This window comes from Staurois parvus, unplaced genomic scaffold, assembly GCF_062004578.1.
Source record: "Staurois parvus isolate SC_StPar_1 unplaced genomic scaffold, SC_StPar_1.0 ptg000745l, whole genome shotgun sequence".
Taxonomy (NCBI): Eukaryota; Metazoa; Chordata; class Amphibia; order Anura; family Ranidae; genus Staurois; species Staurois parvus.
The window spans coordinates 187319-1069764 of NW_028318541.1; the positions used below are offsets into that span (position 1 = coordinate 187319).

An 882446-nucleotide genomic window follows, 5' to 3' on the forward strand; every position below is an offset into this window, starting at 1 on the left:
GGAGGCATCACTGGGGGCATCCTCCATAGAAGAGGGCATCACTGGGGGCATTATCCATAAGAGAGGGGCATCACTTGGGGCATCATCCACAGAGAAAGGATTAACACTGAGGGCATCAACCACAGGAAATGGGAATCATCCATAGGAGGGGGTATCACTGCAGGCATCATCCACAGAAGAGGATACATCATCCTTAAAACAGGGGTATCACTGGCATCATCATCCACAGAAGAGGGGGCATCATCCACAAAAGAGGGGGTATCACTGTGGGCATCATCCACAGAAGAGGAGACATCATCCTTAAAACAGGGGTATCACTGGCATCATCATCCACAGAAGAGGGGGCATCATCCACAAAAGAGGGGGTATCACTGTGGGCATCATCTACAGAATAGGGGGCATCACTGGGGGAATCATTCATAGCTTCATGGAAGACTTCATAGGAGGCATCATCCAGGAGGGGGCATCAGGCAGAGAACATGGGTATCTTCTTCTGGTGCATCTCCTGGAAGAAAGGGGCACCACTGATTGGAAAGAAGTATCTTCCTTGGCAGACGGGTATCATCTATAGATGACAGCCATCTTCCATAGGGTATATTCCATAACGGTAGGGTATCATCTTTAGGAGAGGGGTGCTATCTATAGCAGAAGACTGACTTTCATAGTGAAGGGGTGTCATCCATAGGAGAGGGGTATCTTCCATTGGAGAGCGCTTGTGTTCATAGGAGAGGGGTTTCATCCATCTTACATACTGAAGGGGCATTACTGATAGAAGAGGATATATCTTCCATAGGATAGAGGCCTCTTTCATAGCAGAAGAGTAACTATCTTCCATATCAGTTGGGTATCATCCATAGGATAGGAGCATCTTCCATACTAAAGGGGTAACACCTATAGTAGAGGGCTAGCTTCCATAGAAGAGAGGTATCATCCATAGGATAGGAATATAATAGGGAAGAGGAGCATCTTCCACAATGGAGGGGCATTATTTAAAGAAGAAAATATATCTTCAATAGGAAAGGGGCATCTTCCATGCCAGTTGAGAATCATCCAAAGGACAGGAGCATCTTCCATACTGGAAGTGTTTCATCCATAGTAGAGGACTATCCATAGATGAGAGGTATCATCCATAGTAGAGGACTATCCATAGATGAGAGGTATCATCCATAGTAGAGGACAATCCATAGATGAGAGGTATCATCCATAGTAGAGGACAATCCATAGATGAGAGGTATCATCCATAGTAGAGGACTATCCATAGATGAGAGGTATCATCCATAGTAGAGGACTATCCCTAGATGAGAGGTATCATCCATAGGATATGAGTACCATCTATAGTAGAGATACCTTCCATAGCACAGGGGCATTTTCTATACTGAAGGGGTATCTTCCATAATAGTGGGTTAACTTCCATACTGGAGGAATATCCTCTATACCAGAGGGGGGTCATTTTGAATATGAGAGGATATATCTTCCATAGGATAGTGGCATCTTCCATGCTGGTTGGGTATCATCCAAAGTACAGGTGCATCTTCCATATTAGAGGGGTATCATCACCTATAGTAGAGGACTGTCTTCCATAGGAGAGAGGTTTCATCAATAGGATATGAGTGCCATCTATAGTAGAGAGATACATTCCATAGGACGGGGGCATCTTCCATGCCGGTTGGGTATCATCCAAAGTACAGGTGCATCTTCCATACCCACTAGAACAGGGGCATCTTATACAGCGGAGGGGTATCTCCCATAGTAGAGGGGTATTTTCCATACCGGAGGGGTGTCCTCTATACTGGAGGGGTGTCCTCTTTACTGGAGGGGTGTCCTCTTTACTGGAGGGCTGATTTCCATACCATAGGGCTATCCTCCATATCAGAAGGGTGTCCTCTATACCGGAGAGGTATTTTCCATACCGTAGGGGTATCCTCTATACCTGAGGGGTGTCCTCTATACCGTAGAGGTGTCCTCTATACCGGAGGGGCGTCATCCATACCGGAGGGGTGTCATCCATACCGGAGGGGTGTCCTTTATACCGGAGGGGTGTCCTCTATACTGGACGGGCATCATCTATAGGATAGGGGCATCTCGGGTCCGGTGTGTCCCTCGGCTTTCTCATTGGCTGTGGCGGAGGGGGCGGTTTCTCCCGGACGGGTAGCTGCATTGCTCCTCCCGCTCCTCCTCCGCTCTTCTCCCCCCTCCCCCCCTCCCCGGTCTGCTGGGGCGCCCGCCGGGGATCTGAGCATGCAGCATCGGAGGGGCCCCTGATCTCGGTGCAGTGGCCCCGGCCAGTTACATGCATGTCCAGTGGGGGCAGATTTAATTTCGATGACGGGGGGTCGTACTGCGGAGGCTGGCAGGATGGCAAGGCTCACGGGCACGGCATCTGTACGGGTCCCAAGGGGCAGGGCGAGTACAGCGGCTCCTGGTCACACGGCTTCGAGGTGCTCGGGGTCTACACCTGGCCCAGCGGGAACACCTACCGGGGCACCTGGGCGCAGGGCAAGCGGCACGGCATCGGCCTGGAGAGCAAGGGCAAGTGGCTGTACCGGGGAGAGTGGACCAACGGATTCAAGGGGCGCTACGGGGTGCGGGAGTGTACCGGCACCGGGGCCAAGTACGAGGGCACCTGGACCAACGGGCTGCAGGATGGCTACGGCACCGAGACCTACTCCGATGGAGGTGAGAGGGGTCCCCCCACCGACACATACTGACTGGGGGGCCGGGAGGGCACCCCAACCCACACCCTACTGACTGCGGGGCCAGGGGGGGTACAGGGGAGCACCCCAACCCACACCCCACAAACTAATGGAACCGGGATGGGGAAGGGGGGGGGGTGTATGTGGGGAGGGGGGCACAGGGGGGTCACCACAGCCCACACCCCACTGACTACTGGATCCGGGATGGGGGTGTATGTGGGGGGTACTTGAAATGGGGGGGGGGGGGCACAGGGCTATAAGGGGGATCGCCAAGATATAGGGGATCGCAGGAGAATGGAGAGGCACATGGGGATGGGGGTACATAGGGATATGGGGGGAATTCTGAGCGATGGCAGGGGGAGGGGGGAACAGGTGGATGGGTGGGCCCAGGGCTATAGAGTTTTGGGCACAGGGTTATTAGGGATTACAGGGATATTGGGGGTGACAGGAATACAGGGGATAATAGGGGTATGGGGGCATACTTAGGAGTATAGGGTGTTCATTGGGCTATGGGGGTATCATGGGGGATAGCAGGGGTATGGAGGTATCACAGGGATGGGGGATAACAGGGGTATGAGATTCATAGCTGTATGGGGAATGACTAGGGTATGGGGGAATCACAGGGTTGTAGGGGGTGGCAAGGGTATGTGGAATCACAGGAGTATGGGGATAGCAGGGGTATGGAGGTTTACAAAGGGTGGGGGTGACAGCAGTATGTGGGATCACAGGGACAAGTGATGGAGGGGTTATGGGGGATTTTCAGGGGATGAAATGGGTAAAGCATGGATGATAGGAAGGGGTATAGGTTAGGGTGATTGGTATGGAGGATAGCAGGGGTATATAGGGGATGGTAGGGGTGTGGGGGTATGGGGAAGGTGGCATGTACATGGAGAGTATGGTAGGGCTATGGGGGAGGGTAGCAAGCTGGTATGGAGGAGGGTGGTAGAGTTTTGTGACATTGGGCAAGATTGGAGGGAGGAGGATGTCAGGGTGGTGGGGCAAGGGGGAGGATGGCAGGGCCCTGGGGCTTGAGAAAGATGGCAAGGAACTTGGAAAGGATGTCCTGGGACATGGGGGAAACAGCAGTGACAGAGAAAGGGGGAGAATGGCATTATGAAGAGGCAAGGGGGAAGATGACAGGGGATGCTGCGCCTAGGGGTGGGGGATGGCAGTGTATTGGGGTATGTAAGAGTACAGCAGGGTGATGGGCAACAGAGGAGGGTGGCAGGGTGACGAGGCATGAGCTGAATTGTAGAAAATCTTAGGATTTGGGATGAATTATTGGAGGTGGCTGTAATACCAGGGAACAGACTGAGGCTCACTTGTTAGGCCTATGTTTGCACAAGGACTCCTGATTCTGCATGATCCAAAGGCTGGCACATGGGGTAGAATCATCTCTGTAAAGCCGTCACCACAAATGCTGCCATGAGATTCATTTTCTTTCCCATCGTTGGCAAAAAATTGATGAGCACCTGTGCTGTTTCTTGTCTCAGAAGTTGCTGTTGTTGCTGCCATCTGTGGGGTAAATGGCAGAGCTGTGGTGGCACAGTTTAAGCTGCCTGACATAAGGGACGCTTATTCTCCAAATGTCACTGATGTTGAATTTTGTAAGAGAGATGCAGATATTACATTACATTGGAATGGTATAAAAGTAAATTGCAAGCATGATGTGTGCATAGGTTTTTGGACACTCTGGGGGATCATTCGATAATTGAGCGCCCTAAGGGGGTTATTTGATGAGGGTAGACCTTAATCTCCAGTCTGATGAGCCAGACAAATAAATAAAAACCTTAAATAATAACTTATTTCCCTTTTTATTTCAACAATGTGCAGCCCCTATGAGCACATTACACTAACCGTTGCAGCCAATAGGATTTCTTCCTTTTTCCCATTTGACTGCAGTAAATGGAAATGGGATTGGTTGCTGGGTTGCTGCACTTTGAACCCATTCGGTGCACTTTGCCCTTTTATGTGAATATGTTGGATTGCTTTAAATGGCCCTTTAAACGCAGATTCGAAAATCTGTAGCAAAATGTATCTCATCATCTCCAGATTTTATAAATGCAAATTTAACAAATCAGGTGGCTGCCATGATGTATCTCTTAAAGTGAACACTTCAGTATTCTAAGACACAGTGGAAGGCTTTGCTAAGATTTTTCAAGGAAGGTGCCGGTGATCAGGTCATGTAGGGACAGGGGCGGACTGACCATTTGGAAACTCAGGCACTGCCCGAGGGCCCGGGGTCAGTAGGGGGCCCCATGAGATGCCCCTGGTACCTTTTTCATAGGCTTTTTTGAGTTTGGGCAAGGACACAGGAGCCCCATGATCCCCTATTGCCCGGGGGCCCCATGAGTTGTCAGTCCGCCCCTGTGTAGGGATCAAAGCTACTGACTTGTTTGTTGTAATTTGGGAGCAGCATGAATTGGACATTTCTTTGACTTTGTAGCATTGTGTTAATCTATAGTAGATGTAAGTAACTGGTCAGTCTCTAACTGCTCGTGAAGTCCCTGCATTGAAGGACATGCTAGCATTTGTAGTTCTCCAGCAGCCAGAGGCCTACAGGCACCAGCGGCCTAACTCAAGCTTTAATCTGGACCTTGCATGTGAGGCTGCAATAAGCATTTTCCTCTAGAGACTTTTAATTGTGATAGAGCAGCCTCCGTTCTCCTGTCCTCTTCCAGATTAGCAGCCCCTCTAATGCTCCTATTTTATATCTGCAGCCTCTGTAATGGGCCTGTTTTTTTACCTCTATCCACTATATTGCTCCTATGTTATACCTCCAGCCCCTCTAATGCTCCCGTTTTATACTTTCAGCCCCTCTAATGCTCATATTTATTTCTCCAGCCCTTGCAATCCCCCTGTTTGTTACCTCCATCCTCTCTAATGCCCCTATTTTATATCTCCTGCTTCCTTAATACCTCTATTTTATACCTCCAGCCTCAATAATGCTCCTATTTTATACCTCTGTAATGCTTCTATTTTATACCTCCGGCTTCTGTAATGCTTCTATTTTATACCTTCAGCCCCTCTAATGCTCATATTTTATACCTCCAGCCCCTCTAACCTTCATATTTTATACCTCCAGCCCCTCTAATCTTCATATTTTATACCTCCAGTCTCCCTAATGCTCCTATTTTATCTCTACAGACTTTCTAATGCTCATATTTATTACCTCCAGCGCCTCTAATCTTCATATTTTATACCTCCAGCCCCTCTAATCTTCATATTTTATATCTCCAGCCCCTCTAATCCTCATATTTTATATCGGCAGCCCCTCTAATCTTCTTATTTTATACCTCCAGCCCCTCTAATCCTCATGATTTATACCTCCAGCCCCTCTAATCTTCATATTTTATACCTCCAGCCCATCTAATCCTCATGATTTATACCTCCAGCCCCTCTAATCTTCATATTTTATACCTCCAGCCCCTCTAATTTTCATATTTTATATCTCCAGCCCCTCTAATCCTCATATTTTATATCGGCAGCCCCTCTAATCTTCATATTTTATACCTCCAGCCCCTCTAATCCTCATGATTTATACCTCCAGCCCGTCTAATCTTCATATTTTATACCTCCAGCCTCTCTCATCTCCAATTTTACTTCTATAGACTCTTAAGGCTCCTATTTTATACCTCCAGCCTGAGGCACCTTACTGCAGTTGGTGGTGATCTAGCGCTCTATATTAATTTTGCGCTCCACCCAACATTGATATATTTCAGTGGATCCCCTTCTTGCTCCTTATATCTTTTATAAATCCCAGATGCGAGATATCTGTATTGGGGTTCCCAGCACCGCCTCCTCATCCCCTTTTTTTTGTCTTAGTCTGTTTTTGAGTAGATCTAACTCCAAACATTCTGATCAAGATAGTATCATTTTGAAAGTTTTCAGTCATTTAAAATCTGTAGCTTTAAAGCAGTTGTAAAGGTTATTATTATTTTTTATTACTCAAATAACAAATATGTTATACTTACCTACTTTGTGCAATGGTTTGCACAGAGCACCCCCAAACCTCATTTTCTGGGGTCCACTGTCGGCGCTGTCTGCTCCTCCTTTTCTGTGCCTCCTAGAAATCCACTTGCTATGGGGTAGACATGCATGCTCACTTCCAATCCGGCCTATGTACTTCTATAGACACACACAACGCAACTCGGCTCCTCCCATGATTTGACTGACAGCAGCAGGAGCCAATGGCTTCCTCTGCTCTCATCCAAGTCTATGAGAGTAGGGAGAGGGAAGAGAAGAGCACTGAAATGAAACAGGATTTAAGGGGGACTGGAATGGTTTCTACCTTAAAGGATAAGTTCACCTTTAAAAAAAAAAAATTAACATTTTTGCAGGAAAAAAAAGTGCATTTACTATACATTTTTTTAGGAGCCTGCAAAGCATTGCATCAGTGATCAGCAGATCGCCGGTGTCATGCAGGACTCCTGCAAACTGTCAGTGTAATCTGTCTGTGTGTACATCATATGGGCAGGTAGTTTCACACTGACAGGAAGAATCAATGAACTACCAGAGCGCTCAATAGTGCCGTGGTGGTTCATTAAGAACTACAAGCCGACATGTGCAAAGGATGTCTGTACTTGTAGTTGATTCATTCACAGAACTCTGTGAATGAATGACATAGCCCTGTGGGCGGAGCCCGGCATGGCTGCACTCCTTTCAAAAAGTGACAGGCGGTACAGAGAACGTCTCCCCATACTGCTGTCACACAGAGGTCTCAAACCGCCGAGCTGCTGCAGGAAAAGTGGTGGAACAAGTAACATTTTTTTGTTTTTTTTATGGTTGAACTGGATGGACTTTTATCTTTTTTTAGCCAGACTAACTATGTAACTATGTTCCCGAATGTGAACTTACCCTTTAATACAAAGAATGCATTAAGGTATAAAAAAAACTTTTTCCTCTACAACCACTCTTATTAAATTCTTTGTGTTGAGCACTTCCTGTTATAGGGTGACAACATTCTGTTCCTGTCCCTCAAATGTGCTCAGTGTTGTCACCCTGTCAGAAGCACCCCCTGTTGGCAGACACACATTGTACAGGCATGGTTCACCATTATCATCATCAGGAAGCAGGTCCAGAGCAGTAATGCATAGTCAAATCTGGAGTGCATATAGACAGGAAGTGGTGGGAAGAGCTTGCTGGAGATCAGCAGTGGTAAGATGGGGAAAATGAAAAAAATGTGTAAATGATATTCTATTACAAAAAAAATGGGCATGGTTTATGATATACAGTGAAAAGAACAAACTAATGCTTAACGTGTAATCCCTGGGAGATCTTCCAAATAAAGTCCCACAAGGGATGGTTCAGTCCTTGGACACCTTAAGTGATGCGGAGTGAGCCTGTCCGATTACCATTCATTAGGACAGAGAACGAGCTGATCCTGGTGCATGAGAACTGTAAGATCCAAATTCGAATGACTTATTTTACAATTGCTACATCATTTAAATATATCTTCTACCACAATTTCCCGACATCAATTCATCATTGGTCAGAAGCCAATTACAGTACATCCAAAGTCAACCCTTTTTTGGGATAGAGTAGGAAATAGTTAAAAACTTTGTCAGTTTTTTTTTCTGCAGTGCCCCATTGAGGGTACATTCCTACCCGCATTTGTGGCCGACAGCAAGCAGATGCGAGAAAATCAGCAGGGGGGGTCCCATCGATTAGCTGCAGGAGGCAGTTCCATTGAAAGCAATGGGAGGCTGCCAGTTCCCTCGGCTAATTGCAGCTGTTTGCAGGTAGTCGGTGCAGTGATTACCTATGAGTGATTGGCAGTGGACGCACACTGCATCCAAGGTCGACCACTTACAGGTAATTGGCCAATAATTAAATAGCGATTACCTGTGAGCTTCAATTACTGCGGGAGCTGGCAGCCTCCCATTGCTTTTAATGGGGCTGCCTCCTGCAGCTAATCACAGGACCCCTGCCTCCTGCAGCTAATCACCAGGACCCCCTGCTGATTTTCTTGCATCTGCTTGCTGTCTGCTAGAAATGCAGGTGGGAATGTACCCTTAAAGCAGTACTTTCCAGTCTTCCCTTCAGTCTTGCACAGGCTGCATTCCAGTACTGAAATGTATTACTCTGATTTCACTGCACACTGTGAGCTTCTCACAATGTGCTTTAGAAGCTGCAGCTAGTCAGATAGAGCCCGCCTCATTTTCTGAATGGAAGACGTCCATCATCATCTAGGACTTTCCCCCCAAGCCTGTCTGTCCCTGGACCACCACTTTCATTAATTGGATTTCAGATTTTCAGTCACAGAGGTTCTGAATGCACATACAGCCTGCTTAAGAATGCCCACTCCTCCAGACTGACACCAACCCAACAAGGCGTTTTGATATTTTCATAAACTCCTCCCAAGAGCCATCCTACTGCGTGCATCAGGGCTGAGGGTTCTTGAGAGGAGTACTGTGATGTTTTCAGGAAGCTGTGTACAGCACCCATCCAGCCCCTCCTACCAGCCATAATACACCTACAGGGTATAGAAAAGTACAGAGACCTAGTAATGACTTCATTGAGTCTAAAATGAGGCATGTGATAAAAAGGGAAAGGTTTTATATAAAAATGTAATGATAATATTGAGAGGGGAGGGATGAACCAAAGAAAGCTAAATCTAAGCAGATTAAACTTCAGTTTTAAGAGGTTTCCCTTCATTTCTTTGCCTAGAAACACAACAGGTAGGGAGAGGAAATCTCTCAAAATCTTCATAGATAGTTGTCCCTGGAACCAATGACCCTGTTGGCAAATTTCCCTTTCATTGCTGTCAACAACAGAAATACAAAATGTAATAAATAAAAATTCCTTCAACCACAAAGTGTAATAAATAAAATACAAACTACAAAAAAATAAAATACAAAATACAAAAAAAGTTTCATCATTTTCAGTCTTGGGGATGCAGTGATAAAAACTTGCCAGAGGACTATGGCTCAGGCTGTCAAGAGCTCAATATGTACTAAATAATGAAAACTACGATCCAGACAGGTTAGGTGCTCTATACCCTTCAGCTGACGATAGATGCCAGAGGTGCAAGAAGGCTCTTGGTACCATTCAACATATACACTGCTCAAAAAAATTAAAGGAACACTTTTTAATCAGAGTATAGCATCACGTCAGTGAAACTCCTTATATATTGATCCGGTCAGTTAAGTAGCAGAGGGGGTTGTTAATCAGTTTCAGCTATTTTGGTGTTAATGCTAAATGGAAAAATGCAGCGCTAATTATAAAATCATATAAAAGTCAAAATAAAGTCCATATAAGTCCCCAAATGAATAGAACCAGGTGCATAAAAAGATTTCGATCCAAAAACCGTCACCATACACCTGAAACAGATTGGCCTCTTACCAGACAATTTGACCGTACAAAACTGGTCAGCAAGCGCAATGTGATATAACATCAATACAGCACACAATCCTCAGTAGAAATTCTCTCCCAGATAAAAGATAACTTCTCCATCATTAAAGATCTCCAAATAGAAGAAACTCCCATCCGACGGTCAGGAAATGAGTAAAAAGAAAAGGCAACTCATAGTGTAGTAGTTAAATTATAATTTGGCAAATTTATTTAGGTTACATGTACATCAAAGTGTAAGATAACCAGCATTGAAAAACAGAAAGTTTCAAACCAACAAGATGGCCGCCATCCCTCCATAGCACGGTGATGTCACACGGGGAGGCTCCGACCAACGCGTTTCGTCATCAGGAAGACTTCGTCAGGGTCCTAGAACACTTCTGAGATATCATATTTTGGTCCATCCAACTCCGCCAGGTTGCACATCAGAATGTCCAGGAGCTCAGATGGGAGATCCTTATGTTCCTAACACATTACCCAGTCCATATCAATATAGATATCCAGCATGAGATTTTTCCCCATAGAGATCTGATGTGTTTTCAAAGTGTTCCATTCATTTTTTAAGCAGGGTATATTGGTATTACCTACTTATCATACCTTATTGGCAAGCTGTTCATACTCTTTTCTGCTGCCTTTTTGGCGTTTGGATCCCTTTTACACATAAAACATGTTTCTTAGGTTTACCTCCTCCAGCTTTCTGTAAAACCTTTAAACAACTGCTGGTGCACATCCCTATGGCAGTACGATGTTTAGTCGTCCTTTATTGGAAACAATTTGAACCTCCCTCTCTGATGGAGATCCATGCCAGGATCAGAGATGCCAAAAGGGTGAAGTACCTTACAGCTATATTAACGACTCTGTTGATCAATACAGTACAATGAGGTTTGGAAAATTTGGCATATTTTGGAAAACCCTTCCTGATCCTCTCCGGTGCTTTTTCACCTAGACTTATATTCACCTTGGATTTTGGGTGGGTGGGGTTTGGCTCCAGATGATGACCGAGGACACTGATCCTTTCTCTCCCCATTCCTCCTTCCTATCTCCCTATATCCCACTACAGTATATATATGTTTCCATTTTCTTCCTTCCCTACTCCTACTGTTGTCCTTCCAGTTCTTTAGCTATAGGCCCATTCACATTATCACATAGCTGTAAAGGATTTTAATAGAGGGATATTCATGCGATTCTGGGGCTGCCCTACGTGTATTTGCAACCCGAAAAGCAGCTCCTACTCCTTTTCAGGCAGCAAGCTTCAAGCGATATTTGCGCACTGTGCTGCTATTGCCATGCAGTTCAAAATCATGAAGTGTGAATGAAGCCTCACAGCCAGTATTGTCATTTTAAAGTGATTGTAAATTTTTTTTTTTAAATAACAAACATGTCCTACTTTCCTGCTGTGTGCTTGGTTTTGCATAGAGCAGCCCTGGTCCCCCTATTCTAGGGACCCCCTGTGAGCGCTCTGGGTTCCTCTTCTTCTTGAAGCCGCTGATGGCACACATGCAGGCTCAATGCATTGACAGAGACAGTGTGGCTTGGGCCCGCCCCCTGCTCCATCATTGCTGAATTTGATTGACAGCGGCAGGAGCCAATGAGTCCAGTGAGGAGGGAGAAAGAGCAGTGCTGCTGCTCACGGGCACAGCGCTGGATCGAGTTCGGGGTTGGGTAAATATTTGAGGGGACTCGGGGGGCTGACAATAGAAGGTTTTTTACTCCAATGCAGAAAATACATTAAAGTATAACTAAAGGTAAAACTTTTTTTTTAGTTTTGGATATAGTGGAAAGGGATTAGAACACTCATCAGTTTATACTGCTGTGCTGTCTGGGCCCTGTGAAGGAGATTCGCTCTCTCTATTTGTTCTGTTTACCATTATTATTGAAAGTAAAAGTAAAAGAAAATTTTGGGTTGCCCCCACAAAAGTAATAGAGGGGAAATCTTCCAATGGGGACCTTAGTTCTGGTGACCTGGGGGTTAAGGAATTCCCCTAATTTGCAGAGATTTCCTCTCACTTCCTATTTGGCTATGGGACAGGAAGTGAAGGAAATCTTTGCAACAAGACCACAGATGGTGAAGTTTTGTCTATAGTTCAAATTTAAGTTAACAAACAATTTAAATTGTACAACCACTTTAAGTGACAGGTTTATGTATGTTGAACTGCTTCCTGTACCACGATGGCATTAGATGAATAGAGTTGCTCAGTCAACATGCTTACTCTCAGGTCCATACATGAACAAACCTGACCCATTACTTCTGTCCTTGACCTCTCAGTCCACGGCACCCAGGTCCACAGTACCTCTACTGCTTAAATGTACGCTGCTTTTTCTAACCATTGTCTCCTAATCTTGGCATATACCATGTATCTTCTTTTTCTGTTGTAAAACAGACAGTTGTGAAAAAACCTGCCAGAGCATATAAGAGTCACATTACAATCTGACCATATAATATCTATACAATCAACTTTAGATTTACACTACACTATATTGCCAAAAGTATTGGTCAGCCGGCCTTTACACGCACATGAACTTTAATGGCCTCCCAGTCTTAGTCCGTAGGGTCCAATATTGAGTTGGCCCCGCCCTTTGCTGCTATAACAGCTTCAACTCTTCTGGGAAGGCCGTCCACAAGGTTTAGGAGGGTGTCTATGGGAAGGTTGGACCATTCTTCCAGAAGCACATTTGTCAGGTCAGGCACTGATGTCGGGGGAGAAGGCCTGGCTCACAGTCTCCGCTCTAATTCATCCCAAAGGTGTTCTATGGGGTTGAGGTCAGGACTCTGTGCAGGCCAGTCAAGTTCTTCAACTTAATACTTGCTCATCCATGTCTTTATGGACCTTGCATTGTACACTGGTGCGCAGTCATGTTGGAACTGAAAGAGGCCATCCCCAAACTCTTCCCACAAAGTTGGGAGCATGAAATTGTCTTGGTATGCGACGCCTTAAGAGTTCCCTTCACTGGAACTAGGGGGCCAAGCCCAACCCCTGAAAAACAACCTCACATCATAATCTCCCTCCACCAAACTTTACACTTGGCACAATGCAGTCAGGAAAGTACTGTTCTCCTGGCATCCGCCAAACCCAGACACGTCCATCGGATTGCCAGACAGAGAAGCATGATTCATAACTCCAGAGAACACGTCTCCGCTGCTCTAGAGTCCAGTGGCGACGTGCTTTACACCACTGCATCCGGCACTTTGCATTGCACTTGGTGATGTAAGGCTTGGATGCAGTTCTCTGAAGGCCACACCAAGTTTGGAGGTCTTTAGCTATTGACTCTGCAGACAGTTGGTGACTTCTGCACACTGTGCACTTCAGCATGCGCTGACCCCGCTCTGTCAAGTGACGTGGCCTACCACTTGGTGGCTGAGTTGCTGTTGTTCCCAGTTGCTTCCACTTTGTTATAATCCCACTAACAGTTGACCGTGGAATCTTTAGTAGCCAGGAAATGTCACGGATGGACTTATTGCCCAGGTGGCAACCTATCACGGGACCACGCTTGGAGTCACTGAGCTCCTGAGAGCGACCCATTCTTTTACAAATGTTTGTAGAAGCAGTCTGCATGCCTAGGGGATGATTTTATACATCTGTGGCCACGGAGGGGATTGGAACACCTGAATCACATGATTTGGAGGGCTGGCCCAAAACGTTTGGCAATATAGTGTATGTTAACCTACCTAAATTATAGCCGGCCATACGTGGGTCAAATTCTGAAAGAATTTTCTTTAGCAAATTTCTTCTAAAAACATTTGTTTGAATTTTGCACCACTAGAGGGCCACAGCATTGGCTGATTTTCAAGCGACCACCAAATTTGAGTGATGGGCTTGTTGGAAATTTTTATTGAACAACGAACAAATTTCTAATCAATGATGGAAGAATTGTGCGAGAAATGTAATCGAAAAAGAAATGAGCATGAGCTGTGACCTTGAAAGAAAAGAAAATTCTTGGCCATCAAAATTCCTTTCTGTAGCAACACGAGGTGAAATTAAAGGCTTGGTTGGTCGAATTTCAAAATCAATGGTGGCACCAGGGGCGGACTGACAACTCATGGGGCCCCCGGGCAATAGGGGATCATGGGGCCCCTGTGTCCTTACCCAAACTCAAAAAAGCCTATGAAAAAGGTACCAGGGGCATCTCATGGGGCCCCCTACTGACCCTGGGCCCTCGGGCAGTGCCCGAGTTTCCAAATGGTCAGTCCGCCCCTGGGTGGCACCATCAGATTACAAAATACATGAAATTTTTGATTTTCTAAAGAAAATTCATTCAGAAATCGACCCATGTATGGCTTTCATATCCAATCAATTTGTATTTAGCCAGGCCCTTGCACTACATAAGTATTGGTAGATCTAATGGAGATTGTAACAATCAGATTGTAACATGCGTGGTGAGCCTAACTCTGTCACTCAAGCCAAGACTACAGAAAAAACGTGTTCACTTTATATATACTATAACTGAACAGTGCCTGGTGGGAAACGGCCCCATGCAACAGTCAAACTGCTGGTAATTGAGCCCAGAACCCCAGCCCTTGTGGAAAGCCCAAATTGCTAACCACTGAGCCACCATGCTGCCTACTGATTGTCTCAGAATGCTCCGAGATAAAGCCAGCATGTCTTTAGGCCCATCCAGTGTGTAGTGTGTACCTGAGGAGCGTCAAACGTGCCTTGTCTTAGCTGGCTGATCTAAGCTATGGGTCAGCATGGGGAACAATGTGTACTCCAGAGGTTCTACACTGTAAATCATTCCTGCTTGGCTGTAATGGAAGGCTGTCAAAGTACAACACAACGTCCTCATATCAATCTCATTTAATGTCCGTGACCTAAAGGCCCTAATAGCACCACATACCCAACAAGATGAACAGAAAGAAAAAAATACAAGAGACCAGGACATTTCAGATGATGATTACCAGATAAAAATAAATATTGAAGGAACAAAACAGCAATAAATAAACTTTATCTTTTTAACAAATATTTATTTTGCCCAAAGGGGCTAAATATGTTGTTACTAGCGAGCTCAATAGAAGCACATTATTAAGGACAAGTGCATTAAAATTCACCCTAAAGAACGTAACCACTTGCTGACCACTCTACACGCTGAAAACGGCCTGTCAGCAAGGGGGTATTATAAGATCATGGCTGCAGCTGCAACCATTATCTTAGTACCATATATTTTACAGCTGCACAATCACTGTCAGGTACCGAGAAGGACCCCCTCCCCTTCAAGCCACCACCTGCGGTATTTAAAGTGTTACTAAACCCACAACAGTAAAATCAGTCTGTAGATGCAGTAAAGCATGCTTGTTATACTCACTGTGCAACTTAAAGAGTTAATCCTCTGCATTGTGTAAAAAATTCTGTTTGATCCTGACTTCTCTGATCCTCCCCTTCTTCCAGTGTCCCCCTCTTTTCTCATGATAAGACATCATGTGGAGTCACTCTGCACATGCTCAGTTTGGTGTGTATTGGTAGAGAGTTTTTTTTTCTTGGGAGAGTGCATGTGATCAGCATAGGGCCAATCAGCACTGTTCAGACAGAGGTCAGGGGTCCTGCATGTTCCAAGAGCAGAAAGAAAACTCCTCTTACAAGCTTTAACCAGTGCTCTGCTGGACACTGATAGCGGCCACAAGACTGCTCTACCTGCGGATGAGAAAACGGTATTTAGCAGTTTATATGTACTAAAATAATTGCACTTCCATGTTCTGTGTACTGTGGGAGACCAGATAGAGTGAATGCAGGGTCCGGGGAGACCAGATATAGTGGATGCAGGTGCAGGGAGACCAGATATAGTGAATGCAGGGTCTGGGGAGACCAGATATAGTGAATGCAGGGTCTTGGGAGACCAGATATAGTGGATGCAGGGTCCACGGAGACCAGATATAGTGAATGCAGGGTCCGGGGAGACCAGATATAGCGAATGCAGGGTCCGGGGAGACCAGATATAGTGAATGCGGGGTCCGGGGAGACCAGATATAGTGAATTCTGGGTCCGGGGAGACCAGATATAGTGAATGCGGGGTCCGGGGAGACCAGATATAGTGAATGCAGGGTCCGGGGAGACCAGAGATAGTGAATGCAGGGTCCGGGGAGACCAGATATAGTGAATGCTGGGTCCGGGGAGACCAGAGATAGTGAATGCAGGGTCCGGGGAGACCAGATATAGTGAATGCAGGGTCCGATGAGACCAGATATAGTGAATGCAGGGTCCGGGGAGACCAGATATAGTGGATGCAGGGTCCGGGGAGACCAGATATAGTGGATGCAGGGTCCGGGGAGACCAGATATAGTGGATGCAGGGTCCGGGGAGACCAGATATAGTGGATGCAGGGTCCGGGGAGACCAGATATAGTGGATGCAGGGTCCGGGGAGACCAGATATAGTGGATGCAGGGTCCGGGGAGACCAGATATAGTGAATGCAGGGTCCGGGGAGACCAGATATAGTGAATGCAGGGTCTGGGGAGACCAGATATAGTGGATGCAGGGTCCGGGGAGACCAGATATAGCGAATGCAGGGTCCGGGGAGACCAGATATAGTGAATGCAGGGTCCGTGGAGACCAGATATAGCGAATGCAGGGTCCGTGGAGACCATATATAGCGAATGCAGGGTCCGGGGAGACCAGATATAGCGAATGCAGGGTCTGTGGAGACCAGATATAGCGAATGCAGGGTCCGTGGAGACCAGATATAGCGAATGCAGGGTCCGGGGAGACCAGATATAGTGAATGCAGGGTCCGTGGAGACCAGATATAGTGAATGCAGGGTCTGAGGAGACCAGATATAGTGAATGCACGGTCCGGGGAGACCGGATATAGTGAATGCAGGGTCTGGAGAGAGCGGATATAGTGGATGCAGGGTCCAGGGAGACCAGATATAGTGAATGTGGGGTTTGGGGAGACCAGATATAGTGAATGCAGGGTCCGGGGAGAGCAGATATAGTGAATTCAGGGTCCGGGGAGACCAGATATAGTGAATGCAGGGTCTGGGGAGACCAGATATAGTGAATGCAGGGTCCGTGGAGACCAGATATAGTGAATTCAGGGTCCGGGGAGACCAGATATAGTGAATGCAGGGTCCGGGGAGACCAGATATAGTGAATGCAGGGTCCGGGGAGACCAGATATAGTGAATGCAGGGTCCGGGGAGACCAGATATAGTGAATGCGGGGTCCGGGGAGACCAGATATAGTGAATGCAGGGTCCGGGGGGGACCAGAGATACTGGATGCAGGGTCCGGGGTTTAGTAGCACTTTAATGCTAGTCTGTGGGAGACTCCTGTTGCTGCTCCAGCGCTCTCTGTGGCTACAGGACCGGTCTCTTCACTTTCGACTTTCACAGGAGAAACTGAGAGCAGCAAGGCAATAGGCGTCTGCTGGTTGCTGTCAGTGAAATGCCTGTGAGGTGAGAGCAGGGGCATGGCTTACTGGTGCTCTGTGTTTCTATAGACACACACAGCCCTGCTTGGGAGCATGTGCACACAGGTGCCTCCTTAACACCTGGCTTGCCAGAGGAGGATGTAAGGGACCTTTTGTGTACATTTCCATTGCACAGAGCAGGAAAGTATAACCTCTTCTTTATTTTAACTTAAAAGAACACCCTTTAAGGCACTTCACACTTTTCTGGTGCAGCGCAGTGTACCTGCAGTTTTCATGCGGGACAGTTTTGTGGTGCACTTTTAGAAAACGCACCAAAATCGCGGGACATGATAGAAGTCTATGGTAAAGCGCAGCTAAGCTGCACGAGTATGCTTTGGAAGACGTGCATCGGATCAGTGTGAGAGGGACCTTAGTATCACTTTAATAATGGCCTTCTGTTGAGCTCTCTGGTAACAATATACTTGGCCCCTTTGGGCAAAAAAAATATTTGATAAAGCTTATTTATTGTTGTTCATTTCTTCAATATTTATTTTTATCTGATGATCAGCACCTGAAAAGTCTCAGTTCCCTGTTCTTTTTTTTTTTTGCTTTCTGCTCATTTTATGTAATTTGGAAGGGGGGAGGGGCATCTACATCAGAAAAGATGTCTTTATATCATTATTTCTATGATCTGCATTGGTTGGCCATACAAGGAAACATTTTTCCAAAAGGGTTGACCAAGAGTGCAAAAAATTCAATACCAGATCGACCTTAAAGTGGACTTGTCAGCAACCTTCATATATAAATTCCTGACATGTCACAGACTAGTATAATGCAACAGTATCATTTTTAGAAAAGCTCCTCCTTTTATAATTACAAAGCCATCAGTGACTTTGCCTAGGCTGACATGGTGTCAGCAGTCTGCTGCAGGCAGGTGAAAGCATTTCCTCTCCCCCATGATCAGACTGTACATTGTAACTTTGTAGTAAATTACAAGGTGAGAGGCTGTTCTGTGTCAGACATTTGTGAACAGGCAAGAAATGCACAGACATCAGGATTTACATGATTGTGTCTCCTCTGAGCCGGCTTCTCAGTCCAGAGAGTAGATGGTGACCCTGGATGACACCTAAACAAAGATGGCTGTTTCCTGACAAAGATGGTATTGTCAGGAGGTTCATTTCTTGGTCTGTCTCTGTGCGTTCATGTTGAATGGGCTGACTTGACGCAGCAAATGCATATCTGTTAGTGCAATGCACCTGAATGGAGAATAGTGGATGGATCTGTAGTAAATCCCTTGCTGTGTCCTGTTTGGCCAATGCACAGGTCTACTTTAAGTGAGCGATCCATAGTGACTTCTTTTTTGTATTGTTAGTGTGAGCAGTTGTTCCCAATCATTCACTTTTTCTACCATAAACCCCCCTTTCCCTCCATTAGTCCATCATCTCGATCGATTGTTTTGCATTGATAACAAGCCTCAAAATTGATCTGCAGAAATTGATTGATTAATATCCGGGACGATCTCTTCAGTGCTCATTTCTCTCATGTATTGCTTTTGTTGCCGTGGTTGTCTGAAACGTGAATTTTTGTTAAATCTCGAAATTTCATTCAAACTTTTATCACATTTAAATTTTTAGCACTTTTTTTTAAGTTCCGTTCATTTAAGTAAATTTCTTTGAAGAAAAAACATACGTTTAGACTACGCAACTATTTGTCGCCATACTGAAATGACGTGCTTTGATTTTAATACACACTGTGAGCTCCTCACAATGTCCATTAGAAGATGCAGCAATCAGATAGAACCTGCTTCATTTCCTGGCTGGAGGACCTCTAGCATCATTTAGCTCTTTCCTCCCCAGCCTGACTGTCCCTGGACAGCCCTGTTCATTCGTTGGACTTCAGCCTATGGTAATGCACCATATTGCGTTGCATAAATTTTTTTTTGTGACACGTCCAATTTTTGTGACAATTTGTTGCATTGGTAGCTGATTATTATCAATGGGCTGCCTTAATGTAATGCACATTAATGTGACATTGACACACTGCAGAAATGTAAATGATCCCTAAATCCCCTCTAACTGCTGGGCATATGGACAGTAATAGGAATTTTAGCTTCGTTGTGTGGCCACACCTCCTAAGCATGTCGTGGCTAAGAAGGTCTGAATCCGGAATGAAAAACCCTATTCCCATGGTCCAACAGAAGCTTTTCCTGCTTCATTCCTGCAGGATTTGTGTTGTTCAGCGTCATTTACAGGGGGCTATTAATGTGTCCACTGACACTAATACTGGAGGTTATTATTGCATCCACTGACACCAATGCTGGGGGCTATTACTGCATCCACTGACTCCAATACTGAGGGTTATTACTGCATCCACTGACACCAATGCTGGGAGTTATTAATATGTCCACTGAAAACAATACTGGGGGTTATTATTGCATCCACTGACATCAGTGTTGGTTTTTTTGGGGGGTTATCATTGTGTTCACTGATACCATTGTTGGGGATTATTATTGCGCTCACTGACACTAATACTGGGGACTATTATTGTGTCCACTAACACCAATGCAGGGAGTTATTATTGTGTCCACTGACACCAATGCAGGGAGTTATTATTGTGTCCACTGACACCAATGCAGGGAGTTATTATTGTGTCCACTGACACCAATGTTGGGAGTTATTGTGTCCACTGACACCAATGTTGGGAGTTATTGTGTCCACTGACACCAATGCTGAGGGTTATTAACGTGTCCACTGAAACCAATACTGGGGGTTATTGTTGTGTCCACTGACACCAATGCTGCGGGTTATTAATGTGTCCACTGGCACCAATGCTGGGGGTTATTATTGTGTCCACTGGCACCAATGCTGGGGGTTATTATTGTGTCTACTGAAACCAATGCATAGAGGAGATGGCAATGCAGGCATATCATGGCTGTGAGAAGGACAGCAGGATACTGTGCAAACATTCACAGTACCCTGGCTCAGTACTCCGCTCAAGAGCCCTCAGCCCTGATCCAAGTAGTGGGCTGGCTATTGGGTGGGGCTATATCAAAATATCTAGGCAGGCTGTATTGCATAAGTAATGCCCACATGTGATGCTGAGTTTCCATGATTGAAAGAACTGATATCCAATGAATGAAAGGGGTGGGTCAAGGACAGTCAGGCTGAGGAGAAAAGCGCTAGATGATGCTGGATGTCCAGTCCGGAAATGAGGCGGGCTCTATCTGATTTGCTGCAGCTTCTAATGTACATTGTGAGAATCACACAGTGTGAAGTGAAATCAGAGTAAGCCATTTCAGTACCATGATAAATTCGTAATAAGAATAAGTAATGGTGCTCTCGATGGAGACTACAAGTGGCTGTCTGCAATATATTACACAGACATAACCTCCCAGCTGTTGTCATTATCAGAAAACCCACCCTGAGGAATGCTGGTGTACATGTAGAAAGTGGATGCAAAAAGGCTGCAGGAGATCGGCAGTACTATGTCATGTAAGAAAGGATGCAAAAAAAAAAAGCTGCAAACAGGTGTTTATATTAAAAAATGGCAACTTTTTTTTTTATTGATTTTAAATCACATGGTCATCAGCTTTCTAAATGTCTTTTTTATATGATTTGGATTTGTGTAGTCCTAGCATAGAATGTTATAATGATAACTTCCTGTTGAAATGAATGATACTGATTGCAAATAGAAATCTTCTGTTATCTGCGGAATGACAGCAATAGAAATATACTAATGTTATGAATGTTAGCAAACGGAACAAAGATGTTTATTATTATTATTATTTTTGTTACATTCTTTGTTGTCATCCCCGTGGCCTTTGTAGGATTTCTGCTTCTGGTTCTCCTACTGCTTCTTCTTGTTTTGTTACATTGTATATTATTGTATATTATCACCCCAGTGGCCTTTGTAGGACTTCACATTTCATTCTTTGGAAGTTGATGAAGAGGTGGTTATTAGGCCTCATGCACATTGGGCGTTTTAAAGACGCTGGTAGTGTTAGCTGTATAAAGTTGTGATAAAAACATGAGTTTTTGTATTAGCGTTTAGCTGCATTTTGCCGCGCTTAGCTGCGTTTTTACCACATTAGCATTTTTAACATTTTTTTACACACACAAACAAAATTGTGGCTCAGAAAATGTTCAAAAACGCCAACTTGATGTATTTTACCGCACTTACCAGCATTAGAGCTTTTTTACAGCTTTTCTTGAAACCTGCTAGTTCTGGGGTGTTTTTCGAGCCAGAAAATGCCCCTGCCAAAAACCGCTGATTAAAGCCAATGTGTGCATAGATACATAGGATAACATGTTGGGGAGTTTACCAGCTGTAGAAAAAAGTGCCAGAAACCAAAAACGTCCAGTGTGCATGAGGCATTATTATTATTATTATTATTACTTTGTTACATTGTATATTATTTTACGATAACACCCCAGTAGCCTGTGTGATTTCTTTTTTCATTATTTGGAGGTTAAGAAAGGGGTTAATAATAATAATAATATTATTATTATTATTATTATTATTATTAATAATAATAATAATAATAATAATATCATTTTGTTACATTGTATAATATTTTATACCATCTCCCCAGTGGCCTGTGTAGGACTTTACATTTCATTATTTGGAGCTCAAGGAAGAGGTTATTATTATTATTATTGTTATTATTTATATGATTTATATTTATAGTAATCTGAAATATATATTTTTTTATATTATATATTTTATTTTCACCTTAGCGGCCTGTGTAGGACTTCACATGTCGTTATTTATAGGTTGTTTAAGAGATTGTTGTTATTATTATAATTATTATTTGTTACATTGTATATTATTTTATGTTGTCACCCCAGCAGCCTGTGTGACTTCTCATTTCATTATCTGGAGGTTGAGGAAGATAGAGGAATGTGATTATAATGAAATAAAAAGGACCGTCGCTGCTAATACCGGGGGTTGGTGGCCCCGTGTATGACTGATCAGGGGGTCCTGGTCAGGTGTTTGCACCAGTCTTGCGGTAATAATATTTTTCCCCGATCCTCTGGTCGGAAGCGCGTCAGTCTCCGGGGAGAAAGCAGCGCAGTGTTCCAGCAGCCCACCTCTCGGATCATAGGATTGATCGGCATGCTGATTAATTTATGGTGGTAGGGGGATGGACTCCGCAGGTCACAGTCTTGATCAATACATTATCCGGGGTGGTGGGGGGGGACCAGTGTTCCCTGGAGAGTCTCACGATCCTGCATTACGGTGCAGCCATTGTGCCTTCCTCCGGCGCCCGACTCCCTCTGCGGATTGGGGGGGACACAAAATGTCACAGGACAATCAGATGCAGCTGCTGTGAAGGGCCGCAGCAAGCAGGAGGAACTGAGCAATGTAAAATGCTGAAAAAAATCAATGAGCAATGGCTGGAGTTGCAAGTTCCTTATTAGCAGACAGCACCCCCCCCCCCCACCTTCCTCTTTCCTCCCCTCCCTGTGAGGAAAATGTCAGCGTAATAACCGAGAGCAGGTCTTATTTGCTGGATTCCCCTAAGAGAGCAATATATATGCAGCTCAGCTCTGCAGTGCCTTCATCACTACAGAAAGGCCCAGACCTGCCGGATGCCAACCAACCTGAGCCAGCCGAGGAGGGGGATGCAAATCCATAGACAGGATGATAGATATTATTACCACTAATATTTATTATCACTGAATAATATAACACCATCAGAGACAGATAGATAAATAGACAGATATACTGTAGATAAATTGATCAGTCTTCCAAAGGAATCAATGTTAAAACATTGGTGAAAATCAATGACTAATTATTTGAATTTAATAATTGTTTAAAGGAATTAAAGTGATCAAGGACAGAGGCCATACATCTAAATTGTATTAAAAACAGGATCTCTCCTGTGCAGTGTAATGTAGCCTATACATTTACTAGAGACTGATGACATCACTGAGAATGCAGCCTATCCAGTCACTAGAAACCTGTGACATCCCTGAGCACTGAGAATGCAGCCTATCCATTCACTAGGACTAATGACATCACTGAGAATGCAGCCTATCCATTCGCTAGAGAGTGGAGACATCACCAAGAATGCAGCCTAGCCAATTATTGGGGACTGGTGACATCACTGAGAATGCAGCCTATCCATTCACTAGAGAGCGATGATATCACTGAGAATGCAGCCTATCCATTCACTAGAGAGCGGTGACATCACTGAGAATGCAGCCTATCCATTCACTAGAGAGCGGTGACATCACTGAGAATGCAGCCTATCCATTTACTAGAGACTGATGACATCACTGAGAATGCAGCCTATCCATTTACTAGAGACTGATGACATCACTGAGAATGCAGCCTATCCATTCACTAGAGACCGGTGACATCACTGAGCACTGAGAATGCAGCCTATCCATTCACTAGGACTGATGACATCACTGAGAATGCAACCTATCAATTCACTGGAGACTGATGACATCACTGTGAATGCAGCCTATCTATTCACTAGAGAGTGGAGACATCACCGAGAATGCAACCTATCCAATTACTGGGGACTGGTGACATCACTGAGAATGCAGCCTATCCATTCACTAGAGAGCGGTGACATCACTGAGAGTACAGCCTATCCATTCACTAGAGAGCGATGACATCACCGAGAGTACAGCCTATCCATTCACTATAGAGCGGTGACATCACTGAGAATGCAGCCTATCCTGTTCTGAGTTCAGAAAATGTTTGTTGTGTATAATTTTTTTCTCACTGTGTTTCTAAACACGTATTTGCTATTGGAAATCCTCTTCTATCGCAGTGCTTGATTCAGAGTGCGCGGCGTGTTGCTGATAACTGTAATTATGAGACAAGTGATAGAAGCGACAAGAGGTCTCCGCTGATCGGGGGAACACCTAGCTGTCACACGGATTTAAAAAACGTAAAGTAACCTACTGTAACTGTTCTTGTGAGTGACATTAATTTCTGCAATCAGCATTTATTTCAGCCCCACCCGGCTAGCGGGACTATAAAATGACCGGACAGCACAAAGCCATCTGCCTGCAGATCCATCTCACAGCCTGTACCCGGCTCATTGCACTGTGCTTCGGATTACTGGGAGAAGCCACAAGTATGGAAAACCAAAATTTTGATTGAAGATTATTGGGAGTTGGTGAGAGGTGGACCATGTCAGTGCCTCAGTGCTCACTTTTCTCCAGCACCACCTTTTCTAAGATATGATTGGTGCCATTAAATGGAGGGCTTGCACTAAACAGAATCAAGTAACAAGAGGTTACAGTCCTACCAAGAGCAACCATTAAAGCCTGCTGAATGTGGCTACAAAGAACTCTATAACATTGAGGACATACATTAGGTCCATAAGCACACTGGAATGCTGCACAGTACAGAGCTATCTGCTATCATGCTGCAGTCCTACCTAGTGGCACTCTAAAAGTCCTACTTAATCTCTCAGAAGTCAAACAAAATAAGTGTACAAATCTCAGGTTAAAGGCAAACAAAAGGAGAGTGGCAATATCACTGAGAATGCAGCCTATCTGTTGACTAGAGACTGCTGATATCACTGAGAATGCAGCCTATCCATTCATTAGAGACCAGTGACATCACTGAGAATGCAGCCTATCCTATCATTAAAGAGCGGTGATATCACTGAAAGTACAGCCTATCCATTCACTAGAGAGTGGTGAAATCACTGAGAATGCAGCCTATCCATTCACTAGAAAGCGGTGACATCACTGAGAATGCAGCCTATCCATTCACTAGAAAGCGGTGACATCACTTAAAGTGCAGCCTATCCATTCACTAGAGTGTGATGACATCACTGAGAATGCAGCCTATCCATTCACTAGAGATCAGTGACATCACTGAGAATGCAGCCTATCCATTCACTAGAGCGCGATGACATCACTGAGAATGCAGCCTATCCATTCACTAGAGATCAACGATATCACTGAGAATGGAGCCTATCCATTCACTAGAGAGCAGTGACATCACTGAGAATGCAGCCTATCCATTCACTAGAGACCGGTGACATCACTGAGAGTGCAGCCTATCCATTCATTAGAGACCAGTGACATCACTGAGAATGCAGCCTATCCTATCATTAAAGAGCGGTGACATCACTGAAAGTACAGCCTATCCATTCACTAGAGAGTGGTGACATCACTGAGAATGCATCCAATCCATTCACTAGAAAGCGGTGACATCACTGAGAATGCAGCCTATCCATTCACTAGAAAGCGGTGACATCACTTAAAGTGCAGCCTATCCATTCACTAGAGTGTGATGACATCACTGAGAATGCAGCCTATCCATTCACTAGAGATCAGTGACATCACTGAGAATGCAGCCTATCCATTCACTAGAGCGTGATGACATCACTGAGAATGCAGCCTATCCATTCATTAGAGACCAGTGACATCACTGAGAATGTAGCCTATCCATGCACTAGAGACCAGTGACATCACTGAGAATGCAGCCTATCCATTCACTAGAGAGCGGTGACGTCATTGAGAATGTAGCCTATCCATTTGCTAGAGACCGGTGACATCACTGAGACTGCAGCCTATCCATGCACTAGAGGCCGGTGACATCACTGAGAATGCAGCCTATCCATGCACTAGAGACCAGTGACATCACTGAGAATGCAGCCTATCCATGCACTAGAGAGCATTGACATCACTAAGAATGCAGCCTATCCATTCACTAATGACATCACTGAGAATGCAGCCAATCCATTAATAGAGAGCGGTGACATCACTGAGAATGGCGCCTATCCATTCACTAGAGATTGGTGATATCACTGAGAATGCAGCCTATCCATGCACTGGAGACCGATGACATCACTGAGAATGGAGCCTATCCATTCACTAGAGACTTGTGACATCACTGAGAATGCAGCCTATTCATTCACATGAAACCAGTGAGATCACAGAGAATACATTGTATGCAGTCACTACAGGCTTCCACAGTTGCTAGTGGTAGGACTACAACCTCTTGTTACTTGATTCTGTTCAATGCATATGGGCTTTGTCTTTGGCACAGTTTGGCTATGTTTCCTGGACATTGAATTTCTTGTCTGGAGCTGATTTTCAAAGACTGTCCGTGCAGCTGACCAGACCATGTCAGGTTATAGTGGACCTATTGTTATAAAATTATTATGGAGCTATGTTAGCATCTTTCTGGAATGGAAACATAAAACGTACCAGAAAGGCTAGAGTCCTTATGTCTGCTGGAGAAACTGCTGCTAGGTTTCCTCCAATGCTGCAGCCAGAAGCTATGAGGGGGATGGGCAATCAGATTGGCTAAGATGCAGAATGAGGATCACATCCATTCAGCCAAGTCTATATAAATATATAAAAAAAGAGTGCGCTGTACACTAAATAATCATAAACAACAATCAATCAAATAAATGCTGCTACATGAAAAATGTGCATAAAATTGATTGAAATGATATAAGTCCACATTCATATTTTAAATAATTAAAAGTCCCAAAATCCAATAACACAGTGCTGTGTGCTAAAAAAAATCCTCCAACGGAAAGTGCATAGGTGTCCACAAATGCTTGACACAAAAGAAAAAAATCAGCCTCTTACCAGACACTTTGATCTCCAATCAAGAGATCAAACAAGCAGATGGTAATCAGATCCCACACTGACACCCTAGTTAGCCATATCAAGGACATGAATAGGAGATGAATGGACAATTGCAGGTTCAATTGAACTAATCCATCACATCAGACAGCTCTCCACATCACACAAGGAAAGGTTTAAAACAGAAGAGGAAAACTTCATAGTGCGACCCGATAAACCAGCAAAGAATTTATTAAAGTATTGACTTGCATAGATAAGGTGCATAAAGGCAGTGTAAACATTTAAAATTCCCGCGGTGTAAGACCACCGGCCGGAACGAGGTGACGTCACAGAAAACTCACATGACGCGCGTTTCTCCAAAAATGGTGTCCTCTGGGATTGGAGAACAGTGAGAACAGTTTTTAAGTCTATATAAATGCAAAGTTCTCACAACTGACTGAAGCCGCCCTCTAAGCCTTTTAGTAAATCTTGTGTATCTTCCTCGTGGGGTCCTGCATTCCTTCCCCTCGCACTCATTATCTCCAGCTCTACTCCTTCATGTCAATGGTTTGTCTTGAGGTCAAAGATTCACAGTCGGAAGTCATTGGAGACTTAATGGTGAACATTAGTGCAGATCTTATTGTAAAATATCGACGTCTGCTACCGCAAATTCAATTGTGCCGTTGTTGCCTCCCGGAGACACGTATGGAAGCGCTCAGTGCCGAGGTATATATGTTTCAAATTAACGCTGAATGAAGAAACGTCGTGACCGAGTCCACGAAGGGCAGAGCCCAGGCCCACCATGCTGTAGGGGTTACCACTGTGACCTCTGAACCAGGGGCAGAATGACCATTTGGAAACTCGGGCACTGCCCGAGGGCCCAGGGTCAGTAGGGGGCCCCATGAGATGCCCCTGGTACCTTTTTCATAGGCTTTTTTGAGTTTGGGCAAGGACACAGGGGCCCCATGATCCCCTATTGCCCAGGGGCCCCATGAGTTGTCAGTCCGCCCCTGCTCTGAACGTTGTTCAGTTGTCTGGTTCCTAATAATCTTTTGGAATATGGTGCTTTGGCCCATCTGTCTGAGCTCCAGATGACTCTGCTTCTGTTATGCTCTGTCCAATAGTTTTTAAGGTTTTCTCCTCCCCCTTTGGGGCCCCCTTTGCCTGTCCTCCCCTACCCAAGAAGCACCATGGGTTCTTGGCAGGCCACATAAGCAGCACCCAAGTGTGAGGCCACTTGTTGCCTTGTCTACTACCCATTTTTTTCTAGCCTCATATAGTTTTCCTGACCTTCTGTTCCTGCCCTCTCGAGGTGTAGCCACAAATAATACCCTGAAAAATAACTGCTGGATGCTTGTTTCTGCACACGCTGGTGTGCAATGAGTTTCTTGACTGCACACTGGAACATTGGGTGGGCCAGGCTTGCTCTGGGTTATGCTTTCTTGCTTCAACTGAATGTACGTTGCATTACTTGGCTGACTTGGCCACTGTCTCCGAGGTCTACTACTAGAACTTGTCCTATTAAATGCTTAAAAAATAATTTAGTGTTAGAAATAATAGCATTGATGATATACAGATTTTTGCAACCAGGGGCGGACTGACAACTCATGGGGCCCCCGGGTAATAGGGGATCATGGGGCCCCTGTGTCCTTGCCGAAACTCAAAAAAGCCTATGAAAAAGGTACCAGGGGCATCTCATGGGGCCCCCTACTGACCCCGGGCCCTCGGGCAGTGCCTGAGTTTCCAAATGGTCAGTCCGCCCCTGTTTGCAAGATAGATTAACCATTATTGTTGCAGCTTTGAATATGCTTCAGAAATCCATATGCCAAAGTAGGTGTGCCACCTATGCTGCAAAAATGTAGGTCCCATGTAACAAAATTATAAATCTGGCCCTGGTTCCATGGTGTCCCTTTTCCTCCAGGACAAAGGATTTGGTGTACATTTGGGTGCATTATGAGCCATTATTATCCTTGTCATTGGCTGTAACAACAGAAGCTCCAAAAAGATGTTGAGTAGACTTTGGTTATATAAAAATCTATTTTATGTTGATGGAACCAAATGCCATGAGGAACACAAGTGGAAAAGCTCACAAAAAACATGTTGGGTAGACTATGGGTATATAAAGTTCATTTTACTGCGATGGAGCCAGATGCCATGAGGATCAAAAGTGGAGACGTTCCAAAAAGATGTTGGGTAGATTTTTGGATATATAAAGTTCATTTTATGTAGATGGAACCAAAGGTCACCAAGAACGCAATTTCTAAAAAGATGTCAACTTTTAGATGGAACCAAAAGCCGTGAATTGGAGGGTCAGTTGGAGGCTGAAGACAGCATTTTGTTCTTTCTAAGTAAAGTGGACTCCACAAACCCATCAACCTTTTCCCCACATCTATTTTGGCACTTCAAAAAGACAAATCCAAGAAGTGCTGGGAAAACAAAGACACAAACTTTCTGGCTCTGGAGAAGGTGCTTTGGTGAGGCAAGGCTCCCATATGTGGGGTGTCCAAAACGTGACTTAAAACATAAAACTTCCAATGGGAGAACCAGACCCAATGGTAAAAGAGTCAAGTTCGCGTAGATCATATTATTATTATTATTATTATACAGTATTTATATAGCTCCAAAGGGTATGCTCAGCGCTGTACAGTAGCAAGGGGGACAGAACATGAGACAAGACAGTAACAAAACAGTACACGAGGGGTTCGAGGGTCCTGCTCTTTCGAGTTTACAATCTAGGAGGGAGGGGAAGGTGGCACAGGAGGAGATAACTGTGGGGGATGGAGTGGTGGGAGGAGTGGAGGAGGTTGTTAGGTGAGGTCAGGTGTTAGGTGAGGTTGGGGTAGGCTTCCCTGAAGAGATGGGTTTTCAGGGTGCGCCTGAAGGTGAGGAGGGTAGGTGACAGTCTGATGAATTGGGGTAGAGAGTTCCAGAGGATGGGGGAAGTCCTAGAGAAGTCCTGCAATCGGGCGTGGGAGGAGGAGACCAGGGAGCTAGAGAGTAGGAGGTCCTGTGAGGAGCGGAGGGCACAGGTAGGGTAATATTTGGGTATCAGGTCAGTTATGTACTTTGGGGCGGTGTTGTGAATGGCTTTGTAGGTCAGGGTTAGCAGTTTGATTTGATGCGTTGGGCAATCGGGAGCCAGTGAAGGGATTGGCAGAGGGGGGAGGCAGATGTGGAGCGGTTGGTGAGGTGGATGAGTCATATAATAGTTCCAATGCTTTTTGATGGCTCACTCTCCCCTTCATCAGGATCTGAATACTACATGTAGCTAAGGAACCCAAAGAAGCAGCGATATGAGACAGTATATTTGGTGTTCACTTGAGGCTCTTGAGGTTTCATTGTTTCGGCGTACACAGCACTAGCAACCCCCCTACTGCTGTGCACTGGATGTGTGCATCAAAAGAGTAAGCATTTGGGCTACACACAAAAAAAGTAAACAATGTAACTTGTATCTCTATCTCCCATCTGAACAATGTTTATAAACAGTGCTACTTTGTATCTCTCTATCTCCCATCTGAACGATGTTTATAAACAATGTTACTTTGTATCTCTCTATCTCCCATCTGAACGATGTTTATAAACAATGTTACTTTATATCTCTCTATTTTCCATCTGATCATTGTTTATAAGCAGTTACTTTTTATCTCTCTGTCTCCTGGTTGAACAATGCTTATAAACAATGTTCTTTTGCATTTCTCTATTTCCCATCTGATCAATGTTTATAAACAATGTTACACTGTATCTATCTCCCATCAGAACAATGTTTATAAACAATGTTACTTTATATCTCTCCATCTTCAGTCTGATCATTGTTTATAAGCAATGTTACTTTGTATCTCCGTCTCCCAGTTGAACAATGTTTATAAACAATCTATCTATCTATCTATCTATCTATCTATCTATCTATCTATCTATCTATCTATCTATCTATCTATCTATCTATCTATCTGTCTGTCTATCTGTCTGTCTGTCTGTCTGTCTGTCTGTCTGTCTGTCTGTCTGTCTGTCTGTCTGTCTATCATGTTATCAATGTTTACAAACGTTACTTTGAATCTATTTCCCATCTTGTCAATGTGTATGAATAAAGTAAATTTGTATCTATTTCCCATCTGATCAATGTTTATAAACCATGTTACATTGTATCTATCTCCCATATGAACAATGTTTGTAAACAATGTTACTTTATATCACCCTGTCTTCAGTCTGATCATTGTTTATAAGCAATGTTACTTTGTATCTCTGTCTCCCAGTTGAACAATGTTTATAAACTATCTATCTATCTATCTATCTATCTATCTATCTATCTATCTATCTCTCTATCTATATTGCCTTTACAAACACATGAACTTTTAATGGCCTCCCAGTGTTAGTCCGTAGGGTTCAATATTGAGTTGGCCCCGCCCTTTGCAGCTATAACAGCTTCAACTCTTTTGGGAAGGCCGTCCACAAGGTTTATGAGGGTGTCTATGGGAAGGTTGGACCATTCTTCCAGAAGTGCATTTGTGAGGTCAGGCACTGATGTCTATCGTTTTATCAATGTTTACAAACGTTACTTTGAATCTATTTCCCATCTTGTCAATGTGTATGAATAATGTAAATTTGTATCTATCTCCCGTCTGATCAATGTTCATAAACAATGTTACTTTGTATCTATCTCCCGTCTGATCAATGTTCATAAACAATGTTACTTTGTATCTATCTCCCATCTGGTCAATGTTCATAAACAATGTTGCTTTGTATCTCTCTGACTCCTGTCTGATTAATGTTTATGAACAATGTTACTTTGTATCTCTCATAGAAAAATATTTCACACTATTTGGGTGGAGCTTAATGTACTGGATAGTTTTATATTTAGGGCTTAATATGACTTTTTTGCTTGTACTGGCTTGTGAGGTATCCACAACCCAATAGTAAGGATCCTCTCCTTGCCTTGAGCTCTGACATGGAATCACAGTTGCGTCTGTGGAAGGCTGTGTCCCTGCGCACAGCTGACAACGGCGCCCAGCGTTTCCATAAAGCAACGAGGCTAATCTGAGAGGCAGATACTTCAAAAGCCTGTACAAGTAGTAAGGAACAAAGTTCTAAAGAGTGAGGACAAAGCTGCGGCATTATATGGTGTAGGGCTGCCCGGCTTTAGATCAGGTAGGAGATTATTAAACCGATAATCACTCTGAATTCATTCTGATGATCTGAAAAGCTCTGCAGATCCCCCTCTCCACCCATGAAGGTTATTCATACACGTCCAGATGTTTTCACACCCCTGCAATAATAGTTCAGCGCGTTCTGTAGGCATTGTGTGGGCTGCCAGCGTCGTTCTCAGATCCCTGCCTTCTAAAATGATACAAAATAACCAGCGACTTTAAATTGCAGCAACAAGATTACCCTAAAGAGTGAGTGTGCCCAAAATGGGTATTTCAGCCGTGGACGGCACCTGGGCAGTTGATTTACCTATTGGCCTCATTGGTCCCCAGTGGTGGGGTCTCCCCTCACTTCCTTATAGACCTTTCTTTTCTTTCCATTAAACCGATGAAGCTGAAGGAGTCAGACTATTGTGCACACCCAGGAGCGGACTGACAACTCATGGGGCCCCCGGGCAATAGGGGATCATGGGGCCCCTGTGTCCTTGCCCAAACTCAAAAAAGCCTATGAAAAAGGTACCAGGGGCATCTCATGGGGCTCCCTACTGACCCCGGGCCCTCAGGCAGTGCCCGAGTTTCCAAATGGTCAGTCCGCCCCTGTGCATACCACTGCATGATTAAGCCATGTAGAGTTCACCTATAAGTTAACCTATGAGGCGATACACCATCCTTGTACACTAACAATAAATATACCTGTGTGATCTTTACTTTTCGGTATAGTGGACCTGTCCTGGTTATGTTTTTATAAGTGTTCAGCAATGTGTCAGTGCAACCCTTCCAGGTATTTATTACCTCTCACAGAGGTCACAGTATGCCCCCTGACAATGCCTTCAACTGCACCATTTTTGTTCAGCCATCTATTTCCTGGGCTTGTATACCAGGTAAGAGATGGCATAATCATGTACAGTTCTTGGCTACGTTCAAAGATGTTTGACACAGATCAGACCCTGCTGCAGCTTCTCACCTTGTGAGTTGCTGCTAAATTACAATGTATAGTCTGATCACTGGGGGGCGGAGACTAAGGAAATGCTTCCTCCTGCCTGCAGCAGATTGATGGCACCAGCTCAGGCTAGACAACGTCTAGGCTGAAGCTTGAGAACAGCTTTATAATGATAAAAGGTGTAGCCTTTCTGAAAACTGATACAATATATTGGGTTATGTAAGGGATTTATTCAAGTAGGATCAATGTATACATTGTTACAACAACCTTGTTTTTATGTTTTATTCTGTTTTGTGTTTTATGCATATAGTTGTCTGTAATCTGATAATATAGTATTGTATGTATTTGGGGGGGGGGGGGGTCATATAAAAAAAGAAACATTATATCCTTAAAGGGGAAGTACAGCCAAAGCTCTTTTGGCTGTACTTCTCATGTGGATCACAGGAGTGCAGTTCATTCAGCACTCCTGTGACCTGCTGTCCTGCTGAAGGACCTGCTGTCCTGCTGAAGCCTGCTGTCGGATGAAGTCACAGAGCCGGTCCAGGCTGGGGAAAGATCCCGACCATATGGTCAGGATCCACCCAGGGGTCTGGATCAACACTTGGCCTAGACTCTCAGCGATCTGCAGAGAGCCTAAGCCAGTAGTTTCTGCCCCCTCCACAGCCCAGCACTCATTGGGAGCAGACAGTGGTGACTGATAGTCATCAGCTCTCTGCTCATGGAGCATTGAGAACTGAGCGATCACCAGTCTCTGATTGCTCAGTTCTTAGTCTTAGAGCTGGTGGAGGACAGATGCTGCAACCAAATAGGTAAGTATGATTTCTAAAAAAGAAAAAAAAATACGTTTTTTTTAAGTTTGTCTTCTAATACACTGTGCATGACTGATTGCTGGGGGGATTCCCTGTACAGGGATGATTCAAGGCTTGGGTTGGGAGCAGCTCATCATGAGTGATATGCAGTAGATTGACCAAGCTCCTTCTATATCAAAAATATTAAAAAGAGAAGTAGGGCTATTTTTTGCCCAGCTATACTTACTCAGGCAGATGCAGCATCGCCAGCTCTAAGTGTGAGAACTCAGCGATCACATGACCACTGATTGCTGAGCTCTCACAGCTGCTCTGAGCAGAGAGCGGTGACTGACAGTCACCGCTCTTTGCTCTTCAGCCCGCTGCCAGCTGAAAACAGGTCACATACTCAATACGTGGTCAATACAGTACATACTAAATATATACAAATATATATATATACACACACCATTTTGCCTAAAGTATTGATCGACCTGCCTTTACACGCACATGAACTTAAATGGCATCCCAGTCTTAGTCCGTAGGGTTCAATATTGAGTTGGCCCCGCCCTTTGCAGCTATAACAGCTTCAACTCTTCTGGGAAGGCCGTCCACAAGGTTTAGGAAGGTGTCTATGGGAAGGTTTGACCATTCTTCCAGAAGCACATTTGTCAAGTCAGGCACTAAGGTCGAGGGAGGAGGCCTGGCTCACAGTCTACACTCTAATTCATCCCAAAGGTGTTCTATGGGGTTGAGGTCAGGACTCTGTGCAGGTCAGTCAAGTTCCTCCACCCCAAACTGGCTCCTCCATGTCTTTATGGACCTTGCTTTGTGCACTGGTGCGCAGTCATGTTGGAACAGGAAGGGGCCATCCCCAAATTCTTCCCACAAAGTTGGGAGCATGAAATTGTCCAAAATGTCTTGATATGCTGATGCCTTAAGAGTTCCCTTCACTGGAACTAGGGGGCCAAGCCCAACCCCTGAAAAACAACCCCACACCAAAATCCCCCCTCCACCAAACTTTACACTTGGCATAATGCAGTCAGGAAAGTACTGTTCTGGCAACTGCCAAACCCAGACATGTCCATCAGATTGCCAGACAGAGAAGAGTGATTGGTCACTCCAGAGAACACATCTCCACTGCTCTAGAGTCCAGTGGCGGCGTGCTTTACACTACTCCACCACGGTTTGGATGCAGCTGCTCGGCCATGGAATCTCATTCCATGAAGCTCTCTCCGCACTGTTGTTGTGCTAATCTGAAGGCCACACCAAGTTTGGAGGTCTTTAGCTATTGACTCTGCAGACAGTTGGCGACTTCTGCGCACTGTGCGCTTCAGCATGCGCTGACCCCGCCCTGTCATGTGACCTGGCCTACCACTTGGTGGCTGAGTTGCTGTTGTTCCCAGTTGCTTCCACTTTGTTATAATCCCACTAACAGTTGAGCATGGAATATTTAGTAGCCAGGAAATGTCACGGATGGACTTATTGCACAGGTGGCAACCTATCACGGGACCACGCTTGGAGTCACTGAGCTCCTGAGAGTGACCCATTCTTTCACCAATGTTTGTAGAAGCAGTCTGCATGCCTAGGGGCTTGATTGTATACACCTGTGTCCATGGAGGTGATTGGAACACCTGAATCACATGATTTGAAGGGCGGGGCCAATACTTTTGGCAATATAATGTATATATATTTATATACCCACACAGTATATGTTCCCAACCTTTTAGGATATAGTTAGATAGATAATTTTATTTCATTTTATTTTCAATCATTTTAATGATTTATTTTGGGTGGTTTATTTGAATCCTTCTATGCTCACGGCCGTTGACAGACACATCTCTCTGTCCGTCGTCGATAAGATTTGCACAGTCTTTGACTGCAGGCCCCTGCAATTGCAAATGGCCGCCCCAGCACCAGGCGATGCTGTCAGAGCTGTCACAGCGCGGTGCCCTGATTGATGGCACGCTGGTTGTGTAGCACCATATGCCAGTCACTCGGCTCCGCAGGGAATTTGACGTCGGCTGTCACACATGGAAATTAGACGGCAGACTCGGAATAAATGAAGTTCTGCGGAGAGGCATCTCACACTCCATTTCCCCCGCGCACGTCTTTCCGTTGGGTAAATATTACTGCGCATCCCATGACAAATTTAAAGCTGTAAATGGTTTTATGGCCATTTTATGGTGCTTTACATGTAGAGGACGTCCGTGACATTGTGTTCCCCATCACTGGCGTGGAGGGGGAAATTTATCGCCAGCGTCAGCGCGACGTTGGCCAATATCTCTACATTTGTTTCTCAGATTTCTCAAGAATAATTCTCCAAATGCGTCACCTACTCCAGTTTTTGTTTTTGTCACCACATTTTTATCCCATTCAGGAGATGTCCTGTCCCTGTGACACCTGTACTGGAAATAATGAGAGTAGCTGTCAATGAGAAGGGAAGATGTGAACAGCAATAAAAACATTGTAAGGGTGGCACCATTGCTGTTCAGGCATCATTCAGCGTCCTGGACTGAGCTTCTGGCTCCAAGATGTCACAATTATGTTTCTCCTGGTGCCTGTGCAGTTCTTATTTGTGTTCACAAATGTCTGACACAGATTAGCCTCTCTTGTGACTTGCTACAGAGGTACAATGTTACAGTCCGATCAATAGGGGAGGGGAGACTGAGGAAATGCTTCCTCCGGCCTGCAGCAGACTGATGACATCAACTCAGCATAGACAAAGTTACTGATTGGAGGTCAAAGGTGGCTCTTTAATGATAAAAGGCGGAGTTTGTCTGAAAAATTATACTTTTGGTCAGGAATTTAATCATGTAAATTTGTGACGGTATTGACAGGTCCATGTTAACGGGGGTTTTCCAGTTCAAAAAATGTCCATCATAGCACGGTATATATATATATTTACCATATACTTTCAATGGGGGGATATGTAACATTGATCCAAACCAGCCCTCAGACCCCCCCCACCACCACCACCTTCCATGGCAGCAATTCCCCCTGAACTCCCTTCTTCCCCATTGAACAAAATCTCAATATTCTCCGTCTCATTCTTCCTCTCTGTGCTCAGTAGACATCGAAGTGTCAGCAAGACAGGAGAAATTAAAACTCATTGTCGGTAGGCTCGATCTGTAGGCCGTCATGAATTATGCAGGCCTCCAAAGGAACGCACATTAAGAATCCCGCACTGAAATTCACTTGCCGACGTGCTTCCAAAGAGCAATGACTTCAGCTAATAATCAGGATGAATCGCGTTTCTGCGCCTTTCCACCACTTGTAGCATTATTTGCCTTGATAGAGAAACTGGCCAACACTAATTCTGGCATGGAGCAAAACAAAAAATTGCAGAAATACAGTCGTATGGCAAACATGGAAAATATATCCTTGGTCGTGTTCACAAATGTCTGACACAGATCAGCCCCTCTCACCTTGTGACTTGTTACAAAGTTAGGATGTTGCAGTCTGATCACTGTGGGGGGAAAAGAAATCGTTCAATTTTGTTTATGTGCGTTTTTGTGCGTTCCAGTGAAATTATAGCGATAAATATTATACAATATTCACTAATATTGGCTTCCTTCCCGTGCCTTTTCCTTTCTGTTGCTGGTAGATTTCCTATTCACTGTTTTCTGCAAAAAATACTCTCACTCTCCTTTGAATGCCTGTCTTCAGTTTTTCTCCCCAAAAAAACCCTCCTCCTCTTCTGCATCTGTAGGTTTTAATGGCTTTTATTTAGAGACACTCTTGCATTGTGTTCTGTGCACTTTTTTGCACATTTTTCTAGTGGCACTATTCATTTGAATGGGCCTCCCTCCACTCCAAATGTTGGCAGTGAGCCAAGAGCATTTTACAACATGTTTTTTTTTAGTTTTTCCTATGGAAAATATGAAAAAAGACATATGACTGCTAAATGCAGTTTGGGTGCCATTAGGAGGTAATGACACCGCAAGTGCGTCGTGTGTTTTAGTGCGTTTTTGTGCACATTTGCGGAAATGCAGGCAGAAACACGCATTTCTGCCCGTGTCTCTGCTATGCCCACACGTGAATGTTGGATGTCCTACAGCAGGGATGTCAAACTGGCAGCCTTCCAGCTGTTTTGAAACTACAAGTCCCATCATGTCTCTGTCTTTGGGAGTCATGCTTGTAACTGTCAATCTTGAAATGCCTCCTGGGACTTGTAGTTTGGCAACAGCTGGAGGGCCTCCAGTTTGACACCCATGTACTAGAGCCAGAAAATGAGGCGGGCTGTATGTGACTTGCTGCAACCATGTATAAGGGAGGATATGATCACCATGTATAATACATGAGGGGGGATATGATCTCCATGTATAATACATAAGGGGGGATATGATCTCCATGTATAATACATAAGGGGGGATATGATCTCCATGTATAATACATAAGGGGGGATATGATCTCCATGTATAATACATAAGGGGGGATATGATCTCCATGTATAATACATAAGAGGGGATATGATCCATGTATAATACATAAGGGGGGATATGATCTCCATGTATAATACATAAGGGGGGATATGATCTCCATGTATAATACATAAGGGGGATATGATCTCCATGTATAATACATAAGGGGGGATATGATCACCATGTATAATACATAAGGGGGGATATGATCTCCATGTATAATACATAAGGGGGATATGATCTCCATGTATAATACATAAGGGGGGATATGATCTCTATGTATAATACATAAGGGGGGATATGATCACCATGTATAATACATAAGGGGAGATATGATCACCATGTATAATACATAAGGGGGATATGATCACCATGTATAATACATAAGGGGGGATATGATCTCCATGTATAATACATAAGGGGGGATATGATCTCCATGTATAATACATAAGGGGGGATATGATCTCCATGTATAATACATAAGGGGGATATGATCTCCATGTATAATACATAAGGGGGGATATGATCTCCATGTATAATACATAAGGGGGGATATGATCTCCATGTATAATACATAAGAGGGGATATGATCACCATGTATAATACATAAGGGGGATATGATCTCCATGTATAATACATAAGGGGGGGGGATATGATCTCCATGTATAACACATAAGGGGGAATATGATCAACATGTATAATACATAAGGGGGGATATGATCTCCATGTATAATACATAAGGGGGATATGATCACCATGTATAATACATAAGGGGGGATATGATCTCCATGTATAAAACATAAGGGGGGATATGATCTCCATGTATAATACATAAGGGTGGATATGATCAAAATGTATAGTACATAATGGGGGGATATGATCTCCATGTATAATACATAATGGGGGGATATGATCACCATGTATAATACATAAGAGGGGATATGATCTCCATGTATAATACATAATGGGGGGATATGATCACCATGTATAATACATAAGGGGGGATATGATCACCGTGTATAATACATAAGGGGGATATGATCTCCATGTATAATACATAAGGGGGGGATATGATTTCCATGTATAATACATAAGGGGGGATATGATCTCCATGTATAATACATAAGGGGGATATGATCTCCATGTATAAATACATAAGGGGGGGGGATATGATCTCCATGTATAATACATAAGGGGGGGATATGATCTCCATGTATAATACATTAGGGGACATATGATCTCCATGTATAATACATAAGGGGACATATGATCTCCATGTATAAAACATAAGGGGACATATGATCTCCATGTATAATACATAAGGGGGATATGATCAACATGTATAATACATAAGGGGGGATATGATCTCCATGTATAATACATAAGGGGGGATATGATCTCCATGTATAATACATAAGGGGGGATATGATCACCATGTATAATACATAAGGGGGATATAATCTCCATGTATAATACATAAGGGGGGATATGATCAACATGTATAATACATAAGGGGGGATATGATCAACATGTATAATACATAAGGGGGGATATGATCTCCATGTATAATACATAAGGGTGGATATGATCAAAATGTATAATACATAAGGGGGGTATGATCTCCATGTATAATACATAAGGGGGATATGATCTCCATGTATAATACATAAGGGGGATATGATCTCCATGTATAATACATAAGGGGGGTATGATCTCCATGTATAATACATAAGGGGGGATCTAATCACCATGTATAATACATAAGGGGGGGGGATATGATCTCCATGTATAACACATAAGGGGGAATATGATCAACATGTATAATACATAAGGGGGGATATGATCTCTGTGTATAATACATAAGGGGGATATGATCACCATGTATAATACATAAGGGGGGATATGATCTCCATGTATAATACATAAGGGGGGATATGATCTCCATGTATAATACATAAGGGGATATGATCCCCATGTATAATACATAAGGGGGGGATATGATCTCCATGTATAACACATAAGGGGGAATATGATCAACATGTATAATACATAAGGGGGATATAATCACCATGTATAATACATAAGGGGGATATGATCAACATGTATAATACTTAAGGGGGATGTAATCACCATGTATAACACGTAAGGGGGAATATGAGCAACATGTATAATACATAAGGGGGGATATGATCTCCGTGTATAATACATAAGGGGGGATATGATCACCATGTATAATACATAAGGGGGGATATGATCTCCATGTATAATACATAAGGGGGGGATCTAATCACCATGTATAATACATAAGGGGGGATATGATCTCCATGTATAATACATGAGGGGGATATAATCACCATGTATAATATATAAGGGGGATATGATCTCCATGTATAATACATAAGGGGGGATATGATCTCCATGTATAATACATAACGGGGGATATGATCAACATGTACAATACATAAGGGGGATATAATCACCATGTTTAATACATTAGGGGGGATATGATCTCCATGTATAATACATAAGGGGGGATATAATCACCATGTATAATAAATAAGGAGGGATATGATCTCTATGTATAATACATAAGGGGGGATATGATCTCCATGTATAATACATAAGGGGGGATATGATCTCCATGTATAATACAAAAAGGGGGATCTAATCACCATGTATAATACATAAGGGGAGATATGATCAACATGTATAATACATGAGGGGGATATAATCACCAAGTATAATACATAAGGGGGGGATATGATCTCCATGAATAATACATAAGGGGGGATATGATCTCCATGTATAATACATAAGGGGGGAATATGATCTCCATGTATAATACATAAGGGGGGATATGATCACCATGTATAATACATAAGGGGGATATGATCTCCATGTATAATACATAAGGGGGGATATGATCACCATGTATAATACATAAGGGGGGTATGATCTCCATGTATAATACATAAGGGGAGATATGATCACCATGTATAATACATAAGGGGGATATGATCACCATGTATAATACATAAGGGGGGATATGATCTCCATGTATAATACATAAGGGGAGATATGATCAACATGTATATTACATAAGGGGGGGATATGATCTCCATGTATAATACATAAGGGGGGATATGATCACCATGTATAATACATAAGGGGGGGATATGATCTCCATGTATAATGCATAAGGGGGGATATGATCACCTTGTATATTATATAAGGGGGGATATGATCGGCATGTATAATACATAAGGGGGGACATGATCTCCATGTATAATACATAAGGGGGGGATATGATCACCATGTATAATACATAAGGGGGATATGATCTCCATGTATAATACATAAGGGGGGATATAATCACCATGTATAATAAGGAGGGATATGATCTCTATGTATAATACATAAGGGGGGATATGATCTCCATGTATAATACATAAGGGGGGATATGATCTCCATGTATAATACATAAGGGGGGGATATGACCACCATGTATAATACATAAGGGGGGGAGGGATATGATCATCATGTATAATACATAAGGGGGGATATAATCACCATGTATAATAGATAAGGGGGGATATGATCTCCATGTATAATACATAAGGGGAGATATGATCAACATGTATAATACATGAGGGGGATATAATCACCAAGTATAATGCATAAGGGGGGGATATGATCTCCATGTATAATACATAAGGGGGAATATGATCAATATGTATAATACATAAGGGGAGATATGATCAACATGTATAATACATAAGGTGGGGATATGATCTCCATGTATAATACATAAGGGGGGATATGATCACCATGTATAATACATAAGGGGGGGGGGATATGATCTCCATGTATAATACATAAGGGGGGATATGATCTCCATGTATAATACATAAGGGGGGATATGATCTCCATGTATAATACATAAGGGGGGGATATGATCACCATCTTTAATACATAAGGGGGGATATGATGACCATGTATAATATATAAGGTAGGGTATGATCGGCATGTATAATACATAAGGGGGGACATGATCTCCATGTATAATACATAAGGGGGATATGATCTCCATGTATAATATATAAGGGGGGATATGATCTCCATGTATAATACATAAGGGGGGATATGATCTCCATGTATAATACATAAGGGGGGATATGATCTCCATGTATAATACATAAGGGGGGATATGATCACCATGTATAATACATAAGGGGGGATATGATCTCCATGTATAATACATAAGGGGGGATATGATCTCCATGTATAATACATAAGGGGGGGATATGATCACCATCTTTAATACATAAGGGGGGATATGATGACCATGTATAATATATAAGGGGGGATATGATCGGCATGTATAATACATAAGGGGGGACATGATCTCCATGTATAATACATAAGGGGGATATGATCTCCATGTATAATATATAAGGGGGGATATGATCTCCATGTATAATACATAAGGGGGGATATGATCTCCATGTATAATACATAAGGAGGGATATGATCTCCATGTAAAATACATAAGGGGGGATATGATCTTCATGTATAATACATAAGGGGGGATATGATCTCCATGTATAATACATAAGAGAGATATGATCTCCATGTATAATATATAAGGGGGGGATATGATCATCATGTATAATACATAAGGGGGGGATATGATCTCCATGTATAATACATAAGGGGGGATATGATCTCCATGTATAATACATAAGGGGGGATATGATCTCTATGTATAATACATAAGGGGGGATATAATCACCGTGTATAATACATAAGGGGGGATATGTTCACCGTGTATAATACATAAGGGGGGATATGATCCATGTATAATACAAAAAGGGGGATCTAATCACCATTTTTTAATACATAAGGGGGGATATGATCTCCATGTATAATACATAAGGGGAGATTTGATCAACATGTATAATACATAAGGAGGGATATGATCACCATGTATAATACATAAGGGGGGATATGATCTCCATGTATAATACATAAGGGGGGATATGATCACCATGTATAATACATAAGGGGGGATATGATCTCCATGTATAATACATAAGGGGGGATATGATCTCCATGTATAATACATAAGGGGGGATATGATCTCCATGTATAATACATAAGGGGGATATGATCACCATGTATAATACATAAGGGGGGATATGATCTCCATGTATAATACATAAGGGGGATATGATCTCCATGTATAATACATAAGGGGGGATATGATCTCCATGTATAATACATAAGGGGGATATAATCACCATGTATAATACATAAGGGGGGATATGATCTCCATGTATAATACATAAGGGGGGGATATGATCTCCATGTATAATACATAAGGGGGATATGATCTCCATGTATAATACATAAGGGGGGATATGATCTCCATGTATAATACATCAGTGGTTCATAGAGTGAACTTGATGTAGAGTTATTCACCCTGAGGTCATCACAGAGGACAAGGGGGTGCTCTTTATGTCTGGAAGAAAAGAAAGTTAATCTCCAAATATGGAAAGAGTTGTGAAAATGTGGAATAGACTCCCTCAAGAGTTGGTTCTGGCCAGCTCAGTGGATTGCTTTAAAAAAGTCTTGGATTCTTTCCTAGATACACAGAATATAACTGGATATAACATTTATAGGTAAAGTTGATCCAGGGAATATCTGATTGCCTCTCGGGGAACCAGGAAGGAATTTTTTCCCCTGCAGGAGCAAATTGGATCATGCTTTGCTGTTTTTTTTGCCTTCCTCTGGATCAACTTTGGGTTTAGGATTATAACTTTTTTCTTTTTTTTTTACTAGTTGGACTTTTTTTCAGCCAGACTAACTATGTAACTGCTGTTGTGTAGTGCAACTATCACCTCCTATGATAGATCCATTTATTTCAAACTGCATACAGCTGTTTGGGACTTTGTACACATCATCAGTGCAGTGTCTGGAAAGCGTACAGTATATACAAAGAATTCAGTTTTAGTATTTTTATTTATTTATTTTGATATTGTAGGACAGCGATAGAGTTGCTGGTGGCCAAGGCCTGATCGGGTCCTTTATCCTCACCGGCTGCAGTATTTGGGGAGGGGTCGTGTCAAGGAACGCGTTTGTATCTCAGTTAATTGACAGGGGGAGGGGGGGGGAATATGAGACACATATCGCTACATCAACACCTCCACCGCGATGGGCGTCTAAGCGTTGTGTTGGCGGCTGGGAAGTAATGAAGACGGATGGCCCTGCTTCTCCTGAGAAGCCATCACGCAGTAATGCAATATATTCCTCACATTCCCTGCCATCTCCATATGGAAGTGTGCCGGGATCTGATTATCTGTGCAAAGGCAGCCGGCAAAAAGGAAATTGGAGATCTCTTCTCTGGGAGATGGATTTGGCCACTTATGTCCCCTTTTGCACATTATCATGGCCTCGTTTATGGAATGCAATCAAAAAGTCGGGTAACATTATGCTAGGTTTTTGATTTTTATGCATCCTGTACTATTGGCTATTCGGTGTTTGTCGTAACTAGGACCCCAAGGAATGGAGACTATATCAATATTGCATTGATATGGAGGTGTCCTTTCAAGCCCTGATGAAAGGCTTTTGACCCCCCGAAATGTGTTTGATACTCATTCCATTGACCCTCTGACCATATCTGTGTCTCTTTTCTTTGGAACCCATAGCGGCTGGTCACATGACCACATCTCTTGGCATTCAGTCTTGTGATACCTGCAAAAATGTTTAATCACATTTAGATTGGGTGATCTGCTCTTTTAGCAGAGATTACAAGGCCTTGGTTTCGGGTCACATGCCTGGCCACAATGGACCCTTTACTTATTGGTTTGGTCAGTATTGTTGGGGGTGGGGGGGAGTCATAGGTAAGAACAGGTCCACTTTAAATCCTAGGCTTCAGGCAAAAGGGGGAAAAAAGACATTAAATACACATAATCAAATAATTATACCTGCCAAAGGATTTGTATTTTTGCCCATCCTGTCCCGAGATTTACACGGCACTGTCATGGAGGGCAGCAGACCTGATTTTTCTCTGAGGAAGTTAAGTTACACTTACAGGTCTTGTCCCTCCCTCAGCCTCTGATTGGACAGTGAAAGGAGAAGCAGTAGACTGATGAGCTCATCTCTCAGTCACTCCTTGTTAGAACATGAGCATTGCAGAACAGCTGACTGGCTCTCTGTGCTGTTTTTCCATCTCCCAATCTGAGCTCTGCTGTACAGGGACTGCAGAAAGCTGGTACCAGGTCACAGGCACTGCTTACATTTAAAGTGGACCTCCACCCTGAAGGCCATGTATTATTGCCCTACCTCCTCCATCTCTTGGACATATTTTTAACCAGTTTCTTTTATAAGTGCTGCAAAGCAGCGCTTCTGTGTTTCTCACCCTGGTGAGAATCATATTCCCTGCCCCCCATGAATGCACAGCGCTTTTGTGTTTCACACCCTGGTGAGAATCATATTCCTGCCCCCCATGCATGCACAGCGCTTTTGTGTTTCACACCCTGGTGAGAATCATATTCCTGCCCCCCATGCATGCACAGCGCTTCTGTGTTTCTCACCCTGGCGAGAATCATATTCCTGCCCCCCATGCATGCACAGCGCTTTTGTGTTTCACACCCTGGTGAAAATCATATTCCCTGCCCCCCATGCATGCACAGCGCTTCTGTGTTTCTCACCCTGGTGAGAATCATATTCCTGCCCCCCCATGCATGCAAAAATGTGCTGCAGGACTTCAGGTCCCGAGCAGGGCCTGCAGCACAGCTGCGCATGCGTGGTTTCTCCCGACTATCTGTGCGCATGCCAGGTTTCCTGAGCATGTGCAAAGATGGCTGTTAGGTAAGTCCCAACTTCGCGCATGCATGAGCAATTACAGTACTTGCGCATGTGAAGATGTGCTGAAAGGCTCCGCCAGGGCCCGCATTCTGCGCAGTTGCCAATATGGCGATGCCAGAGGGGGCGGAGCTACCTGAAAGAAGCACAGAAGGTCTGCTTTAAAATTAAAAGCAAATATATTGATGTCTATATAAAGTATATTTAATGATGTAATAATGAATACAACATTTTATTCATTTACATCTTTGATATCTGCCCCGAGTTTGCCTTTATTAGATATTTATTTAGGTTTATGATTTTGGAAACAATGGTATTAGGTTCAAACTATAGCAACGCGGTCCAGATGCATTTTTTGACACATTCCAGTGCGGTTTTTATGCGTTCCAGTTCATTTTTTTCTCTTTTTCTTCAGTTTAAATAAGAACATATGCGTTCCAGTGCATTCCAGTGCGTTCATGTATGTTTTTGATGCATTTTACTGCATTCCAGTATAGAAAAAATGCAGCATGTTCTATTTTTTTTTTCTGGAACTGCAAGCACTGATGTGAACTATGACACTGACAACCATGTAACCTACTTTCTGTGTGTTTTGGATTCAGAAAAAAAGCAACTGAAATGCATGGAGTGTGAACTGGCCCTTAAACCCAAAACCAGAAATGTAATATTTATTTATTTCAGGTACTTATATAGCGCCGTCAATTTACACAGCACTTTGCATATATATTGTACATTCACATCAGTCCCTAACCCTCAAGGGGTGTACAATCTAAGGTCCCTAACTTACATCCATACATACACATACTAGGGACAATTTAGACAGGAGCCAATTAACTTACCTGCATGTCTTTGGAGTGTGGGAGGAAACCAGAGTACATGGAGGAAACCCACACAGGCACAGGGAGAACATGCAAACTCCAGGCAGGTGGTGCCATGGTTGGGATTTGAACCAGTGACCTCAGTACTGCCAGGCGGAAGTGCTAACCATTTAGCCACTATATATTGCAGCTTACCAATCCTTAGATGTGGTGGCTGCATTAGTTTTCCTTATTTAGGCTTTTTTCCCTCTCTGTTTTTACCTGGTGATCTGGCCAGTAACACACCTCACATATTAGAGTGCCTCCACTCTGGATGAAGGAGAACAGGATACACCTATGGACAGCATCATTGTCAGTTAGAGCAGGGGCGGACTGACAACTCATGGGGCCCCCGGGCAATAGGAAATCATGGGGCCCCTTTGTCCTTGCCCACACTCAAACCACACCCAAAAAAGTCTATGAAAGGTACCAGGGGTATCTCATGGGGCCCCCTACTGACTCCGGGCCCGTGGGCAGTGCCCGGATCCCAAATGGTCAGTCCGCCTCTGAGTTAGAGTGTTAGATTTACTAGCAGATTTAGATACACTAACAAATTGAAGCCAGGCTCCAGCTAATACTTTATAATCCGTTACAGCAGTTTTTTTTTTCCATTTGGGATAAAGGTTTTACATAAATAAATAAAAGTTGATCATTGTAAGCACCCCTGTCGGTGGTAAATGGCTTGTCTCATCCTTGTAACTGCAAGGGAGCTTGTTCTTTTGAAAAACAACAGACTTACTGTCTAGATCACCAGATGAACCTAGAAAGCCTAAAAAAGAAAAGTAACGCAGCCATCACATCTGAGAATGGGTTAGCTGCATTCTGCTTGGATATAGATGAACACTGAAGATACGAGATGTTGTTTATAATAAATGAGGTTTTTGGAATGGTACATCCTGTTCTTTCCAGACCGGCTCTTTAATATTTATAAAAAAGGACCGATATATGCAAAGCAGAAATCCAACGTCAGCTGATAGAGACATTGTAATCCTGACCGCCATCCCAACCATTGGAGGGGTAGAAAGCTCCGCCCACAGACAGGCACGCGTGTAATGTATCAGTAGGGAAGAGCGCCGCGTCCTGCTGAAGTGTTACATTGTTTATTACTAAAGTGCTCATAAAAAGATCCTCTCCATAGTAAAGTAATCAATCACTTATGAAATGTCAGTTCTGGTAAACACAAGTGTGGTCAGTCCAGATTCCCAGAATTATCACCGGTAGCCAAACGCTAACCACGACCAGTAATAGGTGATGAGTTTTAACGCGTTTTAAGAGGCTACGCCCCCTTTGCCAAAGCCAACAAAATTCTTCGCATGTAGGGACTTATGCCGGCCATAGACGGTTCGAAAATCGGCCAATTTTTGCACTGTTAGTGGGTTAATTGGTCAACCGGTTTTCGGGTTTTATGGAATTTTAGATTATCGGGCATGTTGGAAAATTCGCGGAAAACGGACGATTTTCGCGGCAATGATGGCCAAATTGGCCAATCGTTTTAACGATAAAAAAATCTGCCCATGAGCCGTGACCTGCAAGGGACAGAAGTTTGGCTGTTATATGGGGTGAACTTTATGATTTAGTCGGCCAATTTTTTTAATCGTTGGTGGTAACGTCGGCTTAACGAACGAACGAACGATTTTTCGTTTATCATTTGAAAAATCGGCCGATGTTCGACCCGTCTATGGCCTGCATTACAGCCGTTCCTTCAAGTCTGCACCCTCCCACCTGAGTAACTGGCTCCGCCCCACATCAGGCACCACAATGGCCAATGGCAAGCAGGAGTCAGCAGTTCCCTTTGGCAGATGCGGTGCCTGATTTATGGCGGAGCCGGTCTACTAGTAACCAGCGATGCCAGCTTCCTACTGGAGGGTGCAGATGGGAGGAAATGGCTGTAAGCTCTGGGTACCGATTACTACATTGGCTCTGATGAAGGGGGGGAACGTGGCGAACATCATCTAGCTCTTTCCTCCCCAGCCTGACTGTCCCTGGCTCACCCCTTTCATTCATGAGATCTTACAATCATGGAGGCTCAGCATCCCGTGTGGGAGGTCATCATGCAAATTATTATTATTATACAGGATTTATATCGCGCCAACAGTTTGCGCAGCTTTACAATATAACAGGAGACATTACAATACATTTCAGTACAGAAGGAATAGGAGGTTCCGGCTCATGGAGCTTACAATCTAAAGGAAGGGGGAGGTGATACAAAAGGTGATAACTGCGGGGGATGATCTGGTGGAGGTGATTCAAGTACAGTTCTTAGGTGAAGGTGGGGTAGGCTTCCCTGAAGAAGTGAGTTTTCAAACATCACCTAAAGGCAGACAGGGTGGGGGCTGACCGGACATGCTGTGGTAGGGAGTTCCAGAGGATGGGAAAGGCTCTGGAGAAGTCCTGGAGGTGAGCGTGGGAGCTAGAGAAATACAGCCTGCCTAGGAACGCCCACTCCTCCAGACTGACATCCACTCCTCAAAAAGCATTTTGATATTTGCATAACTCCTCCCACTGCTCGCATCAGGACTGAGGACTCTTGAGAGGAGTACTGAGGCAGGGTGCTGTGATGTGTTTAGGAAGCTATGTACAGCACCCTGCTGGCCCCTCCCATCAGCCATGATCTGCCTGCGTTGCATAGAGAAGCACAGAGACTCAATGATGAGGTCATTGGGACTAAAATTAGGCATGTAATGAAAATGGAAAGGTTTTATTTATTAATGCCACCGTTATGTTGGTGAGAGGGGAAGGAGGACCCAGGGAAGGCAAAATAGAATGCGATTAAACATCACTTTTACTGTATAAACCACCCAAACCCTCCCCATTGACTCCAATGCATTTTGCCAAAATCATCTGATTTTTGCCAACATTTCAGGGAAAGGAAAACTCTGGTTTCAGGAACAGGTTATATGTGAACAACAGGCCGCCGGCTATGTAAGGAGGAAAGTCCCTGGTTAATTGTAGCTGTCAGTGAGTAGATGTGCCAGGGGGGCCCCCTCTGGATATCAGGGTTGCATGATGTGCGATTGCAGCCGGTGATAGATTATAATAACATGAAGCCTCCTGTGTTCCATGTGCCATTCCTGCGAGATCAGCACCATGGACAGCCCCCCTCCCCATCCCGTCCTATCTTCCGGCACTGAACACGCAGACAGGGCCACCCTGAGCTCTACGGCCCCAATGCAGCACAGCCGAGAAGGGCCGGCGGCATTTTCTGCCATCTAAGGACTTTGTTGATTGGCCGTTGAGTAGCTGGGTAGTGCCAGAGCAGTTAATGGATAATGGAGATTACATCTGGTCAGCATTTTCCCTCCCCCCCCCCCCCCACCTCCCTCCGCATACACCGCAGCCAACAGTGACTCAAGAATCTGCTTCATTAAAGAATGTTTTATATCTCAGGTGCTCTGCGCTCCAGCTGAGACGCGCTCGCTCGCTTTCATCACTTTCTCTTTTTTTTTTTCCATTCATGTTTTTATTCCGCTATGAATCATTCCTGTTTGTTGACAGAAATCTCCACGAAAATGCAAAATCACATTTAAAGGAACCCCCCTAAAATTGAGCAGGCGCGGCGTGTGGCCCCTCCCCCTCTTTGATGTGTCATGGCTTAGCTGGACTGATCCTGCACAAAGGGCGATATTTAGAAAGCCATATGACTGGTGGGGAATCAGTCATATAAATCACAGATCCAGAAGACATGTCTGCAGAGAGATGAAAGGAGGCCTGACACCATTGAATATTACGTGTGCCTGTGTATATATATATACGGGTCATTAGGCATCACATAATACACAGGTGTCATACACAAGGCCCGCAGGCCATATCCGGCCCTCCTGGCCATTTCATGTAGCCCCTGCACCTCTCCTGCAGGTACCCCCTTGTCTCCACCCCCACCTTGTCTCAGCAGTCAAGAATAGAACTCCCCTGCCGAATCCCCCTCATCCTCCCACCCCCTCATCTCCGCCTCCCCTGGTCTCAGCATTCAGCAGACTCTGGTAACTGACTCCACTCCTCCTCTGGTCCTCCTCCAGACCCTGCACTTTCTGCTTTCCAGCTCTTGCCCCAAAGGGGTACATGGTGATGTTAGGGAGGGTGTGGGATTCTTGACATCTGATGTAATGGGGGCAGGGGCGGACTGACAACTCAAGGGGCTCACGGGCAATAGGGGATCATGGGGCCCCTGTGTCCTTGCCCAAACTCAAAAAAGCCTATTAAAAAGGTACCAGGGGCATCTCATGGGGCCCCCTACTGTCCCTGGGCCCTTGGGCAGAGCCTGAGTTTCCAAATGGTCAGTCCACCCCTGAATGGGGGGTGGGGTGGTCTTGACACCTAGATACAACCGGCCCTTTGAGGGCAACCATAATGCTGATACGGTCCGCGATGACATGTGGTGTGACACCCCTGCCATAATGCTTTGCATCTGCCCTCCCCCACCCCTACACACAGGAAGCACATGCATTGCCTTTAAATCTGACCTCCGGCCTTTCCTTCAGTCTTGCACTGTTGTACCGGCTCCTCTCCTGGACTGAAATGGCTTACTCTGATTTCACTGCACACTGTGAGCTTCTCACAATGTGCATTAGAAGCTGCAGTAAGTCAGATAGAGCTCCGCCTCATTTCCTGGCTGGAGGACATCCAGCATCATCTAGCGCTTTCCTTCCCCAGTATGACTGTCCTTGTCCCGCGCCTTACATTCACTGGACTTCAGTTCTATCAATCAGCATCACATGTGGGTGTTACCTTCAAATGCCTCCTGCCTAGGAACACCCACTCCTGCAGCCTGACACCCACCCATTAAGCCGTTTTGATATTTGCTCCCACTGCTTGCATCAGGACTGAAGGCTCTTGAGAGGAGTACTGAGGCAGGATGCTGTGATGTTTTCAGGAAGCTATATACAACACCGTGCTGGCCCCTCCCACCAACCATGATCTGCCTGCACTGCATAGTGAAGCCCAGAGACCCAGTGATGACATCAACAGGTGTAAATTAACGTATGAAATGAAAACAGGTTTTATTTAGAAATGTCATTGCCATGTTGATGAGGGGGGAGGGAGGAACCAGGGAAGGTAAAATATAAGCAGAAAAATGTGTATCATTAACAAGATAGAGTTACAATTGCACCAAAACAGGACTATGGCGGTATACACAAGAGCAGCACTGTCCTGATCCAGGCGAGTGCATCCAGTGGACAGCCCATCCCAGTCCCATCATGGTGGCCTGTTAATCTTGGCGTGGCTGTTGTGTCACTAAGACGCATGAACTTTCTTCGTGGAAATGGCGGCGAGCCTGCGATTCGATTGATTTCTGAGGCATTAGGAGGAATCTGCAGAGCGAATTCTCATCTGACAAAAAAAATATGAGGCAATTATGATGAAAGGGACTTTGACAGACGCACAATGGGAGCGCGGCACTGCGTGCGCGGCGTCGTGCGCACAGGAGAGAATAATGCAGGACTCTTCGACAATTACAGACAAAAGAGACGAGGGAACTGTCAGGGAATTAGGCGACAGCTCCAGCCAGCCGCTAATTCAATTGATGGGAATCCGCCGAGACCTTCCTATAAAGGCGGCATTAGAAAGGAGCGTGATATAGTGCTGTGGCTGACTTCAGCACTCCGCCTAAAAGTGAAATGAACACTTTCATAAGATCAAAACACAAAAGAATAATTTCCAAGTCAATAATATAGATTGCAAGGATTGCAGATTCTTACCTGCTTCCAGTGTGTAGATATTAGGATGCTCCCAGTCCTGTTTTGCCTAGTCATTATTTTATTCAGGACACAGACAGCAGTGAGAACCTGACAGGAGTTCTAACCCTTTTCCATTCCATCCAAAATTAAAAAAAATTATGACTTTCACTACATTGTAACAGCTAAGTGAATTTTCAGTAAACTTTACAGTCACTATGCAATATCCAGAAAGTGCTCAATGGGGTGTACAGGGGGGCAGGGAGCCAACTGAATAACAACAACTGTACTTAGTTGAAAGGGGGGCACCTTAAAGGTGGAAAGGTGGGCAGGACCTGTTTTAAACACAAGCTCCACCCCTTGCCAATGTCAGGGCATCCTCTGTAAGGTGAAATGCAGGCACTGGTGGCCCAATTCTCAAGGCTAAAACAGCAGAATAAAGATACTTATTTCAGTTATGGCCAAATTGAATTTTGGGGAAAAATACACTTTTTTGAATTTTAATGCAAAAAAACACAATACATAACCCAATTTTTTTGTAAAATATAAAAGATGATGTTACATTGAGTAGATGGATACCAAACATGTTTCGCTTTGTAATTGCACCTTTTGAGGTTACAACTTTAGATTTCCAGAGGAGGTCTAGTGCTAGAATTACTGCCCATGGTCTGATATTTGCGGCGATACCTCACGTGTTTGAGATGATTACTGTGTGTGGATCCGACGCATTCATTTGCCTTTACATGTGATCATGGGGGGGTTGAGGGGGTCAGTGTTTGGGATTGGGGGGGTACTTTAATTTTTTTTGTTTTTATTTATTTTCTTTTAATTTTTACACTGTTGCGTTAAAAAGAATAACAAACTATATATATATATATATATACACTCATATATACAGTATATATATATGTATACACACAGTGCTTGGCATAAATGAGTATACCCCAACAGATTTGTTAGAAAACCTATCCTTTCCTTTCAGAATCAACATTTTCTATGGGATACTATACTACAAAATGCTCCCACAAATGCTGGCCATTGATTGCAAACAAGATTTGTTAATTTGCACACACAAAAAAGTATTTTTACTAACTTTACACAAGAAAGATGAAGGCTACAAGAAGATCAGCAAAGCTTTACTTATCAGTCTGAATACTGCAGCAAAAGTGATAGAAAAATTTAACAAAGATGTAAGTGCAACCATTTCACAGAAACGTCCATGCAGTCCATGGAAGTTAACACCTTGACAGGAGCGTCTTCTGATGAGAAGGTTTGAAGAAAATCATCATGCAAGTTCACTGCAGTTAGCTAAAGAAGTAGAAAGCCAAACTGGGGTGATTGTTTCCCATGACACAATATGGCGTACAGTGCACAGGAATGGCATGCATGGGTGTTGTCCACGAAGGTAGCCTCTCTTAAAGCCCATGCAGAAAAAAGCCCACCTAGAATTTGCCAGGAACATGCTGAAAAAGAAGAAGACTACTGGGACTCTACTCTGGAGTGATAAGACCAAGGTAAATGTTTTTGGAACTGATGGCTTCAAAGCTGTATGGCGTTGCAAAGGTGAGGAGTACAAAGAAAAATGCATGGTGCCTACAGTGAAACATGATAGTGTCAGTGAACTTCTGTGGGGCTGCATGAGTGCTTCTGGTTCCGGGGAGCTGCATTTCATTGATGGTGTCATGAATTCAGAGATGTACTGCTCTATATTGAAAGAGAAGATTCTACCACATCTAAGGCCACTGTTGCATTTCTGAAGAAGAACCGGGTGAAAGTGATTCAGTGACCAAGTACATCTCCTGATCTGAACCCAATCGAACACCTATGAAGAATTTTGAAGAGACAAGTTGAGCATCACTCCCCATGCAGCATCCAGGCTCTAAAAGAAGTCGTTCTTGAAGAATGGGAAAAGATCGATGTTGCAATATGTTGCCAACTTGTTCATTCCATGCCTAGAAGACTTGGTGCTGTCATTACAAATCATGGAGGTCACACTAAATACTAGATGGAGTAGTTTTTGTTGTGAGGTGGATTCATTTTTGCATCAACTAATTTGAGTAAAACTGAAGATTTTGTAATCTAAGTTATATTATTAACCTTCCTTTCATGTAATGAGCTAAACAAATGTTCTATAAAACTCAGTTTTGTCCAAATTTTAGAAATTGTTCTTGTGTTCATTGATTAAAATCTTACTTTTCAAAAGGAGTGTACTTATTTATGCTGAGCACTGTATATATGTATTTTATCACTTTTCTTGCTGCCAAAAGGAATGCAAACATCCCTTGTGACAGCAATAGACAAGTGACAGGTACTCTTTATGGAGGGATCTGCAGTTGAAAGCATTCAAAACACCAAGATGGCGCCGATAGTTTCCAATTTTAGGTCGATTTTAGGTCATCGCTTCCAGTTTATTATAGGGGAGACCTGATCAAAGCTTTGTTTGGCTGTCCGTCTGGTCGCTCGGGTCTCCCGGGTGGGACGGGAGATTGTTAGAGAGCCGTGGAAGGTGGCCGGAGGGGGGACATCCCCTCCTGCTGCTTGTACAAGCAATTGAGCGGCTAGTTAGTACAGATGCCTCCCTGGTCTGCAAGTGGTTAATTCATATCAGTCACTAAGAGTCCATTCACACCTTTGCAGGTGCAATGGTGCTTGTGCATTTTTGCGCATTTAAGTGCAGCCCTTAGGGCAACCAATTCATTTCACTGGGCTGCCCTACATGCAGAAATCACCACCTTTATTATAAATTGCAGTGTAGTACAACACGTGGTAATAAGTTAGCATGTGTTACGTGGGATTTAGCATGGGATGTGCATTGACTGGTGCGTTTGGGGAATGAATGGCTTCGCACCACACTTTCCAGAACATAGCGCATTTTCATGCTCTGTGGGAGTGCATTTGATATCGCAAACATTCCTGCATCTTCCAGACAAATCCAAAGGCCACCATTTAGAACGCTTTGCTGATTTCTAACCTGTCACCGTCTATCATTCTTTACATTACATTGTCATCATCCCCTGCACACCAGCTGAAATGTCAATCCAGGCTGCTGAGGGAATATGCTCAGCATGTGTGGGTGGAGGAGAATGGCCAGTGCTGGATAGAACTGCATTGTGTGTCGTGTCTAATCCAGCGTTTCTCAATCATTTTTCAGTTGCGGTACCCTTTAAAAGTATGAAAAATTCAGAGAAAACACCAGTGTAAAATGAAAAAAATGTAAATGTTACATATCAATGGGAAACCTGAGATTGGGACGATGCACATAACAGAGGTCCCCCATCACGTCACAGCCCCCCTTCTGATCAGAGGTCCCCCATCACGTCACAGCTCCTCTTCATGTCAGTGGTCCCCCCCATCACGTCACAGCCCCCCTTCACATCAGAGGTCCCCCATCACGTCACAGCCCCCCTTCACATCAGAGGTCCTCCCATCATGTCACAGCCCCCCTTCACATCAAAGGACCCCCCATCACGTCACAGCCCCCCTTCACATCAGAGGTCCCCCATCACGTCACAGCCCCCCTTCACATCAGAGGTCCTCCCATCATGTCACAGCCCCCCTTCACATCAAAGGACCCCCCATCACGTCACAGCCCCCCTTCACATCAGAGGTCCCCCATCACGTCACAGCCCCTCTTCATGTCAGTGGTCTCCCCATCACGTCACAGCCCCTCTTCATGTCAGTGGTCCCCCCATCAAGTCACAGCCCCCCTTCACATCAGAGGTCCCCCTATCATGTCACAGCCCCCCTTCACATCAGAGGTCCCCCCATCATGTCACAGCCCCCCTTCACATCAGAGGTCCCCCCATCATATCACAGCCCCTCTTCATGTCAGTGGTCCCCCCAATCACATCACAGCCCCCTTTCACATCAGAGGTCCCCCTATCATGTCACAGCTCCCCTTCACATCAGAGGTCCCCCCATCATGTCACAGCCCCCCTTCACATCAAAGGACCCCCCATCACGTCACAGCCCCCCTTCACATCAGAGGTCCCCCATCACGTCACAGCCCCTCTTCATGTCAGTGGTCTCCCCATCACGTCACAGCCCCTCTTCATGTCAGTGGTCCCCCCATCAAGTCACAGCCCCCCTTCACATCAGAGGTCCCCCTATCATGTCACAGCCCCCCTTCACATCAGAGGTCCCCCCATCATGTCACAGCCCCCCTTCACATCAGAGGTCCCCCCATCATATCACAGCCCCTCTTCATGTCAGTGGTCCCCCCAATCACATCACAGCCCCCTTTCACATCAGAGGTCCCCCTATCATGTCACAGCTCCCCTTCACATCAGAGGTCCCCCCATCACGTCACAGCCCCTCTTCATGTCAGTGGTCCCCCCCATCACGTCACAGCCCCCCTTCACATCAGAGGTCCCCCATCACGTCACAGCCCCCCTTCACATCAGAGGTCCTCCCATCATGTCACAGCCACCCTTCACATCAAAGGACCCCCCATCACGTCACAGCCCCCCTTCACATCAGAGGTCCCCCATCACGTCACAGCCCCTCTTCATGTCAGTGGTCTCCCCATCACGTCACAGCCCCTCTTCATGTCAGTGGTCCCCCCATCAAGTCACAGCCCCCCTTCACATCAGAGGTCCCCCTATCATGTCACAGCCCCCCTTCACATCAGAGGTCCCCCCATCATGTCACAGCCCCCCTTCACATCAGAGGTCCCCCCATCATATCACAGCCCCTCTTCATGTCAGTGGTCCCCCCAATCACATCACAGCCCCCTTTCACATCAGAGGTCCCCCTATCATGTCACAGCTCCCCTTTACATCAGAGGTCCCCCCATCACGTCACAGCCCCTCTTCATGTCAGTGGTCCCCCAATCACGTCCCAGCCCCCCTTCACATCAGAGGTCCCCCCATCATGTCACAGCCCCTCTTCACATCAGAGGTCCCCCCATCATGTCACAGCCCCCCTTCACATCAGAGGTCCCCCCATCACGTCACAGCCCCTCTTCATGTCAGTAGACAAATGAAAAAATGGCAGAAAGTCAGATTCAAGTTGTAGTGAGCAAAAGGAAAGGTTTAGATCGGACAATTGTACACATTGTATCATGAATGTGGGACCAAAATTAATACAAAAACAGCAAACATAACTAAAAACAATGTATTACATATTTAGCACAAAATATAAAAACATACACTGTAGGCTTAGGCCATTGGGGAACAAAACCACATATATAATTTTCATAGGTTTCAATGTTACTCTCTTGATGTAGAAGCTTCTCGACGCGTTTCAAGTATTACTCTTCATCATTACTGTGGTGATGCGGTCCTGTGGAAAAAGGGATGTCTGCACCTTCCCTGGCGTTGGGGTGTTGTGGCTGGCCGTGCTATTGGATGGACCCATTTTGGGATGTGATTAAGGTGTCCTAGCTGCCCTCTAGATCTCTGCATTTACAATGGCCCCTTTTTCCCCTCTCAGGACCCTTTTATCATGGGACTGCATTACCACAATACCAGGCCTGTTGTTTTTTGACCTTCATCTGTAGGCTTACAACCAATAACCTCTCTATGAGTTTCCAGGTGTATTTATGTCCCTGATGAAAAGTACTACTCGAAATGCGTCAGTAAGTTTCTACATCAAGACTGTTACACTGACACCTATGAGAATCATATATTGTGTTTTGTTTCCCTATGGTATAAGCAAATACATTTTGGGATGTAATCATTTGTTTTTATATTTTTTTTTTTATATTTTTGAATTATTTTTGGTGCTGGGGAAATTTGTTGGATAGGTGATTTCTGGGATGTTGGCACCCTAGTATCCTCCAATCACACCAGTTATCCTCTGCTGATAGACCGGACAATACACTGAACCAGGGGCGGACTGACCATTTGGAAACTCGGGCACTGCCCGAGGGCCCGGGGTCAGTAGGGGGCCCCATGAGATGCCCCTGGTACCTTTTTCATAGGCTTTTTTGAGTTTGGGCAAGGACACAGGGGCCCCATGATCCCTTATTGCCCGGGGGCCCCATGAGTTGTCAGTCCGCCCCTGCACTGAACGTCTTCCAGCACACTCTTCAGCTGGTCAGCACATAAATAAGGTGCTTTAGTTATTTAGTGTTTCCGGTTATTGATGTTTTTTTTAAATTTTGTCCGTTAAAAATTAGCCATCGGTAAGGCGAGCATTTCCACCCGTGTGATTGAACACGTCTTAGTCGCGGGCCGTGTCCCTCGCCTTCCTGCTCACGGGCGAAGACGAGCTTAATCGGGAAGGTGATTTGGTTTTAGGAGTGTTTTCAAAGCAGATAATCCTCTTTGTGCTGCGTCTACTGAGACCCGATGGGGGTTGTATCTTAGAGCGGACCTGGGAACTGCAGCCAGACAAAGGAGACCTGGGGCGGCCCAATGTGCTCTTTCATTGGCTGCATCTGCGCAGGACTACATGTACCAGCAGAGCCTGCAAATCCTGACCACTTCCATGACCATGGAGCATACTTATAAAGCTGTGAAGGTGACTTTCACCGAACGTTCGCTGGTGGTGAATCAATCACTTAAACTGCATGGCGCTGGAAGATTCACTTGCTATAAATGTTTGGTGAATGTCACTTTCACTGTTTTTTTTTTTTAATTATGCCTCTTTGTGTTGGTTAAAATAGATCCACATCGCTCATAGTTACATACAGGGGCAGACTGACAACTCATGGGGCCCCCGGGCAATAGGGGATCATGGGGCCCCTGTGTCTTTGCCCAAACTCAAAAAAGCCTATGAAAAAGGTACCAGGGGCATCTCATGGGGCACCCTACTGACCCCGGGCCCTCGGACAGTGCCCGAGTTTCCAAATGGTCAGTCCGCCCCTGGTTACATAGTTAGTCTGGCTGAAAAAAGACAAAAGTCCATCCAGTTCAACCATAAAAAAAAAAGCTATAATCCTCCACCCACAGTTGATCCAGAGGAAGGCATAAAAAAGAGCAAAGCATGATCCAATTTGCTGCTGCAGGGGAAAAAATTCCTTCCTGATCCCCCGAGAGGCACTCGGATATTCCCTGGATCAACTTTACCTATAAATGTTAGTATCCAGTTATAATAATAATAATAATATTCTGTGCATCTAAGAAAGAATCCAGGACTTTTTTAAAGCAATCCACTGAGCTGGCCAGATCCAACTCTTGACAACCAATATGTTATTATACTGTAATTTCAAAGGTCATTTTAAAAGTTCTTATCAATCTCTCTAAGCTTGCAGCTTTTATTAGAAGAATCCTTGTTCTGGCAATTCCTCTGATAGGGTGACAACATTCTGCCCCATCTCCCAATTATCCCCCAGTGTTGTCACATGCGCCTCTAGTGGAGACCACAGGCATTACACAGGTACAGTCCACTGTTGTTACTAGCTTGAAGCTGGTCCAGAGCAATGATGTGCAGCTGATGCTAGAGAGAGAGCATTTAGATAGAAAGTGGCTGAAAGTGGCTGGAGGAGATCAGCAGCAATGAGATGGGAAAACGAAGGCAAAGAGTTTATGAAAAAATTACAATTGTTCAGGATACACAGAGCAAAAGCTAGATTATTATTATTATTATACAGGATTTATATATTATTATTATACAGGATTTATATATTATTATTATTATGCAGGATTTATATATTATTATTATTATTATTATTATACAGGATTTATATATTATTATTATAGAGGATTTATATATTATTATTATACAGGATTTATATCTCGCCAACAGTTAGCTCAGCACTTTACAAAATAAAGGGAGACAATACAGCAACAGTATAGTTCAATACAAGAGGGTTAGGAGGGCCCTGATCCTGGGAGCTTACAATCTAAGATAACATGGTTTGATATTTTCATGCAGTGCACAGGAAGTTAGGAGCTAACTGGATTTCTGGCAGGATTAGGTTCATGTGTTTTTTTTTTCATTTTTTAATGTGCATTTTGCATGCACTGCTATTGAAGTCTATGGGGCCACACATCGATGAACCAGAAAAAACACCCGTACTCTTTACCGTGATGCACACATTGCAGTGCACAGGTGTGAACGGGCCCCATAGAAAAGAATGGAGATTCTCCTGCCCTGTGTCAGGCAATGTGTGTTAAACCACACATTGCCTGACACACATTGCCTGAAACTTGTGTAGGTTTTTATGGAGCCTGAGGCTGGATTCACACTTGAGCAATTTGTAGCTTGAAGCTCCAAGCTCAAAAACGCTTGAGGAGAAAAAAAATCAATTATTCTCAATGGAGATGGTGCGCATCTCCACTCCAAGTCACTTGAAACCAAGCGCCCGAAGCTCAAACAAGTTCTAGAGCTCTTTTTGTGGCTCAGTTCAGGCAGATTTTCATGTTTTTGAGCATTTTTAATTCCACGGAAATTAATGGATACACGTGATTTGCGCGCACTTGTGCGCGATTTTCTACTCAAATGAGAAAATGTTTAAAAAACCTGTAATAATATATGCCTAAATAATATGTAATAATAAATAAATAGTAATTAACCCCTAAAATAACCCCATAACCCTAAAAAAATAATAATAACAACAATAATAATAATAATAATTAATAAATATAATTTTTTTTTATTTATTATATCAATAATATTTTCTTTATTTTGTTTTTTTATTATTCTATTATTATTATTTTTATTATTATAATTGGCATTAACAATAATTTATTTATTTTTTAAGATTTAGGGGGTTAATTATTATTTATTTATTATTACACATCATTGATTTATTGTATTTGTTTATTATTTATTTATGATTATTTTTATTTATTTTACATTTATTTCTTAATTTATTATTATTAGTGTTAACATTAACACCCTAAGCCTAGCAATAAAAAATAAACAAGAAGAAGACAATACATAAAATATTAACCCTACTCTAGCAAAAAAAAACAAAAATATATAATAAATGAATAATGATAAAATAAAGAAATAAAAGCTGATGAAAAAGCTAAAGAAGCTGAAAAACATAGCAACAGATGATGCAACAGATGATATTTTTCTCTGTTGGCTAATGAAAAAAAAACGCCAAAGCTCAAAAACTCCTGAAAAATGCGCAAAAGTTGTGCACAAAAACATGGGAAACATCGCTCAAAGATGCTCAAGTGTGAATCCTGCCTTAGGCTAGGTGCGATTGGGATGCGGTGCGGAATTCAAACAGAAAACGCTGCGAATTCCGGACCGCATCAGTGTGAACCCGGGCTTTGAGTTACCATTTTCTGCATTTTAAATTGCAGGTCTACAACTCCTGCTGGTGGGGAGGTAGAAGCAGTCATTGTTGACAATACAGAACTTTGATACATTGTTTTATTTTAGTTCTTTGTTTTTGTGTTTTCCCTGAAATTGATAGGATGTATCTTTTTCATGCAATGTTACTATATTAGTTTTAGTAAAACGTACCCCTTCATCATTTGTCTGCAGATACACATCCAGGAGAGCAGTTGTATAAAAAAGTCTAAGGGCCAGCTCACGCTCCATGCATTTCAGTTGCCTTTTTTCTGCATCCAAAGCGCACAGAAAGTAGGTTATATGGTTGTCAATGTCATAGGCCACATCAGTGCTTGCCATTCCAGTGTGTTCCGGTTGCAGAAAAAAAAAAGTAGAACAGGCTGCATTTTTTCGGCACTGAACTGTATTGGAATGCGGTAAAATGCACCAGAACGCACCAAAAATGAACTGGAATGCATAAAAAAAGCACCGGAATGCGTCAAGAACGCATCAAAAACACACTGGAACGCATAAAAAATGTGCATGCAGAAATGTATCCCGACTGTATCTGCACTGCGTTTCTATGGTTTGAACCGCCCCTAAGGACACTGCTTTCCTTTCAGTCAGATGTAAGGTAGCGGTGAAGCAACCTCAGCTTGGCCAGCTCTGGCGACAGCCTGGCCACCTCAGGCCACAACTGACGCGTTTCACCCCACCCCTGGGTCTTAACAGCAGTTGTCTACAATTAGGCCCTGGGATGGGGTCAGGGGTGGACTGACCATTTGGAAACTCAGGCACTGCCCGAGGGCCCGGGGTCAGTAGGGGGCCCCATGAGATGCCCCTGGTCCCTTTTTCATAGGCTTTTTTGAGTTTGGGCAAAGACACGGGGGCCCCATGATCCCCTATTGTCCGGGGGCCCCATGATTTGTCAGTCTGCCCCTGGATGCGGTGAAATGCGACACTACACTTGACCTAAGCCAAAAGGCCAAGAAGTGAACCACCCCAGTTGGCTAGTTTGCAAAATGCCTACAAATCAAAAATTGTCAACTAGCCAACTGGGGTGGTTCACTTCTTGGCCTTTTGGCTAAGATCAAGTGTAGTGTCCAGTAGGGGTTCTGGTGGGGTGTGGCCAAAGAGGGGCCAAGGTCCTAACTGATAGGAGTGGAGCCTCCTTAGACTTCTATATACAACCTATGTTACCATAGCTTTTAGCAGGTGGTTGATTTGTGTTTTTACCACCCCCTCAACCTAACATGGCAGCCAGAGGAGGTGTCACGGCTGCCATGGCTGTGAAGCTTTGCTTCATGACCATGGTGAGTCCCAGGGGCGGACTGACCATTTGGAAACTCGGGCACTGCCCGAGGGCCCGGGGTCAGTAGGGGGCCCCATGAGATGCCCCTGGTACCTTTTTCATAGGCTTTTTTGAGTTTGGGCAAAGACACAGGGGCCCCATGATCCCCTATTTCCCGGGGGCCCCATGAGTTGTCAGTCCACCCCTGTATGTTACCTATGCTGAATAAATGCAATCACCAGTCCAGCCAGTCAAGCGCTGTCCTCTTCTCACCTGCTGCTCTCCAGTTGTTGGTTTTGACCCGCACTACCTGGCAGTACTCGGGTCGTTGGTTTGAATTCCAGCCATGGCACCACCTGCCTGGAGTTTGCATGTTCTCCCTGTGCCTGCGTGGGTTTCCTCTGGGTACTCCGGTTTCCTCCCACACTCCAAAGACATGCTGGTATTGGCTCCTGTCTAAATTGTCCCTAGTATGTGTATGTATGAATGTGAGTTAGGGACCTTAGATTGTACGCCCCTTGAGGGTTAGGGACTGATGTGAATGTACAATATATATGTAAAGTGCTGTGTAAATTGACAGCTCTATATAAGTACCTGAAATAAATAATAAATAATGATCAGAGGCAGACATTTTTCAGCATGCTGGACAGTCCTTGTGATCTTTCAGCGATTCTTCCATTTCCTATACAAGGCTTTCATTACCCGAGTTGCGGTAAAAATGGCACCCAGAGGTGCCGCTCTCCATTATCGAGACATCTGGCCGGATTTAGACGACTTCTCCGCTCGGTGAAAACCACCATAGCCGCAGGTAGGAGAGCTAATTGAACATTCGCCTTGAAAACAATCTGAGCGCTCCGAAAAAAAAGCCAATTTTAGCTCTTGGAATGAAAAAAAAGGCGAAATCTAAAAAAGGTCTCTTTGAAGGAAACAGTCAGTGACCTAATTTACTCATCCACCTTGGAGTACGTGCGCAGCGAGCGACAAGTGAGTCAGCAGGAGCGCCGGGATTTTTTTTTTTCGGGGGCATCGATTAAACCGATTACAGCACAGAGAGGTTGTTTTATAATAGTGCCGCGAGCTTTTATTCTGTGCAAACAATGGCGCTGCGCTTCTGAAGGGGCTGTGAGATCTGCGGGGGGGGGGGGGGGGGGGATGGGGGCTTAGCGAGGGATGAGCTCACAGCGCATAAGGCAGAGAGAGGTGGTGGCGAACGCAGTGCGGCCTCTAAAATGGACCTCATTACATTACAAGTCTGTACAGATACATTACAACACAATATACTGTGACATCACCTTTTATCCGTAATTAGCCGTCTTTAATCACCAGTCAGAGACTTTGCCTAGGTTAAGATGATGTCATCAGTCTGCTGCAGGCAGGAGGAAGCATTTCCTCAGTCTCCCCTCCCACAGTGATCAGTCTACTGCAGGCAAGTGGAAGCATTTCCTCAGTCTCCCCCCCCCCCTTCCCCAGTGATCAGTCTGCTAGAGGCAGGAGGAAGCAGTTCCTCAGTCTCCCCCCCAGTGATCAGTTTGCTATAGGCAGAAGGAAGCATTTCCTCAGTCTCCCCCAGTGATCAATCTGCTACAGGCAGGAGGAAGCATTTCCTCAGTCTCCCCTCTCCCAGTGATCAGTCTGCTGCAGGCAGGAGGAAGCATTTCCTCAGTCTCCCCTCTCCCAGTGATCAGTTTGCTACAGGCAGGAGGAAGCATTTCCTCAGTCTCCCCTCTCCCAGTGATCAGTTTGCTACAGGCAGGAGGAAGCATTTCCTCAGTCTCCCCTCTACCAGTGATCAGTCTGCTGCAGGAAGGAGGAAGAATTTCCTCAGTCCCCCCCCCCCCCCAGTGATCAGTCTGCTACAAGCAGGTGGAAGTATTTCCTCAGTCTCAGCTCGCTCAGTGATCAGTCTGCTACAGGCAGGAGGAAATATTTCCTCAGTCTCCCCTCCTCCCCATAATTAATACTTTAAGAATTGGTTATGGTCAGAGGCAGACATTTTTCTGTATGCTGGACAGTTCTTGAGATTCAGAAATTCTTCCATTTCCTACACAAGGCTTTCAGTACCCGAGTTGTGGTAAAAATGCAACAATGGCACCCAGAGGTGCTGATATACCAGGGAGCACGGGCTGGAGGAAGCATTTCCTCAGTATCCCCTCCCCCAGTGATCAGTCTGCTGCAGGCAGGAGGAGGTATTTCTTCAGTCTCCCCTCACCCAGTGATCAGTCTGCTGCAGGCAGGAGCAAGCATTTCCCCAGTCTCCTCTCATGCAGTGATCAGTCTGCTGCAGGCAGAAGGAAGCATTTTCTCAGTCTCCTCTCCCCCAGTGATCAGCCTGCTACAGGCAGGAGGAAGCATTTCTTCAGTCTCCCCTCACCCAATGATCAGTCTGCTGCAGGCAGGAGGGAGCATTTTTTCAGTCTCCCCTCCCCCAGTGATCAGACTGTACAAGGTAAGAGGCTACAGCAGGGGGCTGATCTGCGTCAGACATTTGTGAACACAACCAAGAACTGTGCAGGCACCTGGATTTACGTGACTGTGAGCCAGCATCTCAGTCCCAAATGTAGATGCGGATCCGGGGTGATGCCTGAACAAAGATGGTGCCATCCTGTGGAGAGAAAAGCAAGTGAATGAGGCAATGTCAAAGGAAGTACTGTGATCTCTGTGAAAGTTGGACATCCCAGGGGGAGGGGCCAATAGAGGCTATGAGAATGCACCTTCACATAACATCGACTTTTTCCTGAACTTTTGTATGTGTGAAGATGGCAGCGAGCAGGTCATGTGACCCATTGAAAAGCACCGCCTTCTGTAAATCTTCCAGCTGCTGCAGCATGGCAGTGATCACTAGGGAAGGGCTGGTACATTATATTTCTTAGATATTACAAGAAAACGTTCTCTATAAAATTCCATGAAAAAGTTTGCATAATGCGTGTGGTAACTAATTCCGCTGACGCCCCAGCTTCCTCCTATAACACTCATGCTATTATAAGATGTGGAAGGTGTTGAGCGTATGACTCACAGCTGCTGAGAAAGGAACACGTTTTGTTAAAGAAGCACTCCGATCTAATTAAAACGCGGGATGGTATTTTTAAATCAAGAATTCCGGTTGAAGTCAGGATAACAATTAGCATCGCTTCCTTGTGACGGAATACAATGTATTTGCAAATCCCATACCTGACACCTGTGCATGCTATGTGTCTGCGACCACCCGCTATTTCCTGCTGGTTCATGGAAGACAGGAATCTGCACTTGCCTGGGCAGTTCTTGACTGTTCACAAATGTCTGACACAGATCAGACCCTGCTGCAGCCTCTCACCTTGCTACAACTTTGTAATGTACACTGTGATCACTGGGGGAGGGGAGACTGAGGAAACGCTTCTTCCTGCCTGAAGCAGACTGATGACAGCATCTCAGCCTAGGCAAAAGGTACTGACTGAAGCTCAAGGATGGTTTTTAAAGGATCAATCTGAATCACAAAGAAAGGGCCACTATGCAACAATATGGGCAGCACAGTGGCTGAATGGTTAGCACTTCCACCTGGCAGTACTAGGGTCATTGGTTCATATCCCAACCACGGCACCACCTGCCTGGAGTTTGCATGTTCTCCCTGTGCCTGTATGGGTTTCATCCCACACTCCAAAGACATGCTGGTAGGCAGGGGCAGACTAACAACTCATGGGGCCCCTGGGCAATAGGGGATCATGGGGCCCCTGTGTCCTTGTCCAAACTCAAAAAAGCCTATGAAAAAGGTACCAGGGGCATCTCATGGGGCCCCCTACTGACCCTGGGCCCTCAGGCAGTGCCTGAGTTTCCAAATGGTCAGTTTGCCCCTGCTGGTAGGTTAATTGGCTCCTGTCTAAATTGGCCCTAGTGTGTGTATGTATGAATGTAAGTTAGGGACCTTCGATTGTACGCCCCTTGAGGGTTAGGGACTGATGTGAATGTACAATATATATGTAAAGTGCTGTGTAAATTGACGGCGCTATATAAGTACCTGAAATAAATAATAATAGCTTTTCAGAGGCGTTTGACATGTACATTGAAATTAGATGTTACTGTGGGTAGCTAAGTGGTTAGCACTTCCACCTGTCAGCACTAGGGTCACCAGTTCAAATCCCAACCATGACACTTCCTGCCTGGAGTTTGCATGTTGTGCCTGTGTGGGTTTCCTCTCACATTCCAAAGACATGTTGGTAGGTGAATTGGCTCCTGTATAAATTGTCCCTAGTATGTGAATATATGAATGTGAGTTAGGGACCTTAGATTGTACACCCCTTGAGGGTTAGGGACTGATGTGAATGTACAATATATATGTAAAGTGCTGTGTAAATTGATTGCAATATATAAGTACCTGAAATAAATGTGGTGCCTGTTTTAACCCTTGAAAGGTCCCCCCACTGTGCCATAACCATGTGCTTTATGTGCAGTTGCGGTGCGGCACTATTCACTCGAATGGGTTGTTTGGTTGGAGGTGCTGCCTGCAGAATGCATCCTGTGGTATCATTTTCAGTCCTTATGCACACTTGACGTTTTTACAGCGGCTGTTTTTGGCTTTTGACGTTTTTTTCCTACAGCTAGTAAACCCCCCAGCATGTTATCCTATCTGTCCATACACACATAGACTGGAATCAAAGTTTTTTGGCTGGAAAAAAAAAACAGGACTAGTGGGATTCTAGAGGAGTTTTTGACCAAAAAGGAGAGCGTTTTTGACCAAAAAAATATTTTTTTTGGTCCAAAAAAACTCTAAAAAATGCAAACATGGGAAAACGCCACTAATCACGTCAAAAAGGCGCTAAACGCTAATGCAAAAATGCTAAAAAAAGCTGAAAAACTCACGTTTTTAATGTGACTTTACACATCTAATGTTACCAGCGCATGGGGCCCCTGGGCAATAGGAGATCATGGGGCCCCTGTGTCCACACTCAAACCACACCCAAAAAAGCCTATGAAAGGCACCAGGGGCATCTCACGGGGCCCCCTATTGCCCCCAAGCCCTCGGGCAGAGCCTGAGTTCCCAAATGGTCAGTCCGCCCCTGTACCAGTGTTATCACAGCGTCCCGTGTGCCTGAGGACTTACCAGGGGCCGACTGACAACTCATGGGGCCCCCGGGCAATAGGGGATCATGGGGCCCCTGTGTCCTTGCCCAAACTCAAAAAAGCCTATGAAAAAGGTACCAGGGGCATCTCATGAGGCCCCCTACTGACCCCGGGCCCTCGGGCAGTGCCCGTGTTTCCAAATGGTCAGTCCACCCCTGGGGCTCACTATGGTCATGAAGCAAAGCATCACAGCCATGGCAGCCGTATCACCTCCTCTGGCTGCCATGTTAGGTTGAGGGGTGGTAAAAACACAAATCAACCGCCTGCTAAAAGTTTAAATGAGGCTTTAGGCTCTATTCACATCTTAGCTTTCTGTGGATGTGTGCAAAAGTGTACATTTTTGCGTATGCTCATGAAACACGAGAAATGCATGTTGCGTTTGCGGTACCATTCATTGTTCATGGCACCCTAAACGCAGCATGCAGAAGAGTTTTATGTGTGCGTCAAAACATGTGGGAAACTCAACCCCCAGAAAAGACCCAGGAGCTTCTTTGGTGTGTTTGTCGCAAGTAGAGAAGCCCGGTCACATGAGTGCTATGAGTGCAGCAACAAAATCCCCGTTCACATGACACTTGATGTGAACCTAGCTGTAGCCTCCATTCACATTGAAGTGTTGCATGAACATGTGCAAAAGCGCCTGATTTTACGCATGTTCACAGAAGAAATGCGTTTTTGTATGTGCCAAAATGCACAACATGGAGCTCAACGCCCTAAAAGGTACATGAGCTTTTTTGGTGTGTTTGTCACACGTAGGGCAGCATATGTAAATGAATGGCCCTTTGTGTCTAGCGTGAAAAACGCATTCATGCGATTTTCAGATATCAGTTCAGCCTTTAGAGTCATCGGTTTAGTGACTCCTCCCATATCAAACAGCTCAGTGGGAGGTTTCACTCCAACAAACAGAGCCTCAAGGCAAAGCTACTCCCACGATGCCGTCCTTTTTGCTAACCCACACTGCTCTGGGAATCCTTGATTTGTAAAACAATAATTGTATATGTATAGTACAAAAACAGATATAAAGACACAGTTTAAAAACATAAAAAGAATAACAACTAAAATAAATGTCATCCAAACCCTGAAGATTCGGAGGGCCCCAAACCCTGTGATGTACTGCGAGCGGGGATCGGGGATTTGCTTTGCGCGTTTTGCGTTCTGTGGGTTTATTTTTTTCTTTATTTCTTCATGAAGTTTCCCCGGAGATTCCGCCTTTGTCTGGGAACAAAGACTTTCTTCGGCTCGGAGAGGAGTGATTAATAGGGCGATATTCAGGCGAGTGATAGCACATGATACGGCACTGATGATGTAGCGCCAGGCGTCCTTTTTGACGTCGAGTTTGATGTTTGGCGTGTTTTCTTTATTATCTCCTGTGAGTTGAATCTCCTGAGGCCGCCATTGTTGCAGGTTCCCGGTGAGATCTGTGCGGCGTAGAAAGGAAACTCTGTGACGACGCCGGGAAATTCTCTTCAGGGGGTCTCAGCTTTGCTCGGAGATGGATCTAGTTCCCTTTGCAACACAAGTGGCTGAGACACAAATGATGCCTATTAAGGCCCTTTCAGACCTCGGCGCCCTGGTGTACGTGTGCGCTAATGCTCATTTTTCATGCATTAACTTGCAATTCGTTAAGGCAGTCTGTTCAAATGAATGGGCTCCCAGTGCACTACATCATGCAAAAATTGGACATGCACAGGGGCGGACTGACAACTCATGGGGCCCCCGGGCAATAGGGGATCATGGGGCCCCTGTGTCCTCACCCACACCCAAAAAAGCCAATGAAAGGTACCAGGGGCATCTCATGGGGCCTCCTACTGACCCAGGGACCTCGGGCAGTGCCCGAGTGCTGGAATGGTCAGTCCGCCCCTGGACATGCACCATTTTCAACAACACAGTGCGCCGCAGTGCACAGAAGTGCTTTACCATGCGTTGTTGTGCACGGCACTGCACATGCGATGGAACTGCGTGCCATTCAAACTGTGTAATATATGCACTTCAAATGGCACCCCAATGCACTGAAGCAACGCAGCCTTAACACGGATGTGATGCAGCACACCACAACGCATGGTAATACACCGCAATGCATTGTGTTTCCGAAAATGATCCATTCCGGGGTTTTTAGGATGTTTTGGCGCACTGCCAGACTCTTCATTTTAATGGGCTGCCTTAATGCAATGCATGTTATTGCAAGAAAAAAATGCACTAAATCACCCAAAACATGCACCATATTTGGCAATGCAGCGTGCCATAACGCACGGTAGTGCGTTACCATGTGTTGTGGTGTGCTGTGCATATGTATTGGAGCTTCATTGCCTTTTCCCCTCTGGCTCCTCTTCTGAGGAGAGTGTCTCATGATTGTCTATGCTGACCCAGCTCCCCTGTCACTCCCTTAATTTCACTACATAACCTTTTAGGTAGATGGCAGGGGAGAAGTGAATGGGGGATACTATAGAGCCATGTTGCCCAGCCTGCTGCCCTTTGCCACTTTTTTGCAACCCTAGAGGCCCTGCAGACACTAATCTGTATTTCCCTTTTGCCCTGTTTTAGCAGTGATTTCTAGCAGTCTCATGTAATATGTTTCCAGTCTCCAACATTTCCTTAATTATGTCTACAGTCTCTGACCATATCCTGTAGTATGTCTGCAGTCTCTGACCATTTCCTGTAGTGTGTCTGCAGTATCTGACCATCTCCTGTGGTAGGTCTGCAGTCTCTGACCATCTCCTGTAGTGTGTCTGCAGTCTTTGACCGTCTCCTGTTGTATGTCTCCCATCTCTGACCATATCCTGTTTTATATGTGCAGTCTCTGACCATCTCCTGTAGTATGTCTGCAGTCTCTGACCATCTCCTGTAGTAACTCTGCAGTCTCTGACCATCTCCTGTAGTAACTCTGCAGTCTCTGACCATCACCTGTAGTATGTCTGCAGTCTCTGACCATCACCTGTAGTATGTCTGCAGTCTCTGACCATCTCCTGTAGTATGTCTGCAGTCTCTGACCATCTCCTGTAGTATGTCTGCAGTCTCTGACCATCTCCTGTCAGGGGCGGACTGACCATTTGGAAACTCGGGCACTGCCCGAGGGCTCGGGGCCAGTAGGGGGCCCCATGAGATGTTCCTGGTACCTTTTTCATAGGCTTTTTGAGTTTGGGCAAAGACACGGGGGCGCCATGATCCCCTATTGCCTGGGGGCCCCATGAGTTGTCAGTCTGCCCCTGTCTCCTGCAGTATGTTTGCAGTCTCTGACCGTTTCCTGTAGTATGTCTGCAGTCTCTGACCGTTTCCTGTAGTATGTCTGCCATCTCTGACCATCTCCTGTAGTATGTCGGCAGTCTTTGACCATCTCCTGTTGTTTGTCTCCCATCTCTGACCATCTCCTGTAGTAGGTCTGCAGTCTCTGTCTGTCTCCTGCAGTGTGTCTGCTGTCTCACCATCTCCTGTAGTATGTTTGCCATCTCTGACCATATCCTGTAGTATGTCTGCAGTCTCTGACCATCTCCTGCAGTATGTTTTCAGTTTCTTATTGCCTCCTGTAGTATATCTGCCGTCTCTGACCATCACCTGTAGTATGTCTGCAGTCTCTGACCATCACCTGTAGTATGTCTGCAGTCTCTGACCATCTCCTCTAGTATGTCTGCAGTCCCTGACCATCTCCTGTAGTATGTCTGCAGTCTCTGGCCATCTTTTGAAGCATGTCTGCAGTCTCTGACCGTCTCCTGTAGTATGTCTGCAGTCTCTGACCGTCTCCTGTAGTATGTCTGCAGTCTCTGACAATCTCCTCAAGTATGTCTGCAGTCTCTGACTGCCTCCTATATTATGTCTGCTGTCCCTGACCATCTCCTGTAGTATGTCTTCAGTCTCTGACCATCTCCTGCCCATAGTCTTTGACTATATCCTGTTGTATGTCTGCAGTCTCTGATGCTGAATATTCAGTGAATTTTATGTGTGGCCCTGTGATGATGTCAGGGCCTGCCCTTGAGGTCCGCCCATGTCAAGAAATTTGATCACCAGTGCTAGGGAGAATCACCTGACTGACAGCTCTAAATCTTCTGACATCACATCCAAGATGGTGGCACCCAGCAGCAGTCTCGAGGGTTTTGGAAGAGAGGCTTTTATATAATCAAATAAAAAATATGTTTTTTATAAATATATATAAATGATTTAATGACTGATCAGTGGATATGCAGCAACTGTCGGCACCCAGCTTCTGCTGCGCTCATCACGGTCTGTTAAACAGCGATGGCGCCAGAGCTGCTGAGGTTGGGTGACAAGTTTGACGGTTAAATTAGAACAAGGCCTTTGCGATTCAACAGCTTGTGCAAACAGCCGCAAGCGCAAACTCTCAAAGCTACTTAGACGCGACTTTGACATAACGCATCCCCAGGCTGAGCTGATGCCACATCTGCTACTTTGGCACCTGAGACCACGTACCTGTCATAGAGAGAATCTACCATAGAAACTCTCATCTTTTCCTGGCTCAGTGCAAGAGCTCTGATCTGTGGTGTAGGAGTGGGGATCCCCCTTATCAAAGCACCAGTAAAGGGGGGGGGGGGGGGCTGAGCCAGCAGTGGGTCACTTTAATAGAGAAAGTTGGGGAGCTCATTATTTAATCTTTCTTTATTTTTTATGTAACTTTTACAGTTTGCTGTCCCATATTTCCACAGTTGTATTGTATTACATATGTATAGAATAATCCTCTGACCACCTGTCTTGCAATTCACCTTCTTTGCTGAACAACTTTAAACATATAATCTTTGCCGTGCAGGTAGCCCATTGTCCCTGGTCAGTCATACTGGGCTGGTAGACTGGCATGGTGAACTAGGAGCAGTAATGTACGGTCATTGTGCAGCACTACTAAGCAGGCAGTACAGCCTACCTAAAGGACAAGTGTGGCTGCCACCTGACATTGTAATTACAAAGTACTGGACAGTATGTATAGAGGAGGACAATGATATACAGCAGGAGTTCCATTAGAGGAAGAGAGCCAGCTAAAGGGTGTGCAGAGTGCAATTCCATGTGACAAATTATCTACCTACCTATCTATCTATCTATCTATCTATCTATCTATCTATCTATCTATCTATCTATCTATTTATCTATCTATCCAGTACCTGTCTATTCAATACCTATCTTTAATCTATTTTCTATACATAATAACATATAATATGTAATAAATGCTACATTATTATTATCTATCTATGATCAATTCTATCTATCTATCTACAGTCAGGTCCATAAATATTGGGACATCGACACAATTCTAACATTTTTGGCTCTATACACCACCACAATGGATTTGAAATGAAACGAACAAGATGTGCTTTAACTGCAGACTGTCAGCTTTAATTTGAGGGTATTTACATCCAAATCAGGTGAACGGTATAGGAATTACAACAGTTTGCATATGTGCCTTCCACTTGTTAAGGGACCAAAAGTAATGGGACAGAATAATAATCATAAATCAAACTTTCACTTTTTAATACTTGGTTGCAAATCCTTTGCAGTCAATTACAGCCTGAAGTGTGGAACGCATAGACATCACCAGACGCTGGGTTTCATCCCTGGTGATGCTCTGCCAGGCCTCTACTGCAACTGTCTTCAGTTCCTGCTTGTTCTTGGGGCATTTTCCCTTCAGTTTTGTCTTCAGCAAGTGAAATGCATGCTCAATCGGATTCAGGTCAGGTGATTGACTTGGCCATTGCATAACATTCCACTTCTTTCCCTTAAAAAACTGTTTGGTTGCTTTTGCAGTATGCTTTGGGTCATTGTCCATCTGCACTGTGAAGCGGCGTCCAATGAGTTGTGAAGCATTTGGCTGAATATGAGCAGATAATATTCCCGAAACACTTCAGAATTCATCCTGTTGCTTTTGTCAGCAGTCACATCATCAATAAATACAAGAGAACCAGTTCCATTGGCAGCCATACATGCCCACGCCGTGACACTACCACCACCATGCTTCACTGATGAGGTGGTATGCTTAGGATCATGAGCAGTTCCTTTCCTTCTCCATACTCTTCTCTTCCCATCACTCTGGTACAAGTTGATCTCGGTCTCATCTGTCCATAGGATGTTGTTCCAGAACTGTGAAGGCTTTTTTAGATGTCGTTTGGCAAACTCTAATCTGGCCTTCCTGTTTTTGAGGCTCACCAATGGTTTCCATCTTGTGGTGAACCCTCTGTATTCACTGTGGGGAAATCTTGATTGTTGACTTTGACACACATACACCTACCTCCTGGAGAGTGTTCCTGATCTGGCCAACTGTTGTGAAGGGTGTTTTCTTCACCAGGGAAAGAGTTCTTCGGTCATCCACCACAGTTGTTCTCTGTGGTCTTCCGGGTCTTTTGGTGTTGCTGAGCTCACCAGTGCGTTCCTTCTTTTTAGGAATGTTCCAAACAGTTGTTTTGGCCACACCTAATGTTTTTGCTATCTCTCTGGTGGGTTTGTTTTGTTTTTTCAGCCTAATGATGGCTTGCTTCACTGATAGTGACAGCTCTTTGGATCTCATCTTGAGAGTTGACAGCAACAGATTCCAAATGCAAATAGCACACTTGAAATGAACTCTGGACCTTTTATTTGCTCATTGTAATTGGGATAATGAGGGAATAACACACACCTGGCCATGGAACAGCTGAGAAGCCAATTGTCCCATTACTTTTGGTCCCTTAACAAGTGGGAGGCACATATGCAAACTGTTGTAATTCCTACACCGTTCACCTGATTGGGATGTAAATACCCTCAAATTAAAGCTGACAGTCTGCAGTTAAATCACATCTTGTTCGTTTCATTTCAAATCCATTGTGGTGGTGTATAGAGCCAAAAATGTTAGAATTGTGTCGATGTCCCAATATTTATGGACCTGACTGTATCTATCTATCTATTCGATATATATGTATGTATCTCCTATCTTTCTTTCTATCTGTCTATCTATCTATCTATCTATCTATCCAGTACCTGTCTATTCAATACCTATCTTTAATCTATTTTCTATACATAATAACATATAATATGTAATAAATGCTACATTATTATCTATCTATGATCAATTAATTCTATCTATCTGTCTATCTATCTATCTATCTATCTATCTATCTATCTATCTATCTATCTATCTTTCTATTTCGTACCTATTCACTTTCTATCTATCATTGGTCTATCTATCTATCTATCTATCTATCTATCTATCTATCTATCTATCTATCTATCTATCTATCCAGTACCTGTCTATTCATTACCTACTTTTAATCTATTTTCTATACATAATAACATATAATATGTAATAAATGCTACATTATTATCTATCTATGATCAATTCTATCTATCTCTTTCTTATCTTTCTAACTATATGTCTGTCTTTCTATCTACATATTATCTATCTATCTATCTATCTATCTATCTATCTATCTATCTATCTATCTATCTATCTGTCTGTCTAGCCATCTATTCAAAGTCTCCAATCTTTCCTTCTATCTGTTTATCTTTCTACAGACATATCATCTATCTATCTATCTATCTATCTATCTATCTATCTATCTATCTATCTATCTATCTATCTATCTATCTGTCTGTCTAGCCATCTATTCAAAGTCTCCAATCTTTCCTTCTATCTGTTTATCTTTCTACAGACATATCATCTATCTATCTATCTATCTATCTATCTATCTATCTATCTATCTATCTATCTATCTATCTATCTATCTATCCTATACATAACAGCATGTAAATTAAACTCCATAGTGGGGCATTATGGGAAATATGAATTGTGTTTTCTCCCGTAATTATCTGTACTGGAATCTTGAATGGTATTTTCTATGAACTGTCTCTGTACACAAATACAACAAAGAAGTATCACTGAGTAATTTCATAGTTGACGTTTGTCTTTGTTCCTTTACAGAGAATTCATTTTCAATTATTCTTGCTTTTTAGCCATTCAGATTTGATCTTTCATTCTTCCAGCTGTCACTTTCTGTAAAGAAGACTGGTCATTTCCATATGGGCACTGTATGGGCTGAAGCAGTACAAGGCCTGTAGATGAGAAATACGGGACCCAAAAACCCCAGCCAATCAGATTTAGTATTACCTGGTAGTATCATGACCTTCCTCTCATTGGACCATAAGTCCTCTGATAATAGTTTTGGGCCAACAGAAGAATTTAGAATGTTTGAGAGATCTTAACTTTAGCAGAAAGTATTGAAGAATTGTTGAGATTTGGTGGACCCAAGGTGCTATAGTGTCATGCTGCAGCCTTCCCAGTATCTTTAAAGTGGTGAAAGATGATTGGCATCTATAGGGCACCTAGGACCGTTTATATTACAGGAGTTTTGATTACTGAGGTCCATTGCCATTTTTGGTAACACTATGTCCTGTATTTTTGTCTCTTCCAGGTACCTACCAAGGTCAGTGGGCTGCGGGAATACGACAAGGGTTTGGAGTGCGCCAGAGCGTTCCCTATGGGATGGCCGCAGTTATCAGATCGCCTCTTAGGACCTCTATAAACTCGCTCCGTAGCGAGCACACCAATGGCACGGCCATGCACCCGGACGCCTCATGTGGGGTGGCCGGCAGCCCCGCCGTCTCCAGGGGAGGGTTTGTGTTGATGGCGCACAGCGATGCAGAGATGTTAAAAAACAAGAAGAAAGGCATCTTCCGGAGGTCTATCCTCAGCGGCTTGAAGCTGCGCAAGTCGGAGTCAAAGAGCTCGCTGGCCAGCCAGCGGAGCAAGCAAAGCTCGTTCCGCAGCGAGGCCGGCATGAGCACTGTCAGCTCCACCGCCAGCGACATCAACTCCACCATCAGCCTGGGCGAAGGCGAGACGGAGCTGTCCGTCATCGAGGACGACATCGATGCCACCACCACTGAGGTCTACATGGGCGAGTGGAAGCACGATAAGCGCTCCGGCTTTGGGGTGAGCCAGCGCTCGGATGGGTTGAAGTACGAGGGGGAGTGGGCCAACAACAAGCGGCATGGCTATGGCTGCATGACCTTCCCGGATGGCACCAAGGAGGAGGGGAAGTACAAGCAGAACGTCCTGGTGAGCGGAAAGAGGAAGAACCTGATCCCGCTCCGGGCCAGCAAAATCCGGGAGAAGGTGGACCGGGCCGTGGAGCAGGCCGAGAGGGCAAACAACATTGCCAAGCAGAAGGCGGAAATTGCGGCGTCAAGGTGAGGGAATGGGGTTCTTATTAATGTTCATGTTTGGAGGGAAGAAATACATGGTTGCCAACATGTAACAGCTGAGGGGGTGGAGCTTTACCCCTAAATGGGTGGGGTTAAGCCATGATTTAATATGCTTTGGTTAAATTTATTCTGGATCGGGGGGATTGGCCTTTTTTACAGTAAGGTATTATCAGGAATATCAGGAAATGTGTAGTTAAGGTTTTAGTGTTACAATTACTGGCAAGGTGAGGGTTGGCGTTAGGATTGTAGTCAAGGTGTAGGTTAGTGTTAGGGTTACCATTAAAGTCAGGCTTAGTGTTAAGGATTGTGAGCTCGAAAAAGCAGGGCCCTTGACCCCCTCGTGTTTTGTTTTGTTACTGTATTGTCTCATGTTCTGTCCCCCACTATAATGTACAGCGCTGAGCAAACCTTTTAGCCTATATAAATACTGTATAATAATAATAATTAAGGTGAGGCTTAGTGCAAGTATTACTGTTAAGGTGGCTTGTAGTTTTAGGATTGCCAATGAGGTGAAGACTAGTGTTAGGATTACTGATCAGGTCAGGGTTAGTGTTAGGATTACTGATAGGGTCAGGATTAGTGTTAGGATTACTGATCAGGTCAGGGTTAGTGTTAGGATTACTGATAGGCTCAGGATTAGTGTTAGGATTACTGATAAGGTCAGGGTTAGTGTTAGGATTACTGATCAGGTCAGGGTTAGTGTTAGGATTACTGATAGGGTCAGGGTTAGGATTACTGATAGGCTCAGGGTTAGTGTTAGGATTACTGATAAGGTCAGGGTTAGTGTTAGGATTACTGATCAGGTCAGGGTTAGTGTTAGGATTACTGATAGGGTCAGGGTTAGTGTCAGGATTAGTGTTAGGATTACTGATCAGGTCAGGGTTAGTGTTAGGATTACTGATAAGGTCAGGGTTAGTGTTAGGATTACTGATAAAATGAAAGTTAGTGTTAGGGTTTCTTTTATGGTGTAGATTAGTATTAGGGGTACCATTAAGGGGAGAATTGGTGTTAGGGTTACCATTAAGGTACAGGTTAGTGTTAAGGTTAATATTAAGGTTCAGGTTAATGTTACCATTAAGGTGAGAACTAGTGTTAGGGTTACCATTAAGGTTAGGCTTAGTGCAAGTATTACTGTTAAGGTGTCTTGTAGTGTTAGGATTGCCAATGAGGTGAAGACTAGTGTTAGGATTACTGATCAGGTCAGGGTTAGTGTTAGGATTACTGATAAGGTCAGGGGTAGTGTTAGGATTACTGATAAGGTCAGGGGTAGTGTTAGGATTACTGATAAACTCAGGGTTAGTGTTAGGATTACTGATAAGGTCAGGATTAGTGTTAGGATTACTGATCAGGTCAGGGTTAGTGTTAGGATTACTGATCAGGTCAGGGTTAGTGTTAGGATTACTGATAAGGTCAGGGGTAGTGTTAGGATTACTGATAAGGTCAAGGTTAGTGTTAGGATTACTGATAAGGTCAGGATTAGTGTTAGGATTACTGATAAGGTCAGGGGTAGTGTTAGGATTACTGATAAGGTCAGGGGTAGTGTTAGGATTACTGATAAGGTCAGAGTTAGTGTTATGATTACTGATAAGGTCAGGGGTAGTGTTAGGATTACTGATAAGGTCAAGGTTAGTGTTAGGATTACTGATAAGGTCAGGATTAGTGTTAGGATTACTGATAAGGTCAGGGGTAGTGTTAGGATTACTGATAAGGTCAAGGTTAGTGTTAGGATTACTGATAAGGTCAGGATTAGTGTTAGGATTACTGATAAGGTCAGGGGTAGTGTTAGGATTACTGATAAGGTCAGGGGTAGTGTTAGGATTACTGATAAGGTCAAGGTTAGTGTTAGGATTACTGATAAGGTCAGGATTAGTGTTAGGATTACTGATAAGGTCAGGGGTAGTGTTAGGATTACTGATAAGGTCAGGGGTAGTGTTAGGATTACTGATAAGGTCAGGGGTAGTGTTAGGATTACTGATAAGGTCAGAGTTAGTGTTAGGATTACTGATAAGGTCAGGGGTAGTGTTAGGATTACTGATAAGGTCAGGATTAGTGTTAGGATTACTGATAAGGTCAGGGGTAGTGTTAGGATTACTGATAAGGTCAAGGTTAGTGTTAGGATTACTGATAAGGTCAGAGTTAGTGTTAGGATTACTGATAAGGTCAGAGTTAGTGTTAGGATTACTGATAAGGTCAGGATTAGTGTTAGGATTACTGATAAGGTCAGAGTTAGTGTTAGGATTACTGATAAGGTCAGGATTAGTGTTAGGATTACTGATAAGGTCAGGATTAGTGTTAGGATTACTGATAAGGTCAGGGGTAGTGTTAGGATTACTGATAAGGTCAGAGTTAGTGTTAGGATTACTAATAAGGTCAGGGGTAGTGTTAGGATTACTGATAAGGTCAGGATTAGTGTTAGGATTACTGATAAGGTCAGGGGTAGTGTTAGGATTACTGATAAGGTCAGAGTTAGTGTTAGGATTACTGATAAGGTCAGGATTAGTGTTAGGATTACTGATAAGGTCAAGGTTAGTGTTAGGATTACTGATAAGGTCAAGGTTAGTGTTAGGATTACTGATAAGGTCAGGGGTAGTGTTACGATTACTGATAAGGTCAAGGTTAGTGTTAGGATTACTGATAAGGTCAGGGTTAGTGTTAGGATTATTGATAAGGTCAGGGGTAGTGTTACGATTACTGATAAGGTCAGGGGTAGTGTTAGGATTACTGATAAGGTCAGGGGTAGTGTTAGGATTACTGATAAGGTCAAGGTTAGTGTTAGGATTACTGATAAGGTCAGGGGTAGTGTTAGGATTACTGATAAGGTCAAGGTTAGTGTTAGGATTACTGATAAGGTCAGGGTTAGTGTTAGGATTATTGATAAGGTCAGGGGTAGTGTTACGATTACTGATAAGGTCAGGGGTAGTGTTAGGATTATTGATAAGGTCAGAGTTAGTGTTAGGATTACTGATAAAGGGAAGGTTAGTGTTTCTGTTATGGTGTAGGTTAGTGTTAGGGGAACTATAAAGGTTCAGGTTAAAAAGGATCCAGTGGGTGCTTGGACCCTGATGTGAGTTTGTACCAAGTAATGAGAGGACAAAAACATCCGAAGAATTCACAGCCTCAGGTTAGGATGCTCAAAACAGACAAGGCTACCCTCCAGCAGGTTACCAGAAAAAATGAACTAATGGAAGGAGTGCCAGACCAAAGGATAAAAAAAAGTCCAAATTAAGTTATCAGCTAAACAAAAACGTGTTTCGAGGGTCAGAAAAAATGCCCCTTCATCAGGGCTTCAGCTAAGATAAGTACCATGAATGGACTCAAAATAGAGCTTTCCTATGTGACTCTGTGTAGGGAAGCTGATTGCTGGATCAGGAGACTTACTGGCCAGCAATTATCTTCTGTACACAGAGTCTCACAGAAAGCTCTGTTTTGAGTCCATATAAGGTTCCTATCTTAACCAATAAAGGGGGAGTTTATTTCTGATGACCCCCAATATATGTTAGCTGTTTTTTAGTATAACTCTCTTCCAGGGGCGGACTGACAACTCATGGGGCCCCCGGGCAATAGGGGATCATGGGCCCCCTGTGTCCTTGCCCAAACTCAAAAAAGCCTATGAAAAAGGTACCGGGGCATCTCATGGGGCCCCCTACTGACCCCGGGCCCTCGGGCAGTGCCAGAGTTTCCAAATGGTCAGTCCGCCCCTGCTCTCTTCTATGCTTGGTCTGGTGCTCTCTCAATAAGTGTATGTTTTTTCCTACTCTTATGGTTAGTATTAGGGGTTCCATTAAGGGGAGAATTTGTGTTAGGGTTACCATTAAGAATAATAAGTAGTGTTAGGGTTACACTTAAGGTTCAGTTTTGTGTTAAAACATTTTGTTATTAAAATAACAAATATGTCATACGTACCTGCTACGTGCAATGGTTGAGATCGGCCCCAAACTTCTTCATCTGGGGTCCCCCACCAGCGCTGTCTGCCCCCATAGCAGGCTGCTTCCTATAGGGGCAGATATTGCAGACTTGGTCCCCAGCCAGGGGGTGTGTGTGTCTATAAACACACATAGTGCAGCTTGGCCCCTCTTCACTGAAGCGAGAGCCAATGGCTCCAACTGCTGCTTCTGAGTCCTGTGACTCTCTTGGGCACAGTGCTGGATCAGGATCAGGCAGGTAAATATTTGGGGGGCAGGTTGGGGAGCAAATCATGAAAGGGTTTTTACCTCAATGCAGAGAATGCATTAATGTTTCAAAAATCTTTCAGCCTGTACAAGTGCTTTACGTTGCCATTAAGGTTAGTGTTAAGGTTACCATTAAGGTGAGAATTAGTGTTATGGTTAATGTAAGGGTTAGTGTTAGGGTTGCTGTTAAGGGAAGATTTAAGGGGTTTAAAGGACTAAATGATGCTGGACATCCTCCAGCCAGGAAATGAGGCAGGTGCTATCTGACTTGCTGCAGTTTCTAAGCTCACAGTGTGCAGTGAAATCAGAGTAAGCCATTTCAGTCCAATAGAGGAGCCGGTACAACTGTGCAAGACTGAAGGGAAGGATTGAGGTCAGGTTTAATGATTTATTATTGGACAAATATAAAGTGTTTGGTACATGCACTATATTGCCAAACGTATTGGGCCAGCACTCCAAATCATGTGATTCAGGTGTTCCACTTATCTCCATGGCCACAGGTGTATACAATCAAGCCCCTAGGCATGCAGACTGCTTCTACAAACATTGGTGAAAGAATGGGTCGCTCTCAGGAGCTCAGTGACTCCAAGCGTGGTCCCGTGATAGGTTGTCACCTGTGCAATAAGCCCATCCGTGACATTTCCTGGCTACTAAATATTCCACGCTCAACTGTTAGTGGGTTTATAACAAAGTGGAAGCAACTGGGAACAACAGCAACTCAGCCACCAAGTGGTAGGCCACGTAAAATGACAGAGCAGGGTCAGCGCATGCTGAAGCGCACAGTGCGCAGAAATATCCAACTGTCTGCAGAGTCAATAGCTAAAGACCTCCAAACTTGGTGTGGCCTTCAGATTAGCACAACAACAGTTTGTAGAGAGCTTCATGGAATGGGTTTCCATGGCCGAGCAGCTGCATCCAAGCCTTACATCACCAAGTGAAATGCAAAGCGCCAGATGCAGTGGTGTAAAGCACACCGCCACTGGACTCTAGAACAATGGAGACGTGTTCTCTAGAGTGACTAATCATGCTTCTCTGTCTGACAATCCGACAGACGTGTCTGGGTTTGGTGGTTGCCAAAAGAACGGTACTTGCCTGACTGCATTGTGCCAAGTGTAAAGATTGGTGGAGGGGGGATTATGGTGTGGGGTTGTTTTTCAGGGGTTGGGCTTGGCCCCCTAGTTCCAGTGAAGGGAACTCTTAAGGTGTCAGCATACCAAGACATTTTGGACAATTTCATGCTCCCAACTTTGTGGGAAGAGTTTGGGGATGACCCCTTCCTGTTCCAACATGACTGCACACCAGTGCACAAAGCAAGGTCCATAAAGACATGGAGGAGCCAGTTTGGGGTGGAGGAACTTGACTGACCTGCACAGAGTCCTGACCTCAACCCCATAGAACACCTTTGGGATGAATTAGAGTGGAGACTGTGAGCCAGGCCTCCTCCACCGACATCAGTGCCTGACCTGACAAATGTGCTTCTGGAAGAATGGTCCAACCTTCCCATAGACACCCTCCTAAACCTTGTGGACGGCCTTCCCAGAAGAGTTGAAGCTGTTATAGCTGCAAAGGGCGGGGCCAACTCAATATTGAACCCTACGGACTAAGACTGGGATGCCATTAAAGTTCATGTGTGTGGAAAGGCCGGCCGACCAATACTTCTGGCAATATAGTGTATATTAAATCTGGAGTATTCACAGGGCAGTAAGTTGTGTCTGAGCACCTGCAGCTGTCATATGGAAGGAATTCCTCTGCTTGACCCAGTTCCCCTCCTAATCCATTAAAGCTTGTTGTGTTCACCTGCCCGCCCTCTCTGATCACCTCTCTGATCACCTTGTGCGCAGTCAGTGCTGTCGTCTCCCTTTCAGACTCTCAGATATGACAGAGTGTACGGGGGACTCGCTTTGTGCTGCCGCCCACCTACCATGTGTGTGCATTGCTGGGCTCCAGTGATTCATCACCTGTGTGATCTCAGTGGCTCTGGGGGAAGGGGAGGCACAATGACACCCATTAAAATCCAGACAGATCATGTGCCGGTAAAAAGAGAGCGCTGCGGAGTGATGCTTTGCACACTAAACAGGAGACCGGAGAAAGACGAGACATAAAAAGTGATCAGACATTACCAGAGTCTGAGATTTGTTGTAGGACTCATGTAATGAATGATAATTCCTCTGCAATGAGATGTAAAGTTTGAACGTTCTGCTTCTTCAGGGTCTGGAAGACATAGTATCCATTGCACACAATGTCATTTTATCTGCCAGTGATCTCAATTCACTTGGCAGTTAAAAGTTTAATCTGTAACATCCAATCTTTAATATCCAATCATCAGCAATTGGGGAAATAGTGAGCACACATGACTGGTGGTTAAAGCAGAACTCCAGCCAGACTGCCCTTATTGCCTCTAGGTTTCAGGTGGTTATTTTAGGGCCAGAGTTAGTGTTGGGGTTACCATTAGGGTGAGGGGTAGTTTTAAAATGATTGTTCTGAAGATTGAAGGTTTTTTACTCTTCCGTGACACCTCCATGGCCACAGGTGTATACAATCAGCCCCTAGGCATGCAGACTGCTTCTACAAACATTGGTGAAAGAATGGGTCGCTCTCAGGAGCTCAGTGACTTCAAAAACCTTCTGAGTGCAGCATCCCTCCAGTCCCCCTTATACTGACATGAGCCCAATCTCAATCCAGTGATGTGCAGCTGCTTTTCCTGCCCTCTTCCTCCTCATGGTTCAGAGACTGCAGCAGGAACCATTGTCTCCTGCTGTCAATCACAGCCAGTGCAGAGGGAGCAGTGGGCGGGTCTGGACTCTGCTCTGTGTGTCAATGGACACACAGAGCAGGGCTCAGGAGTCAGCAGGCATGAGTGCCCCCCCTAGCAAGTGGCTTGCTATGTGGGTGCTCAGCAGGGAAGAGGAGACAGAGGAGTGGGACACGTTCACATTTCTGTGATTTTCAGCCACTGCATTTTTGGAAAGGTGGAAAGGGTCAGAGACATTTTTAAACACAACACGGTGCACTTCTGGTTCAATAGACGTCCATGGAAATGCGGCATAAACGCATGTAGTGCGTTTTTGATGTGTTTTGCTTTTTTTTTGCGCCAATAGGTAAGTATTGTCTCCCACTGCTGTTAATCACAGCCAGTGAGAAGGGAGCAAAGGGCGGGTCTGAGCTTTGCTCTGTGTGTCCATGGACACACAGAGTGAGGCTCAGGAGTCAGCAGGCATTAGTGCCCCCATAGCAAGTGGCTTGCTATGGGGGTACTCAGCAGGGAAGAGGAGCCAGAGGAGTGGGACACGTTCACATTTATGTGATTTTCAGTCACTGCATTTTTGGAAAGGTGGAAAGGGTCAGAGACATTTTTAAACACAACACGGTGCATTTCTGGATCAATAGACTTCCATGGAAATGCGGCATAAACGCATTTAGTGCGTTTTTGATGTGTTTTGCTTTTTTTTTGCTGATAGGAAAGTATTGTCTTCCACTGCTTTTAATCACAGCCAGTGAGAAGGGAGCAAAGGGAGGGTCTGAGCTCTGCTCTGTGTGTCCATGGACACACAGAGCGAGGCTCAGGAGTCAGCAGGCATTAGTGCCTCCATAGCAAGGGGCTTGCTATGAGAGCACTTGGCAGGGAAGATGAGCCAGGAGCATGCTGGCTGAGGACCCCAGAAGAGGAGGAATCGGGGCTGCTCTGTGCAAAACCATTGCACAGAGCAGGTAGGTATAATATGTTTGTTATGTAAAAAAAAATCCTTTAGTATCATTTTAAGGTGAAAGTTAGGGTTGCCAGCATGGTTAGTGTTAGGGTTCCTGTGAGGGTTGGCATTAGAATTATGTTTAAGTTGAGGGTTAGTGTTAGGATTACTATTTAAAGTGGAACTACAGTGCATCTGAGCGCCACAAGTCAAAAATGCTGTTTAATTCATTGTTAATATTCAAAGCAAACTCCCCCATCCACCCATGCTTCCATGTATTATTTTGCTGAGAAATCACTTTGAAAATCACCCTCTAGAATTTCTGGTTGTGGCCATCTTGAGTAAGGGTAGATGATGCATGTCGCATTTACATCATGGAATCCCTTTGCCCTTAGCTCAGGCATGCAGACTGGAGGGTGTGCTTAGCTGAGAAAGCCCCTCCTCTCCTCCTGAATACTTGGGATGTATGACAGCATTTGCCTAGCTATGGAAAACTGGAAGTACCTGGAAATGAAAAGAAAATATGATATGCTTTCTTATCTATGTACTACAGGTGAAACTTGAAAAATTAGAATATTGTGCAAAAGTTCATTTATTTCAGTAATGCAACTTAAAAGGTGAAACTAATATATGAGATAGACTCATTACATGCAAAGCAAGATAGTTCAAGCCGTGATTTGTCATCATTGTGATGATTATGGCTTACAGCTCATGAAAACCCCAAATCCACAATCTCAGAAAATGAGAATATTCCATGCAATCAATAAAACAAGGATTGTACATAGAACAATATCGGACCTCTGAAAAGTAGAAGCTGCATATGTACTCAGTACTTGGTTTGGGCCCCTTTTGCAGCAATTACTGCCTCAATGCGGCGTGGCATGGAAGCTATCAGCCTGTGGCACTGCTGAGGTGTTATGGAAGACCAGGATGCTTCAATAGCAGCCTTCAGCTCTTCTGCATTGTTCGGTCTCATGTCTCTCATCTTTCTCTTGGCAATGCCCCATGAACTTTTGCACAATATTCTAATTTTTCGAGTTTCACCTGTAATTGTAGCAGCATAAGGATTACAACAAGTAATCAGTGTTGACTGAGAGGGTGAAGTTCCTGCTTTCAGCTGAAGGTTAGTATTATGGATACTGTTAAGATTCAGGTTAGTGTTAGGGGTGAGAGTTGGTGTGAGGTCCGGCTCACACCTATGTGTTTGTAGTGCATTTTGCAGAAACGTTCTACAGGCCATTTAGCATGGTTTCCTATGATACACGTTCACATCTATGCGATTTTCTGCCGCTGTGTTTTTGGAAAGGGTAAGGGACTTTTTTCAACGCAACATGGTGCATTTTTGGTTCAACAGACTTTAATGGACATGTGGCAGAAACACGTGTAGTGCATTTTTTATGTGTTTTGCCTTTTTTTTTTGCCAATAGGAAAGTAATGACTTTGATCCCCCTTTCCTGTTACTTTAGAATTTATGGCACTCAGGTATAGCATCAAAGACGCATCAAAATCACATCCAAATTGCATCCAAGTCCCACCCATCCAAAGTTGCATTAAAGGCAATACCTTCCTATTGGCAAAAGAAAAAAATGCAAAATGCATCAAAAACACGTGTTCGAAAATGCACTACAAATGCACCAGAAAAAAGCATCAATCGCAATGCAGAGTTGTGAACCTAGTGTCTGACTTTGAAGGTGGCATGGTTGTTGGTGCTAGACGGGCTGGTCTGAGTATTTCAAAAGCTGCTGATCTACTGGGATTTTCACACACAACCATCTCTGGGGTTTACAGAGAATGGTCCGAAAAAGAGAAAATATCCAGTGAGTGGCAGTTGTGTGAACAAAAATGCCTTGTTGATGTAAAAGGTCAGAGGAGAATGGGCAGGATGGTTGCTGCGACATTCAGATGGTAGGGTCAGAATTTGGCGTAAACAGCATGAAAGCATGGATCCATCCTGCCTTGTATCAATGGTTCAGGCTGGTGGTGGTGGTGTGGGGGAGATTTTCTTGACACCAGCAACGTGTACCTAATAAAGTGGCCAGTGAGTGTATGGGGGGTGCTGAATAAGGGGTAATGAGGGATGCAGGGGTGCAGTATGTAGGGCATTGGGGGGTGCAGAACAGGAGTATTGGGGGATATAGTGGGTACAGAATGTGGAGTAATGGGGGTGCAGAATGAGGGGTGATGAAGGATGGAGGGGGTGCAGTGGGTGCAATGGTGGATGCAGGGGGTGCATAATGTGAGGTAATGTGGGATGCAGAGGGAGCAGAACATGGGGTAATGAGAGATCCAAGGGGTGCAAAATGTGGGGCACTGGGGGATGCAGGGAGTGCAGAATGTGGGGTAATGGGAGATAAAAGGGGTGCAGAACGTGGGGTAATGCAGGAGGCAAGGGGTGCAGAATGTAAAGTAATGGGTGATGCAGACGGTGCAAAATTTGGGGTAGCAGGGGATGCAGGGGTGCAGAATGTGGGGTATTGGGGGATACAAGGGGTGCAGAATGTGTGGTAATGCAGGAGGCAAGGGGTGCAGAATGTGGGGTAATGCAGGAGGCAAGGGGTGTAGAATGTGGGGTAATATGGGATGTAGGGGTGCAGAATAAGGAGTATTGGGGAATATAGGGAGTACAGAGTGTAGAGTAATGGGGGTGTAGAATGCTGGGTAATGGGTGATACAAGAAGATGGGGTGTGTGGAGTAATGGGGGATGCAGAGTGTGGGCTAATAGGGGATGTAGGTTGTGGAAGTAGGTGATGCAGAGTGTTGGGTAGTGGGGATAAAGTAGATGAAGAGTAAGGTGTAAGGGGGGATGCAAGGGGTAGAGAGGGTGGAATAATGGGGAATGTAGTGTAGGCAGCAGGACTGCCAATTAGGGTGTACTACGGGGGTCTTTTCAGGTAGGCTGTATGGGACACCATCATTTCTTCTAGCAGCCTTGAGCTTATATATATACTCTCTCTCTTTCTCGCTTTATATATATATATATATATATATGTATATACACACAGGGGTTAGACAAAAAACAAATGGAAACACTACATGATTTGCAGGTGTGAAAGTGACAACATGTTTTGCATTGAGAGCGGAAGTGATGTAACATTCTTCTGCTCCCGCTGTGTGATGAGACACCTAGCCTACAGGTGGGAGGCCTCACTTTCCTTATTCACTGCATGAGCTGCTAATAACACAGAGTCATGTCAGAGCTTACTGAGCTTCAAAGAGGGCAACTTGATGGTGCCGCTTAGCTGGTGCCTCTGTGATTGAAGTTGCCAATTCATTTGCCATGTTGCAAAGGGACAGTATCAATACTATGACGGCATATACAGTTTCTGGGAAAACGGCATCTGCTAAGCATAAGGAAGGTTGACATGGGCACCTGACTGAAAGAGACAAAAGGACATTGCGCAGAACTGTGACCCGGAATAAGAGAACAACTGCTGCAAAAATGACTGCAGAGCTCAATCTCAGTCTTCATGGGACTGAGATTGAGCTCAGCAGTCACACAGTGGAAAAAATAGAATGCTACATCACTTCCGCTTTAAACGTGAAACATGTTGCCACTTTCACAGCTGCAAATCATGTTTCTGTGGGTTCTTTTATTTGTCTAACCTCTCTCTCTCTCTCTCTCTCTCTCTCTCTCTATATATATATATATATATATATTATACACACACACATTTGTTGTGCATTATTGCCGTAGCAGAGTCAGAGGATTGGTGTGAGTCATGCTGAGGACAGCCTGGTTCCCTGTCCAGATGGCTCCTCTCTGCCATGGCACTCCATACAGCAGGCCCCGTCATTTGTGGCGTCTGTCCATAGCTGTTACTCATTATGAGTCACTTTCCAGCATCTCGGAGCGAGAGCCACTTCTGTGCACTAAACAACGCTTCTAAGAATCTATCGTCTCTCCTCTGCAAAATATGGGTCCGGAGGCAAATCCAGCAACTAAACGCCATGTGTACCGTGTCGCTTGTTGTCGGATTGCAGGCTCTGTCAATGTGCAGTGCATGCCCTTCATCCTAGGAAATGTCCAATGGCAGTCTTAGCCCACAGTGGAGTCATCCAAACAGAAAATGGTGGGGTCATCTGAGCACCGCATCTCTCCAAATAATGAAGTCGATAACTTTGAAAACATAAATGACGGTAATAAATAAATATATGTGGCAATCTGGTGCCAAGCAAACAAAGGGGTTGATTTACTAAAGGTAAATAGACAGAGCGCTACTAGTGTAGTTGCTCTAGATTAGTGTTGGGCTTGATGTTCGAGTTGCACATAAGTTCGACTCAAACATAGGCTGTTTGCGCTGTTCGCCCACTGCGCGCCACAATGCACTGCGCCCTGACATTGCATTGTGATTGGCCACAGGTCAGGTGCAATGCTTTGACTAATCACAGAGCATGATGACGTCACAATGAGGGGTCAACCCCGCCCCCTTGTGACATCATCACAGTATTTAGGAACTGTCACCCTGGCACAGCTGTCAGATGACCGAGAGCCAGCGTCAAGAACGGATCGCTTTTTTTTTTCTTTTATCGGGTCAGCGGTGGGCATCGTGATTGATGTTGGATCTACTTTGGGGAGCACATTTTTTTTTCTGTTATCAATAAAGGACTTGTCACAGGCTGTCTAATGTCATTTTTAACACTACACCTTATTTTTTGTGAATGAGTAGTGGTACCATGTAGCTATACTCATTCACATGGAGGGGCTGGGATCTTGGGGCCCCCTTGCCCCCCACCCACAGACCCCCACAACCACCGGCCACGGTTGTGGGGAAGACCCCCCCTACCCCAAAGCACCTTCCCCTTCATGTTGAGGGCATGTGGCCTGGTATGGTTCAGGAGGGGGGACAGTGAATGTTCGACCATGAACTGAACAGGGTGGTGTTCTGCCTATCCCTATTCTAGATCTGAGGGAGACATGCAAGGAAAAAGAAAAAACTGCATTTTTGCTTGTACATGATTGGATGAAAGAAATCAGCAGAGCTTTGCTTCATTTCAGAGCTTCCCCTCAGATATAAAGCAGCTGCACTTGCAGTGCACAGTATATTTACCTTTAATAAATCAACCCCAAAGGATCTAATAAACTATCAGTTCAATCTTTTTTTCCTAAATTGAAACATTAGTAAATTCTATAAAATGTGATAAGGTTAATTTTATTGTATAAGTTGTTATACAAAATTTTAATACATTATACAAATGTTCTGCAAAATGATACAAAAATTCTACAAAATGATATTATAGAAATGTTTTACATAATGATACACAGGATAAACCAAAATATACTGTACTATACAAATGCTATACAATATTATAAAATGTTCTCCAAAATGATACAAATGTTCTAAAATTAAATTATAAAAAGTAATACATATTAATAAAAATGTTAATCAAAAATTAAAAATATAAAATGTTCTACAATATAATATTGTAGAAATGTTTAACAAAATGATGCAAATGTTACACATATGTTATACAAAAATATACAAATATTATACAAAAATACATTATAGAAGGGTTCTATATTGATACAAATAATATACAATTGTAATATTTTGATGTCTCTCCTTGACCAGTCTGTATAACAAAACAAACCTCTTTTATATGCTATGTGAATTTAAAATGCATTTACTGTATCTTAATAACAAGAAATAAGAATATTTAAAATAAAAACAATATATATCTTCTTTCATATTTTAGTTTATTAGATTTTTTTGTATGCTTGGCACCTGAAAAGTCCCATATATACTTTCAGGGGTATTTACTTTATTACCATATTGATGGTGATGTAGGGAGGTAGATCCTTTTTAGAGTGTAAGCTCTAATGAGTAGTACCCTTTGATTCGTCCTGTATTGAATTGTACTGTCTACCCACATGTTGTAAAGCACTGTGCAAACTGTTGGCACTATATGAATCCTGTAAAATAATAATAATAATGTGTGGAGACTGTAATGATTATATACCTGCAGAGACTAAGGCCGGACATAATTCGGATGGTTCAGCAGGGACCAGACGAATTTCAATCCGTGTATGGGCAAGCTAGTTGTACAGAAGTCATTCTAACATTCCACTTCTGTAAAACCAGCCTGTCAGATGTCCCCCATTCAATCAGCGCTGCAGGCTATATCCAGCAGTGGTGATCATTGTATTCTGATGGAGGGAAAGTCTCCCCACTGTAGAATACAATAGGTCAGCAGGGTGGATTCCCCCATCTACATGGAGTGTGTGAATTGGAGAATCAAGTCATTGACTAATGGGCTGCTTTCTGGGGCGTGGGAGAAAGTTCCAAGGGTGTCAGTTTCTTTATGGTTGGGTCATCTACAGGTCTTGAGGTTTTGTAGCAGGACATATATTACCTCTATGTGGAGTCATTGTAAAGGAAAGGTTAGCGCAGCCTGCGGCTTTATGGTGACCATCACTAATAGGCTATGGCAGGCGAAGGATCGCCAAAACTGGACTGAGGATTGGAAACACATTGACTCATCTTACGCCAAGGTTCAGACCTTTGCACATTGGGAAGATACACCAGATTATGAGCTTTACCAACATGCAGAGAAGCACTCTGGCATTTAGCAGCCATTAATTGTTAAGGCTTTATTTTAAAATGTTGCTAGCATATTGATGGGGGGAGCAGGGTAAATTTTATATAAGCAGATTAAACTTCAAGTGATGGTAAAGGCTCAAAAAATGTTTTTAAATAACAAATATGTTATACTTACCTGCTCTGTGCAACAGTTTTGCACAAAGCAGCCGATCTCGATGCAGCGATCTGTGTGAGAGCTGACGCTCCTGGCTCCTACCCCACCCTCTGAGTGTCCCTTAAACAACTCGTTTGCTATGGATATACTCCTGCAGGATTGCTAATTGACACACTGAGTGCAACTTGGCCCCACTCCCTCCTTACTGGCTGTGATTGACAGCAGTGGGATCCAATGACTCCTTCTGTTGCCTCTGAGCCAATGAGGAAGGAGAGAGCCTCTACTCTTCCATACATTGTATAGGGGGGGGGAGAGAGAGATGTTTGCAAAAGGTTTTATAGCTTAATGCAGGGGTCTCCAAACTTTTCAAACAAAGGGACAGCTTACTGTTCTTCAGACTTTCAGGAGGCCGGATTGTGGCCAGCAAGGGTAGAAAAGTGTCTCTGACCCAGCATCAATGAGAATAAACATCACCTTAAGGTTGGTGGTCTGTAGGAGGAGGAGTAATGCCCCATCATTGGTGTTAGTGGCATAAATAGTGCCCTATCATTGGTATCAGTTGAAGACCTAGTGCCCCATTATTGGAGCCAGTGGGAAGAATACCGCCCCATTGTTGGTTTCAGTGGGAGGAATACTGTTGCATCATTAATAGTAGTGGGATGAATAGTGCCCCATCATTAATATTAGTGGGAGGAATAGTGCCCCATCATTAATGTTAGTGGGAGGAATAGTGCCCATCATTGATATTAGTGGGAGGAATAGTGCCCCATCATTGGTATTAGTGGGAGGAATAGTGCCCCAACATTATTAGTAGTGGGAGGAATAGTGCCCCATCATTGGTATTAGTGGGTGGAATAGTGCCCCATCATTTATATCAGTGGGAGGAATAGTGCCCCGTCATTATTAGTAGTGGGAGGAATACTGCCTCATCATTAATATTAGTTGGTGAATAGCGCCCCGTCATTAATAACAGTGGGAGGAATAGTGCCTCATCATTAACATTACTGGGAGGAATAGCGCCCCATCATTAATATTAGTGGGTGGAATAGTACCCCATCATTGGTATTAGTGGGTTAAATAGTGCCCCATCATTAATATTAGTGGGTGGAATAGTACCCCATCATTGGTATTAGTGGGTGAAATAGTGCCCCATCATTAATATTAGTGGGTGGAATAGTGCCCCATCATTAATATTAGTGGGTGGAATAGTGCCCCATCATTAATATTTGTGGGTGGAATAGTACCCCATCATTGGTATTAGTGGGTGAAATAGTGCCCCATCATTAATATTAGTGGGTGGAATAGTGCCCCATCATTGGTATTAGTGGGTGGAATAGTACCCCATCATTAATATTAGTGGGTGGAATAGTGCCCCATCATTAATATTAGTGGGTGGAATAGTGCCCCATCATTGGTATTAGTGGGTGGAATAGTGCCCCATCATTAATATTAGTGGGTGGAATAGTACCCCATCATTAATATTAGTGGGTGGAATAGTGCCCCATCATTGGTATTAGTGGGTGTAATAGTGCCCCATCATTGGTATTAGTGGGTGTAATAGTGCCCCATCATTGGTATTAGTGGGTGGAATAGTGCCCCATCATTGGTATTAGTGGGTGGAATAGTGCCCCATCATTGGTATAAGTGGGTGGAATAGTGCCCCATCATTAATATTAGTGGGTGGAATAGTGCCCCATCATTGGTATTAGTGGATGAAATAGTGTCCCATCATTGGTATTACTGGGAGGAATAGTGCCCCATCATTGATATTGGTGGGTGAAATAGTGCCCCATCATTGGTATCAGTGGGAGGAATAGTGCCCCATCATTGGTATCAGTGGGAGGAATAGTGCCCCATCATTAATATTAGTGTGAGTAATAGTGCCCCATCATTGGTATTAGTGGATGAATTAGTGCCCCGTCATTAATATTAGTGTGAGTAATAGTGCTTCATCATTTGTGTCAGTGGCAGGAATTATTCCCCATTGTTGATGGAGGAATAGTCCCCAAGGGCCGGATAAAGGCAAGGTAAGGGCTGCATCTGGCCCTCGGCCACAGTTTGGAGACCACTGTCTTAATGCATAGAATGCATTAAGGTAAAATAAAACCTTCGGCCTTTAGAACCACTTTCAGCTTTAAAGTATCTCTAGCCAAATTGTTTTAATTAATCCCGATGGTGTGGAGAGGGGTTCGAACCCCTTTTCCTGCTTTTCTGGGGCTTCATTGCAGAGATTTCCCCTCACTTCCTGTCCTGCTGACAATATTTTACCAAACAGGAAGTAAAGAAAAAATCTCTTAACAGCAACACAGACAAAAAAAAAAGAAAAAAAATATTCTTGTATCCCTGTTACAGATTTTTCCTCACTTCCTGTCTGCTAAAACGCAGCCACCGCGGTGGGCTCGGTCACCCGTAAGTGGTGGCAGAAATGTCCGCTCAGTGACATGATGGAGGTCAGATGTTCTTCACGCTCTCTTACACTGAAGTGTGACACTGATAGAGAGGCGAGACAACAAATATCTGAGACACAAGATGCGGCTCTCAACTCACAATACTAGGACACAACTGTTCAATCTATTCAAGTGGGGGAACATTAGAGTGTAAGCTCCTCTGGTGCAGAAACTGATATGATTGGCTCAGTGTTCTCTGTACAACACTGTGGTATATGTCAGCACCATATAAATGTATTATAATAATAGTATGTTACTGTGGGGGGACATTTAGGCCAGGTTCACATGTGTGCGGCCAATGCCTGCCGCGAGTTGCGTGGACACGAGAGCCCATTCATTTGCCCCAGGACACACAGGGTAGAAGTCCCTGCACTTCTTTGGAAATCGCAGCTCGCATGGGAACCGAGGTTCCCAGTACGATTGTGATTTCCAGTGCGGGCGGCGTGCCATTAGATTTAATGGCACCTGCCCACAGGTCCCGCATTCCTCTGTTTGGGTGGTGCAGCTGCAGGTATTTGTGCGGGTCCCGCAGCGGCAGATGTGAACCAAGCCTAACACCCCCCGGTCACATCAAGCCCCGCTTTGAAATCGTGCGACTTACAGTGAAGTCAGGTGAGATGTCAATTTCAGTTGTGATTTGCAAGACATCTGCCACAGATATCTATACAAATGGCACAAAAAGTAGTACATGTAGAGTGCGGCTCCCACCAAGTCGGGACCGCACCGATTTGACCACTTTAACTGCGGACAATATGGTGCAACTTGGCATACGATTTACAAATTGCATGGCAAGTCGCACCCGATGTGACCTGGTGTTAGAGTGTAAATGTTTATTGAAAATCTTGCAAATATACAACTTGTCATTAAAAATATTTACATATATACAAAAATTTATAAAAATGAATGTATACAAAAATAAACAAAAACACAAAAACAAACAAGCTTACATCAGCAAATAACAAAAAAGAAAACGGCTTTATTTCCTAAAATAACATAAATAGAACTATATACAAAGAAACATTATTATTATTATACAGGATTTATATATTATTATTATTATTATTATTATTATTATACAGGATTTATATATTATTATTATACAGGATTTATATATTATTATTATAATACAGGATTTATATATTATTATTATTATACAGGATTTATATATTATTATTATTATTATTATTATTATTATTATACAGGATTTATATATTATTATTATTATACAGGATTTATATATTATTATAATTATTTACAGGATTTATATATTATTATTATTATTATTATTGTTTTTATTATACAGGATTTATATATTATTATTATTATTGTTATTATTATACAGGATTTATATAGCTCCCAACAGTTTTCTCAGTTCTTTACAATATAAACATAATTTTATTAGCAGTAAACTACTAAATTAGCAAAACACAACTCTACCTCCACCTAAACACACCCTCAGGCTAAGAAACATTAAACAAATGAATGCAGCCTTTTTTCCGAAAATCTGATCTTATAAAAATCTAGGAAACATGAAAGAACAGAAAGAAAAGCCGGGACAATAGAGTGTAAGCTCCTGTGGTGCAGAGACTGGTGTGACTGGCTCAATATTCTCTGTACAGTGCTGCAGTATATGTCACCACTATACAAATGTATTTTAATAATAATAATAATAATAATAGTAAGAGTGTGCAATTGGGTGGGGCATTAGAGTGTAAGCTCCTCTATTACACAGACTGATGTGAGTGTTCTCTGTACAGCACTGCGGTATATGTTAGAGCTATATAAATGTATTATAATAATAATAATAGTATGTGACTGTGGGGGGGGGGGATTAGAGTGTAAGCTTCTCTGGTGCAGAATCTGATGTGACTGGCTTTGTGTTTCTTGTACACCGCTGTGGAATATGTCAGAACTATATAAATGTATAATATTAATAGTGTGTAAGTATTGGGGGGGATATTAGAGTGTAAGAGGTGCAGAGGCTCACTGCCGCTACCACCGCTGTGGAATATGTCAGAGCTATATAAATATATAATAAGAAGAAGAAAATAAATTCAGCGAGTGCTTAGATTCAAAGTAGCAGCTAAAATACTAAAAAGTTAAACAGTAAAACCTTCTATAAAACCATATAAACATGTAGTGCAGCGCTAGATCTAAGTGACTTTAATCATTTATACCAGTGAAACACAATAAAAATCACCATAATATATATATATGGATAACGTCCATATACCCATACATATAAGTAGTAAAAGTAGTAAATGTCCCACAGTGGTATGAATTATTCCAATGTTGAAATTCAACAGGTGTATAAATAGGTGACTTCTCTTAATCCCAGTAGTGACTGTAGTCCGGTGACGTGCGAGAAGGAATGATAAAAATGCACACTCACCAGAGGCGCAATACAATTGCGCATATAAATCAGATAAGCCAGAGGTTCCCTCAATTCTGGAGAAAGATGCAGCCTGGAATGGAACAACCTCTTCTACACCTTCTAGAGGTCCCCTTTAGGTCTGCGGTGAGGGTCTGCAACAGGTATCTCTCCTCTGGGCCCTGGGATGGTCACCTTGGGTTCCTGTATTTAGGCAGGATTGTACTCCTGTCCCATCAGGGATGTCAGGCTTCTGGTACAAGACTCTGCGGCCTGTTCGGGATACACGGGTACAGCCGCCGGCCACCTCCTCCTCCTCTGGTTCAGAATCTGATGTGACTGGCTCAGTGTTCCTTGTACACCGCTGTGGAATATGTCAGAGCTATATAAATGTATAATAATAATAGTGTGCGAGTGTTGGGGGGGGGGATATTAGATTGTAAGCTCCTCTGGTGCAGAGGCTGACTACCACCACCACCGCTGTGGAATATGTCAGAGCTATATAAATGTATAATAATAATAGTGTGTGAGTGTTGGGGGGGGGGGGATATTAGATTGTAAGCTCCTCTGGTGCAGAGGCTGACTACCACCACCACCGCTGTGGAATATGTCAGAGCTATATAAATGTATAATAATAATAGTGTGTAAGTGTTGGGGGGATATTAGAGTGTAAGCTCCTCTGGTGCAGAGACTGATGTGACTGGCTCTGTGTTCTCTGTACAGCACTGCAGTATATGTCAGAGTTATATAAATGTATAATAATAGTGTGTAACTGTAGAGGGGTCATTAGAGTGTAAGCTCCTCTAGGGCAGAGGCTGATGTGATTGGTGTTCCTTGTACACCGCTGTGGAATATATCAAAGCTATACAAATGTATAATAATAATAATAGTGTGTGAGTGTTGGGGGGACATTAGAGTGTAAGCTCCTCTGGTGCAGAGGCTGACTACCACCACCACCTCTGTGGAATATGTCAGAGCTATATAAATGTATAATAATAATAGTGAGGGTATGATCACCTCTAAGTGGTAACAGAAATGTCCATGTCAGTGACATGATGGAGGTCAGACATCCGTTACACTCTCTTCCTCTGAAGTGTGACACTGATACGGAGGTGAGGCGGCAGACCTCATATCTGAGACACAAGACGCGGCTTTTGACTCACAATGACTACAACCACTTTTGCGAGGCCAGAACTTATCTTTTTAGTTTTGGCTTAAATGTTTGTTTGTTGTCCCACTTACATAGTTACATAGTTAGTCTGGCTGAAAAAAGACAAAAGTCCATCCAGTTCAACCATAGAAACCACTCAAAATACACATCAGACCCTTTTTCAGCCATGCAGACTGGGTGGCCAGAAAACTTCCTGCAGAACCATACCAGGCATGTCCTCCTGAAGAAAAAAAATGAGAAATGGCATAGGGTTCCCCCTTTCTCCCCAAATCCTTACCAGACCCTTATCCTGGATAGGGGTCTGCTGTAGATTTTTAAGGCCCCCCCCCCCTAAAAAAATAACAGTGTGGGCACTTCTTCTTCAAAATCCATACCAGATTTTCATCCGGGCACACAGCCTGGCTGGCCAGGAATGAGGGGGGCAGTGAGAGTGCCCCCTCCCTCACCTCCTATACAATTTCAGTTCTGTCAATCATGGAGGTTCAGCATTACATATGAGCATTACCTGTAAATACAGCCTACCTAGATACACCCCCTCCTGCAGACTGACACCTACCCATCAAGACATTTTGATATTTGCATAACTCCTCCCAAGAGCCCGCCCACTACAGCATCAGGAATGAGAGCCTTTAAAAGGTGTACTGAGGCAGAGTGCTGGGATATTTTTTTATGTACAGCCCCTTGCCATCCCCTTGCACCAATCATGATCTGCCTGCATTGTATAGAGAAGTACAGAGACCCAGTGATGATGTCACTGGGTCTAAAATAATGCATGTGCTGAAAACTGATAGCTTTATTTAAAGATGTCATTAGTGTGTTGATGGGAAGGAAGGGAAGGGGGAACCAGGGAAGGAAAAATATAAGTGGATTAAACTTCAGACTTAAAGTGTTACTAAACCCAGGACCCTGCATTAACTATATCTGGTCTCCCCGGACCCTGCATTTACTATATCTGGTCTCCCCGGACCCTGCATTTACTATATCTGGTCTCCCCGGACCCTGCATTCACTATATCTGGTCTCCCTGGACCCTGCATTCACTATATCTGGTCTCCCCGGACCCTGCATTCACTATATCTGGTCTCCTACAATACACAGAACATGGAAATGCAATTATTTTAGTAAATGTAAACTGCCAAATACCTTTTTTCATCAGCAGTATATAGCAGCCTTGTGACTTCTATCAGTGTCCAGCTGAGCACATGTTAAAGCTTGTAGGAGTTTTCATTCTGCTGTTGGAGAATGCAGAACCCCTGACCTCTGTCTGGACAGTGCTGATTGGCCCTGTGCTGACCACATGCACTCTCCCAAGAACAAAAAAAAAAAAACCTCTCTAGCAATACACACCAAATTGAGCATGTTCAGAGTGACTCCACATGACACATCTTATCAGAAGATAAGAGGGGGGACACTGGAAGAAGGGGAGGATCAGAGAAGTCAGGATGAAACATCGGTTTTACACAATGCAGAGGATTAACCCCTTAGGTTCCACAGTGGGTATAACAAGCATGCTTTACTGCATCTACAGACTGATTGTACTGTTGTGGGTTTAGTAACACTTTTGGGTAGACTGAGAAGACCTCGTGACTTTCTGGCTTTCTGCAGTGTTTGCTGGATGGGATTAGACACACACTGAATGGTTTTTCTTGTTGTTGGAGTCGACCTTTAATGAAGCAGATAAGAAAAGAGCCGAGGAGGGAGAAAATTTTATAGAGAAAAGTTGGAAAAAAAAAGACCAGATGGCCAACTTGATCCCAAGAAAAGAAGTGGGAGTGATGACAAGTGTCGGCAGAAAATTCATTTGGCACAGCAGAGTTCTGCAACAAGATTATCTCACAGAATAAAAATGTTCTCTTATCACCTCGTCATCTACATATCCAGAATATATATATATATTCAGAGTGGACAGCGCCGAGGTCTTGGGCTCCATTCCCCATAGAGCTCTCTCTGTGTTGGACATTAATAGGTCTCCACCCAAAATTTCCAATACAGAAATTGAATGTAAGCTCCTCTGGTGCAGAGACTGATGTGACTGGCTGAGTGTTCTCTGTACAGCACTGCGGTATATGTCAGAGCTATGTATTATGTGATGGTGGTGGGAAAGATGAGAGAGATGACACAGAGATGGAGTTGGATGAAGAATTTGGAGTATGATAAGTCTGCAGGTGCGGAGTTGTCACCACAGCAGGAATTGGGTATTTCCAAGCAGGGGGTTGGGGGTGGGGTGAATGGTGGTAGAGGAGGATGAGGCGCTCTCTCTCGTCGGACGTCTTCGCTGCTTCAGGGTTAGACTATAGCGTGTTTTCTTAGACAGGCTAACAGCTTAATTGGTGCCTTTCAGCGCAGCTCTCTGAAGCTTGTAAACCCGACTGCTTGACTCAAAAAGCCCTTAATCTGTGCGGGAAATGTTAGTTCATGAGCCTGCGTACAGTGAATGTGATCCTGATACAGGGAAGAGCTACAGGAGGGATCCAGCCTGTTCACATTCCTTGTGCCCCTACCTTCTGTAAATTACCTGGGGGCTCCCGTCTCCCTATATTATTCCTGGGTGCTCCCACCGCCCACATATTAATCCTGGGGGCTCCCGCTTACCCATATTATTCCTGGGTGCTCCCACCTCCCACATATTAATCCTGGGGGCTCCCGCGTCCCCCATATTATTCTTGGGTGCTCCCACATATTATTCCTGGGTACTCCCACTTCCCACATATTATTCCTGGGTGCTCCCACCTCCCACATATTATTCCTGGGTGCTCCCACCTCCCACATATTATTCCTGGGTGCTCCCACCTTCTCTGTATTATTCATGGATGCTGCTATGTTATTCCTGGGTTCTCCCACCTCCTCTGTATTATTCCTGGGTTCTCCCACCTCCTCTGTATTATTCCTGGGTTCTCCCACCTCCTCTGTATTATTCCTGGGTGCTCCCACCTCCTCTGTATTATTCCTGGGTGCTCCCACCTCCTCTGTATTATTCCTGGGTGCTCCCACCTTCTCTGTATTATTCCTGGGTGCTCCCATGTTATTCCTGGGTGCTCCCACCTCCTCTGTATTATTCCTGGGTGCTCCCACCTCCTCTGTATTATTCCTGGGTGCTCCCACCTTCTCTGTATTATTCCTGGGTGCTCCCACCTCCTCTGTATTATTCCTGGGTGCTACCACCTCCTCTTTAGTATGCCTGGGTGCTCCCACCTCCTCTGTATTATTCCTGGGTGCTCCCATGTTATTTTAGGTGCTCCCACCTCCTCTGTATTATTCCTGGGTGCTCCCACCTCCTCTGTATTATTCCTGGGTGCTCCCACCTCCTCTGTATTATTCCTGGGTGCTCCCATGTTATTCCTGGGTGCTCCCACCTCCCCTGTATTATTCCTGGGTGCTCCCACCTCCTCTGTATTATTCCTGGGTGCTCCCACCTCCCCTGTATTATTCCTGGGTGCTCCCACCTCCTCTTAGTATGCCTGGGTTCTCCCATCCCCTCAGTATTATCCCTAGGAGCTCCCACCTCCTCTTTTTTTAATCCCCAGGTGTTCCCACCTCCACTCTATTATCCCTGCCCCCCCCCCTCCCAGCTTCTCCATATAATTCCTTTGTGCTCCCACCTCCTCCATATAATACCTGGGAGTATCTCTGTAGTAGCTTACTCAAAGAAACGTTTTATGCCTTTCTTTGGAAATCGGATAAATCCCTTTTCACTGACAATAAAAGATCATAAATCTCTGGTTGATCTTGGGTGACAGGAGGCATCTGAACAGGCTCATCTGTGGCAGTTCCTCTCAGTACAGGATTCCTTCATAAAGAAATATATGAGCAGGTTGTGTATGGTGGGCGATGAGCCATGAGTTGTGTATGAAGGAAGTAGATTTTCTCATCAGTACAGAAAGAGTTCTTTACAGTAAGAGTAGCTCAGCTATAGAGTGCATCACCACAGGAGATAGTAATGGCAAGATCAATAATGGAATTAAAGAAGGGACTGGTGAATGTCTTACAGTGTATGATATCCACAGGGAAAATTTTATAATATAATATGATGGGAATAGATTGATTCCAGGAATTGATCTGAGTGCATGTTCTGTGAGCAGAGAAAGAAAACATTTTCTAAAGCTCAGAAAAATAATACCTTTCCAGTTCCCTGCTTTTTGCCCAATTTCACAACTTCTATGCTTATTCTGTAATGCAATGCAAGCTCTGAGTATACTCCCTACAACGATGAACCGGAGTCTGTCCTGTACTGGGCATCGGTGAAGTAAATTCTGATTGATTGAAATAGGCTCCTTGGTGTTGTCTTTACCCCTGGTTATTATTATTATTGTACAGGATTTATATAGCGCCAACAGTTTGCTCAGCGCTTTACATTTTAAAGGGAGACAGGACACGAGACAGTAGAGTAACAATACGATTCAATACAAGAGGGGTTCGAGAGCCCTGCTCCTTGGAGCTTACAATCTAGGAGGGAGGGGATAGTGGTACAGGAGGAAATAGCTGTGGGGGATGGAGTGGTAGGGAGAGTGGAGGAGTTCAGTAATTCGCTGAGGGAGGAGTAGGCTTCCCTGAAGAGATAGGTTTTCAGAGTGCGCCTAAAGGTGAGGAGAGTAGGTGACAGTCTGATGGATTGGGTTAGGGAGTTCCAGAGAATGGGGGAAGCCCTGGAGAAGTCCTGGAGATGGGCATGGGAGGAGGAGACCAGGGAACTAGAGAGTAGGAGGTCTTGTGAGGAGCGGAGAGTACGTGTTGGGTGGTATTTGGATACCAGATCGGTGATGTAGTTCGGGGCAGTATTATGAACAGCTTTATAAGTCAATGTTAGCATTTTGAATTTTATCCGTTGGGCAATCGGAAGCCAGTGGAGGGATTGGCAGAGGGGGGTGGCGGATACGGAGTGGTTAGTAAGGTAGATGAGTCTGGCAGCAGCATTCAAGATAGACCGAAGCGGGGATAGCCTGCGGTGAGGTAAGCTGATGAGGAGGGAGTTACAGTAGTCGAGGCGTAATATAATGAGGGAGTGAATGAGTTGCTTAGTGGTTTCCGGGGTTAGGAACGGTTGTATTTCGGAGAAGTTGCGGAGGTGAAGTCTGCATGAGTTTGTCAGCCAATGGACCTGGGGCTGAAAGGACAGATTGGTGATGACACCTAGTACTCTGGCTTGAGGGGAGGGACTGATGATGGTGTTGTTGGTCTTGATGGAGAAGTCGGGGGGGGGGCACGTGCATATGCGGCCGTGCGGGCCGCGATTTGCATGGGCACGAGAGCCCATTCATTTGAATAGACTCCCATGCCCCGTGACACGCAGGGAAAGAAGTCCCTGCACTTCTTCTGAAAACGCAGCCCACATGGGAACCTCGGTTCCCATGCAGGCGCTTTCCAGTGCGGGCGGCGTGCCATTAGAAGTAATGGCACCCGCCCGCGGGTCCACAATCCGCAGTGCGGGTGGTGCGGCTGCACAGATTTTCATGTGGATCCGCAGCCGCACCACCGGCACAGATGTGAACCTAGCCTAGTCTGACTCAGGAAATCAAACTATAACAAAATTATACACAATGTAATCTATATTATTATTTTTGTCTTTTTGTATTTAGAATTTATACCTATTTCTAAATATTTTATTTTAGTTGTATATGGTGTTTGTAGCCCAGATTAAAAGGGTAGGGCATGGCCCACGAAATGCGGTTTTCTTCATTTTAACTTTCAATACATTTCGAGTTAGACCATTTAGTGTGGTGCTCTATTTCTTCTGTCTTCCCTAGGGCCCAGATCACACCATATAGGTGCAGCCAAGCATGTTCCCATGTGTTTCCGGCAGCTTATTCATTTCAATGGGCTGCCAAATGTGTGGAAATGTGCAAAAAAGTATGGCAGGGACGATTTTTAAAAAGTTAAAAATGTGAATGCTGCATTGGGCAGAGCAGCCAATCAGCTTGCGGGTGACTACAGTGAGATTAGTGGGGATGACCTCTGATTGGCCACTATGGATTTCTGACACCTGTACATTATCAGTCTCTTTCCCAGATTTTTTGCTTTTCTCTCTTTTTCAAAATCTTTATTAGTAAAGGCGACATTACAATAAATAAAAGTTCACTCTGAAATGATTTATAATAGACACAAACCCTATCAGTGAAATCTCATATGAACTTTAATGTGTTCATGTCATTTGAAAAGTCATTTTCAATTTTACTAAGGCCCCCTTGCACACTGAGGCGTTTAGTTGCATTGTGTCCCTCCCAGCACTTTAGTGCTCCTGGCAGTGACTGCTTGGCAGGGCAGGGTGGGTTTCTTGATGGTGACAACAGTGAACCATGTCTTTGTAATGTGTGTTATGTGTGTTGAAATGGCCATTTGTAGATTCCTTCAGAAGCCAGTGTGACAGGGTGACAACGCAGGAACGCTATTAGGAGACGTGGACAGACGGTTGTCACCCTATAACAGGAAGTGCCTGAACAAGGATCTTTATGGCAGGATCACCAGGGATTATTTTAACAAAAGGTGAAGATTTAGACTCCTGGTGTTCTGGGGTGTTTAGCTGCAGAGTATCGCTCCTGGTACTCTGGTGTGCAGAGTAGGGACAGGTGCAGCATTCAACCCGTCGAAGTCTATGGCAGGCTGTGGATGGATGGGACTGAACATTGTACCTAGTGGTACCAGCATGTAAGGCATTGTCCATTCAGGGACAAACTTCAAATCCAGGTCTTCTGTTTTCTGCCCCATTCGGGCGCAACCTACCATACACTTTGACAGGATGGGCACTGCATTTGAGCCCCCCCGGAGTGCTAAAGTACTGGGAGAGACACTCTGCAGCTAAATGCCCAAGTATGCAAGGGCCCTAAATCTACAACTGTCATTAAAATAGTGCCTGGCAAACCTGCCATAAAGGTCCTTGTTCAGCCACTTCCTGTTTTGGGATGACAACGCTCTGTCTACGTCTCCCAATAGTGTACCTGCATTGCCACCCTTTCATGTGGTTTTCCACCGGGGACTACAAGAAACCATTTCAACATATTTGAAACAGGCATGTTCCACTGTTGTCATCGTCAGTTAACCCTCCCCGAGGATTGCCATGCAGCCATCATTGGAGTGCATGGAGACAGGAAGTGGCTGCAAAGAGGCTGCAGGAGATTGGTAGCACTGAGATGTAACAAAGGGTGAAAAAGACAATTGTATATGATATAAAGTGGAGAGAGCAAAATAAATGTCATCCAGTTTGGGTGTAAATCTACTTTAAATTTTGTTATTCCCTGTTTGACAAACCAACAGACTGTGTTGGTATCAAGAAGACCAAAGGTAAAGGTCAGGAGCTGATTATAAAGGCTGGAATTGCTTCATTGCGTTTATTAAATAGAAAACAATAGTAATCAATGAACGTTTATGATATAATTAAATTAATTATTTCATTAATACATTAAAAATCTTCCTTTGACTGTCTAATAAAGCAATTTTTAAAAAAAAACTAAAAAATCAACAATTAATTAATTATTTTTAAATAAATAAATATAAAATTAAAATTAAACAAATTAAATTAAAAATGAAATAAAAATAAATACATAATACGTTAAATGAATAGTAATTAATGAATACAGAATCATATCAATGTAGAGTATAGTCCATAGTCATTATGTGTGATAAACCTGATTCTCGACTCATCCCTGTGCATGCGTGGGTTTCCTCCGGGTACTCTGGTTTCCTCCCACACTCCACAGACATGCTGGTAGGTGAATTGGCTCCTGTCTAAATTGTCCCTAGTATGTGTATGTATGGATGTGAGTTAGGGACCTTAGATTGTACACTCCTTGAGGGTTAGGGACTGATGTGAATGTACAATATATATGTAAAGCGCTGCGTAAATTAAAGGCGCTTATGAAATAAATAAAAATAATTTATGATGAAAACCAAGCGATGAGAATTCTGCAGCCAGTTTATAGATGTAAATCTCAGGAATGATTGGCTCTTCATTATACCAACCATATTAAATGAATCCGGATTTTTGTGCACTGGATTACAATGTATCAGCTCAGTGAGAAGCGATCCATCATTGGGCTCCATATTCTGTGTTCCATTTACAGAGGAGTTTAATGACGGAGATATAAAATCCAGCAGATTCCATAGAACGTGTAAATTGTGCAGATCTGTCCTCATGTTCTAGTAAATTACATGTAATTAAAACCTCATTATCTTAATAAATACAGTGCTGTTCTCTGTGTTTCACATATAACGGGTAATCAGGGCCAGGACAAGGGGTGGGCAGGAGGGGCAGCTGCCCTGAGTGCAATGGTTTGTTCCTTCTGTTACAAGGCTGACAGGAGTAGTGACAGCAGCATCGCTACTCTTGTCAGCCCAGTGCTGGAAGCTGTGAGGAGAGAGCCTGGAGGAACTGCAGGTTGTGCACCCCATAAGCGGACCCCCTAAGCTCACACATCATGAATGGGAAGGGAGGGGCAAAGTTTGGCATCTCAGCCCTGGGCACTGGATGACCTTATTCTGGTCCTGCGGGTAAAGATATGAAGCTTCCCACACTTGTAGCGATCCTCTCCTGTGTACTCTCAATTCCTTTGCCACAATAAAATCTGTTGAAGCTGCAGCAGTTCTGTTGAGTCTTCATTTCCTGTCTGAGTGACTTCAATCATCATCCATCTCCTCTCCTCCTGATCCATTGCTGGCCCACCTCTCACAACCAGGGTCGTGGATAAGGGGCAGGGGCGGACTGACAACTCATGGGTCCCCCGGGCAATAGGGGATCATGGGGCCCCTGTGTCCTTGCCCAAACTCAAAAAAGCCTATGAAAAAGGTACCAGGGGCATCTCATGGGGCCCCCTACTGACCCCGGGCCCTCGGACAGTGCCTGAGTTTCCAAATGTTCAGTCCGCCCCTGCTAAGGGGGTACCTCGAGTCCTCATGTACAGGACCCAGGTCTGCAGGGGGGCCCAGGCTGCTGGGTAGGTTGTATATGAGCAGGGAGGATGGTCGGCACAGCGGGGGGGGGGGCTGCATTTACTGGAACCGATCCACTTTGTGATTTTTTTTGCAGCAGCTGGCTTCTTTTCTCTCTCTCCTGCTGGCTTTCCGCTGCTGCAGAGAGAGCCACACAGGGGATCGGTTCCAGTAATTTCCCCCCTCCCCACTGCACCCATCACCCTTCCTTTGCACCATACATTTCCCCCTGCTGCCCAGGACCCCCTGTGTGCCCCCACCCCGCAGTGCTGCCTGCTTCTCTCCTCTCCTTCCCACTGGCAACTGCAAGCACACAATAGGATCCTCCAGGATTGAGAGTGGAGGAAGTGTCTGGGAAATATGTCACAGCCCCTTTCATTTCTGAATGAACACAATGAGTGATCAGTACCAATCACTGTGTTCATTCATTACTGAAGCATAATAAATTAGCACTAATTTTTTTTTCTTTTTTGGGGGCGGCTGTCAGATTGGCTGTATGGGGCCCCGTGGTTTCTAACAGCAGCCATGCTCATAGCAATAACCTGATCTCATTATTCCTGTTCACTATGTGTGGGAGGGATCCTGAGGGCTCATGCACACACAGGCACTTTGGCCCCAACAAAGTCAATATCTGGCTTTTTTGGGCACAAGGGAAGCACAGGGTCAGCATACCTCCTGCTGTCCGCAGCCTGTCAGGATCAATATCAGGCCAGGGGTGGACTGACCATTGGGGAACTTGGGCACTGCCCGAGGGCCTGGGGTCAGTAGGGGGCCCCATGAGATACCCCTGGTACCTTTCATAGGCTTTTTTGGGTGTGATTTGAGTGTGGGTGAGGACACAGGGGCCCCATGATCCCCTATTGCCCGGGGTCCCCATGAGTTGTCAGTCTGCCCCTGTATCAGGCTGAAATACTCTGCAGCTGAACGCTGTTCGGAACTGTACTTGCATTTAGGGTCACATGCGGGATTCTCACGTTCAACGCCGGGTTTCGTATGCTGTATGGATGCACAGAAAATCTGATACAAGTAGAAAACGTTAAAGGGTAGTCTTCATGAGGTTTCTACAAGAATATTAATATTCTTAACTGATTAAAAATGTTTCAATATTAATATTTACATTCACTTTTAGGGCTATACCCCCAATATTTCCTTTTTCTACTTTTCTCTCCAGGAGGATGGCACCATCTTTGTTCAGCCATCATCCAGGGTCACCATCTACTTCCTGGACTGAGATGGCAGCTCAGAGATAGCACAATCATGTAAATCTTGGTGATTGTGCAGTTCTTGGCTGTGTTCACAACTGTCTGACACAATTCAGCCTCTGCGTCATCTTCTTATTTTGTGACTTGCCGCAAAGGCACAATGTACAGTCTGATCAATGGGGGAGGGAAGACTGAGGAAATGCTTCCTCCTGCCTGCAGCAGACTGATTATGTCACCTCAGCCTAGGAAAAGTCACTGACTGGACGTTAAAGCTGGCTTTTTAATGATAAAAGATGGAACTTTTCTGTAAAACGATATGGTTGCTGTACACTGAGAGATATCAGGAATGAAACAATAAGGGGGAAATGTCAGTGTTTCTAGAAATACTTGCACAAGCCTGGTGTTGGATGCTGTGGTATGCTGGGACTTGTAGTTCCACACTTAGGCATAGAGATTGTTCATTGGACTTGTTCAGGCCCCCGTTCATGAAACGAGTCGAGTTCCTCCTAGAGAAGTATCGCTGCAGCGAAGGAAGATGCAGTGGGAAGGTGCAAGGAGGAGGGGGGGGGGTGGTATTCGCCTCTCTGTGCTTCCACCGCCGTGCAAATTGTCCCTGAATTATTAATGTCCGCTGCAGACAGCCGGCCTTCTGCAGACAGTGGATCTGTGGAGGGCTGGGAGTGGAGCCTATGCAGCCTGCAGAAACCAGCTGAGCCATGCCACCCGCCTTATGCCATCTCACCTTCTGGTATTACACCCCAAATTCCACCTCCCAAGAGGCACTCAGTGGGGGGGGGAAGGGGTGTTCTATGGCTGCCTCTCCCCCATGACAACTGGCAGTACAGCGGGACACACTGCATAATAAATATCCTTATTAATGGACTGACGGAGGGGGCCGCTGCATAATTAATCACAAATCGCTGGCACAAAGGACCCCGGAAGATTAATTTCTGTTAATTCTCATTATTCTCTAAATATTAATGAAAAAAAAAAACAATGTGGAGGCCCAAGTGACAACCTTTTACAGCTCCCTCAGGATTATTCAATCATATATAATACAATTAGCTGATAATATTATTATTGTTATATATTTTTATTAATATCATTCTATTACATTTTTGCACAATCTTACTAACGGGACTTTTTACATTTAAAGTACAGCCAGTGCACTCCATTCATATAAACCATTAACCTGCCTAAAGGTTTTTAAAGCGGACCTGTCAGTAATTTCACACATCTGCATGAATAATTATTATTCTAGGGGATTTATATATTATTATGATTATTATTATACAAGATTTATATATTATTATTATTATTATTATACAGGATTTATATATTATTATTATACAGGATTTATATATTATTATTATTATTATACAGGATTTATATATTATTATTATACAGGATTTATATATTATTATTATTATTATTATACAGGATTTATATATTATTATTATTATGCAGGATTTTTATATTATTATTATTATTATTATACAGGATTTATATATTACTATTATTATTATACAGGATTTATATATTATTATTATACAGGATTTATATATTATTATTATTATACAGGATTTATATATTATTATTATACAGGATTTATATATTATTATTATTATACAGGATTTATATATTATTATTATACAGGATTTATATATTATTATTATTATTATTATACAGGATTTATATATTACTATTATTATTATTATTATTATACAGGATTTATATATTATTATTATTATACAGGATTTATATATTACTATTATTATTATACAGGATTTATATATTATTATTATTATTATACAGGATTTATATTATTATTATTATACAGGATTTATATAGCGCCAACAGTTTGCTCAGCGCTTCACAATATAAAGGGAGACAATACAGCAACAATACAGTTCAATACAAGAGGGTTAGGAGGGCCCTAAACCTTGGAGCTTACAATCTATACTTGGCATTGCACAATACAGAGCAATAGTATAATTAAAAAAAAAAAAAAATGAGACTGCCATTTTTCAGTCTGCTGCAGGCAAAGAGAAGCAGTTCTCTAGTCCCCCATGATCAGCCTGCAATATTGTAACTTTGTAGCAAGTCATAAAGTGAGAGGCTGCACCGGGTGTCAGACATTTGTGAACAAATCCATGAACTGCACAGGCAACCAGGATGATGCCTGAACAAAGAAGGTGCCGTCCTTCTGGAGAGAAAAGCAGAAGAAGGCATTGTCAGGGAGAGTACTATAATCTCAATGAGAGGCGATATATGTCTGGAAGGGTTACACTGACACATTACTCAGCATGCAGGGACTTACCATGAAAATATATCTGATACTAAGCCTTTAATTCTGTTTAGTCAGTCTTGTGATTTTCAGTGCCTAGCAAATGGTGGTTAGGGAGGGGAGCACCATTGCCATCGAAGACATAATATTAAATATTAGATGTTGGGGGAACAGAGAATATTTTGTGGAGGCATTGGAGCCTATTTTCCCTCTCATACCACAGGTGATTTCCAAAACGTTGCTACATATGGGCAGCACAGTGTCTGAATGGTTAGCACTTCCACCTGGTTGTACTAGGGTCGTGGGTTCAAATCCCAACCACGGTGTCAAGTGCCTGGAGTTTGCATGTTCTCCCTGTGCCTGCGTGAGTTTCCTCCCACATTCCAAAGACATTCTGGTAGGTTAATTGGCTCCTGTCTGGCCCGTGTATGTATGAATGTGAGTTAGGGACCTTAGATTGTACAACCCTTGAGGGTTAGGGACTGGTGTGGATCAACTGTGGGTATAGGATTATAACTTTTTTTTTTTCCTATGGTTGAACTGGATGGATTTTGTCTTTTTTCAGCCAGACTAACTATGTAACTATATGTAAAAAGCACTGCGGAAATTGACAGTACTATATATATATATATATATATATATATACACACACACAAACACTTGTCTTTTTTAATATGTAATATATACATATTACCATCTCTATGCCGATGACACGCAAATCTATCTCTCTACCCCTCACCTCACCCCTTCAGTCTCCGCCTGTATCACAAGCCTACTGAGGGCATATCGGATTAGATGTCACTCCACTTCCTCAAACTAAATCTTTCCAAACTGAGCTCCTAGTCTTCCCCCCAGCCCGCCCCCCCCCCCCCACTTCTCCATCAAGACCAGCAACACTACCATCAGTCCCACCCCTCAATCCAGAGAACTAGGTGTCATCCTAGACTCCAATCTGTCCTTCCAGCCCCAGGTCCAATCGCTGACAAACTCATGTAGACTTCACCTCTGCAACATCTCCAAGATACGACCGTTCCTAACCTCGGAAACCACTTAGCAACTCATTCACTCCCTTATTATATCACGCCTCGACTACTGTAACTCCCTCCTCACCGGCCTACCTCACCGCAGGCTATCCCCGCTTCAGTCTATCATGAATGCTGCGGCCAGACCAGGGGCGGACTGACAACTCATGGGGCCCCTGGGCAATACGGGATCATGGGGCCCCTGTGTCTTTGCCCAAACTCAAAAAAGCCTATGATAAAGGTACCAGGGGCATCTCATGGGGCCCCCTACTGACCCCGGGCCATTGGGCAGTGCCCGAGTTTCCAAATGGTCAGTCCTCCCCTGGGCCAGACTCATCCACCTTACTAGCTGTTCCGTATCTGCCACCCCTCTCTGCCAATCCCTCCACTGGCTTCCGATTGCCCAATGGATAAAATTCAAAACGCTAACACTGACGTATATAGCCATTTATAATACTGCCCCAAATTACATCACCGATCTTGTCTCCAAATATCACCCAAACCATACTCTCCGCTCCTTGCAAGACCTCCTACTCTCTAGCTCCCTTGTCTCCTCCTCCCATGCTTGTCTCCATGACTTCTCCAGGTCTTCCCCCATCCTCTGGAACTCCCTACCCCAATCCATCAGACTATCACCTACTCTGCTCACCTTTAGGCGCACTCTGAAAACCTATCTCTTCAGGGAAGCCTACACCGCCCTCAGCTAATACTGAACTCCTCTACTCTTCCTACCACTCCATCCCCCACAGCTATTTCCTCCTGTACCACTATCCCCTCCCTCCTAGATTGTAAGCTCCAAGGAGCAGGGCCCTTGAACCCCTCGTGTATTGAATCGTATTGTTACTGTACTGTCTTGTGTACTGTCTCCCACCATATTGTAAAGTGCTGAGCAAACTGTCAGCGCTATATAAATCCTGTATAATAATATTATATAATATATATATATATATTACACTGTATGTTTTAGTTATTTACATATATTATATAATACATCACTAGACCAAGGGCCATTATCTACGTTTGTATAGAGTAACACTTTTATAGATTGGAGAAGAAAATTCAGCTATCAGTATATTGAGTTTTCTTGTTTCTTTTGTCCACTTTTGTCCAGCTAGGTGTGCAGACTCCAATTGTTGTACAGCAGCCCCTTAGTGGGATTGATGGGTGGACTGAAGATCTTTGTGATACATGTACTAAGTGTCCATATTTATTATGGGGCGGAACTGCCTCCATCACTCTATATAAAGATGGTGTCTGGTGGGTTACATGAAACACTTGATCAATAATGAGTGACAAACATCTCCAGTGGCCGATCTCTAAATACTGTGAAGCAAGGAGGGTTCTCAGTTATGCACATGTTGCTGCCAGCAGTAGGCCGAGTACTTGTGGGCCAAGAACTGAGCAGCCACAGTAGCACTACATTTCTGCTGACAGGGAATTATGGGAAAAAATGTATAAGCGGCAGCCATGACAGCGGGCACATAGGAGGGTCACGTGGTTACACGTCTCTGGCAGTAGGATGCAGATGGATGGTTCACCAGTTTAGGTTCTCCGGGTTTTTCAGCTCAGCATGCTGTCATTGATTTGTGGTTGCCCAGCTCCCCCCTTTGTTCCAACCCCACTATGGGGCTGTTGTATGAGAAAAGCCCACCCAGCTGGTACTTGGATTAGGGGTTAGTCTGTTACTTGGGTATTCTGGGATTTGTAGTTCTATAATAGATTGTATGTTACATGTGCTCTGTCTACCTGTGTCATCCAAGAATCTTTCTCTTCTCTCATGCAGGACGTCCCACTCCAGGGCCAAGGCTGAAGCGGCAGCTGCTGCGGCTCTGAAGGCGCAAGAGGAAGCTCAGATCGCCAGGATCGCTGCCAAAGAATTTTCTCCATCCTTCCAGCACCGGGAAAATGGTCAGTACTTAGTTCTGGGATTCGGGAGGGGGAAGGGTAAGAAAATCATAAGATGGTCCAACAGACCCAGATACGTCCGGCAGACCTTCTGTATCAATAAGGACAAGCAGATTTGTAAAGTTTGATAATTTTTAGATCCCCCCTCCCACAACTGCCATGCTGTACGGCTGCAACGGGACAGGGTGACAACATTATTCAAAAAGCTCCGTGCTACTGCTCCACCTCCATGTGCCCAACATGAGCTCTCTCCTACCCTTGAAGTTGAACTCCAAGGAAATTTCCAAAACTCCCCTTTGGTACCTTTAAAAAGCACTTTTACTTACCTGATCCATCGCTCCCACAGGCTTTCTCCCTTGTGAGCCTCCAGTTTCCCAAAGCAGCTTCCGTTCACTGCTTCATCAGTCGCACTGTAACGTCATCATGTACAATGCAAGACCAGCGGACCTACTTTGTACGTAAGGATGCCAAGGGCCCATCCACAATCCAGAGTGTCAGGAAGGAGAGATAGACAGGTGTCACCCAAACAAGTGCCCCCAATGGAAGATTTCCCCTCTATTCCTGTTTGGGTGACAACTGCAAAATTTGGGATTTTCATGACTTGTAGTCCCAGTGACAAATAGAAAAGGCAAATCTCCCCAATGAGCAAAAAAATCCTGACGGGGGTCTAACCTTTCCTGGCCCCTCATACACTGTAACAGGTTCTCAGTTGGTGAGATTTTAGAGAGCATAAAGGTGCAGTGTCTGCCCTGTTTGAAAACCTCAACCGTGCTTCTGATTGGCTGCCCTGATCCTCTCCAGTACCGTTTTGCCCCCATGCCCCGAGCTGGCAGTCGAGCATCTTAGAAAAGGCACTGAATAAGTCTGAGCTAATCCTGATACTAGGGGGAAGGGGCAGACCAGGAAGCAATTAGATGGCGCGTCCCTAGAGCCAGGGCTTCACCGCAGTGACTGCTGCTACGTCCGCCATCAATGCGGCCCGTCTTCGAGTGATCTTCTTACACCATCCCATTAATAAACCCCAGCGGGGCCGAGCTTCACAGTACAGAGTCTAATGCAACACGCCGCTAAGACCAAATGTCAGGGCATAATTGGTGCTTCTACTACAATGGAGCTCGCAATGAGGAATCACAGAAATTTTAGGGTTTTTTATATATATAGGAACAGAATTACTGAGGGTATATATATATATATATATAGGAACAGAATTATTTAATACCCTGCAGATTTTGTAAGTTTGCCCACTTACAAAGGGTCTATAATTTTTATCATAGGTGTATTTTAAATGATAGGGACAGAATATCAACCAAAAATCCAGAAAAAACACATGATACAAATGTTATAAATTGAGTTGCAGTAAATTGAGTAAAACGAGTATTTGTTCCCCAAGCAAAACATGACTTAGTACTTGGTGGAGAAACCCTTGTTGGCAAGCACAGAGGTAAGACACTTCTTGTAGTTGGTTACCAGGTTTTCACCCATCTTAGGAGGTATTTTAGTTCACTCTTCTTTACAGATCTTCTCTAAGTCTTTAAGGTTTCTTGGCTATGGCTTGGCAACTTGAAGTTTCAGACCCCTCCATAAATTTTCTGTAGGATTAAGGTCAGGAGATTGGTTATTAATGGGATGGTGTGAGACGATCTTTCGAAGATGGACCCTTCATTTCTTTGTAAGTGGGCAAACTTACAAAATCTGCAGGGGATCAAATACCTATTTTCCCCACTATATTATATATATTTGGAGGTGGGATATCCCAGTGGTGGGGATAATCAGAAAGGTACAGAGAAGTTCAGGAGCAGAGTACCGTCTAGCTCAGTGTTTCTCAACCTTCTTTCAGTCAAGGTACTCTCTAAAATTATGGACAGTCCCGAGGCACCCTTTAAAATTATGGACAAACTTGAGGCACCCCATTGTAAAATGTAAAAAACTGTTCTAATAGTTTTATATAATGCAGCAACATCCGCATGTAGGACACCCAATGTTAGAGGTGATTTATGCTACCAAAGCAAATACACTTCTGCACACTGGTACTGACTAGTATTCCAATGTTTCTTTTTTCTTCTCACTTAGCTAATGTGACCCCAGCATTGACAGAGAAGGGCAGGGATGGGCAAACAAGGATGCTGTGCAGGCAACCAACATCCTCCTTATCAACTTATGTCATTGGTTGTCAGGACACCACTGTCTAGAAGTTTGCAATGGTGCACAATAAAAACCTGTGGCTTTGAGTAACTAAAAGGCAGGCTTGTTCCACCCGCTGGCTTGTATACAAATTTTAGGCAATTTTTAGACATTTTGCCAAGGCACCCCTGAAGAAACCTCAAGGCACCCCATAGTGCCTGGGCACCATGGTTGAAAAAGGCTGGTCTAGCTTATCAAAGGTCATGTTGGAGGTGTGATATCCTGGTGGTGGGTGTAATCAGAAAGGTAGAGAGAAGGTCAGGACAGAGTTTTTTCTACTTTCATTATTGAGCTGATATGTTCACATGACCATCAATGGTCAACGTCATTAACCAAATATGGATGTGTCCCATATTAGGTTAATTATGCAATTACCATCCTTGTCCCTTTGTTACATGTGGCTTTGGGGTAGGGATGATGGTGATATTATTGACCTAATATGTCAATATTGCCATATTTAAAAAAAATGTACAAAAAACTGCTTGCATACCAAAACAATAAATTACCATATAAATCTCAGCTGCAAACACACTGTGAGATATTATAGTAAAATAATGCGTCAGTGCTGCGCAATATACACTCAACAGCTACAAAAACCAAACCTGGGCCCCGGAAGACGTCAGTTGTGACGAAACACGTAGGGTGTGCTGATGTCATCGCGTAAACTGGGGATGGTGGAAAAATGTCATACATACTGGCTGATTTTAAAGGTTAATAAATGTTAAGGATTTTATGCTTTGTGGTACATTTGTTTCTCCTATGTTCTCCTGAGTATGGGTTGGAGGTGAGATGTGATGTATCATTTGATGCGGAAGCTGTCCATCATCACCAATGGACGTGGAGTGTTCTGGATGACCTTTTACCACCAGCTTGTTTGACCTTTCTTTAGCTAGAAGGTTGTCTACTTTCGGTAAGCATATATCTTAATTTCTGAGGTGGCAGTTCTTTTCAAGAGGTGATGGTGATAATTCCCGGATCACTTACTGATTTGCAGGAAGGAGAGTTTGGAGATCTTCACCTGTTCAAACGTATTGCACATGGACTTTCTCACAAGAGGCTTAATATTATGTTTAGTGATTTCGTATTTATATTTATTGGTTTTTGTAGCTTTTTAGTGTTTATAGTGCAACACTTTATTTGTACATATTTCAACAATGTCATTGACCAAATATGACCATGTGGCCACATTAATTCAATGATGTCATCTGCACTGCATCCCCACCCACAGCCACACATAACAAATGGGCAGGGATGTGGTGACATCACTAACTTAATATGGCCATATTCAAACAATGCTATTGACTATATTTGACCATGTGGCCATATTTGGTCAATGATGTCACCAGCATCCCCGCCCCACAGCTGCCCGTAACAAAGGGGCAGGGATGTGGTGACATCATTAACTTAATATGACCATATGGCCTTATTTCAAGAATTGAATTGACCAAATTTGACCACATAGCCATATTAAGTCAATGATGTCACCAGCATCCACATCCCACAGCCAAAAGTAACAGAAGGGCAGGGATGGTTATGACATCGTTGAGCTAATATGGCCACATGGCATTGAGCAAATATGGCCAATGTCATTGGCCAAATAATGGTCATGTGACCATATTAGGTCAATGATGTCACCAGCATCCCCATTCCTGTTACATGGAATGGTGGGGATACTGGTGGCATCATAGGGTCATATTTGATTCATAACATTATCCAGATATCACCATGCAGGGTGGGTAATTCCTTGGCCACATGTGATTGAGCCAGTAGTCTGCTATCATGTGACAGTTCTCTTGAGCTTGGGTTGAGCCTTAGCTCATTGCTAGTCCTAAGTTTCTGTAGGATGTCACAGGAACATGGGTGGTTTGTTATGCCTATGTAACATTGGTTTTCTCTTTCTCTGTGCTAGGGCTCAAATGCCAGAGGCCAAAACACCAACACTCCAGTGACGACATCGAGGTCATCTCAGCAGAAACCCCACCACAGCAAGACAGCCCGGAACTGTACCGGAAAGGGACCACCCCATCCGACGTCACTCCGGACGACAGTCCAACAAGGAGCCCACTATGCAGCCCACCCTCCACCCCTCCTCTGTCGCAGCCAGCCCCCAAGTCCAGAAACAAGAGCGCCCACTTCTCCCGACAGCTGTCTGTGGATGAGGACAGGGGAGGGGATATCCAGATGCTACTGGAGGGCCGAGGCGGGGACTATGTCAGACCCAACAGTTGGGGCGAAGTTGGCGGGGTTAGAGTGGGGATGGGGCCAGGTAACCCGCTGGGACCTTGTTCCATCCCGGAAGACCTGGTGATGAAGAGCACTGGCCACAAACACCAGGTCTCCAACCACAAGCCAAGAGAGCGGTGGGCCGATTCACCCACCACAGTGTCATGGACTTCCCACCGGACCCACAGCCCAGGTGGTAATAAGTTGCTGGAGGTGGACGAGGAAAAGCTCAGCAACTACGAAATGGAAATGAAACCCTTGAAGAGGATGGATTCTTATATGCAAGAGATACACACCCAAAAAAGACACTATGGCAAAGGTGGCCCGCGGAATCCCGCTGAGGGCCACCACCTAGAGGACCGCACATATGGCGTTCAGAGACTGAGGTCCAAACCTCAGAACAAAGAGAACTTCCGGCCGGCAGCCCTGGCCGAGCCCACCGTGCAGAAACTGGATACACTGCGGTTTGGGGAGAAGGGCGAGTCGCGGCTCCTGCGACGGGATTTGACCCTTTCCCCACCGCAGAAATCTTTACCTGTTGCACTAGAATCCGATGAGGAGAGCCCGGCAGAGCTCAAACCCACGGTAAGGGCTGAGCTCTATATCTGCACTTCGCTCTCATTTTTTATATTTTATATGTTCTTGTGCTATATTAAACAGCAGACATTACGGTGTATTTATAGCCAAAACATTTATATTTTGGATAGAGTAGGGAAGGAATAAAACCCTGAACAGTTTATTTTCAGCTGTCTGTGTCCTATTAAGGAGATCTTGCCCTAAAGCTGAAGTTTAATTGCTTATATTTTGCCTTCTTTGGTTCCCCACATCCCCCTCATCAACCTGATAATGATACTTTTAACCTAAACATTTCCATTTTCATTATATATCTTATTGTAGTCCCAATGATGTGATCACTGGGACTCTGTGCTTCTCTATGCAATGCAGGCAATCATAGCTGGTGGGAGGGGTCAGCAAGGTGCTGTACATAGCTTCCTGAAAATATCACAGCGCCTTGTCTCAGTACACCTCTCAAGAGTCCTTGGTCCTGATGCAAGCAGTGGGAGGAGTTATGCAAATATCAAAATGCATGAGGGGTGGGTGTTATTGGGCAGCTTGTATTTGTATACAGGCCACCCTAGTTATCACCCACATGTGATGCTGAGGCTCCATTATTGACAGAACTGAAATTAAATGAATGAAAGAGGGGAGCCAGGGACAATTAGGCTGTGGAAGAAGGAGCTTAGATGATGCTGGATGTCCTCCAGCCAGGAAATGAGGCGGGCTATATCTGACTTGCTGCAGCTTCTAATGCACATTGTGAGAAGCTCACAGTGTGCAGTGAAATTCCTCCCCCCCACCCCAAACAATTCATTTTACAAATTCACAAACATCTAAAACCACACAAAAGATGTTTCCGTGCCCATCCTCCACCCATGTTTATTGAGAGTGCAGCTTATGCTGGAGCAGAGCAGGGAAGACTTTCTGTTATTACTGCATCACTGTGGTAGTTCAGTGAGATGAATAGATGTCATTTACATTCATAGAATGGTTTTTATCACCACCAAAAGGTTTTCTTTAATATTTTGGATTTGTTGCAAATTCTGACCCTAGGTGGATCCAACATTTTTATTTCCCAAGGTGTCTTTTTTATGTGTGGTTTTTGTTAGATTTTGCATTTTTTTCGTCCTTTTTAGCACTGAGGAACATTTGAAATAACTTTCAGGTCTCAAGGAACTCCTACGAATAATTATTATAGCTGCAGCTCAGGGGACATTGGCCTGAACAGTAAGCTGAGATATAAGGATACATAAAAGAACACAAAACCGAGCATAATTCATGTATTTAACAATGACAGTTATTTTAGTAATAATAAAACAAAACAGAAAAAAATGGGCAGAAAAAATGCAGATCATGACAATTGTAGCATTCCTTCACATTGGTGATCAGTGGGAACAATGTCCCTTACATTGGTGATCAGTGGGAGGAATGCTCCTTACATTGGTGATCAGTGGGAACAATGTCCCTTACATTGGTGATCAGTGGGAAGAATGTCCCATACATTGGAGGTCAGTGGGAAGAATGCTCCTTACATTGGTGATCAGTGGGAAGAATGCTCCTTACATTGGGGGTCAGTGGGAAGAATGTCCCTTACATTGGTGGTCAGTGGGAAGAATGTCCCTTACATTGGTGATTAGTGGGAAGAATGTCCCTTACATTGGTGATCAGTGGGAAGAATGTCCCTTACATTGGTGATCAGTGGGAAGAATGCCCCTTACATTGGTGATCAGTGGGAGGAATGCTCCTTACATTGGTGATCAGTGGGAGGAATGCTCCTTACATTGGTGATCAGTGGGAAGAATGTCCCTTACATTGGGGGTCAGTGAGAAGAATGCTCCTTACATCGGTGATCAGTGGGAAGAATGCCCCTTACATCGGTGATCAGTGGGAAGAATGCCCCTTACATCGGTGATCAGTGGGAAGAATGCCCCTTACATCGGTGATCAGTGGGAAGAATGCCCCTTACATTGGTGATCAGTGGGAAGAATGTCCCTTACATTGGTGATCAGTGGGAAGAATGTCCCTTACATCGGTGGTCTGTGGGAAGAATGTCCCTTACATTGGTGATCAGTGGGAGGAATGCCCCTTACATTGGTGGTCATTGGGAAGAATGTCCCTTACATTGGTGATCAGTGGGAAGAATGCCCCTTCCATTGGTGGTCAGTGGGAAGAATGCCCCTTACATTGGTGATCAGTGGGAAGAATGTCCCTTACATTGGTGATCAGTGGGAAGAATGCCTCTTACATTGGTGATCAGTGAGAAGAATGCCCCTTACATTGGTGGTCAGTGAGAAGAATGGCCCTTACATTGGTGATCAGTGGGAAGAATGTTCTTTACATTGGTGATCAGTGGGAAGAATGTCCCTTACATTGGTGATCAGTGGGAAGAATGCCCCTTACATTGGTGATCAGTGGGAAGAATGTCCCTTACATTGGTGATCAGTGGGAAGAATTCCCCTTACATTGGTGGTCATTGAGAAGAATGCCCCTTCCATTGGTGGTCATTGAGAAGAATGCCCCTTCCATTGGTGGTCAGTGGGAAGAATGCCCCTTACATTGGTGGTCAGTGGGAAGAATGCCCCTTACATTGGTGATCAGTGGGAAGAATGCCCCTTACATTGGTGATCAGTGGGAAGAATGCCCCTTACATTGGTGATCAGTGGGAAGAATGTCCCTTACATTGGGGGTCAGTGAGAAGAATGTCTCTTACATTGGTTGTCAGTGTGAAGAATGCCCCTTACATTGGTGGTCAGCGTGAAGAATGCCCCTTCCATTGGTGGTCATTGAGAAGAATGCCCCTTACATTGGTGGTCATTGAGAAGAATGCCCCTTACATTGGTGGTCATTGAGAAGAATGCCCCCACCCCCTACAGATAGCAAAGAAGATTACTGAATTTAGAGAAGTCATTCTGAAGGAACCTCTGGCAACCTCTGGGGGAAGTGTACTGTTCCATGGAACCCTGGTTGAGAAAGGCTGCTCTATACAATGTATACATTTCAAACGTTCAATATTAACGCTTTCACTGCTGGCCAGGGCCTTCAGACTCATCACTGTGAGTTACATTTGACCTTGTCCTGTGGCCACATTTGCACCCAATCCCAGGTCATCTCCCATCTTCTTCCTCTCGGAGGAACTCCGAGATCCCGGGGTTAAAGATGGAGGGTTACGGCAGGGTGTTGGTGCATGTCTTGTATCCAGCCAGCTGACTGTCACCCTGTCGCATTTGGTTGGCTGCCTTGTTGCTAGGCAACATCTTACGCTTCCCCTCTCTCAGCAGCATCTCAGTCAGCTGACGAGGGGAGAGGCGATGCAGAGGATAACAGCAGGGGGAGGGGCTGCAGCAGACGATTAGCACTGATTAGCTTGTGCTGGGCTTATAATACGGATCCTACAATGTGCGCAAACGTGTGCATATGGCCACCGGCCCACATCAGATACATTCTGTCATTTTACTTGTCCCCCTATAGTCACACACTAGCATTATTATCATAATACATTTATATAGCGGCGACATATACTATAGTGCTGTACAGAGAACACTGAGCCAGTCACATCAGTCTGAGCACCAGAGGAGCTTACACTCTAATGTCCCCCCCACAGTCACACACATACAATTATATAGCTCTGACATACTCCAGTGCTGTACAAAAACACTGAACCAGTTACATCAGTTTTTGTACCAGAAGAGCTTACACTCTAATGTCCCCCCCACAGTCACACACTATTATTATACATTTATATAGCTCTGACATATACCGCAGTGCTGTACAGAGAACACTGAGCTGGTCACATCAGTCTCTGCACCAGAGGAGCTTACACTCTAATGCCTCCCCCCCACAGTCACGCTATTATTATTATCATACATTTATATAGCTCTGACATATACAGTGGGGCTGCACAGAGAACCCCCGAGCCAGTTACATCAGTCTCCAGGGGAGCTTACACTCTAATGGGCAGCACAGTGGCTAAATGGTTAGCATTTCCGCCTGCCAGTACTCGGGTTGTTGGTTTGAATCCCAGCCATGGCACCACCTGCCTGGAGTTTGCATGTTCTCCCTGTGCCTGTGTGGGTTTCCTTCGGGTACTCTGGTTTCCTCCCACACTCCAAAGACATGCTGGTAGGTGAACTGGCTCCTGTCCAAATTGTCCCTAGTATGTGTATGTATGAATGTGAGTTAGGGACCTTAGATTGTACACCCCTTGAGGGTTAGGGATTTAAGTGCTGCGTAAATTGATGGCACTATACAAGTACCTGAAATAAATAATTTCCCCCCACAGTCACATACTATTTTTATACATTTAAATAGCTCTGACATATACTACAGTGCTGTACAGAGAATGCCAAGCCAATCACATCAATCTCTGCAGCAGAGGAGCTTACACTCTAATGTCTCCACCACAGTCACACATTAGTATGATTACACATTTATATAGCTCTGACATATACCATAGTGTTGTACAGAGAACACTGAGCCAGTCACATCAGTCTCTGCACCAGAGGAGCTTACACTCTAATGTCCCCCCACAGTCACACACTATTATTATACATTTATATATCTCTGACATATGCAACCGTGTTTTACAGAGAAAACTGAACCAGCCACATCAGCTTACACTCTAATGCCCCCCCCCCCCATCACACTATTATTATCATACATTTATATAGCTCTGACATATACAGTGGGGCTGCACAGAGAACCTCTGAGCCAGTTACATCAATCTCCAGAGGAGCTTACACTCTAATGCCCCCCCCACAGTCACACACTATTATTATACATTTATATAGCTCTGACATATACCGCAGTGCTGTACAGAGAATGCCAAGCCAATCACATCAGTCTCTGCAAAAGAGGAGCTTACACTCTAATGTCCCATCACAGTCACACATTACTATTATCATATACAGTGCCTTGAAAAAGTATTCATACCCCTTGAAATTTTCCACATTTTGTCACGTTACAATCAAAAACTTAAATGTACTTTATTGGGATTTGATGTGATAGACCAACACAAAGTGGCACATAATTGTGAAGTGGAAAGAAAATGATAAATTGTTTTCACAATTTTGTACAAATAAATATCTGAAAAGTGTGGCGGCATTTGTATTCAGCCCCCCGGAGTCAATACTTTGTAGGACCCCCTTTGGCTGCAATTCCGGCTGCAAGTCTTTTTTGGGACGTCTCTCCCAGCTTTGCACATCTAGAGAGAGACATTTCTGTCCATTGTTTGCAAAATGACTCAAGTCTGTCAGATTGGATGGAGAGCATCTGTGAACAGCAATTTTCAAGTCATGCCACAGATTCTCCATTGGATTTCGGTCTGGACTTTGACTGGGCCATTCTAACACATGAATATGCTTTGATCTCCAAACTTTCTAAACAAAGGGCCAGTTTACTAACTTTTAAAATTTAGGGGGGCCAGACTATGGCCATTGGGAGTAGAAATTGCCCTGCGTCATTGGGCGTAAGCAATACATCTATGACATTAGGGGAGGAATAGAGCCCTATTCTTGGTGTAAGTTGGAGAAATAGTGCTCCATGGTTTGTTTCATTGAGAGGAATAGTGACTGTTGATGTGAGTAGCAGGAATTATGCCCCCTTGTTGGTGTCAGTGGGAGGAATAGTGACTTGTGTCAGTGGGAGAAAAAGTTTCCCAAGGGCCAGAAAAGGGCAAGCAAAGGGCTGCATCCGGTCCTCAGGCCATGGTTTGGAGACCACTGATCTAAACCATTCCATTGTAGCTCTGGAGGTATGTTTCGGGTCATTGTGCTGCTGGAAGGTGTACCTCCACCCAGGGGCGGACTGACAACTCATGGGTCCCCCGGGCAATAGGGGATCATGGGGCTCCTGTGTCCTTGCCGAAACTCAAAAAAGCCTATGAAAAAGGTACCAGGGGCATCTCATGGGGCCCCCTACTGGCCCTGGGCCCTCGGGCAATGCCCGAGTTTTCAAATGGTCAGTCCGCCCCTGCCTCCGCCCCAGTCTCTTGCAGACTCTTAACAGGTTTTTTTCTAAAATTGCCCTGTATTTGGCTCCATTCATCTTCCCATCAACTCTGACCAACTGCTCTTTCCCTGCTTAAGAAAAGCATCCTCATAACATGAAACTGCCACCACCATGTTTCACGGTGGGGATGGTGTGTTCAGGATGATGTGCAGTGTTATTTTTCCGCAACACACTGTGTTTTGCTTTTAGGCCAAAAGTTCAATTTTGGTCTCATCTGACCAGGGCACCTTCTTCCACATGTTTGCTGTGTCCCCCACATGACTTCCATAAAGCTGCAAACAGGACTTCTTATGGCTTTCTTTCAACAATGGCTTTCTTCTTGCCACTCTTCCATTAAGGCCAGATTTGTGGAGTACACAACTGATAGTTGTCCTGTGGACAGATTCTCCCACCTGAGCTGTGGATCTCTGCAGCTCCTCCAGAGTTACCATGGGCCTCGTGGCTGCTTCTCTGATTAATGATCTCCTTGCCCGGCCTGGCAGTTTAGGTGGATGGCCATGTCTTGGTAGGTTTGCAGTTGTGCCATACGCCTTTCATTTTCAAATGATGGATTGAACAGTGCTCCATGAGATGTTCAAAACTTGGGATTTTTTTTTATAACCTAACTCTGCTTTAAATTATCCACAACTTTGTCCCTGACCTGTCTGGTATGTTCCTTGGCCTTCATGATGCTGTTTGTTCACTAATGTTCTCTAACAAACCTCTGAGGGCTTCACAGAACAGCTGTATTTATACTGAGATTAAATGGCACACAGGTGGACTCTACTAATTAGTTGACTTCTGAAGGCAATAGGTTCCACTAGATTTTAGTTAGGGGTATAAGAGTAAAGGGGGCTGAATACAAATGCCACCACACTTTTCACATATTTATTTGTAAAAAAAATTTGAAAACCATTTATCATTTTCCTTCCACTTCACAATTATGTGCCACTTTTTGTTGGTCTATCATATAAAATCCCAACAAAACACATTTATGTTTTTGGTTGTAACATGACAAAATGTGGAAAATTTCAAGGGGTATGAATACTTTTTCAAGGCACTGTATTTATATAGCTCTGACATACAGTACACCTGTAGTGCTGTACAGTGTACACTGATCCAGGAGGGGGCAATAATAAATATTAGGGGTATTCAGAGACACTCGGGCTCAGTATAGTGGAGGGATATCCTTGTCATCAGTGGGCTGATAATTGTTCGGATGGTTCCCTCGCAGTCACACAGAGTGGAGATGGCTCTGCGAATCTTTCAGTTCCTGAAATGATGCCGTGATAATAATTTTCATAACATAATTACACCACAACAGAGCGAATTCACCGGGAGGAATCAGCATGTATTGCCATAATGAAAGTTTTACTGGTTTAATCAAGTTTCTTCTGTGACCTCAGAAAGAGGCGTTCAGTCTACAAACTCCATCCTCATTTACAGGTCGCCCCCCCTCACCGTTCACGAAAGATCCACGGGACATTAGTGAGACATTAGGCAAGATATACATTTTATTGCATTTTGCCGTAACTCCAGATATAAACATTTTGTATAATTTATCTGTAGTCAGTTTTGATATGACACTCTTTTTACATTGCTCCCCCTGGTGGTTCTGCTTGTACACTACATGGCCAATGTTTGTGAACACCTGACCGTCACACCAATAGTTTGGCCAGATGTACATGACCTCCGTCACGATTATGGAGTTCAGCTATTTTCACACTATTGTGGCTCTGTGAGTCGGGTTTGCTCTGGCAGGACAGCTCATTTGAATGGGTTGCTGTGCCTAAGTTTCATGCAGGAAAAAGGTTCTCGCACCCACAACCACCCGTAATAGTGTGAACCTAGCCTTCAGCTGTCTCCAGTGAAGGGTACTGTAATGGTACATTATACTAAGACATTGTAGACAACTGTGCTCTTCTAACCTTCTGGTAACAGTTTGGTGAAGACCCTTTTTTGTTCCACCATCTGTACAAAGCTAGCTCCATAAAGACATGGTGTGACCAGTTTGGTGTGGAGGAACTCAAGTGTTCTGTACAAGGGCCTGACCTCAACTCCACTAAACACCTTGGGGATGAATTGGAAAACCAATGGTGAGCCAGGTCTTCTCATCCAACATCAGTATCTGACCTCACAAATGGACACAAATTCCCACAGACACCCTCCAAAATCTTGTGGAAAGTCTTCCTAGAAGAGTGGAGGATGGTAAAGCCACAAAGGGGGCAACTCCATATTAACCGGACATAGGAGGAAGGGCAACTCTATTTTAATGGTCACTGGGGGAGGGGGCAACACCATATTAATGTCCATGGGGTGAGTTGGGCAACTTCATATTAATGGTCATGGGGGGAGGGGAGCAACTCCCTATTAATGACCATGGGGGGAGGGGTAAACTCCATATTAATGGCCATGGGGGGGAGGAGGGGGCAACTCCATATTAATGATCATGGGGAGAGAAGGAAACTCCACATTACGGCCATGGGGGATGGCGTAACTCTATTAATGACCATTGGGGAGGGGGCAACTCCATAATAATGGCAATGGGAGAGGGGAAAAACTTTGTATTAATGGCTGTGGGGAGGGGGGGGGGGCAACTCCAAATAATGACCATGAGGGAGCCTGGCAAATCCATAATAATTGCAGTGGGGATAGGGGGCAACTCCATATTAATGACCATGGGGGAAGGGGGCAACTCCATATTAATGACCATGGGGGAAGGGGGCAACTCCATATTAATGACCATGGGGGAAGGGGGCAACTCCATTTTAATGACCATGGGGGAAGGGGGCAACTCCATATTAATGTCCATGGGGGAAGGGGGCAACTCCATATTAATGACCATGGGGGAAGGGGGCAACTCCATTTTAATGACCATGGGGGAAGGGGGCAACTCCATATTAATGACCATGGGGGAAGGGGGCAACTCCATTTTAATGACCATGGGGGAAAGGGGCAACTCCATATTATTAGTGACTGCTGAGATTACAGGATAAACCACATCCTACATCTGCAGCTTTCAATCAGTGCTGAATCAAAGCTGAACTCTGAGAAAGAGACAAAATATACCCTTGGACCTGGATCCCCACTGCAAGGGTTAAAGGATGGTCACTGGGGGAGGGGGGGCAACACCATATTAATGACCATGGGGTGAGTTGGGCAACTTCATATTAATGGTCATGGGGGGAGGGGAGCAACTCCATATTAATGACCATGGGGGGAGGGGTAAACTCCATATTAATGGCCATGGGGGGGAGGAGGGGGCAACTCCATATTAATGATCATGGGGAGAGAAGGAAACTCCACATTACAGCCATGGGGGAGGGAGTAACTCTATTAATGACCATTGGGGAGGGGGCAACTCAATAATAATGGTAATGGGAGAGGGGAACAACTCTATATTAATGGCTGTGGGGAGGGGGGGGCAACTTCAAATAATGACCATGAGGGAGCCAGGCAAATCCATAATAATTGCAATGGGGATAGGGGGCAACTCCATATTAATGACCATGGGGGGAGGGGGCAACTCCATATTAATGACCATGGGGGGGGGGGCAACTCCATATTAATGACCATGGGGGGAGGGGGCAACTCCATATTAATGACCATGGGGGGGGCAACTCCATATTAATGACCATGGGGGGGCAACTCCATATTAATGACCATGGGGGAAAGAGGCAACTCCATATTGATGACAATGGGGGGAGGGGGCAACCCCATATTAATGATCATGGGGGGGAAGTGGCAGCTCCCTATTATTGGCCATGGGGGGAAGGGCAACGTCATATTATTCACCATAGGGGGAGAGCCAACTCCATATCATTGGCCATGGTTTTGGAATAGAAGAACGAGCTCATGTGGGAGTGACGACAGATTTCCACTATACAGTGTATTTGTATAGATATACAATTTCTATCAGTCTATTGAGTGACTGCTGAGATTACAGGATAAACCACATCCTACATCTGCAGCTTTCAATCAGTGCTGAATCAAAGCTGAACTCTGAGAATGAGATATACCCTTGGACCCGGATCCCCACTGCAAGGGTTAAAGGATGGTTCAGTTCAGGGGTGCAGGGATAAAGTGTATTGTGTACCCGGTTAGGCTCCAATGCTGGGAGCTCTGGGGATGGGGGTGGTCCCTTGCCATCATCAGGCACAATGCGGGGCTATTATCCTGCATTGTACATGAGGAGGCAAGCCGTGGATGCTGCAGGGGATCGAGGAAGCCTGCTGGAGCACCTTATCCCTGCACCCCTAAACTAAATGAGCATTTAACCCTTGCAGTCCAGTGGACTCCACTGCTAGGGTGGATTTTGTCTCATTCTCAGCATTCAGCTTATGTAAATTAAGAGAAATGGCAAAGCAAAATCTCCAGAGGGCTACTAAGAGGGAGGCGGAGCCTACATATTTATTGGGTAAACACAGAGGCCCCCACACCAAAATAACTGAAGAGAGAATAAATGTATAGAGTCATCTGGCCTGTAATCTTGATTTGAACAGACCAAAAAAAAAGTTGAACTCAGAACGAACGGGCTGCATGCAGCCTAAATTTCAAACAGCACTTTTTTTCTACTCTCTTACCACCTTTCCCTGCTTATAATGTCATCTCTTCCTGTGGTCATGCCTCCTGCACTAACTAATACAATCTGGGGAGATGCCTGCCCCTTCTCTGTTGGTGTTTTTTGGTTTAACTCTCACCACCCATTGATGCAACCAATGCATTGTCACCCCCCCTTCCCTCATCCACCTTTCCTTCTGAAATGATAATGATTGGTCAGAGATTTTCCCACAAGGTGCAACACCCTATGCAGCTTCAGATATTCATAAATGCTCAACATCGCCCCCTAGCGGGATCTGTACATGTCCTCATAGTTACATTGTATCATTGCCAGAGTCAAGACTCACTGGGGTAGATTTACTAACCCTCGGTTCACATCTGTGTGGGTGGTGCCGCTGCGGGACCCGCACAAATACCTAGAGCCGCACCACCCATACAGAGGAATGCGGGACCCGCACAAGTACCTGCAGCCGCACCACCCATATGGAGGAATGCGGGACACTCACAAATACCTGCAGCCGCACCACCGGCACAGAGGAATGCGGGACCCGCACAAGTACCTGCAGCCGCACCACCCATACAGAGCAATGCGAGACCCTCACAAATATCTGCAGCCGCACCACCCACACAGAGGAATGCGGGACACTCACAAATACCTACAGCCGCACCACCCATATGGAGGAATGCGGGACACTCACAAATATCTGCAGCCGCACCACCGGCACAGAGGAATGCGGGACACTCACAAATATCTGCAGCCGCACCACCGGCACAGAGGAATGCGGGACCCGCACAAGTACATGCAGCCGCACCACCCATATGGAGGAATGCGGGACACTCACAAATACCTGCAGCAGCACCACCGGCACAGAGGAATGCAGGACCCTCACAAATACCTGCAGCCGCACCACCCGCACAGAGGAATGCAGGACCCTCACAAATACCTGCAGCCGCACCACCCATACAGAGGAATGCGGGACCCTCACAAATACTTGCAGCCGCACCACCCATACAGAGGAATGCGGGACCCTCACAAATACCTGCAGCCGCACCACCCACACATAGGAATATGGGACCCGCACAAATACCTGCAGCCGCACCACCCACACATAGGAATATGGGACCCGCACAAATACCTGCAGCCGCACCACCCACACAGAGGAATGCAGGACCCACACAAATACCTGCAGCCGCACCACCCACACATAGGAATATGGGACCTGCACAAATACCTGCAGCCGCACCACCCGCACAGAGGAATGCAGGACCCACACAAATACCTGCAGCCACACCACCCATACAGAGGAATGCGGGACCCGCACAAATACCTGCAGCCGCACCACCCACACAGAGGAATGCGGGACCCTCACAAATACCTGCAGCCGCACCACCCACACAGAGGAATGCGGGACCCTCACAAATACCTGCAGCCGCACCACCCACACAGAGGAATGCGGGACCCTCACAAATACCTGCAGCCGCACCACCCACACAGAGGAATGCAGGACCCTCACAAATACCTGCAGCCGCACCACCCACACATAGGAATATGGGACCTGCACAAATACCTGCAGCCGCACCACCCATACAGAGGAATGCGGGACCCACAGGGTGGTATCATTCATTCTAATGGTGCGCTGCCCGCACTGGAAATCGCAATCGTTCTGGGAACCCCAGTCTGCGATTTCCAAAATAGTGCAAGGACTTCTTCCCTGCGTGTCCCGGGGCACAGGAGTCCATTCAAATGAATAGGCTCCTGTGCCCGCACAAATCAAAGGCCCACACGACCCCACAGATGTGAACCAGAGCTAAAACTGGAGCACTCAGAATCTGGTGCAGCTGTGCATGGCAGCCAATCAGCTTCTAACTTCAGCTTGTTCAGTTAGGCTTTGACAATAAAACCTGGAAGCTGATTGGTTTCTAAGCAGAGCTGCACCAGATTTTGCACTCTCCAGTTTTAGTAAATCTCCCCCACCGATTGGAGCTTTTCCAGCGCTGAAGCAAGTACTCATGAGTAAAACACACAGCTCTGCCATTATAATAGGGCTCAAGTCCAGACAAAACTTTATTTCAGGCTTGAATAGAGTGGGAAAAGGGTTTTGTTTTTACTTTTTGTAAAAAAAATTTTCCCGTCTTGTGAACGTGTCCAACAAATCAGGAAGTAACCAAAATACAATACCTCTGCAACGGGCACAACAATGTTTTGAGTACAAAATGGTTTTTATTGCGGTCCCTGTCCCCATTTTGGGACATTTTTCCTAACTTCCTGTCCAGGTAACAGAACAGGAAGTCAGGGGGAATCCCCCACTGGAGGCACAGATACGTTTTACAATCAACCTCTCCCCAACCAGACCTATATAAAGTTTAGGCTTTGACTCTTTCCTAAACTCTGTGTATAAACTGTATGTATTCCGGCTTTGGGATTCTTTTTAAAACGTACGTCAAACCACAAATTTTTCTTTTTGGTTTTGGATGGAGCGGAGAAGAATTAGAACCCTTGCTTTGTTTTTGCTGCTATCCGGGGCTCCATTTTACCAGATGGGCAATGAGCAGAACTCTACCACGGGGACACAAACAGAATTTAAAATATTTATTTTTGTAAAATCCAAATTCAGCTTTTATTTCTACGTCTGATGAGGGTGCCAGACCAAAGGACTGAGTGCAAACATTTCTAATGAGTATTTGCTCATAATTAAGAGAACATTGAGAAAACAAAGCGTTTTGGGGGTTCAAAATCTCCCCCTTCATCAGGGTTTCTAAATCTGATAACTGGACTTAATAGAATAAAGCAGAACGTCACCCAAAAGGGGAAGTTCTGCTTGTTTGTATCCCCCCCCCCCCCCGCCACATTTGGCACTTATTGGGGTGGGGAGCAGGTACCCAATCCCACCTCTGGGTCAGATGTTCTGCCCCCCCCCTCCTCCCTCCTCCCTCTGCAGCCTTCTGGGACACTTCACAAGTTCTAGAAGACTGCGGGACCATTCGCAAAGTGCAGCGCGCTTCACGCATGCACAGTAGGAAACTGGCTGTGACGCTGCAAGGATTCGATGCCGGTTTCCCTTACTTAAGATTCCAGTACCAGCACCCAAAGCCCATTGAAGAATTGTCTCAGGTGAGGAGCTCAGGTGAGGACATCTCTGGACCCCCAAGACAGCTGAGTGTTCTTGTATTATGCAGGCCATACATGGGTCAAATTCCGAATGATTCCGAACAATTTTTCGGAATCGCTCGGTAATCCGATGGCGCCATCAATGATTTAGAAAATCAGCCAACCAAGTCATAAAGATCACCCCATATAACAGGCGAAACCTCTGTTCCTTCCAGGTCACGGCTCATGCGCATATTCTTTTCAGAAAAACGATCGTACGATTTCACCATTGAGTCGAAAATTGATCGTTTTTCATGAATTTTCCAAAATGCCCGATCACCAAAAAGGGGAGGAACCACAAAATTCACCTGGTGCCATTGACCCACTAACAGAGCGAAAATCAGCCAACCAAGTCATAAAGTTCACCCCATATAACAGACGAAACTTCTGTTCCTTCCAGGTCACAGCTCATGCGCATATTCTTTTCAGAAAAACGATCATACGATTTGACCATTGAGTCGAAAATCGGTCATTTTTCACGAATTTTCCAACATGCCCGATCACCAAAAAGAGGAGGAACCACTAAAATCGGCCGATGCCATTGACCCACTAACAGAGTGAAAATCGGCCGATTATTCTTAGGTCCGGACAAAAAAGGTTTCGGACAAAAAATTGGTCGAATTTCGACCCATGTAAGGCCGGCATTAGTCCTCATGCACACGGGACGTTTTTACAGCGGCTGTTTTTGGCTTTTAACATTTTTTTTCTACAGCCAGTAAACCCCCCCAGCATGTTGTCCTATGTGTCCATGCACACATAGACTGGAATTAACGTCTTTTGGCTGGAAAAAAACCCAGGACTAGTGGGCTTCTAGAGGAGTATTTTAGCTGTAAAAACGCTCAAACGCGGTAAAATGCCGCAAACCCAAGTTTTTGGACTTTTTTTGACCAAAAAAAAAGTTTAAAAAACGCAAACACGGGAAAACTCCGCTAAACACTAATGCAATAATGCTAAAAAAAGCTGCAAAACTCACATTTTTACCCTCCCTGGCGGTAAAAATGGCTTGGGCTTGGGGTAAAGTTTCAGCACCACAAGCGGTAACCCCGAGCTACACTCGGACTTACCATGCGGCGCTGCTCTGGGATCTGTTCTTCTCTTACCTTGTCCTGTGGTCCCGCGATGTCCCCCCTGCAGTGTCCCCGGCAATGTTTTCCGGCCGATGCCGGCATCTGTCATCTGGGTTCCGTTCCCTGCGACGACGGGACGTGCGGGGGACGGAACGGCGGGAAATTTGAAAATGACAAAAAGTGACATTCACTAAATACACTGAAATCACATAGTATAACATTCCTGTATCAAACCATTTCACATACATTTTGTCCCGAGTGCTTTGTCCTGTCCCCTGCCTGCATTTTTACTGTTCTTTCTGCCTGGAAACTGAGAAACGTCCATGGCGTCCAAAAAGCGTCCCTTTAGGCCAAAAGCGGTTTCAGACCAGCTAGAGAACAGCGATAGTAAATCAGAACCACTTGCAGAATTGAGTGATAATGTTTCGTGGGGGAAATTCCTCATCAGACACTGAAAGCGATTTTGCGACTTTGCTCAGTGATGTGCGAACTTGGCGCTATATTTCAAGTTTCAGTGTTTTTGGTTTGATTATATTATTGAATTAAATTTATTATTATTATATTATTATTTTTTATGATTATTTATTAAATTATAATTTATGATTTTGTGTTTCAAATTTTATCATACCCGGGATGTTTACTAGACTCTTGTTCGGACAGATTTCAGTGAGTTATTCCTAAAAATTACAGGCCTACAATAAAAAAAATAGATATTTCCATTTAAAAAAATGTACCGCTTTGAGCACAGAAATATGACATAATCAGACCGCTAGGGAGGTTAACGTGACTTTACACAGCTAACGTTCCCAGCGTTATCAAAACGTCCCGTGTGCATGAGGACTCAAAAGTCAGCAACTACAGTAATTGTAGCTGCTGAAATTTAATTTTTTTTGGGGGGGGAGCTCTGCTTTAAATTTAAAATAATTAAATCATAAAACTTTTAAAAGGAAATATTAAAATAAAATAAAGTGAATAAAATGTAATTAATTCGATAAAATAAAATAAATTGTTTTTCGTTTGTCAGCATATAATGCAGAGTGGTATATTAGCAGGTTGCATACTAGAGGCATGGCATGCGACCGTCTAATACTGCCAATAGCACCTTAGTCCTGTGAGAGCATTTGTAAGCCCTGATGAAGGAGAGTGTTTGAACCTCTGAAACGCGTTAGATGTTCCATGTTGTCTGTCTTATGAGCAAACACTAATTAAGTCTAGGTTCACATCTATGCGTTTTCCACTGCAGTGTTGCATTTTGCAAAAACGCTCAGCAGTCCATTTAAGATGATTTCTTAGGGGACAGGTTCACATCTCCACGTTTTCACCCGTGCGTTTTTTGTTAAGGGTCAGGGACTTTTTAAATTGCAAAATGTTTCGTTTTTGGTTCTGTAGACTTCAATGGAGACGCTGCAGAAAAGCGTGCAGTGCTTTTTTATGTTTTTTGCATTATGCATTTTATTCTGCCCATCAACAAGTTAAAAAAAAAAGCAAAATGTGCCAAAAACGCATGTGGAAAAAAGCAAAACACACTGCCAAAAAGCACTGCAGAAATGGATCAGACGCAAACTGCATAGGTGTGAAACTTGCCTAAGGGCTAGTTCACACTAGATGCAGTCCAGTGCGCTTTTTTTCTGCATCAAAAATTCATGCAGTGTTTTCCATGTATTCCAGCACAGAACCATACTGGAACATGGCAATCTGCATCAAAACTGCACCGGAACTGCGTGTGGTGTGAACTGTAAGCAAAATCATATCCAAAATGCATCCGGAGTGCGTTTTTGTAGTGTGAACTGAACTGGCCCTGGAAGATTTTGCCCTCCCTTTGTTGGATGCTCCAATAAAGTTGACACACATAAATTTCATGGAAATCCCCACTTAAGGGGTGTACTGTCATCCCTAATAATTCCATAAAAGGTTACACTGAAAAAAGTCTACTTACATTTATATCATTGTATTGATTCTTGAAATATTGATGATGACATTGTGATGATGTCATGTGATCTTGCAATTTAGTGAATGCCGGCAGTGTGCTGTCATGTGATTGGTCAGTGTACTGAATGATGGCAGTGTGATGTCATGTGATTGGTCAGTGTAGTGAATGCCGGCAGTGTGATGTCATGTGATTGGTCAGTGTACTGAATGATGGCAGTGAGATGTCATGTGATTGGTCAGTGTAGTGAATGCCGGCAGTGTGATGTCATGTGATTGGTCAGTGTACTGAATGATGGCAGTGTGATGTCATGTGATTGGTCAGTGTAGTGAATGCCGGCAGTGTGATGTCATGTGATTGTTCAGTGTAGTGAATGCCGGCAGTTTCATGTCATCTGATTGGTCAGTGTAGTGAATGCCGGCAGTGTGATGTCATCAGATTGGTCAGTGTAGTGAATGTCGGCAGTGTGATGTCATGTGATTGCTCAGACTAGTGAATGCTGACATTAAGATGATGTCATGTGACCTACCAATGTAGTGAACACTGGCAGTGTGCTGTCATGTGACTGGTCAGTGTAGTGAATACTGGCACTGTGATGTCATGTGATCGCTCAGACTAGTGAATGCTGACATTGGAATGATGTCATGTGATCTTCCAATGTAGTGAACACTGGCAGTGTGCTGTCATGTGATTGGTCAGTGTAGTGAATGCTGGCAGTGTGCTGTCATGTGATTGGTCAGTGTAGTGAACACTGGCAATGTGCTGTCATGTGACTGGTCAGTCTAGTGAATGCCGGCAGCGTGATGTCATGTAATTGCTCAGACTAGTGAATGATGATATTAGGATGATGTCATGTGATTGGTCAGTGTAGCGAATGCCGGCAGTGTGATGTCATATGATTGCTCAGACTAGTAAATGATGACATTGGGATGATGTCATGTGTTGTAGCGAATGCCTGCAGTGTGATGTCGTGTGTTTGCTTAGTGTGGTGAATGCTGATATTGGGATGGTGTCATGCTATCAGTGTAGTGAGCGCTGTCATGCGATTACTGAGGCACAGATCAGTTGAATCCAGTGCCTCTGACATACATGTTCCAATTTTTTTTATTACTGTCTTTGTACCTGTTGCTGATTTCCCTCACTTCCTGTCCTGCTGACAACTTTTTCCCCATAAAGGAAGTGAAAGGAAAATCTCTTGAAAGGAGCACTGGATATTATTAAAAAGACAGCGGTTCTAATCCTTTTTTAGTCCATCCAAAAACTAAAAAAGTTTTTGATTTGACATACACTTTAAGGGGTGTATTCCTAAAAAAATGTGCAGAGCTATTCGACCTGCAATGCTGTATGTACATTCATTTTGATGGTACTAGGCTATTTTTCCTGCAGGTCTAATGTTCTTCATTTATGAGAATAACGTGAATCGGGAAAATAGCACATTATGGTCACTAGAGGGAGCTGATGATAATAGTAAAAAAGTATTCATTTCTTCTGATCATCATCTCCATCTAGTGGCCATGATGTGCTATTTATATGAATGCAGAACATCCGACCTGGAGAAAAAAATGGCATAGTAACATTCGATTTTGCTGGCACAGAAGGAAAGTACAGGCAGTCTCACAGGAGGAATAGTTCTGCAAATGTTTTTGCACAAATACACCTGTAAGCCTTTCATCTGCATGGACTATGCTGTTTCTTTTTTCTTCTCTGTTTTCTAACTTTCTCTGTCTCCTTTCTTTCTCTTTCAGGGCTCCGCCCCCATCCTGGTAGTCATGGTTATTTTGCTAAACATCGGAGTTGCCATTTTGTTTATTCACTTTTTCATTTGATGGGACTGCTCCAACGTTTGCAAAAAAAAAAAAAAAAAACAAATAATAAAATTGTCACAACTAAAAACAAAACAAAACAAAAAAAAAAACCACAAAAACATATATATGTAAACTAAAAATTCTAGAAGTCTGGACGCAGCTTATAGAGCCAGGAATGCAACTATGGCTCCGTCATCGGCTGAATTTTCTGATTGAGCCTCTACGTTTTAATATCCATTATTTTATTTATTTTTTTTTTTTCTTCCAAAGGAACAAGAATTAAGTTTAAATCACAGTTTGCCTTTCCCCTCCCGTGGGTAACGTCATTTAATTTTTTCGTTTTTGTTTTTTTGGGGGGGGTTCTTTTTTTTGTTGGGTTTATTCCTTCTTGCTTGTTTGGCATGTGAGAATGCAAAAAGATATTGACTTTTTTGGTTTTCTTTTTTTTTTACACTGGTCAGTCCTTTCCTGAAAGCTGTGTTGTACATGCGAGATGGGTTTTAACATGAAAAAAACCTAAAAAGAAAAAAAAAAAACACAAGACACTTGGTTGACCCACTTAATGGACGCTGTTGCGGACCGTTACTGGTCAGAGGTTACCCACGACTGTTTAATGGTCTTCATTCTAGGCGGATGCTATGAAAAAAAAATGGAATATGTAGTGCCATCGCTGATTGTTTTAATACTTTGCATTTTTTAATTGTAGAATTTTTTTATTTTTTTATTTTTTTACAGTTAGACATTAGATAGTTGACATTCACTAGAGTTCACAGCAAATGGCTCTTCATGAAGCCATTTCTATAATTTTCCACTTTTTATTGGACCCATATTGTAAATAGTTTTTTCCCAAAAAATATATTTGAAATAAATTGTATAAAAATCATATAAGTTGTTTATTTTCAGCCAACAAAATATTTTGGTTGGGTAGAGAAAAATTTTATAAATTGAAATGAACCCTTTTCCCTTAACACTAACTGAAACTGGATAACTGAAGGGCAGATAATTCTTGAAACTCCACTTGGCATCAACCAAGGGCTCATTCCCACCTCTCAGTCTGTTTGTTTACAAGGGTGCCCCAACACACCTCTGACACGTTTGTGAGGAAAAAAAAATTGGACGCATAAAATTTTGGAAATGACCCTTTTGCAGTCTTTGAGAATTACTTACAAGTTTTTGTTTTGGGTTTTTTTAAGGACACATGTCCAAAAAGATTTAAAAAAATGGATACCCCCAAAAATTGGATAACAACCCATTTTCAGTTTTGGAGCATTACTCAAAAGTTTCTTTTTTTTAAGAAGAAAAAAGAACCGGATAAACCCCACCCCCACCCAAAAAAAAAAAATTAGGGTAACGACCCATTAGTGTTCTTGGAGAACTATGTAAAGTTTTGTTTTTTTTATGAATGTGGTCCAATAAAAAGTGCATTTTATTGATCGTTCTCTAGCAAACATTTTTATGTTTAATTGTGTTCACTTCACACATCCAATTTCTTTCTGAGAAATGGTTTCTTTTTTTAAATTCACTTTCTATATACAGCTCACAATAAATTAGACCCTGCCAAAGCAATTTGGAGCCTACAACCAGTCTTCTACAGGAACTGATGGCCTAGGTCTTGGGGCATTGATAGGGAACTGATGACCTAGGTTTGTGATGCAGTGGTAGGCTGGCCACAAAGTAGCTACCTCCTTTATTTTCGTGTCACCTTTGTACCTGTGAAGTGAACACAGTTTTTGCTTAGCCCGCCAAAAATGCTTTGGAGGATTTCATTTTCATGGTGCAATATTCACTTCTGACCGGCTAAGAACAGTACCTCTTCCTTCTACCCCCACCAAAACTGGAATGTAAATTGCGGGGCATTATACAATACTCGCTTCGCTGCTGCTGAAAACCATCCCTTCCCCAAATCAGGATTATAACAGCAATGTGAACACTGTATCTGTGGCAAAAAGTTATTTTAATCAGCTGTAAAAATGACCCGTACTTCCGTCTGTCCCTGCATGCATGATGTTGGCTAATAGTTTTCTTTTCATCCACTGTAATGTGATCAGAGTGCCACTTGTCTCCTCACTAACACATTTTGGTCCCTAAGAAATTTTGGAAAATGTTAAAATTGTTGGTTTTAACTAGAGGGAGACTTTTTTTTTAACCTTTTACTCTTCCTTTGTCTTGGCACAAAATTGGTGGTATTGATGGGTTGGCCAAAAACAGCTAATCAATCCTTCGCTAGTTAATATTTTGGCTGTTGACTATCGGGTTTTATATGTAGGAAGACCTGCTAAAGAGACTTGGACTTCAATATGAATTCATATAGTGAAGTGGAGAAACGATTCCAATAAGCCCACTAGCTCTGGTGAGGTGGCTCACATAGAACAAGGTTTCCTCAATGGGTACCCAGAGGTGGCTCAAACTATAGAAGATTAGAACAGAGCACCAAACCAGAAGATGGGAGAGTCCAGGAAACAATTTGATCATATAAAAGCCAATACATTTCTGGGACCCAACACTATTCCTTCATCAGATCTTAAGAAAAAAATAGCTTAACTGTCACAGTTTTTAAGGAGAACAAATGTCTGATTTAATACAGATTTGTTTGGTATTGTTCCCTTTGTGTCCTGTTTTTTTTTTAAGACCTGATGAAGCAAAATGTTGGTCCTTCAAAACGCTTTGGATTTTCAATGATGAAATTCTGAGCTTCTTAGACTCTCCTCTTGCAGTTTGGCCTTCCTTTCTAAACTTCTATGGTTAATGCAGGAAAAGAGCATCCTGTATACTACCTCTAGACCAATTGGATTTTCTCTGATACTTCATAGCACGAAATTACAGTGATCAGTGGGACCTTTTCAAGCCAGCCAACTGGCTCTGTACATTTTTTTTCTATGTTCTGACACAAAATTATTTGTGAAAGGCTGTATTCACAGAACTTGAGATTTAAAATAATACCCCTGGAATTTTTTTTTTAAATGTCATAGTCTACGAAAGCCTGTCAGAGTAAATATTTTTTGAGTGTGATCACAAGAAAGACCATAGAGGAGGAGGATTGGGTTTAACTATGTGACATTTCCAGGTTCTAATACTCCGGATTACCCTTCTTCCCCAGTTAACAAATGTGAAGTATCAGATCACCAGGCAAGAAAAAAGTCCTTAAGCAGGCAGAGGTCAGATTGAGCCATTACGTAGGAAGAAGGTCAAGGTGGGCGGCGAATAGGAGTCATCTCACAGGCGGAAAATCAAGGTATGTGCCCTACAAACAACAGCAACCAGAAGACAGTCTTCATCAAAACAAGAGTAGTAGTGGGATGCAGAACTGGTTAAAGAAGAGCCCAATTCTTCCTCCATACCAGGTGTCTGCTACAGTCACCCAACTTCTTTGACCCTTTCTTTTTCTCTGCTATATGTGAAGCTACACATTCATCACTTCCACTAGTGGGCAAGATTCCAGGTGGTCAGGTGACTTGATCCAACATTACCATATATCTTATCAGTCTTTGTCTATCCCAGCCTGAGATATTTGACACTGTGAGACATTCAACTGATTGTTCATTTTATCAGCCTGATACCATTTTAAAATGGCCCATGCAAGGTTTTTAGCAGGATGACATAATGGTGAGGTGTGTGAGGTTCTGAGCAGGATGACATCATGCTTGCACGTTAGGTTTTGAGTAAGATGACATCATGGTGGCTTATGGGAGATCCTTAACAGGATGACATCATAGTGACTTGTATGACTTCCTTAGCAAGATGACATCATGGTGGCTCATATGAGAACCTGAGCAGGATGACATCATAGTGGCTCATGTGAGGTCCTTAGTAGGATGACATCATCATGGCACGTGTGAGGTCCATAGCAGGATAACATCATCATGGCTCATGTGAGGTCCTTAGCAGGATGACATCATCATGGCACATGTAAGGTCCATAGCAAGATAACCTCATCATGGCTCATGTGAGGTCCTTAGCAGGATGACATCATCATGGAACGTGTGAGGTCCATAGCAAGATAACATCATCATGGCTCATGTGAGGTCCTTAGCAGGATGACATCATCATGGCACGTGTGAGTTCCATAGCAAGATAACATCATCATGGCTCATGTAAAGTCCTAAGCAGGTTGACATCATGGTGGCTCATGAAGTCCTGAGGAGGTTGACATCATGGTGGCTCACATGAGGTTCTGAGCAGGATTGCATAGGATGGCTTGTGTGGTCCTTTTGCAGGATGACATCATGGGGGCTAATGCGAGGTCCTGAGCATATTCACATGTTGGTGGCTCATGTGAGTTCCTTAGCAGGATGACATCAGGATGGCTCATGTGAGGTCCTTAGCAGGATGACATTATGGTGACTCATTTGAGGTCCTTAGCAGAATAATATCATGTTGAATCATGTGAAGTCCTGGGCAGGATGACATATTTGTGGCTGGTGCGGTTTTTGAGCAGGATGGCATTATGGTAGCTCATATTAGATCCTGAGCAGGATGGAATCATGGTGGCACATGTGAGGCTCTGAGCAGCATGACATCTTGGTGGCTGGTGCGGTCCTGAGCAGGATGGCATTATGGTGGCTCATGTGAGGTCCTGAATGGGATGACATTATAGTGGCTGTTTGAGGTTCTGAGCAGGATAACACAATGGTTACTCATGCAAGATCCTTAGCAAGATGACATCACATTGCCCAAACAAAGACAGAAGTTCACTTACCTGCCCTTCCCTGCAGCTTATGCCCATCTTCCTTTTGCTGCTGTTTTTCCTTGGTGGAGCAAAGAGAAATATGTGGTACTTCCATGCTTTGAGATTATGCGATCATTTCCTTCCTCCCGCTATACAGTGCTGGGTACACAAGTGTTCAATCCCAGGATTCCAGCTCTATAACTTGGGGGTGGGGAAGAGCTAAAAAGCTGAAAATAAGCAATCGGACATGGAGGGGGGCAATAAAGTAAACCTGTTGCCTGGACAAAGCACAGGTTCACCTTAAAGTGGACGTCTTATAATGCACACAAACAACCTATCCTAAAAGCTCAGAAGGCACCAATTTTCAGGGCATTGATAGACTTTGTTCTGCCCCTCTGACCACTGCTTTGGGCTTGTAGGTAATAAATAAGTCATAAGGTTCTGCTGTGCTGGATGGTGCAGCTGTCACATTATCACCAAGTCTTATATTCTTCACCACCAGATTTTGGGGGAGGAAAGGTGTCATTTGTTGGGGGTGGGATGGAGCCGTTAAGTGGGTCTAAGAGCGTCCGTGGATGTCCACGCTTGAGACTAAAGCATGTTATTTCTTTGCACAATATATGCAGAATCAGACTGACCTTGTACAGAGATACTTTGGAAATGACAAAATCAAAAAAAAAAAAAAAAAGAAACACAAAAAAAAAAAAAAACTAAAAGAAAAAAAAAAAAAAAAAGACAGAAACAATGTATTCTTTTCTATATGTCTCCCAACCTCCATTTGTTGGAACTTCTTTGTACCATGCCTGCTGACCCCGTTCCCTCAGTTCCTTATGATAAATATGCATATTCATTAAAAATTACGCATTCTTGTTTCACCTTGCTTGTCAAGTCTCCTATAATTCCACCTTTGTGTGGAGGCACCAGTGTTAACGCTTTTGTTCACAGGTCCCGCCAGGAGGTGTTCTATAAAAATGCAGAAAATCAAGTGGATTTTTTTTCTTTGTCTCAACGTAAATTATGGGCACTGTAAGGAGCTGATGATCACAGGAAATAAATACTTCTGCTTCTCAGCTCCATGTTGTGTCTGCAATGCAATGCTTTTCTGAATACTTCAACATACGACTTGGAGAGAAAAATATCTTAGCAACATTCGATTTTGTCCCCATTCACACGGGAGGAATATACATGCACTTCTTTTTAAAATGAATAGCTGTTTTTTATTTTAATAAAATACACCCAAAACTGTTTGTCAGTACACAAAAAAATAAAAAAATTACTTCTTAGCAACACAAACACATTTCACTACCTTTTATCCCTTTAACCCTTTACAGCCAGCGGGGGCTGGCCCTTTAAAAGTTTGTATTACATGGGCTTCTTGGCCATGTGATCACTGTAATTGGCCATCACGCATATACAGTTGTGTGAAAAATAATAGCAGTCCAACATCACTAACCTGATCACTGTTTTTGGTAGAAATGATATTTCTTCATGGCAAATAATTTCCTAGCAGGTGTAGTAGAGTAATAGAAATCCAACAGACCCAACAGTCATGACATGCATGCCGCTGATTCTGTGTAATTGAATCACTCATTGAAAGGGGCGTGTTCAAAATAATAGCAGTGTGGAGTTCTATTAGTGAGGTCATTCATTCTGTGAAAAAATAGATGTCCAATAGGTGGCCCTTATTTAACCACTTCAAGTCTGGACACTTTCACTCCCTTCCTGTCCAGGCCACTTTTCAGCGCGATCACTCTTTGAATGACAATTGCACGGTAATGCGACACTGTACCCATATGAATTTTTTAGCCTTTTTTTTTGAGACAGATAAAACTTTATTTTGGTGGTATTTATTCACCACTGGGATTTTTATTTTTTGGCTATATAAATGAAAAAGTCCCAAAATTTTGAAAAAAAGTGTTTTTGTTATAAAAGTTTGCAAATAAATAATCTCTCTTCAGAAATCTTGGCCAAAATGTATTCAGTTATCTTTTTAGTAAAAATAAAATAACCTAAAATAGTTTATAACCAAAAATTATAATTTTTGAAAACATTTTTTTACATTTTTATTTTTTTTATATTGTTTTTTTTTAACATACTGTCACTCTAGCAGTACAGTGTCACCATAGTGACACTGTACTACTTGTGGGGGGGGTGATGAAGATTCTTTTTTATTACAGAAAAAAATATATGAAAGTCCAGAAAGTCCCAAATAATTATTTGGGATTTTTGGGACTTTCATATATTTTTTCTTTAATTTTGTATGATTCTTTTATTGTTTTGTGTTTTATTATGTTAACCTCTTCGCGCCAGCCGCATGCAAATGTGCGGCCTCCCGGCATCTGGGCCTTGACACCAAGCGGCCGCACATTTGCATGCAATTAAGAAAAACATATGTGCAGAGAGCGCAGGCCCTGCATGCTCCCAGCACATGTCTGGAACTCACGGAAAGGTCTCGATCTCCTCTTTCGATCAGGACCTTTCCCAATCATGTGACCGCCGTGACAGCGAATCACGGCAGTCACATGACCTTAAAAACCTGCCCCGCCTCCCGGCTTCTGAAACCCTTAAAGGGCCAGGAGGCGCCGACACCAAGGGGTTAATTTTGATGTGTTTTTTTCTTTGAGCAGCAGCATTTATTGATTGTGGTTTTAATTATTCCCTTGGCGCTAGTTTTGACGACTATTGAAGTACAGAAAAGTACCTGCTGATTTGCTGAAAATCAAAGGAACTCCTAACTTCCTGTAGTGAGATGACAACACTGTCTGGGCAGCACTGAAATCCCAAGTGGTATTGCCAGCGCTCCCCAGTGACATGACAGGAAGTGAGAGTATATCTCCTATATCTTGAAGCATCATCACAGACAGCATTAACCCTGTAACAGAATTTGTGAAAATAATGCCTCAGACGCAAAGACTATCCTTCAGTGATCACCATGAGGAGCGCGATCTATAACCCTTCTCACCAGCCCAGCCAATTCAGGGTCACTGTACATGGCAGCTGCACAGCTTTGTGGATGAAACTTGGATCTTTACTGACCTGTGCAAGGCATTTTCTAGCAGCTGGTGGCGTCAGGCATTGAGGCCTCTCGTGGCGCTCTGTGTTAGAGCAACACATCATATTAATAAAGCTTCATAGACGGATAGAGAATTGTTCAGACAACACTTTTGGCCCCGACAGGACAATTCTACACGCCCCATGTAGCAGCGCCGTCACGGATTTGTGTCATGGCTGCAAACCAGATGGCAGCAGCCCTTTGCTGGAATACAGTGGAAGAAAATGAGGACAATGAAAATTCAGGTAAAAAAAAAAAGAAAATAATTATATTATAATATATATATATATATATATATATATATATATATATATACACACACACACACTGTACACACACACACATATATATATATATATATATATATATATATATATATATATATATATATATATATATACACACACACACATACATACATATACACACACATACATACACACACACACATATATATATATACACACACACTGTACACACACACACATATATATATATATATATATATACACACACACACATATACACACACATACATACACACACACACATATATATATATACATACATACACAGTCATGGCCAAAAATATTGGCACCTCTGCATTTCTGTCAGATAATGCATCACTTTGCTCAGAAAAGTGTTGCAATTACTAGTGTTTAGGCATTCTCATGTTCATTTCTTTTGTTTGTATTGGTATGACACAAAAAAGTGGAGAAACAAACAGCCAAATCTGACACATTCCACACAAAACTCAAAAAATGGACTGGACAAAATTATTGGCACCCTCAATTTAATATTTGTTAGCACACCCCTTGGCAAAAATAACTGAAACCAATGGCTTCCTGTAACCACCAATGAGTTTCTTCCTCCTCTCTACTGGTATTTTGGACCACTCTTCTTTCGTCAACTGCTCCAGGTCTCTCAGATTGGAAGGGTTCCTTTTCCCAATTGCGGTTTTGAGATCCCTCCACAGGTGCTCTATGGGATTGAGATCAGGACTCATTGCTGGCCTGTTCAGTCCTCTCCAGCGCTTTGTTTGAAACCAATTCTAGGTGCTTTATGACGTGAGCTTTGGGTCATTGTCCTGCTGTAAGACTCATGACCTCTAACAGAGACCCAACTTTCTGACACTGGGCCCTATATTGCACCCCAGAATTATTTGGTAGTCTTCAGATTATTATTATTATTATACAGTATTTATAAAGCTCCGATAGTTCGCACAGCGCTGTACATTACAAAGGAGGACAGAACATGTGACAGAACAATTAAACTACAATGCAAAACATGAGGGGATCGAGGGCCCTGTTCTTTCAAGCTTACAATCTAGGAGGGAGGGGATGGTGGTACAGGAGGAGATAGCTGTGGGGGATGGTGTGGTAGGAAGAGTGGAGGAGGCCGGCAAGTTAGCAGGGGGTGGGGTAGGCTTCCCTGAAGAGACGGGTTTTCAGGGTGCACCTAAAGGAGAGGAGAGTAGGTGATAGTCTGATGGGTTTGGGCAGGGAGTTCCAGAGGATGGGTGACACCCTGGAGAAGTCCTGGAGTAGGGTATGGGAAGAGGAGACCAGGGAACTAGAGAGAAGGAGGTCTTGTGAGGAGCGGAGTGTGTGTGCTGAGTGGTACTTGGATATTAGGTCAGTGATGTAGTTCGGGGCAGTATGGTAGAGATGAGCGAATCGAACATGGCGAAGTGGAATTCGTTTCGAATATTGGGAAATATTCGATTCGCGCCGAATCCGAAAATTAGCCAACTTCGGATGCACGAATCGAATTTTCCCAAAAATGGCGGCGACATGTGTGGCGGCGGAGCGGGGATCTCTGGGAAGGCGCGCAGACAAGGCGCGCTGACCCATAATGCATTCATTCATGACATGTGATCGCATTAGCCAATCAGCAGCCAGCCAGCCAGCACTGTGTAATGGTGGAGCTATAAATTGCGGCCATCTTACAATTCTCCATTAGCCTCCGGTCATTCAAGAGAGACAGACCTGTCTGTATTAGGGACAGAGTTAGGGCCAGAGAGACTTTAGGGCCACAGAATCGTTACTTAGGGACACAGAATCGTTACTCAGGGACAGACACAGAATTGTTACTGAGGGACACAGAATTGTCACTGAGGGACACAGAATTGTCACTGAGGGACACAGAATTGTTACTCAGGGACACAGAATTGTTACTCAGGGACAGACACAGAATTGTTACTCAGGGACACAGAATTGTTACTCAGGGACACAGAATTGTTACTGAGGGACAGACACAGAATTGTTACTGAGGGACACAGAATTGTTACTGAGGGACACAGAATTGTTACTGAGAGACACAGAATTGTTACTCAGGGACAGACACAGAATTGTTACTCAGGGACACAGAATTGTTACTCAGGGACAGACACAGAATTGTTACTCAGGGACAGACACAGAATTGTTACTGAGGGACACAGAATTGTTACTCAGGAACACAGAATTGTTACTCAGGAACACAGAATTGTTACTCAGGGACACAGAATTGTTACTCAGGGACACAGAATTGGTACTGAGGGACACAGAATTGTTACTCAGGGACACAGAATTGTTACTCAGGGACAGACACAGAATTGTTACTCAGGGACACAGAATCGTTACTGAGGGACACAGAATCGTTACTCAGGGACACAGAATCGTTACTCAGGGACACAGAATTGTTACTGAGGGACACAGAATTGTTACTCAGGGACACAGAATTGTTACTCAGGGACACAGAATTGTTACTCAGGGACACAGAATCGTTGAATTAAAGAGTATGTCAGACAACACGCAGAGGAGTGGCAGAGGAGGCAATGTTTTAGGAGCGAGCAGACGTGGCAGCAGAGGAAGGGGTCGAGGCAGCACTAGTCGCAGCCAGAGGCCAGTGCTCCCGGTGTCATCCAGTGGTCGTGTCTCCACCGACAACCCTGCCGTCATCGATTGGTTGGCTCAGTCGTCTTCCTCTTCCCAGGTCACCTCTGACACCTACAGCCAACGGTCGGTGGGTACGTCAGACACAACCGTTAGTTGGCATGGCCCGGGAGCAAGGCCACTGAAATCACGTGTCCTCTACCTGCCCCTGTCCTTTGGTGTTCCCTCACCAAGCGAAGTATCGCATGCTGTGGGCTCAGCCCCACTGTACAGTGAGGAAGAGCTAACAGAGGGCGGTCAGGAACGGGGGGAGACATCCGCCTCTTCAGCAGCCAGGCGAAGAAGTACTGGCGAGGAGAGTGGCTCGGTAGCCGGTCTAGAGACAGGTCTGTCTCCTGACCCACACGCAGCCGAGGGGGCTAGTAGTGAGGCGGAGACCCTAATTGATGATGATGAGGCTGATCGCACTTGGCAGCCTCGTCGTCATCTGCCAGGCCCGTAATCTGCCATGGGCCCCCGTACCGACTCCTCATGCTGCTGCCAGGCCCGTAATCTGTTATGGGCCCCTGTACCGCCTCCTCATGCTGCTGCCAGGTCCAGAGTGTGTCATGGGTCCCTGTACGGCCTCCCATTGCTGCACTCTCCATCGCCACACTCTGCCATGTGCCACTTTCAGGTCTCCTCACACTGCTGGTGGGTTCCATTTTGTCATAGGGTGCTGGCAGATTACGGGCCTCCCATTGCTGCTGCCAGGCCCGTAATCTGTCATGGGCCCCCGTACCGCCTCCTCATGCTGCTGCCAGGTCCAGAGTGTGTCATGGGTCCCTGTACGGCCTCCCATTGCTGCTGTCTCCATCGCCACACTCTGCCATGTGCCACTTTCAGGTCTCCTCACAGTGCTGGTGGGTTCCATTTTGTCATAGGGTGCTGGCAGATTACGGGCCTCCCATTGCTGCCGCCAGGCCCGTAATCTGTCATGGGCCCCTGTACCGCCTCCTCATGCTGCTGCCAGGTCCAGAGTGTGTCATGGGTCCCTGTACGGCCTCCCATTGCTGCTCTCTCCATCGCCACACTCTGCCATGTGCCACTTTCAGGTCTCCTCACACTGCTGGTGGGTTCCATTTTGTCATAGGGTGCTGGCAGATTATGGGCCTCCCATTGCTGCTGCCAGGCCCGTAATCTGCCGTGGGCCCCCGTACCGACTCCTCATGCTGCTGCCAGGCCCGTAATCTGTCATGGGCCCCTGTACCGCCTCCTCATGCTGCTGCCAGGTCCAGAGTGTCTCATGGGTCCCTGTACGGCCTCCCATTGCTGCTGTCTCCATCGCCACACTCTGCCATGTGCCACTTTCAGGTCTCCTCACACTGCTGGTGGGTTCCATTTTGTCATAGGGTGCTGTATGGCCTCCCATTTCTGCTGCCTCCACCGCCACACTGTGGCTCCACACTCTGGTTTTGGCCCCGTGACTGCCCAAATGAGTGAAGTGTGCGGTGATTCTAAGATCGACGGCACTCATCTGCATGTCATACTGACTGACAGTATTATTTCTCTTCCCCAGCAGACTCCAAGGGCATTTAAATTAAAAGGTACAGTGTTCTGCACTAATATAAAGGCTCTCTGAAGCCTAGAAACACCCTTTTTATAAGTTAAATTCGCAGCGAATATATTCGACTCGAATCGAAATTATTCCGCGAATTCGCCGAATCGAATTTTTGAATATTTCGCTCATCTCTACAGTATGGTGGACGGCTTTGTACATCAGTGTTAGGATTTTTAATTTGATCCGTTGCGCAATCGGAAGCCAGTGGAGGGATTGGCAGAGGGGGGTGGCGGAGATGGAGCGGTTGGAAAGGTGAATGAGTCTGGCAGCCATATTCAGGATGGACTGAAGCGGGGATAGCCAGCGGCGGGGCAGGCCAGTGAGGAGGGAGTTGCAGTAGTCGAGTCGTGATATGATATGGATTGGATGAGCTGTTCAGTGGTTTCTGGGGTTAGGAACGTGCAGATTTTGGCGATGTTGCGGAGGTGGAACCTGCACGAGTTTGTTAAACATTGGACTTGGGGCTGGAAGGATAGGTTCAGATTTCCTAATACCATGCACACAGTCAAGACATCCAGTGCCTGAAGCAGCAAAGCAACCCCAACACATCAGTGAACCTTCACCATGTTTGACTGTAGGGAGTGGATTCTTTTCTTTAAAGGTCTCATTTCTTTTTCTGAAAGCAGTAGATTGATGAGCTTTACCAAAAAGCTGGAATTTTGTTTTGTCTGTCCACAGCACATTTTTCGAAAAGGATTTTGGCTTCCTCGGGTAAGTTTTGGCAAACTCCAATCTGGCTTTTTTATGTTTCCGTGGCAGCAGTGGGGTCCTCCTGGGTCTCCTACCATAGCGTCTACTCATTCAGATGGCGACATATAGTGCAAGCAAATACAGTTGTACCCTGTGCCTGAAGGTCAGCTTGAATTTGTCTGGAAGTTGATCGAGGTTCTTTACCCACCATTCAAACAATCCTATGTTGCAATCTTCAATTTTCTCTTTCATGCGTATCCAGGGAGATTAGCTACAGTACCATGGGCTGTAAACTTCTTAATGTTCCTGTGTCCACTGCACTCAACATCGTTAAGATCTTTGGAGATGGACTTGTAACCTTGAGATTGTCCATGCTTTTTTACAATATTTGTTCTCAAATCCTCATATAACTGTTTGCTGCTCTTTCTCTTCTCCATGTGACACACAGAGACACACAACAGAAAGGTTGAGTCAATTTTCCACCATTTTAACTGGTTGCCGGTGTGATATCTATATTGTCAGCACCTGTTATTTGATACAGGGGAGTTTTATTACAATTACAGGAGCATCACAAACTTGGAATGCAATTTATTTATTGAGAAGGTGCCAATTTTGTCCAGTCCATTTTTGGAGTCTTAAGTGGAATGTGTCAGATTTGGCTTTTTGTTTCCCCACATTTTTGTGTGATACCACTACACAAAATAAATAAACATGAGAATTCCTAAACATCTGTGATTGCAACAATTTTCTAGGCGAAGTGGTGCATTATCTGACAGAAACGCAGGGGTGCCCATATTTTTGGCCGTGTGTGTGTGTATATACATACATACATACATACACAGTGAAGAAAATAAGTATTTGATCTCCTGCTGATTTTGAATGTTTGCCAACTCACAAAGAAATGATCGGTCTGAAAATCGAATTGTAGGTGTATTGTAACACTGAGAGACAGAATAGTAACAAAAAATTCAAAAGAAATGCATGTCTAACAAATGATGCACTGATTTGCATGTTCATGAGGGAAATAAGTATTTGATCCCCTTTACAAAACATAACTAAGTATTTGGTGGTAAATCCCTTGTTGGCAATCACAGAGATCAGACGTTTCCTGTTGGCCACCAGGTTTGCACACATCTCAGGAGGGATTTTGGCCCACTCGGCCACTTCAGCCCTCTTCCTAGATTTTCAAAAGGATTAAGGTCTGGAGACCGGCTAGGCCACTCTAGGACCTTAATGTGCTTCTTCTTCAGCCACTCCTTTGTTGCCATGGACGTGTGTTTAGGGTCATTGTCATGCTGGAACACCCATCCATGACCCATTTTCACTGCCCTGGCTGAGGGAAGAAGGTTCTCACCCAAGATTTGACGGTACATTGCTCCATCCATCGTCCTTTTGATGCGGTGCAGTTGTCCTGTCTCCTTAGCAGAAAAACACCCCCAAAGCAGAGTGTTTCCACCACCCTGTTTGACAGTTGGGATGGTGTTCTTGGGGTCATAGGCAGCATTCCTCCTCCAAACACGGCGAGTTGAGTTGATGCCAAAGAGCTCGATTTTGGTCTCATCTGACCACAACACTTCCCACCAGTCCTCCTCTGCATCATTCAGATGTTCAGTGGCAAACTTCAGATGGCCCTGGACATGTGCTTTCTTGAGCAGAGGGACCTTGCAGGCACTGCAGGATTTCAATCCTTGTTGGCATAGTGTGTTACCAATTGTTTTCTTGGTGACTGTGGTCCCAGCTGCCTGGAGATCATTGACAAGAACCTCACGTGTAGTTCTGGGATGATTCCTCACTGTTCTTGTGATCATTGACACTCCACAAGGTGAGATCTTGCATGGTGCACCAGACCTAGGGAGACTGACAGTTTTGTCTTTCTTCCATTTGCAAATGATTGCACCAACTGTAGTCACCAATCTTGTCCCTGACATCCTTGGACAGCTCTTTGGTCTTTGCCATGGTGGAGTCGAGTTTGAAATCTGATTGTTTGATTGCTCCTGTGGACAGGTATCTTTTATACAGGTAACAAAATGAGATTAGCAGCACTCCCTTTAAGAGACTACTTCTAATCTCCGCTTGTTAACTGTATGAAAGACACCTGGTAGCCAGAACTCCTGCTGAATAATCAAATATTTATTTCCCTCATGAACATGCAAATCAGTGCATAATTTGTTAGACATGCATTTCTTTTGAATTTTTAGTTGCTATTCTGTTTCTCAGTGTTACAATACACCTACCATTCGATTTTTAGACTGATCATTTCTGTCTGAGTGGGTAAAACTTCAAAATCAGCGGTGGGCGGGGGGGAAGAGAGAGAGAGAGAGAGAGACTATATTGCCACAAGTATTGGGACGCGTGCCTTTACACACACATGAACGTTAATGGCATCCCAGTCCGTAGGGTTCAATATTGAGTTGGCCCCGCCCTTTGCAGCTATAACAGCTTCAACTCTTCTGGGAAGGCCAACCACAAGGTTTAGGAGGGTGTCTATGGGAAGGTTTGACCATTCTTCCAGAAGCGCATTTGTGAGGTCAGGCACTGATGTTGGATGAGAAGGCCTAGCTTGCAGTCCTCCACCCTAAACTCGCTCCTCCATGTCTTTATGGTCCTTGCTTTGTGCACTGTCATGTTGGAACAGGAAGGGGCCATCCCCAAACTCTTCCCACAAAGTTGGGAGCATAAAATTGTCCAAAATATCTTGGTATGCTGTCACCTTAAGAGTTCCTTTCACTGGAACTAGGGAGCCAAGCCAAACCCCTGAAAAACAACCCCACACTATAATCCCCCCTCCACCAAACTTTACACTTGGCACAATGCAGTCAGGCAAATATTGTTCTCCTGGCAAACGCCAAACCCAGACACGTCCATCGGATTGCCAAACAGAGAAGCGTGATTTCACGCCAGAGAACAGGTCTCCACTCCTCTACAGTCCAGTGGCGGTGTGCTTTACACCACGGCATCGAACGCTTTGCATTGCACTTGATGTAAGGCTTGGATGCAGCTGCTCGGCCATGGAAACCCATTCCGTGAAGCTCTCTACACACCGTTGTTGTGCCAGTCTGAAGGTCACTCAAAGTTTGGAGGTCTTTAGCTATTGACTCTGCAGACAGTTGGTGACTTCTGCGCACTGTGCGCTTAAGCATGCACTGACCCCACCCTGTCATGTGACGTGGCCTACCACTTGGTGGTTGAGTTGCTGTTGTTCCCAGTTGCTTCCACTTTGTTAATATTCCAACAAAAAAGTGGAGCGTGGAATATTTAGTAGCCAGGAAATGTCACGGATGGACTTATTGCACAGGTGACAACCTATCACAGGACCACGCTTGGAGTCACTGAGCTCCTGAGAGCGACCCATTCTTTCACCAATGTTTGTAGAAGCAGTCTGCATGCCTAGGGGCTTGATTTTATACACCTCTTGCCATGGAGGGGATTGGAACACCTGAATCACATGATTTGGAGGGCGGGCCCAATACTTTTTGCAATATAGTGATATATATATATATATATTCATATACACACACACACCAACACACATAAAAAATACAATGTCCTTTCTTGCTATCCACAGATCAGAAGCAGGTAAGAATCCTATATGAAGTTTGTGCATAAGGTGCATCATTCACCCAAACAGGATCTTTTTTTAGTTCTCAACAAAAGTGCAGTTCTAAGCTAAGAGCTCTTGGAACTCCCCAGCCATCTGGAGTGTCAACAAACACGGATCAGTGATCTTCACTTCCCTGACCTTTACTGAGTGTCATAATACTGATAGGACTGCAAAATCTCTGAAGACAAGAGGTGGCATCACTTGACCGACAGACAATGTATTCTTCACAATTCACAAGTCACCGATAGAGCCGAGGTCCCACTTGACATGAAAGTGCTTCAGTCTAACATAAAAGGGCTTTATCAACTGACACATGCTCACCATTTGGAAGCAGGCAGCAACAGATGAAGAGAAAGAACAGATAGCTGGAAGATTTTAATTTTTCTTGACTTGAGCACCAGTATCATCTCGCTCTATCTTTCTCAGGCTGACTGTCCCTGGTCCGCCCCTCTCATTCAATGGATTTAGATATTCTGATCTGGGAGGCTCAGGATCACCTCTGAACACTGCGTAGGGCAATCTACATGAAAATAAAGCCTGCCTAGAAATACCAACTCTCGCAGACCGACACCCATCCATTAAGGCATGGGTGTCAAACTCCAGCTGTTGCCAAACTACAAATCCCATGAGGCATTGCAAGGTTGACAGTTACAAGCATGACTCCCAAAGGCAGAGGCAGCATGGGTCTTGTTGTTTCGTAACAGCTGGAGGGGCGCCAGTTTGACACCCCTGCATTAAGGCATTGTGATGAACACATATTTTTATGCGTTTGCAGCAGCTCGTATTCGTTATTGTTTCAGTATTCATTGTTTGGCAGCGCTCAATTTTTTATCCCCCTGGATGATGCCTGAACAAAGATGGTGATGTCCTTTTAGAGAGAATTCAGATTAAGACATGTCAGGGGAGTCCTGTGTTCTAATGGATTTAGGTAAGGTACTCTATACAGTACAAGGATCCTGACACTTTATGTATTGTTTTTATTTCTTATTATGGGACCTCTTGACCAAAGTATTATGTCACAATTTGGGGTGAATATTCATTTTCTCAGAGCTGGAAAGAGTTACTTTGTCTTTTGTGGCTGGCCCAGGAGATTTCCCAGCAACACAGAGAGGAGTCGCCTGCTGGGACAATATGCCATTGTTTATGTTGTCACATTGCATCAGACACTGTTATCAGGTGTTTACTGCAACCATAGTGGAGGCAGAGGACCCATCGGGAGTTTATAAAAAAAAGGCATCAGAGGTGCTAAGCAGGTCCCAAGTCACTCAGCTTCAGGATTCACTTACTAGAGATTATAACAAAGCGAGTGTGTGCAGTGTATGTGAGAGAACAAGACTTAATTTACCAAAACCTGGGACTAGTGACATCACAGAGAATGCAGCCTAGCCATTCACTAGAGACAGGTGACTTGACTGAGACTGCAGCCTATCCATTTACTTTAGACTTGTGACATCACTGAAAATGCAGCCTATCCATTCCCTAGATACCGGTGACATCACCAAGAATGCAGCCGATCCATTCACTAGACTGATGACATCACTGAGAGTGCAGCCGATCCATTCACTAGATACAGGTGACATCTCCAAGAATGCAGCCTATCCATTCACTAGACTGGTGACATCACTGAGAGTGCAGCCTATCCATTGACTAGATACCGGTGACATCACCAAGAATGCAGCCGATCCATTCACTAGACTGGTGACATCACTGAGAGTGCAGCCTATCCATTCACTAAGACTGGTGACACCACTGAGACTGCAGCCTATCCATTCACTAGATGCCGGTGACATCACCAAGAATGCAGCCTATCCATTCGCTAGACTGGTGACATCACTGGAATGCAGCCTATCCATTCACTGGAGAGGGTTGACATTGGATTATTCTCAGAAATATTCTCTCATCTTGGCTGAATAATACACATCAGAGAGCCAAAAATACACTTAAAATAATTCTTTGTTAATTTTTCAGCAAAAACTGTCAGAAACCGTTTTCTCTCCGGATTCAGTAAATGGTCCAGAAAAGTTCTAGAAGAGAACATTGAATTTTCCATAGAGCTGTGACACCAGTCTAATCCCTAAACTCGTAAAATGTCTTTGCCATGGCATGTGCCACTTTCAGCACTTTTTTTTCTTTGCCCTCAGACCCCAGGTTGGTTCGGGCCAGCTGGATCCAGTACTGCTCTGTCCGGGCCAGGTAATCTGAGTACTTCTCCTTCGGTTCCACTGCGGGATGCTCGTCATCATCTGTGGACGGGACAAAACATGACATATGGCTTAAAATAAGTCCATACAAGACCTCCACCACAACTGCACATACCCGCTGCACCGCCACTACATTCAACCGCTAAGGGTGAAGGTTAGCCTATGTAGGGTCTACCTCATGACTGCTTGCTCTTTCCACCCCTACACAGCAGCGCTGGGCCAATCACCAAGCATGAAAGGAAGGGAAGCGATTCACATGATCCTCTATACTCAGAGGTATCAGATATTATTAAGGATGCACCGACATTTCAGTGGCCGAAACGTTTCAGCCCGAAAACACCCCTTTCAGTTGTTGGCCAAAATGAAAAAAATCACCGATACAGTTGCTGAAAAAACCTGCCCCTCGCCACTGCCAACCTGCCACTGCCACCACCGCTCGGTAGTTCTCAGCCTTACCTGAGAAACCATTGAACGATCCCGGTGCTGGGCATAGAGATGAGTGAAAGAAAGATGGCCTCCACTCATCTCTATGCCCTTGGAGGACCGGAGCGATGTCACTTCACGTTCCGGCCATTTTTGTTTTTTTTTTAAAGCACTAGATTTTTTTTTTTTTTTTAATTTAAATATTTATTAGTTTTTCATATTATTACAAAAATTCCATAAGAAGAGACACAAAACATATAAATAATCAATACATTTCTACTTTGCCCCCTTCTAATTACCTCTTTTCTTTCCCTCCCCTCCCAACCCACCTCTACCCCCCCACCCCCTCCCTCCCCTCTGCAAGATCTCCAATCTCTCAAGACCCAATAACTTTAAATAATTTCCTAGTTTAAAATTTTCTATATTTCTCTTTCATTCCTGATTTTTCCCATTTTTCCCATCGCGAATAGTATATTTCCAACCTGTCTTCCTGCATATAGTAAGATTTTTCCATTCTGCTAATCTGGTTTACCCTATTGATCCAATCCTCCTCCATCGGCACCTCTGTCTTCCGCCAAAACGTAGGTATCAACCCTTTTGCAGCACTTAAGTAGTACCATACGCCTGATTCTTTATATTTATTTACTGTTGTCTCAACATTATGTAGGAGACACATGGTTGGGTCTAACCCTATGTCATTTCCAGTTATTATTTCTATTAATTTAACTATTGTCTTCCAGAAAACCTGAATTTTTGGACATTGCCACCATATGTGGAACACCGTGCCCTCCTCCCCACATCCTCTCCAACACATTTTTGAATTCTCCCCACTCATCTTGTCCTCAGTGCTTGGTGTAATATGCCATCGTGTCAGACATTTATAGTTAATCTCAACGTCTCTCATACTAACACTCTCGTGTACCAATCTAAATATCTTATTCTGTTGACCCTCATCTATCACCACCTCCATATCTCTTTCCCAATTTGTTATAAAAATTAACTTTGTGTCCGTGTCTAATTCTGTGAGGATCCTATAAATTTTTGTAACACCGTGTTTCCCATCCCTACGTGTTTCTAATAGCCTTTCAAACAAATTCCACTCCTTTTTTAATCTCAAGGGTTTTGGGAGATTTCCAATGAAACATTTTAATTGGTGATATTTCCACTCATCTATTCTATTAAACATATCCCCCCCCCCTCTCTTTTAATTCTTTAAATGTTCTCAATTCCCCCTATACCAATACATCTCTCAATTGGATATCTTCTTTTTTAAACCATCTCCCTGATATCTCATCCTTTCCTGGAGGAAAAAACTCTGTGTTTGCAAGTGGCATTAATATAGAGTTGAATTCCCATTTCATGTGTTTATGTAAATTATCCCATGTCCTTAAAACATTTAAAGTGAAAGTGCTTGTGTTTTCTTTAATTCTTCTATATTGTGCTGGGACCCATATCATCTTACTCAAACTAATTCCACTCAGTTCGTTTTCTATTTTTACCCAACTTTTTCCCTTATGGTTAAATGTCCAGTCATATATTCTCGCTAAAATTACTGCTTTATAATATCTCTTGACATCAGGTAGTCCCATTCCCCCTTTCTCTTTAGTCCTACTTAATGTTTCGTATGATATTCTTGGTTTTTTATTCCTCCATATATATCTTGTTAACATTCTTCTCATTATCTTAAAAAACGCCTCTGGGAGTTTAATTGGGACCATTTGAAATCTATAGAGTATTTTAGGTATAATTACCATTTTAACTAGGTTTATACGTCCTAACCATGATGGATTTCCTCCTCCTAATCTTTTTAATTCATCCTTAGTCTCGTTTATCAGAGAAATATAGTTTAATCTATACAGTTGTTTATATGAAGTAGCCAGTTTTATTCCTAGGTATTTTATATCTTTTTCTCTCCATATAAAGGGGAATTCTTTTTGTAACTTTTCTTTTTCGCTCTTTGGTATATTGATGTTCAGAATCTCTGTTTTTGTTGGGTTAATTTTTAGATTTGATAGTTCACCATACTCCTTCAGGGTCTTCATTATACTTGGTAATGTTATTCGGGGGTTGCCTACATAAAACAATAGGTCGTCCGCAAAGGCCGCTACCTTATGTTCTATATTTTCTATCTGGATTCCCTTTACCGCTCCACTATTCCTTATTATTGACAACAAGGGTTCCAATGTCAAAACGTACAACAGGGGGGACAATGGGCAGCCCTGTCTTGTTCCATTGGACATCCCAATGGATTCCGACCTCTCCCCATTTACCGTAATGATTGCGGTGGGCTCCCTATATAATTTACCTATCCACTCCCGCATTCTCTCTCCGATCCCCAGCACTTCCAAGTTGTCCATCATAAAGCCCCAGTCCACTCTATCAAACGCCTTTTCGGCATCAATTGACAAGAGCACCACCGGGGCTTTTCCTTTTCTACTTTTCTGAATAAGCATTAAGGTTCTCAACCCGTTGTCTCTACCCTCTCACCCTGGGACAAAGCCCACCTGATCTCCATGGATCCATTCAGGCATTAGTTCTTTCAGCCTGTTTGCTAGAACCTTTGCGTACAACTTGGTATCAGTGTTCAATAATGAAATTGGTCTATAGCTAGAGCACTGAGAAGGATCTTTTCCCTCCTTATGAATGAGAACTACATGGGCCTGAAGGGATTCCCTCCTCCCCTCCATCCCACCTCCCAAGTCATTCATATACTTCTTCAGCTTCGGTAACAGTAATTCACTAAATTTTTTATAGTACTTAACTGTATAACCATCCGGGCCAGGGCTTTTCCCACCCCCTGTACTTCTTAATGCTGCTTCTATTTCTTCCTGGGAAATTTCCGCGTCCAAGGAATTCAATTGTGTTTCACTGAGCTTAGGTAATCCCGCATTTTTTAAATATATCATCCTTTTTTCGTTAATACCTTCTCTAATTTCTTTTGGTGCACCTTGATGACTAATGTTATATAACTTTCTATAATACTCCGTGAATACTTTAATAATTTCTTTAGTTGAGTGGACCAACTCCCCCTTAGGACTTTTTATCTTTTCTATATAATTCCTGTTTTTCTTTTTATTCAGGGCTCTCATTAAGTATTTTCCTGGTCTATCTCCCCATCTATATCTTTCACTTAATACTTTGTTATATACTCCTCTCCTCTTCCATCAGTCTCTCTAGCTCGTCTTTTTTATCCTTTAACTTCTGTCTTGTTTCTATTGTTATTTTCTTCTTATGTATCTGCTCCAAGTCCAGGATTTCCTTTAGGAGTCCACTAACCCTCTCTCTTCTTTCTTTTTTCTTCCTTGCTCCCATCGCAATCAAGATTCCTCTTATATATACCTTATGGCTTTCCCATACTGTAGCTGTCGATACTTCCTCTGTCTCATTCTCCTTGAAATATACTTTAATCTCTTCCCTGATCTTCTGCGCAATATCCTCATCCAAGAGAAGAGCCTCATTTAACCTCCATCCTAAGCCTCCCGTCCACCTTCTTCCCCATCCTATTTTCATTATGACAGGGGCATGATCCGAGAAAGTTCTTGTCTCTATTTCTATTTTAACCAACAGTTCAATGAGTTGATGATCTATCAAAAAGTAATCCAGTCTCGAGTATATCTCATGTGCATTAGAGAAGAAGGTATAGTCTCTGTCTTTCATATGCATTATTCTCCAGGAGTCCACCAGTTGGTACTCGTGGATCACCTTCTTCAAAGCTCTCAGAGACCTACCCCCCCTCTCTCTGCACAAGGGAGGTTGCATCCTTTGTGGGTCCATACAAAGATTTAAATCTCCTGCTATTATTAAACGCCCTTTTTTAAAATCAATCAATTTTTTCAGCAGACCCTTCAAAAAGATCTCCGGTTTTTTGTTGGGGCAATATATATTGGCTAGTGTACACTCAATTCCCTGTAGTTTACCTTTCAAAAACAGGAATCTCCCCTCCGGATCAGTCTTTCTCTCTTCCAGCTCAATCTCATATTCTTTGCCAAGCCTATTGCCACCCCCTTTGCTCTTTTAATTGGAGAGTCAGCGTAATACCATGTTGGGTAATATTTAGATTTTAGTTTCACGTTTGACTCTATCTCAAAGTGTGTCTCCTGTAAAAATACCACTGACGTTGCCCTGTGATGTAACTCTTTAAACAACTTAAATCTTTTCCCAGGACAATTCAACCCATTCACATTATATGTTATAAACTGTATTTCTTCCATCCTTCATGAGTCTGTCTATCTTTCTTCTAAATCGTCTCTACCTATTAGGCCCAACTGTCTTGCAGAGTATTAGCCCCGTAACCCCTCCCCCCCACCCAACCCCTATCCCCCACCCCCTCTCTCTTATTTTCCCCCTACCCGTTTTTAGGCTTATAAACTGCCTACAAATCATTTGTGGAACTGTTTCCACGGTTGATTTAAAATATTGGGCGCAAGCTCCGCCCATGGGCGGCTCACCTCTCCTCCGACCTCCCCAGCTCCCCTTTCTCTATCAACTGGGCTCTGCAATACCTTTACTTCCCCCCCTTAACCGGAGCTTCCAGAGGGACCTCCGCTTCTACAGGGGGGATACGAGGGGGGGTGAGGAGAAAAGAGAGAGAAGAAGAAAAGCATATATTTTACTTAATTCTCCCTCCCCCCTCCCCCCAACCCCAAGGCCTCCCTCCCCCTCCCCCCAACCCGCTGCCAGTCCTCCTTTCTTGCATTAACCGTATCTCCTTTTTCTTCTTCTTCCTACCCAGCTATCTCCATTCTTTGCAAGTCCAGTCTATCGCAAAAATCTCTCAGTTCGTCCGGGAATCTCAGATATGCTGTGACCCCATTTGTCCAGCCAATTAGAGATACTGAGGTACCCCATCTATATTGCACTTTCTGTTTTCTCATTTGCTCCAACAGGGGTTTCAGGGATCTCCTTCTCCATAGAGTCTCTGATGTTAAGTCCGCAAAAATTTGAATAGTCCAATCTCTATACTTAATTAATGATCTTCCCTTGATCTTCTTCCAAATCTCATTTTTGACCCCAAATTTCTGGAACTGGACAACGATATCTCTCGATCTTTCCCTCTCAGTCTCTTGTTTAAACTTTCCTATTCTGAACACTCCGTCCAGTTCAATCACATCTGTTTCAGGTCTGTCTCTTATGGAGTTTAAGATTTTATTAACTAGTTCATATAATGTTTCCCCTTTTACAGACTCTGGAATTCCTCTCATCCTGAGATTACACCTTCTTTCTTTATTTTCTTGAATTTCCATCCTATAGAGCAATTTTTTCTGGGTTTTCTCCAAATGGGTTGTTTTTTTCCTTAGATTATCTATGGTTTGGGCCTGGGTTTTAACTTTCTCCTCTATTTCTTCCATTCTCGACAGCAAATGCCCTAAGTCGTTTCGAATAACTGTCATTTCATGTTTTATCATTTTCTCCAAACTTTGAAACATTTCTGTCATCTCCTTCTTATTCGGTACTTGTAGTTCACCATCAAGCTCTTTTTTTCCCAAGCCATCCTCTATTTGTTGGCTTCTACTGCTGTTCATACCCAATGACAATCTAGGACTATTTCCGGATCTAGTGTCCATTTCCCCTTTAGCACTGTCGCCTTGGGGCCTTTCTGGGGTAATATTACCGTATGATGTAAATTTCCTTAGCGTGCCTGATTGAGACCCTTTCAGCCCTGCTCCCTTAGGACCTTTATTCTTCATATCCTCTATATATCTTTTGTCTTCTATATGCTCTAGATGGGGGTGTACCTCTCCTTTATGGTTTGTGCTCCAGACAGGTTTGCAGATTTTCCTTGTGTTTTGCTCTCCTGGGGCACCTGGGGCTTTTCTCTTCTAAACCCAGGGAATCCTCCTCTCTCCTCCTTGACCCCTTGATCCCCAATGTCACTCAGTAGTCCACTGCACAATAGACCCCCCACAGCTCTCACTCACCCTTCTCTTCCCAAGACGGTGGCTCCAAGCATGAGTGGAGGGCCTTCACATCAGCTCTGTCCTGGGGGGGGGATTCCTCTGGTCTTCCCACGCTATGCCTGGTTTTTCCTCTCTGGGCTTCGTCCCAGGGATGCAGGGTGGGTCTCCTAATACTCCCGGGTCTCTCCGGATTGAACAGTCTACTGGCCGGGGGCCGCAGGCAACAGCAAGTCAGGAGACACGGCCAGTAACAAGCCGGAGGTTGTAGGCAGCAATAAGCCGGGGGTTATGGGCAACAGGGAGCCGGTAACAGTAAGCCGGCGTCTCCCTGTCTCATCAGGCGGCCGGCCGGCTTCTCCCAGAGATCCTCCGCGGTTGCATACACGCCCCCGCCACGTCACCTCGCATCCCAGCCGTCCGGATCCCTCTCTCACGAGGCGCCGGAGGAGCCGGCGCGTCACTGCAGCCTCCGTCCAGCTCCCATCTCCGTCTCTCCGGGCTCCATTCCAAGCGCTCCAGACTCCGGTGAGTCGTTCTCTAAGGGTCACTAGGGAGGTCGGGAAGCGGGACCTAGCCGAAAGCTAGTGCCGCTCGCTCCCCTCAGCCGCCATGTCCAGGCTCCACCCACTCAGCAATTTTTGGTTGTAACCTTAGAAATTCAGCATTGTACACCTGCTTAAAGCACTAGATTAATGCTTTTTTTTATCTAATGCTTTATATTGCAGAGAAGAGATGTGGGGTCTTATTGACCCCATATCACTCCATAAAGAGGACCTGTCACTAATTATTTCTATCACAAGGGATGCATGCATTTCTTGTGATAAGGATAAAAGTGATTAAAACATTTTTTTAAAGGAACAGTGCAAAAAAAAAATAAAAGTTTAAAGTGCCCCCATCCCTCGTGCTCGCACATAGTGGTGAACACATACGTAGGCCATGCCCACATATGTAAATGGTGTTCAAACCACACACGTGAGGTATCGCCACAAACGTCAGAGCAAGAGCAATAATTCTCGCAGTAGACCTCCTCTGTAATTTTACACTGCTAACCTGTAGAAATTTTTAAAGCATCACCCATGGAGATTTTTAAGTACTGCAGTTTCACGCCATTCCACGAGCGTACGCAATTTTGAAGCGTGACATGTTGGGTATCCATTTACTCAGTGTAACATCATCTTTCATATTTTACAAAAAAATTGGGGTAAATATTTTTTTTTTTTTTTTAATCAGTGTATTTTTAAAAATATATATATATATTCATTTTTAAAAACTGCGCATTTCAGTTTCGGTTTTCAGCCAAGTGCATTTTGAATTTTCGTTTTTGGCACCAGAATTTTTATTTCGGTTTACCACTACATATTATACTACCGATTGCCGAAATGAACAGCGGAGGAGGCAGATCACTTTAACTTGGGGTCCTATAAGGCTGTGAAAATCTATGAAACACATACAAAAATGTCATCATACCACTGTCCTCCTCGCTTTCATCATCTTCATCCTCTTCTTCCTCTGCTCCTCCCTCTGCGCCTTCTGTCTCTCCTTCGTCATCACCGTCAGAGTCCGATTCATCAAGCCACTCTTGTGTCTCTGTTTAGAGAAAAAACAGACAGAAAATACATTACTGCTTAGTGGAATTATTCTTGACATCAGTAGTGGTCAACATACTAGATACTCAGCTGCAGCCCCCGATACACATAGGGGGACATAATATTCAGTTTATGTAATGTTAGGAAGGACGGTCAGACTGGGGATACATTGCTGGAGATGGTCAGAGACTGCTGACTAGCTACCGCTGTAGTTGAAGGCTGGAAATATACAGTAGACTACTGGAGACTGGTTAACCTCATCCTACTAGAAACAGGTTGGAGTACTGTAGGTGGTCTATGGAGCCAAACACACATTACAGCAGCTGTAGTCATGTAACATCCTTCTCTTTTATAAAGGGTTGTCTTAGGTGCCTTTTAACATTTCTAACTAATCATACAACAGGAAAGAGGTCAAAAGAAAACTAGAAAAAAAAAAAAAGACAAGATGGAGTTAAGCAAGCCACGAGGCACTGGTGGGTTTTATACATAATCCCTTCTGGTAGTGTGCACCCTCGTAGCTGCTGATCACAAACCGGCCCCCTGCTTGCCCCCACTGTTTTCCACATGCCCAATCGGTGGAGCCAGGATAAGCATGGTTGATGCCACCGGGTAGAAGGGAGAGAAATCCATTCGCCGATTTCCCCTTCCTGATAATGTCCTGAAAGCGACGTGTAAAACATCAGTTCCAATGGGATGTTTTCTCTAGGGCGTGCTATAGTGGCTTTAAACCTTGACTGACCCGCCCCTTCCTCCCATGGCTCCTTTTAAGCCTTGGTCTGCCTTGGGACAGTACTATGTTCTGAGTTGTCTTCGGTATTTTATATTGCCCACTCTTCCCGCACCCTTTTGGGACTGTTTGGCTGGGAGCTATAGGATGGGGAGTTGGGACTGCATTGTCCCGTTGCTCAGGACAGGCTTATACTATGATACTTGTTGGTTTTTGTATCCTGTATATTACTTCTTTTATATAAATGTTTTCATTGTACACTTCCTCCAGCTGCATACTAGAGAACCAGTGAGTGCGAGTTTGAGATGTTTATATTGTTTTCTTTGGTATGTCCCTGAATTACTATTGTTTTTATTTTGGCATACGATATACCCACTTTTGTTTTCTGGTCAACTTGGTGAAGCGTCTTTAATAAAGATATTTGTGGAAAAAAACATCACTTCCGGGTCCTGATGCCTCTTTGCCCAGTCAGTATGGCTGGAGAAGAAGCTAAAGGAGCAGAATTTGTGCTTCATTAGAGGACAGGTAAAACATCAGAGGTTTTTTAGGCCCCTGATGTCTAACTAAAGAGAACCTGTCACCAAAGCAATTAACCATTTGCCGCCCGGCCAATGGCCGTTTGGCGGCGGCAAAAGTGCTTCTGCATTCCGGGTGCACGCCATTTGGCTTGCTCCCGCACATGCTCAGTTCGCGCAACTGCAGAGCGGCACAGCGACGCGATCTGTCACCGGCCATGTACCTCGGACACGGCCGATGACAGATCTGAGTACCGGCCCCCGTTGCTGGTACCATGTGACCTGATGTGACCAATCACAGCAGGCCACATGACAGTTGTATACAATGGATGGCTTCATTCATGCCATCCATTGTATACTAGTGCCTAGCTGTGAATGGTCACAGCTAATCACATGCACATGTCATGTGATTAGCTGTGACCAAATCACAGCGAAGCACAAAAAAAAACAAAAACTGAATGAATCGATTTCATTCTGGTAAATGCTTGCTTATAGCAAAGTAATTCTTTGCTATAAGCAAATTATGTAAAAAAAAAAAAAATACTGATCACTTCCCCAAAGTAGTACAATGTTACTATGGTAACATTGTACTACTTTGGTCATCGTAAAATCTTAAAAAAAATCTTTAAAAAAATAAAAAAAATGTAATAAAAAATTAAAAATAAAAAAATAAACAAAAAAAATATATATTTTTTTTTCTCCATACTGTCACCAGTCAGTGTCCCTGTTCACCGCCATGCCAGTTATATGATGACGCTGTACTGCACTGGTGACAGTATGTAAAAAAAAAAAATAGTGAAAATAATTTTTTTAATTTTTCCATTTTCCAAAAAAATTATGACAAAAAAAACACAACTTCAAAAAACTCGCCATGCCTCTTATGAAGTACGTCGGACTGTCTACTCTGCAAAAAGGGGTCATTTGGAGGATATCTGTACTGATCTGACATTCTTGGATCTCAAGAAATTAGATTGGCCGTCAGTACTTCAGGATTGATCAATATTCAGATCTATCCCATAGTTTGTGAACTCTATAACTTTCCTACAAACTAAAAAATACATCCTAATTTGGGTTATTTTCACCAAAGACATGTAGCAGAATACATCTCGGCCTAAATTTATGAAGAACAATTATTTATTTGTAAACTTTTATAACAGAAACAAAGAAAAACGTGTTTTTTTTTCAAAATGTTTGGTCTTTTTTTGTTTAGCAAAAAATAAAAACCCCAGCGGTGATTAAATACCACCAAAAGAAAGCTCTAGTTGTGTGAAGAAAATGATAAAATTTTAGTTTGGGTACAATGTTGTATGACCGCGCAATTGTCATTCAAAGTGTGAGAGCGCTGAAACCTGAAAACTGGCCTGGGCAGGAAGGTGTAAAATTGCATGGTATTGAAATGGTTAACACATAGCGGACCTTTTGTACCAAAATTTGTCACGGTTTCATGGGTGTACACAATTGTAAACCTTGACATGTTGGGTAGCTATTTAATGGCACAACCTCACAGAACCACGCAGCTAGCACCTTCAGAAGAGGTGAGCTGTAGCAGATTCCATGTTTCCTTTTTTCCACGTAGTTTGGCGGTTGTTTATGCAAGTTATGTATGTGCTGTTCACAGTAACCATTCATATTCTTCATTTCAGAGGAAGCTGTGTAGTACTATCTCCTTACTTACTTGGGTCCATTTCCACCAACACTTTCCATTCCTCCATCTTGTGAAGGTCAAGGCAGTAGAAGTCATTCAGCGTGAACTGGCGGTCGCCAACCTCAAACATTCCTCCATACACATAAAGGAGCCCCTGCCTGACGGTGATCATGGTGTTGGAGCGTGGGCACGGCTCTACCCGTGGCCCTGTTGTCTCTTCCTTCTCATCCTCTTCTTCTTCGGCACTGTCCTCCTGGTCACTAGCTGGTCCTGCCTGGCTGGAGATCACCTGCTTGATGGTCATCACAGTCCCATCTTCAGCCACAACCTCCTTGATGATTTCTATGGGTTCTGCGGGGTACTGAGCAGATGCCTCGTCACTGCCAGCTAATTCAGCCTCTACGCTCTTGTCACCGCGCCGCCTCTTCCTTCGCTCTGATTTGGGGCCCTGAAATAATATGGGACACAGGTTTGTACAGACTATGGTTCTAACAGATCTCTAGAGACAACAGTCAATGACAGCATGAACATGAGATAACCACTCCCTTACCCCAAGCTTAAAAGTGAGTTCTCAAATAGTTTACAAATTTTCTAAATTCAGCCTTTAAAAATGTGTGACTTTTTTGCTGTATAAAACAAGGAGGGCCTAGAGAAGTTCAGTTGGTCCTTCCAGTTAGCGTTCATTGCCGCTGCTTAAGACTACAATTCCCATCATGCAATGTGAATTGTTGTATTCAATAGGTGTACCCACATTCCAGAAACCTTGAGTGGCAAAGGCAACCAGAAATCTAGCTCAAGGTAGGTTGTCATGGTGGGTGGGACAGATCAGTAACCTCCTGAGTACGATGTCATGGTGGATGGGACAGATCAGTAGCCTCCTGAGTATGATGTCATGGTGGGTGGGACAGATCAGAAGCCTCCTGTCTTGTCAATCAAGGTATGATGTCATTGTGGGCTGGCCATATCAGTAGCCTCCAGGCCTGTCAGTCAAGGCATGATCTCATGGTGGGTGGGACAGTTTAGGAGCCTCCTGGGTATGATGTCATAGTGGGTGGGACAGATCTGAAGCCTCCTGGTTTTTCAGTCAAGGTATGATGTTATGGTGGGTGGGACAGATGAGGTGTCTCCTGTCTTGTCAGTCAAGGTATAATGTCATGGTGGATGGGACAGATCAGGAGTCTCCTCGCTTCTTACCAGGGTATGAAGTCATGGTGGGCGGGACATATCAGTAGTCTCCTGGTTTGTCAATCAAGATATGATGTAAAGGTTGGCGGAACACAGCAGTATCCTGGTCTGTCAGTCCAGTTAGGCAGTAATGTTTACCCGTATTAGGCAGGAATGACGCACTGTTGTCACTATCAGGAGAACTGCCCTATGAAATGCCAAGCAGCCATGGCTGGAGTACCTGTAGATAGGAATTGGCTGCAGGAGATCAGCAGCAATGAGATGCAAAGGATAAGAACAAGTATTTTATATTTTGTTTTTTTTTTTGTTAGCTGCTTTGCAAGGCACTGGGGGTTTAATAAACTCCTAATGTCTTCATAAAGAGGACCTGTCATCTGTCCAATGCTATCCCAAGGGGGCCTGGTTTTTTAAAAAAAAGTTTAACAAACAAAAATAATTTTAAAAAATGAAAAAAAAAAGCACCCCTGTGCCTTCGAGCATGCACACAAATACAAGCAAGCACGTAGGTCCATCATGCATATGTAAATGGCGATTGTACCACACAAATGTGAAGTATCGGCTCAAACATCACAGGGAAAGCAATAATTCTAGGCCATGATTCAAAATGAACTCTAAACTGATAAACTTGTAACGGTTTTAACGCGTTGTCTATGAACAATTTTAGTTACCCTAGTTTGTCGCCATTTTACAGGCGTGCGCCATTTTAAATCTTGACATGTTTGGAATTTATTTACTTTAAACATCATATTTTATGTTTTACTATAAAAAAATTGGGTATTGTGCTTGTGTGCACTGCAATTAATTTAAAGGTATTTTTTCCCCAGAAAATTAGCATTTGATAAATAGCTGTGCAAATACCATATGACAAAAAAATTTCATCATCCACTAATTTATTCTCCGGGGCTGTCAAAAATGAATGGGGGTTCTACGTAATCTTCGAGCAAAAATGCTGATTTTAACAAGTGTGTGCAAGACTTAAAAATTGCCCCAGACAGCAAGTGATTACAACCACTCCATCTTACGTTTCAATTACAGAGAGAGAGTCTAAAAGCAAACAGGTTCTCTCTTTAGAAAACCCACAAAGCTCTGTAAAATCCAGTGTCACCTGGCTTATAAATATTTTTACCATTTAACATTTTGAAACTATTTCATCACACGTTGTTCCCAAAGGTTGGTCATACATGCTGGAACTTGTAGTTCTTTTCCAGCTCATTGCCAATCCCCCAGGGTAACCCAGCACTGACCTGAAATTAACTGGACATTCAGACTTACTTTAAGTTGGCCAGCAAACCAGCGATTCTTTGCCTGATCATAAAAGTAGATGTCATTGAAGAAATCGCCTTCGATACTTTCCTCCTCTTCCTCATCAAAGACACCCCCAAAGAGAACGCTTCGGTTGTTAACGCCAACCGCCATGGCAAAACCTGTCCGAGGGTTAGGCTTCACACCAGATGGGTTTAGCCTGGTCCAAGTCCATTTATCTGGAAAGGAAACAAAAAGGTGTTGGATTCAGACTGTGGAAGAAACAGCAATGTTGCTGTGAGCTGCATTGTGCATGAGCAACTGGGGGATCTGGACATACATATCATCACACCATGTGTGTGTAACAGTTGGATGTTGTAAAAATACCTCCTGCAGAAGCTGTTTGTCATTGTTTATGAACATTGATCAGAGGGTAGATAGAGAGATACAAAGTAACTTTGTGTAAAAAATTGATCAGGCAGGAGATGGAGAGATGCAAAGTAACATTGTTTATAAACATTGATCAGACGGGAGATGGAGAGATGCAAAGTAACATTGTTTATAAACATTGATCAGACGGGAGATGGAGAGATGCAAAGTAACATTGTTTATAAACATTGATCAGACGGGAGATGGAGAGATGCAAAGTAACATTGTTTATAAACATTGATCAGACAGGAGATAGAGAGATACAACGCAACACTGTTTATAAACATTGAACAGATGGGAGATAGAGAGATGCAAAGTAACATTGTTTATAAACATTGAACAGATGGGAGCTAGAGAAATGCAAAGTAACATTGCTTATAAACAATGTTACTTTGCATCTCTCTATCTCCCGTCTGATCAATGCTTATAAATTATTATACAGGATTTATAAGCATTGATCAGACGGGAGATAGAGAGATACAAAGTAACATTGTTTATAAATATTGATCAGATGGGAGATAGAGAGATGCAAAGTAAAGTAACATTGTTTATAAACAATGTTACTTTGCAAATCTCTATCTCCCATCTGATCAATATTTATAAATCCTGTATAATAATTTATAAACATTGATCAGATGGGAGATGGAGAGATACAATGTAACAGTGAGAGCTGAAGTGGGTAATAGAATTTGATGGACGATCAGGCACCGATATGGACAAACGCCGTCAGAGGAGAGGGATGGGTGGAGTGTGACTACCGCTTGTCTAAGTTTTGTGAGGGACACTGAAATTCTCATTTCGACTTTTCATTTAGAGTTAAAGGGTTGCGAAGAGGCCCGGAGCTCACTCAGCACTTGTGACCAGAGTACGCACCAGAGCACAGCTTGAGGCTTTTGAGTGGTGACTTATCTGGTTAAGTGTAGAACTACAAGTTCCAGCATTCTTGACTGTAAAAGAAAAGTCCACCACTAACAAGCAAGATGGATGGGAAGGCTACAGTACAAGTGTGACCTCCTCCCCCTCTATCTCTCTGGCGGCCCAATTGTTCCACTAATACAATTTTCATCTTTTTTTTTCCCTTTTCCTTTTCTTGAAGCGTCTAAGTGCGTCCCAAAGCTTAATCACCCGTGTCCATCCATATGCTCCCTTTAATCTCTGCGGGCCCACGGGATGTGTGTGTATTCAGATGAAACAGCGGATCATCTGGTTAACATGGCCACTCAACATTCCCCTTTTTATACTAAGATGCAGATTTAGAGTATTAAAGCATGACCGGGTAAGAAGTGAAGCACAGGCTGCTAACCCCGTCCAGCAAACATTGCAGCCGTGCGGAAGATAGGCAGGTCTACTTGATTTCTGTAAAAGCTGACCATCAGCCTTCCCTCCAGTCCCGCAAAGTTGTACCGGCTCCTCTCCGAGACCGAAATGGCTTACTCCGATTTCACTGCACACTGTGAGCTTCTCACAATGTGCATTACAAGCTGCAGCAAGTCAGATAGAGCTCCGCCTCATTTCCAGGCTGGAGAACGTCCAGCATCATCTAGCGCTTTCCTCCTCAGCCTGATTGTCCCTCACCTGCCCATTTAATTGTTTGGATTTCAGTTCTTTCAATTATAGAGGAGCGGCATCACATGTGGTTGTGTATGCAACTATAGTCTGCCTAAGAAGGCCTACTTCTCCAGCATGACACCCATCAATCAAGGTATTTTCATATTTGCACCTTTCCACCCATTGACACCAGTGATGGGGTACTATTCCTCCCACTGACACCAATGATGGGGCACTATTCCTCCCACTGAGAACAACAATGGGGCACTATTCCTGCCACTGACATCAATGATGAGGCAATATTCCTGCCACTGACACCAGTGAAGGGGTACTATTCCTCCCACTGATACCAATGATGAGGCACTATTCCTTTCACTGATACCAATGATGGGGCACTATTCCTCCCACTGATACCAACGATGGGGCACTATTCCTCCCACTGATACCAATGATGGGGCACTATTCCTCCCACTGATACCAATGATGGGGCACTATTCCTCCCACTGACACCAATGATGGGGCACTATTCCTCCCACTGATACCAATGAAGGGGCATTATTCCTCCCACTGATACCAATGATGGGGCACTATTCCTTTCAATGACACCACTGGGGCACTATTCCTTTCAATGACACCGATGGGGCACTATTCCTTTCACTGACACCGATGGGGCACTATTCCTTTCACTGACACCGATGGGGCACTATTCCTTTCACGGACACCGATGGGGCACTATTCCTTTCACGGACACTGATGGGGCATTATTCCTTTCACTGACACCGATGGGGCACTATTCCTTTCAATGACACCGATGGGGCACTATTCCTTTCAATGACACCGATGGGGCACTATTCCTTTCAATGACACCGATGGGGCACTATTCCTCCCACTGATACCAATGATGAGGCATTGTCAGGGAAAGAACTGTGATAATAAAATACTTGGAAGGATTACACTGACCCTGTCACAATCCGGGTCATGATGCAGCAACATACAAAATAAACCATGAAGTTAGTATAATCAGAGTAACTATGCAGCAATATGAATAAATGCACATGTAAGATGATGTTGTTGCAAACCTATTATACCTCATACAAAGGAAATAGATGTTTTTTTTTTTGCTGAATAAGCACATTAGTTGCCTGCTGCGAGTCCCTGGAGATTCTCCCCTCCCCCACCAGGCTTGCTGTCTCCCAAGATACAGCATGTCACCAGCACCCTGCTGCTCCTTCTAATTACTGGTTGGCAAGCCTGGCATCCAGCAGTTCACCACCTGATGTTTGTTTTGTGGGCTGCATGAACAAGGCATCAGCCCACTGGTGAAATTATAGCGTGCCTCTTGCAGAGGGCGAGAGTCGATTACATAACACGCAGGGAACAGGCGAGCATTTATTATATCACTTCAGCCACGAATGTTGACACGAAAGCAGTGGTATATGTATAGGGGTCCTCCTCAAAATGTGGCCACTGATACCTTCAAAGGGCCATATATAATATAATATTCAATATAGGTAAAGCTAAAAGGAAAACTGTCAGACAGAAGACCTACCAAAGGAAATGGTTAGGAGACTGTTTTACGGACGTGGTTGGAGAGTGAATTCCTGCTATAGGACATTGTTCTCCAAACTGCGGCCTTTTCCTTGCCTTTATCTGACCCTGGATTTCGTTTCTCCCACTGATATGAGGTACGATTCCTCCTGCTTACACCAATGATGGGGCACTATTCCTTTCTCCTGCTGACACTAACGATAGGGCACTATGCCTTCCACTGACACCGACGGGGCTCTATTCCTTCCACTGACACCGACGACGGGGCTCTATTCCTTCCACTGACACCAACGACGGAGCACTTTACCTTCCACTGACACCGACGACGGGGCACTTTTCCTTCCACTGACACCAACGACGGGGCACTGTTCCTTCCACGGATACCAATGATGTGGCAACTATTCCTTCCACGGATACCAATGACAGGGCACTAATATTAACTCCCACTGATACCAGTGACAGGGTATTATTGTTCCCACTGACGCCAATGAGGGGTTACTATTCCCCCCACTGATGCCAATGACGGGGCTACTATTCCCCCCACTGATGCCAATGACGGGGCACTATTCCCCCCACTGATGCCAATGACGGGGCACTATTCCCCCCACTGATGCCAATGACGGGGCACTATTCCCCCCACTGATGCCAATGACGGGGCACTATTCCCCCCACTGATGCCAATGACGGGGCACTATTCCCCCCACTGATGCCAATGACGGGGCACTATTCCCCCCACTGATGCCAATGACGGGGCACTATTCCCCCCACTGATGCCAATGACGGGGCACTATTCCCCCCACTGATGCCAATGACGGGGCACTATTCCCCCCACTGATGCCAATGACGGGGCACTATTCCCCCCACTGATGCCAATGACGGGGCACTATTCCCCCCACTGATGCCAATGACGGGGCACTATTCCCCCCAATGATGCCAATGACGGGGCACTATTCCCCCCAATGATGCCAATGACGGGGCACTATTCCCCCCACTGATGCCAATGACGGGGCACTATTCCCCCCACTGATGCCAATGACGGGGCACTATTCCCCCCACTGATGCCAATGACGGGGCACTATTCCCCCCACTCATGCCAATGACGGGGCACTATTCCCCCCACTCATGCCAATGACGGGGCACTATTCCCCCCACTCATGCCAATGATGGGGCACTATTCCCCCCACTCATGCCAATGATGGGGCACTATTCCCCCCACTCATGCCAATGATGGGGCACTATTCCCCCCACTCATGCCAATGATGGGGCACTATTCCCCCCCACTCATGCCAATGATGGGGCACTATTCCCCCCCACTCATGCCAATGATGGGGCACTATTCCCCCCCACTCATGCCAATGATGGGGCACTATTCCCCCCCACTCATGCCAATGATGGGGCACTATTCCCCCCCACTCATGCCAATGATGGGGCACTATTCCCCCCCACTCATGCCAATGATGGGGCACTATTCCCCCCCACTCATGCCAATGATGGGGCACTATTCCCCCCCACTCATGCCAATGATGGGGCACTATTCCCCCCCACTCATGCCAATGATGGGGCACTATTCCCCCCCACTCATGCCAATGATGGGGCACTATTCCCCCCCACTGACGCCAATGATGGGGCACTATTCCCCCCACTGACGCCAATGATGGGGCACTATTCCCCCCACTGACGCCAATGATGGGGCACTATTCCCCCCACTGACGCCAATGATGGGGCACTATTCCCCCCACTGACGCCAATGATGGGGCACTATTCCCCCCACTGACGCCAATGATGGGGCACTATACCCCCCCACTGACGCCAATGATGGGGCACTATTCCCCCCACTGACGCCAATGATGGAGCACTATTCCCCCCACTGACGCCAATGATGGGGCACTATTCCCCCCACTGACGCCAATGATGGGGCACTATTCCCCCCACTGACGCCAATGATGGGGCACTATTCCCCCCACTGATGCCAATGATGGGGCACTATTCCCCCCACTGATGCCAATGATAGGGCACTATTCCCCCCACTGATGCCAATGATAGGGCACTGCTCCTCCCAGGTGACACCAACGATAGGGTATTATTCCTCCTCCTATGGACCACAAGTGCAATGTGATCTTTTTGCTCCCAATCACTAAGCCTGAGGCATTTTTACTCTCACTGGCCACAATCCAATTGAGCAATATTAATGGGTTCTTTCTAATCAATGCTCGCAGTGCTGACTGTTTGCATAGAACTTAAAACACCAAAGGGCTGCATGTAGACCTCGGGTTGCAGGTTGAGCACCAGGGCCCAGGACCTTCTGCACCTGACCCTGGACAGCAAGTTCAGCAGCAAGTGACCAATCGCCCACGCACAGTCATGTGGGACAAAGGGAGGAACATGACCATCCCTGTGCTAATACCAATCCTCAGAGGTATCAGGTAGCTAGATAAGCATTGTAAAGGGAACATGTGGCACTGTAGGGTCCTTTTCTGTATAGCTGCTGTGTGAAGCTTCTTTCTTAAAACGGATTACAGGATTGCTTTTGCCTAAAGTGGCTGCTGACAGAACCATCTATGTTCAGGCATCAGTGTCACCATCTACTTACTGGACCAAGATGCCAACTAAGATGACACCATCATGTAAATCCTGGTGTCTGCGCCGTTCTCGGCTGTGTTCACAAATGTCGAATACAGATCAGCCCCTGCTGCAACCTTTCACCTTGTGAGTTGCGAGAAAGTTACCATGTTGGGCAGCGTAGACTGAGGAAATGTTTCCACCTGCCTGCAGCAGACTGAAGACATCCTCTCAGCCTAGGCCGAGTCACGGACTAGAGCTCAAGGATGGCTTTTTAATGCTAAGAGGTGTAGCTTTTCTGATCAATGATATTGTTGCTGTATAATGTGGGATGTCAGGGATTTATCAAGAAGTAAAATAACTGACAGGTCTGCTTTTATTGTAGCACCTTTCAATACCATTTATGTTTTGTGTATACTGAGTTTTTACATTCTTTTTGGTTTGCAAATCAGGAAAACAGAAGGCACTGCTCACCTGCACCCTCCATCTTCAGTAAGAACATGTCTGTGTGGACGGTCCCTTTATCAACGTCCTTTTTTACTCTCTGGAAAGAAGGATTACAGTCAGAGACCACCAAAACTGACTCATAGGGGAAATTGTTCTGAACTGGCATTATATGTTGGCACTGCTACCAGCTAGTAGATTGAATCTGACCTCCAGCCTTCCCTTCAGCCTTGCACAGTTGTAAATCGCTGGATATCAAGTGTTTCAATCATGAAGGCAGAGCATCACATGTGAGTGTTACCAAGGGTGGTCTGCATGCAAATACAGCCTGCCTAGGAATGCCCACTGCTCCAGACTGGCACCCACCCATCAAAGCATTTTGATATTTGTACAACTCAAACCAAGAAGCCAGCTCACTGCTTGCATCAGGACTGGGGGCTCTTGATACAAAAACTAAGGCAGGGTACTGTGATGTTTTCAGGAAGCTATGTACAGTAACCTGCCAGTCCCTCCCATGAGCCACAATCTGCATGCATTCCAAAGAGGAGCACAGAGACCCAGTGGTAACATCACTGGGTCTAAAATTGGGAACCTATAAGAGGAGCAGATTGTTGGAGTTGTACTTCACATATCCCCTAATGGAACATTTTAGGCAACAGAACGTGATGCATAGACTGACAGTTTTCAGGAAGCTATGTACAGTACCCTGCCAGCCCCTCCACAAGCCACAATCTGCCTGTAATCCAAACAGGAGCACAGAGACCCAATGGTAACATCAAAAATTGGGAGCATATAAGAGGAGCAGATTGTGGAGTTTTACTTCACATGGTGATGGTTCTAAAATCAGACTATTTTTACCTTTATGCATTCCCTGCATTAAAGTAAAAAAGTCCCACTACTCTTGCCTGCCCCATCTTTAAACACTTACCCGAGTCCTCTCTCTTACCAGTGCCGTCCCATTTACAGAACTACTGCTCTCTTACTGGTCTCACAGGAGACACAGGCAGTGGGGGAGCCATAGGCCCTTCTGCTGTCAGTCAAATCCTGTGAGGAGAGAGCAGGGGTATGGCTGAGCCACGCTGTGTCACCATGGCTTGCTAAAGGGGCGTCTGTAAGAAGGAGTGGAAAGCACCAGTGGGGGATTTGAAAAGAGGAGGTAAGAGACTGCTCTGTGCTGTATCGTTGCACAGAGCAGGTAAGTATAACTTCTTTTTTACATTAAAGAATATTACCTTTAATAGCACTTCAATTTTATTTATATTACCCATTCTGCCCTTAGTAGCAACACTGCAGCCTGTGTGCACACACAACTCACCTGCTTGGAATAACCACCATAGAGGACCACGTTGCCATCCTGTGTGGTAGTCATTTGGCATCCTGACCGTGGTGAAGGACCCGTCCCAGACGGGGAGATCTTGGCCCACGTAAAGGTGTCAAGGTTAAATGTGTATAGGTCATTATAATAGATGTAGTCCCTAGAAATGAGTAAACAGTTTTTACAGAAAGTAGCTTAGAATGGGCTGTAAGGCTGATGGTATCCAAGGCAAAGAAGGTAAGATGGCACACAAAAAGACAGGCAAAAATAAGTTAAGGATGGGCCAGGCAGAAAAAAAAAAGATGAAGGAAATGACAGGCAAGAACTAAAGGCAGGGAAGGAGCAGGCAGGAGAACCAGAGCAGGAAAGCGGCATGCAGGAGAGAAAAAAAAATCCTGGAAGAGGCAGTCAGAAGAACAGGAACCTCCTCTCCTGTTCTAGGGAAGGGTAGGCAGAAGAACAGAGTGAAAGGAAGATTCAGGCAGCAGAACAGAATACAGGGAAGGGGCGGGCAGGTGAATAGAAAACAGGGAAGGGGCAGACAGGAGAACAGAGGGCAAGGAGCAGGAGGGGAAAAAGAGCACAGAAGCGGCAGGCAGGAGGCACAGAAAGCAGGGAAGCGGCAGGCAGAAGAACAGAAGAGAGGGAAGGGGCAGACAGAAGAACAGAAGAGAGGGAAGGGGCAGACAGAAGAACAGAAGAGAGGGAAGGGGCAGACAGAAGAACAGAAGAGAGGGAAGGGGCAGACAGAAGAACAGAAGAGAGGGAAGGGGCAGACAGAAGAACAGAAGAGAGGGAAGGGGCAGACAGAAGAACAGAAGAGAGGGAAGGGGCAGACAGAAGAGAGGGAAGGGGCAGGCAGAAGAACAGAGGGCAGGGAAGGGGCAGGCAGAAGAACAGAGGGCAGGGAAGGGGCAGGCAGAAGAACAGAGGGCAGGGAAGGGGCAGGCAGAAGAACAGAGGGCAGGGAAGGGGCAGGCAGAAGAACAGAGGGCAGGGAAGGGGCAGGCAGAAGAACAGAGGGCAGGGAAGGGGCAGGCAGAAGAACAGAGGGCAGGGAAGGGTCAGGCAGAAGAACAGAGGGCAGGGAAGAGGCAGACAGAAGAACAGAGGACAGGGAAGGGGCAGACAGAAGAACAGAGGACAGGGAAGGGGCAGACAGAAGAACAGAGGGCAGGGAAGGGGCAGACAGAAGAACAGAGGGCAGGGAAGGGGCAGGCAGAAGAACAGAGGGCAGGGAAGGGGCAGGCAGAAGAACAGAGGGCAGGGAAGGGTCAGGCAGAAGAACAGAGGGCAGGGAAGAGGCAGACAGAAGAACAGAGGACAGGGAAGGGGCAGACAGAAGAACAGAGGACAGGGAAGGGGCAGACAGAAGAACAGAGGACAGGGAAGGGGCAGACAGAAGAACAGAGGGCAGGGAAGAGGCAGACAGAAGAACAGAGGGCAGGGAAGAGGCAGACAGAAGAACAGAGGGCAGGGAAGAGGTCAGCAGAGGAACAGAGGGCAGGGAAGAGGCAGGCAGAGGAACAGAGGGCAGGGAAGAGGCAGGCAGAGGAACAGAGGGCAGGGAAGAGGCAGGCAGAAGAACAGTGGGCAGGGAAGAGGCAGGCAGAAGAACAGTGGGCAGGGAAGGAGGAGGCAGGAGAAAGAGAGCAGGGAAGCGGCAGGCAAAAGAACAGAAGACAGGGAAGGAGCAGGCAGGGAAGAGACAGGCAGAAGAATAGAGGGAAGGGAAGAGGCAAGCAGAAGAACAGAGGGCAGGGAAGAGGGAGGTGAGAGAACAGATGGCAGGGAAGGGACAGGCAATCAAAGGGCTGGGATAAGACAGGCAGGAAAACAAAGGGCAGACCAGAAAAATGATGGTAGGGAGAGGAGGTAGATTTAGGACTAGGACAAGCAGGGGTATGAGATGGCAGGACACACATACAAAGCCTCACCTTGTGCTCTCATGGAATCCTCCAAACACGATCAGCTGTCTCTTGGTATAAAGCATACGGTGCCCGCTTCTTCCAGAGGGGCCCCCAGTAGACCTGCACATGAGAAAGAATGAAAAAAAGGAGCAAGTAATTCAGCACTTTGGTTTACCAAGCAGGAAAAGCTTATTAATCTGAACATGATGTGACACAGAGCTTAAAAAAAAGAAAAAGTTCCTTACATGTTTATTGAAAATAAAAAAAATAAATAAGTTACGGAAGATACTTCCATATCTGTCTGCTCGTGTTCGCTAAAAATTCAAAGTACGACGTCTGGCAGTATCATATTGCTGGGAAAGAATATTTAGGGCTGCTCTTTCTTAGAATATATGCATGTCATTTTTTTTCTCTCTAGAAGATTATGTTATGTATTTATTATATCAGGGTCAGAATTCACTTTTTTTTCTCAGGTTTTTATCCATCTTTCCTGCATCCGGAACAGATGAAAGCTTTTCATCCTGTGAAGTATCTGGAGAGACACCTGCAGGAAGGATGGGATCCGTCACATCTGTCCTAGCAACCGAACTCTTCACGACGGCGGGCGGACCAGATGGGATGAGTGCTCTGCAGAGCTTCTCTGGCGCTGCACTTGTCACCTGTGTACCTGACACCTGGCCAGCCCGGGGATCTCCACACAGCCACCAGAACCTATTGCTGCTAGTAAAACGGCCTCCTGGGAACTGCCGTTGTTGTGGAGATGGCAGGTTTGACACAAGGAGGAGACAATTAACTGCATACAGAGACCTGGCGTACAATTAGAAGAACGTGAAAAGAATACAACAGGTCCCGACATCCAGCCAATTAGTCTATTACAAATTCTGTAGAAATCCCAGCTCTTTAAATTGAGCATCTAGCTATAGCAAGAAAACAAAATTCCCCCGGTTCAGCTTAATATACTTTAATGTAATACTGTAGAAAGGGTCCTACATGCTTCTGTCCTGTAGATACTGATCGTAGAACATTGCAGTGCAGGCGATGAAACTCCTGTAGATACCCAAGGATATGTTCACACTTTGTACATGTCGGGAACAAGCGCAAAATCGTGCACTTTCCAGACCTGCACAGAAACACACTGCCCTTTAGAAGACACACACAGGAGGTGATATTACTTCTTAATGGCACCCCCATGTATCTAGCACGCATGTTTTCATGCACGCCAAAATGCACAGTGCTGTGGTTTAGTGCAGCGCAATTTTGCAAATGGACCAGGGACTTCTTTTGCACATTTCTTGCATGTAGGGCAGGAATGTGGGAAGCACTAAACTCTTGTCAGTCCTTACTTGATATGCTCCCATGTCTTGTTAGCGAGATGAAGCACCCACAGGTCCTTATAGTGGTAAAACTGCTCCCCATCAGGAGATGCAAATTCTCCTCCGAAGACCCAAATCTGGCCACCAGCCTGGGGTACTGCCACTGCCTATGGAGGAAAACATAAGAGAGCAGAGGTCACAACAATCACACTACACACTTTTGCCAAAAGCAGAACAAAAAAGTCCAGATTCAATTTTATTCAGATTTTTATGTCATAAAAAGCCAACGCATTTCAGGGGTCTAAAGGGTCCCTCCGTCATCGGGGCAACACAAAGGATTATGATCAGTATATAGTAGTAATTGGTAAGGATACTGGATGTAAATGCAATACAAAATTAGGAAGGCAGGTATAGATGTACACACACATTCTAAGATATTATATACTCTGTGATACTATATACTATTAGATATTATATACTCTGTGTTTGTATTATATATACACACACACATACAAACACACACATACACACATTCTGTGGAATGTGGTCCAATCATCCTGGGCTGGAATACCTGATCACAGGGGCCAGAAGTTGGGTGACTCCATGCAACACAGATGTACAGCAGTTTCTCAGAAACAGTGCGACTACAACCAAATATTCATGAAGTCATTCAAAGGAAAGCAAAATCTTCAAACATTTCTCAGTTTATATAGTGAATGTTAGAGTTTGTAAAGAAGAATACAAACACTGCGATTTTTTTGAACCGTCTAATATTCACTTTTCTTCAATTTTTTTTGAGGAACAACACAAATTTGATCTATTTTTCTTCATGTTTGGATTTGGAATAGAATGTGTCGTGTTCCCAATGCATTTGTGTGGATGGAAATAAAAGCTATTAGATGGATTTTGAGCTTTATTCACTTTTTTCAACACACTGCTATTATTTTGAACACAACTGTATATAGTGTCATTATATCTGGTGTTTTGAGAGGGTGGAGGTGGATTCATGAAGTGATGATTGGATCACCATAAGAAGAGGATTTGAAAAGACAGTGGAGCACAATTTATATGGCATTTTATGACGTGTAACACTGAACACAGACTGCAATTTGACACTTTAAAGTGGAGTTCCATTCACTCTTTAAAAAAAAAATAAAAGTCAGCAGCTACAAAAACTGTAGCTGCTGACTTTTAAAAAAAACAGCCACTCACCTGTCCCACGATCCCGCGTTGCCCCCGCCGCAGCCCGTTTCTCCGGCTCCTGTATTTCAGGTGCCGGCATCTTCGGTGTGGGCGCCTGGCTGTGACAGCTTGCGGCTTCACAGCCGGGTGCCCATTGCACATGCGCGAGTAGCGCTGCGCTTCCTGAATGGCCCCGTCGTCTTCTTGTCCCACAAGACTTCGGAGAGGGAGGGTAAGAGGACAACTTCCGCTTCCAATCGCCTAGGCAATCGCAGTCGGAAGTGGGAGCGGGTACCTGTCAAATTCGGGTACCTGTCCCCCCCCCCCCCCACTCCCCAAAGGTGCCAATCCTTAATGGGGAGTGGGGGACCAATCTATAAAGCGGAACCTCCCCTTTTGGGTGGAACTCCGCTTTAAGTTGTGAAGCACAAGACACTGATTATTTATCTGCATGTGTGAACTAGGCACTTTGTATACTTAAATTTTGACACAGAGTTCTTAATATTTTACAAGCGCTGTATATTTATGATTTTTTAAAAAGTGAAGGATTGTAAAAAAGGAGAATTTGATGGAATTGTATAGTATATACTTACCTTGATACTGTACTGTACTGCAATAAAAACCTGATAGGGGTACTTACCCCCTACAACATATCTAGTGGCAAAAAACAATTACTGCCGAGGACAGTGGCTATATTGAGTATTGAGCTCAGAGGTCTTACTGACCAATAAGGAGAATAGGGATGGAGTTGGGCTATGCTGAAAGTCTACAAGAGAATGGAGAATTTATTTGTATGCTTTCACAATTGCTAACGTAAAAAAATAAAGAAAAAAAAATAATGAATACATAATTCAGTTAATTATGGGATATATGCCAGGAGTGCCTTATTAATAAATATCTCCAAAAGCCAGAGGGTCTTCTGAGAGCAGGCTCTGTACATGTTTCTCTGTCAATCAAGTCCATTAGCCTGAGCGGCGCACAAATAATTGTCATGGCAGACAAACCGCTGTACTCGTTCAGCTCCAGCGCCTTCACCTAATACAGGCGGCAAATGAGGCTTCACGGGCGGCGCGGCTGTTCATGTTTATGAAAATTACATGCATGACATGATAAGTGCAGCCGCCCCACTTCCACACACAACACCTCAGATACCGTCACATCTCCAGGAATTATTCCTGAATAAACAGCGGAGGAAGATTCCCTGGAAACCACGAACACCATTCCAGGAATTATTTTACATAAAATAAAAAAAAAAAGGACCATTCCAAGAAACCAGTTGGCTCCATTTCAACACAATATCCCATCCTCCTCATTTTCGCCTGTTTATCAAAGAGACCCTGTCACTATGCCATACAGCAGAAAGGGATATAGTCTCTTTAACCAGTTGTGGACACTGGCCGTGCCCATCAAAAAGTACACAGGGCATGTATTTATTATTTATTTCAAGTACTTATATAGCGCCGTCAATTTATGCAGCGCTTTACATATATATTGTACATTCACATCAGTCCCTAACCCTCAAGGGGCGTACAATCTAAGGTCCCTAACTCACATTCATACATACACATAGTAGGGCCAATTTAGACAGGAGCCAATTAACCTACCAGCATGTCTTTGGAGTGTAGGAGGAAACCGGAGTACCCGGAGGAAACCCACACAGGCACAGGGAGAACATGCAAACTCCAGGCAGGTGGTGCCGTGGCTGGGATTTGAACCAACGACCCTACTACTGCCAGGCGGAAGTGCTAACCATTTAGTGCTGCCCATGTGTAGGTTATTCTTAGCTTCAGAATGCTGCCACTGTCTCCTTGCACTTGCCAGCAATTCTCAACTGTCAAAATGACAGCTGGGATTGTTGTGTAAATACTGGAGCTGTAGGAGCTGCTGCTGTAAATAAAAAAAACAAAAAAAATCCAATACAGTGTTTATAAACATTGATCAGACAAGCGATAGATATAAAGTAACATTATTTGTAAACATTATTCAGACAGGCGATAGGGAAGTAACATTTTTTATAAACACTGATCAGACAGGCGATAGGGAGATACAAAGTAACAGAGGGGAGATAGGGAGATACAAAGTAACAGAGGGGAGATAATAAAGAGATACAAAGTAACAGAGGGGGAGATAAAGAGATACAAAGTAACAGAGGGGAGATAAAGAGATACAAAGTAACAGAGGGGAGATAAAGAGATACAAAAAAAAAACATACAGGAGATAGAAAGATGTTACTTTTGTTACTTTTGTATCTATCCCATTCAACAGCAGATTAAAGGGATGACCTTCCATTTGCATATAATGTCAGTTAAAGCAACCTGACAAAAAAAAAAAAAAAAAATTTAAATAGCGTCCAGTTAAATCTCTTATTATCCTGAGTTTACACCAATCAGCCCTAATCCTCTAATTAATTCCTTCTTACCTTTCTCACCTTAACTATTTTCCTGATGATTTTTTTAACATTTTTTTTTCTGTTTTGTTACTTTTTTTGCATATGAATTGTATAAAAATAAAATAATTTTTGCAAGACAAACCTATTTTAAATACTTACCTCAACCCCGCCCCCCACTTTATATATTTGTGCTTGTTTTAGACTTATCTTATTACATTGTTTGTTGTTGTTGTACTGTGCCATGTATTGTCCCCCCTATTGTACAGCGCTGAGCAAACCCTTTGGCGCTATATAAACTCGTAGTAATAATAATAATAATAATTACTGATGTTGCAGAGCGCTGAAGAACCTGCTGGCGTTCTATAAATTATTAATATCATAAATGCTGAAATGTTATTTGCTCAATGGATTACACGTGAAATGTTTTCATTTCCTGAAAGAAATACCGGCGCCGAGCCTGGTAGCAGTACATTCGCTTAAGAAGGACCATCGGAGCTAAAAATAAGTCAAAGTAACAGTAATTAAAAAGGAAACGGATGTTGTCATGGAGATATTAAGTGCTAATGATAATGCTCGGGGTTATATTATATATCACTTTACAAACTGCGGCTTTTAATTAAATACCAGAAGTTGAATAAACTTCGTTCTGTAAAGAGAGGGCTCATCGTTTTTGGCTTTTTTTTTGCATGCTTTAGCTATTAATAGCAATTTACTATTCTGTACCAGAGGAGCTTACACTCTAATGTCCCCCCCTCAGTCACACTATTATTATACATTTATAAAGCTCTGACATGTACCACAGTGCTGTAAAAAGAACGCTGATCCTTTCACTTTTTTTTTTTTTTTATTTCAGGTACTTATGTAGCGCTGTCAATCAGTCTCAGTACCAGAGGGTCTTACAGTACTCCACAAAGTCAGACACCATTATTATACAATTACACTCACTGGCCACTTCATTAGGTACATCTAAAAATCTCCCCCCTACCATTACACCACCAGCCTGAACCGTTAATGTAAGACAGGAATGATCCATGCTTTCGTATCGTTTACGCCACATTCTGACCCTACCATCTGAATGTCGCAGCAACCAGTCTGCCCATTCTCCTCTGACATCAACAAGGCATTTTCATCCACAAAACTGCCGCTCACTGGATATTTTTTCTTTTTTTGGATAACTCTCTGTAAACCCTAGAGATGGTTGTGCGTGAAAATCCCAGTAGATCAGCAGTAATTGAAATACTCAGACCAGCCCGTCTGGCACCAACCATGCCATGTTCAAAGTCACTTAAATCCCCTTCGTCCCCATTCTGATGCTCGGTTTGAACTTCAGCAAGTCGTCTTCAACATGTCTAGATGCCTAAATGCATTGAGTTTCTACCATGTGATTGGCCGATTAGCAATTTGTGCTACCAAGCAATTGAACAGGTGTACCTAATAAAGTGGCTGGTGAGTGTATATAGCTCTGCAGCAGAGGAGCTTACACTCTAATATGCCCCCATAGCTACACTCTATTATTTTACATTTATATAGCTCTGCTATACAGAGAACACTCAACCAGTCACATCAGTCTCTATACCAGAGGAGCTTGAGCTCTAATCTCCCCCCCCCCCATAGTCACACACCTGGCTGACGTTGGCCGGTGCTGTCGTCTATCACACTGTAATACATTTTTTCTCTTTTCCAGTTACAGAAGATCATATAGGCGACCTTTACCCATGTATTATCATTAAAAGTGATGCTGTGGTAGAGGTGCCATCTGCTGGTCGATTGCAGCACTTCTGGTGCAGGAAAGATTTCCAAACTTTGCATAGACAGGAGACTGAGTACTTTGTGGATTAGTTACTAAAACTGGAGAGTACAAATTCTGGTGCAGCTCTGCATAACAACCAAGCAGAAGTTAGAAGCTGATTGGCTACCATGCAAAGCTACACCAAAGTGCTCCAGTTTTAGAAAATCTACCCCTTTGTGTTTGTTGTTCTGTTCCTTTTTGAGTAATTCGGAAATCCAAGAACCCCCTTTTTTTACCCTGTTTTTAAAGTGGACCTTCACTCAAACAAAACACTATTTATCCTTGCCATCAAGGCTGGGACAAGAAGGGGCACGTGCCTTAGGCCAGGAGAGTATTTACCGCAAGGCAAACAAGGCACTTGCCTAGGGCGGCATATTTCAGGGGGGCAGCACCTCCCCCTCAGAAGAAAGTATGAAATAAGGAACACACGTGCTAAAGGAACTAGGTGGGATCTGAGAGAGGCTGCAGGTTGTTTGGTGGTGTATGTACAGCCTGATTCTCGTTCCTGGGGATGTCTGAAGCTGTGCTAGTGGAAGGCTCTCCCAGGTGGAGTGCAGGGGTGTCAGCGAGAGGGGGAAAGGGGGGGGGGGGGTGTTGGTTGGTGTCCGTGGGGGCAGATGATTTTGTGTTGCCTAGGACAGCACAAAACCTAAATACACCACTGCCTTGGGCACCATGCTGCTATGTATGGGGCTTCAGCGGACAGGTGTGACTGCAGTATCACTATGGTTAGCAGGGGGTTTTTTTTGTAATCTGGAATGCAGCAGTAATCAGTACCACCACCTCCGGCACATACCCTGCACTCGCAGCAGTCACTTGTTGTCGGCTTCCTCTGCCAGCAGGTTTATCAAGGAGCCGGTCTGATATAATAAATTAGTCTGTTGCTGCTATGAACACCCACGGCTCCTCTCGTTACTAAGAGAAAAGTGACACCCACTCTTCCTGGGTACGCCGCTCTCCTCAGCTGACAGTGGGCGGAAGGAAATCCCAGATTCCCTGGCAGGATTGCCCTAATATAGCATTAGCTTGTCATCCGGAGGGTGCAATTAAACGGTTAGTTGCCACGGTAAATAAAAATGTCATCTATGAGACAGCAGCCAAAGGGGCATCTGTAGGCATGGGCAGTGCGCCAGTTGGTGAACTACAACTCCCATTATGTCTGGACACTCAATGGCTGTGCATTTCTGAAACAACCTTGGACAAGGTGAGAAAACAAAAAAGGATTACCTGTGTATGCATGCTTCCCAATGACAAGACACACAGGGGTTTATTTACTAAAGCTGGAGAGTCCAAAATCAGACTCCCTTCTGCATAGAAACCAATCAGCTTCCAGGTTTCATTGCCAAAGCTTCATTGAACAAGCTGAGGTTAGAAGCTGATTGGTTTCTATGCAGAAGGGAGTCTGATTTTGGACTCTCCAGCTTTAGTAAATAAACCCCACACTGTCATCTTATAGACAGATACTGATCCAGCACTGCTTCCTCTTCCATTGACAAGACACACAAGGGGGTTATTTATTAAAATGAATGATGCAAAGTCTGGTGCAGTTCTGCATAGTAACCAATCAGCTTCCATGTTTTATTGTCAAAGCTTAGGTAGCACAGAATGAAGTTAGAAGCTGATTGGTTAACATGCACACTGGCACCAGGTCCTGTGTGCACCAATTTTAGTAAATCTCCCCAACACAGTCATCTTATATACAGCTTAATAATCCAGCACTGCTTCCTCCTCCACTATCTGACCAGGCACACTGTCATTTTATATTCAGCGCACTTTCTCCCCTGCAATATAATCAGAAATAAAACATACTTCAACATATACCAAATAATCAATGTGACAAAATCATACATATATAAACCATTAAGTGTACACACACACACACACACACACACACACAACAGTCAGGTCCATAAATATTGGGACATGGACACAATTCTAACATTTTTGGCTCTATACACCACCACAATGGATTTGAAATGAAACGAACAAGGATGTGCTTTAACTGCACACTGTCAGCTTTAATTTGAGGGTATTTACATCCAAATCAGGTGAACGGTGTAGGAATTACAACAGTTTGCATATGTGCCTCCCACTTGTTAAGGGACCAAAAGTAATGGGACAGAATAGTAATCATAACTCAAACTTTCACTTTTTAATACTTGGTTGCAAATCCTTTGCTGTCAATTACAGCCTGAAGTCTGGAACGCATAGACATCACCAGACGCTGGGTTTCATCCCTGGTGATGCTCTGCCAGGCCTCTACTGCAACTGTCTTCAGTTCCTGCTTGTTCTTGGGGCATTTTCCCTTCAGTTTTGTCTTCAGCAAGTGAAATGCATGCTCAATCGGATTCAGGTCAGGTGATTGACTTGGCCATTGCATAACATTCCACTTCTTTCCCTTAAAAAAAACTCTTTGGTTGCTTTTGCAGTATGCTTTGAGTCATTGTCCATCTGCACTGTGAGTCGGCGTCCAATGAGTTGTGAAGCATTTGGCTGAATATGAGCAGATAATATTCCCGAAACACTTCAGAATTCATCCTGCTGCTTTTGTCAGCAGTCACATCATCAATAAATACAAGAGAAACAGTTCCATTGGCAGCCATACATGCCCACGCCATGACACTACCACCACCATGCCTCACTGATGAGGTGGTATGCTTAGGATCATGAGCAGTTCCTTTCCTTCTCCATACTCTTCTCTTCCCATCACTCTGGTACAAGTTGATCTCGGTCTCATCTGTCCATAAGATGTTGTTCCAGAACTGTGAAGGCTTTTTTAGATGTCGTTTGGCAAACTCTAATCTGGCCTTCCTGTTTTTGAGGCTCACCAATGGTTTCCATCTTGTGGTGAACCCTCTGTATTCACTCTGGTGAAGTCTTCTCTTGATTGGTGACTTTGACACACATACACCTACCTCCTGGAGAGTGTTCTTGATCTGGCCAACTGTTGTGAAGGGTGTTTTCTTCACCAGGAAAAGAATTCTTCGGTCATCCACCACAGTTGTTTTCCGTGGTCTTCCGGGTCTTTTGGTGTTGCTGAGCTCACCGGTGCGTTCCTTCTTTTTAAGAATGTTCCAATCAGTTGTTTTGGCCACGCCTAATGTTTTTGCCATCTCTCTGATGGGTTTGTTTTTTTCAGCCAAATGATGGCTTGCTTCACTGATAGTGACAGCTCTTTGGATCTCATCTTGAGAGTTGACAGCAACAGATTCCAAATGCAAATAGCACACTTGAAATGAACTCTGGACCTTTTATCTGCTCATTGTAATTGGGATAATGAGGGAATAACACACACCTGGCCATGGAACAGCTGAGAAGCCAATTGTCCCATTACTTTTGGTCCCTTAACAAGTGGGAGGCACATATGCAAACTGTTGTAATTCCTACACCGTTCACCTGATTTGGATGTTAATACCCTCAAATTAAATCTGACAGTCTGCAGTTAAAGCCCATCTTGTTTGTTTCATTTCAAATCCATTGTGGTGGTGTATAGAGCCAAAAATGTTAGAATTGTGTCGATGTCCCAATATGTATGGACCTGACTGTACACACACATATATATATATATATATATATATATATATATATATTTATACACACACACACGATAAAAAAAAACACTCCGCTCTCAGCCTGCGATAACTCCAGAATTCTATAAAATAAGGAACTCCCAAGTGCATAACCTCCACCTATCCCTGAAGGGTATCCTCTCACCTTCAATATTGATCCTCGCTACAAGTTCAAACATGCATGTTATTTTATGCCAGGACTCCTCCAAATCCCATGAATCTTCAGTCCTTGATCTCCAGGACTCAGCTTTATGAGTTAATTAGTAACACCAGCCATTGGGAAGATGCATCCCACAATCAGACTCAAAAAGAAGCAGAGGAGACCATAGTGCTGACTACAAACCTTTTTAAAAAAACAAAAGGAACAAAAAATACAAAAAACAAACAAAATTGAACTCACATCAATAAGAAGAACACTCCATATATAAAAGGACTGGTAACAGAACACAGTCAAAAGAGCAGTAAATGGCAAACCCCCAGAAGCACAGATCCCTTCAGCTCGTACAGTCAGTTCTCTCCCAGATCACTGAGCTCTGCCAAACGTGTTTCGTCATTAGGGGTACTTGATATATGAAGCAGTATTATTTTTGAAGGGATACAATTTTATTTTTTTATATTTTTTCAAAGCTGCAGTGTGCATATAGTCTTCTTTGCTTCTTTTGGAGTCTGATTATGGGATGCAGTCCCCCAATGGCTGGTATTACTAATTGACCCATTAAGCTGAGTCCTGGTAACCAATAGATCTATAATGGAGATCCACGGGATTTGGTGGAGCTTGAGAGATTATTAGCACCCACCTGAGTCTTGGCATAAAACACGCATTTTTGAACTTTGTAGTGAGGGTCAATATTAAAGGATAAGATCACTTTTGGTAACATGTAACATGTTCCTGCACCTGCAGCTCTCCTCCCCGATCCCCTCATCCCTGTGACAGTAGGCATGGGATCTTCTCCCCACACCCGCTGTCACGATTTGTAAAGAGCATGGCCATGCAAGGTTCCACGCATGTGGCCACATTATTCAGTCACAGAGTTCCGTGAATGAATAGACTACAAGTACCAACAGCCCTTGCTGATCTTCCTGAACCTGAAGTAACTGCCTGCCTGTATCAGAGGTATGGGCAGACAGCTACACAGACAGTCTTCAGGAGCCTGACACTGCACCCGTGACTTGTGGATCGTGGGTGCAATGCTTTAGAAAATAAATAAATGCATTTTTTTTTTACCTGCAAAAAAAGTGTGCATTTATTATTTTTTCTAAAAGGTGAACTTATCCTTTAAAAGGGATCCCCTTTAGAGCACTGGTGTCAAACTGGCATTGCCAAACTACAAGTCCCATGAGGCATTGCAAGATTGGCAGTTACAAGCATGACTGCCAAAGGCAGAGGCATGATGGGACTTGTAGTTTCGCACAATTGGAAGGCCACTAGTTTGACACCCTGCTTTAGGAGGTCGATGGAGGTTATTAACCTGGCAGTGCACTGTATTGTTTATTTTGAAGAATTATGGACTTTGCGGACAGATCATAGCTTGCAGTGTTTTCACATACATAAAGGCTTCACACACTTCACGTTTTAGATGTTATTTTGTCACATTTATTATTTAAAGCTTATGTTGAAGCATAGGATTTATTTTTGATTATTATTATATTTGATTGCATTGTTGTATTTGTTCAGTGCAAAATGTTTATATATGAACATTTGGGCCGATTTATCACATAGTGCTTTCAGCTTCTATTTCAAGGCCGTTGCACAGCCTTTTTTCACATAGAATCCACTTTTTCCCATTACCTTAGTTTCTACCCCATAATCCTTAAAAACCTCAACCTCCGATCAGAGATCTCCAGTGTCTGTGGTATCTTGTTTCTGATCTATGATTTATTACACTATTAATACACTGACAACACTTTATACAGCCGAGTTGATAGCACTTCATAAATTAATAATTATGAACAGGCACGGTGTACGGGTCTGTGTGCTTATTCCTTATTTTGTCAGAATTGCAATTGCATTTTGGGTAAATAAAATCGAAATGAATGTACACATGGAATAATCGCCTGTTTCTATTAGGATCTAAAATTTTACTTGTAGTGATTGTGATAAATAATTATATGCAGCACTAACAGGCTGAAGTTCTTCTAAAGTAGATATTAGCTACTACCGATTAACATGTACTACACGCATTAACGCTTAACATTCCCCTTCCACACTGCAGAGTGAGGAATCCAAGTCTTACAGCTCTGGGGTATGACAAACAGATGCCAAGCTCATGTTATCCCAGAGACTGGGGGGGGGGGGGGGAGAGGAGTGATGCCAGCCTATCCGGTAACATCATCCTCCAGCTCTGGGAATCAACAGATCTATTAACCAGCTAATAGCACTCATGGCAAGAGGGTGGCTGGGCTGTAATATTGGTCTGGTGGTATCTAGTTGGATTTAGTCACCTTAACCGCCCTAGCGGTCTGATTATTTCAGATTTTTGGTGCTGAAAGCGGTACCATTATTTTGCATGGAAATATATAGTTTTTTTATTGCAGGCTGTAATATTTAGGAATAACTCACTGAAATCTGTCCGAAAAAGAGTCTATTAAACATCCCGGGGAGGATAAAATTTGAAAAACGAAATCATAAATTATCATTTAATAAATAATCATAAAAAAATAATAATATAATATTAATACATTTAATTCAATAATATAATCAAACCAAAAACACTGAAATTTGAAATATAGCGCCAAGTTCGCACATCGCTGAGCAAAGTCGCAAAATTGTTTTCAGTGTCTGATGATGAATTTCCCCCACGAATCATTATCACTCAATTCTGCAAGTGGTTCTGATTTACGATCGCTGTTCTCTAGCTGATCTAAAACCGCTTTTGACCTAAAGGGACGCTTTTTGGATGCCATGGACTTTTCTAAGTTTCCAGGCAGAAAGAACAGTAAAAATGCAGACAGGGGACAGGACAAAGCACTCGGGACAAAATGTATGTGAAATGGTTTGAAACAGCAATGTTTTACAATGTAAAATTCGTTTTGAAAAAAAATGACATTTTTTAAAAATTTTCAAATTTCCTGCCAGTTCCGCCGCCCGTACGTCCCAACGTCACAGGGACCGGAACACAGAAGCCGGATGCCAGCATCAGCCAGAGGAGATGGCCGGGGACGCTGCAGGGGACACATCGCGGGAGCTAAGGACAAGGTAAGCTCTGCAGGGACTCCCTATGCAGCGCCGCATGGTAAGCCCGAGTGTAGCTCGGGGTTACCGCTTTTGGTACTGAAACTCTACCCCGAGCTACACTCGGGAATACCGCTAGGGAGGTTAAAGCTGAAGTTTGTTCGGGTTATATTTTGCCTTCCCTGGGTCCTCCTCTTACCCACCAAAAAGCAAGCAGTGGGCTGCCTCTTAGATGTGGGTATTCTTAGGAGAGCTGAATTTGAACTCCAGGCAAAAACAAATACATATAATTTTAAATCGGTTCAGTCAGTCTTGTGATCCAGTCCTGCCAAGACTGTAGAGGAAGATTCTTGACCTCCCTGCAAACCACACTGTAGCTAAGTCATACAGCATGGTACTTGTCAGGGGCGGACTGATAACTTATGGGGCCCCCGAGCAATAGGGGATCATGGAGCCCCTGTGTCCTTGCCCACAAAGCACACCAGAAAAGCCTATAAAAGAAAAAAAACAAAAAGGTAGCAGGGGCATTTCATGGGGCCCCCTACTGACCCCGGGCCCTCGGGCAGTGCCTGAGTGCTCGAATGGACAGTCCGCCCCTGGTCCTGGTCAACATGCCTACCCCCCCCCCCCCCTTACAGTGTTACACTTAACAGCAACTATGTCTGATTGAGGCACTTTAACGTGAATATCAATAAGGGTCTCAACAAAGTACATGTGCATGGGTAGTACATAGAAGAAATCTCTGTATCATCAGACTGCAGTCACAACTACTGGGCTTTACACAAGGGTGCTGTGATGTTTTCCAGAAACGATGTATGGCACCCCACCAGCCCTTTCCAATCTATCTGTATTGCATAAAGAAGCACAGAGACCCAATATGATGTCACCAGGTCTAAATATAAGTATGTAATGGAAACAGAAAGGTTTTCTGAAAATAATTTATTAGCATGTTGATGAGGGGGGAGGGAGGAACCAGAGAAGGAGAAATTTAGGCAGATTAAACTTAAATGGACTTGGCACTGCCAAGGAAATGGGACTCACCTGATGCGCACAACGCCGAGGTGGCGGGTTTGGAACGTCGATTTTATTCCAGCTGTTCTTCTTTATATTGTAAATATACAGCTCATTATATAGAAAGGTCTGAAGGAAATAAAAGACAAAATAATTAAAAACAGAATGCAATCCCAAACCCTGGAGTAAAAGATAATAAATACCATAAAATAAAAAACGAAATGATATATTTGATACACAAACCAATGAGTGGGATCTGTGGTCAGGTACGACCTCGGATTGAGCGGCCCTGCCAGAACGTCAACAGGGACCACCTTATGTTCTCCTATGGAGCTCAGCACTGTGCAATGAGAAGTAGGATGAATTTTGACATCTAAATAGGTATTAGGACAGTGGAGGTGGGGTGTAACATAGGCTAGCATTAGGTTATGCTTTAAATTTGAGCTTTATATAATTTTCCCTTGATCCCTTCCAGTCCCATTGAGAAGGGCTTTCTGGTTGCAGTTGTTTCCACTGGTCATTCATTCTTTGCTGTCCCTTGTAAGGCCTCCCAAAGTCTGCAGTGGGAATGGGCATGAATAATTGAATTTTGGAATGATTAGCAGTGTGCTAATTACACTGCAGCAGTGGAATACCAATTAGCGTGCAGAGAGAATGATTGGTGGAGCTGGGAACCCCAGTCCTGCACTATCCTAGGCCCAGTACTAGGTGTTCCCAGAACAAAGGATTTTTAGATAACACAATGAGCCACCCAGGACAACAAGCTCCAGACAAACAGGCCACATCGACTCTTACTGCTTGCACACAAAAGTTTCCAGTGAGGCTGGAGTGTGCCTTTAAGAGTCTGATCCACATGGGTTTGTCATAGGTGAGGAAGCAGATTATTCATACCACGTTTCCCACCATCGGGGCTGACACTGATCTACAGATTAGAGCACACAACACACCATAGCCTGCAGGCAATCAGAGCCCATTAAACATTAACAGGGAGCTGACACTAGGAGACCAGTAATGGGCACAGATTTCTACTGGTTTATGTTTCAGCACAGTGTAGGGGGAGAGGTATGGAAGTCTGAAGCAGTTCACTGGAAGTCTAGCAGGATGCAATATATTCCAGGAACTCAGATCTGTCAATGTCCAGGGCAAAAAAATTACAATATATACATACATACATACACACTTCAATGATTTCTACTAACACCTTGCACTGAGAAATGCATTTTCACCCGACAATACCATATACATGGTGCACTGAGAATATTGTAAGATTACCCCACACACAGAATATTACGCAGGATTACACAGTCACAATTACAATATAATCAGAGTTTAACCACTTCAAGTCCAGACACTTTCACCCCCTTCCAGTCCAGGCCAATTTTCAGCGATATCACACTTTGAATGACAATTGCGCGGTCATGCAACACTGTACCCATATGAATTTTTTAGCATTTTTTTGAGACAGATAAAACTTTATTTTGGTGGTATTTATTCACCACTGGGATTTTTTTTATATAAATGAAAAAGTACACAAATTTTTAGAAAAGAAGAAAAAAAAAAAAAAAAAAAAGGTATTTTTCTTATAAAATGTTGCAAATAAATAATTTCTTCATAAATCTATTCATCTACCTTTTTAGTAAAAAAAAACAAATATATACAAATTATAACCAAAAATTATAATTTTTCAAATTTTTTAGTTTTTTTTAAATTATTATTTATTTTTTAACATACTGTCACCCTAGCAGTACAGTGTCACCATAGTGACACTGTACTATTTGTGGGGGTTGATGAAGTTTTTTTTTTTCTTTTTTTTAACACTGATTGCATTTACACACATAAAGGCTGTAGAAGCAATCATTTCTCCTCCTCTCTGGCTGCATTCTTGCAGCCATTGAGAAATACTGTGAGAGCTGTGATTGGTCACAGCTTGTCACATGGTACAAGGCTGTTGTGAATAGCTCTGTACCATGTGACCTCTGTGATCATTCACAGATTTCACAAGTACTAAGCAATGATGTCAGGAAATCTTGTTTAGTACTGTTCATGTGATCACTGAGTGGCCAATCAGTGATCACATGAATTGGGACCTCACACAGAGGTCCCGTACAGCGATCGGTGCCCGCTGTGTCCTCCAAACACAGCGGACACCGATCACGGTGCAGCGCTCCCAGGCAATGGATGCGGGGGGGGGGGGGGGGATGTCTAGGAATGTCCACCCGCCATTTATGTACATGAGCTGGACGGTAAAAGGTTAAAGTATAACTAAAGAAAATTTTTCTTTTTTTTTTTTCTTTTAGTGTTTTACCATTAAATGTAATCTGATCCTCACCTAGGTCACAACAATAGACAAACATAACGTGCTTAAGCTGATAACACAAACAATTTGAATCTCTTGTGTCTTTACTGAACACACCCAATAAACATTCACAGTGCCAGAGGAAAAAGTAAGTAAACCTTTGTAGTTAACCACTTCCAGACCGGACACTTTTACCCCCTTCCTGACCAGGGCAATTTTCAGCTTTCAGCGCTATCACACTTTGAATGACAATTGCGCAGTCATGCAACACTGTACCCAAATTAATTTTTTACCATTTTTTTGAGACAGATAAAGCTTTATTTTGGTGGTATTTATTCACCACTGGGATTTTTATTTTTTTTGCTATGTAATGAAAAAGTCCAAATATTTTGAACAAAAGTGGTTTTTTTTATAAAATTTTGCAAATAAATAATATTTCATCATACATCTTTGCCAAAATGTATTCCGTTATCTTTTTAGCAAAAAAACAAAAAAAATTAGTTTATAACCAAAAATTATAATTTTTAAACTTTTTTTTTACATTTTTATATTATTTTTTTTTTTTTACATACTGTGACACTGTACTACTTGTGGGGGGTGATGAAGATTTTTTTTTTTTTACAGATTGCTTTTATACCCATATAGGATGTAAAAGCAATCATTTCTCTTTCTCTCTGTGTGCATTCCTGCACTCATTGAGAAATACTGAGTGAGCTGTGATTGGTCACAGCTTGTCACATGGTACAAGGCTGTTGTGAATAGCCTTGTACCATGTGACCTCTGTGATCATTCACAGATTTCACACATAGTAAGCAATGATGTCACAAGTGACATCTTGCTTACTACTTTGCATGTGATCACTGATTGGCCAATCAGTGATCACATGATCGGGACCTCGTACAGAGGTCCCGTCCGACGATCGGTGTTTCACTGTGTCCGGAGGACACAGCGGGCACCGGATCGCGGTGCTGTGCACTCCCAGGGAGCGCGCACAAGCACGGTGCGGGGAGGCCGTTCATAAACGGCCACCCGACCCTGTACTGCCACCGTCCGGCCATTTATATACAACGGCCGGTTGGGAAGTGGTTAATAGCTGGTCAAACTTCCTTTGACAGCGATGACATCAAGCATGTTCTTTCAGGAGCTCTGGATCAGAGCTGCACAAAGTTCAGGAGGAATTTTTGACTCTTTACAACACTGCCTCAGCTCAGACACATTTGTAGGATGTCTGTTGTAAACGTCTCTCTTGAGGCCATTCCACAACATCTCGATGGGGTTAAGGTTTGGACTCTGACTCGGACACTCTGAAAGGCACATATCCTTTTTTTTTTTATGCCAGTCCCTGCTGGATTTACTTCGAAGCTTAGGACCATTGTCCTGCTGCATCACCCAACTTCCACTAAGCTTCAGCTGAAGGATAGCCACCTTGCTTACATAATTGGGTAATGAGCTGTCAGTACACATGCAGCCGGTGTACCAATGCAATGATTTCAAATCCCCACTCTTCATACCCTTCTTTTGGTAGGGTTTCTGAGATGAATCAGATCAGTTCTGACTGGTCAGCACTGGCACATGTCTGACCAATCAGAATCGCTCTGGTCTGTCCCGGAAACTATGCAGAAAGAAGGGGAGAAAACAGGGATTTCAAATCGCCAGACCACTGCAGCGGGGGGGCACCGACAGCTCATCACCCATGTAGGTGGGGAGAGTGTAGGATGTTAGTTCACCTTTTAATTTTTTCTGAAGTGATGAATTTAAACAATAAAATTCTTCTGCTACAGTGATGAGAAATAGATAAAAGGGGAATTTACTAAGACTGGAACAGCTGTGCATGGCAACCAGATTCCAACTTTCAACTTTAAAGCCTAAAGTAGAACTCTGGGATACAACTAACTAATCCCACCACTACTCTGTGGAAGAAAGAGGTCTATACTTACCTATGTCCAAGCCACTCCAGTCCAGTAACATGATCAGCTCCCATCTGTGAGCTAGCAGCGGCTCCAGGGAAGAGGAGGGACCACCAACAATGCTTGGCCCATAGTAAGCCTATTGTTGACGTCACTGCTCAGGCATTCCAGCCATTGTTACAGCGAGATCACGTGACTGGACTGAGTTAAAAGTACATTTGTGGCTAACTAATAGCATGCATCCTTTCTATGTTCTTTTAATGAATGTACAAAAGCTTAGGGGGATTTATTATTATTTTATTTCAGGTACTTATATAGCGCTGTCAATTTCTGCAGTGCTTTACATATATATTATACATTCACATCAGTCCCTAACCCTCATGGGGTGTACAATCTAAGGTCCCTAGCTTACATTCGTACATACTAGGGACAATTTATACAGGATCCAATTCACCTACCATCATGTCTTTGGATTTTAAAGAATACATTTTTAAAAATAAATATATTACACTTACCCGCTCTGTGCAATGATTATGCACAGAGCATCCCCATACACCTTTTCTGGGGTCGCCAGCCCCAATCCTCCTCCCCCCTGCTGAGTGCCCCCAAAGCAAGCCTTTCAAAATAGGGGCACTTATGCAGGCCTGATCCCGAGCCACGTTGTGTGCCCACTGACATACAGAGGGTGGCTCAGCCCCGCCCCCTCACAGGCAATGACTGACAGCCATTGGCTCCTGCTGCTACCTCTCTGTCCAGTGAGCAGAGAGAGAGAGACACTGGTCTCGTGCACAGCAATGGGTCGCGATTGGTCTCACATAGGTATACGGAGAGGGGGGGGAGCTGCACAGAGGAGGTTTTTTACCTTAATGCAGAGTGAATGTCTTTGAAGTGAATGTCTGCATTAAAATTTAGGAGCGTTTTTTCCTCCACTTGATGCTACATTGCAATGAAATATGTCTGAAAAAAATTGTTAGCATAACAATAGGAGGAGATCATGTTGGATTTGCACAGATACAAGCATTAAGGTGACATTTGCCCAGGTTTTTCATTAGTAAAGCTCTAAATGACATTGCACTCACCCATGTGACTGTTTGGCACTCACAAAGTAAAAGAAAAAAGTAATATAAAATCATCCAATGCATCTTTCAGGATGGAATGTTTTTTTTATTTTGTTAATGATTAAAATATATTTAATGTGATTAAACAGAATATTTATTTGAATGTATTTATGGGGTTTGGATGAGGTCAGCAGGGATGCAGACAATGGAGGTACAGGCACAGGCAGTTTTCCTGTAAAGGGTCCAGACCAGGGGCGGACTGACAACTCATGGGGCCCCCGGGCAATAGGGGATCATGGGGCCCCTGTGTCCTTGACCAAACTCAAAAAAGCGTATGAAAAAGGTACCAGGGGCATCTCCTGGGGCCCCCTACTGACCCCGGGCCCTCGGGCAGTGCCAGAGTTTCCAAATGGTCAGTCCGCCCCTGGTCCAGACTCTCCAGCTGTTAAGCCCTAAACAGAGTCACATCAGCTACATCAAAGTCCAGGAGAAATCAGGCTTTGGTAGACAGAGGTGGGCGCAGGCAGCCCGGTGCTGCAAGGCATCCTACTGGACACCTCACAGCTTAGTCATCAGAGCCGTTGCAGTCTCCCTTTGATACCCAGAACAGACTTCCGCCTATCAGAGGGAGAGGACTGGCTTCTCTGCACTGTGCGAAGACAGCAGTGTTACGAAAAGGACTGCAAACTCTGGAGATTGGTAGAAATGTGATCCAGACCTCCCTGGCAGCTCTGCACCAACATATTACCTGTAATAGTGAACCATGGCTACATGAAGAGGCAAGACAGAGCTGCATCAAAGCTGGTGCTAAAGCCCATGGGGACCTGCCGGAGTCCTAGCGCCCTTTTAAAACCTGTGCTGGCACAAAAAAAAACTGTCATATGACAACAATGTAAACTGACAAAGAATCTATTAAAGGCCCAAAACAGTCAGATGTACTGAAATATTGGACACAGGCGCCCCCCAGTGGCCAAACAAAACAAATGGAGCTGTCAATCGGCCTCATGCAGCAAAACACGTCATGAAACAAAATCACGGATTTTAGGAGGGTCCCAGGCTGGGTTTGCATTAGTGGCTCTTTCAATGCAAGGAAGATAAACTGTGAATTGATTTAGTAGAACTAAAAGATAAAAAATGTTTTCATTGTGGAAGCATTATATGACGGTTATATACCCAGTCAGGTCCCATTGGGGAGATTTCCCTTCACTTCCTGCCCTATAGACAAAACAGGGAGTGAGAGACAATCCTTCCAAAGCGAGGGGAATCCCTGGTTGTCACCAGAACTACTGCTCCACTGGAAAATTTCCCCTCTATTTCTGTTCTGGTGACAAACCAAAATTTGGGATTTTCTTTCACTTTCGGTGATAACTATAAGCAAGACAAACAGAGGATATATCTCCCAAACCGGGGCACAGACAGCAATAAAAACCTGACAGAGATTCTAATCCCTCTCTACTTGAAAACTAAAAAAAAAAAAAAAGTTTTGTCTTTAGCTAACCTTTTACTAAAACAGCTCCTTATCGAGAGAAAGAACTAAAGTATCTTGGGGTAAAATTATCTACCTCAATTAATAATATGTATAAGATTAATTATATTTCACTTTTAAACGAGATAAAAGAGGAATTGAAGAGGTTGTGAACTGGAAATCCGTCTTGGATGGGCCGTATAAATTTGATAAAAATGATAATTTTGCCCAAAGTTCTATACAAGTTTCAAATGATCCCAATTAAACTTCCAGAGGTTTTTTTCAGGACACTAAGGAAAATGTTGTTGGGGTAAATATGGAGGAAAAAAAAACCGAGGATATGCTATGAAACGCTGACTAGAATTAAAGAGAGAAGAGGGTTAGGGCTCCCAGATTTCAAGAGATATTATAAAGCGACCTTGATCGCGAGAATCTTTGACTGGACTCATAACCCAGGGAAAAGTTGGGTCAAAATTGAAAATATATTGAGTGGGTCCAATCTGAATAGAATTATATGGTTACCTACACATCACAGAGGTCTAGATGTTAACACAAGTATATACACTTCTATTGTTTTAAAAGTTTGGCGGATGTTACACAGACAAAGGGGTTGGGTTTTTAATTCACAGTTAATAAAAATACAGACTATTTTGCACCTGGGAAGGAAGATATCACGGGGAATTGGATTATTAAACAGGACGCGCAACTGAGAGACATAATGGTGGGTGAGGAACTAAGATCTTATAGAGAGATGGAGAAATTAAAGGGAGAGGTTTTTAGTAGAATAGACGAGGTTCGTTACCACCAATTAAAACACTTTTTTGAGAGTCTCCCAAAACCGGTGAGAACTAAAAAGGATTGGAATTTATTTGAAAGTTTGTTGGATACACGGGGAGATGGGAGACATGGCGTTGCTAGAATATATAGAATTTTAACGGCACTGGACACTGACACAAAATTAATTTATGTAGAGAAATGGGGAAAAGATATGGGTAGGGAGATCGATGAATAACAGCAGAGGAAAATGCTTAGATTGGTTCACGAAAATATTAGTATGAGAGAAGTAGAATTAAATTATAAGTGTTTAGTTAGATGACACATTGCACCGAGTGTGGAGCACAAGATGAATGGGGAGAAATCTCCACTATGTTGGAGAGGCTGTGGAGAAGTGGGTACACTATATCACATTTGGTGGGAATGTTCAAAGATACAGGTCTTCTGGGGGAAAATCGTCCACTTAATGAGGAAAATTACTAAGATCGATATTAGATTGGACCCAGAGTTATGTCTCCTTCATATCTCTGAGCTCACAGTGAGATCATATAAGGACTCAGGGATTTGGTACTTTCTGAGTGCAGCCAAAAGCTTGATTCCTAAGTTTTGGAAAAAAAGGGAGGTCCCGACAGAAGAAGATTGGTTGATCAGAATGAATCAGTTATGTGAGATGGAAAGACTTTATTATACACACATAGACGGGATGGAGATGTACCATAAAAAGTGGGGAAAATGGGAAGAATTTAGACAAGAAAGTGAAATATAGTTGATTTACACCTCTTGACGAATAATGATTTTTAGAAATGAGTTTTAGAAAGAAAAAGGATAGTGCTATATATTTATTTATTTGTTCTCTCTCTTTTGGATTTGAAAAGAAATAGCAGAGTGGGATGGAGGGGGGATATGGTGAGGGGTGTGGGTGGGGAGGGGCTTAGGGGGGGATCAGGGTTGTGGGAATTAAATAAATTATGAGGAATATAATGATTATTTAATGAAGAAAATGTTTGTTAACTATATTTGATTGAAATCAAATAAATATTTATAAAAAAAAAAAAAACAGCTCCTTATCTTCAAGGATATCTAAAACAGTTTTTTTCCCATTTTGGATAATGTAGGAGAGGACTAAAACTGTTGTCAGATTTTCCTTTTTGGGAAATCTGTGTCTCATTAGGGAGATTTCTCTTCCCTTCCTGTCCAATAGACTCAACCAGAAGTGAAAGAAATCCCCTTTTAGACAGATGTCGGGAAAACAATAGTGCCCATCTATTGCTATAACATACTGGATTTCCCATCACTTCCTCTCCCAGTGACAACAGCCACAAAGACAAATAGAGAGGGTGAATCTCCCCAAGGGGGACACAGATGGCAGAGATGGAGGATGGGGAGAGTGGAACAGAGGTCAGAGCTGAGGAGGTGTGGAAGGGAGATGTGGACATCCTGTTAAAGAGAACTGAACCCTGTACACTGTCCATTGCAAACCCCTAAACCCTGCACTCTGTACATTGCAAACCCCTAAACCCTGCACTCTGTACATAGTGCACTTCTGAACGCTGCAATCCATTCTGAGCACACCTATGAACGCTGCACTCTGTACATAGCACACCCCTGAACTCTGCACTCCTGGTATTTATTGACGTTTTAAAATTATACAAAAAACCTTCTTGCATAAAAAAGGTAAAAACTTTTTTTTTTTTTTTTTTTTATTTGTCTGTGCTCCCCCTTCCCTGTAGGAGAAGAGAGGGGAGAAGAAGAGATCAGCGCTGTGCACAGCTGCATCTCTTCTCCCCTCTCTCCCACTTCACAGAGAGACTCAAACAGCAGCACGAACCATTGGCTCTTGCTGCTGTCAATCAAATCAAATCCCGAGAAGAGGAGGATTGGGGCCATTCTGTGCAGCATGTTTGTTATTTTAATGAAAACAAATTTCAGACTTTAGTAACACTTTAAGATCCTCCCACAGTTCGATGAAGTTCAGGGGTGCATGGTTGATTTCCTGCACCTATTCTCTGAGAAAACAGCCCTGGATACACTTATATAGTCTTAGCACAACCATCCCTTTGAGGACAACCATAATGCTGATGCGGCCCACAATGAAATTGAGTTTGACACCCCTGCCATAGACCATACATTACATACAATCACTATTTGAAGCAAACCTTGCACTTCAGATAAGGCCTGCTCATCTAAACGTGCCCCCCCCCCCCCAAACTCTCCTTTCTTAGTGCAGCAAACACCCACAAAAAAAAAAAAACCATCGATAAGATAATCACTTTGCCCAATCTCTGTAGTGTATGCGTGGGCGGGGGGCACATCATCTTCCTGCCGACAAGATCCCACAGAAAGCAGAGTAGCTCAGATCTCATGATCATCTTCTCATGAGATTACGGCTAATCGACATTCTCCAAGATCTGGCAGGAAGAAGGATGATGTCATTCTCACTTCTCACCTACGCACCATGGGAGGAAGCCAGGGAAAGGCAAGTATATTTATTTAATTAACCCCCCAGGTTTGTTATTTGTTTGCACTTTCATCCAGTGTTTTAGGAAGGGGAGGACCTTGAATAAGCAGCCCTTGTCACTGAGGTGCAATGTCAGCTTTAGCTCAGACATGACGGGGTGATAAATAGGAAGTAAAAGAATACTGTACTTTTTGGCCATTGAAATATTCACCTCCAAAGAGAATCAGCTCGTCCTTTTCAGGGTGGGGGGTGAGTGAGGCATTCAGCCTGTGGGGAGAGGAAGAAGGTGGTAAGTGATGGATTACTCTATATCACAGACTAAACCTAACACGTGGTAATGTACATAGGAACATATACAGGTGTTAGACAAAAAAAAAAAAAAACACTACATGATTTGCAAGCGTGAAAGTGACAACATGTTTCGCATTGAGAGTGGAAGTGATGTAACACTCTTTTGTGTCCACTGTGCGATGAGACACCTAGCTAGCAGATGGGAAGCCTCAATTTTGTCATTCACTGTGTGCGCTGCTAGTAATACGGGGTCATGTCAGAGCTTACTGAGCTTCAAAGAGGGCAAATTGTTGGTACCGCTTAGCTGGTGCCACTGTGACTGACATTGCCAATTTAATTACCGTACAGTATCAGAGGTTATGACGGCATATACAGCTTCCGGGAAAATGTCGTTTGATAAGCATAAGCGCGGCTGACATGGTCAACTGACCAAAAGAGTCAAAAAGACATTGCGCGGGATTGTGACTCAGAATAAGAAAACAACGGCTGCAAAAGTGACTGTAGAGCTCAATCTCAGTCTTCACAGGATTTTACATTTCTATATTGAAAACCTGTAAAGACTTTAAAGTGTCACCTAAAAAAAAATGTTAGATACTGTAGTTCATCACCATTCATGGGCACTCCATTTTCAGTCTTGATAGGTTTGCTATCTATTTACGCAACATCATCAGTTATATTTTACCAAAAAATGGGTATTCCTCGCCATGGATTTGTGGCAACTTGGTAAGACTGAGGCTACAGGAGAAACCTGCATCAGCCAGGTAAAGAGGAGAGACTTTTACAAGTCCTCCTGACAGGTGAATCCAACCAAGCTCCATCTGGATTTATTCAGCACAGTGCTTCTCGGTTCACACTACTACGACCTGAAAGTCGTGCAACATTGCCAGGCGACTGGAGTACTACTTTGAAGCAACTTTCAGGAAATGCCTGGGATGTTGGATCCTCTATTGTCGGATCCAAATCACATCAATATAGATAAGGATCCAACTTGGAGGCGACTTCCATTAAAGTCTATGGGCACAAGTTGGATAGAAGTCACCTTGAAGTAGTACAGGAACATTTTCTAAAGCCGGAGCAACTGCAGTAGTGCTAATTAAGACAGAGCTCATTGACTAACATGGGATTTCACATGTCATGCGACTTGGGGTCTCACAAGTCGGATCCCAAGTCACAGCAGTGTGAACCAAGCCTGCTACATTGGACTCAGGGCGCAACACTGATTATGTTGATCTGAAACATTGCATCTGTTTACATTTGGAGACACAACACCTCTCACTAAGAGGAGCAGCACCTCATCAACTTTGTTACATTGTTTTGTTTTTACTTGACACAAGGGGTGTCACTCTGGAAGGCACAGTCTATTGCAGGTGGATAACACTGCTATATACTGTATGCCCCAAAGTCGGGACAGGGATTACATTCATCAGGGATCACTGAGTTAGTGATTACTTTTATCAGGGATCACTGAGTTAGGAGTCACATTTATTCAGGGATCATAGAGCTAGGGATTAAATTCATTGGGAATATTTGTTAGATATAACATTCATTGGGGATCAAAGAGGAACATTTATCGAGGCTCGCATTTATTGGGGATCACAAAGTTAAGGATCACATTTACAGAAGATCGCATTTATTGGGGGATCACAGAGTTAAGGATCACATTTATTGGGGGATCACAGAGTTAAGGATCACATTTATCGAGAATCGCATTTATTAGGGATATCAGATATTGCATCCATGGAGGATCACATTCATAGAGGATCACATTTACTTTGGGATCACAGAGTTAAGGATCACATTTATGGAGCACCGCACTTATTGGGGATCACAGAGTTAAGGATCACATTTATGGAGCACCGCATTTATTGGGGGATCACAAAGTTAAGGATCATCACATTTATTAGGGATATCAGATATTGCATCCATGGAGGATCACATTCATAGAGGATCACATTTACTTTGGGATCACAGAGTTAAGGATCACATTTATGGAGCACCGCATTTATTGGGGGATCACAAAGTTAAGGATCACCACATTTATTAGGGATATCAGATATTGCATTCATGGAGGATCACATTAACAGAGGATCACATTTATTTTAGATTGTAAGCTCGTAAGAGTAGGGCTCTCTTACCCCTCGTACGCTGTCTGTCTTTGTTGTACTGTGCCATGTATTGTCCCCCCCTATTGTACAGCGCTGAGCAAACCCTTTGGCGCTATATAAACTCGTAGTAATAATAATAATAATAATAATTTTGGGATCATATTTATTAGGGATCACATTTTTTACCCTGAGTGGCTGGGACAGAATGGTTAGGTTTTCTTTGGTCATTAGCATGAAGGTGTGCTGGAGACCTCTTTATACCATTTTGTATCTTGCTCCGCCCATGACCAGCTTTCTGGTATGAAACCCAGAGATCTGAGCGGTTTTTCCTGGTGCAGCAGGCAGGTCCTCACACCCTGGAGGGACTAACAGTCCCAGCATCCCCCGTTCTACTACGTCTGAGAGATCCCAACCCTTGCAGGAGGAGCAACAGGTTTGTCTTGCCTTGGGCTGGGGGGAGCACATGCCGTTTCCACCACCTGAGTCTTCTTGGCATCCAGAGACTGGAACTCGGCGATCAGAGCCTCCAGATCCTCCTGGGGGAATACAAAGAGAAATCAAATGATACAAAATATATCACCAGCTTGCCACATGGAAATACACCGCACACCATTCCTTCCTGTCCCCCAGAACCATTACATTCTGCCCTGGAACACAATCTCACATTTGAGCTGCTGTAAAACAGACATTCCAAGTGTTTACTTAAAGCCTAACTCTGGGCTTGGGTCCCCCTTCCTCGCTGGAGCAGGAAGTAAGGGGTGGAGCCTTGGCAACACAGCCTCACAGGAAGTAAGAGGTGGAGCGTTGACATCCCAGCTTCACAGGAAGGGGCAGAGACTTGACATCACAGCCTTACAGTTAGTGTGGCGGAGCCATGACAACCCAGCCTCAGAGGAAGCAAGAGGTAGAGCTTTGACAATCCAGCCTCACAGGATGGGGGGGATGGAGCCTTGACAACCCAGCCTCACAGAAAGTGGGGGGTGGAGCCTTGACAACCCAGCCTCACAGAAAGTGGGGGGTGGAGCCTTGACAACCCAGCCTCACAGAAAGTGGGGGGTGGAGCCTTGACAACCCAGCCTCACAGAAAGTGGGGGGTGGAGCCTTGACAACCCAGCCTCACAGAAAGTGGGGGGTGGAGCCTTGACAACCCAGCCTCACAGGACAGGGGGTGGAGCCTTGACAAACCAGCCTCACAGGAAGTGGGGGTGGAGCCTTGACAAACCAGCCTCACAGGAAGTGGGGGTGGAGCCTTGACAAACCAGCCTCACAGAAAGTGAGGGGTGGAGCCTTGACAAACCAGCCTCACAGAAAGTGAGGGGTGGAGCCTTGACAACCCAGCCTCACAGGAAGTGGGGGTGGAGCCTTGACAAACCAGCCTCACAGGAAGTGGGGGTGGAGCCTTGACAAACCAGCCTCACAGGAAGTGGGGGTGGAGCCTTGACAAACCAGCCTCACAGAAAGTGGGGGGTGGAGCCTTGACAACCCAGCCTCACAGAAAGTGGGGGGTGGAGCCTTGACAACCCAGCCTCACAGAAAGTGGGGGGTGGAGCCTTGACAACCCAGCCTCACAGAAAGTGGGGGGTGGAGCCTTGACAACCCAGCCTCACAGAAAGTGGGGGGTGGAGCCTTGACAACCCAGCCTCACAGGACGGGGGGGGGTGGAGCCTTGACAACCCAGCCTCACAGGACAGGGGGTGGAGCCTTGACAAACCAGCCTCACAGGACAGGGGGTGGAGCCTTGACAAACCAGCCTCAGAGTAGGCAAGTTGAAAGAAGCCGGGTGTCCTTCAACTATTTAGAGATGTGGGACCAGATGGATCTGATGGAGTCTGTGGGCGATGGGGATTAGGGGAGGATTTCAGACAATTTACCAGTGACTCACAATTTTCTACTTTTTTGCCCAAGCTGGAATCAGGCTTTAAAGGAACTCCAGCTGATCCCATGAAGCTGTCAAAAAAATACATAAACCTCCAATAAACATTTATTTCAATATTGAATTTGTGTCAGGGACCCCACTGAGGCAGTTTCCCCCTCTCTTCCTGTCTCTATTGAGGGTGAGAACTTGCAGGGAGGGTGGAAGTGGGGCTTTACAGTGGTGAGTGATAACATGAGAACCTGCAGTGAATGGCCCTTTCATCCCCGAGGGCCCGCCCTCACCTCCTCCTTTTTGGACCTCTTGGAGACTTTCTTCTCCATCTTGGCGGCCGTCTTCTCCGCCCCCTTCACCTTCTTCTCCTTCTTCCCTTTCTTCCCCATGGCTCCACACCGGGCACAGGTTGACGTCACCGCAATGCGACCTCGGCCTCAGAAGATGACGCCCGGCCATGCGGCACACACCTTAACCCCGCCCCGTTCTGTGCCCACCCTGTGTACCGTATTCGCTGGAGTATAGCTGCTCTGAGTTCTGGTTACCGTACTGTGTGGAGTAGGAGGTCATAATCTATGGGGAGCCGTGTACCATAGAGGCTGAGCCACGTTTGGGGGGCGGTAAATTATATGTGCCCAGGGGCGAACTGACAACTCGTGGGGCCCCCGGGCAATAGGGGATCATGGGGCCCCTGTGTCCTTGCCCACACTCAAAAAAGCCTATGAAAAAGATACCAGGGGCATCTCATGGGGCCCCCTACTGACCCCGGGCCCTCGGGCAGTGCCCTAGTTTCCATATGGTCAGTCCGCCCCTGTATGTGCCCCATCACCTTGTAAAACGATCCATTCAGTATAACAGAACTGTAAGACAGCACGTTTGTAAATACCCACATGGACGAAAAATATATTTTAAATATATTTTAAAAATATTTCCAAACGGACGGACTGACAACTCATGGGGCCCCCAGGCAATAGGGCATCATGGGGCCCCTGTGTCCTTGCCCACACTCAAACCACACCCAAAAAAGCCTATGAAAGGTACCAGGGGCATCCAATGGGGCCCCCTACTGACCCCGGGCCCTCGGGCAATGCCCAAGTTCCCAAATGGTCAGTCCGCCCATGTTTCCATATATATTGACATATATTTGACATACTACAATTTTGGGCATATTCAATATATTAAAAAAGAAAAAAAAATATATATATATACTGTATGTTGAAATGCGTTTTTTATTTATTACAAAATATATGAAAAATATTTTTAAAAATATGTGTTTTTAAAAATATATTCAGATTTTTTTAACACAAAAAAGTAATTTTAACATATATTTTTACATTTATTTGTAAATGCATTCCAAAAATGTAGATTAAATGTATTTTTAAAGACATACAGTATATTTGAAAATGTATTTTTAAAAATATTTTACATATATTTTGTAATATTAAAAAACGCATTTCAAAATACAGTATATATATATATATATATATATATATATATATATATATATATTTATATATATATATATATAAAAAAATTTTTTAAATATATTGAATACGGCCAAAATTGTAGTATTCAAATATATGTCAATATATTTTGGGAAGAATATTTTTAAAATATGTTTTTCTTCCATGTGGGTAGATAACAAAATTATAAATGTCTTTTTTTTTATAAGTGATCACATGACCTCTGTTCTCCGCTGTGTAAGGAGCTTAGAAAGCTGGGGGTGGAGACTGCAGGGGGGGGGCATGTCAGCAGAGAAACAGCAGTACAGTAAGTCCCTGACTTACGAACAAGTTCCGTTCCGGGAGAACATTCGTAAATCGGATTAGTTGGTACATCCGACAAAGTGAGTCTTATACATCTTTGACACAAATATACAATGTAAAGCATAAAAAAACAAATACACACAAAAATACTGTAAATAAACAATTTTTACTTTTCCAGTTTCCTTAAAGTGGTGGTACGGTACAACAACTGGCATATAGTGGAAGAGAGATAATAACTGGAGGAGGGAGGGTAGGTGGGAGATGGTGGAGCTGAAGGAGCATCAGCAATAGGAGATGGAGAACAAGATGGAATTTTTCCCACGCCTGATGTTGACGGAGCTGAAGGAGCATCAGCAATAAGAGATGGAGGGCAAGATGGAATTTGGCCCATGCCTGTTGTTGACGGAGCTGAGGGATCATCAGCAATAGGAGACAGAGGGCAAGATGGAATATAGCCCACACCTGATGTTGATGGAGCTGAAGGATCATCAGCAATAGGAGACAGAGGGCAAGATGGAATATGGCACACACCTGATGTTGATGGAGCTGAAGGATCATCAGCAATAGGAGACGGAGGGCAAGATGGAATATGGCACACACCTGATGTTGACGGAGCTGAAGGAGCATCAGCAATAGGAGACGGAGGGCAAGATGGAATATAGCCCACACCTGATGTTGACGGAGCTGAAGGATCATCAGCAATAGGAGACGGAGGGCAAGAGGGAATATGGCTCACACCTGATGTTGACGGAGCTGAAGGAGCATCAGCAATAGGAGACGGAGGGCAAGATGGAATATGGCTCACACCTGATGTTGACGGAGCTGAAGGAGCATCAGCAATAGGAGACGGAGGGCAAGATGGAATTTGGCCCACACCTGATGTTGACGGAGCTGAAGGAGCATCAGCAATAGGAGACGGAGGGAAAGATTTAATTTGGCCCACACCTGATGTTGACGGAGCTGAAGGAGCATCAGCAATAGGAGACGGAGGGCAAGATGGAATTTGGCCCACACCTGATGTTGAGACAGCTGAAGAATCATCAGCAATAGGAGACGGAGGGCAAGATGGAAAGTCGCTCACACCTGATGTTTATGACACAGGTTTTTTGATGGATTCAATTCTGTCTACCCTCTGGAAAAAATGATCCAGTGTTGTCTGAGTAGTAGCTCTTTTTTTCTCATCATAGATGACTCTGTAGAACTGGATGGCATTCTGAACGCCTGCTGTATCATTCTACGTTGGGGTCTTGTGCCTCAAAAACTAACAGTCCCTCTTCAAGTAAAGAAAATCCCCTTGCCATTTCCTGTGTTGTGAATCTCTTTGGTTCTTCAGTTATGTCTTCCTCTTGGATCTCTTCGCCTCTGATTCCATCAGGTCCTCATTAGTGAGCTCCTCATGTTGCATAGCAAGGCGTTCAATGAAGTCGTCCTCCCGCAGATCTAGCTCCAGCTTCGTGCTAAAGGTCACTAAGTTGTTGAAGACCTCTTTGGACTCCTTAGTCTTTACCATCTTCTCAAGTCCATGAACTTCATGAACAAACTGTGGTCAAAGGTTCTTCCAAACCCCATTCATGGTGACAGCCGAAACCTCACACCAAGCAAAGTTGATGTTTTTTATGGCCTTGTAGATGTTATAGTCCTTCCAAAATTATTGCAAGGTTGTTCCTGTTTCATCAATAGCCTTCACTGCCTGACGAAAAAGTGTGACATAAATAATATTTCTTGAAAGTCGCAGAGCTCTTTGGTCAATAGCTTGGATGAGCGCCATAGTATTCAGTGGCAGGTGCACTACTTTGACGTTGGGATGAAAGTCATCCATGAATTGGGGGTGACCAGGGGCATCTTCAAGCAGCAAAAGAATGTTGAATGGGATATCTTTCTTCAAAAAATATTTCTTTATTTCTGGGATAAAGTGGTGGAAAAACCAGTCCTGGAAAATGGCCTGTGTAACCCAGCCTTTGGAGTTACTCTTCCACACAACAGGTAGGGAGCCCTTGGCTATGCTTTTGAGGGCTCCTGTGTTCTCTGAATGGTAAATTCAGAGAGGCTTTAGCTTCATATCGTCACCAAACAACAAAGTAAGTCTGTCCTTTGCTGCTTTGAAGCCTGGCATCGCCTTTATTCTTTATTGGTGTAACTTCGTTCTGGCATCCACTTCCAGTACAGTCCTGTCCCATCGACGTTAAAAACCTGTTGGGGTAAATAAGCACCTTCTATCTAGTGTGGTCAGTTTCTAAGAGTAAAGCAGAGGGACTGGCAGGATCACCAGGGATTTCACACAAAGTAAGCCATGCAGAGGGAACAGGAAACTTTTTCATACAAGTGCATGGTACAGCAGACACAGATCAGGAATATGAAATGTTGTGGTAGTGTACATTTTACTTTCACTGTCATGACTACCAATGTGGGAGAAGGGGTTAACATTATTGACACCAATGTTGGGGGGTTGTGATTGTTTTCACTGACACCAATGCTAGGGGTTACTATTGTGAACATTGGCACCAATGTTGAGGGTTATTGCATCCACTGACACCAATGCTGGAGGTTATTATTGCACTTACTGACACCATTGCTGGGGGTTATTATTGTGAACATTAACACCAACATTGGGGGTTATTATTGCATCCACTGACACCAATGCTGTAGGGTATTACTGTATCCACTGACACCAATTTTGGGGGTTATTATTGTGTACACCAACACCAATGCTGGAGGTTATTATTGCACTCACTGACACCAATGCTGGGGGTTATTATTTTATCCACTGACCCCAATGCTGGGGGTTATTATTGTGTCCACTGACACCAATTTTGGGGGTTATTATTGCATCTATTGACACAAATGCTTGGGGTTATTATTGTACTCACATTTTCCAATGTTGATTGTTATTATTGCACTCACTGACACCAGTGCTGGGGGCTATTATTGTGTCCACTGACACCAGTGCTGGGGGCTATTATTGTGTTCACCGACACCAATGCTGTTGTTAATATTACGTCCACCAACACCACTGCTGGGATTCTTTTATTGTGAACATCGGCAACAACATTAGGGGTTATTACTGCATCCACTGACACCAATGCTACCGATTATTATTTTGTCCACTGTCACTAATGCTGGGGATTATTATTTTGTCCACTGACTCCAGTGCTGGGGGTTATTATTGCACTCATTGACACCAATGTTGATTGTATTGCAGTCACTGACAGTAATGCTGGGGGCTATTATTGTGTTCACTGACACCAATATTGACGTTATTATTGTGTCCATGGACACCAACACTGGGGGTTATTATTGCATCCACTGACACCAATGCTGGGGGTTATTATTGCATTCACTGACACCAATGTTGCTTGTTATTATTGCACTCACAGACAGCATGGCTGGGGCTAGTATTGCATCCTCTGACACCAACACTAGGGGTTATTATTGCACTCACTGACACCAATGTCTGGGGATGGTATTGTATCCATTGACACCAATGCTGGAGGTTATTATTGGGTCCACTGACACCAATACTGGAGGTTATCATTATGTTCACTGGCACCAATGTTGGTTGTTATTATTGTATCCACTGACACCAATATTGAGGGTAATATTGTATCCACTGACACTACTGTTGGGGGTTATTATTAAAGTCACTGATATCAGGGTTTGGGGGTTATTATTGCACTTACTGACACCAATGCAGGGGGTTATTGGGCTCCATCTTCTTCGGTGTGCATTGAGATATGCTGCAAACAATTCAGCAGCATTGAGGTATGAAAATTCACAGCTATTGTGTGGCCCTCTGGAAGTGCTGTGGGTCTTCTATAACTTTCAATTCGACCACGACTGGTGTTTGGCCACCTTTACACCCCACTAACTCAATATCAGTTCATCTCTTTGGTGACCCGGGTAATGATGGGTGAAGTGCCCCCCCACCACCAACCCCAGGGATTAGGATTCTGTCTACCCCGGCAGAATTTACGCCTGAAGTATTCAATCTGTGTTCATATAAAAAGCGCGGCTGGGAGACTCGTCGGGTGGCATGTTGGCTTAGCTGTACCGAGGGCTCAGCCAGCAGTGAAATCATTTCTGCAGTGTCAGCAAATCTTCACACAGTGCTGAGCAATGCTGGGGGGTGAAATGGAGAGCTGAAAAAGACTGAAGAATTCCGCCATTCTTTACTATGTCCGGTTATTGTATCTCTACCTTAAAGGGGACACTAGATTCTTTTTATAGTGATTGGGATACATGTGGATGTGATTGGCTTAGCAGTCCACTGTAGTGAGTAATAATTTATTCTGGTGACTGTGCGGGATCATTACCTGTAATGGTCATACTCAATATTTAAAGTGTCACTAAACCCCAGACCCTGCATTCACTATATCCGCTCTCCCCAGAACCTGCATTCACTATATCCAGTCTCCCCGGACCCTGCATTCACTATATCCGGTCTCCCCGGACCCTGCATTCACTATAGCCGCTCTCCCCAGACCCTGCATTCACTATATCTGGTCTCCCCGGACCCTGCATTCACTATAGCCGCTCTCCCCAGACCCTGCATTCACTATATCTGGTCTCCCCGGACCCTGCATTCACTATATCTGGTCTCCCCGGACCCTGCATTCACTATATCTGGTCTCCCCGGATCCTGCATTCACTATATCTGGTCTCCTAGGACTCTGCATTCACTATATACGGTCTCCCCGGACCCTGCGTTCACTATATCCGATTTCCCCGGACCCTGCGTTCACTATATCCGGTCTCCCCGGACCCTGCGTTCACTATATCTGGTCTTCCTGGACCCTGCATTCACTATATCTGGTCTCCCTGGACCCTGCATTCACTATATCTGGTCTCCCCGGACCCTGCGTTCACTATATCCGGTCTCCCCGGACCCTGCGTTCACTATATCCGGTCTCCCCGGACCCAGCATTCACTATATCCGGTCTCCCCGGACCCTGCATTCACTATATCTGGTCTCCCCAGACCCTGCATTCACTATATCTGGTCTCCCCAGACCCTGCATTCACTATATCTGGTCTCCTAGGACTCTGCATTCACTATATCTGGGCTCCCTGGACCCTGCATCCACTATATCCGGTCTCCCCGGACCCTGCATTCACTATATCTGGTCTCCCAGGACCCTGCATTCACTATATCTGGTCTCCCCGGACCCTGCATTCACTATATCTGGTCTCCTAGGACTCTGCATTCACTATATACGGTCTCCCCGGACCCTGCATTCACTATATCCAGTCTCCCCGGACCCTGCATTCACTATATCTGGTCTCCTAGGACTCTGCATTCACTATATCTGGGCTCCCTGGACCCTGCATCCACTATATACGGTCTCCCCGGACCCTGCATTCACTATATCTGGTCTCCTAGGACTCTGCATTCACTATATACGGTCTCCCCGGACCCTGCATTCACTATATCCGGTCTCCCCGGACCCTACATTCACTATATCCGGTCTCCCCGGACCCTGCGTTCACTATATCCGGTCTCCCCGGACCCTGCGTTCACTATATCCGGTCTCCCCGGATCTTGCATTCACTATATCTGGTCTTCCTGGACCCTGCATTCACTATATCTGGTCTCCCGGACCCTGCATTCACTATATCCTGTCTCCCCGAACCCAGCATTCACTATATCCGGTCTCCCTGGACCCTGCATTCACTATATCTGGTCTCCCCGGACCCTGCATTCACTATATCTGGTCTCCTAGGACTCTGCATTCACTATATCTGGGCTCCCCGGACCCTGCATCCACTATATCCGGTCTCCCCGGACCCTGCATTCACTATATCTGGTCTCCCAGGACCCTGCATTCACTATATCTGGTCTCCCCGGACCCTGCATTCACTATATCCAGTCTCCCCGGATCCTGCATTCACTATATCTGGTCTCCTAGGACTCTGCATTCACTATATCTGGGCTCCCTGGACCCTGCATCCACTATATACGGTCTCCCCGGACCCTGCATTCACTATATCTGGTCTCCCCGGACCCTGCGTTCACTGTATCCTGTCTCCCCGGACCCTGCGTTCACTATATCCGGTCTCCCCGGACCCTGCGTTCACTATATCCGCTCTCCCCGGACCCCGCTATCACTATATCCGCTCTCCCTGGACCCCGCGTTCACTATATCCGCTCTCCCCAGACCCCGCATTCATTATATCCGGTCTCCCTGGACCCCGCATTCACTATATCCGGTCTCCCTGGACCCTGCATTCACTATATTCGGTCTCCCCGGACCCTGTATTCACTATATCTGGTCTCCCCGGACCCTGCATTCACTATATCTGGTCTCCCTGGACCCTGCATTCACTATATCTGGTCTCCCCGGACCCTGCATTCACTATATCTGGTCTCCCCGGACTCTGCATTCACTATATCTGGGCTCCCCGGACCCTGCATCCACTATATCCGCTCTCCCCGGACCCTGCATCCACTATATCCGCTCTCCCCGGACCCTGCATCCACTATATCCGCTCTCCCCGGACCCTGCATTCACTATATCCGCTCTCCCCGGACCCTGCATTCACTAAATCCGCTCTCCACGGACCCTGCATTCACTATATCCGCTCTCCCCGGACCCTGCATTCACTATATCCGCTCTCCCTGGACCCTGCATTCACTATATTCGGTCTCCCCGGACCCGGCATTCACTATATCTGGTCTCCCAGGACCCTGCATTCACTATATCTGGTCTCCCCGGACCCTGCATTCACTATATCCGGTCTCCCCGGACCCTGCATTCACTATATCTGGTCTCCCACTGTACACACAACATGGAAATGCAATTATTTTAGTACATATAAACTGCTTTTCTCATCAGCAGTTAGAGCAGCCTTGTGACTTCAGTAGAGCACTGGTTAAAGCTTGTGGGAGGAGTTTTCTTTCTACTCTAGGAGGATGCAAAACCCCTGACTTCTGTCTGGACAGCGCTGATTGGCCCTATGCTGATTACATGCACCCTCCCAAGGTAAAAAAAAAAAAAACTCTCTAGCAATACACAACAAATTGAGCATATGCAGCTTGTCCCCAAACCTCTGTTCTGAGCATGTGCAGAAGGGCTACAGGTTCAGTCTGTCTTATCAGGAGATAAGACATGGACATTTGAACAAGAGGAGGAGCAGAGAAGAAAGGATCAAACAGCCCTTTCACACAATGCAGAGGATTAACCCCTTAGGTTCCACAGTGAGTATAACAAGCATGCTTTACTGCGTCTACAGACTGATTGTACTGTTGTGGGTTTAGTAACACTTTAAGCTCCTTTTATTATTTCATATGCCTTCATTTATATTTTAATCTGCACTGACCAAGCTGTCCAGCAAAAGAAACAGGTTTACAACTTTGTTGTATGATTTCACCATAGAACAAACAGTGTTGTCACCCTCTTACAGGAAGTGGAAAAATAACTGAGTTACTGCCAGGACTTATTGGAGAGCTCTAGCTCTGACTGAGTAGTGGGGATGTATCAGACCTCTGCAGAGAGCCTGCTGCTTCCACGCAGCGTCCTTCTCTGCAGCATGCTGGAAGGGGACAGGTTTTTCTACTAAGGCTGTGGCTGCTTTCTAATGAAAACAAACTGTAAGGCTAGTATAACAGTGCGTGAATGTGCGCAAACATGCGTTGTTAATGGAATCCCAAACGATGCAAGCAGTAGCGCATTTTTTCACAAGAAGCTCAAAGCCCAAGAAGGTGCATGAGCCAATTTGCCACATTTGTCATGTGGAGGGGAGCTCATTGAAGTGAAAGGGCTGCCCTATGGGTGTAGTGCGACAATGATAAAAACCCATGCGTCATTATGTGAATGGGGCCTAGGATTTCACACATCTTACTATATTGGTGGATCAAAAATGTATTTAGCTGATTTGATCTGAAAGCTTTAACACCTAGCCTACCGGGCACTTATACCCCCTTCCTGCCCAGGCCAATTTCCAGCTTTCAGTGCTGTGGCACTTTGAATGACAATTGCGCGGTCATGCAACACTGTACCCATATGAAATATTTATAATTTTTTTGTGACAGATAGAGCTTTATTTTGGTGGTATTTAATCACCTCGGGGTTTTTTATTTTTTCTTAAACCAAAAACCACTGAAAATTTTGAAAAAAAAAGTTTTTTCTTAGTTTTTGTTATAAAATTTTGTAAATAAGTGATTTTTCTCCTTCGCTGATGTGCGCTAATGAGGCTGCAGTGATGGGCACTGATAGGCTGCACCAGGAGCGGACTGACCCATTTGGAAACTCGGGCACTGCCTGAGGGCCCGGGGTCAGTAGGGGGCCCCATGAGATGCCCCTGGTACCTTTTTCATAGGCTTTTTTGAGTTTGGGCAAGGACACAGGGGACACAGGGGCCCCATGACACCCTATTGCCCGGGGGCCCCATGAGTTGTCAGTCTGCCCCTGGGCTGCACTGATGGACACTGATAGGTGGCACTGATGGGCACTGATGAGGAGGCACTGGTAGGTGGCACTGATGGGCATTGACAGGCATCACTGATGGGCACTGAAAGGCAGCACTGATATATGGCACTGATAGGCAGCACTGACGGGCACTGATAGGCGGCACTGACGGGCACTGATAGGCGGCACTGATGCGCACTGATAGGCGGCACTGACTGGCACTAATAGGCGGCACTGACTGGCATTGATAGGTGGCACTGATTGGCAGCACTGATAGGTAACACTGATTGGCATTGATAAGTGGCACTGACTGGCACTGATGGGTGACACTGAAAGGCAGCTCAGATGGGCACTGATATGTGGCATTGATGTGGCACTGATGGGCACTGGCATGTGGCACTGATGAGCACTGACAGCTGGCACTGATCGACACTGACAGGTGGCACTGCTTGGGCTACACTGATCATCAGGGTACACTGATCATCAGTGCTCTGATGATCAGTGTACATGTCCCCTCCGTGGAATGCCAATTACCGGCTCTCCTCTCGAGCTGTCAGTGTGACAGCTCGAGAGGAGAGAAATGCCGATAACGGCATTTCCCTGTTTACATGTTATCAGCTGTGATTGGACACAGCTGATCACATGACCGAGCCAACATCTTCGGCTCTTTCCGTGGATCGGTGATCCGCTGTGTCCGAAGTACACAGCGCACCGCCGATCGCCACGCAGTTAGAATGGGAGGACATCATATGACGTCCTCCCAGAATGAGAGAACCACCTTGCGTCTGTCATATTACTATATGGCGGGCGGGAGGTGGTTAAAGGATAAGTTCACCTTTTGCCAAAAAATAATAAATGGACATTTTTTGCAGGTAAAAAAAAATAAAATTATAATTTTTTGTTGCAGGAGCAAATCACTGGTGCCATGCAGGTCTTCTGCAGACCTGTCAGTATATCTGCTTGCCTTATGGGATGTACGAACAAGCAGATATTCTGACAGGAAGAATCAATGAACTACCACAGCACTCAACAGCACTATGGTAATGCATTGAAGCTGAATGATGCCCAACTCGGAAACACTGAGGATATACTGTGAGTGCAGAGCATCATGGGCCCACCTCCTGAGGAGGCATCACCACAGCCCTCCAATTCACAGTTTCATGATGCAAAAAATGGCACTGATGTCATCAGGTATGGAAGAGCCACTTTATGCATTATCCAAATCTGCCCACCACAGTAAACTCAGTCTGTACTGTGGGGCAAAAAAGTATTTAGTCTGCCACCAATTGTGCAAGTTCTCCCACTTACAAAGATGAGAGAGGCCTGTAATTGACATCATAGGTAGACCTCAACTATGAGAGACAAAATGAGAAAAAAAATCCAGACAATCACATTGGCTGATTTGGAAAGAATTTATTTGCAAATTTTGGTGGAAAATAAGCATTTGGTCAATATGAAAAGTTCATGTCAATACTTTGTTATATATCCTTTGTTGGCAATGACAGAGGTCAGACGTTTCCTGTAAGTCTTCACAAGGTTGGCACACACTGTTGCTGGTATGTTGGCCCATTCCTCCATGCAGATCTCCTCTAGAGCAGTGATGTTTTGGGGCTGTCGCTGGGCAACACGGACTTTCAACTCCCTCCAAAGGTTTTCTATGGGGTTGAGATCTGGAGACTGGCTAGGCCACTCCAGGACCTTGAAATGCTTCTTACGAAGCCACTCCTTCATTGCCCGGGTGGTATGTTTGGGATCATTATCATGTTGGAAGACCCAGCCACGTTTCATCTTCAATGCCCTTGCTGATGGGAGGAGGTTTGCACTCAAAATCTCACAATACATGGCCCCATTCATTCTGTCCTGTACATGGATCAGTAGTCCTGGTCCCTTTGTGGAGAAACAGCCCCAAAGTATGATGTTGCCACCCTCATGCTTCACAGTAGGTTTGGTGTTCTTTGGATGCAACTCAGCATTCTCTCTCCTCCAAACACGACGAGTTGTGTTTCTACCAAACAGTTCTATTTTGGTTTCATCTGACCATATGACATTCTCCCAATCCTCTTCTGGATCATCCAAATGCTCTCTAGCAAACTTCAGACGGGCCCGGACATGTACTGGCTTAAGCAGGGGGACACGTCTGGCACTGTAGGATCTGAGTCCCTGGTGGCGTAGTGTGTTACTGATGGTAGCCTTTGTTATATTGGTCCCAGCTCTCTGCAGGTCATTCACTAGGTCCCCCCCGTGTGGTCCTGGGATTTTTGCTCACCGTTCTTGTGATCATTTTGACCCCAGGGGGTGAGATCTTGCGTGGAGCCCCAGATCGAGGGAGATTATCAGTGGTCTTGTATGTCTTCCATTTTCTAATTATTGCTCCCACAGTTGATTTGTTCACACCAAGCTGCTTGCCTATTGCAGATTCAGTCTTCCCAGCCTGGTGCAGGTCAACAGTTTTGTTTCTGGTGTCCTTCGACAGCTCTTTGGTCTTCACCATAGTGGAGTTTGGAGTGTGACTGTTTGAGGTTGTGGTCAGGTGTCTTTTATACTAATAACATGTTCAAACAGGTGCCATTGATACAGGTAATGAGTGTAGGACAGAGGAGCCTCTTAAAGAAGAAGGTACAGGTCTGTGAGAGCCAGAAATCTTGCTTGTTTGTAGGTGACCAAATACTTATTTTCCACCATAATTTGCAAATAAATTCTTTCCAAATCAGCCAATGTGATTGTCTGGATTTTTTTTCTCATTTTGTCTCTCATAGTTGAGGTCTACCTATGATGCCAATTACAGGCCTCTCTCATCTTTGTAAGTGGGAGAACTTGCACAATTGGTGGCTGACTAAATACTTTTTTGCCCCATTGTATATGCAGTAAAGCATGCTTGTTATACTCACTGTGGAACCTAAGGGGTTAATCCTCTGCATTGTGTAAAAATGATGTTTGATCCTGTCTTCTCTGCCCTTCCTCTTGTTGAAATGACCACCGGATACAGACTGAATCCACAGGCACATTTCAGGCTCAGTTCAGTGTGTACTGCTAGAGAGGTTTTTTTTTTTGTTGGGAGAGTGGATGTGATCAGCACAGAGCCAATCAGCACTGTTCAGACAGAGGTCAGGACTTTCACATCCTCCTAAAGCAGAAAGAAAACTCCTCCTAAAAGCTTTAACCAGTGCTCTGCTGGACTCTGATAGAAGTCACAAGACTGTTATATACTGCTGAAAATTTAATTTAGCAGTTTATATTTACTAAAATAATTGCATTCCCATTTTGTGTGTACTGTGGGAGACCAGATATAGTGAATGCAGGGTCCGGGGAGACCGGATATAGTGAATGCAGGGTCCGGGGAGACCGGATATAGTGACTGCAGGGTCCGGGGAGACCGGATATGGTGACTGCAGGGACCAAGGAGACCAGATATAGTGAATGCAGGGTCCGGGCAGACCGGATATAGTGAATGCAGGGTCCGGGGAGACCAGATATAGTGACTGCAGGGTCCGGGGAGACCAGATATAGTGACTGCAGGGTCCGGGGAGACCAGATATAGTGAATGCAGGGTCCGGGAAGACCAGATATAGTGACTGCAGGGTCCGGGGAGACCAGATATAGTGAATGCAGGGTCCGGGGAGACCAGATATAGTGAATGCAGGGTCCGGGAAGACCAGATATAGTGACTGCAGGGTCCGGGGAGACCAGATATAGTGAATTCAGGGTCCGGGGAGACCAGATATAGTGAATGCAGGGTCCGGGGAGACCAGATATAGTGAATGCAGGGTCCGGGGAGACCAGATATAGTGAATGCAGGGTCCTGGGAGACCAGATATAGTGAATGCAGGGTCCTGGGAGACCAAATATAGTAAATGCAGGGTCCGGGAGACCAGATATAGTGAATGCAGGGTCCGGGGAGTGCGGATATAGTGAATGCAGGGTCCTGGGAGACCAGATATAGTGAATGCAGGGTCTGGGGAGACCAGATATAGTGAATGCAGGGTCTGGGGAGACTAGATATAGTGAATGCAGGGTCCTGAGTTTAGTATCACTTTAAATTGAATGAAAAAAGCATGAAGAAGAGATCTAAGGCATCCTGAAAGCTTGCATCTTTAATAACTTAAGAAAGCCAACAACACAGTGGCTAAATTCCGCCTGGCAGTACTAGGGTCGCCGGTTCGAATCCCAATACCACAGCACCACGTGCCTGGAGTTTGCATGTTCTCCCTGTGCCTGTGTGGGTTTCCTTCCAGTTTCCTCCCACACTCCAAAGACATGCTGGTAGGCTAATTGGCTCCTGTCTAAACTGGTCCTAGTATGTGTATGTATTAATGTGAGTTAGGGACCTTAGATTGTACACCTCTTGAGGGTTAGGGACTGATGTGAATGTACAATATATATGCATGTAAAGCACTGCATAAATTGACGGCGTTCTAAAAGCACCTATAATAAATAAAGGATATCACCTAAACTCCACACTTTCTGCACTTAGTGTAGAATATCATCACAAGGCAAAAGACTGCAATCCTTAAATCTTCCAGCAGATGGCAGCCTAGCTAACCCATCCATCCCGCCATTCTTCCTCCAGGTGCCTTATGTAATCTTTAGATTCTTTGCAACTTCCCCGCTAGTATTGCATCATTGTCCTGGGTGAATGGTTCCTCTGCAAACCTAGATGAGAAAAAGGAACAGACTCATGAAATCCCGGGTGTGTCTAATGCTATATAATTATGGCTGACGCACACTGCCATAATTAAAAATATACATTTACTGTTTGGCTTTGAAGAAGATGGGTATGCGTGAACAATGGAAGGATTCTTTCCAAGTCTAAATTCTGCGCTCAAATCTGAAAACAAAATAATTTTAGTTAGCGGTCGCGGAACATTACTGAAGTGCAATTAACATTTTAGATCTGCTTTGCGGCCTTCCGCCAGCAGGAAATTCTCCAATACATATTTGTTTTCCTCTAAATTATATCTATTTGTTACAGAGAAAATCTGTTTCTGGAAAGAGAGCGGAGGTTCATATTTCATCATTTCACTGTTAAAATTCGCTCAGTCCTACAAAAAGGTTTGTCCGCCCAGTGCTCATCGCATATTTCTGGATTTCTTCAAGTGGGCCTGTCATTAACTTTACAAGTTCGTCTGAATTAATCCCTGACATGTTACAATACACAGCAACAGGATCATTTTTTAGGAAAGTTCCACCTGTTAAAGAGCCATCCCTGAGCTCCAATCAGTGACTTTGTGATGAAGATTTCCATATGGAAGAAAAATATATTTGAAATATATTTTAAAAATATTCTTCCCAAATATATTGCAATATATTTGAAATGCTACAATTTTGGCTATATTCAATATATTTAAAAATATATTTCAATAAATATATATAGATATACTGCATGTTGAAATACATTTTTATTACAAAATATAAGAAAAATATTTTTAAAAATACATTTCAAATATACTGTATGTCTTTAAAAATACAAATCTACATTTTTGGAATGCATTAAAAAATATATGTGAAAATATATGTTAAAATTACTTTTTTTTATTATGTAAAAAAAAATCTGAAGAATATATTTCAAAAAAATCAATAAGAAAACACACAGTATAGTTGTTACTAAAGCCGATTTCAGTCGTTCTTGCCACAAACAAGCACCAGAGTGTACCCAACTGATCACTGGGAGGAGGAGATAAGATGGACAAATGCTCTAATGCCAACAATCAAAGACTCCTCCCCCTCCACCAGGGGAGCCATTTATTATTTACACCATTGGTGTCAGTTACCAGCAGATAAGAATCATTATGAAGAGTTCCTTGTAAGCAGAGTTAGCTAAATTTATGTTACTTTCCCATAGTCTTCTGCACCCCAGAAATTAGGCTGGGGGTAGGAGTGTTTGCACTGTGGGGCACTCAAGCTCTATTGCATTGCATATGCAGGAAAAACATGTTTCAGGCAGGGGGTGTAGGGTTGAGATTTCAGGTTAGCAGAGTATAGGGTGGAAAAATATATTTTAAAAATATTCTTCCCAAATATATTACCATATATTTGAAATGCTACAATTTTGGTCATATTCAATATATTAAAAAAAAAAAATATATATATATATATATATATATATATATACACTGCATGTTGAAATGCATACATGCATTTTTATTACAATATATATGAAAAATATTTTTTAAGATACATTTCAAATATACTGTATGTCTTTAAAAATACAAATCTACATTTTTGGAATGCATTTACTATTATATGTAAAAATATATGTTAAAAAAATCTGAAGAATTTTTAAAAATATATTTTTAAAATATATTCTTTAGATTTTTTTAACATATAAAAAAGTCATTTTAACATATTTTTACATATATGTCATAATTCACATCAGTGCTTGCAGTTCCAGATGCAGAAAAAAAAGTAGAACGTGCTGCATTTTTTCTGCACAAAACTGTACTAGAACGCGGTAAAACTCATCAAAACGCACTGGAACGCACCAAAAACTCACCGGAATGCCCATGTCCCTATTTACATGGAAGAAAAATACAGGGGGAAAAATGAACTGGAATGCATAAAAAACGTGCAAGCAAAGAACGCATCCTGAATGCATCTGGACTGTTTCTATAGTGTGAACCGGCCAAAAATGTCTGTCATTTTTTATTCAGGATGCTGCTAGCATCATATACTGTTGCACTCCTATGAATGCCTCACAACCAATAAATAAATGAAGTGCTGCACTCTCCCTAGATCCTCAAACCAAGCGAATATGTGAAAACACCCTCAAATAAATATATAAAGAACATAAATAGGATCATTCATAAGTGAAAAGCCGTGTATCTAATACATCTTCACAAGTGCTTCTAAATAAACTCAGTGTATATGTAACCAATGTTCAAGAAAATCTCTCTGTATATGTAACCAATGTTCAAAAAAGTCTCTGTATATATAACCAATGTTCAAAAAAGTCTCTGTATATATAACCAATGTTCAAAAAAGTCTCTGTATATGTAACCAATGTTCAAAAAAGTCTCTGTATATGTAACCAATGTTCAGAAGTCCACCAAGAATATTCCTTCGACTGTGAATAACATTCTTGTGCACAGCGCTCCTCCACCCAGAACAGAAATTTCGTACTCTTGTGTTTACAGCTAAAAATATACATCACTCCACCTGCTTCATAAACAACACTAACCACTAACACCATCCACCACGGCTATGCGCTCGGCAGATAATTATGATCCCTATATAGCAATGTATGGGTCTTTACAGTCATCTGAATAACTCTCCCTCTAATTGTCCTTCCAGCTCCTCCAGATGATAAACCTCTTGATTCCTATTTCCTCCGTTTATCCATATATCCTGAACATTTCTTACATGGGGTGACTGCATTAGTTTCCATTTTTCCATTTTTTTTTTTCCATTTAGCTGGTAACTTTTGCTGTGTAAAGTCACGTTAAAAAAACGTGAGTTTTTCAGTGTTTTTGCATTAGCATTCAGCCGCATTTTTTCATGTTCAGGTTTCTCATTTTTTTTTTTACTCAAAAAATGTCCAAAAACGCCAGTTTGCCACGTTTTGCCACGTTTTTCAGCGTTTTTACAGCTACAAAAACTCCTCTAGAAACACACTATTTCTGGAGTTTTTTTTCTAGCCAAAAAATGCCCCTGCCAAAAACCACTGACTGCAGTCTATGTGTGTATGGACACATAGGATAACATGCTGGGAATTTACTGGCTGTAGAAAAAAACGCCAAAAGACAAAAACAGCTGCTGTAAAAACGTCCCGTGTGCGTGAGGATGTAAGGACAGGTTTCCTCTAACGGGAGGCAATGCTTTGGAAGACTAAAATAAAAACAAATAGAGAAAAGAGTAAAAAAAGAAAAACAGCTTCTGCAAAACCAGCAAATAGTGGCAGATACTGGATCAAAACTTCAGCAATCAACTACATGTAACCAAAATGTAGTTCTAGTCCCGAGGGAGGTGTTCTGCATGTAGGGGACATCCTGTACAGTGAACCCATTGAGGGACACTACTAGTAGCTTCAGTCCTGCCTCCTTCAGCTGAACACAACTGATTACGCAGAATAGTAATTCAGATTGAGATAGGAAACGACCTTCCTCCTACCATACATAATTCTACACATTGTTGTCTCTTGTATTGAACACTTCTGTATGTAAAACAATTTCAGAATTATTTGTAACTTCCCTAACCTTCCTTTTGGTGATCATGGGGGGCTGCATAACAAGAAAGTTGACTACCACTGTTCTACATAGATCTTTATATCACTAGAGTAATCACCAACAGAAAGAAGGAGGTCCTGATTCCTCTATATAGATCTTTATATCATTGGAGGGATCACCAACAGGAAGAAGGAGGTCCTGATTCCTCTCTACAGATCTTTATATCACTAGAGGGGTCACCAACAGGAAGAGGGAGGTCCTGATTCCTCTATACAGATCTTTATATCACTAGAGGGGTCACCAGCAGGAGGAAGGAGGTCCTGATTCCTCTATATAGATCTTTATATCACTAGAGGGGTCACCAGCAGGAGGAAGGAGGTCCTGATTCTTCTTTATAGATCTTTATATCACTAGAGGGGTCACCAGCAGGAGGAAGGAGGTCCTGATTCCTCTATATAGATCTTTATATCACTGGAGGGATCACCAGCAGGAGGAAGGAGGTCTGGATTCCCTTATATAGATCTTTATATTACTAAAACACATGTCAAACACTAGGACCACAGGCCATTTTATGTGGCCCTTGCACCTCTCCTGCATCCCCTTGTCTCTGTTTCCCCTGGTCTCAGCATATAGTAGGCTCCAGTAGCTGGTTCCAGCAGTCCTCTGGTCTTCCTCCATACCCTGCACTTTCTGCTTTCTAGCTCTGCTCCCAACTTCTTCCCAACAGCAGCACAAGGTAAGGGGGTGCACTGTGATGTAGGGAAGGGTGTGTGACTCTTAAATTCTGATGGTGGGGGGGGTCTACATTTGATGTGGGGGGGTCTACATCTGAGGGAGGGAGGTGCTATGGACATCTAGTCTTACAGATACAATCGGTCCTTTGAGGGCAGTCAAATTGGTGATTGGTGGCCCTCAATGAAATTGAGTTTTAGACCCCTGCACTAGAAGGATCACCAGCAGGAGGAAGGAGATCCTGATTCCTCTATATAGATCTTTATATCACTGGAGGGATCACCACCAGGAGAAAGGAGGTCCTGATTCCTCTATATATATCTATATATCACTGGAGGGATCACCAGCAGGAGGAAGGAGGTCCTGATTCCCCTGTATAGATCTTTATATCGCTAGAGGGATCACCAGCAGGAGGAAGGAGGTCCTGATTCCCCTGTATAGATCTTTATATCGCTAGAGGGATCACCAGCAGCAGAAAGGAGGTCCTGATTCCCCTGTATTGATCTTTATATCGCTAGAGGGGTCACCAGCAGGAGGAAGGAGGTCCTGATTCCCCTGTATAGATCTTTATATCGCTAGAGGGATCACCAGCAGGAGGAAGGAGGTCCTGATTCCCCTGTATAGATCTTTATATCACTAGAGGGGTCACCAGCAGGAGGAAGGAGGTCCTGATTCCCCTGTATAGATCTTTATATCACTAGAGGGGTCACCAGCAGGAGGAAGGAGGTCCTGATTCCTCTATATAGATCTTTATATCACTAGAGGGGTCACCAGCAGGAGGAAGGAGGTCCCGATTCCTCTATATAAATCTTTATATAACTAGAGGGGTCACCAGCAGGAGGGAGGAGATCCTGATTCCTCTGTATAGATCTTTATATTACTAAGGGGATCACTCTCTACATTCAAAAATAATCAAAATTACTCAGTATTTATATATATTAGCAGTATGATAGATCTGGGAAGGGGTTAACATCACAGCACCCCTGTCCCAGGGTTCTTTCCATTACGCAGTGGCAGTTCTGCCGTAAAGGTTACTCACAATCGCTCCCATCCCCGGGATCACGCCGTTTATGTTCGCTCTCATTATCTCTATTACTGCTTCTTATCAGAGCATTAATGCATCTACCCCCCTCCAGCATTGTCACAACGCACATAATGAAAGTGCAGCTCCATCCTTGGGAACCTTTATATAAACCTGCAGTACGCCCCATGCTTCAGTCCTGTCGCCAGGTCCTTAATGTCATTTCCTTGCATTTGTGCTATCTCCATCTGAAAATACAAGTTGCCTGATCTCTGGGCTTTCAGTTGTAACTCAATGCCCTACAGCAACGACTGGAGTTTTGTATCAGCCAGGCAAATAGCATGAAAAAAAAAATAGATATATTTTGCGACTAATGACCTCAAATGTGATATGTGTTACGTCACTTTTGGGGTCACAGCTGTCATTCCTTGGTTAGTGTAGTTGAGGATGCAGCTATTCAAACATGATCTGTGCTTGAGTAGCTGCACTGGAAGGTAGGGGAGACAATGAGGGTCTAACACACGGATGTCAAACTGGCGGCCCTCCAGCTGTTGCCAAACTACAAGTCCCATGAGGCATTGCAAGATTGACAGTTGCAAGCATAACTCCCAAAGTCAGAGGCATGATGGGATTTGTAGATTCGCAACAGCTGGAGGGCTGCCAGTTTGACACCCCACAGAACCCTAATGTCTGCATAAAGAGGACTTGTCACCTGCCTATGCTATCACATAGGGGGCTTGTTGATAACAATAAAGTGAAACAAAATTGAAAAAAATATTTCAAATAAATATAATAAAGTGTTACTAAACCCACAACAGTACAATCAGTCTGTATATACAGTAAAGCATGCTTGTTATACGCACTGTGGAGCCTAAGGGGTTAATCCTCCACATTGTGTAAAAAAGGAAGTTTGATCCTGTCTTCTCTGATCCTTCCCTTTCTTCTACTTTCCCCAGTAATTCTCCTGATAGAATAGAGGTTTGGGGACAAGTTGCACATGCTCAGTTTGGTGTGTATTGCTAGAGAGTTTTCTTTTATAATCTTGTGCTTCCTTCCACTAAAAAATCATTTTATTGTATTTTTCCCTGTAAATATGCTTTGATAAATACAGTGGGGATCGAAAGTTTGGGCACCCCAGCTAAAAATTTGTATTAATGTGCATAAAGAAGCCAAGGAAAGATGGAAAAATCTCCAAAAGGCATCAAATTACAGATTAGACATTCTTATAATATTTCAACAAAAGTTAGATTTTATTTCCATCATTTACACTTTCAAAATAACAGAACACAAAAAAATGGCGTTTGCAAAAGTTTGGGCACCCTGCAGAATTTATAGCATGCACTGCTCCCTTGCAAAGCTGAGACCTGCCAGTGTCATGGATTGTTCTCAATCATCGTCTGGGAAGACCAGGTGATGTCAATCTCAAAGGTTTTAAATGCCCAGACTCATCTGACCTTGCCCCAACAATCAGCACCATGGGTTCTTCTAAGCAGTTGTCTAGAAAACTGAAACTGAAAATAGTTGATGCTCACAAAGCTGGAGAAGGCAATAAGAAGATAGCAAAGCGTTTTCAGATGTCAATATCCTCTGTTCGGAATGTAATTAAGAAATAGCAGTCATCAGGAACAGTGGAAGTTAAAGCAAGATCTGGAAGAGCAAGAAAAATATGAGACAGAACAGCTCGCAGGATTGTGAGAAAAACAATTCAAAACCCACTTTTGACTGCACGATCCCTCCAGAAAGACCTGGCAGACACTGGAGTTGTGGTACACTATTCCACTATAAAGAGATACTTGTACAAATATGGTCTTCATGGAAGAGTCATCAGAAGAAAACCTCTTCTACGTCCTCACCACAAAAATCATCGTTTGAACTTTGCAAATGAACATATAGACAAGCCTGATGCATTTTGGAAACAAGTTCTGTGGACCGATGAGGTTAAAATTGAACTTTTTGGCAGGAATGAGCAAAGGTACATTTGGAGAAGAAGGGGCACAGAATTTAATGAAAAGAACCTCTGTCCAACTGTTAAGCATGGGGTTGGATCAATCATGCTTTGGGGTTGTGTTGCAGCCAGTGGCACAGGGAACATCTCACGAGTAGAAGGAAAAATGGATTCAATAAAATTTCAGCAAATTTTGGATGGTAACTTGATGCCATCCGTGAAAAAGCTGAAGTTAAAGAGAGGATGGCTTCTACAAATGGATAATGATCCTAAACACACCTGGAAATCCACGGGGGATTACATCAAGAGGCGTAAACTGAAGGTTTTGCCATGGCCTTCACAATCTCCTGACCTCAACATAATTGAAAATCTATGGATAGACCTTAAAAGAGCAGTGCGTGACAGACAGCCCAGAAATCTCAAAGAACTGGAAGACTTTTGTAAGGAAGAATGGGCAAATATACATCAAACAAGAATTGAAAGACTCTTGGCTGGCTACAAAAAGCGTTTACAAGCTGTGATACTTGCCAAAGGGGGCAGTACAAGATATTAACTCTGCAGGGTGCCCAAACTTTTGCAGACGCCATTTTTTTGTTTTCTGTTATTTTGAAAGTGTAAATGATGGAAATAAAATCTAACTTTTGTTGACATATAAGAATGTCTAATCTGTAATTTGATGCCTTTTGGAGATTTTTCCATCTTTCCTTGGCTTCTTTATGCACATTAATACAAATTTTTAGCTGGGGTGCCCAAACTTTCGATCCCCACTGTAGCTGTGCAAATATCATTTAGCATAAAAAAACTGCAATTCCCACCATTTAATTCCTCAGGGTCTTTGCTTTCAGAAAATATATGGTTTGGAGATTTAAAGTCATTTCTAGCAATAAAAAGCAGCAGCAGAAAATGTGCGTATAGAATGAAAAAAATTGCCTCGGTAGACAAGTGTTAAATGTTTATAAAAAAATTTAAATCAAGAATATCGTAAAAGAAAAAAGCTGAATTCTGTAAATAAAGAAAAAAGGAGGAGTACAACTGGGGGAATCAATGGTGGAAAAGGATCTGGGGGGAATCAATGGTGGAGAAGGATCTGGGGGGAATCAATGGTGGAGAAGGATCTGGGGGGAATCAATGGTGGAGAAGGATCTGGGGGGAATCAATGGTGAAGAAGGATCTGGGGGGAATCAATGGTGGAGAAGGATCTGGGGGGAATCCATGGTGGAGAAGGATCTGAGGGGAATCAATGGTGGAGAAGGATCTGAGGGGAATCAATGGTGGAGAAGGATCTGGGGGGAATCAATGGTGGAGAAGGATCTGGGGGGAATCAATGGTGGAGAAGGATCTGGGAGTTAAGGTAGATCACAAGCTTAATAATGCCAAGCTGCAGGTTCTAAAGCGAGCAACATCCTCTCTTGTATTAAAAGAGGTATAGACTCCAGAGAGAGAGATATCATTTCCCCCGGTACAAATCATTAGTAAGACCTCATCTGGACTATGCAGTTCAGTTTTGGCCACCAATTCAAAAAAAGAACTGGAGAAAGTACAGAGAAGGGCAACCAAACCGATAGGAGGCATGGAGGAGCTCAGCTATGAGGAAGGATTACAGGAACTGAATGTATTCTCTCTTGAGAAGAGGAGATTAAGGGGGGATATGATCTCCATGTATAATACATAAGGGGGATATGATCTCCATGTATAATACATAAGGGGGGATATGATCTCCATGTATAATACATAAGGGGGATATGATCTCCATGTATAATACATAAGGGGGATATGATCACCATGTATAATACATAAGGGGGGGATATGATCTCCATGTATAATACATAAGGGGGGATTTGATCTCCATGTATAATACATAAGGGGGATATGATCTCCATGTATAATACATAAGGGGGGATATGATCTCCATGTATAATACATAAGAGGGGATATGATCTCTATGATAAGGGGGGATATTATCACCATGTATAATACATAAGGGGGGATATGATCACCATGTATAATACATAAGGGGGGATATGATCTCCATGTATAATACATGAGGGGGGATATGATCTCCATGTATAATACATAAGGGGGGATATGATCACCATGTATAATACATAAGGGGGGATATGATCTCCATGTATAATACATAAGGGGGAATATGATCTCCATGTATAATACATAAGGGGGATATGATCTCCGTGTACAATACATAAGGGGGATATGATCTCCATGTATAATACATAAGGGGGGATATGATCTCCATGTATAATACATAAGGGGGGATATGATCTCCATGTATAATACATAAGGGGGGATATGATGACCATGTATAATACATAAGGGGGGATATAATCACCATGTATAATACATAAGGGGGGATATGATCTTCATGTATAATACATAAGGGGGATATGATCTCCATGTATAATACATAAGGGGAGATATGATCTCCATGTATAATACATAAGGGGGGATACGATCTCCATGTATAATACATAAGGGGGGATATGATCTCCATGTATAATACATAAGGGGGGATATGATCTCCATGTATAATACATAAGGGGGATATGATCTCCATGTATAATACATAAGGGGAGATATGATCAACATGTATAATACATAAGGGGGGATATGATCACCATGTATAATACATAAGGGGGATATGATCACCATGTATAATACATAAGGGGGGATATGATCTCCATGTATAATACATAAGGGGGGATTTGATCTCCATGTATAATACATAAGGGGGGATATGATCTCCATGTATAATACATAAGGGGGATATGATCTCCATGTATAATACATAAGGGGGGGGATATGATCTCCATGTATAATACATAAGGGGGGATGTGATTTCCATGTATAATACATAAGGGGGGATATGATCTCCATGTATAATACATAAGGGGGAGATATGATCAACATGTATAATACATAAGGGGGATATGATCACCATGTATAACACATAGGGAAGATATGATCACCATGTATAATACATAAGGGGGATATGATCTCCATGTATAATACATAAGGGGGATATGATCTCCATGTATAATACATAAGGGGGATATGATCTCCATGTATAATACATAAGGGGGATATGATCTCCATGTATAATACATAAGGGGGGATATGATCTCCATGTATAATACATAAGGGGGGATATGATCACCATGTATAATACATAAGGGGGGGATATGATCTCCATGTATAATACATAAGGGGGGATATGATCACCATGTATAATACATAAGGGGGGATATGATCACCATGTATAATACATAAGGGCAGATATGATCACCATGTATAATACATAAGGGGGGGATATGATCTCCATGTATAATACATAAGGGGGGGATATGATCTCCATGTACAGGTGAAACTCGAAAAATTTGAATATCGTGCAAGTTGATTTATTTCAGTAATGCAACTTAAAAGGTGAAACTAATATATGAGATAGACTCATTACATGCAAAGCAAGATAGTTCAAGCCGTGATTTGTCATCATTGTGATGATTATGGTTTATAGCTCATGAAAACTCCAAATCCACAATCTCAGCAAATGAGAATATTGTGAAAAGGTGGAATATTCTCGGCTCAAAGTGTCCCACTCTAATCAGCTAATTAAGCCATAACACCTGCAAAGGCTTCCTGAGCCTTTAAATGGTCTCTCAGTCTGGTTCAGTAGGAATCACAATCATGGGAAAGACTGCTGACCTGACAGTTGTGCAGAAAACCATCACTGACACCCTCCATAAGGAGAGAAAGCCTCAAAAGGTAATTGCAAAAGAAGTTGGATGTTCCCAAAGTGCTGTATCAAAGCACATTAATAGATGGTTATGTGGAAGGGAAAAGTGTGGAAGAAAAAGGTGCACAAGCAGCAGGGATGACCGCAGTCTGGAGAGGATTGTCAGGAAAAGGCCATTCAAAAGTGTTGGGGACTTTCACAAGGAGTGGACTGAGGCTGGAGTCAGTGCATCAAGAGCCACCACATACAGACGGATCCTGGACATGGGCTTCAAATATCGTATTCCTCTTGTCAAGTCGCTCCTGAACAACAAACAACGTCAGAAGCATCTTACCTGGGCTAAAGAAAAACAGACCTGGTCTGTTGCTCAGTGGTCCAAAGTCCTCTTTTCTGATGAGAGCAACTTTTGCTTCTCATTTGGAAACCAAGGACCCCGAGTATGGAGGAAGAATGGAGAGGCCCAAAGACGCCGAGTATGGAGGAAGAATGGAGAGGCCCAAGGACCCCGAGTATGGAGGAAGAATGGAGAGGCCCAAGGACCCCGAGTATGGAGGAAGAATGGAGAGGCACAAGGGCCCCGAGTATGGAGGAAGAATGGAGAGGCCCAAGGACCCCGAGTATGGAGGAAGAATGGAGAGGCACAAGGGCCCCGAGTATGGAGGAAGAATGGAGAGGCATAAGGGCCCCGAGTATGGAGGAAGAATGGAGAGGCATAAGGGCCCCGAGTATGGAGGAAGAATGGAGAGGTATAAGGGCCCCGAGTATGGAGGAAGAATGGAGAGGCCCAAGGACCCCGAGTATGGAGGAAGAATGGAGAGGCATAAGGGCCCCGAGTATGGAGGAAGAATGGAGAGGCCCAAGGACCCAGAGTATGGAGGAAGAATGGAGAGGCCCAAGGACCCCGAGTATGGAGGAAGAATAGAGAGGCCCAAGGACCCCGAGTATTGAGGAAGAATGGAGAGGCACACACAAAAAGATGCTTGACGTCCAGTGTGAAGTTTCCACAGTCTGTGTTGATTTGGGGAGCCATGTCATCTCCTGGTGTTGGTCCACTGTGCTTCATTAAGTCCAGGGTCAATGCAGCCGTCTACCAGGAGATTTTGGAGCACTTCATGTTTCCTTCTGCAGACAAGCTTTATGGGGATGCTGACTTCATTTTCCAGCAGGACTTGGCACCTCCCCACACTGCCAAAAGCACCAAAACCTGGTTCAATGACCATGAAATATGAGAGACATGAGACTGAACAATGCAGAAGAGCTGAAGGCCGCCATTGAAGCATCCTGGTCTTCCACAACACCTCAGCAGTGCCACAGGCTGATAGCTTCCATGCCACGCCGCATTGAGGCAGTAATTGCTGCAAAAGGGGCCCAAACCAAGTACTGAGTACATATGCATGCTTCTACTTTTCAGAGGTCCGATATTGTTCTATGTACAATCCTTGTTTTGTTGATTGCATGGAATATTCTCATTTTCTGAGATTGTGGATTTGGGGTTTTCATGAGCTGTAAGCCATAATCATCACAATGATGACAAATCACGGCTTGAACTATCTTGCTTTGCATGTAATGAGTCTCATATATTAGTTTCACCTTTTAAGTTGCTGCACTGAAATAAATGAACTTTTGCACAATATTCTAATTTTTCGAGTTTCACCTGTATAAATACATTGGTGGTTCATATAGTGAACTCGGTGGAGAGTTATTCACCCTGAGGTCATCACAGAGGACAATGGGGCACTCTTTATGTCTGGAGGAAAAGAAATTTAATTTCCAAACACGGAAAGGTTTCTTCACAGTAAGAGCTGTGAAAATGTGGAATAGATGCTCTCAAGAGTTGGTTCTGGCCAGCTCAGTGGATTGCTTTAGAAAAGTCTGTCCTAGATACACAGAATATAACTGGATATAACATTTATAGGTAAAGTTGATCCAGGGAATATCTGATTGCCTCTCAGGGGATCAGGAAGGAATTGTTTCCCCTGCAGGAGCAAATTGGATCATGCTTTGCTGTTTTTTTTCCTTCCTCTGGATCAACTGTGGGTGTAGGATTATAACTTTTTTTTTTTTGTAATGGTTGAACTGGATGGACTTTTGTCTTTTTTCAGCCAGACTAACTATGTAACTATGTAAGGAAGAGATTTTTTTTTTCTGCATAGACAGGTTAGTTAACAATATTTACATTTTTCATTTTTTGAAATTCCTGCTACTCGCCGTCTCATCTGACCGCCAGTCGTCTATAATTTACACGCGTCACCGCTCTTTACACGCGTGTGTTGAATGATGATATGATTATTATTGTCTGTAGAATGAAGGCAGGATCACTCAACTAATATGTCAATAATGTGCTCAGGGATATTCTGAGTCATTAACACAACATCCTCAGACCGTGCAGATCAACGTCATTGCTGGGACAAGCGCCGACAACACAGATATCACTGACAGCTCTAGTCAAAGGAAAGTCACTATCACTGATTACATGGAATTAGATGTGTGTGAATACGGTCAATCGAAAGTGGACCTGTCATCAGATATATGTTTCCATATTAAGTCCAGCATGCTGAGTAATGTGCCAGTGTAACCCTTGCAGGTATTTATTACCTCTCACAGAGATCACAGTACTTGCCCTGACAATATCTTCATCCTCTTTCCTCTCCAGAAGGACCACACCATCTTTGTTCAGGCAACATCCAGGGTCACCATCTACATCCTGGAAGGGGATGCTGGCTCAGAGATGACACAGTCATGTCAATCCTGCAATTCTTGACTGTGTTCACAAATGTCTGACACAGATCAGCCCCTACTGCAGCCTCTAACCTTGTACTACAAAGTTACAATGCTGCAGTTGGATCACTGGGGGAGGGGAGACTAAGGAAATGCTTCCATCTGGACACCATGTTCCAAATTATTATGCAAATGATATTTTTCTCATTTACCTAAATAATTGATGTAAATAACAGTCAGCATAATTCTCATGTTATCAACTATTAAGAGTACAATTCACATTTTACTGAACAAACCTCCTAATGATAACAGGATTTTTGTTCCAAATTATTCCACACAGGAAGTTTCAAAACACTTTATAGGTTGTAAAAAACTGAAAATTGTCATTTGTTGTGTTTGCAGCATATTTACTGAAATCAAAAGCTATTTCAATCAAACGTTTAACAACATTTTAACTTTTTAAACATTTGAACCGGTCACGTTACATTGTAACATAGGACCCCTTATCTGATAGCAGATCACAAGTCTTGCACCCATTGAACTTTTTGGACAGTTTCTGCTTGAATTTGTTTGCAAGATGTCAGAATAGCCTCCCAGAGCTGCTGTTTGGATGTAAACTGCCTCCCACCCTCATAGATCTTTTGCTTGAGGATGCTCCAAAGGTTCTTAATAGGATTGAGGTCAGGGGAGGATGGAGGCCACACCATGACTTTCTCTCCTTTTATCCCCATAACAGCCATTGATGCAGAGATATTCTTTGCAGCATGAGATGGTGCATTGTCATGCATGAAGATGATTTTATTATGGAAAGCATAGTTCTTCCTTCTGTACCAGGGAAGAAAGTGGTCAGTCATAAACTCCACATACTTTGCAGAGGTCATCTTTACACCTTCGGGGACCCTAAAGGGGCCGACCAGCTCTGTTCCCATGATTCCGGCCCAAAACATGACTCCACCACCGCCTTGCTGACATCGCAGCCTTGTTGGAACAGGGTGGCCGTCCACCAACCATCCACTACTCTATCCATCTGGACCATCCAGGGTTGCACGGCACTCATCAGTGAACTGGACTGTTTGAAAATTAGTCTTCATGTATTTTTCTGCCCAATGCAGCCGTTTCTGCTTATGAGCATTGGTTATTGGTGGCCGAATAGAAGGTTTATGCACAGTTGCAAGACTCTGGAGGACTCTACACCTTGATGTCCGTTGGACTCCAGAGGCACCAACAGCTTCAAATATCTGTTTGGTGCTATGTAATGGTATTTTAGCAGCTGCTCTCTTGATCCGATGCATGGATCTGGCAGAAATCTTCCTCAATGTGCCTTTATCTGCACGAACCCGTCTGTGCTCTGAATCAGCCGCAAATCTCTTAATAGTGCGATGATCACGCTTAAGTTTTCGTGAAATATCGAATGTTTTCATACCTCGTCCAAGGCATTGAGCTATTTCACTCTTTTCGGCAGCAGAGAGATCCTTTTTCTTCCCCATATTGCTTGAAAATGGTGCTCTGCTTAATAATGTGGAACACCCTCCTTTAGTAGTTTTTCTTTAAATTGGGCTCACCGGCCAATCTAATTATCACAGGTGTCCGAGATAGTTTTCAGTGATCAAAAGAGCCCTGACACACAATATTTAATATAAATATTTAATCTTTGTGACACTTAAATAGAATTTGCATAATCATTTGGAACGCTGTGTATTGAGGGAGACTTTTACCCCTGGTTCACACCTAAGCGTTTTCTGCCGTGTTTTGCAGAAACACAGTTCAGTCCATTTAACATGATTTCCTAAACGCAAAACGCTGTGTTTTGGTTCTATAGACTTCAATGGGAACAATGCAGAAAAGAATGTAGTGCGTTTTTTCTGTATTTTTGCCACGTCTTTGATGCGTTTTTGATGCCTTTTGCATTTTAAATCTGCCATGCAACAAGGAAAATAAAAAAAATTAACAAAAAGCATAAAAAATGCGTCAAAAATGCAAGTGCAAAAATGCAATGCAGAAATGCCTCATACACAACCTGCACAGGTGTGAAGCTAGACTTAGCCTGGGTTCACATATATGTGGTACGGTATATTGCATATGATTCGCACAGGAACCGCACATTTTGTATGACTCTAATCGCACCGCACCCACACCAAAAAAGTGCAGGACCCTTTTTTGGGTCCGCACTAGAATCGGATCGCATGGGTATTCACACCTATGCAACCTGATTCTGCACATCGCACCGTGTTTTGCGGACCGCTTTCGGGGTGTTGTTAACATACACACCCATAGCTTTTCGCATGAACGGGGTACAATTCTGAAAAAAACTGCAAATTCCGCTCTGCATCAGTGTGAATCAGGGCTCAAAGTTATTGACAGGTCCACTTAAAAAAATAAATTGCACAAAAATTCACAGCATGGGCAAGATTGCAGGGGGTCGTGCACTGAGCATCATGGGAGTTGTAGTACAGCAGCTGTTGTGCAGCGCTAGGTCTGTGGAAGGCTCCATCCACTCAGGCAGAAGAACCTTCCACATGAACGGTCAATGAGCAGAGACTGCAGACACAGACATTTCTATTATTCTCAACCATCTTTGACGCCTTTTGGATTAATGGGCTCCCTGATTGGTGGAAAGCAGGGGGTATGTCCCCCTCCATGACCCACCATTAAAATGTCTTTTATTAATGGTGTCAGTATAAGGCCAATCTGCCGCAGTTCTTCAATAGTCCAGAGTACATACAGTCAACATGTTTCAATGAGACAATTAAATCAGACATGATAGAAAAAAGGTCACGCTTATAGGCAGCTGTTGTTATCTTCACTCACATGCCCCCCACCCCCCCATTTCTTTTGCTGACACCAACACGTGGACACACAACTCTATACAGCTTAACCTATACCATGGCATAAGCTGCGAAAAGGTAAAGTGTAACTAAAAGCTATATTTTTTAAAACTTAGAGTATGGAAGTGTTACCCCCCCCCCCCCCCCCCCCACACACACACACTTTTATTTTTTACATTTTTGTCCCATTAGGGAGATTTCCCTTCGCTTCCATTTCTATAGTCAGAGGAAATTACTCCAAAGTCCGCGAATCCCGTTGTGTCACCAGAATTATGCAGGCCATACATGGATCGAATTCCAAACCAATTTTTTTTTAGAAAATCGGAAAATTCATGTGTTTTGTAATCCAATGGTGCCACCATTGATTTTGATATTTGACCAACCAAGCCTTTAATTTCACCTCCTGTTGCTACAGAAAAGTATTTTTGTGGCCAAGAATGTTCTTTTCTTTCCAAGTCGCAGCTCATGCACATTTCTTTTTCAATTACATTTCTCGTACGATTCTTCCATCATTGATTAGAAATTCATTAGTTTTCAAAAAATTTCCAACATGCCCAATCGCTCAAATTTGATGGTCGCTCGAAAATCGGCCATTGCTGTGGCTCACTGAGCCTGGGTTCACATATATGCGGTGCGGTATATTGCATGTGATTCGCACAGGAACCGCACCGCATTTTTGTGCAAATCACATGCGATTTGTGTGCAGTGCGATTGGAGCCATACATTTTGTATGGCTCTAATTGCACCCAGGGGCGGACTGACAACTCATGGGGCCCCCAGCCAATAGGGGATCATGGGGCCCCTGTGTCTTTGCCCATACTCAAAAAAGCCTATGAAAAAGGTACCAGGGGCATCTCATGGGGCCCCCCACTGACCCCGGTCCCTCGGGCAGTGCCCAAGTTTCCAAATGGTCAGTCCGCCCCTGATCGCACCGCACCCGCACCAAAAAGGTGCAAGACCTTTTTTTTGGTCCGCACTAGAATCGGATCATATGGGTATTCACATCTATGCAATCCGATTCTGCACAACACACCATGTTTTGTGGACCACTTTTGGGGTGTTGTTAACCTCTTTGCGCCGGCTGCACACAAATGTGTGGCCTCCCGGCGTCTAGGCCTTGACACCGAACGGCCGCACAATTGCATGCAATTAAGAATAACATATGTGCTGACATGTCTGGTACTCATGGAAAGGTCCTGATCAGGGGCGGACTGACCATTTGGAAACTCGGGCACTGCCCGAGGGCCCGGGGTCAGTAGGGGGCCCCATGAGATGCCCCTGGTACCTTTTTCATAGGCTTTTTTGAGTTTGGGCAAGGACACAGGGGCCCCATGATTCCCTATTGCCCGGGGGCCCCATGAGTTGTCAGTCCGCCCCTGGTCCCGATCTCCTATTTCGATCGGGACTTTTCCCGATCATGTGACTGTCGTGATGGCGAATCATGGCGGTCACATGACCTTAAAACCCCACCTGCCTCCTGCCTTCTGAAACCTTTAAAGGGCCGGGAGGCGCCGGCGCAAAGAGGTTAACATACACACCTGCAACAGTTCGCATGAAGGGGGTGCGATTCTGATGCCGTATGGAATTCGCACAGAAAACGCTGTGAATTCCGCACCACATCAGTGTGAACCCGGGCTAATGATTTGAAATTTGAATGAAAATTCTTAGAAAAGATTTTCGAAAGAAAATTCTTTCAAAATTTGACCCGTGTATGGCCGTCTTAAGGCTCAGTTCACTGTGTGTGTGCTGGTCGCAGGTGAAGGAATCACATCAGTTCCCACAAGCACCCTCAGCCAAATCGAACTGCTGTTATGAGACACATTCATTCAGTGCGATTGCAGGTGCGGGTACCACTGGGAAAAGACCATGCGGTTTCCCTACGGCTGTGTTTTCAAAAAGGTTCATGTGACTTTTTTGTGTGGAAGCACGGGCGCAGCCGCCCATTCAAATGAAGGGGCTTCCATGCCCGAGCAAACGCTGGCTGCACAGCCTGCAAAAGTGTAACATTCAGCAGGCATTCTCTGCAGGTGAATCTTCCGGGTCCATGTGTTACAAATGACAGATTGATCCTCCATAGAGTCACAGAGAAGGATGGGATGATTTTTACATTTTTACAATTTTACATTTTCAATTCACACTGCATTTTCTGAACTCTTCCATTTTGTAGAGATATGCATGGAGAGCCGAACTGAGCGATTCCAGTGAGTCATACAGACGCCTCCAGCCAGACCGCCGTTACCTGTTCAACATCGTGCGCAAATAGGTCAGGTATGACTCTGCTGCTTCAGCCGCCCAGATTGTAATAAAAATCCAGATTTGTTGCCCAGAGATCAGCATGATGCAACCCATCCTGCGTCTTCTCTATCCATCCTTTAGACTTTTTTCATATCATCCTGCAATCTGCACAACATCTGTTCTCTCTTTTTCCAAAGAGCAATTTCTAAAATGACTTCACTAAAAATTCATGGCATCTAAGTATCTGTAAATGGCAGAAATATGACAACACTCACTGTATACAGGGTCATCCCTGCGTTTAACCTCTTAACGCCAAGCACATGCAAAATATGCGACCTCTCGGTGGCTGGTTCTTAACGCCTAGGGCCACATATTTGAGAACCCATTGTAAACAGAAGATGTGCTATCGAGATCTGTGCGGTCGAGAGCTTTCCGATAATGTGACTCTCGTGACAGCCAATCATGGCGGTCACATGACCATAAACTCTGCCCCACCTCCTTGCACCACAAACCCCTTAAAGGGCTGGGAGGCGCCGGTGCCAAGGGGTTAACAGTCATACACATGTAGATGACATTAAAAGACTCCACACCAGAGGAGCTTACACTCTAACGTTGCCCCCCCAACCATACACCAAAATAATTATACATTTATATAGCTCTGACATACACTGCCAAAAGTATCGGGCCCCCCTCCAAATCATTGGATTCAGGTGTTCCAGTCCCCTCCATGGCCAGAGATGTATAAAATCAAGCCCCTAGGCATGCAGACTGCTTCTACAAACATTGGTGAAAGAATGGGTCGCTCTCAGGAGCTCAGTGACTCCAAGCGTGGTTCCGTGATAGGTGGTCACCTGTGCAATAAGTCCATCTGTGACATTTCCTGGCTACTAAATATTCCACGCTCAACTGTTAGTGGGATTATAACAAAGTGGATGCAACTGGGAACAACAGCAACTCAGCCACCAAGTGGTAGGCCACGTCACATGACAGAGCGGGGTCAGTGCATGTCAGTGCGCAGAAGTCGCCAACTGTCTGTAGAGTCAATAGCTAAAGACCTCCAAACATCGTGTGGCCTTCAGATTAGCACAACAACAGTGCGTAGAGAGCTTCATGGAATGGGTTTCCATGGCCGAGCAGCTGCATCCAAGGCTTACATCACCAAGTGCAATGTAAAGCGTCAGATGCCATGGTGTTAAGCATGCTGCCACTGGACTCTAGAGCAGTGGAGACGTGTTCTTTGGAGTGGCCAATCATGCTTCTCTGTCTGGCAATCCGATGGATGTGTCTGGGTTTGCCAGGAGAATGATACTTGCCTGAATGCATTGTGCCAAGTGTAAAGTTTGGTGGAGGGGGGATTATGGTGTGGTTTTTCAGGGGTTGGGCTTGGCCACCTAGTTCCAGTGAAAGGAACTCTTAAGGCGACAGCATACCAAGACATTTTGGACAATTTCATGCTCCCAACTTTGTGGGAAGAGTTTGGGGATTGGCTCCTTCCTGTTCCAACATGACTGCGCACCAGTGCACAAAGCAAGGACCATAAAGACATGGAGGAGCCAGTTTGGGGTGGAGGAACTTGACTGGCCTGCACAGAGTCCTGACCTCAACCCCATAGAACACCTTTGGGATGAATTAGAGCGGAGACTGCGAGCCAGGCCTCCTCCCCCGACATCAGTGCCTGACCTGACAAATGTGCTTCTGGAAGAATGGTCCAACCTTCCCATAGACACCCTCCTAAACCTTGTGGACGGCCTTCCCAGAAGAGTTGAAGCTGTTATAGCTGCAAAGGGCGGAGCCAACTCAATGTTGAACCCTACGGACTAAGACTGGGAGGCCGTTAAAGTTCATGTGCGTGGAAAGGCAGGCCGACCGATACTTTTGGCAATACAGTGTATACCACAGTGCTGTACAGGGAACACATCAGTCTCTGCACCAGAGGAGCTTACACTCTAATATCCCCCCACAGTCACACACTGTTATTATTATACATTTTTATAGCGCTGACTTATTCCATAGTGCTGTACAGAGAACACTGACCCTGTCATAATGCTCGTGGTTATATCATATAGCACTTTACAAACTGCAGCTTTTAATTAAACACCAGAAAGTTGGATGAACTTAGTTCTATAGAGAAAGGGCTCATCGTTTTAAGCTTTTTTTTTTTTTTTTGCATGTTTTAGCTAGCAATTAGCAATTTACTGGTTTGTACCAGAAGAGCTTACACTCTAATGTCCTACCACAGTCACACACTGTTGTTGTTATTATTATTATAATACATTTTTATAGCACTGACATATTCCATAGTGCTGCACAGAGAACACTGAACCTGCCACATCAGTCTTTGAACCAGAGGAGCTTACACTCTAATGTCCCCCCACAGTCAGACACTATTATTAATATAGATTTATATAGCTCTGACATATACTCCAGTGTTGTACACAGAACACTGAGCTAGTCACGCCAGTCTCTGCACCAGAGGAGCTTACACTCTAATGTCCCTCATAGTCACACACTATCTTCTGTGTCTCTGCAGCCTCCTTTCATTTTTAAACTGTAATCCTGCTATTGATGAGTGTGATTGATGCAGGGTGGACTGACCATTTGGAAACTCGGGCACTGCCCGAGGGCCCGGGGTCAGTAGGGGGCCCCATGAGATGCTCCTGGTACCTTTTTTCATAGGCTTTTTTGAGTATGGGCAAGGACACAGGGGCCCCATGATCCCCTATTGCCCGGGGGCCCCATGAGTTGTCAGTCCACCCCTGGATTGATGGCTCCGATGTTCCGCAGAGCGCTCTTATATAAAACACTTTTCAGAATCTGGCCTTACGACCTATACTAATAACATTTATACTAAGGCATATGTGACACTTGCTCCTCATTTAAGAGCAATTACCGCACCCAGTCTCCATCTTTAGGCTCGCCAATTAATCCACCAAGCCCTATAATGGTGGTAGGATTTAAAAGGCAGTTATTTTAAAAGCGGTGTAATTTATGTATTAGGTGAGAAGACGCAAATATGTTACCGTAGGGTGTATTTCCTGAGCCCGCCGCAGCCACTAACGTGCTTAATGGATTTAAGGAGGGAATATACAGTAATGTACAGTAACGACCTGTCAAGGGGGATGGGGGGGAACACAAGAACACAAGGGCGCAACCAGCAAGAAAGTTTTGTGACATCCAAGGATAGGGCAATGTGAATAGAATGTGAATGGCCAGGTAAAGCCCAACCTCTCCTCTCCTCTGGGCAGATAAAAGATCAGTATGAAACTAAAAAAATTAGCTCTGGCTAAAATATTCCCCTCCAATCTGGCGCCATCCCCTGCAGACTCACCACTCCCCATACAAGCACCAATCCTCTTCTGCCGTGAGTGACACTCGCTGTCATCCAGCTCACTTCCTGTGAGCCCAAGCTGTCATAGACACACCCCCTGGAGGTGTGTAGACCTGGGCTCACAGTACTCATGGATAGCACTCATGGCACTCTTGGTGAGTGCCACATTGCCAGGAGTAAGGACCACCCATTGCTACCACCTTTTAAAGAATATATATATGTATACTCTGTGTATGTATACATATATATATATATATATATATATATATATATATAATTATTATTTTTTTTAATTATTATTTTTACTATTATTATTATTTTATTGTGTGTGCCCAGCCACATTTTTTTTTTTCACATTTTGAATGGAACCAGAGTAGGTTAAAACCTCTGTCAGTTCCATTGGGGAAATGTTCCTTCAATTCCTGTCCTAGAGATACAACATAAAGTCTAGGTCAGTGTTTCTCAACCTTTTTTCAGTCAAGGCACCCTTTGAAATTATGGACAGTCCCGAGGCACCCCTTAAAAATATGGGCAGTCTTGAGGCACCCCATTCTAAAGTGTGAAAAACTATTCTAATCATTTTATATAATGCAGCAACATCCACACCCAGGACACCCAACATTAGAGGGGATTTATTCTTCCAAAGCAAATACACTTCTGCACACTGGTACTGACTAGTATTCCAATGTTTCTCTTCTCCCTCCCTCTCTTCTCCTTCTCCATCACTGAGCTAATGTGACCCCAGCACTGATGGAGAGGGGCAGGGGAGGGTCAAACTAGGGTGCTGTGCAGGCACCTGACCTCCTCCTTATCAGCTGATGATGTCATTGGTTGTCAGCTAGAATGTCGTAATGGTGCAAAATGAAAACCTGTAGCTTTGTGTAACTGAAAGGCAGGCTTGTTCCACCCGCTGGATTGTATACAAGTTTTGCCAAGGCACCCCTAATAAAACCTCAAGGCACAGAAAGGCTGGCCTAGGTTCACACCTATGCAAGTTGCATTTGAGGCGTTTCTGCATTGTGTTTTGCGTTGCATTTTGCATTTTTGCACTTTTTGTTCTTGTTGCTAGGCAGATTTTAAACACAAAAACACATAAGAAGCGCAACAAAAATGCAATACATTATTTTCTGCAGTGTTCCCATTGAAGTCTATAGAACCGAAAACGCAACGTTTTGTGTTCAAAAAAGTCCATGACCCTTTCCAAAAAACGCACCGGGTGAAAACACGGAGATGTGAACCTGCCCCATAGGAAATCATGTTAAATGGACTGTACTGTTTCTGCAAAATGCTGCAGAAAACGCCTAGGTGCAGGGGTGGACTGACAACTCATGGGGCCCCTGGGCAATAGGGGATCATGGGGCCCCTGTGTCCTTGCCCAAACTCAAAAAAGCCTATGAAAAAGGTACCAGGGGCATCTCATGGGGCCCCCTACTGACCCCGGGCCCTCGGGCAGCGCCCATGTTTCCAACTGGTCAGTCCGCCCCTGCCTAGGTGTGAACCTAGGGGAAGGGATAGGAATAAGTGTCCCCATTGAAAGATTTTCCCATCACCTCCTCTTCCAGTGATACTTTTTGTCTCAGTGATTATGGCAACTGGGACGAACAGAGAGGGTGACCCTCTCCAGAGGGAACATAAACAACAATAAACACCCAACAGGGGGTCTAATTTTTCCTTATTCCATGCAAATCTAAAGAGAAATGTTTGGGCTAGGGATACACTTTAATCCGATTTTATGATTTCAGATTAATTGGAATCTAATCATTTTGGTTAGACGGCGTACAGATTTATAGTTTGATATGAAGAGCAGTGTGATTGGTTGATGTTCTGTGTATAGAGGGGACAGGGAGTGTGCAGGCAGGGCCATTCAGGCAGCAGAGTGACACATTGTATCATTTCACTATCTGATGGAATGTAACATGGAGGGTCTAATTTATTTATTTATTTCAGGTACTTATATAGCGCCATCAATGTACGCAGCACTTTACATATATATTGTACATTCACATCAGTCCCTAACCCTCAAGGGGTGTACAATCTACGGTCCCTAACTCACATTCATACATACACATACTAGGGACAATTTAGACAGGAGCCAATTAACCTACCAGCATGTCTGTGGAGTGTGGGAGGAAACCAGAGTACCCGGAGGAAACTTACGCAGGCACAGGGAGAACATGCAAACTCCAGGCAGGTGGCTCCATGGTTGGGATCTAATACGTCCCATCTTGTGAGTTGCGTCCTGTTGGAGCAGTAATGCATCACTAATAACCAAGGGGCGGACTGACCATTTGGAAACTCGGCCACTGCCCGAGGGCCCGGGGTCAGTAGGGGGCCCCATGAGATGCCCCTGGCACCTTTTTCATAGGCTTTTTTGAGTTTGGGCAAGGACACAGGGGCCCCATGATCCCCTATTTCCCAGGGGCCCCATGAGTTGTCAGTCCGCACCTGGTAAAACCCATGCCTATACCATAGCCCCATCTGGCCCCCCTTCCCACATATGGTCCCTAGATCTGAACTCTTGTCCCTGAAAGTCTCTGTCCTTGGAAATCTCTGTGATTTCAGCTATTTTTCCCCGTATTTTTTTATTAAAGATATTTTTGTATAACAACATTACCATACAAAAACAATCCCACCTCTCTACCCTATGTTTATTAACCCTGTAAACTATAACTAAAGGCAAAACTTTCTTCTTAGTTTTTAATAGAGTGCAGAGGGATTAGACCCCCTGTCAGGTCGCTATTGCTGTCTGTGCCCCCGCTAGGGAGAGTCACCCTATTTGTCCTGCTTACCCCTGGTTCACACAAATGTGTTTTTTAGAGCTTTTTGCAGAAACACACTACAGTCCATTTAACATGGTTTCTTATGAGACATGTTCACATCTATGCTTTTTTAAGCTGCTGAGTTTTTGGAAAGGGTCAAAGACTTTTTTTTAACACAAAAAGCAGTGTTTTTGCTACAATAGAGTTCAATTGAGAAGCAGCTGAAACGTGTGTAGTGCATTTTTTCAGCATTTTTGCCACGTTTTGCATTTTTTTCTGCCCAGCAACAAAACATTTTCCACTTTTTAACAAAAAAAAGCTGAAAAAAATGTAAAAACACCACAATGCAAAATAACATAAAAAAACGAATCAAAAGCAAAAAAGCATAGGTGTGAACCAAGCCTTACTGTTGTCAGTGAAAGTGAAATTCCCAAATTTTTGGTTGTCACCAGAAAAGAAATAGAGGAGAAATCTTCCAATGGGGACACTAGTTCTGGTGACAACCAGGGATTTCTTTACTTTGGAAGCATTTCCTCTCAATGTTTTGGCTATGGGACAGGAAGTGAAGGGAAATCTCCCCAATGGGACACAAATAGCAAAAAATAAAACAGACTGGGGTTATAACCATCCTTTAGGCTAGGTTTACACCTATGCAGTTTGAGTTTGATCCGTTTCTACAGTGCATTTTGCTGTGCGTACTGCATTTTTGCACATGTGTTTTTGGTGCATTTTGCATTTTCTTTAACTTGTTTCTGGGCAGATTAAAAAGCATCAAAAACACACAAAAAATGCATCAAAACGTACTATATGCTTTTCTGCAGCGTTTCCATTGAAGTTCATAGAACCAAAAACGCAACATTTTGCATTTAAAAAAGTCCCTGACCCCTTCCAAAAAAAACACACTGGGTGAAAAAGCTGAGATGTCAACCTATCCCATAGGAAATCATGTCAAAGGGACTGCTGTACAGCGGAAAACGCACAGGTGTGAATCTAGACTTACTCCATTCAAAATGAAAAAAAAAGTTTTGCACTTTGTTCTACTTTATTTCCTGGAGGTAAAACAAATTTTAGTGCCTGAAACCAGTTTTACAACTTTGACGTGTTAATAAAACTGTAAATTTCATCAGAACCACTTAGTGTATCCAGGTGGATTATACTGTTTTTTTATTTAGAATATTTATTTGGTGGTAAATATCTGCAATACCCTGATTTGTTTTCATAATATAATAGGAAAACTGGCCCAAAATGGTAAAAAATATAATTTTTGGAAATGTAGCTGTATATTTCTTCCCAGGGGCAGACTGGCCATTTGGAAACTCTGGCACTGCCCGAGGGCCCGGGGTCAGTAGGGGGCCCCATGAGATGCCCCTGGTACCTTTTTCATAGGCTTTTTTGAGTTTGGGTAAAGACACAGGGGCCCCATGATCCCCTATTGCCCGGGGGCCCCATGAGTTGTCAGTCCGCCCCTGTTTATTGCCATTACTATGACCTACTAGAAAAGAACGACCCAAAAAATATTCTTCTGCTCCTGATGATCGCAGCAATACCACATATGTATATGTTCTTTGTTGTTTATAGCTGGCCCAGAAACAAGAGTGCGCATTTTGCTTTTTTTTCTCCTACCTAAAACACACTGACACTAACTGACACTGACATTAAATAAAAAGCTTTTTTTTAAATCCTACCTAAAACACACCAACTCTTTCCTTGACCTTTGACCCAAACTTTGACCCTAGCCCTAGTTCTGACACTGACCTAAATCAAACCCTGATCTAGCAAATTTTTGTTTCTTTTTATATTTTCTTTATGTATTTCTTTGTTTATATACTGCTCGTCTAGCAAGGAGAAAAAAAACAATGTATCATCTTCTTCATTCAAGAGGAGAAAGAACACAGGGGCAGGTCAATAGTTATTGATCACTGTGCCAGCCAATCACAGGCTATCACAGCAATCAGGTGATTGAGATCTGGTCCTCCTGTCTCCCGTTCATTAGAGCCCTGGAGCTGACAATGACAACTCAATCTCTGCAGTAGGAGTATGCTGTGCAACACGCTCCCATAACATACATAAGTCTGCACATATGTGGCCCCACACAAGAAGGGGTACTGATCCAGGTGTCTAAATACCTTTCAACCAATTATTTGAAATGTTTTTAGGGCCCCACTGTGCTGGACAGCTTGGCCTGCATGTAATGGGGAGCACAATAAAAAGTGAACAAATAAAAGTGACATAAAAAGGAATCCATATCATGAATATTTATGTATTTATTACATTTATTTATATAACGCAGACATGTGACGCAGTGCTTTACATACTGTACATTCACATCTGTCCCTGCCTCAAAGGAGCTTACAATCTAATGTCCCTATCTCAAACACATACACATATCAGGGCTAATATAGACTGTAGCCAAATAAACTACCAGCATGACTTATGGATCGTGGGAGGAAACCCACACAAGCGCAGGGAGAACATGCAAACTCCATGCAGATAGTGTCCTAGCTGGACTTTAAACCAGAAACCCCAGTGCTGTAAGGCAGAAGTGCTGAATATTATTATTACATGTATTGATCATGTATTGATCACATACGTATTGTTTACAAAGCCGCCTCTAACTTGTTTTGGTAAAACAGTCTTTCCAGATGAGAGTGACAGTGCACATGAGCCAGACAGATGCTGGGGTTCCATCGCGGGATATATGGAACGTGTTATGGAATTCTTTCTTGTTTACTTGAATTTCCAGTTCCAACTAGTCAGGGACCCATCCTCTGTTCCAGAGAAATGTTTTCCTTCTATAGAGAGCAGAGCAACCTCGAGCACAACCTTCCTGAAGATTTTAGAGCCCCGGGGCCCAATCTGCAGCCCAAGGGCCAAATATGGCTCTTTGATACTATTGTGTGGTCCTTGGGGCCCTTTAAGATAGTATTATTATTATACAGGATTTATATATTATTATTATTATTATTATACAGGATTTATATATTATTATTATACAGGATTTATATATTATTATTATACAGGATTTATATATTATTATTATACAGGATTTATATAGCGCCAATAGTTTGCTCAGTGCTTTACAATATAACGGGAGACAATACAGCAACAATACAGTTCAATACAAGAGGGTTAGGAGGGCCTGATCCTGGGAGCTTACAATCTAAGAGTAGTAGTGCTTTGGTGCTTACTAAAGCCAATTAAGAAAATACTTTAGTAGGAGTCTGCATATTGTCCCTGTGCTGATGTGATCTATTATAATACTAAGAGAAATATCAATTGTGGCACCAGTAATTTTTAAGGGGTCTCTGACCATCTCCTGCAGTATGTCTTCAGTCTCTGACCACCTCCTGTAGCATGTCTTCAGTCTCTAACTACCTCCTGTAGTATGTCTGCAGTCTGTGATCATCTCCTGTAGCATTTCTGCAGACCCTGACCATCTCCTATAGTAAGTCTGCAGTCTCTGACCATCTCCTGTAGCATGTCTGCAGTCTCTGACCACCTCCTGTAGCATGTCTTCAGTCTCTGACCACCTCCTGTAGCATGTATGCTGTCTGTGATCATCTCTTGTAGCATGTCCGCAGCCCCTGGCCATCTCCTCTAGTATGTCTGCAGTCTCTGACAATCTCCTGTAGCATGTCTGCAGCCTCTGACCACAACCTGTAGCATGTCTGCAGTCTCTGACCATTTTCTGTAGTATGTCTGCAGCCTCTGACCACAACCTGTAGCATGTCTGCAGTCTCTGACCATTTTCTGTAGTATGTCTGCAGTGTCTGACCATCTCCTGCAGTATGTCTGCAGTCTCTAACCATCTCCTGTAGTATGTTTATAGTCTCTGACCATCTCCTGAAGTAGAGTATATCTGCAGTCTCTGACCCCGGCCTGCAGTATGTCTGCAGACTCTGACCATCTTCTGTAGTATGTCTGCAGTTCAGACCATCTCCTGTAGCATGTCTGCAGTCTCTGACCATTTTCTGTAGTATGTCTGCAGTGTCTGACCATCTCCTGCAGTATGTCTACAATCCCTGACTGTCTCCTGTAGTATGTCTGCAGTCTCTGACCATCCCTTGCATTATATCTGCAGTCTCTGACCATCTCCTGTAGTATGTCTGCAGTCTCTGACCATCTCCTGTAGTATGTCTGCAGTCTCTGACCATCTCCTGTAGTATGTCTGCAGTCTCTAACCATCTCCTGTAGTATGTTTATAGTCTCTGACCATCTCCTGAAGTAGAGTATATCTGCAGTCTCTGACCCCGGCCTGCAGTATGTCTGCAGACTCTGACCATCTTCTGTAGTATGTCTGCAGTTCAGACCATCTCCTGTAGCATGTCTGCAGCCTCTGACCACCTCCTTTAGCATGTCTGCAGTCTCTGACCACCTCCTTTAGCATGTCTGCAGTCTCTGACCATCTCCTGTAGTATGTCTGCAGTCTCTGACCATCTCCTTTAGCATGTCTGCAGTCTCTGACCATCTCCTGTAGCATGTCTGCAGTCTCTGATCATCATCCAATTAAGAAAATATTTTTAGTAGTTACCTGCATATTGTCCCTGTGCTGGCATGATCTTTTATAAAGCTAATAGAAATATCAAATATTGCACCAGTAATTTTTTAAGGGGTCTCTCACCATCTCCTGCAATATACAGTCTGTATCTGTAGTCTCTAACCAGCTCCTGTTCCATGTCTGCAGGTACTTGACAGTTTCCTGTAACATTATTTTCATTGAATATTATGTGTGGCCCTTTGGTGATGTCAGGGGCCACACTTGAAGTCCACTTCATCTAGTAAATTGACCACCATTGTTTTAGAGAGTGATCCTGTGTTCAGGCAAGATCTGATTGTCCATTAGGACTCGTTCACACTTGGCTGTTTTACCAACGCTTGCCAAACGCCCCTATAGCGTTTGGCAAGCGTTGGTCTGGCATTTGCGGAGTTTTTTAACGCTTGGCAAACGCTCTGCAAATGCCGCATGCTTGGTTTAGCGGCGGTTGCTAGGTGTTTGCCGAGCGTTAAAAGCGCCCCACAAACGCCTATAATGCAGTTTGAATGGTGTTACCGCTCCGCAAACGCCCCGCAACCGCGTCTCAACCGCATCACAAACGCCGGCCGGGCGTTTGCGGAGCTGCACCATAGACTAGAATAGGAGGCTTCAACACCTCCTGACTCGACCAGAGGCGTCCGTTTTGCCGCAACGCGACGCAAACGCTCCCGTTAGAACAGCACCCTGTGCTGTAATGTGCAGAATTGGCAGAGGCGTTTGGGAAGCGGTAAAAACGCTTGCCAAACGCCTCTCTGTCACCAGCACACAACGCTAGTGTGAACGTAGCCTAAGGGGTCACGCTATAAGGGGTGTGGTCATTTATATGGAGTGTATATTGGGATGCTGACTTTGGTTTCTCAATGGTGGGGACAATAAACACAAGAACGATTATATTTCAATGGTCGATTCACTGACAACTCAGACTGGAGATCATCAAAAACAGGCAAACATGGCGACCCATACTGGGAACTCCTTCAGATCTCTGGTTTTGGAGTCCTGTCAATGAAGGATGTTGAGGGGGGTGACTGGGATTTTCATGGTAAAGACCTTTTTGAATTTCGGCAACTAGTGGTGTAATGGGTGCCGCACGTATAGACATTGTGTGCATGGTGCTGTTCCCGACAATGGGGACAGGGGAAGATCTGCCGGGCCACTGTCGGTTGGCTCAGCATTTGGGGAGGACTTCAATAAAAACTCTGCAGGCCAATTACATCCAGACGGGTCCCTGCAGGCGCAGCTTGTTCACATTAGAGTTGTCGGAGGCCTTAATGAAAAGCCGACTTGTTTTTTTTTGCTTCTGTAGTATTGCAAAACAGGACGATCGAATATTATGCAGACACTTTTCTTTTTTGCTTCTCTGTGCATGACGAAGCAGTATGGAATGGGGGGCAGCAGTGCTTTCCTTAAAGTGGAACTCCAGTGCGGATTTTTTTTACTCTTTGCTGCAAAGGGGCTCTGGACTCCACTTTCTTTATTCCTGATCATTACAGCTCCATGTTCTGGATGTTGGGCCCCTCCATGTACTCTCCTGCATTTGCTTTTTGTAAACTTTCGACTGTGCGTCATTGAGCCTCAGCAGCTGTTTCCTGGTGGTTTTAACACCCCCACCCCCACCCCTTCCCCAGTAGTTCCCAGTACTACCAGTGTGGCATAGGGGTTGATTTACTAAAGGCAAATAGGCTGTGCACCGCACCTGTAAGTGCATTAAGAGTGTGCTGCAAGTGCAGTTGCTTTACGTTCCGTTCACACCGATGCGTTTTTTTGTACTTTTTGCAGAAATGCACTAACGTCCATTTAACATGGTTTTCTATGGAACATGTTCATATCTATGCTTTTTTGAGCTGCTGCATTTTTGGAAAGGGTCAGGGACTTTTTTAAAAGCAAAAAGCAGCATTTTTGCTACAATAGAGCTCAACGGAGAATCTGCTGAACTGCATGGTAGTGCGTTTTTGCCGCATTTTGCCTATTGCATTTTTATTCTGCCCAGCAAAAAAAAACACTTTAAAAAAAAAAAAAAGGCTGAACAAAACACGGTAAAAACACATCAAAACGTGTAGAAAAACGCAAAATGAACTGTGAAAAGCTCTGCAAAATGGACAAAACGCAAACTGTATAGGTGTGAACGGAGCCTAAGATCTGAGGGGAAGCTCTGCCGATTTCTTTCATCCAATCATGTTCAAGCAAAAATGCTGTTTTTTTATTTTCCGTACAGATCCAGAGCAAATGCACTTTCATTGCCCTTCCAAGTACACTTAGATTGCACTTGTGCTGCACAGCCTATTTGCCTTTAGTAACCCCCGGTTCACATATATACGGCCATGTGGGCCGCGTTTTGCACGGGCATGAGAGCCCATTCATTTGAATGGACTCCCGTGCCTTGTGACACACAGGGAAGAAGTCCCTGCACTTCTTTTGAAAATGCAGCCCGCACGGGAACCTCGGATCCCAGTACGGTTGCGTTTCCCTGTGCGGGCGGCGGGCCATTAGAAATGGCACCCGCCCGTGGGTCCACATTTCTCTGTGCGAGTGGTGAGGCTGTACAGATTTTTGTGCGGATCCGCAGCAGCACCACCCACACAGATGTGAACCTAGGGTGAATCAACCCCACTGCGTTGAAGCAGCTGCAGCCAGTATTGTTTACTATTAGCCTAAACAGCAGAATAGCTATACCCACAGTTGCTTAAATTGTACAGACTTCTGGGACATGTGGTCACTGCCTCACCACTGCTTCCAGATCACAGTCATTCCACCAGAAGGAGAAGAATGGGACTGGAGTGGTCATATGATCATTACATTATATTACTGAAAAAAGAAATGTTATATAAAAAGTGTACATTGTCCACGGATGGGGGAGGGGACTAATGCAAATGATTAATTTGATGCCTGAAGTTCTGCTTTAATTACCTTATTTTTCACTCCATAAGATACACCTTACCATAAGATGCACCTAGGTTTTACAGGCGGAAAACAAGAAAAAAAATATTGTGAGATGATCAGAGATTGCAGACATACTACAGGAGATGACCAGAGACTGCAGACACAGTACAGGAGATGACCGGAGACTGCAGACATAGTACAGGGGATGACCAGAGACTGCGGACATAGTACAGGAGATGACCAGAGACTGCAGACATAGTACAGGGGATGACCAGAGACTGCGGACATAGTACAGGAGATGACCAGAGACTGCGGACATAGTACAGGGGATGACCAGAGACTGCGGACATAGTACAGGAGAGGACCAGAGACTGCAGACATAGTACAGGAGATGACCAGAGACTGCGGACAAAGTACAGGGGATGACCAGAGACTGCAGACACAGTACAGGAGATGACCAGAGACTGCGGACATAGTACAGGAGATGGCCAGAGACTGCGGACACAGTACAGGAGATGACCAGAGACTGCAGACATAGTACAGGAGATGACCAGAGACTACGGACACAGTACAGGAGATGACCAGAGACTGCAGACACAGTACAGGAGATGACCAGAGACTGCAGACACAGTACAGGAGATGACCAGAGACTGCGGACACAGTACAGGAGATGACCAGAGACTGCAGACACAGTACAGGAGATGACCAGAGACTGCGGACATAGTACAGGGGATGACCAGAGACTGCGGACATAGTACAGGAGATGACCAGAGACTGCGGACATAGTACAGGAGATGACCAGAGACTGCAGACATAGTACAGGAGATGACCAGAGACTATGGACACAGTACAGGGGATGACCAGGGACTGCAGACACAGTACAGGAGATGACCAGAGACTGTGGACAGTACAGGAGATTATTTATTTATGGTACTTATATAGCACCATCAATTTACACAGCGCTTTACATATATATTGTACATTCACATCAGTCCCTAACCCTCAAGGGGCGTACAATCTAAGGTCCCTAACTCACATTCATACATACACATACTAGGGACAATTTAGACAGGAGCCAATTAACCTACCAGCATGTCTTTGGAGTACGCAGAGGAACCCCAAGCAGGAACAGGGAGAACATGCAAACTCCAGGCAGGTGGTACTGTGGTCAGGATTTGAACCAGCGAGCCTAGTACTGCCAGGCAGAAGTGCTAACCATTTAGCCACTGTGCTGCCCAGGAGATGACCAGAGACTGCAGACATAGCACAGGAGATGACCAGAGACTGCGGACATAGTACAGGAGATGACCAGAGACTGCGGACAAACTACAGGAGATGACCAGAGACTGCGGACACAGTACAGGAGATGACCAGAGACTGCGGACATAGTACAGGAGATGGCCAGAGACTGCGGACACAGCACAGGAGATGACCAGAGACTGCGGACACAGCACAGGAGATGACCAGAGACTGCGGACACAGCACAGGAGATGACCAGAGACTGCGGACACAGCACAGGAGATGACCAGAGACTGCGGACACAGCATAGGAGATGACCAGAGACTGCAGACACAGCACAGGAGATGACCAGAGACTGCGGACCTTTGGGGAGTGGAACGACGGGTACCTGAATTTGACAGGTACCCGCTTCCACTTCCGTGGAGTTGTCCTCCCTCCCTGTCTTCTGGGACACATGACACGTCCCAGAAGACTGCCAGACCATTCACAAAGTGCAGCTTTTCTTGCACATGCACAGTGGGCACCTGGCTGTGAAGTCGCAAGCTGTCACAACCGGGTTCCCACACTAAAGATGCCAGCGCCGGGAGAGAAGATAGTGAGGACACCGCTGGACAGAGGAACAAGTAGGACCGAGGGCTGATCTGTGTCAGAAATTTGCAAACATAGCCACAAACTGTACAGGCACCAGGAATAACATGATTGTGTCATTCTGAGCAAGCATCTGAGTCCAGGAAGTAGATGGTGACCCTCAGGGGCGGACTGACAACTCATGGGGCCCCCGGGCAATAGGGGATTATGGGGTCCTTTTGTCCTTGCCCAAACTCAAAAAAGCCTATGAAAAAGGTACCAGGGGCATCTCCTGGGGCCCCCTATTGACCTCGGGCCCTCAGGCAGTGCCCGAGTTTCCAAATGGTCAGTCCGCCCCTGGTGACCCTGGATGATGCCTGAACAAAGATGGCGCTGTCTTCTGTAGTGAAAAGCAGACGAAGGCATAGTCAGGGGGTTACTGTGATATCTGTGAGAGAGAAGTAATAAATACCTGGAAGGGTTACACTGACACATTACTGTGCATGCATGGATGCAACGTAATTAAAACTAATCTGATGCGAGGAACACTGCAGCAAGCAGGACTTTTAAAAAAATGCAGGTACTGCCCCCTAACGTAACACACAATGGGTTAAAAATTTTCCAAAAAAAGCATTAAACATTTTGAAGAAATCACATGTGCATTTTCTAATGCAATGGTGTGAATGGGCCCCAATATGATGACTCCAAAACCTGCAGAACCTCCTAAAAAAATGAGACGCTGCCATCATTTCCCGGGGACCGTCAGAATCGAGTGGGAAGTCAGGGGGTGTCCATATTCTGTTATGACGTGGGTTTCATTCCAGTAGTAAGGGCAGAGGGTTCATACACCAGAGGCCCGCCAACGTGATTCGACCATCTGTGCAGAGCAAGCGCTTTTCCTCCAGCTACTGACTAACAGAAGGAGCGCAGGGTCTGCTCAGCGAGGAAGGGGTTACAGAAATTTGGAAAAGCTCCAAAAATCTCAACATGTTCATTTCAAAAGTCGTTTTCAGATGTAAATGTTCAGCTTTCATTACGATAATTGCTGTTGATTCTGCCATGAAGATCCTTGTTTCAGCACTTCCTGTTGCTCTGTCTCTGTATTCCACTTGTGCACCTGAGTTGTCACCCTGTCATATTAACCCCTTGGTGGAGACTGCAAGCAACCTTGCCATCACATATTGCACAGGCATTGTATACCATTGTTATAATCAGAAAGACAGTCCATATACATATCAATAATATATAGATAATATAATCGCTGGTGATCCTGCCATGAAGATCTCTGTTCTGGCACCTTCTGTTATAGGGTGACAAACCTCTGTCCCTGTCTCCCACTGCCATGAAAATCTTTGTCTCGGCACTTCCTGTTATAGGGTAACAGGACTCTGACCCTGTTTCCCTACCATGAAAATCTTTATCTCAGCATGTCCTGTTATAGGTGGACAGGACTCTGACCCTGTCTCATCTCAGCACGTCCTGTTATAGGGGGACAGGACTCTGACCCTGCATCCCTGCCATGAAAATTTTTATCTTAGCACCTCCTGTTATAGGGGGACAGGACTCTGACCCTGTCTCCCACTGCCATGAAAATCTTCATCTCAGCATGTCCTGTTATAGGGGGACAGGACTCTGACCCTGTCTCATCTCAGCATGTCCTGTTATAGGGGGACAGGACTCTGACCCTGTCTCCCTGCCATGAAAATCTTTATCTCGGCACTTCCTGTTATAGGGTGACAGGACTCTGACCCTGTCTCCCTGCCATGAAAATCTTTATCTCAGCACGTCCTGTTATAGGGGGAACAGGACTCTGACCCTGTCTTCCACTGCCATGAAACTCTTTGTTCTGGCACTTCCTGTTGTAGGGTGACAACACTCTGTCCCTGTTTCCCACTTGTACTCCTGTGTTGTCACCCTGTTACATGCACTTCCTGATGGAGGCTACAAGTGGCCAAGCCAACACACAGTGAAAGGCCATTGCATATTGTTGTCACAATCAGGAATCGGATCCAGAGCAATGATGTGCATCTAGCGATGGAGTGAGTGCTTGTCGACAGGAAGTGACTGAAAGAGACTAGAGGAGATCAGCAGCCCTGAGATGGGTAAAAGGATGAAAAATGGTAAAACAGTATCTTATCGGACAACTTGGGAGTGTGGGATGAATACGGGATCACGTCACAGGTTTTTGGAGGTTGCTGCTGGGAAATGCAAAGCATTACATGTATGACATCACAGCATGCAGCTCCGTGTAGACCATTCCTAAGGATTATACGTATATAGTGTGAGGAGTAATAGGAAACGATACGAATATATCTGTCAGGCAGAGAAGATCCCAGATGTCCTTCAACACAGGTCCCATCACAGGCAGCGTGTTATAGGAAAAGGACTAAAAATATTATTACGAGCCGCTGCTAATTGTAACCTTCTCTATATTTACAAATGATCTTCACTCGATACTCTTCCGTCTGGTCACACAACCCCAACGCCGTTTCAGAAGCTCACTGGGGCTCATTGACCAAAGGAGGAGAGAATGTTCACCTTCAGGAATAAGGAGGATCTGTGTTCACTTTGAATACCTAATCATGTGCAAGAAGAATTAGGTTCACACTACAATTTCTGCGTTCTGCAGGTGTTTCTGCACGCATGTCTTTGATGTGTCTTTTTCCTTTTTCTTTCTTCATCTCAATTGAGGACATGTGAAAAAACACACAGAAAAAAAACATGTTCTACTTTTGTTAACCTGCACGGGGATGCACCGCACGGATGTGAACTAGAGCCATTGGAATCCAGGCTAGACACTGTCCATGCATTTTTGATGCAGAATAAAAACACAATGGACTGCGTCTGGTGTGAACCAGCCCTTAAAAAAAAAAAAAAAATGATAGGAGGATTGAAATGAATGTAGAATCGCAGTTGAACATTCTCTCAATTAGTACATTAGTACACATACCCCGTTTTATTATTATTATAATACAGGATTTATATAGCACCAACCGTTTGCTCAGCGCTTTACAATGTGAGGGCAAACAGTACAGTTACAATCCAAAGAAAAGAGGTATACAGCTCAGGCAAACAATCCAGATCAATCCATGACAGGTACAGGCTCTGGTGCGCCTCCACACACCATGCAATAGGAAGAAGGGTCAGCCACACACCGGAGGATAGATGAATATAGTGTGTATTTATTGATCCATAGGACACACAAAACACCAGAACACGAATACAGGACCGGTTAACGCATTTCACACAATTGCTTGCTTAACCCCTTCATGCCGGCCGCATACAAATGTGCAGCCTCCCAGCGTCTGGGCCTAGACGCCGAGCAGCTGCACATTTGCGTTCATGTAACAAAAAACAAATGTGCTGAGAGCGCGCGCCCTGCGCGCTCCCAGCACAAATGTCCGGTACTCACGGAAAGGTCCGTCTGCTCTTTCGATCGGGACCTTTCCCAATCATGATCCCTAAACCATGCCCCACCCACTCCGTCTCCCGGCGTCTGAAACTCTTAAAGGGCCGGGAGGCGCCGGCAATAAGGGGTTAATTATAGCAAAGAAAACAACAAAAGTGCTGTCTTATATAGGTATTCGTTAAACTGGCCATACACTACTAGATTTTGTACATTACATTTGTACAATAAAATTCTCATTTGCACATTTGATGGCTTGATGGAAGTTGTCTGAAAGTACTTCAGAAAAAGTTTTCATTTAACACTTGACTTTGTAGTAAATGGACTGCGTCAAACGAAAACCACATTTACTGTTAGAAACTCATTTATTTGAGAAAAACTTTCTATCCTGCTCCTTCGAATTTTCTCATCACTGCAGTTGAAAACAAACTTCAATTTGACCCCACTAACCATTAGGAAATCAAATGTTCTTAAAAATTTAAATTTTAAGAAAAAAAAAAGCACAAATCTGTAGTATTTCAAATATATGTCAATAAATTTGGGAAGAATATTTTTAAAATATATTTATCTTCCATGTGGGCTGTTAGATCACATGACCCGATATTACTGATCTTTCAGTCTTCCACTGCCCTTTCACCCTAAAGGGGATGTTCTGCTTTATGTCCTCCTCCCCTTTTCCTCTAATAGGACTTCCTATGAGGAAGTCACGCTGTTTGTGATGAAACGCACTAGAGGCGTTGCTAAGTGACGTCATTACGCCAGAAGCACAAGGGGGCAACTTGTATTTTACAAAAAGGGGGCATCTTGTATGTTACTAAATAGGCAATGATTCTTGTGCACTGGATCAGTTCATTATATTTGTGGGTATGGTTGATTATTTATACAAATAAATCTATTCCTTGGGGTACTACACTATGAGAGATGTCTATTCTTTCCTCTATTGTATTGATTTTTATGTGACCCATTGAGCTACTTACATAAGATCAAGAGAAGAGGAAGATTATTACCCAAGATATTGGGAAGGCTGATTTTGACCTAACTTTTAGTTGGTCAATCAGTGGAGGTAAGGGGCAGCATTGGCAGGTTGAGGCATATGGTGGTGTTGCAGCATGTGGAGACTGAGAACATGTTTTTTTTATTACATTTGTGTGGGCATTACACTGTTGGCACAAACCTGGAGCATTGGAAGATATTTTTTGCAGTTCTATAAGGACTTTACTTATTTGTACTGTGCACGTCTGTATATTGGTGAAGCACCAGGGAATATTGATTCATTCTTGTACACATATGTAATATAGGTATGTTATGAGTGTATACACATGGTCCTATTGTACCCTGTCATGGTCCGATTGATGTCAGTGAGTGGGTTTTGCCTGCAGTGGTGTATTTGCTCTAGGCAACACAAAAATTGCCCCCCCCCCCCTCACAGAGAGATCCTGACACCAACCAACACCCACCTCCCCCACGAAGAGAGCCTGGCAATGACCAACAACACCCCAGCACCCCCACCCAAGAAAGCCTTCCACTACCACCACCTCCCATACACTGGCAACCCCCCCACCCCGGCAAGAGATAAAACACTCACCTTCACAGCTCCAGATATCCCCAGGAACAAGAGTCGGGTTCTGCATACACCATCAAGCAGCCCACAGCCTCTCAGATTCCACCTGGTCCCTGTGCTGCGTGTGTACCTTCTTCCTTTCCTTCTTTCGGGGGACAGCGTTGCCCCCCTGAAAATGCCGCCCTAGGCAAATGCCTTGTTTGCCTTGTGGTAATTACACCCCTGGTTGCCAGTCAACTAGCCATGCCAAATTATATGTGCCGCAGCACGTTTACAACCCCCTACATTGCTTGTTAGGCCTTATGGAGTACATTATGTCTTTGGCAGGATCATATTGTTTAAAGGAGGGGTTCTCACCCTTATTGAGGTCAGGGCCCAGTAAATTCTTCTATGCCCAAGTTTAGCCCTGTAGGGGATCAGGTTTCTGGAGGTGGCTGTGGGCAACTGTGGGGAGTGGAGTCCTTAGAGGGGCCTCTCCTGGAGGCTGAGGGCTTTGTGGGGGCACTGTGGGACACTTTTGGAGGTGGGGAGCACTATGATGGGCTGAGACTCTGCAGCAGGATAGAGGGCACTGCATTGGGATGGGGGGGAACTGTGCAGGCTGAATGTTCTCAGGGGATCTTGGAGGCACTTTGGGAAGCTGAAGAGTACTGCAGGCTACTAGCGGAGGTTGTTGTGACACTCCAGCAGTTTGGAAGCACTGTGGGAGATTAAGGGATCTGCAGTTGGCTGGGGGCCCAGAGGGAGGCTACAACCCAGCCCTGTGGTTTATAGCATGTATTTAACTTTATATAAATAATATTGTTTTATTTCTGAACAATCGGTTGTTGTGGGTTCTAGAGCAGGTTATACGCTGTAATGACCATTGGCAATTTTGAGGTGTTACATCTTTTCTGAATGATTTACAATGGTATTGCCACAGTCTGCACTTCCAGAACCTTTCATCATCTGAGCACCATATTCATCGATCATCAATTCATTTTGAGTTCTCTTGATAAATATATGATTTTGCGAAAGCTGACAGAAATCTCTATGCAGCAAAGAAAAACTCATCAGAACACAATCATGAGCATCAGACTTTATTTTTGGGGGTGGGGGGAGAAAAAAGAAAACCATAAAAAGCACAGAGTTCAATATCAGCTAACTCTATATCCAATCCTAGAATACTGCAAGGCCTCCAATACCATTCAAAGGTCTGAAGTATAAAAGACATCAATACCGTTTCCTCTAAGGAGTACAAATAACACAACTTTAATAAAAGCACAAAAAGAAAGTTTCATTGCAGTGACCTCTCCAGGAAACCGTACGACTAACGAGGAGCACGCTGGTCCCCAAATCTCTGGAAACTGATGACTGCTGAGGGGATGAGATCCAAATATACATTTCTCCTTTAATATTTGTCCTTACAAAAGGTTTGCCTTTTTAATTCGACAAATTTACAATTGGCACAACAACTTGGAAATGATTCTTCTAGTTTACGTTCATATTAGACCATTTTTAATGTATTTAAAGGGAAAGTCCACCAAAAACTGACATTATCTTCCATCACCATTAACCCCTCCTTTTCCTGCCTGCTGCCCATTTGGAACAGTACATATTCCTTACAACCCATGAACTGTGACTGTCCACAGCGACATCAACTTTTTTTTTTTTTCACAGACTTTTCCTGCTCTGAGCAACGTATTTAATAGTTCCACCAACTCCACCCTGAGCAAAAACATTTTACTACCTATCCAGCTGCTGAATCGAGGATCCATTTACATCTGTGTTGTGTGCTAATGCATGCGCTAAGACATGCCATGTCACATGTTAACATGCGTTGCATTAAGGCAGCCCATTAACTACCACCACTGAATTCTCTAATGTGCAGCAACAGGAGGGAGACTCCATCAACTTTAATGGATAGGGGCTCTGTGGATTGGCTGTGGATTTTCTAACCTATATACGGCAGTGTGTGGCCATTTTTTTGTAGTGTGTGTCACAACCTATCAGCATCCGACTGTAACTGAAATATCAGTTTTTGGTGGCCTGACCCAAGGATACCATACACAGATGAAGGGGTGATTTTAACCATTAAGGTGCCATTTCTGGGGGTTTAGGGTGAATGGATTATGGCTGTAACAGTTCTGCTCAGGACTCTTGTCCAGGGGCAGACTGAGAACTCATGGGGCCCCCGGGCAATAGGGGATCATGGAGCCCCTGGGTCCTTGCCCAAACTCAAAAAAGCCTATGAAAAAGGTACCAGGGGCATCTCATGGGGCCCCCTACTGACCCCGGGCCCTCAGGCAGTGCCCGAGTTTCCAAATTGTCAGTCCGCCCCTGCTCTTGTCATACCGTTTCATAAATGTTTCCATTCCCCCTCAATGGCTGGTTCACAACAGCTAAATCTGGCCACATAAATTACAATCTGATTGTACAATCTTCTTTACAATATTGATATACATATTGATTGGACCGTTTAGGTAGGTTTTCATATTACATGTCTATATAATCAACCTAAAGCGTATGTAAACCCAGCCCTGCCTAGTTCACTTCTAGGAACTACAGCCATCATGTTATGAAGCTAAGTGTGGCGGAGGTGTTCTGTAGTCCCAGTAGCCTTCATCTCCTACAGTGACAACGTTCCATATGACAGTAGTTTGTGTAATACAAGTGACCAGCTGCAGGATCTTTACATTATAAAATTCATCATTTCAGACAGTAATGCATTTTAAAATGGAGTGTGTGTCCGCGTAACAGATGCTGGCTATCATCAGAGATGAACACAGTTTAAAGCCAAACTCCAGGCAGATATGACCAAGTGGATGCAACTAGTGCGAGTACCTGCTTCTGTCTTGGTCAGGGGCGGACTGACAACTCATGGGGCCCCTGGGCAATAGGGGATCATGGGGCCCCTGTGTCCTTGCCCAAACTCAAAAAAGCCTATGAAAAAAGGTACCAGGGGCATCTCATGGGGCCCCTTCTGACCCCGGGCCCTCGGGCAGTGCCCGAGTTTCCAAATGTTCAGTCCGACCCTGGTCTTGGTATCAGCTTCCTGCATTGCTCTGTACAGCAGCATTCACACTTTGGGAGGTAGGGCCAGAGCTAGGGGGTCAACCAGGCTCTACTGCAGCTGGAGGAGAGGGCGGAGTAATAACTGTGCTGCTACTACATTGTCAATCAACAAGCTGGGGGGAGGGCCTGTCTCTGACCAAACTGTGCTGTACAACCGCAATGGAGGCCCAATCCCCCAACTGGCAAAAAGTGCCTGGATCACAGTGCTGGCACCACAGAATGAGAAATCCTACAGCAGATCACAGTTCCCATGTGTATGTCTTACGTGTATTAGCCGCTTTGCTTGGAGTTCAGCTTTAATGAAACACTAAATATTAGATAAACAGTTACAAAATACAAAGTAACAAAAAGTAACCAATTCTTAAAAAAAAAGTAACAATTCTACTTGGGTTGTCCGTTTAGTAAACAATGAAACATATTTAAAAACTGTAATGTTACAGGATCAGCATATTATGCTTAAAAAAAAAGTTAAAGTGAAACTTGCACTAAAATGCCCCCACCCCCATTGCAAAATGCCATATTACAGAAAAAGAAAAACAAAAAAAAAATTCTGGTGGGCTTGCATCAGCCGGGAGTATGGCCTTTTTCAGACAGGCAATAAACTTACCAGCCTCTGAAATGTGATCACCAGTGGATTACTTTTCAGGGGACAGCATAGCAGCAACTGACAAGTGTTCAGGATGTGCTACTGCCAATTCTTCACACCTTTTTTTTTTTAAATTGCCAAACAGTAATTTAACATTACGGGACTTTGCTGCAACTGTGAGCCAAGCATTCGGCTTGCGGGTGCGGTGCAGTCCTGCTGGACCCAATGGAGTGCTGCCTGTCAAACGCTGTGGCCCACGGCGAAAAATGCCACCGCATGTGTACAGCTCTGTCAGGTTGTAATGTTAGGATTCAGGTGGGTGGCAGGAGGGGCTGGAGTTTTTTTTTATCCCCCCCCCCCCAGCATTAATGCATTTTCTATTACGCTCCATGAACACTAAAGAGTTCCGTTAATGGCCATTGCCATGCATTGTTGCATGTTCTCACACGCATTTTAGTGTATTTTGCAACAACAAATGTGAATAAGCCCTCAATGTTTTGTCAGCAGGGGGCGGGGAAGCCATATAAACAGACTTTACATTTTAGCGCAGGATCAGCTTTATCAGCACAAACAAGAAAAAAAAAACACAAAGTTACAAACAGAACAAATCATCTGTAAATGGCAACTAATAAATTAAAGTTAAGAAAAAAAAAGAAATCCTGCTGCTAACTCCATGCTACGCCATTAGTGGTCATACTGCTCTTGTTAAACTACATTTCGCATAAAGCCCAGCCGAGGCCAAGGGGCCGTCTTCTGATGCTTCGAAGGTAATTCCATCTTTTGCATTTGCCAAAGGAGGCCAGGACAGCGTTCATTTCTTGTTTTATCTAGGCCTGTACAGACTCTTGAATTATCCGCAGTATACTCCATATCCAGTTTAGCTTACTTCAATGGGGGGGGGGTCAATGGAAAGCTTGTATGGACACGGTGTGCACAGATCCAAATACAATTTAAATGCATTTCTTGTGGATACTTCAAGAGCACATACTGTACAAGCTAAAATTGTAGCTCAGGACAAAATTTGTATAATAAAACAAAACCACACAAATCCATTTCAGTACATCTCTGCAATACATGCACATTTCCCCATTTTTCTTTAAAAAACACTGTAAGTAGAGAAAAATCCTGACTGATCTGACAAAAACTCTAGGAGCTCCTGACTTCCTGTAGTGAGCTGACAACGCTGCCTCTGCTGCACTGAAATCCCAAACAGTGTTGTTAGCCCCACCCAGTTCTCCCTGCTGGACTACAACACTCCTCCTCTCCTCAACATAAAGGGGCGGTGTCCTTGCCCAAACTCAAAAAAGCCTATGAAAAAGGTACCAGGGGCATCTCATGGGGCCCCCTACTGACCCCGGGCCCTCGGGCAGTGCCCGAGTTTCCAAATGGTCAGTCCACCCCTGCATCAGTCACACTCATCAATAGCGGGATTACAGTTTGAAAATGAAAGGAGGCTGCAGAGACACAGAAGATAGTGTGTGACTATGAGGGACATTAGAGTGTAAGCTCCTCTGGTGCAGAGACTGGCGTGACTAGCTCAGTGTTCTCTGTACAACACTGCGGTATATGGCAGTGCCCGAGTTTCCAAATGGTCAGTCCGCCCCTGGGCGGAGTGCTCTAGTCACAAAATAAAAAAAAAAAGACCTGGGCGGGGCCAACAACACTGCCAGAGATTTCAGTGCAGCAGAGGCAGCGTTGTCAGGTCACTATAGGAAATTGTGAATGCACTGGATTTCTGGCAGATTAATTTTTGCCCAGACATATACCTTAACCCCTTCCCACCCCTTAAATAGATCTTAATGTAGAACTATAGGCATTTTTATTTTGGATGGACTAAGGGAGGGTGATAACCTGTCATGTTTTTTTGCCATCTGTTTCCCATTGGGGAGATTTCCCTTCACTTCCTGTCTTATAGCCCAACCAGGAAGTGTTACCAGAACTATCTCCACCCTGGAAGAGTTTTTCTCTATTCCTGCTTCAGTGACAACCCAAAATTTGAAGTTTATTTCAACTTTCACTTTTGGTGATCATAGGCACCAGGACAAATAGAGAGGGTGGATTTTTTGAATGTGGGTACTGACAGGGGTTCTAATCCATGTCCACTCTATCAAAAACTAAAAAAAAACTGCCTTTAGTTATACTTTAATGGCAGGAAGTGGGATGGACTTCTCGGTCATGTGCAGTGGTCACATGATCAGGAACCCATTTCGCCATGTGCCAATCATAAGCTGAGTTCACGAATGGCCTGTGATACCGAGCGTAATCCGAGCATAGAAACCTGGGCCGTCATGGCTGCATATGTGCTACCCTCCCTGCCTCTGTAATTATGTGTTACACGGTCAGCAAGAGGTTAATTTTTACTTTAAAAGAGCAAAATTGGTATAAAAACTGATGATTGCATGGCCCATAATGACAACATTTCTGAAGGAGGTGCCGTTCATTCTATAAAAATTCAATCGTGAATCTCAACAGTCCCTTGAAAAAATTTTTAAGACTGCGCACATATATAGATACTGAAATAAATAAAATAAAACTATAGGAACTATGTAAATATTAAGTCAAAAATTAAATTAGTAACTAAATCATCATTAAAAAAAAAATAAAAAAGATCTAGATGTTCTAATCCTGAACATACTGCATACAGAGTGGCCTGCAGTCCGGGAATCTCTATAGAGGAGATCAGATATTGACGATGGATTGGTAGTAAATACAAAAATAACAAAGTAACATTTCTCGGAGTTCTGCGGGAATGAATTGTCAGAAGTTTTAAGTGCTAGAGAGATAAAATGAGAGATTATTTGCTTTTCTTCTTCATTGACTTTACAACAAAATAGAAAACTTTTACCAAAAACCCAACAAAATGTTTCATTGAGATCAACAGAGAGGACAGAGGGAGGGGGGGCGAGGCGATGGATCCATGGCAGAAGAGGAAGTATCCAGTCTTTGGATCTGCGGTCGCAGCGTCCAGTGGTTTTTGTAGGCAAGTCCTGCAGAACCCGTTATGGGATTGGTCGGTCCATGTTTCAGGCTGTGGCTTTTTTCCCCCCTATATGAGGTAACTGGATTCTGAGCAAAAAGAGAAAAACTGAATCCAAAATGCGCCTCACCGTGCCGACAGGGGCACAGTGCCGGAGTCACTTGTTGGTCAAATGAAGAATTTGCCAGGGGGGGGAGGATAACTGCATCTGGAAAAAATTGCCCTCTTGGTGGTGAAGTTAAACATTTCTGTGAATATTTTCTCGATTCAGAAATACCGTTTTTTCTTGTGCGTGTTGGTGGAGACAGAGCTTGACTGCAGCTTAGGACTCTTGAGGTACAACCTCCAATACCTTCTGCAATACAGCAGTGCTGGAATCTATGGGAGAAAGGATGAAATAGGATTAATCAGGGCCTGTGGAGGAGACAAACCCACGTGAAACCTATGTATCCGTGACCCTCTAGTGCTGTACTACAAAACAGCTCCATCAGGCCACAAGTAACTGGAGGGGACACAAAATATACAAACTGAATCTAGCAACCTGATTCTCCATTATTACTGAGACCTAACTCAGCAGGGAACATATTGCACCTCGGCAGAGAGACCCCTGCTTCCACACAAAGAGCAAATGTCCTTGTCTGCAACATGGTGGCAGGGGGTAGGCTTTTCTACTCAGGCTGTGGTTGCTTGAAAAAAAACAAAAAACAAAAACACAACCTGTAAAAGGCTCACTGTGGTTGGGGAGCAGTAAAAAGAAAGGAAAAAAAAAAAAAAAAGACAGCTGAACCACATGCTTATTGCCCCCTAACTGCTCTTCTTTAACCTGCAAAGGCAACACCTGGGGGTGTGCGTGTGCTGAGGTTGCAATATTTTGCTTTGCAGCAGGAATTATACCCCGTTGCATGCTGAAGACACTGCTGCCCACCGAATGCCATCCATTCAAGTAAACAGGACTGTGTGGAAGCGCAGCATTAAGGGGGTTAAAACAAGGGCATGAGGAGCCAACGCTTTGCTTCCTCAATGCCTGTCAAATGCCTCTGAAAAGCAATTCAAGCACAGATTGCTTTTCAGAGGCATGGCAGTCCTTGCTGCTGCTAGTGCAAACGAGCTCTTTGGGCAGGCAATGACCCTTTTTTTTTTCTAATGGCATGCTACAACACATTTGCATTGTCCTTGTGCATCAGGGTGCCATTGCAATTTATGGGCTACCATCACATTGTGACATGCCGAATAGTGGACAAGACCCTTTTTGGTAAGGGGATACATTACCGTCCATTGCAACCCACTAAGCAGTTTGTATTGGTATATCATTCAGAACCAATGGCACTGCAAGACATGTAATGTGCATTGTGCTAACACACGCATTGCAGCAACATGGAACTGTAAATGGTCCCAGGAAGGTCATTTGGCCCACAATAACCAATCACAGTGCTTTATTTCTTTAAGCCATGGATGTAAAAGTTAGCTGGAGAAGGATTCATCATTATGGGTGGGCAACAGGAAATTTGCCTTAATATTTTCCATTCATCGGGCCCCAAGTACATCATGCTGTAAATGATTCTGTGTATTGTGGCAGCGGGTATACAGCAATGGCTCTGAACGCCCCGACACAAAAACCTCCGGAGACAGATATGTTGGTGGTGAACTCCCTCCGGGCTGGTACAGGCAGGTTCTTTGTTTTATTAAAGCATTTTATTGCTGCAAGTTATATATTGCTGTATGTACTTGTCAAATATTCTCAGGAGTAATTTTATATAAGATGCTGCTTATATTTTGTAAGCCCCCCCCCCCCCCCCCAAAAAAAAAAAATCAACATACTAATGACATTTTTAAATAAAACCTTTCCATTTTCATTACATTCCTTATTTAGTTTAAATGGGTTTCTGTGCTTCTCTATGCAATGCAGCCAGATCATGGCAGGTGGGAGGGGCTGGCAGGGTGCTGTACATAGCTTCCTGAAAACACCACAGCACCCTGCCTCATTACTTCACTTGAGCCCTCATTCCTGATGCAAGCAGTGGGCTGGCTCTTGGGAGAAGTTATGCAAATATCACAATCCCTTGAAGGGTAGGTGCCATTCTAGTGGAGTGGGCATTCCGAGGCAGGCAGTATTTTCATAGGTAATGCCTCATGTTGTGCTGAGCCTCCATGGTTAAAAAAAGTTGAAATCAATGAAAGGAGCGGGCCAGAGGCAGTCACGTTGGGGAGGAAAGAGCTAGATGATGCTGGATGTCCTCCAGCTGGGAGATGAAGTGGGCTATGACTTGCTGCAGTTTCTAATGCACATTGTGTGATGTTCTGGTTAGGGCTCATTCAGCCCGCACACTAAAAAATGGCCCATTTTAGAGTGTGGGCTGGTGTCCGCCATGTAAAAGCTGTGAGGGGCGGTGCCTTGCCTTGCTTTGTGTTGTTGCAATGCAACTCACTGTTCACCTTTTCCACTTTTTTCCCCAATTAAAAAAGATGAAATTTAATTCTCTTCTATGCACCCCATAAGGTGAGATAATGCAGTACAAAAATGCTGCATGACCAGATTCGCTCCATCCCAGAGAGCTGACAAATGTTTGGTACATTCTATGGATAAATATGTAATATCATTATCAGGACTACTGATCCCATCACCCCAAGAGATACGTACATATACTCTGCTGGATCCACGACGGCTTATTCTGCCACCAGACCCCAAAATAATACACAGGGACCCCCGATAAGATGATGATGAAGCCGATCCCGCATTCCTTCGGCGTCATATAGAACGACACAACAATCAGGAATATACAGGCCAAGATGAAGAAGATCGGGAGAGTCACATTAACCTGCAAGAGAGCAGAGACAGCAATATATCTTATATCTGAAGAGCGATGATGTCACTCCTGTTTAATATATCTTATATCTGGAGAGCGGTGATGTCACTCCTGTATAATATATCTTATATCTGGAGAGCGGTGATGTCACTCCTGTATAATATATCTTATATCTGGAGAGCGGTGATGTCACTCCTGTATAATATATCTTATATCTGGAGAGCGGTGATGTCACTTCTGTATAATATATCTTATATCTGGAGAGCGGTGATGTCACTCCTGTATAATATATCTTATATCTGGAGAGCGGTGATGTCACTCCTGTATAATATATCTTATATCTAGAGAGTGGTGATGTCACTCCTGTATAGTGTATCTTATATCTAGAGAGCGGTGACGTCACTCCTGTATAATATATCTTATATATGGAGAGCGGTGACGTCACTCCTGTATAATATATCTTATATCTGGAGAGCGGTGATGTCACTCCTGTATATCTTATATCTGGAGAGCGGTGATGTCACTCCTGTATAACAGATCTTATATCTGGAGAGCGGTGATGTCACTCCTGTACAATATATCTTATATCTGGAGAGCGGTGATGTCACTCCTGTATAATATATCTTATATCTGGAGAGCGGTGATGTCACTCCTGTATAATATATCTTATATCCGGAAAGCGGTGATGTCACTCCTGTATAATATATCTTAGATCTGGAGAGCGGTGATGTCACTCCTGTATAATATATCTTATATCTGGAGAGCTGTGATGTCACTCCTGTATAATATATCTTATATCTGGAGAGCGGTAACGTCACTCCTGTATAATATATCTTATATCTGGGGAGCAATGATGTCACTCCTGTATAATATATCTCATATCTGGAGAGCGGTGATGTCACTCCTGTATAATATATCATATATCTGGAGAGCGGTGATGTCACTCCTGTATAATATATCTTATATCTAGAGAGCGATGATGTCACTCCTGTACAATAGATCTCATATCTAGAGTGCGGTGATGTCACTCCCGTATAATATATCTTATATCTGGAGAGCGGTGATGTCACTCCTGTATAATATATCTTATATCCGGAGAGCGGTGATGTCACTCCTGTATAATATATCATATATCTGGAGAGTGGTGATGTCACTCCTGTATATCTTATATCTGGAGAGCGGTGATGTCACTCCTGTATAATAGATCTTATATCTGGAGAGGGATGATGTCACTCCTGTATAATATATCTGCAGAGCAATTATGTCACTACTGTATAATAGATCTTATACAGGAGTGACATCACCACTCTAGATATGTTATACAGGAGTGACATCATTGCTCTCCAAATAGAACATACCTAGAGAGCGGTGATGTCACTCCTGTATAATAGATCTTATATCTGGAGAGCGGTGATGTCACTCCTGTATAATATATCTTATATCTGGAGAACGGTGATGTCACTCCTGTATGATATATCTTATATTTGGAGATGTTATTCCTGTATAATATATCTTATATCTGGAGAGCGGTGATGTCACTCCTGTATAATATATCTCATATCTGGAGAGCGGTGATGTCACTCCTGTATAATATATCTAATATCTGGAGAGCGGTGATGTCACTCCTGTATAATAGATCTTATATTTGGAGAGTGGTGATGTCACTCCTGTATGATATATCTTATATTTGGAGATGTTATTCCTGTATAATATATCTTATATCTGGAGAACGGTGATGTCACTCCTGTATGATATATCTTATATTTGGAGATGTTATTCCTGTATAATATATCTTATATCTGGAGAGCGGTGATGTCACTCCTGTATAATATATCTCATATCTGGAGAGCGGTGATGTCACTCCTGTATAATATATCTGATATCTGGAGAGCGGTGATGTCACTCCTGTATAATAGATCTTATATTTGGAGATGTCATTCCTGTATAACATAACGTATATCTGCAGAGCGGTGATGTCTCTACTACACGCATTTTCTTCCAATGCATCAGCCTGCAGATATCTACCTATAACCTCAGGCCATGTATGTACACTATTCTGCCGCTTCTTCTCCAGATCTCCGGGCCCCATGCATATGCGAACCACACCTCACCGCAGCAGGTGAACGTCCTCAGGAAGCCTGACAATAGAGGTTCTGGGATCAGGGGACTACACCACCAATAAAAAAGGGCCGTGGTGTCTAAAGAAAGCCACAACAAAATCACTGACTCTGCAGGAATAGGGGCCCCTGACACCGTCCCTGGCCAAGATCACACAGTATGAAGGATGCCTGAATGGAGCAGCAACTGTTTGTATTTCCAGCAATTCTCTCTCACCTACAACACCAAGGTCAGTGCTCCCTGTCGGCCCGCTCTTTGTGAACCCGCTGCACTCGGCGGGCCACTAAAAGAGTCCCCTTAAATAGTCAGAGATAAACAAATTCTAAATGGTTTTCCTGCAGCTTGGGAAGCCCTGTGATCTGCCATTATTAGAAACTTCAAATGAACTTATTGTGTTCTTCTTCCTGCTAACCTATTTCTGCTCTCGTATCTTCAAATGCAGAAATCGGATGTGTTCCCTGTAAAGCTGCTACAGAAAAATTAAAAATCACCTATTAAGGTGGAACAGCAGCCATTTATTTTCTTTTTAAACAAAGATGGGAAAGGGTCTGATCTGTTAGGTCTTTATAGCTGCCGGTCTTTATAGCTGCCTGTATTCCTGGTGGGAAATTTCCCCTTGTGTTCTTATCTTGTTGAAACTTACGCACTGTAGCTCTGACATAGGCTCAGTGTTCTCTATACAGCACTGCAGTATGTCAAATCAGTCTCTGCACCAGAGGAGCTTACACTCTAATGTCTCCCCACAGTCACACTATTATTATACATTTATATAGCTCTAACATATACCGCAGTGCTGTACAGAGAACACTGAGCCAGTCACATCAGCCTCTGTACCAGAGGAGCTTACACTCTAATGTCCCCCCACAGTCACACACTATTATTATACATTTATATAGCTCTAACATATACCGCAGTGCTGTACAGAGAACACTGAGCCAGTCACATTAGTCTCTGTACCAGAGGAGCTTACACTCTAATGTCCCTCCACAATCACACTATTATTATACATTTATATAGCTCTGACATATACCGCAGTGCTGTACAGAGAACACTGAGCCAGTCCCATCAGTCTCTGTACTAGATGAGCTTACACTCTAATGTCCCCCCCACAGTCACACTCATACAATTATATAGCTCTGACATACTCCAGTGCTGTACAAAAACACTGAACCAGTCACATCAGTTTTTGTACCAGAAGAGCTTACACTCTAATGTCCCCCCTACAGTCACACTATTATACATTTATTTAGCTCTGACATATACCATAGTGCTGTACAGAGAACAGTGAGCCAGTCACAGTTTCTGAACACTCTAATATCCCTGACAAATTCAAACACAGAATTCTGGGTCTGTAAGGCAAGAGTGACAACCACCAAGTCATAGCTCTTCCTCTATCAGTCTTAGTATGTGTGTCTCTACAATCTGCCATCAACTGAAACACACCAACATTCAGCATACTGTGGAAACTACCTAAAAAAAAAAAAGGCAGTCTAAGTTGAAAGGATTGGTCACCTGTATAGCCCTGTGGTCTACCTGTCTACTTGCAGTTGATCTCACTACTGACTTACCATGCCGTGTCCTGCACTGCCTTGGTGGAGGCAGTCATCTTGGCAGGGGAGTGGGGCTTTCCTTCCGTATTCCAGAGATGCTCCCTGATGGCTGTAGGCATAATGCCTAAAAGTAGGAGGGGTGAAGGAAGGACAGATCCACAGAATGCATGAAGTAGAAGCAGGGAAACCCTTGCATTGCAGTTGCACAGGTACAGCTTCCTCTCCAGCAAGGAGAACCGTGAGCAGTACAGCAGTGACATCACCAAACCACACTCTTTCAAATCTTCTGGAGACTAACAGTCATAGGTAGCAGTGTCCTATATGATCTCACACTGCAGAAATCTGGCTATGAGGCTACAGAACAGGGGTGCCTACACACAGGAAGTGTGCTGCTATTTTTAAAGAGGAATCCAAGAGCTATATTTTTATAGTTACTGCTTAGATGTTCCCTATAACATAGCAAATCTCTTGGTCCTGGACAAATTTCTTAAACAGGCTGTTCTCTTCCAGCCTTCCAGTATCTCCTTTGAAATCTGCTTTATTGCCATGCAGCAGAGCGGGCATTAACTGGTTTGATCGCGTCTCCACGCAGCAGATAAAAGCCACCCTAGGGCTGATATTATTGTCTGGGCGAAGAGCAAGAATTCCAAACACTTATTGTGATTTAATGGCCTGGCTTAATCTTTTATAGGTATAATTGTATATAAGCCCTCAAGCCTTGACAAGCCAGACAGGATGCCTAATATGATGATACCTCGACTCCTGCGGCTGATCTCCCATTATAGGGCATGTGCTTAGAGTGACGGTTGATGGATCACATGCCCTGGTCCCTGCTCCTCTACAACTCTTTTGTTAAATATATTTTTTTTAGATATTATTTATAACAAATATATGATTTTTACATTCAATTTTCATATATCTTAATTGTATTATATAAATATATTTTTATTATTAAAGTGTTACTAAACCCAGGACCCCGGATTTACTATATCTAGACTCCCACAGTACACGGAACATGAAAATGCAATTATATCAGTAAATATAAACCGCTAAATACCTTTTCTCATCAGCAGTTAGAGCAGTCTTGTGACTTCAGCCGAGCAGTGGTTAAAGCTTGTAGGAGGAGTTTTAATTCTGTTCTAAGAGGATGCAAAACCCCTGACCTCTGTCTGGACAGTGCTGATTGGTCCCGTGCTAATCACATGCGCTGTCCCAAAAATTAAAAAACAAAAAACCCTCTCTAGCAACAGACACTAAATTGAGCATGTGCATGTGACTACGGGTTCAGTCTGTCTGATCAGTAGACATTTGAACAATGGGAGGGGCAGAGAAGACAGGATCAAACGGCCTTTTTACACAATGTGGATGATTAACCCCTTAGGTTCCACAGTGAGTAAAACAAGCATGCTTTACTGCATATACAGACTGATTGTACGGTTATGGGTTTAGTATCACTTTAATTATAATATTTAAACTGTATTAAGTATTTCTTTACTCTGCTCCTACAATGAGCTGTACCGTTAATCAGCATGAATTTACACATACTGGTTTATCATTTTCTTGTACTTTTACAGCCCTGAAGAAAGGGGTGTTCTCCCCTGAAGCACATTGTTGCCCCTTTTACAAAGCCTTTTAGGTGATCTTACTTTGGAATTACTTTGTATCTATTAACTCATTACTCGGCTCTTCAGTCTCAAATTCATATGGTCTTATTGTCATGACAGGTCCTCTTTTATTATAGTCCTGTTCTATGGCTGGTCACTCTTTTCTTACCTTGATTGGTCTCTCCAATTCCGGTTTCTTGTACCGGAGCCACATCATGCCGATGATCGCCAGAGCTACGCACAGCCAGTTGAAGAAGCTGAAGAAATTGATGACTGAGAAAATGTCGTTGGAAAAGGCGTAGAGGAGCGTCATAGCACACTGGGAGGGAGAATCAGGTGGGACATATAATGTTAGTAAGTTGTAAAAAAAGAAAAAAAAAAAAAAGAAAAATGTACAGTTTTAACCATGTTATTTAGCTGTAAAGTGGGACTTTAAACCTGTCAAAGGATTTGTATATCTGTCCATCCGGTTCTGAGATTTACCCAGCTATGTCAAACAGAACAGAGCAGGGCAGAAGACCTGATTTTTATTCTTCTGTAAGGTAAGTAAACATACAGACAGGGGCGGACTGACAACTCATGGGGCCCCCGAGCAATAGGGGATCATGGGGCCCCTGTGTCCTTGCCCACATTCAAAGCACACCCAAAAAAGCCTATATAAAGTGCCAAGGGCATCTCATGGGGCCCCCTACTGACCCCGGGCCCTCGGGCACTGCCCGAGTGCTCAAATGGTCAGTCCGCCCCTGAATACAGATATTGTCCCTCCTCCAGCCAGTGAAAGCAATGCAGCAGATTGCTGAGCTCATGCGTCTGTCACTCTGCTCTCCACTCATATCAGCATTCCCCTTGTTAGCACATTAGCACTGCAGCACAACTGGCCTGCCTCGCCGCTGGCTATCCCCGCTTCAGTTGATCTTGAATACGGCAGCCAGACTCATCCACCTTACCAACCGCTCCATCTCCGCCACCCCCCTCTGCCAATCCCTCCACTGGCTTCCGATTGCGCAACGGATCAAATTCAAAATGCTAACACTGACGTACAAAGCTGTCCACCATACTGCCCCGAACTACATCACCGACCTAATATCCAAGTACCGCCCAACACGCACACTCCGCTCCTCACAAGACCTCCTTCTCTCTAGTTCCCTGGTCTCCTCCTCCCATGCCCGCCTCCAGGACTTCTCCAGGGTGTCACCCATCCTCTGGAACTCCCTGCCCCAACCCATCAGATTATCACCTACTCTCCTCTCCTTTAGGCGCACCCTGAAAACCCATCTCTTTAGGGAAGCCTACCCCACCCCCTGCTAACTTGCCGACCTCCTCCACTCTTCCTACCACCCCATCCCCCACAGCTATCTCCTCCTGTACCACTATCCCCTCCCTCCTAGACTGTAAGCTCCAAAGAGCTTACAGTCTAGGACTGTAGGGCCCTACAGTCGAGGCCCTAAAGGGCCCTCGATCCCCTCATGTTTTGCATTGTATTGGTGTTGTTCTGTCACATGTTCTGTCCCCCTTTGTAATGTACAACGCTGAGCGAACTATTGGCGCTTTATAAATACTGTATAATAATAATAATAATAATAACTGATGGGCTCCACCAAGACTAAAAATCTCTTCAAGGATGCAAACCGTGATAAAAACCTGACAGGGATCTAACCTCGTTCCATTTAAAACTAAAAATGTTATATACAGATATGTAGATCATTTTAGTTCTTTGTTTACTTGCTCCGTCTTGCACTAAGCAGCACAAAGGTTTCCAATAACTGTGTGATGTCACATGGTGCCAGTCTTGTGCTCAGACATGGGATGTCCTCACGCTGACCACAACTTTTTTTTTTCTTTTTTTTTTTTTTTAATTTTAAAGTGAACTTGCATTCTTATTCAGAGAAAGAAATGAGCTCCCCCAATCAGGATCACTTAAAGCTTAACTCCAGGCAAAACATATATTTATATATTTAAATATATAAATCCACTTGGTGGGCACCAGATACCTTTGTAAAACCCAGATATTACTATTTGAATATAGCAGTGACATCATCACTGTCTTGTACAGTCTGTGCAGGGGGCAGAGCTGTGGGAGGGGCCCAGCAGGCTCCACGCACTACAGGCTGCCTGCAGAAAACTACAGCAGGGGGCGGAGACAAGACCAGTCACCCTGCACAAGGAGAGAGAGCAGCAGTGAGCGGTCTTTATTACAGGAAGCTCCTTGCACAGAAGCAATGTTTCACACCGGATTACTGCACAGTTCTGGAAGAAATATACGAACCACACCAAGATTCAAGAAGAAAAACACATGACTTTTGTATTTAGATATTTACTTATCCTGGAGTTCTGCTTTAGGCTGAGTTCACACTTATGCAGTGCGGTATATCGCATGTGATTCACACAGGAACCGCACCGCATTCCTGTGCAAATCACATGCAAATTGTGTGCAGTGCAATCGGAATATTTTGTATGGCTCAAATCGCACCACATCCGCACCAATAAGGTGCAGAACCCTTTTTTGGTCCACACTAGAATCCGATCACATGTGTATTCACACCTATGATCTGATTCTGCACAACGCACCGCGTTTTGCGGACCGATTTTGGTGTGTTGACATACACACGCACAACGGTTCGCATGAACAGGGTGCAATTGTGATGTGGTGTGGAATTCGCACAGAAACCGGTGTGAGTTCCGCACCGCATCAGTGTGAACCCGGGCTCAAAAATGAACTCCAGATATGTATATTCCACAGTATGTAACCATCCATCCCTTCCTACGGACAGGACCTCCTCACAACTCGATCCTCGGATAGATTGATGGAAATATACCTGTGGAATCATGCAGATGGTACACCATAGCAAGCTGACCGTCTAGCAGAGCCATGATCCCTGAGAAAGGATGTGAAACACATAATAGTGTTGCTTTTACAGGGTTACATCTCCTCCTGTCTGTCTGTCTGTCAATTGCCCTGTGAAAAGTGATCCTCTATAGATACCTTTTCAGAGGGGTAGCAAGTGCGGCACATGTGAACAAGCCCTAAAACTGACAATTAATCTGCTTTAATTTTACCATCCCTGGTTCCTCCCTGAGCACTACTCCAGTACAAACAGCTCTTCCTTCAGCCTGACCCTATAAATCCACAGAAACTGAACTCACTGTGAAGATGAGAGATGGCACAGGGGTCAGCAGTCGCGGATGGATCATCGCCAGGAGAGATGGTAGGTGACCTTCTCTGGCTCCCACGAAGAACAGTCTGGGGAAAAGAGTCGAGAAATAACATCTGACACCATGATCAAGAATGGTTTCGTTTTTTTATTTGTTTAATGTAAATCTGTAAGATATTTCATTCATGATTAGTTCCCGAGAAGTTGACTCTTTATGATATAATTCAATTGCCACAAATATCCATATTCAGTTACCTATTTCCGTAGAAACACTTGCCTGAATTTCAGCTGAGAGTCCGCCCTGCAAAGTCTATTTTATGAGATCCCTTCCATATTCCTCCTTTCTATCAGTCTCTCTTCTCCCGTCTCATTCTCCTTATCCTGGCTGACTCTCAATCCATTAAAACGGAACTCCAGGATTTTTACCCTACTACCTGTCTATATGTTGATGCACCCCCTGGGGGAAGGGGGGATGTAAATGACAGTTTTGGCTCACAAGAAATGGACAGAATGACAGTCATTCTTCCCTGAAGCAGAAGGTAGACTAGGAAGTCGGGGACAGCTCTGGAACATAAAAGGGGTACATTAAGTGGAAATTGGAGGGGGTTTAATTACAGGTACTCATAGCGCCATCAACTTAATTTACATACAGTATATTGTACATTCACTTCAGTTCCGAACCTTCAAGCAGCATACAATCTAAGGTCCCTAACCCGCATTTATACATGTTAAAGCCAATTTAGAGAGGAGCCAGTTAACCTACCAGCATGTCTTTGGAGTGTGGGAGGAAACTGGAGCACCCGGAGGAAACCCAAGCAGGCACAGGGAGAACATACAAACTCCAGGTAGGCAGTGTCACGGTGGGGAAGCGAACCGACTACTGCTAACCACTCATACATCAGCAGTCTTCAATTAACTGAGATTGAGCTCTGCGGTCACTTTTGCAGTTTTTTTATTCCATGTCAATCCTGCACAATGTCCTTTTTGTCTTTCAGTCAGTTGACCAAGTCGATCGCACTTATGCTTTTTCCCAGGAACTGAATATGCCATCATAACCTTTAATCCTGTACCTCGTGGCACAGTAAATAAATTGGCAATTTCAGCCACAGAGGCACCAGCTACGCGGCACCAACAATTTGCCCTTTTTGAAGCTCAGTAAGCTCTGACATGACCCCGTATTACTAGCAAAGCGCGTAGTGAATGAGGTAGGTGAAGCTTCCCACCTGTTAGCTAGGTGTCTCATCACACAGTGGAAGCTTAAGAGTGTTACATCACTTCTCTATCACAGCACACATCGGGCAAGTGACATGATTCCTCAGCGGCAAAGTAGATAATGGAGATCATCCATCTCCAAAACCACAACCTGCAGCACATTGTATGTTTAACCACTTGCCGTCCGCCTGCTGTTTATAAACGGCAGGACGGTGGTACTCCAGGGGCGGGTTGCCGTTCATAAACGGCACCCGCCATTTTTAGCTGTGCGCACTCCCTTGGAGCGCGCAGCACCGCGATCTGGGGTTCGCTGTGTCCTCCGGACACAGTGAAACACCGATCGTCGGACGGGACCTCTGTACAAGGTCCTGATCATGTGATCACTGATAGGCCAATCAGTGATCACATGTAAAGTAGTAAGCAAGATGTCACTTGTGACATAATTGCTTACTACGTGTGAAATCTGTGAATGATCACAGAGGTCACATGGTACAAGGCTATTCACAACAGCCTTGTATCATGTGACAAGCTGTGACCAATCACAGCTCACTCAGTATTTCTCAGTGGCTGCAAGAATGCAGACAGAGAGTAGGAGAAATGATTGCTTTTAGATCCTATATGGGTGTAAAAGCAATCACTGTAAAAAAAATAAAAAAAAAATCTTCATCACCCCCCACAAGTAGTACAGTGTCACCATGGTGACACTGTACTGCTAGGGTGACAGTATGTAAAAAAAAAAAAAAACATAAATAATAATATAAAAAAAAAATAAAAATGAAAAAAAATGTTTAAAAATTATAATTTTTGGTTATAAACTAATTTGGCTTATTTTTTTTTTTACTAAAAAGATAACAGAATACATTTCGGCCAAGATTTATGATGAAAGATTATTTATTTGCAAAATGTTATAAGAAAAACACTTTTTCATTTACATAGCAAAAAAAATAAAAATCCCAGTGGTGAATAAATACCACCAAAATAAAGCTTTATCTGTCTCAAAAAAATGGTAAAAAATTCATATGGGTACAGTATTGCATGACCGCGCAATTGTCATTCAAAGTGTGATAGCGCTGAAAGCTGAAAATTGGACAGGAAAGGGGTGAAAGTGTCCGGACAGGAAGTGGTTAATAAAAGAATTACAAACTCATTAAAACAGTTTGACTCATTTGAATCCTTCATCCTAACAGCTCCGTAACCATTTTGATGAATTTGTAATTGTTTTAACAAACATACAAGGTGCTGCAGATTGGAAAAGGCTCCATTCTCACTAGTGAGTTTCAAATCGCGGGCGGAATTGCCACAATTTGAAAATGCGCATTCATATGTACAGGAGCCATTCATTTTAATGGCACCTGAAAATGCAGGGTATTTTTGCCACAATCATAGTGGGTTTTTCCACGCTACAAACGTGTCACGCCCGCACAAACAAAATCACCGAAGGCACTACGCCCCCAAAAAAGGTTCCAAAACAGTTTCTTCGGTGTTGTGTGTCCTGTGATTTTGTTTGCACGATTGCAGTGTGTCTTTTGCGCAGAAAAATGTCTTGCATTTTCAGGTGCCATTGAAATTATTAGCACCTGAACATGCAAATTTGCATTTTCACAGTGATTTTTCAAATCACAGTGATTCCGCCCGCGATTTGAAATGCCCTAGGGTGAATGGAGCCTAGAGGTAAATTAGGCACAAACAAAAAGCTGCTGCCACAAACGCTTCATGGATAATCTGTTTACCTGGAAGAGGTAAAGAGGGACCCGTTGACTGATCCAAAACATGAAAGCCCCACAAAGACGGGGATGATCCAGGCCATGACACCCAAGTGGTAATTTCCAAAATCCTGTAAGAAATGAAGGTATTAGACACAACCCCTATCGCAAAACAAAACAGATGCAGATGAAGTTCAGTAAAACATAAAAAAATGGTGTGAAGGAGAGATGGGAAGATATACATTGGACTTGGCTCCTTTATGGGTGAAGGTTCGTGAGTATGTTAGAGGTGTCCTGTATAAAGCCTAACTCTGGGCATAACCTTTGCCCCCCACCTAGGGCTGAGTCAGTAAGAGGCAACCGACTTGAACACTGCTGAAGTTAATCATAGCTCATGGGGGATGGGGGGGGGCTTTTTTTCCTTGGGTTCTGATGGACCTTGACCTGGCACTGCTCCCACCTATGCCTTTACCTAAAGCCAACCATTAATGGAAAACAAAAAAAATAAAAAACAAGGCCAGTTCAGCAGGAAATGGTCAAATGTCAATCCATGTATAGGCACGGTGTTTGTACAGAAGTCACTCTACTGACCAACTTCTGTACAACCGCCCTGACTGTATTTTTTGCCTTGATCAGTGCCACAGGCTATAGCCTGCAATACTTATCACTGTATTCCAACCAGGATGGATAAAAATCAATGATATTTAAAAAAAAAGAAAAAAAAAAAATCGAATTTTTTTAATTTAAAATCGGATTTTTTTGAATAAAATGCTTTTTTAGGAAAATATATTACCATCCAAAGGTTATTCCATCATGAAATAAAGATTAGTTTTTTAATTATGTAGAATAAGGCTGTATATGTTTAATTTTTTTGGTAAATAAATTCCATGAATCCATTCACCATGTCATGCTCTTCCAATGGTTTTTGTAAGATTATTGGGCAGTTTCTCTGTCTACAAGATATTATCACAGATGTTTGGTTTACTTTTGCAGTTCTCAAAACTGAATTTGACTCAGCGGAGATCACATGCCTCTTCTTCACAGCAAAAATGTTATAACATGAACAGAGTTAAGAAAAAGACCTTCATCCTAACTTCTACAAACCTATGAATACAGAATCAACCCCTTCAGTGCTAAGTTTCAAGAAGTTCAGTGAATAGAATAGAAACAATATTTTTCTGATTGTTTGGAGTGGAATAGATCTGCACAAGGAGAAAGTGAAACTAAGTGTGAGGAGGAGGGGCTGACAGTCTAAGGTTCTTAAAATATATATATTTTGTTTAGCCAAATTAGTTACCAAACATGGATGTTTAAGCAAATCACATATGCTGGAATGTTATTGTTTCAGTTGAATAAATCTATTTAAATTGTTATTAAGGGAATGATTATTTTTCTCCTTCCTAAGTACAACAGAAAAGTTGTCCAAATATGAATGATTAACCTATTAAACTGGGGATAAAAAAAACTAATATGAAAAGTTGTTATTCTAAAAATCTTCATCTACTTGTATATTAAAGTTATACCAGCAAGAATTAGTCTATATAGAAAACTAGGATTTAAATCAAGCCTTACTGACTAGTGATTTAAATCAGTTTGATTTAAATCAAATCCACCCTGATTCCAACAGCAGGGAAGTCTCCCCACTTTCAGAATACGACACACCAGGGAAGATTCCTCATTCACCTCAAATGTGTAGATGGGTAATCAGGTCTGGTTTTTTTTACATTCAACCAGGGGTGGACTGACAACTCATGGGGGCCCTGGGCAATAGGAAATCATGGGGCCCTTGTGTCTTTGCCCACACTCAAACCACACCCAAAAAAGCCAATGAAAGGAACCAGGGGCATCTCATGGGGCCCCCTACTTACCCTGGGCCCTTGGGCAGTGCCCGAGTGCCTAAATGGTCAGTCCACCCCTGCATTCAACCTGCTGGTTGAACACAAAAAATAAATACATAAATAAATAAATATATAATCTGGCTCATCTATGGGCTATTTTACAAGCTTTGCCCAGCGATTGGCTAGAAAGACTTCAGGAGCCCAGAGTGTCTCTAAAAGGTCCAGAAAATTATATATTGCTGTATAGGTTGGTACTTGCATAAAATGCACATGCATATGGACACACATTCTTGGGCGCAGACATTCGTCATCCAGAGTTTGCACTCTGTCTGCACACATGTACGTGTTTAGGAAAGTACTAGCATCTACCCACATATGGCCATTGATTTCTTGGGGCACATGTTGCTTGGGTGAAATACGCCCGAATTGTAGGCTGGATGGCCCCATGAGGCTTAAACTGTTCCTATAAGCCAAGGTTGCCTTTAGTTGTTCATTAACACACCAGAGCAAGAAGTAGGAGTACAATATGAGCTTAGCTTGTAGGCCCTAGGGTATAGATATAATACACAAGGCATATTACAGAGGAGGGATTTATGAAGAACCTTCATCATTCAGAGTCAAGTCAGGGACAGTATGGTGTTAATGAAGACAAGGATCCAATATTGAAGACAAGGGCCCAATATTTTATAAAAGCAATGATATTTAATGCAGAGTTCCATATAAACTATACATTTTTTCTGATAAGTATGAAGAGATTTTTCTTTTCCAGCCCAGGAGAATAATCTTTCTACCATAACAATACAATATATGTAGGAATGATTTAACATAACCTGGGGGTTTGCAAGTCCCAATGTGTAATTATGCTGCTCAAATTATGACTCCAACCAAAAACTGGATAAAAAATGGAAAGTCTATTAAGACAAAAAAAAAACCCCTACAATTTTAAGCTTCAATTCTGCAGTACTTTTTTCTGCTACTAGAAGCCCCATGTCTGATGCACAGCATAATTTATCTCTGAGGCCAGGTCATCCTGTGATTGGACAGTGAGAAGCAGCACAGTGAGCTCATCTTTCTTTAACTCTGCTCTTTCCTCCTATCAGCACACTCCTTGTCAGCACATAAATTGATTGGCTCCTTATACTGCTTCTCCATTTTTTCAGTCCTTAGCAGAGCTCAAACGGACAAAGGCGGATACTAGGTTAGATTCAGGAACGTATACTGTTTGCATTTAAAGAAATACATTACATAATGTGTTAACTTCTTGTCACCCACGTAATGCCCACAAGCCGCACATATGCGTTCATGGACAGCCAAGGTTTCTATGCCAAGAGCATGCTCACAGCATAGTGACTGAGCTATCATGGACAGCTCTCAGTCTCTAGTCATGATCAGGAGCAGGTGGGACAGGCTCCTGATCATGTGACTTGACCACTGCAACAGCCAATCACAGTGGTAATGTGATCAGGAAGCCCATCCAAAGAGACCCATTTAAAGGGACACCACGGTTGGGTAGAAGGGGTTTAGGATTATAAAAACAGCATTAATATGTTTCTTCTATATCTCCCTAGAGTTCAGCTTTAAGGATGTTAACTTGATAAAGGTGTGGACTCCGGACCAAAATTGTTCTAATTATCTACAGTTCCATGGAGTACTGTATGTGTACAGTCAGCCTCTTCTCTTCAGCCTGTCAAACACACGGTAGAGGTTCAGAGGCCTAACTTATGTCATTTAAGTGGAGTATAATAGACTTGGAGAACACCAAGGTGCCAGGTCAGTGTGGAATGTTACACTGGCCATCTAACTCTTCTCACCCTTTACTGTTGTCAGTGGATTAGCCGGCTCCTTCAAATTAAAAATCCCCTACAAGACTGATCCAAGTCATACCCGATCTCTTCACATACCTGCCCACCCCATACATATACCAATACATCCTATACATTGACAAATTTATTTACCATCTGGACCTATTTTTCTGTAGCTACCTTTAGATTGGGTAAGGCAACCCTACTTTTTGTTCTTCTGTCACGTGACATACTGTAAATCTTTCTATATTTATTCTGTGATTTCCCTGGACTGTACATATGCTCTCTCTGTATTAACAAAGAATAAAAAATAATAAGGACTTACCACGGCCACAGCCTCGGAAGTCAGCATCTGCTCCGGTGTAAGTGTGGTGAAGTAGGCCAGGTTGGTGAGGACATACACCAATGTTACGATAGGCAGAGAAATAATGATGGCGCGAGGTAGGTTTCTGCAGACAAGGGAAATGATACAAGTATTTTATGTAAGCAATGTATCTCCAGGATCATGTAACATAGTAATATTGGCAGACAGGTATCAGCCCTCCATAGAAGAGTCTGCCCGAAGTGCCATGTCAGTGTAGTGAAAGCTGCCAGTTCACTTACTTGTAAGGTTCTATCATTTCTTCAGTTACAAAGTTCAAGTAATTCCTGCAGCCAGAAACAGAGCGGAAGAAAACATTAGAGAAGAATTCACATTTTCAGTAAAGCAGAATCCAACCCACAGCAGCCAATCAGAACTCACATTTAATCAACAGAAGAGAACCCAACACAGAACAGCCAATCAGACCCTACAAAAGATTAACACCCGACCCACAGCAACCAATCAGAACTCACATTTATTCAACAGAAGAGAACCCAACACAGAACAGCCAATCAGACCCTTCAAAAAGATTAATACCCGACCCAGAGCAGCCAATCAGAACTCACATTTAATAAACAGAAGAGAACCCAACACAGAACAGCCAATCAAACCCTAAAAAGATTAATACCCAAGCCAGAGCAGCCAATCAGAACTCACATTTAATCAACAGAAGAGAACCCAACACAGAACAGCCAATCAGACCCTACAAAAGATTAACACCCAACCCAGAGCAGCCAAGCAGAACTCACATTTATTCAACAGAAGAGAACCCAACACAGAACAGCCAATCAGACCCTACAAAAGATTAATACCCGACCCAGAGCAGCCAATCAGAACGTACTTCCATTCAGTAGAACAGAAACCAACCAAGAGCAGCCAGTCAACTTCAACAACCAAAAATCCAATTCATTGCTGCATTTTGTTCCAGGAGTTACACATCCATCTGATGCAAATGGCTGTAAATTTTATCTAGAGTCCAGCGTAGCCCAGCCTTCGAGTTAATGTACTTTGCCTTTCAGCACTTCAGGCTGCAATACTCACCTCCTCTTCGGTTTTGTCCCCCACAGTTATCTCTTTTCACCACTAGATGTCCTTAGTCTTCTGGGTTTAAATGATGAACATACAAATGAAGAGACTGAGGACATACATTGAGTACAGGGTGTCATGGACCCGCCCCTGAAGGAGTGTCACCACAGCACCCTGCATTCAGTGTATAATGGTGCTGAGAGTGGTTCTTATATCATCACTTTAGTGCTGCTCTCTGCACCATTGAGGAGATGAAGAGCACCCTATGATCACCTTGAAGACCTCTGGGGAAAGTAATTATATTTCCTGTAACCATTGTTATTTTAGATTTTAAGGAAGCTAGGTAATGGTCTGCATCCATTGTAGAGGCTACCATGTGACACAGGGACAACATAACAATACAGGATCAATAAGTGGGCACTCACCATCCGCCATATGCAAACAGCCCGCTGTATAATGCCAGGACCCATTTGCCGACATCATTACTGGTGTTATCGAAGGAGTGTTCAGGGCTCAGAGTGGAGACATCTCCTGCAGAGTAAACAGAACAGGAATCTGATTAGAGACTTGCAGCTTATATACAGGCAACTCAAATCACACAATCTTCTTCATTGTGGGAGGGGCAGAGACACAAACTACTGGGGGAAATCTCCTCATTGTGGGAGGAGCAGAGACACAAACTAAAGGGGGGAAATCTCACCATTGTGGGACGAGCAGAGACACAAACTACAGGGGGGAAATCTCCTCATTGTGGGAGGGGCAGAGACACAAACTACATGGGGGAAACCTCCCTATTGTGCGTGGGGCAGAGACACAAACTACTGGGGGAAATCTCCCCATTGTGGGAGGAGCAGAGACACAAACTACTGGAGGTAAATCTCCCCATTGTTAGAGGGGCAGAGACACAAACTAAAGGGGGAAATCTCACCATTGTGGGAGGGGCAGAGACACCAACTACTGCAGAAAATCTCACCATTGTGGGAGGGCAGAGACACCAGTTACACTAGCCACATTTTTAGGACAATGGTTGGGGACAGAGGAACAATGCCAAAAACTCTAACTCTTCCTGTTCTTTCCAAGACTATAAAAAAAATAACTTCTGAAGTGAGGTCTACCTAAAAATCGTTTGCGTTACAGCTTTTTTTTTTTTTTGGCTGCAGGAAATTGTATATTTTTTTTAACCAGAAAATGTTCAGCATTCGTCTGAAAATGTTAGAGATTACAAGATCTAGCCTCAAGTTATTAAAATATACAGCGTAGTAGGACAGCTTTCCCACAACACAGAATGTCCTTGGATGACTGGGGCAGCGTGACTGGGCGATAAACCTCCAACACCTTCCAGACGAACTGCTTTCAGAGATAATGAATAATGTCATATGATTAGTTCCACCCTCCAACAGCTGCCAAGTACATAATGGGACTTGTAAATTCGAAATACAAATCGCATTATATAAAGAAGCTAAATCATTCATGAACGTAAAAGTTCAAATATTAGGTGAGCAAAAATGACCAGTTTATTTTTGTGCAGTCTATTGCTGTCACATTTCAGTTTTGAGAGGTTTCTGATTTATGGCGCATTCAAACCTCTATTTTAAAATCTGCCATCCGTCCCCAATGCTAGAGGAAGTGTGTCTTTGGTTCTTGTGGCAAAAAGTCCTTCAAAAAGTTTTAGCACAGTGTTTTAAAGGAGAAATGTATCACATTATTGTATTATTATTATACAGGATTTATATGGCGCCAACAGCTTGCTCAGCGCTTTACAATATAACCAACCACACGACCAACTATAACAGCCATCAGCTATTTGGTGACCCACAGAGCCCACTACTTGACGTTTGACCAGAAGGTTCATTTCTGTTCATATGAACCTTTTATGGAATTCAGGTATTTCTCTAACAAACCCATGGCTCTTCTTTAATTGGGCTGGCATTTTCATACAGAGCCATGACTGGTCCCTCCCCAAAGCTAGCGGAAATGTGTCTTGGGTTTGTGCAGTGGAAAGTGCTCAAAAAAAAAAAAATGATGGTGCAGTATTCAAAGTAGAGAAGAGAAGTGTCACCCGATAACCAATGATAAGATCTATCAGATGTTTGCTGACTAAGATGTTCTGAAATTTATGAAGTTGAACTTAGCTGGACCTGTCATGTCAATGGATCCTGCCACCAAGAATGTTCTACTAACTATGCTGGAGTGGAGGAAGACAAACTGCAATGAGAAGAGAGCACAGCAAGGAAATCTGTTAAAAATTTTGAAGCAGTCCCTTGCAACTGAGATGATTGGCACAAGCTCAAGAACTGGGGTCTCCAAACTTCCCAAACAAAGGGCCAGTTAAATGCTTTTCAGGCATCAGTGAGTCCACATTGTCTTAGGCTTGGTCAATAGGATTTAAAAATGTGGTCAGTAGAAGGAGGAATAGTGCCCCATCATTGGTGTCGGTGGGAGGAATGATGCCCCATCACAGGTATTACTGGCAAGAACAATGCACAGTCCTTGGTGTCAGTGGGAGGAATAGCACCCCATTGTTGGTATCAATGGTAGGATAAAGCCCCACTGTTGGTGTCAGTGAAAGGAATGGCGTCTCATCACTAGTGTCAACAGAAGGAATTGGTCCTCATGGGCTGAACAAAAGCAAGCAAAGGACCACATCTGGCCCTCAGGCTGCAGTTTGGAGACCCCTGCTCTAGAAGGAGGTCTTGACTTGCACTGTAGCAGAAATGGATACCTTCATGGAAGGGTAGATGTATCAACTGTCCATCACTGCACTAAAGCAGCCTTCTCCAACCAGGGTGCCCAGGCACCCTGGGGTGGCTTCAGGCTTCTTCAGGGGTGCCTTGGCAACATGCCCAAAAATTGTATGAAAGCCAGCAGGTGGATCAAGCCTGCCTTTTAGTTACGCAAAGCCACAGGCATTCATTGTGTACTCTTTATGACCTTCTAGCTGCCAGCATCCTAACACCCAAACATGTCATCATTTGATAAGGAGGATGTTGAGTGTCTGCACAGCATCCTTTTTTTCCCCTCCCCATCATTCCTGGGGGTCACATAGGTGGAGTGAGAAAAACTGAGGGAGAAACATTGGAATTCTAGTCAGTACTAGTGTGCAAAGGTATTTTTGCTTATGAAGAATAAATCACCTCTAACATTGGGTGTACAACTTCTGTATGTTGCTGAATTGTGTAAAACTAGTAGTTGTACAGTAGCAAACTGTAATAGTTTACATTTTAGAATTGGGTGCCTGGAGATTGTGCAGAATTTTAAAGAATGCCTTGGGATTGCTTAAAATTTTAAAGGGTGCCCTGACTGAAAAAAAGGTTGAGTAACATTGCACTAAAGGACAAAAGCACAACTTGCTTTTACAGTCCCTTCCAGAAGCTCCTAGTCATTTTGCCATGATAAAAAAAAAAAAAAAAACCCAAAAAAACAAAAACAACATGTGCTCAACTAGTTCACATAGGGGTGTATTTAAAAGAAAATTGCAGATCTAATCATCCTGTGAAACTGCATGTACACTAAATGGAGATGACAATCATAATAATAAATAATTATTTCCTATGATCATCAGCTCCATCTAGTGGCCATAATGCATTTTCTTCCTGATTCACTCTATTCTGTATAAACATCCATCTTGTATAGAAAATAGCCTAACATTCAATTTTGCCCCAATTCACACAGAACAAATGTAGATGTAGTTTCATAGGAAAAATAGCGCTCTATATATATATCTATATATATCTATATATATCTATATATATAATATCTCTATCTGTATATATATATATATATATATATATATATATTTTTTTTTTTTTTTTTAAATACACCCCTTAGAGTTTCAAAAGACAGTTTCATGTAGTTATGGACATTTCCAACCATTACCATCCACAAAGTGGAGATGCTACAAAAAGACACACTGGTGTGTTTCAAAAGAAATCCAATTCTTTCAGCTACTACATGTGTTAACCTTTGGGAGCTAACGCACAAAATTTCCACAAGATGGTACCTAACTCCTTACCAAATGGCCAAATTTTCAGAACAACATAGTCCTCAATGCTGGAGAAACTGCGGTCAGATTGGTACTCTATTACATATTATGGACATGTAAAAATATTAGAAGCTATTGGTATAAAGTTTTCCACATGATTTTGGAAATTACTGAGATATTAAAACAACCAGATCCTACTCTAGCCATTCTGAATATAAATATAGATATATATCCAATCCATTATTGACTCTAAGCGACACATAATTCTTCTAGTATGAAGACTTACCATTACTAGACACTGGAAAAAAAACTTAGCCCTGTCTCTAAAAGAAGTCATTGAGCTAGTCCAGACCCACGTCATCTATGAGAAATCTTTAGCTTACCTAAACGATAGAATTACCAAACTTGACAAAGCTTGGAAACCCCGGTCTGGCTGGTTGAGAACTGTAACCTAAGATATTATTATTATTTAACCTTTTTCTTGGATACTCCAAAATGATTATTTTGTGGAACTAGTAGGATTGCTAGGAATTCTTCAATATTTCCTTTTTTCTCTTTGTTAAACTTTATCACAGTATAGGTGCTGTTTTATTGTGTAGCTTTTCACTGTCCTATTTGTGTTTTATAGTTGTAACTATATTTGTAAAACCAAATAAAAATGTATGTTGAATAAAAAAAAAATCCAATTCCATCATGATAGTAAAATAAGTTAGAAAGTGAAAAGTAACTATAAGAAGCATTACTAAGTCTCCTTTCTCCCAGGGTGGAAAATACAGAGAGGAGAGCAATAGAAAGACTCCTAGGAGGTTATAAGGAGATGTACTTCTAAAGCAGCCGCAGACAGACATCCATGGAGCAGAGAGGAACAGACAGATTTTCCTTTAATTGAGGGTAGCTGGAGTCAGGGGGTAATAGATGCATTCCTTGACTGTGTGGAATAACTCCGGTGCGGCTCAAACCGGTAAGAATCTGAAACATTTGATGGATGCCTTTCAGGCCATGTGAAGCTTCTCAGCCTAATCTACGCCATGGATTGTCACATGACAGGCAACCCAGTTAGGCTCACCCCCTAAGGCGAGACAATTCCTTCTTCCAGTAGCTATTAACCCTTTTATATCCAGACATTCCTGTAATCGACAATTTCAAAATCCTTATAAAAAGTACAGTATAAGACATGCTCAGATTCAGTACGAGGGTCTCCATTGCTGAGCACACTCAGTAGGACCTTCTGGTGCTGTAAGACTCAATGTGCTTCATTAAATGTTCTTAATCTTCAACACTTACCCCAACATGCACCGGACCCCTTTCTTACATCAACCCCTAAAGCAAACCGTCACATTCTGCAAATTTCCATCCAATTCCTTTAATTTGGGAAACCAGTGGAAAAGCAAGGGGCAGATTGCTGCAGACTATTTGATTTCTTGCAGTAAAAGCTAAATGCATGCTTCCAAAACATGTCATACAACTACCAAGTGAGCGAGCAGCTGGTGCGACTTGTCATGCAATTTGACGGTTCCATATTGCATGACAAGTCGCACTCTATTTGTGCCTATGGAACTGTTCAGATCAGTGCGACTCAGAATTTGTGGTGCGGCACTGATTTTGAAGAAAAAGTTCCTGCACTATTTTTGACAATTTCACGTGTGACTTGACTAGACCTCTGAGCATGAAGTCGCATAGATGTCAGGCAAGTCATTGTACAACTGACCAGTGGCTTTGAAATCAAAGCAGCATATCAGGTACTTATAGAGAGCTGTCACTTTACGCAGCGCTTTACATATATATTGTACATTCACATCAGTCCCTAACCCTCAAGGGGCGTACAATCTAAGGTCCCTAACTCACATTCATACACATACTAGGGCCAATTTAGACAGGAGCCAATTAACCTACCAGCATGTCTTTTGAAGTGTGGGAGGAAACCAGAGTACCCAGAGGAACAGGGAGAACATGCAAAATCCAGGCAGGTGGTGCCGTGGCTGGGATTTGAACCAACAACTGTAGTACTACCAGGTGGAAGTGCTAACCATTTAGCCATTTGGTATGAAGCAGGGCTAAAGCAGAGTTCTCTATAACTACGACCTGCTGCATGATTTTATCAGGCCCACAGCTGGTTAAGCAGGTTCTTCAGGTTAGCCAACAGTTTGTTTCGACCCAACCACCCCCGTTCTCCAGTGCAACAGTCAGTGAACCATTGTTGGTTGCTCGGATAACTGGTCTCCTAAACAATCACGTGCTTGCCCCAAAATTCACAGGAGGATAGCACTTCCTCCATCCAGATTAAATGGGGACTCGCATGTAAGAGGGACTCTGATGGAGACCCTGATGTAAGGGGGGGCTCTGATGGGGATCCTGATGTAAGGGGGGGGGCTCTGACGGGGATCCTGATGTAAGGGGGGGGCTCTGACAGGGACCCTGATGTAAGGGGGGTCTCTGACGGGGACCCTGATGTAAGGGGGGGGGCTCTGACGGGGATCCTGATGTAAGGAGGGGGCTCTGACAGGGACCCTGATATAAGGGGGGTCTCTGACGGGGACCCTGATGTAAGGGGAAGTGCTGACGGGGACCCTGATGTAAGGGGAGGCGCTGATGGGGACACCTGATGTAAGGGGAAGGGGGGGAACTGATGGGGAGCCTCATGTAAGTGGAAATCTGATGTAAGGGGCAACTCTAATGGGCTCAAGTTTATTTGGAATGTCTTTGCTTTGTTTTACTGCAGCTTGTTCTATTGTTCCCTGAATACCTGTAGGAATACACATCATACAAAATAGCATAAAAACAGGTTTAAAAACAATTTTTTCCCCCTTTACTCAACACGCCACTTGTGTAAATTAAGTCTAAATGTTCCACTCGATCCTCATAATCCGTGTTCTGTTATCAGAGGCGGCGAACAGACTCCTCAGACATCACTGCGCCCGACGTGTGAATGTGCTTTTGTTTTGCACTGTTCTGCTGACTCAGCACTCTGCTATCAGACAACACACAGGACTGAATGTAGGAAGAAGTCTAATCTGAGCGATCTCACTGACCGTCCTCTGAGGACAGGACTGAAGACTGGAGGATGTCAAACGCACAGGAAATGGAAAGGGTTTGTTTAAGCCCGGGTTCACATATATGCGGTGCGGTATATCGCATGTGATTCGCCCAGGAACCGCACTGCATTCCTGTGCAAATGACATGCGATTTGTGTGCGGTGCGATTGGAGCCGTACATTTTTTATGGCTCTAATCGCACTGCACAAAAAGGTTGCAGGACCCTTTTTTGGTCAAATTGCATGGGTATTCACACCTATGTGATCCAATTCTGCACATCGCACCATATTTTGCGGACTTCTTTCGGGGTTTTAACATACACACCTGCAGCAGTTCGCATTAACGGGGTGCGATTCTGATGAGGTACAGAATTCGCACAGAAAACACTGCGAATTCCGCACCACATCAGTGTGAACCAGGGCTAAAGATTTCTTTTAAAGAGGAACACCCTGGCTGCAACTTATTGGGCTCAGATCAACTCATTCAGGAGATGAAGACGCCTTTCTGCAGCTCTGACAGTATGTCATATTACATGCACTGATGAAGGCTTGCAGAGAGGACCGACCTGAAGCTGCTCTAAAGCCAGCAATAGATGGATCGAATTTTGGTCAGTTCAGCAGAGCCAAGATTATATCCATCTATGGCCAGGCTGTTTGTACTAAAGTTTAGCCATCGATCAACATCAGTACAACAAGCCCACTTTTTTTTTGTTCCAGATTAAAGATTACTGCTGGTGGCTATAGCCACTAGCAGTGATCATTGTGCTCTGCCGGTGGGGAAGGCTCCCTGCCTGCAGAACACAATAGCTCAACTAACTGTTGATGGGGGGAACTGGGAGATTTTCTTGTTTCTTGTTTTCTTGTTCCAGATTAAAGATTACTGCTGGTGGCTATAGCCACTAGCAGTGATCATTGTGCTCTGCCGGTGCGGAAGGCTCCCTGCTGGCAAAGCAGTATTCGTTGTGCTCTGCCGGCGGGGAAGGCTCCCTGCCTGCAGAACACAATAGCTCCACGGGAGGGATTCCCCCATCAACACTAACTGTTGATGGGGGGAACTGGGAGATTTTCTTGTTTCTTGTTTTCTTGTTCCAGATTAAAGATTACTGCTGGTGGCTATAGCCACTAGCAGTGATCATTGTGCTCTGCCGGTGCGGAAGGCTCCCTGCTGGCAGAGCAGTAATCATTGTGCTCTGCCGGCGGGGAAGGCTCCCTGCCTGCAGAACACAATAGCTCCACGGGAGGGATTCCCCCATCAACACTAAGTATTGATGGGGGGAACTGGGGGATTTTCTTTCCTGCAACCCTGGTTGCCGAAAATAAAATCACATAATTTATGGCTTGCCTAACTGCACAAACTGAAAATTTCGCTCTTCTGACTGCGGTTCCTCTTGGAACGCTAATCAGCAATTTGTTCTAATTTGTATTTTGGTTGGAGAGAACTGCAAATCTCTGGTAATTAGATCAAATATTCGCTGGGAGTCTGAGCAGACTCGCTGGCGGGTAAAGCACCGGCACAGACAGAAAACAGGTTGCTTTAGGTACAAAGCCAGCCCGAGAGCTCGGGATTTGTCGGTAATCCTCTTAGGGTGAGATTTTCTGATGAGGCAAGCAGTGAATTTATCATGTTAATTCCAGTCGAGGTGTTCAACTCTTGTGATGGCTGCTGGCAGAGCAAGCGGCAGCAGCGAGAGGTCGGGGGGGAGGGAGGGTGCGTGGAACGCAGCGGGCGGAGCATGCACACACGCGCTTTGCAGCACCCCGGGAATAATTGCATAATTCTTCCAAAACTAATAACTGCTGGAAAATCACTTAATACCTCTCATCTTTATGGAAATCATTCACCTCGGAGTGCGGGAGACGTTCCTTGGGATGGCGCACGCCTCTTTTTATTTAACTTCCCACAAGTGGATGATGCAACAATATTAGGTCCTAAAATATAACTCTGCAGGCTCGCTGAGGCCAATCGCTCTTCCGTTGTGGCAGTTTCAACCTTGAGCTGTCTCTCAGTTCCTGAGTGTGCATAGCAGTTTCAGATGGGTCCTTCCCTCAAAGAGAGGGCAGAAACTGCAGCCTGTGCTGACGAAGTAGTTCATGGCTTATGGGAGAGGGGTGCACTTTGGCCTTTTCATGTTGGGTGCTACAGGACCTTGTCCCGGCACAGGATCTCTTTCAGTTGGTTTGCCCTAAATGGCCAAATTATTATTATTATACAGGATATATATTTTATTATTATACAGGATTTATATGGCGCCAACAGTTTGCTCAGCGCTTTACAATATAACGGGAGACAATACAGCAACAATACAGTTCAATACAAGAGGGATAGGAGGGCCCTGATCCTTGGAGATTACAATCTAGGAGGGAGGGGCTAGTGGTACAAAAGGTAATAACTGTGGGGGATGGACTGGTTGGAAGAGTAGAAGATTCCAGTATTAGCTGAGGGCAGGATAGGCTTCCCTGAAGAGATAGGTTTTCAGAGATCGCCTAAAAGTGAGCACAGTAGGCAATAGTCTGATAAATTAGGAAGCTCTGGAGAAGTCCTGGAGATGAGCATGGGAGGAGGAGACAAGGGAGCTAGAGAGTAGGAAGTCTTGCGAGGAGCGGAGAGTACAGTTTGGGTGGTATTTGGAGACAAGGTCAGTGATGTAATTTGGGGCTGACAGTAACAAGCATGACTCCCAATGGCAGAGGCATGATGGGACTTGTAGTTTCGCAACAGCTGGCGGGCCACAGGTTAAACATCCATGCCATTAAGGCATGTCTGCACACATGTATGTGTGATGCTTTTTGAGCAGCCCATTAATTTCAATGGGCTGCCCATCGTGCAAAAGTGATGCAGGCAAGAATTTCAAAATTACAAAATGCACTTGCGTTAGCTAGATGTGCCAGGGTGATGTAAGGAATTAATGGCACCTACATGCATCTGCAGAAAGCAGGGCATTTCCATGCAGTGCCTGAGAACATGCGCTTTTGCAATGCACTGGGTGTGGACAATCCCTGAAAGAAGAACACCCGCATCAACTTTTTTCAGTGTTCTATCCCCCAAGGGACAAAGTACACTTTGTCCCTACGTGCTTTTTAAGCCAATGCTTGGTCAGGCAGGGTGCCCATTCTCCCTCCACAGCTGTCCAACAATGTAGATAGCAAGGAGAGAACTGCGGCAAGAGAAATGCAAAGGAATGGGAGGGCTGACATGCCCCATCTCCCTCTGCATTCCTCTAGCCAGAACTCGTCTTGGGCAAGTGCCTGCAATTGAGACAAGCGTTAGTTATCATGCAGCCATCTCATTGTAAGCTGCATTTGGAATGGCCATGGGGGGGGGGGGGGGGGGCAGTACCCTGTCCAATCCTGCAGCTGACAAAGCATATGGGCAAAAAGAAATAAAAAATTCAAGTGACAGTTCTTGAGACCTGACAACTTACATTACAAGCTGGAAGAATGTAATGGCGGTGTTAAAAAAATGTAAATAATAATAAATTTATATATATATATATATATATATAAATAATATTATTATTATTATTATTATTATTAATAATCATAATAATAATAATAATAATAATAATAAATACAGGTAAAACTTTGCACCATAGCAGCAAATTAGCGTCCTATGACCAGAACTTTACAATCTTCCATGCAGGAGGTGGCTCACCTCTACCCAACTGTACAAAGCCCAGAATGATGATCAGACAAAGAGCCAACAGCTTTGCCGCAGCAAATGCGTCCTGGACACGTGTCGCCGCTTTAACACTGTAGCAGTTGATGGCGGTCAGCAGCACTGAAAGAGAAAAGAAAACCAAAGTGTGATTAGTGAAGGCAGTCACCGGCAACCTCATTATATAAATATTACATAACAGGCGCAGTTTGACCGCTCTCATTCCTGGACTGACAGGAATATTTTAATGACACAAATATTATGTAACGGATTAATTTTATTTTTACATTTGTGATTTATATCGGTCTGGAAACCACAATTCACTGTAATGACTGCGGAGTGAGATCACTGTCAGGTTTAATAAGCTAACAAGCCCACTATTGAAAAAAAAAAAAGATACATTGTACGGCAATACTTCCATCTCAGATTGAAATTCCATCAAATAATATTCCAAACATTTTCTTTTTGCTCCTTACGTAAGCTGAAACTGCAAAAATGACAACAGAACTACAACTGGATCTTAACCACTAGGACCTGATGGACAGGTCCTGGAAAATACTGCACCATGGTATCAAGCTGAACTCCAGGCACAAAAACATTATATAAATTCCTCAATGGCCACAAAGGATATAAATCTACTTTGTGTTCAACAAATGCATTTACAAACCCAGATATTACCATCTAAAAATAGCCATGACATCATTGTGCTGTACATAGCCTGTGCAGAGAATAGAGCTGTAGGAGGGGCCCAGCAGACCCCACCCACTACAGGCTGCCTGCAGAAAGATACAGGAGGGGCGGAGACAAGACCAGTCACCCTGCACAAAGTAGCAGTGAGCGGTCTTTATTACAGGAAGACTCACACTGGATCAGGGGCGGACTGACAACCAGGGGCATCTCATGGGGCCCCCTACTGACCCCGGGCCCTCGGGCAGTAACCGAGTTCCCAAATGGTCAGTCCGCCCCTGCACTGGATTAATGCACAGATCCGGAAGTAATACACAAAGCACGCCAAGATTCAAGAAGAAAAACACGTGACTCTTGTATTTGGACGATATTTGATTACCCCCAATTTCTGCTATAAAGTGGTATAAAAGTCCAACATTTAAAAACTGGAGACATGCGGGGTTTTTCTAACAGAGTGCCTTCAATGCACAGAACACAGTGGCGAGATTGTGACGCCATTGCGGCCTGGCCATTCAAACGGCTTGAGTGTGAACCCAAAAGTAAGACCAGGCGAAGATGGAAGCGCTGGGACACCACCAGTGGGCTCCCTTTGAAACGTAAGTCCTCATGCACATGGGCGTTTTTACAGCGGCTGTTTTTGGCTTTTGACGTTTTTTTCTACAGCCACTAAACCCCCCAGCATGTTATCCTATGTGTCCATACACACACAGACTGGAATCAATGTTTTTTAGCTAGAAAAGAAAAAAACCCAGGACTAGTGGGTTTCTAGAGGAGTTTAGCTGTACAAACGCTCTAATGCTGAAAAATGTGGCAAAACGCTGCAAACTGGCATTTTGATGTGTTTTTGACCAAACAAAACGCAACAACATGCAAACATGGAAAAATCCACAAAATGCGGCAAAACGTGAATGCAAAAACGCAAAAAAACTCACATTTTTAACGTGACTTTACACAGCTAACGGTACCAGCGTTATCAAACCGCCCCGTGTGCGTGAGAGCTTAGGCTCCATGTACACTGCAGCTGATAAACTCACGTTTAGGAGCTTTTCTGCATTTTTTCAGCAGCCCCTGAACTCTCCCTAATGTTTTCCTATGTGTCCATGTACACATCGTCATTTACAGGCAGTTGAGTTTGCAGTCTTTTTTTGAACGCACCAAACTTCAGGAATAGATTTTATCAGCGTTTCAAATGCCAAATGCTTGGAAAGGCAGCTAACTGCACTTATAAGCATTTGGAAAATGTTTTTAATCACGGAAAATGCATGCAAACCGTTTTCCCGGTACTCAAATGGACCTGGTACACCATACTTTGAAAGAAAATATGTTAGACGCTGCTGCAATCATTTCTGCACAGAAATGAGCTGCAAAACATCCAAACACCACAAAAAAAAAAAAAAAAGCTAATCTCAACACATGCTGATCTCTCTGCTTCTGCTCTCTCAAAATGTCTGAAATAGTTAATTTTTTTACTGTTTTTCAGTCCATTCTGGGCAGCAGTAGTCAGTTTTCATCGTACAGAAGTGTCCCGTGTACATGGAGCCCTAGTGTCATGTGTGCCAGTATGTGGTGTATATGAGCACATTATGGCATTAACCTGCAAAGGGCCCAGCTATTTATTTCAACAGAATTTGCTATGTTGTAAAGATAACGTGAAACTAAAGGCAGAGCCAGCTTTGTGAACCATCCCTCATTTGCATTGTGAGACATGCAAATTAATCTCGGTGTTCCAAAAATGCACACCACATCACACAGCGAACTACTAAAGATCTCCAGCAAACACTGCAGCTGTGGGAAATCAGTTTACATTAACAGGAGATCTGTGTTCTTAGCACAATGGAAAAACTTCAGTTATCTTAATCTCTTTTCTTTGAACTTCCACAGCCCATTGTGTGCTAAATGTGCCGCAAGGACAGTATCAGATACTTTTTGGGGGCTCATTCCCCTTTGCACTTGTACTGAATTTCAATAGAAACAAATTGAACAAGAAAAATTCAATCATCACTTTGATTTTTCTGTTGTGAGAATTGCCTACCTATACATGGACACAATTCTTCATTTGGCATAAAAATTGTACTGAGACATTTTGAGACATCTGATCATTTCCTACAAAAACTTTCCTGAGTACATCCATGAATATTCCTGAAATCTAACATACCTAAACCAATTTTAGATACACTATGCAATGTGGGCACATTGGCCCTTTAAACCCTTTCTATGGCCTCTGTAGCCCCGGGAATGGTGCCACAGCACAGAACCCCCCCCCCTCCCTCACTGGGCCCCTGGCTGCCATGCTTTGATTTGTTCAGTCACAGCCCAACAAAGGTTAGATTGTGTCCCTTGCCAGGTATGCCAGTTTTTTACTGCTGCGCCAATTAGCACTGAACACAATGTGGAAGAAGAAATGAAATCCCTTCGATGGCAAGCTCCTAATTCACTGAAGCAGCATAGCCGAGGCACAAGGAAAAGCCTATCCCACACCTCGACAATGCCACCTGAACTGATGGGCTTTTGGAAAAAGGTGACAATAAAGATGCAAAACAGCTAAAATCTGGAATGTTTAAAAAGGAGGGTAAACGAAAAAAAAAAAAAAAGTTGTCGTTAATTGTAAATGGCATGTATAAATATATAGTTTTATTATATTCCTTTCCTTTGAAAAATCTTTATAGATCAATCCAAACCCAGAATGAGGATCTACTCCCTCTTTCTGATGGGTTTTTTACATACATCCAGCTGTTCAGTCACACCCCTGAGCTGCTAAGCCACACCCATGAGCTTCTCAGCTACACCCATGAGCTTCTTAAACTGTGATATTACAGTTATGAGGGAGACAGAGGTGTCTGAAAAGAGAAAAAGAATAATGGAATTTTACACAATGATCTTTTGAAAATTTATTCCAGGTATAGATATTTTTGCATAGTAACAATAGCACAGGTTAGACCAATGTAACCATGTATCTGTCATACCAATGTAACCATGTATCTGTCATACCAATGTAACCATGTATCTGTCATACCTAGCCACTCCTTGTGGAAGCTGGAAATCACTGTAGTACACGCAGCAGTGATTGCCTCTGTCTCTGGATTCTGTACTGAGCAGATTCTTTGTGAACACAGGAGGTCGCTCGCTTGGCATGGGTGCCATTCAGTGCACGCTTTGCATTTTCTCAAGCATTCTATAATTGGATGAGGTGGAGATTGTGGTGTCACAAACCCACCTCTACACATCACCCAGTTAGAGAACACAGAGAAAAAGTGTTCCCTGAATTGTGCCTGTGCCAAACGAGCCTCTTCCTATATTCCAGGGGCGGACTGACAACTCATGGAGCCCCCGGGCAATTGAAGATCATGGGGCCCCTGAGTCCTTGCCCAAATTTAAAAAAGCCTATGAAAAAGGAACCAGGGGACTCTCATGGGGCCCCCTACTGACCCCGGGCCCTCGGGCAGTGCCCGAGTTTCCAAATGGTCAGTCCGCCCCTTCTATGTTCACAATGCAGCTGCTCAGTGTAGGACCCAGAACATGGTAGTGGTGCCTACTACAGGGATTTCCAGCTTTTAATCGGGCCGTAAAGGAGAAAGGAAAGAGGGCCACTCTCCCCATTGGAAACACACAGCAACAGGTAAAGGGATTCCAACCCTCCTTGCTCCATCCAAAACTAATAGAAACCTTCTGAGATTACACACACTTCAATTACATAAAACAAACATGCATGGAGTGTGGAGAGGAGAGATGCCGGCACTTGGATTATTTTGGCCAGAAGCCATTTTTCACATCCTCTACAGCATTCCATATCCTGGATTAGTTACAGAGCTAGTAGAGCATGTTCTCCGCCTATGTGTCAATAGAGAGCGTTGGGGCCTCCGAGACATGAGGAAGTACTTCTCGTATGTGTGACGTGTGTCACTAACGGCTGAGAACTTACTGGAGGATCTGACTCAGCAGGAAATTCACTACAAGTAGTCTTTTCAATGACCAGACCCCCACCCCGCCCAGATAATTCTACTAGTGCCAGTGTGGGGGAGTCAATGTGGAGTTATCATACAAAAACAGGCGTACTGCAGGACTGACAGTGACAGTGAGTGAATGAACTATAATGAAGAATCTTTTCAATGGCAACAAAATGTCAGTGAGTCATTGTTCTGGGACCCCCAAGTGTCAGCATGACATTTATTCTGGAACCCCCAAGTGTCAGCGTGTCATTTGTTCTGGGACCCCCAAGAGTCAGCATGACATTCGTTCCGGGACACCCAAGAGTCAGTGTGTCATTGTTCCGGGACCCCCAGGAGTCAGTGTGTCAATTGTTCTGGGACCCCCAAGAGTCAGTGTGTCATTTCTCTGGGACCCCCCCTCACCCTCAAAGTGTCAGCAACAAAATGTCAGCATGTCATTTGTTCTGGGACCCCATGTGTCATTTTATCATTGTTCTGGGACCCCAAAGTGTCAGTGTGTCACATCTCTCTGGGACCCCCAAGATGCAGTGTGTCATTGTTCTGGACCCCAAGTGTCAGTGTTTCACATCTCTCTGGGACCCCCAAGAGTTAGTGTTTCACATCTCTCTGGGACCCCAAAGAGTCAGTGTGTCATTGTTCGGGACCCCCAAGTGTCAGTGTGTCACATCTCTCTGGGACCCCCAAGAGTCAATGTGTCACATCTCTCTGGGACCCCCAAGAGTCAGTGTGTCATTGTTCTGGACCCCAAGTGTCAGTGTGTCACTTCTCTCTGGGACCAATAAGAGTCAGTGTGTCACATCTCTCTGGGACCCCCAAGAGTCAGTGTGTCACATCTCTCTGGGACCCCCAAGAGTCAGTGTGTCACATCTCTGTGGAACCCCCAAGAGTCAGTGTGTCACATCTCTCTGGGACCCCCAAGAGTCAGTGTGTCACATCTCTCTGGGACCCCCAAGAGTCAGTGTGTCACATCTCTCTGGGACCCCCAAGAGTCAGTGTGTCACATCTCTCTGGAACCCCCAAGAGTCAGTGTGTCATTTGTTTGGGGACCCGCATGTGTCATTGTTCTGGACCCCCAAGTGTCAGTGTGTCATTTATTCTGGGACCCCCACGTGTCAGTGTGTCACATCTCTCTGGGACCCACATGTGTCAGTGTCATTGTTCTGGCCCCCCCAAGTTTCAGGGTGTCATTGTTTTTTTTATCAAAACAAGTGTTCAAGGGTCCAAATAAGTCACTTCCCAATATGATGGCCCTCATCTCCCACATCTTGGAGACCTCAAGTAGACACCCAATGACCTTACACATGGCCCTGTCTGGCACATTTGCCCAGCAGCACATTGTGGGAATATTTCATATGCACAAAAATCAGCTCCACGTGTATGCAGACAGTACAGTATATCGCCATATTATGAGCACACGGCCCCGCTCAGACTCTACAGATGCTGCAGGCAGTGGGAATAAGCCCCCCGTCTGTCTCTGCCCGGCGTCCCGCTGAGCTAATCTATCCGTGTTTTTCATGGTCACAAGCCCAGCCCAGCCTGCTGCATTATCACTGACATTCAGGCTCCAGGAGGTTCTGTTCCTCAAGAACAACTTGTTTTTCTATGCAGCGGGGTTACCACAACACAAAACATTTGTATAAACCGTTGCAATTTGCAGCCCAGCCAGACGGGAGATGTGTGGAATGACTTAACACTGGGGATGAGAATTCAGACATCGAGTTTGCCGAGTCCTTCCCCTGACCCAACATAGCAGACCATACACAGGTCACTGGGCTTCCCGACTTCTGATGGAGATCAAAGGCCGGTTATTACTACAAGTCCCCAACTACAACCTGCACAGCCAGCTCCCGGCTCCCTGACATGATGTACCAGCCAGAGAGGCAGACTCTGAACTGCAGCATTAAAGGGTAACTCCGAACAACTGGAAACGGTTCATTTAAAGCTGCAATTTACCCGGCTTATTATTTTGCCATCCCTAGCTCCCCCTCCCCCACTATCAACATAAAAATTACATTTCAAATACAACTTTTCTATTTCCATTGCACAGTTTTATTTTAGACTCAGTGATGTAATCACTGGATCTCTGTGCTTCTCTTTGCAAAGCAGGCAGATCATGGCTGGAAGGATGCTGTAAATATCTTCCTAAAAGCAGCACAGCACCCTGCCTACTTCTCCCAAGAGTCCTGACACAAGCAGTGGGCTGGCTCTTGGGAGGAGTTATACAAATTATTTGATGGGTGCATACCAGTCTGGAGAAGAGGGCATGTCCAGGCTGACTGAAAACTGAAATCCAATAGATCAAAGGGGAGGGCCAGGGACAGGCATTCTGGGAGGAAAGTCTATCAAGGGTGTCAAACTGGCGGCCCTCCAGCTGTTGCAAAACTACAAGTCCCATCATGCCTCTGCCTTTGGAAGTCATGCTTGTAACTGTCAATCTTGCAATGATTCATGGGACTTGTTTGGCAACAGCTGGAGGGCCGCCAGTTTGGCACCTATGGTAGATGACGCTGGAAGTCCTGCGGCCAGGAAATGAGGTGGAGCTCTATCTGACTTGCTGAAGCTTCTAATTCACATTGTGAGAAGCTCACAGTGTGCAGTGAAATCAGAGTAAGCCATTCCAGTCCAGGAGAGGAGCCGGTACAACTGTGCGAGACAAAAGGGAAGGCCGGAGGTCAGATTTAAGTAATATCACAACAAGACATAAGGGATCTCGGAACCTTTGTATTCATTTCCCGCCTACCTTTCTCAGATTAACTGGAGGGTACCTTTAATAGCCGTAGCGGTATAACGGCCACTAAAACACAGGATCAGTAATCTCTGAGCAGCGAGGCAAAAAGGATTTTCAGGAGATGTAGACGGGAGAGGCGTCTTACTTCACTAAATCTTTTCTTAAACCTGTTTAACCGATTATTGAACACTTCATCCCTGTAGTTTTAAATAGATGGCCTGGAGTCAGGGCTGAGCCCAGCGGGTCCAAGTCACAGGGACTCCTCCCAAAAAAAATCCAAAAAAAGTTCTTTGCCCAGGAGCTGCAGGGGTTGCCTTACCCCTGTATCAGCTGGTGCTTTTGACTTCCACTTCGTATGAAAAAGAAAAAAAAAAACTACTAAGACGCCTTTCACACGGATGTTCCGATTGGGTCCACCTGCCCCTTTTACTAGGCAAACCTGATCGGAACCTCTATTCTCCTCTATGGAGTGTCGGGTGCTGAAATGCCAAAAAGATGGATGGGGATCCGTTGCCCTTCAGTCCGTTGGATCAGCTGGTAGTTGGATGGAAACGGATAGTCGTTTTGCTTCCAGTGAACTGTTCATAGAGGACAGTGGGCTGTGTGTGTCCGCTCTGCCATGTGCTTATGTGCCAATGACATAGTGCTTATAGTCAGTGGAAGGAGGAGTAGTGTCCAGTCATTGGTATTAGTTGGAGGACCAGTGCCCCATCATGGGTATTACTAGGATGAATAGTGCCCCATCATTGGTGACAGTGGGAGGAATGGTGCCCCATCATTGGTATTACTAGGAGCAATGGTGCCCCATCATTGGTGACAGTGGGAGGAATGGTGCCCCATCATTGGTGACAGTGGGAGGAATGGTGCCCCATCATTGGTATTACTAGGAGGAATGGTGCCCCATCATTGGTGACAGCGGGAGGAATGGTGCCCCATCATTGGTATTACTAGAAGCAATGGTGCCCCATCATTGGTGACAGTGGGAGGAATGGTGCCCCATCATTGGTATTACTAGGAGGAATGGTGCCCCATCATTGGTGACAGTGGGAGGAATGGTGCCCCATCATTGGTGACAGAGGGAGGAATGGTGCCCCATCATTGGTGACAGTGGGAGGAATGGTGCCCCATCATTGGTGACAGTGGGAGGAATGGTGCCCCATCATTGGTGACAGAGGGAAGAATGGTGCCCCATCATTGGTGTTAGGGGGAGGAATGGTGTCCCATCATTGGTGTCAGGGGGAGGAATAGTGCCCCATCATTGGTGTTAGGGGGAGGAATGGTGCCCCATCATTGGTGTCAGGGGGAGGAATAGTGCCCCATCATTGTAAACAGAAGAAGGAATAGTGCCCCATCATTGATGTTAGGGGGAGGAATGGTGCCCCATCATTGGTGTCCGGGGGAGGAATAGTGCCCCATCATTGGTGTTAGAGGGAGGAATGGTGCCCCATCATTGGTGTCAGGGGGAGGAATAGTGCCCCATCATTGGTGTCAGTGGGAGGAATAGTGCCCCATCATTGTAAACAGAAGAAGGAATAGTGCCCTATCCTTGGCATTAGTTGGAGGAATAGTAACTAATTGTTTACATCAGTGGGAGAAATTGTGCTCCATCATTGGTGTCAGTGGAAGAAAAAATGCCCCATAGTTGGTGCCAGTGAAAGAAATGGTGCCTTCTTGCTGGTGTCAGTGAGAAGAATGGTACCCTGAGGGTCAGATAAAGGCAAGCAAAGGGCCGCAGTTTGGAGACCACTGCTTTAGAGGTTATCCAATCAGCCTGGAGATGGTCTTCAAGCATCTGAATATTTAATGAATACAAAAATTACAACTAAAAATACAACTTCTTTCAGAAAACTGGAAAACACAGACCGAGAAGTGTACACAGAATGTTTCATTGTCACACATTGATACTTTGTATCTCTTCACACCAGGAGGGTAAACATTTGTCATACAACCAGCAGAAGCTACAAACAGATAACACAAAAGACATGACAGGGTCAGCATGGGGGGGCGGGGCATGAGGACCCATTCTATGAATACAGAGTATTCATGGGAGGACAGTAAAAAAATCACCTATAATTCCCAGTTTGGTGAAGAAAGTGACAAGCATTAGGTGGAATGTGGATGTTCTGGTTCTATCAGACGAGGAGGAACTGTCCTAAATGTCCCCTCCATGATCCTCCAAGCATGCATGTTTATACAGGGAAGACACCCTGGGCACCAGACTTATGGGGGAGACAACTGCAATCTGCCACAGACACCCAATCATCAATTACCCCAGAACTGTCTACAGGTCCACAGACGTTCTGACGATGATGGATTTAGAGGTCATTATCATAAAAAAGTCAATGACCAGGAAAACTATCCACAGACTTTAGAAAGAAGAAGTCGGTGATGATCCCACCGCTCTTGGGTTGTTGTCTCTTCTGAAGCTCTCCATGGAATGGAAAAGGGAAGAGGGACAATAGGACAATGGAACAATATATATATATACAGTCATGGCCGAAATTGTTGGCACCCTTGATATTTCTCCAGGAAATCATGTATTTCTCACGAAACGTATTGCATTAACACATGTTTTGCTATACACATGTTTATTCCCTTTGTGTGTATTGGGACAAAACAAAAAAAGGGAGGAAAGAAAGCAAATTCGACATAATGTCACACAAACCTCCAAAAATGGGCTGGACAAAAGTATTGGCACCCTTTCACAACTGCGGATAAATAAGAATGTTACAAGCATGTGATGCTCCTGTAAACTCACCTGGGGCAAGTAACAGGTGTGGGCAATATAGAAATCACACCTGAAAGCAGATAAAAAGGAGAGACGTTCACTTAACCTTTGCATTGTGTGTCTGTCTGTGCCACACTAAGCATGGACAACAGAAAGAGGAGACGAGAACTGTCTGAGGACCTGAGAACCAAAATTGTGGCAAAATATCAACAATCTCAAGGTTACAAGTCCATCTCCAGAGAACTAGATTTGCCTTTGTCCACAGTGCGCAACATTATCAAGAAGTTTGCAACCCATGGCACTGTAGCTAATCTCCCTGGTCGTGGACGGATGAGGAAAATTGATGAAAGATTGCAACGCAGAATAGTCCGGATGGTGGATAAGCAGCCCCAAACATGTTCCAAAGACATTCAAGCTGTCCTGCAGGCTCAGGGAGCATCAGTGTCAGCGCGAACTATCCGTCGACATTTAAATGAAATGAAACGCTATGGCAGGAGACCCAGGAGGACCCCACTGCTGACACAGAGACATAAAAAAGCAAGACTACAGTTTGCCAAAATGTACTTGAGTAAGCCAAAAGCCTTCTGGGAAAACGTCTTGTGGACAGATGAGACCAAGATAGAGCTTTTCGGTAAAGCACATCATTCTACTGTTTACCGAAAACGGAATGAGGCCTACAAAGAACAAAACACAGTACCTACGGTAAAATATGGTGGAGGTTCAATGATGTTTTGGGGTTGTTTTGCTGCCTCTGGCACTGGGTGCCTTGACTGTGTGCAAGGCATCATGAAATCTGAGGATTACCAAAGGATTTTGGGTCGCACTGTAGGGCCCAGTGTCAGAAAGCTGGGTTTGCGTCCAAGATCCTGGGTCTTCCAGCAGGACAATGACCCCAAACATACGTCAAAAAGCACTCAGAAATGGATGGCAAAGAAGCGCTGGAGAGTTCTGAAGTGGCCAGCAATGAGCCCAGATCTAAATCCCATTGAACACCTGTGGAGAGATCTTAAAATTGCTGTTGGGAAAAGGTGTCCTTCCAATAAGAGAGACCTGGAGCTGTTTGCAAAGGAAGAGTGGTCCAAAATTCCGGGTGAGAGGTGTCAGAAGCTTATTGATGGTTATAGGAAGCGACTGATTTCAGTTATGTTTTCCAAAGGGTGTGCAACCAAATATTAAGTTAAGGGTGCCAATACTTTTGTCCAGCCCATTTTTGGGGTTTTGTGTGACATTATGTCATATTTGCTTTTCTGCCTCTGTTTTATATTTGTTCCAATACATACAAAGGGAATAAACATGTGTATAGCAAAACATGTGTTAATGCAATACCTTTTTTGTGTGAAATACTTGATTTTCAGGAAAAATATCAAGGGTGCCAACAATTTCGGCCATGACTGTATATACACAGTATATATTCCAACCCTGTCTGATCACTTGATCAATCACACCGGTGGTCATCTGGCAGCATCAAACCACTGACGTGAGACTGTCAACTGAGCTCAAAACCATTAAGTTGACCATACACTATACAATCGTATTGTGCAATCTCTATACCAGCCTCTTTCAACCAAAGCACAGGAACCTATAAAATAACTTTCCAGTTGCACCCCAGCTAAAAATTACTCCAACTACACCTGGGATGGTCAAGTGTTCCTTACACTTGTGGTCATAAAGAAGAATGACCCCCCCCTTACAGATCACTAAAAAGATCAATGGTGTCAGCGGGAACGTATCTGAGAGGCAGAAATTGCTGAAGGAACCTCTAGCAACCTCTGGAGGAACCCTCGAAATTCCACAGAACCCTGGTTGAGAAACCCTGCTCTATACAGACTTCTTTAGATTTATTATTATACAGGATTTATATATTATTATAATACAGGATTTATATATTATTATTATTATTATACAGGATTTATATATTATTATAATACAGGATTTATATATTATTATTATTATACAGGATTTATATATTATTATTATACAGGATTTATATAGCGCCAACAGTTTGCTCAGCGCTTTACAATATAAAGGGAGACAGTACAGCAACAATACAGTTCAATACAAGAGGGATAGGAGGGCCCTGATCCTTGGAGCTTACAATCTAAGAGGGAGGGGTTAGTGGTACAAAAGGTAATAACTGTGGGGGATGGACTGGTAGGAGGAACAGAAGATTCCATTATTAGCTGAGGACAGGAAAGGCTTCCCCGAAGAGGTTTTCAGAGATCGCCTAAAAGTGAGCAGAGTAGATGATAGTCTGATAAATTGGGGTAGAGTTCCAGAGGATGGGGGAAGCTCTGGAGAAGTCCTGGAGACGAGCATGGGAGGAGACAAGGGATCTAGAGAGTAGGAGGTCGTGCGAGGAGCGGAGAGGACGGTTTGGGTGATATTTGGAGACAAGTTTGGTGATGTAATTTACCAAAACTTTGTAATATAAGAACACACCTAAACAATCCGTCCAATTTGTATCCTATCAGGCAGGCCCTTGCACTGCATAGTTGGTGGTACATCTAAAGGAAATTGTACAATCAGATTGTATTTTGTATGACCAGCCATAGATCAAGCAGTTCTGTGGTGAACCTATGCTGGGTGATACAACAGACACACTTCTTTGCTCGTTGGCTGATCTGAACAGAAGTAGCCTCCCTGGAGGTATTCCTGAGTGTAGCTCGGGGTAAAGTTTCAGCACCACAAGTGGTAACCCCGAGCTACACTCAGAAATACACTGCAGCGTTGCTCCGGGATCTCTTCTGCACTTACCTTGTCCTGCGCTCCCGCGATGTCCCTCCTGCAGTAATGTTCTCCGGCGGATGCCGGCATCTGTCTTCTGGGTTCCGTTCCCTGCGACGTCGGGACGTACGGGGGATGGAACGGCGGGAAATTTAAAAATGACAAAAAGTGATATTCACTAAATTCACTAAAATAGTATTCCATTCCTGTATCAACCCATTTCACATACATTTTGTCCCGAGTGCTTTGTCCGGCGCCCTGCCTGCATTTTTACTGTTCTTTCTGCCTGGAAACTGAGAAAAGTCCATGGAGTCCAAAAAGTGTCCCTTTAGGTCAAAAGCGGTTTTAGACCGGCTAGAGAACAGCGATAGTAAATTAGAACCACTTGCAGAATTGAGTGATAATGATTCGTGGGGGAGATTCGTCATCAGACACTGAAAACGATTTTGCGACTTTGCTCAGTAATGTGCAAACTTGGCGCTATATTTCAAATTTCAGTGTTTTTGGTTTGATTATATTATTGAATTAAATTTATTATTATATTATTATTTTTTTGATTATTTACTAAATTATAATTTATGATTTCGTGTTTCAAATTTAACATACCCGGGATGTTTACTAGACTCTTGTTCGGACAGATTTCAGTGAGTTATTCCTAAGAATTACAGGCCTACAATAAAAAAAAATACATATTTCCATGCAAAAAAATGTACCGCTTTGAGCACAGAAATACTGACATACTCAGACTGCAAGGCAGGTTAACAGAGGCCTACGGACTCCCACCCCACCCCAGCAAAACGTGGACTTTGTTGGCGATTGGCGCCCAGCATTGCACTGCTAGAGGTAAAGCTCACCTTTGCTTATCGGAAACGTGTGCAAAATTGCGTACTTTCTTGACACAAAGAAACACTCTGCCCTGAAGCACCCCCATACATCTTCTAACCTACAAATCGTACGGCACTGCAGCATCAAGGGGTTCAGGGCAGGACGTTTTTGGAAAAGGGTCAGAGACTACTTCTCCAGGTTTCTCGCATATAGAACAGCCCATTGAAATGAATGGGCTGCCCTACATGTGAAGCAAGCTTGGTCGCACTAGCAGGGGTAACCCTAGCCTCACCCTAGGTTCACACCTAAGCGTTTTCCAGAAACGCACTACAGTCCACTTAACATGATTTCCTATGGGACACGTTCACATCTCCACATTTTCACCCAGGGCGTTTTTTGGGAAGAGTCAGGGACTTTTTTAAATGCAAAAAGTTGAGTTTTTGTTTCTATAGACTTCAGTGGAAACGCTGCAGTAAAAGCATGTAGTGCGTTTTTGCTGTGTTTTATATCTGCCTAACAATAAAAATTTAAAACGCATCAAACACATGTGCAAAAACGCAAAATGCACTGCAGAATCGGATCAAACGCAAACTGCATTAGCCTTAGGGAGACCATCACATTCTCTGATCTAGAAGTAACGGTCACTTCAAATCACTCCAGCAAGCAGAAGGAAGGCGAGGAATCAGCGGGAATGGGTGGTTGGGGGGGGGGCATTTAATTGCAACTATTGCTTTTCCTGCTTGGAAAAAGCATGAGTTCACTTTACAGGTGTCGTTCACACCAGCCAGCATGCTAAAACACGTGCGCTCAACTGCACTCAACTGATTCCTTGCATTTCCTCTCATTTCCTACTTGTCAAAAACTGACAGTGAACTCTATGAAGCAGAACGTTACACTCAGTGTGGTGCAGTGACATGCGGCGAGGTGAACTGCATTGTATCCAGGGGCAGACTGACCATTTGGAAACTCGGGCACTGCCCGAGGGCCCGGGGTCAGTAGGGAGCCCCATGAGATGCCCCTGGTACCATTTTCATAGGCTTTTTTGAGTTTGGGCAAGGACACAGGGGCCCCATGATCCCCTATTGCCCGGGGGCCCCTCTAGTAGTACGTCTGCCCCTGGTTGTATCATGATCAGGAGCGGACTGACCATTTGATAACTCAGGCACTGCCTGAGAACCCGGGGTCAGTAGGGGGCCCCATGAGATGCCCATGGTACCTTTTTCATAGGCTTTTTTGAGTTTGGGCAAGGGCACAGGGGCCCCATGATCCCCTATTGCCCGGGGGCCCCTTGAGTAGTCAGTCTGCCCCTGGTTGTATCATGGGCGGACTGACCATTTGGAAACTCGGGCACTGCAAGTACGTGTTTTCCATGTGCTTACCTATGCAGTGTACGCAGATGAATGCGGGGAGAACGGGCCAACATCACACTTGTGACCCGATGCCGCTGAATTGGGCCAAACCGGCACCAATCAATTCATGACTAGGAACCCCTTGAAGATGCCCACTCAAGCTACAATCTGGTCCTATTATCAATCCAATCATTGAATATTGTGAGCGTATCCAAGAAAAGTTGTGTGTTTGTTGCTAGGACTCATTTTTTCTTCATACTTTTTATTTTTACGTCAAAAAGTAGCGATTGGACAAAATGTATTAATGTACAAAAAGTATGTCTGTATGATCTGAACTCATCATTCCTTGTCCAAAACAATCTCACAATCACTGAATGGAGGAGCACGGTCTGATTCCCCCCCCCCCCCTTTAATGTTTTTTTCCTGAAATATTCTGACAAATTTAAAAAGATGCAAGAAATGGCCATAATTACACAATTACTGAGGGCGGTGCGGCCAGCACTGGGTACACACACCCGCCAAAAATATCTGGAATCTGGTGACAGATGCCGCAGGCGGAGGCCCAGTGAGATTCAGCACTTCTATACATTCTATTGAAGCCGATCTCCAGAATAAACCGGTTCCACTTGTGCAGCGTGCAGGCTGATGTAACAGGACAGCATGGTGGGGATGAATGGGAGGCGGAGCCACGCTACACGTGAAATATGTACAACAGAAGATGATGAAAGCCATGCGGGGGCAGGATGGATGTGATGGAGGAAATACTACAATGCTGCATGTCTCTCCATGTGACTGCCTGATAGAAGACAATGTCTACAAATATACACATACATACACACATGTACCCCAATCACTGTACATACATCACTCCATGTATCTGCCTGATAGAAGACAATGTCTACAAATATACACATGTACCCCAATCACTGTACATGCATCACTCCATGTATCTGCCTGATAGAAGACAAGGTCTACAAATATACACATACATACACACATGTACCCCAATCACTGTACATACATCACTCCATGTATCTGCCTGATAGAAGACAAGGTCTACAAATATACACATACATACACACACATATATAAACACACACACATGTATGGAGTACAGTCCAGATGTATCCCCCGAGACACAGGCAGTACAGGTGTATACCATGGACACCAGCGGTGGTCAACTTACATGACATGAGGAGCCTCAAACGTGGCCCCTGACATCACCAAAGGGCCACACATGATATTCTGTGAATGTAATGCTACAAACAACTGTCAGTGGCACAAAGGCCATATATGTATATTCAGTGTAGAGTGTGTGTGAGGTTGGGGGGTAGTATAGATACGCACAGGCTGAATAGGTGTATGGTGGGTGATGGAGGTAGGTACACAGTCGGTACAGGTGTATGGTGGGTGATGGAGGTAGGTACACACAGGCAGTACAGGTGTATGGTGGGCGACGGAGGTAAGTACACACAGGTAGTACTGGTGTATGGTGGGCGATGGAGGTAAGTACACACAGGTAGTACTGGTGTATGGTGGGCGATGGAGGTAGATACACACAGGTAGTACAGGTGTATGGTGGGAGATGGAGGTAGGTACACAGTATGTACAGGTGTATGGTGGGCGATGGAGGTAGGTACACAGTATGTACAGGTGTACAGTGGGCGATGGAGGTAGGTACTCACAGGTAGTACAAGTGTATGGTGGGTGATGGAGGTAGGTACACAGTATGTATAGGTGTATGGTGGGAGATGGAGGTAGGTACACAGTATGTATAGGTGTATGGTGGGAGATGGAGGTAGGTACACAGTATGTATAGGTGTATGGTGGGAGATGGAGGTAGGTACACAGTATGTACAGGTGTATTGTGGGCGATGGAGGTAGGTGCACACTGGTAGTACAGGTGTATGGTGGGAGATGGAGGTAGGTACTCACAGACACACAGGCAGGCCACCAGCTTGGCGGCGTCGTCGGGCACGGGGCAGCTGGGGAAGACGGGTTTGAGCAGGTAGGTGGCGAAGACCAGGGCCACGATGTACTGGGACGAGGGTCGGATGATCAGCAGCTCCACCCAGAGTTTGAGGAAGGCGGGCAGGGCCCCGTACACCTCCAGCACATAGGCGTAGTCCCCCCCGGATTTGGAGATGGTAGTGCCCAGCTCCGCGTAGCACAGCGCCCCCACTATGGAGAAGAGACCGCACACGGCCCACACGATGAGGGAGAGCCCGGGGGAACCCGCCTCCCGGAGGACCCCGGTGGGGGTGACGAAGATCCCGGAGCCGATGATGGTCCCCACGATGATGGCCACCCCGTTCATCAAGGTGATGTTCCGCTGCAGCTCCACCGCCTCCGGAGCCCCGCCCCCGCCGTTCTCCCGCAGCATCTTCTCCCCGGCCTCCTCCTCCGCCCCCGGGGAGCCCGACTGCCTCCGCTTCACCGCCGACATCCTGCCCCGGCGGCGCTACCCGTCTCCTCTGCCCGGCTCGAACCACGTGCGACCTCCTCCGAACCCGGCCGCTCCGCCAGTCACGTGACCCGGCTGTCCCCGGCGCTGTCCTGGTGCTGAAAGCCGTAGGAGGGCAGAGAGGTCCGGGGAAATGGAGGCTCCGATCCCCGCTAGGGCACTCTGTGATCCCCGGTAGGGGCTACTCTCCTCACTACCGCCTCCACGTGTTCCCTCCGCCTGTCACCGGCACCGAGCCTGCCTGCCCTCCCCGCTACCCTCCGTCGGTACTGCCCTCCCCTACCCTGCCCTCCGCTCTTCCTCTCGGGCCTGCGGTCCTCCCGGCTGTGTCTGCGTGTCGGTGCCGGGCTCAGCTCTGTGCCATCCTCCTCTCCCGGCTCATTTTATCCCCGGTCCCGCCGACGTCACACGGATTCATCACCGTGCATCGAGAAAGGAGGAGGAGAGCGACACCTGCTGTCAGCCAATCATCACTGCACCCCGACATCTGCTGGAGAGACAGGTGCAGATACCCTGCTGGACCGTCACCGAGCGTCCACTGCTGGACCGTCACCGAGCGTCTACAGCTGGACCGTCACCGAGCGTCCACTGCTGTACCGTCACCGAGCGTCCACTGCTGGACCGTCACCGAGCGTCCACTGCTGGACCGTCACCGAGCGTCCACTGCTGGACCGTCACCGAGCGTCCACTGCTGGACCGTCACCGAGCGTCTACAGCTGGACCGTCACCGAGCATCTACAGCTGGACCGTCACCGAGCGTCCACTGCTGGACCGTCACCGAGCATCCACTGCTGGACCGTCACCGAGCGTCTACAGCTGGACCGTCACCGAGCGTCCACTGCTGGACCGTCACCGAGCGTCTACAGCTGGACCGTCATCGAGCGTCCACTGCTAGACCGCCTCCGAGCGTCTACTGCTGGACCGTCACCGAGCGTCTACTGCTGGACCGTCACCGAGCGTCTACAGCTGGACCGTCACCGAACGTCTACAGCTGGACCGTCACCGAGCGTCCACTGCTGGACCGTCACCGAGCGTCCACTGCTGGACCGTCACCGAGCGTCCACTGCTGGACCGTCACCGAGCGTCCACTGCTGGACCACCTCCGAGCGTCTACTGCTGGACCATCATCGAGCGTCCACTGCTTGACCGTCACCGAGCGTCCACTGCTGTACCATCACCGAGCGTCCACTGCTGGACCGTCACCGAGCGTCCACTGCTGGACCGTCACCGAGCGTCTACAGCTGGAACGTCACCGAGCGTCTACAGCTGGGACCGTCACCGAGCGTCCACTGCTGGACCGTCACCGAGCGTCCACTGCTGGACCGTCACCGAGCGTCGACAGCTGGACCGTCACCGAGAGTCCACTGCTGGACCGCCTCCGAGCGTCTACTGCTGGACCGTCACCGAGCGTCCACTGCTGGACCGTCACCGAGCGTCCACTGCTGGACCGTCACCGAGCGTCCACTGCTGGACCGTCACCGAGCGTCGACAGCTGGACCGTCACCGAGCATCCACTGCTGGACCGCCTCCGAGCATCTACTGCTGGACCGTCACCGAGCATCCACTGCTGGACCGTCACCGAGCGTCCACTGCTGGACCGTCACCGAGCGTCTACAGCTGAACCGTCACCGAGCGTCTACAGCTGAACCGTCACCGAGCATCCACTGCTGGACCGCCTCCGAGCGTCCACTGCTGGACCGTCACCGAGCGTCCACTGCTGGACCGTCACCGAGCGTCTACAGCTGGACCGTCACCGAGCATCTACAGCTGGACCGTCACCGAGCGTCCACTGCTGGACCGTCACCGAGCGTCCACTGCTGGACCGTCACCGAGCGTCCACTGCTGGACCGTCACCGAGCGTCCACTGCTGGACCGTCACCGAGCGTCCACTGCTGGACCGTCACCGAGCGTCTACAGCTGGACCGTCACCGAGCGTCCACTGCTGGACCGTCACCGAGCGTCCACTGCTGGACCGTCACCGAGCGTCCACTGCTGGACCGTCACCGAGCGTCCACTGCTGGACCGTCACCGAGCGTCTACAGCTGGACCGTCACCGAGCGTCCACTGCTGGACCGTCACCGAGCGTCCACTGCTGGACCGTCACCGAACGTCTACAGCTGGACCGTCACCGAGCGTCCACTGCTGGACCGTCACCGAGCGTCCACTGCTGGACCGTCACCGAGCGTCCACTGTTGGACCGCCTCCGAGCATCTACTGCTGGACCGTCACCGAGCGTCCACTGCTGGACCGTCACCGAGCATCCACTGCTGGACCGTCACCGAGCGTCTACAGCTGGACCGTCACCGAGCATCCACTGCTGGATCGCCTCCGAGCGTCCACTGCTGGACCGTCACCGAGCGTCCACTGCTGGACCGTCACCGAGCGTCCACTGCTGGACCGTCACCGAGCGTCCACTGCTGGACCGTCACCGAGCGTTCACTGCTGGACCGTCACCGAGCGTCTACAGCTGGACCGTCACCGAGCATCCACTGCTGGACCGCCTCCGAGCGTCCACTGCTGGACCGTCACCGAGCGTCTACAGCTGGGACCGCCTCCGAGCGTCCACTGCTGGACCGTCACCGAGCATCTACAGCTGGACCGTCACCGAGCGTCTACAGCTGGGACCGTCACCGAGCGTCTACAGCTGGGACCGTCACCGAGCGTCCACTGCTGGACCGTCACCGAGCGTCCACTGCTGGACCGTCACCGAGCGTCTACAGCTGGACCTCCACCGAGCGTCTACATCTGGACCGTCACCGAGCGTCTACAGCTGGACCGTCACCGAGCGTCTACAGCTGGGACCGTCACCGAGCGTCCACTGCTGGACCGTCACCGAGCGTCCACTGCTGGACCTCCACCGAGCGTCTACAGCTGGACCGTCACCGAGCGTCCACTGCTGGACCGTCACCGAGCGTCCACTGCTGGACCGTCACTGAGCGTCCACTGCTGTACCGTCACCGAGCGTCCACTGCTGGACCGTCACCGAGCGTCCACTGCTGGACCGTCACCGAGCGTCCACTGCTGGACCGTCATTGAGCGTTTACAGCTGGACAGTCACCGAGCGTCCACTGCTGAACTGTCACTGATCACTCACTGACTGCCACCTTCATCAATGACATGGCTACATCATGCAGCATGTGTTTTTAAGTGTGTCATGGCTGGAATCATTCAGCCATTCATAAAGGACAGGGATTGGAAGATGGCAGCCTGCAGGCAGGGCCGGGACAAGGGGTGGGCAGGTGGGCACTGCATTATCATGTGAGGTCGGGGGGCCCCATGAGTAGATTGGAAGGAGGGGATTTGTAATTGAAGGGGGAATTGGGGGGCCGGGCAGGGGATAAGTACTGTTCTAGGATGGGAAATCTGAGGAGTGGTGATTTGGGGGGACTTGTGTTGGGAGGGGGATGGGAGAAGAGGATTTGTGCTAGAAGGGGGGATTTGTACTAAAAAAGGTAATGTGGTAGGGGGAGAAGGGATTTGTGCTAGGAGGGGAATGTTGTTTTTTTTGGGGGGGAGGGGATTTGTGATATTTATTTATTTCAGGTACTTATATAGCACCGTCAATGTACGCAGCACTTTACATATATATTGTACATTCACATCAGTCCCTAACCCTCAAGGGGTGTACAATCTAAGGTCCCTAACTTACATTCATACATACACATACTAGGGACAATTTAGACAGGAGCCAGTTCACCTACCAGCATGTCTTTAGAGTGTGGGAGGAAACCCACACAGGCAAACATGCAAACTCCAGGCAGGAAGTGCCGGGGTTGGGATTCGAACCAATGACCCGAGTACTGCCAGGCAGAAGTGCTAACCATTTACCCACTGTGCTTCAAGGATGGGGGATTGGGGGAGGGGAATTTGTGCTGGGATGGAAATTTATGGGGGATTTATGATGGGGGCATATGGAGAGCGGGGCGGACTGACAACTCATGGGGCCCCTGGGCAATAGGGGATAATGGGGCCCCTGCAGGGGCGGACTGACACTTCATGGGGCCTCCGGGCAATAGGGGATCATGGGGCCCCTGTGTCCTTGCCCAAACTCAAAAAAGCCTATGAAAAAGGTACCAGGGGCATCTCATGGGGCCCCCTACTGACCCCGGGCCCTCGGGCAGTGCCCAAGTTTCCGAATGTTCAGTCCGCCCCTGATGGGGAGATAGAGGATTTGAGGGGGGGGGGTGGATAAAGATCTGTGCTTGAAGGGGGGATTTCATCAGGGGGTGGATTTGTGGTGAGAGGAGGGGGGATTTATGCTTAGGGGGTAAGCATGCAGATTAGGGCTTGATTATTTTTTTTTTTTGGGGGGGGGGTATTTTTGTTGACACATAATGCTCATACATCTTGAAGGGGGTGGGGGGCACAATTAGGTATGATCGCTGTGGCTGACCTTGTCCCGGCCCCTCCTGCAGGTGCTCAGTGATGGGAAGTCTATAGAAGGCTGATCATTGGACCTTCCTATCAGGACAGCCTGAGATTGCTGCCCAGGAGCTGATAATGTGCACAGGCGCCACCTGGTGGTGATGAGCAAAACAGCCTGCACTGCCTTCCTCTTTTGAAGTGGACCTGTCAGTAACGCTACAAGTCTACATTATTTATTTATTTCAGGTACTTATATAGCGCCATCAATTTACACAGCACTTTACATATACATTGTACATTCACATCAGTCCCTAACCCTCAAGGGGCGTACAATCTAAGGTCCCTAACTTACATTCATACATACACATACTAGGGACAATTTAGACAGGAGCCAATTAACCTACCAGCATGTCTTTGGAGTGTGGGAGGAAACCGGAGTACCTGGAGGAAACCCACACAGGCACAGGGAGAACATGCAAACTCCAGGCAGGAGGTGCCGGGGTTGGGATATGAACCAGCAACCCTAGTACTGCCAGGCGGAAGTGCTAACCATTTAGCCACTCTGCTGCCCTCATGAGAAAATCCATGAAAAGTCATATTAAACAGCAACAGTATAATTGTTCAATTTTTATCAACACAAATCTGTCCTGGGGCTCCAGTTGGTGGCTTTGCCTAGGCCAGGGGTTGGCAACCTGCAGCTCTCTAGCTGTTGTAGAACTACATTTCCCATGAGGCATTGCAACATTACAAAACTGACAGTTACAGCTATGACTTGCAGAGGCATGATGGAACTTGTAGTCCTGCAACAGCTAGAGAGCTGCAGTTTGCCTACCCCTGGCCTAGGCTAAGGTAAAGTCGTCAGAATACTGCACGCAGGAGGAAGCATTTCCTCAGTCTCCCCTCCCCCAGTGATAAGACTATACATTGTAATAAATCACAAAGGCTGCAGCAGGGGCTGATCTGTGTCAGATGTTTGTGAACACAGCCAAGAACTGCACAGGCAGCAGGATTTACATTATTGTGTCATCTCCGACCCAGAATCTCAGTCTAGGAAGTAGATGGTGACCCTGGATGATGCCTGAACAAAGATGGTGCTGTCCTCCTGGAGAGAAAAGCAGATGAAGATTTTGTTAGGGGGAGTACTGTATTCTCTTTGAGAGGTAAGAAATACCTGGAAGGGTTACACTGACATATTACTCCGCATGCTGCATATAACATGAGAATGTTACAAGTGACAGGTCCACTTTACTTGCATCAAGCAGGAAACAATTGTCCTGTTTAATAGTGTTTATATTGGCTGCCAAGGCATAGCTGGTACTTGTTGTTCTGCAGCCACAGATTGCTCCCTAAAAGGAATTTAGCTAATGTAAACCATAACTGGTAAGAAGTGGGCAGATGGGACTTGTAGTCCCACAGAGACATCTAGCAGCAGAAGCAGCTTATGATACATTGTGCAATATATAAATCTGCCAATTCATGGGAAGAAAATCCGAGGAAATAGAATTATTATATAAATGGGTTTCATATAATTGGGCAAAGAGTTGCGGTTCGACATTTTTGAGAGATGTAATATGACAGACCACTTCAAAGAGGAGGCGTGACATCGCTGCAAGCCTTGCCACCCACAAATCCGAAGAAGATGTTCCCAGACAGAATACAAAGGAAGAAAAAGTAACATTTGTTCTTAAAGCTGAACTCTGGGCACAAAAAAACTTTCATTTAAATATATTCCTGAATAGCCACACAGGATATACAGTAAATCCACTTTGTGTGTGCCAAATGCCTATAAAAACCTAGATATTACCTTGTAAAAGTAGCAGCAACATCATCACGGTGCCATACATATCCTGTTCAGAGAGCAGAGGGGTGAGAGGGCTGCTTCAGGCCCATCCACTACAGATAACTACAGGAGGGGGCGGAGCCAAGACCAGTCACCCTGCACAAGGAGAGAGAGCAGCAGTGGCTGGTATGTTTTACAGGAAGTCTCACACTGGATTACAGCACAGATCTGGGAGAAATACACAAAGCTCACCGAGATTCAGGAAGAATACACAAGGAATTCATTTAGACCAGTGGTCTCCAACACTGTTGTGATGGGGGAACCTCTGATGTGATGGGGACCCCTAATGTGAAGGGAGACCCCTGATTTGAATGGGAGTTGTGATGTGGTGGAAGGACCTCTGAAGTGCAGGGGGGGAACCCTAATGTGAAAGGGGGCTTTGATGTAATGGGAGGACCTCTGATGTGATGAGGGACTGTGATGTAATGGGGGGACTGTGATGTAAAGGGGGGACTGTGATGTAATGGGAGGACCTCTGATGTGAAGGGGGACTGTGATGTGAAGGGGGGACTGTGATGTAATGGGAGGACCTCTGATGTGATGAGGGACTGTGATGTGAAGGGAGACTGTGATGTGAAAGGGGGACTGTGATGTAATGGGAGGACCTCTGATGTGATGAGGGACTGTGATGTGAAGGGGGACTGTGATGTAATGGGAGGACCTCTGATGTGATGAGGGACTGTGATGTGAAGGGGGACTGTGATGTGAAGGGGGGACTTTAATGTAAAGGGGGGACTGTGATGTAATGGGAGGACCTCTGATGTGATGAGGGACTGTGATATGAAGGGGGGACTGTGATGTGAAGGAGGGACTGTGATGTGAAGGGGGGACTGTGATGTAATGGGAGGACCTCTGATGTGATGAGGAACTGTGATGTGAAGGGGGGACTGTGATGTGAAGGGGGGACTGTGATGTAAAGGGGGGACTGTGATGTGAAGGGGGGACTGTGATGTGAAGGGGGGACTGTGAAGTTAATATAATCAAGGTGTTTGTGTGCATTATCCCAGGTTCAATTTTTACACTTTAGACTGGGGGGGGCCTCAGGATTTTGCATACCTTTAAAGGATACAGCAACTGAAGGGAGGTTGGGGAATGCTGGTGTAGAGTTCAGCTGGGACATAATAACATCAGATACATTTTTTCATGTTATGAGGATTTTATTTCATAGGAATATTAATTGGTTTTATTTCATCATTCCAGCAGCTCCCTAATGTAATCCGAGATCCTGCTGTTTTATGAGCCCTTTCTCATTGGATGCTCCCCCCGAAGAGACGAGCCTCAATAGCTGGGGAACCCGGAGAGGAAATGGACAGAAAGCAGATTAAAGAAACTTTGTTTCCATTTTTCACTTACAAAATCTCAGTATTGGAGGGTCGGCTGTAGAGAGAAGGGGGGGGGGGGGAGAGTTCCATCGGCCAGAATTCAGGTTTTGTTTGTCAGACTCCTACAGAAAGCTGCCCGGCCAGGTCACCAAGTAGAATTTAAGGGCCACTTCTGCTCTGACACCCACACAGGTTCTACAGCCAACAAAACAGCCTTTCACATGGCCCAAGGGAAACTCAGAAATACTGCAGATTGTATCTGAATAGTTCGGCTCCAGGAATGTCCAGACGCAGCAAAACCAGCACACGGGAAAACGTAGATGATGAAGTAAAATTCATGTTGTCACCTACCTGATAGGAGACTGAAATGCCGAGGGTGGCCATTCTTGTATCACCAGCCAGTGCAGGAGGCACATGAAGGCCTGGAGATATTGATTGCAGATCCTTGACCTAAAGATGCTGGCAGGACATCAGGAGGGCAGGCAGCGGAACCACAGGAAGCACCAGCAGATGTTAAAGGAGAATTCTGGCTTAGCAGTGGGGTCAGGACAGTAAAGTTTGCCAATGACACCAGTAGGCCAATAGCAGGAGCACTCATTGGGGTGTAGTTATAAAACAAATACACAGAGCTATTCATCTTGCGAAACTGCATGAACACGTCTTCCTACTAGGCTGTTATCTCTCCAGGTCAGATGTTCTTCATTAGAATATTGTGAATCAGGAAAATACCACATTATGGCCACTAGATGGCCAGCATAGTAAATACGTATTTATTTCTTAGGATCATCAACCTCATCTAGTGGCCATAATGTCGTATTTTTCTGATTCACACTTAAGGTAGATTTAGATGTGCATCTAACTTTCCCTTGCCTCTGAAGCCAGATCTGCATTAGGATTGTGCTCCAGAGGCTACTGACAGGTGGTGAGAAAGCAATCTGACACCTCCTCACCGCCTGTTTTAACCTGCTGTTGTGGGGCGTTTGCATATGTAGCATTCGGCAGGTTTGCCAACAGCCGAGCGATGCATGTCGGGTCTGCTGCCTATTGCAACTTAAGGGTGGGGAGTTGGCAGGGAGCAAAAAAAGGTCTCAACTGCACATTTTTGCCGCCCTCTAACTGCAAGTTTAAACAAGGCCTAAAGCACATAAAGACATTTGTTAGGAGGAGTAGTGTGATCTCTGTGAGAAGTAATGACAGAAAAGTGTTATACTGACACCTAACTCAGCATGCTGTCTTTACAGTGTTGCTAAACCCACAACTGTACAATCAGTCTGTATATGCAGGAGAGCGTGCTTGTTATACTCACTGTGGAACCTAAGGGGTTAATCCTCTGCATTGTGTGAAAAAGCTGTTTGATCCTGTCTTCTCTGATCCGCTCCTTCTTCCAGTGCCCCCCTCTTATCTCCTTATAAGACATAGCGTGTGGAGTCACTCTGCACATGCTCAGTTTGGTGTGTATTGCTAGAGAGTTTTTTTTTTCTTGGGAGAGTGCATGTGATCAGCACAGGGCCAATCAGCACTCTCCAGACAAAGATGAGGGGTTCTGCATCCTCCTAGAGCAGATTGAAAACACCCCCTACAAGCTTTAACGTGCTCTTCTGTACATTGAAAGAAGTCACAAGACATCTATATACAGCTGATGAGAAAAGGTATTTAGCAGTTTATATATACTGAAATAATTTCATTTCCATGTTGTGTGTACTGTGGGAGAGCAGATATAGTGAATGCCCCTTTTGATAACATCGGAAGTCACAAAACGTGTCATTCTTACCATACAACCATTAACACACCTGTAGATAATTCTACAGGTGTGTTAATGGTTGTATGGTAAGTATGACAATAAGAATTCACAAATTTCGCATTAATATATTATATAAATAGAAATACAAAAGACGATTGCTCTGATGGATTCATCGCCAAATGTAACCATAAGTCCACTGAATATGGCTGAATTAAATACTCTTACCCTAAAAATACTTTATATAGCTTTACATCTCATTCCCCATAAGGATCCGCTCACGGCCGATCCTACGGAGGCAACATCATCCTTATAAGGGACACCTCTGGAAAAAATGCATCGTAGTGTATCATCATTTAAACATGTGCTCAGTGCTCCCCTAAGATCGCACACAGCGTAAGTTTTAATGTTTACATGTCTCTAGACATCTAAAAACCAATGGCAAAATGGCGCCGTGCAGGCGCACGAACGTGTACAAATTTCAGGCTTCAGCAAGATGGCGCTGGCGTAATACGCATGCGCCGTCTTGCCTATATAAAGCCCCATGTTACTATAGGGCGTCAATGGTATCTTCCTCTGAAGAAGTGCGTGCGCACGAAACGCGTAAGGTGCCAGGACGTCGTGACATCATGCCGCCGGTGCCACGTGGAGGCCCGGCTGCCATATTTGACTCTGGAGGGTTAGTTTATCTCTGCAGACCTGACGCTGTTACATTGCTTTTACTGCTCTTATTTTGTTTGCAAACACTCGTTTTTACCAAATAAATACAATTTTGAATACTACACTATGGGCACCCTTCCCTGTCTCCCTTGAGGAGCATTTCATTTGCAGAGCCCCTTTTTGTGATCCAGCCACCTTCTGTAGCCAGAGAAGGGAGTCCCCTATAAGCAGGCATCCTCACCTACTCCTCCCTTAAAGGGACCTCTGGTTACCTGGATCCGTTTAACCTCTATCAGGCAAATAAGACCATTACCCTGAGGGAGGATTACCTACGCCCCTGACCAGACCTCTACCTGATAAGGAGACCCTGGATGTGATACTTAATGCAAATATTAATTACGCATCTGGTGAGTGCGTAATTTTACCGTATCTCTTGGAGCACCACCACGGAATTTCAATAGTTCTTATGCACCTTATATCCACACAGACTGCTATTCATATTGAACGTTTTATATTTTTAATTATTAACCTTGTCATTTTGATGTGTGATATCCTATATACTGGTGATTAATGTTTTAAGCACTGCACTGTTCTATCTTACTAGTGGACACTGGGTGATTTTTATTTTTGATCATAAGTGCCCATTGCGAATTGATTTTGTTATTTATATTTTTGAGGATAATGCACTATATGCAGCCATTTGTTCTTTTTTGAGGTATACGTGGACAATTGGTTTTTGGAGATGTATCAAGTTTATGTATGATATTTTGAAGATTCACAGACGCTGAGGAGTTTTCCTGACTTTGGACTTTCTGGGGGGAAAGTGTGACTTTTTCTGCGTCTAGGCCTCTAGGGGATTTATTTGATTTTATCTTATTTTATGGGTTTACTGATTTTTGATTTTTATCAAGCAAGTGCTTGTTGCCAAGGTAAGCACCGGTTATTAACCGCTTCCTGTCCACACTATAGCAGAAATACTGCTACAGGAAGGCACGGGTGCGCAAAATCACATATATTTTTGTGAGCGAGGCTGTCAATCACCTGGTCCCGGCCAGTGATTACTCACTAGCGCCCAGTGATTGCTGAGGATTTCCGACGGGAAGGAGAACTGTTTGTAAATGAAACAGTTCTCCTCCTTGTCAGCTTGTGCACACTGCTTTGCATGGCTGTGCACAGCACAGCCATAGAAAGCAGTGTGCTTACAGAGAAACACGTTGCCCCATAGTAAAACACACTCAGCACACAGTTAACACTTTTATTGCCCCTCATGTTAACCCCTTCCTGCCCAATGTCATTAGTAGTGTCAGTGTTTTTTTTAGCACTGATCACTGTATTGGTGTCACTGGGGATGTCAGTGACACAAAGTCAGTTCCCCCTCCCCCCCCTCCAGTGTCAGAATGCCCACCGCAGTCCCACTATAAGTTGCTGATCGCCGCCATTACTAGTAAAAATTAAAATAAATGTATATTTTAAAAAATTCCAGTATATATACACACCACCATTTGTAAACGCTATATTACTTTCACGTAAACTGATTAATATTCACGTATTGGGATTTTTAAAAAAATTTTTATTGGACATGTTTAATAGTAAAAAGTCAAAAATATATTTTTTCTCAAAAGTTTTTTTTTTTTATAGAGCAAATAATAAAAAACGCATAGGCGATCAAATTCCACCAAAAGAAAGCTCAATTCATGGGAAAAAAAAAAAAGGACATAAAATGTAATTTGGGTGCAGCGTTGCATGACCAGGCAATTGTCAGTTAAAGTAATGCAGCGCTGTAATGCAAAAAATGGCCTGGTCAGGAAGGAGGGGAGGGGGGAGGGTGATGTGGATAAATCCTCGGGAAGTGGTTAATGAACATTATCTGATTGATTTTGTATAATTATCAAAAGGCTTACAAAAGACATAGGAACACGGAACAAACCGTTACATGTGCCCTTTGTTGGACAAACACTGAAAAAATGAGAGTCCTTCTCTGAAGAGCACCTGTACACTTGCTGAAAACGATGTGCTGCAAATGATGCAAAGGGGTAACCAATAAAATACAACTATTGGGGGGTGTCTATGGGCTTTTGTTAGTTCCAACCAGATTTTCATTCCCATACAAGTCTATTGAAAGGCAAATCCTGCTTGAAAGAATCCAAATACAGATCAGAACATTGTCAAGGAGTTCTGGATAATCTCATAAGCATCTATTAGTGCACATTGCTTGTACACACTCATGGGGTCTTTCATGTCACAGGACCAAGCTTCCTGTGCTGCATAGGATGTGAACAGCTAGACCACAAGATAAAAATAAATAGTCCATCAAAAGCAAAAAAAAAAAAAAAGCTTTAGCTGAATAATTCACCTCCAGTCCAGAGCAGTTTTCATGCATTAATTCTTTTTTGCCAATAGATGTCCTCAGTCTAATGGCCAGCATCAGTCAGCTCACTTCTGAGCCCAGCCTGTGACTGAACAGTGAAAGGAGAAGCAGCACAGTGGTGAGCTCATCTCTCCATCACCCTGTTCTCTTCTCCTCCCTGCATGCTTTTTGTTGGCACATGGACTGATTGGCTCCTTTTTCTGCTTCTTCCTCCCACTTTCTGAGCTTTGCTGTACAGGGAATGCAAGAGGTTAATACCAAGTCAAATTTAGGTACTTGCATTTATTATTATTATACAATATTTATATAGCACCAAAAAGTTTGCTCAGTGCTGTACATTCTAGTGGGAGACAGTACATGAGACAATACAATACACGAGGGGTTCGAGGGCCCTGCTCCTTGGAGCTTACAATCTAGGAGGGAGGGGATAGTGGTACAGGAGGAAATGGCTGTGGGGGATGGAGTGGTAGGAGGAGTGGAGGAGATCGGCTGTTAGGTGAGGGCAGGGTAGGCTTCCCTGAAGAGATGGGTTTTCAGGGTGCGCCTAAAGATGAGGAGGGTAGGTGACAGTCTGATGGATTGGAGTAGTGAGTTCCAGAGGATGAGGGAAGACCTGGAGAAGTCCTGGAGTCGGACATGGGAGGAGGAGAACAGGGAGCTAGAGAGTAGGAGGTCTTGTGAAGAGCGAAGGGTACGGGTTGGGTGGTATTTGGGTATCAGGTCGGTGAGGTAGTTTGGGGCAGTATTATGAATAGCTTTGTACGTCAGTGTTAGTAGTTTGAATTTTATGCGTTGGGCAATCGGAAGCCAGTGGAGGGAATGACAGAGGGGGTGGCAAATACCGAGCGGTTGGTAAGGTGGATGAGTTCAGGATAGACTGAAGCAGGGACAGTCTGTGATGAGGCAGGCCGGTGAGGAGGGAGTTACAGTAGTCGAGTCGTGAGATAATAAGGGAGTGAATGAGTTGTTTAGTAGTGTCTGGGGTTAGGAACGAACGTATTTCGGAGCTGTATTTAATATGCCTGTTATTAATTACAGAGCTGCATTAATTTGAAAATAGCATTCATTTTGAATAGCCTCTGGATGTTTCTATGATATAGGTCTGATAGTGTCACATTTCAGGTGCCAAGCTAAGGCCTAGACACTGCAATGTGAGGGTGTAGCACTGCAGGCTCAAAAAAAAAAAAAAAAAAAAAAAGTGATCTCTTTGGGATAAAAGCACCCATAAAGAATAAAAAGGAGGACAGGGATAGAGGTGAGGACCGGCTGCACATTTTACCACTAGGCAGCAGCTATTGTCGTTTTTGACCGGCACTCATAATCCTGCTCTCCTGACAGTCAACACTTGGCAGCGCCGGCCGGTTTGTCCATCAGGCCAATAATGAGCCTAGTAATTAGATTATACAATCAGATTCCGGCCATCATGGAAGTGCTTTGTGCTCCATCGACCTACATAGAAAAGCCAACCAGGACAGACACGGGACAGGCCTAACTTTCAATAGAATCTCTTCTCATTATTTTCCCATGTTAGGAAAAGAATTAAACAAAAAAAAATAAAAGGAATCTCTTTCCCACCACGGCAGAGGAAGCTCAGTTACTGTGCACGGAAAACAATCAATGGACAGATTGTTACAAAAGACAAAGTAGATTGGAGTGGGGTATGTATGGGAACAGCGGTGTAGGATGTCCAGCGTTGCATTGAACCTTCTGAGCAAAAGAAAAATATAGGCATAAAGCAGAGTTCTAGACCAAACTAAACATCAGCATTTAAATGTGACCTCTTCTCCTTGATTGAAATGGCTTACTCTGATTTCACTGCACACTGTGAGCTTCTCACAATGTGCACTAGAAGCGGCAGCAAGTCAGATAGAGTCCGCCTCATTTCCTGGCTGGAGGACATCCAGCATCATCTAGCTCCTCCCTCCCAAGCTGGACTGTCCCTGGCCCGCCTCTTTCATTCTGTGGTATTCAGATCTTTGCATCACATGTGGGCGGTCTGCATGCAAATACAGCCTGTCTGTTAATGCCCACTCCACCAGACTGACACCCACCCATCAAGGCATTTTGATATTTGCATAATTCCTCCAAAGAGCCAGCCTACTCCTTCTATCAGGACCGAGGGCTCTTAAAAGGAGTAGAGCGGCAGGGTGCTGTGATGTTTTGGGGAAGCCATGTACAGCCCTCGCTGGTCCCTCCCACCAGCCATGATCTGCATTGGATATAGAAAACCAGAGACCCAGTGGTGACATCACTGGGTCTCAAATAAGCAATGTAATGAAAATGTAAAAGGTTTTATTTCCATTTTTCATTAGCATGCCGATCAGGGGAGAGGGGGAATCAGAGAAGACAAAATAGTGGCAGATTAAATTTCAGCTTTCATTGCACTTTTTCAGTAAAGGTATGAACCAAGGAGCTACTTGGATGAGAGGTGAAACATTTGCAATAATACAAACAAGTCCCGGTGAATGTGAACTGCTCATAGATAAACCATGACAGCGATAAACAAGGTCCTTCACAGACATTCCAAGATCAAAATAATAAGAGACGGGAGCCAATCACATGTAGAACATTTTTATATAGAACATCTTCCAAGTTTAATCATTACAATGTTTCTATGTCAAGAAATAAAAAGAAGGCCATATAGAATATAAAATCTTAGAACACCCCTCGTCTAGAAGTATTTGGGGTTATTTATTATGTATAGACAGACAACAAATTCAGACGCCGATCTTATAGAACTTTTTAAAACATTGAATGAAGATTAAAACGTTGTGTTCATTAAATGATCGCACTGTGAAAGCACACAATGTAACAAAACAGCTCGCTTTCTGTTTTCCTCATTATACACCATCAGAGTTTACAGAAGATTAACAAGACGCTCAAAGCACAAGGTTGTACAGTAATATGTATATTATTAACAGGACAACAAATGAAAGGTTGCAATGTATAAAACACAAACCGTAAAAACAGAACAATAAGGTGCACCGGTGACCTACACAGTGGCAGCCATTTTTTTTGACCTTGAGCATGCAGTCAAATCAAATCATTCGCAGCTGCTGACATCAGACACAACTTGGTCTTTTTTTAGTTTCTTGTGAAATGAGGACCATTTGCTTTTGCCATAAGTTAATACCAGCTGCCCTTAAAAAAAAAAAAATATATAGAAGTGCCAACATTTAAATCAAAGTACCCCCTGCATCCCTCCCCCAAGATAGAAGAGAAAAGATCACATGCATTGAATACTAGAAAAAAAAATTACCCTTTAAAATGGCAGATGACAAAGGAAGAATATGGAAACATTTGAAAACATTGTTACAAAGTGAGGTCGATGAGACAAAAGGACACTTTAATTATCTAGAAGACCCACCAATGTGCAATACAAGGACAGCGACCTCTCCTCTGCCTTCAGGAGGATCTACAGCAGCTTTACAGATACAGTTCACATGGAACCCAAAACAAAAAAAGCTTTATCCTCTCATATCTATCTATCCATCCATCTATATAGTAAAACTACCAACATCCCCAGTCCTAAAATTCCTCGTTAGATACGGTATATTTATTTGCCTGTACATCTATCACTCCAATCAGAGTGCTGTCAGTTAGAACCTGTCCACAGTTCCAGCAGACAAAAGGAGACAGGATAAGGTCAGACAGAGCTCACCATCTCTGCTGGAACACTTATCCTAACTCTTCAGACAAGATCATGTGACCAATGCCTTGGCACTCAATCATGTGAGCAATGCCTTGGCACTTAATCATGTGACCAATGCCTTGGCACTCAATCACGTGACCAGCTCCAGATAGAGCGGTCATCTCTGCAAGTATTGTAGCTGCTGTTTTTTTAGCTTGTATGAGCATACTGAGACATGATCACACATGGGATGGGGACATGATTAGGTTTTAGGTCTGCATTAAAGCAGAACTCCAGTCATAACACACAATTCAGCAGTAAAAAGTGGAAACCTGTTTCTTTTATTGCCTTCAAATGCATTATTTTATTGAGCTCTGGTGATACCAATCAAAGAAGGAAGCCCTGTTAATATCCCTACATGCTACGCTATCACAATCTACACAGCTACCAGAATCAGGCGATTCATCAGCTTTCACTACAAATGCTGGAATTATCAGCGGTGATCTGAAGTCTGAACCAGACCAATGTTCTTGTGCGTAGTCTGCAAAAAAGAAAACCTGTGCCCAAGTGCAAAACAACAGGATCAATATAATCATGGCCCCACCAGCTCACTTCCAGCCCCCCCCCCCCCCCCCCCAAGTGTAACCCACTATCCTCACCCCCCCATGTGACCCACTGTCCTCACCCCCCCCCCCCCCCATTACTCACTTCCATCACCCTTCCCACCCTCCTGTTACTTACTTTCCCTCCATGTGACCCACTTCCCTCCCTCTCCTCTCCCCATGTGACCCACTAATTCCCCCCCCCCCCCATTTGACTCATTTTTCTCAACCCCACATGTGCTTGGCCCCTAATGCTCGCAGCACTCTGACATGGGATGGGGGAGATGGTCCTCAGCCCTGTGTAAGCTCCAAGTCTGCAGTCTTCCTCTCTGAGCTAAATGGAGCAAAGTGAAGGAAAGAGGAGTATGTACAGCTGCAATAATTTCCATTAAAGTGGACCTGTTCCGTCGCTTGCATGGGTAAAGCACAGGTTCAAATTAAGGCTGGACACTTACAAAATTCATGGACATTTATCATTAATAAAAAGTCAGCAAACACTCCCCTACCCACAAAACAATCAAACCATAATAAAAGAAAAGAGAAAAAAAATAACACTCTATAATTAGGCGCATGAGCTACCACAATGTCGATTAAGTAGCTCACAGCACTGCATAATAGTTATATGGGTAAACCTCAATAAACATAACCCTAACCCGCCCATGAAAAGTCCACACCGATTTTATGAAAGATCAGCACCATGTCTATGGTCCCTCTCCCTGATCAATATTATGTATCTCCTATTAAATCCACAGCACCGCTAAAACCACACTAAGCCCCAGTGAGGTGGATCAGTGTCCACTAACCTTCCGTAGCCCCTGACAACTAGGTAGTATGAAGATGGACCATTCTACACAGGCCTAACTTATATGACCACATACGGCCTGCTCCAAAATCCTGAAATTAATATGGATATTAAGCCTTAAGGGCACTTAGAACCATTATGTTTATCCAGAAAAAGTATTAAAAAAAAAAAAAAACACACAAAAAACAAAACAAAAAAACACAACCCCCCCCCCCCCACAAAATACCCTGTAAAACAATATATAGTAAAAGTGTTCTATAAAAGGTGATCCATCCATGGCGTTGTTGGTTGATATGGTCATACTCGGTATCACTACATATATCTGGAAGTAGGCATCCGGCTAGATTTGTGGTGGTGTGCCGTTTGCAGGATGGCAAGAGCTTTGCATCTCACTCAAACCTCTCCAATGTTCCTGGCCTCCGGCAAGCAAGGCATTTACACCGTCTGCTGACGTTGCGATTTGGCATCTTCCTTTTTGAGGTCAGACAATTTGAGCGCCGGCTGGAATGTGGAATGGACAGTGCGGTTCATTAGCGGCTGCAGAGGGCGGAAGTTGTCTACCATGGTTTTCTCTTCCTCCCCCACGGAGCTGAAGAGTAGACTGCGAAACACGGCCAACTGTGAGGGAAAGACCGCAGAGGCATTAGTCAGATATTCTATAAGTGGAACTCCAGGCGAACAAACAAATACATTATTCAATATACTTACTGTTTTGCCTGCCAGAGGATTTGTTATTCTGGCGAGCCAGTCAGGCGACAAAACACGCCCTGGCCAGTCAGTGAACCACTCTACTACCTTCCTGGCTTAGTATCACCACATCTGGGGTCAGCTCTATGCTCCCTGGACACAGGTGAAATTGCAGATTTAGGGTCCTCTGAAGTTGGAGGCGGACAGGTGACACATGGAGAGAGATTACGTAAAAGTGAACAGCTAGCCAAATGATTATATCCCCTGTCAACTGTTTAATGCTATTCCGGGCTCCATCGGAGCTCACGCCGGTTTTACCCGGAGTGCCCATTCCGCGGCCAATCAGAAGACAGCTCTCCTGATTAGCGTGCTTCTAAAAATCCTTGTGATACATTGCTCTGTATTCAAACAACGCTTTTCTACACCCAAGCTGAGCCCCTGCTGCAAACATTAGTGCCCATCTCCAGTGACCCCGGTTGCCCTCCAGGCTCTCCAGTTAACCCTGTGCGCTCCAGTGATCCCTCTGCGCTCCTATGACCAGTGACCCCTTGTGCGGTCCATTGATCCTGTTGCCCTCTCCAGTGCCCCAATACACTCTGTCTCCAAGTGCACCCCTGTGCAGCCTCCCCTTTGCTCTGCAGTTGTCTAGCCTGATGCCCTCCTCTGTCAATACCCTCTGCTGAACCACCCCCCCCCCACCACCCCACCACCACCTTCAAGTACGCTTCCATTACCTTTCCATGCATACAGACCCCAATATGTGACATTTTCCCCCCACTTTGTCATGGTGAGAATTGTTTCATCAGACAGGAAGTCAGAGAAAGTTTGCAACAGGGACAAGTTTCTCTAAGGCTAGGTTCACATATGTGCGGGTGGTGCTGCTGCAGATCCGCACAAAAATCCGAGCAGCTGCACCACCCATAAAGAAGAATGCAGACCCACGGGCGGGTACCATTCATTCTAATGGCATGCCGCCCACACTGGAAATCGCAACAGCACTGGGAACCGAGGTTCCCATACAGGCTGCGGTTTTCGAAGAAGTGCAGGGAATTCTTTCCTGCGTGTCCCGGGGCACGGGAGTCCATTCAAATAAATGGGCTCTCATGGCCGCACAAAACGTGACCCGCGGATATATGAACCAGGGGTAACAGAGTCCCAAATAGTAACAAAACATCCTCAGGGGTTCTATTCCTTCCCAGCTCCACCTGCACTGCCACATCAGAGAGCTAAGCATGAATAAAGTCTCATCATGGCAGAAAGACTCAATGATCAATGGAACACAAATGCCATGGATTACCACCCGCACTGGCAGTCCAATGACACTTTCACCAGTTCTGTAATCAAAAGTCTATAACATGGAGTTGGAGGAAGAGTCTGCAGGATCACAGCTGCAATGTTCTGCAGGATCCTATGCAAAAGAAACAAAAATAAAAATAAACGAAAAAAGCCTTTTTTTCTGCAAAATGTTGGTGCATTTATTTATTTTTTTGCAAAAGATGAACTTTAAAGTGGAACTTCACTCTCTCAATCAACACTGACTAATTGTAATCCTTCTGCTCCTAGCATTAGTAAATAGAAAAGTATATTCTATTTGCTTGTTTTAGACTTTTGTTTTAGATTTTTTCAATTACTCCCTGGCTTCCAGGCCTAAACAAATGAAATCATACATCCCAGGAGTCTTCAAAAGGGAAGGAAGGGCTTTCGCAGCTAAGCACACCCTTCTGCCTGCATGCCTGAGCTAAGGGCAGATGGATTCCAGGAAGTAAATGCTACATGGATCATCTGCCCTTACCCAATATGGCTGCAGCCAGATAGGCTAGGCTGCAAAGTGATTTCTCAACAAAATAACACATGGAGACATTGATGGATAGATGAGTTTGCTTTGAATAATAAAAATGTATTAAAATTGTGATTTTAGTTTGTGGTGCTCAGATGCAGCGCAGTTCCCTGCTCCCATTGAATCACAGAGAAATTCATAGGTTTGAAAAATCCCCCTAATTCAGGGGGAAAATTTCCAAATTAGCTACACTCAATGGTTACTTCTGCCAGTCACATGAAAACAGGACATAGGGAGTGGTGGGGGACCAGAAACCCCATACTCCTGAAGTGTCGGTTTCTGAAGTGTCTTCAAGAGGCAATTTTTCTCCAATACAGCAGCAATTGGTTGCATGGGTAGCAGGAGCGGTAAGTCCTGAATACCTTCCTTTGCAGTCACTCTAAATCCTAAATCCACCAGCTATTATTATTATACAGGATTTATATATTATTATACAGGATTTATATATTATTATTATTATACAGGATTTATATATTATTATTATTATACAGGATTTATATATTATTATTATACAGGATTTATATATTATTATTATACAGGATTTATATATTATTATTATACAGGATTTATATATTATTATTATACAGGATTTATATATTATTATTATTATACAGGATTTATATATTATTATTATTATACAGGATTTATATAGCTCCAACAGTTTGCTCAGCGCTTTACAATATAACGGGAGACAATACAGCAACAATACAGTTCAATACAAGAGGGTTAGGAGGGCCTGATCCTTGGAGCTTACAATTTAAGAGGGAGGGGCTAGTGGTACAAAAGGTAATAACAGTAGGGGGACAAACTGATGGGAGAAACATAAAACAGTGGGGGGACAAACTGATGGGAGAAACATAAAATTTGGTTATTAGCTAAAGGCAGGATAGGCTTCCCTGAAGAGATGAGTTTTCAGAGATCACCTAAAAGTGGGCAGAGTAGGCAATAGTCAGATAGATTGGAGTAGAGAGTTCCAGAGGATGGGGGAGGCTCTGGAGAAGTCCTGTAGAGGAGCATGGAGAAGAAAAGGGAGCTAGAGAGCAGGAGGTAGTGGGAGGAGCAGAGAGGTTAGGGTGATATTTGGAGACAAGATTGATGATGTAATTGGGGGCAGAGTTATAAAATGGCTTTGTAAGTTATTGTTAATGTTTTGAATTTTATTCATTGGGCAATGGGAAGCCAGTGGAGGGATTGGCAAAGAGGGACGGCAGATATGGAATGGTTGGTAAGGAGGATGAGTCTGGCAGGAGCATTCATGATAGACTGAAGAGGGGATAGCCTGCAATTAGGCAGGCCAATGAGGAGGGAGCTACAAAAGTCAAGGTGAGAAATAACCAGCTATCCCATCACAGTGGAGAGAAATTCTCGGAGACACAGCAAATGCTAACACGTCTCTGTCACATTTCTGCAGCGGGAGGAACGGTCGGGTCGCTGGGGTCACCAACTCCCATGGACTTTAAATCACAAGAATTTCAGAAAGCAAGTCACCTGACTATGGTCGACCTCAATGGGTTTCTTCTTGATAATCCAGGTCACAGACTCGGTCAGCGGTGGCGTGGTCAAGGAGCCAGAATATGTCCAGTAATCATTACAGGTTGGCAGAAAGCAGGAGGGGTCAAAATAATTGAATTCAGTAAGAGCGTCCTAAAAAAAGGAAATCAAAAGGAATGTGAACTTGGATTGGATGACATTTAGTTTGCACTGTGCATCAAACAATTTTCATGTGTTTTGTAATCTCCTTAACTCCCCCCCCCCCAGTTCTGCTGATCTCCTTCAACCTCTTTAAGCCACTTTCTACCTGCATGTACTTACTCCAGCATTGCTTGCAAGTCATTGCTCTGAACAGTAACTCAGTAACTACTACAGGGTTATTGTACAGTTGTATCATCAACTATTGCTTTTTTTCATTTTTTAAAATATGAATTTAAATCTTTTTTCAATATAAAGGAACAAGAAGCTATACAAAGTATAGAACATGACATACATTTTCATATCAGCATTCTAGCATTTTTATGTAAACATTTTTTTATTATTATTATTATGAGTAGTCATTTTTATATCTTATATTATTGCACCTCAGAAATCTCAGATTTTTAAAAAAAAAAAAAATATGACAGGGGGAATTGTGGGGAAGAAGGGGTTAGAGGGGTGAATGGCCTTAAGATAGCGGCAAATTCCTCTTCGAGTTCTAGGAAGTATTATCTGACTTTTTTTTTTTTTTTTAAATAAAATACTTTCTGCCTTGTTATAACTTTTTTTTTTTTTTTTACTATATACTGTAACTTTAAAATTAGGTTATTCAATCTAATTATTATTTCGCCCTCGTATTGTAAAGCACTGTGCAAACTGTTGGCGCTATATATAAATCCTGAATATTATTAGTAATCAATAATAAAAGTTTATTATTATCGTCATTAATTTAATTAAACATATATATATGTTATTTTATATTTATTTATGTATTTCAGGTACTTATATAGCGCTGTCAAATTACGCAGCGCTTTTACATATATGTTGTACATTCACATCAGTCCCTAACCCTCAAGGGGTGTACAATCTAAGGTCTCTAACTCACATTCATACATACGCATACTAGGGACAATTTAGACAGGATCCAATTAACCTACCAGCATGTCTTTGGAGTGTGGGAGGAAACTGGAGTACCCAGAGGAAACCCACACAGGCACAGGGAGAACATGCAAACTCTAGGCAGGAGGTGCCGTGGTTGGGATTTGAACCAACAACCCTAGTACTGCCAGGCAGAAGTGCTACCCACTTAGCTACTCATTTTATATTATTCATATTTAAACAACTCCTTCACTCCACCTACCTGAAGACCTTTAAGTGGGCTATGCTGGGGAGGCAACACAGCTTCACGTGACTGCTGTTATTGGCTCTCACAGCAGTCACATGATCGGGAGTGTGTCCTGTTGGTTCCTAATCAGACGTTGTGACCAAGAGCTGATGGCGATAGCTCGGTCAGCATGTTGGGAGCGCACCATAGATGCATATAGGCGGCAGTGAAGCGTTAAAGCCCACTTTTCCTTTCACCGCCGAGATGTGTTAAGCGGTCAGTAAGAGGTTAACTTACGTTTTATATATTGTATTTTTTCAGGAAATTATATTTTATTACATGAACCCTTGAAAAACATAAATGCATGTCCCTGAATTCTCTGAAAAGCCTCCTATAAACCCCTTTATGACAATTACCTTCGAGAACATTCTACAAAATGTAGATATGCAATTTAGGAACCGGTAAAAATTCAGGAATTTCTAGTATCCCATGAAAAAATATAAATATAATTGTTCAGAGTCTCCAACTTATTTGTCTTAGCAAATCAAAGTGCTCAGGAAACGGGGAGACATAAAAGCAGCAGCTGAGACTCTGCCGGAGGGGAAACGTTAAGACAGACTTAAGGATCTGAAAAAATCCCAACAGAAGGAAAATCTTTTATTTAGTGAAGCTCAATGTGACGGCCTCAGAGTAATCTTATTACAGTGAGGAAACACCGAAAACTTCAAAGTGGAAACAAGATGACCTTAAGGCACAATAAACCCTCACAGAGCAATGATTAGTTATGTAGAGCGCTGGAAGGAAAAGAGGATTTCTTATTAAAGCAACTCCGGGATAAGCAAATATTGTCCAAATCCATTTGTCATGTGTAATCTCCCTGAATCTTTGTGTATTTCTTCCAGATCCGTGCAGTATTCCAGTAACCATGACCTGTCCCTGCTGCTCTCTCCTTGTGCAGATAGACTGGTCTTGTCTCTGCCACCCCTGCTGTAGTTTTCTGTAGTGGGTAGAGCCTTCTGGACCCCTCTCACAGCTCTGCTCAGGCTATGAACGGCACAGTGAAGATGTCACTGAAAACCCAGATGTTACCTTGTAAAAGCAGCAAAGGCATTTGGTGCGAAGAAAGTGGATTTAGATTTCTTGTGGCTATTGAGGAATATATTTCAAGCACAGTGCATATCCTGTAAGCAATTTATGTGAACTTCCTGAAAATGTGCACTCCAGCAGCAGATGAGAACTATAACCCCAATTCCATAACAGGTGGGACGTTATGTAAAATCTACATAAAAACAGAAAGCAAAGATTTGCAAATCTCAAACCCATATTTTATTCACAATAGAAAAACACATCAAAATGTTTAAACTGAGAAAATGTACCATTTTAAAGCGGAGCTCCACCCAAAAGGGGAAGTTCCGCTTTAAGGACTGCTCCCCCGCTTCCCATTAAGGATTGGCACCTTTGGGGGTGGGGGGGGGAGCGAGGACCTGAAATCGACAGGTACCCGCTCCCACTTCCGGTCCGATCACCTAGGCGATCGGAAACGGAAGGTGTCCTCCCTCCCTGTAGTCTTCTAGGACACGTCACAGGTCCCAGAAGACTACAGGACCATTCAGAAAGCGCAGCGCTACTCGCACATGGGCAATGGGTACCTGGCTGTGAAGCCGCAAGCTGTCACAGCCGGGTGCCCACACTGAAGATGCCGGCCTCCTGGAATACAGGACGGACAGTAAAACAGACTGCAGGGGACACACCACGGGACCGAGGGACAGGTAAGTGGCTGTTTTTTAAAAGTCAGCAGCTACAGTTTTTGTAGCTGCTGATTTTTATTTTTTGACTGTAAGTGGAATTCCACTTTAAGAAAATAAGGTAATTTTTTAAATTGATGGCAGCAACACATCTCAAAAAAATTGGGACAGGGCAACAAAAAAAGCTGGAAAAGTAAGTGGTACTAACAAGGAAGAGCTGGAAGAACATTTTGCAATTAATCAGGTTAAGGGCTCTTTCACACTGCTCCATATGCATTTTTGCCGCGGTGCTTTAAATTTAATGCAACGCATAATGCATTTGCTTTTTCTCTGGACAAAGCACTTCCCAGCGGCTCATAGCATTTTTGATGGGGTTTTTCTGTGGTTTCCATTCATTTCAAAAAGTGAGGTGAAAAAACCCTTAACCTGATTAATTGCAAAATGTTCTTCCAGCATTTACTTTGCCAGTTATTTGTTGCCCTGTCCAAACTTTTTTGAGATGTGTTGCTGCCATCAATTTCAAAATGACCTTATTATTTTCTTAAAATGGTACATTTTCTCAGTTTAAACATTTAATATATTTTCCATTTTGAATGAAATATGGGTTTATGAGATTTGCAAATCATTGCATTCTGTTTTAATGTAGATTTTGCATGCCCATCTTTTTGAAATTAGAGCTGTAGTCCAAAATCAGGATTCTGCAGGAAAAGGCGACAATGCTGTAACTGTACAAAGAAACTGCCCAAGGCACTGCCATGCATCAGACATGTTGACGTATTCAAAATGAATGGAGATAAAGTGAACATGCTGCATTTTTTCGCAATACAATGGACACCATACTTGGTGCTCTGTATTGCAGCACACATGCACTTAGCATGTGAATTGGGGTGCTTTTCACAAAGAAGAGCACCACAGCGCATCTATACATGTAGTCAGCCTATTACTGTAGCGCAATGATATGAATGGGTCCCAAGCATTGCCCCCCCTTGTGTCTGTGGATACACCCTGCTGGTATGAGAACATTAAAAGCAGCACACAGCCAAAAAGCTTTTGGTAGACATGACAGGACAATGTGCAATTACATGCGTGGCAGGGTTTAACATATCTCAGTGGTAGTCTGGAGACCTCTAGTGGCTGAAATTGTGTAATGCGGAAAAGAAAAGCAGTGGGTCTGTACACCTGCTGCTCCAATTATGAGGAGTCCCAGCCATCTCTGCAATGAGTTCCCAGGTCTTTACACCTGCTGTGCCCGTTATGAGGGGTTCCCACTGTCCCTGTGATGAGTTCCCAGGTCTGTACACCTGATGTGCCAATTATGAGGGGTTCCCACCATCCCTGTGCTGAGTTTTCAGGTCTGTACACCTGCTGTGCTCATTACAAGGGGTTCCCATAATCCCTGTGATGAGTTCCCAGGTCTTTACACCTGCTGTGCCCATTATGAGGGATTCCCACCATCCCTGTGCTGATTTCCCGGGTCTGTACACCTGCTGTGCCCATTATGAGGGATTCCCACCATCCCTGTGCTGATTTCCCGGGTCTGTACACCTGCTGTGCCCATTATGAGGGGTTCCCACCATCCCTGTGCGGAGTTCCTGGGTCTGTACATCTGCTATGCGCAATATGAGTGGTTCCCACCATCCCTGTGCTGCGTTTCCAGGTCTTTTACAACAGCTGTGCCCATTATGCGGGGTTAACAGCATCCCTGCTGCATTTTTATGTTATAAATAAACTCTGGCAGAGAGATTTTTCTACTGTATTAAATAACAAGGGACTGACTCCATCCATCACACTCTGTAGTTAACGAATATATGGGTGGAAGGATAGCTTTTCATTTTAGCCTAGAATTTATGATAAAACGCCAAAAGAAAAAATATTTTAAATACATTTATTTCCTTTAAAGCTCAGCAATGATGCTCTATTTGTAGATGGGATTTTGAGAATTCTGCTCACGTAACTGGGTCACTGCTTGTCTTGGATGTCTATACAAAGGTCAAATTTAAGGCATCCCTACCCCTGTCCTAGGGTTTACCGTACTGGGGGTTTGATGTTTTTGGTGATGTATGCTGCAAAGGCTGAGAGGACTGCTTCGCTTCTAGAAGACTTAGATCTCTATCAACAGATTGGACAGTGTATGGCCATCTGAAGACTGATCATGCAATTACAATAAGTAGACTCTACCATTGTCAGCAAGTGCTCTGCCTTGGCCTGTCCCAGGATTTACAGAACAGATGATGTTTCACCAGAAGGTATACCTTATATCTGACAGACGGTAGAATGTCCACCAACTTCTGCAGCTTCGAGTGGTGCTGGCCAACCTGTGGAAACACCAGAATTTACTGCTTAACAGCATCATAAAAAAAGTTCACAAAAATCATTGGTAAAGAAACATTTATATCTACCTTTAAGAACACTCCAATAACCGCCAGACCGTTCTCCTCCATGATGGCCTCCTCAAAGCTGCGATAACGGGAGCAGTTCCAGTGTACGAGGTGCAGCTAAAAGGATCGGAAATTTTAATAAAAGTTATTTAATGCTGAATTTTATTCTGATTTTATTTTGCTTTCCATGCCCCCTCCTCACCTGGACTGAAAAGTCTTACTCTGATTTCACTGCACACTGTGATCTTCTCACAATGTGCATTAGAAGCTGCAGCAAGTCAGATAGAGCCTGCCTCATTTCCTGGCTGGAGGACATCCAGCGTCATCTGGCGCTTTCCTCCCCAGCCTAACTTGGCCTGCTCCACCCCTTTCCTTCACTGGATTTCAGCTCTGTAAATCGTGGAGGCTTAACATCACATGTGGGAATTACTGCATGCAAATACAATAAACAAAGAACACAGCGCCTCTCAGTGTATACTGTGAAAATATTTAATAAGAAGGTAAGTAGCAACTCACATCTTAGATATTAAATACAGGCTCATAGGGAGGTGATGTTCAACGTCTGTAGCCAGATGTAAGGTGACTGATCCAGAGAGGAGATAGCCTTGGTCCGCCAGCAGATGGTGCTGTGTCAGGTAAAGCATAGGTGGTGAAGCCTGGCTGAGTCTCCAAGATGTCCAGGGTTGGTCATGTTGGGCGTTTGACGTCATTGGTGTGCGACGCGTTTCTGAGCATGCGCGGGTCCAACGGCAGCCGGCGCCCTCTTTCATCAGGCAAGTGCCTGTTTTTAATATCTAAGATATGAGTTGCCACTTACCTTCTCATTAAATATTATCACAATATACACTTAGAGGCGCTGTGTTCTTTGTTTCTTCTACTGCAGAGTTTTCTTCGCTCCATCGCAGCCTGCCCTTAGTGCCTACTGAACTACCCCTGCCCACTTTGGAACTCATTACAATATACACATGGACTGCTGAACCATGCGCCTGTCATTCTCCTCATGCATGCAAATACAGCCTGCTTAGGAACGCCCACTCCTCCAGACCGACACCCACCGATTAGGTGGTATTTAAATATTTCATAACTCCCCCAAGAGCCAACAGATTGCTTGCATCCAGGGGCGGAGTGACAACTCATGGGGCCCCCAGGCAATAGGGGATCATGGGGCCCCTGTGTCCTTGCCCAAACTCAAAAAAGCCTATGAAAAAGGTACCAGGGGCATCTCATGGGGCCCCCTACTGACCCCGGGCCCTCGGGCAGTGCCCGAGTTTCCAAATGGTCAGTCCACCCCTGCTTGTATCAGGCCTGAGCGCTCGAGAGGAGTACTGGGGAAGGGTACTGGGGAACGGAAGATTTGTACAGCGCTCTGCTAGCCCCTCCCACCAGCCATGATCTATCTGCATTGAATAAAGAAGCACAGAGACTCGGTGATGCTATCAGTGGGTATAAAATAAAGTATATAATAAAAGCATTTTGATGAGAAACGAGTAACCAAGGAAGGCAAAAAGCAAACCGTTTAAATGTCAGCTTTAATTTTGCGTATTGAGCTGCTTAGGAAATATCTATTGGTCAGTACAGCTCGGAGGAGATATAGAAGAGGCACTGACCTCTGCTGGGAACACCTTGCTGTCCACCGTGTGCTCAGAGCCCCAGTCGTTGTTCACCCCCCAGTGGAAGTGGAACTGTTTCAGCCTGTAGGGGTTCTCCAGGGGTCCTCCGCTCACCACTGGAGGAAGAAAAGAATAAAGTAATACATCAGTGATGGGAATATATCCCCCAAAGCTTCAAAATCACCAAGCAATAAAAATAGATCAAAGAAGGTTACTATAAATATGACTTCTCAATTTATAGTAACAAACACTACTTTTGACATATACAAATGGTGCTGTATAGAAGCTGTCACTGTGCCCAATCACAGCAAAGTAACAGATGCACCTATACACCCATTGCTAGCCCACTTATACAAAGAAGCAGAGGTAACACCAGTGGTGTATTTAGGTTTCATGCTGCCCTAGGCAATACAAAAATCAGCTTCCCTCCCACAGAGAGAGACCCTGACACCGACCCCAACACCCCCTCCCCTATGAAGAGAGCCTGACATTGACCAACAACGCCCCAGCACCACCCCCCCACACCCAAGAGAGACCTCCACTACCACCAACCCCCATACACTGACAACCCCCACTACCCCCAGCGAGACAGAAGACCCAGTTAGAGCTCCAGACATCCCCGGTAACAAGAGTTAGGCTCTGCATACACCATCAAGCAGCCCGCAGCCTCTCTTAGATCCCACATGCTCCCCATGCAACGTGTGTCCCTTCTTCCATCTCTTCATTCGGGGGGCAGCACTGCCCCCCTTTTAAATGCTGCTGCCCCACTGAAAAATTCCGCCCTAGGAAAATGCCTTGTTTGCCTTGTGGTAAATACACCTCTGGGTAACACTGACCATTACCAGCAGCTATGCATCAAACCACAACTTCAAAGACAAATAGGGTCACACCTGCATTTTGTTCTATTTTCACCACTAAGAAAGGTAAGGTTGACATAAAACACACACACAACCTGTATGCCCATCAAATCCAGCGGTGTACACACCTGGTCCTAAGCTGCCATCTTCTCTGTTGTCATCAGGGAGCCAGCGGTCTCTTTTGCATCCGTGCAGCCGACCCCCTGATGACACATTGTGGCACATAGCGTACCCAGCCTCCTGGGATGAATGATGTGGGTATCACAGGAGGCTTTGGGCAACGAATACATCATTTCTGCCTTGGTGACAATCCAGGTTCAGAAAGGGATCCCTAAAAAAAGGTATTCTAAAAGAAATACATTTTACACACATACACAAAATTGATATGGGGGGGAGGGGCATGAGTGAGAAGGGGATTGAAAGTTGGCTTTAAAACTTTTCTATTTTCTGCCTGTGTCCTGTTGGTGTGATTTCCGTGGACTTCCTGTTCTAGAGACACAACAGGAAGTGAGAGGAAATCTGTCCAAAGTAAGGGGGGGATCCCCTCAAAGACAGCTGTGACTAATACAGATTGGTAGACCCTACATCAAGGAAGTTTCCAAAGAAAAAAAAAATAAAAATTTCTGCCAATTGGTCTGTATCAGCGGTGGATGGTGTGAACACTTATGTGACAGAATATGCTGGCTGTTTACACAACACACAATCTAGAGATTATATTATACTGACGAACATTCACTGCACGCGCATTATCAGCGGTAAATATTAGCCAGCGCGAGTCACATGGAGGATGTGCGACACTCAATCATAATGTGAAAGGGACAGGACTGAGCTACAGAACATTTAAACATTAGGCAAATGTGAATGAGTGCTACAATGTAAACCTGTACTGCAGGTTAAAAAAAAAAAAAAAAATTACGGTAATTTAAAAGTGAAAACGCATCTTCTGGGAGAGGGAGGGGCAGAGGTAGGGCCCAATCAGGATCTGAGCAAACCCCTCATGAATACATGCCTTATCACGAAACACGTCGAGGAGGAGCCGTGCACAGTGACGCCTTTGCCGCCGTGACCACTTGTAGGTCCAGCATCTATCTTAGCATCTGACATGGTCAGTGTTTTACTTGTCTTTTGCTTACAATAAATGGATATTGCTTGGAAACACTGCACTACAGGCTCTCTTTTTTTTGGTTCTTTGTGAGCCGATACCTGTACAGAGCCCATTCCGGAGTGAGGCTTTAGGTGCTGCAAACTGCCCAGGGGAAGGGGATCCATAACATTTTGTGACCAGACCAGGCTGACCCGGTTCTGAAGGAGGTTTCCAGCAGACATCCTTGAGCTTTACATATACATATATGCGCATAAAGGTTGCGCATCTGGTGAGTGCGTATTCCTAACAGTTTCACGGCATGTCACCAGAATGCTGTAAGGAGCACCTGTCTGAGACCCTCACAGATGGATCATCACTGCTAAAGCACTTTATGAACTGTTTTTAGGACGGTTTATGATCATGAACACCTAGCACACTGATAAGTTCTCACCAATATCACTTTACCTTGCATTGTGCACGTTTGTCACTTCATATCCACATCTTGGCTAAGTGCAATTTATACGTATGCATATTTATATTGGATTTTAGGGATTACAGCGCTGCACTCTTTTGTTTTCTTTGAGGATCTGCTGTAGTACACATGTGCTCACAGCTGACTGAAACCATTACGCTGCATGTACACTATAGCGTTTTGTGAAAATGTGCAAAAATCGCATGACTGCTGGCACGCTGCCATACATGGCAATGGAAGAAATTGCATCAATGTGAATGGGGCCTCAGGCTGACGGTGGCAGAGCAATACTGCAAAACTACTTCGGAAGTTTTGCTTCTAGGAATAAACAAATTACAGTCAGTGAAGAGATCATCTTACAAAGAAATCAAAGCAATTTGTAACTTGGACAACAGTCAGATGGCTTTTTGCATCATCTGGGGCTAAACAAATGCCAACTTCATTAGCCAATCAGATAATTCGATGCAGCTGCTGCTAACCATGGAGCACCAGCAATCTGCAATTGTTTCAAGAAGTATTGTAAACAATTACATAAAAATATGGGGCCATTAATGATTTGCACAAACTAGTCCATGGCACAATGAGAAAGACAAAAGACAAGTCTGATCATTGGAAGAGAGCAGGCTGACTTCTCAGCACAGCTAGGGAACTGACTATGCTGTGCTCTCATGCTTAGTGTGGTCAGATTTTAATAGGAAAGCAGGGAGACTGGCAGCAACACCAGGGATTTCACATAAAAGAAGCACTACAAAGAACCGGATACTTTTTCATACTAGTACATGGTACAGCAGGCAGATATCAGGGATATGAAATGTTGGGTTTATATATTCTTTAATATTATTATTATTATTTCAGGTACTTATATAGCGCCATCAATTTACGCAGCGCTGTACATACATATATTGTACATTCATATCAGTCCGTAACCCTCAAGGGGCGTACAATCTTAAGTCCCTAACTCACATCCATACATACACATATTAGGGACAATTTAGACAGGATCCAATTAACCTACCAGCATGTCTGGAGTGTGGGAGGAAACCGGAATATCCAGAGGAAACGCACGCAGTCACAGGGAGAACATGCAAACTCCAGGCAGGTGGTGCCTGGGTTGGGATTCGAACCAATGACCCAAGTGCTGCCAGGCGGAAATGCTAACCATTTAGCCACTGTGTTAATATTAACAATATTAATAGTTTACAACCATAATAAAAAGACTTGTTCATAGAAAATGGGGGGAGATTTATTAAAACTAATGCACTCAGAATCTGCTGTAGCTGTGCATGGTAGCCAATCAGCTTCTAACTACAGCTTGTTCAATTACAGTTTGACAATAAAACCTGGAATCCGATTAGTTTCTTTGCAGAGCAGCCCCAGATTTTTCATGATCGAGTTTTAGTAAATCTCACGCATAGTTACATATGAGAACAGCATATTATCTTGCATAAGATTCTTTTCAGCCAACACATTTCTTGAAGCAAAGTCCACTTTTTCAAGAATGTATATGCAGTTCAGATAACAAAGATAATTTTCTAAACAGGTCATCAACAGGCTAATCAGTAAACGCATCTCTTAAGCCAGCCGGAGATGGATCAAAACTCAGCAGGTTCAGCAGGAACTGGCCGATTTTCAATCCATCTATGGGCAGGCTGGTTGTACTGAAGTCGATCTATTGATCAACTTTTTTTGCCCCCATTTGATCACTGCCAGCAGCTCTAGCTGCCATCAGTGATCATTGTATCCTGACAGCTAGGCAACCTCCCGCTGTCAAAATACAAAAGCTCTGCAGGAGGGATACCCCCCATCAACACAGTCAAACAATTTTCTTTCCTGCAACCACAGGTCGGAAATTGCTTTTTTTTGACATGGCCTGCTTTATACACAGTACCCCACAGCCATGGTTTTATATTGTTGCATTTTCTCTCTCTTTTTTCCCTTTATGTAATAAAAATTGTTACAGTTTCCTAAATGTGTGTCATGAACTAGGTTGAACACATCAAGAACATCCCAATTTTTTCATAATGTAACAGATTTTATCCTTTATGGAGGGGCTAATTAAGCAGTAATACCCCTGAATCCCTCTATTATTCCTAGGTATTGTAGCCAGCATTGATTCCTTACTGAATGTACAGCACCAGAGTAAACAAGCCCAGAGATCTGGTGATGGTTCAAATCTCTGCTCCGTTGTTGCTGATGTGACATGGGTGTCCGTTTATGACACAGAGAATAGCTGCGATTCAGAGGATCGCAGCTATTCTCTGGTCATTCAGTTTATGACACTCAGGAGATCAGCAGAGAACATGTCCAGCCCTTCACTGGAGATCTGTGTTCTCCCTCCAGATTCTCCAGCCCAGAGCTGGAGAATCGGAGGGACCGCAAACTAAGCAGCGATGATTTACCTCTGCTTAGTAAACTGATCTTTTACTGTAGTTTTGTGAAATTATAGTAAAATCATCCGGTTTCCACCATTTGTAGACCGTTCTCCAGCGTTTGTAGACCGTTCTCCCTTCGTTCGGAGAACTGCTTCATAAAAGGCATTCACAGAACTGTGTTCTACGAGAATGCCGGAGAACTGAGTAGCGATCATTTACCTCTAGTTCATAAAACGGACACCATGGCCCTTAGGCCTCTTTCGCCCAGTCAGCAGTCTCTACTGTGATCTGTGGTGGATTGCTTTTCAGAGAGTGGTAGAGAAGTGGCTTTCAGATGTTCCGGAGGTGATAGTACCACCACCCAAATTAACTTTTTTTTTTCTTATTTAAAACCACCAATTTTGTATTGAAATTCCATGACACAGCATTTGGTTTGCAGTAGTGGTGCAGCCCCATTAACCTCAATTGGCGAGTTTGACAGGTGGTGCATCCTGTTAGACACAAAAAGCCAAGTTCATATGCCGTTGTAGGCTTGAGGTGGGCAGTTGGGGGAGGAGGAATAGAAATACGGATCAACCACCTATTTTTTTCACCCCTTTGCCACCCGTGTAATATGCCTTCCTGAGGAAAAGCTAGCTATCCTTGAAACACCCATGGAATTTTTTAAATGCAAAAAACTGCAACAAGCAGAACAGTACAGCTGACCTCGCCTGGTTAATTTATATCAGGTGTGTGAAGAGTTAAGTAGAAGGTAAACAGGTGTCGTAATGCTGTAGCCATGTTCCCCGGGGGACAGGGGCGCGTGCTAGCAAGACAGGAGTCAATCACGCCATACAGAGTCTATTCTGCGAAAAGTTGTACGCTTTGAGCTTTAATACAAGAAGAACATTCTACACTGGAACTCCATGTCTTAGACTAGCATTTAGATAGTGACCAACAGTATTCCATTTACAGGAATATTTTGTTTTATTCTGCACACCTGTGTGGTTTTATTAGATCTTTAACCCCTTGTCTAGTAATCTACATTTAAAATAGAGAGCAGTATACAAGGGGGTGAAGCAATACATATTACATATAGATATAATACATACATATTGCTTTATTTTTTTTTTTTTCTTAAGAGTCAGCCAGCGAAGTTTTTTCAGATAAAAGTGATCTGACCAATCAGGGGCTTTGTCTGAAGGTTTGCCCCACCCCCACCAGCGGCACTCACAGTCATTCCTGGGATCTCTCGTCGATCCAGTAGGTAGCTTCTGCAGTGAAAACAGGAGGTGATTGGGGGAACATCCATTCCCCAATACCCACTGTGACTAGTGAACTCGGAAGTGACATGTATTACGTCACTTCCAGGTTCACAGCTATCTTTCCTTGGCTACTGTAGTAGAGGGTGTGTGTTTGATTAACTATGAAAAGCAGTGGGGACATTGGCGAGTTGAACAGATCTCTGAGGTCTCCATAAAGAGGACCTGTCACCTAATGAAGGGTATGACATACAGAGCTCGTTAGGCCCTTGTGACGGTAATAAAGATAAATAATCAAGCTTGATGATGCAAGGAAAATCAACTCCCTACCACAGTCCCCTCCCCCCTTGCACGTGATAGCCCTTATCTTCTGGGAGTGTCCAATTACTGTTTGCGCTGGCCCAGCTCCTCCACACTCCTCTCACCTCCCTACATAACATTTTAGGTATTTGGCAAGGAAAGAGCAGAGGGAATACTACAGAGTGTCTACCAACATCACATGCAATATGGCAGCACCCAGCAGCAGTTTTGAATGTTCGAGGTTTACATAAGGGAGGCTTTTACAGGAAAAGAACAGGCTCACAATCCAGTAAATGCAGATATAATCCTATGGGAAGATAATGGTTTGGTGACAGGGTCTCTAACACTTTGCATGATATTTTGGGATCCAACAGTAAAAGCAGCTCAGGAGCTCATTTAACACCTGGGATCAAGCTCAGGAAGAAGACATAAGTCCAACTTTCCACAATCTCCATACAGAGCAATAAATATACAACTACTCAATCGCACTCCACCTTACCCGACTTGTTAGTGGAGTCGTCATACTCTACCAGGAACGAGTAGCCATTATTCCAGACGTGCAAGCAGGTGTTCGGGTCATACTGAGTCTTGATGGGGGTGAGCTGGGGATGGAAGATGCTGTCACGCACACGAATGTCGATGGGAGACTGGCGGGAGCCTCCAGGGACATCTATCGGTCCTTTCCACAACGGGTGCACTGCGGAATAACATAGTGATTGTTACACCACCGGAGCAAAACACACAGAAACTAATTAACATTCAATAATTATAACTGTTCAAAAAGTGTGGAAAGGATGAGAGTGCCACATATCGAATGTGAGCCAGGTAGGTCTTTTACGGCACCTGACAAGAGGTCAGATAGAAATCCAATGCATTTCAGGGGCTCAATCCTCATCCTTCATCAGGGCTTAGATGCTGGCAGTAACTGAGAAGAACACTAGACAAATGATTGCAAAATAAAAGGATAAATGTTGTACTAGTACAGGTCACTATCCAGGGAGTCCATGAAATGCATTGGTTCTTTGACCTCTTGTCATTAGCAATAAAAACCTAAAGGAACCTCTTTAGATCTGTGGTGTTCTCATCTTTATTGGACAGGACAAGAGGTCAAACAGCCAAAGCTTTTTGAGGATGCCCAGACTAATGACCCATAGGATAAGTGCACCTATGGGCTAATGTGAGTCCAGCAGGTCTTCATTTCACATGAAAAGAGATCAGATATCAACGCATTTCAGGTGCTAAAAACTCCTTCATCAGGGCATACATACTGGCTGTAATTAAGAAGAGTACAATTCACCTTTCAGGAAGTCCCTGAAATGCATTGGCTCTTTGACCTCTTATCCTTTACAATAAAGTCCTACTGAACTTGCATTAGGTCTGTGGTGCTCTCATCCTTTCTACACCAAGTTCAATAGGTCTTTATTGCACATGAGGTTAAAAGATCCAATGCATTTTGGGGACTCAATAACAATGACCCATAGGAGGACAGCACATCAGTTCTAATGTGAGTCCAGTAGGTCTTTGGAAAATGGTAAAATGCTGGCCACATGCCAGGGACGTCATCTCTTTGTAAAATCTTTAGTAAACCGCAAACGGCATACAAAAGGATCTCCCATCCTTGATGCATTTCACCCTAATGAGCTTATTCTGATAAGGCTTTATTGCACATGGCAAGAGGTCAGAGAGAAACCCAATGCATTTCGGGGGCTTAAAAAACGCACTTCATCAGGGCTTAGATGCTGGTAGTAATTAAGAAGAATAATGGACAATATTTTGCAAAATAAAAGGATAAGAGTTGAGCTAGTATGGGTCCCTGAAATGTGTTTGATTTCTCTGACCTCGTCATATGCAATAAAGACCTATTGGCCTTCCATAAGATCTGGGGCGCTCTCATCCTTTCTACATTGTGTCACGTAGGTATTTATTGCATATATCAAGAAGTTAAAGAACCAATGTGTTTCCCAAGACTTCAATGGGAAAAACGCCTCCCATAGTCTTCAATGGGAAAAACGCCTCCCATAGTCTTCAATGGGAAAAACGCCTCCCATAGTCTTCAATGGGAAAAACGCCTCCCATAGTCTTCAATGGGAAAAACGCCTCCCATAGTCTTCAATGGGAAAAACGCCTCCCATAGTCTTCAATGGGAAAAACGCCTCCCATAGTCTTCAATGGGAAAAACGCCTCCCATAGTCTTCAATGGGAAAAACGCCTCCCATAGTCTTCAATGGGAAAAACGCCTCCCATAGTCTTCAATGGGAAAAACGCCTCCCATAGACTTCAATGGGAAAAACGCCTCCCATAGACTTGTGAGTTTGGAACACACCATTACAAACTCGTACAGGACCCAATAGGAACACAAAGTATCTAGCCTGTCATACATATCTGAGTTTCAAAACAAATCAAGAATCCCATATGTGTGAACCACAGCGGCTCCATTCACACATGGGCGTTTTGGGATCGCAGTAAAATTGTTGTGATCACAAAACACAGGTTCAGGTGCCATTATTTTCAACGGTACCTAAAACGTGGTGCAGTTTGCCGTGAAAACCGGCTCCTAACTTTTTTAGCTGGCTCAAAGATACAAAGAAAAATTTGTCAAGCCCTGGTATAAAAGTCATTGAGGCGCACATGAAAACTGATGTCTCTGCAAGGGAAATCTTCACATCAGTTTCCATCAGTTTTTCTGCATGTATGGTTTGGTCGAGGCCTAAAACATAGCAAACAGTTCTCGCAATATTTTGGGTTCTATTTATAAATGTGTCCTACCTATTGAATCCAGTTAGAAATCTATGTGAACCTTGGGTGAATGTTTTGTGAATCATATATAAAAACATTTATAAATAGAACACGTTTAGGAACCTTGCAGTTCCAATAATTGTACATTTGTGTACAGCAGGTGACACCTCACAATCCTCTGCAGCAATATCAGCTCCGATCTCTTGTGTAACCTCTGGCATAAAAAGTTTCTATGTAATCCACAGGGGGGCTGTTGGCTGGCAACTTTGCTCTCCTTTAAAAACACAATTGCCATGTTTTCACAGTGGATTGTATGGAGGTGAGAGTTCAGAAAAGGAACTTCGTGTACAGTTGTGGCAGGAATGGCGCATGCAGAAGTAGTAGTCATGCAAGGACATTTCTCTGCAGGGCTGGGCAGTTGCTCAACAATCGCAACTAAAACGATATCGCCTGGGGCAGGCGTGCAGCACAATAATGCCTCCAATGCTTGGAATGGTGAAGGGAAAGTAGTTTATGTTTTAATTAGATAGTCCAGATACTTAAAAACTTTATATTCGGTGTGTCAGTTCTTTAATTACACAGTTCATCTCTCGTCCTGTACATTCCCCTGTGGAGCAGAGCAAAATTCACATTTGAATTATGGGCCAGTTTATCCAGCAATAACTTTCTCATTACTCACAAAAAAAAAAAAAAAATTAAATTACATATTATATAATCAAATTTTATTCTATAATTTGTTCTCTTTAAATTGACCCTAAAAAGTATGATTCTGGTACAAATCATGGCAATGTGGTTAAAAATTAAGTAAAGGCTTAAAATGAATGAAGTCACGTGTTAAGCGTGACGATACGCGTTGGCGGTGACGTACTTCCGGTCGGACGCCTTCTTTATTTACATTGGACACCCATGCAAGTACATCTGATCTGAGGGATCAAGTGGCTGCAGCCACCTTATGTGCCTGAAGAGGAGATCTGCTGCCCTGTGAGCCTGTGCTGGAATCTGTACATGAGGGGAGGTCAGTGTGGAGAGCTGTGGAGGATTACCTACTATTAAGGGTCCATGTGTTAGTGATCCTGAAGGCCTTTTGACCCTGTGCGGGTCGCAAGAGGGAGGTGAGCGGGCAATTCAGCTATTTTTGGATATCTCTCCACATTTATTAGCACTTTTTTTTTTTTTTCTTCAAGAATTGCTGTGGACTTTATATATAGTTTTTTGTATATTGTCAGGTGTTTTACACCTCACAGGACTTTATATATTCATTCATTTACTCATGTTTGTTTGCATGATCCGTTCTTAGTTTACGCGTTTATTGGGATGCACATGCGTTTTGTGTTATGTGGTGGGAACTGATTTTTAGTTCTGGTGGGAGGTTTTTCTAGCACATTGAGTCCTGTTGTGACTTACTTGATTGATTTGGAGCACTATTGGATCCCATTGGATTACTTGGGGCACCACTTATGTTATTTGGTCCTTTTAGGACCTCGTATTGACACTTGTCACATGTGATTATTTATGAGTTTTTTGGCACTATTTAATATTGTGTGTTTATGTTATTTGTGTCATTAATTTTGCACTGTTTCACTTATCCATTTATGTGTGAAGAATTTTTACGGTAGTAGCGCTGCATCATTTGTGTTTCATATACAGATAGAAGGTTCTATGATCTGCAGACGAATGAAACATCCTGAATACAAAAAGTAACAATATTACTTTGTATCTCTCCATCTCCCGTCTGACCAGTGTTTATAACCACTTGACCTCCGGAAGATTTTACACCCTTTCATAACCAGGCCATTTTTTTTATATTTAGCACAGCGTTACTTTTAACTGGTAATTGACGGTCATGCAACGCTGTGCCCAAACCAAATTCATATACATTTTTATCAAACAAATAGAGCTTTCTTTTGGTGGAATTTGATCGACACTGGGATTTTTATTTTTTGTCATATAAAACACAAGTCTGAACATTTAACAAAAAACAAAACACTTTTTTACTTTCTGCTATAAAACATATAAAAAAAAAATCAAATATCTTTATAAATTTAAGCCAAAATGTATTCTGCTACGTGTCTTTGGTAAAGAAAAATCCCAAAAGGTATATATTATCTGGATTGCGTGAAGGTTATAGTGTCTACAAACTATGGAATATATACTATATATTTTTTTTATACTAGTAATGGCAGCTTATAGTGGGACTGTGATAGTGTGGTGGGTAATTGACACTGACTGATGCTGACACTGATTAAATAGTGATACTAATACAGTGATCAGTGCTAATACTATACAGTGTCACTGTACTGACACTAGCTGGGAAGGGGTTAAATGTGTAATGTGTGAGATATGTACAGATTTTACTAAGCGATTTTGTTTTTCTTTGCCCTGCTTTGCAGGTAATGAAGAAAACCCAGCAAGATAGCTGCTCAGTGTAGACAGCTCTGTGTTGCATATCAACACAGAGCTCTCGTCTGTGAATCACTATGCCAATCAGCGGGTCCTGACAAACAGATATTGGCCGAGTCCCACTGATAAACTTGTGCTGTAATGAATCACAGCACAGCCAGGGCAGCGGACGCATGCGTGCCCTGCCCATAAGTGCTGATCACTTACCATATACATGATCCTGTGCAAAATGGCAGCCCCGCAGCAGTATATCTGTATGGGGTCATTAGTATCCCTCTATCTTCTGTCTGATCAATGTTTATAAACAATGTTACTTTGTATCTCTCAGTCTTCTGTCTGATCAATGTTTATAAACAGTGTTACTTTGCATCACTCTCTGTCTGAACAGTGTTTATAAATGTTAGTTTGTTTTCCACGTTTTTCACAATGTGTCAAACTGTCTATTTTTCACAGCAGCAACTTCTGCAGCGGCCATATTTACACAGCAAGTCCATACATACAGACATATACATACACACAGTATATCTCAGACATGAGTCCACCCCTCACATTTTTGTAAATATTTTATCTGATCTTTTCATGTGACAACACTGAAGAAATGACACTTTGCTACAATGTGACGTAGTGAGTGTACAGCTTGTATAACATGTAAATTTGCTGTCCACTCAAAATAACAACACACAGCCATTAATGTCTAAACCGCTGGCAACAAAAGTGTAATTTCTTCAGTGTTGTCACATGAAAAGATAGAATAAAATATTTACAAAAATGTGAGGGGTGTACTCATGTGTGAGATATACTGTGTGTATGTATATGTCTGTATGTATGTATGGACTTGCTGTGTAAATATGGCCGCTGCAGAAGTTGCTGCTGTGAGATACTGTGTGTGTGTAAAAAACCATAAATATATATATATATATATATATATATATATATATATATATGGTTTTTTTTTAATTTATGTGTAATTTATTTTTTTTGTCCTAACCTGACCTTTATAAAGTTGCACAATCTGTACAGTCACCTCCTATAAAATGGGAACATAAACATCTCACAACAACAGAGGAAGTTACAAGTGGGGAAGATGAGGCAGGTGCATCTGGTGACCCAACACACCCTGCACACTGCAATGCCAAGGAGGCAAATGCTGGGCCAGCTTGCAGCCATTTATTTATTTTGCTGTATTTTATACATTCATTTTTTTTTTCATGAAGCTATCACACATGCAAGTCAGAGAGGTGACTGACCCACTAAAGACAATGTACTCCCTGTGTGCCTGAAATCTTATAAAGAAGACCTTGGATCATCCTAAAGCTCCAGTCAGTGACTTTGTACAAACTGAGATGATGTCATCAGTCTGCTGCAGGCAGGATGAAGCATTTCCTTAGTCTCCCCCCCCCCCTCCCTCCATCCAGTGATCAGACTGTACATTGTACCTCTGTAGCAACATCAGAGTTCACAGCAGGGGCCGATCTGTGTCAGACATTTCTGAACAAAGGAGATAAATATATAAAAGATAAATAGTGAGCGCTCTCATAAATGTCAGCAGCTAGAACACTTTAGGCAACCATAATGCCTCAAATACAAACAATCAGTCTCAAAACAATAGAGTGCAGCGCTTAAAAAGATGAAAAGTCAATGAGGTGATAGTACAATATCCACAGTGGTAAACTGTAGATATACGAATTCCCACGGCCTCCACTCTGTCAGAATAACAGAAATGCGCACTCACCGGAAACGCATGGGTTATGCGCATGTGTGATCATGCATCACAAGCAATGGGTACATCAGAAGCCAGGCATCTCCCTCACGGTGGGTCATCACAGACTCCTAAGATAGGTCCAGGGGGTCCCCTTAAGGTCAGCCAGGTACTTCAGGAAAAAACCTCCTCTCAGGATGGCAAAGTGCTTTTTCTATGGGAGTGAAAGCTCCAGGCAGGAGCCCCAAGAAACAGATGCCCAAAATAGTGTAGTATGTCCAAAAAACGAGTTTTTATTATTAAAACAGCAGGGCAGTATGCATGTAGTACATCATGTAAAAGATAAAATACAGCAGTACTGACCCCAGTAATGATGACCGCCGGGCCTCCTCGTGGCTCCGGCGGTGGAATGACGTCACGCTCTGCACAGTTCCTCCTTAGGCCTTTCGTGCTAAAGGCACATCTTCAGAGGGGAGACTGTACCTTTCAGACTGTACCTGTACAGTCTCCCCTCTGAAGATGTGCCTTTAGCACGAAAGGCCTAAGGAGGAACTGTGCAGAGCGTGACGTCATTCCACCGCCGGAGCCACGAGGAGGCCCGGCGGTCATCATTACTGGGGTCAGTACTGCTGTATTTTATCTTTTACATGATGTACTACATGCATACTGCCCTGCTGTTTTAATAATAAAAACTCGTTTTTTGGACATACTACACTATTTTGGGCATCTGTTTCTTGGGGCTCCTGCCTGGAGCTTTCACTCCCATAGAAAAAGCACTTTGCCATCCTGAGAGGAGGTTTTTTCCTGAAGTACCTGGCTGACCTTAAGGGGACCCCCTGGACCTATCTTAGGAGTCTGTGATGACCCACCGTGAGGAAGATGCCTGGCTTCTGATGTACCCATTGCTTGTGATGCATGATCACACATGCGCATAACCCATGCGTTTCCGGTGAGTGCGCATTTCTGTTATTCTGACAGAGTGGAGGCCGTGGGAATTCGTATATCTACAGTTTACCACTGTGGATATTGTACTATCACCTTATTGACTTTTCATCTTTTTAAGCGCTGCACTCTATTGTTTTGAGACTGATTTCTGAACAAAGAGCACTCCAACAGATCATTCTTTGACCTGTCCAATAGAAGGAAGGCTGGATTGGCCAACCGTGTCTCATGTCTGTGGTCTAGATTTTCTAATATTCATTTTTGCTCACAGAGATTTTCCAGCATGGCAGGGAGGCAGATAGAAAGACATTGTATATGCTTAGATTGTAAGCTCCAAGGAACAGGGCCCTCCTAACCCTCTTGTATTGAACTGTATTGTTGCTGTTTTGGCTCCCGTTATATTGCAAAGCGCTGAGCAAACTGTTGGCGCTATATAAATCCTGTATAATAATAATAATAATATATAAATCCTGTATAATAATAATAATAATAATATATAAATCCTGTATAATAATAATATATAAATTCTGTATAATAATAATAATAATATATAAATCCTGTATAATAATAATATATAAATCCTGTATAATAATAAAAATAATCATATATAAATCCTGTATAATAATAAAAATAATAATATATAAATCCTGTATTATAATAATAAAAATAATAATATATAAATCCTGTATTATAATAATAAAAATAATAATATATAAATCCTGTATTATAATAATAATAATAATATATAAATCCTATATAATAATAATAATAATATATAAATCCTGTATAATAATATATAAATCCTGTATAATACAGAGAGGAAGACTGTCATAGACATAAAGCTGGACAGGCAGACTGAGATTCTACAAAGACTATAACAGAGCCACAGACACCCTTCACTGCTCAGCCTGCAGATTGCCGAGAAACATTGTATTTAGATTTAGAGAACAGCCACTCACAGCCCTCAGTCCTCGGCCAGATGCAGGTTAACATATATTGTATTTAGATTCTATTACAAACACTCACAGCCCTCATTCCTAAACCAGAAGAAAGGCCAATAAGCATTGTATATAGATTGTAACACAGCCACTGATAGTCCTCAGCCTGCATGAAGATTAATGAATATTTTATTTGGATAGAAACACTCACAGCCCTCATATCTCAGCCTGCAGACAGTATTAAAACATTGTATTCAGATTTAACAGGTACGAAAACATTGTACACATATTGTAATACAACCACTCACAGGCCTCAATCACCAGGCTGCGTGCGTGCCAATAAATGTAGTATACGATTTGTAACAGGTAAGAAAACATTGTAATACAGCCACTCATAGCCCTCGATCCTCAGGCTGTATGCAGGTTAAAATATATTGTACTACAAACACTCACAGCACTCAGTCCCACCAAGAAACATTGTATATAGATTGTAACAGAGCCACTGGCAGCCAGCAGTCTGCAGACAGGATTTAAAACATATTTAGAATGTACAAAGAAAAAAAAAAAATGGTACACATATTATAAATTAGCCACTCACAGCCCTCAATCCCCAGCCTGCATGCAGGTTAATGGACATTGTATTTAGATTGCAAGAGCCATACCAGCCTCCATCAAAGCCAATAAACATTGTATTATAATGGGGCCACTCAAAGCCCCCATTCCTCAGCCTGCAAACAGGCCAGTAAACATTGTATATAGATTATAATACAACCTCTGACAGCCCTCAATCCTCAGCCTGCAGACAGGATTTAAAAAAAATTGTACTGAGATTGTAACAAGTAAAAAAAACACTGTATACAGATTATACTAGAGCCATTCACAGCCCTAGATCCCCAGCCTGCATGAACATTGTATTCAGAATACTACAGCCTATGCAGCCCCCATGCATACCAATAAACATTGTATATAGATTATAATGGAGACCCTCCTAGCCTCATCCTCCATGCGGGCCAGTAAACATTGTATGTAGGTTGCCATGGAGCCCCTCCCAGCCCCATCCTCCATGCGGGCCAGTAAACATTGTATGTAGGTTGTCATGGAGCCCCTCCCAGCCTCATCCTCCATGCGGGCCAGTAAACATTGTATGTAGGTTGCCATGGAGCCCCTCCTATCCTCATCCTCCATGCGGGCCAGTAAACATTGTATGTAGGTTGCCATGGAGCCCCTCCCAGCCTCATCCTCCATGCGGGCCAGTAAACATTGTATGTAGGTTCTCACGGAGCCCCTCCCAGCCTCATCCTCCATGCGGGCCAGTAAACATTGTATGTAGTTGTCATGGAGCCCCTCCCAGCCCCATCCCCCATATAGGACCAGTAAATATTGTATGTAGGTTGCCATGGAGCCCCTCCCAGCCAGATCCTCCATGTAGGACCAGTAAATATTGTATGTAGGTTGCCATGGAGCCCCTCCCAGCCCCCATCCTCCATGCAGGACAGTAAACATTGTATATAGATTGTCATGGAGCCCCTCCCAGCCCCCATCCTCCATGCGGTCCAGTAAACATTGTATGTAGGTTGCAGTACTCACAGTCCACATTCCTCAGCTTGTAAGAACAGGCAGAAATATTGCACAGCCTGGCAGGCACTGCTCTGGGGTCCCTCCTCCCCATCCACCCAGGGCCCAGCACAGGGGTCAGGAGCCTCCAGCAGCCTCTCAGCACCATATTGTTACTTCTTTACTGAGCAGAAGGTAGCTGCTGAGCACAACATTCTTCGGCCCCGCCCAGCAAAACCTGACCCACCCAGGGCGGCCAATCCTAGTGAGCGCTCGGTGCGAGGCTTGGAACGCACACTTCCTGCTTCGGCTGAATCCCAGCCAATCAGGGCCCGTTTACCAGCCACGCCTTTTCCTCTGCTCCTGTGCCAGGCAGCACCTGGATTTAAAGAGCCAGTCATCCTAAATGACATTATTACAGGTACTTATATAGCAATCTCCATGTATATATATATATTGTACATTCACATCAGTCCCTAACCCTCAAGGGCGTACAATCTAAGGTCCCTAACTCACATTCACACACATACTAGGACCAGGGGCGGACTGACAACTCATGGGGCCCCCAGGCAATAGGGGATCATGGAGCCCCTGTGTCCTTGCCCAAACTCAAAAAAGCCTATGAAAAAGGTACCAGGGGCATCCCATGGGGCCCCCTACTGACCCCGGGCCCTCGGGCAGTGCCTGAGTTTCCAAATGGTCAGTCCGCCCCTGACTAGGACCAATTTACCTACCAGCATGTCTTTGAAGTGTGGGAGGAAACCCACGCAGGCATAGGGAAAACATGCAAACTCCAGGCAGGTGGTGCCATGGTTCTACTATTGACTCAAAAAAAATGAAATTGTTGTATTGGCTGAAATATAACATTTGTAGCTCAGTATACATTACAGGGGATCACATTTAGAATTGTTCTCTATTATTTAGCCCCCGATGGTCAGGGGGTGGGAGGGGTTATGTACTAAGTGAGGACATACCAGAAAATATTCAGGAAGCTACAAGAAATTCCATATTTTGTGATTGTACCGACAGAACCCCAACAAGGGCAATCAGGGGGAAAAAGTAGAAACATTTTGTTGAATGTCATTAACCTCTCCATCTGCTTTCACGCCTCTGATGGTCCTCAGTCCTGATGCAAGCAGTGGGCTGGCTCTTGGGAGGAGATATGTAAATATCAAAATGCCTTGCTGGGTGGGTGTCAGTCCGGAGGAATGGGCGTTCCTAGGCAGGCTGTAATTTGCATGCAGACCACCCATATGGGGATGCTGAACCTCCACGATTGAAAGAATTGAAATCCAATTAATGAAAGGGGTGTGGCCAGGGACAGTCAGGCTGGGGAGGAAAGTGCTAGATGATGCTGGATGTCCTCCAGCCAGGAAATGAGGCGGAGCTCTATCTGATTTGCTGCAGCTTCTAATGCACATTGTGAGAAGCTCACAGTGTGCAGTGAAATCAGAGTAAGCCATTTCAGTCCAGGAGAGGAGCCGGTACAACTGTGCAAGGGATGGCTGGAGGTCAGATATAAATCCCTACTGCACCAAATCCAGAGTAAAGAGTAAACGTCAGAACCTTTCTCAAGTTTTTATTGCTGTCGGCATGCTTTTGGGAATGTTTCCCCTCACTTCCTGTCCTGGTGACACCATAAAAATTAGTGGGTCACTTGGATAGGAAGACACAAAGAGTAATAAAAACTTGACAGATGCTCTACTCCTTCCCCACGCTACTAAATAAATGTACTTTGGTTGTTCCTCTTTAATATCAGGGAACTATCCCCTCACTTCCTGTGTTTGTGATATCATACCCAGAAATTAGTGTAAATTTTGCCAGTGGGGACATAGCAGTAAAAACCTGGAAGGGGTTCTAGGCCTTCCACACTCCATCCAAAACTAGTTACGCTTAATCTGGACATTATCTTTGTAAATGTATGCGGCATAGCAATAGCACAAAAAATAATATGTAAATGTATTGACTTTAATTACAATTTGTTTTTCTATTGTTACTGAATCTGGGGGTGTACAGTGCAGCACATCGGTGTGATTGTCCGGACACAAATCGTAACAAAAGCCAAAATCTAATGCAGGTGAACTTGTACAGCATGGAGCAAACGTCTATCTGCAGTTTATGTTTCTTCCTGCAGAGGGTAGCATTGCACTGCTCTGACATTTTATATATCCGCCTGCAGAGGGTAGCTTTGCACTGCTCTGACATTCTATATATCTGCATGCAGTGGGCAACATCGCACTGCTCTGGCATTTTTTATTTTTGCTTGCAGAGAGCTGCATCAATTTGTATTTGATATATCTGCCTGCATTGGGCAGCATCGTTCTGCTCTGGCTTTTCATCTATCTACCTGCAGAGGGCAGCATTGCACTGCTCTGACATTCTGCATATCAACCTGCAGAGGGCAACATTGCTCTTACATTCTATATATCAACCTGCAGAGGGAAACATTGCTCTTACATTCTATATATCAACCTGAAGAGGGCAGCATCCCTCTGACATTCTATATATCAACCTGCAGAGGGCAGCATCGCTCTGACATTCTATATATCAACCTGCAGAGGGCGGCATTACTCTGACATTCTATATATCAACCTGCAGAGGGCAGCATCCCTCTGACATTCTATATATTAACCTGCAAAGGGCGGCATTACTCTGACATTCTATATATCAACCTGCAGAGGGCAGCATCCCTCTGACATTCTATATATCAACCTGCAGAGGGCAGCATCATGCTGACATTCTATATATCAGCCTGCAGAGGGCAGCATCACTTTGACATTGTATATATCAACCTGCAGAGGGCAGCATCGCGCTGACATTCTATATATCAACCTGCAGAGGGCAGCATCCCTCTGACATTCTATATATCAACCTGCAGAGGGCGGCATCGCTCTGACATTCTATATATCAACCTGCAGAGGGCGGCATCGCGCTGACATTCTATATATCAACCTGCAGAGCGCGGCATCCCTCTGACATTCTATATATCAACCTGCAGAGCGCGGCATCCCTCTGACATTCTATATATCAACCTGCAGAGCACGGCATCCCTCTGACATTCTATATATCAACCTGCAGAGGGCGGCATCCCTCTGAAATTCTATATATCAACCTGCAGAGGGCAGCATCGCTCTGCTCCCACATTTTATGTATCTGCCTGTAGAGGGCAGTACACTCAGCTCTGGCAGCGCACTTTAGCAAAGGATTGAGCCCAAGTGGAGACTCTGGGTCAGCAATCCTGATTCAGGATGTACTGCCTGATGAGTCAGTGAGCTGGAACAAGAGGTTAAAGTGGACCTGTCATCAGATACATTGTATGTTTTCATGTTAAATGCAGCATGCTGAATAATGTGTCGGTGTAACCCTTCCAGGTATTTGTTACCTCTCACAGAGATCACAGTACTCCCCTGACAATGCTTTCATATGCTTTTCTTTCCAAAAAGGATGGCACCATCTTAGTTCAGGCATCATCCAGAGTCACAATCTACTCCCTGTACTGAGATGCCAGCTCAGAGATGACACAATCATGTAGAGACTGGTGCATGTGCAGTTCTTGATTGCGCTCACAAATGTCTGACACAGATCAGCCCCTGCTGCAGCCTCTCGTATTGTGACTTGCTAGAAAGTTAAAATGTACAGTCTGATCACTGGGGGAGGGGAGACTGAGGAAATGCTTCCTCCTGCCTGCAGCAGACTGATGACTTCATCTCAGCCTAGGCAAAGTCACTGACTGGAGCTCAAAGATACTTTTTATTGACAAAAGGTGGAGCTTTTTAGAAAAATGATACTGTTGCGGTATCTCAGGCATTTATTGATGGAGACTTGTGAAATTATTTAATTTATTACAGGTGCTTATATAGTGCTGTCAGTTTACGCAGCGCTTTACCTATATATTCACATCAGTCCCTAACCCTCAAGGGGCGTACAATCTAAGATCCCTAACTCACATTCCTACATACACATACTAGGGCCAGCATGTCTTTGGAATGTGGGAGGAAACCGGAGTATCTGGAGGAAACCCACGCAGGCACAGGGAGAACATGCAAACTCCAGGCAGGTGGTGCCATGGCTGGGATTCAAACCAACGACCCGAGTACTGCCAGGTGGAAGTGCTAACCACTTAGCCACTGTGCTGACAGGTCCTCTTTAATTCGCTCAGTGGCATGACATATAAATCTCCTGCGTACTTCACACCTAAATGTTGATTCATTTGACCCGCTTTTGATTTTTTTTTGTACTGATTGGCTGTAACTTCCCTTTAAATATCTTTTATTTTCTTCCCCCTCTTGGCCTCCCCCCGTCCTTCCGCTCCATCCAGAACGCAATGTTCGCTGCGCCCTCAGGGCAGCGCCACACCCAGAGCCAGCATGTATTCCCAGCTCTTGCCAAGATGTATTTTCCACAGTGAGCAACCCAAACCATGCCGGCGATCCGAGCAACACTGACACATAGGAGACAATCCATAGTGGGGTCCTATGTGGGGTCATGTGACTACAGCCTATGTACCTGTCCTGGAAATACTTTCCGTTTAATTCTGACCTCCATCCTTCCCTTCAGTCTTGCACAGTTGTACCGGCTCCTCTCCTGGACTGAAATGGCTTACTCTGATTTCACTGCACACTGTGAGCTTCTCACAATGTGCATTAGAAGCTGCAGCAAGTCAGATAGAGCTCCGCCTCACTTCCTAGCTGGCAGACATCCAGCATCATCTAGCGCTTTCCACCCAAGCCTGACTGTCCCTGGCCCACCCCTTTCATCCATAGAATTTCAGGTCTTTCAGTTATGCAGGCTCAGCATCACATGTGAGCACTGGAATCTCTCTCTCTCCCACCACCCCCCCCCCCCAACAGGGGGCAGCAATTTTTCTCTTGCTTAAGGCGGCACACAACCAAAATACACCACTGCCATCGGGGATATTTTCCCTGACTTCCTGTCCCTGTGACAACAGGATGAGAAATAGAGGGAACAACACAGACATTGTCTTTTCACTCTTCCCTGTGGCCCGTTGGGAAAGGTTTTCCATCTCTTCCTGTACTGGCAGAATATGGGAGGGAATCGTTATAAAGGGGACAAAAAAAAAAGGCAGAGTCTCTGACCCTTCTCTGCTCCGTACAAAGCAAAATCAAAGATTTTGGCTGCATTTGGAGCTACTCAAAGGAACGGCATCAACCAGAGATCAGGGAACGCAACAGAATGACACTCAATTGGTTAAAGCAAATCTTCAGCCAAAAATAACAAAATAAATCAATAGCCCATTAAAAGATACATTTAAAAAAAACAGCTTTTGCTGCAATTTTCACCTCCAATAAAGAGATTTCCTTTGCAGTACGTATTTTCTGCCACTAGATGACCTCGTTATCATGGCCAACATCATTCAAGCCACTTTCTCTGAACCCTGGACCCACCCCCAGCCTGTGATTGGACAGTGAAAGGAGAAGCTGCACAGTGATGAGCTCACCTCTCTGCTACTGTGCTGTCTCCTCCCATCACCCTGCCCCTTTGTCAGCACTTGAACTGATTGGCTCTTTGTGTGAACTCACCTCTCTGCTACTGTGCTTCATCCTCCTATCACCCTGCCCCTTTGTCAGCACATGAACTGATTGGCTCTTTGTGCTGCTTCTTCCTCTCCCAGTCTGAGCCTTGCTGTACTTGGACTGATACAGGTTCACAGGTACTCATATTCAAAAAATACATGTATTGGTGTTGCATTAGTTGGTGTCTTTTGTATATTTCTAGAGTTCAGCTTTAACTCTTTCAGTAGTAGGGTGTACAATCCCCAACAAACAATGCTGACTGGGTTATACAGTATCAGAGAATGCACACCCGGGATGACAGAACACACGGCAATAGGGCCCCAGGGCCCCACAAACTAGGTGAACATTCAAGGCTGCAATGTGGTGTACAGATTGTATACATAGGTGAACTCTGACCGACATGACTTCAAACTCACTGACACATGGCTGGAAACTTAATACTGAAATCAACTTTTCCAACAACAAACTCATCGATTGAAGAAAGCAAGAGCTTAGATGAAAATTAAAAAAAACAAGAGCATTTATAATAAATACATTTATAATAAATACAGGATTTATAATAAATACAGGAGCAAATCGGATCATGATTTGCTGGGATTTTTTGCTTTCCTCCGGATCAATGGTGGGTATAGGATTTTACCCTTTTTTTTTTTTTTTTCTTTAATGGTTGAACTGGATGGACTTTTGTCTTTTTTCAGCCAGACTAACTATGTATATATATTTACAGTCAGGTCCATAAATACTGGGACATCGACACAATTCTAACATTTTTGGCTCTATACACCACCACAATGGATTTGAAATGAAACGAACAAGATGTGCTTTAACTGCAGACTGTCAGCTTTAATTTGAGGGTATTTACATCCAGTTCAGGTGAACGGTGTAGGAATTACAACAGTTTACATATGTGCCTCCCACTTGTTAAGAGACCAAAAGTAATGGGACAGAATAATAATCATAAATCAAACTTTCACTTTTTAATACTTGGTTGCAAGTTGCGAGCTATTCCACATTCTCACAGCTCTCACTGTGTGTTTATATATATATATATATATATATTGTGGGAACTCGCTTCAAAGTGGCAGAGCTTTTCAACGCACACAGCAACTCGCTTTCTTTTTTAAGGCCTTTTTTAGCCCACTTTTATTTAAATGAAAGGTCATAAAGTTTCCCACGCAGGGGTATCGATCATCCACATAAACAAAATTCAGCCTCCTGGCCCTCTCAGATATACACAATCTTCCTCTTGCCTTTCTCTTCAGGCTTACGTCTGTCTCCAGCAGACTCCTTCAAAAACCATGGCTCTTGCACACAGCTACTACCAAGCAGCTCCTTGCCGCTTTTGGCTCCCACCTCTCCTTGGTGGAACCCTTCTGACTCCTATCTGCCGGGGTGGAGCCCAGAACCCTGATCCTGACTCTCTGAAAAGGCCTCTGTGCAATCAGTCTCCTGGCCATTTCCAAAACCTGGTCCCAGGATTGGAGATTTCATCCCTCCCAGATCCTTTTGAAATCTCCAGGCTCCAGATCCCAAAATGGACCTTACAAACAAAGGAGGAAAGTGAAAAGCCACTTTCCTCTGCATCAAACACTTACCCTGGAGCCCCTCAACCTGCCTTGTTGAGAATCCTGGGTGACAGATTGCCACACTGTCACAATATATATATATATATATATATATATATATATATATATATATACACACACACACACACACACACACACACACACACACACACACACACACACACATATACACATACATATCTATAAATGAAAAAGTCATTTGTAAATGACAATAGTGATGACACAATGCTGAACAATCCAGATGATGAACTACAAGATTTCCTCCAACCAACGTGTTCAAACACTCACTGCCCATTGAGGCCTTATTTACACTTGAGGCTGTGGGGTGATAAAAACATAGGTTTGAGTTGCATTTTTACTGCCCCCTACCCCTCACTTTTAAGCTTCAAAGCCAGGCAACAGAGGTGTACACGTGCTGTGCCCACAATTCTTTGCTTTGTAGGTGCAGCAAGAATTATAACTACTGTCTCACTCAGCGGGCAGTACCACCCATAGAACGCGACAGATTCACCTAAATGTGACTGCACCACAACCACCTTGCAACCACATGCATGCATAGGGTTGCGGCTCAGTGGTGCAGGTTTGTAGGGGTTAAAATAAGCGACATAATGCCTCCTCACTGGCTGTGATTGCTCTTTAGAGGGCTATCACTAGTGTAAATTAACCCTTAACCCTCTGCACTGCTGTAACAGTTACATTCAGAGGCATATTTACCACAAGGCAAACAAGGCATTTGTCTAGGGCGGCATTTTTTTTAGGGGGGCAGGCTGCAGGCTGCTTGATGGTGTATGCAGAGCCAGATTGTTGTTCCTGGGGATGTCCAGAGCTGTGAAGGTGAGTGTCTTTTTCTCTTTTGCCGGTGTCAGGCTCTCTCCCACGGGGGGTCAGCGTCTGATTTTTTTTTTTGTTGCCTAGGGCAGCACAAAACCTAAATACACCACTGGTTACATTATTGCATGTGCTAGGGGAAGTAACCCATGGAACATTTTGAATGGCACCCTAATGCACTGAGGCAAGTGTGCTGCTGCTCCTTTCACTGTTCATTCACAGGCTGGGGGCAGGTGCTGGATGGCGAGGGCTCAGAGGAAGAGGGTGGAAAGATGTGGGCCATCAGACTGAGGGCATCTAGTGGCAGAAAAAAGTTCTGTGGGGAAAATCTCTGGGTTGATGGTGAATGTTGCAACAAAAGCTGCTTTTGGTCATTTTGTCATACATTTAGACCAAAATGTATTCTGCTTCATGTCTTTGCTAAAAAAAAAATCCCAATACGTGTAAATTAAATTGGTTTACCTGCAAGTTATAGCGTTTACAAATGGCGGTATATATAATGTAATTTTTTTTGTTCATTTTTACTAGTAATGGAGGTGATCAGCGATTTATAGCGGGACTGCGGGACTGTGGCGGACATTCTGACACTGGGGGGGAACTGACTTGTTGTCACTGACATTCCCAGTGACACCAATACAGTGATCAGTGCTAAAAAAAAAAAGCACTGACACTGTACTAATGGCACTGGGCAGGAAGGGGTTATCATGAGGTGCGTGTGCGTTTTACTGCGTTTTAGTACGGGGCGGTGTCTGTTTGCTTCACTGTAAGCACACTGCTTTGGATGGCTGTGCTGTGCACAGCCATCCAAAGCAGTGTACATGAGCTGATAGGGAGGAGAACGGTTAGTAAACAAAACAGTTCTCCCCATCGGAGGTCCTCGGAAATCACCGGGCGCCGAGACCTGGTGATTGACAGCCGCAGCCGTGAATGGTGGCACTGATAGGACGCTCACGTGCACCCACTACCCAGAGATGCAAAAACACACACACACACACATATATATACGTGTGTGTGTGTGATTTTGCGCACCTGTGCTGCCCTGTAGCAGTATTTCTACTATAGGGCGGTCGGGAAGCGGTTAATTGGTTTTTCATTTTTATCTTGATTGCTTTTTTTTTGCTGGACTTTTGCTGGATTTTTGTCCTACTTTGACCTACTGTGTCAAGTTTTTATTTTTGTCTGTGACTCCAATGAAAACAATTAACCTCATCTCCTATCCCTGCAACACCCGCAGTGCTTGTCACTTAGACAGCAGGGTGCAAGCAGCAATACAATTATTGTAACAATTATAAATTCCAGCCCTTCCTCGCTGTATGAAGAATGTGTTATTGTTTTTTTTTCTGTTGAAGGGATCTCCCATCACTTGATTTCCTTTAAAGTGGGACTCCAGCCAAAGCATATTTTTGTTTTAGGTGGGGTGAACAAAGTACACAATTGATTTGTCCATGTTTGAGGAGACACAGCAACTCATTTTCTGCTCAGATGATCAGTGCCAACAGTGGGACATTCCTTCTATTCTTTATTGATGGCAGGTGTCACCGAAACAGGAAGCGAAGGTCATTTCTTCAATGGGAACACAGACAATAAAAATCTAACAAAACTCCTATCCTTTCCTTACTCCACAAAACAGAAGGATTGGGTAGACTGGGTTATTCTGTAAGCATTTTATTTTTTTTTTCTTTACTGTAAATATTATTCTGAAGGGATCTATCAATTCACAAGAATGCCTCTACTATTACTGCTATTTTAAAACTGAAAAAAACTTTCATTGAAATATATTCCTCAATAGCTGTTAAGTATATACATCTGCTTTGTTCACACCAAATGTTTTTGAAAACTCAGATATTATCTTGTAAAAGTAGCAGTAATATCACCACTGTGCTGTACATAGCCTGTGCAGAAAGCAGAGCTCTGGGAGGGGCCTAGCAGGCCCCACCCACTACAGAAAATAACAGGAGAGGGCAGAGATAAGACCAGGCACCCTGCACAAGAAGAGAGTAGCAGTGAACGGTCTTTATTACAGGAAGTCTCACACTGGATTACTGCACAGATCTGGAAGAAATACACAAAGCTCACCGAGATCCAGGAAGAATACACACGAGGAATGTACTTAGATGGTATTTACTTATCCCAAAGTTCGGCTTTAAATGTATTTCCCTTTGAATGAAAGGCTCCATTTATCATCCAGTGAACGGGGTGAGTCATAGGAGGCAGCAATGACTCACAGCACCAGAACCTAAACTCCGTTTTAGGAAAAACAACTTTCCTGTCCAACATTACAGGGAACCGGCAAAAATTCCATACCAATTAGGGATGAGCCAAATGTAGAGTTTTTTATTTCACAAACTTTCTGTGACATATTAGAAGATTCAGGAGACATTTCGCCAATTTGGAGTCATAGGGGAAAGTATCCAAACCTAAAACTTTTTTAAAGTTCATGAAAACCCTACATTCATTTTTCAGTATGTCTGACATCATACCTCTCTGTATAGAAATATCTTCTACAAAGTTTCTTCTTTGTGAATCTGTTACAAAGTTTCCTACCTGGAGATCCTGCCATTAACAGCACTTCCTGTGTCAGGCTGACAACACTAAGCCATTGCCTTGCGATTAGCACATGCGTTGTCACCCTGCCATGTGCACTCCTTCAGTTGACATTGGGCTGCCTATTAGGTCTATCCCCCCCACCCTTAAGAACTGCCGCCCCATTGATTTTCCACTGGCAGCAGTGATAGAGGCTTGGAGAGACAGCCAACCATGCCACCAAGGAGATTGACTTTCCAAAAAGGTAAGTGATGGGATGGCTACTTTGTGTGTGAGTGTGTGTTTGTCAAGTAAAAATGAATGGACTAATGCCATCACAACATAAAAAAGCTTTGATATAATAAACAGAGGATTCACTACATATATCTCCGCTTGTCTACCTCCCACTCTACAATGTGTTTCACCCCACAAAGTGTTTAATCATGGAATAAAACATTCCACATTGTGTTTGTTTGTGGCTTTTAAAGTGCCTGATAGTGGTTAATGTTGTGCAATGAATAATAATGTTGAAATTATTCATAGGGAGTGCAGTGTGCTGGATTGTATCTAATCCTGATCTTTACACTCTGTATGTTACATACTCCTGACCCCTAAATGTTTAATGTTAAAATCACCTAATGCTGGTGCTTTGTACATATTCCTGGCCCTGCACTCTGTATGTTATAGAAGATCCCATGCACACTGCATGTTGCACGCTCCTAACCCATTCACTCTGTATATTACATACACCTGACCCTACACTTTGTTACATACTCCTAATTTCTTCAGACTGTATTTTACATACAGAACTTTTGACCTCTACGATCAGTATGTTACTCCTGACCCCTGCACTTTGTTTGTTAAATACTCCTGACCCCTGCCCTTTGTTAAATTCTCCTGACTTCACTAATCTGTATGTTACATACTCCTGACACCTGCAATCAGTATGTTACATACACTCGATCCCAATAATTAGCATGTGACATACTCCAGACCCCTGTACTTAGTTCATTACATAATTCTGACACCTGCACTCTGTACTTTACATACTCATGACCCCTTCACTCTGTATGTCTGTACATGCCTTTCTATACACTTTAAAGAGTATTACTGGTACAAGTACTGCAGAATGTATGTGCAGTGAATATATCAAGTAGGCTCTTTGTCTGTAAGACATTGCAGAACTTACCACTCTTGTATGCTCCAAGTCTTTCACAATCCTAGAAACTCAGATAGATAGATAGATAGATGGATAGATAGATAGATAGATAGATTTTCTTCTAGATTTTTTGCTCCCAGCACAGATACTGGCAGCTAACAGAAAGCTCCTGATCTCTACTTGCGACAGTGGAGTCCATTTACACCCGGCCACCTACAGGGCAGAGCGGGTTCAGTCCGTGTCTGCTCTGCATAAACTGAGCGGACACAGATGGCTCATCTGCCCAGTTTGGTCTGACCACCAGGAGATCTGGGAGCGGATCCCCGCTGATTGGGACAAAGTCCACCACGTGCGGAAGGGAAATTAGGGGCCTTCCAATTCACTAAAATGCAGAGAAAAACGACGTCATATTTTTTTTAAATGCTCTGCAGCGCTGAGATGGGAATGACGCTATTTTAATATTTATTTATATTCTATGGGCATATTTCTATGTTGCAATGCATACATTAACAGTGTAAATGGGCCCGTACTGAACGGCACCACAAAATATAAGAAGTCAAAGCACAAGTTGTGGGAGAGACACATGTTTATTCAGTAACTTTCCAGAACATATTAAATGTAATTATTGTGTAACGATACTAGCATCAACTTTTCTTTTCAAAACGATAAATAACTACAGGGAAAGAGAAAAGATCAAAGATGTGTTACAAAGTCTAACATATTATCAACTCATTCATATAATAATTCTCTTCTATAATCCCCCAGAACCTGATTGGCTGTGCGATGTGAACAAACTTTCAGAGTAGGGATTATTTCTTTAGGGCAGAGGGCTGCAAACCATTCAATATGGGGACCACATTGTATATTTTACAAATGTCCACACAAATGGTTTCCATCTCAGTGGAAGGTCATTCTTTGCCAACAATAATTTCTCAAATATATTATCAGTACAGTCAAAGGTTTGGCAAGGAGAACGTTGACAGCTACAGAGTGTTCGAGGAGGAACCGATTGGAAAAGTTTAGTTGTATTTTTTGTATCTTCTGAACAAAAAAAAACCTGTCAGGATGTGACTAGCCTGAGCCTCTAGTTTCCGGTGCCCATATATTAGCCTATGGGCTGCATGTGGCCCTTTTTTGCTTGATATGGCCCCAAACAGACAAGATTGAGAACATTTCTACTTTTAAAGAGCATGTAATGGCAATCAATAGTCTTGGGGAACATGTCCTCAATCTCTGACTGTCTTCTGCAGCATTTCTTCAGTTTTTTTATCACTCCTATAGCATGGGCACATACTCTGACTCTCTCCTGTAGTATGTCTGCAGTCTCTGACCATCTCCTGTAGTATGTCTGCAGTCTCTGACCGTCTCCTGTAGTATGTCTGCAGTCTCTGACCGTCTCCTGTAGTATGTCTGCAGTCTCTGACCGTCTCCTGTAGTATGTCTGCAGTCTCTGACCATCTCCTGTAGCATGTCTGCAGTCTCTGACGGTCTCCTGTAGCATGTCTGCAGTCTCTGACGGTCTCCTGTAGCATGTCTGCAGTCTCTGACCACCTCCTGTAGCATGTCTGCAGTCTCTGACCACCTCCTGTAGCATGTCTGCAGTCTCTGACCACCTCCTGTAGCATGTCTGCAGTCTCTGCCGCCTCCTGTAGCATGTCTGCAGTCTCTGACCGCCTCCTGTAGTATGTCTGCAGTCTCTGACCGTCTCCTGTAGTATGTCTGCAGTCTCTGACCGTCTCCTGTAGTATGTCTGCAGTCTCTGACCGTCTCCTGTAGTATGTCTGCAAACTCTGACCATCTCCTGTAGTATGTCTGCAAACTCTGACCATCTCCTGTAGTATGTCTACAGTCTCTGACCCTCTTCTGTGGAATGTCCCCAGTCTCCGACCCTCTTCTGTGATAAATCTGTACTATCTGACTATTTCTTGTAGTAATTGTAACGTCTCCAACGGTCTTGTGTAGTATTATGTGTGGCCCCTTGGTGATGTCTGGTGCCACAATGAATAAATTATTGTGATGCATATTTTGAAGTGAAGCATTGTCAAGGTGCATGGTTCATGTAGAACCTTTTATCAGAAATGCTGTCAGTTACTGCTGTGCAATGAAGTGCATTGGAGAAAGTACTCACACTTTGCATCCTTGTGCTGCAGGGAGCAGGTTGCCAGACTGCAGTGTCGGACATGATGCTTATTGGGGTGGAGGACCCCCTTGGCCAGCTGCCTGCTGAGGATCAGGATAGATTTGCCCCTCATCTTGGATGCTGAGCCCAGAGTGTCACCTGCTGTCCTGGAGGATGCCCCCAATACAAGACATCAGCTCTTCTATTCCCTCTCATATCACCGACTGTCTGTTTGTTTAGCACAGAAGAGTTATTATTCCACCCAAGCTTCCTTATTGGCTGCAAGTTTTTGTCTGGGCGGGCCCACAAGTGATCACGCATCAAGCTGTGGCTGAGACAGTTACTGAGCATGAATGCAAATAGATTGAAGTGAATTTTTCCATAAAGAGCGAATCCAGGCAACAAGTCAACAAGTTGCTGGTGCTACCCAGGAGGTTGGCATGTACACGTCAGAAAGCCCATCCAGTTCACTTCTAATACAAGCTGAAGACAGTGCCTTGCAGACGCATTCAGTAGGGCTTTCTCAGTGCTTCTGGTCTACTTTTAAATATGAAAGAAAGAAATGACAGTTTAAATTTAAAGTGGACCTGTAAGTAACTTTACAAGTCTCCATGAATAAATTCCTGACGTCACAATATACAGCAACAGTGTCATGATATAGAAAAGCTCCACTTTTTATCATTAAAAAGTCATTCTTCTCTGATATGACGGGGTAGGCTGCATGATGTGATATATTGAGGTCTCCTCCCCTTTCCAACATACCGTTTTTTATGCGTTTTACTGCTTTCCAGTACAGTTCTGTGCAGAACAAACTCAGCCTGTTCTGCTTTTTTTTCTGCACTGGAACTGCAAGCACTGATGTGAACTATGACATCGACAACCATATAACCTACTTTCTGTGCATTTTGGATGCAGGAAAAAATCAACTGAAACGCATGCATTGTGAACTGGCGCTCAGTTCTGTTAGTTGGTCTCTGTTATTAGATTCCATTGCACATTTGTTGCAGTATTCTGCTTGTAATTGTTCCTGGCCCTGCGAGGCCTGTATTGTGTTTGGCGCCCTGCGAGGTGTAATGTTAAACTTTATATCTGCTTTCATGCAAAACTGAATAAAAATGCACTTTTCTTTGTTTTTGTTATAAAAGTTTGCAAATAAATAACATTTCTTCATACATTTAGGTCAAAATGTATTCTGCTACATTTCTTTGGTGAAAATAATAATAATAATTGAATTTGTATTTTTTTTCACATTTTTCTATTTTTTTTTATTTTTTATTACATTTTTTCTTTTTTTTTTACTATTTTATTTTTCAGCACACTGTGACCAAAGCAATACGATGTTACCATAGTAACATTGAACTACTCTGGGCAAGTGATCATGATTTTTTTTTTTTAAAACACATTATGATTGCTAATACCAATGTATTTCTTTGATATTTGCAATCATTGTTACTGAATGAAACTGATTCATTCAGTATTTTGTTGTGATTAGCTGTGATTGGGCAAAGCTGGTCACATTATACAGATGGGCTGTGATTGGCCCTGTCTGTATCATGTGACTGCCTTGACCAGTCACAGCTAACAACATAATTGTATACAATGGATGGCATGACAGGAAGCCATCCATTGTATACAATTGACGTGATCTGCTGTGATTGGTCATAGCGGTCACATGACACTGGCAACGGGTCGGTGTAGTGATATGTCATTGGCTGTGTCCCGTGGACACAGCCGGTAACAGATCGCGCCGCTGCGCAGCCCCGCAACCGCATGAGCAGCTCTTTGTGCCAGGACGTCATATGACGCACAGTCACAACGTCGAGTGTCCCGCTTTGGCAGTCAATCTGCTATAGGCTGGGCGGGAAGGTGTTAAAGTTGTTTTGTTGCTGGGCAGAAAAAAAAGCACAAAACGAAAAATGCACTACCTGCGTTTCAGCAACTTCTCCATTGAACTGACAACTTATGGGGCCCCCGGGCAATAGGGGATCATGGGGCCCCTGTGTCCTCGCCCACACTCAAACCACATCCAAAAAAGCCTATGAAAGGTACCAGGGGCATCTCATGGGGCCACTTACTGATCCCGGGCCCTTGGGCAGTGCCCGAGTTTCCGAATGGTCAGTCCACCCCTGCATTGAACTCTATTGTAGCAAAAATGCTGCTTTTTGCATTTAAAAAAGTCCCCGACCCTTTCCAAAACTGCAGCAGCTGAAAAAAAGCACAGATGTGAATGTGTCCCATAGGAAACCATGTTAAATGGACTGTAGTGCGTTTCTGCAAAAGGCACTAAAAAACGCATCGGTGTGAACCAGGGGTAAAAAAGCCCATTGGATAATCTAGACTGGCCGCCATAGGCCAAAATTGGCTTTATAGACTGGAAGGATTTTAAAGTTGGCCATAAACTATGCAATCTGATTGTACAATCTTCTTCAGCTTCACTCAATATGTAACACAAGGACGTTTTCAATGTATTCTTACCAAGGGGCTATGGAAGATGCAGAAATGGTTATCATTGCAAAGCACTGACTATTTCCTGAATGACGGCTCGGAAGAGTTTGTGTTTGTTTTTCTTTCCATAACAGATTTGAAAATGTTTTTTAGCCTTTTGCCCGTCTGTCCAGTCCTCCCTGTTTACTTGTCAGCCTCCCCCCCAGGCTGCAGCATCACAGACGTACCTCTTCTCCAGAACATAGAGAACAGAAAAACAAAGAGACGCTGCAAGAGCAAAAAGAGGAAAAAAAACACAAGACGGACACACAAATTATTCATCGAGAAGATACAGATCTGCAGATCACATCAAAAACATAATCAGTGATCAGTGAGATATGAAAACCTTTTCTCCAAAACCGTATACCATACCATAATCCCCTACACCTTACTGCAAAATGTCCAAAATAAAGTCCAAAGTGTCCACAAAAATTCAATCTTCCAAACGTTGTGTAAATATATCCCATTCACCACGCCAGGATCAGGATACCTCAAAAAAATATGAAACTGAATATAGTGCGTTATCCTTAAAATTATACGGTGATATGTGATTCCGTGCAAAACTACTCGTGAAGAAAATAAAAAAAAACTATAAAAAAACACAGCACTCTGTGAATCTCAAATAAGCGTGAATATCAACACTACAAAAATTATGAATAAATGTAAGTGAACAATCCTTGACTCCCCACTCCTGAGGTAAATTCACAGCAAATTGCACAACCTGTGATACTCTGCTATAATCAATGGTGCCACACTCTAGTAGGATTCAATACAATTACCCTCTCTCAGCTTAAACCAGCATTCCCAAGCACTCCAGGGTATTTGCAGCTTCCACCCTGCGGATATGCCCAATTCAATCTCCCCCGCTCCTCATAGGGCAGAGAAGACAATATTCAGTGGAGTGTAAAGGGTAACATTTAGGCTTTATTGAATTCTTACATTAATAGGAAAAAACATCCATCCTTTCCAGCAGTTCACACAGCCCAAATCCAATAACAAAGATGGCCGTGGCGCTCCTTCCGGTTTTGCGTCTGACGTCACATCCCTGACATGTTTCGTCACTTCCGACTTCTTCTCGAGGGATTTGGGGATTATATGAAGAGTTTTGACAACTGTAATAGTGATCAGTGAGAGCATTCCTAGGCAGGTGCGTCTATTATGCTCAATCCGCAGATCCGATCCATTCTGCAGGGATTGTCGGCATGCAACCTATGCGGGGTGACACCAGACCCTCTCCACGAAAAGGTAAGTTGTAAAGCAAGCCGACGATCCCCGCAGGATGGATCGGATCTGCGGATTGAGCATAATGGATCGGAGTCCGATCCAGTATGCTCAATCCGCAGATCCAATCCATTCTGCGGGGATCGCCGGAGGGGTTGTCACCAAGTGTTATTGCACTGGGTGACACAAATCCTAGGGACGCCCCTGCAGGCACCAGATCGCATGGTACAGCAGTACCATGTGATTTGGTATGTCGCATTTTTGAGAGTAGTGAATGCAATACTTTTTTTGCATTCCACTGGATTTTGCAGGCCATTCAAATGAATGGGCTGCAAAATGGCACCACACGGGAATATGGCACACTATGCGATTCTGGTGTGAACCGGCCCTTATTCTTGGCTGACAATTGCAGAGTCACCTATCTCCTTCTCCCTCCAATACATGTATGTTATTGTATTTGGTGCACACACAGCCAGGTGTAGATAATTATAGACTCATAATTCAATTTCATGTCCTGGGTTCCTGTTTCACAATTTTAGGTGCCTTGTAATGATTGGACTCCGTTTATCACACAGAGGATTTATTTTGGACACATTATGGGCTGAAACAAGCTTTTCTGTTTCTGCTGTGTTGTGGTAATGCACGCTGTAAGTGTGTTAGTACGTTGCGGTGCCATTCATTGTGAACTAAACAACACATCTCCAACACACCTACTGTATGCTGCCAGGCACCACAATGCACAACCATGCTATGATGCATTGCCAAAGATGGTGCATATCCATTTGTTTCCTTAACTTGGCGTGTTATTTATTTCAGGTACTTATATAGCACCATCAATTTACGCAGCGGTTTACATATATATTGTACATTCACATCAGTCCCTAACCCTCAAGGGGTGTACAATCTAAGGTCCCTAACTCACATTCATACATACACATACTAGGGACAATTTAGACAGGAGCCAATTAACCTACCAGCATGTCTTTGGAGTGTGGGAGGAAACCGGAGTGCTCAGAGTAAACCCACACAGGAACAACATGCAAACTCCAGGCAGATGGTGCCGTGGCTGGGATTTGAACTAACAACCCGAGTACTGCCAGGTGGAAGTGATAGCCATTTAGCCACTGTGCTGCCGGCTCATTTGTTTAAATTGGCTGTCCTAATACAACACATATAAACACATTCTGAGGCTGCATTCACACTTGAGCATTTTGTAGTTCGAAGCTCAAAGCTCCAAAAAAGCTCAAACTTAAAAATTCAATTGTTCTCTATGGTGCCTGTTTACATCTGATCACATGAACAGGCACCATTGGGAACAACTGAATTTTTAAGTTTGCGCTTTTTTTGGAGCTTCAAGCTACAAAATGCTCAAGTGTGAATGCAGACTAAGCCACAAGTGTTAAGGCAATGCACCAGGACACCAAGATCTGAAGGGGCCCCATAAGAATACATTTATCATTATTTATTTCAGGTACTTATATAGCACTGTTAATTTACACAGCACTTTACATATACATTGTACATCAGTCCCTAACCCTCAAGGGGTGTACAATCTAAGGTACCTAACTTACATTCATACATACACATACTAGGGACAATTTAGACAGGAGCCAATTAACCTACCAGCATGTCTTTCAAATGTGGGAGGAAACCAGAGTACCCAGAAGAAACCCACACAGGCAGAACATGCAAACTCCAGGCAGGTGGTGCCATGGCTGGGATTTGAACCAACAACCCTAGTACTGTCAGGGGAAAGTGCTAACCATTTAGCCACTGTGCTGCCATCAAAGCATGTCACTGAATATAAAATGAATCTCTATGCTGAAACCTCCTCTCTCTGCAGAGGTAAGCATCGTGACCTACAGAGTTTTAATAAAGTTAAAATGTATAAAAATCTAAAACACTATTTTAGTGATAGAGTGATGAAGGCTTAGCTCTAGTTCACACTGCTACGAATTGCTGCGACCTGTGACCCAGAAAGTCACTAGATAAGTAAAAACACATTTATTTCAGTTGTTGCCTTAATTGCTGTGACTCGCAGAGACTAAAAAAAAAATAGTTCCTGCACAACTTTTCTGTATCTCGAGTGCCATAGACTGCAATGTTAAAATCATAAAACTCACAAGGTAGTTGTATCTTTGTCTTCTCTTTGCGATTCTGTCTGCGATTTCAGAGGGTTTTTTTTAAAGCAAAGTCACAAAACATCAGTCGCATGAAACTCACATTAACGTTGCATCAAGTTGCAAGCAAGTTGCATGACTTTGGGGTCGCAGCAGTGTGAACTGAACCTTAGAACCCTTGTCAGATTTGATTTGTTTACACAAAGTGTGGGAGCATAGGGTAGCACTGTGGCTAAATGGTTAGCACTTCCGCCTGGCAGTACTAGGGCTGCTGGTTCAAATCCTGACCACGGCACCACCTGCCTGGAGTTTGCATGTTCTCCTTGTGTCTGTGTGGGTTTTCTCCGGGTACTCTGGTTTCCTACATGTTGGTAGGTAAATTGTCCCTAGTATGTGTATGTGTGAATGTGAGTTAGGGACCTTAGATTGTACACCCCTTGAGGGTTAGGGACTGATGTGAATGTACAATATATATAAAGCGCTGCATAAATTGATGGCGCTATATAAGTACCTGAAATAAATAAACATGTGTGAAATTGTGCATTTCCCCACACTGCACATGGGTGCCATTCATTCTTAATGACACTCCCACATAAATTAGCAGCAGCCAATCGCAGATTACCACAATACAGTTTGATGCGGCCGTTTTAAAAAAAAATCACGCCTGCGGTTTTTTTGCGCATTTCACATGCATAGGGTGGCCTATTGAAATTCAGGCAGGCCATAGACTTTTTTCAGCCGATAAACGAAAAAGCGGTCGGTCCCATTGCCGATGCTGCCACCCATGTCCACGAAAAATGTCCGTTTTTCATGGATTTTCCAGCATGACCGATAAAACACAATAAAATGCGTGCACTTGGACGCACCTTATGGTTGGATTGAGTCTTTAACGTTTGTGTCCCCTCTAGACAGATTCACCCTCTATATATGTCCTGGTAATCATTGCCAACAAAACAGAGGGTCAAAAATGTTTATAATTGTCCCCGGAATAGGAATTCTTCCACTGAGGACACCAGTTCCAGAGACAATGGTCTAGAGAGGGTGGATTCCTTTCATTTTTGAGAGATTTTCTTTCATTTCCTGTTGAAATCAAGGAACAGGAAGTTAGTAAAAATCTCCCCAATGGGACACAGTCTGTGAAAAACAGTGCCTATTTTACCCCCCCCAAAAAAAAGAAAAAAAGGATAATGATTTTAACTTGCGAGTAGAAATAGGAGAGATCTCACCATTGGAGCCCGGATGAATAAAAAGAATTCGGCAAATGACCCGGCATGGTAGCAAGCACACAAAACTGATACATCAGCAGAGTTGTCATTTAATTGACATTGACTGAATTTGTTTTGAATTTGTTTCAGAAATGAAGAAATCGGCAGTTAAGCAATAAATATTCCATCATCAGATGTTTGTTACTGGCATGAAAAGTGCTGGAAACCAACATGAGGGCTATGAAAGGTCATCAGCTGATGGCAAAACTCATGACTTTCTGTGTCCCATGGTGGGGGACAAGCTAGACCCAGGATCAGCAACATTTTCCACTTTAAGGGGTATATTTACAAAACTTACCTGCAAAACTGCATGTACATTTATTTTGTGCAAATGCCAGCAAAATTGACTGTCATTAGGCTATTTTCTCTCCAGGTCAGATGTTCTCCATTCATTATAATAGCATGACTCAGGAAAGTACTGCAGTATGGCCACTAGATGGAGCAGATGATTATTGGAAATGCTCCATCTAGTGGCCATAATGTACTATTTTCCTGATCCAGGTTATTCATATGAATGAAGAACATCTGATCTGGGGAGATAATATCCTAGCAACATTTGATTTTTCAGGCATTTGCACAGAAGGAATGTGCAGGAAATTTAGCAGGGGGGAATAGCTGCGGGAATTTTTTTTTCGTGTGTAATAAATACACCCCTACGAGTCATGATCACAAGCATTAGACAGCCAGCGTGCCAGTGAACAATAGTGCGTGGTGGTCTCAGCCTGTGGTCCGTTTTTGCACTCATTGTCGTAAAAATAATGGAAAATTTAACTTTTTGATTATGTTACAATGAGTGCAACAACTGATTAACTGGATCACACAAAGAACTTCCATCTTCCTGTCCTATCCGAACAAAGCCCTTCATGCGGTGCCTCCAACATTTGAGCAGCACACCGGGTCCAAGCTACTCAATTATTTATTTATGTCATTATTTATTACATCGATTTATCTAAATATAATAGTGTGGGATCCCTACACAGATTTAAGACGTCTTTAATATACAAACATTGGGCAAAGATAAATACGTAGGCTTTAGTTTATTCGTTCATTAAAAAGTGAATTCTTGTCAGGGAATTACTCATTATCTGTTTAGAAGTTCAGATGCCGCTCACTAGCTGAAAGCTGAAATCAGGCTTGTGGAATGAATGGCTGTTCTGCTAGGTGTCTAGATAGAAGGGTGAGAGAGCTTAGGGGGGCCTGCTGGAGGGCGAGCTCAGGGTGAGGGTCACCAGTACAGTAATATTACTGGTAGTCCAGGAAAGGAGCCGGCCGCAGCATATACTCTGCAGAACTGCAGGCTCTGAAAAGCGTTGACACCCTCCTCTAACTATAAAGAACAGATAGGGGAGGGGAATAACAGATATTTTAACAATGAAAAAGAAATTTGCTCTGTATGTTTTTATAGCACATGTGTAGCTGCGATCTTCAAATATAACTAAAAGCAAAAGTTTTATTTTGCTTTGGATAGAGTGGAGAGGGATTAGAATACTTGTGAGCAGGGCCAGTGCTAGGCCCTAGGCAAGACCACCTTGCCCCCCCCCCCCAAAAAAAACAAAACTTTGAATAAAACTTCAAAACAAATCTCCATACAGAGCTGATCGTTGCCAATGTTAGCTTCGTAAGGAGACTGACTGGGGAGCTGGGAGGAAGCACAGCTTGTGCAGCACCTCATTGGCTGGATACTTCTTCTTCACAGATTGGCTGAAGACTGCTTCATCTCCAGCGAACATCATCCAATCCTGTCTGGGGACAGAGACACCAGGACCCAGAAGTGACGATTTACACATTGCTTCTGGCTCATTAACAGGAAGGGGAGATCAGTGTGCAGGTGTTCGCTGATCTCCTTCCCTTCTACCGGTGGGTACCACACAGATCCCAGGTCTGCATTTTGGTAGTGCAGAGCCTGGGAAGCACTGCAGGGCACATGGGGGGTGTGGAAGTGATTTGGAGGCCGTATAGCTATTGGATCATTTCCACTTGACAGTCAGCCTGGCAGATTTACACATACTCAATGAGGTGCTTCCTGTCAGTTCTTATTTACACTGGTGTTTGAGGAACATTAAAAATGTGTGGCAGAGCCACACTTTTACCATCCCCCAACCTCTCCCCAGTATGCTGCAAAGGCCCCGCCACTGTAGTATGACAGCGAGGGGTTTTACACAACCCCCCACCACTATTGGCAGTGCCTTTGCAGCATAATGGGGAGTGGTTGGAGGACGGTAAACAAGTGGCTCAGCCACACATTTTTAATGTCCCTCAAACACCAGTGTAAATAAGAACTGACAGGAAGCATCTCACTGTGCTTATGTGATCATCATCAATATCATGTGTACAGAAGGTGCTGCATGTCTGTCTGTGCCTCAGAAAGCAGCTGAGGTCTGCCGCCACTGATCATCATTGCAAAACACAGCGCGGCTTTAGCCACCTGCGCCCAAAATTAAAGAAGAATCCCCCTCTGCTCCTCACCTCCTGGGCCCCTCTGGTGAACTGATGGGGCTCAGGGAAAATATAATGAATGTTACAGCAGGGCCGACTGTACTGCCTTCTTGGCACCCCTGTCCTTGCCTGCACCCTAGGCAGCTGCCTGGTTTGCCTAGTGGCAGCACTGGCCCTGCCTGTGAGGTTTTTATTGCTGTCTGTGTCCCCATTTGGGAGATTCACCCTCGCTAGTTGTCCTGTTTACTGTTATCATTGAAAATTTTGGGTTGTTGACACCAGGACAGAAACAGAGGGGAAATTAGGGACACTAATTCTGAGTTCTGGTGGCAACCAGGGATTCCATTACTTTGGAGGGATTTCTTCTCACTTCCTGTTTTGGCTAAGGGACGAGAAGCAAAGGGGAAGCTCTCCAATAGGGCAAGAGATGGCAAAAACATGACAGGGGCTATAACCCCCTCCCCTAATTCTATCCAAAATAGTTCTACTTTAAATAGCATGAAACGTATGATGGCTTCTCTCCCAGTAGTACTGACATGGGTGTTGAGTTAATCTTTATCTGCGATATCTCATTTGACCCGGTGACATGAAAATAGAACACGGAGTAGTACAGAGCACATTGTAAGCTGCCAGCGCTCGTGTCAGCACTGCGTAACTGGTGCTCCTGCTTCCCCTGCCAAAAAGAACATCCTATGCAATAGGGTGAAGCAAGGACATGTCACAAAGTAAAGTACCTGTGTGAAAAGCCTAAGATTGAAGTCACTATTCTCGAATTCCTCCATGGCAAACTAGTTACAGGGCAGTGAAGGCGCTCGTAGTGAATCTTAACCAGCTCAGCTTCCCTTTCTTGAAATAGTTTGCAGCCTGATAATCATACAGTAAAGGACAATGTTTTTTTTTTACTTTAAAATGACTACTGGAAGACAAATGTGTGTACAGGTGAGAATATGTTATTTAATGCAGGGGCGCCATCTACTGGAAATGATGTACATATTAAAAAAAGTCACAGGAACAGACATACATTCCAAACTTTATGTAGCGATTTTATACCTCTGAGGTTCTGTTTTATTCTGTGACACTTGGAGAACTTTCTTGAAGCTGACATATAGTCTACTTATATGTTTGCCTTTCCTGGTTCCTCCCTCCCCTTCATCAACATGCTAATGAAATTTGTATAAGTAAGCTCCACGAGCAGAGCCCTCCTATTCCTTCTGTACTGAAATGTATTATAATTGTACTGTCTCCCTTATATTGTAAAGCGCTGAGCAAACTGTTGGCGCTATATAAATCCTGTATAATAATAATAATAATAAATAGAACCTTTCCGTTTTCATTACATACCTTATTTACTCCCAGTGATGTCATCATGTGGTCTCTGTGCTTTTCTATGCAATGCAGACAGATCATAGCTTCCTGAAAACATCACAGCACTCCTCTCAAGAGCCCTCAGTTCTGATGTAAGTAGTGGGCTGGCTTTTGGCAGTGCTTATGCAAATATCAAAATACCTTAATGGGTGAGTGTTAGTTGGGGGGGGGGGCATTCCTAGGCTGACTGTATTTGCATGCAGACCAACAAAATGACAGTGCTGAGCTTCCATGAATTAAATAATTTAAATCCAAAGAAAGAAAGGGGCGGACCAGGGACAGTCAGGCTGGGGAGGAAAGTACTAGATGATGCTGGATGTCCTCCAGCCAGGAAATAAGGCAGAGCTCTGTCTGACTTGCTGCAGCTTCTAATGCACGTTGTGAGAAGCTTACAGTGTGCAGAAATAGGAGTAAGTCATTTCAGTCCAGCAAAAGAGCCGGTACAACTGCAAGACTGAAGGGAAAGCCAGAGATCAGATTTAATATATCATTTTTTCCAATTTGTTTACCTTTTTAAGTGAATATATTCACTTTATTGTTAAATATTTATAGGGGGCATGATTGTATTGGTGCTGCATTAATCCTGCAATTCTATTCTGGAGAATGCACTTCCCCAATCTAGCCAGCAGATGGCACCGTTCTGCATTTAGAACACATAGATTCTGCAATTCAATTCTGAATTCTGCACTTCTCTTGTTTGGCCAGTAGATGGCGCGGCCTAGTAGCACTCAGTCCAGTAGAGGGCGTACACCCAGGCAAGTGATCCTGAGGTTTTATTCCAAGCGCTGCACTAATCTGGCCAGTAGATGGCACCACTCCTCGCTTTTGGAGCCGGCAGTTTAGTTCTGAGTCCTGCACTTCTTCAGTGTTGCCAGCAGATGGCGTGGTCGAGTAGCTTCGTTTCTGTATTGTAGCTCAGAATCTCCTGTGTCTAGGCTCGAGTCTGCACTGGTCTAACCAGCAGAGGGCGTACTTTTAGAAAGAGCAATGCTGGTAGACGCACTGACGTTTAGGTTTTATTATTGAGGTGACTGATCCCGCAGTAGTGCGCTGGTAACAAAACCAACTGATTTCTGAACGTTGCACTTCCCCGATATGGCCAGCAGCGGTGGCGCCGCTATGCCCTGGCAACGCATCGGTTCCTGCAATTTTACTATGGAGGGTGCAGTTGCCTACTCTGAGCGGCAGAGGGCGCGCCCGCGACGAGCAGTACCGAGCATGCGCGCGTCCGTCCGTCCAGCGCAGGCGCAGTGGGGGTGCCAGGATCGGCGGCAGCGAGGAGAGGTGCGGGGAGTGCCTGGATTCTCTCGCGAGGAAGGACGCCATTATCGCCCATCAAAACACCACGAGAACTCGCAGAGCCCACACGGTAACTGAAGCCGGCGGCTGTGCCGAATAACAGCTCCCAGTTCCGTCCGGTCTCCGGAGCCCCGCCCGCACACTGCTGTCCTCCCGGCGGCATGCCGCCTCAGAAAACACCGGGGACTCGGGCGGTAGTGCAGGCCTCAGCCTTTAAAGTCAGTTTCTGTAGATTTATATGTGAGTGAGGTCCCCGGCCTGAGGCCTGCGCTCCTCCCTCCATATACTGGACCCCGCAGGACTGCGATTATTGTGTGATGTCTGTATGGGGGGTCGGATACCTCAGAGTCTCCATTCTGTTTCCAGCAAATTCTACACATCATTTACCTCACACTTTACATACCTGCCTCCCATTTACCTCACACTTTACATGCGTGCCATTTACCTCACACTTTACATGCGTGCCATTTACCTCACACTTTACATGCGTGCCATTTACCTCACACTTTACATGCGTGCCATTTACCTCACACTTTACATGCGTGCCATTTACCTCACACTTTACATGCGTGCCATTTACCTCACGCTTTACATGCGTGCCTGCCATTTACCTCACGCTTTACATGCGTGCCTGCCATTTACCTCGCTTTACATACGTGCCTGCCATTTACCCCACGCTTTACATGCGTGCCTGCCATTTACCCCACGCTTTACATACGTGCCTGCCATTTACCTCACGCTTTACATGCGTGCCTGCCATTTACCTCACGCTTTACATGCGTGCCTGCCATTTACCTCACGCTTTACATGCGTGCCTGCCATTTACCTCACGCTTTACATGCGTGCCTGCCATTTACCTCACGCTTTACATGCGTGCCTGCCATTTACCTCACGCTTTACATGCGTGCCTGCCATTTACCTCACGCTTTACATGCGTGCCTGCCATTTACCTCACGCTTTACATGCGTGCCTGCCATTTACCTCACGCTTTACATGCGTGCCTGCCATTTACCTCACGCTTTACATGCGTGCCTGCCATTTACCTCACGCTTTACATGCGTGCCTGCCATTTACCTCACGCTTTACATACGTGCCTGCCATTTACCCCACGCTTTACATGCGTGCCTGCCATTTACCCCACACTTTACATGCGTGCCTGCCATTTACCTCACACTTTACATGCGTGCCTGCCATTTACCTCACACTTTACATACGTGCCTGCCATTTACCTCACATTCTGCTCACCTTTCTTCCTGCACACTGTATGGATACAGATATGATTTATACTGTATACATGACTAGAGATCTGATGTCTGTGTAGTGTTTACCTCACACACTGTATAGGATTGTATTATATCGCACCGTGGTTATAACCCCCCCCCCCATATATAAATAGGATTGTATTACATGTTACATGGCACCGTGGTTATTACCCCCCTCCATATATATATATATATATATATATAAGATTGTATTACATCGCACCGTGGTTATTACCCCCCATATATATTTGTATTAATTGTACTGTGGTTATTACCCCCACCCATATATAAATAGGATTGTGTTACATGGCACCGTGGTTATTACCCCCCTCCATATATATATATATATATATATATATATGATTGTATTACATCGCACCATGGTATTACCCCACCCCATATATATATATATACACACACACACACTACAGGATTGTAGTACATCACACCGTGGTTAATAAATATATATATTTTGCAATTTTGTACTCAAAATCAGGTTATTTACCCAAATCTGTATTCTACCCATCACACTGTACAGTGTTTTATTTACAATATATCACACACATGTATAATATTACTCTCTCAGAATATACATTGCCTCATATCTATCTGAGATCAGATTATCTCTTTCTCTCTCTCTCTCTATAAATATATATATACATACACAGTTTCCTTCACAGATTATTTATGTCAGTGATAGCTGTTTTTAGATATTTCTTTTCCTCAACACATGCATATGGAGGCCAGGTGATGGGACAGGCTGTAATGCTGCTTTGGGTCTGTATCCTAGTGGGGACAGTCCACATACTTTCCACTGCATTTGGTTTGTGGGGGGGGGTGGTGGTGACAGAAGTCCTGTGCCCACCATTCCTTTCACAGGGATGCAAAAATTATATTGTTTGACGCTTGAGACATGCAGTTCCGGGCAACGGCCATGTTTTTTTTATTTAGCCCTGCTTTGGGCAAGCAGCAATCCGGCTCTTCCAGGTAGGGGAGTGTGCACCTGCCTCCCCAGCTGTGCCGTCATTTGCTCTAACAAATGCCGATCACTGGGTCCTGGCTAATGATTTATGTCCGGGACCCGCTAATCAGCTGAGCTTTTTTTTTTTATAAGAACAAGTAGATTGTCAAAAGGGACAGGTAGATTGGGACCCCAATTTAGTCCCTAGAACAAGTATGCATACAGTGGATATTAAAAAGTCTACACGCCCCTGTTAAAATGTCAGGTTTCTGTGATGTAAAAAAATGAAACAAAGATAAATCATTTCAGAACTTTTTCCACCTTTTAAAGTGACCTATAAACTGTACAACTCAGTTGAACAACAAACTGAAATCTTTTAGGTGGAGGGAAATAAAAAAAACTAAAATAATATGGTTGCTTGAGTGCACACCCTTACACTAATACTTTGTTGACACACCTTTTGATTTGATTCCAGTTCTCAGTCTTTTGGGTATGAGTCTATCAGCATGGCACATCTTGAGTTGGCAATATTTGCCCACTCTTCTTTGCAAAACACTCCAAATCTGTTGGATTGCGAGGGCATCTCCTGTGCACAGCCCTCTTCAGATCACCCCAGAGATATTCGATCAGATTCAGGTCTGGGCTCTGGCTGGACCATTCCAAAACGTTCATCTTCTGGTAAAGCCATTCCTTTGTTGATTTGGATGTATGCTTTGGATCGTTGTCATGCTGAAAGATGAAGTTCCTCTTCATGTTCAGCTTTCTTGCAGACGCCTGAAGGTTTTGTACCAATATTGACTGGTATTTGGAACTGTTCATAATTTCCTCTACCTTGACTAAGGCCCCAGTTCCAACTGAAGAAAAACAGCCCCACAACATTGCGCCAAACATATATTTTGCGCCATATGTATTGCGCCAAACATATATTTTGGAATTAGGGCCAAAAAGTTCAACCTTGGTTTCATCAGACCAGAATACATTTTCCCACATGCTTTTCTGGGAGACTTCAGTTGTGTTTTTGCAAAATTTAGCCAGGCCTGGATGGTTTTCTTCATAAGTAAAGGCCGTCTTGCCACTCTACCCCATAGCCCAGACATATGAAGAGTACAGGAGATTGTCGTCACATTTACCACACAGCCAGTACTTGTCATATATTCCTGCAGCTCATTTAATGTTGCTGTAGGCCTCTTGGCAGCCTCGCAGACCAGTTTTCTTCTCCTTTTCATCAATTTTGGAGGGACGTCACGCTCTTGGTAATGTCACTGTTGCGCCATATTTTCTCCACTTGATGACTGTCTTCACTGTGTTCCATGGTATATCTAAAGCCCTGGAAATTCTTTTGTACCCTTCTCCTGACTGACACATTGTAACAATGACATCCCTCTGATGCTTTGGAAGCTCTCTGTGAACCATGGCTTTTGCTGTAGGATGCGATTAAGAAAATGTCAGGAAAGACCTCCTAGAACAGCTGAACTTTATTTGGGGTTAATCAGAGGCCCTTTAAGTGATGGTAGGTGTGTACTGACTCCTATTTTACATGATTTTGAATGTGATTACATGATTTTGAATGTGATTGCTTAATTCTGAACACAGCTACATCCCCAGTTATAACAGGGTGTGCACACTTATTCAACCACATTATTTTAGTTTTTTGTTTGCTCCCCCCCCCAAAAAAGATTTCAGTTTGTTTTTCAACGGAGTTGCACAGTTTATAGGTCACATTAAAGGTAGAAAAAGTTCTGAAATTATTTATCTTTGTCTCATTTTTTTACTTCACAGAAACCTGACATTTTAACAGGGGTGTGTAGACTTTTTATATCCACTGTATATAGATGTATAGAATTTATCTCACAGGCTCAGTACTTAACTCACACATTGAGGGGGATTTACAAAGATTGGAGTAGCTGTACAAAGTAACCAGCCATCGTCTATCTTTCATGCTCAAAGCTTCACTGAACAGTCCAAAGATAGAAGTTGATTGGATGCCATGTACAACCACTCCAGGTTCTGTCTGGTCTTAGTAAATTTCCCCTATTGCGTTCTCTATTATAGCATGTACGTTACAATATATCTATATACTGTGTGTATATATATATATATATATATATAATTAGGCTATTATATACTTCACACACTGTACAGTGCTGTACACATATACAGTGCCCTGCATAAATGAGTATACCTCTTTCAAAAAGTAAGATTTTAATTAATATCTCAATGAACACAAGAACAATTTCCAGGATGTTTACAAAACTGAGGGTTATAGAACATTTGTTCGGCTCATTACATGAAAGTTAGGTTAATAATATAACTTAGATTATAAAATGTTCAGTTTTACTCAAATTAGTTTATGCAAAAATGAATACACCCCACAGGATAAACTACTACATCTAGTATTTTGTATGACCTCCATGATTTGTAAGGGCAGCACAAAGTCTTCTAGGCATGGAATGAATAAGTTGGTGACATATTGCAAGATCGATCTCTTTCCATTCTTCAAGAACAAACTCTTTTAGAGCCTGGATGCTGGATGGGGAGTGATGCTCTACTTGTGTCTTCAGAATTCCCCATAGGTGTTCGATTGGGTTCAGATCAGGAGACATACTTGAATCACTTTCAGAAATGTAATAGTGGCCTTAGATGTGTGTTTTGGATTATTGTCGTGTTGGAAAAGTGCACGACGACCAAGGGCACGGAGTGATGGTAGCATCTTTTCTTTCAATATAGAGCAGTACATCTGTGAATTTATGATGCCATGAATGAAATGCAGCTCCCTGACACCAGCACTCATGCAGCCCCACAGAAGGATTTATTTTTCAGCATGGGCCCTGGCAAATTCTAGGCAGGCTTTTTTGTGCATGGGCTTTAGGAGACGTTTTCTTCATGGATGCAACTCATGCATGCCATTCCTCTGCAGTGTACACCATATTGTGTCACGGGAAACAATCGCCCCAGTTTGGCTTTCTACTTCTTTAGCTAACTGCATTGAACTTGTATGGCTATTTTCTTCAACCCTTCTCATTAGAAGACGCTCCTGTCGAGGTGTTAACTTCTGTGAACGTCCTGGACTTCTCTGTGAGATGGTTGCAGTTCCATCTTTGTTGCATTTTTCTATCACTTTTGCTACAGTATTCTGACTGATAAGTAAAACTTTGCTGGTCTTGGAGCCTTCATCTTTCTTATGTAAAGAAATTTTCTTTCTCAGGCCTTGTGTTATTATTCCATGTGGTGTCGTTACTGACGGCATGAAATGGGAGGGGTTTTTCTTTAATGTCCTTTTATAATCAACTGTCTGCTGGACACCTGTTTAATGAATAAATAAACTCACCTGTAGTTGAATTCTTGTTATTTAAGATTTTTTTGTCTAAAATTTAGCTTTGCTCCTAAGACATTTATTGGGGTGTATTCATTTTTGCAACATGGTCTTGAATGAATTTTCTAGGAAATATACTTTTTTGTGGGAACAAATCTTGTTTGCAGTCAATGACCCGCATTTGTGGGAGTATTTAGTAATACAGTGTTCCAAGAAAATGTTGATTTTATCACAGTGACAGTCATTTTATGAAAGAAGATGAGGTGGATGTCGGAATAATCTTGGGCCAGAGTTGTGGATGGTTTTGTATGTTAGTATTTTAAATGTGTTGGGTGATCTGAAGACAGTGGAGGGATTGGCATAGAGGAGCGGATGAGCAGTTAGTAAGGTAGATGAGTCTGGCAGCAGAATTCATGATATACTGACGGGAGGATAGTCTTTGTAGAAGTAGGCCAACAAGGAGGAAGTCACAGTAGTTGAGCTGAGACAATCAGGGAGTGCATTAGTAGTTTTTTGAAATTGTATACTTGTGCGACCAACACATTTCTATGTTTTTATATAACATTTTGCCATAAAATACTTTACAACTTTCAAGAGCGTACATTGATTTTAATTCCAGAGTACACTACAAAATATGAAAATATCCAAAGATTAATGCTGCACAGAACTACTGTATGTGTACTGTGTTTGTATATGTGTGTGTATATATGTATATATATATATATATAATATATATATATTATATATATATAATTATTGATCTATAAATAAAACAAATGTACGTGATCAATTATTTGACTAAAAATGGGACATGGCAAGTATACAGAGATTGCCTGATTAAAAAAAAAACAAAAAACTTTTTTTGCTACTGAAATTGTAGTTTCTAAAGACACTAACTCTTAACTGCAAGATTTTGCAATCATTTCACTAGTGCAAACATAGGAAAATTGGACCAGAGGTAGATGGGGGATGCTGAGCTTTATGAAATGTATCCTGTGAAGCTATAGAAGAGGGTTGGACCAATTAGGTCAAGGCAGCTGGATTTATTTTATATACTTTCACAGTTCTGCACCAGCTTGCATTTTGGCAATGTTATGAAGCCACCCTTGGAGCTGTGCATTGCTTATAGTCAGTTTGTAGATCTGCATTGAGGCACCATATTATAAACACCAGATTTATCACCTGTGATTGTGTTTTATTTATGGAGAAGTATTTCAGTAATAAAATTAGTCGTTCCTGGCACATCTGCACAGTTTGAAACTTAGCAGAAGTATATTTTGTGCGGACTTGCAAATGTCTTTGAGATCTGAGCATTCTTACAATGAAACCTAATGACATGAACTGAAATCTTTACGCCTTTTAGGCCTTAAAGCAATATAAACCTGTTTATTTTATCTCAGTCTCAGAGTTTTGGAGCGATCCCAGCTCGATACCTCACAGGATACTGAGCCACCTGCGCTGCGTCCCACCCAAAGCTTAGAGCTGAGATTTTTATATCTTGAGGTGCTAGATGTATGACATGTTGAGGACGGATTAAGGTGCCGTCTGTGTCTCATTAGACGCGAGCCATTCCCAAACACTGGGATTTTAGATGGAATATTTGCCTGGAAGTCATGTCCCCTTGTAGAATCCCAATATAACCAAAGGATGTTCAGCTCGGTGGAAGTCTGAAACTTAAAAATTTTATCCATGGCTAATCTTAAATCAGCTGGCCAAAAATACTTTCAAAACAAAGTAACACCTATCAGTCAGTGCCAGGGCTCTCGTGTAAAAATATTTGTTCATCATTTATATCATTTTAACATTTGTATTTCTGTTGCCAAATTCAAATTAAAGTTCTGAGATTCCAGAGAATTGCTGTTTTCCTTGGATGGAGGTTGATATGTCCATGTTGCATTTGGCACTTTTTCGTTAGCTTGCTATTTACTTAGAAAACCGTTCCTAAAGAATGCAAAGGTAATTTTAGTAATTCTGCGGATGCTTTGAGTTAGGTTGCCACTTGCTTTTCAGAGTATGATGAGCAAAATGGTGAATATCAAAAGCAATTGTTTTATTACTCAGTTTAATTCCTACGTTTGCTTGAAGGGTTTCTTTGTTACATTAAGGGTACTTTCACACTGCCAAACAACAGCGTGGGTGCAGTGTATCTGCAGTTTGTGTGTGAATTACGCATATTTTTCCATAGCCATCAGTGATCCTAGCTATCCCTGGACCTGGAAGATATAGCTAGGAATACTGTCATAGTGGTATCTACTGCAGTGGTTCCAGGGATGTTGAATTCCTATCGCCCGATGCCCGGGACATGCAGCTCCGGGAGCCAGGCAAGAAGTTTTTTTTTTTTTATACATTTAGCCCTGCTGCGGGCAAGCAGCAGGGTTTAGAGCCAACGGTCAGCTCTCATAAAAGCTGTCCAAGTGGCTCCAGAGAGGTGGGGGGGGGTCCCACTGGCTTCTGCAGGCTGTCCGGACATCTGTGGAAGCCCCCTATCACTTGCGGAGGCACGCTCCGGTTCAGTTTGGACATTGTCACTTAGGGGTGGACTCACTTTTGTTGCCAGCGGTTTAGACATTAATGGCTGTGTGTTGAGTTATTTTGAGGGGACAGCAAATTTACATGTTATACAAGCTGTACACTGACTACGTCACATTGTAGCAAAGTGTAATTTCTTCAGTGTTGTCACATGAAAAAATAGAATAAAATATTTACAAAAATGTGAGGGGTGTACTCACGTCTGTGAGGTACTGTATGTATGTATGTGTGTGTATATACATATGTGTGTGTGTGTGTGTGTGTGTGTATATATATATATATATATATATAATTTTATTTATTTATTTATTTATTTTTAAATCTATGAAATAGGAAGCGATGAGCATACATCACTTTTCTGGATGGAAACGGCACCATTTTTTAAAAATGGAAAGCATTTGATCACACCGATCTTGGTGTGGTCAAATGCTTTGCAGGGCAGATGAGGGATATGGGGTCTTATTGAGCCCAGATCTCTCCATAAAGAGTACCTGTCACTGCCTCCTCATGACAGCAATAAAAGCAATTTTAAAAAATTAAAGCGACAGTGTCAAAATAAAAAAAGTTAAAGCACCCTTGTCCTCCCCGTGCTCGCACGCAAAAACAAATGCATGTGTCAGTCCCACATGCATGCAGTGATTGTCTCACACATGTGAGGTATCAACGTACATGTCAGATCGAGTGGTAACCTGTAAAAGCTTTTAAACTGTCACCCATGGATAGGAAAATGTGCACCGTTTGTTGCCATTGCATGGACGTGTGCATTTTTAAAGCATAAGATGTTTGGTATCTGTTTCCTTGGCATAACATTGTCTTTTACATTTTACCAAAAAAATGGGTTATGTATTGTGTTTTTTTTTGCATAAAAATTCCAAAAAATTTAAGTGTATTTAAAAAAAAAAATTGAAAAACAGCTGTGCAAATGCCATGTGAAATTAAAAAATTGCAAAACCCAATTAATTCTTTAGGGCCTCTGCTTTACAAAAAAATGTTTGGGAGTTCTAAGAATTTTTCTAGCAAAAAATAAGTTTGTTGCCATACAGCCCCTTTCAATTTTAAAAGCCCTTGACATTCCTAAAAGCACCTCTGCCTAAAAATAAAAAAAATAATCAACCCTTTGTATTTTCCATTCTGAGAATTTTTTTTTTTATCAGAACAAGTAGATTGTATTGAGGGACAAGTAGATAGGGAACTTGATTAAGTCCCTTGAACTAGTAGTTTTTAAAAAAAATTTCCACCCCCCTGCGTTCCTCGCAGGGGTGTGGAAAGACAGATATAGAATATATATACTGTAGTAGCCTAAATGTACCAAATGTGTAAAGTTCTAAAAAAAACTCTAAACCACACTAACCAACAAAACATATTAGAATCTTAGGCCGCTAAACTGTTGTTCTGGTATACAAAAACACAAATAACCACATATGTATACAGCGGGTAAAATACCGTAAGTATTGAACACATCACCATTTTTCTCAGTAAATATATTTCTAAAGGTGCTATTGACGTGAAATTTTCACATCAGTAACAACCTATGCAATCCATACATAAAAAGAAACCAAATCAAATAAGTTCAGAAATTTAGTTGTGTAATAAAATGGAATGACACAGGGAAAAAGTATTAAACACGCTAACTGAAATCTATTTAATACTTTGTACAAAATCCTTTGTTGGTAATGATAGCTTCAAGACGACTCTTGTATGGAGAAACTAGTCGCATGCATTGCTCAGGTGTGATTTTGCCACACTCTTCCCCACAAACCGTCTTCAAATCTTGAAGGTTCCGTGCGCCTCTTCTATGAACTCTGATCTTTAGTTCTTTCCAAAGATTTTCTGTTGGATTCAAGTCAGGTGATTGGCTGGGCCAGTCTAGCAGCTTTATTTTCTTTCTTTGAAACCAATTGAGAGTTTCCTTGGCTTTGTGTTTGGGATCATTGTCTTGCTGAAATGTCCACCCTCATTTCATCTTCATCATCCTGGCAGATGGCAGCAGACGTTTATCAAGAATGTCTTGGTACATTTTTCCATTTATCTTTCCTTCAACGATATGAAGTTTTTCAGCATATGGTACTGGCAAACAACCCCACACCATGTGTTCCCCCCTGCAAACTTCACTGTTGGTATGGTGTTTTTGGGGTGATGTGCAGTGCCATTTGACCTCCAAACACGGTGTGTATTATGGCATCCAATTTTGGTCTAATCTGACAAGACTATATTCCAGTATTTCACAGGCTTCTCTAAATATTGTGCAGCAAACATTAAACAAACTTCAACATGGTTTTTCTTCAGCAATGGATTCTTGTGTGGTGAGCATGCATACAGGCCATAGAGGTTGAGTGCATTACTTATTCGTTTCTTTGAAACAATTGTACCTGCTAATTCAGAAGCTCTCCACAAATATTCCTTTGCTCTTGGACAGCTCCTCTGATAATTCTTTTCACTGCTGTCAGAAATTATGCAAGGAGCCCCCGGCCGCTTTATGGTGAAATGATATTTGTGCCACTTCCAGATTATGGCCCCATCAGTGCTCACGGGAACATTCAGAAGTTTAGAAATCCTTCTTTAACCAATGCCATCAGTATGTTTTGCAGCAATAGGATTGCAATGGTCTTGAGAGAGCTCTTTGCTTTGACCTATCATGAGATATTTTTTTGTGTGACACCCTGGTAATGAGACACCTTTTTATAGGCTATCAGTTGAGAATGAACCAGCAGATACTAATTTGCACTGACTAGGGACAGGGTTGCTTTCTAATTACTGATAGATTTCAGCTGGAGTCTTGGCTTTTCATGCCTTTTTGCTCCTCCCTTTCTTCATGTGTTCAATACTTTTTCCCTGTGTCATTTAATTTTATTACACTCAACTTAATTTCTTTACTTATTTGTTTTGGTTTCTTTGTATGTATGGGTTGTTACCGACATCAGCTGAACATTTCATGTCAGTAGTCCCTTTAGAAATAAATTTACTGAGAAAAATGGTGATGTGTTCAATACTTATTTTACCCGCTGTATATACACAAGCCAGCTCTTCAGCTAAAAAAAAAAAAAAGTTTAAATGACAAATCAAAGTGACAAAAATATAGTTCACATGGGTTAGTGAATACAAATCAATGTGTGATAGTGAAAGTCCAATATAAAATCAGTCCAACACCATATAAAGTTTACTTATGGCCTTCTGTATTAAAAAAAAGTTCAATAAAATGTTTGCATAGCAGCTGTGAAAATTCCAGCACAGCAGTAATACCAATACTTCAGAAGAGCGTGATCATGTGTATGAAAGCTTCCATCTGACACCGTGCATGAAATAGCTTAATAAAAGCTTAGGAGATAACCATGACCTTCTATAATTGAGTGGTCAAAGTGCACTTGTCTGTATCTCTGGCTGCTCTGCTCCACAGCGACCCTCCTGGGTTAAACAGGTCTCCACTCTCAGAGGGACTCAGCATTATTTATTTATTTCAGGTACTTATATAGCGCTAAATATAAAGAAAGTGCAGCGCTAGTGAGCAATAGTGAATTCAAGTGTACATAAACTAGTGGTAAGTCACTGGTGTGATAAATGGATAGTCCCGTGGATACACATAAATAATAGAGGTGACTCTGTTATTCGTGAGGAGGTGGTGTTAAAATGCGCACTCACCGGACGCGCATTTTAAATGCGCATTGGGTATAAAATCCTGCTGTCAGGTGGTGAGCGATTCCTCCTTTCTCGGGTCCTAAATGGGTTGTTCTACTCCACTGGGGGTCCCTGTAGAAACCGTCCTTACTGGTGATCTGGATAATGGATGGCAATCCTTTCCTGGAGTGGGTCTGCGGTGAGTCTGCGGACTAAAGCACTCCCCCAGGGGGCAGCAAGAACACTCCCATAGTGTAGTAGGTTTTAACCTCAAATTTATTAAAAGATGATGATACAAAAAACGTTGCAGACAATAGTCTGTGAATAACTGACCAGCTGGTAAGTGAGAGTATCCGCCGGAGCTCCACGTTGCTCCGGCGGGTGTAACGTCACGGCGTGGTGTGGCTCCTCCTCCTCAATTTACACAGCGCTTTACATATATATTGTACATTCACATCAGTCCCTAACCCTCAAGGGGCGTACAATCTAAGGTCCCTAACTCACACTCATACATACACATATTAGGGACAATTTAGACAGGATCCAATTCACCTACCAGCATGTCTTTGGAGTGTGGGAGGAAACAGGAGTACCCGGAGGAAACCCACGCAGGCACAGGGAGAACATGCAAACTCCAGACAGGTGGTGCCGTGGTTGGGATTCGAACCAACGACCCTAGTACTGCCAGGCGGAAGTGCTAACCATTTAGCCACTGTGCTGCCATATTAAAAGACAAGGAAGCTTGCCTTTGTGTAATACCTTCAACTATCAGTTTATTACTAAAAGCATGCACTCACGTAGTCACCAATAGCATCGCGCTATATGGTACAGCAAGACCAGGACCAGTCAGCTCCAACAGTAATTCCAGATACCTTGCCCTGCGTGATGATGTCACCGTGTATGTTAACGTATACTTGCGTTGGTCCAAGCTGGATCAGTGTAACTGTCCATACTTGGAATTAAGCTTTAATAAACCTGCATAGAACAAGCATCCATTGGGTTCCATCATTTTTAGGTTGATCTCAGCATGTTTATTGGGCAGCTTGTATAAACTGGAGAATTTTATATCACATAAAGCAACACACAATTATCCATATCTTCCCTTAAGAAGCTCGCCATTTCCCTGTGCCAGCTCGCTGTCTGACTTGTCTCGGCTGTTTATATTTTGGTTTTTGTTTACCGCACACACTTGTGTGGAATTAATTATGCTACATGTTGGAACTTTCTAAATGGGCCCTCTGTTCAGCCTCACCCATAAAAGAAACAAGTCAGATTATGGTTTTAGCGTGAAAATGATAAACAGTTTATTCTGTAAATATAAATCAACATAGATTTCTGCTGGGCTGTGTGGTTCAGATATAAACATTGGGAGAAAGAAAAGGAGGCGATGCTGGACATAGTAACAAACAAGATGACATTGTTTGACCACCAATCAAGAATACTTAACTTCTCCAAACAATGACATAGACAAGACTGTCTGTCTTTTGTAGTTTGAAATAAAAGTCCAGATTTAATAAGGAAGAAATGGCCTCCAGGAAACCACTTCGATTTTACGAATGTTCCAAAATGTCTTTGAAGAGTTTTACCTGCTCCTGACAGGGAAATGCTTGGATAGTTACTGAAGATTATTGCTTGGGAGGCGGATTTAACAGAAGAAATTTTAAGAGAAATATGTCAGTTTTATGGTGTAAGTATTGGGGCATTCTCTTGATGCCAAATCAGCAGTGCTGTAAGACGAGTTCTTTGTACCGGCTGTGTCAATGCTGAAAGTGTTGAGTATAATTTTCTATAAATGCCTGATTGCGTGCGGCAAAATAATAAATTACAAGAATCAATGTTCTGATTTAAAAACAGTTGTAAAATATATACTTTTTCAATACTTTAGTGAGGAAGGGCGGACAGCGATGGTCAGAAATACAGCGATGGTCAGAAATGCAGCAAGGAGAGAGGGATGTGTATGGATGACCAGTAAGGACAGGAGGAAATTTAGGATTACCTCAGATTTGTGCAGTGTTTTCTAGACCTCAAGCTTTGTGAAAAGTTACAGTAGGTGATGATCACTGGAAGTCCTGCATGATTGATTTCTATTGTTGCAAGAGATTAGAGACTTATTTTACTTTTTTTAATTTTTAGAAAAAGATTTCAACTTTTTCGCTTGTTCTGTTTTGTGACACGTTTGTATAGCAGCTGTCTGTGACATCTCGCACACGTGACATATGTAGTTGGGTTGTAAATAGGGTGTCCATATTTTACTGTGGGAAATCCACTAGAGGCTAGTTGACATGGAGGCAGAGGCTGAGGTGTGGTTACAGAAGCTGCTTTTCGCCTCCTAATGAATTATCTAGGAATGTGCAGGGAATCTACTTCTCTAGAGGATACAAGAAGCACGGCTGTTTGCTAGGCAGTGATGGGTAGCCATGCAGAATTCGCAGTGTAAAGACCTAGCAGTGAATTTTAGCTTCTCTATGCCCACCGACCCATCTTTTCCTCACATGTATGAGGAGGACACACAGGTAAAATGGAGACTAGTCCACCATCACCTGCAATGTTAAAAAGGGCTTGTTTTATTCCACATACCTTAATGGTAGAGTAAGCAGGGGGCTTAAAAGAGAAGTATGAGAATAAAAAAAAAATACCTAGGTGGATGTTGCATCTGTCTCCCGCCGCCTCTAAGACTGAGAACCGAGTGATCACATGATCGCTGATCGCTTCGTTCTCAGTCTTCAGTGAACAGAGAACGGTGACTGTCAGTCACTGGTTGTCTGCCCTACCCCTCCACCACTCATTGCGGCGCTACTCTGTGGAGGGGACAGGCACAGCTGGCCCAATCTCACAGCGGCAAGCTGAGAGGACGGAGTCAGCTGCCTGTCAGGCATCTGGGTGGATCCTGACATTAAAGTCAAAATCCCTCCAGAGTCTGGACCAGCTGAGTGACTAAGTGCACTCTGTTGATCCATAGGAGAAGTAGGGCCAAAAGAGCTTTGGATCCATTTCCTTTCAGAATCCAGTGGGTGAGAATATAATTTGCTTATTTGTAATCCGGACTATAATGACCAGTCATGCTGAAACAGGCGGATCTCAGCAATTGTCTAAGGCACTGTTCAAAAAGGCGTTTTTTCCATGCTGCGAATCCCAGAAGCAGAACTCAGTAGATTTCCTGCTGCTGAAACTCTCAGCGTGGTAAAACGCCCGTGTGAATGGTGCCTAATGTTTATGAATACATCTACTGTTGGAATGTGTGGTGAGGAGATTATAAATGTAGTTTGTCCTGTTTATAGATGGACATCTCATTTGGTCTTGTATGACCTTGCTGAATTTTTGGGCTTTGCTCCCAATATCTGTTTTACCTCTAAGCTGCCAGTGATGTTTTAATCCTCAGAGTCGCTCCCCAGCTGTGATAATCAAGAATCTTGATGCCATTAAGATTCTTAGAACATCATCCCAGCATATTTGAAGTATGTACCGTCTTCAGTGAGGCCAGATAGCCCTTCCCAAAGAACATTTCTCATTTCTGGGCCATGGGGACCTCGGTAATATTTCTGTGAATCTGACATGAAATATAAAATATTTTGTTTTATGTTCTTAGTGTTTTGGGAAACATTTTGTGGTGCTATGTGACTTTCTTTTCCTATTGACAATAAAAATAGATCTTTCTCCTCTCTGCATGAATGACTTACTCTGGAGAGCCTTGCATTTATGCATTTTGTGCCCTGCACAGTGCTGTAGACTTTCTATTGGGATGTACAGAAAGCTTAGAATATATCTAATAATGCAAGTAGTTTGATGGAAAAGATGAAATATTTGATGGTTAATGAACAATGATCTTTAAACGTACATTCCCCGGAGTCTAGTTTGCTAAAGCACAGTTTACCACAAAGCTTGACAATTCCCTGTCACTGTGATGACTAAAAATACTCTCTGGTAACTGGATCATTAAAGAGCTGCTGCTGGTGATGGGGTCAGGTGCTGAAATGCTGGGGCGTGTGACCAGCCACCCATACTTTTTTTTTTTTAAATCAGCTAGGGGCGCCCTGCCCCACATGTAATTATCTGACATGGATCTATCTGTGGATTGATGCGTCACCCAGCTACTCCCTCCAGAACTGCACACACCTGCATACATTCCGTCTACCTTTTGAGGTGATTAAGCAGACTGCAGAGGTGTGCTGGATAACAGGGTTGGAGCATGTGCATAGGGAGTTTGTGTTGGACCAGATGTGCAGCAGGGTACAATGATGAAAGGGGTCAGTGGTGGAAGAGATATTCTGTGGGGTACAGTGGTGGTAGAAGTGTGTAGCAGAGTACAATGGTGGAACATACCTGCATGAAAATATTTTTACCTGGTTTTATGTTGGGAACAGTTGACATTCTTTTAATTATTTTTGGTTTAACTTCTTCCTGTCTTTGGCAATTTTTATTTTTAATTCTTTAATGAAAGGTATGGGCGATATAATTTGCAGGCATACTAATGTTAAAGGATAAGTTCACCTCGCAACATGTTACGATCAGACTGACCCCCGATCCCCATTGTGACAGCTAGCTGGAGATCATCTCCTCCCTGCTGGCTGTCACAATTTAAAAAAAAACGCTATGCCCGCCCCGGCTGCGCCATTCATTCACAGTATTCTGTGAAAGGGAAAACTACATGTTCCGACAGCCTTTGCAGCTGTCGGCTTGTAGTTTACGATGAACTACCGCAGTGCTCCATAACACCGTGGTAGTTAATTGAGCCTTCCTGTCAGTAATTATCTGCTTGCCTGTATGGGATGTACAAGCAAGCAGATATACAGACAGGTCGAGAGAGACCGGCATGGCACCAGCGATCTGCTGATTGCTAGTGCAATGTTTGAGGCTCCACAAACAAAAAATAATAAATGCACATTTTTTTCTTGCAAAAAAAAATGGTGCATTTATTATTTTTTGTTAAAAGGTGAAATTATCCTTTAACTACATCTAGGCAGCTCAGGAAGGAGAAACGAGTCAGTCAATGTAACAAAGCAGCACATATTCAGTAAAACAAAGAGCTGGTGATACAGCTCAACAACATCTACAAAATGAGGCAAAAATGACCTAAAATAACAGCCAAGGCTTTTTTTTTTTTAAACCTACTTTATTATTTTTTTTTTTTTCCATTTAACTTTATTGCTATCACAAGTCTTCATTGGTCACAGAGGAGACTGGGAAACATAGTTTCCTCCATCGTCTCTGTATGAAGCTATCCTAGCCATTTACTTGGGCTCCCTTGAGGTACAGGAGTGCCATCGGGTTGGGGTAGGAATTCTGGGGTGTCAATTCTTCTCGGTACTGTAGAAGTGAGTGTGCGACTGTAGAGCCTCCTGGATCATTTTTACTAGACAGCCGTTTGCTGTTAAACAGAAAAAAAAAACTATACCAATATCAGGGCTGCAACCAAACGTATTGGGCCACCTGCCTTTACACACACATGAACTTTAATGCCATCCCAGTCTTAGTCCGTAGGGTTCAATATTGAGTTGGCCAACTCGTTGCAGCTATAACAGCTTTAACTCTTCTGGGAAAGCTGTCCACAAGGTTTAGGAGGGTGTCTATGGGAAGGTTTCTTACAGAAGCGAATTTGTGAGGTCAGGTACTGATGCTGGATGAGAAGGCCTGGCTCACAGTCTCCACTCTAATTCATCCCAAAGGTGTTCTATGGGGTTGAGGTCAGGACTCTGTGCAGGCCAGTCAAGTTCCTCCACCCCAAACTGGCTCTTTCATGTCTTTATGGACTTTGTTTTGTGCACTGGTGGGCAGTCATGCTGGAACAGGAAGGGGCCATCCCCAAACTCTTCCCACAAAGTTGAGAGCATGAAATAGTCCAAAATGTCCTGCTATGCTGACGCCTTAAGAGTTCCCTTTGCTGGAACTAGAGGGCCAAGCCCAACTCCTGAATAAACAACCCCACATCATAATCCCCCCTACACCAAACTTTACACTGCACAATGCAGTCAGGTAAGTACCGTTCTCATGGCAACCGCCAAACCAAGACACATCCATCGGATAACCAGAGAAGCATGATTGGTCACTCCAGAGAACACGTCTCCACTACTCTAGAGTCCAGTGGCAGCGTGCTTTACACCACTCTGTCCGACGCTTTGCATTGCACTTGGTGATGTAAGGCTTGGATGCAGCTGCTCGGCCATGGAAACCCATTCTATGAAGCCCTCTACACACTGTTGTTGGGCTCATCTGAAGGCCACACCAAGTTTGGAGGTCTTTAGCTATTGACTCTGCAGACAGTTGGCAACTTCTGCGCACTGTGCGCTTCAGCATGAGCTGACACCGCTCTGTCATGTTACGTGGTGGGCCACTTGGTGGCTATGTTTCTGCTGTTCCCAGTTGCTTATACTTTGTTAAAACCCCACTAACAGTTGACCGTGGAATATTTAGTAGCCAGGAAATGTCAAGGATGGACTTATTGCACAGGTGGCAACTTATCATGGGATCACGCTTGGAGTCACTGAGCTCCTGAGAGCTCACAATACATTTGGCAATATAGTGTGTGTGTGTGGTCAGCAAGTGGTTAGATTGTATTTTTGTCAATATATTTGTTAAAATAAAGTCTCTTTGAAATTAACAGGACACATGTTTTCCTTGTTGAAGCAGAACTTCACTTAAAAAGGGAAGTTCCTCTTTTTCTGCATCACTGTTGGAAGTTTTCTTTTCTTGGAGTGGGTTCCTTGCTCCACTTCCTCTTGGATCGCAAGTGCTCGCTATGGCTCCTGCCTCCATGTCCTGTGAGAGAGAGAACAGCGCTGATGCTCTCAGACACAGAGCTGGATTGAGATAGAACTCTGGTAAGTATCTTAAGAGGGGGCTGCGGGTAGCTGACATTGAACCCATTTTGACCTTAATAGAGAGAATGCATTAGGGTTAAAAACGTTTGCCTTTAGAGCCATTTTAATTATGTAACTTTCAGCTACCTATCTAGTTATATCCCAGTTTCATAGTGCTGTCTTCTACGTTTTCAAAGCTCCTAGTTCTGGGTGAGAATTGCCAGGCTTGGTTCACCATAAACATTACTTTTTAAATGATGTAAACATCTAAGCTTGTATAAGATTTTAGCAACTGGGTTTCTATAGAATTAAAAGAGAAGTATGGGCCTTAGGAAAAATAAAAACTTTATGATCACATATGTGGATGCAGCAATCAATGCTGCATCTTTCCCCCGCCGGTTCTATGGAAAACTGAGCGATCAAACACCACAATCGCTCAGTTCTCCCTTCCGCTCTAAGCAGAGAGCTGGGACTTTCAGTCTCTGGCTCTCTGCTCTGCTCACCCAGTGCTAACTGGAGTGCTTCAACCCGCTGTCTCCTGAAAATGAGTCACTGAAGTGCAGAATGAACTGAACTCCTGTGATCCATAGGAGAAGTATAGCCATAAAAATGCTTTGGCTATACTTCCCCTTTAAGACAATGCATCCAATGGTAATAAGCTTCACAGGTTAGGACCTATGTTGAGTCCATTTTCATATTTTTCTTTTTCTAATGGCATCTTATGTTCACCCCTGAGCACTTGCTAGCAGTCTGTCTGCACCACTAAGCACTTTACCACCCCAGGTGACCCTGCTCCAATAAGGACCCGATGGCATTCTACCCCACTTGACCAAAAAGTGAGCTTGTAAGCTGTTTCCATAGCATTTAGGGTCATGTTTGCATGCAGCCATTCAATAACCCATGCTGTATTAATGCTGCTTTATAGGGTTTCTGGAACGCTTTAGGCTGCCCTTCTGGCTTTGTTTTTAGGTGCTACAATTTGGTGCTAAACCAAGTTGATGGGCGTTTTATTTATTTTCCTAGAAAAGAATTGAGAGACTTGACACTGTTTATTTGAGGCAGTTGATGGTTAAATAACTTCTCTTGTATCAGTCATAAACAGTGTTGTTCAGACTTTCCCTCCGGGCTCTGTACTAATTTGTGAGCCCCAGCTGCTGATAATTCATCAGGAAGTTGTGAAGGATTTTGGTACAGCGTCAGTGCGCTTTACCTGGGCGGGGGGATGATATTCTTGAAACATATCCACGTTGGCAGAATTAATACTTTTGAAAAAGCGAGCCTGCAAGCTCTGATAGTAATTACACAGCCAAGAAGTGTCTCTCCAGTAATCCCTCCCTGAGGTCCTTCCGATTGCAGAGTTCTGTATCTCCCAAAAAACACATTTTTTCCTTCCCAGACACCCTTTGGATGGGAATTTATCCACCTCGGTTGCTTTCCCTGCTCTGTTACTGTAATCACAAAGCTGCTTAATCCTCCAATTAGGTCTATAATTAGATCACCACTTGCCAAGTAAAACAAATTGGCAAAAATAGGAGTTTATTCCTACTAATTAAATCACTGTCTCTTGTGACAGAGGGATGTTGCTGAACTATGGCTTGGGTCTGAAATGTGGTGTTTGTAAAGATTGGCAATATTCTGAGTTAGTACCACATTCCAAAAATGTGAATTCCCATTTGTTTTCATCAACTATTGAACTCTGTAATGTACAAAATAGATTTTTAGCTTCTTATCTAATGTTGCACATTAGCTGGCTGGTAGGTCGTTGTACATTTCATGGAAATATTGTGTCCATCTACAACCACGAACATGAGCCTATTCTAAAAAATGTAACTTTTGCCATTAGCAATATAAATTATAACACCCAACTAGAAAAATGAGGACTTCTCAACAGTAGAATAGAAAGGTGTTAGAACTTGTGTTAGATTTTGATAAAGAGAACTGGAAAAAAAGGCGCTGTGGAAAATGCTCTCAGACAAGCACCTTAGTGGAGGTGCATCTTTATTGGGTGAGATAAAGTAGCAAGTATAATAAAATTAACCAGCCTGAAGTGGACAGTGTGATTCCAATGGACGGCCCGTCCGCTCTGAGGGGAGCTGAGATCAAAGAATGCTCCTGTCGGCTTCAAATCACGTGGTGTCAGCGTACCAGCGTCCCGGGTGGTGTCACCATGGCAAACGAAGGCAGTGTCCGGCGTTGGCTTCAGCTGGGAGCATATGTGGGTTTACCAAGACGACATGTTTCGCGCAGTTGCGCTTTGTCCAAGATTTTGATATACACCTGTGTCGACAGAATGTTTTGTCCTTTATACGTTCAAGCACCAAAAAGCATAACTGAGCATACCTTTGTGGAGTACTTCAAGCTTTCCCTACACTTAGAAGGGAAGATTTTTGATGAGCTTGATTGTGCAATACAGATGATCACTTTGAGAAGTGGTAAAATGCAATCAGTGCTTCTACCAGACACAGATCCCACCTTGAATTGTGGTTGTTTGAAGAAATTAGGGAAAAATAGTATCACCAACAAGGCAACCCTATCTTAGTTATAGGATTTACCTATTCAGCGCCAAGGGTGAGTAAGTGGAGTGTAAAGAGGTCCCCTTTAAGTTGTATAGGTAGATTTTTGATATGGGGTACCACATTAGGACAGTTGTAATGAAATGCATACTCAGATGCTTCGTACATAATGGGAACAGTTCATTTACATTTTGTATATATAAGAAAATGTTCATACGTGCAGCAGACAAAGCGAATAATTGTAAAGTGTGCTTTAGCGCGCAGCTTTGCTGTTCTGTGGTCCTACAGGCTCATCTCACACTGGCATTTTAACGTCGAACTTCATGTAGGGCTATTTTTGAATAATTACATCAATCCATCTTGGACCAATGTAATTATGTATATGCAACATCTGACTGAACCCTGTGGAAGCTGGATATCACTGTAGTAGGCGCCGCTACTACAGTGATTGCCGCTAGCGCATGACCTGCACAAGAGAACTTTTTTGCATTCCCCTCAATGAATGCAAAGAGTTCTCTTATTGGACAGGGTTATAACCCTCCCTTACTCTATCCAACAAAAAAAAGTTTTGCCTTTAATTCCACATTAAAGTGTAAACAAAAACAGACAAGGGCGCACTCTCATCGTGCATTACCGTGGAGACCCACGTATTTATTAAATGAAATAAAATATACTCACAAACCAATGAGAATAAAAAACATAAAAATGATCCACAACAGCAGCGGATGCAATACTGTGCCCTTGGTGTGGATAAGCTGACACGTTTCGGGAAACGGAATCCCTTCCTCAGAGCTGAGGAAGTGTATGTAAACCCTCACCTTGTAAAACAACTCATTCAGCTTAAAAAAAGAAAAGAAAGGCAAAACATTTGTGTATAGGTATAAAAAAAACCATTATTAATACCTTTTTTGCCCGTTTTTATAAGTGTTCACAATACCCTCAACGCTCCTTATGCATTGAAAACAGAGCGCTTGGGGAGGAGAAACAGCAGAACACTGACCTTCCCAGTGAATGGATGTGCGAGGGAGGGGGCGTGTGAGCAGAAGTCTGATCATTGGAGAAGAACACACTGCACAGCTACAGAACTGACCACGCTTTGCTCTTAGGCCTAGTGTGGTTAGTATTTTAATAGGAAAGCAGAGGGACTCGCAAGAACACCAGGAATTTCACACAAAGCAGTACAAAGAGAACAGGATACTTTTTCATACAAGTACATGGTACAGCAGGCACATATCAGGAATGTGAAATGTTGGGTTTGCCTACTCCAGAGGATTTACCTCCCCTTCCTGACAGGCCATTTTTTGCGATACGGCGCTGCCTTACTTTCTGGCAATTGTGCGGTCATGCAACACTGTACGTAAATGAAATTGATGTCATTTTTTCCCCACAAATAGAGCTTTCTTTCAGTGGTATTTGATTATCTCTGCATTTTTCATTTTTTGCTCTATAAACAAAAACAGACTGTCAATTTAAAAAAAAAAAATAACAATACAGTATATTTGACTTTTGGCTATAAAACACATCCAATAAAAAATTTTTAAAAAATTAAACTCCTTCATAAATTTAGGCCAAAATGTATTTTGCTACATGTCTTTGCTACAAAACAAATCCCAATAGGCATATATTATCTGGATTGCGTGATCTAATTGGTTTATGTAAAAAGTTATAGCATCTACAAATAGTGGTATATATACTGGAATTTTAATTTTGAATACTAGTAATGGTGGCAATCAGCGACATATAGCGGGACTGCGGCAGGCATTATAACTCTGGATGGGAACGAACGGCCACTGACATCTCTAGTGACACTAATACAGTGATCAGTGCTAATAAAAAGCACTGATATTGTACCAATGACACTGGGCAGTAAGGGGTTAACATGTGGGGCGATCAAAGGGCTGTGTGTTGTGTTGTGCTTACGCTGTGTGCTGTTTTACTAGGGAGACACGCTGCGTTCTCTCTGTCTGCTGTGTGAACAACTCTCCCCTCAGCTTTAGTGGCAGTCACTGAGCGCCGGCCATGACCCGGTGATTGACATCCGTTGCAACCAATGGCAGCGTGGGTAGGGTGGCACACGCGCCCCCTACCCGGAACTGCAAAATCATATATATATATATATATATATGTGAGTGATTTTGTGCAGAGCAGCCGTCCTGTAGCAGCATATCTGCTATAGGGCAATAGGCAAGTGGTTAATTAACCACTTCCATACCGGGCACTTTTACCCCCCTCCTGCCCAGGCTAGCTTTCAGTGTTTTCACACTTTGAATGACAATTGTGCGGTCATGCAACACTGTATCCATAAAAAAATATAATTTTTTTTCACACAAATAGTATTTATTCGTCACTGAGTTTTTTATTTTTTGCTAAATAAACTAAAAAAACAAACCCAAAACTTGTGAAAAAAAAGTGTAAAATTTTGCAAATAACCTTTCTTCATAAATTTAGGTCGAAATGTATTTTGCTATATATCTTTGGTGAAAATACCCCAGATTAATGTACACTATATTTCCAAAAGTATTGGGACACCCCTCAAAAAACTGGATTCAGATGTTCCAATCACCTCCATGGCCTCTGATGTATAAAATCAAGCACCTAGGCATGCAGACTGCTTCTACAAACATTTGTGAAAGAATGGGTCGCTCTCAGGAGCTCAGTGACTCCAAGCGTGGTCCCGTGATAGGTTGCCACCTGTGCAAAAATCCATCCGTGACATTAACCTGGCTACTAAATATTCCACAGTCAACTGTTAGTGGGATTATAACAAAATGGAAGCAACTGGGAACAGCAGCAACTCAGCCACCAAGTGGTAGGCCACGTCACATGACAGAGCAGGGTCAGCTCATGCTGAAGCGCACAGTGCGCAGAAGTCGCCAACTGTCTGCAGAGTCAATAGCTAAAGACCTCCAAACTTGGTGTGTCCTTCAGATTAGCACAACAACAGTGTGTAGAGAGCTTCGTGGAATGGGTTTCCATGGCCGAGCAGCTGCATCCAAGCCTTACATCACCAAGTGCAATGCAAAGCCCCGGATGCCGTGGTGTAAAGCACGCCGCCACTGGACTGTAGAGCAGTGAAGACGGGTTCTCTGGAGTGACGAATCACACTTCTCTATTTGGCAATCCGATGGATGGCTCTGGGTTTGGCGGTTGCCATGAGAACGGAACTTGCCTGACTGCATTGTGCCAAGTGTAAAGTTTTTATTGCTGTGTGTAGTTGTCTGGCTTGACTCTTAACTCCAGTGAAGGAGTCAGCATACCAAGACATTTTGGACAATTTCATGCTTCCAACTTTGTGGGAAGAGTTTGGGGATGGCCCCTTTCTGTTCCAACATGACTGCACACCAGTGCACAAAGCAAGGTCCATAAAGACATGGAGGAGCCAGTTTGGGGTGGAGGAACTTGACTGGCCTGCACAGAGTCCTGACCTCAACCCCATAGAACACCTTTGGGATGAATTAGAGTGGAGACTGTGAGCCAGGCCTCCTCCCCCGACATGAGTGCCTGACCTGACAAATGTGCTTCTGGAAGAATGGTCCAACCTTCCCATAGACACCCTCCTAAACCTTGTGGACGGCCTTCCCAGAAGAGTTGAAGGTGTTATAGCTGCAAAGGGCGGGGCCAACTCAATATTGAATCCTACAGATGAAGACTATATTATTTAGTCTGTAGGATAGTTATAGAGTCCATAAACCATGGTGCATATATATCTGACAATCGGATCAATGTATGTACTAACATCCAATCTCATTTTTTGAGGCCTGAAAACACCAGGCTAATACAAATACCCCCAAAATTACCCATTTTTGGAAAGTACAGAGTCCAGCGTATTTAGTAAGAGGCATGGTGAGTTTTTTTAGTTACACTTTTTTGGAAAATGAAAAAAAAAAATCACAATTTTTTTTTTCTTTTAACCACCTCCTGCCCGCCATATAGTCCAATGATGGGCGTAAGGTGGTTCTCTCGTTCTGGGAGGACGTCATATGACGTCCTCCCATTCTCACCGCGCATGTGCGGCGATCGGCCGTGCGCTGTGTCCCCCGGACGCAGCGGATCACCGATCTACGGAAAGAGCTGAAGATGTCAGCTTGGTCATGTGATCAGCTGTGTCCAAACACAGCTGATCACATGTAAACAGGGAAATGCCGATTTATTTGCATTTCTCTCCTCACGAGCTGTCACGCTGACAGCTCGAGAGGAGAGGAGAGCCAGTAATCGGCATTCTGCGGAGGGGACATGTACACTGATCATCAGGTGACAGATCGGTGACAGATCATGCCGCTGCGGGGCCCTGCAGTGGCGTTAGCGGTACTTTCTGACAGGACATCATATGATGTCCACTTGGAAGGAGGAGTGTCCCTCCCGGCAGTCAATTTGCTATAGGTCAGGAAGGAAGATATTAACTTTATCCAAAGCAAACTCACCTATCCATCCATGTCTCCATACTTCATTTTACTGATAAATAATTTTGAAAAGCACCCACTAGCATTTCTGGCTGCGGTCATCTTGAGAAAAGGAAGTTGACTCATGTATCATTTACTTCCTGAAATCCACCTGCCCTTAGCTCAGGCATGCAGACAGGAGGGTGTGCTTAGCTGAGAAAACCCCTCCTCCCCTCCTGAAAACTCCTGGGATGTATGACGTAGTTTGCCTAGGCATGGAAGGCAGGAAGCAGCTTAAAAATGTGAAAAAAAAAGGTTTCAAAGAAGCAAATATGATATACTTTCCTGTCTATTTACTAATGCTAGCAGCATAAGGATTAGAAATAGTCCGTGTTGATTGAAAGAATGAAGTTCCACTTTAACAGACTTCATCCTACTGAAAAGGAAAGTGAAAGTGTTGCAAATGAATATCAGTCATATTTGGCCATCTTGCATCTTTCGTGTTCTTGTTCTGGACCATTAATAACTGGAATTTGTTCAGTTGCCGGTGGTGACATCACATTCTTCCTATGCTCTGGCTTCCACAAATAACCATCACTGTATTTACAAACTGAACTTTTCACTTTGGATTTGTACAGCTATTTAATTGAAATCAAACAAGAATCCTGTCTTGACACTCTTTTTATGAGGGAGAACAGATACAACCTGTCTTCCAGCACCCTCTTAACACAGTGTGACTTGGAAAGGACACTCAGAATTTCACGTTCCTGACTTTAATAGCAAACCTGCAGAAAATTCTGCGCTGAACGAGTTAGGAGAACTGACTGTTATGTGCTGAAGAGAACTTCATGTCAGAATCCATTTTGAACTGAAATTGTACCCATTACACAGAGCTACTTTAGCCTCCTACATAAAACTATAAAATATAGGAAAAGCAATAAACGCTATTCTTTATCATTGTGATTTACTGTGCACTGTGTCCTCAGGGCATGTTTTACTGCACTTTAGATCCTCCTAATATCTACGTAATAATAATGGAATTTGTATTTTAATTAGGTCTTTTTTAATATCCCAAAAATACCACAGCAGAATAACTTAAAGATCTAAAACAATTTCGGTAATTTCAAAGGTGCACATTAGACAAGTGCTGAGTGGCACTTGATTTTCTTATAATAGGCACATATATGGCCTGGCCCGGACTTTTCTGCCTGTATATTGTCTGCTTGACTATTAATCAGGACCCTTTATGTGAATATTGTGCAAGCCTTCTTTTGTCCCTGCTATGATCTGGAAGTTTGGCAGGTTGTACAGATTTCAGTGCTCAGAGCAAAAAACTGCTGACCAAAGTGCAACCTCAGATGCGTTTTTTTTTTTTTTAGTTTGAAATGCAATCAGAGTGGAATAGTGCAAAGAGGGGGCAATTGGGCAGGTTAAAGTTATTCTTTTATAGTTTGTAAGCAGACTTACAACTACTATGTGTGTTACTTTGTATTGTGATAAATGAAGTAGCAGAATAAAAAGTGTGTTTTGTGTCTTTAGTAACACTAGCTGGTCATGACTAGAAGTTACTATTTTTTTGCTGTAATAATATTCTAACTGACATTGTAAGACAATACCATCAACTTATGTATCTTTGGGTGTCACAGTGACCAACCTAAAGACTAAGGCAAGCCATATATGAATCGATTTTCTTCCTTTCCTACCACAGGTGGAAGAAAGAAAATCGCTTTATTCCCCCATCAACACAGTTATTTTTGATGAGGGAATGCCTGCTACTTTATAATTCAGGAAAATCGCTCGATTCCCCCATCAACACAGTTATTTTTGATGAGGGAATGCCTGCTACTTTATAATTCAGGATAACTTTATAAACGGTTATACTGTTGTTCTCTTGCAGCCCTTATATTACTTCAGATTACAGGATTTGGCAAGCCGCACACGGGCGATATTTCTAATACAATGAAAGACTTTTGACTGTCCTCTATGGCAGCCTTTTTCAATTAGTGTGCCTTTTGTGTTCTTTAGGGGTGTCTAAATACAATGCTTAACATTACCCAAAAAATTGACAATAACCTGTTGGGTGGAACAAGTCTGCTTTTTTTTTTGTTACATATAGCCACAGGTTTTATAGTGCAGCATTACACCCTGTGCACCGTGTGGGTCAGCTTCCATCATCCTGATAACCAATAATGTCATATGTTGATAAGGAGGATGTCAGTGCCTGAGAACATCCTCGTTTGCTCCTCCCTGCCCTTGTGTCCTACTTGTGTGAGTGCTGCTATGTCATGTAAAACTATTAGTTTAGTTTTTTACATTTTAGAATGTGATGCCTTGAGATTGGGCAGAATTTTAAAGGGTGTGTTGACTGAAAAAAGGTTGAGAAGCGCTGCTCTGGTATTCAAGTTAGCCACTGTTTTTCATGCTACTTGCCCAATTGAGTGAAGTTGCGCACACACACATTTTTTTCCCACTTGGTGCAAAGAGGGGGCAATTGGGCAGGTTAAAGTTATTCTTTTATAGTTTATAAGCAGACTTACAACTACTATGTGTGTTACTTTGTATTGTGATAAATGAAGAAGTAGCAGAATAAAAAGTGTGTTTTGTGTCTTTAGTAACACTAACTGGTCATGACTAGAAGTTACTATTTTTTTGCTGTAGTAATATTCTAACTGACATTGTTAGACAATACCATCAACTTATGTATCTCTGGGTGTCACAGTGACCAACCTAAAGACTAAGGCAAGCCATATATGAATCTATTTTCTTCCTTTCCTACCACAGGTGGAAGAAAGAAAATCGCTCGATTCCCCCATCAACACAGTTATTTTTGATGAGGGAATGCCTGCAACTGTGCTATTATGTTCTGCCAATGGAAAGCCTTTCCTGCTGGCAGAACACAGTGATTACTGCTAGCAGCTATAGTTGTTGGCAGTAATCGCATACTAAAAATCCAACAGACTGGTTGTACTCCTGCTGAACCAGCCAAGATTCGATCCGTCTATGGCCAGATTTACTCTGGGAAAAATAATAACCCTTCTTTGCAGTGGGGCTGCTCCTGTGCTGCAAGGGTTAAACGGTCGATCTGTCTAGTGGACAGGAAAAGCGCTTTTACTTACAGTGGGTACAGAAAAGAATCACTCTCCTTTAAAATAATCACATTTTGTTGCTTTGCAGCCTGAAATGAAGACAGACACAGTTTTTGTTTTATCCAGCCGTATTTACTCAGTTCAACTTATAACATCCAAGTGAAAGATATAACACCAACATGTAAGAAACATTTTTAAAAAAATTTGAAATAGGATCACCCCCCCCCCCCCCCTCCTAAAAAATCACTTGTAAATGCAATCAGGTGTAGCTAATCACCTTCTTTTCGGCAGAAAAAGCCATTTGACTTTCAACTGTGTTCAGCTGTGGTCATTTTGATTAGCTCAACATGACAATTGCTTTGCTGGAGCATTTCTGTCCTTGTTAGTACAATTAAAGCAAACAATTAAGTATGGGTGCCAAGGCACTGTCAAAAGATCTCGAGGATACATATTTGGACAGGCACTTGTCAGGAGATGGAGTAAAAAAAAAATTAAAAGGCTTTATCATTGCCTAGAAGCTCAGTGACGTCTATTATTAGGAAGTGGAAGGTATTTGGTACAACAGAGTTTCCCACTGGAGTGCCTCTTTCCCCTTACTGACCCAGGGGGTACAGGTCTGCTCACTCAGTCCTTCTCCTATGCTGCTGCTGGGTCGGTGGCTGCTTTCAGGCCTTCTTCTGGGCCGCTCCTTCCCTTCTGCATAGGTGGGCCTCGCAAAGGGGGCCAGTGAAGTCCCAAGCTCTCCTCCTTCCAAGATCCTCTGCCTGTAGGTGAGTCCCTCTCCATCTGGGCCCCCTCCCAGGCTCCTGCTTTCCAGCCTCATTTCTCCATCTTCCACCCGAACTCTCCTGCTGCTGAACAGGCTCAGTCACTCTTAAAGTGTTACTAAACCCACAACCGTAAAATCAGTCTGTATATGCAGTAAAGCATGCTTTTTATACTCACTGTGGAACCTAACGGGTTAATCCTCTGCATTATGTAAAAAGGTTGTTTGATCCTTTCTTCCCTGTTCCTCCCCGTTTTCCTCCTCCTTGGTGTCCCAGCCAGCGCTTGTGACTCCTCTTCCCTTCCCAGTGCCCCCATAAAATACCACTTGCTATGGGGGGCACTCCTGTGGGCTTGAACCCCAGCTGGGCTCTGTGTGTCCACTGACACACACAGCGCGGCTCAGCCCCGCCCCTGCTCCATCCTCACATGCTGCGATGAACAACAGCAGGTGGCTATTAGCCATTAATCACTACTGAATGTTGCAAAATTGCTAAAAAAACTACATATCAGCTGTGGGCTCCTATCCTAATGACCTCCTTTATATCTGGCAACTAATGTGTGTGGTTACTTTGATAACTAGAAGACCATTTGGTGACCTTTCATATGAACTGTGCATGGTCTTTCCACATCATGTTAAAATCCTGTCTTCTGATCATTTATCATCTTGTTTACTGCCACCTAGATGATACTTTATGATTCTGTTGAGGATAATGACCCATGAAACAGGTGCATAGCTGGCTCATTTGACATTGGATTTGTTCCAATTGATATTAAGCAAATAAGTGTGTTTAGGTCAGAAAGACTGATAATATATTAGACTATGGAAAACGGGCAACATTAATGAGAAGTCTCACTCCATGCATTCAAGGGAACATCTGTTTTGTGTGCACACAGCAAATCGCAGCAACATGATCACTGCTGACCTGTGATGAAGGGATATTTTGAGCATTGTTCCTTTGCAATGTTTACATGAGATCAGTGACACAAGTAGTCAGGTGTGTTGTTTACGAAGGACAGAGTACACTTTTTGACTGTTTATTTGTATGTTTTAGCAAATGCTCTTACATGACTAAGGCATGGGCTGGAGAGCTACTCTGTGGCTAGGTTTTGATAGGATGGAGTTTAATTTATAGATCAGCTCTAAGGAGCAAGCAATATCAGTGATTTGCTAATGATAACCGGGAAGAAAACAGTATCTTTTCTAAATTACATTCATTTTCGATATTCTTTTGCGATATAAAATGTGCTTTTACAGATCTTGTTACCCATCAATTGAGGCAGGTATAAAATCTACATATGCTGAAAACTGGGCAGATTTTGCTGTTTACTAAAATATAGGGATTGGTAAGGATTTACCTTGCAGAATAACAGGGTGGATTTGATTTAAATCAAACTGATTTAAATCACGATTTAAATCACTAGTCAGTAAGGCTTGATTTAAATCCCAGTTTTCTACATAAAGACTAATTCTTGCTGGTATAACTTTAATATGCAAGTAAATGAAGAGTTTTAGAATAACAACTTTTCATATTAGTTTTTTTATCCCCAGTTTAATAGGTTAATCATTCATATTTGGACAACTTTTCTGTTGTACTTAGGAAGGAGAAAAATAATCATTACCTTAATAATAACAATTTAAATAGATTTATTCAACTGAAACAATAACATTCCAGCATATGTGATTTGCTTAAACATCCATGTTTGTTAACTAATTTGGCTAAACAAAATCTATATATTTTAAGAACCTTAGACTGTCAGCCCCTTCCTCCTCACACTTAGTTTCACTTTCTTCTTGTGCAGATCTATTCCACTCCAAACAATCAGAAAAATATTGTTTCTATTCAATGAACTTCTTGAAACTTAGCAGTGAAGGGGCTGATTCTGTATTCATAGGTTTGTAGAAGTTAGGATGAAGGTCTTTTTCTTAACTCTGTTCATGTTATAACATTTTTGCTGTGAAGAAGAGGCATGTGATCTCCGCTGAGTCAAATTCAGTTTTGAGAACTGCAAAAGTAAACCAAACATCTGTGATAATATCTTGTAGGCAGAGAAACTGCCCAATAATCTTACAAAAACCTCTGGAAGAGCATGACATGGTGAATGGATTCATGGAATTTATTTACCAAAAAAATTAAACATATACAGCCTTATTCTACATAATTAAAAAAACTAATCTTTATTTCATGATGGAATAACCTTTGGATGGTAATATATTTTCCTCAAAAAGCATTTTATTTAAAAAATCCGATTTAAATAAAAAAACTGATTTTTTTTTTTGATTTTTTTTTAAAAAAAATCATTGATTTTTATCCACCCTGCAGAATAGCATAATGTATGCATTTGTGCATTACAAAGAGAGTTTAAAAAGTGAATTGCAAACAAATGTTATTCCTTTCTGTGCTGTGCAGACTGTATTAGTCAGATGTGTAGATGTGTTTCCCTCTATAATTATGTAATGGTTGCTGCAGACTGGAATAAAAGGTATAAATAATTTCTTTCAGGGTTTGTATAGTAAGGCTGCAGATAACGTTCTTTGCACAACTGTAGCTTTGGAATAGCTGTTACAAAAATAAAAAAAGACTACTGGCACGTCTGTAGGCTGTACGCTGGGTAAACTTGAGGTCCTCAGTCAGCATAAACCTATATTTTTGAGCAGGTAGGCTGTGTACTCCCTATGCATTTCCCAGTTTGACTAGAGTGCACCTTTACAGTCCATAATTTGATTTAATTTTTGAAAGTGCATGAAGAAGTATGAAGGATAAAAATACGTTACTACAGATTACAAGCTCAAAAAAATAGCCATTGATGCAATTATGTAGGAGTAATACAGTAACTTTTATTCACTGGATCCTTTAGACCAGGGTTTCTCAACCAAATGCCAGGCAATAAGCGATTTCTTCCTCTCAGATGAGTAACTACTGACATCAGCAATCTTTTTCACTATCTGTAAGTGTGAAAAATTTCCTATTGACCACAAATGTAAGGAGCACTAAACCTCACACTAATGTACTGTGAGTTCAAAATATAATAATTAGTAGTAAGCTCTAAATAAAATATAAGTAGGGGTTCCATGCAGCCAAAAACCATATTCAAGGGTACCTCCATGTAAAAAGTTCACAGCTGATTCACACATGTGCAGTGTGGATTGAAGCTCAGGTTTCACAGCTAATTGATAGAGTAGTTGTTCAGCGGTTCATGTCAGGTTTAGATCAGCTTCAGGACAGGATTAGCTCAGGATCTTATCCTGTTCACAAACACGTGGTTTAGAAACGGTTCCCATAGAAGTCAATAGCCTGTAATCCACACCTGAACCTGAAGGCACTGCTCAGAAATCGTGCATGATTCTTTTTCAAACTGCACTGAATCCGCACTGAATCTTTACCACCAGTGCGCTGAACAAATGTGAACAGGCTCCATAGGAGCAATGTTTTTTCACAGATAATGAGGAGAGGAGTGACACCAGGTTAACCAGGAAAACTGCGGTTTGGAGAGATTGTTTGAAGGTGATAAGCAGCCAAGCATACTTCATCCTTTTATAGGATAAACTGCGTGATTTAGCCTGTTGAGGCTGGAGACGGAGGTGAGCGCATGATAGAGCTGTATTTATGCTGCAAAAGTTTTTGGAACCTGGAGTGTATTCATCTAATTAGCACAGATTTCTCAAAAAGAAAGAGGACTCTTATGTATCAGTCTCTGGATATACAATGTTACATTTATTTCCATATTATAAAGGGATTGTATAAGCACAGTGGACATTTGTTTTTTTCACATTTTGTTTTGTTTTTTTCACACTTTATATTAGATTTTATTTTAGTTTATTTTTTACACGTAATCAATGTGTCTTTGATGATAATAATAGAGGAGCTCAGCACGATATTTATCTATATAATGTTTTTTCACTTGTCATGGGGATTGGATATGGTTCAAACTGCATCCAATCTGCATATATACTGCATGTGAACCGACACTTAAAAATGTTGCTTTAGAATGTCCACTCTGTATGGGTTGCAATGATGTGTTTACATGGTAAGAATCCTAAAGATGTTACACTTCTGTCCTCAGGCACCTGTTAGAAGAGGTGGCCTCTGTGAGGCTTGAGACTTTACCTGTGGCCTCTGTTCATAAATATATGCAGCTTCTTTGTAACATGCCATTGGTTACTTTACAATTTTGTACATCAGTTGGCACCAGAATACATACATATGAATTGACATCTGTTAAAAAACGTTTGCTGGCTTTGCACTAAATGGGCACACATGGAGGCAGAACTGAACTCTCAATCTACATTGACTATTTTTAATCCTCATGCTGCTTGCCTTAGTAAAAAGATAGGAAGGTGTATCATAATTGCTTGTTTTAAACTTTTTTTTTTTTTTATTCAATTTTTGTCTTGGTTTGTGGCCTAGGCCAAAATTATATCATACATCCCAAATAGAGTGAAATGAACGAGCGCAAATAAAGATGTTTGCTTGAAAAGAGTATATAAAATGTTATAAAGCCGCTAGCATGAAAGGTATACCTCAGCACCTCTGTAATAAATAAAAATCAAAACAATGCAGCGCTGAAATTAAAATTATGAAAATACCCATATACAGTGTATATTCATCAAACTTATCAGTTCATGGTAAAAATATATAAAAAGTCCAATAATCAAAAAGGCTCTAAATTGTAGAATTCACAAAGTAGTGGCAGACTCCTGGCTGTTCCGTGAGGCAATAGTACAATGATGCACTTACCAGAAGTACATACAAACTGAGCATTGTATGTAAATATTCCACATGGACATCAGGATCTGGTCATCAGAATGGCGTCATCTAGGGCTGCAGCAGACTCCCAGGGATGGTGTCACTCACTCATGGGGGTCATCACAGGCTCACCAGAAGGGTCCAACGCCGTCCAGATTCCATAGACTCCTCCACCTTGGGTGGCTCAGAATAAAACGAGCCAGGGAAGCAAAATAATGCTAATAGTGTGATACTGTTTATTGAAAATCCAAAGTAAAATAGCAAACTGTAAAACACTCACATGTGATACAGCAGAGAAGGCTATACAAACATTGCCTCTTTTTACCCCTTTGATAACGTGCGGTTCGCACGAAACATGTCAGGGGAATCCCTCTATTTGACGCTATACCCCATCTGGATTATTCATTTGTGAGGCAATGTTTGTATAGCCTTCTCTGCTGTATCACATGTGAGTGTTTTACAGTTTGCTATTTTACTTTGGATTTTCAATAAACAGTATCACACTATTAGCATTATTTTGCCTCCCTGGCTCGTTTTATTCTGAGCCACCCAAGGTGGAGGAGTCTATGGAATCTGGACGGCGTTGGACCCTTCTGGTGAGCCTGTGATGACCCCCATGAGTGAGTGACACCATCCCTGGGAGTCTGCTGCAGCCCTAGATGACGCCATTCTGATGACCAGATCCTGATGTCCATGTGGAATATTTACATACAATGCTCAGTTTGTATGTACTTCTGGTAAGTGCATCATTGTACTATTGCCTCACGGAACAGCCAGGAGTCTGCCACTACTTTGTGAATTCTACAATTTAGAGCCTTTTTGATTATTGGACTTTTTATATATTTTTACCATGAACTGATAAGTTTGATGAATATACACTGTATATGGGTATTTTCATAATTTTAATTTCAGCGCTGCATTGTTTTGATTTTTATACATCCCAAATGTCTTCATTGGTATTTGTTTTCTTTCATCTGGAGGAGGGACTTTCTCAGTTAGGTCCACCCTCCTGCCTGCATGCCTGTGGTAAGGGCAAATAGATTCCAGGAAGTAAATTCTACATAAATCATCTGCTCTTACTCTAGATGGCCACAGCTAGAAATGCTAGGGGAATGTTTTTAAAGTGATTTCTCAACAAAAAAGCAAGGAAACATGGATGAGTGAGTTTGCTTTAAAGAGTATGTAAACTCAACATTTCATATGCCTGATATGAGCCTGCTGTACCATGTACTTGTATGAAAAAGTATCCTGTTCTCTTTGTATTGCTTCCTTTGTGTGATATCCCTGGTGTTCCTGCCAGTCCCTCTGCTTTCCTATTTAAAAAAAATAGACCAAACTAAGCAGGAAAAAACACAATGGTCAGTTCTCTAGCTACGCTGGGAGCTTAGCCTGCTCTCCACCAATGATTAGACTTTCCTGACACCCCCCTCCCTCCTTCCCCTCTTGCACAGACATTCACTGGGAAGATCACTGTGCTGCTGTTTCCCCTCTCTTAGCTCTTATGCAGCTGAGAACAGAGGGTATGTAATCACTTATAAAAAAAAGGGTAAAAATTTTTGTTTAGAATGTTTTTTAACATCTGTACCCAAATTGTGTGCCTTTTTTATATTTTTGCCACTTCCCGTCCGACCGTTGTATATAAACGGCCAGACGGTGGCAGTGCAGGGGCGGGTTACTGTTCATAAACGGCGCCCGCCATTTTGGACTGAGCGCGCTCTGTGAGGTCCTGATCATGTGATCACTGATTGGCCAATCAGTGATCACACGAATAGGTGTAAGCAAGATGTCACTTCTGACATCATTGCTTACTACGTGTGAAATTTGTGAATGATCACAGAGGTCACATGGTACAAGGCTATTCACAACAGCCTTGTATCATGTGACAAGCTGTGACCAATCACAGCTCTCACAGTATTTCTCAATGGCTGCAAGAATGCAGCCAAAGAGAAGGAGAAATGATTGCTTTTACAGCCTTTATGGGTGTAAAAGCAATCAGTGTAAAAAAACAAAACAAAAACATAACTAATAATATAAAAAAAAAAAATTAAAAACTATTTTTTTAAAATTATAATTTTTGGTTATAAACTAATTTGGGTTATTTTTTTTTTACTAAAAAGATAACTGAATACATTTTGGCCAAGATTTATGAAGAAAGAAATTATTTATTTGCAAAATTTTCTAAGAAACACTGTTTTTCAAATTTTTTGGACTTTTTCATTTATATTGCAAAAAAAATAAAAATCCCGTGGTGAATAAATACCACCAAAATAAAGTGTTATCTGTCTCAAAAAAATGCTAAAAAACGCATATGGGTACAGTGTTCCATGACCGCGCAATTGTCATTCAAAGTGTGGTAGCACTGAAAGCTGAAAATTGGCCTGGGCAGGAAGGGGGTAAAAGTGTCCGGACATGAAGTGGTTAAACTGAATGGGTTGTTACAAGGTGAGGCTTTACATATACTTTATTAATATTAAAAATTAATTAGAGGTTTCAGTTTGTGATGCTCAAATACAGGTTAGTGTCTGAATGAATTTCTCCAGGTTGTAAATATGTGTGTGCTATTGCTTTGACAAGCAGAACTGTAAGCTTCAATGACTAGGACAGAGAAAAATAGCCTTATGTGCACTGTGCAAAGAACTGAAAAAAAGAAAAAAAATAGACACATAAATATAGGAAGTACCAACAATGGTATACAGTCATAAAATATCATTTTCTGTGCTGTAATATCCTATATTGGTCACAAGATGTCGCTGTGGTAGCACATAGGCCTCTTTGGCACACTCTTTTGTTTCATGGCACTGACATGCTAGTGAAGAATACAGACAAAAAAATAAAAGGAGAGGTAGTCTGTCTAAACATTTGCAAGTAATTTCCATCGAACAGTGAATAGGTAAAATTCCAAAACCTTTTTTAATGGCCCAAGCTCTTTTCTCATGAGAGGCCCCCAAAATGATGTCATTTATTGAAATTCATAAGCTCAGTTTTTCTCTCTAATTTTTAGTATGACATCATCTATGGCTGTGATGAATGCCAGTTCTCTTCCTCTGAGAGCCATTGTGCCCCAGAATAACAACATGAACATCCTGTAACCTTGTGATACACTCTGAAAGTAGTTGTGTTTGGATTACAGGAATATTTTGTAACTTAACTTTCCAAAAATGAAGTTCAAACAATGTGTACATCACTCAATTAAAAGTCATGAAGATTGGTAATTATTCAGGTGTGGGAGATTGCTGTCTCTCAGCTGCTGAGTTATTTTAGGCTGTTTTTCAAAGTACAAAAACATTTTCACATTTGGCTTTTTACTTTACTTTTTTACTAATATTATTGTTTGGTAATTAGCAAATTCAGACTTAAAACTGCTTGATCTTTGCCTGATTATTTCCCATGAGCCCCCTTTGCTGAAAGTTACAGTTCCAAGTGTATTTTGTTAAGTCAGTACAAATTATCTCAATACCTAATATCCTACCCTGCCCCCCTCCCACAGTCCCCTTTGTACTTTCCTCCATGGGTGAGGAGATATCATTGCCCATGCAGCTGGTTTAGTTTTTCGGGAATCTGAAATCTCTGCTCTTTTCCATAGGGCTTCCAGGATGGATCAGAGCAATTCTGATTGGTCAGCACCAGCACAGAAAGTTGCTCTGATGAGTTCCAGAAACCCTCCAGAAAGAAGGGGGAGAAGAGCAGGGATTTCATAACACCGGACCACTACACCAGCTGCATGGGCAGGATTTGGAAAACAGTGCGAGTAAAAAAAAAAAAATGACCTATTGCCTGTGGTAGGGGGAGGAAGAATAGTGCCCCTTCATTGATGTCAGTGGAAAAAATGGTGCCCCTTCATTGGTGTCAGTGGAAAAAATAGTGCCCCTTCATTGGTGTCAATGGGAAGAATAGTGCCCCATCGTTAATGTTGATAGGAATAGTGCCACTTCATTAATTTCTATTGTAAGAATATTGTCCTCCATTATTGTCAGTGGAAGAAAGAGTGTCTTCACGGTTAAAGGCAAGCAAAGTATCACATCCTGTTCTCATGTTGCAGTTTGAGAACCACGGGCTTACATGCACTTTAACCACTTCCCGTCCGTCACATGTACATAAACGGCCAGACGGGAGCAGTGCAGGAGCGGGTGGCCATTTATAAACGCGCTCCCACATTCCCTGCCTGTGCGCGCTCCCTTGGAGCGCGCGGCACCGCTATCCAGTGCCCACTGTGTCCTCTGGACACAGCGGAACGCCGATTGCTGTACAGGCCCTCTGTGTGATTGGCCAATCAGTGGTCACATGAATAGTAGTAGGCAAGATGTCACTTCCTGACATCATTTCTTACTACTTGTGATATCTGTGAATGATCACAGAGGTCACATGGTACAAGTATTCACAACAGCCTTGTACCATGTGACAAGCTGTGACCAATCACAGCTCTCACAGTATTTCTCAATGGCTGCAAGAATGGAGCCAGAGCGAAGAAGAAATGAATAGGTGTAAGCAAGATGTCACTTCTGACATCATTGCTTTCTACATGTGAAATGTGTGAATGATCACAGAGGTAACATGGTACAATGCTGTTCACAACAGCCTTATACCATGTGACAAGCTGTGACCAATCTTAGCTCTCACAGTATTTCTCAGTGGCTGCAAGAATGCAGCCAGAGAGAAAGAGAAATGATTGCTTTTACAGCCTTTATGGGTGTAAAAGCAATCAGTGTAAAAAAAAAAAAAAAAAAAAAAAAAAAAATCTTCATCACCCCCAAGTAGTACAGTGTCACTATGGTGACACTGTACTGCTAGGGTGACAGTATGTTATAAAAAAAACAAAACAAATAATATAAAAAAAATAAAACATTTTTCGAAAAATTATAATTTTTGGTTATAAACTAATTTGGGTTATTGTTTTACTAAAAAGATAGCTGAATACATTTTGGCCAAGATTTATGAAGAAAGATTATTTATTTGCAAAATTTTATAAGAAAAACATGTTTTTTTCAAAATGTTTGGACTTTTTCATTTATATAGCAAAAAAATAAAAATCCCAGTGGTGAATAAATACCACCAAAATAAAGGTTTATAGGTCGCAAAAAAATGCTAAAAAATTCATACAGTGTTGCATGATTGCGCAATTATTCAAAGTGTGATAGCACTAAAAGCTGAAAATTGGCCTGGACAGGAAGGGGGTGAAAGTGTCCGGACTTGAAGTGGTTAAAGATGTCAGGTTTAATGTTAAAAAGTTTATTGAATCAAGCGGTCCAAACTATTTCCTTCATCACTGTGAGTGCTGTATAAACCTGGAACAAAGTCAGGTCAGGCTGAGCGCTGCTCAGCCATTCACATGAAGCATTGTATTTTTATGAATGAATACAAGACTCCCTTAACTGAGGTGGAGATCCTCTGCCTGCCTGCAAAAACATGTTGCCCTGTGTCACGCTATCAATAGTCTAGACCTACTAGCCAGGCACAAACCTTACTCTCCACCAGTTGCCCCACCCAATCTTGCCCGGGTCTGCCTCCAACCCCACCCCCGGCTCATTCCCCAACCACGCATCCTTAAAGCTTATGAAATCACATTTTTCTTTAGAATAAACAGTCCAAAATATAAAAAACTACAATTATAACACAGCTTTATTATTATTATTATAACATAACAGCAATAGCTTAATAGCAATAGGGTGCAATCCAAATATCAAGTTTTACAGCTTTAAACCTGTAGTGAACATTTTGTATTTTTTTTGTTTATCTCCTGCATCTTTAAAAAGAGACTTTAGTAACTAAAATCTCTTTTAAAAGATGTAAGTTTAGTTTACAGAAGTATAGCATAAGAAAAAGTGCTTATTTTGATGCCAAAAAAACATGGAATAATAGTTACTGTAAACATGTTGTATTTTTTATCTCCAGCAGAGACCTTAGATAAGTGTGGTGTTAAGAAAAAAGTGGCTCTTTTGATGGCCAAACAACATTGTATAAAATAAATAACAATAGTAAATATTTTGCATTTTTTATCTCCAGCATCTTATTAAAAGAGAGCTTAGAGAAGTAGTGCATTAAGAACAAACAAAAAAGTGCTTATTTAGATGCCAATAAACATGACCTAACAATAGTAAACATTTTACCAAAGATGTGCTAATAGAGCAGCCATAGTTTGTGTTGTACAGCAAGACCAAGACTTGTGTAATACCCTTTTTCTGTCCCCCGCAGCGGGGGACAGCGGACCTCTCCTCAAGTCCCCCGCGGCGGTGGAGAGGGTGTCTCCTCTCAGGGGAGGAGAGCGGACCTCTCCTGCACCTATCCCCTCAGTGGCGCTGCCAGTGTAATGGCGGTGCCGAAGAAGCCGAAAGCCGGCAGTTGGGAACCGGATCTTGGCTTTACAATGAGGCTTGGTGCGCAGGTGCAGCCGCTCCATCATCTGTGCTCGCCACACAAGAATTTCTCCTCGCATTTGGTGAGCGGGCGGGCGGCTTTTTCAAGCCCTGCACTACACAGATGCGAATGTGGCCTAAACCTAAATTCCAGGCAGATGTAATTAAAGTGGTAGTAAACCACATGAAAAAAAATTAGCACATTATGACAGACTTACCTGTGAAACAGATCCCTCCAGAGGCACCCTGTCACAGCTGAGATGGAAGCCATCTCCACCCAGTGTTCCTCCCGGGTTCGCAGGCTCCAGCTGTTTGAATGGTTGAGCTGCGATGACATCACTCCTGTGCGTGCGCACGGAAGTCACGGCTGCGGCACAGCTCTGCATAGTAGGATTGAACTGGGAGAGGGAAAGTCTGCGCTAGAAAGGCATTGGGTAACATTGCATGCACATGTGCTGATAGAGAACCTGCAGACAGGAGGAAAGTGCAGAGTTGATGACTAGCACTTCAAATGCAGGAAAGAAAAAGTACTGTACTAAATGTTCATCTTTGTATATCATGCCTAAGAGTCAAGAGCAAAGTTACAGGGTCACAGGAGTGCAGAACGAACTGCACTCCTGTGATCCACATGAGAAGTACAGCCAAAAGAGCCGTGTCTGTACTTCTTCTTTAACCACTTGCCCTCCAGAGGATATACCCCCCTTTCTGATTGGGCCATTTTTTGCGATACACGCTGCGTTACTTTAACTGACAATTGCACGGTCATTCATTGTTGTACATAAATAAAATTTGTCTTTTTTTTCCCCACGAATAGAGCTTTCTTTCAGTGATATTTGATCACCTGTGCATTTTTTATTTTTTTGCTCTATAAACAAAAAAGGACTAACAATTTTGAAAAAAAAACCCCAATATGTTTGACTTTTTGCTATTAAACATGTCCAATAAAAAATTTTAAAAATCAAATTTCATCATAAATTTAGGCCAAAATGTATTCTGCTACATGTCTTTGCTAAAAAAAAAATCCCAATACATCTAAATTAATTGGTTTACATGAAAGTTATAGTGTCTACAAATGGCTACAAATATATATATATATATATATATACACACTGGAATTTATTTTATTTTTTTTACCAGTAATGGCGGCGATCAGTGACTTTTTGCTGGACTGCAGCAGGCATTCTGACACTGGGGGGGGAACTGACTAACTGCCACTGACATCCCCGGTGACACTAATATGGTGATCAGTGCTAATAACAATCACTGACACTGTACTAATGACACTGGGCAGGAAGGGGTTAACATCTGGTGTGATCCAAGGGTTAACTGTGTATTGTGTGCGTTTTATTAGGGAAACAAGCTGCTTTGTATTGCTCTGATCGATCACTTGGATACATTTAGTCTTCCCGTACATGGTTCAAATCCCGCCTGCTGAACCGGCTGAGGTTCGAACGGCCTATGGCCAGCTTAAGGGTTTACAAACTTTGAAGTGTCCCAGAAAAAGTTTTTTCATGGTGTCAAAAGGTCAGTCAGTCATTAGTGAACACCCAGGGCATTTCAAGGGACAAGATTTACCATGAGGCTCCAAAATATGTTCCAAATAAGGACAATTGGCAAATGTGCTGCTTTTAGACAATGTGTGCTGTAATTCATTAAAGGACTCTTCAAATCATGAGTTATTAAGGGTATGGGAATATACTTAAAATATTCTGGATCAGAGATTTATTGATGTTGTAAAGTTTTGTAATATGCTGTAATTTTACAACAAATACCATTTACTTTACATCAGTCTCTCATTTTATTTGCATGGATTTTAGCTTTTAAAATGTCCATTAAGAACCAAGGAACACTTAGCGGTCATGGCATGGTATAATGTTTGTTTTTGTTGTATCCAAAATCTAGATTCACTGAATTGAGAAATGTGGAATAATGACCCCCACCAAGCTTTTATTTGATTGATTTTATATTGTTTTCAATAATCTAGTTCTCTTACAGTACACAAAAGTGGTGTTATTGATGTTTTATTATTTGAACTAGAAGATTTGTTAAAGTTTTCTTTGCATGTTTTAATAATACCATAAGTTAATAGTTAAAATAAAAGTGTGCCATATATTATATGAGCACATGTTTGCACTAATGTAACGTTCACCATTAGCTAATGTTTGATGTAACCTACTAATTGTGCATGAGTTATTTTCCATCTGTTTTTAGTTTATCTTTTGGTAGTTTTCGCAAATTTTAAAATATTTATTTAAAAAATTTACATTGTTTTGAGATTATTATTTTTGAGATTCAGCTCATGAAACCTTCTACTGAGCCTCGTGAATCAATATTTTATCTCATGACTGATTTTATCCCTACTTCAGAGGGCTCCCTCTCTTACTGTGCTTAGTAGACAACCCCTCTTTTCCCCAATCAGCAATTAATACAGATACCCCATTCCTCTACAGCAGCCAAATATACAGCCGCTTTGCCCACAAAGGAACAATATATTCCGAGGTGATTAGTCTGCCTAAAAATAAGTTTACTGACATGTATAGGAAGTTAGCTAGTGGGAAAACCAGCTGCACAAGACACGCCATCATGAAAATTGGACCAACTCGGCAGGAAGCCTTTGCTTATTTGTTAGTTTAAAGCACAACTGCAGGTAAAGGCTTTTGCTGCAATACTTGCCTTCAATGTGGCGCAGTCTTTTACAATAAGTCCTCCCTGCCACTTACTTGATAACCTCAGTCTTCAAGGCTGAATGACGGCCAGTGGAATTCAACCAACTCCTCTGAAACAAGGCTGTCATGGTCCTGTATCCTGGACTCAAAATATAACTGTACTGAATTGTATATATAGTGTTTGTGTGTATATGTGTATATATATATATATATATATATATATATATATATATATATATATATATACAGTCATGGCCGAAATTGTTGGCACCCTTGATATTTCTCCAGGAAATCATGTATTTCTCACGAAACGTATTGCATTAACACATGTTTTGCTATACACATGTTTATTCCCTTTGTGTGTATTGGGACAAAACAAAAAAAGGGAGGAAAGAAAGCAAATTCGACATAATGTCACACAAACCTCCAAAAATGGGCTGGACAAAAGTATTGGCACCCTTTCACAACTGCGGATAAATAAGAATGTTACAAGCATGTGATGCTCCTGTAAACTCACCTGGGGCAAGTAACAGGTGTGGGCAATATAGAAATCACACCTGAAAGCAGATAAAAAGGAGAGACGTTCACTTAACCTTTGCATTGTGTGTCTGTCTGTGCCACACTAAGCATGGACAACAGAAAGAGGAGACGAGAACTGTCTGAGGACCTGAGAACCAAAATTGTGGCAAAATATCAACAATCTCAAGGTTACAAGTCCATCTCCAGAGAACTAGATTTGCCTTTGTCCACAGTGCGCAACATTATCAAGAAGTTTGCAACCCATGGCACTGTAGCTAATCTCCCTGGTCGTGGACGGATGAGGAAAATTGATGAAAGATTGCAACGCAGAATAGTCCGGATGGTGAATAAGCAGCCCCAAACATGTTCCAAAGACATTCAAGCTGTCCTGCAGGCTCAGGGAGCATCAGTGTCAGCGCGAACTATCCGTCGACATTTAAATGAAATGAAACGCTATGGCAGGAGACCCAGGAGGACCCCACTGCTGACACAGAGACATAAAAAAGCAAGACTACAGTTTGCCAAAATGTACTTGAGTAAGCCAAAAGCCTTCTGGGAAAACGTCTTGTGGACAGATGAGACCAAGATAGAGCTTTTCGGTAAAGCACATCATTCTACTGTTTACCGAAAACGGAATGAGGCCTACAAAGAACAAAACACAGTACCTACGGTAAAATATGGTGGAGGTTCAATGATGTTTTGGGGTTGTTTTGCTGCCTCTGGCACTGGGTGCCTTGACTGTGTGCAAGGCATCATGAAATCTGAGGATTACCAAAGGATTTTGGGTCGCACTGTAGGGCCCAGTGTCAGAAAGCTGGGTTTGCGTCCAAGATCCTGGGTCTTCCAGCAGGACAATGACCCCAAACATACGTCAAAAAGCACTCAGAAATGGATGGCAAAGAAGCGCTGGAGAGTTCTGAAGTGGCCAGCAATGAGCCCAGATCTAAATCCCATTGAACACCTGTGGAGAGATCTTAAAATTGCTGTTGGGAAAAGGTGTCCTTCCAATAAGAGAGACCTGGAGCTGTTTGCAAAGGAAGAGTGGTCCAAAATTCCGGGTGAGAGGTGTCAGAAGCTTATTGATGGTTATAGGAAGCGACTGATTTCAGTTATGTTTTCCAAAGGGTGTGCAACCAAATATTAAGTTAAGGGTGCCAATACTTTTGTCCAGCCCATTTTTGGGGTTTTGTGTGACATTATGTCATATTTGCTTTTCTGCCTCTGTTTTATATTTGTTCCAATACATACAAAGGGAATAAACATGTGTATAGCAAAACATGTGTTAATGCAATACCTTTTTTGTGTGAAATACTTGATTTTCAGGAAAAATATCAAGGGTGCCAACAATTTCGGCCATGACTGTATATACATACAGTCAGGTCCATAAATATTGGGACATCGACACAATTCTAACATTTTTGGCTCTATACACCACCACAATGGATTTGAAATGAAAGGAACAAGATGTGCTTTAACTGCAGACTGTCAGTTTTAATTTGAGGGTATTTACATCCAAATCAGGTGAACGGTGTAGGAATTACAACAGTTTGCATATGTGCCTCCCACTTATTAAGGAACCAAAAGTAATGGGACAGAATAATAATCATAAATCAAACTTTCACTTTTTAATACTTGGTTGCAAATCCTTTGCAGTCAATTACAGCCTGAAGTCTGGAACGCATAGACATCACCAGACGCTGGGTGTCATCCCTGGTGATGCTCTGCCAGGCCTCTACTGCAACTGTCTTCAGTTACTGCTTGTTCTTGGGGCATTTTCCCTTCAGTTTTGTCTTCAGCAAGTGAAATGCATGCTCAATCGTATTCAGGTCAGGTGATTGACTTGGCCATTGCATAACATTCCACTTCTTTCCCTTAAAAAACTCTTTGGTTGCTTTTGCAGTCTGCTTTGGGTCATTGTCCATCTGCACTGTGAAGCGTCCAATGAGTTCTGAAGCATTTGGCTGAATATGAGCAGATAAAATTGCCCGAAACACTTCAGAATTCATCCTGCTGCTTTTGTCAGCAGCCACATCATCAATAAATACAAGAGAACCAGTTCCATTGGCAGCCATACATGCCCACGCCATGACACTACCACCACCATGCTTCACTGATGAGGTGGTATGCTTAGGATCATGAGCAGTTCCTTTCCTTCTCCATACTCTTCTCTTCCCATCACTCTGGTACAAGTTGATCTCGGTCTCATCTGTCCATAGGATGTTGTTCCAGAACTTTGAAGGCTTTTTTAGATGTCGTTTGGCAAACTCTAATCTGGCCTTCCTGTTTTTGAGGCTCACCAATGGTTTACATCTTGTGGTGAACCCTCTGTATTCACTCTGGTGAAGTCTTCTCTTGATTGTTGACTTTGACACACATACACCTACCTCCTGGAGAGTGTTCCTGATCCGGCCAACTGTTGTGAAGGGTGTTTTCTTCACCAGGGAAAGAATTCTTCGGTCATCCACCACAGTTGTTTTCCGTGGTCTTCCGGGTCTTTTGGTGTTGCTGAGCTCACGGTGCGTTCCTTCTTTATAAGAATGTTCCAAACAGTTGTTTTGGCCACGCCTAATATTTTTGCTATCTCTCTGATGGGTTGGTTTTGTTTTTTCAGCCTAATGATGGCTTGCTTCACTGATAGTGACAGCTCTTTGGATCTCATCTTGAGAGTTGACAGCAACAGATTCCAAATGCAAATAGCACACTTGAAATGAACTCTGGACCTTTTATCTGCTCATTGTAATTGGGATAATGAGGGAATAACACACACCTGGCCATGGAACGTCTGAGAAGCCAATTGTCCCATTACTTTTGGTCCCTTAATAAGTAGGAGGCACATATGCAAACTGTTGTAATTCCTACACCGTTCACCTGATTTGGATGTAAATACCCTCAAATTAAAGCTGACAGTCTGCAGTTAAAGCACATCTTGTTCATTTCATTTCAAATCCATTGTGGTGGTGTATAGAGCCAAAAATGTTAGAATTGTGTCGATGTCCCAATATTTATGGACCTGACTGTATATATATAAATATTCCACGCTCAACTGTTAGTGGGATTATAACAAAGTGGAAGCAACTGGGAACAAAAGCAACTCGGCCACGAAAAATTACAGCACAAGGTCAGCGCATGCTGAATCGCACAGTGTGCAGAAGTCGCCAACTGTCTGCAGAGTCAATATCTAAAGACCTCCAAACTTGGTGTGGCCTTCAGATTAGCACAACATTGAGAGCTTCATGGAATGGGTTTCCATGGCCGAGTAGCTGCATCTAAGCCTTACATCACCAAGTGCAATGCAAAGCACCGGATGCAGTGGTGTAAAGCACACCGCCACTGGACTCTAGAGCAGTGGAGAAATGTTCTCTGGAGTGACCAATCACGCTTCTCTGTCTGGCAATCCAATGGACATGTCTGGGTTTAGCAGTTGCCAGGAGAAAGGTACTTGCCTGACTGCATTGTGCCAAGTGTAAAGTTTGTTGGAGGGGGGATTATGGTGTGGGGTGTCCTTCAGGGGTTGGGCTGAAGGACCAGTTCCAGTGAAGGGAACTCTTAAGGCGTCAGCATACCAAGACATTTTGGACAATTTCATGCTCCCAACTTTGTGGGCAGAGTTTGGGGATGGCCCCTTCCTGTTCCAACATGACTGCACACCAGTGCACAAAGCAAGGTCCATAAAGACATGGATGAGCGAGTTTGGGGTGGAGGAACTTGACTGGCCTGCACAGAGTCCTGACCTCAACCCAATAGAACATCTTTGGGATGAATTAGAGTGGAGACTGCGAGCCAGGCCTCCTCCCCCGACATCAGTGCCTGACCTCACAAATGCGCTTCTGGAAGAATGGTCCAACCTTCCCATAGACACCCTCCTAAACCTTGTGGACGGCCTTCCCAGAAGAGTTGAAGCTGTTATAGCTGCAAAGGGCGGGGCCAACTCAATACTGAACCCTACAGACTAAGACACTGATGCCATTAAAGTTCATGTGCATGTAAAGGTTGTGTGTGTATGTGAATAAATATATATTTTATATATATATATATATATATATATATATATATATATATATATATATAAGCACTTAGTTCAATTTCTATCGCTTCATTCCGCGACTTTCAGCATAAATCACGTCTGACAAGTTTTCCTGACACCAAGAGAAAAAAGGTGACAGAGGAGGGACCTCCAGCTGATTGACAGCCTCAGCTCTGTTCCTGTGTAAAGGGGTTGTGTTCCTTTCCTCCAGTCTTCTCTCAGAGCTCTCCTCACTGAGCTCTGCAGAGTATGACTTAAGCTCCCACCCGTTATTTTCTGTCAACTCAGACAAGCTTTAAAAAACTCGACTTTGAACAGATGTACAGAAGAGAAGACAACAGATAAACAGGTACAACGAATGTAGGAGGATTTTTTTTCATCTGTGTATCACCTGACGGCAGTGACTTAACTGGGCATTTTGAAGGGTTTACAACCACTTTAAAATTTTGAACCAGGCGGGACAGCATGACAGCCATATAACTATTATTTTTTTTAAAAAGGCAATGGTTCCCTCTTGTTGAATTTCTTCCTTTATATACTGGCTTATGGTTGAGGTTTAGGTATGGCAATTTTTACATAGTTACATTTGTCCAGCTTGGACCAGTGTTAGTATGTATATGCCAGATATCTGAGATCCCCTAGGAAGCTGGATGTCACTGTAGTAGGCAATGATCACCAGTAGTTTTTGGGTCCCCGACCAAGCGGCTATGCTGCAGCTCAAAGAACATGGGAGGTTACTCACTTAGCATGGGTGCAAATTAGAGAACACTTTGCACTTTCTCAGTAAATGCAAAGTGTTCTCTGGACATGGTGAGGATCATGATGTCACAGGCTCATCTCTATACCTCATCCAATCAGGAAATGCATTGCATTCATGGAGAAAATGCCAAGTGTTCCCTGAATGATGCCCGCATCGAGCGAGCGACCTTCTGTGTTCATATTGCAGCAGGGCTGTGGCTCTGCACAGGACCTGAAGGCTAGTTTAGCTATATTGATTACTACTACAGTGATTTCCAGCTTCCATGGGGATCTCACAGGTAGGGCGCATATATACTTTGGTCTAAGCTAGACCAAAGTAACTATGTAAAAATACCTAAACTTCAGCTTTAATAATAGTCCATTTTTACTACTTTAACATTTAAGCCCTTTTAATATACAATTCTTGTTAATCCCACCTTATAGGGTACTCAGCAGCAGGAGCCTTTTGTTTTACATGTGAGGTGAGCCACCTGTCCAGTCCTAGGGGGCCAATAATAGGTTGTGTAACCCCAGGACATGTCTTTATCTGATAAACGGCGAGCTCAAACTTTCCACAAGCTTTTGATGTCCGCTGATTTATACAGCAGCTTCACTAAAATCTATTGCTTGTTACATTTTTTTTTATAGCTGTAACTTTTTAAATTCATCCCTAATGTGGAATAAAACAAGGGGGGAAGAAAAGATTCTGGCCTGCGTCTGTTTTTAGTTAGTCACACTGCGTGAGTGGTATCTGGACAGTGTCTGGCATGTTCAAATCCATTGAAGAAGTCAAGGAAATTTTAATCATCAAACGCTCTGCTTTTTGAAAAATTAAGCCTCGAAGTTTTTGTTACTGCCCAAATATTACTGGGGAAGCATGTATGGCACCTAAAACACCTGTTATCACTCTGTGCCCATTATCTGATGCTCCTGTGTTGTTATTAAACCATTAAGCTAGGTTATCATTTAGAAGATTGCTTAGCTTTACATAGTAATCACCTCTTTGATCAGTTTTAGACACACGAGTAGTCGATAGATTTGGCGCCGTGAAAGCTACATGGATTTCTTTGAAGCAGAGGTTAGTCACTTGAAGCAGCCAAAGATGACATTTCTTGAATTAAATAATTTAATGACGTTATCTGAAAATATGGAGATTGTACCTCATTAGCTATGTTGACAAATGGAAAATGTTTTAATAACCCTAAAATTCCAGATGTATTTGTATTGGGGCCAGACTTTTTACAGGGTTTGTCATCACGGGCTACAAATTATCTTATGTAGAAAAATGTACATGTAACAATCCAATACACATAAAAGATTTCCCATAACTTACAGAAACTTGACAAATCCTAGACATACTGGTATTACATTTTTGTTACTGCTTCTCAGTTTTTTAAGCTGACCATGGATAATACCGTTGGACATAAAAAATTGCAATGATTGCCATTTTATTCTCTAGGGTCTCTGCTAAAAAAATAAATAAAAAAAAAAAAAATAAAAAAAAAAAAAAAAAAAATATATATATATATATATATATATATATATCTGTACTGAATTGTATATATACAGTATGTGTGTGTGTGTGTATTTATATATATATATATATATCTGTATGTGTGAGTGTGTGTGTGTGTGTATATATATATATATATATATATATATATATATATATATATATAACATTTGGGGGTTCTGAGTAGTTTTCGAGCAAAAAAATGATGATTTTTACTTGTAGGGGAGAAATGCCAGAATTGACCTAACCTGGAAGTCGCTAATAAGGGACATTTGCAATGTGATATTGCAATGTGTGCAGCAAAAAAAAAAAAAAAAAGAAAATCTCTGCAGCCAATTTAGAATTGTTTTTTCCTCAAAGAAAAGGTAATGGTCCCTTCATTGTATGCAACTAATATATTAATATATAAAAGTGATGACACGATCATTGTTCAGAGAGCAGAGCTGTGTGAGGGACCCGCTACAGGCTGCCTGTAGAAAGCTGCAGGAAGGGGCGTAAACCAGACCAATTCACCCTGCACAAGGACAGAGAGCAGCAGTGAGCGGTCTTTATTACAGGACGGGGCGTTAAAGCAGACCAATTCACCCTGCACAAGGAGAGAGAGCAGCAGTGAGCGGTCTTTATTACAGGAAGGTGCGTAAACCAGACCAATTCACCCTGCACAAGGAGAGAGAGCAGCAGTGAGCGGTCTTTATTACAGGAAGGGGCGGAAACCAGACCAATTCATCCTGCACAAGGAGAGAGAGCAGCAGTGAGAGGTCTTTATTACAGGAGGCCCCCACTCAGAGGCAAAGTCTCACACTGGATTACTGCACAGATCTGGAAGAAATATGCAAAGCACAACAAGATTCAAGAACAATACACATGATGAATTTATTTAGATAATATTTGCTTATCCCAGAGTTCAGCTTTAAGTTGTCCCGTTCATTCGTTTAGATTCTGCTCTAAAATGCACATTTATATAAAGTAGAAGGAAGCAGTTCTCTTGGTGGGGTTTTGGTCACCTTCATTGTTGGCACTCTTGCACATTTGTCCTCATTAATACTCTTGAGAAGAAAATTCTTTCCCAGTGTCTCATATGAAGTCTGCAATGCAAGCCAGTGGGCATTTTTAGACATTCTTATTTTGGGTCCGGAAAAAAACAGATTGTACCATTTTATACAGCTAATTTGTGCGCTTTTGTTTTATTCTTTTTTTTTTTGCAAGGAAACAAAGCATTCGTTGTGATAGAAACATTACAGCCATTTGAGATTCGGCTCTTTAAAAACATCCCCTTGGCTTTTGAATTGGCTCTTCTATTTGTGTACTAGACATCTGTTGGGGAGTAAAGTCAGCAAGTGCATCGTAGCAGAACGCTGGAAAGCTCTCAACAGGAGCAGAATGAGAATTGCATGCATTGAACGCTTGCCGTTACCACTGCGTTTTCAGCTGCTAGTTGCTGCCAGGACTAAGTGTCTGAATTCAGTGTCCTGTAAACTTCCTTTATCTATTGCTAGCAACCATGGCTTTGTTTTGTAAACAAGTTTCAGGATTTTAACCACTTGCTCTCCAGAGGATTTACCCCCTTTCCTGACCAGGCCATTTTTTGGAATAGGGCGCTGCGTTACTTTAACTGAAAATTCCACGGTCATGCAATGCTGCACGCAAATTAAATGTGTGTCCTTTTTTCCCACAAATAGAGCTTTCTTTCGGTGGTATTTGATCTACGTTTTTTTTGTTTTTTTTTCGCCTATAAACAAAAAGAGACCAACAATTTTTAAATAAAAACCCCAATATTTTTGACTTTTTGCTCTAATACATATCCAGTGAAAAAATAAAAAAAATCAAATTTTGTCATAAATTTAGGCCAAAATGTATTCTGCTACATGTCTTTGCTAAAAAAAAAAAAATCCCAATACGTGTAAATTAATTGGTTTGCGTGAAAGTTATAGCATCTACAAATGTCTGTATATATATACTGGAATTTTTTTTTTTTAATTTTTTTTTATAGTAATGGCGGCGATCAGTGACTTATGATCAGTGATCAGTGACTGCGGCGGGCATTCTGACACTTTGGGGGGGAACTGACTAACTGCCACTGACATTTACGGTGACACTAATACAGTGATCAATGCTAATAAAAAGTACTGGCACTGTAACTTATGTGCCATTGATAGCATGGGCGTACCTTTTGCCCTGTTGGCATTAGAGCATTGTTTTTCCCCCCTTTTTTTTATTTTGCATTTTGTTTATCTGTGCAATTGATAGCCCCTGCATGGGCGTTTTATTGCCTCTGTTTATACTGTTTAAAAAATTTAATAAAAACCATTGAAATAGAAAAGTACTGGCACTGGGCAGGAAGGGGTTAACATCTGGGGCAGAATAAAGGGTTAACTTTGTGCTGTTTTACTATGTGTGCTGTGTGTGTTTTACTAGGGACACATATTGCTTTGTATTGCTCTGCTATGAATCTCCTCCTCTCAGTACCTCTGTAGTTCAAAGGTATCTTAGTACCTCTGTGAAATGTGTGACACAGCACTGCCTACTCACAGAACATAGTGAATACGTGCCCCAGAATTCAAGGAAGTAAATGTGTGGGGATCTTCACATAGTAAGATTAATATGAGTAGGCTAGAAATAATTGAAATGCAATGTGAAAAGGAATATATGATTTTATATTTTGACCATAGATACACTTTAAATGTAAAAGGCTTATATAGAATATCTATTTTGATGTCATCAAAATGATTGACTTTACAAAACTTTACTAAAAGTACAGAGGGTAAATAAAGTCTGTTATCAGTATAATGGCATTGTCAGTATTTGAGTAACATATACTAATATATCCTCTTTAGTCTTCCCTTTTTTTATCTGAAGAGTTTTTGCTTGCAAGAATATGACGTTTTCAGTCACCACCATTGCTGTGTTATTAATTACATTTTTGTGTAATTTTTGCAGGACGATTCATCGCATTGAATTTGCGAAGAATTTTGAGCAGTTATCAATGATGTCAGGCGAGGAGCTGACAGAAGTGGTTCAAATAACAGTTGATGATTTACACGTTAACCACCCTGGTGAGTTAATTTCTGATCGCCTTTCATAACTTACCTGTCATGCGTTGATGAGGCTTTTCCAGTTTTGCTGAGTAAGAACCTACTGAATGTTGACGGGCTTTTGTCCACGTTACAACTCTGTCTCTTGTCATACAGGTCGATTGGGGTTCAAAAGCAGGTTGATGCAGCTTAGGTGGTCAAATACAGGTCTGAGGGGGGTCAAAAGTACCTGTCAGTGAACTCCTAATGCACCTATCAATGATCTCAGAGGCAACTCAAAACTATCAAATGCAAGCAGAATACAACCAAATGCAAGCTGCGTTTTCCCATAAACACAATCATTAAAGTGGAACTAAAGGCACATATTCTTACATCTGTTCTAACGATCTGATGCCCATGAGGTCCCTTGCTGGCATCTTCTCCCTAGCTTCTTCAAGGTGTTGGTCTTTGGCCATCTTGATTGGCCAGCATGGGATGATGTCATTCCTGTGCATGCGCAAGAGTGCAGCCTTCTTAACACATAACGAGAGTGATGGAATGTCATCCACACATGCGCAGCTTAGTGTACATTCTATAGGGGGTGCACCTGCAAACAGGCAGGTAAGTGTATTTTGTTGCAGATGAGGCATTGACACTAGGGGATCACCAAATGTGTGTTGAATGATGCTGGAGTGAGGAGCAGCACTGGACTGGTGAATGGATGAGTCTGCAGGGAGTAGTGCTAGAGGTGTGAATATTGCAGCCAGAAAAGCCTGCTTTTTTTTTTTTCTTTCAAGAGGTTATGGATGGAAACTCATTTCCAATGTACACCAAAAAATGGAGCATGGAGGTAAATGCACCTTTTAAAGTCCGGATTTGATGTACATTGGGTTATCACTTTCACAACTGCGTAACACATATATACAGCATCTAGGAAGTGGGTTTTATACCTTGAAGCCACACATATGAACTCCTGTGTTTGTGCTGGAGGTGTGCTCCCAACACTGGTATCAACAGCTCTGTGTCTCCCTCTAACGATTGGGAGCCAGAAGAACCAGCTCTCAGTCACATGGTCACTGTAATAACCTGTGATTGTCACAGTGTGCTTTCACTCTATAGCCTGTCCCTGTGTTGTTTCTTCTCTGAGTAAAGGAAAAACTGCATTATATCTAGAGGAGAAGTCTGTTAAAAAAAATAAAAGTCTGTTAAAAATAAATAAAGATTAACTAGATCAGGGCTTGATCTACTTTATTGAGCATCAGTGTTAAGGTCAGTGTATTTAGGTAGGAAAAAATGTTTTATTTTTAAGTTAGGTGCACACTACCTGCCGTTAAAAACATTCAATTTTCTTTGCGGGTAGTAATCGCAGCTGCTGGCAAAGGGGGGTGAGTAATGGTGCCCTGCAGCTTACAGTCACAAGAAAGTGTGAACGGCATACAGAAAACTATTTTCATATGCAGAAAAACACAGCTCCCCAGTGAAGTGTGAACTGGACCTTAGAGTCAATGCAAGTGTAAGTGTGTTTAGGGAGGACAGAAAAAAACAATGGGTGAAAAATAACAAATAATGCACATATGTGGTATCACCATGATTGTCAGGAGTAGGAGAATTAATTTTGCAGGGGTTTTTTTGGTGCTGGGTCATAGTAATGGCACAAAAATATACAGTTATAGTTTTAAAAAATTATATTTTTTATAATTTTGGCCCAGTTTTCCTTTTGATAATTATACAAAATCAGGTGATGTTCATTAACTACTTGTCCTCCGGCGGATTTTACCCCCATCGCCCCTTCCTGACCAGGCCATTTTTTGTGATACAGCACTGCGATACTTTAACTGACAATTTTCTGGTCATGCAACACTGTACATAAATGAAATTTATGTCCTTTTTTTCCCCACAAATAGAGCTTTCTTTCAGTGGTATTTGATCACCTGTGCGTTTTTTATTTTTTGCACTATAAACAAAAACAGACCAACAATTGAAAAAAAAAACCCCCACAATATTTTTGATATTTTGCTATAAAACATGTCCACTAAAAAATTGAAAAAATCAAATTTTGTCATAAATTTAGGCCAAAAGGTATTCTGCTACATGTTTTGCTAAAAAAAAAAAAAACCCATTATATGTAAATTAATTGGTTTACGTGAAATTTATAGCGTGTAATTTTTTTTATACTAGTAATGGCGGCGATCAGTGACTTATAGCGGGACTGCTGCTGGCATTCTGACACTGATTAACTGCCACTGACATCCCAATAACACTTAATACAGTGATCAGTGCTAATAATCTCTTAGATTGTAAACTCCAAGGAGCAGGGTCCTCCTATCCCTCTTGTATTGAACTGTATTATTGCTGTATTGTCTCCCTTTATATTGTAAAGTGCTGAGCAAACTGTTGGCACTATATAAATCCTGTATAATAATAATAATAATAAAAAGTACTGACACTGTATTAATGACACTGGACAGGAAGGGGTTATCATCTGGGGCGATCAAAGGGTTAACAGTGCTGTGTGCTATTTTGCTGTATGTGAGAAATACACAGCAGTATGTTACTGCTGGCAGGAGAGAGACCTGTATTGTTTACACACAGATCTCTCTCCTGTCAGTGATACTGAGCGATTGCTGGGTGCTGGTGGGGAATCTCCAGCCAGGACCCGGTGATCGACATCTGTAGCTGCCAATGGCATGCATGCCCTACCCGAAAATACAAATTCTTGTATATACACGTGGTATTGCACAGCCCTGCTGTGCTGCCCTGTAGCAGTAGTTTTGCTATAGGGCGGTCGAGAAACGGTTATTATTACCCACAATCAAGCCCAATATGTCCTGAGAAAAAAGCAGGTGTAATCCACATGGATACACTAAGTAGTTATGATGTGTACAGTTTTACTAACACATACCAAATTGCAAAACTGGGTTTGGGTCTTAAGTCCTGTTTTGACTTTGGTCATAAAAGGTAAGTTCACCTTTGGAACATGTTACATGTTCCACCCAATTTTAGGGTGGAACTTGTAACATGCTCCCATAGCCGCAGCCCCTCCCTCTGACAAATAGTACGGGGCTGTTAGCTGTTGTGTAAATATTCTGTCAAATCGATGTGAGGTGCCTTAAGCATCTGAATTGCTCTGTATAATTATAAATACTTTTTTTAGAGGCCCTTTCATGCTGCATAAATTGCCATGTTTCTTTAATGGTCATTTAGGCTTTGTTTATGAAAGGACCTCTTGAGCTTTCGTATTTAAAGCTAAGATGTAACTTGTCCTGGTCCTGTCGGATGATTTTTATTGGGTAGTAAAATGTTGTACAGATTGCCTGGTGTTTATTAACTGTTCCTTTAGCTTTCTTCATTTGCAGTTTATTTGGCAGTTAATTAGACTTGCTGGTCTTGGGTACAGATAGCTCACTGTTCTCCTCCACCATATCTATGCTTGTCTCATTCCTCGCCTGCTTTTAAGATGTCTTAAAGATTTGTGATGTAAGTGCTTATCTCTTGCTTTCCCCAGCAGTCGTTTCAATTTCATTTTAAAATACACATTATCTACTTGTGCAGCTGTGACTGGGAAATAGCGCGATGGGGAGGAGAGGTTGTTGCTGTAAAGCGGTATCATCGCTCCTTATAGTGTGAGGAGCCGACCTTGTTTTTGTTTGCTGAAGAGATTGTAATTGGCATCTTTAGATTATGATCAGGGTAATATACCCCTTGGCCTGCCCTTACCTACTTTCTGACTGTCACTATCCTTGTACCCTCCTCTGTGTTACCAGCCTAAAATTCTTCACATCTCCTAACTTCTCAACAGTGTTTGATTGCAACGGCATAGCCCAAATAGTGTCCTTCCGCTGGCTGATTCTACCTGAATGGTCTCAGTGCTGTTATTTCATTGTGACAGTGAAGAATAATTCATAGGAGGCATGTAATCCTAGGGAAACATCACTGTTTTGCTATAGATGTGAATTTGAATATAGTTTTTATTTGATGATCACTTACATGCTTGCTGTGCTATAGTTTCATAATGGTATTTCATATACAGAGATGTCAGTAGTGGTTATCTGTATATCTTCGCAGTCAGCAATGTGTAATTGTAAATTGTTGTAGGCAACAACTCCTGTTTGTATATATTTATATTTACCTGGAGTTCAGGTTTAACTCTGCGCTTCCTTATGTTAAAAGCCTCCTGGCTGAAGCTGTCAATTGTTTAAAAAAATGCAGTCTTTTCTTGAGGCTATATTCACAGGCATTTTTTTTCAAGCATTTTTTCAGGCTTTTTTTTTTACCAGATTTGCAAATATTATAGGCATTTTTCAACTAAAAGGTGTGGAGTGCTGCTGAAAAAGGTGCCAAGAGCTGCTTCTTGTGCAGAATATTGCTTGGTAAAACACTGTAAAAAAAAACCCCAATTTCGTGTAGGCGTATCAATTCTAGGCTGAGGGGACAAAAACATTCAAATCTGCCTGAAAATTAGCTCATGTACTTTTATGAGCAACTGGCGTTTTGATACAGGCAACAAAATGCTCAAATGTGATCAGGGGCCATTGAAATTAATGGGATTTTGCGTGTTGAGTGTTTTTGAGCGTTGAGCTTCGAGCTGAAAAACACTCAAGTGTGAACGGGGTCTAAACCTTCCAAAACACCAGCTGCTCCTTTCTTTTCAAATACTCGCCTGAAACTTAAAATACTTACCAACCGAAGGCGATCATATTTAAAAAATAGGTAGAGCAATCTGTGCTTGTGAATTCAAATCAGCTCTGCACTCTCCAATTCTGGTCCAGACTCTTTCCTCTTTTCCAGCTTAGCACAATGAACCCTCTCATCAGTACAATGCCAGTATTACTGGAAGACATAATATCTAGTATGAGCACATAGCATAACTTGTTTATTTAGATTCTCTGTAACAAAACTTTGAAAACAAACTCTTGAATTGTGTTATGCTTCACCTGATATTTTTAGTTATATGACTCACCAGGTTTCCTTGTTGAGTTTTACTATCACAGTAAAAACGTTTTCCAAGGTAAAGGTCTGCCGTTCCAAACTTCGAAAAGAGAAAGTTTGAATAAGCATCAAAGAGAGAACCAAGCAGAGAGCGCACAGCAGGTTTAACAAAAAAGGGCAGATTGACTTGTATATTTTTATATGTGGTCCGCCTTGGTTAGTAAGTGTTCTAATTATTGGTTGTATTGGTGCAGGGGACCAAAAACCATTCTAGTTTAATTGTAATCACATTGTTGCACTGCTTAAATAAGCAGGTTTTTATGTGTGTGTAGACTTGGTACAGCTTTCACATTTACATATACAGTATCTCACAGAAGTGAGTCCACCCCTCACATTTTTGTAAATATTTTATTCTATCTTTTCATGTGACAACACTGAAGAAATGACACTTTGCTACAATGTGACGTAGTCAGTGTACAGCTTGTATAACATGTAAATTTGCTGTCCCCTCAAAATAACTCAACACACGGCCATTAATGTCTAAACCGCTGGCAACAAAAGTGAGTCCACCCCTAAGTGAAAGTGTCCAAATTGGGCCCAAAGTGTCAATATTTTGTGTGGCCGCCATTATTTTCCAGCACTGCCGTAACCCTCTTGGGCATGGAGTTCACCAGAGCTTTACAGGTTGCCATTGGAGTCCTCTTCCACTCCTCCATGACGACATCACGGAGTTGGTGGATGTTAGAGACCTTGCGCTACTCCACCTTCCATTTGAGGATGCCCCACAGATTCTCAATAGGGTTAAGGTCTGGAGACAAGCTTGGCCAGTCCATCACCTTTACCCTCAGCAAGGCAGTGGTCGTCTTGGAGGTGTGTTTGGGGTCGTTGTCAAGTTGGAATACTGCCCTGTGGCCCAGTCTCCGAAGGGAGGGGATCATGCTCTGCTTCAGTATGTCACAGTACATGTTGGCTTTCATGGTTCCCTCAATGAACTGTAGCAGCACTCATGCAGTCCCAGACCATGACACTCCCACCACCATGCTTGACTGTAGGCAAGATACACTTGTCTTTGCACTCCTCACCTGGTTGCTGCCACACACGCTTGACACCATCTGAACCGAATCAGTTGATATTGGTGTCATAAGACCACAGGACACGGTTCCAGTAATCCATGTCCTTAGTCTGCTTGTCTTCAGCAAACTGTTTGCGGACTTTCTTGTGTATCATCTTTAGAAGAGGCTTCCTTCTGGGACGACAGCCATGCAGACCAATCTGATGCTGTGTGCGGTGTATGGTCTGAGCACTGACAGGCTGACCCCTTCAACCTCTGCAGCAATGCTGGCAGCACTTATATGTCTATTTCCCAAAGACAAGCTCTGGATATGACGCTGAGCACGTGCACTCAACTTCTTTGTTTGACCATGGTGAGAACTGTTCTGAGTGGAACCTGTCCTGTTAAACCGCTGTATGGTCTTGGCCACCGTGCTGCAGCTCAGTTTCAGGATCTTGGCAATCTTCTTATAGCCTAGGCTATCTTTATGTAGAGCAACAATTCTTTTTTTCAGATCCTCAGAGAGTTCTTTGCCATGAGGTGCCATGTTGAACTTCCAGTGACCAGTATGAGAGAGTGAGAGCGATAACACCAAATTTAACACACCTGCTCCCCATTCACACCTGAGACCTTGTAACACTAACGAGTCACATGACACTAGGGAGGGAAACTGGATAGTTGGGCCCAATTTGGACATTTTCACTTTTGTTGCCAGCGGTTTAGACATTAATGGCTGCGTGTTAAATTATTTTGAAGGGGCAGCAAATTTACACTGTTATACAAGCTGTACACTCACTGTGTCACATTGTAGCAAAGTGTCATTTCTTCAGTGTTGTCACGTGAAAAGATAGAATAAAATATTTGCAAAAATGTGAGGGGTGGACTCACTTCTGTGAGATACTGTATATTTATAAAGCATAATAGAATTAGGCTTCTGGAAACATAGAAACATCTTACACCTTTGAAAATAGTACACACTCCACTGCCCTGATCCTGACTTCATTAGCTAGTAAGTCACTAACCTGGAACAATCTTGCAGCTGCTTTTTAGGCTTGTTCCACATCAAGAAACAATAATTAGAAAAGCATAAATGCACAAACATGTACACATAGGTATATAACGTTACGTAGGTTATGAAGTCCACATTTGGGTAATGAGATATTACATGTGCACTTGGACAGACAATATCAAAGCAACACAGATGCATCTGTGGGTGCGGATCAAGTATGCGGTCACTTGGAGAGATATTAGACACTTGGATTTTAAACAGATCTTTACTCTTTCTAGGTTTTAAAAAATTGTTCACATATTGATCCTTTCACAGTCAGTGGAGGAACCTCCTTTCCTAAGGAATCTGTAACACATGCCACTACTCCACCCAATTAGCGTCATAAGATTGTGGATGTACTCGCAGCCACAGGGCAAAGGGTCACAAGGTGGACAGCCTGGGCAGCACTGCCTACTAACTCATTAATTGTTGTGAAAGATTCCCGCCACAATTATTGTTTAATTTTTTTTTTTTCTCTGTTTTTCCACAGTCATGTTAGAAAATCATGAGGTAACAGAAGACGACATGACACCTTCACTGAAACGCCAGCGGATAGAAATCAACTGTCAGGACCCATCCATAAAGGTTTTCACATTCACCATTTATTTCTGTAGCTTATTCTTTGATGCAGTTTTGCTATGTTGGAATAGCTGCTTGTCTGGAAACGAGACATAGCCCGAGGAGGTGTAAATCTCTGTATGATAAGAGCTAGGGCTGGTTCTATGTCCAGGTCACGCCAGTGGCATTAAGCTTTATGAGGACTTAAGTGCTCCATAGCCCATTTTCACACATTAAATCAACCTCCATATGAAAGATTTTTGTCCTGAGTGATTATAAGAGTCTCAGAGGGAATTATTTCTCTCTTTTTTACCATTTTCGGAGCATTAAAATACCCACTAATAGAGAGTCTATTTGATAAAGGAAAACTAACTATTGTTTTGCCTGTGTTCTGTGTTCCCATGCTGTCATCTAATTCATAAGAACCACTTTAGCAGTTGCTGAGTTTAACCGATCATCCTGTCACTATTGACAAGTCTGAGCCTGGCTAAATATATAGATTCAGCTCAGATTACCTATCATTTAATGTTTTATTAAATAGTTAAAGATTATCTCTAGACAAATACTGAGAGAGAAACATTTGAATTCAGTCATATATTCATTACATAAACCTTAAAAGTGAATTTTTAAACAACTAGCATTTTTACCTAAATCTATCTTGATATTAGGCTTCCGGGAAGGGATCACAATTCTCAGCCAATCAGGGCTCTGTTACTGTAAACAGTGCTGTTGCTATAATGTAACTGCTGCTCCTTCTTTGTCCAGACAGAAGGATGGTGGAGGAGAGGTAACTAAGGAAGCAGAACATCAGCGGCTGTTTTTTTTTTTTTTTTTAAACTCATACAGTCACCCTTCAAATGGATGAGCCCTGTTACTGTGATTTCAATGGGGAACAGTGTTAAACGGACACATAAAGGATGCTTGTGGCTATAAGTGTATATTGGGCATATTGTATTTGAAGCAGTTGGCCACGTTAAACATGTATTAATGCAGAAGATAAATCTTTGGTTGATCAAAGTGTTTAAGAGTTTATAGCAGTGTGTAGAATGTTCATTACAGATATTAGATGTTAACACGTGGCCACACTACTATATGGATCCAAATTTTTTGCAGTTGTGTAAGATCAGTTGGCCACATCTTGACAATGAGTTTTAGCAGCCTGATAAATTTCTGGTAAAAAAGAGAATATCCACAACTGTGCAGCTCACAGGAAGCACAATGTGCATATGTAATGTGGAGCTATGACTGCTTGCAGGTATATACAGGTGTACCTTGGTTTATGAATTTAATGTGTTCTCCAGGACGGTTTTGTATTGCAAAAAATTTGTAAACCGAAACGCAGTTTTCCATAGGAATGCATTGAAAACCAATTAATCCGTTCTGGAGGTCAGAAAAAGTAAAAAAACTATTACTATAGGTCAGTGCCGGTTTTTAAATGTAACTACCAGGTTTTTCTTTTTTTTTTTAGCTCAGAGAATCAGCTGTCACTTTCCCCCAGCTAAAAGAAAGAAAGTTTCCTTTTAGTTTATTTCCCGGAGTTAAAAGAAAAAATGTTTCCTTTTTAGTTTGTTTCCCGAGATAAAAGAAACAAAGTATCCTTTAGCTCTGGGGAAAGTGACAGCTAATTCTGTGAGCTATAGCGACATTAGCATGCATTTTGCTAACATTTATGTTAAACATTGCACTAATATATATAAAATGTTTAAAAGGACTAAGAATCCCTCCTAAACTTTTTGCCATTCACAATCAAAGCAGAGGTAATTCATTCTGTTTACCCAAACAGGGATTAGAAAACATGAAAATAGATTATTATATTTAGGTTTGGTGTCCTGTTTTGTAATCTGAGGATATACAGCAGGTAAAATAAGTATTGAACACATCACCATTTTTCTTAGTAAATATATTTGTAAAGGTGCTATTGACATGAAATTGTCACCACATGTTGGTAACAACAACCCATGCAATCCAAACATACAAAGAAAAACCAAAACAAATAAGTTCAGAAATTTAGTTATGTGTAATAAAATGGAATGACACAGGGAAAAAGTATTGAACACGCTAGCTGAAATTTATTTAATACTTTGTACAAAATCCTTTGTTGGTAATGACAGCTTCAAGACGCCTCCTGTATGGAGAAACAAAGTGCCATCAACTTGAGTCTGAGTCCTAGTAACTTGATGAATAAGAGCTCTAAAAAGAAGTTGTTTTTGTACTAGTCTGGTGAGATCCTCCAGTGTTATCTCCACAGCTGTAGTCAATGTGTCCAACCACCTAGTAGTCGGTCTCCCTTTTCGTTTGGTTCCTTTGATCTTCCCAAACATTATTTTCTTCTCCAGTGATCTCTTCTCTTCTTACAGTGTGACCAAAATATGATATTTACAACTTCATCATTTGGGGCTTCTTGTGACATAGCCGATCTGATCTTTTCCAAAACCGATCTATTAGTTCTATAGGCTGTCCATAGCACGCATAAAATCCTTCTCCAGCACCAAAGTTCAAATGAGTCGATCTTCTTTCTACCCTGTTTCAGTAATGTCCAGCTTTCACAAATGTAACTGACAACTGAGAATGTTTGAGCATAGACAAGTCTGATCTTTGTTTTCATTGTAATTTCTTTGCATTTGAAAACCTTGTTGAGAGTCTTCATTGTGTAGCAATTCTGCAGAATATTTCCTCACTGCTAGTTGCTTCCTTGATTATGAGAGAACCCAGGAGATTAAAATGCTTTACAGGCCTTAGTATAGGGATACTTTAATGTGTTTGTGGACATGTATTATGCTGCCTGGAAATGCATTTGTTTATATATACCCATTTCCATTATTCTGCAGTCTAAACTTGTACAGTAATCCAGTGCTGCAGTGGCTGCCGCTCAACAAGCAGAGCTTGTAATAACGCAAGCAAGGATTTTTGTTCCGCTTGATAGCATGCTCTGAGCTCTAGAGCTTCTGTTTTGTGCACCTTATAACTGACCTTTTTTTTTGGCATCCACAGACTATAAATACAAAAGTTTCTGGAATGGATCAGCAGCACCACTGGATGTGATGATGTCTGCAAAAAAAAAAATCTGTATTCTTGTAGGCAAATTTACTCCATTTTTATCAATATGCAAGCAAAACCATTAAACACATATAACAGTTGCACAAGTAATATTATATGTGTTCACCTAATTGTGCAGCTGTGAAACTAGACTGATAAAAACAAATATATGACCTGTGCCATCTAAAAACATAATAATACTCTTATATGTTTCTGGCAGCGAGAATCACTATAGCTAGACATTGGAAGCAATCGGCTATTCCACCTGATTATGTTAAAAAGAAACTAAACTGGATTATGGTCAATGACAAGCTCACATGTATCCTGCAAAATACGTAGAAGAAATTTGATAGCGTATGGAACCCGTGGATTCAATATATATCTGTGCCTTAATGTATCCTATCCTGACCCTCTCTTCTAATATTTTCTTTTTCTTTTCTTTTCTTCTGTTCTGTATTGTTTTGTTTTATATATTGACAAGGCAAAAATCACCTGCTCTCGTCTTAGTGGTACTAAGAGTTTTTTTTTTTTAAACCGTCAGTTGTTCATGGTACAGTTTGTTGTTTCTAGTACTTTATGTTTATATGTCTGACTATTTAATAAAAACCATTGGAAACTAAATGCATAATAATGTAGGAGCCAATTGGCTCTATGGATCAGTGTTTCTCAAACTTTTCTCAGACAAGGCACCCTTTAAAATTCTGCACAATCTTGGGGCACCCCATTATAAAATGTAAAAAACTAAACTTATAGTTTTACATAATTCAACAACCTCCACATGTAGAACACCCAACGTTGGCGGTGATTTATCCTTCCAAGCAAACGCCCTTTGCACACTGGTATGGACTATTACGCCAGCATTTCTCTTCTTACTCCGCTAATGTGACCTCAGTACTGATGGAGAGGGGTAAGGGCAGGAGCGGACTGACAACTCATGGGGCCCCTGGGCAAAAGGGGATCATGGGGCCCCTGTGTCCTTGCCCAAATTTAAAAAAGCCTATGAAAATGGGGCCCCCTACTGACCCCGGGCCCTCGGGCAGTGCCCGAGTTTCCAAATGGTCAGTCCGCCCCTGGGTAGGGGAGAAACAAACAATGATGCGGTGCAGGCACCCAATATCATCCTTATAACTCAGTTATTATTATACAGGATTTATATAGCGCCAGCAGTTTGCTCAGCGCTTTACAATATAACGGGAGACAATACAGCAACAATACAGTTCAATACAAGAGGGATAGGAGGGCCCTGATCCTTGGAGTTTACAATCTAAGAGTCAATGATATAATTGCACAGTAATAATCTGTGGCTTCTTGTAGATAAAAAAGGCAGGTTGATCCACCCACTGGCTTGCATATAATTTTTGTGCAATTTTTAGGCATTTTGCCAAGGCACCCCTGACAAAACCTGAAAGCATCCTGGTTGAAAATGGCTGGTATAGATAATCGTTTTCTGTTTCTCATTTTTACTTTCTACCACTAGATGGCAAGCTTGGCATTCCTCAGGTTTAATCCTACAAATTATATGTTAATGCAAATCATTTTCTGTGCAAAGGTAGAGATTAAATTCCTGCATTTACCTCTGTTTCTCTGTCAGCGAGCTTGTAAAGAATGAAGGTAAATTATGGCCCAGCTTAATCTTGTAGCTGGATATATTTCTGAAAATTACACATCTGGAATTTGCAGCAAGGTTTGTAATATAGGTTTTGATTTTTTAGGGCATTGCAGGAAGCATAATGTGACTTTCGTATATAAATATTCCTTGCGGTGACACTCCTTTCGGTTCCTATGTTGTAAATATTAGGCTATATTAAAGGTCAAGTGAAGTGAACTGCTCTCTTCTTACATGCAGGCTGTGTCCCATTGGCCCCATTATTGTACTCATTGTTCCCAATACACCATATCAAGGTCGTACAAAATATCTAGTGTCAGAGACATGACAGAAATCCCTGCTTGCAACAAGCTGTATGTAAATAACAGATCAGCTTTTAGTTGCAAGTATAATGTTGTGTAATGTGTTAATTTGGGATAGCTGCAAATCAGTTTAACCCTATATTGTACTTTGTAAACCTGTGCTACATGGGAGGCAGATAGTGGAGAGAGATACTACTCTTGGCCATTCTAGTAATAAGAGTTTAGGAAAGCCTTTGATCTTAACATAAGAACTTCTGGAAAGCAGCTAAATACACAACTGAAATGCGTACATGTGAACTGTGTTACCTCCTAGAGCAGGGGTGTCCAAACTTTTTTTCAAAGAGGGCCAGATTGGATGAAGTGAACATGGTGGAGGGCCGAACATTTTTCCAAACATTCTTTGAACCATTACAATTAAATGCAACTAAATTATTTTATGCCAAGTTAATTGCAAACGACATACTTTTCATTTCATAACATTAAGATCAACTGACAGCTGAGTTTTCACAATGTATTGAACATAAATTTAAAAAAAACTTACCTGCACTAATGTGAAGGGTGAAAAAGGTAGCTGGAGCTGAAGTCTCTGCTCGGCAGCCGGGAGGGGAAGAGAAACACACTTCACGCTGGAAGCCCGGCCCTGACGCCACCGCCCTCTGTCGCTCCCAGCGCGGCGCAGTCAGACTGTCTGCCACAGAAGGGAGGGCCGTGCGACAGCCGCATTTACACAGACCAGGGAGAACGCGCCGCAGTCAGGCATGCGCACTGCCCTCTGCTCTCAAGCAGAAGACTGTCTGCCATAGAAGGGAGGGCCGTGGGAGGGCCACATTACACAGAGCAGGGAGGGCTGTTGGGGGGCCGTGTTAAACCGACCCACGGGCCGTAAATGGCCCGCGGGCCGGACTTTGGACATGCCTGTCCTAGAGGATAGGTAAGTCTTGTGATATACTGTAGACCTAGGCAGATGGCACCCCAATTTAACCAGTTCAGCCTTACAGCTTACCATAGAAACCTCAAAGAGAGACGTCAGGAAAAGACCAAGTAGTCAGTTGAGTCTACCCTTCTTTTTTTTTTTTTTTAACCTTTTAGAGTATAGATTTATGTTTGTCTCAAGTATGTTTATATTCACTTACTGTTAACTGACTCACTACCTTGAAAGTATGTTCCAATAATCCACTACTCTTTTGGTAAAGTAATACTTCCTAAGGTTAATTTTGAACTTTCATCCTGTTAGTAGGAGGTCATGTCTCCTGGTTCTTGTTCTTGGTTTAGGAGGGCTAAACCTAATTTACACCATTCATGTATTTAAAGCAGAACCACACTGCATCTGAGAACCAGAAACCAAAAATGCAATTTAATTATTTTTTAATATTCAAAACAAACTTCCCCATCCATCCATGTCTCTTTACTTTGCTGAGAAAGTACTTTGAAAAACACACCCCTAGCATTTCGGGTTGTGGCCATCATGAGTAAGGGCAGATGATTCTTGTATCATTTACTTTCTGGAATCCATCTGCCCATAGTTCAGGCATGCAGATAGAAGGATGTGCTTAAGTGAAAAAACCCTCCTTCCTGAAGTCTCCTGGGATGTATAACATTATTCACGTAGGCCTGAAAGCCAAGAAGAAACTAAAAAATTAAAAGCTAAAAAAAAAAAAAGTTTCAAACAAGTACATTTACTGATATTCTTATATATTTACTAATGCTAGCAGCATAAGGATTAAAAATAGTCAGGATTGATTAAAAGAGTGAAGTCCTGCTTTAAAGGGTTCAGTCATGTCCTCCCTTTCCATTCTTTACTCCAGACTGTACATATTAAGTTCCTGCAGTCTCTGCTGGCATGTTTTAACCCTCAGACCTTTCACCATTTTTGTTGCCTGTCTCTGGACTCAATATGTATATGACAGTAATGTCTCCAGAAACTTTATATAGAGGAATCGGGACCGCTTTTCTTACCACTAGGGATTGTGCTAGTGATAACTGAAGATCTATATAGAGGAAGTAGAACTATTATGTCCTGCCAAGCCTCCCTCTAATAATAACCAATATTCTATATAAGGCAATCAGGACCTCCTTCCTCCTGCCGGTGACCCTTCTAGTGATATAAAGATCTATATAGAGGAATCAGGACCTCCTTCCTTTTGCTGGTGACCCCTCTAGTGATATATAGATCTATATAGAGGAATCAGGACCTCCTTCCTCCTGCTGGTGATCTCTCTATTGATCTAAAGATCTATATAGAGAAATCAGGACCTCCTTCTTCCTGCTGGTGACCCCTTTAGTGAGATAAAGATCTATTTAGAGAAATCAGGACCTCCTTCCTCCGGCTGGTGATCCCATTAGTAATATAAAGGTCTATATAGAGGAATCAGGACCTCCTTCCTCCTGCTGGTGATCCCTCTAGTGATTATAAAGATCTATATAGAGGAATCAGGACCTCCTTCCTCCTGCTGGTGATCCCTCTAGTGATATAAAGATCTATATAGAGGAATCAGGACCTCCTTCCTCCTGCTGGTGATCTCTCTAGTTCAGTGGTCTCCAAACCGCGGCCCGGGGGCCAGATGCGGCCCTTTGCTTGCCTTTATCTGGCCCTTGGGGCACTATTCCTCCCCACCTGTACAAAGTACTATTCCAATCACTGACAACAACAATGGGGCATAATTCCTGTTACTGATACCGACAATAAGGCACTGTTCCTCCCACTGACACCAATGATGGGGCACTATTCTTCCCATTTACGCCAATGATGGGGCACTATTCCTTCCCCTGATACACACAATGGGGCAGTATTCCTTCCACTGACACCAATGATGGGTCATAGTTTACTTCTACTGATTCCAGAGCATTTTCTACTCTTACTGGCCACAGTCCGCCCCCCTCAAAGCCTGAAGGACAGTAAACTGGCCCTTTATTTTAAAAGTTTGGAGACCCCTGTTCTAGTTGATATAATAATCTATATAGAGAAATCAGGACCTCCTTTCTCCTGCTGGTGATCCCTCTAGTTGATATAAAAATCTATATAGAGGAATCAGGACCTCCTTCCTCCTGCTGGTGATCCCTATAGTAATATAAAGATCTATATAGAGGATTAAGGACCTCCTTCTTCATGCTGGTGATCCCTCTTGTTGATATAAAAATCTATATAGAGGAATCAGGACCTCCCTTTAGTGATATAAAGATCTATATAAAGGAATCGGGGCCCTCTTTCTCCTGCTGGTGATCCCTCTGGTGAGGCACCCCAGAATTCTATTCACTTTCCTCAATTCCAGGGCATACAGTTCTCTCCTTTTTTTTTTTTTTTTTTTTTTCTTTTTATCATCCGAAAGTTAGAGCTGGGCAAGTTAGATTTGACTACATCAGCTGTTATTTAACACCTTAAACCCACACAAGTTAAACTAATTGGCTTGTTTTTTTTTTTGTCTGTGGACATTGCTTTTTGATCTTACAGAGCGGTGCTTTTCCTTTGCAGTCATTCCTGTTCTCAATCAACCAGACCATTTGTCTACGGCTGGATAGCATCGAGTCCAAACTGCAGGTTCTGGAGGCCACTTGTAAATCACTGGAGGAGAAACTGGATATGATTATGAACAAAAATCCAAACCCCATCCAAGTACCCATGGTGGCAGGATCACCACTTGGAGCCACTCAGACCTGGAACAAAGTGCGATGGTAGGAGAACAATGCATCCAGCAGACAATAGCCACAATTTGTTACTGTTTGTTTATTTAATTTGTTTTGTTCACAATGTTTATATTTTAGAATGTGCGTGCCTATTAAAGAATTCTTTCTTAATGTGTCAGAGAAATATAATGTTTGATCTAAAATCCATTCTCATCACAATTTCAATAGTGCAATAGTGACATTTTTAAGGGTTAGTGCACTCTGAACTAGTGTATCATTTTCTGGTAGATGCTTGCAAATTGAAGCTGAACTCCAGGCACATGAACATAGCTCCATATTTATTTCTGCATTAATAAAGGCAAAGTCACACCTAAAAGCCATTAAGTCACAGAGCATGTGGAGCGATTTACTGCTGGATTGACCATTGCTCTAGGTGGCAGTGTGGTGTGCGATTCAGCACATCACATGGCTCCTTTTTTTTTTTTTTTTTTGGTTTTGTACCAGCTTTATTTGAAATGTACAAAACATACACTTAATTCACTGCAATGTCAGGCAACGCGATGTGCTGCTCTGCGCTACCTGACATTGCAGTCTGATTTGGCCTGGTGGGATGTGATAAAATGCAGCATGTCTGCACCTTACTGGAGCGCTCTACAGCACAGCATTGGCTACGTTGCAGTGTGAATGGGACACATAGGAAATAATTGATTCTTGTGTGTCCCTGCAGTCACAGACGTTTTACAATGAGGTAAACCGTCTATCACCTCTTATAGTATGAATTAGCCCTTAATGTATTTTTTAATTGCAAGAGTTATAATATGGCCTGGTATCAGCAATCCCTATACAGCAGAGCTGAGTAGAGAAAATAGCACAAGTTGCTAGTCAGTTGTACCTCAGTGCTCATGTGCTAACAAGGGAAATGCTGAGAATGCATGAGAGCAGAGCGACAGTGAGATAAACTGATCGGTCTTCTGCTTCACTTTTTACTGTCCAGTCACAGTTTCGAGGAGGAACAGGATCTTAAAGTTTTATTGAACTGCCTTAGCGGAAATTCAGGTCTCCTGCCATGCTAGAAACAGTCATGTGCTGCAGGTAGACCTGTGTAAATCTCAGGACTGGATGGAAAGAAATACAATTTCTTAGGCTGGTAAAACAGCCCCCATATATTTTATGTATTACATCTATGTATTCATTTTCTTTTTTTCTTTTCTGGAGTGAACTCCAGAAAAGAAAAATAGAAAATGAATACATAGATGAAATACATAAAATATATGGGGGCTGTTTTACCAGCCTAAGCTTTAAACCACCTATTTGTTCAATAATCTCAGGGAACAGGAGAATCTCTGTGCTCAGGTCTCTCTCCTATAGGAAACTATGTCAGGGAGATCTCACACTGAAGTCATCTAAAGATATAAGAATTTTGCTGGTGATTCCACAAGAGAATTCTACATAATAACTGAATTATGACCCTTCAGTTATTTACAAATTATTTGGGTATTAAAGTTACATCAACTTCTAGAACCAATGTGATCTCTATGTTATATGGAACCTTGCCAATACAGTGTAATTATTTTCCCTATATGGTGCCATCATATTGTGGAACACTGTACAAAGCTACACTGAAAAAACTGTCACTAGATTTGTGCAAGCTTTTTTAGCAGTGATTGTGATCTCATTTAACATGGTCTGAATGTTTTCATAACTGCTATACTGTATTTAATTTGAAGGGTTTAAGAAGTGTATTTAGTTGCGTAAAAAAAAATAAATAGGGTATGCACATTTTTAATGCCAACAACTAAGTAAATGTATTTAATTTTTTAATTTTTGCTTATATAATTATTATAAGAAAAAGATTCATTAAAATCTCAGAGTTACACTCCATACATCACAGAATATCTTGCATATGGTGATTTTTATCCAGGACGTTTCTTAGAACAAAGCCCACTTTTTTGAGAGTGCATATACAGTAAGGCAGGCCATAGACGGGCCGTTTATCGGCCGATAAACGAAAAATTGGTTGGCCCCATTACCGATGCTGCCACCAATGTCCATGAAAAACGGACATTTTTCAGCATGACCTATAAAAATAAATGAGGAGATCCGCACAAAACGGCCAACTGGCTGGCCCCACTAATGGTGTGAATGTCGGCCGATTTTCCGTGCCGATAAACGACCCGTCTATGGCCTGCATAAAGCAATGAATTCTCAAACACAAGCTTCATGTAATGGTTTATAATCGGGTATTTACTGACGCATCTCAAATTATATTCTATACTATAATTATTGCCAAACTTTCAGTAGTGCACCCCTGGGGAGGCACCTGGAGTAGAGGACTCTTCTCTTTCTTGTGGTGGTCCTCTACCCCAGGTGGCTCCTTAGGAGGAGGGTTGAATGGTGAGGATGCACCTTAAGTGTTTAGGGTTAATTTATAAGGTTTGATTAACCGCTTTCCCGCCACCCTATAGCAGAAATACTGCTACAGGGCTGCACAAAATCACATATATATTCAAGATTTTGCATTTCCGGGTAGGGGGTGCACCGTGCCCTACTCGCGCCACCATTGGCGGCCTCAGCTGACGATCACGGGTCCTGGCCGGCGATTCCCCACTGGCACCTGGCGATCACCGAATATCACTGACGGGGGAGAGACCTGTATGTAAGCAATACAGATCTCTCCCCTGTTAGCTTCTGCACATTGCTTTGTATTGCTCTGCATAGCAGAGCAACACAAAGTAATGTGTTGACACAGTGAAACACACACACAGCACACAGTAAAACAGCACACAGTTAACTCTTTGATCGTCCCAGATGTTAACCCCTTCCTGCCCAGTGCCATTAGTACAGTGTGAGTGCTTTTTACTAGCACTGATCACTGTATTAGTGTCACTGCGGATGTCAGTGACAGTTCCCCCCAGTGTCAGAATGCTCGCCACATTTCCACAATAAGTCGCTGATCGCCGCCATTACTAGTATTGCAAAAAAAAAATTAAAAATCCAGTATATATACACTGCCATTTGTAAATTCTATAACTTTCACATCAACCAGTTCATTTACACGTATTGGGTTTTTTTTTTTTTTTAGCAAAGATGTAGCAGAATACATTTTGACCTAAATTTATGCCAAAATTTTATTTTTTTTACATTTTTTTTACTGGACATGTTTAATAGCAAAAAGTCAAAAAATATTGTTTTTTTTTTCTCAAAATTGTTTTTGTTCATAGCGTGAAAAATAAAAATTGCACAGGCGATCAAATACCACCGGAAGAAAGCTCCATTTGTGGGGACAAAGGACATAAATTTCATTTGGGTGCAGTGTTGCATGACTGCGCAATTTTCAGTTAAAGTAACGCAGCGCCGTATAGTGAAAAATGGCCTAGTCAGGAAGGGGGGTAAATCTTCTGGAGGGCAAGTGGGTAACTGTTAGCATCTAGGTAGGGGGAGGGGGTCAGTATCAGGGTTAGTGTAACAGGAGCACATCGCAGTAATATATTTTTAGGGCTGGTTCATAATAAAACATTCCAGTGCGTTTTTTTCTGCATCCAAAATGCACAGAAAGTAGGTTACAAGGTTGTCAATGGCATGGTTCACACCAATACTTGCGGTTCCAGTGCGTTCCGGTTCCAGGACAAAATGTAGACCATGCTGTATTTTTCCTGCATAGAACTGTACTGTTACACGGTAAAACACATCAAAAACACACCAGAATGCATTAGAAACGCACTGAACTGCAAATAACAAAAAAAGGAGTAAGAAATCATCTGGAACATATCAAACACGCACCGGAACGCGGCAAAAACGTGCATACAGAAATGCATCCAGACTGCGTTTTTACGGTGTGAACCGGCCCTAAATGTGTGTTAAAAGGCTCCTGTTCACCTTTATAATAAAAAAAAATAATAAATGAACATAATTTCATAATTGTTTACAATTGTTTATTTTCTCATTGTTCTCCCTTGATCAGTGGATCGTGGATGCAGTGCCAGGCTCCTTCAAACTTTTCCTCCAGCTCTCTGGCCATACCACTGAACGGACTTCCATTTGGAGAGCTGCAGGAAGTATCAATGGATTATGGGTGCTGTGATTACCACAGTTGTATTCCATTGAGAACTACAAGTCTTATCTACCATTGTGGCAGGCGGAAATTGTAGTTCATTCATTGATCTCTTTGGGGGTGAGAGGATTGCATAGCAACATGTTACTGCCTAAATAAAGGTGGACTAAGCCTTTAATGCGTTGGGTGGGTTTGAAGGGCCACCTGTTAGGCTAACTTTACGTAGACAATGGTACAAAAAAAAAAAGGTGGCTGAGCTGCATTTTTTCCGACCACACAGCTGAGATTACCATGGCCACCAACCATGTTAGTACATACGGTTGCAGTGCGATGTGACAACATTTATACAACGGTCACGTTTGGAAGGCAGTATAGGGGCCTTTCCACAGCTGCGCGCGATGCCCATGGTGTGGCAGGCTTTCTCATGTGAAAGTGTATGTTACCCTAATATTTCATATTCCTCATTTGTGTCTGCTGTACCATATACTTGTATCCTGTTCTCTTTGCATTGCTTCCTTTGTGTAAAATTCTTGTTGATCCTGCCAGCCCCCCCGTTTTTCTATTCAAACAGAAAATGCTAGGAATAAGAGCACATCCACCCCCCCATATACTAAATTCTCCAGTGGTCAGACTTACCCTGACACACCCCCTGCACCGGTCTTCACTGCTGACCTGCCCCCATTTCTCTAAGCCTCGTATGCATGTGATCAAAGAGGTCATGTGCTGTCAACCAGCTCTAGAAAGCGATCCACAATGGTACACTTTTCAGAGCTGTCAAATGTCCTGTCGCAGATGTCAACGAGGCCTTACAGTGCAGGTCGGTGTCTGTGCTCTGTTTTTGTTTTTTACATTTAGACCAGAACTGTTTCAGTTGTTCCCAAGTGAGGAATGAAAATAGAATTTGTTTGCAGTAGGCAGTGTGAATGCTTCTTGATTAAACGTTGATAATGTCACCATGACTCATGTTGCATAGATGGCTGATTTTTCTGTTTATATTCTGCGTTTGCCTGCTGTTTTTGTTGCAGAAATTGGCTTTCAACATGACTTCATGCACTAATCTCTTTATTATTGTAACATCGCAAACAGCATTTAAAAACATAAAAGCTAGATCAGAAGTGCCTAACAACAGTAAATGGTAAAACAACATCTATTGTACCAAGATTGGTTTATAAACATATACGGATCATGTGAATAATGTGATCCACATTGACTGATTAATTCTCCTAAGTCACATTTCCCAAACACTGACTGATGGATTTTTCTCAAGGGCTCTCACGAAGTTATATGTACATAAATGTATTGTTTCTTTTTCATGTTTCTTTTCCCGTAAGTCCTCTCTGTCATGTTCAAACAGTGCTTGGTGTAGTACCCTAGAGGCTTTCATTTATCCAGTCACTTACCACACATTGTTCTGTCTTTCTGCTAGGGGAAAGTAACTTAATATAACATTTTTATTACAATTCGGCCAAATTTACTAGAGCAGAGTTTTCTCACTTCTTAAAGCTTGCTATAGATTCAGTTTGGATCTTTGCAGACAGTCCATTTTCTGAACAATTTTTCACTTGGCAGGCACATGTAAATCTGGCTATACAATGCAGGCTGAATGAAAAAAAATTGAACAGATTCCTCTATCCATGCTAAACAGCGTGGATGGGCGAATCTTCCACTTTGCCTATTGTACTGTAAAATGACGGCTGCTGCCACCTTAAGAGTGGCTGCATTTGATTAGTTTGGATTGCATTTCAGTCAATAGATGTTGGATTGAGGGGGCAGATAGGTCTACCCACATAGCAAATTTTGACCAGATCATCTGGCAATATTTATATGGTGTATGACCAACTTAAAGTGTTCACTTTTTCAGAAAAGTTGAACTAACACTCTACGCAACCTCCCCCGGTTCCTGCTGCACTCACCTCTGTGGATGATTCAGTTTCACCATCCACACAGTCCAGTGCAGCAGTCCTGGGGTTGAAAAACATGCTGTTCTTCCTCTTTCAGATCAGAGCAGTTCTGATTGGTCATTATTGGTATGTGACTGTTCTGATCACTCAGAATCAGTCAAACTGTATCACCCATGAAGGTAAGTGCAGCGTGGACCAGGGTGGGGGTGGATGTGGGGTGTGAGTTCACCTTTTAATTTTTTCTAAGTCTCTAAGCCAAGAATATGCCACATGCTCAACTCAATGGGGAGAAGAGAACATCTGCCACCACTGCATTAGCAGGACAAGTGCAGAAAAAGTTTGTTTGCACCTGCAGTTATTAAAAAGATTAGCTGTTGTATATATGGCTAAGAACCAGGATAATGTGTCACCAGGTCTCATGCTTTGGTTGATTGTAACATACAGTAGTTGTATGTATTGGGTGATTCTATCATTTCACATTAGCATAAAGAGGTTTCCACCTTTCTTTTTAGAAGTAGATTAGTTGCTCCTTTAGGGAGACTGCATATCAACACAGAAAGCAGCCATTGGCTTACGTCCTTTCATCTGTTCTTGGGCACTTTATCCAGCAAATAAGGTTTTCTAATTTGGCGAAGAGTGCAGGACTTTTTTTGTGTGTATGTTGTACTTTTGACTGTCTGAGCATTGTTGGAGCAGACTCATATCTAAAGCCCAAACGTCTGTTTTTCTTATATTATAATCATCATTAGAAAAAAACTAGCATTTCTTCTCACCAAGTGATCTTTTTGAGTTAAATCTTATTTATCTGAAAGGAATTTTTCACGACACATTTTTTAGTTCTTATTATTCTGTGTTTTCATTATTACTCTATTTAGTTGGGTTTCATACATGTACAATCTTTGGGGGAAGCCATTTTTGCGTAATCCTTATACACTGCTTTTATTTGTGATTTGCTGTGCCACTGAACTCCCCTCCAATGCTGAGAAATCTCCCAACGATGTCTAAAGGAAAAATTTAAGTTCCCCGCAGCTCCCACAGTTTCCTCCTGCCAACCTAAACATCAGTACTGTGTCCTGTAATGGGTTGGGGTCAGAGGAAGAAGCCAGTGAGATCTGTGGGGGACCCAGGGGATTGATATTCCCTGCAGTGTCAGTTTCCCTTCAGACTTCTTTAGCAGATTTCCAATCTTCAGAGAAAAGATTGGTGGTGGGCAACAAGTAAATTGAATATGTCCTCTCTTCTTTTATAGGTATGTCTTCCTTCTAACGATCTTTATAGTAACAGGTTCCCTTTAACCGTTTCAATACCGTGCAATTTTACACCTTCCTGCCCAGGCCATTTTTCAGGTTTCAGCGCTCTCACACTTTGAATGACAATTGCGCGGTCATACAACACTGTACCCAAACTAAAATTTTATCATTTTCTTCACACAACTAGAGCTTTCTTTTGGTGGTATTTAATCACCACTGGGGTTTTTATTTTTTGCTAAATTAACAAAAAAAGACCAAAAATTGTGAAAAAAAAACACATTTTTCTTTGTTTCTGTTATAAAAGTTTACAAATAAATAATTGTTCTTCATAAATTTAGGCCGAGATGTATTCTGCTACATGTCTTTGGTGAAAATAACCCAAATTAGGATGTATTTTTTAGTTTTTAGGAAAGTTATAGAGTTCACAAACTATGGTATAGATCTGAAAATTGATCAATCCTGAAGTACTGACGGCCAATCTAATTTCTTGAGGTCCAAGAATGTCAGAATAGTACAGATATCCCCAAATGACCCCTTTTTGCAGAGTAGACAGTCCGACATACTTCATAAGAGGCATGGCGAGTTTTTTGAAGTTGTATTTTTTTGTCATAATTTTTCGGAAAATGAAAAAATGAAAAAAATTTATTTTCACTATTTTTTTTTTTTACATACTGTCACCAGTGCAGTACAGCGTCATCATATAACTGGCATGGCGGTGAACAGGGACACTGACTGGTGACAGTATGAAAAAAAAATATATATATATATATATATATATTTTTTTTTATTATATTTAATTTTTTATTACATTTTTTTTAAGATTTAATTTCATATTTTACTATGACCAAAATAGTACAATGTTACCATAGTAACATTGTACTACTTTGGGGAAGTGATCAGTATTTTTTTTTTTTTTTTTACACAATTTGCTTATAGCAAATAATTACTTTGCTATAAGCAAGCATTTACCTGAATGAAATCGATTCATTCAGCTTTTTTTTTTTTTTTTTTTTGTGCTTAGCTGTGATTTGGTCACAGCTAATCACATGACATGTGCATGTGATTAGCTGTGACCATTCACAGCTAGGCACTAGAATACAATGGATGGCATCATGAATGAAGCCATCCATTGTATACAACTGTCATGTGACCTGCTGTGATTGGTCACGGCAGGTCACATGGTACCAGCAACGGGAGCCGGTACTCGGATCTGTCATCGGCCGTGTCCGAGGTGCACGGCCGATGACAGATCGCACTGCTGCGTCGCTCTGCACTAGCGCAAACGGCGCATGTGCGGTAGCACGCCAAATGGCGTGCACCCGGAATGCAGATACACATCTGAAGCCGCCAAACGGCCATTGGTTAAGGTAAACACTAAAATAATAAGTCCACATATTTGATCACTTTGGTTACAACCTAACTCTATGTTTAATGTCCCTTTAAATAATTTGTTTGAACCAAGCTGGCTCCTAAAAACTATTATCTTCACTAACGGATGCAGCGGCTGTCTGCGCTGTATTAACTGTATGTGACTTTAGCTTCATATAGTATATAGCACTGTGTTCCCGCAGAGGTACGGAGACTTTCATTTCCACTGCCAGAACAAAATAGAGTCCTGCTCAGCCGTTCAGAAGAAGCTTTGTATTCTACGAATAGGCCAACTTGTCCCAAACAAACTGTTTGATGGGACATTAAAATTGTTGTAAAGATAAAAGGTTTCTTACCTTAATGCAGAGAATGCAAGCACTGTGCACATTTGTAGCAGCTCTTCTCCATTCTCCCTGCTCTCATGACTCGACTTCAGTCCGCTGTCGGCTGAAAACGGGTCACAGGAGTGTAGAGTGAACTGCACTCCTGTGATCCACAGAAGTACAACCAAAAAAGCTTTGGCTGTACTTCTTCTTTTTTTTTTTTAAACAAAGCTTTATTTGAGTTTTTCAATTTACATAAACTCAGCGGATGAAACACTCCAAGGATGCACCCTGGCAACAAAGTAACTTTTGTAACAGTACTGATAGATTGACCAATATGAGCAATACAATATTTTGCATAGAAAACTGATCAGAAAGATTCACGAAATGTCAGCAGTTAGAACCTCTGAACAGAAACTCTGAAGGCAGATGAGACAAAAGAAGGGATGTACTTCTTCTTTAACATGTGGAATTTATATAGACAACCAAAGCTGTCCTTATGATGCAGCCCATTTAAGATCATTGAATCATGTCTTATGCATTACCCCTAGCCCCCCCCCCCTTGCTAATTAGCAGTAAAAGAAAAGTTATCTAAATTATCAAAGTACTCATCTAGCTCCCCATGGTCATGTGATGTGCTGGGTCCCCAGTCTCCTGCTTAATGGGAGTGTCCTTATTTGGATTGCTCCTCCCACCAGCTATGATTTATGTGTATTGCATAGAAAAGCACAGAAAATGTATTTAGTATGTTGATACAGGGGAGGGAGGAGCCGGGGAAAGGCAACATATACAGATTGAACTTTAGCTTTAATTTGATATTAACTGTACTTGGATATCTACTGTTCTATTTTTCCCTGTAGGCCTGTCATGCAAATATGTTTTCATCGCAATAATTCAGGTTGGCAGCATATATACTAGATGCTCGCAGGCTCTTTTTGAAGTTTTACAAGTTTTGGATAAGTAGGGCCAGGCAGCTCCAGCCTTTTATGAGAAGAAAGACAGCAGCGTAGGATGTGCTGGAAAATAGCTAGCATAATGGCTTTTCATTGAGTTCTTTTTCCAAAGAGATGGTGGTTTGAAGGAAGCTCCAACTATTGTTCTGTACAAAACTCCCTGTTTTCCCTCATCCATTCCATACATTCAGTTTGGTTTATTGCACGTGGCTCTGGAAACATTGTATATAAAAGTTGCCACATAAAAGGACAATTAAAAGTATAACACAAGTTGATGCAATTTACAACACCGGTTTATAAAGTTAACAAAGTAACCCTTTGTATAGCATTTCAGAATTTGAGATATTTGATTGGATGAACGTTCATGTCTGTTTTTTGTTTTTTTTTCAACAAGCAGAGTTTTCCAATTCACTAAGGAAGTCTTATCATGAAACATTAAATAAGCGCAAAAGAGTCCAATCTTATGCCCTGCAATATATCACTTGTAGGAAGCTGCACATTACTGTTCCATCAGGCATAAAGCAACTTTATTTTTCCAGCACTGCTGAGTACACTTCATTCAGCATCTCTCATTGACAACTTTTGCCCATACTGGGGCTTAAAGAATAATTCCAAGCATTGGCATGTTATACATAGTCACATTGGTCCATCTTGGACCAATGTCACTATATTTATGACATATGTGACCGATGCTGCTGGAAGCTGGAAATCACTGAAGTAGACCACTACTACTCAATTGATCTCCATCTTCTTCTTGGTCCCATGCCGATTGCCTGGCCTAATGTCTTGTGAGTACAGGTGAATGGTTGCTCAGAATGGGTGCCATTCAGAGAATGCTTTGCATTTTCTGAATGAATGCAAAGCATTCTCTGATTGGAGATTGGACGTGATGGAGAACTTGACATCGCTGCTCCTTCTATCCAACATGTGCAATCAGAGAATGCTGTGCAAGCATTCTCTGATTGGTGCTTGTGCTGAACAGCTGGCCTCCTGTGTTGTGCAGGCGAGCAGCTCCTCAGTGTGGCATTCAGAAGCAAGTGGACATCACTGAAGTAGGGGTGTATATGTCCATGATTTCCAGCTTCCAGCAGCATCGGCCAGGTATGTCATATAGGTAGTTACATTGGTCCAAGCTGACCAATGTAACTATGTATAACATGCCAATGGCTGGGATTATTCTTTAACCACTTCAAGTCCGGACACTTTTACCCCCTTCCTGTCCAGGCCAATGTTCAGCTTTCAGCGCTTTCACACTTTGAATGACAATTGTGTGGTCATGCAACACTGTACCCATATGAATTTTTTAGCATTGTTTTGAGAGAGATAAAGCTTTATTTTGGTGGTATTTATTCACCACTGAAATTTTTTTTCCCAAAAATTTAGAAAAAGTGTTTTTCTTATAACATTTTGTAAATAAATAATATTTCATCATAAATCTTGGCCAAAATGTATTCAGTTATCTTTTTAGTTAAAAAAAAAAACAAAAAAACCCAAATTAGTTTATAACCAAAAGTTTTTACATTTTTATTTTTTTTTATATTTTGTTTTTTTACATACTGTCACCCTAGCTGTACAGTGTCACCATGGTGACACTGTACTACTTGTGGGGGGTGATGAAGATTTTTTTTTTTTTTACACTGATTGCTTTTACACCCATAAAGGCTGTAAAAGCAATCATTTCTCCTTCTCTCTGGCTGCATTCTTGCAGCCATTGAGAAATACTGTGTGAGCTGTGATTGGTCACAGCTTGTCACATGGTACAAGGCTGTTATGAATAGCCTTGTACCATGTGATCTCTGTGATCATTCACAGATTTCACACGTAGTAAGCAATGATGTCAGAAGTGACATCTTACTTACTACTCTGCATGTGATCACTGATTGGCCAATCAGTGATCACATGATCGGGACCTCACACAGAGGTCCTGTACGACGATTGGTGTTCCACTGTGTCCGGAGGACACAGCAGGCACCGGATCGCAGTGCTGCACGCACTGGATCGCAGTGCTGCGCACTCCCAGTCCAAAATGGTGGGCGCCGTTTATGAACGGCAACCCGCCCCTGGACTGCCACCGTCCAGCCGTTTATATACAGCGGCCGGATGGCAAGTGGTTAATAGTCAACTGTGATTAAAGCCGGCCATACACGGGTCAAATTCTGAAAGCATTTTCTTTCGAAAATCTTTTCAAAGAATTTCCGTTCAAATTTCGCACCATTAGTGGGTCACAGAAACAGACGATTTTCGTGTGACCATCGAATTTTAGTGATCAGGCATGTTGGAAATGTTTTTTAAAAACGAACAAATTTCGAATCGATGGGAGAATCCTGCAAGAAATATAAAGCTGTGACCTGGAAAAAAAAGAAAATTCTTGGCCACGAAAATTCTTTTCTGTAGCAACATGAGGAGAAATTGAAGGCTTGGTTGAACTTCAAAATCAATGGTGACACCATCGGAATACAAAACGCATGAAATTTCCGATTTTGTAAAGAAAGTTCGTCCGGAATTCGACCCATCTATGGCCTGCATAAGTGTCAAGGGTGAAACATATCAGTGAGAGGAGAGGGGTGGATTGTTCTCAACAGTGCTAGAGTAATAACGTTGTTTTTTTTATGCCTAATGATACAGCAGTGTGCAGCGTCCTACTACAGTATGTGTACTGGTTTGGGAGGAGCTGATTCCAGAGATGTAGGCACCTGCAGCTAAAGTGGTGATGACAATGAAACTTTTAGCACTACTGTGGACACTGTGTAGGACTATATGCCCTGCAAGGTGGGAAAAAAAAGGTTTGCATTGAGTATAAATAGAAGTTAGTGTAAAACCAAAACCTACATTTCTTTTTTTGAGTAAAGTACGGAAGAGGTATAACCCCTATCAACACCGGAGAGATTACTGTGCTCGGTTTGTGTTGGTGACCATTGTCTCTTTTACGGGAGTCTTCCAATGAGGAGCCAGTAACGCCGTGACGTCACGCCGCCAGAGCAACGTGGAGCTCCGGCGGCCATCTTTAAACTTGGATGGTTAGTCCACATTGCTCTTCATGCCCTGCATTTTATTATTGATGTGTTTTAACCTGGATTTTTTCAATAAATTACCTCTAAGTTAATACACTATGGGCATTCTTTTGCTTTGACTCCCTGAGGGAGTTTTTGATTTCACAGCTATCCTAACCTCCAGAGAGGGAGCCTCAGTTAGACCCAGAGGATTGCACTTACCTATCCCATAAAAGGGAACTCTGGAGTACCCTGATAACAACCAGCTTACACCTTGGGACCCTTCCACCCACAGAGGAGAGGCACTAGATCCCTGCCATCACCCACGATGACCATTTGATGACATCAGGATAAATTTATAACGCGCATTTACTTGCGCTCTCTGGTGAGTGCGCATTGCTTATACACCTATATGCACATTCACCTTCTCCAGGAAGACGTAGGAGTAATGAGCACCTTGGTCACCTGATGAACTTATTTATGATTTGTTATGATCAGTGAATCTTGATCTTATTTTATGTTTATCATTAGACATTATTTTTATATTTATACCTTTCTTAGCGCCTAATCATTTCAGGGTTAATTTGGTTACCTTGTGCTTGGCTGCTTTCACTTTTAAAGTGTATTTGTGCGCTCACATTTACCCATTTTATACATCTGTTCTGGTAACCAATGTTTAAGGGGGCATTTTTTTTGTTCCCATGGAGATAATTTTTTTTATCGCTTCCTGTTGTGGCTCTGGTACAGGGAATGATACGCAACGTCAACTTGGCACAGGCAGAAAAAAAAAGTTTTACCTTACACAACTTCTGAAAACAAAATTGTACAGCAATGACTACTTTCAATAAACTCTGACATTTTGGCCATTTAGGTCACAAGACAAGAAAACTCACCCCTCAACTTACTTATGCTCACATTTCCCACCCTTCCTTGCTGCTCCATTGATGTGTCTGAGCCATTCCAGGACCCAGTGCTTCAGGTATAGAGGGACCATGTGACTTCCCCCCAGGATACTGTGCTTTGGGCCCGAGCAGCCATTCACCAGGATTAAACGCTGTCTATGCTTCAGTAGTAGAAATGATTGACCAGGTCACCTGCAGATTCCCAACAAGTCTAAAATTTTGGGCTAATGGATTGGGAGATAGGCAATGTATAGCTAGTGTTATAGCTTGCAGAACTCTCTCTGCCTGTTGTGAGACCTGGATGGTGAATGAGCTTTCATTTTCACTTCATTGATGATTGATTTATGTGCAGAGTTCTGGAAAAATAACGCCGAAACGATGAAACCTCCAGTTTTGTGAATTTTTGGCTGTGTTAGATTATTTATTTTCTCATTGTGAATTGTATCTGGAAGATGTTAGTTTTATATTGGCACTCATGAATTTGTTGTCATTTAATGACATTCTAATTTGAATATGTTTTGGTAAAGCCTTTCATAATTAGTCACGTCACAAAACCTATGTTTGCCCAGCCCTTGTGTGTATATTTCTTCCTTTATGTGGTTCCTTTGCTTTGGCTGTCATTCAGATGGCGAGCTTAATTTAAATACATCAGAGATGAAGTGTAGATTACATCCATAAAATACGTTCTTGGAGTATAGCAGGTTATCAAGTTGTTTTGTGTTTTCCGTGTAACTGTATTAGGAACATCTGGACTTTAGTCGATGGCTGTTGGCTTAAATTAGTTTTAAAAAAATTAGAAGGGACTCTATCAGAGATGTGATGCAAGCAGCTACTCCTATACACCCAGACTGTATACTAGTTCTATATACTATAAAACATTTTATATATACAGTTGCAAGAAAAAGTATGTGAACCCTTTGGGATTACGTGGAGTTTTGTATGAATTGGCCATAAAATGTGCTCTGAACGTCGTCTGAGTCACAACAATAGAAGAACACAGTCTGCTGAACATAATACTACACAAACATTAGATGTTGCCATGGTTTAATTGCACATAACATGTAAACATTCACAGTGCAGGGAGGAAAAAGTATGTGAGGCCCTAGCTTAATGACTTCTCCCAGAGCTAATTGGAGCCAGGAGTGAGCCAATCTTGACTCCAATCAGTGTGATGATATTGGATGTGTTGCTGACAGCTGTCCTGCCCTTAAAAAACACACACCTGTTTTGGGTTTACTGGTTTCAAGAAGCACTGTCTGATGTGAACCATGCCTCGCAGAAAAGAGCTCTCAGAAGACCTACGATCAAGAATTGTTGACTTGTATGAAGCTGGAAAGGGTTACAAAAGTATCTCCAAAAGCCTTGATGTTCATGTGTCCACGGTAAGACAGACTGTCTACAAATGGAGAAAGTTTAGCACTGTTGCTACTCTCCCTAGGCGTGGTCGTCCTGTAAAAATGACTGTAAGAGCACAGCGCAGAATGCTGCATGAGGTAAAGAAGAATCCCAGAGTGTCAGCTAAAGACCTACAGAAATCTCTGGCACGTGCTAACATTTTGTTGACACATCTACAATAAGGAAAACATTAAACAAGAATGGAGTACATGGGAGGACACCACGGAGGAAGCCATTGCTGTCCAAAAAGAATATTGCAGCACATTTGAAGTTTGCAAAAGAGCACCTGGATGTTCCACAGCACTGCTGGCAAAATATACTGTGGACAGATGAAACCAAGATTGAGTTGTTTGGGAAGAACGCACAACACTATGTGTGGAGAAAAAAAGGCACAGCACGCCAACATCAAATCCTCATCCCCACTGTAAAACATGGCGGAGGGAGCATCATGGTTTGGGGCTGCTTTGCTGCCTCAGGGCCTGGACGGATTGTTGTCATTGATGGGAAAATGAATTCCAGAGTTTATCAAGACATTTTGCAGGAAAATGTACGACCATCTGTCCGCCAACTGAAGCTCCGCAGAGGATGGGTGATGCAACAGGACAATGACCCAAAGCATACAAGTAATTCAAGAAAACAATGGCTGCAACAGCACAGAATACGCCTTCTGAAGTGGCCCAGTCAGAGTCCTGACCTCAACCCGATTGAAATGCTGTGGCATGACCTTAAGAGAGCGATTCACACCAGACATCCAAAGAATATTGCTACACTGAAATAGTTTTGTGAAGAGGAGTGGTCCAAAATTACTCCAGATCGTTGTGCAGGTCTGATCTGCAACTACAGAAAACGTTTGGTTGAGGTTATTGCTGCCAAAGGAGGGTCAACCAGTTATTAAGTCCAAAGGTTCACATACTTTTTCCTCCCTGCACTGTGAATGTTTACATGTTATGTGCAATTAAACCATGGCAACATCTAATGTTTGTGTAGTATTATGTTCAGCAGACTGTGTTCTTCTATTGTTGTGACTTAGATGACGTTCAGAGCACATTTTATGCCCAATTCATGCAAAACTCCACATAATCCCAAGGGGTTCACATACTTTTTCTTGCAACTGTATATATTATATACTGTATGTGTGTGTATATATGTATGTATATATATATATATATATATATATATATATATATATATATATATATATATACTTTATATGTGTAGCAGAAAATTCAGATGTGAGGATGCGGCATATAAAGAATTGATATAAAGCGGAATTCAGCCCAAAACTAAAAATGTAATATATTGCAGCTTGTCAATCCTTAGATGTGGTGGCTGCATTGCTTTTCTTTTTTTTTAGGCTTTTTCTCTCTCTCTCTCTGTTTTAAATTGGTGATCTTGCCAGTAACACACCTCCTTGCAATGTCTACTCTCTGGATGAAGGAGCACGGGGGCACCTTTGGATAGAAACATTGTTAGCCTGGGCGGAGGGGAGTGTTAGGTGTACTAGCAGATTTAGATACATTAACAAATTGAAGCCAAGTTACAGCAGTTTTTGGTCTCTCACAGTTACAGCAGTTTTTGTTCTTTTGGGATAGAGGTTTTACATAAATAAAAGCTGATCATTGTAAGCACCCCTGTCAGTGGTAATTGGTTTGTCTCATCTTGCTACCTGCTACATTTGCAGGAGAGCTTGTTTTGTTAAAAAAAAACAAAAAAACAAAACAGACTTGGCTGAATCACTGGCTGAAAAATAAAGGGAAGAAACGTTTAAAATAAATGAATTCAGCCATAACATCTAAGAATTGGTAAGCCGCAATAATAAATGTTTGTGTTTAATACCACTTTAAATTAAAAAAATATCAGGAAATGTTGGCGACAGTTTTGAGCAATACACCCATATTCAAGCCAAACAAGCCACAGATCTTCAGTTTTTGGCTTCATGAAGGGCGTATTGTCCGAAGCATATTGTCCAATATGTTCTGATACTTTTGAATTTAAATAAATTCTCCATATGCTGCACCGCCATGTCTGAATTGTTTGCTACATATTGATCTGGAAGGCTCTGTTTGCTGGCATTGGTATTATCAGCAACTGCTGTTCAGTATCTATCGGTAAATATATTTCTAAAGGTGGTATTGACATGAAATTTTCACCACGTCAGTAACAACCCATGCAATCCTTACATACAAATAAACCAAAAGAAATAAGTTCAGAAATGAAGTTATGTGTAATAAAATGGAATGACACAGGAAAAAAGTATTGAGCACTCTAAGTGAAATTTATTTAATACTTCAAACAAAATCTCTTGTTACTGACAGCTTCAAGATGCCTCCTGTATGGAGAAATAGTCGCATGCATTGTTCAGGTGTGATTTTGGCCCATTCTTCCACACAAACAGTCTTCAAATCTTGAAGGTTCAATGCGCCTCTTCTATGAATTCTGATCTTTAGTTCCTTCCGTAGATTTTCTAATGGATTCATGTCTTTATTTTCTTTCTTTGAAACCATTTGAGAGTTTCCTTGGCTTTGTGTTTGGGATCATTATCTTGCTGGAATGTCCACCCTCATTTCATCTTCATCATCCTGGTAGATGGCAGCAGATTTTAATCAAAAATGTCTTGGTACGTTTTTCCATTCATCCTTCCTTCAATAACATTAAGTTTCCCAGTACCGTCTGCTGAAAAACAACCCCACACTATGATGTTCCCACCTCCAAACTTCACTGTTGGTAAGGTGTTTTTGGAGTGATGTGCAGTGCCATTTGACCTTCAAACATGGTGTGTATTATGGCATCCAAAGAGTTCCATTTTGGTCACATCTGACCAGACTATATTCTTCCAGTATTTCACAGGCTTGTCTAAATGTTGGGCAGCAAACTTAAAACGAGCTTCAACATACTTTTTCTTCAGCAATGGAGTATTGCATGGTTAGCGTGCATATAGGCCTTGGTGGTTGAGTGCATTACTTATTGTTTTCTTTGAAACAATTGTACCTGCTAATTCCTGGTCTTTCTGAAGCTCTCCATAAGTGGTCCTTGGCTCTTGGACAACGCTTCTGATAATTCTTTTCATTCCTGTGTCAAAAATCTTGTGAGGAGCACCTGGTCTTGGCCAGTTTAAGCTGAAATGATGTTCTTTCCACTTCCAGATTATGCTCCCAACAGTGATCACTGAAACATTCAGAAGTTTAGAAATCCTTTGTAACCAATGCCATCAGTATATTTTGCAACAAAAAGGTTGCAAATGTCTTGAGAAAGCTTTGTTTTTACCCATCATGAGATATTTCTTGTGTGAGACCTTGGTAATGAGACACCTTTTTATAGGCCATCAGTTAAGACTGAACCAGCTGATATTAATTTGTACTGACAAGGGGCAGGATTTCTTTCTAATTACTGATAGATTTCAGCTGGTGTCTTGGATTTCCATGCCTTTTTGCTCCTCCCTGTCTTCATGTGTTCAATACTTTTTCCCTGTGTAATTCCGATTTATTACACATAACTTAATTTCTGAACTTATTTGTTTTGGTTTCTTTCTATGGGTTGTTACCGATGTGTGGTGAAAATTTAATGTCAATACAACCTTTAAAAATATATTTACCGAGAAAAATGGTGACATATTCTTAGAGGTGTCCCTAGGGTTGGTGTCACCCACTGTGGTAACACTTGGTGACACCCCCTCCGACGATCCCCGCAGAATGGATCGGATCTGCGGATTGAGCATTATGGATCGGACGGTGCAGGGGGTGCATATTCTATACTTATTTTACCCGCTGTATATGCCCCAGAGGGGAGCCACTACACTTCCAGGTGAGGTAAATGCCCAGGTACTTACAGGTATGGAGGAACTCTGGTCTTGCAGCTGAGATAAATCAAAGCAACAGTATTTTTTAAGACGGAGCTCAATTTGTCTTTCTTAAGATGATCTTAAGGACAAAAGGAACTGCCTGCAGAGCTCAGAGACAAGATTATTGTAAGGCACAGATCTAAGGAAGGCTACAAAAACATTTCTGCTACTTTGAAGGTTTCCAAAAGCACAGTGGACTCCATGATTCTCAAATGGAAGAAGTTTGGCACAACCAGGACTCCTCCAAGAGCTGGTCGCCCAGCCAATCTGAGCAATCTGGGGAGAAGGGCCTTAGTAAGAGAGGTGACCAAGTGACCCGATGGTCACTCTGACTGAGCTCCAGAGATCCTGTGTGGAGATGGGACAAAGTTACAGGAGGACAACCATCACTTCAGCCCTCCACTGACCTGGGCTTTGTGTCAGAGTGGTTAGACAGAAGCTTCTCCTAAGTGCAAAACACATTGAAAGCCTGTTGAGAGTCCTTCAGGTGCTTTTTTGCAGACGCCAAGCGGGCTTTCATCATTACGCTGAATGGGCTCAAGTATACTGTGTGCAGTATAAGGAAAAAAAAGTGACAATCGCTTTCTGAGCCCTTCCAGAACTTGCTGAGATTCTGGTGGGGTTTGCGCACTATGGGAGCTTCTCCCATTGATATTGTGTGTACAGAGTGTGGAGCTGTTGAAAAAAAAAGTCCATCTAGTTCAACCATCAAAGAAAAAAAAAAAAAAAGTTTTCCTATACCCACAGTTGATCAAGAGGAAGGCAAAAAAACCCCAGCAAAGCATTATCCAATTTGCTCCTGCAGGGGAAAAAATTCCTTCCTATTCCCCTGAGAGGCTGATGATTGGTTACCCTGAAGAAGTCACGTGACTGACAATGAAACGTTAGGTGGAACCTGGGTGACCTCAAGTGGAGATGAAATAGGAAGTGGCCTTTTAAAGTGGAACTTTAGTCAGAAAAGTCTTGCTACATCACCTCAGGCTGGCCCCTTTTGCAGGTTGTTTTCTTATCCGATAGGAGTCTTGCTGGTTAACCACATCCCCACTGCCCTATAGTAGATATACTGCTACAGGGCGGCAGGGGTGTGCAATATATATATATATATATATATATATATATATATGAGGCGCGCGTGAGCCCTACGCACGCCGCCATCCGCGGCTGTCTATCACCGGGTCCCGGATGGTTATTACTGAGAATCTCCGATGGAGAGGAGGACTGCTTTATTTACCTGTCTGCTTGAACACACTGCTCTGGATGACACCAAGTCAGTTCCCCCAGTGTCAGAATGCCCGCCGCAGTCCTGCTATAAGTCGCTGATCGCCGCCATTATTAGTAAAAAAAAAATGAAACAATTCCAGTATCTGTACCGCCATTTGTAAACGCTATAACTTTCACATAAACCAATTAATGTAGCAGAATATATTTTGGCCTAAATTTATGACGAAATTTGATTTTTAAAATTTTTTTACTGGACATTTTTAATAGCAAAAAGTGAAAAATAAAGTTTTTTTTTTTTCTCATAATTTTCCATCTTTTTTTTTTTATAGCGCAAAAAATAAAAACCACACATTCGATTAAATACCACCAAAAGAAAGCTCAATTTAATGGGGGAAAAAAAAGGACATAAATTTAATTTGGGTGCAATGTTGCATGACCGCACAATTGTCAGTTAAAGTAACGTAGTGCCGTAACGAAAAAAATGGCCTGGTCAGGAAGGGGGGTAAATCCTCAGCAGGGCAAGTGATTAAAGACCTTATGATTTGGAGAAGTGTCTGACAAGTCAATGGAAGGAGTCCATATTCAGGAGTTCGTGATACATCATTTGGGCCAGATTGCTGCACTATTTGACTAGTCCTTCAGGCAGTCAAATCTTCTGGTAAGAGACTTTAATATTGGGTGGAAGGTGAAGGTTTCTCCTTTGGATCGGGCTTTTCTCTTTCAAGCACCAACTATTGCCTATATACATGGCTCTTATATGGACTGTGTTGCAACCTGTGTGTGTGTTTGTTTTTTCTAGCACTGTTCTCATTTCAATTTAAATGAGGTTGTTTTATTAAATTTTATATAGTGTCTCTTATGTTGTTGATAGCGCTGCACCTAATTGTCAATATTTGTTACATTTAGAAAATTACTCATTGATCCTGCCAGCTCCTAACTTCCTGTAGTGCCTCTGCTGCACTGAAATCCCAGTTAGTGTTCTCAGCTCTGCCTGGGTTTTTCCCTGTTGGACTACATAATTCTTTCCCCTTATATTATGGAGACAAGGAGATGGCGGAGTTCTGTAGTCTAGCATAGGAGAACAGAGTTGTGTTGACAATGTACAAAGTTGTCAGCTCACTGGATTTTGCGTGAATCAGCATGTGTTTTCTGTACTTTTCTGTAACAATTTTTGCATTTACCCAGACATACACTTTAACAATGTTAATTTTAGGAAATGTTTTAATATATTTATCTATATAATGACACACCTCTAGCTTATCCTGTATATAATCCTTATCTAGGCCAATGCATGAATGTATCTGTTGCCAGTAGTAGCAAATTAGTTTACTCCATTTTTGTAACTTTCCTTGCAAAAACTGCAGCTGTAATCTTGCAATGGGCAATGAAAGGTAGATCCTTTTACAGGATCCTTAAGTACAAGGATCATTTTGAGGCATTAGAAAATGAACACAGCTCAGCATAGGCCAAGGTGAGCTCCCAGCATATGAAACACGGCATGCAGCGCAAGCCTCTAAGATTGGCCAAAGTGTAATACACCGTCCGGCTATCAAACGCAACAGCTTGTAGAGAGTGTTGTGTCCCACCTCTGGGGAAAAAATTACACTTCCTTGGCTTGCCTTTGCTCCCCTCTGAAGTCCAGCCCTGAAATTTATTGGACTTTTGTAAACAATAAAGTACGTTTTACAGCAATAAATACAGTTTTTTCCTTTCTCATTCTGAGTCCTTTTTTTATGAGTACTAAGTGACAGTTCAGGGCCTATAAATCGAAACGTGCTCTCTCCTGCCATGGAGTACAGTAAAAATCCAGTGACTAACCCTCGGTGTATCCTTTCGGGGAACAGCTGGCATTGTCTCCTATAGTTCAGGCCTGAGTGTTGCAGACAGTTTATCTGGCAGTATTGATGGAAGATAAAACCGCAGGGGAAAATGTGTTTTACTTAAAGATGCTTTCGGCTCTTGTAAAGCTGGGAGAATAGAGATTGGTAGAATGCAGAGAGTTATCCTTCACAGTCTAGTTTGGAAAAGTTTTGGCTGAGCCCAAGCCAGCAGCAGAGTTCACTGAAATAACTTGGCTTTACTAATTTATTTAGATTTTCACATTCCCTTCAAAGCTCGGGGGGGAAATATTGGTGTATGATTTAATGGAAGATCGTTCAGTGTGATTTGTCATGTTTAAATGTGGAAGTGTTGATAAGACATGCTTGTATTTGCATCTTGTGTGTTTGCCGTGTCTTATACAAAAAAAAAAAAGTCACTTGGCTATACATAGAAGAATGTTTTTGAACATGGAAAGCTTTGGACGTTCTTAAAAGAAGAAGGAAATCTCTTGAAGCTCCAGCTATTATTGAGCCACATTTACCCATCATAACAGGCTAATCACTTTCTTCACCCTGGTATGCAGGGATGTTTGTTGGTTTTGGCTCTTTTATATGTGACTTTCTCAAAACCACAACTTTTTTTTTTTGTACCTCAGTTAGACTATTTGTCCTTTTATTGTGAATCTTTGTCCCTATTGGGGAAATTTCTCCTCAATTCTGTTCTATGATACAAGATGTGTAAAGGAATCTTTCCAATATATAAGAACATGACAGTTTTCAATACTTCACTTTCTTTACTTAAGCTGGCAATAGAAATTGGATGGAAATTCAGCCAGTATAGCAAGGTCGACCGTTAGATTAACTTCTGTTGAATGGACATGCTGGAAACTTTTGACAATCATTGTATTCTGACATCAGGGGGAGCTGGTGGGTGGATTGCTCCATTCATCTCGCTTGTGTGCCTGCTGGCTGAATGAAAAAAAACCCCCCCAAAAAACTAACCATTTATGCTCAGTTTAAAGCGGAACTAAACTGTACCTGAGTACCACAAACTAAAAATACCATTTAATTCATATTTAATTAAAAAAATAAACTTACCCATCAATCTATGTCCACACACACAGCATTTTTAGCTGTGGCCATCTTGAGCAAGGGCAGGGTTTTGCCTCCTGAAGTGCGTCTCCCCTTAGTTCAGGCAGGCATGCAAGCAGGAGGGTGTGCTTAGCTGAGAAAGTCCCTTCTTCCCTCTTCCATGTGAAGAAAAATGCCCATGAAGACTCCTGGGATGCATGAGATCATTTGGGCCTAGGCCAGAAAAAGGAAACAACTGAAGAAATGTAAAAAAAAAAAAAAAGGTTTAAAACAAGTAAATATAATATACCTTCCTATCTATTTGCTAAGGTTAACAGCATACTGTAACATTAAAAATAGTTCATCTTGGTTGCAAGAGTTTAGTTCCACCTTAAGTCGGTAGTTGTTTGGCTATTTTTACTTTACTTCCTGTCCTGAAGTGAAGACAAATCTTACCAAACAGGACACTGGCAAAAATGAAAGCCTGATGGAGGTTCTAAGAGTTTCTCCACACCATTCAAACCATCAAACAGATTAAACTTTTGGAATATATTTAGTCTATAATGAGCAATTGAAGACTCTAAATATAATCAATTAAAAGAGAAGTTTGGGATTTCAAAAAACAAACAAACACCTATACTTACCAAGTTGGATGCAGCATCAGTCCCCTGCTGCCTCTAAGACTGAGAACTGAGTGATCAAAGACCACTGATCACTCTGTTCTCAGTGTTACTGGAGCAGGAGGTGGTGACTGCCAGTCACTGGCTGTCTGCCTTGCCTCTTCAGTGGTCACTGGAGCGTTGAGCTGCGGAGGGGACAGGAGCAGCTGTCCCAGGCTTCCAGTAGCTTTCTGGTCAGGAAGCTAGGTGGATCCTGACTTTAAATTTGGAATCACTCTAGAGTCTGTGACCAGGTCAGTGACGGCTTTAGCCTGCTGTCGGCTGAATACAGGTCACATGAGTGCAGAACAAAGTGCACTGTTCTGATGAAAAGGAGAAAGAGGACCGAAAGAACTTTGGACCTACTTCTCCTTTAGGTACTTTAGTAATCCAGGAAATACAGTATTACAACTATACTAAATATGAAAAGTAAACTCAATGTTCCTTTTATTTAAGTTTTATATAATTCACTGAAGCCAGATTCAGCAGGCTTTTTTTTCAACGTGTTTTGAACATTATGAAAGCCTCTTCTCACATGATACTCTGCAGCCTATCCCAGAGTTACAAAGGACCGAGCTCACTCTTACAGCCTGTCCACGCCAGTTGATCACCATTATACTATGCGCCATCATTAAGGCAGCCCTTTACAGATGAATGAGCTGTCAACACCCCAAAATGCACCAAAAATGGTTTGTGCATCATTTTTGGCAAGACAATGCAATGCGCGTATATGGAGTTCAGCAATCAGAGTATACTCTGAGTTTACTCCAGTGATGGGATTGGAAAAAATCATGGCTGCAGGGTCTTACTAGAGGAAGACTAGAATTAAAGATGCAGCTTAGAACTGCTGGGACTTGTGGTTTGCATTGGCTGTGTGCTGTTAACTTGATACTGGGACTGCTAGGACTTGTAGCTCTGTATTGACTGTGTGCTGCTATCTGGATACTGGATTTGTAGTTTATTTTGGCTGCATGCTGCTCCTTGGACACTGGGATCACTGGAACTGGTGGTTCTAGCTTGGAACAAGTGTAATTGTTGCTTGTACCCCTGGATTGCTATTGTGTGAATCACTGGAACTTTGACCCATGTTTTTTTTTTTTTGCCATGCTGTGTGCTGAAACTCATTTCACTAACCATACTGGATGTTGTGTCCCGTGTGCTTAGACCCAGTGTGCTCTCTCTGTGCACCTAGTTCATCTCAGGGTTGATTCTCTCTGCATATGATATTTGACCGCCAGTACATTTCCCTGAACCCGTGTGATCGACTCTAAGAACACAGGGGTACCTTCCCAGCCGTTGTCATGTACACGATTGTAAACTTTTCTGGGAAACATCAATTTAATAGCTTTTCTGAAATCCATTCTGTATCACTGAGATTCCATAATTTCACTTTTCTTTCTTGTCCCATATGTGAACCCCGGCTCTAAATTGTTTTATAATCCTTTACAGTCTTTCATTTCTTTCTAATCATTAATTTGCCCATTTGAGGAGGCTTGGACAAGAGACCTTCCACTGCAGCTCTGGCATTTGCTGTGACCTCCTCCTGAAGGCTGAGACCTTTTTTCCTCTACCTTGTCTTTGTCCAACAAACAGTAGAGTGTGATTTTTTAGAATTCCTTGTCTGTGATTAAAGCCCCGTACACACGATGAGAATATAGGACGAACGATCGCCGTTTTTTTTTCGCCTGCTAGTCTCACTTCGAAAGTGAAAAGGTTACTAAAGATATGAAAATTCTCCTACGAAAGAAAATAATTTCAAAAGTGATGTCATTTATTGTATTTGTATTGTATTTTCAGATGACTACTGTGCTGATTAAACGCAAATTGTACGATCTGGTATTGTACGAGAAAAAGTTTTACTCTTGTCCCTTCGGATATTGTCGCTCGAATTGTTGTGATCGGCTCTCGAAAGCTGTGTACTAACGATCCGATTATCCGACAATCGGTCCTCATACGAGTGTACGGGGCATTAGTTGCCATTTTGCAGATTTCAGACTTCAACATTTCTCACTGAATATTAGTGAAAGGATTTCGAGAGACATTTGTGAATCAATAGGACCGCATGCAAACTAAGTGTTTCTGTTAAAGTGGAAGCTTTAAATTGCCTCCAGCATTGTTCCTGTTTCTTCTTGCTGGAGGCTGCCATTTTGCTAAAGCCCAGAGCCCCTGAGCAGCAGTAAATCTTTAAGCTGTCTGCAGATCGTCCTCTGCCTTTTTGGCACAGGCTTGAAAAAATAAAGAGCAGCTGAGCATATGCAGTACAGGATGAGATAATGTATTCCTGGAGTTTAAACAGTATAGGCACTCATTTTTAGTGCTTTACCTACCTGCAAAAAGGGTCAGCCTGAAGTGATCTAGCAGGACTTAATTTTCTAACTAAAGTTCCACTTTAATGAAAATGTAAAATGGCAAAAGGTTTTGTGATTGGCTCTGACAGGGACAGGCCACGGAACAGTACGGTGATAAGTAAACTGAGTGAGTTTCATTTTGGTTTTCTTCATTAGATAAAGACGGCAAAAATATAGTGACTTGTTAAGATGTTATGATTAATATAGGAGTCAGAAGAGGGAAAGATGGTTAATATAATTGATTTCATTTCAACATTATTCTATGTTAGTAAATAGAGGTCAATATGTATAAACTTCATTGTACTTTTATTAGCAACAGTACTGTAGGATATTAACTATTTACATTTTTTCAAAGTACATTATATGGCAAAACATTTGTGGACCATTGTATCTATGAGCTTGTTTGATCTTTCGGGGGCTATGCTCTATGTGACTCAACAGCTCAAATCACCTGCTGCACCCTCGTAGCGGTTAGTCAGCAGCTGAACTCGCCTTCCTTCCCTGTCCCAGCAATCATTCAGCAACTCTGCTCACCTTGCCAAAGCATCATCACAGCTTATCTCACTCTGCTCCCACCTCTCAGCAATGACTCAGCAGCTCAACTCACCCTGCCACAGCATCATCACCATCTCACTCTGCCACAGCATCATCATCAACTCACCCTACCACAGCATCATCACCAACTCACTCTGCCACAGCATCATCACCAACTCACTCTGCCACAGCATCATCACCAACTCACTCTGCCACAACATCATCATCAACTCACTCTGCCCCAAAGCATCATCACAGCTTATCTCACTCTGCTCCCACTTCTCAGCAATGACTCAGCAGCTATACTCACCCTGCCACAGCATCATCAGCAACTCACCCTGCCACAGCATCATCAGCAACTCACCCTGCCACAGCATCATCAGCAACTCACCCTGCCACAGCATCGTCATCAACTCACCCTACCACAGCATCATCATCATCAACTCACCCTGCCACAGCATCATCACCAACTCACTCTGCCACAGCATCATCACCAACTCATCCTGCCAAAGCATCATCATCAACTCACCCTGCCACAGCATCATCACCAACTCACTCTGCCACAGCATCATCACCAACTCATCCTGCCAAAGCATCATCATCAACTCACCCTGCCACAGCATCATCACCAACTCACTCTGCCACAACATCATTACCAACTCACTCTGCCACAGCATCATCACCAACTCACCCTGCCACAGCATCATCACCAACTCACCCTGCCACAGCATCATCACCAACTCACCCTGCCACAGCATCATCACCAACTCACTCTGCCACAGCATCATCATCAACTCACCCGGCCCCAAAGCATCATCACAGCTTATCTCACTCTGCTCCCACCTCTCAGCAATGACTCAGCAGCTCAACTCACCCTGCCACAGCATCATCATCAACTCACCCTACCACAGCATCATCAGCAACTCACCCTGCCACAGCATCATCAGCAACTCACCCTGCCACAGCATCATCACCAACTCACCCTGCCACAGCATCATCACCAACTCACTCTGCCACAGCATCATCATCAACTCACCCTGCCCAAAGCATCATCACAGCTTATCTCACTCTGCTCCCAGTTCTCAGCAATGACTCAGCAGCTCAACTCACCCTCCCACAGCATCATCAGCAACTCACCCTGCCACAGCATCATCAGCAACTCACCCTGCCACAGCATCATCAGCAACTCACCCTGCCACAGCATCATCAGCAACTCACCCTGCCACAGCATCATCACCAACTCACCCTGCCACAGCATCATCACCAACTCACCCTGCCACAGCATCATCGCCCAACATAATGGCTTAACTCACTCTGCTCTCCACTTCTAGCCATGAATCGCATGTGATTTGAACAGGAATGTGGTGCGATTCCTGTCCGAATCACATGCGGTTTCCTGGCTGGTACAGTGCGATTTGAGCCATACAAAATGAATGGCTATTGCATTGCAAATCACACCGCACCTGCAAGGAAACCGAATGTGATTCATACCACATTCATGTTAAAATTGCATTCGATTTTTGCAGTGCGATTTTAGCCCACTCATTTTGTATGGGCTCAAATCGCACCACAAAGGTATCAGTAAATGGTATCGGCGAGTACTGTACTTGAGTACAAATATCGGTATTCGCTGGTAAAAAAAGAACCGGTATCGGTGCAACCCAAAACGTAATAGCTCAACTCACTTTGCTCCCACCTCTCAGCAATAACTCAGCAGCTCAGCTCACCCTACCACAGCATCATCACCAAACAAAATGGCTGAACTCATCCTGATCTATCCTTTCAGCAATGACTTATCAGCTCATCTCCTCCTCCAGCTTAGCTGCCCCTGTACCCAGCTCACAGCAGTGACTCTGCAACTCAGCTCACTATGCTTCCCCCTCTCAGCAATGACTCAGTAGCTCAGCTCACAACCCCATCCTTCTCCCCCAGCTCACCCCATCCCAGGAGTAGCTGAGGTGCTGATGGAATTACTTGTTCTGCTTCCTGAACATATGTAAATGCTTGAATGTTTATAGTCTACCTACAGGTTCACTTTAAAGTACTGAGGGCAGCAGGGAACCTCATTTGACTTTAGTGTCAATTTATTGTGTACCAAAGCTGTAATGCTGAGATCCGTAGTGCTGACTTTCACTATAGAAATACATTGAAAGGAGACGATCTGCAGGAATTCTAATTGCTTGGAAACCACTGCTTATATATGTTCAGTGTCGTTGTGTAAATTCAGTAAGTGTAATGTGGTGTTTCATTCTTACTATAGCCAAAAGACATTTTTAACTGTAACTGCTAAAGAGATTTAAAGGGCATTTGAGGTAACTTTACATTAGCAGCACTCAGTGTAATGTAGAGCTCCCTGAATATCTCAGACATTCTGCTGGCAGCTCTGTGATTTTTTTTCAGAAAGGTACGGGATTTGTCTGATCAGGGAAAGGAATTTTAGTTTAGCGCCATTCACTTCCAGCAAGGATCGCAGGGGTCAGAGCTTTTCCTTTTTATAGCACTACTTTCACGTTAAATGGTGTTAAACACCTCATTAGCAGAACTGGTATGAAATTTCTCCTAAATACAGGAAAAGGTGTGTTATGCATCGTTTTAATACCATCCTGGGCAGTATCATTACAGCAAATATTTCTTTAGTTTCCTCAATGACTTTTTTTTTTTTTGTACACAGTGAAAGCTTTCAGTCTGCCTCCTCTTGAAAAATGATATTATACTGTTTTTGCTTTCAATATAGCATGCCATGATGCAAGAATACATATTTTAAGTAATTAAAGGTAAGCTTCACCCAAAACAGATAGGTGTACACAAGGCAGTCTGCATTGGCTGTTCTTAGGAATTTCTCAGAAACGCTACTGGTCATATTTCCCTTCAGTATTTTGGGTGTGTGAACACTACAACAACAACAACAACAGGCTTTGGGCTTTTGTTTATAACAACCATTTGACATCAGGTTGAAATGATTCTGAAATAATTCAGAAATTCATTGGCAGGTACATTTGACTTCCTCCTGACCTACAATTGACCTGCTTTAACCATTTCAATACCAGGCAATTTTACACCTCCCTGCCCAGGCCATTTTTCACATTTCAGCGCTCTCACACTTTGAATGACAATTGCACGGTCATACAACATTGTACCCAAACTAAAATTTTGTCATTTTCTTCACACAACTAGAGCTTTCTTTTGGTAGTATTTAATCACCGCTGGGGGTTTTTTTTTTTTGCTAAATTAACAAAAAAAGACCAAAAACACGTTTTTCTTTGTTTCTGTTATAAAAGTTTACAAATAAATAATTGTTCTTCATAAATTTAGGCCGAGATGTATTCTGCTACATGTCTTTGGTGAAAATAACCAAAATTAGGATGTAATATTTAGTTTGTAGGAAAGTTATAGAGTTCACAAACTATGGTATAGATCTGAAAATTGATCAATCCTGAAGTACTGACAGCCAATCTAATTTCTTGAGGTCCAAGAATGTCAGAATAGTACAGATATCCCCCAAATGACCCCTTTTTGCAGAGTAGACAGTCGGACGTACTTCATAAGAGGAATGGCGAGTTTTTTGAAGTTTTATTTTTTTTGTCATAATTTTTCGGAAAATGAAAAAATTAAAAAAATTATTTTCACTATTTTTTTTTACATACTGTCACCAGTGCAGTACAGCGTCGTCATATAACTGGCATGGCGGTGAACAGGGACACTGACTGGTGACAGTATGAAAAAAAATATATATACTTTTTTTTTAATTTTCTTTATTTTTAATTTTTTATTACATTTTTTTAAAGATTTTTTTTTCATATTTTACTATGACCAAAGTAGTACAATGTTACCATAGTAACATTGTACTACTTTGGGGAAGTGATCAGTATTTTTTTTTTTTTTTTTTTTTACACAATTTGTTTATAGCAAAGAATTACTTTGCTATAAGCAAGCATTTACCTGAATGAAATCGATTCATTCAGGTTTTTTTTTTTTTTCTTTTTTTGTGCTTAGCTTTGATTTGGCCACAGCTAATCACATGACATGTGCATGTGACCTGCTGTGAACATTCACAGCTAGGCAGTAGTATACAATGGATGGCATGAATGAAGCCATCCATTGTATACAACTGTCATGTGACCTGCTGTGATTGATCACAGCAGGTCACATGGTACCGGCAAGGGGAGCCGGTACTCAGATCTTTCATCGGCCGTGTCCGAGGTACACGGCCGGTGACAGATCACGCCGCTCTGCAACCGCGCGAACTGCGCATGTGCGGGAGCACGCCAAATGGCGTGCACCCGGAAAGCTAAAGCGCTTTTGATGCCGCCAAACGGCTATAGGCCGGGCGGCTAATGGTTAAGCAGCTTTTACATTCTCATATAAGAATGCAAATCCATTTGATGCAAACACAGGCCATTAATAAGCCATAATGGCAGTGTCTCTTAACAGCTCAACTCATCGATTATTTATTTGCTTAGATCCACCATCATTACATGACACCATCCTTTGGCCAAAATTGGGAACCTTAGAGCCTGCTAGGATTTAAAAAAATTGGAATATCATTAAAGCCTAACTCCAGACATTTATTTATTCTAGTTTTTAGTAAGACAAAAAATAATTTCTGTTGTGTTCTTATTTCAGTCTCTGATGCCATTGGGAACTGTTCCTTCACTTCTTTTGCCTGTGACAAATGAAAAAGAATCGGAGTGAGGAGTAGTGGTCACTGGGCCAGGAAAGCACAGGCAGCAATAAAACAATTTTATAAAATAAATGTGATGAACATCTATTATATCGCGCTGATTGCAACTGTACAGAAGCTGCCACTATTTATAAACCAAAAAAACTTTTTTAAAATAAAAAACACCAAATAAAGTGTTTAAAGTGGGGCTAAGTGAATTAATCAATAATAAGTACAAAACCATATAATAATAAAAACATCTCGTGAATGCCCATAAAACTCAATAGTGATAACACAAATATATGAATAGTCGTGATTGCTGTAAAAAAAACAATGGCAAACTAAAAAGTGATGGAAAGTCCATGAAAAAAGTGTAGTAAAGTAATCCAAAGTCCATGAAAGTAAATCTATTTCACCATGTGCAGCGAACTGACAACAAAGTGCTCCATAGGATTCCCCACATGGATGTAAACTCACCAAAAATATTTGCCTTCCACTCTCGTGGTTGGCAAACAATCTTCCTGGAACATATTTCCTATTTAAAGATGAAAATAGATCACTGAAGATAAAGATTCCACTGTATCCAAATTGACCATGTAAAACAAACAAAAAAAGCTTCTATGGTGTATTATGAACAAACACCTTTAATAAAGTGATTGGACCTTACTCACAAGAAAAATCAATAAAACAAGCCTGGATATTACATCCTCTGATAAGTCTGAAGTGAGCATAGACCAGGTGCTCTCACCACCTCCAGTTTGTTGTTACTAGACGCCGTAGCGTCACTTTCGGTCACGGTCCACGTCACTTCCAGTCGCTGCACTGTCATGACTGACGCGTTTCGTCATTTCCGACCTACTCATAGGGGTGACGGTGCGGTGCGGCGTGCTACTCTTTATCGAAACAATTGTCCAGTTGTCAGGAGCTCTGATCCTTCCCTATTCTGATCAGGGTGGATTTGATTTAAATCACGTTGATATCATGATTTAAATCACTAGTGAAAAGGCTCGATTTAAATCATAATTTTTAAAGAGCAACTGTCATCTCTTTCCCGCAGCGGCTCCTCCTGTTCACTCACCGATAGTCCCATTCACTTTAATGGGACAGCTGATGATGCGGCAGTGACACAACAAGGTGAGGAACGTGGCGGCAGCAGGTGAGTGGATGTCCACTAACAGGCGCTACTATGATGGATCTATAATGACAGGTGCTCTTTAAATGTAAGGAATCTGACTCATTCTTGCTGGTAGTTAGAATCTTTAATCTTTGCAAACCAAATGGTTTCCTTCTTAGAATAATAAGCTGTCAGGTTAGTAAAACAGCGATATCAGAAACTATTTTAGGTTAATAGGTTCATCACACTGGAGAACTACTCAGATTCTTTTATTTCATGTTTTTTCTCATGGTTACTGTGAAATTGTGTGAATGTATCAATGCAGTGCATGTTATCTCAGCTTGCAGAGCTTGGATTCATTGAATGAGTTTACCAAAAATGTAAATATTGCAGAATATACAGCCGCATGCTACACAACTAAGCTCCATTTCATGCTGAATAAACTAAATTATTAATGTATCTTAAATAGAAAACTATCTTTAGACAGATTTTTACTCCAAAGCATTTTATTAAAATAAATTTCATAAAAATAAAAACAAATCTGATTTAAATAAGTAATATCCGACTTTTTTATTTATTTATTTTTTTTAAATCATTGATTTTTATTCACCCTGCTTCTGATAGGGATGTGCTTTTGTCTGTGCATAGTTACAAATATCTGACACAGATCAGTCTCTGATCCAGCATTCATGTGTACCTGCCCCTGCTTAAGCAGGTCCTTCTTGTCAGGTCTGAGCCACACAAACATTTATGGATAGTAGCATTATCTGCATCCCTTGCATCTGTTGATGGTTGGGCTTGTCTCCTTGTCATTTAATTGAAAGGAACGTACATATTGCAGTTGTATTTGCTGCAACAGTAGGATAGATGACCTTGTAGGAGAAATGCAGGGAATACCAACCTTTTTCTGTCATGGATATTCTGTCAGATTCTTGCACAGATGACTTGTTATAAGCTAGTGGCAATCGAGAGCATCCACCATACAATCACATTACCTTGTATGCAGGAATAAATACGGGTGAAATATTACCTCTACACAAAGATCACAGCACTCTCTGGCAATGCCTTCATTTGCTTTTAGCTCCTGAGCAATGGCTCCATCTTTGTTCAAGCATCATCTGGGGTCATTATTGACTTCATGGACTAAGATGGCAGCTACTAGACAACATAGTCAAGTAAAGGCTAGCTTATTCATGAGGTGCGTGTGGGGGGGGTTGGGGGGGGGGGGTTGGAGTGCCGTAAAACCCCATGGTTAAGGCACTCTTTTACTGCCCTCTGACTTCTACCCCCTTTAGGTGCAGAGACAATGGCTGGGAATGTATATATGCTGCAGAAAATATTACAACCCCTGTTGCTTTCAGTGGGAAAAGCGCCAGCATGACCCATTTAAGAGAATAGGTCTACTCTGCAAGCATGCTAGTGCAGGGATTAAGAAGTTAAAGCAAGTGGTGAGGAGGCGATACAATGCCTCTTCATCACCTGTCAAATGCTCCCTGAAGAGCAATCTGTGTATGTGGACAGACTTTAAATGCTGGTGCATGTGCAGTTATTTGACTGTGCTCACAATGTCTTACACGGATCAGCCTCTGCTGCAGATTCTCACCTTTGTGGCTTGCTACAAAGTTACAATGATTCAGTCTGATCATTGGAGGAGGGGAGTAAATGCTTCCTTCTGCCTGCAGGAGACTGATGGCATCATCTCAGCCTGGGTAAAGGCATTGACTGGAGCCCAAGGATCTTTATGATAAAAGGTGAAACTTGTTTTTTTGAGAAGTTATACTGCTGCTCTATATTGGAACATATCATGAATTTATTTATATAGACTTGTAAAATTACTGTCAGGGCCATTTTAAGGCTGAATCTGAATTACTTTTTTTTTAAGTTTAACATTCCAGTTTTGATTGTAATTGCTTCATTGTAGATATATTGAATGGAAGAATATATAATAAACCAAGGAAAATTTACTTACACTGTGGGTGGGAATCCTTTTTCCCCCACAAGGGTTAGACAGCAAAGATGAGGAACTGAACTTCGTATTACTTATTTTGGCTCATTTTGTTGTGAAAGATAATGATATTCCTTTGACATTTACTTCAAATCTACTTAAAAAATCAGCTACAGACTTTCATTCCGGTTCCATGTTATTAAATTGTGCATTTACAGAGCATTAACAATTATCATCACTGTGTGACAGTGTTTGTGGGGTAAGGATAATTGCCATGCTTTCTGTGCATTGACCGTTGATCTGTATACAGAACACACACCCACCAGATACCATGGGTCAGCTGTCTGTGTGTGCTAATGCAGTTTCCCAGGACCTCTCACTTTATTATGAGTATTACCTCTTCACTCCCGAGAAAATGATTTCCATTTCTTTAACAATAGAGAAAGATAAAACCGTTTCTATGAGGAATTTTACTTAATTTCACCTTAATGGCCATCATATTGTTAATTTATTAACTGGGTAATGGGATGTCACTTTTCTTTAATGAAGTCCTTTTTTAATCTCCAAGTCCATGCAGGTTTGAGCAAAAATAAATAGACTGCCATGTGGTTTAGTGACAGGGGCTAAGGCTTTTGTGGGAAAATGTACATATGGACCAGTTTATGAATAACCCAACATCTGGCTATTCTGATTAATCATTTGCATATAGTCAACCGGTAAGAATACAAACAGGAATAGGATAATATTGTCTGTATAAAGGCGTATTCTTTCTTCCATGTCGGCTACTTTCTGTCCTCTTATTTAGGGTGGGGGTCTATGTAGGTATTGTAAGGGGCTCTGTGTCAGCAACGTAGAGTAAATTAATAAGGGGCTTTCCTACTTGGCCTAATGGGAATGGGTCTGAAACCTATTTGTGTAGGTCAATGCCTAAATGTGTATTGTTGGTTTGCCCAACAAGTAAAGTTCTATGTTAAATCTGTCAAGGACCAATATGGCACTTTTAACATAAGTGTCTTTGTGGCATCCAGGGATATTAAAGATCTACTGTGCTTCTTGGGATTTTGTAATGTCATTTTAAATTTTTGAAGATTCTGCGTATATCATCCTTTCTCAACCATTTTAAAGTGCTTGTAAAGGCTGTTTTTTAATTAATATAATAAAAATGTACATATATATATTAATACTATATCTTCTGGAGTCTTCCGCTGGTGCTGTCCCCTTCTACCCTTCTCTGAGTGCCCCCATAGCAAGCCATTTGCTATGGGGCCACTCTTGTAAGAGCATCCCTCCTCAAAGGATTTGACTGACAGTAGAAGCCAATGGCAGATGCATAGTTTAAAAGAGCAATCAAGTAAGTATTTATGGGGGAGGGGGGGACTGATCATGGAAGGTTTTTTTTTTTTACCTTAATGCTGAAAATGCATTAACATAGAGGAACCTTTTAAATAACTCTCAGGGAACCCCTGCGAATAGGTACTAAGTTATATCTAAAACTCATAGTATGCAAACCATAAGGATTGTAGTGTATTTCATACCCACGGCTGCTCTGTGCAACAACATTTGTTTAGTAATAAGAATGGAATAGATTTAATAATGATAGCGGTCAGAAAATAAATGCAGACAGTGAACATTTGCTGTCCATTTGCATTGGTGGTCAGTAAGGAAATGACCACTTACTTTGATGATCAATATAAAGGTGCCCCTTTTGGTGATCATAGAAGAGCTCCCTCACATTGGTGGTCAATGAAGACGGTCCATCCATAGAGCAGTGATCAGTAGGAGAAGGATCACCTTACATTTGTGGTCAGTGAGAGAAGTGCCCCATTACATTGGTGGGCATTATGGAGAATATCCCTACGTTAGTGGTCAAGAAGAAGATTTCTGCAATATCATAGTAGTCAGCCTTACAAATAACTAAAAAAAAAAATCATTGGTGTCTGTGGTTACTTATTTAAGAGTCTGAAATGAGCAAATGCTTAATGAACCCCTAGCAGCCCCCGGAGAAAACCCTAAGGTTCTGCAGAACCCTAGTTGAGAAAGGCTGGTGTATATGAATAGCTGTACATTTTTCAGGTAAAAAACCCAGGTGTACATCTTAACACCTAATGTAGACATCCCATAGATCATTCTTGTCCTATTCTTTTATTCATGCAAATCGCAACTGCTTTTAATGACCCTAATCAAGAACATTAGTATTTTTGCTTACAGTGGAAAACGTTATTAAACAATACCAGAAATGATTTCTTGGCCTACGATTGTCCTTTCCTTGTGGAGGGTTTTTTCTACATCCCAAAATTTCTTTTGTCATGTGTCAGACTGCAAAAAACTATTGATCAGCAAAAAGTGGAGCTAAAAAAAAGCAAAATTGATTCCATTTATTGAAAAAATCTGATGTGAATCATTTCTCTGGAGTTGACGTATATTTGAGGAAGAAAAGAATTTAAACATCGGCAGATGGGAGAATTTGGATAGAGTTTCCAGTTTGGTTAAATGCAGGGAATGCCTATGAGAAGTATGTAACCTTCTATAAAATATGCAGGTTTCACCAGGGGATGGGTGAAATTAGGTCATGCATAATCCGATACCTGAAGCGTGAGAGGAAGTAGTTTTACTCCAGAAATATATAGTAAGTCGTTTTTTAGAGCTGGTTCTCTGCTTCAACAGACGTGCCTTCACAGTTGTTCTTATTGCTTATATAAGCATTACCTTTTAAGTATTTAATAGAGTACCACTTATTTCAACAGTATAACATGATCACTTGTGTACACGTTGTTACATTTGTCTATCCAGGGGGTTTTAAGATGTGAGACTAATTAGAAATCTCTTAAAAGGACTCTTGGCTGGTCATTTACAGTTGTGGTCTAGGCTTCCAGAGCAGTTAAAGTGTTAACTTGCAAAAAAGATTTAAATGGGAACATTTCATTTGTGTCTCTTACACCAGTTTAGCCCCGTTAGACTTGCATATTTCAGCATGATTGGACAGATCTGATACAGATCCAAAACTGCAGCCAGTTAGTGTCAATATCTTGTTTTTCTTGTGGTTTTGGGTGTCGGAAACAGTAACTATATTTGAATTGTGCAGATCCTTGGGCCAGAAATCATAATTCTGGCAATGCTTATGTAGTGACTCCTCAAAAATTTGAATAGGACTGCACTTCTAGGGAGCTTTGCTGTATGTAAAACCTTTGTTGGACAAATATTAAACACATTCATGGAAGCTGGACAAATTTTCCCTGTATTTTCTTTAATAGATTTATTCCTATGATCATCAGCTCCATCCAGTGGCCAAAATGCAGTATATTTTCTTATAGAGGGATTTCAGAAAACATTACTGCATTTTGGTCCCTAGATGTAGCTGATGATCATAGGAATTAATCTATTACAGAAAATATAGGGACAATTCATCCAGCCTGCATAAATGTATGTGACATTCATCAAATGTATATTTGTTTTATGTTTAACCTTATTGTATTCAAATTTTCAAAAAGAACTACTAATCCTATAAAGGTATCATATACACATTGGATAAAACGTACGAAAACATTTGAAAAACCTCATGGGACAAGGTAGGTTAATGTAATACAAGACCTGAGTATCAGCGATACCTGCATAATGTATGTTTTAAAAATAAACCCCCTGCAGGTGGGGGCAAGTAGCTGGTCTTACCTAGGGCGCAAAATAGTCTAGCACCGGCCCTGCCCACATGCATATATAAACAGCAATCACACCACACGTGAGGTATCACAGCGGATGACAGGGCAGGAACAATAATTCTAAGGCCAGACCTTCTGTGTAACCTAATTTGGTAACCTGTAAAGGGTTTTAAATCACCGTCTATGGATAATTTAATGTACCCTAGTTTGTCGCTGTTCCATGGGCATGCACAATTTTAAAGTGAGACATGTTTGGTATCTATTTACTCAGTGTAACATAATCTTTTATGTTTTATCAAAAAATATGTATTATATTGTGTTTGTTTACTAAAATGAATTAAAGTGTATATTTTCCAAAACATTTGTGTTTGAAAAACCTCTGCGTAAATTGCATCAGCCATCATGTTTATTCTAAGGGGCCTCCACTTTAAAATAAATAAATATATATATATACACACACACACACACACACACACTGTACACACACACACCGTTTGGGGGTTTTAAATATTTTCAAGCAAAAAAATGCCCATTTCTACATATATAACAGAAATGTCAGAATTGTTCTTGGTGAAACTGGAACATAAGCAAGGATTTGAAGATAAAAAAAATGAATACTTAGTAAGTGATTTAATCAGCTGCAGAAAATGCTTAAAAAACAGAGGGTTTAATATCCCTTTAACCCAGTTTGAACTGTAAACCTTAGAATGTGCGCAGGTAGGAGCTGGACCTGACAAAAGCCTTAGTGGCTGTGCAATGCTGAACAAACTCTAAGAAAATAATGTATTAATGGATCATTGTTTAAAACGGCGGACCAGAATATGACCCGTGGACTTTTTAAAGTCAGCTGTGGTTAGCAATAAGATTTTACAATGCTTATAACAAGTCCTGGATTGCTGTATATATTCTAAATGTTTATTAAAAAAAGTCCCAAATCGCTAAGCCATAACACTTTTTGTAAGTGCTTGGAGTTTATATTGGTCTCCGTTCAGAAAAAAAAACCACCCGTTTATAATCATAGTTATGTGATTAATGCCAAGTTGCATAATTTTATACTTTTATTGTATGTGTTTAATTTCACATTTGGGGAATTTCATCTCTTTTCATATGATGTTGCCAAGTTTTGTTTAACATCCTGGAAACACTTTTTCATTGAACTCGCCTGTTGAGGTGTTGTTTTATGTGTGGACTCCCCAATTTGTTTAATATAGCAGTGTTAGATATGTTATTATATCGTCTCCAGTGCGCTAGATTTTCTGTTGATGGCGCACATCAAAGGTGGGAAGCCATTGCCAGTAGGGGAATGGGGTGTTCGTATGATGTATATGTTTTGTAAGTGGTGGCGCAGTGTATCATTCTCGGCGGACATACTTGATAAGCTCACTTTATGTTCTCTTACACATCTCTTGACTCCGAGTGCCAGCCACACATTTCTAATATTCCCCTTCACTCGCGAAATATGTTTTTAATTTGGAGAGTGCTGTAATCTGTACGGTTCCAGTGTTTAAACTCATCTTTGTGGTTCCATATGTTTAATCACTATTCAGCATTAACTCTTACAACTGTCGTTGCTGAAAATCTTCATGTATTTGCCCTCTAAGGCCCCAGTTCACCTTTTAATGTGATTTACTTTCTGTACTTTCTTTAATTCTTCACATATATTTAAAGTGTACTTCTAGTCAAATGCTAATCTAAGGGTATGTTATATAATCATGACCAAAAATATTGGCACCCCTGTATTTCTGTCAGATAATGCACCACTTCGCCCAGAAAATTGTTGCAATTGCAAATGCTTAGGCATTCTTGTGTTTATTTCTTTTGTTTGTATTGGTATGACACAAAAAAGTGAAGAAACAAAAAGTCAAATCTGACACATTCCACACAAAACCCTTAAAATGGACTGGAGAAAGTTATCGGCACCTTCTCAAAATTGTAAGAAATAATTGCATTCCAAGTTAGTGATGCTTCTGTAATTTGTAATTAAACTCACCTGTATCAATTAACAGGTGCTGATAATATAGAAATCACACCGGCAACCAGTTAGGCTGGCCATACATGGGATGAAATTCGACCGATTTTTCGTCTGAAAAATCGGACCTAAGACTAAACGGCCGATTTTCGCTCTGTTAGTGAGTCAATGACACCGGGCTGATTTTTGTGGTTCCTCCCCTTTTCGGTGATCGGGCATATTGGACAATTTGTGAAAATTACCGCTTTTCAACTCAATAATGGTCAAATCGTACAATCATTTTTCCGAAAAGAATATGCACATGAGCCGTGACCTGGAAGGAACAGACGTTTCGCCTGTTATATGGGGTGAACTTTATGACTTGCTCAGTCGATTTTCGAAATCATTGATTGCACCATTGAATTACCGAGCGAACGACGTTTTCGATTTTCGGACTAAAAATCGCTTGGAATTCGAACCATGTATGGCCTGCATAAGTGCTCGTGCACACTGGATGTTTTTACAGCGGCCGTTTTTGGCTTTTGGTGGTTTTTTTCTACAGCCAGTAACCTCCCCAGCATGTTATTCTATGTGTCCATGCACACATAGACTTTAATCGGTGTTTTTTGGCTGGAAAAAAAACTAGAACTAGTGGTTTTCTAGAGCTGTAAAAACACTTTAACGTAGTAAACTGCGGCAAACCAGCATTTTTGCTTTTTTTTTTAGGTAAGAAAACCATGAATAAACGCTAATGCAAAAACACTGAAAAACTCACGTTTTTAAGGTGACTTTACACCGCTAATGTTACCAGCGTTATGAAATATTGACTCAGACTTTCTGTTGTGTGTCTGTGTGCCTGTGTGCCACATGGAGCATGGAGAAGAGAAAGAGCAGCAAATAATTGTCTGGGGATTTGAGAACAAAAATTGTGTAAAAGCATGGACAATACAACCAGAATTCAGCAGCATGAAAGTGTGTGACATTCGTTCAACAAATGTTTTATAATTAGAATCCAATGTGTGGTTGGGCTCTTGGGAGTCCTGTTAGCAGCATTGATTTTCTGGGGAAGAAATAAATGTTTGTATGTGGAGGGGGCAGGTGTAGGCAAAATTCTGTAGTCCAGCAGGGAACAATTTGGGCACAGCTACCAACACTTTGTGTAATTTTTGTGCAGCAGAGGCAGACTTGTCCACCAACAGAAATTTTTGAACACGCTGGATTTCTGGCAGAATCAACAGTTGTTTTTTCTTTACTTGCTTTTTTTTTTAAACATGTACTGCAATTTTTTTCTTTTTTTTTCCCAGACATATGCTTTAGAAAACGTACTGTAAGTTGTACTGTGCTGTGGTCTGGCAGTACTTTGAGCATGTGTTTACAGACTGATACTGTTGTATGCCTACAGTTCAACAGAAGCAGAGTCACCTTCTTCATACACAAAAAGGAAGTGTTACTGCACACTTTATCCTGTCGTTTCAACTTTGATGCTGACCTGCCATCACACATAGAATCCGACATGTAGGAAACTTTTGGGTGGAATTTTCTGTAGCTCTGTTACTGTGAGTGACGGGCTCTTAGTACTTGGCATGGAGCGTTGTTATTTTATAGGCCTCTTCTTAAAATAAACGGGCTGATTTTAGACGAAGACGCGGCGCACAGATCTTTCCAATTTGCATTTTCCTTTTGCTTGCTCTCCACCAGGAAGAATGGTGGGAAGTCGCAACACCGCCAACTCCACCGCAGGGCCAGGTTTGGTGTTAGAGCAAGGGTGATTTCTGAAGTGCGCAATGTGTTCTCAGGCAATATCCTTCATTGACAGCACTTCGCTTTTCCTATGCAGAGGTCCCTGCATGCCAGAGGGCTGGGAATGTGTTTTTCTTTTTGCATGGCGTATTATGATCCTTATAATCTCCGCTGTCTACCTCATTTACGATTGGCGCAAGTATTATTTACTTTCTGTTATCCTGCATTTCTTGCACATGACGGCATTGGGATGGCCAATATATGATGTATTGACAAAGGGCTCACACAAGTGCCAGGCCTCTGCTGATGCAAACATCCCTGCTAGAATTGCTAGGATGACATGCTGCGTGTCACTAATTGTCCATAATGAACACTCTGTTTGTGTAACCTTTCTTCTGCTAGAGGTAGGAGCGAAAAACTGTTGCTGTGAGTAAGCTTCGTTCCAGCTGCCTGTAGAATAACACTCTTAGGAAAAGTCTTTCTCGTGCGGGGTGACATTGTCCAGACATACCTCTCCATTCAAATTTCCACTGTCACCTCGCCAAACAATCCTGCAGAGAGCCAGCATTACTGTAAATCACGCTTGTATAAAAGAATCTTCGTTTATTAACTTTAAAGGAATCTGCGAGTTCCCGGCACCATTCACCAGGGAGTTGCTTGCTTCCCTGTAGCAGAAAGGGTTAACTGTGATTTTTTAGGGGTGGAAAATTACGTTTTTCAAGTTTTTTTTAACGTGTCGTTTCCCAGCTGTAAAGTTGCCAGGTTACCCTCATCACTTATGCAGCTTCCTGTGAGACTCTAATAAACAGCTAATAATTATTAATCAAAAATGAGCGTTGGAAGAACAAAGCTAGATTTCGAAAAAAGAACATTTTGGAGCAGGGTCAGAACAGACACATTGGGAAATAGCATTATGGGAACGAGCAGGCGGGGTTCACTCGGGGTCAGAGTCCGCTGAGTTTCCTGTGGAAGGTACAAAAAAGTGATTTTACCTTGCCAGGGTATAAAATTTGTCATTTTATGAATGTCCACTGTGACCGTGCCAGCGTTAAAACGGCTCACCTCAAAGGGAGGATTAACCACAACAGATTTTGTTTAAACAGCTTCCTTATTGGTTCGCAAAGTTTGTCTAACGGTGGTTAAGCACCCCTATATATTTGTCAGCGGGATCAAAGCCTCTCTGTGTCTCCTTCCAACTCTCAGAATCGCTGTCCATGGTGCACAGAGCATGGCATAGATGCTTTTTTGTAGCTACAGAAAAAGGATCTTAATATGAGAGCTCTGTGCTTTAATACACCCGGCCACTGCTCCCGAGTTCATACGCATCAAATTCTAGGCATGTTTATAAATGTTTACAAGTGTGAATTATCAAGGGAGGGTTAGTGGGTACATCAAGATCCATAAACCGTTTTTCATATAATATACTCAGATTTTTTTTATTGCTCAGCAGTTCTTAATATCTTCTTTTGTTTAAAACCAGGTAATCAGTTTATGATAAAACAAAGTGTCGGGTATTTGGTGCACTAAGGGGAGGCTTACACTACCTTTCTTGTGAGTTGCTTACTTTTATCTGAATAAATGTTTTTACACATGCTGCACTTAGATGGCACCACCTCTCTTCTTTATAGTCACAATCTGTTTATGAGCTGTCCCTGAAACATCCATTTTGAGCTCTAGAGACACCCATGGAGACAAATGGCAAAAGGATGCTTAGAGCAGTTTCAACAGTTAACCCTTTGAGGACCGTAAGGTTTTGGAAACGCCAAAAGAATACATTTTTTTGTTTTTAAAGTTCGTACACTTCAGTTGCTGTAACTAAGCCATTTCATGAAATAATTGGCAAAAAGCTAGATCCATTTGTTGTATGTTGATAAGAACTAATATTTTGACTCAAACCAAAAAAAAAAAAAAAGAGTTTTAAGTTCTTAATCAGATGATACACGCAATTACAAACATGGGACAAATACGTCCCTTGGTCCTCAAAGGGTTAAAGGATAAAAAGCAATGTTATCTTGAAAAAAAAATAGACAACATCAGATAAATGAACATTCCACACTTATACATCATGCCTGGTCATAGATTGCAAAATGGCTACTGGAGTAAATAGGTAAAGCTGAACTCCATGCTCAGTGAAAAATACACAGTGCATACATATTTGTACATTCATATACCTTTCAAATACAGACCTCCCAGACAGCAAAGCCAGGGCTTAAACCTTAAACGTAACCCCCCCACCCCTTTTCCAAATCATATTGCTAATGACATTTTTAAATAAAACCTTTCCATTTTCATTGCATGCATTATTTTATATCTGGTGATGTTATCACTGGACCTCTGTGCTTTTCTATGCAATGCAGGCAGATCATGGCTGGTGGGAGGGGCCTGCAGAGTGCTGTACATAGCTTCCTGAAAACATCACAGCACCCTGGCTCAGAACTCATCTCAAGAGCCCTCATTCCTGTTAAAAGTAACCGGCTGGATCTTAGGAGGAGTTACACAAAAATAAAATGCCTTAATAGGAGGATGCCAGTCTGGAGGAGTGGACTTTCCTAGGCAGATGATATTTGCATGCTGACCTCCATAGTTAAGCCCACAGGTGATTCTGAGCCTCTTTGATTAAAGGAATCAATCCAATGAATGAAAAGGTGGGTCTGGAACAATAATTCTGGGGAGAAAAGAGATGTTGATACTTGATGTCCTATAGCACAGGTGTCAAACTGGTGGCTCTCCAGCTGTTGCCAAACTACAAATCCCAGTTACAAGCATGACTCCCAAAGGCAGAGGCATGCTGGGACTCGTGGTTTTCCAACAGCTGGAGGGCCACCAGTTTGACACCTCTGACCTATTGCAAAGAAATGGGGGGGTGCTTTATCTGACTTGCTGCAGCTTCTAATGCTCGTGAGAAGCTCACAGTGTTCAGTGAAATCAGAGTAAGCAGTTTCAGTCCAGGAGAGAAGCCGGTACAACTGTGCAAGACTGAAGGTAATATTGGCGTACAGCCCCATCCCAGCCATGTGATTGGAGAATGAAGGAGCAGCAGCGGACTGATGGTGTCATCCCTTCCTCTTTCCTTCCACTGTACATTCCTTGTTAGCACATGTGTATACAGGAGAGCCTAATGCACATTAGGTATTGAATCTCCCTCTTGCAGTGTGAGTTCTACTGCACAACAGAGTTCAAGAGGCTGATGCTAAAGTAGACTCTAAATTTATCTTGGATAGTAGAGAAGAGTTTGACGCTTTGTCCTGGTTTTTTGTTTTCTGTGCCCCTGCTGGGGAGATCCACCTCCTCTGTTTGTCCTGGTGATCTAGTTTCAGGACATTAGAGAAAATCCAAAATTATTTGATTGCCATGCAAATAGGAATATAAGGGACTTTTTCCAATGGGACAGTTGTTTCTGTGATCACTATATTTCAGAGGATTTGGAGACATTTCCTCTCATTTACTGTTGTGTTGCTAAGTGAAGTAAAATCTCTTCAATGGGGAAACCGAACAAAACTTGGCCAAGGATGTCCTAATCATTTTCTGCTCTATCCCAAATAGACTTTTTTTTCCTCTAGGTATGCTTATAATTGCTTGAATCAATAAATCAATATAAAGATTTTTAGGAAGCAGATAACTGCATTCAGTGGTGTATTTTTACGTCTGCCTGGAGTTTGACTTTTGGGGGGGGGGGTTGTTTTTTTTTTTACTGGTGGTTTCTACACATTGCCAAAAGTCGTTCTTTATTATGTTACAGTTTGCACTTTTTGTGGCTTCCACTCTCAATGATAAATATTCACTTTATTACTCAACTTTTTAGCAAAGTATACTGTTTTTAAAAATCCAACCACTGGTTGAATCTGAGTGTGTTGTAGCAGATGTTGATTCCTTCACATCTTGGTTTTCTGTGCTGTTACTGGTAGTATTAGTTGTTATTGACCGCAGGCCACACACAGACACATTCCTGGGTACGTAGGGTTTCTGTGCACTGTTGTGGTGTTATGAACTCCTTATAGCTCTCACTCGCAGTTATCAGTCCAGGCGATGAAAGGATTGCAGCCTGGGAAAGGACTTGTCGCGCCCCAATATCACACGAGCCCAATCCCGTTAGTTTTGTGCAGGAAACGGAAAACATTTTTTTTTTATATTTTATTGAAGCCTTAGTCATAAATCCCTTTAAGTTGCTTTCTAGTAATCTCGTACATTTGGGACATAAATAATTGCTGACAAAGCAGGGACTGCAGGAAACTTAAACTCCAGCCAATAAATCTAGACCTGTGCTGGAGTATTTCTGGCTGTTACCTATATTACATTCAGGATCGAAACCAAAAAAGCTTTCCATGCAATATAAGTGATCTACACTCATTATTTATGACAAAGATTGTATTTTCTCTGCTTTGTATTATGGCCCACTGTGAGCTGACAGCGCAGGGGCTCCTTGGCTTAATTGCCACCGGAGCTGATTTTAAATCTATTTTACTTGTGTTTCTTCCACAACATTAATACTTATGGAAACTTTAAACAGGTCGGTCCACCCAAAACTGTTCTCTCACCAATTGATAAATTGGTGTAAGTTCATTCACCCAGCTCTTCATCTCCTGTGGCAGAGTTTCATTACTCTTTCTGCATGATCTGTAATGTAGGTTGACTGAATAATTTAAAAGAAATAAACAGCGCAAATCAAAACCCACACATCATATGAATAATAATAAACGATAAATTCTAATAAAAAAATGCAAAAGATATATAAATAAAATTGTGTCCAAAAAAAAAATATAAAGTCCTTATTCCAAAATTCCTTAGTGCTCCAACTAAAAAAAACTTTCTCCTTTTAGTATGTGCTTCCACCATCCACCAGTGCTGTTACCAACATAAACCGCACTCACCAGATACTGGTGATTTGCATGCCTTTTCTAGCCTTAGGCTAGAAGGCTGTGAGGTTTCTGAAGCTGTCTGTGGATGCTATGGGAACGATGTTTGGCCGTTTGAAGGCAAATAAACAATGCTTTATTGATTTTGTGAAATGTGAGTGGCCTGGTATTATCATTACTATTATAAAGGAGTATTAGCAATATTACACTATATACACTTTTTTTTTCTTGCACTATTGTGGAGCTGGTTGGAAGGATACATCAGGAGTGATTTGGAAGGAGAATCTGGTGAAATGAAGTCCTGGAGGCTGTAGAGGGGGTATAGGATCCCTAAAAGGCGTGCAAATCACCAGTGTAATATTGCTAATACTCCTTTATAGTATCTGGTGAGTGCGGTTTATGTTGGTTACAGCACTGGTGGATGGTGGAAGCACATACTAAAAGGAGAAAGGTTTTTCTTGGTTGGAGCACTAAGGAATTTGGGAATAAAGACTTTATATGTTTTGGGGTTTTTTTGGACACTTATTTTTATTTATATATCTTTTGCATTTTTTAATTTGAATTTATAATTTATTATTATTCATATGATGTGTGGGTTTTGATTTGCGCTATTTATTTGTTTCCTTTATTTGGTGTGTTACACTAGTGTACAGCAGCAGTTCATACCCTTTTTTTTGGGGGGGGGGTTGGGTTTTGTTCTTCTGTGGCGCTGGAGTTTGCAATTCATAATGAATGAATAATTTCATTATGTGGCAAGGGACAGTATCATAATGACCACAGCTGGTGGGCAGAGTCATAAACTTAGAGATCTTCCTGCTGAAGTCGTTTATATGTGTAAAATTACAAAGTAAGGGTTTGTGTAGATATGCAAATGCACAGTGCTTTTTTATCCATTCGAGCTGCATTTATTAGGCCCCATGCATACAAGGGTGTCTAGCTGTCGTGTGTACATCTCGGCATTCTACTACATCTGGTAGCCACAGGTGCGGCATCCAGCCCCGTTGCATGCAGCCTGTCAGTCTATGCCAGGCTGTGGCTGGAAAGGGCTGAATGCTGCACCAAGTGGTGTCCATGCTTAGGGCCCTATGCTTTTGGGGACGAATATAGACAACCTAATTTCTGGGCATTCGTTCCTGAATGCATAGGGCCCTCAAAGTACTGCAGTACTTCTTAGTATAGCATTCAGCCCTGCCCCAGTCGCAGCCTGCCATAGACTGACAAGCTGCAGGCAACAGGGCTGGACGTTGCACCTGTGCCTCCTGGGTGCACCAAAATGTCTCACAACAAGTTCACAATCAGCAGCTATACATCCCGATGTGCAAAGGGGCCTATGAACTCAGAAGTACCGAAGCCCGGAGTACACACTGGATCTGACTTTGAAATCACACTTAAAGTTGCGCACTTTCAAAGTTGCATGCCATTGCGACTTCAGGTGCAACTTAGAAGATATCTGTGCGAGTTCATGCACAGATGTCTAAGTAAGTTGCGCCTGAAATTGCAAAAAGTAGTGCAGGAACTACTTTCAAAATCGGTGCAACTCCGTCGGTTCCATTGAACAGTGCCATTGTGGATAATAGGGTGCGACTTGTCATGTGATTTTGAAACTCGCACGTCGCACCAGTGTGAACCAGGGCTAAGACTCTTCTGATCTGCTGTTAACCTCCTCCTGACTTGCATATGATCTACTTCTCACCTGTTTCAAGCTGTTTTACATTCCTGGTGACTTGGATGGGGAGAGAAGCAGTTGTGAAGCCAGCAAAAGCACACTTACAAATGTCCTAACAATAACGGAAAATGTGTGTGTATATACACAATGTTGTGCAAGGTATTAACCGCTTGCCCTCCAGAGGATTTACCCTCATTCCTGACCTGGACATTTTTTTATTTTAACTGACAATTGTGTGGTCATGCAACTCTGTACACAATGTAAATTTATGTCCTTATTTTTTCCCCACAAATATAGCTTTCTCTCCGTGCTATTTGATCACCGGTGCAGCTGTTATTTTTTACGCTATAAACAAAAAAAAACCTGACAATTTTGGAAAAAAAAAACCACAATATATTTGACTTTTTGCTATAAAACCTATCCAGTAAAAAAAAAATTTTAAAAATCAAATTTTGTCATAAATTTAGGCCAAAATGTATTCTGCCACAAATATTAATACATGTAAATAAATTGGTTTAAGTGAACGTTATAGCATCTACAAATGGCGTTATATATACACTGGTATTTAAAATTTTTTTTTTATACTAGTAATGGTGGCGATCAGCAACTTATAGCGGGACTGCAGCGGGCATTCTGACACTGGGGGGGGGACTGGCTAACTGCCACTGACATCCCAATGACACTAATACAGTGATCAGTGCTAATAAAAAGCACTGACACTGTATTGATGACACTGGGCAGAAGGGGTTAACATCTGGGTCAATCAAAGGGTTAACTGTGTGCTCTGCTGTGTTTTACTGTGTGTGCTGTGTGTGTTTTACTAGGGAAACATGCTGCTGTGTATTTCTCTGCTGTGCAGAGAAATACACAGCAGCATGTTATTGCTGGCAGGAGAGAGACCTGTGTTGTTTACACACAGGTCTCTCCCCTGTCACTGTTTCTTGGCGATCACCAGTGGATGGCGGGTGATCTCTGGCCGGGACACTGTGATTGACATCTGTAGCCGCCACTGGCGATGTGGGTAGGGCGGCGCACGCCCCCTACCCGGAAATGCAAATCACCTATATATACACTATATTGCCAAAAGTATTCGGCCACTCTTCCAAATCATTGGATTCAGGTGTTCCAATCCCCTCCATGGCCACAGGTGTGTAAAACCAAGCACCTAGGCATGCAGACTGCTTCTACAAACATTTGTGAAAGAATGGGTCTGTCACGATCTGGGTCAGGTTCAGAGACCAGTTGCTACAGCAGTTGTAAGGCTTACCTGAAACCAGCAGGATTGGTACACAAGCGGCCCACCCTGGGAATGACGCAGGCTCACCTGAGGTGCGGGGTCTAAGCATCCACCGGTCTTCCCCAGAGCTCCTAATGGTGGAGATGGATTTGGCTGCGTGTGAATGCCAGGTCGCAGATCTCAGGATCACCCCACCAGGGAATGAGTAGGCTGGAAACCAAAAGCGGATCAAACAGTTCAGGGATCAAACAGAAGCGGAGTCAGTCACAAGCCAAGGGTCGGTCACCAATGGTAGTAGATAGGATGAGGCAGAATCGTAGTCAGTAGCAAGCCAAAGGTCGGTAACGTAGATGAAGACGGCAGCAGGAACAGTAAGCAGGATATTGGCTGGTAAGGCACAATAATCTGGCAACCAGGAAGTGCAGACACATGGCTTTTATAGGAAGTTCATGGGAGGAGCAAGGAGTTCAAGGTTCAAGACAAAACAGGGAAAAGGTAGGATCATCCAAAGAATTGTCAAGGGAGCTGTCCAGCATTCCAGGTGGCTCAGCGAGAAGAAACACTGTCTCCCACTGCTCAACTGTTAGTGGGATTATAACAAAGTGGAAGCAACTGGGAACAACAGCAACTCAGCCACCAAGTGGTAGGCCACGTCACATGACAGAGCGGGGTCAGCGCATGCTGAAGCGCACAGTGCGCAGAAGTCACCAACTGTCTGCAGAGTCAATAGCTAAAGACCTCCAAACTTCATGTGGCCTTCAGATTAGCACAACAACAGTGCGTAGAGAGCTTCATGGAATGGGTTTCCATGGCCGAGCAGCTGCATCCGAGCCTTACATCACCAAGTGCAGTGCAAAGCGCCAAATGCAAAGCACGCCGCCACTGGACTCTAGAGCAGTGGAGATGTGTTCTCTGGAGTGATGAATCACACTTCTCTGTCTGGCAATCTGATGGATGTGTCTGTGTTTGGTGGTTGCCAGGAGAATGGTACTTGCTTGACTGCATTGTGCCAAGTGTAAAGTTTGGTGGAGGGGGGATTATAGTGTGGGGTTGTTTTTCATGGGTTTGGTTTAGCCCCCTAGTTCCAGTGAAGGGAAGGCGTCAGTATACCAAGACATTTTGGACAATTTCATGCTCACGACTTTGTGGGAGGAGTTTGGGGATGGCCCCTTCCTGTTCCAACATGACTGTGAACAAGTGCACAAAGCAAGGTCCATAAAGACATGGATGAGCGTGTTTGGGGTGGAGGAACTTGACTGGCCTGCACAGAGTCCTGATCTCAACCCGATAGAACACCTTTGAGATGAATTAGAGCGGAGACTGCGTGCCAGGCCTTCTCGTCCGACATCAGTGCCTGACCTCACAAATGTGCTTCTGGAAGAATGGTCCAACCTTCCCATAGACACCCTCCTAAACCTTGTGGACGGCCTTCCCAGAAGAGTTGAAGCTGTTATAGCTGCAAAGGGCGGGGCCAACTCAATATTGAACCCTACGGACTAAGACTGGGATGCCATTAAAACTCATGTGCGTGTAAAGACAGGCGTCCCAATATTTTTGGCAATTCTGTGTACATGATTTTACGTAGCCCTGCAGCAGTATTTCTGCTATAGGGCAGTGAGGAAGCTGTTAACATGACATAACTCTTAGATTATTATTATTATTATACAGTATTTATAAAGCGCCAATAGTTCGCTCAGCGCTGTACATTACAAAGGGGGACAGAACATGTGACAGAACAATACCAATACAATGCAAAACATGAGGGGTTGGAGGGCCCTGCTCTTTGGAGCTTACAATCTAGGAGGGAGGGATGATCTTAAAGTAGTGAAATTCATACAAATGAGCGCAGAGAGGCCACTCCAGGTGGAAACGTGAACAGTTAATCATGAGCTCACCACTGCTGCCTTGTTAATCATTTGCATGATGAAGAGAACTGAAAAAAATAGTAGGCGCTGTGGAAAATGCTCTCAGTCAAGCACCTTAATGAAGGTGCATCTTTATTGTGAGAGACAAAATAGCAAATATAATAAAATTTGACCAGCCTGAAGTAAACAGTGTGACTCCAACGGACGGCCCGTCCGCTCTGAAGGGAGCTGAGATCGGAGAACGCTCCTGTCGGCTTCAAATCACGTGGCGTCAGCGTACCGGCGTCCCGGGTGGTGTCACCATGGCAATCGAAGGCAGTGTCCGGCGTTGGCTTCAGCTGGGAGCGTGTGTAGGGATACCAAGACGACATGTTTCACGCAGTTGCGCTTTGTCAAACTTGAGTTAGTTGCTTCCGAGTCCGGAGTTTTATATAATTTTGCGGAAATTGCTACTACATTCAGTCATCATCCTCCCAATGTTCTCTTATTTATTGCCACTGAAAACAGAAGTTTTTGGCTTTTTTTTAACATTTCATAACATTTATCAGTCTACGGTTGATGGTTGTTTATATAGTGACAGATCATCTTTATTGTATTACCATCTTTTGTGACTATTTTGTCACATGGCCTAAACACAGTTGCATTGTGTTAGCGTGCAGTGGTTTGTGCGTTATCATGCATTCCGTGCACACCATTCATTTTGAATGGGCTAACAAAACGAATTACATCTGTGTACTTCAGTGTCCTAAATCACAAGTGCATTGTTGCACTTGCAAGTTGTTGCAATTATGCATAGAAACAACACAACAGTCTGAATGGGCCTTCAATATCACAAGTGTGACAGATTTGGCCATTTCAATTATTCGAGCTGTACTTCAGTCCAGGATAACAGAGCACTGGTTGCACCTTACTTTTACTGTGTCTATGACACACACTCCCTAGAAATTCATTGAAAGCTGTAGGAATGACCCTAATTGCTTGTAATACAAATATGAAGTGATCCTGAACATTTATATAGTGAATAAAAATGATGTATAGTCATTTTGTAAGAATGGGAATTTACTGTAATTTTTAAAATTATTATTTTTTAGTTTAATTCTACAAGAAGATGATAGTTACTAAGTTTCCTAAACCATTATCCTACACACCATTCCCCTATATCTTGGGATTGCCAACTTTTTTTGTCTTTTTTTGCTGATTTTTTTATTATCATGTATATTCAGTGTGCATGTGTTACTACAGGAAGAAGACCACGCTTATCTCTGTTTGACAGCTTTCCCTTTTGCTATAGACTGATTTCCTGTTAATGCACCATTTGCATGAAAGATGTTTAGTGAAAAGGGGGATTTAAAGATTACTGAGGAAACGGTTGCTTCGATTTCTTTAGTTAATTACTCCAGTGTAATGCCAAAAGGAGTGGATTATTGCAGTGCAGCTACAAGTTCTTTGTATGGGAAGATAGTTCCTGGAAGTACGTGGATACTGGGATTAGGCAGCATTGGATGTGCACATGGCTGTGAACGAGGGCACATTTTGGTGGAAACTGTAAGATAAGATAGTAGACTTTTTATTCTTTTTGGATAAATGTTTGTATTCGCTATTAGGAAACAGCAGTTTTGCAAGGCCTTTTCACCTTATTGCAGGAATATATCATAAGTGTGGTCACGTAGTACACAGCATGAATGTGCTGGAGTATTTGAGAGATGGAACAAAAATACCTTAAAGAGGATCTTCACCATGTAAAATAAAAAAAATAAAAGTCAGCAGGTACAAATACTGACTTTTAAAAAGTACACACTTAAGCTGGCCATAGATGAGTCGGAAACAGAATGAAATTCATGTCATTCATTAGTATGCCAGCAGCGACATAAAATTTTCGTGCCACAATTGAAAATGCCTGATCCAACATCCTATGATTTATTTATTTTTTGAAGCAATTGAAGGAGCCGGACAGAAGACTGTCAGCCAAACAGTGACTGCATCCAGTCAGGTGGATCCACTGCTCGGGTATTCTGACAGACGCTGGTGCCAGCTGTCAGAATACAATAGCCTTCAAGAGAGATTTGCACATCTACACTGTTTAGTGTAGATGGGGAATCAAGTAATTTCTCTCATTCATTCCATTGGCATTAACAATGGAAATCTTACAGTATATGGCCAGCTTAGGATATTTAATGCTGTGTCCCTGTTGGGGGATTCACCTTACTTCCTGTCCTGGTAAATGTGGACAGTACAGGCCTTGGAAAGTATGCCACTGTTGTCCCTGTATAGAACAGTAGAAGGGATTATAAATTTATATGACAGTCCTATTTTGGCACAGCTGCAGGGTTTCCTGGTCATATTTGCTACTGTTTTGATTTTGCGTGTTGCTTCGATCATCTTTATTGTATTACCAGCTTTTGTGACTATTTTGTCACATGGCCTAAACACAGTTGCATTGTGTTAGCGTGCAGTGGTTTGTGCGTTATCATGTATTCTGTGCACACCATTTATTTTGAATGGGCTAACAAAACTTATTACATCTGTGTACTTCAGTGTCCTAAATCACAAGTGCATTGTTGCACTTGCAAGTTGTTGCAATTATGCCAGTATATGGCCAGCTTAGGATATTTAATGCTGTATCCCTGTTGGGGGATTCACCTTACTTCCTGTTCTGGTAAATGTGGACAGTACAGGCCTTGGAAAGTATGCTACTGTTGTCTCTGTATAGAACAGTAGAAGGGATTATAAATTTATATGAGAGTCCTATTTTGGCACAGCTGCAGGGTTTCCTGGTCACATTTGCTACTGTTTTGGTTTTGTGTGTTGCCTCGAATTGCATTTTAAAGCCCTAACTCAAGAGTGAAGTCCAGTAAAACCTGATCCCCATTTGGTCTCCATATCCATCAGTGTCATTTCAGAGTGTGGCAGAAAGTAGAGTACCTGTTGTCACCAAAAATTTTTTTTCCCACGGCAGGGTGTAGGTCATGAAATACTGAATGATAAAACTCCAGTGGAGAATCCACATGCATATTCGAAGAACTCATGAAGTAGTTTGACAAGAAAAGTTCTCAGCAGCCTTAAAGTGTTACTAAATCCACATCAGTAAAAATAGTCTGTATATGCAGTAAAGCATGCTTGTTATACTCGCTGTGGAACCTAAGGGGTTAATCCTCTGCATTGTGTAAAAAGGCTGTTTGTGATCAGCACAGGGCCAATCAACACTGTCCAGACAGAGGGTCAAGGGTCCTGCAGCCTCATAGGACGGTCAGAGCAGAATGAAAACTCCTCCTACAAGCTTTAACCAGTGCTCAGCTGGACACTAATAGAAGTCCTAAGACTGTTATATACTGCTGTTGAGAAAAGGTATTTAGCAGTTTATATTTACTAAAATAATTGCATTTCCATGTTCTGTGTACTGTGGGAGACCGGATATAGTGAATGCAGGTCCTGGGTATAGTAACACTTGAAGCTGACCATACATTATACAATTTTATTGCTCAATTTCCTTTAGATTGACCTTTATTCTTAGATTTCGTGCAAGGGCCTGCCTGATTGCATACAAATTGAAAGTGTTTAGATCTGACCTCATATTATATGGTATAAATTATATGAATCTAAATGAAAATTGTATAATGTATGGCCAGCCTTAGCTAAGTGGAGAATTCCTCGCTGGGCTGACAGACAGCAGTCTAGACATAGAAGGTGTGACCCAGGATTATTCTACAAAAATGTGAAATTCATTTTTGATTAAAGCAGCACTTGATATCAGGAGATAAACACACCATATGATTTAGTTTTCTTGACAGCAGTAGATAGAATAAGTGGAAAGTCATCGATTATAGAGGCAAATTTTTGTTTGGCTCTTGTACATACAAACTATTGTGCCTTCCAGTTACGGTAACCTTTATTAATGCATATACTGACATTGTTCTCTTTTCTATCTGATGCGCCTTACATCCTCACATCTTCTAGACATTTTACCTTGGCACAAAGAAAATTAAAATCATAAAGTTGTCAAATGAGCAAAGAATCTTTTGTCGATAAAACAGATCTTCAGCTTACCTCTATGGCTTGCCCTAGTGCTTTTTCCACCTTGTATGCCAGAGTTTTTATGTGGAACAGAATACACCATAATACTCTGTGGTGAGGCCTCGGAAACACAAGCCCAACCAGTTTCCCCGTTAAGATGTTTGTTTTGGGGAGGCCTTCGGAGCTTTGGAATATTGGGACTTACGCTAAACTCTCTGCGAAGTGATAAGACAGAGTGTAAAATTCTGGGACTTGACACAACTTGGCTTGAAGCTGACTCGTTGAGATTTTAGGTCATTTATTGCAGAATTGTAAAATTCCATTCAAATGCAGTTAACACAGTGTTGAAGTTGTATCAAGGATATCCAAGTTGAGCATTCCGTAAACCTGTTTTCTTTGGCAGAAGTGGCATGTGACTGGTCTTTTTGGCTTTGATGGAAGGGTTGACTAACATTCACCTTAACAAAAAAAAGGAAAAAAAAGAATATTATGATTGTTTGCTTATATGTCCCTTATGAGTCAGAATAGTGTACTGAGAATTATATTGACAATGCATAGTCTGCATCAATCCAATAGCCTGGGCAAGGTTTGGGACTGTTCAAGAGTGCTTTTTGAAAATGAAAAAGAGCATCCATTACCAGTCCTCTTTATTGCTTATGTATATGTTCTGCCCTCTTGAAAAATCTTTGTCAAGACTGATCTTTTTTATTGACAAGGAGGGGAAATGTAAAAACATGTGCGCTGCTTCAGTACATCAGGCACGTTGCATGAGAAACAGCAATGGTTCAAAGCAACAGGCTTCCAATTCTTTGTTCTTAGCCTTAGCTGGAAAGAGCAGAGTCCCCCCTGCAGTTTACAGTATTTCAGGAGAGGATAGATATGGAAAGGAGCAGAGTCCTGTAGCAGGGCAGAGTATTTCAACAGAGGGGAGTTAGAGGAAGGAGCAGAGTTCTCCAGCAGAGTAGAGAAGAGAGTTAGAGGAAGGAGTAGAGTCCTTCAGCAGAGCAGAATATTTCAGGAGAAGCGAGTTAGAGGAAGAAGTAGAGTTCTTCAGCTTTGCAGAGTATTTCAGCAAAGAAGGGTTATATAGAGGAAGGAACAGAGTCCTCCTGCAGTGCAGAGTATTTTAGGAGAGGTGATTTAAAGGAAGGAGCAGGGTCCCATAGTGCGCACAATTTTTCAGGGGAGAAGAGTTAGAGGTCTGCAAAGTACAACAGGAGAGGAGTATATTAAGAGAGGAGAGTTAGAGGAAAGATTAGCAGTACATAATATTTCAGGAGAGGAGCATTGGATAAGGGAAGGAGGGTAGTCATCCAGCATCGCATAAGGTTTCAGGAGAGGAAGGGGCAGAATCCTCTATCAGTGCAGCATATTGCTGTAGAGGAAAGGAGCAACACTGCAGCAAGGTTAGGCTCCTGCCTAATATGTACACCCTGTTCCAAATTATTATGCAAATGATATTTTTCTCATTTACCTAAATAATTGATGTAAATAACAGTCAGCATAATTCTCATGTTATCAACTATTAAGAGTAAAAATTCAAATTTTATTGAACAAACCTCCTAATGATAACAGCATTTTTTTTAAACATAAAAAACTTACAATGCACTGTTCTAAATTATTCCGCACAGTAAGTTTCAAAACACTTTATAGGTTGTAAAGAACTGAAAATTGTCATTTGTTGTGTTTGCAGCATATTTACTGAAATCAAAAGCTATTTCAATCAAACTTTTAACAACATTTTAACTTTTTATATATTTTTTATAAATATGTATAAAACAATTTCTATATTTTCACACATTATTACAAAAAAGTCACAAATTTATTTTGCACAACTAGCTGTTTCACATAATTTTTCATGATTTTGCTCGCAAGCAGATACATTGGATGTTATGAGAGCAGTGAACCTATAAAATCTTATGTCATTTCTCTTTTTCGTAGTGTTGTTCCTCAGACAACTGTTATCCTGAATAATGAAAGACAGAACTCTGTAGTGGCCAAGCTGCAAGGTCAGGAGGATTCAGTGAACAAGACAACAGAAAGTTTGGAAAATATACTCAACAGGTAATGTATTTGTGTACATTTCAACTGCTAGGTAAAATGGAAATTTAAAGTAAAACTATAGACAAAACTTTTTTTTTTTAATTTTGGACAGAGCATGGGAAGGTTATTACCCCTGTCATATTTTGTTCCGCCATCTGTGTTCCAATGTAGAGATTTCCCTTCACTTCCTGTTCCATAGCCAAACAGGAAGTGAGACGAGATCCTTGCAAATAAAGAGAATTCCTTGGGGTCCCCCAGGGTATCAGAACTAGTTTCCCCATTGGGCGTTTTCCCCTCTGTTACTTTTCTGGGGATTTTCTTTTACTTTCACTTTCAACAATAAGGGTAAACAGGACAAGTAGAGAGGGTTCCTAATGGGGACACAGACAGCAATAAAAACTGTGTTCTAAAAGTGTTCTAATCCCTCTCCACTCTATCCAAAATGGAAAAAAAATACATTTTGCCTTTAGTTATACTTTAAGCTAGCCATAGAGGGATTACAATTTGGCCAGGTTAGCTGGGATGGGTCTAATTTTGATCCATTTATGGCCATTCCCATTCGAGAACAGTCGATTTAAGGACCAACTGCTTTTGCATGGTTTGCTGGAAAATTTTGCTTTGATCAGTGCTGCAGCCAATTGTTTGTAGCACTGATCAGTTTTTTTCTAACGGCAGGAGAGTCCCTGTTGTCAGAATATAATAGCGCAACAGGGAGGATTTCCTCATCCACCTCAAATGTGTGGGGGAGTTGGATTGTTGTTTTTTTTTTTCAGCCAGCTGGCTAATAAAAAAATAAAAAATTAATCTATGGCCAGCTTAAAGCTGAAATGTACAGTGTTTGTGTAGCTGGATTCTAACAGAAAGGAATGTTTGGCCTCTTCGATTTGTTAGTTTAGTTCATAATAGTACAGCTGTAGCCAACTATTGTGTTGAGAGCCTGCATAGAGACCTGTTGGCTAATGTTCATAGTCTGGTTCAGAGGCATGCATGGGTCCTGTTTGCAAACTCAACATACACACTGTAAACTCTATTTCCCTTAATATGGCCTATCTACCCCAAAAAGAAATAAAGACTCAGAATGGCTGGTCTAAAACTAAGTACACACGGGTCGAATATCGGGCGGTACGAACATTTGGCCCGTGTGTACGGCAGCCGGTCTGGCATCTGTCGAAGGGGCATGACCAAAAAAGGTCTGTCGATCAGTGCTCTCAGCAAATGGCAGACAGCACTGACTGGTGTGTTCTTGCTGGGGGGGGGGCGGGGGCCTCCTGTCAGAACACAATAGCACAGTGGGGAATATCACTGTACCTACCACCTCTTGCGTTAGTACAGCAATCTGTCTGGTTTTTTTCTTTCGTTCAGTCCGTTGGTCTGAACAAAAAGTAGTGTGTACGAGGCTTACATCCAATATATATTGTTTGGTGACTATTCAGTGACCAAACAAACCTGGAGAAGTATAGGCCAGGTTGTGAAAATGAAAACGTTTTCTCTAACTCTAGTTTTATTCAAATCTGTACATAGCAGTTTTTGACAGCATTACAAAATATGCTGGTGCTAGATGTTCAAGCAGTGCATATAATTGTAAATTGCAAAGCTTACAGACAGATTAACCATCGTCCCTAATAGAAACCACTGTAATAAACTGCTTGGTTTTAATTGCAGTGCTGTCCCTGGACGAAGACATAACACAATCGTGGTGAAGGTACCAGGCCCAGATGACAGCCACAGCCATGACGATAATGACAGCGGATCGGAAGCCAGTGATACACTGTCCAACTCTGGACACTCTGGAAACTCCAACATGGGGAACAACGTTACCCTGATCACTCTGAACGCTGAAGGTATGTCCAGCATCAGGTGTCCTGTTATACCTGAGGAATGAAAAATGACCTGCCCCAGCCTGGTGCTCAGGTAACCAAAAGTTGACCATATTTTACTTACCCAAAGGGAAAGTATTCATTGGGGCTAAAAGCGGTGTGCTGAGCGCCGGGTCAAAATGTATGTAATGGTTATGACGTGCTAAAATTCTACTAATGGTTTTGGCACACCACAGCTGATTCAGGCTTTTATAGCAGTGCACATTCTGTGCTCCAGAGAAATATGGCATTAACAGCAGAAAAGGAAGAAATTCCCCAGCATTAGTGTGAGGGAAAAAAATGTCCCTGCATTGGTGGTATCAGTGGAAGGAAAAAATTCCCCTCTGTTGGTAGTGTAACTGGAAGGAAAAAAAAACCCCTGTGTTAGTGGTGTCACTGGAAGGAAAAAATGCCCCTGCATTGGTGGTATCACAGTAAGGAAAAATTGGCTTCATGTCTATGGCGTCATCATAACAAAGACTTGTCCCTGCATTGGTGGTGTTGCTCTCTTCTATCCATAGTAGACTGGTATTGGAGGGAGGAAAGAGCCTGTGACAGCTATCAAGGCCTCCTACTACTTCATGTTACAATGCCATCACTCCTGTTATTCAGGTAGCTGGAAAATGGAGGGGTTGCAAGCTCACAGTGTTCCTCCGCTCTTAAATTGCACCCAGGGCATCTGCCCTTCATTTCCCATTTCTCCCAGTCCCCTTGTCCTGGCCATGCTTACCTGCTTCTGTTCTGTTATTTAGCATCTGTCTAGATCAGTCCAGTTTAGACCGTCACAGTGGATAAAAGTTCAGTTGCAGATTCGACTTCCTAGAGAAATTTCAGTTGGCCTGTATGCTCCTCAGTGCCCAGCCCCTCTCCGCATCCTCTGCACCAATAGGAGAAGAGGGGAGAGAGGCTGGATCTGCTCTGCCTCCCCCTGTGCCTACCCACACTCCAGTCCATGCAGCTTCTTAGAAGAGGATGTGTGGGTGCGAAATTGTACACAGAGCAGCTGACAGCTCTGAAGCTTCTGACTGAGCATGTGAGTCCGACCTCCCTCCCAATCCCTCCCCTCCCAATCCCTCCCAATCCCTCCCCTCCCAATCCTTCCCCTCCCAATCCCTCCCTCCCCTCCCAATCCCTCCCTTCCCTTCCCTCCCCTCCCCTCCCAATCCCTCCCTTCCCTCCCCTCCCCTTCCCTCCCCTCCCCTCCCTCCCTTTCTCCCCCCCCTCCCTTTCTCCCCCCTCCCTCCCTCCCCCCTCCCTCCCCCCTCCCTCCCTTTCTCCCCCCTCCCTCCCTTTCTCCCCCCCTCTCTTCCTTCCACCCCTCCCTTCCTCCCACCCCTTCTTCCCCCCACCCCTTCTTCCCCCCCCTCCCTTCCTCCCTCCCTACTTCTACCCACCCTTCCCTTCCTTCCACCCACCCCCGCCTTTCTTCCTTCCATCCACCCCTCCCTTCCTCCGTCCCTCCACCCACCCCTCCCTGCCTTTGTCCCTCCACCCACCCCTCCCTGCTGCTCACCCCACCTTATTTCCACTCGCCCAATGTGAGCGGGTTAGTGGAAATTTTGAGGGCTGGTGTATACATTGTTACATTGGACCCATTTAGACCAATGTAGCTATGTATTAAATATCCATACCTGGAATTCATCTTTAGCCCTACTCCATCCAAAATGGGGAAAGAAAAACATCAAAAACATTTTGACTTTAGATATACTTTAATGACTTATCATTTGTTCCAATGAGCGTGTACATTAACACCTCTCTGTGCCAAAAAGAAGTGAAGTCATTAGTTTGTAATGAATCAAAGGTCTATGCTCTTGTATATTTTGATTCAACAAAAGAAAAATTGGCTTTCCTGCTATGTGTAGGTGACAAGCCTACTTGAAAACTGTCCTTGTTGTGTCACACATTAATCCCAGACATCTTGCATTGTGTCCAGTTGTGCTGGTTCCAAAGCCTTGTGTTTGTATGGTAAAGCTGTGGGTGCAAGTCTTGTAATTGCAGAGAAGTTTTATGTTGTCGGAGGTAGTGCCAGGCCCTTTTCCTTCATTGCATGTGGCGATTCCAAACCACAGCTGGCCGTTGTGCATTCAAGCATGGTTTCTGTCATGGGAGAAAAGATTGTGAAGTATGACTGATTGGCCTTGGGCTGCTGCAAGTACATTGTAAACATGGCAGCTCATTCAGCGCTTTCTGTCTCTGTACGGGTTCATGTTGAATATACACTTAAATGCCTGAAAGTTTATACCTATTGGCTGGGAGTATGAATGCGTATGATGGTTACTGGAAGCCTTAGACAGCAGGCCCAGGGGTTGGCTGCATCGCTAATCATGCCAAGTCATTGGCACATGTTACTCTTTAAAAAAACACTTTAATTGGCAATGATCCGTTTTTCTCCAAGCAGGAAATTCACATTGGGACTTTGTTCTTGTTTGCAGATATGTCAGCTGCTTACTGGTTTTAATTCATTTTTTTAATGGAAAAGTGTGAGAAATAGCTGAGAGTTACAACTCTTCTTTTGAAAAAATTGACACTTTCCTTAGCAGAGCGTTGGTGCTTCCTTTTTTTTTCCACATATTTATAAATATTTTTTGCTTTTTTTCTAACTATATTTATGGCTGAAAAATGTTTCTAAGAAAAAAAAATTCACTTGCCAAACTTGTGTGTTTTCTCTTCAAACAAAACTTGTTATGGAAAGCACATTTCTAGCTTCATAACCTACCTTCTCCAAACAGGATTCAGGTGATTGCTTTTTGCCAATAATCTCCACAACTGGAAAACATTATTTATCCCTGGTGGCACTTACCATGACCAAGAGTTGGTGAGAAAGTGAGTTCTGAACTGTATCTTCCAGCATCCTTGATGACTTCGCTGCATTACTTTTTCTCTTCTGAAACTCCCACAATCATCGTGACTTCAACATCCCTGTAAATCTTAATACTCCTTCTACTTCTAAACTCCTAAGCCTAAACCACTTCTTTTGACCTAAACAATGGACACATGCTTCTACTCACTCCAACGGTAACTACCTCGACCTTTTATTCTCCTACCTTTGCACTCCCTGCAACCTCACCAACTTTCCTTTTCCTCTCTCTGATCACTGCCTTATTAGCATCATTCTCTCCTTGGCTTCCTCCTCCTTGTCTTCCAGCTACCTAACAGTTTTTCGTAGAAACCTTTGCTACCTTAATCTCTCTTCTTTTTTCGGCAACAGGTTGTCTCTATGACAAAATCTCAGCCCTATCCTGCCCCAACCTGGCCACTTCAGTCTACAACAGTTCACTGTCATCCACCATGGACACAGTGGCCTCTACCGCTACAGCTCTGGCAAACAGACAATACCAGATGCCTCAAAAAACGTAACCGCACTCTGGAGTGTTTATGGCGTAAGACTAAGACCCAGCAAGACTTCAACCAATATAAATCTGCCCTTCAAAAATACAGCTCCTGTCTCCACACTGCCAAATAGACCTATTTTATCACTCTCATTAACACCCTCTCACGAAACTACCCGTCAACTCTTTTCTACCTTTAACTCTCTACATCGTCCTTCTTTACCTCCACCCACTGACTCACTCATTGCCCAGGAGATCGCTAATCACTTCAAAAATAAGATTGATATAATTTCTGATGAGATCTCTACTGTGCACATATCTCCCTCACCCTACATAATCTATACTATAATCTATACCTCACCTGCACAATCTATACTTCCCTTGTGTAACCCAGCTACTATAGAGGAGGTTGGTAAACTTTTTTCTAAAGCCCACCTAACCACCTGTCCCTTGGACCCTGTTCCCTCGCACATACTATGGTCACCCTCTGGCTCGATCCTTCACTCTTTAACTCATATCTTCAATCTCTCCCTTTCTACTAGCATCTTCCTCAACTCTCTAAAACATGTGCTAGTCACCCCCATACTTAAAAAGGCCTAAATGGACCCCACCAATCTTAGCAACCTAAGACCCATCTCCTTACTCCCTTTTGCCTCCAAACTCCTTGAACGTCTAGTCTACAACCGGCTGAGCTGCCACCTTATTGAGAATAACCTTCTTGATCCCCTTCAGTCTGGATTTCGCCCACAACACTCCACAGAAACTGCTCTCCTAAAACTCTCAAACGACTTGCTAACCACTAAAACTAATGGTCACTATTCTGTACTCTTACTCTTGGACTTCTCCGTTGCCTTTGACACAGTTGACCACCCCCTCCTCCTCAAAAAACTCTATTTACTTGGTCTCTGTGACTGTACTCTCCGTTGGTTCGAATCTTGCATATTTCACCACACCTTCAGTGTCACAACTCTACCTCCTCCTCTCCTACTCCTTTTACTGTCTGGGTCCCCCAAGGTTTTGTCCTTGAACCTCTCCTATTCTCGATCTACACCTCTTCCTTGGGTCAGCTGATAGCTTCCTATGGTTTCCAATACCATTTCTATGCTGATGACACAAATCTATCTTTTTACTCCTCAACCAACCCCATCAGTTCCCTCACGTATCACCAATTTACTAACAGACATATCAGACTGGATGTCACACCACTTCCTAAAACTCAATCTATCCAAAACTGAGCTCATATATTTCCTCCCCCATGTGCCTCTTCCCCTGATTTCTCAATCAGGACCAATAGCACCACTATCGACCCATCCCTGCATGCCAGGGTGCTAGGGGTAACTCTGGATTCTGAACTATCCTTTCAGGCCCACATCCAATCCCTGTCCAAATCATGCTGCCTCAACCTCTGCAAAATCTCCAGAATACGCTCCTTTTTAACCAGTGATACCACAAAGCTCCTAATTCACTCCTTGGTTATTTATCTCCTTGACTACTGCAACTCCCTCCTCTTTGGCTCACCTTTACATAGGCTATCCCCCCTCCAGTCCATCATGAATACTGCTGCCAGGCACATCCATCTTACCAACCGTTCAGTGTCTGCTACCCCTCTCTGTCAATCCCTCCACTGGCTTCCACTTGTCCAACGAATAAAATTTAAAATACTAACAACTTACAAAGCCATCCACAACTCTGCTCCCAGCTACATCACCAACCTGGTCTCAAAATATCTACCAAACAGCTCTCTTTGATTCTCCCAAGACCTTCTGCTCTCTAGTTCCCGTGCTCCCCTCCTCCCATGCTCACCTCCAGAACTTCCCCCTAGCTTTTCCCATCCTATGGAACTCCCTACCCCAATCTGTCTGACTATCTCCTAATCTATCCACCTTTAGACGATCCCTGAAAACTGTTCTCTTTAAAGAAGCCTATCCTGCTTCTAACTAGTAAACTGCCTTTTATTTCCTCCATCAGCTCATCCCCCCACAGCTATTACCTTTTGTATCACTCTCCCCTTCCTCCTAGATTGTAAGCTCTAACAAGCCAGGTCCGCTGTTTCCTCATGTACCAAATTGTATTGTAACTGTTATGTCTACCTTCATTTTGTAAAGCGCTGCGCAAGCTGTTGGCGCGATATAAATCCTATATTATATATAACCTTTTTGTGATATATTACAATAAAATAAACTAAATTAAAACATAAAGTGTTCAAATAAAAATCACAAAAATCCATATTGTGATTTTTATTTGAACACTTTATGTTTTGATTTAGTTTATTTTATTGTAATATATCACAAAAAGGTTATATATAATATTGCACTTTCTAGGGAGGAGGTATGACTTTTTGAGGGGTGTAAAGGAGAAGGGTATACATTTATTCAACTATATAAATCCTGTATTATAATAATAATATCATCTCTTTTCCAGCAGTACAAATGAGACCAGAAGTCATAAGTTTTTTCATAAATCTCCAAGCTCTTATCTCAGTCCGATCTGTCCTTGAAAATACCTTTTGTATTAGGTATAGCTCCTTGTGAACCATTCATATTTTCTGGTTTCAGTCACATTAGGAAAAGAAAAGTGTTACGTATTGGAATCTTTTAACAGTGCTATGATTTATACTTTCTTGAAATCCTCCCTATAGGAGACTTGGCAGGCATGGCATGTGAAGGTGTTCTCTACAGAAATGAGACTAGCTGGTCCTGTTGCAGGATGGATTTGTTTTAAGTATGAATAACTTCAAACCTTTTTTTTTTTGTTTTGAATAGATTGGAGAGGGATTTGAACACTTGCCAAATTTGTATTGCTGCCTGCAGTTAGGGAGATTCACTCTCTCAATTGTCCCATTTTACTTTTATCACTGAAAGTGAAAGAAAATTGCAAATGTTAGGGTTTGTCACCAGAATAGAATTAGAGGGGGGGATCTTCAGTGGGGACAACAAGACATTCCCTCACCATGGAGGAATTTCCTCCCACTTCCTGTTTTGTGTATGGGACAAGAAGTGAAGAGAAATCTCCTCATAAAGACACACATGATAAAAAAAGACAGGTGTTATAACCCCATAAGTTTTGCCTTTAGTTCTACTTTAAGTTGCATCTTTGCAGTTGCAGAGTCGGTGCCGGTCGTTGTACTGAAGCCAGGCGAGCCTTGCCTCCGCATAACTTGTGGTGAAGCACAAGTTCCAGTGCTCTGGGCCTTTTCCATTTAGATGAGCCTTTGAAGTTTTCTAAAGATTGTTTCAATAAGGCATGGGAAATTCCAGTTACTCTGAACAAGCCCTTGTCATTCGCAGGCCTGTTGATGCCCAGCGCACAGATCTTCCCAGAGTTTGTTGTTCTTTGGGAGCCATGTCAGAGGCTGAGTGATGTTCTCATTGAGAAAACAGCTTCTCTCTTTGTTTTCCTTTCACGAAGAAAGCACGATCTTTTAGGGGGCTCAAAAAGGCCAGACATTTGATTGTTTGTTCGGGAAGTGTAAAATCAGTGTTATTAATAATCTTCTAAAGTCTCTTATCATCTTAATCACTGTTTCTATACTTGCAAGTGTGATAGTAACACAGAAAGTTGATTTTATGAAAGGATAGCTGACAGGATGTGACAGCTAATTTGTTCTTTTTTTTTGGCCCTCTAACAAGGATTATGACTATTTTGAAAGTCTCCTCTACACTTGTCATTCACTGACCCATGGTGGCTAGAAACAGCTCAGTTATACGCTAATTTCTTTATCTTGAGCACTGGTTAAGGGTAATTGAGCTGTTTTTGCTCTCCTAGGTGGTAATACAGAGCGGTTAGGGCAGGCTAAGATGCTTCCTTCACTTCTCTTGAGAAGAAGGACCAATGTACTTTAGTCTAAATCAGTTGTCTCTGAACTGTGGTCTCAAGGCCAGATGTGGCCCTTTGCTTGTCTTTATTCAGCCCTTGGAGCACTATTCCCCTCACTGACACTAAGGATGGGGCCCTATTCCCTCCCACTGACAACAGTGATGGGGCACTATTCCTTCCACTGACAAAAACAATGGGTCACCATTCCTGCCACTAACACCAATGATGGGGCACTGTTCTTTCCCCCTAAAACCAAAGATGGGCCACCATTCCTTCCACTAGTAACAAAGATGGGAAATTGTTTATTCCCACTGATTACATGACATTTTCTACTCCCACTGGCCACAGTCTGGCCCCCCTAAAACCTGAAGGACAGTAAGGTGGTCCTTTGTTTAGGTCTAAACCTTTGTCCACATTGGGCAAGGATTGCAGCAGGTCCTGATGCTTTTGGCACTGAGCAAGTTTAAATAGGCAGCTCATATGACTGGTCGCCTCTATTGTATGGAGATCCTTTTTCGGTTATTGTTATGATGTAAGTTTCCTAAAATCACAGCATGACCTCATCAGTTTGTCTGATGGCAGACTTTACTAATCCTTTCTATGTGACCTTTCAATTAGTCTTTGTATACTGAACACATTACTGTATGTTGACAAGGCTCTCCAAATGTTTGTTTTTTGGTAACATAAAACAGTTGACTTCAAAAGACTACATGGCTATAAGATACAGTTAACTGTACCCTAATGGTACTAGAGATTCCGTTTGCATTTTCTGCAATACATAATAATGCATTTACTGTAAAGTTTCTTTTAAATGTCTTCAAATACAGTGAATGTCTGTAACGTGCAAGACCATAATGTTACACTTGTATAAACATCTATTTTAGCTGCAGAATTTATGATAAAAAGGTTGTTTTTATTTTCTCATTGCTGTCTTTTGAAGTTTCTAAATGGGTAAAAGCCATTGTTTGTTCCACACCATTGGCATTGTCCATAATTTAGTGTGATTACTGGAGGCATATGGAGGAGAGACAGTCATTCTGTACCTCTCATGAACCAAAAGGTGGAAGCTGTGCGATCAATTTAGATTTGGCAGAAGAAAGGTACGCATGAATGGAGTCATTCGCAGCAGATGAACAACACAAAAAACCTCCAGCACTCAGTCCTGCCAACCAGCAAAGAGAAGCTAAAACCAGTTCTGCTTTTAACATACAAGTTAAAACAAGGGTCTTGATTGCACACAATTGCACATATTCAACTGCCACATCAAAGCATAATATTTGGCAGTCTGATAGACAGTCATTGTCCTATATCCATCAGGAACATTTAGGTTCTGCATTGTAGCATCAGCAGAAGACTGACATTTTACAGGTTAGGTGGATATCTCTCCATCCACAGTTGTCATGGAGAGATTTGGCCATTGACCCATTTTCCCAATGTGTATGTCCATTATTCAGTGCATGCTGGTGTGCATGTGAGGTATTTATAGTCACTGCAAGCCTGTCACCACAGTTAAATCGATAACTGGAGTAGACTTTTCAGCCTGTCCAGTTTGGAGTCGGCTGATCTAGCCGCACGGTAGTAGTATTACACGATCTTTTATATTGTATTGTATGATGGGCTCTTCCGTGCATCGTTGCACCATAAAAAGACAGGTGTGGATAATAGCGTTCCAGCATACTGTACCAACCATTGTCTTGCTACGCATATTTGGCCATATCGTTGCTCAACAGCTATATATAGCAACCGTTTGGCCATAACTGCTGCATGACACACTTGAGTTGAGGTTTGATTAACTTTAAAGTGGTTTTGTAGGGTGAATATCAATAGCTCGCTAAGAGTCAACATGTATGTACATCCTTTGTCAACTTTTTCAACACAGAGTAACCCTTGAAATAACTTTCCGGTCTTAGGAAACCCCCTGCTAAACATGATACAGTAGTGTGATGGTAAGTGCAAAGAATTCTCCTTACAATTGTAGACATCGGGAAGGATTACATCAATGGTGTCAGTGGGAACCCTGGTTGAGAAACCCTGTGTATATAGCTATGCCTTCTTATCTCAATATTGTCCACCCCAATTCTTTTGGACAGTAATCACAGGGTTTTAATCCTGACTTACTGGTTCTTATAGTGATATGGTGTAACTGGCGAAAAATAAGGTTAAGGTGTACATCTGGGGAAAAAAAAAAACATGGCACATCTCATTGCAAACGGGAAATTAGAAGCTTCCTGGATGTCTGGCAGGTTCACGGGTATTTTTCTGTTCTTGCAGCTTTAGGGATTATACGTGCAGAAATGTGCATATACTTCAGAAATGTTCTGGAAATATTTTTCCTTTTACCCAGATATGCACTTTAAGGCTACAGAAGACACTGAGAGTCGCACAGAGGGCAGCAATGACTTGATCTAAGGTTAGGCTACATGTAAGCTGTTCATTCACTATCTAGGTCTCAATCAGTCTGTTACATGGCTAGGATGAATAGCTGATGAATATTTTTTGTCTTTCAGGGATTGTTTGTGCTTCCTGTTTGTTCCTGGCATTTTTCTTAATTTTACTGTCAGAAACAAACAAAATAACTTTCCCAACACACCCCATTATATAAAGCTTTCAGTTTTATGACTCGCTCCCTCATTAACCATATTTTGTGTAATTGTCTCAGGCTGCACTCTCGCCTTGGTTTGTGAAAAGGAAGTTTTCAATGCAAAAAAAAATATTTGGTGGGTCTGTTCTGTGTGCATGGTTACTTGGCACACTGTCCAGCTAGAACAGATGTTTCTGGCCTTTTATGTGCTTGGTTCATATGTAAATGTGGAGAAAAACTGCCAATCCATTAATTTTTCTTGAGACTATAACAATCGCCAATGAAATATTTGCGACTTATGAAGATTTTGAGCAGTTACTCCTGTCCCACCCCGGTAATTAAGTGAGCCTCTGATCATCTCTTCTTAAAAAAACGAGAACTGCCTGCTGTAGTCAAGAAAGAGCTAAAAGTCGAGCTTGGTTAAAGGTTTATACACATAAGTCTGAATTCTTCACCATTCAGCGAAAATGCACCAACTGTGCATAGGGCTATTGATTTTCAACGCTGTATTTTAAGACCATGATGCCCCAAAGCCTCCACCTCTTCTGTAACCATTCCTGTTACAATTGAACCCTAATCAATAAGCTCAACATACCCTAAAATAATACGATAGTGCTCTAAATAGTTGCTGCTAAAACATTGTTAGTGACTTCACAACACCTGTACCAAAATGAATTACCATATAGTGTAGCGCAACAAACTAATATCTCTTATAAAAATCAAGCAAAAACAATAGTTAAAGTCCCATGAAAAAGTCTCTTATAACACCACTATGCAATGTGTATAAAATCTTCTCTCTTCTTCAGTGCCAACCTTGCCACCACCGTCAGGTGAAAAACCTGCTCACCTCACTTTATGACCTCATCAATAGGTCATTATGCACTCAACATGCGGACACACTTGTGTACACCCTCTGTGGTCTCCCTCTAGCTCCTCTCCTGGCACCACCACATTATACACTCCTCCAGCTGACACTCTCATATAATATGTATTATGGAAAACATAAAAGTAGAACCATAGTGCTCTCTATTTCTGGAATGATTTATTAATACCCAGATTAAAAACACAACATGTATTAAACAAGCCAGCATATAATGTATATATCGTTAGATGGCTCACCACCCCAATCTTCTGTATGGTCATCAATTCAAGACGTCTAGGGCTCAGCTCCTTCCACCTATACGTGTTACGCCCCAGATTCAGGCTTCCTCAGTAGACCACAGAGAGGGTATGTACAAGCGTGTCCATTTTTATATGAGATATTCATTACTATTACATGATTATTGGCATATGGTGCATTTTTATTTTGTGGTAACCCTGTCACATTCAACTACAGCTTTTTATGTTAGTAGGCATTGGGTTATCTCCACCTATTTTTGGGCCCCCAAAGTTTCAACCAGGCCATAAGTCACTACCTTTTTCTATGGTAGACCTGCAAAGGTCAGCTTCACATAGGCAACGTCTCATAGGAAGATGAGATGGTGACACCTAGTCTTTAGAAATATTACTCTACTCGCAAATAGCCACTTTTATAAAGAACAGGCTCACAAATCCACCACTCACCTGGTTTCTATGACCACATGTGAAGCCGCGTGCAGGTCCAAGGAAGCAGTGTAATGTTGGCTATCTGTTATATACAGTGGGGAAAATAATTTTTTGATTCCCTGTAGATTTTGTAAGTTTGCCCACTTACAAAGAAATGGTTAGCACTGGAAGTACTAGGGTCGTTGGTTCGAATCCCCAACCACAGCCCCACCTGCCTGGAGTTTGCATGTTCTCCCTGTGCCTGCGTGGGTTTCCTCTGGGTACTCAGTTTTCCTCCCACACTCCAAAGACCTGCCGTTAGGTTAACTGGCTCCTGTCTAAATTGTCCCTAGTATGTGTATGTATGACTGTGAGTTAGGGACCTTAGATTGTACGCCCCTTGAGGGTTGGGACTGATGTGAATGCACAATATATATGTAAAGCGCTGCATAAAATTGACTGTGCTATAACTGTAATAAATAAAATGAAAATAATTGATAGAGACAGAATATCAACCAAAATTCCAGAAAAAAACACGATACGAATGTTATAAATTGAGTTGCAGTTTAGTGAGTAAAATAAGTATGTGATCCCCTACCAACCAAAACCATAATTCTGGCTCCCACAGACTGAGGCTGTTAAACTGCAGTGACCCAGTTGGGCACTTTTTATGTGAGTGTAGCTTATTTTATAATACATATTGGTGGATGCAAGGTCATTGTGCATTCTTTCTGGATTTTTGGAGGATACGCTGTATAAAGAATAGGCAGATCGATCTGGATTAGATTGTGGAGGAGATTGGAGGTTGGAGAGAAAAAGGAAATCATACCTACCCAGGTTATAAGGGTAAAGCGCTACTTGACCTAAATACATATAGGTCAAATACAGGAGGTGAGAGTATATATGTGTATTGGTGGAGGAGGAATATACAACATGGCAGCAAGTTGCACAAATATTTATGAGAATATATTGATTTTTTAAACAAGGAGGACTTTGCACAATTTCTAAGGACTTGAACAGTCATTTGGGAGTGAAATATTGCAAGATGGCTAAACTGTATATGTGATATCTGCACATTGGTTGTAACATGCATATATATATATATACACAGTCAGGTCCATAAATATTGGGACATCGACACAATTCTAAAATTTTTGGCTCTATACACCACCACAATGGATTTGAAATGAAACGAACAAGATGTGCTTTAACTGCAGACTGTCAGCTTTAATTTGAGGGTATTTACAGTTGCAAGAAAAAGTATGTGAACCCCTTGGGATTACGTGGAGTTTTGCATGAACTGGGCATAAAATATGCTCTGAACGTCATCTAAGTCACAACAATAGAAGAACAAAGTCTGCTGAACATAATACTACACAAACATTAGATGTTGCCATGGTTTATTTGCACATAAGATGTAAACATTCACAGTGCAGGGAGGAAAAAGTATGTGAACCTTTGGACTTAATAACTGCTTGACCCTCCTTTGGCAGCAATAACTTTAACCAAACGTTCCCTGTAGTTGCAGATCAGACCTGCACAACGATCTGGAGTAATTGTGGACCACTCCTCTTCACAAAACTTTCAGTGTAGCAATATTCTTGGGATGTCTGGTGTGAATCGCTCTCTTAAGGTCATGCCACAGCATTTCAATTGGGTTGAGGTCAGGACTCTGACTGGGCCACTCCAGAAGGCGTATTCTGTGCTGTTGCAGCCATTGTTTTGTTGAATTACTTGTATGCTTTGGGTCATTGTCCTGTTGCATCACCCATCCTCTGCGGAGCTTCAGTTGGCGGACAGATGGTCGTACGTTTTCCTGCAAAATGTCTTGATAAACCCTGGAATTCATTTTCCCATCAATGACAACAATCCGTCCAGGCCCTGAGGCAGCAAAGCAGCCCCAAACCATGATGCTCCCTCCGCCATGTTTTACAGTGGGGATGAGGTTTTGATGATGGTGTGCTGTGCCTTTTTTTCTCCACACATAGTGTTGTGTGTTCTTCCCAAACAACTCAATCTTGGTTTCATCTGTCCACAGTATATTTTGCCAGTAGTGCTGTGGAACATCCAGGTGCTCTTTTGCAAACTTCAAACGTGCTGCAATATTCTTTTTGGACAGCAATGGCTTCCTCCGTGGTGTCCTCCCATGTACTCCATTCTTGTTTAATGTTTTTCTTATTGTAGATGTGTCAACAAAAATGTTAGCAGGTGCCAGAGATTTCTGTAGGTCTTTAGCTGACACTCTGGGATTCTTCTTTACCTCATGCAGCATTCTGCGCTGTGCTCTTGCAGTCATTTTTACAGGACGACCACGCCTAGGGAGAGTAGCAACAGTGCTAAACTTTCTCCATTTGTTGACAGTCTGTCTTACCATGGACACATGAACATCAAGGCTTTTGGAGATACTTTTGTAACCCTTTCCAGCTTCATGCAAGTCAACAATTCTTGATCGCAGGTCTTCTGAGAGCTCTTTTCTGCGAGGCATGGTTCACATCAGACAGTGCTTCTTGAAACCAGTAAACCCAAAACAGGTGTGTGTTTTTTAAGGGCAGGACAGCTGTCAGCAACACATCCAATATCATCACACTGATTGGAGTCAAGGTTGGCTCACTCCTGGCTCCAATTAGCTCTGGGAGAAGTCATTAAGCTAGGGCCTCACATATTTTTCCTCCCTGCACTGTGAATGTTTACATGTTATGTGCAATTAAACCATGGCAACATCTAATGTTTGTGTAGTATTATGTTCAGCAGACTGTGTTCTTCTATTGTTATGACTTAGATGACGTGCAGAGCACATTTTATGCCCAATTCATGCAAAACTCCACGTAATCCCAAGGGGTTCACATACTTTTTCTTGCAACTGTACATCCAAATCAGGTGAACGGTGTAGGAATTACAACAGTTTGCATATGTGCCTCCCACTTGTTAAGGGACCAAAAGTAATGGGACAATTGGCTTCTCAGCTGTTCCATGGCCAGGTGTGTGTTATTCCCTCATTATCCCAATTATAATGAGCAGATAAAAGGTCCAGAGTTCATTTCAAGTGTGCTATTTGCATTTGGAATCTGTTGCTGTCAACTCTCAAGATGAGATCCAAAGAGCTGTCACTATCAGTGAAGCAAGCCATCATTAGGCTGAAAAAACTAAACAAACCCATCAGAGAGATTAGGCGTGGCCAAAACAACTGTTTGGAACATTCTTAAAAAGAAGGAACGCACCGGTGAGCTCAGCAACACCAAAAGACCCAGAAGACCACGGAAAACAACTGTGGTGGATGACCGAAGAATTCTTTCCCTGGTGAAGAAAACACCCTTCACAACAGTTGGCCAGATCAAGAACACTCTCCAGGAGGTAGGTGTATGTGTGTCAAAGTCAACAATCAAGAGAAGACTTCACCAGAGTGAATACAGAGGGTTCACCACAAGATGGAAACCATTGGTGAGCCTCAAAAACAGGAAGGCCAGATTAGAGTTTGCAAAACGACATCTAAAAAAGCCTTCACAGTTCTGGAACAACATCCTATGGACAGATGAGACCGAGATCAACTTGTACCAGAGTGATGGGAAGAGAAGAGTATGGAGAAGGAAAGGAACTGCTCATGATCCTAAGCATACCACCTCATCAGTGAAGCATGGTGGTGGTAGTGTCATGGCGTGGGCATGTATGGCTGCCAATGGAACTGGTTCTCTCGTATTTATTGATGATGTGACTGCTGACAAAAGCAGCAGGATGAATTCTGAAGTGTTTCGGGAATATTATCTGCTCATATTCAGCCAAATGCTTCACAACTCATTGGACGCTTCACAGTGCAGATGGACAATGACCCAAAGCATACTGCAAAAGCAACCAAAGAGTTTTTTAAGGGAAAGAAGTGGAATGTTATGCAATGGCCAAGTCAATCACCTGACCTGAATCCGATTGAGCATGCATTTCACTTGCTGAAGACAAAACTGAAGGGAAAATGCCCCAAGAACAAGCAGGAACTGAAGACAGTTGCAGTAGAGGCCTGGCAGAGCATCACCAGGGATGAAACCCAGCATATGGTGATGTCTATGCGTTCCAGACTTCAGGCTGTAATTGACTGCAAAGGATTTGCAACCAAGTATTAAAAAGTGAAAGTTTGATTTATGATTATTATTCTGTCCCATTACTTTTGGTCCCTTAGCAAGTGGGAGGCACATATGCAAACTGTTGTAATTACTACACCGTTCACCTGATTTGGACGTAAATACCCTCAAATTAAAGCTGACAGTTATAGGTTAAAGCACATCTTGTTCCTTTCATTTCAAATCCATTGTGGTGGTGTATAGAGCCAAAAATGTTAGAATTGTGTCGATGTCCCAATATTTATGGACCTGAGTGTGTATATATCCTAGATTGTAAGCTCGAAAGAGCAGGGCCCTCAATCCCCTCATGTTTTGCATTTTATTAGTATTGTTCTGTCACATGTTCTGTCCCCCCTTGTAATGTACAGCGCTGAGCGAACTATTGGCACTTTATAAATACTGTATAATAATAATATAATAATATATATATATATATATATATATATATATACATATACATATACATATACACACACTTTTTTGGGACATGAGCATCTCTTTTAGTAGTCTTTGCGGTTCCACAAGTGAGAATAATTCACACTCCTACCTCTTTACTGATCCAGATGTACTTATTTTGTGTCATCTTGGACCTGTCTATTATGATTGTGCTTTCCTCCTCTTCCTATACAGTAGCTGACTAATTGATCCCCACTCCTGCTGCTTCAGATGTGCATGCAACACAGCTTGAGCGGGCCGTCCTCCAACTATAAGAGATTTAACGTGCCACCACTCATAGGATCCCGCAGTAACTCGTCTCCGGGACATGTGTCTGCTCTATTACATCATGGAAGAGTACAGCATAGAGAACAGCGTTTTTTTAGGTTTATGGAGCTCGGAGGACATTCCTTGAACAAACTATTTAACAGACTGTATGATTACTCCACTGTCCCCCTACGGCTTTTTTATGAGTACAGTTGTTTCTAAGCTGCTGCAAACAGGTGCTAAATGAAGATTATTGCTGCCAGTTATAAGTCGTGATTAATGAGAGTTGTCAGGAGATGCAGCAACAATAAAAGGGAATAAGCAGCTTTTTTATTCCTGTCAGATCCTTTCAATTTGGCTTTGCCTAGAACCGAATACTGTCCTGGGCCATATTTTCAGTTATTTGCCAGTGCAATGTGTAGTCTAGTGTACGCCCTCAAGTGACTGACATCACCTTAATTCCTTATATTTATCAGATCCTGCTCGAGGTCAGTGGTGTGCACGCATAGCTAAATAGTCCCATGTGTATCTCTTTCAACTTTATGTTTAAATAGGAAATTGGTCTAATTGAAAGTCAGGATATTGTTTTAAAATGAGGATCTCTTGATGTGCCCAAATGAACACGTTTACCTCCTTTTCTTTCAATGGAAAATAAGCTAATTTTCAGGATCCTTAAGTGATGATTGCTTCCTTAAAGCAACTGTTGTAACGTGTAAAGCCCAGCAGCAGATCTTTTAAATTAAATCTGCTAATTATTCTCCAAGTACATCACAACAAATGGTGTGCAAAGTCTTGCAGCTCGTCTTCTTTAGAAAGTCATCACAGCCTAGTGAAGTTGAAAGCCTGTTCCCTGCCAGCTTGCTGTGGAAAAGAAGCCTTGCTTGTTTGTGGAAGCAGTGGTCTTGCTGCAGAGGTCTGACATACCCTCTACTGAGTTCACACTTGAGCTTTTCAATCGGCAAGGAGCATGAGTTTTGCTGCGTATGCTCTTGCTCTAACTCAGAAAAGGGTGTGTCATACCTCAACAGGGAGAGCACTGCTTCCACAACAGAGCAAGTGCAGTATGCTGGCAGGGGAACATGCTCTACTACTCAGACTGTGGCTGTTTTCTAAAGAAAACAACCTGTAAGGCATTGGAATGTATTTAACTGATTGAAACGGAGAGTTCAATAGCGCTTTTAGTTGGTATTACCTGACAACCAAAAATCTATATGTTGCCTATTACAGGTCCAGATCTGGAAAGCCTAGGCACACACAACAAAGGGTTTATACTGTGCTAATCATCAATGAGGGGGTGTGTGCGTGCGTGTGTGTTGTACGGCCACATCATGTATCTTCTGTACCATCCAGGCCTGCTTTAGTTAGTTACCAACAGTGAGATATAAAGTAATGACACCTGGAATTAATCAAATTATCTTTATGGTGACTTGCTATAAAGTTACACTGTTGCAGTCTGATCAGTGGGGGAGGAGAGACTGAGGAAATTCTTCCTCCTGCCTACAGCCTGACATCATGCCAGCCTAGGCCACTAACTGGAGCTTAAAGTGATTCTAAAGGCATAATTTTTTTTTAAAATAACAAACAAGTCTATACTTACCTGCTGTGTGCAGTGGTTTTGCACAGAGCAGCCCGGATCCTCATCTTCTCTGTTTCCTCGCAGGCTCTCCTGGCTCCTCCCTTTTGTTGAGTTCCCCCACAGCAAGCAGCTTGCTATGGGGGCACCGAATGCTCCTTGTATCCATTCACACACAGAGCCATGGCTCGGCCCCACCCTCTCTATCTACTCATTGGCTCACTGGCTGTGAATGACAGCAGGGGGGGGGACAAAGGCTCCTGCTTCTGTCTCAGCCTCTGGATCAAGAGGGGACTTAGGTGAGTATTAGGGGGGGCTGGGGGGGATTGTGCACACAGAAGGTTTCTTACCTTCATGAACAGAATGCATGAAGGTAAAAAAAACCTTCTTCCTTTAAAACCACTTTAAAACAGAGCTCCAGTCTCCCGTGAAAAAAATAAGTCAGCAGCTGCAAAAACTGTAGCTGCTGACTTTTGAAAAACAGCCACTTACCTGTCCCTCGATTTCGCGGTGTGCTCACTGCAACCGAGTTCACCAGCTGTCCTCTGTCCCTGACCCTGGCATCTGCATGTGTGCACCCAGCTTTGACAGCTTGCGGCTTGCATGCATGCGCATTGTGAATGCTCCTGCAGTCTAATGGGACTTGTCACGTGTCCCAGAAGACTGCCAGGGGGGGAGGGGGGAATACGGGGACTTCCGCTTCCGATAGCCTAGGCTATCGGAGTAAAGTGGGAGACGGTACTTGTCAATATCAGGTACCCCCAAAGGCACCAATACTTAAAGGGGAGTGGGAGACGAGTCCTTAAAGTAGGACTTTCCCTTTTAAGTTTAGCCCCGCTTTTAAATATGGCTTTTTAATGATAAAGGGTGTAGCTTTTATTAAAACTGTTACTGTATAATTCTGTATTGTGATATTTATTTATTTCAGGTACTTATATAACGCCGTCAATTTACGCAGCACTTTACATATATATTGTACATTCTCATCAGTCCCTAACCCTCAAGGAGCGTACAATCTAAGGTCCCTAACTCACATTCATACATACACATACTATGGACAATTTAGACCGGAACCAATTAACCTACCTGCATGTCTTTGGAGTGTGGGAGGAAACCGGAGTACCCGGAGGAAATCCACGCAGGCACAGGCAGAACATGCAAACTCCAGGCAGGTGGTGCTGTGGCTGGGATTCGAACCAACGACCCTAGTCCTGCCAGGGGGAAGTGCTAACCACTAAGCCACTGTGTGTGATATAATGTGTATTATATAATTTATTCCACTTTTAGTTTATTTTAAGTGTGGTTCTACTATAAACAATGAGAGCACCAAAAGGGGGGCATAAACAAGCAACAATTTGATAAGGGCATTTCTATTCTATGTCAGCCAAGTCTATAAAAGAGAATATACTGTTTGTGCTTTCCAGCATGTTAGTGACACTTGACTGATCCTTGTGCTGATTCACGGATCAAAATTGACAGTTGAAAGATCAGTGGTTTCCTGGGCTGCTTTTCCACCCCTGGGGTGACTATACCAGACGTTTTATTGCCAATTCCCCTCTCAATGTATAATAATCATAGTTCGAATTCTGCTTCTTGTCTGTTCATCCAGATGTTCAGTTTTTCTCATCCCCCTTAATTTATTGGAATCCTCAGCTAATTCTTTCCTAGTGTACATGTTTTGTTTATAGGCATTGTAAATAGTTGATCTCAGAGCAAAAAAAAACAAAAAACAGGGTGGGGCTTACAATGTATAGCCATAAATGTATTTTTTCTTGGGGCCTGCCATCCAAACAGTTTATATATGGATTAATACAGACTTATGAAGTACCTGTCACACTGTCTGCCCGCAAGTGACCCTATTAAGGAAAGAGTCACTTTGGTGGCTTATTTTAAAGCAGTTTAGAACTCTGCAGAAGATAAAAAAAAAAATTGCTCCCTCTGCAGGTTGATGACATAATGTGCTAACATGCACTGCATACTGTCGCAATATGACAGACTTATCTTTCAAGCGGAGCCCTCAAGCGCTGAGCTATTAGTACTCTTCCATCTTTGCCCAGTCTTCCTTCCAGGCTTGCACTCTCCGGCCAACGGAATGGTCAGGCTGCTATGACGTCACTGCCATGCATGTATGCGGGAGTCACTTCACCAAGGCATCGGGGGTGTCATAAATGCGGTCTAAGCTGCGAATGTTCTGCTCAGATTACATTACCGCTGGCAGGCCAGGAGAGACATTTATTAAAGAAGAGACCACTAGGGACTCTTCTGTTATATACTGTAAAACCCTGCCTGTCAGTGGTTTTGAAAAGTTAGAATTTAATATCACTTTAAAGGAAACATCTTTTTGAAGGTGCAGGGTCTGCATTCCTGCCCATGTGCCACCTTCTTCTGTTTTTCTTCCAGACCTGAGGTCTCCTTTTTCGGCCCTTCAATGGCTACTGATGTAACACCTGTGCATGGGTGCTGACATTACATCATCGTGAAGCCTGGCACCTGCTCTTTTTTATTTTGAGAGTTTATGCTTTACCGTGCATGCGCAAGAAGCAACATACAACAAGATAAAGAAGTGTGCTAGAAAACTGAGGCACTTTGGCAGAAGATACAGTCTCTTTTGCCTAAAAATAGAACGGAATGTGCTAGATTTTTGTGTGATAGTAAAGTTTTGTATTTTTTTTCAAATAACAAGCATGTCATACTTACACTTCTTCTGTGCAATGGTTTTGCACAGAGCAGCCCCGATCCTCCTCTTCTTGGGTCTTCTGCCAGCGCTCTGGGCTTCTCCCCTTCTCTGTGTGCCACCATAAGAAGCAGCTTCCTGTGGTGGCACACTTGCGGGCTTGATCCAAAGCTAAGCTGGTGTCTGTCCCTTGAAATGCACAGTTCATCTTGGCACCGCCCTCCCCTCCCTCGTCACTGGATTTAAGTGACAGCAGCGGGAGCCAATGGCTCCCGCTGCTCTCACTGAGTCCAGGGAGAAAGAGCAGTGCTACTGCTCTTGGACACAGTGCTGGATTGAAATTAGGCTCTGGTAAGTATTTGGGGGGTTGGGAGAGAGCTGACTATAGAAGTTTTTTACCTTGATGCAGAGGATGCTATTTAATTGATTTTAAACATACAAAGCTAATTAGTCCATCCATCCACTTTGAAAAACACCTAGCATTTCTAGCCATGACCAGCTTGAGTAAGGGCAGATGATTAATGTAGCATTTATTGCAGGCATGCAAGCAGGGACGGTGTGCTTAGCTGAGAAAGCTCCAACTCCCCTTCTCCAAATAAAAAAAAATGCTCATGAAGACTTCTGGGATGTATGACATCATTTTGGCCTAGGGCAAAGACTAGAAAGCAACTGAAGAAATGTAAAGAAAAAAAAAAAAGTTTAAAACAAGTAAATATAATCTAGCTTCATATGTAGGTTACTTGGTTCCTGTCTAAATTGGCCCTAGTATGGATATGTATGAATGTGAGGTAGGGACCTTATATATAGTGATATTTTGGAGGATTATGCTCACACTGGTGCCATATAAATCAAGGTTAGGCTTTATTCTTCCAAATAACGATAACAAAAACAGCTTTCTGGCAGCAAAAACAAATAAAACTGTCCCAGCAGCGGGGTAATAGTCCTTCAGCCTCTACAGGGGTTCAAACACAAGTCTGGAACAGACAAAAACAGTCCTAAACAGTTCTTAACACACCTCTCCTCCCAGATGAGGTCATTAACCCTTCGGCTCCCAGGGTGAGAGGTTGGAGACTCATCCCTCCCATTAACTCTTAAAGTCTCCAGACTCCAGGGACCCATAACAAAAAAAGAAACACAGGAGAAACTGCTAACCAATTTCCCTTCTTGTTGGCATTTCCATTAAATCTCTCAGCTAGGGCTGAGAACCTCTCAAAAGTAAAAAAAAAAAAAAACGCCCCTCCACGATGTATCCTTTGGCGCCTTCTAATATAAATATATATATATATATATATATATATATATATATATATATATATATATATATACACACACACACACACACACACACACACACACACACACACACACGATGTGTAAATTGACGACCCTATATAAGTACCTGTAATAAAAAGAAATAAATATGTTTACTAAAGCTAGCAGCACAGCATAAGGGCTAAAAATATTGATTAAGAGGGTTTAGTTCTGCTTTAAAGTGTAACTAAACCCAACACCCTGCATTCACTATATCCGGTCTCCCCGAACCCTGCATTCACTATATCTGGTCTCCCCGGACCCTGCATTCACTATATCCGGTCTCCCCGGACCCTGCATTCACTATATCCGCTCTCCCCGGACCCTGCATTCCCTATATCTGGTCTCCCCGGACCCTGCATTCACTATATCCGGTCTCCTACAGTACACACAACATAGAAATGCAATTATTTTAGTAAATATAAACTGCTAAATACCTTTTCTCATCAGCAGTATATAGCAGTCTTGTGACTTCTATCAGTGTCTGGCTGAGCATTGGTTAATCTTGTAAAAGGAGCTTTCATTCTCCTTGTATTGTCCTATGTGGCTGTATGACCCTCTGTCTGGACAGTGTTGATTGGCTCTATGCTGATCACATGTACTCTCCCAAAGTAAAAGAAACACTTTCTAATAATGCACACTAAACAGAGCATGAGCAGTATGACTCCTAGGGCTCTGTACTATCAGCAGATGGATTGGGGACAATAGAAGAAGGGAAGGATCAGAGAAGACAGGATCAAACAGCATTTTTACACAATGCGGAGGGGTAACCCCTTAGGTTCCACAGTGAGTATAACAAGCATGCTTTACTGCATATACAGACTGATTTTACTGTTGTGGGTTTAGTAAAACATTTAAGACCCAACTGCAGCTAGCATTGTATATTTTTGCATGCAAAAACTAAAGCATATTTGTTTTTTGAATGCGGAAGGGTTAGCACCTCTGCCAATCCTTTTTTTTTTTTGCTGTTTGTTGCTTTCTGTCCTGATAACATCTGATCCCCTCCTTTACTGTATATCCTGGTGTCACTAGTAGAGGAAGCGAATGATAATCTCCCCAATGCAGTCACAGACAGGAATGAAAACCTGATAAATGGTAACGCTTTTCTACTCTTTCCAAAACGAAAAAGTAATGACTGGATTTAGGATTTGACATATGATCTGCCCATAATTATAACAGGTGTACAGTTGACAGTCTGTCTGCATCAAAACCTAGCAAACATTCCTTGTAATGATACCAAGTCCCCATTACATTATTTGAATAGCAAACTAGGAAGACGTCAGGGAATCCCAATTTACATGGCAGCAAGCGAGAAACTGGGAAAAGTTTCTGTATTGCACTTAATAACTCATAATAATTTGCAACCTGAAGAAGTGAAACCATACAAATCGAGGTGACCAGTCCAACATACACACCGCAGAGCAGATAAAAAATGAGCGCTCGTTATTTTTGGGATAATTTACCACATTTTTTATAGCAGACCAAATACATGAAGTCACACTTTTCCTATCTGTTCAATCCTGTGTATTTAGTAAGAACACCTTGATAGCTCCTCGCTGCAATGACATTTTCGTAATGAAAGCAACATATTGGGTCCCTTCCACAGTCTCCGTTCTACTGCTGAAGTATATCCTGAGGAGTGTATTCAGGGAAGCCTTTTTCTGTCATCGGTTTGTTTTTTTTGTACCCCATCCTGCTAAATGTAGTTTCTTTCTACCACCTGGCTTGCCTTCATGACATTTACAGTTCTAATTATACATGGATGTTTTGAAATTCTGGCTGCAACCAAAGTAACCTCATGGACCTCCAAAGTGCATATTCTGCCTAATACATTGAGCCGTATTATGGTGATTACTCACCTGTCTATTTTGCTCCTCCATAATCTCTGCTCAAGACTTCCAGGTTGGCAATGTTCTCCAGGCCCAAACTGAGATTAGGAATTGGTTTGAGCATAATTTCGTTCAGGAGATGTTTGGCAAGTACTGCAGTGGATATTGTCACTGGTATCCTCATTAAAGTGGAACTTCAGTACCTACAAATACGCCAAAGGGTTTTGTTCAAATTTCGGGTTCTGGCAAAGCCCTTCAGCACATCTGCACACATGCATGCTATTTCCTGCGCTTGAGCAAGGATGTCAAAGTTCTACAAAGTCCCTAATAGCCATCTTTATGCATGCATGGGAAACCCCATGCAGATGGTCAGGGGGAACCAGTGTGTACACAGATACACCACAGGACTCATGTGGGACCTAAAGGCCTGCCACACATCTGCACACAGGTGGGGGTGGGGGGGACTTTGTTCTTCCATGTGGAGAAAAAACACCACCAGTAAATTAAAAAAAAATGTTCAAAGGTAAAAGGGAGAGTGGAGTAACATCACTTAAACTTTAGGGTTCACTTTAAAGTCTATCTACACGCAAGACCCAAAATATAATATATTGCAGCTTATAACAGTCTTTGGATGCGATAGCTGCATTTGTTTTCTTTTTTTTATCTTTTAGATGTTTTGGGGTAATCCTTTCAGGTTTATCAGGTGCTGCACATGCAACTCTTATCTGAGAGGAGTGATTTAATCCAACCTAAAGTGTATGTAAATCCCAGAACAGAAATGTGACATAATAGAGCTTACATATCCTTATATGTGGTGGCTGCAATAGTTTTCTTGATCCTTCCTTGGGAGCTTGCACCAAACAGAATCTACAGGACTGTTGAGAGGTTCTCACACACCTTTATGTTTATAAGTATGTACTAGACAGTTAACCAGGTACAAACATCCTCTTCCTCCGCTGGGAATTCCTCCCAAGAAAAATGTTTCTAGGAAAATGCGTTTAACTATGGCGTGTCTCTTTCTTTGGTGTTATTTTACAAGTCTTGTTCCACTGGAACAGCTGTTTTAACCCGCCCATCCCCCTTACTTCAGAGCTGCGTTTATCATCTTATTATGTCTGCTCAGCTGCATGCCATAATTGTATGCATGTGATTGTCTTTATTATATCCTCCTGTCAGCCCAATGGTGGGATGCTCCTAACTAGATGATTTATAGGATCACTTGACTTCATTTTCAAACTTTAAAGGGGAAATCCAGCTTATCCAAAACTTATATTTGTTCTTTAAAATCATTTATGAAAAAAGTAAAATCTCCATTTATGAAATATCTTTAAATACAGTAAGTTAAAGCTGCCCTGTCCACTACCAGATGCATATTAGGATGTCATGTAAATGTGTTCATATTGCAATAGATGCAGCTGCTCTGTTGTATGCCTTTGTGATGCTGTAGACTATGTAGTGCATAGACCGCCAACATTTCAGGGAGAGTCAAAGGCTTTCTGTACCAGGCTGAGGCTGCTGACATCACCAACCTGCCAGTGACCAGGGAGACCTTGCAGCAGCTGCAAAACCATGGTCTTTGCGGCAGGTGGGAAAGCATTGCATTCTCTTCGGCTGTCTGCATATCACATAAGGCTTCCTCAGCTGCTGCCAAGACCATAGATGATATCAGGACCAGGGAGTCTGGGTGGTGACAGGGTCACTTTAACCACTTAAGGCTCAGGCCAGCTCTGACATTTCTCACCAGGGCCCTCCTAACCCTCTTGTATTGAACTGTATTGTTGCTGTATTGTCTCCCGTTATATTGTAAAGCGCTGAGCAAACTGTTGGCGCTATATAAATCCTGTATAATAATATGTACAAATCTGCATCTTTTTTGCTAGAAAATTACTTAGAACCCTCAAACATTATATGTTTTCTGGAAGCAATGGTCATGGAGTGTTAATAGATGGTTGTTGCAATTTTTTATGCCCCATTATATGTGCTCACTGGTTTATCAAACACAAATTTTCCGGAAAAATGCACTTTAATGACTTTTAGTGTACATAAACTCAATAAAATACCCATTTATTTTGGTAAAATATAAAAGATGATATTACGTCAAGTAAATAGACACCTAACATGTCAAGATTTAAAACTGAGCACACCCGAGGAATGGAGAGAAACTACGGTGCATTAAATTATCCATAGGTGACACTTTAAAAGCCTTTACAGGTTACCAGGTTAGAGCTAAACAGGAGGTATGCCACTAGATTTATTGTTCTTACTTTAACATACGTGATAATATCTCACAATTTTGGTACATTCACTGTTTGCGTACGCACGGGGAACCTACGTGCATGTTCACATTTGCATGTGAGCACAAGGGGATAGGGGCTTTCCCTTGTTTTTTTATTTATTTATCAACTCTATTCCTATCACAAGGGATGAACAACATCCTATTTGATAGCAGGTGCAGTCACAGGTACTCTTTACTTAGAGATCTGGGGTCTGTTAGACTCCAGATCTCTCCTGCCCTCAAACACATCTGCTCAGACTGAGATCTTAACTGTATCTGAGCAACACAAACTAAAAATGCTATTTATAACTTGTTTAATATTCAAAACTCACCTATCCACCCATGTCTCCATGCTTTATTTTGCTGAGAAATCACTTTCAAAATCACCCCCTTAGCATTTCTAGCCGTGACCATCTTGAGTAAGGGCAGATGATTTTGTAGCATTTACTTCCTGGAATCCACCTGCCCTTAGTTCAGATGTGCAGGCAGGAGCATATGCTTAGCTGACAAAGCCCCTCCTCCAGATGAGAAAATATCGCTGAAGATACATGGGGTTTATTTACTAAATCTGAAGAGTGCAAAATCAGGCTCACTTCTGCACAGAAACCGATCAGCTTCCAGGTTTTATTGCCAAAGCTTAATTGAACAAGCTGAGGTTAGAAGCTGATTGGTTTCTCTGCAGAAGTGAGCCTGATTTTGCACTCTCCAGCTTTAGTAAGTAAATCTCATGGTGGGTATGGCATAATTTTCTTGGCCTAGGCCAGAAACCAGGAAGCAACTGAAGAATTGTGAAGAAAAAAAAAAGGTTTAAAATAAGTAAATATATCTTCCTATCTATGTACTGATGCTAGCAGCATAAGGAATAAAAATATTTAATGTTGATTGAGAGAGTTTAGTTCCACTTTATAGAGCTCCAGTAAGTCCTAGTTGCATTTAGTGGTGGATATAGCACTAGACTAGATGATGGTCTGACTTTTCTACAGGATTAAAAACCTTTTGTGTTTACCAGATGCCAAGATTTGGGGGAGAGTAGCGATTTTTCCTAACCTGGTAGGTCAGCTTGCTGTTGTAGGTGGCACTAATAAGCTGGAGTTAATCACCAGTTCTGGATAAAAATAGATTGGACATCGGCTCAGAATATTAGGATTGGTTGCACACTGAGATTTTTTGTTAAATACAGATATCCTGTTGCTAAGACATCTTGGAAGCCAGCAAGAAAATATCTTGATACATTTCCTCATACACAGTCAAGATTCCTCCTATATTTTCAGGAGCACTGATAATGAGAGCCCCTTACTCCTAAAACCAGGGAAAACTTATTAGCGTATTAAAACAAAAATCTAATATATTGCAGTTTACCAATCCTTAGATGTGGTGTCTGCATAACATTTTTTATTTCGTCTTTTTTTCCCTGTATTTTTACATGGTGATCCAGCCACTAACACACGCCTGTCTTAGGGAGTGTCTATTTTGGTTCAGGAGCAATGGAGACACATTTGGACAGGAGCATTGGCAATCTGGGGGGAGGGAAGTGTATTGGAACCGACCCCAGACTGCGCTTGGGTACTTCCGTTAGACTACCGCTTCCCCGTCCGAACACCGACAACAGACACCACAGCTGACCAAACAAGACAAGATGACACCAGTCTTGAAGTAAACCAGAGTAGACTAGTTTATTTTAACACAGATACAAAATATATACACTCAAGCGGACAATACCCCCTCCCTGCATAATAACAATACATTCAGTAACAAGAGACACACCAACAGACAATCCCATCAGGAGGGAGGGCTGCTGGAAACACCCCCACCAAGCCAATACACATAAACACATACATCCCATAATAGTTTGTTCCCAATCAAGACACACAATAGAACAATGGGATGCAACCACATGGCATTAAACAATCTACAACCCCCACACCACCTATACATGTCTACACAATATTAGGACAGATCACCCTGTACCCCTAACAGGCACAGGGTGACTTACACATAAGAGGGATATGGGGAGCTGAGACAGGGGTCTCCCCACCTCTCCAAAGTGAGCTGGGTTCCATAGCCTCCCCACCCAAAGCGACTCCTGTGTTAAGCTTGTCATACATGGATTGAATCTTGGCCAGTTCAGCAGGGACCGGCTGAGATTCGATCCATGTATGGGCTGATTGTACTCAGGTCAAGCCATCAATCAACTTGGGTACACAGCCTGTCGGATTTTTCTACATGTGATTATTGCCAGTGGCTATGGCTGCTAGCAGTAATCATTGCATTCTGCCACCTGGGAAGGCTCCCCCGCATGCTTGATCTGTTGTAGAGTACTTACTGGCAGGATCAACAGGTGACAGTAAAAGGAAAAAAAAAACTAAAACAGAAAACTAATGCAGCCACCACATGTAAGAATTGGTAAGCTGCAATATATAATACATTTTTGTTTTTAGGTTTAATACCGCTTTAAATGTATTTCGGCGGCAAATACTCTTGCACTAGGCATTGCTGTAGTGCCGGCTATGTTTTCAGTTTTCTCAGGAAAACTTTGGGAAAACTGAATAATTCTCTGACCTCATTTTGTCACTTTTGTGTGCAGTAGGAATGTTTCTGCTGCTACACTGGAGAGCGTCCTGCAAGGGGAGCTAGAGATCAGATTTTGAATAAAAGTTGACAAATGACGGATACTGAAACCTCTTCCCTGTATACTGGGCACAGCTGTCTGCTGCTTCTCTTTGTCCCCCCTTGAAGAATAGCTATAATTAGTTGATCCCCAAAGAATTCTGAATGATAATCAGTATGATTTGTGTTTATAAGCAGAGAATGTGTGTATGAAGATTACTTTTTAATTGTAAACACAGAGGAGGATCTGTCTGTGAGGAGTACACAAGATTCCTGAAATGTGGAGTGTCCCGTTGTCATTTCCAAATATACAGGCTATGTCCCCTGACCCCCATTTCCTTGTCATTCCTCAACAGCTGGAGGCTTTGGGATGCCTTGCCTGGGACAGTATTTTTATTTTAGTCTGTTTCATGGCTTTGAGTATTTTATAGTGTACCCGTGGGGTCATTTCTAGGTTTCAGGTATTCCTAGGTGCCTAATTACATTTTAGCTACTGTCAGCAGCTCTCCAGTAGTTTCTACTTCCTCTATAAATGAAGTTATGAGCAGAGCTTGGTTAGTTGCAGTGTAGCACCCCCCATTTCCCACAGCCTGTGTTTTATCGGGCAGCAAAATGATGAGTGGCTTCACTAACCAATTGGAAAGCGTGGAGGTCATGAAGATTGGATTTCAGGCTGCTGAATGGCTTTCCAAGAATGCTGGAAATACATTCAGCCACGAGGATGTGCCCTGAACCCAGAAAAGATGCCAGCTTAAAGCAAAACTTAACTGTATCTGAGCACCACAGATTGAAAAAGATATCGCATTCATTTTTTTTATATTTAAAGCAAACTCATCCATCCTTGTCTCCTTGCTTTATTTTATATAAGAAATATGGGCATATTATTATTATTATTATTATACAGTATTTATAAAGCGCCAATAGTTCGCTCAGCGCTGTACATTACAAAGGGGGACAGAACATGTGACAGAACAATACCAATACAATGCAAAACATGAGGGGATTGAGGGCCCTGCTCTTTTGAGCTTACAATCTAGGAGGGAGGGGATGGTGGTACAGGAGGAGATAGCTGTGGGGGATGTAGCATTTACGTCCTGGAATCCAGCTGCCCTTAGCTCAGGCATGCAGGCAGAAGGGTGTGCTTAGCTGAGAAAGCTCTTCCTCCCCTCCTCCAGATGAAAGAAAAAAAAATGCCCATGAAGATTCCCGGGATGTATGATATAATTTTGGCCTAGGTTACAAACCAGGAAGCAACTGAAGAAATGTAGAACATACGTTTAAAACAAGTAATGCTGCTAATACAGCTTTCTATCTATTTACTAATGCTATTGGCATAAGAATTAAAAATAGTCAATGTTGATTCAGAGTGTTTAGTTCCGCTTTAACCTGCTAAAACTCTCCATAGCTTTGATTTTAAGAGATTATTTCACACCTGAAGTAAAATCCCACGGTTGTGGAGCACACTGAAACAATGTACATATCACATATTTATTTCATGCAGTCATTGTTGAATAATCTACAGTGGAAATGTAACATTTTTGGCTCCTACTATATAAAATCAAATTGTTACCAGTAAATAAATATATTTTATAATTAATGTTCTTACATAGATAAGTCATAACTTTACTATATTCACACGTTTACTTTAATAACAATGTATATGTGCTGACATATTGTACTGTTATGTATAAAGAAAGTGAAACTCCAGATGTTTTCCATCTTTCTTAGAAAGGAAAGAAATTTGGAAGGCAAATAGTCACCGCATGTTCCCCTGACCACTGTCTCTGGGAAGGAAGTGAGAGGGAAGTCTATTAAAGCTCAGCTCCGAGATAAACATGTATTGTCTATATACAAGAATCATGTGTGTATTCTTCTTCTTCTTGTGCTTTGGGAATTTCCTCCAGATCTGTGCAGTAATCCAGTGTGAGACTTCCTGTAATAAAGACCAGTCACTGCTGCTCTCTCTCCTTGTTCAAGGTGACTGGTTTTGTCTCCACCCCCTCATATAGTTTTCTGCAGGCAGCCTGTAATAGGTGGAGTCTGTTGGGTCCATCCACAGCTCTGTCCTCCGCACAGGCTATGTACAGTACAGCAATGATGTCACTGCTACTTTTGCAAGGTAATATCTGGGTTTACGAAAGCATTTGGTGCAAACAGAGTGGATTTACATCCTTCGTGTCTACCGAAGAATATATTTACATTAAAGTTTTTTGTGTCAAATACCCACTCTTGGTTAGAGATGTTCTATTATCCACTTCCCATCCAGCTTACAGATATAAATATGTCTTGGTCAGAGAGCGGGTATACACAGGATCATGGCTGCAGCTCCTAATGGTGTTTTATAGAGCTGGTGATTGGCTTTCAGGTAAAATAATCTGAGCTGTTCTATAGCCGCCCGATCACTTTTACAGGGCTTGAAAGGCACAGGCAATTTTAAATCTTGTTAGAAATCTTATACTCTCTGCAACATCATCTTTTATATTTTACCCCCAAAAAAAGGTACTATAGTGCGTTTGTGTGCATTAACATGCCTTTAAATATATTTTTTTCCCTGAAAATATGCATTTGCCCATTTATAGTGCAACATAAAAAAAATGTAACAGCCACCATTTTATTCTCCAAGGCCTCTGCTTTCAGAAAATTTGTAATGTTTGAAGGTTTTAAGTATTTTTTTTTTTATAGCAAAAAAATGCTGATTTTAATATATATATGAAAAATATAAAAATTGCTCTAGATTGCAAGAGGTTAAATACAGGAAAAATTAACTAAAGCTAAACTATCTTTTGTGCTTCTCTTTTTCAGTCTTCACATTAGTTTGTGGTCCTATGAGACAATATATCTGAAACATCCAATTACTGTCCATGTCCCTGGAAATAGTTTTTACTTGTTAACAACCATGAAAGGGTATTTTGATTATTATACAAATTAGAGCCATTAGGCTTTTCTCTCTGATCTTTGATTTTTGTATATATTGCGGTTCCAACAGGGCAGGCCCCTTTCCTAGAACTACAGTTGTAACAAAATGATCCCTTTGTAATGACCTGGATTTCTGCACGGATGTTATAATAATAAATAGAGAGTCTTATTGAAAAAAAAACAAACAAAAAAACACACAAGTTTTACACTGACGTACCCAAAAATGTTTCAAACAATTGAAGGTCTTGATAAAAAAAAAAAAGTAAAGGAACCTCCAGCATATACATCTTGAAAAGAGTTCAAAAGTGTGAATAGAGGGAGGTTTGCTCTTACAAATCCAAAAGCATGTAGTGTCTGGTAGCTGATTTAGACTGTGATGCTCAGTAATGAGCTTTTCATGTGATCTGTTCTCTAGTCAAAAGAAATTTTAGATAAAAAGAATCCTAGAGATGCTTAAAAAATGTTAAATGACTACAGGTATATCAAAGACAGAATGGCTAAAAGCAGAACTCCACTCTTGTGCTAAGAAATTGCCCCCTGAAATCTGTTGGGTCCCCCACAGGGTTCAGTGCTTCTACCTAATGACTTCTATATCACTATCACTTTTCCTGGTCAAGAACAGAATGAAAGATAGTCTCTAAAACCTTCCTAGCTAAAAAAACAAATAAAACATGTTGGTTGGAGTTGGGCTTTAAAGAGACCCAGTCAGGTCTCTATAGAAATCAAGCCTCCTTCCACTATAAAAGAGGTAGTAATACTCACTATTCCACTGGCTCTTGTGTCTTATCTCTGCTGTGTTCCAGCACTGCAAGTTCCGTTATTGTCTTCTGCATTCAAAACTTCCAGCAGTACCCGATGTCTGAGGTCTCCATCACACATTTGGCTCCATCCTCCAAACCCTATGTCACTGCTTAGAGGCATTGATGGAGAGGTCAGAGGATGGAATCGAAGTGCGGCAGGAGGCGAGGAGTCCCTCATTCTTGGAAGTGTTGAATGCGGAGGAGGCTTCAGTACTGGAGTGCAGGAATTATAGAAGACATGGGGTGCAGGAGAGTTGGTTTGATTTCTTCAGAGACCTAACAGGATCTCTTTAAAGGAGTTACACAGCCACAACATACACTTACATTTATTAATGTCAGCATTGTAATACCAATACAAACAATATTTAATTTTGACAATCTAATATGTTACTGGAAAAAACTCCTTTCATGTTGTGAGTGCTGCCTGTCTGCTATCTCTGCAGCATCCTGGATTCCCGGCATGCTCTGCAGCTTCTTCTTTTTTAAAGACTACATATCCCATGGTACCATGCTGCCCGCATGGGGTGATTCCTGTACTGACTCCGCCTCCTGAAACTTCACCTTCACTGCACCTCTATAGTTCAGAAAGCTTTGTGACGTGTGTGGTACAGCAGTGCCTACTCGCAGGGAACAGTGAATTTATGTCACATAATTCAAGGAAATAATGTATGAGATCTTCACAAACTTCAAGATCGTGTAGATTAATAGGTGAAAAATAGTTGAAATACAATGTGGAAATGAGTATAGGATTTTACAATTTGACCATGGATACGCTTTAAGCAAGTTGTTTTGTTTGTTATCTTGACTTAGTAGAAGATCAGACCCTATTATAGGAGCCATTCATGCAGAATACTATTTGCAAACTTTTTCTTGCAAAAGATTTGAATTTTCTTTCAAAATGAATGCTTAACTTTTTGGCTACAGTTAAACATTATTTCCTCTTGCTCAAGATAGGTCGATTTTCTGTAGGACTGGACCTTCAGCATTGTGTTAGAGGATTATAAGAGATTTATGTCCACGCCTTTCACACTGAGATTGCCTGCATAGCTTCAAAATTAAAAGTATTTTGACCTCCACTGTAAAGAAACAGCCTGGATTTGTTTAATGGCTGTGCACGTTTATGCAGAGACTAAGTTCGTTTACATTATAAATGTGCAAGTTTATTTTGTCTGATTGCTCAATATTTTATTTCAAGTTTGTCTTTTACATATTAAAGAAAAAAAGAATCTGTAATCCATCTCAGATGTTTTGCAGATTTTAACATCTCAGGGCAGCTTTTATGGTGTGCTGAGTTATTAATATCCTGCTCATTTTAAATGTTTAATAATTATTTTTACAGGTTGGATTTTAGAAGCTAATTTAGACTTTTGATAATTGTATACACAAACTGTTTTATAGGGAGTACTAGTTTCCTTGTAGCCTCAGCAAAGATTGTGATTGAAATTTCCAAAGTTATTAGATAAAGTGTGTGTGTGTGTGTGTGTGTGTGTGTGTGTGTATATATATATATATATATATATATATATATACACACATACATACTATATTGCCAAAAATATTGGGACTCTTGCCTTTACACGCACATGAACTTTAATGGCATCCCAGTCTTTGTCCATAGGGTTCAATATTGAGTTGGCCCCGCCCTTTGCAGCTATAACAGCTTAAACTCTTCTGGGGAGACCGTCCACAAGGTTTAGGAGGGTGTCTATGGGAATGTTTGACCATTCTTCCAGAAGCACATTTGTGAGGTCAGGCACTGATGTTGGGGGAGGAGGCCTGGCTCACAGTCTCCAATCTTATTCATCCCAAAGGTGTATTTTATGGGGTTGAGGTCAGGACTCTGTGCAGGCCAGTCAAGTTCCTCCACCCCAAACTCGCTCCTCCTTGTTTTTATGGACCTTGCTGTGTGCACTGGTGCACAGTTATGTTAGAACAGGAAGGGCCATCCTTAATCTGTTCCCATAAAGTTGGGAGCATGAAATTGTCCAAAATGTCTTGGTTCGCTGACGCCTTAAGAGTTCCCTTCACTTGAACTAAGGGGTCAAGCCCAACCCCTGAAAAACAACCCCCTCACCATAACCCCCCCTCCACCAAACTTTACACTTGGCACAATGCAGTCAGGCAAGTACCGTTTTCCTGGCAACTGCCAAATTCAGACATGCCCATCGGATTGCCAGACAGAGAAGCGTGATTTGTCACTCCAGAGAACACATCTACTCTGCTCTAGAGTCCAGTGGCGGCGTGCTTTACACCACTGATTCCGACACTTTGCACTGCACTTGGTGATGTAAGGCTTAAATGCAGCTGCTCGGCCATGGAAACCCATTCCATGAAGCTCTCTACGCACTGTTGTTGTGCTAATCTGAAGGCCAGTTGGCGACTCCTGCGCACTGTGCTGATTTTTTACACCTGTGGCCATGAAGGTGATTGGAACACCTAAATCCAATGATTTGAAGAGTTATCCCAATACGTTTGGCAATATAGTGTGAAATATATATATATATATATATATATATATATATATATATATATATACATATATATAATGAAGGTTCTTGTCCAAAGTTCCTCTTTATCTCCTTAGACATTCAGGAGATTATAGCTGAGAGGATCTTGGCTAGGCAGTTCTGTGTAGTGGATTGCTATTATAAGCATTGTGCTGATGCATTGCACCATCCCATGAAATGAAATACCATGACAGTAGCAGTGAGTGAAAAGGCCAAAACTTCCAACCTGTGTAGGGGAAGCTGGGTGGTCTTCCAGTTGTTAGAGTGGTGTGTAGTTCCTGAGATCCTCTGTGCCATATCTTTTGGTCATAACTGTACTGTACATTGTAACTTTGTAGCAAGTCATATGGAGAGAGGCTGCAGCATTTGTGAACACAGCCAAGAACTGTACAGGCAACATATTTATCTGATTGTATCATCTGTAAGCTGACATCTGAGTCCTGGAAGTAGATGGCCACCCTGGATGATGTCTAAACAAAGATGGCACCATCCTGAGGAGAAAAGCAGACAAAGGTATTGTCAGGGGAGTACTGTGATCTCTGTGAGAGATATTGTATACCTGGGAGTTTTACATTTGCACATCACCTAACATGCTGTGCCTAACATGAAAAAAATATATTGAATGCTAGGTTCGCTTTAAGATTGCTGATTCTGTAAATCCTGATTCATCTTGTAATGGAATGCATTCCCCTGTGTGGGTGAACCATTTTTCATTGATCATATGAACCTGAGAGGAGGAGGAGTTTGCTGGTGCTTCTTTGGGGTATTTAACTGAAAACATCTGCTCAGAGGAGATGTGTCACTTGGAAATTTGTCAAATCCACTCTAAGTGGGTGATAAAGAGTACAAGGTGCAGCTACATACTTTCCACTTGTCAAAAACTCATTTCAACATGGTCCTTAAGCCTCTAAACGAAAAAAGCAGGTTACGAGATGTCAGGTTGAAGCTATGGGTTGGGTGTGGATCTGCAGAAACAAACTTGAACAGGCCATTGCTTTAAGGCTGATTTCCATGATTCCTGTGAGACAGAGACTTCCTGTCTCACACCAAGAGTCGGTCTGAGCATCTCTCAGCCATTTATACCAGAAAACTGCCTATGCAGGTAAGGGGTGCGTATAGATAAAAACAAACTGTGCCAATTTGACTAAAGTTAAAAAAAAGCCCTTTCTATAGGTGAAGCCCATTTATATAACTCTCATGCCTTGCAAAGGAACTCCAAGAGATGGCATCATCCTGTCTTGTTGCTAGGATGTTAAGACAACCAATTCAGATCCCCTCACATTCTCTCTCTACCCTGGTGCAGTAGTTCTGAAATCAGAGATGCTAAAACAGAGGAGATAATGGACCATACATGTGCGGGGAGCTTGCTCTTGTGATTGTAAGGGTGAGCAGTAATAACTGGGAATGTCTTAGCAACTTTCTAGCAACAAAGCAGGTTGGGATGATGCTACTGTATCTATGGGAGTTTTTTGGTCAGGCTTTGTGAGGTTAGTAAATGGCTTACACCTATAAAGGGGCATTATTTAAATTTGGTCAAAGCTGCACAGCTTGTTTTTTATCTACAGGTGCCCCTTACCTGCATAGGCAGCTTTTTTAGTAAAGGCGAACAAACCATTTAAAGGATAAGTTCACCTTTTAATAAAAAATAATAAATGCATATTTTTTTTGCAGGTAAAAAAAAAAATGTGCATTTACTGTTTTCTTTTCTGGAGCCTCTAGGCATTGTACCAGCGATTGGCAGATCTCTGGTGCCATGAAGGTCTCCTGCGGACCTGTCAGTGTATCTCTGTGCCCATACATTGTACGGGCAAGCAGATACACTCTGACAGGAAGACTCAATGAACTACTGCAGAGCTCAACAGTGCTGTGGTAGTTCATTGAGAACTACAAGGCGACAGCCGCTAAGGCTGTCGGAACTTGTAGTTTTCTCATTCACAGAATACTGTAAATGAGTGATGTGGCCGGGCGGAGCCCCACGCTGCCACAATGGGGGATTGGAGGGTTGTGGGGGCCAGTCTGTTTGTGACATGTTACGTTACACCCTGAATATGCGTGTAACATGTTACGAAAGGTGAACTTATCCTTTAAAGCTGAAATTTAGGTATTTTTGTATAGTTACATTGGTCTAGTTTGAACTGATGTATGTATGTAATTGACATACCTGGCCGATACCTGTTAAAGCTGGAAATCACTGTAGTAGTCACCTGTTACTGACAGGAGTTCACTCGCTCAGTATGGGTTCCATTCATGGAACACTTTGCATTTTCTCTATGATTGCAATGAGTTCTTTGAATGGACGAGGTGGAGATTGTGATGTTACTGCACTGCCTCTCTCTACCTTGTCCAATCAGAGAGCTTTTCACATTTAATGAGAAAATGCAAAGTGTTCTCTGAATGGTGCCCTTGCCAAGTAAGTGTCTTGTCTTTATGTTCTCTAAGCAGCAGGGCAGTCGTCCGACACAGGACACGGTAGCCACCAGCAATCTGTGTAGTAGTGGAACCTACCTTGGTAAAATCCTTCTTTTACAGGGATCCCACAGGTATGGTATTTACATTCTTACATTGATCCAAACTGGACCAATGTAACTGTGCAAAAATATGCATACCTAAACCTCAGCTTGAACTTAATGGAATAGTTTTCTGCTCCAGTCCATGGGCCAATGTCCAGCAGACTGCATGATTTTTTTTCTATGAACTTTTTAACAAGTGAAGCTGGAGCGAGGAGGACTCTGGGTCATTCTCCAGTTCATTGAATTGGTGCAGCCATGATTTATTATCTATCTTTGCATCAACAAGCAGAGTTATATTTTCTCCAAGAATAGCTGCGTACAGTCTTAGCTCTTGGGAGAAATAAATACAATTCAGGATGCGCCCTCGAAGTGATCTTACTGACTACATCTACTTCCACTTGAATAGAACAAATTAGGGATAACAGATGTTGTTTGGGGAAAGCAGGAAGCCATGGTAGATACCCAGCAAGGGTCACGTTAAACGTCAACCCTGTACCTTCCTTGATCATGGAGAAAGTATTGGGGCTCTAACTGTGAAAAGGAATGTTTCTTTATTCATTCTTGAGGTTAGGGAGCCTGACCTGAAAACTTTCATCTAGGTTCCCTTTTGCAGCCACACTCTGCCAAAGGAGCTTGGGAGGAATGAGCCAGCCAATAGGTACCTCTGTCTGAACATTGATCGTTGCTTTGGTACGTGAGCAGCCCAAAGCACTATTGTCTCCTGTACAGTTAAAGTGGTTATAAACCCTTACATATACCCAGTGAAGTGACTGTCCTCAGGTGATACACAGAGATGAAACCAATCCTCTTACATAAGTTGTACCTATTTATCTATAGACATCTTTCCAAAACATCCATTCAGAGGGCAGAATTTACACAGGAGCTCTCAGCTCTGAAAAGCAGGGAGTGAGGAGCTGAAGTTACACTCAGTGAGAAGAGCTCTGAGAGCTGATTGGAGGGAAGGGACACCCCTCCCCCCCCCCCACACAGCACACAGGAACAGAGCTGAGGCTGTCAATCTGTTGGAGCTTCCTCCCTTCTCACCATTTTTCTCTTGGTTTCAGGAAAACATGTCAGAAGTGACTCATGCAGATAGCAGAGGCATGAGGCAGCAGACAGAAATGACACTTGGTCTTCTGAATTGAGAGAAGTGCACTATAGAGGGATATGCTTTGTTCATATTTCATGTCTGAGATTTACAACCACTTTAAGTGCATTCACTCACCATTTAAAGCACTTCAATTCAATTTTAATATTGAAAGCAAACGTACCCATCCATCCATGTTTTTGTGCATTATTTCATTGAAAAAACACCCTGAAAAACAGCCCCCTATCATTTCTAACCACAGCCATCTTGCGTAAGGGCAGATGATTCATGTAGCATTTGTTTCTTGAATCCATCTGCTCTTACTTTAAGCATGCAGGCAGGAGGGTGCGCTTAGTTGGGAAAGCCTCTCCTCCCCTCCTTGAAGACTCATAGGATGTATAAAATCATCTTGGCCTAGGGCAGAAACCAGGAAGCCACTAAAGAAATGTAAAAAACTAAACAAACAAAAAAAACCCAATTAAATACGAAATATCTTCCCATCTATTTACTAATGCTGGCAGCATAAGGATTAAAATAGGTTAATGTGGATTGAGAGAGTTTAATTGTCCATGCTGATTTTTTTTCAAGTCTAACCTTCAGCTTTAAGCATGCCCACATGATAGTCAAAGAAAAATGTAGATGTTATCTTGAACTCTGTCATGTTGATAGAAACATACTTCAGAATTTACACACATATCCAAAAACAAATGTATTCGCATGAGATGCTTCCACCTTTATTTTTCAACCTTTAAAGGTAAACTTACACTTTAATATGATCTATCAACACTCTGCAGTGCCGTGAGGAATACAGCGATAAGAAAGGATAAACCCATCACAGGAAATGCAGTGATGAAGCAGGATAAACCCCTCACAGGTAGCAGCCCTGCCCTCACTGAAGACATTCAGGCCATTTACTTTGCCAGTCTGTAAAAACACAAAGTTACAAATCTTTGCCTTTGGCTTCTGTTATTGTTCCTGGCCTTTCTTTTCATTGTTTGAAAATATTTGTATACATAATTCTTGTATACATAACATTTTATATTTTCTGCCTGGAATGTTGAGTGCTTGCATGTAGGATCTCATAGTGGTCTGTACTGTACTGAGGGTGTATGTCTTAAAGAAAAACAAAAATTTCTCTTTTCGCAGATTTGTTTATTCAAGCATAACCTGTGCTTGGGATTAGCAAAACTGAAGAAGGACTCCGTATAAGAAATACGTTAAGTTGTGGAATAACCCTTTTTACAGCAAAAAAGAAAAGTTCACTTGCTGTTCATGGGGGCCCATGCAGGTAGAGTCAAAGTAAATGGATGACATTCAGCTTTCTCATTTTGGGTTAGGAGCACCTAGTGAGAATGGTCTCGTACCTCAGTGATTGATGTAAAATGTTTATTGATTAAAAATAACCAACATGTTTCAGGGAAAACAGCCTCCCTCTTCTTCAGGTTTTAAAATGTATGGAATGTACTTTAACTGGGTGGTATTTGTTGGGTGGTCTGTTTTGGGGCTGAGTTGTCAGTATACCAATCATCAAGCTACATGAACATTCCTTACTAGGCTTGTCTATTCCCATTTACAAAATTATGGATTATCTTGATTTATTATCACTGTGACCAGAGAGGTAGCAGCCTAAGGCAAGACATAAATGATTTGGATTTTCTTTCCTGCAACCATGGGTTGCAGGAAAGAAAATGGCTTGATTCCTCCATCAACACTGACTGAATGCCTCCCTTAGAACTATGTGTTCTGCCAGCAGGAAGCCTTCCCCGCCAGCAGAACACAATGATTACTGCTGGCAGCTGTAGCCACCAGAAGTAATCACGCACAAAAAATCCAATAGGCTACTTGTACTCAAGCCAATCGATGGATCAATTTCAGTACAACAAGTCTGCCCATAGATGGACTGAATCTCAGCTGGCCCCTGCTGAACCGGTTGACATTTGAACCATCTATGGCCAGTTTAAATTCGAAAACAGGTCTCTACATTTGACCTCCATTGTAGGTTGGCCTCCTGAAAGGAGTATAACCCCTTTATACTGACAAACATAATCTCAACTTTCATTGGTCCAGCGCTACCATGCACGCCAGTAGGTTTCATTTGCTAAAGCCCTGTGTATAATACACAGCCACCACTGTTTTTAATAAAATTCTTGGTGTATTTCATTATTTTTACATCTCAGTACTGCTTGTCTCCTGCACAAATGTAAGGCTTATGTCAGTGGCAGCTGGCGGTTTTAAACACACTTATGGCTGCTATAGTATAATACACTTGTTAAGCTGACTGTTGACTTTCTGCTGAAAGTGTTTCCCCCTTGTGATAGCAATATAAAAAAAGTTTAAAAAATCAAAGTAGCATGTAATCAGCAAAGCTCCCCTGCCCCACAGACGAATGGGAGAGCATGCACTGGACATGTACAAAAACTATGATTGCTCTGCACATATTATGTATCCCTGTGTCCTCATAAGAGCAGAAATGCTAGGGCCAACATTCACATTTACCTTTAAAATTATGATCTGTAAAGGTTTGCCTATAGACAAGTTTTAGTACTAAAGTTTTTAACCATTTCACGTGCAAATGCATTCTCAAGGTTTGACAGGTTTGGTATCTACTTACTCAACACAACCTCCTCTTTTATATTTTAATAAAAATTGGGTATTCGATTATATCTGTGTGCATTAAAAGTAACTTTAGTAAGTTGAAGATATGGATTGATAAACAGTTGCACTGATATCATGTGACCTAAAAAATTGCAACTACCCCCATTTTATTCTCCATGGTCCCTGTTTCAGAAAATATAAAATGTTTTGGGGGTTTTAACTAATCTCCAGGCCTACAATGTGCAGTGCAAGGGTTAAACAGGGTGGTGGCCAGCACTTGGCATTTTATGAGCAGGTTGTTTATAAATGTGTAAGCTCCAAGGAACAGGGCCCTCCTTTCCCTCTTGTATTGAACTGTATTGTTGCTGTATTGTCTCCCTTTATTATTAATATTATTATTATTATAATACAGGATTTATATAGCACCAACGGTTTGCTCAGCGCTTTACATTATAGTGGGAGACAATACAGTAACAATACAGTTCAATACAAGAGGGAATTGAGGGCCCTGCTCCTTGGAGCTTACAATCTAGGAGGGAGGGGTGAGTGGTACAATAGGTAAAACTTTGGGGGTTGGAAGCATAGAGGATTCCAGTATTAGCAGAGGGCTGGATAGGCTTCCTTGAAGAGATAGGTTTTTAATGATCACCTAAAGGTAAGTAGAGTAGGTGATAGTCTGATAGATTGGGTTAGGGAGTTCCAGAGGATGGGTGACGCCCTGGAGAAGTCTTGGAGACGAGTATGGGAGGAGGAGATAAGGGAGCTAGAGAGTAGGAGGTCTTGCAAGGAGCGGAGTGTACGGTTTGGTGTTATATTTATATTGTATTGCTTTATATTGTAAAGCTCTGAGCAAACTATTGGCGCTATATAAATCCTGTATAATAATAATAATATATTTGGAATCACTCGTTACCTATGTACTGTGATAGCACAGCCAGGACACACACTTTTTTTATGAGTGCAGCTGGGGCAAAGAAGGTCAGTCAGCACAGCTCTTATCTCCACATCTATTTCTGAGACAGACCACATTTCCAGTGTTTGAACGTATCAACTGTCCTCACACGGGAACCTCTAAATCACAACTTTGACTTGTAAATAATCAACAAGTATAAGAATATGACTTTTGTGGCAATTTTCTTTCTACGTTATGATTCTGTTCTGGTGCCAAGTGTCTGTGCAGAGGTTTAAAGAAGGAATCAATAGATTTATGATTTTATTATTGCAGTTAGGCGCCAGCATCCAGTGATGTGGTTGTGATACAGCTGCGAATCCAGCTGGATGCTTCGGGGAGTCTTATCTTATTCATCTACAATAACAGGCTTGTATGTTGTTTGCAGAGGCTGAGTTGTCTAATTATTATACATTGCTTTCCTTTCAGAGGTGTCTGCAAATGGAGGAGACATTTTTAAAGGGCCATGTTGTGTCACTTTCAATGGTTTATTCATCAAAGTGCCTTTAGGAAAGACATTGTTTTCTATAGCAGCCAAATCTCCATTTATTATTATTATTATTATTATTATTATTATACAGGATTTATATAACGCCAACAGTTTGCGCAGCTCTTTACAAAACAAAGGTAGACATAACAGTTACAATACAATTTGGTACAAGAGGAAACAGAGGGCCCTGCTTGTTAGAGCTTACAGTCTAGGAGGAAGGGTTGAGTGATACAAAAGGTAATAGCTGTGGGGGGAGGAGCTGATGGAGGAAATAAAAGGCAGTTTGCTAGTAAGTAGCAGAATAGGCTTCTTTAAAGAGAACAATTTTCAGGGATCGTCTAAGGTGGATACATTAGGAGATAGTCGGACAGATTGGGGTAGGGAGCTCCATAGGATGGGAGAAGCTCTGGAGAAGTCCTGGAGGCGAGCATGGGAAATAGAGAGCAAAAGTTCTTGGGAGGATCAAAGAGAGCAGTTTGGTAGACATTTTGAGACCAAGTTAGTGATGTAGCTGGGGGCAGAGTTGTGGATGGCTTTGTAAGTTGTTGTTAGTATTTGGAATTTTATTCATTGGGTGAGTGGAAGCCAGTGGAGGGATTGAGGACACTGAGTGGAGGCCAGTGTCATCAGATAGCTTTTAAAAAATTATTTCTGGAATGGGTAATGTATAGTTTTATTGGTCCAGCCTGGAGCAATGTATCTATGTATTTACCATACTTGGCCAATGCCCCTGGAAGCTGTAAATCATTGAATTAGACACTGCTACTACACCCCTAATTCAGTGATCTCCACTTTTTACTGGATCCTGCTCCTAACAGGAAGTCGGTCTCCACCGCCAATATTGTGCATGCTTAAATGTACCCACTGCCTCTGCACGGCCTTTGGGTCCTGGCAGAGCCCGTTGGCACATCTTTTTCACACACGCCCAAAGACAGGGAAAGTTTTGTACCTCCCTGGTAGTAGTCTCTTTGTGAGCGTGGAAAATGTCCATTTGTAAGAGGAATTGGGGAGGAGGCAGGAGAGCACGATATTACATTTAGGGTGAAGGTCTGCTTTATGCTCAGTCGGTCTTTTTGTGGGCTCATGCACAGTTGCATGCAAGCCTGTATTTGTATTTTATTGTATGTAACATCTGCACTTGATGCTGTACATATAATTTAATTTTTTTGAACTTTTAAATCTACAGCTCATATGTAAATGTTCCATTTATATAAAACATGACATCCTCAAATATGCATCTTCATGCCCTTTGTCTTCCCAAGTAACTCCATTTATATACCTCTTGAATTGCAACTAACCTATTTCAGATGCAGCCATTTTCCTGAAGAATTGAAGTCCGAAGTTCAGTGATTATTAGATAAATCTTTGGATCCTTTTCTCATCCTTTATTTCATCTGAGTCATCCTCGTTGGTGATGAAAATCTTTTAAACTTTCCATTTATTATATAATATTTTCCAGACTACTTGCACAGTCTTTGTGTCTGGATTTGTGTGATTTTTTTCAAGTGAACCTGTCTTTTTGCAGTACTTTGTTCACGGGCTTTCATGTTTCAGCAGTGTCACTAGTTCTGTGTGAACTGATAGCCTAAGTTTTCTTTCTCCAATTTCTTTGTTATGAGTTTTATAATTTCCTGTAATGTGTTTAAAGAGGAAATCCAGATATACATCTAAAATATGTATATATAAACCTCATCTGATGAAGGCTTTGTTATTTAGGACAATGAAGGAGCAGCAGCATACTGTCAAGCATGTTCATTGTGGGGTTACTGTGAGCAGATATTTCCCATGGTGCAGATATGCTAAAATACACAAAAATTACCTGATACACACATTTAGCTCTCTGAGCTGCAGTGTAGAGATATAAACTGGCAAAATAATCAAATTTCTGTTTAAAGTAGAACTCTGGGATTAGCAAATATTGTTTAAATCCATTCATGTGTATTTTTCTTGAATCTTGGTGTGCTTTGTGTATTAACAGTTCTGTGCAGTAATCCAATGCGAGACTTTGTCTCTGTGCAGGAGCTTCCCGTAATAGACCTCTCACTGCAGCTCTCTTCTTGTGCAGGGTGACTGGTCTTGTCTCTGCCCCCTCCCATGGTTTTCTGTAGACAGCCATACATGGGTGAAGTCTGCTTGGCCCCTCCCACAGCTCTGTTGCCTGTACAACACATTGATGATTTAACTGTTATTTTTACAAAGTAACATATCTGTTTAAATAGACATTTGGTGGTCACATGTGCAGCACCATGGCAACGGTAAGTCAAATAGAGACTAAGATGGTAGTTTCCTTGGCTGTAAAAGAGAGGAGAGTTTAGTTCTGCTTTACGTAGGTGATAAATTAAATTTCAGCTCTAACATGTTTAAGTGTCAGTTTACATATATGCATATTGGATGCAGTTTGAACTGCATCCAATCCACATGACACGTGAAATAACATTGCTTCCTATGGTGCCTGTTCACATATGTTCACTGCACTGGCAGTGTGGATTGAAAAAGAGTCCAGTCCGATTTCTGAGCAGTGGGGTTCGGTTCAGGTGCAGATTACAGGCTATTTAGTTCTATGGCCACCGCATATCACCAGTTGTGAACAGGATAAAATTCTGACGTGAACCTGCTCTAAACCTGTTCTGAACCTGTTGTAAACCTGACCTGAAGTGCTGCACAACTACTGTGTCAAATAGCTGTGAAACCTGAGCTTCAATTCGCACTGCACATATGTGAATCCACACTTAAGCAGTTAAAGCAACATATATAGATTATAGATAGTGTAAAATAATGGATTTACTGGCAGAATTAACATGTAATAAAACTATGTTACTTGGCAACTGCTGTGTTTCATTGTTTGTGTCAATTTTTATGTTGTCTACAGTCCCACTTTAAAATGGAACTAAACCCTCTTATCCTTTACAGCCAATTAAACTGCCATCCTAGACTTTGTTTGATCTGCAGTTGTCATGGTGCTGCACATGTGATCAGTTATGACACCAGCCATTTGATGGTTTGACAGTTCGGGTGAGAGCACAAGCACTTGTGACACATATCATTCATGGCATGCCTTGAATGTAACTATTTTGTGAGACAGTTTAATCGATGGGTTTAGTTCTGCTTTAAGTTCCAGGTTCACAGGTGTGTGCGTTCACTTTTTACATTTTGTCTAGACAACGAAAATGTCCTCTACCCTCCCTGGTTCGGAACCTGCATAGTTCTCTGCTCGTCAGCGGCTGTGACTACGTGTGGACACTGCGAAAGCGTGAGAATCTACTTGACATTCTCGATGACCAGCTCCTTCAAAATGCAAACAGTGTGTAGACACATATGGAGAAGTTATCATCCTCTCTGATGGCAAAATCCATCACAAGCATTCCTTGCGTTGCTTTGCGCTGAAAGCGGACCAATTTTCTGTTGGGACACTCAATTCCTGCCTGATTGTTCTTCCACATTGTAATCCCCATGGTGCCCCTTACAAGCCTGTAACATAGCTTAACACCCCACACTTCACTGACTTGCGAAGGCCAAGTCAAGCAGACCAGTGTTTACTGAGCATAGCGCTAGTGAAAGGAGAGGTAGTGGTGTTAATGGAGTTCCCCGAGCACTGGAGAATTTTATTAAAACTCTTAACGGTTTCTTAAAGTGGACCTTTCATTAAAAAATCCTGCTTCTCGTCAGTAGGGCACTTCTTCTCATAACCAAATTACATTATTATGTTGAGTAAACCTTTACTGGCATGTTCTCAGGGTTCCTCATGTGATGAACGAGCCCAAGCTAAAATGATGTTTATTCCTCTCAACTTTCTAAGATGGGAAAGAAGGACACTAGCACAATGAATGTAGACAAAGGACATGCTTCCACTCTTAGATTGTAAGCTCCAAGGAGCAGGGCCCTCCTAATCCTCTTGTATTGAACTGTATTGTTGCTGTATTGTCTCCCTATATTTTGTAAAGCGCTGTTGGCGCTATATAAATCCTGTATAATAATAATAATACAACCCCCAGGTATACCACAAATAATTAAAGCTAAACTCCATTTAGCTTAAAAAAAAATTGGCATTTCGGTGACCCCTTCTATATATTCAATACCTAATGCTTTTTTAGTCTATGGAGGGTATAATAGGGAGGAGCACTTATCTTTTTGCGCTGTCCCATGGCAACTGGTGATCTTCTTCACTCCTGCTTCAGAATGTGGGTAGGTTCTCAACATCATCATGTACAATGCGGGGCCTGTGGTCACTGCTGACCCTGCATTGTAGTGATGATGTTCTGAGAAGTGGCCAGTCAAGAGGAGCAATCATCAATACCCAAGCCAGTAGGGAGGAAGGCTGCACCATGCATATATTGTGTAAGCTGATTGGAGTTTAACTTTAATGTGTAAAAACTTGAATAAAGTGGACAGCAGGATGTGTATTAAAAGGCTTTATTTCCATGCAGCATTTCTTTTTGAATTTTTAAGGAGATGACAAGTTCTCTTTAAAACAGTGAAACTGTAATGGTTTAACATGTATATGTTATTGCTATGAGGAGGCAAACATAATGATTAAGGCTTAGAAGTGGAAAATGCCAGACCATTGTTTATGGTGTATTGTTTAGCTTTCTGGAAACATAGAATGAAAATAGCTGCATTTGGTTACATTAACCCAAGCTTTTCAATTTACTGATTGTCTAATTAGACATGCTTCTTGTGGATGTCATTAAATAGTTTTGCATAAGTATAAATATTTATGAAAGAAACTGTTAATATAAAGGATTTCACTACTAAGAAATTGTGACATTGATTCCTGTATTTCACTTTCATGGTGGATACAGTTCGAAAGCTTTGATCGCGTTCATATATAAGCTGGTAGAAAATGAATGTAGGAGTTTTAGCAATGTCCTTTAAAGTAGATCTATAATTATTTACGATATATATTTTTCTTACAGTCTTTTCTTTTCTCTTGCTGCAGCTGACAACTTCTTTTAAAGAGACAGCTGATTCAGAAGTGCAGCTTGTCTTGGCTGTGAGCACTTAGCAACATAGAAAAGTGAGGGCAGAAAAAGACCGAGTGGTCCATTGAGTCTGCCCAATTTTTTTTATTTTGGGGGGGGGGGGGTTGTTTGTTTTTTTTGCTACTTGTTTATTTTGTGTTTTTTGTTTTTTTGTTTTGTTGTTTTTTTTTGAGGGGAGGGGGGTTGTTAACTTTTTTGTCTATGTATAGCTCTATGCTTGAAGCTATTTACTATTGACTGGCTCCAGATGATCCACATTGGCTCACAATTGATAGGATCCAAAAATATTTAGAAGGAATAAAGGTGAATAAAACACCTGGACCACATGGCATACACCCACGGGTTCTTAAAGAACTAAAAAGCCATTGTTTCTAATTTTTGGGGACAGTTTAATGACTCGCATAGTATCACTGGATTGGAGTAAGGCCAATGTGGTGCCAATATTTAAAAAGGGATCAAAATCTTTACCAAATAATTATAGACCTGTTAGTTTAACTTCTATAATTGGGAAGATACTGGATAATTTAATAAGAGACCACATAGATGAGTTCTTGCTGGAAAAAAATATTTTACGCAACAGACAGGATGGATTCATGAAAGACAGAAGTTGTCAAACGAATCAGATTTTTTTTTATGAGGAGGTAAGCAAAACCTTGGACAGAGGGGTGGCGGTGGACGTGGTATACTTGGATTTTCCAAAAGCGTTTGACACCGTTCCCCACACACGGCTAATGTGTAAGGTAAAGTCTACAGGCTTGGAAATATACATATGTAAATGCATAGAAAACTGGCTAAAAGATCGTATTCATAGAGTAGTGGATAATGATTCATACTCTGAATGGTCTCAGGTTGTCAGTGGTGTACCCCAAGGTTCAGTGTTGGGACCCTTACTTTTTAATATATCTGTAAAAAGTATAGGGTCTGGGATTAAAAATCCCATTTCAGTCTTTGCAGATGACACCAAGCTGTACAGTGGAATAAAGTCCTTACAGGATGTCTTCAACTTACAAGCCAACCTCAATGCTCTGTTTAATTGGGCAACTATGTGACAGATGAGGTTTAATGTTGATAAATGTAAAGTTATGCACTTGGGGGCTAAGAATATGCATGCATCATACATACTGGGGGGGGGGTACAACTGGGGGAATCAATGGTGGAGAAGGATCTGGGAGTTCTGGTAGATCACAAGCTTAATAATGGCATGTAATGCCAAGCTGCAGTTTCTAAAGCGAGCAAAATCCTCTCGTATTAAAAGTGGTATAGACTCAAGAGAGAGAGATATCCTTTCCTCCGGTACAAATCATTAGTATGACCTCATCTGAGATATGCAGTTCAGTTTTGGGCACCAATTCGCAAAAAGAACATTGGGGAACTGGAGAAAGTACAGAGAAGGGCAACGAAATTGATAAGAGGCATGGAGGAGCTCAGCTATGAGGAAATATTAGAAGAAATGAATTTATTCTCTCTTGAGAAGAGGAGATTAAGGGGGGGATATGATCAACATGTATAATACATAAGGGAGGATATCATCAACATGTATAAATACATCAGTGGTCTATATAGTGAACTCGGTGTAGAGCTATTCACCCTGAGGTCATCACAGAGGACAAGGGGGCACTCTTTTGTCTGGAGGAAAATTAATTTAATCTCCAAACACTTAAAGGTTTCTTTACAGTGAGAGCTGTGAAAATGTGGAATAGACTCCCTCAAGAGTTGGTTCTGGCCAACTCATTGGATTGATTTAAAAAAAAAAAAAAAGGCCTGGATTCTTTCCTAGATACACAGAATATAACTGGATCCTAACATTTATAGGTAAAGTTGATCCAGTGAATATCTGATTACCTCTAGGGGTATTAGGAAGGAATTTTTTTCCCCTGCAGGTGCAAATTGGATCTTGCTTTGCTGGGGTTTTTTTTGCCTTTCTCTGGATCAACTGTGGATATAGGATTATAACTTTTTTTTTTTTTTTTTTCAATGGTTGAACTGGATGGACTTTTGTCTTTTTTTCAACCAGACTAGCTATGTAACTACCTCTGATGGATGTTTATTCCAAGCATCAACTACTCTATCAGTAAAATAGTACTTTCTGAGATTAGTTTTGAACTTTCCTCCAGTTAGTTTAAGGTCTTGTCCCGTGTTCTTGATTTTGGTTGAAAATACTGCCCTCCTGAACCTTATTCACCCCCTTGATGTATTTAAAGGTTTCAGTCATATATCCTCTTTCGCTTCTGTCCTCCATACTTTACATGTTAAGTTCCTGAAGTCACTTTTGATATGTTTTATCCCCCAGACTTTTCACCAGTTTTGTTACCTTTCTCTGGATTTGTTCCAACTTATCAATATCTAGAAATGAGGTCTCTAGAAATGGAGACAGTATTCTAACTCAAGATCTATATAGGGGAATCAGGACCTTCTTCCTCCTTCTGGTGACTTCTCTAGTGATGCATTATAGAATTCTATTAGTTTTCCCCACTGCCTGGCCACACTGTTTGCTCATTTTGCAATCATCTGAAATTAGAACCCCCGAGTTCTTTTCCTCTGAAGTGCTGGCCAACACTGCAACCCCAATGTTGTACTCTCTCAAAGGATTCTTTTTCCCTAGGTGCATTATTTTATATTTAGAAACATTGAACTGCAATTTCCACTTTTTTTGACCAATCTCCCAGCAATGCCAAATCATGTTTCCACAGATGAGCACAGATCACTGTGAATGAACGACGCACAGCCATTTTCAAAATGTAACAAAATGGCTGCAGGGAGAAGATCCCCTGTCTGCTGTCGCAGGGAGGGGGGATCAGGGTTGCAGTGGACAGGTCTAGAGAATTTTACACGTTACACGAGAATTATGGATGTAATATGTAACATGCTCTGAAAGGTGAACTTATCCTTTAAAACCCAACTTTAGCCCAACTGAAGTGATACTTTTTTTTTTTTTAATTTTTGAAGAATTTCTGAAATGTCCCAGGCTTCCCTTGTCTCATTAGCTAGCCATATGCTAAGGAGACACCCATGCATGCTCCCTCCCTGAACTGAACTCTGAGTCAAAAGACACACACAGCACTGGCAAGTCACAATCATCCACCCTACTGCTAGTAGTGTGATGGCAGCAGAACCCTTTTGTTCCACTGCCCGCATTATCTGCTGAGAATCCAGGAAGTTTGGAAAGTGGTGCTGATGGATCCTGGCCCTGGCAGCTGTGATAAGGTGTGGGGTTTATCGGAATCTAGAAGCCCCCTATAACAAGGGGGCTCCCAGATCCTGGCCCCCCCAACATAGTACCCTTACTCATTCACCAAAAAGTGTAAAAATAAGTAAAAACACAACAACAGTTTTTGGCACGTCCTTTATTAAAAAAGAAAACAAAAAATAAATGTCCCCTGAAATTGATCCAACGTCAACGTTGGCCGCCAACCCAACCCAAAAAAAAAAAAGAGCTCTTCACCTGATAAAGGGTTTCGCCATCTGACCGCTCTTAAGTAAGTAAGGGGCAGGGTCCCCCCCGAGGATGTCACCGAGTGACCCTGTCTCCTTGTGACATCATCCACCAGGGACATGCTAGGTTGACACCACAGCGGGGCGGGATCACGAGGTGATGTCATCGGGTGGCCCCAGTCCCTTAATTATTTCATAACTGTCAGACGGCAGGAGCCTTCGTCGCGTGCAGAGCTCTTTTTTTTTGTTTTGCGTCAGTGACTGGTCTTCGTGATGGACTTTGGATCTACTTCAGGGAACATTTTTTTTTTAATAAAGGATTTGTCAAAAACTGTTGTGTTTCTACTTTTTACACTTTTTTGGTGAATGAGTAGGGGTATTATGTGCCCCATACTCATTCACATGGGGGGGCCCCCCTATTAAAGGGGGCTTCCATATTCCGATAAGTCACCCCCCGCAGACCCCACAACCACAGCTCAGGGTGTGTGCTTTGGGAGGGGGGGGCCTCACCCCACGTTGCAGGCATGTGGTTCAGGAGGGTGGGGGTTTCTCGCTTGTTCCCCTCCTTTCCTGACCTGCCAGGCTGCATGCTCGGATAAGGGTATGGTATGGATTTTGGGGGGGACCCCACACTTTTTTTTAAATTCTGGTGCGGGCTCCCTGGTATGGATGGGGGGGAATCCTACTCTGTTTTTTTTTTTCTTTATTTTTCATTGCTGACATTCTTTTGTTTACATTCGGCTGTCAGTGGGGAAACCCACTCACTCGGCTTCCTGGCCTCTCCTTAACAACCAGCTATTCTTCGCACAGAATTCATATCATTAGAATTTGTTAGAAAATGAATAAACAAAACTAATTTTAACTAAATTCGTTACTATTGTTATTTGCACATTCGGATATAACTCTCAGAATACCCCAAAATTTGTCCAAATTTAAATTCCAACCAAAACGAATTGCACATGTCTAGCACCAACCATGTGTAGCTCTTTCTGTCCCCAACTTGGAGATTTCTCCTTACTTTCTGACCACGTGCCAGAATAGAATTTAAGAGGAACAGCAATTAAAACTTGATAGAGATTACAAGATAATTACCTTTTTGAAGCTAAATAAATTTGAACGTAAGTATTTGTCACGGGTTAACACAATGCAACTTTCTGGATTTTCTTTCAGGTGAATCTGCCTTTTACACATGCAGGGCTAAGATACAGCTTCACTTTAATGCCAGACCTTGCAGCAGCTTAAACTAACCTGACCCTCAGTGACCCCGCTGGTATTTAAGGAAATTACTTCCCTTCTTTTCATCTACCTAGTGCTGGAACATGGGGGCCAGGGGAGAGTCCTCAGCCTTGTATAAGTCCCAGCTTGGAGCTATACAGGGATTCTTCTTTGCTCTCCCACAGAGGGACAGGAAGTATAATTTTTTGAGGGAAGCATTAAATTGAACACATTGCTTTGTTTTGCAAAGCACAGGTCCCCTTTAAAGTGGTCCTGTGAGCATGGAAATATGAACACGGTCATTACCAAATTTTTTTTTCCAAAGCATAAACTTAACCAAGCTAGTAGAATAGGTCTTTTCAGACTTCACTGGCTGCATACTCATTCTAGGTCAGTGACTCACTAGTAAACAGAGCCAGAATCACCGCCCAGAAGCCTCAGTCTTTGAACACGATTTGACAGTGGCAGCTCTGCTATTGCTATCATCACTTACAGTTTTGGTGTTACACACCCTGCAAAATAGTCAAAAGTGTACCAGCACTTTGGAGGGAAAAAATGATGCTGTATGTAGAAATGAACCTGCTTCATATACATCCCCCTTTTACTTAAAGATCCTTTAATCTGACTTAATGTATAAAACAGCCCACGTTCCAGGGTCTCGCTGCACACTGGCTGAGACACGGCAGAACAGTTTCCATTGTCACTCCAGACACTTCTGCGCTCAGCGCGGTGGCCCCATTCTCTGTAATGCTGCCATATTGGCCCCTAAATCAGAAAAAAAGGGAATATTCTGGCTGTACATCAGTCAGCGACAGATTATTAATGGCTCAGATAAAACTGCAGCCTGTGACAGTGCTTAATAAAGAAAATACCTTCAGTTATTTGCTTATGACTTCTCTCCAGATCCTGTCTTATTTTTTTTTATATTCTAGTCTTTTTCTCCACAATTCACATTTATCTTTAGCCAAAAATTCAGAGGTCCAAGAAAGAAGGAGAAGAAGCCAGGGCAGCGTGCTTTGCAGAGATAATATATGTGAAATTGTCATCATTCTGTTAAAGAGCAAAGTCTGGGCTTTGTGTCTCTGGTGTGTTATCTCACACACACATCTGTGTTTGAGTGTGTCACCGAATGTAATGTGCGGTATTACCATCCTTTGTCCCCAGTGCCCCAACTACATTGGACAGTGCACTGATTGTCAGTTACAGAATAGCCATCTACACAAAAACTTTCTATAGTTCCTAATGCCAGAGCAGTCTCTAAATCTACTAAAGTCTAACTCCAGCCAAGACCAGGGAAGGGTTCGAACTTTTGTCAGTTCCTTTTTTCTGTCTGTAACACCATTGGTGAGATTTTCCCTTTCATTCCCATACCAACAATAGGGGGTGCAAGGATGTCAACAGTTTATAAGGTGGAAAGGAAGTGGTGTGTGGCGAAGTGGTACTGTGCAGCACCCATACATACAAAATAGAACAGAGATTTGCACTCAACATACATTGCAGTCTGACCAGTTTCCTTCATATCTACCAAAAACTGTGTTGTGCAAGGGCCTGCCTGATTGAATACAGAGTGATGAGATTTTTCATGTAGTTCCTTATTTTACATAATTTTGGTGATTCAAAGTTAATTGTACGGCCAGATTGTAACGTGTATGATGCCCTTTACAGGATATATAAGCTACCATTGTACAGCATTTATAAACAAAATAAGCCATTAGCACACAGTTACAACGTAAATCCAAATTTCCTACAAGTATAAAAGGTAGAAATTATTAGTTAACTAATGTGTTTATGTAAAATGTAACATCTTTGAAAATCAGTTGATACTAAAAGTACCTAGAATTTTAAATAAAATAAAACTCTGCTCTAATCTGTATGAGCCCATTTCCTAAACCTAGGGTCTCCAAACTTTGCAGTATGATTGCCATAGCTCATATTTTATGAATATCAAGGTCCCCATCAGAGTCCCCCTTACATCAGTATCCCCATCAGGTTCTCCCTTACATCAGTGTTTCTATCTGAGCCCCTTTACATCAGGATTCCCCTTTCATCAGAGTCCCCAACAGAGTGCCCCTTACATCAGGGTCCCCATCAGAGTCCCAGTCATAATCACTCTTATCACTGTAAGGCTTACTGCTGTGTTCTCCTGTGAATGCTCAGGATGCAGGGGCGGACTGACAACTCATGGGGCCCCCAGGCAATAGGGGATCATGGGGCCCCTGTGTCCTTGTCCAAACTCAAAAAAGCCTATGAAAAAGGTACCAGGGGCATCTCATGGGGCCCCCTACTGACCCCGGGCCCTCGGGCAGTGCCCGAGTTTCCAAATGGTCAGTCCGCCCCTGTCAGGATGCCCATGGTCTAAGCAACCAAGGAGGAACTGATGGTAGTGCAGCAGGGGGTATGCCTCTGGCCCTAACTGGGGGCCTGAAGAATCTTGTAGTGGGCTGAATGTGGCCTGGGGAGACCCCGGTCCTAAACTAAACTTGTTGGCGATTTTATTGTAAGGTTCTTAAATTAAGTAATTAAGTAAGAATTGCCAAATCCCCAATTCTGAGCATTAGATCCCTCAGTAGGATGCGTTATAAATTTGTCATTTCAGCAGCCTTCACCAAAGTCACTCTTATAACCCGTACTTTATATTTGGCAATCCATCAAGTTGATTTTCATACATTGGAAATCACTTCCAGGACCTGTCTGTAAACAGTTGTCACCTGTCACTTATTTACTTGGCATTCTATAAGTGGGAACATTTGAGTGTGTGACACCTTCTATCTCAGCTGTCACTCTAGCTGTGATTTTAGCAAACTGTTTCAACCAAACTGATTGTGTCACTTTCTACTTTGTTTGTCATGGAGCGTTATGCCTGAACCTGACAAATTTGTTATGACAAGTCTAAATCTTAGTTGGCCCCATCTGGTGGTTTCCATGTAGTAGAACTCTGAGCTCAATGTGCAGTTAAAGCATAGGTTGAGTTGAGGTTTTTTTTTCATTCTGGGATGTAGGTTCAGTATCATTTTTTAACTCTAATGAAGCAAATTATGTGCCCTGCTAATTGCTCCTCATTGTAGAAATGTTCCCTGCAGTGATGATAGGTCCTCTTCACAGCTGACCTTATGGTGCTGCAGGGGTTAACACCCTTAGCTTTAACAGTGCAGTACATTGAAAACTTCCTGATGCTAATCCTTTTCTGTCCTCTCCTCCATTCAGATATGTCCTTGTGTTGATTTTACAGAATGCAACACATTCTCTGAATGGGAAGACAGGCCTGTTACTTATCTGCCTACTGTATATTCCCTTCACTTCCTGTCTTTGTAGACTCAACAGAAAGTGAGAGGATATTTTTCCAGTGTGAGAAATATCCTCACCCATACACAGAATGATATTCCCCATTGTAAGATTCTCCTCTATTCCTGTTCTGTTGAAAACTCAAAACATTGAATAACTTTCATTATTGTGGCAATGGTGATCTGAACAGTTAAAGAGTATAGAGCTCCATAATGGGGACACAGACAGCACATAAAAACATGACATAGGTTATAGCCTTTCACTGCTCTATCCAAAGAAAGAGTTTTGTCTTCAGTTATACTTTAAATGCTTTTCTTGTGCAGGAGCAGACTAATAAGGAGCTATACTTATCTTATCCTGTAGGCTTCCTCTATGTTGCATGATTGGCTTTCTGAAGCTGATGCCCTTCGCCACTCTGCCAGCTGCAGTTTTTCTGATGTCATCATGTACAATGCACAGGGCTGGTGCTTCCAGTAGGAAAACTAGGCAGCCACCTAGGGCGCACTGCCACCTAGGGGCGCCTGGGCGCAGCTCAGGCCGGCACTCTGTGTGGAACGCCATCAGGTCATGAATGATCCTTCAGCTGAGGGAAGGGGCAGCAGAGGGTGAGGAAGAAAGGACAGAGGAAAATGTCTGGGGCCAGTGTAGCAACTGTGGTGGTGTTCCTTTCAGTGTTCCTCTCAGACTCAGTCCCCTACTGCAAGCCAGCTGCATCACGGTGGAGTTTCAGCCCATGTCTAACGCTGATGTCTGTGGGAGTGTGACTCAGCCGGCCATCCATCACATGTGAAATATGTCCGTGAGTGATGACATCATCACGATCCCACAACCTGCTCTTCTAGTGCCTGCTGATCTGTTTCAGTGTTGGTGGTGGTTAGTTGTGTTGGATCTGTCACTGTGTGGGATTGCTCAGTTCGTGTGTGTGGGGGAGGACTGGGCTGCCTGCTGTCACAGCGTTTTATCTCCCCCCATTGACTGGGGAATTCCGGTCTGGTATGCTATCTAATGGCACTTATTTTTGCAAATTAAAGGAAATTTAGCAGTTTCATGGTTTTTTTTTTCATTTTTTTGGAGGGGAGGACACAAGTAGCTGGTCTTGCCTGGGGTGCAAAATAGTCTAGCACTTGCCCTGACAATGCAGGACTGCTTGTGAGGATGGCAAGGGCCCACCCTCTTCCCAGTCAGAGAGCACTTATTCTGCCAATGGTAGACTGAAAGAGCATAGAACCCTTCAATGCTCCCCTTACCCCCACTCAGTGGTGTGCAGAGGTTTGGTGATGCTTGATTGTATGCGCCTAAGTGCATGTGTTCCCGAACGATTCCAGCACATTTCCCTGTATTGTATTTTGACAGCCAATTCATCCAGGGTTACACCTAGCACCTTGGCATATGAGGATAGACTGATAGTTATGCCATCAACCATGACAGAGAAGTCAGGGGAAGGGACATGTGGGGCTGGAACTCAGTTTTGGATAGGTTGCGATTGAGGAAGTGGTGTGACATACACATTGAAATGTCTGGTAGTAAATTAATGATGTGTGATGAGACTGATGGGGTGAGATGAGGGACAGAAAGATAAATGTGGGTGTTATCAACATAGAAATGGTCCTGGAAGCTGTACACATTTCCACACTCCTTGTATGGAAATATGTACAATATGTGCAGCACTCTTTGACTTAGAAAACAAACATTTTACAATAAATCATATGGGCATGAAGCAAATCTTCCTAATATATAAATATACTACCGACTATTGCATATTACCCCACAAGGTGCGTAATATCATGAACAGTTCACCAAAAAAGTGTATGTTCAAACAAAGTATGTGACAAAGTTCTTATGAAAAGACTGACATCAACATACGGAGAACAGGGCCATTATTTTCACAAAAAACTTATAAAACTGGTAAAATCTCTACCTGGAAATTGTAGACACTTGGCACTGTGGGTTAGAAATGAAACTGCAGCCGTGAACTGGATCATGTCTGGCCCGGGGGCAGTCTGCATGTGATCTATCCCTGGATGCCCAGGGCCATCCAGCCCTTGGCCCAACCCTCTGCACACCACTGCCCTCACTGCAAGGGTAGTTTTTTTTCAACCAGGAGTTCAGCACTTATATATCCCCATTTCTGCGATTGTCCATTTTGCTGAACTGTTAAATGAAGTGGAAAAATAACAGCTATACAGTACCTGGATTACCAGGTAATAAAAACTATGTTTGAGGGCTCAGAAAAACTGAACTGTGTTAATGCTGTTATCAGACTGCATCATATATATTTTTCATTTTGTTTCTACTTAAAACCAGCTTCATCCTAACATTTTTTAATGATCAGCCCTTATTTCCAAAGAATTATGTGTTTAGTATACAAGGGATATAGAAATGTGTGTAGATTTTCCTGTTCCCTTCTACAGCTCACCAACAGCAATGCTCTGTTCTGATATAAATACAGTTTTCTTTCATATTCAGCTCTAAATTCTCGAGTTCATTAAGTCGGAATTCTCTCAGAATATAGTTGGCCCTCTTGAACTTTTGTAACAGTAGTAAAAACTGTTCTGTAAATCCTATGGAAGTCCCTTTCTTCCCCTTTCTCTTAAATAAATCCCTAATTCGCTCACAAATCAGCCAAAGATATTATTTAATTGCTCCAGAGACAGGGTTTATTTTTCTAAGCCAGAAACGAGCTGTTTTGATAATATTAATGCAACTCTGTGTCCTAGTAACAGAGCTACCAGGCGTTTTCCTATTCCCGGCTGAGCCCGAATAGCACCCAGCTTTGCACTGAAAATAAACATCCTGGCTTCAATAATAAAGCACATTGATTCCTGGAATATTATTCTAGGCAGGTGGCTCTTCTGCCTTGTTCAGTATCCTGAGAGTGATTGACGGGGAGTTAGCAAAGAGAGTAGTGAAAACCTCGCTTGAAGTCCTTATCTGAGACAGGATCAGAAGATAAAACATTTCATATAAAAATGCGTATTAACTGTTCACCGCTCTCAGTTATGATACAGTGACCGGCTTATTGAGTTTCAAGCAAATATCCAAGGAAAATTGACCAGCGCAGTTCTGAAAATCAAATCTCTGACCTCAACAGATTAGCCTCCATTAGAGGGACCCTGCAAAGATAGAAATCAGGGGCCACCATTGCTGACTAGTTCTTTAAGGTGCATATTTATGTTGGTTCTTTAAAAATATCCCGCTAGCACATTAGCCTTTTGTTTCCATCATTGGAAAGAAAATAAAATATGCAGCGTGCTGCCTTGACATCCCGAAAAATGTTATATCAGCCAAGTTTTCTATGTTTTAATTGCACAAAAAAAAACTGCAAAAAAGCATAAAAACCTTGTGATTTTCTTTCAGTTACTCTGTTTCTAAGCTATTTATGTGCAAAGTAAAACCAGGCTATTGACATCTTTTGATGTCATACAGGTACTTAATATGAAGAGGTGAAGAGATGGGATAAAATGGATGGACAGTTGTTGAGGAATAAAGCACAGAGGACTGATGTTCAATAGATGGACAGTTCTGAAAGGAACGTGGAAATGGGTTGGGTTACAATAGATGGACAAATGTGGAAGAATGATAAGATGGCTTGCGATACAATAGATGGACAAATGTGGAAGAATGATAAGATGGCTTGCGATACAATAGATGGACAAATGTGGAAGAATGATAAGATGGCTTGCGATACAATAGATGGACAAATGTGGGAGAATGATAAGATGGCTTGCGATACAATAGATGGACAAATGTGGAAGAATGATAAGATGGCTTGCAATACAATAGATGGACAAATGTGGAAGAATGAAGAGATGGCTTGCAATACAATAGATGGACAAATGTGGAAGAATGAAGAGATGGCTTGCAATACAATAGATGGACAAATGTGGAAGAATGAAGAGATGGCTTGCGATACAATAGATAGACAAATGTGGTGGAATAAACAGATTGCTTGGTACACAATAGATGGCCATATGTGTAGAAATGAAGAGGTGGTTGGGGATACAATAGATGGACAGTTGTTGAGTAATGCGCACAGGATCAATGTACAATGGATGGGCAGTTGTAGGGGAATGCAGAAATGGGTTGGGATACAATAGATGGACAATTGTAGAGGAATGGAGAGATGGATTAAAATACAATAATTGCACAGTTGAGGAGGAATAAACAGATGGGTTGGGTTACAGTAGATGAATAGTCATGCAGAAATGAAGCACAGAGTGTTAGTGTTCAGTAGATGGATATTCATGGAGGAATGTGGCAATATAGTAAATTAACAGTTATGGAGGAAAAGCATATAAAGAGGTTGGGGTAAAATAGACAGTGATGGGGCAAAGAGACACAGGTATTACAGACAGCTGTCCAGGAAGGATTACACAGAAGATTTGTGTCTTTTTTTTTCCAGAATAGGACAACTGAGAGTTATACATGAGTTCAATGGTAGTGTATTTATTTATATATTTTTTTTAACATTTAAAACCGTGATTGTGTTCTTAGAAACGTTTTGAGGCAGAAAGAAGGAAAGTGTCGTGCTTGTGATAAATCACAGGATACCCAAGAGGACAGTTGCATTTTGAGAGTGATAATTTGTGCAGCCTCTCATTACTTCTTTCACTTGTCTCCTCATATGAGACACATTTGACAGCTGTGCTGCTTCATACTCATTATCTCCCATCATTGTTCCAAGTAAATTTTCATTATCCCAGAGACTCCCTTTGAAGTGGAAATCTGCTGTAACGTCCAGTAGGGACAGAGGTTCACAGAAAGATCTTATTACGCTATCACAGGAATTCCACCAGCTTTGCATTGCATGTCTGCATTAATAACTTAACTCAATTAATCATGATTACTGTTATTATACATTACCTAGCAAAACATACCAGAGCTCTTTGTAATTTGGGCCCCAAGCCTGTACGCAGGAGGGTGTCATGGGCGTATAATACAGTACTTCAGGTTATCTGATAGTAATCTACACCTAGCAATTCCCAATTCAAATCATAAGCAGAGTTCATACTGGCCTCTTCTGTTCATCATGAAAACTAATTTTACTATACTAGCTGGATTGCTAAATGGTCTATTTGCTTAAAATGCATTGAGGGGCCCATTCACACTTGTGCATTGTAGTGTGCTGCATTGTTAAAAAATGGTCATGCATGTTTTTTTTGTTTTTTTTTAATTTGTTGTGGTACTTTAGTAGACCATTAATGGCTTGCATAACACAACATGTCAAGCCATGGTGCATCCGTGAAATGACGACAAACTTCAGTACCCTAGGCGACACTTTAAAAGCCCCTGCATGTCATCATTTTAGAGATAAAGTGATTCTAAAGCATGCTTTTTTTTCACTTAAAATAACAAATATTTCATACTTACCTGCTCTGTGTAATAGTTTTGCACAGAACGCCCCCCGATCCTCTTCTTTTTTGGTCCACCACTGGTAGTTCTGGCACCTCCCCCCTGCCGAGTGCACCCAATATCTAACCTCTTGCTATGGGGGCTCCCGAGTCACTCTGCTGCGAATGGATATTGTCCATTCGCACACACAACGCAGCTTCGCCCTCCCCCCCACCCTTTTCTCACTGGCTCACAAGCTGTGATTGACAGCAGCAGGATCCAGTGGCTCCCACTGTTGTTTGAGCCAATGAGGAAAGAGACACGGAAGAGCTGCTGCTCTCATGCACATCTGTAGACTGAGATGGGGCTCAGGTAAGTATGGGGGGGGGGGGGCTGCATCCAGTGGGTTTTTTAACTTCATGCGTTAAGGTGAAAAAACGTTTTAGAACCACTTTCACTGTGAATAATAGAACATACTGCTCTCACTCCGGCATGTGTGGTGATATGTAATGTGTAGCACAGTTGACGTTTCCTATGTAGATGCCCCCAATGCATGTGTTTACATTCATGTTTATGTGTGTATGTACGCGAGAACAGGTTCAAAATTTTTTGAGGGTCGGGGGTTAAAGTGCATAGTAACTTTTTTTACCTACATTTTTTTTTCGCCTGCCCTCCATTAATGCTAATAGCAGTTTGCGGGGTTATGCAAATGAGCTGGGAGTGTACGGAAGTGACAGCTGTCCTGCCCTTGGAATGCTTCCACCTGACAGACACCAATCGGCTTGTCAGATTTGCATGCGTTCCTAGCATCCAGGAGTGTGTGTGTCCCCTGCTGCTGCTGACATGTGACAGTATAGACTAAAGAGGACCTTTATTATGGAAAAACTGCCCAAAAAAGGCAGGCAGAGGACAAATGATTAGTGACTAGTCTTGTGTGCTGTTACACATTATATATCATGATTTGTTTTTTGTTTTTTTGGTGTTCTAATGTACAACCTTGAAAATCGGGTGCAGATCCCTAAAAAGGCACCAACTTCTCCATGTTTGTGTTTCGTTATCTGGGTTTTTTTTTTTTTTTGCATGCGTCCCTGCTGAGAAGATTTTTTATTCTGCTGCCCATTGACATCTAGACAGAAAGTCATAAAAAAATCAAATCCAACATTTTTTCAGTAGAAGCTGAGGAAAAAGCTTAACATAGAGACTGCTAAGAAGGGATTTTCCCTCCATTTGGAGAAATTATCTCTCATTTCCAGCACAGAAAGTTAGAGGAAATCAGATAATAGAAATGTGTTCTAATCATTCCCAAAGTATCCAAAAGGTTTGGTTTTAGATGCTTGTTAAAGGTGAACTCCAGGTATGGTTTTTATTTCATAGTTACATTGGCCCAGCTTGGACAATTGTAAGTATGCATATTCCATACATGTGGGACCACTGTGGTAGTTGGTGCTGCAACAATGAATTACCATAGTCTTATGCCGAGCATCTGACCTTCTGCATTATGAACACAGGGAGTACTTTGCGCGCTTGGCATGGCCACCATTCACAGAATGCCTTGTATTTTTTAAATGAATACAAGGCATTCTCTGATTGGATGAGGTGGAGATTATGATATCACTGTTTCACCTTTTCACCTTCTCCAGTCAGCGAACATCTTGTATTTGTTGAGAAAAATGCAAGGCATTTTGTGAATGGGTGGTGGCAACCGGCTAGCGCACCCATGTGCTCACTATGCAGAAAGGCAGCCGAATCAGCACAGGACCTGGAAAGACTGTAGTAGCACGGACTACTACAGTGAATCTCCACGTCCACAGAGGTTCCACAAGTATGGAATAGGTATGCTTACATAGGTCCAAGCTCTACTAAATATCAAAAATACCTTTTGTATTCTGGTAATACTTTTACTTTTCAGTTGGAAAGTGTCAACATCGGTTTTGTTGTCTGTGCGGACACACAGTTGTATAAGTAGATTTGGTTAGGCCACCAAGGACTATTATATGCTGCAGTTTTGTCCTTTGTTGCAACGCTTTTATGCAAATGACGGGATTGCTATACAAGTCAGGCAGCTTAAGACACACGTGTGAATCATACATATGTTCATTCAGCATTGTTGCTTATCCTGAAATAAACTTTGGGTTTAATTGAAAGCTGCGAGCACATGGGAGAGGGATTACAGTGGGATCCCCTGCGAATTCATCTAATATACAAACTCCATCTCTCTCCACCTGATGAGGCCTGCTTCCACTTCCAGATGTTTATCTGTAGACTGGACGGAAAGATCTTGTTGCAGGATACAGCTATGAGTGGTATTTGAACCATATACTGTGTCCTGCAGCGTACGGGTGCTTGTTTGGGTGTAACCAAGGAAGTGCGGTAACCGCTCAGCTGCGCTGTAACACAAGCTATCGCCGCACCAGCTTCCAAACCCTGTCCGGTACTTGGATCTTGTGAATGCAGCATTTCTGCAAACACCTGGTCTGCACAGAACACTACCCCGAGGAATAATCCATTTATGTGTGGAAAAATGGAGAAGCCGTGTTAACACAGCGTGCGTTATCCAGCAATGTGTGATGGTACGGTCACGTGTTTGCAGACAGAATCAACATATATTCAGAGTGTATGTATTATTTCTCCTGAGAGGAATAACTCAGTGGTGTTGGCTCTGGTCTTTTGGAGAAATTAGAGAAGATGAATGAGGTAGTACAGAGTCCCCCTTTCTGGAAATGAAACTACAGCGTAGGAGTTTCACAAGATACAAAGTTTCTGGGAATTGTTATAAAGTAAGATCGCCATCCAAGATGTCATTTCACTGTGACCGATTGATTATTTTGTATGTCAACCTCGTTTGAGAACCAGAAAGGAAATCTCTGCTTTCCTTCTCATTATAGGTGTTCCAGGGGAGTGGCAGCTGAGTCATGCAGCTCTATCCTTAGATATGTAAAATGGCCTCATAATGCTCACTACATTATTTTCTGTAGAAAAAGAAAATGTAATATGCTTTCTATGTCTTTAAAGTGACTGTAAACAATACCCTTTTTTTCCCTACATATAATTCATACCTATTCGCATGCTTAAAGCCTAAGCGCAGTCAACATTAAGAAAACACAAAAACAGTATGAGGGACATAACTTACAGTCAGTAGGGTGTGTCCATTTTGCTGATGCCTCTTCTATTAGGTAAAGTCTTCCTCCATCGATGAAACCCCACACCACCCCGTCACTGAAATCTTCTGGTGCGGCGGGGTTAATAGAAATGTGGAAACTGTCACAGGCTCTCTCATCAAGATTGCCCAAATGCTTGCCCTTTCCACCCAGCTCCTACATTCATAAAAGATGGTACTGCAGCTTCTACGAATGAAAAAATAAAAATCTATGAATTGATGGAGTGAGCCTTTCAATCATTCATGTATCCTTCATTCATAGATTTTTTTTTATTCATAGAAGTACCAGCATCTGTGATTGGAGAGACAGGCGGGAGCGGCAGTCATAGTTGGGCATTCCTGATGAGAGCCTGTGGCAGCTCCCACAGTACTATTACCTGCACCACACCAAACGATAACGGGTGCATTGATGAATTTCATTTAACAGAAGAGGCATCAGTGCAAAGGACACATATTACTGACTGTATGTTTTGTACTGATTTTTCTGTTTTTAATTTGACTACACTTGGCCTTTAATGGTCCTGTAATCAATTTTTTAATTAAATAAATGTTTTTCTGCCTCCTTGTAACATCCTCCATAAGTTTCTGAACCTCTCCCCACTCCCCCCAAATTCTGTTTGTTTGGAATGAGCAGTGCATTTTAGTTGCGGTTAGGTGCACTGCTCTATGCACACTACAAATCCCATAGTCCAGGGGTCTCCAAAGTGCAGTCCAAGGGCCAGATGTGACCCTTTGCCTGCCTATATCTGGCTCTTGGGGCACTATTTCTCACAATGACACCAACAATGGGACACTATTACCCCACACTGACACCAACAATGGGGTACAATACCTCCCACTGACACCAACAATGGGACATTATTCCTGCCCCTGATACCAACATTGGGGCACTGTTCCTCCCACTAATACCTATGATGGAGCATTGTTTACTCTCATTGACGCCAGGGCATTTTTTGCTCATACAGACTGACCCCCCCAAAGCCTGAAGGACAGTAAATTGGCTCTCTGTTTAGAAAGTTTGGAGACCCCTGCCATAGTCCATAGACCAACTTGGGAGCAAGCAAAAGAGGGTGGCTACATGCCTACATGTAGTGGGACCATGGAGAACGAACATAGTACTTTTTTGAGTTAAGAATACATGCTTGTGCTGAATTTTAATTTTAAATCAGAGTTTAGTGTCATTTGAAGTCCACCATCTGCACATACAAAGTTTGAGTTGTAGGTATTGCTATTGCTTAGGTGTCGGCTGTGGTTATTCCTTTTCTACTGCACATTACAATTGTCACTATCCGCAGCCATATACCTTTATGGAATCAGGAAGAAAGGGTTTTTATTTGGTTGCATTTTTTTAGGGTTTGAGCAAACAACAGCAGAAAATAGCTGTCAAAAATAGAAAATAAAATCAACTATAAAAAGTTCAGGTACAGATGTGATACATTAGACTTGGTGAGTAGCAGAATGCTCAGTGTCATAACATTTGTTTCTGTGTGCGTTTTGTTTCTGATATGCATTTGTGGAAGGTCTTGAAAGGATCTGGAATGCTGCACCTTTGAAATAGATCTATAGAACAGTATACACTTGTCCTTGTTTTTACCATTCATTGTGTACTTGCATACAAGTCTGCGTGGATCGACCTCAAATGCATCCCAAAATATTTTTAGGCTCCATGCACACCAGCACAGCTCCTAGAAGCTTATCAGCATTTTTTTATTAGTCCTAAAAGCTAAGAAGTGTTATCATATGTGTCCATGCACACTAGTTTAGGCTGGTAGTGTTTTTCAAGCTGCAGCGTTTAGGAGCAGAAAATAAATGTTTTGGTAGTTTTGTGAGCATTTTTCCAGCAGAAAAAAACGTTGAACACTACTAAATTACTTCTAGCAGCTTTTTTTTCTAGCTTTTTTTTTTTGCTAGCTTTTTTTTTTTCCTACATGTACTATAAAAACGCTAATAAAATGCTAGCGCTCCTAAATGTTACTGAAATGCTATTTAAAAAAACGCTATTACCAGCTAGTAGTGTTTTTCAGTCTTCAGCGTTTAGGAGCAGAAAAAAAAGAGTTTTGGGGAGCTTTTTCCCAGCAGGAAAAAAAAAAAACCGCAAAACACTACTAAAATGTGCTTTTTTCAAGCATTTTTTTTTCTTTTTCTTCATGTGCTGTAAAATGCTAATAAAACATTAATGCTCCTAAATGTTACTAAAATGCTACTACAAGCTGGCACAAAAATGCTATTATCAGCGTTTTCCATCCAGTTTTTTTTTTGTAGTGTGTTTTTGAGCTCATACAAAACGCTAATGTGCATGGAGCCTAAAGGTAAATGTTAACTTTTCCACATTAGTGATGAGCCGAACACCCCCGTGTTCAGTTTGCGGTCGAACGGTCAAACCTAATTAATGTTCGACCGCGAACTTCAAACTTAATGCAAGTCTATGGGACTCGAACTTGTATATTCAAAAGTGCCCATTTTGAAGGCTTGTATGCAAGTTATTGGCCATTAAAGGGATATGGGGACTCGGGTACTGCTCTGAGGGACATGAATCAGTGAAAAAAAAAAGTACCTTTTTTTAAAGGGGCAGTCATTTTTAATTGCTTAACCACTTCCAGACCGGACACTTTTACCCCCTTCCTGACCAGGGCAATTTTCAGCTTTTAGCGCTATCACACTTTGAATGACAATTGCGCGGTCATGCAACACTGTACCCAAGTGAATTTTTTACCATTTTTTTTAGATAGATAAAGCTTTATTTTGGTGGTATTTATTCACCACTGGGATTTGTATTTTTTTTGCTATGTAAATGAAATGTCCAAAAATTTTTAAAAAAAGTGTTTTTTTAATAAAATTTTGCAAATAAATAATATTTCATCATAAATCTTAGCTAAAATTTATTCCGTTATCTTTTTAGTAAAAAAAAAATCCAAATTAGTTTATAAGCAAAAATTATAATTTTTAAACATTTTTTTTTACATTTTTATTTTATTTTTTTATATTATTTTTTATTTTATTTTTTTTACATACTGTCACCCTAGCAGTACAGTGTCACCATGGTGACAATGTACTACTTGTGAGGGGTGATAAAGATTTTTTTTTTTTTTTTTACACTGATTGCTTTTACACCCATATAGGATGTAAAAGCAATCATTTCTCTTTCTCTCTGTGTGCATTCCTGCACTCATTGAGAAATACAGAGTGAGCTGTGATTGGTCACAGCTTGTCACATGGTACAAGGCTTTTGTGAATAGCCTTGTACCATGTGACCTCTGTGATCATTCACAGATTTCACACATAGTAAGCACTGATGTCAGAAGTGACATCTTGCTTACTACTTTGCATGTGATCACTGATTGGCCAATCAGTGATCACATGATCGGGACCTCGTACAGAGGTCCCGTCCGATGATCGGTGTTTCACTGTGTCCGGAGGACACAGCGGGCACCGGATCGCGGTGCTGCGCGCTCCCAGGGAGCGCGCACAAGCAGGGTGCGGGGAGGCCGTTTATAGACGGCCACCCGACCCTGCAGTGCCACCGTCCGGCCGTTTATATACAACGGCCGGTCGGGAAGTGGTTCATGTAAAAAAAAAGTTAAATAATAAATTACAATGTTTTAAATATCATGCCGGGGTTGCACATCTGTACAATGTATAAAACCTGCTTGTTTATTAAAGTGGTTACCCTATTGCATTCCCTTCATTAAGGTAAAAAGTGACCCAGTAGCAGTATTGCTCCTCACCCCCCTAAATGCTTACCTGAGTCCTCGCTCGATCCAGCGATCTGCAGCGGCTATCTCCTCTCTTCCAGGATTCATAGGACAAAGAGGCAGCAGCACACTGTTGCAGGAAGATTGTGATGCATCCCCATTTGCTTGAATGGGTTGTGTTCAGCAGTGGCACTGCCCATTGAATATGACTTGCCATTTAATTTTTACAGCTGCATGCCCTTGATTAGATGGCGGTTTGGGGGCAGCAAAACCTTAGGTCAACCCCCTGTTTTTACCTGGCCATTTGTGTGAACGAGCCCTTTATTAGATTGCAGTTCCAATCTCCATAGACATCACCACTGTTAAATTAAGTAGTTCTGTGCACATTTAAAGCATATCTTAATCTATTTATTATGTTTATCTAAAAAAATAAAATATACAGAAATTTGTAAAGAAAAATGCAGACTGTCAGACTGAATGATTTCACAAATATACTTTAAAAGTAGCAGATCATTTTCTTGCAAAGTGTAAATGGAGGTATTGTGCTGAACTGTTGCGTTGTATGTATTGTGGTAGGTGTTACAGATTTCCTCTACTGTGCTTTGGCCTCCCATAAGCATGTGAATGAACACTGGTCCTGCTATTGCTTTGGCTGCTGTGCTTAGTTGGTCCTTACTAATGGCTCATGGGATCTCCCAGAAGGCAATTTGTTGTCCAGAAGTATTGTTATCCACCAGAGACAATAGCCGAAGCAAGCAGCTGCCATATGAATGGTGTATTCAAGTCTGATGGGTGCGGCAAAGGCTGTGAAACTGGCTCCCTTCCGCTCTTAGTCCACACTATAAAAACTGTGACTTCTCCTTTTATACTCTTCCAGCTGAGCCTTCATAGTTCAGGAATTTTTCTGATGACGGAAGGTTTTATTACTCCGTCCAGCAGTCAGTTTGTTTTAAAGGATGGCATTTACACTCAACACCAGAGACTATTTTTAATTTTTGCTTCCACCCAGAAATTTCTTCATAGCTTTACAGTAGCAACAGGAGCGCCACCAAAAAAAAAAAAAAAAAGCCGCAAGTTCTGTCAACATTGCAGCTTGCTGTTTATTTCCCAGATAAAACCATCTATTTACTCCTCAGCTTCATATTTTCCATTTCTGAGAAGTCATTTTCCAATTGGAAAGTAGTGTGGAAATGACAAAGCCTGCTGTGCCCATAACCAGGTAGGCTGCAGGCCTTGGCCCTGGCAAGCTTCTCACCCGGGGCCCGTTAGAAGGGTATTTTGGAAGCATTACCAATGAATCATTGACCTAGTTAAGCACCAGAGCCTAAATTACATGTTTAAATGCCTTGGACACATTAGGATTAATTTGTCAAAAGATATTTTTGTCTCCTATAGACTTTTCTGTTTTTATTTCAGGTGATATACATGCATAGTTTCATTTTTCCTTGCACAAGGCATTTCATTTTTAATAGCATATATACAGTGGATGTAAAAAGTCTACACACCCCTGTTAAAATGTCAGGTTTCTGTGATGAAAAAAAAATGAGACAAAGATAAATCATTTCAGAACTTTTTCCACCTTTAATGGGACCTATAAACTCAGTTGAACAACAAACTGAAATCTTTTAGGTGGAGGGAAGTAAAAATAAAAAACTAAAATAATATGGTTGCATAAGTGTGCACACCCTTAAACTAATCCTTTGTTGAAGCACCTTTTGATTTTATTCCAGCAATCAGTCTTTTGGGGATGAATCTATCAGCATGGCACATCTGGACTTGGCAATATTTGCCGACTCTTCCTTGCAAAAACACTCCAAACCTGTCAGATTGCAAGGGCATCTCCTGTGCACAGCGCTCTTCACATCACCCCACAGATTTGATCAAATTCAGGTCTGGGCTCTGGCCGGGCCATTCCAAAACCTCTATCTTCTTCTGGTGAAGCCATTCCTTTGTTGATTTGGATGTATGCTTTTGGTCGTTGTCATGCTGAAAGATGTTCATGTTCAGCTTTCTAGCAGAAGCCTGAAGGTTTTGTGCCGATATTGACTAGTATTTGGAATTGTTCATAATTCCCTCTACCTTGACTAAGGCTCCAGTTCCAGCCGAAGAAAAACAGTCCCACAACATGATGCTGTCACCACCATGCTTCACTGTGGGTATGGTGTTCTTTTGGTGATGTGCAGTGTTGTTTTTGCACCAAACATATCTTTTGGAGTTATGGCCAAAAAGTTCAACCTTGGTTTCATCAGACCATAACACATTTTCTCACATGCTTTTGGAAGACTTAAGATGGGTTTTTGCAAAATTTAGCCGGGCCTGGATGTTTTTCTTCATAAGATAAGGCTTCCATCTTGCCACTCTACCCCATAGCCCAGATATATGAAGAATACGGGAGATTGTTGTCACATGGACCACACAGCCAGTACTTGCCAGATATTCCTGCAGCTCCTTTAATGTTGTAGGCCTCTTGGCAGCCTCCCAGACCAGTTTTCTTCTCGTCTTTTCATCAACTTTGTAAGGACGTCCAGTTCTTGGTGATGTCACTGTTGCGCCATATTTTCTCCGCTTGATGATGACTGTCTTCACTGTGTTCCATGGTATATCTAATGCCTCGGAAATTCTTTTGTACCCTTCTCCTGACTGATACCTTTTAACAATGAGATCCCTCTGCTGCTTTGGAAGCTCTGTGCGGACCATGGCTTTTGCTGTAGGATGTGACTAAGAAAATTTCAAGAAAGACCTACTAGAACAGCTGAACTTTATTTGGGGTTAATCAGAGGCACTTTCAATGACAGGTGTGTACTGACTCCTATTTAACATGATTTTGAATGTGATTGCTTAATTCTGAACACGGCTACATCCCCAGTTATAAGAGGGTGGGCACACATTATTTTAATGGAAAATGTTCTGAAATTATTTATTTTTGTCACCTTTTTTTACATCACAGAAACCTGACATTTTAACAGGGGTGTGTAGACTTTTTATATCCACTGTAAAATGCTTCCCTTTAGCAAAATCTATAATGTAGTCAATCACTACAGGAGATATCAGTGTTTAAAATTTCCATTAGAGGTAAGGAAGAGCAAAGTAATTACTACCTGCACTCATACATCATTTAAAGGTGAAATCCAGCAAACACTTAAATATGCAGATGAAATTATGCACATGGCAGCTGTTTTTTTCTGCCAAAAGATTTGGTGTTATGTCCATCCAGTCCTGAATTAACACAGTTCTACCACAAAACACAACTGTGTCTGGCAATGGAGCCACAGTTAAAGTGGAGCTCCAGTCCCCCTAATAATTCTTTTGTAAATACTCCCCCCGTGATTGTTAGAACTTCAGCTTTAAGATTTGAATACTGTTATTAATGTATTCCTTCTTCTTCCTTTAAAATCAATAAAATCTAACCTGATCTCGGAAGCAGGCAAGGTCCATTCAGGTCGTGGGCATCTGGAACCCGCTTGTGTCTATTTCCGGAATTCAGTGCAGCTGGCTACACAGCATGCACCTCCCCATCTCATGCCTGCGCAATAATGACACTGTGCAGAGCAGTTTCTTCATGACAGGTTGCCATAGCAATGGCGCTGTGGGCGGAAGTTCCTGCACCATTGTTATGGCAACCTCCTCCCAATCGCGTAATGGTCTTGGTATAACGCAAGATTTCAGTATTAGGTGATTCCCATGGACTCCTGGGATAGATGATGCCGATTATCCCAGGAGTCCAAGGGAATCACTTCGTGACAACATCACCTAGGCGGCCAGACCAGAAATGCCGCATATACATCACTAAATAAGGTATTCGATAAAAAAAAAGATATTAGCCATTTATAAACGCATTTGCATTTTCTGAATTTTTACAATACATTCTCTGATTGGACGTGATGGAGAGTGTGACATCACCGCACCACCTGTCCACCTCATCCAGTGGGAGGACTCTTTTAATTCATTCAGAAAATACAAAGCATTGTTTGAATGGCGCCTGTGCTGAGAGGCCGACCTCCTGTGTTTACAATTCATCAGGCCTACTGCTCAGCACGGGATGTTGCTTACCAGCAGCTTCTGTATTTCCACCAGACCACATCCTGCAATACTACCAACCAAGAGGCATGGGCGTGTGGTGTGATGAGTCTGCGCCTGCCTTTTTGAAACGCCAAATTTTCATAGAATTGCTCGGAGCTTGTGGCGCATAGTGAAGGTTTACTGGCAGGGATCCCGAGGCACTGGATGGCACCTTCTAAGGTTGTTTCAAATGACAGATTCCAGGTATATTTATAAAAATATGACATTTACCAAACATTCACTGCAGATGGATTACTCATTGTAATTTAAAACACATGCACCAGAAAGATTCACCCACAATAAGTGGTGAATGCCACATTCCCTGCTTTATAAATATGCCCCTTAAATTTGTAGATTTCACTGTATTTTGATTGATCTCTATCGCGAGAACAGAGCAACTTAATTCTTTATAGCAACTGTCAAAAAGTGTTTGTGTTGTATCATATCCACATGAAATATGACTGAGGAAATATTGGAGGCCTTACTGCTCTGTCTGATTTACTTCTGGGAGTAAAATGGAAGCTTGTACTTGTCAGGATTTTCCGGTTCTGCTTCATGTCACACTTGATTGGCTCCTCTCGAATAAATACCACTTTGATTCTTTGAATCATCAAGGCACCTTTTTTGTGGTAATTTAGCTCTTGTTTTTTTCTGTCAAGTTGTTAAATCCTCAGACGTTTTAGCTTTGTCAGTTTCATTCTTTTCCATTTCATATCGCAAATCCTTCAAGCTGATGTTGAAATCCATTAATTTTTTTATTTGGATGCCTGTGATAATCAGCTATGACATTTTTCATTTAACTTTCACTGACATCATCAGTCACTAGAGGGGGCTGCTGAGATTTTGAAAATGCCACATACTGAATAGCTTTCAAAAATTAATGTGTTTATATACAGGTGAAACTCTACAAAATTTGAATATCGTGCAAAAGTTCATTTATTTCAGTAATGCAAAAGGTGAAACTAATATATGGGATAGACTCATTGCATGCAAAGCAAGATAGTTCAAGCCCTGATTTGTTATCATTGTGATGATTATGGCTTACAGCTCATGAATATCCCAAATCCACAATCTCAGAAAATGAGAATATTACATGCAATCAATAAAACAAGGATTGTACATAGAACAATATCGGACCTCTGAAAAGTATAAGCATGCATATGTACTCAGTACTTGGTTTGGGCCCCTTTTGCAGCAATTACTGCCTCAATGCGGCATGGCATGGAAGATATCAGCCTGTGGCACTGCTGAGGTGTTATGGAAGACCAGGATGCTTCAATAGCGGCCTTCAGCTCTTCTGCATTGTTCGGTCTCATGTCTCTCATCTTTCTCTTGGCAATGCCCCATAGATTCTCTATGGGGTTCAGGTCAGGCGAGTTTGCTGACCAATCAAGCACAGTAACCCCACGGTCGTTGAACCAGGTTTTAGTGCTTTTGGCAATGTGGGCAGGTGCCAAGTCCTGCTGGAAAATGAAGTCAGCATCCCCATAAAGCTCGTCCGTGGAAGGAAGCATGAAGTGCTCCAAAATCTCCTGGACTTAATGAAGCACAGTGGACCAACACCAGCAGATGACATGGCTCCCCAAATCAACACAGACTGTGGAAACTTCACACTGGACTTCAAGCATCTTGCAGTGTGTGCCTCTCCATTCTTCCTCCATACTCTGGGTCCTTGGTTTCCGAATGAGATGCAAAAGTTGCTCTCATCAGAAGAGAGGACGCTTCTGACGTTGTTTGTTGTTCAGGAGCGGCTTGACAAGAGGAATACGACATTTGAAGCCCATGTCCAGGATCCGTCTGTGTGTGGTGGCTCTTGATGCACTGACTCCAGCCTAAGTCCACTCCTTGTGAAAGTCCCCAACACTTTTGAATGGCCTTTTCCTGACAATCCTCTCCAGACTGCGGTCATCCCTGCTGCTTGTGCACCTTTTTCTTCCACACTTTTCCCTTCCACATAACCTTCTATTAATGTGCTTTGATACAGCACTTTGGGAACATCCAACTTCTTTTGCAATTACCTTTTGAGGCTTTCCCTCCTTATGGAGGGTGTCAATGATGGTTTTCTGTACAACTGTCAGGTCAGCAGTCTTTCCCATGATTGTGATTCCTACTGAACCAGACTGAGAGACCATTTAAAGGCTCAGGAACCCTTTGCAGCTGTTATGGCTGAATTAGCTGATTAGAGTGGGACACTTTGAGCCGAGAATATTGCACCTTTTCACAATATTCTCATTTTCTAAGATTGTGGATTTGGGGTTCTCATGAGCTGTAAGCCATAATTATCACAATGATGACAAATCACGGCTTGAACTATCTTGCTTTGCATGTAATGAGTCTATCCCATATATTAGTTTCACCTTTTAAGTTGCAATACTGAAATAAATGAACTTTTGCACGATATTCTAATTTTTTGAGTTTCACCTGTAGAAAGATAATCATGTTTATTCTCCAATGGTAGTAACTTTAAAGGCCATCTAAAGCCTCTAGATCCTTTTTTGCATCAGAATAATACAGAGGCATTTTCAGTGTAAGTTGCCATGTTAAAATATGTTATTTCCCTATTTTAAAAACGGTAAATGGAGCTGAGAATCTTGATTTGCTGCCAGACAGTTGCGGGTGAGTGGGGGGATAGGGTGTTTTGGAGGGACTGAGCCGAGGGTATGCAAGTAATTTTTAAAAAAATATAAAAGCCCCCACTGATACAGCATTGTGCTGTCAATCTAAAGTGCTGTAGGTGAAGCGAAGTGTGGCTACATTGACAGCAGAGGTGACAACATTGCTGTGGTTTCAGTGAAGGAGGAGGAGTGTTGTCACCCTATAAAAGGAAGTGCATATTTACTAGCAGAATTTGCTAAATATTCCAGGAGGGAATGAAGGGCTTCCCACAGAATTTCTCAGATTTTTGTCATTATGTTTGTCTTGAATAATTTATTTAGTTTCTCCCCCCACCTGACATACTTGGTCTCCTTTTATGTTCAGAATAATCCTTAATCACCCCTGAAAAAGATACCTTGGTACCTGAAATATTTAATTATTACAGTTGGCTAGAAGGGTGTCACATTAAAAGAGAAGTATGGGCTTTAACCTTTTCACGACGGTGCCTCGCGGCCCTTTAAGGGGTTTTAGGGTCATGTGACCACCATGATTCGCTGTAACGGCGGTCACATGATCTGAAAAGGTCCCGATCGCAAGGGGAGATTGGGACTTTTCCGTGAGATACCGACATACGTGCTGGGAGCGTGCACATATGTGTTTTCAAATGGTATGCTCGGCGTCAAGGCCCAGCTTCCGAGAGGCTGCATATTTGCGTATGGTCAGCATCAAAGGGTTAAAAAAAAAAATACATTTATAGTCACCTAGGTGGATGCAGCATCGATCTGATGCTTCATCTGTCCCCTGCCAGCTCCAAGACCGAGCGATCAAACACCACTGATCACTCAGTTCTCCCCTCCTCTCTGGGCAGACAGCAGTGACTGTCAGTCCCCGGCTCTCTGTTTTGCCTCTCCAGCGGCTGACTCAAGCTCTCAACAGCGTGCTGAGAGGCTGAGCCAACTGGCGGTCCAAAACAGGTCACAGGAGTGTACATCAAACTGTACTTCTGTGATTTCCTGGAGAAGTAGTTTTGAAAATAGTTTTGGCGATACTTCTCCTTTAACTGCAAACTTTTTTTTTCAGTATACAAAATTGTAGAACTTATAGTATGAGGGGTGTATGAACCACAAGAGCCTACTGCATTTTAGCAATCTATAGGCCCTATAGGTTACATTTGTGCTGTACGCTTGTAGATTTTTAGCAATAACATTACATGTTTACAGACAAGATTGCCAGTAAATCCTTTATCAAATCATACAGCTATGTGCATGAGCCATAATACATCAATACAAGCAGGGGCGGGCTGACAACTCATGGGGCCCCCGGGCAATAGGGGATCATGGGGCCCCTGTGTCCTTGCCCAAACTCAAAAAAGCCTATGAAAAAGGTACCAGGGACATCTCATGGGGCCCCCTACTGACCCCGGGCCCTCGGCCGTGGCCCGAGTTTCCAAATGGTCAGTCTTCCCATGAACAAGTGGACAGCACAAACATGACCACATGGCCATAGCTTTAATAGTGTATTCATCTGTTTCTCAAAACAAGGCCTGGCATTTTAAAAGCTCATTTGGGCTGAATATCTACACTTTTTATTTTTCACGGTTTCCAAAAGTTATCATTGTTATTATGATATTTACTGTGTAATGTCAATAAAAGGTTGTATGCATGTAGCTATTTGGCAAGTAAACAAAGAGCAAGAATACTTATTTTTATTGTATTTCCAAATTCTGTTTGGTTGTTCTTCTGCTTCATTTTAATAAATGTCCCTTGGTAGGTTGAGCAGGTGGAATGAGATCTGTAATATGATTGGATAATAGGTTCAGTCAGGTTTGGCGCACAGACCTTTATTTCCTTTATTCACCACATAATTTTCTTATGTAAAAAAAAAAAGTCTGTGAATGGTCAGTGGTTTTGTTCCATCACCGATGTACACAGCTGCACTACTCTGGCTTGTAACATTTTATAGTCAGGGCCGTCACTGGGGTCAGTGTTGTTTCATATGGTGAAGCCTAGTCACATTCATTTCCCTGGGCAGCTGCATCCTATCTTACAAAAAAAATGCACATTTACAGTATTCTGCCTGTGTATTGAGAAGCCAAATTCAATTCGATAGCCTCATTTATTGAAAGTACATTAAATTACGAACCAACAGAGAAGGATTTTTTTTAATGAATTCCTTTCTTTCTTGCGTCTGTTAAAGACATTGTCCTGTTTATATGAAAAGACTTGTGTGTCTGTGTATCTTATTACAATCGTGTAGCTCAAATGTAACATGCTTGATATATAAATTCCTTTCGGTATGTATGCCCTGCGGCTGGTGCGGCTAGGTAAGAATCATTTGTGACAGCAGATGAGGGAGGAGAGATCTAGTGTCTCATACAGCTAATATCTTCTGGCGTTTTTCCAAAACAACATCATCAGCCGTCAGTAAATCTTTCAGTCCCTTTAACTGACTCTTTTTCCAGTTATGAGACCCACAATGGTCTTATACTTTCTGACCATGAAGTTTGATTTGTGTAGCTGAATTTTCCCTCACCATTACAGAAAATGTAGGCATTAGTTATGTCAATTCAGCCATACCACCACAAAGTCTAAATGATGCAACAATCATCTCAGAATTCATTACTGGAGTTACAATCTTGTTCTGGTTGCAGCAGATACTGATACATTGTAACACTACTAGGGGGTTGGTAGTGGCATTTGATAACATAAAGCTTGTGCATTCTGAGTCTGTCTCAGTTAGTGGTGGATGATGGATAAATCTTCCCATCCAAAATATGTCTAACATAAAAATATTTAAAGGAAACTTTTTTTTTTTTTTAGGAAGTACTTCTGTTACTGACCTCTCAACCTCATAAATACTGGTTTTCTGCTTTACAGCTCTTCCAGTGGCTTCAGCATTTTCTAAATCGCTCACCCAGGACAAGTGTATAGATTAGGAGCATGTACTTCACTTTGTCTTTGAATCCTTCATGTTTGTGATGGGTAAACTACTAATAAATCTGAATTGCAGATACAGTTTTATATTGTATAGTTGCATAGGTCCAGCATGGACCAATGTAAGTATACATATTACCTACCTCACCAATCCCCATGGAAATGCAGAATCATTGTAGTAGCTGTCGCTACTACAGTGATTCTCGCTGCCTTCTGGGTCCTGTGCCAATCTGCTACCCTGCTGCATAGTAACTACGGTGGGTCACTTGCTTGACTTGGGCACCATTCAGAGAATTAGCATTTTTCTCAATGAATGCAAAGTGTTCTCTTATGGAATAAGGTGGAGGGGCTGAACAGTGACATTATGATCCACCTCATCCAATCAGAGAATACTTTGCATTCACTGAGAAGAATGCAAGGCCTTCTTTGAATGGTGCCCATGCCAAGTGAGTGGCCAGGAATGGATTATGCACACTCACGTTGTTCCATACTGGATCAATATAACTATGCAGAAACACATACCTGAAATACAGCTTTAAATCTAATAGCCTAAATGTATGTGTCATGATCCAGAAAAAAGTGAGTAGGCCTGGATCATATTTTCATAAACATTTATCGATCACAGCACAAGTCTGTCATTATTCAATCATGGCAGTATTCATTTAGAATATACACATTTTAACAATGCAGAATCAAAGGAAGGCCAAATGTTTATTTTGTATACCTTCAGAGCAAGTGGTCGTTTACACCCCATTCTATGTACCTGAAAGCAATGTGCACAGACTATTTGTAATGTTCTCTGAAACAAATGTGTGTATTTGAATTCTTTAAAACTCTGAAAAGTTGAAAAGTTTATTAAACCATAACTCTCATATCATTAAATGCGCAATCATAAAACTTTCTGAAAAAGCTTGTTTGTACAGAGAATAGATGTTAGACTCCAAACGTTCCAGCTTAATGGTAGACTATGGGAAAGTATTAATAATCTGGGTATTTTTATGCTGGTACTAGTTATGCTTGGCTTAAAGCATCTGTGTTTGTTCTCTACACATAAAAAAAACAGCTGCTGAGAACAATACCTTTAGATTCATTAATAAAAACTCAGATTTTGAAGGTTTTTAACCATCCAAATCCTATCTTTACTAATTAGATGCAGGAGCCCTCTCCCTTCATCTAATTGACAAGGTTGGGAAGATGGTAACTCATCTCTAAACTATAAAGTTGAGATCCTCCATCAAATATTGGTTTATATCTGAGATGTCCTACCTATGTTGGGGGGGTATGATTCACATACTCATTTTAACCCAGGGAGCAGAAGAATATACGTTTGTAACTGGACTTTAGAAATGGACCCCTTTACGACTGCCCAACACATATATGCAGCAGCAAAAGGGTGGAAATGAATGTCCACACACAGCACATATACGTCACTGGGCGGCTGATATGTATGTGCTGAGAGACTACTCACTGCACATACAGCTTTCGGTCCGGTCTAAATAGTTGACGAGACCAGTTTATAATCATGTGACCACTTTGACAGTGGCCACATGATCACTGATCCTTCCCGCCCTCTGAGCATTCAGATCTATTTAAAGGGATGCTGAGGCAGGTGGGAAGGGGCCAACTACACAATGTGGTTGATTTACTAAAACGGGAGAATGCAAAATCTGATGCAGCTGTGCTTTATAGCCAATCAGCTTCTAATTTCAGCTTGTTGAATTAAGCTTTAACAATAAAATCTGGAAGGTGTTTGGTTTCTATGCAGAGCTGCACCTGATTTTGCACTCCTCAGTTTTAGTAAATCAACCCCTGTGAATAAGCTGCTTTTTGATCACGCAACAAAATGCACAAATCTGAAGACATTGTGGATGAGTATTTTTACTAACCCTAGAAGTAATATTGCCTGGTTTAGCTGAACTGTAACAGCTAGTGAAAGCCGTGTGGTCTACGAAGCCTGTGTGCCAGGGGGCTTGGAAGCCGAGTGCACTGACTGGAGGTGTCAGGAGCAAGGTTCCTCACAAGCATGTTGGTTGGATGGCAGCTTGGATATTTGTGTGTGTACTGTTTACGGTTGTTTCATGTCAGGATCTGGAAACTGGCTTGAAGTGCACCAGGTAAGAAACTTTGCAACAGATTTAGAAGTGTTTGCTTTAGAAAACTGTATGCAGTGAGACGTTATACCAAACAGGAAAACAGAAGTTAGGTTTATGTACACTTTATATTTTTGTTCTTGGGTTTGTTTAGATGTGTGTTTTACGCTTGGGCTTTAGGAACTATGTATTTATGAGTTGTGTATACTAAGTGCTATTTTCCCTTTCAGAGGATTACCCTAATGGCACATGGCTTGGTGATGAAAACAACCCTGAGATGCGAGTGAGATGTCCAATCACAGCAGCCGACATGCTGCACATTAGCACCAACTGTCGGACGGCAGAGAAGATGGCCCTTACTCTACTCGATTACCTCTTCCACCGTGAGGTGCAGGCTGTCTCTAACCTTTCAGGACAAGGCAAACATGGCAAGAAGCAGCTGGATCCATTAATGATCTATGGCATAAGATGTAAGTGAGAAAATAGCGTGATGTTTAAAGGGCAGTCTGGTCAGAAAGTGGACTTTTAGCATGGTGTGGTTGCCAATATTTTGAATTACCCATTGGGTTTGTTTGTTTTACAGTTACGGTTACAGCCAGTTTTAGATATCTTTTTACTATTGTGTAAGAAGAAAAAATTAAGACTACACCTCACACTACACCTGTAAACTAGCTGGGGAGATCACTCTTCCATTTATCCTGTTGACCATTGCCATCAAGACAGAAAGTAATTAGAAATCCAAAATTAGAGTTGCCATGAGAGCAAGAGGTGAGGGTAAATCTTCAAATTGGCACAGATGTTCTGGGACAACTGTCTAAGATGGGAATTCACCTTAACTTGGGGAAGAAGTATAAAATGTGTCACAAGTAAGGGAGCTTGTTGCTGTAGGGAGCACAAATGTGGAAGCATTGCTATGTAAAGAGACTTTGATTGACTCAAGCAGTCTCATTTAGTGCTTCTACAGTCTATTGACTGTCCCATGACACAGGTCCCCATTTCCAACAACCCCTTTAGCAATTCACAGTTTGACCATCTCTGCAGCATGACTTCTGTTGTAGCATGCCTGTAGATTCTGACAACCGTCTGTTGCATGTTTGCAGTCTCTGACAGTTTTTTTGCATTACATTACATATATTATGTTTGACCCTTTGGTGATGTCAAGGGCTGTACTTGAGGCCCTATGCAAAGAAATGTTGATCACCACTGTTCTACCTAGTCATTCAACTTAAATGAAGGTATCGTTGTACATTGTTTATCATATCCATAATTCACTGCACCTATAAACGTAATTTGATATCTTTCATATATACACTTGCAGTTTTTCCAGTACAGGCATTTTTTTATAAGGTTAAACTTTACTTTACAATATTTTTGTAATGCTGCATGTGCAGTGCAATACACTCATGGAATCTATCAAATTCGAAAAAGTGAAGCCTAATGCAGGGATGCTTGCTTGAGATTTGCATCATCACATGCCTTCTTATTATCGAAGGAGGAATACACATGCAGGAGTATAAGCATCTGCGAACAGGCGTGTCCAACCTACAGCCCAAGACAGCTATGAATGCTGCCTAATACAAAATTGTAAACTTCCTTAATCACTTGCCTACCAAGCACTTATACCTCCTTCCTGCCCAGGCCAATTTTCAGCTTTCATCGCTGTTGCACTTTGAATGACAATTGCGCGGTCATGCAACACTGTACCCATATGAATTTTTTATCATTTTTTTCACACAAATAGAGCTTTCTTTTGGTGGTATTTAATCGCCACTGGGTGGTGTTTTTTTTTTTTGCTCTATAAACAAAGAAAGAACAAAAAAAAAGTTTTTCTTTGTTTCTATTATAAAATTTTGCAAACAGGTAATTTTTCTCCTTCACTGATGTGCGTTGATGAGGCTGCACTAATAAGCAGCACGGATAGGCAGCACTGATGAGCTGGCACTGATGAGGCAGCACTGATGATGCTGCACTGATATGCAACGATGATGGGCACTGATGGGTGGCACTGGTGGGTGGCACTGTTGGGCGCTGGTGGGTGGCATTACTAGGCACCGCTGGGCACAGGTGGGTGGCACTGGTGGGTGACACTGCTGGGCACTTGTGTGCAGCACTGCTGGGCACAGGTGGGCGGCACTAGTGGATGGCACTGCTAGGCACTGATCATCAGTGCCCTAATGATCGGTGCCGATCCGTTCTCTGACAATTGCCGGTTATCGGCAGTACTTTCCTCATGCTGTGACAGTGTGAGGAAAGTGCAGCCGATAACTGCCAACTGCATTTACTGGTGATCTGCTGTGTCATTGGACACAGCTGATCACGTGGTAAAAGGCCACTGTGATTGGCCTTTTACCACATCACGTGATCAGCTGTGTCTGTAGGACACAGCAATCACAGAGATCGCTGGGTGGCCAAGCAAAGTCAAAATGTTGAACACCCCTGGTGTAAAGCTACAGCAGGTGATCAGGTCAAATGCAGAAATAAGGTTGCCATACGGTTACATGTATGCTGTGCCAGTGCTCCCCCATGCCTTGCTTAAAGTTTGCCTTAATACTTCCCTATAAAACCCAATTGAATATAGGTGAATTGTGTCTTCATCTCACAAAATGCAAAAAAGTGACATAATTCCAGAGGATAGGATCTTGCATTCTGAGGCCAGTGGCCATTTACTCATCTGATCGTTTTATGTAGCTTTTACATTATTGCCCTTTTAGGCACCTTGAAAAAATCTTTAGTATATATACGGATTATAGATTTACTTTTCCCTTTAAAGGAAGCATTTCATGTCAAAATGTTATCTTTATCATTCCAATCTGTTTGGCAGTTGTCAAGTCAATTATTGTGCTATATTAAAATGAATTTCAATTTTTGTTGTACAAACATCAAGATGATAGATTGGGCTTAAAAGCTTGGTGATATTTAGCCATGGCTTAAGATGACAAGTTCATGTCTTTTGTAAACCCCACCCAGTGATGTAATAACAAACTCCACAATACATCACTCTGTTCCCATAGGCGGTATTTACTTCTAATCTAGGGTCAGTGCGGGGAAGAAGAGTCATTTCCAGCCCTCTAAGTTGTGCAGGTCATTCTTTGGATATGTTGTTCTGTACCGGAGCACCGCCTGTGTGGGAGTCAGCCCAGGTTAGAGGGAGGCCGACCTCTCTGGGGCTTGCCCCTAGATTCTGTCTATTCTCAGCCTGAAGCTCTTGGGCTTTAAGTGGGCTGAAAACTGGAATGCGTCTGATCTGAGAAGAAGAGGTCTCAGCCTCCGTAGTGTGACTAATAGTTTCCCACCCAAATTGAAGCACAGTGTCCCATTTTGCTGAATGGGAGATCACTTAAAAGGGGCAAAGGTACTTCCTGACTTATAAATAATCTGTTCTTGTGTGTTTAATTTGAAGATGGTATCCCCAGCTGTCTTGAACACTGGATTTCACTTCTTCTGTCTTCATGTAATTGTTCCAGCGTACCGCACAGCAGAGATACTGTGGCTGCTGGCTCCAAATGTTTTGTGCATACACCCGCAAGCAAACAACACAAGATAGGGAAAACAAATTGCATTCTGGCATAAACAATCCGTATACAATCAAGATATGTTTTCCCAGATTTAGTGGAGAGTTAAGACAAACCCTGCCTATAATGTGGGAAGGCTGTATTCCCTACTTGGATATTTCATTGTCTTCTTTGAGGGTCATTTTTATTCTGACATAAAAACTAACAAAGCTACACGGAGTCTTTTGTTTTATGTTATTCGTTATTTTAGCCTTAACGTGCTGGGAAAAAAAAGCTTTGGCTGTACTTCTCCTTTAAGGGTCCAGCGCTATTTTCAACTTTTCTCAACTAGTTTCTTTTTAACCCATGGTGCAGTGTGTTCCTGACTTAGCCAGAAAAGGAAAGAATAGACGCCTGTTATGGACAGAAGTTTAACAACATGTTATGAGATGTATGTGATAAACAATTCTGACACTGATAAGAATGATTTGCATTCTGCAGAAATGTTGGCATTTAAAAGTAGAACTATAGGCAAAGCTTTTTTCATTTTGGATAGAGTAAGGGAGGGCAATAACCCCTGTAAAGTTTATTTTTGCCATCTTTGTCCATTGGGGAGATTTGCATTCACTTCCTGTCCCATTGTTAAAACAGGAGGTACCTGAAAATTAAGGGAATCTCTTGGGGCCCCCCAGGCCACCAGCACTATTGTCACAATTGGAATTACTATTACTTTTCTGGGGACAGTCCAAAATTTGTGATTTTCTTTTGCTTTCACTTTCAATGATAATGGTAAACAGGACAAATAGAGAGGGTGTATCTCCCTAATGGGGGAACAGACAGCAAAAAAACCTGACAGGTGTTCTAATCCATCTCCATTCTATCCAAAGCTTTAAAAATACGTTTTAAAACAAAAGTACGTATTGGCGCAGGAGAGGCAGGAGTGGGTATGCGGACTGTAAAGAGTTTTTAGAGGTGTGTAAAAACGTTTCAGTTATAGGAGAGCATGGGGGCTTCTCTGTACACCAGGGGGGGAGAAAAAAGGGGGAGGGTGGGGCGAGAAATATATATATATGGTATATAGTAGTATAGGAGGGGTATTGCAGCTTGAGTAGTTCAAAAGGTGGAGGAGTCTGATATAGTTCAGGTAGTAATGGGCAGGAAGGGGGGATATAAAAATCTGTAAATATATATATATAGCTGCAATATAAACACCAACGTGAGGCCGCACTCTCTTGAGTAAACCGGAACTCTGTGTGGAGAGAATAGAGGAGAGAGAGAGGTGCGCCAGACTAAGTGCAGTAAAAATGGTAACTGTTTACACAAGATATTAAAAACTCACAAGATGTGGGTAAAAATCAGGCATCAGGATGTAGATATAGGACGTCATCTAGGGTGGACATCTGGAGCGGATGGCTGAGGTACCAGGGGCCAAAAGCTCCCTCAGTGGCTGGTGCTCTGGAGTGGGTCTCAGTGGAGGAGCGAGGAAGGCAGACGGTTGTCCTGGGAGTCGCTGTGCAGGGAAGGAACCATGCTCTGGACGGGTGCTGCTAGCCTCTCACATCAGCGTGGGTAGGGTCACGTAGTAGAGCCAGCTTAAACTGCATCCAAGATGGCCGCCGACTGGAAGTGACAGCAAGACGAAGGAAGGGGCGGTGACGTGTTTCTAGGCAACAGACTTTTCATCACACCCCCCGTGTTGGGATCTGTGATTGCTGTGGCCTTCGGACACAGCTGATCACATGACTATGAAATGGGCCAATCACAGCCGCTCTTACCATGTGACCAGCTGTGTCCAATCACAGCTGATCACTGGGTAAATAGGAAATGCCAGTTATCAGCAGTCCTCTCCTCATGCTGACAGCGCGTGAGGAGATGAGACGCGGTAAGCTGCATTTCATCAGTGTCCTGGTGATCAGTGTAGCCAATAGTGCCCATCTGTGCTGGCCATCAGTGCCACCTAACAGTGCCCATCAGTGCAGCCTATCAGTGCCCATCAGTGAAGGATACAAATTACTTATTTACAAAACTTTATAACAGAAACTAAGAATAACCTTTTTTTCCCCTAAGAATTTGTGGCCATTATTAGTTTGTTTAGCAAAAAATAAAAACCCCAATGGTGATCAAATACCACCAAAAGAAAGCTCTATTTGTCTCAAAAAAATATACAAATTTAGTTTGGGTACAGTGTTGCATGACCGTGCAATTGTCATTCAAAGTATGAGAGCGCTGAAAATTGGACTGGGCAGGAAGGGGGTAAAAGTGCCCAGTAGGCAAGTGGTTAAGACTGCTTGAAGGCTGAAGCCGTTGTTCCATTAGGAAATATACAGTACACAGATACCTTCTGCCTTTCTTCCGCATGTAATAGTACAGCTCAATACTGGAATGGAATGGAAATATTTGAATGAGGGACAAATCTGCTTTAAACTGTTTATATGGATTTCAGCCTTGTTACAGGACTACCTCTGAATTTTTACACTAAAATAACTTGCATCTGAAGTGATGAAAAAAGCACTCTGTAACACCTGATTTGCAGGGACAAGTCGAGATGTGGGAATCCCTTTAAATTCATGTTTAATTATTGTTTGTAACACGTGCCCTGCAGCTTTCTGCCCTGCAAATGTTTCCAAAGCATGTCTGAATCAATTTTATGAGACTTAATTAACATACAAATTCTTTAACAACGAGACTGGAATATGAATTTTATGACATTTGGAGGGATTATACGGATAGGGTGGAATAAGAGTGAATGCGCGTATTGTGCGTTTCCTTTTTTAAAGTGGAACTTTAGGCAAGCCCCTAAATGCACCATTGACTTACATATCATGTTGCACAGCAAAATTGCAAATTTCTTGTTCATGTTTACTTCATGGATCACCTCCCTGCTAATTGGTCATTAAGCAGGATGAAGGTGGAGGGATAACATAGCAAAGCATCCATGCTGAACTTGGAAATATATGTATCACTTGGCTTTGCAGTGTGGCAGATATGTATAAATTACAAGACTAGCTGTACAGAATAAAAAAAAAGAAACTATTTGATGGGAAAGACAGTAAACGCAGATGTATTTATAGCTGCGTTAAAAAAAATCATTAAAACTGGACTCCAAGCATGCACAAATTTAATGCAGCTCTGTAAAAAAATAAATCTGTCAGTGCTCATGTGTTGAAAGGATAGAGACTAATTAGTGGTTTACTTGAATCCCGAGTTGAGTCAATATTTCTCATGGGGTGCAGATCCTAAGAGGGCTTTGCTGCTTTCTCCAGACTGGGAAATCCTTCAGCAATACTACAAAACAGAAAGTGCACTGGCATTGTGTGAAATCTTCAATAAAACTTTTATCAACAGGTATATCCTGAACTCACAAAAGTGCTTCACAAAAAGTGTCTATAACTCCAACTCAACCAAACTGAGAATCACTCAATCAACTAGATAAAGAGGTCCGACTGTCGAATCCATACAACAATATTTAAAGAAGAATTCCAGGCATGGTAGATTTTTAATAAAAAAACAGTGTTTGAAAACAATAGTGAAATATACAATATTGCGCTGGATGCAAAAATTAAATTAATTCATATGTATGAAAACAATCAAAATATCAATCTCATAACATCCCTTGCTGCCACTATGTAAAACAATCAAATACAAACAAATATCACAGTGATCGTGAAAAAGTGGTGCACACACTTAACAGTGATAAGCTAATAATAATAATGTCAAATATTTTTACATAGTTACATTGATCCAGCTTGGCATTCTCTGATCAGGCGAAGTGGAAAGGTAGGGTGATGTCATACTCTCCACTTAGTCCAATCAGAGGATGCTTTGTACACTTTCAGAAAATGCAAAGAATTCTCTGAATGGTGCCCATGCCGAGCGTCCAACCTCCTATATCACAATACAGCAGGCCAACTGCTCAGCACAGAACCCTGAAGCAGCTGGAGATCACTGAAATAGTAGTGTGGTAACCAGGGGCGGACTGACAACTCATGGGGCCCCTGGGCAATAGGGGATCATGGAGCCCCTGTGTCCTTGCCCAAACTCAAAAAAGCCTATGAAAAAGGTACCAGGGGAATCTCATGGGGCCCCCCACTGACCCCAGGCCCTCGGGCAGTGCTCGAGTTTCCAAATGGTCAGTCCGCCCCTGGTGGTAACTCTCTCTACTTCAGTGATTTCCAACCTCCAATGTCATCAGTCAGTTATGGTATATACATAGTTACATTGGTTCAAGCTGGAACAATGTAACTATGTAAAAATATAGCATGCCTGGAATTCATCTTTAATCACTACTAGAAACATGCTTAGCGGCTTATGCATTTGGAGGGTGAACCGTCTTCGCAGAAATACAAATCAGTTCTCTTACATAGAGACAGGCCCAAGAAAGTATATGTAGAGCAACATTGTTATTACTTATCATACAATCCCATCCTTCTGATGTAAGTGGGAGAAATGATAGTTCTCAGGATCACCTGCTGTAAATGTTTATTATATGTTCATTTATCTCCTCAATCATCTAGTCTAAAACACATCACATAGCTTAGTGCAGTGTTTCTCAGCCTTTTATTCAGTCATTGCACCCTTTAAAATTCTGCACAATATCGAGGCACCCCCTTGAAGAAAGTAAGGTAAACTTTTTTTTTTTTGTCGTTTTTTGGTCTTTTTTTCATTTTTAAAGTAAAAAATAAAACTAACCCAGTGGTTATTGAATAGGAACAGAAATCTCTGTCTCCAAAAATGATATCAAATTAATCTGGGTACAGTTTTGCTTGTCATTCAAGCTATCACAGCGCTGCAAATGAAAAATGCCTGGAAAGGAAAGTGGTGTAACATTCTGGTATTGAGGTGGTTAAATAAAGAGGAATCCATAAACCCTTAAGCTAATTCTGGTCATGTTAATTGGCGTGGTATCGCTTTTCAGCACCATATTAAAATAACATTGGTTTTTTTTTAAGGCGGAATCCTTGCATGTGCAAATGCCCTGTCAGCAGAACTGCATTTGCTGTCGGCTTCAAGAAATGTCAGTAGCTAATAAAAACACTCTCCTATAAGTTTACTTTGGTGTTTGGAGATTACTGAGTAGGCACAAATATAAGTGCTTGCTGGAAACAGAGTACAAGGAATGGAATACATATCAGTGAGGGACCATGGGACCCAAAAAACACACTCTGTGTGCTTTCTGCCTATGTACAGTTAATAGGCTTTCCAGCCATTAGGAGTCAATGAAAGCATATTAACCAGATATCAAAAGCAAGCTTTATGAATATAGTTGCTAATTTACAAATCTCTTTAGATCAGACATCCGAAAAACCTCAGACTGAGAGGGATCTGAACATTTCATGACGCTGGGATGTTTTTTTGACTACCACTTTGGCTACCACTTTCTGAATTATTTCCTATGGTAGGTAGTGTTGAACTTGCACAAAATATGATGCTTGAGTACTTCAAACTCAACCTCATTTTGACGCGTTTCAAATTTGACTGTAGAACCCCTATGTTTTTTTTTAGTAAGTATTAGTTTACAAAACAACTATTGTATACAATATAAGGAGTTCAGCAAACTTTTTCGCAGATTGTTAACTGCTTGTGTTCTGTAGATACTGAGATAGGCCATTGCAGAGAACTAATTCAGTGCAAAATAGGAGGTTGTGCCCACTTTATTCGCAAGCTTGTTCCCAGTTTGGTGTTTTCTCAGCAGCACTCTGCAGGTGCGCTTTACCTGTGTATATATGCCCAACTGTTAATCCCAGCAAATGCAATGTTGGCAGCTTTCCTCTTCACTTTCAGTTGAGATGGGGGGATGTGTACAGAGGGAGGTGGAGAAAGCAGCTTCAGCGATCCTGCTCTCTATGTTGAGATCTTCACAACAAACTTCAAGACAGTTCAGATTCATGAGAGTAGGCTGGACACAATTGATATACATAGTGAAAATTAGTATATGTACTCGAAGAGTACAGTGTATTTTATATTATATTGTTCTCTTCATAATTCTTTATATGTGTTTCATCACCCAGATATCCCCTATTTTTCCCCCTGAAGAAGTTTTTGACTTCAGTAATGAAAACGTATTGGGGCTTATTCTAGCAGGACATACTATTTGAGAAATTCTTTTGTACATTTCAGCCTGCCTGAAATAAAGCGGCATTAGTATATAGGATGTGCTGTGTTTTAACATGTCTTTGTATTAGTTCCATGGTCTCCTCCTCCCATGCCCGCCTCCAGGACTTCTCCAGGGTGTCACCCATCCTCTGGAACTCCCTGCCCCAACCCATCAGATTATCACCTACTCTCCTCTCCTCTCCTTTAGGCGCACCCTGAAAACCCATCGCTTCAGGGAAGCCTACCCCACCCCCTGCTAACCTGCCGACCTCCTCCACTCTTCCTACCACTCCATCCCCCACAGCTATCTCCTCCTGTGCCACCATCACCTCCCTCCTAGATTGTAAGCTCGAAAGAGCAGGGCCCTCAATCCCCTCATGTTTTGCATTGTATTGGTATTGTTCTGTCACATGTTCTGTCTCCATTTGTAATGTACAGCGCTGAGCGAACCATTGGCGCTTTATAAATACTGTATAAAAATAATAATAATTAATACGGTTTTCAATATTTTTTTTTAATATTAAATGATGGTGGTATACTTGTATTTGACTGCATTAAAGTACCAAGGGGAGAACAATTAAATAGAAGGGATTGAAAACTTTAAGGGAGGAGCAGAAATTTACTCTATGGCTGTTCCTTTTGTTTTATTAATATATGATTTTATATTTTGACCATAGATATGGTTTAAATTATTGTTCTTAATTAAATATTATTTCAATTTATTATTATTACAATTGCAACATTGTTTGCTTTTGGCTAAAAAGGCAGAAGGCCTGCACCACTCTCCTAAACTGAAATAAAAGCAGTTGCTGCTCTTAATTGACTAAAGTGATCTGCTCTGTTTTCTTTGAGTCTGTGCCACACACTGTATGGAGAACAGAAGAGCTGGGGCTGCTTACTCCATCTCCCTCTGTCCTCACCACTACTGAAGAAGGTCTTTCTGCTTGTGCACGCCTCATGCACCAGTTTTATGCCCAGTTATAACAGTGTAGAGGTTTTGCTAATTTTTCCCTCCATCTCTGTTCTTTAAACAGTACCCACTAGCATAGCACAAAGCAGCTTTTTTTTTTTTTTTTTTTACGATTTACGTTTTTTGTTCTCTGCTTAAATAGGACAGGTCCACTTTAACAAGACAAAAAAAAAATTCAGTCCGATTTTGCCAGAATCTTGAATTTCATTTGTTTCTGTCCCACTTTAACCATATTTCCATTCTCAGCAGAATTTTTTTAGGGTTGGCCCTTGGAGTCGTTTTAATGAGTCTTACACCTTTCCTTTCAAAACGTACAATTTGTATCCATGACATGATTACACACAAAACTAAAACTGACCTTTTTTGTTTTTTTTAATTACATTCCCTGCAGATTACATCCTCTGTCATTATTATTTCTTGAGGTCATATAACTTTTCCTAATACTCTTTAAATACTAGATGGGGTCTTTGGACTGCCTGCGGGGAATATAAATATAAAGTTATTAATGGAACATCTTGCCTGTTAACGTCAAATAATATTTTCATGTTTTAAAATTTTAATATTTCAGAGCTGCAAATTCCTCTCTTTGAAGGATGCAAGTAATATCTTTAGAATGTTTTTCTTCTTTTACCAACAGCCCCGTTAATGCAAAAAAGATAGGTTTCCTGGAAGATAAAGCAATTTAAGTGCTCAAAAAAAAAAGCTTGTAAAAAAAATGTAAAATATATTGTGTGTGGCAAAACCTGAACTGCCTTTAAAAGGAAGGGTACAGGAGCAGAGCACAATAGTGCATTGTTCCCGGGAGACTGCTGTTCTTCCATGGACTTCTTTTATCCCAATCACACAGCAAGCCATCAGTGTCCTTGATGGAATTTCTTTCATATTAAACTGGGAAACTCACACAAATCTTTCCCTAATTCTGAACATCTGATGCCCGAGCACTGCCCATAAATCTGCCAGGAAGAATTTTTCCAAATGAAAGTTTGTTTACCTTCACAGTTTTCACGTACGGTATCCATTACACCGCAGAGGGAGCGAAGTTTATATTTGAGCTCTCCACAATGATGAGGATATGTCTCTGAGCTAGAATGTCTCCTGCACCTTGACTATGCACAATCACAGCTTAGTCTCTGCAGCTATAAATACCTAATTACTGCAACCATAGCTAAATATGTTCTGATACAGGAAGCTGCTTGTGCCAGTACCATCTTTCCGCATGGATTAAATTGTCACAGTCATCGGAGCAACTTCTTAAGTATTAGAGGGATTTAGGCTGCCTTTTGGTCAGTGAATACTATTGCCTCCTGAAAGGCCCCTCCAGCATATCTCACCAGTCAGGCTATAAATTCCTTGGCTGACCGGAGTCTGGGGTAGAAAGTGTGGTTTCCTGTTGGATATTATCTTATTTAGAAGGGAGTTAGCTGTTTATAGACTGTTGGTAATGGAATATACACTAATAAAATCATTTGGATGCATTTTATAGTTGTATTATGTAAATTTCTGTGTAAAAATAATCCACCAAGGACATACAATAGTAACAGTTTCAGTCCAGTGGAGAGAACGAAAGAAGAACATGAATTGTAGCTAAAGGAAAGTCTTGAACGTTTTCTGGTGCTATTGCTTCTGCTGTTGTATGAACCAGAAGAAATATGGCAGGTAGACACCAGGGAGATATTAAAACAGTATTCTTTACTCAGCCATAACCTAAACAAACATTGAATGTATTTTTGAAGTGGACATTTTTGTATTTTTACAAGTGTGTTTGAATAAATTCCAGAAATCCCACAATACACACGAACAGTTTAATTTTTCAGAAAAGCTACACCTTTTATCACTAAAAGGCCATCCCTTTTGCTTACTGATACACAACAATCTAAAGTACAATGTTTCCAGTATACTGGTATCAAACCGGACTATTAACTAATGGTCCTTCAATTATCTTCCACCTAAACCATATTTTGTTTCACTAGCTGGGGTCTCCTCACCCCTCCAATAGCTTGATAACAGACTAACCATCATCCACCCAACACACAGTTTTAGGTCTATACTAGACCAGGTACCACTGGTTTAATCACTAACTGCACTATCAAAAAGTAAACTGTTCTTCTATCATTGGCCAAATGTTGCGGTCACTTTTATTGTCAGCTGCAATGTCAAGCCAAAAAAATGAACTAATAAAAAAGGGCATTTTAAGCTCTATGACTTTGCCTGGGTTGAGATGCCATTGGTCAGCTGCAGGCAGGAGCCCCTGATGACAAGTGCCAGCCTTGCCCTCCTACCTCTATTTGTGTCCCAGGTCCTGCAACCTCCTGGGAGGTGTGACATTGTGTCCTAAAAGGCTGCAGTACCTAGAAAATGCTAATCCACCTGGTGTTGTGGGGGGTGGAAGTGAGCAAATTCCCTTTTGGAATTAAAGGTCTGTTTTAAAGGATAAGTTCACCATTTTATAAAAAAAATATAAATTCCCATTTTCAGCACCAGCTATCAGCAGATCTCTTGTGCTATGCAGACCTCCTCCAGACCTGGTTGCCTTTTTTGGGACCTCTTGTGGACACCCACCGTACTTATGTTCAATCTAAGTTTACTGAAAAATAAGGTTTTAACATACAAAATAGCAATAATGAAGACAAACACCCCAACAATCAGGGATGAATGGGAAACAAAAATATAACTCAGACGGATACTACAGAGGGGTTTATATAAAATGGGCCTTGAAGCAGAAAAAAAAAAACTCCAATTTAATTAAAAGGCCATGGGGCCAGTGGGGTTGACAGAGAGAATGACTAGGCCAGTGTGAAGGAACTTCAGCAGGGATGGAGAGACAATGGGAGAACACAACCCATGGTCTTGTCTAGGACACCCACCCACCCTACTTAGAACAATCATGCCACCAACATTTAATTGGCAGAACCAACTGTTCTGCCTGTTCTGTTTCAGGTTCCCTTTACAGTAATTCCAAAACCTGCAACTTTGTTGTCTAGAACTACATATTTTCTTATTGTATCTTTGTTTGCCAAGTGCTCTTGCTGTCCTCCAAAACTGCAACCAGAAAGGAGTCTACCGTATTGTGTCACTTCTCAAGGTCTACTCTGTATAGCAGTTGCACATCAGTTGGTGCCTTAAGAGGTCTGGTGGATGTATTTCTACTTATGTGAACAGATGATGAAAATGCAGTGAGATAAAAAAGAAGTATTTTAATTTTATTGGATTAAAAGCTCAGTGTCAATCACAACTGTCTTGATTTCAGTTTATTAAGCTTCGGTTCACTAGGGACAGCAATAAAATACCCGTGAGCGATTCTGAATTGAGGGAGCCTGGCCAGAATAAATGACTTGTAGTATTTCAAACAAAACATCTGGACAGAGGCCAAGCTATTTGCAATTCACGAGTGCTGCTTGTACAAAAGGAGTTTTCTGTGTCTTCCTACTATCCTTCCCACCAAAGGTGTTGTTTTCTCTTCTGGGATCCAGGCTTATTTTGATAGGCAATCACCAGTGAGCACTTTTGAATCGCGGCCGACTCTTCGAAGCTGCAGAAACAGAGGCTTTCTTCTGCGGAGTTCATGTTTAAGGCAGGTGGGTTGGGTGAGGGTCATTGTCAGCGGGCGGTGTTGTATACGCGCCCGTGCCAAATTGTATTGTGAACATGTGGTAGAGTAGTTTCCTCTCTGTTATTTGACCGGCGTTAAGCTCTGCAGCTCTTCGCTTCTTGCTTCACCATGTGTTAATGTTGTACTACAAGTGTATGGTATATCAATGACAGATCAGGTTTTCTTATATTGTTAATACTGGAGGAGTGAAAGAGAACCAGTCACTACACAGCAGTACATTAAGAAGCTGTGATTTACCCTGGGGGCAGTGACATGTCACTCCAACTAGGTTGTAGATACGCAGGATTCTTCTTTTTGTAAGTTTACTTTTTGTAAGTTTACTTCAAATTAATCCTGGCTTTGTAAAACACAAATTGGGGCTTGCACCCGTTTTGTTTTACGTTTAAATTACAAAGAGGGGGGGGGGGTAGCATTTAAAGAATCAGAGGTGTTGTTTCCTGTTTTCTTTGATTTTGTTGCCTTCAAAATCTGCAACTAGCTTATGAATCTCTGTGAATCTAAAGCAAAAACTTTTTTAGGGTGTACTCACACCAGGACTTGTTGAACTGAGCCACGCCCAAGTTTGATTGTCCTCCCTCCCCATTGACATGCGCTTACACTGGATTATAAGAAAGTGTTCCCAGGGGCACTTACATCATCCGCTCTGCTAACCAGACAACAGTGATCCCTGTTTCTGTGCACATTCATCTATGGAGAGTTCTGTGCTCAGGCACAGTTTGCACTCACACTGAAACAAACTGTACAATTATTATTATTATTATTATACAGTATTTATAAAGCACCAATAGTTCGCTCAGCGCTGTACATTACAAAGGGGGACAGAACATGTGACAGAACAATACCAATACCATGCAAAACATGAGGGGATTGAGGGCCCTGCTCTTTCGAGCTTACAATCTAGGAGGGAGGGGATGGTGGCACAGGAGGAGATAGCTGTGGGGGATGGAGTGGTAGGAAGAGTGGAGGAGGTCGGCAAGTTCGCAGGGGGTGGGCTAGGCTTCCCTGAAGAGGTGGGTTTTCAGGGTGCGCCTAAAGGAGAGGAGAGTAGGTGATAATCTGATGGGTTGGGGCAGGGAGTTCCAGAGGATGGGTGACACCCTGGAGAAGTCCTGGAGGCGGGCATGGGAGGAGGAGACCAGGGAACTAAAGAGAAGGAGGTCTTGTGAGGAGCGGAGTGTGTGTGCTGGGTGGTACTTGGATATTAGGTCAGTGATGTAGTTTGGGGCAGTATGGTGGACAGCTTTGTACGTCAGTGTTAGGATTTTGAATTTGATCCGTTGCGCAATCGTAAGCCAGTGGAGGGATTGGCAGAGGGGGGTGGCGGAGACGGAGCGGTTGGAAAGGTGAATGAGTCTGGCAGCCGTATTCAGGATGGACTGAAGCAGGGATAGCCAGCGGCGAGGCAGGCCAGTGAGGAGGGAGTTGCAGTAGTCGAGTGGTGATATGATGAGGGAGTGGATGAGCTGTTTAGTGGTTTCTGGAGTTAGGAACGTGCGGATTTTGGCGATGTTGCGGAGGTGGAGTCTGCATGAGCTTGTTAAAGATTGGACTTGGGGCTGGAAGGATAGGTTGGAGTCCAGAATGACACCAAGTACTCTGGCCTGCGGGGCAGGTTTGATGGTGGCGTTGTTGGATGTGATGGAGAAGTCAATGGGGGGTGGTGTGCAGGCTGGGGGGAAGACAAGAAACTCGGTTTTGGAGAGGTTCAGTTTAAGGAAGTGGAGCGACAATCTACAAGTGAACCAGGCTCAGGACTGCTTCTTTCAAGTGATCCCAGGCATGGTATGCTTAACCAATCCTGAGCACGGCTCGGAGCACTCACACTACAAAAACAGACTGGGTGAACCACAACCAGGATCTGTTAAAACTGCCAGTGTGGAAGCACCCTTAGTTTAGTATAGAATAGGTAATTTTTTTTTTTTTTTTTGCTGTCTGTGTTGCTGTTAAGGAGATTCACTCTTTCTATTTGTCCTAGTGATCACTAGATATCATACATATGCATCAGCATGACGGATGGGCCTTAATACCACCTGCACACATAAACACGATACCCAGCTCCTCTATTCTGCGCTGAGAGCATGCTCAATGTATGCTCCCAGGACAGCGAATGAGCTGTCACTGTTAATGATTGTGAACCTGTGGAAGGGGCTCCCGATCATATGACCTTTGTGATAACCAATCACAGCGATCATATGATTAGGAAGCCGGTCTGTGCCCCCCATCTTTCAGTACCCCTTAAAGGGTCGGCAAGAGCTAGTGCCAAGGGATTAAAGGAATGTACCATCACTTCTTGATGTGTCTACAAGGCAGGAAGTGAAGGAAAATGTATCCAGGGGAACATGCTAGGGGTTTTAGCCCTTCCATACACTATCCAAAAAAAAAAAAAAAAAAAAAAAGCTTTGGCCTTAGATAATCTTGACTATGCTGTGTTTTAACAATATTTCCACTCTGGACTGTAAATAGTCTCATTATGACGCAATGCAGAATAATAGGTGACAGATTTTACAATGGCACTTTAATATGTGTTGTGGATGGCTAAGAAATTCGGAAAAGACACTTGCTTGTATTTATTCCAGATCTAATGACCTATATTTGTTCATTGTGTATTGTAGAAGAATTTGGCTCTGGTTTTCACACACAACATAGGGTGATAAAAAGAGATGATTGGTTAAGCAGGTTGTCCACCTACAGAGCAGTGACAACCCCATAACAGGGCAGTTATTTTAGACACGAGAAGAGGAGAGATTTTTTTTTTTTTGAAGGCCATGAAGTGCAGCATATGGAAAACAACAACAGGAGGGTATCTGGAATTTGTAGAATAGTGCATAGTTCTAGTATTGGAATGGAAGATTGTGCTGTTTTGTCAGCATGAATTTTTTTTCAAATTCTCAACTAATTGCTGTTCGTCATTCTGTGGTCATGCATTGCAGAACACGGCAAAATATTTGTGTTAGGGTTAGTAAAATGCTCATCATAAATCACTTGAATATAGCAGTTTGCAAGGGGTCATTGTGACAGGAGAATCTAACATCCTATTGTGTAATACATAAAGTAAATCACAAGATAAAACCTTTTTTTTTTTTCCATTTTGGTTAACCCTCCCCTTCCCCATCCTTTTTATTGCTGTCCATTTTGGGAGATTTTCCTTGTCTCAACACGGGAAGTGAGAGTAGGTCGTTTCAAAGGAATGGAAATCCACTGTGATTGTGTCCCCATTGGAAAACAACTATATATTTTTCACTAGGTTACATAGAGAGGGCAAATCTCCCCAGTGGGGACACAGATAGCAAAAAAGCCTGAGGGAACTTCCAACATTTCTCTACTTTCTATTAAACAGACAGCTTTAGACATAGTTTTGTAGGGTCACTTGCATTTAAAGCTGCTATTTTGGCTTTTGAGTGTTACTAAACCCAGGACCCTGCATTCATTATATATGGTCTCCCACAGTACACAGAAAATGTAATTATTATAGTAAATATAAACTGCTAAATACCTTTTCTCATCATCAGTTAGAGTTGCCTTGTGACCTCTATCAGTGTCAAGCCGAGCGCATGTTAAAGCTTGTAGGAGGAGTTTTCGTTCTGCTCTAGGATGATGCAGAACCCCTGAATTCTGTCTGGACAGTGCTGATTGGCCCTGTGCTGATCACATGCACTCTCCCAAGAAAAAAAAACCCTCTCTAGCAATACACACCAAACTGAACATGTGCAGAGTGGCTCCACACGATATGTCTTATCAGGAGATAAGAGGGGGACACTGGAAGAAAAGGAGGATCAGAGAAGTCAGGATCAAGCCACGTTTTTACACAGTGCAGAGGATTAACCCCTTACGTTCCACAGTGAGTATCACAAGCATGCTTTACTGCATATACAGACTCATATTTCTGTTGTGGGTTTAGTAACACTTTAATATTCAGGAAAAGCAAAGTATACATTGGGGGCTTTCCTATTTCCTTCATGTCTGGTGCACACTCTGAGCTTCCCTAGGGACCACTGGCTAGTCCTTTTCACATCCTAAATCTCATCTGATTTTATGGTCTTCCACCTTGGCTTCTTTTGTGCATAGTACTAAAATTCTGAAAAGTGAAATGTAACAGATCTCATATATCTGTATATAGTTTTTGTAATATGTGCATTTATAAAATGACAGTTAACCCATCTGCTCTTCGTGTGGGCCGTGCTGCTAGATGGCAAGCTCAGAAGGACCAGAATCCTATGTCAGAACAATCCAGCAAACAAAACTATGCAAAGCATTAAAATTATTAATAATCGCTCAATTAATGTCGTAAGAACAGCTCCTTTCCGCAGTTGTCTATCGCTTATGCATGTGCCTCGTCCTTTTTCTTTAACCTTCAGCTTTTTGCCGAACAAATGCCAATTGTGACACCCTGGCATTGCTCATGTGTTGTTGATGTTCTGTCCCACTTTCCTCAGTAATGGTTATTATAACACTGTATCTGTTTTAATATTCCATTAGAAAGAAACTGTTCCAGCCTGCCGACTGTCCAAAAGAGACTGCCAGCCAAAAAAAAGGTTGAGTGAGAGTTGTTAGAGTGAAAGGCATATTGAAATCTGCAATGATCATATATGCAGGTTTTCTAACCATCACCCATCATTCCCTGACCTTCTGCAAATATTTTGCAACAACTCACACTAAATGTGCTCCTAGAGGGGAATTTCCAAAAATTGAAGTAGTCCAATTCTGAAGCACCTATGCATGACAAACGGTCTGCTTCTAGCTTTCTTTTTCAAAGCTTAAAGTAGAATTCCAGGTTTCATTGCACTTTAAATAGTTTTCTTGGACCAAGCAAACTGTTATTTACTAAACAGTAGCTGTGGTTGGTATGTGTGCTGTAATACACAGTATTGGCATTAGCTGTGTCCAGTTTGCAGTGTCCGCCTGCTGGTTGAAATTGAAGAGTCAGGCTGAGTTCTTCTCCACCATTCAGAAGAAGGCTTGTATTTTTATCAATCCTCTAATTAGCCTAAGTAGAAATCAAGATGTCATCCACCTGCCCCACCATTTTAGCCAATCAGCGGCAGTCTTGTATTCATTTATAGAGGGCATTCCTTCCCGTTGTAAAATATTCAAAGTTAGCAGCTACAAATACTGTAGCTGCTGACTTTTAACAAACATACAGTTACCAGTCCAGGAGTCCAGAGTTGTCTTCACTAGGGCCGATCTTTCACTGGGCTTTGGATCCCCAGTGCTGCCATCTTTGATGTGTGAGCCAGTTGTTACTGCTCCTGCAGCTGCCTGTGACCTGGCCCGGGCAGGACAATTTTACATAGTTCTCACGGGTACCTGCTCCCAGGAAAAAACAACAACAATATCCTAAAATTGGAGATGGGGGAGGGAAGAGAAGGAACTTTCATTTTTAGGTGAAGGTCTGCTTTAAGTGTATGTTTTCTGGTAATCCATAGCACACTGTTGAAAACAGATTTTAATATTGTAGATTATTGCACTAGAAAGTTTAAAATGTCTTTTTTAAGGTTTTTGGTGCATGAATGTCCTGTTTTATGCTGACCCACCCTCTACTATGTTTAGATTCACCTGTGACTTGTACACATGCATAAATAGTTTTAGAAACCTACCAGCGTGACTCAAGAAGGATCCAAAATATGATAACTGAATCAGCTCCTGACTCAGTCGAATTAATCTCTCAAGTGCTTAGTCAGGATTATCCCCATAAATGTGGCCCATGAGCAGGGTCTGGGTGCGTACAAATGGTTTCCCGAATTCCCTTGTTACACAATCCTTTTTTTTTTTCCCAGTTGCGGCAGCTTTACTGCAAATCAACTTTCTGGACCAGAATTCTTCAGCTTTAGTCCACTGGCAAGTCAGCTTCATATAAAACTGGTAATTGATATCTGTAGTTAGTCTTTTGCCTTAAATAAAATATATATCTTTGTATCAATAGCTTACAAGCACTAAAGAATGGCTCTGTATTAACTGAGTACCTTTATATAAAGCTCTCCAAAATACAATGCCATCATGCCCTCATTGGGATAGGAAGAAATTTACAAAACTGGAGGAAAATGTTCCGTTTAAGTGTAGGTCATTTTACATTTTTGGCCAAAAATGTTTGCACTAAGCCTTCTCTGAAGATATATGGGCCTTCTTGGTTCCAATCTGACTAGCAACTTTAAAGAACATCTGCCTTTCTTCCAACTTTACATCTGACCCGATATCTGTCAGATCAGTTTTTGCACTGCTGATAGTATCCCTATAATACACTGAACTAGGTGAAAACAATAAAGTTGGCCATAAACGGCCACAATTCTTGCTAAATATGCCAAAAGTGGAGCTGTAGGTGACCCTGTCAGCATAACCCAGCTTGACAAAAAACGATTTTTCAATTGACTTTTGTCGAAGGAGCCTGGTGGAAAATCCTCAGCCGAGCAGTGACTGCATCCAATCAGATGCAATTACTGTTTTGTTATTCAGCAACAAATGTCCAGCTAGCTGCTTAATATAATAGCTGGGAAGTGAGAATCCTTTATCCTTGCTGTTGAGCATGGATGGTGGAATCTATTGGATTTCTTTCATTCAACGCACTGCTGAATGAGGGAAGTCTATATGTGTATGACCAGCCTAAGTTAAGCAGCTGCTATACAGAATTTGCAGAAGAGTGCATATAAAGCCAAAACTTTTTTCTTTATTTTTGACTGCAATGTGGAAATATTTCTGCTTTCTGAGATCACGGTGAGGAAATGCTTCCTCATTTTGAGCTGGTGGCAGTTGTCACTTGCAAAGAAAAGACAGCTAAATGAGAACAGAAACATAAGAAAACTCTTCCAATGGGGACACCTGTTCTTTTGGCTACTGTCTAAGAGCATAACCACCTTAAAGCAACACTAACTCTGGTTTAAAAATACATTTCTGTTCAAGTATTTTTTTCACAGAAAGTCCCTTCTATTTCATCTGGCCTCCACATTCTCATTTTTTTTTTGCTGTGGTCTGACTGCCTGTTAGAGGGTGGCAACGTTCACTGTTTTTGGTCCCACTCTGTGTGAGAACATATCCACCCTCTTTTCAGGTGGATTATGGATTATAGGATCTGTAGTGTGAATGGAGCAGTTCACATGACCTGCTGTTTGTTTCAAACAAACTGAAGTGAGGAGTGGAAAAGAAGATGTTCATGACCTCATTACTATTACCAGGAGGCAGAAAAAACACATTAAGAAGTAATTTCATGAAAAATAGATTACAGGGCCATTTAGTAGTGAATATGTATGGATTACTTTTGCAGAATAAGGATATTGTTTAGTGTCACTTAATTCACAGAGATTTCTTCTCACTTCCTTTTCTGTCTGGACTGTCGGGACTGGAAGTGAGGAAAAACATGACAGCCAAAAAATAAAACCTGACAACCAATACCTTCATATGTGCTTCAAGCCATATGTATTTTTTTTGCATACCTATATTTATTTTGGAGCAACAATGGCAGTGTAGAAAACACTTTTCTAGAGAATACTATATTATTTTTGATTCATTTAATCCAGAAGAGAAACACATATCAGGGAAATGTCCTAGCCACGTTTTCCAATTATTTCAGTTGACAGTCTTTAAATCGGAGTTCCACTCACACTGTAAAATAATAAAAGTCAGCAGCTACAAAAACTGTAGCTGCTGACTTTTAAAAAAAACAGCCACTCACCTGTCTCACGATCCTGCGTTGCCCCCGCCGCAGCCCATTTCACTGGCCGTCCTGTATTCCAGGCACCGGCATCTTCAGTGTGGGCACCTGGCTGTGACAGCTTGCGGTTTCACTGCTGGGTGCCCACTGCGCATGCACGAGTAGCGATGTGCTTCCTGAATGGCCCCGTCGTTTTCTGGGACCTGTCGCGTGTCCCACAAGACTACGGGGAGAGAGGGTAGGAGGACAACTTCCGCTTCCGATCGCCTAGGCAATCGCAGTGGGAGTGGGTACCTGTCATTTTCTGGTACCCGCTCCCCAAAGGTGCCAATCCTTAATGGGGAGCGGGGGACCAATCTTTAAAGCGGAACTTCCCCTTTTGCGTGGAACTCCGCTTTAAATGAACACTATCATTGAAAAATATGGTGGAATTGGTGGAGTATCTTAGTATCGACTGTGTAATTGTCACAGAGACACCAAACCCCTTATACTGATGTAAATCAAGCGTTTGGCAGGATTTCTCATTCATACTTCACAACACGCTCCACCAACAAAGAGGCCAGCATAGTGCCATATGAACGTCTGAAAAGGTTAATTTGTAATCATTCTTCAAAAAAAAAAAAAAAAGATGCCTTAGTATTTCAAATGCTAGGTGAAATGCCATATTTAAGTTTCCTCCTTAACCATCATTTACAAAGCCACAAGCTTCTTTGGAAGAGCTGATAGCCTCGATGGTGATTCATAACTTTGTTTTTCTTGGCGGACAGTGTGATGGATACTTGCCGTCCAGATGGATTTCTGAGATGCTCTGGAAAGGGCTTATGTAACAGGATGTCTAGGGAGTATTTTATAAAATATGTAACTGTACAAATATGAAAGTGCATGTGCACACACTTCTGTTTATATAGGTGCCTTGGTAAACACATATTTATCTGCTGTTCAAAAACACACTTATCCTCCCTATTAAGAGAGAAAAGCCTGTTCAGACGCACACTGACGGCGCACGAAAGAGGAAATAACTTGTGCGTAAGTCGAAGTTAGATCTTTAGCTGGGAAAAGGCAGTCATTCACCAACTGTAATGTCTACACTTTCTCCTTTTAGGTTGCTTTAAAGTTTCTGCCAGAGAAGTTTTTGATGTTCATTCTAATATTAGGAAAACCATTCTGGAAATTGGAGCTTACAAAACTAAAACGGGCTTATATGAAGTAGCATTTTGTAATGTTTGCAAGATCTTCTGTCATTTTGATGTAATGTCAAATATTTGCTGCTACATTTCTTGGACGGTCCCCTCCTCCCCAACCTTTCTGTTTGCAAAGATAATGCAATTACAGTTATGGAATGCTAAACTAGAGCAAATTTAAAGGTGAACTCTTGGCAAATATGAAGAATGCACATTAATGCAGCCCTGTGTTCAGTAATACATTATTAAAGTGTTTGTTCACCTTTACAGGAAAAAATGTAAAGGTGAACTAACATCGTACACTTTCCCCACTTCCCCCTGGTCTCCACTGTACTTACCTCTGAGGATGTTGAGCTGTCAGTTCCTATGCGGCCAGACGAGTGATACTGCGATTTGAAATCCCCACTCTTCTCCCTTTTCTCTGTGCAGCACTTCTAGTATGAGCCAGAGTGATTCTGATCGGTCAGTGCCTGTAAAGTGAATCATTCTGAACGATCCTGGTAGTGCTGCACAGAGAGGAGTGGGGATTTTAAATTCCAGGACTGCTGGACTGACTGCATGGGCAAAGACAGCTCAATATTCCCAGAGATAAGTACAGCAGGGGCCGAGGGTGGGGAGGATATACAATTTTAGTTCACCTTTATATCTTTTCTGTAAAGGTGAACTAACACTTTAAATGCAACCAGTATCTCTAAACCTAAGAAGAAATGTAAAAGACTGTAGCTTACCAGTGCTTAGACATGGGGTTGGTATATTAATAGCAAACAGACTGTTCACCCTTCAAGGGAAGTTGTACTTTATAAGGAAATTTTCCAAAGAGCTTAGTGAATGTGGTGAAATTACATTTTGCAAAAATACCCAATTGCGTGCAAGGAAAACAAAAAGAGTGCATTTTTGCTTGCACATGTTTGGATGATGGACATCAGCAGAACTTTGCCTTTAGTAAATCAACCCCATGGTGTCTGGATTTGTTTTTTTACCCTTTTATTTTCATCTGGTGATCCTATCAGAAACACACTTCCTGCCCTAGTGTGACAGCCCCCTTACTTTACCATACTTTATTTATGGAACAGCAGCCTTGTTACCCTAGGCTGCTCTCTTAGTTTACAATTTTACAAACACCTTCTCCATTACATAGTGAAGAGGAGTTCACATAAAATAGCAGGAATGGATGATACCATTGTTTGAGATTTCAGTTCAGCTCAGAGAAATTAACAAGGACACATTTCTGGGAGGATCAACCGATATTCTTCTGTAGTTGCAGAAAATGTTCTTAGCCTTAAAAAAATGAAATCTAAAGAAGTCATCCCACTGAAGGACTGGTGAGCTGCATTATATTACATTTATATTTTGGATTGAAAAATATTTTCATTTGACCTAGAATCACCCATCTGAACTCCTGTACATCAGAGCTCAGACTGGGAGAGGGAGCAGAAGCACAAGCAGCCATTGTGCTGAACTGCTCACGCACTAACAAGGAGCATGCTGATAGCAAAGGGCAGAGTGACAGACAGATGAACTCATCATTGTTTCACCTTTCACTTGTCATGGACTTGGGGAAGGACAACTGAAACAGGGAAAAATCAGATCTGTGCTACAAATAGAAATCTTTCAGCAGGTAAACAACTCCTACACATTTATTTAATCTCTCTGTTTAGCTTTTTACCTGTAATTCATCTTTAAATATTTTATTAGCAAAAAAGATACAAATGTACATCTATTCTAAGATCATATAATGTCAGTAACAGCATCAAGAGGCACTAAGAAGTCGATTTACCATTAACAGAAGAGAAAAAGATCTTGATGAGATACTATTTACTTAAACATATTATTGTTTTAATAAAGAAATGTACATATCAGTTAATTTGCATACTGGACCAATTAATATACAGTTAAAGGCTAATATTGTTCCTTCGATAATTAAAAGAAATTACTTTAAGAATGGTTACACAATCTCAACTGAAGTGGAGGATCAGCCAAGCTGAATGCTGATATTCTGTTTCATCAGAAATAACATGACCAGATATCTACGGGTTTGGTCACACGGGAGGCATTAGAAGAGACTTTAAGCAGCATTTTCTCCAGAAGAGATATTTCAGTACTCCTTTTGTTCTATCCACCACAGAAAGACTGCTAGTGTGGGTTGACATCTGAGAATTGGTTTTCATTAATGGGATTACTAACCCAATGTTCAAAGTGCAGTAACTAATCATTTTTTAGTGAAAAGTGAATTTTCTTACCAGCTGCTGCATTTTGCTAGTACACTTGCCTTTGAAGTTACTTCATTATTAAGACTAAAGATCTCTGCCTTCTCCATTTTTCCTAGTCTGCCCCTGGTTAGGTACAGTTCACCACAGTTTATCTAACTACTTATGTAAGCCAACTTCTCATTTGTAAAATCTGTTGATTGAAAACACCATGTTCTCAAATGTAGACGTATCCGTTAAGCGAAATCTATTACAACACTTGAAATCCGTTCCCTTATCTAGTCCAGCACATCAGATCGCTGGCACTCTATATGACGTTTGGAATGTAAATGGAACTCACTTCACCCACGGAAAGCAAGAAGGATTGCATGTGTCCAGAAAGAAAAACAGGGAGATTAATTCTATTTGCATAGAGAAGGAATCTCCTCTTTAAAACAAAGGAAAGGATCTCTATGCTTTCTAGAGCAAGGTCCTTCACTGGGTCAGATACCTGTGGGGTCATCATGTGGAGGAGCTACTGGGCAGGCGGAATTCTCCCGGTCAGGGTTTAGTTAAACATCTTTGCAACCATTATATTAAAACACACAGGAAAGCAGGGCTCTGGTTGCTGTGGCTGAATGATGTCTTTCATTGACTTCACAGGTTATAGAACTGCACAGGGGACATTTGAAAACATATCACTCAGCCCTGCATGTAACCAAAGAGTCTCAGCAGTCTTTGTTGTATCATGCCTTGGAAGCCCTTTGTAGTATGTCAGCAGTTCTCAGCAGTCTCTTGTAGTTTCTCGACAGTTATACATGTGTTTAAACCCAAACAGTCTCCGTTAGGGTACTCCAGGAAGATAATATTTGAGAGGTTCTGGTTTTTCTAGGCTTATTCGGACAGGAGGTTCTTAGATGAGCTTAGTCTCAATGGTAAGCCAGCCAAAAAAACCCAAAAAAAAATAGGTACCAGACTGTGACTCAAATGGAAACATTCACAAATGGGCACCAAGCCATTGAAGTGTCTGGTAAAGTTTTATTAGATAACAATTCGAGCACAAAAATGCCAACGTGTGTAGAAGGCAGTAGCAACCCTCATCAGAGCTTAAAGAAAAAGAGCGAAGACTTGAAAGACTCAAACGTCAAAATAAAACATAGATACCTGTATTAGGAATCTGCATTCACTTTTAATTTCTTTTTAAAACTTCAGTCAGGTGAAATTATTAAATTTGCAGTTTGAGTCTTTTTAAGTCTCCATTCCCTTGCTTAAGCCCTGATGAGGTGATTGTTGTTGCCTTTGAAATGCATTGTTTGTTTGTGTTTTGAAAATTGTCAACTATTAACATTTTTGTTTTGCACTTTTTCACCTCATGCCCTGGTGCCCATTTGTGTTTACATCAAAGTCCTTTAGTGTACCATGGCAGTGGTAAATAGAAGGTTTCAAGTCTGGATATTGTTACAAGCAGGCGACAAACACAGGTGTTTTGGGGTAGGTGTAAATCAACTTTGATTATGTCAGGTTTCAGGCTGCCAAAGTGGACCTGTACAGATTTGTAGAGCAATGGGGGCTGAGATTTGTAAATGTTAAAACATTTACTTGTATAGTTACAGTTGTGCTCAAAAGTTTTCATACCTTGGCAGAAATTGTGAAATTTTGGCATTTATATTGAAAATATGACTGATCATGCCAAAAAATGCTCTTTTATTGAAGGATGATGATCATATGAAGCCATTTATTATCAAATAGTTGTTTGGCTCCTTTTTAAATCATAATGATAACAGAAATCACCCAAATGGCAATGATCCAAAATTTCCCTCCCCTGGAATGTTTGGCCTTGGTACAGACACACAAGGTGACACACACGGGTTAAAATGCCAATTAGAGGTTAATGCCCCACATCTGTGGCTTTTTAAATTGCAATTAGTGTCAGTGTATAAATAGTCCATTTCTGCCAGGGTATGCAAACTTTTGAGCACAACTATATCTTTCAAACACATAAATCTCCCAGATACACTTATAGGCCTCATGCACACTGACAATAATTTTTAATTCCTCTAGAAGCCAGCAGCGTTTTAGCAAAAGAAAAATGTTTGACACTAGTAAAAGTGTGCACCGTGTTTACACGCGTTTACTCTCGTCAAGCGTTTGGGCATTAATTAATTTAATTTGCCAGAATAAATTGTTTTTTCCTGCCACAAGACGCTGCTAAAATCTTGTGTTCATGAATCCATAGGATAACATGCAGATGAATTTAGAGTCAGTAAATAAACAAAAAACATCCTTTATGCATGAGGCCATAGAGGTGGAACTTCGTGGACCTGTTTCTTTTTCCAACCTTATCTACTATATAGCTATAAAGTTCTCCTAACAGTCCTTTAGTTACAAAATGAAGGCTCAATAATCCCTTTTGTTGAACAAATGAAATAAGAATGTTCATGCTGAAAATGTTAGTTTTTCATCAGTGTGTTTTTTTCTAATCTAGTAATTTATACTGTATACAGAGATGTTTTGTTGCCTTATCCAAAGGCAGCTATCCTCCTGTGCTGGAGGATAGAAATGCATATCTAAAGTCAACCATACATGGATTGAAATTCAGCCGTTTCAGCAGCGTATTGGAAAACTTTCTCCCGGTCAGCATTGTAGGTGGTGTTGATCAGGAAGTCTCCTTGCTGTCAGAATGTAATAACTCAGCGTGAGGATTCCCCCTTCCACATCGAGTGTGTGAATGGGGGAATCAAGTAATTTTCTTTCATTCAACCTGGCGTTTGAAAGAAAAAAAAATATAAAGACTCATGTATGGCCAGCTTAGCACACAAGGAAGCAGTAAACAAAATAGCTGTGGATTTAGGTGGCAGTAAAGTAGTAGTTTAATGTCATTGAAGTTAAAGAACGGCCTCTTAAAAAATTGGTTGGTTTCATGTGTAAATGATTTATTGTTGGATGACACCCATATCTTCATTATCTGCAGCTAGGATCTGTTTTTGGAACAATTCGGTAATGCCTGGGATAGTACTGGTAGCTTTTACACACAGTGCACTTTGCACTTAAGAGTTTACTCATCCTTTTATATGTTGTTGCAATTCAGACTTTTAATATTTCCCCGAGGTGTCGTTTTGCACGTACTTATCTACTCCATTTTATATATATATATATATATGTTTTAGATTTAAAAACTCACAAGGCATTTAAACAGAATGAAAAAGCACAGCTTGAATTGTAATTTGCCGCCAGACAGAAATTAAACTTTGGAGCTTACAAGTCTGTTCTCTAATAAAACGGCAAATAACATTTGTTAATGCTGGCAATAGCTGAACAATCTATTAGAGCCACACCTTGTATCATGGCAAGCAGCTCTGCTCTACCGTCTCTCGCTTGGCATCTGTGGAAAGCCAGCTTTGGCGCTAACCCTGGCTGTGGAAAGGGTGATCTCTGTGGATCCGGCTTGTTTTTATATGGCGCTCGTCTCGGTAACATTATTCTTTGCTGTGAGGGGTATTTACTTTTTATTTAAAGTGGACTTTACAATTCCTGATATGTCACAATATACAGCAGCACTTTCATTTATTTTTTTTATTTTTATTTTTTTAGAAAAGCTGTACTTTTTATTGTTAAAAAGCTGTCCTTGTGCTCCAGTCAGTGACATTACCTAGGGTGAGATTATTATTATTATTATACAGGATTTATATATCGCCAACAGTTTGCTCAGCGCTTTACAATATAAAGGGAGACAATACAGCAACAATACAGATCAATACAAGAGGGATAGGAGGGCCCTGCTCCTTGAGATGATATCATCAGTCTGCTGCAGGGAGGAGGAATCGTTTTCCTCTTGCTTCAGCGAATAGATTGCAACATTGTTGCAAGTCACAAGGTGAGAAGCTGCAGCAAGGGACTGATCTAGGCCAAAGCATATCAACACAGCCAAGAACTGCACAGACACTAGGATTAAATTGTTTGTGTCATCTTTGCACCAGCATCTCAGTCCAGAAAGTAGGCAGGGATTCTGAATGATGCCTGAACTGTGAGAGGCAATAAATACCTGGAAGCTTTACACTGTCACATTATTGTACGCTGTACTGGAAGAATATTTTCACTCAAAAAAATACACCATCCCAATCCTTTTCCCTCCTCAGCATAAAACAGCAATCCAGTTAAAAAGAAAGAAAAATTCTGTTTCTCATAGCCCACCCCCTGCCTCCATTCTTTCTTGGGTGAGAATGACGTGTCCGCCTCCTCCAGCAGGAAGATGCATCAGCCGCTACATCATCAGGAGCCAGCTGCAGGAATGGCTCCTGATGACATGGAGTAGGGGGAACGGCGCCAGAAAAACACTGGATCCACTGGCTATGTAAGTTTATTTATGCAGCATAAAAACAAGAAAGGAACATTGTGCTGACTTTTGTTGGAGGGGTGTTGGGTGAAGTTGCTCTTTAACATAAATACTGTATATCTGATGCTAGGTCTTCTTTAAGAGGAATTTAATGCACAAATGTAAGAGAAATGGGTCAATGAGTGTACCTGTGTAATGCCTGTAGACTTCCAGCAGATGATCAGGGCAGAGGTTCACTTTAAAAAGGAACTTCAGTTTGATTTTTTTAGTCATCAGCTACAAATACGGTGGTTGCTTTCTTTTAAAAATCAGGTACTTACCTGTGCCTGAGGTCCAGCTCTGTTTTCTCACAGCCGTTTTTTCTTACTGTTGTGGGTTTCTGGTGCCGCCATCTTGGATACGGGAGCTGACTGTGGTTCTCCCCTGCACATGCGCAAGCCTGCACATTGCTTTTTCAATGGTTCTGCGGCCTCCTGGGACATATGACAAGTCTGCATGAGAAGAATGGGTGGGGCAAGGGATGTTAAAATTGCTAATTGCCCCCTCACCAAAAAAAGTAACTCTGTAACAGGCTTGGTGGGAGGGAGTGAACCAGAAAAATGTTACCTTTTTTAGTGAAGTTCTGCTTTAAGTCCTAACAGTTATTACCTCCAGTCCATATACATGTGTCTTTAATTCAGCTCCGCTGGTGACAGCAGGGTGATAATTAAAAAGTCAGAATGTTCATAATTGCATCCACTTTTGTCTAATGGCTCACAGCTTGCTCCCTCATTAGATATGTTGCGTCATGGCCTGTTTGTCACATTTTACATGCGTGTAAAGTTCGAAGTCTGATACTCTTAACAAATGACTTTTTCTGGAGTAGAAAGGGAATTGTGTTTTTTTATGACTTTGGATATGGATCGCTCATTGACAGTAAAAGTTTTATTTGTTCTGGAGTTGCCTCTGTTTGCTCTAGTCACACATGGTGTGCACACATCATTAATACCACAGGATTTCCTTATTTCAGGATCTATAGGTCATCTGCAAATGTCTAACCTCACCAGCACTTTTCCTTCTGCAGAACGTAATCTCTCATGCGCTCACTACTGTTTAAAGGACGGCTCCACTCAGCAAGACTAAATTCCAGTTTAAGATGCTTTTCAGTCAAACATAATTTTCTTTTAAATGGACTCATTGGCACAGCCTGCATTCATCCTGACATCCATCCTGCTAGATAAACCCTGTAGTTGCCAATATCATTTTCTAAATGGCCTTAAAAATAATTCTGTGAAAATGCAGCCAATATGCCTCTTTCCAAGTAACACTTTTTTTTTGTAAGAGAATAAGGTTTATAGAGTATTTGAACATAACTAGACATAGAAATAGAGATAAAAGATTAGTTCAGAAGGTTTGTTGAGAAAAACATCTGGCATTTTTGGTGTTGCAACAAATGTTCATTACAAGCTATTACAACATGGTTAACAATTCCTAGCAATTACAATGTGACTTAGTTGGGTTTTGCAGATGCAGTTGTGTCATGTGGTCACTATTATTGATGGGATGAGGTGCCTACTGTCTCCCTCATCCCAAGCACCATCATTTTTAGACCTCTGTGTTTGCATGACACAGAATCATGTACAAACTGCCTGCAGTCACCCAGGGGTATTGAACAATCCTGCCAAAACCTTACTGCAATGGAGTAAATAAAATGTAGATTTACAGGTAAATCGAACTCTTTACCTTATGGTGATTTTGTCATTAGTCTCCAATGTATTTAAAGATGGCTTTACATTAAGTAAAGAGTTAATACATACCCCTCCTGCTCTTTGCTCTGCCATTCTCTGATGTCTTCAAGGGCTACCCTGGCTGGAATGTTTTTATAATCTGACACTTCCAGGATTGTTAGATGCTGGTGTTCCCTTCTGCACTCTGTGGATTCTGGCGCTGGCCTCTACATGAATACAGGATATCGTAGTGATATATGGATCAACAGAAGAAACCACAAAGAGCAGCAAGGGCACCAGGCATCCAACACTCCCAGAAGTTTGCATAATGATAAAAATATTTCAGCCAGCATAGCTCCTCAAAATGGATGAGATTGATGGCAGGATGCTTACATTGCAGAAAATGTCCTATTTAATACTCTTTAAAGGATAAGTGCATTTATACTCTTCCCCTTTTCCATGGCCAAACCTAACCCACACTCCCCCTCCACAGATGCATTCTTACCAAGATCTGACAGCCGCAACTCCACTGTCTACAGCTTGCTCCACAAGTCTTCACTTTCCTGGCCACACCTCAACATTTCAGCCCCATAGACTTCTATGGGCTTGCCTCTGATCTTCAGCCTCAGGATGCCGCCCCTAGAAGTCTTTGTGGCACTAATGCTCAGGTGCGATGGGGGGTTAGGATGGGGGAAGTAGTGTATATATACACTACTTCAAGTAGTTGCCTTCAAATGAATGAAGAAATGACATAAGACAGATGCCAAAGATTTTCTAAAGGTGCGGGTTACAGGGATGTGGAGGGTAGTGATGGTCCTCAGGTGACCACTAAAAAAGCAAGTTAAGACCCATAGGATGGTTCAGAGAGTCCACTAGAAAAAGATAAGAGGAAAGATGAGAAAACCTTTATAGTGTAGTGTATATATGTACTATGGTTGCTGAATCCAAAACAAAATGACTTGCATCTGGTGAAGTTGTGGTCACCTCATGCAACCTTCTGTGAGACAGGATGAACATGGTCGCTCTCGATGCCCTCGGGGGTCCTGATTCTGAGTCTTTTGGGGGGATGTCAGGCAGGTTGTATAATTCTTGGGTAGGAGAAGAACAGAAAGCCTGTCCATATTCCAATTGGCAGAGGTGCCCATTGGGGTGTGTAATGGGAATTTGGTGTGGCTATGAATGGTTGGAGTCTTGATATTTGTTACAGGATTTTCATCCAAATGAAAGCATTACTACCTAGTGAGTTATTATTTTAGCCTCTGTTGATAGCACATGCTGCTAATACTGTAAATGATGTAACTCTCATCTTAACTTTCATACTGATTCATAACGGTTCTTGTTGCAAAATGTGTAAGTCTCTTTAATATATAAGTGAAAATCCTTTTGGTAAGAGCCCCGCAAAATCCTCTTTGTGACACACTGTTAAAGCTGGTTATCGCACTTCATATCAATTGTGGGAACAATCATTTGATTTGGACTCAAGCATACTCTGCCCTTTTGCCTTCCGCTGGTCTCTTGCTGTACACTTCAGATGTTACAAGTCTCTGGGGTCTTTGGCTAGACGGTAATGAGCAAAGTTACGGGAGTACAGGGCACCATTCCCATATATTGCAAACTTGCACTGCAAAAATTTATGGCATAGGCCCCCTTGGCGTTATTCTGCGTGCATCTTCTGGGAAGCTTGGCCGCGTAACTATGGCATCCACAAAACATGCAATGGCAAATGTCTTGCCAAATAGGACAATAGCCAACAGTAGCAAAGCTACATTTTTCCATTAATAGTCACATTTTTTTTCTTCAACCTTTCCTATTTTTAAAGACCTTTTAGATGTTTATTATTTTTCTCAAATGACTGATGAAAGTCATTCAGCTGTAACACTTAAAATAGTACAGATTTCTGCATGAGCAGAGTGCATTGTGAATGAGGACAGTTCGCACTGACAAATGAAACAACTCAGTAAACAGTCAACTTAAAACATTGATTTTATAGGTCAATATTAAATCTGAACTTGAGTTTGCTAGAAAAGACACAAATAACACAGCTATGTAATCCTGCAATGTATATACCTGAATTTGAAACATGAAGAAACATGCTGATGGGGGGAGCAGATTGATAGAGAGATGAGCTCATCACTGTGCTGCTTCCCTTTTCACCGTCCATTCACAGGCTGGGGGTGGGTTCAGGATGACCTGGGCTCAGAGGAAGTGAGTTGAATAATGCTGTCCATTAGAGTGAGGGCATCTAGTGGTAGAAAAAAGTAATGCAGGGCTGTAGGGAAATCTTAGGGTCGAAGGTGGAGATTGTAGCATAAGCTGTTTTTATTTTATCTTTCAACAGGCCATTCATTTTTATCTTGTTGTTTTCTGGTTGTATTTCTTCTTTAATTTTACCCATTTAACACGCAATTTGTGACTTATAGGAAGAAAACAAATCCTTTATTGATTTTATTTTTTTTTTGCAAGCTTTCTTGTTTTATTGAACATTTTCTCAGTTTTCTGCCAGATTTATCCTGGCCTGTGTCTATCTCCTGTATTAAATAGCTTTTATTCTCCAAGACAAATGGTTTCCAGAGCATCTATCTCTGGATCCCTTGTGGCAGGCTGATTTTGGGGCAGAATGTCAGCAGCAAGAGCCCATTTGTCGGCTTTTCCGTCCGTTTCTCACTACTTTATCACAGTGCATTATCCCAGCTTGTTTCCTGGATCTCTTCACTGTTTGCTTGCTGAGATTATTCCCCATTTGTAATGTTTCATCACATTTTGCGGATTCCCTGATGTAGTCTGTTATCTTTTTCCAGAATTCATAATTTAATTTGATTCTTCTATAATTTGTTAAATCTCATTGCACTATCTGTGCTTTTCCCTCTACAATATTTTGTATCTGTCACAAAATGTACAATGGATGTAAATGCAAGAATTGTCCAAGCTTAAATATTTTGTATTCAAAATAGACGAAGAGACACAGCTGACCAAAGGATTTCAACCTCTTGTTTTATTAAACTTTTTGAAGACACAATACAAAAATAACATCAAAGCCTATTTTGAAATCGTTCGGCTTACAGTGAAGTTGCACGATTTCAAAATCTGGTGACCTGCCGATTTCAGTTGCAATTTGCAAGACATCTGACACAGACGACTATGCAGATTGCAACAAAAGCAGTGCATGCGCTATTTTAGAAATCGGTGCGGCTCCGACCAAGTCAGAACCGCACCAATATGGGCGGCACAGTGGCTTAGTGGTTAGCACGTCTGCCTTGCAGTAAATGGGTCATGGGTTTGATTCCCGACCATGGTGCCTCCTGCCTGGAGTTTGCATGTTCTCCCTGTGCCTGCATGGGTTTCCTCCAGGTACTCCAGTTTCCCACACTCCAAAGACATGCTGGTAGGTTAATTGGCTCCTGTCTAAATTGGTCCTAGTATGTGTATGTATGAATGTGAATTAGGGACTTTAGATTGTACGCCCCCTGAGGGTTAGGGACTGATGTGAATGTACAATATATATATGTAAAGTGCTGTGTAAATTGACGGCGCTATATAAGTACCTGAAATAAATAAATATGACCTCTCTAATAGCGGACAATAGGGTGCAACTTGGCATACGATTTGCAAGTCGCAGGGCATGCAAATCGCATACCAAGTCACACCCGATGTGACGGGGTTGTTAGGCTGCATTCACACTTTGAGCGATTTGTAGTTTGAAGCTCGAAGCTCCAAAAACACTCAAAGTTTAAAAATCTGTTGTTTTTTATCGTGCCTGTTCCAGTGGTCAGGTGTGAACAAGCACAATAGAGAACAATTGGCTTTGAAGTTTGAGCATTTTTGAAGCTTGGAGCCTCAAACTACAAATCACTCAAGTGTGAATGCAGCCTAAAGGACCCGATGGTCTGGTCCCATGTTTTTTCCCCAGTAGGTGCACTAGCAGCCAGGTACACAATCTTAGCCACTCCTCTGTCTCAATGATTAGTCTAGGGTATTCTTTTTTATGCTTTATGCAAACCTTGAACTTGGATGGGTGCAGGCTAACTGTGGGATATTCCAGTAACGTTAAGTAGCAACTTGAGGACACCTATTTTCCTCTAAGAAATTCTTAGCACAGTCCTTGCAGTAGCAAATAATAGACTGATCTGATCTACCTAGGGACACCATAGGGAATGTCCACTTTCAGACACAGACAGACTCTGATGCAAGAGGGATAGCAGCAGTGCACAGTCACTGGGATCTCACAAATCGGTCCGTAATCACTAATGTCCTTGGATAATATACAAAATATTATCGTTGTATATTATTATTTATATGTGGGAACACTATACATGTTAGCTGCAATATTTTTGATTTTATTTTTATTTTTTGATTATATTGAAGTGGATAGGCATATTGCGCTGTAAGTTTTTCACAATATAATGTCCTTGGATAGTTGGATGCCAATATCAGCCAGACATATGTCCTGTGAAATCTTCAGACCAGATCCAAAAAAAGAAATCCCTCAGTCAGCTCCAGCAGAGTTCAACTAGCATAGCCAGGCACTCGATGAGCAGATGGCAAGCCCTTCAGGCTGGGATCTTCTCCTTCTGGATTAGACCCCTCTGTTCCAGGCCTTAAACTATTTAGTCCCAGACTCCCAGTCACCTTCTTGGCACCCTCCCCCAAGGATTGACTGGGACCACAAAAATATTCAGGCTGCTGATCTGACTCTTCCAGCCCACTACTTTCCAGAACCCTCCAGAAGGCAGGAGGTTACATCTGCAACCAGTGAGACACAGAATAGCCTAGAATTATCACAAGCTGCTCAACTGGTTACAGTAGAGCTAAAGAACTCAATTTGCCTAACCTAGATAGCGCCTAACTAGGAAGGTGCTACATCAATAACATAATTAATGCAAGAGCAACCAAAGACAAACCAAGCAAGACCAAAGAAACTGGCGGGGTAAATTAGGGTACATGATTTTATAGATCTATAGTACACATAAAAGAGATCACCTTGATGTAAAAATTCTTATGCTTATTTATTACAGGAATTTATATAGCACCGACAATGTACACTGTGCATTACATACTTTATATTCCTATCAGTCTCTGCCCTCAAGGAGCTTACATTCTAAGGTCTCTATCTCACATGCGCACACCAAATTCATCTGCTATAGCATATCTTTGTGGAAGGAAGGCCAGTCAAGCACAGGAAGACATGCATGTGTCCTGGCCTAGTGCTGCATGGCAGATGTGCTCGTCACTAAGCCGTTGTGCTCAATGAGAAACCAAAAAAAAAAAACATTCCCATGCCGCCACTCTGTACCTAAGCTCCAAATACTCATCTTAAATTCCCATCATGTGACATGGCATGGTGACATGGTATTGTGGGAGGGTATGATCTGCATTGCCCAGGTGACTACCTGATCACTGCCCATAGACCTTTTGGTTTGACAAAAAAACTGTTTAGTTAAGTGCGTTTTTTTTTAGTAATGTTGTCAAAGCATTTTTTTCTGCACAGCCATGTGTGCTGATTACATACACAGACTCAGCTTCCTTCTTTGCAGTGCTACAGTACGGTTGTACTTTACTGCTTCCTCTCACAATGCAAGCGTGTGAGTTAGCTGATTCAATAAAAATAATTCATTTTCATTATAGCTGATAACTTATCTCAGCAGCTGTTAAGCTGAGCTAGAGAGATGCCACTAAAAGCTCGTAATATTTGTATAACCTATAAATTTGGAAACATGGATAGGTACTTGCGGTATCAAGAATAAAGAGATTTAGTTGTTCTTGTGTTACATAACGTATGCAGTTTTTTTGGACTCTGTAGCATGTAAAATATTTTGTTGTCAGGTCCACTGTAAGTTAAAACCCCTAAGCGTTCCTCTAGCCATCATCTGCTTGCAGCAAATGAAATGTTACGTTAATGCTACATGACGTTTTTGCTTTAAACATTGCCATTACCTTTGATACATGGTGCTGTCAACGTGGCGACTTCAGTGCCAAATTAACTCTTCCCGTGTCCAGCGGTTTCGTCTTGGTTTGGGTATATGAAATCATTTTATTAGGACCAGGCTACCAGCGTGTGGCTCTAAAAACAAATGACTGGCTCTGTCAGAAGCTGGATAATGCTCGGGTTAGGAAATACAATAATTCAATGTCTGTTCAATGTGCCCACACCTCTCCTTTGAATGCCAGGATGGCTTGTCATGCCACAGAGGACAGTTTCAACCTTGTGTTTATGTAAAGCGTGTCCAGAAATGTCTTTCAAGGAGAAATTGCTGTTTGTTTACAGCTGGAAACTGCTTCTCCTGGCTCTAATATGTCCCTATTTATCAAGCTTGAACTTAAATCATTGTGACTTTGTTCTGCAATTCCCAATCCTAGAAATGCGTGTAAATTATGGCCGGACAGATTTGGAGCATCTAGAATGAAGAACGATCTGTTATTCTGTAGTTCTGAATTTGCACTAGGTTTAGGTGTACTTCACTTTTATACGAAGTACAGAAATGATTCACGTTTGCTTCTGGTATATAATGGTTTCAAGCATATACATTTTAAAGCTCAACTCCAGACACAAAGATTCATATACAGTATGAATGGAAGGTTAGTGCTGTGCTTACCTACACATTGCAGGTGTCATTCTTGGAACATTGCCCTGGAAAACGAAAATGTATTTATTTTCTTCTTTCATTTTTCAAAACGTTGTAACAAAAAATGAGATTTGCAAAATACTCACCATGCCTCTTATAAAATACCTTGGACTGTCTACTTTCCACAAAGGAGTCACTTGGGTGGTTTTTGTACTATCCTGGCATTTTAGGTCCTCCAAAACTGTGATAGGTAGTCCAGAAATCAAATGCGCAAGTTACACCCTTTGAAAGCCTGAAGGTGCTCATTGGATTTTGGGCTCCTGAACGCAGCTAGGCTCCCAAAATATCTCACATGTGGTATCCCCATACTCAGAAGTAGCAGAAAGTGTTTTGGGGTGTATTGCCACATATACTCAAGACGTGTCAGAAATATCTCAGTAAAGTGACAACTTTGTGTAAAAAAAAAAAAAAAAAAAAAAACAATTTGCCAAAAACCTGTGGTAAAAAATGAATCCTTTCAAAGGCTCAACATGCCTCTCAGCAAATACCTTGGATTGTCTACTTTCCAAAAAGGGGTGGGTATTAATCTTGGCATTTTAAAATTTCTAAAAATGTGTTGGCTAGTTTGGAAATCCTATGTGTAATTAACGCCCCTTGAAGCCTGAAGGTGCTCATTGGATTTTGGGCCCCTGTATGTGGCTCGGCTGCCAAAAAGTCTCACATGTGGTATCCCCATACTTGGGAGAAGTAGAAGAATGTGTTTTGAGGTGTAATTCTACATATGTCCATGGCATGTGTGAGATATATCTTATTAAATAAAAAAAAAAATCAACATTTTACAAAAACTTGCCAAAAAGTTCAATTTTGGTATTATCTGACCTGAGCACCTTCTTTCACACATTTGCTCTGTCCCACACATGGCTTGTCACAAACTGCAAATGGGACTTCCTAAGGCTTTATTTCAACATTGGCTTTCTTCTTGCCACTCTTCCATAAAGGCCAGATTTGTGGAGTGCACGACTAATAGTTGTCCTGTGGACAGATTTTCCCACCTGAGCTGTGGATCTCTGCAGCTCCTCCAGAGTTACCCTGGGCCTCTTGGCTGCTTCCCTGATTAATGCTCTCCTTGCCCAGCCTGTCAGTTTAGGTGGACAGCCATGTCTTATTACGTTTGCAGTTGTGCCATACTCTTTCTATTTTCAGATGATGGATTGAACAGTGCTCTGTGAAATTTTCAAAGCTTGGGATATTTTTCTTATACCCTAACCCTGCTTTAAACTTCTCCACAACTTTATCCATGACCTGTCTGGTGTGTTCCTTTTCCTTAATGATGCTGTTTGTTCACTAATGATCTCTAAAGGCTCTGAAGGCTTCACAGAACTGCTGTATTTATACTGAGATTACATTACACACAGGTGGACTCTGTTTACTAATTGAGTAACTTCTGAAGGCAATTGGTTCCACTGGATTTTAGTTAGGGGTATCAGAGTAAAGGGGGCTGAATACAAATGCTGCCACACTTTTCAGATATTTATTTGTAAAACATTTTGAAAACCATTTATCATTTTCCTTTCACTTCACAATTATGTGACACTTTGTGTTGGGCTATCACATAAAATCCCAAGAAAATACATTTATGTTCTTGGTTGTAACATGACAAAATGTGGGAAATTTCAATGGGTATGGATACTTTTTCAAGGTGCTGTATTTATCTCTCAAAGACTGGGCTAAAGATTGCTTGGTAAAACCTCTCAACTCCCATTAGATGCTTTGTTAATGTTCTTCTTTGTAGCTTTCACTAGCCAAGCTTAAAAATATCCATGTGCACAGTGCATCCCACAGATCTGCAAACATCGCTTTCCAAAATAAAGCTGTTGTTCCTGCTTTTTCCACACGGCAAAGCATTGTCCGACTAAGCAGTTATCAATCATCAGCAATTTATGGTAGCAGTTGCTCAAAGTAATCTAAAATAGACACGTACGTGAATGCTGTCTGTGATTGTGGATTGGAGGTGCATAAATTATATACTTGTACAATTTAATATAAAATTAGAATTTATACACCAGACTTTTGGGATTCGCCTAGTTGCAGAGGCTAGCTGGTAACGGTTATCCATTCAGTGTGTCTCAAAGTATCACTAACCTGTGCTCTCCTTGATGTGTGATCTCGGTGCTGTCACATTGTCTTTAGTATTCAGAGGTGTATAATATCTACACATGGAAACTGTTATGGTTCCTACTATCAGCCATGCCATGGATCTAAAAATCACCAGTAATGAAGCATGCCATCTTCAAAGGGTTAATACAGCAAATGAGAACAGGATTAACTGGCAGGAAGCTTGTTTGGCTGGATCTCTATCCTGATTAGATGAGAACTGATCTTGTATTTTTCTCTTCCCCTCTTTCCAGAGATTTGACATATTGCTGAAGATTTTAGATGTGTTTATAATGTGTAACAGTACAATGCACAAAGCCTGTTTCTTATAATACATATTCATAACCAACTGCTGCCTATTTTGTGATTTCATCACTGGAAACCTGAGAGGCCAGTGGCCCATTATGGGGTTTTGAGACCATAAGATCCAGAATGAGAATAAAAGCATTCACCCATTGTTCCCTTGCAAAGCAATAACTCAGGTAACCCCAAATTATCATGCTGCATAAACCAGATATACAATATATGTTACCATAATTCCTGGATATAGCAGCTTAAAGCAGTATTAAATCCAAAACCAAAAATGTAATCTATTGCAGTTTACCAATCTTTATACTTAGTACACACTATCAGATTTTTTTGCTCAACCCAGGGGGCTTGAATGAAAAAAAACTGAAGGGGGGGGGGGGGGGGGAGTGGTATTCTGTACCTGGATTCAGTGATCTCCCCGCTGAGCTATTGTATTCTGACAATGGGATGCATCCACCCCCCTGCCAGGGCACATCTATCAATGGCTGAGAGCACTGATCAGATGCAGGTCAGCAGACCATTCTTGGTCCTGCCCCTTTGACTGAAGCCAGATCGGCTACTGTACACACAGTTTCTGTTGAACTGGCCGATACCGTCCGATATTCAGCCCGTGTGCATGGGGCTTTAGAGGTGGCAGCTGTATTGGTTTTTTTTTTTAGGCCTTTTTTCCTCACAGCAGCATTGCTCCTGTTTCTTCTTGCTAGAGGCTGCCATTTTACTGAAGTCCAGAGCCCCTGAGCAGCAGTAAAACTTTAGGCCGTCAGCAGTTTGGCCTCTAGTGGTTTTGATTTCCAGCACAGTGCCGAGAATAGAAGACAACTGAGCATGTGCAGACCAGGGTGAGACAGGGCTTTTGGATTTTAAACAGTATAGTACCTATTTTTAATGCTTTACATCAGCTTTACCTGTAAAAGGGGCCAGCCCAAAGTGATCTATCAGGACTTCATTTTCTGACTAAAGTTCCAATTTAAAGCTGAAGTTTAGGTATGGCAATTTTTAAATCTTGGACCAGTGTCAGTATGTATGTGTGCCATACCTGTGGGATTCTCATGGAAACTTATCACTGTAGCAGGCACTGCTACTACAGTGATCTCCACTAGCTTCCAAATCCTGTGCTGAGCAGCTGTCCTGCTGCATTGTGAGGACATGAGGTCGCTTGCTTGGCATGGGCACCATTTAGGGAACACTTTGCATGTTCTCAAAGCATTCTCTGGACGAGGCAGAGATGCGGGGTGGCAATGTTACAATCTCCACCTTGTCCGTTTAAAGGATGCCTTGCATTCATTGATAAAATGAAAAGTGTTCTCTAAATGGTGTGCATGCAGAGTGAGTGACCACCTGTGATTACTAAGTAGCACATGACCAGGAAGCTAGTGGAGATCAGTGTAGAAGTGGTGCCTACTACAATGATTTCCTGTTTCCAAGGGTGTCCCATAGATATTACACATACATACTTATGATGGACCAATGTAACTATGTAAAAATTGCCATACCTAAACTTCAGCTTTAAGTATACTACAGGTTCCTTGCACTTTGATTGTTTACATACCTGAAAGGGTGTCTTTACTATTGGAACATAGGTCTACTTTAACTTTTTAGTGCCAATAAGTTCATTTGAACACATCAAATTGCTGCACGACAAATTGATTTACAAGACAGTTTCCAAAATCTTGGGCAGTTCCAGGACCGAATCATCCAAACCTAGCCAGCTGTAATATCACTAGTTCCTTGTGTGTTCTGTAATTTTTGTTGTGCCACAATATGGCTGTCTCCTTTAAATGCGCTAGGTTCACTTTTTAAAAACATTTGTGAGTCAACTAGGTTACATTTTCCAGGCCGTTATGCAATCGGTTTCTGTGCATGCCTGTGGACCCAGCCATTACTTTCATTGATCTCTTTTTTGTGCAACATTGTGTTATTTCAGGTTCTTTGCTCTCCATTTACATAAAGCATCATTAAATCCTTTATGGAGTCTCCTCTCCTTCTCTTCTTTTACTTGATGGAAACACTTTGGTGCCGTATAATATATTAAAATGATTTCAGCTAATTGGTCCTTGCTGCTCTGGGAAAATCGATGTACTACATTAATCCCCATAATTATGGATTCTGTGCACAGACACCATCATGTCCCTTTGGTCTTTTACAATTAATTACCATTTGTAACAGAATACACTGCAAAAAATATTCAATAATTGGAGATAAAAATAGCTGCCATGAAAAAAAGAGATTGATAGAGACGAACCAGCATCGAGCACTACTGCTACATAGGCTGTAATGTGGAGATCGCCCATTGCGCTTTAAATAGAGAATGCTTATCTTGGGGTTATGCTCAGTCATAATGACATATTGGAGTTTAAAGTTGTACAGCTTTGTGATTAAAAAGGACAGGAAAATAGCACTTCTTTTGTTGCTTTCTTCTCATATGAATACATTTGTTGAGAAATTGTCGAAAAAAATTTATTTAGATAATTATGACCAAACGGGATAACGAAAAGTTTATAAATTTCATGTTGAGATTGAATATATATTTGCTATAAATAAATAAAATGGTTATACCAATAGTCAATTATAAATCAATTATGTGATTTTGTATATAGTCACATACTGTACACTACCATTAGAATATAGAAATCCAGATTTTTTTTTTTGTAAAATCAAAAGTTTACCTTGATGTTTTTGTGTTTTGTACAGCAGCTTTAAATTATACATCTCTAGCCCCAGCCTTATTACAGGGGAATCACTCTTTTTCTCTTTTTTCTTTTTTGGGGGGGGGGGATGTGTGCATGGTGGTTGGGGGGAGTGTTGGCATCACCCATGCTGAAGACCAATCAGGCTGGTAATCTGAATGTGTAGGGGGTTTCATGCTCACATCTTTGGGTTTCTGGGTTAGTATCATCCTTGGTGGTAATAAGGAAGGACAACCCCATTTTTTAATTTGATAGACCTAAGCTGAAACAAGAGGGTCTGAAAGGCTGATAATACAAGCCGGAATCATAGCCTTGGTAATAACCAAATGTAACTTATACAAACCAAAATAAAATCTTTATAAGATGTACATTAAAGCTGAACTATACTCCCCTTCCCTTGCTTTCTCATCAACATCATCTTCTGGTGTTCCAAGTACAGGATCTTCAGCTATCTTGATTACTCACACCTGTTGATGTAACTCCTGTGCATGTGCACTGGAGTTCATCCATCTTGGAACCTGGCACATTGAGCTGCACAGGCACGCAAGAATCCTCTATTCTGGAAGAGACACACAATGTTTCTTCAGCAATAAAAAGCCTGGCTGTTGCAAATTTCCATTTTCTGCACAAAGTTCAGCTTTAGGCTGATCGCTTTCACATGTTCCATATATCTTAAAAGACTATAGTTTACTTTTAATGATCAAAAATCTAATCATTTGTTTCTACGCAGTCTGACCACTCTGTGTGTGGGCAACTTCAAGGATTTCAGTCCATTAACTATAAAGGCTCCCGCTGCTGTGTATATGGGCACAGAAAGCGGCTTCTCTGTTGGGTTCAATGGACTGAGCACGCTTCATTCAATTTTATAGATCGATGAGATTGAATTGTTCCCTTCTGTGAACATTTGTTTTTTTTCTCCCTACAGTTGGCTCTTTTTCCCTCCAGTATTTCAAATGGCATCCAGGGACCTGAGCCCCTACCAAAAAAGCCCATTTCACATATGAAATCTCTCAAGCTTCCAAAAATGCTAAGTTATGATTTAAGAATATGTTTATAGTCTGCCAAAGAGCGAGCTGTCAAATGCTATAGTTTATTTCAGCTCTGTGAGTTCAAAGTTTCACGGCTACACGCCTTTGTGGCGGTGGAATCATATGGTACAAGCGTTTTGCTGAGGGGTGGCGGGCCAAGTTTGTTAATATTGGACGACTTTCACAAAGCTCTTTAAGCTTTAATTTCGTGGTGTGGACTATTGTTAGCCAGTCCACTTTCCGTATGCACTGATTCTTCTGTGGTTATTTTTGCAAGTTCATTTTGTTGATTTGAAAATTTGCTTATGCTTCTGTGCAACAAAAGCTTTATAGCCTAATCAGATTCGCTGAATGCAAAACTCCTGGTTTCATTTTTTTTATCAGAGGGGTGAGGAGTTAGGATACCTAAATGATACAACAAAAGTGCAATCTTTATGCCAGTGCAGTTGGTTAAAAGTAAGTGCTCTCCTCCAATCCATATGGGCAAGAAAAGAGATATTCTTTAGTTGTTGTTATCTTACCTGGCCAAAACTACAACAATCAAACAAAGCATCTTTAAATAAGAGCCATTCATCTGTCTGTTCCTGACTTGTTCTATGGTTTTTGCCCCACCGGATTAAATCTCAGCTTTAAAGTGGTTGTAAACCTCTGAAATGAAAAAAGAACAAAGCTCAATAGTGTGTGCTATCCCCAATCCAAAGGGCCTAGTGTGGTCAATTCTGACAGTCTACGCTGACACCACGGAGTCTTGTGAGACAGCCTTGCCTCCCCCACCCCCTTCAGCACACAGAAGGTGATTGACAGTCTTAGCTGTGCATGTTTTCCTATGAGACTGTATAGAGAGGGGGGGGGGTGTACATTCCCTCCACTCAGGTCTCAGATTACACTTGGTTCCCTGCTCAGTGTGTGACATCAGATCCCCCCCACTCCCTGCCTGCTGGAGCTCAGAAACAGCCTTTGTTCTTTGTGGTTTTTTGGAATGCTGTAGGGGAGAAAGGGCTTCAGATAAACAGGCACAACCTTTGCGTGAGGATTTATTTCATCTCTGTATCACCAGAGGCTAGCCACTTCAGTGGGTGTTTGTAAGTGATTACAACCACATTAAATGTAGTCTATGTAACATATGGCTGATAGTTAGAATTAAACAACATTAAAAGGAGTAAATGTGGTTCTGTTTCCTTTTTTACACAGGTCATCTATTCCACAAGTTCCGAATCACAGAGTCAGACTGGTACCGAATAAAACAGAGCATTGACTCCAAGTGCCGCACAGCTTGGCGCAGGAAGCAGAGAGGGCAGAGCTTGGCAGTAAAAAGCTTCTCCCGCAGAACCCCTTCAAACACTTCATACAACGCTGCTGGTAAGTCGTACAAACCTACCCTCCATTTCCCCTTTTGTTGTTCTCCTCTATTGCTGTTCTGAAAAGTTAAATTTTTTGATTTTCCCATCACTTTCTATATCAGAGCCACAACAACAGTATAAATCTCCCCATAAGGGACACTGATACCAGTAAAAACATGACAGGGATTCTAACCCTTCCACACTCCATATATATATATATATATACAGTTGCAAGAAAAAGTATGTGAACCCCTTGGGATTACGTGGAGTTTTGCATGAATTGGGCATAAAATGTGCTCTGAACGTCATCTAAGTCACAACAATAGAAGAACACAGTCTGCTAAACATAATACTACACAAACATTAGATGTTGCCATGGTTTAATTGCACATAACATGTAAACATTCACAGTGCAGGGAGGAAAAAGTATGTGAACCTTTGGACTTAATAACTGGTTGACCCTCCTTTGGCAGCAATAACCTCAACCAAACGTTTCCTGTAGTTGCAGATCAGACCTGCACAACAATCTGGAGTAATTTTGGACCACTCCTCTTCACAAAACTGTTTTAGTGTAGCAATATTCTTGGGATGTCTGGTGTGAATCGCTCTCTTAAGGTCATGCCACAGCATTTCAATCGGGTTGAGATCAGGACTCTGACTGGGCCACTCCAGAAGGCGTATTCTGTGCTGTTGCAACCATTGTTTTGTTGAATTACTTGTATGCTTTGGGTCATTGTCCTGTTGCATCACCCATCCTCTGCGGAGCTTCATTTGGCGGACAGATGGTCGTACGTTTTCCTGCAAAATGTTTTGTTAAACTCTGGAATTCATTTTCCCATCAATGACAACAATCCGTCCAGGCCCTGTGGCAGCAAAGCAGCCCCAAACCATGATGCTCCCTCCGCCATGTTTTACAGTGGGGATGAGGATTTGATGTTGGCGTGCTGTGCCTTTTTTTCTCCACACATAGTGTTGTGTGTTCTTCCCAAACAACTCAATCTTGGTTTCATCTGTCCACAGTATATTTTGCCAGTAGTGCTGTGGAACATCCAGGTGCTCTTTTGCAAACTTCAAATGTGCTGCAATATTCTTTTTGGACAGCAATGGCTTCCTCCGTGGTGTCCTCCCATGTACTCCATTCTTGTTTAATGTTTTCCTTATTGTAGATGTGTCAACAAAAATGTTAGCATGTGCCAGAGATTTCTGTAGGTCTTTAGCTGACACTCTGGGATTCTTCTTTACCTCATGCAGCATTCTGCGCTGTGCTCTTGCAGTAATTTTTACAGGACGACCGCGCCTAGGGACGGTAGCAACAGTGCTAAACTTTCTCCATTTGTAGACAGTCTGTCTTACCGTGGACACATGAACATCAAGGCTTTTGGAGATACTTTTATAACCCTTTCCAGCTTCATGCAAGTCAACAATTCTTGATCGTAGGTCTTCTGAGAGCTCTTTTCTGCGAGGCATGGTTCACATCAGACAGTGCTTCTTGAAACCAGTAAACCCAAAACAGGTGTGTGTTTTTTAAGGGCAGGACAGCTGTCAGCAACACATCCAATATCATCACACTGATTGGAGTCAAGGTTGGCTCACTCCTGGCTCCAATTAGCTCTGGGAGAAGTCATTAAGCTAGGGCCTCACATACTTTTTCCTCCCTGCACTGTCAATGTTTACATGTTACATGCAATTAAACCATGGCAACATCTAATGTTTGTGTAGTATTATGTTCAACAGACTGTGTTCTTCTATTGTTGTGACTTAGATGACGTTCAGAGAACATTTTATGTCCAATTCATGCAAAACTCCACGTAATCCCAAGGGGTTCACATACTTTTTCTTGCAACTGTATATATATATATATATATATATATAAAGCACTTTAACAAAAACAATGCATTTCCTCTGAAAACATGCTCCAGAAACAGGAGCATTACAGGAACATTTAGAGCTATGATTGATAAGGTATTGAGCGATGACCGCATAGAACCTGGAATATGATAATCTCCTATAAGCCCACAATTCAGCACCCAGGTGGCACACGTTTATTGAGACACTTGTTCTGGTGACAGCTATCAAAGGGCTTTTTCACACTACCGGTTGGGGGAGTGGTAAAACTTCACAAGTGAATCGTGCTTTTACTGCTCCCAGACTACTACCCCTTTCGCTGCAGAGGCAACAGCTGGGGTGTACACATGCCACAGCCGTGATGCTTTCCTTCGTGATACAGTGCCTCCTCACTGTCTGTCACATGTTTTCTCAAAAGTGAGCAGAGCGCGGTTCACTTTTCAGAGACCAAAGCCTGTGTGAACAAACCCTAAGAGGGATTTCTCCTTGCTGTGGAGAGATTACACTCATATCCTGTTTTGTCTCTCTAACAATAAGTGACAGGAAAGCTTCCCAATGGGGACAGACAGTTATAACAAACTCAACAGGTATTTGTAGCAAACTTGCTCATCAGAGTTGGACGCAGAGTTCCCCTTTTCCTTTTTGTTTTCTTTTTATTTGAGGTATTCCTTGATCATTCACTCCCTACCCCCTCCCTTCCTGAGAGGCAAAACGTTATCTCCTGAGTGACAGATGGTGGGGGGTCAACACAGGTGAAGGCATCCCTGGTTTGGTGCCAGCAGTCTGCAGAAAGTGTAACCTTTCTCACCCATCATAAAACAGATAAGGCCGCTTCTTCCTGGACTTGAAAGAAGTTGGAACCTCCTAAAACTGACCAGCAGTTAATTGAACATTCCTCAGGTCAGCTGTCACCTATGTTTCATATCATGGAGTATGAAGCTGTTAGTTTTAATTGAGAGTCCACTGACCTCCTGCCCAAAATATTGTATTGGGCAGACTCAGAGCCCCCCCCCCCGCAGGGGGATTTTTAAAAAAGGACCGGCTGCAAGCCTGGATGCTAAGCTTAACACATCTCCTCAGCTTAACATCGAACGAGGAGATCAACGAACCTTCGTGCTCTGCAACTTGGATCTGCAAAACAAGGCATATGGGCAAGTAACTTAACCCTGTAACTTCCTTCCTATTATCTCTTTGCTGTATCTATATATACATATATATATATTTTATTATATTTTAGTGACATCTCTTTGTAAATATTTTATTGCACCTGTTTGACTCTTTTAGTAATAAATCTTTCTTCTGAAAGTGTTAAACTGTTTTTAAGCGCTTACTTGCAATTTACAAATTCCTGCCTTTTGAAGAGACGCTACTGTGTTTGTTACTCCCTGCCTAATTGGCCTGTAGTTGACCATATTGGACAGGTGACTTTTCAATCATTATAGTGTATTTCTGACAGAGTTTCCATCTTCTCTGTACAAAAGACGGTGGTGGCAGTTTGAAAGGGTTAGTTGCGTAATTAACCCGACCCAGTAACAAGCGCATTCAGGCTGCAGGCACCGATTGTAGTCCATTAGCTGGACAATTGCTTTGTAGGGTGCAGCTGGGTGTGGCCTTGTTACGCGCGTCACACCGCGGTTTTAGATCGGCTGGTCCTTTGGTCACAAGTTTGGTGAGAAGGTCTGGGGTCTGACGCTGTGGGCGTGACGTATTACTGATAGTCGCGGTCGTGCGATTGTCGCATGTTGCTGGTGGCGACCGTGCGATCGTGACAGTATTAACTATTTCAAATAGAGTAGGGGCTAAAGGACATTAGAACAATCCACACTCATAAGACTCCAACAATGCTGCACCACATTCTCTTCATTTTTTTGCATAAAATATATTTTAGTAAAAATGAGCAACTGAACTCCTGTAATACTTCAGAAGCAGTGTTAGTACAATACCTAGCATCTGCATATTAAAAATCATGGAGCTATTAGAAACATGCCAAAACTTGTACAGTATCTCACAGAAGTGAGTACACCCCTCACATTTTTGTAAACATTTTATTATATCTTTTCATGTGACAACACTTAAGAAATTACACTTTGCTACAATGTAAAGTAGTGAGTGTACAGCTTGTATAACAGTGTACATTTACTGTCCCCTCAAAATAACTCAACACACAGCCATTAATGTCTAAACCACTGGCAACAAAAGTGAGTACACCCCTATGTGAAAATGTCCAAATTGGGCCCAATCAGCCATTTTCCTTCCCTGTTGTCATGTGACTCGTTAGTGTTACAAGGTCTCAGGTGTGAATGGGAAGCAGGTGTGTTAAATGTGGTGTTATCGCTCTATCGCATACTGGTCACTGCAAGTTCAACATGGTACCTCATGGCAAAGAACTCTCTGAAGATCTGAAAAAAAGAATTGTTGCTCTACATAAAGATGGCTTAGGCTATAAGAGGATTGCCAAGACCCTGAAACTGAGCTGCAGCACGGTGGCCAAGACCATACAGCGGTTTAACAGGACAGGTTCCACGCAGAACAGGCCTCACCATGGTCGCCACAAGAAGTTGAGTGCTCGTGCTCAGCGTCATATCCAGAGGTTGTCTTTGGGAAATAGATGTATCAGTGCTGCCAGCATTGCTGCAGAGGTTGAAGGGGTGGGGGGTCAGCCTGTCAGTGCTCAGACAATACGCCGCACACTACATCAAATTGGTCTGCATGGCTGTCATCCCAGAAGGAAGCCTCTTCTAAAGATGATGCACAAGAAAGCTCGCAGTTTGCTGAAGACAAGCAGACTAAGGACATGGATTACTGGATCCATGTCCTGTGGTCTGATGACACCAAGATAAACTGATTCGGTTCAGATGGTGTCAAGCGTGTGTGGCAGCAGCCAGTTGTGGAGTACAAAGACAAGTGTGTCTTGACTACAGTCAAACATGGTGGTGGGAGTGTCATGGTGTAGGGCTGCATGAGTTCTGCCAGCACTGGGTAGGTACAGTTCATTGAGGGAACCATGAAAGCCAACATGTACTGTGACATACTGCAAGCAGAGCATGATCCCATTCCTTCAGAGACTGGGCCGCAGGGCAGTATTCCAACATGATAACGACCCCAAACACACCTCCAAGATGACCAATGCCTTGCTAAAGAAGCTGAGGGTAAAGCATGTCTCCAGACCTAAACCCTATTGAGCATGTGTGGGGCGTCCTCAAACAGAAGGCGGAGGAGCGCAAGTTCTCGAACATCCACCAGTTCTGTGATGTCGTCATGGAGGAGTGGAAGAGGACTCCAGTGGCAACCTGTGAAGCTCTGGTGAACTCCATGCCCAAGAGGGTTAAGGCAGTGCTGGAAAATAATGGTGGCCACACAAAATATTGACACTTTGGGCCCAATTTGGACATTTTCACTTAGGGGTGTACTCACTTTTGTTGCCAGTGGTTTAGACATTAATGGCTGTGTGTTGAGTTATTATGAGGGGACAGCAAATTTATACTGTTATACACTGTACACTCATTACGTCACATTGTAGCAAAGTGTCATTTCTTCAGTGTTGTCACATGAAAAGATAGAATAAAATATTTACAAAAACGTGAGGGGTGGAAATGCATTTTCTTTGGTTTATTAATTTGAATAATTCTATTAATAGAAATATAGAAAAAATGTATTAGCTGCAGCTTGTTATAGATTGGGTTGAAAGGGTAAACTTGGAAAAAAATAAAAAAAACATAACATCCCCTTTGTATTTAGACCCAGAAGTGACCAGTCAGAGGAGGTTTGCCACCCATTGGTGATAGAGATGTCAGTACCTAGCTCATAGACCAGGGCAGGTAGCATAGAGTCTCTTGTATGCCTGGTAACCTTGGCTCCCTCATTGTTTACATGGGGTATTCCTGGCTCCCACCTATGAGTTACAGCCGTGTTGTGGAAGAGTTGTACAACTTATATTAAAAGCAGCATTTTGGAGCCTCTCCCAGAGAAATGGGGAGCAGAAATAATTCCCTGTGCTGGCCTTTTTTGGATGCTTATTAAGTGTAACCACTGTATCTTCAGTACACAGGGCCAAACTCTGATTTCAGTGGAAAAATTCAATTCTCCAAACGATCTTCATTCCAAGAGGCTGAAATGAAACAAGTAGGCAGAGAATTCGTAATTAAAACAAGTAAAAGTAGATCTGTAGCTTTGCAATCTTGTAACGCTAATGAGCTGACTCAGGAGTTTTAGCCATTTTACCAGGTGAGCCAAAATGTATATCAGCCATATTTAGGATTCAGGAGCTCTGGGAAGTACTGTGTTTTCAGTCTTTAAAAATCCCAAATCAAGCAGGAACACCTGTCAATGATCAGATCTGATACTGCTGTGAAATAATGATTTTTTTTTTCTAAGAGGCTATTTGGCTTAGATTGTAGATGTTCCTCCAGGCGTCTTTATCCACAGCTATTGGCCACCCTCTTGCCATTATAAACAGGGCCGCAAAATGTATCCACCCATTTTCCTGTATCCCACAGTTACTGGAAATATGTCAGCTATGTGTTCACACTGAGAGCTTCAGGAACATTCAGGTATTCCTGCCTCTCCTCGCCAAATTCTTGGAATGGTAGTCCACTTTCCTGTGCAATAAAACAATTTTTCAGCTGCTGCCTTTTGAGAGCACAACATCTGCAGATTCAGATGTACATTGTAAAGAGCTTTGTACAAATTAGTCACTTTGTAGATGAATTGTATAGTCGCTTAAACTCTTCTGTACTTGCAGTAGTGCCTAAGAACTTCATCCATGAAAGCTGGAGCAAATGTGGAGGCCCCAACAAACCATACTGATACCTTGATTCATTTGTTTCAGAATTTGTTTCAGAATCTTCTACTCCAGTAGAAAAGTTTCAGGCCGGGGAAGGGATGTTGAATGACCTTTTTAAAGTAGAATCCCAGCCAAAACAATTCCCTAGTTTTGTGTAAAGTGGGAAATTGTTAGCACATCTTTCAGGTTTATATTGCTGTCTGTGCCATTCTCACTTTTATGGCCTGGTGACCATTGTCACCAAAAAAGAGAGAGTTAGGGGAAATATAACATTTTTCAGATGCCACCAGTCGACAATAGCGACTACTGTTATTACATGGTGGGATTTCCCTTCACGTCAGTAGATTTCCCTTAACTTCCTGCTCCTGTGAAACAGAACATAAGAAATTTTACTTAACAGGGTCATAAATGGCAAAAAAAAAAAAGCCAACACAGATTTCAATCCTTTCTCACTCCACCTGAAACAAGAAAGTAAAGATTCTGTGTGTGAGGGCAGCTCATACATCCACATTTGATATGGGTTATTGTAATTTTGGCTGGTGACGAACCCAGGGGAACAGAGGCAGTGCTTGCCAGATGACCCAGGTGCTCAGTCTGCCGAGTTAGTACACATTTGTGTAGCCATGGGCTTGGATTCTCCATCAACCACTGCTGGACACCTGGGCTTTTTCACTGTTTACGATCAACAAATCGAGATTACATTTTTCATTAATCACAGGTGTTTTTTATATTTCCTGGACCTTGTTGTGATTAATGTGGAAGATAAAAATCTAGACGCTCTGATGCAATTTGGAATCATGTTTGTCCCTTGTGGACAGATTGTTTCAGACCCATACAATCTCTTACAAATCTTGTTAAGTGGATTAAGCTTCTAATGGAAACTATTTCCTTAAAGTAAACTTGGAAAATATGGTCAACAGCTTTTAATGAAACATCATCACTCAACTGCGAATCAATGCAAGCACTTCTAGTAATATGCTTTCTTTAAGATACTGATCCTCACACTGAACTAAAACTCTCAGCATGTATTCCCCATGTTTAGGGTTTTCAGGTCCTGATTGTTTGCAGTGTAATCTACATATATCATTTATGTTGAGTTTCATGTTCGCTGAATTGATACAGAGATTTATGAGGAGGACAAATGGTAAAGGTAGGTATTTGAGGATGTATGGAAGAGTGAAGAGGGTGAGCAGGATGTATGGAAGATTGAGGTTTCTGAGTAGGATGTACGGAAAAGTGAAGTTTGTGAGGAGAACATATAAAAGAGGTAGGTTTGAACGGAGGATGTATGGAAGAGTGAAGTTTGCGAGAGACATATGGAAGAGTGAAGTTTGTGAGCAGGACATATAGAAGAGTGAGGTTTCTGAGGAGGAGATATGGAAAAGTTAAGTTTGTGAGGAGGAAAAATGGAAGATACAGGTTCCTTAGAAAGACGTACGGAGGTTTGTGAAGAGGAAATATGGAAGAGCAAGCTCTTTGAGGAGGATGGCTGCAAGAGGAAGAATTCTGAATTGTCAGGAGAACATATGAAATAGGGTGGTTTTAGAGGTTTATGAAAAAGGAAAAGGACTGATTAATATGTGTAGCAGCTATATACAGTATTTGCTATTAGAATGCTTTGGGAGGAAGGATAAAGGGTTATAAAGGTTTATTCTAGAATTTGGTCCTATGCTCAAGGGGTACTCAAGGATGTACGGACATCTGGAACATACATCTGAAGCATAAAAATCTGCAGTGTTGGATTCACTTCCATAAGTATACAATGTATTAGAGTAAATGACTTTAGAGCTAAATGTTTATGGAACTTTTAAGCTGTGAAAAATATATGAGGATTCCTGCTAGACCAGTGGTAGCATAAAGATCGCTTCTCGGCCTTTTGGCTAAGATCAAGTGTAGTATCTGTTCTTATCAGTGTCCAGTGGGGGTGCTCCCGGCCATTCTAGCTTTGCGGGGATGGCTGTTGTATAGTACCCCTGCTGGTATGATGGGGGTCTGGAAGGCTAGTACCGGGGGGACAGAAACCGGGATGCCCACACGTAGCTGGGACCTGGGAGTAATTCCCCCGAGGAGACCGGAAGGACCCAGTACCTCCTGATTTGGACGGATCTACCTTGTCTGGCCAGGAGTCGGGAAGGCAGAAAGTCTGCAAACCAGTGCCCCCTAAGTAGACGCCCTCAGGGGTGCCACTAGTAACACCTGGGTGTGGGACCCCACAGTGTGAAGATGGCACAAGGTCACTGCGTTTTCACTCTTTTTGCACAAGCGCCCTTAGGACCAGGCCTTTTGGCTAGGACCAGGGCAATTTTTGCTACAGGCCTCAGGGCCTGGTCTGTGCACTATTTGGCACGGCCACTTTTTTATTTTCTATTTATTTAATTTATTTCACTCCCACGTTTTGTCACTTTTTCTTACTTATGTGTGTGTTTTCACAGGATGGAAGGTGTGGGTCCTCGAGCCTGCCCTGAAGTCTAGGGGGTGTGTGGCCTTTTGGTTCCTTCCTCCCCTGATCCCTAGGGGGTTTTCTCTTCGGGAGAGCCCGCTGACCAAGTACTGGGTGTCCGGCTTTGGCTGGACACAAGGAACGGTGGTCCACCAGGCCTTTTGGCCAGGAGGACCAAATGGGAACCTTGTCCCTGTCAGGAGCTTCGTGCCTTGGGGGATCAGGGTAGCGGTCCAGCCCCTTTAGGGGTAGGACAAAAGCACACCCCTAAGTGCACTTTTTCGTGTGGTGTTTTGCACTTGCACTTTTTTTGTGAACACTTACGGGTTTTTCGTTATATTTGCACGTTTGCGGACTTAAAAAAAAAAAAAAGTGGTAGCATAAAGATGCTGTTCCTTCAAAGCGGAGTCTCACCCAAAAGGTTCTGCATTTCTCTCCCCCCCCCATGCAATATTTGGAGTGTGTGTGTGTGTATTCAAAGTTGCCCAATCCCACTTCTGCTCTGACTGCCTAGGCGATCTCAGAGTGGAAGTTTACCCCATCCCTTCCCTGCCTACAGCCTCTTGGGAAATTTTACAGAACCAAGGAGGCTGAGGGACCATTCACGGGGTGCAGAGCAGCTCGCAAATGCACAGTGGGGAGCCGGCTGTGAAGTAATTTTCCCACAGTTAACATGCTGGCGCTGGGGACCCAAAGACCGTTGAAGAACTGGGCCGGGTGAGGACAGTGCTTGATCTCTGCACAGATAAATGTTCTTTTAATAAAAGTCAGCAGCTACAGTATTTGTAGCTGCTGACCTTTACATTTTTGTTTCCACATCCTCTTTAAGTAGTCCTCCCTGCTGATCCTGATATATAGTCCTAGAAATGGGAGGTGTTTAGGCAAGTTGGGTGTAGGCTGAGTAGTGTTGGGCAGGCTCTTTCTGGTTTCTTGGCTTTCCCCAGCTTGGTATTCACAGATATTTGTAGGTTTGTGCCACGATAAACAATATCTAATTGATTGAAACCATCATTCTTCCTTTTTTTTTTTTACTGTCACTTGCTTATAAAGCGTTTATTTTTTTATTGAAAATGAGTAAAATGAGCTGTTCACTTTTATTCATAAACTCAAAAAACAAATGGCCAGACAGTGAGAGGTTCCAAACCACATCAGAGAAGCCAGGCCATAGATCACTGAGCACCGATGTCTGGTGTAGGCATTGATTTTAATTTTGGCTAGGCAATTGATTTTGACAGATTAAACTCTTCTTTTACAGAAAAGTGATATTAAGAAAAAAATTGTTTTGCTTCCATAATTGACCATTAAACTTGAAAAATAAACCTTTTGGATGATAGTAAAATCTTCTGTTTTTACAAATCGTAAAAACACACAGCATGTTGTGTAGGGATACAGAAGACAGTTGTATAGTTTATAAATCTAAACTGATTAAAGAAATACTATACTGAGTGCTTCTAGACTGGTTTCACAATGCCAATATCTTATTTTTAAAGGATAGTAGCCATTTCTTTTCAAAATGGGCTTTGCCATTATTATTATTATACAGGATTTATATAGCTCCAACACTTTGCGCAGCACTTTACATTATAAAAGGAGACAGTACAGTTAAAATACATTTCAATATAAAAGGGTTAGGAGGACCCTGCTATGTTTCAGCCATGATAATACAGTAGTGATACGCTTATAAATGGCATGGTAGACAAGTGGTATCTGCTTTAAGAGCTGGCAAAGACCTTTCTGATATAAGTGATGGGGTTCTCAAAGTATCAACACACTGGTGGTACCCGCAGTGGTTCCCGGGCTCTCCCGTTCCTCCAAGGAGCCTGGGACCATGGGGAACATGGAATGGATCCCTCACGTGACTAATCACCCTGGAAGCGGAGTGTATTACATTAATTCTGGGGTCACAGCTGTCATTCCTTGGCTAGTGTAGCTGAGGATGCAGCTATTCAAACACCAGCTATTGGAGGGCAGGGGAGACAATTGGGGGTCTAATAGACTAATAAAGTGTACTTGTCACCTACCCATGCTATCACAGGACTTGTTAGCCCTCTTGTGATCGCAATGAAGTAAAAAAATTGTAAATAATTTTAAACACTTCCTGACCATGCTGTAGCCAAAAGACAGCTACAGCGTGGTTGGCTAGTTCTGGGAGGGTATCCATGGACATCCTTCCAGAACCACACCCCCGCGTGCCCCCTGGAGTGCGCTAGGTGTATGAGCTGTGATTGCTGTGTCCAGGTAAAGGGCCAATCGGAGCTGCCTTTTACCATGTGATCAACTGTGTCTAATCACAGCTGACCACAGTGTAAATAGGAAATGCCAGTTATCGGCAGTCCTCTCCTCATGATGACAGCACGTGAGGAGAGGAGAGCCAGTAAGTGGCATTTCTCAGAGGGGACATCTACATTGATCATCAGGGCACATCAGGGCATAATGGACAAGAAGGTCTGGCTCGCAGTCTCCGCTCTATTTTGTCCCAACGGTGTTCTATGGGGTTGAGGTCAGGACTCTGTGCAGGCCAGTCAAGTTCCTCCACCCCAAACTGGCTCCTCCATGTCTTTATGGTCCTTGCTTTGTGCCCTGTTGCTCAGTCATGTTGGAACAGGAAGGGGCCATCCCCAAACTCTTCCCACAAAGTTTGGAGCATGAAATTGTCCAAAATGTCTTGATATGCTGATGCCTTAAGAGTTCTCTGGAAGTAAGGGGAATAACAACCCCACACCAAAATCCCCCCCCCCCCACCAAACTTTACACTTGGCACAATGCAATCAGGCAAATACCGTTTTCCTGGCAAACGCCACAGACAGGCATGTCCATCAGATTGCCAGACAGAGCAGCGTGATTGGTCACTCCAGAGAACACGTCACCACTGCTCTAGAGTCCAGTGATGGTGTGCTTTACACCCCGGCATCCGACTCTTTGCATTGCACTTGGTGATGTAAGGTTTGGAAGCAGCTGCTCGGCCTTGGAAATCCATTCCATGAAGCTCCCTACGCACTGTTGTTGTGCTAATCTGAAGGCCACATGAAGTTTGGAGGTCTTTAGCTATTGATTCTGCAGACATTTGGCAACTTCTGCGCACTTCAGCATGTGCTGACCCCGCTCTGTAATTTTACGTGGCCTACCACTTGGTGGCTGAGTTGCTGTTGTTCCCAGTTGCTTCCACTTTGTTGTAATCCCACTAACAGTTGAGCGTGGGATATTTATTAGCAAGGAAATTTCCCGGATGGGCTTTTTGCACAGGTGACAACCTATCACGGGACCACGCTTGATTTCACTGAGCTCCTGAGAGGGACCCATTCTTTTACAAATGTTTGTTGAAGTAAAGGTGCTTGATTTTATAAACCTGTGGTCATGGAGGTGATTGAAACACCTGAATCCAATGATTTGGAGGGGTATCCAAATACTTTTGGCAATATAGTGAATATATATATATATACACACACACACATTTTTTAATTGAAAGTCACATGCCATTAAGAGCCCGGTACGAACACTAGCTATTACAGTTTTCTCCTCCTGCAGAATTACCTGTTGAGCCTGCCAGTGAAGTCCACCAAATGCAGCTTTCTGTGATAAGGTGACAACCATGCTGCAGTATTCCTGAATTTAGAGCAGAAATGCCACACTCATGCTGTGCCTTCTTGCACTACAGTGGCTGAAAAAATGTTGCGGGGGGTGTGGCTATCAGCATTGATTCACAAGGCTTTAGCTTGTCACTCAGCACCTGGCTACACCTAGTCCTGCTTGTTGGTTCCTGGATTGCTGCAGTGTGTGAGGGGGGAGCGTGAGAGATGCAAATGAAGGAGGATTTGGCTCACGGCACATTTACTAAGCTGTCACGGGCAGCTCCTAATGTATGCTTCTGGTAATATGACTACTGTGCCAATCACAGCAGTCACGCAATCAGAAAGCCCTCCTGGCTTTTAGATTAGATCCTCTTGAAGGGCCAGGGGGCGGCTGCAGCAAGGAGTTAAAGTGGAGCTCCACCCAAAAGGGGAAGTCCCGCTTTAAGGACTGGTTCCCCACTCCTCGTTATGGATTGGCACCTTTGGGAAGCGGGTACCCCGAAATTGACAGGTACCGCCTCTCACTTCCACTGTGACCGCCTAGGCGATTGGAAGCGGAAGTTGTCCTCCGCCAACCTCTTTCCCTGTAGTCTCCTGGGACACGTGACAGGTCCCAGAAGACTACAGGACCATTCAGAAAGCGCATAGCTGTTTGCGCATGCGCAGTGGGTACCCGGATGTGAAGCTGCAAGCTGTCACAGCTGGGTTGAAGATGCTGGCGCCGGGAACACAGGATGGCTGGTGATACGGGCTGTGTGGTGGATACCATGGGATCGAAGGACAGGTGAGTTGCTGTTTTTAAAAAGTCAGCAGCTACAGTTTTTGTAGACGCTGACTTTTTTACAGTTTCACTGGAACTCCGCTTTAATAAATATTTCTCTTGTGAAACACCCTTGGGAAGTGCTCTAATTTAAAACACATACTTTATTATTGGATTTTAAGAAAAGGTCAGTGGCAGGAATTGTAAAACACAATTAGGTTCGCCTTCTGTACAGCCGTTCTGGTTGATTTCCTACACTGGTCATATTTTAAAATCTTATCTGGTTGAACTTTCTGTGACTTCTCTCAGTTTATTGCCAGAGGGTCACACTGTGGATGGACAAAAATATCTGCAAGCCCTTCTCCTGCTCCACTTGAGAGACTGGCTGTAGAATTGTAATTGAAGGCTAGAAAGAAGAGAGCAGAGTGAGATATGGACAGTGAAACCGGATCTGTCTATCCAATAACTGTTCAATATACCTCGACTTTTGGCTCGCCGATGGCTGCTCATCCCAAGTTGTTATTAGGTCAAGGCTTGTTGAATTGTAACAAGGCTGACAAGTCAGAGCAGATTTTTTTATTACCTTTCAGCTCCATTTAGAATGGAATAAAAAATAGCAGATGAAGTCGGATTTGGCATGTACAAATACTGGCTAGTCGTTGGAATAGATTGGTACAATATGTTTTTAGCTTTTGATTGGCAAAGGTTTGTTTGTAATATTTTTTCTACTCGTTTGACCCGTCAGGCCTCATTAGCTCTAAAATTCCATTTACTGAGGAGGAAGAAAAACACATTTTCAGCTACCATATCTAGTCTTAAAGTTTAAATTTGATTTGATTTGCTGTAGGTGCACATAGGTGAGATCAGGTTTTAGATGTTGAGAACGTGAAGTTTTGGTAATGATCAAATTCTAGTCGTTATTTATAGGGAAAAAAAATGTTGTGCTAGAAAAGAAATGCAAAAAACCAGCACAAGAAGTTGAAGAAAGGGCCCTCAGGTTCCATCTTTCCTGATGATGTTGATCCAAATGGAAGCAGAGCAAACCCTCCTCTAGAAAACTTCCAATATATCCTCACAGCTGGGAGAAAAATACTTTTTTGACCCGGTCATCAGCAGTCACATTTGTTTCTTTCATCAGTTACTTCGGTTGTCTCATGTGAAGATACAATTATTCCTTGATATTCATATGTATAAAATGTTGGGAGTTTCTAAGTTTAATGATGAATGTGGAAGACTGATGTATTACATAGACTAAATATGTCTAAAACGTGCCTTTACTTTGTTGTCATAATAAGATAGGGGCTAGTTTTACACTTGGTGATTTTGCAAGAGTGGATGAAAAGACACAGCAGTTAAATTAGATGAAATTTCAGCTCTTAGACATATGCCTGTTTCTATTAAGACCGACTTAAAGCTGCCAGATGTACTTTTCCACTTTGAAGAGAAACACCACTGAAAGCTCACAGAGGAGCAGCCGCTAAGACCAATTTGAAACTAGCAATGAAGGAAAACTGCACATAGACAGGACAATATATAAAGCAATACTAAAAATTCCACAGCTAGTCCGCACGAAAACCTAAAACTAAACTGTTCCATCATCACAAGGCACCTCTGTAAAGTGCAGTCCCTATCTCAAAACCATCTCAACTACAGTGGATATAAAAAGTCTACACACCCTGTTAAAAATGTCAGGTTTCTGTGATGTAAAAAAAATTAGACAAAGATAAATCATTTCAGACCTTTTTTTCCACCTTTTAATGTGACCTATAAACTGTACAACTCAATTGAAAAACATACTGAAATCTTTAAGGGGGGGGGGTAAACATAAAAAACTAAAATAATGTGGTTGCATAAGTGTGCACACACCCTCCTAACCCTCCTATAACTGGGGATGTAGCTGTGTTCAGAATTAACCACTTCCCAACCGGCCGTTGCATATAAACGGCCGGACGGTGGCACTGCAGGGTCGGGTGGCCGTTTATAAACGGCCTCCCCGCACCCTGCTTGTGCGCGCTCCCTCGGAGCACGCAGCACCGCGATCCAGTGCCCGCTGTGTCCTCCGGACACAGTGAAACACCGATCGTCGGACGGGACCTCTGTACGAGGTCCCGATCATGTGATCACTGCTTGGCCAATCAGTGATCACATGCAAAGTAGTAAGCAAGATGTCACTTGTGACATCATTGCTTACTACGTGTGAAATCTGTAAATGATCACAGAGGTCGCATGGTACAAGGCTATTCACAACAGCCTTGTACCATGTGACAAGCTGTGACCAATCACAGCTCACTCAGTACTTCTCAAGGAGTGCAAGAATGCACACAGAGAGAAAGAGAAATGATTGCTTTTACATCCTATATGGGTGTAAAAGCAATCAGTGTAAAAAAAAAAAAAAAATCTCCATCACCTCCCACAAGTAGTACAGTGTCACCATGGTGTTACTGTACTGCTAGGGTGACAGTATGTAAAAAAAAAATAAAAAATAATAATATAAAAAAATTAAATAAAAGTGTTTAAAAATTATAATTTTTGGTTATAAACTAATTTGGATTTTTTTTTTTTACTAAAAAGATAACGGAATAAATTTTGGCAAAGATTTATGATGAAATATTATTTATTTGCAAAATGTTATAAAAAAAAACACTTTTTTTCCAAATGTTTGGACTTTTTCATTTACATAGCAAAAAAAATTAAAATCCCAGCGGTGAATAAATACCACCAAAATAAAGCTTTATCTGTCTCAAAAAAAATGGCAAAAAATTCATTTGGGTACAGTGTTGCATGACCGCGCAATTGTCATTCAAAATGTGATAGCGCTGAAAGCTGAAAATTGCCCTGGACAGGAAGGGGGTAAAAGTGTCCGGTCTGGAAGTGGTTAAGCAATCACATTCAAAATCATGTTAAAAAGGAGTCAGTACACACCTGCCATCATTTAAAGTGCCTCTGATTAACCCCAATCAAAGTTCAGCTGTTCCAGTAGGTCTTTCCTGACATTTTCTTAGTCGCATCCTACAGCAAAAGTCCACAGAGAGCTTCCAAAGCATCAGCTAGAATAAAATCAAAAGGTGCTTCAACAAAGTATTAGCTTAAGGGTGTGCATACTTATGCAACCATATTATTTTAGTTTTTTATTTTTCCTTCCCTCCACCTAAAAGATTCAAGTTTGTTGTTCAGCTGAGTTGTACAGTTTATAGGTTACACTAAAGGTAAAAAAAGTTCTGAAATGATTTATCTTTGTCTCATTTTGTTTACATCACAGAAACCTAAAATTTTAACCTGAGTGTGTAGACTTTTTATATCCACTGTATATGACATATATAGCTGTGCATGAATGGAGAGCGGGCCCACCTGGAAGCAGCCATCTCCTTCTTAAATCTGACCTCCAGCTTTCCTTTCAGTCTCGCACAATTGTACCGGCTGCTCTCCTGTCCTGGAAATGCTTTGTCTGATTTTATTGCACAATGTGAGCTTTATCACAATGTGCATTAGAAGCTGCAGCAACTCAGATAGATTCTGCCTCATTTCCTGGCTGGAGGATGCCCAGCCCTTTTTTCCCCAGCATGGTTATCCCTGGCCTGCCCCTGTCCATAGCTGGATTTCAGTTCTTTTAGTCATGGAAGTGCAGCATCACATATGGACCTTACTTAGGGTGGTCTGCATGTAAATACAGCCTGCCTTGGAATGTTCACAACTCCAGACTGACACTGAACCAGTAAGACATTTTGATATTTGCATACCTCCTCCCAGGAGGCAATCCAGTGTTTGCATCAGGGCTCGTGAGAGGAGTAGTGAGGCAGGATGCTGTGATGTTTTCAAGAAGCTATGTACAGTGCCCTGCCAGCCCCTCCCGCCAGCCACAATGTGCCTGCATTGCATAGAAAAGCACAGAGATCCATCCGTTGTGAAAAAAAGGAAGGAAAAAAGGTTTTATTTAAAAGTTGTGTTAGCATAATTTTGAGGGGGATATTACTATTCTCAGTGTACCTGTTGGGAAGGATCACTGTCAATTTGTGTCCTAGTGACCGTTCTTGTTGGCACAGAAAGAGGTGAAGGGCAACCTAAGATCTTCCAGTTGTCACCTTAACAGAAATAGAGGGAAAATAGTTCATTGGGGACTCGTGTTCCAGTAGCAACACCGTGTTTTCCCTTACTTTGGGGAGATTTCCGCTCATTTCCTGTTGTGTTTTTCAAAATAGGAAGTGGCATAAAATCCTCCCTTTGGGACACAAACCGCAATTAAAACCTGACAGCAGTGCTGACACTAATTCAGGCTGCCAAAAGTGTAATATTTGATGAGGTTCAATTTTAATGTAGTTGAAGGTGAATACTGTTATTATTATACAGGATTTATATATTATTATTATTATACAGGATTTATATATTATTATTATACAGGATTTATATATTATTATTACACAGGATTTATATATTATTATTATACAGGATTTATACATTATTATTATACAGGATTTATATATTATTATTATAAAGGATTTATATATTATTATTATACAGGATTTATATATTATTATTATACAGGATTTAATTATTAATATTATACAGGATTTATAATATATTATTATACAGGATTTATAATATATTATAATACAGGATTTATATAGCACCAACAGTTTGCTCAGCACTTTACAATATAACGGGAGACAATACAGCAACAATACAGTTCAATACAAGAGGGATAGGAGGGCCCTGATCCTGGGAGCTTACAATGTAAGTGTTGAGAAAAAGGATACAATCTGACCAGCTGTATTAATGAGGGATTATGGGGAGTAATGTGGTCAAGCAACAATAATGAGCCAACAACTTTATCTTTCAGAATGGGAGTTCACAGCACCATCTCCAATGTTCAGGTCATAGAAATATCGAGGAGGATGCAGCAGAAGCTGTTTATGATGGTTCAGTAGCTTGCTCCTCCAGTAGGAAAGATGGTTCCTTCTTCTAATAAAATGATAAAAGGTCCATTGACATCAATAATACACCTATATAGGCGCTGTGCAGAATATTTGGACTAAGTGTGGCACAGGAAGGCGGCCATCTTACCTCACCTGGCCTGACATATAGCCAATTCCTTTATTCACCCTTTTTTATTCTCTAGTAATATGTAAGCTTTATTTTATGAAAATTAAGATGCTGCCAAATTGCTGTTTTTTTCCCAGCTTTGTGAAGTGAAAAAATTAAGCACCTACAAGCTGCAATCATTTTACAAAGCAACACATTTCTTGCACTGAACAATTGGAACAGGCTGTTGGGTTCACAGCACAGTTGAGTTTCAGTATTTCCTCTGGCTCAGTGATTTGGAAACATATAACATGGTTGTGCAAGACGCTTTGACCGCTGAAGTTTGTACCTCTCGCCCAACAGCCCAACATGTAATCTTCTCACCATATGCGCTCTGTTTTATTTTTCTCTTCTCAAAGGCTGTGTGCCTGGTCTTGTCAGAATAGGTTACCCATCAGATATTGTTGGGATGGTGAACTCTTCGTCGTTCCTGCAATGGTAATCTACTTTTCTCGCCTTCCTTGTCCCTCGAAGGCTCTCTGAGGTCACATTGTGAAACTTGCAGTAACACTGCATCAAAGCTTTTCACTTTGAGTTTAGAAAGTTTGCTAAGGTCTCCAGTTTTCATCCAAATGATGAACTGTGAAGTTTTGGTTAGACTCGATAACGTGCCAGTTATGCATTTCAGGTCTGCATAACGAATTACTTTGATTATTTAATGTTCTTGATATTTTCCTTTGGGATGCCTTGCATTGGATTGCTGATGACTCTGCAGTTATAGAACTTCTTTCAGCAGAGCAGCCATATGGTGCAGTGAGGTTATCTACTACATAAGATTAACTGTTCAGCAGGATCTGTTTTAACCAGGGTGGATTAGAAGACATGAAACATTTTTAGGACTCTATACCATGCCATCATTATCTTTCAGGAAAGCTTTGAACTTTTCTTTGAAAAAAAAAAAATTTTTACAGACAGAGTGCCTTCACAGGTAGATCTGACGACCTCAGCTGCATTTTTATTGACATCTAAGGGGAGAAAAGCAGTTCTGAAGCAGACAAAAGTCCATGTCCACCTAGGTAGCACCCAGTGATTGACTGAAAACAACCTAATCTTTTGAGGTTACTACTGGCCACCGCCAGTGGAGGAATTAGGTACAAGTCCACATTAAAGCTGGCCATAGATGGAGCGATTTCCTTTCCTGCAACCGTGGTTTCAGGAAAGAAAATCGCTTGATTCCCCCATCAACACTGACTGTGTTGATGGGGGAATCAAGCAATTTTCTTTCCTTCAAAGGAGAAATTGTGTACTCTGGGTGTGGGGGGAGCCATCCCCGCCAGGTGAACACAGTGATTGCTCCTAGCGGCTACAATAGCCACTCGCAAAAACTGCATATAAAATCCGACAGGCTGGTTGTGCCTAAGTTGATCAATGGCTATACATTATACAATTCTCTTGTACTATTCTCCTATATAAATATATGAGGTCAAATTTAGGTGAAGAAAATCTTAAAAGTGGTTATGAACCTCTGACATGAAAAATGAACAGAGCATATCCTTCTAATGTGTGCTTGCCTCAATCCAACGCACCAAGTCTAATTTCTGTCTGCAGTCTTGTTCCTCTGCTAGTTGCATGATTCATTTCTGACAGGTTATGCTGACTCCAAGGGATTGGGAGAGAGGTGGCCTCCAGCACACAGCCTGTGACTGACAGCCTCGGCTGTGCATGTTGCCCTCTTTTCCCTCAAATCAGATTACATTTAGTTCTCCTTCCTGAGCTGTGCATTGTGTGACATCAGATCCCCACCCCCTGCCTCTGGAAGCTCAGAAAAGCTGTGTAAATTCTGGATTTTAAATTGATGTAGAGAAAAGATGGCTACATATAAACAGGTACAACTCATGTAGGAGGATTTGTTTAATCTCTGTGCTTCCCCTGAGGCCAGTCACGTCAGAGTTTACAACCACTTTAAATCCATGGTTCATAAAGGTGTGGTGGTCAAGTGGCCATGTTATCTTTAAGGAAATTGTGAGGATATTTGATGGCCGTTTGAACAACTGTTTATCCCACTTATAAATAACTTTTCTGCTGGCTTATCTGTGTATGTAACTTCAGGGAACAGAAAAAAAGAACACAAACAATCAAAATTACAGCTTTTAATTATCAGACACAATGCATGTTTTGGGAAAGCCAAGTCTCTGAGTGGACATAGCTATGAGATGTATGGAGTTCATGCTAACCACAGAGATAAAGCAGAACAGAAGCTTATTCAGGGGCAGGGATAGCCTGAAAACCTGAATCGTGTAGACTTTCATAGCTTATTCTTTTAAATATTGAGATGTTCAAGCTGGGATTTGGTAAATCAGTAGGCTGTGTACCTAAATAAAATCATTTATTTCAATTTTCCTAGAGAAGATAAGATGTATTGTTCATCCCGTCTTGTTTTATTATTAATATCTATTTGGCAAAATGCAGCCTTCGAGTGTGCAGGCAGCTCTCTTGTCTCTCTCATGGTGGTGTTGAAATTTTGGGAAATGTGTTAGCCATAACTCACCTTGCAGCTCTCATCTCTGTGGGATCAAAGCACCGTGAATCTTTTGCCGGATACTGGAGTGAATTATACTCTGCCTGGAGGACAGGTAATCTATTAAAGGGGCATCAGAGGCTGCAAGAAATTCATCACACGCTGTCCCTCTATGTTCTCTTCCCCTTTGTTGTGATGATAGATGACACTGCACACCCCAGAAGAACCTTCCTGTGTGTATAATATATACACCAATAGATAATATACTGACAGAACATGACACTGCGCTGTACAGTCTGACCTGTTGTAAATACGCCGGTCTCTTCAGCGTCATCTGATATTTATTGCATAAACTAGGTACCCCTTTATGCTGTACAATTACATTATATCGGCCTGAAATTAGCATGTGTTTTCAGTTCTCTGTCCTTCCCTGGTCTGTCTGTACGCACGTTCACTTCCTTCCTGCAAAGCAATGCTAATATTCTGTTATGGGTTTACTTGTTAATACTGTACCATATTGTGATTTGACAAACTTTGGGCCTCAGTCTGTAAATCTGTGAAATGGGTCTTTGTATCAAGTTACCGAATGCTAGTTGAAGGTTTAAATTAGACTTTCAGTGAAAATATTAATGTAAGATGATGCACGGGAAGAAGAGGTACTTTGGCGGTCTTGCTGGAGGAACGCTGCTTAGGGTGAGCATCACTAGTGTGTTGAGCACGTAGGAGGTGGTGCAGGGCAGGGTGCAGGCTATTGCTGTCATCTGTATGGAATTCAGCTATATTGCACAGAAGGGATTGTAGGAGTATGGATATTACTTTTTTTTATGTCCACTGTGCTATCGGACAACAGGAAAAACAGATGATGGATATCCTTAGATGATAGTCTTCAGATCAGTACAAAATACACACTGTAGCAAGGTAAGTAGACTGATGGCCAGATCAGGTGCAGACAAGGACAAGTAAATGAAGAAATGACAGACAGTAGGACAGACAACAGGCCCATCATCAGAATAAACAGACAAGTAGAGTATAGAGATGGTTCAAACACTTCATAGATATAGTTACACAGATCTTTATACAGTTACATTTGTTCATTAAGCCCAGAGTTGACATTCTAGTTTCCCATTAAAGTCAACTAATGACATCAGGAGTGCACAGCAGATACTTCTTATTATACAGGATTTATATATTATTATTATTATACAGGATTTATATATTATTGTTATTATACAGGATTTATATATTATTATTATTATTATACAGGATTTATATATTATTATTATACAGGATTTATATATTATTATTATTATTATACAGGATTTATATATTATTATTATACAGGATTTATATAGCACCAACAGTTTGCTCAGCGCTTTACAATATAACGGGAGACAATACAGCAACAATACAGTTCAATACAAGAGGGATAGGAGGGCCCTGATCCTTGGAGCTTACAATCTACTTGATACTTGACCTTCAGTGCTGAGCAACAACCAATAGATGGCAAACGTTCAAAGCTGATTGTTACATTTACATATCTTTTAATGAATAATTTTTTATTTTAATTTCCCTCATATGTTTCAACAGTGTGCCTAGTAGCTTTAATGGCATTTTGTTTCACAGCCTTCCTTCATTTAACGTATCGGTTCATTTAGAATGCCGATCACAAATACAAAAATGTTTTGGTATTACATAGAATGGGAGTTTTTTGATAGCTTGTCCTCTTTGGGTAATAATTTTTTTCTTATATGATGTACAAATAATAAAGCTCTGTTCACCTGCCATGAGCAAGAAAAACACCCAAGACTTTTATTTTTATAACAGCACGTGACTCGTTCCCCTTTCTCTCATTTGTAATTGGCTTAGTGTTGTCACTTGGAGACAGGGGTACAGTCCTTAGTCCCATGTATGCTTCAAGCTAGGGATTTATTTCCTCACTATGGGCAGCTGAACAAAGGAGTGGCTGAGCAAAGGAGGGTGAGTATGTGGAGTTGGAGGCTTGCATTACAGCAGAACTGTTGCTTTGACTGGCATGAGTTTGCATAGAACTACTAATAGATATAAGATGAGCACTTCTCACCTGGCCTATGATCCAGCACTTCCATGAGTGCATACTGATTGCACCAGAGACCCCTATCTAGCCTGTTGTTGCAAACAGTGATCAGCTGCTATGGCTATTTTTTTTAGAGATTGATATTGTTTCCTCTTGAAATAGACCAGTGCCTAGGATTTTTGGCTTTGGCTCCACTCTTGCACATATCTTCTGGCATTTACATAACAAAAAAAATGTTTGACTTCCCTTAGATGTCCAAAACCAGTTTTTAGTAACATTTGTAACTGCTTTATATTATCACATAATTAAACCAGAGGACATGTACTGAACCTGGAGAAGGCCCAAAGCAAGTTCCACAATAGCCCATTAGGATGTGCTCTAATCTTCTGTGTGTCGCAGATTTGATTTGTGTGCTTCAGTCTGAGGTGTATAATGTTTCATATACCTCTGAAATGTAGGGGAGGTAGTAAAAAAAAAAAGCTACATTCCAATATTCATCCTTCCAAGGTGTGCTACATTTTCATCTTCTTCTTACTTTAAAAATAAGAGTAAAAAAGTGATTCTTAGCTTTTAATAATGATTGATTCAAGGTGTGGATGGAGAGTTACAATATGGAAAAAAGCCCCGGGGTCCGGCCCCGGGTGAGGAATGTTTGTAATGGGGTTAGACAGGGAGTCACAATTTACACCTTATTGGCAAGTCGTAGCACGCTGGTGGAACTGTATCTGTGCGGAGTGCTATAGAGCACGCACAGAAAAAAAATGCTTCAATTTAGTGTGTGCAAGCTTTGAATTGAAAACACATTGCATTTTGGTTTTCCAAGTCCAAAAATTGACTCTCCCAACTTTGTAATAATGAAAGCGACCATCTGCTTAATCACCCGACAGTAGGGGGTAGTAAAATCAACTAATGAGTCACGCTGCTAGCTGTAGCATTCAGTGCGCAGGCTGTATACCCGAGTGAACCCATCATAGGACAAAAACATCATGCTGGATCTAATGACTGCAAAAACAGATGTTGAATATTTTAAACATCTCTCATAAGGGATAGATACAATTTTGCTTTTTTTGTTAATATTAAAAAAAAAAAAAAACTCTCAAATTTGAAATGGGTGTACTGTATATCCATTAAAAGAGACTTCTGCAGGGAAAACACAAAATGGTGTTAAAATATGCAGAACAAATAGCTAATAATTATTTTTGTTTCCCTGGATGTGTGGTGTGGTTTGAAGGAAAACAAATAACTTGTCATTTTTATGGACTTGTGGTAGGAACACACTCACATAATATGACATTCACCAGATCTAGCCAAACAGAGTTTGCAGTCTCAGGTGTTTTCCGCAAATGGGCATTCCTTTGGGTTGAGGACAATTGGGCCCTCCTAAAACTGTAGATGTCTTTCAAAAGAAAAAAAGTACTTCAAAGACAACATACTACTCAATACACCTAATGCAGCTCTTTCTAAAATGAGTTTTTTTTTTCCAGTTACACTTGATATATATTTTGTTGCTCATCTTTTGTAATTTCTACATCATTTAATATGTACAGTAAGGGAACTCAAACCACATGAATTTTATTTGCTTGGCTGTTAGCATTGCAGGGCTATGTATATGATGTATAAGAGGTATCACCCGTCTTAGAGGTCTGTCACGAATCAGGGTTATATCTGCTTCTTTCTTGCTTTTTTCTTTACAAGGGTCATTAAGTCACAACCACAACAACATGATACCCCATGCACTGTGCACTTACTGTCAGTGATAGTATGGGGTTGAGTACTCTTTCCCACTGTTACCTGCTGTCTGTTGCTCTTATTACTGGTCCTTATGCTTGCTGATTGTCTTGGTTCTCCACTATAGAGTACATTCTTCATATTTTCCTAAGAAATATTCTATAGGAGATGTTGATGCCATTTTGCTGATGGCCCTGCCCCTGCTGAACTCTCTATAAGATGTGGTTTATGCTCTGGGAGCTCTAATAAAGCCTGGGCAGGGTACTCAATCCTACTCACCCTATTAGAAACAGAAATTTGAATGGGGCAGAAATGAATTAATGATATATGCATAAACTCTAAGGTTAGAGACTGGCAACTAGTTTCCAATGCTTTATGGGCATTGAAAAATCTTTCATTTCCATTTTGACTTGATATTCCTTGCTTGACATTGTCCAATAAATGGCATGTTCTCTTCTAGAATGAAAGGTTGATAAATGGTGGGTTTGATTTTCCAACATGTCCCTATTTTTCTGCTTGCTATTCCAAGCACTTCCAATGCTACAAATTACAAGTCCTCTCGTTATCAACCCTGTATATCAACCTAGTGGTCCTCCAAAGGTTGCTAAGTGTTCCTTGAGCTCTGGACAATTGACCTCCCATTTGAGGGTACTTGCATAGTTTCAGGGCAAGAGTCAGTGCCATGACACCAATGATCTTTAAGGCTGTCTGTAAGGCTGGAAGTCTGGCCAGCACTGTAAAGGTGCATTTTTCCCACTGACCATCAATGTAATGAGCATTCTTCTCATTGACCACCACTGTAAGGGGGGCATTTTTCCCGCTGACCATCAATGTAATGAGCATTCTTCTCATTGACCACCACTGTAAGGGGGGCATTCTTCCCACTGACCATCAATGTAAGGAATCTTCTCAATGACCATCAGTGTAAGGGGGGCATTCTTCCCACTGACCATCACTGTAAGAAGCTTTTTTTTTTTTCTTCCCTGGCCAACAGTGAATTGGTTCAATTAGGAAACTTTGAGGCCTGAAAATTATTCCAAGGGTACCTGTAGTGTTGAAAGGTTGGGAAAGGCTGCTGCATATAATCCAATTTTGGCAATGAGACTCAGTTCTTGAACGCGTTTTAATCCTCTAATGTCACGCTATATCTCAAACACTGAAAAAAATACAAATTTGAATGAAATGAAATTTTGCAGCATAGAGCTGGAATGCCCTTTAACAATTTATTTCTGTTGTCCTAAAAGTGAAGGTCTAGAGTACAAAACAAAAAAAACAGAGGGCCATGTGCCAGGCATTAATAGAGAACATCTATAAACGCAGTTTTCAGGGAACCTGGTTGCAGCCCAAAATTTGTTTGTCTATGGACGAATAATAAAAGTGACACTACATGCATACAGCTGGCTATGGAAAACCAGGGAGACGGTCAGGTGAGACACAACAGCCGCTTGACCTCACAGCCTTCCTTGGTCCTCCGTCAGCTGTGCAGCCTCACACCCTCTGCCAGCAATTCTCTCACATATCAAAATTGTGAGGGCTGAGCCAGAAAGTTTACATTATGGTGATTTATAACCTCTGATATATCCTCCCTTCAAGCTGGGCCCTGTTTATGTCCGTGTTTGTTTTGTATTTTTTTATATGGAAAAAATGTTTAAAAATGGATAAATTCTACTTTTTTTATGGCCAAAACTATTTCAGAGGCCATCTTGTTGGGAATGTCTGGAAAGATTATTCAGGCCACACATACAAATTCACAGATAAAGTTTTTTTTTGCTATGTTCCTTTATAAATATTTTAAGTCCAGCTTAAAGCGGAAATCAAGGCATCAGAACAAAGACATAAGTTTCACAGAGAAGCCCCCTCTTCACTTGCAGTTAACCTTCACTTGCTGAGCCATAAAATTATTTTCTTAAATTAGATCACATGATCCCACTGTCCTGCTTTCTTTTGCCAGATTTGCAGCTGAGGAAAAGGGAAGTTCGCAGAGCCATGCTAGGTAACTTTATTGTGATATGATACTGAGAAGAGGCTTGTCCTGAAAACGCTAAGTAGACCTGAAGCAGATTCTGTGAGCGTAGGGCAAGGCTCTGATGTCCTCGGAGGGTTTCATCTTCAGCACACACTCCCAGAAAAATTGGAAGTGGCAGTCAATGATATTGTTGTAATTCTATTACTTCATCCAATGGGAGTATTGTCCAAATCAGGATTTACTGCCTGATAAATAATGTTGGCTATAGACCAAGAATGTTAATGGTAACAGATGGTAAATAGGGGTAAGTATTGTTATGGCTACATCGCCAACCACATCTCAACATAGCATCCACTCCACTCCTCCCAAGACCTCCTGCTCCCTAGCTCCCTGTTCACCTTCTCGCATGCTCACTTCCAGGACTTCCCTAGAACATCTCCTATCCTCTGGAACTCCCTATTCCAATTTGTTCAGTTATCTCCTACCCGTCAGCTCATCCCCCGCAGCTATTATATACCACCCTCCCCTCCATTTATATTTTAAGCTCCATGAGCAGGACTCTCCTAATACTTCTGTACTGAACTGTATTTTAACTGTACTTGTCTCCCTTTATATTTTAAAGTGGTGCACAAACTGTTGGCACTATGTAAATCCTGTATAATAATAATAATAATAATAACTGGTGCAAATAGCCTTATCTTTCCCTTTAATTCAGTCATTTATTGTCAGATTTGTAATGACAATGAAAATCTCTCCTGTATCATCTGCATTGTGCCTTTCCAGGTCTGCCAGTCTTCTGGGACTACTATTTTTACAAGTTGCAAAGGGGACAATTATCTCAGATTCCTGCAGGTTATAAAAGCAGTTCTAATGACTAGATGTTTCAATCACTGCTTTGTAGTAAACCCCAATATAACCATGTTATTCTCATCAGTACTCAATACATTACACGTTATCAGCTTTATATGGCAATTCCTAGGTAATCTGTGACTCTCCAGCTGTTGTGACTTCAAGACAGCTGGACAATCCAAATGAAAAAAAAAAGGAATATTTCTAATTTTTTCTCTTTATTTGGAAGAAATAAACTACTGCAACAATAGAATCAATCTGCAATTTACTAGAGGCACCTTTCATGACCATTCTCAGCTTATGTATTGACAGCAGAAAAGGACACAACTCCTTTCAGCTTGTCGTACTGGTACCAGAATCTGCTCACATTTTTTTATTGTTCTGCACCATACTGGCTTTTAAGTTGCCAGTTGTACATGACACTGAATGTCATTGTTATACAGCAGTATCTCAAAAGAACCCTTTCTCCATATTTCTGTCTTTTAGAATTCATATGTATAGAAAATTCATGCTTGGCTATAAACTGGTGAACAGGGAAATGTGAAAGCTGCCATTGCTAACTGCTGTTAAAGGCGCAGGCTCCAGGTCAACTGGATCCTGTATAAATTGTCCCTAGTATATGTATGGATGTGAGTTAGGGACCTTAGATTGTATGCCCCTTGAGGGTTAGGGACTGATGTAAATGTATAATATATATATATATGTGTAAAGTGCTGTGTAAATTGATGGCGCTATATAAGTACCTGAAATAAATAATGAAATAAATAAGCTGCCATCACTGCATGAGTCACAGACTGTAGAGTCTGCACTCCTGTCCTGTTTCAGATTAATGACTCAGTAAGTACTGAAGCCAAGATGATGGCAACCCTGAAGCTGTTTCCTGTAAAAAATAGTCTGTACATCATATATGTATCTGTGACAGACCCAACCAGGACAGGGTCTTTTGGAGGAGACTGCAGGCTAGCCTCTTGCCTACTGATTATGGGCCTTGGCATTTGAGGGGGCTGTATTCTTTGGGGGGGTGCCTGGGGGACCTTTTGGAGTAGTTTTACTCCAGATTCAAGTCTGTCTCCCCAAAACACACAGACTCTGAAAACTGGAGGACCAGCATACAGATATGGGGTCTCTGTGCCCAAACCAGCATTGACTGCTTCAACCCCCGTCCTAGACTGAGAGACGCTAAGCAATTGTCAATATAATCATCTCAAAGATGTGATGTGTTTACTGTTGTGTCTTTGTTCCGTTGTTAATTGAGTCATCTATTTGTTCTGCCTGTTGGCTAGCCCTCCTGAAGGTTCCTACATGATGGGATTAGTCTTGTCTCAACTTCATCTCATTACCTATTCCATGTGGGATGTTTATCCCAATGTGTAATGTTTGTTTTTATTTTTTATGCGGGTACTGCCCTATTTCTGAAGTGTGTAAAAACCTGTATTTCTGTTAAAGTAGCTCCAGTTGTACCTAAGCTAGTGTTGTCTAGTCCTTGGGTGCAATGCCCAGCTATAATACCTTGGTCCTGTGTCCCAGCAGTGAGGAAGCAGTTCTGTAATGGAAGCACCCAGGTGAGGTGCCAGGTGGTCTGTCACAGTACCTTCATATGTTCCCTTTAAATGGTATGTCAGAGAAAAATTTATCCCATTAAAACCATTTCAATTTCAGACAGATAGCTCAGGATCTGCTAAAAATCCATTGCACTACTAATTTTCTATTTGGGCTGATTGGAAAAAAAGTCTATGCTGCTCTGAAATTCAAAACAGTGTTATTAGCCCTGCCTGCTGGACAACAGAGCTTGGCCTATCCTATCTTTCCCTGTCCACATGCATACATTGATTTTTTTCCCAACAAAACACTGCTTCTGCATTGACTCCCAAGAGAATGCCCACACAATTTGTTTAGAAGAAGGACTCTTGGGAAATGTAGTTCTGGGACTGTGTCTATGTCCGTAGGAACTGAGCTGCCAGCAGCCCTGCAAGGATATAAGAAGCTTAGTGATGAAGTTACAAGGAGCAATAAAAGCTTTTGGGGTAACTTTGAGTAATGCCTAAACATACACTTTAAAAGAAACCGGTCACAAGAGGAATATGGTGCCTTCTCCTGAAGAAAAGTAAATAAAAAAGTATTGAACCTGAGGCTTAACATAATAGCCAGTTAACCAACATTTTCAGAATGGGGCTGGCTCAGGGAGCCCTCATATTCATCTCCTGACAGGTCAGTCTTCCTTTCTGTGTACTCTGGTTGTTGGAGAATGGCTGCTGCCATTAGATGATGGAAACTCTTATGAAGCAGATGTCGCCAGTTGTGACATATCCCCTTTAATGGGGAGATAATGAAAATTCTTTTCTTAGAGGTTATTGTGATGACTGTAAATAAAACCATATATTTGCCATTTTATCCACAGCTGTGCACATCTGTATTCACAGCTGGCAGACAGCTAATAGGGAGATTTGCAGTTTTATATGCTGTTGTCCTTAATGTTCTGTGTCTCCAGTGTGCCGGGAGGAAGTGCAGCTTTGTAGAGCTAACCTATCATATCTTGATCAGGCCTACAGAACTCTGGGAAATGCGATGATGTCTGCAAAAAGCAGAGGCAGGTGAATTTCTACCTCAGTCAGCCATGTTGTAAACAACTGTATAATAATAATTGTGCCATGGACTATCACTGAGCATTATATCTGTCTCCCTGTCTACCACTAGCAGCTAAGAAGGCATCACTTTCACATGCTGCCTACCTATAGCCATTTTCTGGCTGAGTGTAGTACTCCAACTTGGAGACTCTCAAAAATTTAGAGTTAGGGTCGCAGTATACAGAGGAGCCTTGACATGGGCACTGTGGCTTCAACATATATTTGCAAATGTATGCAATGAAACCCTCTGTTTCAACGTGAATTGTTAGGATCAATTTGGTTTGTTTGCAGACTAGCTGGTAAGTGTGCTGGGAAATGTTTGTTTGTGAGCGCAATAACTGCCTGAGCCAAGCGTTGTTGTTAAAACAACCTTGCCTGAAACTGTAAGCTGAAAGCCCACCCATGCAGGAATGTAGAAGAAAAACAGTATGAGATCCAGGATGCATTATAATTTTCTGACTTGTTTTAAACAATTTGAAAGTTCAAAGTATTGTTTTTGGGCTCCAAAGCAGTTTTTGTTAGATTAGATTTGGGTGCCTTATTCATGCCTGTCATTGCTTTTTAGTTCCCAAAAAATAATCATCAATATCTTAAAGTGTATGCTGCATACATAGTAGATGCTAATTAACCAGTTCAGCTGTTACCCCCCCCCCCCCAACCCCCCCATGCATCCCCTATGGAGCCAAGCAATATTTACACGCACATGAATTTAATGGCTTTATCCTGTAGGGTTAAATATTGAGTTGGCCCCGCCCTTTGCAGCTATAACAGCTTCAACTCTTCTGGGAAGGCCTTCCACAAGGTTTAGGAGGGTGTCTATGGGAAGGTTGGACCATTCTTCCAGAAGCACATTTGTCAGGTCAGGCACTGATGTCGGGGGAGGAGGCCTGGCTTACAGTCTCCGCTGGAATTCATCCCAAAGGTGTTCTATGGGGTTGAGGTCAGGACTCTGTGCAGGCCAGTCAAGTTCCTCATATTGGAACAGGAAGGAGCCATCCCCTCACTTGTAATATTGCATTGTTACTGTAAATAAAAAGCATACATTTTATTCTATATTTGCCAAGTGAAATAACAGATTTTTTTTTTTCAATTTTGATCTTTTTTTTGTAATGCAGTACTAAAATACTGTAAATAACAAATAAAATATCTAAAAATAAAACGTTTATACATTAATGGTTAGGAAATTAGATATAAAGAATAATTGGGATATAAGAATCAATGGGGCAAGAAGGAACTAATAAATACAATTTTATTTATAAAAAGAAAATCCCTTTGATCTGAAAATGAATGAAACAGTAACATTGTTATTTTTTATCTTTCTATCTCCTGTCTTAACAATGTTTAAAAATCCGATGGTCTGTTTGATAGCAGCAGTCAAAATAGCTGCTGTATTTATGTAATGACACCTGGCTGCCCTTTTAAAAGCCTGCTGGGCAGATGGACTGGGCGCACTAACCTATGTTATTGAAATGAGGGGAGGGAGAGGAGCTGTGTGGTCCTATAATTCTTTTTGTCCTAGAATGACAATGCTTCTTCTCCATAGATGCAGTATAATAAGTGTTGTTGGACCCTTTCTACCTGGTAATTGCCACTGCTGTCTAATAGATCTAGGGCTACTGGAATTGCCGTTGGCCAGCAGGGCTCGGATACCCTAGGAGCTTCAGCTTCAGGACAAAATAGTGTGTGTCAGGGGCAGACTGACCATTCGAGCACTCGAGCACTGCCCGAGGGCCCGGGGTCAGTAGGGGGCCCCATGAAATGCTCCTGGTACCTTTTTATAGGCTTTTTTTGAGTGTGGGCAAGGACACAGGGGCCCCATGATCCCCTATTGCCCAGGGGCCCCATGAGTTGTCAGTCCGCCCCTGGTGTGTGTGACTGTAATGGTGATACAAAATGGTTTCATGTATTCCTAAAGTATTGCTGATTTTGTATCAGCTTTGTAAAGTACGTAACCACCATCAGACTAATTACACAGTTTAAAACAAAATATGAAATCACTTTTAATGCCACTGCAATGGGCACAGTCTGTTTAGAATTCACAATCATAATATGTGCATCTGCATCTTTCTCTTCTAGATGGTGTACAGAATACTGTTTCATCTTCCAGTGACCTGCAGCAGACACCGCCTCAGGCATTGCACTACGCTCTAGCGAATGCACAGCAGGTGCAGATCCACCAGATCGGGGAAGATGGCCAGGTCCAAGTGGTGAGTAGTCTCCTTCTCTCTTCTTTATAGAATGACAAATAAATACAAACACAGAATGATGTTTATGATCAGTTCTGTAACATTAACAAGTGGACCTTCTTATCAGACATCATCCTTCCTCAAACCCAAGGGCAGTGGCATTCTTGCTCTGATTGAAATGTTCCCTCACTCATCTGTGAACAGGCTTAGCTTCAAAGCCACTGCAGTACCTTTATCCCAGACATGTGTCAGGGAGTGCTTGCTTCCATCAGAGCCTAGTCACACAGGTGCTTTGTTTTATGACTGATTTCTTTTAAAGCTGAACTCCAAGAAACTTGAAAATTCCTCCTTGCAGTGGGGCTGCACCTGCACTGCAACTGTTTAACTGCTCCTTTAGGTCTAGGTGGCATGTAAAAATAGATTTACTTACCTGATCGTCTGCTCATCCATGCTGCTAGACTGGTCCCTACAGCATCTTCTTCCCCATGATCCAGTGGTCTAAGGTTCTGATGTCCTCAAGAGCCGTGTAGGGATCATAGCCCTGCTCTGGACATGAGAACACCAAGGTACAATCCACTGCCAAAGCATGGAGGGTTGGGTATGTGAAACTGCTTTCACTCTTCTTTAGACTAAATAAGCAGGTAATTCTTGCAGTGTGCGCACCGCTTCACTGCAAGGGAGAATTTTCAGATATCCTGGACTTGGGTTTAACAACTAAAGAGATGGAATTATTTTAATAAAAGCTGCAGATTTAAAACGGTGGAAAATTACTTTTGAAATTACATTAATCTTATAAGAGATTTTACAGACTGGATTTTCGACTGTAACCCAACAGTTAGCAAGGTTACTAAATACACTTCCCTATATACTAGATAGAATTTGCAAATCTGTTTAGACTGAAAGAGGAAAGACTTAGACTGATGGTCTCTCTTCTATATTCAGCTTTACTAAGAGGAATCAGAGATTTACCTTCTGAACTCGGACTATCTAACCCCTGTAGAGTTTTGGACACCACAGATCCCCACCTTGTATAACACATGCCCTTTCTGGAAGATTGAAGCCCAGGTCAGGGATATGTAATGCTCCAGGCCTAATAAAATGTCTACACCCTAAATCACTAGATGGAGGAATACTGTGATAACACTGGTTTATGACTACAATGCCTTAAAACTTAGGACATTTCTCAGCAGATAAATAAAGAATAGCTGAGACTAAGTACAATCTGTGAATACTGAAAGGTAGTAAATTCTGGGGGTTGTATGTCCAATAAAGGGAAGTTCATTTCCTCTGGCGATGGAGTTTTCCCAGAGAATGTCAGGTTAACTTGCAGAAATATTTCCTTCTGGTTTCAGCCAATCAAAGTCTGAAAAATGACACATAAATTCATGCTTGATAGCTACAGCTTGGATTGGAGACATAGTGATTTAAGTGCTGTACAGTGATCACAGAGTCTTACAATCATAGGAAATGAAACCGCAGTTATTTATGAGATTAGAGCATCTCAGACAGGTTGAGTCTTTGTGCTTAACACAAAAAAAAAATTGTGTCTACTGTCTTTTTGTTGCACTCAAGAAAAGGTATTCTGATTACGTTCAGAGGATTTGTATAGACATGCCACAAATTTCCCCCAAAATATCTCCTTTCCCCTCTAGAGCAGGGGTAGGCAACCCTGGAGAGATAGATTTACCTGAACAACATGGAAAAGATCAAAGATCACTAGTTTGCAACATAGTTCATTGTAAGGACATAACCTCTCAAGGCCCTATTAAAAACATAAAGAAGGCATAACCACTTGGTTACTACATCACTAAGCTTGTCTCAAAATACCATCCAAGACCACCTGTTCTTTAGCTCCCTCATTACGCTCTCCCTCCCCCCCCCCCCACCACCACCATGCTCGCCTCCAGGATTTCTCCAGAGCCTCTTCCATCCTCTTGAGCTCCTTACCACAATCTGTTCAACTATCTTCTACTCTGTCCACCTTTAGGTGACCACTGAAAACCCATCTCTTTAGCGAAGCCACTACTGCCTCTACCTAAAAACTAAACTTTTATTTTCTACATCAGCTCATCCCCCACAGTTATTACCTTTTGTATCACTTGACCCACCTTTGTAGATTGTAAGCTGTAACAAGCAGTATTGAATTGTATTGTAAATGTACTGTCCGCCTACATTTTGTAAAGCACTGCACAAAAAAACCTGGTTAACTACTTGCCCTCTGGAAGATTTACCCTCTTTCATGACTAGGCCATTTTGTACTGTTCGGCACTGCACTATTTCAACTGGTAGTTGTGCGGTCGTGCAATGCTGTACCCAAAAGAAATGTATGGGTTTTTTTCATACAAATACAGCTTTCTTGTTTTGGTATTTGATCATCTCTGCACGTTTTACTTTTTGCGCAATAAACAAAAAAAGACCGAACATTTTGGAAAGAAAACCCAATATTTTTCACTTTTGGTTATAAAAAATATCCAATAAACCCAAAGTTAGTCATAAATTTAGGCCAAAATGTATTCTGCTACATGTGTTTGGTAAAACAAATCCCAATACATGTATATTAATTGGTTTATGTGAAAGTTTGACTGCCTATGACATTTCTTGAGATGCTAAAATGCCAGGGCAGTGCAAAACCCCTTCAAATTACCCCTTTTTGGAAAGTAGGCACTCCAAGAATTTAATAAGAGGCATGGTGAGTATTTTACAGATATCATTTTTTTCAAATGGTTTCGAAAAAGAAAAAAATACGTTTTCCAAAAACATGTGGCAACAAATGAAATCTGCAAAATATTCACCATGCCTCTTAGCAAATACCTTGGAGTGTCTCCTTTCCAAAAAGGGGTCATTGGAGGGGGGCTTCTACTATCCTGGCATTTCAGGGCCAACATTAGAAACTTATGCCACATACCACCCACTTTTGAAGACCAAGCCTTTTCTGACACTTATTGTTCACATGAAAACTGTTTTTTTGCTAGAAAATTACTATGAACCCGCAAACATTATTATTTTTTTTTAAAGCAGAGGAACTAGAGAATAAAACGGTGGGTGTTGAAATTTTTTACATCACACAGCTAGTGCTGGCCGCGAACAGGTCTGATCCTGCTAACACTGTGTTTTTGGGGACACTATACAAAGGAGACACTAGTATAATTCTGTTCATGATCACTATATTGATCCGTACAAACACTATACTAGTAATGGCGGTGATCAACAACCTATAGCGTGAGTGCGATAGTGTGTGAGCAATCTAACACTAGCTGACCCTGGCTGGGAGGGGTGCTAACTGACCCTGATGTTATCTGATGTCACTAATGGCAGGAATCGGTGAAAAATTCTATATACTGACACCGTACTAATGGCACTGGCTGGGTGACGAGGTGATCAAAGGGTTAATAGTGGTGATCAAAGAGTTATATGTGCTAATCTGGGCAGCACAGTGGCTAAATGGTTGGCACTTCCGCCTGGCAGTACCAGGGTCAGTTCGAATCCTAACCATGGCACCACCTGGCTGGAGTTTGCATGTTCTCCCTGTGCCTGCGTGGGTTTCCTCCGGGTACTCCGGTTTCCTCCCACAATCCAGAGACATGCTGGTAGGTTAATTGGATCCTGTCTAAAATTGGCCCTAGTATGTGTATGTATGAATGTTAGTTAGGGGCCTTAGATTGTACGCCCCTTGAGGGTTAGGGACTGATGTGAATGTACAATATATATGTAAAAAGCGCTGCATAAATTGACAACGCTATATAAGTACCTGAAATAAATAAATAATCTAACGTGTGTAAAATGTAGTGGTTTTATTCGGTGCCGTGTTCGTTCTTCTCTACCTGGACCGACAAGGGGACAGTGGAGGACGCAGGCGTGTTCACACCCTGAATTAGAAAGCGACGTAAGATTACGTTGCTTTGCCCAGAGCCACTGCTCGCCCCCAAAATGCGGGTAAGCAGTCAGCAAGTAGTTAAACAAAAGACAAAAACCCTTAAACAGTTTTTTTTTTTTAAATCTTCAATACGGTATTTTTTTAAAACTTTTTTTGATAATTTTTTTATTTTTTTTAAACACTTTTATCAGAATAGTACAATGTTACCATAGTAACATTGTACTACTGTGGGGGGGTGATCAGTGATTATTTTTACACTTTGCTTTGCAGGAGAAATAAAGATAATGTCTCCTGCAATGAAAGCTTGCTGTCATGAACCTAACTCATTCATGAAGGTGACAGCTCATTTGACAGCTCAATTGGCTGGAGCGGGTCACATGGTACAGGGTGCTGTGATTGGCCCCATGTATCATGTGACAGCTGTGGGCCAATCACAGCTCACTAGGAAGAGAAGCAGAGCTGTTATGAATCAGATTGATTCACAACAGCTTTGCTAACATTGTGATCATGTGATCGCATAGCAATCACATGATCACCAGGTCCCGTTCATCGGGATCTTCATTCCACTGTGTTTGCTGAACACAGCAGTTGTGGGTGTGGAGTGCTGTGCCCCTTGTGTTAGTACAGCCAGAGCAATGTACCCGTACGTCACTTTGCCTGTAGAGCAGTACATTGCGGGCGGGAAGGAAGTGGTTAATAATAATATTATAGAGCAGGCGATTAGCCTTTGCATTGAAAGTGATCTGGGTGTCTGCAAAACCACCTGCTGACGTCCATGACCCTCCGAAGGTACCACTCATTCCCCACCCATGTATCTTTGGCTCCATTGTCCCACCTGCGGACCCTGGACTGGCATGGCGGGTAGAATGGGGGAGACCAGCAGAAGTTTATTTGCCGATATCCTCTCTAACAAATGACCATGGAAGCAAAGTGTATTATTTCACTTCCGGATTCAGCTGTTCTGACAACTTTAGCAGAAGGAAGGGGCGGGGGGGCATTAAGGGTCCTTGATGTCTCAGTAAAGAGAACCTGTCACAGCATAATGCTAGTACATAGCATAGAGGGCTATTGATAAACAAGTGCACGAATGTCATGTGACATAAAAAATGCCACTACTACCATTTTATTCTCCAGGGTCTTTGCTTTCAGAAAATGTATAATGTTGAGGAGTTTAACTGATCATCAGGCGTAAAATGCACATTTTACCATGTGTACCAAAACTGAAAAAAAATGGCCCTGGTAGGTAAGTGGTTAATGAGTTTAGGGGTCAGTAGTAAGTTACACAGAGTTCAGTGGTAAGTAACCCAGAGTGCAGAGGTCAGTAGTACTGTAGTAACACATGGTAAGTAATATGTAACAGTGCAGAGGTCAGTAGTAAGTAATGCAGAGTTCAGTAGTATATAAGACAGAGTGCAAGGGGCTAGGATTAAGTAACACAGACTGCAGGAGTTAGTAAGGCACAGTGCAGAGGTCAGGAATAACTACACACAACACCCCAAGCAAAAATACCCACCTTCTGCGCTGCTAAGCCAAAATCACCCACAGCACAAATTTTCCACTTAATACAGATTCAGGGGTTCCCAGCAGAGTGAAGGAATTTCTCCCAGGTCTCCCTTTAACCATGTTGTATGACATGTCTGAGGTGAGAAAGAGCCCAGGGACCTCCCTCTGTGCTGCAGTGCCTATTGCCACTGTAATCTGAGGTCTGAGAGATGGCAACCACTTCTGACAGAGGAGCAGCACAGCAGTCATGATCTACCCATCACATTGGTGCAATTGGCTTTGGTACTATAGAGAGAAACAGCTTTTATTACGCCTTGTGATCTCATCACCCAGCTTTCTGCAGGGTAGCTTCTGGGAGCTCAGTTTCTATTGACATAGGCACATACCCCAGAACTACATCTCTTGAAGGAACATCCCTACTTTAATGGCATTCCAGTCTTAGTCGGGAGGGTTAAATATTGAGTTGTCCCACCCTTTGCAGCTATAACAGCTTCAACTCTTTTGAGAAGGCTGTCCATAAGGTTTAGGTGGGTGTCTATGGGAATGTTTGATCATTCTTCCAGAAGCACATTTGTGAGGTCAGGCACTGATGTCCGACGAGAAGGCCTGGCTTGCAGTCTTCACTCTAATTCATCCCAAAGGTGTTCTTTTGGGTTGAAGTCAAGACTCTGTGCAGGCCAGTCAAGTTCCTCCACTCCAAACTTGCTCATCTATGTCTTTATGGACCTTGCTTTGTGCACTGAAGTGTAGTCATGTTGGAACAGGAAGGGGCCATCCCCAAACTCTTCCCAAAAAGTTGGGAGCATGCAATTGTCCAAAATGTCTTGGTATGCTGATGCCTTAAGAGTTCCCTTCACTGGAACTCAAGGGCCAAGCCCAACCCCTAAAAAACAACCCCACACCATAATCCCCCCTCCATCAAACTTTACACTTGGCACAATGCAGTCAGGCAAGTACCGTTCTTTTGGCAATGGCCAAACCCAGACACGTCCATCGGATTTCCAGACAGAGAAGCGTGATTCGTCAATTCAGAGAACACGTCTCCACTGCTCTAGAGTCCAGTGGCAGCGTGCTTTACCCCACTGCATCGGACGCTTTGCATTGCACTTGGTGATGTAAGGCTTGGATGCAGCTTATCAGCCATGGAAACCCATTCCATGAAGCTCTCTACACATTGTTGTGTTAATCTGAAGGCCACGCGAAGTTTGAAGGCCTTTAGCTCTTGACTCTGCAGACAGTTGGCGACTTCTGTGCTGTTCAGCATGTGCTGACCCCGCTCTTTCTGAAATTTTAGGAAGGATCCACTTCGTCCAGTTGCTTTGTAAAGCACAAAAGCGTTGTACAGAGCTAATTGAAATAAATATACAGACACTTTTTTGTACCAGTGTCTAGCTTTACAGGAAACGAAGTACGGCTTCATCATCTGGTCGTTGAAGTTCACCCCTCCCATGGTAAGGTTATAGTCATGGACACCGAGGGGCTTCTCAACAACACCAGCTGCTGCAGAAATTTGGATGGTTGTGTCCTCATGAATATAAGACAGAACAAAAACATCCTGTTTGTTTTTACACTTCACTGCAAGCAATTCACAATTTTTTAAGCAGGTTTTGTCCCCATTTCTAAGTCGGGTACTTAAAAGCCGTTGGGGGAAGCCCCAGCAATTAGGTTGCACGGTGCCACATGCACCAATTCCAAGATTGTACAAATGTCTAAATAGTGTCTTGTATAAAAATGGTCCATGTATAAGTGGTACCCCATATGAAAAAAGGGTAATACCAAGTCCCAAACTATCTTGCCACTGCTGTCCATGTAGTCTGGGCATCCAGGGGACTCCATGTGACTATATTGTTCCTCGTAAATCCGAAAATTACATGTATAGCCTGTTGCCCTATCACAGGTCTTATACATTTTGACTCCACTGCTGTTACGCTTGCTGGGGAGAAACTGTTTGAATGCAAGGCAGCCAGAAAAATTAATGAGGGAGTCATCAACGCAAATGTTTTGCTGGGGAGTATACACATCTACAAATTTTTGGCTCAGGTGCTTTACGAGGGGGCTAAATTTTGTAGAGCTTATCATATTCAGGGTCACCCCGAGGACGACAGAGTGTATTGTTGTTGAAATGAATAAATTGCATTATATTCTCATATCTATGCCTGGTCATGGCAGCAGAAAATGCGGGCATATGATGAATCAGGTCTGTAGTCCAATACAACCGCAACTCATTCTTATTAGTAAGCGTAAGGGCTAAACGCAGGTGCTGGCAGGTGTCGGGGCTGATCCTGCTTATGCTGCATTTTTGGGGACACTATACTATTGTGAATGCTGGTATAGTTCTGATCTGATCAAGGATCCATTCAGACACTATACTAGCAATGAAGGTTTATTTGTGTATGTGAGTATGTTCCTGGCAATCAAAGGGTTAAATGTTATGAGTGATGTAGTGGCGGGCAATCTGATGCTATCTGGGAGGGACACTAATGCTATCTGAAGTCGCCCGTGACACTAATATGATGATTAGTAAAGAAAAATCTGTACACTGTAATAATGATTGGATCAGCTTTCTTCTCTCTCTGGAACGGAATGTGCTCCATGAAGAGAAGATGTGTAATATATACAAAGGCACAGGAAGACCTCTGATTCAGTACAGCCAATCAGCAGGTCCAGGCAAACATCATTGGCCAGAATCTGATGAGTGATTGGTGCTATACTGAATTACAGCACTGGTGGGCGCACCCCCCCTGTCCGTGAACACGGAGGGATCGCGGATCATGTATATATATATATGTGATTTTGTGCAGGGTGTTCGTCCTGTAGCAGTCAAACTGCTGTAGTGTGGAGGGAAACTGTTTAAAAGACTTTGGTACCGCAAATAACTGAATGCAGTACTGTCAGGGTTAAATCATGCCAGTCTCTCCCAGGCCGCCAGCAGCGGAAGGCAAAGTGTCTCATATCAAGTCTGAATGGAGTTTGGGCTGGAAGTTTTCCTCGGAGTTCCTATTGTCAGTTTGATAAGTTCAATCTGTTTTGTTTTGCCTCTTATGAATAGGATAACTTCCTTCCAAAGGAAATGAAGCTGTTTGATATAGAGGGAGCTGTGTTTCTTTGAAAGTTACAGCAATTGTTCTCGCTGTAAAAGAAAAAAAAAATAGACTTTTTGACTGAATTCCAAATTGTGCATCTTTAATCTGCTCTCCATACAGAAGTTTTATTCTTCCCAGAATATGGTCAGTGAGAAAATTAGATTTTTTTTCTGATGGTTAAGAATCCAGCATGGTGCACAGCAGAGGTTCTAAAACCCCAATTCCAAAAAAGTGGGACACTGTGCAAAATCTACATAAATACAGAATACAATTTGCAGATCTCATAAACGCATATTTTATTCACAACAGAAAATAGAAAACATATCAAATGTTTAACTGGTTCCCGCCCGGCCTATTGTACAATGATGGCCGGGTGGGACCGCTTTCTTTCTGCCACAGGGCATGCAGTGCTGTGATCGGAGGTGAGCTGTGTCCCTTGGACACAGCACAACGCCGATCAGGGTAAAGAGCCAATGACGTTGGCTTTTTACCATGTGATCAGCTATGTCCAATTACAGCTGATCACATGTAAACAAATGCAGTTTATAAGCATTTCCTTTCTGAGGAAAGGAAAGCCAATAACCAGCTTTCCTGTGACAGGGGACGTTTACACTGATAATCGGGGAACTGATCATCAGTGCAGCCTATCAGTGTCCATCAGTGCAGTCTTACCACTGCACATAAGTGAAGAAGAAATTTTTCTTATTTGCAAAATTTCATAACTGAAAAGTTTTTTATTCAAAGTTTTCTGTCTTTTTTTTTCAAATAGAAAGCTCTATTTGTGTGAAAAAAAGATAAAAATTTGATTTGGGTACAGTGTTGCATGACTGTTCATTTGTCATTCAAAGAGCAACAGCACTGAAAGCTGAAAATTTGCTTGGGCAGGAAGGGTGAACGTGCCCAGTACTGAAGTGGTTAAACTGAAAAAAATTTACCATTTTAAGAAAAAAATAAGATAATTTTGAAATTGATGGCAGCAGCATATCTCAAAATAGTTGAGATACGGCCATGTTTACCATGGAGTAGCATCCCCTATTCTTTTAACAACACTATAAATGTCTGTGAACTGAGGAGACCAGTTGCTGGAGTTTTGGGAAAGGAATGTTGTCCCTTTCTTGCCTCATATAGGATTCCAACTGCTCAACAGTCCTGGGTCATCTTTGTTATATTTTTTGTTTCAAGATGCATCAAATATTTTCAGTTGATGAAAGGTCTGGACTGCAGACAGGCCAGTTAAGCACCCGGACTCTTCTACTATGAAGCCGTGCTGTTGTCATATATCCAGTATGTGGTTTATCATGGTCCTGCTGAAATTTGAAAGGCCTTCACTGAAAATAGATGTCGTCTGGATGGGAGCAAATGCTTCTCTAAAACCTGGATATATCTTTAAGCATTGATGATGCCTTTCCAGATGTGCAAGCTGGCCATTCTGTTTGCGCTAATGCACCCCCAAACCATCTGAGATGCAGACTTTTGAACTGATTGCTGAAAACAAGCCAGAAGATCCTTCTCCTCTTTAGTCCGGAGGATGCTGCTCCTATGGTTGTCAAAAAGAATGTCAGATTTCGATTCGTCTGACCACAGAACAGTTTTCCACTTTGCAACAGACCATTTTAACCGACCTTGGGCCCAGAGAAGACGGCAGTATTTCTGGTTCATGTTCACACATGACTTTTTCTTTACAAGATAGAGCTTCACCTTGCATTTTTGGATGGCTCAGCAAACTGTGGTTGGTCATAAACAGTGATTTTTGGAAGTGTTCCTGAGCCCATGTAGTGTGTCCATCACAGAATCATGCCTGTTTTAAATGCAGCGTTGTCTGAGGGCCCAAAGATCATGGGCATCCAATATTGCATTTCAGCCCACTCCCTTGCACACAGAGATTTCTCCAGATTCTCAGAATCTTTTGATATTATGTACTGTAGATGATAATATATTTAAATCTTTGCAATTTTACATTGAGGAACATTATTAGATTCAGCTTTTCATAGACTGGTGAACCTATGCTAATCCTTACTTATTAGATGTTAGTGACCTGTTGCAAACAACCTAAGTTTCAAAATGTTCTTCTAGCTCTTTCTTGTTAATACCACTTACTTTGCCAGCTTTTTGTTCCTCTGTCCCAACTTGTTGCTGGCATCAATTTCAAATTTACCTTCCTTTTTTTTTAAATGGTGTATTTTCTCAGTTTAAACATTTAATATTTTCTATTGTGAATAAAATATTGGCTTGTGATATTTGCAAATCATTGCATTCTGCTTTTATGTAGATTTTACACAACATCCCAACTTTTTGGGATTGTAGGTTCATATCTTACCAGAAACATTGTACAGGGTTCCTCCCACAATCCAAAAACAATGCTGGTTACTTAATCAGTTTTCATCACATTCTGTGTTTGAGAACTTTAGATTATATGTTCTTTCAGTATAAGGGAACATTTTTGTGTGTTCTGTGTACTTTGTAAGGTGCTGCTAGAATTTTTTTAATTGTATGTAACAGAAGGTGCTTAAAGTGAATCTGTGTTCAGGCTATGGCCATTCAAGTATTTCCCTAGTTTTAAGAAGCAGTAAATGAGATTCAAGCCATCACTGAGCTTCGTAGTTGTGGACACTTTGGGACAATTAGTTCTCAGTTTATAAAAAAGGTACTTTGGGTATGATAAGCCTTACAGCTTTATGATGTAAACAAAGTACACCTGATCTATGTTTATATTAAAAGGCTGCCAAGTCACTGTTAGTAAAAGCACAGAATGATAAAGCTGCTAAGAATCCAACTACAACCTCGTTAGAGTGCTGTGAGCTTTGAAAATGAAATGCTCCACAGTGCCGGCAGCTACAGAAGTCACTGAGGAATTGATCTGAAGCTTATGAATTCCTTCTTAAAATATGTAAATATTTGAAAATCCATAACCTGGCCACAGATTCACTTAATGCTTGCCACTAACTGGCCAATCTGTTGCCCAATAGCAGTCAGTTTTCCTGTTATAACTTTTAGTATAGCTTTTTTAGATCGGTAAGCATATGGGAGTATATGGCACAGAAGTCAGCAAAGATCAAGTTGACTTGGCCAGACATTGATGCTACTCTGAATTTTATCCCTGGCCTCCCCCGTTCCCCCCACCCCCCTTTAACTGAGCTTTCTGCAGAGGGCAGGAAATCCTTATTATTACCTGTCATTTTCTTTCTGTCTCTTACAGGGACACCTGCATATTGCACAGGTTCCACAGGGAGAGCAGGTGCAAATCACTCAAGACAGCGAGGTAATCTTTCATATTTTTTCCCCTTTAAGATTATAAAGAAATTGAGTGCACTGTATGTCAGTTATGGTGTACTTACATACTTTCACAACAGAAATGTAATTTATCTTGATTGATTCCCTGAAAAACAGTTATTGGCATTAAATCCAAAAACAAACATTTTAATATATTCTTAGCCACTCTTAGGTGTGGTATCTGTCTTTTTGGTCTTTTTTTAGGCTTTTATCTTTTATTTTCACCTGTTGATCAGCCTCTAAGTTTGTTATTTTTCAAATTTCTTCAACAGACCAAACTGTCCAGCAACAGTGGCAGACTGGTAGACTGTTAAGACAAACCATTTGCCACTGACAGGGGTGCTTACAGTGGTCAGCTTTTAGTAATTGAGGAGAAAACTTTTTCCCCAAAAGGAAAAGAAACTGTTACTATAAGTTCTTAAAAGTGTTAGCTGGAGTTCAACTTTAATTTGTTAGCCAAGTCTGTCTAAATCTGCTAGTGCATCTAACACTACTTCCCCCAAGACTGACAGCGCCGCTCTCCAAGGATGGCTCTGTTGCTCCTCTATCCAGAGTGGAGACACCCTAAGACAGTGTGTTACTGGCAGAATCACCAGGTGAAATAAAGGGGGAAAAAAGCCTAAAATCGAGAACAAATGCAGCCATGACATTTATGGTTTGGTAAGCTACAATATAATACATTTTTGTTTTTAAATTTAATACTGCTTTAAGCTCATTCTTTTTGAAAGTTTCAGTATAGTTTTTGCCCTTGTCTGGGGAAAGGGAGGGGTGGGAGATGGAAATGGGGAGAACCTGCTCTGGCAGGGACCTTATGGTTAAAACCAAAAATTTATTATATTGCAGCTTACCAATCCTTAGATGTGGTGGCTGCATTAGTTTTCTTTATTTTAGGCTTTTCCCCTCTGTTTTCACCTGGTTATCTGGTCAGTAACAGACCCTCCTGTATTAGAGTGCCTCCACTCTGGATGAAGGAGCACAGGGGGCACAGCAGCTGGCAGCACTGTAAGTCTTTGAGGCGGGAGTGTTAAATGTGCTAGCAGATTTAAATAAACTAACAAATAGAAGCCAAACTCCAGTTCACACTTTGTAATAAATTACAAACAGTTTTTTTTCCTTTTGCGATAAACGTTTTACATGATTAATAAAAACTGATCTTTGTAAACATCCCTGCCAGTGTTACATGGTTTGTCTCATCCATGTAAACTGATACATCTGGAAGAGAGCTTGTGCTTTTGGAAAACAAAAGACTTACTGGTTGGATCACCAGATGAATATTGAAGAAAGAAAGCCTAAAAAGAAAACTAATGCAACCATCACATCTAAGAATTAGTAATCTGTTACTCTGCTTGGCATGATCTGTCCATGCAATCTTCAAACAATATTGTTCCTTGTGATAAATTCCACCATCTGTGTTAATAATCTAGTTCCATACACAGTGATTCCCACCACCATTCATATATGCGCTCACCATTAGGTGTGACCTGAATGCAACCAGGTCAAACGCTTTCCCCAACCTGGGGCAGATCTCAGATGTTGCTCCACTGTAGCTGGATATCCTCCATATCATATAGAATGCTTTCCACTTGCCTGGTGTGGCCCTTCAATTCTCCACTATCAATTCTGCAACCAAGCTCATGCAACAGAGGATGCCATCATGTGTAGTATGTTGTGAAAACACATTTTATTAAAGGTATTGCACTTACATTAAAAGACTGATTACAAGCACAAACTGTGGCCATGGCTCTTGCATCACTTCTGGTCTTGGGACTCGGCACCTGGCTCCGCCCAACGCGTGTCATCACGGCCACGTGACTTCTTCAGGTTCTTATTCAGTCGCCATATATGAACCGTGTGGGAGTCACTGTGTGATTATTAACATGGATGGTGGAATTTATCACATAGAACAATATTGTTTGAAGATTATTATAATTTATAAACTGGGACTATGCACAAAAATTATTAATTGGAGTATTTTCATATCTGTTGTTTATTCACATTTATTAGTGGATCACAGCTGTGTTATTGCACCATATTATTGATTAGGAAAGGTGCAACCAAAATATTTATTTTTGTATATGTATTGGGGTTGATTTACTAAAACTGCATGGTGCAAACTCTGGTGCAGTTCTGCATAGAAACCAATCGGCTTCCAGGTTTTATTGTCAAAGCTTAATTGAACAAGCTGAAGAAGCTTGGAAGCTGCTTGGCTACCATGCACTGCTGCATTCTGAGTGCTCCAGTTTTAGTAAATCCCCCCCCCCCCCCATATGATCATAAATATCTAAAAATAATGTCCAGAATAGAAGAAAGTTAGCATTTCCGGATGGCTGCAGCACCTCCAGAAGGAATTAGATATTGTGGAACAATGGTATGCAATCTAACTAGGCAGCTATAAATTTGCTCCTTTTTAGCACTGGGATTAATAGAGCTCCTGCTGTACTTCTTGGGCTACCCAGGTGTGCGCACTGCAGGTCTCATAGACTGTAGCGCTGCAGTCATGTCTTTGCCTGCCTCTCTTCCATTCACAACATAGTTAGCCCCAAGCTTTGATTTGTAAATGGTCAAGAAGAGTGGGAGTATAGGAGACCTGCAGCGCTTGTGTCTGAGCGAACAGGAATCACAGCTCTACTAATCCCGGCATGTGAAGGTGCAAATTTGATAGATGTATAATAAAGCCTGCATCACAGGAGGTTCCTTTTAAAGTGAAGTTTATTTGCCTAACCATGAGAAGTTTATTGTGCCCGGAGTTGGGCTTTAAGCCAGTTATTTATTAAATGTACTTCTTGAGATGCAAATAAAAACCTGCTTTTATCTTTGGTTTTTCGAATATTTTATTACACTGAGCTATTTTAGGTAGTTTGGAGCCATTGTTGGGTTGTTTTTATAAAACCATCTGGCAATGATAATGTGCAGCAGTGGAAGTAAATAAGGGGGGCATTTATAAAACCTGTGCTGTGTATTATGGATCCTTCATTATTATTTTATGGTTTCTGCTTTTTTTATATAAATATTACATATTTCTTTGGTAAAGCGCAGAAATTGCTCAGTTTTCAGCCATCACTGGTTTTTATGAACTAACCAATTAAATGCCACCATTTTCCTTCTTGGCTTTGATTGGCATGCGGTTGGCTTCTGGCCTTCCATTGTGATTGCAGCTAAATACCAAGAACACTGCCGCAACCATCAGAACTTATTTGTGTTCCTGACACTGGGGGAAAACTGATGACATTACAGGAAAATCAAATATTTTAGCCCTTGTGGTTTTTAAAGACCTGTTTCATATCTCAGCCGGGATTGCAGTTTGCAAGTTTTGTCAGTTATGAGTTTCCAGAAAAGTCATGGACTCGAATTTGCAGGATCTTTTCCTCAGTAAACTGGATTTTTACAATTGAATTTGCAGTATGAGGATAATGGGGCTGAAGGTGTTACAGAGACAAGCGTTTTTCTTTAATACCGGTGTGTATGGTTAGTTGGCAGTGAACTCCTCAGACACTCTACAAATGTTTGTATGGCTCCTTTGAAATGAAGAGAGAATTATGGAGTGAGTGTACAAAACACCAAGTTTATTACATTTCAGTATTCATTCTGAGTTTCATCAGTCTCTAGAATGAATAAAATCCTATGGTAAAGCTGAGCTCCAACTCCAGGTAGATATAAAAAACATTATATAAATTAATGCATTTCTGTAACCATGAATTCATTATTGAAATGTTTTAATTGATAGCAGTGTATGTGCCCAAATTAAAAAATTCCTGCCTCAGCCCAGATCATACACTGTAGATCTAGACCAGTGGTGGGCAACCTTTTTTTTCAACTGAGCCAAATCTCGCCAAAACCACGATTGAAAGTTATTTTGAGAGCCACATTTTTAAAACTGAAAATTCATCCCCCATATAGTAATTCATCCCCCATAGTAATTCATCCCCCATAGTAATTCACCCCCCATATAGTTATTCATCCCCCATATAGTAATTCATCCCCCATATAGTAATTCATCCCCCATATAGTAATTCATCCCCCATAGTAATTCATCCCCCATATAGTAATTCATCCCCCATATAGTAATTCATCCCCCATAGTAATTCATCCCCCATAGTAATTCATCCCCCATATAGTAATTCATCCCCCATATAGTAATTCATCCCCCATAGTAATTCATCCCCCATAGTAATTCATCCCCCATATAGTAATTCATCCCCCATATAGTAATTCATCCCCCATAGTAATTCATCCCCCATATAGTAATTCATCCCCCATAGTAATTCATCCCCCATAGTAATTCATCCCCCCTATAGTAATTCATTCCCCATATTGTGTCAATTCACTTACCTTTGCTCCGCGCGTCCCTCTCGCCGTGTTCCCGCGCCGTTCCGGTCTTCAGGGCGGACTGTGAGAGGAGAGGAGTTCGTCACGCTGCCCCGCCTACATCCTGACAGCCAATGTTTGCCACGCTCCGCGGGCCGGATTAAAAGGTCCGCTGGGCCGTAGTTTGCCCATTGCTGGACTAGCTGCAGAGTCCTGACTTTTGGGGCGGCCGCCCGAGAGGAGGGAGGGGAGCGGACGCCCGGCACACAGAAGAGCCGCATTGAAGTGTGTAAAGAGCCGCATGTGGCTCGCGAGCCGCGGCTTGCCGACCACTGATCTAGACTAATACACAGAATGCCTGCATAACTCCAACCCATTTCCACCCATTTGTTCCTCTTTCCTCTGGGCTGCAGTGAACACATAAGGTCACACTACTATTGTTTATGTCAGATTTATCATTCTGACACAAGGTCACACAGACATTGAAACCTCTAGCAGTTCAATGAACATGTCTATCTCTGCCCCTGTAGGTGAGAAATCATTTGGCAGTTGGCAAGCTTTGAAGTATCTAAAGATCCTTTTACATGAATGATCTGATGGGACCCTCCATTCAGCTCTATGGACCGAGCGGGTATAAACAGACTTTGTGTCCATTTACACTCCCTTACCTCCATCTAGGCAGATCGGATTGGATGACAATCGGGTGTAAACAGGCAGCGGACTCTGTTTACACCACTTGTCCATGGAGTAGAGCAGGCTTGGTCTGTGTATGCTCTGCTCAGCGGAGGATCATCTGACAGATCCCATGGTGATCTAATCGGGGTATGCCCGTGTGAAAGGGTCTTAGGGCACCTTTAAGAGGATCTGTAGTGAACATTTATTTTTTGCCTTTTTTTTGGATATTGAGTGGATTGATTGATTACTTTTCCTGACAGCAGTTAGCAGAAAGGCAGAAGATGTTTACTGCCTTTTCTTCTTAAAAATTAACATGCAAATACAACAGAAAATGGCGATCTGATGAATTTGTGTACTTTAAATATCAAATTCACTGCTATGGGGGCACAAACTACTGCATAGGAATGTCCTCATTGTTGGGGGGGGGGGGGGGGGGAAGAGACACAAAGACACAAACTACTGTGGGGAGATGCCCCCATGATGGGAGGGGCAGAGACAAAAACTACTGTGGGGAGATGCCCCCATGATTGGAGGGGCGGAGACACAAATTACCATACAGAGATCTCACTTTTGTGGGAGGGGCAAAGACACACTACTGCATTAATATCTCCCCACCATTGTGGGAGGGGTGGAGATGCAAACAGGAAAATCATACCACTTTTGTAACTGTGGGACACAAACCCCTGTAGGGAAAGTTCCCCATTGTGGGAGGGGCAGAGACACAAACTACTGTAGGGAAATCTCCCCATTGTGGAAGGGGCAAAGACACAAACTACTGCAGGGAAATATCACCATAATGGGATAAGCAAAGACTCAAACTACTGCAGCAAAAGAAAGCTCAATACCAACATTTTAGAGATATTAATAAAACAATTCAGAGTGCCATTGACCACTCCATGCAGTAATATTCCTTTTAGGTGGAGACAACAATAAAATGCATTCTGTTTTCTGGTTAAAATCAAGTAATCTCCCCAGATGGGGATGAAAATTTTACAAAATAGAACACTTAGACGTGGAGGAATTACAAACTTTGTGAGTACCGAGTACCGGCTGTGGTTAAGCCTTTTAAACACAGGCATACATGAGGGCCTGTTTTATTGCCGGCAAATGGCAGACTTGTGAAATATTGTCTGGGTTAATAGACTTCCTAGTGAAAGCTGACAAAGGCGGCTCTTAGAAGAACTTTCTAAAAAATTGTCACAGCACAGCTTGTTAATTTCCCCATTAACAGCTCTATTTGCATTGTTTTGTAGGGCAACTTGCAGATTCATCAAGTCCACGTGGGTCAGGATGGCCAGGTAACCTTTGTCATCGTTAACATCCACTTTGCGGAAAATGTCCTTGTGTTTGTTTCTATTTGGTCCTGTATAGACAGGCTGATCTCATCTCACAAAACTTGCAACCACAAACCAAACAAAATTACTTTCTATGACAAACAGAGCCGCAAAGATTGAATGCTGTCTCATTCTGAGAGTAAATTAACAAGACAAGAATATCCTTTCCATGAGGGCTTCACTTCATATTCTTGTGGTACCGAAAGTAAGTTGTGTAAGTGAACAAAGGGGGATCGCTTAGATAATAAGAATCACTACCCCCCAGCTCACGTTGAGTAAGGTAGTGAAGTACATCATGCTCTGTCCAGTTGCTGATATTTAAAGGAGGGACTGATGTTTCATTTGATGAAATGGAATTATTGTGCACTTGACATGTAAAGCAGAACTATAATATTTTTTTGTCAAGGACACAGTCCACGTTTTGCTAAAATTTAATAAATGCGTTTGCATCAAAGTGGGTGTAAGCTCTTACATATACCCACTGAAGTGAATGGCCTCAGGTGATAAACAGAGATAAAAAACAATCCTCCTACATAAATTGTACCTGTTTATCTTTAGCCCTCTCTCCTCTACATCTGTTCATAGTCATGGGCGGACTGACCATTTGGAAACTCGAGCACTGCCCGAGGGTCCGAGGTCAGTACGGGGCCCCATGAGATGCCCCTGGTACCTTTTTCATAGGCTTTTTTGAGTTTGGGCAAGGACACAGGGCCCCCATGATCCCCTATTGCCCGGGGGCCCCATGAGTTGTCAGTCTGCCCCTGTTCATAGTCCAGAATTTACACAGCATTTCTAAGCTTCCAGAGGTACAGGGCAGGGATCTGATGGCACATACTGCAAAGCATAGATCACCAAGCTGAATGTAATCTGAGATCTGAGTGGAGGGGAAGGGCACAACCCCCGCTACACATTCTCATAGAGAAACATGCATAGCTGAGACTGTCATTCACCTACTTGTGCTGGTGGGGGGACAGGGCTGTCTCCAGGGATTCTCTGGTGTCGGCATTGACTGTCAGAAGTGACTCATGCAGATAGCAGAGTATGGAGAGAGGAGACAGAAATCATACTAGGTGCTTTGGATAGAGGCAAGTACACACTAGAGAAGCCTATGTTTGAGTTTTACAACCACTTAATTAAAAGAAAAAAATGCATTTATTACATTTTTGGGCTCATGTACACTGAACATTTTTATCTTTGCTGTTAGTGGTATCTAATGGTTTTTTTTTTTTTTTCTACCTCTAAATGCCCCTGCATGTTAACCTATGTGTCCATGTACACATAGGCGTTTAGATGCAGAAAAAACCCCACTCCAAGCGTGTCCAAGAGCAGCAGTGTTTTATTAGAAAAATGGCTTGATGTGTGTGAACGCTAGGCGCATTTAGCATTTGAGCAATAATTCATTTCACTGGCCACAATATATTATTAATATATGCGTTTAAAAGTTTTTTTTCTGCCACAACGTTGCTGCCAGGCGGAATTGCATCTAGAAGAGATGACCAAATGTCTAGTGTGCACAAGGCCTTTGCATTCAAGCCTGCAGAGCATTACAACCTCTGTCAGTGCATAGTGGGTGGAATGTACAGGTTTCTGCACTGTATACATCCCAGCCTCAGCTCTGTAGGGAAGTATGGATCTACTGTTATGGGGCTGGAGAAAATAATCAATAGAGTAAAAGGGCGGTAACATCACCACACTTTATTGAAATCTGTTGACAAGTGTGATGAGGCATTGTATCACCTCCTCACTGACTATTGTAACCCCCTTATTGGTGATTGAATGGCTGAAAGTGACAGGGGGTACAGTTCCTTCCACAGTATGTGTACAACCCTGGCCACTGCCTGTGCAGCTAATAGGGAAGCGGTTGGGGGACAGTAAAAATGCAGTTCAACCATTGAGGTTTAGTGCAACTCAACCACAAATGTGAACAAGCCCTGAGGGGGAACTGTGGAAAGCATATGACCTCTGAACTGTGTAGCCAGCAGAGATCAAGCCAAGGGTTCATTAAGAAGCCAATGTCCAGCTGGGAACTTATTGAGAAAGCCACAAGAAATAGACTTGCAAATATGTACCATAGAGAAGAGGATTCTTAGCTGGGTGCTGCAGGCAGCCATTTTGTTCTGTGTTGGATATCTGGAAAATGATACTATTTTAAGTGATCCTGATTGTAGTGCAATTTAGGCAAGACTCACTGAATATTTCATACCTCAGCTCTCCCTAAGCCGCTTGCAGCTGTATCCGACCATTTCTGCTTTAGGATGCAAAGCCAATTCTAACAACATTCTCTCCAGGCAGAGGGTTTCATTGGATATCGTGTACTGGTTATGGTATATCTTAAATATGTCAACAGTTTATAAAGCCCTGTGTTCTGGTTTTTATGTATTGGCTGGTATTCCCATTCCAATATAACTGCGTGGATTTCATGTTGGTGGTAACATTTCTTTGTAATGCTCATGTTATTTCTGTACTGCTATGACATTGGTATATTAGTTTTTCATAATGGTCTTTAGAGTTAATTATTCTCAATGTGTGTGTATGTAAACTGTGGGTTTATATTGTAAGCACGTGCCTTTACCTACGTGTTAGGACATTGTCTATAGACATCTGCATACAAACTGTTCTAAAACCTCTTCCAGCTAGTTCAAACCAACATATGTTTAATTTATGTTCTGATCTCCCCCAAAACAGACAGACTACATGGCTACATTTGTACCCTCCTACATAGGATCCCTTCCTTTTGTAGCATGAGGATTATCCACTGCGTACTCTTCCCAGTTGTCTGATGTGAATCTGTTTCTGGGGTGTAGAGGGGTATTGCTCGAACACATGGGTTTTGTTAGCTCCCTCAGTGTTAGATTAAACTCTGGGAGACTTCTCAACACAATCAAATAAAACTGTTCTCAGTTACTCAGTTCACGAAACAATTAAACGTTTTCTTTGTTCCGAGTTAGTTCAGTTTCCAGTGCTACAGTGTAAAGACTCCATAAGTTCATATCGAGGACTCGCAGTTTTCGTACTCTGGCCCTCTGACGGTTTTTGGTGATGCACACTGAAACTTATTCATCAGAAATGGATTTGACCCAGAAGTTTATGGCTGAGCTGGAGGCTGCCTGTCTCTGTCTGAAGGGATTAATCTGATGACTAAATTCAGCTCTATGTTCTTTTCAGATGGGAAGTTGGTATTGAGCGTGAAGGCTTGGAATCTGGGTGTGCCAAGAACTGTGTTTATGCCTTAGGGACCTACAGGTGGCCTCCTGACACTTTTCAGTTTATTTATGGCTAAATTGCAGATTATAATTTGCTGTGATACTGCTGTTCCATCCACCTCTGCATCATGCCACCACCACAAGAATAACCTTAAAATCTGCTTTATAATCTGGTTGTTGTTTTTTTAACCTCTGGAATATTTTATTTGATTTTGTTTCTCTTTTCCGGTGTTGCTCTTTTGTTTTGTTTTTTCCTTAAAGCAGAACTCCACCCAAAAGGGGTGCCACATTTGGCATTTTTTTTGGAGGGGGGAGTAGGTAACTGTTTTTGAAAGATACCCATTCCAACGTCTGGGTCATATCGCTGTGGTGATCTGAGCCAGAAGTTCAGCCAGCTCTCCTAACCACCGTAACCTTCTGGGACACTTCACAGTTCACAGAAGACAGCGGCCCATTCACAATGCGCAGCACACTTCATGCATGCACAGTAGGAAACTGGCCTTGAAGCTGCAAGGCTTCACTTCTTCTTTCCCTTACTGAAGATGCCAACGCCAGCCCCCGAAGCTGATTGAAGAATCAGCTCGGGTGAGGACATGGCTGCACCCCCAGGACTGGTAAGTGTCCTTATATTAAATGTCAGCAGCTACAGTGTTTGTAGTATTTATTGATTTTTTGGGGGAGGAGCCCAGAGCTCCGCTTTAAAGTGTCCCTAAAGGCAAAATTTTATTTTAGCTTTAGACAAAGTGGAGAGGAATTAGAACATTTGTCTGTTTTTATTGTCGTCTGTGCCCTTGTTCGGGAGATTCACCGTCTCTATCTGCCCTGTTTAATGCTATCATCAAAAGGAAAGTAAAGAAAACCCCAAATTTTGGGTTGATATCAGAACAGGAATAGAGGGGAAATCTTCCAATGGGGACACTAATTTTGTTGACCCTTGTGACACCATGGGATTCACTCACTTTGGAGGAATTTCCTCTCACTTCCTGGTTTGGCTACAGGATGGGAAGTGAAGGTAAATCTCCCCCACTGCTCCAAAACATTATCAAATGAATCCTTTAAAGGCTTTCAATAAATGAGAACTCCAAGTCAAACATGTTGTGGGAACTGGGAGTTGTAAGTCCTATGTGTATGCATTTCAGTGGAGGAATCGCTATATATAAAGGCCAAAAAACAGAAGATTCTCTGTTAATCTTGTCACTGACATACAGTAAGACATGTATGAAGATAGAAAATCTTTTGATCCAGGGGATTTATGTGCTGGATATGCTTGAACAAAGACAAAAATGAAGGATTGTACAATAGTTTGTACAAATTCTTTGAAAAAAAGGATTTCCAGTCATGCTTCATCTTTTTTCCCAAAGTGCTGCTATGGGTGCAAAAAATTGCCCTATCCTGACATACATGTAGAGGAGCAAAGTGAACTAGTGTTTCTGCTGTGGAAATGTTAGTCCATAGAAGTGGCCAAACCAGAGGAGGAACCTGGAGGAGGTGGGTTCTTTAGATGTCAATCACTGATCTGGGGGTGCATGAGTAAAGGGAACTTATAGGAACATGCTTGCAACCAGTAACGTCAGGACTCCCAGGCTGCTAACTTGTTCCAGGTCATTGTCTGGTTAAGTAGTAACGAAAAACATGACAGCCTCAAAGACTGCACAAGGCAAGGAAGGCAGCTCCCATATTTTTATGCTGACAGGCTAGTGGAGGAAGAAAAACCAATCTCTTCACACTTCTGCTTCCCTTTACAGACAGTATAATAGAAGAAGGATGTAATAGATGTTCTTGGAGAGTGAATAGAAAGCTCCCAATGCTCAGGCACTGTGTTTGTAGTTTTGTTGCTGGGGAACAGTGTCTTCAGTCAGTTCATGTCTTTGTGGCATCTGAAGATTACACATCTGATCTAGAATGTCCGTGCCAGAGCATAACTCTAAGCTGTCCTCTTGTCTCTGCTAAATGGAAGTGTATCACGTACTGTTTGCCAATGTCTCTCTCATACACTTATCTCAGAATAGTTACGGCCAGAAGAAACATCACATTTAAGAGGGAAATACAATAATTAGTTGTAAAACATGTATTTTATTTTTTTACTTTTAGCATGGATTGAGAAAGTTATGTCAAAGCTTCGAGCCCTCTTCTCTGGAAACATAGTGTTTTGGGAGTTTACTTCATCCTGTCATTGGTTCACATTCAGACAGCAAAGCACACAGGAGCCATCCTACTAAGTGGCAATGTGGTCTGAGAGTGCGCCATCCATCTACCGCTATATGTTCTTGTGGCTTGATGAAGCAGCAGCATGGCTCCAGAAGGGGCATTTCAGTGGCCCGTAATAAAGATATCTGATTACACTTCGGGATATTTGTTTGAAACTGAACTGCATTATGTTTGCTCCTTATCTATAGATACTAAAGTTAGATGCTACCTGTGAACCTAAAGTGTGTTTATGGTCAAAATGTAAAATCATATATTAATTTCCACATTATATTTCAACTATTTTTGGCTTACTCATATTAATCTGAATAATCTTGAAGTTTGTAAACTTACTTTGTGAAGATCCCCACACATTTACTTCCTTGAAGCCTGTGACAAGTATTCACTGTGCACTTCTGACAATGATTTCACAGAGCCTGTATTGTTAACCCTTTGAGGACCGTAAGATTTTGGAACTCCAAAAGAATCAATTTTTTTGTTTTTAAAGTTCGTACACTTCAGTTGCTGTAACTAAGCCATTTCCTGAAATAATTGGCAAAAAGCCAGATCCATTTGTTGTTTGTTGATAAGAACTAATATTTTGACTCAAACCAAAAAAAAAAAAAGAGTTTTAAGTTCTTAATCAGATGATACACGCAATTAAAAACATGGGACAAATACATCCCTTGGTCCTCAAAGGGTTAACTGTGGTAAAGGTGCCCATAGAAAGACTCTTGGCCGTTCTTCCTGATTTCAACATGGTGTTAAAAGGAAGGTTTCAAGTCTCTTAGACAAGAAGACATCCCCAACTATTCCTACTTAGGGTTGTCCTGGTTATTTGGGCTGGTAAGGCCAGTGCCAGGGTTGTCTGTACCTGTTTTTTGTATTGTCTGACCGTGCAAATTCAAGTCACACAAAACTATATCCTCATGAGAGGATCATTGACAAAACACATCCTTTGCACACACTTCTGACCATCTCTAAGGTACATTGCAGTCAGAGCTGAAAATTTAGCTTTACAATTCATACAAGGATCAGATCCTGCTTCCTTCCACTGCTGCTTGGCTTCAGCTTTTCACCTAGTCAACAGCTCATCCCTTTTTTGGCACCTACTGTACTTGTCTGCTAGGGTGCCATTCTAAATAGATGTTACCCCACAACACATTGTGCATACATCTGAGGCCACCCTCTAATGCTCCCTCCACACCTGTGTGATTTGCCATGCATTTGCTGAAGCACAACAACAAATGACAAGCCATGTCTCATTCCGTTTTGTAAAGGCCGTTCACGCCTATGCACTTTCCTGCAGTGCAATTTTTGGAAGAGCTACAGGCACTTATTTTGGTGCAGGATCATGCAATTTTGGATCCACAGACTTCAGTGGAAAGATGTTCAAAATGCATGTACATGTGTTTTGGTCCTTTTTAACGGTGTGTTGTAGCATGTGAACATGACACCTCCTAGCAACATCTACGCTACAGACTGCACATTACAATGAAGTGAGAAGGCTACAGCATGGTTGACACAGTACAGCTAATCCTGCTGGAAGGGCAAGACCTTTCCTCTGTTACACATCTGATGCCTACAAAGATTGTACTGAGCATGAGAAGATGTGCCAGGACATTGCGTTGAGGTGTGCCAGGATTCGGAAAGTTACTCAACCACACAAAAAACACAAACATAGGTTTCTTCTCGACATAACTTTAAAGTGTTACTAAACCCACAAAAGCAAAATCAGTCTGTATATGCAGTAAAGTATGCTTGTTATACTCACTGTGAAACCTAAGGAGTTAATCCTCTGCATTGTGTAAAAAGGATGTTTGATCCTGGCTTCTCTGACCACCCCTTCTTCCACTGTCCCCAGTCCATCTGCTGATAGAACAGATCCTTGGGGGCAAGCTGCACATTCTCAGTTTGGTGTGTATTGCTAGAGAGGTTTTTTTTCAGCACTTTCCAGAAGGTCAGAGGTCCTGCAGCCTCATAGAACAATTGGGGTAATGAAAACTCCTCCTACAGGCTTTAACCAGTGCTCTACTGGACACTGATAGAAGTCACAAGACTGCTCCAACTGCTGATGAGAAAAAGTATTTAGCTGATTATATTTACTATATTAATTGCATTTCCATGTTTTGTGTACTGTAGAAGACCAGATATAGTGAATGCAGGGTCCTGGGAGACCAGATATAGTGAATGCAGGGTCCAGGGAGACCAGTTATAGTGAATGCAGGGTCAGGGGAGACCAGATATAGTGAATGCAGGGTCTGGGGAGACCAGATATAGTGAATGCAGGGTCCGGGGAGACCAGATATAGTGAATGCATGGTCCGGGGAGACCAGATATAGTGAATGCAGGGTTCGGGGACACCGGATATAGTGAATGCAGGGTCCGGGGAGAGCGGATATAGTGAATGCATGGTCCGGGGAGACCAGATATAGTGAATGCAGGGTTCGGGGAGACCAGATATAGTGAATGCAGGGTCTGGGGAGACCGGATATAGTGAATGCAGGGTCCGGGGAGACCAGATATAGTGAATGCAGGGTCCGGGGAGACCAGATATAGTGAATGCAGGGTCCGGGTAGACCAGATATAGTGAATGCAGGGTCCGGGGAGACCAGATATAGTGAATGCAGAGCCCGGGGAGACCGGATATAGTGAATGCAGGGTCCGGGGAGACCAGATATAGTGAATGCAGGGTCCGGGGAGACCAGATATAGTGAATGCAGAGCCCGGGGAGACCAGATATAGTGAATGCAGGGTCCGGGGAGACCAGATATAGTGAATGCAGAGCCCGGGGAGACCAGATATAGTGAATGCAGGGTCTGGGGAGACCGGATATAGTGAATGCAGGGTCCGGGGAGACCAGATATAGTGAATGCAGGGTCCGGGGAGACCAGATATAGTGAATGCAGGGTCCGGGTAGACCAGATATAGTGAATGCAGGGTCCGGGGAGACCAGATATAGTGAATGCAGAGCCCGGGGAGACCGGATATAGTGAATGCAGGGTCCGGGGAGACCAGATATAGTGAATGCAGGGTCCGGGGAGACCAGATATAGTGAATGCAGAGCCCGGGGAGACCAGATATAGTGAATGCAGGGTCCGGGGAGACCAGATATAGTGAATGCAGAGCCCGGGGAGACCAGATATAGTGAATGCAGGGTCCGGGGAGACCAGATATAGTGAATGCAGAGCCCGGGGAGACCAGATATAGTGAATGCAGGGTTCTGGGTTTAGTAACACTTTAATGAATATGCTAATATATACTTATTAAAATTACACTTCTGCATATGAACATTCTTACTCTACTGTCACTATGCAAACAAAGCTTGCCATTAACCAAAACACGTGAAATTGCATTGGAACACATCAAAATGCACTTAAAAATGCACAAAAAAAGCGCAGGTGTGAACCCCCACCCTCATTTTTATGTACTGTTCTGATGTGAACTGTAACTATGCAATTGGAATTTATGTTAGCTCCAGTGCAGATTACAAACTCCCTGGACTGCATGTATTTATTATTTATTTCAGGTACTTATAAAGCACCATCCATGTATGCAGCTCTTTACATATATATTGTACATTCATATCAATCCTTAACCCTCAAGGGGCGTACAATCTAAGGTCCCTAACTCACATTCATACATACACATACTAGGGACAATTTAGACAGGAGCCAATTCACCTACCAGCATGTCTTTGGAGTGTGAGAGGAAACCGGAGTTCCCGGAGGAAACCCACGCAGGCACAGGGAGAACATGCGAACTCCAGGCAGGTGGTGCCATGGTTGGGATTCGAACCAACGACCCGAGTACTGTCAGGCGGAAGTGCTAACCATTTAGCCACTGTGCTGCTCACTGTGCATGTAGTGTTAACCTTAATTATTTTTTCTGATTCAACTTCAGCCATAACAATAATCATTATTTTATTTATTTGCAGCTTCTCTGTTGCAGGAAAAGGAAGGGATAATTACCTTGTTAGTTTTTAACGGTAACACACACTTTCCTTGCAGACACTAAGGTGTAATATAACAAATTAACCAAATGGAAACATTCCTTTCAGATTTTCCAAATACATGAAGTCCTGTGTGCCTTGTGGTCGCACTGCCTCATCTCTCAGTAACTGGATAGGCTGAATGTTATTGCGGCGAGAAGCGTTTGTGCGAAGCCAATAGATACACGAAGGTAAAGATTATGCCGCAGACTGTTTTCCTCTATGTAAACTGTAGTTATTAATGCCAGCCGTACTGCAGAGCAAGGGAGAAGTATTTTGATGCCTTTGCGGTGCTCTTCATTAACATAAATATCATACAGGAGAGGCAATTTCCCTTTAACAGAGACCGTGTCAGATTTATAAATAGCAACCTGCAGTGTCAGCCTTGTGAGCTGCCTTTATGTGCTTGCAGCTTTGATGTCAAACTAAAACCACAAGACCCACTGTTGTTTTAAGTTTGGCAGCACGATTAGGTTCAGCACTCAATAGCTTTTCCAGCAAACATGAAAAAAAAGCCTCCCATTTATAGAAAGAAAACATTTGCCTTGTGCATTGTATTGATGAATCTGTTCGACAGCAATTAGGAACACACTGTAAAGTTGGAAGTTCTTACCAGTCTCCGATTCCCAGGATCATTCATTATCTGCAGGTTGCAGCCTGGGGCCCTTTCTAAGTTTAGATGTGGAGATGAATTAATTCATGGCAAGATACAGATATTGGGGGGGGGGTGGACTGTGGAGTCATTAAGAGGATTGCAGTGTTCCATCCTATCAACGGTGTACATCTGCGAATAAACATATCATTTGTATCCTCTTACCTAGACGTGCACACTGTGAAAATGTGTTTGCAATTTGTGCCCCTTTTATATTTTGTACTCATTACAAAGTCCATTATCCACTTATAAAAACTGGCAAAATACAGAGCAGGGAAAAGGAGAGTTTTATGATGTATTAATAGGATGCCGTGCCTGAACATTGCGTCTGCCTGGAAATGCCTATAATTACAAATGTGATTTGAATTACTTACAAAATATACTCATTTGTCTCTCTTAGAGCATCTTTATGCTGTTGTCTGTTAGATTTCCTGCTGTCTAAACAGCAACTTTAAAGGGACCTTGTCATGATGGGATACAGTATATAGAACTTACACCTGCTGATTCTTTTATTAGAGTTCCTGAGTGGTCATCCTTCAATTTTTGTGTCACACTATGCTAGGGTAAATCCAACAGAGTCTTGGATAGCAGTACAAACCTGACGTGTTCTAACCCTTCCTTGCTCTGTTAAAAAAACAAAACAAAAAAAAAACTGCTTTTTTTTGGACATGCACTTTAAGGCCTCATTCACGTGGGTGTACTGATCCATAAACCCATGTAAAGGGTTGTCTTCACCTGCATGGGATGTACAGATGTTCTGTGCAGCCACATACAGGCAGCCTATTCAAATCAATGACAGGCGGCCAGCTGCATGGATTTCCAAGTGCATCCCGAAATGCACATGCATTCAGGCTCGATCCACAGATTTGATTTGAACAGGCCGTGCAGGTGAAGAGAGCCCTTTGCACAGATGTACAGATTGGCATACCTGTGTGAATGAGGCCTAATAAATCATGAAGTTAAAAAATGATACCCATTTAAAATGACGAGGGCTCTTTCACACCACCCCATAACAATCTGTTTTAGCATGTTGTCTGTTCTATGAGAGGTGGCAAGTGTTTATTTAAATTTTTTACTTTGACTTTATTGGAATGTCACAAAATGACATTTCATTCATTTTTATGCACCATAAAAGACATGAAGACATCGCACATTTCAGCCGCTCTCCAATCCACTGGTGTGAACAGAGCACATGAAAACAATTACCGGTATGTTCTATGTGCCGTTGCAGAGACCTGCATTGATCAGCTGCAGAAAAACAGGTCTCCAGGCTCCCAGAGTTAGGAAGTCAAGCAAGTCAGCGCAGGAATTTGCAGCCCTTAGCCCAAGTTCACACTGCATTGAAATCATGCGACTTCACTTGTCATCGAGACTTCGGGTACAACTTGCAGACATCTGTGCAACTTCATGCAATAGGATTGCACAAGGATACAATAGGATTCACAAGTTCATTATCATGCAATGTTATCACTGAGCTGTCATCAGTCTGACACTGGTAAAGGATGACGGGATATGAACTTTAAATGCCTGGTTACTTATGATGATGCTGCAAATCCCAGGCTGTCTGAGCCTGGAAAGCAGATCATGCCACTCTGCAACAGCACCTCTGCAGTCCTCCTGTTACTCATCTTGTGATGGAGTAGGGAAGGGGTACTGTCTTTGGCATAGAGATATACTGCTGTCTGTGAATTGGAGAGGTGAAGGTTGCTTGCTGTGCAATCATTCCTCTTTCACAGTTTAGTAGTTTGCATGCAGCGATGTTATCTTCCAGTAGTGCCCTAATTACATTTTTATCCCTAGCAACACTCCTGGGTGCCAGCCTGCATGTCTACTAGCAGGCTGCACAAAACATGGTACCCCCTCCAGTGCCCCCAGGAAAATGAAGTGACTATGGGTGTGTGTTCGGGCAGTTTAACTTTAATTCAGGTAAATTAGTGTCCTCTGCAAGTGATGATTTCAAAAATAAAGAACACTCTTTTCCATAGTTCAGCTTTATTACAGAATGTTAAAAAATAATCCACAGCATCTTTTTCTGTATCTTGGGCTGGAGGAAAGCTCTGAATGTGGTCCAGCACAGGAAATTTAAACAAGAGCGTGTACCAGCCGGTAATATTTCAATAATGTTGGATAGTCGCTTACTAGCGTTCCAGATAAATTTCCCAGAATCGAATATAAAAAGGATTTCAAACATCTGTGCTCAGCTTCACCATTTGTGAACAGTAGAGGGCAGTAGATGGTCAATGAACTTGCACAGACAGGGCTGTATTATATTGCTATCCTGTGCTGTCACAATTTAAATACAGCACAGTTGTATTGCAAGCTGTCAGCACCCAGGAGCGTTCTTGACCCTTCCCAAAACATTGCTTGTTGATTAAAGATGTATTCATCCTCCTTTGGCTGTTACAAATGTAATTTTTTTTATTTGCAACAAAATCTTTATCACTGTAAACATCACAATCCTGCTTTGGCAATGACCTGGCAACTGTGAGGGGGCAATCTGTGTTACGATGATTGCATGTTAACAGTAACTGCAATATTTATTATTTTCTGGTGCATACAAAGAGCGGTTGTAAAAGGAAGCTATGGGTTACACTGGCTGATACAGGTGTACCATCTCAATCCACTGTTTCCTTGTTTCTTGGTCTTCCAGACATGTCTGTGTGTATGACTACATAGAACAATGTGAAGAGTCCATGTACTGATCCATGGTCTGATACCTGTTCCATAAGCTGGCTCTCAAGCTGGTCATATGTTGTTCTAAATTCAACCGGACCAACAGAGACCAGACTAATTTCAATTATTGTGTGGCCTCCCCTACTTAATGGGGAAAGAACAAACAGAGGGCGCACAGGCCTAATGCATTACCATAAAAAATATTTAATAAGAAATAAAGTAGGTGTTGTACTTCAAACCACAATAAAGTCAAGGCACGTCTTAAAAGAACAGCTTGGTCAACACCGCGCTGAGTAACAGTCCGCAATAGGGAGTGTAGACATGGGGGGAAAAGAAGGGAAAACGATGACAAAGGCACAAGGTGCCTAAGTCAAGCAGGTCCTTAGGCATCTTGTGCCTCTGTCATTGTTTTCCCTTCTTTTTCCCTCAGTTATGTTTGGGTCCTGAGGACACCACTTGGCTATTTCCATGTGAGTCATATATTCTATATGTATATGAGGGCCACTATTTAGTTTATTACATAACTTTTGACCCCCCTTATTCCTAGGTATTCTCAATATAGTCTATAGTTGTCAGTGTCCCGGTTATCCCCCCCTTTCTACAGGAAGTGTAGACATCCAATAGGCTGACGCATTTCGAGGACTTGCCTCTTCCTCAGAGCCACTCAATTTCAATCATTGTGTGGCCTTCCCTACTGAATCACTGGCTGAAGAAAAAATAAATGTATCGCCAGCCTTAAAGTGGAACGCCATCCAAAGCCTTTTTTTGACTAGAGTGATGATGGATTAGAACGTCTGTCAGATTTTTTTTCTTTTTATTAACGGGAACTTTTCCTTTAAAGTCAAGAGGCTCACATTGGGACCATTTGGGTAGAAGCCAGTTAGCTTAACAAAATGTTTTAGAATGTGTAATGAAAATCCACAAAATTTCCAAAAGAACATATAAACTTCCTACAGATATAGCTCTGGTTGGACTTGAACTTGGGTCCCAAGGGCTGCAAGACAAACTAATCTGGCTGTGAAGGATTTCATTGTTCAAGTTCTAAGACTGATAAACGATTAGGCAGCACACTTTTAACAAAAGGAGTATTTTTGTCCCCTTTAATTCCTGAAATGCTAAACTTCCGGGCCAGATGAGAGTAGATCTGAAAGGCAGGTCCATGCTCACTGCACATCTGCTTTGAATAATCAACAGGGAAACAAACAGGATTTTTAGAAAGAGAAGAAAAAAAAAAAAGAAAATGAGAAAGTAAACAGTGTACAGCTGGAATTGCAGCATTTGTACCTTTGTTTTGAGAAAGGGGAAACAGATAATTTAGCATCATTTATAAGATGATTGTATTTTTACAAGGCTCTTTTGAGCCCTTTCAAAGTTAATCACAGCATAAATAATATCTGATTATACCCCATAGTAACCAAACTCCCGCTGACCTGTCTGGGTCCCAGGATAAAGGAAAGCTGTGATATGTCTGTGAAGGTTCTCATTTACCCAGGTCATAGTATATCTAGTAGTAAATAGTCTAAATCAGTAGGATTAGTTCTGTAATTTTGAATACATTTTGTAGATTGTCCAAACCAGTTCTAATGAGTGTCCATACAACTGGCTTGTAAGAGGCGTGAAACAGACCATCTTATGTCCAACGAGAACAACCATCCCTGAGGCCTTCAGCATCATCTGTTTTCCACATCCAATGCCATTTTTAACATCTCTACACCAGAAACTTGGCAATTCACACATTCAACCATGTGACTTGAAGGATTAACACCTTAGCAGACTTCCACACACTAAAGGTACATTCTTTGACATGTACTGAAGAGCTCCAGTACAAACGGTAATCTCACTTAATGGATTTTTTGGAACATTTAAAGCAGAATTCCAGCTTAAACCTAACTAGCCATAAAACCGTCCTCTCCCCCTCCTAACACCTATGCTAACTAACCATGGGCACCTATGGGTGACATCACCGCTCCAGACCAGTTGTTGTTGAGCATTCTCTCTTCTCCCCGGATGCCACCAGTGGCTGACACAGGGGATCACATGACCAGACCAAAGCGGACTGAGAATAGGTAAATATATACACATTTTTTACACAGTTTAGTCAGCATACATGTTAGGAGGGGGGGTGGGTTAAGACTAGTTAGGTTTAAGCTGGAATTCTACTTTAAAGGATAAAAGCATCAAATACAGCGAATGCTTTTTAGGGTAAAAAAAACCTTCTTCAGGGCTTGAGCAGTCTGTTAATAAAATCACAAGAGAATGCACTAGGGGACCTTTGTTAAGGCTTGATGAAAAGATCTCCTGTCAACACTAAAGGCAGTGGGCTGATTGCCAGAACAGGATCCACCTTAACAATATTTCAACCACGGTTCTGCTTCTTTGAAGGAAAAATCACATCCATCAGATACAGCTTTCACTACTATTGGTCTAGCGCAATCACACAAATGTCAGGCTACGCTAAGGATGGGAGTAGGTATCTAGAACAGAGTGGTTCAACAACTTTTACACCCCCTACCCTGTTCTTGGACAATGTGCATCCATCTTTACACATTATAAGGATTGCACTAAGATGTCTGTGTTGCCTGTGTGGGTATAAATGCTGGGGTATTTTCCAGACACTCATTAGAATTTCTTCAACTTTACAGAATATATCCAGCAACTACTACTACCCTGTGCTGCTATAGTTAGATAGCTGGTTGACTGGACTAAAGATAACAAATTGTAGAATTTGAGATGTGTTATTTGCATCAGAAATAAAGCTGACATTATTCTGTGTGCTCAAGTGGGTCACTGATTGCAGCCCTACAGGACAGGTGTTGCCACAGATACAGTATAAGCCTGTTGGGAATCACAATCTAAAGCCATTGGCACTAATATGGAGATTTCTTCCCCTCCATTCTCCACTCTCCTAAGAACACTTTCCAGAAGAATATGGAGGGTGTCTGTAGGAATGTGTGCCCATTTATGAGGTCAGGTACTGATGTTGAATGAGAAGACCTGACTCGTAATCGGTGTTCCAATTCATCCTAAAGTGATTGGTAGGGTTGAGGCCAGGGCTCTGTGCAGGACACTCCAATTCTGCATACCAAACTGGTCACACCATGTCTTTATGGAGCTTTGTACACAGGGCACAGTCATGTTGAAACAAAAGGGTCTTCCCCAAACTCCTACCACAAGGTTGGAAGAGCATAATGGTCTACCATGTCTTTGGATGATATAGTATTACCAGAACCCTTCACTGGAGATACATGGACTCATCATTTGTAGGGGGAGGATCACATACCTTTGGCTAGATAGTGTACATATATACAGTTGTGGCCAAAATTATTCAACCCCCAATGCTGTAAAGGGGTTTAGGGACTATAGTGTACATTTGGAATTGTATTCAGAATCAAATCCTACAAGGACGTTGTAACTACCCAAATGCAACTAAAATGACATCAATTGTTTATGTAATACAGTAGTAAATGGTTCTTATGTGGTTTCTTCATTGCCACAATTATTCAACCCCTTAAAGACTACCACTCTGAAGAACAGAGGTTCATACAGGTGCTTTCCATCAGGTATTGAAAACACCTGTGGATGTCACCGAGCAGCAATCAAGCATAATAAGCACCAATTAGGCAGCTTTAAAATGACTGTGATACTCAGCTCCTTCTAGACATTTACTGGTGTGGTTACAAACATGGTGAAGGCAAGAGAATGGTCCAGGAAGACAAGAGAAGAGGTGATTTCTCTTCACAGGAAGGGCAATGGCTATAAGAAGATTGCAAAGATGTTAAACATACCAAGAGACACCTTAGGAAGCATCATTCGCAAATTCAAGGCAAAGGGCACTGTTGAAACGCTACCTGGTCGTGGCAGAAAGAAGATGCTGACTTCGACTGCTGTGCGCTACCTGAAGCGTAGAGTGGAGAGAAGTCCCCGTGTGACTGCTGAGGAACTGAGAAAAGATTTGTCAGATGTGGGTACAGAAGTTTCAGCCCAGACAATAAGACGCACACTGCGTAATGAAGGCCTCCGTGCCAGAACTCCCAGGCGTACCCCCTTGCTGTCTCCAAAGAATAAGAAGAGTCGACTGCAGTATGCCAAAAGCCATGTGGACAAACCACAAAAGTTGTGGGATAGTGTTCTGTGGACTGATGAAACAAAATTAGAACTGTTTGGGCCCATGGATCAACGCTATGTTTGGAGGAGGAAGAACAAGGCCTATGATGAAAAGAACACCTTGCCTACTGTGAAGCATGGTGGAGGGTCAATCATGCTTTGGGGCTGTTTTGCTTCTGCAGGTACAGGGAAGCTTCAGCGTGTGCAAGGTACCATGAATTCTCTTCAGTACCAGGAGATATTGGATGGAAACGTGATGCAGTCCGTCACACACCTGAGGCTTGGGAGACGTTGGACCTTTCAACAGGACAATGATCCCAAGCATACCTCCAAGTCCACTAGAGCATGGTTGCAGAGGAAAGGCTGGAACATTTTGGAGTGGCCATCGCAGTCACCAGACTTAAATCCGATTGAGAACCTCTGGTGGGACTTAAAGAAAGCAGTTGCAGTGCGCAAGCCTAAGAATGTGACTGAACTGGAGGCCTTTGCCCATGAAGAATGGGCGAAGATACCCGTAGATCGCTGCAAGACACTTGTGTCAAGCTATGCTTCACGTTTAAAAGCTGTTATAACTGTAAAAGGATGCTGTACTAAGTACTAAGATTGAATGTCACTTGGGGGTTGAATAAAACTGATAATGCTGTGAGCACAGAAAAGACATTTGTGGTTATTTCATTATAACTGTTATGTTATATTTGTCTGACCTACAAGTGCCTCTTTAATGTAAATGTAAGCAAGATGACTGAATGATCAAAAGCAATGTCAAACTGGCCAAAACACTCAATTTCAGTGGGGGTTGAATAATTTTGGCCACAACTGTATAAGTAATCAGAAAATTTTGGAGATTAAAATATTTGCCATAACCTCATAAACATATATAGTAACATAACAAGTAATGGTATTATTCAAATAAATTTTTCATCCAGCCCAAATGGTGTCTTAGTTGACTGACCGGGAAGTCAGAGAGTCTGAACAGATGAAGGTTGTCTGCAAAGTCGATCTAAAAATGACCTCTGACAATAATTGGCACCTGTATGGTTGATTTTTGTGATGCCCAACAGGTTTTATTAACTTTTATTGTTAACAAAGACTCAGATATAAGATCAGCCATGAAAATGATGCTGCTTGGGGTCTGTTCCTATGTGCGCCTCTCACTTAATAAAGCATCTAATCCTTACACGGCTGTTGGAGTCAGGCTGTGAGGTGCAGACCGTAGCAAGAAACTTAAACTATTGTGAACCACACAGCTCTTAGCTTTAGGCTTTTGTTTTGTATAATCCTTTTTTTAATTTACAAATTTACTTAATACCTTAGCGTAATATTTAAAATGTATGTAAACCCAATGACTGAAATCTCATTAACATGGAACTGAACTCAGAAAGTTGAAAATTGCTTTATTATAGAGAACTGTTAGGATACAAAGTGCTGGTATTGAGCAAAAGCAGGTATGACTGCTTAGCTGTACAAAGGAGACTGGACTAAAGGCAATTCTAGTAAGATGTATAAATAACCACTAAACAGCTCATCCACTCCCTCATCATATCACGACTCGACTACTGCAACTCCCTCCTCACTGGCCTGCCTCGCTGCTGGCTATCCCCGCTTCAGTCCATCCTGAATACGGCAGCCAGACTCATTCACCTTTCCAACTGCTCCGTCTCTGCCACCCCCCTCTGCCAATCCCTCCACTGGCTTACGATTGCGCAACGGATCAAATTCAAAATCCTAACGCTGATGTACAAAGCCATCCACCATACTGCCCCGAACTACATCACTCACCTAATATCCAAATACCACCCAGCACGCACACTCCGCTCCTCACAAGACCTCCTTCTCTCTAGTTCCCTGGTCTCATCCTCCCATGCCCGCCTCCAGGACTTCTCCAGGGTGTCACCCATCCTCTGGTACTCCCTGCCCCAACCCATGAGATTATCACCTACTCTCCTCTCCTTTAGGCGCACCCTGAAAACCCATCTCTTCAGGGAAGCCTACCCCACCCCCTGCTAACTTGCCGACCTCCTCCACCCTTCCTACCACTCCATCCCCCACAGCTATCTCCTCCTGTACCACCATCCCCTCCCTCCTAGATTGTAAGCTCCAAGGAGCAGGGCCCTCGATCCCCTCATGTTTTGCATTGTATTGGTATTGTTCTGTCACATGTTCTGTCCCCCTTTGTAATGTACAGCGCTGAGCGAACTATTGGCGCTTTATAAATACTGTATATTAATAATAATAATAACACAGCAAGAAACGATCCATGCCACGTACACAGGGGCGGACTGACCATTTGGAAACTCGGGCACTGCCCGAGGGCTTGGGGTCAGTAGGGGGCCCCATGAGGTGCCCCTGGTACCTTTTTCATAGGCTTTTTTGAGTTTGGGCAAGGACACAGGGGCCCCATGATCCCCTATTGCCCAGGGGCCCCATGAGTTGTCAGTCCGCCCCTGCACGTACAGTATGAAAGCAATAGTGAAACAAGCATGACAGGTGTTTTTCATTGGTCACCATGGCAGCTGATGACTTGTAGGTAAGAATATCTCTGATAAAGTATCAGGGATTATGATCTGTAAATCAGATTTACTTTATCTTACAAGCAGACATATATTTATTATGAGTAGATATCTGCCTTATGTAGCATACTGACGTCTTTTACTGGCTTGTGCTAATTTCTTAGCTATAAGTCAATGTTACCGTGCTTTATCTCTAAATCTTGCATGGATGGAAAGTTTTGAAGACAGGTGTTAAATGACACAAAGTAGTGTATTGTGATTGGCAGCTCCTCCTTCAAGCATGTGATTACAGCAAGTTGAAAACCTAACTTTTCTCTACCGCAGTTTAAGTAATACAAGGTATAGTTCTTTACTCTACCTGTGATTGGACAACAAATCGACAAGCTCATCTTTCTGTCGCTTCACACCCTCTTTATGCCGGCATGCTTCTTGTTAGCACATGAGCACTGCAGCTCCTTGTGCTGCTGTTCCCTTTCCCAGCCTGAGCTCTGCTGTACAGGCACTTGTTGCTTTTAAGTCCTCGTTCACCCTGGCGTACGCCCATGCAGGAGCTGTGTTTGCCTATACAGGCATGCACAGGTGTTCTGTACACTCCTGTGCAGGCAGTTACATTGATGTCAATTGGAACATGGTGGCTGCACATGGATGCTGCTCCCAATTTGGCAGCCTTGCAGGTGACGGTGCATGGCCCCAAACACACACACACTGTGTTCAGGGCTGTCAAATAGGGAGCAGCAGATGTGTCTGTGCAGCCACTGCATCCCAATTCAATGAATGGGTCTGCCTGCCTGAGGATGCATGGAAAACCTGTGCATTCCTGCACATGCAAACACAGCCCTTGCACGGGTGTACTCCGTAGTATGCTTGTGTGAACAAGGCCTAAAAATACTAATTCATTTTTTTAATTAACACTGTCTAAAGTTCAGCTTTAATACTTAACGAAAGATCTGTTCATGAAATAGTCAGTGCTCCCTCCTAAGCCTGCCTCGCTGGTACTTCTAGTTCCTCATCAGAGAGAGTGTTTCCCTTTAAGAACATTTGGTCTGTCAGTCATTATCTGGAAGAGGGCTGTGTATAGTGCCGAAATGGGCCATCACCCTCGTTCCAACATATGGCTGAACTTTCCCTCCACATACGATGGAATGTTCATGTTTAGAAAACTAATCTCTTTTGATCAATTAAAAATGCTGTCAGTGCCGCAGCCCCGCGCCAAGCTTTCCACTGAAACTCCCCGATACATTTATGCAAACCGTCATACTTTTAAATGAGCGTTTATTGATATATCACAAAAAAGGGGTAAGAAGCTCATGTCAGCAAGTGGCGTTGATTTAAGGCAGAGTTTTTGGTCCTCGCATTCTTTGAATATGAGCCGGACTGTGAAGAAAAACAAATCGTTTTTTGTATAGAGGAAAAGCAAAGATAAGTGTTGGGTCAGGACCTTGTCTCGTCTTTGCTGCATCAGGAATGCATAATTATGAATGGAATATATAGAACAAATAGATTGAATGTTCATTTGTCTGGTTTAGGGCTTGTTCACACTTATTATTATTATTATAATACAGGATTTATATAGCGCCAACAGTTTGCTCAGCGCTTTACAATATAACAGGAGACAATACAGCAACAATACAGTTCAATACAAGAGGGTTAGGAGGGCCCTGATCCTGGGAGCTTACAATCTAAGACTTGACTAAATTTCTAACTCTTACCAAACGCTCCTATAGTTTTAGTATAGGCGTTAGACAGGCGTTGATGAGCTTAGTATGTGCATTAGACTGGCTTTTTACAAGTGTTAAACGTTCCCCATACGCCCTATGTGCAGTTTCGAAGCGTTTTACAAGCATTAAAACCACCACAAACGCCTATGATAAACTGTAATGTTATTATTGTGGCGCAACTACACCACAAATGCCCTGCAAACGCCTGCCAGTGCGTTTGTGGAGCGTCACCGTAGACTTGAATAGGAAGCGTTGAGAGGCTTCAAACTCCTCCTGACTCGACATGAGGCGTCAATTTTGAAGTGACACAATGCTAACGCTTCATGTTTTGATAATGTGGGCAGCACAGTGGCTAAATGGTTAGCACTTCCGCCTGGCAGTACTAGGGTCGTTGGTTTGAATCCCAACCACGGCACCACCACCGCCTGGAGTTTGCATGTACTCCCTTCGGTATCTCAGAAAATTAGAATATTACATAAGGGTAATGTTCTGCCGCAGGGAGTCTTCCCTGCCGGAAGAACACAATGATCACTGCTATAGCCACCAGCAGTGATCTCATGATAACAATCTGACAGGCTGGTTATACTGAAGTTCATCAATGGATTGACTTCAATACAACCAGCCTGCCCATGGATGAATAGAATCTCAGCCGGTACCTGCTCAACCAGCCAAGATTTGGTCCATCAATGGCCGACTTAAGTGTTATTTTGGGATGGAGTTTGGAAGATTCTGTGTGATAATAGTGGGGACATTAAGATAATTAATGATATCTTTCTAATAACAGTGCAAATTGGATAGATATAAGATCATATATCAGCTGGCAATAGATGGATCAAAATTCATCCAGTTCAGCAGGTACCAGACAAATTTTGATCCATGTATGACCGCTCCTGATCAGTGTATTCTGACAGTAGAGAGTCCTGCTGTCAGAGTGTAAAGTCTGAGCAGGGAGGTTTCTTCCATCCACCTCACTTGTGTGGATGGAGGAATTTGTTCATTTTTATTCACTTTGCCTGCTGGCTGAATAAAAAAACAAACAAACCATATGTTGGTGGCATGCTAATACTTATAGTGGGCTTTAGCCTCAGGTCTATGCATACACCATAAGATGGGAAGTCAAGAAGCCACAGCTCAAGGAACCCTGGTTGAAAACGGCTGACAACTTTTATGATTGGGCAGCCTTTCTCAATATATTTAACATTGAGGAACCCTTGAAATACCTTTCTGGTCTCAGAGAACCCAATATTGACTATCTATAGCTCATGGTACAATAGCATGATGGTCATAGGAAAGAATGTTCCTTACATTTGTGATCATTGGGAATAATTCACCCCATACAGTTAGATGAAAAGATCATTGGTGTCAGTGGTTATTTATCTGAAAGGTAGACATTGCTCATTGCTTAAGGAACCCCTCTGGAGTAACCCTGATTGAGAAAGGCTGTTCTAAGGTTTTAGTGATGATTGAATGAAAATATATATTAGTGAATTTCATCGACTAAGATCGTATTTTACATAACCGACCCTTGTTAAATCGGAATTAAAGTCAAAATGTTAAAAACTGCTGACAGGTAGGTTTTTTTTATGACAGGAGAGACCCTAGTGGTATCCCTTGTCATAAAGACTTCTCCCTGCTTGTTATCAGTAATGTACATTGTGCTGCGCATGCACAGCTCAGAGTACATTTATGGCACCATATTAAAGTGATTCCCATGCACATGCATGGCACCGACATTATCGCAGCCCAGCCACTCAAATGGCTGAACAGCGAAAAACCAGGACCAGGAAAATATGGAAGTGTCTGTGACCAGCTGAAGTGCTGACAGCATATCGCTGGGGGGCTTTGTTTCACAGGTAAGTATCATGCCATAAACCCTCTGAGGGCGCATTAAAGAAAAAAAAATATATAGAGGAGTTACATTTTGCTTTAAATCTGTATTAAACCCAAAACCAAAAATGTAACTTCAATCAGTAGATGTGGTGGCTGCATTAGTAACACACCTCCTATTTTAGAGTGCCCCCACTCTGGACGAGGGAGGAACAAAGACATCTTTGGACAGCAGCATTGTCAGTCACTATTCCTTCCACTGACACCAACACAGGGAAACTGTTCCTTCCACTGACACCAACACAGGGAAACTATTCCTTCCACTGACACCAACACAGGGAAACTATTCCTTCCACTGACACCAACACAGGGAAACTATTCCTTCCACTGACACCAACACAGGGAAACTGTTCCTTCCACTGACACCAACACAGGGAAACTATTCCTTCCACTGACACCAACACAGGGAAACTATTCCTTCCACTGACACCAACACAGGGAAACTATTCCTTCCACTGACACCAACACAGGGAAACTGTTCCTTCCACTGACACCAACACAGGGAAACTATTCCTTCCACTGACACCAACACAGGGAAACTATTCCTTCCACTGACACCAACACAGGGAAACTATTCCTTCCACTGACACCAACACAGGGAAACTGTTCCTTCCACTGACATCAACACAGGGAAACTGTTCCTTCCACTGACACCAACACAGGGAAACTGTTCCTTCCACTGACACCAACACAGGGAAACTATTCCTTCCACTGACATCAGTGATAGGGCACTATTCCTCCTCCTACTGGCCACAGGCGCTTTGTAATTTTCTTACTCCCGCTGAACACCAAGCCTGGGACATTGTCTACACCCAATGATGCTGGGGGATTTTCTACTCCCGCTGGTCACAGTCTGAACCCCCCCCTAAAGTCTGAAGGACAGTAAACTGGCTGACACTTTATAAGCAGGTACATCAACAATTTTGTGATACAGATTTTACAGAAATAAAAGCAAACCATTGTAAGCACTCCTGTCAGTGGTAAAAAAAATTGTCTTAACCTTCTAACTGCTACATCTGCAGGACAGCTTGTCCTATTGAAAAACAAAAGACTTACTGGCAGGATGACCAGGTGAAAATAACAAATGCGCATAAAATAAATCATGAGTTGCAATATATTAAATGTTTGTTTCTGGGTTTGTTATTGCTTTAATGTATAACTAAAGGCAAACCTTTCTTGTTGGATAGAGAGGGGAGGGATTATTTGAACACCTGTTAGGCTCTTATTGCTGTCTGTGCCCTCATTATGGAGATTCACCCTCTCTATTTATCCTGTTTACCATTATCAATGAAAGTGAAAGTAAAAGAAAATCTCAAATTTTGGGTTGTCCCAATAAAAGTAGAGGGGAAATGTTCTATTGGGGACACTAGCTCTGGTGACCTGGAGTTCTCCCAAGATATTCTCTTAATTTGCAGGAAATATCTCTTACTTTCTGTTTTGTCTATGGGACAGGAAGTGAAGGTAAACTCCCCTAAAGGGACGGAGCGGGGGGAAAAAAGAAATATACAGGGGTTATAACCCTCCTTTACTCAATCAAAAAATGAAAAAAAAAGTTTTGCCTATAGTTCTACTTTAAATATTATGGGGGTGTAACTGGACATGGGCTGGTGGAGCTCAGACAGCTATGAGGTCACAACGCCATTTATTCCATGTTTAGCTGCATTGAACCCTTACATGCTGAATTACCTGCCATCCTTATACTGTGATATTTGGTCTAATTTCTGGGCTCTCACTTCAGGAATTATATTTTCTTGGCATCAGTTGATTGTCACATTTTCTGTTTCTGGTTGAATATCTGCTTGTAGACCAGTCCCAGCGATTGCATTTATCTAACAGATGCTCTTTTCAGGTCTGACACTATACACCGCGTTCCAAATTATTATGCAAATTATATTTAAGTGTCACAAAGATTAAATATTTTGTTTTTCAGTTTTTTCTCCTGGATGGCATTGTGTCTCAGGGCTCTTTTGATCACTGAAAACAATCTTGGACACTTGTGATAATTAGATTGGCCAGTGAGCCCAATTTAAGGAAAAACTACTAAAGGAGGGTGTTCCACATTATTAAGCAGAGCACCATTTTCAAGCAATATGGGGAAGAAAAAGTATTTCTCTGCTACCGAAAAGAGTGAACTAGTTCAATGCCTTGGACGAGGTATGAAAACATTAGATATTTCATGAAAACTTAAGCGTGATCATCACACTATTAAGAGATTTGCGGCTGATTCAGAGCACAGACGGGTTCGTGCAGATAAAGGCACATTGAGGAAGATTTCTGCCAGATCCATGCATCGGATCAAGAGAGCAGCTGCTAAAATACCATTACATAGCAGCAAACAGATATTTGAAGCTGCTGGTGCCTCTGGAGTCCCATGGACATCAAGGTGTAGAGTCCTCCAGAGTCTTGCAACTGTGCATAAACCTTCTATTCGGCCACCACTAACCAATGCTCACAAGCAGAAACGGCTGCATTGGGCAGAAAAATACATGAAGACTAATTTTCAAACAGTCCTGTTCACTGATGAGTGCTGTGCAACCCTGGATGGTCCAGATGGATAGAGTAGTGGATGGTTGGTGGACGGCCACCCTGTTCCAACAAGGCTGCGACATCAGCAAGGCGGTGGTGGAGTCATGTTTTGGGCCAGAATCATGGGAACAGAGCTGGTTGGCCCCTTTAGGGTCCCCGAAGGTGTAAAGATGACGTCTGCAAAATATGTGGAGTTTATGACTGACCACTTTCTTCCCTGGTACAGAAGGAAGAACTATGCTTTCCGTAATAAAATCATCTTCATGCATGACAATGCACCATCTCATGCTGCAAAGAATACCTCTGCATCAATGACTGTTATGGGGATAAAAGGAGAGAAAGTCATGGTGTGGCCTCCATCCTCCCCTGACCTCAATCCTATTGAGAACCTTTGGAGCATCCTCAAGCAAAAGATCTATGAGGGTGGGAGGCAGTTTACATCCAAACAGCAGCGCTGGGAGGCTATTCTGACATCTTGCAAACAAATTCAGGCAGAAACTGTCCAAAAACTCACAAGTTCAATGGATGCAAGACTTGTGAAGCTGCTATCAAATAAGGGCTCCTATGTTACAATGTAACGTGACCGGTTCAAATGTTTAAAAAGTTAAAATGTTGTTAAAAGTTTGATTAAAATAGCTTTTGATTTCAGTAAATATGCTGCAAACACGACAAATGACAATTTTCAGTTCTTTACAACCTATAAAGTGTTTTGAAACTTACTGTGCGGAATAATTTGGAATAGTGCATTGGAAGTTGTTTATGTTTAACAAAAATCCTGTTCTCATTAGGAGGTTTGTTCAGTAAAATTTGAATCGTACTCTTAATAGTTGATAACATGAGAATTATGCTGACTGTAATTTACATCAATTATTTAAGTAAATGAGAAAAATATCATTTGCATAATAATTTGGAACACGGTATATATGTTTTACACCGTTGTAATGAAGAGTTACATTGTATGAATTTCGTTATATTTTTCATTTTATATTATTTATATTTCAGTGAAGAGCCACATTGCATGTATTTGTCATATTTTTTAGTATTCATTATTTGGTATGAGCGCTACACTATTTATATGTATGATTAACACTGTTTTGGTATCAGTCTTTGAGTGTTGGCAGCTTTAGGCTAGGTAAACTTCCTTTTATAGGGCAGGAGGACTCCTGACCCTTTCTTTATAGTGTGCATTGTAAACAACAAATCACGGACTTGTGATATAGGGTGCGTTTTGCCGTGCAGATGCGATGACATTCCCACTAACGCTGACAGATTCTTCCACTCATGTATGTAATGCGTATTACAAATGCACCGTGTAGCAAACTGCAGACAGGCCACAGCGGCGAAGGGCCCACAGTGGTCATTATAACGCTTTCCAACCTATTAAACTGGTTTGTTTGCCTACAGTCCCTGCTGAAGAACCTGAGTAGTTAACCATCCTTGGGTTGCTGTGTTTGATGAGCTGTCACTGTATCTCCCTCCCTGTATTATTCTTTGCTGTCAGACGCTTTTCAGGCCTGTCGGCTTCTCTTCCGCCTGCTGGCCCAGGTTTGCACCTGATTTGGGCTTCTGCCCTCTGCCTCTTCTCCCAGTGAAACAACATATCATTCAAGAGGTCCCTGTGGATCTAGCCGAAATTTCATCCCTCTGTCTTGTCAGGCAGCTCTTAGATGCTTTCAGCAATATGACGGCGGCTTGTGAGGTGCTGAAATATATTGCCACTGTTTGCGGAAGATGACGGCACAGCTGCTGCTGCACACAGGAGAACCATCCTGCAGGCTCTCAAAAAGATTTTTTCTCCTTCAGCTTAATTATTCACAGGGATGACAGTGTGAATGCTGCTGGCAGCTTAGGAAAGACTGCAGAAAAACAATGTTATGGCTGAAAAATGATCAAAGCGGGGACATTTTATTAGAGTCGTTTACACATTCAGTCTTTAATGAATTTTCACTCTTCTTCTTTTATTAGTGGTTTTAATTATTTGTTTCTGAAAATTTGGTGGATTCACCAAGCTCTTAAAGTAGACCCATCTTTACATATATTAAAGCCTAAGTGCAGCCAAAATCAAAAACAGAAAAATCAGCACAAGGGAAATACAGTGAGTAGAATGTGTCCCTTGTGTTGATTCCTCTGCTGGTATGGAAAGTGAACTATGAATGGAAGACAGGTGGCTGATTGAAAGCTCCGAAACCCTCCATTCGTAGAAGCTGTAGTATGACTTCTATGACTAGTGGAGCTGGGCAGCCAGTGCAGGTTCTCTTCATGAAAGCCTGTGAAAACCCTTTCATTGTATTAACTCTTGCCACACTGGAAGCAGTGGGGGTTGGGGGTGCAGGATGGAGGAAGATGACTGCTAGCAGCAGAGGAATCAGCACAAGTGACATATATCCTAATGACTGTAAGTCATGTCCATTGTGCTGATTTTTTCTGTTTTTGTCTGCACTTTAGAGTATTTACCTCTCAAAAAGATCACAGTACTCCCCCTGACCATGCCTTCATCTGCATTTCTCTTCAGAAATACGGCTCCATCTTTGTTCAGGCATCATTCAGGGTCACCATCTACTTACTGCACTGAAATGCAGACTCAGAGATGACACAATCATGTAAATCCGGGTGTCTATGATGTTCTATATTACAAAATGTCTGACAGAGATCAGCCCCTTCTGCAGTTTCTCATCTTGACTGGCTACAAAGTTGCAGTCTGATGACTGAGGGAGGGGAGACTGAGGAAATGCTTCCTCCTGCCTGCAGCAGACAGAGGACATCATCTCAGACCAGGCAAAGTCACTATTAGCGATGGTGGCCTTTCAGGGTAAAAAAGTTTTTCTGTTTAAAAAAAAATTGTGTGTGTGTATATATATATATATATATATATATATATATATATCACCCAAAATGTACTCTCTGCTCCTCGCACAACCTCCTGCTCTCTAGCTCCCTTGTCTCCTCCTCCCGTGCTCGTCTCCAGGACCTCTCCAGAGCTTCCCCCATCCTCTGGAACTCTCTACCCCATATTATCAGACTATTGCCTACTCTGCTCACTTTTAGGCAATCTATTAAAACCTATCTCTTCAGGGAAGCCTATCCTGCCCTCAGTTAATACTGGAATATTCTACTCTTCCAACCAGTCCATCCCCTTTTACCTTTTGTTACCTTTTGTACCACTAGCCCCTCCCTCTCAGATTGTAAGCTCCCAGGATCAGAGCCCTCCTAACCCTCTTGTATGGACCTGTATTGTTGCTGTATTGTATCCCGTTATATTGTAAAGCGCTGAGCAAACTGTTGGTGCTATATAAATCCTGTATTATAATAACAGAAATAAATATATATATATGTCTGACATATATATTATTTTTTTTTTGTAATATGGATTGTGTTTTGGTGTACTGTATGCAGCCTGTTACAATCATGGCCAAAAGTATTGGCACCCCTGCCCACCTCATAAGGAAATGACGGGCGCAAGGCGGTTCTCTCGTACTCTAACCACGTGGGCACAGCTCCTCGGACACAGCGGATCACCAATCAACGGAAAGAGCCGAACATGCCAGCTCGGTCATGTGATCAGCTGTGTCCAATCACAGCTGATCGCATGTAAATAGGGAAATGATGGTTATCGGTCACGCTGACAGCTCGAGAGGAGAGGAGAGCCGGTAATCGGCATTCCTCAGAGGGGACATGTACACTGATCATTAGGGCACTGATGATCAGTGTGCCCTGATGATCAGTGTAGCCCCAGCAGTGCCACCTACCAGTGCTCATTAATGCCTCATCAATGTCACATATCAGTGCCTACCAGTGCACATCAATGCCACATATCAGTGCCCATCTGAGCTGCCTTTCAGTGTCACCTATCAGTGCCAGTCAGTGCTGCCTCATTAGCGCACATCTGTGAAAGAGAAAAATCACATATTTACAAAATTTTATAACAAAAAGTAAGAAAAAACTTTTTATTTTCAAAATTTTCAGTTGTTATTGGTTTGTTTAGCAAAAAAATGAAAAACCCAGAGGTGATTAAATACCACCTAAAGAAAGCTCTATCTGTCTCAAAAAAATGATAAAAATTTCATATGGGTACAGTGTTGCACGACCGCGCAATTGTCATTCAAAATGCGACAGCGCTGAAAGCTGAAAATTGGCCTGGACAGGAAGGGTGCATAAGTGCCCTGTAGGTGAGGGGTTAAGCATTCTCATGCTTATTTCTTTGTTTGTATTGATATGATACAAAAATGTGGAGAAACAAAAAGCCAAATCTGACACATTCCACGCAAAACTCCAAAAATGGACTGGACAAAATTATTGGCTGGAGATTAGGGCAGGTGTTGACATTTCCGGCTCTACTATGCTTCAAAGATGCAACTTTCAGGACTAAACAGCCTGGGAAGATCACAGAGATCTGTCTGTTATGCCTCATGTTTCACAGAGCTCTTCCGCAGACAAGCGTACTTCTGTGTTTAGGTTGCAGTGACATTTTTCACCGAATAATTGTACCACTTCACATAGCAAAACACTGAGCCCAGAACATAGACACATTTGGGAAGATGTTTTGGTGCGCAATGCACATTGTAGTTATCATTTCCCGTTAGTTATATTGCCATATAAGGTGCCAAACAAGCCACATGCATTATTTAAATAAGATATATTTTTAAGATGATCTATCAATGTAACCAAAATGTCTTATATCAAATTCAGTTATTTGTAGCACGCAAATGCTTGTCACAGCAATTGGTTATCACATTCACACCTGAGTCCCTGTAACACTAACGAATCACATGACATCGTGGAGGGAAAATGGCTAATTGGGCCCAATTTGGACATTGTCACTTAGGAGTGGACTCACTTTTGTTGCCAGCGGTTTAGACATTAATGGCTGTGTGTTGAGTTATTTTGAGGGGACAGCAAATACAAGCGGTAGACCCACTACGTCACATTGTAGCAAAGTGTAATTTCCAGGGGCAGACTGACAACTCATGGGGCCCCTGTGTTCTTGCCCAAACTCAAAAAAGCCTATGAAAAAGGTACCAGGGGCATCTCATGGGGCCCCCTACTGACCCCAGGCCCTCGGGCAATGCCCGAGTTTCCAAATGGTCAGTCCGCCCCTGGTCATTTCTTCAGTGTTGTCACATGAAAAGATAGAATCAAATATTTACAAAAATGTGAGGGGTGTACACACACACACACACACACACACACACACACACACACACACACACACACACACACACACACACACCACACACCACACACCACACACACACACACTGAGCCTGTTAATCAAGGTGGCAGACAACAGTGCTAGTGCATGCATGGAACAGCATGTGGTGATGAAGTTTTTTTGTGAAAGAAGGTGTAAAACCCACGGATATCTACAGAAGACTTCAAGCACAGTACGGTGATGAGATGCTCAGCCACAGTGAGACATTTTAGTGGTGTAAACATTTCAAAGATGGCCGTGCGTCCATCAGTGACGATCCCGGCCGCGGTGGTTCCCAGCCCACAGAAAGTCATTCCTGTGAATATTCAGCATGTGGAACACCTGATCCTGGATAATTGATGCATAACCTGTTATGAAATTACACAAGAGACAACTCTTTCTATGGGAATGGGAAACACAATCATTCACGAATGTCCTAGGATGGTTCAGGTGTACTGACAAATTTTTTCATGCTGAAGCTTTCCATGCATTAATTAAGCACTGGGTATAAATGTAGCAGGGGAGTATGTCGAAAAATAAATGCAGTTTTTACTCCTTGTATGTGTGTGTTTGTATATGTATGTATGTGTGTGTGTGTATATATATATATATATATATATATATATATATATATATCTCTTCTTAATAATAAATCTTAACCCTTTCGCTGTCAGATGTTTTTGCATTTTTTGCACACATGTTCAAAAAAATTCTTTTAGGCCTGAAGTTTATACAGAACCCCCAAACATTATATGTTTTCTGAAAGCAGACCTGATAAGAGAATAAAATAGTGGTAGTTCTTATTTTTTCTCATACGATGTTACCACAAAGGTCTAGGAAATGCAAAATTTCCGTATAAAACACAATAAAGTGAGTTCTAGACTAAACAAACACAATAATACACCAGACTACCACCTGACAGGCAGGAGTCTGCCTGTCAGTTTTATACACAATCCCAGTGGCTGCAGCTCCCAGATCATGTATAAAACCCCTTGCTGTCAGGTCTGTATGACATACGGGCCTGACGTTGAAAGGGTTAATGTAGACTATAGCTTAATCCGTAAGCAACAGTGACTCATCACAACCAATAAGATATCTTTTTATAACAGAGGTGATTGTAAACTGAAACCCACAGGGTTACTGTGCTTGCTTTACTTAATGTAGTTGTGAACTTACAATGTTCTAGGCACTTTCTAATACAGTCATAACTATGCATGCACCATAACTGCTTGGGCTTAGTTTTAGATATAATTTCTTACCTTTTCTACAAGGGTAAAGTTCTGTCAAGTGATAATGCATCTCTTCTTCCTAAAATTGGGGGGCAGGGTTACAGGACACTGTGCAGACACATGGGATGTGTGTATTCCATAGTCAGTTCAGACTGAGGCAAGATATACAGGCTGTGCTTTGGGGGGGGTTCAAGAGGCAGGCTGTAATTGGGAGGATATGTGTGCCAGAGGTAGGCTGTGATTGGTCGGGGGGCAAGGGGTAGCTAGACAGACTACCTAATGCAGGCATTTGCTGTGTGTCTGCACAGTGTCCTGAATCTCTGAATGGCTAGCCAAAACATAAACCACCTAACAGATCAGAATCTGTGCTTTGTGTGGTCAGTTTAGAACAAAGGTGACTGGCCAGGATCAACCAGGTACTTCAGATGGAAGATCTGCATGAAAATGATAGACTATGATTTATAAAATACACATATGTGAACACACACATAGGAAACAATATTTAAGGTAGCATACATTTTAATAACGCTTTTTTGTGATTTCATATTAAAATGTGTATGTTTAATAATAATGAACTCTGCACGAGGAATCCCTCAATATCGTTTTCCATTTTAAAGTAAAGTTTGCTACGCAGTAGTCATTGCTCTTACACAACAGAGATGCAATCCTGTCTTGTACGACTTCAGGGAGTTTGGGCTTTTCACATTTGACATCACGCACATGTCAACATACCAGAACAACGTTCAGAGCTCTGCCAATTCCTGAGAAAACAGAGGAGGGATGCAACATTCCTCTGCTTGGCACTACCCAATGGTAGAAATTAAACCACATTGCCCACACACAAGCCTTAGAATAGAAGGCAGCTGTGTTCATCAAAGGGCTTGCAGTATACTCTGTTTCTGATGTGTCGTGTCCCATAACGTGTCCAGCTACCCTTTTATAGGTCTTCACTGAGAACCACAAGCATGAGGCATTAAATGACAAAGTCCATGTGTGGCATTGTGAGAATGATGCGCTCAGGAGTAGCAAACCCATTTGTTTTTGCAACCTAGTCTGGAAGTACGAGTGAAGTTTGCACTAGTATTAACCACATATCAGCGCACAGCTGATATTCAGAAACCCGGAGGAGCCAATCATTTCTCAAGAAAAGCTGGGTGGTTTATGTGAATATTGTGCCAGTTAAAATAAAGCCTCCTTTCTGATTCATTATATTTATATCTTGTGACACATTTTGCGCACTCCAGACTTGCTTAGACTGTTTCAAAATTAGAAGTATTAACAGAGCTGGTGTGATGGATGAAGTGAGACTCAAAGCTGGACTGTGACTATAGTGTGAACGCTTTGTCTACTGAAGATTCCGGTGGAGAGAAGCAGCTGCTATATTTAACACATCAATATTCTCTTACCAAAAAACGGTTTCTGAGAGTTTCTTTGAGATCCCAGAATCCAGATCAGAGTCTCCTAATATAATTTTGTGTTGACACCTGAAGCACCTCGAGACATCAGTGGTGAATCCTAATTCTAGCATCCTTAAGGTGGGAATACATGATTAGAAAATCGACCAATCGGTCTTCCGATGACTGAAAGGCATTCATTCGTTGGTTGAAATCGTGGCCCACATTAACCAATCTAAAAAAATTGTTTGTTGGGCAATACGTAGTGTTGATGTCTTCCCTACAAGTGGAAGTGATGCGGTGTGTGTGTGACCTTGTAGCCACGCCCTTCAGGCCAGAACGAGCGATATACACAACGATTACCAGCAATGAGTATAATATCATTTATTACATGACCTATATCAGCAATGGGCAAACTACGGCCTGCGGGCCGTATACGGCCCGGCGGACCTTTTAATCCAGCCCGCGGAGCTAGGCTCCCACTAGGCTCCTCTCACAGTCCGCCCTGAAGACCGGTGTAGCATGAAAATCTGTCTCCTATGAGGATCTGTCCCCCTCGATGTATCTGCGCATGTGCCGGAGATCGCCGATCGGCTGCTAATGCCTGAAACTGGCACATGCGCAGATACGTCGAGGGGGACAGATCCTCATAGGAGACAGATTTTAATGCTACACCGGAGCGGCGCGGGAACACGGCGAGAGGAACGCGCGGAGCAAAGGTAAGTGAATTGACATAGGGGAGACTTGGGGACTTAATATGGGGAATGAATTACTATAGGGGTGATGAATTACTATATGGGGGATGAATTACTATATGGGGGATGAATTACTATAGGGGGGATGAATTACTATAGGGGGGATGAATTACTATATGGGGGATGATTTACTATATGGGGGATGAATTACTATGGGGGATGAATTACTATAGGGGGGATGATTTACTATAGGGGGGATGAATTACTGTGGGGGATGAATTACTATATGGGGGATGAATTACTATGGGGGATGAATTACTATATGGGGGATTAATTACTATGCTTACTATGGGGGAATATTACTATACTTACTATGGATGACACATACACATCATTCATCTACTCTTGGTCTGGCCCCCGGGTCCAATATATGAACCCATTGCGGCCCTCAAGTCAAAAAGTTTGCCCACCCCTGACCTATATGCATAAATAGTGACACATAAAATATAATCTGCAGAATTCTGGCTTCATTATCTCATTAGGCCAATTTGCTTTTAACATTTGGATTTTTCGTTTGTGTTTATGAAGATTCCTTGGACATAAACATCCGGGTCATCTTCTGTTTCTGCTCATGCGTGATAGCGCTTGATAGATTTTTTTCATACGACCGTCATACCACCGTATAGAAAATGGGTCGTTCGTATGTGAAACGACAAAATTTTTCACTGTTGTTCAACTGGATTTTTTTGTTCACAATATCATTATCTGTTAAAACATCCTGCTCACCAACAAAGAGAAAATCGTTCCATCAGTGGTTCCGCAAAAATTTTTTGTACAATTTTGTTATCGTGTGTACAGGGCATAAGGCTAGTATAATGGCTTGTAAAGTTCGTCAAATGCAGCTTGCTTTCAGGTGCATTAGGCTTGCATTTGAGATCACTCTGAGATGCTTCTGACTTCCATCCGAACTCCTTTACAAGTGCAGTTGACTTTTTTCTGAAGTTGCATTTAACTGTTTGAAGCTGTTCTTGCATTTCCATTGTAAGGGGAGAAAAACTATTTTGACACAAAAAGCCATTTAGTGACTTAATGTCCCTCAAAATGTTCAGTTATTGAGTTTGATGTAAAAACCCTTTTAGCTTACAGAATGGCTGAGGAGCTGCTGAGGGTTAGAAGTACAGCTTATCCACAATGACGAATGAAATGCCCTGAATACTTTATACATAAACCCTTTAGAAAGGAAAAAAGCAGTTGAGTATTAATCAGCCGGCAATGACAGCAGATTTGATGTGCAGGTGCTATGGAAATGTCAAATAAATTATTCTGAAACATAATGTGGGATCCTGAATTTCTGTTCAAAGATTCCAATGAGATTTAGTGTATCTGTTCTGAAATATATTAAACACTTTTGATCTTAGAAATAAAACTGCTATTTTTCTCTTCATACCACAGATTAGTTATCTATTTCTGAAACTCTGTGTAGCCATACACCTGCTGGGGGTCATAGAATAGACCATCTCACTGGGCACATGGGTGTGTACATATGAGTTGTTCTCTACAGACTGTTTTGTATTGGTGGAAATCTGCTTCCCATCTGTGAAGGTTCTAAGCTCTACCACCTCAGGCTTTTCATATTTTCCAAAATTCAGTTTGCTTTTTTTAGTTTTTGGAAAAATGTAACATTTCAGCTTAAGGTTCATTATTGATCTGAAATGTTCATCTTGCTTGGACCATTTGGGCTTTTTTCACACTTGCGGCATTGACTACCACCCTTCCTGAAAAACGATCTGCAGTAGATTGCTTTTTAGAGGACAGTGAAAGGGGGTAAACTTAGTTTTCAATGCTGTTTTACAGTGCAGTGTTATGAAGGTTTTATAGGTGAAATATTTGGCCACTTTCATCTTACATTCATAGTGGATAAATTGCATATCTGAAGGTCAGGTGAGATTGACCCAAAACCATTATAGCATCCCTTTAATAGCCAAACAATGAATCATGTGACTGCAGCTCTATACATAAAACATACAGATGTAATCAACGGGTCAAGTTGTTATTTGACCAAACATCAGATTAGGGGCCAAACCTAAGCAACAACTGACCAAGGAATATTTGTTGGTGCAGAACGTGGTTGATGACTCAGAAGCTTCTGACCTCAGGGGACTTCACATATTTCATTCTATGGAGTTTACATTGAATGGCGCACAAATCATCCATGACTAGCAGTTTTGTGGGTGAAAACCCGTTGTTATTGATAAGAGGTCATATTAGCTTTCCTAAAAACCACCCTTTACAAATGTGGAACAGAGAAGGCTGTGTATGAATACAAAACATGTATGGTGATGAGCTACAGCAGCAAAAGACCACACTGAATTTTGCTAGGAACAGGGAAATGAGGCTGCACTGGGTACCTAATCACAAAACTTGCAGACTGAATATTGGAAAAATGCTGCCTGCTCTGATGAATCAACCTGAAGATGGAGGGTTAGTTTAGCATACACAGTTTTTATTCTTTGTTTTAAGGTGGTACAGAAGGCGCATAGCACAAACTTATGGCCTACAAGCAGTTAGAGCAAAATCTAAAAGGAACATTTTAAGCATCTCTATGAATTTATTCCACAAATGTATACCTTCCTGGTATACTGTGCAAAGTGGCCACTGAATGCATTTAAGACTTGTATTTTCTTCATCTTGCAAATCTGTCTAGATTCTATCCCAGTGACTTGATGGCAGCAGTTTAATTTGATTTAGGCTCCAAATTAGCAGTGAGGGAGTGTACACAATTGGCGGCATGACATACTGAGTAATGAGGGCTGGGATGCATTGGAGAGACTGCATACTCTTCTACTGTTCTCCACAGTGCTGTTATCAAAGCCACATAAGAAATCAGTTTGAATAACGGCCACTCTGGGAGGATGAAACATAATACTGATCCGTTCATCACAGAGGAAGTGTTTTTAGGAATTTAATTGTAAGTATCTTTTGTATTCAGATACAAAAGAATTGTTGCTTGTTGGTGTATCTCCTTCCCTTCTAGATTGTAAGCTCCAAGGAGCAGGGCCCTCAACTCCCTCTTGTATTGAACTGTATTGTCTTCCACTATAATGTAAAGCGCTGAGCAAACCGTTGGCGCTATATAAATCCTGTATTATAATAATAATATAATAGTATCTGTGTGTACACTCCATGGATGACTATGGACTGTACTTGCACTTCCCTTAGTGTAGAAGCCAACAACTGCACTCTAATTTGGGGCAGTTAACCCATCCAGTTCCATAGAAGTGTAAAGGAAAAATTGTGAGTGGCTACACTGCTCTACCATATAGTTTGGCTGCACAGCTTGGTCTGTTAAAGAATGTAAAAAAAAATAACAGACTATAACGCTATAGTAAAATAACGCATGCAGAAACAATTGTGTAAATGTTCTGTTAACTAAGAATTGTGCGGTAGATAACTACTGTGGTAAAGTTTCCATAATGTGGTAATTACCACATTTTTTTGTGCATTATGTTATCGCACGTCCCTGTGTCGAAGGTAATTTCTGGTGGGCAGAGCCTGAATCACCTAATGAAAAAATATGGTTTATGTTACATTTTGAAATACAATCGTAAACCACATTTATGATACATGAAAAAATTAAAACGCAATGTTATATATATATATATATATATATATATAAACAAAAATATTTTTGGGGGGGAGATTCTGAATATGGCCCTTCAGATAACAGAAGAGTCACAGGTATGAGCATTGCAGAGGTGAGAAACTACTAAGAAGTTTGAAGACAGCATGGAAGTGACACACAAGGCATGGAGATTATAGGTAAATATATAATTTATTGCACAATTACTCATTGACTCACCAAGTAGCCAGCCACCATGAAATATTCCCTTCTCATAATTTTCATAAATTTGAGACTGCTGTAGTATATGGGTGTTGTGTACAGATCCAGGGAAACCAGTCACCACATCATGGGTCAACAGTTGGGTGTCACACACCACCTGAATGTCCATAGAATGATACCCTTTTCTATTCCTTTTGAGTGGGTGGGAATAGGGGGAAATGCGTACAATTGATTGCACCTATTACATTTGGGATCGACGCCATGTTGTAGAATCCTCCTTTAATTTGTTCCCACTGCTGCATGAGGGCATGTAGATGTAGTTTGGTGCAATGTGATGGAAGCCCTGTAGCACTCTTCCAAGGATCCTTTAAAAGGATGCTTGCAAAATTCTGACCACATCACTGGCAACCATCTGGTAGGATGTTTTTCTGAGAAGGTCTAGCAGTTTGGTGAAATTTCCAATCAGTTCTTATAAGTTGGTTTGTATATCTCAAAACAAAGAAATTACAGCAGTGCGATTGAAGGTATCCTCCAATAAATACCCTTGTGATGTATAAAGGAAGCATGTCCTACTTTCTCAATACTCTACTGCAGGGTATTGCTAAAGTTCACCCTTCTCCTTGTTTGTATCGTAATGCAGTAGAGATTCCCAAAACGCACCCACTGCAGGTTCCTTGATGTCTCTTGTGATATCTAATGTAACCTGTTGCTGCAATATAGACATTTACATAAATGAGGCCCATTGATAATGTAAAAATAAAAATCTTTGCTAGCATGAACATTTTGTAATTGCAATTTTAATTAGGAAACTAAAGTGTCCTTAGCATCAGCTATACAAGTTTCTGTTAAATGCAGCATGGTAAGCAATTAGTCAGTGTAACACTTCTTGTTACTTATTTCCTCTCACAGAGATCACAGTACTCCCCCTGACCATATACACACTGTGTGCACAGTTATTAGGCAAGTGAGCATTTTGACCAAATCATCATTTTCATGCATATTGTTCAACTCCAAGCTGTATAGACGTGAATGCTTATTGGATTTAAGCATATCAGGTGAAGTATATTTGTGTAATGAGGGAGAGTGTGGCCTAAGGAGAACAATACCCTATATATCAAGGTGTGCATAATTATTAGGCAGCTTCTTTTCCTCTGGCCAAATAGGCAAAAAAGAGATTTAACTGACTCTGAAATGTCAAAAATTGTAAAAAGTCTTTCAGAGGGATGCAGCACTCTTGAAATTGCTAAGATATTGGGGCGTGATCACACAATCATCAAACGTTTTGTTGCAAATAGTCAACGAGGTCCCAAGAAACGTGTTGAGAAAAAAGGACGCAAATTAACTGCCAAAGATTTGAGAAGCATCAATGTGAACTACCAGGAACCCATTATCCTTCAATGCTGTCATATTCCAGAACTGCAACCTACCTGGAGTGTCCAGAATTACAAGGTGTTCCGTGCTCAGAGACATGGCCGAGGTAAGGTAGACTGAAACCCAACCACCACTGAACAAGACACACAAGTTGAAACGTCAAGACTGGGCCAAGAAATATCTGAAGACAGATTTTTCAAAGGTTTTATGGACTGATGAGATGAGTGACTCTTAACAGACCAGGTGGACGGGCCCGTGGCTGGATCAGCAACAGGCACAGAGCTCCACTTTGACTCAGACGCCAGCAAGGTGGAGGTGGGGTACTGGTACGGGCTGGTATTATTGAAGATGAGCTAGATGGACCTTTTCGGGTTGAAGGTGGACTCAAAATCAGCTTCCAAATCTACTGCCAGTTTTTAGAAGACACTTTCTTCAAGCTGTGGTACAGGAAAAAGTTTGCATCTTTTAAGAAGACCATGATATTTATGCAGGACAATGCTCCATCACATGCATCAAAGTACTCTGCTGTGTGGCTAGACAGTAAAAGCCGTAAAGATGAAAGAATAATGACATGGCCCCCTTCCTCACCTGACCTAAACCCTATTGAGAACTTGTGGGCCCTTCCTAAACGGGACATTTGTGGTGAAGTAAAACAGTACACCTCTCTGAACAGTGTCTGGGAAGCTGTGGTTGCTGCTGCACAAAAAGTTGATCGTTAACAGATCAGAAAAAAAACAGAAACTGAATGGAAGGCTTATGACTGTTATTGAAAAGAAGGGTGGCTATATTGGTCCCTGATTTTTTTTTTTTTTTTTAAATGTCAGAAATGTTTATTTGTAAATTTTTAGTTGTTTGTTAATTATTCTCACTTTCACAGATGAAAATAAACAAGTGAGATGGGAATATTTTCATTTGTAGATCACAAATTAACTCTGCACTGTCAGTTTTAATAAATCTGCCCCATAGTGTCAGCAGGATACAAATCTTTCCACACCATGTGACGTTATGCCAAGGCAATCTTTCCCTGCCACCACATAAAATTGCACCCCGTCCCGGATGGTTAGACCCCTTATTAAAAGGAGGTCAGATGAGATCATCCCACTTTCATGGGTATCAGAATGGCCAGAATCAGACAGACTGCACACAAGGTACTCGGTGGTGACTTTAGGTTTTGTGCTGCCCTAGGCAACACAAAAATCGGACGCCCCTCCTCCCTGTCGTAGAAAGCCTGACATCAACCAACGCCCAGACCCCCCCCCCTCCGTGAAGAGAGCCTGACAGTGAACAACAACACCCCTGTCCCATCTTTCCCCCCACCTAAGAGAGCGTTTCACTAACACCCCCCCCTCGGTGACAGAGAGAAAGACACACCGTTCCAGCTCTGGACATCTCTGGGAATGACAGTCAGGCTCTGCATACACCATCAAGTAGCCCACAGCCTCTCTCAGATCCCACCTGGTCCCACGCTGCATATGTCCCTTCTTCCAGGGGGCAGTGCTACCCCCCAAAAAAATGCCGCCCCGGTTTGCCTTGTGGTAAATACGCCCTTGCTTCCATTGAAACCACTAAGCAGCTCATCCACTCCCTCATCATATCACGACTCGATTACTGCAACTCCCTCCTCACTGGCCTGCCTCGCCACAGGCTATCCCTGCTTCAGTCGATCCTGAATACGGCAGCCAGACTCATTCACCTTACCAACCACTCCGTTTCTGCCACCCCCCTCTGCCAATCCCTCCACTGGCTTCCGATTGCCCAACAGATCAAATTCAAAATCCTAACACTGACATACAAAGCTTTCCATCATACTGCCCCAAATTACATCACTGACCTTATATCCATATACCACCCAACACGCACTCTCCGCTCCTCACAAGACCTCCTTCTCTCTAGTTCCCTGGTCTCCTCCTCCCATGCCCGCCTCCAGGACTTCTCCAGGGCGTTGCCCATCCTCTGGAACTCCCTACCCCAATCCATCAGACTATCACCTACTCTCTTCACCTTTAGGCGCACCCTGAAAACCCACCTCTTCAGGGAAGCCTACCCCACCCCCTGCTAATTGCCGACCTCCTCCACTCTTTTTACCACTCCATCCCCCACAGCCATTTCCTCCTGTACCACTATCCCCTTCCTCCTAGATTGTAAGCTCGAAAGAGCAGGGCCCTCGAACCCCTCGTGTATCACATTGTATTGTTCTTGTACTGTCGCATGTACTGTCTCCCATTGTAATGTACAGCGCTGAGTGAACTGTTGGCGCTTTATAAATACTGTATAATAATAATAATAATGTGCTGGCTTGGTCATTTGAAATAGGAAAGAAGGGGGCTGGCAGGATCACCAAGAATTTAACATAGAGAACAGAACAGGATACTTTCTCATACAAGTACATGGTACAGCAGGCACAGATCAGTAATATGAAATGCTGGGATAAAATAATTCATGTTTGAGGCAGCATCTGGAAGGGTCTCATCTGCTTTTCTGTCAAGCCAAGGTGGCTTTTAAGGAGTCTCCTGAATACAGATACCACAACTGGCAGATTCTCCTCTGTGTAGGAGTTAGCTAAAGAGAGATAATATTCCGAACTGTGGAGGTTCTTCTTATCACACATAAATATTATCTCATAAAGTTCTGTGTGGCCGGGCACTGACTTCCCATTCCCAAAGAGAAAATAAAGCCAACCTTTTACATCTACCTGACAGAAAAATAGGGGGAGAAGGTGTGGGGGCTCAGTCTCATTGGTGATGTGTATACAGGCAGAGGCCTCACCATTGGGGCTTATTCACTAAAGGCAAATAGGCTGTTTATTTTGCAAGGAATGTTTTTTGTAGCTTAGTAAAAATGTTGAAGATTCATTGTCCAAAGAATGTAGGGAAAGTAAAAAACAAACAAACAGTGTTTTTACTTTCACAGGATTGGATGATGATAATTGGCAGAGCTTCTTCTCATCACTAAGCTAAGGGAAATTTACAGTCTATTTGCCTTTTTAGTAAATCAACCACCATGTGTCACTCTTATGAGCCCTGCCCATCTATGTTAACCGTAATGCTTGGTAATGTTATCCAATATTATTCCTTGGATACAATGTATCTAAATCTTCAAAAACTGTGGCTAGGAAACCTGGCCTCTGCTTTTACATTTGTAGGCAGATTATACTTTCTATTTTTGTTACATTTACTGGAGAGAAAAAAAAACATTAAAAAGCCATTTATAAGTATACAGCTTTGCGTGAGACTTGATTCTTCTCCAGATCACACATTGTAAGACAGACACGACATCCCGCCATTCTGTCCTGGGAACAGTGATCACAGCAATCACCAGGCTGCATTGTGGGAAGTTTCAGAGTGTCAAAAAGATAACCTGCTTACATGTCTACAGTCTTGGATGATTTGGTAATGAGCAGATTTTCCCTGATGTGCATATGTAATTATAAAATATTATTTTTTCTATGCAAAATAGAAAGTTTAAAGCGGTAGTAAACAGCCCAAAAAAATCTAAAAAATCTTCACCCTGCATGTTAAGAGCATAATGTACTAGTGTGCATCGCATACTAGCACATTATGAAAGGCTTACCTGAAAAGGTAAAATGCTAAACGCTAGCGCTGGCAGCAAACAGGGCCGATCCTGCTAACTCTGCGTTTCTGGGGACACTATACAAAGGAGGCACTAGTATAGTTCTGTACGTGATCAATATCTTGATCCGTACAAACACTAAACTAGTAATGGCGGTGATCCGCAACCTATAGCGTGAGTGCAATAATGTGTGGGCAATCTAACGCTAGCTGACCCTGGCTGGGTGGGGCGCTAACTAACTCTGACGTTATCTGATGTCACTAGTGGCAGGAATACAGTGATCAGTGAAAAATTCTATATACTGACACTGTACTAATGGCACTGGTTGCGTAACGAGGTGATCAAAGGGTTAATAGGGGCGATCAAAGGGTTACATTTATTAAATGTACTAATCGAACGTGTGTGTAAAATGTAGTGGTGCTTTTACTCAGTGCAGTGTTCTCACTTCTCTCCCTGGACCGACGGGTGGGGGGGCAGCGGGGGGCACAGGTGCGTTCACAAAATAGGAAGCGACGCAAGATTACATCGCTTTGCTAAGAGCTGCTGCTCGCCTGCAAAATGCGAGTAAGAAGTTGGCAAGTAGTAAAAAAAAAAAAACTCTTTAAAAAAAAAAAAAAGTAAAAAACCCCATATTAACATTGTAATACTGTGGGGGAGGGGTAATCAGGGATTTTTTTTTTTTTTTTTTTACACTTTGCTTTGCAGGATACATAAAGATCATTTCTCCTGCAATGCAAAGCTTTCTGTCAGAACCAAACTCATTCATGAATTGTCATAAATGAGTTAAGTTTTGACAGCTCAGGATAGTTATCTGTGATTGGCTGGAGCTGGTCACATGGTACAGGGTGCTGTGATCGGCCCCATGTATCATGTGACAGCTGTGGGCCAATCACAGCTCACTAGGAAGAGAAGCAGAGCTGTTGTGAATGAGATTGATTCATAACAGCTTTGCTTACATAGTGATCATGTGACTGCATAGCGATCACATGATCACCGGGTCCCGTTCACCGGGATCTTCATTCCGTTGTGTCTGCAGCAGTCGCATGTTAGTACAGCCAGAGCGACGTACGGCTACATCACTTTGCCTGTAGTTGCTGCTCTGCCGCAGTACATTGCGGGCGGGTGGGCAGCTGTTAAAGACTTACCTGCCGGTAAAAGATACAAAAGTGGGTTTACTTTTACTTTAAAGCCATAGTTCACCTTTACCAAAAAAAAAACCCCCTGCCTATGCAGGTAAGGGATGCCTGTAGATAAAAACAAAGTGTGCAGTTTTGCCCAAAGTTTAATAATTCCGTAGCCTAAACCTATAGCAAAGGCATTATTCAAGTTTGATTAAAGCTGCACAGTCTGTCAAACAGCACTGCTGGTCAAACTTGCCCATTGAGCTCAGTGTTGCTGCACTGTAAGTGCATGCAATTCCTGTGACTGCAACACAGTTGTGTGGCATTGCAGGTTTAAATATGGCAATATAGTTCCTCCTCACCACCTGACAAATGGCCTGAGAAAAGCAATCTGAACGTAGAATGCTCTTCAGAGGGAACCACAAGTCTGAAAGAGCCCTATAACATATATATTTAAAATTTTCTATGTTTCAACTGCATTTCTTATACTGTATCTGAACACAGAAATCATAGATTTTATTTGTATTTTCTGCTCATGTTCCTCTTTTGCTTCTTCATGAAATGCTGCTCCGAGTCCTGCTCAGGATGGTGTTCACAGGTACATGGGATTTGTACTGCGGCCAGGCAGCTGCACAGCACCTGTAGCTCTTGATCATTGACTCGTGTGTGTCTGACCTTTGTAATGAAATTAGTCTTCGGGCTGTCAGCACTCCCGAAAGAGATGAGTGATCCTTCTATCTGCTGTAGAAATGATCACAAGCTCCAGATACTTTTATCTTCTCCCCCATTACCCTCTAGTGCAGTATTAAAGTGAATATGCTGTCCATTCCACTCAGCGAAAGAGGCTCTGAAAATGTATCCAGTATTTTGTTCTTTTGTGTACTCACTGTCCTTCTTCAGCAAGTTGCAGCTGAATCAGGAAAAAAGATACTCTCTGACACAATAGCAGCACAATGTAAGCCATTATAGGAATGGGAGGGCGCTGATATTTTTCAGGTGTCAGTTACTGAACTGCTGATGAGTTAACTCTCCCTTTGTAAATAACAAAGACGAGATGGTGGGGTTTATATCATAATGGTTATCCACAACATCTCATTTTAAAATCATGCCCATACCATTAGAACAGACTTTTTATTTAACTATCTGGAAATGCAAAATTAATTGTGGATGCTTTAGTATTAGTTACTCATTGGTCAGGTGGAGTAAAGTAAATAAATGAGGAGAAACAACATAATGGGCTTAGCAGCAGTGTACACTCGTAATATAACTCAAAATGTATTTAGGAAATGCATGAATATATATATATATATATATATATATATATATATATATATACATTGGGGATCAAACGTTTGGGCACCCCAGCTAAAAATTTGTATTAATTGATGCCTTTTGGAGATTTTTCCATCTTTCCTTGGCTTCTTTATGCACATTAATACAAATTTTTAGCTGGGGTGCCCAAACTTTCGATCCCCACTGTGTGTATATATATATATATATTTATTAATAAACTGCAATATTTTATTGTATACAATAAAAAGCAAAACCAAAACATAAACACAAAATAACCCATTAGAAATAATAAATTTTATGTAACTGATAGTAACTAACTGTAAAGCTGATCTGGTACTTCTATTTCATGTATATACATCATACAGTAGGATAAAATTATATATCGTTTATACATATGATTTAAGAGCAAGACCCTATACCAAATAATTACTCAGTCCTTTACTAAGCCGCAAACTGGCAATTCATCACCCCTGGGTGCAAAAAAATAAGTAGTTGAAACAATGTTGCAATTAAGCTTGAGGGCAGCACAGTGGCTAAATGATTAGCACATCCGCCTGGCAGTACTAGGGTCATTGGTTTGAATCCCAACCACGGCACCACCTGTCTGGAGTTTGCATGTTCTCCATGTGTCTGCGTGGGTTTCCTCCAGGTACTCCGGTTTCCTTCCACACTCCAAGGACATGCTGGTAGGTTAATTGGCTCCTGTCTGAATTGTCCCTAGTATGTGTATGTATGAATGTGAGTTAGGGACCTTAGATTGTACACCCCTTGAGGGTTAGAGACTGATGTGAATGTACAATATATATGTAAAGCGTGGCGTAAATTGATGGCGCTATATAAGTACCATAAATAAATAAATGTCTTGTAAATGAGAAAGTTTATCAAGATGTAACTTGTGAATAATGCCCGATTATGTCAACATATGACATTAGGGACACCAAAGGATCCTTGGTGTAAGGATACAGCAGAGGGTTTAAAATAACTTCAACACAAACAAGAATTCACTGATGTAGTAACCACATGTAGCCAGGTACATACACCTGTCAGTCCTCCCTGACAATCATACAAAGCAGCTACACATAGCTTGTAGTATAGTGTACCTCCAGCATTGCCTCCTGATGATGAAGACACGGTGTACATTATTTGTCTGTGAGCTGGAACAAATATTGGGCATAACCACGGACATCGGAGCTGGAGGAATAATTCTATTCATTTCTGGTTAACTCTAAACTGATGAGCCTTGAAGGCACTTAAGATTTTGTCTATTGATAATTTTGGGGTACTGTGTTTTTTTGCCATTTTGTAGGTGACCGCAGTTTTGAGGCTTGACATATTTGGAATCTATTTACTTGACATAAGTTCACCTTTAATTTGTCCAAAAATTGTGGTGTATCATTTGTGTTTACTAAAATTATAGTATTTTTTCTCTAAAAAATATAAAGTTTGATTAAGTTAAGCAAATAGCATGTGAAAACATTGCAACTACCATCCTTTTTTTCCACAGGGCTTCTGCTTTCAGAAAACATATATGTTTCAATTTTAAGTCATTTTTTTAGCCAAACATTTAAATGTTAACAGACAAACATGGAAAAAAGCTCCAGCAACAAAAGATTTAACAGGTCACTTTGAATTTTATTAAAAATATCCCTGGTGATTTCACCATGAAGGTCATTGTTCAGGCTCTTCGTATTAAAAGGTGACAACACTCTGTCCACGTTTTCCATCTTTGCTTCTGTGTTGTCACCCTGTCACAGAGGCTTGTTCAAAGTGAGCTTGATCCATTCCCAAGATGCGTGTGGTCTATCATGTTTCTGTCAGATGTCCTCTGCCTGCAGGGTGAACCAGTAATTGTGAAATACAATGCCTCCATCTCACTTCTATTTGCTGTTGCTGCTTATTGGAAAGCAACAGGGTTGAGGGTGGTGGTATCAGAACTGAGAATCATAATATGTAAAGCATGGTATATTGATATTAAAATCTGTGTTTAAGTGCCACATCCCTAATATTGTGAATATATACCAAAAAAAGAGACCTGAAAATGGGGACTTTTGAGGCACAACATAATCATAAAAACATTATTTATTTTATATCAAAATTCAATATGTAAAATAACATTGTATTAATAGTACTAAAATGTGTAGAAAATGAAAAGTTTATAATATCAAGGAGCAACAAATCTCTTTCCATGTGATCCATATTCTTTGTAAACTTTGGGTTCATTCTTATCTGCTTGGGCTCAACACGTTTCATGGACTTAATCCACTTCTTCAGGAGCCAAATTCTTTGTAAACTTTGAGTTCAGGGGCTACTGCTCCTCTCCTACTTTTTGTTTTATCTTCCCCTTTCCGGTGCACTTACAATATGATGCTCTGTTATGCCAGAATAGAAAAATGTTTTGTGATTTTTTGATTGTTTGTATTTGATCTTATATCAGTAGTCAAATGTCTATATGGTGATGGCTCCTGCAGAAGTGGATTAAGTCCATGAAACGTGTTGATCCTAAGCCGATAAGAATGAGCCCAAAGTTTACAAAGAATTTGGATTACATGGAAAGAGATTTGCTGCTCCTTGATATTGTAAGCCTTTCATTTTCTACACGTTTTAGTACTGTTGTTGTGAAATACAATGTTATTTTACATATTGAATTTTGATACAAAATAAATCATGTTTTTATTATTATGTTGTGCCTCAAAAGACCCATTTTCAGGCATCTTTTTTTGGTATATAAAGCATGGTATAGATGGAAAGTTAGTTTTATCTTTACTGGGTTTCTGTAGAACAGACAGCGGTATACATGAATCAAAATTCAGCCTTTCTCTGCTGAACTGGCTGATTTTCAGTCTCTACTTTATTGTATGTGTGTGAATGGTCAAGAGGTGGAAATTCAGCTGCAGACCTCCTCCTATGGACACCATTTATTAATATTATTTATTTATTTCAGGCACTTATATAGCGCCATCAATTTACGCAGCGCTTTACATATATTGTACATTCACATCAGTCCCTAACCCTCAAGGGGCGTACAATCTAAGGTCCCTAACTTACATTCATTCATACACATACTAGGGCCAATTTAGACAGGAGCCAACTCGCCTACCAGCATGTCTTTTGGAGCGTGGGAGGTAACCGGAGGAAACCTACGCAGGCACAGGGAAAACATGCAAACTCCAGGCAGGTGGTGCCGTGGTTGGGATTCGAACCAATGACCCTAGTACTGCCACGCAAAAGTGCTAACCATTTAGCCACTGTGCTGCCCAACCTTAACTGAGCATGCAGTTAGCGCAGAGCTAAGGACAGTTATGGATGCTGCTGCACATGTAGAGGCACTTGTAAGAACTGATTTTAAAGATTAGGTCCATGCTGGACTGTTGAAAGCACTTGATAATTACTTATCAGATCCCACAGCTCTTGCATGTGGGATTATAAATGTAGATGGAATGCCATTAAAGCAGGTAGAATACAATAAAACATTTTTACTAGACACAAATTTTATCTGTATCCAGTGGTGTATTTAAGTCTTGTGCTGCCCTAGGCAACACAAAAATTGGACACCCTCCTCGACGGAGAGAACCTTACATCGACCAACATGGCCCCCCACATGGAGAGAGCCTGACAGTGACCAACAGCACCCCTGTCCCATCGCCCCCACCAAAGAGATGCTTCCACTAACACCACCACCCCGGCGACAGAGAGGAAGGCACTCACCTTCACAGATCTGGCCATCCCCAGGAACGCCAGTTGGGCTCTGTATACACCATCAAGCAGCCCACAGCCTTTCTTGGATCCCACCAGGTCCTCATGCTGCATATGTCCCTTCTTCTGGGGGGCCGTGCTGCCCCCCTAAAAAGTGCCACCCTAGGCAAATGCCTTGTTTGCCTTGTGGTAAATTCACCCCTGTCTGTATCCCCAAACATAGGGAACATGGGCCTGAGCGGGAGCTCTGAGCTGCAAAATGACTCTATTGAGTGGCTTGTTTTCTTGTTGAGACATGGAGTTAGTATAAATACAGTGACTGGGTTCTGTCCTTCAACACATAAATTGAGATTAACCCTAGTAGGCTTTTTCTTAAAGTTTATAACAACCAATGTTATGGACTGCAATCATTTTGCAAACAAAAGTAAGCTATGTGATAATGATCACTCTCCGACACTCTCTTAGCAAAACATTTAACTACGCGCCAAAGATTTGCTTGAGGTGATCCCCACGACTTCCTGAGCCAGGCGGCTTTTCTGAAGGCCTTTTCACTTCTCCAACAAGTTGATTCATTATGACGATTATTGAGTTATGTCCTCTCTTCTCTGCTGGAGGATTCTGCCACTCTGAAAACACCAAACCACAGGCATGTGGCCAGTCCTCTTCAGAGGACAATGGCATCCTTCTTTAAATTGTTTTTTTATTTCTGTGCTATATAGGAGAGCCAAATGACAAGTTTCTCCAGCACACCAAGCACCGAACTGGAAAATATTAACTGACCACAAGACTGCGGTCCTGAGAAGATTGCAGTCAAAAATAATATATTTACTCTGAAAACGGTGAATTTTAGTGAATGACCTTGTGCTGATTTGCCCGTACTAGCCAGTTGAGGATTAGATTGATAAGTGCATACCGAGCTGGCCAAATCTGTTGGTTCCATGTTGGCAGTTGCTACTTGACAGTGATCTCAAATAACATTTTATAACATATTAAACTGTTCCCTTAATTGCACATAAATCTCCATATTCCGCCCATCTTGTTCCAAGCTCAGTAGAAACCAGAACAGTTCCAGAATACTGGTTGGTAAGTCAAAGCAGACAGATTTCTCCATAGGTATCCTATACCTCATGAAGCAAACACAGGGACCTTCATAACCATCAGCAGATGCAGTCATGTTGGAACTCTAAGACACTTATTTGGATTCGTCTTCTTTTTATTCTCTTGAATGCGGCTTTTTTAAATAGATTTTAGATATATGTGGGCAAACTAGTCCCTGCTAAATGGAGCATTGCAGTCCAACATGAAAATACAGAATATTAACCAACTCAGCAGACAGTCTTGCTGCTGAATATGTAAGTGAGTGTTCGGTAGCTAAATCCCTATGGTGGACAGTTTTTTGCACTGCCTAAATTCTGAGCCTGAGAATGCAGCTACTGTTTTCCCTGGTTCCAGTGCAGCCTTCAGTAGTTTTTATAGATGGAGGCTGAGCAACAGAGAATTATATAAGTAGATACACCGAAAAAAGCCTTCTTTGTCTGATTACATCTGATTATACAAAGTCAGATAAAAGGTTAAGCGAGTTTGGTTTCTGACCTAGGCCTCATTCACATGGGCGCTGAGGCTGAAAATCAGCCATTTATTTATGCGGATGGAGTGGCCAGATGCTGTGTGCAGGCAGCTGATTTATGTCTATGAAGATGCAGTGGATGTGTGGACACTTTTTGACAGGCATGTAGGTGAGCAGCCCTGTACACAGACAGTGTGCGTTTAAAGCTGCTCACCTTTACGTCAGTGAAATTGTGTCTGAACAGCCAATGTGTTCCCATTTACTTTTATATGGGCTGCCTGTATGCAGCACTTGGCGGCTCTATCCACATAAATAAACAGCTGATTCACAGTGTATGGACCTAAACACCTGTGTGAATGAGGCCTTAAAGTGTATCACTTGGTGATCCTGCCAGGAATACTCCATCTCCTAGATTGTAAGCTCCGAGGATCAGGGCCCTCCTTTCCCTCTTGTATTGAACTGTACTGTTGCTGTATTGTCTCCCTTTATTTTGTAAAGCGCCGAGCAAACTGTTGGCGCCATATAAATCCTGTATAATCATAATAATCCCCAATATTGGCTAACAGTGCTGTGTCTACAGATTTGTAGAGGAGGAGCTGTGTTGTCACCCTTGAACAGGATTATGGAGAATTTCTTCCTCTCCTCATATCTTTATCACGGGGGGGGTTGTACTCTATAGGGAACACTGGGAGCAATGAAAACGTTTTAGCATACAAGATTTTTGGCAAGGTTTTTTTTAAAACTTACGGTGGGGGGAGCAGCATGAGGAAGCTACCTTGTGAAGCTCTGCATCTGCTGCTGCACAGCCAGGGATGGGTACCCGCCTGCACATGCCTAAACGTGGCTCTACTTGGGGGCTGCCTGGAGGCTAAGATCTCGCTGCGCTTATTCACCCCAACACCAGAACAGCTGCCAGAAGTAGCATGGTGCCCACAACCACTCTAGAGCAGTCAGCGGAACCAGTCTATGGACGATGCCTCCGTAGGATTATGCTATCTGCACAGCCTCTGGGTACTGCCCCCTTCTATACTGCAGCTGGCCCTGTGCTGCCTTCAGCCGAGATGTCAACCATCATGCTGTCCCTCCTCATGAGGATAGATATGGGGGCAATTGCAGCCAGAATAGAAACTTCCCTCAAGAGAGGCATACGCATAAACTTATCTAGCAGATATGACAAATCGCCCTCAATGATTAATTTAACAGACCTAAAGGGGCCAATTAAAGTGGTTGTAAACCTCTGAAATGAGAAATTAACAAAGCATATCCCTCTGACGTGTCTAATAGCCTCATCCAAAGCTCCTGGTATTATTACTTTCTGCTCTCTTCTCCATCTGCTCCCTGCATGAGTTGTACAGACACCACACAATCCTAGGGGACAGCCCCCCCCCCCCAAGCATACAGGACTGATTGACAGCCTCAACTGTCAGGTAGGGTATCCTTTCCCTCCACTCAGGTCTCTGATTACACTCAGCTCCCTGCTCCCATACTGTGCAGTGTGTAACAGATCCCAACCCCCTGCCTTCTAGAGCTGAGTAATAGCCTGTGATCTGTGTATTTCAAACAGCTGTAGAGGAGAGAGAGCGCTACAGATAATCATAATCAACTTATGTAGGAGGATTTGTTTTTATCTCTGTGTATCCCCTCAGGCTATGCACTTCACTGGGTATATGCAAGGGTTTACAACCACATTAAGAGAAGTTCATTGATAGGATGTACATGTACTTTCAAGCACATTTGGCAGAAAAACACGGAAATACTGTAGCCTACTATCCCACCCAGAAACAATATGAAGAGGATGCTAAATCCAGCAAAGTGAATTATCTGTAAAATGGTTGAATTTTTTCCGATTTATATTTGTGTGGAATTGTTCTTCTATTTCACAGGTGTGTTCTGGCAGCATAATCCTTCATGTAGACATGTAGGTAACAGCCGCAATGCGCTGAGTTGTGCTCCAGACATCTTTTGGCTTTGTATAAATATTTGAATTTCATACATGTTTCTCTATGGAACGGACAGGAGCATTAGAGCCATTGTATGATGAGTCTGTAGGCCTGGTCTGCTAAAGATGTCCAGATGAAGGCGGAGGAATAAATAAAAGTTGGAAAGGAATGTTGAAGTTGGATCGGTTTCATTACCTTATCTCGAGGTTTAATAAATGTTCCCCATTGCACATTTTATCAGAGCGCAGTCCAGCAGTGAGAAACGTCCGTTCTGAAATTCCAGAAAAATGGCTGAGAGTGACTGTGTGAAAAACACTCTGTGACATGCATCTCATTCTGTATGTCTCTTTTTCTCAGTCCTGCCCTATAGCTTTGTCCGTGGCCTCTCACGGGCTCAGAATATCTTAATTGCATTAATTTCTGATTCACCACATTCTTCATGCTCTGTTTTTAATTTGCAATATTCTAGTCTCACATCATAAATATGGGACAAAGATTTTCTTCTTCCCATCACTTTGGAGCAGAACACAGATTGCAGCCTTGAGTAGCGTTGTGAATCAGAAAGAAACGGTTGGAATGTGTCAGATAATTCAGTCTGAAAGTAATTCCTCTTCCTCTGGATCAGCCTTGGTTTTAGGCTTCATGCACAGTGCAATACATTACACCAGCCTTTCTCAACCACTGTGCCTTCAGGCTTCTTCAGGGGTGCCTTGGAAAAATGCCCAAAAATTGTATACAAGTCAGCAGGTGGATCAATCCTGCCTTTTAGTACACAAAGCCACAGGTTTTCATTGTGCACTTTTATGACCTTCTAGCTGCCAGCATCCTAACAACCAATGACATCATCAGTTGATAAGGAGGATGTGGGGTGCATGCACATCATCCTTGTTTGGTCCTCTCCTGCCCCTCACCATTGCCACTGGAGTCACATTAGCTGAGTGAGGGAGAGAAACAGAGCAACACATTGCAATACTAGTCGGTACCAGTGTGCAAATGTGTATTTGCTTTGGTAGAATAAATCACCTCTAACGTTGGGTGTACTGGATGTGTGTAGAATAGTTTTTTACATTTTAGAATAGGGTGCCTTAAGATTGTGCAGAATTGTAAAGGGTGCCTTGAGATTATCCATAATTTTAAAGGGTTCCTTGACTGAAAAAAAGGTTGAGAAACACTGCATTACACCATCGCAGTGTACCACAATACATGTTCATATTCACACACTGCAATGCACACACCGTATGTGAAAAAAGGTGCCAGTTCATTAGAAAGGATCCTTGCAGTGCATTGGCAGCCTATTCAAAATGAATGGGCTGCCTTAGTGCAGCATACAACACGTGTGAAGTGACACACTGCCACAAAGTGGGTCTGGCCTTAGGGTTCTGAAAACCTAGCAACCGATCTCCCGCTTGTTAACATGAAAAGGTCGGGAGCTCCTGCCCCTTGTTCAGACTTTTTGGACCTTTTGCACCCAGTCTGCTGAGAGGCATGACAGTCTGTAAAAGGATCATCACTTCGCCCGGGTCCAATCTGCTGTAGTCCTGGGCACAATGTAACTGATAATAGTGTATGGGGGCCCAGAGCACAGGAAACTGGATTTCTGTCAGGATCAACAGGTAATATTTTGCTCTTAGTAAACAGATAAAACAAAACACTTTCTATGGTATATTTAACTGACCAAAAGGGATCAAATGTGTGAAGTTCATTGCTAGGTTTTTCTTAGTTTAAAAGAGGCAGGAAGATTTGCTTCCATTATCGGCAAACATCAGAAACCTGTTTGGTACGTTGCCTGGCTGGCTCCTGACCTCTCTAAGGACAGGTCAGTGTTGGGTATCTTTCATGTCATTTCATTGAGTGATGTAAGAGCTCAGTTGGAGGAAAGCCGTATGATGTATACTTTCACATAAAGTAGGAGTTTCCAAACTTTCTAAACAAAAGTGGGCAGTTTACTGTGCTTCAGTCTTCAAAGGGGCCGGACTGTGGTTAGTGGTAGTAAACAAAGTAAACCATTTCCCATCTTTAGCAAAAGAATATTGCCCCTTCTTTGGTGTCAGTGGGAGGAATAGTGCCCCATCGTTGGTGCCAGAGGGAGGAATAGTGCCCCATTGTTGGTGTCAGTGGGAGAAATAGTGCCCCATTGTTGGTGTCAGAGGGAGGAATAGTGCCCCATTGTTGGTGCCAGAGGGAGGAATAGTGCCCCATCGTTGGTGTCAGTGGGAGGACGAGTGCCCCATTGTTGGTGTCAGTGGGAGGAATAGTGCCCCATTGTTGGTGTTAGTGGGAGGAATAGTGCCCCATTGGTGGTGTCAGTGGGAGAAATAGTGCTCCATTGTTGGTGTCAGTGGGAGGAATAGTGCTCCATTGTTGGTGTCAGTGGGAGGAATAGTGCTCCATTGTTGGTGTCAGTGGGAGGAATAGTGCTCAATCGTTGCTCTCAATGGGAAGAATAGTGCCCCATTGTTGGTGTCAATGGGAGGAATAGTGCTCCATCATTGGTGTCAGCAGGAGGAATAGTGTTTCATCATTGTTGTTAGTGGGAGGAATAGTGCCCCATTGTTGTTGTCAGTGGAAGGCATAGTGCCCCATCGTTGGTGTCAGTGGGAGAAATAATGCCCCCAAGGGCTGGACAAAAGCTTGCACAGGGCTGCAGTTTGGAGGACATTGATATAATACTTGGCCTTATGTCTCTGTACTATACTGCCTCTTAATGGTCTCATGATTTCGTGATGATGTTTCACTGAGCAAACCTCTGACTCATCAGTAAACAGAAATTGTGCAAGTAAAGCAAATTAACATGTGTATTCCTTTAGGAGAAAATGAGTGATCTTCGTACTGATTGCCAAATGTAATACCCACCATTGCAGCTCTATTTTTTCCCTTAATAAGTAATCTGTCTACCAGATTTTATTCATTAGATGGAAAAACCTGAGAACGGTCTGTGGCTTTAGGATTGCACAAGCACAGAAACAGTAATGCTGTCTGGCTAGCTATCTGCTTGTGACACTGTAATAGTAATAGTGGGAAATCTCCCCTTCTTGTTTTTGTGGGTCAGCAGTCACAGGCCACAATCCTGACCAGAATCCAATGGTCCTTTCAAGACATCTAATGGTTCATATGGCCTTGTATTGTAAATACATCTGATTATCTCAAGTGGCACTTACATAAAAAGACACTATATTAAATAAATGCATAAAATTATTATTGACTTTTATTACCATGAAAGTTTGAAAGATGGGTCTTAAACTAGTCATACACAGCTTGAATTTCTTGGTTAATCAGAAAAAAAAATCAAGCTGTGGGTGGCTCTGCAAGCACCACCCAGCTTGACAAAAGTCAATTTAAAAATCAACTGAGCCAGAAAATTAGTGTCCACACAGTGACTGCATTCTATTAGATATGGCTGTGTCTGTGGAATGAGCAATACCAAATATATCCTCTTGTTTGCAGAATGTAAACGACTTCAGTTGGTGATGGGAATTAATAGCGTGCACTGCTCTACTATATCTACTAAAACTAAAAAAATATTATTGTAACAGAAACTGAACTGAGGCTGTAGTCAGGTGATGCTTAGTGATATTGACAGGCTTGATCCTGAGCTATTAAAAGGCAGAAGGAACCTGGACCACAGAAGATAGATGTATAGTAATGGGAAGTTCCTCATCCAGCATCAAGGCTTTCTTTTCTTGGACATCTATACCTGACTATTAAACAGTTTCGTTATAACATCTTTTGATTTTCTTTGTTGCAGGAGAGAGCCAACTAGTTGGCTTTTTGTTGAGCATTTTGTTGGATTTATAGTCAAATTGAGAAACTTGAAGATGGTTAAATAACTTTGAAGGCCAACTCCGTGCACAACTGATACTTCATCTTTGTGCAATTGCTGGTCAGTTGAACAACACTTGGTCCTTGAATATCTTTTGGGGAGTCCCGGCAATAAGACTGCTCTATAGAGCCATTGAAAATGCAGATTTTTTTTTTAATAGAAATTAATAAAGCATATGTTTTGGCAAAATAATAACACTAAAAAAACATTCGGCACATTTCTCCAATTCATGCACATTTCACCATGATTTATCCATTTAAAAATGACTACAGGTACAATGAGCTCCTAACTTCCTGTTTACCTTGCTGTACTGAAATCTCAAACCTTGTTGGCCCCATTCATAAGGGCCACAGCTCTTGCTGGCCATCCAAAAAGCGCTCTCCAGTGGATTCCTTTTCATTGGGCAGTTGACGATTACATTTGGCGATAGTACTGTCCTCCGAATCCAACAAACGGTACAGACCAGTAGCAGCTGCATGCTCTTCTTTGGGTGGGTGGTTTGGGGTTAGGCAGTAAAACAGCTGCTGGTCCACAAGCTTTTACCACCCCCCGTGTGAACTAGAGCCTTTGATCATTTGCACTAACCTTTGTTTTGCTTGTAAGTGTGCAGCAGTTTGTTACAGTGGTTGGTAACAGCTGTTGGTAGATATGAAATGTCTTTTTTGCTCTTTCAATCCTTCATGCAGTTCTGGGCTAAATAAATGAGCCGATTTCACAGCTGTGACAGACTCTAAGGGATGGGACGTCCTGCCTATTTGTTTACATTGACATGTTGAAAGCAGAACGTGCTGTGGTGGGACCCCTAAACGTTTAGTGTCATTTTATTGGATTTACCAACACTGGAGACCGTAATGATCATTAATAGTCCTCTTATGACAAACCTGGATGAATATTCTCCTCACAATCACTTCAACATGCGAGTTAAAAACTTCCTTCAGGTCTGGGGGCATGACCATAACTTAAACAAAACATCCATCCCCAGCACATTGGGTTAGGGGAATTATAAATCAGGCAGCTATGATAATTTAGATGTAGTCTGCCAGTAACGGGTGCAGTTTCTGAACTACAACATGTAGTATAGGTTTCTGTTTCTGTGTGTTGAGATCTCCCTCGTGTTATCATTGTAACAGAATTCAAATCGGAGCAGGCTGATATATCTATTGTTTGTTTCTATTCCACATAGTTATAAATCCACACCATGATTGGCAGGTAGACAAAAGACATTTTATGATGGCGTTCAGTGGAAAAGTGGGCCTCAATACTCCATGTGTGTGATCTCTGTCTTGCTTGCTGCACTGAATATTTTGTGCACCACTGACTGGTTTTCCAAGTTTTCTGTAATTACCAGAAGTGAGAATGATAGTCTAAACATTGGCATTATTTGTTTTCTTGATGGAAAAGCAATTTAATGTAATATTGACTAGAATTTTCTCTGCTGCAAGGCTAGGTAATGCCATTGTGGAAATCATGGCCGGGTGGAGTGTCGGGCCGAGGGGCAATGGGGTGCACAATTTCCTATCTTTGCTCTGGGCTCTATTTGACCTTGTCGCAGCACTGGTGGTAATAATGGGCAAGTTTGGTGTGGTAGTAATTTGGACATGGGACTGTGGCATTTTAAATGTAGACTAGCTTTATTTGTTTTTCGAGTCATTTTGCTGCAATTTCCAAACTCTCAAGCAGTTCATATTAGGACAATGTGATGCAAACTGAGTGTTGACATTGAATGGGTAATCAATCTGAGAACTCAGGGGACAAATAGCCATAAACAAGTTATTTAGAAAGATAAGATAAGTGTATTTTTGAGAGGTTAACTCTGCATTATAGTGTTGGATGTAGAGTCGTTCAGTATTTGCTTTTTTTGCATCAGTGAAATGCGTTTTTGTGAAAATGTCCCACACAGCAGCAGTTCCATGTCACTGTTTGGACATCAGACATGTTACAGTGAGAAACAGGCCAGACAAAGTGAGCGCCGGAGAAATAACCCCATTACTCACACTCGCCATGGGAAACCCCCAGAACATATGGACCTTCTGATGAGTAAATAAAAAAACATTTCCAGGGCACATCAAAGGAAGTCCAGGGAACAACAAGTAGATGTTCCACATGTGTTTGTCCACTTGCCAGTCATTCTCACTCCTCATGAGTTCTCTGCTTAGCTGACTCTTCAGACAAACAGCAATCTTCCTCCCACACACACCGTGTAACATGGAAGCTACAGCCATAGTGACAGCAGATAGAGCTGTGACAATCATCCCTTAGTTATTAGGCTAATAAAAGTTTGAAAAACAGGTACGATCCCCAGTTTTAATAGATGGCAAATAAGACCTAAATTAGGCTTCTAAAGTCATAACTAAATAAATTTGCAGTCATATATGTAAGCTGCACACTGCTTTTGAGGTGCTTCTGTAACTGTAAAAAAGCACCTCAAAGTTTTTATACAGTTGTTTGATGATGGCACAATTTAAAGTGTATCAAAACCCAAAAATCATCCCTGTGGGGAGAAGACAGTGATTATTGCTAGGGCTATAATAGCCGCTTGCAATAATCACATGTAGAAATCTGGCAGGCTGGTTGTACCCAAGTTGATCGATCCATCCATCAACTTGGGTACGTTCAGCCTGCCCATACATGGCTCAAATTTCGGCAGGTTCCTGATGAACCGTTTATGGCTGGCTTAAAGCTGGCCATTCACCAGTAGAATTTTGTTTAAAAATTGTATTTTTCTGGGTGTTCAATAGATTTTCTAATTGTTAGTGGGGTAAAATTGACATTTATTTTTGAACTTTGTTATAAGAAAATTCAAAGGAGCAAGATGGAAAATCATCTCAAACTAACAAATTTCTAATGGAATATATTTGTTCAGAAAAAGTTGTATATATTGTAATGAAACCTGTTAAATACATCTGGGATTCCATTCAAGTAGCAGGTCTTTTGAATGAAATTAGCTGACCAAATGATGGCAACAAAGAATGCTCTGAAAAACGAAGTTTCACAATTTCCGTGTCAAATGTTTTAATCAAAATCTGACCCCACATGGTCAGCCTAAATAAGCTGTCACTAGCACATACGGGGTTTGGCCAACTGTAGTAGCCACTCCTGAGTCATGCTTTTGTTTTTGTGTCTAGCATTCTACCACTGCAGGTCAAGATCTTCAAGATCTCCTTTCTGTCCTTCAGTGAACACAGAGAAAAAGATTATACAGTGAGTCCAAAAAGTCCTAATTTTCACAGAAGAAAAATGGCCCATGCATTTTTAATCTTCTGACTTTAGTTTATAAAGACAAAAGCTACCAGGACCAAAAACTGCAGCATGTTGTACTTTTTAAACAGAAAACATAATCATGGAAAAATATAATGCCTAACTATGCAGGCAAAGAGGTGAAGAAGACCTGCATTGTGCTGGAGTTTCCTGCTTTTGGGGAACAAAAACAAAAAGTAAAAAATTGAATTAAAGATGCCTGTGTGTGTATATACCCTAAGACTTTGTTCCAATAATAAAGGATATATATTTACTGTGCTACTTCGTTCGGACTACATGCAGGGCCCAGCTGGTCCTCTCTGTACTATTAATACTGACGTTTATTTATACCCCCTTGAAACAATTATTGTGCCCGACAAAAGCCCTACAGAATCTGTCTGCAGTCTTAATCATTGTGTTTGTCTTGGATGGAATTCTTCAAAGAGCTTACTCAGAACATTTGCTTGTTTACCTCGGGTTGCCAAAAAAGCTTGAAATTTTGGCTCGTCTCTCTGAGTTATAATTAAGCTCCGCAACTTTCACATTTTTTTCCAGAACTTTGGTGCAGGATTTCTTCAACAAATAAAAAGCCTCAGTATTTTATAGGCCTGCTGAAAATTAGTTAGGAGCTCCATTGCAGTGCTCACGATTTGTGAAACTGCTGATTTTTCTACCGATAAAAAAAGATTCAATAGAAGCTGGCAGGACTCTCTAGGATCTATGTTGTAAATGTTATATTTGGGAAGTAAATAGAGGTTTCAGATGCCGGTGTGTTTGTATTTATTCCTACCAGTCTCAGCTCAGTTACTTAAATGTTTAATGTCAACTGTTCTTGACATGCATTAAGTGTCTAAGGGAAGATTCCAGTTTTTCCACTCCTGTACTGAGAAAGGAAAAATAGCTGCATTTAGTAATTTAAAGGCTTAAATTAAAGAAAAAAATAACAAACTGTCATACTTACCTGCTCTGTGCAGTGGTTTTGTACAGATCAGCCCGGATCTTCCTCTTTTCAAGTCCCCTGCCAGTGCTCATGGCCCCTCCCTTCTGTTGGGTACCCCCACAGCAAGCAGCTTGCTATGGGGGGCACCTGAGCATGTGCACTCCCCAGCCGCTGCTCCGTTTGTCCATTCACACATGGAGCCACGGCTCGACCCACCCACTCTCTCTTCTCATTGGCACACTGGCTGTGATTGACAGCAGCAGGAGCCAATTGCTCCCACTGCTGTCTTAGCCAATGAAGAGAGGGAATCTCAGGATAGCTGAGACTCCAGTGCACATCGCTGGATCGAGAGGGGGCTGGGGCTGCTACACACCAAAGGTCAACAATCTGCAGCTCTCCAGATAAATGGCAGCAGCCACCAATTAGTAATTGTCCAGTAAATGAGAAATCATCTGCACTAAAGCAGCCATTCCCACCAAGGGTTTAGAGGAGCCCTAGGGTTCCTCCAAAGATGGTAGGGGTTCCATGAGCTGCGGCTGATTGACCTCCAATTTGAGCGTGCCCGGATAGATTTGGGGTTAACAGCACTTGGCAGAGCCAGCTGTTTGACACCAGTGATACTTTTACCTGCCTGTAAGGGTGGCATTCTGGCCACCACTGTAGGGGGGCATTCTTTCCACTGATCACCAATGTGTAGGACATTTTTCTCGCTCACCCTCAGTGAGTTGGTTTTAATAGGGGCTACCTGAGACAGAAAAAATATTTCAAGGGTTCTTCTAGAGTGAAAGGTTTAAAAGGCTGCACTAAAGGGTGTTTTGATCAAAACTTTTGTAATGAAAAGCAGTGATCAGTCCTGGCAGAAAAATCACATAGAATCAGACAATATTGAACTTTCTTCTCGTCTTGTTGCAAGATTGTTGTAACACAACATACAGAATCTTCTTGAGGGCCCGTGAATTCTGAAATTAGAGGTATTCTGTTATATAAATCCCACATTCTATTGTCTCCTGCCACAACTCATTTGTGATTACTGTGATGGGTGGCCTTATTGACCAAGATTGGACGAGATTGTCCAATGCTCAGCTTTGGCTGCAGAAGTAGTTGGTTTCCTAAGGTGTTGACAGTTAAGAGTGTATTTAGGCATCTTCAGCTGCCCGAAAGTTATTCAGCGCAATTGTTTAACAATTTTGAACAGACAGTAGCTTTACTCTAATCATTGTACTGAAACACGGGAAGTCTGAGTATTCATCTTACTTGCATTTTAGGCAGTCTAAACATGCCTGTTAGTGAGTTGGAAGAAAAAAAAAACAGCTACAGAAGTCTGCCAACATTTCCAACCACCAATTGTAGGCACAATCACTTTTAAAAAGGTACCCCCAACATACATACTTAGTAAAAGCAAACCGAGGTGCAATTAATTACAGCAAATTCAAGCAATGGCTCTTACACTGTGCTTATGGTTTTTGCTTTGTTTTAGTTAAACATTACAATATTTTCAGAGTACGACTGTGTATTTCATTGCATCTTAAAGTAATTTTTAATTCAACTTTCACATTTTTGGTCACCTTAATTAAAGTGGAACTTAACTGTACCCGAGCACCACAAACTGAAACTGCTATTTAATTCATTTTTATTATTCAAAGCAAACTCCCCCAACCATGTCTCCATGCTTTATTTTGTTGAGAAATCACTTGAAAAGCACCCTCTAGCATTTCCAGCTGTGTCCATCTTGAGTAGGGGCAGATGATTCATGTAACATTTACTTTCTGGAATCCATATGCCTTTAGCTCAGGCATGCAGGCAGGAGGGTGTGCTTAGCTGAGAAAGCCCCTCAGATGAAAAAAAAAAAACACCTGTGAAGACTCCTGGGATGTATGACATCATTTTGGCCTAGGCCAGAAATCAGGAAACAATTAAAGAAATGTAAAAAAAAAGAAAGTTTAAAGCAAGTAAATAGAATATAGCTTCCTATCTCTTTAATAGGACCAGCAGCATAAGGAATAAAAATAGTTAATGAAGATTGAGAGAGTTTAGTTCCAGTTTAACCTCTCAGTTTACATAAAAGTAATAGGTTTGAACAAAGTTTGCAAGTTTTTTTTTTTTTTTTTTTCATCTCATCTCATTACTTCTGGCCTGTAGTGTGAAAATCTAGATGGGTATTTTTGTGATTCTACTGTTTAGGGTTTGATTGATGTTGCCTTAGATAAGGCAATGTACTGGCAGGGGCGGACTGACAACTCATGGGGCCCCCGGGCAATAGGAGATCATGGGGCCCTTGTGTCCTTGCCCAAACTCAAAAAAGCCTATGAAAAAGGTACCAGGGGCATCTCATGGGGCCCCCTACTGACCCGGGCCCTCAGGCAGTGCCCGAGTTTCCAAATGGTCAGTCCACCCCTGTGTACTGGTAATATTTCCCCTGTTATATTTATTTTTTTCCAGTTATAGGAGAAATTCTGTTCACTTCCACTCTTTTATCTGGTAAATCCAGTAAGGTGGAGCTGTCATGGAAGATAACCAAGAACATCTAGGACTCTGGTAGATCCTATCTGGAAATCTTCTATGACAGCACCCACAGAAATGCCTTCTAATAACAAACTCAAATTCTTGCAGTTATTCCTAATTCTTTGAGGTTAGGCCAATGACATTTAAATTCTCCTGTCCCCAATCGTAAGTGACAGTCTTTCAAGGTGGTGCTGTTGTTCCAGAGAAGCAATTACTAATAAGTGTAATTCTAGATGTTTCCATTATGCCGGTGTGCTGAGCTCATGTCTGTATATGTGTTTCTTACACTTAACATTTTAATGTAGGTCACAAATACAGCCAATGCCAGAAGGCACTACTACAAACTTGGCTCTGTGTATTCTTTGCTGCAGAAAATTATCCGATTAGATAAATTTCAGGGTTATTTGTTCCCCACGATGTTACTGGAGGCAAGATATCAAATTAATGAACTAGTACATCGTAAGTGATGTGTGAGGAATTCTGAGCTAATGGACTCTTATTAGTTGTAACTTAGTGATTACTAAATGCACGGACATAAGCCTTCTGCTGATATCGGCTGTCTGTTCAAGGCTTTGGCCTTCTCAGCTGTCTGGAGTTCTTTTCCCAAAAAGTCACTTGTTATCTCCAGAGAGCATGCAATTAGCTGAACAGTGTCAGTAATACAATGACACCAGATGAAAATATTTGGAAACTATTGTAATTTTTGAATGGCACTTTAAATTTAATTTCTCCATTTACTATTCTTGACAACTCTTAGCAAGAGATTTTCTATGTCGAGTAAATGATGTAGAGCAGTGGTTCTCACCCTGTGGGTCGCGACCCCTTTGGGGGTCGAACGACCCTTTCACAGGGGTCGCCTAAGACCATCAGAAAACATATTTCCGATGTGTAAAGAGCAGCTGCTGTGTTGAAAGCAGCTACTCTGTTAAAAGCAGCTGCTGTGTTGAAAGCAGCAGTATTGGAGGTAAAACGACATTCATGAATTATAATTACCGGGTAAATAATTTTTTGTGGTGACCCCCAACCATTTAAAATAATGGTTGGGGGTCACCACAACATGAGGAACTGTATTAAAGGGTCACGGCATTAGGAAGGTTGAGAACCACTGATGTAGATCATGCCACTGGCCCTGCCCCTGCCCTACCATACTTTCTTATGGTCCTCCTGGTACAGGGTGTAGAGATGCAGAGTGTGCTTGTTGCGTTCCGTCATAGTCCCCTAGCAGGTAACTCCAGATCGAGAACCTATTTGCCACTCTGCACATATGGCTCACTAGAAGAGTTGATTTTTCTAGGGAAGAATTTACTGGAGAGTCCTTAAAGTGGTTGTATGGGCTGAAGGTTTTTTTACCATCATGCATTATATGCCCACAGGTAAAAAACCCTATGTGTTCTGCTCTCCCCACAGCTCCCCCTCCCCCAATACTCACCTGTGCCCTCCCTCAATCCAGTGAAGTGCAAGGGAGCCTCGGCTGTCCTGGGTCTCTCTCTCCTCATTGGCTGAGACACAGCAGTGGGAGCCATTGGCTCCCACTGCTGTCAATGATTGCCAGTGAGCGAATGAGGAGTGAGTGGGGGAGAACCACTGTGTCTTATGGATGCATAGAGCGGGGCTTGGGAGTGAGCATGCACCAGTTCCCCCATAGCAAGCGGCTCGCTATTTGGGGCACTGGTCAAGGGGGAGGAGCCAGGAACACTGGAGGGGACCTGAGTAGAAGAGGATCGGATTGCTCTGTGCAAAACCATTATACGAAGCAGGTAAGTATGACATGTTTGTTATTTTTTAATAAAATGAAACTTTAATGCAGAACCTTTTTCAGCTGGACTGAGAGCAAATGTTTTGTCTTTCAAGCATGAGAATCTTCCAACTTCTAGTCAAAATTAGCTGCATTTCTGGGTCAACCACACAGTTTGTCAGAATTACTATTTGAAAAGAAGGTTTTTCCTACAGTTCATCCTACAAGTATACAATATGTCCACCAAAACATGTTTTGGTTGGACAAACATTTGGATTTTATCTCCTCTCTCCTTCATGTGGGTGCATTAGCAGACAAGGAAAAGGGTTTTAGCAAATCACCAATGACGAGACCAGGCAAGAAATAGTTATTGCCACCGTATGCTTGTTTGATTGTGACACCAGCTAGAGTGAAATCAAGTTGGGAATCTTCCGTGACCACACATAACTCCTTCCCTTTCATTTTGAGACTTTTAAAAACTTTTTTTTGTTATTTTTGAAAATTGGAGAGCTGTGATAATGGAAGAGCTTTTTGAACTTGCTACTCAGATCGATTGGTGCGGACAACCTCACATTAAGTGCTGTTCTGGAGGATTCTAGCAAAGGAGGTACCTGTAAGTGGAATTCTCAAGTTTCCATTTCTGTGAAAGAAGAGAAGAGGACTTCATCAAAAGCAGTGACAGAGAAATTTGTTGCATAAATAAAAGTGGAATTTGACTAACTACTGAGGAGAACTGATGGATGTGGGATACATGAGGGATTATGTTGAATATTCTGTCCTTTTTTTCTTTCAAATACCCTAATGCAAAGCAGATGTTTGCATGGAGGTGAGATCACCATTATTGTTCCTGATTAGATGTTTGTGTGGAACTTTGCCGTTTACAAAGGAATATTGTTGTTCTCCTGACTAAGCACATTGAGTGCGGCCACAACATTTGTTCCTTCATGATTCATACCAAGGAGGCATTTTTAGTACTTTCAGAAGGAGGAATTCAGGATTTGAGGAGGAAAAGTAGTCATTTTTCTACATCTTGGTGACTGAGTAGGGGTGTCATCAGTAATCTGAGAAGCGGCTGCTGGTTCTACTCCCCCTACAGGGACAGATTACTTTACCTGTGGCCTTTCGGTGGCTATTGGATTGTCAGATCTTGTGGTCTACAGGAGTATTTGTTGGACTGAAAATGTTTCCATTAGTGATGACATTATTTCAGAATCTATTTTTAGAATGGCTTTTTTGCCTAGTAGGCTGATTTGCTAAAGAAAAAAAAATAATAGACATTGATAGAATTTGTTAATAATAGGTGATACGTTTTGATGTTTAGGTTGCTGTGTTCTTTCAATTTTCTTTTTCAGTATTTGGACCGGGTGGGAAGGGTTAGAACCCCTGCTGTGTCGTTCCCCCCCCCCCCCCCGTTCCATCCCCCCCCCACAGTAAAAACATTCACACTCACGTTTTGTCCTGGTAATGGCTGTTTTACTAGACAGGAAGCAAGCAAAATCATACCAATAAACAGCAGGGCACAATGACACAGGACATTATTATTATACAGGATTTATATATTATTATTATACAGGATTTATATATTATTATTATTATACAGGATTTATATATTATTATTATTATTATACAGGATTTATATAGCGCCAACTGTTTGCTCAGCGCTTTACAATATAACGGGAGACAATACAGCAACAATACAGTTCAATACAAGAGGGTTAGGAGGGCCTGATCCTTGGAGCTTACAATCTAATAACCTTAGCCTAGCAGAAGGAAAGTTCAAGGTTAACATTACAACTGTAGTGGATGCTTGGATCAGACTTCCAGCAGAGGTAGTAAACCAGATCAGCAGAAAATGAATGTAAATGTATGCTGCTTTTGCAGATTTTAAGGATAACATAAGCTTTTTAAGAAAAAAAATAATAAAAAATATGCATTTATTATTTTTTTCTTCAGGAACCTGCATAGCATTGCACCTGTGATCAGTGGATTGCACTGCACATTGTCCCTCCAGCTTTCTGTCATTACTTTTGGGCGGGCTTTTAATTACAAAGCCAGAGGAAGAGTGAATGATCAGCATGCTCAAAGTCCATTGAGAACTACAGGTCCATCTGCTGCAGTGGAGGAACATGTTCTGTGTTACACCACAGATACAGTTGTAACATGTATATAACATGTTCCAAAGGTGAACACTGAGTTCCAGGAATTCTCTTTGTAAAATGTGTTGGCAGTTATGAATTAAGTCCAACGAGGTGCTTGCCACCCTGGACTTATTGCTTTATTTTACATCTGATAGTTTTATGGAGCCTCGGGAGTACAGTTATCACTACATACACTCCTGGGGCTCAGGCAGAAAAGATACTGTATTCTCACACACAGCATCTCTGCCGGCCCCTGCACTTCCTCCAGCTAGACTGGGTACAGGTTGCATTCAATCAGCTGTTTTCCAGGCCTCATTGGTTGAGATCAGACAGCCCTAAACCCAAAAGTGCTTCTAGGTTCATTGCCTCTAGGGGAGACCAAGAAAGAAAATATTTCTCATCTGCCCTCCATTCACCATCCTGACACAGCTGGACATCCCAGAAGGTATAGTTGAGCCTGGGGAAAGTGTGTGTGTGTTGGGGGGGGGGGGGGGGGCTTTGGATGGGACTCCACTTCAAACATATAAAAGTGATTGGATGGCTGTAAACCACTTCAACACAAGTTTGTTTACATTCGAAAACTGCTGTGACATAAGAATTACAGCGCTGAAAGTAAAGGGGTTAATTAGAGGATTCAACTGGGGGAGTGAGATGCTCAAGTACTAATGCTAGGTTTGCACCTACGCGGTTACTGCCGCTCACGTTTGTCGAGAAATGCAGGAAAAAGATTCTTGCTCCTTTTTAAAAACACAGCAACAGGGAGTTCACATGGTGTTTTTGGTAAACCATAATATTATTGTCTTTTTAGGCTTCGCAGTGTTGCAGGTGAAGGACAGCTTGTAAATTGCACCTATCCCCCTCCCCAACCACCCGCTGCCAAAACAACATGTGATTTCCCTGTGACTGTGTTTTAAAAACAGGAGCAAGAACCTTTTTCCTGCATTGCTTCTGCAAACCTGAGCGCAGGTTCAAATCTAGCATTAGTACTTGAACATGTGTGCGTCACCCAGGAGCTGGGCATGAAACGCTCAAAACACTTTGGTCTGACCTTGTTTCAGTACTCCTCAGTCGAGACATTTTAACATGGCCTTTAAAAAAAAGATTAGTCTAGACCAGTGGTTCTCAACCTGTGGGTCGCGACCCCTTTGGGGGTCGAACGACCCTTTCACAGGGGTCGCCTAAGACCATCGGAAAACACATATTTCCGATGGTCTTAGGAACCATCTGTCTCCAGGCGGGTCCGCCCACATGCAGATACGCCCACATACAAGTACCTGACATGATGACATCATCGCGCCAACCCCATCACATACACCCGGTACAAATACAGGTGTATGTGACAGGGTTGGCTACATAATGTACTTATGTGGACCAGTCGCACATGTGTAAAGAGCAGCTGCTGTGCAGAAAGCAGCTACTGTGTTAAAAGCAGCTACTGTGTTGAAAGCAGCTACTCTGTTAAAAGCAGCCACTGTGTAGAAAGCAGCTACTGTGTTAAAAGCAGCTACTGTGTTGAAAGCAGCTACTCTGTTAAAAGCAGCTACTGTGTAGAAAGCAGCAGTATTGGAGGTAAAACGACACTTCATGAATTATAATTATAATTGTTTTTGTGATTAATCACTATGCTTTACTTATGTTCAATTTGTAACAATGAAAATACATTCTGCGTATTAGATATTTACATTACGATTCATAATAGTAGCAAAATTACAGTTATGAAGTAGCAACAAAAATAATTTTATGGTTGGGGGTCGCCACAACTTGAGGAACTGTATTAAAGGGTCACGGCATTAAGAAGGTTGAGAACCACTGCTCTAGACCAATTTTTTTTAATGTAGTGCTGAAAGTAATTAAGAAAATTAGTGATTATGTACAATGCAATGAGTGGTAAATGAAAGCACACATGCTTGACAGTACTGACCTAATCTCCTATAGATGGAAGTAGCTATAGACCATTCTTAAATTTTATCTAAATTTAAAAAACAAACGTAATGCATTGTAGCCAGGGGTGGACTGACAACTCATGGGGCCCCCGGGCAATAGGGGATCATGGGGCCCCTGTGTCCTTGCCCACACTCAAAAAAAAGCCTATAAGAAGGTACCAGGGGCATTTCATGGGGCCCCCTACTGACCCCAGGCCCTCGGGCAGTGCCCGAGTTCTCGAATGGTCAGTCTGCCCCTGGTTGTAGCCTACCAGTGCTTAGATGTAGCGACTGCCTTCATATATTTTTTTTAATCTGGCCAGCACCACACTTTCTGTCTCAGAGTGACAATACTCACTGCATTGTTTCTATTGAGGAGCAGCGTTGTCATCCTAGGACATGAAGTGTTAGAACTACAGAACACCTCCTCTCTCTTTTCTATAACATATTCTGCTGTTTTCCAGCAGACGTGAACTGGGCAGGGGAGTTAGTGAACAGATATAATAACACGTTTAATGGTGTATTTAACTGACCAAAAGGGAACAAATGGAAAAAAAAAAGTGAATTCTTAGGGCTTAACTTCATTATAAATCTAATGTGGGGATAGTTGATTCTCAGCTCCTAGCTCTGCCATTTGTGCTGGAATTCCACTTTATGAAGTGAGAACTTGAATGGGAATATTCCCATGGGGTGGATCCAAAAAAAAAAACCTGTAGCACACGGCTTTACTTTGTGTTCTCCTCTTCTGCTGAAAGACAGATATAGGCCTTACAATGCTGAATTAGTTGCTTGTGTTTTTTTCCCTAATCTGTGATGACAGTCTGCACTTATTGAACAAATTCCAGATGTTACTGGAAAATGGAACGTCCATCTATTGGTTGGCAAGTACCAACAGTCATTTATCTTGACTGCCTCCCATTGCTTCTCTACAGGTAGTGTAGCGGCTGCACTCGCCCAGTTGTTGAAAGTGACGCTTATTTCAGTATTGCTGTTATTTTCCAGTTCCTGTCTGTCTCCTTGATCAAACATCAGCCTGACATGACTTGTATTAGAAGCTGCATTGGGACTGGAATTTTACTAACTGTAAGACACTCTGATAGCCAAAGGAACTGGAATAAATATTTTTATGCAGTCTGATTACCAAGTTGTGGTGGGAAGTGTGGGGAAAATGCTACAAAGCTAAAGGTTTTCTGTCTGTTCTGGTGCATTGGCAGTCCATTTGAAGCCAAAGTTTAGTTTTGTTTTTTTTTGCTACAAATGCAGTCACTTAACTTACCTGTAATGAAGTCTATCCCAAGTCCTGCAGGCTGATGGTTTTTCTCTTCATTGATGCCTAGTCCTCTTCATAGTGCTGAATTTCTAGCACTGCAGGGATTAATAGCTGTAGGTAGCAATGAATAAATAAATAAGTTTTAGCTTTAAATTGACTGAATTGCATGAGAACAACAAAGTGTGAATGGGCCCTACATGACCCAGCCGTTTTGTTGCGCACCATTTTGCTGCCATGAGATTACATTTGACAACCCACAGGGCTCCAGCCTCTTACTCTATTATACTGCAGTCAGTCATTCAGTGCAGTCTACCGAAGGACCATACGGTGGCATCCTCGGGAAGTCAGTGAGCATGCTGACAGGGGTAAATTCAAGTGGATTTTTCACTCAGTGTACTTTTATCATCTCTCACACATTCTCTCCTTGCATTTCATCTATGAATTATGACATATCTTGAGCTATGACTGGTATTTCAGCACAGGTTGCCACATACAGTTGCAAGAAAAAGTATGTGAACCCCTTGGGATTACGTGGAGTTTTGCATGAATTGGGCATAAAATGTGCTCTGAACGGCATCTAAGTCACAACAATAGAAGAACACAGTCTGCTGAACATAATACTACACAAATATTAGATGTTGCCATGGTTTAATTGCACATAACATGTAAACATTCACAGTGCAGGGAGGAAAAAGTATGTGAAGCCCTAGCTTAATGACTTCTCCCAGAGATAATTGGAGCCAGGAGTGAGCCAACTTTGACTCCAATCAGTGTGATGATATTGGATGTGTTGCTGACAGCTGTCCTGCCCTTAAAAAACACACACCTGTTTTGGGTTTACTGGTTTCAAGAAGCACTGTCTGATGTGAACCATGCCTCGCAGAAAAGAGCTGTCAGAAGACCTACGATCAAGAATTGCTGACTTGCATGAAGCTGGAAAGGGTTACAAAAGTATCTCCAAAAGCCTTGATGTTCATGTGTCCACGGTAAGACAGACTGTCTACAAATGGAGAAAGTTTAGCACTGTTGCTACTGTGGACAGATGAAACCAAGATTGAGTTGTTTGGGAAGAACACACAACACTATGTGTGGAGAAAAAAAGGCACAGCACACCAACATCAAAACCTCATCCCCATTGTAAAACATGGCGGAGGGAGCATCATGGTTTGGGGCTGCTTTGCTGCCTCAGGGCCTGGACGGATTGTTGTCATTGATGGGAAAATGAATTCCAGAGTTTATCAAGACATTTTGCAGGAAAACGTATGACCATCTGTCCGCCAACTGAAGCTCTGCAGAGGATGGGTGAGGCAACAGGACAATGACCCAAAGCATACAAGTAATTCAACAAACCAATGGCTGCAACAGCACAGAATACGCCTTCTGGAGTGGCCCAGTCAGAGTCCTGACCTCAACCCGATTGAAATGCTGTGGCATGACCTTAAGAGAGCGATTCACACCAGACATCCCAAGAATATTGCTACACTGAAACGGTTTTGTGAAGAGGAGTGGTCCAAAATTACTCCAGATCGTTGTGCAGGTCTGATCTGCAACTACAGGAAACGTTTGGTTGAGGTTATTGCTGCCAAAGGAGGGTCAACCAGTTATTAAGTCCAAAGGTTCACATACTTTTTCCTCCCTGCACTGTGAATGTTTACATGTTATGTGCAATTAAACCATGGCAACATCTAATGTTTGTGTAGTATTATGTTCAGCAGACAGTGTTCTTCTATTGTTGTGACTTAGATGACGTTCAGAGCACATTTTATGCCCAATTCATGCAAAACTCCACGTAATCCCAAGGGGTTCACATACTTTTTCTTGCAACTGTATATCATCATCTAAAGCTTCAGCCAACAATCTATTTAGCAAGGCAGTAATTGGAATCTCTGCTGCCAGGTTGCACTCTTTGAAGGAGAGACATTGTAAATAATGACGGTAGGATCACACATGGCAGTAAATCCCTCTATGACTATAATCACTTAGGTTAAATATAAACTCTAAAGCCAGACTAAGAAGAGTGCGGAATTAGAAAAACCATCATGGGAGTCCATGATGATACCGTAAGACTAATGTGGGTATGATGGGTGTGATAGGAATTGTGGACCCAGAGGACTCCACATATAAAGGTATATAGGTTGTTTTATTTTACAGGGTACACACAGGGTCGGTGCTTCCACTAGGCAAACTAGGCAGCCGCCTAGGGCGCACTGCCACCTAGGGGCGCCTAGGCGCAGAACAGACTGGCACTCTATGTGGGAAGCCGCCACGTCATGAATGATTCTTCAGCTGAGAGGTGGGATGGCAGAGGGGGAGGAAGAAAGGTCAGAGGTAGATGCCAGGTATCCGGGGCCAGTGTAGCAGCTGAGCTGCCACTCCTTTCAGTGTTCCTCTCAGACTCAGTTCCTTACTGCAAGCTTGCTGGCGGCTGCTGTTCACTGTGGAGTTCCAGCCCTTCTCTTCCCATTCATCAGCGGAGGTGAAGCTGTGCCTGTGGAAGAAGGTAATGTCTTCTGGCCATCTATCACATGTGCAATGTGTCAGTGACTGATGACACCATCACGATCCCACAGCCTGCTCTTCTAGTGCCTACTGGGCCTGCTGATCTGTGTCAGTGTTGGTGGTGATGTGTTGTGTCGGATCTGTCACTGTGTGGGATCGCTCAGTTCAGCTGCCTGCTGTCATAGCGTTTTATCTCCCCCCATTGCCTGGGGAATTCCAGCCTGGGATCTGTCAGAGTGTAGATCCATCATCCTCTACCTACTGTAATTGTCACCCCGCCACTGCCAGCCACAGATACAGTCCATCCGTGACACTGATTTTGTCTTTAACATTGGTGCTGGTGGCATCTTATGGCACTTATTTTTGCAAATTAAAAGAAATTTAGCAGTTTCATGTTTTGTTGATTTAATATTTTCCACTGTTTTTACAATTGTATTTATTTATTTAGGGGTGCGCAAGTAGCTGGTCTTGCCTAGGACGCAAAATAGTCTAGCACTGGCTGTGGGTACACAGAACTAATTGTATCAGTCCCTGCCCACAAGGAAGCTTGTACCCACCAAACTCGAACGCACTCTTTCACCAGTTTTGCCACTAGTATCGGTTGTGGAAGAAAACCAAGGCACCTGTCGAAACCTACAATTTCCATATGGGCAGGGAATTGAGTTGACTTCCCTTGGCGAAAGGGGTCGTGAAATAATTTTTTTTTTTTGTTGCTTAGTTACATCAAAAGTTTGGTTTTGCCTTCCTTCCTATCTGGACTCGATGAACATGAATCTGTGTTAAACTTTATTAACTATATGACAAGTTTATACAAAATAAACAATCTCCTTCCTCTAAGACTGGCCCAGATGCTGACATAGGGAGTGGCATTTGAGAAGATGAGATGGTTTGGAAGAGTGTGTGTGGTTTATACAGATAGTTCACACTAAATACCTTTCTCCAGCTCAATTATTTATCAAAAAAGCATAATCTGGAATGCTTATAGAGGTCATCTATAATCTCAGCAGACATATTTAACAGCAACTAAAATCTGTTCTTTAGAGAGGATTATATTTTCATCTCTCTGAATACTTGGAACCAGTGCTTTGTGGGTCTACTTACTGTGGCCTTCAATATATGAAGTCAAGAATTTATTTGTATATCTAGGCTTATGAGCCAGCTGTGTAGATTTGCATCATTTTATTCCAGGAATGTGGCTGATAATACAGCCATGTATCATGTCAGTGATCTAAATGACACTGGTAATCCGGTGTGAATCATACACTGCAGGCCGCTGTGCACATGAACGCAAAGCACAGTAGGTCATGGTCAGTTCCCTGTCTGTGCCCCTCTGATAAGGGTTAAAACTCTCAGACTGAGTTCAGTGACTGCTGATACCGAGTGGCCCAGTAATGAGCTTGTTGGGAATAGTCATCTGACCTCCTCTCTAGACATTGCTGTGCATAGCCAGCTGGATCACAACCTACTTCCATTCACAGCCTTCTCTGTTTAGCCTTGGTTTGGGTTTAAAAGATTCCTTTTGCAATAGCAGATTGACTTTTTATTTTATGATGCCTTCGATGAAACAGATATTGTGTCTCTTATGTACATGAGTTTATTTAGTGTTACTAATTTGCTACACCTGTTCAATTGCTTGGTAATACAAATTGCTTATCAGCTAATCACATGGCAGCAACTCAATGAATTTAGGCATGTAGACATGATGAAGACAACTTGCTGAAGTTCAAACCAAGCATCAAAATGGGGAATACTTTGAACGTGACATGGTTGTTGTTTGCCAAACGGGCTGGTCTAAGTATTTAAAAAACTGCTGATCTACTGGGTTTTTCACACACAACCACCTCTAGGGTTTACAAAGAATGGTCCGAAAAAGTGTAAATATCCATTGAGCAGCAGTTGTGTGGACGAAAGTGCCTGTTGATGTCAGAGGTCAAAGGAGAATGGGCAGACCGGTTCGATATGGTAGAAAGGCAACAGTAATTCAAATAACCACTCATTACAACCAAGGTATGCAGAATACCATCTCTGAACACACAACATGTTGAACATTGAAGCAGATGGGCTACAGCAGCAGAAGACCATACCGGGTGCCACACCTGTCAGCTAAGAACAGGAAAAGGAGGCTACAATTCGCACAGGCTCACCAAAATTGGACAAAAGAAGATTGGAAAAATGTTGCCTGGTCTAATGAGTCTCGATTTCAGCTGCGACATGCAGATGGTATGGCCAGAATGTGGTGTGAACAACATGAAAGAATGGCTCCATCCTGCCTTGTATCAACGGTTCAGGCTGGTGGTGGTGTAATGGTGTGGTGGATATTTTTGTGGCACACTTTGGGCCCCTTAGTACCAATTGAGCATCATATAACTGCCAAGGCCCTCCTGAGTATTGTTGCTGACCATGTCCATCACTTTATGACTACAGTGTCCCCATCTTCTGATGGTTCCTTCCAGCAGGATATTGCTCTGTGTCACAAAGCTCAAATCATCTAAAACTGGTTTCTTGAACATGATAATGAGTTCACTGGACTCCAATGGCCTCCATACTCACCATATCTCAATCTAATAGAGCATCTTTGGGATGTGGTGGAACGGGAGATTCGCATCATGGATGTGCAGCCGACAAATCTGAAGCAACTGTGTGATGTTATCATGTCAATATGGACCAAAATCTGAGGAATTTTTCCAACAACTTGTTGAAACTATGCCACGAAGAATGAAGGCAGTTCTGAAGGCAAAAGTGGGTCCAACCCGGTACTAGCAAGGTGTACCTAATAAAGTGGCCGGGTAGCGTGTATCTATCTATCTGTGGCAGTCCATATATCCCCTTCTGAAAAATGGTTGTGATCTGTATATGAATATATGAGTTTATGGCTTACTATAGTATCATGGCCAGTGCGTTATCACACAGAAAGCAGCAGGTTGGTTTGGCAGTTAAGAGTTTATGATATCATTAATCAAATTGAAACATAATGTAGACTTATGTTATTAGTGGGACCTCTTTTATCTCACAACTTTGTAACCTTTTGTTCCTGGGAAACAATGTTTCCAGTATGTATATTAGTAACGTTATTGTGAGCAGGATAATAGTGCAGTTTTCTGGCGTCCTGTAAGTGGACATATGGAGAAAGTTAAATCATTTAACCCTGCCATTATTCGAGAAGGTTGAATCATACTCGGCTCTTCTAGTACTGTGTGTTTTATATAGACTAATAGGAGCACAGGCCAAATCCTGGCTTATTGGAGCAAAGGGAACATATGAGTGTATTATAAGGCATTTTATCAGGGATTGCTGGTTGTCAGTCAGAAACCATAAAGGGGATGTTTGTCTGATCAGTCTGTGTAATAAGCTGCTATATTTAGCGTTTAAGTAAAAGAGGATTGTGGGCGCATGGAGATATGGGGGACTACACCACCAATTCATTAGGTCATGATGACTGCTATAGATTTAGTTTCTCCTGCCACCAAGAACTCCTGCCACCAAGAAGGTCTTAATTACTCCATGCTCCATTTGCATATAGATCCTGTTAGTGCAATCTACTCTCAGTATATTATCACAAGAGTCACGAACATTACAGTCTTCCAGACGTTGATATATCACAGAAGTCACGTTAATGCGTTATGTTAAACCTAGAAGCTGCATAATCTATTGGACTTTTAGCAATGGGGATTTAACTTATTTATCTTTAGCGCTGCATATTTTTATCATTGATTTACTATTTGAGGTTTTAGAGGTTTACTTCCTATGTCAGCTGCTAGCCATCCCTTCCTTCACTGACACCTAGCGCTTGGTTTATTTATCTTTCTATCTCTGCCACCAAGAAGTACCCTTCTTTGTGACAGATGCCATCAACAGCATGAATGGCACAAGTTACACCAATATTTGTGAAGAAAATGAATAAACACTTCAGGAGCCCTTTGCCTGGATCTGTTGATCCCTATAGGCAGTTGTATTATAGAGCAGTAATGGCCAGTGGTTTATTTACTGCTATACCTATGGCTTGACTGGGGTCAACCTGTGTCAAATTATGTGTTTTATTTCCATTTAAATCTCTGATGAATGCTATTTCTAAAGACTGAGTTCACCTTTAAAAAAAAAAAGTGGAACGCAGGTGCAGTGTCAGGATTCTGGACACACTTCATCCAGCTTTCTGCCTGTACCTCCATACAAGCTTTCAGTTAGAAACCTGGAGGAAATTTCAAAGGACTAAAAGTGCGCTGATTACCATACCAAGGGTTATTGGGGGAAGGGGCGTGTGCTTAGGAACATCTTACACCCTAAATAAGGGTGTAACATGTTCCTAAAGGTGAACATAACCTCTAAATCCTTTACTGTCGGAATGCATACAGTAGCCTAAGATGCATGATGTAGTATTCAGCAACTAGACAGTCCAACCTAGTAATCTGTAGACAATTTTCTAGTTTAAGAAGTAAAGTGCTATGTATTTTCACTGCCAACAACAGAAAAAAGCCTAAAAAAAGTTAGGTAGATTATAGTAGTTAGAGGGCTGTCAGCTATACAGATAAAGTTTACCCCCTCTGGCTTCTATGTGCTCAAAACACATACACTTTCTGATGGATTGAACAAGCTTGGTGTCACAGACACCTCAAAGGACAAATCAGTCTCCATTTCCCTTGGGATTTATCATTCTGTCATTTGTGGTTGTCTAGTGCTGCCCAAAAACCAGATTCGACCAATAATGGCCACATGATCCGACAGTCATCACAGGTCTATATGTACCAGGAGCATTGGCTGTCTCCAAGGACAAGGCAGGTTATGAGGTTACACTGAGTTCATTAGCAACCCAAAAATTAACTTAAGTATGTGGCTTATGTCAAGTCATCTCCTCTGTATTCATGCTGTGTAATTCACCTTCAAAGCCAAATCACAGCCATTGCTTCTTCTTGGTTGTAGAAATTAATCAGGAGTCTCATAAGGACATTTAAGTTGGAAATTTTAGCAGACAAAAATAATGGCAGACAGCTCCTTTCCCATAACAAAACAGTTCCAGGTAATATGTTCCTTCCAAGACCAAAAATGTTCACTAGGCCGGAAACCCGAAGAGCAGTTCACCACTGGAAACCGCTCTTGCAGTGCCAGCACCCACTGAGCTCAGGAATGTTCTTAACCCCTGTCTGCCAGAGTGATGTAATACCTGTGCCAAAGGTTTTATTGTCAATGGGTTAACAATTTAATTGATCACATGAAGATCGAACCAGGTGGAGCATACTCTGTCCAGGAAGCAATAAAACCCACAGCTGGATGTGATGGGGTTCATAATATTGTGTTTGGCTGTGACTGGCTAGAAGGGATGGAAGAATCTGACAAGTTTATACCTTTGTCTTCAGTCATTTCCTACTCCTTCAGAGATGGTGGTTTCAGACAGAAAGCAAAAGATCTACCGACTCTAATGGTTAATTATTTTATAGATCCACTGATGGAGAGTTAATGAGTAAAGTTAGGAAAAATCACGTTACAGCTGATATTTTTTTCAAGTTAAGGTTTGAAATTCAAATATAAAAATTGGGTGCATCACCACCAATTTATATAAATGATATCTGTAGTGGTAGATGTTCTGTATGTAATCCTACTGGAAAACATACTAAAATGTATTACTTCTAGCAGCCAGCAGTATCTGTCCTGAACTAGTATGGCATCAGTAGTGAGTATCCCTCCTGTACTAGTATGACGTGGAAGTGAGTATTCTTTTTGTACTAGTAGACGTCTGCAGTGAGTATCCCTCCAGTATTAGTACGATGTCAATGCCGAGTGTCCCTTAAGCACTGTCCACAGTGAGTATGTTTTCTTTTTACTAATAAGGTGTCAGTCTTGAGTATCTTGGCAGTACCAATATGACATCAGTACTTTTTGTACTAATAAGGTGTCAGTAGTGAATATTCCTCCTGCACTAGTTTGACATCAGTAGTGAGTGTCCCTCTAATATTAGTATGGTGTCAGTAGTAAGTATTCTGTACTAGTATGGCATCAGTGGTGAGTATGAAATATGTAAACCATTTAACCTGTTCAAGAATTTGTATTTCTGTGCATGACTCCTATGATTGACACACCGCACAGCCAGGAGGGTTACACCGCTACTTTTCACCCCAGCCCTACAGCTTTCTGTGTGATCTGCCTGGTCCGTGAACTGTGAAGAAGCTGATCCTCTGTCCAATAAGCAGGCAGCTGCTTCGTACTAAATATTCAGGCCAAAAGACTCAGAATGCTGGAATCCTTCTTTACTTCTCTTACATGTCTATTGCTGTTTAACTGTTTTCCTTCAAGGAGTTAGGGAATGCACTTTCATTGACAGCCAAATTCACAAAAACCTTAGGTGCCAACTACCATATTATTAGATAATTCGCCTACTTGGCTTATGTAAATTGCCAAATCTCTATTTATGAATAATCTTCTTCCAAGACTACTTGGTTTCAATGAAAAGGATCATTCAAGTTTCCTAAAAAGCTCTTCTAGCAAAATTCTCCTCTTATCTGTGTACAGAAGAAAGATATATGGAAAATGAAGCGGACTTGCTGTGTATTCACCCTTTAGGTCAGAGGTAAAACTATTCAGAGCTGTTATCAAATCACTTCTCCAGATGATGACAAACTAGACTTTGGATCACGGAGTAATTTATGGGCATAATTTGGTGGAAAAAGCTTAGGCCTCCACGTTAACGCGAACCAGACACTGATAAACAGTATTTTTTATGTTCTTGTACCTTTTTGGTGATGAGGTTAATGATTCCAGCATCTCCTTATGGAACCTTTACATATGGATTGACCAGAGTGCTTAATTGGTGATGACGGAAATATGAGAGTCATCACCGAGGTCCTACTGGATCCACAAAGTGCAGAAACAGAGTACTGGAGGTGAGGTAGTCAAGTTTAACCTGAGCTTAGTATATAAAATTCTAGTCTGGCATCTTCTAACCTTGCCAATGTAACCAGAACTGGGGCTACACAATGAAAACAAAAGCCCTGTCATCGCCTGTAATTCCATCATATCATGGAGGACCCTTTCCACACTTGCCTGATATTTAACCCGTACATTAAAGCATAGCCTGGTCCAATATATCACCGGTGAGGCTGTCTACATATGATGCCTGTGACCCCAACACGTCTGGTCTCTGCTCCCCAAATCATCAATATTGTTCTCGCTGACCGATGTTGAAATATTATTATGTGCAAGGAATGCTGGGAGTTATATGGAATGTATAATTCAATTACAGTACAGGCTTTATCACAAGTATGCACCTTTATCAAAATTCAATTACTTGGGCTATTTGGATTGATGAGCAATATAAGCATGAAGACACAAGGCATACCGCTCTAATTGTCATCATTCTGTACTTGCAGACACATACATTGATTTGGCCTCTCCCATCTACTTTATTAAGATAAATGAAAAGATGTCAAATTTGGGACTGCAGGGCTGCACTTGTTATGTCTGAACTGAAGTAAAGTCTCTTCTATTAAAACAATCTTAGTGACTCACACTCTTCTCTCCCTACCACCGACTTATTTCCTTTTAGTTACTCAATGTTTCCAGCTTTATAACATTCAAATACCCATAAATATTAATTTCCCCATCTGAATTGGCCACATTTCAGCTGTTTCAACCAACAATCAAGAAGTACATTTTAGTCTATTTATTTTTTTACCAAAGCTTTGTAATATATGGGCCTTTGAATTGATTTGCCTAAATGTATTGTTTCGAGGCTAGGCTGCATTTTGTACAATTGCTGCCAAATTTTATGGAACTGAGCAACTAAACTCTTACTGTGTATGATAGCTTAAAGAAGAACTGAACTCTGAAGCTGTACTCATAATATTGCAGGAAGTGGGCTAAGAAGTAGTCACCAGTATTGCCTGTTGTCTCCCTATATCTCTACTTTTACCCATTACTTAAGTACCATGCCTTATTCTGCACTGTGTAATAGGTCAAACAGAGCGCCAAATAAAAAATCCTTAGTCCAAATTCCTGATTGGTTACCATAAGCAGGGCAAAGGACAGCCAACGCATTTCATTGGCCATACAATTTCCCCTCATCAGGGTGTGGAATGAAATGGCAGAATGTTAAGTGGACTCAGCAATACTCCTAAGCAGATTGATGTGCAGGCAGAGGATGTTATACACAACAGTCAATGTTGGTATTCACAGTAAAAGCAGCTCAAGTAATGTCTTTGTCCACATCTTGATAACCCATGAAAATCCACATCCAGTGGCCATCTTACGACTACCTTTTCTTCTGCACTGTATAAAGGCAGCCACCTTGGTAACAGCAGGGCTTTGCTTCCTCATGTCAGAGGAAGTCACAGTGATGACATCACCAAATCCCAGTCCAAATCTCTTAGGACTGGAAGTCGGAGGCACCAGTACCTCAGATCTCACACTGCAGGTATACAGTGTATAGGCTGCAGCCTCAGGTGTGGCTAGGCACACACACGTACGGGAAGTGTACTGTTATTTTTCATGAGGAATTCAAGACAAAAGGTAAATTTTCAGGGTACTGTTTAGGCACACATGTACCTTTTTATAGATGTTCCCTATAGCATAGCAAATCTTTACTTTAGGAATTCAGTTACACCTTGACTAACTTTTGGGGTTGTTGATATCTCAAATGCCTGCTCATGTACAGTGAGGAACAGAAGTATTTGAACACCGTGCGATTTTGCAAGTTCTCCCACTTAGAAATCATGGAGGGGTCTGAAATTCACATTGTAGGTGCATTCCCACTCTGAGAGACAAAATTAAAAAAAAAAAATTCAGGAAATCACATTGTATGATTATTAAAGAATTTATTTGTCTTGCACTGCTGAACATAAGTATTTGAACCAAATTAAAAAAGAAAAAAGCGCCATTTACAAAAAAACACCAAAGTGTCAGCAGCATATCCCACCCAAAATAAATTTTGGCAACAATAATCCTAATTAAAAAAGTATGCGCTAATAACAAACTTATACAAAGGTGTATATCATCATCCAAAAAAACATTTAGTGTTTTAAATAAATAATTATAGTGACCAAACATAAATTAGTGTCCAAAAAAATATATATTAGTGCCAAAAAAAAATATATATAGATCTTCAGTGACTTGAACCAATTGTGAAAAATCCACCACCAAAGGAGATTAAATGAACTCACCAGAGCTAATGGCTGGTCAGATTATAAACCAGCAACAGCACTTGTGCTCTGGGAGCAATGAACCCGATGTCCAAATAGATATGGTGATGTTTCAGATACTTCCGGATAGTAATAATCACAGACAAACAACAGCTGGTGTCTGTTGGACACCTTGTTTGTGAGTTTCCTTATACCTTTTTTATTAAAGAAATAAATGAAAAAACGTATTGCACCATTATGTTCTCTTTTTTTGTCCCTGAGTGTACTGTATGCTCTCATGGAGATATGAGAGTGTGGAGAAGTTCATCATAAGAGCTTGGGCTGCAAAGTTGTTTGTCTGTGATTATTACTATCCGGAAGTATCTGAAACATCACCATATCTATTCGGACATCGGGTTCATTGCTCCCAGAGCACAAGTGCTGTTGCTGGTTTATAATCTGACCAGCCATTAGCTCTGGTGAGTTCATTTAATCTCCTTTGGTGGTGGATTTTTCACAATTGGTTCAAGTCACTGAAGATCTATATATATATTTTTTTGGACACTAATATATATTTTTTTGGACACTAATTTATGTTTGGTCACTATAATTATTTATTTAAAACACTAAATGTTTTTTTGGATGATGATATACACCTTTGTATAAGTTTGTTATTAGCGCATACCTTTTTAATTAGGATAAGTATTTGAACACCTGAGAAAATCAGTGTTAATATTTGGTACAGAAGCCTTTGTTTGCAATTACAGAGGTTAAACGTTTCCTGTAGTTCTTGACCAGGTTTGCACTGCAACAGGGATTTTGGCCCACTCCTCCACACCGATCTCCTCTAGATCTGTCAGGTTTCGGGGCTGACGCTGAGCAATACGGAGTTTCAGCTCCCTCCAAAGATGTTCTATTGGATTTAGGTCTGGAGACTGGCTAGGTCACTCCAGAACCTTGATATGCTCCTTACGGAGCCACTCCTTGGTTCTCCTGGCTGTGTGCTTCGAGTCGTTGTCATGTTGGAAGACCCAGCCACGACCCATCTTCAATGCTCTGACTGAGGGAAGGAGGTTGTTGCTCAAAATCTCACAATAAATGGCCCCATTCATCCTCTCCTTAATAAAGTGCAGTCGTCCTGTCCTCTTTGCAGAAAAGCACCCCCAAAGCATGATGTTACCACCCCCATGCTTCACAGTAGGGATGGTGTTCTTGGGATGCAACTCATCCTTCTTTTTCCTCCAAACACGACGAGTGAAGTTTAGACCAAAAAGTTCTACTTTGGTCTCATCTGACCACATGAATTTCTCCCATGCCTCCTCTGGATCATCCAGATGGTCATTGGCAAACTTCAGACAGGCCTGGATATGTGATGACTTGAGCAGGGGAACCTTCCGTGCAATGCATGATTTGAAACCATGATGGTGTAGTGTTCTATCGACAGTGACCTGTGAAACTGTGTTCCCAGCTCTCTTCATGTCATTGACCAGCTCCTCCCTTGTAGTTCTGGGCTGATTCCTCACCTTTCTTCTCATCAATGATACCCCACGAGGTGAGATCTTGCATGGAGCCCCAGTCCGAGGGAGACTGACAGTCGTCCTTAGCCTCTTCCATTTTCTAACAATTGCTCCAACAGTTGATCTGTTTTCACGAAGCTGCTTGGCAATTGCCCCGTAGCCCTTTCCAGCCTTGTAGAGCTCCACAATTTTGTCTCTGGTGTCTTTTGACAGCTCTTTGGTCTTGCCCATGGTAGTAGTTGGCGTCTGACTGACTGTGGGGTGGACAGGTGTCTTTAAAGAGCTCAGACAGGTGCTACTAAGTTAGATTAATAAGTGGAGTAGAGGTGGACTTTTTAAAGGCGCAGTAACAGGTCTTTGAGAGCCAGAATTCTTGCTGTTTCTTAGGTGTTCAAATACTTATGTTCAGCAGTGCGAGACAAATAAATTCTTTAAAAAATCATACAATGTGATTTCCTGATTTTTTTTTTTTAAATTCTGTCTCTCAGAGTGGGAATGCACCTACAATGTGAATTTAAGACCCCTCCATGATTTCTAAGTGGGAGAACTTGCAAAATCACAGGGGGTTCAAATACTTCCTCACTGTATATAAATTCACACTCATTTTTATATATGTGTTAATTTGTAGTAAGGGTTACAGCAATCAGTCAAGCTGCCCCTACATAGACTGGGCTGATAAATCTGACCTGGGCTCTATATAGAGTTTTCTATGTATACCAGATTTTATCCTACATGCATATGGGCATGTCTGCTTGTTGGCTCTCTGCTTAAATTTCAGAACATTGGGACGAAAAGGTAAGTTGCTCAATAATGAACACAATCATTCTATATATTTTCCTTCCAGCCTGAACAATATCTGAGCAGATCACTATCATTAGGGATCCATACACATCCTAGTAACCTGTAGAAAGGTCTTTAATGAGCTTTTTCTACAGACTGTTTTCTTGGATCTTTTCCTTTCTTACTGAACTCTTTCTTACTGCCTGGACCTTGAAGAAGGGGACATTCCCCGAAAGCTTGTCCTCAAATTTGTATGTTAGTGCAAATAAAAAAAGTATCACGTCAGTACTCAATTGTTTCTGTCGCAAGTGCACTAATACGGCTACAATCACCTCAAGCATTACTGAACTCTGGAAACCCAGTTTGTGACCCTCAAATGACTGTAGCTGATCTCCTAATTATACAGTCACAATCAGGTTTGCTAAAAAAAAAAAATAGTGGAGGGATATTACCCTGTGCTGTGTGTTTCTGTGCAGTAATATAACAAAACGTTATGGCTGGGCCATATTTCAGACTGTCATTCCCCCTTGTTGAGTCATGTAACTAAGGGATATGTGAATATAAATATGACTGAACAGAGTAGAAGAGGCGGCACTGTTCATTCTGAGATCTAAGAGATCCTTAGTATAATATCCCAAGGCTTTTTAAATGAGTACAATAATGTAAAAATATAAATTTACCACATGATGTACAATGAAGCAGACATATCTTTCAGTACTCCTGAAGAAAGAGCGCATGAGTAGTACCCAGCTTTAAGGGAACCATCTCTTCACCTCTGTCAGGTGGGTGGTCTCCAGGACGACTGGGTACTTTGCACTTGCACGGGGGTTAATCCTAATAACTAAGCAAGTTTGACAGCAATAAACTCTCTAAAGATATGACTGCCTGTGGCTGAAGAGGTTTGGGAGTATAATCCGCACAGAGATTATATGTAAATATTTATATGCAGGAAGACGTGCTCCACAAATGGCCGATGTGTCCTCTTTCCTTCTGAATTATTAACCACTTACTCGAAGACTTAATATAAAGGAACCAAATGATGTCATTGTAGCTCAGTCACTAAACACCTGAACTCTGAAATCCTCTTCCATCAAAGGCTATTCCTGCCAAACCGGCACTGACCCAAGCCACACTTCTCTCTCTTCATATCTTTAATTAATAGTCGGTTTAATGAGATGTTAGGGCTTCACACACCAGCCAACTGGAAAAATCTGCTCAAACATCACAGGAAGAATGCAGAGTGTTTTCTAAAACAAAATACTATTCTGAATCATAAAAACAGAAATCTTTTGGTACCAGTAATAAGGTGACATAATTGTAATAAACCCAAGGTTGTTAAATACATTGGAATGAATCTTTATATAAAGAGCTAACAAAGTATACCGAAGTGACACAAAGCAAAAGAATAAAGCCCACAACAGCAATTTTTTTCATGAAATGGTGAACTGTATTGGTAACCCATACTTACTATTGTAGTACCACAAAAACATGAGGCGTAAAACAATAACACTTGGAGCTGACCGTACCTCCATGGTATATGGAAATCTTGAATTCTTAACCCCTTCACGCCTAAGGGTAAAACAAATCTAAATGCCTAAGCACAATTCTGCAACGTTGACGTGTTAGTAAAACCGTACATATCATCACAACTACTTTGTACATCCAGGTGGATTATACCTTGTTTTTTTCAGGACAAATTGGGCTTTCATTTGGTGGTAAATGGTCATGGATAGCTCCTAATTTTTTTTTATTATTAAAGGAAAACTGGGCCAAAATAGTAAAAAAAATCATTTTTTTAAATTTAACTGTGTTTCTTGTTACGACCATAACCTACCACCAAAGAACAACCCAAAATACATTCTCCAGTTCTTGACGATCGCAGCGATACCATATATGTGTATGTTATTTGTTGTTTGTACCCGTAGTACAGTCCAGAAACAACAGTGCGCATTTTGTTTTTGTCTTTTTTTTTTTATATAAAACACACTGTCACTGACATTGACATTAACACTAACTGACACTGATACCAATTTTTTTTTTAAATCCTGACCTTTGCCCTTGACCCTGACCTTTGACCCTGACCTTGACCCAAACACTAACCCTGGTACTGAACTAGATCAAACCTTGATCTAGGTATTTTTCTTTATTTTTTCTTTTATTTTTTAATATTTATTTATCTTTTTTTTTTTTTTTTACAAACATTTTTTTTATCTCTCTATGTCAGGAGTTCGAGAGATACAATGTATCTCTCTTCTCCATTCATAGAGAGAGAGAAAACAAGGGGGCCGGGCTGCACAGTGAGTGATCACTGTGATAGCCAATCAGAGGCTATCACAGCGATCACGTGACCCGGAATTGGGAGTCCCGGGTCCCGATCGTTAGAACGGGACCCGGGGCTCTCAGTGACACCGCGGTCTTGGTGCTGGAAGCGCGCCGAGCGGCACGCTCCCAGCACAAAGACAGGTACGCAAATATGCGGCCCCGCGGAAAAAAGCCCAGGTCCGTGAGGCCGCATATTTGTGTTATGTCGGCGTCAAGGGGTTAAAGTGGTTGTGAAGGCAGTTTTTTTTTTACTGTAATGCATTATCTGCATTATCTGCATTATTGTAAAAAAAAACCCTTCTCTGTCCAGAATCCCCCCAGCCCCTTATACTTGAGCTCAATCCAGTGCTGTGCTCGAGAGCAGGGGCTCTCTCCTCACTAAACATGGAGGCAGCAGCGGGAGCCATTGGCTCACGCTGCTGTCACACACAACCAGTGAGCAGACAGCGAGGGACAGGGTGTGTCTATGGCTTGCAGTTTCCGCTCTAATTCATCCCAATATCGAGTTGAGGTTAGGACTCTGTGTAGGCCAGTCAATTTCCTCTACCCCAAACTCGCTCATCTATCTCTTTATGGCCCTTGCTTTGTGCACTGTTGAGTAGTCATGTTGGAACAGAAAGGGGCCATCCTGAAAATGTTTCCACAAAGTTGGGAACATGAAATTGTCCAAAATGTCTTTTCCCTTCACTGGAACTAGGTGGCCAAGCCCAACCCCTGAAAAACAACCCCACACCATAATTCCCCCTCCACCAAACTTTACACTTGGCACAATGCAGTCAGGCAAGTACCGTTCTCCTGGCAACCGCCAAACCCAGACACATACATCAGATTGCAAGACAGAGAAGCGTGATTCATCACTCCAGAGAACATATCTCCAAAGCTCTAGAGTCCAGTGGCGGCGTGCTTTACACTACTGCATCCGACGCTTTGGATTGCACTTGGTGATGTAAGGCTTGGATGCAGCTGCTCGGCCATGGAAACCCATTCCATGAAGCTCTCTACGCACTGTTGTTGTACTAATCTGAAGGCCACACCAAGTTTGGAGGTCTTTAGCTATTAACTCCGCAGACCGTTGGCGACTTCTGCGCATTGTGCGCTTTAGTATACGCTGACCCCTCTCTGTCATTTTTTGTGGCTGTTGTTCCCAGTTGCTTCCACTTTGTTATAATACCACTAACAGGTGACCGTGGAATATTTAATAGCCAGGAAATGTCATGGATGGACTTATTGCACAGGTGGCAACCTATTACGAGACCATGCTTGAATTCATTGAGCTCCTGAGAGCGACCCATTCTTTCATAAATGTTCATAGAAGCAGTCTGCATTCCTATATGCTTGATTTTATACACCTGTGGCCATGGAGGTGATTGGAACACCTGAATCCAATGATTTGTAGGGGTGTCCCAATACTTTTGGCAATATAGTGTACGTCCATGCCTTTTGAGGGCCCATGTGATATATCTAATGATACGCAATAATACATGTGAAAGCTTACAAAGTGTACTTTATTGTTGGTTTACCTACACTGGTATGTTAGCTGCCTTTCCTGTTCGTCAGCAGAATTAAAGTGTAAGCTCCTCTGGTGCAGAGACTGATTCAACTGGCCCATTGTCCTCTGTATAGCACTGCGGAATATGTCAGAGCTATATAAATTTATATTACCGTATTTTCCGGTGTATAAGACGACTTTTCAACCCCTGAAAATCTTCTGAAAAGTCGGGGGTCGTCTTATACGCCGGTGCGAGCCAGTGTCAGGGCGGCACTTTTTCGAGGGGCGGCGCGGCGCCGCCCCCCCTCCTCCTCCAACGGACACTAAGTACAGGGGTGGACAGAGGGGCTGCTGTACCTTACCTGGCTCCGGTCCCACGACGATCCGGTCCAGGAAGCGCGGCTGCTCCTTCTTTCAGTTCGGCCGCTCGATGGTCACGCGGCCGCTCGGCTCCGTCTCCTCACCGGTGATTGGGCGCCAGCACTGGAAAGGCACAGAGGCGACCAATCACCGGCGAGGAGGCAGAGCCGAGCGACCCCGCGAAAATCGAGCGGCCGCACTGACACCAACGATGAGGCACTGTTCTCCCCACTGATACCAATGATGGGGCACTATTCCTCCTCCCCACTGACACCAATAATGGGGCACTATTCCTCCTCCACACTGACATCAACGATGAGGCACTGTTCCTCCCCCACTGACACCAACGATGAGGCACTGTTCTCCCCACTGATACCAATGATGGGGCACTATTTCTCCTCCCAACTGACACCAATGATGGGGCACTATTCTCCCCACTGATACCAATGATGGGGCACTATTCCTCCCCCACTGACACCAACGATGGGGCACTATTCCTCCCCCACTGACACCAACGATGGGGCACTATTCCTCCCACTGATACCAACGATGGGGCACTATTCTCCCCACTGATACCAACGATGGGGCACTATTCCTCCCCCACTGACACCAACGATGGGGCACTATTCCTCCCACTGATACCAACGATGGGGCACTATTCTCCCCACTGATACCAACGATGGGGCACTATTCCTCCCCCACTGACACCAACGATGGGGCACTATTCTCCCCTTTGACACCAACGATGGGGCACAATTCCTCCCACTGACACCAACGATGGGGCGCAATTCCTCCCACTGATACCAATGATTGGGCGCTATTCCTCCCACTGACACCAATGATGGGGTGCAATTCCTGCCACTGATACCAATGATGGGGCGCTATTCCTCCCACTGACACCAATGATGGGGTGCTAGTCCTCCCACTGACACCAATGATGGGGTGCTATTCCTCTCACTGATACCAATGATGGGGTGCTATTCCTCCCACTGATACCAATGATGGAGCGCTATTCCTCCCACTGACACCAATGATGGGACACTATTCCTCCCACTGACACCAATGATGGTGCACTATTCCTCCCACTGACTAATGATGGGGCACTATTCCTCCCACTGACTAATGATGGGGCACTATTCCTCACACACTGACACTAATGATGGGGCACCATCATTGGTGTCAGTGGGAGGAATAGTGTCCCATCATTAGTCAGTGGGAGGAATAGTGCCCCATCATTGGTATCAGTGGGAGGAATAGTGCCCCATCATTGGTGTCAGTGGATGAAATAGTGCCCCATCATTGGTGTCAGTGGGAGGAATAGTGCCCCATCATTGGTGTCAGTGGATGAAATAGTGCCCCATCATTAGTGTCAGTGGGAGGAGTAGTGCCTCATCATTGGTGTCAGTGGGAGGAATAGCACCCCAACATTGGAATACCATACTGAAATACCATACCATATTGAAATCAAATCTGATGTTTTTTCATTTTTATTTGGTGTGCGTTGGAAGAGGGGTAGTCTTATACGGCGAGTATAGCTCAAACCCTATATTTTAACAGGAAAAGTAGGGGGTCGTCTTATATGCCAGCAAATACGGTAATGATAATCACAGAGTGTAAGCTCCTTTGGTGCTGACTGATGTGACTGGCTCAGTGTTCTCTGTACACCACTGTGGAACTGAGACCATGCAGGCACACTGTTGGGCTTACTGCCGGCCCACCAAGGGTTTGACTTTCTTCGATAAACACTGGAAAAGTGAAAATGTACACAATGTTAATTAAAATGTTTCCACAAAGTTGGGAACATGAAATTGTCCAAAATGTCTTTTCCCTTCACTGGAACTAGGTGGCCAAGCCCAACCCCTGAAAAACAACCCCACACCATAATTCCCCCTCCACCAAACTTTACACTTGGCACAATGCAGTCAGGCAAGTATTGTTCTCCTGGCAACCGCCAAACCCAGACATATACATCAGATTGCAAGACAGAGAAGCGTGATTCATCACTCCAGAGAACATATCTCCAAAGCTCTAGAGTCCAGTGGCGGCGTGCTTTACACTACTGCATCCGACGCTTTGGATTGCACTTGGTGATGTAAGGCTTGGATGCAGCTGCTCGGCCATGGAAATCCATTCCATGAAGCTCTCTACGCACTGTTGTTGTACTAATCTGAAGGCCACACCAAGTTTGGAGGTCTTTAGCTATTAACTCCGCAGACCGTTGGCGACTTCTGCGCATTGTGCGCTTTAGTATACGCTGACCCCTCTCTGTCATATTTTGTGGCTGTTGTTCCCAGTTGCTTCCACTTTGTTATAATACCACTAACAGGTGACCGTGGAATATTTAATAGCCAGGAAATGTCTCTGTACACCACTGTGGAACTGAGACCATGCAGGCACACTGTTGGGCTTACTGCCGGCCCACCAAGGGTTTGACTTTCTTCGATAAACACTGGAAAAGTGAAAATGTACACAATGTTAATTAAAAACTACCACCAAGACTGAAAAAGGTCAGCAGAACATTTTTTCAGTTAAGCGCTTGCTTTTTATCTGTTAGGATACTGGGAATAAAATTATGATCACATCTATCCAGATTGTCCTAGAAAGCTAAACTGACTGTAATACTTTGTAAATAAATGTTGCTTGAGATCACTTTAGATTCGTCCAAAGAATACCACATCTCCTCCTGGAGCAACGCAGCCCAGAACACATCTAATTCTAAATAATCACTGTGTCTTGATCTGTCTTTATTAGATTTCCGACCACAGAAGGAACACACATCCATCCAAAATATCCTTATCTTCAAGTTACTAACACTAGAACAAGTCATTAAAAAGCTTTAAATCATTAACATTTTGTGGGATCAACAATGGTGTGTATTCAGAAACATTATTACAAGCGCTCGAGAATGTATAATAAATGCACAGCAAGAGGAGACTTTTAACAAGCCAATAGTAGTTTAAAAGCAGGATTCAATTGATAATCCACTTATTTAAATGAAGCTTACATGAAAAGTTAATTAAATTTACAAAAAATGTATTTACATAAATAACTTCAATAGCTAAAGCAAGTCAGACCCTTTGGTCTTCCATGATTGTCTGTTTTTCTTCGAGAGTTTAAAATGATTGGGGATCTGCCTCTTTCCAAATTTTTAAAGGTAAGTTCACTAACTCCATAACTATTATAGCAACCATGATGCTCCATGCTGCTGGTTTATTGATCTATACACTGTACACCACAATACACAGCCCGTAGTGAGTATTCATCATAGTGCTTGCAATGCCAAGCGCTCATTGGGCAGCACAACCATGTGAACGTGCTGACCTATGAGAAGCATTTCTATCTTCTTTTTGGTCATAGTTGCGCAGACCAATGAGTGTTCGCCTTTTTAAGCATTATGGAGGATACCCATTCTGAGGCAGTGTATTAGAATGTAGCAAAGGGTATTTCCTCTCTGGAATCCAGAGAGGTGGCCAGAATATTTGGAGTTAGTTCATATTTAAATTTTTCATGAAAAGGTGAACTTAAAGTCATATCTATAGGACGATCGAAGCTGTATTAGTGCACGTGCAACAACACAGTTCTGTACAGTTCGTGATACACAGAATTGGTACTGCTTGGACCTGGAAAAAAGAGGGCAGAACCCCAAAAGCTGGTCCTGAAAAATTAACTACGGTATAAATTAGAAATGGAGTGCCACACTACTACTCAGTAATCCATATACAATTTTCAGGTCTTTGAAATACGTTGGCCACCCTTTTGATGTTTGTCTGATCTTTACCAGAATAAAACCGTTTCTGGACTATTGAGAAATTGTGCAACACTTCAGTTCTTATTTCTACTGTAGCACATACAAACCAAGCAAATTGTGAAAATCTTCTGAGGTGTAGAAACTACACGTCCAATAAACAGATCAACTACACCAACGTCCTTACAATATTATTGGATAGCAACGCCAATAAGATAACCTCACTAGTTAATGCAAAAAAAGAAGTATCACTCAGCTATGTTGGTCATATGCATTGATACATACAACATGTTATTCTTGTTGTGATTTTCAGGATGTCTTCTGCCATGTTTCTGAAATGTCTGTATACCGTAGAGTCCCCTACATGACATATTCATTTGGAGGCTCTTCTGTTTCAAAGAATTTGTCACGTCAATACAATGAATCCTTTTCTGGTATAAACATTTGTGAATCTGCAGCAAAATCTGCAGGAAAATTCTAGTGCAGCATCTTTTAAGCTCACCACACACAAGCCACTTTACAGCTATAAACATTGTGTAGTGAGAGGACCAGCCTGATTGGATACAAAATAATTGGATAATTTAGGTAAATCCTCATATTACATAGTTTTGGTAAATATAAAATTGTCTTACAGTGATTGTATGGTCACATTGTAATGGGTATAGTGAGCTTTACTCCCATAGCAAAACACATTTATACTGTTTGTAAATTTTGGTACCCAAAATCTACTTAAGAGCTGTTATTACAAATCACCCTTCGGGTATTATTTTTATTTAATTAGTGTGACCTGTTTATTGTGCCTTGATTTAGGTTTAGCCTCTGTCCACAGAACAGACTTTCCTCCATCCTCAGACATTTTTGTGATTGTTATAACCTGTTACGACTCACAGTAGACATGTACGTGTGTAATTTGAGAGCGCTGCCAATTTTACGTGTCCTCTTGGTACTGTATTAAATGTGTCTACAGGATGTAGATGGTGATTTGCCACGCGTGACTTTTTACAGGTGTAATAAACAATTCTGCCCCTGCGCTAGCGCCAAGTTTATGTTGTGTTGATTGTTTGATGAATCGGTAATATCTGCCATCTTAGTTCCTAAAGGGGAGCAGAAAATATAATGTTACAGGTCAGAAGTGGAAACCTCAGGGTGGTAGGAATGTTCACTTCTCCATCTGTGTACCAGAGATGTGAAGTTCTGCACTACGTGTAATCCTGAATTATGTATTTATAACTAATAGCCTACAGAGATTTATATCTCTGCTGCCGTACTGTGACAGAACTGGAGATATCTGGGCTTTTTATTTACGGTCTCTCAGCTCTTCTATATAATTCTGAGACTATTTTAAGACATCTATGACCAGTACTACTAAAGAGAGAGCAGAGATAATAGTATGCATCAGAAATCTGACATACCATACCAGTAGAGGGCTTCCCTGCTCATGGTGCAAAAAAAAAGTCAAGATTCCATAGTTTCAGAGGAACAATCATTATCCAATACACATGTATGCAAAGAATCCTGGGAGATAAATATCACCTCAACAGAAAGTCATAGGACATTAAACCTTTCAGACCTAGTCGGTGGGAAGGGGTGTTGCTCACAGTAGCTGCACATTTGATTTGCAATGTTTTCAATGGCACAACATGTTTGCATCCAGTTTAGAAACCAACATTGAATATCAGATCTACCTGATAGACAGTTTTTGGTGACAGAAAGATGTGGATCATCTTTGCCAAATAGGAGTTTACAGCAAGGCCAAAACATGCAGAAACTAGTAAAAAAAAAAAGAGCGATGGCAGGAAAAAGGCCAAGTGATAAATATAGATCATTTGTAGTTCTATGTTTGGCCCAAGCATGTTTAAATCCACTTACTGTTGACTGACTCGCCACCTCTGCTGGAACCATCAACTACTCTTGCAGTAAAATTATGTTTTCTAAGGTTAGTTTTGAACTGTTCTCCTGCAAGTTGATGGTTATGTCCCTATGTTCTTGATATTAGCTTCATATTGAAAATACTGCCCTCCTGAACCTTAGTCACACCTTTCATATATTTAAAGGTTTTACTCATGTCCCCCATTTCACATCTTTCCTCCAGGCTGTACATATAAAGTTCCTTAAGTCTCTTCTGATAATGTTTTATCTCTTGGAACTTTCACTGTTTTTGTTGCCTACTTCTGGACTCTTCTATTTCATCAATCTATTTATTTAAATTAGGTCTTCAGAAATAAAATGCTATATAAAGGAATCAGTACATTCTAACTCATGTTATTGATCCCTCTAATTATATAAAATAATCAGATCATCTATCCTCCTGCTGGTTATCCTTCTATCAATATAAATATCTATATAGAGGAATCAGGACCTCCTTCCTCCTGCTGGTGATCCTTCTAGTGATATAAAGATATATATAGAGGAATCAGGACCTCCTTCCTCCTGCTGGTGATCCCTCTAGTTATATAAAGTTTTATATAGAGTAATCAGGACCTCCTTCCTCCTGCTGGTGATCCCTCTTTTGATATAAAGATCTATATAGGGGAATCAGGACCTCCTTCCTCCTGCTGGTGACCCCTCTAGTGATATAAAGATCTATATAGGGGAATCAGGACCTCCTTCCTCCTGCTGGTGACCCCTCTAGTGATATAAAGATCTATAGAGAGGAATCAGGACCTCCTTCCTCCTGCTGCTGATCCCTCTAGTGATATAAAGTTTTATATAGAGTAATCAGGACCTCCTTCCTCCTGCTGGTGACCCCTCTAGTGATATAAAGATCTATAGAGAGGAATCAGGACCTCCTTCCTCCTGCTGCTGATCCCTCTAGTGATATAAAGTTTTATATAGAGTAATCAGGACCTCCTTCCTCCTGCTGGTGATCCCTCTGATGATATAAAGATCTATAGAGAGGAATCAGGACCTCCTTCCTCCTGCTGGTGACCCCTCTAGTGATATAAAGATCTGTATAGAGGAATCAGGACCTCCTTCCTCCTGATGGTGCCCCTCTAGTGATAACTAAAGATTTATATAGGAGAATCAGGACCTCCTTCCTCCTTCTGGTAACCCCTCTAGTTAGATAAAGATCTATATAGAGGAATCAGGACCTCCTTCCTCCTGCTGGTGATCCCTCTAGTGATATAAAGATCTATATAGAGGAATCAGGACCTCCTTCCTCCTGCTGGTGACCCCTCCAGTGATACACTCCAGAATTCTATTCACTTTTCCCACTGCCTGGTCTTACTGTCTACTCACTGGTTATAAGGCTTTAGCCCATAGCTACTTATGTGACTGGGCATATGTATCAAGTCAGTCTCTGCTACATCTGGAAAATTCTCAATATTGGCTGAATATTGGCTCAGATCACAGAGGTGAATTGTGAACCAGACAAGCTGTGGTGGAATTGTCATAAATAATGAGTACAAACATGTTTAAATATTTACAGAGTAATAAACCTCCAATCAACATAGATGAGCAGTGGATTACAACCCTCCAGCAGAGCAGCTGTCTCTCTTTATCTATAACTAATCCCCCACCTCACTGATTTGGTCTTTCCCACCATTAATTATAATCACTTCCTTCACAGTAGACCCTGCCACCCATTCTGGCTCTTACTGCATGCTCTCAGCAGAAATTGAAAGTGGTTTGTGTGTTTTTTTAGATATTTTCTTTCTTCAAGTTTTTATTGCCTTGGCTGAAAGTTGTGTGCATGGAATGCGGAATACTCCAAAGGGGTTAAGTATAGTTTGGACATCCTTCTTTTTACTCTAGAGAGATATATTGGCTATTTAATAGTATTCACTAGTGTTACGTCCAGTTGGTACGGTCAGGGCCTTCATCTACATTCGGCTGTAAACTTTTTTTATTTTGAAAAGCATAAAAGATTATGAGTATAAACGGTTTGTTGTTTAGAAGTTCAGAATTAGTTTTTTTTACTGGACAGCAAACTTGCCAGAATTTCCTGACGTACCGTTCAGTCCTGCAAACTGGTGTTTCCTGTAACTTTTTACTAATAAGAACCAGTTACCTTTCCAGTACAATAATTTACTGTGTGACTTCAGGTGACAATAACCTTCCTACCATATCAGCAGATACAGTATGTACTGCATCTTAAAGAGGCCCTTTACTCTGATTTTTATTTTAGTAATGTTTCCTCCAAGAGATTGTCTTTTACCCTTAGTGATCAGCTGTGCCATTTGAGGAAATCCTGGTCTTTAGAGTCCTTGTTGCTTCTTGGCTACCATCCAGAAGGTCAGTTCCAATCTAAAGTCCCTAACTTACATTCATATACAAGGGCCAATTTAGACAGGAGCCAATTAACTGACCAGCATGTCTTTGGAGTGTGGGACGAAACCAGAGTACCCCAAGGAAATCCACGCAGGCACAGGGAGAACATGTAAACTCCAGGCAGGTGGTGCCGCGGTTGGGATTCAAACCAACGACCCTAGTACTGCCAAGCGGAAGTGCTAACCATTTAGCCACTGTGCTGCCCCATTTGGGTCATAATGTCATGTATGGCAAGTCTTTCTCTCTTACAAAGAAACCAAGTAAATATTTTCATTCAGTAACCTGAAAGCCATTCTTGTCCAGAATGCTAACCATTATTGTTTTATTTTCTTGAGACAATGAGGCTTACAAAATATCTAGCTTAACGGTATCTGGGTTTCTTCAGTAAGGTAAACTGTAATTGGCAGTTACTTTTAATAGGCAGTCGGCATTCCCCGATTACTCATGTGACGTCTGTAAAATAATGTGTTTTCATCTTGACAGAAAGTGGGCAACCATTGATTATTTTTCATTTATAGTTCAGGCCTGTCATGAGCATACAACATATATCAGAGGTGTGTTTGAGAATGTGGGGGTTTCTTGTATAACTGGGGTACTTTTATGGCATTTAGCATTTAGTGATGGCCTTGTGTGATATGTTGGTTAAGAGCCAGGACATGGAAGCCTGCCAGGGTAAGAGTTCATCAGCTGTATGCTGCAATCTGTGTAGCATGAGCAGTGCTATCACTCCTGATACAGAGCAAGCAGATGTCACGCTGACAGCAGAGGTCCACTGATTACAGTTGCACTCTCCCAGCATAATCTGCAGGACCAGATTACCAGTTTGAGAGCTGAATTCTACACCGTGGAGGACATGGGCAGGTGCTACATAGTAAGGAGAGGCTGCAGCTCCAGTGGCACTCTCCCTTCCAAACACAACACCTGTGGTGGGTGCATCTTCTGCCTCTGACCAGCCCCGAGGTTGTGGGTTTTGGAAAACCATATGTCAGTGTTTATTATCAGAAAATTAAATTTTATGTTCACTGGTTCTACTACACCTTTATAACCCAAAAACACATTCTTAAAAAACTGATGAAGCTAATTGTCATTACTTCTTTGTAAAGGAGTTAGATAATCAGCAAGAATTACCCAAGGGGCATATCATGAAATCAGTGGGCCCATGTAGAAGATCAAAAGTGGGCCCTAGACATCGATAAAGAAAAAAATGCGTCATGCTTCACATGCTGTGCCGTGGGTAATATGTGCAGGCGAGAAGTACAGAGTGTATTGGCAGTGGGAAATATGTGCAGGAGAGGGGTGTAAGGCGGTGGGCAGTATGTGTAGGGAGAGGAGCATGGAGAATATGACGGTGGGTAGTATGTGCAGGATGGTTTCAGTAGTTCTTCATTTTTATTTATTTTTCACAATTTTTTTTTTAAACAGTTTAATTTCTTTTTTTTAATCTTTTCTTCAAAATGATTTTGGGCTAGCAGTGGATGGTGTCAGTAGGGCAGTGGACGGTGTCAGTAGAGCAATGGAGTGGGTGTCAGAATTTTTTTAATTTAATTTTTTTAATTATTTTTTACAATTTTATTTTTGTACTTTTTTTTTTCCACAATGATTTTGTGGGGGCAGTAACAGAACCTGTACCCCCTCATATCACACATCCCTATCACAGTGCCTCTTACATCAGATGTCCCCACATGGGACCAACTACTACCATAGGCTAATGACACAAAACTAAACTTTGTTGGCTGCACTCATGAACAATATTGGTGGAGGACAAAATAGGAAAGAGGAGGAGGGGAGGGTGAGAGATTTGAGGAAAGAAAGGAGGGGAGGGAGGAGGGGGAAAGAAGGAAGAAAGGGGATGGATGGAGGAAGAAAGGAAGGAAGGAAGGGGATGGATGAAGAAAGGAAGGGGAGGAAGGAAGGAAGGGGAGGGAGGGAATGGAGGAAAGAAGGAAGGGGAAGGATGAAGGAAGGGAAGGGAGGGTATAGAGGAAAGAAGGAAGGAAGGTAGGGAGGGATGAAAGGAAGGAAGGAAGAGGGAGGGAATAGATGGACAAAGCAAGAGAGGAAGGAAGGAAGAGAAGAAGGGAGGGAATAGATAGAGGAAAAAGGGGAGGAAGGGAGGGAATAGATGGAAAGAAGGGAGAGAAGGAATGGATGAAGGAAGCGAGGGAAAGGATGGAGGAGGAAAAGAGATAGAGGAAGGAAGGGGAGAAAGGAGGGGAGGGAAGGAAGATAGGGCTCACATGGATGGTTCCCGGCTCATTGGCTTAGTTAGAAGCATCACAGAGCTGCTGGCTGTTCTGTATACAATTTCCTGCCTACGCATCCTCTTCTCAGAAGCTGCAGGGACTGGAGTGTGAGCGGGCACAGGGGGAGGCAAAGCAGATCTCCTCTCCCATTGGTGCCGAGGATGGGGGGAGAGGCTGGGCACTGTGTGAGAATGCAAGAAAAAGGTGGACATTTAACACAGATGAGGCATCAGAGACCTGGGGGTGGGGGCGCAGCAATAATCTTGGGAGGTCAGCCCACCTCCCTAGATCCAGCCCTGAGGAGCATACGGGAGGCCCAGAAGGGAAATCCAATGGACAGTCAGGGTGATGGGTGTGGCGTTGGGGGAAATTATAGGCACTGATCTCCCTGAATGGCTTTCAATGAAGCAGCTGAAAGCCGCAAGTGGGAGAGGAGGAGAAGCGGCTTTCATCTGCTTCACTGAAAGCCATACAGGGGGATCAGTGCTCGTAACTGGCCCCACCACTGCATCGATCACTCCTGAGTGTCAATTTGCTACACAAGGTACCAACCAAGGACCAGCCCCCCAGCTGGCCCTGGGCACTCAGTCAGTCCGCCCCTGCTCCTGCTACATCTCATCCATGGGTGCAGTGTGGGTCACAGCACAGTGCCCCCCCCCCCTTCCTTGGGACATGTGTGCAATGAACACCCTGCACCCATGGATGACACACCAATGAATTTCTATTAAAAAATGTCTTCCAAAATGATCAGCGCTCTCAGGGGTTATTCCCCCTGTCAGAAACAATAGCATAGCAGGGGGATCGCTGTACTAACATTTCATAGTTAGTACAGCGGCTCCTCCTGAGCTGTCAATTTTTTTTCATTCAGCACGCTGGGTTGAATGAAGAAAAAACTAGTAGTGTGTACTAGGCTTTAGACTGCCTGTGTAGAAGTCTTCCAGGAAGAGTAAAAAGTGTTTACCTGAACACTAGACATATAATCTCCCTGCAAATGGGATATAAAATATAACTACACTGTGCATGTACGATGGCTGCCAAGTTGCAAGCTTTCGGATTTGCAACAGATTTGGCAATGTGTACTGTCTGCCTCTTGTGAAGTAGATGGTTCAGGGGACCTTGGAAAAGAAATGTGCACATGCACCAAAACTGTCATTAAATAACTGGATTTTGCATTTTGGGCCCTCCACATCCAAACTGATATCACTTGGCCTTTAGAGTGGGTGACCCATACACAGGTGAGTTATCAGCAGAAGTGATCATTTAAGATCACCCGTGACCATGCTATCAGTGCCACAACAACAAAATCTCATAGAAGCTTGGCATTAGCCTGCAGTTGACCATAGGAAGTTGTTAAGCAAATATTTTGTTTGTGCTCCATTGTGGGTACTGTATGTACTACTTTACCCTTAGCGATTAGTCATACACTCTAATTGGTTACAGACAAAACACCACAGCCTACTGGAGTTTTTGTGTCCAATATCCACCTCTTTAAATTAGCATGCACTAGTGTATTATGAACATGTTTCTTTCCTTTCCAAGAAGCATGGTTCAGTTTATTAACTTGTTAATAGTCTATTATTCTACCGGGATTAGTTCAGCAGGTTGGTGGAGGAGAAAAGTTTATACAGATTCACCAGGAACACTGGACCTCTAGAGCTCAATCCTGGGAAAATCTGATTTGGAAGCAGAATGCGACAGGAAATTCCTGTAGATTTCTCTTACCATGGATACAGACATATCTTTGTGCTTTAAATTGAGAGTATTTTTGTCTTCTCCATAAAACAGATGCATCTTTACTGCAGCTTGAAATCTCACTGGAATCTTTATATTTATATTATGCGTGTCTTTGGCTCCGTTCATTCCCAATGGGCTCCTGAGCACAGCCACAGAACTTGACTTCTAGGCAGCCATTTTGTACCTCGGGGATTATTCGACGTGTGAGGGAATTCTTTTCATATTTATTGAGAAAGAAAGGCATAAATTGGGGACTAACACCTCTGTCACTCAGCTTTGTCCGAGAAGCACTCCAGTCTAGCACTGTAGCAGAATGTGTCTCTCTGTTTGACATGGTATTGCTCGGTGTACCCTGGCTCTGTGGCACCCATGAGCTGGTATCTGGGCTGTCCCATTAGAGGTTTTCTTTCATAGCTGGCTAAAGCATGATAGGCAGATGTGATTCCCTCACTTCTTCTCTCTGTTTTGCACCAGTTTAAATTTTCCCTGGTGTGCAGTAAAGTGAGTAACAGTGCTGGCAGCGATTGGGGGAAAACAGATGTGTACTCTAAGAAAGCAATCATTTTAGAGTCAGAGCTTTCATTGAAGTCTGCTTTAAATTCACACCCCATGGTACTCTCCTATTGTCTGCAGAATTAAAAAAAAAATAAAAAAAATATAAACTGCAAAACTAAGGGGAAAAAAAGCAATACGGTGAGTGGAAAGCCTCATGTGTCTTGAACGAACTCTGCACATTCTCGTCCGAAAGGAAAGAACTTTGGCTAGCCTGGACTGTTGGCTTAGCTGCTGCAGATCAGGAGTCCATTTGTGTTTGGACTCTCATAGCTCAAGCCAATAGCAGCTGGGAGCTCTGCAGACGGGTCATACTCAGGAAGAGGGGCCAGGAAAAAATGCCTTATTATTTTGAAATTATGTTGTAGGAACGGCTTTTATGATAATTCCATTCACTTCCAACAGTGCTTTGAAAGAAAACCGTAGCCTGATGATGTGAGGTGCACAACATGGTTGATAATTAGTGAAAAGATACTGCCCCTCTGAAGGTGTCTGCCAGGGTCTGCTGTGCCATGGAGTGGCATTGGAGTGAAATTTTTTTGGATGTTGAATCCAAGAAATAAATGCTTTAGTTGATTATTACTGCTGAGGATTTTTCTAAATGGTCACTTTTGACTTTGCAATTAAAAAATTGTAAAAGATATTTATCTTATACACAATAGAGCCAAGTGAGCACAAAATGGTGGTATTTCTCCACCCAAACTAACAAAGGTCAACCCTCCACCCAGGTAGAGGTTTCTTAGGCAAATAGAAAATAATATTAATGATGGTGATTGTTCTTGTTCCTCTTCAGAAGGAAGCCATATATCTATTGTATTGGCTGAATAACATTACAGCTAGTGTTTAATGTTTTATGGAAACCTTTCCTTACACTGCCCATGGATAGGTAATTTTCTTTGATCAACCGGCGGGATGGTCGAAAAAAGATTACAGATTCCCCAATCCATACAAGCGAGGTGGATGGAGGAATCTTCCCCACTGTGCTGTTGTATTCTGACAACAGGACTCTCCCAACATTCTCTCTCCAACATTTCTGTGTCGGACTTCTGTGACGTGGAAATGGCCATAGATGGATTGAAATTTGTACAATCCCTGTTGAACTGGTCAAGTTTATATCCATGTGTGGCCAGCGTTAGAAGGGCATGGTTTTAAAAAAATACCCTCTTCCTTCTGGATTGGACAGTCTTGCTCTTAAGGATATTTACATATACATGAAGAGTTATTAGATTGGATACAATTATTATTATTATTATTATTATACAGTATTTATAAAGCGCCAATAGTTCACTCAGCGCTGTACATTACAAAGGGGGACAGATCATGTGACAGAACAATACCAATACAATGCAAAACATGAGGGGATCGAGGGCCCTGCTCTTTCGAGCTTACAATTTAGGAGATCTCGTGTCAGTGTCTTCCTCTGCTGCTAATCCCGTCTGCGTACAAATAAACATTCTGCTAAACAGAACTTTCCTGCATATGGACCTGCTAGATTATCCCATTGGCTGTGCGGATTGGATCCTGCATGCACATCCAGCCTAAAGGGGGTGGGCATATAGGTGGCTGTTTTTGGTCCTCTCTGGAGGGCACTCTGGTCACCAATAGGAACATGTTCCAGCTATACCTTTGTGATCAGTAGGAGAGAAATCCTAATGTGAAGAATGCATGCGATATGATTTTCTTAGGACTGACCAGTAGTATGAAAGGAGAGGGTTGTGTGATAAATGAACACAGCAAAGGGTTGTATAATAATTGGAGTGTGGTCAGTTCTACATCTGCTGCCCTGATGGAAGTAGCCGGTTGACATGTTCATAAAAAGGAGCTTACGTTTTATGATGAGCTAGAGACATCACAGGCTGCAGCTGTATGGGGACACTGCAGATGTCCGGTCATTGCACGCAGCTGACGACTGCTCTACTGATCATGCTTAATGTGCTTTGCTGTAGTTAACTCTCGTTTATCATTTCGTCCAGTAGCTGCGGAATTCCACCATGGGCTTCTATAACGCCACCGCAAGAGGCAGAGTCTGTCCCCATTGTATGCAGTCTATGCATACAATGGGGACAGCAATCACTTTTTTTCATGGCTGTAATAGATTGGTGGGTGATTTCTTCAAGATTTACTCTCATTTCTTTGTCAAACTAAATTCTTCCTTCATTGTGTAGGTGAAGGTGGAAAATTAAGTTCTCTTTATTGAACTACCTATTCACTTACAGTAAGTAGGACAAAGTGAGTTGATCAATCGTAGATTACAGTATTTGTTTGGGTGCTCTCATCTACAGAAGTATCACTTTCATTATTGCTCCCTGCTTTGGTTTATTACATATGGTGTGATTCCATACGACTACCCAAACCTGCACCCTAGGTTTCCTGGGGGAGATCTAATTGTAGTACACCTGTAAGTAGATATTTCAATTTAGAAAAACTCTAAACTAAAATTCATCAAAGTGTTACCAAGAACACAATGATGTTTTATTTTATTTCTGTTTAAATCAACACAAGGCATATGTGTTATAGCTGTTAGAATGGACCGGTTATTACTCACCTGGCAGATTACAATGGAGCAATTTCCCAAAAAATGTATAATTCCATGTACAATGAAGTATTGAAAAAATGGAGATTATATACGAAGGGAAATATGCTGTTGCATGCTGCAAGGAAATTTGTCCCAGAGCTTAGTGAATGAGGGGAAGCTCTGCTGACTTCCATCATTCATTTATGTGCAAGCAAAAATGCTGTTTTTTTATTTTACTTACGTGTGATTGGGTTTTCTTTGCAAAGTGGAGCTTCACCACATCCACTAAACTCTGGGGAAAGTTCCCTTGCACAATGCAACGTCTCTTGCAAAGTGAATCGCCAGTTTTGACTTTATTAAATCCACCCCTCTATGTCATAAAGTAAAAATTGATGTCAGAAGCCTCAGATTAAGAGCGTTTTTCTGCCTCTGTGGTTTCATGAGTTACTAGTGTGTTTAAAGCAAAATTCCTGCTGTATCTTTGGTGCAGTTTCCATTTAAATACATCTTCTATAGGTATAATGGTGACATGTAAAACAAACCTAAAACAGCACTACACTAGGTGTGCATGTAGCATGAAGCTACTCCCCCATGACTACCGAGCTATATAGTATGGGTCTCCTCCACACATACCAAGTGCTGCTGCCCCATCTTCCTCATCTTACTCTGTTAGGCAGGTTGAATGAAAAAAAAGACTCCATCCCCCCATCCACACACTTGATGTGCAAGGTGGAATCATTCCCGAGTTATTGTACTCTGACAGCAGGAAGCCTTCTTACTGTCAGAATACACTGATCAGCTATAGCTGGCGGCATTGATTGGGGAAAAACTGACAGGCGGGTTGTACAGAAGTTGATCAGTAGACTGACTTTTATAAAACCAGCCTGCCCACACGTGAATCAGAATTTGGCCAGTCCCTGCTGCCTTTCGATCCATGAATGACTTTTCTTAGATGGGTCATTTTTTCTTGGTCAGCCAGCAGGCTGACCAGAAAAATACAAACAGATTCCTCCATCCACACAAATGGGGTGGATGGAGCAATCCTCCCCACTGTGCTATAGTATTCTCACCGCTGGGGGACTCCTTTGCTGGTAGAATACACTGTTTAGCACTGCAGCCACTGTTCGAATGAAAGTTTTCCAAAATTACCATTTTACAGAATTCGATTATTAGATCAACTTCTGTTGAGCTGGGAATGGCCATAGATGGATCTAAATCCATCCAGTCCCTGATGAACTGGATGAATTTCGATCCATCTACAAATGTGGCCAGCTTTATTAATATTCTCTCTATCACAGAGATTGGACACTGGTGGTCTTGTGCAGATTAGTAAAGTGACAATTACCATCCCCCCCACCTTTCTTTGCTAAGTTTCTCCCACCCTACCCGACGATTTAAAAAAACTCCCAAGTTCCAATTCCCCCTGCTCGCTACAGCCGTTTTCACCTAATTGCTGTGAGAGATTTGGCAGAATACATAATAAAATGAGCCAGGAAGTATTTACATCTGCAGAGGAGAGTCCCAGCACTGCACAGACACAGGTGACCAATACAGGGAGCCAAATCTAGACGTATATCCGGATCTACACACAGCACACAATACACAGTGCTAATATCTATACTACCGCTTCCATGCAGATATGGCTCTCCTCACCCATCAGCTGTTGGGAGTGGAACTTCCACTAAAGATAACATTTTCATTGTCGTCATATATTTTACATTTTAAAAAAAATGAAAACATTCACATTCATAATCTCAGACAGGATAAAGCCTCTGTCAAAAAAAAAACAAAACAAAAAAATTTCCAGCTGAACTGATATAGAGTTTATGTGTGATTGTGGGGGGGTGTTAGAGTGTAAGCTCCTCTGGTGCAGAGACTAATGTGACGGGCTTAGTTTTCTCTGTACAGCACTGAGGTATATGTCAGAGCTATATAAATGTATAATAATAGTGAGTGACTGTGCGGGGGACATTAGAGTGCAAGCTCCGCTGGTCCAGCTGCTGATCTAAAGCATTGTTTGTGTGGTCTAGGTATAGAGCGCCACTGGTGGACAGCTGCAGGAAATGGCGGTTGTTTGCTTTTTTAGTAAGTGTCTGTGAATGTGAAGTGCGAGAGGGAATGCTGGGAGTTGTCAGGCAGCCGAATTGTTCTGGATCTGGACCTCGGCCATGAGATTATGAGTTCCCACCGCGTGAGACATGGCAGTGACTCATCTACAAGTAGCCCAAAGTGACTCATGCTCCCATAGTGTTATCTAAATATAAGGGATGCACACAAGGACAGAGGGGTCAGGCATGGCGCTGACTTCCTTTACTAGAGATTCACCAGCTTTTATCTCCTGTGCAGATCATTTTTATGCAGCTGGTTTTATCAAGAACTAATTTGTTTTATGTGATGAGGACAGCAAGTGAATTTCAAAGGAAACTTTCTGCAGAAAATGACTGTGTATAAAGTGTTTGGGATGGAAGGAAGATGTGTCCGCTCTGATACTTTTGTTTCATGTCTCTTCAGTGCTTATCCTATTGGTAATACACTATACAATTCCTACACCCTGAATGCTGCACTCCTCCTCTCAACTGAACAGGTAGCGGAGGTCAGAAATTGTGTTCTGTTGTATAAGCAGTCCTCTTAGGTCTGAGGCCTTGCGCAGAGGTAAACGTGAACTGGAAGTAAAGGGCAGTCACAGTTTGTGCATGTGGCTTATAAGTATCCAAGCAACCTAAAACCAGATTAATGAGGGTCTTGAGATTTTCCGATCTGATATTCATTAGAAAAAATGAACTGTAGTCTTGTCCACGAGGCTTCTTGTCCACAGTGCTCCCCGAAATGTTAATATCCAAATTCTCCACTAGAAGCGCACCTACCACAAGTACTAAATAGGTATAACAGATTCAGGGGTATGTCCGCTTGTTGAAGTACATTAATTATCAAGAGAACTGAATATACTATTTTGTTTTTTACCCACGTGCCCTTCAGAAGATCACCCCCCTTCCTGACCAGGCCAATTTTTGCTATTCGGAAATTGGCTCATGTGGTACCGTGCGACCTAATCGCCAGGGCTTCCTCAACGGCTTGTAAATACCCGACGTGAGAAGGGGGGAAGAAAGCCTGCTTGAAAAATGATTAATTTCTTGTAGTGAAGAGATCAGTAAAAAAAAGGGGTTAAATGTGACCTAGCTGTGCTTTTACTGTGTCAGTGTGCTGCTTTGACTCACATCTGCTTTCTTCTTTCTCTGGAGTGGAATGAGCTCCAGGGAGAGAAGATTGCATCATTTCCTGTGCCTGTGTAATGCAAACAGAGACACAGGAACTCCTCTGATTTGGTACACATCAGCAGGTCCAGGCCAAACATCATTGGCCTGGATTCGGTGAGTGGTCGGTGCTGTACCGAATCACAACATCGGTGGACGCGCTTACCCCGGCCCATGAATGTGATTTTGTGCGTATATATATGTGATTTTGCACAGGGCGGCAAGTAAAGCTACAGGAGACGGTTGCCAAGTTGTTAAAAGACTAGGGGTTCTGTGGCGAACATTAGAGAATACTGATAATATTTTAATATGGGATAAGGAGATCGCCCCTCATCAGAAGGTACTATAAAAAGGAACACCGTAAAGGAACGTGACAGTATCTCCAGTTAATTCCTTGTGTTTGGCCCTAGAGCTTACAATCTACCATTTGCCCCAGGGTTTATTCCATTCTTCCCTAGATAAGGAAAGGGGTTCATTCAGGCCTGTAAATCAGTCACAGCGGAGCCAGACGGTCCTTATCATAAGAATCCCTGCTCAGCCTGTCTGATATAAGGTGAGGGACGCATTAAATGCTGGACGTCATTCTGCTGTTAAAAGGTATTATTAGATTCTGGCACGTGCAGTGATATACAACACTGGGCACAGATTTTTATCTTTCCCAATCCCATGATGTAATGGCAACAATCAGGCTTTATACTCCAGAGCCGGGCAGCTTATCACACCTCATAAGGATCTGACAAAGAGCCATCACCGCCATTAACTCTTCCCTATCTGATATTAGAGTCAATCCAAGCCATTATCCCTTCCCTGTATGATATTAAATAGAACGGATCCAAGCCATTAACCCTTCCTCGTCTGATATGAGTGAGTACACATCTACTATTAACCCTTTCCTATCTGATATTAAAGAGAGTGGGTCTTGGCTAGTAACCTTTCTCTGTCTAATGTTGACAAGTATGCATCAAACCCTTCCCCCTCTGTTATTAAAGCAGTTCTTTGACCTGTTTGAAAAAAAATTAAAGTCATCAGCTATAAATACTGCGGCTACTAACTTTTTATGAAAGGACACTCGCCTGTCCAGGACTGTCCTCAACTGAACTGGTTATTCACTGGTCTTTGGGTCCCCTGTGCCAGAATCTATACTGCGCGCAGCTGGCTATAGTTACTTGCGGCTTCACACCTGAGTGCTCAGTGCGCATGTATGAGTCTGGCTACGCTTTGTGAATAGTCCCTCCACCTTCTGGGACCTATGACATGTCCCAGAAGGTTGTGGGCAGGGACCCATTCCATGCATTTAAGCCGAGCTGTAGATGTGGTGCTGTTGTTGGGCTCTCACACCCTTGGTGGTTTTTGTATATCCCTGTGAAATGGCAGGCGGTTGGCATTGCTATTGCTTTCAATGGCAGAACACTTGAAAAAAGAACAAGCTTTGTTGAAAAGAATGTTGCAGATTCCTTTGAAGCTGTGTATGGTTTAAAACAGCACAACATGCAGCTACTTGGGATAACTGACTGCAGCCAACCACAGTAGCCCATTCGCTAATGTGATGACTGCTCATTATCTGCAGTTCTCCATGGTCATGTGACCTGAGAGGTGCTGTGCAGAAAACCATCACCACCTGGCACTGCAGAATTATACCTAAGGAATACCAGTAATCAAATGTACTTTCTGTCTCAATATTTTTATTAAGAAAGTTTTGTTTTTAAAGCTCAAAATACGCCCTCGCAGGGGCAGAGCAGAACAATAACACATAAACAGAGATATCCGGCTGACTTGTATTAGTCAAATGTACTTTCACTGCACAACCAACTTCATAATACAGTGCTTCTCGTAATCAGACCTCGAAAAAACTGCACTGCTAGTGGTGGAAAACAATATTGCAGTCTTCACATCCTTTTACAGTCATTCAGATGTATACTGTATGTGTACAGGAAAGTCTTCATATTGTTTTCCAGACCACTTCAATAACTCTTCCAAGAAAATCTTAGATACAAAAGGAACCTCAAATGACAGGTTTTATATGAAGTTCACAATTCTATCTCTCACCCAGCATTCAGCGCTGAAAGCTGTGGCACAGTCAGACCTTTATTACAGACTCGTCCCCTCCAGCCATTATCACACTATTCAGAGGTCAGCGTTGTCACAGGGAACTCCAGGTCAGAGCAGAGAATGGCTGAATGATAAAATCTACTCCCAGTTCCCACATTAAGGGGAATGCAGCGATATAAGAGGACACAAACCAGGCAGCAAAAGGAACATAGAAAATCTACTATTTCTATCTGAAATAGGAGACCTAGCGGTTTGTCTATTTTGTCCCTTTACTACAGCCTGGGATAAAACTTGTAAATACACTATATTGCCAAAAGTATTGGTCGGCCGGCCTTTACACACACATGAACTTTACTGGCATCCCAGTCTTAGTCCGTAGGGTTCAATATTGAGTTGGCCCCGCCCTTTGCTGCTATAACAGCTTCAACTCTTCTGGGAAGGCTGTCCACAAGGTTTAGGAGGGTGTCTATGGGAAGGTTTGACCATTCTTCCAGAAGCACATTTGTCAGGTCAGGCACTGATGTCGGGGGAGGAGGCCTGGCTCACAGTCTTCTCTCTAATTCATCCCAAAGGTGTTCTATGGGGTTGAGGTCAGGACTCTGTGCAGGCCAGTCAAGTTCCTCCACCCCAAACTCACTCATCCATGTCTTTATGGACCTTGCTTTGTGCACTGGTGTGCAGTCATGTTGGAATAGGAAGGAGCCATCCCCAAACTCTTCCCACAAAGTCGGGAGCATAACATTGTCCAAAACGTCTTGGTATGCTGACGCCTCAAGAGTTCCCTTCACTGGAACGAAGGGGCCAAGCCCAACCCCTGAAAAACAACCCCATACCATCCACTTCCACCAAACTTTACACTTGGCACAATGCAGTTAGGCAAGTACCGTTCTCCTGGCAAATGCTGAACCCAGACAAATCCATCAGATTGCCCGACAGAGAAGCGTGATTGGTCACTCCAGAGAACACTTCTCCACTGCTCTAGAGTCCAGTGGCGATGTGCTTTACACCACTGCATCCAACGCTTTCCATTGCACTTGGTGATGTAAGGCTTGGATGCAGCTGCTCGGCCATGGAAACCCTTTCCATGAAGCTCTCTATGCACTGTTGCTGTGCTAATCTGAAGGCCACACCAAGTTTGGAGGTCTTTAACTATTGACTCTGCAGACAGTTGGCGACTTCTGAGCACTGTGTGCTTCAGCACGTGGTGACCCCGCTCTGTCATTTTACACAGCCTGCCACTTCGTGGCTGAGTTGCTGTTGTTCCCAAACTAACAGTTAACTGTGGAATATTTAGTAGCCAGGAAATGTCACGGATGGACTTATTGCACAGGTGGCAACCCATCACGTAACCATCCTTGATTTCACTGAGCTCCTGATAGCGCCCCATTCTTTCACAAATGTTTGTAGAAGCAGTCTGCATGCCTAGGGACTTGATATTTTACACCTGTGGCCATGGAGGTGATTGGAACACCTGAATCACATGATTTGGAGGGCTGGCCCAATACTTTTGGCACAATAGTGTATAAATGCTAGCATGTAATATATTACATATCTATAAAATAATTGCACTTACAGGAAGAATGCCAAATAAATGCCCAAATAAAACCATGGGGCTATGGCTATTTCTCATCTACTCCATGGTAACCAGTGACAGTAGTGGCTCAGATGTAGAATTGTTTATGATTGGCTCAACAACAGCCTTCATGTTTCACGGCAACAATACTCTCCTTTTAAAGGAGCTTAGAGAATTAGAATACAATTTTGAATGAAAATCATAACCATATGGTCACTTACCTTCCACGTTCCTGCGCTGTCTGCCTTCCCTGCAGCCTGGGGCACTTCTGGGTTCTTGGCTGGTGCTGTGGCTGATGATTGGTGTATGCCTCTTAAAGGGACCACGTCTATTTAAGGTAGGTTTCTTCTGGTGCCTGAGCAACCTTCTTGTTTACCTCTGGATTCCCCGTTACTCTTCATTCTGCTTGCTGCCTCCCTTCAGTTGAACTTCTGTTTGCTTACCCCAGCTTCTTTTCTTGGATTTGTTTTGCTGCCACCTGCCCTGACCTTTGGTCTTTTCCTTGGATCTTCTCATAATTTGTGCTTGCTTCGGCTCCACAGATACTCCTTCTCACTCCCATCCAGTCACATGGATTGTCTCTGCACTTGCAGCAGGCTAAAAATGGGAGTCTCCACCTGGCAACAGCATGCAGCAAAATCCATCTCCAACATCAGGAGCTCTGGTCAAGACTGGCTGATGCTTAGATTCCACTCCCTGGGGAATCCCACATCATAAGCATTGACAGGATCTATATTTAATCTGGTGCAGTACTTCCTTTTGGTCTGGAATTAGAACATTCTAATAGCAGCAGACTGGCCCGAAACACATTGGCTGGTCTTATGTGACAGTACTTAGAACAATTAAAGGCACTTTGAACTCTTTGACTTTGTGGTTTGGTGCCCAGTATATACTACAAGAACGTGGACAGATATGATGGAGCATTGAAGAATAGCAAATTTATTTAGGAACCTTACGCAATTTACATTAATAAAGTAGAGTATGTCATTGTCTTGGATAGACAGTACAAAAAGAGTCTTGTCATATACTTGGTAGAGGCCGAACTGTTGAGAGGGATTCTCTTATATCTCCTGTCCCATTTCCCCTGGAGTTGGTAACAGAGTATAGCAGGGCAAGGAGTGGCATGGGTGCCTGCAGCAGATCTTGGCCAGAAGATACTCCGGATAGGGCAGGAATACTGTGACAGAGGACTGGAGCCCATGCAGGAGGCTGTCATTGGAACTTGCAGGCACGAAATCTTGAAGTGTAGTCAGTCAAGTAGAAATCAGCAACAACCTGGTGGCAGAAGTACAAATTTGGAATCAGAGGCAGGATCAGAAGCCAAGCTGTTGTCAGGACTAGATGAGCAGAGCTGGTACAAGGGTTACAAGCCAGGGTCAGTAACAGAAGAACTGGGATCAAGCTGGGTCAGGGTACAATGCAGGAACAGGATTGATCATGGGTCACAGAAGCTGACAACCGCTCAGAAATTCTTCTAAATTTTGCAAAGCCTTGAAGTGGTTGTAAACCTCAGACATGGAATATGAACAAAGCATATCCTTCTATAATGTGTACTTTTGTCATTTCTGTCTGCTGCTTTATTCCACTGCTATCAGCAGGAGTCACTTCTGACAGGTATTCCTGACACCAAGAGAAAAAAAGATGACAGAGGAGGGAACTCCAGCACACAGCCTGTGCTTGACAGCCTTAGCTCTGTTCCTGTGTGCTGTGTGAAGAGGGTGTGTCTCTTCCCTCTGATCTCTGCAGTGTGAAATTTTAGCTCTCTGCCCCGTTTTCTGAAATCGCAGATAAGCTTTATAAATTCTGGACTATGAACAGATATAGAGAAGAGAAGACTGCAGATAAACAGGTACAGCATATGTAGAAGCATTTGTTTCATCACTGTATATCAATCCCCATGGCATACCAGTTATACACTGTGTGTATATAGGGTACACATTCCACCGAGACAGTTCAGGGAAATGTATGAGGCTGCTGTACCTCTATGGCAGCGCTATGATCATCAGCCGGGCTGTTCACCACAGATTTCTGCTACTAGCCATCATTTGCTGCAGTCGGCTCTCATTACCTGCTTTCCATACAGCATTCCTTTGAGTCTGTGGAAACAACCAGGGGCAACATATAAATAACAGTAAACGTTCAACCGTTATTTCTAGAGGTAAATTCATATCCACCATGGGACAAACTCAACCACACTATGTACAATGACTTGTTTTCATTTTCTTCTTTCACCAGAAAATTTACCCACCAAAATCTCTGCAATCTGGAATGTTGAATTCTTCGGATTAGTCATTCCTGCTTTCTCTCAATGAATCTTTTTACTTGTCCTGCTGGGTGGTCTCCCCTACTGTCCCCCATTCGTAATCTGCTGTGACAATCCCAGCCGCAGCTTGTGTCAGAACAGGACACTTTTCTTTAGGGAAATTATAATCTATCATACTCTAATATGAAGAACGGTGTCTATCGATCTCAGTACTCATGTTATATGATGACTGTATAATACGATCAGTTCATTAGGAGTTATAATTATTATGCAGGATTTATATAGAGCCAACAGTTGTAGTAGCACTGTACAAAACAAAGGGAGACAGTACATTTAAAACACAATTCAAGCAAGAGGGTTAGGAGAGCTCTGTTCCTGAGAATTTACAATATAAAAGTGCTAAAGGGGAATTCTGGTTTATACCATGGCATCTCCTAACAACAGAAAAGTGACAATGTGTTTGAAATGTTCTAGCTGGAAGGCATGAATATAAAAGATGAGTCCCACACCAGCGGCTAGTGCATGTACTCGGCAGGCCTGTAGACACAAAGTATCAAACATCCCTTCTTTCCAATGCAGCCAAAAACTTAAAAGGGACATTCATTTAGATCATTTGAGGTTAGCCATAGCATGAAAACCGCATTTTGCAACAATTTGCATTGTGTTGATTACCAAGAGGATTCTAGAGGGGATTTGGTTTCAGAAAAAAAAAAAAAGATTATTCCTTTTATTTTGTGTTTAGAAGTACAGTGTTGGAAGTTGAGCTCAGTGGATACGGGACACCACACAGCCACATTCTGGATACAAAGCTCAATCAGGTCACTTACAGATGAGTGAATCATTCCAAATCTCTCAGCCAGCAGGCGGTCTGATCTGATCTGTCTGCAGTTTTGATCAACTTTGTATTTATTTTATCATACAATTTGTCGCTAAAGAATTAATTGAAGTCATGAACCACTCTAAGGGCATGGGAACAGTAGGATGGGAATCTCTCAGAGTCTCGTGCTGTGTTCACTATTCTGTGAGATTTGTTCAGGCTGTGGCTGGAAGTTGTGTTGGAGGTAACTAGATGAAGTTTTTAAATGATTTGGGAAACTGAGGCCCATTTTAGATTAACTTTTTTTAATGACTTAGGCTGCATTTACACCTGCGTGACACAATCTGACGTGTTTCTTTCACATGACAGCATAGGGCAGCTTGTTCATTCGAATGGGCTGCTGTACATGCGAGAGATGAACCAAGGTTGCTCCTGAACCTTTTTTTTTTTTTTTTACAGTGAGCTTTGCGCTTTTGAAACACATTTCTTTATGCATTTTTCATACGTTTTGTTGCGTGACTGCTACCCACATTTAGGGTTCCTTTAAGAATGTTATAATTTTCATACAGTCCGCGCTTAGGTTGTGCAAACAATCAACTTAATGACAATATGCATATAATGGTGATAACAACATACAAATGTGTCAGATATTGGTTAACGTTGAACCTCCATACTGAGGTGACAAGTGCTTCACTGTGCTCACACTGGTGCCCCACATGGATTTACAGTCACCGTCATCCCATGACCACCTATCTCTAGGTTGGTCAGATGCCCTTTTGGGACTATCCCAGTCAGTATGCAACGTGGTATTGTTGACTGATGTTCCTTCACACCCTTAACTGTTGTTGCTAATGGTAACCAGTGATCCTCCACTGGGGCTGCATCAATGTTTGAAAGCTCCTCTCCACCAGAGGCAATAATTCAAATGCTCAGCATAAACTAAAACAAAACCAGACATCCCATAGTGTAAAATGTAAGAGCTTTAATAGTGGGGTCAAACAATAAAAATGACACAAAAAAGTGCCTTTGCCTGGCACTAGGTGTATTCAGCCTTGTTGCATATGAATGTCAGTTAAAATGGCCACCGCATTCCAAAGGGCGGAAGTTGCGTCAACAAATCTCGACGCATTTCGATCAATAGACCATCATCAGGAAGTTCCCTCTTTCCATTAAGAATGAATGGCACTGCAAGTGTGATGCATGTTTTGGCACATTTCTTGTGTTCCTGGAATGCCAAGGTGTTAATTGGGCCTGGAATATAGAGGGTTGTGTTTCATTTAAAGTTAAAATGGTTAAAAATGCTCAAAGTTTTTTAACTTTATGCATTAAGGAACAGGATTGATCATGTCGAAAAAGTTACAGTATGTGCATGAGAACAGCAGCTCTCTGGGGTCTTTTTCTCTCCTCTCATGAGGAGAGAGCGGTGTGCGGGTTTGGCCAAGCCGTGCTCTGTGTGTGAATGGACAATGCCCATTCACAGGAGTTCGGCTTTGGAGCAAACCTGCTCGAGTGCCCCCATAACAAGAGGCCTGCTATTGGGGGCACTCGGCAGGAGGGAAGAGCCAGGACCACCAGCAGGGCACCTAAAAAGAAGAGAATGGGGCTGCTCTGTGCAAAACCATTGCACAGAGAAGGTAAGTATGACATGTTTGTTATTTAAAAAAAAAATTTTCTTTAGAATCACTTTAAATGAATGTTTTTTTTTCTTTAACCCGTAACTGTGTTAGGATTTCAGTGGACTTATAAAAGTTCACTGGACAAAGTAGTAAGTTGCACTTTGTATAGCCAAAATATAGAATCATATATTAATTTCTACATTGTATGTCTACGTCTATTAATCTGAATGATACTGTAGTGAACATCCCGCACATTTACTTCCTTAAACTCTGTGGCACATAAGAGTTGATTTATTAAAGGCAAATAGATTGTGCACCTTTGCAAGTGCAGTTCAATTTATTTTCTCCAGAGCTTAGTGAATGTGGTGAAGCTTCACTTTGAATCAGGTGCAAGGGGAAAAAAAAACAAATAAAAACGCATTCTTGCTTGCACATGATTGAATGTTGGAAATCAGCAGAGCTTCACCACATTTACTAAGCCCTGGGAAAAAAGAGTGCAAGTGCACTTGCAAAAGTCTGTCTTTGTGCCTTTACTAAATCAACTCCACTGTCACTATGGCCTTTGAGTGGGCACTGCTGTGTCACACATTTCACAGAGCCTGCCTTCTGTGAGGAGGGGTTTCAGGAGGCAAAGTCAGTAAAGTAATCACTGCTTGCAGGCAACAAGGTACCATGGGATATGTGGTCCTTAGAATTGGAGGAGAAGCTGCAAAGCATGGAGGGAATCCAGGGGTTGTGGAAAGAGATGGCCAGTAGATGGGAAGAACAAACAACAGGAAAGGAGATTTTTCAAGAAAGTTTATATTGGATTGTCAGTAATAATTATTGTTTGTATTTTTATTACAATGCTGGTGTTATAAAATGAAACACTGTGACCATAAAATGTATTTAATTCTCCGCAATTATTACAGCAGGAGCTTATCAGTACCATGCATGTTTTGTGAGGGTTTTTTTGGGTATTTTGCTCTCCCAAAAATGATGTTGGCAAATATATATACAGGTACATAGCAGGAAGCCCACACACTTGCAGATACAAGCTTCTGCATGCCAGGTGTGTGAGCAATGTACTGAGGAATTAGGTATTCATTTCTGTACTATGTTAGGCATGACATTGCCTTTGATACATGAGTGTATCTGGCATAGGCCAGCATCAAGAAGGATCTAAATGACTATACCAGGGTTAGTCAAACACTCTTTAGTCAAGAAGAATTAATTGTGAAAATGATGTGGGGTAGACATTAACTCCCAGCCAGGGGCGGACTGACCATTTGGAAACTTGGGCACTGCCCGAGGGCCCTGGGTTAGTAGGGGGCCCCATAAGATGCCCCTGGTACCTTTTTCATAGGCTTTTTTGAGTTTGGACAAGGACACAGGGGCCCCATGATACCCTATTGCCCGGGGGGCCCCATGAGTTGTCAGTTCGCCCCTGCTCCCAGCAAAGAATGTTCCAGTCTATTTGAAGAGTTTGATATGTTAGATCATCCTCCTCATTATTGGAGTCTGATGGGCCTTCTCTTCCCTGTGGCCTCTGAGTAGATGTTCGCTCTGACATTATGAGGGATGGTTGTGGAATTTAATCTGGACCATCACTGAGTGAATACATTTTTATATGACTTTACCTGTGATATACCACTCATTTCTCACGGAGTGATGCTTTGTGATCAAAGTGATAATCCTCTGCATTTTCCAGAATAGACCCTGGTCTTGATGATAGCATAAAAATGGATTTCATGTAAAGGAAAACTCCACGCTGTTCTGTATTTGCATTGAAATTCATCTCAAAACTCCACCAGGGGTCACATTGAAGGGTTAAGGTTCAGGGTTTCGTTAAGCTGTATGCTACCCCCAACAAATATGTTAATATTGTTTCAAAAGTAATTTCTAATCTTTTTAACTCTGCAGCTTTGATTAAAATGATCTCTGGTGATCCTGCCATAAAGGTACTTGTTCAAGGTTTTCCTGTTATAGGGTGGCGACCTCCTGTCCACAGTATCCCAAATGTAATCTGCATTGTCAACCAGGGCTTCTGATGAAGACCATAAATGGCTCTTCCAACACAGGCATGGTCCACTGCTGTCACCAGCAGGAAACAAAATATCATTCAGTTAGTTAACAAGTATTGTAAAGGTGAACTAAAAGCAGACTCGCACCTCCCCCCCTTCACTGCTTCGTGCCATCTTTAAAGAGAAAAAAAGGCACATGAGCAGATGTACTGACAGTCGCATCCAGGCATTTGGAAGACGGCAGAAACTGGCGAGGAATGTGCACACGTGTGCATAAATTCCACAAGTTTCTGTGCCCCTTTTGCATTTGTGCACATGCGCGGACCTCCACCATGCCTGCATGCAAACTATGGCTTGCTAATACACTGTCTCCTAGGATAGCTGTAAAGTAGCAGTTCCAGGAGTCAGTGGGGGCCCAGCCGAGAACATAAACCTGGGATAAAAAAGTAAATTAAGCCAAGGTTAAAGGAGCGCGGACCTGAAAACAAGAGGATCAGGGTTGCTCTGTGCAAAACCTCTGCACATAACAGGTAAGTATACAGGTGAAACTCGAAAAATTAGAATATCGTGCAAAAGTTCATTTATTTCAGTAATGCAACTTAAAAGGTGAAACTAATATATGAGATAGACTCATTACATGCAAAGCAAGATAGTTCAAGCCGTGATTTGTCATAATTGTGATGATTATGGCTTACAGGTCATGAAAACCCCAAATCCACAATCTCAGAAAATGAGAATATTACATGCAATCAATAAAACAAGGATTGTACATAGAACAATATCGGACCTCTGAAAAGTAGAAGCATGCATATGTACTCAGTACTTGGTTTGGGCCCCTTTTGCAGCAATTACTGCCTCAATGCGGCGTGGCATGAAAGCTATCAGCCTGTGGCACTGCTGAGGTGTTATTGAAGACCAGGATGCTTCAATAGCGGCCTTCAGCTCTTCTGCATTGTTGGTCTCATGTCTCTCATCTTTCTCTTGGCAATGCCCCATAGATTCTCTATGAGGTTCAGGTCAGGCGAGTTTGCTGGCCAATCAAGCACAGTAATCCCACGGTCATTGAACCAGGTTTTGGTGCTTTTGGCAGTGTGGGAGGTGCCAAGTCCTGCTGGAAAATGAAGTCAGCATCCCCATAAAGCTCGTCTGCAGAAGGAAGCATGAAGTGCTCCAAAATTTCCTGGTAGACGGCTGCATTGACCCTGGACTTAATGAAGCACAGTGGACCAACACCAGCAGATGACATGGCTCCCCAAATCAACACAGACTGTAGAAACTTCACACTGGACTTCAAGCATCTTGCAGTGTGTGCCTCTCCATTCTTCCTCCATACTCTGGGTCCTTGGGCCTCTCCATTCTTCCTCCATACTCTGGGTCCTTGGTTTCCAAATGAGATGCAAAAGTTGCTCTCATCAGAAAAGAGGACGTTGGACCACTGAGCAACAGACCAGGTGTGTTTTTCTTTAGCCCAGGTAAGACGCTTCTGACGTTGTTTGTTCTTCAGGAGCGGCTTGACAAGAGGAATACAACATTTGAAGCCCATGTCCAGGATCCGTCTGTGTGTGGTGGCTCTTGATGCACTGACTCCAGCCTCAGTCCACTCCTTGTGAAAGTCCCCAACACTTTTGAATGGTCTTTTCCTGACAATCCTCTCCAGAGTGCTGTCATCCCTGCTGCTTGTGCACCTTTGTCTTCCACACTTTTCCCTTCCACATAACTTTCTATTAATGTGCTTTGATACAGCACTTTGGGAACATCCAACTTCTTTTGCAATTACCTTTTGAGGCTTTCCCTCCTTATGGAGGGTGTCAGTGATGTTTTCTACACAACTGTCAGGTCAGCAGTCTTTCCCATGATTGTGATTCCTACTGAACCAGACTGAGAGACCATTTAAAGGCTCAGGAACCCTTTGCAGGTGTTATGGTTTAATTAGCTGATTAGAGTGGGACACTTTGAGCCGAGAATATTCCACCTTTTCACAATATTCTCATTTTCTGAGATTGTGGATTTGGGGTTTTCATGAGCTGTAAGCCATAATCATCACAATTATGACAAATCACGATTGAACTATCTTGCTTCGCATGTAATGAGTCTATCCCATATATTAGTTTCACCTTTTAAGTTGCATTACTGAAATAAATGAACTTTTGCACAATATTCTAATTTTTCGAGTTTCACCAGTAGACATGTTTGTTATTTAAAAAAAAAAAAACTTTAGTGTCACTTTTAGCGAAAAAAAAAAAAGAAAAAGGTAACAAATGCAATTTAAAAAATGTCAGCATTTGGAAGAGGGAGAGACAATGTTGTAAAGTGTGTAAGTGCAGACAAAACTTTTTTCGGACTTTAGTGGCTGAGGACAGTTGAAATCTTGAGATTCACTCGTTTACTGTTGTCACCAGAGCAGGAAGTAGGAGAAAATCTACCGCCAGAAATTTCCTGGCAATCCAATAAACTATAATTATTGTAGAAATCACTCATCATTGGCTAAAAAGTGTTTTGTGACCCCCCCAAGAGCCACCACCTTTTCTATATATGGAGGCTATATACAGAAAGATCAATTGAGAGCAAAAGTCAGTGTTAGATCTGCTTGTCTTTGCTGAAATCTCTCACAGCTGAGATCCTCTGTAACCTTTATTTGCCTGGCTTATAGATGTTTGTTGGGTATGTTACTTTTCTGTGGGGGCAAGAAAATGATTGGCAAGCTGAAACTAATTTCCAAATGATGGCTAATTTATGTACATCTGCTCTTTGACTCTCTGTTGCTTCTTTGAATCACTTACATTTATTTATTTATTACATTTATCACGTAGTCCATGATAACCCATATGAAATTCTGTCCTCATTCTTTGCTATGGTCATTTCTGCCTCATCAGCAGTCTTCTATTTTTCCTGCCATTCAGCCTGGTCGTCATATCCACAGCAGCTGAACATCTTCAGCTCTTCCATCAGACAGCCGTTGCATTTCAGATGTCTTCAAAAGGTTGTCCATGTTTATAAGAATCAGGAACAGGCCTCTGCGCTGTCTTGTTTTGGTCTGGCTGTCCCTCATGGGGTCTGTTCTCTAAGAAGAGTCGTAAAAAAGGCAATTTCAAGGAATATTTGTGACCACAAGACTTCAACTATATGATTGCTTCACCTACTCAGGAATATGTGCTTAGAGGACATAGTTTACAAGAAAAAGGGTATCCCTAAGTTCTAGATTTTTTTATATATATATTCCCGTGGCCATCTGCTCTTCTTCAGTCGCGTCAGTTAACATTTTAGGCTTTTCATGGCCTCTGCTGATGCCAAACTATTAATCCCTAACCTAATTCAATTTTATGTCTACCCTTTAATTAAAAAAGAGAGATTGAAAAGTTCTGTAAATAGAAAAAAATAATTTCATGCATGTCTGTAAAAATGTTTTCCTCCTTGTTCAGATGTATTTAATAAATTCTGGATGGGATAGCAAGCCTTCCTGGAGTTTATAATTCCAGAACTGTTTTAACCGTTGATGGTTCTTGTAGATAAAGATTGGATGAGATGTCCCATGCTTTGTGACCTTTATGGAAGTTCAACCACTTTCTCCGTCTGGAAAGAATGTATGAATAGGTGTCATAAATCCAATTTATAGCAATGAGATTTATGTTAAGATAACAGTAGGGAATTCACCATCGAGGAACTGAACTTGGGTTAATATTGTTCTTTTTGCTTTGCAAGCAGAAGTGCGAGAGAGTGACAGACAGATGTGTGCAAAGTACATCTGTACTTCAATTAAAAACAGTTCCCAGTGAGTCATCAAAGGCCATTTTTAATTTTTTGCTTGTAGGTCCAACGTAGACTCTCCCAACTCCGTAATATTTAATTACAAAATGACATTAAAATCCTTTCTTGGGCCTGACACTATTGTTTTCATGGTCTGAGTTAAACCAGCTATCCATTTGCTAAAGATGAGCCTCATGGAATCTCCCACTATCCTCTGGAAGCAATGATATTTAGGTGCAGGCGCTAAGCAACCTTGCAAGTCTTTGAAAACGTGTTCAACACACATGTAACATGTCTGGCATGTTGGATGCTGGTGAAAGGAAAAGCATTTTGTGGGATGTTATTTTACTGTTTGACTGCGATGGGGTTTGAGGCTTTGTCACTATGATGTCATATAGACAAAATAACCACAGCAAAGCTGTCTAAGTCACGGGGATATTACACTGTAAAATATCTCACAGCTCTGCAGAACTACATATCTTATTGTGGGATTCAGGTGCTGTGGTGGTCCTCAGAAGGTCCAAGGTCAGCTTGAAAAAAAATTGTAGAAGGCCCATAAAGAGGCTCGAGGTATCCATTAAGAAAAAAAAAAGAGAAAGGAGAGGTGGGATAGTGTCATATGTAACTAAAGATACAGTTAACTACTTTGGCACTAAAGCAATTATTTTATTTTTTGCATACGTAAAAATCAGCATTTTCCATTATAGAATATTGCAAAAGCCTTAGAAGATGATATATTTTCTGAAAGGAGAGGACTTGTAGAAGAAAAAGATAGTTGTTGAATTTTTTTTGTGTTGCACAAAATTTGCACAACGCATATTTTCAAGAAAAAATACAATAAAATGCATTTTAGTGCAAACACACAACATATAATACCCAATTTTTGGTAAAATGTAAAAGATTGGGTTGCATCAAGTAAATAGATACCAAACATGCCAAATCTTAAAACTGTGTGTGCCCACGATCTTGTGAAAAACAATGATACCCAAAAATCTCAATAGGTGACACTTTAAAAGCTTTTACTACTAATCACTGAGTTCTGACACTACAATTATTGCTCTCATTCCAACATTCGAGGTGATACCTCACATGCAGTGTATCATAGTTTACATACACGTGTTCATCCTGGGCACGCGTTTGCATTTGTGGGTGTGTGCAGGCAATGGGGTTATGGCTAATTTTTTGTTTGCTTTTAATAACTATTATTATAAGGTTGTTTTTTTAAGGAGTTAATGAAGTGATAACATTGGGTAGGTGACAGATACTCTTTATGGAGACATTGGGGGGTATAGACCCCAATGTCTTCCCTGCCCTCCAAATTATCCAACCAAGCACAGATCTGCTCAGTTAGATGCTGCCTGAATGTGTCAGCCAATGAATGATGGCTCTGAAAGTGACAAAATCATCTCTGCTTTTGGCTTTATTTTGTGCAGGGGAGATCGAGCAACAGGCGTTCCTCTGCCTCCAATGTAGTCCAGGGCCCCTGGTAAAAGAAGGGAGAGCCCAGAAACCATGCAGGGAAAGGGGGGAGACCATGCTGCCTTCATTGTGAAAGAGATCAGCGGCTATACAGCCACTGGATCATGTTCACTTTACAGCTGGGAGCTGGCTGAGGAAAACGGGCATAGGGTGATGGCTGCTTTTGTTTAACCCTTCATTCCAAATAGCTGAACTAGTTAAGGCCATGAAATAAAATAAAGCTGTTTGTTGTTTTTCCAACCCATCCTGAAACGCGCCACACTGGGCATCTCTGTTATTCAAATCAACCATGTTTTTTTTCCCCCTCCTTACACCCTACCAATAACTTTCGTACACAGGATGCTGACATGCACAGTGTAGCTCTGTGACTTTATATATGAAGTGTGCACCGTTTCCCAGACTTATTTTTTTTTATAAATTCTGTTTATTAGTTTATAAAAGGAAAAGGCTTACAAAACAGAGCATCTGGGCATTCCCCGACTCAGAAAATATTGTACATACACACAAGTTGCAAAAACACCAACCAATGTAGCAACTAACAACCTGTCTGCTCGGTTCACAAAATGAAGGAGATGAGTGACTTAGGATATATCTTTCTTCAAGATTTCATCCTCCCCCAACTGAGAGAAAAGTAGTAAACAATATGGGTAGACAGGCTCTTGCATGATAATAAAAGGTGGAGAGAAAAACAAAGTCCAGACCATGGACCCTTGCTCCACAACACGGAATTCGTTGCTTCAGAAGACCAAAAAAAAAGAAAAGAGTTTTTATGATGCATTGGTATATGGGGATTCTGTCCAAATATTCCATACTTTTGTAACTTTAGCTGGACATCCCCGGTAGTCATAGGTGGCTTTATACAGGGGTATACAGTCAGGTCCATAAATATTGGGACATGGACACAATTCTAACATTTTTGGCTCTATACGCCACCACAATGGATTTAAAATGAAATGAACAAGATGTGCTTTAACTGCAGACTGTCAGCTTTAATTTGAGGGTATTTACATCCAAATCAGGTGAACAGTGTAGGAATTACAACAGTTTGCAGATGTGCCTCCCACTTGTTAAGGGACCAAAAGTACAGAATAATGGGACAGAATAATAATCATAAATCAAACTTTCACTTTTTAATATTTGGTTGCAAATCCTTTGCAGTCAATTACAGCCTGAAGTGTGGAACGCATAGACATCACCAGACGCTGGGTTTCATCCCTGGTGATGCTCTGCCAGGCCTCTACTGCAACTGTCTTCAGTTCCTGCTTGTTCTTGGGGCATTTTCCCTTCAGTTTTGTCTTCAGCAAGTGAAATGCATGCTCAATCGGATTCAGGTCAGGTGATTGACTTGGCCATTGCATAACATTCCACTTCTTTCCCTTAAAAAACTCTTTGGTTGCTTTTGCAGTATGCTTTGGGTCATTGTCCATCTGCACTGTGAAGCGTCCAATGAGTTCTGAAGAATTTGGCTGAATATGAGCAGATAATATTCCTGAAACACTTCAGAATTCATCCGGCTGCTTTTGTCAGCAGTCACATCATCAACAAATACAAGAGAACCAGTTCCATTGGCAGCCATACATGCCCACGCCATGACACTACCACCACCATGCTTCACTGATGAGGTGGTATGCTTAGGATCATGAGCAGTTCCTTTCCTTCTCCATACTCTTCTCTTCCCATCACTCTGGTACAAGTTGATCTCGGTCTCATCTGTCCTTAGGATGTTGTTCCAGAACTGTGAAGGCTTTTTTAGATGTCGTTTGGCAAACTCTAATCTGGCCTTCCTGTTTTTGAGGCTCACCAATGGTTTCCATCTTGTGGTGAACCCTCTGTATTCACTCTGGTGAAGTCTTCTCTTGATTGTTGACTTTGACACACATACACCTACCTCCCGGAGATTGTTCTTGATCTGGCCAACTGTTGTGAAGGGTGTTTTCTTCACCAGGGAAAGAATTCTTCGGTCATCCACCACAGTTGTTTTCCGTGGTCTTCCGGGTCTTTTGGTGTTGCTGAGCTCACCGGTGCGTTCCTTCTTTTTAAGAATGTTCCAAACAGTTGTTTTGGCCACGCCTAATGTTTTTGTTATCTCTCTGATGGGTTTGTTTTGTTTGGTCAGCCTAATGATGGCTTGCTTCACCGATAGTGACAGCTCTTTGGATCTCATCTTGGGAGTTGACAGCAACAGATTCCAAATGCAAATAGCACACTTGAAATGAACTCTGGACCTTTTATCTGCTCATTGTAATTGGGATAATGAGGGAATAACACACACCTGGCCATGGAACAGCTGAGAAGCCAATTGTCCCATTACTTTTGGTCCCTTAACAAGTGGGAGGCACATATGTAAACTGTTGCAATTCCTACACCGTTCACCTGATTTGGATGTAAATACCCTCAAATTAAAGCTGACAGTCTGCAGTTAAAGCACATCTTGTTCGTTTTATTTCAAATCCATTGTGGTGGTGTATAGAGCCAAAAATGTTAGAATTGTGTCCATGTCCCAATATTTATGGACCTGACTGTAGAAGTATTTACTAGACTTTTCCAAAAATCCAATGAGGGGGCATCAGGGGATTTCCATTTTAAAACTATGGCCTTCCCTGCATAGAATAAGAGTAAACTACTTTTTTTTTTTTAAGACCACCCATCTTCCTGTAAACTGAAACCATCATCCATGTCACACTCAGCTCAATTATTTTGCAGAAGAAAACATATCAAAGTTTTTTTGTCCTGAATTGTATGGAGCTCAAGGATCATGCACTCCATCTCGGCAACATAGTGCTTGGTCCCTGTCCAGGCCTGGCGTTTGCCAGAATGAATGCTGTAAAGATGTAGTCCTTTGAAATAGAAATTGTCTAATAGAAAACACAGGCAGACAAAGCACTCTTAAAAATATTCTGCACTCACACAACACATATGTCACCGATCACTACAAAGGGATGATTTCACAAGCGGGAACCATTTTATGTGCTATCAGTAAAGCCCACCCTATTGTACTCTATGGACCTTTTAACCTTCCTTGTGGAATTTTTACTGGGTTATGGCTGTGCTTTTCTTGTACTTTCTACACAAACAAATCCATTTTCTGATTCATGAATATTGCTGTGCAGTGCCCCCATACTGGCAGACGCATGGTCATGATAAACTGCTATCGTTTGTTATACCAAATAGTAGTAAAGATGCTGTATGAAATCCGGGTCTGATAGTAAAATTGAGTTTTGTTACTATAAGTGTGCCGCATACATTGAACTATCAGTGTAAAATACATTTCCATATTTATGTCCCAGGTGTTGGCAGACTTGACATCTCAGTTCCATTCTTAATAACCATCCACTCTACATTCCTGCCGCCTCCTTCCTTCCTTTCTTCTGATTTTCTTTTCCTCTTCAGCATCTGTTTAGGAACACAGATGTCTGTGAAATAATTCACAATGCAAATACTGTACGCCTATTGCAGATGTATGATTGGAAACCTCTGACAGTATAAGGAAACTCTGGGCCTCCAATAGAAGTCATGTGGCCCTGTACAGCCCCTGACAGGGACTCTATGATCAACTCCACTGTTGCATACGTGATAACACTCAACCCTTAGTTTCTCCTCAAACTCTTCTTTCTTCCTTCATGCCCAGTGTCTCCCCAAACATATTAACACACCCTTGTGTCACCTCATGAGCCTTAGGTGCCCTCCTATGTCTGGTGCCTCCTCACACAAAGATGGCTGCTGCAAGCACACTGGCTGGGAGCCACCTCAGCTGCCTCTGTGCCCACAGCCCAGTGGTCCTTGCCTGGAGCTCACACCCAGACCCCCACCCTTGAGAAGAGAGACTTAAAAATGTGACTTATCTCTGCAGTGGCCTGTGAATACCTGAAGATTGTGATGCCTTCTGCATTTCCAGGGGAAATCTCACCCTATAATGCACCAGTGATTTACTGTCCTCCACTGCCAATCTGAAGGGAGGCGAGGTCCAATCAGAGACAGGAGAGTAAGCAGAAACATGATTTGCACTGTTCTTTTGTGGTCTGCTGAAATGACAATGTGTTGTACATACACTTCACATTTGCGTATATTTTATGAAGGGAATGGAGATACAATAACACTTCTACCTGTGACTACAAATCCTGGAATTGCAGTAGTTCTGGTTCTCATTCTGTCTAGTTACAGTTTTATTGCATATTTTTGAAAATACAGGTATCTGCATGTGCTATAGTGCTCTGCGAATTGTCAGGTCAGGAGTTCAGTTCTTGCTAAGGCTTACCATGTACTTGAGGTGCAGGCGAGCCCCACTATCAGGAGCTGGTGTTGCAGATAGGGGTTACAAGTTATAAATCAGAGATTTCCCAGACAGTGACCTGACAGTTTATATGCTCCACTATTGAGCTTCCTTGGGGAGGAAGAAATCTCACTGACTTATTAATCAGTTTCCTCTTCATTCCTTCTCCAGTAAGTCACACTGACCTTTGTGTAAAAGCCATTCTCTTTCTTCCTGCATGCTGAAGATCTTCATTATTACAGTAAATCTCTAGTCACACTGGTGTCTGTGGCAGAGAAAGTCCATTTCACCGTCATTGTGTTCACGGGTCTGTATGGATGACCTCCATGGCAGATGTAGATGGAGTCATTTATGAATATGTGACATTAGCCTGAACATGTGCAGTTCCTGATGATATCTTTTGTCATTAGCCATAGCTGTTTTTTTATGATATACTGTAATAGTGGGACTCCATATTTATTATTCACATACACTGATATAGAATGGCTTTTTCCCTCCTTTCTCATGAATCATGTGCACCCCAACCTCGGCTTTCTGTGCAGTGTTCAGTAATGTGTTCTCTCCAGAATGGTACTGGAACCTGTTGGAACAGACTAATGTGATTTTCTTGCAAAAAATCAGTTCTACTTTAGTGCTTGCAACTTGCAGTTGTGGAACTGAAAAAAAAATGTCTATGTTCAAATCCAGAAAGCATTTTTTTACATACAAGACTAGATGGGTGACCTCATTTAATAGTTTTTTGCACCTGTCTCCTCAATTCATAGTGTGTGTTCTATGAATGAAGGAGTAGGACCTTTTATTTGTCTGCCGTCCTTTATTCTTAGATCTTTGAATGAGGAGGCAGGCCTTTTATTTATTTACCAATCTTCCATTCATAGATCATTCTTCATTCATAAAAGCTATAGTACACCTTCTATGAATTGAAGGGGTGGGCATAGTAAGCATTCTTGATGAGTGCATATAACAGGTCCCTTGACTCTACTAACCCCAGCACATCAGAGGATTAGGTGGGTGGGGGGACTGGAGGAGGATGAAGATAGTTTGCATATATTGCAATACATATTTAATCTGACCAACTCCGTTTAAGTGATCCCACTCTGGCCATACCCTTTTCTACTATTAAAATTCAACTTTGCGTAGTCCATTGGACATATAGGGGTAGTATGGGGTAAACTGACACAGCTGGAGGAGTGTTACAAAGCCAGGTATTTTGGGAAGAATGTTCTTAACATAGCAATAGGAAGTCAGTAGACAATGGTGGGTGGCCCGCAATTAACAAGGCTTTGCAAGCATCAAACAAATATGCCAGGATTTGTACAGTTGGCTAACATGGTAATGTTTTAATAAACTCTGCGGCACATTTATGAGTTGAGTATGTTGATATTCTGGGTGGAGTATTAGATCTAATGAGATAATAAACTATTGCATCTGGATCTCTGCTAACTGTAGTCTTTAATCTGTCGCTGGAACAATAAGATTTCCACACATGACTTTTATAACACTCTACTTTATAAGGGTTTTGTCCAACTATTTAAATGGTGGCCTCTTTCCAAGCTTGTTAGTACCAATGTTTGCCAATAAAAGCACATCAGTAAATGTAATGATCTGTAATCAGGGCTTCAGGCAATCTCATTATAAGTAGATGTAAGTGTGCACTTTGTGATGACTCGTAAATCTCTGCAGCCATTGTTTAGGCTTATCATGACCAGGGACTGGTGAAATAATGATGCCCAATCTCAGGATTTCTACTGTATAAAGCTGCAGCAACATCTTGGTAATGGAAAGGTGATGAATGTTAAATGTTTAACACATTTCAAAGAAACCTGGAATGTTCTCACCTTCTACTCCCATCAGTAAAAGCAGCTGGCATGATTCTGCTATGAAACCCCCCCCCCCCCCAACACTTAAACTGTGTACAAAGCTGCTGGAGCAACCTACAGCCAAAGGGACAACAGTTCCCCCGCCATGTGATCCCATTGGGTTGTAAAGTCCACTGCAGGCATTGGTTGGTTAAGAAAATGCATCCAAATACAGCAACCAGGTCCCTATAACTGACATAGGCACACAGCAACTTATTTATCAGAGGGAAAACAGCAAACAAGCTTTTCCAGCCTCCCTGTTAGGACTTCTGTCTATAGCTTGGTCACAAGTTTCCTTTGAAGCTGAAATCCAGGCCGATATATAAAAGACAAATAAATACAGCTCTGTAATCAATACATCTGGCACCTACATTTGCCTTGTTTACTTGCCTTTTGCAGTCACTGTACAGCAAAACTTAGACTGGGAGAGGGAGAAATGGCACACATCAATTTGTGCTGCAGTGCTTTTGTGCTAAAAAGGGACATGCTGGAGGGACGATAGAGCAGAGTGACAGAGAGATAAGCTCATTCTTCTACTGCTTCTTCTTTTACTGTCCAGTCATAAGTTTAGGGGAAACAAGGCTTGTAAGTTTTACTGAGTTAAAGTAGATAAACATTTCTCCTGCCCTGACAGACTGGCGTTGTGCAGTGTGGCAGAAATAAAATAGATTCCACAGATATATAGCTAAAGACCTCCAAACTTCATGTGGCCTTCAGATTAGCACAACAACAGTGCATGGAGAGCTTCATGGAATGGGTTTCCATGGCCGAGCAGCTGCATTCAAGCCTTATATCACCAAGTGTAATGCAAAGCGCCAGATGCAGTGGTGTAAAGTACACCGCCACTGGACTCTAGAGCAGTGGAGATGTGTTCTCTGGAGTGACCAATCACGCTTCTCTGTCTGGCAATCCGATGGACATGTCTGGGTTTGGTGGTTGCCAGAATGGTACTTGCCTGACTGCATTGTGCCAAGTGTAAAGTTTGCTGGAGGGGGGATTATGGTGTGGGGTTGTTTTTCAGGGGTTGGGCTTGGCCCCCTAGTTCCAGTGAAGGAGAACTCTTAAGGCATCAGCATACCAAGACATTTTGGAGAATTTCATGCTTCCAACTTTGTGGGAACAGTGTGGAAATGGCCACTTCTTGTTCCAACATGACTGCACACCAGTGCGCAAAGCAAGGTCCATAAAGACATGGAGGAGCCAGTTTGGGGTGGAGGAACTTGACTGACCTGCACAGAGTCCTGACCTCAACCCCATAGAACACTTTTGGGTTGAATTAAGAGTGGAGACTGTGAACCAGGCCTTCTCGTCTGACATCAGTGCCTGACCTCACAAATGCGCTTCTGGAAGAATGGTCCAACCTTCCCATAGACATCCTCCTAAACCTTGTGGACGGCCTTCCCAGAAGAGTTGAAGCTGTTATAGCTGCAATGGGCGGGGCCAACTCAATAATGAACCCTACGGACTAAGACTGGGGGGGCCATTAAAGTTCATGTGCGTGGAAAGGCAGGCCGACCAATACTTTTGGCAATATAGTGTGTGTGTATATAAATGTATTTATTTATACAGTGCTCAGCAATAATGAGTACACTCCATTTCAAAAGTAAGATTTTAATCAATATCTCAATGAACACAAGAACAATTGCCAAACTTTTGACAAAACTGAGTTGTACAGAACATTTGTTTAGCTCATTACATGAAAGTTAGGTTAATAATATAACTTGGATTACTAAATCTTCAGTTTCACTCAAATTAGTTGATGCAAAAATGAATCCACCTCACAACAAAAACTCCTCCATCTAGTATTTTGTATGACCTCCATGATTTGTACGGACAGCACCGTCTTCTAGACATGGAATAAACAAGTTGGAGACATATTGTAACATCAAACTTTTTCCATTCTTCAAGAACAACCTCTTTTAGTGCCTGGGTGTTGGATGGAGAGTGATGCTCAACTTGTGTCTTCAGAATTCCCCATAGGTGTTCGATTGGGTTCAGATCAGGAGACATACAGTCAGGTCCATAAATATTGGGACATGGACACAATTCTAACATTTTTGGCTCTATACACCACCACAATGGATTTGAAATTAAACAAACAAGATGTGCTTTAATTGCAGACTGTCAGCTTTAATTTGAGGGTATTTACATCCAAATCAGCTGAACGCTGTAGGAATTACAACAGTTTGCATATGTGCCTCCCACTTGTTAAGGGACCAAAAGTAATGGGACAGAATAATAATCATAAATCAAACTTTCACTTTTTAATTCTTGGTTGTAAATCCTTTGCAGTCAATTACAGCCTGAAGTCTGGAACGCATAGACATCACCAGACGCTGGGTTTCATCCCTGGTGATGCTCTGCCAGGCCTCTACTGCAACTGTCTTCAGTTCCTGCTTGTTCTTGGAGCATTTTCCCTTCAGTTTTGTATTCAGCAAGTGAAATGCATGCTCAATCGGATTCAGGTCAGGTGATTGACTTGGCCATTGCATAACATTCTACTTCTTTCCCTTAAAAAACTCTTTGGTTGCTTTTGCAGTCTGCTTTGGGTCATTGTCCATCTGCACTGGGAAGCGGCGTCCAATGAGTTCTGAAGCATTTGGCTGAATATGAGCAGATAATATTGCCCGAAACACTTCACAATTCATCCTGCTGCTTTTGTCAGCAGTCACATCATCAATAAATACAAGAGAACCAGTTCCATTGACAGCCATACATGCCCACGCCATGACACTACCACCACCATGCTTCACTGATGAGGTGGTATGCTTAGGATCATGAGCAGTTCCTTTCCTTCTCCATACTCTTCTCTTCCCATCACTCTGGTACAAGTTGATCTCGGTCTCATCTGTCCATAGGATGTTGTTCCAGAACTGTGAAGGCTTTTTTAGATGTTGTTTGGCAAACTCTAATCTGGCCTTCCTGTTTTTGAGGCTCACCAATGGTTTACATCTTGTGGTGAACCCTCTGTATTCACTCTGGTGAAGTCTTCTCTTGATTGGTGACTTTGACACACATACACCTACCTCCTGGAGAGTGTTCTTGATCTGGCCAACTGTTGCGAAGGGTGTTTTCTTCACCAGGGAAAGAATTCTTCGGTCATCCACCACAGTTGTTTTCTGTGGTCTTCCGGGTCTTTTGGTGTTGCTGAGCTCACCAGTGCATTCCTTCTTTTTAAGAATGTTCCAAACAGTTGTTTTGGCCACGCCTAATGTTTTTGCTATCTCTCTGATGGGTTTGTTTTGTTTTTCCAGCCTAATGATGGCTTGCTTCACTGATAGTGACAGCTCTTTGGATCTCATCTTGAGAGTTGACAGCAACAGATTCCAAATGCAAATAGCACACTTGAAATGAACTCTGGACCTTTTATCTGCTCATTATAATTGGGATGATGAGGGAATAACACACACCTGGCCATGGAACAGCTGAGAAGCCAATTGTCCCATTACTTTTGGTCCCTTAACAAATGGGAGGCACATATGCAAACTGTTGTAATTCCTACACTGTTCACCTGATTTGGATGTAAATACCCTCAAATTAAAGCTGACAGTCTGAAGTTAAAGCACATCTTGTTTGTTTCATTTCAAATCCATCGTGGTGGTGTATAGAGCCAAACATGTTAGAATTGTGTCGATGTCCCAATATTTATGGACCTGACTGTACTTGGCCACTGAATCACTTTCACCCTGTTCTTCTTCAGAAATGTAATCGTGGCCCTAGATGTGTGTTTTGGATTATTGTCGTGTTGAAAAAGTGCACAACGACCGAGGGCACGGAGTGATGGTAGCATCTTCTCTTTCAATATAAAGCAGTACATCCCTGAATTCATGATACCGTCAAAATGCAGCTCCCCGACACCAGAAGCACTCTTGCAGCCCCACAGGACACTGCCACCACCATGTTTCACTGTAGGCACCATGCATTTTTCTTTGTACTCCTCACATTTGCGACTCTATACAGTTTTAAAGCCATCCATTCCAAAAACATTTATCTTGGTCTCATCATTCCAGATTACAGAGTCCCAGTAGTCGTTTTCTTTTTCAGCATGGGCCCTGGCAATTTCTAGGTGGGCTTTTTTGTGCATAGCTTTAGGAGAGACTTCCTTCGTGAACGACACAAATGCATGTCGAGCGTGAGGACCATTCAGTGGTATAAATTCCTTCATCCTCTGGGAACTGCCATATGAGGCTGGGCATAGTTGTGCACCAGGAGGAACCCAGGACCCACTGCAGCAGCTTAGGTTCTGATACCTAATGGCAGTCAGGGTGCCATTGTCTAGCCCGTAGAGGTCTGTGTGTCCCTCCATGGATATGCCTCCCAGACCATCACTGACCCACCACCAAAACGGTCATGCTGAACCATGTTACAGGCAGCATAACGTTCTCCACGGCTTCTCCAGACCCTTTCACGTCTGTCACATGTGCTCAGGGGGAACCTGCTCTCGTCTGTGAAAAGTACAGGGCACCAGTGGTGGACCTGCCAATTCTGGTGTTTAATGGCAAATGCCAATCAAGCTCTATGGTGCCGGGCTGTGAACACAGGGCCCACTAGAGGACATCGGGCCCTCACACCACCCTCATGAAGTCTGTTTCTGATTGTTTGGTCAGAGACATTCACACCAGTGGCCTGCTGGAGGTAATTTTGTAGGGCTCTGGCAGTGACCCTCCTGTTCCTCCTTGCACAAAGGAGCAGATACCGGTCCTGCTGATGGGTTAAGGAACTTCTACAGCCCTGTCCAGTTCTCCTAGAGTAACTGCCTGTCTCCTGGAATCTCCTCCATGCTCTTGAGACTGTGCTGGGAGACATAACAAACCTTCTGGCAATGGCACATCAATATGTGCCATCCTGGAGGAGTTGGACTGCCTGTGCAACCTCTGTAGGGTCCAGGTATGGCCTCATGCTACCAGTAGTGACACTGACCCTAGACAAATGCAAAATTAGTGAAAAACAGTCAGAAAAAGATGAGTAGGAAAAAAAATGTCAGTGGCCTCCACTTGTAAAACCATTCCTGTTTTGGGGGTCATGTCACTGTAGCCCATCTAGTGCACCTGTTGTTAATTTAATTAACACTAAAGCAACTGAAACTGATTAACAACCCCCTCTGCTACTTAACTGACCAGATCAATATCCCAGGAGTTTAATCGACTTGATGCTGGTCTCTGATTAAAAAGTGTTCTATATATATATATATATATATATATATATATATATATATACAGCGGATATAAAAAGTCTACACACCCCGGTTAAAATGTCAGGTTTCTGTGATGTAAAAAAAATGAGACAATGATAAATCATTTCAGAAAACATAAAAACAGTAAACATAAAAAACTAAAATAATGTGGTTGCATAAGTGTGCACACCCTGTTATAACTGGGGATGTAGCTATGTTCAGAATTAAGCAGTCACATTCAAAATCATGTTAAATAAGAGTCAGTACACACCTGTCATCATTTAAAGTGCCTCTGATTAACCCCAAATAAAGTTCAGCTGTTCTAGTAGGTCTTTCCTGACATCTTCCTAGTCGCATCCTACAGCAAAAGCCATGGTTTGCAGAGAGCTACCAAAGCATCAGAGGGATGTCATTGTTACAATGTATCAGTCAGGAGAAGGGTACAAAAGAATTTCCAGGGCATTAGATATACCATGGAACACAGTGAAGACAGTCATCAAGTGTGGAAAATATGGCGCAACAGTGACATCACCAAGAACTAGACGTCCCTCCAAAATTGATGAAAAGACTGGAAGAAAACTGGCCTGGGAGGCTGCCAAGAGGCCTACAGTAACATTAAAAGAGCTGCAGGAATATCTGGCAAGTACTGGCTGTGTGGTCCATGTGACAACAATCTTCCGCCCACACATCAGGTTCCATGTGATATGTCTCCGTGTGTTCTCTCTCTGCGCTTCTAGTTTGTCACATCACTGGGACAGGTTAATTAACAATTAACCCTTCAAACTCCAAACTGCCACCAGATAGCTTTGGGCCTATTAACCCTTCACAATGTTAGCAAGAACAAATGTGAACAATAAACGTCTGTAACACACACTGTCACCACAGACAGGTATATTCATAGGATTTTTATACACAGTAGCACTCTTCAAGAGACAGGGATTCTTTAGTTTGCATTAAAAACCTTTTTAAATAGTTTTAACACTTTTCAGAACAGGGTTTATTAATGAAAAGCTCAAATGGTGCAAATAAAATATTTACAGAAAAGGATGTTAAAAAGACATAAAGAGAATAATGCAGTAGAGAACTAAAAGGAGGTGAAAATGGAGAATACTTTCAAAGCGCTGGTTCTAGCAGATATGTTGCCATGGCTCTCTTGGGTGTTCCTTGGTTGATGGTAAAATGAGAGCTTGCTTACCTTGTCCTGCCATCCTCTGTTCTGTGATATCAAAGGGGTGTCATCAGAGACCATCTGACCAATAATTTAGCTTGAGGGATGGGTGCTGAGAGGTCACCATATTTATGACCAATTCCCAAATACAGTTTTACACTAATATTAATAACTTCCAATATGTGCAGGTTGTATTCTAGAAACTGACAATATTATTCAGAATTGTATTTTCTATCCAGGGATACCAAACACAGCGTACCTTTGTCACCCAGGATGTGCTAACATAGTCATGTATGACCTTCATTTGTTCAGTATGATATTCCCCATTCAAATATATACCTAATATTAATGTGTCCTGTTCCTGTTGAATTCTAGGAATTGTATGTAGAATTGCCAAGTTGTGGAATAGACATTTTATGGCACGCTCTGCATTTCTAGAGCTTTAATGGCCTTACAGGTCATGTGTGATGGCTTGACTGAGTTATTATGGTTTTAAGATAGGGTAGAGGGAAGAGTTTTTCATGGTTCATGGAAGCAGACATCCTGCCAAAACTAATTAGCTGTTCACAGCTGGCACTCAGGTCTGGACTCTGGCGTCTGTTTTAGTGGAGATAAGCGGCTCTTTTGAAATTTGTTAATAGTTACAGCTACAAATTCCATAGTTTGCAAGAGGAGGGAAGGAGATCACTGCTCATGATAACAAAATGGCTGAGACCTTAATAAGATGGCTGTTGCATACAGCTTCCATGTCCCTATTGCGCACAATCATTACAGGTGACCTCTCCCTGACCCGTAGATAAGATACTTTGGTTTAAGTTACGATCTTTAATTTCTGAAGAAGTTAAATTAGTTATGTTCATTCTTAGGCAATGATCTGGAACAAGCATGCAACCAGAAAAGTCAGAACTCCTGAACTGTGCACTTGTTGTGGGTCAGTGACAGCACTGAAGTATCAAGTCGGACAGCTAGTCAATGGCAGCCTCCATATTTCTCGTGTGACAAGTTTACTTAAAATATTTGTAGATTTACCACTAGAGGGAGCTCTGCAATTGACTTGACTTCATGCAGTTTCTTTTCTTATCAACTCTTAAGAAATGACACTTAAAGCAGTTCTCAAGGCTGAAGGGTTTTTACCTTCATGTATTCTATACATGAAGGTAAAAAATCTTGTGTGCAGTGCCCCCCCCCCAATCCTTACCTGAGCCCCCTCCGATTCAGCGACGTTCTCGACAGCCTCTGCTGTCTGGGGACTCTTCCTTATTAGCTGAGACAGCAGCGGGAGCCCATTGGCTCACAGCCAGTGAGCCAATGAGAAGAGAGGGGAAAGCCACAACTCTATGTGTCTTATGGATGCATAGAGCAGTGGCACGGGGACGAGCACGCAGCAGTGCCCCCAGGGTGAGTGGCTTTCCTCTGGGGCGTTGCTGAGAGTTTCTCTCCTATTAGTGAGGTTTATAATGCAGGCAAAGCAGGTGAAATGCGTCCTATTCATGTGAAACAATCTGCACATGTTCAACTGGAAAACCCACACTGGGCACGGGAACCATCCAAACAGGAAGGGCCTCTCCATCAGTAAGGTGTAGTAGTGCTGACCCCCCCCCCCCCCTAGAGGCATATCGACCTATGGACAAAACATTGGGGCAAGCTGCAGCTCTATGTGTCTTATGGACGCATAGAGCAGTGGCTCGTGGATGAACACGTAGAGGTACCCCCAGAACGAGCGGATTTTCCTGGGGGCACTGCTTGAGGGGGAGGAGCCAGGAGCGCTGGCTGGGAGTCGAAAAGAGCAGGTAAGTATGTTTGTTACAACAGAAAAAAAAAGCTTTAGTGTCACTTTAATGCTTTTCCAGTAGCCATACGCCTGTATGTGGCAGCATGACAGTGGGCTTTAATGCAGAGCATTAACATATATGCATACAGCACTGCTTTGTGTGGGGAGCACACACAATGAAGGACAATCGCTGTGTAACTCTGCAAAGCAGAAAGTAGAACTTTGTATGCATGTATGTGTATGGAATGAGTAAATGTGGTTGTCCTCCATACCAGATATATGACACAAGCAGAAATATAGAATGTTACACTGACAACATCATTTCCTTTTTCTTATGTATATCTAAAAATAACTGAATAGACCAGACACAATCCACTTGAGGTGTAGCTTCTGCTTTTGGGTCTGGTGCAGGTATGACTGTGGTAATCCATAATATTAGGGTCTATCCACATTGCCTGTGTCAAATATTTGCCGTAATGTTTTTTTTTTTTTTTATTCCATTACCAGTTAATACACTTAGTCAGTTCTCATAGGGTAAACTTATCCAGCGATGGTATATACTTCCACTCCTCTGACTCAATCAGCTGTCTGTATGTTATGAATAGAAGCTATTGAGTTCCACAAAGAACTGGCTTTTTTTTCAATAGTGCAGCTAAGAATAGACAGGTAAATATTGGAAAAGAAGCTTTGATCTCTACCGGATGCCTGCAAATGTAGACATGAATTTTTCATATACAATAGTTCCCATTTACCTGACTCAACAAGAAAATACATTTTTGCATATTTTATAATACAATATGAAAATAATAAAGAAAATGGAAAGGTGGTATGTGGCTGTAACAAGCCATAGAAGAATATGTGGTGAAGACTGCCTCTTTGTCGCACCTTCCATTATACACAGAACTTTCCTAGACTACAATATATACCCAGTGAGTGGGAAGAGCACCGCTTCATATCTTGTAGTGGACTCTTGAGGCCTGTGGCTCCATGATTGATTTCATGAATAAGCCTTTCTTAAAAGACTTTGCGGATACATTTTTTCCTGCTCTTTCCTCGTTTGTATACTCTGACCTCAGGTTCTGAGTCACTTGTCATCTACCGTTGGTCCTAAATAAGTTACCATTGTAGGTTCTGTGTCCTCCAAGCTAGAATGATTCAGCATCTCCAGCATGCCAGCACAGAGTGTGATTCATAAAGATATCAGACTTGTGTGTCATTGACAAGCTTTCACCATGGTGTGGTTTGTGTACGAGTCTGAGGTGTGACAAAGAATGTCTTCCTGGCTCCTAGCTCCGGATAATCCACTTCATAAATGGACCTGACTTTAGAGGTGGCTGTTTAATTGGGCTCTGGCAATTGACTATACGGTTGTTGCCACCACTGACTTCCCACCCTTTTCTTCTTAAATCTTTTTCCAGTTATTTGTAAGGAAGTCAGATTAGAGAAGCACTTGCAGAGGACCCAGAAAACATAAAATGAAAAGCTTATCTTTGCATGATATTGTAACAACGAGAAGTATTTGGAAAACTGTATATAAAACAGGCCTTCATGAAGTTAGTTGCCTGGACTTGCCAAAATCTGCACTTTGACTCAACTGCCTGCTACATACAACCTGCGTCCATTCAGCAAAATGACATCCATTGTGGCTGTAACCCAACCAAGTGAAAACCACAATCATGGTGAACAATGTCCCGTTCGGTCAGTGGTATCTGCTCATGTTGTGTAATACAGAAAATTGATTCTAATGATTAAGTTATAGAGGGAATTATTTTACAGACAGTGTAGGAGAAAATTATGTGATTCAATGTCTGCAGAGAGCATCCAGTCTGCCAACAACCAACAAACCTGATTGGCCAGCACATTCTTATTACAGTAACAAGTATTTATTCTTTGCAATAAAATATACAGTGCATATTTGTATGGAAAGAAATGGGATTCACTTATTAGGTCATCATGACTAATTTGTGGCATTTGTGCCTCTGCCTGTCCCTGACAGCTCCATGTAAAATGCAGATTATACACTACATGGCCAACAATATGTGGACACCTTACCATCACACCTATGGGGCATCTCACACTCAAATCATTAAGGGCCAGTTCACACCATAGAAATGCAGTCTGGATGTGTTTCTGTATGCACGTTTTTGATGCGTTCCAGTTAATTTTTCCCCCCTCTTTTTCGTCAACATAAATATGGACATGTGCGTTTTTGATGCATTTTACTGCGTTCCAGTACAGTTCAGTACAGAAAAAATGCAGCATGCTTCACTTTTTTCTGGAACTGGAACACACCAGAACTGACCGCACTGGTGTGAACTATGCCATTGGAAACCATGCAACCTACTATCAATGTGTCTTTGGTGCAGAAGCAAAACACACTAGACTGTATGTGGTGTGAACTGGCCCTAAAAGTAATAGGGAGCTGCCTCCCCCCCTTTGGTGCATATAACAGCCTCTTATCTTCTGGGAAGGCTTCCTACAAGACTTTGGAGTTTGCTGTGGGGATTGGTCCCTATTCAACTGTTTCCATAACTGTTATCACAAGGTTGGAAGAGCACAGCTGTCTACAATGCTTCTGTATTATGTACTAACACCTTTCACTGGGGACACCTGAACTCCTTTGTTTGAAGGGAAGTCCACATACTTTTTGGCCATATAGGTAAGTGTGATGGTCAGGCTTCCACAAACCATTGGCCATAAAGTGTAGTGTGTGTATTCACAGCCATTACTTATATGTCTTGTGTTGGGCATAAGGGAATAATAACAGAAGCAGGGCGTGGGTATAGTGACTAGTTTTATGTGTTTGTGAATTTGAAGTAAAATTGTGGGCTGCAGAGCCAGAGAGCATCACCTTCCTGGACTGCTCTTTGAAGGATTAATGTTAGCCTTGTGATGGGAAAGTTGACATAATTCTGGGTCAAACATTTGCTGAGCTCGATGCTTGGATGGGAATGAAACACTGAGCAGATTTAGTTTATTTTATGATGGCTAAAGAAGCAAAGACCAGTGAAGTAAACAGTGATTGTTATTTTATTATCATTTATAAAGCTGCCATGATATACTCTGCCCTGTCAGACACTGTCCAGTAATTGCTGGCTTACAGCCGAAGTCTCAGCAGGCTTGGACACCAGATATAATCATCCCTGGACCTTATCCGGACATTCTGGTCAATCACATGCGTTTTGTACATGTGTTGTAATAGATTTCTGTTCATCACAGTACATCCAGCCTGATCTTTTGGGGTTCAGGGGTTGATGGGGTCATAACTGCAGCTGCATTTTGCAGGAGATGTCTTGCTCTGGCACAGAGTACCTTAGGTGCTGGAATAAGTGTACAATCACTCACATATGTGTAATATTGTACAAAAAGCCACAGAGGATCTGCATAGGATCCAGCAAGCCATAAATAAATACATAAAACTTTGAATTAATAATGAGTCTTAAGCAGGAAGGCCAGCTGGAAACGGTGCTGACTGAGCTGCCGGCTTAAGTCGGAGAACACGTGGAAGTGGAGGAATGCGTCCGTTCCACGTACTCATAGAGAAGATGGACACAACACTGGAAGCCATTACCAGACAAATCGATTCTCGCCAAAACCGTGTGATCCGTGTTCTGCCTGATACAAATGACTGCTTCTTATTTATTGGTCCTATATCATGGCATGCACAGTATTGGTGAATAACGCCTGAGGAGACTATAATGCAGTTATTAACAGAAGGTGTGGGGCAGCCGACTCGCTCCATTTGGTTTTATACATCTTAGGCTTTTTTCTTTTTTTTCTTCTGGTCGTTCCGCTGTGCAACGCTAACTATTTTTGTTTCAGCCAAAACAGACAGATCACCCCCTTGTACTCTTTTCCTTCTCACCTTCTCACACAGCACTTAATCCATTTCAGATGCTGTCTGGTGAAAGTGAAGGGGAAACATTTCACGTAGTATTGTGATTCTTTCCATGAGTTGATCTTCCTCAGGCGTACAGAGTTCCTCTAGTTATTAAGTCGGGCGCAGAGATGCCTCAGTGGCTGAGCACACTGACTGAGAAGCTCAGTTCAGTACACATTCTGTATTATTGGATGAGGGTTGAATTATCTGTACAGAGGCCCATCCAAGTCATAGAATAAACAGCCTATGATTGAAATCTAAGAAATAAAATTAAACTTTACAATTTGTAACCATCCTAGGTCCGGCTGATGCAAATAAACAGCCAGACGGCACTTTTACTAGGGCAAGTCAACATACCTGTAATACCTGTAGGTCCTTTCTTGATTATTTTGTGAATGTCAGTGGACAGCAGAGAGAACTGGCTAAAGGCACAGAGCTGCTTGGAGCAGCTCTGTGCCATGTGAGCACTATGATGTTCAGTCACAGTGATCATTAATGTAAACAGTGTAGTACTGTTTGCTTTCCTCTCACAATGGAGCAACGAGGAGGATCCATTCAATAAATTCTCCGGCTGCAGTTTAGGAAGGAAAGGGGGGGGGGGGAGCAGGTAAAGTGGGAGCCTGTCAGCATGTCCTGGCCAATGATTCATGGCTGATACCTGATCAGCTGTGTGCAATCACAGCCTAGAGCTCTTATGTTGGTGAGGGAGTGATCTGTCTGTTTCTTATAACATAGTTAGGCACATATTTAACCCCTTGATTGCCCGAGATGTTAACCCCTTCCCAGCCAGTGTCATTAGTACAGTGACAGTGCATAGTATTATCACTGATCACTGTATTTGTGTCACTGGTGATGTCAGTCAGTTCCCCCCCAGTGTCGGTGTCAGATTGCCCGACATAGTATCGCAGTCCCGTTATAAGTTGCTCGTTGCCACCATTAGTAGTATATAAAGAAAAAATTCCATTATATATACCATAGTTTGTAGACGCTATAACTTTCACGTAAACCAATCAATATACACTTATTGGGAATTTTTTTCTCAAAAACATGTAGCAGAATACATTTTGACTATTATTTTTTTTTATATTTTAATAGCAAAATGTTAAAAATATTGTGATTTTTTTTTTCAAAATGTTTTGTCTTTTTTCCTTTATAGCGCAAAAAATAAAAAACCCAGTGGTGATCAAATACCACCAAAAGAAACTCTATTTGTCTGAAACAAACAATTTAAATTTTGTTTGTGTACAGTGTTGCATGGAAACATCATCACCAGTTAAAGTAACGCAGTTGCAAATAGCAAAAAATGCCCTGGTCATGAAGGGGGTAAAATCTTCCGGAGCTCAAGTGGTTAAATACCACAAAAAGAAATCTTTATCTGTCCCAATAAAATTATTGGAAATTGATCTGGGTACAGTATTGCATGATCTGAGTAATTGTCAGCCAAACTCTGAAAATGAAGGGGGTGTGGCATACCGGTTTTGAAGTGGTTAAGACACCACATTATCAGGCCATGCTTTGCACATGTTTGATCTATAAAGAGCAATTTCCGTTCTGATTGCCCTTCAGAGAGCACTTGACAGGAGGTGAGGAGGCATTGTATTGCATCCTTAAAGCCTGCTTTAACCCTTTAAATCCCACATTAGTGCGATACAACTGTGCATTTGCAGACCAGCCCCTTTAACTTGAAAGCGAAAGGGGATATAATTCTTCTGCTTCTCAGCCATGGCATGTGGCTGACTGCAGCTAAACGGAGTAGGGGTTAAGGGGGTAAAAGCGCAGTTCAACCACACGGTTTTACCACCCCTCAACCTCACATGTGAATCCACCTTTGCAACATCTTTATTCTACTTGATCTGACTGCTCTCAGGGCATGCTAAATCTGGTATGATCAGTTGATCTCATAACTTATAAAATTGGATGGCATTCTAAGTAACTTCCATATTTTGGAGGAATTAGGAACTGGAGCTGGATTGTAAACAAGGAGCTGCACTGACTGGGACACAGTTTCCAACTTGCCCAATTGACTTTCCGTAGATGCCACCACTGATACTGGATGACCAGTTATAGAGGCGAAATTGAAACTAAATTGGACTAAAGTGGGCAACTGTCCTCTTCCATCTGTGAGTAGTTTCAGAAAGGTGGAAACAAGCTGTTAGACGGAATGCAGAAAATATCTTTACGATCTGTGTAAGGTTTGTTCTTAATTATAAAAAGGATTTTACCGGCACCATATGCAGCTTAGATTTAAATATCAATAAGTCAGAATGTTTATAATATGACATCAGTGCGGTTTGGTGTGCACTGTTTGACCTCTACACATCAATCAAACAGCAATTTGGTACAGTTGTACCAATAGCAGCGTGAAGGGAAGACAGAGGGGGCCCCTGTTTATCTTATATTAAATATTAGCGGTAGGAATGTTCAGTAGCGACTCAGCACACTGCACCTCTCCAAGCCAAACACATATGGAACTGGCATAGACGTCTGCCCGAGTCAATACAAATGTTTGAACTTTCCACTCCAGTATTGTTTCACACTGTGTTTCAATTGAAGAAATCGTTGGAAATCCTTTTCATGATCTGTTGTAGACACTTGTAGTAAGGTGACCGCTGTCCTCTTAGTCTGCAGAAAGAAGTGTCGGTGTAAAATGATTGAAGCTGCTGATGTTCTTTTGAGTGATCCCATCTGCAGGTGGCACAGGAGTGACCAACGTTCCTCATACTTTTCCCCCAGAAACCTTTTTAGTGGAATCCTCCATTTTAAGAATTGGCCTACCTTCCTGTTAGTAAGAATATCAGTTGTACATTTCTTGTTGGTATAAGGAATGCAAAGTGATCCTCCAAACAAAGTATAATCCACTTTGGTTTAGTGCAGTGGTCTCCCAGTAGGCCAGATGCGGGCATTTACCTAGCCCTTGAAGCACTATTCTTCCCAATGACACAAACAGTGGAGCTTAGTTTCTGCCACTGACACCAATGATGGCCACTATTACTTCCACTGACACCAACAAGGGGGCACTAGTCCTAACATTGACATCAGTAAAGGGCCACTATTCTTTCCACTGTCACCAATGATAGACCACTATTCTTTCCACTTTCACTAATGATGGACCACTATTCTTTCCACTTTCACCAATGATGGACCACTATTCTTTTCACTGTCACCAATGATGGACCACTATTCTTTTCACTGTCACCAATGATGGACCACTATTCTTTCCACTGTCACCAATGATGGACCACTATTCTTTCCACTTTCACTAATGATGGACCACTATTCTTTTTACTGTCACCAATGATGGACCACTATTCTTTCCACTGTCACCAATGATGGACCACTATTCTTTCCACTGTCACCAATGATGGACCACTATTCTTTTCACTGACACCAGTGATGGCACTATGAAAATTGTCTTTCCTCCCACTGATGCTGGAGCATTTTCTATCCTCACTAGCCACAATCCGGCCCTCTAAAGTCTGAAGGACCATAAACTGACCTTTTGTTTATTAAGTCTGGAGACCCCTGCTTTGGTGTCTACTTCCAATGAATGACCTGTATTGTGTTCTACACAGTGAATTTCTATGATTGTTTTACCAAATTTCACAAACGCTCATAAGATGATGCCCAGGACTCAAGTACAGCATCTGTACAGTCAGTTGTCCAGATATTATGCTGTATTCTATCTGCCACTGCCTTCATATTATTTTGCTTTGATTTTATTGGGTTCGGTTTACACTGGAAAGCAATGCCCTCTAGATGCAGATAGCAGACTGGCGCTGCAAGAGTTAGGTTTTGGCTTCCCATTTCTGCCGCTCTATATACACATGCCAATCAATATTTCCTGGCCATTTTAGAAAGCACAGCGGTTGTCTGCTCCGGAATTCCACCCCTGTAATCATTACTGTGGTATGCCTTTTTGGCTGGCATTGAGTATACAATAGTTTTCTGGAGCCAGGCCTGACTCCTGCCTTTACCTCTTCACTGCTGAGCTGGTCATTCATAATAACTGCCACTACCCTGAAAATGATGATATACAGTGCTGAACATGTTTGACCATAGTCTTCCTCTGTCTTCAGGTTCTTCAAGGAGCACAACTCATCGCTGTCACCTCTGACCCGACATCTGGTGTAGTTAATGGCTCCCCCCTACAGGCCAATGATATCCAGGTCCAGTACGTTCAGCTCGCACCTGTCACTGAACCGTCGGCAACAGCTCAGGTAAGTTGCTGCATACCAAATGCACGGTCATTATTTAGCATTTGTAATATACACAAATACATTTTCATTCAGGAAGGCATTAGCCACAAAGAGGGGTTAATCCTTTTGTAGGAGAAATCTATAACCAGTGCCTTGCTGCAGCCTCGCCCTCCCTGCATCATACTGATGTCTGTTTATATTCGGCACTTTTTCTGGACACATGTAATTTGGAATCACTGTAACATTGTACAAACAATGCATCACTTTTCTCTGAACCTGACAAACATCTTACAGATATTCTACCATGGGACAGAATGGCTATGGGGACAATTAACAAAAAAACAAAAAACAAATTGGTCTTAACTTACTGAAACTTGTGAGGTGCTGCTGAAACCAATAGCACCAAGTGACACTTTGTGTCCTTTCCTCAAAGCTCATGTATAGGTATGTCAGTTTTTACACAGTTACAGTTGCAAGAAAAAGTATGTGAACCCCTTTGGATTACGTGGAGTGTTGCATGAATTGGGCATAAAATGTGCTCTGAACGTCATCTAAGTCACAACAATAGAAGAACACAGTCTGCTGAACATAATACTACACAAACATTAGATGTTGCCATGGTTTAATTGCACATAACATGTAAACATTCACAGTGCAGGGAGGAAAAAGTATGTGAGGCCCTAGCTTAATGACTTCTCCCAGAGCTAATTGGAGCCAGGAGTGAGCCAACCTTGACTCCAATCAGTGTGATGATATTGGATGTGTTGCTGACAGCTGTCCTGCCCTTAAAAAACACACACCTGTTTTGGGTTTATTGGTTTCAAGAAGCACTGTCTGATGTGAACCATGCCTCGCAGAAAAGAGCTCTCAGAAGACCTACGATCAAGAATTGTTGACTTGCATGAAGCTGGAAAGGGTTACAAAAGTATCTCCAAAAGCCTTGATGTTCATGTGTCCACGGTAAAACAGACTGTCTACAAATGGAGAAAGTTTAGCAATGTTGCTACTCTCCCTAGGCGTGGTCGTCCTGTAAAAATTACTGCAAGAGCACAGCGCAGAATGCTGCATGAGGTAAAGAAGAATCCCAGAGTGTCAGCTAAAGACCTACAGAAATCTCTGGCACATGCTAACATTTTTGTTGACACATCTACAATAAGGAAAACATTAAACAAGAATGGAGTACATGGGAGGACACCACGGAGGAAGCCATTGCTGTCCAAAAAGAATATTGCAGCACGTTTGAAGTTTGCAAAAGAGCACCTGGATGTTCCACAGCACTAGTGGCAAAATATACTGTGGACAGATGAAACCAAGATTGAGTTGTTTGGGAAGAACACACAACACTATGTGTGGAGAAAAAAAGGCACAGCACACCAACATCAAAACCTCATCCCCACTGTGAAACATGGCGGAGGGAGCATCATGGTTTGGGGCTGCTTTGCTGCCTCAGGGCCTGGACGGATTGTTGTCATTGATAGGAAAATGAATTCCAGAGTTTATCAAGACATTTTGCAGGAAAACGTACGACCATCTGTCCGCCAACTGAAGCTCCGCAGAGGATGGGTGATGCAACAGGACAATGACCCAAAGCATACAAGTAATTCAACAAAACAATGGCTGCAACAGCACAGAATACGCCTTCTGAAGTTGCCCAGTCAGAGTCCTGACCTCAACCCGATTGAAATGCTGTGGCATGACCTTAAGAGAGCGATTCACACCAGACATCCCAAGAATATTGCTACACTGAAACAGTTTTGTGAAGAGGAGTGGTCCAAAATTACTCCAGATCGTTGTGCAGGTCTGATCTGCAACTACAGGAAATGTTTGATTGAGGTTATTGCTGCCAAAGGAGGGTCAACCAGTTATTAAGTCCAAAGGTTCACATACTTTTTTCTCCCTGCACTGTGAATGTTTACATGTAATGTGCAATTAAACCATGGCAACATTTAATGTTTGTGTAGTATTATGTTCAGCAGACTGTGTTCTTCTACTGTTGTGACTTAGATGATGTTCAGAGCACATTTTATGCCCAATTCATGCAAAACTCCACATAATCCCAAGGGGTTCACATACTTTTTCTTGCAACTGTATATTGCGCCAACATGAGCCAATGTAACTACATACAGTATGTGTCATACCTGAGGGATGACTATATTAGCAGCACCTACTACAATCATTTCCAGCTTCCATAGGGATCCCACAGGTATGGCACATACATGTAACTATATACAAAATTGTCATTCATAAACTTCAGCTTTAATCTGCTTATATTTTTCTTTCATTAATTGTATATCAGATCTTCTTTAGACCTGGCAGTAAACCTGGACATTTTATACTGAGCACTACATTTTATTTAATAAATGTAAAGGTTACCAAAACAATCAGCAGAGCTGGAAGATATAGGCTGCTCAAAATGTATGCAAATCTCATTTTTATTTTTACGTTAGTTCAGTCCACCCTATAGGCTTCCCCATTGGTCTTTGAGTCGAACCGTCACTTTAAAAAACCAATAGGAAGGCTGAGGAGGAAGCAAACCCAAGTTCAACATACAAAAGATGTCCACAGTGACCATGCACATTCCTTGGAACAAGGAGAAAAAAAAAACCTCAGCCACCTCACAACATGCAAGCCCTGTGTGTGATAGCAGCCTCAGCCTAACTCCATCCGTGCCACGTCCCATGACCTGGATGGAGTTAGGCCAAGGCTGCTATCGCCTATCACACACTGGGCTTGCATGGTGTGAGGTGGCTGTGATTTTTTTCTCCTTGTTCTGAAGATTATTTGGAGTCAGTGCGGACTGCTAACATGACCTGCACCCTCAGTGGAATACACTAAATGGATGACATAGATGCCAGATTGAAGACCCTAAAGTTGGTTTAGGTTAAAGTTTCTCAGTAAAAAGATAAAATGTGAATGGTCACTATGGACAACCAGCTTTCTTCACATTTTCTCCACTTTTTTTACATGCTGTAAATCGTCTTATAATTACATGACTCTTTTACCACCTGTTAAATCAGTTGTAAAGATACACCACTACTACAACACAACACCACTGCTAGACCATTACTCCAGAGATCTCCACTTGCTTTCAAGTCCCGTGCTGAGTAGCCAGCCTGATGTATTGTGGATAGAGGAGGTCGGTTGCTCAGCACACCATTCAGAGAATTCTTTGAATGGCACCTCTGCCGAGTGGTTGACCTTCTGTTTTCAGAATGCAGGAGAGCAGCCGCTTAGCATGGGTTCTGTTCCGGAAGCAAATAGAGATCACTGGAATAGTGGTGTCTACTTTAGTGATTTCCACCTTCCAGCGGCAGAGTTACATTGGTCCAAGGTGACTATGTATAAATTTTATACTGCAGTCCTCAAATGTTCTTAGAACTATTCCCTTCTATTCTGTGCAGAAGGTATCGGGGTTTAGTGTACACACACTCTTCCTTACTTACTCCTCCAGTTTATGACGGTCCCTCCTTTCCCTGGAGAGTTATTACTTATCTCAGTTATAGTAAAATCTCCAGAATGTAATACAGATAGTGTGCTGAATGACATTGGAAACTTGGATGGATCATCGCTGTCACCCTGGTAAGAATTACAGACAAAATGCTCCTGTAATAGACAAATATCCTTAGGTCTGTCAGAGGAAGAGAATGCATATCCCCCCCCCCCCCCATTATCCGGAGACTCAGCCACATTCCAGCCCTGCTGGTACCAGTTACATCGCTCACTGTCTCGACTCCACTTCTTCAGTCAGAACAGATAACGACTCCAACTAGATCCAATAGAAAAAAGAACTCTGAAATATAATACTGACTACATTACGGAGAGTGCTAAGAGCCGCCAGTTATTGTGTGCACAAAATTCCATAAGGAGTCACCTTCTGCATGATGTCTCTGGCACTGCAGCCTGGGGACCAATCATCAGCAACACATGGGCATTACCTAGAGTGGTCTGCATGCAAATACAGCATGCCTAGGAATGCCCATTCCTCCAGACTGACATCTACCCATCAAGGCAGCCCACTGTTTTGCCCTTCCAAGAGCCAGCACACTGCTTGCATTGGGACTGAGGGCTCTTGAGAGGAGCACTGAGGCAGGGTGCTGTGATGTTTTCAGGAAGCTATGTACAGCCCCCTACCAGGCCCCTCACACAAGCCATGTATTGACATCTCAGTCTAAATTAAAGTGGTTTTGCACAGAGCAGCCCAGATTTTCCTCTTTTCGAGTCCCCCGCCGGCGCTCCTGGCCCCTCCCTCCTGTCGGGTGCCCCCAAAGCAAGCAGGTTGCCATGGGGGCACTCGCTGCTCTGTGTGTCCATACACACATGGAACCGTGGCTCGTCCCTGCCCCCTCACTCTTCTCATTGGCTCACTGGCTGTGATTGACAGCAGTGGGAGCCAGTGGCTCCTGCTTCTGTATCACCCAATGAGGAGAAGGAGTTCTGGGATAGCCAAGACTCCAGTGCACATCACTGGATCGAGATGGGGCTTGGGTGAGTATTAGCGGGGATGGGGGGGATGCTGCACACAGGAGGTTTTTTTACCTTCATGCACTGAAAAGCAACTTCATGCTTAGCAAAGCAACATGAAATAAAACTATTAGTGACATTTTAACAAAGTCAAGAAAAGTGAACATGTCCTTTTATTGGTTCAGATTTCAGAAATATGATTTAAAAAAATATATATTAATGAGAAAAATTTACAGTTTGTCTTTTGGCTCCATGTGTTAGACCTATGAAGGGTCTTTTACAGAGAAATATACTTCTCTTCCTCTGAAGATTTGATGCATGGACACCATTACCACCCCCCATATACACAATGTAGACTGGGAATCAAAAGCCCCATAAAGTTATACGACACCGAAAAAAGAACATTTCAAAGAAGTTTTATGAATTTTTGGAAACACATCAGACGGCCTTAGAAGTGGAAGTTTCAGTTTAACAAATTGTCCGAGAATTTAAAAACAGAGTTTTAGATGAAACAACTATATGGAGTCTGAAACCTAAAAGCATTCATTTATTACACAGTGGCATAATTCCCAAAAAATGGAGTACAGGGAGAGCGTCATATATATTCCCCCACTGCTCCGCTATAGAATAACTGCCTCACTGCAGGAATTACTAATAAAATTTGATCAGTGCCAGTAATGATGAATGCCGGGGCCAAGAGATCAGATCTGCTTTTTCCGGATTTTTATTTCGAGCATTTCTATCCCTCTAGACCCAATCCAGGCAAAAGCTGACTTCCTCCAAGAATTTTCATCTTTACATATATGACTTCACAACCTCCTCTGCCAACTCTCTCAGGGTACAACAAAAGACAAAATAAATTGTATATGTGCACAAAGAGCTATTTTGCTGGAGAGAACATGGATTATTTAAGGTTAAAATGCATCCAAAAGGGAAAATAAACTATGCATGAAAAGATATTTTGTTGGAATACATTTTGACGTAGCGATCAGAGATGATCCCAGTACTGTGAATTTTTTAATACTGTTGTAACATTGTACAGACAACACACTCTTGATTCTTACCTGTGCACAGCTGAGATCCAGTGTGGACCAGTCTTTGTCTTACCTGTGCACGGTCCAGGAAGATCCTGACTTTGTCTTACCTGTACACAGCTGAGACCCAGCAAGGAGCGGCTTTACCTTACCTATGCACAGTTATTTTCCAGTGTGGACCTGGCCTTGTATTATGTGTGTGAGGTCCAGGAAGGACCCAGTCTTGTCTTACCTGTGCATGGCTGAGGTCCAGCAAGAAGCTGGCTTTGCCTTACCTGTGCATAGTTGATCTCCAGTGTGGACCTGACCTTGTCTTATCTGTGCAAAGCTGTGGTCCTGCAAGAATCCAGCCTCATATTACCAGTGCAAGGTCCAACAAAACCTGATTTTGTCCTACCTGTGCATAGCTGAGGTCCAGCAGGGTACTGCCCTTGACTTAACTGCAGTTGCCCCAAGAGCAATCAGATATCACCCCTCAGTACAAAACGGAGAATAACTGTTACAATTGACACAAAGCTTTGTCACGTATCACCATCCAGTGTAATGGAAGTAGTGTTCCTAATCAATCTTTTTGGTCATTCAGGCCGTAGAACCTCTACAGTCCGCTCTTCAGCCGGAGATGCATATTGAGCATGAATCAATCCAGATCCAATAATCTGAGCAGCTGAGCATGTCAGGAGCCCCTGTGTACCAGCCGTTATTAGCATGGAGGGAACAAGAGCTGCACGCACCTGCCAATGAAACCCACTGAGCAGACTTCAATGTGAATATCTCAGAGGACCAGATTGCAATGGACACAACTAGCTGCACAGAATTCAGTCAGTTGTTTGTATTCTCTAATATGCTATTTTTTTACCCTCTATTGTTTGTATCTTAAAAAAAAAAAATCTATCTTTAATAGTGACACTTCCTGTTAATCTAGATCTTTGGTTTGCAGAAAAATATTCAACAATCAAGGACAATTCACTCACACTGTTCTGCATGGTTGAATTCATTCATAGGCCAATAAACCAAAACTGCTAAGTGTACCCTTCATTACACGAAAAGGACAAGGTGATTTAATCCTTAACAAGATAACCAGAAGTTGACTGATTCCTGAAATATCTGTGTGAGAAGTGAGCAGTGAAATGGGGTTCAATCAGACTGTATAGAATGACTCATCTGATCTTTTTGTGAATGCAGCACATATGTATATGCAACATGCTCTAGAAGGTGGCATTGGCTTTAAAGCATCAAACTGGATAATTGTCCCTAATGTTAAAAGTGTGTGTCCTCTATATATATATATATATATATATATATATATAACTCCAACCAAACTGCCACATTGTGTGGAAGGATAACACCCTGTGGCTTCTGAGGACAAGCCAGCATTAGCACCAAGTACTGCCAAAAAAATCCCATTACACCTAAGCGTTGGCTGGGAATCAAACCCATATCAGATTCTTGGGAAGGCAGCAATGCTCACCAAAGTATTTGTCTTCAAAGATAAGACACACAATTGTACATAGCGCTGTGCATGGTGTGATCGTGAAAGGTGGGGGACTTGGCTATCTTAGGGAAGCCTCTTAAACTGCCATCTGCATACAACCTTCCATAAACCAGATTATTAGATTTATGTAACGCATGTACAACAAAGATATCACAACAGGTACAGTAGGGAAATTACTGTGAAAATGGGACATTTAATGAAAATAATCTGCTGATTATAGAAGACTGCTGTTTTATTTTAAAAGGTCTAAGAGCTGCTCTAGAGAACTCCTGACATCAGAATTATAGTCAGGATATTGTAATCTATACGTTGTGTGAGGGACAGATCATTGTAAATGATAATGACGAGTGGGCATTTCAAACACCCTCAATAAATGACTATTTATGAGCTGTTTGGCCAAATCATTGTGTGTACTGATGTGCTGAGATCTGGTATGAAGAATGTCCTGGAATGGAGGTCTGTCAAAGCCAACCTATGGATAGAAGTGGGGTTGGAGCCATCCTCAATGTGTAAGGGCTCTATTTTTACAATAACCACACATCTTACTGGGGGATGATATTGCACATGAACTGCTGCTGATCATGGCACTGAGTAAACAATAGAACACGCATCAATACTACTGATCCTCTCAGTGGCAATAAAGCACACACGTCATCTTTTTATTGATTTGGACTTTAAACTTGTTGGTCCTAAGCTTACAGGCCAATTTCACTTTCATGGGAAAGAAAATATCAATTTAAAAAAAATTACTATTTATGTTTGGCAGCGTACATCACATGGTCTGTCTACCAGGAGCATTGTGAGGGCTTCACTGTCAGGACCGAGTCTCTTGGTTTTTTTTTTAAAACAGACCCAGTCCAGTAGGCCTGCAGTTGAATTTAAGCAACCCTTTTCATTGCCCAAATGTTTATGTAAACCGCCAAGTGTATGGACTATTCAGGGTAAAAACAATTATTCAAAGCAAAAGCATAAACAAAGCATAATTTGTATTGAATTGAACTATATTGTTGCTGTATTGTCTCCCGTTATATTGTAAAGCGCTGAGCAAATTGTTGGCGCTATATAAATCCTGTATAATAATGATAAAAAAGCAAAATTAGTGAAGAAAACTAAAGCCTGCCTGTCCCCTAAAACTCAGTTATTCTCCTCCTGGCATCCGCCATCTTGTCTCTTGCACAACATATAGAAATCAGGATGCTAACTAAAGCCCACCCATTAGAAAGATCTCTGCCCTTCCTGTGACAGTCATGTGCCATTGCTCCCTGTCATAGGCCAGGGGACTAGAAATAAGGATGGGGGCTCAGCTCTTCACTTTGGCAAAAAATTTAAATAAATTCGGGAATGTTAATGAACACAACCTGGGGAATTGACTAAACTCCCAGAAACTGTTAGAAGTGCCATGCATCCCATTACCTAAGCAGCTAGACCTGTTTCAGGTCTATGCATCACCTACGCCAGTTTCCATTTCTGAGTGAAATGGAAACTAGTGCAAGTCTGCACCTAATTAACAGAGGGAATGAAGCTGTTTTCCATACAGATCTGGTGTTCAGGATATGAACTGTCAGCAGACAGCTCACATCCCTTTCTCTGTCCTTGCTGTGATTACACTACATGAGTAGAGCCTGCCTAATCATAACGGATGGTCGGGACAGGTGGAGATTTTGGAGCATGCAGCTTCATCTCTCCTGTGTTGTAATCTGTCATGGCCACAAAACACCGGACTGATTGCTTTTAATTAACAAAGCAGACTTTGCTTATTAGCAGCAGCATCTGCTCCATTTTTATATTTAGAAGAGTGGTGCAAGCATTCTGCTTACATCTCTCTTTGTTAATTTCTCCCAAAATGGCTACCTCAAACATATGGTCACAGAAGAGACACAGACCTGGGAGCTCAACATCTGAGTCCCTGGAAAAAAACTTTTCAGCATCTGCAAAAACCTTCAAAACATATTCAAGTAGAATGACCCGTTCAACAATTCTATAACAGACTTCCAATGCCTACAAGGTTGTATTCACAATACTGCATCTACCTTATATACAGGGAACTCTGTCTACTCACACACACAGCTGTCCTCCCATCTCCTTTTTACATTATAGGATGATAACGACAATGGCGTCTTCGAGTATACATTTCAGGGCTGGCAAAAATTGTTTTACAGTTCTGTAATTGTAGCCAAACCTCCCAAAAGCAATCACATCTCAACCACCAGAAAGGGGAAGCGTATAAATATACCTAATCATACAGTCGCCACAGGGCACTGATGGGTTGAGCTGCAGGAGAGTTTTGTTGTCAGGATGGAAAGACAAGAAATGTGATACCAACCCAAGGACAGAAAACCACACACTGAGGAGTCTGCCTGCTCCAGCTGTGTGCCAGAACAAGTAAAGCTGGTTCTATACATTGTACGGGTCAGTATGAAAGTTGTACATGATATCTTCTGCTTGATCATGGCAATGGTCCAGTCCTGTCACTCAGACCACTAACACACTGAATACATTGATGGGTGCAGTACAACTGGTAATCATGTACACTAGGTACGTACTGAAAAGGACATTAGCATACAAGGACATCTCTTTTAGGATGGAGGGAAGGCTTAAAGCTGGGCATACACTAGTATATCTTCAAATGAAAAGTTTTATTTTAAGAACATCTGTTCAATTTTGTAATTGTTGTGGGATGAAATTGTATGTTTTCAACCATAGTGATTAGAAAATTCAAAAGATTTTTCTCGAACAAACGTTTTTTCTAACAGTGAACATGGTTTTCGTTTGGGAAATTGCATTCCAAATGATATTTCAGAAACTTTCCTCAAGCAGAGAATTTTCATCTGAAAATGTACTAGTGTATGCACAGCTTAAGTTTGCAGGTAAGATTTATAATTAATAGTTATAACTAATAGTTCAAAACACTTTGTCATCTGACCCCTCTCTAAAGCAAACAGGCCCCAAATGTTGCCTGAGAGTACATCCCCAACTCTGCAAGACTCCCTGTCAATGAGAAATGAATGGGCCACATACTGATGATATCACCAATCTGAAGCAAGCTCTAATTCACCAAAAAAGTTTTTGTTGTTGTAGTCCGGCCTCTGTACCCTTTTCTCCATCACATTTCACTCTACATAGGGCTTAATCATGGAGGCCTCAAATGTGTGCTTGTGTGAGCTAATCGGATTCCTTCCAAACAAAATCCTGCCTGATCAGCGTGTTTGGTGCTGCAACTGTGATGTAAAGATGTACAAATCCAAAATGCTAGTTATGTGTTCCATAAAAGCAAACCAGAGCAGACTGGAGGCCCATATTTGCAAGCAAATCTAGATACACTCCACTGCATAGTGCTGTCAGTCTAATATGTTTTCAGGCACTGGGGACTTAAGCTGGCCATAGACTGACAGAAATTCAGCAGGGTATGTGTGGCCACACCTATTCAACAGAAGTTGATTTTAATGATGGATCTGCTTGTTGGAAAATTTGTATTGCTCAGCAGTTGTGGTGCTGAACAGTATAATCTGATAGCAGGGGAGTCCCCCTGTCAGAATACAATTTCCCAGCCGGGAGGATTCCTCCAACCACCTCTATTGTGTCGGTGAAGGAATCTTGCTTTGTTTTCAGTCAGCCTGCTGGCTGATCGAAAGAAAATGAGAAAATTAGTCATCTATGGCCAACCCTACAGGTGTGGAGAGCCAAGAACTCTTTCTTCACCATTCAATGGCCTTGATTTGGGTGGGAAGGAGACCAAGCTCTACTGCTTTCTCTGTAAAAAGGAAACTCATGGTCACTTCCCTGGCAGTACAGTGTGGCAGGCTATGTACAGTTGTACAGTACAAAACTGACTAAGCAGAATTATAATTCATTTGGGAAGTAAAATAGCTCACAAATATGTATTTCAGCTGTGTGTTTGCCTGCCTGTCTGTCTGCAGTTCAGCTGAAATGCTATTAACAAGTTAAGTATAGTTTATGGTGCACACACACTGGTCACAGTTGAACTGAACCATGTCCAAGTTATATTTCAAACTCCACCCCCCCCCCCCCATGGCCTGCACTCACAATGCACTATAAGCAAGTGTTCACACTGAAGTAAATGGTACCAGACCATAAGTGAACTGTGTCCACGACCATCTCTTCCACATAGTCCAGGGCAAGGTGTGAGTGCACCACATTGCAGTGCTGTAAAGAAATCATAATGCTATATCAGATCAATCTCTGCCCAGAGGAGCTTACACTTGAACACCCCCGTTGCAGTCACTAACAGTTCATTCTAGGGAAATTGGTCACAGTGGCTAAGTGGTAGCACTTCCACCTGGCAGTACTAGGGTCATTGGTTTGAATCCCAACCACGGCACCACCTGCTTGGAGTTTGCATGTTCTCCCTGTGCTTGTATGGGTTTCCTCCAGGTACTCTGGTCTTCTCCCACACTCCAAAGACATGCTGTAGGTTAATTGGCTCCTGTCTAAATTGGTCCTAGTATGTGTATGTATGAATGTAAGTTAGGGACCTTAGATTTTACACCCCTTGAGGGTTAGGGACTGATGTGAATGTAAAATATATATGTAAAGCGCTGCGTAAATTGACTGCGCTATACAAGTACCTCTAATAAGTGGTTAGAGGCCTGTAGAGTAAAAATTGGATCAGCAGAAAGAATACAACACAAACACTGGGAGGAACATACTCCATGCAGATGGAGCACTGGAGGGAACTGACCGCTAGAACCCAGCATTACAAAGACTCTAATAAGCAGGCTCTCTGTGCCAGTGTTGATTGGGGTTATTGCTTGTTCCATCATAAATGAACATTGTGCAGCAGACATGCTGGCTTGCAGCACAACCTGCTTACAAACTTATGTATTTCTCACAAGTTGATTCCATGAATATTCCATCCCCTCTCAGCCCTTTAACCTGCAAATTATCCTTCATTGCACTTTTTTCCGTGTTCAGAATTTTGGCTGATCTTAGAATTTCTTCAGGCTGATCTGGCTTTGACCGATGCTCCTTGTGTGTAATATTTTCATAAAACTGAACAAGCCCCGCCCATCTGAAATCTCCAGGCCCTCCAGCCAGGTCTGAACGAGGCAGTTTTCTGTCCACACACAGCAGGACCTAAGAGGGAACAAGCCAAGACAATGCACGCCATGAGATTACCTCTGCTGATAAATATGCTACTTACAAGACTTGTTTTTGTCTAGCTGCTAGCAGACAATTTTTATGTCTTCAAGCAGTTATCGCTGAAAAAATGTCAGTATCAAAGTTTAATCTGAGAATGATATTCATGATTCAGGCTGATGTTGTATTTTGCCTAGTGGTACATCTTAAAAAAAAAAGAAAAAAGGGCCACGGACCTAGCAGTGCACTTTGGCAGCAATTTGCAGACATTTTTTATGTATACAGACCCAGCTAAAACAGTTTTAATTATTGTACAGATGAACATCTCCCTGGTAAAGTCTACAAAAACTACAGCATGCTGCAGTTTGATTGCACTGTGTAAACTAACCTTGCTACATGTACTTGTATGTGACATGTTGCAGGCACTAGGTCCTGGAGTGGGGGGGGGGTTAAGGGAAGCTTACAGAAGAAAGAAAGCACAAACAAGGCCCTCAGAAGCATTGTGTTGCTGATGTACACAAAGGTGCGGGAATGCTTGTGGCAGCGCTGAGATATTATGACCAATATTTGATTTAACCCCTTCACGCCTAAGGGCAAAACGAATCTTAAAACCTAAGTAAAAGTTTACAACGTTGACATGTTATTAAAACCGTACATATCATCACAACTACTTTGTACATCCAGGTGAATTATACCGCGTTTGTTTCAGGACAAATTGGGCTTTCATTTGGTGGTAAATGGTAATGGATATCCCCTTAATTTTTTTTCATCAACGGAAAACTGGCCCAAAATAGTAAAAAAAAAAACAATTTTTTGTAATTTAGCTGTGTTTCTTGTTACTGCCATAACCTACCACCAAAGAACAACCCAAAATAAATTTTCCAGCTCTTGACGATCGCAGCGATACCATATATATATGTTATTTGTTGTTTGTACCTGTAGTACGGCCCAGAAACAATAGTGAGCATACTGACACTGTTACCAATTTAAAAAAAAACAAACAAACACCCTGACCTTTGACCCTGACCCAAACACTAACCCTGGCACTGAACTAGATCAAACCTTGATCTAGATATTTTTCTTTATTTTTTACTTTATATAAAAAAATAAATAAATAAATATTAAAAAATAAATAGTTGGGTTTTTTTCCTCTATGCAAGGAGAGAGAGATACAATGTATCTCTCTCCTCCATTCAAAGAGAAAAAACCCACGGGGGGTGGGCTTCACAGTGACTAATCACTGTGATAGCCAATCAGAGGCTATCACAGCGATCATGTGACCCAGAATCAGGAGTTCCGGGTCCCCATCGTTACAGTGTGCGGCGTGCTCCCAGCACAAACACAGTTATGCAAATATGCGGCCCCATGGAAAGAAGCCCAGTTCTGTGAGGCCGCATATTTGTGTGACATCGGTGTCAAGCGGTTAATATGGCCATATTAAGTGAATGATGTCACGAGTATCCCCACCTCTTTGTTTATATGCAGCTGTGAGATGGAGAATCTCCTGCCTGCAGCTCATTGACCCAGCAATGACAACTAACTGTAAGGTTCAGACCAAGCCCGTGCCCATCCCTCCTAAACACCTATCCAAACAGCTAAATTTGCAGCTGAAACAGTTATGTGAACTACTATTGATATTTGTAATTCTATTCAGCCAGTCATATGCTTTAGATACCTCTCTAACTGCAAAGCTAGAGGGGGGGGGGGCAACAGTCTTAATAATTTTGCATTTTCCTGGCTCACCAGCCTCAATATTGGACAATGAATCCTAGATTGTAAGCTGGAAAGAGCAGGGCCCTCGATCCCCTCATGTTTTGCATTGTATTGGTATTGTTCTGTCACATGTTCTGTCCCTCTTTGTAATGTACAGCGCTGAGCGAACTATTGGCGCTTTATAAATACTGTATACTAATAATAATGAATCAGCATCACAACACTGCTGAGGGTTCCATTGTGCTCACCTCCTTCTGTAAGCTGCCCTAACCCCTCCCACTTCAGGACCCAGTGCCTGCAACATGTCAGGCTAACAGCTTTGCTCACAAGGCAAATCTAACCATTCACAGTCTAATCTCTGTTCTGCAGGGTATTGCGGAAAGACAATATAAAGACGCCAGGTAAGCTGTGTTAGTGGTAAGTGGAGTGCTGCTTGTATTAATGAATGCATTTTATCTTCATCTCTGGAAATTTCTATTAGAAATTATCTCTGAATGAGACTGGTGAAATTAAAGGACCTAATTGGTAAAACATCACATGTCAGAAGCGATTGCACAAGTGCTGGGAACTATGGTGTCACTGACCAGGAATGTTCTGAGGCTTCTCCACATTGCACAGCAGAACTTCCATGTGGTTGCATCTCACACAGCTGAGTACTGAGCTCTTCTAGTATTTATGGTTTCCCAAAATATGCAGGCCAGAGCCCAGCACACTCATCACTGCAGAATGTGCTGGAATTAGGTGGATACAGAATATGTGCTGATTACTACCAGGAATGTACTGTAGATTAAAGCTGCCGATTGTTAGCAAGGAAGACAGCAGAAGAGTGATCAATGCTTTCACTGAGGATATTGTGCAATTTTAATATATATATATACACATGCACACACAGACACACGTATATATATACACTACTGTGCAAAATTAACAAAATGGAAAGTAAATGAACAGAAGAAAAATCCAAATCAATATTTGGTGTGACCAAGCACCAAAAGATGTTGTTACAAACATCTTGGAGAACTAACCACAGATCATATCCTTCTGTCTCTTCATGTAATCCCAGACAGACGCAATGATGTTGAGATCAGGGCTCTGTGGGGGCCAAACCATTACTTCCAGGATTCACTGGCTGCATGTTTGGGCTCACTGTCAAGCTACAGAATAACTTTTGGGGCCATTCGCATGCCTTCTTCATAGTATGGCATAATGGATAGGTATCTGCCCGTGTCTCTCAGTACTGAGGATACCATTGACCCTGACCAAATCTCCAACTCCATTTGCAGAAATGCAGCTAACATGAAAGGGGCCTACACCATGCTTCACAGTTGTCTGCAGACACTCATTATTGTACCACTCTCCAGGTCTTCGGTGAACAGGCTGCCTCCTGTTACAGCCCAATATTTCATATTTTGACTCATCAGTCCAGAGCACCTGCCACCATTTTTTGCACCCCAGTTCCTATGTCTTCATGCATAGTTGAGTCATTTAAGTAGGGTATACACTATAAGAAAATCAGGCAAACATTTCTTTATGAGAAATGATCGTATGATTTTTCTGATGGTGTGTACACAATTTTCGACAGCTGATTCAGACCTTCCAAATAAAAATGTACGAAGTGATAAACTCAACAATTTGTCTTGTACATGAACAGAACTAGCGATTGTCATTTAAAGGAGATGTACAGCCAAAGCTCCTTTGGTTGTACTTTTCCTGTAGATCACAGAAGTGCAGTTCCTTCAGCACTCCTGTGACCCATTTTCAGCTGACAGAGGGCTGAAGCCTGTCGTAGACTGACATCACTCAGCTGGTCCAGGTTGGGGAAAGATCCCGACTTTAAAGTCAGGATTCACCCCCGAGTCTGGAGCGGCACCTGGCTCAGCCTCTCAGTGAGCCGCTGAGAGCTTGGGCTAGCCGGTCCCTCTCCCCTCAGGCCAGCGTCAGCTCCCCCCCCCCCCCAGTCATCGCTCTCTGTTCACAGCAGCGGTGTGAACTCTGTGATCATTTGATCGCTGACTTCTCACACTCAGAGCCAGCAGGGGACAGATGCAGCATTGGACCGAGGTAAGTATGATTTGGGAAAAAAAACAAAGCCATACTTTAATGTGTACTGTTTTTGTACAAAAGACTACACAAGATCAGAAGCAATAAACAATATAACTTATGTACTAAGGTTGTAAGTGAAACAAACAAAAAAACCTTTGTAATTTGAGAATTTTTGTATAATTTTTAACACCCTAGGGTTTGACATGCGAACAATCGAGAAAAACTGGATAATCGCTCATCCGATTTTCTTATAGTATGTACCCAGCTTTAGCCTTGTTTCCACGTCAGAGGTTTGACTTTTTGGCCGCAATTCTTCCATTAAGACCACTTCTGCCCTGACTTCTCCAGACAGAAGATTGGTGTACGGGGTCCCACTGATTTTTGCCAGTTCTGTGCTGATGGAACTGCTGGACATCTTCTGATGTTGAAGGGAATGAAGCATGATGTATTGTTCATCTGCTGCATTGTTTTCTTGGTTGACCACTGCATCTACAGTCCTCAACTTTTTCCATTTCTTTGTGCTTCTTCAAAAGAGCTTGAACAGCACATCTTAAAACCCCAGTCTTCTTTGAAGTTGCAGTAGCCAGCTTCAAAGATGTAGTGGCTGTATTTGCTTTCTTTTTTTTTTTAGGCTTTTTGTTGGTTTGCAGGACCTGCACTTCATGCGCACCCCCCCAGCAGTGTGTATTACAGGTCCCGCAACCCAACAAAGACAGCCCTGCCCGGAGCTGCACTGTGTTGTTGGTTGCTAGAACCACCAGTGTCCTAGTAACCAAGCAACCAATGAAGTACTTCAGTGCAGGCCTTCTGTACCTCACGGCTCCCACCCCACTGTCAACATCAGTGTCTTTTACCACTGTAAATTCGCATACAGCATGCCTGTGTTACAGTGTGGCAGGAGCCAGGAGGTGCAGCAGATCTGCATTAAAGCCAGTCTCGACACTGTCTAATCAGCAATAAAGACACACTATATAGTGGTAAAGGACACGGCACAAATGTGGGGAAAACTGTTGAGGATACAAATGTACAAAGGAGGCTCTGATGGGTACACAAGTGTGCAGGGAGACTCTGTTGGGTGATGGAGCACAAATGTGAGAGGAGACTTTTATAGGGACACAAATATGCAGGGAGACTGTGAATGGGACACAGATGTACAAGATGATTTTTCTGTGTGCAGTCATGTTGGAACAGAAAGGGGCCATCCCCAAACTCTTCCTATAAAGTTGGGAGCATGAAATTGTCCAAAATGTCTTGGTATGCTGACGCCTTAAGAGTTCCCTTCACGGAAACTAGGGGGTAAAACCCAACCCCTGAAAAACAACATTTAGTAGCCAGGAAAGGTCACGGATGGACTTATTGCACAGGTGGCACCCTATCACAGGACAACGCTTGGAGTCACTGAGCTCCTGAGAGCGACCCATTCTTTCACAAATGTTTGTAGAAGCAGTCTGCATGCCTAGGTGCTTGATTGTATACACCCTGTGGCCCTGGAGGTGATTGGAACACCTGAATCCAAGGATTTGGAGGGCTGACCCAATACTTTTGCCAATATAGTGTATGTGTGAAGGGCTCCAATATGGACACCAATTTGCGAGTAGTGATGGGTAATGAGGGCACAAATGTGCAGGGAAACTCTAATTGGGACACAGATGTATGGGGAGACTCTGATGGGGACCAAGTGTATACTGGGAACGGGACACAGATGAAAGGTCCAATGCACACTAAAACTTTAGTGCTGGTGCATGAGGCTCCAGATTTTAGGTACAGGAGAAGGATACAGGTGTGCTACCCAGCCCGCTGCCGGCAGCCTGTGAAATTATTTTCAATTCGATTTCTGTGAATTCATTCATTTATTACAGGTACTTATATAGCACCGTCAATTTACGCAGTGCTTTACACACAATATATATATATATATATATATATATACACACACATATATACACATTCACATCAGTCCCTAACCCTCAAGGGGCGTACAATATAAGGTCCCTAACTTACATTCATACATACACATATTCGGGCCAATTTAGACCGGATCCAATTAACCTACCAGCAAGTTTTTGGAGCATGTCTATTTATAAAGGACTGATTTTTTTTCGGCGCATCAATATGTGGAAAATATATGATGTGACCCTCAAAGTAAAAATTTTGGAGACCCCTGCTTCACAGAATACAGTGGCTATAAAAAGTCTACACACCCCTGTTAAAATGTCAGGTTGCTGTGATGTAAAAAATGAGACAAAGGTAAATCATTTCAGAACTTTTTCCACCTTTAATGTAACCTATAAACTGTGCAACTCAGTTGGACAACAAACTGAAATCTTTTAGGTGGAGGGAAGTAAAAATAAAAAACTAAAATAATACGGTTGCATAAGTGTGCACACCCTTACACTAATACTTTGCTGAAGCACCTTTTCATTTTATTCCAGCACTCAGTCTTTTGGGGATGAGTCTATCAGCATGGCACATCTGGACTTGGCAATATTTCCCCGCTCTTCCTTGCAAAAACACTCCAAATCTGTCAGATTGCGAGGACATCTCCTGTGCACAGCCCTCTTCAGATCACCCCACAGATTTTCCATTGGATTCAGGTCTGGGCTCTGGCTGGGCCATTCCAAAACTTTTTTCCAAAACTTCTTCTTCTGGTGAAGCCATTCCTTTGTTGATTTGGATGTATGCTTTGGGTCGTTGTCTTGCTGAAAGATGAAGTTCCTCTTCATGTTCAGCTTTCTAGAAGAAGCCTGAAGGTTTTGTTCCAATATTGACTGGTATTTGGAACTGCTCATAATTCCCTCTACCTTGACTAAGGCCCCAGTTCCAGCGAAGAAAAACAGCCCCAAAGCATGATGCTGCCACCACCATGCTTCACTGTGGGTATGGTGTTCTTTTGATGATGTGCAGTGTTGTTTTTGCGCCAAACATATCTTTTGGAATTATGGCCAAAATGTTCAGCCTTGGTTTCATCAGACCATAACAAATTTTTCCACATGCTTTTGGGAGACTTCAGATGAATTTTTGCAAAATTTAGCTTGGATGTTTTTCTTCATAAGAAAAGGCTTCCATCTTGCCACTCTACCCCATAGCCCAGACATATGAAGAATACGGGAGATTGTTGTCACATGTACCACACAGCCAGTACTTGCCAGATATTCCTGCAGCTCCTTTAATGTTGCTGTAGGCCTCTTGACAGCCTCCCAGACCAGTTTTCTGCTCGTTTTTTTCATCAATTTTGGAGAGACATCCAGTTCTTGGTAATGTCACTATTGCGCCATAATTTCTCCACTTGATGATGACTGTCTTTACTGTGTTCCATGGTATATCTAATGCCCTTAAAATTCTTTTGTACCCTTCTCCTGACTGACACCTTTTAACAATGAAGTCCCTCTGATGCTTTGGAAGCTCTCTGTGGACCATGGCTTTTGCTGTAAGATGTGACCTTCTTCCGACTGATACTTTTTAACCACTTCACAACCGCTCTATAGCCGAATGACGGCTACAGCACAGATGTCCAGTCCTGGGAGGGCGTCATATGACGTCCTTCCACACACCCCCAGTGGTGTGCATCGGGCGCTGTCCATGATTGCTGTGTCCTGTGGATACAGCTAATCACATGATGAGGTAAAAGGCCAATCACAGCGGCCTGTTATCACATGATTAGCTGTGTCCAATGACACAGCAGATCACCGAGTAAATACAGTTGCCAGTTATCGTAAACACTTTCCTCACGCTGTCACAGCGCGAGGAAAGTACTGCCGATAACTGGCAAATGTCAGAGAGGACATCTGCACTGATCATCAGGGCCCTGATTGTCAGTGCACAGCAGTGCCACACATCATTGCTGCCCAGCAGTTGCGCCCATCTGAGCCGCCTGTCAGTGCCCATCATTGCTGCATATCAATGCCTCCTCATCAATGCCCACCAGTGCAGCCTCATCAACGCACATCAGTGAAGGAGAAAAATTACCTGTTTGCAAAATTTTATAATAGAAACAAAGAAAACTTTTTTTTTTTCAATCTTTTTGCTCTTTTTTGTTTATAGTGGAAAAGATAAAACACTCAATACTACCAAAAGAAAGCTCTATTTGTGTGAGAAAAACTGGTAAAAATTTCATATGGGTACAGTGTTGCATGACCGCACAATTGTCATTCAAAGTGTGAGAGGGCTGAAAGCTGAAAATTGTCCTGGGAACGAAGAGGGTAAAAGTGCCCAGTAGGCAAGTGGTTAACAATGAGATCTCTCTGCTGCCTTCGAAACTCTCTGCAGACCATGGCTTTTGCTGTAGGATGCAACTAAGAAAATGTCAGGAAAGACTTACTAGAACAGCTGAACTTTATTTGGGGTTAATCAGAGGCACTTTAAATTATGGCAGGTGTGTATTGACTCCTATTTAACATGATTGTGAATGTGATTGCTTAATTCTGAACACAGCTACATCCCCAGTTATAAAGAGGGCGTGCACACTTATGCAACCACATTATTTTAGTTTTTTTTTTATTTTTAATCCCCCCCTAAAAGATTTCAGTTTGTTTTTCAATTATGTTGCACAATTTATAGGTCACATTGGAAAAAGTTTTCAGGATGAAGCTAACGCGTTTTAAATGGAGATCCCTTCTTCCTCTGAGGAAGAGAGGATCACCCTTCGAAATGCGTCAGATTCATCCTGAGAGTCTCCCCTCTAGATGGGATCTGCACGTGTTTGCTGATGTTGAATTTTATATGCTTTTTATATTGCTACTTTTGTGAGTATACATCTTAACTTAATAAGTGTACCCTTTACTCACTGAGGTAATGCACAAGGTTGGTGCGCTTTTGTTTTTGTTCTTTGTTACATCACATAAGCAAGCCACATTCTTTGATGCAACTGGGCTATCATTTTGAGATTCAGTGAATGCCAAAAGAAATCAGGACCAATAAACTGCTGAACGGAAAACTGACATGCTTTTTACACTTCTCTCTCAGCTGTCCAGCCCAGCAACTCATTGTTGGTCAGATTATTGGTTTGGGGTAAATTGTCATCCCCTATTCCCTGTACTGCACAAGGATCTACAAAATCAAGTCCATTTAAGGACCTATTCCACACATGAAGAATGTATTGTTCTGTTCCTGAAAATGGGTGTTACAGAAAATAAAACTTTATTTTTGTTACAGTCAAATGGTTTGTATTAGTGTAAAAGACAATATAACAATTCTATTATACAATTACTATGCTGGGACATTGAGCAATGAAATTATTTTCGTACAGTTTTCTATTGTGGAAAAATCTGCCTGAGTCAGCTGTTTTCTGGGATTGTTATTAAAGATGGTTGATGGGACGCAATGCGGTCTGTACGCCCGGAAGGGAATGTTTTGATGGATTCTTCTGCAGGGGCAGTGAGCTCACTCTGAATGTGGGTTTCGTGCTGATATATAACCTGGAGTTAATAAAATATAGTTTCAGCACAGAGTACCAGTTTAAGGTCCTCTGGATCGTGTACAAAGCTTTATGTTGAGCATACAGAAGCCAGGAAAAGCCCACAGGAGGTGGCGAGAACGTGGCTTCAATTTATTGAAAGCGATACGAGAAGTGTTTTTCCAGACGTTGAGAAATGTCTTAGTCAGCTGACTTCGAGTGCATGGAAACATAATCTCACATGACGTGATGGAGACCAGGGAGACACCAGCCAGTAAATATATCAACTGCCCACACACAGGAGAGAAGGTGACCATTTTGTGCAAGGATCAAAAAATATTCATGAAGATGCAACCTGACACTTATACTTGAATGGGGCTTCATATATGACAACTGGAAGAGAGATGAGTCTCTACTGCCCATAGCAACCAGATTCCTGCTGTTGCTTGCATGGAAGCTACATTGTTCTTTAACAGTATATTTTGGTAAAACAGACACAATGGCTGCCTCCAGCATCAAGTACAAAGAGAAAAGTAATTTTCTTCAGTTACAATTTTGCAGCATATCTGTCTGTCAAAAAGTCACAGGACACCATTAGTATTCTGAGCCCACAAGCGCACTTGGCCCTTTATCTCAAATACCTGCAACCTATATGCTAGAGATGGTTTGCACCTAAATAGAAGGTGGTCTGCTGTGCTGGGGGAGAGCTTAATGGGGAGGATGGAGGAGTATTTAAACTAGGATTGAGGGGGGAGGGAGAATTAAATTATATTGGGGTAGACAGATCAGACAGGGGTCAGTCCTTATTGGTAGGTGGAATGGGGAAAGTTGGGGGGAGGGCTATGGCAGATGATACAAAGGTTCCCATGTTACAAACAGCCATTGGAATTGGTACCATTTGTATGAAAATAAAAATTATGCAAAATACGTGTGCACAAGGTGTCAATGAATTAAAGTGTTTGTTCACCAATGCCAGAAGTCTGCCAAGCAAAATAGGTGAGTTGAAAGGTTTGGTACATGAAGAGAACTATGATTTAATTGGTATTGCTGAATATTGGCTTCATTCTTCACATGACTGGGCCATTCATATTCCTGGCTATTTTCTCTTTCGGAGAGACAGGGTAAAAAGGAAAGGTGGTTGTAAGGGACCGCCCGGCGGTACCACTAGCACTCCACTGGTCGGATGTTCCCAGCGCACGGAGTCTAAGCCCCAGGGTACTTGTTCACCAGGGCCCCTGATGGTGGGGATGGACTTGGAGTACCCCAGGACCAGGTCGTGACTACTGAGGACACCCGTCAGTGGTAGGGGTATTCGCCAGGGGCTCCCACGGGAGAGAGCCAGGTATGAGGAGGTCTGGAGACCCCGTAGAGAGGGACGGATGGATGGATGGCTGAGCAGGAGCAGGGTCATACAAGCCGGGTCGGTAACTATGGGGATGGTGCGGTACAGAGCAGCGGGCAGAGAATAGTCGGGTCACACGCCAGGTCAGCAACAGCAGGTCAGATCCAATAGGGGGCATACAGGAGAGAGGTCAGGCAAGCAAGGGTCAAAACAGGAGAAAACAGCAAGGTCAGGGCACAATCCGGGTCAGCAACTTACTTCAGACAGGTTCACCGGTTCACAGGATACAAAAGACCAAAAGGCACTGAATGACAGCTCAGGGCCGTTTAAATATCCCGCCCTGCGCTGTCATTGGTGCCAGGCGCGCGCCCTCGGTCACTACTGCGCATGCGCGAACCTGATTGCCGCGGTCGGCCAAGTCCCGGCGCTCGCGTACAGGGAGGTGTACTGCGCCTGCGCCGGGACCAGCGGCGCGACGATCCCCGACAGTGGTAGAGTCTGTCTCTATGTGAGAAGTGATCTCAGAGGACCTAGTTGATGGAGAGTGTGATGAGGCTGAAGAATTATGGGTGGAACTGCACATGGGATTGCGTATTACAAAGTTATTTGTTGGAGTTTGTTATAGGCTTCCCAGTGTTAATGAGGAGGTGGAGATTCAGCTCCTATTTAATACCTTCTTCAGCACAGATTGAAAGGGCTGCAAGGGCTGGGACAGTGATAATAATGGGGGATTTAACTACCCAGAAATTGACTGGAGAAATGGCACTGCAGGAACAGTTAAAGGGCAAAAATGTATAAACGTACTACAGGACAATTTTTATGGTACAGTTCATAGAGGCCCCAGTTAGGAATGATGCTCTACTGGATCTGGTAATCTCAAACCATGCATAGCTTATTACGAATGTCCATAACATGATTTGATTTATTGTTAGCTGTAAACAACAAGCACATATGGGGGGGAAAAAATGCTCAACTTTAAGAGAGCTAATTTTCCAAGGCTGGGAGCTGCTCTCCAAGACTTAGACTGGGAGGGAATATTGGCATCGATGAACACAACACAGAAATGGGAGTTCTTCAAAAGACTGTATGTGAACACACTGCAAAATATATTCCCATGGGCAACAAGTCTATAAGGCTAAAAATCAAACCTATGTGGCTTACGGCCAAAGTTTAACAAACTATAGATAATAAGAAAAAAGCTTTTATTAAATATAACAATGATGGAACACTATCATCATTTAAACATTACAAAGAATATAACAGTGCAAAAAGGAAATAAAGGTCTCAAAAATGTAAAACAAACGACAGATTAAAAAAGATAGGACAAATCCCAACAATTCTTCAAATACATTAATAGTAAAAAGGTACGGTCCAAGCATGTAGGCCCTTTACAAAATAATCTAGAGTGGGTGACTGGGGACAAAGAGAAGGCAAATGTATTTAATACCTTCTTCAGCTCTGTGTATACAAAGGAGCATGGGGGAGTTTTTGTTCATAATGGGCATGGCATTGACACAGCTCCAGATGATCCACATTGGCTCACAATTGATATGATCCAAAAATATTTAGACAGTATAAAGGTGAATAAAGCACCTGGACCATATGGCATACACCCATGGGTCCTTAAAGAATTGAGCTCTGTAATTACAAAGCCATTGTTTCTAATTTTTAGGGACTCTTTAATGACTGGCATAGTACCACTGGATTGGTGTAAGGCCAATGTGGTGCCAATATTTAAAAAGGGGTCAAAATCTTTCCCAAGTAATTATAGACCTGTTAGTGTAACTTCTATAGTTGGGAAGATACTGGAGAGTTTAATAAAACACCACATATGAGTTCTTGCTGGAAAAAAATATTTTAAGCAACAGACAGCATGGATTCATAAAAGACAGAAGTTGTCAAACAAATCTGATTTCTTTTTATGAGGAGGTGAGCAAAACCTTGGACAGAGGGGTGGCGGTGGACGTGGTATACTTGGACAGAGGGCTGGCGGTGGATATAGTATACTTGGACAGAGGGGTGGCAGTGGACGTGGTATACTTGAACAGAGGGGTGGCGGTGGACGTGGTATACTTGGACAGAGGGGTGGCAGTGGACGTGGTATACTTGAACAGAGGGGTGGCGGTGGACGTGGTATACTTGGACAGAGGGGTGGCGGTGGGCGTGGTATACTTGGATTTTGCAAAAGCATTTGACACAGTTCCCCACACACAACTAATGTGTAAGGTAAAGTCTACAGGCTTGGAAAAATCTGTATGTAAATGGATAGAAAACTGGCTAAAAGATCGTATTCAGAGAGTAGTGGTTAATGGTTCATACTCTGAATGGTCTAGGGGTGTCAGTGGTGTACCCCAAGGTTCAGTGTTGGGACCCTTACTTTTTAATATATTTATGAACGATATAGGGTCTGGGGTTATAAATCCCATTTCAGTCTTTGCAGATGACACCAAGCTGTGGCGTGGAATAACGTCCTTACAGGATGTCCCCAACTTACAAGCCGACCTTAATGCATTGTGTAATTGGGCAACTATGTGGCAAATGAGGTTTAATTTTGATAAATGTAAGGTTCTGCACTTGGGGGCTAAGAATATGCATGCATCATACATACTAGGGGGAGTACAACTGGGGGGGGGGGTCAATGGTGGAGAAGGATCTGGGAGTTCTGGTGGATAAGAAGCTTAATACTGGCAGCAATGCCAAGCTGCGGGTTCTAAAGCGAGCAAAATCCTCTCTTGTATTAAAAGAGGTATAGACTCCGGAGAGAGAGATATCATTTCCCCCGGTCCAAATCATTAGTAAGACCTCATCTGGAATATGCAGTTCTGTTTTGGGCACCAATTCACAAAAAGAGCATTGGGGAACTGGAGAAAGTACAGAGAAGGGCAACCAAACTGATAAGAGGCATGAGGAAAGATTAGAGGAACTGAATTTATTCTCTCTTGAGAAGTGGAGATTAAGGGGGATATGATTTCCATGTATAATACATAAGGGGGGATAGGATCTCCATGTATAATACATAAGGGGGATATGATTTCCATGTATAATACATAAGGGGGGATATGATCTCCATGTATAATACATAAGGGGGGATATGATCTCCATGTATAATACATAAGGGGGGATATGATCTCCATGTATAATACATAAGGGGGGATATGATCTCCATGTATAATACATAAGGGGGGATATGATCTCCATGTATAATACATAAGGGGGATATGATCTCCATGTATAATACATAAGGGGGGATATGATCTCCATGTATAATACATAAGGGGGATATGATCTCCATGTATAATACATGAGGGGGGATATGATCTCCATGTATAATACATAAGGGGGGATATGATCTCCATGTATAATACATGAGGAGGGATATGATCTCCATGTATAATACATAAGGGGGATATGATCTCCATGTATAATACATAAGGGGGGATATGATCTCCATGTATAATACATAAGGGGGGATATGATCTCCATGTATAATACATAAGGGGGATATGATCTCCATGTATAATACATAAGGAGGATATGATCAATATGTATAAAAACATCAATGGTTCATATAGTGAACTCGGTGTAGAGTTACCCTGAGGTCATCACAGAGGACAAGGGGGCACTCTTTACATCTGGAGGAAAATAAATTTATTCTCCAAATATGGAAAGGTTTCTTCACAGTAAGAGCTGTGAAAATGTGGAATAGACTCCCTCAAGAGCTGGTTCTGGCCACCTCAGTGGATTGCTTTAAAAAAGGCCTGGATTATTTCCTAGATACACAGAATACAACTGGTTACTAACAGTTATAGGTAAAGTTGATCCAGGGAATATCCGATTGCCTCTTGGGGGATCAGGAAGGAATTTTTCCCCTGCAGGAGCAAATTGTATCATGCTTTTCTGAGTTTTTTGCCTTTCTCTGGATCCACTGTGGGTGTAGGATTAAAACCTTTTTTTTATGGTTGTACTGGATGGACTTTTGTCTTTTTTCAGCCAGACTAACTATGTAACCATGCAATCTCACCAGTCCCAATCCCAGATGTCACCTCATCATCACCCCTTACTGTAATGTTACCAGCTTTAGGTCTTTTAATTAAGATCTGGCTGTCCCAGTAGGGAGGCTGAAATGTTAGCATCCTCCTGACCTTCTGTAGCTCATCCTCTATTCTTTGGTAGCCCTTCTTCCACCCTTGTGACCTGTTTTAACCTTTCCTTTATCCTTGCAGCCACCTGTGGCTCCTCTTTTACCCTTTTGGCCTCCTGTGCCTCTTCCACCACCCTGTTAACCCTCTAACTCTTTTCTACCTTGTGATCCTCTGTAACTCTTCTTCACACTTGTGGCCTCCTTGTGGCATCTTCTCCACCAGAATGGTCTCTTGTAGCTACTTCTTCATCCATTTGTACTCCTCATACTCCTCCACATATGTACACTCCTATTGATCCTCTTGAGGCTCCTCCCCCACACTCATAACCTCTTGTAGCTACTCCTCCAATCTTTTGACCTCTTGTAACTCCTCAACCACCTTCAGTACCTTTTCTTCCACTCATGTGGGTCCTCCTCCACCCTCATGACTCTCATGCTGGAATTCTGTTGCCCTAATGCCTTAAGCAGGCCATACATGGATTGAATCTCAGCCAGTTCAGCAGAGACTGGCTGAAATTCGATTAATCTACGGGCAGGCTGGTTTACATGTGATTAGTGCCAGTGGCTATAGCTGCTAGCAGTAAGAATTGTGTTTTGATACCTGGGAAGGCTCAGACCACAATAGCACTGTGGGAGGCATTCCCCCATCAACACAGTCGGCGGTGGAAGGACAGAAAATCACATAATGGCTGCTATAGTCCAGGGATTATGTTTACTACTAGTTGCCCATCCTAGGAGGATATGTGCAAAATGTCACTCCATTTTTGTATATCACTAGACAAACTTATAAACACCCCAATTTCACAATAACTTGGCCTACATTTGGCATAAATTTGCTTACAGGCACCCTACATATCACATTACTAAATAGCCACAGGGACAGTTCACCCGAAGACAACAACTTCAGCAAACAGGTGCCTCCAGCTGGGAGATGTAGTCCTGGAACTAGAGACTACTAGAAAAAAAAGGCTCAGAAGGGTAAATACCATTCCTAAAGCCTAAACGTAAAATAGACTGCATTCAATGATAAACAGCCAAGTCACAGTATTTTTACTGACAATAAAAATTAATTCCTGCAGATGTGTCTGCAAATTATTTTTATATAAGGTTCCCATTAGCATTGGTACAATTTAGACCTGGAAGAGTTTAGGCAAAGTGGGAATGACAGTTTATGTGGCAGTCAAGGTGTGTAATGCACTCAGCAAGCATGGCAAAAAAAGGCAACTATGAAAAGTGTTACTAAACCAAGTAATAATCATTGTGTACAAATATATCAAAGAAGAATAATGTATAACACATAAGCTGATGGAAACCAGATGACAATCAAGTCCACATTCATTTGAAGGTTGTGTCTGAAGTATATCAGAGATGGACACAGTGTGATTGTTCGTACGTCATGTGTATTTTTATACCCAATTAAACTCTCTTTTATGTTACTGGAATGATTTTCCTTCAACAGAGTTCTTTTCATCAAAGGGAGGGGTGGCTTCTAGATTTCATGCTTCCTGAGATTTTGTGGAATGCAAAATATGAATTTTAGATTGTTGTATTACTTCTCTTTTTCTTAAATATGAAGAAAGCTAGGGTGCCCAATAGAGACAGCTCATCTCAGACCTATTCTGGGAATATGTCAGGGCATGGGACTCCTAAAGTGGAACTAAACTCTCTCAATCAACATGAACTATTTTTAATCCTTATGCTGCTAGCCTAAGTGAATAGATAGGAAGTTATATTATATTTCCTTGTTTTAAACATTTTTTTTACATTTCTTCATTTGCTTCCTAGCCTAGGCCAAAATGATATAACACATCCCAGGAATCTTCATGGGCATTTTTTTCTTTCATCTGGAAAAGGGTCTTTCACAGCTAAGCACACTCTCCTGCCTTCATGCCTGAGCTAAGGGCATATGGATTCCAGGATGTAAACGTCACATAAATCATCTGCCCTTAATCAAGATGGCCCAAAACGCCTAGAAATGCTGGGAGGGAGGGGTTCAACGTGATTTCTCAACAAAATAAAGCACGAGTACATGGATGGATATGTGAGTTTGCTTTGAACATTAAACATGTATTCAATACCATTTTTAGTTTGTGGTGCTTAAACACAGTTGCGTGCCATTTTAATTATTTATGACCTTTCTACCTGGCCTTTAAAGGGGATGGAATATCTTGTGATTTTCCATGTGTAAGCAGCTGGAACACTCATCTGAAAAGAGACATTACAATTACATTGCAGTAGATGTTGTAAATGATTCTGCTCTGTATACTCTATACGGCTCTGGAGTCCCAGCTAATCCACTTGCTGACCAGTCACGTACCTGGTACATCACTGGTCTTCAAGTGGTTGTACCAGATGATGCCAAAGCTTCAGGCATCAACCCAGTACCGTTATTTGCAGATGACAATCGGCTTTCTAGTAGGTTTGGTTTCTAGTAATAGCAACCGGAGCAGCTAACTAGCCACTCGATCACTATTACAAACACTGGGAGGGTACATTCACCCCTCCTGCCTCTTTTCACGGGATCTCCCGTCCCACCGGGAGTCCCAATCGACTAGCCGGCGCTGCTGCTGGCTGGTCACAGAACTGGATGAAGACAGTTAAATAGTAAACGAGAAGCAATGACCTGACATCACTTCCAGTTTACTTAAAAACAAAAGGTACAATTTTTAAAAAATAAAAGCATTCAATCACACCGATCTTGGTGTGACTGAATGCTTTTAAGTGCAGCGGAGGGATATTGACTTAAGATCCCTCCATAAAGAGTGCCTCTCACAGGCCTATTGCTGTCACAGCAATTAAAGTGACTGAATTATTTGTTTTTTTAAAGTAACAGCATAAAAAAAATTGAAGTGCCCCCATCCCTTCGTGCCTGTGCGCAAAGGCGTATGGTCTCGCATACATGCAAACAGTGATCGTCCCACGCATGTGACCACGAGCGTCAGATCATGGGCTGTAATTCTAGCACCAGGCCTCCTCTGTAAATTTAAAATGGTAACCTGTAAAGGCTTTTAAATTTTGCCTATGCATAGTTAAATTTATGTCATTTTTCACTGCTGCAATTTTAAAGCTTGACATGTTTGTTATCTATTTACTTGACGTAACATCATCTTTTATATTTTACAAAAAAAATATGGAATATGTATTGTTTTTTTGCATTCAAATTAAAAAAAAGTGTGTCTTTTCCCCAAAAAATTGCATTTCAAAAACTGCTGTGTAAATACATAAAAAAATTGCAAAACCCACCAATTTTTTCTCTGCTTTAAAAAAATATATAATGCTTGGAGGTGCTAAGTAATTTTCTAGCAAAAACTGATTGTTATATGTAAACAAAAAGTGTCAGAAAAGCCTGGTCCTTAAAGGGGAGTTCCACCAAAAAGTGGAAGCTCCGCTTATTTGCCTCTCCCCCCCCCCCCCCTCCACTTCTACATTTGGCACCTTTTGGGTGGTGGGGGAGGAGTGGGTCCCTGGTTTTGACAGGTACCTGCTCCCTCTTACGGCACAGTGCGCCGCGGCCCTCCTTCCTCCCACAGCATTTGGGACACTTTGCAAAGCACAGAGCACTTCGCGCTTGCGCAGTAGACTGGCTGTGAAGTCGCAAAGGCTTTACTGCCGGTTTCCCTTAGTCAAGCACCTGAATAGCCATCTGAAGAATCGGTTTGGGGTGAGGACACTGCTGGATCCCTGGACAGGTAAGTGCCGTAATATTAAAAGTCAACAGCTACAGTATTTGTAGCTGCTGGCTTTTAATTTTTTGGAGCTTGGGGGAGGGGTGGGGGGGTGGGCAGAACTCCACTTTTAGTGGCTATAGTAGAGAATAGGGCAGCTTCCTTATCACTTACACTCTCTTCAGTCTTTGTATAGTGCTAAAACCTCTGTTGTGGACAGCAGTGATGGCTCCATATGTAACAAGAAGATAAAGTGATTTTCCGGCACACATGGGATGCACATGTCACATTTGTCCATTTTATTGTATACGTATTGCAGCTTTCATGGATGTCTGCCTAAATGATTAATGAGATTATCCTTTAATATTATTTATATCTGGAAATGTTACATAATATCTGTTTGAACTTTTTTTTGCTGTTAACTAGTAAGGTTTCTCTGCTGTGAAATGCATAGGGATCGGTCCACCCAAAATTCACCTTCTATTTATGGAGATGGTCTTGAGTGCAGCTTCAAGATCTCCCCTTAGGTGTTGATTTGCACACTCCTATTGCATAATCCAAATGCTTCCCTGTACTTTTTGTTATTTTAAGTGATTGCAAAAGTTAACAAGGGCAGTGAGATTTTGTTTTACACTACATCTTCGAAATTACAAATAAACTACCATTGCGGTGGGGTTAAATGCTTGTTAACTCTAGAGGATGAGGAAGAGGAAATAAGGTGGAACTTAACTCTTAAATTTTCTTACTTTACAACCCTCCCTGCTACACAGGGAGTTAGAGCGAAGTTACTCTTTAACTTATTCCTTGCTCCTACAGGCTCCCTATCTGTGCAACAGGTCACCTGAAGCCTCTTCCCTAAGACATTCTGGCCAGTGACCACATGATGATGGCATCAAGTACAATGAAGGGTCAACAGCCCTGCTTTTTACTTGAAAACGGCAAGGGGCTGCACACAATCTAGAGGAAAGGAAATGTTGGAATAAGGAGTTTGGTAAGTATTCTGTCCTATTTCGCATCTCCTAGAGTTAACAAGCATGTAACTATTGCAGTGTGAAAGGATAGGGGTGGACAGGGTTGGGACACTACAAGGGTATCTTCTTGCAATTCCCAGATTTACCTCCAATAATGAATTTCAGTTTAGTAATAAGGGTGCAATAGTCACTCCTCAGATTGGGCAGAGTTAAAAACTCAGGTTCAGATATAATTCTGCCAGAGACCCTAGGACTGGGTGGAGTTGAGAACTCATGTACAGAGTTTACTCTGCCAGAACTCTTGAGACTTGGAACTGGGTTCCAGTGCATCCCAGGAAAGATTCAGTATTCTTCCTATTTTTTTTAATTTGACAAAAAAGGAAACAATGCAACCCCAATTCCCAAAGTGTTGGGATGCTGTGTAAAATCTACATAAAAACAATGCAATTATTTGCAAATCTCATAAACCCAAATTTTATTAACAATAGGAAATATAAAACATATCAAATGTTTAAAGAGAAAATGTACCATTTTAGGAAACAAATAAAGTACTTTTGAAATTGATGGTAGCAACACCTCTCAAAAATTTTAGGACAGGGCAACAAAAAGTGTTACTACTGGTAATAGCTGGCATAACATTTTGCACCTATTTAGGTTAATTGGAAACAGGTCAGTGACATGACTGGGTATAAAAAGAGCATTTTAAAGAGTCAGAGTGTCTTATAAGTAAAGATGGGCAGAGGTTCACCAATCTGTGGAAAAACAGTGTCTAAAAATTGTCAAACAATCACAGAATAATGTTCCTCAAAGTAAACTGCAAAGACATTAAATATTCGTCATCATCTACAGTAAATAATATCATCAAAAGATTCAGAGAATCAGGAGAAATCTCTGTGTGAAAGGAAAGGGCCAAAAGGCAATATTGGATGCCCATGATCTTTGGGCCCTCAGACTGCACTGCATTAAATACAGGTGTGATTCTGTGATAGACATGACTGCATGGGCTGAGGAATACTTCCAAAAATCACTGTCTGTGAACACAGTTCGCTGTGCCATCCAAAAATGTAAGGTAAAGCTCTATCATTGCAAAGAAGCCATCTCTGAATATGAACTAGAAACACAGCTGCCTTCTCTGGGCTAAAGCTCATTTAAAATGGTCTGTTGTAAAGTGGAAAACTGTTCTGTGGTCAGAGGAATCAAAATTTGACATTCTTTTTGGCAACCATGGGCACTGTGCCCTCCCGACTAAAGAGGAGAGGGACCTTCCAGCTTGTTATCAGCACTCTCAGATGGTATCAGAGTGCATTAGTGCTTTTGGAATGGGCAACTTGCACATCTGGAAAGGCACCATCAATGCTGAAATCCAGGTTTTAGAGCAGTATATGCTCCCATTCAGATAACATCCTTTTCATGGAAGGCCTTGCATACTTCAGCAAGACAATGCTAAACCTCTTACTGCATCTATGACAACAGCATGGCTTTATAGTAGAAAAGTTTGGGTGCTTAACTAGCCTGCCTGCATTTCAGATCTTTCAAGTGAAAAAATCTGGCGCATCTTGAAATGAAAAATACGTCAAAGAAGACCCAGGACTGTTGAGCAGTTAGAATCCTATAGTTAGCATAGATCTATACTCTATAAAAAACCTATTAAAAACTATTTTAAAAAATGGGAAGACTCAATTGAGCACTTGATCTTTTTCTGCTGTCACTTGTCTATGTAAAAGAATATGTGATGTTTCATCATGGAAACATGGCCCTACCCCAACTTTTTTCAGACATGATACTGCCTTCAACTTCAAAATTACATTTTTTTTCTTAAAATTGTTCATCTTCTCAGATTAAACATTTGATATGTTTTCTACTGTGAATAAAATATGGATTTATGAGATTTGCAAATTATTCTGTTTTTATGTCGATTTTACAAAGCGTCCCAACTTTTTGGAATTGGGGTTGTACCAATTAACTGCAGTTCTTTAGTGGAGTTGAGTGGAGTGGAGTCCACACCTGAGGCTCTTAGAATGCCTCCATACAAGATATACCTAGTATATGTATTTTAAAGTGATGTTGGTAAGAGGGTACAGGGGTCCCACACACTGGGGCCTGCTGAGCTGTTCCAGAGCTCTAGAAGCAGTTTAATCAGGTTCTCACTCTATTTATCCCAGCTGCAGTAGAGGATAAAATTCCTTGGATTCAGTTTGCTTTGGTAGGATCTGCAGAGTTCCCATAACCAAATTACAGAGGATATGTTAGTATTTTGGTTCTTGAAGTCTCTGTTTTAATATCAGGCTGTACCTAAGATACTTGGATTGTGGCCAAAAGACACAATGGCTGAGGTGGGATACAAGATAATGTTTCTCGGAGTCTGAAACACTAGGGTCCCCAAAACACCTGGATCTAAGCACAGAGTTTAATCCCAGGTTTATTGCTGCCTCGGCCCAAGTCTCTAATAGAATTTAGTAGCAATAATACCACATGAAATAATCAGCCATGAAAGCATATGAATCAAATAAGGGATACATTCCTCTTCCCTCTCAGTCAGCACTTATAAAGAAAATCATTTATACTGGAGTAGTACAGAAATTAGAAATATGTCAGCAAGTGTCATACATGGCTACACCAAAGAACAACAATATCCTTCCAAAAAAGATATACACAGCCCAAGTGATAATGTGTCAATTACTTTTTCATGGCAAGGAAGTGGGGGGGGGGGGGCAAACATTTAGAATTCTTTCCCAAACAAGATACCTATAAAATACATGAATGTTATTGTGGCCTGGGTGCTTTTGCAACAAATAATTACGTATTCCACCCTAAAAACCATCAATTAGCACCCAGGAAGTACCACAGATTAAATCCATATGTGCAAAAAATATTTCCAGATACATAAATCACAGCATATACATAAATATACAAGTAATAAAAAAAATCACATGTTGTTAAATACCATGCACTATTTTTACATGAATATCTTATATGACCACATATATATTTTTTATACTTGGTGTCCCATTTCACAGGTAGCAAGTTGCAATCATCGTGTTTCATAGATAAATCTGCTTCATCAGGAACTGCAGTGAAAGGATTTCAAGACATCTATACAGTTCTATTGACCTCAGTATAGTGGTCTGAATTAGTCCATAACAGCATTTCTTAAAGCGGAGTTTGAGCTGCAAAAAAAAAAAAAAAAAGTCAGCAGCTACAAAAACTGTAGCTGCTGACTTTAAAAATACAGCCACTTACCTGTCTCTTGGTTCAGCGGTGTCCTCACCACCGCTGGTTTCACCGACCGTCTTTTCTCCCTGGCGCCGGCATCTTTAGTGTGGGCAGCCAGCTGTGACAGCTTGCAGCTTCACAGCTGGGTGCCCACTGCACATATGTGAGAAGCGCTGAGCTTTGTGAATGGCCCCGTAGTCTTCTAGGACCTGTCACATGTCCCAGAAGATTATGGGGAGGGAGGGAGGGGGGAGGACAACTTCCGCTTCTGATCGCCTAGGCCAGGGGTAGACAACCTGTGGCTCTCTAGCTGTTGTGGAACTACATTTCCCATGAGGCATTGCTACATTACAAAACTGACAGTTACAGCTATGACTTGCAGAGGCATGATTATTATTATTATACAGGATTTATATAGTGCCAACAGTTTGCTCAGCGCTTTACATTATATTGGGAGACAATACAGTAACAATACAGTTCAATACAAGAGGGAATTGAGGGCCCTGCTCCTTGGAGCTTACAATCTAGGAGGGAGGGTGGGTGGTGCAATAGGTAAAACTGTGGGGGATGGAGTGGTTGGAAGAGTAGAGGATTCCAGTATTAGCAGAGGGCGGTATAAGCTTCCCTGAAGAGATAGGTTTTCAATGATCGCCTAAAGGTAAGTAGAGTAGGTGATAGACTGATAGATTGGGGTAGGGAGTTCCAGAGGATGGGTGACACCCTGGAGAAGTCTTGGAGATGAGCATGGGAGGAGGAGATAAGGGAGCTAGAGAGTAGGAGGTTTTGCGAAGAGCGGAGTTTACGGTTTGGGTGATATTTAGAGATAGGTTCGGATATGTAATTTGGGGCAGTGTTGTGGATGGCTTTGTATGTCATAGTTAGTGTTTTGAATTTTATCTGTTGGGCAACTGGAAGCCAGTGGAGGGATTTGCAGAGAGGAGTGGCAGATACAGAGCGGTTAGTGAGGTGGATGAGTCTGGCAGCAGCGTTCATGATAGACTGAAGGGGGGATAGCCTGCGATGAGGTAGGCCAATGGGGGGGGGAGTTACAATAGTCGAGGCGTGATATGACAAGGAAGTGAATAAGTTGCTTAGTGGTCTCCGGGGTTAGGAATGGTCGTATCTTGGAGATGTTGCGGAGGTGAAGTCTACATGATTTTGTCAGCGATTGGATCTGGGGCTGGAAGGACAGATGGGAGTCTAGGATTACACCTAGTACCCTGGCATGAGGGGATGGACTAAAGATTGTGTTATCGATATTTATGGTGAAGTCAGTGGAGGTGGCACGGGCAGGGGGGAATACTAGGAGCTCAGTTTTAGAAAGGTTGAGTCTGAGGAAGTGGAGTGACATCCAAGCCGATATGTCACTTAGTAGGCTAGCGATACGGGTGGAGACTGAAGGGGTGAGGTGAGGAGTAAACAGATAGATTTGCATGTCATCAGCATAGAGATGCTAGTGGAGGTGTAGATGGAGAAGAGAAGGGGTCCAAGGACAGAACCTTGAGGGACCTCTACAGAGAGAGGGAGTGAAGAGGACGTGGCAGCGTTATACATAACACTGAAGGAGCGTTGCGATAGATAGGAGGAGAACCAGGAGAGAGCGGAGTCTCTGAGGCCAAGCGAGTGTAGCTTTTTGAGGAGGAGGGGATGGTCAACCGTGTCAAAGGCCGCGGAGAGGTCGACTAGTAGGAGTATTGAATAGTGGCCAGTGGTTTTTGCAGTTAGTAGGTCACTAGAGAGTTTTAGTAGGGCAGTTTCAGGGGAGTGTAGAGGGCTAAAGCCAGACTGTAGAGGGTCGAGAAGGTTGTTGTCAGTGAGGTGGGAGCTCAGACGATTGTAGACAAAACGTTCTAGAAATTTAGAGGTAAATGGCAGCAGGGAGATGGGTCTTAGGTTGTTCAGGTTGGTGGGGTCTAGGGAGGGTTTTTTAAGTATGGGAGTGATGTGCCCGTGCTTTAGAGGGGAGGGGAAGGCACCTGTAGAGAGGGAAAGATTGAATATGTGAGTGAGGGAGCATAGGATGGAGGAGGAGGGTGACCGAAGGAGTTGTGAGGGGACAGGGTCCAAGGGGCAGGTGGTGAGGTGGGCTTCTGAGAAGACCTTGAGGACCTCTTTGGTGCTAGCGAGGTCAAAAGAGGAAAGTGTTGAGGGAGGTATGGTATGAGGAATGCTAAGTGGGGTGGGTGTCTGTGTAGTGGCAATGTCCCTACAAATTACGTCAATCTTGCTTTGGAAGTGGTTTGCAATCTCGTGGGCAGTGAGTGAGGCACTGGGTGGTGGTGGGAGCAGAGAAAGTAGAGAGTTAAAGGTAGAGAAGAGCCAACGAGGACTCGAAGAGAAGGTATTAATGAGAGTGACAAAGTAGGCTTGTTTGGCAGCGTGAAGGGAGGAAGTGTATGTTAGGAAGGCAGATTTATAACGGGTGAACGCTTGGTGGGATTTGGTTTTACGCCATAATCGCTCCAGCGTGCGACTGTGTCGTTTGAGATTCCGGGTGTGGTCAGTCTGCCAAGGTTGTAGAGGTCGGGGCCTGATGCTTCGTGTTGTTAGGGGAGCAAGCGAGTCTAGAGCATATGAAAGCGAGTTGTTGTAGACAGCAGTGGCCAGGTCGGGCAGGACAGGGGGTTGATACTGTCATAGAGTTGGTCAGTTGCAGAGTGGAAGGGAGAAGGGTTTAGGTTTTGGAGATTTCTGTTGGTAATTGTTTGCTGTTTGGTGGGATAGGTGTTAGAGGACGAGGAGACTGTGAAGGTGATGAGATTGCGATCAGAGAGGGGAAAGGGGGTGTTTGTGAGGTTATAGGGAGTACAGTGGTGAGAGAAGACAAGGTCTAAGGTATTCCCGTCGGAGTGAGTGGAGGACTGTATACACTGTGCTAGTTCAAAAGAAGAGGTTATGTGGAGGAGTTGGGATGTAGCCAGGTTATTGACGTTAATAGGGATGTTGAAGTCTCCGAGGATGATAGTGGGTATATCAGAGGAAAGAAAGTACGGTAGCCAGGCGGCAACGTCTTCGAGAAAGCGGAACATGGGTCCAGGAGGCCGGTAGATCACTGCAATCCTCAGGGAGATTGGAGAAAATAGCCAGATGCAGTGGGTCTCAAAAGAAGAGAAGGATAGAGAGGGAGGGTTAGGGAGGACTTGAAAGGTGCTCAGTGATGACAGAAGTAGACCAACCCCGCCTCCTTTCCGACCACTGGGCCTGGATGAGTGGGTCAAGATGAGGCCTCCATAGGAGAGTGCTGCGGGGGAGACAGAATCTGCTGCTTGGAGCCAGGTTTTCGTGAGTGCAAGAAGGTTAGGGGAGCGGGAGACGAAGAGGTTGTGGATAGAGGTGAGCTTATTGCAGACCGAGCGAGCGTTCCAATGTGCACATGAAAACGGGAGGGTGGTTTTGGGGAGCAAGGGGACAGGTAGTAGATTGAAGGTCAAGTTCATCAGCCGTGGGTTGGGGGGGATGCACCAGGCCACAGGTGACCCCGGTGACACGGCCGTGGGTGTCCGCAGGGAAGACCGTCGGGGTGGAGATGGAGATGGCTTGCCCGGGTGCAGGGGTGGGGATGGAGGTGGATGGAGATGGAGATGGCTTACCCAGATGCAGGGGACGCTGTAGAGAGCCTCCGGTGCCCTTCTGGAATTTTCTGCTGCCCGGGTGGAGACCTGGGGCGCCTGAGCCTCGAGCTATGATGGAACTTGTAGTCTTGCAACAGCTTGAGAGCCGCAGGTTGCCTACAACTGGCCTAGGCGATCGCAGCTGAAGTGGAAGCGGTTACCTGTCAAATTCTGGTAACCGCTCCCCAAAGGTGCCAATCTTTAATGGGGAGTGGGGGACAAAGCAATAAAGCGGAACTTCCCCTTTTGGGTGGAACTCCGCTTTAACCTTTTTTCAGGTATAGCACCCTTTAAAAGTAAGCAAAATCTCGAACCACCAATGTAAATGTTACTTACCATCAATCGAAACAGAAGCTAGGACGATGCATGCAACTGCCTTGATGAAATGAATTTCACATCACAAGCCTTCATCAAAGTTCCCTCTTCACCATCAAGTCAGCAGCATTTCCCCATCAAAGAATGCTCTCATTACATCAGAAGCACCACCTTTCCCATCAGAGTCTCCCCATCAGTGTCCCTTATCAGAGTCCACTCTTCCCTTCGGAGCCCAACCTTACTCCAGCAGCATTTCAGGGGGCAGAAGACAGAGCAGGTGTGGAAGAGGTGCACTTTGTCCTCTCCTGAATGCTGGGGGCATCCCTGCTTGCCATCCTGCCCTGGATCAGCAGCGTGTGTCCTGGCCCTAGAGCTTCACTGGTTGTTATGGTGCTATTGGCCGGCCCTTACTATGTTAAAATATGATGCTGATCCAGGACAAACTGCATCCTGTGACTGGGACACCAGAGGAGAATCCAAACAGCATCCCATGGTGTTATGGCAACACTGTTGAGAATCGTTCATCTATAACATAACAGAATACAAAATTATCATAATAATTAAAAATACATTTTAGATTGATGAACCGTATGATGCTTTAAGTGAGTACCCATGGAGTGTGCGCTGAGGTCATATTGCATACCTGTCATCCTATTTGTAAAAGGGGGTATGTGTTTTTATTTATTATGTTAATTTATATTTTGTTAAGTTATAGCCTAATTAAGACCACTATATTGAGCTCAGTGGAATTGTATGGATGTTGTGTGACCATTTCACTTCTGGTCCTGATTAAATGGATTTATCTACAAAACACGTAGACCACAACTTGTGTAATTGGACACAGTATAACAAATATATATAAGTGACAATTTTAGATATTTGTGTAAAATCAGTGCGTGATATATAGCATCATTTGAGATTCTTTTAATATTTGTATATTTATGTATTCACTGTGACTAATAAATATGGAGACATTTGTTATGTATATGGTTTTAATCTGTGTTACTTTCTGGATGTTATCTATTCCTGGTTTGTAGGATGAAATAGATATTGGTCACTTTGGGATAATACCACTCTAGGACCTGCATGGTTGTCACCTTTGCCCTCTCTCTTCCTATTTTGAGACTATGAGAAATAATTAGTGTACAATTTGCAGGGTTCATCAGCAGAGTTACTGATTCAGGCCAGACACCTCACTAGAGTTTTGTTTTACTTCTATTGGATCAAATATGGCAAATTGGAAAGAAAAAACTTGTTGTATTTTGCCTTCTTTCAGCCTTACTTATTTTCTTACTACTGTACTGTCCAACAAAGGACAAATTAAAGTATGTGTAAAGGCAAAGCATTTTTTTTATTTTGTATGGAATAGATAAAAGCCCTGTTAATAATTTTTGTTCACTCTCCATGTCCTATTCAAAAGATGTACCTTCATTTCCTATCCTGTTGATACAACAGAAAGTGAGAAGAAATATCTTCAAAATGAGGTCACTCTAAGTCAGGTGTCATTACAAGTGTCTCCATTAGAACAATTCTCTCTATTCTTCTCAACAGAAAGTTTTGTCTTTAGATACAATGAAAGTCTTTAGTAACTAATAAAAAAAAAAATATTTTGCTACTAACCTAATTTAGTGACCTGGAATGTGATTGGTTAATAAGGATGAAACTTTGCTCTTTGAGTCATTCATTAAAGAAGCCTTATCTGTTGAAATTTCTGGTGACAAATTTATTGTGAAATTACCCAACTTTGCATATTAAAACAAAAGACGACAACTAATTATACAACAAACAGCCACAATGTTCACAATTGTCTCATTCTGGACTTTGTGCCGCAGTTAGAGTGCAGAACAGCTTCCATAAACCATTTTCAAAGTGTATTTGTTGACTCAAACCATTTACCACAATATTGTGTTCAAAACCAATTCCCAAAGAAGAGACGCAGAAAGGAATAAATGGTAACATGGAAACAATACCTGAGTCTCGCTAGCGTTGATTGATCCAAGATCTGCCGAAGAATCCAGAGTTTACATCATATTTAACTCACTCAAATCTGTGTTTACGTCTCTGCAATTGATGCCATGTGGCTCTGCGGCTCCATACATTTGTATTACGTATTTCCTCAAATTTGCAACACATTTAGTTGTTTAGGTGATTCAGTGAAGCACATAACAGTGTATTGTTATAGTTCACAGGTGACCTGGTAATTAAGAATGAAGATGTGTGGTAGGATTAGATAGCAAAAAGGGCACCACTAGCAGACTTTTTGATAAAAAAAAGCCTGAAAGTGACTTTTCAAAACAAGAAAGCAATAAAAACACAACGTAATAATGAGTAACAATATTAAGTTATGTTTTTATTGCTTGCTAGCTAGACATACACCTTGAGACTGGATAGAGCAATGGGGAAACCACCCATATAACATTTTACTTTTTGTTGCTCATACGTTACAAAACAAGTCAACTCTCACCCCCGGGTGTCCTTGGGAGACAAGTGACCATTTATATTAAGGAGGAATGTTTCTCATTTTACATGTATTATTGAATTTGGGGGAGAGAGTGTAGGCTCCTCTGGTTTAGAGACTAATGTGACTGGCTCAATGTTCTCTGTACAGCACTATGGAATATGTCATAAATGTATATTAGCGTATAATTGTGTATGACTTGGGGGCATTAGAGTGTAAGCTTCTCTGGCAAAGAAACCGATGTGACTGGCTCAGTGTTCTCAGTATGGCACTATGGTATATGTCATAGCTCTATAAAAATATAATAGTAATAGTTCGTGACTGTCGTGGAACATTAGAGTGTAAGTTCCTCTGGCACAGAGACTGATGTAACTGGCTCAGTGTTTTCTGTATAGCACTATGGTATATGTCAGAGCTATGTAGTTGTATAATAATAATAGTGTGTGACTGTGGTGGGGCATTAGAGTGTAAACTCCTTTGGTGCAGAAACTATGTGACTGGCTCAGTGCTCCGTATATAAAACTGTGGAATATTTCAGAGCTACCTGTTTATCAATGTATAATAGTAGTGTATATGGCCATAAATAATATGGACAGAAAAGAATAATTACAATTTTTTCTAAACCTCAGTTGGTCCATCAAGTCAAGACCTCTTCCAATTTCACCGACCAAATCAATATTTATCGGTTATAAACATATAATGGGAATGTCACAACACGTAGGTATAGGTAGGAGAGTCATCAACCTCTATTGTCACCTGCTCCCATCATCTCTGTACAATGATGATCTGAAGATGATGTCCTTGTCAGATAAAAATATTCCAGCTTTTAAGGCAGCACCTTCTCAGCCTGTCGCTGACCTCCACCTTCATCCCTTCTAGGAAATAAATCGTCAAACACGAAGGATCTTTAAGGTGTTGTCAAGTTAAAGCTTTCAGTAATTACACATTGGTTTGATGTTGACATTTTGTATCTGGGGAATATGAAACCTGTTGTAGTACAGAATGATCTCTTTATCTTCTGTCAGATACCTCAATCTGCTCTCAGTTGTTTGTTCTGGAGTGTTAATCATCTTGTCCTCCTGAAAATCACAATATTTCCAGCTCCTGGTACCCAAGTGACGACTGTCAGTAAGCAGTTTGCTGCTTTTACACTTCCAAGTGTTTACACTTAATTTAATGGTGTGCCGTCTCCTGTGAGTGCCCTCAGAGCTGACACATCTGAAGGAATAAGCCGGGACTTGACAAGTGGGTCTCCAACCTTTCATATCTTGGACTCATTGGAGAAATAAAGAAATTGTTACTAAGATCATATCTTTACCAGTTATTTTTTTCTACCCCTTCAAGATCTTATGTATGTTTGTTTTAGGCATTCTATGTGTATTACTACTATTTACATTAAAGTGTATCTATGGTCAAAACTTAAAATGATATAATATTTCAACTTTGGTTTTCAACTATTTCTGGCCTACTCCTATTATACTGCAGGATCTTGAAATTTCTTCCTTGAACTCAATGACACCTCTTCACTATGCCCTGTGAGCACACACTGCTCTGTCACACATTTCATACAGCCAGCCTTCTGAGAGGAGTTTCAGGAGGCGGAGTCATTACAGGAATACAGCTTGCAGGCAGCAAGGTACTATGGGAAATAGAGTAGTTAGAAATGGAGAAGATACTAAGCATGCAGGGAATCCAGGAAGTTGTGGAAAGAGACGGTCAGCAGACAGGCAGCGTTCACAACTTAAAATTGGATTATTCTAGTAAGCTTATATTGGATTGTCAAAAATATTTTTTTTTCTTTATTGCTATTACAGTGCTAATGTTATAACACTGAAGTGTGTGTGCTGTGACCATAGAATTCCTTTAAGACGTGTTCAGCCATTCTGTCAGTATCACTGAAAGACCCTTTTTGTACAGTTTAGCTCTATAATCCTTATGCTGACATAGCTCAGCAGGGAATGCAAAGATAGTTCCTGCCTCTGACTACACTTATTGGGCTTAATCGTAATGGTAAATTTCCATTATATTTCAACAGCACCAGCTACGTCCACGGCTGATACGTGAATTCACTTATGGGTGAGAGGACACATCCAGTATTGTTTCAAGGAGCACTTAAAGTTCTGTGATTGCCACTGGAAGTACTGGCAATGATGACTTGAAATAGTGACAAGGCTTCTGCAAGCAGCACTGGAAATACTGCAGAGATTCTGCGAATGCCAATGGAATTTCTGGCAGGGATACTGGAAGTCTTCACATGGATTCTGTGAGTGCCATAGGAAGTACTGGCAGGCATTTTGAGAACAGCATTGGAAGCAGTGGTCAGAATTTTTGAAGTCCTGGAATGTAAGGAACTTTTGGGCAGAAGGACTGGCGGAGTGTGGTTAGGTTCTAGATTCAGACAGTGTAGTGCCTTCCAGCATAGCTAAACAGTGTAGATGGGCGGTACACAGGGTAACATTCACTGGTATTCGAGCACTCAATAAAACATGGTATATTGACATGGTGTGAACAATAAAGGACCTCTAGTTCTACTATATTGGAATAGGAAGATGATTCATCCTATGAAACTTTGGTTTCAAGCTATAAAACAAATTTGTGTATTTCAAGATATTACCTATGTTTTACGCCAATGTCCTTACACCTTCACTAAAGTATTCAAATTTATTTAATGGACATGTTTAATAGCAAAAAGTCAAAAATATTGTTTATTTTCTCATGCCAGGCTTTTTTTTACAGCGACAAAAATTAAAAACACACAGGCGATCAAATACCACCGAAAGAAAGCTCTATTCATGGGGGGAAAAAAGGATGTACATTTCATTTGGGTGCAGCGTTGCATGACCGCGCAATTGTCAGCTAAAGTAACGCAGAGCCGTAACACAAAAAATGGCCTGGTCAGGAAGGGGGGGGGGGAATCCTCTGAAGGGCAAGGGGTTAAAGGATAAGTTCACCTTTGTTAACTTTTTTTCCCCTAAATTCCAGCTCCTCTATGTACCAATGTAGCATTATTATACTTCTTTTGTAGAAATTTAATAGCTTTCTATTTTTTCCATCCACCTTTACGTCAGTGTCCAGACTGCTGTCCACAAAGCTTTTCAATTACTTCTGCCTTATTTCCTGCTGACCTCATTAGCACACACCCTGTATCATCTACCCCCTCCTACCTACCACCCACTTCCAGGTGCACGAATATTAAATGAAAAGCAATCAATCAGTGATCACTTTACTCACTAAATACACAGACATCAATTTTTATTTTTATACCTTGACTTCCATCTTGTATCGATCATTCATTTGGCAGCGTGTGCTGAGTGAACAGATAACATCCTATGTGGATAGAGCTGTAGTATTGAAAACAGGAGAATTGTGTTCTGTAAAGTTCTCCTCTACCATCAACTATGTAGTGTAAGGGCCTGCCTGATTGGATACAGAGTGATTGGGTAGATACGTGGGTCCTCCTTTTCCACAGTTCCAGAAAATTTAAAGGAAATTGTACAGAGATTGTACAATCAGACTGCATAGTGTATGGCCATTATACGAGTACATAGGAAGAAGTGGATGAAGACACTCAGCTGTCAAGCCCCACTCACATCTATACATAGTGGGAACTCACATTCCAGCATGCGTGTACCTGGAAGTGGGTGGTAGGTAGACGGGGTAGATGATACAGGGTGTGTGCTAACGAGGTCAGCAGGAATAAGGCAGAAGTAATGGATAAGCTTTTTGGACAGCCATCTGGACACTGACGTAAAGGTGGGTAGAAAAAAAAATGGAAAGCTTTTGAATTTGTGCAAAAGAAGTACATTTTTGGTACATAGAGAAGCTGGAATTTAGAAAAAAAAAGATGAACAAAGGTGAACTTATCCTTTAAAAGTATTTTTTTCAGAAGAGGGTCCTAGTTCTGCTCCTTGGGGTCTGTGTACAGAATGGTAGACACTGTCCTAGGCTTACCACTGCTATATACAAGTAGGCTGCAGCATACAGATAACATCAGTCAGTACAACTAACAACATATTCTCCTCTGACAAGATTTATAATTGTACGGATAGATTCACACTTCCTCACAAAGATTAAAAAAAAACCTGTACAATATTCCACTAGGCAGCAGAATACTCCAGTGAGGAACGTAAAGCATGAATAAAATGTTCAGCATATGTATTCATAGCTCACTCTGATTCATGCGTTCCTCTCTCCCAGTTGGCAGAGAATCCTGTGCTGGCAGGCGGCCCACATATAACTTATACCGATTTGCTTCTGTGTTTGTACACATGTAATGACAGCGCACACATCACCTACCAAATGGGCCGGTTCATGCCGAGGTCAGTGACTTGGCAGATGCCCAGTAGGCGCGGGGTATAACCCCCCATTGGCCTGTACATGTGTGACAAATATATAGCTCTTATCCAGAGCATTGTGTAATCAAGATGAATTGCTCTGGGATTGGATGAGAAAGCTGTGAATTTACTCATCACAGCATGAAGTGATTAAATAAGCCAGAAGGACAAGAAGTAATAGGCATCGCACAATTTGCTGGCACCAATCCCAACATCTTTGGATGCTAAGAAAGCGATGAGCCTGAGTACCTTCTAAGATGATTTTATCTGATGTCTTGCAGTACACATGAATAAGTCCCTTCTTCTGGAGGAATTACTTCTCGGGTGACGGAAACTTCAGGTCTATTGTAAAGAAAATGACTTTCACTTGTCCTTTGTATTGGTTGAGGGTCAAAATAATGCTGTTCCTGTGTTAAGGTGCAGTTGTCTCATTTTAATTGGCAACAGTTACTGGCTAAAGGTGGGTAATGTCTTGTTATGTATAATGAGATGGATTTACTAAAGGCAAAAACATTGTGCACTCTGCAAGTGCAGCTGCCCTAGTGCTTATTAACCCCTTGTCTACTGGGCATTTATACCTCCTTCCTGCCCAGGCCAATTTTCAGCTTTCAGTGCTGTTGCACTTTGAATGACAATTGCATAGTCATGCAACACTGCACCCATATGAAATTTTTATATTTTTTTTCACACAAATAGAGCTTTCTTTTGGTGGTATTTACTCGCCACTGGGTGTTTTATTTTTTTGCGCTATAAAAAAAAAAAAATCAAACATTTTGAAAAAAAAAAAACGTTTATCTCTGTTTCTATTATACAGTTTAGCAAACAGGTAATTTTTCTCCTTTACTGATGGCAGCACTGATGAGGTGGCACGGCTAGGAAGCACTGATGGGCACTGATAAGAAGCACTGATGAGCTGGCACCGATGAGGCGTCACTGGTGATGCTGCACTGATATGCAACAATGATGGGCACTGATGGGTGGCACTGCTGTGCAGCACCAATCAGTGCCACTGCTGGGCACAGGTGGGTGGCACTTATGGGCAGAGGTGGGTGGCACTACTAGGCACTGATGGGCACAGGTGGGTGGCACTGCTGGTCACTGATGGTGGGCACTTGTGGGTGGCACTGCTGGGCACTGATCATCAGGGAAAGTGCATTTGCTGTGTCACTGGATACGGCTGATCACGTGGTAAAAGGCTGCTGTGATTGGCCTTTTACCACATCACGTGATCAGCTGTGTCCGTAGGATTTTTTTTTATCATCAGGCATGTAGCAGAATACATTTTGACCAAGATTTATGAAGACATCTGATTTTGTTTATTGGATATGTTTTATAGCAGACAGAAAAAAATATTTTTTTCCCCAAAATTTGCAGTCTATTTTTTTATTTCTTTTAGAAAAAATAAAAAACCCAGTGGTGATCATAAACCACCAAAGAAAAGCTCTATTTGTGTAAAAAAAATATAAATATAAAGTAGCGCAGTGCGGTATAACAAAAAGTGGCCTGGTCATGAAGAGGGTAAAATCTTCCAGAGCTCAAGTGGTTAAATGTGGGCATAGTCAGTGGGATGTTGTTGCTTTAATTTTGAAAATCCTGTAACCCTATGCAAGTTAGGAGTATGAAAATATCATTGCGTCCATTGCCTAGACACAGTTCTGCTTGAAGGAGAGAGGATGCAGCAGAAAAGGAAATGACATTTACAGACCTAATGGTAAGAAACACTATCACAAGGAATAAGCGAGAACTGAAATTTTCCACATGGTATGCTCTTACTCTCAAATACAATAAATACTGCAAACTGGGATTGGAAAACTTGCAGAGCTTGCAAGTAGCGGTATTCAGGAAAGAATCTCAGGTAATCTTGCCTTTAAAATATGCTGATGGTATCTCTGTAATAAGTGAAAATGGTTTAAAATAAAACAAAAACATACTAATAAAACTAAAACATGACTACATGTGGCTACCTAACTCTAGAAATGGGCACCAGAGTGGTGATGTACCTGAGTCGCTATGTGGCCTTCTTTGACCTCCACTCGCACAAGGTGGCACTATTCTGGTATCCTAATTAACCAATGGGAAAAATTGTCATTACAGGAAGCCAAGCCCGTCTGCAATTTCCATACATCAGTGTAAGAGTGCTGGCGTGGTTGTCGCTTATTCTAGAGATTTCCATCTAGATGCAGAAGCCAGTACTACTCCTTACTGTATTGTGCTTGGCTGGACATCCTATGGAAATTCTTTAAATTTAGTTTGTTTGACATCCATTTTTGTACATTAAAAATTGTTTAGCACTTCTTTATGAAAGGAAAGAAATCCTACACAATGAGCCTAAAAAAAGCTTTGTGTAGAGTACAAACTGAACTAAAATTAAAAGGGTCATTCTATCAGGTGTTCTTCAAATCTGCCCCAGTGCCTGATGGGTCTAACAGACCTAGACTGGACTCGGCTCTGCATGAAATAAGAAGGAATTGACTCAGAGCTTCTACAGAAACACAAACAATACACAGCGACTTAGAGCCTCTACAGAAAAAACAATATATATATAAACATTGCTTAGGCCATTTAAGAGAAGGCACAGCTCTTTTTGTAATACTCAACGTTTCTCCAGCACAGTACTCTAAAAACTCACCCACTATGAGATCCAGCTTGGCTTACCTTTCAGGTTGAATGATAACCAATGAGATGCTAAGGTCTTTCTGCAGTATTGTACATGGGTGGATAAGTCCATAAGAGAATAGTCACCTAATTGAGCCATCTAATCGAAAGCCTGCAAGGAGACAGTTTTTCCTTCAGGTCCTATGAAGGATAGGATGCACATGCATAGGACCACCCTACTAGCTAAAAGGAGCATCAGTGCACCACCCTGCACTGGCCAAGACTCTGGACTGGGTTGCTTGTAAGTAAAAGTATTGTTACCCTGTATGGTAAATGTTTTATCAAAGAGTTAAAAGATAAAATTACCTTTTATAACATGTTATACCTGTATTTAGGGTGTAACAAGTAATACGTTACTTTGGGGCAGTCCTCCTCACCCCCTCGCCACTCTCATGATCTACTCCCTGCACCCGCAGTAACATTTTAAAGTTAGTGGGCTTTGCCCACACAGTCACATCATTCATTCACAGATTTCTTTGCATGAATAAATAAAGTCTCGTCTGCCACCTGCTATCCACTGATTGCGGGTGCAATGCATTGCAGAGTCTAGTGTAAAAAAATAATAAATGCGCATTTTGTTAACCTGTCATGTGCATTTATTTGGTGAACTTAGCCTTTAGGATTTAAAAACATACATTAGATACTTATAAGTATAGCTTGAAATTTATAGTATAGTATCCTAACATGTTTAGGCTCCATTATTATTATTATATTATTATTATACAGGATTTATATAGCGCCAACAGTTTGCGCAGCACTTTACAATATAAAGGAGACAGTACAATTACAATACATTTCAATACAGAAGGAATATGAGAGGTCATAGTCTAGGATTACGCCTAGCACCCTGGCATGAGGGGAAGGACCAATGGTTGTGCTGTTAATCTTAATGGTACAGTCATGAGTGGGGGAACGGAGGGAGGAAATATTACAAGCTCGGTTTTGGAAAGATTGAGTTTAAGGTAGTAGTGTGACATCCATGCTGATATTTCGCTCAATAGATTTGTGATACGTGAGGAGATTGAGGGGGTGAGCTGGGGAGTCGAGAGATAGATCTGGGTGTCATCAGCATAGAGGTGGTATTGGAATCCATGGGAGGTTATTAATTGGCCCAGGGAGGAGGTATAGAGAGAGAAAAGGAGAGGCCCAAGGACAGAACCTTTGGGTACACCAACAGAAAGAGGGAGAGGAGTGGAGGAGGAGGAGTTGTATGTGACACTGAAAGTGCGCTGAGAACGGTAAGAGGAGAACCAAGAGAGAGCAGAGACACATAGGCCAATGGAGTGAAGTTCACTGAGGAGGAGCTGGTGATCGACTGGGTCAAAGGCAGCGGAAAGGTCAAAGAGTATGAGTATGGAGTAATGGCCATTGGTTTTAGCAGTTAGTAGATCATTAGGCTCCATGCACACTAGCGGTTTTTTTAAGGTCCTAGAAGCTGTTATGAGCATTTTCTTTTTCTCCTCTTAGAAGCTAATAGTATCACCCTATGTGTCCATGCACACTATTTTATGCTAGAAGCGTTTGTCAAGCTTCAGCGTTTAGGAGTAGAAAAAAAGTTTGTTTTTGTAGAGTTTTTGGGAGAGTTTTTCTAGCAGAAAAAATGCTGAAAACTCCTAAACACTACTACAAGCTGGCACATAAATGCTATTATCAGCACTTTGCTTCCAGCATTTTTTTTTTAGCTTTTTTAGAGCTTCTAAAAAATGCTAGAGTACATGGAGCCTTAGCTGTGTTGTCTGTATCTCTGTTTCACAGCCTATTTAACCCTTTCACTGCCAATTCTGTAAAGCAGACCTAGGGATCTACCACACTGTTCTAGCTGGCCAGGTCCGTACCGCCTCACCAATCCTGGCTGGCTGCTGCTCTCACCGCCTGCAGCTGCTGTGTACCAGCCCCATCCTTTTCTTTCATCGATCACTACTGATCGCTCCTGTATCCATTGATATCTGAGCATAGTAAACTTGTGTCAGTTTATAAATGAAAAGAAGTC

General features: G+C 42.5%; 5 protein-coding genes, 3 long non-coding RNA genes and 2 pseudogenes across 10 annotated transcripts; 5 read left to right on the forward strand and 5 right to left on the reverse strand.

Annotated features, from left to right (window-relative positions):
• The first annotated feature begins 2178 nt into the window (after window positions 1–2178).
• Window positions 2179–142199, forward strand: JPH3 (junctophilin 3). The gene is made up of 5 exons (XM_089654117.1): window positions 2179–2676; window positions 76543–77320; window positions 113083–113207; window positions 117295–118193; window positions 136599–142199. The coding sequence occupies exons 1-5, from the start codon at window positions 2295–2297 to the stop codon at window positions 136677–136679; spliced, it is 2265 nt and encodes a 754-aa protein (XP_089510243.1). The 5' UTR covers window positions 2179–2294; the 3' UTR covers window positions 136680–142199.
• Window positions 78021–100528, reverse strand: LOC149445171 (uncharacterized; annotated as a pseudogene).
• A 12876-nt stretch (window positions 142200–155075) lies between the features above and the next one.
• KLHDC4 (kelch domain containing 4) lies at window positions 155076–207417 on the reverse strand. Its single transcript, XM_089654118.1, has 12 exons — window positions 207251–207417; window positions 205538–205629; window positions 202886–202964; window positions 192770–192868; window positions 179658–179794; window positions 178342–178434; window positions 176405–176564; window positions 175120–175189; window positions 168592–168800; window positions 166165–166582; window positions 163129–163248; window positions 155076–155383 (listed from the first exon to the last, which is right to left on the reverse strand). Exons 1-12 carry the CDS (start codon window positions 207347–207349, stop codon window positions 155208–155210), a joined length of 1752 nt encoding a protein of 583 aa, XP_089510244.1. The 5' UTR covers window positions 207350–207417; the 3' UTR covers window positions 155076–155207.
• A 54427-nt stretch (window positions 207418–261844) lies between these two features.
• On the reverse strand, window positions 261845–315032 carry SLC7A5 (solute carrier family 7 member 5). Its single transcript, XM_089654119.1, has 10 exons — window positions 314160–315032; window positions 297234–297359; window positions 286994–287099; window positions 285785–285829; window positions 285507–285630; window positions 281569–281672; window positions 278619–278715; window positions 275644–275793; window positions 270037–270214; window positions 261845–267776 (listed from the first exon to the last, which is right to left on the reverse strand). The coding sequence occupies exons 1-10, from the start codon at window positions 314668–314670 to the stop codon at window positions 267721–267723; spliced, it is 1497 nt and encodes a 498-aa protein (XP_089510245.1). The 5' UTR covers window positions 314671–315032; the 3' UTR covers window positions 261845–267720.
• Window positions 272309–275809, forward strand: LOC149445174 (uncharacterized). Its single transcript, XR_016306441.1, has 3 exons — window positions 272309–272549; window positions 275445–275506; window positions 275595–275809. It is a non-coding gene; the product is annotated as an uncharacterized LOC149445174 (long non-coding RNA).
• Window positions 315033–326162: 11130 nt separating the features above from the next.
• CA5A (carbonic anhydrase 5A) lies at window positions 326163–373652 on the reverse strand. Of its 3 annotated transcripts, none has more exons than XM_089654122.1 (7): window positions 359696–359902; window positions 349893–350090; window positions 343065–343183; window positions 341479–341574; window positions 341332–341394; window positions 336029–336184; window positions 326163–327211 (listed from the first exon to the last, which is right to left on the reverse strand). In XM_089654122.1, exons 1-7 carry the CDS (start codon window positions 359829–359831, stop codon window positions 327047–327049), a joined length of 933 nt encoding a protein of 310 aa, XP_089510248.1. In that variant the 5' UTR covers window positions 359832–359902; the 3' UTR covers window positions 326163–327046. The 3 variants fall into 3 exon arrangements, with proteins under 3 accessions (XP_089510248.1, XP_089510247.1, XP_089510246.1); XM_089654121.1 differs by lacking the exons at window positions 326163–327211; window positions 359696–359902 and adding exons at window positions 331400–332634; window positions 373421–373652; XM_089654120.1 differs by lacking the exon at window positions 326163–327211 and adding an exon at window positions 331400–332634 and having other exon boundaries at window positions 359696–359899.
• LOC149445176 (uncharacterized) lies at window positions 359986–374597 on the forward strand. The gene is made up of 2 exons (XR_016306442.1): window positions 359986–360083; window positions 373443–374597. It is a non-coding gene; the product is annotated as an uncharacterized LOC149445176 (long non-coding RNA).
• A 10957-nt stretch (window positions 374598–385554) lies between these two features.
• Window positions 385555–839893, forward strand: BANP (BTG3 associated nuclear protein). The gene is made up of 13 exons (XM_089654123.1): window positions 385555–385671; window positions 438311–438426; window positions 445903–445997; window positions 454384–454583; window positions 511793–511915; window positions 513557–513735; window positions 592927–593166; window positions 637835–638002; window positions 670211–670341; window positions 681977–682039; window positions 688284–688328; window positions 832400–832540; window positions 838598–839893. The coding sequence occupies exons 2-13, from the start codon at window positions 438357–438359 to the stop codon at window positions 838667–838669; spliced, it is 1527 nt and encodes a 508-aa protein (XP_089510249.1). The 5' UTR covers window positions 385555–385671; window positions 438311–438356; the 3' UTR covers window positions 838670–839893.
• On the reverse strand, window positions 510133–622680 carry LOC149445178 (uncharacterized). The gene is made up of 2 exons (XR_016306443.1): window positions 622520–622680; window positions 510133–510309 (listed from the first exon to the last, which is right to left on the reverse strand). It is a non-coding gene; the product is annotated as an uncharacterized LOC149445178 (long non-coding RNA).
• Window positions 646472–646614, forward strand: LOC149445179 (U2 spliceosomal RNA; annotated as a pseudogene).
• Window positions 839894–882446: the final 42553 nt, after the last annotated feature.

What these genes read in the sequence shown, in the direction of transcription:
- JPH3 (XM_089654117.1), top strand. Translation starts at nt 2,295, where the DNA reads ATGTCCAGTGGGGGCAGATTTAATTTCGATGACGGGGGGTCGTACTGC. An exon ending in CGAGACCTACTCCGATGGAG is followed by an intron (nt 2,677 to 76,542) that starts GTGAGAGGGGTC and finishes TGTCTCTTCCAG; the next exon opens with GTACCTACCAAGGTCAGTGG. An exon ending in CGGCAGAGCTCAAACCCACG is followed by an intron (nt 118,194 to 136,598) that starts GTAAGGGCTGAG and finishes TTTCTCTTTCAG; the next exon opens with GGCTCCGCCCCCATCCTGGT.
- KLHDC4 (XM_089654118.1), bottom strand. Translation starts at nt 207,349, where the DNA reads ATGGGGAAGAAAGGGAAGAAGGAGAAGAAGGTGAAGGGGGCGGAGAAG. An exon ending in GGATTCCATGAGAGCACAAG is followed by an intron (nt 176,565 to 178,341) that starts GTGAGGCTTTGT and finishes ACTCATTTCTAG; the next exon opens with GGACTACATCTATTATAATG. An exon ending in TGAAAGCGAGGAGGACAGTG is followed by an intron (nt 155,384 to 163,128) that starts GTATGATGACAT and finishes TCCCGTCCACAG; the next exon opens with ATGATGACGAGCATCCCGCA.
- SLC7A5 (XM_089654119.1), bottom strand. Translation starts at nt 314,670, where the DNA reads ATGTCGGCGGTGAAGCGGAGGCAGTCGGGCTCCCCGGGGGCGGAGGAG. An exon ending in GAAATGATAGAACCTTACAA is followed by an intron (nt 285,631 to 285,784) that starts GTAAGTGAACTG and finishes CCTTGTCTGCAG; the next exon opens with AAACCTACCTCGCGCCATCA. An exon ending in CTTCCGAGGCTGTGGCCGTG is followed by an intron (nt 281,673 to 285,506) that starts GTAAGTCCTTAT and finishes CATTTCTTACAG; the next exon opens with GATTTTGGAAATTACCACTT.
- CA5A (XM_089654120.1), bottom strand. Translation starts at nt 359,831, where the DNA reads ATGGTGCTGAGAGGCTGCTGGAGGCTCCTGACCCCTGTGCTGGGCCCT. An exon ending in CAAGCTGAGGAATGTGGACT is followed by an intron (nt 350,091 to 359,695) that starts GTGAGTACTGCA and finishes GTTATTCCGCAG; the next exon opens with TGCACCCGTTGTGGAAAGGA. An exon ending in GCAAGGTGTTCCCAGCAGAG is followed by an intron (nt 341,575 to 343,064) that starts GTCAGTGCCTCT and finishes CGATCCTTTTAG; the next exon opens with CTGCACCTCGTACACTGGAA.
- BANP (XM_089654123.1), top strand. Translation starts at nt 438,357, where the DNA reads ATGATGTCAGGCGAGGAGCTGACAGAAGTGGTTCAAATAACAGTTGAT. An exon ending in GTCAGGACCCATCCATAAAG is followed by an intron (nt 445,998 to 454,383) that starts GTTTTCACATTC and finishes TTTCCTTTGCAG; the next exon opens with TCATTCCTGTTCTCAATCAA. An exon ending in ACGTGGGTCAGGATGGCCAG is followed by an intron (nt 688,329 to 832,399) that starts GTAACCTTTGTC and finishes CTCTGTCTTCAG; the next exon opens with GTTCTTCAAGGAGCACAACT.